This window comes from Bos taurus, chromosome 25 (assembly GCF_002263795.3).
Source record: "Bos taurus isolate L1 Dominette 01449 registration number 42190680 breed Hereford chromosome 25, ARS-UCD2.0, whole genome shotgun sequence".
Taxonomy (NCBI): domain Eukaryota; kingdom Metazoa; phylum Chordata; class Mammalia; order Artiodactyla; family Bovidae; genus Bos; species Bos taurus.
The window spans coordinates 18,221,108-19,374,540 of NC_037352.1; the positions used below are offsets into that span (position 1 = coordinate 18,221,108).

A 1,153,433-nucleotide genomic window follows, 5' to 3' on the forward strand; every position below is an offset into this window, starting at 1 on the left:
GGTAGAGCCACTACAGAAAAGCAACATGGTGGTTCCCCAATGAGCCAAAAATAGAAAGACCATTGCTGTTGATATTGTTCAGTCTCTCAGTTATGTCTGACTCTTTGGGACCCCGTGGACTGAAGCCCGCTAGGTTTCCCTGTGCTTCACTGTCTCCCAGAGCTTGCTCAAACTCATGTCCATTGAGCTGGTGATGCCATCCAACCACCTCATCTGCTGTCATCCCCTTTTTCTCCTGCTTTAATCTTTTCCAGCTTCAGGGTTTTTTCTTATGAGTCAGCTCTATGAATCAGGTGGCCAAAGTACTGGAGCTTCAGCTTCAGCATCAGTGTTCCAATGCATATTCAGGACTGATTTCCTTTAGGATGGACTGATAGGATCTCCTTGCAGTCCAAGGGACTCTTAAAGTCTCCTCCAACACCACAGTTTGAAAGCATCAATTCTTTAGCGCTCAGACATCTTATGGTCCAACTCTCACATCCATACATGACTACTGGAAAAACCATAACTTTGACTAGATGGACCTTTGCCAACAAAGCAATGTCTCTGCTTTTTAAGATGCTATCTAGGTTGGTCATAGCTTTTTCCCCAAGGAGCAAGGACCTTTAATTTCATGGCAGCATCCAGCATTCACAGTGATTTTGGAGCCCAAGAAAATAAAGTTTATCACTGTTTCCATTGTTTGTTTTCCCGTCTGTTTGCCAGGAAGTGATGAGACAAGAGGCCACGACCTTCATTTTTTGAATGTTGAATTTTAAGCCAGCTTTTTAACTCTTCTCTTTCACCCCCATGAAGAAGCTCTTTAGTTCCTGTTCACTTTCTGCCATAAAGGTGGTATCATCTACATATCTGAGGTTATTGATATTTCTCCTGGCAATCTTGATTCTACCTTGTGATTCATCCAGCCTGGCATCCAACATTCGTTGGGTCATAGAAAAATCAGGGGAATTCCAGAAAAACATCTACTTCATTGACTATGCTAAGGCCTTTGTGTGAATCACAACAAACTGTAGAAAATTCTTAAAGAGATAGGAATACCAGACCATCTTACCTGTTTTTTGAGAAACCTGTATGCAGGTCAAGAAGCAACAGTTAGAACTGGCTGTAGAACAAATGACTTGTTCAAAATTGGGAAAGGAGTACATCAAGGCTGTATATTGTCACCCTACTTATTTAACTTATATGCATAGTACATCATGCAAAATGCTGGGCTTGGTGAATCACAAGCTAGAATCAAGATTGCCAGGAGAATGACCATGCAACCTAACAATTCCACTTCTGGGTATTTATCTGAAGAAAACAACACTGATTCAAGAAGACGGATACAAAAATCCTCAACAAAATTCTAGCAAACATAATCCAACAACATATTAAAAAGATTATACAGCATGATCAAGTGAGCTTTATTCCAGGGATGCAAGGATTCCTCAATATTTGCAAATCAGTCCATGTGATACACCATAGTAACAAATTGAAAGATAAAAACCATATGATTATTTCAATAGATGCAGAGAAAGCCATTGACAAATTTCAACACCCATTTATGACAATAATTCCAGAAAGTGGGCATAGAAGTAACATGCCTCAACATAATAAAAATCATTTACAACAAACCCACACAAACATTATCCTCAATGGTGAAAAATTGAAAACATTTCCTCTAAAATCAAAAACAAGACAAGGATGCCCACTCCTATCACTACTATTCAACATAGTTTTGGAAGTCCTAGCCACAGCAATCAGAGAAAAAAAAGAAATAAAAGGAATCCAGATTGGAAAAGAAGAAGTAACACTCTCACTGCAGATGGCATGATCCTTTATATAGAAAACCCTAAAGATGCCACCAGAAAATTGCTGGAACTAATCAATGAATATTCATCAATCAATAAATATAGTAAAGTTGCAGGATATAAAAATTAATACACAGAAATTCCTTGCATTCTTATACATCAACAATAAAAAATCAGAAAGCAAGATTAAAGAAACAATCCCATTCACCATGGCAATGAAAAGAATAAAATACTTAGGAATAAATTTGCCTAAAGAAACTAAAGAACTGTATACAGAAAACTATAAAACACTGATGAAAGAAATCAAATATGACACAAATAGATAGAGAAACGATGGAGAACACAAATATTATGTTCTTGGATTGGAAGAATCAATATAGTGAAAATGAGTATACTAGCCAAAGCAATCTATAGAGTCAATGCAATCCCTTCCAAACAACAAACGGTATTTTTCACACAATTAGAACAAATAATTTCACAATTTGTATGGAAACATAAAAGACCCCAAATAGCCAAAGCAATCTTGAGAAAGAAGAATGGAACTGGAGGAATCAACCTTCCTGATTTCCGACTATACTACAAAGCCACAATCATCAAGAGTATAGTGCTGCTACAAAGACAGAAATATAGATCAGTGGAACAAAACAGAATGTTCACAGATAAATCCATGCACCTATGGACACCTTATCTTTGATAAAGGAAGTAAAAATATACAATGGAGAAAAGATAGTGTCTTCAACAAGTGGTGCTGGGAAAACTGGTCAACTAGATGTAAAAGAATGAAATCAGAACATTTTCTAACACCATACACAAAAATAAACTCAAAATGGATTAAAGACCTACACGTAAGACCAGAAACTATAAAACTCTTAGAGGAAAACACAGGCAGAACAATCGTTGACATAAATCACAGCAAGATCCTCTATGACCCAACTCCCAGAGGATTGGAAATAAAAACAAAAATAAACATATGGGGCCTAATTAAACATAAAAGCTTTTGCACAATGAAGGAAACTAGAAGCAAGGTGAAAACACAGCTCTCAGAATGGAAAAAAAAATAATACCAAATGAAACAACGGACAAAGACTTAATCTCCAAAATATACAAACAGCTCATACAACTCAATATCAGAAAACAAACCCAATCAAAAAGTGGGTAAAAGACCTAAACAGACGTTTCTCCAAAGAAGATATACAGATGGCTAATAAACTCAAAAACATTCTTAACACCACTCATTACTAGGGAAATGCAAATCAAAACCATGATGAGGTATCATCTCACACCAGCCAGAATGGCCAGCATCAAAAAGCCTACAAACAATAAATGCTGGAGAGGTTATGGAGAAAAGGGAACCCTGTTTTACACTGTTGGTTGGAATGCAAACTTGTACAGCCACTACCGAGAAGTACTCTTGCCCGGCAAATCCCATGGATGGAGGAGCCTGGTGGGCTGCAGTCCATGGGGTCGCTAGGAGTCAGACACGACTGAGCGACTTCACTTTCACTTTTCACTTTCATGCATTGAAGAAGGAAATGGCAACCCACTCCATTGTTCTTGCCTGGAGAATCCCAGGGATGGGGGAGCCTGGTGGGCTGCCGTCTATGGGGTCGCACAGAGTCGGACACGACTGAAGCGACTTAGCAGCAGCAGCAGCATGGAGAACAGTGTGGTGATTCCTTAAGAAACTGGGAATAGAACTGCCATATGACCCAGCAACTCCAGTGTTGGGCATACACCCAGAAGAAACCAGAATTGAAAGACACATGTACCCCAATGTTCATTGCAGCTATTTACAATAGCTAGGACATGGAAGCAACCTAGATGTCCACCAGCAGATGAATAGACAAGGATGTTGACACAATGGAATATTACTCAGCTATAAAAAGGAACATATTTGAGTCAGTTCTAATAAGGTGGATGAACCTGGAGCCTCTTTTATAGACTGAAGTAAGTCAGAAAGAGAAAGACAAATACTGTATATTAACTCCATATATATGGAATTTAGAAAGATGGTACTGATGATACTACATACAGGGCAGCAAAGGAGACACAGATGTAAAGAACAGACTTTTGGACTCATCAGGAGAATACAAGTGTGGGATGATTTGAGAGAATAGCATTGAAACATGTGCATTACCACATATAAAATAGATGACCAGTGTAAATTCAATGCATGAAATAGGGCACCCAAAGCCCATGCTCTGGGACAACCCAGAGGGATAGGGTCTGGAGGGAGGTGGAAAGGGGGTTCAGGATGCAAAGGACACATGTATACCTGTGACTGACTCATGTTGATGTATGGCAAAAACCATCACAATATTGTTAAATAATTATCTTCCAATTGAAGTGCATTAATTAATTTTTAAAAAGATATCCGTTTAGTTCAATTCAGTCGCTCAGTCATGTCTGACTCTTTGCAACCCCATGAAGTGCAGCACGCCAGGCTTCCCTGTCATCACCAACTCCTGGAGTTCACTCAAACTCATGTCCATCGAGTCGGTGATGCCATCCAGCCATCTCATCCTCTATCGTCCCTTTCTCCTCCAGCCCCCAATCCCTCCCAGCATCAGTCTTTTCCAATGAGGCAACTCTTCACATGAGGTGGCCAAAGTATTGGAATTTGAGCTTTAGCATCAGTCCTTCCAAAGAACACCCAGGACTGATCTCCTTTAGAATAGACTGGTTCCATCTCCTTGCAGTCCAAGGGACTCTCAAGAGTCTTCTCCAACACCACAGTTCAAAAGCATCAATTCTTCGGTGCTCAGCTTTCTTCACAGTCCAACTCTCACATCCATACATGATCACTGGAAAAACCATAGCCTTGACTAGATGGACCTTTGTTGGCAAAGTAATGTCTCTGCTTTTGAATATGTTATCTAGGTTGGTCATAACTTTCCTTCCAAGGAGTAAGCCTCTTTTAATTTCATGGCTGCAATCACCATCTGCAGTGGAGCCAAAAAAAAAAAAGAAACTGTTATTATATATAAATAATGGAACACTGTTTCCACTGTTTCCCCATCTATTTCCCATGAAGTGATGGGACCGGATGCCATGATCTTCGTTTTTTGAATGTTGAGCTTTAAGCCAACTTTATCACGCTCCTCTTTCACTTTCATCAAGAGGTTATTGAGTTCCTCTTCACTTTCTGCCATAAGGGTGGTGTCATCCACATATCTGAGGTTATTGATATTTCCCCCAGCAATCTTGATTCCAGTTTGTGCTTCTTCCAGCCCAGGGTTTCTCATGATGTACTCTGCATAGAAGTTAAATAAGCAGGGTGACAATATACAGCCTTAATGTACTCCTTTTCCTACTTGGAACCAGTCTGTTGTACCATGTCCAGTTCTAACTGTTGCTTCCTGACCTGCATATAGGTTTCTCAATAGGCAGGTCAGGTGGTCTGGTATTCCCATCTCTTTCAGAATTTTCCACAGTTTATTGTGATCCACACAGTCAAAGGCTTTGGCATAGTCAATAAAGCAGAAATCGATGTTTTTCTGGAACTCTCTTGCTTTTTCCATGATCCAGAGGATATTGGCAATTTGATCTCTGGTTCCTCTGCCTTTTCTAAAACCAGCTTGAACATCTGGAATTTTATGGTTCATGTATTGCTGAAGCCTGGCTTGGAGAATTTTGAGCATTATTTACTAGCGTGTGAGATGAGTGCAATTGTGCGGTAGTTTGAGCATTCTTTGGCATTGCCTTTCTTTGGGATTGGAATGAAAACTGACCTTTTCCAGTCCTGTGGCCACTGCTGAGTTTTCCAAATTTGCTGGCATATTGAGTGCAGCACTTTCACAGCATCATCTTCCAGGATTTGAAAAACTCCACTGGAATTCCATCACCTCCACTAGCTTTGTTCATAGTGATGCTTTCTAAGGCCCACTTGACTTTACATCCCAGGATGTCTGGCTATAGTTGAGTGATCACACTATCGTGATTATCTGGGTCATGAAGATCTTTTTTGTACAGTTCTTCTGTGTATTCTTGCCACCTCTTCTTAATATCTTCTGCTTCTGTTAGGTCCATATCATTTCTGTCCTTTATCGAGCCCATCTTTGCATGAAATCTCCCCTTGGTATCTCTAATTTTCTTGAAGAGATCTCTAGTCTTTCCCATTCTGTTGTTTTCCTCTATTTCTTTGCATTGATCGCTGAGGAAGGCTTTCTTTTCTCTCCTTGCTATTTTTTGGAACTCTGCATTCAGATGCTTATATCTTTCCTTTTCTCCTTTGCTTTTTGCTTCTCTTCTTTTCACAGCTATTTGTAAGGCCTCCCCAGACAGCCATTTTGCTTTTTTGCATTTCTTTTCCATGGGGATGGTCTCGATCCCTGTCTCCTGTACAATGTCATGAACCCCTGTCCATAGTTCATCAGGCACTCTATCTATCAGATCTAGTCCATTAAATCTATTTTTCACTTCCACTGTATAATCATAAGGGATTTGATTTCAGTCATACCTGAATGGTCTAGTGGTTTCCCTACTTTCTTCAATTTAAGTCTGGACTTGGCAATAAGGAGCTCATGATCTGAGCCACAGTCAGCTCCCATTCTTGTTTTTGCTGACTGTATAGAGCTTCTCCATCTTTGGCTGCAAAGAATATAATCAATCTGATTTCGGTGTTGACCATCTGGTGATGTCCATGTGTAGAGTCTTCTTTTGTGTTGTTGGAAGAGGGTATTTGCTATGACCAGTGCATTTTCTTGCCAAAACTCAATTAGCCTTTGCCCTGCTTCATTCCGTATTCCAAGGCCAAATTTGCCTGTTACCCCAGGTGTTTCTTGACTTCCTACTTTTGCATTCCAGTCCCCTATAATGAAAAAGACATCTTTTTTGGGTGTTAGTTCTAAAAGGTCTTGTAGGTCTTCATAGAACCGTTCAACTTCATCTTCTTCAGCATTACTGGTTGGGGCATAGACTTGGACTACTGTGACATTGAATGGTTTGCCTTGGAAACGAACAGAGATCATTCTGTCGTTTTTGAGATTGCATCCAAGTACTGCATTTTGGACTCTTTTGTTGACCATGATGGCTACTCCATTTCTTCTGCCCACAGTAGTAGATATAACGGTCATCTGAGTTAAATTCACCCATTCCAGTGCATTTTAGTTCGCTGATTCCTAGAATGTCGACGTTCACTCTTGCCGTCTCCTGTTTGACCACTTCCAATTTGCCTTGATTCGTGGACCTAACATTCCAGGTTCCTATGCAATATAGCTCTTTACAGCATCAGTCCTTGCTTCTGTCACCAATCACATCCACAACTGCATATTGTTTTTGCTTTGGATCCATCCCTTCATTCTTTTTGGAGGTATTTCTCCACTGATCTCAAGTAGCATATTGGGCACCTACTGACCTGGGGAGTTCCTCTTTCAGTATCCTATCATTTTGCCTTTTCATACTGTTCATGGGGTTCTCAAGTCAAGAACACTGAAGTGGTTTGCCACTCCCTTCTCCAGGGAACCACATTCTGTCAGACCTCTCCACCATGACCCACCCGTCTTGGGTGGCCCCACATGGCATGGCTTAGTTTCATTGAGTTAGACAAGTCTGTGGTCCATGTGATTAGACTGACTCATTTTCTGTGATTATGGTTTGTATGTCTGCCCTCTGATGCCTCTCACAACACCTACCGTCTTACTTGGGTTTCTCTTACCTTGGACGTGGAGTATCTCTTCACGGCTGCTCCAGCAAAGCGTAGCCACTGCTCGTTACCTTGGACGAGGGGTATCTCTTTGCAGCTGCCCCTCCTGACCTTGAACATGGAGTAGCTCCTCTCAGCCCTCCTGCACTTGCGCAGCCACCGCTCCTTGGATATATGTACTCCCTATGTTCTTTGCAGCATTATTTACAATAGCCAAGATATGGAAGCAACCTAAATATCCACTGATAGATGAATAGATAAAGTGGATGTGGTGTGTATATATATATATACATATATATACACAATGGAATATTACTTGCCATAAAAAGCACAAAAGCATGCCATTTGTGGCAACATGGATGGATCTAGAGGGTATTATGCTAAGTGAAATAAATCAGAGAAAAACAGACTCCCCATGATCTCACTTATATGTGGAAACTAGAAAACAAAACAAATGAACAAACAAAGTAAAGCAGAAACAGACTCATACATACAAAGAAAATGATGGCTGCCAGAGGGGATGGGGATTGGTGGGGGATGAATAAAACAGGTCAAGAGAATTATAGGTACAAACTTCCAGGTATAAAATAAATAAGTCACAAGGATGTAATGTACATATAGGAAACAGAGTCAATATATTGTAACAGTGTGGTACGTTGATGATGTTAACTGGTCTTATTCCATTTATCATTTTATAATGTATAAAAATATCAATTCACTGTTGTACACCTGAAACTAATATAATATTATATTTTAATTACAACTCAGTAATAAAACATTCACCAGAATGTGAATATACTGTGACTTACTCCTTTCCTAGAGTGCCCCAAAATTCACCAGTTTTATGTTTGCCCTAATAGAGAAACACAACCTGCTAATCAAGTGTCAGAATGATCAATCTACCGGATTTAAAATTTTTGAAAGCTAAATGATATTCCCTTTTGCTCTTGCTAATCAAAGAGCAAAAGGGAATATCATTTAGCTTTCAAAAATTTTAAATCCGGTAGATTGATCATTCTGACACTTTCGCTGTTCTTTATCCTATTGTGAGAATGATTTTGATCATATCTCCTTACTCAGTGCATGTCCCATGCTTCTCCAGGCTCTGGAATAAGTGATGTTGAGATCTCATACTTTTAGGGAAAATCTACGACTTACCCAAAGTACAGAATCTGCCTCTCTTCCTTCCACATCATCTTCTTCTCCATTTGGCTTGTATATAGAAATCGCAATATTAAGCCAGTACTTTCAGATTGGCTCACTGTAACTACAAGCATATCTCATTTTATTGTTTCACTTCACTGTGCTTCACAGATATTATGGTTTTTAAAATTGAGGGGATTGGGCAACTCTGAATTGTCAGATGATGGTTAGCTGTTTTAGCAATAAAGTATTTTTAAACTGGATCTTCCCTGGTGGCATAGTGGTAAAGAATCCACCTGTCAATGCAGGAGACACAAAAGATGCGGGTTTGATCCCTGAGTTGGGATGATCCCCTGGAGGAGGAAATAGTAATCCACTCTAGTACTCTTGCCTGGAAAATTCCATGAGCAGAAGAGCCTAGTGGGCAACAGTCCATGGGGTTGCAAACAGTTGGACACAACTGAGCACACACATACCCACACACACATTTTTATAAATTATGTACTTTTTAAAGACATATTGATACTGCACACAATAGCTTACAGTGTATTATAAATGTAACTTTTATATGGACTTGGAAACCAAGAAAAAGTTGTGTGACTCACTTTATCACAATATTTACTTTATTGCAGCAGTCTGGAACTGAACTTGCAATATCTTCAAGATGTGCCTGCACAAGGACATCACTGTCTCTTGTTTTGTTCAAGATGAGATAAAAATACACTACCTCATCCTTCATGTCTTTGTCTAGTCAAAGTCCTTAGATGCCCCAGTAACCCTCAGAACCAAGAAGTAATGACTGTCAAGTCCCTGTTACCCAGTACAGCTTGTGCATAATTTTCCTGGACAATCATTAGCCTTAGAGAATACACAGAGTATTTTTGTGTATGTGTTGATGGCATAAGTTGCCCCCAGATTGTGGCAATTATCTGTTCTGTGGATAGAAGAAAGAACTTACCTGAAAAAGGACAGGGTCACATCACTTAAATTCAATATTATTTCAACATCAGGTTCAGGTTGCAAAATATCAGAAGGGATGGTCATTATATCACATGATAAAAAGTTTGGACTTTATCTTGCCAGTAATGAACTCAGTCAGCAATTTATTTCTAAATGATTACCTTGGTAGCTGAATGGTAAGTGTATCAAAGGAGAATTTGAGACATGCTTAGGAAAAAAGTTCCTTCTTCACAGAACTTGGTAACTTAGTGACTAAATAAGGCAGATCAGGTTAAGGGTAAGGGAGCACAGAAGGATGATGTCTAAGCTTTTGATTAAGTAAACTGGGGTAGGTGATTGTAAGGTTTTCTGAGAGGAATGGTTTGAAGGTGGGGACACAGAATTCAGTTGTGGTCATATTAATTTATCCATGCTATCTATGAAATACGGGGGTTACGACATATTTTAGTAATCAGCTGGATATGTAAATTTGAACTAGAGGGAAGTAAGCATTTTTAATGTGTTTAGGAAATTATTGAGAGACAGTGAGACAGAGAGAGAATAAATGGAATGAGAAGAGCTATTAGCTGTGGATGAGTCCTTGGAGAACAATAATATATTAAGAGAAGAAAAGGGAGAGAATCCTATGATCAATATTGAGAAAGAAGACTCAGAAAAGGTAGGATATGATAACAAAAGTTAGAAGAGAGTAATGCAAGAACTGATTAGCATTAGTGTTTAATTTTAACTATCTTTAACTAAATCTTTGGGCTTCCCAGGCGGCTCAGTGGTAAAAAATCAGCCTGCAATGCAGGAGACATGAGTTTGATCTCTGGGTCAGAAAGATGCCCTAGAGAAAATGTCAACGCACTGCAGTATTCTTGCCAGGACAATCCCATGGCCAGAGGAGCCTAGCAACCCCATGGGGACACCGATTCAGACACGATTTCACAACTAAACAGCAACTAAATCTTCAGTCCACCAAAAGAACCAGTCTGCCTACAGAAGAAGAGAGAGAGGGAAGAAGAGAGCAGAGAAAGGGCACTTGCTCAGAAGAGCAAAACTATTTTCTGAATCTAACATCTAGCTTTTTGATGAAGTCATGATTTTTTTCAGTCATTCTTCTCTACCCACTCATGAGTACTCTTCTACTGTCCATGTCCCTCCAGGGCCCAGGTACTCTGAAAGCAAGAGGGTCCTGAGAGAAGAGAAATAGGCAAGTAAGTAAGAGGGTAAGTGGCAGACCCTGAGGCTGTGAACTGGATCTAGAGCCTGGCCCACAATTGATTTGGGAGGTCCAGATAGCCCAGAAAAAGCCCCACAAAAGCAATGAGAGAATGTGATATCTGAAACCTGTAATGCAGAAAGAACCTTACAGAGAACTAGGCTGATAGAATTTCTGCCATATTTTGATGCTGTTAATACTATCTCCCCACATGGTTCCCAGGACTACTGAGTCAGGAGACGCTTACAGAGAAGAGAACTCAAACCAGTTCTTAAATGCCCTAGACCAGAAGTGACTTTTGTCACTTCCACTTGGAGTTCATTGTCCTAAAGTGGAATTCAATCACCTCACCCTAACTACAGAGGAAACTTGAGAAGGACAGATGTGCACATGGAATCTTTTGAGAATTCTACTGTTTCTGCCACTCACCCATTGTTAGGATGAGAAAATTGAGGTACAAAGGGATTAATAAACCCATTCAGTGTCCCAGAGCTGGTAACTGGTAAAAGCTAGATGCAAACTGAAACTGCCTGGCCCCAGAACCTGTCTATTTGACCACAACACTAGTGTTATAGTTTCACAAGGGAGATGTACTGAGATCCAGAGATTGCCTTGTGCACTGATCCTCCTGTCCCCATTCTATCCTCAAAAGTGACTGCCTCTTCTGCTTGAGTAATAGGGTATTTTTTATTTCATAATATTTAGCTTACTATGTCCAGAGTTATTTCCTCCTCTCCATAAAATAAGAGTTAATCCTGAGCAAGGATTCATCATCAATGCATCGGCCAGGAAGAGCAAGACCCACCTCACAGAAGCCAGGCTTTCCCCTCAGGCCTATCAGGGTGTTCTAGCTGTCTCTGGCAGTCTTTGGCGGTGGCTTTGAGCAGAGGTTTTCCCCCCCTGGTTCAATGGAGGTTGGGAGGGAAAAAGTGCTGGGAAATTTGGGCCAGGATATTAGACATCCCTTGTTCCCTAATGACACCGCAAAATGGCTCTAGAGGAAAACTAACAGAACAAGACACTACCTGTGACAATCCATGCTTATCTAGTGCAACATCAGTATCAACCCACGGTCTACATCCCTGGACCAGGCACTCTACACACTTTACATTGTGCAAAACTTTTGAAGATTTCGTGGGATAAATCTTACTGACAACCCCTGACTCCTCTACCTTTGAGAGGTTAGAGATAAAGTGCTGCCATGGACCATCTTATAAGTGGCTGTGCCAGGATTTAAGCTCAAGACTTTGGGGTTCCAAAGACCTTACATCTTGCTAGCACACTAAGCTATTTCTGTCAGAGTCCTAAGTTCATAAGAGCAGCCAACATTGATTATGCCAAGCACTGTGCTATGTACATTTCATGAATTATTTCACCTAATACTAATAATGACAACCACAAAGAGAAACCATAGGAGAGAGGGGTCACAGTTAGCACTCCCATTTCATAGATAAGGAAACCGAAGTGTAGGAAAAGGATGTCCAAAAAGGTAAGAGAAAGGGTAAGAGGCAGACCCAACCCTTAAGCCAATCTCTCCGCCTCCAAGCACAGGCTTTCTTAAAATGTATTTATCTTTTATTGGAGGATAATTGCTTTACAATGTTGTCGTGGTTTCTGCCATACATCAATGCAAATCAATCACAATTATATCATATATATATATGATATATATATATGATATCTATATCTATATCTATATATATATATATAAGGGATATATATATATCCCTTCCATCTTGAGCCTTACTCCTCCTGCCCCTAACCAAGCACAGGTTTAACTACTAGGTAATGCTGCCACCTGGCTCTCACTTAAATAAGAACACTGGGGACATAAGACTGGGAAAGGGGAGCAGGTTATCCACAGAGAACTTGTGAAAGTGCTCCATTTGGCTTTATTTGTTCATTCAAACCACAAGGCAGGCCCACAATAATTGGAAATTACATTATATAGTTTGTTTTTCTAACTGGCTTTCTCTCCATGAGGGCTTATGATTGCTTTCTGCCCTGTCACACTTGAGAATCTCCTCCCCCCATTTCATTCCTGCCAACTTCTCCACCCCAGCTGTAGTCAGGAACCAATTTCTGTTGTCTAAACACAGAGAGAACTGAACTTCTAATCAGAAGAGAACTGAACTTGCAACGTCCCCATCCAAGACATAACCAAGCGTTTCCTAGACAGTACCAGGTAAGGGACCGCTTCTTTGCGTGTATGTATCTGTGTGTGTTTGTCTGCCATGGGGCAGTGAAGTATATATAGAGCCCTGAACGTGAAATCTAAAGCCCCAGTTTCAATTCTAGCAATGCCACTTACAGACCTGGGGCAAGTCTCTTCTCTGACACTTCATTTCCTTTGTTTCAAAGTGAGGATGGTGAAACTGAGAGAAAGGGATCAGAGGGAATACGTGGTATGCCCAGCACCATGACTGGTGTACTGGTGATTGATTTAATGTCAGATATCTGAATGTGGTAGGCAGTGGGAGGAGGGTGCCAACAGGAGTAAAAAAGACCTAGAAGTTAAAACATTGAGAAAAAAGCTCCATTATGTGAAAGTTTGTTCAAATCACTTAAGGTGAATGCCTTTTATTAACAACATATTTTCTATATATCTAACTTGGTAGGGATTGGCTTCAGTATTTTCTGGGAGTTAGAAGACACCTCAACACTTATTAAGCCCTTATTCTGTATCAGACACAGCACTGAGAAATTGATTATATTGATTATCTCACTAATCCTTACGAAAGCATAGTGAGTATTTTTACTCACTGTACACAGTATTATTACTATGCCCTCCAAGTCTGGAGACATAAACGATGGCCGAGATCATGCACCTGGTACCAAGTGGAGCCAAACCTGGCTCTGTAATGCTGGGATCCTCTGTAATGCACTAAAAATGTTGCCTCATAAAACAAATAGCTTTTTCAGTCCAAATGCTTGTGAAATCAAAGTTCTGTTGTAAGAACTCATCAAGGCACTCTGAACAAGTCATATGAGGTTAAATTTCATTTTAACTGAATTACCTCTTTAAAGACCTCATTTTAACTGGATTACCTCTTTTAAGATTCTGTCTTATATATAGTCACACGCTGAGGCACTGAGTGTTAGGACTTGAACACATAAATTTTGAGGGGGCACAATTCAGCCCATATTAAAGAGTTAATTTCCCCATTATTTCTCTTTCTGTTGTCTTGGTTTTAGCCACTTATTAAGGGGTTTTATGGATTGTCCTTGAGTATTTTAAGGACATGATCCTGTGGTCATGTAAATACCTGTGTATAAAACTAGCAACTGAGTCTGGTGTTCTTGCTCCAGTGGGTTCATGCATGTGAAGAGAGGTATGTGTTGGAAAAAAATGGAAGGAAGAGCAGGATTTTAGAACTATCTCTGCTACTAAATTTGCCTTGCAACTTCACGGAAATCCATATCTGTCTTGGAATCTGGCCCTATGGCAAAGATTTTAAGCTCAGTTCAGTTCAGTCACTCAGTCGTGTCCGACTCTTTGCGACCCCATGAATCGCAGCACGCCAGGCCTCCCTGTCCATCACCAACTCCCGGAGTTCACCCAAACTCATGTCCATCGAGTCAGTGATGCCATCCAGCCATCTCATCCTCTGTTGTCCCCTTTTCCTCCTGCCCCCAATCTCTCCCAGCATCAGAGTCTTTTCCAATGATCAACTCTTCGCATGAGGTAGCCAAAGTATTGAAGTTTCAGCTTTAGCATCAGTCCTTCCAAAGAACACCCAGGACTGATCTCCTTTAGAATGGACTGGCTGAATCTCCTTGCAGTCCAAGGGACTCTCAAGTGTCTTCTCCAACACCACAGTTCAAAAGCATCAATTCTTAACAGTCCAACTCTCACATCCATACATGACCACTGAAAAAACCATAGCCTTGACTAGATGGACCTTTGTTGCAAAGTAATGTCTCTGCTTTTTAATATGCTATCTAGGTTGGTCATAACTGTCCTTCCAAGGAGTAAGTGTCTTTTAATTTCATGGCTGCAATCACCATCTGCAGTGATTTTGGAGCCCCAAAAAATAAAGTCTAGAGTGTCAACAAATACTAGATAGGTAGAATCAGTGGAGAAGCAGATAGCTGTGGCAAAATAAAGAGTGATGGAAACTATGTTGAATTGAAGAAGGTTTCATTTAAATGAAGCAGGCAATTTTCAGGCTTCCCAGGTGGCTCAGTGGGTAGAATCCACCTACAATGCAGGCAACACAGAAGATCCCCTGGAGGAGGGTATGACAATGCACTCCAGTATTATTGCCTGAAGAATCCCACAGACAGTGGAGCCTGGCAGGCTACAGTGCATAGGGTCTCAAAGAGTTGGATATGACTGAAATGACTTAGCATGCACACAGACAATTTTCAGCTCCTGCCAGTTGGTGCCAGGTTGAAATAAAAGTTTTCCAGGCCTTCTAAGTTTTCAAGAGAAATCTTCAATTCATGTTTTAAGGGAAATCTCTCTGTGTTTACATATTGGCAATTCAAATTATTTTTCTCCAAAGGGTGAGAGTCAAACATCTGGGTCAGTTGACATCTTTGGGTCTTTCTTCGCTTAAGTGTTCTGTAGAACAAAAGACAGTGTTGTTTAAAAAAGAAGGGAAAAAAAAGAGTGTTATTGAGGCAGTACAAGTGTGGAGTAGAAAAGAATTTCTAGATACAGAGTACTGCACTCAGGAGTGAGTTTATTAAGGACAAAGATAAAGTGGGCACTGTGAGCACAGTGGGCCAACAACTCCTAACAGACTAGGGAGAGTCAACAGTTTCTGTGGGTTAGTAGCCAATTTTTATGCCTCAAAACAAAACCAAAAAATTCCTGCTGGAAGGTTGGTATAGATGATTGGTTAGGGCACTATAAAGTGAACACTGGGGTGGGTATTTTTGCCTAATATAAGTCAAGAAGCCCGCTGGTGATGATCCAGGGGGCTTTGGCAATGTTACAAAGGGGCTCAGTCAGCTTTGGAGATGACCTTGGTTCTGGGCTCCACTTCTGTGGCCTTGGTACGCAGCCTCACACTTGTGGCCTGGGGACAGGACTCAACATTCCCTGCTCTTCTTATCAGTAAGACAAGCCTTCAGCCCTGTAACACTCTGCTCATGTCTAAGTAGCTGCCATCCAACTCTCAGGTTATAAGGACACAGGTCATTGGGAAAGAGATGGAGACCATCTCTGGCTTCTTCCTGCTGGACAGGGGCTTCATGGGGTCCCAGCGAGATAAGAGTCCATGGAATGACAAAGCAGCTTGTTCCAGGGTAGTCCATGTGCCAACCAGCTGATATCCTTGTAGCATCATCTGGAGATTTATTTGTATTCTAGAAGAAACAAACTTTATAAGAAAATTAGAGACATATGTCCCAAAGATTAATAGAAATAGAAAGGCTGCCAAGGGGCCTAAAAGAGGGGATAGTCAGGAACACCAGGACAAGACGTCGGCCTGGGATGTTAGGGTTTCTCTAGGATGAGGAGATGCAAGAATTGGGGTTCATGAACGTATTTTCTTGAAAATGTCTATCTGAAAGCCTGTCCCGCCAGTTTTTCCCAGAGTATAGAATGCCTTATTTTTAATTTCTGCCCTGAACTCCTTTCAGAGGGTGGTGAAGCTCAGCAGCTCCAGTGGCTCCTGATTTAATCTTTGTAGAGGCAGATGGCAAGTGCCAGTTTCCAGTCAGCAGGGCCCTACATGGCTGTAAATTTGATCCTTGGTTTGGGGGCCTTTTAAGATTATTTCATCCCACAGTGATAGGAATGCTCATTCCCAGGTCTAGTGAAGATTTTTCTAATAGGTCACTTAATATGCTATTGTTGGACTTGACCATGAAAATAGTAAAAGATCTGGCCAATACCTGCCTTACTAGTAGTCTCTTATAGTCCAGGAAAACGTTCCCTCTTGTTGATTTTTCCCATATCTAGAGCTACATTATTATAATCATTGATCTCATATGAAACTATATATCATTTTGTTAGAGACTCAGTCACACATTTGAAATGTAAGAGATGACAATTTTGTGTAAGAGACAGCAATTTTCTGAAACAGGCAGTATAGCAAACAATATAGGTAGCAGTAATAGTAAGTTTACAAGTAAAAATTTAAGAACTTTTATCAGATGCAGTCCAGTATATCCCAGGTTGTCTGATTTAGTGTGTTAAATGACTATGGCCTGGTGTTAATCTCCTGGTTGTAGATCATGGAGCATCTGATCTTTACCCAAAGATTGATTATAAATTTAGGCTTCAGAAGCAAACTTAAAACATCTTTCTATTAATTCAATTAAATCTTGTAGCAGAATAACATCTTGTAGCAAGGGACTAACTGGGAAGTGAGTCTTAGTAAATATAGACCTTAATTAACAAAACTAGTACTGAAACATTTACTGAAACATAATTTTTTGAAGTTACCCCCATTTTTATTAAACACAGCCAAGACTAATTAATTTTTAAAATAAATTTGGTCCATTGACTATAGATGCCATAGGCCTGTCATTTTGCTACAGTGGATTGTTTTCTCTTTTGGAGGTCCCCAAAATACTTTGAGATTTCTGTACATTCAAGAGACAGTCTTTTTATTTATCTAGTTTTAATTTATAGCCTACCTAGTAAGGCTGTTCAGAACCCAAGTGTCTCCAATTTCTGGAGCGACAAGGCAGAGAGAAAAGAAAAATGTTTTAATTTTACCCACAAGTATAAATTACCAAATTATTTTGAACCATAAGTAGCTTGAGGAGAAGAGCGTCTTTATATCTGAAAACAAAGATTAGAAGCCAAGTAATATGTCAGACAAAAAGTCATGAAACTTATAATTATATTTATTTATTTAAACCTATGTAATTAATTTCTGTTCTTCTGTCCTTTCCTGATGATTGAGGATGATAGTGACAGCGATAGTTTTAAGACGTCTGTGAAGCTTTTATTCAGACTTGCATGATTTGTTCAGTGAAGTGGATGCCTTGATCACTGGAGATTGTAAAACATATACCTTAGTGGAAGACACATTTTAAACATTTTTTTTTTTCTCCATTGTGAGAACATCAACTTTGCAGCCAGGAAGGGCTTTACCCCATTAAATGAAAAAAATAAGGTTTATCAAGAGCCAGGAAATTTCAAGCAGCCATTTTGGACTCCCCATGACTCTGACTATTTGACTTACAGCCATTGTTTATCCATTTTAAATTCCCTGATTTAGGAGCAGATGAGGGGTTAATTTTTGTAGAAGCAGAATGAGCTTTGTCTATGTGTGCCATAACCTTCAGAGATCATTGTGAAGTAATATTTATTTTATCACAGTAACAATGTTTTAAAAAATAATAAAGGCAAAGACCTTCACACAGTCCATTATCAAAAGCAGCATTCCAAGAAAAGTTTGTCTTTTACCAAGGACAGAAAGCCAAATTCCAGTTTGGTACCAGCTTATATTCACTGTGAAACAAAATTTATTCATTTAGCTAAAGTAATAATAAAAGATTTCAAAGGCAATTTAATGTCTTAAGAAACTTGTACCATGTACAAAACTCTCTTCTTGGGGTCCATGTCCCAAAAATATTTTTTTCACTTTCATTTCCATCATTTTATTTGCCCATTCAGAGAACCTGTAAGTCAAAATGTATAAGTTTGCCACCTATAAATCAAACTTATTTCCTTTTCCCTTAATAAAATGTAATTCCATTCCTTATAGTTTTTTTTTATTAAAAACACACATCCTACTTTCCTTCAGCAACCATAAACTGTCCTTTATAACAGCATTCTATAGATTGGAAAACATAAATCACCCAAAGCTCTTATCTTATTTGCATTTTCTTAAAAGTTTCTTTACAGTGTGTTCTTAAGATGTTGTTGTTGTTCAGTTGCTCAGTCATGTCTGACTCTTTGCAACCCCATTGACTGCAGCACACCAGGCCTCCCTGTCCTTCACCATCTCCTGGAGTTTGCCCAAGTTCATGTTCATTGAATCAGTGATGTTGTTCTTAAGATATGCCTATGTTAATTAGGTTAACAAATATTAATACCAGTTAATAGTGAACTTTTTCCTGGTTCATGTGAACCATTTCTCTTTTATTTAGAGCTGTTTGATTTGTAAGTGCTTACTTTTCTTCAGTCCAATTGAATTAGAGCTCATTTACAAATTAACCTTAGCAATATTACCCAAAGACAGAGACACACACTGAGACATACATATATATCCAAACAGACACAGATCTCACAGTTTTCTGCTTAAGATTTAAAATGTCTCTTTGCCTCTTTTTTCCTTGGCTTGAAGTTCTACTAGTTAACAAGGCTGATGTCTCAGGCAGAGCAGGCTTTGTATCTCAAGGACATGGTAGGAGTTAACTTCAGAATTTTTCCTAGGCATATTTTTGCTTCTCTCAGGATTGGCGCTCCAAAAAGAAACATGTTTCAACAAGCCAGTTTTGTCTAATTGCATGTGCAAAAAGAACAGATCTTGATATTTCAAAAAGATTTCATTTTAACCCGTTTTATCCAGAATCTAAAGAATATCATGGCCATCTTGTGTCAAAAATGTCATCCTCCTTTTTGTAGTAATAATTTCAGAGCTAAAATATAGATCAAATAGTGCTCAAATTGGTTCTGATGACAGAAGCAAACTGACTGATAAAATATCATCCTAGTAGGGATTGTTCCTTTGGGGAGATGGGGTCTTTGTTTGGTCAGAAGAATATGAAGGAGTAAAGGAATTTGAAGGAATGGGGGAAATTTCTTCCCTCCCCCTGCCACCCCCTGCAAGAGACAGGAGGAGTTAGAAGGGGATTCTTTACAATTTTTGGAGTTTTTTTTCCTTTTCAGGTTTATGATTATGGGAGAAAGTCATGGGGTAGGACATCTGATGGAGGGAGAGACATAGGAGGACAGGGGATAAGGTGACAACAGAAAGGTATATGTAGCATGAGTCCCTTAGATCCAAACTCTGACTGAGTGCCATGCTGCTGCTGCTGCTGCTAAGTCGCTTCAGTCGTGTCCGACTCTGTGCGACCCCATAGACGGCAGCCCACCAGGCTCCCCCGTCCCTGGGATTCTCCAGGCAAGAACACTGGAGTGGGTTGCCATTTCCTTCTCCAATGCAGGAAAGTGAAAAGTGAAAGTGAAGTCGCTCAGTCGTGTCTGACTCTTCGCGACCCCATGGACTGCAGCCTACCAGGCTCCTCCGTCCATGGGATTTTCCAGGCAAGAGGACTGGGACTGAGTGCCATAGAGAACAATAAAAGAGATCATGTAATTTACTGTGCCATTAACAGGCCATTTTTCTTGGTTCCCCAATATGTAGGTTGGCATTAGGTAATTGGGTGGGGCACTATAGGGTGAGCACTAGGGTACACATTTTTGGCTAATATGGGTCAGGAAGCCTAATGGTGATGATCACGGGGGCTTTTGGAAACATTACAAACGGGCTCAGTTTGCTTCTGAGGTGACCTTAATTCTGGGCTCTGCCTCTGTGGTACCTGTTGCTTCTTGCACCTGTGGCCTGGGGACAGGACTCAACAAGTATTGTTGACTGACAGACACCAAAAAGGAAGGGGACATACTTTAGTTCACATTGCCCAAGGATCCACACTGACAAACTCTTCAAGATGAAGCTTTCATATATCTATCCTCTTGTTGACTTAAAAAATTGTCACAACCTAAAAGCTGAGTGTTATGTTTCATTTGGTGGAAAATTTTAGCACTTCAGCCCAGAAGACAGCATCTCAAGTGACCCTGAGGGAACTGCTCCTGGAATCAAAGTCTTAAATTTTCCCACCAAATAAAACATAACTGTTGACTTTTAGGTTGTGAATATTTTTTTATGTTGACAGTTATGGTGACTGCAAAGAAGGGACCCTGACCAAATTCTTCTTCTCCACCTGAACCCTGTGAGTATCCAGAGCCTTGGTAGCAGCAGAGGCCCGTTGTGCCCAACCACTTTCTTGAGGAGTCCAGACAAATTTGAATGAGTGTCTCCTGGTTCTAGGATATCCTGTTTATTGGTTGATGATCCTAAGTTTTATTCAGTGGGAGAAGACGTTATCCTTGAAACTTGGTTTTAAGAAGAGGTACCTGGGTTGCTCAGTCTAGATATTGAGTGGGTTATCCTCAGTCAAAAGACTGGGAAGATTTTACTCAGTTTAGGTGCTTAGTGGGTTATCTTCGGTGTAGAATGCACTGGGGAGATTTTGTTTGAGAAGGTTATCCTCAGTGTAAAAGGTACTGGGAAGACTCAATTTGGATACTGAGTGGTTGGCTATCCTCAGTTAGAGACTGAGAGGAAGACTTAGCTTAAACATTGAGTAAGGTGGGACGGAGTTATTAGGGGGAAGATGGACCTGTCATTTTTCCTTTTATTGGCTACCTTAATAAAGTTTTTTGAAATAAAACTGAAATCTTATGAGTGCTTCTGAGCTCCGAAGAAGGACTCTCTCCTCCTGGCTGGCAACGTCTTTCTCAGGGGACTGAGAAACCTGCAGAAGTGGTAGAGGAGAGACCTCATACAGCCCACCTTATCCCTATAGGGAAATCTAGTCATGTAATTAACAAACTGCCCAACCAAGGATGCACATAAGAATTGGCCATTCTGTGACCTGAGCAACTGTGCAAGTCTTACAGTCCAATGGGAGACCGGAGACATGTAAGATGGGGCTGAAACAACTCTGGGGCAAAATCAGAGAAGTGGCACTCCCAAGAAGCATATGCTGGCCCAGCACACAGTCATCATCGCAATTTTATCTCAACAAACTGACTTCAATATGGAAAATAAAAGTTTCAAAATAAAAGAAAAGGAACAACAGATTGCCAGCCTCCAGCTAACATCCCAGCTGGGTAAATGTACATACAAAAATTATAAGTATTTACTTAAGTGGAAATTGAAGGGAAATCTCACCCTAAAAATTGAAGAGGCTCTTTCATTGCTTACACAGTTAAGTTACATTAAGGTTAAAAGCTAGCTTAGTAAATATATCTTTTCAGACTGTAAACAAAGGCCTTCAGGAGGAAACTTGGGTTTTGAGATGTAAATGTTCTACCTGTTCTTCCTAGGACATTCTGTGTTGGTGTGTTTTGTTTGTTCATGTTTTTAAAAACTTGGTCTGTTAGGTAGTTAGAATAGGAAAAAGGAGTCCAAGATGGTGGTGGCTAAAAGACAAAGAAAGGAAAAAATCCACAAAAATGGAACAAAAGAAAATCTGAGGACCAGAGTGAGAACCTCAGGTGAAACCAACAGCCCTCCTGGCTAGCCCAACTTACACAGGGCACGTTCAGGGGGAGGAGAAAAAACATATAAAAAGAGGAGCCAAAATTGAGCCTCTCTTCTTTTGGGTCTGCCTACCCTCATGCCTCAAGGATGTATTTTCCTTTGCTTGCCAAATAAAACTGAGCTTTAACTGAGCTGTGACACTGGTCCACAGTTTCAAATCTTTGCTGTGGTGAGATGGAACTGAAGAAATTACACTCCCCTGACATGGCCTTTGCTATTTTTCTGGTTTCTCTGGTGGCTCAGACAGTAAAGAATCTGCCTGAAATGCAGGAGACCAGGTTCAGTCCCTGGGTGAGAAAGATCCCCTGGAGAAGGAAATGGCTACCCTCTCCAGTATTCTTGCCTGGGGAATTCCATGGACAGAGAAGCCTGGTGGGCTACAGTCCATGGAATTGCAAAGAATTGGACATGACTGATCGAGTAACACAATACAGTACTGTTTTTGAGAGTAAATTCTCCAAATTTGGGCTTCCCTGATACCTCACTTGGTAAAGAATCCACCTGCAGTGCAGAAGACTCCATTCAATTCCTTGGTTGGGAAGATCCCCTGGAAAAGGGATAGGCTATCCACTCCAGTATTCTTGGGCTTCCCTTGTGGCTCAGCTGGTAAAGAATCTGCCTGCAGTGCAGGAGACCTGGGTTCAATCCCTAGGTTGGGAAGATCCCCTGGAGAAGTGAAAAGCTACCCATTCCAGTATTCTGGCCTCTAGAATTCCATGGACTGTATAATCCATGGGGTTTCAAAGAGTCAACTGAACAACTTTCACTTTCTCCAAATTTAGGTTACATCCTCCCCACTCTCTTATGGGGAAGGCTCTTGCATATCTAGGGTTTGAATCACTATTAATTTACCAGCTGAGCCACAATGGAGCCCCAAATAGGGGAACTAGACAACAAGTGAAATTGAAAGTCACTGAGTCATGTCTGACTCTTTGTGACCCCATGGACCCATGGAATTCTCCAGGCCAGAATACTGGAGTGGGTAGCCTTTCCCTTCTCCAGGGGATTGTCCCAATCCAGGGATCAAACCCAGGTCTCCTGCATTACAGGCAGATTCACAGGCAGATTTGGGCTTTCCTACTATCTCAGTTTATAAGGAATCTGCCTGCAATGCAGGAGAGTTTGGTTAGATTCCTGGGTCAGGAAGATCCCCTGGAGAATGAATTGTCAACCCACCCCAGTTTCTGGCCTGGAGAATCACATGGACAGAAAAGCCTGCTAGGCTACAGCCCATGGGGTCACAAGAGTTGGACATGACTGAGAGACTAAACCACCACCATTGATTTATATTTTATTGATACAATGAAACTTTAAAATAAATGTAAATAAGATAAGAGCTTTGAGGTAAACTCTTTTCTATTTTAGAAAAATCTATTTAAAATAATCTTTCCAGATATTTGGTAACTTAAAATTCTAAAGTTGGGCTAATTTAAGTTAAATGATAAAAGTTTATTGAATAACTAGATACTTTCATTAATGAGATACTGAGATATAAATTACTAAAGAAAAAAACTAAAAGTATTTAGGAATATTAATGAAAATGCTTGATGTCACTCCAAGATGTTTTCTATAAGAAAACAAGTGCTTTTAGAAATTATCACTGCTGTTTATGCTCAACAATCTATAGAATGCCAATGTAAAAAACAGTTCATAATTACTTACTTCTTATCTTTTACTAAAAATTAAGGTTTTAAGAGTTGAAATTTCTAATTTAAATATGCAGTTAAAGCTATTAGAAATAATACAGTAACATTTTAGTATACAGTAGGACATAAAATGTGTGTTTTCAGTAAAGAAGGTATGAGGAATAAAATTGCATTTTATTGAGAAAAAAGAAAGAATGAGCTTGTTGATTTTATTTGTATAAGAAATGAGACTAGATACAGAAAGTGATGAGAAACTGTGAAAAGCAAACCTGAGGAGGAAAAAGTTTTATGCATAGTCAAGGTTCACTAAATTTAGATTGACGTTAACTAAATGGATTTGGCTAAGTAAGCTAATAAGAAACTGGAATTTGGTTTCTCTTTTACTTTGGTTAAGTAAATAAGCATTGTTTCAGTGACCAATGATCCTGTTGTGTTTTAAATCTTTGTTCACATTTCTAACAAACATCTCAAATATCAAAATCTAACTAAAGCTCTTTAGCTTCCTGCTGACTCTGGGATGCTTTGAAGAAAAATCTCTGGGACATCTCAGAGAAGAATGTTAAACTAAGTTTATTTGGCATTCAGAAGATTTGGCAAGTGATTGAAGGTTAACTTTACCTTGCTTCCTTTAATTAACAATAGTCTTCTGATGTTCAGTCTATCTATCCTTTGTTGCAAAACTTTAACCTGGTCCCTCCTCTCACTTCCTTGGAGCAATTCTCTCAGAGTCATTGAGATGCTGTCTCCTGGGATTGAAGTCCTAAAAATTCCCACTGAATAAAACATAACTATCAACTTTTAGTTTGTGACTATTTTTTAAGTCAATACTCTTCTCTGTAGGCAGTAGCAGGGTTCTGAAGGCAGCACCAAAATTAATTGGGGCTAGGTTATTACACGGAGAAGGCACTGGCAACCCACTCCAGTACTCTTGCCTGGAAACTCCCATGGACGGTGGAGCCTGGTGGGCTACAGTCCATGGGGTCGCTAAGAGTCGGACACGACTGAGCGACTTCACTTTCACCTTTCACTTTCATGCATTGGAGAAGGAAATGGCAACCCACTCAAGTCTAAACAGATTGAAAATGGAGTCATGTTTTATTGATTTCTTTCATGAGTCTATCATCAAACAGTATTATCTTGTTGCTGTAACTGAGGGGGAGAGGGCGTAATTATTTGCAGGGATAAACTGCTTAAACCTCAAAGCTATTTGTGAAGTGGCTTTCTGCTCATATAACAGAAGTTCTTGCTTAAGCCAATTTCCACCATCAAACTTCGAAAAGTATCCTAGTAAATGAGCATTTTATCCCCATGTCAGAAGCATTTGTTGGATCTGGAGTGGCAAAAAATTTTTATTTCATAGGTCAAATGATGGATTGATAATAGGTACCTGAATGCTGTCCTGGGGAAGACCTTGAGGCCAGATCCCTGTTTAGTAGGGAGAGTGCTGTGATATTAGCCTCTTCTATCTGAGTGTGGTGGTGCATATTTGTCAGTATTCTTATAATATCAAGTAAGAGAAATGCAATCTCAGACAGGAAAAATTGTTGGTACATAGAATTCAGGACAGGATATTAACAAGAGAGGGATAGAGATGTAGACATGCCTCAGGAGCAATAGTTATGAACCAGAGACTTGCATGCCTCCAAGATTCTCTCTACCCCTTATTTCCATGTCCCTGAAAATTTACAAATTTTCTTCTCTTATGCAGAGCAGTTATCTCCACATTACAGGAATTATAGCCACTGACAATTTCCAAAGTGTATATTTTCATGGCTTCCACTAAGGCTTTGGTAACACACACACACACACAATTTTGGAGAGGGATTATGATCAGCCCAGTTTGTATTTAAATATATATATATATATATATATATCATGGGAAATGATGGACCAATCAAATTTGGATGCGATGGGATCATCTAAAACTATGACAGTTTTCATGAGAACCACATATTTGGGCTCAGTAGGAAGAGATGTTTCCAGAGCAAGGATAGCATGACATACAGGACTTTGAAAATACTGTTTCTACCAAAAAAACCGTGGCCACATGGCTGGCTTCCATCCCTGGAGTTTAAAAAAGAAGGAGAAGACCCTCAGGAATATGTGCCTACCTCATCTAGTAGCTATAGCCCCTCCTCATAATTTTTGCCTTGTGATTCTTCATTTGGAAAGAGAAATTCCCAGCTAAGTCAGTTTAGCTATGCCTTCAAATTTCAGTGAGCTATTAGTTGTGCCCTCCAAATTCCAGTGAACTGAAACAAAGCTATTACTCTAGTAATTAGCCAGCAATGTGCCTTTATTTAGTGGAATGAATTTCTGCTCCAATGACCAACATATTAGCCATCTATTCTCAAGACAGGTAGTGACCTGAGAATTCTGTGTCTGTTTCCTGAGGACTGCTCCACTATGCAAAGGCTGATGAAGTTTCGGGTCCTCTGGGGCATCCACATGTCCTTCCCTGGCTTCCACCATGCCCCTCAGCACCTGCGCTGCCGATCTTTATCAGGAGCTGGAACCCTAAGATGGAATGACTATGACAGACCTGAGGAATTTAACTTTGCAAGTGATGTACTGGACCACTGGACTCAAATGGAGAAGGTAAGGAGGCCTCTGTGTTGTGTGTGAGAACAGGATTCACCTCCTTCTCCTAATAGGAAGAGGGGCACAGAACTAAAAGGGCTTCTGACTAAGTCTACAATTTTCATGGGAAAAGCTTATGTTTGGGGGTTCAGTTCTCAGCCTGGACACTTCCTCTATTCTCTAAGCCCCAGTGGCTTTATCTGTGAAAGGGGGATAATCTCATTTAAGAAACAAGATAGCAGGTGAAAGTATCTGGTACTCAGTCAGGTAATCATGACCAAGTGTCAAGTTCTAATCACAGGTCAGCAAGTTGATGTTGGTCTGAATTCTCATCTTCAACTAATGAGACTGTGAGTCTAACTAGAATTCATCTCATAAAGCAGGGGCTTGACTTTAGGTTACACCCAGAGGGAGGGTGTAACCTTGATTGTGTACATGAACATCTGACACATGTGACTAAATCATGTCATCCTATGAGGATGGCAGGTATAGCTGGAGTCCTCCCTATCAACTACCTACTTGAACGTGGCTTTGGGGTGTATCCAGAGAAACCCATCCCAGTGGTATCTGCAAAAAAAATGCACATTATTGGTTTCTCTTTTCCCAAGAGAGGCACAGTGGTGACACTAGGAGTTGGGTAGACAATGGGGGGTGTTTCAGCTCAAAGTTCCTGCTGGCATTTTCCACATTGTGAAAGCCCACTCAACACTGTATTTGTTCAGAAGAAAGAATTTACCTGATATGGAGTCAAAGAGTTGATGTATTTTTAATTTACCATGAGCATACATTCATACTGAAAGGTTAAGGCTGCAAAGGTTAAGGCTACTGTGAGTGATGCCAAGATTCGTGATCTCCAGAGGACAGGATTTCGATCCAGGGCTGGAGATGAGGCTTGATCACTCAGAACTTTCTGTGTAGCAAAGTTTTATTAAAGTATAAAAGAGAGAAAGCTTCTGGCATCGACATCAGAAGCGGGCAGAAAAGATACCCCCTTGCTAGACATTATGTACCTGTTAGCAAGCTGCTAATCTGATAAAAGAAATGCCTCAAGACAGAGAGTTATGGTTACTGAGAGAGTTACTGAGATAGTTAAGGCCCCTCTCCCATAACATGCATTTTGAGATAGAATGGCAAAAGGGGAGTCATCTCCAGCCATAAAACAATTGACATGAATCTTGAAGAAAGGGAGATTTCCAAGCAAATACATAGTTTCATTAACATAGCTTAAAAAAACCATTTCCATAAGAAAAATGCATTTGTTTGCTGAGCCATTAGCAGCTCAAGGTTACCTTCAGACAGAGCCAAGTGTCCTCATGACAACACAGGATTAGAAGAGGAAAAAAGTCTGCCACTTACAGTTTATTTCCTCCTGTTGCTTGGGGAGCTCTGGCCTTCCTACCTGACTGTTAACCCTCTCAATATGTTAGTATTCAGAACTTATATGCCTTTTATGAGGACTTTTATCCTGCCTCCATCTTTTTCCTTTTTCTGAATTTCCAAAAAACTCCAAGGAAAATAGAGCCCTCACTTGTGGAGAGCCCTTTTTACTTATGTGCTATGCCAAGCACTTTGTGTTTATTATTCTGATAAAATGGACACTTTAATCATCCCCATTTTTGAGATGAGGAAACTGAGGCTACAATTGTTCAAAAACCTACAGAATTTGCTCATCTAATAAGTGGAGGAGCAGGATTTGTGTTCAGACTGTTTGATTCTATAAGCCACTCTTTAACCTGGTCTCATGAGATGATGATGTCAAAACATCTCTGCTTTCCCTTCTTTGTCTTTTAGCCACCGCCATTCTGAACTCCTTTTTTCTATTCTAACTACCTAACGTTCCCCCCTCAAGAGATGGGAGGCCCAATTCTTTGGGAATAGGGGCTTTGAGGTCTTTCTGGCTACTTCTTACTGAACTGGGACGGTGAGGGGCATTGGGCCTCCCCCTCTTGCTAGTCTCAGGCCTCAGAGTCCTTATAGTGGTGTCCATCTAAGGGTGAGTGTTATTTTCTGTGGTCACCTGTAATTTTATATATCCTTGCTTGAACTGGCACTGCACTTTGTAGTTTGTTGACCTGGGCAGAGACAAAACGGGTTAGACAATTGATAATATATGGAGCAATCATAAGCAGCATCAATATGGAATAACAAGGACTAGTAGGGGCATTAGCCAACTCCAAATTCCCTTCGCCAGGATAGCTCAAGTCCCTCCTTTTTCAGGGATCAGAAGATCTATCTCCTGTCTGTTTTGGAGTACAGCCCCTGCCAAGCTGTGTTGGCTCTTTAGAGCTGTCCTGAGAAATATCCACAGAAACTAGATTTGGGGGGTGTTCATTGGAATGGCACTCATTTGTTGTTCTGAATAGGTATCTGAGATCTCCTAGGGGCCCACGGGTGTACTGAGTGTCTTCCTCTGTTTTCTTCCACAGCCTGACTCATGAGTACTGAATCCAGGAGTCATGTCCTGGTACCTTGACCGGTGTGAGGGTAGAAAGTATTAACAGGGTAGGGGCCCTCCCACATGGGCTGGAGTTGAGCCTTTGGGGGCCCATCTTTCTAGATTTTAATTAGGGCTTGAGTCCCTAGAGCATATAGTGGTGACCCCTTAGAATCTTTTGGGTACTGGTTCACACCCCACAAGCGTATATCCTGTTGGAATTGCCCAATGGCCATGGTATGAAACTGGAGGGTCTGAGACTCTGGGTCTAGGAAGAGATCATTGACATAAACAAAAGGTCTCCCATCAATTCAGTTCAGTCGCTCAGTCATGTCCGACTCTTTGCAACCCCATGAATTTGCTCAGTCGTGTCCGACTCTTTGCGACCCCATGAATCATAGCATGCCAGGCCTCCCTGTCCATCACCAACTCCCGGAGTTCACTCAAACTTTCGTCCATCGAGTCGGTGATGCCATCCAGCCATCTCATCCTCTGTCGTCCCCTTTTCCTCCTGCCCCCAATCCCTCCCAGCATCAGAGTCTTTTCCAATGAGTCAACTCTTTGCATGAGGTGGCCAAAGTATTGGAGTTTCAGCTTCAGCATCAGTCCTTCCAATGAACACTCAGGACTGATCTCCTTTAGAATGGACTGGTTGGATCTCCTTGCAGTCCAAGGGACTCTCAGGAGTCTTCTCCAACACCACAATTCAAAAGCATCAATTCTTCAGTGCTCAGTTTTCTTCACAGTCCAACTCTCACATCATATAGCATCTCATAAGGACTAAGACCAACCTGTTCCTTAGGGGCAATACAGGTGCAGAGGAGAGCTATTGGTAAAGCCTCCTTCCATCCAAGAGAGGTCTCCTGGGTTATCTGTTTTATCCCTGATTTTAAGAATTGGGTGGCTCTTTATACTTTTCCTGAAGACTGAAACCTCCAAGCAGAATGGAGATAATAAGTAATGCCCAATGCTTTAGAGACCCCTAAGGTGCTTTTGAACTGTGGTGTTGGAGAAGACTCTTGAGAGTCCCTTGGACTGCAAGAAGATCCAACCAGTCCATCCTAAAGGAGATCAGTCCTGAGTGTTCATTGGAAGGACTGATGCTGAAGCTGAAACTCCAGTACTTTGGCCACCTCATGCAAAGAGTTGACTCATTGGAAAAGACCCTGATGCTGGGAGCGATTGGGGGCAGGAGGAGAAGGGGATGATGGAGGATGAGATGGCTGGATGGCATCACTGACTCGATGGACATGAGTTTGCATGAACTCCAGGAGTTGGTGATGGACAGGGAGGCCTGGCATGCTGTGATTCATGGCGTCGCAAAGAGTTGGACATGACTGAGCGACTGAACTGAACTGAACTGAGTGACCTTAGAAGTAAATGATGTCCCATCATCACTTTGTAATGACCTGAGCAGACCAAATCTTGGAAGATTTCATGCAGCAGTTTTTTTTGTTTGTTTTGTTTTTACCACCTCCTCAGCCTTCTTGGTCCAGGCGGGAAAGCCTTCAATCCATCCTGTGAATGTATCTATCGTGACTAATAGGTATTTATACCCTTGAGAAACTGGCATCTGGGTGAAGTCCATCTGCCAGTCCTCTCCTGGGTAAGTCCCACATCGTTGGACAGGCTGGGCCAGCTGGGGTCTTTGAGCTCCTTGTGAAGTGAAGTTGCTCAGTCGTGTCCGACTCTTTGTGACCCCATGGACTGTAGCCTATCAGGGTCCTCTGTCCACAGGATTCTCCAGGCAAGAATACTGGAGTGGGTTGCCATTTCCTTCTCCAGGGGATCTTCCCAACCCAGGGATCGAACCCAGGTCTCCTGCATTGCAGACGGGCACTTTATCGTCTGAGCCACCAGGAGCTCCTTGAGGGTTGTTTAAATGGCAAGTGGGACAAGAGGAGACCACTTGCCTTATAGTCATTTGGAGGTCTGTTCCTCTGAAAGCCCTTTCTAGTAATCTTTGGAGGGCCTTTTCCCCTAAATGAGTGGTGGCATGTAAGGCATTAACCAACTTCCACTGGAGTTTCCCAGGCAGAAAAAGGAGTCCCTCCTTTTGGAACCACCCCATATGATCTTGAAAGCCCTCATTCTTAGCTTTAAGAGTCTCACCTTCAGTATATGAAGGAGTTTCTGGCAAATTAGTCTGTAGAACTAAGGTGGCAACCCCTATTAGGTCATTGTTCTGTAACGCTGCTCTCTTAGCTGCCTGATCAGCTGCTTGGTTCCCTCGTGCCATTTCTGTGCTCCCTTTTTGGTGTCCTTAACAGTGGGAGACAGAAACCTCAGTGGGCAGATGGACTGCCTCCAAGAGTCTAAGGATTTGATCACCATATTTCACTGGGGACCCTCGGGTGGTGAAATGGCCCCTTTCTTTCCAAATAGCAGCATGTGCATGTAGCACCAGAAAGGCAGACTTGGAGTCAGTGTAAATGGCTACCCTCTTTCCTTTTCCCAGCTCTAAAGCTTGAGTCAGGGCTATGAGCTCAGCTAATTGGGCTGAAGTACCTGGTGGCAAAGGCTTAGCCGCTATGGTCTCAAAATTGGAGACTACTGCATATTCAGCTCTTCTTTTTCCATCCAAGACAAAGCTGCTTCCATCAGTGTACCGGATTTCCTCAAGATTGGTCAGAGGATCTTCCAACAATCCTTCTCGGGGTTTTGTCCAGTGGCCCAAGGTTTCTAGGCAAGAATGAAAGGGGAGAGAGCCCTCGGGGGTAGGCAGGAGAGTGGCTGGATTAAGAATCTCACAAGGGGATATAAGTGAGGCCTGGATTTTCCATCAGCACTACTTGATACCTGAGGATTCTTTGATCAGACATCCACAAATGGCCTCTCCCATTTAGGAGTTGTTTCACTTGGTGGCTGGTAAAAAATTAGTTTGCACCCAAAAGAAAGTTTTAAAGCATCTTCTATCAGGATTGCAATAGCTGTAAGATTTCTAAGGCAGGGAGGCCAGCCTCAGGTAGTTGGGTTTAGCGTCTTGGATAAGTGAGCTACAGGCTGGGGCTCAGATCCCAACCTTTGAGTTAACACTCCCAAGGCTATTCTCTCTTTTTCGTGGGCATAAAGTTGGAATGCTCTTTCTGGGTCTGGCAACATCAAGGCGGGTGCTTGAGTTAAGGCTTGTTTCAGTGTAGCCTCTGCCTTCTTTTGAGGAGTTCCCCACATCAGTGGGATTGAATCATCCTGTCCCTTTAAGCTTTCGTATAAGGGCTGGGCAATTAGACCATATGTTGGGTGTCCAGATTCTACAATACCCAGTTAGCCCCAGGAAAGCTCTCAATTGTTTTTGAGTCGTGGGGGAGGGCAACTGGAGGATTCCTTGTACCAGATCAGAGGACAGCCTCCTGGACCCATGTGTAATCTGAACTCCCAGGTAAGTGATCTTTGTCTCGATCATCTGTGCCTTAGCATGGGAGACTTTATATCCCCTCTCTGCCAAAAAGCTTAGAACCTGAATTGCACGTTGTTGGGCATTTTTTTCATCTGGAGAGCAGATTAGTAGGTCATCTACATATCGAGAAGGAAATGACAGAGGATGAGCTGCTTAGGTGGCATCACCGACTCAATGGACATGGGTTTGGGTAGACTCCAGCAGTTGGTGATGGACAGGGAGGCCTGGCGTGCTGCAATTCATGGGGTCTCAAAGAGTCGGACACGACTGAGTGACTGAACTGAACTGAACTGAACTACATATTGTACTATTTTCCCATTAGATTCCAGGTCCAGATCTAGGAGATCCCAGCTAAGGGCCTGTCCAAATAGGTGGGGGCTATCTCTGAACCCCTGAGGTAATACTGTCCAAGTCATCTGTTGGTGTCTTTCTTCTGCGGCCTCCCACTCAAAGACAAAAAGATATTGGGATTCTTTAGCCAGTGGTGCAAAAGAATGCATCTTTGAGATCCAAGACTGTAAACCACTTGGCACTGGGTGGGATTTTCCCCCAAGATTACATAGGGATTGGGTACTGTGGGATGTAGGGGGACTACAGCTTCACTTATGATCCATCCAGAGATCATGAACCATTCACCAGATTCCATCCTTTTTCCTCACTGAGAGGATTGGGGCATTACACGGTGAATTGGTGGGAACCAATAGCCCACAAGCAAGGAATTTATTTATTAAAGTAGTCCCTCCCAAGCCTCTCTTCTGAGGGGATATTGTTTCCGGTTAGGAAACCGAGTGGCATCTCAGAGGACAATGATGACCAGTTCAGCTTAGTGGGCTCTTCCAGGAGTCCCCTGGTCCCGCACCTGGGGTTTAATTTTGACCTCCCAGAGTTTTTAGTCCCTCTCTATTGGAGAGGGTGTAATGGGTTCTTCAGTAGTAACCAGAAGCTGTAGGGCTCTAGGGGCTGAAAAGCCTCCCATCACAAAGGTGGTCCCCAGTTTAGTGAGTATATCTCTTCCCAGTAAGGAAGTAGGATACTTGGGGACCACCAGAAACTGGTGGGAAAATAGTTGTCGATCCCAGCAACAAAGAAGCACTTGGGTGAATCTTTTAGTAGTTGTTTTTCCTGTAGCACCCAAAATGGTACAGGTTTGGGAGAAGAAGGCTCCAGAGTAGGTGATCAAGACAGAGTAGGTAGCCCCCGTGTCAACCAAAAAATTCTCGGACCTACCTGCCACATCCAGTTGCACCCTTGGCTCCAGACCCATGACGGTTATGTGCGACAGGCTGGCTGGCTGGAGAGGGCTGCTTCAGTCCTGTTGAACCATCATGAGGGAAGGCTTGGCTCTTGACCTTGAGGCTCTTGGGTCCCAAGGGCAGAGTGCTGCCCGATGTCCCAGCTGATGGCATTTATAGCAAGCCATTTTAGGAGACTTGTCATGGTTTGGACACTCTTTGGCTCAATGTCCCGCCTGTCTACAAATTAGGCATTTGCTCGTGCCTTGTCCTTCAAGGACTCGGGGTTTGCCATACGGCTTCCCTGGAAGGCGGCCAGCATCTGGGCATGCCTTGTCTCTTTCCTTTTCTCCCTTTCCTGGGCCTTGGCCTCCTTCTCCTGTTCTCTGTTACAAAAGGTATTGGGGGCTTTTGTAACAAGCAATCTCATCAAAAGAAGAAGCAGGGTCCTGCTGCTGTAGTTGTTGTAACTTTATTCTGATATCTGATGCATATTGGGACAAGAATTTGTCCTTTAAAACCACCTGTCCCTCCTAAGAGTCTAAGTCCAGATTGGTAAAATTTTGGAGGGCCTATTTTGGACTTTTCAGAAAGGCAGTGGGGTTCTCACTGGGCTCCTGAGTTACTGCTGAGACTGGGCACAGTTCCACAAGTAATAAGCTTCTTTCTATTTCCATGGGTGGACTTCCTTAGGGGTGAGTCTTTCTGAAGCTTATCCTACCCAGTACTGTTGCAACCTAAGAGTCAGGCGCCCCGGGTCAGGGTGCAGATCCCCAGGCAGGCTGAGGCATGAGAGCCTCCTGGAGATTGAATCTCTGGACAGGTTGAGGTAGGTCAGCCCAATTCCCAAGAATTGGGTCCCTGGGCAAGTCGAGGCGTGACAACCTTCTGGGACCCCTGGACTGGCAGATCCCTGAGCAGGTTGAGGCGTGACAAACTTTCGAGGACCAGATCCCTAGGCAGGTCAAGGCAGGTCAAGGCAGTCCATGAATGGAGTTGGGCGTCCCCAAGGTCTCCAGCATGATCAGTGCTGGATAGGATTAAGGAGTTGTAATTTTAACTCATTGCCAGTTTGGTCACTGCAGATGGGAACAGATATCAAGATGTAAAGCAATCCAAGCCTGTGCCCTGAGACTGGGAACCTGGTGAAGTGGACATAAGCCTTATCCTCTTACTGCTCTAAAGGATTGTAAGTCACTGATTTCCTCCCCTAGTTCTCCATAAGAGCAGGTTAGGGTGACTCCAATGGTAAACATTTCATTGTCCTAGGCCCACTTTAGGTAATAACAGAAGCAATGACAAAGGAGTGGGTTATCTGGCCCTGTTAGGGGCATTAAAGTGTTTTTTTTTTTTTTTCTCTAATTTTATTTTATTTTTAAACTTTACATAATTGTATTAGTTTTGCCAAATATCAAAATGAATCCGCCACAGGTATACATGTGCTCCCCATCCCGAACCCTCCTCCCTCCTCCCTCCCCATACCATCCCTCTGGGCCGTCCCAGTGTTTTAATAATAGGCTGGATGGAGCAATGTTGCCTACAAGGGGGCAGGGTCCTGGTTGTAGGAGTTAGTAAGTGTCTCAAGAACAAATTGGTAAGAGACAATAGATCAGATGTTCTATAAAAGTGAAGACGAGATTTGACTCTGGGGTATGTTTGTAACCTTCAGAGAAGGGTGCTAAGGGTTTTGGCCCAAGCAGCCTGCAGGGCCAACTCCTAAAGGGGCAAATATTATCCCCAGAAACCAATTGCCTTTGAAGGGATGCCAACTGATGGACTTCTAGCAGACACTGTGTGCCTGTTGCCTGCCCTAGTGGGTTCACTGAGAGATACTGATGCTGCACATGTTGTAGGAAACATGGAAGATGAAGGCCTGACTATCTAAAGGGATTGGATACTACACAGTATTTCCCTCCCAAGGGTCAGCTGTTTTCTGATTGTCCCTCCAGAAGATTGTAGAGGCAACATTGGGGGCCTGGATGGGGCTCAGGAAAAGAGCGTGAAACAGGAGGGAAGGGGGCAGGGCACAACTTTTGAAAGAATGACACAGCACAAAGCCTTAACATAAACTGATTAAAATCAGTTGACAAGAGGACAAGTCAGATTCAAGGAAACATTAATCTCTGATCTGTAAGCTAAGTGACACACCCAGATGTGACAGGACTGCTCCAAGGCACTGTCAAAAAGACAGAGGAGTAGGTGGTTCTCCAGTGGTTGAAATGATCCTCCCACTCCTTAGCATATGAATTCACCACCCTACTTGCAAAACCTAGCCAGACCACATTCCATGGCCTAAGTCCATGGCCTAAGCCCTTGCCCTCTGCAGAGTGTACTTCTCTCTGAATCCTAGCAAATCCACATCTTACCTATCACTGTGTCTCACACTGAATTTTTGCAATGAGACATCAGAGCCTGAACTTCAGTAGGTCCTGAAGCTAGGCATCATGGGTTTTGGCTGGGCTCAAGTCCCAGGAGAGGGGAGCTGAAGGACAGTAGGAAAAAGCAGTGGGCAAAACGTGCCAAGGAATCCCCTTCATAGCCTGCCAGAAAATCTGCTAAATACCTGACCTGTGCTCAGAGTTTTCATTGGCCTGGTCCTTGGCACAAAGATTAAGGACAGAAGAACCCCCACCAATTTGGGCAACAGCAAGAGTTGGACTGTGAAGAAGGCTGAGCACCGAAGAATTGATGCTTTTGAACTGTGGTGTTGGAGAAGACTCTTGAGAGTCCCTTGGACTGCAAGGAGATCCAACCAGTCCATTCTAGAGGAGATCAGCCCTAGGTGTTCTTTGGAAGGAATGATGCTGAAGCTGAAACTCCAGTACTTTGGCCACCTCATGAGAAGAGTTGACTCATTGGAAAAGACTCTGATGCTGGGAGGGATTGGGGGCAGGAGGAGAAGGGGACGACAGAGGATGAGATGGCTGGATGGCATTACTGACTCAATGGATGTGAGTTTGAGTGAACTCCGGGAGATGGTGATGGACAAGGAGGCCTGGTGTGCTGCGATTCATGGGGTCACAAAGAGTCGGACACGACTGAGCGACTGAACTGAACTGAACTCAACTGGGGCTCAGCAGATAGTGCCTTTGGGACATACCGAGGACTAACCTCTCCAGAGTCCCTCAGTTGTGCCCACTGCCACTCGCCTGTTTGTCGGGTGTTTGAGGAAACAAGAAACGAGAGATTGTAAAGGAATTAAAATTTCATCAGGCATATGTCCCTCCAGCCATAAGAGAGAGGACCTCCTAACTAAACCGGAGGTCTTCTCGAACCTGAGACTGAGCCGCGTGAGCTTTCTGCTGAGTTAGTTTTTCACTGTCCCAGTTTCCAGCACGATGGGCTTCTTGTCACTTCCCCTGCGCTGGGTTTTCTTCGTGTTCTGCTTCCACCGTGGGAGCTTTTGCTGAGTCGGACTCCTGCTGTGCTTGGCCTCCTCCTTGCGGGGGCCATGCTGAGGTTGTTTCAGCCAAGTTAAATCGGAGTCAAGGCAACATAAATGTGTGGGGAGCATGTAATTTCCTCAGTTCTGTCTCATCACAACAAAAATTTGAAGCGACGGATATTAAAGCCCTCAGCACGTCACAGCTCTTGGACAGGTCACGTTACAGCTCTCAGCTCTTGGACAGATCGTATTATAGCTCTTGGACAGATCAATGTTACAGCTCCGTGTAACAGTTCAGTTTTATTTAGAAAATATAAGGAAAATACATCTTCAAGGTGTGAGGGCATGCCGAACCAAAAGATGCGAAGAGAGAGAGAGAGGGAGAAAGAGAGACAGAGAGGGCGTGCAAGCATGGGAGAGAGACCCCCTGCCTTTTGACTCCTCTTTTTATGTTTTCTCCTCCCCTCCCAGGTCTGCCCTATGTAAACTGGGCTAGCCAGGACTGCTTTTTGTTCTACCTGGCGTCCTCACTCTTGTCCTTGGGCCTTCCTTTGTTCTATTTTTGTGGGCTTTTCCCTTCCTTGTCTTTTAGCCACCACCATTCTGGACTCCTTTTTCCTATTCTAACTACCTAACACTTAGTTAACATCAATCTAAACTTCATTAATTCTTGACTATGTGTAAAGCTTTTTTCTCAGGGCTCTCTTCATAATCTCTCATCCCTTTTTGTATCCAGCTTGTCTCTCCTTTTTCATCCAAGTAAAATTAACCAGCTCAATTTTTCTTTTTCCTCACTAAATTGTAATTCCAGTTTTCATATCTTCTTTATTGAAAACTTATCTTTCCTACTGTATTCTGAAAAGTTACAGTATTATTTCTAATAGCCTTAATTTCAAATATAAATTAGAATGCTGAACTCTTAAAACCTTAATGCACTGTCTTTACATTGGCATTTTATAAATTAGTGAGCTTAAACATCAGTAATAATTTTTGAAACATTTCTTTTTTATAGAAAACATCTTAGGTAATACCATTTTCATTAATATTTTCAAACACCTTTAATTTTTCTATCTAGTAATTGTCTCAGTATTTTTTAAATAAACTTTCATCACATGGCTTAAAATTGGCACAGCTTTAGAATCTTGTTACCAAACAACTGGAAAGATCATTTTAAGTAAATATTTCTAAAATATGATTACTTTAAAACTTTTATCTATAAGTTTTTAATCTCATTTACATTTACCTTGAATCTTCATCATGTCCAGTTATTTTCTTGCAAGAGATTAGTAATGTATTTATTAAACCTAGGTAACATAGAGTATTATACTTAATTTTGATGACTCCTGGTGATTTAGTTGCTAAGTTGTGTCCAACTCTTGTGACCCCTGTCAGGCTCCTATGTCCATGGAATTCTCCAGGCAAAAATACTGGAATGGGTTGCAGATTCTTTACTGACTGAGCTACAAGGGAAGCCCATGACATCAATATTAATTTAGATCCACAAACTTAAACATTAATATCACGTATCAGGTTAACAGTGAATATTTTCCAGTTTACCTGAACCTGAAAGTCATCTTGGCCAGTTTTCTTTAAATGTAGTGATTTTTATTAAAATTAATAAGAGTTCTTTATAAATTCAGATACCTTTTAGAAGTAGAGATATCTCATACATATAATGTGTATATAAACATAAGCAAATTGGAGATCTCATTGCTTTGTTGCAGGAAGGGGTATACATTCTAGGGCCGGAAACTGGGCTCTTGTCTAACACCCGGAAATGAATTGTCCAAGGAGACACATGTGCTGACAAAGCAAGAGATTTTATTGGGAAAGGGCACCCGAGTGGAGAGCAGTAGGGTAAGGGAACCCAGGAGAACAGCTCTGTCACATGGCTTGCAGTCTCGGGTTTTATGGTGATGGGATTAGTTTCTGGGTAATATTTAGCCAATCATTCTGACTTAGAGTCCTTCCTGGTGGTACATGCCTTGTTTAGCCAAGATGGATGCCAGAGAGAAGGATTCTGGGAGGTGGTCAGACAAGTGGTGTCTCCTTTTGACCTTTTCCAAACTTTTCCAGTTGGTGGAGGGTTATTAGTTCTGTGTTCCTTACTAGGACCTCCTGTCATAAAACAACTCATGCAAATGGTTACTATAGTGCCTGGCTAGGGTGGGTGGTTTCGATCAGTGTGCTTCCCCTAACAGCTTTACTAAAAGCTTAAATATGAACCCGAGAACCCATTTTGATTCCTGGGTCTGCAAGATCTGCTGGAGAAGGGAGAGGCTACCCACTGCAGTATTCTTGGGCTTCCTTCATGGCTCAGCTGGTAAAGAGTCCACGTGCAATGCAGGAGTCCTGGGTTCTATCCCTGGGTTGGGAAGATCCCCTGGAGAAAGGAAGGGCTACCCACTCCATTATTCAGGCCTGGAGAATTCCCTGGACTGCATAGTCCATGGAGTCGCAGAGTCGGACACGACTGAGCAACTTTCACTCACTAGCTATGAACCAGGAAGTACAATATTGATGTAAAGTCGCTAGTTAACAAACAGTTGGAATACCATAAAGTTGCTTGTTCAGATGATTATGGCTTACTGTCTGTAAATTTTGGCTGAGGGAACATTCTCAGCAGTTTTGATTTAAAACTGCCACTTTTCCCCCCCTCTTTTTAGGTTTCCCAGGTCTTGCCTATTTAATTGGGCTTAGTCTCAGCTCCTAAAGGCCTGTATTCATATTCTGGTTTAGACATTTGTGAGACAAAGGCAATTGCTCAGTTTTTCAAAAAACAGTTTTGTCACCTAAAGTTATTAAAATCAGTGCAAGATTTTTAATCAAACTGAAATTTAATTTACAAAGTTCTATGTTTTGTAACTTTAGAGTTTTAATCTATCATGTCTTCAAAGATTTGTACAATGCATTTAGCAAAGACCTTTCTGAGTCTATAAATTAAACCAAAACAAAATCACTATTTTTAAAATTAATCTTTGTATGTTAGTTCCCCGTTTACTTACTTTGTATGACTCAGGTAACTAACTATTGGTTTCCTCAGTACATTTAGTTAATATTTCCTTAGTGGCAATCTATATGCCTTGTTTATCCCACAGTATAAATAAATAAGAATTGTAACCACCTTAAAGAAAACCCATTTTAAAATATCAATTGATATCAGTCAGTTCAGTTCAGTTCAGTCACTCAGTCGTGTCCGACTCTTTGCGACCCCATGAATCACAGCATGCCAGGCCTCCCTGTCTACCGGGGTCCTGCCCCGGTTGGATCCAGGGATTCCCTAAGGATGACGGCATTGGCGATTAGAATAGCAAAGGCTGAGAGATTTTAGAGGCTCATTAATAACTGGTTTATGAGAGAAATCAATATAACCTGTAACACCAGGTTTGCTCTGACCACGGAGGCCACAGGCACCCTCTCAAATCGCTGAAGGTGCCCCACCTTAGGCACCTTCTCAAGTGGGTCTTAGAAGCCCAGGCCAGTAAGTGGTCCCAGAGGACCCCTGTGCTCCAATTATTTTGGCCTGAAATAAGAGTAGAGAAGAAAAGGAGAGAAAGGAAAACAAGAAAGAACGACACGGGGAGACCAAGCTTTGAGCAAGGCCCATAGCTTTATTTTCAAAGGGAGCTTATATACCTTAAGTTGTGCATAGAGGATAATAAGGGGTGTGAAATCATGCAAAGTCAGCAGTCTTTGATCCTTATCGAGACCAGGCTTTCTTTTCTGCAAACTTATCGTATACAAATGGTTTCGGTGATTTACATCATCTTCTGGCCAGAAGGCCTGTTAACATTTTATGACTCTGATAAAGGTTTGTCAACCGTAAGACTTATTTTCTCTAAGAGTAATTATTTTAAATTTTGGTGCCATCCTCTGAAGGTGTTAGATAAAGTTGCATTCCTATAGGGCAAAGGTGCAGTGGGCTTACAACAAAGAAAGAATTTATTACCTTAAGGGTCTAAAGTTGTTAACACCAAGGCCACTACGTATTTTTTTATATACCAACTAAATTAATACACTTCCAAGGATACAGTACAGGGGATGTGGAAACTTGGCAGGAAGCATTGGCTCAACAATGAAATCTTCTACTAGTTCTATTCTGACAATTTCTAACTCTCCAAGAGGCTCTATACTATTTGAACATCTTAAGCTTCTCATGCCTCTGTAAACAATTGTGTGCGAAGCTGTAGGAGTCGGGGTAAACCTGTCAGGCAAGTTAGAGAGCCATCTGAGGGGTTTGGATTGAAACACTCCTATTATGCCCAGGAGGCTTATTAACTAGAGCTTTAAGTTGATTTCCTTCAGAGAAAGGTGGTCGGGGATAGCCCCCTGTTAATGTCAGAGGAGTTGGTGAAAGTCGTAAAATAGTAAAACAGACAGATTCTGGTTTTGGGGTAGATGCCTGAGCATCTGGGGTAGATACCTCGAGCCCTGACTCACCTTTGCATATCAGGCCTCTCTGCATGACCTTTGTCATTGCTGGGAACTCCCGTGCTGGCTCCCAGCACCTGTCCATCACCAACTCCCAGAGTTCCCTCAGACTCAGGTCCATCAAGTCAGTGATCCAGCCATCTCATCCTCTGTCGTCCCCTTCTCCTCCTGCCCCCAATCCCTCCCAGCATCTACCTTTATCTAAATTCCACCAATGTGCATACCTTGAACTTTAGTTTTCCTAAGGATCCAATCAACAAGCTTTGATCTTTGGAAGAGTTGTAAGGTATAGTTCGGGCCGAGGCAGAAAAGAAGGAGAGACTACCTCAACAGAAGTAGGTTACCTTTATTTAGGCAAGGAGGGGCGACAGTCAGCCTAATGACCAGGCTGAGTGCAAGAGGATCAGGGAGGCTTCATATTTAAAGGGAGGTTTGTGGAAGCGATAAGGGATAAGTCAGGTGGGATGTTTGGGGTATTCTTTAGTTGAGATGGCATTTGTAGTTGGGCAGGGGGTGATAAGGCTTCTGGGCAGGGAGTGATAAGTCCCAGATAGATACAACCACCTGGAGCATCAGGGCGGGACCTAAAGTTCGGTTTTGTTTTCTCGGAAGTTAGATCGCAAGGGCCTTTGAGACTGTTGTTTTCTTTTCTAGGCCCAAAGACTCCTTCAAGAGTTTAGAAAGCTTTTTCTTTTTGTTCCCTGTTTGTTTTACCTACTTTTATATAAAAAGCTCTGAGATCCCCAGATCTGAGTAGAATTGAGGAAGTCAGGCCCTTTGACCTAACTGTCCAAATATAACTGTTGGTTAGTTATCCAAGGTTAAATTTTTCTAATCCTTAAATATATAACTTTGAACTTTAAACCTAACAGACTTGTTTGGCTTTTAACGTTGGGGATCAGTAAGAGGTCCCTCTTGGCTCAATTAGGTAATGTAGTAATATCAAATCTTGTTTAATCACATTAATGTCTATTTTATTTATCCCATTTTAAACAACCATCCAAAGAATTTTTTTTATTCATTTGAAGTAACTGCTTAAAATTTTTTTTACCTCATTTAAATAATAGTTAGATATTTTTCAAGTTTTTTGTTGATATTCTTCAGTTCAGTTCAGTCGCTCAGTCATGCCTGATTCTTTGTGACTCCATGGGCTGCAGCATGATAGGCTTCTATGTCCATTACCAACATCCAGAACTTGCTCAAACTCATGTCTATCGAGTGGGTGATGCCATCCAACCATCTCATCCTCTGTCATTCCCTTCTCCTCCTGCCTTCAGTCTTTCCCAGAATCAGGGTCTTTTCTAAGGAGTCAGTTCTTTGCATCAGGTAGCCAAAGTATTGGAGCTTCAGCTTCAGCATCAGTCCTTCCAATGAATATTCAGGGCTTACTTCCTTTGACTGATTTCCGGACTGACTTCCTTTGAGAAGACTCTCAAGAGTCTTCTCCAATACCACAGTTCAAAAGCACCAATTCTTTGGCAAAACTTGACTCAATTTTCAACACATTTTATTTATAAAAATGTTGTTAGAAATCCAACATTTTAATGTAATTTTTTTTAGCCTGAGTCAGGCAACATAGGTCCAGTAATGGAATATAGTCACATTCAGACCATTTATAACTCCTAACTATCCTTGGAAATTAAACCTTGTATTACTATCTTTCTCTAGGGTCCTAGGATATTACATTCCAATTGATTGCTGGAGCAGCATCCCAAGTCTATTCATGAGAGGTCACATTCATGTCCAAAATCATGTATTCAGATAGAAAAGTAAACAACATACGCCTCTCCATCATTCCTATTTTGATAGTATGACTCTCCACATCATGTCTCAGGATAGATGAAAACAACATCTACGACATTGACTTTTGTTTGTTTGGGCAAAATCATGACAGGAGCAAATTCTTCCTACTAACTCCTGATGCAAAAACATGACTGAGCGACTAAACACATTGCTCAATAAATATATTCAAATATCTATTAACCACAAAGCTTAAGAAAGCAACAGCCAAATGTCATTGCCACATAATGTCTGGCTCTTTGTCCTATAATATCTCCCCAAATTAATTAAGTGTTGAAGAAATTTCTAAATTTCTTAATATACCATGGTCATGTTTGCCTACTTTTGTTTTGTTTTGTTTTATTTTGTTTTTTTTGAGCCAATAGGTCCATGTTTTCTGGCTCTTGAATGTAATTCTGTGTGCAAGCCCCCATACAGCAAGGGAAGAAAACTCTTTTTTAGAAAGGAAAAGGATTTATAGGGTTATAGCAAAAAAGAGTCCATGGCTTCAGCTGAGTCCTTGTGTAGAAATAAGAGGCTTTCTTTTCCCTTTTGGACTCTCTTATCATTGTAGCATGTGAGAGTTCCCCTGTCTCTTCTCCTACCTGTGTGTATGCTAACTCACTTCAGTCATGCCCGACTCTTTGTGACCCTGTGGACTGTAGCTCACCAGGCTCCTCTGTCCAGAGATTCTCCAGGCAAGAATACTGGAGTGGGTTGCCATGCCCTCCTGCAGGGGTATCTTCTTGACCCAGGGATGGAAACTGCATCTCATGTCTCCTACATTGGCAGGTGGGTTCTTTACCACTAATGCCACCTGGGAAACCCAAAAGCTGGTTTCTTAACTCTATTTAATTGAAGTTCTGTTCATTTTTTTTTAAACAATACAAAGCCTTCATTCCTATATGGCAGCAATCATAGAACTAATGGTTACTGCCTCCTTGGGAGACACATGGCTCTCCAGGTTGCCCCAGAGGAATCTGGCAGACTTATCTCATTTGTAATTTGTTTAGTTTCTATAGGTTCTGTGTTTACAACTTCTGGGATAAAAACATGATTGTCTCAGTTTATCTAAATACTACTGGTGTAATACATATTATTTCCAAATTAAACAATGCAAAAAGTTTAACTTCCAGAACTTTAATCTTCTTTTATAAATTTGTTTAAAGTCTGTATATCAATCAATTAGTTAATGCATGTGAAATTGATACTCCATGACTGTGTCTCCTAGTTTGACATATCACATCACATATTGATCATTTGATGAGTCTGTAAGGGGCATACTCATTGCATACTTATTGTCAACAACAATTTACAAAAGCATAACATGGCACTTATGATTTTAAATTATACTTAAACCACCTTCTTTGTTTATTAAATTACAATCAATCTGATATGTAACAATATTTAAAATAAATAGTTTGCCATAATCTACCTACAGAAAATTTAATTGCTGTGAAATTTTAAAAAATAAATTGTTTTATATAAATAAATAGTCTAATCTTATATTTAGATATTATATTGAAGTATAGATGACTTACAATACTATATTAGTTTCAGCTGTACAACATAGGTGATTTAACATTTTCATATATTAAAAATGATCTCCATGATAAAACTAGTTACAACCTGTCACAATACATAGCTATTACAATGTTATTGACTATATTCTCTATGCTGCACATTTCATCCCTGTGACTCATTTATCTTATAGCTAGAAGTTTGTGCCTCTTAATCCCCTTAAAGTATTTCATTCGCCACCCCCCTACTGGCAACTATCAGTTTGTTTTCTTTATCATTGAGTTTTTTTATGTTTGTTATTTTGGGGCCATTTACTTGTTTTTTTAAGATTTCACAAGTAAGAGAAACCATATGGTATTTACTTTCTCTGACTACCGTAAGATACCCTAGATATCTATTTGTCAAAATGTCAAGATTTCATTATTTTTTATAGGTGAGTAATATTCCATGTGTGAGAGAGAGAGAGTGTGTGTGTGTGTGCGTGTGTATCCCAGAATAACAGGCAAGTTTGGCCTTGTAGTACAAAATGAAGCTAGGCAAAGTTTAAGAGAATTTTGTCAAGAAAACATGCTACAATCTAGCAAGCACCATTTTCAAAACAACCCAGGAGACTATTCTACACGTGGACATCACCAGATGGCCAATACAAAAAATCAGAATGATTATGTTCTTTGCATCCAAAGATGGAGAAACTATACAGTCAGTAAAAACAAGACCTGGAGCTGATTGTGGCACAGACCATGGCTCTTTATTTCAAAATCCAGTCTTAAATTGAAAAGAGTATTGAAAACCATTAGGCCATTCAGGAATGACCTAAGTCAAATCCCTTAGGATTACACAGTGGTGGTGATGAATAGAATCAAGGGATTAGATATGGTAGACAGAGGGCTTGAAGAGCTATGGATGGAGGTTTGCAACATTGTATAGAGGCACTGACAAAACCATCCCAAAGAAAAAGAAATGCAAGAAAGCAAAGTGGTTGTCTAGTGGTAGTCAGGAAGCAACAGTTAGAACTGGACATGGAACAACAGACTGGTTCCAAATAGGAAAAGGAGTACATCAAGGCTATATATTGTCACCCTGCTTATTTAACTTCTATGCAGAGTACATCATGAGAAACGCTGGGCTGGAAGAAGCACAAACTGGAATCAAGATTGCTGGGAGAAATATCAATAACCTCAGATATGCATTTGACACCACTCTTATGGCAGAAAGTGAAGAGGAACTCAAAAGCCTCTTGATGAAAGTGAAAGAGGAGAGTGAAAAAGTTGGCTTAAAGCTCAACATTCAGAAAATGAAGATCATGGCATCCGGTCCCATCACTTCATGGGAAATAGATGGGGAAACAGTGGAAACAGTGTCAGACTTTATTTTGGGGGGCTCCAAAATCACTGCAGATGGTGACTGGAGCCATGAAATTAAAAGACGCTTACTCCTTGGAAGGAAAGTTATGACGAACCTAGATAGCATATTGAAAAGCAAAGACATTACTTTGCCAACAAAGGTCCATCTAGTCAAGGCTATGGTTTTTCCTGTGGTCATGTAGGGATGTGAGAGTTGGACTGAAGAAAACTTAGCGCCGAAGAATTGATGCTTTTGAACTGTGGTGTTGGAGAAGACTCTTGTGAGTCCCTTGGACTTCAAGGAGATCCAACCAGTCCATTCTAAAGAAGATCAGCCCTGGGATTTCTTTGGAAGGAATGATGCTAAAGCTGAAACTCCAGTACTTTGGCCACCTCATGTGCAGAGTTGACTCATTGGAAAAGACTCTGATGCTGGGAGGGATTGGGGGCAGGAGGAAAAGGGGATGACAGAGGATGAGATGCCTGGATGGCATCACCAACTCGATGGACGTGAGTTTGAGTGAGCTCCGGGAGTTGGTGATGGACAGGGAGGCCTGGCGTGCTACGATTCATGGGGTCACAAAGAGTCGAACACGACTGAGTGACTGAACTGAACTGAACTGAAGGAAGCTTTACAAGTAGCTGAGAAGAGAAATGACAGGCAAAGGAGAAAGGAAAAGATATACCCAACTAAAAGTAGAGTTCCAGAGAATAACATGGAGAGATAAGAAGGTCTTCTTAGGTGAACAATGCCAAGAATTGAAGGAAAATAATAGAATGGGAAAGACTAAAGATCTCTCTCTTCAAGAAAATTGGAGATATGAAGGAAACACTTCATGCAAAGATAGACATGATAAAGGAGAGAAACAGTATGGACCTAACAGAAGCATAAAAGATTAAGAAGAGGTGGCAAAAATACACAGAAGAACTATATAAAAAAGATCTTAATGACCTGGATAACCATGATGGTGTGGTCACTCAACTAGAGCCAGATATCCTGGAGTGTAAAGTCAACTATGCTTTAGGAAGCATTACTTTGAACAAAGCTAGTGGAGGTGACGGAATTTCAACTGCACTATTTCAAATCCTAAATGATGATGCTGTTAAAGAGCTGCATTCAATATATCAGCACATTTGAAAACTCAGCAATGGCCACAGGACTGGAAAAGATCAGTTTTCACTCCAAGCCCAAAGAAAGGCAATGCCAATAAATGTTTAGACTACCATATGCTTGTGCTCATTTCACATGCTAGCAAGTTTATGCTCAAAAGCCTTCAAGCTAGGCTTCAGCAGTACGTGAACTGAGAACTTCCAGACATATAGCTAGGTTTAGAAAAGGCAGAGGAACCAGAGATCAAATTGCCAACATTCATTGGATCATGAAGTTCAATGATGGGCTTCCCTGGTGGCTTAGATGGTAAAGAACTCCCCTGCAATGCAGAAGACCTGGGTTCGATCCCTGAGTTGGAAATATATCCTGGAGAAGGGAACAGCTACCTACTCCAGTATTCTTGCCTGGAGAATTCCATGACAGAGAAGCTTGGCTAGCTATAGTTTGTGGGGTTGCAAAGTGTCGGACATGACTGAGTGACTTTCACTTCACTAATTGGATCATGGGAAAAATCAAGGGAATTCCAGAAAAATATCTACTTCTGCTTTATTGACTATGCTAAAGCCTTTCACTATGTAGATCACAGCAAACTGTGGAAAATTCTTAAAGAGATCGGAGTACTAGACTACCTGACCTGTCTCCTGAGAAACCTGTATGCAGTACAAGAAGCAGCAGTTAGAACTGGGCATGGAACAACTGACTGGTTCAAATTTGGGAAAGTAGTAAGACCCCCTGCTTATATTGGCACCCTGCTTATCTAACTAACTTCTATGCAGAATACATCATGTGAAATGCTGGGCTGAATGTATTACAAGCTGGAATTAAGATTGCTGGGAGAAATATTAATAACCTCAGATATGAAGATGATACCATTCTAATGACAAAAGTGAAGAGGAACTAAAGAACCTCTTGATGAGAGTCAAAGAGGAGAGTGAGAAAGCTAGCTTGAAATTCAACATTAAACAACTAAGGTTATGGCATCTGGTCCCATCACTTAATGCCAAATAGAAGGGGAAAAAATGGAAGTGGTAACAGATTTTACTTTCTTGAACTACAATATCACTGTGGACAGTGACTGCAGCCATGAAATGAAAAGACGCTTGCTCCTTGGAAGAACAGTTACGGCAAACCTAGACAGCATATTAAAAAGCAGAGACATGACTGTGCCAACAAAGTACACATAGTCAAATCTATGATATTTCCAGGAGTCATGTATGAATGTGAGGGTTGGATTGTAAAGAAGGCTGAGTACCAAATAACTGGTGCTTGTGAATTGTGGTGCTGGTGAAGACTCTTGAGAGTCTCTTGGACTGCAAGGAGATCAAGCCAGTCAGTTTTAAAGGAAATCAACCCTGAATATTCATTGAAAGGACTGATGCTGAAGCTGAAGTTCCAATACTTTGGCTACCTGATGCACTCATGGAAAAAGACCCTGATTCTGGGAAAAATTGAAAGCAAAAGGAGAAGGCAGTGTCAGAGGATGAGATGATGTGATAGCATCACCAACTCAGTGGACATAAATTTGAGCAAACTCTGGGAGATAGGGGAGGACAGAAAAGCCTGGCATGTCCATAGGGTCTCAAAGAATTGGACATGACTTAGTGACTAGATAACAACTGTATCTATCTATCTATTTCTATATCATCTATATATCTATATCTACACATGCACATGAGCTAAGTTGCTTGAGTCATGTCTGACTATTTGTGACCCTATGGACCATAGCCCACCAAGTTCCTCTGTCCATGGGCATCTCCAGGCCAGAATACTGGAAAGGGTAGCTGTTCCCTTCTCCAGAGAATCTTCCTGAGCCAGGAATTGAACCCAGGACAATATATATATATGTATTTCTCCATTCATCTCTGGATGGACTTCTGGGTGATTCCTTTATTTTGACTATTGTTAATAGTGTTGTAATGTACATATCTTTTCAAATTAGTGTTTTTTTCTTCAGATAACACTCAGAAATATAACTGCTAGATAGTACAGTAGTTCTATTTAACTTTTTGAGAAACTTCCATACTGTTTTCCATAGTGATTGCACAAATTTACATTCCCATCAAAAGTGCATGAGGGTCCCTTTTTCTCCACATCCTTGCCAACACTTGTTATTTGTTGTTTTCTGGTAATATCCATTCTGACAGGTGTGAGTTGATATTTCATTGTGCTTTTGATGTTTGTTCATTTCCTAGATGATTAATGATGTGGAGCATCTTTTTATGTATCTATTGATCATCTGTATGTTTTCTTTAAAAATGTCTATTCAAGTCATTTGCCCATTTTTAATTATTTTATTTTTGTTGTTGAGTTGTATAAGCCCTTTGTATATTTTAAATATCAATCTTTTCAGATTTATCTTTGGCAAATGTATTTCCCACTCAATAGGGTTTTGTTAAAGGTTTCTTTCAATGTGCAACAGGTTTTTATTTTGATATAATCCCATTTATTTACTTTTTCTTTTGTTGCCCTGGGCATAAGGATATTTAAATAAATATTACTCAGATCAGTGTCATAGCATACTGTTCTGTGTTTTCTTCTAGGACTTTTCTGGTTTCAGGCCTTATATTTAAATCTTCAGTTCAGTTCAGTTCAGTCACTCAGTCGTGTCCGACTCTCTGTGACCCCATGAATTGCAGCACGCCAGTCCTCCCCGTCCATCACCAACTCCCGGAGTTCACCCAGACTCACATCCATCGAATCGGTGATGCCATCCAGCCATCTCATCCTCTGTCGTCCCCTTTTCCTCCAGCCCCTAATCCCTCCCAGCATCAGAGTCTTTTCCAATGAGTCAACTCTGCACATGAGGTGGCCAAAGTACTGGAGTTTCAGCTTTAGCATCATTCCTTCCAAAGAAATCCCAGGGCTGATCTCCTTCAGAATGGACTGGTTGGATCTCCTTGCAGTCCAAGGAACTCTCAAGAGTCTTCTCCAACACCACAGTTCAAAAGCATCAATTCTTTGGCGCTCAGCTTTCTTCACAGTCCAACTTTCACATCCATACATGACCACAGGAAAAACCATAGCCTTGACTAGACGGGCCTTTGTTGGCAAAGTCATGTCTCTGCTTTTGAATATGCTATCTAGGTTGGTCATAAGTTTCCTTCCAAGGAGTAAACGTCTTTTAATTTCATGGCTGCAGTCACCATCTGCAGTGATTTTGGAGCCCCAAAAAATAAAGTCTGACACTGTTTCCCCTGTTTCCCCATCTATTTCCCATGAAGTGATGGGACCGGATGCCATGATCCTCATTTTCTGAATGTTGAGCTTTAAGCCAACTTTTTCACTCTACACTTTCACTTTCAAGTCTTAGTTCCATGCTATTTATTTTTGTATATTGCATGAGAAATTGCTCTAGTTTGATTCTGTTGCACATAACAGTCCTATTTTTTCAAACAATGTATTGAACAGATTGTCTTTTCTGCATTCCATAGTTTTGTCTCTTTTGCTGTGGATTAATTGACCATGTAAGTGTGGTTTTGTTTCTGGACTCTATCCTATTCCTTTGATCTGTTTTTGTGCCAATGTCATATTGTTTTGACTACGATGGCTTTGTAGTATGCTTTTAAATCATAGGAGTATGATACAGCTTTGTTCTTTTTTTTTTCAAGAGTGTTTTGGCTATCTAGAAAATTTTATAATTTTTTTTTAAGTTCTGATGTTTTCATAAGAATTGCATTAAATTATGGATTTTGGGGGGAATCTGGTCATTTTAACAATGTTAATTCTTCCAATCCATGTTCACAGTATCTTTCTATTTGTTTTTGTTGTCATCAATTTCTTTCATCAATATGCCACAGTTTTCAAGATACAAGTCTTTTACCTCTTTGGTTAGATTCATTCTAGAGGTCTTCTTCTTTTTGATGCAGTTGTAAATAGGATTGTTTTCTTAATTTGTCTTTCTGAGAGTATGTTATTAGTGTATAGAAATGCAACAGGACCCATAGAGTTCAAAGTTGTGTTGCTGAAGGGTCTACTGTATTTGCTTCATGAATTATACACTTTTATGTTGGGTGCATTGGAGAAGGCAAAGGCACCCCACTCCAGTACTCTTGCCTGGAAAATCCCATGGCGGAGGAGCCTGGAAAGCTGCAGTCCATGGGGTCGCTGAGGGTCGGACATGACTGAGCGACTTCACTTTCACTTTTCACTTTCCTGCATTGGAGAAGGAAATGGCAACCCACTCCAGTGTTCTTGCCTGGAGAATCCCAGGGATGGGAGAGCCTGGTGGAGCCTGGTGTGCGTCTATGGGGTCGCACAGAGTCGAACACGACTGAAGTGACTTAGCAGCATGTTGGGTGCATATATGTTTATCTTCTTGTTGGACAAATTCCTTCATCATTATGAAATGATGTCCCTTCTTTGTCTCTTGCTACACACTTTGTTTTAAAGTCTATTTTGCCTGATATGTGTATGGTTATCTCAGATTTTTTTTTCACTTGCATTTATATAGAAAGCATTTTTCCATCCCCTCACTTTCAGTCTGTGTGTGACTTTAAACCTGATATGAGTCTTCTTGTAGGCAGGATATAATCAGTCTTGTGTTTTTGTTTTTGCTTTTTTTAAATCCATTTAGCTACTCTATGCCAGTTGATTGGAATATTAATCCATTTATATTTAAAGTAAGTTTTGCTAGGTATGTACTTATTGACATTCTGTTGTTTTCTGCTTGTGTTTGTAATGCCTTTTTTGTTCTATTTTTTTTTTTCTCTCTTCCCTTATGATTTGATGTGTTATGTTTGAATTTCTTTCTCTTTTCTGTATGTGTACCTATTGCAGGTTTTTGGCTTGTGGTTATCAATATATATAAAGTTGATGATCCCTTAAAGTGAGATGCTTTCTAATCATCCTGCATTTTTACTGTTCCCCCCATGTTTGTTGTTTTTTATGACACATTTTACATATTTCTTTTACATATCTCTTAACTACTTATTGTGGATATAGATGATTTTATTGTTTTGCCTTTTAACCTTCTGCCTAGCTTTACAAATGGTTTCTGCTCTTGGTGAAGTGACCTAATGTAGGAAACCTCCTATGGACTCGGCAGCACACTCCCCTCTGGTCACTAGAGTTATATGTTCTGTGGTTATCCCCTCTGTGGGCCATGTGGGCTCTTCCGTTAGGGCATAGTAAACTACTGTGGGTATGCTGGTAGGCAAGGTTGGCCCCTAGACTTGTTGGCTGACATTGCCTGTAACATGTAGTGGTTACCAACTGGTAGGCAAAGCAGGTTCCTGGTGTTGTTAGCCGTGTGACCTAGTATGCTCCAGGGCTGATCTCGGCACACTGGTGGGTCAACCTGGATCCTGGGATAGCTTCAGGTGCCCAACAGGGGTACCAGGAGCTGGTGTTGGCCTACTGTTGACTGTGGTCATCTTTAGATTTAATTTAACCCTGGAATTCCTCATTATGCTTTATATTCCAGATTTTTTTTAATTTATTCACTCAATACATTTGCTTTACACCAGATGCTCTTCTAAGTGCTTTGATAAAGAATTTAAGCTATCACTAATTTTTGTTGTTTTATTGAGATAGGATTGAAATATAATAATCACTGTTTTCTTAAAAAAAAAACAGCAGTTTTTCAAGTCAAAATCTTAACACACTAATATGCATAGCAAAATATTTTGACGTAAAATCTGGTATTTTTATTGTAAGAAAGCTTTTGGTAATGTATTTAACTTTTAAAATAGATGTGAGGTTATAAATATTAATATTAATGTCTTATAAGTATTGTAATAATGTACACTTTTTATTCCTAGTTATTTTTAATATTTTTATGGTCTTTTTTTCCTTGACAAGTCTTCCTAAGAATCTACCAAATTTATTAATCTTTTCAAAACCAGTTTTTGTTTTACTGGTATTCTGTATTGTGTATTTCCTTTCCATTTCATTGATAATTACACTTGTCTTTATTATTTCTTTTCATGTACATTCCCTTGATTTAATTTTATAATCCTTTTTTTAATTTTTTAGCTTATTGAGTTGGAAGATTATGTCCTTACCTTTCAGTCTTCCTCTTTTCCTATATATACATTAAAAATATAAATTTCTCACTAAGCACACTCTTTTGGGGTACATTATACAAATTTGATATGGCATATTTCATTACCATTAGGTCAAACTATTTTTATTTGCCTTTTTATTGGCTAGTTTCCTGATAGTTGAGATGAGCTACTCCTCTTGGTAATGATTTCTAGCTTAATTCCATTGTGGTCAAACCACATACTCAAACTTTTGAAATTTCTGGTTGTTAGTAAACATTCCAAAGGCAATGGAAGAAAATGTAAAGTATATCATTGTTGGGGAAATGTATTATCTATATGAATTAGGGTTCAAATTCTATGAAATCTATCATATTCTATAATTAATTTATAGAAATTCTACTTTTATTTTATTCTAATTAAAACTGAGGCAAGTCTTTTTATTTTCAGTAAACTCATGTGTTTTAACATTCAGAAAGAATCATATCATTCGTCAATCACATGAGTAATTAGTCTACCTTTCCTATTTTCCTATTCAAATTATATTCTAGTTAGAGATTAACAAGGAGTAAGTTTTTATTTATTTAAATCAACTCTTTTAAATCTATTATTTACCTATAATATAATTCAAACATTTAAAATGAGATTTTAATAAGTTTTAGAACATTTCTATCACTACCATTTCCTTTTGTCCTTTTCTAATCAGTATCCACCCCCCCTACCTGGAGCTCCAGGTAGCCACTGATTTGCACTCACTACCATTATAGTTCTCTTTCTTAGGATGTCATAGAAATGGAATAAATTGGATGTACTCTTTTGTGTCTGGTTTCTTTTACTCCATGTGTTTTTCAGATTCATCTATATCGCTTTGTGTATTTCTTCTTCATTAATTTTTATTGCTGAGTTAGTAGGTTTTTAAAAAATCTATTTCTCAATTTCCCTTAGCTTCAAATCTCACTGCATAAAGATTTAAATCTCATATAAAGTTTAAAGGCTGTGTTTTATCTTCTTGATAACATGTAAATCTTAATATCATATTATCAGATTAATTCTGAGCACAAAACCCCACAACTGTTTAATCAAGATCTTCAAGTTACTAGAATTCAGTCTGAATTTCTGTCCGAATTAAAACAACTATTGTTTTCACTTTGATAACCCAGAACTTCTATTATTTTATAAAATCTTACAGAAATGTTACATACTCTGTTCCCATTATACAGAGAATGCACAACTATATTTGCTAACATTCCTTAACCCAATGGACAAGAGTGGTATTTTTTTTTTTAGCACCGATTTTTCCATATATATGTGTGTGTGTGTGTGTGTATATACACACACACATATAAATTTATATAGGTATGTGTGTGTGCATGTATGTATATATGCATGTATGTATATACGTATGTATGTATATATGCATGTATGTATATATGTATGTATGTATATAAATCTTATATCAGGTGAGCCACACTCTATTGTTCCAAGTATATGAGGCAAAACTGATACGATCAGGTTTGCACTTTTGTGCGAAGAACTGCTGGAAGACTATACATCAAGCAATTTTCAGTGTTGACATTCAGGGACTGAAATTGTGATAAGGAATTTAAAGAAATTTTTCTGTTAGTAAAATTGTGTGTTGCCTGAACTTTTACTCCAAACATGTTTTCTTTGGGGAATTTAAAAAAATTTTAAAAATCATTTTACTTACGTACAATTAAAGATTTGACTTAAACAAGAAAATGAAAATTATCCATAAACACTTAAAACCATTCATTTACATGTGCAGATGGATGTCTTGTACACCATTGTATCATGTTGGCTTAAGAACAGTGCCCAAGAAACAGTGAGAACTTAGCAGATATATAGTAAATGAATGAATTAATGGATGGATACTATTATAGAACTTTAGACTCAATGTAAATATGATTTTACTTTTCTACATTGATATTGTATGATTTTTACTGCAGAAACATTCTGAAAGCATTTTTGTTTGGTTTTATCATATCCCATTACATAGAAATAACAATTTTATCAACAGTATTCAAAATAACAATTTTGTCAACAGTATTCAGTTGAATTCTGTTTTTTTTTATCTAGTTTACCAACCTAGATCTTTTGACTAGGGCATTTCATTCATTACATTTAAAATAATTATAGGTAAAGATGACTTAGTTGATTTTTTGTAGTGATATGTTTTGATTTTCATTTCCTTTTGTGTATATTCCATAGATAATTTATTTATGGTTACCATAGGGATTGTATATAACATTCTAAATTATAACAATTTATTCTAAACTAATAGCAACTTAACTTCATTCACATCCAAAACCCTACTCTTTTCCAGTTCCCTTACACCTTCCCATATTATGTTACTGATTTCACAAAAGACGTCTTTACATATTGTGCACCCATTAACATAGTTTATAATTATTTTTTATGCTTTTGTGTTTTACATACGGTGAAAGAATAAAAAGTGAAGCTATGAACCAAAATTATAACAATACTTCTTTTATATTTGTCTGTATATCTATCTCTATTAAATAATTTTATATTTTTGTATTTAGGTTACTCTCTAAAGTTCTTTCATCTCAACTTAAACTCCTCTTAGCATTTCTTTTTTTTTTTTTAATTGCATCCAGCGGCAAGGGCAGGCGGCAGAAGCCACCAGGTGGGCTCCGCACCCCAGGCACGCCACCTGAGGCACATGGCTGGGGGAGCGGGGGACCCCGCGGCGGCAGCGAGAGCGTTGGGGAACCCGAAGTGCCGGGCTCCACCAGCGGGAGGCGCAACCCGGGGTGCTCGGCTCCGCGCACCACTGCGGAAGCTCAGCGTGCTGCTCCCTCCTCCGCCGGGATCCTCTTAGCATTTCTTATAGGGAAAGTTTAGGGGTAATGAAGTTTAGGGTTGGTTGGATGGCCTCACCAATTCAGTGGACATGAACTTGGGCAAAACTCTAGGAGATAGTGAAGGACAGGGAGGCCTGGCACCCTGCAGTCCATGGGGTCACAAAGAGTTGGACATAACTTAGCGACTAAACAACAACAACAAATTTTATTGAGTACATACTATGTGCCAGGCACTTTTCCTTCTAAAATAATTAATTTAAACTTTACTATATTCTGGGTAGTATTATTCTACCCTTTCCACAGAAGAGAAAACTGAGGCACAGAGAGTAACCTACTGTCCATGTGGAACAAAGGCAGACACATGGGAGAATAAAATTTTAAGTCTTCAATAAGTGACATGAAGGTTATTCATGGTTTTATGTGATTTAAGAGGAGAGGGTTACAGTAGACCAGGAGTTGGCTGGATCACACGTCCCCCCAACTTCTCCTGGCTCTACAAATGTTTTAACATGGGATCTCAGACATTGAGCTACACTCACAGGACTTTGACTATGGTAGTGGATTGACCAAATTGGTGTCCCTTTCCTTTGAAGCAGGAACTAACATGTGGTATATGATCTTAACCAGGAGGGCAAGAGAAGTCCAAACCCAGCCCTGTGGTGGGTGAACGATCAAGGGGATGAAGTGAAGTGGAGCTTCAGAGAGATGACAGACTTAACCTGTCGCACAGCCAACGTCCTGACACAGACCTGCGGCCTTCAGACGGGAGACCGTCTAGCGTTGATTTTGCCTCGAGTGCCTGAGTGGTGGCTTGTGTGTGTGGGCTGCATCCGAACAGGTCAGTGACCCAAAGAGACCTTAGGACAGGCCTAGAGCTAATTGGTCCTGAAATATTAGGTGCTTCCTCTTCCCCTAACTTTTTTCTTCTTAATAGTCTTTCCTTCTGTCAAATTCCTTTAAATACTAGTTTACTCCTCATTCACTCTTTCCCTTATACTCACACCTTATCAAGCACAGTGTCGTAATTCTGCCTTCTTCCCTCTCTCTCTCTCTCTCTCTCACACACACACACACACACACACACACACTTTATCTTACACAGTCTCAGACATTCTTACTTCCTTATAAGATTCATCAGTTATTAACATTTTGCCATATTGGATCCCCTCTCTCCAAGGGAGTCATTAAAGAATCAGTTGCAGACACTGTGACACCCATAAACACCAGATAAACACTGAAATATGTATCTGCTAAGATTCGAGACATTTCTTTCACATAACCGCACAAGAAGTCTCACTCTGATTCAATATAGTTACCTGATGTACATCCAGAGTCAAAATTCCTCAATTATCCCAATAATGTCCTTTATAGGATTATTTTTGTGCTTAAATCAAAAACCCAGGGTTTTTCCTGGCAGTCCAATGGTTAAGATCCCATGCTTCCAATGCAGGGGTCATGGCTTCAAGGAACCAAGATCCCATGTGCCACACCGCACAGCCAACTGTTTTTTTTTTTTTTAAACAACTGTACAAAATCCAAATGAGGATCATGTGTTGCATTTAGTTGTTGTCTCACCACAGCCTTCTTTAATATAGAATGTTTCTCTACATACTATATTGTCTGTGTGACAATGCAATGACAGTTTGAAGTGCCTAAGCCAGATGTGTTACAGAATATCCCTCAAAATTTGTATTTCTGTTTCCTTCTTTATGATTATATTCAGGATGAACATTCTTTGCACAAGTACTAGAAGGACTTGTGTCTTTCTTGGTGTACCACATTGGGGATATATACAGTTGGTTTGTCCTAACATCAATGACATTGTTTTATCACTTTAGAAAGGTAGCATCCACCTTTGTAAAGGTGCATTTTCCCTTTGTAGTTAGTAAGTAATCTGTCATGTAATATTATGGGACTTTGTGAATATCCTTTCCCCAACTGTCTTTCAGTTTATGATTTGAAAATTCATTGATGAGTCTTGACTGAATTAAATATTTTAATGGTAGTTTTATATTAGGTATTTCTATTTATATCATACCCTTTACACTTATTAGCCAGCACTCTTGTGTAGAGATTTTCCTTTCCCTTTAATGCTTGTCTATGCATTGACCTATATAATTAGTATGAGATTCATGGATTCTTTTTTGAATCAACTTCAGTTCTGTCATGCATATTCATACAGTATGTCATGTTCTTGTTCATATATTCTCTCTCTTATCTCCTCGCAAATAGTTGTTTAATCCATCAAGATCAAGAATTAACAGCAATGGCTGAGTGCATATGGAGATGCCATGCCATCTGTATCATTAAGAGATGTTCCATGATTTATATCTGATCCTGTTCACACTGTCCACACTGTTCCTTGAACCTAGGGTAGGCAAGGCACAAGCTAAGGCTGGAAGGAGACTGGAGGAGCCATAGGAACTGCAGCCACGTTTATTCTCTCCTGGCTGACGCAGCAGCCATAGCATAACCTAACACAACACAACCTCTCTCCTGCCTGGCACAGCAGCTGTAGCAGCAGACACACTTATTTTCTCTCCTCTCATGGCTGACCCAGCTGGACACAGCTGTGATCCAGCAGTAAAGCTGCTGCTTTTTAGGTGGAGTTCCTATCTGCACATAGCACTGAATCCCTGACCAAACGGGTGCCTCGTGATGCACATGTGCCATGCTATGAGTGATCTCAGCTGCTACACAGTCATTATTTACAAAACGTGGGGCAAGAGAGCCTGAACACACCATCTTGGATAATTTGGTCTCTCCCCACCCATGAGAAATCCAAGACACATGAGAAATCCAAGACATGAGTTGAGACCTCTGGGATAAAAAGAATTAAAGAAGAATAGAAGTAAAGGATGAAAATTCTAAGAGGCATAGTACATGAAAATACTTAAGAGTCAGGAGTAGCCTAGATGAAGAATGGTCATTTTGAAATAGAGAATAGAGTTGTGTGACAGAAAGGTGAAGCGTGAGCAGTGCTCACTCCAATGTCAGGATGACGCCAAGAGGGTCTTCCTGGAGAGAGGGCACAGGTGTTAGCAAAGAGAAGAACTGTGAAGGAGAAAAAGTCAGTGCTCTGTGGAACATAAACAGGCTAGTAATACGGAAGGTGAGTAATAGGAAAACTCAGAAAAGTGCGCCTGATGGAAAAATTAGAATCCAATAGAAGCACACAAAAGTTGAATTAATTGTTGGTGATGGGAGAAGGAAGGTAGGAAAGTTGAAAGGACAGTGTGGGTAACTTAGGGTATGAGGAACGAAGGAAACAGAAGAAATTCAAGGTGACACAAGAGATGTTCAGAGAAGAAAGTGAGAGGAGAAAAAATGGGGGCAGAGATGCAGCATCAGGGACACTGTCCTACTTGTGTCTTTCCCAGATCCCATGGGTAGTTGTGTCAAGAAGGACTCTACTGGCTAGATCCATCTACAGTAGAAAAGTTTAGGATAGGCTTTTCAAATTTTTAATGTGCATAGAAACCACTTGGAGATCTTGTTAAAATGCAGATTCTGAGTCAGTAAGTTTGGGGTGGGGTGTCAGATTCTGTGCCCTAGGTAGTACTGATGCTCTGGACCATACTTTGCATAACAGAGGCCAGCGGATTTCTATGCAGATAAACCAGGCCTGAAGCCCAGGGTTGTGAAGCTGTGAAAGCGAAACAAAAACAAGCAGTTTCCTTCCCATACCTAGGGATCATCTTCATGCCAGGGACCACCCAGATGAAGGCCAAGGACATTCTCTACCGACTACAAGTGTCTGGAGCCAAAGCCATCGTGACCACAGATACCCTTGCCCCAGAGGTGGAGTCTGTGGCACCTGAGTGTCCTTCTCTGAAAACCAAGCTCCTGGTGTCTGACCACAGCCGTGAAGGGTGGCTGGACTTCCGATCACTGGTTAAGTAAGTTTCTGTTCTGACGAATGTACTTTCTGAGGAATGGCAGAAGGCCATTCACTTCCAAGTGCTGGTAGAAAATTAGCCAGTGGGAGGAAACTCACCAGGTTTGAGCTTCTCTCCCCAGCTATGTCACTGATTTGCTAAGCAGCCCTCAGTTCATTTACCTCTCTTAGCTGCAAGTGTTTTTATCTATAAAATGGGGAAATTTAGCTTCTATGCCTCTCTCACTAATATATATATACTAATAATATATACCCTTGTGCAAAAGAGATACATAGAGTCAGAGGGTTATTGTGTTTCATTTTCCTTATAGGTGGAGAATCTGAAATATTTTTATATAAAAATTAACATTTACAGGAGTTGAATGAAAAGTTAAGATGAATTTTTAAGGTGAAACTTGAGACAGTGAAGAATGAGGCTGTGGCTGACAGGCAGCTTTGGGAGCAAACACTTTCCATCTCTTAGGGTAGGTGGCAATAGGGACAGCTTGAGGGAAAAGTTAGGGTAGTGTTGGAGGTAACAAAGACTCCCTCAAAACTGATTCTGCAAGCCTTCAGGCATTTTTCATATCACACACAAATCATGCTGGATTTGTTTTCTTAAAGTAACTCCACAGTTTTTAAAGCTGTTTACTTAAACCACAAAAGGCAAATATACTAGTGAAATATACTACACATCTTATGCTAGATTATAAAGAAAATTAAATGAAAATAGCTTAAACAAAGAATATTCATTTGAACTCCCTTAAATTGCCCAAAGTCAGTATGGTATCATTTCTCCACGAGAGCCAGTGCTTCCCCCAGCACTGGGATTACTTGCAGTCTCTCTGATTGAATACTTACAAGGAAACTTTCATTTACCATCATAATAGGCTCAAGAAAGAGACTCTGAGTCTAGGAGAAGCTCCCACATATCAAAGCAGTGATATGTGGGATATGAAGGAACCTGGTAGCTCAGCTGGTAAAGAATTCACCTGCAATGCAGGAGACCCCAGTTTGATTCCTGGGTCAGAAAGATCCCCTGGAGGAGGACATGGCAACCCACTCCAGTATTCTTGCCTGGAGAATCCCCATGGACAGAGGAGCCTGGCTGGCTACAGTCCATGGGGTTGTAAAGAGTCGGACATTACTGGGCAACTAAGCACACAGCACAGATTCTGCCTACCCTAAACCTAGCCCTAACCCCAACCACCTCAAACTCATGCCAGGTCATATATATATGTTGCTGCTGCTGCTAAGTCGCTTCAGTCGTGTCCGACTCTGTGCGACCCCATAGACGGCAGCCCACTAGGCTCCTCTGTCCCTGGGATTCTCCAGGCAAGAATACTGGAGTGGGTTGCCATTTCCTTCTCCAATGCATGAAAGTGAAGAGTGAAAGTGAAATCACTCAGTTGTGTCCGACTCTTAGCGACCCCATGGGCTTCAGCCTACCAGGCTCCTCCGTCCATGGGATTTTCCAGGCAAGAGTACTGGAGTGGGGTGCCATTGTCTTCTCCCATATATATATGTGTATATATATATATCACTTCCATTCTCCCTAGCTTTTTCTTCCCCACCCCTCAACACCAAGTTTATGAGGTTAAATTCCTATAAAGGTAGTCTGTGGGGCTTTTCAGGTGGCTCAGTAGTAAAGAAATCACCTGCGAAGTAGGAGATGTAGGAGACGTGGATTAGATTCCTAGGTCAGGAAGATCACTTGGAGAAAGAAATGGCAACTGACTTCAATATTCTTGCCTGGGAAATCCCATGGACAGAGGAGCCTGGAGGACTGTAGTCCATGGGGTCACAAAGAGTTAGACACGACTGAGCATGCATGGGACTCAGCAACTAAACAACAACAAAGCTAGTCTGTGTAAAAAACAAGGTTAGCAATGTGACTAAAAGCACAGTGTATGCATCAGACTGAGTTTGAACCCTGGCTCTGCAACTTGCTGGCTATACGTCTTTAGGTAAGTTACCTAATCATTCTGAGCCTCCATTTCCTCATCTGCAAAAGGTGCATAAAAGCATTACTTACCTCTTAGGGTTGCTCTGAATAGTGAATGAATTCTTACTTGTAAATCATATAGAGCCTTGTCCAGAATCATAGGAAATACTATTTCGGTGTTTGTTAAATTAAGAAATAATCCATCATATTTTCCCCATTTTTTAAAATGCAGAAATGTCAGGTCACCTATCTGAGCCTCCCATAAACTTTCTTTGATGCCTAATACTGGGAGTTACAAACCCTATTTTTCTAACTCAAAGCCTCATGTTGTTTCTTTTGCTTCCCCAGAGAATGAAATAGTAAGAAACATGACTTCTGTCCTTTGTACTGAATTCCTTTGCAGATCAGCCTCCCCAGATCACATCTGTATTAAGTCAAAGACCCTGGACCCAATGGCCATCTTCTTCACCAGTGGGACCACGGGCTTCCCCAAGATGGCAAAGCACAGCCACGGATTCGCTTTACGATCCTATTTCCCAGCATGGTAGGAAAGAGGGCACCAACTTAGAAGCTGGGCCACAGATACGGGGTGGAGTGTGCATCTGTATGTGCTGGGAAAGGAACTCTAGGTGGAATTGACCCCGTCCTGTTTATTCTTTTTGCTGTCTTTGGTTCACACCCCTGAAGGTGTGAGTATAGGCTAGGTATGAGTGTTTGCTGACAGACACCTCTGAATATCAAAAGAGGAACCTTTGGGTCCTACCTAAGCACCTTCAGAGGAGATGTAAAGGAGTGAGTGGAAACAGAAGGCATTCTGAAAACCACACAAATGACAAGCCTCTGTGTCCCTGTCAGTGGCTCCAGGGTTTGGTGGGAAAGATAAAATGCTCCAGCAGTGTGACCTTAAGTGGCAGATCCTCTCCCTCCTCAACTGTGGACAAACTGGGCATGAAGCCCAATCATGAGCTCTTAGGGAAAATAATATCTGAAACTAAGCCACACTAAGCCACTTCCCTATCAGGGAACAAACACAGAGCTGAAGCTGGGATAACTATTTAGTCAATGTTAAACCAAACTCTTCTCCCTCTTCTTCCCTTCTTCCAACTAATAATATTCAAACCAAACAATGTTATATATATTTTCTAACTTTTTAACCAAACCAGGGGAGGAGAAGGCTTTTTGGAGACAGCTGATATCTGGACTAATGATAAACACTGAGTAGCAAAACCCTGAGGAATGAGGGTGTAAAGAAGGGGAGGATAGTAGTCACAATAGTATCTGAGGCCAACTGTATTTTGGAGACAGCAGGAAATTGTTGCAGCTGAAGATGTCTGATGTCTTCTGGTGCCTGTCAGACACAGGCTGGATTCTGGCTGCCTTGGGGTCCCTGCTTGAACCATGGACAGCGGGGTCTACAGTCTTTGCTCATCATCTGCCTCAGTTTGACCCTAAGGTCATTATAGAGGTAAGAAGATTAACCTTTCAACATCAACAAACTCCCAAAAGAAAGTCATTTCAAGCTCAAAAGTTTGACCCAACTGAGAAATATTTTATTTAGCAAAGAAGTCTTTTAACACAACCCTGGCTCTGGGTTTCCTAAAGTGTGAAGCACTAAATCAGTCATTGTATCAGAATTACATCAAGATGTAACCTTGAAGAAAACACACATTCCAAACCTTTCCCTAGACCTATGGATCAGACTTTGTGGACTTGGGAACCAGAATATAATTTCTGAGAAATGAAAGCAAGCTCAGGTCTCATGGACCCTCGCTCTACCAGGGCCAGGTAGCTGGAGTGTGAATGTGTGTGTGTGTGTGTGTGTGTGTGTGTGTGTGTGTATACTCAGTTTAATGATGTATTTAGAAACAGAGGCCTTGGAATGTGGCAGATCTAGTTACTTATCCCATGTTTGACATTTATTAGTGGCACTCTGAGCTTCAGTTTCCTTATCTGTAAAGTGGGAGTTTTAGTGGTTGCTGCCTCCAAAATTGTTGGGAATATTAATGAGATTATGTGTGCTTAGCCCTGAAAGTAGCACATAGAAAATACTCAATAAATGGTAGCAGTTGCTGTTAAGTATACCTTATGACAGTAATCAAGGTCACCTGCATGAACACCTTCACTGTATTTCTCCTCACCTGAAAATTGTGTCTCCACTCACTCCCCTGCTTTATATGTCAGAGGCAGACATGCCTCTTCACCTCTCAAAGTCCAGCTCCCACTTGACACCTGCTGCCTGTCTTGTTCTTTTCCCTGCCCTCTGTTTGGAGCCGCTCTCTATTAATCTTAAACTCTCTAAACCTTTTCTCATGTATTTTCAATCTTTCGCTTTTCATTGATGCTACTCCTCAGTCAATAAACGTATTCAAAGTTCCTCATCCTAAAAATATCTTCCCTTCACCTTGGTACACATTGGACCAACCCTGTCTTTCCTTCCTTAATGTCAAATTGTTCCATGGAACATTCTCCACTTGCGACAGCCACAGCCTCTTTACCCCGCTTACTCCTGAACATTGCACTCTTCCAAGACTCTGCCCTCAGCTTTCCCTCCCTTCCAAGTAATTTCCTTCACTTCAGTTTCTCCAGCAGACGCTTCTACTGAGGTGGCTCTCGAAATTACCTCGTCTTTTCTCTCCCACATAATTTCGCCACATCTTTCTGCTGGTTGGTTAGGTCTATCTGATCATCCCTTCAGCAGCTGAAACTGTACCTTCCATTTCTCCTTCCCTGATCCTATATCAATATCTGCCTCTCCTTCATTATTTTCTGCCTTCATTCTACCAGTCTCTGAGGCATAAAGCTGCACAAATGACCTGAATCCCCCACCAGGTCCAATTCTCCTTTCCCTACAAGGGGTGTCCCTAAAGTCTCAGTGTATTTTAGACTTGAATTATTTCAAAGTATTAATTCTACAAATTTACTCCAAACTGCATTTGAAAGTTTGTTTACTATATTTTATACTTGTTACTTTCATGAATGTTTAATAATAAGCTTTTGAATTTACTTATTAATAGTTTCAATCTCTCTTATTGAAGATGGGAGATCGTGACTAAAATGAAAGATATGAAATTAAAATATTACTATTCATATTAACAAAACAAAACTTTCCCTCCATCAATTCTCTGACCAACACCTCAACTTAGGCTTTCTTTTGTTCCCCCAATAGTACCTGACACGTGCCATGTATGAAATTCATGCTCAATTTATATATTGAAAGAATTAACAAATGAATAAATGGGCTCCCCTAGAGGAAAGATCAGAATTAAAATGCTAATAACAGATCTGTATTTTAAACCTTAATTGTGAAAATAAAGTTTCTTTTCTCCTCACTTTTTAGACATTTTTCAAATATCCAATTACCCAATGCCTTGCTGCACCTTCTGTATATCGAATGATTTTGCAGCAGAATTACACCAGGTAAGGTAGAAGTGGCTGTGGCTGGTAACAAGAATATCTGGGTACCATTTTAAGTAATCTGATACACTGAAGTCTGTTTTCAACTATGGTTCTTTGCGGATACTCTGTGTGTGTGTGTGTGTGTATGGTAAGTGTTGGTGGTGATAATTAGCAGCCAGTCTACCCAAATGAAACATTCAGTGAACCTTCATCGTTTTGTTTCTTTTTCTTTTTTAAGCACTTTTGTTGTGAAATAAACATACAGAAAAATACATAAGATACACATTTACAGAGTAATGAGTTGTTGGAAACAAAACATCTATGTAACTACTCACTTAAGTCACAAAAAGAGAACATTGCCAGCACCCCAAAGCCCTTCTCATGCCTCCCCATCTCCCCAAAAGGAATCTACTATCTTGGCTTTCATGGTGTTCATTTCCTTATTTTTCCCTTAGTTTACCTCCTAAGGAAATATCCCCGAAAAATTGTTCTATTCTACCCGCTTTTGAACTTCATGTAATTATACATTATTCTGTAGTATCTGGCCTAGTTTTTCACTGTTATGTTTCTAAGATGTGTCTGCATTGTTACCTGATAGTGGAGTCAATTTTCATTACTATAAAATATCATATTTTATAAAAGTACCACATTTTTAATGAATTCTATTAATGGACATTTGGATATGTTTCATTTGGGACTATTGATTAATGCTACATCGAATTCTTGCACATGTATAGTGATGCATAAACACACATTTCTGTAGAACTTCTCTGGGAAAGGAATTGTTAGGTCACACTGACATCGCACGCTACTTCTTTGTTTTCCAAAGTATTGAACCAATGTATGCTCCCACTGGGAGGGTAGGAGAAGTCCTATTGTTCCATATCTTCGGTAGTATTAGTTATTGTCAAAGTTTTAAATTTTGCCAACTTAATGTGTTTGTATTCTCTGGTTTTGTTTTTGCATTTCCACATGTTTGTGGATTATTTTTTAACTAACTTGAAATCTGTTCTTTGAACCTTATGGTCACTTATATAACTCTTATATAACTTACATAACTCTGAAAGTGAAATGGCTACTTCAAAATCAGAGCTAATGTTTTAGACTTAAGAGTTAAAATATTAAGGAGTTCAGTTTATTAAGACAACTGAAATACAGCTTGATTTTACTCATGAACCCTCAATCTAGTTGAAATATGTTTCCAACTTTACTTCAAATCTTATATTTCAGTCTCTTCTTGCGACAACCCCGAGATGGTGACCAAACCTAGTTAAAGTTCAACCAGGGCTTAACTATTGACTCCACTGGACACTCTGCCCATTTTATGTATTTCAGATAAAGCTCAATAAGAATGAGAAACATGCGCTCAATGAAACCAGTCATCCTGTCCTTTACTACTGGCTCTGTTTGTACCAAGAGAGAGTGATAAGGGAGTCTGCCACCTCCCTCATTCCTAGAAGTTGTCCCAGCTCAGCACTATGCCAACTGGTACTAAGACCTCAATCCCATTTACCCACTTCCTTCAGGGAATCCATCGTTTTGTGATAGTTTCTGTGTCATTTATGGACATTTTCATGGAGAAATCGAGGAGAGGAGTTACACACACAACGTACCTGGAAAACTACTGCGAACGTTCACAGCAGACATTTCTGTTCAGTCCAGAATCCTTCAGGGCTGCTGCCTGTGATCCTTTTCTTTTCTTACAGAAAGCTCACTCTTCCTGATGTCCTGAGCAATTCATTTCCAACCCCTAATTTGTGTTCTCCAGCCAGAGAATAAACAAAAGCTCTTCAATTCATATAAGTCCACTGAAGGCAGTATAGTTTTATTATCATCCTAGCATACCCTTGGGGTCTTATCCCTCAGTCCTTATGGTTTATAAAATATCCCTTTAGCTACACATAATGTTTAGAATGAGTTCTAAGCACACTCCCCACCCCCATTAGATCAACATCCAAATTCAATCCTGATCTCTGTGATTTAACCCATTAGACTCACCACAACCACCACTTACCTTCTTCTAGAGGAGTTAACAGGGACCAAATGGAAATGAGTACCTTCCACTTGGATCTGACCATTAGTAAATGCCCAGAAGGCAAGTAAGAAAGTGAAGAAGTAGAAGGATGAATGATCCAGATGACAGTGCTCTTAACATCCCGGGCCTAAAGTAGAGCACCCAAGCCTAATCTGAGCCTCTGTTGACACTTTGCCTTCTGCTCAGTCTTAGGTTCCCCACTCTGGAACACTGCTGTACTGGTGGGGAAGCCCTGCTGCCCGAGGAGCAAGAACAGTGGAAAAGACAGACAGGTGTTCTGCTCTACCAGGCCTATGGACAGTCAGAAGCGGTAGGTGAAATGTCCCTTCTGGACCAGTCAAGATGTGCTTATCCACTGACCTCACGAGATAAGTTGCATCATGCTGAGGATGTGCAAAGGCACCAATGTGTGCACAGCATTGCTCAAAGCCAGTGGGAGGCTTCAGAGCTCTTAGCTAATTTATCCCAAACAAATTGACAGAAAAGACAATTCACAGCTCATCCATTTGTCAAAAGACCAACGTGCTGAAAACTACTAGACAAAGACTTATAAAAGGGTCTAAGGGCATGGTGCCACTGTACCTGTGATAATTGGTGTAAGGGAGCCCAGGAAGGGCAGTGGGACAGATGGCATTCTCCAGAAACATGCAGGCCACCACCACAGAGCCTGTCCACTTCACCATCCCTTCCTAGGCAGCAACTAGAGGAGCAGGCAAGAACTGGTACTAGAAGTTCACTAGTTCATTTCTGCCTGTTTAGAGAACATACAGCTTGGATTGTGAGACACTAGCACGGGGAGAGACTTCTATATACACCCCCATATACACACAATGTAATCCCCAAAAGGATCACTAACCAGTCAGGTAGGCAGGGTCTTCATAGTATCATGCGTGTCTTAACCTCAAGGACTTTATCCATGATAGTGTGAGCAGGTACCTTTCTTCCAACACTTTCTCAATCCATTTTCCATGCTGGACCAAGCAGTTTTCCCCTACCTCCCTATCATCCCTTTAGGTGACAGAGGGATGACTGTCGTCTCAGGACCTGTAGCAAAATAGATGTTCTAGACCCAATTCACTTGTCTGACATTATTCTCCAAAACAAAAATTAAAGAATCAGTTTTGGGGTCTGCTTCCAGGTCCAAGAAATGTTAAGACTCTAGGTATGTCCTTGCTGGTTTACAGTTTATATTCGGACAAGGAGAATGAGGTTAGAACTACACACCACACTCATGACACTTGATCCTTTTTCTCAATGACTCATAACAGAAAACTCCAATACCTAGATGGTGCTTTATTTCACCAAACATTTTCACACCTGTCCACGCATCTGTGCAACATTTTCTACATGCCTATAGTGTGAGCAGTGACAGCAGAGGAGAAAATGCTTCCTCTTCCAGGAGCTCAGACCCCAGTCCAGATCTCAGCCTTCCAGTTACAGGTTTCAAGACTGTAGGCAAATTACTGAGTCTTGCTGAGTTGAGCTTTCCCATCTCTGAAATGGAAATGCAATGCCAATCTTGCCAGGTTGTGATAAGGTAAATGGAAGAAACTATACACATTTCTGGGCACAGTGCTGAACTCTTACTGCATTTATGGTTTTCATTGTTGGTTTTTAGGTAGATATTGTGTTTAGATGCTGGAGGTGCAAGGATGGGTGGGACATCTCTATTCTCTGAATGCTCATTATCTACTGAGGGAAACAGACTAACAAAAACAAACATAATGCCCCACTGGCAACAATGGAAGTGTGGGGGAAAATACTACAGAAAGAAAATCTTCCAACTTACTTTTCTTGGGACCTGAATGATAGTTAGAAGTAGTTGTTTACTGAATACTTGATGTATGCCTGGCTCACACTCAAAAGCACTCAAAGTGATAAATGTTATAGTTATCCTCTTTTGACAGAGAGGACATCAAGGGGGATTAATTGGTATGTGGCTAGTAAAGGGTGGAGTCAAGATTCAACCTGTGGTCTATCTGGATATAAAGCTCTTAACTCTAGGAAGAATGATATTTTGAAAGTGAAAGTGAAGTCGCTCAGTCGTGTCCACCTCTTTGCGACCCCGTGGACTGTAGCCCACCAGGCTCCTCTGTCCGTGGGATTCTCCAGGCAAGAATACTGGAGTGGGTTGCCATTTCCTTCTCCAGGAGATCTTCCTGACCCAGGGGTCGAACCCAGATTTCCTGCATTGCAGGCAGACGCTTTAACCTCTAAGCCACCAGGGAAGCCCAAATAATATTTTAGAGAACCGTTAAGAAGGAAAAAGCTTCATCAGGAAGACCAAAGGAGTAGGGCAGTGCAAAGGGGACAACATGAACTATGTGAATAATTTCAACACAACTCTGAAAAGTAGTTGAGGCAGCTCCAAGTAAGTGTTTATTAAATGGGTTCATGGCCTTCCTCTGGGACACTGACACATGTCCAGTATAAAGTGTGAACTCCACACCCTACATTATATGCCCCCAGCCTGGAGCTGACTCCTCTGCTTCTTCTTGGCCTCTCCCACTGGAATCAGACCCAGCATCAGGCTCAGTCCCAGTTCATGTCAGATGCAGTGAATGCCTGCTGACTAGAATTGGGTCAATGCCTTCCAGCTTCCCCACAAGGGCTCTTTGCACAGCATTAAATGACATTTGTGAGCATGGATGCTGTGTTTGATTCTTGAAGCTTTGTGATCAGCCTAGACTCTTGGCCAACTCCAGTTCTCTTCTTTTGTAAACAGGGAATAAGCTGTGGCACTCTCCGGGGGATGAAGATCAAGCCAGGTTCCATGGGGAAGGCCATCCCACCCTTTGACATTCAGGTTTGATGGGAAAGATATTGGCAGAGAGCAGTTAGTGTTTGGCTAAGATTAGACCATTGTGTGGCAGGAGATGACAGAACCAGCCATGCCTCCCAGTTGTCCTTTCTACTCTCTGCCTACATTTCCTCTAATTTCCTGGGGAAGTTTCTGTTGAGAAATGTCCTGGGCATGAGTGCAATGTTCTGGGCATGAGTGCAGCTTTCCGGGATGTCCAGAGGCCTCGCTCACCTAGCCTGGAGAAAGAGTACTCACTGTAGCGCTGGAGGCTCTCTCCACTGCTGGTGCTTTTAGTCTTTCCTGATCCATATTTTCTAGCTTGAAGACACATTTGGGATGTGTATATATCTATGAAACAAATAGATTCACCCATGACTTGGATTTCTCCATTTGCTGGCTTCAAAGACTTCTGACAGTTTTATTATTTTCTGAGAGGGCTCCTGTATCACAACCCCTTTCCGCAGTTACCCCTACTGTGTCACATGAATAGGCCAGGCAATATTTGAGTGGGGCAGGAATGTTGGGGATCCTTGCAGGGTGGGATTCACAGATCTCTTGCTCCAGATCATTGATGACAAGGGCAATATCCAGCCTCCCAACACGGAAGGAAACATTGGCATCAGGATCAAGCCCACCAGGCCCATAGGCCTCTTCATGTACTATGAGGTAAGAACACACCATCTGCTTCCAAACAGCTCCAAGAATCCTCACAGGGAGTTGTGTAGGTGATAACAGACTAAACTCAACTCTGCATTCTGAAACGTCTTCCATCTTCCTTTATTCACGCCAGGTCAATGAAATCTGTTCTAATTAATCTCAAAGCCCTTATTCTCACATCCCTTTCTACATAACCCATCTGACACTTACAGGATGACTAATGGAGTAGAAAACAGCTTAACTTCAGAACCAACAGACTTGAAGTCCAACTATCTTTTATGGTTAAGAATGTTGGCTTTGAATGGGTTCAAATCATACCAACATACCACCAACAGGATGGACACAAATCTATTAAATCTTGCTGAGCCTCCAGGGGTGTCTTTATCCCCTATTTCAGAGGAAAAAACTGCATATTGAAAAATTGACATGTTTTCCCTAAGACAAAATAAAGGGCAGGATTAGAGTTCAAGGTGATGTGTTTTAGGCCCCAAACTCTAAATGAGAAATTCAGAGATTAGAGAAATCTACAATAAAGGAATCTACAATAAACATAAAGAAACCTGCTATAACTCTTCATCAGACAAACTCTGGCTAGCAGTGGCCACCGAAAGGAAATTCTTAGCTTCCAAGATTGACTGTGGAAGTGTAGACAAGCCCTGAAACTGATCTCAGACTCCATCTCCTTTCTGTAAAGTCACAGCCACTGGTGTCATTGTTGTCCTCACACTATGGCCTGAAGTGGGAAGGGAATCCTGGTTCTCTCATGGTCCTATGCTGAGAAGCAAATATGCAAGTCTTAGCCTTATTCTCAGTAGCACAATTTAAAGGTTGGATAAAAGAGAAATACAGAGTAACAGGCATACAGATCATCAGTCCTTAATCCTGTTTACAAGTTAGAATGATTTGAGGAAATATTTTTTAAATGGTAGGATCCAACCACAGAGATTCTTGTTAAATTGAACTGGGGTGGTCAAGAGAAATTACTTTAAAAAAATTGTACATGACGTATTTTATTTTGCAAAAATGTCTTCACATATGGCCACATCAATTTCTCCCATTTCACATGTTCTCATGGCAAAGAGACATCACTGTTCCATTAAGATTTGTTGATTTATATTCTGTTCTTTCATTTCCTTTTTCTTGAAGTAAAATATATACATACATGTAACATAAAGTTTACTCTTTTCACTATTCTTGAGCATACAATTCAGTAGCACTGAGTAAAATTTAGAATATTGAACAACCATCACCCCTATGCATCTGCAGAAAAATTTCACCATTCCCAGAAGAAATTCTGTTCCCACTGAACTGTAGCTCTCTACTCCCCTTCCACGTGCTTGTTCTATCCATTATTGAAAGTAATATATTGAACTCTTCCATTTTTATTATAGAACTGCGTATGTCTCCCTTGAATTCTGTCAATGTTTACTTTATATTATTCTGATTTCTCCCTTTATATAATTCTGATTTCTCCCTGTCAGTGTTTGCATCAAATATTTGGTACTAGGCTGTCAAATGCATATTTGCTTCTAAACATTATATAGTCTTGGTGAGTTAACCCTTTTTTCAATATATAATATCCTTTTCTTATCACTTGTAACACATTTAACTTCAGGTTTACTTTGTTTACTATCTGATAGCTATCTCAGCTCTCTTTTGGCTCCTAATTGAAGGGAATATCTTTTTCCACACATGTGAGTGCAGATAAAAAATCTGAGTAAGATTTGTGGATGGTATCAATATCAGTGTCCTAGTTGTGATATTGAACATTATTTTTGCAAGATGTTACTATGGGGAGAAACCATGTAAAGGTAGGTAAGATCGCTCTTATTATTTCATATGAAAGTGAAAGTGTTAGTTGCTTAGTCATGTCCAACTCTTTGGGACCCCATGGACTGTAGCCCGCCAGGCTCCTCTGTCCATGGAATTCTTCAGGCAGGAATACTGGAGCTGGTTGCCATTTCCTTCTCCAGAGAATCTTCCCAACCCAGGGATTGAACCTGGGTCTCCTACATTGCAGGCAGATTCTTTACCATCTGAGCCACTAGGGAAGCCCATATTATTTCTTATTCTGTGCTTAGTCATTTAGTTGTGTCCCACTCTTTGTGACCTCATGGACTGTAGGCTGCCAGGCTCCTCTGCCCGTGGGGATTCTCCAGGCAAGAATACTGGAGTTGGTTGCCATTTCCTCCTCCAGGGGATATTCCCAACCCAGGGATCGAACCCACCTTTCTCACTTCACAGGTGGATTCTTTACCATCTGGACCACCAGAGAAGTCCAATTATTTCTCATAACTGCATGCAAATATACAATTATCTTAAAAGTTTAATTAAAACACCATTTTCACAGTCTTTGTGTGAGGCTCAAATAGGTAATCTTTTGAGAAGAAAATTCATTCAGCAAACATTTATTGACATCTCCCATCTGTCCAGGCACTGTGTGAATGCTGAGCTTATAAGAGTGAATAAAATAAATGGAATTATACTCTGGTAGAAATTTTATTCTACTGGAGTACCACACAAAACTGAGTTGTTATTTTTTTTAATGCTCTTAAAATTTGCTTAGTATTGTTCACTATTTTACCAGTAGCATGCATTGAGTGCTTGCATGCAATGAAAATAGAGAGATATAAAAACTGCCCAAGTCAGGTAGAGCAGGATTTGAAGCCAGTATCTGAACCCTGTGTTGAGGCTCATCATCTCTAAACTCATTGCTTTCAACAAAGGAGTGCTGTTCTCTTTGCAGAATAACCCAGAGAAAACAGCTGAAGTGGAATGTGGGGACTTTTATAACACTGGGGACAGAGCAACTATTGACGAAGAGGGCTACTTCTGGTTCCTTGGGAGGAGTGACGATGTCATCAATGCATCCGGGTAGGTGTAGCTGACCCTGAGCCAGAAGGTATCACTCTCATATGCCTCGTGGGATCTAGCTTGCCCAGATCCTTCGTGCACTGGTGGTGGACTCTCAGCCTAGTTCTGAACCATGGTAAGTCATCATGCAATTTAAAGGGACTGGGAAGGAAAACTTTACTTTGGTCCCTCTTTGCTGAGGGAGCTTATTCTGTGTGCTCCTCTGATGAAGCACACACCACAAAAAAACATAACAACAACAATAATAAAATTCACCTTTATGGAATATGTATTATGTGACAGCGCTCTGTGCAGTGTCTTATACAATCCACTTCTCAATGCTAGAAGGCAGCTGTGACTATGCCCATTCTATTTTTTTTTTTTTTTTTAATTTTAGGGGAGGAGGCCCACACTGTGCAGCATGAGGGATCTTATTTCCCTGAGTGGGAATTGAACCTGTGCCCTTGGCAGTGGAAGCACAGAGTCCTAACCACTGAACCACCAGGGAATTCCCTTGATTATGCTCATTTTACTTGAGGAAACTGAATCAGTGACCAGTGGAGAAAAACTTGCCTGAAGTTTCCAAGACAGTAGAGGGTACAGCCCAGATTTAAACTAAAATGGTCTGATTCCAATTCTGTTGTCCCTAAGTCTTAAATAATTTATAAAGGAAATAAAATGACACATTACATAGTTTAGGAACAGGATGTAAAATTTCAACAAATGTTGAAGATAAAGAGTTTTTATGCCAGAGGAAGCTGCTTGACTTCAGGAATCCACATTTCAGTCCTCTTACACAGCCTTTGCACAGGCCTCTGGCTCCCTGTGACAGTTCCCCTCTGTGCCAGGGGAAGATGTATCTCTCCAAAAGGTGAGACCTGAGGGCCTGGGTCACCCTAGCCCTAGAATTTGCTCAAAAGGAACCATTGGTCCTGCAGATACCGCGTTGGGCCAGCAGAAGTAGAGAATGCCCTGGCAGAGCACCCAGCGGTGGCTGAGTCTGCTGTGGTGAGCAGCCCGGACCCGGTTCGAGGCGAGGTGAGGAGGAAGACATGGGGTCATCGTGGCTGGGTGTGGGACTGGGGAGACATGTCCATGCATGGTCCAGGCCCATACCTACCCAGCCTTGGGTGGAGGGAGGGCAGTGTACATGTGCACTTAACACTATGTGGACATCAGGGGGCACTGTGGCCTCATCTGTGACTGAAATGCTGATTGGGAATGCGGCTGCTGATGCCATCTAGGAGTTAATGAACCCTTTCTATGCACCAGTTTATTTATCCCTCACAGAGCACAATGAATTAATGACTCTTTTCATACCTTTTTACAGAGAAGGAAACAGAGGCATGAAGAGGTTAAATAACTTGTCTGGATTACGCAGCTAATGAGTGGTAGAGTCAAAAGGGAAATTGAGGACTCTGGGTCCAGAGGATACATTCATTGATTCAGCAAGTGTTCATTGAACACCTTCTGTGTACAATCCCTGTGAAATTAAATGAAGACATAAGTAATAATATGAAACTAGTAGATTACCAACATTTATTAAGTGCCAAGTTTTAACAATTATTAAATGTCCATAGAACTCTACCTACCTAGTGAAAATGGTGATAACAATGAGAGGAATGCAGATAAATTTAAACTAGCTTCATGTTTTATATGCATTATCTCATGGAATCTTTACATAAACCTGATGAAGAATGAACCTCTTTTCTCCCCATTTCACAGGAAAGGAAATTGAGATTGAGAAGTTAAGTGACTTTTCCAGGGCAAAAAGTGGAAATCACAAGTATTCAGATTTCTAAAAGCTCAACTGTCCGTTTGTTTTTCCATTAATGTAATGAGCATTTACCCTTTGTTTTATTTTTGGCCACGCAGTGTGGTATAGTAAGTGGGATCTTAGTTCCCTGACCAGGGATGGAGCACTGCCCTCTGCTGCAGAGGAGAGTCTTAACCCCTGGAAGTGCCAAGCATTTACTTTTTGAACTGAGTCTCCACGCTGGTTCTTTACTGCAGGTAGTGAAGGCATTTATTGTCCTGAACCCGGAATTCTCGAGCCGTGACCCAGGCGAGCTCACCAAGGAGCTGCAGCAGCATGTCAAGTCAGTGACAGCCCCATACAAGTACCCGAGGAAGGTGAGCGAGAGCAGCTGGGTGGGGTCTGGTCCCTTTGAGCGCTTCTGGGGATTCCACTGCCTCGGTCTCATAGGATGTTGTGTAGCTGGGGTGAAGCAGAAGCACCCAAGAGAATTAAAAGTTTTGCCTACAGAAGAAGCTTTTCAGTTTATGGGTGTTGGGGAGCCCACTTAATTGGATAGAACCTCTATCCTGTGTCAGAAACTCATCCATTGCTGGCTTGTCAACCTAAAGAAAAAATACTAGACAATTGTCCAAAGATATCCACGTAAATTATTTATAATCTTTCAAAATTTGAAAAAGACATCCAAATCAGCAACTTCCAAACTTTTGAAAAACATTATTTGTAGTGAAATATACATTTTATATTGCCATCCAGTATACATATATGTACATAACAAAGAAAAATTAGCAAAACGATATTTATCCTAACAACATGTAATACATTCTGATACTTTTTATTCAACTTCATTTGTTTTAAATACCATGAACAACATACAAAAAATGTTCAACAATAGATAAAGGATTAAATTATTCAAGAAATTTAATATTATTCTGCAACTTAAAATGTGATTTTTATTTTTAACATAAAAATATCATGACAATATAGTATTGAGATAAAAATGCAGGCTATGAAAGAATATATATAATACTATACTATTTGTTGGAGAAGGCAATGGCAACCCACTCCAGTACTCTTACCTGGAAAATCCCATGGATGGAGGAGCCTGGTAGGCTGCAGTCCATGGGGTCACGAAGAGTCAGACATGACTGAACAACTTCAGTTTCACTTTTCACTTTCATGCATTGGAGAAGGAAACGGCAACCCACTCCAGTGTTCTTGCCCAGAGAATGCCAGGGAAGGGGGAACCTGGTGGGCTGCCGTCTATGGGTTCGCACAGAGTTGGACACGACTGAAGCGACTTAGCAGCAGCAGCAGTTAAGAAGGGTTAGATGTTACTGTGGGTAACAAACAGCCCCGAATTTGTAGTGGATTGTAACAAGGAAGAGGTCTTTCTTGCTCATGCCACTTGTCCACCATGGCTTTCCTGGGGCCTTTGTTCCACATCTTCTCATCTTGGGACCAGGATAAAGGAGCAACTGCTTTGTAGGTACCCGCCAGAGTACTAGAAGAGATGCACAGAGAAGGTGGCCTGTCTCAATGATTCCCAGCTTTTTTATTAGAGGTGGCATACTTCACTCCTACTCATATGTCATTGGCCAAAGTACATCAAAGGGCTGCATCCAACTTCAGAGGGTAGGAGAAGAATCTGACAAAAATGGTGGAACCAGACTGTCCCACGGTGTCCACCTGTCTGGGGGTCTGTGAAGGGGCAAAGAAGGAGAGCTGCTGGGAGTTGATTGAAAATGATGGGGGTCAGGGGAACTCAACTGGAATGGGTTTGCTTTACCTTCATCCAGGTGGAGTTTGTCTCAGAGCTGCCCAAAACCATCACTGGCAAGATAAAGAGAAGTGAGCTTCGGAAGAAGGAGTTTGGTCAGAAGTAGTTGGCAATAACTTCTGAAGTCATCCTGTGATCTTGGCCAAATTCCTAACTGCCTCAGTTTCCTCACGATGGTGAGATGAGGAGAGGAATGTTGAGAGCGGTGACCTGAAAGAGAACCAGGAAGGCTAACATTCCAGCATTTTGGCACTTTTAAATTAATATCAGTCACTATCCTTTCTTCAAGTTCCCTGTTCCTCTCAGATTTCCCAGGTGAGCACTCAGAGAGGAAATAAAATATTTGAGTTAACATCAACAGTGACTCTGTTGTGTGTTTATTTTGAGAAATCTTGTGCTAAATGCTCAGTTCAGTTCAGTCACTCACTCATGTCCCACTCTATGCGACCCATGGACTGCAGCATGCCAGGCTCCCCTGTCCAACACCAACTCCCTGAGCTTGCTCAAACTCATGTCCATTAAGTCAGTGATGCCATCCAATCATTTCATCCTCTGTCATCCCCTTCTTCTCCTGCCTTCAATCTTTCCCAGCATCAGGGTCTTTTTCAATGAGTCAGTTCTTTGCATCAGGTGGCTTCAGCCTCAGCATCAGTCCTTCCAATGAGTATTCAGGACTGATTTCCTTTTGGATTGACTGGTTTGATCTCCTTGCAGTCCAAGGGACTCACAAGAGTCTTCTCTAACACCACAGCTAAGTGCTGGCCCTCTGTAATTCCCAGAATCCCCATCAAAGATTGCCCCAGGGCCTGATTCTCCCTCCTGGTTCCAGAGACTCTGGATGACCCCTCACACTCATTCAATGACCAGGAGCTGAAGGTCTAGGAGGACAATCTGTGGGGCCCCAGGGATCTGGCTTGCCTCTGCCCAACTAAAGAGTGAGGCAGGAGGCAGGGCATTTGTGGTGTCTAAGGAATGGAGTAGAGGGGAGGGCAGCCCAGCTTGGTGGCTACACTTCTCATCTGCCACCATCCAGTGGATCTGCTGCCTCTCCCCTGACTAATAATGCTGATGTTGGTGCTTGCAGATTGAGCTGGGGTCAGCACAGGTGAGTGAGAGTCCTACCCTCTGGGGACCCAGGAGTCCTGCAGGACTCCACCAGCTCTTCCAAGGGACCCAGGAGCTTTGTTCCCCAGCCTCTTCCCAGGGGCCAAAAATCCTCCCCAGACACCCCTCCTTATTATGCCATCCAGGGCCCTCTGATCCCCTTGGCCTGTGATTCTGTGAACTAATCCTTCACTCCATTCATCCATGCAGACTGAGACGGAACCACCAAGAGGCTGGAAGGAGTGGAGGCAGTTCAGTTCAGTCGCTCAGTCATGTCCAACTCTTTGCAACCCCATGGACTACAGCACGCTAGGCTTCCCTGTCCATCACCAACTCCCAGAGCTTGCTCATACTCATGTCCATCAGGTTGGTGGACCATCTCATTCTCTGTCATCCCCTTCTCCTCCCGCCTTCAATCTTTCCCAGTCAGGGTCTTTTCTAATGAGTCAGCTCTTCGCATCAGATGGCCAAAGTATTGGAGTATCAGCTTCAGGACTGATTTCCTTTAGGGTTGACTGGTTTGGTCTCCTTGCAGTCCAAAGGACTCTCAAGAGTTCTCTAACACCACAGTTCAAAAGCATCAATTCTTCACATACAGCTTTCTTTATAGTCCAACTCTCATATCCATACATGACTCCTGGAAAAACCATAGCTTTGACAACACAGACCTTTGTCGGCAAAGTGATGTCTCTGCTTTTTAATACGCTGTGTGGGTTGGCCATAGCTTTTCTTTCAAGGAGCAAGCGGGAGGCAGAAGGAGTGGAGGCAGAAGAGGTTGAATCTGGGAGTGAGAAAAGCACACACCGTCACCCTTCTCACCCATTCCTGGGGGTCACCGATAGGCAGATCCCCTCTGCAGCTGCCCTCGGGTGTACAGATATACAGACTCATAAGGAAATACACAGACACCACAGACATGGAGACACTAGGCACAGAATCCCCCCAGCCTCCCCTGGGGACTCAGGTGGTGGGCTCATGTATGGCTCACATGCAGACCAACAAAGGCAATGACACTCTGAGGGGAACACACACACACACACACACAGGTGCACACACTCAGGGCCACGGGAAACAATCGCATAGGACAGACCCACACATATTTTATGGAGGCACAAAACAAACATGCCGGCAGCTGCTGCTGCTGCTGCTAAGTCGCATCAGTCGTGTCCAACTCTGTGTGACCCCATAGACGGCAGCCCACCAGGCTCCCCCGTCCCTGGGATTCTCCAGGCAAGAACACTGGAGTGGGTTGCCATTTCCTTCCCCAATGCATGAAAGTGAAAAGTGAAAGTGAAGTCGCTCAGTCATGTCCGACTCTTAGGGACCCCATGGACCGCAGCCTACCAGATTCCTCCATCCATGGGATTTTCCAGGCAAGAGTACTGGAGTGGGGTGCCATTGCCTTCTCCGACATGCAGGCAGAGACAGATGCAAATACAGAACACAGACACATGCAAATAGATACAAAGAAGAAGACAGACAGATACAAAAAGGAACATCCAAAGGAACAGCAACTTCACATACAACACACTCCCATACATATAAAATACAAACACAACTCCAAGGATATATATGCCCTGAGACACATACACACATATCTAATATGTAAGGCCTGAGTCACAGACACACACAGATTTACACAACCAATGTACACTCAATTCGTGACAAAAATGCAAACACACAAGTGCATAGAGAGAAAAACAGAAAGACACTCAATAATAGTTGTGCAATGGAAAATTCAGTCACAATCGATATACTCACAGACGTAGAAACTCAGACATACAGGTCCATCCATGCAGACTTGTATAACCACAGTCACACTCATGCTGGAATCCATCTTTGTTAAAAGATGTGTGGGCACATTGAGGAGAACCCTGAATCAGGCCAAATATGGGCAAAAAGCACAACAAAGCAATATGACTGGCTAGAGGGAACGTGGAGAACTGCCCCCATGTAGCAATTTAAGCCACCTCAAAAACGTGACTCTAGCTTTCCACATGTACTTTTCTTCTAATAAGCTGTAGCTGCTTCACTATCTTCTGTAGTTGCTTAATTTTTTCTACAAAGAAGACAAGGGCCGAACTCCTTTTTCAAGCCCAATAGCCCTCATAGTCTAGTGGTTAAGATTCAGTGCTTTCACAGCCACAGCCTGGGTTTGATTCCCGGTCAAGAAACTAAGATCCCACTTTAGGCCACTGCACTCTGGAGATCAGCATGATCTGCCCCATCCAAACTGTCGTGGAAGGAAAGGTTTCGGCTACAAGCCATGAACAATGCTAGGATTCTTGGCCTCCAGAGGCGAGGAATTCGATCCGGGGTCAGTGACGAGGCTTGATCACGCAGAGCTTTTGTGTAATAAAGTTTTATTAAAGCATGAAAGAGATAGAGAAAGCTTCTGACATAGACCTCCGAAGGGGGCAGAAAGAGTGCCGCCTTGCTAGTTTGTAGCAAGAAGTTATTTATCTATCAGTTCAGTTTAGTTCAGTGGCTCAGTTGTGTCCAACTCTTTGTGACCCCCATGAACCACAGCACGCCAGGCCTCCCTGTCCATCATCAACTGCCAGTCTACACAAACCCATGTCCATTGAGACAGTGATACCATCCAACCACATAATCCTCTGTCATCCCCTTCTCCACCTGTCCTCAATCTTTTCCAGCGTCAGGGTCTTTTCAACTGAGTCAATTCTTCGCATCAGGGGGCCAAAGTTTTGGAGTTTCAGCTTCAACATCAGTCCTTCCAATGAACACCCAGGACTGATATCCTTTAGGATGGACTGGTTGGATCTCCTTGCTGTCCAAGGGACTCTCAAGAGTCTTCTCCAACACCACAGTTCAAAAACATCAATTCTGCTGTGCTCAGCTTTCTTTATTGTTCAACTCTCATATCCGTACATGACTACTGGAAAAACAATAGCCTTGACTAGATGGACTTTTGTGGACAAAGTAATATCTCTGCTTTTTAATATGTTGTCTAGGTTGGTCATAATTTTCCTTCCAAGGAGTAAGTGTCTTTTAATTTCATGGCTGCAATCACCATCTGCAGTGATTTTGGAGCCCAGAAAAATAAAGTCAGCCACTGTTTCCACTGTTCCCCCATCTATTTGCCATGAAGTGATGGGACCAGATGCCATGATCTTCGTTTTCTGAATGTTGAGCTTTAAGCCAGCTTTTTCACTCTCCTCTTGCACTTTCTTCAAGAGGCTCTTTAGATCCTCTTCACTTTCTGCCATAAGGGTGGTGTCATCTGCATGTCTGAGGTTATTGATATTTCTCCCGGCAATCTTGATTCCTGCTTGTGCTTCTTCCAGCCCAGCGTTTCTCATGATGTACTCTGCATAGAAGTTAAATAAGTAGGTTGACAATATACAGCCTTGACATACTCCTTTTCCTATTTGGAACCAGTCTGTTGTTCCATGTCCAGTTCTAACTGTTGCTTCCTGACCTTCATACAGGTTTCTCAAGAGGCAGGTCAGGTAGTCTGGTATTTCCATCTCTTTCAGAATTTTCCACAGTTTATTGATGCTAATTTGAGAAAGGAATTGCCTCAAAACTGAGAAAGTGTCACCAGGCCCCTCACCCACATGTCTTTTCAGATAGCATTGGCACAACGTGAGTCATCCTGGGCCATAAAGCAATTGACATGAATCTTGAATAAAGGCAGATTTCCAAGCAAATACATAGTTCATTAATATAGCTTAAGAAAAATATTTCCATAAGAAAAACACATTGGTTAGCTCAAGGTTTGAGAAATGTTAAGTTCAGGTAGAACCAGATGTCATCATGGCAGCACAGAATTTTAAAAGAAACTTTCTAATGATGTATAGAGAAGGGGAAAAAAAAAGTCTGGTGCTTGTAGTTTCTTTCCTCCTGCCACTTAAGAGAGAGATTAAAAAAAAAGTCTGGCACTTGGGGACCCCTAGCCTTCCTGCCTGTTACCGTCTCAGAAGTAGGTGTTTTCCTAGCTTCAAATGCTGTGCTAGGCTTCTGTCCCATGGCAAGGTCTTTCAGAGGGCTGTGCCTACGTCCTGAGATGCCAAAGAGTGGCCAGCATAGGGTGGCTCTGGGAACAGGACATACTCTGGGGACAACGTGCACTTGAAGTGGGGGTGTTGTATGGGGTTTAACAGATCCCAAGGTCAAGAGAGGGAAAGAAGGGAGTTTCCCCAGAACCTCTGCTATGTGTCAGAGTGGGCTGTGCTCTTCTACAAAAACACAATAACAGTAAAGACATCATCAAGACTATTGTATAATAATATTATGATCACCACAGCAATGGCTGACCATCAGCCCAAGGTGGAAGAGTCAGGTTTGACCATGGCTACCTGGTTTGCTTCATCTTCAGAGCAAGGCTGACCCTGAGCAAAATCGGACTACAGGTAAAGCTTTTTTCTGGCCCCTTCTTTCTCTGGAGACTCCAGCCTCAGCTTCCTCCTCTCTCAACATTCCCTCCTAGACCTAAGTCCCCTCTGAGCCTTTTCTCAGCCTGGGTAAAGCACATCTCCCTGACCACTCTGACTCTGATTTTGTATCTGTGCAATGAGGCTACAGATGGTATGGACCATAAAAAGATGCCTGCAAAGTGCAGTGCTTAGCACAGGCTAGTAACAGGGGAGACCTATAAAGGCTTCACACCTCCTAAGGTGTCAAGTTGCCCTTGGGGAGACGATGATGCTAACGTGCACAGGTGCTCAACACATCGCCCCCCCTTTATCTTATGACAGTTTTTGGATGCAGGAGGGGACACTCCCATTTTAGGAAAGGAAACCCACCCAGGGTCCCGCTACAGGGAAGCAGCACAGCTGGGTCTCAAGCCCTAGGCTCCTGGCCCTGTCTCCAGGGGCCATGGAGCGCTCTCCTGGATGAGAGGCTGAATGGGCTTTGGAGATGCTTCCTCAGCTGCACAAATGGTCTCAGTTTCCAGGCCCCTTAACTCTGTTCACTTCTTTCTATCGTCCTTGCTTGAGCTACAACTAGGGTGAATCCTCAGTCCCTTATAGGCCTCCCATTCCCTTCTGGCCTAGTCTGAGTTCCACCCCCTTCTGTGCCTAGTCTGCCTTTTTATAACTAGATAGCCCAACTGTGGAGCTTAGGAGGCAGGCTAATGCATCTAAAGAAGATTAAACATTATTGTTTTGTGATCTCTGTTTTTTGTTTTGCTTTTCTTTATCCTTTCTTTGTATTTATATTAAAATGCATTGATTTTCCATTATAACATTAATAGAATGCTTCCTGTTTACAATAAATTTCCATAATAAAAAAAGCTATAGATTTAAAGCAACGATTTTAAAGCTGCCATGGGCCTGAAGGAACTGGGATAACACTGCGGAAAAGTATCTTTAGGAAGTTTACCTCAGGGCATGGCCCAGAATAGATGATCACCAGTAGGGTTTGTCTAACCACCTGGGTCCTTTGGCCCCTGCCCACCTACTTGGCTCTCCCCACCCAGCACTCCTGGTATTGCCAAGCTGTTCGGGTGTTGTCCTCAGATCCCCCCAGAAGAGACACTGATGAACTTAAAGTGGATTTTTTTCCCGTGTTTATGTTCATAACCTAAAGCCCATGCTAACAGGGGATGTATCTACCCCTGTTTCAGGTATTAAAATGTCTAAATTATTTAGGGATGATTTTCAGACCATACCCTCTTGTCAAACAAAGTGGAATACACAGGCCAGAAGGAAACAAGATTTTATTACTATATTATCATGACCATGTAGTTCAGTTCAACTGTAGCATCTTTCCCTTTGGAATTGCTTTTTACCCATATTTTATTTGTAAGGGTATTTCTGAATTCCCAAACATGAGAAATACTAGTTAGCTTTCATTCTCGACCCTTCTAGAACAATTGCATTACCAAAAACATGCTCTGTGTGATTTTGCTCCTCTGAAATACATTTAAATTTGCTTTGTGGCCAAAATAAATAGTGTTAGTTTTTGTAAATATGCTATATGTGCCTAAAACTAATGCTTCCTTTATAGTTGTTATATGATACTGATGGATATATGGGTACAGTTGTATGATTAAAGTGTTTGGTTGCTAAGTCGTATCCAACTCTTACGCAACCCCATGGACTGTAGCCCACCAGGCTCCTCTGTGCATGGGATTTCCCAAGCGGGAATACTGGAGTGGGTTGCCATTTCCTCCTCTAGGAGATCCTCCCAACTCAGGGATGGAACCTATGTCTCCTGCATTGACAGGCAGATTCTTTACCACTGAGCCACCAGGGAAACCATCATGATTAAAATGACTGACTTAATAGAAGTTCTTAATAGATCTTCTACACCTTACAGATGTCCTGTGTGCACATTGTATGACTTTTTGAAGGAGGGGTGTGAAAACCTCCCAGTCTGCTTGTATATTTGATCATTCTTGTATTTCCGTCATTAACTGATTTATACAGTTTTTAGCACTGCCCATGGGGGTTCTCAAAGGAAATCCAGAAATGGGGGACAGGGAACCTGGATTCAAGAGGACAAGAAATCATAAGGTCGGAAAAGGTTCCAGAGGACCAGGGTGTAATGGCGCTTGAGGAGTCAGCAGAAAGGGGAGGGGCATTCTAAAACTGGGGTCGCGAGGGATGTCACTATGACGAATCAGAGGCTAAGGCAAGTGATTGGCTGAGAGAAAGTAGAAAGCATCTGTGTTGCTATGGCATCGTCCAAACAGGAGAAAACTAGGAGGAAGACGGAGCCCCGTTCGTCCCCTCCAACTGCTCCTGCGATTCCACTTTAGCTGTTTTTTGTTGCCTCCTGACCTGCTGACCTGCTGACCTGCTGGCCTACTGAGATGTCGGAACACTCCTTCCTCCCTTGTAGGACTTGGTTGACCCCCTGGTACTTTTTCCGGAGCCCCTTCTAATCCTCCCAGGAGACCACACCCCCTTCCTGCCACACCACCACCCCCCCATCCCTTCCCCAGCTCCAAATCCAACCACTCTTCTCCCCTCCCCACCCTACTTCTTAGCTGGCAACCTCGGAGCCCCTGGGAGGAGCAGCGTATGGGGATGGAGACACTGCTCTTCTGTCTCTTCCTACTCAGGTCTCCACTTTTCCCAAACATGCATGTAAGTAAACACGAAACACCAGTGGTTTCTTCCTTTTTATTGGGCTCTGTCATACTGAACTTAAATAACTGCATGTTTCTTGGTGTCCTCAAGGGGAACTCAGTCCTTCCTGAAGACCAAGGTCCTCAGGGCAGGTTTCTTGGCCAGCCTGAACCAGCTCTTGCCGCAGCTGTTCTCATCATTGTCCTGGCCCTGTCGCTACTGCCAGAATCAAAACACAGCAGGCTTGACAGGATGAAACCTGAAATAGTAACTTTATTTGGTCAAAGAAGGAAGTGGAAATGTACTAAAAGCTGTTGAGTCGTATGTCAAAAATGAATGAATTGTATGATACATGAATTAGGTCTCAATAGTGTTATTTTTTTTTTTTTAAGTAAGGAACTCTTATTTATTAGAAGTCCTGGGCTCAAAATTAGACTGGCTCCTGGAAAGCTTGTCAAGATCCCTCTTCAAGCTACACAAGTTCAGGGTCCTCCCCTGTGGAGTGTGTTTTCCTGTAAGCACACCCTTCATATTTGTGAAGATTGGCAGTCCTGCGAACTGTGGTGTTTAAGCTCTGGGTTGGTACTGGTCTGCTAAAGAGTGACATGCCATTTGTGCTCTGGGCTTTCTGGTTTGTTGACTTTTATCAACTTCTGAGGCATCCCTTTCATTGTGTTTTTGAATATTGCCTTCAGGGACTCTGTCCAGCCAGATTGATGGGAGCCCTGAGAGCCCAGTCAGTATGGCTACACCCTGCTGGGATGTTTGTAACAGGGAACTCCTTAGGAGTGACATAACCTGGAGGTGAATGAGTCATTGCCCTTTCTTTAATGAAGTGTCTATGTACAGAGTGCTGATTTACCCAAAACAGAAAGGTCCTTCAAGTCCTTAGAATTGTTCAAATATAAAGAAATGCTAGGTTCACCATACTATGAAAGTTTTCATCCCCATAAAAATGTTCTTCCACACACAGGAAAGTAAGATAAAAACTGAGAACACCCCAAAGAGATAAATTGATTTGTTCTCTTTGGCATGCACCAGATGTTGAAGGATCTGCAAAGGCCCAGTACCTGGGACAACCTTTGCATTGAGATAGAGTCATGCGACATGAATACCTCCACCTGTTTCTTTTGAGCCTACAAAGGAAGAAATGTCTAGATAATCTTTGTTGGAATTTTTTTTTTCCCTCAAAGGGATTGAGACTGTATTCTCATAGATTAGTGAAGTTCTCTTTTCCCTATCTCATCTTTGGGCACTCAGATAAAGCAACTTGTCTTGCATTTGCCACCTCCACTCTTGCTCATGGCCACTGACTCTGAGAACCTCAGTTTATTGACCCCACTGGATCAATTCCAGGTAGGAGTCAGCTATTGGTGTCAGCATTTAGGCAGTTGCCATACAGAACAAGAGTGCCCGCGCCTGATGTTTTACCAGTTACTGACCAGATGGTGTTGGTTTTTTGTGCATTCGATCTGTGTGTTTAACCTTTGTGCTAAGAGCCCCTTTTATCTCTCACAGCGTCTACTCAAAGACAGTGTATGATTCCCAACAGCACACATTTTACTGACCTCAGTTGTGAGGGTTGATGATGAAAATGCTGTTCATTTCAGAAGCTACTTTCTAGAGTAGAGGGATTTTATTTTTACAAAACTGAAACTTGGTATGTAGATTAGTATGAATCACATTGAGTTTATTTCCTCCTAAAATACTTACATCACTAGATTTTATAAGAAAATATGCTTTCTTCTTGTTTTTATTATTCAGAAACTTTGATTTTTTTATAATTTAATTTTCATGGTTGCTATTAATTGTTTAGGTGCAATGCTATGAAAAATGTAAGTGACTTCTTTTTATTGACTGTTTGGAATTGTATTTTTAGCTAAATTCAATTCTTATCATTTTAATCATAATATATGAAATGATTCTATTGTATAAATCATTATGTACTTCAGAAGTCTGACATTATGTGCTCTGGTTCAGAATCAAAGTGCACATGAAAAAAAAACCTCAATGTCTTTAGAAACTTGGGCTAAATGGAAATTTTTAATTAATTTTGGTTGAAAAAATAATCAGTTTTATTATAACAAGCTGCCGATCTTTCTCACTTATTTCAATATCTATAAATATTTCTCTGTTATTCTCATTTATATCTTTAACATACATTTTTCTTGTTATTTTCCCCATCCTTCTATACATTTTGGAGTTATTTTAGGAAACGTTCAGTAGGAGTTTTTCCAGGTACTTCATGAAGATACAGCAGAAGGCATAGGTTTCCCATCCACTCTGTTTGCATTCACTTATTTTTCAATTTTAAGATGTCTTCTACATTCATAGGTTAATGTCTGCTGACTGTTTTTAAAATACTTGCAATGTATTTGTTAGCAAAATAAAATCTCTAACAGTTTGTGTATCGGACTTTTTTTCTACAGCTGAAGTGTGGTATAATTTATCTATGATAGCAAGCACCTCTTTAATGAGTACAGTCTGTTGATATTTGACATGTGTGTGCAGCAATGAAACCATTACTACATTAAGATTGTAAACACAACACTCCCAAAAGTTTCCTCCTGCTCCTTTAGAATCCTTCTGTCCCCTGTCTCCTCCATGAGGATATATAAGAGGGATGTAGGTACCTCCTGGAGATTGGTTTATGTTTTCTAAAGTTGATTCTTTGTGATGGATATACTGCGATTGTCTTCAAGTTTCCTCATCATCTCAAATATTATTTCAGCTGGTCCACATTCTGCTTGACCATTTCCATCTTGGGCCTGAGGCTTATGAAGTCCTTTGCAGGCTTACAACGATTACTGCCTCCTTGGGAATTTCTGAGTTTGTCATTTTCTTCTGGAGGACTATCCTTGCTGTGAGTATTACTAAAGTACCTTATAGATGTACTTTTAATCATCCATGATGGGAATGTTTATAGTCACAGACATTTTATTTGCATTCAGTTCTACAAATTTCCCTCCAAGCAGTGCTTTCACTGCATCACACAAATTTTAATGTATTTATTTTCAGTTAGATTGACATATTTTCAAATTTCTGTTGAGATGTCCTCCTTGACCCATGTTTTCTTTAGAAGTATGTTGTTTAATTTCCATTTTTCATGTGATTTTCCAGTTATCTTTCTATTACTGATTTCTTACAGATCCATTGTGGTCTGAGAATATCCTTTCTATGCCATTACTTTCAATTTGTCAAGTGTTTTATGGCTCTGAATTATGGTCCTAGTGAATGCTCTGTATGAGTTTGAGAAGAATGTGTATTCTGCTGTCACTGGTTGAAGTCTTCTATAGATGTCGTTAGACACAGCTGGTTGATAATGTTGTTCAGTTCAAGTGTATTCTTATTAGATTTTTATATTTTGGATCTGTCAATGACTGATAAAATGTTTTGATTTCTGACTATAATAATGAGTTCATCTATTTATCCTAGAAATTCTGTCAATTTTTGACACTATTATTAATACATACATATGAAGAATTGTTATGTCTTCTTGCAGAATTGACCTCTTTACCATTAAAGTAATACCCTTCATTATCTCTCACAATTTTCTTTATTCCATAGTGTGCTTTGAAGGCTAATTTCAGTGTTTACGGAAGTCTGGGTTGATGATTCTTTCCTTTTAACACTTTTAATATATTTCGTTCCACTTTCTTCTTGATTACATGGTTCCTGAATAGAAGTCTGATGTATTTCTATCTTTGTCCTCTCTGGGTAAGGTGTTATTATTACTCCAATGCCCTCCACACCTGGCTTCTACGTAAGTTTTTCTTTCTCTTATATGTTATATAAATATATAAACAACATCTAAATATATATGTATGTATTCATTCCCACTTGGAAATCTGTGAGCATCCTGTATCTGTGGCTCGGTGATTATCATTATTATCATTATTTTAGAATTTCTTGGTCATTATTGCTTCAAAAGTTTTTTTGCTTTTTCTACTGGTATTGCTATTATGTTTAGGTTAGATCCTTTGTAATTGTCCCACTGTCTTGAGTAATTTGTGCTTTATTATTATTTTCTTTGCATCTGTTTAAGTTTCTACTGACGTTTCTTTAAGTTCATTGATTCTTTCTCAGCTATGTTGAGTTTGTTAATAACCCATCAAACGTGTTCCCCATTTCTGTTAGTGTTCTTGATTCCTCCGTTTTCCTTTGGATCCTTTTTCCTCATCTACTCTTGCATATTGTCCACTTTTTACCATTGGATCCATTACCATGTTAATCACATAATCATGCAGATTTTATCCTCTAAGGTTTTAAATCCCCAGAGATAATGATCTGATTGTCTCTTCCATATTAAGTGTGATTCAAATATTTGCACTTTGAATTCAAACTGTGTGATTTCTTCTTTTAGTATGCCTTGTAAGGATTTGTTGTTAGCTCCATATTTTGCCCTGTTGTGGTGGAACTGAGGTATTATATATAGGCCTTTAATGTAAGATTTTATATTACCAAGCTAGAGGGTAGGCTGAGTTTAACATAGATGAGACAGGAAGGAGAGAGAGAGAGCATTGGAATTGGGCATTTCCCTTTGCCGATGTCACCTCGTCTTTGGGCCAAACCCCATTTAGACTCTAGTAAAGTTGTTTCTCTTGAGGGCTTGGCTTCCTTTACTGAAGTATAGTTGATGTACACTATCATGTAAGTTTCGGAGAAGGCAATGGCAACCCACTCCAGTACTCTTGCCTGGAAAATCCCATGGGCGGAGGAGCCTGGTAGGCTGCAGTCCATGGGGTCGCTGAGAGTCGGACACGACTGAGCGACTTCACTTTCACTTTTCACTTTCATGCATTGGAGAAGGAAATGGCAACCCACTCCAGTGTTCTTGCCTGGAGAATCCCAGGGACGGGGGAGCCTGGTGGGCTGCCGCCTATGGGGTCGCACAGAGTCGGACACGACTGAAGCGACTTAGCAGTAGCAGCAGCAGCAGCAAGTGTTCAGAATAGTGATTGACAATTTTTAAATGGTATACTCCTCCATTTATAAGTATTATTAAAATTATTAGAAAAGATCTTTAGTCAGTGCTTTTTATGTTTCTCCCCTGGCCGCAGTGTACATCCTCCCTGATGAAATTACTGTGTGCACACCACAAGGAGTGGGGAGTTCTATTTCACATCTTGGAGAACTGAGCATTTACATAATCATGCAGATTTCATCCTCTAAGGGAAATATTTCCATATGGATTTCTTGAAATGTATTTTGATTTTTCTAGAATAATGCAATCCTCTTTCATTTTGTTGCTCAAATAGTTCCAGCTTTGGACATTGGGATCGCTTTCAGGTGGTTCCCGTGTTCCATGAGAAATGCCATTGGTATTTTGATAAGGGATTGCATTGATTATATAGATTGCCTTGCATAGTATGGTCATTTTAACAATATCAATTCTTCCAATCCATGGACACAGTGTACCTTTCTATGTCTTTGATTTCTTTCATCAGCCTCATAGGTTTCTGAGAATGGGGTTTTTTTAAACTCATAGGTTTCTGAACACAGATTTTTTTTTTTAATGCAAGTGTAAATGAGATTGTTTCCTTAATTTCTTTTTTTTATAGTTGATTGTTATTATATAGAAAACCAACAGATTTTTGTATATTAATTTTTCATGCTTCAAATTTACAAAATTTATTAATGAACTCGTTGTTTTTGTGTGGCATCTTTAGGATTTTCTGTATACTGTATCATGTTATCTGCAAATAGTGACAGTTTTACTTCTTCCTTTCCAATTTGGATTGCTTTTTACTTTTTCTTCTCTCATTGCTGTTGCTGATTTCCAAAACTTTGTTGAATAAAAGTGAAGAGTAGATGACCTTGTCTTGTTCCTGATCTTAGAAGAAATTCTTTCAGTGTTTCACTATTGAATATGATGTTAGCTGTGGGTTTGTCATGGATGGACTTTATTATGCTGAGGTAGTTATGTATATGTATGTATGTGTGTGTGTGTGTGTATATATATATATATATATATATATATATATATAAAAAATATGTGCTGAATTTTTCTCCATCTATTGATGTGATCATAGGGATTTCATTCTTCAATTTGTGAATATGTTGTATTACATTGATTGATTTGTGGATATTGAACCATCCTTGCATCCCTGAAATCAGTCCCATATCTCAGAGTATGATCCTTTTAATATACTGCTGGATTTGGTTTGTGAATATGTTGTTGAGGATTTTTGCATGTTTGTTCTTCAGTAATACTGGCCTATAATTTCCTTTTTTGTTTGATATTTTGTCCATTTAAAAATAGAAAAGAATACAGTGTTTATTTTTAAATGACTATTTTTCCCTCTCTCATGTCAACAGCATGTGGAGATTTCCCCCCAATATTTACATATCTTTTAGGATTCCCAAAGATAAAACTGGTGAAACATAGGGTATCCCCTAACACTGGGCAATCTGGCATTATTAAATTTCATGCCCTTGGCCACACAGAGCCCCCAGAACTTCATCCATTAGAGTATAGATTTCTCTCCCATGATGTTCTGTTCTGTAGAGAATTCTGACCTTGGGCCTCTGCTCCAGTAAATGATGATTACCTGTATCTGCAGGTCAGTTTCTCTAATTCTCTAGCAAGAATTTGCCTTGTGGCTTCAGTTCTCTGAGTGATCTACAAAGAGTTTTGGTGTTTTTCCAGTCTTTTGGCTTTTGTCTGGTTTGTGGATGAGTGACAATTTCCAAGTTCCTTACAAGTTGGACCAGAATCCAGGAGTCCAACTCTCCTCTTTATTTCCTTTTAGAGTATAAACTCTAACAGAAATTAGCTTTGAAATGAAAATGCTTTGCAAAATACTCTAATCTTTTTATTAAAGAACTCAGTGAGCCAAAGAACTATATTCTCAGTGGAAAAATGACCATCTGTAAAACGTTTTCTTCATGATGAAAACATAAATATCAAGTATTTGGTGACCCCATCCTTCTTTTCACATGCCCCTGCCTGGGGATTAGGTGACAAAGGACAGTAAAGCTGTCCTGTGCAGTGTGTAAAGTTAATGATATTCTAATATCTTGGCAAGTCTTGGGGCTAGCCTCAGAAAGCTTTCAGCCTCAATCTGAATATTGCTTATGATTTTGAATGAGGAAATATGTTTTAAGGTGAAGAAAATGTATCTTTGCATAATATTAAGATGAAGCTCTGCCTGGATTTTCTTGAGCTAAAATTCCTCAGGTTATAACTCATATCTGGGAAGCACATTTCTCCTTTCTTGAAATGTTATTGTCCTTTCTTTTGTTGCTTGTGCTCTTCCTCTAGCCATCTCCCACTTTCTTTCCCATAGATTACCCTCTATTTTCATTGGTCTGGAAAATTCAAACCATGATATGTTTCAGTGTATATCAATTCGTCAAGCAGCCAACTCCCTGAAAGATTTCAGAAAAGCTTCTAGTGAGTTAAGAGGCATATCTCAGCAGAAAGATTTTGCCTTTTCCTTTTGGAAGCTTTTAAATAATCCTAGGTTCTGAACTGCAATGTACATATTGCATTTAAGAAAATAACAATGCTTTAGTATATGTATAACATTGTGTTATTAAAAATAAAAGATTATCAAAACAAAATACATTGCATTATCAAAATTAAATAGATAGGTGCTCATTTAGTAGAATATAAAAGATCTTTTATCCATTCTTTTTTTTTTTAAATTTGGGCGGCGGCCCTCTCCGTCAGCTCCCAGAGCGCCCAGAGGAACCGGATATCCGGCGTTTTACCCTTTTATCCATTCTTATCTTCCCTGGTGGTTCAGAGGTTAAAGCATCTGCCTCCAATGTCAGAGACGTGGGTTCAGTCCCTGGGTCGGGAAGATCCCCTGGAGAAGGAAATGGTAACCCACTCCAGTATTCTTGCCTGGAGAATCCCATGGATGGAGAAGCCTGGTGGGATACAGTCCACGGGGTCGCAAAGAGTCGGACACGACTGAGTGACTTCACTCACTTACTCACTGAAAAAGACCTTTTGGTCAAAAATAAGTTATTTACCATTGTGTTCCTTATCAGAAATTGTGTAGGAAGTAGCCCGACTTAAATAGTAAATTCTTTTTTGTTGTTATTTTTAATCATATGAATCATTATCACTATCAAAATGATTATTATAATTTTGGGGATTATTATTTTGATATTTTATCAGGAACTATTGGCTGTTGCTGTTCAGTCACTCAGTCCTGTCCAACTCTTTGCAACCCCATGGACTGCAGCACACCAGGCTTCCCTGTCGTTCACCATCTCCCGGTTCTTGCTCAAACTCACGTCCATTGAGTGAGTGATGCCATCCAACCATCTTGTACTCTGTCACCCCCTTCTCCTCCAGCCTTCAATCTTTCCTAACATCAGGGTCTTTTCTAATGAGTTGACTCTTTGCATCAAGTGGCCAAATTACTGGAGCTATAGATTGTTAAAATAATATGTTTTGATATCAAATTTAATTTTGTTTCTTCCTTCCCTAGGTCAAGCCCCCAATATTTCAAGGTAAGAGTTTAAGCTTTAGACTCCTTTGTGATATTTTCTCAGTACTGGTGTTTGATGTTAGTTTTAATTCAGCTAGAAGTAAATACAGTGACTTTTTGTATTTGTCTAATTGACTTGTTTTTTTAAGTATAATTTTTATTTTTAGTTTTTAATTAGAGGATATTACTTTATATTGTGATGGTTACTCTTGAAAAATTTCCTCCTCCTGGGTTGAAGTCTAATGCTATTGTAGAGGGAATTGCCATCCATTGAGATTTAAAAAAAAAAGAATGAGGAAAAGATCACAAGAGTGGGGAGTGGGGAGAATAGGATGAATTTAATTTTGCATATAAATGGTTAGGAAGCAAGGGATGATGAGACTGAAGTTTGGAATGAGTACCTGTCATGACCCAGTTTTTGGTGAAAGGTGAAGATGATAAAACCATAGTGAAGAAGCTTCAAGTTTAAGGAAGAATGCAGATATTGCCAGGCATTGTGTGTCACAACAAAGGATGAAGCCAGGGGTTATGAGTCTGAAGTGGAGGAAAACATTCATGCCACTGGAGAATGAGTGGAAATGAACATGATGCAAAATAGGGATAATGAATTCTGTATGTGCTTTATAGATAGTGATGATTATGTGGGCTCTCAACAGATATTGAGAGCAGGGTGGCTGCTGGCACTTGGTAGGCCCTCAAATGTTGGTGTTCATCACAATGAATGCAGCAATGGTGGCAGTAATAAGTGATCTCGGCATCTGAGCTTTCACCTTGGGCAAACAGAAGATAAGTTTGCACTGTGTGATCCGATGAGGGAATTAAATGTCTGTTGGAGGAGTCTGGAATTGCAGGCTGTATTCTTGAGCTTGATACATGTGAAAGTGAAAGTGTTAGTCACTCAGTCATGTCCAACTCTTAGCAACCCCATGGACTCTAACCCCCCAGGCTTCTCTGTCCATAGGATTTTCCAGGCAAGAATACTGGAGTGGCTTGCCATTCCCTTCTCCAGGGAATCTTCCCAACCCAGGGATGGAACCTGGCTCTCCTGCATTGCAAGCAGATTCTTTACCGTCTGAGCCACCAGGGGCTTCATACATGTGTATACACCTGTGATTGGGTGCTTTATGCATTCTGTCTTCCCGAAAATTGATGTTAACATTATCTCCATCTTGGGAGGAAAATGCTATTTTTAAGGGACTATGTCCTCTAGCACCAAGTTAGTGAAGCCCACATTGTATGCAAGTGTGTTCAATTCCAAAGAGAAAGGCAATCTACAGGGCATCAGGAAGACATCGGAAGCCTTTCAAGAGCCTATCAGTCAACATTTCGAACTTGCCTTCTGTGGAACTGCACATAGGGCCTGGATGTGAGTTGAAGCTGGATGAAATAAGGAGTTTCTTTTTCTTATAGCAACATATATATTCACCTTAGTAATTGGAGGCAAGAATTTTAAGTTGACAGGATGTTTGCTTTTTTCTATACTCATCTTTGGTGACGACACAGCTAGCTGAAGTGACTGAATTTTCTGAGAATGGTACTTATAGATAGAGGAGAATTTAGAAGTCGATTTAATGTTTTTATTCATCTTTGAAAGTGTTTTACATAGGAATCTCATTGAAATAATGTTTCTTAGGTTTCAAATTCTGCTAGCTAAAATTTGCTTGTTTTAGACATGATAGTAAAGAGAAAAGTTATATAAAGAGAAAAGAAAAAGATAATGTATGTCTGCTGCTTACACTGAGATAATTCAATTTTAACTGAGTTTTTCTACTAAATCTTAGAAATTGTTTTATCTCTCTTTAGTTAATTTGAAACAGATATCAGAGAAAATCAGTAATTTTGTGAAGGACAACAGACAACTTGCAGAAAATATAGCCAATATGGAACAGAAGGTATCATTTTGTTATTTTTTTATTTTTGTTATTTTGTTTATTTTGTTATTTATTTTGTTATTTTTCATGATTTTACCTTCAGCTTCTTCCCCCTCTGAGAGTTCAGTTATTTTTCTTTGTTTTCTTTTATCCTACCATCCTATTTCTCATGTTCCATAAACAGTCCAGGTTCATAGCAAGCTCCATAGATGTAAAGCACTGTTTTCTGTATTTGTAGAAGGACTCACAATCAAAAGATAGGTTTGGCTGGCACAGTAATCCATATTTGTAACTCTGATTTCCTTTTGCACATATTTGCATAGATCAATGACTCAAAGAAACGTCTTTAAGAAACTAGGAGACAAAATAAGATGCTCTCTCATGAAGCACTAAAATTTAAGGTAAAAATCCCGTCTCTACCTGGGATTACATTCTGAAAACAGAAGAGTAATGAGTAATTATTACTGATTCAATTTGTTTTGTTAAAGGATAACATCAAAACAATTGAGATAACATCAAAACAATTGTTTTGAATAACATTCAAAACGACTGAATCTCTGAATGACCTCCTCCAAAGTTCTCGTGCTAGGTTGCAATCTGTGAGGGGTCAGAATGTCAAGACACCAAACTTCGTAAGAATTTGGCTGCTAAATTTATCACAGTTAGACTTTTGAGGCTTTCTGTGCATTGGGTGAGTTGAGGGCTCCATCTCCTCTTACTATTCACCACCATAGATTGTGCGTGTTTGGGAGCTGAACCTCCTTCTGAACAATGATCTGGAATATCACATACTCATATCCCCATGACTTTTCCAGTTTCAGAGACGAGGAAGTTTTTTTTTTAATTTTCTGAGTTTTCTCACTATTTGGCACTGCCTTCACATAGACAATCCCAGGAAATAGATGAGAGGTGAAGGAAAATATCTAGCCAAGTTGTATGAGCCCTACCCTTCTTTCTGCTGAACAAAGAATTTTCAATGTGAATTTGGGAAAGTTTTCTTTCTTTTCCATCAAGAACACCCACTGATGAGCTGTTTGACATGGACAATTTTCCACCCTTGTCATCCAGTCATCTCTGTTGTTATTCAGTGAGCAAGATATTTTATGAAGCTATGAAATACTTGTGCCTTCATGGCTTTCTTTGTTCTGCATTTCTTTATGGGCTTGACATTTTTCCTGGGCCCACCCTGGATCTACTATCACATGAAACTTAGGGATCACCCTGGGATATGCTTGTTTGATATTACCACTTTTCAGCATATCACTGAGTGTGTCCATTCAGTGATATACAGTCCATCTCAGTACATTTCTTGTTTCTATCCTATGTAGATACTGGAAAAAGAAAATTCTACAGAGGACATGAAAGATGCTATTTTAGCGAACACCTCAGGAATTTCAGAGGTAAACTACCTATATTTGCTGCAGGATTTCCATTGTATAAGTTAGCTTTTACAAAGAAAAGATTTTCACGTCTTAGAAGATTAAAATGATATTTGCTTGGAATTGTTTTTTTGGGAATTAAGTCATTGATGAGAATGTTTTGCTTCAGTGTGAAAGTGCCTTTAATGAAGCTTGTGTCAGTGAAGTGGAAGTGAAACCTGAAGAACTGCATGAACAGAATGTTCAGCTCAACACCGAGAAGAATCAGGTAACAAGTTTTACTCCCACAGACTGTTTAATTCAGAAAACTGAAAAATCGATACTTCCTTTTCAATTATTTTAAATTCTATATTGGAATATAGTTGACTTAAAATGTTGTATTAGTTCCAGATGTACAGCAAAATGATTTGGTTATACATATACATGTATCCTTTTTTCAGATTTTTTCCCATATAGGTTATTAGAGAACATTGAGTAGATTTCCTGGTGCTATGCAGTAGATCCTTGCTCATTATCTATTTGAAATATAGTAGTGTGTATATATTTAATCTTAAATTCCTAATTAATCCCCCTACCATTCTTCTTTGGTAACCATAAGTTTGTTTTCTATGTCTGTGAATCTGTTTCTGGCTTATAAATAAGTTTATATGTATCATTCTTTTACATTCTACATATAAGTGATATATATATTTGTCTTTCTCTAACTTACCACATTTAGTATGATAATCTCTAGGTCCATTCATGTTGCTGCAAATGGCGTGTTTTCGAAAAGTTTTTACTTTCATTTTAAATTCAATGGATTCAAACAAAATAAACCACTCATTACACACAAATAAAGTTTTGATTCTGTATAGAAGATTAGTTTACCTAATTTCAATATAGTCATTAAAAGATAGTAAATAGAATCAACAGAGAAAAGTAATAGCAGATACATCACCAAATTGGACTGACCTACATCCAGACTTGAACGGCATTGGAAAGTCCTTTGTTAATATCAATTTGAAGTGTGAGTGTGCATGTTAAGCTGCTTCAGTCATGTCCGACTCTTTGAGATTCCATGGACTGTAGCCCACCAGGCTCCTCTGTCCAAAGGATTCTCAACCCGGGGATAGAACCCACATGTCTTCATCTCCCCTTGTGATTCAGCTGGTAAAGAATCTGCCTGCAGTGTGGGAGACCTGGCTGTAAAGGTTTGATCCCTGGGTTGGGAAGATCCCTTGGAGAAGGGAAAGGCTACCCACTCCAGCATTCTGGCCTGGAGAATTCCATGGACTGGATAGTCCATGGGGTCACAAAGAGTCAGACACGACTGAGCAACTTTCACTCATTTACTGTTGGCAGGTGGGTTCTTTACCACTAGCGCCATCTGGGAAGCCCTACAATCTGAAGTCCCCACTGGGAAATGATCCTGGGAGGTGCTCCACCCCAAGAGTGAGACTTCAAATTGCAGTCTGGGGGGCTCCAGCTTATAATCCCAGGCAGCAAAACAATAACATCATCAGTTTGTATGCAAAAAGACAGCTCTGGTTTAACTTTTACAATGCTGTTTGTTTCTCCTTGTGAGTTGTAGGATTTCACTAGACCCTGTCAGTTCAATTCAGTTCAGTCACTCAGTCGTGTCAGATTCTTTGCGACCCCATGGACTGCAGCATGCCAGGCCTCCCTGTCCATCACCAACTCCCGGAGCTTGCTCAAACTCATGTCCATTGAGTCGGTGATGCCATCCAACCATCTCATCCTCTCTTGTCCCCTTCTCCTCATTCCTTCAATCTTTCCCAGCATCAGTGTCTTTTCTAATGAGTCAGTTCTTCACAACAGGTGGCCAGAGTATTGGAGCATCAGCTTCAACATCAGTCCTTCCAGTTAATTTTCAGGACTGATTTCCTTTAGGATTGACTGGTTTGATTTCCTTGCAGTCCAAGGAACTCTCAAGAGTCTTCTCCAACACCACAGTTCAAAGCATCAATTCTTCCGCACTCAGCTTTCTTTATTGTCCAACTCTCACATCCATATATGACTACTGGAAAAACCATAACTTTGACTAGACAGACCTTTGTTGGCAAAATAATGTCTCTGCTTTTTAATATGCTTTCTAGATTTATTGTAGCTTTTCTTCCAAGGAGCAATCGTCTTTTAATTTCATGACTGCAGTCACCATCTGCAGTGATTCTGGAGACCAAGAAAATAAATTCCGTCACTGTTTCCATTATTTCCCCATATGGTTGCCAAAAAGTGATGGCACTGGATGTGTGATCTTTGATTTCTGAATGCTGAGTTTTAAGCCAGCTTTTTCACTTTCTTCTTTCACTTTCATCAAAAGGCTGTTTAGTTCCTCTTTGCTCTCTCCTCAGGTCTTCAAAAAATACCATTAATAATTTGAACAATTTGCATTGATTCTTGGGTGATATGGTCATTTTGACAATATTGATTCTTCCAATATGAAAACATGGTATAACTTTCCATTTGTTTCTGTCATCTTTGATTTCTTTCATCAGCATCTTACAGTTTTTGAAATTCAATTGTTTTGTCTCCTTCAGTTCAGTCAATTCAGTCGCTCAGTCATGGCCAACTCTTTTCGACCCCATGAATTGCAGCACACCAGGCCTCCCTGTCTATCACCAACTCCCAGAATTCACCCAAACTCATGTCCATCGAGTCGGTGATGCCATCCAGCCATCTCATCCTCTGTCGTCCCCTTCTCATCCTGCCCCCAATCCCTCCCAGCATCAGATTCTTTTCCAATGAGTCAACTCTTCTCATGAGGTGGCCAAAGTACTGGAGTTTCAGTTTTAGCATCAGTTCTTCCAAAGAACACCCAGGACTGATCTCCTTTAGAATGGACTGGCTGAATCTCCTTGCAGTCCAAGGGACTCTCAAGAGTCTTCTCCAACACCACAGTTCAAAAGCATCAATTCTTTGGCACTCAGCCTTCTTCACAGTCCAACTTTCACATCATACATGACCACTGGAAAAACCATAGCCTTGACTAGACAGACCTTTGTTGGCAAAGACACGTCTCTGCTTTTCAATATGCTATCTAGGTTGGTCATAACTTTCCTTCCAAGGAGTAAGCGTCTTTTAATTTCATGCCCTCAGTCACCATCTGCAGTGATTTTGGAGCCCCAAAAAATAAAGTCTAGCACCGTTTCCACTGTTTCCCCATCTACTTCCCATGAAGTGATGGGACCAGATGCCATGATCTTCGTTTTCTGAATGTTGAGCTCTAAGCCAACTTTTTCACTCTCCTCTTGCACTTTCATCAAGAGGCTTTTGAGTTCCTCTTCACTTTCTGCCATAAGGGTGGTGTCATCTACATATCTGAGGTTATTGATATTTCTCCCGGCAATCTTGATTCCAGCTTGTGCTTCTTCCAGCCCAGCGTTTCTCATGATGTACTTTATATAGAAGTTAAACAAGCAGGGTGACAATATACAGCCTTGACATACTCCTTTTCCTATTTGGAACCAGTCTGTTTTTCCATGTCCAGTTCTAACTGTTGCTTCCTGAGCTGCATATAGGTTTCTCAAGAGGCAGGTCAGGTGGTCTGGTATTCCCAACTCTTTCAGAATTTTCCACAGTTTATTGTGATCCACACAGTCAAAGGCTTTGGCATAGTCAGTAAAGCAGAAATAGATGTTTTTCTGGAACTCTCTTGCCTTTTCAGTGATCCAGCAGATGTTTGCAATTTGATCTCTGGTTCCTCTGCCTTTCCTAAATCCAGCTTGAACATCTGGAAGTTCACGGTTCACGTATTGCTGAAGCCTGGCTTGGAGAATTTTGAGCGTTACTTTACTAGCATGTGAGATGAGTGAAATTGTGTGGTACTTTGAGCATTCTTTGGCATTGCTATGTTAAAGCTGGTTTGGTGGTTAGGGCTAGGGTTAGCATTAGTTAGTTTGATTAATATGTGTCTCTGTGTATTCCTCCTTGAGTTTACCCTCTGTGCTACTCCCTGAACTTCCTGAATGTGGCTGACTGTTTGCTTTCCCATGTTAGGAAAGTTTTCAGCTATTATCTGTTCAAGTATTTTCTCAGGCTCTTTCTCTCTCTGTTCTCTCTCTCCCCCATAATGCAAATGTTGGTACATTTAGTGTTGTCCCAGAGGTCTCTTAGACTGTGTTCATTTCTTTTCTTTTTTGCCCTTTTAATCTGTTTCATGGCAGTAATTTCCAACATTCTGTCTTCCAGCTGCTTACTTGTACTCTACTGCATCATTTATTCTGCTATTGATTCCTTCTACTGTATTTTTCATTTCAGTTATTGTATCCTCCAGCACTGTTTTCTGTTTTTTGTTTCTTTTAGCTCTTTGTTAAACATTTCTTGTATCTTCTAGGTCTGTGCTTCCATTATTTTTCTGAGATCTTAGATCATGTTTACTATCATTACTCTGAATTCTTTTTTGGGTAGATTGCCCACTTCCACTTCACTTAGTTGTTCATCTGTGGTTTTAACTTATTCCTTTGGAACATATACTTCTGCTGTCTCATTTTGTCATCTGACGTTTTGTGTTTGTGGTCTTTTTTCCATAGGGTGCAGGCTTGTACTTCCTCTTGCTTCTTCTTGCAGGAATCTGCCTTCTGCTGGGTGAGGTTGGTCTAGAGGTTTGTGCAGGCCTCATGGTGGAAGCGCCTTGTGCCAATCCACTGGTGGGTGGAGCTGGGTCTTGTTCCTTTGGCATGCAGTGCCAAGGTAAGGAGTATGTTTAGAGATAGCTCTGGGCTCAGAAAGGTTTTAGGCAGCCTGCCTGTTGATGACTGGGGCTGTGTTCCTATCCTGCTGGTTGTTTGGCCTGAGGCATCCCAACACTGGAGCCTACAGTGTCTTGAGTGGGGCCAGGTCTGGGTAACAAAAGGGCAGCCTCCAAGAGAGCTGATGTCAGTGAGTATTTCACAGTACTTCTATCACCAATGTCCCTGTCCCCATAGTGAGCCACCGCTGCCTCTACCTCCTGGAGCCCCCTCCAAGACCAGCAGGTAGGTCTGGCCCAGGCTCCTATGAAGTCATTGCTTCTTCCCTGGGTCCTGTTGCTCATGAGACCTTGATTGCACCTTCCAAGTGTGGAGTGTCTCTTTCCCCTAGTCCTGTGGCATTTCTGTGATCAAGCCTCACTGACATTCTAAGCCAAATGCTCCAGGGGTTCCTCATCCCAGTGACAGATCCTCAGGCTGGGGAAACTGACATGGGTCTCAGAACTGTCACTGCTATGGGAAAACATCTGTGATATAATTATTTTCCAGATTGAGGGTCACCCACCCCAGTGGCTCAGCTGGTAAAGAATCCGCCTGCCAGTGCAGGAGACACAAGAGATGCAGGTTCAATCCCTGGGTCAGGAAGATCCCCTGGAGAAGGAAACAGCAACCCACTCCTGTCTTCTTGCCTGGAAAATTCCATGGACAGAGGGGCTTGGTGGGCTACCATCCATGGAGTTGCAAAGAGTCGGACATGAATGAGCATGCATGCAGGCAGGCAGGCATCCGGCGGGTATGGGACTTGGTTATTTTGCAGTTGCAGCCTTGATCCTGTCTTCTTGTGGCTTCTTCTTTGTCTTTGAATGTAGATTTCCTTTTTTTTTTTTTTTTGCTAGGTTCCAGGCATTTTTGTCTATGGTTATTCAGCAATTAGTTTTGATTCTGATGTTTTTGTGAGAGGAGGTGACATCAAGGTCCTTGTCCTCTGCCATCTTACTTCCATACCTTCCTTACCAATTTTTGATTATGCTGTAATGCACATAAATCAAATGAACCATGTTAACCCTTTTAAGTGCACAACCCTCCTGTGTTAAGTATACTCATATTGTTGTGGATCATTACTTCTTGAGTGTTTTGTTTTTTTTTTTCATGTCTGTTTAAAGTTACAAGATGCCAGTGCTGAACTTGAGAATTTAGAGCTGAGAGCCTTGAGGAACAAAAACTGCCAACTTGTAGGTACGTTGTTTGTTGGGAGGAAGGCCCCACATAATGGAAATAAGTTTGCTGGGGGAAGGCGCAGAATTCTTCTTGCCTTCAGGGTTCTTCCTCACTTTTATCCCCACCCCAAACAACTTCTCACCCAAAGAAAATGGCTTCCTTACAGAAGATAAAAAGAACCTGAAAGACATCTGTGATACACTGAGGTCTGTGAAAGCAGAGAAGGAAGTGGAATTAAAAATGCTGAAGAGAAAGGAAGCCTTCCTTGTTGAATTCTATGAACAAAGAAAAATGGCTGCAGAAGAGTAAGATGTTCATATGTTCCAAATACTGTTGTATAAATGAATGTGTCAACCAATGTAGATAATCGTATTTCTTTTAGAATAGGTTCCAGGGTATTTTTGCCAAATTCATCCAACACATTCATCCTACCTTGATTTCCATAATCCACATTTTTCTTTCTGTTCTAAGTGATCATCACACATTCTTTCTTATAGTTTTTTTAGGTAGTAGAGGCATTGTCCCAGTATCAATTAAATTAATACCTGGATCCCCTCTGGTTCCATTTACACTGTCCTTTAAGTTTCAGTCCCAGCACATTGTCTGGTTCTCCCAACCCTCTGTCAAGTCACACTTTATTCTGCACTCAATAGCTTACCATACAACCACTACATTACAGCCAGTCTAAGGCATTTGCTTAAAGATTGCCTGGGAGACCAGACAGAAATACAGGTACGTTTTTCTCCTTAGTGTTTTTATCCTTGTTTCTAGAATTTTTGAATTTTGCATATGATCCCATAGAAAAATATCAGATTGAAACCATTTGAACTGGAACCATGAACAAACTAATCTGATAAAAAACAGCAATGGCTTTGTTAAGCCATTGACCTTCACTGTTCTCAATATCAATGACTCAGTCTTGTGAAAGTAGGTTAATACCCTGGAGCTATGAGTTTTCCATCTGAAATCTGTCTCCTAGAGATGACACCCTGATTGTGTGACGGTCCACATCATTTTAACACAGCACTAAGATTTGCTTTTTCTTCTTGGATCTTTTTTTTGGGGGGGGAGGATTTTTTTTATTTTTTCCTTAGAAAAAGAGGTAGGGATTCCACTCCTGAACCATAGAAATTCTGGATAGTTATTGGAGAGTGTTAATGAAGCCATATCATGGAAGACTCTCTTTGGCTGATTGTCTGCATCCATACACAGCCTGGATGAAGAATCAGGGCTCCCCATGGAGGCATAAAACTAATTATGATCCCCTGCTTCATCATAATGTGTTTACTTGGGATGAGTTGGTCAGGCATCATTTTCCACATTGACACAAATTGAGTCTTTACCATCTCAAATGCAAGACTGACCCTGGGAGGGCACCAAGTAGGTTATTTATGAGACTTTATGATGAATGAATAGGAGTAAAGAACTGTAAAGAGAAAACTTAGACTGCAGAGAGACTTGCTAGCAGGTCAAAGTTTGGTTTTACTTTAATCCTCCATGGGGGACTTCAGTTCATTCATCGGATTGTGTTGTCAATCTACACACAGATGGGGTGGTGGCGAGGAACATTTGAAGCTAGACCTTCAGAATTCTAGGAGATAAGGAAGTCCGAATTTCACACTGGCTACTGGGCAATGTATATATCTTTTTCCATCTTAGGAAACTGAAAAAGAAACAATGTGAGTGGATGGAAAAGGAGAATCAGCTGTCAGCTGCAGAGGGAAATTTGAAATTAGTTTCAGCAGAAGCACACAATTACAAGTAAGGTTAAATACTAAATACCAGTGGTTCATGAAATTACTTTTGAGTTTTTGATTTTAACTTTTGTACAATGTTTGGCACCAATTAGCCCAAAAGTTCAGAAGAAATATACATAGAGAATGTATGGGAAAAGATAAGTATTACAAAGAACAAACCATTTAAGTCACTAAAAATATACTGATCCCCAAAGCTGGCCAGACTGTATGGAAATTTAGTTGAAGTTACTTGAGAATGCACCTTGTTTTAGGAAGAACTGCGTCCACTAATACAGTAGTGTCACTAAGGGACCTAGTTTTGGCAACCCTGGAAATTATGGTAAGAATATAAGTAAAAAGAGAATCAAAGCTTTATGATCAGTCACTCATCACACAGTAATGAGAGAAATTTTGGAAATGTATGGGAATGATATCAACTCAGAAGCCTGTAGGCATTATCTAAAATAATAAATAAGCGAAGGATGTTAATGGTAGATTTGTTCTTACTGACACTTTCTAATCATGTGAAAAGTGCTTTATATGTATTCCTAAATTATATTTGGAGATAGAGATGAGGATAACGGGAACTTGGGCAAGTATTAAAATCATGCTCAGTGTTAAGCTTTATGTGATGAAAGCAATTGTATTATAACTCACAGGCAACAGATTGAACAAATGCAAGAAGAACTGCAGCAGGAGGAGGTCAGCTTCAGACACCAGGTGACCCGCCTCCACCCAAGTTACTGAGCACCTCAGGCGCTGAAGAGGGGTCCTTAGATTCCCAATCCTGGGGAGTTTATTCATGTGTTGCCTTTTTCAGATTTCTCTTCTTGAGAAGAAGGCTCAGGACAACTGGGTAATTCTTTTTTTTCTTTCTCTCCTTCGTGTTGTCATTCCCACAACTGAACTTGGGTGTGCTTTTCCTCCCACAGATCAAGGGTCGGATTTTGGAGAGAGAGATGGCAGAGCAGAGCAAGGAAGCCGCCTACTTGAGACACAAGTATGGGATTTCCTGTACAGTTTTTAAGGGTGTCTTTGAGGTATTAGGGCTAAGACATTAGTGTCTAGTCAAGGACTGGTGTTAGAATTCTCACTGAAGTCCATTCTTTTTCTATATTCAAGACTGGCAATAATTGAAAAACAGGGGCTGCAAGAGAAATACGGGATGCCGAAACCCAGGTGCTGGGAAGACCTGAGACATAGAAACTCCCAGGGAGAGGTAGGGAGCACATTGTGAAGTGCAACAACTTAACACCTGTTGCAAAACCGCACCATGTCATTCTTTCTCCTGTGAATGATGATCGTGTTGCCTGGGAACAATAACCAGTGCTTACTGAAGACAAGAAGTTGTCTCAAGGAGTGACAGAAGATGTTTTCCTCAGATTCCTCAGTCAGAATGACTTTCTCAGCCTGTGCCCTGTGATTGGTGGAGCTAAGGCCCCACCACTTACTGGGGACCTTCCCCATCCCCTTAGCCCCCAACCTTGGTTCCTCTAACTAAAGAGAGAGCCTGGAGGGCAAGTGGGTCCAAGCTTGCTTCCCCACCTTGAAAATATAGGAGAGAATTTATTCTTTTTATTAGCAAAATAGGCATTCATTTACTGTTTTTGGATGTTCCTTTATTCTATTTGTTTTATTATTTTACAATGGGTTAGGTAGTCCACTCAATTTCCATTAAATTTCTATGTAATTTTGCTCCTCTAACATCATCGCCATGACCTGACACTTTCACTGATGAATCTCCACAGCTTTCCTTTTCTCATTACTATAAAATTAGTCTATTTCCCTTTATGAATATTTATATAATACCTGGTCACATATAGAAGACAACTTATACAGAGACAGGAAAATTGAAAAATCCCCCTGTGGCCCAAAAAAAGAACTCCTGTTCTTCATGGTGAGGGTTTGTTGATATTCTGCCTATCCAAGGATATTCTCATTTCAGTTTCTAATCTGAGATTAAATTGGGATTTCCTCAACCGTTTTGGGAAACGGTTGCTTCAATGTTGATTTCCAGCTAGTTGAGACCATCCACAGTTGGTTGATTAGTTTTGAAAATACATGAATTCTGGCCCTGTGGTCTTCCTCAAAAGTCAGGGTCTTGCTCGCCTCCTGGGGATCACTTGAGGCGTGGGGGAAACCCTTGACCTCTGGTAATGGACCTGAGAGTGGGAAAGAGTATAAGGTGGTGGAAGAAGGTATGTAGGATTGTTTTTCTTTCTCAGAATCTGTACAAATTTGAATAAACCTCCAATCACTTCTCCTTTATCAGATACAGGACCTGGCATGGCTCCCATGAGAAACAGCAATTCTTTCCCTACTAAGGATGTACAAAGGGCCATGTAAATGCTGTGGTCATTTATGGTTGCAACTATTTCTGGAAACTTCTTTTTATACAACACCCTTTCTTCATCTCTAGATTGTGTGGTTGATTGTGCTATATCTACCATGTCATTTTTACTTGGGAAAGCAAACTCCTCCCCAGGAATCTACAGGCTTCTCTGTTTTCAGCTAGTCACATTTGGTATCACTCCCAGAACCGGCATAAGCATGGGTTGACAGTGGTCTGTCATGAGGTCAGGGGCACTGGCAGCAGCATTCCTAAGAAGCATGGCATGTTGGCATAAGTCCTCCTAGAGGAGGTTGCCATTAGGCTTACCACAGAGACTATAGCCCTTCCTTAGAGACTACAGACCATAGGACTGGGCCGCCTCAGGCCAAACCATAGACGGAGAGAGCACAACCCCACCCATCAGCAGAAAATTAGTTAAAGATTTACTAGCATGGCCCTGCCAACCAGAGCAAGATTCCGTTTTCCCCACAGAGAGTCCTGCCCATCAGGAAGCTTGCACAAGTCTCTTATCCACAACCATCAGAGAGCAGACAGAATGAAAACCACAGTCACAGAAAACTAACCAAAATGATCAAATAGATCACAGCCTTGCGTAACTCAGTGAAACTATGAACCATGCTGTGGAGGCCCATCCAAGACCGATGGGTCATAGTGGAGTTCTGACAAAACATGGTCCACTGGAGAAGGCAATGGCAAACCACTTCAGCACTCTTGCCTTGGGAAACCCATAAACAGTATAAAAAGGCAAAAATATGTGACAGTGAAAGATGAACCCCCCGGGCAGGTAGTTGCCCAATATGCTACTGGAGAAGAGTGGAGAAATAGCTCCAGAAGGAATGAAGAGGCTGAGCCAAAGCAGAGACAACACCCAGATGGGCATGTGAAAACTGGATGAAACTCACCCAGTCTGGTGGTGAAAGGCCAAACTAGAGATAAGGAGCACAACCCTACCCATCAGCAGAAAATTGGATTAAAGATTTACTGAGCGTGGCCCAGTGGGCCCTGGAATCACTGCAGATGGTGAATGCAGCCGTGAAATTAAAATGCCTGCTCCTTGGAAGAAAAGACAAATCTAAACAGAGTATTAAAAAGCAGAGATATTACTTTGCCAAGAAGGGCCCATATAGTCAAAGTATTATTTTTCTAGTAGTCATGTACTAGATATGAAAGTTGGACATAAAGGAGGCTGATTGTCAAAGAATTGATGCTTTTGAACTGTGGTGCTAAGAGAAGATTTTGAGAGTCCCTTGGACAGGAGAAATCAAACCAGTCAATCCTAAAGGAACTCAACCCTGAGTATTCATTGGAAGGACTGAGGCTGAAGATGAAGCTCCAGTACTTTGGCCACCTGATGTGAAGAGTCAACTCATTGGAAAAGACCCTGATGGTGGGAAAGATTGAGGGTGGGAGGGGAAGGGGGTGACAGAGGATGGGATGGTTGGATGGCAATATTGACTCAATAGACATGAGTTTGAGCAAATTCTGGGGGGTAGTGTAGGACAGGGAAGCATGGCGTGCTGCAGTCCATGGTGTCCTAAGGTGTCAGACACAACTGAATGACTCAACAACAACCAGAACCATAAGTGCTTAGAGGCTGAGGCCTGCCCAACTTTCTACTGTGTGTTCCTGAGGCCTGCCCACTGTGTGTTCCTGGAAATAATGTGAGGAGGATGACAGATAGCTCCATACTTAAGTCTCCTGGCACAGTTGACTCCCTCCTGATCTCCTGTATTTGGGAATGTTACTAGATTACTGAAACGTGATATTACTATTATTTTGTACCTTTGTGTGTTCTGTGAAAATTTAATGTGCTTCACTTCAGTTCAGTCGCTCAGTCGTGTCCGACTCTTTACAACCACATGAATCACAGCACTCCAGGCCTCCCTGTCCATCACCAATTCCCGGAGTTTACCCAAACCCATGTCCATCAAGTCGATGATGCCATCCAGCCATCTCATCCTCTGTCATCCCCTTCTCCTCCTGCCCGCAATCCTTCCCAGCATTAGGGTCTTTTCCAATGAGTCAACTCTTCGCATGAGGTGGCCAAAGTACTGGAATTTCAGCTTCAACATCAGTCCTTCCAATGAACACCCAGGACTGATCTCCTTTAGGATGGACTGGTTGGATCTCCTTGCAGTCCAAGGAACTCTCAAGAGTCTTCTCCAACACCACAGTTCAAAAGCATCAATTCTTCAGCACTCAGCTTTCTTCACCGTCCAGCTTTCACATCCATACATGACCACTGGAAAAACCATAGCCTTGACTAGATGGACCTTTGTTGGCAAAGTAATGTCCCTGCTGTTTAATATGCTGTCTAGGTTGGTCATAACTTGCTTGGGTAATATAAATTTCGTAATTCATTGCTACCCCATCTCTGTTGGAAAATATACTAAACAGAATCATTCTAGTGACAACTAGATTTAAAAATCTCAATTTTCAGAAATATTATATTTTTAGTGGAACATGTACACTAAACAGAGTAGTGAAGGTCAATAATAACCTGCTGGGGTGATTTCCAACAAGTCCTTACATTGTGTGCATGTGAGCAGGTTGTATTGTGCCCTTTAAGCTGTTACAGCTGACACCTCTCTCATCTTACATCACAGGATTTATATACCTGAAATCAAAACACATTTGACTTAGTTCTGTTATTTAGAGTGCTCAACTCTTTTTTTTCCATAGTACGCATTTCCCATAGGGTAGTTAAAGTTCAGAATTTCCTGTGTATTAAGATAAATGAAACTGGGCCTGTCTGTTTATCGGTTTAGGATTCCCTGAAATCTTAAAACAGATGCACGGCTCCCCTGCAGGACTCCAGTAATCCCCATCTCCCTAGACATCTTTGTGCCCATGGGCAGCGCGTCCAAGGAGATTAGGTCTCCTTTGTCATTAAGGAAACACAGAGGATGTGGGCGTGATCTTGCAGGCAGAGCTTTTCCTAGGAGTAGCTATGATTCCATGTGCAGAGAATGGGCTTTTCATTTCCTTTCATTCCCTCTCTTTTTAGTGTACAAAGAACAAGTTTCTTTGGTGGTAGTGAAGGAGTGGTGGAGGGTTCTTCTGCACATGGAGGCCTTCCTGTCAGGAATATGCTACTTTAGACCTTTGGTATTTCCTCTGTTAATCCTCTGAGCTAGGACCCTTGACGTTATACATTTACAGATGCAGGCATTAGCATGTGTTAACAGTGTTTTATACCCTTTTAACCAGTGCTGTGGGCAGGACCTAGAAAGATGTGTGGAGTTCTCTGGCATTAGGCTGCTCTCTTGGAACCTGGAAGAGAGGAGGGTACGAGGTGCTGGGACCTGCTTCATTGGGTTTCAGCTTTTGTTGATATTGGGGCTTTTGTCTGTCATATCAGCATATTTTAAACTTGTGTTCTACAGGTCAGTATGGATGCAAGAGGGCGCTTGCCTTTCCCATGACCACCCTGCATGCCCTACCCCATGGGCTGCCCTTTATCACCACTCAAGGGCTGTGGGCCTCTTCCACCTCCTCCACCCTGGCTTCCTCTGGGACCCCACCCAATGCCTCCACATCTTTAAGATGGTAAGATGATCTGAAGAGTATGCTAATTTGTGAAGCATGTTCATTTATTTTTCTTTTGAGTTTTTAGTGGCAATGCAGATATGTATACTGATGGCTTTGTAATGCAAAGACAAACCTGACTGAGGTCATTGTAACATTTATGCCTCAAGTTTCTTAGGACATGCATATGATGGACTGGTCTTCACATGTACTGATGGGCTGGTCACCCAAACTGAGCTGGGCATCAGGTGTTCCTTGCAGAGAAGAAAAGAGGCTTTTTAGAGAATGAGAGAAATACCAGTTTTGCAGATTCGCCTCATACAGAAACCACTTGTTGGGTTCTGTGAAACGTAAGACACATGCCTAATTTCAAGAATTAAAATATCCCCTGAGAGAAACAGAAGAGAGAGATAAATGATACATAAGTGACCCAGAACTTGTGATCATCGTAACAGAAGCACCAGTTCAAGGCCCTAGAGTGCAAAAGAGGAATCTGTGAGTCACACAGGAATACATAGGATGTTTTAGAAGAAAAAGTAAAAAGTGAGGTGCTGTCACTTAGATGGAACTGGAAGGCCGTTCCCAGCAGGGCAAACAGTTTGGGCAGGAACTCTGAAGGCAGTAAGATGTGCACACGGGGCCGCTGTGTGCTGAAATGACACAGTGCTGGCGATGCATTATCCCCTTTAGATGCCATTGTTGCCGTAAAGCCCTTAGATAATGTCTCATTCGGATTATTGTTTTCACTGCATTTCTGAAAGTTCTGGTTATGGGTGAAAGAAGGCTCTGGATAAACAGGGGTGTTTAACTTGGTTCTTTCAGAATATTTTGTGGGGCTGAAGTTTGGTTTTTTTTTTTTGTTTTTTTTTGGTCCAATGATTTGAAAATGCAGTCAGGATCTAGATGAGCTGAATAGCTGCCTTGGCCTTCAACATAAGGCAGGTTCTTCCCAGGGAATTCAAGGTTGATCCAGGGCCACTCCTGCAGGACCCCTGTCACCACATCCTTGCATCCTCTAGTCTCCACCCCTGACTGTCAGCTTTGCATCTCCCGCATTTTCCTCACAGTATATTGTACATGATTCTTTGCTTGTATACCTGTTGTTCAGTCCCTAATACTCAGTGGGACCTAGACAGAGTGTGAGCTTTTTATCATTAAAACAGGGATAATATTGATTTCTGATGTCATCGTGAGAAAGATGAGATCAAGTACATATAGAATTTTGCAGACTGGCTGAGACGTGTTTGTCGCTCACTGCTCTTGTAGTTTAAAAGAAAATGTCTACACACAGAATCATCAAAGATATTCTGGAAAATACATTAAATTAACCTAAGGATATACGCCCTGAGGCCTAGAGCTTAGTAATCTGTGCTTTAAAAGACAAGGCAAAGACACTCTTTCCCCTGTAAAAATTCATGTCCTACTAGTTAAAAAAGAAAGTAAGAGAGTGTGTACATTCAGAGATCTGATAAGAATTGTTTTCATTATGTATAGAGTCATAGATGCAGCCACACAGTAAAGTGTTCATCAGAGATCACAGATGTGTTAGAGAAGGCAAAATGCGTGTAGGGAAAATTCAGATTACATTGAAATAAATCAGAATGTCTTTCCCTTATAGGAGAACCAGTTTAAATTTGAAGAGGATTTTGAGCCATGACAAGCAGATTATGGTAATTGTATATTTAAAGAAGGTGTCAGATCTACATTCTGGCCCGAATGTTTCCCTGCCCCTTCCACTACTGTCTCTCCCATTGTCAGCCCTAATAAACCTTCCACAGTTCTATCTCTGTGTCAGTGTCTGCTTCCTGGAGGACCAAGAGTCACACCCATTGTGTACACAGGGTGTGATTCATTGACACCCAGGTCACAGACAGGCAGGACCTACAGCAATGGGGCAGAAGCAGGGGCATCCGTGGATGTGGTGTTGAGTGCAAGGGGGCCCAATAGATCCTTCCAGGGTGCTGGACACATCCTATGTCTGGACCTAGGGATGGTTGTGTTTATTCAGTCTATAAATACTCACTGAGTGCACGGATCCTGTCAGACAAAGGGGTCTCTGGTCATCAGAGAGACAGGCTTCTGTCCCCACGAAGTGGCCATTTCTTATTGTGAAGAATGGAGGAGGTGCCAGGAGTGGCTGAGGGAGTCCAATGCGGGGGTCCTGCACTAATCCAGGCCTAGTACTCTTCTTCCCCCACCTTCCAGCTGTCCCTAATAGCACAAATCCAGGTGGCTCTGAGTGGGGTGGGTAATGCAAAAGTTTCCTTAGTAAGTCCCATGAGCTCCCTTAAGCCTCCCACAATCTCTTTATTGACAAATGTGCAGTGATGGTTGAGACCCCCATCAGTGTCTAGAAGAAGGTGTTGGGTAGAAATATCTATCTCCCTTCAAGTCCCCCAATCCAACCCATCCTGCCCCAGTAGCCCTTGGAGCCTGCAGGGTCCCCCCTCCTTCCAGGTGGCAGAGGCACCAAAGTCCTCCAGCAGCTCTGGGGTCAAGGCTGGGCCACCAGCAGGTCCAAAGTGTGACTGGGCTGCCCAGGAATAGCTGGGAGCCCCAGGGCAGCAGATAATATCAGTATGAGCAGTCTCTAAAACAGATTCTCACCCACTATGAGCAGAACCTGGGCCAAATCTTGCCAATGAGGGTAGGAGGACTGGGAGAACTGGTGCCCTGTGGGCCTTGATAGTGATGGACTGGAGCAGCATGCCTGAGGGCCTGCAGAGAGAGACAGAGGAAGGGAGAAGCAGGGAGAGAAACAGTGATTGAGAGAGAGGGGTAAGAGTCAAGTCCCAGAGAGTGACAGAAAGTGACAGAGGGGAACAACTGTACAGAGAAGCAGAGATGAGAGGAAGCAAAAAGGAAGGAGTGGGCCAGTCCAGTGTATGTGGTGGGGAATGATGGGCCAGAGTTGAAGCCACTCTGTGAAAAGACCCAGAGTGGAGGAGGCAGAAAAGGCAAGATTCCTAGGCATCACAGTTCCTGGAGCTCTGATGCTGCATCCTTCCTGAAGCTGAGCTTCCTAGGGATCATCACACTTGGAAAGATTTGTACCTTCCATTTTGTTTGGGATTGCTGGTTCCAAAGGATTAGTTTTCAGGAGTAGAATTTCCTTTTAGCAATAAATCCTAGAGTCTAGCTTGTGGGGAGTTGACCCTGACTCCTCATATACCTAGTCATGCGGCATTTCCCACCGCACCAGCTGGGCCTTCATTGTTCAAAACCTGACTTCAGGCAATGTGCTGGTCCCACTATCCATAGCCTGGAACTAGCAAAGATGGAATTGAATCCCTTCTGAGGTTATCAGGCTTCAGAGATACTGGGTCTCTTACTGTCAACCGGCTTCCCTGGTGGCTCAGGTGGTAAAGCATCTGCCCGCAATGCAGCAGACCTGGGTTCAATCCCTGGGTCAGGAAGATCCCCTGGAGAAGGAAATGGCAACCCACTGCAGTATTCTTGCCTGGAAAATTCCATGGACAGAGGAGCCTGGTGGGCTACACAGTTCATAGGGTCGCTAAGGGTCAGACACCACTGTGTGACTTCACTTTCACTTTACTGTCAGTCAACCGGAATTCCTTCCAACCCTAAGGAGCTGGGACCACCAATAAATTACTGAGTAGTATCAGATAAAATGTACTGTGGATTCACACTGAGCAGTATAATGTGCAAATTGACCAAATTATTTAAGTGCAGAGTTGTATTTACATAACACTCTCAATAACCCATTTTGTAGATGAGGAGACACAGAGGGGATGTGAATTTCCCAAGATCTCATGGGAGGTGGGTACTATAACTTTGCCTTGAGCCAAGGTCTACCTTGGAGAAGGATTATACCTTTTACAGTCCCCCTCCTGTGACCTCTCCCTGAGGTTTTGAGGAAGATGGTGACTCTATATTGGGAAATTTCTCTTCCAAAGACATTAAGTCATGCATCACTCAGGACAGACATGGTTATAGTGTGTTCACTTGTGATTCAGATTCTCAATGGCTTCCCGCAGGAAGGTTTAGTTCTCTCACAAACTGCATATTCACAGAAGGTCAACTGTGTTTCTGTTCCACATCATCATCTTGGTGAAATTTAGGTTAATAGTTGAATGTCCCTTTGGAACATAAACATTCCTGTGAAGTTTCAAGGAAGACTTGATAAGGCACCATTGTCTCAGGAAATTGGCTCCCTACTAGTGTTAAGTCATGTATCATCATAAATAATAGGAAAACCCCTCAATCCAATATGCATATGACCAATATTTAAAATATAAGTAATTTTATGAAATATAAAGCACTGCATTGGTTTATTCCATGACAAATAAGACATAACACTTACAATGAATTGCTGTTTCGAATGGGAAAGTGGTGAAAAAAGCAGTGTCATTTCTGCAGAGATGCAGGTACTTCAACTCTCTAGAACAAGCTGAGTAAGTTTACAATGCTTTTCTCCATTACCAGTCCCTCATCACATACACCCATCCTGAAATGATCATCTACTTCTGATGATGAAAAAGCTAAAAACCTGTGCACACATTACCAAGCAACATATCAAATACACAGATCACAAGATACACACAGACACTGTCAATATAGTCACCTTAAGAGACACCTGGCAGTGCAGGTGTGGGTGTCGATTATGATCTGACACCTCGGCATCTACACAGAACGTCAGGTTGAGAGAAGGAGGCATGGGGTAGAAGGATAAAGTGGAGACGAGGTACAGTCAGTCATATACGTGCATGTCAATCACCCAGCCACAAACCACCCTGTGTATCTGTGATCTTTTTCCTTAGTGACTAGCATAACAGAATGTTTGATGCACAATCAAAAATACAATCCTGTGCAAAGTGCAAGAACTATGATCAATACAAGAAAAATTTAAAAAAAAAGACATATAGGTTAACACATTGGAGTTAGATGAAAAGGAATTCAAACAAACACTATATAAAGATTTTAAAATGAAATTCATAGAAATAAATAATTTTCATATAGAATACCAATTTATTAAAAATCAATTGAACATTTGAGAGCAGATATCCTAAATTATATTTGAGCTGAAGAACTCAGAAGAGAACTTCGGTAGGTTGGACTCCTAGAAGGTTTAATTTTTAAGCTTTAATACAGTTAGTAGAAAATATCCCAAACAAACAAAAAACCTAGAAAAATATTGGGATAAAAAAGAAGAAGCTATCTAAATAATTGGGAAATCATGAACTTATTTATTTATATGCTGCTACAAATCTCCATTTCCTTATCTGTACAACACATATATGCATTGCTTCCTCTGTGGTTTTCCCAGGGTTTACCCTGTATCTGTTCAAAGTGCTCTGAATGAGCATGTAGTCTGAACTGGGACCCTCTCGATTGGTTGGTTGGGGATTTTGAATAATGCAAATGTCTCGGGTATTTTGGGGAATCTGTATCCTCATGACTCTGTCCTCCCTCCCTGAGCTTTGCCTGCTTTCTGCTCTGCCAATCCCAAGAACAGACCTGAGAAAGAAATGTGGTGTTGTGGCCTTTGGCAATGCAACCACATATGATAGGGATTTCCCCTTTTCCCTGATAACTCAGTTGGTAAAGAATCCGCCTGCAATGTACGAGACACCGGTTGGTCCAATTCCTGGGTCTGGAAGACCCGCTGGAGAAAGGATAGGCTACCCACTACAGTATTCTTGAGCTTCTCTTGTGGCTCTGGTAAAGAATCTGCCTACAATGCAGGAGACCCAGGTTCGATCCCTGAGTTGGGAAGATCCCCTGGAGAAGGGAAAGGTTACCTACTCCAGTATTCTGGCCTGGAGAATTCCATGGATTGTATACTCCATGGGGTTGAAAAGAGTCTAACACGACTGAGTGACTTTCACTTTTCGCTTCACTTGCACTGAAGTGAGTACATCTTCATTCCTGGAAGATGAAGCATTTTCTGCCTCTTTTCCATCTTCCGGGCCTAAATCTTCTTGCCCAAACCAGGTCATGTCCATGACTCTAATCTCCAGTTTTGCTCTGCCTAGATCACAGTGATTCTTCCTGTAGTTAAAATCTCAGTAAGGAATTACATCCTATCCAACATATACTCAAGGCTTCCCTGGTGGCTCAGACAGTAAAGCGTCTCGCTGCAATGTGAGAGACCAGGGTTCGATCCCTGGGTTGGGAAGATCCTCTGGAAAAGGAAATGGCAACTCACTCCAGTACCTTTGCCTGGAAAATCCCATGGACAGAAGAGCCTGGTATGCTACAGTCCATGGGGTCGCAAAGAGTCGGACACGACTGAGCGACTTCACTCACTCACTCATTAATGTTTAAGATTGTTGACGTAATAATGTAAATACCTTGAGTCATCAACATATTAAATATAATATTGCTGCAAAAAGGGGGACCCCTTCCAGGGCCCGAAAGTGGGCTTTTGTCTAACACTCGGAAATGAATCATCCAAGGAGACACATGTGCTGACAAAGCAAGAGATTTTACTGGGAAAGGGCACCAGGGCAGAGAGAAGCAGGGTAAGGGAACCCAGGAGAATTGCTTTGCCACGTGGCTCACAGTCTCTGGTTTATGGTGATAGAATCAGTCTCTGCGTTGTCTTTAGCCAATCATTCTGACTGAGTCCTTCCTGGTGGTGTATGCCTTGTTCAGCCAAGATGGATGCCAGAGAGAAGGATTCTGGGAGATGGTTGGACACGTGGTGTCACTTTTTGACCTTTCCTGAACTCTCCTGGTTGGGGGTGGCTTATTAGTTCCCTGTTCCTTTCCAGGACCTCCTGTCATAAAACAACTCATGCAAATGGTTACTATAGTGCCTGGACCGGGTGGGCAGTTTCAGTCAGTGTGTTTCTTCTAAAAATATTAAGTAAAATACTTCCATTGTGCCTAAGTTTAACATAAATAAAGTATTGTATCTGTTACAAATTTGTCAGCCCCCCAAACAATTACCTCAATGTGGAAAAAACTTTTAAACCTTTAAGGAAACCAAGATATGTTTTTTTGTCATGGTCTGTGCATGGGTTGAAATAGAATATCCAAAAATGAGACAGAATGAGAAGGAAATAAAGTTTATTATTTGTTACAACAGTGTGCCAGCTCAAGGGAGAACTGACATTGAACAAGGGGTCCCTAGTCCACCTTTATACCCAGGGTCACTGCAGATGGTGACTGCAGCCATGAAATTAAAAGATGTTTACTCCTTGGAAGAAAAGTTATAACCAGCCTCTACAGCATATTAAAAAGCAGAGACATTACTTTGCCAACAAAGGTCCATCTAGTCAAGGCTTGCTTTTTCCAGTAGTCATGTATGGATGTGAGAGCTGGACTATAAAGAAAGCTGAGTGCCAAAGAACTGATGCTTTTGAACTGTGGTGTTGAAGAAGACTCTTGAGAGTCCCTTGGACTGCAAGGAGATTCAACCAGTCCATCCTAAAGGAAATCCATCCTGACTGTTCATTGGAAGGACTTCGGCTGAAGCTAAAACTCCAATATTTTGGCCACCTGCTGCAAAGAAGTGACTCATTTGAAAAGACCTTGATGCTGGGAAAGATTGAAGGCAGGAGGAGAAGGGGACGGTAGAGGATGAGATGGTTGGATGGCATCACCGACTCAATGAACATGAGTTTGAGTAAATTCCAGGAGTTGGTGATGGACAGGAAGGCCTGGCATGCAGCAGTCCTTGCAGTCGCAAAGAGTTGGAGATGACTGAGCACTGAACTGAACTGAATACCCAGGGTGCAAGGAGTGGGATAGGGGTCTTGTGGGTCATTTGCTGATTGGATGAGGCACGTATACTGGGTGGAGGAAGAGTAAGGCAAATACCTTCTCCGTGTGAGGCAGGTTAAATGCTCAGGATGACCTAAAATCCCTTAATAGTTACAACATAGGGGAGGGAAGGATGATAATGATTTTTCCATTCCCGCATTACAAGACCCTCCTTGGTTTTATCTGCTCTTTCATACTTTAGTCACTGCCGAGGCCCAGCCCTGGCTGATCCAGGGTATTCGAAGGGGAGACAGCTTCGGCGAGTTCACTGGATACAATAGCTTATAGCTTTATTTAAATATTAATTAGAGATATAAAGAGTAATAGAATGAGGATAGCTCAGTAGGAAAATTCAGCGGAGAAAAGAGGCTGAGTAGCTTGGTTTACGCGGAAAATCAATATAACCTATGACATCAGGTTAGCTCTGACCCCGGAGGCCACAGGTGCCCTCTTGAATAGCGGAAGGTGCTCTACCTTAGACACCTTCTCGAGTGGGTCTTAGAAGCCCAGGCAAATAAATGGTCGCAGAGGACCTCCATGCTCCAGATGGAGACTCAGCTGGAAGGTGAAAAGAAAGAATGACATGGGGAGACCAAGCTTTGGTGAGAAAGGCCTGTAGCTTTATTTTCAACAGAGGCTTTTATACCATATGTTGTACATAGAGGATAATAGGGGACGTGAAACCATGCAAAGTCAGCAGTCTTTGATCCTTATCAAAACCAGGGTTTCTTTCCTGCAAATTTATTTTATACAAATGGTTTAGGTGATTTACATCATCTTCTGGCCAGAAGGCCTATTAACATTTTATGACTCTTGACAAAGGTTTATCAACCGTAAGACTTATTTTCTTTGAGAGTAATTATTTTAAGGTTTGGCGCCATCCTCCGAAGGTGTTAGATAAAGTTGCATTCCTATAGGGCAGAGGTGCAGTGGGCTTACAACAAAGAAAAGAATTTATTACCTTAAGGGTCTAAAGTTGCTAACTCCAAGGCCACTACTTATTTTTTCTACTTACCAACTATATTAATTAATACACATTCAAGGATACAATACAGGGGATGTGGAAACTTGGCAGCAAGCATTGGCTCATCAATGAAATCTTTTACTAGTTTTATTCTGACAGTTTCTAACTCTCTGAGAGGCTCTAAGCTATTTGAATATCTTAAGCTTCCTGTGCCTCTAGAGACTGAGATACTGTAAACAATCGTATGCATAGCTGTAGGAGTCCCGGTAAACTTGTCAGGCGAGTTAGCTATCTGAGGGGTTTGGATTTAAACACTCCTAATGCCCAGGAACTTTATTAACCAGAGCTGTAAGTTAACTCTTTATCAGAGAGAGTGAGATGGTGGTGGGGGACAGCCCCCAGTAAAGTCAGAGGTCAGAGCACAAAGCAGTAAAGTAGGCAGACTCTGGTTTTTGGGGGTAAATGCTTGAGAATATCCAGGGGGACTCCTGAGGCTCGATCCCGCCTTTGCGTATGTCGAGCCTCCTTCCTCATGACCTTTGCCACGGGTGGAGGTCCTCACGCCGGCTCCCCGCAAGTCACCACATTTTTCAGTAGACAATATGAGAAAAAAAAATACTGAAAACAGTTATACATGATCAGGATTTCCTAAGACTGAATTAAATTTTGTTGGGTAAATGACTTATGGGAGTGACCTAAGACTTGGATTTGGTTTTTTTACTTTCTGTTTAGAAAAAAAGTTTTCTTGGGAAACATTTTTGATAAAAGATACATTTTAAATAATCTGAATTTGCCTTTAAATATTTTATTGTCACTTTGTTTTGTTTTGTTTTGTTTTTTAATTTAAATTTATTTATTTTAATTGGAGGCTAATTACTTTACAATATTGTATTGGTTCTGCCACACATCAACATGAATCCACCACGGGTGTACACGTGTTCCCCATCCTGAACCCCCCTCCCACCTCCCTCCCCATACCATCGCTCCAAGTCATCCCAGTGCACCAGCCCCAAGCATCCTGTACTGGAACCTGGACTGGGATTCGTTTCTTATATGATATTATACGTTTCAATGCCATTCCCCCAAATCATCCCACCCTCTTCCTCTCCCACAGAGTCCAAAAGACTGTTCTATACATCTGAGTCTCTTTTGCTGTATCCCATACAGGGTTATCATTACCATCTTTCTAAATTCCATATATATGTGTTAGCATACTATACTGGTGTTTTCCTTTCTGACTTACTTCACTCTGTATAATAGGCTCCAGTTTCATCCACCTCATTAGAACTGATTCAAATGTATTCTTTTTAATGGCTGAGTAATACTCCATTGTGTACCACAGCTTTCTTATCCATTCATCTGCTGATGGACATCTAGGTTGCTTCCATGTCCTGGCTATTATAAACAGTGCTGTGATGAACACTGGGGTACATGTATCTCTTTCAATTCTGGTTTCCTTGGTGTGTATGCCCAGTAGTGGGATTGCTGGGTCATAAGGCAGTTCTATTTCCAATTTTTTAAGGAATATCCACACTGTTCTCCATAGTGGCTGTACTAGTTTGCATTCCCACCAACAGTGTAAGAGTGTTCCCTTTTCTCCACACCCTCTCCAGCACTTATTGCTAGTAGACTTTTGGATAGCAGCCATTCTGATTGGCATGAAATGGTACCTCATGGTGGTTTTGATTTGCATTTCTCTGATAATGAGTGATGTTGAGCATCTTTTCATGTGTTTGTTATCCATTTGTATGTCTTCTTTGGAGAAATGTCTGTTTAGTTCTTTGGCCCATTTTTTGATTGGGTCATTTATTTTTCTGGAATGGAGCTGCAGGAGTTGCTTGTATATTTTTGATATTAGTTGTTTATCAGTTGCTTCATTTGCTATTATTTTCTCCCATTCTGAAGGCTGTCTTTTCACCTTGCTTATAGTTTCCTTTGTTGTGCAGAAGCTTTTAATTTTAATTAGGTCCCATTTGTTTATTTTTGCTTTTATTTCCAATATGCTGGGAGGTGGGTCATAGAGAGTCCTGCTGTGATTTATGTTGGAGAGTCTTTTGCCTATGTTCTCCTCTATGAGGTTTATAGTTTCTGGTCTTATGTTTAGATCTTTAATCCATTTTTAGTTTATTTTTGTGTATAGTGTTAGAAAGTGTTATAGTTTCATTCTTTTACAGGTGGTTGACCAGTTTTCCCAGCACCACTTGTTAAAGAGATTGTCTTTTCTCCATTGTATATTTTTGCCTCCTTTGTCAAAGATAAGGTGTCCATAGGTGTGTGGATTTATCTCTGGGCTTTCTATTTTGTTCCATTGATCTATATTTCTGTCTTTGTGCCAGTACCATACTGTCTTGATGACTGAGGCTTTGTAGTAGAGCCTGAAGTCAGGCAATTGATTCCTCCAGTTCCATTCTTCTTTCTCAAGATTGCCTTAGCTATTCGGGGTTTTTTGTATTTCCATACAAATTGTGAAATTATTTGTTCTAGCTCTGTGAAAAATACAGTTGGTAGCTTGATAGGGATTGTATTGAATCTATAGATTGCTTTGGGTAGTATACTCATTTTCACTATATTGATTCTTCCGATTCATGAACATGGTATACTTCTCCATCTATTAGTGTCCTCTTTGATTTCTTTCACCAGTGTTTTATAGTTTTCTAAAGAAAGGCAATTCCAAAGAATGCTCAAACTACCGCACAATTGCACTCATCTCACATGCTAGTAAAGTAATGCTCAAAATTCTCCAAGCCAGGCTTTAGCAATATGTGGACCGTGAACTTCCTGATGTTCAAGCTGGTTTTAGAAAAGGCAGAGGAACCAGAGATCAAATTGCAAACATCTGCTGGATCATAGAAAAAGCAAGAGAGTTCCAGAAAAACATCTATTTCTGCTTTATTGACTATGCCAAAGCCTTTGACTCTGTGGATCACAATAAACTGTGGAAAATTCTGAAAGAGATGGGAATACCAGACCACCTGACCTGCCTCTTGGGAAATTTGTAGGCAGGTCAGGAAGCAATAGTTAGAACTGGACATGGAACAACAGACTGGTTCCAAATAGGAAAAGGAGTTCGTCAAGGCTGTATATTGTCACCCTGTTTATTTAACTTATATGCAGAGTACATCATAAGAAACGCTGGACTGGAAGAAACACAAACTGGAATCAAGATTGCTGGGAGAAATATCAATAACCTCAGATATGCAGATGACACCACCCTTATGGCGGAAAGTGAAGAGGAACTCAAAAGCCTCTTGATGAAAGTGGAAGTGGAGAGTGAAAAAGTTGGCTTAAAGCTCAACATTCAGAAAATGAAGATCATGGCATCTGGTCCCACCACTTCATGGGAAATAGATGGGGAAACAGTAGAAACAGTGTCAGACTTTATTTTGGGGGGCTCCAAAATCACTGCAAATGGTGACTGCAGCCATGAAATTAAAAGACGCTTACTCCTTGGAAGGACAGTTATGACCAACCTAGATAGCATATTCAAAAGCAGAGACATTACTTTGCCAACAAAGGTTCGTCTAGTCAAGGCTATGGTTTTTCCTGTGGCCATGTATGGATGTGAGAGTTGGACTGTGAAGAAGGCTGAGCACTGAAGAATTGATGCTTTTGAACTGTGGTGTTGGAGAAGACTCTTGAGAGTCCCTTGGACTGCAAGGAGATCCAACCAGTCCATTCTGAAGGAGATCAGCCCTGGGATTTCTTTGGAAGGAATGATGCTAAAGCTGAAACTCCAGTACTTTGGCCACCTCATGCAAAGAGTTGACTCATTGGAAAAGACTCTGATGCTGAGAGCGATTGGGGGCAGGAGGAGAAGGGGACGACAGAGGATGAGATGGCTAGATGGCATCACTGACTCGATGGACGTGAGTCTGAGTGAACTCCGGGAGTTGGTGATGGACAGGGAGGCCTGGCGTGCTGTGATTCATGGGGTCGCAAAGAGTCGGACACGACTGAGCGACTGATCTGATCTGGTCTGATCTGATATATAGGTCTTTAGTTTCTTTAGGTAGATATATTCCTAAGTATTTTATTTTTTTCGTTGCAATGGTAATGGAATTGTTTCCATAATTTCTCTTTCTATTTCCTCATTATTAGTGTATAGGAATGCAAGGGATTTCTGTGTGTTGATTTTATATCCTGCAACTTTACTATATTAATTGATTAACTCTAGTAATTTTCTGGTGGCATCTTTAGGGTTTTCTATGTAGACCATCATGTCATCTGAAAACAGTGAGAGATTTACTTCTTCTTTTCCCATTTGGATTCCTTTTATTTCTTTTTTTGCTCTGATTGCTGTGGCCAAAACTTCCAAAACTGTGTTGAATAGTAGTGGTGAAAGTGGGCACCCTTGTCTTGTTCCAGACTTTAGGGGAAATGCTTTCAATTTTTCACCATTGAGGATAATGTTTGCTGTGGGTTTATCATATATAGCTTTTATTATGTTGAGGTATCTATGGGGTCACACAGAGTCGGACATGACTGAAGCAACTTAGCAGCAGCAGCAGCAGCATTTTGAAGTATGTTCCTTCTATTCCTGCTTTCTGGAGAGTTTTTATCATAAATGATGTTGAATTTTGTCAAAGGCTTTCTCTGCATCTATTGAGATAATCATATGGCTTTTATTTTTCAATTTGTTAATGTGGTATATTACATTGATTGATTTGTGGATATTGAAGAATCCTTGCATCCCAGGGATAAAGCCCACTTGGTCATGGTGTATGATTTTTTAATGTGTTGTTGAATTCTGATTGCTAAAATTTTGTTAAGGATTTTTGCATCTATGTTCATCAGTGATATTGGCCTGTAGTTTTCTTTTATTGTGGCATCTTTGTCAAGTTTTGGTATTAGGGTGATGGTGGCCTCATAGAATGAGTTTGGAAGTTTACCTTCCTCTGCAATTTTCTGGAAGAGTTTGAGTAGAATAGGTGTTAGCTCTTCTCTAAATTTTTGGTAGAATTCAGCTGTGAAGCCGTCTGGACCTGGGCTTTTGTTTGCTGGAAGATTTCTGATTACAGTTTCAATTTCCGTGCTTGTGATGGATCTGTTAAGATTTTCTATTTCTTCCTGGTTCAGTTTTGGAAAGTTGTACTTTTCTAAGAATTTGTCCATTTCTTCCAAGTTGTCCATTTTATTGGCATATAATTGCTGATAGTAGTCTCTTATGATCCTTTGTATTTCTGTTTTGTCTGTTGTGATCTCTCCATTTTCATTTCTAATTTTATTGATTTGATTTTTCTCTCTTTGTTTCTTAATGAGTCTGGCTAATGGCTTGTCAATTTTATTTATCCTTTCAAAGAACCAGCTTTTGGCTTTGTTGATTTTTGCTGTGGTCTCTTTTGTTTCTTTTGCATTTATTTCTTCCCTAGTTTTTAAGATTCCTTTCCTTCTACTCACCCTGGGGTTCTTCATTTCTTCCTTTTCTTATTGCTTTAGGTGTAGAGTTAGGTTATTTATTTGAATTTTTTCTTGTTTCTTGAGGTATGCCTGTATTGCTATGAACTTTCTCCTTAGCACTGCTTTTACAGTATCCCACAGGTTTTGGGTTGTTGTGTTTTCATTTTCGTTCATTTCTATGCATATTTTGATTTCTTTTTTGATTTCTTCTGTGATTTGTTGGTTATTCAGCAGCGTGTTGTTCAGTCTCCATATGTTGCAATTTTTAATAGTTTTTCTCCTGTAATTGAGATCTAATCTTACTGCATTGTGGTCAGAAAAGATGCTTGGAACGATTTCAATTTTTTTTTAATTTACCAAGGCTAGATTTATGGCCCAAGATGTGATCTACCCTGGAGAAGGTTCCATGCACACTTGAGAAAAAGGTGAAATTCATTGTTTTGGGGTGAAATGTCCTATAGATATCATTTAGGTCTAATTGGTCTATTGTATCATTTAAAGTTTGTGTTTTCTTGTTAATTTTCTGTTTAGTTGATCTATCCATAGGTGTGAGTGGGGTATTAAAGTCTCCCACTATTATTGTTATTGTTAATTTCCCCTTTCATACTTGTTAGCATTTGTCTTACATATTGTGGTGCTCCTATGTTGGATGCATATATATTTATAATTGTTATATCTTCTTCTTGGATTGATCCTTTAATCATTATGTAGCGTCCTTTCTCTCTTTTCACAGCCTTTGTTTTAAAGTGTTTAAATATGATTTAGAAAATCATATTTTATCTGATGTGAGTATTGCTACTCCTGCTTTCTTTTGGTCTCTATTTGCATGGAATATCTTTTTCCAGCCCTTCACTTTCAGTCTGTATGTGTCCCCTGTTTTGAGGTGGGTCTCTTGTAGACAACATATATAGGGGTCTTGGTTTTGTATCCATTCAGCCAGTCTTTGTCTTTTGGTTGGGGCATTCAACCCATTTATGTTTAAGGTAATTATTGATAAGTATGATCCTGTTGCCATTTACCTTATAGTTTTGAGTTCGAGTTTATACACTCTTTTTGTGTTTCCTGTCTAGAGAAGATCCTTTAGCATTTGTTGGAGAGCTGGTTTGGTGGTGCTGAATTCTCTCAGCTTTTGCTTGTCTGTAAAACTTTTGATTTCTCCTTCATATTTGAATGAGATCCTTTCTGGGTACAGTAATCTGGGTTGTAGGTTATTTTCTTTTATCACTTTAAGTATATCCTGCCATTCCCTCCTGGCCTGAAGAGTTTCTATTGAAAGACCAGCTGTTATCCTTATGGGAATCCCCTTGTGTGTTATTTGTTGTTTTTCCCTTGCTGCTTTTAATACTTGTTATTTGTGTTTGATCTTTGTTAATTTGATTAATATGTGTCTTGGGGTGTTTTGTCTTGGGTTTATCCTGTTTGGGACTCTCTGGGTTTCTTGGACTTGGGTGATTATTTCCTTCCCCATTGTAGGGAAGTTTTCAACTATTATCTCCTCAAGTATTTTCTCATGGTCTTTTTGTCTTCTTCTGGGACTCCTATGATTCGAATATTGAGGCATTTAACATTGTCCTGTAGGTCTCTGAAGTTGTCCTTATTTCTTTTAATTCATTTTTATTTTTCCTCTCTGATTCATTTATTTCTACCATTCTATCTTCTAATTCACTAATCCTACCTTCTGCCTCTGTTATTCTACTATTTGTTGCCTCCAGAGTGTTTTTTTTATCTCATTTATTGCATTATTCATTATATATTGACTCTTTTTTATTTCTTCTAGGTCCTTGTTAAACCTTTCTTGCATCTTTTCAATTCTTGTATCCAGACTGTTTATCTGTGATTCCATTTTGGTTTCAAGATTTTGGATCATTTTCACTATCATTATTTGGAATTCTTTATCAGGTAGATTCCCTATCTCTTCCTCTTTTGTTTGGTTTGGTGGGCATTTACCCTGTTCCTTTACCTGCTGGGTATTCCTCTGTTCTTCATCTTGTTTATATTGCTGTGTTTGGGGTGGCCTTTCTGTATTCTGGCAATTTGTGGAGTTCTCTTTATTGTGGAGTTTCCTTGCCATGGGTGGGGTTGTATGGGTGGCTTGTCAAGGTTTCTTGGTTAGGGAAGCTTGTGTCGGTGTTCTGGTGGGTGGAGCTGGATTTCTTTTCTCTGGAGTGCAATGAAGTGTCCAGTAACGAGTTATGAGATGTCAATGAGTTTGGAGTAACTTTGGGCAGCCCGTATATTGAAGCTCAGGGCTGTGTTCCTGTGTTGCTGGAGAATTTGTGTGGTATGTCTTGCTCTGGAACTTGTTGGCCCTTGGGTGGTGCTTGGCTTCAGTGTACATATGGAGGCGTTTGATGAGCTCCTGTCAATTAATGTTCCCTGGAGTCAGGAGTTCTCTGGTGGTCTCAGGATTTGTACTTAAGCTCCTGCTTCTGGTTTTCAGTCTTATTTTTACAGTAGTCTCAAGACTTCTCCGTCTCCTTTTGAAGACACTGGGCTGCTTTTCTCAGTGCCTGATGTCCTCTGCCGGCATTCAGAAGTTGTTTTGTGGAATTTACTCAGCGTTTAAATGTTCTTTTGATGAATTTGTGGGGGAGAAAGTGCTCTCCTGTCCTATTCCTCTGCCATCTTAGGATTGCCCCCTTTATTGTCACTTTGGTGAAGTTTCACAGTGACCTGTGGTCGGTTGTATTTTAAAATGTTACTTGGTGTTCCTTTGACAAGTCTTCCCAAATCAAACTATAATAAAGTTCCTTTGACCTCTAGCTAACTTTGGGATGCTTCAAAGTTCCCCTGAGGAACTCCAAAGGGAAATATTAAACTAATCATGTTTATTTGGTATGTTTGGTTTAAGGGAAGTGTTGTCAAATGAATCATAAACTTTGTTATATAATATGGTAAATGGTACAGATATTCTAAAGATTATAGGGAGTTCCTAAAAATCTGATATGTCTTGGTAAAATATTATCAGTCATAATTTTAGTTATCCGAAAATGTTACGTGTCACAGCAGTAATCAGATTAAAATTTGTCTTTTTTAAAGCCTTTTGTTAATGCAGACAGTTATGGTTTTACTCTAATGCCTTTACAAAATGTCTCATCTTCAAGATTTATAAAAAAGACTTTACAAGTTTCTGACTTTCAAAATATAATACTGAACTGAATAAAAACTTGAAGAATTCTCATGGGAAACCTGACGACTTCATAAAGCTGTTAACAAAAAGGATTATTTATATGAAACCTAAGTAAACTGGTAAATATGGTTGTAATTTTTATAGATTTCAAGGATTACTGGCTTAAATTTATGTTTTCCAGGTGAAAGAAAAACTTCTCCAATTAATTATGACTTCCAATAGTTTGGTAGATTATACCTTTTGGAACATGTATCTTTTTCTCTCTACCTGGTCAATTCTGCCAGTAACACACACTCATCTCAAAGATTAGGCTTATGCATAAGTATTCATGGCCAGTGCAATGAAACTGTAGATAGCTCATTAAATCAGCTATGGCTCCTTTGGTCACTTGATTATTGAAACTGGATTACAACTACTTATACTGATCATCTAATCATTATTTACATTTATTCTTTGTTTTCATATTGTGCTTTGTGTCTCCCTACCACACTGTGTCTTTGTCTACATTATTTATATCCAGTTTAATTTATAAGATTGTTGTCTCTTGCAGTAACCAATGTGTAATCAGGCCTCCAACAAAACTTCTATGGCTAAACATTTTAAGAAACTCACATTTGTAATATAAAATATTTGTATTTTATAGTATAAAATACTCTGATTCTAGGTATGGGAAGAAGCAACAAGGGAAAATGTCTCCTGGATTATAGTTAGAATCCAGAGAATTTTTAATTGTTGATGGGGCCTGATCTAAAACTTAACACCTGGAATGGCATATCAAGAAATTGTGACTGAACTGGGATGAGCCATCTAGTAATGTGGGACAAAAGTTAATGATGAAATGTTTCCCAGATAATGCTCATTCATGACCAAGAGGGGAAGACTTGAAGAATGGAATCAGCAATTGCAGCCCTTCAATGTGAGCCAGTGAACCCCAAGGAAGGTGAATACATGCCACTTATCAGTCCATAGACTGCAAGCATTCCAGCCACTCCCTATGGTGAACCCTGAGGAAACTCTGAGAGTGCAGGACTGCAGGCCCCAGATGGGTGAGGTACATACCAAGGAAATAATTTTAATGAGCCCTGACTTTTGCATCTCCCCATACATAGAAGCTATGTATTCCCTGGTGGCTTAGCTGGTAAAGAATCTGGCTGCAATGCAGCAGACCTGGGTTTGATCCCTGGATTGGGAAGATCCCCTGGAAAAGGGAACAGCTATCCACTCCAGTATTCTGGGCTGGAAAATTCCATGGACTGTATAGTCCATGGGGTCACAAAGAGTTGGACACAACTGAGCAACTTTCACTTCATACATAGAAAAGGTCTAAATTTCTTAATTTGAGATGCTGTCTCATGTATTTGAAGTTCAGCTTTTCTAATTCTATCAGTGTGAAATAAACACTTTCCAAAAAAATTAAAAAATTAAAGACAAATCTCAACATTTGAAACGCTGGCAATGAGGGCAGACACTCCCTGAAAGATTCATCTGACTAAGCAGAAATATCGTCACCCCCTTTTCCCACAAGATTGTGGAAGGGACTTTGACAGTGGGGAATTGTTGCACAGAAAAAGCCAAATTCCTACATTTTGGAAACGGTTTCTTTGACTTGCTTTTCATTGCTTTTGCTACTATAATCATACAGAATGGCCTGCCTCAGAGAATCCTGCCCCTCTGTCTGACTGTTAAATTAAGTGCCCTTGTTCAGAACTCTGTTCACCTGTAGATGGCAGGAAGGAAGAAATTAATTCATCTCTGCCTGAGGCTTGCCATTCTAGGAGATGTTTACAAGATGAATGGTCTTTTTACTTTGATTCCTCACCTCCCGCCACATCTCTGATCTATTAAAAAAAAACCAGCATCCAGATCAGATAAGATGGTTATTTTGGGGTACTAGCCTGCCATCTTCTCGGTCAGCTGGCTCCTCAATTATAGTCTATTCCTTGCCTTAACCCCTCATCTCTCAGATTCACTGGCCTGTCGTGCAGTGAGCAGAGCAAGCTTGGACTCAGTAACAATACACTGAATAATCAATATAGAGATCTTCCAAGAAAATAAACTGGTGATCCACTTTCCAAATCATGTTGGGAAAAGAACCCCAGGTAACAAGTGAAAATGCACGCCAGTGCATAATATTCTTTCACTAATTTTTAATGTTTTAATGCTGTTTTCGAACAGCATTGAAGTAGCTGAAAATTATGGAGAACATGACAAGTAAGTATGATAAAACTTACATTATTTTAAGCTTAAGTATTTCATTTATACCCAAGTGAAAGTCACTCAGTCAGGTCCGACTCTTTGCAACCCCATGGACTATACAGTCCCTAGAATTCTCCAGGCCAGAATACTGGAGTGGGTAGCCATTCCGTTCTCCAGGATTTATACCCAAGGCAGAGTTTATTATAATTTTACTTTACTGCCTTTAATGAAAGTAAAGTCATTAATAAAGTTTTAAGAATTTACTTGTTAGCTTATCTCCTTTTCAGCTGAAAGACTTGCTGTGTTTTACAATTTGTCATGATCTACGATGATTTTAAATAATTTTGAGTGATTCAGCTTACTAAAAACTCATTCAAAGGACCTCACTGTAGTTATTATTGTTAAATAAAAGGTTAAGACCATATTAGAATTGGTTAAGATTTAAATAAGCAAAGTTCATGCATCGGTTGTCTTTTGTTGTGGTTTTTTTCTTTTTCTTTTTTTTTCATGGTAAAGACTGCTTTATTGGTGGCAGTTAGTACAAGCCAATAAATACTGATCTCCAAAGAATTCAGTTATATATCAGATTACTGGCCCACAGAGAGCTGAATGGAATTGAACCAACTCATTGCTGGGAGGATAAACTGAAGTCAATCCTGCTTCTTGGGAAATGAAGCCACAGCCAGCTCATATATGGCATATGCCATTCCACCAACTATAAGAACCATGGTGGCTCTATACAGGAAGGCATCAGCTATCCCATTCTTCAGATACACTGGAATTCCATTATCTTCCTGGAACAGCTTTTGTTTCTTTGGAACCTTATTTTCAAACTGCCTGCCTGAAGCAGTACTTATGGTCCTTTTAGTAATCTGATGGAGAGCAAGAAAATTCTGTAGCATCTTGGCTCAGTTACTGCTCACCAACCATGACAACTGACCACTAGGAACCCATGCATCAGATTTAGAAGCAACAGCACAATGGTGTTCTCTTTTAATTAAAAAAAAATTTTTTTTACAAAGGTATTTTTTTCATATATGAACATTGATGCTTGCTTTCATACATTTACAGTTTATTTTTCTTTTTTGTGTACTTTCTAATTCAGATATATTCAGATGTTTTCCTATGTCTTACATTCATCACCTATACTTTCAAGGCTCATTTCATTTGTTGTAAGAAAGGAGATAGGCCTTGTACTGCGCATGTGGCTTTATATAATATCAGAATTGATTTTTGTATATCTTTGTTAACACCACTATATTGAAAATATCATCCAGTAATGACAAGTTACATATATAACCACATCTCACTGCAGCACAATGATTTTATTTCCTCATAGTGTATTTCTTCATTTGATATTTTGTATCTATGTATTTATTGGCTATATGTATATTAGACATGAGATTATTCTGTCAGTCGTTGAATTTGAAAGTGAGGAAGTATTTTTCTTGTTACATTCTCAGTAGTTACAGGTCTAACATAATTACCTAGGAGCACTTTAAATTCTTTTTGAGTTTTATTACACAATAAGGGCCATAATTAGCTGTATTCTTAGGTGTGTTGTTGTTGTTCAGTCAATAGTTATATCTCACTCTCTGCAATCCCATGAACTGCAGCACACCAGGCTTCTTTGTCCTTGCTTATCTCCCAGAGTTTACTCCAACTCATGTCCATTTAGTTAGTATTGCCATCCAACCATCTTATCCTCTCTTGCCTTCTTCTCCTCCAGCCTTCAGTCTTTCCCAGCATGAGGGTCTTTTCCATTATGGCGCTTCACATCAGGTGACGCAAGTATTAGAGCTTCAACTTCAGCATTATTCCTTCCAATGAATCTTCAGCGTTGATTTCCTTTAGGATTGACTGGTTTGATCTCCTTCTAGTCCTAGGGACTCTCAAGAGTCTTCTCTAGCTCCACAGTTTGAAAACAACAGTTCTTTGGCACTCAGCCATCTTTATGGTCCAAATGTCACATCCATACATGACTCCTGGAAAAACCACAGCTTTGACTATTTGGATCTTTGTTGGCAAAGTTATGTCTCTGCTTTTTAATTTGCTGTCTAGGTTTGTCATAGCTTTCAAAGAGCAAATGTCAAAGAGAAAATGTTTATTCATTTCATGGCTGCAGTCACCATCTGCAGTGATTTCGGAGCCCAAGAAATAAAGTCTGTCACTGTCCATTTTTTCCCCATCTATTTCCCATAAAGCGTTGGGACCAGATGCTATGATCTTAGTTTTTTGAATGTTGCATTTTAAGCCAGCTTTTACCCTCTCTTCTTTCAACTTCATCAAGAGGATCTTTAGTTTCCCTTCATTTTCTGCCTTTGACTGTGTGGATCACAATCAACTGTGGAAAATTCTGAAAGAGATGGGAATACCAGACCACCTGACCTGCCTCTTGAGAAACCTATATGCAGGTCAGGAAGCAACAGTTAGAACTGGACATGGAACAACAGACTGGTTCCAAATAGGACAAGGAGTATGTCAAGGCTATATATTGTCACCCTGGTTATTTAACTTCTATGCAGAGTACATCATGAGAAAGCCTGGGCTGGAAGAAGCACAAGCTGGAATCAAGATTGTCAGGAGAAATATCAATAACCTCAGATATGCAGATGACACCACCCTTATAGCAGTAAGTGAAGATGAACTCAAAAGCCTCTTGATGAAAATGAAAGAGGAGAGTGAAAAAGTTGGCTTAAAGCTCAACATTCAGAAAACGAAGATTATGGCATCTGGTCCCATCACTTCATGGGAAATAGATGGGGAAACAGTGTCAGACTTTATTTTTTTGGGCTCCAAAATCACTGCAGATGGTGATTGCAGCCATGAAATTAAAAGACGCTTACACCTTGGGAGGAAAGTTATGACCAACCTAGATAGCATATTCAAAAGCAGAGACGTTTCTTTGCCAACAAAGATCTGTCTAGTCAAGGCTATGGTTTTTCCAATGGTCATGTATGGATGTGAAAGTTGGACTGTGAAGAAAGCTGAGCACCAAAGAATGGATGCTTTTGAACTGTGGTGTTGGAGAAGACTCTTGAGAGTCCCTTGGACTGCAAGGAGATCCAACCCATCCATCCTAAAGGAGATCAGTCCTGGTGTTCTTTGGAAGGACTGATGCTGTAATTGAAATTCCAATACTTTGGCCACCTCATGCAAAGAGTTGACTCATTGGAAAAGACCCTGATGCTGGGAGGGGATGGGGGCAGGAGGAGAAGGGGACGCTGGATGGCATCACCTACTCGATGGACATGAGTTTGGGCAAACTCCGGGAGATGGTGATGGACAGGGAGGCTTGGTGTGCTGCAATTCATAGGGTCACAAAGAGTCGGACACGACTGAGTGACTGAACTGAACTGAACTGAACTTCTTAATCTCTACTACTTGTTAGGTCCATACTGTTTCTGTCATTTAATGTGCCCATCTTTTCATGAAATGTTCCCTTGGTATCTCTAATTTTCTTGTAGAGATCTCTAGTCTTTCTCATTCTTTTGTTTTCCTCTATTTCTTTGATGAAATTAAGGTTTCCCTTAAGAAAGCTTTCTTCTCTCTCTTTGCTACACTTTGGAACTCTGCATTCAGTTGGATATAAGTTTCCCCTTCTGCTTTTCCTTTCACATCTCTTCTTTCTCAGCTATTTGTAAGACCTCCTCAGACAACCATTTTGCCTTCTTGCATTTCTGTTTCTTGGGGATGGTTTTGGTCACCACCTTCTGGACAATGTTGAGAACCTCAAACAGCACTTCAGGCACTCTATCAGATCTAATCCCTTAAATCTATTTGTCAATTCCACTGTAAAATCATAAGGGATTTGACTTAGATCATATCTGAATTGCCTAGTGGTTTTCCCTACTTTCTTCAATTTAAGTCTAAATTTTGCTATAAAGAGTTCATGATCTGAGCCATAGTCAGCTCCCCATCTTGTTTTACTGACTATATAGAGTTTCTTCATCTTCTTCAAAAGAATATAATCAACCTGATTTCAGTATTGATCATCTAATGATGTCCACTCAGAAGAATTATACAAAAAAGATCTTAATGACTCAGAAAACCATGATGGTGTCATCACTCACCTAGAGCCAGATATTCTGGAATGCAAAGTCAAGTGGGCCTTAGGAAGCATCACCATGAAGAAAGCTAGGGGAGGTAATGGAATTCCAGCTAAGCTATTTCAAATCCTAAAAGATGAGGCTGCAAAAGTGCTGCACTCAATATGCCAGAAAATTTAGAAAACCCAGGACTGGCCACAGCACTAGAGAAGGTCAGGTTTCATTTCAACCCCAAAGAGTGCTCACACTGCCACAAAATTGCTCTCATTTCATATGTTAGCAAAGTAATGCTCAAAATTCTCCAAGCTAGGCTTCAATAATATACAAACCAAGAACTTCAGATGTTCAAGTTGCATTTAGAAAATGCAGAGGAACCACAGATCAAATTGCCAACATTTCAGATAACATCTACTGCTTCATTGGCTACACAAAGCCTTTGACTGTGCGAATCACAATAAACTGTGGAAAATTGTTAAAGAGATGGGAAGACCAGACCATCTTACCTGCCTCCTGAGTAAAATGTATGAAGATAAAGAAGCAACAGTTAGAACTGGACATGGAACAATGGACTGGTTGCAAACTGAGAAAGGAGTATATCAAGGCTTGTGTCGGAGAAGGTAATGGCACCCCACTCCAGTACTCTTGCCTGGGAAATTCCATGGATGGAGGAGCCTGGTGGGCCGCAGTCCATGAGGTCGCTAAGAGTTGGACACGACTGAGCGACTTCACTTTGACTTTTCACTTTATGCACTGGAGAAGGAAATGGCAACCCACTCCAATATTCTTGCCTGGAGAATCCCAGGGCAGGGGAGCCTGGTGGGCTGCCGTCTATGGGGTCGCACAGAGTCGGACACGACTGAAGCGACTTACCAGCAAGGCTTGTGTATTCTCACCTTGCTTATTTAACTTATGTGCAGAATACAACATGCAAAACGCCAGGGTGGATGAAGCACAAGTTGGAATCAAGATTGCTGGGAGAAATATCAATAACCTCAAATATGCAGATGACACCTCCCTTACTGCAGAAAGAGAAGAGAAACTAAAGAGCCTCTTGTTGAAAGTGAAAGACGGGAGTGAAAAAAGCTGGCTAAAAGCTCAACATTCAATAAATGAAGATCATGGCATCTGGTCCCATCACTTCATGGCACACAGATGGGGAAACGGTGGAAACAGTGGCTGACTTTATTTTTCTGGGCTCCAAAATCACTGCAGATGGTGATTGCAGCCATGACATTAAAAAAAGATTGCTCCTTGGAAGAAAAGCTATGACCAACCTAGACAGAATATTAAAAAGCAGAGATGTTACCCTGCCAACAAAGGTTCATCTAGTCAAAGCTATTGTATTTCCATTAGTCTTATATGGATGTGAGATTTGGACCATAAAGAAAGCTGAGCATGAAAGAATTGATGCTTTTGAACTCTAGTGTTGGAGAAGACTCTTGAGAGTCCCTTGGACAGTAAAGAGATCCAACCAGTCAATCGTAAATGAAATTAACCCTAAATATTTATTGGAAGAACTGATGCTGAAGCTCCAATACTCTGGTCACCTGATGCAGAGAACTGACGCATTGTAAAAGACCTTGATGCTGGGAAAGATGGAAGGAAGAGGATGACTGACGATGAGATGGTTGGATGGCATCACTGACTCCATGGACATGAGTTTGAGCAACCTCTGGGAGTTAGTGATGGACCAACTCGGGAAAACCTGGTGTTTTGCCGTACATGGGGTTGAACAGACTGAGCAACTGAACTGAACTGAACTGAAGCCCATTAAGCAGGAATCTTAAAGTTGTTGTTACAGGACGTGACCGCAAGGTGGCGGCATTTCTTCAAACTCTGGGTCCTTGGGCAAGCAGAGCCTTTAGCGAGTACTGCCAATTAGAGTCAGTGAACCAGGAGAAGCACCCGAGACTTGTGTCTCATTACTTCTTCCCCCTTAGCCTTGAGTCCCAGGACTCATCCGAACTCCTGCAAAACCACACTGCCAAAGGTACGATAATCCATAACTGAGGTCATACTAAGAAAGGTGCCGGTGTTGAAATCCTCAGTCCAAAGGACACATGGAGCCCAGGGTGTTTTGAAATCTCTTGCAGAACAGAGGTTCCGTTGCATTTGGGTGCAGTTCGCTTGGATTTCCTCGAGGAAAGCCAGCCAATATCCAGACTTTGGTGGGCTCAAGGAGACGGCACGAGCCACTCCAGGTCCATCTGGGGTCACACTGGCATCCACATGCTGCAGGCTCCCTCAGCATTCCACATTCCAGCCTTGGGGCCCCCATCTCTCAGGCTCCAGGATGCGACTCCGCTCACGTCAGAGTGGCTTGAGGGAAAGAAAGTCTGAATTTTTTTCCTTGTTTGTCCTATAATTCGAACTGGGCTGTACACGTTAGTCACAATCTTGGGAGCTGTGGGGGTTTTTTTGTTTGGTTGGTTGGTTGGTTGGTTGATTTTTTGCCTTCTTTCTTGTTTTTCATCTACAGCAACAAGATTTACATATAGATAGAAACATACATTCTTCTTGGCTTCTTTTTCCAGGTGGGTTGCTATGGAGTGTTGAGTAGAATTTCTTGTGTTACATACTGGGTTTCTTTGCTGTTTTGCTTTGTTTTGTTTTTATACTAGTGAGCACATGTTAGTCTGAACCAGTTCATTTCACCCTGCCACTCACCTTTCTTTTTTTGGTAAACATAGGTTTTTCTTCTCATTCTCTGAGGCTGTTTCTCTTTGCTAAACAGTTCATTTGTATCCGTTCATAGGGATACTGAATATTTTCCCTGTGTCTAATGCAATCTATATTTGTTCCTCAAAGAAATCTCCTTTTCTATTCTGACCCATTGTTTTGTTTTGCTTTGTTTTGACCAGGGGAGGTTGTTTGTATTTCCAAAATGTAGCTGCATGTGCTGTTTGTGTGTTTTGGAGACATATCCCTTGTGGGTGTCTTCGTCTGTTACTATTTTTCCTATTCTGACGGTTGTCTTTTAGGGTTTCCTTTTCTGTGCAAATGGCTTTAAGGGTAATTAGGTCATGTTTTCTTGTTTCTGATTTATTTTCATTATTCTTAGAGGTCCATGAAAATGTTCCTTAATGCGATTTAAGGCAAAGCATGTTCTTCCAATATGCATGCATGCGTGCTTAGTCACTTCAGTCCTGTTTGATCCTGTGGGACCCCATGTGCTGTAGCCTGCCAGGCTCCTCTGTAGTATTCCAGGGAAGAATACTGAAGTGGGTTGCCATGGCCTCCTCCAGTGCATCTTCCCCACCCAGGAATCGAACCCTTGTCTCTTATGTCTCCTGCATCGTCAGACAGGTTCTTAGCATAGAATGTGACCTGAGATACTCCCGTCCTTTGTGATATATTCCTCAAGGTTTCCTAGGATCCCTGCCTACACTTGACACTTTTAATTATTTGTCGTTGCTTTTGGTATATGGTGTGAGGAAATCTTCCCATCTCATTCTCAGCTACATTGTTTAAGGAACCTCTACACTGCCCTCCATCAGGGCTCTTACCCTTTACATCCTCAACTGCAGTGGAGGAGGGTTCCCTTGTGTCCACAGCCCTCCACAACTTACTGTCTAGGGAGGTTTTGACAGTGACCATTCTGATGTGTGCAAGGTGATACCTGGTGGTGGTTCTGATTTCCATTTATCTAATACTTAACGGTGTTGACAACTTTTCATGAGACTTGTTTAAAATGGCATGATTGAAACTAGCCTTTTGAAATCAGCTTCTTTAAGGTCTGCCCAGGTTTAAAATCGTTTTGGCTGACCAGCCCTAGGACACTGCCTGAGGGGAGGTTTTTCTCACTGACGCCCAGTGGCCTTTGGGAGTATTGAGTGCCCGTGAGCATAGCTTTGCAAGTGGTTTTATGGCAAAAAAAAAACAGAAGGTGACAGCATGTCTTCAGGCCCCACTCTTGTTGTTTACCGCTGCAATTTCATTATTATTGTGTACGGGTGTAGGATTCTTTTGTGATGTTTGTTTCTGGTGTACAAGAACTTGATTCGGTTCCACCCAGACTTTCATTAGTTTTGGGGAGATATTTTTCTTTACGATGATTACAAGGTGTCCTTAACTTTTCCTAGGTATTCAGTATGTTTGTGTAGTTTGTCTATTTGAAATAGATTCATCTGTAGATGTTTATTCCAACCTCTTAATTGCTCCCTGTGCCCTCATATTTTCTTTCTGAGAATCAGAAGTTATTTAAGTTTCTGAGTCTGTTTCTTTGTGTAAAGTAGTTCCTTTGTGTGAATTTTTAGATCCACCAGTTCTGGACATCTTGTGATATGTGTGTTTCTGTTTCTGACTCAGTTCCCTTAGTATCCCGATCTCTTCCATCCATGCTGAGGCCGCTTTCACTATTCTGCTCTGTTTTCTATAATAGCAGATTGCAGTGGAGAGGTGAACTACTTAGACCTCATTTTTTTGCCCTGACACACTTGATTTCATTCCAATGTCTTGGCTCTTGTAAATCTTGCTGCCCTGAAAACAAGGGTGCATGTGTCATCTCTAATTCACATTTTCTCTGGATCTACCCCAGGAGTGGGAGAGTGGGATTCACCAGTCACATGGTTCCCCTATGCTTAGTTTTGTCCTTTTTTTTTTTTTAAGGAAACTCATGCCTCTACCCATACTTCCTATACCCATTTACATCCCAACAAGGAGAAAAGGAGGATTCCTTTTTCCCTAAGCCCCCTGCAGGACTTCCTTTTAATAGACCTTTTTGATGCGGGTCATTCTGAGCCACGTGAGGTGATTCCTCGTGGTGGTTTTGATTGGCATTGTTTTAGGAGTTCGTGATGTGGAGTATCTTCAGGTGCTTCTGGACCTTAGACAGTCTAAGTACTACTGACCTCTTGAAATTGGCTTCTTGAAATTAAGCCCCAATTTGAAATCTTTTAGGATGATTTTCTTAGGGACATTACTTGACGGCAGGTGTCATTTACAACTGCACAGGCCATTTGATACCAAGGGAAATTTCCATGCAAAGATGGGCACAATAAAGGACAGAAACAGTATGGACCTAACAGAAGCAGATGATGTTAAGAAGAGGTGGCAAGAATTCACAGAAGAACTATACAAAGAAGATCTTAATGACCCGGATAAGCAGAATGGTGTGATCGTTCACCTAGAGCCAGACATCCTGGAGTTCAAAGTCAGGGGGGGTTAGGAAGCACCACTACAAACAACACTACTGTAACTGCTGGAATTCCAGCCGAGCTATTTGAAATCCTTAAACATGATGCTGTGAAAGTGTTGAACTCAATATGCCAGCAAATTTGGAAAATTCTCAGTGGCCACAGGACTGGAAAAGCTCAGGTTTCATTCCACTCCCAAAGAAGGGCAATGCCAAAGAATGTTCAAACTCCCAAATAATTGCATTGATGTCACAGGCTAGCAAAGTAATGCTCAAACTTCTCCAAGCTAGGCTTCAACAGTACAGGAACTGAGAACTCCCAGATGTTCAAGGTGGATTTAGAAAAGGCAGCGGAACCAGAGATCAAATTGCCAACATCCATTGGATCATAGAAAAAGCAAGAGAACTCCAGAAAAACCTTTGCTTCTGCCTCATGGACTACACTGAAGTCATTCACTGCTTGAATCACAAAAAAACTAGGTAAAATTGTTAAAGATTTGGGCATACCTGGCCACGTTACCTGCCTCCTGAAAAATGCAGATGCAGATCACGAAGCAACAGTTAGACCTGGACATGCAACAGCAGACTGGTTGCAAGTTGGGAAAGGAGTATGTCAAGGGGGTGCATTTTCACCTTGGTTATTTAATTTATATGCAAAATACATCATGTGAAATGTCAGGGTGGATGAAGCACAGCTGGAATTAAGACTGCCATGAGAAATTATATCAATACCTCAGATTTGCACATGACATCACCCTTATGACAGACAGTGAAGAGCAACTAAACAGCCTCTTGTTGAAGTGAAGGAGGAGGGAGAAAAAGCTGGCCTAAAGTTCAACATTCAAAAAATGAAGATCATGGCATCCAGTCCCATCACTTCTTGGCAAAGAAATGGGGAAACAATGGAAACAGTGACAGACTTTATTTTCTTGGACTCCAAAATCACTGCACATGGTGATTGCAGCCATGAAATTAAAAGACGCTTGCTCCTTGGAAGAAGAGCTATGACCAACCTAGACAACATATTAAAAAGCAGAAATCTCTGCTGACAAACGTCCATCTAATCAAAGTTTTTCAGGAAGGTTTTTCAAAGGTTTTACAGGAGTTGTGTATGGATGTGAGATTTGGACCATAAAGAAAGCTGAGTGCCAAATAATTGATGCTTTTGAACTGTAATATTGGACAAAATTCTTGAGAGTTCCTTGGACAGCAAGGAGATCCAACCTTCCATCCTACAAGAGATCAGTCCTGAATATTCCTTCCAAAGAATATTCACAACTGATGATGACGCTGAGGCTCCAATACTCTGGCCACCTGATGCAGAGAACTGACTCTTGGAAAAGACCTTGCTGCTGGGAAAGATCCAAGGCAGAAGGAAAAGTGGATGACAGGGGATGAGATGGTTGGATGGCATCACCAACTTGATGGACGTGAGTCTGAGTGAGCTCTGGGAGTTGGTGATGGACCATCTCAGGGAAGCCTGGTGTGCTGCAGTCCGTGGTGTCGCAAAGAGTCGGGCACAACTGAGCCACTGAACTGCACTGAACTGAGGCCTTTTGACCGGTAAGAGCCATTGAGCAGGAATCTTAAAGTTGTTGTTAGAGGACGTGACCACAAGGCGGTGGCACGTCTTCATGCCTGACTCTGGGTCCTTGGGCAAGCAGAGCTTTTTGTGAGTACTGCCAATGAGAGTCAGTGAACCAGGAGAAACACCCAAGGCTTGTGTCTCATTACTTCTTCCCCCTTAGCCTTGAGTCCCAGGACTCACCCGAACTCCTGCAAAACCACACTGCCAAAAGTGGGATAATCCATAGCTGAGGTCATACTAAGAAAGGTGCCGGTGTTGAAATCCTCAGTCCCAGGGACACTTGGAGCCCAGGGTGTTTGGAAATCTATTACAGACCAGAGGTTCCACTGCATTTGAGTGCAGTTCGCTAGGATTTCCTCGAGGAAGGCCAGCCAATATCCAGACTTTGGTGGGCTCAAGGAGACAGCATGGCACGAGCCACTCCAGGTCCATCTGGGGTCACACTGGCATCCACATGCTGCAGCCTCCCTCAGCATTCTGCATTCCAGCCTTGGGGCCCCCGTCTCTCAGGCTCCAGGGATGCGACTCCGCTCACGTTAGAGTGGCTTGAGGGAAAGAAATTCTGCATTTTTTCCCTTTTTTCTTCTATATTTGGGACTTGGATGTACAGGTTAATCACAAGCTTGGGCACTGTTTTGTGTGGGCTGTTTTTTGGGAGTTTTTTGCCTTTTTTCTTGTTTTTCATCTACAGCAATTTGGTTCACTTAGAGATAGAAACAAAGGTTCTTCTTCAGCTTCTTTTTCCAGATGGTTGCTATGGAAGGTTGAGTAGGGTATCTTGTGTTACATACTGGTTTTCTTTGGGTTCTTTCTCTGATACTAGTGAGCACATGTTAGTCTGATCCAGTTCATTTCACCTTCCAACTCACCTTTCTTTTTTTGGTCAACATACGTTTTTCTTCTCATTCTCTGAGGCTGTTACTCTTTGCTAAAGAAGTTCATTTGTATCCATTCATAGGGATGTTGAACATTTTCCACATGTCTACTGCAATCTGTATTAGTTCTGCTGCTGCTACTACTGCTGCGAAGTCGCTTCAGTCGTGTCTGACTCTGTGCGACCCCATAGACGGCAGCCCACCAGGCTCCCCGGTCCCTGGGATTCTCCAGACAAGAACACTGGAGTGGGTTGCCATTTCCTTCTCCAATGCATGAAAGTGAAGAGTGAAAGTGAAGTCGCTCAGTCGTGTCCGACTCTTCGAGACCCCACAGACTGAAGCCCACCAGGCTCCTCCGTCCATGGGATTTTCCAGGCAAGAGTACTGGAGTGGGGTGCCATTGCCTTCTCCAATCCATAGCTAGGTCACACTAAGAAAGGTGCCAGTGTTGAAATCCTCAGTCCAAGGGACACGTGGAGCCCAGGGTGTTTGGAAATCTATTACAGACCAGAGGTTCCACTGCATTTGGGTACAGTTCGATAGGATTTCCTCGAGGAAGGCCAGCCAATATCCAGACTTTGGTGGGCTCAAGGAGACAGCATGGCACGAGCCACTCCAGGTCCATCTGGGGTCACACTGGCATCCACATGCTGCAGGCTCCCTCAGCATTCCGCATTCCAGCCTTGGGGCCCCCGTCTCTCAGGCTCCAGGGATGCGACTCCGCTCACGTTAGAGTGGCTTGAGGGAAAGAAATTCTGCATTTTTTCCCTTTTTTCTTCTATATTTGGGACTTGGATGTACAGGTTAATCACAAGCTTGGGCACTGTTTTGTGTGGGCTGTTTTTTGGGAGTTTTTTGCCTTTTTTCTTGTTTTTCATCTACAGCAATTTGGTTCACTTAGAGATAGAAACAAAGGTCCTTCTTCAGCTTCTTTTTCCAGATGGTTGCTATGGAAGGTTGAGTAGGGTTTCTTGTGTTACATAGTGATTTTCTTTGGGTTCTTTCTCTGATACTAGTGAGCACGTGTTAGTCTGATCCAGTTCATTTCACCTTCCAACTCACCTTTCTTTTTTTGGTCAACATAGGTTTTTCTTCTCATTCTCTGAGGCTGTTTCTCTTTGCTAAAGAAGTTCACTTGTATCCATTCATAGGGATGTTGAACATTTTCCACATGTCTAATGCAATCTGTACTTGTTCCTAAAAGTGATCTCATTTTCTATTCTGGCCAATTTTTTTTTTTTTAAATGAGGAGAGGTTGTTTGTATTTCTGATATGGCACTTCCCATGCTGTTTGTGTATTTTGAAGACAAATTCCTTGTGTGCATCTTTGCCAATATTTTTCCTATTCTGAGTGTTGTCTTTTAGGGTTTCCTTTTCTGTGCAAATGGCTTTAAGGGTAATTAGGTCGTGTTTTCTTATTTCTGATTTATTTTCATTATTCTTAGAGGTCCATGAAAATGTTCCTTAATGCGATTTAAGACAAAGCATGTTCTTCCAATATGCATGCATGCATGCTTAGTCACTTCAGTCCTGTTTGATCCTATGGGACCCCATGTGCTGTGGCCTGCCAGGCTCCTCTGTCTGTAGTATTCCAGGGAAGAATACTGAAGTGGGTTGCCATGGCCTCCTCCAGTGCATCTTCCCCACCCAGGAATCGAACGAGTGTCTCTTTCGTCTCCTTCATCATCACACATATTCTTTACATAGAATGCGACCTGAGATTCTTCCATTTTTTTTTAATATATTCCTCCAGGTTTCCTAGGATCGGTGTCTACACTTGACACTTTTAATTATTTGTAGTTGCTTTTGGAGAAGGAAATGGCAACCCACTCCAGTATTCTTGCCTGGAGAATCTCATGGATGGAGGAGCCTGGTAGGCTGCATTCCATGGGGTCGCAAAGAGTCGGATACGACTGAGCGACTTCACTTTCACTTTGGTATAGGGTGTGAGGAAATCTTCCCATCTCATTCTCAGCTACATTGTTTAAGGAACCTCTGCACTGCCCTCCATCAGGGCTCTTACCGTTTACATCCTCAACTGCGGTGGAGGAGGATTCCCTTGTGTCCACAGCCCTCCACAACTTACTGTCTGGGGAGGTTTTGACAGTGACCATTCTGATGTGTGCAAGGTGATACCTGGTGGTGGTTCTGATTTCCATTTATCTAATACTTAACGGTGTTGACAACTTTTCATGAGACTTGTTTAAAATGGCATGATTGAAACTAGCCTTTTGAAATCAGCTTCTTTAAGGTCTGCCCAGGTTTAAAATCGTTTTGGCTGACCAGCCCTAGGACATTGCCTGAGGGGAGGTTTTTCTCACTGATGCCCAGTGGCCTTTGGGAGTATTGAGTGCCCGTGAGCATAGCTTTGCAAGTGGTTTTATGGCAAAAAAAAAAAAAAAAACAGAAGGTGACAGCATGTCTTCAGGCCCCACTCTTGTTGTTTACTGCTGCAATTTCATTATTATTGTGTACGGGTGTAGGAATCTTTTGTGTTGTTTGTTTCTGGTGTACAAGAACTTGATTCGGTTCCACCCAGACTTTCATTAGTTTTGGGGAAATTTTTTTCTTTACGATGATTACGAGGTGTTCTTAACTTTTCCTGTGGTATTCAATATGTTTGTGTAGCTTATCTATTTGAAATAGATTCATCTGTAGATGTTTATTCCAACCTCTTAATTTCTCCCTGTGCCCTCATATTTTCTTTCTGAGAATCAGAAGTTATTTAAGTTTCTGAGTCTGTTTCTTTGTGTAAAGTGGTTCCTTTGTGTGAATTTTTAGATCCACCAGTTCGGGACATCTTGTGATGTTTGTGTTTCTGTTTCTGACTCAGTTCCCTTAGTATCCCGATCTCTTCCATCCATGCTGAGGCTGCTTTCACTATTCTGCTCTGTTTTCTATAATAGCAGATTGCAGTGGAGAGGTGTGTTAATTAGACCTCATTTTTCTGTCCTGACACACTTGATTTCATTCCAATGTCTTGGCTCTTGTAAATCGCACTGCCCTGAAAACAGGGCTGCATGTGTCATCTCAAATTCACATTTTCTCTGGATCTAAGCCCAGGAGTGGGAGAGTGGGATTCACCAATCACATGGTTCCCCTATGCTTAGTTTTTTGTTTTTGTTTTTTTAAGGAAACTCATACCTCTTCCCATACTTCCTATACCCATTTACATCCCAACAAGGAGAAAAGGAGGATTCCTTTTTCCCTAAGCCCCCTGCAGGACTTCCTTTTAATAGACCTTTTTGATGCGGGTCTTTCTGAGCCACATGAGGTGATTCCTCGTGGTGGTTTTGCTTGGCATTGTTTTAGGAGTTTGTTATAAGCAGTATATTTCAGGTGCTTCTGGACTTTAAACAGTGTGAATACTGTTGACCTCTTCAAATTGGCTTCTTGAAATTGGACTCCACTCTGAAATCTTTTGGAGAATCAATGGCACCCCACTCCAGTACTCTTGCCTGGAAAATCCCATGAACAGAGGAGCCTGGAAGGCTGCAGTCCATGGGGTCACGAAGAGTCAGACATGACTGAGCGACTTCACTTTCACTTTTCACTTTCATGCTTTGGAGAAGGAAATGGCAACCCACTCCAGTGTTCTTGCCTGGAGAATCCCAGGGATGGGGGAGCCTGGTGGGCTGCCGTCTATGGGGTCACACAGAGTCAGACACGACTGAGGCGACTTAGCAGCAGCAGCAGCTGAAATCTTTTGGGATGATATTCCTGGGGACATTACTTGAGGGCAGGTGTCATTTACAGCTGCACAGGCCATTTGATACCAAGGGAACATTCCACTCAAAGATGGACACAATAAAGGACAGAAACAGTATGGATCTAACAGAAGCAGATGAGGTTAAGAAGAGGTGGCGAGAATTTACAGAACTATACAAAGAAGATCTTAATGGCCCAGATATCCATGATTGTGTGATCATTCACCTAGAGCAAGACATCCTGTGTGTGAAGTCAAGGGGGCCTTAGGAAGCATCACTACGAACAAAAAGCTAGTGGAGGTGATGGAATTCCAATTGAACTGTTTCAATCCTTAAAGATGATGCTGTGAAAGTGCTGCATTCAATATGTCAGCAAATTGGGAAAACTCAGCAGTGGCCACAGGACTGGAAAAGATCGGATTTCCAATGTGTTTCTTAGGTGTCAAAGAGCTTTATTCAGATATGTATAGATGTATATCTATTCTTGCTCTGAAAATTGTGTTCAGTAGCATTCTCTGTGCAACTCAGTATGTCCTTTCTGATTATCTATCTAATGGATACATATTAGTGTGTATGTGATAATGCAAAAGTCTGAATTTTCCTTCTAATTTTTTTTTTTTTTGGTAATCATAAGTTGGTTTGTGAAGTTTGTAAGTCTGTTTCTGTTTTGTATAGTAGTTCATTGGTATAAATGGACAGATTCCACTGGTAGGTGGTATCTGATGATATTTCTCTCTCTTTCTCTGATTTACTTCACTGCACATGGTAATATCTTTGTCCATCTTTGCTACTGTCGATGGCATTATTTAATTCTATTTTATGAGTGAGGAGTATTCCAGTGTCTATTTGTCTCACTTAGTCTTCATTTTTCAGTCTCTGGCCTTGGTTGATTCTCTATCTCGGCCCTAGTAAATAGTGCTGGTCTGAGTATAGGGGTGCACAAGTCATTTCAAATTATGATTTTTTCCATATCTGAGCCCAAGAATGGGATTGCTGGATCACATAGTGCCTGTGTGTTGAGTTTTTTAAGGAACCTCCTTGCTGTTTTCTATAGTGACTGAACACATTTACACCCCCACCAAGAGCGTAGGAAGATTCCCTTTTGTTTCCAAGCTCTGCAGCATTTAATCTTTGTGGCTCTTTCTGATGATGGCCATTCTGACCATGGTGAGGTGATTCCTCAGTGTTGTTTTGATTTGCATTGATTTGATAATTAGTCATGTGGAGTATGTTTCCATGTGCTTTTTGATCTAATACATGTGAGTATAGTTTACTGTTGAAATTGGCTTCTTGAACATCGACCCAGTTTTGGATTCCTTTTTTGGTGATTTACCCCAAGGATTTTATTGAGGGCAGGTGTCCTTTCCAGTCCCACATGCCTTGTGAACATTCAGAGATCACTAGCACCAGTTTTAAAGTTGTTATAGGAAATGGCGACAAAGCAGCAGCATTTCTTCCTGCCCAACTCTTGTGACTTAGGCAACCAGAGCCTAAGGGAAATCCTTGCTCCTGGATTGTCAATTTGAGCAGAATGTGGCAGAAGTAACAGACAGCCAGGGTGAATTGTGTCTCTTGATTTCTTGTCCCTTAACCTTTATTTCCCAGACATGTGCTAATTCCTGCAACTTCACTCTGCAGAGGGTGATGTCATCTGCAGGTGGGGTGACCCCCAGGAACCAGGTTGGAGTTGGGATCTCCACCACCAAGAGCCTTGGAGCCCCGAGGACTTTTCAAAGCTCTTCCATCCCCAAATTCCAGCATCCTTTGGGTGCAGTAGGCTTGGGTTGGCTGCAGGAGGACCTCACCCAACCCTTGAAGCTGGAGAGTCTCCAGGTGTTTTGGTAGAGGGCTCATTGCCAGGCACATCTCACTAGCCCCCTCAGATCCAAGATACTCCAGCCCTGGGACACAAGTCTGCACAGGTTCCAGGGATGTGACACTGAAGAGGAAAATTTCAAACTTACACTCAACTAGAAATAATTTCATGCTCGTTCTGCTTCTGTAAGATGCTTGCTGCGCTGAGCAAGGAACAAGATGATCTAGCAATCAACTATATGTAACCATAGAAAGAAAGAAAGTGAAGTCTCTCAGTCATATCCGACTCTTTGTGATCCCATGGACCGTAGTCTACCAGGCTTCTCTGTTCATGGGATTTTCCAGGCAAGAGTACTGGAGTGGGGTGCCATTGCCTTCTCTGAGGGAAGCCCATATGTAACCATAAGATACCCTGATAAGCATGGAATGTTCTGTTCCTGCTTCTGTGAGTTTCTGTCTGGAAATTCCCTGCATGTAAGCCATACCAATTCCTGTGCTCTGTAACTGCTCATAGCCGATAGCAACCAGGTAACCAATCAACCAGCTGTACTTGTGTATACTGACCCTGTAAGAGTAAAGCTCACCCTGAGCTCAGGGCCCCAGAACTTCAGAGCATTAGCTCATCTGGGACCACCAGCTCAATAAACCTGAGTTCTCCAACCCTCCAAGAGTGGTGCTTGGGTTCTCGACGGTCCAACTCCTGCAGTATTTCTGGAGGTGTCAGTGAGATTCCAACCACACCAGCCCCTTGAGCTGCCAGACCGGTGGCTCAGCCAGGCCAGAGCAGAGGAACTCTGAGACGACCAAGGCGGCATGCCACCTGACGGTTTTCTGGGTTCTCTTTGAGACTGGTGTTCTGACTTTCCAAACAGCTGAACCCTGACCAGACTCATTGGAGGGGCAGACCAACTAGCCAGGTAAGGCCCCAGGATAAGGTAAGGCCCTGGGGCACACTACCCAGCCAAGACCTGTCTCTGGATGGAAGAGGAATTTAATCACCTCCTACGGTCTTCAGTAAGAAGACCACCAGTTAGGGACCTTTCCAGAGTGGGGAGGCACTGTGATAAACTCTGAACTGAACATGTGTGTGAGTGAACACTCTGGTTCACCCTTGCTCCAGGGCGATTGTGTGGCTCCATGGCCGTCGTGGCTACAGAGTCTGAGTGGGCCCTAACCTGCAGTTCCGTGGTAACATCATACGGCTCAGAGTGGTGTCTGTCTCTGGGGGACCCAGTCCCTTCCTGCAAGTCAGATCCTGGTCAGGGGCTTATACTGACCCACCAAGGCTAAGAGATACCTAAGTTCCCCACGGGAACGTGGCCAGGTGGGCACCTGAATGGTCTCCTCTTTTGAGGGGGCACCCACCCTTGTTTGTCTTTGTGCCACCAACGCAGGGCAGGATACACAGGGAGGGGAACAATTGGTTACTGATTTGATTTAGAAGTTGCATATGTCCAAATGGTCCTTTTGCCCTAGGGCCCTCTGCCAAAATTACTTTCTTAAAATTTTTAAGGCTCACTCTCCCCTTCCATCAGTTGACTCTTTGAGCTGACTTATTGAGAAATTGGGTTTTTCTCGAAAAACTTGTCCCTTTTTCCAAACAGATCTGTACCTCCCTCTCTCTTGGTCCCCTGAGCCAGCCCATGTGGAGTGGCAACTCTGACATGCTCCTGCATACTTTTGGATTTTCATTATAAGGCTGCCTTCCTCTGTCACCTTTTCTTTCATAATCCCCTGATTCCCCAAGGATTTCAGGCCCTCCGCTTAGGCGAGGAGTACACGTACTGCTCTCTCTGCCAGCTTAGCACCCTCGAGAGGGTCAGTCACCCCAGATCCCCTCTGGAGCCCCATCTGAAATTATTCCTCTGTGAATCCCATTACAAGGGACCACCTCCTTTGGGTCCTGTCTCCCTGAGGCATTTAGCGATCAGGGCCATCTTCAAAGAGGCATATAATTGTGCTATCTGGGAATACTGGGCCTTCCAGGACTGGTGACATCAGTGCTACCTAGGTCTCCCTTAGATGAGGCCCTTCCTGTGCGTCCCCCTTTCCTTCCTAGCCAAAGAAGTGGATTACATTTGTCAATATGGGGGGAAGCTCCTCTAAGCCAACTGTTTTATACTGTATGATAAAATTTTTAAGAAGGGTTTTTCCTTAACCCCAACGGGTTAAGATGACCTCAGGGTTAAGATGGGGTTAAGATGACCTTGAGAAAGCTCCACACCCTGTGTGAGTCAGAATGGCCCACCTTCGGGGTGAGATGGCCTGCAAAGGGTGCTCTAGACCTTCCTATAGTCAGAGCTGTATACTGAGTGGTGACAGGGACCCCCAGGCACCCAGACCGATTTCCACACATAGATTCCTGGTTGCAAATTGCCAATCAGCTACCTCCTTGGGTTCAGTTCAGGACCACTGGATGGATAGGGATTACTGCGTTGATGGTGCAGAGGTCCTGGATGGGGCGATAGTCATTCCCTCCAGGCTTCTTGACTGGTAGCAGCAGAGTGATCCAGGGAACCTGACACTCAATCAGAACTTCAGCATTGCATAGGCTTGGTCCCAAATTCCCAGGTGTGCTTTCCGTGGTACTAGATATTGCCTCTGTCTGACAGGATGGCCCCTGGCCTCAGATCCACCATGATGGGTGCATGGTTTTTGGCCAAACCTGGGGACCCCTTTTCTGCCCAGACAGCAGGGAACTCTTTTAGCAGGCTGGTTGGATTTGTTTGTTCTCTCCCTGAAGAATAGAGAGCCATTCATCTTCCCTGGGCACAGTCACAGGCATCACCAGAAATGGACTCTACTGAAGTCAAGCCTCGCAGGGGCTATACATGTTTACTTGTGGTGGTCTTCACCTACTCAGGATGGGGTGAGGTCTACCCCTCCCACACACACTGAATGGGCACAAGAGGTTGCCAGGCCCTGCTAAGAGACACAATCCTGAGATATGGGCTACCCCTCTCCATAGGGTCTGACAACAGGCCAGGGTTACCCCTCTCCATAGGGTCTGACAACGAGCCAGCCTTTGTGTCTGAGATAAACCACACTTTGTTCAAGACACTGAGAGTCAAATGAAAGCTTCACACTGAAAACTCCATACCGCTTACAGGCTACAAAGCTCAGAGAGAGCTGAGTGCATGAACTGGACCCTCAAGACTATGTTAGCTAAGCTCCGCTACCCAGTTACCTTGGGTTGACATGCTACCCCTACCCCTGGCTTGAGCCTGGTGCACCTTGAGGGCCTCAGGCTCTTCTCCCTTTGAGATCTTATATGGGAGACCACCCCCAGTGATAGGGAAGCTCAAGGGAGACCCCAACAACTAGCTGACCTTGAGATGTCCCGACACCTCCAGACCCTGGGAAAACTCTTCCACCATATCACTTGAGAAACCTTAGGAAGGATTTCCATTCCTTTGGGCAATTGGGTTCATCCCTATCCATCAGGAGATGAGGTATGGGTTAAAGACTGGGAAAAGGAATCACTTCAGCCAGTCTGGACAGGCCTTCATAGGGTCGTCCTGGTGACCCCTACTGCTGTTAAGGTCACAGGTGTCATCCCGTGGATTCACCAAAGCCGAGTGAAGAGAACAGCACCTCTAGAAGGGCAAGAAACCTGGACTGCTGAGGCTCATCTGAACCAGACGCTTCTGGTTTTCTTTCATAGGCACCTGAATCCTGCCCAAGATCTTCAGCCCTGCTCCAGTCACTCCAGGGCTGGCTGGTCCACGCATGGCAGAAGCTTGAGGAATTCAACGAGGGACATCTGAGAGTCAGGGTTACAATGGCACCCTGCCCAGTAGGGACTGGTTGCACCACTGGCTTTGATGCTTTCTGTGGGTCAAACACGAGGGGTTGCTTTGGCTATAATCTACCCAAAAGGAATGGGTTTATTAAGTGCACTCAAATGTTTAGTGTAATAGCGGTTTATATCCTGCTGAGCTGTAGTGCATTAGAAAGTAAAATAGACCCCTCATGTACTCCATGCATACGCATGACTAGATCAGGTCAGGGGGTCACTTGGACCTTGTTTTACTATATTCACTTCTCCTGTGAAGGAGAGGTCCAAGGAACCTGTGTACATAATAAAACAACCTATTCTATTTGTCTACAAGAAAACAGACAAATTTGTTTTAACCACCTGTCCCTCCCCACTGAAGATCGGTTAGAGGTTAGGCACCAAGAAGGAGGGATTCTGATTAACCAGACACGAATTGAAAATTTAGACCTTCCAGTGTCGGTGTACTTTGATGTATGCGCTGCTATTGACAAAAACCCCAAGAATGTTACAAATTGCGGGAGCTTATCATGGGAACAGACATACACACACAATGACAAATATATGTGTCCATTAGCATCCCCCAGCTCCTACTGCTATGGTGACCGCTGGTTTTACTGCCCTTACTGGAGCTGTGTCATGTGGGCAACCTGGGGAGATAAAAGCAAGATAGCTGGCCTTCAAAAGGGAACTGCGAGCCCCAGTTGTAAACGAGGGACATGTAATCCTGTCAATTTCACTATCTTCAACCCCAAAGACTCAAAATGGAAAAATGGTGTCAAAATCGGTATTTATATCTATGGGACAGGTGCTGACCCAGGAACTGTGTTAGAGTTCCGCCGTATTTCTGTTCCACAGCAGACTTCTTTACACAAGGTCTTCCATTCTTTTCATGAAGAGATAGAAAGTGGTCCCCCCTACAATTTCAGTCAAAACTAAAAATCTGTTCTTAAAATCTTAAAAATCTTAAAATCTTAAAAATCTGTTATTAAAAATAGCCCAGACATTACTGGTTTCTTCTTGCTATGTAACCATTCTTGCTATGTGGGGGGGGGGGGGGGGGGGGGGGCGGGGGGGGGGCGGAATTAATACAGGAGAACCATGGGCCTAGGAAGCTAAAGAATTAGACCCGCAGAGACCCTTCAACAACTCAGGGGCAGTGGGGCCCATTATTCAACGTTCTGGTAGGAAACCTCTCTTGTCTTGGCCAAAAAATATTATAATGCAATTACTCACACTTCTGATTGGTGGGGAAGCCCAAACTATACAGAGCCTAATCTTCACCCTCTAGCAAGCTTCCCTGATTTAAAGACCAGCTGGGATGACTTGTCCACTGAAGGCCGTTGGTCTGCTCCAGAAGGATTTTTTTGGATTTGTGTGGTTAACACATATTCAGTTTTGCCAGCCAACTGGTCAGGGGCATGGATATTGGGGACTGTCCATCCCTCCTTTTTCCTACTTCCCCTACCCCAAGGTGAATCACTGGGAGTCCCAGTTTATAAAGACACAGGCCTCCCCAAAAAGTGCAGGTCTCTACAGATTGGAAACTGGAAAGATGATGAATGGCCTCCTGAATGCATAATCCAATACTGCAGGCCAGCCATTTGGGCATAAGATGGGTTCTGGGGCTACCAAAGCCCAATTTACATGGTTAACAGAATTATCTGATTCTAGGCAGTGGTTGAGATCATTACTAGTGAAACGGCCAAGGCTCTTAATTTATTGGCAGAACAACAAACCAAGATGCATAAAGCTATCTCTCAGAATCACCTGGTCCTAGATTACTTGCTGCAGAGGGGGGTGTCTGTGGGAAGTTCAGTCTTAGCAACTATTGTCTACAGATAGATGATAAAGGCAAGGTTATAGAAGACATAACCAGGGAAATGGCTAAAATAGTTCTTGTCCCAGTCCAGACTTGGAAGGGATGGAATCCCAGAGAGCTATTTCCGGGATGGTTTTCTTATCTAGGAGGATTCAAAACTCCAGTGTGGGTAGTCCCAAGGAGGACCTTGGGACCTGCGTCCTCTTCCCTTGCCCCTTGCCATTATTCATGAGGATGGTTTCCAGCCTAGCTGAAGCCGCCACAGACAGGAGGGCTACCACACACCTCCTAGCCCTGAGAGGTTATCAGCTCCTGGGCCAAGAAGATCAAGCAGCTGATGCCTTATAAGATTTAAGGGGCATCAAGAGGGGGGCCAGAAGAGGAAAACTGAAAACTTACCCTCAGCTAGAAATAACTTCATGCTCATTATGCTTCTGTAAGATATGCTTACTGCACCAAGATAGGAACAAGATGACCTAGCAATCAACTGTAACCATAAGATGTTTTGATAAGAATGGAATGTTCTGTTCCTGCTTCTATGAGTTTCTGTTTGCAAATTCCCTGCATGTAACCTGTAGCAACTCCCACACTCTGTAACTGCCCATAGCCCGTAGCATCCAGGTAACCAATCAACCAGCGTCAACTGTTCTTGTGTGTACTGACCCTATAAGAGTAAGGCTTACCCTGAACGCGGGGCCCCAGAACTTCAGAGCATTAGCTCATCTGGGACCACAGGCTCAATAAACCTGAGTTCTCCAACCCTCTGAGTGTGATGCTTGGTTTCTCAACGGTCCAACTTCTGCAACACCGCCAGCCTAGGCCACCATGTCTGAGGGGACTAGAGTCAGCATTTCCATTTCTTTTTTTTTTTTTTTAATTGTATCATTTGAACTGGGGGATATAAGTGATTTATGATGTTGTAGATATTTTTTCCCCAACAGACAGCAACTTTATTCACTTATTGGAGAAGGAAATGGCAACCCACACCAGTGTTCTTGCTTGGAGAATTCCACAGACAGGGGAGCCTGACAAGTTGCAGCCCATGAGGTCGCCTAGAGTAGGACATGACTGAGCAATTTTCACTTATTCACTTATGTATAGACATCTGTATGTTCTTTTGGGGTGCTTTTCCCATATAGGTTATTGCAGAGTGTTGAATAGGGGTCCACATGCTATACAGTGGGTCCTTCTGGATTATTTTATTATTAGGAGTGTGTTCATGAACCAGCTAATTTCTCCCCACCCCCTTTCCTTCTTGGTAACCGTAAGTTTCTTTTCTATGTCTGTGAGGCTGTTTCTCTTTAGAAAAGATGTTCATTTGTATCCATTTTTGATTCCACCTAGAGATGGCAACCCACTCCAGTGTTCTTGCCTGGAGAGGGGGAGCCTGGTGGACTGCCGTCTATGGGATCGCACAGAGTCAGACACAACTGAAGCGACTTAGCAGTAGCAGAGGTGATATCATATAATCCTGGTCTTTTCCTGTCTTTCTACTTCACTTAGCATGATCACCTTTATTTTCATCTTTGTGACTACAAATGGCCTTATTTCATCCTTCTTGATGGTTGAATGATATTGCCTTGTGTCTCTGTACTTATTTCTTTATCCATTCATCTGTCCTTTCACACTTGGGTTGCTTCTGTGCCTTGGCTACTGTACCCAGTGTGGCCGTGATTGCAGAGGTGCTGCTGCTGCTAAGTCGCTTCAGTCGTGTCCGACTCTGTGCGACCCCATAGACGGCCTCCCACCAGGCTCCCCCGGCCCTGGGATTCTCCAGGCAAGAATGCTGGAGTGGGTTGCCATTTCCTTCTCCAGTGCATAAAAGAGAAAAGAGAAAAGTGAAAGTGAAGTCGCTCAGTCGTGTCCGACTCCTAGGCACCCCATGGACTGCAGCCCACCAGGCTCCTCCATCCATGGGATTTTCCAGGCAAGAGTACTGGAGTGGGGTGCCATTGCAGGTGTCCTTTAAAACTTTGGTGTCCTCAGGATCCAGAACCAGACATAGGGTTGCTATCCCATGAACTTATATGTTTAGTTCTTTAAGGAAACTTCATACTATTCTCCCTAGTGGATGTTCTGATTTACATTTTCAACAACAGTGAGGAAGAGTTCCCCTCTCTCCATACCCACTTTAGGATTTATTGTTGGAGATTTTTTGAGATAGCCATTCTTGATCTTGGTGATGCAGCAAGGAGATCTTAATTCGCTGCCCAGGATTTGAACCTGGGAAGCCTGGGAACCAGGAATCCTAGCCACCAGACCAGCAAGGGTTAGATGCTACAAACTATTTTTCCCTGGATCTTTGCCCTCAGTGAAAAGTGCATTTGTCACAGAGGCAGAAACTATAAATGCGGGTACAAAGTTTATTATTAGAGACATAGCACAGCAACAAGTGGGAGAGCACATAGAAAAACTGTTTGTTTAATTAAGACAGAAGCAAGGCAGAGATGCACACCAGAGAGAAAGGGAGAAAGGGTGTGGGTGTCCCCCCCAACCCAGTGAGGAGTGCAGTAAAGAGGAAGTCAAGTCATTTATATAGGGCAGTTCTTCCAGGTCTCTGTCTTCCTTCAGGCCAATTATCTTGTTTCTTTTTCCACACCTGACCTATCCTGGGACCCTCCCCTGGGTGTGCACGCACCGCTCAGTCAAGACCGATCTCGAAATGAAGGCTTCTGGGAGGAGCAAGATTCATTATGCTGCTGCTACTGCTGCTGCTAAATCGCTTCAGTCATGTCCGACTCTGTGTGACCCCATAGAAGGCAGCCACCAGGCTCCCCCATCCCTGGGATTCTCCAGGCAAGAACACTGGAGTGGGTTGCCATTTCCTTCTCCAATGCATGAAAGTGAAAAGTGAAAGTGAGGTCGCTCAGTCGTGTCCAACTCTTAGCGACCCCGTGGACTGCAGCTTACCAAGCTCCTCTGTCCGTGGGATTTTCTAGGCAAGAGTACTGGAGTGGGGTGCCATTGCCTTCTCCGAAGATTCATTATGGCCTGGCATTATTCCTTGACTTTTGACCCACAAGGAGCTTTTCTGTGCATGTGTAGGGTCTCCCTTTTCCAAAAAGAGGAGGGAGGGAGATCCACTAATCCTTTACTCACAGGGGGTTTTGTCCCCTCTTTGTCCTTGCCTTGACTACTGCCATGACTATTACCTTAACGTCTTTACAAAAGCAAACACTGGTATTTACCCTGTTTGTTGTTACTTCCATTTTGGAGGGCAAACAGGAGGCTGATTGTAAATACCTTACCTGGAGCCCACCTGTCTCTTGTCTCGGGAAATGTTAACAATTCTAAGTATTCAGCCTGCAGCCTGCTTCTTCGTGCCCAGTGTAATGTAAACAAGAGGCCAGTTGTAAATGTCAAACCTAGAGCCTACCTGTCTCCTAACTCATTCTGACTGGTTTGAGGTGATGTCACATTGGGCTTGATCTGCCTTTCTCTTATAGTTTGTGATGTATCTTTTCATATGTTTTATGGTCTTGTGTCTACCTTATTCAAAGAAATGTCCATTGAGATCTTTGGTTCAATTTTTTTAATTTTTTTATTTGGTTCAATTTTTTTATTTATGTCTGTTTTTTATATTGAGCTGCATGAGCTATTTCTACATTTTGGAGTGAAATCTATTTCGTTTGCAAACCATTTTTTCCCACTCTGAAGGCTGTCTTTTTCTTTCGGTTAGGCTTTCCTTTGCAATGCAAATCCTGTTAAGGTTAATTAGGTCCCATTTATTTTTGTTTTATTTTTCATTAGTGTAAGTGGTGGAGAAGGCAATGGCACCCCACTCCAGTACTCTTGCCTGGAAAATCCCATGGATGGAGGAGCCTGGTGGGCTGCAGTCCATGGGGTCGAGAAGAGTCAGACACGACTGAGCGACTTCACTTTCACTTTTCACTTTCATGCATTGGAGAAGGAAATGGCAACCCACTCCAGTGTTCTTGCCTGGAGAATCCCAGGGATGGGGGAGCCTGGTGGCTGCCTTCTATGGGGTCACACAGAGTCGGACACGACTGAAGCGACTTAGCAGTAGCAGTGTAAGTGATGGATGAAGAACAACTTGCTGAGGTTTATGACACAGTGTATTCTGCCTATATTTTTCTCAAGAGTTATATAGTACCTGTCCTTTTGTTCAGATTTTTAAACTGTTTGGAGTTTATTTTTGTGTATGGTGTTAGGAAGTATTCTAATTTCATTGTCCTTTTCATTGTGTAAGGAAGATCCACAGTGTCCTCCGGAGTGGCTGTTCTCAATTTATATTGCCAGCATCCGTGTAGGAGGGTTCCCCTTTCTCCACACACTCTCCAGCACTTATCATTTCTAGGGTTTTTACCAACGGCCATTCTGAACCGTGTGCGGTGATACCTCGGTGTCATTTAGATTTGCAGTTCTCTATATTTATCGATAGGGACATTTTCTCCACGTCATTTTTCGAATGGGTGTAAGTGAAGCATGATTCTTGAACATCTCCCTGATTTGAGTCCTTTTCTGATGACCATGCCTAGGGCATTCCCTGAAGGCAGGTGTTTTTTACTGATAGCCCCACGGGCCTTGTGAATATTAAATGCCTATCAGCCCAGTTTTCGGTTGTTGTTACAGAAAATGGCCACAAGGCAACAGCGTTTCTTCTTGCCCTACTTTTTTTGTGGTTGTATTTTTCATTTTTATTGTGTATTGAGGTAGCATAGATTTCTGATGTTGTCTCTGTTTTAGGTATCTAGGAACTTGATTCAAAAATACATAGACATGTATCTATTCTTCATCTGGGTTGTTTTCCTATATAGGTTATTGTGGTGCTTTGAGTAGGATTCCCTGTGCAACTCAGTATGTCTTTTCTGATTATCTGCTGCTGCTGCTGCTGCTGAGTCACTTCAGTCATGTCCGACTCTGTGCGACCCTGTAGACAGCAGCTCACCAGGCTCCCCCGTCCCTGGGATTCTCTAGGCAAGAACACTGGAGTGGGTTGCCATTTCCTTCTCCAATGCGTGAAAGTGAAAAGTGAAAGTGAAGTCGCCCAGTCGTGTCCGACTCTTAGCGACCCCATGGACTGCAGCCCACCAGGCTCCTCCATCCATGGGATTTTCCAGGCAAGAGTACTGGAATGGGGTGCCATTGCCTTCTCCGTTTTGATTATCTATTGGATATATATTAGTGTGTATTGGTTAATGCAAGAGTCTTAATTTATCACTCTTCCTAACTTCTTTTTGATAAGCATAAATTGGTTTTTGAATCTTGTGATTCTGTTTTGTATAGATTGATAGATTCCACCTGTGAGTGATACCTTATGATATCTTTTTCTCTCTCTCTGATTTACTTCCCTGTGTATGACAATGTCTTGGTCCATCTACTCTTCTGCCGATGGCATTATTTCATTTTGGTTTTTGGCTGAGGAGTATTCCAGTGTCTTGGATCCCACTTAGTTTTCCTTTGTCAGTCTCTGTACATGCTGGTTGATTGTCTGTCTTGGCTCTACTAAATAGTGTTTAGTAGAAAATAGGGTGCACAAGTCATTTCAAATTTTTATTTTCTTTGATTTTGAGCTCAGGAGTGGGATTGTGGGATCATGTGGTACCTGTGTGTTGAATTTGTAAGGAACCTCCATGCTATTTTCGATAGTGGCTACACACATTTACACCCCCACCAAGAGTGTAGGAAGATTCCCTTTTGTCTCCAAGCTCTGCAGCATTTAATCTTTGTGGATCTTTCTGATGATGGCCATTCTGACCGTGGTGTAGTGATTCCTCAGTGTTGTTTTGATTTGCATTGATTTGATAATTAGTCATGTTGAGTGTGTTTCCATGTACTTTTTGATCTTATACAGTGCGAGTACAGTTTACCTGTTGAAATTTGCTTCTTGAACATCGGTCCTGTTTTGAATTCTATTTTTGATGGCTCCCTTGGAGAAGGCCCTGGCACCCCACTCCAGTACTCTTGCCTGGAAACTCCCATGGACAGAGGAGCCTAGTGGGCTGCAGTCCCATGGGGTCACTAGGAGTCGGACACGACTGAGTGACTTCACTTTCACTTTTCACTTTCATGCATTGGAGAAGGAAATGGCAACCCACTCCAGTGTTCTTGCCTGGAAAATCCCAGGGACGGCGGAGCCTGGTGGGCTGCCATCTATGGGGTCGCACAGAGTCGGACACGACTGAAGTGACTTAGCAGCAGCTATGAGATCACCTGTGGTCAGGTGTTTTTCCAGCCCCACAGGCATTGTGGATATTCAGAGGCCATCAGCACTGGCTTTGAAGTTGTTGTTATGGGAAATGGACAGCAGCAGCATTTTTTCCTGCCCAACTCTGGTTGCTTAGGCAATCAGAGCCTGTAAGAAAGCCCTTTTCCTGGATTGTCACGCAGATGAGACCGTTCCAGAAGAAACACCTTCCCCCTTACATTTTATCCCCTGGTCTTGTGTTTCATGACATCTCCCTCTTACCTTTTATCCCCTGGACGTATCCCAGGTCCTTCAACGCTTTTCTGTGGAAGGTGATGTGATTCGTAGGTGGGGCAACCCATAAAGAATGAGGCTGGAGGTGGGAATTTCACCACCAGGGACTTGGCACCCAGGGGACTTTTCAAAGCTGTTTCATCTCAGAGGTTCAGTATCCTTTGGGTACAATATGCTTGGTTTCACTGCAGGACACTCCCCACCCCGGATCCGGTGATCATGGACTTATGCAAAGGGCAACAGAAGTCCAGGTCCAACCAAGGGAGGCTCATTGTCTGGCACATCCTCTCAAGCTCCCTCAGATCCAGGACACTGCAGGATTGAGACCCAAGCCTACTCAGGCTCCGGGGATGTCAAATCAACACTGGTCACCATACCTGAGGGGAACGGAGTCAGCATTTCTTTTCCACTTTTTTAAGATATGATTTTTTTCTTAATTTGTTTATTTCTAATTGAAGGATAATTACAATATTATGATGGTTTCTGCCATACATCAACATGGATCAGTCATAGGTATACATATGTCCCCTACCTCTTGAGCTTCCCTCCCACCTACCACCCCATCCCACTCCTCTGGGTTGTCACAGAGCCCTGGTTTTAGTTCCCTGAGTCATACAGCAAATTCCCCATGGCCATCTATTTTACATATGTTAGTGTACATGTTTCCATGCTACTCTCTCTGTTAGTCCCGCACTCTCCTTCCTACCCACCATGTCCATAAATCTGTCCTCTATGGCTGCATCTCCAGTGCTGCCCTGCTAATAGATTCATCAGTACCATCTTTCTAGATTCCATATGTATGCATTAATATATGATATTTATTTTTCTCTTTCTGACATACTTCATTCTGCATAATAGGCTCTATTTTCATCCACATCATTAGCACTGACTCAAATGTGTTCCTTTTTATATCTGAGTAATATTTAATTGTATATATGTACCATAGCTTCTTTATCCATTCATCTGTCAATAGACATCTAGGTTGCTTCCATGTCCTAGCTATTGTAAACTGTGCTGCAATGAACACTGGGATACATGTGTCTTTTTCAATTTTGGTTTTCTCAAGGTATATGCCCAGTAGTGGGATTGTTGGGGCATAAGGTAGTTTTATTTCTAGTTTTTTTTTAAGGAATCTCCATACTGTCTTCCATAGTGGCTATCTCAATTTATATTCCCACCAACAGTGCAAAAGGGTTCCCTTTTCTCCATCCCCTCTCCAGCATCTATTGTTTTTAGATTTTTTTGATGATGGCCATTTTGCCTGGTAAGAGGTGATATCTCATTTTAGTTTTGTTTTGCATTTCTCTAATAATGAGTGATATTGAGCATCTTTTCATGTGTTTGTGGCCATCAGTATGTCTTTATCAGAGAGATGTCTGTTTAGGTCTTCTGCCCACTTTTTGATTGGGTTGTTTTTCTGATATTGAGTTACATAAGCTGTTTGTATACTTTGGAAAGTAATCCTTTGTTAGCTGTTTCATTTGCTATTATTTTCTCTCATTCTAAGGATTGTCTTTTCACCTTGTTTATAGATTTCTTTGCTGTGCAAAAGCTTTTAAGTTTAATTAGGTCCCACTTGTTTATTTTTGTTTTTATTTTCATTATTTTAGAAGGTGGGTCATAGAGGATCTTGCTGTGATTTATGTCATAGAGTGTTCTGCCTATATTTTCCTCTCAGAGTTTTATAGTTTCTGGTCTTACACTTAGGTCTTTAATCCATTCTGAGTTTCTCTTTGAGTATGGTATTAGGAATGTTCTAATTTCATTTTTTTACATGCAGCTATCCAGTTTTCCCATCACCACTTATTGAAGAGGCTATCTTTACCCCATTGTATATTCTTGCCTCCTTTGTCAAAGGCAAGGTGCTTACAGGTGAATGGGTTAATCTCTAGGCTTTTGAGCTTGTTCCATTGGTCTATATTTCTTTTTTTGTGCCAGTACCATACTGTGTTGATGATTATAGCTTTGTCAGTTCAGTTCAGTTCAGTCGCTCAGTCACGTCCGACTCTTTGCAACCCCATGAATAGCAGCACACCAGGCCTCCCTGTCCATCACCAACTCCTGGAGCTCACTCAAACTCACGTCCATTGAGTTGGTGATGCCATCCAGCCATCTCATCCACTGTCCCCTTTTCCTCCTGCCCCCAATCCCTCCCAGCATCAGAGTCTTTTCCAATGAGTCAACTCTTCACATGAGGTGGCCAAAGTACTGGAGTTTCAGCTTTAGCATCAGTCCAAAGAACACCCAGGGCTGACCTCCTTTAGAATGGACTGGTTGGATCTCCTTGCAGTCCAAGGGACTCTCAAGAGTCTTCTCCAACACCACAGTTCAAAAGCATCAATTCTTCAGCGCTCAGCTTTCTTCACCGTCCAACTCTTACATCCATACATGACCACTGGAAAACCATAGCCTTGACTAGACAGACCTTTGTTGGCAAAGTAATGTCTCTGCTTTTGAATATGCTATCTAGGTTGGTCATAACTGTCCTTCCAAGGAGTAAGCGTCTTTTAATTTCATGGCTGCAATCACCATCTGCAGTGATTTTGGACCCCAGAAAACTAAAGTCTGACACTGTTTCCACTGTTTCCCCATCTATTTGTCATGAAGTGATGGGACCAGATGCCATGATCTTTGTTTTCTGAATGTTGAGCTTTAAGCCAACTTTTTCACTCTCCACTTTCACTTTCCTCAAGAGGCTTTTGAGTTCCTCTTCACTTTCTGCCATAAGGGTGGTGTCATCTGCATATCTGAGGTTATTGATATTTCTCCCAGCAATCTTGATTCCAGCTTGTGCTTCTTCCAGCCCAGCGTTTCTCATGATGTACTCTGCAAATAAGTTAAATAAGCAGGGTGACAATATACAGCTTTGATGTACTCCTTTTCCTATTTGGAACCAGTCTGTTGTTCCATGTCCAGTTCTAACTGTTGCTTCCTAACCTGAATATAGGTTTCTCAAGAGGCAGGTCAGGTGCTCTGGTATTCCCATCTCTTTCAGAATTTCCACAGTTTATTGTGATCCACACAGTCAAAGACTTTGGCATAGTCAATACAGCAGAAATAGATGTTTTTCTGGAACTCTCTTGCTTTTTCCATGATCCAGTGGATGTTGGCAATTTGATCTCTGGTTCCTCTGCCTTTTCTAAAACCAGCTTGAACATCTGGAAGTTCACAGTTCATGTATTGCTGAACCTGGCTTGGAGAATTTTGAGCATTACTTTACTAGCATGTGAGGTGAGTGCAATTGTGCCGTAGTTTGAGCATTCTTTGGCATTGCCTTTCTTTGGGATTGGAATGAAAACTGACCTTTTCCAGTCCTGTGGCCACTGCTGAGTTTTCCAAATGTGCTGGCATATTGAGTGCAGCACTTTCACAGCATCATCTTTCAGGATTTGAAAGAGCTCAACTGGAATTCCATCACCTCCACTAGCTTTATAGCTTTGTAATATAGTCTAAATTCATGAGGGTTGATTCCTCCAGCTCCATTCTTCTTTCTCAAGATTGCTTTGCTCTTTGGGGTCTTTTGTGTTTCCATACAAATTGTGAAAATGCTTGCTCTAGTTCTGTGAAAAATGCCGTGGTAATTTGACAGGGATTGCATTGACTCTGTAGATTGCATTTGATAATATACTCATTTTCACAATATTGATTCTTCCAACCCTGGAACATGGAATATCTCTCCATCTTTTTATGTTGTCTTTGAGGTCTTTTATCAGTATCTTACAGTTTCTGTACACAGCTTTTTTGTCTTCTAATTTTTTAAAGATATAATTTGAATTGTAGTATATATGTAATTTAGGGCATCTCTGGTGACTCAGTGGTAAAGAATTTGTCTGCAAAGCCAGGAGACATGGGTTTGAACCCAAGGTAGGAAGATACCCTGGAGAAGGAAATATCCACACACTCCAGTGTTCTTGCCTTGGAAATCCCATGGACAGAGGAACCAGATTGGCTACCTTCCATGGAGTCACAAGAGTCAGACACAGCTTGGTGAGTAAACCACCACCACATGTATGTGATCACAATGTTGTGGGTTTTTCCCCTGATATACAGCAACCATGTGGCTTCCCAGGAGGTACTAGTGGTAAAGAACCCACCTGCCAATGCAGGAGACATAAGAAATGCAGATTCGGTCCCTGGGTCACGAATGTCCCCTGGAGTGGGGTATGGCAACCCATTCCAGTATTCTTGCCTGGAGAATCCCACAGACAGTGGAGCCTGGTGGGCTATAGTCTGTGGGGCCATAAAGAGTCATACACAACTGAAGTGACTTAGCTAGCTAGCTATACAGCAGGTATATTCACTTGTACATTGGTGTTTATATTCTTTTTTGGGTTCTTTTCTTATATAGGTTATAGAGTATTGAGTAGGGTGCCTTGTGCTATACAGTGGGTCCTTGTGGATTGTTTCATAAATAGTATGGTTTTTCCAGTGGTCATGTATGGATGTGAGAGTTGGACTGTGAAGAAGGCTGAGCGCCGAAGAATTGATGCTTTTGAACTGTGGTGTTGGAGAAGACTCTTGAGAGTCCCTTGGACTGCAAGGAGATCCAACCAGTCCATTCTGAAGGAGATCAGCCTTGGGATTTCTTTGGAAGGAATGATGCTAAAGCTGAAACTCCAGTACTTTGGCCACCTGATGTGAAGAGTTGACTCATTGGAAAAGACTCTGATGCTGGGAGGGATTGGGGGCAAGAAGAGAAGGGGACGACAGAGGATGAGATGGCTGGATGGCATCACTGACTCGATGGACGTGAGTCTCAGTGAACTCCGGGAGTTGGTGATGGACAGGGAGGCCTGGCGTGCTGCAATTCATGGGGTCGCAAAGAGTCGGACACGACTGAGCAACTGATTTGATCTGATCTGATCTGAGTGCATATATATTAATCTGAACCAGCTAATTTCTTCCTGCCCCCCACCCCCAGCTTTTTTTCTTGGTAACCATAAATCTCTTTTCTAAGTCTGTGAGACTGTTTCTCTTTGGAAAAGAAGTTCATTTGTATCCATTTTCAGATTCTTCCTTGAAGTGATATCATATGATACTAGTCTTTCCTTGTCTTTCTTGCTTCACTTAGCTTGATCAGCTCTACTCTGCTCCCTGTGGCTGCCAATGTCATTATTACATCCTTCTTCATGGCTAAGCAATATTGCACTGTGTTTATGTACCCCATCTTCTTTATTCATTCATCTGTCCTTCTACATTTGGGTTGCTTTCGTGTCTTGGCCACTGTATCTACTGTGGCCATGATTGTAGGGGTGCGGGTGTCTTTTAACATTTTGGTATTCTTCAGATCTACACCCAGGCATGAGAGTGCAGGGTCCCATGGTTCTTGTGCTTTCTAACTGTGGTGTTGGGGAAGACTCTGAGAGTTTTGGATAGCAAGGAGATCAAACCAGTCGATAATAAAGGAAATCAGCCCTGAATATTCATTGGAAGGACTGATGCTGAAGCAGTCCTCTGACCTTGCCTCTAACTGCCTGGATACTGCCCTGACTGTGAGTGCCCTGACTGCCTGCTGTGAGTGCAAGACTTGTGGCACCACAGATAAGATAATGGACAAATCTTGCAATTGTTGAGCCCCTAAAGAGGGGCTGGATGACCAAGTCCCAGGCTTAACAGCATTCCATTTACAAGTCAAAACAAACAGTATTAACATGAAATCAGAGCTGCAATTTGCTCACAGATTGATGAAGATATCAGTTTGTATCCTGGGATTATCAGCAGGATTCCTGAACTGCAATCTTTGAACTCAAACCCACAGAGTGGATTTACTGCCTGGGACCTTTTCCCAATTGGGACTCCAGATGTGCTGTGACACCAAACTTCTCAGAGCCATTTGAGTCTGAATGTTGGTCAGAACCCAATTTGATGATGTAGCCTCTGCTGTTTTTATTTCTGTTTTCTTTTAATGTTAGTATATTGAGAGTCAGCTAGGTAATTCTCTAATAAATATTGGTATTATTTATTTATATAGAACAAGTGGCCTATTTTGTTACCAAATCCTTTGAACCTGAGACAAAAGTAAAAAACGAAAGTGAAAACTTTCAACAAAACAATAGCCCCTGCTTTTTTTTTTTTTTTTTGGCGGGGAGGTTATTTGTATTTTTGATGAAGCTACAAGAGCTGTTTATGTGTATTACAGACCAATTCATCCTGTGTATCTTTGTCTGACAATATTTTTCCTATTCTGAGGGTTGTCTTTGTCTTTCCTTTTGGATTTCCTTTGCTGTGCAAATGCTGTTGAGATTAATTAGGTCCCATTTTCTTATTTCTGGTTTATTTTCCATTATTCTAAGAAGTGCATGTGATTGATGGCAAAGCGTGTCCTTCTGAAACATTCCTCTGGAATTTCTTAGGATCCGTGCTTACACTTGGAACTTTACATTACTTGGAATTTCTTTTGGTGTTGTTGCAGGAAGGGGGACCCCTTCCAGGGCCTGAAAGTGGGCTCTTGTCTAACACTCAGAAATGAATTGTCCGAGGAGACACATGTGCTGACACAGCAAGAGATTTTATTGGGAAAGGGCACCCGGGTGGAGAGCAGTAGGGTAAGGGAACCCAGGAGAACTGCTCTGTCAAATGGCTTGCAGGCTCAGGTTTTATGGTGATGGGATTAGTTTCTGGGTTGTCCTCAGACAATCATTCTGACTCAGAGTCCTTCCTGGTGGTGCACGCCTTGTTCAGCCAAGATGGATGCCAGAGAGAGGGATTCTGGGAGGTGGTCAGACAAGTGGTGTCTCCTTTTAACCTTTCCCAAACTCTCCTGGTTGGGGGTGGCTTATTAGTTCCCTGTTCCTTACCAGGACCTCCAGTCATAAAACAACTCATGCAAATGGTTACTATGGGGCCTGGACAGGGTCGGCGGTTTCAATCATGTGCTTCCTGTAACCGTGTTAGCTAGTCTTCCCATCTCATCCTGTTTTTCATGATGTGAGGAACCTCCACACTGTTGTCCATCATTGCTCTTACTAAGGTCCGTCCTCAACGTCAATGGAGGTGAGTTCACTTTTGGCCACACCCTCTCCACAGCTTACTGTCTGTTCAGTTTCTGACAATGGCCATTCTGACTAGTGTAAGGTGATAGATACCCCGTGGTACTTTGGATTTCCATTTTTCAAACACTTAGCGATGTTGAGACAACTTTTCATGGGACTTGTTTAGAACGGAGTGATTGAAACTTACCTGTTGAAATTGGCTTCTTGACGGTCTGCCCAAGTTGGACTTCCTTTTCACTGACCAGCCCTAGGACACTTTGTCAGGGGAGGTATTTCCTACTGGCTGCCCGTGGGCCTTATGAATATGGAGTGCCCATCTGCACACCTTTGCAAGTAGCTTTATGGCAGAAAGCCAGAAGGCAACCATATGTCTTCAGGCCTCACGCTGATTGTTTTTCTGCTATAATTTCATTGTGATTGTATATTGGGGTAAATTTGTGTTGTCCTGTTTGTTTCCAGTGCACAAGAACTTGATTCAGTTCCACTTAGACGTTCATCTATTCTCTTTCCAGTTCTTTTTTCCTATGAGGTGTTTTTCCCATTGTGTTCTCTAGCCTTTCCTATGGTATTCAGTAGGTCCTTTTGGCTTCTTCATTTGATATCTATTAAAGTGTATGTCGTGGTCTGTCTGCGGGTTGGAAAAGAATTTCCAGACGGGAGGCAGAATGAGAAGGAATTAAGGTTTATTAGAGTGGGAGACACTGTCAGAACAGTGCGTGGGCTCAAGGGAGAACTGACACTGAACAGGGGTCCTTAGTCCACTTTTATACCCAGGGTTCAAGGAGCGAGATAGGGGTCTCACAGGTCATTTGCCAATTGGATGAAGCACATATACTGGGTGGGGGAAGAGTAAGGCAAATACCTTCTCCCTGTGTGGGGTAGGGGGGGAAACAGGTTATACTGCTCAGGAAGACCTGAAATTCGTTCTGCCTTAACATTTTCTTTCTGAGAATCATAAGTTGGTTTTGTAAGTCTATGAGACTATTTCTCCTGTGTAAATGAGTTCCTTTGTATGAATTTTTAGATTCCACCAGTCAGGGTTATCTTATGCTATTTTCCTCTCTCACTTCCCTTAGGATCCCAGTCTCTGGGTCCATTCATGCTGTGGCTACTGGCATTCTTCTGTGCTGTTTTATGACTTAGCAGGATCCCGGTGGACAGGTGTACCTCTTAGACTTCAATTTCTGTTTCTGGACAATTGGTTTGATTCCAATGCCTTGGCTCTTGTAAATCATGCTGCCCTGAAAGCAAGAATGTGTGTGTCATCTCGAATTCAGATTTTCTTTGGATCTAAGCCCAGGAGTGGGAGAGTAGAATAGCTCCATCAGAAGTGTTGACTAAAAATTATGGTCACAACCTGAAAGTAGAGAGTTATTTTATTTGGTGGAATGTTGAGGACTCTGAGCCCAGGGGATAGCATCTCAGTAGCTCTGAGAAACGTGCTGCAAGGAGGCAGGAGGGGGAGTCAGGCTATATGCAAGTTTGCAACAGAGGCAGCAGGTATTCTGAATATCAAAGATCAGGTATCAAATCAAGGGATTTAGCATGCTCTGTATGGCGAGTTGCAAGCCTCTGAGCTCACTGAATTCTTCCTTTCATCTGCATCTCAGCTATCTGGCGTGAATGCTGTGTCATGCTCTGTATGGCGAGTTGCAAGCCTCTGAGCTCACTGGATTCTTCCTTTCATCTACATCTCAGCTATCTGGTGTGAATGCTGTGTCCCTGTTCACCTTGTTTCTTGCATTCCCCAGCTCCTCAGCAGTCACCCTGAGGGTTGGCAGCATCTGGAGGATCGCAGTTAGGAGCACCCTCATTCACATTTGGAGGCCAGAAATCGCTGATGGCCGTGACCTGCCCTGTATTAATATGACAGGAGGTATTTTCACTTCAAAGAAGGTTATCCTATGCTTACTTTTTTTTTTTTTTAAGAAATTCCTATGCTGCTTTGCATATTTCCTGTACCCATTTACATCCCAATGAAGAGGAAAGGAGGATTCCTTTTTCTCTAAGCCCTTTGTGGGACTTAGTTTCAGTAGATCTTTTTGATCCTGGTCTTTCTGAGCAATATAAGGTGATTCCTCATGGTGGGTTTGATTGGCCTCGTTTTAGGAGGTAGTCATGTGTTATAGGGCTCACATGGGGTCTCACTGATAAGATGGCTCATTATGCCGACCTCGCAAACAAAGAATAAATCACAGTTATCCTTGAGACTGACCAAATTGCCCAAATGGCATCCTGTTGTCTCACTGGCGTCTATCTTCTCAAAGCTGTGAGACCACCAGATTCCAGACCTCTGGCTACATGACCATCCCTTCAAAGAATTTTTCATTGGTGGGGTGTAAGAAGGACTCCATCAGAAAGGGAGGGTGCTGATTCTCCTTAAGGGCCAGTCACCGTCTCTTTTCCCTCTAATAAATTTTCCTTTTCTTGCCTGACTGCCTGGCTCGCTCTCTTTTTCTCTGCACTCGCCTTACAATGTGGAGTATGTTTCCAAGTGCTTTTGGACTTGAACCCTGCTTTGAATTCTTTTTCGATGATTTTTTCCACAGACGTTACTTGAAGGGAATCATTTACAGCCTCTCAGGCCTTTTGAATAAAATTAGGCTTCCCTGGTGGCTCAGACGGTAAAAGCATCTGCCTACAATGCGGGAGACCCGGGTTCGATCCCTGGGTTGGGAAGATCCCCTGGAGAAGGAAATGGCAGCCCACTCCAGTATTGTTGCCTGGAAAATCCTATGGATCAAGGAGCCTGGCGGGCTGCAGTCCATGGGGTCGCAAAGAGTCAGGCACGACTGAGCGATTTCACTTTCATTTTACTGGACATAGCCACAAGGTGGCAGCAGTTTTTCATGCCCGACTCTGGTTCCTTGGGCAAGCAGGAGCCTCAGGGAAAATCCTGTCCATGGACTGTCAATTACAGTGGAATACTTTGGCCACCTGATACGAAGAACTGACTTATTGGAAAAGACCCTGATGCTGGGAAAGATTGAAGGCAGGTGGAGAAGGGGACGAAAGAGGATGAGATGGCTGGATGGCATCACTGACTTGATGGACATGAGTTTGAGCAAGCTCCAGGAGTTGGTGATGGACTTGGTAGCCTGGAGTCGCAAAAAGTCGGACACGACTGAGCAACTGAACTAAACAGCAGCACAGCTTTCCATGTTGTTGCTATGGCCACAACAAAAAACGGCCACAAGGCGGCAGCATTTTTTCATGTCCCTTTCTTTTTCTTTCTGCGCAATTTCGTTTTGATCTTACATTGGAATAGAGTTGTGTTGTGTTTGTATAAAGTGTACAGGAACTTAATTCAGTCATGCATAAATGCATATCTATTCTTTTTCAGGTTCTTCTTTCCATATACAGAAGATCCTAAAAAGTACTGGAGAAGCAAAAGTCAGAGAAGAGGAAAAAATGCAGCAAGAGGTGGTGAAGGTGTTGGAAACAAATGCAAAATCCAAGAAATGTAATCCAGTAGAAGCAGGGCTCTACAAATTTAAAGCATGGAAACTGGATTCTGGCATTCTTTTACAGTGGGTGCATTTTCCCTAGGAAACTGCCAGAGAAGACACCCACCGTGCCTATTGGCTTTGATTTTGAAATGGAGAAAAGAATCAAACCGCGAGAAGCAAAGAGGGTATTAGGGGATAAACAATTTAAATTTAAAAGAAGACTTGCCCTATGGTATCTTGTGGGTGTTCCTGATAAGAAAGAAATTCCACTCACTGTCCCCAGGACTCCTGCCTTTGTTTGGAAAAAGAGAACCCCCAAGACAATGAGGATGAGAAGTAGCCAGTAGTGATAAGAGCTCAACAATTGTCCCATTACAGAGTACCTTTTTGAGGAGAACTGTAGAAATACACCATTTCTCTTTTGATTCAAAAAAGTCACTTACAGAAAGAGAAGAAAATAAAACAGCTGCAGAAAGGGGAGGTGCCCAAGTTCTAGGACCTTCCTTGGCCTCATTTTACTACCGTTAACCTGCAGCAGAAGAAGGTGAAGAACACAACTCAGGTTGAGCCTTCTGCTTGGAGTCTGGCAAAAGAGGAGCCTGAATGCACAGACTTGGGTTCTGTCCGTGCCCTGGTGACAAAGAAGGCCCCTCCTGGTGTGATGAAAAGAGCAGCTCTGGTTCCCAGATGGTGTCTGCAGCCGAGTCTAGCGGTGGAGTCGACTGGAGCACTTGGGTGGTACCCACTTAGTCAAGGGCTGCTCACTTACAGTAATTTGTGTTGTTTGCATCCTTCTCCTCCTTTTATATAGTCCAGAATATATAGTTGATTTAGTTTGTAATTTATTCACTTAAAGTGTAATTTTTACTGCTTTTATACTTCACTTTTTATATTTAAAAATAAAGATACTTGATTGAATTTATAGTGTATGTCTGATTCTTTCCTCTTCTCTGTACAAAATGGATTTGGAGTTAAGGACCCCTTTGCTATGAGGCGGGGAGCCTTGTTAACAGCCTGATGAAGAAGAGACTGGACTGATGTGTCTCTCACTGAGGCTGTCTTCCGGCTTCGGGTGGAGCTGCTGTTCGGACACCTTCTTCCCTTGTTGGTTCTGACAATGAGGGAACGCTGAGCAGGACATGTTTTAAGTCTTCCTGTGATCTGGGGTGGAATCAATATGTTTGTCTTACTAAAAATTAAAAGAGGCAGTTCCATACTCCTCTCAACAGTGATTGTTAGCATTTGCGTCTCATCAGCACCGTGAGTGTGCTCTTTCCTCCATGTCTTCTCCACCATTTACCTTTGTAGACTGAGGCTGGCCTTTCAAACAGGTGCAGTCTTCCCTCGCTGTGCTTTTGATTTGCACATCTCTAACAATTCCTGATGTGCAGCACATTTTTATGGGCTTTGATTTTAACCAGTGTGTGTGGAATTGACTGTGGAAATTTTCTTCTTCACAGTCTTCCCAGTTTTAATTTATTTTCAACTAGTTACCCGTGGAAATTTTTAAAGTGCTGGTATCATTAGAGCCCAGCAGTCCTTGTGAATATGAAATGTTTATGTCTTGCAGTGAAATAAAAAATAGTTTTCTTTTTCTCTTCTGTCTTTTGAGTCCTTGTCTACTTACTGTTTCTGATCTACAGTCTGCATTGATAATTACGTTTCCTTCTTGTCAGAAGGCTAACCTGTTATGTAAGCTATCTCCTGCATGTGTGTGTGCGTGTGTGTGCACACGTGTGAGTGCATGCATGTGTGTTAGTCGCTCAGTTGTGTCTGACTCTTTGTGATCCCGTGGACTGCAGCTCACCAGGCTCCTCTGTGCATGAAATTCTCCAGGCAAGAATACTGGGGTAGGTTGCCATGCCCTTCTCCAGGGATATCCCACACCTATCACCCTTTAACTCTGCATGAGCCACACTTTGAATCTATTATCTTTTGATTTTATGCTAGTCACATCCTGATGCTTACCTTTATGGTACTCTCTCTACAAACCTCCCCTTATAGTTTGTTTTCCCCTCTTTTTGCATTACAGAAAGAAAGTTGCAGTGTAATCCACAAAAGACAGTGGACCCACCTCCTGGGACTGCCTGCCGGACTCAAGTTACTGGGCTCTCTGATGCCAGCCTATTGACTGTTCTGAAACAATATAAAAAGAAAGAGTACAGGATCCTTGCATGTTTGTTCTTTATCTCCAGCCTCTGACTCTGAGCCCCAACTGTGTGATCCCCTTGATTCCCCATGGGGGGAGACACAGTTCTTGAGGTACAAGCCTGCTGTGTTCTCTCCTCTGCCAGCTTGGGGATTAAAGTCATCTTTCTATTTCCTCCAAAAAAACATTTATTTCTACAAAGGTATAAGGGTCCTATATTCTTGTTCCTTTTTGCATTGTTTCAAAACAGTTAATAGGTTAATCTTCTGAAAAGAAGGAAACAGTTATCAATGCAGACTGTAGATCAGCAACAGCTAAAATAGAGAAGGAATCAAAAGGGCCAAAGAGAAAATACTTTTTCTTATTTCACTGCAGCATAAGTGAAAGCTTTCAAGTTTCTGTTGCGAGAAATGGCCACAAGGAGGCAGGATTTCTTCATGCCCTACTCCTGTTACTACAGTAACCAGAGCCTTAGGGTTACTCCTAGTCCATGATTTCTTCTGGCACATGCCAGAAGCCTGTGTCTCATTAATCCTTGTTTTGTTTTGTTTTTTAAGTTAGTGTTTACTATCTTTAGGGGATAGCCAACTTACAATGTTGTGTTTGTAGGTGTAGAGAGTCTTCATCAATTATTCCCATACACATGTTGATTCATCATTGTTTTTTTCACATACACATTATTATAGAGTGCGTAGCACACCACCCTTCCTAAAACGGGTCTATGTTGATTCTACAGTCTATATGTATTTGTGAGTATAAATGAATCCCAGCCTCCTAATTTATCCCGTCCAGCCCCCACTCCCCTTAGGTAACCATGTGTGTTTCCTAAGACTGTGTGTGTGTTTTGCTTTTATAATAGCGTTCATTGGTATCAGTTTCTCCTTCTGAAGTACTTCACTTACTGAGACTGTTCTAGATTAATCTATGATTGTTCTAAGCTATCCCTGCAAAAGCCTTTTTTTTTTCATAGCTGAATCATATTCCATTCTATGCATATATGACTTCTTTATTCATTCATCTGTCCACGTACATTTTGGTTACTTCCATGTCTCAACTGTTGTAAATGCTGCTGCAGAGCATGCTTGGGTGCATTGTTGTTGAGTCGCTACTTCTATTTTGCAAAACGGAAACAGCCCCCATGAGACACTCAGTCCCCATTCCCGTCCCTCAGCTGCTGGCACCCACCATCCTGCTTTCTGTGTCTATGGAGCCGACTGCTCTAGGGGCCTTGTTTGAGTGGACTCAAGCATCATTTGTTCTTCCCTGTCCGCCTTATGTCACTGGGCATAATGCCCTCAGGGTTCACACACGCTGTAGCCTGTGTCAGAACTGCCTTCCTTTTAGGCTGAACAACATTCATTGTGTGGATGGACCATGGTCTGCTTGTCCGTTCTGTCGAGGGACACATGGAATATCTACATTCATCTCTCACGTCTTATAATATTTGTGGAATAACTTCAGAAAGTCCCATGATCCAAAAGTCATTCACCATTAACTACTTTATAAACTTTTTATTTTGAAAACCATCAAAGCTCAGAAGAAGTGAAGGATGTATGTGAACTTCACTTGTGTTTAGGAACGAACGCTTTCGGGTATTCATTTTATTCCCCAGCAGTGTGTGCTATGCGTGTGCGTGCGTGTTTGCAGACATGTGCTGTTCGTGTGCACGGTGTGTGTAGGTGTGCAAGTGCATGTGTGTGTGCGAGGGTGGTGGTGGGTCATAGGATTGGGGCTTGGAGCCCCAGGTGGGCAGGCAGGCGCAGGTGGGACTTCCCCATGGGCTCTCTGCTCTGATGGCATCTATGCCCTACCTCTGCCCACATTCTCTGCTTGGATGCTGCCTGGTGCCCTGTGGTCGTCAGCCCCAGCATGAAGTCACCTGGCCGGGAGCCTAGGAGGTGTCATCCCCCTCCCACCCCCATCAGGCTGCAGGTAAGCAAGACCTGAGTGCGCTCCACCCAGAACTGACCTTCAGGATGGACGGACTGGCTCTCCACGCCGGACTGTGAGGGACTGTCCTTTCTGGGCGTCAGGGGCAGCGCCGCCTGCTGGAAGCCTGCGACGCTGCAGCCGGGCCACTTCCAGTCTGTCCTTGAAGGACACTGGGCTGGGGTCCAGGAGGTTCCTGGCTCTCCCCTGGATCCTGACCCCCACGTGGCTGCAGAACCTGGTCACAGTTTTGTTTTGCTCCGTTGAAACGTTTAGTGACAAAGCTTTTGTTCCGTTTCCTGATGTGGGTGAAGTATGGAGCCCAGTAATGATTTCTTCTTCAAGAAAGGTACATCCAAGTTCCCACGCGCGGTGAGCCCCCTGTCCGACAGTGAGAGACCCCAGGTGTGTGACTTGTGCCTCCAGGGAGCGCAGCCCTAAGCTACTTTGCAGCTGACCACGTTCTGTCTGCATGGTACGTTCAGACCTCCCCAAGTCCCGTCTACACTGATTATATTTAGCTAAGATCGTGTGCTTCTACAATGAGAGCATTTACACCTGACCGGGTTCTCTGTAGCGTAGGATATGGAGACCTGGGTAAAGACCCGGCCTGGCCTCCGTCCTGGAAAACTCCGTGCCTGCATCTGAACGTCAGTGCTCAGATGTCTGGGGTCTGGATCTAAGATGGGTCTCTCTGGTTAACTGTGCTTTTCTCTGAATGGGGTTCCATGGCTCTCCCAGAGGTCAGCATTGAGGTAGGGCTCTTAGGCTTTCCCTCTGAGAAGTACACCTTCCCTGGGTCTCATCGAGACGCCTCAGGTAGGCTCCCTGCTTGTTGTTCAGTCTCTAAATCGTGTCCAACTCTTGGTGACCCCATGGACTGCAGCACGCCAGACTTCCCTGTCCTCCACTGTCTCCTGGTGTTTGCTCAAACTCACATCCGTTGAGTCGGTGATGCCATCCAGCCATCTCGGCCTGCATTGGCAGGACGAGTCTCCTGCATTGGCAGGTGGATTCTTTACCCCTGAGTCACCAGGGAAGCCCCCAGCCATCTGTATTTAAACAAGCCTCTGGGTGATTCTGTTGTGTTCTAAAGTGTGAGAACCACTATTACAAAATGTCGGTAGAGCTGTGATGAATGGACCTGGGGAGGAGAGTGTGGCAGCAAGATGCCAAAGATAAAAATGGGTTGAAAGAAGAGGGATTTTCTCTTCTAACCAGGGAGCCTACCTGACGTGTCTCGATGAGCCAGCATATGGCAGCTCACCAGCCCAGCACCTGGTGTGTTTTCTCTGCACCTCAACGGGACAACAGGCTCAAGCCTGCAGGAACCAAGGTAGTGTGTTCGACATTTTCATGACAGCTGTAAAAACAGTTAATATCACACAAAAGCAAAGGGAAAAGAGGAGGATTTCTCTGGGACAAGTGTGGGGGGAGGAGAAGGACCCTACACTTCTATCTACTAAGCCAGGAGGTTATAGGAACTTGCTCATTTCCACTATAGGGGCTCAACCAGCAGAGACCTGGTGTCCTGACCAAGGGTCATGGGAATCTGGGTGCAGGCTCTAGGGAGAGGGGTCACCCTGGAGACTGTGAACGTGTGGCCCCAGGTACAGGCTCTGGGAGGGGGGTCATCCTGGAGACTGTGGACATGTGACTCCAGTTTCAGGATCTGGGGAGGGGGTTCACCCTGGAGACTGGACATGTGACCCCAGGTACAGGATCTGGGGAGGAAGATAGAGGGTCAGATCCCCAGGCTTTGGGAGCATTAGGGACTCTGGTCTCAGTCAGGGAAACCAGACAGAAGAGGTTTAAGAGGGGCTCAATTAAGGGCTCATTGCTCAGCTATCTCAGTTCAGTTCAGTTCAGTCACTCAGTTGTGTCCAACTCTTTGCTACCCCGTGAATTGCAGCATGCCAGGCCTCCCTGTCCATCACCAACTCCCGGAGTTCACCCAAACTCATGTCCATCAAGTCGGTGATGCCATCCAGCCATCTCATCCTCTGCCGTCCCCTTTTCCTCCTGCCCCCAATCCCTCCCAGCATCAGAGTCTTTTCCAATGAGTCAACTCTTCGCATGAGGTGGCCAAAGTACTGGAGTTTCAGCTTTAGCATCAGTCCTTCCAAAGACATCCCAGGGCTGATCTCCTTCAGAATGGACTGGCTGGATCTCCTTGCAGTCCAAGGGACTCTCAAGAGTCTTCTCCAACACCACAGTTCAAAAGCATCAATTCTTCAGCACTCAGCCTTCTTCACAGTCCAACTCTCACATCCATACATGACCACAGGAAAAACCATAGCCTTGACTAGACAGACCTTTGTTTGCAAAGTAATGTCTCTGCTTTTGAATATGCTATCTAGTTTGGTCATAACTTTCCTTCCAAGGAGTAAGCGTCTCTGAATTTCATGGCTGCAATCACCATCTGCAGTGATTTTGGAGCCCAGAAAAATAAAGTCTGTCACTGTTTCCACTGTTTCCCCATCTATTTCCCATGAAGTGATGGGACCGGATGCCATGATCTTATTTTTCTGAATGTTGAGCTTTAAGCCAACTTTTTCACTCTCCTCTTTCACTTTCATCAAGAGGCTTTTGAGTTCCTCTTCACTTTCTGCCATAAGGGTGGTGTCATCTGCATATCTGAAGTTATTGATATTTCTCCTGGCAATCTTGATTCCAGCCTGTGCTTCTTCCAGCCCAGCGTTTCTCATGATATACTCTGCATAGGAGTTAAATAAACAGGGTGACAATATACAGCCTTGATGTATTCCTTTTCCCATTTGGAACCAGTCTGTTGTTCCATGTCCAGTTCTAACTGTTGCTTCCTGACCTGCATATATGTTTCTCAAGAGGCAGGTCAGGTGGTCTGGTATTCCCATCTCTTTCAGAATTTTCCACAGTTTATTGTGATCCACGCAGTCAAAGGCTTTGGCATAGTCAATAAAGCAGAAATAGATGTTTTTCTGGAACTCTCTTGCTTTTTCCATGATCCAGTGGATGTTGGCAATTTGATCTCTGGTTCCTCTGCCTTTTCTAAAACCAGCTTGAACATCTGGAAGTTCACAGTTCACATATTGCTGAAGCCTGGCTTGGAGAATTTTGAACATTACTTTACTAGTGTGTGAGATGAGTGCAATTGTGCGGTAGTTTGAGCATTCTTTGGCATTGTCTTTCTTTGGGATTGGAATGAAAACTGATCTTTTCCAGTCCTGTGGCCACTGCTGAGTTTTCCAAATGTGCTGGCATATTGAGTGCAGCACTTTCACAGCATCATCTTTCAGGATTTGAAATAGCTCAACTGGAATTCCATCACCTCCACTAGCTTTGTTCATAGTGATGCTTTCTAAGGCCCACTTGACTTCACATTCCAGGATGTCTGGCTCTAGGTCAGTGATCACACCATTGTGATTATCTGGGTCGTGAAGCTCTTTTTTGTACAGTTCTTCTGTGTATTCTTGCCATCTCTTCTTAATATCTTCTGCTTCTGTTAGGTCCATACCATTTCTGTCCTTTATCGAGCCCATCTTTGCATGAAATATTCCTTTGGTATCTCTGATTTTCTTGAAAATAAAAAAAAAGATGTCCTTTTCATTATAGGGGACTGGAATGCAAAAGTAGAAAGTCAAGAAACACCTGGAGTACCAAAGGAACATTTCGCCTAGAAGGGACATCATATACTCTTGTCTTCCCCTGGCTGATTTGGCTTAGAATGTGATCCTCCAGCATCCATTTCTATGGCTACAAGTGGAATAATATCATAATTTTAGTGCCAGCTTTTCATTGCTGAATAACAGTCCATTGCCTGTAAGTACCCGGTCTTTTTTGAGCTTTAATCGATCAGTGGACGTTTTGCTGGGTCTGTGTCTTAGCTCTTGTAAGTAGTGCTGAAGTGAATGTGGAGGTGTATGTGACTTTTTGAATAATGGCTTTCTCAGGATATAGGCTGAGATGTGGGAATGTCAGATCCTAGGGTTAGCGCTCTTGAAAAAAATTTTTTCTGCTGTGCAGCGGCTGTCAGTTCTAGCAGCTGTAGCCAGTGTTCATTCTGCCGAACGTGTGGGTGGTTCCCCATTCTTCCCTGCTCTCTCCCATATATACTGACTTATGAAAATGGCCTTTCTGACTAGTGGGATTTGATTTCTTGTTGTCGTTTTGATTTGCATTCCTCCTGCAATAATTAGGGATGCTGAGCATCTTGTCTTGTGTTGGTTAGAGTATTTTTCCTTTCATTTTTTTTCTTTTAGGGATGTGTGGACATTTTACGCTTCGATTGGCATCTTGCAAGTTGGGTGTGTTTGCAACTTTTTTCTCTAATATTATCCCCAGGACCTTTCTTGAGGCAAGCTGTCATTGACAGCAGCCGCCCCCACCCCGCCCCCCGCGCCCGCTTGTGAATTGGAGATTCCAGTAAACGCCTTTGGCCAAGCTATAGTTGCACAAAATGTCCACAAGGTGGCAGCACTTTTGATGACCACTCCGGTTCCTGGGGCAAACGGCGCATTAAGGAAAGTTGGCTAGGGTTATGAAAGAGAGTGGAATGTACCTGAGCGAACATTTAAGGGGTTGTGTCTCACTACTTATTCCCCCTAAAGCATCACACACACACACACACACAGCTTCCAGACTAATCCCAACGAGAGCCACAGCACCTTGCTGACTGTGCTTCAGTGCCTAAGGAGTCTGTACTCTCTGGAAGGAGGCTTGAGCTGGGAGTCTCCAGCACCAGGAGACTGGAGGTTAGGTGACTGTTGCCCCCAAGGCCTTTGAGGACTTGATCCCACTTGGGTCTGTGGTCCCAACCAGATCACAGAGGACTGCATAGGCTTAAAAAGGGCTCAAAGAACACCCTGACGGGCTGTCTCAAAAACACGGCTGTCTAGCCTGGAGACCCAAGCCTGCACAGGCTCCAGGATGGATCACACCCCAAGTCAGGGAGATCGGAGGGAATCAAGCAGGCATCGCTTTTCTTTCTTTTCCTTTAACGTCATGCTGCTGCTGTGTTGGAGAATAGTCGATTTGCAGCGCTGTGCTTGTCCTCAGTGTACAGCGACCTGATTCAAGTAGAACATATCCATGGTTTATCGCTATTGCAGTTTTGAACTGTTTACCATAGAAGGTCGAGAAGAGTGCCAAGCATCAGGTCCTTGTGAATTACGTATCTCAGATACACTTTTCTGTGTACATAAAGAAGGAAGTTAGGAGATAATTGTTGTGGATTATCTCTTAGAGATACAGATTTCTGTCTTTAGAGATATGGATTGCTGTCTATATATGGAAGGTAGAAAGGAAAAAATGGAATAATCACTGTAGATTATCTATTACAGTACAGATTTCTGTGTATATAGGCACAGACATCCTAATTCATTCCTGGGCCATCACTTACATTTCTCTGGAATCCTTCCTTTGAATTCTCAGAGTCTCTTTTTGGGTTGTACGTTTGTCACCTTATATGTCTACTTTTATTTTGCCTGGAAGGTACCTCATAAACCGTGGTCTTCCTCTGCCTGACAGACTTCCCTTAGTGTGTGATCCTTCAAGGATCATCCCTGTGGCTACTACTGTCATAATTCCCTAATTTCAGTGATGGTTTTTTATGAGTGAGAAATAGTCTATTGTATATATGTACCACAGCTTGTTTCAGCTTTAATCCCTCATTGGAGATTTTGTTGGTAGTGTGTCTCGGCTATTAGAAGCAGTGCTGAAGCTTTGTTGGGCTGTCTGTGCCTTTTGATCAATGGTTTTCTCAGGATATAGACCAAGGTGTGGGAATGTCAGATCCTAGTTTTAATCTCTCTGAGAGTCTTTTTTCAGGCTTTCAGAAACTGTCCATTATATTGACTGTTGCCAATGTATATTTCCAGAGACAGCTTAGGGGGATTCTTTTTCCTCCAGGCTCTCTCCCACATCCATCAGTTGTAGATTAATGATGATGACCACTGTGACTGGTGGGGTTTGATTTCCCGTTGTCGTTGTGAATGGCACTCCTCCGGCAGTTAGGCATCCTTAGTATCTTGTCTTGTGGTTTGATTTTGTTTTGGCTTCCCCCCACCCCACCCCACCCCAAAAGGTTGTCAGGAGAATTTTTGACAATTGGGTTATTGAAAGTTGGCTGTATTTGGAATTTATTTTTCCATTACCCGACCCAGGACATTTCCTGAGGCGGGTAATGTTAATTTCTGTCATTAACAGAAATCCAGCCCTCCTGATTTGAGTTGCCGGTGAACACCGGAGAAAATGTTGTAGTTACAGAAAATGTCCACAAGGTGGCAGCATTACCCAGGCCTACCTTTGGTTCCTGGTGTAACAAAAACCTTAGGGAGGAGTGTGCCTGAGCTAACCCAAAAGGGCTTGAGTCTCAGTAATCTTTCCCCCTGAAGCACCACACAAACAGCCCGCCCTGGCTAATCTTTCCAGGACCACAGTACGCTGCTGAGGGTGCTTAAGTGCTAGTGGTAGGAGGCTGCACTCTCAGGAACAAGGCTTGAGCAGGGATCCCCAGCACCACAAAAGGTTGAGGCTAGCTGAACCTTGCCTTCAAATCCCTTGAGGCCCTTGGTGCCATTTGGGACTCTGGTCCCAACCAGAACTTAGGAAACAGTATTAAAAGGGTCAACCAAGGGCATCCCGCCAGGCTGTGTCAACCACCCCAGTTCAGCAGTGGGACCCAAGCCTGTCCAGGCTCCAGGGACATGATGGCATTCCAAGTCAGGGAGGTCGGAGATAAGAGAGTAGGCACTGCCTTTCTCTCCTTTTCATACCATCTTGTCGATGCTGCAGTGCAGTACACTCGATTTGCCATCTTGAGGTTGTCAGCGTACAGCTTCCTGACTCAAGTATATGTATTTATGGGGTGGGGGTCGCACTTTTTTTTTTTTTTTTTTTGGCCATAGAAGGATGAGAAGAGTGCTGAACATCAGGTCCTTCTGAATTATCTATCTCAGTGTATACATAAAAAAATCTTAGGAGATAATTACTGTGGATTCTCTCTTAGAGTTACAGATTTCTGTGTATCTGTGCAAGGAAGGAAGTTCCCAAAGACCACGGTCTCAGGCTAATATCAGGGGCTTAATCTGCTGCACCTGGGGTGCAAGAGCTAATTTCTTTCCTCTTCTTCCATCCCATAGCCCCTGGTGTTCTTTGGTTTTGGACACAGCTCTGCTTGTATGCTGCCCTCTGGTGTCTGCTCTCTACCCAGACAAGAGGGGGTGAAGGCCAAGGCTTATTAGGGCTCACTTGTTCAGTCAGGCTGGCATATGGTAGCCACGGTTGGGACTTACTGGGGAGCACCTACAGCTGGAGAGACCTACTGGATGTTGCTATAATCTGAGGTGTGTCATGCACGCTCCCAGAGGAATTGGCCCTGCATCATGGGTCCCTAGGAAGAGCCAAGCTGCTTAAGCTCAGCAAGTGTTGCACAGTAACCTGTGGCTGCTCACAGCTTGGTGGCAGCGCCACCTCTAGAGTCAAGCCCACAGGGGCAGCATTTTCTCTGCTGCCTCATGTGTTCTCCCTGGCTTTGGCAGTGGCTAGTGGCTCACATTTTCCCCTCTGGAATCATCAACTGAAGCCCTTACATAAGCATAAGGTGAGTGATAACTAATGTAAAATTAACAATGTGCAATTATTCTTCACAAGAGTTGGACATGACTGAGCAACTTTCACTTCATGTTGATCATGATTATTCTTCCTGTTTGATAACTTTGCTTTCAAAGAATTACATTACCATACATTGTGCCCTTCTTACTCTCTTTTAACTGGAGAAACTGCATTTCAGTCTATCATCACAAATAAGCAGGGTTTTTTAAATATAATATTTCTGGTATTGTATTATGAATATGACTGTAATACTATATGCCAAGAACATTTATGATTCATTCATTAATGTATAGGCTAGGTTATGTGAAGAAATCATATGGTTTACTTTAGGCTACCATAAAGAAGTCATATTTCTGCTTCTTCATTATCAATGCATGAATCATTATACCTGTAATGATATAAATAAAATTTTCTTTTTCATATCATTTTTTCATTTTTGATGTCTAGCATTAGTAATACATGTAACACCTACAGTATTTTGTATCATGTAAGATAATATTGATGTTTGTACTGACAGACCATCTTGTAAACAGATGATATAAACTTAAAGTATTGATAAATACCATAGGGCAACTCACTCCAGTTTTCTTACCTGGAAAATTCCATGAACAGAAGAGCCCGGCAGACTACGGCCCATGGGGTAGCAAAGAGTTGGACACAACTGAGTGACTAAGCACACCTGAGATAGCACACATCCACAAAATATACATAAATCTATTTATAACAACAACAACTGACGGATAATCTTATAAACAGATGATGTAAACTGAGAGTATTGATAAATACAGCATAGTACTATAAATGTGTTTCCTCTTCCTTATGCTTTTAAAAGTTCTTTCTCCAGCTTACTTTATTGTAATAATATAGTATACAGTAAATATAACACAAAAAATGTTTTAATGGACATTTATGTTATCTTTAAGGTTTCTGGTCAGCAGTAGGCTAATAGTAGTTAAGTTTTAGGGGATTCAAAAGTTATACACAGACTTTCAACTGTGCAAGAGTCAAATGTATATTAAAATTCGAGAAGATACCTTTTAGAAAGAAAGAACAATGAATGCAAATGTCCTGAAGTAGGACGCCCTTGGCATGTTTGGTGAACAAAAAGATGGCCAGAGCATGATGACCAAGAGAAAGAGGGGTGGTAGTAGATGAAGCTGGAGAGGTGAGTAAGAGCCAGAATATGTAGGAAATGGTTCTCAATACTCATTGCTCATCAGAATCAGTAGAAGTGCTTTAAGAAATACACATGACTAGGTCCCCTCTCTTCAAGGTGGGACTGAGACAAAGGTGTTGTAAAAACGTCTTTGGGGAAATCAATGGGTATCCAAGGTTTGGACTTTCTAATGTTGAGACTTCAGAGAAACTGGAGTAGGAAGACACATGTGAAAAATTGTGTGTAGAAACAGAGAATTAATGAAGGCTAACCCCAGTAAGCTAAAGAATCGTTTCCAAAGAATTGCTCTTTCAAGAACGTTCCCCCACAGAGAACTCTGAGCAGTCTTAATTGCTAGACCTCCTGAGAACATAAAAGCATCCTCTGCCAAGAAAACGTAACCCAAGAGACACCAACTAATAAAATGTCAAGACAGTCCATCTTTCAAGTAAGCTAATGTGTATTGAATTTCTAACATGTATCAGAAAGTGATACATGTATCAGAAGTGCCAAGCGCACATGTATCATTGTGCGCTTGGCACTTCTTTATAGGATCTCATTTTATCTTCACAACAATTTCATTTTACCTATGAAGTAGATCATTTTAAAGATGATAATACTCACTCATCTTGGAGAGATTAAGTGTCTTACATAATGCCACATGTTAAGTGGCAGAGCGGAAATGTGAACTCATGTCTCTCTGATTCCAACAGGTCTATGATTGTCACCCTGTGCTGTAGGCAAGATCTAGTTTGCTAAGGTTACAAAGCCTGAGCTGAAAGCAAAAGTGAAGATCTAAAGAGCCTCCTGATGAAAGTGAAAGAGGAGAGTGAAAAAGCTGGCTTAAAATTCAACGTTCAGAAAACTAAAATCATGGCATCTGGTCCCATCACTTCATGGCAAATAGATGGAGAAACAATGGAAACAGTGACAGACTATTTTCTTGGGCTCCAAAATCACTGCAGATGGTAAGTGCAGCCATGAAATTAAAAGATGCTTGCTCCTTGGAAGAAAAGTTATGACCAACCTAGACAGCATATTAAAAAGCAGAGACATTACTTTGCCAACAAAGGTCCATCAAGTCAAAGCTATGGATTTTCCCAGTAGTCATATATGGATGTGAGAGTTGGACTATAAAGAAAGCTGAGTGCTGAAAAATTGATGCTTTTGAACTGTGGTGTTGGAGGAGACTCTTGAGAGTCCCTTGAGCTGTGAGGAGATCCAACCAGTCCATTCTAAAGGAAATCAGTCCTGAACATTCATTGAAAGGAATGAAACTCCAACACTTTGGCCACCTGATGTGAAGAACTGACTCATTTGAAAAGACCCTGATGCTCGGACAGATCAAAGGCAGGAGGAGAAGGGGACGACAGAGGATGGAATGGTTGTATGGCATCACCAACTCAATGGGCATGAGTTTGAGTAAACTCCAGGCGTTGGTAATGGACAGGGAGGCCTGGTGTGCTGCAGTCTATGGGGTTGCAAAGAGTCGGACATTACTGAGCGACTGAACTGAAGGTTACAAAATGGTCAGTCTTATTTTTTTTCAAAACACTGCTTCTCCAGGAAAATTCTCTTGAGTTTCTTATGAAATACCTCCAGATATAGAATGAATCTAAGACACTCTGGTTAAGTGATAGTTGTGAGAGTTATTACCCAACTATCCGTACCTCCCCATGTAGTGATAGAAAATGTAATCTAGCCAAGTGACAAGTTCTGGCCAGTGAATAGGAATGAGTGAGAACAATTTCTATCATTTCTAGGGTAGAGCACATAATTTCTCCCTATACCACATCTGCTAGCAACCTTTCAAATAACAGCTGTTGCATCAGCCAATTCACAGGAGAACCATGATGGACAAGTAGTAAGAGCAAAAAAATAAAGGAATTTTTGGTTTTCTATTGATGACTGAGTTCTGTGGGATTGTTATACAGCATAGCACACTTTATCATTTATCCTGATACAAATTTGATCCCCATCTGTGTTTTATAGGGATGACAAATTACCAGTTCTATTTATGTAAGACACATACCCCAAATCGTGTGTGTGTGTTTTATTTTGTTGCCAAATCTACATGAAGTTTAAAACTCCAAGTCCTTTAGTGGAAAGCATTCCTCGAGATATTTTTTCAGTATTAAAAAATCAGTTGTCAAGGCAGTTGAGTAGAAGATTAATAAAAGCCATATTCAGACCACAAATCCTTCCTTGGACAGAAAATGCACATATTGAACCAAACAAGGGTAAAAGGAAAGTCTCCAGAAGAACCTACACATATTAATGTTCCAATGGGAGAACTACATCAGTTTATTCAGCAAATATTGACAAACTCACTGGATTTCAGGTATTATTCAGAGTTATAGAGATAGAATAGTGGACAGAACAAAGATTCTTCTTTTCACGGTATTTATATTACAGTGGAGTGAGGGAAGATAATGTCATGGATTTGAAAACATTTAATTGTGCCAGTATAAACTCTCCTTATTTCTCATATGATCGGATAAATGAGAAATGTGGAAAGCCAACAACTGCATTCTTGCCTCAACATTTAGGGTTAAGTATGAAGCAATACATGTGGTAATGTAACCTACATCATTTGGGGCCCTGAGATGCAGGTCATTAATTTGTCTTAAACTCTTAAATACAGGTTTTTTATTTCCCTTCACAGGAAACAACAGTTCTTTCTTTTTCTAGCTGCACCTGGAGACCTGGCCATTCTCCTGGAGAAAGAAGTAGAATCGATGTTTTGATCCTACATCTGGCATCTAGGGTTGCCTTCATCCCCTTAGGAACCTCTGAAGATATAAGAGTATGGTTTAAGAGGAGATTATTCCATGAGAATCTACTATTGTTTCCCTCTAGTGTATTTTTAATCTAAGTTATAATGTTGTTCATTGCTGATTGTCTATTCTTTATTTCTTCCTATTGCTTTTGTTCAGTCACCAACAACAATGTCTGACTCTTTGTGACCACATGGACTGCAGCTCACCAGGCTTTCCTGCCTCTCACCATTTCCCGAAGTTTCCCAAGTTCATGCCCATTGACTAGGTGATGCCATCGAACCATTTCATCCTCTGTTGCCCTCTTCTCCTTTTGCATTCAATCTTTCCCAGGATCAGGTTCTTTCCCAATGAGTTGGCTGTTCGCATCAGGTGGCCAAAGTATTGGAGCTTCAGCTTCAGCATCAGTTCTTCCAATGAGTATTCAAGGTTGATTTTCTTTACGGTTGACTGGTTGGATCTCCTTGCTATCCAGGGGACTCTCAAGAGTCTTCTCCAACACCACAGTTTGAAAGCATCAATTCTTCAGTGCTCTGCCATCTTTATTGTCCTGCTCTCACACCCATACATGACTACTGGAAGGACCATAGACTTGAATTTATGGACCTTTGTTGGAAAAGTGATCTTTGTTTTTTAACACACTGCCTAGGTTTGTGATAGTGTTCCTGCCAAAAAGAATCATCTTCTGATTTCATGGCTGCAGTCACCATCTGCATGATTTTAGAGCCCAAGCAAAGGAAATCTGTCACTGCTTCCACCTTTTCCCCTTCTGTTTGCCATGATGTGATAGGACCAAATGCCATGCTCTTAGTTTTCTTAATATTTAGTTTCAAGCCAGCTTTTTCACTGTCCTCCTTCACCCTCATCAAGAGTCTCTTTAGTTCCTCTTAACCTTTCTGCCATTAGAGTGGTATCACCCACATATCTGAGGTTGTTGATATTTCTCCTGGAAGTCTGATTCCATCTTTTAAATAATTTATTTCTTCTAGGCCCTTGTTAAACATTTCTTCTGTCTTTTCATTTTGTTTAACTTACTGTGTTTGTGGTCTCCTTTCTGCAGGCTGGAAAGCTCATAGTTTCTCTAATTTGTGGGGTTTGCCCCCCATAGGTAGGGTTGGACTAGTGCATTTTGAACAATACTCACTGGGGGAACTTGTGTCTGTATTCTGGTGGATAGAGTCGGATCTTGCCTCTCTGAAAGTCAGTGCTGTGTCCAGTAATGTGTTTTGGGTTGTCTTTGCACTTGGTATTGCTCTGGGCAGTCTATCTGCTAATGGGCAGGGTTGTGTTCCTGTTTTGCTGAAGAATCGGCATCAGGCATCTGGCCCTGAAGCTTGCTGGACTTTGGGTGGTGTCTGGTCTTATTGTTGAGATGGAGGCCTTTGGGACAGCTCTTGCCAATTAATGCTCTATGGGATTGGGAGTTCTCTGGTAGTCCAAAGTCCTGAACTTGCGTTCCCTCACCTTGGTTGTTGAGGCCCAAACCCTTACTGTAGCACTAAGGCTTCACAGGCCATACAGCACAGAAGACAAAACCCAAAGACTAATGGTGAAAGCAACAATAGACAGCCAAGAACACCCAAAGAAACTCAATGCCTACAAAGAGAAGAGTGAAAAAGGAAAAAAGGATTAAAATAGAGTCAAAAAAGAAGAGAGCACTCAAGCCAATAAGCAAAGCCATAAAAATTAAAACTAAAAACTGAACTAGAAAAAATACAAAATCAAAAACACAGGGGAAAATGCAATATAACTAAAGAGTACTGTAAAACTAAGGAAATAAAATAAAATGAATATCTAAAAGTAAGATTTTTTAAAAAGCAATAAGTAGTTTACAAAAAATTAAAGGAATAATAAAGAAAGGACAATATTCAAACAATATGCAAAAGAAAAAAATAGAAAATATACAGAAAAGTAGTAGAAGAATGTCCTCATGATTCCTCCATTTTCCACTTCATACAGTGTGCTCCAGACAAACTACCTACTCAGAAAGTCCTCCAATGTTTTTAGGAAGATCTCTGGACCTGTTGTTGGCCGTGTGGGATCAGCTCACACTCAGATCTTGCCTTACTCCAGCTTGACCTTGCTCCCAAAGTCCACAATTGCCGCTAAAGTCTCAGGCTAATTGCAGGGATTTAAGCTGCTGCACCTGTGGCTGCAGGTGCTAATTCCCTTCCTCTTCTTTAGTCACACGGCCCCTGGATTTCTGCTTTTGGGCCAGACTCTGCTTGTAGACCACACTCTGGTGTCTGTTCCCCACCCATTCAAGAGCAGGCTTGAATGGCTTATCATTCAAGCTGAGTGATAAGGCTGAAGGCTTATCAGGGCTCACTTGCTCAGTCAGGCCAGAGAAAGGGCAGGGTATGACAGCCACAAGTGGGATGTATCAGAGGAAGCCTATGGTGGTAGAGACCTGCTGGATGTTGTTACAGTCTGCAGTGGGCTGTGCAGTCTCCTAGAGGAATTGGCCTTGGATCAATGGCACCCCACTCCAGTACTCTTGCCTGGAAAATCCCATGGACAGAGGAGCCTGGTGGGCTGCAGTCCATGGGGTTGCTAAGAGTCAGACACGACTGAGAGACTTCACTTTCACTCTTCACTTTCATGCATTGGAGAAGGAAATGGCAACCCACTCCAGTGTTCTTGCCTGGAGAATCCCAGGGATGGGGGAGCCTGATGGGCTGCCATCTATGGGGTTGCACAGAGTTGGACACGACTGAAGTGACTTAGCAGCAGCAGCAGCAGCATGAGTCCCTTGGAAGAGCTTGGAAGAAGGTCGGCAGTGGCCTGCTGCAGGGTTGGGGGCACTGAGTGTAACAGTGTGTGCATGGGACCTTTTGAAGGAGGTCGCCATTATCTTCATTACCTCCACCATAGTTTGGCCTTAGGTCAAACAACAAAGAGGGAACACAGCCCCGCCCTTCAACAGAAAATTGGGTAAAAGATTTACTGAGCATGGCCCTGCCCATCAGAACAAGACCCAGTTTCCCCCTCAGTCAGTCTCTCCCATCAGAAAGCTTCCAAAAGTCTCTTATCCTTCTCCATCAGAGGGCAGACAGACTGAAAACCACAATCACAGAAAACTAACCAATCTGATCACATGGGCCACAGCCTTGTCTAACTCAGTGAAACTATGAGCCATGCTGTGTAGGGCCACCCAAGATGGATGCGTCATGGTGGAGAGTTCTGACAAACCATGGCCCACTGGACAAGGGAATGGCAAACCACTTTAGCATTCTTGCCTTGAGAACCCCATGAACAGTATGAAAAGGAAAAAAGATATGACACTGAAAGATGAACTCCCTAGGTCGGTAGGTGCCCAATATGCTACTGGAGATCAGTGGAGAACTAACTCCAGAAAGAATGAAGAGATGGAGCCAAAGCAAAAACAACACCCAGTTGTAGATGTGACTGGTGATAGAAGCAAGGTCCGATGTTGTAAAGAGCAATATTGCATAGGAGCCTAGAATGCTAGGTCCATGAATCAAGGTAAATTGAAAGTGGTCAAACAGGAGACGGCAAAAGTGAACATCGACATTTTAGGAATCAGCAAACTAAAATGGACTGGAATGGGTAAATGTAATTTAGATGACCATTATATCTACTACTGTGGGCAAGAATCCCTTAGAAAAAATGGAGTTAGCTATCATAGTCAACAAAAGAGTGCGAAATGCAGTATTTGGATGCAATCTCAAAAATGACAGAATGATCTCTGTTCATTTCCAAAGCAAGCCATTCAATATCACAGTAATCCAAGTTTATGCCCTGACCAATAATGCTAAAGAAGCTGAAGTTGAATGGTTCTATGAAGACCTACAAGACCATCTAGAACTAACACCCAAAAAAGATGTCCTTTTCATTATAGGGGTCTGGAATACAAAAGTAGGAAGTCAAGAAATACCTGGAGTAACAGGCAAATTTGGCCTTGGAGTACAGAATGAAACAGGGCAAAGGCTAACAGAGTTTTGCCAAGAGAACGCACTGGTCATAGCAAACACCCTCTTCCAACAACAAGAGATGACTCTACACATGGACATCACCAGGTGGTCAACACCGAAATCAGATTGATTATATTCTTTGCAGCCAAAGATGGAGAAGCTCTATACAGTCAGCAAAAACAAGACAGGAAGCTGACTGTGGCTCAAATCATGAACTCCTTATTGCCAAATTCAGACTTAAATTGAAAAAAGTAGGGAAAACCACTAGACCATTCAGGTAGGACCTATATCAAATCCCTTATGACTATACAGTGGAAGTGACAAAATAGATTCAAGGGATTATATCTGATAGGCAGAGTGCCTGAAGAACTATGGATGGAGGTTCATGACATTGTACAGGAGACAGTGATCAAGACCATCGCCAAGAAAAAGGAATGCAAAAAGGCAAAATGGTTGTCTGAGGAGGCCTTACAAATAGCTGAGAAGAGAAGTGAAAGGCAAAGCAGAAAAGGAAAGATATACCCATTTGAATATAGAGTTCCAAAGAATAGCGAGGAGAGATAAGAAAGCCTTCCTCAGCGATCAATGCAAAGAAATAGAGGAAAACAACAGAATGGGAAAGACTAGAGATCTCTTCAAGAAAATTAGGGATACCGACGGAACTTTTCATGCAAAGATGGGCACTGTAAAGGACAGAAATGGTATGAACCTAACAAAGCAGAAGATATTAAGAAGAGGTGGCAAGAATACACAGAAAAACCATACAAAAGAGATCTTCACGACCCAGATAATCATGATGGTGTGATCACTCACCTAGAGCCAGGCATCCTGGAATGTGAAGTCAAGTGGGTCTTAGGAAGCATCACTACAAACAAAGCTAGTGGAGGTGATGGAATTCCAGTTAGCTATTTCAAATCCTGAAAGCTGATGCTGTGAAAGTGCTGCACTCAATATGCCAGCAAATTTGGAAAACTCAGCAGTGGCCACAGAACTGGAAAAGGTCAGTTTTCATTCCAATCACAAAGAAAGGCAATGCCAAAGAATGTTCAAACTACCACATAATTGCACTTATCTCACACGTTAGCAAAGTAATGCTCAAAATTCTCCAAGCCAGGCTTCAACAGTACGTGAACTTCCAGATGTTCAAGCTGGATTTAGAAAAGGCAGAGGAACCAGAGATCAAATTGCCAACATCTGTTGGTTCATTGGAAAAGCAAGAGAGTTCCAGAAAAACATCTCTGTCTGCTTTATTGACTACACCAAAGCCTTTGATTGTGTGGATCACAGCGAACTGTGGAAAATTCTTAAAATATGGGAATACCAGACCACCTGACCTGCCTCCAGAGAAATCTGTGTGCAGGTCAAGAAGCAACAGTTAGACCTGGATGTGAAACAACAGACTGGTTCCAAATCAGGAAAGGAGTACATCAAGGCTAGACAAGGCAAGTCGATATATCATGTATATCATCACCCTGCTTATTTAACTTATATGCAGAGTACATCATGAGAAATGCTGGACCGGATGAAGCACAAGCTGGAATCAAGATTGCCAGGAGAAATATCAATAACCTCAGATATGCAGATGACACCACCCTTATGGCAGAAAGTGAAGAGGTATAAAGAGCCTCTTGATGAAAGTGAAAGAGGAGAGTGAAAAATTTTGCTTAAAACTCAACATTCAGAAAACTAAGATAATGGCATCTGCTCCCATCACTTCATAGCAAATAGATGGGGAAACAATGGAAACCGTGACAGATTTTATTTTCTTGGGCTTCAAAATCACTGCAGATGGTAACTGCAGCCATGAAATTAAAAGACACTTGCTCCTTGGAAGAAAAGTTATGACCAACCCAGACAGCATATTAAAAAGCAAAGACATTACTTTGCCAACAAAGGTTCATCTAGTCAAAGCTATGGTTTTTCCAGTAGTCATGTATGGATGTGAGAGCTGGCCTATAAAGAAAGCTGAGTGCTGAAAAATTGATGCTTTTGAACTGTGGTGTTGGAGAAGACTCTTGAGAGTCTCTTGGACTGCAAGGAGATCCAACCAGTCCATCCTAAAGGAAATCAGCCCTGAATATTCATTGGAAGGACTGATGCTGAAGCTGAAACTCCAATACTTTGGCCACCTGATGCAAAGAACTGACTCATTGGAAAAGACCCTGATGCTGGGAAAGATTGAAGGCAGGAGGAGAAGGGGATGACAGAGGATGAGATGGCTGGATGCCATCACCGACTCAATAGTTTGAGTAAACTCCAGGAGTTGGTGATGGACAGGGAGTCCTGGCGTGCTGCAGTCCATGGGGTTGCAAAGAGTCGGACATTACTGAGCAACTGAATAGAACTGAACTGAACCGAACTGAACTGGAAGAGCTAAGCTGCTTAGGCTCCCTGCAAGGTGCCTGCTTACAGTTTGGTGGCAGCTGCTACCTCTGGGTTCAAGAGCACAGCAGTGGCATTTTGTTTGCTGCCTCAGGCACTCTCCTTGGCTTTGCCAGTGGCTAGTGACTTACGTTTCCCCCTCTGGGATTGTGAACTGTAGTCACGTCTATCTCCACCGCTGGTGCTTCTGCCCGTTTTAGCGGCCTCCACTGGGTATACAGCTGCTGTCTGGGAGTGGGCAGAGTTAAAGGGCCCTGATGCCAATCATCTCTTTTCACTGGGAGGACCAGTATTTTCCCTGGACTCCCTCAGCTGTTGTATTTGCCCCCTCAGTGTATCTTCATGGCAGTCAACCCCAATCCTCTCCCTGTGGTCTCACCCCCACCACCACGCCCCACCCCTCATGAGCCTGAGCCTCAGCACCCAGCCCCCACTCTCCGTGATGGGTGCGAGAGTTCAAGCCGTTCCTCAGCTGGAAAGTGCTGTTCAGCAACCATCTCTGTGGTGAATTCTCTCCGTTTTGCCTTCTGAGCAACTGTTGCTGCCTTCCCCTCTGAAGTTTTGAAGCTCCCCTCAAACCCCATACCCTGGACTCCGAGTGTGCAGAAACTTTTCCTCCTTCACAACACCCTTCCTGGGGTGCAGGTCCCTGTCCTGAAATCCTTTGTCTCTTTTTTTAATCTTTATCTTTTGCCCTACCTCATTCTAAGGAGATTGGCTTGCCTTTTTGGAAACCTGGGGTTTTCTGCCAGCATTCAGAAGGTGTTCTGTAGGAGTTGTTCCACATGCAAATGAATTTTTGATGTATTTGTGAGGAGGTGGGTGATCTTCCTATCTTATTCCTCTGCCATCTTGGAAGTCCCCCACAATGGAGTCTTGTCAAAGAGTCACATTATAATCAAGCATTAAAATAATCCTTCAGTTCAGTTCAGTTCAGTCACTTAGTCGTGTCCGACTCTGCAACCCCATGGCCTCCCTGTCCATCATCAACTCCCGGAGTTCACTCAAACTCATGTCCATTGAGTCAGTAATGCCATCCAGCCATCTCATCCTCTGTCGTCCCCTTCTCCTCCTGCCCCCAATCGCTCCCGGCATCAGAGTATTTTCCAGTGAGTCAACTCTTCACATGAGGTGGCCAAAGTATTGGAGTTTCAGCTTCAGCATCAGTCCTTCCAATTAGCCCTTGGCAACAACTTAACCTCTCAAAGTTCCAGTTCCCATTTGTAAAATAATGGTACTACTACTGCCTACTTTATAAGAGTTTTGTAAAGATTACAATGAAATAATAGCACATAGGATCCCAGGAAATTATGAAGTATTGTATTCATATTAAAATAGCTGTTACTACTATGTGAACGATTTCCAGATGAAAGAAATCTCTGAAGATGAAACAAACTCCTAGCATCTGGATTGGTGTGCTTATCCCTGAGGAGCGAGTCAACATTCTTAGCTTCCGATTCAAACAGCTTACCTAAGGGGTTAAGTGTATATTTTCTATTCTGATATGATTTGCAACGTCCCCTAGAAACCTATGGGTTACAATTGCTGTATTCCCTCACTCACCAGGGATGGAGTATGTTCCCTAAGGTTTCAGCCAATGGTCCAAGCTGCATGTCCATATACTCCCTGGGGTCTACTGCATAATAAGGTCCCTGATGTTTATCATCACTGGAAGAAATATTGGCCCTTCCAGAAGAATCATTAGAGGCCTGGTGGCAATCTAATGATGGTGACTTATTACCTGGCCTTCCTAGTTACTGCAAGAGGCTCCCTCGGGACACCTGAATAGCCAAGTAAGAAAGCATAGAATACATGCTGCTCCTTGCTGGAGGGAGAATTCAGTTCTTACAATGCAAAAGAAACATTCAAAGGCCTCAGAGAGGCTCAAGGAGCCAAATGGATCCCAAGATCACAGTTGGATAACTTTGCCCCAAATTTTGGATGAAAGTACTAACAGGAGGGGACATGTGAGAAGTGGAGTTTGAGAGCAGGTTATCCAGGAACTACTGATTTTTGCAGGGGCAGGGGTATTCCTGAGAGAGAATATTGAATACTGTCTCATATCCCCAGCTCTGGCCTTGAGGCTGTCATAATAAGAATTTAATAAGCAAGACAGATATCTAAAACTGTCTATATAGCAACCATCCTCTTGGAGTAGCCTGTCTCCTCAACTATATGTCTATCAGGATAGCTTTCATGTTTTTCCTTGACCCCATCTCCACCTTAGCTTCTATTAATTAGTTCTTAACCAAACCCACGGAGAAGGCAATGGCACCCCACTCCAGTACTCTTGCCTGGAAAATCCCATGGTTGGAGGAGCCTGGTAGGCTGCAGTCCATGGGGTCGCTGGGAGTAGGACACGACTGAGCGACTTCCCTTTCACTTTTCACTTTCATGCATTGGAGAAGGAAATGGCAACCCACTCCAGTGTTCTTGCCTGGAGAATCCCAAGGACAGGGGAGCCTGGTGGGCTTCCGTCTATGGGGTCGCACAGAGTCGGACACGACTGAAGCGACTTAGCAGCAGCAGCAGCAACCAAACCCAAATCTTTTCTCCAGAGTTTTTCAACTTATAAATAAATAGTCAATCTCTTGAGTGGCAGAGATCTTAAGGTGAAAAACCTTAAAGTTAACAAAGGCCAGTGTCCAGTGTGCAGAAAGCCAGTTTTCAGAGAAATAAAACAATCTCTCCACACAGACAGAGAATTCCCTGGTGGTCCAGTGGTTTAGGATTCAGTGATCTACTGCCCTGGCCCTGTGTTTGATCCCTGGTTGGGGAACTAAGATCCCACAAGCCAGAGGCGAGGCCAAAAAAAAAAAAAAAAAAAACCAAAAACAAACAAAACACACACACACACACACAAACAATAATGAAATGGAACAACAACAAAAACCGCACAAAGAAATAGAGACAAGAAAAGGAAAGTACAGATTCCTATGACATTCAAGAGTCTCTGGTTTCCCAAGGCCCAGGTGTACTCTGGTCTTCCTATCGTTTGGTTGATCATTGCATTCTTGATTCAACAAGCTAACGAGCACTTCCTTTCGCTCAAGCTGTGTAGATTTGGGTTCTGTCACTTCCAACCAAAATGGTCTTGACCAATAGATGATGTTCATATGGGCCAGAAACAGAGTTCAGTATCCAAGCAATCTTTCTATTTCACCTCTAGCATGCCTCCAACTCCAGTGTGCATCTGGAATCTTCACTTCCTACACATTTGCTGAACACCACCGGAGTAACCATACTAAATACCTCTTCTTCATAAATATATTCTGATTCCCACATCTCCTTCACCACCACCACTAGGGCTACCCTCTCTATAAACCCGTTAACATGTCACATGTGCACTAGCTCTTCTCAGCCAGGATGCAATACCCACCAAAACAGGTACCATCCACATCTTATTCACCTGTGACACCCTAGTTCCTAGCACAGGGCATAGAATATTCTAGTGTCCGAGGATTATTTGCTTCCCTGGCCTGTCTCTATGTGGAGCTGATACAGTCCTTATCAGGCTGCTTGACTTTCTGAAAGATACTAATCTAACCCTCATCCCAGCTGATTACCTGCTCTTAGCTTCTGTGTTTGTTAATACTCTACTCCCAAACATTCATAGTATTTGCTTTTACTGTATGTTGCTGAAATGTTATGGATTGGGTACAGAAACGAACTAAAGAGAAACCTCGTTGTTGAATTTACTATAGGAATGACAGTAAAGATGATGGTCACAGTAAGATACAAAAGAAAATTCTCCCTCTGGTCTCAGTATCAGGAAAAAGTGAGACTTTTCTGCACAACTGGTCTGTGTTACCTTTATGGACACTACATGTGCCTGATCATATTCCCCTCTAGGGAAAGCTCTTGCCAAACTTCTGGCACACTTCTAGCAAATGAAATAGGTCCTCATGGCAAGAGTTTTGTCTGTTTCTCTCACTCTGGTTTGTATCTTGCTTTCCTACTCTATTTTTTATTTACCTGCATTTCCTCATCTCTCTTTTTTAAAAGAAAAATATTTTGTGCAATTCTCCAATAACCACAATTACTTACTGATGTAGCCACCTGTTGGGCACTGCACCACTTCTCAATCCTTGGAATCAGATTGGAAGCAATTAACATCATTTTCTCTTCCACACTGATTTTCATACGGTACTTTTTAAGTAAAACATTTAATATAGTCTTTATCCCATTTCCTTGAATATAATTTTTATTCTAGAATTGTTATTTATTTACAGAAAAGTTGCAAAAACAGTACAGAGAGTTCCCATATACTTGTCACTCAATTTCCCCATTGTTAACCTCTAACATTACCCTAGCACATTTGTCCCATTATAAACCAATTTTAGTACATTAGTATTAGCTAAACTCCACAGTTTATTACGATCTCCCTAGTTTTTCTGTATTGTCCTTTTTCTGTTCGAAGATCACTTTAATGTAGTAATGTGGAACCGTATTACGTTTAGTCATCACGTCTCTTAGTTTCTTTTGGTCTGGAACAGTTTTTCAGACTTTCCTTATTTCTGATGACCTAGACAGTTTTAAGGTGTGAGGTGTGCTGGTTGAGTCCTTTGTAGAATGTCTGTCGAATCAGGATTTGTCTAATGTTTATTCCATGGTCAGACTGGGGTTATTGGTTTTGGGGAGGAAGCCTGCAGAGGTAAAGTGCCATTCTCATAGTACCATATTAAGGGTGCATGCTATTAACTTGACTTGTTACTGATGATATTAACCTTGATCACCTGGCCAAGGTACCATTTCCAAACTTTCTACACTATAAAGATACTTTCTCTACTCTACTCTTTAAATCACATTGCTAAGCACAGCCTACAAGAAGAGATAAGAAAGCCTTCCTCAGCAATCAATGCAGATAAATAGAGGAAAACAACAGAATGGGAAAGACTAGAGATCTCTTCAAGAAAATTAGAGATACCAAGGGAACATTTCATGCAAAGATGGGCTCGATAAAGGACAGAAATGGTATGGACCTAACAGAAGCAGAAGATATTAAGAAGAGATGGCAAGAATACACAGAAGAACTGTACAAAAAAAGCTTCACGACCCAGATAATCACGATGGTGTGATCACTGACCTAGAGCCAGACATCCTGGAATGTGAAGTCAAGTGGGCCTTAGAAAGCATCACTACTAACAAAGCTAGTGGAGGTGATGGAATTCCAGTTGAGCTCTTCCAAATCCTGAAAGATGATGCTGTGAAAGTGCTGCACTCAATATGCCAGCACATTTGGAAAACTCAGCAGTGGCCACAGGACTGGAAAAGGTCAGTTTTCATTCCAATCCCAAAGAAAGGCCATGCCAAAGAATGCTCAAACTACTGCACAACTGCACTCATCTCACACACTAGTAATGTAATGCTCAAAATTCTCCAAGCCAGGCTTCAGCAATACATGAACCGTGAACTTCCAGATGTTCAAGCTGGTTTTAGAAAAGGCAGAGGAACCAGAGATCAAATTGCCAACATCCACTGGATCGTGGAAAAAGCAAGAGAGTTCCAGAAAGACATCTATTTCTGCTTTATTGACTATGCCAAAGCCTTTGACTGTGTGGATCACAATAAACTGTGGAAAATTCTGAAAGAGATGGGAATACCAGACCACCTGACCTGCCTCTTGAGAAATGTGTATGCAGGTCAGGAAGCAACAGTTAGAACTGGACATGGAACAACAGACTGGTTCCAAATAGGAAAAGGAGTACATCAAGGCTGTATATTGTCACCCTGCTTATTTAACTTATATGCAGAGTACATCATGAGAAATGCTGGACTGGAAGAAACACAAGCTGGAATCAAGATTGCTGGGAGAAATATCAATAACCTCAGATATGCAGATGACACCACCCTTATGGCAGAAAGTGAAGAGGAACTCAAAAGCCTCTTGATGAAAGTGAAAGTGGAGAGTGAAAAAGTTGGCCTAAAGCTCAACATTCAGAAAAAGAAGATCATGGCATCCAGTCCCACCACTTCATGGGAAATAGATGGGGAAACAGTGGAAACAGTGTCAGACTTTATTTTTTGGGCTCCAAAATCACTGCAGATGGTGACTGCAGCCATGAAATTAAAAGACGCTTACTCCTTGGAAGGAAAGTTATAACCAACCTAGATAGCATATTCAAAAACAGAGACATGACTTTGCCAACAAAGGTCCGTCTAGTCAAGGCTATGGTTTTTCCAGTGGTCATGTATGGATGTGAGAGTTGGACTGTGAAGAAAGCTGAGCGCCGAAGAATTGATGCTTTTGAACTGTGGTGTTGGAGAAGACTCTTGAGAGTCCCTTGGACTACAAGGAGATCCAACCAGTCCACTCTGAAGGAGATCAGCCCTGGGATTTCTTTGGAATGAATGATGCTAAAGCTGAAACTGCAGTACTTTGGCCACCTCATGGGAAGAGTTGACTCATTGGAAAAGACTGATGCTAAGAGGGATTGGGGGCAGGAGGAGTAGGGGACAACAGAGGATGAGGTGGCTGGATGGCATCACTGACTCAATGGACGTGAGTCCAAGTGAACTCCGGGAGGTGGTGATGGACAGGGAGGCCTGGTGTGCTGCAATTCATGGGGTCACAAAGAGTCGGACATGACTGAGCGACTGAACTGAACTGAATCGAAGCACAGCCTAAACCCAAGAGGAGGGAGGTTAAGCTCCACTTCCTTCATGTGGCACCTACATAAATTATTCAGAATACTTTTGCCCCATTTATTTATTGAATCTTGTTTTTTAATAAATATACTCACAGCTATTTTATTTTTCCTTAGCAACTTTTTAAAGATTGAATTGGATGGTATTTGGAGATATTAAATGAGGTTATTTTCAGTTCCAAAATGTGTTCGAAACCCTTATCAGCATCAGTAATATTGAAAACAGGTTTTCAACTGAAGAGCCAGGGTTTTATAAATCATTGTGCATTTTTTAATAATTCATTGTGGTGTGTGTGTGTGTGTGTGTCCAGGAGCTTAATTATGCATATGAAGAACTAAAGACTTAATAACTCAGAACATAGGGTGGGAAAAGATGGCAAGAATGTGTAAATATCTTTATTCTTGCCCTGAAGAAGATAAAGGTTAACTAGAGGGTGGGCAGTGTTCCTGCTCATGAAAAGACTCTCTACCCAGGGACAGAACACCACACACACACACACACACACACACACACACACACATTCCAATAGTGCACGTTAAGTCTGAGGGAGCCACAGCCTGAGACGTCTTATGACCCATTTCTGGAGAGAAGCCCACAAAGCTGTACATCTCCATATAGAAGTGTGCCCCCACATATACAGATGAGTAAAAAGGAAATGATGTGTGGAAGAGAAGACCTACCTGCCCCTAGCACCCCAACATGACATAGAAGAGCATCTAAAAGTGTTCTGAGAGGGGTGCTGAGAGGAGGTGGAAGGCTTGCAGGCAGGACTATAAAGAGGACGTTTCAACTCTGGTAGCTATAGAGCAAAGAATGATGGAGACAGTTCACAGTGGGTGAAGCAGAAGGGTGCAAGCATTAAAGATCAGTGAGGGTTGCACCTTTCGGCAGGAGTACCATGGATGATGTCAATAACCATGGACCAGATTCTGTTCTTTGATTCCAGGATGACACATTAGCCCTCTGAATTCTATACTGCACCCTGGGAGATGGAAGGGAAGGTCAGTATGTTGACTGAATTTTAGCTTTAAATTGGACCAAAAAAAGTTTTTTATTGGAGGATAGTTGATTCACAACATTGTGTTAGTCTCTGCTGTACAGCAAAATGAATCTGTTTTCCCATACAGACCATTACAGGGTATTGTACATAACTCACCTTTTCCATATCGTCACCCACCATTCCCTAAGAGAAAGCTTTGCTTTACAAACTTGTCTATTTACCATCCCTGACTAGGTCTGCTCATTATTACCTCCATGTCTTTCTCCATGTTGTATTCTCCTTCTGACCACTAAAAGCTCTCTTTTCTACATATAGTCTTGCCATCCTCCAAAGCCCAGTTCAAGACTCACCTCTTCTAAGAAGCTGTTCGGGCAGCTCAGCCTGCAGTGAGCTATATTATATCAGAGCTCCCACGGGGAGATGGAATAAGCAAAGGAGAAGGATGCCTCTTCCTAATGAGCATTGTCTTTGTTTACCCCTAGCTATTTGCCAGGTGCTGCCTTCCCCTTATAAGGACACTTGTGCTCATGTAGGTAATCTGGATAATTTCCCCATCTCAAGATCCTTAACTTAATCACATCTGCAAAGTCCCTTTTGCCACTTAAATAACATATTCACCTATTCTCAGGGAGAGGCTTTATTCAGTCTACCACAATGGAGTTCATTTATTAAAGGAGTTCATTTATTAAACAACTAAGGCTCATGTCTGAGCCCAAAAGATATGCTGCCTTCTGGATATCACGTGAGGTGCCAAAGAACACAAAGTGAAAAGTGCCACTGTCAGATCACTGTCACCACCATCGCCACCAAAAAGCAACATTTAGGCACAGACTTCATGCAATCCAATCCTTGTTACCTATAATTGACATTCAAAAAGGCACAGGCAGGCAGAGTTTACATTCAAATTATCGATGACATTGTCTCAATGATTTCTAGTGAGGTAACATCGGGACCGGAGAAGGCGATGGCACCCCACTCCAGTACTCTTGACTGGAAAATCCCATGGACTGAGGAGCCTGGTAGGCTGCAGTCCAGGGGGTCGCGAAGAGTCAGACACGATTGAGCAACTTGACTTCCACTTTTCACTTTCCTGCATTGGAGAAGGCAATGGCAACCCACTCCAGTGTTCTTGCCTGGACAATCCCAGGGACGGGGGAGCCTGGTGGGCTGCAGTCTCTGGGGTCACACAGAGTCGGACACTACTGAAGTGACTTAGCAGCAGCAGCAGCAGCAGTAACATTAGGACAGGCAGCTAGTCCTGTGGTAGCACACAGTCAGTGCTCAATGAAAGTCAAGAGTTGGAGGATTTCTCATAATCTCCTCTAATTAGTTAGTTGAGAGTTCCAGTATGATTTCTCTGGCTCTCCTTGGGTAAGTTTGCCAGGCCAGATCCATTATGCCCAAATACTCCTGGTTTATTCAATAGTCATGTCAAGAAGTCCTGATAATATAGTCCACTTGAGTAGTGTGAATCTTGATATTGTCAGTTCAATGGATGATGATAATCTTTTAAGTGGGCTTCCCCCCAGTAGCTGAACTGGTAAAGAATCCTCCTTCAATGCGGGAGACCTTGGTTGGATTCCTGGGTCAGGAAGATCCCCTGGAAAAGGGAACGGCTTCTCCAGTACTCTGGCCTGGAGAATTCCATGGCCAGTATATTCCTTGGGGCCGTAAAGAGTCGGACATGACTGAGCAGCTTTCACTTTTCACTTTCAATCTAAGTAGTAGAGTTAAGCCATTGTTTGGCACTGAACCATGAGAGGAGGTTGCTCTTGTATTTCCTCCCTCCTCCGCAAACTGTGTCTTATAAGTCACTATCCCTTTAACCACAGGTTATTCAGAGAAATAAGAACTCTCCTCCCAGGGGATTGTGATCCTCCCAGCTGCACACCAGAGACTTGGGGCTACAATGGCGTAGATACCACCAAGAGAAAAGAAAGAAGAAAGCAAATTTCTGGCAGATACAGTGTGGTGTCTTTGTGAAGGAGCTGAAGGCCTTTCTGGATCAATAATATCATTTTCTGGTAAGGAGAGAAATGCATGTGGTATCATGAAAGTCACTTTAGTAAATGAGAAGTTGTGAAAGTGTATTTAAATCCATAGAAAGCTCTAAAAGTCACATTGTCTTGTCTTAACTGAATTGCTGCAGACCCTGGATAAGAATGTCTCTTTGACAGAAAAATGGGCTGTTCTTCTATTTAGTGAAGTTTAGTAGAAACATTACAAAGATCTGTGATAGTACTTCCTTTCATTGGCTTTAGAGACAAGTGCAAGCTGCTTACTAGATGAATGGCTTTTGGTCAACTGCTCACCTCTCAGTGCCTCAGACATCTTATATGTAAAGTAAACTGCCTGCCTTCTAGGTCTGTTGAGAAAATTAAACAAGTTATTGGATGGAAATACCTAACACAGTGCTCAATACATGTTTTTTACTATTCATTTCCCCTAACACATTGCTAATAACTGAGACTTCAAAAATCACCTAGTTCAACTCTCACTTTTACAGATATCTTCTGCAGATATTTTGTTAAACACATTTACATACAGGTTTCTACAGAGATAATGTCTTGATCCAAAACAGTCAATAATTCCTCAGATTTGGTCCTGGAATCATATTAACTTTCCACAGAATACAAAGTCAGAAAATGGGTCTCTTCAATGCAAAACTGGCAGCTCTTCAGAGTTTTGTGGTCTTCTTAAAGAGAACCTTTAAGAGAATCAAAGGCAGACAATAGAGATAGAAAGAAAAGTATTGGCAAAAATATTTTAAGGTCAATTAAGAAATCCTACTCTATATATGTTGACTTGTCTTTGTCAGTAATGATCATGTTTGCATATGTAAAGCCATTTCACTGTTTACTCACATAACATAGGGAATGCTGAAATATATATTCAGATCCAATCTTTTTATGACATGGTTTTAGATTTGTTGATATGTTAATTTGATGATTTATTAAGACATGGAAAATTTGCCCATAGAGATATGGAAAATAAAATAATTCATGAAAAATTACTTTTCAGTTTGGAGAAGATGGAGAGGAAATTTGCATTAAAAATATTCACTATATTTTCTGGACTATTTTCTGTGGGAAGCAAGAATACTCCTGGTGTCCCATATCTTAAGCGTCTTTCCAATACATCATTAAAATGGAACCAAGAAAGGTCAAAATGATGTATTAATAAATGAAGGCCAGAATGCTTCAGGTGGATCGGGGCTCATTTTAGCCCCAAGAGCCTGTCAGGGCATTAAAGGAGGCAGAAATAGGATAAGGCACCAAGATGCTGGTGGCTCCACCCAATACTTTTCTAGGGTTTTTGTACATCAAGCAATTAAAGGTTTCTGCCAGAAATAGTTCTGGGGTTTGATTTTGTTTAATGTGCAGCATCTATTGAGTCCTAGTCATTTGCACTATCCTAAGGCACTCACTTGAACCCCACAACTAGCCAATGAAGAAGGTACAATTATTACTCTCATTGCACAGTTAAAATGAGACTTAGAAGTATTAAACACCTTGACAAGGTCATCCAGAGAGGCAAGTGCGGATGCACGGTAGTGTGTGGTACGTGTGTGTGTATATGTGTAGCATATGTGCCTGTACACATGCATGTGTGCATGTGCGTATCTAGGAGGGGGATGGGTTCTCACTTTCAGCAGAAAGATCCTTCTCCTTTCTACCTGTACATAATAAAGAGTTTTTAACATCAATGATATTACCAGACTTAATTTTGTGTAACTATGGCTAAATTGGGCTTCCCTGGTGGCTCAGATGCTAAAGAATCTGCCTGCCAAGCCAGAAACCTGGGTTTCCCTGGGTCGGGAAGATCCCCTGGAGGAGGGCATAGCAACCCACTCCAGTATTTTTGCCTGGAGAATCCCATGGACAGAGAAGCCTGGCAGGCTACAGTCCATAGAGTTGCAAAGAGTTGAACATGACTGAAGCGACAGCATGCATGGATGCATGGTTAAATTATGCTGATCTTTTCTTATAAGTTTTCATACTTTCATACATAAAACTATAAATATTAGTCAAAAAAGAAGTAAACATGATCATTTTGTTGTTGTTCAGTCCCCCATTCATGTCCAACTCTTTCCAACCCCATGGACTGCAGCACACCAGACTTCCCTGTCCTTCACCATCTCCCAGAGCTTGCTCAAAGTCATGTCCATTGAGTCGGTGATGCCATCCAATTATCTTGTCTTCTGTCGTCTCTTTCTCCTCCTGCCTTCTATCCTTCCCAGCATCAGGGTCTTTTCCAATGAGTCAGCTCTTCCCATCAGGTGGCCAAAGTATTGGAGTTTCAGCATCAGTCCTTCTGATGAATATTCAGGGTTGATTTGTTTTAGGATTGACTGGGTTTGATTTCCTTGCAGTCCAGGGGACTCTCAAGGGTCTTCTCCAACACTGCAATTGGAAAGCATCAATTCTTTGGTGCTCAGGCTTCTTTATGGTCCAACTTTTACATTCATACATGACTACTGGAAAAATCATAGCTTTGACTAGACAGACCTTTGTTGGCAATGTAATGTCTCTGCTTTTTAGCACACTGTCTAGGTTTGTCATAGCTTTTCTTCCAAGGAGCAAGTACCATTTAATTTCATGGCTGTAGTCACCATCCGCAGTGATTTTGCAGCCCAAGAAAATAAAGTCTTTCACTGTTTCCATTGTTTCCCCATCTATATGCCATGAAGTAATGGTACTGGATGCCATGATCTTAGTTTTTGATTGTTGAATTTTAAGCCAACTTTTTCACTCTCCTCTTTCACCTTCATCAAAGGCTCTTTAGTTCCTATTTGCTTTCTACCATAGGGTGGTGTCATCTGCATATCTGAGGTTATTGATATTTCTTCTGGCAATCTTGATTCCAGCTTGAGCTTCATCCAGCTCAGCATTTTGCATGATGTATTCTGCATATAAGTTAAATAAACAATATACAGGGTGACAATATACAGCCTTGATGCACTCCTTTCCCAATTTTGAACCAGTCTATTGTTCCATGTCCATTTCTGATTGTTGCTTCTTGACTTGCATACAGGTTTCTCGGGAGGCAGGTAAGGTGGTTGGCACTCCAATCTCTATTACTGAAGATAGCTGTATGAGACATGTTAAGTGCTAAGGGTGCAAAGCATAACCCCTACTCACATCAAGATAGGTTAGGAGACAAGGCACATATGTTAAAAACAAGAGTTAATGACACAAGGTAGACAACTGTTGCATGAATAGTATAGATGCATGTTATGGAAATTCAAAGGAAATAAATCAGAGAATTAGGGAAAAAAATGTTAGAATACAGATGGCAGTACAGAAAGGGAAGAAGGTTACTTTACCAATGTCATAAAGCTAGTCTTGAAAGAGTTGAGAGTAAATCACAAGTTTCCTGATTCATGTTGTAAGACTGTTTCATGGAACTATGCTAATGAAAATGATCTTAACAATAGCACTAGTTAACACTTTGAAGACACTTTTTACATGCTGGGCATTTTACAGACATTATCTTATTAAATTCTCATAATAACCCTAGGACAGAGGTGCTGTATTTTTCCCCATTTCACACATGAGGAAATTGAGGTGTAAGAAAGATAATTTTCCTAAAGCCCTACAGCCAGAAAATGACTGATCCAGTACTTACACCAAGGTGTCTAAAGAGCTATAATGAAGGCAGGAAGCATGGCCCAGAAACCAGGGGAATGACAGGTCAAATCTAAGTGGTGGGAACAGACATTTACGAAAAGTGAGTGGGCTGCTTTACTGGAAGAGGAAATTCGAGAGAGGACTTAGCAGATAGAGTTAGAACAGAGCATGAGGCAGAGAGAAGGAGGTCGTGAATGTCAATCCAGGCAGCAAATATTCTGTTTGTCTATCATGTGTTTGGGAAGAAGGTAGGAACAGAAGATAGGAGCTTGACAACTCTATAGTTGTGGGCTGTTGTTCTTGCTGTTATTTTTAAGATTAACCTGGTCACAAAGAGAATGAAGAGCAAGAGTCTAGTAGTAGAGGGCTGATGAGGGTGAAATCCTCAGCTCTAAAGAAGGATGGGGTGTTTTCAGGTGTTTTCCAAACTCCTGAGGGTACACAGCTACAGGTCCGCTTCCCAGTCTCACCACAGAGCATGGGAAGAGACTAACACTCCTCACCAATCTTTCCCCACAGACTGCAGTATTTCCACATCCGCACAAGCTAACAAAGCCCTTTGGAACCATGAAGATTTTTTTCCGCTACCAGACATTCAGATTCATCTGGCTCACAAAGCCAATTGGCCGGCGCTTTCACAAAAGTCACCAGCTGGGAGCGCCTCTGACCCTCGCGGACTTTGAAGCCATAAATCGCTGTGAGAGATCATTGCCTAAGAACTTTAACTTTGCTGGGGATGTGCTGGACCAGTGGTCCCAAAAAGAGAAGGTACAAGATGACGGGCCTCCTGTAAATGCTTGGTGTCTACCTGTCTCTCAGCCTTCCATTTCCTTGTTCTGTGGCCATTTTTAATTCCATTTTTTCATACCTCTTGGTTTCCTTTGTTTTCCAATTGCCCTTCTCTCTCTCCAGGGAAGAACTTTGCCCCTCAACTACATATGGCTGTCTTCATCCTCAGCCCCCCTCATCATGGTTACTCAAAGAATTATGCCTCTTTCCCCTCATTTTCCCCAAGTCGAACATAGCAGCTCTTTGTTCTCCAATTCTTCTGTTTGGTCTGGTCACAAAAAAACAGTAACTTGAGCTTTGGTTTTATGAATAGTCATTGGTGCAGAAGCAGAGGTTGAAAAGGAAAAAGCAATATGTTTTATGAAGTGTTTAGTGTATCCCCAGGTCAAGGTCCCTGCATACTGACCCCCACCCCCAGCCAGGCACTAAGCTGAACACTTTACTTATCAATGCTTACCAAAGTGCACTGCGAGGGCCCGTGCTTCAGAATATATGCTACATGCACAAGGTACTGAATATGTGGAGTTAATTCTTCCTAGTAAATAGAATGGACAATCTTCCTTCAAATCTATTGTCTTTAGCAGCTTGCTTATATTTGACACACTCACTTTTGAACAGAGAGCACAGATAGAAGATGAAAATCTCTAGATAAAATGTAGGGACGTATTTTGTTTTCAGTATACATATTTATTTTTCAGTAACCCATTTTTAGCAAGTTGTACTGATTTTCCCATTATGGTGGTATTAATAATTAAACATATTTTCCTTAAGTAAAGTATTCAAGTGAAAATGAGTCAACAGTGTAAAGAAGAATACAAAGAACAACAGCACAAGTGTAGACAGATCTGGAAAAATAGTGATACTCAAATGACTAACGATTGAGAAATACAGATCTGTATTATTTCATCAAATCCCCATCACCACCCTGCAGATAAGGGGGCTGCAGATAAGGAACTTAACCTCACAGAAGTTAAGCTACTTATCCAAGTTCACCAGTTCAAAGGTAAATGAACCAGCTTCTGATCTTATAGAGCTTTAATCCATTGGATAGGGATGCCTTTATGATATCACAAAGTTTAATGGAATAAATGGGAACGTACATACAAAGCTTCAGGAACACAGAGAAGTCAGGAGAAGAAGTGGGAGCTAAGAAAGACTTGACCAAAGAAGTGAAATGAGAACTGAGCTTCCAAGTATTTTCCAACTAGGGAAGGTAAAGGGAGCATTCCAGATAGGGGAAAAAAAGGAGAGTAATATCTCCCCCAAGTAATACATAAAGCAAAAAGATTTTACAGTACAGACTTCTAGAATCACTATAAGACATTTGCTCCAGAAACCAATCAAGCTCCTTCCACAAAGGCCCTCCATCTTGTTCTCGGTTACCTATGAAAGCCATAGCTTGGTCTTTTGGGTAAAAAATGATAAGTTCCTAATCAGTCTTGGTCCATTCATTTTGGCTTTTGGTTGGAAGAGACTCTAACTTAAACAAGAAAGAAATTTATCAAAGGAATGTGGGGGAGGTCACAAAATTGGGTTGGAAGCTGGAGTTTTCACAAGGACAGGAAGCAGGACAGATGCATAAGCACCAAGAGCCAATAGACGGATTTTGCTCCAACCATTTTCTATCTTTTTGTTCTTCTCAGAAAACTCAATCAGGGACAGAAGTTGTGATTGGCCCAACTTGGTTCACAGGCCCACATGCTGATCAGGGAAGGACGGGCACCCCGATGGGTTGTCTCAACAAGGCGGTGTTTGATAGAATAGTGGCTCCCCCACAGACAAACTGGTTCTGTTACTGGGCTCCACCAGCACAAATGCTGAGGGAAAGACACCAAATATGTCCCATCTATTTGATGACCACTCATTCGCGCCTTCTCCCCTCTTTCCCATGTGCCTATGCATACCTAGACAGGAGAGAGACCAGCCAACCCAGCCCTGTGGTGGGTGAATGGCAAAGGGGATGAGGTGAAATGGAGCTTTGGAGAACTGGGCTCCTTGTCCCGAAAGGCTGCCAATGTGCTCACCAAGCCCTGTGGTTTAGAGAGAGGAGACCGAGTGGCCGTGATTCTTCCCCGAATCCCAGAGTGGTGGCTTATAAACGTGGCTTGTATGAGAACAGGTCAGTGCCAATATTTAACATTTCTAAATCATGCAGAAACAGAAAAAGACTGAAAGTAGAGGTTTTTCTGAATTGTTAGTCCTGACTGAAGTTATGCTTACAAAGAACAGAAAAACTGGGTTGAAATTAGAAGCAGTCATGATGCAATAATAGAACACTACCTCAAGAGGTAAGTATTATTGATGCGATGCCCATTTTGTGAGAAAGGAAACTGATGTTCAGAAAGGTTAAATTTGCCCAGAGTCACACAGCTAGAAAGCTATGCAATTGGAGCTTAAACACAAAACTCTATAAAAGCAAATGTGGGTACCAATACCTCTTTGCAGTGCTGGTTATGATGTGTTCATCCAGATGCTCCAGAACTTCCTTCTCTGAATACATTTGGATTCTCCCTGACATAGCAGTACAAAAGGAAGAAAAAAGGACTATAACAAAATGACTTTTAAGACTAAGGTTGTAGATTCCAGCTGGAAAACCTTTGCCTCTTCCCAGAAAATTAATGTATTAAATGACACATTTTCTCCCACAGTAGTAATTTATAATGTACCCCAGTAAAATTTCTACAGAACTCTTTCCCTTTCTAGGACAGAGTTCAGCAGAAACCACGGCCAGTGAGTTGGCCATCTATTTTTGTAAATAAAGCTTTAAAGTTATAATGGAATACAGCCATGCTCACTCATTTACGTATTGTCTATAGCTCTTTTTGCACTACAACAGCAGAATTGCTGATTGAAATAGAGATGGTACGACTCACAAAGCCTAAAATGTTTACAATCTGGCCTTTTACTGAAAAAGTTTGCACACACAACATAAATGTTTATAAGTCAATCAAAAATAAACAAGAATACCGAAGGATATACTACTATACAGAACACAAAAACGCTTGTTGCAATATCATTAATAATAGGAAAAAATGGAAACAACTATATAGGAACTATTAAATAACTTAAAAACTAGCTGAGAATAAAGTTTAGTGAGGGTGTGGTTATTGCTAATTGAAATTATGATGCTTCAATTTGCTGGAATGTCATTAAAAGAATAATTACAAGGATTTCATAATAGTGTTGAAAAATGCTCTCATTGCCAATATTACATAAAATAGCAATATATAAAATTCTTTTTACATTCACTATAAAAAGGAATTTGCAAATGTGAAACCAATTGTGGGTTGGAAAGAGATTAAAGGTTTTATTTGTCATAAAAATATACTAATATTACTTAACATAATGTATGCCATTTGTGAAATGCTGAGATTAAAAACAAACCCACAAGCAGAATGGTCAAAAATATACAATTAATTAAATGTTAAACAAGCGCCTGAGGGATTATGTTTTCAAGTTCAGAATAATTAAATCTCAGTAAACAGAGATACTAGTACTATGCACCACATAGCTAAATACTTTGCTTTTGCTGTAAAGCATAAAAATCTGAAATCCACTAGAAGAGAACTTACTCCTGACCCCCAAGCTATCCATTGAATACATCCACATCACAAATCCCCCAAGAGTACTAATAACTTCTGAGCCACTAAGAACAAATGGTTTGCAAAATCTTATATTTTTATATTGAGTGAATGATGAGATATTTTCTTGATTAACTTATCACATCAAATATTTATTCATCTTCTCAAGAGGGGATGACATGTAAGAGCTTTTAAGATACATTCAGTAATTGAAGTTTCCTTCCTAGGAATTCAACTCCATATCTTCCTATTTAGCCTACTTCAGGGAACTCACCAAGAAATAAGGAGTCTGGTATATGACACAGGTCTTGGAGTCTGGGAAGTGTATCTTTGAATCTTGGTTCTGCCACTTACTTTACAGCCCCTGGGCTAGTTGTCGTCTGTCTGCTGGGATTAATTTTAAGTGAGATACCAGGCATATATTATATACTCAATAAATGGCGGTGGCTCTTTGTAATGCTTTACATACATTCCACTTTCTTGCCATTGATCTGCTTTAAAAAGTACAAACCACTTTCCCTCTGTTTTTCATCTAATTCTCCCGTATATGTTCTTCTCATAAGGAACTAGTACTTTAAAATCAGGCCCATCACAGGCCAATGTTTAGAATGATGTGAAACAGTGGAATAAATGAAGCATTGCCAAAGTAATGTAGGCATATGTCAATGAACACAGACCACTGAGAAAACCCAGGTTTGAAGGCTGACTCTGCCACTTGCTTGGCTCATATTCCATCAAATGGCAACAACTGCATTGATTTACATGGTTGCTTAGAACAGTGGCCTCCAAGTTTTTTTTGGCTATACAATCTATCAATAAAAATTCTTGGGAAACATATACTCCCATCTGGATATAGTTATTTAAGTTGTTCTACTTTGCTAATACAGTATGTATAAAAATATATACAAAAATGAGATAAAGTCATAAACAGAATTCCATATCTGCAATAAATTTTTTAAATTCTAGTTTCTTCTCTTATCCCTAGTGGCTTATCTTGCCAAACTCATTTGGAAACCATAGGTTCAGATGATTGGATGAGTTGATATTCATGAAAATGTAAACCTGTAAAGTGCTGTAAAATGTAAAGTACTGTTTAAGTGTTATATGACAATGACTAAAATGGTACATAATAATAGCCCACCATTATGATGGCTCATGGTAAAGAATCATCTGCCAATGCAGGAGATGTGGGTTCCATCCGTGGATCTGGAAGATCCCCTAGAGAAGGAAATAGCAACCCACTCCAGTATTCTTACCTGGGAAATCCTGCGGACAGAGGAGCCTGGCAGGCTGCAGTCCATGGGGTGGCAAAAAGAGGCAGACATGTCTTAGCAACTAAACAACAACAGCATAATGCTTACTATGTGCCAGACTTATTATTAGTTTCCCCAATTTACAAAGAAGGAAAGGAGGACACAGAGAGATGAAGGAATAAGTTCAAGGTCACAAAGCAAGTATGTTGCAAGAATGGGATTAGATCCAGGGACTGTCGGACTCTGAAGCCAGTGCTCTAAGGATCTCTCAGAGATCAGGGTCCTGCGGGATGTTCCTGGAGACCAAGACAAGGGTAGCTGAAGGTTAGATTTTGCAGCTCTTTGCCATGCAGGCACAAAGCCCAAATTTCCACAGTCCGCAGTCTATTCAGAGGCCTGTCTCTTTCCCAGGGCTTGTCTTCATGCCAGGAACAACCCAGCTGACAGCAAAAGACATCCTCTATCGGCTGCATGCATCTAAGGCCAAGTGCATCGTGGCCAGTGAGGAGGTGATCCCAGCAGTGGAGTCCATTGTGTCCGAGTGTCCAGACTTGAAGACCAAACTCCTGGTGTCTCCACACAGCCAGGATGGGTGGCTCAGCTTCCCAGAGTTATTTCAGTGAGTATTTTCCCCACATTAGTTGCAGTGCCAGCAATAACACCAGTCACAACTGCATCTCAGAGTCTCCTAGCCTCCAAGGACTCCTGCATGCTGTGGGTTGATCCAGGCCCCTTCTCAGGAAAAAATCACCTAATAAAAACGTTTTAAGGACAGAGAAAGGGCTGTAGCTCTGCTCCCATTTCCCTCCTTTTTGCCAGGGCCTGAGATGAGTGTCCTACCTGACTTAGTACTTGCCTAAGTCCTGGAGCACGTCTCCCACAACTCACAGCCTTGACTCTGGCCACCATTTTTTCCCCTTAAATGTGGTTCACCTCAGGGCTTTTGCCCCTGCTGTTTTTTCTATCTGGAATGCTCTTCCTCAGCCCTCATCAACAGGAAGTTGATGACTTCCTGTCAAACTTCAACTCAAATGTCTTATCCTCAGTGAGACTATCTCTGACCACCAGTTCCAAGCTAGTCTACCACATCATCCTATTGTTTTCTTCATAGTACTCATCACTATCCAAATATCATATCCACTCATTTGTTCCTGTATTTACTATCTGTTTTTCTCCTCTGCAGTTGACAAATGATGACCCATAGGCCAATTCTGGCATGGCACTCACTTTTATAAAGTTGTGTTGGAACATGACCACACCCATTTCTGTACATATTGTTTAGAGTGGCTCTCATCTTATAAGAGCAGAGTTGGGTAGCTACAGCAGAGACTCTATGACCCCCAAAGCCTAAGATATTTATTATCTAGGTCTTTACAGAAAAAACTTCCATCCCTCTTCCAAACAGTAAGCTCCAAGAAGGCAAAGGCACTATTTGTCTATTTGACTGATCATTCCATTTCTAGTTCCTACCATTTAGTTGGGCCCTAAGACATGCTTACTGAGGACTGAACAAAACAGCACACTTAACCTCAGTTTTCCTTATATGTAGAATAAGGATGCACATGTCTTAAGTGTTGTTTTGAGGATAAAATAAGCTAATAAGGAAGAAAGTGCTTCCTAAACTGTAAAAAAATGGAGTAAAATGTTTATTAAATGTATTATCCTTCAAAGAGCTGTTAAGTAGCTTATGTTTTTTTAAAAAATACTTTTGATTAGCTTATAAAAAGAAGACATATAAACTCTGTTGAATAAAAGTAGTTTCCATTGCTGGAATAAAGTTTTACCAGTAATCAAAACTAAACCCTGTTGGTCAAACCCAAAAGGTTTTCCCACAGCTATGACAGAGGATGCTGTTTGTGTCTTTCATAAACTGAGTACCTCTGGATAAGTCAAATAACATCTCTAAAACTCTGTGTCTTATCCATAAAATAAGAATAGTATAGTTTCTACCCCAATGAGTTGTATAAAAATCAAATGTGATGAAGCATGTGAAGTTTTTAGCATAATGCTTGGCACAGAGTAATCACTCTGTAAGATTTATAGTAATTGTAATTATTATTAGTCTGAAATTAACAAAGCCATTCAGCAGTGCAGTAATTCCCTAAGGTAGTATTATTCAATTGAATATTCATATTCCTCAGTAAAATATTTTTAACACACTCCCCTAATACATATGTATTTATTTATTTATAAATTATATACATGTACTTTTGTGCACCACACAAATATAAAAAATAATTATTTTAAAGAACGAATTCTAAAATACATATAATTTGAAATTCTATTTTCTTCTCATTCCAGTCATCTTGCATATACTCCTGGGCAGCAAGTTCCCCCACTTTCAAGACTCCTGTCCTAAACAACTCTTGCCACATTCTGTTGAGTCCCCAGAAAGCCTTTAAAGCATCACAAAATCCACAGGAGACAGAGAACTTTGAACTCACATGAATTTCAAATTGAAATTTATACATTTGGGGAGTATTTTTCAAGGTAAAGGGAATCCTCACTTCAAACAAACAACTTTGGAGTGTCATAACTTGACAACTGGCATGGATTGTTTCTCTAAAAGCTAAGGAAAAGGGAGCCATAAATTGCCAACAACTGGCTGTTCTCTCAGAAAACCACACACAGCCATAATCAGTACTATCTCATTTGGTTAGAGTTAATCTTCTGGGAGTTCACTTTAAGGTTTCTTATGCTACTTCTGTCTCCCATGGATAGACATTCATGAACATTTTCCAGAATATTATACTAGAATGGGGAAACAGTTAAAATTATGGGCCTGACTGATATTTCTCTTTTCCTGTCCTAATAAAAAGGACCCTTCCCTTCAGCTCAAGACCCTGGATTCTGATCATAAGGGGCTTAAAACAGTGTTCCAAGAAGAAGAGCTATATGAAAAAAGTATGGAGGCAAAGAAAATCCCAAAATGTGCAAAGAAAGTTTGTGCAAGCAGTTGGGGGTGGCTAGAAAGGAAAATATGAAGTCATAGTGGAGGCCAGAAGAGCAAGCAGAAGCCAGATAATAGCCTCTCATATAAAGATCTGACTCTTTGCGATCCCATGGACTATACAGTCAATGGAATTCTCCAGGACAGAATACTGGAGTGGGTAGCTGTTCCCTTCTCCAGGGGATATTATCAACCCAGGGATCAAACCCAGGTCTCCCACATTGCAGGCATATTTTTTACCAGCTGAGCCATCAGGAAAGCCCAAGAATACTGGAGTTGGTAGACTATCCATTCTCCAGTGGATCTTCCCAACCTAGGAATAGAACCAGGGTCTCCTACATTGCAGGTGGATTCTTTACCAGCTGAACTACCAGGGAAGCCCAAAGATTGAACATGTATGCTAAATTTTTAACTTGATCCTATGAACAAGGGATCTGGAGAGGGAAATGGCAACCCACTCCAGTATTCTTGCCCAGAGAATTCCATGGATGGAAGAGTGGGCTGTGGTCCATGGGGTCACAAAGAGTCGGACACGACGGAGCAATTAATACACACATGACAAGGGAAGCCAGTGAAGAGTTTTAAGAAGTGAAGTGTCAAGGTCAGTTTCCAGTTTTAAATAGATTTCTCTGGCAACTGCATAAAAAATAAATTTGAATAGAACCAAACTGGAATCCGAGAGACCATCTGAAAGGCTTATCTAGGGAAGCAATGACGAAATTCTAAGTCCAAGCTCTGATGAGTAGTACCAAGAGAAGGAGGCACACTAAAAAAGAACTAGAAGGATTTGGAGACTCATTGAACATGAAGAATGAAGGCAGGAATCTTCTGCTTTTTAACTCGGATGACTTAGTGGGTGGGATACTATCAGCTTGAGAAAGAGTTTAAAGTTGTGTGCTCAGTTGCTCAGTCGTGTCTGACTCTTTGACACTCCCACAGACTGTAGCCTGCCAGGCTCCTCTGTCCATGGGGATTCTCCAGGCAAGAATACTGGAGTGGGTTGCCATGCCCTCCTCCAGGGGATCTTCCCAACCCAGGGATCGAACCCAGGGATTGAACCCAGGTCTCCCACATTGCAGGCAGATTCTTTACTGTCTGAGCCACCGATTGAGGGGACTAAGAACAAACAAATGTGTAGCAAGTGGTAGATATTTGAGTCTCAGGCTCAAGGAGGTAAGGATATAAATCTGGAATCATCAGCATATAATCAGTTCAAAAAAACTGATTATATATATAACTCAGGTATGCAAAGAAAGACAGAAGTCATACGCTGGAAACCCTGCTTGAAAATCTTCTTGTCACTCACAGATTATAATGTTTCTTTGTTTTAAAAATCAAAAGCTTTATATCAAAAGTTTTACATACTAGATTTAGAAGCATTCAAAGATGAGTTGAGCTTTTTTGGTTTGTTTTTGTTTGCTTGTTTGTATCAGATACTATGATGATATTCCCCTTTCTCCAGTCCAACACATACCAATTTCACCATATATTTTACTGAAAAAGTCAATAAAATTGAATGGTTTATTTTTATTTGGGGAGAGGGGACAAGGGGTAGGATAGGCAAGTTACCAAGAAAACCACATTAATATTTCATGAAACTATATTTGACAATATAGTGTGTGTTTATATCATTAATCCTTACTGTTTTAAAATTTCAGTGGCAATCTTAATCTAATTAGGATGGATTAAAATGGTATCCTCAACTCTGTTTCCTTCAACCTGAGATATTAAAAAGATGATATGTGAGTTTCAAAAATTCATAGGTGTTCTATTGGGTATTAAATACTGAGTAACAAACCAACTCAAAAGTTAGTGATGTAAAAACAATCATTTTATTTGCTCAAGATTCTTTGGGTTAGAGATTCATGTAGGTCTCAGCAGAAGCAATTTATCTCTGCTCCACATCAGCTTGACTGGAGCTGGAGGATCCAAGTGGGTTCACTCATAAGTCTGAGACTTTGGTGTTCGTTAAACATTTCTCTTCTCCCACACATGCCCTGTCTCTCCAGCAGGACAATCTGAACATTTTTATGTGGTGGCTGTGTTCCAGTGAAAAGTGAAACTACAAAGCCTTTGTGGCTCAGGCTGAGAAGTTGCACAACTTCTGTCATGTCCTGTTGGCCAAAGCAAGTCTTAAGACCAGCCCAGATTCAAGGAGAGAGGACACAGGCTCCATCCCTCAGTGAGGCATGCTTGGATGGAAGGAATTTTGGGGGCTGTCTATGCAGACAATATTACACAGATATTACTATCAGTTAAAGTGCTCTTAGCTTTAGCAATAGAAGACCCAAGTAAGCATGGCTTAAACAATACAAGTTTATTATATTACAAATAAGTACAGAGGTAGAATGGAATGAGAGTTGGTTAATTCAGTGTTTTTTTGAAGATAGCATGGACCTAGACTCATTCATCTTTCCATCATGCCATCCTTAGTGTGGATGATAATGCTTCTTGTGATCCCAACATGGCTAGGCTGATTCCAGACATCAAGTACTCTTGCAACAATATCCAAAGGTCAAAAAGCAAGATGAATGGGGTAGGGGGAGGCAGTATTCCTTCCTAATTGCATCATATGCCCATTCCTAACTCAGTAACTCGGAGAAGGCAATGGCACCCCACTGCAGTACTCTTGCCTGGAAAATCCTATGGACAGAGGAGCCTGGTAGGCTGCAGTCCATGGGGTGGCTAAGAGTCGGACATGACTGAGTGACTTCACTTTCACTTTTCACTCTCATGCATTGATGGCAACCCACTCCAGTGTTCCTGCCTGGAGAATCTAGTGGTCTAGACCACTGGTGGTCTAGTGGTTAAGTGGTTAAGCTTTTATGCCCTCACTTCCAAGGGTACAGGTTCCATCTTTGGATGTAGAACTAAGATCCCACAAGCCATGCAGTCCCTGCAAAGTCCCTATAAGTTTTCTTGAGAAATTTCTCTCAGGGAGGCTTTGGATTACATTCTGGTGTCAAGAAGGCATAAGTAGCAAAGCAAAAAAAAAAAATATCAGAGCTAAACTGGTCTGCCATGTTCAGTCATCATCTTGGGGCCCATACTTTACAGAACTGCCTCTGCAGAGCACAGTTGTGTGGAGACAGGAAGTCAAGAACCAATGGCGATTTATTTCACCAGTGGGACCACAGGCTCTCCCAAGATGGCCCAACACTCTCAGAGCAGCCTGGGAATTGGGTATACCCTCTGTGGAAGGTAAGGAGGAAAACTGTTTTTTTTTTTTTTTTTTAATTATCCCCTGAGCTGCCAATATGTATATCCAATTGCCTAGTTGGCATCTCTACTTGGGTGGCTATTAGGTATTTCCAATGAAACATCTACAAAATAGAACTCTCAATGTCTTAATTCAGGAAATTGTACCATCTAACCAACTGGTCAAGCAAGAACTTAGGAACTGACCTTGATTCAGTCCCCACAACAGCATGTCTGGCTCCTTCTCCTTTTGGCCACATAAATTTGCCCACCCAGAAAGGCCGTCCAAGATGTCCTAAAACTATCACATTACCCTATTTCATTTTCCTCATAGCACTTATCATTATTTGAAATTGTGATATTTACTTAGATACTTATTCACTATCTATCTCCCTTAAAACAGGGAAGAAATCTGGTCTTCCTTGCCCTCTGCTATAGAACAATGTCTATCATATAATATTTGCTCAGTAAATAGTTGTCACCTCAGTGGACAAACTCAGAAAACCATGCCAAACCCAGACTCCCAGTCTACTCTCAGACTACCTAAGATTCTGAAAAGCCCTCTATCAAGAATGAGAGGTGGTGCTGCTCATCCGGGCGTGGGGCTTCTTTTGACCCTTCTCCATAGCCATTGAGGTTCCAAGGCAAGGCTGTTCCTTAAGGACACAAATTTGTTTACTTTCCTGTTTCTTTGTTTTATTTCAGCTTGGTCTGTATTGTTGCTTCCCCATATCACTTAGGTATTGGCTAGACCTGAAGTCCACAGATATCATATGGAACATGTCTGACACTGGCTGGATCAAGGCTGCCATTGGCAGTGTGTTTTCCTCCTGGCTTCAAGGAGCCTGTGTCTTTGTGCATCGGATGGCCCAGTTTGACACCGACACTTTCCTGGATGTAAGTCACTACTTCAAATTACATATAGTTTTCTAAATTACATATAGGTTTCTCTTGTCTTTCCCAAAACCATAGAGACATGATTCCTCAGAATGCAGGACTTCTTGGGCTTATGAAAACCATTTCTTTTTTAAGAAGTAAAGTCTCCAGAGACTTGGCTTTAAAATGTATTTAACAGAGTGAAAAAGGAACACCCACAATGCTCTTAAGCATAAAACCCCTCTTGTGCTTCAAATTCTTCAGAATTTGCTAGTATCACTAAATCAGTGGCCACCTGAGAGTCTGGTTCTAAATAACAGATTAAGTCTCAGTTCAGTTCAGTTCAGTTCAGTCACTCAGTTGTGTCCGACTGCCTGAGAGTCTGGTTCTAAATAACAGATTAAGTCTCAAGTCTAAATAAATCTTTGGTTTCTGTTTCAGTGAAACAAAGACAATAGTTGATAAATCCGAACTCCTGTGTAGAGGAGATGAAGGTGGTGTCACCTTTCTCCCAGAGTAGCGCCTTTCATTCTGCCTTCGCCCTGTGCTTCTCACTTTGCTAATTCTCAGAACCCAATATTCTTCTTGAAACCAGGAACATCCATCCTTCTCAGCCAGCAACAGCTAGAATGAGATATCAGATGACTCCAGTTTCTTTAGCCTTTAGAAAAATGTGATTCAAGGCCAATTATTTTTCAACTCCATGAATGATCAATCAAGTTTAACAAAATACTTATTATTAAAAGCACCACACCTGTGTGTGACTAAAAGCTATGCTCACCCTGTTATTTTGCCAACTGGTTTGACGAGATGGTTTATGAGTTTTCACAGAAATTTAGAGTAACATAAGAACTTGGGTCTCTACATCAGATTTGTAAAGTTACTTGAAGTAGATAAGTTAATTTTACAGTTTTAAAACCAACATTTATAAAATAAGAATATTTTATTATTTATGAAATATTCTCTTTCATAAAGTATTAAATATGTTATAATATTTAAATAGAAATATTTAATAATATGTTAATATACCATCACATATAATTACATATAACATTATTAGTATTCTTATTTAGTATATTCAATGAGACAAAATGAGAATAAATATTAAAATAAAATATTCTTTTATAAAATATTAAATGTGTAAGATCTAAATATCTTATATGTCATTGACAAATTATATATTAATATAATATTGATATATCTGTTTCATGTAATACTAAATACAAATATTAAAATTGTTTTAATTCAGTTGCTAAATTGTGTCTGAATCTTTGCTGCCACCCTGACAGAAGCATGGCAGGCTTCTCTGTCCTCTACTATCTCCCAGAGTTTGCTCAAACTCATGTCCGTTGAGTCAGTGATGCTCTCTAACCATCTCATCCTGTGACACCATTTTCTCCTTTTGCCTTCCATCTTTAGCATTGAGGTCTTTTCCAATGAGTTTTCTCTTCACATCAGATGGCCAAAGTATTGGCACTTCAGCTTTAGCATCAGTCCTTCCAGTGAAAATTCAAGGTTGATTTACTTTAGGTTTGACTGGTTTGATCTGTTTGCTGTCCAAGGGACTCTCAAGAGTCCACATTTGAAGGCAAAAGTTTTTCAGCACTCAGCCTTTTATATGGTCCAAATCTCAGATCTGTACGTGACTACTGGAAAAACCATAGATTTGACTAAATGGACCTTTGTCAGCAAAGTGATGTCTTTGCTTTTTTAATATGTTGTCTAGGTTTGTCATAGCTTTCCTTCCAAGAAGCAAGTGTCTTTTAATTTCATGGTTGCACCACAATTTGAAAGCATCAGTTTTTTAGCGCTCAGCCTTTTATATGGTCCAACTCTCACATTCATTCATGACTACTGGAAAAACCATATTTTTGACTATATGGACCTTTGTCGGCAAAGTGGTGTCTTTGCTTTTTTAATACATTGTCTTGGTTTGTCATAGTGTTCCTTCCAAGAAGCAAGTGTCTTTTAATTTCACCATCCACAGTGATTTTGGAGCCCAAGAAAATAGTGTTTCACCGTTTTCATTGTTTCCCCATCTATTTGCCATGAAGTGATGGGACCAGATGCCATGATCTTAGTTTTTTTAATGTTTTAAAGCCAGCTTTTTCACTCTCCTCCTTCACTCTCATCAAGAGGCTTTTTAGTTCCTTTTGCTTTCTGCTGTTAGAGTGGTATCATCTGTGTATCTGAGGTTATTGGTATTTTTCCATGAGATGATCACATGTCAATGAAAGAAAAGAGGAGGTTGTAGACATCAGCTCCAGTCATTGCCTTTAATTAACCACTGCTGATATTTCGTCTTTCTCCATCATCCAGACGCTTACCACTTATCCCATCACGACCCTCTGCAGTGCTCCCACCGTGTACCGGATGCTTGTGCAAAAAGACCTTAAGAGGTATTTGGGCAGAAATCTCCATTTGAACCACAAACAAAAGTTATAATCCAGCAACACAGATCTCCCCTTTTCAGTACAAGATAGTTTCTCAGTCTCACCATTACTGACATTTTGAACCAAATAATTCTGTGTCATGGAGTGCTGTCCTTTGCTTTGTAGCATTCTACCTGGCCTCTACCTACTATTAACCTGTATCAGTAGGACTTCCCTCTCCATCAGTGGTGATGATCAAAAATGTCTCCAGACATTACCAAGAGTCTCCTAGAGGGCAACCTCCCACCCCTGGCCCCCAACATCCCCAGTTTAAGAATCATTGGAACAACAGAACACTTCCAGAGACAACAAGAGTTCTGTAATCCCAGTGCTTTTATCACCCCTGCTCTAAACACACACACACACACACACACACACACACACACATATCTATATTTATACTGCCCTGAAGTTAATAAAGTCTTATGACTTAAAGCTTATATTCAACTTAGCCAAATCACCTGAACATTAGGTGAAGTTGCAAAGTATATTTATTTAACTAACATGAATTTAATACATAAGGAGAGAGAGAAAGGAAGAAACAATTTAAGTCATTACAGTCACCTGCTTCTCCCCTAAACCTGGATCCTTCAAAGACAAAACAAACAGAAAAAAGTCTTCCCCCAAGGTGTGGATGTCTAGGAGGGAGATAGCTATGAGAAACAATAAAGGAGACATGAATCTTCCCTTTTCCTAATCAACTCCTTGTGGCCCTCAGAATGTGAACATCTTGCTCAAATTTTAAGATTAATTCAAGGACTTCTATTCTGAATAGGCCCAATTCATTTTCTACCAAACCCTCCCTCCCATTATGGACCTCACTATGTTAGAATTGAGCTGTTCCAAGCTTTCTCACCTGAACCTGGCTGGGCAATTGAGTAGTAAGCCACTGGTTAAAAGCTCATGCTACAAAGTCAAATAGGTGGACTCTGCTCCTAATAGTGGATCTCAATCACTCAAGAGGACCTTGCTAAGGCTCCCTTAACTCCATCCATAAGAGATATTTAAGAGCCACCTCACAGGTTGTGGTAAGAATTCAACAACAGCAGCATGTTTGGTGAATGAGATACTTGACAAGTGATAAGTGTAGAGTACAGATTATTCAACTCTGCTCTTTATCTTTCGGAGGGCTTGGGCAAGTTCTTTAACTTTTTTCAACCTCAATGTCTTCATCTGTAAAACAGAGTTTGTGAAGATTATGAGAGTGCTCCACAAGCCCTTGTAACATCATAAATGTTCTATTAATACTAGCTGCCATATTTCTTGGCTCTTAATAAGTTCTTAATATCATTATTAGCATTTTCTCCAACATTTTCCTCTCTTGAATGACCTGTTAAATGTAAACTCCACCAAGAAACTGTTTTAATCATAACATACCCCATGTGCCTAGAACAACATCTGACAAGAGTAGTTGCTCAACAAATATTCTCTGAATGAACTTTCCTAAGACTTGCCCTTCCTCACTCTTTGCTTGTTTCCAATGTCCTAGTTATCTGCCAATGAAAGCCACTCATATTTTGCTCCCCAAAGACCCCAGTGAAACTCTCTCTCCAGATATAAATTCAAGAAGCTGAGGCATTGCTTGACAGGAGGGGAGCCACTCAATCCAGAGGTGCTGGAACAGTGGAAAGTGCAAACTGGATTGGAGCTGTATGAGGGCTACGGACAGACAGAAGTGGTATGTTTAATGGACAAAGTTTAGCCTTTCAACCCCAGGACTGTCAACTGAGCCCCTGAAGTGTTCCCATCATGCTCTAAATTGTGATGGTATTTCCTAAAACTTCTAAATTGCCCGACTAGGTTTGACTGAAGGGGAATTATGATTATTCTTGGCTTTCCTGCCTCCTCACACAGGCTAAGTCTCAGAGGTGTTAGAGATTGAAGAGGTTCAAAATTGAATAGCTCATCTTTCCAATGCACTGGGAAGGACCCCAGAGAGTCCCAGTGGGCTTAATAGAACTTAAGGTGCACTTAATGGTACTCAGCCAAAAGGAGTGATTTTCAAAGTGTAGTCCCCAAACCAGCAGTATCAGTAGCACCTATGAATTTGGGAGAAATACAAATTCAAATACCCTGGCCTCTCCCTGACCTATGAATGAGAAACTGGGATGGGGCCCCAGCAATGTGTTTTAACTGATACATACTCAAGTTTGAGAACTACTAGTACTCTCGCCTGGAGAATCCCATGGAAGGAGGAGCCTGGTAGGCTGCAGTCCATGGGGTCTCGAAGAGTCAGACATGACTGAGTGACTTCACTTTCACTTTTCACTTTCATGCATTGGAGAAGGAAATGGCAACCCACTCCAGTGTTCTTGCCTGGAGAATCCCAGGGATGGGGGAGCCTGGTGGGCTGCCGTCTATGGGGTCGCACAGAGTCGGACATGACTGAAGCAACTTAGCAGCAGCAGCAGCAGTCTCAAATAATATATTTTGGAAGATGAGCTTGAATACTTGAAAAATCAGTCAAAACTGGGTCTTGGATTTCATTGTCATGATATATTAATAGCTACAGAAAAGTGAATTTTTACATAGTGACATAAAATATATTCTCTTAATAGGGAATAATTTGTGCCAATCAGAAAGGACAAGAAATTAAACCAGGCTCAATGGGGAAAGGAGTACTACCCTACGATGTGCAGGTGGGTAATACCCAACTGGTTCAACAAAGAAGAGAGACTATTTCAGATTTCTGCTATTCATTACAGAACTATTAATAACCCATTTTCATTTTGTGTAAAGAAAGTTTTAGGTACCTAAACTGTTTCTTTCATTCTAGATTATTGATGAAAATGGCAATATCCTACCACCTGGAAAAGAAGGGGAAATTGCCCTCAGGCTAACATCTACACGACCCTTCTGTTTCTTCTCTGAATATGTGGTACAAGAATGTAGAACTTTAATAGACTTTAATAGAAAAGGTGGTATAATAGGGAGTCATATAGACTTGGGTCCAAATTTCATATCCCACATGTTTTGCTATGTAACCTTGGACAAGTCACAAAATCCAAGTCTATTTCATCAGCTGTAAAATGAAAAAAATAGATATATTATCTCTCTCCTAAGGATTTTGTGAAGATTAAACTCTATGTGAAAGAAACCAGCTACTTTGGTTGTCCTCAGGAAGGACACCTGGATAGGCTTTAGGGGGTCGGGGGAGGTAGATATGTGGTGCCATGGGTGGCATAGATAATATTTTTTATTATGCTCTTGTATTCTTTTGTATTCTTTGCCAGGAACTACCTTTTTAAATTTTTTTTTTTAGAAATAGAATGAAATGTACTAGTCACTTCATGGGTGCCATACCCCTTCTATTCTGATCAAACTAATCCCCAATGTCATGTTTGATTCATAGGACAATCCAGAGAAAACTGCTGCCACCATAAGAGGGAATTTTTACGTCACTGGAGACAGAGGAGTGATGGACAGTGATGGTTATTTCTGGTTTGTTGGCAGAGCTGATGATGTCATCATATCCTCTGGGTATGTACATTTGGTACTTTTAGAAAGTCACAATTTACCAGGGAAATCTACTTAGGTGTAGATATCAAAGGCTTCTTCTTTTCCCCTTCTAGGTACCGTATTGGGCCATTTGAAGTGGAGAGTGCACTAATTGAGCACCCAGCAGTCGTTGAATCAGCTGTTGTCAGCAGTCCAGATCCAGTCAGAGGAGAGGTAGTATGAAGGTCACTAATTAAAGCAGCAATCTCATATTTTCAAGTTGCCCATCTAACCACTTAAAAGAATGAATCAAAAGTAGTCATGTAATGAGACACACATGGCAATATATATTAGGCAATCAACTTTACAAGTGAGTTGTGTACCAAAGGGAATGTTTTAAGATTCTTTTAGTAGCAAATGACAGAAACTCAACTCAAACTGACTTATATTTCTTTAAAAAAAAAAAAACAATCTATTGGCTCACACATCCAAGGGTTCATGTGATATTAGCAAAACTAAGTCTGTCTCTATTTCTTGCTCTGCCGTTCCTTATGTTGGCACTATTTGGGCAGGTTCTTCCCACCTGACGGTAACAAACACCATATATACTTAACAAATTACACCTTGACAACCCCAGGAAAGGAGACAGCTTTTTGCTGTCTTTGCAAAGATCTTTGCTGTCTGGCTCAACCTGGATCATATGCCAGTCATTGGACATAGGAGTTAGTGTCAACTCCATCAGAGAGGTAAAGTAATCCTCCACAGGCAAATCAGGGTGCTGTTACTGAAAAGGGAAGACCAGATACTGCACAAGCAAAAGCAGATTTTACTATATGTATGATTGTCGTGAAATGCGTACTATACTTTCTCACAGAAACAGTGCAAATAAGAGATTGTGACCAAGTTCCCAAACAAATACCACAATCCTAATTAGGACCCAATGAAAGCGACTTCAGGGAATGACAAAAGTAGCCTTAGTTTTTGATGTTCAGTTGCTCAGTTGTGTCTGACTCTTTGGGACCCCATGGACTGCAGCACACCAGGTTTCCCTGTCCTTCACTATCTCCCAGAGTTTGCTCAAAATCAGATCCATTGAGTCAATGAGGCCATCCAACTATCTCACCCTCTGTTGCCCCCTTCTCCTCCTGCCTTCAATCTTTCCCAGCATCAGGGTCTTTTCCAGTGAGCTGGCTCTTCCCATCAGGTGGCCAAAGTATTGGAGCTTCAGCTTCAGCATCAGTCCTTCCAATGAATATTCAGTGTTGATATCTTTTAGGACTGACTGGTTTGATCTCCTTGCTGTCCAAGGGACACTCAAGAGTCCTCTCCAGCTCCACAATTTGAAAGCATCAGTTTTTTAGCACTCAACCTTTTATATGGTCCAACTTCCACATCCATACATGACTACTGGAAAAACCATATTTTTGACTATATGGACCTTTGTTGGCAAAGTGATGTCTTTGCTTTTTAATATGTTGTGTAGGTTTGTCATAGCTTTCCTTCCAAGAAGCAAGTGTCTTTTAATTTCATGGCTGCAGTCACCATCCACAGTGATTTTGGAGCCTAAGAAAATAGTCTTTCATTGTTTCCATTGTTTCCCCATCTATTTGCCATAAGTGATGGGACCAGATGCCATGATCTTAGTTTTTTGAATGCTGAGTTTCAAGCCAGCTTTTTCACTCTTCTCTTTCACCTTCATCAAGAAGCTCTTTAGTTCCTCTTAGCGTTTTGCCATTAGAGTAGTGTCATCTGCATATCTGGGGTTATTAATATTTCTCCTGGCAATCTTGATTCCAGCTTGAGCTTCATCCAGCCTGGCATTTTCCATGATGCACTCTGCATGTAAGTTAAATAAACAGGGTGACAATATACAGCTTTGACAGACTCCTTTCCCAATTTGGAACCAGTCCATTGCTCCATGTCTGGTTCTAACCGTTGTTTGTTGACCTACATACAGGTTCTCAAGAGGCAGGTAAGGTAGTCTAGTATACCCATCTCTTTAAGAATTTTCCACAGCTCAGTTGTGTCCAACTCTTTGTGACCCCATAGACTGTAGCCCATCAGGCTCCTCTGTCCATGGAATTCTCCAGGCAAGAATACTGGAGTAGGTTGCCATTTTCTTCTCCAGAGGATCTTCCTGACCCAGAGATCAAACCCAGGTCTCCTGCATTGCAGGCAGATTCTTTACCATCTGAGCCACCAGGGAAGCTCCAGCCTTAGTTCTAGGAGGAAGTCAAATAGTATGGAAGAGAGAATTTTCTTTTCCTCATGGAAGTTTCCTATATACTTTACGTTGAAATTTCAAAAACACTTTGCTTATCAGCATTCTCCCACATCTCTTTCTGTATTCCTGGCTCAAATTATACATGACCTTCTGTGGATCCCATACTCATACCTCCAGTATCACTTCCATGATCAATGGATTCTGTTGTCCAAAATACTTTTCTCCTGTCACCAAATTCTCCTTGTCTCAATACAACCATTTCAGCTGAATATCAGAATTAAACATGAATTAGAATCAATGTATGAATTGTTAATAACTTATATTCACCTCAGTAGTTATCTAGTTAGTGGGTTTTAAACAGTATTACAAAGAGAAGCAAAAAATATCAGGCAAGAAAGACTTTTTATAGTAGATCAGTCCTTTCTGAGTCCATTTCTCAACATACAAACTTTCTCCATCAGGCCTCCTCAAAATCCTCTCAAAACACATATTCTCTAAACCTCCAATAATCCTCTACTACTTCTTAAGTATGATGGAATAAGTGGCTACCTGTCAATCAAGGACTGCCTATTTAATAAACAGGATTAGTCTGGTTGAAATGTTAAATACTAGTGTGACATGAAAATAAAATGAAGCCTTTAGCTTTATTGAACCACTGCATTCCTCACTCTCTCAAACCATTTATCCGGAATTAGATCTCAAAACCTCACTGTATAGTTGTATTCAAGCTTTGTTCATAGGTGATCTCCAGCATATGCATGCATTACTCAATCTACTATTAACAAACAATTAAGTATTGGTGTTTGCCATTGATTCCAAACTCTTTCATGTGTCTGAAAAAGAAATATATTGATATAAATTGATTTTTTTCCCCCTACAGGTAGTGAAAGCTTTTGTTGTTTTATCTGCACCCTTTAAATCATCCAACCCAGAGAAATTAACTCTTGAACTTCAGGATCATGTAAAAAAATCAACTGCACCTTACAAGTATCCAAGAAAGGCAAGTATTGTGCCCAAAAGTTAAATGTGTTACCAAATAAATATCTAAACTAGTAAGTACATATATTAGCTTTTGATTTTATAGTAACTCATTATACAAGTAGAGGACACCTGTTTCAACTTTAAGAATTTTGCTTTAAAATACTTTATATTAAGATACTACAGATGTTTGAAGAATTAGAATCTTTGGTCATCTCTACAATACTAAGTAACTACTAAAGATCCTTATCAGACTAATCAGTCCCATTTCATATAAGGAAAAAAAAATAGTGGCCAATCGTTTTCAAAGACAGCACGACTTATCTATCATAGTACTTTTGGGCCATTATACCTTTCTAAATTCAAAGCATGTGACTTTAAGTATTAAGGGATCAAATTCAAGGGACAGGAAGAAAATACCATCCAAAGAAACTGTGGAATTTTTCCTGAAACCTTCTCCAAAGGAGGGATTTAAGGACAATTCTATATAAAGACACACAGATGGCACTACAATTTCCTTCTAGTCCTAGAATCCTATTAGTTGATATTGACTGATCCTCTACGTAAGAATTCAGTTTCAGTTGGCATCATTTCAGCTAAAAGGTAGTTAATTTCAACCTAAGCAACCTAATTTCCATTCAGTTCACTTAATCAGTGCCTAGTTTCTTTTCATAAATGTTTGAGGACATTTTAAAATACAGTAGTCATATCTTGAGGGAGAGCAGAAAGTATTTTACTGTCAAGTCAAGGCCTAAGTAGGAAATTGTATATACTCAAAATTATCTTTAAAAAATCTCCCCAGAACTTCCAGGACCCAGTTCTTAAAAGGTCAAAAAAAAAAAACGAGAATTAACTTGATGTTTCTCTTTGCATTTAGCTGTGGCCTGCATCTCCCTGGGGAAGTAGAGACCTAGGTCTGGTTTGAATTAGAGGAAAGCAATAGAATAAAGGGACTGTTCTTCTGTAAAGCAAACCAGCATTAAAAACCAGCATGATGGAGCTCCACTGTCATCTTTATATATAAACAGAACAGTTTCTGGTGACCAAGACATTCAATTAGCTTCACACAACAGACACTGAAAGTCAACAGACACTTGATCAGACACTTAAAGTCACATGCTTTACTAGTGGGGACAGTAAACTTGATCAAGTGTCTCATACTATGTTTTTCTGATAACTAGGTGGAATTTGTTAAAGAACTCCCAAAGACAATCACTGGGAAAATCAAACGCAACGTTTTAAGAGACCATGAATGGGGTCGAACATAGCCTGACAAGAACACACTGGCATTAAGCAGTTAACAGGGCTGCTTTCTTTTAGCCCTTTTTTCCCAATAATTGAGCGACTACTCTCTTAAAATGCTTACGATCTTTCCTGGTTGAAAAACTCTACCGAGTTTTTGTTTTGCACTTCACCAAAAAATAAGTAAGTAAAAATCTAAAAATATTTGGGAAGAAAATGATGACCAAACAACAAAGGCAACGATAAATGGCTTGTAGTGTTTAAAATAGGAGTCAAATGATTAATTAGAAAAACATAATGGACAATGAATTTACCTTGTGCCTGATCTTTTCAAAATAAAGATTAGAACTATTCTAAGAGAAATGCTCAAGACGCAATTTCTTCTACTTAAAATCTTTATGTGCTACTAATTCTTTAAGGTGAATTAAAATACTACTCTTAAAGTAAGGACTCTAAAGAATTCAAAAGTCAATAAATGAACTTAATTAAGTACTATACTATATACTTCATTTTGAAGCAAACTCACTGTAAAATATCTAACACTTGAATTAGACATAAAATGCTTAAAAGTTTTTAGTTTTAGAAACTAATATTTGTATCTTTACTTTTTGGACAACACACAACTTTTAATACATAATATGACATAAAAACATCTTTTATGATTAAACTACTTTATAATTACAATTATAGAGCAAGAGCTTTACTAAGAGGCAGAAAGAAAAAGTAAAGACAGAGAACACTAGTATTTAGGGAACTAATTTTATTTTTCTGAAAACATTAGGAACTATCAAAAAAAAAAGCTGAATACCTGGCCATATCAAAAGCAAAATACAAGTAAAAACAACATTCAGAAATCATATTTAATCATAGAGAAATATGTTTTAAAATATCAAATTTAACACTTTCCTCCATAAAGCAAAACAAGTTTACTAAACCACAACACTGGAGTTTAACTAATTTTTTAAAATAAAAATTAAAAGAGAAAAAGCACTCCATTCCCACCCTGGAATCCCATCATATATAAAATAATCTGCTCAAACGTTAGTGGAAATAAACAATTGGTAAACTTGAAAATAAATCTCTCAATGAACGAACTCAGATTCCAACAGAACACGGTACTACCTCGTATTTGCAGAAGAGCTTTTGTCACACTTAGGCCTTACCAAATACAAATGTAGAAGGGGATTACAACAAACTACTACATCAAAATCTTTATGTAGAGTAGCAGCTTTCACAAAATAAAACGAACCTAGTTCCATACAATTGTATGCCTACAGCCAATTTTATTCCCCAAGTCTTGTACTACCAAAATAAAAGTATCTTTGTCTTGGAAAGTCTGAAGGCACCAAAATCCTATTATTCACATTCCCCCAGTGATACTTAGAATGCTTTTATCATCCTTTCAAGATAACTTCAACTTATTAAGAGTTAACATTCTAAAGATATATAAGGAAGCGCCAGCCTCATCTGCATTAGCAAGGTCCTTTCTATTCACACAGCAGGGGTTGGCCTGTTCATTCACCTCTGACTCTTTGCAATCCCATGGACCATAGCCCACCAGGCTCCCCAGTCCATGGAATTCTCCAGGCAAGAATACTAGCGTGATTCGCCATTTCCTTCTCCAGGGGATATTCCTGACCCAGGGATTGAACCTGGCGTCTACTGTGCCTCCTGCATTGGCAGGTGGATTCTTTGTCACTGAGCCACTTGGGAAGCTATTCTCTTTGCCCCATCCCAAATTCTTCTGGTTTGAAGAATTAACCAGAATCATTAGAAGGATAAAAATTATTTCCATGTTCACTAGCCAATAAACAACTACAGCCATTGGTGCAAGACTTAACATTTATACTGCCAAACTTGTTAAAAAATAAATCCAACTCCAAAAGCTAATTTCACAACCCCTCAGTATTCTCAATTATTTTATTTTGCAATCCTCTTTGTTATCTCTCTTCTTTTTTCAGTTTTACCCTGGAGGAACCCCTGAAAAAACTTTCAAAGTATTGCGTGTGTCAGCACCAAGTTGAAGGATACTCATGTTTCACAGAAATTCACAACCGTGAGAATAGGACTCTCAGTTCTTCTTATTCTCTCAATGACAAAATCTCAAGCTGAGATTTTGAGAAAGGGTTCCTCACCCAGTCACATAGTGTTGGGAAAAGGAGGGGAAATGCTATTTAATTTGGTTTTGCAATTCTTCAAGGAGAGTTTAAATAAGGCTTGAGACGTTGCTTTCTTCTTTTTCAAATCCAAGTGTCTGTGGAAACCAAGAGTGCCTTATTCAACATAATTATTCCAAAGAGTCAGTTTCTTTTAATCCAAGACTCCTGTCACTTTAAAGAAAAAAATATTTTTCTCCAGGCCCTCATAAAAACAGCTCATTTGTTCTTGCAATGAAAAAATGTCTAATGAGACCATTCTTCATCTTCAAAGCATTTAGCAAAATCTGGCCTAGTGTTTTCTTGTACTTAGAACTTACTGGTAATTCACCTTTCAGCTCAAATATCCTGTGGCTAACTCTTCCTCAGATAAGCATTGGATTTCTGTATGTAAGAGATTTACATGCTCTTCATTCAGGTTTTAGTTGGTTCTTTTGTTTTAAACACATAAATGTATCTTTAATTAACCACTTTTGTAGCATTATTTAGAACTTTCTTCAACTCCAAGCTTTTTCTTCACACTGTGAAGAAAGCAATGTGCTGTAATTACCAAAGTCATAGGATATTCTTTTAATAAAGTGATGCAGAATTTGTCATGGAGCCAGCCACTGATGGGGCACTAGGGAGTACAGATGACAGATCACTGGGTTTTCAGATATGAAGACCTACTAAATTTTATTGACCACTGTTTGGAGAGACTTTAGTAACTTAGTTTTCTTGAATTTCCTGATCATTTACAAATCCTACAAATGCTACAGCATGACAAATATTCATGAAATCTGTTGATTCATCAGCTCACACAGAGAAGCTGCTGCTTTTATACAAAACCTCTTTAGCATCATGTAAGTCAATTTATTATACTGACAGTAAAGTCTTCAATTTCTTGTACTCCTTGACCTAGCTAAATGTTGGTATTATTAGATTCTTATCAATTATTCGAATTTTTCTTTTCTGGAAAAAATTCTACCACTAAATAATTTGCTTTCTAAACCTTTTCATTGAATGTGGTTTTTTTGAACAAAAGGTTTACTGTTCTGGTATTCCAACGCCATTAAAATAATCTTTATTTGTCAACGGGCTATGCTTTATAGTTACAACTGCTAAAACAAATGTTCAGTTTGTAAGTTGCATTTCACAAAGGATATACAATGGAACAGCCTGGATTATATATCCCTGTACATTGTAAAGTAGCTTACAGTATAAAGCATTTGAGTCCCTGCTGTACTAGTAGACTGCAGTGACTCAGAAGACACATTCTTTATAACCAACCTTATCAGAAATGTCTGTAATTCTATGCCTAGAATGGAACATTTTTCTTTCAAAACTTGCCTTCAAAAACTGCACCACTGCACCATCAGATCTGTTTGTAACAAATGTTATTAAAACATAAAAATGAGCATAACTTCCATTGTAGGGGCTATGGGTAGGATCCCTGGTCTGGGAACTAAGATCCCACATGCCCTATGGTACTGTCAAAAAAAAGAGGGGTGAGGAGTGGATAAAAACAAAACAAGAAAAATCCCCAAAAGTAAAAAAATTCACAAAACAATTCACTTCTAACCTATACAACCCATGTTTGTCCAATGTTTACAACAAAGCGGCAGGGGACAACTGAGTTGCAATACACAAAAATTCCTTTCTTAGAATGGAAATTTCCCTCTTGAGTTTTGATTTCACAGAGCCTGTTCATTCCTGTAAGTCAGCTGGTAGTGCAGAAGGGGATAGTGGGGAAGGTAATCATGAAGGAGAGGCCAACATCATTCCCCTACCACCCTCTGCTCTCTGCAATAGTGTTCACCAATTTATCCAAAGTCTGTTCTAAGCCAACCAAATGCACGTGGGCCTACTGCACACTGCCATATATGGCTGAAAGACCTCTAACAAAACTATTAACAGAGCTGCTCCACTACTGTGAGTAAATTATGGAGAACACAATATCAAAAACAGTATTTTTAGTCACAATTTTATATGGAATCCCAGCAACATCTCACAAAACTCCAGTTGAAAAATCCACCTCCAAAAAAAAAAAGAAACATCTACCTCCAACACCAAACAATTTCTTTTCCTATCAGAGATCATTTTCATTTGATTCAGATCCTTCTGTGACTTGACTTGCAAGTTCAGGTTTAGCCACCCCCTCATTCACCACATGTGTCTCAGATATTGATTCTGTTGGACCCAGCTCCTCACTGTTCTCTGGTACCACTTGTTGGTTATTTTTTCCTTCTGCTGGGTCATTTTGACTTGATTTGTCACCAGATTCCAATTTAGCTTCTTTCCCATTTCCTGTTTGTGCTGCTTGCTTTGGGTTAAGCTGTGACAAGTCCTTAGCACTCTTCACCACCTCCTGGAGATTGTATTTTCTGAACAACATGTAATCTTTCACAACACTCAGGCAACAGACAGCTTTAATGATTTCTACTACCACTGTGTACTGTGGATTGCTAAGATCCACTTTATTTTCTGAATTAAGGCTGCCTACTATTCCTGTAACAAAAAGGAAAACAAGATAAAAAAAGATACCATTAAGCTCGGTGGATACAAAAACAATCTTTCACCTCCCCCTATTTAGAATTTGTTAAATTTATAACTAACCTTATCAGAAATGTAGTTGTTGAAACACTACATATATTAGTAGTGTTATACTATAGTATATATATAAATGCATGTACTAGTCCACTACTTTACATGTATTTGAATCAAGTTTTCTGAATGCTTTCAATACATAAATACAAATGAAATCCTGAGAAAGTTAATAAGAGCCCTTTTTTCCTCAAAGAAAATGCAATTCTGATTTGGAAAAGACTTTAGTATCTAACTACCAAAAATAATCTCATACCCAACATATTTGGAGAAGGCAATGGCACCCCACTCCAGTACTCTTGCCTGGAAAATCCCATGGACGGAGGAGCCTGGTAGACTGCAGTCCATGGGGTCGCTAGGAGTCGGCATGACTGTGTAACTTTCAAGTAGACAACCTGAGCGACTTCACTTTCACTTTTCACTTTCATGCATTGGAGAAGGAAATGGCAACCCACTCCAGTGTTCTTGCCTGGAGAATCCCAGGGACAGGGGAGCCTGGTGGGCTGCCATCTCTGGGGTCGCACAGAACTGAAGCGACTTAGCAGCAGCAGCAGCAGCAACCCAACATATTGAAGTTAGGCTTGATATTATTTAATGATATTTTAAAATACTTGCTCTCACTCAAAAATATAAGCCCTAAATATTAAAAAAAAAAAAAATCTTAAAAGCAAATATTTACCATGGCACATCTTTGCAAAATCACTAAGAGAAACATACCTGCCAATTCTTTGATAACTTCTTCTCTATTCATATGACTGTTATTCCGAGATTTGTATACAATCTGAAATGTTCCTTTGTTTGGAGCTTTAAACCATGGTTCCAAAAATGTTTCTGCATATTTTTTCATATCTTCTAAGAAAGCCTTGCATGTGCCTGAGATGGGCAACATTCGTAGAATAACCCGAGTCTTCTTCTTCTTGGTTTTGTATATATCTTGGAGAATATGATGCACCAATTTCTCAGGTTCTAAAAGAAAAAAATCAGCACAAAACAAACAGGTAAGTTTCAAAGTCCTCACACATTTTAAACTCTTCAGACTCTCTAAAAAGAATTTTTATTGGCAGTGACATAAACTGACGGTAGATTAGAAAAACTTATCATAATGAATTTTAAGCAAGTTTAACCAAACATTTCTTCCAACTAATATTTCTTTGATGCACTCTGTATTAATACTATATCTAATATTTTAAGTCCACTTTTATCAAAAGCAATTGTTCATGAAGACTCTGGAGTTAATTTATTCATGATGTCTGATTTATCTAATGACAACGTCATACTGTTGTTTTCCTGTAACAGCAGCAACAAACTAATAAACATTAAATAGAACATGTTTTACAAAAACAAAACAAAAATCTTCAAGTCACTCAAGATTTAATCAATCCATTAGCTAAGTCTGTACTGAAGTCTAGATTTCAGACCTCAGAGTCATCCCTTAGCCACAAGATCATAATGTAGTCCTTAGGAAGCATCCTGACCACATACAATTCTATTTGAGGCTGTTCAGTGTTTTCAATATTTTTAAATTAGTTAACTACATTTAAAAACATAGAAACTTCTCCAGATTTCCAACTTCTTTTGAAAAATCGGAAGATCTGGCTATCCTGAGACTACATTCCCAAATGTCTGGAGCCATTCCAAATTGGGAGAGCTGAGTAGCATCTGCTCCTTTTAGACAGAACCATGTACTCTTGTTTTGCCTAAAGTTAAATACAAAGGAAGTGGCAAACCCAGGTTTCTACTCCTAAGCCCATGCTAGTCCACCACCCCATTTCACCTTTCCATATGCCTAGTGCCAACACAGTGCTAACACAGAGAGGATGCAATCAAATGATTAACTGAGCCATGCCCATGAACCCATTTTGTAGGCAGTGTTCTCAGAGTCAGGGTGATGTCCTGATATTATAGGATCAATAATCTTAAAGTGTATTAGTCAGACACACCTATCCCAAGTGTCCTGATGAAGACTACATTATTTGCTCCACTCTCCACTGACTGGAATCTTCTTAGCCTCATCTCAGTGGATGCCTTAATGTCACCAACTTCTTTCTTCAAGGCAGCTTCCACATCATCGTCTTCTCCCTCACTTCCAGAGGGTTGTTGATCCTTGTCTGCAAACTGCTTGCATAAAATTAATGAGGAGAAATGCCACAACAGCTCATATTAAAAGCTCTTAGTTAACTATTTATGTAAACCCCACCCCCAGGGGCAGAAGATGCAATATTAACAATAAAACTTTTAATTTAGACACCACCTCCTCCAAAATGTGGAGAAAGAAGGGAGTTTCCTCAGACTACCATACATATCATTTGAAAATGTTTTCTAAAGCATCTTGACAGTCTGGGACAGAGGGAAATGTGCTCACCAGATGAATCATTACAGGGTGGACTGTAACCCTATCAATAGATATCTCTGTGCCTGATATGACACTCTCCTTTCATAAGATTAAACCAAATAGTTATGAAGTTAAAAATCCTTTACAATTGTACTACTGAAATAGTTAAAGAACTTGTTCAAGGTATCCACATAGACAGGACATACACTTGTTGCCCAGTTCTCTGCTCCACTAGTGATGAATACGGTTACCAATCAGGCACTAATCTTACACATTTATGGAGCATTTTTTGTTTACAGGGATGTTATTTTATGTACATATGCAATTTTTTTAGCCAACTTTCCAAAGTCCTATAACATTCTTTTTATGTAGCTCAGCAGAATTAAATAACATGTTCATCCTTTGAGCTAGTAAATGACAGTACCTTACCTGAATTGAAATAACCTTTGTACTATCCGCCTTCATTTAATTCCCTGGGGTGTGCATGTGTGCGTATTGGTCACAATCCTAAACCAGTAATATAATTATTTCCAAAAATGAACAACTAGATTTCATACGGTATTGTTATAAAATATTTTTACTGCTTAAAATGCATTTTTATATGCACTTGAGAAGAAACTGGCACTAGTACCCAAACCACTATTTTAGAGATGTTACTGCTTAGGATAAACACTGTACAGCCATACGGTTCCAAATGGTGGCAAAAACCTTAAGAACGAATGAAGTGTGAACCTGAACCAGTGTCCTGGTGAGCAATATTTCCCAAAGCTACGATGAGAAATACGTGTTTCTGAAAGAGGTTCAGAAACAACGCCTGAACCGAAGGAAGCAATCTATACCTGGAAGCCACCCTGGTTAACGATGGGGGTGGAAAACAAGGAGGTGCAAGCATTTCAAGCACAAGACCAGGTAGGGATCGGGCGGGGGGGCGGAGGGAATATACCTAGGCGAGGACACGCCTCCTCACCGCCACTGTGGCAGCCAAATTCACGCAACTAGCTTGCCACCCTTTCCTTCTGCCTCAATGACCCGCCCTCCCTGGGACTGGTACCTTTTCTGGTCCATACATGTCGTCGCCGTATTCGTTGAGCAGGCTATAGGCCTCCTCCACGCACTTTCGCTCGTTCATGTTACAGGTGATGAGAATGCCCTGTATCCCGGGCTCGAGCTGGCGGGGCCCACCGCCATCCCAGCGCCGAGCCCGCTTGGCCTGCACATACTGAGCCTTGCCTTTACGCTTCCCGCCGCCAGGCTGAGGAGACTGCTGTATACGGGCCGCCATGGTAGGTTAGAGGTGAGGCCCGCCAGAAACGTGTTTCTCCACAGCCCTGGTCGCTGCTGGCGCGGGATGATTACGTCACTGAGCGCAAAGACGTCCCCTAGTCCCTCCCCCGAGCCTCATTCCGTGCTACGCCGGGTCCTAATGCCGGTACTAAACGGCGGAGGGCTGTGGCGCGATGGCGTGAGGCTCGCCCCTCGTCAGGACTGACAGGCACTCGCCTTAGCCTCACCTCGGGAAGAAGCTGTTTTCCTGGTGTAGGGGCCGGCCACAGGTGGCAGCAGCTTACTGCATCCAGTATAAGCAAATTGGCAGCCCTTTCAGAAGCGGTAGTGGCAGTTTCCAGAACGTTAATGCCGATTGAAGCCTCCAAGTTTCCCCAACTGTAAGGCCAGTGCGGAGAAGAAGAGAACAAGCCGGGCAGTTAGGCAAAGAAAAGGAGATTTATTAAAGCGAAATGAAAGAGTGACTGGCTCTCGAAAAGAAACCCAGTAGAATCCTTCTTATACCCAGTAGAGGGAAACTGGGTTCCCTGAAGTGGGGTGGTTAGTTTATCTTTAGCCTGCAAGTGGAATTCGGCAGTCACGTAGTCTTGAGAGTCAGAGGTGTCCCACGGTAGGGTGATCAGTAGTCTTGGGAAAGTAAGTGCCAGCGGTGAAAATAGGATGTTGCTTGAGCAATGTGATCAGTTACATGGGTCACTGTGACTTTATCTTTTGTTGGTGAGGTCAACACAATGAGGCCCCGTGCAGACCCTATCACCAAGCATCTTTGGTACCTGTTCCTCTAGCCTTCCCTACAATTCTATCAGCTTTCCAAAAGTTTCCAATAAATTCCTTTTTAGCCTAAATTTGCCAGAATATGTTTCTGTATGACTTACAACCAGGAATGATGGGTTGCATAAATGTTTCACACTGCTTTCTCTGTGGTTTTATCCATAGGTTCAGCAACTATCATGTTAATATATTTATCTTTAAAAATCGTTGAAAAGATATCCGTTTTGAGGTATGTGTTCAGGAGGAGTAAGTGCTCCCCACACTCACCCACAGTTACTACTCAGGTACAAAGTTGTTGCCAGATTTGAGTTGCCTCAAACCCTAAAGGCGGTAATCTGCAAAAGGTGCACTGAACTTAGAGTCAATAATCGTTTATTATTGATAAACAATATTTTTTAACCCCAGATTGCCAGGAGAAATATCAATAACCTCAGATATGCAGATGACACCACCCTTATGGCAGAAAGTGAAGAGGAACTCAAAAGCCTCTTGATGAAAGTGAAAGTGGAGAGTGAAAAAGTTGGCTTAAAGCTCAACATTCAGAAAACTAAGATCATGGCATCTGGTCCCATCACTTCATGGGAAAGAAATGGGGAAACAGTGTCAGACTTTATTTTTCTGGGCTCCAAAATCACTACAGATGGTGACTGCAGCCATGAAATTAAAAGACACTTATTCCTTGGAAGGAAAGTTATAACCAACCTAGATAGCATATTGAAAAGCAGAGACATTACTTTGCCAACAAAGGTTCGTCTAGTCAAGGCTATGGTTTTTCCTGTGGTCATGTATGGATGTGAGATTTGGACTGTGAAGAAAGCTGAGTGCCAAAGAATTGATGCTTTTGAACTGTGGTGTTGGAGAAGACTCTTGAGAGTCCCTTGGACTGCAAGGAGATCCAACCAGTCCATTCTAAAGGAGATCAGCCCTGGGATTTCTTTGGAAGGAATGATGCTAAAGCTGAAACTCCAGTACTTTGGCCACCTCATGCGAAGAGTTGCCTCATTGGAAAAGACTCTGATGCTGGGAGGGATTGGGGGCAAGAGGAGAAGGGGATGACAGAGGATGAGATGGCTGGATGGCATCACTGACTCGATGGACGTGAGTCTCAGTGAACTCTGGGAGTTGGTGATGGACAGGGAGGCCTGGCGTGCTGCGATTCATGGGGTCGCAAAGAGTCGGTCACGACTGAGCGACTGATCTGATCTGATCTTACCATTATTTCAAAAAATCTTATCACCATCTTACTTTTTGCTTTCACCTTTGCTTCCACCTTTACTTTTCAGAATGTCATCTGTGGGATTTGCGTAGCATATATTTCTGGAGATCCTGAGCTGCTTGTGAAAAGCAGTCACGTTACACTTGCAATGCTGTGGTGTTGTAGCAGTGGTCCCACATGGGACCTAAGGCATAAGGGGCCTTTCCCTCCCTGGCTCCGGCCTGCATGCTCCATTGAGACAGACACCAGCTATAAAAGTCCCACTCAGCAGTTGGTCAGGGCACCCCAGTGGGATGACCCCTCCCACCCAACCAAGTGAGCAACTGTCAACCAGCAACTAGCTTATAGCCCTGTTTTGCCATTTGTTGGTGCCACTGAAAGCCCCTTCCCCCTCCCTATTGTATATAAAAGGACCCTGAATCCTGACTGAGGTGAGATGGTTTTTGGAGACTCTAGTCTACCATCTTCTTGGTCTCTAGCTTTCCGATTAAACTCATCACTCATTGCTCCAACAACTTGTCTCTTGATTTATTGACCTGTCATGTGGTGAGCAGAATGAACTTGGGCTCAGTAACAAATTTTGCAAGTCAGCCAGGAGCCATGCTGCTCGTGGTGAACTGGCCCCACTTGGGGAACTTTCAGGAAAGGCCCTAGCAGCTGCCAGGACATTTGTCCTCAGGATCTTCCCTTCAGAATTTCCTGAAGTGGCATGGGCTGTCCCAGCATTTGGTAGTTGGAGCAAGGAATTGACATTTGGGAGCTGAGGGGCTCCATATAGTAGGGTAAGTTGCTCTGGTGTGTACCGCTGGGAACATATTCCCCTCTCAATTTGGACTTTTCCTTTAAAGGAAAAGCCAATTTGCAGGGTACCTTTTTGAAAGGGGGGATTGTTGAATTTACCTGATTTTGTGAACTCGTTCATTTGCTTTTGGTTTTGTGTCCATTCATAATGGAGTCTGTTTGTGCCTTTGGTATTAAATTTCTGTTTTGTGATTCTTGAACTTATCAGTAGAGGAAATACTCCATCTGTCCCTAAGGAAAGCTGTTTGGGCTGTATCGTAAATAAATGGGCAAGATATAGCTGTGGGCCTATGACTAAGAAAGAGATGATATCCTGTTCTAATGGTGTGTAGTCCCAATATATTCTAGAATCTGGGACTCGATGGCCCTTAAATGGCTCACTTAATTATTATATGATCTCACAATTAAACTTGTTTTGTGAAAGGGCAGGTAAAAATGATGAGATTCCATAGTAGAGGCATTTATGGTATTACCTCAGGAATAACAGTCAAATGGCTGCTGCCTTATGGTGCAGCAATCTGGAAGGAAAGTCAAGGAAACACCTATACTACAAGAGGGAGAGGGAGAAAGTGAGAGTGAGGATATGTTGTTTCAGAACTTAAACTCTCTCTGACCAACCCAACTCCTCCACTGGCCAAACATGTTGCATTGGCAGGTGTTCCAACTGCCCATGCTCCTGTTTCCCCTCCTTGTGGAGATCAATTAGGGGTTTCTATGTTAACACCCAGGGCACAGGAGCCTGGCTTGGCATCACCATCCAAGACCCAGTTTGGACAGGAGCCACTTCTGAAGCAGGGCAATTTGCCTTGCACCAATATGCCATCGGAGACCTTAATGCAGATGGCCAACCAACTGGGTTTCTATGGATGCACAAGCCATTCTCAACTTCATATTTGTTTAATTGGAAAAACAAGAACTCTACATATCGAGAGGACCCAATCCACATGACTGAACTTTTCTCTTCGATCTTTGCCACTTACCATCCCTCTTGGGCAGACATTCCTACTCTTTTGAATTTGATGCTCACAGGGGATAAAAGAAGGATGGTTATTGACAAGGCTAGGGAGGAAGCATACCAGCTTTATTTATCTAGCTGATCCAGTTGAAACTCCAAAAGCAAATCTAACTGACTGGGATCCTAACAATGGAGGTATGCTGCTCCTAAAGCATTATAGGAAGTGTATCTTAGTGGGTCTTCAAAAGGGGTACCTAGGCAAAAGAGCTTAAACAAAATTCAGGAGATACACCAAAACCCCAACAAGAACCCATCAGAATTTCTAGAAAGAGTTTATCAAGCTTATGGGCAGTACACAGATGTTGACCCTGAGGCCCCTGAAAACATGAGAATGGTGAATATGACTTTCACTAGGCAAGGTAACCCAGATATAAGAAGAGAATTACAAAAGTTAGATGGTGCATTTGGAATGAACCCTTCTCAGTTAGTAGATGTTGCTTTTAAGATGTTCAATAACAGGGAACAATGAGAGAAGCAAGAGGATGCAGGCAGAGCACTACCTTACTGGCGGTAGCAATGGATTCCCAGAAGGCTTGTACCCAGAAGAGAAGTAAGCCACCACTGGGGAAGGAGCAATGTGCTTACTGTAAGGAGGAAGGTCATTGGAGACAAATTGCCCTAAGTTAAAGAATAAAAAGATAACAATAACAGAAAGATGGGAGCCTCTCTAATGGTCAAAAGAGGAGGACACTCTGATGATGAATGAAGAGACCACAGGGCTCCCTTGGACTTGAGACATCCGATTCAAATTTTCCCACAGGAGCCCCGGTAACTTTGACAGTGGGGAACAAATTAATTGACTTTCTAATAGATACAGGTGCTACATACTCTGTGGTGAACGCCTAGGTGGCACAGAAAACATCTCAGTCCATCCCCACTATCACAGGAGTGTCTGGGGAAATACAAAATTGCTCCCCCTTACAACTTTTAGAATACCAATTAGGGGACTATACCCTGAAACACAGTTTTTTATATATCCCAGTGTGTCCAATCCCTCTTCTGGGTAGAGATCGTCTCTGTAAATTAAATGCTCAAGTAACTTTTTCAGCAGGTCAACTTGATATCAGAGTCTTGCCAGAGCAATCTGTACACCTATAGATGGCACTCATGGATGCCCCTGAAAAGGAGACAGAGCCTTTTCCCACTGAAGTCTATGAAAAGGGAAGCAGGAAGTGTGGGCTGATGGCACCCTGGGAAGGCCAAGAATGCACGGTCAATACAAATCCCATAAAAATGCTGGGATACCTAATTTAAAAAATACTCTCTGAGACGAGAGACTAATTTTCAAGAAGATTTTTAAAAATAGGACTGATTAAACCTTGCAGGTCCCCATATGACACCCCTATCCTCCTTGTCAAAGATCCAAACTCAACAGAGTATCACTTTGTTCAAGATTTGAGAGCTATCAATGAAATAATCCAAGATTTGCACCCTGTTGTACCTAATCCAAAGCTCAACATTCAGAAAACAAAGATCATGGCATCTGGTCCCATCACTTCATGGGAAATAGATGGGGAAACAGTGGAAACAGTGTCAGACTTTATTTTTTTGGGCTCCAAAATCACTGCAGATGGTGAGTGCGGCCATGAAATTAAAAGACGCTTACTCCTTGGAAGGAAAGTTATGACCAACCTAGATAGCATATTGAAAAGCAGAGACATTACTTTGCCAACAAAGGTCCGTCTAGTCAAGGCTATGGCTTTTCCAGTGGTCATGTATGGATGTGAGAATTGGACTGTGAAGAAAGCTGAGCACAGAAGAATCGATGCTTTGGAACTATGGTGTTGGAGAAGACTCTTGAGAGTCCCATGGACTGCAAGGAGATCCAACCAGTCCATTCTAAAGGAGATCAGCCCTGGGTGTTCTTTGGAAGGAATGATGCTAAAGCTGAAACTCCAGTACTTTGGCTACCTCATGCGAAGAGTTGACTCATTGGAAAAGACTCTGATGCTGGGAGGGATTGGGGGCAGGAGGAGAAGGGGACAGCAGAGGATGAGATGGCTGGATGGCATCACCGACTTGATGGATGTGAGTTTGAGTGAACTCTGGGAGTTGGTGATGGACAGGGAGGCCTGGCGTGCTGTGATTCATGGGGTCACAAAGAGTTGGACATGACTGAGTGACTGAACTGACTGAACTAAGTCTCCATAGCAACACAGGATTAAAAGAGCCTCCTACATGACTAAGGCTTAGTGAAGGAATGTAGAGGGAAAGAAAAAAAAAAAGTCCGCCATTTGTCCCTTCACCTCCTCTGCTCGTTTGGGGACTCTGGAGGCCTACCTGATCATTAACTCTTTTACCATAAAGACAAAGTTAGTCCCAGCTCTGGCCTAAGGACTACCAGACTTAAAGAAACCTTTCAAATTGTATGTCCATGAGAGACAAGGCAAAATCACTGTAGATGGTGACTGCAGCCATGAAATTAAAAGATGCTTGCTCCTTGGAAGAAAGGCTATGACCAATCTAGACAGCATATTAAAAAGCAGAGACATTACTTTGCTGACTAAGGTCCATATAGTCAAAGCTATGATTTTTCCAGTAGTCATGTATGGATGTGACAGTTGGACCATAAAGAAAGCTGAGCACCAAAGAATTGATGCTTTTGAACTGTGGTGTTGGAGAAGACTCTTGAGAGTCCCTTGGACAGCAAGGAGATTAAACCAGCCAGTCCTAAAGGATATCAGTCCTGAATATTCATTGGAAGGACTGATGTTGAAGCTGAAGCTCCAATACTTTGGCCACCTGATGCAAAGAACTGACTCTTTGGAAAAGACCCTGATGTTGGAAAAGATTGAGGCAGGAGGAAAAGGGGACAACAGAGGATGAGATAGTTGGATTGCATCACTGACTCGATGGACATGAGTTTGAGCAAGCTCCGGGAGTCACTGATGGACAGGGAGGCCTGGCGTGCTGCAGTCCACAGGGTTGCAAAGAGTTGGACACAACTGAGCAACTGAACTGAGTGGGGCCAGATGCCATGATCTTAGTTTTTTGTGTTTCTTTTTATCTTAGTTTTTTTTTTTTTTTTAATATTTAGTCTTAACCAGCTCTTTCACTCTCCTCCTTCACCCTCATCAAGAGGCTCTTTAGTTCCTCTTTGCTTTCTGTAATTAGAGTGATATCATCTGCATATTGATGTTTCTCCCACCTATCTTGATTCCAACTTGTAATTCATCCAGCCCAGTGTTTCTCACAATGTGCTCAGCGTATAGATTAAACTAACTGGGTGACCCCAGACAGCCCTGTCATACTCCTTTCTCAATTTGGAACCAATCAGTTGTTCCATACAGGGTTCTAACTTGCTTCTTGACCCACATATGGGTTTCTCAGGAGACAGATAAGATGGTCTGGTATTCCCATCTCTCTAAGAACTTTTCAAAGTTTTTCATGATCCACACATTCAAAGATTTTAGAATAGTTGATGAAACTAAGATATTTTTCTGAAATTACCTTGCTGTCTCTATAATCCAGTGAATATTGGCAATTTGATCTCTGCTCCTCTTTCTTTTCTAAACCCAGCTTGGACATCTGGACGTTCTTTGTTCACATGATGCTGCTAGATGTTCACAATCTAGCATGCAAGATTTTCAGCATGACCTTGCTAACATGGGAGATGAGTGCAATTGTCTGGTGGTTAGCACATTCTTTGGCACTACCCTTCTTGGGAATTGGGATGAGGACTGACCTTTTCTGGTCCTGTGGCCACTGCTGGGTCTTCCAGATCTGACATAATGAATGCAAAACCTTGAAGGCATCCTCCTTTAGGTATCTGAATAGTTCTGCTGGAATTTCATCGCATCCACTAGCTTTATTAACAGCAGTGCTTCTTAAGTCCCCCTTGACTTTGCACTCCAGAATGTCTGGCTCTGGGTGACCAACCATAGCATCATAATAATCCCCTTCATTAAGATATTTTTTGTACAGTTCTTCCAAGTATTTGTTCCATCTCTTCTTGATCTCTTCAGTATCTACTAGACCTCTATCATTTCTGTCCTTTATTGTGCCCATCTTTGGGCGGGTTGCTCCCTTGATGTTGCTGATTTTCCTGAAGAGATCTCTAGTCTTTCCCCTTTTGTTGTTTTCTTCTATTATTAAACACTGTTCATTGAAGAAGGCCTTCTTGTCTCTTCTAGGTATTCTTTGAAACTCTGCATTTCTCCCTTGCTTTTCTCTTCTCTTCATTCTTCCACTATTCATAAAGCCTCCTCAGATAACCACTTTGCCTCCTTGCTTTTCTTTTTCTTTGGGATAGTTTCATTCACTGCCTCCTGTACAATATTACAGACCTCTGACCATGTTTCTTCAGGCACACTGTTAATTAGATCTAGTCCCTTGAATCTGTTCATTACCTCTACTGTGAATTCATACGGATTTGATTTAACTGATACCTGGCTCACCTAGTGTTTTTTTCTGGTTTTCTTTGGTTTAAGCCTGAATTTTGCTATGAGAAGCTGATGATCTGAGCCACAGTCAGCTCCAGGTCTTGCTTTTGCTGACTGTATACAGCTTCTCTGTCTCCAGCTACAAAGAATGTAATCAATTTGAGGTGATATCCATGTGTAAAGTAGTCTCTTGTGTTGTTGGAAAAGGATATTCGCTATGACTAGGGCATTCTCTTGGCAGAATTCAGTTACCTTTTGCCCTGCTTCATTTTGTTCTCCAAGGCCAAACTTGCCTGTTACTTGAGGTGTATCTTGACTTCCTAATTTTGCAATCCAATCCCCGATGATGAGTAGAACATCTTTTTTAGGTGTTAGTTCTAGGAGGTCTTCTAGGTCTTCATAAAACTGGTCAAATTCAACTTCTTCAGCATCAATGGTAGGATCATTGACTTGGATTACTATTATGTTGAATGGCTTGTGTTGGAAACAAACCTAGATCATTCTGTTATTTTTGAGGTTGCACCCAAGTACTGTATTTTGGACTCTTCTGTTTATTATGAGGGCTACTCTTTTCTTCTATGGGATTTTTGCCCACAGTAGTAGATATAATGGTCATCTGAATTAAATTCACCCATTCCTGTCCATTTTAATTCATGGGTTCCTAGGATGTCACTGTTTATTCTTACCATCTCCGTTTTGACCACATCCAATTTTCCTTGATTTATGGACCTAACATTCCAGGTTTCAGTACAATACTGTTCTTTGCAGCATTGGATTTTACTTTTGTAACCAAAGACATCCACAGCTGAAGGTCGCATTCACTTTGGTCCAGATGCTTCATTCATTCTGAGGCTATTGGTAATTCTCCTCTGCTCTTTCCCAGTAGCATATTGGACACCTTCAGACCTGGGGGATGCATCTTTTGGTGTCATATCTTATTTGCCCTTTATGAAGTCCTATACATACATACATACATATATATATATATATATATATATATATATATATAGGCGTCCCTGGTGGCTCAGATGGTAAAGCATCTGTCTACAATGCAGGAGACCCGGGTTTGATCCCTGGGTCAGGAAGATCCCCTGGAGAAGGAAACAGCAATCCACTCCAGTACTATTGCCTGGAAAATCCCATGGACAGAGGAGCTTGGTAGGCTACAGTCCATGGGGTCACAAAGAGACACAACTGAGCGACTTCACTTCATTTCACTTCACTTCATATATATATATATATATATATATGTATACATAGATGTCATTTATGTATCTATATCCATGTGTATATATATATATATATATATCAAAATGATGCTTAGACTTTTACTCTTCTCCACATTTCTCAACTAAAGCTCAAAGCTAAGAATTAAGAGGCACTGTCTCAGCCATTTCCAGTGTAAAAAGAACCGTAAACAAAGACTAAGTTAGGTACATCTCTCCAAGTTTGGAAAAAGATGGCTTAATTAGCCCTGCTACATCCACACCACTCTGCTTCTCAATTTACATCAAAGTCTGGTCAGGGGAGAGAAGAGAGTGCTTTCACCTCCCTTTCCTACTTCTTATTTCCACTTTAGTCAATGCTGCTAAGAATGTTTTCACCCCCTTTGCAGAGAGGGGCATAAAGGGAGTCCCTTATAAAGGTTAAAGGTGTTTGGGAGAAAAAGAAACTGGCATCATATTCCTGAGTTGATGTACCCTTCCACCTGGTTAAGTGAGAAAATGAGCCAGGATGGCAAGAAGAGATAGGTGGCAGGATACAGAGAGGGAGAATGGGGAGGGACACAACAACAGAGGAGAGGACTGTAGCCCAAGACAAAGTATTCTAAAGATGTGTGAGTTATCTGTGTCAAGTAGACTCCCAGAAAGTACTTGGGCTTAAACAGGTAGACCCAATAGATAGAGGATTAAAGTCACATTGTCATGGTAACTCCTGTTACCCTAGTATTTTTTCCTTATCCCCAACAAGAGAATATCTAGAGTTTAGAATTGGGAAGGGAGAGAAAGTGGGAGATCGACAAGACTGCTTGTTTCTATTCCAGGCACTAGACTTGGAGGAGCCACAAAAATGTGGCCAGCCCTCCTGTCCAATGCTGGTCCTCAGAAGCACAGAGCAAGTCTGTGCTGAAGGGAGAGGAACAGGTAAAAGGTACATTGTGTTTGAGATTTAAATTTTGAGTGGACAAACTTTTAATAACTGAAAGTGATTGGAAAGTTGAAGAACTATCCCAAGAAGTCTTTCATTTTTCTCAGTTTAATTACTGTGTGTTTTGGTGTGTTCCTCCTTGGGTTTACCTACCTGGGACTCTGCACCTCCTAGACATGAGTAACCTGTTTCCTTTCCCATGTCAGGGAAGTTTTCAGCTATTATTGCTTCAAATATTTCCTCAGGTCCTTTGTCTCTCACTTTCTTCTCCTTCTAGGACCCCTATAATGTGAATGTTGGTGCATTTAATGTTGTCCCAGAGGTCTTCATTTATTTTCATTCTTTTTTTTCTTTATTCTGTTCTGGGGCCTTGATTTCTACCATTCTGTTTTCTAGGTCAATTATCTGTTCTTCTGCCTCAGTTACTCTGCTATTGATTCCTTCTAGTGTATTTTTTATTTCAGATATTGTATTGTTCATCTCTGTTTGTTTGTTCTTTAATATTTGCCTCCATTCTTTTTCCAAGGTCTTGGATCTTCTTTATTATCATTATTCTGAATTCTTTTCCTAGCAGGTTTCCTATCTTTGTTTCTTCTAGTGTTTTATCTTGTTCTTTCATGTAGGACATATTCTTATGCCATCTCATTTTGTCTAACTTTCTGTGATTGTGGTTTCTATTCTGAAGACTGCATGGTTGGAGTTCTTTTTGCTTCTGCTGTCTTTCCCCTGTTGGATGAAGCTGTCTAAGAGGCTTGTGTAGGCTTCCTAATGGGAGGGACTCCACGGGTAGGTGGAGCTGGGTCTTGTCCCTCTGAAGGGCAGGGCCATGCTTAGAAAAACTTTAATCAGCTTAAGCTGTCTGCTGATGGGTGGGGCTGTATTCCTGTCCTGTTGGTTGTTTGGCCTAAGGCATCTGAAGTCTACTGGCTATTGGGTACAGGTAATGACAGCCTCTGGGAGGGCTTATGGCAAAGTGTACTCCCTAGAACTACCACCACCACTGTCTTTGTCCCCACCATGAGCCACAGCCATCCCCTGGCTCTTCAGGAGACCCTCCAATACTAACAGGTAGGTCTGACCTGGTGTCTTATGAGGTCACTAATTTTTTTTCTCCTATGTGCATGGGACCTTGCATGTATCCTCCAAGAATAGAATCTCTGTTTCCCCTAGTCCTGTGGACTACCTGTAATCAAACCATCAGATCAGATCAGATCAGTCACTCAGTCGTGTCTGACTCTTTGTGACCCCATGAATCGCAGCACGCCAGGCCTCCCTGTCCATCACCAACTCCCAGAGTTCACTGAGACTCACGTCCATCGAGTCAGTGATGCCATCCAGCTATCTCATCCTCTGTTGTCTCCTTCTTCTCTTGCCCCCAATCCCTCCCAGCATCAGAGTCTTTTCCAATGAGGCAACTCTTCGCATGAGGTGGCCAAAGTACTGGAGTTTCAGCTTTAGCATCATTCCTTCCAAAGAAATCCCAGGGCTGATCTTCAGAATGGACTGGTTGGATCTTCTTGCAGTCCAAGGGACTCTCAAGAGTCTTCTCCAACACCACAGTTCAAAAGCATCAATTCTTCGGTGCTCAGCTTTCTTCACAGTCCAACTTTCACATCCATACATGACCACTGGAAAAACCATAGCCTTGACTAGACCGACCTTTGTTAGCAAAGTACCCCAGCTAATGATCACACAGCACAATATCTTACTCATGGAAGTACTTTTCTTAGACTCTGTGTTAATAATTGTAACTGTAACAAATCTTGCCTGGGAACCTGTTTCTCAGCAACAATATATCTCACGCAGAAACATATTGCCCAGAATCCGTTCCTTCTGACTAATCTTGTACTGAAGGTATCTCAGGATGTATGCCTTGGGAAAGGGTCTAATGGATCTTGTACAACCTTGAAGTGTTCTTTTTATCTATTCTCAGCAGCCAGTTGAGAAGTTTGCAATGCCCTGCTTAGTGAGGCAGGTACTCTACTACCCCCTTCTAATGTCTGTGTCAGTAGCTTTTTCTGTCACTTTCACTTTAAATAAACATCTACACAAAGCTCTGAGTGACTGAGACTGTCTTCAATCCCAGTGTTAAATATTGTTTGGAGACCACGAATGTGGCAGCACCATTCACTGTAAGATATCAGTTCCAACACTAAACTCATTTTCTTGTTGTTATGATGGAAAAGGAGGTATGTTAAAAGAATCTCTCAGAAACCTGGTGTTGACTGGGAAGTGCATTTATTTATTCAGATTTTTCTTAAGACAGGTGGGTATAAGAATGATTCCAATCACTTAGGTTAGAATTCTCCAGGAGACGTCGTTTCAAATAATCAGAAGACGACTCAAGTGCAATGGATTAGTCTCTGGGATTAAACTTGGAGTGAGGGTGGTTATTATACTTGAGTTGCATGCTTGAGAAGAAAACCTGATCTACTTCCAGAGAAAACAGATCTCTCTGTAAAATGAGGGATGCGGGTGTTAACAAAATACACTGGGTAAATTTTAAAGCTCTAATTGGTTTCATTGCACAATTTATGAATTGAAAAGTGTCCCATCTAGCAAACAGAGAGGAACACCAAAGAACTACAGAGAGGGAAAAGTGTTTAAAACCAAGACAAGGAAATCATAGACAAAAACTATTACTTCAGATTTATCTGTGGGGGACAAAGGGGTCTAAGTAGCAGATGACTTCATCTTTCTTTTGGGGATGGAAAGGATTACCTCATTGGTGCTGATCAATAAATTTCTTATTGACCAGTTAGAATTACAGTCATGGAGAATGTTGTGAGCTTTTGAAAGACTACAATGAACCAGGGAGATTATTGTGATTATTATAAGCAGGATAATTCCCAACATTTGGTGTGTACTTTGGAACCGTGGTCCCTCAGGACCACACCAATCAAAATCAAATAAGTTGAAAAAACACTCTGAAGTAGTCATCTTTTTAAGCCAAGTTGGATCATTTCAGTGGTCTCACATAACTGAATTTTAACCTCCCCAGAAATGTTCATCTACATGCAGTGGGTGTGTTGGCTACAACACAGACACTTCCTTGTTCAGCTAAAAGGCAATCAAGGGCTAACCTATTATCAAGAACGACTTTGGCCAAAGAATCTAAAGATTTTGTTAGACAATTATTGCTAAAGCAGCAGATCCTGCAACATTTTTAAGAGTTAAGGAGAGGCTCCTTGTATGTAGGGAAGTAAGACTCCATCAAAGGGAGCTAATTTTTGAATCTTGAATGCCTCCTGGTAATTTCCATTTGAATTTGTATAAGGGTTCTGGTTACCCTTACTTTATATTCCTTTCTTTGTATAGATCCTGAATGCAAAATTCCCCAAGTTTACAGTAGTTAAGCAGAGATAGGGGTTCTTTGGCAGCCAGGGCAGATATGATTTTTTTTTTTTTTTAATGACAAATCCATCAGTCTGAGAAATTACCTACACCCTCCCTCTCCTTAACAAAGGCCTGGGAGATACAGTCAATGGTGTCATCTTTCCAGGCTAAAGGAAGAAAGAGAAAAAGAGAGGGTTTTATATCTAGTTAAAGTATCAAGTCTTAATCTGGCATCTTGGAAGGAAGCGGTCTACTTTGATGTCAGCTACTTATCTTCCCAGTCAATTTGATTTGGCATTCTCTAGTGTTTCTATTGGATCAGATGTCAGGTAGAGCCTTCTTTAGCTGTGAGATGTACATACAAAGTTCAAGCCCCTGAAGTTTGGCTGCCACCTGGATAGTGAAGAGGACCTGAAACAGTCTCTTCCAAGGAGATTTAAGAGCAGTCTTGGTTTTTACTATCTCCAAATGAGAAGGATGGGGGAAAAAAAATGTAAATGTTTGTTTGGAGAGTTGTAGCCAGATTTCAGGAAGCTGGAAGAATTTAAAATCCAGACCAGGGAATTCCCCAGCAGTCCAGTTAGGACTTAGCACTTTCAGTCTGGTGACCTAGGTTCAATCTCTGGTCAAGGAACTAAGATCCCACAAACTACACAGCCAAAGAAAGGAAGAAAGAAAGAATCCTGTCCAGTTTACAAGTATAAAAGAAAACTCCAAAGTTGATTAACAGGATTATAATCTAACATCAACAACAAAAGTGCAAACATAATTTTTCTCTTTCAATTGCTCCTGTTTTTCTTTTCTTTTTTTTCCTAGGATAATTAAAGTAAAACTAATCTGTTTACATAAGACTTAGCCTAAATATTTACATAAATACAATAAGAATAGTGATTGGCCATATAAATTCCTTTGAAGACTGCTTTGCTAGAACTTTTTATAAATTTAAACTTTCAAGCCAGGAAACCAAACTAAAGTTCAAGTAAGTCCTTAAAGCTGTCTGATCATATCTGAGTCTATTCATATTTATTTCAAATGTTATTACAGTCAAAGCATTGTTTCTAATTACAATGTTTCTAATTGTCCTGTTACAGGATAGCAGATTTTTATTGAACTTATGTAAATAACTATGTTGCCAGAAAAGAACACTAAACAGTTTCCATATATTGGAGACAGGTAGGGAGAAAAGGAAATGTTTCATCTTTGTTTACAAAGGTATATTTTATCAAATTGATATAAGTCCAAATAGCTTAGGAAAAAACATTTACTTAAATCTGGAATAGGAAAATATTAGGGAACTGGCAATGTTTCCAACAAAAAGTCATAAGAACTGTAATTATCTTCCTCAGCTTATTCACTCTGATGTTATTAATTCTTATTCTTGAATCCTCTTTTCCTCCTGGTTCTAGAAGAAACTAGGAAGAAAAGAGAATTACCAGTTCAGTTTTATGATCTTAAAGTTAGCAGAAAACTGCACTTGTCAAAGTTCTTTTCCATGAATTCTCTTTGAGAATTCACTTTTGCAGGAGGGCTTTTGTAAAAGCATCAGAGTAAAACAATAATTCTCTGCAAATGACAAAGAGTTTAAAATACCCATTAGGATGAGAGTTCATTATAATGGAATTAATAAGGAAATTTGGTAATATCTGTGACAAACAACATTTTAAGATAATAACTAGAATTATGACTGATACACTAGGACACATCAGATTTCCAGGATAATAAGTAGAATTATGACTGATACTACCAGGACACATCAGATTTCCAGGAATGTCATACAATTTCTGAAACAAATCTAACCCACATAAACAAAACATAAAGAAGGCTTTGTGTTACTTATTTGACACTACTTCCCATGTAATTTTGAGACAGGAAGACAAGAGTATAGCTATTTTGGAAAAGAACTGAGAAACGGGCTTGGGCAAAACATGCCTTAGAAGCTAATGCAGAGGCCCTGGGATCTGAGTCCCAGAGACAAGAATCAGAAATAAAATATTAACTTTATCTCTGTCACACTAAGGAGTGTACCTAGAAATTCAACTATAAACTATAACTTTATGTCTTTTGATGTTTTCTTGCAGAAAATTCTCATGCACTCCTCTCCCCTAATAGAAACACTCCCTATTCCTGATAGCCACCTTGAAGCCATCTACTACTGATCAAGAAGTCTGACAGTTTCTGGAAATTATCAGTGATCATGAGGCAAACTTGCCCTTTTGGTGTAAAAGCAACCTGCCCATTCTATCCCTCGAGTTGGCACTTTTGTTCCCACCTTTTCCTTTGAGCACACGCTCTCTCTTTTAATAAAGAGCTTTGCTTGTCTTAAAGTCTTACGGAAGCAATATTCATTTCTATGGTATTGCTGTCTAAGAATCAGGAAAGGGCCTCTTAACATACCAAATAAGCCTAAATAAGCTCTCTACCTTTTTACAAGGAGAGAGAAAAAATCTTTTGAAATGTTTTAGAGACGCTTTGGAAATTTTCAAAGTTACTTTGCGGTCAAAAAGGACTACATACAGAATTTGATTTGGGGAAGTTTGTCACAAGATCTCAACAAAGGTTTTAAAATAACTTGGTTAAATAGGATCATAGGTCACTGTGAAACAGCACTTAGTTACCCATTCAACTAAAGTGACAACAGAAAATGTTAAGGCAAATACAGAAAGTTAAATAGATTTCTTTTTAACTTTAGCTCTTTTAATAGAGAAGATTAGGATTTCTGAACACAGAAACTTATTTGACAAAACACAGAATTCCTGTTTTTAGGAAGATGATTTTGAAAGGTAAATAAAAACCTTTTGTAATCTGTTATCAAGAGCAAACCAATAGCCCAAAAGACTTTGTCCTTACAGCAGAGAGAAAACCAAATGATAATTTTACAGCAGTTTATTTTTGGTATTAAAACCCTTATACTTAGTTAAATTCAAATCTTAGCCAGTTTTGACTACACAAAAATATTCCTTTCCAAAGATTTCTTTGTCACGAATCTTCTTTTACTGAAAACACATGTCCTACTTCCCATGCACATGGAAATGTTTCCCTTATAATTTCCAATAGCTTTAATAACATATATTAGAATTTTTAACTCGTAGAAATCTTTAATTTTGAATGAAAACTAAAAAGTACATGATCATAAACTATTTTTTACATTCAGTTCAGTTTAGTCGCTCAGTCGTGTCCGACTCTTTGCGACCCCGTGAATCACAGCACGCCAGGCCTCCCTATCCATCACCAACTCACGGAGTTCACTCAAACTCATGTCCATCAAGTCAGTGATGCCATCCAGCCATCTCATCCTCTCTCGTTCCCTTCTCCTCCTGCCCCCAATCCCTCCCAGCATCAGAGTCTTTTCCAATGAGTCAACTCTTTGCATAAGGTGGCCAAAGTATTGGAGTTTCAGCTTCAGCATCATTCCTTCCAAAGAACACCCAGGGCTGACCTCCTTTAGCATGGACTGGTTGGATCTCCTTGCAGTCCAAGGGACTCTCAAGAGTCTTCAACACCACAGTTCAAAAGCATCAATTTTTCGGCGCTCAGCCCTCTTCACAGTTCAACTCTCACATCCATACATGACTACTGAAAAAACGACAGCCTTGACTAGACGAACCTTTGTTGGCAAAGTAATGTCTCTGCTTTTCAATATGCTATCTAGGTTGGTCATAACTTTCCTTCCAAGGAGTAAGCTTCTTTTAATTTCATGGCTGCAATCACCATCTGCAGTGATTTTGGAGCCCCCCAAAATAAAGTCTGCCACTGTTTCCTCTGTTTCCCCATCTATTTCCCATGAAGTGATGGGACCAGATGCCATGATCTTAGTTTTATGAATGTTGAGCTTTAAGCCAATTGAACTAACACCCAAAAAAGATGTCCCTTTCATTACAGGGGACTGGAATGCAAAAGTAGGAAATCAAGAAACAATTGGAGTAACAGGCAAATTTGGCCTTGGAATACAGAATGAAGCAGGGCAAAAGCTAATAGAGTTTTGCCAAGAGAATGCACTGGTCATAGCAAACACTCTTGTCCAACAACACAAGAGAAGGCTCTACACATGGACATCACCAGATGGTCAACACCGAAATCGGATTGATTATATTCTTTGCAGTCCAAGAAGGAGAAGCTCTATACAGCCAGCAAAAACAAGACCAGGAGCTGACTGTGGCTCAGATCATGAACTCCTTATTACCAAATTCAGACTTAAATTGAAGAAAGTGGGGAAAACCACTAGACCATTCAGGTATGACCTAAATCAAATCCCTTGATTTTTTACACTATCATTCTGTAATTTGGCAAACATAAAATTTTAAATAATTTCTAGAAAGATGTACTTTCTGAAAGAAAATTTCTCAGCCTAGTATTAAGCATCAGTTCAGTTCAGTCGCTCAGTCATGACCGACTCTTTGTGACCCCATGGACTGAATCACACCTTGCCTGTCCATCATCAACTCCTGGAGCTTGCTCAGAACTCATGTCCATCAAGTCAGTGATGCCATCCACCATCACTGACTCAATGCACATGCAAGCTCTGGGAGTTGGTGATGGACAGGGAATCCTGGCATGCTGCAGTCCATAGGCACGACTGAGCAACTTAACTGAACTCAACTGTAGAGTCATGTGAATTGTAAGAGGTAATACAGAGAGATTCCATGTATCCTTTACCCACTGTCCTTTACCACTTTATCATATTGTGCAAAATTTTATAGACAATGTCACTACCATGATATTGACTTGGTACAATCAAGAAAGAAGGTATTTCCATCTCCTCAAGGATCCTTCATGTTGACCTATTATACCCACATCCCTCACCTCCCACCCTGACCCTCTCCTTAATGCGCCCCCACAACTACTATGTAATGTGTTTTCCACTTCTGTAATAATGTCGTCTCAAATACGTCAGATAAATGGAATTGTACAGTATGAAAAAAAAAAAGAATAATCAAAAGGAAACTTTACAAATAAGAAATACAATAAGAGAAATAAAAAGCTATTTAGATGGACTAAAAAACAGAGTGAAAGGAACATTAAAAAAATCAGTGACCTGGAAAGTAAAACAATAGAAATTACCCAATATTTATGACAGAAAGAAAACAGAATATAAAAGGGGAGGGGGTTTCAAGGTGGCTCCCATGAATACATCAAAGTTTGCTGTTACTGCTTTTGCTAAGTCAAGTTCAACTCTTTGCAACCATAGACTGCAGCCTGCCATGCTAGGCTCCCTTGTCCTCCACTACCTCCCAGATTTTGCTCAAATTCATGTCCATTGAGTTGGTGATGCTATCTAACAATCTTATCCTCTGCTGCCTCCTTCTTCTTTTGCGTTTAACCTTCCCCAGCATTGGTCCTGTCCAAAGAATGGCTCTTTGCATCATGTGGCAAAAGTAATGAAGCTTCAGCTTCAACATCAGTCCTTCCAAGGAATATTCAGGGTCGATTTCCTTTAGGATTGACTGGTTTGATGTTCTTGCTGTCCAAGAGATTCTTAAGAGTCTTCTCTAGCATCACAGTTTGAAAGCATTAATTCTCAGGGCTCAGCCCTCCTTGTGGTCAAACTCTCACATCCATATATGACTACTGGAAAAACCTCAGCTTTGACTATACAGACCTTTGTTGGCAAAGTGATATCTCTGCTTTTTAATACATTGTCTAGGTTTGTAATAGCTTTCCTTCCAAGGAGCAAATGCCTTTTAATTTCATGGCTGTAGTCACTGTCCACAGTGATTTTGGAGCCTAAAAAATAAAATATGTCACTGTTTCCACTTTTTCCCCTTCTGTTTGCCATGAAATGGCAGGCCCAGATGCCATGATCTTAGTTTTTCCACTGTTGAGTTTTAAGGCAGTTTTATCACTCTCCTTCTGAAACGGTCCTGAAAATTTGGTAAGCAGAGTACCCATAACAAAGAGTAAAAGGACAGTACCAAGGTGGTAGGAGAAACAGATACAGACTCACCAAAGGAGAAAACCACACCCTAGCCATGGTGATCCACAGATGGGAAGGCTTACAAAACTATATTTATTTTCCCTCAGGAGTTAGAGATTTGAGCTCAACATGAGGCATCTTAATCCATTGATCCTACACAAAAGAGACAAGCTCTCAAAACACCTGGCTTTGAAAACCAATGGGGAAATTACCCAGGAAAACTATAGAACTAAATGGAACAGAAAATCCACTCTTAAAAGGGCTTGTTCACAGTCTCACTCAACCCAAAACCCAGCACAAGAACACCAGATTGAAAAGCACAAGGATCATAGGTGAATGTGATGCAACCACTAATCTTGAAGCATCTGCTGGGGAGTCAAGAACCTGTTGGGATGCTCCCTGGGGATTGAGACACTGGTGTAAATCATTTTTGCAATCCCAGGCTATGTTGTCAATATTGAAGCTGGCAGGTGCCATTTTGAAATTCTCCCTCTAACCCTGCTAGCACCTGTAACTGCACTCTGCCAAGAGCTTAGGCACACATCTGTGCCTCAGCTGGGCCTTATACCTGCCGAGTGATAACTCTGCCCACCAGCGCCTGGCAGCAGCCATGTCCTGGCCCTGCAGCTAGGGGCCATGCTCACCCACCAGCATGCCACAGCAGCAGTGGCAACTCTACACAAAGGAAGGTTAACATAGCCTACATAAAAGATACTTATTGAGCACCTCGCTCTGTGGCCAGGTGGGACTGCACTTCCGAACCCCATAGGACGTCTCCTACATAAGTCACTCCTTAAAGATTCAGAGAGGTAGATGACTTTATCTACCACATAGAAACAAACATGGAGAATTAGGAAAAATGAGGGGATGAAGAAATATATTCCAGTTGAAAGAACAAAATGAAACCTCAGAAAAAGAGCCAAGTGAAACAGGCACAAGCAATCTACTCAATAAAGAGTTTAAGTTAATCTTTCTAAACATGTACATTGAACTTGGAGGATGAATGGACAAACACAGTGAGAACTTAAAAAACAGACAGAAAATATCTAAAAATATCAGACAGAAGTTATAATGAACTGAAAAATATACTAGAGGTGTTGAACAACAGACTGGATAAGATAGAAGAATGAATTAGTGAGCTGGAAGACTAAGTGATGAACTCAGACAAGAGAGAAAAATAAAAAAGAAAATTTTAAAAAGTAAAGATAAATTAAGGAACCCCTGGGACAACATCAAGGATATTAATATTCACCATATAGGAGTGATAGGATGGGAGAGAGAAAGAGAAGAGGTCTAGAAAAAATTATTTGAAGAAATAGTGGCTAAACATCTATAATCTGGGGAAGGAAACAGACATCTGGAACCAGGAAACTCTGGAATTACAAATAAGATTAATCTCAGGGGGAAAAAAGTTGAATGTAAAGATAAACACATCAAGACACACTGTAATTAAAATGTTAAAAGTTAAGAATAAAGAAGAAACTGTAAAATCAGCAAGAGAAAAACAACTGTTATGTGCAAGGGAAACCCTATAAGGGTATCAGCAGATTTTTCAGCAGAAACTTTATAGGCCAGAGGGAGTGGCATGACCTATTTAAAGTGCTAAAAGGAAAAAACTTCCAACCAAGAATTCTCTACCCAAGAAGTTTATCATTAAAAAGAATAGAAGGATAGATTAAGAGTTTCCTAGGTAAACCAAAACAAAAGGATTTAATCACCATTAAACTGACACTACAATAATTAGAAAACACATGAAAATTAAAATCTCACTATAAAATGTAAATGTATAATAAAGGTAGTGAATAAGTTACCTATAAAGCAAGCAAAAAGATTGAGAGATAAAAGTAGTAAAATAAACCAAAGTTAAAATAATTAGTTAAGTAATACATCAAATAAAAAGATATAAAATGTATCATCAAAAGAATAAAGTGCTGGGATGGGGAGTGAAAACATAAAGCTTTGGAATGTGCTAAAATTTAAGTTGCTATAAAACAGACTGCTTTTTAATAGAATGTTGTGTGTGAATCTTATGGTAACTACAAAGAATAAACTTATAGTAAATATACAAAAATATTTAAACATAACACTAAAGAAAACCAGAAAAACATGAGGGTAGAGAGAAAGAGAAAAAATAAAAGAGAGAAAACACAAAAAGAACCAGAAAATAATCAACACAGTGGCAATAAGCACACACCTATTCATAATTACTTTAAATGTAAATGGGCTAAATTCACCAATCAAAAGACACAAGTGGCTGAATGAATTAAAAAAAAAACAAAATACATTGATGTGTTGCCTAAAAGGGACTCATTTCAGAAGTAAGGACACACAGGGACTGAAAGTGAAGAGATAAAAAGATATTCCAGTAAATGGAAATGAAAAGCTGGAGTATCTATACTCATATCACACAAAATAGACTTTCAAACAAAAATTTTCAAAAAAGACAAAGAAGAGCATTACATATGATAAAGTGACCAATTCAGCAAGAAGATATAATTTTCATATGCATCCAACATAGAAACATCAAGATACATAAAACAAATATTAACATCATACATCAGTAAAAAGACAAGGATGCCCTTTTTACATCATTTTTATTCAACATAATATTTGAAGTCATAGCCCTGACAATTAGGCAAGTAAAAGGAATGAAAGGCATGTAAGTCAGAGAAGAAAAAGTAAAACTATCATCATTTGCAGATGACATGATCCTATAGACCTTAAAGACTGCACCAAAAGAAAACAATTAGGACTAACAAACAAATTCAGTAAAACCAAAGAATACAAAATCAATATATAAAAATCAGTGGCATCTATACACTAGTAACAAACTATCAGAAAGATAATTAAGAAAATAATCCCACTTACATTTGCATGAAATAGAATAAAATACCTAGTAATAAACATAACCAAGGAGGTGAAAAACCTGTACACTGAAAACTATAAGACATTGTTGAAAGAAATAGAAGATAGAAAGAAATGCAAAGATATATAATGCTCATGAGATGTAAGAATAATATTGTTAAAATGTTCATATTACTTAAAATAATCTACAGATTCAATGTAATCTCTACCAATATGCCAATGGCATATTTCACATGACTAGAATAAATAATTCTAAATTTTACTTGGAGCCAGGAAAGAATAATAACCAAAAAATCTTGAGAAAGAAGAAAAAAGTTCAAGGTATCACACTTTCTGATCAAACTATACCACAAAACTATAGTAATAAAAACAGTATGGTACTGGCACAATAACTGACACATAGATCAATGGAACAGAAGTGAGAGCCCAGAAATATACCTATACATATATAGACAATTTGCAACAAAGGAGAAAAGAACATATTATGGAAAAAGGACAGTCTCTTCAATAAATAGTGCTGGGAAAACTGGACAGCCACATGCAAAAGAATGAAATTAGACTATTACATTTGGGCTCCAAAATCACTGCATATGGTGACTGCAGCCATGAAATTAAACGATGCTTGCTTCTTGGGAGAAAAGCTATGACCAACTTAGACAGCATATTAAAAAGCAGAGACATTACTTTGCCAACAAAGGTCTGTCTAGTCAAGGCTATGGTTTTTCCAGTAGTCATGTATGGACATGAGAGTTGACTATAAAGAAAGCTGAGCACCGAAGAAGTGATGCTTTTGAGCTGTGGTGTTGGAGAAGACTCTTGAGAGTTCCTTGGACTGCAAGGAGATCAAAGCAGTCAATCCTAAAGGAAATTAACCATGAATATTCACTGGAAGGACTGATATTGAAGCTGAAGCTCCAATACTTTGGCCACCTGATGCAAAGAACTGACTCACTGGAAAAGACCCTGATGCTGGGAAAGATCGAAGGCAGGAGGAGACGGGACAACAGAGGATGAGATGGTTGGATGGCATCACTGACTTGATGGACATGAGTCTGAGCAAGCTCCTGGAGTTGGTGAAGGACAGGAAAGCCTGGTGTACTGCAGTCCATGGGGTCGCAAAGAGTTGGACATGATTGAGCAACTGAACTGAGCTGACATATCATACACAAAAGTTAAAAGGGGATGAAAAGCTTGTAATACTGGTAATAACCAAAATAATAAAATTTCTAGACAAAAAACATAGGCAATATCTTCATTGACATGGGTCTTAATGATATTTTTGTGGCTCTAACTCCAAATTAAGGGAAACAAAAGCAAAAATAAACAAATGGAGTACATCAAACTAAAAAGCTTCTGCATAGTGAAAGAACCCATTTTCAAGATGAAAAGGCAACAGACTAAAATGGGAGAAAATATTTACAAATCATATATCTGACAAGTGCTAATATCCAAAATATATAAAGAACTCATTTAACCCAGTGACAACAACAAAAAAAAACAACTAGGTGAAAAATGGGTACAGAATCAGAATAGACATTTTTCCAAAGAAGACACAGAGAAGAGGGAAAGATGTTCAATATCTTTCCTGATAATACCTGATTATCAGGTAAATTCAAATCAAAACCACAGTAAGATCTTCACACCTATGACTATCATCAAAAAGATAAGGAATAACAAATGTTGGAGAGGATGTGGAGGAAAGGGAACCCTCTTACACAGTTTATGGGTACAGTCCTATGGAAAACAGTATGGAGATTTTTCAAAAAAGTATGAATAGAACTACCATATGATTCAACTATTTTACTTCTGCGTGTTTATCTGAAGAACAAAAAAAGCCACTAATTTGAAAAGATATATGCATCCCTATGTTCATTGCAGAATTATTTACAACAGAAAAGATATGGAAACAAACTAAGTGCTTATTGACAGATAAATGGAAAAAGGAGGTAACACATAATGGATAAACATATATATGTTCAAATATGTATGTGTGTGTTTAAATAGAATACTACTCAATCATAGAAACAAATGTAATCCTGCCATTTGTGACAACATGGATTGACTTTGAAGTATTATGCTAAGTAAGGCAGACAGAGAAAGAAAAATACCATATGATTTTTATTCATGTATGGGTGGCTTCCCTGGTGGCTCAGATGGTAAAGAATCTGCCTGTAATGCAAGAGACACGGGTTCGATCCCTGAGTCAGGAATATAAAACAAATCAGTGAAAAACACACAGGTACAGAGAACAAAACAGTGGTTATCAGAGGGTAAGGTGGTTTAGAGTAGGTGAAATGCAAAAGTCAACTGTATGCTGATGGATGGTAACTAGTCTTGTAGTAGTGATCACTCTGTAGTGTATATAGATGCTGAACTATAATGTTGTACACCTGAAATGCATATAATTAAAAAAATATATCAGGGCCCCAGAGATCTGTGGGACTATCATTAAAAAAAAAAAAAAAGTAACATTTGTGTCATCAGAATCTCAGAAGTTGAGAAAACTAGGGCAGGTCTTTCTTCAAAGAATGGTTAAAAAGTTCTAAACTTTGGCAAGAAAAGTAAACTATAGAATTTGGTAATATATGAAAATAATTATACAAAAGGACGAAGTGGGGTTTATTCCAAGGAAGCAAGGCTGTTTAATATTTAAAAATCAATCAACATAATCTACCTTATTGACAGGGTAAAGAAGAAAAAAATCACAAGATAGTGAGCGCAGAAGAATTGATGCTTTTGAAATGTGGTGTTGGAGAAGACTCTTGAGAGTCCCTTGGACTGCAAGGAGATCCAACCAGTCCATTCTGAAGGAGATCAGCCCTGGGATTTCTTTGGAAGGAATGATGCTGAAGCTGAAACTCCAGTACTTTGGCCACCTCATGCGATGAGTTGACTCATTGGAAAAGACTCTGATGCTGGGAGGGATTGGGGGCAGGAGGAGAAGTGGATGACAGAGGATGAGATGGCGGGATGGCATCACTGACTCGATGAATGTGAATCTGAGTGAACTCCGGGAGTTGGTGATGGACAGGGAGGCCTGGAGTGCTGCGATTCACGGGGTCACAAAGAGTCGGACACAACTGAGCGACTGAAATGAACTGAACTGAACTGAAAAGACATTTACCAAAATTCAAGACTTATTGATGATAAAAACTCTCAGGAAAATAGGGATACATAGGAGAATTTCCTACACTTGATAAAGTTTTTTGTAGATGCTCTTTATCAAGTTAAACATGAGGGACTGAATGTTTTCCCATTAGTATCAGGAACAAGGCAGGGATGTCTGCTCTCAACACTCTTAATCAACATAGTGCTGGAAATTCTAGGCAGTCTAATAAGACAAGACAGGAAGTAAAAGGCATATATCTGAAAGGAAGAAGTAAACCTGTCCCTACTTGTAGATGATATAATTATCTACATGGAAAATCCCAAGGAATCAACAACAACAAACTCCTAGAACTAAAAAGGGACAAATAAATTCCTCATCTTGTTTAAGTGAATTTGATTTGGGTTTTTGTCATGTGTAACTGAGTCATTTATCTTTTCATTTTCCCATCAAATATTTATTGAATGCCTAAGATTTGCCAACAACTGCTCTAGATGATAGTGATACATCCATGGAAAAAAGAATTGCTTACTTGTAAGGGTGGTAGTAAGAGATGTGAACAGTTAAAACAGGGTAAAGAGACAAAAATGAGGGATGCTATTTTAGAAAATGTGGTAAGAGAAGACCTCTTTGAGAGGACATCTCATAAAAGAGGGATTTGGTGAAGGCAATAGTCCAGGGAAGAGTGTTCAAGGCAGTGGGAACTGTAAGTTCAAAGATCCAAAGGCTGGAATACATATGTTACAAGAAAAGTAAGGGGGCTGATGTGGCTGCAGCAGAGTGAGGGAGCGAAGGAGAGGGCAGTGGGTCAGAAAGGACACTGTGTCAGATCATGCAGTTTTTTGGAGTCCATGTAAAGATTTGAATTTTTACCTGGCGTGAACTAGAAAGTGTTGAAGGATGTAAACAGAAGAGTAAGCTGATACTATTTATTCTTAGTCCTGACCGGTTCAACAGGTCCAAAGATAAACATAGCAACTGGTTCACTGTGACCTAGAGCAAGCTATACCTTAATTTCTTTCCTTTCTATTCAAAACCCCTTTGCTTTCTTTCACCCTTTTTTCTTTCCTTCTTCTGAGAGAAAATTCCCTCAATCCCTTCATGAAACTAACCCCTCCAGCAACTGCATGGACATTTTCCCTCTAATAAATACATTATTTTCCCATTCCTGCAAAAGCCTGTGGTGTGTGTAAATTATTAACTATAAAAGGGATAAGTAACCTCAGGGGACTGTGTAAACTTACAGTGTAAACTTAGCCCAGAACGTTTGCTCCTCCCTCCAGAATGTCTTCACCAATCCGAGCAAGACACTTCTGAGCATAATTTAACCTCTCCCAACTGTCAGGCTATTCTCTCTTCTTTTGGTTATTACCACCACCAAAGCAGATGCAAGAGTTCAAGTTTCAGGGATCCTCCTCTAGGAAATAAGTCTGCCGTCATCTGTCATCTCCAGCTGTGTCAGAATCTGTCACTTTAGTGAGTACCACCTTATCTGTCTTCTAAGTATGGTTTGCTGGGCTGGCACATGTACTTTTAAACAAAGATAGCAAACAAACAAGACCAACAAAGCAAAAATGGTCTCACTGAAATCTTGGGCAGCTGGGGTGTTTCTATCAGAATTTGTCAGTTGTCGTGTAATACTATCGAGTAAGTGACCAGGAGTATGTACACAAAAAAGGCTATAAACATAGCAGCTAAGTTTTTCATTTTAAGCTTTTCATGCTAATTTTTTTTTAAAAAAAAAACCATGTTCATTTGTTAATTTCTTAAAGTGTTTTTTAAAAAAATTCAATTGAGTCCAAGTAGCAGCTGAGTTTTTCACTGTACTACTTAGCTCCCTGCCCTGCTCAGTGGCAAATAAGAATCCATCTTCTGCATCATCCAGGAAGTATGCAAGCTTTTTCTAGGAACTTTTAGGAAACATACATGCAAACTCAAGGAAATAACCTGGGGGCAGCCACTTTTCTCTGCTATGTGGTCAAGCATAGATCTAAAAACTCTGTATAGAAGTTTAGTTGGGGAAAATAGTAGGGATTTTACCTTGCTTTCAGGCTATATATGCCAAGCTACCATTATTGCTTGGCTTACTTGATAGGAAAGATAGTTATGGAGAGGTGGGGTGGTGAAAACTCTCTTGGCACTGCAGCTTATATGGATGTAGAAGCTACATTGCAGATGAGGCCCTGAAAAGTTCATCTGGCCAGAAGTGGTACTGTCTTTATTACAAGAGTTTTCTCTGGCTCATTATAAAAATCCAGGCTTACATTGGGGAATTATCTCAGCTCTATCACCTAAAAAGAATACTGCTGCTGCTGCTGCTAACTCGCTTCAGACATATCCGACTCTGTATGACCCCATAAACGGCAGCCCACCAGGCTCCCCGTCCCTGGGATTCTCCAGGCAAGAACATTGGAGTGGGTTGCCATTTCCTTCTCCAATGCATGAAAGTGAAAAGTGAAAGTGAAGTCACTCACTAAAAGCCTATAAAATGGACCTTATGAAAAGTTAAAATCACTGAAAAGATAGGAAAAGAACTTTGTTGGGGAAAATGTGGTCTTAGTTTTGATGACAAAGATGTTGGGATTTTCTTTTTGGTAGAACAAAATGATTAGGCCATTTTAAGCTCCAAATGCCTGGCCAATTTTCTTTTCAACATATGTTTGAAGGATTCTGAATGAGTGGAGAAAATTGTTTGAAATTTTCACTTTAATTGCAAAATAATGGAAATAGTCCAAATGAAGATAGATAGGGGATTGGCTTAAGATATTATAGCACAGCTGTTCTGGAATGCCATACAGCTATTTAAAACAAAAAAGCAAAATAAGGAAGATCTGTTCACAGATATGGAAAACCCTCCAAAGTTGTATTAAAAAAAAAAATTATGGACAAAATTGTGGGTATTCTGCACTACATGTGGTGCAAAAGTGGTGGAGAAAAAAGAAACTATGGTCATTTGCTTGAATATATATAAAGAAACTTTGAAAAAATATATAGAAATAATAATAGAGTTTTCTGAGGGAATAAGGATGGGATGATCAAGACCATCCCCAAGAAAAAGAAATGCAAAAAGACAAAATGGTTGTCTGAGGAGGCCTTACAAATAGCTGAGAAGAGAAAAGAAGCTCAAGGCAAAGGAGAAAAGGAAAGATATACCCATTTGAATGCAGAGTACCAAAGAATAGCGAGGCAAGATAAGAAAGCTTTCCTCAGTGATCAGTGAAAGGAAATAGAGGAAAACAACAGAATGGGAAAGACTAGAGATCTCTTCAAGAAAATTAGAGATACCAAAGGAACATTTCATGCAAAGATGGGCACAATAAAGGACAGGAATGGTATGGACCTAACAGAAGCAGAAGATATTAAGAAGAGGTGGAAAGAATACACAGAACTACACAGAAAAGATCTTCACAACCCAGATAATCACAATGGTGTGATCACTCACCTAGAGCCAGACATCCTGGAATGCAAAGTCAAGTGGGCCTTAGGAAACATCACTACGAACAAAGCTAGTGGAGGTGATGGAATTCCAGTTGAGCTATTTCAAGTCCTAAAAGATGATGCTGTGAAAGTGCTGCTGCACTCAATACGCCAGCAAATTTGAAAAACTCAGCAGTGGCCACAGGACTGGAAAAGGCCAGTTTTTATTCCAATCTCAAAGAAAGGCAATGCCAAAGAATGCTCAAACTTCCGCACAATTGCACTCATCTCACACACCAGCAGAGTAAAGCTCAAAATTCTCTAAGCCTGGCTTCAACAATATGTGGATCAAGAACTTCCAGTTGTTCAAGCTGGTTTTAGAAAAGGCAGAGGGACCAGAGATCAAATTGCCAACATCTGCTGGATCACTGAAAAAGCAAGAGAATTCCAGAAAAACATCTACTTCTGTTTTACTGACTATGCCAAAGCCTTTGACTGTGTAATAACTGTGTGATAACAAACTGGAAAATTCTTCAAGAGATGGGAGTACCAGACCATCTGACCTGCCTCCTGAGAAATCTGTATGCAGGTCAAGAAGCAACAGTTAGAACTAGACATGAAATAACAGACTGGATCCAAATAGGGAAAGGAGTATGTCAAGGCTGTGTGTTGTCACCCTGTTTATTTAACTTATATACAGAGTACATCAGGTGAAATGCTGGGTTGGATGAAGTACAAGCTGAAATCAAGATTGCCGGGAGAAATATTAATAACCTCGGATAAGCAGATGACACCACCCTTATGGCAGAAAGCAAAGAAGAACTAAATAGCCTCTTGATGAAAGTGAAAGAGTAGCGTGAAAAAGTAGGCTTTAAACTCAACATTCAGAAAACTAAGATCATGGCATTCCAGTCCTGTCACTTCATGGCAAATCGATGGGGAAACAATGGAAATAGTGAGACACTTTATTTTGAGGGGCTCCAAAATCACTGCAGATGGTGATTGCAGCCATGAAATTAAAAGATGCTTCCTCCTTGGAAGGAAAGTTATGATAAACCTAGAGAGAATATTAAAAAGTAGAGACATTAGTTTGCCAACAAAGGCCCATCTAGTCAAAGCTATGATTTTTTCAGTAGTCATGTATGGATGTGAAAGTTAGACCATAAAGAAAGCTGAGTGCCAAAGAATTGATGCTTTTGAACTGTGGTGTTGGAGAAGACTCTTGAGAGTCCCTTGGACTGCAAGGAGATTCAACCAGTCTATCCTAAAGGAAATCAGTCCTGAATATTCATTGGAAGGACTGATGTTGAAACTGAAACTCCAATACTTTGGCCACTTGATGCGAACAACTGACTCACTCACTAGAAAGGACCCTGATGCTGGAAAAGATTGATGGCGGGAGAGGGGGATGACAGAGGATGGTTGGATGGCATCACCAATTCGATGGACATGATTTTGGGTAAGCTCTGGGAGTTGGTGATGGACAGGGAAGCCTGGCATGCTGCAGTCCATGGGTTCGAAAAGATTTGGACATGACTGAGCGACTGAACTGAACTGAAACTGGGCAGCTATGTGATGGGGTGGAAGGCAGATTTTTCACTGTGTACCTTTTGTAATTTTTTAAATCATTTGACGGTATTATCCTCCAAAATTAAAAACAAAGTTATAGCACTAAAAACAGTGTTGTGCTGTGCTCAGTCTCTCAGTCATGTCCAACTCTCTGTGGCATAATGGACTATAGCTGCCAGGTTTCTCTATCCACAGGATTTCTCAGGCAAGAATACTGGAACCAGGTTGCCAAAAACTTAGTGTTGACTACTTAACTGTTTCCTTCCCATTGAAGTAAACATTGTTAATTCTGTAAGAAGGAAGAGAGCTGCAAAATGTGCAGGATGTAACTTGCCAGCAAATAAGACAGAAGGTTTGTTCCTTCCACTCAACCCTCACTGCCAAAGAGAATGATGTTTGAAGATTCAGGGGTTCATTTCTGTTCTAAAAAGTAGCCTCTTTTAGAGCCTAAGAGAACTGCCAAGGGATCTCTGATTAATAGTTAACACTTTCCCTCACGCAGCTTCAGACAAGAGGAAAGTGATGAGTAAACAATTTACTAAACCTGAACTTTTAGAAAAATCTTATCTTGGGAACTCTTCCTCTCAAGTTTCCTGTATATTAATGTTTCATATCACTCCAGTTCTGAGCTATTATCAATATAGGTTAGCACTATCAATAAGAATTTTCTGCAATGATAGAAATGTTTTGTGACTGCACTGACATGTGTATGGTAGCCACTGGCCACATGTGGCTATTAGGCACTTGAAATGTAGCTGCTGCTGCTGCTGCTGCTAAGTCGCTTCAGTCGTGTCCGACTCTGTGTGACCCCATAGATGGCAGCCACCAGGCTCCCCCGTCCCTGGGATTCTCTAGGCAAGAACACTGGACTGGATTGCCATTTCCTTATCCAATGCATGAAAGTGAAAAGTGAAAGAAGTCGTTCAGTCGTGTCTGACTCTTAGCGACCCCATGGACTGCAGCCTACCAGGCTCCTACAGCCATGGGATTCTCCAGGCAAGAGTACTGGAGTGGGTTGCCAGTGCCTTCTCTGTGAAATGTAGCTAGTGTAGCTAAAGAACTAATTTTCAAATAGTATTTAAATTAATCTAAATTAGCCACACGAACAGTGCAAGTTGTCACACAATTCTGGTTAAAGGAGGAGATATATATTCTGCTGTGTTGTATGTGTGGGTGTGTGTGTGTGTGTGTGCTCAGTCCTGTCTGACTCTTTGCAACACACTGGACAGTTCTGAGTTATTGGGGAAAAAAAAACACAAAACACCGTGTGTGAAGTTTCTGCCTTCTGAAGAAGTCATTTATTTATTCAACAAATATTTATTTAGCACTTACTCTGGCCAAATGCTATTATAATTCCCATGAACATAATAGACAATGCCCATACCCTCATAAACTTTATATTCTAGTGCAAAGATTAGCAAACTATGGCCCATGGGCTAAATCCAGCCCTCCACTTGCTTCTGTACAACCTGTGAACCAAAAATAATTTTTGCATTTTTAACTATTTGGAAAAATAAAAAACGGAATAACAATTCATTATGAGACATAGTATTTTTAGTAACACAGTTATGATTATTCATTTTTGTATTGTCAGTGGCTGCTGCCTCAACTAGAATTGAGTGGAGCAGTTGCAACAGAGACCAAATGGCCCACAAAACCCAAAATATTTATTATTTGACCCTGTACAGAAAAAGTTTGCTGACTCCTGAGCTAAAGGATAGTGATATGCTAGACACCATGATAAGCACTTTGTCTCATTTAATCTTTGGGACAACTCTCTGAGGGTGATTCTACTAGTCTCTTCATTGGTAAAATGTGAAACTGGGGTCTGAAAATGGGTATTTCTAATAAGTTTCCTGGTGATGCTGATATTGATTGTTTATGGATCATAACCTCCAAATCAATGACTCTCTACCTTGGCTGCACAGCAGAATCCTCTGAGGAAATTTTTAAAAATATGATTCCCAGGCCCTAATGAAGGAGGAAACAGACAGAGCTGGGCTCCATCTTAGGCCAGGCTGCGAACATTAGGCTACACGCCTGGTCACCCTCCCAATGGACTCTGAACTTTGTGCCCGGTGTCTATAGAAATGGCATACCAATGGAAAACCAGATTCCCGGATTAAAGAGCCTCAGGACTTGGACTTGGACTCTCCATTGTCTAAAAGAATATGCTAATTATTTCTGTAATGAAACAAAGTGATAAATTCCATTATGTTTACCGGGATATGACCACAGGCCTATTGACATATATCCACTGTTTATCTAGTCTTGTGACACATGAATCATGGGTTAACTTTGATCATATCTCTCTTTCACCTTGTCCAGACTAGTTTCAAGGAATTTGGGGAGGTGGGTTTGAGCAAGTACACTTAGGGTATATAAGGTTTTCACAAAAACTGGTCAGGGTCCTTGGCTAAGAGGAGACTCTACCTTGGGCCCCCTGGTGTAATAAACTGCACTCCACTATCTGCATTGTTCTTCTGAGTGAATCTGTTTCCCAGAACGCGTGGCTACAACACTAACCCCAGAGATTCTGATTTAATTAAGACTCAGGCATCAGTACATTTATAAAGCTTTCCTCATGATTCAAATATATAACCAGGTTTGAGAAGCACTGCTCAAATGAAATCCCATTGATCTGTAGACCAACATTCTAGTTCTAATTCTAATATCACATTAATGCAAGTTGCTTCCCTTCTGCGGGATCCTGTTTTCTTTGCAGGTGAAAAATGAGGAGGTTTAAATCAGATGATCTCAAAGGGCTTCATCTCATTGCCTTATCAGGTCTGCATACAAATAGATCAAAGGGTCAGACAAAGTACCCAGGTCTCCTTGGCTCCTTGGCTTACAGTAAATCTCAGTGAAATATTTGTTGAATATCTTTATTATCATAATAAATCATTATATTAAGTAACCATGAGGATGCATTGAGTGCAACAATATGATGCCCAATTGCCAGGTCCATTTAGAGTTAAATGTATGGCTGGCATCCATTATTAATCATTGTTTGGAACTATATCAATACATAAATGCTTCCACACAGCTACTCTGCCTTACATACTGTAAAGTTAGAATTGAAGCTAAAAATGATGATTTAATGATTGTGAGCCAGAGAAGGCAATGGTGACCCATTCCAGTACTCTTGCTGGGAGAATCCCATGGATGGAGGAGCCTGGTAGGCTGCAGTCCATGGGGTCGCTAAGAGTCAGACATGACTGAGTGACTTCACTTTCACTTTTCACTTTCATGCATTGGAGAAGGAACTGGCAACCCAATCCAGTGTTCTTGCCTGGAGAATCCCAGGGACAGGGGAGCCTGGTGGACTGCCATCCATGGGGTCGCACAGAGTCGGACACGACTGAAGTGACTTAGCAGCAATGATTGTGAGAGTAGTGTTTCATTGCAGGAAATTTGGAAGATTACAGAAAGTATAAAGAAGAAAACCCGTGATCCCTAAAACTGTTTTTATATAGCCTCAATTATGAGACCTCAGCCAAATAAATGACATTGTGATCAAATGATTTCCCACAGAAGGAGGGAGGACTGGGTGGCCCAGAGAGGCCTCTCCTACAAAAGGCTAAACTCTATTTTCATATCTCTGGTAAATGCAGCTCCAAGCCTGGAGGTAGTGTGGGCTCCTATCTGGAGTGTGGGAAGTATAGTCTATAAACTAGAGGAGCTTTGACAGTGCTTTCATGAGTAACTGGTACTTTGCTACCTCAGTTTCTTCATCTGTGTATTACCCATTGCAAAAAATTCTCCTTAACATTTCTACACTCCTTTTGAAATCCTTAGATGAAAGAGAATAAAAGCTTAACTTTTTACTTTCATTGAGAGTAACTGGATGACACAGATCTTTTCTTTTTTAGAAATGTATATGGAGGCACTAGCCCTTACTTGTCAGAAGAATGGGCTGGAATGAGACAATTCTAGGTTCAAATCCAATCAATGCCTCTGTTACAGACTGAATGTTTGTATCCCAGTTCAAAACAGTTCTTCTGTTAAAGCTTTGACCTCCAATGTGATGGTATTTGGGGATGGGGCCTTTGGTAGGTAATTAGGTTTAGCTGAGGTCATGACAGTGAGGCACCTGATGGGATTAGTATCTTCCAAGAAGTGGAAGAGACAGCAGGGTTCTCTCTCTCTCCATCATGTGAGATCACAGAGGGATAGCAACCATTTGCAAGCTAGGAACAGACCTTCATGGGATAACTGAACCAGCCAGCAGCTTGATCTAGGACTCCCTAGCCTCCAGAAGTGTGAGAAATAATTATCTGTTGTTTAAACCAGAAAGGACTGAGACAACCTCTTATTCATCATATTCTCCATCTGCAGATACAATAATAGCACCCACTTTACAGGGTTACTCTGAAGATTTAATGATAAATTGTATGTAAGTAAAGCATTGAGCACAGTATTTGGGACATAGTGAGTTCTCAAAAAATAGTACTACTATGATGATTAATAACAATAAAACTTGGCTGCTTGGGGATATGGCTGAAACAAATGCATGTCTTTTTGTTTGTCTTTTAGATGGATTGGTAACTGTAGAAATTCGGGGTGCTAAAATACTTAGCCAGACTGACGTTAGCCCTTGTCACCATGAAGATATTACTTTGTGCCAAATATTTTCAGTGCCCAGTAATTCCTGGCTCTATGAGAGCATTGCATAAAGATTACAGAACAGTGACCCCTCAGAATTTCTCCAACTATGAATCCATGAAACAGGACTTTAAACTAGAGATCCCAGAGTATTTCAACTTTGCCAAAGATGTCCTGGACCAATGGACCAGTATGGAAAAGGTATGTAGCAAGGACCAGTCAGACTGCAGTTTCTTAACTGAGAGTGATTTTTGCCCCCAGGGCACATTTGGCAATGTCTGGAGACACTTTTGTTGCTGTGAGTTGGGGGAGGGTGTATGCTAATGGGTGGAGGCTAAGGGGTGCTGCTAAATACCCTGTAATGCACAGGACATCTGGTTCACCGTTAAGAGTTCCATGGTTGAAAAAGCCTGGGTTATAAAAACCTATGATTATAGGTTAATTTTTTAAAAAAGAAAAAGGAGTAGGGGCTTCCCTGTTGGTCCAGTGGTTGGGAATCCACCTTCCAAAGCAGGGAACATGGATCTCACATGTCACGGGGCAACTCAGCCTGCTGGCCACAGGCCACAACAAAAGATCCCACCTGCTGCAGTGAAGATCCTGTGTGCCACAACAAAGACCTAAAGTGGCCCAATAAATAAATAAATACTAAAAATAAATAAATATAAAGGACTAGAGTGAAATGGGAACCCAAGAATAAAAAATGGCAGGAAATGAGGCAAAGAGCATTGAGAGAATATAAAGGGATGCAAGAATTCTACCTTTATGGAAAGAAAAATAATCAGGCTAAATGAGAAATCACATGTGCTGAAAGAAGTGACATGGCTCCCAAAATCTAGAAATAAGGACCCCAGAGTTCCTCCCAAATACTCCAAGTATGTCCTAACTAAAGACCTGTGAATTTTCTTCAGAGAAAATATTACATTAAGTCAGTTGAAATAGAATTTAGCTGCACAACCACCTTTAAATCTGACTTGTTTGTCTTTCCTCAGGCTGGGAAGAAACCTTCCAATCCAGCCTTCTGGTGGACAAATGGAAATGGAGAAGAAGTGAGATGGAGTTTTGAGGAACTAGGATCTTTATCAAGGAAATTTGCAAATATACTTACAGAAGCCTGTGGCCTGCAAAGGGGAGATCGAGTAATTTTGCTTTTGCCCAGGATCCCTGAATGGTGGCTTGCAAATATAGCCTGTCTGCGCACAGGTTAGTAGTGTTGGTGTTGCAATATTTAAAGTATGGTGGATGAGAGATTTTCCAAAACATCTAAGTAATCATGAGACATTTATTTTGGCCATTTTTATTTGAAGAACTATACACAACATGGTATTATTCTCGAGAACCTTAGAAATGTGTTGGAAACATGCCATATCTTTTGACCTATGAGTTGGGTTGTTTTTTTTTTTAATAATGAAATACATTTAAGTTAATACCAATCAACAATCGAACACCTATAGACCAACTTCTTCTCTCCTCCTATAGGATTCACAATCATCTGCAACTCAGTCAGTCACAAACTCAAGGAACCCATCCTAGTTCCTGCATCAAACCTTTATTCCTCTCATGGTTAATTACCATTCATCTAGTGCCCTAAGCCAGGCATCTGCTACTCCTCCTTCCTAATCAGTTCTTACATCTTATAAATTTGACTTCCTACATGGCTCCAAAGTACCTCATCTTCTCCAACTTCATTGCCCTTTCCTTACTTCATTTTTACTATCTTCTGAGTGGATTTTCCCAAAAGAATCCCTACTCCTGATTCTGTGTGTGTCTATACCCCATCTCAATCCAATTCATCCTCCACAGCAGTGTTTTTCTAGAACACATATGTTATCCTTTTATTTTGCTGCTTGATAGTATTTAATAACTCTTTGTTGCATACCAGATAAAATTTGAGGTGAATTGTGGAAAGCTCTAGCTATCTTCCATTTGTTTTTCTCATTTTCCCACACTCCTACTCTTCAGCCATCTCAAACAGTTTCCTATAAGGTTTGTTATCTTTCTTGTCTCCTTGATTTTGTGCACACTATTTCCTATGCTTAGAAAGTATTTCATTCGCACCTAATCCCCTAAACAACTCCTATTAAACTTAAAAGTCTCAGTTCTAATGTCACCTTCTCAGCAACATTGCCCTGATCTCCCAGTCTAGGTGCTTTCTTTTTTGGGTGGCCACAGGACTAGAAAAGGTCAATTTTCATTCCAATCCCAAAGAAAGGCAATGCCAAAGAATGCTCAAACTACCACACAATTGCACTCATCTCACATGTTAGTAAAGTAATGCTCAAAATTCTCCAAGCCAGGCTTCAGCATACGTGAACCATGAACTTCCAGATGTTCAAGCTGGTTTTAGAAAAGGCAGAGGAACCAGAGATCAAATTGTCAACATTGGCTGGATCATCGAAAAAGCAAGAGAGTTACAAAAAAACATCTATTTCTGCTTTATTGACTATGCCAAAGCCTTTGTCTGTGTGGATCACAATAAACTGTGGAAAATTCTTCAAGAGATGGGAATTCCAGATCACCTGACCTGCCTCTTGAGAAACCTATATGCAGGTCAGGAAGCAACAGTTAGAACTGGACATGGAACAACTGACAGGTTCCAAATAGGAAAAGGAGGACGTCAAGGCTGTATATTGTCACCCTGCTTACATAACTTCTATGCAGAGTACATCATGAGAAATGCTGGGCTGGAAGAAGCACAGGCTGGAACCAAGATTGCCGGGAGAAATATCAATAACCTCAGATATGCAGATGACACCATTCTTATGGCAGAAAGTGAAGAGGAACTAAAAAGCCTCTTGATGAAAGTGAAAGATGAATGTGGAAAAGTTGGCCTAAAGCTCAACATTCAAAAAACTAAGATCATGGCATCTGGTCCCCTCACTTCATGGCAAATAGATGGGGAAACAGAGGAAACAGTGTCAGACTTTCTTTTTTGGGGCTCCAAAATCATGCAGATGGTGATTGCAGCCATGAAATTAAAAGATGCTTACTCCTTGGAAGGAAAGTTATGACCAACCTAGATAGCATATTGAAAAGCAGAGACATTACTTTGCCAACAAAGGTCTGTCTAGTCAAGGCTATGGTTTTTCCAGTGGTCATGTATGGATGTGAGAGTTGGACTGTGAAGAAAGCTGAGTGCCGAAGAACTGATGCTTTTAAACTGTGGTGTTGGAGAAGACTCTTGAGAGTCCCTTGGACTGCAAGGAGATTCAACCAGTCCATTCTAGGGGAGATCAGTTCTGGGTGTTCATTGGATGGACTGATGTTGAAGCTGAAACTCCAATACATTGGCCACCTCATGAGAAGAGTTGACTCACTGGAAAAGACCCTGATGCTGGGAGGGATTGGAAGCAGGAGGAGAAGGGGATGACAGAGGATGAGATGGCTAGATGACATCACCAACTCGATGGACATGAATTTGGGTGAACTCCAGCAGTTGGTGATGGACAGGGAGGCCTGGCATGCTATGATTCATGGGGTTGCAAAGAGTTGGACATGACTGAACAACTGAACTGAAAGAAATAGTATGTGTTTCTAATTTAACCTGTACTGTTCTGTCTGGGCATACTCAGTTCAGTTCAGTCGCTCAGTAAACTCCCAGAGTTTACTCAAACTCATGTCCATTGAGTCGGTAATGCCATCCAGCTATCTCACCCTCTGTAGCCCCCTTTTCCTGCTGCCCCCAATCTCTCCCAGCATCAGGGCTTTTTCAAATGAGTCAACTCTTCGCGTGAGGTGGCCAAAGTATTGGAGTTTCAGTGTTAGCGTCAGTCCATCCAATGAACACTCAGGACTGATCTACTTTAGGATGGATTGGTTGGATCTCCTTGCAGTCCAAGGGACTCTCAAGAGTCTTCTCCAACACCACAGTTCAAAAGCATCAGTTCTTCGGCACTCAGCTTTCTTCACAGTCCAACTCTCACATCCATACATGACCATTGGAAAAACCATAGCCTTGACTAGACAGACCTTTGTTGGCAAAGTAATGTCTCTGCTTTTCAATATGCTATCTAGGTTGGTCATAACTTTCCTTCCAAAGAGTAAGCATCTTTTAATTTCATGGCTGCAATCACCATCTGCGTGATTTTGGAGCCCCCAAAAAAGAAAGTCTGACACTGTTTCCTCTGTTTCCCCATCTATTTGCCATGAAATGATGGGACCAGATGCCATGATCTTAGTTTTTTGAATGTTGAGCTTTAGGCCAACTTTTTTATTGTCCTCTTTCACTTTCATCAAGATACTGTTTAGTCCTCTTCATTTTCTGCCATAAGGATGGTGTCATCTGCATATCTGAGGTTATTTATATTTCTCCTGGAAATCTTGATTCCAGCTTGTGCTTCTTCCAGCCCAGCACATCTCATGATGTACTCTGCATAGAAGTTAAATAAGCAGGGTGACAGTATACATCCTTGACATCCTCCTCTTCCTATTTGGAACCAGTGTGTTGATCCATGTCCAGTTCTAACTCTTGCTTCCTGACCTGTATACTGGTTTCTCAAGAGGCAGGTCAGGTGGTCTGGTATTCCCATCTCTTGAAGAATTTTCCACAGTTTATTGTGATCCACACAGTCAAAGGCTTTGGCATAGTCAATAAAGCTGAAATAGATGTTTTTTTTTTTGGAACTCTCTTGCTTTTTCGATGATCCAGCCAATGTTGGCAATTTGATCTCTGGTTCCTCTGCCTTTTCTAAAACCAGCTTGAACATCTGGAAGTTCACGGTTCACGTATGCTGAAGCCTGGCTTAGAGAATTTTGAGCATTACTTTACTAGTGTGTGTGATGAGTGCAATTGTGCTGTAATTTGAGCATTATTTGGCATTGCGTTTCTTTGGGATTGGAATGGAAACTGACCTTTTCCAGTCCTGTGGCCACTGCTGAGTTTTCCAAATTTGTTGGCATATTGAGTGCAGCACTTTCACAGAATCATCTTTCAGGATTTGAAAGAGCTCAACTGGAATTCCATCACCTCCACGAGCTTTGTTCGTAGTGATGCTTTCTAAGGCCCACTTGACTTCACATTCCAGGATGTCTGGCTTTACGTGAGTGATCACACCTTCGTGATTATCTGGGTCACGAAGATCTTTTTTGTACAGTTCTTCTGTGTATTCTTGCCACCTCTTCTTAATATCTTCTGCTTCTGTTAGGTCCATACCATTTCTGTCCTTTATCGAGCCCATCTTTGCATGAAATGTTCCCTTGGTATCTCTAATTTTCTTGAAGAGATCTCTAGTCTTTCCCATTCTGTTGTTTTCCTCTATTTCTTTGCATTGATCGCTGAGGAAGGCTTTCTTATCTCTCCTTGCTATTCTTTGGAACTCTGCATTCTGATGCTTATATCTTTCCTTTTCTCCTTTGCTTTTCGTTTCTCTTCTTTTCACGGCTATTTGTACGGCCTGCTCAGACAGCCATTTTGCTTTTTTGCATTTATTTTTCTTGGGGATGATCTTGATCCCTGTCTCCTATACAATGTCACGAACCTCCATCCATAGTTCAACAGGTACTCTGTCTATTAGATCTAGTCCCTTAAATCTATTTCTCACTTCCACTGTATAATAAGGGATTTGATTTGGGTCATACCTGAACGGTCTAGTGGTTTTCCCTACTTTCTTCAATTGAAGTCTGAATTTAGCAATAAGGAGTTCATGATATGAGCCACAGTCAGCTCCTGGTCTTGTTTTTGTTGACTGTATAGAGCTTCTCCATCTTTGGCTGCAAAGAATATAATCAATCTGATTTCGGTGTTGACCATCTGGTAATGTCCATGTGTAGAGTTCTCTCTTGTGTTGTTGGAAGAGGGTGTTTGCTATGACCAGTGTGTTCTCTTGGCAGAACTCTATTACCCTTTGCCCTGCTTCATTCCATACTCCAAGGTCAAATTTGCCTGTTACTCCAGGTGTTTCTTGACTTCCTACTTTTGCATTCCAGTCCCCTATAATGAAAAGGACATCTTTTTTGGGTGTTAGTTCTAAAAGGTCTTGTAGGTCTTCATAGAACCGTTCAACTTCAGCTTCTTCAGCGTTACTGGTTGGGGCATAGGCTTGGATTACTGTGACATTGAATGGTTTGCCTTGGAAACGAACAGAGATCATTGTGTCGTTTTTGAGACTGCATCCAAGTACTGCATTTCGGACTCTTTTTGTTGACCATGATGGCTACTCCATTTCTTCTAAGGGATTCCTTCCTACAGTAGTAGATATAATGGTTATCTGAGTTAAATTCACCCATTCCAGTCCATTTTAGTTCGCTGATTCCTAGAATGTTGACATTCACTCTTGCCATCTCCTGTTTGGCCACTTCCAATTTGCCTTGATTCATGGACCTAACATTCCAGGTTCCTATGCAATATTGCTCTTTACAGCATCGGGCCTTGGTTCTACCACCAGTCACATCTACAACTGGGTATTATTTTTGCTTTGGTTCCATCCCTTCATTCTTTCTGGAGCTATTTCTCCACTGATCTCCAGTAGCATATTGGGCACTTACCGACCTGGGGAGTTTATCTTTCAGTATCCTATCATTTTGCCTTTTCATACTGTTCATGGGGTTCTCAAGGCAAGAATACTGAAGTGGTTCGCCATTCCCTTCTCCAGTGGACCACATTCTGTCAGACCTCTCCACCATGACCCGTCCATCTTGGGTGGCCCCACACGTCATGGCTTAGTTTCATTGAGTTAGACAAGGCTGTGGTGCGTGTGATCAGCTTGGCTGGTTTTCTGTGATTCTGGTTTCAGTGTGTCTGCCCTCTGATGCCCTCTCGCAACACCTACCATCTTACTTGGGTTTCTCTTACCTTGGACGTGGGGTATCTCTTCACAGCTGCTCCAGCAAAGCGCAGCCGCTGCTCCTTACCTTGGACGAGGGGTATCGCGTCACGGCCGCCCCTCCTGACCTTGAACGTGGAGTTGCTCCTCTTGGCCCTCCTGCACCCGCGCAGCTACCACTCCTTGGATGTGGGGTTGCTTCTCAGTCATTCTCATAGGACTGTGAAGAAGCTTCTAAAAGGCAATGACTATGATATATTCATCTCTGTGACTCCAAAGATTGGCTTACAGTAAATTTCAGCAAAATATTTGTTGAATTAATATCTTTATTATAATAAATATTAACTTTCTTAATTTACTATAATCATTATTTGCATTTGAGGAGAGCTATATGCTCTAATCTCATGTGTACTTGTAAATTATTCACTGGAGTTGCACAGTCCACTTTTGCATAGTTTTTTAACAAAATGACTGCTTTCATGAATACTGTTGAAGCTCACTGTCTTAATAACACAGGGCTTCCCTGGTGCCTCAGTGGTAATGAGTCTGCCTGTCAGTGTAGGAGATGCAGGCTCAATCTGGGTTGGGAAGATACCCTGGATTAGAAATGGCAACCGACTTCAGTATTCTTGCCTGGGAAATCCCATGGACAGAGGAGTCTGGTGGGCTACAATCCATGGGGTCACAAAAGTGTTGGACACAACTTAGCAACTAAAAAACAGCTTAGTTACAAACTAATGTTATATATTGGAGAAGGCAATGGCAACCCACTCCAGTACTATTGCCTGGCAAATCCCATGGATGGAGGGGCCTGGTAGGCTGCAGTCCATGGGGTCGCTGGGAGTCGGACACGACTGAGCGACTTCACTTTCACTTTTCACTTTCATGCATTGGAGAAGGAAATGGCAACCCACTCCAGTGTTCTTGTCTGGAGAATCCCAGGGACAGGGGAGCCTGGTGGGCTGCCGTCTATGGGGTCACACAGAGTCTGACATGACTGAAGTGACTTAGCAGCAGCAGCAGCAGCATATATTATGGCTGCAGTTGGTCTTCTTTGCTGCACGGACTTTCTCTAGTTGCAGAGATTAGGGGCTACTCTCTAGTGGTGTGTGAACTTTCACATTGTGATGGCTTCTGTTGTTGTGGAGCATGGGCCCTAGGGCACGAGGTCTTCAGTAGTTGCAGCTTATGAGCTACAGAGTGCAGGCTCAGTAGTTGTGGCACACAGGCTTAGTTGCCCCATGGCATGTGGGATCCTCCCAGACTAGGGATCAAACTGGTGTCCCCTGCCTTGTAAGGTGGATTTTTAACCACCGAACCACCAGGGAAGCACCAGTAACAGACTATTTGATTGCCAGGACCAGAAATCCATTCATATTCAGTAGTTCAATAGTGAAGAAGAATTATTGAATATTTACTGGAGAATTTTACAGGAGAAAAAGTGCAGAAAGAAAAACTGGCCTCTGTAACAGGTCAGGCTATTCAGCAGGCAGTTTCTGTCTCTACTATTTTTGCTCTGAAGCTGTTGGCACGAAGGGGGACCCCTTCCAGGGCTCAAAACTGGGCTCTTGTCTAACACTCAGAAATGAATTGTCTGAGGAGACACATGTGCTGACAAAGCAAGAGATTTTATTGGGAAAGGGCATCCGGGTGGAGAGCAGAAGGTAAGGGAACCCAGGAGAACAGCTCTGTCACATGGCTTGCAGTCTTGGGTTTTATGGTGATGGGATTATTTTCTAATGTGTTGTCTTTAGTCAATCATTCTGACTCGGAGACCTTGGTGGTGCATGCCTTGTTCAGCCAAGATGGATGCTAGAGAGAAAGATTCTGGGAGGTGGTCAGACATGTGGTGTCTCCTTTTGACCTTTCCTGAACTCTTCCAGTTGGTGAAGGCTTATTAGTTCTGTGTTCCTTACCAGAACCTCCTGTCGTAAAACAACTCATGCAAATGGTTACTATGGTGCCTGGCCAGGGTGGGTGGTTTCAGTCAGTGTGCTTCCCCTAACAGAGCCACAGGGCCTCTTGTCTATCTGCTTCTCTCAAGCTCCTGCTCCTTTGACCTCTTCTTTCTTGCTAAGAAATAATTTCTCTTCATTTTGGTTAGGTGCATAATTTAAGCTGAAACTGAGGGATGAGTCAGCCAGAGGGAGAAAGTATAGGTGATGGAAGCATTCATTCTAAGCAAATGGAAAAGCTTCTACAAAGGTCCTGAGGCAAAAAATAATTTGTAGATTTGAGAAAATGAAAACAGTGCAGTGTGAATATAGGTACTGGCTAGGGGCCACCTCATCCCAGGGACTATAATATGTAAAATCCCTTAACAGAGACTTCTCCTCTAGACAGGCTTAGGTGCGTACTACCAGGATTTGCCCTAGTAAGTCTCCTTTTGCTATGTTCTGTGGCTGCAGTATCCCTTTCTGAAACCAATTTTATATTAATATATTATATATAAGGGTATGGCTTAATCTTGTTGCTCTGTGAATCATTATGTCTCTTTATATTGACTATGAATATCTCTTTTCTATTTTATATTGAGTTTACAGTTTAGCTCTTGGAAGGCAATCTATTTCCCTTATTTCCAAGTTCTTAGAGAGATATGCCTATAGTCTACAGGGCCAACAACAAACTCATCATATTTTCATTTTCAAACTCTTGCATATGTATTGTAGGTCAAATTCCTTTACAACAGAAATCTCAGTATATAATCATTAAAAAAATAGTAATTGCCAAGAATATGTTCCTTTAAGTGCCATTTACCACAAAAAGTTACTATCCCACCCAATCTTGGCCTACAGGTCTTGAAGAAGTTTATATAACACTTGTGGTCCCTCTGGAATTATAATAAACATTCACTCATTTTGAAAGATTGTTGCTGAGTCATGAAAAGACACCGGGATTCTTGGCCTCCGGAGGAGAGGAATTCAATTCGGGTTCAGATCACTCAGAGCTTTTGTGTAATAAAGTTTTACTGAAGTATAAAAGAGATAGAGAAAGCTTCTGACATAGACATCAGAAGGGGCCAGAAAGAATGCCCCCATGCTAGCCTTTAGCAGTATGTTATATACCTATCAGTAAGCTGTTAATTAGAGAAAGGAGATATCCTGAAACTCAGAGAGGCACCAGGTCCCTCATCCACAACATGTATTTTAAGATAACATTGGCACCTGGTGACTCATGCCGGGCCATAAAATGATTGACATGAATCTTGAAGAAAGACAGGTTTCCAAGTAAATATATAGTATTATTAACAAAGATTAGGAGAACAATGTATGAATAAAACATACAGGTTTATTGAGCCCTTATCATTCTGAATCTTAAGCAAACTGACTTGAAGAAAGACAGAGTCTAGGGTGAATACATAGTTCATTAACATAGCTTAAGACAAACATTTCCATAAGAAAAAATGCATTGGTTAGCTCAAGATTTGAGAAAAGTGAAGTTCAGGTGGAGCCAGGTGTCATCATGGCAACACAGAATTTTAAGAGAAACCTCCTTTTAATATTGTATAGAGACGGGGAAAAAAATCTGACATTTGTTTGTTTCCTCCTGCCGCTTAAGAGAGAGATAAAAAAATGTCTGACACTTGCAGCCTATTCCCTCTGTTTGGAGACCCCTGGGCTTCCTGCCTGTTATTTTCTCAATTTGCTCATTTTATCATCACAAGAGCTTTATGATTAGGAAGAGAAAATCTCATTTTATAAACAGAGAAGGGAAAGCTTTCATAGTTGGGGAAAAAGGAACATTAAGTCATTTGCCCAAAGGCATTCAGAAACTCAGTGTAGAGCCCAATGCACCCTCTAGAATTTTCTAGAAATTTTTATAAAAATTGAAAATAAGAACAGTTCTTTAAAAATCAACTATATCTCAATAAATTTAAAAAAATCATCTAGATGTGGTAATTCAACATCATGGTAGTGTGAGATGTTTCCTTTTTCTCTCCCCTTCAATTTGCAACAAGTAAAACATATAACTCTACAAGGTTCCTCTGCCCAACACACCAAGGTACCAGAGAGATCCACACATCTGTACATCTGAAGGTGGATGGAATGGTACTTAGGAGGTGGATTCAAGGGAACAAGGTGGGGGAGTGCCCATAATCCTGGCTCTTTGACCACATTGGATGAACACACATCTGAGAAAGAACTCAGTGGTGGCTGGGGAGGTGGTGTACACAACTCCAGCTTCCCAGCAGCATCAGTACCTGCAGCTAAAGGGAAGCAGGCAGCAGCAGCAGGGCCTGCAACCCCAGCCCTACCAGGTACAGGTGTGCTTAAGGCTCCAGCACCCCTGCACAAGGCAGCAGGGCCTGCAAACCTGACAGCCACAACAACCCCAGATGCAGCAGAGGTGCCTGCCATCATGGTGCACCCAGCGGTGACATGAGCAACAACAGCAACGCTTGCAGCAGAAGGCACCAAAGACTCCAAAGGCACAAGCAGTGACAATGAGGGCTCCAGGCACACCCCTGACAGAGGTAATGAAGGGTGGAAAATACTGATTCCATAGTACTGTCAGAGGCTGGTCAGGTTAGGGAAAACAAAGACTCGTGTTGTGGTGCCACCTGCTGGAAAACAAAAGAAGGTCCTCTAATTACCAATGTATTGAATTTTTAGAATCAAAATAAACAAATCTTCCCAGGTGGCCCCTAGTAGTTAAGAATCTGCCTGCCAATTCAGGAGACACAAGAGATGCTGGTTCAGTTCCTGGGTCAGGAAGATCCCCTGGAGTAAGAAATGGCAACGAACTCCAGTATTCTTGCCTAGAAAATTCCATGGACAGAGGAGCCCAGTAGGTTGCTGTCCATGGGTTGCAAAGAGTTTGATATGTTTGAGCACACATACACACACAACAATTTTACCTAATAAGAAAGATATTCACTCCTTCAAATGTGTGGGCAGAGGAACAAGATAACGAGCACTGTGAAAAACCACAGTAATAAGGTATCACAAAAAGAAAGTGACACTTCTCCAGAAACCAAACTTAAACTCATGGAAGATTGCAATCAGATACAGAATTCAAAATAGCTGTCAATAAGCACAAGAAAACTCAGAAAGTCATTTCAAGGAGCTCAGGAATAAAATAGAATAAAAACAGAAGGAATATTTTACCAAAAGGTTGGATCTCTAAAAGAGATACAAACAGAATTTCTAGAGCCAAAGAACTCAATAAATGATATAAATAATGCAATAGAAAGCACTGGAAATAGAGCAGACCATAAAGAAGAAAGAATTAGCAAGCATGACTTCAGAAGTCTAGAAATGATCCAGACCAGAAAGGATAACTAAGTTTTATTTTTTTTAATGCAGAATTTCTAAGAGATCTATTTGATTCCATTAGGAAACATAAGGAGGCTTCTGCACAAAAACTACAGCTGAGGGAGTTCATCACCTCTACACCTGCCTTACAGGAAATGTTGAGGGCTTCTTGAAGATGGCAAAGAGTACATGGCAGTAATATCCTCCATGAACACATCAAAAATACATTTACTTGTGGAAAATTCTCACTGAAAACGAATTGGAAACTGGCAGGACTTCTGTACAACCAAGGCTATAAGAAAGACATACATATAAAAGGATAGGGTGGGAATAAAAGTGATTGAGTTGGGACCTGTGCTCCTGGGAGGGAACTTAGAGGAAAAAGGAGATTTCTTGGGTGGACACCTGCCCTAGGGAGTGAGCAGGTCAAGTCATAGACTGGGCATCTCAGCCCTGGGGACCTATGTGGAGGAGGCAATACCCACTAGCCGCTTGGAGAACTATTGGTACAGATAGAAAGGCTGGAGAAGCTTAGATTCCTCTCGTGAGGAGCACACAGATGCTGGTTTGTCCCTGGGCAGGGAAGAGAGAGGTCTGCCCTAGGGGTAACCTAGGGGTTACCAGGTTTTCTGAGACCACCTCACTGTGCACCCCAGTCCAAGGTGACCAGTTCCTGCTCATTCCACACCACAGCATGGCACTAGATATAGGGAAACCACAACCCAGGAAAAGACATGACAATAGGCTACATCTAAGTGGAGCCCCAGACACCTACATAGACAGAACACTGGACCTCTAGACACACAAGCCCTACTTCCTTTATCACTTCCGACCTTTGGGGCAAAGGTCTGGTGCAGGAAGAAGGAAAACACACATTCAAATGGAACAGTGCCAGTTCCAAATGTCCAACAGACACAGAAAAGACACACAACATTACTAATTATTAGAAAACTATAAAACAAAACTACTAGATATAACCTCATACTTATCAGAATATCTATCATCAAAAAGCCTACAGATAACAAATGGAGAGGATATGGAGAAAGGGGAACCCTTGTACACTGTTAGTGGGAGCTCAGATTGGTACAGCCACAGTATGGAGGTTCCTCAAAAACTAAAAATAGAACTATCAGATGACCCAGCAATTCCATTCCTGGGTATATATCTGGAAAAAATGAAAACACTAATTCAGAAAAAAGATACATGCACCCTAATGTTAATAGCAACACAATTTACAAAGTCATGGAAGATATGGAAGCAACCCAAGTGCCCACCAATAGATAACTGGATAAAGAAGATGTGAGATATATAATGGAATATTATTCAGTCATTAAAAAGAATAAAATTTTGCTATTTGCAGCCACATAGATGGACCTAGAGAATATTATGCTTAGTGAAATAAGTCAGACATAGAAAAACAAATACTATATGTTATCACTTATATGTGGAATCTAAAAATAACACAAATGAATGTGTATGCAAAATAGAAACAGATTCACAGATAGAAAACAGAGAGGGAGGGACAGATTAGGGGCATGAGATTAACAGATACAAACTATAATGTATAAAATACACAAGCTATAAGGATATACTGTAAAGCACAGGGAATTATAGCCATTATCTGTAATAACATAAAGGAGTATAATCTGCAAAAATACTGAATTATTATGCTGTACACATGAAACTAATGTAATATTGTAAATTAACTAAACTTTAATTTAAACAAGAAATGTTGAAAGGCTCTTCTACCAAAAACAAAAGGGCAGAAGTACACAAAACCTTGAGGAAGGTAATAGAATCAGAAAATTGCAACTGTACATTAGAATAGGTTGTTAAACAATTATAGCATAAAGGTTAATGGAGGAAAGCAATAAAAAATAACTACAGTTACTTCAATTTGATAATAACCTCACAACACAAAAAGATAATTTTGAAACAACAAAATAATTTGAGACAATAGAAACATAAAAGGGGAAGAGAGAAAGGAGACAGACTATATAACTAAATGAAGAGAAAGTGAAAGTGTAAATCTCTTAGTCGTGTCCGACTCTTTGCAACTCTATCGACTATACAGTCCATGGAATTTTTCAGGCCAGAATACTGGAGTGGGTAGCCTATCCCTTTCTCCAGCAGATCTTCCTGACCCAGGGATCAAATCAGGGTCTCCTGCATTGCAGGAGGATTCTTTACCAACTGAGCTATCAGGGAAACCCCCCAGTGAAGACAAGACGTTATTGGTAGTAAAAGGACTACTGAGATATAGTGCAACCAGAAAACAAAGATAAATGGCAGTACTAAATCCTCATTTATCAATAATTACCCTAAATGTAGATTGATTGGTAAAAACTTTAACAATTTTCTTAATTAAAAAAAATAAGTAAAATTAAGTAAAAAAAAAAAAAAAAAAAAAGAGTAACTGGATGGATTAAAAATAAGACCCAACTCTATACCTCCTCCAGGAAACTTCTCTCAGCTCTAAGGTCAAAAATAGCCTCAAATTGAAGGGATGTTAGATGATACTCCAAGCAAATGGCAGCCAAAAGAAAGTAGGTGTAGTCATACTCATATCAGAGAAAACAGACTTTCAAGCCAAAAGATATAAAGCCAGAAGAGATAAAGGTGGACATCATATAATGACAAAGGGAACAATCCCTCAAGAAGACACAAATAATTTATATCTATCTATGTATCTATAGATCTATATTTATCTATCTGTTTGTCTGTCTATCTATCTGTATGTATCTATATACATACACATTTAACACAGGAGTAGCAAAACATATAAAGACCTACATGGAGAAACTGACAGGAGCATAATAGTGGAAGACTACTTTAATGCCTCACTTACATCAATGGACAGATCATTCAGACAGAGTGTCAATAAGAAAACATTAACTTTAAATGAAACATCAGACCAGATAACCTTAATAGATTTATATGAATATAGCATAGCCCATCCAGTGCAATGGAATACACATTTTTCTGAAGTGCACCTGGAACATTCTCCAGGATAAATCACATGTTAGGTCATAAAGCAAGTCTCAATACAATCAAGAAGATTAAAACCATATTAAGCATCTTTTTTGACCACAATAAAATGAAACTAGAAATCAACTATAGGAAATCTGGAAAAATCGTATATATGTGAAAACTAAACATGCAACTTAAAAACTATTGGCTCAATGAAGAAATCAAAGGAGAAAATTTAAAATACCTAAAGACAAATGAAAAGAAAAAGATGATATACCAAAATCTATGGGATGCAGCAAAAGTGGTACTAAGAGTGAATCATGTAGGCCTACCTCAAGAAATAAGAAAAACCTCAAATAATCTAAACCTTATGCCTAAAGGAGCTAGAAAAAAAGAAGAAAAAGAAAAAAAGAAAGAACAAAGCAAGCCCAAAATCTGTATGAGAAAGGAAATGATAATAAAATAATAATAAAAATTAGAGCAGAGACAAATGAAATAGAGACTTAAAAGACAATGGAAAAGATCAATGCAACTAAGAGCTGGTTCTTTGAAAGGATAAATGTGACAAACCTTTAGCTAGACTCTCTGAAAAAATAGAAGGCTCAGATAAATAAAATTAGAAACAAAAGAGGGTAAATTACAATGGATACAATAGAAATACAAAGGATTATGTCTACTATGAAGTCTACTGCTATACACCAACACATTAGACAACCTAAAATAAACGAATAAATCCCTAGAATCCTACAATCTTCCATGACTAAAGAATGAAGATATAGAAAATCTGAATTGACTGATTACTAGTAAGGAGATTGAAACATTAATCGAAAATCTTCCCCAAAATAAAAGTCCTCTAGCAGACAGCTTCACAGGTGAATTCTATCAAACATTCAGAGATTTAGTAGCTATCCTTCTCAAACTATGGGGCTTCCCAGGAGGCACTAGTGGTAAAGAACCTGCCTGCCAATGCAGGAGACTTAAGAGATGCAGGTTTGATTCATGGGTTGGGAAGATCCCCCGGAGGAGGGCATGGAAACCCACTCCAGTATTCTTGCCTAGAGAACCCCATGGACAGAGGAGCCTGGCAGGCTACAATCCATAAGGCTGCAAAGAGTTGGACATAACTGAAGCAACTTAGCACACACACATGCACTTCTTAAACTATTTCAAAAAAATTGAAAAGGAGGGAATGCTTCCCTAACTCATTTTACAAGGCCATCATTACCCTGATTACAAAATCAAACAATGAAAATACACAAAAAGAAAATTACAGGCCAATGTCTCTGATGAATATACATGCAAAAATCCTCAACAAAACATTAGTGAACCAAATACAAAAATGCATTAAAAGGATCACACACCAGGATCAAGTGGGATTTATTCCAGGTATGCAAGGATGATTCAACATCTGCAAATAAATCAATGTAATACACCACATTAACAAAGTGAAGAATAAAAATCATATAATCGAGAATTACCAGGCGATCCAGTAGTTTGGACTCTACTTGCTCACTGCCAAGAGCCTAGGTTCAATCCTTGGTCAGGGAACTAAGATCCCAAGAGCCACAGGGCATAGCCAAAAAAGAAAAAGTAAAAAAAAAAAAAAAAAAAAATCATATGATCATGTCAATAGATGCAGATGCAGGAAAAGCATTTGATAAAATCAACACTTATTTATGATAAAAATCTCAAAAAGGGGAAAGAACAAATGTACCTCAAAAGGCCGTTTATGACAAACCCACAGCTAACATAATACTGGTGAAAAACTGAAAGCTACCCCTCTAAGATCATGAACAAGACAAGAGTACCCAATCTTACCACTCTTACTCAACATAGTGCTAAAACTCCTAGTGACAACAATTAGGCAAAAAAAGAAACGAAACACATCTAAATTGGAAAGAAAGAAGTAAAATTGTCATTATTTGTAGACGACATGATTTTATACATTGAAAACCCTAAAGATTCAAACGAATGAAACTAGACCATTATCTTACACCATTCATAAAAACCAACTCAAAATGGATTAAAGACATGAATGTAAAAACTAAAACCATAAAACTCCTAGAAGAAAATATAGACAGTATGCTTGTTGACATTTTTCTTAGCAATATCTTTCTGGATATGTCTCCTCAGGCAAGGGAAGCAAAAGCTAAATTAAAAAAACAAGGCTACATCAAAATAAAAAGCTCTGCACTGCAAAGAAAACCATCAACAAAACAAAAAAGAAAACCTACCAAATGGGAGATGTTTGCAAATCAGATCTGATAAAAGGTTAATATCCAAAATATATTAACTCATGGAACTTCCCTGTGGTCTATTGAAGGACTCTGTGTTTCCATTGCAGGGGGCATGAGTTTGATCCCTGGTTGGGGGATCACACATGCTGCACAGCATGGCCAAAACCATCGAAAAAAAAAAGTTAACTCATGAAACTCAACAACAAACAACCCAGTTAAAAAATGGGCAGAGGATCTGAATAGACATTTTTCAAAAGAATATATATGATGTTCAACACCTGTATGAAAAGTTGTTCATCAGCATGAATTATCAGGTAATTGCAAATCAAAACCACAATATCACTTCACATCTATTAGAATAACTATCGTCAAAAAAACAAGGAATAACAGAGAGGATGTGAAGAAAAAGGAACCCTCATACACTGTTGGTGAGACTGTAAATTGGTGCAGTCACTGTGGAAAAAAGTATGCAAATTCTTCAAAAAATTTAGAACTAAACACACACACACACACACACACACACACACACACACACACAATGGAATACTACTCAGCCATAAAAAGGAATGAAATCTTGCCCTTGCAACAACATGGATGGACCTTGAGAGTCCATAAGGCAAAGTTGTGAAATAAGGCAGACAAAAAAGACAAATACAATATGATTTCACTCATATGTAGAATACAAAACAAATAATAAAACAAAATAAACAAAAATAAAATAACAAAAACAAACTCAGACAACAAAATAGTGATTACAAAGGGCAAGGGGTCTGGGGTGGGAGAAATGGGTAAAGGAGGTAAGATGAGCATGGAAACTAGTCTTTGGTTATAAGTTAAATTCTAATGTTGTCAATATGTAAGTCAAATTATAAGTAAATTTACAATTATTAGTCAAATTATAATTTTTAAGTCAAATTAAAATGTGTACACAAAACATATGTTATAAACCAATGTTACTGGAATTTAAAAAATCATCTAATTCACTTTCTCAAACCTTGATATGCATATGAATCACTGGGTTCTTGTTAAAATGCAGATTCTGATCCAAGAAGCCTGGGAGAATCCTGAGATCCTGCATTTCTAACAAGCTCCCAAGTGATGTAGATGCTGCTATTCCAGGGAACACCCTTCAGCTCACTACAGTCCCTCAGTAGTGTCCAACTTTTTGCAACCCCATGGACTGCAGCATGCCAAGATTCCCTGTCCATCACCAACTCCCAGAGCTTGCTCAACTCATGTCCATCGACTCGGTGATGCGATCCAACCATCTCATCCACTGTCATTCCCTTCTCCTCCTGCCTTCAATCTTTTCCAGCATCAGAGTCTTTTGAAATGAGCCAATTCTTTGCATCAGGTGGCCAAAGTATTGGAGTTTCAGCTTTAGCACTAGTCTTTCCAGTGAATATTCAGGACTGACTTCCTTTAGGATTGACTGGTTAGATTTCCCTGCAGTCCAAGGGACTCTCAAGAGTCTTCTCCAACACCACAGTTTAAATAAATCAATTCTTTGACCCTCAGCTTTCTTTATAGTCCAACTCGCACATCCAAACATGACTACTGGAAAAAACCATAGCTTTGACTAGATAGACCTTTGTCGGCAAAGTAATGGCTCTGTTTTTTAATATGCTGTCTAGGTTGGTCATAACTTTTCTTCCAAGGAGCAAGCATCTTTTGATCTCATGGCTGCAGTCATTGTCCGTAGTGATTTTGGAGCCCAATAAAATAAAGTCTGTCACTGTTTCCATTGTTTTCCCATCTATTTGCCATGAAGTGATGGGACCAGATCCACGATCTTAGTTTTTTGAATGTTGAGTTTTAAGCCAGCTTTTTCATGCTCCTCTTTCACTTTCATCAAGAGGCTGTTTAGTTCCTCTTCACTTTCTGCCATAAGAGTGGTGTCATCTGCATGTCTGAAGTTATTGATATTTCTCCTGGAAATCTTCATTCCAGCTTGTGCTTCATCCAGCCCTGCATTTTGCATGATGTACTCTGTTCAGTTCAGTTCAGTTCAGTCGCTCAGTTGTGTCAGACTCTTTGCCACCCCATGCATTGCAGCACGCCAGGCCTCCCTGTCCATCACCATCTCCCAGAGTTCACTCAAACTCACGTCCATCAAGTCAGTGATGCCATCCAGCCATCTCATCCTCTGTTGTCCCCTTTTCCTCCTGCCCCCAATCCCTCCCAGCATGAGAGTCTTTTCCAATGAGTCAACTCTTCGCATGAGGTGGTCAAAGTATTGGAGTTTCAGATTTAGCATCATTCCTTCCATATAAATCCCAGGGCTGATCTCCTTTAGCATGGACTGGTTGGATCTCCTTGCAGTCCAAGGGACTCTCAAGAGTCTTCTCCAACACCACAGTTCAAAAGCATCAATTCTTTGGCACTCAGTTTTCTTCACAGTCCAACTCTCATATCCATACATGACCACTGGAAAAACCATAGCCTTGACTAGACGGACCTTTGTTGGCAAAGTAATGTCTCTGCTTTTGAATATGCTATCTAGGTTGGTCATAACTTTCTTTCCAAGGAGTAAGCGTCTTTTAATTTCATGGCTGCAATCACCATCTGCAGTGATTTTGGAGCCCAAAAAAATAAAGTCTGACACTGTTTCCACTGTTTTCCCATCTATTTCCTATGAAGTGATGGGACCAGATGCCATGATCTTCGTTTTCTGAATGTTGAGCTTTAAGCCAACTTTTTCACTCTCCACTTTCACTTTCATCAAGAGGCTTTTGAGTTCCTCTTCACTTTCTGCCATAAGGGTGGTGGCATCTGCATATCTGAGGTTATTGATATTTCTCCCAGCAATCTTGATTCCAGCTTGTGTTTCTTCCAGCCCAGCGTTTCTCATGATGTACTCTGCATAGAAGTTAAAGAAGCAGGGTGACAATATACAGCCTTGATGTACTCCTTTTCCTATTTGGAACCAGTCTGGTGTTCCATGTCCAGTTCTAACTGTTGCTTCCTGACCTGCATATGGGTGTCTCAAGAGGTGGGTCAGGTGCCATTTTAGTTCAGTGATTCCTAAAATGTGGACATTCACTCTTGCCATCTCCTGTTTGACCACTTCCAATTTACCTCATTAAAAAAATTTAACTCATTTAATCCTTAATAATCCTATAAAGAAGGTAGTGTTATTATAATCCCCATTCTACAGATGCAGAATCTGAGACTCTCAGAGGTGAAGTAGTCTTGTTCAAGACCAAGCTTTAAGAGTATCTGTCTCTAGGACACATTCTTGACTACTATACTGTACCTTACAGTACAATTTATAGCAGATGGGAACAGAAGCACAAAAAAGATGAATGCCTCAATCCTTCTCCTTGGATAAATTATAAAATTAATGTATGTTTTAAGAGGCACTTGGCCACCTGATGCGAAGAGTTGACTCTCTGGAAAAGACCCTGATGCTGGATAAAACTGAGGGCAAGAGAAGGGGGAGACAGAGGATGAGAAGTTGGATGGCATCACTGACTTAGTGGACATAACTTTTGAGCAATTTCAGGGAGATAGTGATGGATAGAAAACCCTAGTGTGCTGCAGTTCATGGGGTTGAAAAGAGTTGGACACGACTTAGCAACAGAACAACAACAAAAGATGCACTGAACCAAGGTGGTTAAATTACAGCTTAAGTCAGGCTGCAGTGTTCAGTCCATGCACTGCCCCTGCTACTTCAGTGATTCAGGCAAATTATTTATAGGGTGGACTAAGAATGCTGCCTGCCATATTAGCAAACAAAGGATGTTAGGGCCATCAAGCCATCAGCTGCCTCCAGAGATGAGCCCTGAGGGAACTCAGGTTGAAAAAGAACAGATTAGCCCTAGATAGTTAAGGTGCATATCAAAGGAATGAGATCAGTGAGCCTAGACTCTTGCATCTTCCCATACACAGAAAAGCACTAATTGATTATAATCTTTTGATGTTTCAACTTCCTGGTTTTTGTTGCAAACCCTCGTGTATATCCTGGCTTCTCCCTTCACCCTTCAGAGCAGTCCCTCAGAGCTATCAGAGAAAGCCCTCAGAAAGTCCTCCCAATAAAACAAAATTCTCAACTTTTATGTTGTGTATTTTCTAGTTAACAATAACATTTGTGTTTTTGGTAGAGATTAAATGTTAGAATATACAAACACTTACACAGCACCTAACACTCCAAGTACTCAATAAACGTACAAAGGTCCATCTAGTTAAGGCTATGGTTTTTCCTATGGTCATGTATGGATGTGAGAGTTGGACTGTGAAGAAGGCTGAGCGCCGAAGAATTGATGCTTTTAAACTGTGGTGTTGGAGAAGACTCTTGAGAGTCCCTTGGACTGCAAGGAGATCCAACCAGTCCATTCTGAAGGAGATCAGCCCTGGGATTTCTTTAGAAGGAATGATGCTAAAGCTGAAGCTCCAATACTTTGACCACCTCATGCGAAGAGTTGACTCATTGGAAAAGACTCTGATGCTGGGAGGGATTGGGGGCAAGAGGAGAAGGGGACGACAGAGGATGAGATGGCTGGATGGCATCACTGACTCGATGGACGTGAGTCTGGGTGAACTCCGGGAGTTGGTGATGGACAGGGAGGCCTGGCGTGCTGTGATTCATGGGGTTGCAAAGAGTCGGACATGACTGAGTCACTGAACTGAACTGAATATTACTTTTCAATTCAAAACCCTCTTCAAGTTAAATGTTATGAATGGTCTCCAGATAGAAAATAATTAATTATCCAGGATTTAACATCCTTTCATGTTAGATCAAAAGGGTCCTAGACTTTGAGATTCCTTTAAAGGCAAAAGTATAGCAATGAAAGGAAGACAAATAGATATCCTGCCTGGAAAATTGACTAACTCACCCTGAGAAGGAAATGGCAACCCACTCCAGTGGTCTTGCCTGAAGAATCCCAGGGACGGGGAGCCTGGTGGGCTGCCGTCTATGGGGTCGCACAGAGTCAGACACGACTGAAGCGACTCTGCAGCAGTAGCAGCAGCACCCTGAGAAACACCGAATATACATGGGTTATCTATACTACCTTAATTAACATGATGAAGGAAATCCTTTCTAAATACTTTATTTTCTTCTCTTTTAGGGACAGTTCTAATTCCAGGAACCACTCAGATGACCCAAAAAGACATCCTCTACCGACTACAATCTTCAAAAGCAAAGTGCATTATTACCAATGAAGTTTTAGCTCCAGCAGTTGATGCTGTTGCATCTAAATGTGAAAATCTGCACTCCAAACTAATTGTGTCTCAGAGCCCCAGAGAGGGTTGGGAGAACCTAAAGGAGATGATGAAGTGAGTAACCATAATTGTTGTAGAACAGTTTTCCAAAAAGAAACACAACATTGATAAGATAGTCAACCCTGGATTAACCAGAAAAATGAAAATTAAAATAATAGACAAAGGGAACAACTGGTGATTATAGTGCAAAGCTCTGAGGCAAGGAACTGGTGGTGTTTTTCACAGGTTGGGATCTCAAGGAAGCACACCATAAGACAGACATTAGTTGTGTAAGTGAATTAAGAAGTTATCTTAGAAACAATACCTGTGAAGAAAAGGGAACAATGTGGGATTGGGCAGCTGTTGAAATTTATCATCCACATACTTCAAAAAAGCCATCAGTCAACCTATGGGGATCACTGGAGTTTAGATAGCCCTTCAAAGCTATGTCCAGCTAAAGCAAGAGGTCCAATCAGATCAGATCAGATCAGATCAGTCGCTCAGTCATGTCTGACTCTTTGCAACCCCATGCATTGCAGCACGCCAGGCCTCCCTGTCCATCACCAACTCCCGGAGTTCACTCAGACTCACATCCATCGAGTCAGTGATGCCATCCAGCCATCTCATCCTCTGTTGTCCCCTTCTCCTCTTGCCCCCAATCCCTCCCAGCATCAGAGTCTTTTCCAATGAGTCAACTCTTCGCATGAGGTGGCCAAAGTACTGGAATTTCAGCTTGAACATCATTCCTTCCAAAGAGATCCCAGGGCTGATTTCCTTCGAGTGGATTGGTTGGATCTCCTTGCAGTCCAAGGGACTCTCAAGAGTCTTCTCCAACACCACACTTCAAAAGCATCAATTCTTCAGTGCTCAGCCTTCTTCACAGTCCAACTCTCACATCCATACATGACCACAGGAAAAACCATAGCCTTGACTAGACGAACCTTTGTTGGCAAAGTAATGTCTCTGCTTTTGAATATGCTATCTAGGTTGGTCGTAACTTTCTTTCCAAGGAGTAAGTGTCTTTTAATTTCATGGCTGCAGTCACCATCTGCAGTGATTTTGGAGCCCAGAAAAATAAAGTCTGACACTCTTTCCCCATCTATTTCCCATGAAGTGATGGGACCAGATGCCATGATCTTTGTTTTCTGAATGTTGAGCTTTAAGCCAACTTTTCCACTCTCCACTTCCACTTTCATCAAGAGGCTTTTATGTTCCTCTTCACTTTCTGCCATAAGGGTGGTGTCATCTGCATATCTGAGGTTATTGATATTTCTCCCGGCAATCTTGATTCCAGCTTGTGTTTCTTCCAGTCCAGCCTTTCTCATCATGTACTCTGCATATAAGTTAAATAAACAGGGTGACAATATAGAGCCTTGATGAACTCCTTTTCCTATTTGGAACCAGTCTGTTGTTCCATGTCCAGTTCTAACTGTTGCTTCCTGACCTGCATACAAATTTCTCAAGAGGCAGATCAGGTGGTCTGGTATTCCCATCTCTTGAAGAATTTTCCAAGGTTTATTGTGATCCACAAAGTCAAAGGCTTTGGCATAGTCAATAAAGCAGAAAGAGATGTTTTTCTGGAACTCTCTTGCTTTTTCCATGATCCAGTGGATGTTGGCAATTTGATCTCTGGTTCCTCTGCCTTTTCTAAAACCAGCTTGAACATCAGGAAGTTCACGGTTCACATATTGCTGAAGCCTGGCTTCAAGAATTTTGAGCATTACTTTACTAGCATGTGAGATGAGTGTAATTGTGTGGTAGTTTGAGCATTCTTTGGCATTGCCTTTCTTTGAGATTGGAATGAAAACTCACCTTTTCCAGTCCTGTGGCCACTGCTGAGTTTTCCAAATGTGCTGGCATATTGAGTGCAGCACTTTCACAGCATCATCTTTCAGGATTTGGAATGGCTCAACTGGAATTCTATCACCTCCACTAGCTTTGTTTGTAGTGATGCTTTCTAAGGCCCACTTGACTTCACATTCCAGGATGTCCAGCTCTAGGTCAGTGATCACACCATCGTGATTATCTGGGTCGTGAAGATCTTTTTTGTACAGTTCTTCTGTTAATCAGTAACTGGGTACAAATTGTCTTTAGAAGGAGGCATGACCTTGAGCAAGGCAGCTATCTTCAGCCAAGGCAATATCTGAAGAGGGATCTCAGCACCTGAAGGGAAGCATGTCCTAAAACTCTGCAGCAGGATCTAGGAGGTGCATCACAGCATCAATCACAGAGCTATTATCATTTCCCATAGGAACTAATCAGAATCAATCCTTCTGTGGATGTTGTATTATTCCCTTGCTGACAGTGACATTTCTATCAGGTTATAGTAAGAAGAATACTTAATAGATGCAATTAATAAAACTATTACACAGATATTCAAGCCCTGATATGGGGTGCTTCTAAGGGTCACTTGGAACTTTTTGTCAAGTATTGGTTATCTTAGCTTTAGGGTGGCAGCAAACTCCCTCTCTAGAATGAGCTTCCTACCTTTACTCAACGATTTTGGAGCAAGTTTGCAACTATGGACTTGTTCTTTGTCATTGTTTAGTTGCTAAGTTGTGTCCGACTCTTTGTGACATCATGGACTGTAGCGCACCGGGACTTGTTATGACTCTTCTAAAATAGCTAACATTTGTTGTGTGCATACATGCTCAGTTGTTCAGTTGTGTCCCACTCTTTGAGACCCCATGGACTGTAGCCCACCATGCTCCTCTGTTCATGGCATTTTCCAAGGAGGAATACTGAAATTGCCATTTCCTATTCCAGGGGATCTTCCCAACGCAGGGATTGAACCCATGTCTCCTGTGTCTCCTGCACTGGCAGGTGGATTCTCTATTGAGTTCTTACCAAAAGCCAAATTCTGTTCTAATAAAAATAGTGTTATAATTGTATAATATCTAACACTTATATGGCATTGGTTATGTGCCAAAAACTGCACTTCAGATATATTGGGTTGGCCAAAAAGTTCATTAGAGTTTTTCAATAATATATTATGGAAAACCTCAAACAAACTTTTTGGCCAACTCAATATTAACTCATTTAAATATCACAACAAACTATGGGGTAGGAATTGTTAAATATACAGATACTCATGCTCAGTCACTTCAGTCATATCCAACTCTTTGCGACACTATGGATGGGATTTTCTGGGCAAGAATACTGGAGTGGGGTTGCCATTCCCTCCTCCAGGGGTTTTTCCTGACCCAGGGATCAAACTCACATCTTCTGCATTGCAGGTGGATTCTCTGGTTAGACAGATAAATAAGGTCAAATGTTAGGATCTGGCAGAACTGCATTTCACACTCAGGCAGTCTAGCTTCTAAGCCCACACTATTACCTGCTAGGTTTACTGCTTCTGAGAGATTGGTACAATAAACCTTCCGTAGGTTTCATGAGCAATAATATTTGTGATAGAAGTGATAGGTACACAGTTATAGGTACTAGCTTTATAATGAAAAAAATTATGGAATCATAGCCTAAACATTTGGTTTAGCTATGTTAGGATTTAAAAATAGAAATAGTTCTCATAGCTGAATATTTCTGATTCATTCATTTTCAGCTCAATATTTCCTAATAAAATTCTGTATGATTCTTAGAGCCTCAAATGTACAGAGTTTACTTCCTTTCAGCTGCCCTGATGTATGACATATATAAAAGCCCAATTATCATCTGGAACCAAAATGTTTTCTTTCTTTAACTGAAACCCTTCCTTCCCTAAGTGGATACATAGATCCTCTTCAGTCTTTTTGCTTACTATATTCAGAACTATGTAGATTCTCTTGTGCGAAACAGAAAAACCATCCTTTTTAGGGGGCAGCAAATGGTTTTTTACAAACGGGATGGATAATAAATATATAGGATTTGCAGGCCATGTAGTCTCTATCATACCTACTCACTGTCATAGTGTAGAAAGCAGTCATAGGCAATACGTAAAAGAATGGACACAGTTGTGTTGCAATAAAACTTTATCTGTGAAAACAAAAGGCAGGCCATGCTTGGCCCATAGGCCTGTAGTTTAATGACCCCTGCCTTATACCATTACACATGACTTCTATTAACATACTCATTTTTTTTAAAATCACATTTTACCTCACATATACATGATTAGAAGATCATAGAATACTCATTCTGTAGAAGGTATGATAAAATTCTTGAGTTTTTTTGTAATGCTTTCACTCTTCTTCATCACACAGTAAAAAGCTATGAAGTCAACCTGTTATAAATGGGCTATTGATGGCAAAGTTTAGCTTGTTTCCAGAAAGCACCTTAAAAGATGGAGAGAGATGGCTTTTACCTTGGAATTCAGTATAAGTCCCTGGGGCTTAATCAATGAGATGAAGAGGTCTGAGTAAATCCTTTTCTGTGGTAACAGTCTATGATACTGTGTTTAATATATACAACCATTGTAATTCTTCCTTCATAGACATGCCAGTGACAACCACACCTGTGTGAAGACAAAACACAATGAGATGATGGCCATTTTCTTTACCAGTGGAACAAGTGGATATCCTAAAATGACTGGACACACCCACAGCAGTTTTGGTTTGGGATTATCTATAAATGGAAGGTATTTTCACAGAACTGTAGTTTGAAGTGTCAATGCTACAAAAATGATGATTCCTTTATTTGTATTTTAAATTTGTTTCCATATATATATATATATATATATATATATAGTTAAGTCTCTCTCTCTATATCTCAAGTGTGTGTGTGTATATATATATATATATATATATTTATATCTCAAATGTATATATGTTGTTGTTGTTCACTTTCTAAGTTGTGTCCAACTCTTTGCGACCCCACGAACTGCAGCATGCCATGCTTCCCTGTCCTTCACTATCTCCCAGAGTTTGCTCAGATTCATATCCATTGAGTTGGTGATGCTATGTAGCCATCTCATCCTCTGCTGTCCTCTTCTCCTTTTGCCTTCAATCTTTCCCAGCATCAGGGTGTTCTCCAGTGAGTCTGCTCTTCGTATCAGGAGGCCAGAGTATTGGAGCTTCAGGTTTAGCATAAGTTCTTCCAATGAATATTCAGGGTTGATTTCCTTTAGAATTGACTGGTTTGATCTTCCTGCTGTCCAAGAGTCTCTCAAGAGTCTTCTCCAGCACCACAGATTGAAACCATCAATTCTATGGTGCTCTGCCTTCCTTATGGTCCAGCTCTCACATCCATACATGACTACTGGAAAAACAATAGCCTTGACTATATGGCCTTTTGTCAGCAAAGTGATGTCTTCTCTTTTACTATGCTGTCTAGCTTTCAAATAGTTTTCCTTCCAAGGAGCAAGTGTCTTTTAATTTCATGGCTGCAGTCACTGTCCACAGTGATTTTGGAGCCCAAGAAAAGAAAATCTGTCACTGCTTCCACTTTTCTCCCTTCTAAGTGATGGGACTGGATGCCATGATCCTAATTTTTTAAATGTTAAGCTTTAAGCCAGCTTTTTCACTCTCCTCTTTCATCCTCATCAAGAGGCTCTTTAGTTCCTCTTCACTTTCTGTCATTAGTGTGGTTTCATTTACATATCTGAGGTTGATGATATTTCTCCAGACATTCTTGATTTCAGTTTGTGATTCATCCAGCCTGACATTTCCAGTGATGTACTCTGCATATAAGGCAAATAAGCAGGGTGACAATATACAGCCTTGTTGTGCTCCTTTCCCAATTTTGAACTAGTCATTTATTTATTGTCTAAATAAAGTTCTAAATGTTGCTTCTTGACCCACATACAGGTTTGTCAAGAGACAGGTAAGGTAGTCTGGTATTCCCATCTCTTTAAGAATTTTCCACAGTTTGTTTTATCTATCAAGTCGATTCTTTGTGCAGTCAGTGGCTCAAACAGCAAAGAATCCGCCTGCAATGTGGGAGACCTGGGTTCAATCCCTGGGTTGGGAAGATCCCCTGGAGAATGAAATTACAACCCACTCAAGTATTCTTCTCAGGAGAATCCCATGGACAGAAAAGCCTGGTGGGCTACAGTCCATGGAATCGCAAAGATTCAGACATGACTAAGCACAGCACAGAAAATACAGTCAGCAAAAAAAAAAAAAAGATTGGGAGCTGACTGTGGCTCAGATCATGAACTCCTTATTGCCAAATTTATATTTAAATTGAAGGAAGTATGGAAAATCACTAGACCATTCACATATGACCTAAATCAAATCCCTTACGATTATACAGTGGAATTGGCAAATAGATTCAAGGGATTAGATCTGAAAGACAGAGTGCCTGAAGAACTACGAACAGAGGTTCATGACATTGTACAGGAGATAGTGATCAAGACCATCCCCCAAAAAGAGAAATGCAAAAAGAAAAAATGGTGTCTGAGGAGGCCTTACACATAGCTGAGAAAAGAAGAGAAGCTAAAGGCAAAAAGAAAAGGTAAGATATACCCATCTGGATGCAGAGTTCCAAGGAATAGCAAGGAGAGATAAGAAAGCCTTCCTCAGTGATCAATGCAAAGAAATAGAGGAAAAAAACAGAATGGGAAAGACTAGAGATCTCTTCAAGAAAATTAGAGATACCAAGGAACATTTCATGTAAAGATGGGCACAATAGTACAGAAACAGTATGGACCTAACAGAAGCATAAGATATTAAGAAGAGGTGGAAAGAATACACAGAAGAACTATACAAAAAAGATTTTCACAACCCAGATAATCACAATGGTGTGATCAGTCGCCTAGAGCCAGACATCCTGGAATGCAAAGTCAAGTGGGCCTTAGGAAACATCACTACGAACAAAGCTAGTGGAGATGATGGAATTCCAGTTGAGCTATTTCAAGTCCTAAAAGATGATGCTGTGAAAGTGCTGCTGCACTCAATATGCCAGAAAATTTGGAAAACTCAGCAGTGGCCACAGGACTGGAAAAGGTCAGTTTTCATTCCAATCCCTAAGAAAGGCAATGCCAAAGAATGTTCAAACTACTGCACAATTGCACTCATCTCACACACCAGCAGAGTAATGCTCAAAATTCTCCAAGCCTGGCTTCAACAATATGTGGATCAAAAACTTCCAGATGTTCAAGCTGGTTTTAGAAAAGGCAGAGGAACCAGAGATCAAATTGCCAACATCCATTGGAACATCGAAAAAGCAAGAGAGCTCCAGAAAAACATCTACTTCTGCTTTATTGACTATGTCAAAGCCTTTGACTGTGTGGATCACCACAAACTGTGGAAAATTCTTAAAGAGATGGGAATACCAGACCACCTTACCTGCCTCCTGAGAAATCTGTATGCAGGTCAAGAAGCAACAGTTAGAACCGGACATGGAAAAACAGACTGGTTCCCAATTGGGAAAGAAGTAGATCAAGGCTGTATATTGTCACGCTGCTTATTTAACTTTTATGCAGAGTACATCTTGAGAAACGCTGGGTTGGATGAAGCACAAGCTGGGATCAAGATTGTTGGGAGAAATATCAATAAAATCAGATACACAGATGACACCACCTTATGGCAGAAAGTGAAGAAGTAAAAAGCCTCTTGATGAAAGTGAAAGAGGAGAGTGAAACAGTTGGCTTAAAACTCAACATTCAAAAAAACTAAGATCATGACATCTGGTCCCATCACTTCATGGCCAATTGATGGGGAAACAATGGAAGCAGTGACAGACTTTATTTTCTTGAGCTCCAAAATCACTGCAGATGGTGACTGCAGCCATGAAATCAAAAGATGCTTGCTCCTTGGGAAATAAGCTATGACCAACCTAGAGAGCATATTAAAAAGCAGAGACATTACTTTGCCAACAAAGGTCTGTCTAATCAAGGTTATAGTTTTTCCAGTAGTCATGTACGGATGTGAGAGTTGGACTATAAAGAAAGCTGAGTGCCAAAGAATTAATGCTTTTTAAATGTGGAGTTGGAGAAGACTCTTGAGAGTCCCTTGGACTGCAAAGAGATCAAACCAGTCAATCCTGAAGGAAAACAGTCCTGAATATTATTGGAAGGACTGATGTTGAAGCTGAAACTCCAATACTTTGGCCACCTGATGCGAAGAACTGAATCATTGAAAAGACCCCGATGCTGGGAAAGATGGGGGCAGGAGGAGAAGGGGATGACAGAGGAATCAATGCTTGGATGAAATCACTGACTTGATGGACATGAATTTGAGCAAGCTCCAGGAGCTGGTGATGGACAGAGAAGCCTGGCATGCTACAGGCTATGGGGTCGGAAAGTGTCGGACACGACTGGGCAACTAAACTGAGCTGATTCTTTGTTTACCTAGGTTCTGGCTGGATTTGACCCCTTTGGATGTCATGTGGAATACCTCTGACACAGGCTGGGCAAAATCTGCATGGAGTAGTGTTTTTTCTCCGTGGATCCAGGGAGCATGTGTATTTGCACATTATTTGCCGCGGTTTGAGCCAACTTCCATCTTGCAAGTAAGGCAGAGCACAAGAGGTCAATATTTAGAAGTGAATTAGCACTATTACTGACAGGACTAGTGAATAAAGTAACTTGTAGAAATCAGAGTAGATAACGTTATTTAAGGTATTCCACAATGGAAAATCAATAAGCTTGAAAAGATATACAGAGGAAAGGTGTGAGAGTGTTTGTGTGTGTGTGAAAGTCACTCAGCCGTTTCCGACTCTTTGCGAGTCCATGAACTGTATTATACAGTCCATGGAATTCTCCAGGCCAGAATACTGGAGTGGGTAGCCTTTCCCTTCTCCAGGGGACCTTCCTAACCCAGGGATCGAACCCAGGTCCACGGCATTGCAGGTGGATTCTTTACTAACTGAGCCACAAGGGAAGCCCATTAGAGTGTTTACATTAGAATAAATAATGGTCTAAGTTTTACTATGTCTACCATAGGTATTTAAGTACTTATTAAAAATTGTGTAAGACCACTTCTTCTAAATTGCAGACACTTTCCAAGTTTCCCATCACAGTCTTCTGTTCAGCACCAACTGCATACAGAATGCTTGTACAGAATGATAAGGCCAGGTAAGTAAAGTTGGTAAATGGGCACTTATGGGCAGAGAGGAAAGGAAGAGGAAGATACAAAATAAAGGATCTCTCTGCCTAAAAACATATCTCCAGATCAGTAGGTATGGTATTTAGCAATCTTTTCTCTTCCTTGTCCTTCTTGCTTATATTCTGTACATGATAACTACTATATCCAACGTGGGTTCCCTCAAGCAGAGAGAGGAAAGATGGTTCAAGCCACATGTATAGCTCTGAGCCCAGTGTTTATCCTTTGTCTGTTACAAGAGCTGAGAAAATATACATCACCCTTATTCAAAACCCTATCCCAGCAAACAGGAAAGAAAATGAATGTCTTTTACTTTATTACTGATTCCATTTGAAAGTATTACATGGTCACTACTTTTAAACTGATTTAATTTTTAAATAGGAAACAATTCACATGACATAAAATTCAATAGGTATGTAAGAATATATAGTGAAAAGTCTTCCTCCACACCTTGTCTTCAGTTTTAGTTCTCCTTCTCCCTGAGATTTATGCCTGCACAAGCCAATATGCATATGTTCTCTCTCCACTCTTTTAAAATGAGACATGATATGCACGCAGTTCTGCCCCTTCTTTTCTTCACGTACAATACATTCTGAAACTGTGCTGTCCAATTTGGTAACCACTAGGAGAAGGCAATGGCACCCCACTCCAGTACTCCTGCCAGGAAAATCCCATGGACAGAGGGGCCTGGTGGGCTGCAGTCCATGGGGCCGCTAAGAATCGGACATGACTGGGTGACTTCACTTCCACTTTTATGCACTGGAGAAGGAAATGGCAACCCACTCCAGTGTTCTTGCCCGGAGAATCCCAGGGACGGGGCAGCCTGGTGGGCTGTCGTCTATGGGGTCGCACAGAGTTGAACACGACTGAAGTGACTTAGCAGCAGCAGCAGCAGCCACATATAGTTATTTACATTTTAATTAAATTAAAATTCAGCTCCAAACTATAATTAATAATACATTATTACATATTCAAAGTATTACATATTCGAAGTTGCTAAGACAGTAGATCTTAAAACTTCTCATCACAGGAAAAAATAGTCTTGTAACTATGTAGGGTAACAGATGTTAACTAGACTTGTTGTGCAATCATTTCACCATATGTACAAATATCAAATCACAACATTGTAAATCAAAAAGTAATATAACATTATAAGTCAATTATATTTCAATGAAAAAAAATTCAGTGCCTTGGTTACACTAGTCTTGTTTCAAGTGCCCAATAGTCACACAGGACTAGAGGATACAATAGTGGACAGCTCAGTATAGAAATTTCTGTCATAACAAAAAATTCTATTGGATAGTACAACCCAGGAGCATCTTCATTCCTTCTTTTTTTTTTTTAACAACTGTATAGTGTTCTATTGTATAAATGCTCCACAATCAATTTAACCAATTAGAAAGCTTTTTATCACTGATTTAACATAATATTATGTGGTACCTTCCCTAGGGATGGCATGGTTTTTCTTTGCAAAAAGTCACGCCACCCCCAATCCTCCCCCTCCCTCCGCCCCCCACCAATAAAATGGAGAAAAAGAAAAAACAAACTTGGTGTTTCATGATAAAATTGTTTATTTTGTATCAGAGAGGAAAGTTAAGGGAAAAACTAAAACATTTTGTACTGAAATTTCACTAGAAATAATCCTAATTTCCATTTTTATCCATTTTCCTCCTAAATTTAACTCCTTATCTGTTTTCTGAGAAGCTATAAGTTCAAGAGCTTGAAGCACTGTGTAAGTGCTGGGGAACCAATCAACCCTGAAGTGACTGAACAATGGAGAAACAGGACAGGTCTGGATATCTACGAAGGATATGGACAGACTGAAACGGTATACAGACTTCACTGAAAAGACACGGCTGAACTCAGTTCAGCCAGATAAATAAAAACCAAAGTGCTACCATGTGTAAAATAGCTAGTGGGAAGCTGCTGCTATGTAACACGGGGAGTTCAGCCTGGTGCTCTGGGATGACCTAGAGGGGTGGAATGGGGGTGTGTGTTGAGAGAGGTTCAAGAGGGAGGGGATATATATATATATATATATAAAATTATGACTGATTTGCATTGTTGTATGGAAGAAACCAACACAACACTATAAGGAAATTATCCTTCAATTAAAAAAAAAAAAACAAATTGTTTATTGTAGCTTTGTGATTGAGGGATAGGGAGGGAATGGAGTGATTAGAAGAAACAGTTTCTTTAAAAAAAAAATGAGGGAAGATGGTTACAAAAGAGCTCTGTAAGAGATGCAATTGTTTACATAGTCATTCACTGAGGAAAGCCACTATAAAATTGACTAGGACCAGGGCATTAAAAAATTTATGTATAATATCATATATGAAACGAATAGCCAGTCCAGGTTCGATGCATGATACTGAATGCTTGGGGCTGGTGCACTGGGACGACCCAGAGGGAGGGTATGGGGAGGGAGGAGGGAGGAGGGTTCAGGATGGGGAACACGTGTACACCTGTGGCGGATTCACGTTGATGTATGGCAAAACCAATACAATATTGTAAAGTAATTAACCTCCAGTTAAAATAAATAAATTTATTAAAAAAATACTAGATGTATAAAAAGATTTCTCTTTGTATAATAAGGAAATATCTTAGGGCTTTGCTGAAAAAATAGAAAATGCTGAGCTCCTTGTTACTTGAAATATTAAGTTTGCTGGACAACTCCTTCACAGAACACTCTAAAAAGGTTTATCTAAAGAATTCATGGAAATACGAAATTCTAGAGGAAATGAAATAACAAAAATTGTTATGTAGGAAAGAGAGGAATAAGATAGGGCAGATAAGTGAAAGACTGAAATAAATTTTTCATTGTCTTTATATACTGCTTCAATTTATGAACCATGAGAAAGTAGTACCTGGTCAAAAATTAAAATACAAAAAATAAAATAAAAACAAAAATCGATGAATTTATTAAATAGAAATAGCATAACAAGTACCATGTGAATATGAGTATAAATGTTTTCATAAATATGGATGTTTTAGTAGTTACAAATTTACTTAATATTTTAACTATATTAGTGTCTGTCTATAATTCTTGAGAGCAGGAAATGTTTTAATGTGAGCCTGGTTCATAGTAAGCTCTAAATAAATATTTATTGAATGAATGCATGGTGGATAAATGAATAGATATAAGTTATTTGTAATGCTACTTTACTCTTTTTTATTCTTAACTAGGTACTAATCTGTGGAAATTTTAAGGGAATGAAAATTAAGCCTGGCTCAATGGGAAAACCTTCTCCTGCTTTTGATGTTAAGGTTTGTACATCCCTTTCCAGGAAAATATTTAACAACCCAATCTGTTTACCCCTACCCCACTTCTACTCCCTTACACTATTAGTTTTGATGATGATTATGCTACTTCCATGATATCTTAACCTCCATATAAAGATGGAAACGGTTTAGAAACATTAGCTTGTCTCTTTTTTTCTCCAAAGCAGTTATTTGTGCCAAATAGTTTTATGCATTTTATAAATACTTATTTTCAGAAGGAACCTATGAGAGACACAGCAGTATCAGAACCATTTTACAGATGAGGTTGAGAGCGGTTAAAGGACTCACCCAAGGTTACATAGTTAGTAGCTGCTAGTTCTACAATTCAATCCTAAGCAATCTGGTACGAACATCCATACTCTTGACTGAAACACTATGTTGCCCCTTCTGGTTAGGGAGCTCCAGGTCTTCTAAAAGCGTTGACTAGGACAAAACAGGCTACAATTCAACAGTGGTTATAGGTTCTCCCTCTTCCTGCAGCATGCCTGGCTAGTTCCTGGCAGTCAAGAAACTATTTTCATCACTTGATCCTCAGGGGGCATCCTATTACCCCATTAGCGCACTTTGCTCAGGGTTAGAACTGTTCTCAGATCAATCCAGTCAAAGTTAAGTGTAGACAAAGGAACTTATATTAACACATAAAAAATACCAACAAAAACACAAAATGGATGAGTTTACAGAGAACTCAGTATCAAACTTAACTGAGGGTTAGTTGTAAATTAGACCAATGCTTCCCAAGCTTATCTGATCATAAAGAATCACATAGGTACATGTGAGAAATACAAATTCTCAGGCTTCTTCTTCTCTACAGAGTCTGATTCAATAAATTTAGGGTAGGATCCTGAAATCCTAAGGTGTTTTAAACAAGTACCTCAAGTAATTCTAACTCTGCTATGAAAACTTGTCTAAAGGTAGGATTGCCTGATGGCTTTTATTTTGGCTCTCCTGTTCATTACTGAGTATCTCTGGGTAAGCTGTTAAACTCTGTTTCCTGATATATAAAACAGGGACCAAGGTGAACAACTTGTTCCAGTTTGACTGGAACTTACTTAGCTTTCAGTTCAATTCAATTGCTGTCGTGTCTGACTTTTTGCAACCCTATTGACTGTGGCACAACAGGCTTCCCTGTCCATCATCAACTCCCAGGGCTTGTTCAAAATCATGTTCATTGAAGTCGGTGACGACATTCACATCTCCTTCTGCCTTCAGTCTTTCCCAGCATCAGAGTCTTTCCAATGAGTCAGTTCTTTGAATCAGGTGTCCAAAGTATTGTGGTTTCAGCTTCAGCATCAGTCCTTCAAATGAATATTCAGGACTGTTTTCCTTCAGGATTGACTGGTTTGATCTCCTTGTAGTCCAAGGGACTCTCAAGAGTTTTCTCCAATACTACAGCTCAAAAGCATCAATTCTTCAATGCTCAGCTTTCTTTATAGTCCAACTCTCATGACCATTCATGACTACTGGAAAAACCATAGCTTTGACTGGACAGACCTTTGTCAGCAAAGTAATATCTCTGCTTTTTAATATGCTGTCTAGGTTGCTCATAGCTTTTCCTCCAAGGACCAAGCATCTTTTGATTTCAAGGCTGCAGTTACCATCTGCAGTGATTTTGGAGCCCAAGAAAATAAAGTCTGTCCTGTTTCCATTGTTTCCCCATCTATTTGCCATGAAGAGATGGGACCAGAGGCCATGATATTAATTTTTTGAATGGTGAGTTTTAAGTGAGCTTTTTCACTCTCCTCTTTCACTTTCATCAAGAGGCTGTTTAGTTCCTCTTCATTTTCTGCCATAAGGGTGGTATCCTCTGTGTATCTGAGCTTACTGATATTTCTTCCAGCAATCTTGATTCCAGCTTGTGCTTCATCCGGCCTAGCATTTCACATGATGTACTCTGCATATAAGTTAAATAAGCAGGGTGACAATATACAGCCTTGAGGTACTTCTTTCCCAATTTGGAACCAGTCTGTTGTTCCATGTCCGGTTCTAACTGTTACTTTTTGACCTGCATGCAGGTTTCTCAGGAGGCAGGTAAGGTGGTCTGGTATTCTGATCTCTTGAAGAATTTTCCACAGTTTGTTGTGATCTACACAGTCAAAGGCTTTGGTGTAATCAATAAAGCAGAAGTGGATTTTTTTTTGGGAAATCCCTTGCTTTTTCTATGATCCATTGGATATTGGCAATTCGATCTATGCTTCCTCTGCCTTTTCTAAATCCAGCTTGAACATGTGGAAGTTCACAGTTCATGTACTGTTGAAGCCTGGCTTGGAGAATTTTGAGCATTAGTTTGCTAGTGTGTGAGATGAGTGCAATTTTGTGGTAGTTTGGACATTCTTTGGCATTGCCCTTCTTTGGGATTGGAATGAAAACACCTTTTCCAGTCCTGTGGCCACTGCTGAGTTTTCCAAATTTGCTGGCATAAGGAGTGAAGCACTTTCACAGCATCATCTTTTAGGATTTAAAATAGCTCAACTGGAATTCCATCACCTCCACTAGCTTTGTTTGTGGTGATGTTTCCTAAGGCCAACTTGACTTCACATTCCAGGATGTCTGGCTCTAGCTGAGTGATCACTCCATTGTGGTTATCTGGGTCATGAAGATCTTTTTTGTATAGTTCTTCTGTGTATTCTTACCACCTCTTCTTAATATCTTCTGCTTCTGTTAGGTCCATACCATTTCTGTCCTTTATTGTGGCCATCTTTGCATGAAATATTCCCTTGGTATCTCTAATTTTCTTGAAGAGATCTCTAGTCTTTCCCATTCTATTGTTTTCCTCTATTTCTTTGCATTGGTCACTGAGGAAGGCTTTCTTATCTCTCCTTACTATTCTTCAGAACTCTGCATTCAAATAGGTATATCTTTCCTTTTTCTCCTCCTTTTCTCAGCTATTTTATGGCCTCAGACAGCCATTTTGCCTTTTTACATTTCTTTTTCTTGGGGATGGTCTTGATCACTACCTCCTGTACAATGTCAAGAACCTCTGTCCATAGTTCTTCAGGCACTCTATCAAATCTAATCCCTTGAATCTATTTGCCAATTCCACTGTATAATTGTAAGTGGTTTGATTTAGGTAATATGTGAATGGTCTGGTGGTTTTCCCTACTTCCTTCAATTTAAGTCTGAATTTTGCAGTAAGTTCATGATCTGAGCCAGAGTCAGCTCCTGGTCTTGTTTTTGCTGACTGTATAGAGCTTCTCCATCTTTAGCTGCAAAGAATATAATCAATCTGATTTCGGTGATATCCATTTGTAGAGTCTTCTCTTTTGTTGTTGAAAGAGGGTGTTTTCTATGACCAATGCTTCCCTGATAGCTCAGTTGGTAAAGAATCCACCTGCAATGAAGAAGATCCTGGTTCCATTCCTGGGTCGGCTACATCCAGTATTCTTGGGCTTCCCTGGTTGCTCAGCTTGTAATGAATCTGCCTGCAGTGTGGAAGACCTGGGTTCGATCTCTGGTTTGGGAAGGTCCCCTGGAGAAAGGAAAGGCTACCAACTCCAGTATCCTGGCTTGGAGAATTCCAAGGACTATACAGTCCATGGGCCACAAGACTCAGACACGACTGAGCAACTTTCACTATTTAGCTTTAGGCCTGAAAGTATTGATAGTATGTCCTGAGGATACACCCCTGCCTTCAGTTCAGTTCAGTTCAGTCACTCAATCGTGTCCGACTCTTTGAGACACCATGAAGTGCAGCACGCCAGGCCTCCCTGTCCATCACCAACTCCTGGAGTTCACTCAAACTCATGTCCCTCGAGTTGGTGATGCCATCCAGCCATCTCATTCTCTGTCGTCCCCTTCTCCTTCTGCCCCCAATCCCTCCCAGCATCAGAGTCTTTTCCAATGAGTCAACTCTTCGCATGAGGTGGCCAAAGACTGGAGTTTCAGCTTTAGCATCATTCTTTCCAAAGAACACCCAGGGCTGATCTCCTTTAGAATGGATTGGTTGGATCTCCTTGCAGTCCAAGAGACTCTCAAGAGTCTTCTCCAACACCACAGTTCAAAAGCATCAATTCTTTGGCGCTCAGCTTTCTTCACAGTCCAACTCTCACATCCATACATGACCACTGGAAAAACCATAGCCTTGACTAGATGGACCTTTGTTGGCAAAGTAACGTCGCTGCTTTTCAATATGCTACCTAGGTTGGTCATAGCTTTCCTTCCAAGGAGTAAGCATTTTTTAAATTTCATGGCTGCAGTCACCATCTGCAGTGATTTTAGTCATGGGCAAATCAAGATGGTTAGTAACTCTAATAATAAAAGGACAGATTTTATAGGGTTCTAGTGAGGATTAATGCAATAATATTTCTAAAGAGCATAGAAAAGTGGTTGGCACATAAAGATCCACAAGATAGGTATTATTAGAAATATAGACCAGTGGAACAAGATATAAAGCCCAGAGATAAATGCACACACCTATGGGTACCTTATCCACAATGGAGGCAAGAATATACAATGGAGAAAAGACAGCCTCTTCAATAAGCAGTGCTGGGGAAACTGGATAACTATGTGTAAAATAATGAAATTAGAACACTTCCTTAACACCATACACAAAAATAAACTCAAAATGGACTAAAGACCTACATGTAGGGCCAAAAACTATCAAAGTCATAGGGGAAAACATAGGCATAACACTCTGACATAAATTGCAGCATCTATTTGACCTATCTCTTAGAGTAATGGAAAGAACAAAAATAAACACATGGGATCTAATTAAACTTAAAAACTTGTGCACAGCAAAGGAAACTATAAACAAGATGGAAAGACAACCCTCAGAATGAGAGAAAATAATTGCAAATGAAACAACTGACAAAGGATTAATCTCCAAAATATATAAGCAGCTCATGCATTTCAATATCAGAAAAACAAATAAACTAATACAAAAATGGGCAGAAGATCTAAACAGACCTTTCTCCAAAGACACATGGCCAACAAACACATGAAAAGATGCTCAAAACCGCTCATTATTTGAGAAATGGAAATCAAAAACACCATGAGGTATGACCTCACAATGATCAGAATGGCCAGCATTGAAAAATCTACAAACAATAAATGCTGGAGAGGATGTGGAGAAAAGGGAATCCTCTTGCACTGTTGGTAGGACCAACAGTTGTTGATGCAACCACTGTGGAGAACCTTATAGAGATTCCTTTAAAAACTAGGAATAACACTACTACATGGCCCAGTAACCCCATTACTAGGCATGTACCCTGAGAAAATCATAATTGAAAAAGACACATGTACCCTAAAGTTCATAGCAGCACCATTTACAATAGCTAGAACATGGAAGCAACGTAGATGCCCATCAACAGATGATATACAATGGAATATTACTCAGCCATAAAAAGGAATGAATCTGAGTCAGTGGTAGTCAGGTAGATGAAACTAGAGCCTGTTACACAGAGTGAAGTTAAGTCAGAAAGAGAAAAACAACTACTGTTTATTAACACATATATACTGAATTTTGAAAAAATGGTACCGATGAACCTATTTGCAGGGCAGGAATAGGGATGTAGAAGTAAAGAACAGACTTGTGGACACAATGGGGAAGGAAAAGGTAGGACAAATTGAGAGAGTAGCATTGACATATATACACTACCAGGTATAAAACAGATAGGTAGTGGGAAGCTGCTATTAATATACAACACAGAAAGCACAGCCTGGCACTCCATGATGACATAGAGGGGTGGGAGGGAGGCTCTAGAGGGAGGGATAGTAATAGTAATGACTTATTTGGGTTGTTGTATGGCAGAAACCAATGCAACATTGTAAAGCAATTATCCTCCAATTAAAAATAAAATAATAAAAAACAAAAGATAGGTGCTATTATTATTATTATTCACCTCTCCCCCGAATTTGTTTCCTTTGAAAAGCTTTTCTAAGAAGAGATGGTAGAACAGCAGTAGTTACATTCAGTAGAAAGACTTAATAGTTCATTGGTTAATATTAATAGGCTGCCTTAAGTTAGAGAAAGAAATATTGATGATTAAGCATTATCTGCAATACAAGTAATCAAGCTGGCATTTCACACAGATGTTTTCTCTTGATGACAACCCCCAACATACATGGCTATCAGGGTCTCACAGACATAGCTGTATTCATAGCCATCCCAACTGCAATGTACCACCAGTTCCCCACTCATTCAAGCCCAGTGATTTATTAGAGTAACTATCTTTAATGAAAACTTGTGTGGACGAGAGGAACAGTGCACCAGCATCTCTACCGTCATTTATTTATCCAAATATTTATCCAAATCTTTTCCATTGTGGTAAAAAACATGTAACTTAAAATTTATTAGTTTGACCATTTTTAAGTGCATCATTCAATGGTATTAAATAATACCATATTAAATAATGTTGTGCAGCTGTTACCACTATCCATCTCCATAACTCTTTTCATCTTGGAAAACTAAAACTCTATATATACTGAACAATAACTCAATTCCTCTTCCCACTTGACCCTCACAATCACCATTCTACTTTCTGCCTCTATGATTTTAACTACTTTAGGTACTATATATAAGTGGAATCATACAGTAGTCATTTTTTGTAATCAGCTTATTACATTTAACATAATGTCCGCAAAGTTCATCCATGTTGTAGCTGCTGCTGCTGCTGCTAAGTCACTTCAGTCGTGTCCCACTCTGTGCAGCCCCATAGAGGGCAGCCCGCTAGGCTCCCCCGTCCCTGGGATTCTCCAGGCAAGAACCCTGGAGTGGGTTGCCATTTCTTTCTCCAATGCGTAAAAGTGAAAAGTGAAAGTGAAGTCGCTCAGCCGTGTCCAACTCTTCGCGACCCCATGGACTGCAGCCCACCAGGCTCCTCTGTCCATGGGATTTTCCAGGCAAGAGTACATATTGTAGCATGTGTCGGGATTTCTTTCCTTTGAAGGCTGAATAATGTTCCATTGCATATGTGTACCACATTATGCTTGTTCATTCATTTATTGATGAGTGCTTGGGTTGCTTCCACATTTTAACCATTGTGAATAATGATAAACACGGTAAACCAGTAAATCTTTGAAACCGTTTTTAATTCTTTTGAGTATATACTCAGAAGTAAAGTTGCTGGATTATATGGTAATTTTATTTTTACAATTTTTTATTGGAGTATAGCTGATTTACAATGTTGTGTTAACACACAACCAAGGTATACAACAGGTATACAACAAAGTAAATCACTTATACACATGGTAATTTTAATTTCTTGAGAAATTGCCATACTGTTTTCCACAGTGGCTATACCATTTTGCATTCCCACCAATAGTGCACAAACATCTTTACCAACATTTGTTGTTTTGTTTTTTTGATAGTAGCCATCTTAGTAGGTGTGAGATTGTAGTTTTGATATGCATTTGTCTCATGTGGCCACCTTCATTTTTAACTCTTTCCCATGGGCTTTTGTTATTGTGCCCCTCCTTACCTACCTAGGAGCATCTTTAGTGATATTCTAAAATCTGAGCATGTACTCTAACTAGCTGGATGCCAGACTTTTGCAGCTTCAAAGATCAAATCTCATAATTTTCATATTTAAACATTCTAAGACCCCTTGAACAGGGAGGTATGTGATTCTCCCCAGAGATAGAATATTTTATCTATGTTTCTATCTACTCAATAGTAGTCTGTGTAAAGTAATCAGAACTCTTAACATTTCTCTATTCTATCAATAATACCTTGAAATCTGTGGCCAAATATTAGATGACTCGGTGGGAATTTACACTTTTTTATTTGCAAGAATTTAAAAATAAGTTCTTACATTTAGAATTCTTTTGCCTTTTCAGTTTCTTATTGGGGACTTATATAAGCCCTTTTTGTTCTGGAAAGGGCCAGATAAAGATATCCTTTGCTAACAAGCTACATCTCAGATTAAGGGTGTATATAAAAGCAGTGTGGAGTTTTCATATTTAGAAACAGCTAAAAGAGCAGAATAGGTAAGCAAGCAATCTGAGAAATGCTTAGTTATATTTTAAGAAAATGAATTTAACTCCCTGGAAAGATTACACAGAGAAGTATAATGATGAAAAGCACAGGTTCTACAGTATGATTGCTGAGATTTGAATTTCACCTCAACCATGCACTGTGGCGTTACTTAAACTCTCTGTGCCTTTGTTTTTTTTAATATGTAAAATGAGCATAATAATACTCCTAACCAGATAAAGTTGTTGTAAGGACTAAAGAAGATAGCACACATGAAATAGAGCATTAACATTTATTATTTAGGATGTGGTAAGTGCTTAATAAATGCCAGCTACTATTAGGTACTTCAGAGAACATGAGAGGATAAGAGAGCAAGGCTTCAGCTTACCCACCGTCTCAGCCACAAAACAGTTCCCTTTTCCTAATAAACACATTTGGCTTCTGAGGTAAGATTTTGTTTGTTTCCCAAAGTTGGAAAACCAGTAATTAAATACTTCTGAAAGAAAAAGACAATAAGATATATCACAAATGATAAAAGCAGGTTGCAAAACACTATAATATAAAGTGATCATATTTTTTCTGTCTATATCATCTCAAAGGATATTACTAGAATGTGATTATTGCTGGATGATAGAATTAAAGAAAAATTTTATTCTTTCACATTTTGCTAAACTGCATTTTACAATGTAATTTACAATAAGAATTTAAATTACATTTCTCTTAGGAATTTTGCTTAATTTTTTAAACTTAAAATTTTTCTGAAGTCTGCATTCTTAAATGGCAAAAAAAACCCCAAAAACATCAAAAACTGCAGTACAAAGGTTTCAGATGTGGCATTAAATAAAAATTTCCTTAAATAAATTACTCTGTTTCATCCTAGATTTTAGATGTAAATGGCAACGTTCTACCACCTGGAAAAGAAGGCGATATTGGCATTCGAGTTCGACCTAACCGACCACTTGGCCTTTTTACCCATTATATAGTAAGAGATTTATTACTAAATAGTGTCTCATTTCCTATTTATTTCTATTCCTATTCTATTTCCTATTTATTTCTCAGAAGTGCCTGGTAACTATCCCTATTTGCCACAAAATACAACTAGGATAGGTATTTGGCCTTTTCTTGAGAGATTCGTTGTCCTAACAGTAATCCCTAGGACAGAGAACTGAAGAAACACCCAAATGCTGGTCCCCCCAGGCTAGAAGATCACTGCTCCAAGCCCATGATAGTAAAAGGAAGGGGACCCTAGAAAGAAGACTGCCCTCTTAACATCATTAATCCACTCCACTGTAAATCAGAACCCAATAATTTTCCTGAAATCTGATTAGTGGTCTCCCTTCATGGAAAGAGTGAGAGAAACAAAGAATGGGGCAGTGAACTTAAGTAAATATCTTTTATTAGAGGCCTCCCAAGCTCCTCACCGTTTGCAAACATACTTTCATCTCTAATTACAGTATACAAATTAGAGAAAAGTTTACACCAATATAATCAAAGGCTCAGGTTCTGTCAGTGAATTTTACATAATGTAACAATACTTCTTCCTTTTGCTTCCTGCCAAATTTACAGAATCAATTTTCTATTTTTGTGTAAGCCAAACCAAATACATAACAAACACACAATAAAACCCCGTTCTTTGATTCATTAGGTATTGGTACTTTAACTCTGTGTATTGACTTCTCTTTTTTCCTATGAGTGTTGAGATATTAACCAATTAGCAAAAGACTTATTTAGCCTACTCCTCTGAGTTCCTGCAATATTTATTTTGTGACCAATCTAAAAAAATTCCCAGCATGCCTAGTCTTTGTAGTTATAGTTTACCTTTCTGATTTTGGGCTGGCTCAATGCTAGACTTCCATCTCTATTTCTCATGTTAGCTCCTCTTCATTCTAAGAATTCTCAAAAACACTAAACTTTTTTTTTTCTCCTTAAATATTTAAAAATCCAACTGGATCAAAGAATAACATTCAAAATAAAATTATTATTTGTTTTACAGGATAATCCTACAAAAACAGCTTCAACTCTACGAGGCAATTTCTATATCACTGGGGACAGAGGCTATATGGATGAGGATGGATATTTCTGGTTTGTTTCAAGAGCAGATGATATCATATTATCTTCCGGGTAATTTTCATTTGTTGATATGTCTGTGTTGACTGCTTGTTAGTAGTCTGGAGTGAACTTTTTGCTCACCTGTATAAATTCTTGCCTTATGTTTTATTTCCCAGTTACCGAATTGGTCCGTTTGAGGTAGAAAGTGCCCTTATTGAACATCCTGCAGTTGCAGAGTCAGCTGTTGTCAGCAGTCCAGATCCCATCAGAGGAGAGGTAACTGAGAGAGGTCTCTCCCTTAGTTTGTTGGCAGTCTAACACATACTTTTAAACAGTAGTTCATTGAAACAGAATTACCTAAATGATTCATTCACTAATTATGTAATTTAGAGACTCATTATTAAATATGCTAGTCAGATAGAAATATGCTAATTAGAATGAACTGCTACAGAATGAGACTGAAAATATACACTCTATAAAGAATTTGAATCCTCTCCATGGAGTACTGGGGCAAAGACAGTGTGAATGCCGACAACCCAGGTTCACACCAGAAGCGACCCCATGGGCTGTAGCCTACCAGGCTCCTCCGTCCATGGGATTTTCCAGGCAAGAATACTGCAGTGGGTTTGCTATTTCCTTCTCCAGGAGATCTTCCCCACACAGGGATCGAACCTGGGTCTCCCACATTGTAGACAGACGCTTTACCGTCTGAGCCACCAGGGAAGTCAGAAGCTAATTAGATAGGTTCAAGTTGTTACCCAGATCTGGAAACTAACATGGCCCCTAGTGTAGCTGAGGATAGGCTGGCATCAGATATCAGGACTAGGAACAAGGTCAGAAATAGGAACTAAGTAACCAGAAGCAAGCTGGGTTGGTCAGTAAGTAGAGGCTTCAGGAAATAATAAATAAGGCAGAAGTCCTGAAAGCTCACTTCTGTTGGGGTTGATCACATGGTAGTCTGGGTTTAAAGATTCCATGCCACTCTTCAGGTACTTTTTGCCAGGCATGGTCAATAATATTCCACATTCTAGTAATGCAAGTAGGGAAAAGATTTAGGGATTATTGAAGTTTGTCCCTTTGCTCTGAATGCCATCAGTAGGTGGAATGAGTCTCTCCCCTAACATCAGTCATCATTTCCTCCTCTGTAAAAGGATTCTGTGAGGGGAATTACACTCCATATTTTGTAATAAATCTATAAGGGAAAAGAATCTGAAAAAAACTATATCTTATCTATATCTGAATCACTTTGCTGTACACCTGAAACTAACAAAACAGTTAACCAACTATACTTCAACAAAAAAATTACAAAAAGAGAGAAGGATATAAAGTTGTAATGTACAGCAGGGTTCCAATTTTAAATATAAATGTCTTAGGAAAAATAGGAATAATTCACACCACTTTGCTGGTTTTCTCTGGAGAATAAAATTAAAAATGATCTTTATTTTTAAAAAAGTTTGTGAGGATTAAATAAGTTAATATAGGTATAGGGCTTATAACAATACTCAGAACATATTAACTCATTAAAAATATTAGGTATTAGTTGTAGTACTAGAAGTATAAGATTTTTTTAACCTAAAATCTGTAAGTGGGCTTCAAAGTTTCCCTGAAATTCTGTGCAAAAGAAATTACTACAACTGATACCTTATATTTTTAATGACTTAGTATGTATGTTCCAGGTATGGTTATAATTTACTTAATCCTCATAAACTCCTTTCACAGATAAGGAAACTGAGGCAGAGATGTGTCCTTACTTGCCTGAGATTATAGGCAAAGTGTGACTCAAATCCAGGTTGTATACTTCAGAGTTCATGCTTTTAACCATGTTAGATTTTTCTTTATTAATTTATCATTTTGCTGTAATGGTTTATAAAGAATTCTATAAAGATAAGTTAGATTTTATCCAAGGTGCATGAGTCATCAATATGCAAACCAGTAATTACAAACACTAGTTCTTAAAATAACTTGCCTTTGCACAATTCACTTATAGCAAGGATGCAATTTTTTAATTCATAAAAATGTTGATAAGCAATAGAACAAGCATAAATACAAATAAATTTTATGAAATGTCGAACAATGAATACAATAAAATTATATACATGCATAGACACACATACACAACTGCCTTGCATCAACAGAAGTGTCTATGAAATAAAGAGTGGACAGTCTCAGCGAACTGTTTCTTTTAACAAGGATATGGCAAACCCAGTGAGAAGACTGTTTATTAGGACCGTACTGAGTGTGATGACCTATAAGCTAGACTAGATCAGGATGGGTTGTTTTATAAAAGACTGTGCTTAGTGCACTACCAAGTTTCCAAAAGAAAATTTTTTGAAGGGGATAACAGATGAGGCAAGAAGTCAAGAGCAGAGATGATCAGAAACACATCAGAAAGTAGTTTAAGATGTAGTGAGATGAGACAGTTCAAGTATAGATCAAAATCAAAGTAGGGGTTCCAAAAGCTCTGTTGTATTAAGATCCCCTGGAGTAGGAAACGGCAATCTGCTCCAGTGTTCTTGTCTGGAAAATTCCATGGACAGAGGAGCCTGGCAGGCAACAGTCCATGGGGTCACAGAGTTGGAGACAACTGAGTAACTGAGCACACACGCACACATTAGATACAAAATCTAGGTGTGGGAGTCAACTGGCTGGCTTAAGAGCATAAAGCTGAGATCAGACTCTAATAAACATTTTGGCTCACCACATGATGTATTTATTTAGATTCTCAAGTTAAGAGAAAGATACATTGAAACATAAAAATATACAACTCATCATTCAAATATTTATTTTAGGTAGTAAAGGCTTTTATTGTTCTGAATCCTGATTACAAGTCACATGATCAAGAACAACTAAAAAAGGAGATTCAGGAGCATGTAAAAAGAAATACAGCACCTTACAAATATCCCAGAAAGGTAGGTACTCTAATTAAGAACAATATTTGCTTAGTATTCTGGAAATTTTTAGCTGTTTATTTTTTCCATTTTAATGAACATTCTCTTGAAATGTGCTATACCAAACATTTCAAACTGAACTAATGACATGGATAAGAAACAGAATCTTTGAGATTAAAGTGAAACTCTTAACCTAATTTGTAGGATCATTTGGCTTACTGGACTTATAGTAAATACTAAATATCACAAAAAATATCCTCAACAATATCCATTCTCCCTTTTTTGGCTTTTATCAAAAAAACCTCCCAATTGGTGTCCTGATTCTTTCACCTAGAGTTCATAATAGAACTGTTACATAATTGACTTTGTCTAAAGATGAAAACTTCTGGCCTAATTTTCTTCCCTTGGATATCTACAGGTAGAATTTATTCAGGAGCTGCCAAAGACTATTAGTGGGAAGATAAAAAGAAACGAACTGAGGAAGAAAGAATGGGAAACAATTTAAGTCTATTCCAGTAATTATGATGGTCTCTAAAAAATAAGACTCTGTAAAATCAAAGATTATGAAACGGTGGTAAAAAATGTGATAGTATGCTTATGAACTAATTGATTTAAAATAGCCTGTGGTTATAAGCTCACAGGCTGGATTCTGAAATAAAACATTCAATAAATTCCTCTGCATCAGTGTCAATGTTTTTAAAATTTGGTAATATAAAAAGAATATCACCAGTTGTTGAGGAATTTTTAAACACATAGTGTAGAAGCAATTTCTGAACTAAATCTCTGACCTATTGAATTTCAGATCTTAGTTGAGTAATTCTACCGATATACTGACTATAAATCAGAACCAATTTTTAAGGGGTGAAATAAAATGAAACAAGTTATAAAGTTTTTAGAAAAGTCTTAAATAATAGATTATCATAATTCTCAAAGTACAAGTATCTACCTGAAAATAGTGTAGGGATTTTTTATTGGTCACACTGTTATTCACATAATTTAAAAATAATTTAAAATTCGTTTCAAGGTCTAAGTGTAAAAGGATATCATATATTGTACACCTGAAATTGATATAATATTGTATGACAATTATAATTCAATATAAAGAAATAGGATATCATGTATTAATATTGCTATTATATTTAATCTAATAAATACAGTTTACCAAGTATTTAATTTGTGGTTCTTCAAAAAAGTGTGATAAGTTTGGTAACAGTTAATATATGAAATATAAATAAAATAGCGTAAGACATTATCAGCATACTCATGTGTGGAAATTCAGGGGACAATCAGGATTCATACATGGAAAGAAGACAAATTAGATAACTGGTGAATGAAATTAGAAGGCTGTGATATTATTTTTTTCTATTTTCAGTGTGTGTGTGTGTGTGTGAATGTGCTGAATAGCCCCAGAGTAGCTCACAGAGCTCAGATATGCAAAGTCCTCACAACATGTAGCCCTATACACACTTTTTTCTCTTTACTGCACTAAAAGTCACACTGAAGTAAAAACATAGTTTAGACATAAAAAAGGTCAATTTCTCATTGAAGGTCTGAGTCTCAATGAATTTTTAGTAGAGAAATTTACATTTCTGTCACAAATAAGGTTTGTTTCTAAAGAACTAAAAGTGAGTCCTCCTGGGGAATCAGATAGAACTATACTGTTCGCTCTTTCCTCTTGAAGTGTTTGTTCCCACTTGAAATAGCCACAACATTTTCTCTTTTCTTGGTACTTCCCAACAGGACAACAATAGAAGACTTTTCCATGGTTTGGTCCATTATTAGAAACAGTAAGTCTCTTAGATCTTCGGCCACACTTGCATAAAGGAGGTGTTATTTTTCTACTCTTCCAAGGCTCTTGCAGATTAACTGTAGAAGTTAAGACAGAAGGGAGAATCTTCCAGGAAGAAATTGCTCCTGGGGAGTCATTAGATGATGCAGGCTTTTCTTCATGAATAGTGAAAGTCTGTTTTTTAGCTGGTGGGAAAAGTGGAGGACTGGATGGATTCCTTTTACTATCATCTAAACAAAGACGATGTTTCCCCAAAACTAAAGGATGAGACACATTGGAATTAACACTGTTGAAATTACTTGATTTACGTTCAGGTAATTTAAAGCCAAAAGTATCTGAACCTGGATCTTTGGCTTCCTTTACATTATAAATAGTAGTGTGGGGACTCTTATATACAATAGACTTAGAGGTAACAGATTTTTGAGGAGTTTCTTCTGTGCCTCCAAAGTTTTCATGACTTAACATTTCAGATTCTTCTAAAACCATTACTCTTTCTCCAGAATTAAGTGAAGTGTCTACATTTGAGTCACTAACAAGAGGTATACAAGATATATTTTGCTCGGGCTGAGATGCTGGCAGTAAAGCTACATCCTCCCAATCAGCCAACATAGGTAAACAGTCAAGAGCAGAACTCACTTCTATATCAGAAACATTATTAAAAGATGAAATGGTAGTTGAAACAGGTACCAGTTCTGAACCAACTGCTAAAGACTTAGAATTGGTATTAAATGCAAGATGTTGGTTTATTTGCTTCTGCATAGGTGTATTCCGGCTGGAAGACTGCAACTGCCCCAGAGAAGTCCAGGACTTAGTAGCATTAGAGAGAGATAAACAGCTTCTGACATTGCAAAGACCTGCTTTTATGCTGTCCTTTTGTTGTAACTGATCCTGCTGTACCTTTATAGGAGAATTCACACCAACTGACTTCATTTGAATTTTCTTGTAAGGTTTTATTGAATTTTTAGGCTCCCCACCATATATGCTGGGATCATGAGTGTTATTGGTACAGGTTGATGTTTCTTCAACTTGATCCATATTCAAATTTCTGGTGAAAATGTTAGGAATCCTCTTAGTGGAAACCTAAGATTCCACAGATAAAACCAACAATTTTAGAAACCCTGCATTCATAATTTCTTTAGTATTATATAATATGACAAAAAAGAAAAACGTCAGCACCGATTGATCTATAAATGACAGCATACATAACATCTACATTTCAGTTAGCCTATAATTACTTCTGGAGTTTGAAATAACGGAATAAAGAGGCAAGACACCACTAACCTTGTTCAAAGACCTTGTAATCTTCATTAAGCAACCATCCCTGATCATTTTCCAAGCAAGAAGGGCAGTATTCCGAGAATCATCCAACCCTGAGGAAAGAGATATCAAAGACTGAATTTAGTGGTACATATGTAAAGAAATAAACTACCAGTTAAGCAGAAATTGGAACATACAGTTGGTTTTATGATCATCTACTAAATTTCATCATATAAAATGGTCTTGTGGAAAGCTGTGGCAGCCTCACCAATGAAAGATTTCCCACATTTAGTCATCTGGTCCTGAACTTTTGTTTGTTAGGAGTTTTTTAATCAGTTTTGATTTCAGTACTGGGATTGGTCTGTTCATAATTATTTTCTGTTTCTTCCTGGTTTGGCCTTGGGAGACTGTATCTTTCTAGGAATTTGTTCATTTCTTCCAGGATGTTCATTTTATTGCCACAGAGTGGCTGGTAGTAGTCTCTTATGATCCTTTGTACTTCTGTGATGTCAGCTGTAATTCTTTTTTCATTTCTAATTTTGTTGATTTGAGTCCTCTCCCTTTTTTTCTGGATGAGTCAGGCTAAAGGTTTCTCAATTTTATCTTTTCAAAGAACCAGCTTTTAGGTTCACTGATTTTTGCTATTGCTTTGTTTCTATTTCATTTATTTCTGTCTGATGTTCATGGTTTATTTCCATCTACTAACTTTAGGTTTTGTTTGTTCTTCTTTCTCTAATTGCTTTAGGTGTAGGAATAGGTTGTTTGAGACTTTCTTGTTTCTTGAAGTAAGACTGTATTGCTACAAACTTCCCTTAGGACTTCTTTGGCTCCAGCCCATAGGTTTTAGATGACTGTGCTTTCTTTTTGTCTCTAGGTATCATTCTTTAACACCATACATAAAAATAAGCTCAAAATGAGTTAAAGACATAGATGTGAGACTGGGCACTATAAAATTCTTAGAGAAAAACACAGAACACTCTTTGACATAAATCACAGCAATATCTTTTTTGATCTGTTTCTGAGTAATGGAAATAAAAACAAAAGAAATAAATGGGATCTAATTAAATTCAAAAGCTTTTGCACAGCAAAGGAAACCATAAACAAAATGAAAAGATAACTCACAGAATGGGAGAAAATATTTGCAGATGATATGACAGACAAGGTATTAGTCTCCAAAATTTACAAACAGTTCATGCAGCTAAATATCATCAAAATAAACAACCCAATCAAAAAATGGGCAGAAGACCTAAATAGACATTTTTCCAAAGAAGACATACAGATGGCCGAGAGGCACATAAAAGATATTCAACATCACTAATTATCAGAGAAACGCAAATTATCAGAGAAACGCAAATTAAAACTAGAGATCCCTCACCTCACACCAGTCAGAATGGCTATCATCAAAAAATTCACAAACAGTAAATGCTGGAGAGGGTGTGAAGAGGAAACCCTCCTACATTGTTGGTGGGAATGTAAACTGGTATAGCCACTATGGAAAACATAAGTGAGTTCCTAAAGAAACTAAAAACACAGCGACCATATGATCCTGAAACCCTACTCCTGAGCATGTATCTGGAGAAAAACATGGTCCGAAAGGATACATGCACCCCAATGCTCACTGCAGTGCTGTTTACAATAGCCAAGACATTGAAACAATCTAAATGCCCATTGACAGAACAATGAATAAAGAAGATGTGGTACATATATACAACGGAATATTATTTGTGGTAGTTATAGTCACTAAGTCATGTCTGACTCTTCTGGGCTGTAGCTCACCAGGGATTTCCCAGGCAAGAGTATTGGAGTGGGTTGTCATTTGCTTCTCCAGGGAATCTTCCCAACACGGAGATCAAACTCATATCTACATTGCAGGCAGATTTTTTACCACTGAGGCATCAGGGAAACCCAAAGGAATATTACCCAGCCATTAAAAAGAATGAAATAAGGCCTTTGCCACAACATGGATGGACTTAGATACACTGACTGAAGTAAGTTAGACAAAGAAATATCCTGTTATCACTTACATGTACAATCTATCTATCTACCTATATATACAAATGAACTTATTTACAAAATAGTAACAGACTCAGAGACTTAGAGAAAGAACTTATGGTAACAGGTGGAATGATGGGGGAGGGATAGTTAGGAGTTTGGGATTGACATATACATTCTGCTATATTTAAAATGGATAACCAACACAGACCTACTGTGTAGCACATGGAACGCTGCTCAGTGTTATATGGAAGCCTGGATGGAAGGGGAGTTTGGGGAGAATGGATACATTTACATGTATGGCTGAGTCTCTTCACTATTCACCTGAAACTATCATAACATAGTTTGTTAACTGGCTATACTCCAATACAAAATAAAAAGTTAAAAAAAAAAACAAACAACAAAAATTAAAACAAAAATAAAATGGATGGGGACTTCCTTGGTAGTCCAGTGGCTAACACTCTGCAGGGGGCTGGGATCCCTGGTTAGGGAACTACATTCCACATGCTGGTAACTAAAGATTCTGCATGCTACGACAAAGACCAAATATCCCATGTGCCACAGCTAAGACCCAGTATGCTGCTGCTAATCACTTCAGTCGTGTCAGACTCTGTGTGACCCCATAGATGGCAGCCCACCAGGCTCCCCCGTCCCTGGGATTCTCCAGGCAAGAACACTGGAGTGGGTTGCCATTTCCTTCTCCAATGCGTGAAAGTGAAAAGTGAAAGGGAAGTCGTTCAGTCGTGTCTGACTCTTCTCGACCCCATGGACTGCAGCCTACTAGGCTCCTCTGTCCATGGGATTTGCCAGGCAAGAGTACTAGAGTGGGGTGCCATTGCTTTCTTCCAAGACCCAGGATAGCCAAATAAATAAATAAAAATAAATATTTTTTTAAAAAAGAATAATCAGCAACTTCTGTATAGCACAGGGAACTCAGCTCAATATTGTGTAACAACCTAAGTGGGAAAAGGATTTGAAAAAGAATGCTGCTGCTGCTGCTAAGTCGCTTCAGTCGTGTCCGACTCTGTGCAACCCCACAGATGGCAGCCAACTAGTCTCCCCCGTCCCTGGGATTCTCCAGGCAAGAACACTGGAGTGGGTTGCCATTTCCTTCTCCAATGCATGAAAGTGAAAAGTGAAAGTGAAGTCGCTCAGTCGTGTCTGACTCTTAGCGACCCCATGGACTGCAGCCTACCAGGCTCCTCCGCCCATGGGATTTTCCAGGCAAGAGTACTGGAGTGGGGTGCCATTGCCTTCTTGAAAAAGAACAGATACATGTATATGTAGAGCTGAATCACTTTGCTGTATACCTGAAACTAATAACATTATTAATCAACTATGCTCTAAAATAAAAAGACTAAAAAATAAAACCACATGATTATCTTAATAGATGCAGAAAAAGATTTTGACAAAAATTCAACACCCATTTATGATAAAAGCTCTGAAGGAAGTGGGAATAGAGAGAACTTACCCTAAAATAATAAAGGCCATATATCACAAACCCACAGCTAACATCATTCTCTATGGTGAAAAGCTGAAAGCATTCCCTCTAAGATCAGGAACAAGGCAGGAATATCCACTCTCACCATTTTTATTCAACATAGTTTTAGAAGTCCTAGCCATCACAATCAGAAAAGAAAAAAACCAAATAAAAGGAATCCAAATTGGAAAAGAAGAAGTAAAACTGATACTGGCTGCTGATGACATGATACTAGTCATAGAAAATCCTAAAGATGCTACCAGAAGACTACTAGAGTTCATCAACAAATCTGGTAAAATTTCAAGATACAAAATCAACACACAGAAATCTTGCATTCTTATACACTAACAATGAAAGAGCATAAAGAGAAATTAAAGAAACAACCTCATTCACCACTGCATCAAAAAGAATAAAATACCTAGGAATAAACCTACCTCAGGAGACAAAAGACATATACTCAGAACACTTCACAGTGTTATATGAAATACAGCATATCTTATGATACTGCTGAAAGAAATCAAAGATAACACAAACAGATGGAAAGATATACTGTGTTCTTGGACTGGAAGCACCAATATTGTGAAGTGATCATACTATCCAAAGCAATATACAAACTCAATGCAATTCCTACCAAATTATCAGTGGCATTTTCCACAGAATTAGAACAAAAAAAAAGTTACAATTTGTAGGAAAACACAAAAGACCCCAAATCACCAAAGCAATCTTGACCAAAAAAAAAACCCAAAAACCGAGCTAGGGGAAACAGGCTTCCTGACTTCAGACTATACTACAAAGCTATAGTAATCAAAATAGTATTAAACTGGCACAAAAACAGATATATAGATCAATGGAACAAGATAGAAAACCTAGAGATAAATTCATATACCCATGGTCAATTAATCTATGATAGAGGATGCAAGAATATACAGTGGAGAAAAAAACAGTCTCTTCAATAAATGATGCTGAGAAAACTGGACAGCTACATGTAAAAGAGCAAAATTAGAATACTCTTTAACAATATACACAAAAAATAAACTCAAAATGGATCAAAGACCTAAATGTAAGCCCAGACACCATAAAACTCTTAGAGGGATATGCAGGCAGAACATTCTCTGACATAAATCACAGCAGTTTTTATTTTGATCTACCTGCTAGAGTGATGAAAATGAAAATAAAAATAAACAATTGGGACCTAATTAAATTTAAATGTTTTGCATAGCAAAGAAACCAATAAACAAAATGAAAAGACAACTCACAGAATCAGAGAAAATATGTGCAAATGAAGCAACAAGCAAGAGATTAATCTTCAAAATAAACAAACAAAATAAATAACTCATGCAGCTCTATGCCAAAAAACCAAATCACCCAATTGAAAAATGGACAGAAGATCCAAACAAACATTTCTCCAAAGACACACCAGATGGCCAAAAGCACATGAAAAGATATTCAACATCACTTATTATCAGAGAATTGCAAATTAAAGCTACAATGAGGTATCATCTCACGCCAGTCAGAATTGCCATCATCAAAAAGTCTCCAAACAATAAATGCTGGAAAGGCTGTGGAGAAAAGGGAGCCCTTCTACCTTGTCAGTAGGAATGTAAATTGGTACAACCACTACAGAACAGTATGCAGATACCTTGAAAAAACTAAAAATAGAACTACCATTATGATCCAGCAATCCCACTCCTGGGCATATATTCAGGGAAGACCATAATCTGAAGATATATGTACCCCAATGTTCACTGCACCACTGTTTATAACAGCCAAGACATGGAAGCAATTTAAATGTTCAATAGAGGAATGGATACAGAAGATGTGGCACATATATACAATTGAACATTACTCATCCATAAAAAGGAATGAAATAATGCCATTTGTAGTCACATGGACTGACCTAAAGATTATCATACTACATGAGGTATATCAGACAGAAAGACAAATATGATATCACTCATACATGGAATCTGATTTTTAGAAAAGATATAAATGAACTTATTTACAGAACAAAAACAGACTTTCAGATATGAGGGGGAAAAGGGGTGAGGTATAAATCAAAATACACACACTACCATTTATAAGATAGATAACCAACAAGGACCTACTGTATAGCACAAGAAATTCTAATCAATATTCTATGATAACCCAAATGAGAAAAGAATCTAACAAAGAATACATGTATATGTATGTAACAATCATTTTACTGTACACCTGAAATGAACACAACATTGTCAATCAACTATAATTGAATAAAACTAAAATATATATAAAAAATATCACCAACATTCTGTAGGGATCATGTTTTATGCATAATCTAATCGTCTTGTTCAGTTTTTTCACTAGTCTACTCTATTATTTGGGCATTTGTTTACAGTCTCCATTTGATATGGCTAATTCTTTTCATTTTTTTTTAAGAAACTAGAAATCCTCTAGATAACAGTCTTATATAAAACTTTACAATAATTTAAGGAAGTGGTAATTTGAAAATCTTGGAAATAATCTGAATGTATAGACTAGGGCTTTTTCCAGGCTGAGGATATTCTTTGTTAATGACATCATTGAAAAATGAGATGCAAATGAAAGACTGTATAAAAATAAAATGACTTACATAATAAAATTAATCTCAAGATATACTAACCAAAATGTTCTCGCCCCAAGAATTGCATTCCTACTTCCTGCAGGGCACCACTGAGTCCTTTTGGTTTTCTTCTATAGAAAATCTAGTCAAATAAAAGACAATATATTTTAAAAAATAATTACTATGTGAAAGGCTATACAGTTAGCCATTTACTTCTCATGATTTTTATTCTATTAGATTTGAAATGTGCTTATTTTTGTGTTGTTTTTATATACTTTAAGAAAAGTATTTATATGGATGCTTCAAAACAAAATATTTTGTTTGTAGAAACCCATACCCATGTGTGAAGTGAAAGTCGCTCAGTCGTGTCCGACTCTTTACAGCCCCATGAACTATACAGTCCTTGGAATTCTCCAGGCCAGAATACTGGAGTAGGTAGCTTTTCCCTTCTCCAGGGGATCTTCCCAACCCAGGGATTTGCATTACCAGCTGAACCACAAGAGATGCCCAAGAATACTGGAGTGGGTAGCCTATCCTTTTTCCAGCAGATCTTTCTGATCCAGGAATCAAACTGGGATCCCCTGAATTGCAGGTGGATTCTTCACCAACTGAGCTATCAGGGAAGCCTATGTGTAGGATAAAGTTTAATAACTTTTCAACAGAAGGAAAGTGAACATGCTCCCTTACCTTGTAAGTTACTCTGAGATCAATCCAAGAATTAAGGAACACAGGTTTTAACAGTTGTTTTCTTTTACATTCATACTCCAGGCAAACCCCCAAGTCCCAGTCTGCATCAAGAATATTAGAACAAAGTCAATGATGCTAACGGTTTTTACTTACGCTATTATTTATAAACAAAATGCTGAAAGTCGACATAAAACAGAACTTAGAATAATATATAACAACATACACTATACTATATTTTATATATAGCATATACAACATATGGTATATATTATATACTATGCAACACATAATAGAAGAGTAAGATTTTTTTGCCCTAATATTTAAAAATTACTCATAACTTACTAGTAAGAAATTAGGTCAGTAACTAAGTTTCAAAATGATTTCTTAAAAGCCCAGTAAAACACATTGACATTTCAGAAAGAAGAGTAAGGTGTCACATCACAAGGCTTAGATGGAAAAGATTATCTGCTTTCAACATTCTAGAAAATATTAATGTAACTGAGAAACCAAACATCTTACAGGGACCCTGTTGGGCTATACCCCACAGCCATGCAAGCACTGTACTTGCCCAACCTCAAGACCAAAGAAAGAGCCCAGAGTCAGTGACAGAGACATCAAGGGTTTAATGAACAGGGGGATTGTACATGTCTGAAGCATGGTCTTGGAGCATACTCCATCATGTGAAGCAGATGGTGGGCAGGACATGATGGCAGCAGTCTTCGGCAAGGTTTTACCAGTTATAGAGGGAATTGACATCAGTTGGTTCATCAGTTACCAGGGAAACCAGCTGAGGAGAAAGCCCTCATGTCCCTTTGATAAGCTATCATGGTGGAGATAAAGATTCTGGTCTAAAGATCTAAAGATTAGAACAATCACTAGCTGGGGCTAAGGGCAAGTATGTATTAAGAGGGGAGGTCACTGATATGAGTAGGGTATAGGTCAAGCAGGGGTATACAGAGAACAAAAGAACAGCCATCTTGAATGGCCTGATCATACAGACTCATACACAATTATCAATGCTATGCTGTCAGTGACAGAGCACTGTTAACAATGACTATTAATGGCAATGCTCTATCAGGGCATATAAAAGATGTACTTTAAATGGCCCATTTTTTCCCTTGATGTCTACATTAGAAGCGTGAAAGTATAAAAGCAAAGATTGCAAGGTGAATATGGATTCTTTTTATCAAAGTTGTAGAAATACCATGATAAAAAATCTTTCACCGGTCTTTGCCCAGATTCAGGAGAACAGAGAAATCTAGAAAGATTCTTAAAATTTAGAGCTTAACTTTTAAAGGTGTTTAAAAATTTTAAAATATGAATAAGTTTACTTTTGTTGGTTAACGTCATGCTAGACATTTAAGATTTCTTTTTGTGGCCAGGAAGGTAACAAGTGTAATTCTTACTAGAGATAAAGAATTACCTAGTGGCAATGCTACTCATTAATGATTGCTAAATATAAGTTATTTTTTTTACCTGACCAAGTAACAAACGCACATAATTTTACTTCAGAAGTGGAAATATCTGACACTGTAGTAGCAAAAATAATTTTCTTCTGTTGCTGAATCTTCTGAATCCATTTACAGAACTGAGATAAACAAATCTTCAGAGGGACTCCTTCATCAACTTGAGCCTAAATAAAGTCATATAATCTGAATTCAATAACTGAATTCCATAATTATTGCACACATAATTAGGCACTATGAGGAGGATATACAACAAGGAAGAAGAGGTTTTAGCTGGCAGTTTATCTAGTGAAAAGATGTTAAAACACATAGGAGAGAGATAATACAACAATTAGAATTCTGCAAGATAAGAAAAATTACATTGAGTAATCTAAAATCACACAGAAATACAATAAAGATATCCTGATAGGCAGAAATCTGATATCACTTAATTTTGATAAAATATATTTGATATACATTTTTATAACACTATTCTTTCCAATTTTTTTTTTTGGCTATACCATGGGGGAATCTTAATTTCTCAACCAGGGATCAAACCCACGACCTCTGCAGTGGGAGTACAGAGTCATAATCATTGGACCACTGTGGAAGTCCAGTTTTTTCTGATTTTTAAAGATTCCAATGGGCTTCTGGAGGGGACAGTATTTCTAACAGTGAATGAATCTAATTCCACATGGCATATAGCTTTTATTTTCTTTCTGAGTTTTAATATTTACATCTTTCCTGCTTGTTTTTTGTTGCAATGGGAGGATGAGAAGTGGGAAAAAGAGAGGGCATACCTGCTTTATGCCTGTCAGTTCCACGCAAAATTCAGAAAGAATTGGATGTTCCTGAGGCTGAACATAAGCATGGAACTCAGATTCAATCTCTCCAGTTGATGTGTTCAGTAATACAGCTGGAAATTCAACTACATGAAAGAATCATCAAATGACAGTTGAATACATAATTGTTAAACTAATGCTGCAATCACTTTAAATTAAGTATATATTGATATTACCTTCACACAGTATTATTAAATAATCATTGTTTTAGTGACAGCACATTAAAATGACCAAAGCAGTGTAATGTAATGGTTATATAAAATTATGCCAAAGAATAAATCAAACTATTAAAGTTACATGTATATCTATTTAAAACTCTTGAATGTATTTCCATAACTAGAAGACCGTATGAAAGTTGAAACATAGTTCTTTTTGCAAAGGTATTTTTTTAATCAATTTCTATGTATTTGAGATTTTGAAACAATTATTTTATATGATGACACACTTAAGTATTAGGTTTTTTTTGTCTTTTTTGTCATCAGATTTCATAGTAAATTACCAATCCACAGATCATTTTGTTTTCTTATTTAGCATTGTGTGTGCTGTGTGCTAAGTTGCTTCAGTCATGTCCAACAACACTATGGACTGCAGCCCACCAGGCCCCTCTGTCCATGGGATTCTCCAGGCAAGAATACTAGAGTGGGTTGCTGTGCCCTTCTCCAGGGGATCTTTGGCCATTGGCAGTCAAGTTCAGACTTACTTATTTCCTGACTCCGGTGGCGTTTCCCATCATTCCAACATGTTGACTCAAAATCAATGATGATTAAGTAGTCAAACAACTGCTCTGCAAAACATCAGAGTGTCCGTTACCAGTGTTAAAAGTGCAAGACTACAGAATGTAAAGAAATGAGGCACATTACTTACTAGATTTGCTTCTTCCTAGGTTTCCATTTGCTGGTGGAATTGATTTTCTCCTAATTAATCCAAGCTGCCTAAAAATGTAAAACAATCCAGGTATGTTTAACAAAATCATTCATATTCCTGTTTACATAAGTTAACAAACTGATGGTATAACCCTCATTAATATACTAATGTATTGTGATTGAGAGGAAACTGAACTAGACTTTGAGGGCAAAAGACTTTGGTTCTTTGCACTCTTCTGACTTTAGCAGTCATTCTACCAAAGAATGTTCAAACTACTGCACAAACTACTGCACTCATTTCACATGCTAGCAAGGTAATGCTCAAAATTCTTCAAGCTAGGCTTCAAACAGTACGTGATCTCAAAATTTCCGGATGTACAAGTTTGATTTAAAAAAGGCAGAGGAACCAGAGATCAAATTGCCAACATGTGTTGAATCATAGAAAAAGGGAATTCCAGAAAAGTATCTACTTCTGCTTCAATGACTACATTAAAGCCTTTGACTGTAGATCACAACAAACTGTCAAAAATTCTTCAAGAGATGGGAATATCAGGCCACCTTACCTGCCTCCTGAGAAACCTGTATGCAGGTCAAGAAGCAACAGTTAGAACTGGACATGGAACAACAGACTGGTTCCCAATTGGGAAAGGAGTAAGTCAATGCTGTATATTGTCACCCTGCTTATTTAACTTATATGAAGAGTACATCATGAGAAATGCTGACATGGATGAAGCTCAAGGGGGAATCAAGACTGATGGGAGAAATATCAATAACATCAGATATGCAGATGACACCACCCTTATGGCAGAAAGTGAAGAGGAACTAAAGAGCCTCTTGATGAATGTGAAAGAAGAAAATCAAAAAACTGGCTCAAAACTCAACATTCAAAAAACGAAGATGATGGCATCTGGTCCCATCACTTCGTGGCAAATAGATGGGGAAACAATGGAAACAATGACAGACTTTATTTTATTGGGCTCCAAAATCACTGTGGATGATCACTGCAGCCATGAAATCAAAAAATGCTTGCTCCTTGGAAGAAAAGCTATGGCCAACCTAGACAGCATATTAAAAAGCAGAGACATTACTTTACCGACAAAGGTCCATCTAGTCAAAACTATGGTTTTTCCAGTAGTCAAGTACGTATGTGAGAGTTGGACCACAGAGAAGGCTGAATGCTGATGAACTGATGCTTTCAAATTCTGGTGCTGGAGAAGACTCTTGAGAGGTCCTTGGACAGCAAGATCAAACCAGTCAATCCTAAAGGAAATCAACCCTGAATATTCACTGGAAGGACTGATGCTGGAGCTGAAGCTCCAATACTTTTGCCACCTGATGCGAAGAGCTGACTTATTGGAAAAGATCCTGATGCTGGGAAAGATTGAGGGTAGGAGGAGAAGGGGGCAACAGAAGATGGATGGATGGCATCATCGACTCAATGGACATGAGTTTGAGCAAACTTTAGGAGACAGTAAAAGACAGAAAAGCCTGGCATACTGCAGTCCATGTGGTCACAAAGAGTCAGACATGACTAAGCGACTTAACAAGTCATTCTCCCTGCATGGGCTTCAAAGTGCATATTTGCAAACAGACTGTTTCTCTGTGCTCCTATTATTTTATAGTAATAATGAGGAACTCAAGTGGTTGTAAAGATGCATTGAAAACCTAAGTTAATTTTGCTTTTGTTTTTTTCCAGCCTTTGCTATGTGAAGAGCACAGTGGAGAGGAGAGAGGGCAGGTCCAGTCTTCTAGGAGTTTAAAATATCTGGGTAAGTAAACTAGATATTCATGGAAAACTAGTGTAAGGTAATATATAATAAAGGATCCTTATGGGCAATATTCTAAGTCCACAGAAAGGGAATAGCTTGTTACCTGAAGCCTCTTGGTAGGTGTCAAGCCAAAAGACCACCAAGGCAAAGAGCAGAAGGAAGGATTTATTAATTGCAGCAAGTAAGTATAACACTAGGGATCTTTCCTGGTGTTTCCCACACCAGTGTTGCCTCTAAACTGCAAAACTGGGTAAGTTTAAGCTAAGGGTACATGCATGTTTCATGTAAGGGCTTAGGTGGTTGAGCTTCTAAACATTAGCTGATTGAAGTCAAGAGAGTCAAAAAGGTCAACATCATCACCCCTTGGGTTCCAGGTAATTGGGTGGTTGAGTGCTTCAGGCTAATTTTTACCATTGAAACAGAACTAGGAATTTTTTTTTTTCCTTTTGGCAGCTTGCAGGATATTGGTTTCCAGAGCAGGGATCAATCTTGTACCCTCTGCAATGGAAGCTGGGAGCCCTAACCACTGGACCACTAGGAAACTCTCAGGACTAACAGTCTTTACTTCTGAGATATTATCTTTGCCACTGTTACTTCTCTTGCCTGGTAACAGCTGTTTCTGCATTCTTTGTTTCTTTAATAGCATTAATTTCTGAACTTCTCTGGCAGTCCAGTGGTTAGGAATCCACTTGCCAATGCAGGGGACATGGGTTCAATCCCTGCTCCAGGATGACTCCACACGTTGAGGGGCAACTAAGCCCATGGAGCACAACTACTGAGCTCGCCCTCCCCAACTACCAAAGCCAGTGCACCGTACAGCCTGTGCTCTGAAACAAAGAGTAGCCATCTCAATGAGATACCTGCAGACCACAACTAGAGAGTAGCCTCTGCTTGCTGCAACTAGAGAAAAGCCTGCGCACAGCAACAAAGACCCAGGGCAGCCAAAAACAAAATAAAAAAAAAATTTTTTTAAGGATCACTGTGGCCAGCCTCAGACCACAAAATGGCTTCTCTAATATTGAGACAGTCATGTCTGGTTGTCTTTCTCCAGCGAATATCTGCTTATATGCTTACTGAGGTCTTTAGCTTACTGACATCTTAAGTGTCCTGAGACAAAACTATTCAATACTTTGCTAGGTAGACCAGGCAGACACCACTCATTCTAGCTTCCCTGTTTGACCTGTGATGGGAAGTTGAGAATAATGGCTAACATCTATTGATTCTTTACCATATAATGGTGGTGGTAGTTTAGTCAGTCTTCTGATTCTTGGAATCCTCTGTCCAAGGAATTCTCCAGGCAAGAATACTGGAGTGGGGTGCCATTTCCTTTTCCAGGGGATCTTCCCAATCCAGGGATCAAATCCCGGTCTCCTGAACTGCAGGCAGATTCTTTACGGACATATTACGCACTGAATCAAGATGGTGATCTCATTTCATCCTCAACAACTGTACAAAACAGTCCTTTCTGCTACCTACATTTAATGGGTGAGAAATCAAATTCGGCAATTTGCCAGAAAACACGTATTTACTATGTGAAACCAGGATGATCCAACTGTGAAACCCATGCTTTCACGAATGCATTCCACTGTTTCTATTAATTAGAAACGTGAAAAGCGTGTCCAAGGAAAGAGGCCATGATTCACACTGTGAATTAAACAGATCACTAGTAAGTGGTAGGGTGAACAGCTTGATAGGTGGAGTAATCTTGATAGCTGCCGGTGACCTCCAAATGGTCCCCTAGGGCCGTTCTTAATGTTCCCGGAGACCTAGAATAGGCAGACACTGGCTGAGGGGCACAGAGTAGAGAGCCCTCCCTGGTCCTTCACGCTCCAACAGAGAGCTGACTGAGGCTCGAGACTGAAGTCCCAGAAGAGTGACCTTCCAGTTCAGGCTGGCCAGTGCACGCCCTAACTGCAGAAAATGGAAGCTGAACACCGCGGACACTGACGCGGACGCCAGCGCCGGATCAGGAGCGATCCCCCGCCACCGCCCAGAACCGCCTTGCATACCGTGCGAGTCTCTTGGTCGCCATCCCTGACGTTCCTTTCTAGCCTCAGCCCAACTGCCGGAAGTCGCTGTACCCCCACTTCCGGCCCATTCAAACGCCCGGCGCTCTTGGGGAGGCTGCTGCGGCGGCTTCTCTGCCTGTGGCTGAGGCAGAGGCGGCGGTCATCTTTACTCTCTCCCGGCTTCTTTCGGCGTCTTCGGGGATACGGGGTTTGGGGAGTGGTTTTTGGCAGAGAAGCAGTTATAAAGCGCTCCCTTCCCTCTAACTAACTGACGGAGGCGCGTTTGCGCCGTTGGGGAACCGTTTCGAATTCGGCCTCCAGCGTCGGCAGTAAAGCCGTTTGGCTTGATGCTGCGTCCTTTTCTGCGTGGAGTAACGGGGAAGACGGTTGGTGCCCTCGCTTTCTGCGGTGGGCGGGGAGCGCTCTGTAAACTGATTTGAGAGGACCTGAGAAGGGTGGTAGGTAGGCTGTCGAAGCCCTTGCTCCTCCCCACTCTGGAGACAGCCCGGGCCATCAGGGCGTCGGGGTTTTCTCAGAGCGCTAAAAAGCGATCTTTCTCAACAGGTTCATGGAGCCAGAGAGGAAAAGGAGCGGGAGCACCCTCAAGAAGGGCAGAAAGAGGAGGCTGATTCCGAGCAAGGTGGTCGGGGCCGCTGAGGCGACGAGATCCCATTGGGATCTTGAGGAAAAGCAGCAACCTATAGCCAAGGTGAGCAATGGAGGGATCCCGACTGGGCAGCCCGAGGCAGTTTGGAACTCCCAAATAATAACACAATACCATTTACCTTGGGGCTGGTATGGGCGGTTTAAAACCGGTATTGTGCCTGGCACGCGACAAGAATGTTCAACAAATATTTTGAAGTCTTCTGTGTGCAGGAATTGTTCTAGGTTCTGCAAATATACCAGTGCATAAAAGCACAAAATTTCCTGCCCCCGTGCAGTTTACATTCCAGTAATGGACTAATAAAGCTGATAATCTACCATTTCTTGAGCATTCTGTGGCATTCATCCACATAGTCATCAGATTTCTATTGTCTTTCTAGGCACTTGGGGAACATTAGTGAGTAAACAAAGATCGCTACTACCTTTCTAGTGGAGAGAGAGATAAACAATAGTAAGGGAATTAGTGCCATGTAGTCTTTTAAAATATGATTCCTGTTGGGGGAGCCTATCAGATTGGCAAAACAATTTTTTTTTTTAAAGGTTAACGTGGTAGAAAGTTGAAGTTGACAGTCTCATCACTTTATTTTGAAACCGTCTCAAACTTAAAATTTGCGAGGACAGTATCAGAAACTTGTATCCACCCACATATTTTAGTGTTTACATATTTTCTAATATCTAATAACTAAAATGCAACCAGCAAAATTAGGAAATAACATGGATATATGCTACCATCTAGTTCTCAGATCCCATTCAGGTTTCTCCAGTTCTAATAACGTCCTGTTTAGCAATAAGATCTAGTTTAGAATAAATGTGTTACTTTAGTTATGTTTCCTTCAATGCAAACAATTGTTCAGTCTTTGACATTTGTGGCTTTACTACCTTTGAAGAACCTGTACCAGTTATTTTGTAGAATGTGAGAATGTCCCTCAAGTTAGGTTTGTTTTCTCATTATTAGATTCAGGTTATACATCTTTGACAGGAATGCCACAGAAGTGATACTATGTTCTCTTGTGTTAAGGTTGTACCCTAATTTGACTTGTACCAGTACTGATGATATTAACCTTAATCATTTGATTAAGAAAGTATGTGCTAAATTTCTCTAAAGTTGCTCTTTTTTCTGTTATTTTGTGGGGAGTTGCTTCCTCATTAAACTTTCAGTTTATTCATTTTTTATTAGTATGAATTTGTGGATACTTATTTTATTCAATTAATTATAATCCACTACTATATTTTGGTGCTCAAAATATCCCAGATTTGATCATTAAGCTAGCTTCTGTGTCCCTTTGACGTGGACCTGATCACTCTTGAGCATTTCCTTATTTTTCTGGCACAAAAAGATATTTCAGACTCTTCTGTGCTTCCCCTGTCTTAGCCCTGAAATCAGCCATCTCTCTGAGGAGACTTGGTTCTTTTTAGTGGAGAATGACATTTAGAAATTCAAGATCTGGGTGCTAGATGTGCTGATTGCTGTTGGGATGTCAATATTCCAAATGAGAGCTAAGAAATACGTGTGTATAGGTTTATACACACATACATATGTTTACATTAAAATACTTATATATATATAGATATATCTATACATATTGAAAAACTGTCAATTCATATCAGAATCTCTGCTTCCAATCCAATTCCACTGAGTTCATTCTAGTTGTCTCCCTTTTCATATTTATAACTTCCTTATATAGCTGAAAATTTTGACTCTTGTTACCTTCAAATATATTTGATTTGGTCCCCTCTTTCTGCCATTGCCTCACACCCTCACACCCTCCTCATCCAGCTTAGGCTCTGGTCATTCTCCATAATGTACCAGGTCACTCTCCATTGTGAATGCCTTCATTGCTACCGTGACAAGCTACTCACATGGTGGATGCCTGCACATACCCTTTTCAGGCTCTGAATTCAGAGACACTACCATTTGTCCCTCAGGACTGGTGCCCTCCTTACCCTAAACAACTTCTTACATCTGATGCCAGCTTCACTGCTCTCCAATTCCCACTGCATGGATACCCTCCTCATACTGCTCAGGCTTTGACACTTCACACTGGGCCACTGTCCTGCAATGTATATTCTGGTTTCCTAACCCTTGTTGTTCAGTCACAAAGTCATATCCAACTCTTTGTGACCCCCATCAACTGCAGCATGCTAGGCGTCTCTGTCCTTTGTTAATTCCTTGAGTTTGCTCAAACTCATGTCCATTGAGTCACAGATGCCACCCAACCATCTCTTCCTCTGTTGCCCCCTTCTCTTGCCCTCACTCTTTCCCAGCATCAGGGTCTTTTCCAATGAGTAGGCTCTTTGCGTCAGGTAGCCAAAATACTGGAGCTTCAGCATCAGTCCTTCCAGTGAATATTCAGGGTTGATTTCCTTTAGGATTGACTGGATTGGTCTCCTTGCTGTCCAAGAGTCTCTCAAGAATCCTCTTCAGCACCACAGTTCGAAAGTATCAACTCCTGGGCATTCAGCCCGCATGAAGCCTTCTTTATGGTCCAGCTTTCACATCCATACATGACTGCTAGAAAAACCATAGCTTAGACTATACAGATCTTTGTTGGCAAAGTGATGTCTCTGCTTTTTAATACACTGTCTAGGTTTGTTATAGCTTTTCTTTCAAGGAGCAAGCATCTTAATTTCATGGCTGCAGTCCCATTCACAGTGATTTTGGAGCCGAAGAAAAGAACATTTGTCACTGTTTCCATTTTTCCCCATCAATTTGCCATGAAGTGGTGGGACTGGATGCTAAGATCTTTGTATTTTGAATGTAGAGTTTTCAGCAAGCTTTTTCACTCTCCTCTATCACCTTCATCAAGAGGCTCTTTAGTTCCTTTCCGTTTTCTCCTGTTAAAGTGGTATCATCTGCATATCTGAGGTTGTCGGTATTTCTCCCAGCAATCTTGATTCCAGCTTGTGAGTCATCCAGGCTGGCACATCGCATGATGTACTCTGCATATGAGTTAAATAAGCAGCATAACAATATACAGCCTTTGACGTACTCTTTTCCCAATTTTGAAGCAGTCCGTTCCGTGTCCGATTCTAACTATTGCTTCTTGTCCTGCATACAGGTTTCTCAGGAGGCAGGTAAAGTGGTCTGGTATTCCCATCTCTTTAAGAATTTTCCACAGTTTGTTGTGATCCACACAGTCAAAGGCTTTGGCATAGTCAAAGAAGCAGAAGTAGATGTTTTTCTGGAACTCTCTTGCTTTTTCTATGATCCAAAGGATGTTGGCAATTTGATCTCTGGTTCCTCTGCCTTTTCTAAATCCAGCTTGTACATCTGGAAGTTCTCAGTTTACGTACTGCTAAGCCTAGCTTGAAGGATTTTGAGCATAATCTTGCTAGCATGTGAAATGAGTGAAACTGCATGGTAATTTGAACATCCTTTGGCATTGCCCTTTGGAATTTGAATGAAAACTGACCTTTTCCAGTCCTGTGGCCACTGCTGAGTTTTCCAAATTTGCTGGCATATTGAGTGTGGCACTTTAATAGCATCATCTTTTAGGGTTTGAAATAGCTCACCTGGAATTCCATCACCTCCACTAGCTTTGTTCATAATAATGCTTCCTAAGGCCCACTTGACTTCACACTCCTAGGATGTCTGGCTCTAGGTGAGTGACCACACCATCATGGTTATTTGGGTCATTATAACGTTTTTTGTACAGTTTTTTCTTTGTATTCTTGCCACCTCTTCCTTATATCTTCTGCTTCTGTTAGGTCCTTACCGTTTCTATTCTTCATTGTGCCCATCTTTGTATGAAATGTTTCCTTGGGATCTCTGTTACCGAGTCCAAGCTTCCTCTGCTCACTGCACAATAGGCCAGTGAATCCGAGAGACAAGGTGTTGAGGTAAGGAACAGCCGGCAGACTGAGAAGATGGCAGACTAGCACCTCAAAGTAACATTTTATTGGGGGCTGGATGCCAGGTTCTTTTAAAGGTAGAGAGAAAGAAGCAAAGTAAAAAGGCCATTAGTTTTGCAAACATCTCCTAGAATGGCAAGCCTCAGGCAGGGGATGTGTTAATTTTTCCTTCCTGTCATCCACAGGTGGACAGGGTTCTGAACAAAGACATTTTAGTTCAGAACAGTCAGGCAGAGGGGCAGGATTCTCTGAGGCAGACCATCCTGTATGATTATATATAATAACAAAAGCAACGAAAAGCAAGTCAAAGAAACAGTTCCATAATGGAGTCAGAATTGGCTTCCTCTCTGCAACATCTCCCGTTTTCTTGAAGAGTTCTGTGGTCTTTCCCATTCTATTATTTTCCTCTATTTCTTTTCACTGTTCATTTAAGAAGGCTGTCTTACCATTCCTTCTGGAACTCTGCATTCACCTGGACTTCCTCCTGGGTAGTATGCTCTCCTCATCCTACTCAGGCTCTGACATCCCATGTTTGGCAACTGTGATTACTGACTGCTACATATAGAGTCCTTCACACATTGTCAGTATTGTATATTTTTATTTGATAAGTATAAATTTGTATATTTTTTCAGGAGTTAGCAATATTGTCAAAATGTAAGGTATACGTGATTCAGTTCAGTTCAGTCGCTCAGTTCTGTCTGACTCTTTGCAACCCCATCAATCACAGCACACCAGGTCTCCCTGTCCATCACCATCTCCCAGAGTTCACTCAAACTCACGTCCATTGAGTCAGTGATGCCATCCAGCCATCTCATCCTCTGTCATCCCCTTCTCCTCCTGCCCCCAAACCCTCCCAGCATCAGAGTCTTTTCCAATGAGTCAACTCTTCGCATGAGGTGGCCAAAGTACTGGAGTTTCAGCTTTAGTATCATTCCTTCCAAAGAACACCCAGGGCTTATCTCCTTCAGAATGGACTGGTTGGATCTCCTTGCAGTCCAAGGGACTCTCAGGAGTCTTCTCCAACACCACAGTTCAAAAGCATCAGTTCTTTGAGACTCAGCTTTCTTCACAGTCCAACTCTCACATCCGTACATGACCACAGGAAAAACCATAGCCTTGACTAGACGGACCTTTGTTGGCAAAGTAATGTCTCTGCTTTTGAATATGCTATCTAGGTTGGTCATAACTTTCCTTCCAAGGAGTAAGCGTCTTTTAATTTCATGGCTGCAATCACCATCTACAGTGATTTTGGAGCCCCCAAAAATAAAGTCTGACACTGCATTTTTTCCCCATCTATTTCCCATGACGTGATGGGACCAGATGCCATGATCTGACCAGATGCCATGATATTCGTTTTCTGAATGTTGAGCTTTAAGCCAACTTTTTCACTCTCCCCTTTCACTTTCATCAAGAGGCTTTTTAGTTCCTCTTCACTTTCTGCCATAAGGGTGGTGTCATCTGCATATCTGAGGTTATTGATATTTCTCCTGGAAATCTTGATTCCAGCTTGTGCTTCTTCCAGCCCAGCGTTTCTCATGATGTACTCTGCATAGAAGTTAAATAAGCAGGGTGACAATATACAGCCTTGACATACTCCTTTTCCTATTTGGAACCAGTCTGTTGTTCCATGTCCAGTTCTAACTGTTGCTTCCTGACCTGCATATAGGTTTCTCAAGAGGCAGGTCAGGTGGTCTTGTATTCCCATCTCTTTGAGAATTTTCCATAGTTTATTGTGATCCACACAGACAAAGGCTTTGGCATAGTCAATAAAGCAGAAATAGATGTTTTTCTGGAACTCTCTTGCTTTTTCCATGATCCAGTGGATGTTGGCAATTTGATCTCTGGTTCCTCTGCCTTTTCTAAAACCAGCTTGAACATCTGGAAATTCACGGTTCACGTACTGCTGAAGCCTGGCTTGCAGAATTTTGAGCATGACTTTACTAGCGTGTGAGATGAGTGCAGTTGTGCGGTAGTTTGAGCATTCTTTGGCATTGCCTTTCTTTGAGTTTGGAATGAAAACTGACCTTTTCCAGTCCTGTGGCCACTGCTGAGTTTTCCAAATTTGCTGGCATATTGAGTGCAGCACTTTCACAGCATCATCTTTCAGGATTTGGAATAGCTCAACTGGAATTCCATCACCTCCACTAGCTTTGTTCATAGTGATGCTTTCTAAGGCCCACTTGACTTCACATTCCAGGATGTCTGGCTCTAGGTGAGCGATCACACCATCGTGATTATCTGGGTCGTGAAGATCTTTTTTGTACAGTTCTTCTGTGTATTCTTGCCACCTCTTCTTAATATCTTCTGCTTCTGTTAGGTCCATACCATTTCTGTCCTTTATCGAGCCCATCTTTGCCTGAAATGTTCCCTTGGTATCTCTAATTTTCTTGAAGAGATCTCTAGTCTTCCCTATTCTGTTGTTTTCCTCTATTTCTTTGCATTGATCGCTGAGCAAGGCTTTCTTATCTCTCCTTACTATTCTTTGGAACTCTGCACTCAGATGTTTATATCTTTCCTTTTCTCCTTTGCTTTTTACTTTTCTTCTTTTCACAGCTATTTGTAAGGCCTCCCTAGAGAGCCATTTTGCTTTTTTGCATTTCTTTTCCATGGGGGTGGTCTTTATCCCTATCTCCTGTACAATGTACATGATTATTTGACCAGGAATTTATTCTGAGAGAATAGACGTGCAAGGATGTCTATACAAGGGTCCTCATCATAATATTGTTTATAATTTAAACAAGTGTCATCAATTGGGAATTTTTTTTAGATAAGCTGTAAGTTTTTAGGTAAGTTGAGAGAGTGGACTATTATTAAAATTGACGTTTGTTATATTTAACAGCTATGGAAATATACTTACAGATTTCCCCCCCACCCCCCATACCAAGCGGCTTGCAGGGTCTCTTTTCCCTTACCAGGGATTGAACCCTGAGCTACAGCAATTACAGTTTGCCAAATCCTAACCAATAGACTTCCAGGGAACTCCTTCCCTGGGTTTTTTGTTTTTGTTTTTTGTTTTTTTTTGTGGTGGAGGGAGTTGGTTACAAAACAATGTAAAGTGTAATCCCTTGGGGACAGTATAAGATAGAGACGAAAAGAGTTTAAGCTTTGGAGCCTGCATTCTGATTTTGGTTCTGTACTTATCTGTCGTTCCTCCATTTCTTTATTTGTAAAATGGGGATAATAGTAGTGCCCACTTACAAAGAATTAAATGATTTAATAGATGGGGGTAAGAAGTGGGTAAGTGCTCAGCATTAGCTTTAAATAGTCACATGGGAAAATAGCAATAATAATAACTGGTGTTTACTTATCTTAGGGTATGTTGGGCACTGGCTTCAGTACATTACTCTTGCCTCAGTACATTACCTTGTTGGTTTTCCCAATAATTTCATAAGGTAGAATTATAATTATTCTGTAAATGAAAAAACCTTAGTCTTAGATCAAAGTACTTGTCCCTAACCTCTTAACATCTTACAGCACTTAGAATGGTAGAGCTTGGTATTTGACCTAGGTAGAGGAACTCTGGGGCTTGAACTCCTAACCACTGTTACTCTGAGGCCTCTCAGACCAAAAGGAAAATGATATGAGTTGTACTTGAATTGTACAAGTACAGGTGACTTATTTTCACCTATCTATTGTCAGTTTTACTCTTCTCTATTATTTGACTCTTTTTTAATAAGCGTGAATTACTTTAATAACTTTATGTAAGTACAAAGCTGTTTTAAGGAGAGGCTTAAAGTCTGATTCCTTTGCTTAGGCCACATTGGTCTTCTATGATCTGACTCCAACTTCACCTTCCTCTCATATCTCCATTGCTCTACGAAACATGCAGTCTTGTCTCCAGCCAAACCAAACTACGTATTTAGGCACAATGTTTCCTCCTACCCGGCTGACTCATACTTTCAAGGTCCAGTTCCATTATTTTCATCTCAGTTATGCTATCTCTAAAATTCTCCAAGCCCCCAAGACAGTTTTAGCCTCTTTGCTCCTTTATCTTTAGAACAGCACCTACATCTTAAATAGGAATTACCTGTTTCTGCATTTTTTCACCCTGGTAGAATGGGCTTCTTAAGAGCATATTTTATTCATCCTGCTATTACTAGCACGTAACAAGCTAGGGATATCTATAATTAAGGTTCTGTATCAGTGTTTATTAAATATCTCATTAATACTCATATCACAGGTTGTTTTAGACCTTCATTTCTAATTAATTAGAACCCTCCTTATGGTTATATTATGGTAAAATAATAAGAAACTAGAATATTTTAAAATTTGCCTTGTTTTTGTTGCTGTTGTTTATAACAATAATCTGTTATGCCCTGATTTACTTTTGCAGAAAGCTCGATTATCTACCGTTTTATTTGCTGAAAACTGTGAAGTAACCCATGGCCAGCTATGTGAATTGCTGAAGTATGCAGTTCTGGGCAAATCCAGCTTTCCTAAACCGAGGTATGAGATGAACTTTAGATGGATATAGACCTGAGGTTTCAAATTTGCATCTAGGGAACCATATCTGCCTGACATTTTTATTTGCCACCCAGAATGTCCTAATTTTTTAAACAAAATTACCAACAATTTAAATTGGAAATTCCTTTATAAAAATCCATATTTCTTGAAAAAATTCTGGCAACTGTCCCTATGAATAGTGGCCTCTCATTTTAGATGTATACTTCAATGTCCCACCTGGCCTGCTTCCCTTATTTATATTATCTGTCTGGCTGCTATAGGTATTTTAGTTTATAACCTCTGATGGAGACCTGATTGAAATAACATCATATATTAAAAATCCCAATCTTTTTTCTTCTCTACAAATCAAGGGCAAAGAGAATATGACTGTTTTGGTATCCTTAGTGCCATTATTAAATGTCTAATGAAAATTGTGTGTGTGTATGTACCAATAGAGAGATTTTCAGATGTATACTTCTGTCTGGGGGTGGGGTAGCTAAATACCTCAAAAACCCTCTTTGCATTAACAGATACTGCCATTGCTCTGTCACTTTATCTAAAACTGGCTTTCTTGAAGCCAGTCATGTGCTTACTTGCTTAGAAAGGATTGTAGAGCAGATTGGGATGTTGAAGGTAGCCTTTGTAAATTGAGCTTAGTTAGTTCCAGTTTAAAACACATCTTAATAGGATTTTGGATTTGAATTCATTGTGTTTCACTTGGTATTCTACTTGATTTGAATGAAATAAATAATTACCTCAAGAGATCTTTGTTTAAATTCTGTGCTATAATAGCTGTTCTTCATTTCCAGGCAGTCAGTGAGCAGTGATAAACTCTGAAAGTTGTTGCTCAGTGCTTTTTTCACACTGCCCTTCTGAATGCCTGTAACTGACTTAAAAGTTTCAGTCTTAGCTGTATTGGTTTGATTTTTCAACAGCTGGTGCCAGCTTTTTCACCAAAACCACCTGAAAAATGTGGTGGTTTTTATACTGCAGGGATTGAGTCAGCTACACTTTTACAAGTTCTATTTGGAATTTGGATTTCTCCGAAAGGCATTCAAACATGTAAGTCAAGAAAACTTTTTATTTGGACTTGAGTCAGGTTCTCACACTTCGCAACTAGTGCATATATTTCAAACTGTGCTGGTTGGCAGCCTGATTGAACAAGAAGTAGAAGTTGTAGAAAGCTAAAAAGGTTATGATTGATACCTTGTGTTGGGATTAGATTTGTCTCTGATGTTTTTCTTTTGGTAATCTAGGCAAAAATCTCAGATTGCAATCTGTAGTTCCTGGGCTGTAATCTATAGTTCCCAGATTGTAGTTGACATTGTCACATTTTATTTGGGCATCGGTGTTTTTTAAAATTGTAAAATTTATATAAAATCCATATTTCTTGGCCTCTCGACAATATCACAAGATTGAATTCCCTTAAAAAAGTATCTGGAGCTGAATAGCAGCTGTCTTCTTTAGAAAGGGCATGTACTCTTCATTTTCCCATAGCCTCCTCCATTCTTTATCAGACTGTTTCATCCATTTACCCTTGAGAGCATTTGAATTTGTTAGCCCTAACCTAATTCTCCTTGGGTCTTCATTTTCCTTTCTGCTTTAGTTTGTTGAATACTACTACCTATGTGCTCAGCCCTTTATTATTCATACTTAGCATGCATCATCTTTAATTCTCACAATAGTCTTATAAGAGATACTTTTTAAAATCCCATTTTATTCATAAGGAAACTGAGTAATGCATCCAAATTACAGCTAGTAAGTGGTTGAGCTGGAATTTAAGCCCAGGTGAGCCTGAGGCTTGAACTCTGAATCATCGCTTTTCTGTGTCGTTTTTACCTGGCATGTTATCCACTAAAGTAATGCATATGAAAGTGCTTTGAAAAATAAAGGGTACTTTGCTTTTCTGAGTTACATGTTTTTTAATGTTTGTTTCTTTAGTATAATGTATAGTCAGGGAAGCAAAGAAAATTGCTAGGGTTGGATAAATGGTATTTCACTTATTCAGTCATTTTTACACATTAAGGAAACAGTTCTCATTTTACAGTGCAAACAGTTAAGGTCCAGATTTTTCATAGCACTGAGCTGAGTCTACATAGCATAGCTCTGAGTCTAGACCTTTGACAGTATTTTAACTGCTTTCAAACATTTTTGTAAAAGCCTGTTATGTATTTTCAGAAATTCCGCATGCCTCCCCCTTCGTCTGATTTCCTAGCTGATATCATTGGGCTGCAAAAGAAACAAATAATTGGGAATCTGCCCAAAGCAATGGAAGGTATGATTATGACTCTGGTTTGATATCTGCTCATATGGATATGCTTTGTTGTTCTTTAGTCACTAAGTCATGTCCGACTCTTTGCCACTCCATAGACTGTAGCCTACCAGCCTCCTCTGTCCATGGATTTCTCAGGCAGGAATACTGGAGTGGGTTGCCATTTCCTTCTCTAGGGGGATCTTCCCGACCCAGGGATTGAACCCACCAGTTCCTGCCACATCTCCTGCACTGCAGGCAGATTCATTGCTGCTGAGCCACCAGGGAAGCCCTTGGATATGCTTACAAGTAGGTTTATCAGTCAAGTTTATTTTTGCAAACAACAAAACTCAACTCCAATTAAATTAAGCAGAAAAGCAATTTTGTGTGTGTGTGTTTAAGGAAAAAGAAAAGTATATTCCCTGCTTATCACTGACAGTAGATTCTTATCAATTACTGTGAATCATTTTTAAACTCACTGGGTCTTTGTACACACAAGTGTACAAATGGGAAGGAAGATCTTACCTCTTACTAATGAGGGGATGCTCACTAATATTACTCACAGTGGGGAATAGGCAAGTTTAGATGCTGGCCAGCTAAAGTATAAACATCCACAATAGCAGTGTTTTTTAGACTGGGTTGTGTCCCATTAGCAAGTTATAGCTGACCTTGTCTTTGGAGGGGCAAGGAGGTGAGTGATGGAATAGACCTTAACAGTTCATTGCAGATAGTAAGGTAAGTATTGTTCAAAATGCATTTTGTATGTGTATTCAGAAATAATTTAAATTATTGAATAGTTGCACTGAGGGAACATGAAAAAGTGGTGAGGAAAAACCAATGATTCCTTTCCATATTCTCCATGACTGTGTTTCCTATTATCTTCTATCTCAATAGCATCTAACTTCTTATTTTTGCATTGTTCCCCTTTCCTTCTTTCTAATAGATGTCCATATCAGACCTGCAACTTCGTTTAACTTGACATCTACTGTGTTTTGACATATTTGAGTGAATCACAGAGTAGTCATTATGAGATTCAAAACTCATGTAAAAGCATTGAGCTGTAAAAGAAAGGATGTAATCTGAAAAAAGAAATTGATATGATTGAAGAATATGGATTGTTGAGGGTGACTAGGGGTGGAGATGGAATAAGAGGAGATGTAGTAGTGAGAGATGAGGCTTGCTGCTACTGCTAAGTCACTTCAGTCGTGTCCGACTCTGTGTGACCCCAGAGACGGCAGCCCACCAGGCTCCCCTGTCCCTGGGACTCTCCAGGCAAGAACACTGGAGTGGGTTGCCTAGAGGTAGGTTTAAACTTTGTTTTGCAGGCTGTAAATGCCATGCTAATAATTTTGGGTTTATTCTGTAAGCATTGAGGAACTAGAGGGTTATAGCTAATTCTCTGTCCTAAGGATTTTGCTTCAGTTTCCCAACCAAAATATCAAAGTCCTTAAGTTATAGTCCATTAGATCATAGCACTTTGATCTTTCTTCACTTTAGTCTTTCTTTGAAATATTCATCTATTCTTCTCCAGTTTACCCACCTCTTCTGTGGATAACTCCTGCATCTTTAGCTTTGATGTCCCAAATTCCAGGCCTACATTTTCTCAGCTGCCTGATGGATGTTGCTACCTGGATACTCCATTGTACCTTCAGTCATAGCATAATTAAAAGCATTTTTTTTCTCCTTAAATAATAGACTTCCACCTTCAAATCCTCTTTTCTGTTAGTGTTGTTTTTCTCTAAGACACCAGTCTTGAATTTTAGAATTTCTTTTCTTTTGGCTCCCCATACCCAATCTGCATGATTCATTCCCTTTGCTATTAAGAATCTCTATTCAAATGTTACTTTATAAGAGATACGTTCCCTGATTGTAAAATATATGACATTAACCCTTTTTCTGCCCTAGCGCTGCCTTTCCTCCTTTACCTTATCCTCACCTGATATATTATGTATTTGTTTATTGTGCATCTTCTCAACTAGAATTTAGGAGAATTTGTTGATTTTGTTCATTGGGGAATCTACTGAGTAGAGCAATGCCAGGCATATAATAAGTACTCAGTAAATATTTTGTTGACTGAACTGAATTATTCTGTCACTATGCTTTATCAGTTTTTCTTCTGTAATGTTTCTTTTATCCTTTTTCTTCCATCCCTCCACCATCTTAATCCAGACTGTTTTTTTGCCAGAATTACTGCAAAGTCATTTTTCTCTCTACTACATTTTCTACATATCTTTGAGATTGATCTTTCTTAAAGTAGTGTTTGGTTATGCCACTTCCCTTCTCAGGAGCTTTCTGTTGCTCCAGAAGTCCAGACTCTTGAGCCTGAAATTCATAGTGGTCTACAGTTCACTTTTTCCCTCTTCTTTCAACTTGTTTCTTATACTGCTCTTCTACAAAGATCTTTTGTCCTCCCTGACTTGTCTAGTCATTACCTTACCAAGTTTGGTTTGTACATTTCTCTTACTTGGAATGCCCTCTTTTCTTATTTCTGATATTTTGGCTCTTTAGGTTGCCAGGACCAGATACTCATTTAGGCCACCTTAAGTGAGAGGGTATTATTTGAAGGATGCCTGTGGACTAGAAAGACATCAAGAATCTAAGTGCCTCTGGTGAAGACCTTTTCTTTATCCTTTTCATGGCATCTTAGCTTCTTTGTTTTCTGTTCTAACTGGTCTGTTCTCTGTATTTCTAGTTCAGTTTTGGAAGCAAGAAAGCTGATCAGCTTAGCTAATATCCTTATCCCTTTTGAGCATGGCAAGGAATATCAAGTTACTAGTCAGTTTATAGTTGGTTCCCTCTTTAGCCAGGTCCCCACTCTTAATCCAGTCAGTAACTGCTGCTTCTTAAAGAACAGGCTTGTGTTTGAGCAAGTGGTTAGGGGTGCAGTAGATTTATTAGGAGTGGCAGACACTGTAACAGACTAGTTTCAGTTCAGTTTAGTTGCTCAGTCATGTCTGACTCTTTGCATCCCCATGTACTGCAGTATGCCAGGCTTCCCTGTCCATCATTAACAGGCTAGTTTAATACAGCAGATATCTGAATTCTGCTCTTTAAGCCTAGACTCAGCTAGTCTTTTCCTCTCTTGAACCATTTCTGACTATCTCAGCCAGTGTATTCTCTCTTTCCCTTTTATAGCTTTTATTGTTACAACCCATTTGAGAGTTATTTTTGCTTTGTGTTCCTATAAATATATTAGAATGCAAGCTCCTTTAAAGTTGGGACTGGGTCTTATAAACCGTTTGATCTATACATCATTAAAAGACATGTCCTCTGAGGTCTTATAAACATACTTTATAACATATATGTGATTATCTTTATTTTAGGGTCTTTACCTTTTGCCAGCTCAAAAGTTAGCATCAACTTGCAGAAAGACCCCATCATTCAAAAGTATGGCTTTAAGAAAGTGGGCTTGACTAGATGCCTTCTCACAAAGGAGGAAATGAAAACATATCACTTTCCATTACAAGGTTGGTATAGATTTTATCCTGTGTTGGCAACAATGGAAGAATGTCTGTTAGTTTATTTAAAAATATTACTGTTGAAAGTTTGTTTTTATGCACTGCTTTCCAAGTGACTTATTCCATCCTCTATTAAAGAGGAAATACTTTAAGTGCAATGTTTCCTAAACTGTAGGATGTATACTGTGACTGATTTTAGGTAGTACATGAACATGACCTTAAATAACATTGAAATATTTTGTGGGAATAAAAAAAATTCCTTTTTTATTTTTCTTTCATTCCTTCTTAGTGTATTGAAATCAATATGTCTTTAACATTTTAATACTTCTGTAGTACTTCTAATATTCCTCCCACCCACCCCCACCTCCATTTTCTTTAATAAATAGGTCTAGGCTCAGAGCCTTGGTCAGTTATGTAGTAAGACTTTAATAAAAATTCTTTTATTTATTACCTCTTAATCACAGCAGTAATGTTATAATTTCTTAAAAATAAAATAAAGCCCTATTGAGATATAATTAACCTACCATACAGTTCACCCATTTAAAGTATACAATTTCAATAGTTTTTAGTATGTTTTAGTATGTTTGCAGATTTTGTCAACTATTGCCACAGTCAGTTTAGAACACTTTCATTACCCCAAAAGAAACCTTGTACTATCATTTCCTGCAATGTCCTTTAGCCCAAGGCAAATACTAATTACTCTCTGTTAATAGATTTACCTATTGTGAATGGAATTTACCTATTTATAAATGGAATCACACAATATGTGGTCTTTTGTAACTGGCTTTTTTAGCTCAGCATAAAATTTTCATGGTTTATCCATGTTGTAGCATGTATTATTATGTCATTTATTTTCATTCTAATGATATTCCATGTATGTTTATACATTTTATTTATCCAGTCATCAGTTGATGACATTTGAATTATTTATACTTTGGGGCTGTTGTGAATAATGCTACATCCAGATGAAAGTTTTTGCATGGGTATATGTTTTCATTTTTCTTAAGTATGTAGCAAGGGGTATATACCTACCAAATCCTATGGTAACTCTATGTTTATCCTTTTAAGAAAGTACCAGACTTTTTTTTTTTTTTCCTTTTTAAAAAATTTAAAATAATTTACTTATTTATTTATTTTAATTGGAGGCTAATTACTTTACAATATTGTGGTGGTTTTTGCCAAACATCAACATGAATCAGCCATGGGTGAATATGTGTCCTCCCATCCTGAACCCCCCTCACACATCCCTCCCTACCCCGTCACTCTGGGTTGACTTGGCTTCGAGTGCCCTGTTTCATGCATCAAACTTGCACCAGTCATCTGTTTTACATATCGTAATATACATGTTTCAATGTTATTCTCTCAAATTATCCCACCCTCGCCTTCTCCCACATAGTCCAAATGTCTGTTCTTTACATCTGTGTCTCTTTTGGTGTCTTGCAGATAGGGTCGTCATTACCGTCTTTATAAATCCCATATATATTCCATATAAATTACATATATACAGTGTTAATATACTGTATTGGTGTTTCTGTTTCTGACTTACTTCACTCTATATAATAGGCTCCAGTTTCATCCACCTCTTTAGAACTGACTCAAATGCATTAATTTTTTATAGCTGAGTAATATTCCATTGTGTATATGTACCACAGCTTCCTTATCCATTCTCTGCCGATGGACATCTAGGTTGCTTCCATGTCCTAGCTATTGTAAACAGTGCTGCAGTGAACATTGGGGTACATGTGTTTCTTTCAATTCTGGTTTCTTCGGTGTGTATGCCCAGCAGTGGAATTGCTGGGTCTGAGCCTGGTGGGCTGCTGTCTATGGGGTCGCACAGAGTTGGACACGACTGAAGTGACTTAGCAGCAGCAGCAGTAACATGGCAGTTCTGTTTCCAGTTTTTTAAAGGAATCTCAAAACTGTTCTCCATCGTGGCTGTACTAGTTTGTATTCCCACCAACAGTGTAAAAAGGTTCCCTTTTCTCCACACCCTCTCCAGCATTTATTGTTTGTAGGCTTCTTGATGGCAGCCATTCTGATCTGCATAAGATGATACCTCATTGTGGTTTTGATTTGCATTTCTCTAGTAATGAGTGATGTTGAACACTCATTCATATTTTCAGTTTTGTTAGCCATCTGTATGTCTTCTTTGGAGAAATGTCTGTTTAGTTCTTTGGCCCACTTTTTGATTGAGTCTTTTGTTTTTCTGGTATTGAGCTGCATGAACTGCTTATACATTTTAAAGATTAATTCTTTGTAAGTTGTTTCATTTGCTGTTATTTTCTCCCATTCTGAAGGCTGCCTTTTCACCTTGCCTATAGTTTCCTTCATTGTGCAAAAGCATTTAAGTTTAATTAGGTCCCATTTGTTGTTTTTTGTTTTTATTTCCATTACTCTGTGAGGTGGGTCATAGAGAATCTTGCTGTGATTTATGTCAGAGTGTTCTGCCTATGTTTTCCTCCAAGAGCTTTATAGTTTCTGGTCTTACATGAAGATCTTTAATCCATTTTGAATTTATTTTTGTGTATGGTGTTAGAAAGTGTTCTAGTTTCATTCATTTACATGTAGTTGACCAGTTTTCCCAGCACCACTTGTTAAAGAGATTGTGTTTTCTCCATTGTATATTTTGCCTCCTTTGTCAAAGATAAGGTGTCCATAGGTGTGTGGATTTATCTCTGGGCTTTCTGTTTTGTTCCATTGGTCTATCTTTCTGTCTTTGTGCCAGTACCATACTGTCTTGATGACTGTAGCTTTGTAGTATAGTCTGAAGTCAGGCAAGTTGATTCCTCCTGTTCCATTCTTCTTTCTCAAGGTTGCTTTGGCTATTTGAGGTTTTTTTGTATTTCCATACAAATTATGAGATTATTTGTTTTGCTTCTGTGAAAAATACCGTTGGTAGCTTGATAGGGATTGCATTTAATCCATAGATTAATTTGGGTAGCAAACTCATTTTCACTATATTGATTCTTCAATCCACAAACATGGTATTTCTCCATCTATTTGTGTCATCTTTGATTTCTTTCATCATTGTTTTATAGTTTTTTGTATATAGGTCTTTTGTTTCTTTAGGTAAATTTATTCCTAAGTATTTTATTCTTTTCATTGCAGTGGTGAATGGGATTGTTTCCTTAATTTCTCTTTTTGTTTCTTCATTGTTAGTGTATAGGAATGCAAGAGATTTCTGTGTGTTAATGTTATATCCTGCAACTTTACTATATCATTGATTAGCTCTAGTAATTTTCTGGTGGTGTCTTCAGGGTTTTCTATGTAGAGGTTTATGTCATCTGCAAACAGTGAGTTTTACTTCTTTTCCATTCTGGATTCCTTTTCTTTCTTTTTCTTCTGTGGCTGCTGCTGCTGCTGCTAAGTCACTTTAGTTGTGTCCGACTCTGTGCGACCCCATGGATGGCAGCCCACCAGGCTCCCCTGTCCCTGGGATTCTCCAGGCAAGAACACTGGAGTGGGTTGCCATTTCCTTCTCCATTGCATGAAAGTGAAAAGTGAAAATGAAGTCACTCAGTCATGTCCAATTCCCAGCAACGCCATGGACTACAGCCTATCAGGCTCCTCCGTCTATGGAATTGTCCAGGCAAGAGTACTGGAGTGGGGTGCCATTGCCTTCTCCATTGCTGTGGCTAGGGCTTCTGAAACTATGTTAAATAGTAGTGGTGAAAGTGGTGAACAAGACTTGTCTTGCTCCTGATTTTAGAGGAAATGCTTTCAATTTTTTGCCATTGAGGATAACGTTTACTATGGGTTTGTCATATATGGCTTTTATTATGTTGAGGTATGTTCCTTCTATGCCTGCTTTCTGGAGAGTTTTTTATCATAAATGAATGTTGAATTTTGTCAACGGCTTTCTCTACGTCTATTGAGATAATCATATAGTTTTTATCTTTCATTTTGTTAATATGGTATATCACATTGATTGATTTGTAAATATTGAAGAATCCTTGCATCTCTGGGATAAAGCCCACTTGGTCATGATGTGTGATCTTTTTAATATATTGTTGGATTCTGTTTGCTAGAATTTTGTTGAGGATTTTTGCATCTATGTTCATCAGTGATATTGGACTGTAGATTTCTTTTTCTGTGGCATCTTTGTCTGTTTTTGGTATTAGGATGATGGTGGCCTCATAGAATGAGTTTGGGAATTTACCTTCCTCTGCAATTGTCTAGAAGAGTTTGAGTAGGATAGGTTTTAGCACTTCTGTAATTTTTTGGTGGAATTCACCTGTTGAAGCCATCTGGTCCTGGGCTTTTGTTTGTTGGAAGATTTTTTATTACAGTTTTGATTTCCATGCTTGTGATGGGTCTATTAAGATTTCTTTTTCTTCTTGGTTCAGTTTTGGAAGGTTATACTTTTCTAAGAATTTGTCCATCTCTTCCAAGTTGTCCATTTTATTGGTATATAATTGCTCATGGTAGTCTCTTATGATTGTTTGTATTTCTCTGTTGTCTGTTGTGATTCTTCGTTTTCATTTCTAATTTTATTGATTTGATTCTTCTTTTTTTCTTGATGAGTCTGGCTAACAGTTTGTCTATTTACCTTCTCAAAGAACCCACTTTTAGTTTGTTGATCTTTGGTATAGTCTCCTTTGTTTCTTTTTCATTTATTTCTGCTCTGATTTTTATGATTTCTTTCCTTTTACTAACTTTGGGGTTCTTCTTTTCTTCTTTTCCTAGCTGCTTTAGGTATAAAGTTAGGTTGTTTATTTGATGTTTCTCTTCTTTTTTGAGGTAGGCTTATATTGCTGTGAACCTTCCTCTTAGCACTGCTTTTACTGAATCCCATAGGTTTTGGGTTGTTGTGTTTTCATTTTCATTTGTTTCTATGCATATTTTGATTTCCTTTTTGATTTCTTCCATGATCTGTTGGTATGCAAAAGTGTGTTGTTTAGCCTCCATATGTTTATATTTTTAAATAGTTTTTTCTTGTAGTTGACATCTCATCCTACTGCATTGTGATCATAAAAGATGCCTGAAATGATTTCAATTTTTTAAAATTTACCAAGGCTAGATTTGTGGCCCAGGATGTGATCTATCCTGGAGAATGTTCCGTGTGCACTTGAGAAAAAGGTGAAATTCATTATTTTTGGGTGAAATGCCTTATAGATATCAATTAGGTCTAACTGGTCTATTGTATCGTTTAAAGCTCGTGTTTCCTTGCTAATTTTCTGTTTGGTTGATCTGTCCATAGGTGTGAGTGGGGTAGTAAAGTCCCCCACTATTATTGTGGTACTGTTAATTTCCCATTTCATACTCATTAGCATTTGCCTAACATATTGAGGTGCTCCTATGTTGGTTGCATATATATTTATGATTGTTATATCTTCTTCTTGGATTGATCCTTCGATCATTATGTAGTGTCCTTCTTTATCTCTTATCATGGTCTTTATTTCAAGGTCTATTTTATCTGATATGAGTATTGCTACTCCTGCTTTCTTTTGGTCTCCATTTGTATGAAATAACTTTTTCCAGCCCTTCACTTTCAGTCTGTATGTGTCCCTTGGTTTGAGGTGGGTTTCTTGTAGACAACATAAAAAAGGGGTCTTGTTTTTTTATCCATTTGGCCAGTCTTTGTCTTTTGGTTGGAGCATTTAACCCATTTACATTTAACGTAATTATTGATAAGTATGATATCATTACCGTTTACTTTGTTGTTACGGGTTCATTTTTATAAACCTTTTCTGTGTTTCCTGTCTAGAGAAGATACTTTAACATTTGTTGAAGAGCTGGTTTGGTGGTGCTGAATTCTCTCAGCTTTTGCTTGTCTGTAAAGCTTTTAATTTCTCCTTTATATCTGAATGAGATCCTTGCTGGGTAGAGTAATCTTGGTTGTAGGTTATTCTCTTTCATAACTATGTCCTGCTATTCACTTCTGGCTTGAAGAGTTTCTATTGAAAGATCATCTGTTATCCTTATGGGATTCCTCTTGTGTGTTATTTGTTGCTTTTTCCCTTGCTGCTTTTAATATTTGCTCTTTGTGTTGATCTTTGTTAGTTTGATTAATATGTGTCTTGGGGTGTTTTGTCTTGGGTTTATCCGGTTTGGGACTCTCTGAGTTTTTTGGACTTGGGTGGCTATTTCCTTCCCCATTTTGGAAAGTTTTTGACTGTTATCGCCTCAAGTGTTTTCTTATGCCCTTTCTTTTTGTCTTCTTCTTCTGGGACACCTATGATTCGAATGTTGGGGTGTTTAATATTGTCCTAGAGGTCTCTGAGGTTGTCATCATTTAATTCTTTTTTCTGTTTTCCTCTCTGCTTCATTTATTTCCACCATTCTGTCTTCTACCTCACTTATCCTCTCTTCTGCCTCAGTTATTCTACTGTTTGTTCCCTCCAGAGTGCTTTTAATCTCAGTTATTGCATTGTTCATTATTAATTGACTCTTCCTTATTTCTTCTAGGTCTTTGTTAAATATTTCTTGTATCTTCTCAATCCTTGTCTCTAGTCTACTTATCTGTAACTCCATTTTGTTTTCAAGATTTTGGATCATCCTTACCGTCATTCTGAATTCTTTTTCAGGTAGACTCCCTATCTCCTCCTCTTTGGTTTGTCATGTTCCTTCACCTGCTGAATATTTCTCTGCCTTTTTGTTCTGTTTAGATTACTGTGTTTGGGGTGCCCTTTCTGCAGGCTGGAAGTTTGTGGTTCCTCTTAATTGCGAAGTCTGCTCCCTGTGGATGGGGTTGGAACAGTGGCTTGTCAAGTTTTTTTGGTTTGGGGAACTTGCATCTGGGTTCTGGTGGGTGGAGCTGGATCTCTTCTCTCTGGAGTGCAATGAAGTGTCCAGTAGTGAGTTTTGTAGTGTCTTTGGGTTTGGCATGGCTTTGGGCAGCTCGTCTTTTAATGTTCAGGGTTGTGTTCCTGTTTTTCTGGAGAATTAGTGTGGTGTGTCTTGGACTAGAACTTATTGGCTCTTGGTTGGAACTTGGTTTCAGTGTAGTTGTGGAGACTTTTGGGTGAGCTCTTGTCTATTAATGTTTCCTGGAGTCAAGAGTTCTCTGATGTTCTAAAGTTTTGGAGTTAAGCTTCCTGCCTCTGGCTTTCAGTCCTTCTCTTACTGTAGCCTCAAGACTTCTCCTTCTGTACAGCACAGAAGATAAAACCCTTAGGTTAATGGTGAAACAATTCTCCATAGCCAGGGACACCAGGGAGATTCACAGAGTTATGTAGAGAAGAGAAGATGGAGGAAGGAGATAGAGTTGACCTTGAGGAGAAAAGGGAGAGTCAAAGGGGAAAGACCAAGCAAGCCAGTAATCAAATCCCTAAGTGAAAATGGATACTGAAGACTAGATTCTTAAAGGTACAGATTTGCTAACAAATATCAAGAAGCAAAGATTAAAAACCTAGAATAGAGGTTAGACTCTCATAAGTACAATATAAAAAATACAAAACAAAATCAATCACAAAAATTAAAAAAAATTATATATATGGAATTTTTTTTTAAACTAGGTTTTTTTTTTTAAGAAAGGTAATAGTAGGCTATAAAAATGAAAGTTAAAGGAGTAATAAAGAACTAAAATTTTTTTAAAAATTAAGAATTGATAATAGTAAAAATATATCTAGGAATTTCTGTGGAGCTGTTGTGAGCAGTGTGGGGTCAGTTCAGTTTCAAATAGTCCCTTGTTCCAGCTTGTACTTGTTCTCAAGTTCTACAGGTGCCCCTCAAATGTGCACAGTCCCAGTATTAACTGCTGAGTTTTAGTCTGATGCACCTGTCACTTCCAGAGTGGATCCTCCTTCTTTATTTTGGCTTCCTCTGTTTGCAGATCTCTTCAGTGTATAATCTCTGCCCTGACACAGTGGTCAAAGGTGGCCACTTATAAATAAGTGGCTCACTTGTTCAGTTGTGTTGTGGGGAGGAAGGGACATTGCAAACAAATACTGCTGGCATGTGTGGGGAGTGCTCATGGTGGATGGACCACACTGGGTTTGCCACAGTCCAAGGTGGCATGTACTTCCCGGGTCTATACTTCTCAGGCTCCAGGGTGCTCTGCAAGGGCGCTGTCCCAAGTGGGCCCTGCATTCCATGCAGTTCCCAGGTCTAAACTGCTCAGGTTCTTGGGTTCTCCATGGGGGGACAGACCCAGATGGGCTGTGCGTTTTGTGCCCTTCCAAGGTCCAAGCAGCTTATGCGAGACCTGGTGCTTGGCTACTACACTGTCCCAGGTGGGCTGTGTGTCTTATTCACCTCCCAGGTCCTGGCTGCTTGGTTTCCCAGGTGTGCAGTGAGAGACAGTCCCAGATATGCCATGTGTCTCCTCTGGGGAGCTGATCTCAGGCTGTGCTACTCCTGGCAGATGTCAACCGTCCAGGATCCCAGGAAGACATGGTTAGCAACTGGGAGCCTGCTCAGTTTGTTGGAAGATGTCTCTGGGGCCAAGATTGCAGCAGCCCCTTGCCTTCCAGCTCTGGCTATTACATGCCTATCTCTCTGCCTTCAGGGAGAGAGAGCCCTATACAGCAGCCAGCAGCTAGCTTGCTGTCCTTTGGTATTTGCTCAATCCTTTGTTATGTGAGCACACCAGGGGTCACCATGTGGTGTTAGAGCCTTTTGAGGGAAAGTTCTTTTTTTTTTTTGTCTCTGTGGAGCCCATGGTTTGGGTTGCTGTCTCACATTAGCTCCCTCAGATTGTCTTCAGGGAATTCAGGCCCAGTCCTCGGCATGAGCCTCTATGCCACTTCTCCATCTCCACTTGTAGTTGCAGTTAGGCACATATTCTGTGGGTTTTGTTTTTTTTTTTTCTCCTGGTTGTGTTGCCCTCTAAGATTCCAAAACTCCCCACAGACATGCCCGTGAGAGGGTTTCCTACTGTTTGGAAACTTCTCCTCCTTCGTGACTCCCTCCCTAGGATGGGTCTCCATCCCTAAATCTTCTGTCTCTGTTTCTGTCTTATATTTTGTCCTACCTGCTTTCAAAGAGATTGGACTGCCTTTGTGGGTGCCTGGTGTCCTTCACAGTGTTCAGAAGTTGTTTTGTAGAAGTTGCTCAACATTCAAATGATCTTTTGATTAATTAGTCGGGGAGAAAGTGGTCTCCCCATCCTATTTCTCCTCTATCTTTGGACCGCTTCCCCCCAAACTGTTTTACAAGGCAGCTGCACCATTTTACATTCCCTCCAGCAATGTATAAGGTTTCCAATTTCTGCACATCCTTACCAACACTTGTTATGCTCTTTTTGATTATACCCATCCTAATGTGAATTAGTATCTCGTTGTGATTTTGGTTCGTATTTCTCTGATAGCTGATGATATTGAGCATCTCATTGTATGCTTATTGGCCATATGTATATCTTTTCAGATCCTTTGTCCATTTTTTAATTGGTCTGTCTTTTTTTATTACTGGAGATCTTTTTGTATTCTGGATACATACATTTCCTTTTAAAATAGATTTACTTAAAGTAAAAAAGCTATTTGTAAGATGGAGTTAACAGTTCATATATCATAGGATTGCCATGAAGATTGAGTTAATGTACCGAAAAAGCTTAGCATGGGGCACATAGTGCTTTAAAAGTTATTTTGTGGTATTATTGATACTAATACTACAGATAAGGAGGTCAGCAAGTACCATGTCTCCAAGATTTGAGAATATTCCTTTCGGGTTAGACTTTTTTGATTCTTTTAATTGTAATCAGTTGGAAATTTCAAGGTACTATGACATAGAAACTGGTCAAAGCTTTTCATACTCCCCTTAGTTTCTTGTCAGATAAAATCTAAGTGTTACCTTTAACTGTTTCAGCCTCTCTCTGAAGGTAGGAATCTTCAGTGATTCAGACACTTTTGGGCTTCTCAGATGAATGTGCCTGATTTATTGACTTAGGAAGGGGTATCCTAAGCCTATATCTGAGTCTCTAGGGAATTTTCAGGCTGGGAGTCTAGAAAATGCGGCACATTTCTAAAAAGAGATCTCAGAGAAATTTTAAGGGTAAGGTTGAGTACTAGAGTGTATATGGTGAATGTTAGTTAAACTTTCGACCTTCAGTGAAATCTTTTTAGATCTCTGCTATGGTGGAATTTCATTCCTTCTTTTTCTTGTTTGTTTAGGAAAGAAAAATACCACATACAGTCATTTGCATACTTTATTCATCCTCTGTTAGTGCATATATGGAAAAGGTCCCATGACTTTGGATTTAGGTACAATTTGTTATTACTAATAAGGAGGAAAAAATTGTTACTTGGTAACTGCAAGGAAGTCTAGGCCCTAGTATCCCCAATAACAGCAGCCTACATTATTCTCCCCAAATATAAAAATGAGTAGATGGATAAAAAATTAAGGACAGAAATTATCTCATTTAATCTTCATATTTCAGGTGTCTAACATAGTGAAATGCCCCACAAATGTGGAGTCTCAGTTTTCCCTGAATAAATATAGGAGTGATATTTACCATTTCTAGTTCTAAAGGTAAATGTTTTATTCCTTTTCCTCCTAGGTTTTCTTGACTGTGAAAACTTTGTACCTACCAAATGTAATGGTTCTGTAACAGACAACAGTCCTCTCTTTGGCCTTGACTGTGAAATGGTAAGTGCTACTTTTGATTTTCAACTGGAGTGTTGCACACTAGGGTCTAGTTATCTTGATTGTGTTCAGTTCTAGCATTCGGTTTAAATAACTGAAAGTGGACCCATTTCATCACGTTTTAGGAAAAGTGAATCTTTGCTTCAGGATAAGGAATAAATATCACATAAGTTTTCTAACTAGTCAATCTAATTTTTGATTATTACTCGAAGTTGATTGCTTCTTTTTTTTTTTTTCTGCACTGAGTGTTGCTGTGTGCAGGCTTTCTCTAGTTGCAGCGAGCAGGGACTACTCTGTAGTTGGAGTCCAAGGGCTTCTTGTGGTGGCTTATCTTGTTGCAGAACATAGACTTTAGGGCACATGAGCTTCAGCAATTGGAGTTCTTGGGCTTAGTTACTCCATAGCAGCATGTGGAATCTTCTCAGACCAGGGACCAAACCCATGTCCCCTGCATTGGCAGGCGAATTCTTAATCACTAGACTACCAGTTGAAGTCTGCTTCTGTCTTTTGCACAGGTTTTTTGTCATTGTTGTCTTGAAGACTTGCCTCAATTACCATTGGTTTGACTTGGTTTTACACATTTGAGATTAGAAGAAGGACTTCCCTGCTTCAGCTTCCTTTGTGTTTTACTTTGTCTAAACCTCCTTTCAAATGCTGTGTATTCCCTCTCACTTAGTGCTCAAGTAATAGTTTCTCAACTCTTAACAGTGGATAAGATCTAAGGATTTGGAGTCATATCAGGGTGTGTATTCTGGCCTTGCCTGTCTCCTTGGACAAACTAATTCCCTAATTCTTCCTCTGCAAAGTGAGGATAATGTTAGAGGCTATTTCATGGGGTTATTATGAGATGGTATATAAAATACCTAGTATTGCATTAGATAATAGTGCATGCTAATAAAAATTACTTTGTAGTGATACTTAGCATGATACTGGGTTGTAGTACACAGTAAGTGGTACAATTATAATTGATGTTATTGTTTCTGTCCCTCTTAAGCACATCCTTCCCAGAAAAATAGTACTGTGTTGGTTATCTTTAGCTATAATAATGTTCAGCAGCCTGCCTAGCTTTAATTTCATTCATATTGGATCTTCTAGTCAGCAAACAGCTGTACTGTTGTCTCAGGGACCCCAGTAGATTTGAATACATGACAGCTGATATAGTCTTAAATAATGAGAGAAAGCAAGAGCTTCCACAGTTTAGCAGCCTAACTACATCCTAATCTTTCAGTGCCTTACATCCAAGGGAAGAGAACTAACACGTATCTCACTGGTTGCTGAAGGAGGCGGCTGTGTTATGGATGAACTTGTTAAACCTGACAACAAGATTGTGGACTACCTCACCAGGTATTTTTAACCCTGCCTCCAGCTCTCAATAGATGTCAGACTAGAGTGGAATGAGACTTACCAGGAATACCCTGTAGCTTCTGTTTAGTTAATTATTATCTCAATTCAGTTCACTTGCTCAGTCGTGTCTGACTCTTTGCGACCCCATGAATCGCAGCACGCCAGGCCTCCCTGTCCATTACTCCCGGAGTTCACTCAGACTCACGTCCATCGAGTCAGTGATGCCATCCAGCCATCTCATCCTCTGTCATCCCCTTCTCCTCCTGCCTCCCATCCCTCCCAGCATCAGAGTCTTTTCCAATGAGTCAGCTCTTCGCATGAGGTGGCCAAAGTATTGGAGTTTCAGCTTTAGCATCATTCCTTCTAAAGAAATCTCAGGGCTGATCTCCTTCAGAATGGACTGGTTGGATCTCCTTGAAGTCCAAGGGACTCTCAAGAGTCTTCTCCAACACCACAGTTCAAAAGCATCAATTCTTCAGTGCACAGCCTTCTTCACAGTCCAACTCTCACATCCATACATGACCACAGGAAAAACCATAGCCTTGACTAGACGAACCTTTGTTGGCAAAGTGATGCCTCTGCTTTTCAATATGCTATCTAGGTTGGTCATAACTTTCCTTCCAAGGAGTAAGCGTCTTTGAATTTCATGGCTGCAATCACCATCTGCAGTGATTTTGGAGCCCCCAAAAATAAAGTCTGACACTGTTTCCACTGTTTCTCCATCTATTTCCCATGAAGTGATGGGACCAGATGCCATGATCTTAGTTTTCTGAATGTTGAGCTTTAAGCCAACTTTTTCACTCTCCACTTTCACTTTCATCAAGAGGCTTTTGAGTTCCTCTTCACTTTCTGCCATAAGGGTGGTGTCATCTGCGTATCTGAGGTTATTGATAATTTCTCTCAGCAATCTTGATTCCAGCTTGTGTTTCTTCCAGCCCAGCGTTTCTCATGATGTACTCTGCATATAAGTTAAATAAGCATGGTGACAATATACAGCCTTGACATACTCCTTTTCCTATTTGGAACCAGTCTGTTGTTCCATGTCCAGTTCTAACTGTTGCTTCCTGACCTGCATACAAATTTCTCAGGAGGCAGGTAAGGTGGTCTGGTATTCCCATCTCTTTCAGAATTTTCCACAGTTTATTGTGAGCCACACAGTCAAAGGCTTTGGCATAGTCAATAAAGCAGAAATAGGTGTTTTTCTGGAACTCTCTTGCTTTTTCCATGATCCAATGGATGTTGGCAATTTGATCTCTGGTTCCTCTGCCTTTTCTAAAACCAGCTTGAACATCAGGAAGTTCACAGTTCACATACTGCTGAAGCCTGGCTTGGAGAATTTTGAGCATGACTTTACTAGCGTGTGAGATGAGTGCAATTGTGCGGTAGTTTGAGCATTCTTTGGCATTGCCTTTCTTTGGGATTGGAATGAAAACTGACCTTTTCCAGTCCTGTGGCCACTGCTGAGTTTTCCAAATTTGCTGGCATATTGAGTGCAGCACTTTCACAGCATCATCTTTCAGAATTTGGAATAGCTCAACGGGAATTCCATCACCTCCACTAGCTTTGTTCGTAGTGATGCTTTCTAAGGCCCACTTGACTTCACATTCCAGGATGTCTGGCTCTATTATTATCTACTGCTGCTGCTGCTAAGTGGCTTCAGTCGTGTCTGACTGTGCGACCCCATAGACGGCAGCCCACCAGGCTCCCCCGTCCCTGGGATTCTCCAGGCAAGAACACTGGAGTGGGTTGCCATTTCCTTCTCCAATGCATGAAAGTGAAAAGTGAAAGTGAAGTCGCTCAGTCGTATCCGACTCTTAGCGACCCCATGGAGAGCAGCCTACCAGGCTCCTCCATCCATGGGATTTTCCAGGCAAGGGTACTGGAGTGGGGTGCCATTGCCTTCTCCATATTATTATCTACTTACTATCAAAGAAAAGGCTGGGGTACCACAACTGTAAATTTTAATACTGAAATTGTACGATGTTGGTATATAATGCTCTTATCATTCTTGCACTTTAATTTTCCTTTGACTTTATTATTTTTTTTTTTTAATTTTCCTATGACTTTAAATCACCAGAATATTATCTTCCTTGTCATGGAATCTGACAGTTGTAGCAACTGCCAAATATCTTTGCTCTCTGATAAGACCCCATCTGAAAAATCTATAAATCATCTTTTGGTTGTCAAATGATCTTAGACCTTAATCTCCCTTGGCCCCAGAAACTAAAATGAAACTAAGTTTTTCCACAGCAGAAATTTGAAGTTAAAAATTTTTTTTTATCATTCCAAAGATAAGCATGCAGTTTCAGAATATACACAGTACTGTGATTAGGCAAAGAAAAGCCAGGAAATATTACTGTTGTTGCCCATTGTAGTTACATCTATCAGTTCATGCTCACTTAGGCACAGAGAGGCCATGATAATGATAAAGACTGCCCTATTAGTAACAAGACAATTACACGATATTGTTAGGGAACAGTCATATGTAACAAAGCTGTATGTATAAACATGTTTGTCATAGTATTGCAAAAATATGGGAATATAAATGTAGGGGGTTGGTTAAAATGAAAATGGGGGGTTGGTTAAAATGTTATATCTACTCTAACCATTTAAAAGGATGTGCTGAAATAGATTTATTGATATGAAAACTTGTTCCTGACATATAGAAAGTGTTATGTTTATATTATACAGTAATATGCATTATGATATCCCATGTGGCTTGTGGCATCTTAGTTCCCCAATCAGGGATCAAATCTGGCCCACTGCAGTGAAAGCAGGGAATCTTAACCTCTGAACCACCAGGGTAGTCCCATGATAACATTTTAAAATTGTTATTTATTTATTTATTTTTAGTTGGAGGACAATTGCTCTACAATATTGTGTTGGTTTTTGCCATACATCAACATGAGTCAGCCATAGGCACACATATGTCCCCTTCCTTGTGAATCTCTCTCCCACCTTCTACCTCATCCCATCCTACTAGGTAGTCACAGAACACTGGATTTGCACTCCCTTTATTATACAGCAGATACCCATCAGCAATCTATTTTACATATGGTAATATATATGTTTCCATGCTACTCTCTATTCAACCCACACTCTCCTTTTCACCATGTCCACAAGTCTGTTCTTTATGTCTGTGTCTCCATTGCTGCCCTGCAAATAGGTTCAACAGTACCATATTTCTAGATTGTATACATATGAATTAATATATGATATTTGTTTATCTTTTTCTGACTTACTTCACTCTGTATAATAGACTCTATGTTCATCCACCTCATTAGAACTGACTCAAATGCATTCATTTTTATGGGTGAATAATATTCCATTCTATATATGTATCACACCTTCTTTATCCATTCATCTGTCCATGAACATCTTAAGTTGCTTCCATGTCCTATCATAAATAGTGCTGCAATGAACATTTGGGGTATATGTGTCTTTTTCAATTATGGTTTTCTTAGGGTTATATGCCTAGTAATGGGATTGTTGAGTCCTATGGTAGTTTTATCTCTAGTTTTTTAAGGTATCTCCATACTGTCTTCCATAGGGGCTGTATCAATTTATATTCCTACCAACAGTACAAAAGTGTTCCTTTTCTCCATACTCTCTCCAGGATTTATTGTTTGTAGATTTTTGGATGATGGCCATTCTGACAGGTGCATTTCTCAAATAATGAGCCATGTTGAGCACTTTTTCATGTGCTTATTAGCCATTGCATTTTTATAAAAATGAAACATACATGAATATATATGTATCAAAAAATATGAAAGGGTATTAAAGTGTAAAAAGTGATCTCTGGGTAGTGGGATTATAGGCAGTTTTTAATTTCTTCTTTGTTTATTTTCAGTCTTATTACACTGAGCATTTATTAATGTTTTATCAATTTTTTAAAATATTCTTTTCGAAGTAGCTTTCCAGGGAGGGAAACTTAGTAATATCCTGGTTTGTCTATTTCTCTGTTTTTTTTTTTTTGTTGTTGTTGTTTAAAGTTTCTCTGGAATCACAAAGAAGATTCTTAACCCAGTGACAACCAAACTCAAAGATGTACAGAGACGGTTGAAGATCCTTCTTCCTCCTGATGCTGTCTTAGTGGGCCACTCCTTAGATTTAGATCTCAGAGCACTGAAAGTGAGTATCTGATTTAGGACTTAGTTTTTCTAGCATATGAGCCTGTTATATCTATCTTAGATCTAAAGCCTTCTGTTCCCCAGTCCACTTATTTTTTCCTTTAACATAGGATGCTACTCATTCTATTCTCTTTTCTCCTCAGATGATACATCCATATGTTATTGATACATCATTGCTTTATGTCAGAGAGCAGGGCAGAAGATTTAAGCTCAAGTTCTTAGCCAAAGCTATTTTGGGGTAAGTTTTTTTGAATATTATAATATTATCCTGATAGACGGCATATAAGTTAGCATATTGTGTCTTATTTAAAGCATATTGCAAAAGGTCAGCCTCTCTGCTCTTCCTCTCTCTTAGTTTGTAAACATTATTAGGAATTCTGAGATCCTAACTTCAGAGAAAAGTATGACACATAAATGAAAAAACTTTGGGAATACAAAAAGGAGTTGCATTCGTAGCTGAAGGTTGATGGATAGAACTGGACAGAAAAGGCAGAAAAGTTACCCAAAAGTTTGAAACATAACATTCCTATATTGATAGTATCCTAGTACGTACAAATACATGTATAATGATGTTCATTATAGTGCGGTTTAAAATAGCCCTCAAATCTTCAGATATTCTACAAGACTAGTTAAATAAATTATGGTTAGTTGTATAACTGATGCTTTGTTATTGAATGTGATGATATGTGCTAATAGTTCAGTTCAGTTGCTCAGTGTGTCCGACTCTTTGTGACCCCATGGACTGCAGCACACCAGGCCTCCCTGTCCATCACTAGTTCCTGGAGTTTACTCAAACTCATGTCCATTGAGTCAGTGATGGCACCCAACCATCTCATCCTCTGTCATCCCCTTCTCCTCCCACCTTCAATCTTTCCCAGCATCAGGGTCTTTTCAAATGAGTCAGTTCTTTGCAGCATGTGGCCAAAGTATTGGAGTTTCAGCTTCAGCATTACTCCTTCCAATGAATATACAGGACTGATTTCCTTTAGGATGGACTGGTTGGAACTCCTTGCTGTCCAAGTGACTCTTAAGAGTCTTCTCCAATACCACAGTTCAAAATCATCAATTCTTCAGTGCTCAGCTTTCTTTAGAGTCCAACTCTCACATCCATACATGAATACTAGAAAAACCATAGCTTTGACTAGATGGACCTTTGTTGGCAAAGTAATGTCTCTGCTTGTTAATACACTCTCCAGATTGGTCATAACTTGTCTTCCAAGAAGCAAATATCTTTTAATTTCATGGCTGCAGTCACCATCTGCAGTGATTTTTACTGTGACTGTTGATGGAAGTAAAGTCTGATGTTATCAAGAGCAATATCTCATAGAAACCTGGAACATTAGGTCCATGAATGAAGACAAATTGGAAGTGGTCAAACAGGAGATGGCAAGAGTGAACATCGACATTTTAGGAATCAGTGAACTAAAATGGACTGGAATGGGTAAATTTAACTCAGATGACCATTATATCTACTACTGTGGGCAAGAATCCATGAGAAAAAATGGAGTAGCCATTATAGTCAACAAAAGAGTCTGAAATGCAGTACTTGGATGCAATTTCAAAAATGACAGAATGATCTCAGTTCATTTCCAAGGCAAACCATTCAATATCACAGTAAACCCAAGTTTAGCCCTGACCAGTAATGCTGAAGAACCTTAAGTTGAATGGTTCTGTTGAAGACCTATAAGACCTTCTAGAACTAACACCCCCAAAAGATGCCCTTTTCATTATAGGGGACTGGAATGCAAAAGTAGGAAGTCAAGAGATACCTGGAGTAAAGGCAAATTTGGCCTTGGAATACAGAATGAAGCAGGGCAAAGGCTGATAGAGTTTTGCCAAGAGAATGCACTGATCATAGCAACACCCTCTTCCAAAAACTCAAGAGAAGACTCTATACATGGACATTACCAATTGGTCAATACCGAAATCAGATTGATTATATTCTTTGCAGCCAAAGATGAAGAAGCTCTATACAGTCAGCAAAAACAAGACTGTAAGCTGACTGTGGCTCAGATCATGAACTCCTTATTGCCAAATTCAGACTTAAATTTAAGGAAGTAGGGAAAACCACTAGACCATTCATGTATGACCTATATCTTACGATTATACAGTGGAAGTGACAAATAGATTCAAGGGATTAGATCTGATAGAGTGCCTGATGAACTGTGGATGGAGGTTCGTGACATTGTAGAGGAGGCAGTGATCAAAAGCATCACCAAGAAAAAGAAATGAAAAAGGCAGAATGGTTGTCTGAGGAGGCCTTTTAAATAGCTATGAAAAGAAGCAAAAGGCAAAGGAGAAAAGGAAAGATATCAGCATCAGAATGCAGAGTTCCAAAGAATAGCAAGCAGACCTAAGAAAGTCTTCCTCAGGGATTAATGCAAAGAAATAAAGGAAAACAATAGAATGGGAAAGACTAGAAATGTCTTCAAGAAAATTAGAGATACCAAGGGAAGATTTCATGCAAAGATGCCCACAATAAAGGACAGAAATGGTATGGATCTCTCAGAAGCAGAAGATATTAAGAAGAGGTAGCAAGAATACACTGAAGAACTATACAATAAAGATCTTCACAACCCAGATAATCACGATCATGTGATCACTCACCTAGAGCGATCCTGAAATGCGAAGTCAAGTGGGCCTTAGGAAGCATCACTATGAACAAAGCTAGTGGAGGTGATGGAATCCCAGTTGAGTTATTTCAAATCCTAAAAGATGATGCTGTGACAGTGCTGCAGTCAATATGTCAACAAATTTGGAAAACTCAGCAGCAGCCACAAGACTGGAAAAGGTTAGTTTTCATTCCAATCCCAAAAAAAGGCAATGCCAAAGAATGCTTAATCTACCACACAGTTGTACTCATCTCACATGGTAGCAAAGTAATGCTCAAAATCCTCCAAACCAGGCTTCAACAGTACATGAACCATGAACTTCCAGATGTTCAAGCTGGATTTAGAAAAGGCAGAGGAACCAGAGATCAAATTGCCAAAATCTGTTGGATCATCAAAAAAGCAAATGAGTTCCAGAAAAACATCTATTTCTGCTTTATTGACTATGCCAAAGCCTTTGACTGTGTGGATCATAATAAACTGTGGAAAATTCTTCACGAGATAGGAATCCCAGACCACCTGACCTGCCTCCTGAGAAATATATATGCAGGTCAAGAAGCAACAGTTAGTACTGGACATAGAACAACGGACTGATTCCAAATCGGGAAAGGAGTACATCAAGGCTGTATATTGTCACCCTGCTTATTTAAGTTATATACAGAGTACATCATGAGAAATGTGGGACTGGATGAAGCACAAGCTGGAATCAAGATTGCTGGGAGAAATATCAAGAACCTCAGATGTGCAGATGACACCACACTTATAGCAGAAAGCAAAGAAGAACTAGAGAGCCTCTTGATGAAAGAGGAGAGTGAAAAAGTAGGCTTAAAGCTCAACATTTAGAAAACTAAGATCTTGGCTTCTGGTCCCATCACTTCATGGCAAATAGATGGGGAAACAGTGACAGATTTTATTTTTTTGTGCTCTAAAATCACTGCAGATGGTGGCTCCAGCTATGAAATGTGCAATAAAGGGATGTCTAAGATGTTACTGTTCATGGGGTTCTCAAGGCAAGAATACTGAAGTGGTTTGCCATTCCCTTCTCCAGTGGACCACATTCTGTCGGATCTCTCCACCATGACCTGCCCATCTTGGGTCGCCACACGGGCATGGCTTAGTTTCTTTGAGTTAGACAAGGCTGTGGTCCTAGTGTGATTAGATTGACTAGTTTTCTGTGAGTATGGTTTCAGTGTGTCTGCTCTCTGAGGCCCTCTTGCAACACCTACCATCTTGGGTTTCTCTTACCTTGGGCGTGGGGTATCTCTTCATGGCTGCTCCAGCAAAGTGCAGCCAATGCTCCTTACCTTGGACGAGGGGTATCTCTTCACTGCCACCCTTCTTGACCCTCAACGTGGGATAGCTCCTCTAGGCCCTTCTGTGCCCGTGCAGCCACGGCGTGGGGTTGGTCCTCCCGGCCACTGCCCCTGGCCTCGGGCGTGGGGTTCCTCCTCCCACCCGCCACCCCTGGCCTCGGGCTTAAGGGCATGGGGTATCTCCTCCCGGCCACCACCCCTGACCTCGGACATGGGGTAATTCGTCTCGTCTCCGCCCCTGACCTCGGACATGGGGTAGCTCCTCTGGGCCATTCCTGCGCCATCGCAGTCTGGCACTCTCGGCTGCTGCCCCTGACCTCGGACATGGGGTAACTCCTCTCTGCCACGCTTTGGCGTGCCCGTCTCAGCCGCCTGCGCTTTAGCGCACCTGTCACAGCTGCCTGCGCTTTAGCGCACCCGAACAGTATGAAAAGACAAAATGATAGGATACTGAAAGAGAAACTACCCAGGTCAGTAGGTGCCCAATATGCTACTAGAGACAGTGGAGAAATAACTCCAGAAAGAATGAAGGGATGGAGCCAAAGCAAAAAGAATACCCAGCTGTGGATGTGACTGGTCATAGAAGCAAGGTCTGATGCTGTAAAGAGCAATATTGCATAGGAACCTGGAATGTCAAGTCCATGAATCAAGGCAAATTGGAAGTGGTCAAACGAGATGGCAAGAGTGAATGTCGACATTCTAGGAATCAGCGAACTGAAATGGACTGGAATGGGTGAATTTAACTCAGATGACCATTATATCTACTACTGCGGGCAGAAATCCCTCAGAAGAAATGGAGTAGCCATCATGGTCAACAAAAGAGTTCAAAATGCACTACTTGGATGCAATCTCAAAAATGACAGAATGATTTCTGTTCATTTCCAAGGCAAACCATTTAATGTCACAGTAATCTAAGTCTATGCCCCAACCAGTAATGCTGAAGAAGCTGAAGTTGAACAGTTCTGTGAAGACCTACAAGACCTTTTAGAACACACCAAAAAAAGATGTCCTTTTCATTATAGGGGACTGGAATGCAAAAGTAGGAAGTCAAGAAACACCTGGAGTAACAGGCAAATTTGGCCTTGGAATACGGAATGAAGCAGGGCAAAGACTAATAGAGTTTTGCCAAGAAAATGCACTGGTCATAACAAACTCACTCTTCCAGCAACACAAGAGAAGACTCTATACATGGACATCACCAGATGGTCAACACCAAAATCAGATTGATTATATTCTTTGCAGCCAAAGATGGAGAAGCTCTATACAGTCAGCAAAAACAAGACCAGGAGCTGACTGTGGCTCAGACCATGAATTCCTTATTGCCAAATTCAGACTTAAATTGAAGAAAGTAGGGAAAACCACTAGACCATTCAGGTATAACCTAAATCAAATCCCTTATGATTATACAGTGGAAGTGAGAAATAGATTTAATGGCCTGGATCTGATAGATAGAGTGCCTGATCAGCTATGGAAGGAGGTTGGTGACATTGTACAGGAGACAGGGATCAAGACCATTCCCATGGAAAAGAAATGCAAAAAAGCAAAATGGCTGTCTGGGGAGGCCTTACAAATAGCTGTGAAAATAAGAGAAGCGAAAAGAAAAGGAGAAAAGGAAAGATATAAACATCTGAATGCAGAGATCCAAAGAATAGCAAGAAGAGATAAGAAAGCCTTCCTCAGTGATCAATGCAAAGAAATAGAGGAAAACAACAGAATGGGAAAGACTAGAGATCTCTTCAAGAAAATCAGAGATACCAAAGGAACATTTCATGCAAAGATGGGCTCGATAAAGGACAGAAATGGTATGGACCTAACAGAAGCAGAAGATATTAAGAAGAGATGGCAAGAATACACAGAAGGACTGTACAAAAAAGATCTTCATGACCCAGATAATCACGATGGTGTAATCACTGACCTAGAGCCAGACATCCTGGAATGTGAAGTCAAGTGGGCCTTAGAAAGCATCACTACGAACAAAGCTAGTGGAGGTGATGGAATTCCAGTTGAGCTATTTCAAATCCTGAAAGCTGATGCTGTGAAAGTGCTGCACTCAATGCCAGCAAATTTGGAAAACTCAGCAGTGGCCACAGGATTGGCAAAGGTCAGTTTTCATTCCAAACCCAAAGAAAGGCAGTGCCAAAGAATGCTCAAACTACTGCACAATTGCACTCATCTCACACGCTAGTAAAGTAATGCTCAAAATTCTCCAAGCCAGGCTTCAGCAGTATGTGAACTGTGAACTTCCTGATGTTCAAGCTGGTTTTAGAAAAGGCAGAGGAACCAGAGATCAAATTGCCAACATCCACTGGATCATGGAAAAAGCAAGAGAGTTCCAGAAAAACACCTATTTCTGCTTTATTGACTATGCCAAAGCCTTTGACTCTGTGGATCACAATAAACTGTGGAAAATTCTGAAAGAGATGGGAATACCAGACCACCTGATCTGCCTCTTGAGAAATTTGTATGCAGGTCAGGAAGCAACAGTTAGAAATGGACATGGAACAACAGACTGGTTCCAAATAGGAAGAGGAGTATGTCAAGGCTGTATATTGTCACCATGCTTATTTAACTTATATGCAGAGTACACCATGAGAAACGCTGGACTGGAAGAAACACAAGCTGGAATCAAGATTGCCGAGAGAAATATCAATAACCTCAGATATGCAGATGATACCACCCTTATGGCAGAAAGTGAAGAGGAACTCAAAAGCCGCCTGATGAAAGTGAAAGTGGAGAGTGAAAAAGTTGGCTTAAGGCTCAACATTCAGAAAACGAAGATCATGGCATCCAGTCCCATCACTTCATGGGAAATAGATGGGAAACAGTGGAAATAGTGTCAGACTTTATTTTTCTGGGCTCCAAAATCACTGCAGATAGTGACTGCAGCCATGAAATTAAAAGACACTTACTCCTTGGAAAGAAAGTTATGACCAACCTAGATAGCGTATTCAAAAGCAGAGACATTACTTTGCCAACAAAGGTTCGTCTAGTCAAGGCTAATGTTTTTCCTGTGGTCATGTGTGGATGTGAGAGTTGGACTGTGAAGAAGGCTGAGCGCCGAAGAATTGATGCTTTTGAACTGTGGTGTTGGATAAGACTCTTGAGAGTCGCTTGGACTGCAAGGAGATCCAACCAGTCCATTCTAAAGATCAGCCCTGGGATTTCTTTGGAAGGAATGATGCTAAAGCTGAAGCTCCAATACTTTGGCCCCCTCATGCGAAAAGTTGACTCATTGGAAAAGACTCTGATGCTGGGAGGGATCGGGGGCAAGAGGAGAAGGGGACGACAGAGGATGGGATGGCTGGACGGCATCACTGACTCAATGGACATGAGTGAACTCCAGGAGTTGGTGATGGACAGGGAGGCCTGGTGTGCTGCGATTCATGGGGTCGCAAAGAGTCGGACACGACTGAGTGACTGATCTGATCTGAAGATGTTACTGAGAAAAAATCTGGGTATTATTCTCCAATTTATAGATTAATCTCCATAAAATGGAGTTTCAGAAGAAGATTCAAAGATTTTGAGATATTGATATGATGTAGCTGTATGAGTGAGTAAAGTCGCTCAGTCGTGTCTGACTCTTTGTGACCCCATGGACTGTAGCCTAACCAGGTTCCTCCATCCATGGGATTTTTCAGGCAAGAATACTGTAGTGAGTTGCCATTTACTTCTCCAGGATATCTTCCTGACCCTGGGGTTGAACCCAGGTCTCCCACATTGTAGGTAGATGCTTTACTGTCTGAGCCACCAGGGAAGATATGTATTTTTACAAATTTTTTAAAATAATGAGACTTCTCTGGCATTTCGGTGCTTCCAATGGAGGGGGCACAGGCACCATCCTTGGTCAGGGAACTAAGACCCATATGCCACACAGTGCAGTCAAAAAATTTAAATAAAGAACTTTTAAGTATATAACAGACATGCGTGCATGCATGCAGAGTTGCTTCAGTTGTGTCCCTGACACAACTGTGTTACAGTTGTGACCCTGTGGACCGTAGCCCACCCGGGGTCTCTATCCATGGCATTCTCCTGGCAAGAATACTGGAGTGGGTTGCCATGCCCTTTTCCAGGGGATTTTCCCAACCCAGGGTTTGAACCTATGTCTCTTAACTCTACCTGCATTTTTAGGAGTGTTCTTTACCGCTAGCGCCACCTGGGAAGGCTGTATATTAGACACTTGTATACAAATAGAAAATTTCTGGAAGATAACTTTAAAACCACAGCTATATCTAAGAAATGAGACAAGGGATTGCCTAGGGAGTGAACCAGAGACTTTTTATTAAATAGCCATTGATGATGTGCTTACTGTAGACAAAGCCATTCCTGATCATTCTGTATTCTCAGAACCTTTCAGATCTTGGCATTAAGGAATAAACGAATCTTGATTGTTGTGATTCAAATCTAATTACTGGGATGCTAAAATTTTACATGTAGCTAGAACTTTGGGGTAGTTGAATGAATCTGTCATTAAAAATGCTCTCAGAACTTTCCTGGCCTTCCAGTGGTTAAAACTCCATGCTTCCAATGTAGGGGGTGTGGGTTCAATCCCTGGTTGAGGAATTCCACATGCCGCACCTCACAGCCACAAAATTAAAAAAAAAAAAAAAGAATGCTCCCAGTTATCTCAATTTTACCTTGACTTTCCAGGAAGGATATACAGTGTCCAGATAGGCTTGGTCATGATGCTACAGAAGATGCTAGAACAACCCTTGAATTGGCTCGATATTTCCTCAAGTATGGCCCAAAGAAGGTTAGTATCTTTGCTTTCCTTAAACTTATGAGACTAGAACAGTGTCACAAACCACCATATCCTATTTCTTTACAAAAATGGGAGTGTAATTCAAGGTGAACATATATTTGAAATTAAGATGTGTATCACTAGCATAATATAATGGTTAAATGTCTCTGAAGTTAGACTTAACCTGTTTTTCAGTAGGTGAAATGGTATATATTATAGGTGAAATGATATGTGATATCTAAGGCAATTTCTCTGAAGAACTTTAGTTTCTAGTTTTTAGTTTCTAGATCTGTAAAATGGGAACACACTTCTCTGGGATATTGGTGAGGGTAAATGAGATATTATATAGTACAATGCTCTTAGCACAGTGCCATGAATATATTAAGCACCATAAAGTGGTATTAATCATTATAGTTGATAGAATTCCAGTGGTTAAGACTCTGTGCTTCCATTGCAGGGGGCATGGGTTTTATCCCTGTTTAGGGAACTAAAGATCCTGCATGCTACTTTTAAGTCACTGTAACTGATGTTAATAATTGTGATAATTATAAATATCTACATAGATTTTTGCTCTCTTGGGGTAGCACTGTTTCAACAGCAGTTGCCACTTGACTTCTAGGAAGAACTGCATATCACTTGAGTAAAATCTAAGGAAATCTGAATTAAGCATAGGCTTTAGTTAATAACACACTGGAAAAGAATCTATAAAAGAATGGATATGTGAAAAAAAAAAAAAAGAATGGATATGTGTAACTGATTCACTTTGGTATAAATAGAAACTAACACAACATTGTAAATCAACTATACTCAAATAAAAAATTTAAAAAGAAAAAACTAACATCAATAATTGTGCCAAATATATAATACTAATCTAAGATATTAATAATAGTCGAAAATGGCAGTTGAATATGCTTGGGAACTCTATATTCTCTTTATAATTTTTCTGCAAATCTAAAATGATTCTAAGTAAGAAAACTTGTATCTCTATACACGAAAACTCCCAAAGGGCTCTCACTTTATGCAAAGAGAATAAACTAGAATACTTTTAATAATTTTGTATTAATATAATAAAGTCTTTTTTTCTTCATATTGCCATGAAAACTATTCTTTTATAGTTTCAAAAGATTGCATGTTTACAGAGAAGTAAGTTTTAAGTGACTTGGGAATGAATGAATTGTCACTGCTTTTCACTTAGCCCCGCTTGGTCCTTTCCCATATTCATGTTACATCAGCAGCTGGTAACAGATTGCCATTCCTGGCTAAGCAGCCAGACGCGATCTGGTAAGTATTGAACCCAGTCTAGGACTGTGGCATCAGCAAAGTTCACTGTCTACAGAAGCAAAGAACACCATTTGAGTAGGTTTTTCAGGTTTGAGCATTTTGTTTGTTTTGTTTTTTAGCCTCAAATACTTTCAGTTCAGTTCAGTTACTCAGTCATGTCTGACTCTTTGCGACCCCATGAACCGCAGCACGCCAGGCCTCCCTGTCCATCACCAACTCCTGGAGTTTACTCAGACATATGTCCATTGAGTCGGTGATGCCATCCCACCATCTCATCCTCTGTTGTCCCCTTCTCTTCCCGCCTTCAATCTTTCCCAGCATCAGGGTCTTTTCAAATGAGTCATTTCTTCACAACAGGTGGTCAAAGTATTGGAGTTTCAGCTTCAGCATCAGTCCTTCCAATGAATATTCAGGACTGATTTCCTTTAGGATGGACTGGTTGGATCTCCTTGCATTCCAAGGGACTCTGAAGAGTCTTCTCCAACACCACAGTTTAAAAGCATCAATTCTTTGGCTCTCAGCTTTCTTTATAGTCCAACTCTCACATCCATACATGACTACTGGAAAAACCATAGCCTTGACTAGATGGACCTTTGTTGGCAAAGTAATGTCTTTGCTTTTTAATATGCTGTCTAGGTTGGTCATAATTTTCCTTCCAAGGAGTAAGCGTCTTTTAATTTCACCATCTGCAGTGATTTTGGAGCCCAAAAAAGTAGTCTGACACTGTTTCCACTGTTTCCCCATCTATTTGCCATAAAATACTTTACAAGATACTAAATGATTTTTACCACTTTATTTTCTTTTAAGATTGCAGAACTAAATCTGGAGGCACTATTTAGTTACCAGGAAAGCCAAGAGCCAAGAAATACAGCAGAAGGAGTTCAGCGGCTAAACACAAGGTAATATTTTTCAGTTCTAAATAGTTACAAAGATAAATGGAGTATCTGATTGCTTATTTAACAACAAAACCTAGCAATTTCTTTTCTCCTTTTGAGTCTATTGAGAAATGTTTATCAATAATATGAGTAACATTCTTCCATTACAGAAACTATGGAGGGAAAACTACCATCTACTTCCCTGAATAGCATGCTTTTCTAATTTTCTGAATATATTGACGTGTCTTAAAATAACTCATTTTACCAAAAAAGTGAGACATTGAAATAACATTGAACTAAGTAGCATGAGAGGAGATATAGACTAGTGAGTATTTTGATTAAAGGAGTCAGCTATAGTCTTGATGTCTTGCCCAGATTGGGGAAAATACAAACAAAAAACAGATTCAGAAGGGATTTGTCTTTGCAGCCTAATAAATATATCAGATCCTTACAATCTAGCCTAAACTTTGATAAAGAGCTTTGAATATATTTTTGTTTATCCTTCCTCTCCCTGAATCAAGAGCAGCAATGACAAATATGATTTCTATAGTGGTGGAAATGTTCTGTACCTGTGCTATCCACACGTGTAAACCTTTTAGTACACGTGACTACTGCAATTAAGAAACTGAATTTTCATTTTATTTAATTTTAATTAAAATAACCACATGTTGCTAATTGGTACCATGTTAGACAGTACAAGTATAAAGAAGTAACTCTTGGGTTAGTAACTCTTGGGTTATTCCTAACCTCTTAACCTTGGGTTATTCCTTAACCTCTCCTTCTTTACAGTGTTTTAGAATGCCTGGATTCAGTGGGCCAGAAGCTCCTTTTCTTGACCCAGGAGGCAGATGCTAGTGCACTTTCTTCTTCCAAAAACTGTCAAACTATTAAGTGCCTTTCAAATAAAGAGGTAAGTGACCCACTGTGTCTTTGAAGGTTGTATTCAGAGTAGAGGGTAACATAACCCTTCGTAACCTATGCCAGTATCAAGCTGTTACTCATTAGCAACCTTGTGTACCATTAGCCAGTCTTCTGTCTCAAATTTTGTATGGAGCACTTTTAGTCTTAGTTACCCAATAGGAGCAGAACTGTCAGCTGCCAGTGTCTTTTTCCAGATTCTAGCAGGCCTGTGGCTTTGGCTATTGAATTTCTGTCTCTCATGACATTGGTAATTTCATTTTGGGTTTCCTTATAATTAGATTCAGGTTATGCAGACTGTATGTTTAGCCAGATCATACATAAGTAATATGTCCTTTTCAGGGCACCACATCAAGAGGCATATTGGTCCATCTGTCCCTTTCTTGTTTTTATTTTGATGATCTTAACGAGATATTGTCTGCTTTCTCTGTTAGAGAGTTACTGCTTTTTCCCCTTATTTCAAATAAGTACTATGTGAGGATATACTTTAAGAAAAGCAAATACCCTGCTTTTCATCAAAATCCCCTCCTGCTCTTATCAGACTGGTTCCAAATAGGAAAAGGAGTACATCAAGGCTGTACATTGTCACCCTGCTTATTTAACTTATATGCAGAGTACATCATGAGAAACGCTGGGCTGGAAGAAGCACAAGCTGGGATCAAGATTGCCAGGAGAAATATCAATAACCTCAGATATGCAGATGATACCACCCTTATGGCAGAAAGTGAAGAGGAACTAAAAAGCCTCTTGATGAAAGTGAAAGGGGAGAGTGAAAAAGTTGGCTTAAAGCTCAACAATCAGAAAACGAAGATCATGGCATCTGGTCCCATCACTTCATGGAAATAGATGGGGAAACAGTGCAAACAGTGTCAGACTTTATTTTTGGGGGCTCCAAAATCACTGTAGATGGTGACTGCAGCCATGAAATTAAAAGACGCTTACTCCTTGGAAGGAAAGTTATGACCAACCTAGATAGCATATTCAAAAGCAGAGACATTACTTTGCTAACAAAGGTCTGTCTAGTCAAGGCTATGGTTTTTCCTGTGGTCATGTATGGATGTGAGAGTTGGACTGTGAAGAAAGCTGAGTGCCAAAGAATTGATGCTTTTGAACTGTGGTGCTGGAGAAGACTCTTGAGAGTCCCTTGGACTGCAAGGAGATCCAACCAGTCCATTCTAAAGGAGATGGATCAGTCCTGGGTATTCTTTGGAAGGACTGATGCTAAAGCTGAAGCTCCAATACTTTGGCCACCTCATGTGAAGAGTTGACTCATTGGAAAAGACTGATGCTGGGAGGAATTGGGGGCAGGAGGAGAAGGGGACGACAGAGGATGAGATGGCTGGATGGCATCACCGACTCAATGGACATGAGTCTGAGTGAACTCCGGGAGTTGGTGATGGACAGGGAGGCCTGGCGTGCTGCGATTCATGGGGTTGCAAAGAATCAGACATGACTGAGCGACTGAACTCAACTGAACTGATGATTCTTAGCTGAACCAATTTTACTGTGACTGTTGTACAAGGATGACTTTCCAACTCTATATACTTCCTCCATATTTACTAGTTGTTACTCAGCATTCTATGAGTAAGAGTCCTCCCATTACCTTATTAATTTGTTCATTCATTCATTAATTTCACATGGACCTGTGGATTCCTATTTTATTTCAGTATGCCCAGTTGTGTCTGACTCTTTGTGACCCATTGGACTCTAGCCCACCAGGCTCCTCTGTCTGTGGAATTTTCCACACAAGAATACTGGCGTGGGTTCCAATTTCCTACTCCAGGGGATCTTCCAAACCCAGGGATTGAATTCACATCTCTTGCGCCTCCTGCACTGGCAGTCAGATTCATTACCACTGTAGCTTCTGGGAAACCCTATTGATGTCTATACATTTATGCAAAATAACTACTGTGAAGCCAAAATGGGCATTTCATTTTTGGACAATTTGAACTTTTTTTTAATATGAAACTTAAATATTAGGTATCCTCCTCAGAGGATATTTTATTACTCTGGTTAGGATTCTCAATACTGTGTTGAATGTAGGTGGGAGGAGCGGACATCCTTGTTCCTGATCTTAGAGAAATAGTTTTTAGTCTTTTACCTTTGAGTATGATGTTCAGTTCAGTTCAGTTCAGTCGTTCAATCATGTCTGACTCTTTGCGACCCCATGGACCACAGCACGCCAGGCCTCCCTGTCCATCACCAACTCCCGGAGTTTACTCAAACTTATGTCCATTGAGTCGGTGATGCCATCCCACCATCTCATCCTCTGTTGTCCCCTTCTCCTCCCGCTTTCAATCTTTCCCAGCATCAGGGTCTTTTCAAACGAGTCAGTTCTTCACAACAGGTGGTCAAAGTATTGGAGTTTCAGCTTCAGCATCAGTCCTTCCAATGAATATTCAGGACTGATTTCCTTTAGGATGGACTGGTTGGATCTCCTTGCATTCCAAGGGACTCTCAAGAGTCTTCTCCAACACCTCAGTTCAAAAGCATCAATTCTTTGGCGCTCAGCTTTATAGTCCAACTCTCATATCCATACATGACCAATGGAAAAACCATAGCCTTGACTATGTATGATGTATCTGTATGTATGTATGATGTTATCTGTGGGCTTTTCATATATGGCCTTTATTATGTTTGGGAAGTTTCCTCCTGTTTTTAGTTTTTTATTGTTTTTATGAACTAGTGTTGAATCTTGTCAAATGCTTATTCTGCAGTTGAATGATCATATGGTTTTGTCTTTCATTCTGTTAATGTGGTATATTACATAGAATTATTTTCATACACTGAAACATCCTTGCATCCCAGGAATAAATTTCACTGGATCATGGTGTGTAAAACTTTCAATGTGTTGTTGAATTCAGTTTGCTAATAACATTTTGCTGTCTAAAGTAATCATTGGATTGGAAGGATTATTTCCATTTTATTGTTTTCTGTATCTTTTACAGCTTTTTGTCCCTCCTCTCTTTTCTACTGTCTTCCTTTGAGTTTCATTCATTGTATGTGTATGTGGGTGTGTAGAAACAGACTTTGATACCCTTCTCATTTCCTTTTGAGTATGTTCTGGAGATATTTTCTTTGTAGTCTCATTGCAGTTATCTTAAAGTTAAAACATTGTTTTAAACTGATAACAACTTAATTGCATACAAAAATTCTACTCCTATAAGCTCCACACCACTCAACTTTATGTTACTGATATCATAAATTGCATTTTTATATATTATATACACATTAACGACCTCAGATATGTGGATGATAAAACTCGGATGGGAGAAAGTGAAGAGGAACTAAAGAGCCTCTCGATGAGGGTGAAGAGAAGAGTGAAGAAGCTGGCTTAAACTCAGTATTAAAAAACTTAAGATCATGGCATGTGTTCCCATCATTTCATGGCAAATAGAAGAGGAAAAGGTGGAAGTAGTGACAGATTTCCTCTTCTTAGGCTCTAAAATCACTGGGGATGGTGACTGCAGCCATGAAATTAGAAGGCAATTGCTTCTTGTCAGGAAAGCTGTATCAAACCTAGTTGTTGTTGTTCAGTGGCTCAGTCACGTCTGACTCCTTGCAACCACATGCACTGTACCACGCCAGGCATCCCTGTCCATCACCATCTCTGGGAGCTTGCTCAAACTCATATCCATTGAGTTGGTGATGCCATCCAACCATCTCATCCTCTGTCGTCCCCTTCTCCTGCCTTCATCCTTTCCCAGCATCCAGGTCTTTTCCAGTGAGTCAGCTTTTCTCATTAGGTGGCCAAAGTACTGGAGCTTCAGCTCCAGCATCAGTCCTTCCAATGAATATTTAGGACTGATTTCCTTTAGGATGGACTGGTTGGATCTTGCAGTCCAAGGGACTCTCAAGAGTCTTCTCCAACACCACAGTTCAAAAGCATCAATTCTTTGGCGCTCAGCTTTTTTATGGTCCAACTCTCATATCCGTACATGACCTGGAAAAATCATAGCTTTGATTAGACAGACCTTTTTGGCAAAGTAGTATCTCTGCTTTTTAATGTGCTGTCTAGGTTTGTCATAGCTTTTCTTCCAAGGAGCAAGCGTCTTTTAATTTCATGGCTGCAGTCACCATCTGCAGTGTTTTTGGAGTCCAAGAAAATAAAGTCTGTCACTGTTTGCATTGTTCCCCATTTATCCCCATCAAAAAGCTCGTTGGTTCCTCTTCGCTTCCTGCCATAAGGGTCATGCCATCTGCTATCTTAGGTTATTGATATTTCTCCTGGCAATCTTGATTCCAGCTTGAGCTTCAGCTACCCTGGCATTTTGCATGATGTACTCTGTATGTAAGTAAATAAACAGGGGGACAGTATACAGCCTTGATGTACTCCTTTCCCAATTTGGAACCAGTCCGTTGTTCCATATTAGAAAAACAATTAACATAGGCATGTAGTTATTTTTTCCATGTTTTTGTCAATTTAAGTTCTGGATAATTAAAAGTGAATTTATGCACCAAAATTACATCAATACAAGTGTATTATGTTTATGTGTCTTCATGTATTTACCTTAATTGGAATACTTTCATGTTGTTGTCTAGCATCCTTTCATTTTAAAGGACTCCCCCTGTAGCATTTCTCATAAGAGTAAGCATAGTGATGATAAACTTCCTCAAGTTTTTTTTTTTTTTTTTAACCTTCATTTTTTAAGCATAGTTTTGCTGGATACAGTTTTCTTGGTTGATGGGGTTTGTTTGTTTTTTAGCTCTTTGAATTTTTCACTCTCTTCTGATTTGCAAGGTTTCTGTAAAGAAATCCACTGATAATCTTATGAAAGCATCCTTGTATGTGATGAATTGCTTTTCTCTTGCTGCTCAAGATTCTCTCTTTAATTTTGTCTTTTAACAAATTTGATTGTAATATGTCTTTGTGTTGGTCTCTTTAGATTTATCCTGCTTGGAGTCCTTTCAGTTTATTGAATTTGTATGTTCTTTCCTTTGCTCAGATATGGGGGTTTTTCAGCCATTATTTCTTCAGATAAGCTCTGTATCCCTTTTTCTCTTCTTCTGGGATGCCTATATTTTTCTGTATTAGTCCTCTAGATGATGTCCTGTAAGCCTCTTAGATGCTATTTGCTTTTCTTTATTCTTTTTGCTCTAACTTAGTGATTTCAAAGATATATTTTCAAGTTTGCCTAATCAAGTCTGATGTTGAAACCCTTTAGTGAATTTTTCAATTCACTTAATGTATTTTTCAGCTCCAGAGTTTATTTAGTTCTTTTTTATATAGTTGCTGTCTCTTTAATGAAATTCTCATTTTGTTCCTGATTTCATTAGTTGTTTATCTTTGTTCTCTTTTTAGTTCATTCTGTATTTCTTTAGGTCAGCTACCTCTCCCATTGTTAGGGCCTGGCATTGTGGAAAGGAAAGCGTTCACTGATCAGCTCAGAGTGAGTTTTCAGGACCTCTCAAATCTACTTTGAGGATGTGTTGTCACTGAGCTTGTGCAGGTGCTTTTAGTTGTCTCATACTCCCCGAGCAGCTTGTCCCTGTTTCCTTTCAGAACTTGCAATCTGTTGCTCCTCCTGACATCTGCGTTTGGAACTGCAGCTCTAATGTGCAGTGATTACAAGTTCATTATTAAGATGTGATTGCATCAGTGGCTTACAAACAAGGCTGCCAGTCCTATCAGTGGTTTGAGTCAAGTGAAACAGAAACTAATCAGTCCCTCGGGCAATGCCCAATCTAACCATGACATTGAGTGCATGGTCCACTCTTGTTTCTGTCCAGAGGGAAGATCCCCAGTATGGGAAGTTTCCTCTATGTTGAGCTCTTCTAGGTTAGATAGTGCAGGCATAGATGGGTATACAAAACCTGCATATTTTCCTTTTCCTGTTGCTGGGATCCCTTGTTGTTGTTGTGTCTGGGTGCTGTAGTTCTCCACTGGTCTCTTATATTCTTGCAAAGATATTTTGGCTTACATAGTATTAAAGTGGTGTGTGTGGCAAACTGAGGGCCTAAAGCTTCCTTGTACTCTTATCTGTGATGTCAGGCTCTCTTTTTTCTTTTTTTAAAGTGTTGATGGTTTTTTTGAGAAAGATGTGCTAGGAAGAGTAAGTTTATAATGCTCTTGTGAGGGATTGGTATTTATCTTTTCCTATCTTTTATTTCTCTTTTTTCCTTAATTTCTGTCCTAATTTCTTTTTTTTTTTTTTCCTTCACTGCAGTGGCTCCAATAGGGTATTGCCTCTTCTCTATATATCTGATTTTTCCCCAGAAACACTGTTTCTCTAAGGCTGTCAAGTCTCTTCCTTGTAGTCAGGGGCTTGAACCTTCAAAGTTGTGACCTGTCTTCATTGCTTTGGCATTTAGTTGTAGTTTTTTCTGGGGCTGATTTTGTTTGTTTCACCCAAGCCTTCTGTGCCCCTTGGCTCCCTGCCCCTCAAAGTCTCTTGCACCTCTTCTCCCTCTTTATTCACAGGCTTGCAACAGTGTGGGGTGATGGTAGCTCTGTTGGAATTTAACTTGTTTTTTTACTTAGAGGTAATTTGAAGGTTGTAATAGTCTGCTTCTTAGTAATGCTAGAGATCTGGGTCATATGTGATTCTGTTCTTTTTACTGATTAGATGGTTTTTTACAAGGCTGTGTGGTATCACCATTTTTTTTCCAGACCTTGAAGTCAGCCTCACATTGCTTTTTAACATGGGTAAAAAGACAACCATTGTTTATATTACTGTGGCTCACCTCCACAAGCCACAATAGACTAGATTCCTGCCTCATCCAGGCTGTGCTGTTTTCTACAGGTTCTTGAGCAGGCTAGAGTGGAAATCCCCCTGTTTCCCTTCAGCATCGTGCAGTTCTCTTTTGAACCCTTTTCACCCAACCTCACTCAAGAGATGAACAAAAGGGTAAGTGAATGGGTTCTACTAGATGATTTATTTGATGACATTATAATCTCCTCCAATTAAGGAAAGTAATACATACTTATATTAAGTTTACTATATATTTCTCTAAATTTTTTCTATAGGTATATTACCATTTACATTTTTATGATGGGAATCAGACTATATATTCTATTTTGCAACTTTATTTTTTCACTTAACAATATATCTTAAACATCTGTTCATAACACTATATAATCTTTGTGCTGCCTAGTTTTCTTTTGTAGGATATACCTATTATTTTCAGCATTTGGATTTGATAAAATTTTGCTATTACAAATAATGATGCCGTGAAATCCCTGAAGACAAATTCTTGTACATTTGACAGGTGTTTGTGTTGAGAAATTCCTTGAAAGGATTTAATCCCATGTTTCAACTTATGATTTCTTTAGATTTGACTTGATTCTCTTTCCACATCCATCTCCTCACTGTATTCTGTTGTTTTTCTTGTAGATAAAGATCAAGTGGACAGAGATGTCAACTGTCTACGCTGGGCCATTTAATAAAAATTGTAACCTCAGTGCTCTGAAGAGGCTGTTTAAGAGTTTTGGTCCAGTCCAGTTAATGACTCTTGTTCTTGAAACACATCAGGTAATGAGACAAGAAAACTTAGATTTTTGACCTTCTAATCTATTGTGGTAAATTCAGATGCCTTCTAGGGCCATTCAGATATTAGTGATTTGAGCTTGATTGTCACCAACTGGAATATGAGACATGCTCTGTTTCATGGGAACAGTGTTGACCCATAAGAATGTGTGCCCAGTATTGACAAGATCTGATTTTTTGAGAATTAAGAAGTCTGCCAATACTCATATTGCCTCCAATTTTCTTAAATTTCATGTTCAGTTCAGTTTCAGTTCATTCGCTCAGTTGTGTCCGACTCTTTGCGACCCCATGAACCGCAGCACATTGGGCCTCCCTGTCCATCACCAACTCCCGGAGTCCACCCAAACCCATGTTGTTTTTGGTTTGGGGGGCATTTTTTGTTTTGATCCATCCTAATGGGTGTGAGCCAGGGTGGCTTCCCTGGTGGCTCAGAGGTTAAAGCGTCTGCCTGCAATGAGGGAGACCTGGGTTCAATCCCTGGGTCGGGAAGATCCTCTGGAGAAGGAAATGGCACCCCACTCCAGTATTCTTGCCTGGAGAATCCCATGGACGGAGGAGCCTGGTGGGCTACAGTTCACGGGGTCGCAGAGTCAGACACGACTGAGCGACTTCACTTTACTTCACAATGGATGTGATGTAATATCTTGTGGTTTTCTTGACTTCCATCTCCCTAATGATTAATGATGTTGAGTATCTCTGTATGTTTAGTGGCCATTTGTATATCTTCTTTGGAGAAATGCCTCTCCTAGTCCTTTGCCTATTTTTTAATTGGGTTGTTTGATGTTTTTGTTGAGTCTTAGTAGTTCTCTATGTATTTTATTTTTTAATATTTATTTGGCTGTACCAGGTCTTACTTGCAGTTTGATCTTTGTTGGGACATGCAAACTTTTTAGTTGAAGCATATGGGATCTAGTTCCCTGACCAGGGATCAAACCCAGCTCCCCTGCATTGGGAGCACAGAGTCTTAGCCCCTGGACCACCAGGGAGGTCCCCTATATATTTTGACTCCTTCAGTAGATATGTGATTTGCAAATATTTTCTCCCATTCTTTCTGCTGCCTTTTCACATTGTTGATGGTTCTTCCTTGATGCACATTTTGATTTAGTTCTCTCTCTACTTTTTTTATTTTGTTGCCTGTGTCTTTGGTGTCATATTCAAGAAATCATTGTCAAATCCAATAAAATGAAGGTTTTCTATGGGAGCACTTTAATCTCTATGATGATGTTATGGCTTGGACTATCACATAGATTTAGCTATTTGGTTAATCAAATGGAAAAGCAGTAAATTTGAAGACACAAATCCAGTGGAAGAACTTAACCTCCAGAAGTTTGTGGGAAAGCTGCTTATTTAAAAAATTAAGCTAATAAGACAAATGGGAATCTCTGCCTGTGACTTAGAGTGATGACTTTAGTGATTAATAATAAATAATATGAAAAGCAATTTAGGCAGTAAATACTTTTGTTACTTACCCCATAGCACCCAGAGAGAGAAAGGCTTCAATTTTAGGTGACAAATTTAAGGTTATTTTCTGAGAAACTAGGTTCTGCATGTGGTGATTCTACTTAAAATGACAGTTTGTGATCACTGTCTAGCCCAGCACTGCAGGGACATCCATTCTTGTGACTTTGGCCACTGTAGTTTAAGGGGACTCTATTCCCAGCCCCTTCTCTGGCAGTTTAAGCCTACAAAGCCAAAGTAAGAAAATCTCCGTGTTCTTGCAGCCACATCTCTGTATACAATATGAAGTCCTGGAAGCTGCCCAGCTGGCCATAGAGTCTTTGGATGGCGTCCTGGTAGAGGGTTCCTGCATCAAGGTAAGGTCACCAGAGAAAGCATAAAGTAGTACCCTTCCTCAACCCTGTATTTTCCAGCTTAGACAAGCACCCTTCAGAAGCTTAGACATGAGACTTTATATTATGGAAAGTCTCCATCCAAGCCTGGTATTCTTATAGTGGTGACCTGGCACATGATAACTTTAATTTTTGTCAAAATCAATCTGCACTGCATTGGCATTGTCCTTCTACTCTTTATGACTCAGTTCAGTTCAGTTTAGTCGCTCAGTTGTGTCCGATTCTTTGCGACCCCATGAATCATGGCACGCCAGGCCTCCCTGTCCATCACCAACTCCCGGAGTTCACTCAGACTCAAGTCCATTGAGTTGGTGATGCCATCCAGCCATCTCATCCTCTGTCTTCCCCTTCTCCTCCTGCCCCCAATCCCTCCCAGCATCAGGGTCTTTTCCAATGAGTCAACTCTTTGCATGAGGTGGCCAAAGTATTGGAGTTTCAGCTTCAGCATCAGTCCTCCCAATGAACACCCAGGGCTGATCTCCTTCAGAATGGACTGGTTGGATCTCCTTGCAGTCCAAGGGACTCTCAAGAGTCTTCTCCAACACCACAGTTCAAAAGCATCAATTCTTCGGCGCTCAGCTTTCTTCACAGTCCAACTCTCACATCCATACATGACCACTGGAAAAACCATAGCCTTGACTAGATGGACCTTTGTTAGCAAAGTAATATCTCTGCTTTTCAATGTGCTATCTAGGTTGGTCATAACTTTCCTTCTAAGGAGTAAGCGTCTTTTAATTTCATGGCTGCAATCACCATCTGCAGTGATTTTGGAGCCCCAAAAAATAAAGTCTGACACTATTTCCACTGTTTCCCCATCTATTTCCCATGAAGCGATGGGACCAGATGCCATGATCTTAGTTTTATGAATGTTGAGCTTTAAGCCAACTTTTTTCCCTTTCACTTCCATCAAGAGGGTTTTTATTAGTTCCTCTTCACTTTCTGCCATAAGGGTGGTGTCATCTACATATCTGAGGTTATTGATATTTCTCCTGGAAATCTTGATTCCAGCTTGTGCTTCTTCCAGCCCAGCGTTTCTTGTGATGTACTCTACATATAAGTTAAATAAGCAGGGTGACAATATACAGCCTTGACATACTCCTTTTCCTATTTGGAACCAGTCTGTTGTTCTATGTCCAGTTCTAACTGTTGCTTCCTGACCTGCATACAGGTTTCTCAAGAGGCAGGTCAGGTGGTCTGGTATTCCCATCTCTTTCAGAATTTTCCACAGTTTATTGTGATCCACACAGTCAAAGGCTTTGGCATAGTCAATAAAGCAGAAATAGATGTTTTTCTGGAACTCTCTTGCTTTTTTCATGATCCAGCGATTGTTGGCAATTTGATCTCTGGTTCCTCTGCCTTTTCTAAAACCAGCTTGAACATCTGGAAGTTCACGGTTCACGTATTGCTGAAGCCTTGCTTGCAGAATTTTGAGCATTACTTTACTAGCATGTGAGATGAGTGCAATTGTGCGGTAGTTTGAGCATTCTTTGGCATTGCCTTTCTTTGAGAATGGAATGGAAACTGACCTTTTCCAGTCCTGTGGCCACTGCTGAGTTTTCCAAATTTGCTGGCATATTGAGTGTAGCACTTTCACAGCATCAGCTTTCAGGATTTGAAAGAGCTGAACTGGAATTCCATCACCTCCACTAGCTTTGTTAGTAGTGATGCTTTCTAAGGCCCACTTGACTTCACATTCCAGGATGTCTGGCTCTAGGTCAGTGATCACACCATTGTGATTATCTGGGTCATGAAGCTCTGTTTTGTACAGTTCTTCTGTGTATTCTTGCCACCTTTTCTTAATATCTTCTGCTTCTGTTAGGTCCATATCATTTCTGTCCTTTATCAAGCCCATCTTTGCATGAAATGTTCCCTTGGTATCTCTAATTTTCTTGAAGAGATCTCTAGTCTTTCCCATTCTGTTGTTTTCCTCTATGTCTTTGCATTGATCACTGAGGAAGGCTTTCTTATCCCTCCTTGCTATTCTTTGGAACTCTGCATTCTGATGCTTATATCTTTCCTTTTCTCCTTTGCTTTTCACTTCTCTTCTTTTCACAGCTATTTGTATGGCCTCCCCAGACAGCCATTTTGCTTGTTTGCATTTCTTTTCTATGGAGATGGTCTTGATCCCTGTCTCCTATACAGTGTCACAAACCTCCGTCCATAGTTCATCAGGTACTCTGTCTATCAGATCTAGTCCCTTAAATTTATTTCTCACTTCCACTCTATAATCATAAGGGATTTGATTTAGGTCATACCTGAATGGTCTACTGGTTTTCCGCACTTTCTTCAATTTAATTCTAAATTTGGCAATAAGCAGTTCATGATCTGAGCCATAGTCAGCTCCTGGTCTTGTTTTTGCTGACTGTATAGAGCTTCTCCATCTTTGGCTGCAAAGAATATAATCAATCTGATTTTGGTATTGACCATCTGGTGATGTTCATGTGTAGAGTCTTCTCTTGTGTTGTTGGAAGAGGGTGTTTGCTATGACCAGTGTATTTTCTTGGCAAAACTCTATTAGTTTTTGCCCTGCTTCATTCCGTATTCTAAGGCCAAATTTGCCTGTTACTCCAGGTGTTTCTTGACTTCCTACTTTTGCATTCCAGTCCCCTGTAATGAAAAGGACATCTTTTTTGGGTGTTAGTTCTAAAAGGTCTTGTAGGTCTTCATAGAACCGTTCAACTTCAGCTTCTTCTGCATTACTGGTTGGGGCATAGGCTTGGACTACCATGATATTGAATGGTTTGCCTTGGAAACGAACAGATATCATTCTGTCATTTTTGAGATTGCATCCAAGTACTGCATTTCAGACTCTTTTGTTGACCATGATGGCTACTCCATTTCTTCTAAGGGATTCCTGCCCACAATAGTGGATATAATGGTCATCTGAGTTATCACCCATTCCAGTCCATTTCAGTTCGCTGATTCCTAGAATGTCGACGTTCACTCTTGCCATCTCCTGTTTGACTACTTCCAATTTGCCTTGTTTCATGGACCTGACATTCCAGGTTCCTATGCAATATTGGTCTTTACAGCATCGGATCTTGCATCTATCACCAGTCACATCCACAAATGGGTATTGCTTTTGCTTTGGCTCCATCCCTTCATTCTTTCTGGAGTTATTTCTCCACTGATCTCTAGTAGCATATTGGGCACCTACAGACCTGGGTAGTTTCTCTTTCAGTATCCTATCATTTTGCCTTTTCATACTGTTCATGGGGTTCCTAAGGCAGGAATACTGAAGTGGTTTTCCATTCCCTTCTCCAGTGGACCACATTCTGTCAGACCTCTCCACAATGACGCGTCCGTCTTGGGTGGTCCCACACGGCATGGCTTAGTTTCATTGAGTTAGACAAAGCTGTGGTCCATGTGATCAGATTGGCTAGTTTCCTGTGATTATGGTTTCAGTGTGTCTGCCTTCCAGTGCCCTCTTGCAACACCTACCATCTTACTTGGGTTTCTCTTACCTTGGACTCTCTATCACTACTTAGATCTAAATGGTTTGTTTGTTTTATGGTTGCCCTTTAGCTTTCAGGGAAATCAATGGTATCTTGATGTTTCTTATGTAATTAAACCAGAATTTCATTGGTGTAGATGGCAGAGAACTGATTTCCATTGCAGGTGTTGGGGTGAAAAGGAAAGGTAAGGGAGTATTATTTACACAAAAATATTTACATTTTTATTTATTTATCTACTATGTAAGTTACTACCGTAGTTCTTTGGGGCAGTTATCATTAGCCTCTGTATATAGATAAGGAAACTGAAGAATTAAGTTACTTGCTAGTATGTAACAGGCCTGGGGATTGAAGTAGTGACTTTTTTAGCACTAATGCCATCTTTCCTTGGTTAGGTGCAGAGGCCTGTGACAGAACTCACCCTTGATTGTGACACCCTTGTGAATGAGTTGGAACAAGATTCTGAGAACCGTGGTACTATATACCTGTCTGGAGTGAGTGAAACCTTCAAAGAACACCTGTTGCAACACTGTAGCATCTTCCTGGGCCTGGAAGCTATGATCTTGCCTAAAGATCTTAAAAGTGGAAAGCAGAAAGGATATTGTTTCTTGAGTAAGTCTATGCCACCAAATATAGCCTTGGGGAAGGAGATTAAAGATGGTGATACCATGAGGTCAGAAAAAGGAAACATTCACCAAATAGGCTCTCCTGGGCTGGATCAGGTCAGCGTCTCCTGATTTTGTCCTTCTTCCTTGGCTCCGGGTGAGCTCTAACTCGGATGGTGATCAGTTTTGTTTTTGGTTTCTTCTTTTTGGTCCTTAATAACAGAACAGAGTATTGTTGTTTTCAGGGTTCAAAACATTTGGCAGTGCCCAGAGGGCCCTCAACATTCTCACGGGCAAGGACTGGAAGCTGAGAGGCAGGCATGCCCTAACCCCCAGGCACCTCCATGCCTGGCTCAGGGGCTTAGCTCGCGAATCAAGGCTACCAGGGGTTCGTGTCATACCTCCCCCTTCAGAGCAGGAGGCCTGGCAGGTGAGTGAGTTAATGACTGTATCCTGGGGCTTGAGGGGAAAGGTAGCTAGATACTTTAGTTTTCTTGGTCTTGGTGTTGGCCTTCTGATATTTATGGAAATTAGTCATGAGATTCCTGGCACTTAACTTCACTCTCCAGCTTCTTCCAGCCCTGGACACACCTTTCTTTCTCCAAGATATCTCATACTTTGTCTCCTCCAAACTTGCTAAAATCAAGTTTTCGAGGTGGCTCTCCAAGGGATTTTGAGGGGTTGATACAGGAAGTTGGAGAGCTGGACCAGTCTTAAGTGATCTAAGGTTTCCTGCAGTGTATATATACACAAGATGATTTTTGGTGGTCGTAGGTGGACCTCATTTTTCACCTTTTTTTAGTTATGAACTTTTTTTTCTAATATTTATTTAAGGTAACAACCACCACATTGAACCTATGATTACATGGATAGTATTATTTTTAAAGTGAAAGTGAAGTCCCTCAGTCGTGTCCAACTCTTTGTGACCCCATGGTATGTAGCCTGCCAGGCTCCTCCATCCATGGGATTTTCCAGGCAAGAAGACTGGAGTGGATTGCCATTTCCTTCTCTAGGGAGAAGGAATTGAACCTGTGTCTCCTGCATTGCAGGAAGACTCTACCATCTGAGCCCCCAGGGATCCCTAGTATTACTTAGATGAAGCTAAGGAGGAAATTGATTCACTTTAAAGAAAACCATTAGGGAATATCCAACAGAAGGGTGAAGATAGGAGGTGAGTGGCTTAAGTTTGGGAAACTCTGCCCTAGTCTCAAGTCCCACATTTAGCAGATGAGAAATAGAGATGAGAGCTCGTGAATGACTTGCCCAGGTCACAGATATGCTTAATAGCAGAGGCCAGACTAGAGCTCTCCTTAGTGATTTGGTTTCCCTAACTCAGGGCCCTGGAAGATCCATCTGGAGGAAAGGACAGTAGCTGTCCTAAACTGACTTGAAAGCCTGGGGATGCTGGGATGGGCCGGGAACCCTATAGTATAGATTCTGGCTTCACACTGAGGATTTGAACAGAGCCTTTCCTGGGAGCCTGAGGAGGAATGTTGCCATCTGTCCAAAAGTGAGCATTGGGTACCCTGGCTGAGTGTCTATATCTGGCTTTGATCCTAGATGCTGAACGTGGACCATCCAAAGATAGCTGCCTGGCACTGGGGCCGGAAGATAGAAAAGCTCTACCACAACCTGTGCCCAGGCACCCTCTGCCTAATCTTGCTGCCAGGAACCAAGAGGTAAGGACTGAAGGGTTGTTCCTTCATGATTCTGACCTCTGGACTTAAGTTTTTATTGGAGAAAGGCCTTTGGTTGATGTCCAGGCACATAAATGAAGACTGAAATGAATCATCTCTTTAACTCTCACAGTGCTAAGAGATAGGTTATTGTATTCCTATTTTACATGTATTTGCTCTTCTATAACTACATTTTGTGGTCCCTCAGAGAGATGGCTCATCCCAGTTTAAAGGCAGAGATCTTAGATCCTGCAGCCTCTCTAGAACAAGAGGCACTTGAGTAAAAAATGGTCAACTTCTAGGCAAGGTACAGGCTCAGATGTGACCAGAGCCTACCTTTCCCACATATAAGGAATGTGTTCCTATCTTCCCTGCCCTTTCCCCCTTTACCAGTTCTATTAACTTTTAAGAGATAGGGCCTGTTTTGTTGATTCTAAGCCTAAGGAGTGGTGAAGCAGGATTCTGGGTCTAGTCCCAGCTGTATCACTTAACTTTTCTGACAAGTAGTGGCCAAGCCACCTTCCTATTATGGATCTATTTCCCTTTGGTAAGATGAGGGATTTAAAATAAGTCAGTAATTTTCAAATACTTTAAACTGTAAAAATGAAAGTGTTAATAGCTCAGTCATGTCTGACTCTTTGCAACCCCATGGACTGTAGCCCACCAGGCTCCATGTAATTTCCCAGGCAAGAATACTGGAGTGGGTTGCCATTCCCTTCTCAAGGGGATCTTCCCAACCTGGGGAGCAAACCCGGGTCTCCTGCATTCCAAGCAGATTCTTTACCACTGAGCCACCAGGGATCAGTTCTTTAAACTATAAAACCCTTTATTAAAGAGAAAAATTTTGATGTTAAATCTTTACTGAGGCATAAAGATGAGCAGTTCTGAAATGGGTGAGTAGGTATATGAATGAATATGTGTATTGGGGGAGGAGGGAAAGAGGGCAGTGGCTCTTTTGAAATAAGCAGTTTGAAAATCACTGGATTGTATTATTTCTAATAAGTCCCTTAAAATTCTGACATTCTAGGATTATTTCACAGGCCCAGAGTTCCAGGTAGTGAAACATGAATGAATGCCTCAGGCCTTGAATCCTGGATCAGAAGTTAATTTCCTGTCATAAAATTCTTATAATATGTATTAGGAAGCCTAGTGAAACAGGCTTCCTGCTGGGTAGCTTATAAGAATTACTGTCTCTGAGAAACAGAAATAATTACTAGATGTTTACAGCAAAAAAAAAAAAAAAAATCTTGGACTGATACACTTTAAACAGGCTTATAGGTAGACTTAACAGTTAAGAGGTTAAAAAGTGACCCACAATTGCCAAAGAGAAAAAAAGCTTTTTGGTTAACAGTTTGGTCTCTAAAAGGGGCAAACTTGAACTTGCCTGGACAAAACTTCTCAGAGCAAGTGCTATGGAGGTTGAGGTAAAATAGGCAAATCTTCATGTACCAAGTAGAATACTTAGCTTGTAAGTATTCTACCCCCATTGTGTAGGTAAACTAAGCCAAGAGAGGGTCAAAGCTTTCTTCTTCTAGAAGTGGTTGGGATATTCTCAGGGGATGAGGCCTTAGAGGTGGGAACACTGGGTCAGGGAGCAAAAAAGCAAAAAGGTCCCAAAGGCATGTTTGACAAGTCAGGAGAAAACTGGAAACAGCAAATCCTGTAGTAACAAAACCTGATGTTGGTCCTTTGTTTCAAAAGTTACACTCTCATTTCTGTAGTCATAATGATCTGTAGCCAGCAGCAGGAGTATGTTATTTCCCCGAGCTATAAGCCTTCTGTGTGACTGACTGCTTGTGGCCTTTTCTGTGCAGTGTCTCCATGATGCCAGCAGATAACACTTGAGAAACAGTAAAAGTGGCTCAGGAAGGAGTAGCAAGGAGAGTTGAAGGTTTTCCCTCATGGTGGGAGCTTGACTCAGCTCTTAATAATTGCTGTAATTCATCAAACCCTTAATAAATGTCAAGTAGTGCTAAGTGTTTTACATGCAGTTTTGGTTAAGGTTATTGCATCTCCATTTTAACAAGATGAGGAAAAGGCTCAGGTTAAGCACCTTGCTTAAGGTTACAACAGCTTGTAAGTGCACAATTAATACTTGAATTATTAAGTGTAAACTGTTACTCGCTCAGTCATGTCTCTTTGTGACCCCATGGACCCACCAGCCTTCTCTGTCCATGGGATTCTCCAGGCAAGATTACTGGAGTGGGTTGCCATTCCGTTCTCCCGACCCAGGGATCGAACCCTGATCTCCTGCATTGCAAGCGGATTCTTTACTGTATTTGAATTATGATTGTCTCTAATTTCAGAGCCACTCTCCAGCACTCAGAACTCCAGTTCTCCATACTCAAAAGGCCTGTGGCTTGTTAGCTTAAGTTCAGACATTAGGTGGAGACAGATTCCGTGTTTGTCTTTGCTCATTTCTGCCTCCTCCGCCTTGGAGAGCACCTCAGCCCTTTCACCCAATTCCATGAGTATTCACTATGAGGTCGTAGGAAACTAAAATATATCAGGTGACTCCTAAATTCTAAGCAATATGCTAGGTGTTTCACAACATATTAAAAGTTAACATTTTTAAGTAGTGCGTGGCATGTGATAGGTGCTACAGAAGTAGTTTTAGCAAAACAACATTCTAACAGCAGTTTAAAAGGATTCTGATGACAGTCTGTTGTTATCTACAGCAGTACCTACTCAAGGTACATTAGCTGTTTGGGAGGAGTAAATGAGGACACATCTACCGTTCTTACTGCTTTAGTTGCAGTAAGTGCTCCATCTACATTAATATGTTAGCTGGTATAGTCTACAGTCCTTCCCAAAGCCCTGTGAGATAGTAATTTAAATATTTAATATTTCTTTATCGTTGAAGAAACTGAGTTTGAGATCATTCACCCTTAGTTGAGATGTGCCTCACATCTGTTAAGTGGCAGAGCAGTGATTTGATTCTGGGCATCTGGGACTAGTCAGTATTCTTTCCATTGAACTATTTTCAGCAGGCAGCTTTCCATAGGCTGTCTGCCTACCTGGCCCTCACCCCCATGGCACACACACATACAAAAAAACCCTTTATCCTTTACCTTACTTTTTGTCAACAGGGTTGAATGAATGGTTAACTGTCTACTGCTCCTCCATTACAGCACTCATGGATCGCTCTCTGGCCTAGGACTGATGGGAATAAAAGATGAAGAGGAAAGCACCATTCCACAAACATGTGTTTGTGAGTCTGCCCACCACCTTCCGGGTGTCATTTCTTAATCCCTTGTGGGCAATGGCAGAAAATGTGGTCAGGCTGCAGGCACTCCACAGGCTGCCAGACGTCTCTATATAGCAGACAGTTTGTGGAAACATTGTACTCACTTAAGAGTCTAGTCCATTTATATGGCATGTACAAATTTTCAATAAATACCTAAAATTAAAACCTCATCTTTGAGGGGAGGCTACCAGTTTGTACTTTGGTGTCAGTGGGTTTATATACAAGTATTCTAGCAGGTGCTTATTTATGTAGCACTCCTATTAAACGGTATACTGTATATAAGTAAGGAAACCAGGAAGAGAAAACCCAGACAGTATGTGGTTTGTCAAAGTTGTAACATCTGTGAAGCAAATTTCTGTAAGGCAAACTACTTTCTATTGAATGACTGTTATAAAATTGAAAGAAAAAGGCTGACTGAAAATCTGGCAGGTCCACAGAGGAAAATAGAAGACTCAGCTTTTAACCAAACCAGGAAACCCTCTTACAGTTCAATTTTTAGGAACGCTCCCTTCCAGAGTGACTGCAGTGTTACCTTTACCAGTAGGTGCCTCCAACACCAGCAGTCCTAACTTAGAAGCTTCAATTTCAATAAAAAAACCTTTGCTTTTTAAAATATTAATTTTCAAATTATCAACATTCTGTGTTGGGAAGGACATGGGCACAGGCACACACAGTTCCAAAACTGATAGCTGATACCAGCTGCCCTTCTGAAAAGATGAACTCATCTGTCCAGCAGTATCATTCCAAAACACTTTGTAAATTGCTCCCTACCCTAGGACCCAGCAGTTCTACTCCTGGAGTATTACCCTACAGTAACAAGATAGTTTCTCAAAAACACGTATGGAGGAGATGCTAAAGGGTTATTCAGTGGAATTCTATCCTTTAAAAACTATGGTGTGTAAATAAAATCTAGTGAAAGATCTACAAGCAACAGCAGACCTCTGGATCCAGACTACCTGACTCTGAATTCCAGCTTTCCTACTTTTAGTTGTGTGAACCTGAATAAATTATTTAACACCTCTGTGCTTGGTACATAACAATGGTATATATCTTACAGGATTGTTGTGAAGATGAGATTATGCATTCATAGTATATCATAGGTTGTATAATGCATGGAGAGTTACAGAATAGTCTGTACAGTTGAGTAGAAAAAAGATATGCATAGGTTTGGAACAAAACCTGGAAGGCTATATGGCAAAATATGAACAGTTTTTATCTCTGGCTGGTGGGACTGGCAGATTCAATTTTACCAAATGCTTTTTTGAAAGTAGGCTGGTTTGTTTTTTTAAATCAGCACATATTTGTTTTATAATCAGAAAAAAATAATTTACTTAAAATTAACTCTTAAGTTTGGGCATTTGAGTCCATGTTTAATCCTTTAAATGCAACTTCCACAAGATCTGGAAGTTGGGAACCAGAAGCCAGAACTGAAGAGCTTGATTTTGGATTGAGATACTACCATTTGAAGTTCCCTTGTAAATTCCCTAGGTGGACTGCTGATCTCAGCTGCAAGGCCTTGAGAACATCTTGAAACAGTGTTGCTGGATTCTTTCCTACTGCAGAACTCCAAAGCTGTGGGAGTTTAGCTGCTGTTTACCTCTGAGACTCCAGTCCTGAGACACAAAATAAAAGTCTGCCTGAAGGTTGGCACTTCAGCTCTGCTGCTGGGCCAGTCACTTAACCTTGTTTGAGCCCATTCCCACAGCTCTGTAAAATGAGGATGTATCTACTTTTAAGGATATGAATATTCAAAAATTCAGTTTGTGAAAAAAGATGAGTAGTGGAATATGTTATGAATTATTTTCCCTCTCTGAGCCTCAGTTTCCTCATTGAAAATTTTTTTTCATTTTGGCCACAGCACACAGCTTGACAGTTCCCCAAAGAGGGTTGACCAGGGATTGAACCCAGGCTACAGCAGTGAAAGTGCAGAATCTTAACCACTAGACCACCAGGGAACTCTGTTCCCTCATTTTAAAGATGGCAACATAATTACCTACTTCATAAGGTGGTTTTGAGAATTAAATTAGGGAAACCCTACATTTTATTGAGGATCATCTTTGAACTGCAGACTCACAGAGCAGATCAAGGCTCCCTGTGCCAAGAGCACTCCCTTTGCTCCTAGGGACAGCCAAGGCTTTCCTTTTTCTCGATGGGCAGGGTGAAGTTTCCCCATGGGCCCCCAACTCTAGAACTCTGCAGAGATAGGCCCAGACTATAAAGTCTCTTGAGGCTCCAGTCTGCACACATTGTTCTTTCTGCTGCTCCCACCTTTTGGAAGCCAAAGCTGCCAACTTGGCCTCTTGCAAAACACATTCCATTCATAAGTGCGTTTGTGCATTTTTCCTCCCACACCCTTCTAGGCAGCCACTGCTGAGCTGCCAAGGCAGCTGCTAGAGAAGCAACTTCTCATTTGGGGGAAAAAAGCAACTCAAAGGATTTTCACAGAATACTTGGTTTAGGCTTTGAACATACTACTCCCAAACTTTCTAGCCTCCTCACCCATATGGGGTTGTTTAGTAAAACCACTCAGCCATGTTATTTTCATTTCCTTTTGTCACCCATTTTGTAAATTCTTTGTTATAAAGAAAACCCATTAATGGAAACTTGAAAAATCCAGAAGTTAAAATCATACCTAATCCCACCAGACCACTATTTTACAATCATACATTTTCCTCTATTCAAAAGCAGTTTTTAATAGCGGCATAATATTCCAACATGCTGATGTGTGCCATAATTTCTAAACCAGTCCCAAGTTGTCCCTAAATGATGCTGCCAATCATATCCTTGCACATCTTTGGCAGATAATTATTTCTTGAGGAAAAATTCCTAGAAGTGAATTTAATTGGGCTGAAGTATGAACCACTGAAGGTTTAATTCCAGAAAAGTTTTTACCTTGTTTGCTAGCATTTTTTCAAATCTTTGACAATTTGATAGATTTAGAAGTTTTTCATTTTAGGTTTAATTTAGGATTTAAAATCTATTTATTCGAATACCCTTTAGATTGTCATCTACTATTTTTTCCAGAAGCTTTTGGCCAATTTGTTTTTAGAGTTGTCCATATCCTTTGCCCATGTTTCTGTTGTCTTTTCCATAATGAATTTTCCATTCTGAATTTTTAAGTTCTTTACAAATGTAGTGTTCATTTGTCAATTATTGCAAAAATGTTTCTAGTTTTTTAAGAGGTTTAGAAGGCTGTTCTTGTCTATAATGATATTTTTCTATTTGCTTTTATGCGTAAAAAGTTTTGACTGATCCAGAGATAATATCCACTGATTATATTACATATATTTTTTAAATGATTTAATTTTTTACACATTACCTTTCTTCCTCCTAGAACTTATTTTGGCATAGGTAACTTTTCACCAAATATTTAGGTTTTATCCAATTACCTATCTTTACTTATACAGTAAAGGAGGCTTTACTGTAGTCTGTGTATTCAAGAGCCTTGTGTCTGTGTCTTTTGTCTTGTCTCACACTAGTACCGTATCATTTGGAGCTCTGTATTATACACTCACCTTCTCAGCAGCAACACCCCAGATAAACATGGGCCCAGAGTCCTCATCAGCATGGATTACAAAACATTATAGAGTTAGATGCTTGCTCTGCTGCTGACTGCATTGCTGCCATATTTCACTAACTTTCCCAGCATCCCACAAGGTAAGAAGAGAATCAAGGAATATTACATAGGAAGAATGTTAAACCCATATAAGAGCCTTATAGCTTTCATGAGAGAGGGTATCCTTGAAAGTCATAGCAAAGGAGGAGGGAGAGGTTAGGCTGGCTCCCTTGCTTTAACTTCCAGGCAGACTAACCCTTAGGGTCTAGGTCAAAATCCAGAGTTAGAGAATGACTTCCAAAGCTAACCCAGCCATGTACTTTGGCAGCTGTATTTGAGGGGAAGAAGCCAGCGCTGAGGTGACTACAGTACTCTGAACCCTCAGAACTACTTTCAGTATACCATTCCACATACTTATCTGGTAATACTGTTAGTTGCTTATCCCTTAGCTAGTCAAAAATTGGTTTTTAGCGATATATCACCATGACAACACTTTGAATAAATGGCCCCATATTCTATACAGGCACCCAAATCAGTAATCTTCACTTTATTATTTCTCATACCTCTTATTTGTAAGGCCCTGGCTGGGCTCATTAACTCAAACAGCCAAAGAAGACACAAGCTCAAGAGCCAACTGGGAAAATAAGTACATTTTTTAAGTGAGGAAAAAGTCATCCCCTAGATTTCCTGATGGCTCAATGGTCAAGAATCCACCTGTCAATGCAGGAGAAGCAGTTTCAATCCCTGGGTTGGGAATATCTGCTGGAGAAGAAAATGGCAACCCACTCCAGTATTCTTGTCTGGGAAATCCCATGGACAGAGGGGCCTGGCAGGCTACAGTCCATGGGGTCGCAAGAGTCAGACACGACTTAGTGACTAAACAACGTCTACCACAGTTAGACTTCTAGAATGTAAGAGCCAGAGGGAGCCATTAGGGACTATGTTATTCTAAGCCCACCATCCTACCAATATGGCATAGCGAAGTTGAGTCCCCAAGAAAGGCAGTGACTTTTGAAAGGTCATATGTGACCATTCCAATCCTCCTATTATCTGGATTCCCTGCATTACCTAACAGCCTTTGGAAACCTTAAACTTTTGTGTCTTAGGTGCTTAATAATCATGGATGTTCTTTTAAATCCTAACATTGATAAAAATAATAGTCTCTTGATTTTACAGATGACTAAAAGGAAACTCAGAATTTCACTAATTTGCCAAAGATCACAGAACAGTAGCACCTGACAGTTTTCAGCTTGCCTCCTTGCCTTAATCACTGCCAACCTAGTAGATATTAGGAGCCAACTATTAAAGAGTTCTAATTCACTTTTTATTCTTCATGGGAATCCACATCAGTTGATAAGGTAAGACTGTTAGGTAGTGGCCCTGTGAGGACGCATTTGCTTCTTGCCTATAAGTACTGGGACTTGAAAAGCCGTTAAGCTTGGTGAGTGGGAGATCAACATCCGTTTTTGTAGCTGGGGATCCTGTATGATCTGGACGGTTTTCCAAAGCACAGGATCTGCCATCCATTATGTTGGAAGAGGCTCCTGGTGGGTAAAGCTCACCCCAGAATGAAGTCACAGATATTTTTTGTTTGGGGGGTTGTTTTTTGTTTCTTGCAGAACTGTCATTAGTCAAGTAAACAAATTTATTAAGTCCAACAGCAGGTTACCTTCCAAATAAAAAAGTAGACAATAATGTGTGTAACAAGTTAATAAAAATATTCAAGGAGCCATTTGGAGAGTGCAACAGTGCAGAGAATACAAATCAAAATATTGACTTTTGTCAACAAGTTTGTACAACTTCAAGAAACAGACACGCTGGTCACAAACCAAGAGGAATCCACAAAGGTGGAGGGTCACATGAGCAGTGGACTCATCACCTCAGCGGGATAAGGCAGGGTATCTTATTTGTAGGACCAGTTTATCCAAGCCCCATTTGCCTATTGCTTCAAATCCCTCCTTTGAAACCTAGAATCATATTCATTAGTGCAACAGGTAAGAGCAATTAATAACAGACTCAAGGGGCTAGGACCAGGGTCAGAAGGAAGACACTTCTCCCAGAATAAATGCGTTGGGGGAAAAAACCACAGCAGCTGCTGAATGGCTTCCTTTGGCAATATGCAAGATTTATGCTGAAAGTTGTAGGGAAGGTGGGTGGTAGAAGAGCAGGCTCAGTTTTCAAAGAGAGGAATAGGGAGAAGGATGTGATAAACTCCAGCACCTGAATCAGAAACAGAATCTGATGGTTACTCAATTTTGTTTTTCAGTGAGGAAAAACACCTGCAGATCCTCAATGTAAGGCAGTGCTAGTCAAGGTTAACCTGGATAAATGCTAATGATTACAGCTTAAAAAGGTGTAAACTCTGAATGGGGAGTGGGCGGGAAACCCCTCTATATGATTCAGAAAACTGTGGAGTAAGAGGAGGATCAATGTTACATGTTCTCAAATGAGTCCCAATTAACACTTTAATGACTTAATAGTCCTTTTAGTCCATCTTGTTTAAACAAAAGCTTCCCAGGTAGTGCTAGTGGTAAAGAATCCACCTGCCAATGCAGGAGACATAAGAGACGCTGGTTCAATCCCTGGGTTGGGAAGATCTCCTGGATGAGAGCATGGCAACCCACTCCAGTATTCTTGCCTGGAGAATCCCATGGACAGAAGAGCCTGGCTGGCTATAGTCCACAGGGCCACACAGAGTCGGATATGACTGAAGTCAATTAGCACACACGCACACATTTAAACAAGATACTGCTGAGTCCCCCAGGGAAGACCTTTGTCAGTTACGCAGTTAACAAGATGTTCAGGTCATCACTAACCAGACACACAAGAAGAGTGGCAAAGTGGGCTACTACAGCAAAACAAACCTAGCAGCAGCTTTCTTCCAGCCTTTATACCTTTGGGGCTCACTGCACTGAAGACTTGACTTTAAATGCAAACCAAACTTGGCCCAAAACACAGATGTTTTGGTTTGTCTGGTTAAACTTTTATACCAGATCCTTATCTAAGTAATTTCCCATCACTATTTAATACAGTTTGGTATAGTATACTATATTGCAGCCATCACATGAACTATGGAGTCCCACACCCTGCAGGCTCCAACACTGAGGACCGAATTTTACCACCAGTCCTTGGGAAATCCATACTGTTTTAAGACCCACTAATAAATGTGAGGCTTAATCCTTTCTTCCTCTCCAGGAAGGCTAGTTTGTGCCTTCCTTAGCAAAGTTTAATATTGAAAACACTGCCTTGTACATTTTCTGTTGGATTTCCTTGAACCTGAGGGCTTGGCTGAAATTTGGATCTCTACGTAGCTCTAGACTTTTTTTTCTTACCAGAAGGGTAGAAATGGAATCTTGACCCAAACTCACACGTGAGCACATGTGGCAGGGAGAACTGCTGAGACAACTAGCCTAAGTACAGCAAAGTGTCATCACAGGAGGCAGGGGTAAGAGTGATACAGTCACATTTGGCAGGTACAGGGGAAGAGCAACCGGTAAAGCACAATTCATCTCATATTGCTTTCTAATCAATTGCTAAAGAAATACCATAGAAGCTCACACACAAAACTGCTGCCAAAAAACAACCTCCCAACACACTCCGTTTGTTGTAGTCACTCTGGTATTTGCCTGTTTTCAAAATGGCATCCACATCCTGCCCCTGACCACACCACCACCATACCACTCTGGTATCCTATTGTTTAAAGTGAAGTGTGCACTGGCTTACCTGAGGGGCATGCATTGACCTCTTCAACACAATTACTGCTCACTCATTAAGCAGCAAACCCATCTGTAGGTGAAGAGGAACAGGAACCTCTCATTTCCCAGAAGTGTAACTGCAAACCCTACACACACACACACTCCCATCTTGGATCCCTCTGCAGAAAACTGCTTTTCCTATAGCCACGAAAAAGTCAAGCATTGGTCCACGTGACTGCTTAAGCTTGAATTCCTTGCATCAAAGACTCAAACTTGGAAGGAAACTAAGTCCCTCCCTAACCATTCCCTTTTCAGGTTTCTAATTTGCATTTGTTAACAAACAGACCATTAAATATATAACCAAAAATATTTAAATGGCTCTTTTGTTGATAAGGAAGCTGAGTGTTTTTTTAAAAATCCATCATAACACACCTAATGCATGGAATGCTTTCTTATAGGCTGGGGAAGGAATCCAGTTCCCCCAGAGTCTTTAGGATACTCAGCATTTTGTGTCCTTGCCATACACCCTTCTGATCTGAGACAGAAAAAGCCTTACCTGGCTAGAAGCAGCTTGCTAGGTTAAGGTTTCAACCTTAACCTCTGCCCAATCCAGAACTGAGGAAAAATGGGGTTGTAAATTGACTGGATGAGATGGCAGTCTCAATACCTCAGCCTAGGTACCTTGACTTCAACTGAGCCCACAGAACATGCTAAGACCCTCAGAAACTGTCTACAAGGTTCCTGTGTCTTAGGCTAGAACAAAGCCAGATATCTGGACTGGGACCCATCAGCTTTCCAGCAGTATTGTTAACTACTGTGGCTGACTTTAGTTTCCCATCCAGCCCTGTAAAAGGGGCAACTCTCAGGGTTCAGATTAAAAAATATATATATATGTTCCCTATGTCAATACCAATTTTACAAAAACATTGCAGAAACTCCTTAAATCATCTTTGTAAAGATGGGAGCCCAGAGCCATAGGTTAGTAATAAAAGAACTCAAAATAAGCAATTCCTGCCCAGGCTAAGAAACATATACCTGGGAGGGAGATGGGGGGTAAGTTGAGGGAGAAAAACTCCAAATATTTAATAGACAAACTCTCACTGCCTCAAGAGTATAAATATTTTTATAAATTTTTATTTAAAAATTCCCTTTTCAATCTGTTCCAAAGTATTGGAAGCTGAACGGTACAAGTTCCTGCCATCCATCCTTCCAGTACAGTTTTACGAGGACATTTTTTTTTTTTAATGGAAAAATAAGAGGACCCTCTACTAAAACCAGGTAGGACCAGTCAGCTTCTGTGTGGCAGTTTAGCCAAAGCTGGCCTTACAGAGCAAGCAGTGGAGGTGTCTAGGGAACTGGGACTCCCTCTTGTGAGGAAAGGACTGAGAAAATTCATCTTTAATGAAAATGATCTAAATTCAGATTCAAAAGCCTTCATTATGATTCTCCCTGACACTCTTATACTTTGTATATTGAAGGCAGCTCCCTTTTATAGCTAGTTTTAGCAGGCAAAGAAACAAAGGAATATAGATACATATATGTGTATATATATATATATATTATATAGGTAAAATATATACATATATATGTATATATACATATTTGGGGGTAGGAAAAGGTGAGGAGGGTCATGTAAACCTAAATAGTCATCACATTACCCCAAATAAGCCTGACATTAACAAAGAAGAAAATAAATAACTTCTGGGGGTTAAGTGACAACACGGGTGCAGCAAGAAGGGAAAGGGCACAAGTTTAACTATTAAATACACTTATGTATTTGTTTGGCAGAGTTCAGGTCAACCCCAGGCTCCTGCACTTGCCAGACAAGTAAGCTGATGATACTCAAGAAAAAAAAAAAAAAAAAAATTCAAGCAGAGCTCCATACCACAGTTTTCCTTCAAGTCAGTTGGCCGGCAGGCACAGTTTTCCGACCACCAGGAACAGAAACTTTGGCTCCAAAGCAAATGAAAAAAAAAAACAAAACGTATTTCCACTTACAACATGAAAATACAGAAAATTCATCAAAGAAAGAAAACTATCAAAGTCTACTTCCAGCAAAACTGAGGTAGCGCTGCTTTCTCTGCATTCAATGCTTAAGTGGTTCTCAGTACAATGTGTTCTAACAAAACTGCTCACTTGACTGACAGGCGCAGCATGTTGATGGATAAACTCAACATGAAATGCAATAGGTCAAAGAAGGAATGAGCAAGAAGTGAGAAAAATAAAGAGTTTCAGATAAATTAGCTTAAAAGGGGGTCGTCACCAGACTACAAATGCTCTTGGCCAGCCCTGGCTCTCCAAGAACCTTAAATCGCCTGGGAATTAATGCAATGTGGTTAACAGTTAACACTGCTAATTCAAAATTCAACTCTGTAAATCTTTAAAAGTAATTATTACAACCTAAATCCAACCATGTAAACAGCACTACACACAGTACAGACCTGCCCTGAAAAACAAGAATATGCAAAACTGAGATCTGGCACTATCATTTTATAATGATAATTCAACCTAACTCCCATTCCTACTACCTGCTCTACACCCTCCCCCACCAAAAAAAAAAAAATCTAATTTGTGCAAGAAGTGGCAGGCTTATTCTATCTGAAGGCTTCAAAAAAAAAAAAAAGATATACAACATGTAGCCAGGTTCAAATATTTTGGGGGACCCCTCCCCAAAAAAGGGAAATAACCAAAATAACCAAAAGTGAAGAAAGTGCCTAAAACATGATACAGCATTTTAGAGCCCTTTCAGATACAAGGCAGAGAAAGGTGTAAAGTAGAAAATATCCGGATCTTCAGTAATTTTCAGAAAGGTCCAATTCCTTGGTTGACTGCAGGGCAGCAGGCAGATCCTTGCTGCTGCTCCTGAGACAGAGCCACTAAGTCTGCTCCTCGGGACACAAGCCCTCGGGCCCTGAGCTGAGTGCGCCTCTCCCTTCCCCTTCTCTTTTCCTTCGCTCCATTTCCCACTCCACAAAGGTATCGAAGAGACTTGGCCAGGCCTCATCTTCGCTGTAGTTGCTGAGGTCAGGGCCAATCACCTGAGTGAAGTTAAGGAACATATTCCAAGTGTCCCTGGAGATGCCCTTGATCCCCGAGGGGTTCTCTGTTAGGAAGTTTAGCCACTGGTCCAATACCGGAGGATTGTTCTGGGTAAAGACGAGTTTCCACAGGGCAATGGCTATTTCTCGATGCAGTGACCGCTGCCCTTCTTCAGAGTCCAGGCCAAACTGAAATGTAAACCGGTAGAGATCCTTGAATTTATCCTCTTGTTTGGCTTCTGTTAAGAGGCTAGGGAACCGTGCACAGATCCCATCAATGCTGTCTGCACTTATTGCTTTGCAGCCGTCAAAAAATTCCTTCCTGCAACAGGAAGGAGGGGCACAATTAATAATTGCAAATGATATCATTTACTGAGAGGCGATATAGTATCATAAGAGCATAACTATGAGGCTGTCGGGATTTGAACTCCAACTCCTCTACTAATTGCAATCCTATTTCATCTGCCAAATGGTGAGAATACTACCTTACTTCGTAGGGTTTAAGTCAACTTCTAGATAGTGCCAAGCACATGGTAGGCTGCTGGTAACAGTTCATTCATTCATCTATTCATCTTTCTAAAGCTAAACTCAAAGTCTCCTGCTCCATGCCATTTCTCATTCTGCAACAGTGATTAAGCTGTAGACATTCCTTGGAGATGGCGAGGGAGTCTTCCTGTTTTCCTTTTGATTCTATAGGGGTTGTTTGGTTTTGGAATATTTTTGGTTACTGCCAAGGAAAATTTTTGGAGTCCAAAGATTCTGGATGAACCTGGGGAAACTGCCACCAGAAATCAAAGTTCTGTTACTAAAAAGCAAAAATTGTATGTGTATTTTTTAACATCTATATATAACACTTCTGGCTTACAACATGGTCTCACACTGATCATGTGCTTTGAGATTCTGTATGTTCTGAAGATATAACATCTGAGGTCTGTGAGTAACCTACCCAGGGACTAAAAGTTTTATAGAGGGGTTCTCAAAGTCAATTCTTCTTTCTTATAATCCAGTGCTCTGCAAACCATACCTTGCAGTGACCCTGCCATGTTGTCTCCCACAAATAATCTCTATCAGGATGCATGATGATAACAGTGGACACAACTACGGGTTGACAGGACTTCCCAGGTGGCTCAGTGGTAAAGAATCAGCCTGCCAACGCAGGAGATATGGGTTCGATCCCTGGGTTGGGAAGATCCCCTGGAGGAGAAAATGGCAACACACTCCAGTATTCTTACCCAGAAAATACCACAGACAGAAGAGCCTGGCAGGCTATGGTCCACAGGGTCACAAAGAGTTGGACATGACTGAGTGACTGTGCATGCACGCACTAGCTGATAACCGGGGCCAGTTGTCCTTATTGGCACATAGGGTGACTAAGGGTATCGTTCGGAGAGCAATGGGGTCTGTGTGACCCCATGGACTGCAGCCCACCAGGCTCCCCCGTCCCTGGGATTCTCCAGGCAAGAACACTGGAGTGGGTTGCCATTTCCTTCTCCAATGCATGAAAGTGAAAAGTGAAAGTGAAGTCGCTCAGTCGTATCCGACTCTTAGCGACCCCATGGAGAGCAGCCTACCAGGCTCCTCCGTCCATGGGATTTTCCAGGCAAGAGTACTGGAGTGGGGTGCCACTGCCTTCTCCCAAGCACATCCCCAGTGGCACTCAATGCCTGACACATGATAGGTGCACAATAAACACTGAGTAAGGAAGTAAGTGAACTGACAAAGGAGTGAAAGAAAAAAGTCTGAAATAGCAGTGGGGTGGGACAGCAGCTTGGCAACATGGATTTATAACTTCAGGCAAGGATTGTTGGTGCCCACTTCTATCCTAGCTGGGCACCACTGCTCAGTGGTGCTCTCTTTCCTCCTCTATTCACCTGGTGACACCAAGTATTTGTGACTAACCTGGTGAATTTGCACATGGTAGCAGCCTGGAACTTCCAAGCCAAAAGCAGCACTCGAAATTCCGTGGGGTCCACACATAGATCATTGCAAAAGCGCTCCATGCCTTCCTCCAAAATTGCATCCTCCCGTTCATCCTTATAGCGCCTGAACAGTTCTTCCAACCTCTGCAAAGACGACTCCTCGGCATTTGACTTGGGCTCCCTCCCAGCATCTCCAGAGGATGTTGGCAGCTGGCAGGCCTCAGGAGCAGCCTCTGCCTTTTTGGTCCCATTGACAAGGATATCTCCACCTGGCTTGCCACAGGTTGGCAGCTGTTCCTCACGGTGGCTTGCACTCCGCCTACCATGTGACTTGCTGCTGGGATCACGGTCTCCATTCTTGCTACCCAGAGTTGATGAGGGATTCTTACACTTGGTGACACACTGGCCCATGATGCTGGTGGCCTGGCCTCTAGAGCGGCCCTCTCTGGATTGGATGCCCTCGTTGCCACTGGCCCATGTGCCTCAACATGCCATCAGCCAGAGGAGCCAGCCAACCTAGAAGAAAATTAAAGACCAATCACCACCGAACAGGAAGACAGAGTACGCAAGCTCTCCTCCAGGAACTGCACAGTGCAACACCATTCTTGCAATGAGCCAACCATGAACTAGTGGAAATACCCCAAGTTCACCATCACCTTCCTCACAAGCCTATACCTTCACCTTGGAAATGCAGTGGCTAGGACACATATGGAGAACCAATAATGGAAATTCCTAAAATTCTTAAGGTAACATAGATCACAAAGAATTCATGTGCAGAATGCATCAGGAAGACTATGGGTTTGCCAGAAATATTCCAAAGGAAATTTGTCTTGCAAATTTGCCATCACATAAGAAAGTTATTTGAACCTGTGTTAACACCAAAGGTACAAATAAAAGGTTCATCTTCTAGTCTCTAATGTCAAAATTCTCAGATTTTCTTTTTAAGTAGGATGAACAGGGAGAAAGAGTGGTCACATCCCAAATAACTATATATAGTTTCATAATGCCCTAAAGATGAGGTAAAGAATGTGCAAGCCCTTTCTCCACCCTTACTCTATCCACCTATGGGCGCCATCCACCAGGACTGTATTCCATGCCAAGGGTCCCAGTCGCTGAGCTTCTTTTCTAAATACCCCTCTCAGAAAGGTAGAATGTAGAAGGAAAGTCAAGTTCACACTAAATGTGAATGCCCTAAAGGCTTAAATGCAGGCTTAGTCTTCTAAGAAGGTGTCTCCATTTTAAAAGAAGGGCTGATTTACCCAAATACAATCTCTAAATGATAGGATAACAGCTAGATGAAAAAGAAGTCTGCACTAATACATAACATCATAGTGATTTACTTATTTTTAACTAAAAAGTGTTTTATAGGAAGATTGCTAGAAATTTCTTGGCTAGGAAGGAGGTGATTTCTCTGGAGACACTTTATCTACTTAGACTCATTCTTACCTTCAACTAGGCTACTAGAAGATCCATCTAAAATTTAGTGCTTGTAAAATTTTGCTAACTAAAGAATCTGCCTGCAATGCAGGAGACCCCAGTTCAATTCCTGGCTCAGGAAGATCCCCTTGAGAAGGGACAGCCTACTTGCTCTGGTATTCTTGGGCTTCCCTGGTGGCTCAGACAGTAAAGAATCCATCTGTCTGAGCCACCAATGCAGGATACCTGGGTGCAATTTATGGGTTGGGAAGATCCCCTGGAGAAGAGCATGGCAAACCACTCCAGTATTCTTGCCTGGAGAATCCCCAAGGACAGAGGAGCCTGGCAAGCTACAGTCCATGGGGTTGCAAAGAGTTGGACACGACTGAGTGACTAAGCACAGCACAGCAGAGCATAATAATTGCAGCCTCTGAAATTATGTTAATAGAAACTTGGAAGTATAGCAGGGAAGTGGACCAAATCAATGTCAGACCCATGTCTCACCAGCTCTAGAGTCATGGACCTTCACAATCCAAATTCAAAGCTCTAATGAGACTGGCAGTAGGGTAAAAGGGTATTTTAATGGAAAGTTGAAGCTTTAAACTTTAGCTAAAGAACTTTACTTCCTCCAAATAGTACTTGCATAAAATCAGAGTTATTTTCAAAAGTAATTCTAAGGGTATGTTCTGAGTGTACAAGTTTAAAGTGAAGACCATAATCGTTCCTGTGTTAATTGGAATCACATTGTATCAGGGTGTGTCCCATTCTCCACCTTCAAAAAGAATAAATGACAGACATGACTATACATGCCCTTTATGGATTTGCAGTTTCACTTAGGTTTCAAAATCACACTGTAGCCCCTTCAGAAGGGTTTTGGTGTGGAAAATGACCGACCCAAGTAAGTTTTTTGAAGCCTTTTTATGCTTTTAGAGCATAGCTAGTAATTCATAGTGCAACTTATTAAAATTTTTAAAGGCAAGGGTGTTAATTCTTGGAAGACCAGAATACATGAGAAGCAACCTGTTCAAGCCAAATTATCCAAAATAAACAGCACTATACCACATGGACGTTCTGGTTTCCAGATCTGTGTTTCTAAGACTGAAATGCTGAAAGAAACAAAAGGCCCAAACTTACACAAATTCCACACGCTCACAGACTGGCAACTCTAATTCCCAGACATGCTGACTCACCAGATTTTGCTGCTCAGTTCTTGCTGCTGAGGAAAGCCCAGGTATCTGGCACGATAAGAAGATTTCCTGGTTTCTGACTGACTCACCTACCATAGGCCACTCACCTCTGCTCCCATTGGACAGATGTTATATTATACCAGCTTCCTCCAAATCCTGGTGCCAAGGCCTTCAAGTAGGGACAGAACAGATGGACCTACCAAAGAGGTTCTAATCCATTTACCCATTTACAAGCCCTCCACATGAGAGCATCTTTGATGACCTGACACAGCAGAACCAGCTGAAACCTGAAGGCATTTTACATACCCAAAAGATAAAAAGAAAAAAAGGAGTGGGAAATCAATTTAGACAGATGATTAGTCAGAAAGTGCCAGAAGGCTGGATCCCTTCCTTCCATTCCAGTCCTTTCCTTTGAAGCAAGTGATAGTCTCAAGCCAGTTACAGATCTGATGGTGAGTGTGGTCCCCTGATTACCTAATGGGCTCCCTGGGCTCCCTTCTTTACTGTCTACCTCTTTCTTTGGGAAACAGTTCTGCACCAAGAGATTTCTCAGGTTCAATCAGGGGCTCAGCCCTGTGTCACAGGATGGCCACACTTCAAGTGTTTTAAAGTTGCCTGCTTCCCTGAACACAGTAGCTGTTGGCTAATTCCTAGTAAGAGCATTTATACAAAGCACTTTATGGACAATAAAACTCATATATGCTTATGACAATTCCATTCAAAGATAGGAAAGTTGGGGTGCAAAGAAGATTACCCAGGATCACAAGAAGAACCTGATTATGTCTGACTTGAAAAACCCCTGATAGCTCAGCTGGTACAGAATTTGCCAGCAATGCAGGAGACCCCAGTTCAATTCCTGGGTCAAGAAGATCCACTGGAAAAGGGATAGCCTACCCACTCCAATACTCTTGGGCTTTCCTTGTGGCTCAGCTGGTCAAGAATTCATGCATAATGCAGGAGACCTGGGTTCGCCTGGGTTGGGAAGATCCCCTGCAGAAGGGAAAGGCTGGCCTGGAGAATTCCATGGACTTCTACTGTATAGTCCATGGGGTTGCAAACAAACACCACTGAGCCAACTTTCACTTTCAATTTAACCACTAAGCTAGACTGCTTAACACCTGTATCAGAAACCCCTTCATAGATCACAGCATGGTCTTGGTGAAGGGGCTTTGTAATGCAATGAAGCTATAAGCCATGCTGTGCAGGGCCACCCAAGACAGGCGGGTCATAGTGAAGTGTACTGACAAAATGTCATCCACTGGAGGAGGGAACGGCAAAACACAGGAGTATGCTTGCCATGAAAACCCCATGAGCAATATGCAAAAGCAAAACACATAATACTGGAAGATGAGCACCCCAGGTTGGAAGGTGTCCAATATACTATGGGGGAAGAAGAAAGGGCAATTATTAATACCTCCAGAAAGAATGAACTGGCTGAGCCAAACCGGAAACGACACTCAACTGTGGATGTGTCTGGTGGTATTGCATAGAAACCTGGAATGTTAGGTCCATGAATCAAGGAAATTGGACACGATCAATAGGAGATGGCAGGAGTGAATATCATTTTAGGAATCAGTGAACTAAAGTGGACAGAAATAGGTGAATTTAATTCGGGGAACCATTATATCTACTACTGTGGGCAAGAGTCCCTTAGAAGAAATAAGGTGGCCCTCACAGTCAACAAAACAGTGACCTCGGTTCCTTTCCAAAAAGAAATGGAGTAGCCCTCACAGTCAACAATACAGTGACCTCGGTTTCTTTCCAAGGCAAACCACTCAACATGACTTTGCCTCAACCAGTGATGCTGGAGAAGCTGAAGTTGACTATAAAGATCTACAAGACCTTGTAGAACTAACAGCAAAAACGATGTCCTTTTCGTCATGGGAAATGGAATGCAAAAGTTGGAAATCAAGAGAAACCTGCAGTAGCAAGCAAGTTTGGCCTTGAAGAACAAAATGAAGCAGGGCAAAGGCTAACAGAGTTTTGCCAAGAGAACACACTGGTCACAGCAAACACTCTTTTCCAACAACACAAGAGATGACTCTACACATGGACATCACCAAATGATCACTACTGAAATCAGATTGATTATATTCTTTGCAGCTGAAGATGGAGAAGCTCTATACAGTCAGCAAAAACAAGACTGGGAGCTGACTGTGGCTCAGATCATGACCTCCTTATTGCAAAATTTAATCTTAAATTGAAGAAAGTAAGGAAAACTACTAGACCATTCAGGTATGACCTAAATCAAATCCCTTATGATTATATGGTGAAGGTGATGAATAGGTTCAAGGGATTAGATCTGGCAGAGTGCATAAAGAACTATATATGGAGGTTTATAATAATGTACAGGAGGCAGTGACCAAAACCACCCCAAGGAAAAAGAAATGCAAGAAGGCAAAGAGGTTGTCTGAGGAGCTGAAAAGGGAAAAATATACCCAACTGAATGCAGAGTTCCAGAGAAAAGCAAGGAGAGATAAGAAGCCGTTCTGAAATGAAGTGTAAAGAAATAGAGGAAAACAACAGGATGGGAAAGATTCTCTAAAAAACAGAATTTCTCTTCCAAAAAAATCAGATAGTAGGGGAAACATTTCATCCAAGAATGGGAGTAAGGACGTAATAGAAGATATTAAGAGGTGGAAATACACAGAACTATACAAGAAAGGTCTTAATGACTCAGATAACCACAACGATAGGAGTGTAGTCACTTACCTAGAGCCAGACATCCTGGAATGTGAAGTCAAGTGGACCTTAGGAAGCATTACTAAGAACACAGCTAATGATGCTGCTGCTGCTGCTGCTGCGTCACTTCAGTCGTGTCCGATTCTGTGCAACCCCATAGATGGCAGCCCACCAGGCTCTGCCGTCCCTGGGATTCTCCAGGCAAGAACACTGGAGTGGGTTGCCATTTCCTTCTCCAATGCATGAAAGTGAAAAGTGAAAGTGAAGTCGCTCAGTCATGTCTGACTCTTCGCAACGCCATGGACTGCAGCCTACCAGGCTCCTCCATCCACAGGACAAAGCTTATGGAGGTGATGCAATTCCAGCAGACCTATGCAAAATCCTAAATGATGATGCTGTTAAAGTGCTACAGTCAATATGTCAGCAAATTTGGAAAACTCAGCAGTGTTCACAGGACTGGAAAAGGTCAGTTTTCATTCTAATCCCAAAAAAAGGCAATGCCAAAGAAATTTCAAACTATGGCACAATTGCATTCATTTCACATAGCAAGGTAAGGCTCAAAATTCTCCAAGCTAGGCTTCAGCAGTATGTGAACCGAGAGATTCCAGATGTACAAGCTGGCTTTAGAAAAGGCAGAGGACCCAGAGATCAAATTGTCAACATCTACTGGATCACAGGAAAAGTAAGGGAATTCAAAAAAAAATTTACTTCATTGATTGTGCTAAAGTCATTGACTGTGTGGATCACAACAAACTGGACAATTCTTAAAGAGATGGGAGTACCAGACCACCTTACCTGTCTCCTAACAAACATGCGCAAGTCGAGAAGCAACAGCTAGAACTGGACATGAACAATGAACTGGTTCCATATAGGGAAAGAAGTATGTCAAGGCTGTATACTGTCACGCTGCTTATTTAACTTATATGCAGAGTACATCATGCAAAATGCCAAAGTGAATGAATCACAAGCTGGAATCAAGATTTGTGGGAGAAATACCAACAACCTCAGATATGCAGATGATACCACCCTAATGGCAGAAAGTGAAAAGAAACTAAAGAGCTTCTTGATGAGGGTGAAAGAAGAGTGAAAAGGTTGGCTTAAAACTCAACATTCAAAAAACTAAGATCATGGCATCTAGTCACACCATTACATGGCAAATAGATGGGGAAAAAATGGAAACTGACAGATTTTATTTTAGTGGGCTCCAAAATCACTGTGGACAGTGACTGCAGCCATGAATTAAAAGACACTTGCTTCTTGGTTGGAAAGCTATGACAAACCTAGACAACATATTAAAAAGCAGAAACATCATTCTGCTGACAAGATCCATACAGTCAAAGTTATAGTTTTCTAGTAGTCATGTACAGATATGAGAACTGGACCATAAAGAAGGCTGAGTGCCAAAGAATTCATGCTTTTGAACTGTGCTGAAGAAGACTCTTAAGAATCCCCTGGACTGCAAGGAGGTCAAGCTAGTCAACCTAAAGGAAACCAACCCTGAATATTCATTGGATGGACTGAGGCTTAAGCTCCAATACATTGGCCACCTGATACAAAAGAGCTGAGTCACTGGAAAAGACCCTGCTGCTGGGATAGATTGAGAAGAGGAGGAAAAAGGGGCGGCAGAGGATGAGATGGTTAGACAGCATCACTGACTCAATGCACATAGATTTGAGCAAACTGTGGGAGACAGGGAAGGACAGAGGAGCCGGTCCATGGGATTGCAAAGAGTCGGACATGACTTAGGGACTAAACAACAACAACAACTGGAAAAAGAACAGCATATGGTCTGTGCCCAGAGCTAAGAATGCTGTCCTAGCCACTGCTCTCTCCCCAGCAAGCCATACCACCGTGAAGCAGGCAGGCAAGATGCCCTCAGGCTCAGCCTCACCAGAGGCTGGGGACTAGAATCCAGAGTCCTTAAACCTGTGATGTTTCAGGACCCCATCATGGCTAAAAGCTCTAGCTCTTTAAGTCCAACTCTGCTATCGGCTGTTTGACCCTGATCAAAAACCTGAATTTCATCAACCTGAAAAGCGGTACCTACTTCATAGAGCAGTTGTAAGGATTCAGTCAGGATACACTGATAAAGAGTACCTGGCACTATGACTTCCACAGAGGAAAGCTTTTATTAAAAGCCAAGTAGTATCTGCTTACCCTGATGGAAATCCCAGCTTGTTCCATGTGAACAATGGGTCTAGGCTTGCTTCCCCACGCCCAGACAGGACAGGATGCCTATGCTTGAGTCAGGCACATGCTAATGCTAATGCTAAGTCACTTCAGTCGTGTCCGACTCTGTGTGACCCCACAGACGGCAGCTCACCAGGCTCCCCCGTCCCTGGGATTCTCCAGGCAAGAACACTGGAGTGGGTTGCCATTTCCTTCTCCAATGCAGGAAACTGAAAAGTGAAAGTGAAGTCGCTTAGTCGTGTCCGACTTTTAGCGACCCCATGGACTGCAGCCTACCAGGCTCCTCCGTCCATGGGATTTTCCACGCAAGAGTACTGGAGTGGGGTGCCATTTCCTTCTCCATCATGCACACGAGTATCGCTCAAAAACAGTTTCTTGAACTACAGAACTAACCCTGCTCAAATGCACCACCAATCAGAAATACACAGGGGGTCAGATTCTCCATAGGATAAGACTTGTGAATAATCGTGAATAAAATCAAGCTGGCTATTTGCTGTGCCCTCTGGATATCTGAATTGCTGCTCACTTTCTGTCCCTAACTGCAGAACAATTATATCAAAGAAATTCTTGCACTGTTAAGAAAGTTCTAGGACCCACAACAGATTTTCCCACCTAGGGAACTGACAAAGGGACTGAGAACCCCCAAAGAATTTGACTTTGGAGACCAGTGGGATTTGATTACAGTACTTTAACAGGAATGGGGAGACTCTTGGAGGGCACAAACAAAAACTTGTGTACATTAAGAGCCAGGAGAAAAGAGTCTCCTGTGAAGGCATGGGTCAAGTTTGCCCTCAGTCAACTGGGAGGGAACAGCCCCACCCGTCAACAGAAAACTGGATTAAAGATTTACTTAGCATGGTCCCGCCCATCAGAATAAGACCCAGATTCCCCCATAGTCAGTCTTTCCCATGAGGAACCTTCTATAAGCCTCTTATCCTTATTTATCAGAGGGCAGACAGAATGAAAACCACAATCACAGAAAACTAACCAAACTGATCACCTGGACCACAGCCATCTCTAAACTCAATGAAACTATGAGCTATGCCGTGTAGAGCCACCCAAGATGGATGGGTCATGGTGGAGAGTTTTAACAAAACGTGGTCCACTGGAGAAGCGCATGGCAAACTACTTCATTATTCTTGCCTTGAGAACCCCATGAAAAGGCAGAAAGATGGACACTGAAAGATGAACTCCCCAGGTCAGTAGGTGCCCAATATGCTACTGGAGAAGAGTGGAGAAGTAACTCCAGAAAGAATGAAAAGACGAAGCCAAAGTGAAAACAGTATCCAGCTGTGGATGTGACTGGTGATAGAAGTCAAGTCCAATGCTGTAAAGAACAGTAATGCATAGGAACCTGGAATGTTAGGTCCATGAATCAAGGTAAATTGGAAGTGGTCAAACAGGAGATGGCAAGGGTTTGAACATCGACATTTCAGTAATCAGTGAATTAAAATGGACAGGAATGGGCAAATTTAATTCAAATGACCATTATATCTACTACTGTGGGCAAAAATCCCTTAGAAGAAATGGAGTAGCCCTCACAGTCAACAAGAGAGTCCGAAAGGCAGTACTTGGGTCCAATCTCAAAAACAGAATGACCTCGGTTCGTTTCCAAGGCAAACCATTCAATATCATAGTAATCCAAGTCTATTCCCCAACCACTAATGCCGAAGAAGCTAAAGTTAAACAGTTCTATGATGACTTACAAGAACTTCTAGAACTAACACCAGAAAAAGATGTCCTTTTCATCATAGGAGACTGGAATGAAAAAGTAGGAAGTCAGGATTTCCCTGGAGAAAGAAGCAAGTTTGGTCTTGGAGTACAAAACGAACCAGGGCAAAGGCTGATAAGAGTTTTGCCAGGAGAATGCATTGTTCTTAGCAAACACTTTCTTCCAACAACACAAGAGGTGACTCTACTCATTGACCATATGGTCAATACCAAAATCAGACTGATTATATTCTTTGCAGGCGAAGATGGAGAGCACTATACACTGAGCAAAAACAAGACCGGGAGCTGACTGTGGCTTAGATCATGAACTCCTTATTGCCAAATTCAGACTGAAATTGAAGAAAGTGGGGAAAACCACTAGACCATTCAGTTCAGTTCAATCGCTCAGTCATGTCTGACTCTTTGCGACCCCATGAATCGCAGCACGCCAGGCCTCCCTGTCCATCACCAACTCCCGGAGTTCACTCAGACTCAGGTCCATCAAATCAGTGATGCCATCTAACCATCTCATCCTCTGTCATCCCCTTCTCCTCCTGCCCCCAAACCGTCCCAGCATCAGAGTCTTTTCCAATGAGTCAACTCTTCACATGAGGTGGCCAAAGTATTGGGAGTTTCAGCTTTAGTATCATTCCTTCCAAAGAAATCCCAGGGTTGATCTCCTTCAGAATGGACTGTTTGGATCTCCTTGCAGTCCAAGGGACTCTCATGAGTCTTCTCCAACACCACAGTTCAAAAGCATCAATTCTTCGGCGCTCAGCTTTCTTCACAGTCCAACTCTCACATCCATACATGACCACAGGAAAAACCATAGCCTTGACTAGACAGACCTTTGTTAGCAAAGTAATGTCTCTGCTTTTGAATATGCTATCTAGGTTGGTCATAATTTTTCTTCCAAGGAGCAAGCGTCTTTTAATTTCATGGCTGCAATCACCATCTGCAGTGATTTTGGAACCCAAAAAAATAAAGTCTGACATTGTTTACCCATCTATTTCCCATGAAGTGATGGGACCAGATGCCATGATCTTCGTTTTCTGAATGTTGAGCTTTAAGCCAACTTTTTCACTCTCCTCTTTCACTTTCATCAAGAGGCTCTTTAGTTCCTCTTCACTTTCTGCCATAAGGGTGGTGTCATCTGCATATCTGAGGTTACTGATATTTCTCCAGGCAATCTTGATTCCAGCTTGTGCTTTATCTAGCCCAGCGTTTCTCACGATGTACTCTGCATATAAGTTAAATAAGCAGGGTGACAATATACAGCCTTGACGTACTCCATTTCCTATTTGGAACGAGGCTGTTGTTCCATGTCCAGTTCTAACTGTTGCTTCCTGACCTGCATACACATTTCTCAAGAGGCAGGTCAGGTGGTCTGGCATGCCTATCTCTTTCAGAATTTTCCAGTTTATTGTGATCCACACAGTCAAAGGCTTTGGCATAGTCAATAAAGCAGAAATAGATGTTTTTCTGGAACTCTCTTCCTTTTTCCATGATCCAGCGGATGTTGGCAATTTGGTACCTGGTTCCTCTGCCTTTTCTAAAACCAGCTTGAACATCTGGAAGTTCACAGTTCACATATTGCTGAAGCCTTGCTTGCAGAATTTTGAGCATTACTTTACTAGCATGTGACATGAGTGCAATTGTGCAGTAGTTTGAGCATTCTTTGGCATTGCCTTTCTTTGGGATTGGAATGGAAACTGACCTTTTCCAGTCCTGTGGTCACTGCTGAGTTTTCCAAATTTGCTGGCATATTGAGTACAGCACTTTCACAGCATCAGCTTTCAGGATTTGAAATAGCTCAACTGGAATTCCATCACCTCCACTAGCTTTGTTCATAGTGATGCTTTCTCAGGCACACTTGACTTCACATTCCAGGATGTCTGGCTCTAGATGAGTGATAACACCATCGTGATTATCTGGGTCATGAAGATCTTTTTTGTATAGTTCTTCTGTGTATTCTTGCCACCTCTTCTTAATATCTTCTGCTTCTGTTAGGTCCATACCATTTCGTGTCCTGTATCGAGCCCATCTTTGCATGAAATGTTCCCTTGGTATCTCTAATTTTCTTGAAGAGATCTCTAGTCTTTCCCATTTTGTTGTTTTCCTCTATGTCTTTGCATTGATCACTGAGGAAGGCTTTCTTATCTCTTCTTGCTATTCTCTGTAACTCTCTATTCAGATGCTTATATCTTTCCTTTTCTCCTTTGCTTTTTCACTTCTCTTCACAGCTATTTGTAAGGTCTCCCCAGACAGCCATTTTGCTTTTTTGCATTTCTTTTCCATGGGGATGGTCTTGATCCCTGTCTCCTGTACAATGTCACCAACCTCCGTCCATAGTTCATCAGGCACTTTATCTATCAGATCTAGGCCCTTAAATCTATTTCTCACTTCCACTGTATAATCATAAGGGATTTGATTTAGGTCATACCTGAATGGTCTAGTGGTTTTCCCTACTTTCTTCAATTTCAGTCTGAATTTGGCAATAAGGAGTTCATGATCTGAGCCACAGTCAGCTCCTGGTCTTGTTTTTGTTGACTGTATAGAGCTTCTCAATCTTTGGCTGCAAAGAATATAATCATTCTGATTTCGGTGTTGACGAGCTGGTCATGTCCATGTGTAGAGTTTTCTCTTGTGTTGTTGGAAGAGTGTGTTTGCTATGACCAGTGCATTTTCTTGGCAAAACTCTATTAGTCTTTGCCCTGCTTCATTCCGTATTCCAAGGCCAAATCTGCCTGTTACTCCAGGTGCTTCTTGACTTCCTACTTTTGCATTCCAGCCCCCTATAATGAAAAGGACATCTTTTTGGGGTGTTAGTTCTAAAAGGTCTTCTAGGTCTTCATAGAACCGTTCAACTCCAGCTTCTTCAGCGTTATTGGTTGTGGCATAGACTTGGATTACTGTGATATTAAATGGTTTGCCTTGGAAACGAAAAAAGATTATTCTGTCGTTTTTGAGATTGCATCCAAGGACTGCATTTTGAACTCTTTTGTTGACCATGATGGCTACTCCATTTCTTCTGAGGGATTCCTGCCCGCAGTAGTAGATATAATGGTCATCTGAGTTAAATTCACCCATTCCAGTCCATTTTAGTTCGCTGATTTCTAGAATGTCGATGTTCACTCTTGCCATCTCTTGTTTGACCACTTCCAATTTGCCTTGATTCATGGACTTGACATTCCAGGTTCCTATGCAATATTGCTCTTTACAGCATTGGACCTTGCTTCTATCACCAGTCACATCCATAACTGGGTATTGTTTTTGTTTTGGCTCCATCCCTTCATTCTTTCTGGAGCTATTTCTCCACTGATCTTCAGTAGCATATTGGGCACCTACCGACCTGGGGAGTTCCTCTTTCAGTGCCCTATCATTTTGCCTTTTCATACTGTTCATGGGGTTCTCAAGGCAAGAAAACGGAAGTGGTTTGCCATTCCCTTCTCCAGTGGACCACATTCTGACAGACCATTCAGGTATGACCTAAATCAAATCCCTTATCAAATACAGTGGAAGTGAGAAATAGATTTAAGGCACTAGATCTGATAAGAGTGCCTGATGAACTATGGACGGAGGTTCGTGACATATTACAGGAGACAGGAATCAAGATCATCCCCAAGAAAAAGAAATGTAAAAAGGCAAAATGGCTGTCTGAGGAGGCCTTACAAATAGCTGAGAAAAGAAGAGAAGTGAAAGGCAAAGGAGAAAAGGAAAGAGATACCCATCTGAATACAGAGTTCCAAAGAATAGCAAGGAGAGATAAGAAAGCCTTCCTCAGTGATCAATGCAAACAAATAAAGGAAAACAATAAAATGGGAAAGACTAGAAATCTCTTCAAGAAAATTAGAGATACCAAGGGAACATTTCATGCAAAGATGGGCACAATAAAGGACAGAATAGTATGGACCTAACAGAGGCAGAAGATACTAAAAAAAAAAAAAGTGGCAAGAATACACAGAAGAACTATACAAAAAAGATCTTAATGACCCAGATAACCACGATGATGTGATCACTCACCTAGAGCCAGACATCCTGGAATGTGAAGTCAAGTGAGCCTTAGGAAGCATCACTATGAACAAAGCGAGTGGAGGTGATGGAGTTGCAGCTGAGCTATTTCAAGTCCTAAAAGATGATGCTGTCAAAGTGCTGCACTCAATATGCCAGCACATTTGGAAAACTCAGCAGTGGCCACAGAACTAGAAAAGGTCAGTTTTCATTCCAGTCCCAAAGAATGTTCAAACTACTGCACAATTGTACTCATCTAACACACCAGCAAAGTAATACTCAAAATTCTCTAAGCTAGGCTTCAACAGTATGTGAACTGTGAAGTTCCAGATGTTCAACCTGGATTTAGAAAATGCAGAGGAACCAGACATCAAATTGCCAATGTCCGTTGGGTCATCAAAAAAGCAAGAGAGTTCCAGAAAAACATCTACTTGTGCTTTATTGACTACACCAAACCCTTTGACTGTGTGCATCACAACAACCTGTGGAAAATTCTGAAAGAGATGGGAATACCAGACCACCTTACTTGCCTCCTGAGAAATCTGTATGCAGGTCAGGAAGCAACAGTTAGAACTGGACATGGAACAACAGACTGGTTCCAAATTGGGAAAGGAGTACATCAATGCTGTATATTGTCATCCTGCTCATTTAACTTATATGCAGAGAACGTCATGAGAAATGCAGGGCTGGAAGAAGCACAAGCTGGAATCAAGATTGCCAGGAGAAATATCAATAACCTCAGATATGCAGATGACATCACCCTTATGGCATAAAGTGAAGAGGAACTGAAGATCCTCTTGATGAAAGTGAAAGAAGAGAGTGAAAAAGCTCGTTTAAAACTCAATATTCAAAAAACTAAGATCATGGCATCTGGTCCCATCACTTCATGGGAAATAGATGGGGAAACAATGGAAATAGTGACAGACTTTATTTTCTTGGGTTCCAAAAGTCACTGTGGATGGTGACTGCAGCCATGAAATTAAAAGACACTTGATCCTTGGAAGGAAAGCTATGATCAACCTAGACAGCATATTAAAAAGCACAGACATTACTTTGTCAACAAACGTCTGTCTAGTCAAAGCTATGGTTTCTCCAGTAGTCACGTATGAATGTGAGAGGTGGACCATAAAGAAAGCTGAGTGCCGAAGAACTGATGCTTTTGAACAGTGGTGTTGGGAGAAGACTCTTGAGAGTCCCTTGGACTACAAGAAGATCAAACCGGTCAATCCTAAAGGAAATCATTCCTGAATATTCATTGGAAGGAGTAATGCTCAAGCTGAAGCTCCAGTACTTTGGCCACCTTATGCAAAGAACTGACTTACTGGAAAAGACCTTTTTGTTGGGAAAGATTGAAGGCAGGAGGAGAAGGGGACAACAGAGGATGAGATGGTTGGATGAAGTCATTGATTAGATGGACATGAATTTGAGCAAGATCTGGCAGTCGGTGAGGGACAGAGAAGCCTGGCATGCTGCAGTCCATGGGGTCACAAAAAGTCAAGTGCTCTTGAGTGACTGAAATGAAGTAAATTCTTTCCCTAATCTGGGGCAATCTTCCAGTCAGTTCCAAACTTCACTCCCTTTCCACTAGGTTCCAGGTGTGTAGATCTGGAGAAAACCAGGATTTCTAACTTGGTACTGATTTACACTCATTTAATGGAACTACCTTCCCAGTGGTCCTCCTGCTATCCCTCTGAAATGGATAGCCTCAGCACAATCTGGGCTCCCCAGAACCAAATTTCATTACTAACAGAATATCATCATTAATTAATCCCACTTTTCATTGTCAGTACATTGTAAGAGCTACACTGAAGTGTAACTCTAGGAAGTAATTACTGCCATTTCATAGGAAAATAAATTTAAGTACACAGAGGTCAAGCAGCTATCTAGAAAAGGAGAAACTGGAGCAGAGTAATTAACAGGATGAGCTCCACAAGCAGAGGAACCTGTATCTGAATCATGGCGATCCACCAAGTTTGTGACCATCAGCATATAACTTTAAAATGGGACAGCTGTACCTCATGGACTGGTGGATAGAGGAAATGAGATATCCCATGTAAAATGCTCTGCCCTAATACCGGGCTCATAAAAAGTATTCGGTAAGTGTTAGCCTTTATTGTAATTGTTATTATCAGAAAGTTGGTGAGAGGATCAAGCTCCTCTTTTCCTAGAAAAGTGCTCTTGTCAGCAGCCAGGCCAGGTCTCCTGGGGCAGTTCAGGAATGCTGATGCCCCAAATGCCTACAGTAGCTCTCCTGTTCTTGCAGTAAGTGACTCTGGTCTCCTGTTTCAGCTAAAGTGGCATACACGAGTGAAATGGAGTGACAGACAAGAAGGGGTGGGAAGAAAGGAAAGGCACGAAGAAGAATAAAGGGAGAAAAAAAGCTACAAACCAGGAAACGTATTTCTAGGCATAGCTTTGGGGGGTTACTTGAAAGATCAAAGCCAGTAACTGCTTAGTTTATGTTGGACCAAGATAAGCCTCCAGCTTTTCTCCTCCAATCTCAGCTCTAACTGCTTCTGCCTTTCTCTCTCCCTCCTTCTCTGCATCAGCTTCCAGCCTCCCTCCTCTCCTGTAGCAGACCCAGCTGCTATTCCTGGGGATGGGCTTGGTTGCTTGCTTGGCCCCAGGTCTGGAGCTGGCACTGCTGGGCTAAGGGCAGTCCCAGAGATCATGGTCCCAGTGAATGCTCTGGCTCCAGACAGCCAGAGAAGGGAGATCAGGAAAGTGTTTCTAATTCTTGCTATGCTAAGTCACTTCAGTAGTGTCCGACTCTGTGCGACCCCATAGACGTTAGCCCACCAGGCTCCCCTGTCCCTGGAATTCTCCAGGCAAGAACACTGGAGTGAGCGGCCATTTCCTTCTCCAATGCATGAAAGTGAAAAGTGAAAGTGAAGTTGCTCAGTCGTGTCTGACTCTTAGCGACCCCATGGATTGCAGCCTAACAGGCTCCTCCATCCATGGGATTTTCTAAGCAAGAGTACTGGAGTGGGGTGCCATTGCCTTCTCCGTTCTAATTCTTAGGCAGCTCCATGAAGTGACAATCAGGCAAGTCCTTATTTTCTAGGACTTACAGTCTGCCTTTGAAACAGAATCACCCCTTATGGACAGAAAGACCATGAAGGGCTAAATCACACAAAGACGAATGGAGACAGGAAAGGAGAGAGGAGTATGAACCAGTGTTATGGAAAGGAAGGTGGAGGGACTGATGAAGATGAATTGGTATTTGTTATATGCTTCATATACATCATCATCTTCAAACTTCACAACAACCTACGATGTCAGGGGTCTTACAGATTAGGAACCTGAGGTTTCTTAACCACTAAGCAATGGGACTAGGAAATAAAATCAGTTTGTCAGCCTCCAAAATCTACTCAGTTTCACAGAGATGATGAGTCTTGTTCTGGTCCTTCGGTGACTGGGAGCATAAAGTGGAAAGGAAAGAGGCAAACGGTCAATCTGGTTGGTCCAGGTTGAGAGAGGATTTTAAAATGTTTATTAATAGCAATAATCTTTTAAGTCCATTGCATGTAATGAGGAGACTGACATGAATTATCACTTTTAACCAACTATAACTCTATGAGCAAGAAAATATAATCTTCACTTTACAGGGGGATAAACTGAACAAAGTTTAAGGGATTTGGCCTGAGGTCACACAGCCAATCTATAAAGGTAAGGGATTCAAAGCCAGGAGTCTGATTCTAAATTCATCATATTACATCACTGGTCTCACTACTTAATGTTCTTCGCTATGCTGTTCCAGGTGGCACAGTGGTAAAGAATCTGCCTGCCAATGCAGCAGACACAAGACACAGGTTCAGTACCTGGGTCGAGAAGATCCCCTGGAGTAAGAAATGGCAATCCACTCGAGTATGCTTGCCTGGAAAATTTCATGAACAGAAGAGACTGGCAGGCTACAGTTCATGGTCGCAAAGAGTCAGACACAACTGAGCAACTGAACATACACACTGCTGCTGCTAAGTCGCTTCACTCGTGTCCGACTCTGTGTGACCCCTTAGATGGCAGCCCACCAGGCTCCGCCATCCCTGGGATTCTCCAGGCAAGAACACTGGAGTGGGTTGCCATTTCCTTCTCCAATGCATGAAAGTGAAAGGTGAAAGTGAAGTCGCTCAGTCGGGTCCTACTCTTAGCGACCCCATGGACTGCAGCCTACCAGGCTCCTCCATCCATGGGATTTTCCAAGCAAGAGTACTGGAGTGGGGTGCCATTGCCTTCTCCAGAGCATACACACATGCCAGGATATACTCTTCCCCTAAGGAGACGATGATGGCCCAAGAAGAAAAAATACATTATCAATACGTGATTGTATTCCAGAGGTACTGAGTCAGTAGGATCAGAGTAAAGTCTCAGGAAGCCTTCAGTTATGGTCTGGGATATCCCTAAGTGATGTATGCCCTTGAACAAGTCTCTTAACCTCTCTGAGTTTCCATGTTCCCAACATTAAAATCCTTTGAAGTCTAACATTCTGGGACAACCTTTATTTTTTGACATGCAAAGAGGCTGAAGTTCTAAATTTGCAAGCCTTCTGAGGACAGGGCTTTCGCCTCCTCAGTGAACAGCTTTCATACTTCTTGCCCAAGCCTACTAGAACCAAAGGAAAATGGGAAAGTCAGTCTATTCCAATCTGAACAAGAGGTGAAAGGTGACACTGTTTTTGCACCCTTCCCTCTCTTAATCATCTTAGTGTGATCTCTGCAGGCTAAGACAAAGGCCCTGACATATAACATATGGGCTTCCCAGGTGGCATTAGTGGTAAAGAAACCGCCTGCCAATGCAGGAGATGCAAGAGACATGGGTTCAACCCCTGAGTGTGGAAGATCCCCTAGAATAGGAAATGGCACCCCACTCCAGCATTCTTGTCTGGAAAATTCCATGGGTAGAGGAGCCTGGCAAGCTAGTCTAAGGGGTCACAAAGAGTCAAACACAAGACTAAGAATAAGCACAGGTGATACGGAAAATAGAGCAAGCTGGCTCATTGTTGTACCTGGTTGGGAGCTTAAAAAAAAATGAGGAGGCAAATGCTGGTACCAAAAGCCAATGTCAGCAAGGCACCTGAGGTCTACTCTGATGACTTCTTTGAAAGAAGGAAATGATCCAGTCCACCTCTCCCATTTGTTCCCACCTAGAGTCTATGGCAACCCACTCCAGTACTCTTGCCTGGAAAATCCCATGGACAGAGGAGCCTGGTGGGCTGCAGTCCATGGGGTCATGAAGAGTCTGATGCTTACTGAGCGGCTTCACTTTCACTTTTCACTTTCACGCATTGGAGAAGGAAATGGCAACCCACTCCAGTGTTCTTGCCTGGAGAATCCCAAGGACGGGGGAGCCTGGTGGGCTGCTGTCTCTGGTGTCGCACAGAGTCCGATACGAGTGAAGCAACTTAGCACCAGCACCAGAGTCTATTCAGAAGCAAGACGCCACTAGCAAACGTTAGTGCTTTTACATATTACAGCAGTAAGAAACCCATCTTTCCAACTTTCATCCAAACCATTTGTATAGCTAATTGGGCACATGTTTTTACTTCTTACCATATATGCCAGACACCCAGCTGCCAGGGGCTGAAGCAGCTATAGTGGCAAAAGCCATGCCCCTGAGGAGTCTCAAAGCAAGACCACAAGAGTCTCTTGATGCCAACTGGCAGATGTAGATGCTGAATGACCTGAGAAACAGTCGGGAAATGGGTAGTATCCATTTCTAAACTACCTCTTAGAAAGTAAACTTGCAAAAATAACAAACAAGGAGGAAAGACTGGAGGGAGTACTTTAAAATCCAAGGTCTTCTGCTTTCTGTCATTTGGAACTTACAAGATCACCTTTGGAGATTAGGTTTTACCTAGAGCTACTTGGGAGAAAAAGCTGTTCCCTCTGCCAAAGCAAATGAGGCGTGTCTGCTATTTTCATGCTTTTAAGACTTTTTGTCCTAAAATGTACTGCAAGCAGCAAGCTAAGACAGCAGTTCCAGTTAGGGATGGGTAGGAACACATGACTTTCTAAATCCACCAATCTCAAAACTACAAAAAGAAGAGGAGGATGGGGGAAAACAGGGAGGAAGGAAGGGAAGATAAATTTTTTTAAAAAGAAAATAAACCAATTGGTTATATTTCTGTAAAATAATCTTAGGTCACAGGACTAAGACCAGTTAGCTTTGTACAAAATAATTTCTCCTTCTTTTTGAAGGATTCTTATGTTCCTTACCTTGCATACTTCAAATATATTGAGAATATATATGCAACTGAGGTCTGAGGACTGAGGCCACTGTGGGCTGGCCAGAACAAATACTACTTGCCAAATTCAACAAAGTCAATACATACATATTATAAAGTTCCCAAATACCAAAGAATCAAGCATTTTTGGTCTCTGGGTTCCAGAGCTGCTACATATTTAATCCCACATGACTCAAAATAACCAAAAAAGAGCTGAATTATTTTAGTGACCCACACTTGGAATATTTTTGCTGTCACTATTGATCTGGACAAGTCTGACTGTACACTCATGTGCAAAGTGGACATCATAAGGGGCATCAGATTTCTAAGCTGGTTACTCTCTGTGTTTCTGCACCAGCTTTTTCATTAGCTAAATTTACTGTTTACAAACAGAGGGCCGTCTTGGGTTTATGTTCCATCAGTTCAGTTCAGTCGCTCAGTAGTGGCCCCATGGACTTTGTGGCCCCATGGACTACAGCACTCCAGACATCCCTGTCCATCACCGACACCCGGAGCTTACTCAAACTCATGTCCATCGAGTCAGTGATGCCATACAACCATCGCATCCTTTGTCATTTTCTTCTCCTCCCACCTTCAATCTTTCCCGGCATCAGGGTCTTTTCTAATGAGTCAGTTCTTCACATCAGGTGGCCAAAGTATTGGAGTTTCAGCTTCAGCATCAGTCCTTCCAATGAATATTCGGGACTGACTTCCTTTAGGATAGACAGGTTGGATCTCCTTGCAGTCCAAGAGACTCTCAAGAGTCTTCTCCAACACCACAGTTCAAAAGCATCAATTCTTCAGCTTTCCTTACAGTACAACTCTCACATCCATACACAACTACTGGAAAAACTGTAGCTTTGACTAGACAGACCTTTGTTGACAAAGTAATGTTTGTCTTTTTAATATGCTGTCTAGGTTGATCATAGCTTTCCTTCCAAGGAGCAAGCATCTTTTAATTTCATGGCTGCAGTTACCATCTGCAGTGATTTTGGAGCTCAAAGAAATAAAGTCTGTCACTGTTTCCATTGTTTCCCCATCTATTTGCCATGAAATGATGGGACCGGATGCCATGATCTTAGTGTTCTGAATGTTGAGCTTTAAGCCAACTTTTTCACTCTCCTCTTTCACTTTCATCAGAGGCTCTTAGTTCTTTTTCGCTTTCTGCCATAAGGGTGGTGTCATCTGCATATCTGAGGTTATTGAAATTTCTCCTGGCAGTCTTGATTCCAGCTTGTGCTTCATCCAGCCCCGCATTTCACATGATGTACTCTGCATATAAGTTAATAAGCAGGGTGAAAATATGTAGCCTTGACATACTCCTTTCCCAATTTGGAACCAGCCTGTTGTTCCATGTCCAGTTCTAACTGTTGCTTCTTGACCTGATGTTGCTCCATGGTACCATGATAAAAATAGCCTGACCGCTATACTCTTTAACTCTGGTTTTAGCTTGCAGCTCATCCTCAGAATACAGGCCTCATTAGGTCAAACTGAAAGTAAAACCACTGGTTAGGCACCAACTGCCTGCTTCCAATTAGCATATGGTATGAGCTATCCCAGACATCTACCAGATTATTTACATTTACTAGATAATCATTCCTCAAACACCCAATCACCACATCAACTGTTCACTTTTCAGTCACCTATAGAATTCAGTAGTTACTGACGAAAAATAGTTAACTGGAGTTGAGATATGGTCTTTATATCTAAGAAAGGCAAGAAAGGAAACTATGAAACGAGTCAAAAGATGAGAAAGGAATCCAATATAAAGATGATAAATGACTGCATGCAACTATCTTCTTAGAGGGGCACCTGAATGACCACACATGTACAGATGTAGTTTCTAAAGCCACATTTCTTCTAAACAGCTCTCATGTTCATCACATGGTAACAAATGTGATGTCTGCTAACATTTAAATGTTTGCTAATTCTTAAAAAAAAAAATCCAAATTCATTAAGGCCACATTTATCATTTTGCCCCAGAGATCCATGATGGAAGCTGATTGCTAAAGCTTAGTAGATAAGAAAAGGAAGAGGGACAGAAAAAAGATCTGTATAATAAAAGAATATCTTTTTTCAATTACATCAGTAAGCTGGTTAGAGAAGTAAGACCACTAAGGCTTTATTTCCCACTGCAAAATTCAAAACCATTACACAGTTATTCTGTAAAGTTTAGAAAATATGGAGTACCATAAAGAGAAAAAGTCCCCTAGTACCCCACCATCTGCCGCTTCCCAGGTGGCTCAGTGGTAAAGAATCCTCCTGCCAATGTAAGAGATTCTGGTTCGACCCATCTTGGGAAGATCTCCTGGAAAAAGAAATGGCAACCCACTCCAGTATTCTTGCCTGGGAAATCCCATGGACAGAGAAGCCTGGGAGGCTACAGTTCATGGGGGTCCCAAAAGAGTTGAACACAACTTACCGACACAATCCCTTCACCTAAATTAGTATTTTGGAATATATCCTTTCAGTGGTCTATATAAGCATATAGGTGGCACACATAAATAAATAAATGCATGTTAACAGTACACATATCCAACCTTTAAACAAAACTGAGTCATAATGTACATTCTATTTTGCAAACTGTTTTGAAAACACTTTTTCATATAAATCTTCCCTCATCAAATGCTTTAAAAGAGCTGAAAATTAATGGCCGTACTACCAAGACTGTGGCAGTATTACCACTGACACACCAGCTATTTCACATAACCCATAAACTATTTATTGCCTATGACTTCAATCTGTCAAACAAAAATTTGGTGCTACACTACAGAAGGGTTGCAGAAAGGTTGACTCTCTGTTAAAACATATTTAATTGCCAGATATGTCTTTCATTGACAGTTTGACAGTTTAAACTCTAATGGTGGGACATTGAGTTTGCTTCCAACAGTTCACTATTATAAACAATATTGGGATAATAAACAGAATATGCAGCTAAAATTCAGCTCCTGAGAATAAACTCCCAGAAGTGGAACAACAGATCAAAGACTATGCAAAAACATATTATAAGTGTATGTGTGTGTGTATGAAAAGTGAAAGTATTAGTCACTCAGTATCTGCCTCTTTGCAACCCCATGGACTACAGCCCAAGTGCCTCTGTCCACGGAGTTCTCCAGGCAAGAATACTGGAGTGGGTTGCCATGCCCTTCTCCAGGGGATCTTCCTGACCCAGGGATTGAACCTGGTTCTCTGGTACTGTAGAAAGGGTCTTTATCAGCTGAGTCACCACATAAAATCAATCTGAATTCAAAAAAAGTAGTGTCAGCTTATACAATGGGACTGTACTAGGAGTGTGTATTTCTCCCAACATCACCTGGTAATATGTCAACTAATTCAATTTCTTAAAAAAAAAAACAAAACCCAACTCCTTACTTTTAAAAAGTACTTTTAGACATTATATTTTAGGAAAAATATCAAACTGCCAGAGGAGGATGGAAAACATGAGAGACCATTTACTTCATTATAAATTGCATCAAAAGATTGACAAATCCAACAATTTTAGCTCCAAGGATTTCAAGACAGTACTGTTAAATGATGGGGGTGGCGTGCAGAGCAGGGGACAGAAAGAGATTAATCATGTTTCAATAGTATCTAAATTCCAGATTTATTCTTTCAAAAGAAAATGAACCTTTCCCCATGTCCCATACACACACAAAAAAGATAAAGACCATCTAATGAATAACAGTCTAAAGATAGTAATAGATCTAATGAATAATAGTCCCCTTATCATACGTTGAAACTCCAAAACTTTGGCCACCTCATGCAAAGAGTTGACTCACTGGAAAAGACCCTAATGCTGGGAAGGATTGGGGGCAGGAGGAGAAGGGGACGACAGAGGATGAGATGGCTGGATGGCATCACAGACTTGATGGACATGGGTTTGGGTGGACTCCGGGAGTTGGTGATGGACAGGGAGACCTGGGGTGCTGCAATTCACAGGGTCGCCAAGAGTCAGACACAACTGAGCGACTGAACTGAACTGAACAGAACTATCCTAAGTTTAGCATTGGGGGTAGAAGGGCCTGACCTATATATTCAGGTTCAACCCATGCAGTTGAACCTGAGTGAATCACATGTCCAGGGAGCAAGAATTTCATTCAAATGGAACTATGGTGTACTTAAAATGGTTAATAGTCTGGATTCAGACCACAGACTTAATATATGGCCTTTTAGCTTCAGACTGGATCAAAGGCTTGCAGCAGAGACTCATCTGCTCCCCCAGCATCCAGGTTCTTCATCAGTTGGTCACTCATTTTCTTCACTAGAAAGATCCAACTCCCTCACTCTTAGTCATTCATGTTGGGTAAGTTCACATAATGAACTATGTGACTCAAGCCCACCAAAGTCTCCATATGCCCTTGGCTTTCAACAACTGGGTCAGGAATATGCAGGAGACCTAAGTCAGACAAAGTGAATCTTAGCACTAAAAGCAAGGAAGGTTGGAGCTGCTTTGGTCTTCTTATCAGGAAGAAAGAGCACCAAAGAAAATAATAATGCCTATCCAAGGGTCACTGTGAGGGTTAAACTATCTCTTCTTATCAGATGGGTCTCAATTTAAATGTGTGTAAGACAGAAGAATAAAACCAGTGCCAAGAGACAAAATCAGTTTTTTAAAGGCATTATTTGAGTACAGAATCCAACTGTACCTAAAGTCAGATCAAAGCCTGAACCTCACAGTTGTATGAGCCAGTTAATTCTCCTTTAGCATAAGCCAGATGTCAGTTTTCCTGTCACAACAGAAACAGTCCCGACCAAGACCAACTATGTCACTCAGATCTACTTACAGAGCAAAGAAACAGAAGACCTGATACCATGGTCAGAGACCAACTTAGCAGGCCACAGTTTCAACCAAATATATCAAGAGACTTCTTAGCTGAACACTAGGACCAATGATCCCAAACTTGAGCAAATTGTAAAATCTCATGACAACTGGGTGGACCATGAGGATGCTATTTGAAAGATGATATGACTAAGAGAAAAAGAATCTTTCTTGTAATTCTTACCATCTTAAGCATCCTTCAAACAAAAGTACCACAGAGCACTTTCAGCTGCTTTATCCTACTGTGTATGCTTGTGTCATCTTCACGTTTCCAAGGAAGAACCTCCTCCCAGCACTCAGACACCACGTGAATGACTGCAAAGTAAAAACTCCTGTAAGTCTTCCCCTATGCAATAATATGATCAATCTTCTGACTAACATAGGCTACTGGATCTAAACCACATCCTATGAAACTGAAAGACCAGACCTGACCAGAACTTTGCTACTCTCTTGGTTTCAATTACTATTACGGAAACAATTTCTCTTTGGTGTCAAGTACTAAAAAGTCTATTTAGAAAGTATTCAGGTTTTGAAGACAGTGATAGGAAATGCTCACGTTAGTGTGTCTTTATTGGAAATATATTCCCTGTAGGTTGAAACCTGAGGCCCCAGTGTTTGGACCTTTTTTTCCTTTTTTTTTGGTCAAGTTACTTATTTCACAAATGTGCACTCATATGGCATGAGACCAAAGGGTACATTAATGAGGGGAAAGATAAGCAGATAATTAAATTAAAAATATAGGGGACTGGAATGCAAAAGCAGGAAGTCAAGAGATCCCTGGAGTAACAGGCAAGTTTGTTCTTGGAGTACAAAATGAAGCAGGGCAAAGGCTAACAGAGTTTTGCTAGAGAAGGCACCAGTCATGGCAAACACCCTCTTCCAACAACACAAGAGACAATTTTACACATGGACATCACCAGATGGTCAATATCGAAATCAGATTGATTATATTTTTTGCAGCCAAAGATGGAGAAGCTCTATACACTCAGCAAAAACAAGACCAGGAGCTGACTGTGGCTCAGATCAAGAACTCCTTACTGCCAAATTCAGACTTGAAGAAAGTAGGGAAAACCACTAGGCCATTCAGGTATGACCTAAATCAAATCCCTTATGATTATACAGTGGAAGTGACAAATATATTCAAGGGATTAGATCTGATAGACATACTGCCCATAGAACTATGGACAGAAAGGTTTGTGACACTGTTCAGGAGGCAGTGATCAAGACCATCCCCTAGAAGAAATGCAAAAAGGCAAAATGGTTGTCTGAAGAGGCCTTACAAATAGCTGAGAAAAGAAGAGAAGAGAAAGGCAAAGGAGAAAAGTGAACAATGCAAAGAAATAGAGGAAAGCAACAGGATGGGAAAGACTAGAGATCTCTTCAAGAAAACCAGAGATACCAAGGGAACGTTTCATGCAAAAATGGACACAATAAAGGACAGAAATGGTATGGCCCTAACAGAAGCAGAAGATATTAAGAAGCGGTGGCAAGAATACACAGAAGAACTGTACAGAAAAGATCTTCATGACCCAGATAACCATGCTAATGTGATCACTAACCTAGAGCCAGACATCCTCGAGTGCGAAGTCAAGGGGGCCTTAGAAAGCATCACTATGAACAAAGTGAGTGGAGGTGATGGAATTCCAGTTGAGCTATTTCAAATCCTAAAAGATGATGCTGTGAAAGTGCTGCACTCAATATGCAAGCAAATTTGGGAAACTCAATCGTGACTACAGGACTGTAAAAGATCAGTATTCATTCCAATTCCAAAGAAGTACAATGCCAAAGAATGTTCACACTACTGCATGACTGCATTCATTCCATATGCTAGTAAGGTAATGCTCAAAATTCTCCAAGTGAGGCTTCAGCAGTACATGAACCAAGAATTTCCAGATGTACAAGTTGGATTTAGAAAAGGCAGAGGACCCAGAGATCGAATTTTCAAAATCTGTTGAATCATGGAAAAAGCAAGAGAATTCCAGAAAAAACATCTAATTCTGCTTCACTGACTATGCTGAAGTCCTTGACTATGGATCACAACAAACTATGGAAAATTCTTCAAGAGATGGGAATAACAGACCACCTTACCTACTTCCTGAGAAACCTGTATGCAGTCCAAGAATGGACTGGTTCCAAATTGGGAAAGGAGTACATCAAAGTTGCATATTGTCACCAGGCTTATTTAACATATATGCAGAGTACATCATGAGATGTACTTGTGCTGGATGAAGCACAAGCTGGAATCAAGATTGCCAGGATAAGTATCAATAACCCCAGGTATGTAGATGACACTACCCTTATGGCAGAAAGCCAAGACAAACTGAAGAGCCTCTGATGAAAGTGAAAGAGGAGAGTGAAAAAGCTAGCTTAAAACCCAAAATTCAAAAAACTAAGATCTGGCGTCTTGCCCCATCACTTCATGGCAAATAGATGGGGAAACAACAAAAACAGTGACAGACTTTATTTTCTTGGGCTCCAAAATCACTGAGAAAGGTGACTGCAGCCATAAAATTAAAAGACACTTGCTCCTTGGAAGAAAAGCTATGACAAACCTAGACAGCATACTAAAAACCACAGACATTACTTGGCTGACAAAGGTCTGTCTAGTCAAAGCTGTGGTTTTTCCAGTTGCCATGTACGGATGTGAGAGTTGGATAAAAGGCTGAGTGCCAAAGAATTAATGCTTTTGAACTGTAGTGATGGAGCTTCTTGAGAGTCCCTTGGACTACAAGGAGATCAAATCAGTCAATTCTAAAGGAAATCAGTCCTGAATATTCGTTGGAAGGAGTAATGCTGAAGCTGAAGCTCCAATACTTTGGCCACCAGATGAGAAGAGCCGACTCACTAGAAAAGACCCTGATGTTGGGAAAGACTGAAGGCAGGAGGAGAAGGGGATGACAGAGGAGGAGATGGTTGGGTGGCAACACCAACTCAATGGACATGAGTTGGAGCAAGCTCCGTGAGATGGTGAAGGACAGGCAAGTGTGGCATGCTGTAGACCATGGGGTCGCAAAGAGTTGAATAGACTGAGCAATTGAACTGAATGATCATTTTCAATGCTTTCTATTAAAACTCTGCCCTAGCACACAGGATCTTCCACCATGGCAGCGGCAGCACTGTGGGCAGGCTGGTGCTGCTACCCACAGAGATATTTTGGCAGCAGAGTCCATCTCCTGTCCAGCCACAATCTAGGGGCACTACCCCATGGTACCCACCAGCTGCCCAGCCGAGGGGAGAGCTAACTCTGTCCAAATCCTATTCCTCTGGAAACAGAAAAGGGTTTCTCTCTGGTTTGCTCAATAAAATCAAAGAGGAATTAGCCAAAAACAAAGAAATGAAAGAAAGTATAAAAAGTTCCAAAACAAGGCCAAGAACCTGGAAGAGTCAGATGTGTTTCAGGAAGCCAGGAGGAAAGACAAAACCACTGAACTGAAAACCCAGCGGACGAGCGAGGTGATCAGGAAGAAGCTAGGGGAGATCATGGGCATTGTCAAGGAGAGTCTTGACGAAGTCAGTAAAAGTGACCTTGGCAGAAATATCAAGAAGAGTGTGGAAACAGCAGCCAAGACCGCCAAGCAGTCTACCAAATTGGTGTCCAAAGGTGGGGAGAAGCTCGGCTGGACCACTGCCTTCAAAGCCCTCTCCCAGGACGTGGAGTCTGTCAAGGAGATCGACGAGAGCATCCTGGGACAGACCGGGCCCTACCGGTGGCCTGAGCGGCCCTGGAAAAGGAAGGAGTTCGACGGAGAGAAATTCAAGGAAGAGAAAATGTTTGAGGGCAACGAGGAGGCGCTGCGGGTCGTGCTACACAAGGACTCCAAGTGTTACCAGCAGTAGAAGGACTTCAGGGACAAAAATGTGGTGTTCAATCGGTTCTTCAAGATGAAAATGAAATATGACGAGAGTGACGACGCCTTCATCCGGGCGTCCAGTGTACTGACAGACAAGATCACAGGCTTGCTGGGAGGCCTGTTCTCGAAGATGGAGATGTCAGAGGTGCTCAGAGATCCTGCGTGTAGACCCCACCATCAATAAGGACTGCTTCCTGTAGCAGGGCAAGAACAACATCATCCCCAACGTTCTGGAAGCCATGATTTCCCAGGAGCTTGACATCCTCAAAGACTGGTGCTATGAAGCTATCTACAGCCAACTGGCCAACCTGATCCAGCAGGCCAAGGGTCTGGCCCTCCAGTTGCACTCCTGTATCGTGGACACTGACAACATTGATATGGCCATGGGCACGATGATGGAGCAGGGGCCTGTGCTGATCATCCCCTTCCAGGCCCAGATGGTGATGCTGATCAAGAACTCCAAAGGCAAGGTGGTCGAGGGCGACCTGGAGACGGTACTGCAAATGCTGTACGTGTGGACGCTCTGCCAAGACAAGGACAAGCTAAACCCCTATGTGGACGGGCAGCTCCTGGACATTTCCACCTCCAGCATAAAGCAGGTCCTCTGAGCACGGTGGCCATGCCTGGGCCCTCCGGGACTGCCGCTCACTGAGGACACGTGGGGGACTGGCGTCTACCTGCAGCAGCAAGACTTCTGTCAGCTCTGCCCTCACTCTGCCAGGCCGGCTGCAACACCAGATGGATGGGGTGGGAGGGTAGGGGGCTGCATCAGCCCCTGACCCAGTGGCAGGTTGCTGGCCAGAAGGCTCCAGACCAGGCACTCCTTCCCAGGACCGAGCAGTGGGGCCTGGGCCCACTGGCCACATCAGCGATGCCATTTTATCTCGTTCTTTTTAAAAAATAGTGCCCTTGTTATCCTGTATAGAAGCAGAGATTTGTAAATAATATATCACCAAAGTGAAAAAAACAAACAAACAAACAAAAAACGACTCTGCCCTAGCAAGTAGGCCTTACTTTCCAAAACAATATGAAAAACATCCTAAAAGAAAGCAGTGGTGCACAGGCTGTTTTTGTCATCACCTTTGAAAAGTTGAAGATAGCTTTGGATTCCAGAATAAAATGTACATACATACACACACTCATACTCAAATTTTGCAACCCAGGACTGGGGGGCGGTCCATGAAATTACAACTTTTCTGAATTGCCTGAGGGTTTTACCTGCACTGCAACCACCTCCATTTCTTTTACTCAAAACCAACTGCATATAGTTCAACTCCTACAGCTGCCCTTCTGGGAAGGACATGCTATGCTTTGGATGCAGAATGATAGGGTCTGTACAGCCCAGCTCTATTCACTTTCCACACATACTTAGTCACCCTGCATCTCTGTTTTCTCACCTGAAAATTGGGACAAAGGGTCACTGTGAAGAATAAATGGCCCCTTCCTATCAGAGGATTTCAGTTCAAATGCTGAGATGTATTCCTTGTCCAACCAATCTAAAGTACCATCGCCCTCTGATCCAGCACACTACTTTATTTCTTTAGCACATACCACTCTCTGAAATTCTTGTTAACTTATTTATTGTCCACTCCCCCTACCAGAAAGCAATTTCCATGAGAGTGGAAATTATTTTATTCAGCATTTTGTCCTGGGCACCTAAGCTTTATCATGTAAGTGTTTTGATATATCTATTGAATAATACTCTCTGATATTTATTGAGTACTCTGTACAAGGTACTAGTCTATGCACTTAAATGTATTAACTCAAAATTAAATAAATGATAAGTACGACATGCTTAGCACTGTCCGTAGCACAGTTAGTTCTCAATAGATGATAGCTATTTGTACCAATTCTATATTGTTATCAAATACTCAACAGTCAAGGAACCTAAGCCCTAAGGATGTAGAGTAGGCCTTAATTTCACCACTCAAGAGCTGGTTCCTAAGATCCAATCCCTGGACACCCTGCCTCTCAACACCCCACTACCCTCAAAGAGAAAACAGGAAATTGTCTCATTGTTTCAAATTATTCCCTACCTCATCAGTTAACCAGATAATGTGATACAAACACAGCTTCTCAGTCAGCAGTATATAGTCCCATCTCTCCTTATTCTACAAGTTAATTTTCACCTCAAACACAGCAAAAGCCAAAATTTGAAGCTGAAATTGGGAGATGTTCACCCTGTAGTACCTCTTTTTGACCTGCAACTTAGTCCCCTGGAAAAAATCCACATAATAATGGAAATCAGTCCTGCCTGTCCTTCAAGCAAGGGTGAAAGTCCAGACAGTTTATTCAAGCCATAGCCGTGCAGCACTGTACGAAGCTCCAAGGGTTCTCCAAGCAATGAAAAACCTCCTGGTGCTGGTCCAAACTGCTTCTTCTCTATCACAACAAACAAAGGAATGACTTCTAGGTGTCTAGAGATGTAAGGGCAAAAGCCAGCAGCTTGTTTGCATGCTATTATATAGTGAACATGAAGAACTCACTTTAAGTTTTACACTACTTAAGATATTTTTTTCCACTGTAGTATTTTCAAAAATTTGCCTGATGACAGATTGGCTTTTAATTCTGAGGGATGAAGCACATTTCCTGTAAAGAGGATAAGGGATGTGGACCATCAAGGCTCTGCATCTCTTTAGAACCACTGGAGACAATAGACTATGTTTCACATAACTGCCAAGAAAAGGCCAAAACCTAAAGTACTAATCAGGGCCTTCACAGCCAGATGTACTTGCCAAGAAAGCAAAGGGCAGCTTCCACCTCTGCTGGCTGGCAGACCAGCCCACACATTCTGCTTAGCCATGTGAAACAGTCAGCTCTTGCTCTTCCCACCCTTAGGCCTAGTATTTGGGGTAGCAACACCAGTGACTTTTCTATGAGAGTATTTTCTAAAAATAGAACTTCCACCTTTAGGTTTAAAACTGAAAAGAAAAATATCCAGAATTAGAAGTCTGTTTTAACACAATACATTGAAAATTGTAAGTTTAAAGGCTGGTAGTTGGGGACAGGGATCACAGTACCACATGACTTCTCAGCAAGTCATAAAAAAGAGTACAGGTTGTTTAACAGCAGGCATCTCCAGTAATAGAGTTAAGAAGTCCAAGTGCCAGACAGAGGAAAACTAAACTGACACTCCTCCTGCATTTGTTTCAGCAGTGATGGGACTGACACAAATGAACCGCAGCAGCAATTTACAAGACAGAGTCATTAGTAAACCTTTTCTGGTGGCTAGTTGAAGAAGAAATGTTTGAAACCCTGAATTGACTCATTTTTCAGAAGTTAAATCAGTTTAATGGGGGGGGGGGGGGACAAAACCCTCTAAATGACAATAAATCACTAATTGAAACATTACAGGATTCCTAACAGCCATTCTTGATTAGCATACCTTTGTGTCAAAAGCAAAAACCAAGTGCCAGCATTTAACAGCAAGTTGCTGTTAAATCAGTCTGGTGGAACTAGATGAGAACAACAAAAATTAATCTTCAGGCCTAGATGGATACTGTCTGGATAATAAGATGATAAAGACCTCCTCAAAGGGCTTCTGGGTACCATAAATTATATAACAAATCTACTTCTGCCAGGCAGCCAGGATTAACTCCTATTCACTCAGCATGGGCTAATCAAAATGGAAGCATTATTATCCACCACTGCTCTGAAAAAGACACAGCAGGTTGCTCACTGCACATCAGTTTGCTGACATCACTACTCATTGTAAGAGAAGTCACTTAAATACTTTGCTAAACTTAAATACAAGTTTCGTACTTGTTTCTTACAGGTCAAAAACAGAAAAAACAGAAAAAGAAAATATTTCATTAACTCCTTCCTCAGTAAGTTCTTCTGACTGAATATTTTTTATTGTCTATGATGACCCCCTATTATAATAAATAATTATTTCTACTATTCTGCATTTTACCCCTATGGAACATATATATTCATGGCTCTCAGGAGCTGGCAAAAAATGACAAGTACAGAAAAGATGTTACTGTTTTAGTGACTACATCTTAGATTACAGTTCCAAGAAGGCAGGAAGTGTATATGGTAAAATGAAAAGGGCTAACTGGCATCTAACAAACACTTTCTAAATTCAAATCCATGTTCTACTCTTTCTCAAAGTTAAGGATAATGTTTTTCAAGCCTACTTTTTGAAAACATGGACTTCCCTGGTGGTACAGTGGATGGACACCTGCCTGCCAATGCAGGGGACATGCGTCTGATCCTTGATATTGGTAGATTCCACATGCTGTGGAGCAACTAAAGCCTGTTGCACCACAACCACTGAGCCAGTACGCACAACAACTGGCGCCCACACTCTTTAAGGCTCGTGAGTCACAGCTATTGAGTTCGTGTGCTGCAATTACTATAGCCCAGGCACCTAGGAGCTTCACAAGAGAAGCCACTGCAATGAGAAGCCAGCGCACTGCAACAGAGAGCAGCCCCCACTCGCCCCAACTAGAGAAAGCCTGTGCACAGCAACGAAGACCCAGGGCAACCAAAAATAAGTAAACACATTAACGCAGTTTAAACTGCCTCTTTCAAAAAAGTACAGTAGAATACAGTCATTTTTTTGTTTAGTATATTTAAGTCTTTCAGTCACTGTAAAATGAGAGCTTGAACTAAATCAGTGTCTTTCCAACTTGAACTTCAACAATCTGTGAGAAACAAGTTATATCCTGACCAAATGCATATATATACATACACACACATACAACTTATGAAGCAATATTTACTCACTTCGATGATGAACTCTAATTTACGCTGCTTCTTTTTTTAACTTGGTTTTTAATTGTTGGTTATAATCCACTAAGTAAATAATAACAGGTGGCTCAGTGGTAAAGAATCCCTCTGCCAATGCAGGAGATTCAGGAGACTCAGGTTTGACTCCTGTGTTGGGATAATCCCCTGGAGAAGGAAATGGCACTCCACTCCAGTATTACCTGGGAAATTCCATGGACAGAGGGGCCTGGCAGGCTACAGTCCATGGGGTTGCAAAAGAGTCGGACATGACAGGACACCCACCTACAGCACATAATAAGAAAAATTCAAGATCAAACTTAAAGATTCCCTCCAATATCTTTATTGTGCCAGACACAATGCTAGGCATTTTAGAGTTGTGACAGCAGTTGTGACATCCCTAAAGCTGCGCTATGAGGCTGGTACTTTTTTTAACTGAAAAATTAAAAAATATTGTATTAATTCATTTAAAACATCACTGCTATATTTAAAATAGATAACCAACAAGGACCTACAACAAGCACCCCCAGAGAATTCTGTTCAATACTCTGTAATAACTAAATGGGAAAAGAATTTGAAAAAGAATAGATACCTGTGTTTGGATAATCACTTTACTATATATCTGAAACTAACATAACACTGTTAATATAAGATAAAAATTTTAAAAATAAAAATAAAGACACATAATGTGTTATCATATATGTATGCATTTTAAGCAAGGTTATCGAAGTATGTATAGTACAAAGAACAAAAATATTGAAGAATTAGGGAAAGGGGAAGTCTAAGAAAATAATGCTGCTGCTGTTAAGTCGTTTCAGTCGTGTCCGACTCTGTGTGACCCCATAGATGGCAGCCCACCAGGCTCCGCCATCCCTGGGATTCTCCAGGCAAGAACACTGGAGTGGGTTGCCACTTCCTTCTCCAATGCATGAAAGTGAAAAGTAAAAGTGAAGTTGCTCAGTCATGTCCGACTCTTAGCGACCCCACGGACTGCAGCCCACCAGGCTCCTCCGTCCATGGGATTTTCCAGGCAAGAGTACTGGAGTGGGGTGCCATTGCCTTCTCCTAATAGCTTCTAAAAAATAAATTATCAATAATAAATCATTATATGTTAACATAAATGACAATTTTATGAAAAATAACTGTATTTCCAAAAACTTAATAAGAACAACAACATTGTTTTACATTTTCGCAAATGTCTCTAAGGTCTGGCTTAGAAGACAGCTAATTTCCCATATGTGCTTCTCATTCAATCTTTTGTGATATAACACACCATGTAGACTCTATAAAACTCCTGAGAGAATGAAAGTATAAAGGACAAATGATGTCAGTACTACCAAGAAGAGAATCTGGTTTTTCAGATACTATGAAAAGTGTCTTGGGGATCCTCTAAAAGAGTCTCTGGGAGTGAGGCTGGTACTCTTGATGTTCCTATTTTACAAATAAGGGAATACACTCAGAAATAAAGCACCTCACTTACGACCCTACACTGTAGCACAGACAGAGAAGCTCATCCAACATTTCACCAGTTCCCCCAGCTTCCCAGCCTCTTCAGTTAGATGAGGAAATGTGTCCATTTCTGGCCAAACAGGTATAGGCAGAAATGACACAATGAGCTGTAGGCAGATTTGATACTTACATTTCCAAGCCCAAGCCTAAAGGTGCACAAGACATCTCAGCCATCTCTTCCCTTGCCATGGTGACCAAGACAATACAGATGGTACAACACATGATGTTGGAACCCACATCAGCTTGGGTCTCTGAGCAACTTCTGGAGCTGAGCACCTTTTAGCCTAAAACCCACGTGGGATATGCAAGCAAAGAACTTTTCAACAGATTATGACAAACTTTGTTAAGCTCTAACTCCTGAATATCTACCATTCCCTCAGTAATTTTACAGTTCAGGCCTCTGCCATCTTTACTGCAGTATTCTCTCAGTACCTGCTTCTGGGATTGCTCCCTTTAATCTCTCTTCCAAACTGCCACTGGAGTGATCTTTTCAACACACACATAGCCCATGTGAATATGCCATGCCTCTACTCAAAATTATTTAATAGCTCCCCTTCACCTACAAATACAACTTTAATAAGGTATACAAGGTTTTTTTTTTTACTTTAGCCTCAATTACTGCCTTTCTCCTGTTCACTCCACATCCCTCGGGCATACTGAAACGTCTGCCGCTTCCCAAGATGCCATGGCCTCTTAACTCACTGTAGTTTTACACATACTGTTACTTGTGTTTGGAATGCCTCCTCCTTCTCTAGTCTTGGTATTTCAATCCCAGCTCAGATTTTACTTCTTATAGGAATCCTCTCCTGACTCCTTCAAGGTGACCTAGAGCCTCTCTGTCTCTTCACACCTTCACTTGTTTTTATATCCGTTTTCTTACCATAAAGCTTTTAAAAACAAGGTCCACAAAAGACACTCAAATTTACTAGATGAAAATCTGGTAGCATATAAACACATTTATTTTCCCTGAAGCACTATGCACCCCATTCTAGAGTTGATCCTTAAGAAAAATTCAGACTACACATACTTCACTTTAAATATAACAGTGAAAGAATCAAGTCTGGAGGCCAAGACTTAACAAGACTAGTTTTCAGCTTCACAAGTTCTCTATGAAAGACCCACATTCCATCTGGGAAAGCTGCTTCCCTGCTCATGTATGTCTAAGTTGAAAACCACATAGACTGGCTTTTCTTTGAAAACAGTTTGTATCTGTTTGGAAATCTTGAGTAAAAACAACCTTCAAGTATGTTTTTAAAGGTTTTGTCCTGTTAAACCACTATTATAATCTTTTGCTTAAGCTTCCTGAGTCAAAGGTACTAATGCTGGAGACATTCAGAACTTGGTTGTGAGTGAATCAATTTAAACACTGTACGCAAATAGTAGAGTTTCAAATCAGAAAAAGGAGGAGCTTAGAGGCCAAACTGCCCAGAGGGAAAGAAAAATTCTGCTTCCAACTGGGGAAAAGGCAACTGTAAAAGATTTTTACCTGTTACTTAACTTTTTATTATCTCTTTCTGCTGGGCCACGGAATGGTTGTGAGCTGGAAACTTAGAAAAGCAAATGCTCTAATAAATTAAGCAAGTCTGGTTCTCTAAAAGGAAGGTTTAAAGTCAAGAGTTAGAAAGTCTCTGAGTACACCTTTTTTTTTTTTCACTTTAACTTACCATTAAAGTTCAAGTTTCAGCATCCTAAAAGGCTTTATTTTAGAAGTGAAAAGGCTCCCAATGAATAAAAGGTTAGCCTACCAAGAGAAAACCAAAGTGGCGCCAGAAACGTGTAAGAATGGCCTGAAAAGGTTTTGAACTCTACTACTACGTTTGCACATCTTTCATTCTGACTCAGTATTAAATTTATCTTTTTAAATGTGTGGTCCTAAAAAAAATAAATAAATAAATTGTGGTCCTGAGTACTTATACTCCATAGATGGAGGTTATACTATCATGGAGATAACTATTTCTATGATTGGGAAAGAAGCATTTTTTTATGTGCCTAAGCTTCCCTGGTGGCTCAGACGGTAAAGCGTCTGTGGGCAACGCAGGAGACCCGGGTTTGATTCCTGGGTCAGAAGATCCCCTGGAGAAGGAAATGGCAATCCACTCCAGCACTCTTGCCTGGAAAATCCCATGGACAGAGGAACCTGATAGGCTACAGTCCATGGGGTCACAAAGAGTCGGACAAGACTGAGTGACTTCACTTTCACTTTTCATTTTTAAAAGCCCAACTATTCAGCTGCCCACAAGAGATCTGAACCAAGACCGACTGATCCAATGGCAATTTCCTAAGAAGAGAAGGTGTTAAACAACCTCACTCTAGGTTTGCAAATTCTAGTCTATAGACCAAGGATAAAAGTCACAATCCTTACATATCCCCTTTCAGAATTTCTCCAGACTCATCAGCAATTATCTATAAATAATGACTAGCCTTTGCACCTAGGGAAATAGTTGTTATTCAGTTGCTAAGTCGTGACCCCATGGACGGTGGCATGCCAGGAGTTCACTATCTCCCAGGGTTTGCTCAAATTCACGTTCATTGAGTTGGTGATGCCATCCAACCATCTCATCCCTCTACCACCCCTTTCTCCTCTGTCTTCAATCTTTTCCAGCATCAGGCTCTTTTCCAACAAGTCAGCTCTCTGCATCAGATGGCCAAAAAGTACTGGAGCTTCAGCTTCAGCATCATTCCTTACAAAGAATATTCAGGGTTAATTTCCTTTACAATTGACTGGTTTCATCTCCTTCCAGTCCAAGGGACTCTTAGGAACCTTCTCTCCAGCACAATTCTAAAGAATCAATTCTTCAGTGCTCAAGTCTTCTTTATGATTCAACTGTCACATACATACATGACTGTTGGAAAAATCATAAATCTGACTATACGGACCTTTGTCAGCAAAGTAATGTCTGATTTTTAATATACTATCTAGGTTTGTCACAGCTTTTCTTCCAAGGCGCAAGCGTCTTTTAATGTCATGGCTGCAGTCACCGTCCACAGTGATTTTGGAGCCCAAGGAAAGAAAATTTGCCAATGCTTCTACTTTTTCCCCTTCTATTTGCTACGAAGCGATGGAACTGGATATCATGATCTTAGTTTTCTGAATGGTGAGTTTTAAGTCAGCTTTTTGACTCTCCTTTTTCACCTTCATCAATAGGTTCTTTGTGAAAGTCGCTCAGTCATATCCGACTCTTTGTGACCCCACAGACTATACAGTTCATGGTATTCTCCAGGTAAGAATACTGGAGTGGGTAGCCTTTCCCTTCTCCAGGGGATCTTCCCAACCCAGGGATCAAACCCAGGTCTCCTGCATTGCAGGCGAATTCTTTACCAGCTGAGCCACAAGGGAAGCCCAAGAGGCTCTTTAATTTCTGCCATTAGAATGGTATCATCTGCATATCTCAAGTGATTGATATTTCTCCCAGCAATCTTAATTCCAGTTTGTGCTTCATGCAGCATGGCATTTCACATGATGTACTTCACATATAAGTTAAATAAGCAAAATGACAATACACAGCCTTGTCGCACTCCTTTCCAAATCTGGAAACAGTCAGTTGTTTCATGTTCAGTTCTAACTGTTGCTTCATACAGGTTTCTCAGGAGACAGGAAAGGAGCAAGATGCTGTAGTGAGCTGCCATTTCCTTCTCCAGAGGATCTTCCCAACCCAGGGATAGATTCTACACCTCCTGCATTGCAGGTGGATTCTTTGCCACTGAGCCATCAGGGAAGCCCTAAGGGAAACAGACTGTCAAAAACCTGACACCTACCCTGAGTAAGGTGGGTCTTGTAAATGTGTGCAAAGGATGAGTATTGTGCAAGTCATGAAACAGACTTTAGCAAGAAAAGAGATTTTTTTAATCCTGCAAAATAGTCTTGAATACAGATTTTTCCAATATGCTAAGTAATACAATTTACTACTTCTTCTTGGGAGACAAGATAGTATGGATAACAAAACCAAAATTTACAAAGTTTGAGAGCTTGTGGCTTGGAACATTAGATGCCACCTCGATTGGGGAACATCTGAGAGTTTCTCATTATGAAATCATGTGAAAACTTTGTATTAAACCAATGACAGAGAAAAAATGAAGGAAGAAAAGAATCTTAAGTTACAGCACTGTCACCATTTTGTTCTATTTTAACCTAATCTTGACTAGATAACTAAAAGATCCTAAAGGATGATGCTGTGAAAGTGCTGCATTCAATATGCCAGCAAATTTGGAAAACTGAGCAGTGGCCACAGGACTGGAAAAGGTCAGTTTTCATTCCAACCCCAAAGAAAGGCAATGCCAAAGAATGTTCAAACTACCACACAATTGCACTCATCTCACATGCTAGTAAAGTAATGCTCAAAATTCTCCAAGCCAGGCTTCAATGGTACATGAACTGAGAACCTCCAGAGGTACAAGCTAGATTTAGAAAAGGCAGAGGAACCAGAGATCAAATTGCCAACATCCATTGGATCACAGAAAAAGCATGTGAGTTCCAGAAAAACATCTACCTCTGCTTCACTGACTATACCAAAGCCTTTGACTGTGTGGATCACAACAAACTGTGGAAAATTCTTCAAGAGATGGGACTACCAGACCACCTTACCTGCCTCCTGAGAAATCTGTATGCAGGTCAGGAAGCAACAGTTAGAACCGGACATGGAGCAACAGACTGGTTCCAAATTGGGAAAGGAGTACCTCAAGGCTGTATATTGTCACCCTGCTTATTTAATCTGCAGAGTACATCATGAGTAACTTGGGGCTGGATGCAGCACAAGCTGGAATCAAGATTGCTGGGAAAAATATCAATAACCTCAGACAAGCACCATTATGGCATAAAGTGAAGAGGAACTGAAGATCCTCTTGATGAAAGTGAAAGAGGAGAGTGAAAAAGTTGGTTTAAACTCAACATTCCAAAAATTATGATCATGGCATCGGGTCCCATCACTTCATGGCAAACAGATGGGCAAACAATGGAAACAGTGACAGACTTTAGTTTCTTGGGTTCCAAAATCACTGTAGGTGTGACTGCAGCCATGATATGAAAAGACGCTTGCTCCTTGGAAGAAAAGCTACGACCAACCTAGAGAGCACATTAAAGAGCAGAGACATTACTTTGCTGACAAAGGTCCATCTAGCCACAGCTGTGGTTTTTCCAGTAGTCATGTATGGATGTGAGAGGTGGCCCATAAAGAATGCTGTGTGCCAAACAACTGATGCTTTTTAACTGTGGTGCTGGAGAAGACTCTTGAGAGTCCCTTGGACTGCAAGGAGATCAAACCAGTCAATCCTAAAGGAGATCAGCCCTGAATATTCATTGGAAGGAGTGATGCTAAAGCTTTGGCCACCTGATGTGAAGATCTGACTCACTGGAAAAGACCCTGACGCTGGGAAAGATTGAAGGCCGGAGGAGAAGGGGATGACAGAGGATGAGATGGTTGGATGGCATCACTGACTCGATGGACAGAGTCTGAGCAAGCTTCAGGAGCTGGTGATCAACAGGGAAGCCTAGCATGCTGCAGTCCATGGGGTTGCAGAGTCAGATATAACTGAGCGACTGAACTGAACTGACTAGATAACACATGGTTCAGAAAAATAAAAGACTTGAAACCATCTTTATAGCAACTTTTAAAAACTACAGTTTGAAACATGAAACAATTTATTACAAGATGCTGTATCAGATGAATGGCCCTTTACGTTGAGAACGAAATAGAACAATATCATTTACAGAAGAGAGGTTAACAACTAAATGTAGATAATGAATGATGACAGTGTTAAGATACACAGAAAATGTCAAAGTAACACAAATAATTAATACTTAAAAAAAAAACCTCTAAATCATAGACTACATCTGAAAGCAGATTTCTTGGCTCCTACTACACAATCAAGATTGCACTATTTTTTCTGGGTTTTGCTTAAAAAGAAAGTACCTCCCACAAGTTTATTTCATTTCTACCACTGCTCGTTTTACTTCTCAAGATTCCCACTGTGTGAAAACCAATACAACAAAAAGTGATATGAAATTTTAAAAAACCTTGCCTCAGAATTTATGTTCATTTTAGGGTATACATCACACTGCACCTTTAAAGCGGCTACCAAGAAGAAGTAAGGCAGAGATCATTAGGATGGGGCAGCCTCAGCATCTCCAGAACAGAGAAAGCAGGCATAGGCATGCATGTATTCAAGAGATGGGGGTGGCTTTTTCTTCCTCCCCAACAGAACAAATGGGAACCCCTAACTCCTGTCTTAGGGAGTTCCAACAACAAGGGGTGAAAAGAACTAAAGATCAATCCAGGTTTTGAGGAATCTGCTAAAAGTGAGAGGAAGCAACATTATTCATTCTTTGTTATTTAAAAAAAGCCACCACTTCTAAAGTCTATGCTAATTTAAATTCTACACAACCAACTTATGGGCATTTTCACCATGAATGCATAAAAATAAATTTGTCAATTTGCTTAAGTTAAGCAAGTTTTTTAAAGCCACTCAAATTTAGACCTGTCTATTGAGTCCATCACCACAAAGGCTTTCATAAAGAAAGTATGGCACTGCACTAGAATTACTTAGTCTTAGAACTTATAAACACATCAGCTATTCCTACACAACCTTTATGATCTTCTACATCCATTTACCACCCCAACTATCGTTCCTCTAAGGTTTTTCTTGAAAGGATAAAAAAAAAAAATCTACTTTAATATCACCCTACCGACTTGATGGACATGAGTTTGAGTGAACTCCGGGAGTTGGTAATGGACAGGGAGGCCTGGCGTGCTGCGATTCATGGGGTTGCAAACAGTTGGACATGACTGAGCGACTGAACTGAACTGAAAGTAACATTATCCATGAAGTCATAGGTCTGATATGCTAGTTACGCTTTCATTAATACACGTTAAAAAAATATAGGATAAAAAGTATTCATCAGGCAAAAATCATCTCATGTACCATCAATAGTATTAAAAAAACACCCCTTTGTACACTCATTTCAGCAGCACATACACTAACAATGTAACCAAAGCCACACTTTGGGGAACAGTGATTTAGTACCAAATTCTTCGTTGCAGGTAAGGAAATAGGCTCCTAGAGTGGGTGTAACTTGCCCAAGGAGACACAGAACTGGTGGCAGACTCTAGACTAGAACTGAGTCCAGTGGTGGTCTACTAAAGTAGAATCTACAGATGGGTAAGATACAGGGAGAATTAGTCCTTGGGGACTTCCCCAAGAAGTGAACTTCAAGGAGTTGCTAAGCCCTTTGACAGCAGATCCAGGTTTTTCATTTTCTCTGAGAAGCAATACACAAAACATGGTATTTGCCAGTGGACTTTCAAAGAGTGTCTGGATGGGCTGAAATAAATCTGTTGCTTCCTTCCCAAACTCTCATGTGGTTTTCCCAACCTCATTGAATCTCAAGGCGTGCTGCCAATGATAAAAATGTCTCCTGGATCAGTTTCCCACTTTTGGATCCAACAATATCCTAGCCACTGATCTCCTGTCCCCATTGCTAGACTCATGCATGCTCTATATGGTTTCAGGAGGAAGATTTTCCATCTCTGGGTTTTAGGCTAGCTTTGGAAACAGGCTGGAAGTTTCCATTACAGAGTTACTCCAGTATTTCCCAGATACCCAGACCTGGTTTTATTTTCAAGTGATAGATAACTTGTGTCTACTATGTGCCTAGCAATGTTTTATACACTGTCCCATACTTCCCATATAAGAGAAGGCGAAATGGTATCGTTCCTGGCCTGTTGGGAGCGGCCAATCCATGTTTCACTGTACATGCAGGCAGTTAATAATAACTAACATTATTAAATGTTTATTTATATGCCAGGCATTGTGCCGTGTCCTGCAAATGTCTTATCGACTCCTCACAACTATTTACTGTGATTATTTTCACTTAATACATGAAGGAAACAAGGCTTAGAGATGCTAAGTGGCTCATCCAAGGTCAAGTGACAAGTACATGGTGAAGTTCAGATGCGACTACACAGATACTCTTACCTGTGCACTATGTACACATGAAACTTTAAATTCACAGTCAAAGGAAGCATGATTTCTATGTATCTGATTTCCTAAAAGTGAGCTTCTTTATTGCATTAGGGCATGCATGTATTAAATTAAAATATATATATAACACATTCTGAGTGCCATTTCATACTGACTGAGGGAAGAGTTTGCTCCTTGTAATCTGAAACTATGCAATTTGCACTCTCTTGACCAAAAAAAAAAAGCCATCAAATTAAAACTAAATGCATATTGTTACTTATCACCAAAATCAACTTTCAGTAACCTTATTCCTGGTGGCTTAGTGGTAAAGAATTTGCCTGCCAATGCAAGGAGATGGGATTCAATCCCTGGGTGGCGAAGATCCCCTCAAGGAGGAAGTAGCAACCCACTCCAATATTCTTGGCTGGAGAACTCCATGGAGAGAGGAGACTGGGTCATAGTCCACAAGATCACAAAGAGTTGCAAAGAGTTGGACAGGACTGAGCGATTGAGCACACTCACAACCTTATTCCTACTTTGGGGATACAACTGGAGTACTAATGTGGTATAATAAAAAATATATTTGGCCTTTGTCCCCAGTTACTACCAGAGGTCCTAAAACCCCTGGAATTCCTTTACAGATAGACTTCTTGTTATTCATTAAGGAGCAGGGTTTGGACCACACCTGAGTTTCTTTTTGATAGTTTGAATTGAGGCTACCTTTGTCAGAAAGCCCAGGCATATGACTAGAACTTTCAGTCCCACCTTTAGCCCTTAAGGAAGGGAAGGGTGGCTGAAGTTTCATCAACAAAGGTCAGTGCTTTAATAAATTATGCCTACATAAAGGAACCGCAACTGAAACTGAAACAAGGCTAGGGGAGCTTCCGTATAGTCAAAGCTATGGTTTTTCTAGTAGTCATATATGGATGTGAGAGTTGGACCACAAAGAAAGCTGAGTGCCAAAGAATTGGTGCTTTTGAACTGTGGTGTTGGAGAAGACTCTTGACAGTCCATTGGACTGCAAGGAGATCAAACCAGTCAATCCTAAAAGAAATCAGTCCTAAATATTCATTGAAAGGATGGATGCTGAAGCTGAAGCTCCAATATTTTGGCCACCTGATGCGAAGGTCTGACTCACTGGAAAAGACCGTGATGCTGGGAAAGATTGAAGGCAGGAGGAGAAGGGGATGACAGAGAATGAGACGGTTAGATGGTATCACCAGCACGATGGACATGAGTTTGAGCAAGCTCCAGGAGTTGCTGATGGACAGGGAAGCCTGGTGTGCTACAGTCCATGGTGCTGCAAAGAGTAGGACATGACTGAGTGAATGAACTGAACTGAGGGGAGTTTATGGCTTCCCAGGTGGCACGACCTGCTTGCCAATACAGACAGACATAAGGGATGCAGGTTTGATCCATGGGTTGGGAAGATTCCCTGGAGAAGGGCATGGCAACCCACTCCAGTATTCTTGCCTAGAGAATCCCATGGACAGAGGACCCTGACAGGCTAGTCCATAGGGTTGCAAAGAGTCAGACATGACTGAAGCAACTTAGCACAGAGGGGAGCTTCAGGATTGGTGAATACACTGATGTGCTGGGAGGCTGGCATGCCCAGAGGGGACATGGAAGCTCTGTGTCCCTAATTCAAATCTTGACCTATTCAGGTCTTCCATTTGGCTGTTTCTGAGTTGTAGCCTTTATAATGAAACTGAATTCATAAATATCACATTTTACCAGCTAAATGAGTCATATGTTCTAGCAAATTATCCATCGTGGGGGAGGGTGGTCATGGGAACCCCTAAATTTGAGGTCTGCCAGGCAAAAGTGCAAGGAGGAATTTGAGACAACCTGATACTTGCGGCTGGCACTTGAAGTGGGGCAGTCTCCTGAGACTGAGTCATTAACCTGTGGGAACTGCACAAACTCCAAGCAGTTTGTGTCAGAAGTGAACTGTTGGATTCTCAGTGATGTCAGAAAATTGTTGAAGGGACAGCATAATTAACCTCAGGAGAAGAGATCCATATTACAACCAACTTAACTGATAGTTATTTAATTGAAGCCGCCTCCCTTGATCTAATCATTAAATCTGTAGCTGTCACCAATTCAGAGCAGTACTTGCCATTTTCAGCACTAGAAGAAAATCTGGCCTTATGTCAGATTCACAAGTACCTGGTAGAATAAAATTTCTATTAAAAGACTAACGATGTAATGTGACCTGCTAAAGAGACCATGTAATGTTACAGAACTATGAAGTCAAAATATATTTTCTTTAATTATTTTAGTTGTAGTTTAACTCACATTTAGTCCCCATGAGAGAATCATGAATTACCTCAATAGTTTACATGTAACTGTTCCCTTTGGATAACAGACATTGTTAAATGACAATCACCACCACACAGTATTATGTACTTAACTCAAACCCTAATGGACCCAGGAACAATACGTTCGCTCTTGTTTACCAACTTCTTATTTGTCAAAAACAAAAAGTCAAAAGAGAGATCTCAAAGAAGTTAGGCTTAAGCAGTCAATCATGACCAACTAGTCAATCTTGAAGACCAATCTGGTCAAACCAGACACTGCACTCATCCCTTCCCATCAGGAACACACTTTTCAATCAGGGGAGAGAGTACCGTCGTCAGAGACCTGGTCAGGGGCACTGGATTACCCAACTCCAAAGGTCCCCGTTCTCCTCCTTGTAAATGGTGTTGTCCAGCATTGGGCAACCTTGTGGGCCTGTTCCTTCCTGATCCACTCTTCTCCTATCAAGTGCCACTGTTAGCAATTTCTACCTTTTCCCAGCTGGACAACCAATGGAATTTCTCCTCACCCTGTGCACATGGCCCACAATATCATCACTGCCACCACTCTGCACTCCCAAAGGCCTGCTTCCTGAAATGTTCTCCTCCCGAGCAACTGAACCCACATTATCTAAATGCCTCTGGAAAGGTGTTTAGACTTTTCTGTTGCATATAATATTAGTAAACCCCCAAGCAAAATTCTCCTACCATTGACATCAGCTATAACCAACTGTTTTGAGTAAATGACTGGACAAGTGACTAGTTATTTCAAAGAAAAACTAATTTACTAGGAGAAAAAGAATCACAAAAACATCCTTTAAAATGAACACATCACTCCTTACTTTTGAACTGTACTCACTTAGAATAAAGAAAACGTCATCACTCTGAGAATCTGGAACTTCTAGCACGTCTATAATCTTGCCACCCAGAACACATGCTGCTAGAGTCCCAGCACCCTCACTGGAGTGGTATTCCTTGCCTTCCCTTCCTGTTTAAAGGCAGCCACTAGGTGGTCATCAAGTAGATATAAAGTAAATGTTTAATTGGAAACAAATTTGTTTCACGGATTTTTTTTTTTTAAAGAACAAAGCAATTGTAGATATTTTCACAGAGCCATTCTAAAAATGTTTTGTCCATGGATATACCTGGATTTTCCTGTTCATATTCCAAGGCAGGTCACTGGAAATGGGAATATGCAGGTCAGCATTTTGCATAGGCATTCTGGACAGCATATAGAAGAGACCAAACACCAAGGATTCAATTAAACTCAAACAAACTCTACTGAGTGCCTACAAGGATATATTTAAGGCAGTGTAAATGAGAAAACAAAATCAGTGCAGAGAAGTCCTATACCTGCCAGTACCTTCTCTGTAACTGTAAGCAAGTTTACTAACCTTTATAGATTCCCATTTACCTTCTGCTTTTTGATCTGTTTTCAGCCTCAAAACATTCTGATCGACTGAAATCTTATGGGGAAACCCAATGTAACAGCAACTTTAGCAGAGTCAAACTTGGGTGTGGTGGTGGGGAGCAGGAGCAGTGAAATGGAAGCTAGACAGCAAGATGAGGGGGTTTTCCATGTCTACCACGGATATACTCCACAAATGACCCCTGAGAGGGCTCTACATATCCCAGTTTGAAAAATTATGATGCCAGATATTCTAAGATTCTTTGAGGGTCTTCTTCCTGCTTATTCTTAGCTGGACAAAGAATTAAATGCATTCAATATAGTAAATGCTATGACTTGAGTCTTGTTCAGAATCAAAGTTATAGTCACACACCAACTCACTTTTAGGCAAACATTGCAGAAACCAAATACTTCATCAATCAAAAAGAGCTAAAAGCTATAACCAAACTCTGTGACCTTGATATGGTAGAAATGATCTACTTTTAAAATAATGAGAGCAAGTTTTTCCAAAGCACTGTATCCTAGACTGACCAGCAGAGATTAAGGCAAAAATGACAAGTCCTACACTATGCAGTGATGCTACCCAAGATCCTTGGTCAGTCATCATATCTGGTCTGGATCTTCAGGCCTTGGTGACAGAATCATTTTCAGTCCCCAGGTCCTGAGGCTGAATCCTCCAGCAGAGCAGGGAGAACAGGAACAAGGATTATGCATTGCAGCAGTATGCAATCTAAGCTTGCATGATACAGTCCAGCCCAAAACCCAACAACACACCTTGGTCAAAGGACACTGCTGAACAAGGACAGGCCCTCAGGAAGTCAATAGTCATCAATATGATGCCTACTTTTTTCATATAATCAGGATGGTATCAGGGCACTCACTGACCATAATGATTTATTTTGATACAAGGACTATTCACCACCTCAAGATCCCTTTACTGAGCTTCCCTATTCTGATGTATGGTATTTAAATAGTTTCATCTTAAAGAAGAGGATTTGGCATTTCTCCCCTCCCATTTTCCCCTTTCTACGTATCACAACTTCAAAAGATTAGTTTGAGCCACTTCAGATAATTAATATGTTAAGTTCTTACTTGTAATCATTCACTAATTGAATAAGACAGGTGCTATAGTAATCGCCTTTCCCCCCCAAAATAAGTAGGTTCCTCCATGACCAAGAAAAACAGATACAAGAACTGGTAAAACTAGATTTGATTTGAAAGACACTAACTCAATGAAACACTCTGGTCCATTGTGCAGAGAGCTTCAGAACACTGTTCCAACATTTAGGGAGAATTGATCCTGGTTCACTGGTATCAACATCTGTAAATAGACACAAAGAGGTAACTGTAAGTAATCAAGAGCTGGGGGAACAGGAGTCACCACGTAATTACCATTGTTTCATTCAGAGTTACCACATCTTCACCTTAAAACAACTGGCAGCCAGTGTACAATTAACTCCTCTTACTGCAGCACAAAACAGTAGCAAAATCAGGTTAATTTTAAGTCATCTAATGCAATGCACACCCACAACTCCAAAAGTAAGTGGCATCAACTCTTCTTTCAGAAGAGTTTGTCTAAAAGCCCCAGGAGTTTAACAAACTCACTGGTACTCTAGATTAAAAGGCCAGTTCAGGTCTGAGAATCTAAATTCATTTAGGTTTGTAGATTCTTTCCCCAAAAACAATTAGTGGCCAATGCAGGGGTCAATGGCTTCTCCCTGTATTCAAGTTCCCCTCCTACCCATCCGACCCATTTCACAAATAAGAGCCACCAGTCTCCAAACTGACTGATGAAATTTCAGCCTACAGGGTATTTTCATACTTGAGTTATAACTGAAGATGAATAGTGGACAGCTTAATAATCCATTAGCTAGATTAAAATCCAACATTAAGATACAACCTAGACCAAAGCCACATGTGTGCATGTGTGTGTGTATGTGTGTGCGTGCACATGTGCACTGTTGCTTCAGTCCTGTCCAACTCTTTGCGACCTGATGGACTGTAGCCCACCAGGGTCCTCTGGCCATGGGATTCTCCAGGCAAGAATACTGGAGTGGGTTGCTATGCCCTCCTCCAGGGGGATCGAGGGGAAGGATCCGACCCAGGGATCAAATCTGAGTCTCTTGCATCTTCTGCACTGGCAGGCAGGTTGTTTACCACTAGAGCCATCTGGGAAGCCTGTGTGTGTGTGTGTGTGTGTGTGTGTAAGTGAAAGTGTTACTCACTCAGTCATGTCTGATTCTTTACAATCCCATGGACTGTAGCCCATCAGGCTCCTTTGTTCATGGAATTCTCCAGGCAAGAATACTGGAGTGGGTAGCCATTCCCTCCTCCAGGGGATCTTCTTGATGCAGGGATTGAATCCGGGTCTTCTACATTGCAGGCAGATTCTTTACCATCTGAGCTACCAGGGAAGCCGTCACATATAATCAATTCTCAGTTCTTTGAGTTACTCTGCAGTATAAAGGGTAGAGTCTATTGTTTGCCTAATTCTAGCTGTTCACTTGCTTGCCAACCAAAGACTTCCTATTTACATTCAAGTTGGGGTTCAGTAAGTCAGTTCAGGCTCAACTCCAACCCCTTCATTACCCCAAGGACTGCCCAGGACTATTCAAGTTACTTTTGATAATCCATTTACCCATGCTAGAACTTAAAACAGGTGACAAGTCCAAAATTTCTGATTCATTTTTCGCAAACACGAAAAAAAGTTTTACATAGCATTTCTGATACTAACTTTACTACAAACAGCCCAAGCAACATTTAAGTCTCTCAAATGCCTAGCTCAAAGAGCCAATTCACTCAAAGAACACACTAGTCACTGTTGTGGTGTTCAAAAGAAACAGCATATTCTGACTGTTTCAGCCCACTGAAACATTTGGCTCAACAGGGCCAAATCAAGGAGGAGTCCTGATTGGGCCTCTCAAGTGGACAATCTGGTCAAGGTGAAGCTGAGAAGCAACTGGCTACTAGAGATGAATGGCCCCAACAGAAGGCAAAAGTAGGTTACATCACTTGGTTACATGCCAGCCCAAAGATGCCGACAGAGTGGGATTATGCCCCAATGGTCATTTATCTAACGTAATCCAGAGTGAACTTTTAGCACCAACCTACACACACACCTCAGCTGAATGTTATTAGTCATCAGGCAGACCAGACAAAAATGGAAATAGCGCAACATAAAATCTGCCTTCCTACGAAAAACAACTTCAAACTTAGATTGTAACGGTCATCTTGTAGACCAACAGGGGCATATTATTATCATGTGCCCAATCTTCAGCCCTAAATTCACAGCTAGAAGCAAAAGAGGATTCATATACTAGAACACATTTGGGATACCCATTATGGAATTTTAAAAAGCATGTAAGATGAAATCCTATAAGGAAAAAGGCAACCTCTCAATTGAACATCCCACTGAATTCTTAACTTGTGGCTTGAGATTCATCTGCCAGAAAAGACCCAGATAACCACTGCCTCCTCCTCTCCCACTCTCAGCAGGGTGACCTTTTTTCCCCTACAATACTCTAAGTAAAGTGAAAGTCGCTCAGTCATGTCCAACTATACAATCCATGGAATTCTCCAGGCTAGAATACTGGAGTGGGTAGCTATTCCCTTCTCCAGACAATACTCTAAGAGTATCCTTAAAATAGTATATGGCAAGACTCTGGGAAAAACAACAGAATTACAAGGAACATCATTTTCTATATCCTTCTCCTTCTTGCTCTTATTTTGCCTACCTATTCTGAGCCCAGCCTCCATCTCTCTGACCTAAACTCTTTTCACTCTTCTCTTTGATCACTGCTGCTAAGTCTCTTCAGTCATGTCCAACTCTGTGCGACCCCAGAGACAGCAGCCCACCAGGCTTCCCCGTCCCTGGGATTCTCCAGGCAAGAACACTGGAGTGGGTTGCCATTTCCTTCTCCAATGCATGAAGGTGAAAAGTGAAAGTGAAGTCGTTCAGTTGTGTCCGACTCTAGCGACCCCATGGACTGCAGCCCACCAGGCTCCTCCGTCCACGGGATTTTCCAGGCAAAAGTACTGGAGTGGGGTGCCATTGCCTTCTCCGCTTTGATCACTAGGCTCTAGCTATTACTCCTACCCCTATCCTCCCCGACCTCCTCTTCACCATTCCTTTCTTCCCACTCTTTGGAACTTGCCATACTCCAGCCCAGTTTCTGCACTAGCTAGTCCCTAAACCTGGAAGTTTCCTCCTGTATTTTTGCAAAGCTGGCTCCTTTTTATTTAAAGCTCAACTTCAGTGTTGCCTTCTCAGAAAGGTCTAGACTGTACCCCAGTCAGACACTTTCTATCACAGCACTCACAATCACAGATAAGAGCTGATTTTTTTCTTCAGCTCTTATCAAAATCCAATTTGCTTATTTATCTGTCCCCACCCCACTCCAATGTATGCTCCATGAGAGCATGGACCTTACTGCTATGTTCTTCTTTGTACGCCCACTGCCTAAAATACTGGCTAGCAACTAGTAGCCTGTCAATAAATGTTTGTTGAGTGAATGAATTTTGGACTTTGTATTCAATGATTCCAAATCAGTTAAGGTGAGAACAGTAGTCATTTTTTCCTTTTGTTGCATTTCTGTGAAACATCCAAACATGCTGTTACTTGTACAATGAAAGCATTAAATATTGTTTTATCAGGCCTGAAAGCCCTGATGAGTAGGATGGAACCCATTATGATAATTCTAGCAATATGCACATAAACTCAGTTACAGAGGGACAGGATTTACAGACACTTTCTAATCATCAAAGGATCGCTAAAATTTGGGAACCATCTCTTCAAGTTCTTTAGAAAACAGTTCCAGACTCAAAAGGACTTTCAAAGAAAATATCAACACCAAAGTAGGAATCATTACACTTCGCTCTGAAATCCATACTACAGGCTAAAGAAGCACTACTCTCCCCACCCCACCCCCACAAAAACCAACAAAACATCAACAAAGAGATCTTCTTTTCAAATCATTCTTTGCTAAATAATTTTTTCACATCCGTTACTGGTTTGTATTCTTCCCTGAAAGAAAATTAAGCAAATCATGCTGTCTCATGTAAGACCACCTATACACAAAGAATAAACTAAATAAATAAGATGGAAATCTGCACAAGCCAAATTTGTCACTGAAGACTTGTGTGCCAGACACACAAAAGAAAAAATAAGAGCTATTGTCCAATTGTAGAAACAAAAGAGTAATACGGGGTTTTCTGTTCTCCAAAGTGCATCATGAAGTGTGGGTGGAGAGAAACAAGAAATCTAGAATTAGCCTAACATCAAATCATTTTGGAAAGAGTTGACAACATTTAAATTCCTCACACATAAAGTATTTAGAGCAAGAGACCTTGATTCCTGGGCTATGATGCCATTTAGGAATCCTTGCAAGGGCTTTGGAATTCCAGTATTCAGAGGATAAAACGCTCATTTTAATAGGGAGCGACCAGGGATTGAGAGATACTTCCAAAGACAGACAGCTTGTAACTGAAGTATTACAAAGCTTGCAGTTAAGACCTGGGATGGAGGCGGAACACCAAATTCAAAAGAGGTAACCAAGATACCAAGTGCAATAAAGGAAAAAAAAAAAAACACAATTACCACCTAGTCACGGAGAATTAAAGTGGAAAGGAGGGCTATGCACGGGAGAAGATTGTAGGGGGGGGGGAATGGGGAAAAAAAAAACAATACATTTGTCACTCTGTCCCACTTCCTATACAGGATACGGGCAAAGCTTCCAGCCCCATCACCTCAGGCACAGATAGTTATCGTATATAGCAATGGTGCATAGGAAGGACTTCAGGTCTGAGCCCCTTAATTCCAGGGCTGTTAATGATTAAAGAGGAAGATGGGGGTGGGGAGGTAGATGAGGGCGGAGGGAGCTGGAGATTCACCCACCACCTCTCGTTTGGGCTCCTACCTCACGGCGCTTACAAGGCGCAGAGGACCAGAGTCCGTACCCCCTCCAGGGCAGCTCCGGCCCCCAGAGCCCCAGGCCCTGGGTTGAGGGGTGCTGGCGGTGAGGAGGCAGGGACAGTAGGTAAGTTTTCTGAGCCCTGCGGCTGACACGCCACAGGCTCCCCTCACAGCCTCTCCTTCCAGCGGGACCAGTCCAGACAAGGAGCTGATTTCCACGCCTCCCCTTCCACCCCCCCTCCCTTTCTCGAAGGTACCCAGCCCCCGCCCCTTCATCTCCCAAAGCCTCCCCTTTTCCTCAAACCCCCCCTCAAACTCACAGCTGCTCCAGAGGTTCCTCCAGTCAAACCCTTTCTGGAAACGACGGCGGCCCGGCGGGTCCAAAACACCTACCATCCCCGCTCGCGTTTCCAGGTTCCCTACCCCCTCCGCCGCCGCCGCCGCCGCCTCTTCTCCCACCACTGCCGCCTCCTCCCCTTCATCTGCCGCCCACCAGCGGCGGCCGCCCCGAAGCCCCGCCCCCTCCATCGTCTCCTGCATCATCACTTCCGGTAACCCCGCAGGCCGCCCGCTTCGGCAGGCGGAATAGGAAAGGAGAGAGGAGGGAACGAGTGGCAGTTTGCGTCATGACGTACGCAAAGACGTACGAAGCTGTCCCCAAGTAAGGGCAAAGACTTAGCAACGCGGAGGGAGGGCAAGGAAGAGATGGAGTGGACCATTTTTTTCGCTGGAATAGGGTGGCGAGAGGAGAACGAAAAGGGGAAAAGGGAATTAAGGAAAGGATGAGTTTGGCTATCTTGTTGGGTATACGGCGGAGCGTGATCTAGAGTTTGAAGTTTAACGAAGGGTCGAGCCTACCCTCGACTTGGGACTAATGCTCCCACAGAAGTCCGTCCGGTGGTTTGGTCCGGTCTGGCCTACCAGACCTGCTAGAGAGCTCAGTCCGCCGCCGCTCAGCTGCGCTCCCGGCGCCGCCTCCTCCCAGCCTGCCGGAGGCTGAGGTGCTTCTGTGGGTGGGGGAAGGCTGGACTGACGCAGAGTGAGTGTTGAGGATGGAGACGCCGACTCCTGGCGCGGGAAACGGGGAAGGGGTGGACTCCTCAGGGGCAGGGATGGGGTGGGGGTGGGGGGGTACGACGTTGCTAGGAGACGAGCCTGTGTGACCCCAGCCTCGCGAGGGCTGCTTGGTGTCACCGCCGCTCGCCTCAGGAACCTGCTAAGGGAAGCGGCTTGAGTGCCAGGAAGGGGAGGCCTGATTTGGGAACGCTGAAATGCCGATTTGGGGCCCATCTCTGAATCCTTTGGATTCCCCCAATGTGTTGATGAATGGGAGATTAATAGGGGCAAATCCGGAGGTGAGGCGTCTAGCCGAGGAAGGTTGACACAAACGAGTACCCTGCACGATACTGAGATTTTCTAAGATATAGAGAACTAGCTTCTTAAATCCTTTGGTCCACGAAAGACGTTGCTACGTGAAATTTTTCGAGTCCGGGAGTAACTTAAAAAGTAAATAAGGTAGATATCAGCAGGTAAGAAATGCCCCAAAGGAAGTAATATCAGGTGAAGTGGTAGAAGATAAGGGGAAAATGAAAGTCGCTCAGTCGTGTCCGACTCTTTCCGACCCCATGGAGTGGGTAGCCGTTCCCTTTTCCAGGGGCTCTTCCCAACCCAGGGATCGAACCCAGGTCTCCCTCATTGCAGGCAGATTCTTTACCAGCTGAGCCACAAGGGAAGCCCAGAAGATGAGGGGAGGGCCACTCTAAATCAGATAAGACTGTTCAGAGGAGGCCGGGTTTGCAAAAATCCCAGGAAAGAGGGAAGCTAGGGAATGAGCTTTCTAGGTGGAGAAAAGAAGGTATCTAAAGAAGGAAACGGCGAGAAAGTCAGATGCTTGGATCAGAAGGGAAGAACAAGAGTCAGAGTGGTCTGTGATGGAGAAGTGGCATGGCCTGATCAAGCATAGCTTAGCCCAAGGCGAGAGCTTAACTGTTGGGTTACTGGAGAGTTTAAGAAGGAGTGACAGATCTCATTTACAGTTTTAGAAAATCATTCTTGGCTCCTGGATAGAGAAGGGTACAAGTGGTCAGACCTGTTTGGCAGCTGTTGCAGTAGGCCAAGGGAGAGGTGACAGTGAAATGGAAGAATTAAATTCAGAATGTATTCTGAAACTAGAACTTGCAGGACTTGTTGCCAAATTGGATATGAAGTGTATGTGAAAGGATGGAACCAAAGATGACTCCTCAGAGAAAATAGTTTGGAAGGCACTCTATTCTTTTAAACATACTAGTTTTGATAAGTTTGTTAACTGTCCAGGTAAAGATGTTGAGAAGTTAAATATGAAAATCAAGGGAAAACTCAAGAGAGATAATAAATGTAGCAGTTTATTCCTAAATCACCTAAGAAGAGAGTGCAGATAGAGAGGAAGGCCTCTGTGGGAAGCCCTATTTTGCTTTGTTAATCAAGGAAGAAAAAGTAAATTTAAGAATGCTGGTGAAGTTTTGAAATTGGGCAATTTTGGCTTAACTGTTGTGCTGTTAAATGTTTATGTATTGAAACATACTCTTGGCAGGGTGGGGGAGAGGAAGGCCATTAAACTCCTTGGGGCTCTTTACATTTAGAGATCCATAGAAGGAAAAGCCAGCAGAGGAGACTGTACATATAAAGCCTCAAAGATAAAAGGAGGCCCTGTAATATTCTTGAATAATGGGACCCACCCTCATAATCACTGAGACTCAGCCTGGAAGTTCTGGCTCAAATCTCTTTCTTCCTTTCCTCTGCCAGCTGTCAGTGCTTTTGGACTCCTGCTTAGGTGGTTTGTGTTCACTGTAACAAACCTTACTTTGCTTATTGTTTATGGGTCTGACTATCCTGTGAATTGTTTCTTCTTTGTGCCCTGTTGGCTCCTCATTCAGAGCTTTGCCCATAGAGCCCAGTGTATAGGAACTGTGTGTCCTTAATGTATAAACCATGAATTTCAACACCTTCTGACGAAGGAGCATTTGTCCCTGATGTTGCTGCTGCCTCCATCACTAGATATGGTTGATTTCATAAAATTTAGAAAGAGTATCAGAAGAATAATCAGAAGGGACTTCTCTGGCCGTCCAGCATTTAAGACTTCATGCTTCCACTGCAGGGATTGCTGGTTCGATCTCTGATTTGAGAACTAAAATCCCATATACCAAAAAAAGAAGAATCAGAAGGCTTGGATTTCAGTCCTGGGTCACTACTGACCAGCAGAATGGTCCTGTTCTTTGAGCTTAAGGGGTTACAGATTGGCCTAGATTACAGATAACAAAATGCCTGAAAACATGGTTTGGCCCATAAATTGATCTAAATTATTTTTTTTTAATTTACTTGCCAAATTAAAAAATTCAATTTTCAGCTTCATTTGAAAAAGTGACAATCTGGCAACACCAGCCTGAGTTTCCTGCACAGCAACAGTCAGCTGGAGCCCATGAGATTCTTTTCCCTTCCTCTACCTGCCTTACCCCTATGGACATTTGATTTGCAGTTCTTGGTTTAGAGCTCTGCTGTCTGTCTGTACGCACAAACTACATGTAACTATTTCAATTTAAATGAAGTAAAATAAAAAATGCAGTTCCTCAGATGTACTCACCATATGTCAGGTGCCCAGTGCCAGCGGCTACCCTGTTGGACAGCAAAGATAGAAAATATTCCCAACATTGAAGAAAATTCTATTGGTCAGTGTTGGACTGGAGAAACTTAAAGATGCTCTCAGGTCTAATCATTCTGCACACTAAAGATGGATAGTGTGGCTATCCATGGATAGTAAAGTCATTGCTCCTACTCTGAAGGAAATTTGTCTAGTAAAGAGCTCCTGTGCCTCTGCAGATGGGGAAAGTGGTTCATTCAATAGTTGGCGGGTACTTGGAAACTGTCATGAAGGCGGAGACCCCCTGTGCGGAGTAAGGCCTATATATCAGATGGTTGGGTCAGGGGTCAGGTGTATCTAAGGCTATAAGCAGAGCCCTTTTGTCTGCTTCTTAATCCAATTCCTTAGGACTTATCACAAAGAAGGGGTTTGAATGTCTTAAATGTTTCGTGTTCTCTGACTTACCTAGTTCCTTTGAAGGGTTCAAATCTTGGATAGTCAAGTTATGAATGAATGACTGAGGTTGATCTTTAGCATTGACCAAGTTCCCTGATGGCTCAGATGGTAAGGAATCTGTCTGAAATGCAAGAAACTTGGGTTCAGTCCCTGGGTCAGGAAGATCTCCTGGAGGAGGGAATGGCTACCCACTCTAGTATTCTTGCCTGGAGAATTCCTAAGACAGAGGAGCCTGGCGGTTGCAAAGAGTCAGACACAACAGCAAATAACTCAATGCCTAGTGCCCACACATACGACACACTTCCACACACACCTCCTACTTCTGGTAATTTGTTCTCATTTCTCTGATTGACCTCATCTTTGTCTCTTAAAATACGGTAACAAGAAAGCGGTTACTTCCATTTCTTTTTAATTGAGAGACTGAAACTTGGTGTCCATTTAGAGTTTCTATCCCTCAGGGGGCAAATAGCTGAACATCTCAATGGTTACTATAGCCTGATTGGAGTTCCCCTTACAAGTATAATCTTGTGTGTGCTCCTGTGCTGATATATTTAGAATGAGTATATGTGCCTTATATGATCTTGTTTGGGATAGTTTAGAAACCTTCCAGACATAAATATTTTTGGTTTTTCCCTGTGTTCTAAAGATTTCCTGTGTTACAAAGCCTACCTTAATTTCTCTTCCTTTGTGTATATAATCTATCCTCTCCTCCATGACCCTTAACTCTGACACACCATATTGTCAATTTCTTGTAAAAGGATGCCGTTTCAGAGAATAGCTGTAGTATGATTAAGTACACCACACAAGCATATCCTGAGATATGCAAAGCAGTGTGTGGCATTACACTTCCCTTTTTGGATTCTAGTAACCAAAAACTGAATCCAGTCAGGAAATAAGTCCATGGGGTATGTGTGGGGCAATGAGATGAGGCCCATAGTTTATCTTGAAAGTTATTCAGTTTAGATAAGATGATACTGTATAGGATATGGAAATGCATTAGAAAGTAGGGAAGGATAACAGATCTAGGAGAAAAGTGCACTGAAGGGTAAGCAAGCAAGGAGTAAGAGATAAAGGAAGAGAAATAGGAAGGGAAGCTTGAACATGCTCTTGATTTTGGCACCTGCATTGTATTTCCAGTAAGAAGTATGTGCTGTGGTCTGAAGATAAGCAATGCCTCCAGCAGGGTTGGTTAGTCATACTGAAGAACAATAGCTCTTTACTGTACATGGATTATTAATAATCAGAGGGAAACAGCTTTAGGAAAATCCATTACTACCACAAAGCAATAAATTCACCAACAGACAACACATTTCTTTTCCCTCCTCTGCAGACAAAGTTTAGCATAGATAAAAGAGGCCTCACTGTTCCTCCTTTATTTCCTATTTCAGGTAACATTTTGCCTTTGTTAACTCCCAATGCTAAGTGATTTACGTGGATAATTATGAACAATCCTTACAGCAGCTCTTTGAAGAAGGTTCTATTGTTACCCCATTTTAAGAAATTGAGGCTCTGGAAGATTAATATCTTGCCTGATGTGGTGAGGTCAGTATTCAAACTCCAATTAGTTCATTGTTTGTATTATATCTCTCTTCTTTACATGTGTGGAAATTTTTTGAATGCCTGAAATCAAGGTAGTCATTCTCTATTCTGCTATCCTGGGCAAGAAAATCTGTTTGCTTTGATATTATAAGAACACTTCAATTCCCTGCAGGTTTTCCAGATGACTAAAGCTTTAAATTATAATTTTGGGAGCTGGTTTTGAACCCTGATCATTTGCGTGCAATGGACCTTATTCCCCCAAAGGATTGTTTTTATGAAAAAAAAGTACCAGAACCTCATTTTTCTATGTGTTTGTTTCTGTCGACTACAAATACATTCACAACCTGAAAGTAGAGTGTTTTACTTGGTGGGAATGTTAGGACTCCAAGCCCGGGAGACAGAATCTCAGATAGCCCCAAGAGACTTCTCTGAGTAAGCAGAAGAGAGAGTCAGGCTATGTACAAGTTTGCAACAAAGTAGGCAGGCAGACTGAACATCAATTATTGTTAAGTATGGAAAACCAGATACCAAGTTAAAGGAATTTAGCACTCTTCTACATATGGGAAGATGTAAGAATCTGAGATTATTGAAGTCATTTCTTCCTATGCATCTCAGCTGTCTGAGGCCAGCATCCTGCTTTTTTTTTCCTTCACTATTCCCTCCTCCCCCTACCCACCACCCCCCACCCCAAAGCTCCTCAACAATCACCATGGAGAGTAGGGGGTTATGGCATTGTGTCCCTTTTTGGAAGCCCTCATTCACATTTGGAGGCCTGAAATCGCTGATGGCTTTTACATCCTTGTTTATTGGTATGGCAGGAAATATTCAATTTCACAGTTATAAGCTTCATGGAAACATAGTATATCATTTCAGTCCTATAAGCAAACCCTGCTGCGCTGCTGCTGCTGCTAAGTCACTTCAGTCGTGTCTGATTCTGTGCGACCCCACAGACAGCAGCCCACCAGGCTCTCCCATCCCTGGGATTCTCCAGGCAAGAACACTGGAGTGGGTTGCCATTTCCTTCTCCAATGCATGAAAGTGAAAAGTGAAAGTGAAGTCACTCAGTCGTGTCCGACCCTCAGCGACCCCCTGGACTGCAGCCTTCCAGGCTCCTCGGTCCATGGGATTTTCCAGACAAGAGTACTGGAGTGGGGTGCCATTGCTGCTAAGTGGCCTTAAAAGAACTTAAGAGTGAGGGTTAGGTAATAGCTGTGTAGACTGCTCTGCTGCTGCCGCTGCTAAGTTGCTTCAGTCGTGTCCAACTCTGTGCGACCCCATAGATGGCAGCCCTCCAGGCTCCGCCGTCCCTGGGATTCTCCAGGCAAGAACACTGGAGTGGGTTGCCTCAAAGTAATAAGACTGCTTTCCCAAATAACACTTAAATCTTCAGTTCTTCATCCTGATACCCACAGTGCCACTCTTGAAAACATCATTGTGAGGGTTAATTAGTATTTTTAAATGCCTTAGGGTCTTCTGTTATGAAACCTGGCCCAAATACCAATGCATATATCTCAGGATGAGAATGAAAATTACTGGTAATTATTCTGTGTGGGTAATTTTTTTTTCTTCTAACAAAAGTATTTTAAGCTCCAACTCTGCCAGGCATGGAGTATAATGGATAAGACAAGGTCCCAACCTTATTCCCTCTCCCCCTCCCAAAACCCAGTGAAGAAAGAAATGCAGGTCAAACAGAAAATTACAATAGAGTAGGAAGAACCTAGTGTGAAGACATTGGCCTAGTGTGAAGAAGACAGTCTGTTAAAACCGATGAAAGCCAAAGGATAAGAATCAGCAGTTAAGCAAAAAAAAAAATAAAAGAATATTTCAGTTGTATGAGTTGGAATCTTCATTTGGCAAAAAGGAGGAGTCCCAGGTCTAAGGAGACAGGGCAGCAGGACACAGGATAGGTAACAGTTGGTGCTTGGTGAACATAAAAGTGGATTTCTCTGGGTGAGTTTCACGATCACCCTCCTCCCCCCCACAAATCATAAAGTAGTTGGGAGAGAAATTTGGCTACGTTATATTCATTGGTGATGGCTTTTAAAATTTTATACATAGGGACAGATCTTGAATGGATGGAAAGAGTCTCCTTCCACCTGGGGTTTGGAAGTCAGTTAACTTCCCTTGCCTTTCTGTCCCTTGTTTGTACTGCAACACTTTTTCTTCAGTCGATGGCAAAGCCTCCTGGGAGTGCAACATTTGAAATTCTGACATTCCTGAGACCAGAGTCATTCTTCTATAAATTTCATCTGAGGAAAGGGAATTTTCGTCTCTGCTCTTAACTCCTTAGTGTTCATGTGGTGATGTCTTTCCAAAGGTGAAAGAAAGTGTTCCAGGGGTGGGGAAAATGGTGAAGTGGATAAAGCCCCTAGTCCTAGCAAATTTTCCCATGCGTGCATGCTTGCTAAGTGGCTTCAGTCATGTTAAACTCTTGGCCACCCCATGAACTGTAGCCTGCCAGGCTCCTCTGTCCATCAGATTCTCCAGGCAAGAATACTGGAGTGAGTTGTCATGCCTTCCTCCAGGGGATCTTCCCAACCCAGGGACTGAACCTGCATCTCTTTTGTCTCCTGCATTGTCAGGCAGGTTCTTTAGCAGTAGCTCCACCTGGGAAGCCCAATCTTCCCATAGGCCTCCTGCAAAACTAGATTTAGACATACCAAGTACTTAACATGTATTTTCATTCTCAGTAGCAAGTGGAAGAGTGAGTGGGTGGTGCTTTTTTTTTTTTTTTTAAAGGAAATTGATCACTGCTTCTCTCAAGTCCCCATTACTGATTCCAAAATGAAAACAGGGGAAAAGTTGCAGCTAGAAAAATAACCATCTAGCTTTTTTGGCTCTTAATCCCAGCTTTCCTGTCAATTAGGTAGCATTAGGCAAGACTCTCGGAGAAGGCAATGCCACCCCACTCCAGTACTCTTGTCTGGAAAATCCCATGGATGGAGGAGCCTGGTGGGCTACAGTCCATGGTGTTGCTAAGAGTTGGACACGACTGAGTGACTCCACTTTCAGTTTTCACTTTCATGCATTGGAGAAGAAAATGGCAACCCACTCCAGTGTTCTTGCCTGGAGAATCCCAGGGACAGGGGAGCGTGGTGGGCTGCCGTCTATGGGGTCGCACAGAGTCGGACATGACTGAAGTGACGCAGCAGCAGCAGCAGCAAGCAAGACTCTTCACCATCTGCAAGGTTGGTAGAATCACCAAATACTTATGGTATTGTTTGAAATACAGCATGTTTTAAAAAATGTAAATCAGGTCAGGCCAGTATACTGTTACTTGCCTAAAACCTACCAGTGTCTTCTTTTGCTCTTAGACTACAAATCAAACTGCTTTCCAAGGCCTGCTTTCCCAACCTGTGTGGGATTCTATACACCTATCGCCTCACTTCCCCCATAGACTCTCAATTGTGTTAACACAGATTGGTTCCCACTTCATAGCCTTTGTCCCTACTGTTCTTTCTTCCTGCATCTTCTTCCCCTGAACTCTTACCATTTATAGGTTCCTTGACACCATTCAAGACCCAACTCAAATATCACTGACTATCCAAAATAATCACCACCTCTTCTCATCTATATCATATTATTGTTTCATTCTTTGAGAATACATATCACCAAGAAAAATTGTTTTTCTTGTATATCATCTGCCTCTGCCACTTGGATATAAACTGTAGGTCAGGGACCGTGGCTGCTTGTTTATCACTGTATGCCTAGAACTGCATGTACCTGGCACATGGCACTGAATAAATGTTAGATGGATGGGTGGATGGATTCTTGGGAGGGAAGAGTAAGACCTGCAGGGTAGTAGTATTGTAATGAGTGCTGATATCTCTTCTGTGACGTCAGCTCCCTTTGAAGTGTCAGGAACAGTGCTGCTACAGGGAACAGAAGATTCAAGCAGTCCAGCCCAGTGCACGGCCTCCTCTAAAGGTGCTGATGCGTAACATCATTACTGAGGAAGGACAGTAGCAGGGGAGGGGTGGATAACGTATTTATAAGGTGGAGACCTTGTAAAAGGGTACTTGCAATTCATATCTAGGCGCAAAAAGAAGGGTTTTTTTGCTCTTTGTAAGAAGGGACTAGAATTTAGTTCCCATTGTCACAACTGGCTAAGTTCTTTAAAGCAATCAGCAAACATTCAACCATGTTTACTTAAATTGAGCAGCCTATTTAGTGATTAAAAGTTGGTGCTCTGACTCCAGACTTTGATTTTAAATCTGGCTCCACCTCTTCCTTTCCTTATGGCTGTACTCAAGTTACTTAACCTCTTTTTGCATCAGGATCCTCTTTTATAAAATAGGATAACGTGTTTACCTTATAAAACAGTGATGACTATGGGAATTAATATATATGTATGTAAAGTACCTAGAAAGCCTGGCACAGAGTAATTACAAAGTAAGTGTTTTTATTGTTTAGGCACTAAGTTGTGTCTGATTCTTTGTGAAGCATGCCAGGCTTCTCTGTCCTTCACTATCTCCCAAAGTTTGCTCAAATTAATGTCCATTGAGTCGGTGATACCATTATTACCATTATTTTTATTCCTTTAGTGAGCAAAATGCAGTCCCTGCCCTGCAGAAGAAGGGAGGAAAGGAAGAAAAAGACACAGTGAAACTGGATGTAATAAAAGCAGAGAAAGAGGTGCTCCAAAAAGGCTTCAGAGTAAACTAGTGTCTGCAAGTTGGCATGGCCAGCCAAAACAGGCATCCTAAGTGAAAAGATTAGCCAGAACAAACACCACAGTAGAGTGCCATAGAGCTCCATTTCCCAAACTTAGTTTTTTTGGGGACTCCTCCACATCATAATTTTTAGTATTATATTCCTATATTTTACACCAGGTTAAAAATTTCTGTAATATGTGTAAAGGTAGAACTACAAAATAGAAATCACTTTAAGTCATGGGTTTCAGTTCAGTTCAGTTCAGACGCTCAGTCATGTCCAGCTCTTTGTTGACCCCATGGACTGCAGCATGCCAGGCCTCCCTGTCAATCACCAACTCCTGGAGTTTACTCAAAATCATGTCCATTGAGTCAGTGATGCCATCCAACCATCTCACCCTCTTTTGTCCTCTTCTCCTCCTGCCTTCAATCTTTCCCAGCATCAGGGTCTTTTCTAATGAGTCAGTTCTTCGCATCAGATGGCCAAAGTATTGGAGTTTCAGCTTCAGCCTCAGTCGGGAATGAATATCAGGACTGATTTCCTTTAGGATAGACAGGTTGGATCTTCTTGCAGTCCAAGGGACTCTCAAGAGTCTTCTCCAACACCACAGTCCAAAAGCATCAATTCTTCGGTGCTTAGCTTTCTTTATAGTCCAACTCTCACATCTATACCTGACTACTAGAAAAACCATAGCCTTGAACCTTTGTTGGCAAAGTAATGTCTCTGCTTTTTAATATGCTCTCTAGGTTGGTCATAACTTTCCTTCCAAGGAGTAAGCGTCTTTTAATTTCATGGCTGCAGTCACCATTTGTAGTGATTTTGGAGCCCAAAACAATAAAATCAGCCACTGTTTCCAATGTTTCCCCCATCTATTTGCCATGAAGTGATGGGACTGGATGCCGTGATCTTTGTTTTCTGAATGTTGAGCTTTAAGCCAACTTTTTCACTCTCCACTTTCACTTTCATCAAGAAGCTCGTTAGTTCTTCACTTTCTGCCATAAGGGTGCTGTCATCTACATATCTGAGGTTATTGATATTTCTCCCAGAAATCTTGATTCCAGCTTGTACTTCATCTAGCCCAGCGTTTCTCATGATGTACTCTGCATATAAGTTAAATAAGCAAGGTGACAATATACAGCCTTGATGTACTCCTTTTCCTATTTGGAATCAGTCTATTGTTCCATGTCCAGTTCTAATTGTTGCTTCCTGACCTGCATACAGATTTCTGAAGAGGCAGGCCAGGTGGTCTGGTATCCCCATCTGTTGAAGAATTTTCCATGGTTTGTTGTGATCCACACAGTCAAAGGCTTTGGCGTAGTCAATAAAGCAGAAGTAGATGTTTTTCTGGAGCTCTCTTGCTTTTTTGATGATCAAGTGGATGTTGGCAATCTGATCTCTGGTTCTTCTGCCTTTTCTAAAACCAGCTTGAACATCTGGAAGTTCACAGCTCACGTATTGCTGAAGCCTGGCTTGGAGAATTTTGAGCATTACTTTACTAGCGTGTGAGATGAATGCAATTGTGTGGTAGGTTGAGCATTCTTTGGCATTGCCTTTCTTTGGGATTGAAATGAAAACTGACTTTTTCTAGTCCTGTGGCCACTGCTGAGTTTTCCAAATTTGCTGGCATATTGAGTGCAGCACTTTCACAGGATCATCTTTTAGGATTTGAAATAATAGCTCAACTGGAATTCCATCACCTCCACTACCTTTGTTTGTAGTGATGCTTTCTAAGGCCCACTTGACTTCACATTCCAGAATGTTTGGCTCTAGGTGAGTGAGCACAGCACCATGATTATCTGGGTTGTGCGTTTGGTGGGCTATTAAAACACATTAAGAGAATCACAGTAAGAAAATAAATATTCTATTATACATGAAAAATTACCTCACCAACGAATCTTTGGGACACTTGCTTTAGGGGAAAGTTCTGACTATGTCCTGAGGCCAAAATGTACTAGCAATGACATTTATCAGCCTTTTCTTAATAGTACAGGCTGCACATGGTAGGTGCTTGATAACAAGTTTTATCCAGGCACTGTGTTTATACATGAAGTATGACTTGAAGAAAAGAGCCCAATTTCCAGTCACAGTTCCTCCAAGGCATACTTCCTATCTCTTATCTTTCCTCATTCTGGGATTTGAGGGTTAAGGAAGTGAAAAGCAGAATTTGAAGAACTATCAGTCTCAGGATAAAAGTTACAAAACTTTTAAGAAGTTCTAAATATAAGAACTGATTTCACAGGCAGTTGTGATTGCAGTTCAGTTGTGGTCCTCTAAACAACTTAATATTCCTTATATCACCCATGGGAGAATCCCAGCAAACCCCGCTGCATCAGATCAACCCCTGATACTAGTGAAGAAGGATAAGGGCTGATTTAATGGCCATACCACCTTGAACGAGCCTGATCTCGTCTGATCTTGGAAGCTAAGCAGGGTCGGGCCTGGTTAGTCACTTGGATGGGAGACCGTCTGGGAATACCGGGTGCTCCAGGTGTTTTTTATTATTTTCATTGAACTTCCCTGGTGGCTCAGACAGTAAAACGTCTGTCTACCATGCAGGAGACCCGGGTTCGAGCCCTGGGTTGGGAAGATCCTCTGGAGAAGGAAATGGCAATCCACTCCAGTACTATTGCCTGGAAAATCCCATGGACAGAGGAGCCTGGTAGGCTACAGTCTATGGGGTCACAAAGAGTCGGACACGACTGAGCGACTTCACTTCACTAACCCTGCATCAATAGTGAGAGATAATTGATAATTAGAGGAGTAAGTGTTGGTTTCAAGCCATTAAATCCAAAAGGAGGAAAATTCTTAGGGAAAAGGTACTTTTCCTAAATACGTTGCTTCCTAGGAATAGAAATATAAACCAAAAGGAAAATAGCTTAAATTTTTTTTTTTTTTTTACTTACGTGGCTGATTTTGTTTCTAGAATCACAAGCTTTGTAACACCCACTTGTTAATAGTACGTAATACAGCTTAGACTGTCTGTGGAAATCTTTTGGACTTGAGTTTTCTGGGTCATCTAGTGTTGGAAAGGGAAACATCACTTATTTCCCTTTTAGGATTAGGGTTTTTTGCAGCATGTGAGCCTCTCTTGTAGAGTACAGGCTCTAGAGCACAAGGGCTCAGCAGTTGCCTCTAGGCATGTGGGATTTTAGTTCCTTGACCAAGGATCAAACCAGCTTCCCCTGCATTGGGAGGCAGATTCTCAATCACTGTATCACCAGGGAAGTACCAGGATTAGTTTTCAAAACACTTAAAGGTTAAAGTGTTTTGAAAATGGTCCTATTAAATACGAGTTGTTAGTTCTGCTTGTTATCTCAAGTATTGTAATGGCAAGGCTTGTGTATCAGATATAAATAGAATGATCAGTTAAAGTATGAAGCTGTGGTTCTTAGAGTAGTAGAAAAAAAGAAATGAAAGCCAGACTTTGGAGAAGGTTGCTGCTGTTTTAATATGCCAGATCGCCTTCACCTTCCTCTTTTGGTATTGTGCGGTCAAGGAAGTTTAATCTGTTAATGACAGGAAAGTGAAGCAGTTGTGAATAGAAGTTTGTTGCAGACTCTGCTCCTCACAGGAACTGACTCATGTATTTTTGTATGAAACCATGGAGTTTTAGGGATAGCCAGAAACTCAGAAACCTGTTTCTTTACCAGGAAAAACATCATCAATTCTATGAGTTTTCATTATGATTAGCCATAATGAATGATGATCTCTCTTAATTTGTATGAATTCCTTTTAAGTGTTTTTTCCTGTGAGGCGTAACGGATGTTGGGCTTCCCTGGTAGCTCAGCTGGTAAAGAATCCTCCTGTGATGCGGGAGACCTGGGTTCTATCCCTGGGTTGGGAAGATCCCCAGGCGGAGGGCATGGCAACCCACTCCAGTATTATTCTTGCCTGGAGAATCCCCATGGACAGAGGAACCTGGCGGGTACAGTGCATGGGGTCATAAAGAGGCGGACACAACTGAGCGACTAAGCATAGCACAACATAGTCCATGTCAAAATGAATATCAGGTATAATGGATATAACTTTAGCCCTTTTAACGTTTGAATTTGGGTGAAGTAGTGATTTCAGAAAATAATAGCAAATGAAGCAACTGACAAACAACTAATCTCAAAAATATACAAGCAACTCCTAGAGCTCAATTCCAGAAAAATAAATGACCCAATCAAAAAATGGGCCAAAGAACTAAATAGACATTTCTCCAAAGAAGACATACAGATGGCTAACAAACACATGAAAAGATGCTCAACATCACTCATTATCAGAGAAATGCAAATCAAAACCACTATGAGGTACCATTTCACGCCAGTCAGAATGGCTGCGATCCAAAAGTCTACAAGCAATACATGCTGGAGAGGATGTGGAGAAAAGGGAACGCTCTTACACTGTTGGTGGGAATGCAAACTAGTACAGCCACTATGGAGAACAGTGTGGAGATTCCTTAAAAAACTGGAAATAGAACTGCCTTATGATCCAGCAATCCCACTGCTGGGCATACACACTGAGGAAACCAGAATTGAAAGAGACATGTGTACCCCAGTGTTCATCGCAGCACTGTTTATAATAGCCAGGACACAGAAGCAACCTAGATGTCCATCAGGATGAATGGATAAGAAAGCTATGGTACATATACACAATGGGGTATCACTCAGCCATTAAAAAAGAATACATTTGAATCAGTTCTAATGAGGTGGATGAAACTGGAGCCTATTATACAGAGTGAAGTAAGCCAGAAAGAAAAACACCAATACAGTATACTAACGCATATATATGGAATTTAGAAAGATGGTAACAATAACCCTGTATACGAGACAGCAAAAGAGACACTGATGTATAGAACAGTCTTTTGGACTCTGGGAGAGGGAGAGGGTGGGATGATTTGGGAGAATGGCATTGAAATACGTATAATACCATATATGAAACGAGTCACCAGTCCAGGTTCGATGCACGATACTGGATGCTTGGGGCTGGTGCACTGGGATGACCCAGAGGGATGGCATGGGGAGGGAGGAGGGTTCAGGATGGGGAACACATGTATACCTATGGCGGATTCATTTCGATATTTGGCAAAACCAATTCAATATTGTAAAGTTTGAAAATAAAATTTAAAAAAAAATGGTTAAGCCGTGGTTTATTCCTCATTGCTTAAGAAAGGTCATCAGTGTCAGGATAAGTAGGAGGTAGAGCCATTCAGACATTCTCAGGTGAATTCCTTGAATTCCCTCAGAATTTCTAGATAACACAGCTCCTTCCAGCTCCCATCTGCTTTCTTTAGCTGCCCAAATCCTCATAAGCTTAGGACCAACCTAAAGTGTGGAATCTCCATGTATTATTACCCTTCCACCTTGGGTTGGAAATGGGTCTTGTTCTCAAAGGGCAATGAGCAGCATATTTCTCAACAGATGACCTGTTTGAATAAAGTCCTGGACTCATAATGAGGTGTACCACTGCCTGGTCTTGCTACTCACTTGCCAAATCCTCATCTTCCCAGCCTGCTAATTCGTTTTAAAGGCGAATACAGTATTCATTCTCCTAAATCTGACTAATCACAGTCCTCCAGTAGTGAGCTTTCTTTTCCTATCTTCTTTGAATTTCTTTTTTAAATCATTGTTTAAACTGAGGTATTGTTGATTTATAATATTAATTTCAGATGTTCAACATAGTGATTCAAAGTTATTATAGATTGTACTCTGTTTAAAATAGTTATAAAATATTGACTCTAACCCCTGTGCTATATAATACATCCTGGTAGCTTACTGATTTTATACTTCGTAGTTTGTGCTTTTAATCCCCTACCTCTCTGTTGCCCCACTACCTCCCCACTGGTAACCAGTAGTTCATTCTCTGTATCTATGAGTCTGTTTTGTTTAATTTATTCATTTCTTTTATTTTTTAGATTCCATATGTAAGTGATAACACAGAGTATTTCTCTTTTTCTGTCTGATTTATCTCACTAAGTACAATACCCTCCAGGTCCATTTATGTTGTTGCAAATGGCAGAATTTCATTCTTTTTATGGCTGAGTAGTATTACATTGTGTATATATATTTCATCTTCTTTATCCATTCATCTGTTGATAGACACTTAGGTTACTTCCCTATCTTATCTTTTAAATAATGATGTAATGAACATTGGGTGCACTTATCTTTTTGAACTACTGTTTTTCCCAGATACATACCCAGAAGTAGAATTGCCGGGTCATAAGGCAAGAATACACAGAAGAACTGTACAGAAAAGATCTTCATGACCCAGATAACCACGATGGTGTGATCACTCACCTAGAGCCAGACATCCTGGAGTGTGAAGTCAAGTGGGCCTTAGGAAACATCACTACGAACAAAGGTAGTGGAGATGATGGAATTCCAGTTGAGCTATTTCAAATCCTAAAAGATGATGCTGAGAAAGTGCTGCACTCAATATGCCAGCAAATTTGAAAAACTCAGCAGTGGCCACAGGACTGGAAAAGGTCAGTTTTCATTCCAATCCCAAAGAAAGGCAATGCCAAAGAATGTTCAAACTACTGCACAGTTGCACTCATCTCACACACTAGCAAAGTAATGCTCAAAATTCTCCAAGCCAGGCTTAAACAGTATGCAAACTGTGAACTTCCAGATGTTCAAGCTGGATTTAGAAAAGGCAGAAGAACCAGAGATCAGATTGCCAACACTGGATCATTGAAAAAGCAAAAGACAAGGGAGTTCCAGAAAAACATCTACTTCTCTGCTTTACTGACTATGCCAAAGCCTTCAACTGTGTGGATCACAACAAACTGTGGAAAGTTCTTCAAGAGATGGGAATACCAGACCACCTTACCTGCCTCCTGAGAAACTGGTATGCAGGTCAAGAAGCAACAGTTAGAACCAGACATAGAACAGACTGGTTCCTAATTGGGAAAAGAGTACATCGAGGCTGTATATTGTCACCCTGTTTATTTAACTTATACGCAGAGTACATCATGAGAAATGCCAGGCTGGATGAAGCACAAGCTGGAATCAAGATTGCTGGGAGAAATGTCAATAACCTCAGATATGCAGATGACACCACCCTTATGGCAGAAAGCAAAGAGGAACTAAAGAGCCTCTTGATGAAGTTAAAGAGAAGAGTGAAAAATTTGCCTTAAAAGTCAACATTCAAAAAAAAAAAAAAATCAACATTCAGAAAACTAATATGGCATCCAGTCTCATCACTTCTTGCAAATAGGTGGGGAAACAATGGAAACCGTGACAGATTTTATTTTGTTGGGCTCCAAAATCACTGCAGATGGTGACTGCAACCATGAAATTAAAAGACATTTGATCCTTGGAAGAAAAGCTATGACCAACCTAGACAGCATATTAAAAAGCAGAAACGTTACTATGCTGAAAAAAGTTCGTCTAGTCAAAGCTATGATTTTTCTAGTAGTCATGTATGGATGTGAGAGTTGGACTATAAAGAGAGCTGAGTATTGAAAAATTGATGCTTTTGAACTGTGGTATTGGAGAAGACTCTTGAGAGTCCCTTGGACTGATTCAGGAAATCAGTCCTGAATATTCATTGGAAGGACTGATACTGAAGCTGAAACTCCAATACTTTGGCCACCTGATATGAAGAACTGACTCATTGGAAAAGACCCCGAGGCTGGGAAAGATTGAAGGGAGGTGGAGAACGGGACAACAGAGGATGAGATGACTGGATGGCATCACTGACTCGATGGACATGAGTTTGAGCAAGCTACAGGAGATGGTGAAGGACAGGGAAGCCTGGCATGCTGCAGTCCATGGGGTTGCAAAGAGTCGGACACAACTGTGTAACTGAACTGAACTGATGGTAGTTCCATTTTTAGCTTTCAAGGAACCTCCATAGGTTTTCCATAGTGGCTACACCAGGTTAGATTCCCACCAACTGTTCCCTTTCTTCTATGTCCTCCCCAATATTTATTATTTATGTTCTTTTTGATGATAGCTGTCTGACAGGTGTGAAGTAATATCTCATTATGGTTTTGATTTGCATATTTCTGATGATTAGGCTAAGTGTTAGTCACTCAGTCACGTCTGACTCTTTGCAACCCTGTGGACTGTAGACTGCCAAGCTCATCTGTCCATGGAGTTCTCTAGGCAAAAATACTAGAGTGGGTACCCATTCCTTCTCCAAGGGATCTTCCTGACCCAAGGATCGATCCTGCATCTCCTGCATTGCAGGCAAATTCTGTACCATGTGAGCTACCAGGGATTACTGATGATTACTGATGCTGAATGTCTTTTCATGTGACAGTGGCCACGTGTATGTCTTCTTCAGAAAAATGTCTCTTTGGGTCTTCTGCCCATTTTTTAATCAGGTTGTTTTTATTGATATTTAATTGTATGAACTCTCTATATATTTTTGGATATTAACCTATCAGTCATATTATTTACAAATATTTTCTCCTACTCAGTAGGTTGTTTTTTCATTTTGTCAGTGGTTTCATTTGCTGTAAGAAAGCTTTTAAGTTTAATTAGGCCCCATTTTAGTTTTGCTTTTGTCTCCTTTGTCTTAGAAGACAAGTCAAGAAAAATTGTCACAATTTATGTCAGAGTGTTCTATCTGTGTTTTCCACAGGTATTATGGCTTTCAGTCTTTCCTTTAGTTCTTTAATCTAGTTTAAGTTTATCTTCATAAGTGATGTATGATACTGTTATGATAAGCATAACTTTGTAGTATAGTCTGAAGTCAGGGAATGTGTTACCTCCAGCTCTGTTCTTTCTGAAGATGTTTTGGCTATTCAGAGTCTTTTGTGTTTCTATACACATTTTTAAATATTTGTCCTAGTTCTGTGAACAATGCCATTAGTATTTTGACAGGGATTGCATTGTATTTGTAGATTGCCTTAAGTAGTATGATAATTTTAACAGTATTCTTCCAGTCCAAGATATCTTCTACCTCCTTGAAAGTAAAGTTGCTCAGTTGCTACCCCATGGACTGTAGCCTACCAGTCCTCTGCCCATGGGATTTTCCAGGCAATAGTACTGGAGTGGATTGCCATTTCCTTCTCCAGGGGATCTTCCCGACCCAGGGATCGCACATTGTAGACAGACACTTAACCGTCTGAGCCACCAGGGAAGTCTACCTCCTTAGTAGGTTTATTTTGAGATATTTTATTTTTTTGACATAATGATGAATAGAATTATTTAGTTGATTTCTCTGTCTGATAGTTTGTTGTTAGTAGAGACAAATGCAGCAGGTTTCTATATATTAATTTTGTATCCTGCAACTCTACTGAATTTATTGATAAGCTCTAGTAGTTTTCTGGTGGGATCTTTAGAATTTTTTATGTATGGTATCATGCCATCTGCAGATAGTGACAATTTTACTTCTTCCTTTAAAATTTGGGTTCCTTTTATTTTTCTTCTCTGATTGCTATGGCTAGGACTGCCAAAACTATGTTGAGAGAATGGGCATCCTTGACTTGTTCCTCATCTTAGAGGCAATGCTTTCAGCTTTTCACCATTGAATATGTTATTTTGTCATATACGGTGTTTGTTATTTTGAGGGATATCTCCTCTGTGCCCACTTTCTGGGAAGCTTTTATCATAAGTGGATGTTGAATTTTGTCAAAAGCTTTTTCTGCATCTATTGAGATGATCCTTTGGTTTTTAATTTTTCAATTTTTTAATGTAGAGTAGGCTTCAGCAATATGTGAACCATGAACTTCCTGATGTTCAAGCTGGTTTTAGAAAAGGCAGAGGAACCAGAGATCAAATTGCCAACATCCACTGGATCATGGAAAAAGCAAGAGAATTCCAGGAAAACATCTATTTCTGCTTTATTGACTATGGCAAAGCCTTTGACTGTGTGGATCACAATCAACTGTGGAAAATTCTGAAAGAGATGGGAATACCAGACCACCTGATCTGCCTCTTGAGAAATTTGTATGCAGGTCAGGAAGCAACAGTTAGAACTGGACATGGAACAACAGACTGGTTCCAAATAGGAAAAGGAGTTCGTCAAGGCTGTATATTGTCACCCTGCTTATTTAACTTATATGCAGAGTACATCCTGAGAAACACTGGACTGGAAGAAACACAAGCTGGAATCAAGATTGCCGGGAGAAATATCAATCACCTCAGATATGCAGATGACACCACCCTTATGGCAGAAAGTGAAGAGGAACTCAAAAGCCTCTTGATGAAAGTGAAAATGGAGAGTGAAAAAGTTGGCTTAAAGCTCAACATTCAGAAAACGAAGATCATGGCATCCAGTCCCATCACTTCATGGGAAATAGATGGAGAAACAGTGCAAACAGTGTCAGACTTTATTTTGGGGGGCTCCAAAATCACTACAGATGGTGACTGCAGCCATGAAATTAAAAGACGCTTACTCCTTGGAAGAAAAGTTATGACCAACCTAGATAGCATATTGAAAAGCAGAGACATTACTCTGCCAACAAAGGTTCATCTAGTCAAGGCTATGGTTTTTCCTGTGGTCATGTATGGATGTGAGAGTTGGACTGTGAAGAAAGCTGAGCGCCGAAGAATTGATGCTTTAGAATTGTGGTGTTGGAGAAGACTCTTGAGAGTCCCTTGGACTGCAAGGAGATCCAACCAGTCCATTCTGAAGGAGATCAGCCCTGGGATTTCTTTGGAAGGAATGATGCTAAAGCTGAAACTCCAGTACTTTGGCCACCTCATGCAAAGAGTTGACTCATTGGAAAAGACTCTGATGCTGGGAGGGATTGGGAGCATGAGGAGAAGGGGACGACAGAGGATGAGATGGCTGGATGGCATCACTGACTCCATGGAAGTGAGTCTGAGTGAACTCCGGGAGTTGGTGATGGACAGGGAGGCCTGGCATGCTGTGATTCATGGGGTCGCAAAGAGTCGGACACAACTGAGCGACTGATCTGATCTGATCTGATCTGATCACATTGATTTGCAGATATTGATAAATCCCACTTGATCATGGTGTATTACCCTTCTAGTGTATCATTGGATTTTGTTTGCTAATAATTTGTTGAGGATTTTTGCATCTATGTCCATCAGTGATATAGGCCTGTAATTTTTGTTGTTGTTGTTATGTCTTTGTTTGGTTTTGGATCAAGGTGATGCTAGGGGCCTCATAGAGTGAGTTAGGAACTGTTCCTTCCTCCAGAATTTTTTGGAATAGCTTGAGAAAGATAGGTGTTAACTCTTCTCTAAATGTTTGGTAGAATTCGCCTGTGAAGCCCTCTGGTCCTAGACTTTTGTTTATTGAGAATTTTTAAATTATGATTCAATTTTATTACTGGTAATTGGACTGTTCATATTTTCTATTTTTTTTTTCTGGTTCAGTCTTGGCATATTATACATTTCTAGGATTTTCTCCATTTTTTTTCTGTTGTCCATTTTATTGGCATATAGTCATTCCTAGTAATCACTTACGATCTTTTGTATTTCTGTGCTGTTGACTGTAACTTTTCCTTTTTAATTTCTGATTTTATTGATTTGGGCCTTCTCTTTTTCTCTTCATGAGTCTGGCTAAAGATTTATCAATTTTGTTTTTCTTTTAAAAAAAACTCTGTTGGTTTCATTGACTTTTCTATTTTTTTTAAATTTCTGCTCTCTTTTTTTTTCAGATTTATTTATTTATTTTTGGCCATGCTGGGTCTTTGTTGCTGCCCATGGGCATTCTCTAGGTGTGGGAAGCAGGGACTACTCTCTAATCACTGTGCATGGGCTCTCTAGTTGCTGTGTGCAGGCTTCTCGGTGGTGGCTTCTCTTGTTGCAGAGTGTGGGCTCTAGGCCATGGGCTTCTGTAGTTGCAGCTCATGGGCTCAGTAGTTGTGACTCACAGGCTCTAGAGTGCTGACTCAGCAGTTGTGGCTCACAGGCTCTACAGTGCTGACTCAGCAGTTGTGGCACGTGGGCTTAGTTGCTACACTGCATGTGGGATCTCCTCAGAGCAGGGATCAGACCTGTGTCCCCTACATTGGCAGGCAGATTCTTAACCATTGACCCATCAGGGAAACACCAGCTCTGATCTTTATTATCTCTTTCCTTCCACTAACTTTGGGGTTTGTTTGTTCTTTTTCTAATTCCTTCCTTTAGGTATAAGATTAGGTTGTTTGATATTATTCTTGTTTCCTGAGGTAAGCTTGCATCACTATAAACTTCGCTCTTACAGCTGCTTTTGCTGCCTCCCATAGATTTTGGATCTTTGTTTATTTGTTTTCATTTATCTCTGGGTATTAAAAAACTATTGTGTGTGTATATATAAATATATGTATATGTGCAATATAGGTTTATGAATAGCCATAAATATGTGTGTGTGTATATGTGTATATATATATATATATATATATATATATATATATATATCTGTGTGTGTGTGTGTGTGTGTGTATACACACAATTATTTTAAATTGCTGGTCTTTGGATTAAAGATCTAAATTTAAGACCAGAAACTATAAAACTTCTAGAGGAAAACATAGGCAAAACACTCTCTGACATAAACCACAGCAGGATCCTCTATGACCCACCCCCCAGAGTAATGGAAATAAAAGCAAAAATAAACAAATGGGACCTAATTAAACTTAAAAGCTTTTGTACAATGAAGGAAACTATAAGCAAGGTGAAAAGACAACCTTCAGAATGGGAGAAAATAATAGCAAACAAAGCAACTGACCAAGAATTAATCTCAAAAATATACAAGCAGCTCTGGCAGCTCAATTCCAGAAAAATAAACGACCCAATCAAAAAATGGGCTAAAGAAATAAACATACATTTCTCCAAAGAAGACATACAGATGGCTAACAAACACATGAAAAGATGCTCAACATCACTCATTATCAGAGAAGTGCAAATCAAAACCACAGTGAGGTACAATCTCATGCCGATCAGAATGGCTGCTATCCAAAAGTCTACAAACAATAAATGTTGGAGAGGGTGCAGAGAAAAGGGAACCCTCTTACACTGTTGGTGGGAGTGCAAACTAGTACAGCCGCTATGGAGAACAGTGTGGAGATTCCTTTAAAAACTGGAAATAGAACTGCCATACGACCCAGCAATCCCACTGCTGGGCATACACTGAGGAAACCAGAATTGAAAGAGACATGTGTACCCCAATGTTCATCGCAGCACTGTTTACAATAGCCAGGACACGGAAGCAACCTAGATGTCCATTGGCAGACGAATTGATAAGCAAGCTGTGGTACATATACACAATGGAATATTACTCAGCTATTAAAAAGAATGCATTTGAATCAGTTCTAATGAGGTGGATGAAACTGGAGCCTATTATACAGAGTGAAGTAAGTCAGAAAGAAAAACACCAATCAGATCAGATCAGATCAGATCAGTCGCTCAGTCGTGTCCGACTCTTTGCGACCCCATGAATCGCAGCACGCCAGGCCTCCCTGTCCACACCAAATCCCGGAGTTCACTGAGACTCACGTCCATCGAGTCAGTGATGCCATCCAGCCATCTCATCCTCTGTTGTCCCCTTCTCCTCTTGCCCTCAATCCCTCCCAGCATCATAGTCTTTTCCAATGAGTCAACTCTTTGCATGAAGTGGCCAAAGTACTGGAGGCTTCAGCTTTAGCATCATTCCTTCCAAAGAAATCCCAGGGCTGATCTCCTTCAGAACGGACTGGTTGGATCTCCTTGCAGTCCAAGGGACTCTCAAGAGTCTTCTCCAACACCATAGTTCAAAAGCATCAAGTCTTCGGCACTCAGCCTTCTTCACAGTCCAACTCTCACATCCATACATAACCACAGGAAAAACCATAGCCTTGACTAGACGAACCTTTGTTGGCAAAGTAATGTCTCTGCTTCTGAATATGCTATCTAGGTTGGTCATAACTTTCCTTCCAAGGAGTAAGCGTCTTTTAATTTCATAGCTGCAGTCACCATCTGATTATAGTATATTAATGCATATATATGGAATTTAGAAAGATGGTAATGATGACCCTATATACGAGACAGCAAAAGAGACACAGATGTAGAGAAAAGACTTTTGGACTCTGTGGGAGAAGGCAAGGGTGGGATGATTTGATAGGATAGCATTGAAACATGGATATTATCATTTGTGGGATAGATCGCCAGTCCAGGTTTGATATATGAGACAGGGTGCTCAGGGCTGGTGCACTGGGATGACCCTGAGGAATGGGATGGGGAGGGAGGTGGGAGGGAGTTTCAGGATGAAGAACACATGTACATCCATGGCTGATTCATGTCAATGTATGGCAAAAACCACTACAATATAGTAAAGTAATTAGCCTCCAATTAAAATAAATTAATTTTTAAAAATTGCTGATCTTTTAATTTCAGGTGCATTTAATAACCCTGCATTTTTACTTCCCTCCCTGATGATTACTGTTTTGGACATTATATTTTACAACTTTTTGTTTTGTATATCCCTTGTATACTTATTGCAAACATAGATGAGTTTATTCCTCATCTATGAGGAATGAGTTTATTGTCTTTTAACCAGTAAACCTTTAATGAGTTTATTGTCTTTTAACCTTCCTACTAGCTTTGTATATAGTTGATTTACTACCTTTACTATATATTTGCCTTTACCAGTGAGCTTTTTACGTTTTGTAATTTTTATGTTTCTAGTTGCGGCCTTATTTTTCACTTAAAGAAGTTCTCTTAACATCTTCTAAACTATTTTGGGTGGTGCTGAACCCTTTTATCTTTTGCTGCTTTATAAAATTTTTGATCTTTCCATCAAATCTGAATGAAAATCTTTCCAGGTAGAATATTCTTGGCTGTAGGTTTTTCCCGTTCGTCCCTCTAAATACTAACATATGATACCACTGCTTTCTGGCCTGCAGAGTTTCTGCTGAAAAGTCAGTCGATAGTCTTATGGGAGTTCCCTTGTAGGTAACTTGTTAGTTTTCCCTTGCTGCTTTTAATATTCTCTCTTTATCTTTAATTTTTGCCATTTTAATTGCAGTGTGTCTTTGCGTGGCTTTCCTTGAGTTGATCCTATTTGGGACTTTGTGCTTCCTGGACCTGTATGTCTGGTTCCTTGCCCATACTAGAGGAATTTTCAGCTATTTTGTCTTCAGATGTGTTCTCTGCCCCTTTCTCTCTCTCTCTCTTCTTCTAGGACCCTTTTATTGTGCATGTTAGTGTGCTTATTGTTTTCCTAAATGTCACCTAGATTTCTTTTTATTCTTAATTCTTTTTTCTGTTCACCTTCAGTGATTTACATTACTGTGTCTTTTATTCCAGTTATTATACTCTTTATCTCTATTTGGTTTTCTTTATATTTTCTAACTCTTTGTATTTTCTCTTTGTTAAAAACGTCTAAGTTCTCACTCTCTTTATCCATTTTTCTCCCATGTTCTTTTATCATGTTTATGTTTATTACCTTGAAATCTGTATTGGGTAAATGCCTATTTCTACTTTACTTAGTTTTTCTTCTAGGGTTTTATCTTATTCCTTCATTTGGAATGTGTTCCTCTATCACCTAATTTTGCCTAATTTGCCATTTTTATGTCTATACATCTGGTAGATTGATTTCATTTCCCGACCTTGGAAAAATGGTCTTTTGTAGGAAACATTCTGTGTATCCTGCCACCATACTCTGGTCATCAGAACTGTAATGTCAAGGGGTACCCACTAGGTGAACTGCATGGGTCCTTCAGTTATGGTGGGCTGACTACTGTGGGCAGTCTGGTAAGCATGGCTGGCCCCTTGTCTAACTGCTTGTTAGGCCCTAACTTGTTCTGATACTGCCAACTGCTGATTGGTGGGACTGGGTCACGACACAGCTGGCTATAAAATCATGAGGGGCCGCAGGGCTAATGCTGGCTTACTGGTGGGTAGAGCCAGGTTCTGGGGTGGGTGTTTGCAGAGTCATGGTTCCCCAGTCTAGCATCTACCTGCTGATGGGTGCAGCTGATTCCTGACACAGCTGGCTACAGGGCACAGGCTGTCCCAAAGCTTGTGTTAGGTGCTGGTAAATGAGGCCTGATCCTGGGGCAGCTGGCTCTAAAGGTCCCAACATGTCTCAGAGCTGATACTGGCTTGGTGGTTGTGGCCTAGGGATTCTGCACCTGGTGCCAGCCTGATGGTAGGTGGGTTGGGTCCTGCCATGGCAGGCTTCAGGGCTGTAGTGGTCCTGAGGCTAGTGTTGCTGCACTGGTAGACAGAGCTAAGTTCAAATGTCCCTTCAGGGTAGGCGCAGGGTCTTGGAAGTCCTGGGGCTAGTGTGTGTGGTGTGTGGGGCAAGTTCCTGGCCCTTCTGTGGATAGAACCATGTCCTGAGATGGCTGTGGGTTCAGGGAGTCTTAAGGCAGCTTGTTTGGTGGTTGGTGGGGTGTTTCTCTGCTCAGCTAGCTACTTGGCTTGAGGCATCCCAGACAGGTTTGTGATGTCTGGTTGATATCTAATAAGCTAGAGGAAGAATTCCAAAGTGATGCTTGCCAGCAATAGGTCCATGTGGTGAAACGAGCTCCCAAAACACTTGCCATCAGTTTCAATGACTCCAGGATGAGCTCCAGTTGCCTCTTGTCTCTCCAGAAGACTCTTAAAGATCAGCATGTGGGTCTGACCTAGGCTCCTTCACATTACTGCTTCTGCCCATGTGATAGTCTGTATTAAGAACAGTCTCTATATCCCACCACTCTCTGGATCTCTAAAAAGTAAGCCTCTCTGACTTTCAAAGCCAATCATTCTAGGGGCTTGTCTTCTTGTGCCAGCCGCCCAACCTAAGAAACCTGATGTGGAGCTTGGAGCTACTGCTTCTTGAGAACTTCTGCAGTTGTAATTATTCTTCTGTTTGTGTGTCATCCACTTAGGGGTATGGATCTTGACTGTACCACAGCTCCACCCCTCCTGCCCATTTCATTGTGATTCCTTCTTTATTTATTTAGCTGTAGGAGATCTTTTTTGCTATATTCCAGGCTTTCTCATCAATAGTTGCAATTTTGGTATGCCTATAGAGGTGAGCTCAGGGTCTTTCCACTGTTCCATCTTGCCTAAGATCCGTGAATTTCTTTTAGATGTAGAAGTTAACAGTAAGGAAATAGGCTGGGGCTTCCCTGGTGGCTCAGTGATAGTCCACCTGCCGACGCAGGAGATACAGGTTTGATCCCTGGTCCAGGAAGATTCTACATGCTGTAGAGCAACTAAGCCTGTGCACCAGAACTATTGAGCCATGCTCAAGAGCCTGGGAGCTAAAACTACTGAGCCCACATGCTGCAACTACTGAAGACTGCGTGCCCTAGAGCCAGTGCTCCAGAACAAGAGAAGCCATGAGATGAGAAGCTCAGGAACCACAACCAGAGCGTAGCCCCCATTTGCCAGTCTAGAGAAAAGCCCACAAAGCAACAAAGACCCAGCACACCATAAATAAAGAAATAAAGTTATTAAAAAAAAATAGGCTGACATTTTTGCATAAGTGAAAAAGAGAGGGAAGGGGGAAAAATTCAGTGTCCATCAGTAGGAGAATAGACAAGTATGTTGGGATAGCTTCCTGCAGTGGTCTGAATTGCAGTAGTTAGAATATATGAACCACAGCTACAGGATATGGATGAATTGTACAAGTATGAGCAAAAAAGGCAAGTGGAAGGATATAATACCTCATATATATATAAATTTTAACTGGCTAAGCAATAGTATGTTAAGCATAAAGCTATATGTGAGAAGTGAAGTGAAAGTCACTCAGTCGTGTCTGACTCTCTAGGCCAGGATACTGGAGTGGGTAGCCTGTCCCTTCTCCAGCAGATCTTCCTGAGCCAGGAATCAAACCAGGGTCTCCTGCATTGCAGGTGGATTCTTTTACCAACTGAGCTATGAGGGAAGCCAATATGTGAGAAAGGTAAACAAATTCAGGATAGTGATTCCTTCTAGGGGAGAGGAGAGGAAATTTGATTTGGAAGGGGTACAATGGGGTTTTGACTCTATGTATAATTTATTCTTTAAGGTTCTTTAAGAATATATGACTGTTAATTATGTTATTAACTATATATTTGTATATCTGAAATATTTTATAATAAAAATAACTTTAACAGGAACTTAATTTTTAAAAATACTGCTAGCTTTCAGGAATATAGTTGGGTTGGTTCCCTTGGCCAAATCCTCTGAAATTAAAACTGATGTATTTCAGAGTGAAAACTCAGAAGGGCCACAAGATCTTCAGTCATCAGAAAGATTTTCAGTTGTATTTATTATACAGTTCTTATGTGGACAAGGAAGGAAGTAGACCAACAATTTTGAGAAATATTTTCAACAAGATTATGATGAACTAAAAAAAGATTGCAACCTGACAAGTGGAATTGAGCCTGCAGACTCATTTTATTTGGCCCTCTGGGTACTTGCATTTTCAAAAATAAATACTGTGTTTTTTGAAATTTCTTATTTTAAACATCTTGACTGCCACCTATTGTTAAGCTGTCAGGAAATCTGGCACCCTTAGGACCTCAATTCTACATAAGAATAGCTGGCTGGGACTGAGTAGCCAACTGTCCTGTTTCAAGGGGGCACATCTCTAGTTGGCCACTGTCCCCACTAGCCAGATTTCCTCATTTTGTTGCCTGCTAGGCCCCAGAGGCACTTCAGTTTACACCCCCTGCATTAAACTCAAGTTCTCACATAACTAGAAAATTTAGTTATTCAAAATGTGCCTTCTCCTGTGCACTCAAGTTAGTAATGTAATTTTATCAGTATATACACTAAAAGCATCATTTCTAAGATACTCTGGGAAAGAATACACTGGTTTAAAGAACATTAAATGTGCATTTTTGTTTTGTCATATTCATAAAAATAGTCATCATGGCAAACAACAAGGTTGAACAACCTTCAGCTAAGGGATGATGTACAAGGCTGTCTAAGAGATTGCTGATATTCATACAGCACCATTCTGGCAATGTTACCAAACATATCTGTTGAGAAAGAGCAGTTATTTTCTAGACTAATTAAAGAGCTTGATTTTTTAAAATGTACAGCTGCTGTACTGCCTACAAACTGAATTTTTATGCAAATTATCCTCCCTTCTATTTTGGTGGGTCGGAAGATGACAATGGCAACACGACAAGAAGTTCTTGGCCTCTACCGCAGAATTTTCAGGCTTGCGAAGAAATGGCAGGCTGCATCAGGGCAGATGGAAGACACCATTAAAGAAAAACAGTACATATTAAATGAAGCCAGAACGCTGTTCCAAAAAAACAAAAATGTAAGTAGGCCCCGTTGGAGATTGCAAGGAGGAGAGCAATTCTTGTGGTGTTTGTTCATTTCTTTTCTATCCTATAGTTGAGAGGACTGAGCAGCACAAATTAGAGGGACAGAATGTGGAGCAAGAAAGGGCCAGAGGCACAACCTAGCTGGCTTACCCAACCACTGGAAAACAGAACCCAACCTGGGTTTCTCTCTTTACTTTCTTCAAGTTTCAGTCCAGCTGGTAAGTGGCTCAGCATCCTCAGAAGACTGCGTGAGCCAGGTGACCTAAATCAGTCCAGTGAGAATTTTCAGGGTAGGATCAGTTCCTCACACACTGTGCCTGTTGTCAGTCACTACCACAGGAAGTGCTCAGAGTTGTGTTTGGTTTTTTCAGTTCATAAGCTATTCAGAGCCTCCAAGTATAAACCCATTCAGAGGAAAGAGAATAGGATTAAGGCAAAGGTTCCCTTCATAACTTAGCTTTGAACTCAAGCCTCTTTGGCTAGCAGAGAGGATTTGCCCTTTGGGACCTCAGAATTGGGTAAAATAGTGCCTCCATTAGCTAGCTGAACCCAAATACCAGGGAGCCAAAAACCATTCTAAGAGGCTTGATTTGACAAACCATAAAGTGTTATCTGTCAGCTTCTTGGGAAGACTTTCTGGCTCTAAGCATGGAAAGACGTTTTCAGCTCCTAACTTTTCTTGCCTCTTTCTCATTGATCTCATGGATTCAGTGTTGTCACTGTTCACTTTGTGAAACTTCTGACAATCTACTCTCTTTACTTTTCCCTCTCTGACCCCTGTCTCAGTCTCCTTTCTGCCCTGTCTTTTTCACACACTCTCCCACCAGCTATAAGTGTCCTCTAAAGGTCACCCCTCCATACTGAGGCCCAAAGACCATGGCTCCAGATACCATATCTTGGTCTCTCATCAGCCACCTGTAGGAACTCACCATAAGCATAATAGCCCAAAGCAGAATTCATCTTTCCACAAGAACACCTCCCTTTCCCATTTTGCCCATTTCTGCCATAGCTTCTGCCACTACTTTGTGACCCTTTGCTCTCATTCGTTTATTCAACAAGTAGCTAAGTGTCTACCATGTTCCAAACATCAGACTAGACATCAGGGATATAACTGAGCAAAACCAAGACAGGGTCCCTGAAAGATGTTTCAGAGTTAGATGGAAAGAAGTGTAAAATTACCAGTGGGGTTAAGTGCTACCTGAGAAACCCTCCCAATCTATAATATCCTTCCCTTTTTATAATCCCTGAAGCCTACATGCTTTTAATACCAACCTGCTTGTGAAAGTCCTTTCCTCTCTTCTAACCACCCTCCAACTTCCCCAAACTTTTTCTGATTTTAGCATAGACCATGCATACCACATCAGTATGTGTGTACCCCTTGAGGTCCTGAATAGTCCTTTGAGGATTAGAAATAAAATATTGTAAGTGTTGTTTCTATTTATTTTTATTGCTCCTTTAAAAATGTCTATTATATATATATATATATATATTATTGATTATTAATTTAATAAATTTATAAATACACACATGGAAGCTATGGGCTCAGAATTTTTTTTTTGCCACACTGTGTGGCTTGTAGGACCTTAGTTCCCTGGGACACGGCAGTCAAAGTCCTAACCACTGAACCACCGTGGAATTCTCAGGGCTCAGAAGTTTTTTTATTGAAAGAAGTAGATGATCAAAACTTTGTAGACCACTGACCTATATACCTTTCCCTAGTTAGACAGTCATAATTTTTTTTCCTTATTTGTTTCATTTATGTTGGTATGGTCTCCTTAACCAGATTGTCAGTTCCTTGAGCACATAAACAGTTTCCTATACCTTTATAGTATATCTCATGGCCCTGTCTGTGGTTGTCACTAAATTAATGAGCACTTACAAATACTTTGATTCAATTGATCTTCTCCAGGAAGTCTTCCTCAAGTCCTTTGCCCTCAACCAACCCCATGATGACCATCTACTCTGAATTCCTATATAGCAGTCTGCAGTCATTGCCCTGTTGATTATGTACAGTTGTGCCTTGTCTGTAGCTTCATTTGTCGGATTTGTTCTGCACAGGTAACATCCTTGATAGTTAAAGGCAGGTACCATGGCCTCACGGTGTCTAACCTGGGGATGGGGATATCATAGTAGTACATGACCAGTAAAGCTTTGCAGGTTCAATCACCTAAGGACTACTCAATACCCTTTGAGCTTACAGTTAAGGCAATAATAATCCTTCATTTGCCTCTGCTTGAATTGGCCCAGTGTGGTACGAGCCAGAGAGGTGTATGTGCCAGTCCATGAATGAGATAATGTTGTTGTGTTGGGGGAGGTACATGGGTTTTTTATTTTAAAATATGTACTGTTTTACCATGTTTTAGAAAGGAAACATAATATCAGATAATTTTGTAAGTACTGTACTTAACAGAGTCCATTTAAAGAGAAAGTTTAATATTAGTATAGGTAGTTGTGGAGATGACAAAATCACGCAGGCAGCCTCTGAATGACTGAATTTGGAGAACTCTAACCCAGCTTGTTTAGATGGACAGCTGGAGCCCTAGAAGCCCTCAGTCCCCATATCTTTATTAGGGGCTTCTTTCTCCCTAATCCCTCATGTAGACCTAAGTAGTCTCCTGTAACCTCACTTGCTATAAGAGCTTAATAATAACCCCAAATATATTTCATTAATTGCTCTGACTCCAAATAGGCAAATGAGAACATGGAAATCTACCCCCAAGGTAGACAATCAGAATAGCTTCTGAGAAATACAGAGGTCAGAAAGCTAAGCCTCTGTCCAAAGGGACTCAGCTGTGGTTCTTTTTATTCATTGCAGGTCCTAGAACTTTTCTGTGCTCCAAGAGGACCACAGGACAGGAACACCCTTGGAATTTGCAAGCCATGGTAGCCTGGGCTTCACTGTGGGTGTCATCTGGGGCTGATGCAACCCAGCTCTTCTTTGAAGCCCACTTTCAGACTCTTAGTAGAGTCATATGTTGACTCATTTTCCATCCTCGAAACATTGTCTCCTCATCTACTTCCTGGCTTTCTGTTTTCAGAATGAACTTTTTATTCCTTTACTTGAAATTGGACTACCACAGTTAAACTGTTTGGAAATTTCTAACATCATTTCTTCTCCTCAGTAATAAGCAAACAGTTTACAGTTCAAAATAGGTGGATCATTCTCCAATATCTTACTCAGGGGGTTTCTAGACAGCAATTGCTGAAACACTTCATCTACGTGGGGAGGGTATGAAGAAGCACTCTCATTCTTTGTTGGTAGGAATATAATTTATGGATTGTTCATAGGAATATAAATTGGTACAACCTCTTAGAGGGTAATTTGAATCTGCAGGGACTATATGTAAGAGTTAAAAATACGAGATCCATTGTTTAAAATGGCAAAAGATTGGAAATAACCTAAATGTCCACTGGTGGAAGATTGGTTAAATTATAATGCAGTCATATGTTGGTATTTTGTGCAGCTGTTAAAAAGAATGAAGCAGCTCTGCTGCTGCTGCTGCTAAGTCGCGTCAGTCGTGTCCAACTCTGTGCAACCCCATAGACGGCAGCCCATCAGGCTCCACCATCCCTGGTATTCTCCAGGCAAGAACACTGGAGCAGGTTACGTGTAAATATAGAAGGAACTTCAAGTTGTTTGTGAAAAAGCAGGGTTTAGAGGTTTCATTTTTGTAAGAAAAACTACTAGGTCTTATAGAAGTATACTTATATATGCATAGACTATCCCTGGAAAAACAAACAAACTTCTGATAATTGTCTCTGAGAAGGGGAATTGAGAGACAGGAAGAAGAAGAAAATTTTGTTTTATATTATATCCTTTTATATTATTTGAATTATTTTTACTATGTGCTTATATTAGCTAAATGATTTTTAAAAGTTTTAATCCACAGGAAATCTTCAATTGTTTTTTATTTTTCAAATGACCAATATTTAATTTAGTGGCTGATGAACTGAAAAAATTTAAGAAAATGTGTACCTCTACTTTATGTAGCATTGGAAAGATGCTAACAATCTCATCTCTTTTTCCCTTTTAATAGCTCACAGACACAGACCTGATTAAACAGTGTATAGATGAATGCACAGCCAGGATTGAAATTGGACTTCATTACCAGATTCCTTATCCAAGGCCAGTAAGTGTGACTTCAGTTAACATGTGGTGTGTACCTATCCTTGTCAACCCAGGTATTTCCAAGAATATATACCAAGAGGACTCATGCTTGCCCAAAAGCCTAGAGCCCCTGTAGGAGGCATGTTGGAAATAAGTTATGCTTGCATGGCCACCAACCCGTTACAACAAGCTAAAATGTCAGTGAATGCCTGACTTCTCCTACTTGTACAACTTTCCCCTAAATGGAAAGGAAATCCAGCTCGCATTTATATAGTTTTCTAACTTTTATCTTTTTCATGGAAAGATTTTTATTTCTAGTATTTTAAAAAACCGGTTTATTGTTAATAAATAAAATTCAGGGTTTCCCTGGTTGCCCAGTGGTTAAGAATCCGCCTGCCAATGTGGGGGACATGGGTTCAATCCCTGATCCAGGAATATTCTACATGCCACAAGACAGCTAAGCTCATACATCACAACTACTGAGCCCTCACTGTAGAGCCTTCGAGCTGCAACTACTACACCAGGGTGCCCTAAAGCCCGTGCTCTGCAAGTGGAGATGCCGCCACAGTGAGAAGCCCGTGCACCACAACTAGAGTAGCCCACATGCAGCACTGAAGACCCAGCACAGACAAATGTAAATACATAATTTTAAAAAAAAGAATAAATAAAATTCAAACTTTAAAGGAACACATAAGACAGTGAAAATTGTCAAAAATTCTCACCCTGTGGGAGTGACCACTATAACTTTTAAGTTGGACCATATGAAATTGCCAATATTTTACTCTTGACCTACAAAAACAGCAATTTTATATTTTATTGGCTCAGCCTAATAGTTTGGTAATATATCCTTTTAGTCTTTTTCTCTATACTTGCATACATACATGTTCTTTACTTAAAGTACATGGGAAACTAGGCATACTGCTATTGCCTATTTATTTTACTTCCCTTTTTTGCATCTCTCTGCTTCCATCTTTTAAAATGGATGCATTGTATCCTTTTGTAAGAATATGCCATAATTTAACCAGTACCCTTTCACTGAACATTTATGTTGGTCCAGTTTTTCACTCTGCACAGAACAAGTTTATATACACACTTTTTCCTCACCTTCTTTGGACTCTCATTTCACTATATGATCTGTGGTTTTTCCCCTCCATGCAGGAAATAGGGCAAAGAAGAGCACAAGCTTTGAAGTCAGACAGATCGGGATTCAAATCCTGGTTCTACCACTTAATATATAATCATGAGCAAGTTATTCATCCTTCTGAGCCTCCATTTTCTCATCTATGAATATTAGAATAATATTCTTTGTGAGATTATATTGAGAATTAATGTGTATAAGGACTATAAGGAATAATGAATCAGTATAGAGTTACAAGCTGGATGTACCAACTGGATTTAGAAATGGCAGAGGAACCAGAGATCAAATTGCCTATACCCAGATAATCACGATGTTGTGATCACTGATCTAGAGCCAGACATCCTGGAATGTGAAGTCAAGTGGGCCTTAGAAAGCATCACTACGTACAAAGCTAGTGGAGGTGATGGAATTCCAGTTGAGCTATTCCAAATCCTGAAAGATGATGCTGTGAAAGTGCTGCACTCAATATGCCAGCATATTTGGAAAACTCAGCAGTGGCCACAGGACTGGAAAAGGTCAGTTTTCATTCCAATCCCAAAGAAAGGCAATGCCAAAGAATGCTCAAACTACCGCACAATTGCACTCATCTCACACGCTAGTAAAGTAATGCTCAAAATTCTCCAAGCCAGGCTTCAGCAACACGTGAGCCATGAACTTCCTGATGTTCAAGCTGGTTTTAGAAAAGGCAGAGGAACCAGAGATCAAATTGCCAACATCCGCTGGATCATGGAAAAAGCAAGAGAGTTCCAGAAAAACATCTATTTCTGCTTTATTGACTATGCCAAAGCCTTTGACTGTGTGGATCACAATCAATTGTGGAAAATTCTGAAAGAGATGGGAATACCAGACCACCTGATCTGCCTCTTGAGAAATTTGTATGCAGGTCAGGAAGCAACAGTTAGAACTGGACATGGAACAACAGACTGGTTCCAAATAGGAAAAGGAGTTCGTCAAGGCTGTATATTGTCACCCTGTTTATTTAACTTATATGCAGAGTACATCCTAAGAAACGCTGGACTGGAAGAAACTCAAGCTGGAATCAAGATTGCCGAGAGAAATATCAGTCACCTCAGATATGCAGATGACACCATCCTTATGGCAGAAAGTGAAGAGGAACTAAAAAGCCTCCTGATGAAAGTGAAAGAGGAGAGTGAAAAAGTTGGCTTAAAGCTCAACATTCAGAAAATTAAGATCATGGCATCCGGTCCCACCACTTCATGGGAAGTAGATGGGGAAACAGTGGAAACAGTGACAGACTTTATTTTTCTGGGCTCCAAAATCACTACAGATGGTGACTGCAGCCATGAAATTAAAAGACACTTACTCCTTGGAAGGAAAGTTATGACCAACCTAGATAGCATATTCAAAAGCAGAGACATTACTTTGCCAACAAAGGTTCGTCTAGTCAAGGCTATGGTTTTTCCTGTGGTCATGTATGGATGTGAGAGTTGGACTGTGAAGAAAGCTGAGCGCAGAAGAATTGATGCTTTGGAACTGTGGTGTTGGAGAAGACTCTTGCTAGTCTCTTGGTCTTCAAGGAGATCCAACCAGTCCATTCTGAAGGAGATCAGCCCTGGGATTTCTTTGGAAGGAATGATGCTAAAGCTGAAACTCCAGTACTTTGGCCACCTCATGTGAAGAGTTGACTCATTGGAAAAGACCCTGATGCTGGGAGGGATTGGGGGCGGGAGGAGAAGGGGACGACAGAGGATGAGATGGCTGGATGGCATCACTGACTTGATGGACGTGAGTCTCAGTGAACTCTGGGAGTTGGTGATGGACAGGGAGGCCTGGCATGCTGCGATTCATGGGGTCGCAAAGAGTCGGACATGACTGAGTGACTGATCTGATCTGATGCTTCATTGACTATGTTAAAGCCTTTAACTGCATGGATCACAACAAACTGTGGTAAATTCTTCAAGAGATGGGAATAACAGACCACCTTATCTGCCGCCTGAGAAACATGTATGCAGGTCAAGAAGCAACAGTCAGAACCAGACATGGAACAGTCACCCTGCTTATTTAACTTATATGCAGAGTACATCACGTGAAATGCCAGGCAGGATGAGTCACAAGCTGGAACCAAGATTGCTTCGAGAAATATCAACAACTTCAGATATGCAGATCATACTACCATAATGGCAGAAAGCAAAGAGGAACTAAAGAGCCTCTTAATGAAGGTGAAAGAGGAGAGTGAAAAAGCTGGTTTAAAACTCAGCATTCAGAAAACTAAGATCATGGCATCTGATTCCATCATTTCATGGCAAATAGAAAGGGAAAAAAATGGAAACAGTGGCAGATTTTATTTTCTTAGGCTCTAAAATCACTATGGATGGTGACTGCAGCCATGAATTTAAAAGATGCCTGCTCCTTGGGAAGAAAAGCTATGACAAACCTAGATAGCATATTAAAAAGCAGAGACATCACTTTACCGACAGACGTCCATATAGTGAAAGCTATGTTTTTTCCAGTAGTCATGTATGGATGTGTGAGTTGGACCATAAGGAAGGCTGAGCGTGGAATTGTTGGCTTTTGAGCTGTGGTGTTGGAGAAGATTCTTGAGAGTCCCATGGACTGCAAGGAGATCCAACCAGTCAATCCTAAAGGAAATCAACCCTGAATATTCATTGGAAGGACTGATGCTGAAGCTGAAGCTCCAATACTTTGACCCTGCCTGATGCAAAGAGCTGACTCATTGGGAAAGACCCTGATGCTGGGAAGGATTGAGGGCAGAAGAAGGTGACAGAGGATGAGATGGTTGGATGGCATCATGAGTCAATGAACATGAGTTTGAGGAAAGTCTGGGAGATAGTGAAGGACATGGAAGCCTGATATGCTGCAGGTCATGGGATTGCAAAGAGTTGGAGATGACTTAGCAACTAAAAAACAGCAACACGGAGTTAGCACTTAGCAGAGAACATAGTACCTAGTAAATCTTTGGTGAATATAAGCTGCTGCTATGATTGCAATTCTTTTATTATCTTTATTTATTTACTTTTGGTTGTGCTGGGTCTTCATTGCTTTTGCATGGGCTTTTTCTAGTTGCAGCAAGTGGTGGCTACTCTTCGTTGCAGTGCACGGGCTTCTCATTGCAGTGACTTCTCTTGTGAAACACAGACTCTAGGGAGCGCGGGCTACAGGAGTTGCAGCATACAGGCTCAGCATTTGTGGTGTGCGGGCTGTAGGGCACACAGCTTCAGTTGTTGTGGCACACAGGCTTAGTTGCTCCCAGACCAGGGATCAAACCCATGTCCCCTGCATTGGCAGGTAGATTCTTATCCACTGTGCCACCAGGGAAGTCCTATAATTTTTAATATTATCATTATTCTTATTATTCAGATTCATCTGCCTCCCATGGGCCTTACCCCACTACGAGGCCGGGGACTTCGAAGCCAGGAGAAACTGAGGAAATTTTCCAAACCAATATATCTCAAATCTCATGATGAAGTTTCCTAACTCAATAACATTTTTTTTTCTGAGAATGATGAGCCAACTAGGCCTTGCATATAAACCAGTTAACAATTCTTCTTGATTAGGAGCAAAAATCCAATTATTTTCTTAAAACCTCTGAAATATTGGTACTGTCGGAATGAGGATCTTGCTGCCTGATGAGGCAAACACTAACCTTAGAGGTCATGGACCTTATATCCTCACTGAAGCACCACTTGGAAACAAAACTAAGGCCTGTGGGCAGAAGACTGAAGGGTGACAAAAGCCTTCAAGGGAATGCCAATCACCAGACATGCCAGCTGATATGAAGAAATTAGCCAGTTGATGGAAGTTCTCATGGCTACTTTAAAATTATACACTACCCTTCAGAATATTTTTAGGCCTTTTTTTTTCCAAGTTATAGATTTACTTAAAAGTGGACTTTTTGTGTTGCTTTGTTGTCTTTTGGAACTTCCCATTTCCAGATAAAATTCCCTTAAAAAGTGCATCTTTGGATCAATCATGGTTTTTCATTGAAATTTTATGAGACACATCTCTGCCCCAGATGTACACATACACAAAAGTGCATATCTTAGGTAAATGCATATATTTAGTTTATCTTAAAGCCTGTGATTACTTTGGATACACCCAAGACCTGAAAGGCTCACTAGAAACTCATACTGCGTTCATTATGAGAATTTTATCTTAACATAATTAGGAAGTACAAGAGCTAAGCTGGCTTTCAAATTATGTCCAAACAGAAATGGAACAAAGTAGAGATCAAAACACAATGTACTTATACCCTTGCATGTGTGGATACAGGTGAGATTCCCATGGCAGGTCATTTGTATATCAATGTCTTTCCCTCTTACCTCCAGAGGGGATGGGTAACCACCAATAAAGAAAAATCCCTATTTATTTTGGTCTCTCTGTACCATTTACCAAAATGGCCTTGTGACCCTCAGAAGCAGTAGTTGATAACTTCCTGCCCATACCCTTGTCACACAGATTCTCTAATTTAAAGCATATATATATTTCAGTTTCAAAAATATTCCTGTGAGCAGGAGCGTGCTTTCTCATGCAGGTTAAGTAAATATTGCAGGGTTTGTCAATAACATTGACGGCAAATATAATACTGTGTCAAAATAGATATAGCATGTACATATTTAATAAAAATATAGCTATAGGCCTTTGATGAAGAAAGAGACATTTAAATGTGTTGGTTGGCATGTTGGCCACTCCACAGCCATTCAGTGAGCACATACCCCAGCCTAACTTGAATTCAGAGACATCAATATGCTGTTCCATCAGTCAGTCTCTGTCTGATCTCATTGTGGAAGTATTTCCCTACCAAGAGGTGGTTCTAATGTTTAAAGTTAAGTGTTTCTAAAACAATATAAGGCCTGTGAACTCAAGCCAGCTACTTTATCTGGTGGTCAGTCAATGAAACAATGACCTGTTCTTGGAATGGAGGAAAAACTAGCTGTGCTGAACTGAGTGAAACATGACTTGCTGTCCCCATCATGATCCCTCTCTTAAGTAATTCAAGGTGATTCTGAATATGCAATTTTTATCTTACTCTATGAGAAGTAGAAATCATCTTTCCTCCAAAATGGAAGGACTCCTCCAAAATGAAAGTCCATCTAATTGCTAGTTAACTTCTAAGTACCTTCTGTGTGCCAGGAATCTTAAGCTAAAAGTGAATTATATATGCCTACCTGCCTTTGCAAAGATGCATACTCTATTACACAAAATCATAATTTTCTCCCAAACTTTCCATGAAACCTACTTGTTCATAATAACTTTTTCTCTTCAACCCCCTATTAAATCTTCTTTGGTCTTTTGGAAGCATCCCCTACACCCCCTCTTTTAATGACATTTTCTTCCAAGGCTGACAAGGACTGAAAACTATTTACTCAAGAGCCAGATTTTTAGAGAGAGAGAACTAGCTTGGTGACAAGGTTTGTCTGATGTCATCTGCTGAGCTATTTATAGACAGGGCCTACAGCTTCTCACAGAGCTGATCTCTGGCCGTTTCTGTTCCAGAGTTCCAGCCTCTTAATTCACCAGGACTTCTGAAGAACCTACTGCACGTTCCCAGAGGGAAATTTTTTTTAATTACAAAAATTTAATCCATCGCATACAAACATTCTGTCCCTTGACCGCTGAGGAATGAAACAGTCCCTGCCTCCATCAGCTTTTTGCTGCCGAAGCTGGAGTTAGATAACGGTAATTGAATTTCAGTTGTCCTTTTAGCAACCTCTTTACTGCCTTATCATTTGCAGTCTGACTTACCTCAACCAGTCCAAGATTTCAGGGATTTGGGTTCCTGACCACCTTTCCATCTCATATGACTTAACAATCTATTTAGAATAATAGACAATATGGCAGTTATATCTATATGTTAATTCTGATATTTTTTCCCTCAATTGGAAAAAGTTACATTTCTTTAAAAAAATAGCTTAGAAAAAGTGTCTCCTCCTCACTCTTTATTGCCCACTGGCAAGATATGGAGAACAACCCCCCCCCCCCCCAGCCCCACCCTGCTTTTGCACGTAGGATCAATTAGATCATTTGCTGACCTCAGAATTCAGAATCCTCAATCAGAATTTGATTGACTCCATGTTGCCATGAAGAAACAAGTCTCCTGAAATATGTTTATGTGGTTCTCAGAAGCTTCGTTCAAGAAAAACAGTCCAAGTCAGAAGGTTTCTTCTAGTGAAGAAGCTGGGAAGCCAGGCCAGACACATTAAGATTCAAGAAGTCTTATGTCTTTGCTCATCTGTGAACTGACCAATGGAATGCCTTTGGTAGCCATTAGAGCCAAAGAGCTATGTGAGAGTTCACTGAGAATACATCAAGAATTTTGTTTTTATCTCCTTTGGGATTCTCTTCCAGCTGGCCCTGGGGAGAACTAGTGATAAACTAGAAATTTCTTGGACATGGTTGTTGGAACTACACATCTCCGTCCTCAATAAGGAGGCAGCATGAAGCAGTGAAAAATGAATGGATTCTAGAGCCAGACAGACCTTGGCTCAAAACCTGGCTCCTCAGTGTGAAAGAACTGGGTGATCATAGACAAGATACTTAGTCTTCCTGAGCTTCTACAGGGGAAGACAATCATAGGAACAGGCTAGATATCTAAAAGCCCAAGGATAAACCATGGCAAGCAACAAATAACGGTTCTCCCATATCTCCTTTCTTCCTGAAATTTCTGCCTATCTGTGTAAGCTAGTGAAGAAGAATTTGGGTACCACTGGCTAGCTGTAAAATTGAACTAGTTACTTTTCTAAGCCTCCATTTTTGCCTCACTGAAATGGAGACAACAGTGAGTATAATTCAGTCACTAAGTCATGTCTGACTCTCTGCAACACCATGGACTACAGTACACCAGGCTTCCCTGTCCTTCACTATCTCCAGAGTTTGATCAAATTCATGTACATTGAGTTGGTGATACTATCTAACAGACTAGGAGAGAAGCAATTAAAATTCAGTGACAGTTATGGCAAAATAATAGGAAAAAGAAAAAATCAGGGAGCTTAGCCACATGACTCAAGGTCTAGGCTGAAGAATCCTATTGCCTATATTCAAAACTAGGCTCCACTATTTTATTAACTACCTGATTTGGAGAATATTACTTTCTCTATATCTTGGTTTCTGCACCCATAAAGTAAGGACAATAACCTACTTTATAGGAGTGTTCTAAAATACCTAGATCATAGCAAGTGCTCCATTAATATAATTGTCATCATCATTGGGGCTTCCCTGGTGATCATCATCATATCATGTGACTCTCAAGAAAGGAAAGCTATATTTCAGTCAAGAACGATACTCTTTATTTTTTTATTTTCTGTGTTGAGACACATGCCATCAATTATCTAGCTGGCACAGAGAGGCTACTCCTCGGTTTATCCAGTGCTTCTGAGGCCTGTCAGTTGGGAGTTCAATGGATAGGACATAGTTGGTGGAGTGCCCTGTTGTGGAGAGGGTACCTCTCCGGGCACTTGTTTTGTAGACTGGACACACATAAATGTTCTGATGCAGAAACATTGCACTTTCCCCAGGTTTCAGCCAAATGATGGGCAATGGATCATAGAGGATTTTGGGGAAAGACTCCCCGATCTGCATTTTTTTCCTGTCCCAACGGGCACCTTCTAAGAAGAGTCCTTTTATGTAGGCCCCATCTTCTGGGTTACTCTCCATGACTGTTTCTTGTGTGGTTACCTGAAAGACAGGAAGCTGTGAGTTCCATTGTTACCTGCCATTTTCCTAAATGAGGCAGCATTAAGAGACTGAAAAGGTAAAAACTGGCTTTACTGTCCGTCTCCCAGGACACTGAGACTTCTCTGATAATATTCCTACATGCTACATGGGCCATGTCTGATTTCCAGTCAGCAAGAACCACAGGCCACATTAACTATTACCTAGCTTAGTGGCCTTGTATAATCTTTCCCCTTTATGAATATGGATCTGTAAAGTGAGGGGTTAGATTAAGCTGCATGCTGGTAAAATAGTTCTCTAGTAGAAGAAGTAAAATTTTGATTTGTAGTTTCTGTCAATTTCTGTGGTGTAAAGACCCCACCATGATCAATTTCAGCATATCCATTATTTAACAACCACCTGTAACTGGCTCTGGTGAGTTAGTATGAGCCAGCCCCCAGCATACCATTAGATTCAGAGCTGATAAACTTTAAGATTGCGGATTAGAAGGACGTGTGCTCATCTTCTCTTGTGAGAACAGGAAAATCATAACTAGCTGCTGAACAACCATTGACAGGAGAATGTAGTATCCCACCAAAAAAAAAAAAAAGCCACATCCAAGGGCAAAGGGGAGGCCCTGACAAGATGATAGAAGGGGCAAAATCACATTTAGAATCAAACCTCAGACCTGCCAGAGATGCTTGAAGGGCACAGACAACCTTGTGCACTCCAGGACCAAGGGAAAGGAGCAGTGACCCCCACAAGAGACTGAGCCAGACCTGCCTTTGAGCATTTGAGTGTTCTCCTGCGGAGACACAGGTCAGCAGTGGCCTCCTGTGGGGACAGGGGCTCTGGCGGCAGCAGACCTGGGAGGCATGGTATGTGGCATAAGTCCTTTTGGAGGAGGTCGCCATTAGCTCCACTATAGAGCCATCGAACAAACGACCCACAAACTGGAGAACAGTTATACCAAAGAAGTGCTCACACTGTTGCAAAAGTTCTAGGGCCCACAACAGATTTCCCAACCTGGGGATCCAGCAAAAGGGCTGAGAACCCCAGGAATTTGACTTTGAAGGCCAGTGGGATTTGACTACAGAAATTCCACAGGACTGGGGAAACAAACACTTGGAGGGCACAAACAAAACCTTGTGTGCACCAGGATGCAGGAGAAAGGAGCAGTTACCCCACAAGAGACTGAGCCGAACATGCCTGTGAGTGTCCAGGAGTCTCCAGCGGAGGCATGGGTTGACAGTGGCCTGCCATGAGGTCAGGGGCACGGACTACAACAGTCCTGGGAGTCCTTTTGAAGGAGGTCACCATTACCTCTACCATAGTGTGGCCTCAGGCCAAACCACAGGGAGGGAACACACCGTGTTGTCCCCGCACCGCTCTCCCCCCACACACACACCATCAGCAGAAAATTAAAGATTTACTGAGCATGGCCCCACCTACCAAAGCAAGACCCAGTTTTCCCCACAGCCAGACCCTCCCATTAGGAAGCTTCTACAAGCCTGTTATCCTCATTCACCAGAGGGCAGACAGAATGAAAACCACAATCACAGAAAACTAGCCAAACTGATCACATGGACCACAGCCTTGTCTAACTCAATGAAACTATGAGCCATGCCATGTAGGGCCACCCAAGACGGATGGGTCATGGTGGAGAGTTCTGACAAAACGTGGTCCACTGGAGAAGGGAATGGTAAACCACTTTAGAAAAGACTCTGATGCTGGGAGGGATTTGGGGGCAAGAGGAGAAGGGGATGAGAGAGGATGAGATGGCTAGATGGCATCACTGACTCGATGGACGTGAGTCCCAGTGAACTCCAGGAGTTGGTGATGGACAGGGAGGCCTGGTGTGCTGCAATTCATGGGGTCGCAAAGAGTTGGACACGACTGAGCGACTGATCTGATCTGATCTGATTCTTGCCTTGAGAACCTGAGGGTGTTAACAGCCTCGGTAAGAGGTCCCCAAGCTGTAGGAGAAAATCAATTGCAAGTGGCAGACTTTTTTCCATTCTCTGCTGACAACACCTGGTTCTGCCTGAACTTAACTTTTCTCAGACCTTGAGCTAACCAGTGCTGCTTTATTATGGAAATGTTTTTCTTAAGCTATGTTAATGAAACTACGTATTTGCTTTAGAATTTGCCTTTCTTCAAATGGGTTCCACCCAAGACTTTTTTTTTTTTTCAAAGCTTGGGCTGATAATGACTCAACAAACCAGTATTCATGTCAATTACTTTATGGCTGGAGGATGCCACACTTTGTCCTGTTCTATCTCAAAATGTATATTGTGGGAGAGGGGCCTGGTGAAACTCCCTCAGATTTGAGGTGTGTCTCTTCTGATTAGAAAATTGCTAACAGACAGAAAATGCTTTGCTAAAAACTAGCAACTGGGCACTCTCTCTGTCCCTTTCTGATGTCTATGTCAGAAGCTTTCCCTATCTCTATTATACTTTAATAAAACTTAGCCACACAAGAAGCTCTGAGTAGTCAAGACTTGTCTCTGGCCCCGGATTGAAATCCTCTCCGATGTCATGAATCCCAGGGTAACACATGGCTCACAGCCACAACCTTTCAAACACCATGAGTGTATGAAAAGGCAAAAAGATATAACACTGAAAGATGAAATCCCCAGGTCGGTAGGTGCCCGATATGGTACTGAAGAAGATCAGAGAAACAGCTCCATAAGGAGTGAAGAGTTTGAGCCAAAGTGGAAAAAATGCCCAGTTGTGCATGTGTCTGGCATTCAAAGTAAAGTTTCATGCTGTAAAGAACAATATTGCATAGGAACGTGGAATGTTAGGTCCATGAATCAAGGTAAATTGGAAGTGGTCAACAGGAGATGGCAAGAGTGAACATTGACATTTTAGGAATCAGTGACCTAAAATGGACTGGAATGGGCAAAATTTAATTCAGATGACCATTATATCTACTACTGTGGGCAAGAATTCCTCAGAAGAAATAAAGTAGCCCTCATAGCCAACAGAAGAGTCTGAAATGCAGTACTTGAGTGCAGTCTCAAGTATTGAAATCAGAAATCAGAATGATTTCTGTTTGTTTCCAAGGCAAACCATTCAGTATCACAGTAATCCAAGTCTGTGCATCAACCACCAATGCCAAAGAAGCTGAAGTTGAATGGTTCTGTGAAGACCTACAAGACCTTCTAGAACTAACACCAAAAAAAAAAAAAAAAAAGATGTCCTTTTCATCATACAGGACTGGAATGCAAGAGTAGGAAGTCAAGAGATACCTGGAGGAACAGGCAAGTTTGCCCTCGGAGTACAGAATAAAGCAGGGCAAGGCTAACAGTTCGGCCAAGAGAATGCACTGGTCATAGGAAACACCCTCTTTCAGCAACACAAGAGATGACTCTAAACATGGACATCACCAGATAGTCAATACCGAAATCAGGTTGGTTATATTCTTTGCAGCCAAAGATGGAGAGGCTCTATACAGTGAGCAAAAACAAGACCAGGAGCTGACTGTGACTCAGATTATGAGCTTATTGCAAAATTCAGGCTTAAATTGAAGAAAGTAGGGAAAACCACAAGGCAATTCAAGTATGACCTAAATCAAATCCCTTACGATTATACAGTGGAAGTGACAAAGAGATTCAAGGGAATAGACCTGATAGAGCCCTTGAACAACTATGGACAGAGGTATGTAACACTGTACAGGACGTGGTGATCAAAGCCATCCCCAAGAAGAAGAAATGCAAAAAGGCAAAATGGTTGTCTGAGGAGGCCTTACAGATAGCTGAGAAAAGAAGAGAAGTGAAACACAGAGGAGAAAAGTAAAGATATACTCATCTGAATGGAGAGTTCCAAAGAATAGCAAGGAGAGATAAAAAAGCCTTCCTCAGTGATCAGTGCAAAGAAATAGAGGAAAACAACAGAATGAAAAAGACTAGAGATCTCTTCAAGAAAATTAGAGATACCAAGGGAACAGTTCATGCAAAGATGGGCACAAGAAAGGACAGAAATGGTATGGACCTAACTAAAGCAGAGGATATTAAGAAGTGGTGGCAAGAATACACAGAAGAACTATACAAAAAAGATCTTCATGACCCAGATAACCATGATGGTGTGATCATTCACCTGGAGCCAGACATCATGGAGTGTGAAGTCAAGTGGCTCAAAATTCTCCAGGGTAGGCGTCAACAGTACGTGAACTAAGAACTTACAGATGTTCAAGCCAGATTTATAAATGGCAGAGGAGCCAGAGATCAAATAGCCAGCATTTATTGGATCATCAAAAAAGCAAGAAAGATTCAGGAAAACATCTTTTTCATTGACTATGCTAAAGCCTTTGTGTGGATCACAACAAACAGTGGAAAATTCTTAAAGAGATGATAATGCTAGACCCCCTTGCCTGCTTCCTGAGAAACCTATGCAGGTCAAGAAGGAACAGTTAGACCCGGACATGGAACAACAAACTGGCTCAAAATTGGGAAAGGAGTATGTCAAGATTGTGTACTGTCACCCTGCTTATTTAACATATATGCAGAGTTCATCATGTGAAATGCCAGGCTGGATGAAGCACAAGCTGGAATCAAGATTGCCAGGAGAATATCAATAACCTCAGATATGCAGATGATACCACCCTTATGGTATAAAGCAAAGAGGAACTGAAGAGCCTCTTGATGAAGGTGAAAGAGGAGAGTGAAAAAGCTGGCTTAAAATTCAGTATTCAAAAAAGTGAGATCATGGCATTTGGTCCTAGCACTTCATGGCAAATAGTTGGGGAAACAATGGAAACAGTGACAGACTTTATTTTCTTGGGCTCCAAACTCATTGCAGATGATGACAGCAGCCATGAAATTAAAAGACGCTTGCTCCTTGGAAGAAAGATTTGACAAACCTAAACAGCATATTAAAAAGCAGAGACACTACCTTTCCAACAAAGGTCCATATAGTCAAAGCTATGGTTTTTCCACTATTCATATATGGATGTGAGAGTTGGACTATAAAGAAGGCTGAGCGCCAAAGAATTGGTCTTTTGAACTGTGGTGTTGGAGAAGACTCTTGAGACTCCCTTGGACTGCAAGGAGATCAAATCAGTGAATCCTAAAGGAAATTAACCCTATTCAATGGAAGAACTGATGCTGAAGCTCCAATACTTAGGCTACCTGATACAAAGAGCAGACTTGTTACAAAATACCCTGATGGTGGGAAAGATTGAAGGCAGGAGGAGAATGGGACGACAGAGAACGAGATGGTTGGGTGGTATCACTGACTTAATGGACATGAGTTTGAGCAAGCTCTGGGAGGTGGTGAAGGACAGGGAAGCCTGGTGTGCATCCATGGGGTCCCTAAGAGTCAGACACAACTGAGTGACTGAACAACAACAACAACAAAGGCCAGTCAAGTTCATTTATAAACTAAATTAATATCTAAGGCAATTAGTTTGTGATTTCTGGATGAGATGATCACATAGGATCTTTCCATAAAATTTAAAATTCTACAATGCTCTATTAAAGTCTGTCTTACTCCTTTCTCTCCAAACATGGATTGGGTGATTCTTGACTATTGGCATCCTTTGACTTTTAGCAAAGCCCTACACAAGACCTTTAACATCCTTCCAGATGAAAAGTCCACCATGTTGAATAGACAGTATGGAATATGCTTTCATTGTCTTGGGTACAACTGTGGAAGAGTTTTCCTCTGGAAAGATTCCTTTTTTATATACACAAGAGACAAAGCATTGGGAATCCTCTGGTTCTGTTGGGGATAATTTTTGGAGCTACTTTGCTCCAAAGTAGCTGCTGCTGCTACTGCTGCTAAGTCGCTTCAGTCGTGTCAGACTCTGTGTGACCCCTTAGACGGCAGACCACCAGGCTCCTCTGTCTCTGGGATTCTCCAGGCAAAAATACTGGTGTGAGTTGCCATTTCCTTCTCCTTGGAGCTACTTTAAGTCATGCTAAATACTTCATTTGTATCATCTCAGAAGTAGTTGAACCTTAACACATCTAAATGTTTGGACTCAAAGAAATGGACAACACTGCTTTCTCTGGTTGTCCCTTTGAGTCGTTGTACCCTAAAATGCCCCTACCTCAAACTCAAATCCAATGTGGTCAATGGGGATGGTGTATTTCCGAGCATAATTCTGAGAGACACCTGTCAAAAAAGACTGTGTAAAGTAGAATCCAGAGATCCAAAAGACCACAGGAGGTCCATTGTCAATCCATTCCTAGAGAACCACAGAGATAAAAATGCAAAATCAGTAATACATCAAAGATAGTTCAAAGGCAAGAATAAAAATGAGTCTCATAAAGAAATAAGCTTTTTCTCATTTTTCTGGAAACAGGCAGACTTTGTAGTCTTATCTTATATTTTCCTTTATCTTATATTTTCCCAATTTGAAGTAAAAAGCACTGGTGCAAGCTGGTGTCAGGGATGCAGCAGAGAGTGGGAGGGACTATAGCAGTAGAGAATATATGTCTTGTCTAAGCAACAGCTACTCAATTCCAGCAGTAGTTGCCATGCAGGTATGCAGGTCCATTGATTCAGGTCTTCCTTTTTTTGCAAGAAAAACATCTGTATTTTTATATGTAATAATCCTTATATGCTAGCTCAAAGTTTAATTTTTTTAATATTTTAAAAATTGTATTTATTTTCATTGCTGCACAAACTTTCCTCTAGTTGCAGCAAGCAGGTGCTACTCTCTAGTTGAGGAGCACAGGCTCTAGGGTGCTTGGGCTTCAGTAGTTGTGGCACATGGGGTCAACAGTTGTGGCTCCCAGGCTCTAGAGCCCAGGCTCAGCAGTTGTGGTGAATGGGTTTAGTTGCTCCAACTGCATGTGGGATCTTCCTGGATCAGGGATCGATCCACTGTCTCCTTCATTGACAGGCAGATTCTTTACCACTGAGCCACCAAGGAAGCCCTCAGATTTTTAAATTACCAGAGAGCCAAATGAAATCTATCTATTAGCCCATGAGCTGTATGTAGCCCATGACACACTGGTTTGTGGCATTTATTCTCATTCCTATTCCTGCCTTTATAGGCTATAAACTTTTCAAGGACTTTGAAAATCTCCCTCCTGTCCTCAACCCTAGTAAGGGTTTCCAGTAGGTGCTCAATCCAGGATGCTCTGTGGCTACCCTATCCCCTTCCAGCTTTAACTTGTCATTTCAGAATGTCCTCTCCACCTGAATGAGAATCCCAGGTGCCCAGTTACCCTGACTCCGAGGTACCTGGAAGAAGGCCAGGCGGGCTAGCAGGTCAGCCACATAGCCTCCCAGGGGCTTCAGTGATGGGTAGGACTTTGCCATCCACATGGCTGGCACTTTACCCACAAGCATGCTACTGAAGACATCCTCCAGCTCTGAGGACATCAGAACCTGCCCTTTAATTGCTCGGCCAAGATCGATGAGGCTTCTGTGAACCACTTCTGTCAATCTGCAAGAACAAAGGAGAAGACTCAGCCTGCCTCTCCATTGACCTCATTCTACCCCAAGTGCACTGACTCCAAGTCTCCTTTTACTTTTCCTTCCTTTAAAAAGTCATATAATATACATTCATGAGAGCAGAATTGTAAAGATGAGAAAAAATTAAATCACCCCATTATCTTACCACCTAAAGATAACTCTGATGTATGTCTTTCTAGATTTTCCTATATGTAAACACAAATTATTTTTAATGGGATTATATATATATATATGTAATCTGTTTTTCTCTCTTAGCATAAAGGGAACATCTTTCCTATTCAATAGAGGCCTACCTAAAATCATACTTTCTAATGACTGCAAGGTGTTCCATTTTATCTAATTATTCCTCTTGCTGAAGCATATTATTTCTAGATTGTTGTTACTGTAAATAACATTACTAGAAGGCAATGGCCACCTACTCCAGTACTCTTGCCTGGAAACTCCCATGGATGGAGGAGCCTGGTAGGCTGCAGTCCATGGGGGTCGCAAAGAGTTGGACACAACTGAGCGACTTCACTTTCACTTTTCACTTTCATGCATTGAAGAAGGAAATGGCAACCCACTCCAATGTTCTTGCCTGGAGAATCCCAGGGACGGGGGAGCCTGGTGGGCTTCCATCTATGGGGTCGCACAGAGTTGGACACGACTGAAGCAACTTAGCAGCAGCAGGGACATCCATCTATAGCAAACTTTGCAGAGACTTATAATGATATTCTTAGTAAAAGTAGAACTTCTGGGTCAAAGGGTAATGCAGTTTTAAGGCTTCTTTGTTTTAAAAACAAAATTCTTTTTATAGACTATGAGGTTCATGCCTACCTGAGAAAAGGTAGCTGAAGGGGCAGCCTAAAATATTCTAAGATCATCTGCCTTTGTCTCTGGCCTCTATTGTGGGGACTCACCAAGTCCAGGGGGACCTGAGAGTGCCAATGAATCTGCTACCAGAGAGAGCTTGTCATGTCCAAAGATTTATGGAATCCTAGCCAAATGGATATGAGAATGCTTAAACCCAAGAAACAGATTCCTGAATGTGTAACCATTAATTTATATTAAGAGGAATTTAAGGTTCAAACACGTTATTGGTGTATATACTTGGCTGAGGAGTTAAGAGCAAAACTACGCTCTGAGGGATTATACCACAGACCTCTATTAAACCTAAAGAGCTACTTGCAAAAGTTCTATTTCTATTCTTGCAACTATGAGCTCTGCTAGTTTCAAGATTTTTAGTACTCAAGGAGGAAAGTTTGCCCTAGAAGGCGCAATAATGGTTCCCCTGAACTGGAAGCTGAACTGTCATTCTGGGCTTCTCATACCACTAGGTGAATAGGCAAAAAAAAAAAAAAAAAAGAGGGTAATGAGAAGGTATGTTGCAGTATTGCCCAATGTAATTAATCCTGAGCAGCACTGAAATATAAGTGCTGTTACACTCTTCTCTTACATTATAATGGCCAGTGGTAAAGACTAGTGAAAGTCACTCAGTTGTGTCTGAGTCTTTGCAACCCTATGGACAGCACAGTCCATGGAATTCTCCAGGCCGGAATATTGGAGTGGGTAGCCTGTTCCCTTCTCCAAGGGATCTTCCCAACCCAGGGATCAAACCCAGGTCTCCTGCATTGCAGGTGGATTCTTTACCAGCTGAGCCACCAGGGAAGCCCAAGAATACTGGAGTGGGTAGCCTATCCCTTCTCCAGTGGATCTTCCTGACCCAGGAATTGAAGCGGGGTCTCCTGCATTGCAGGTGGATTTTTTACCAACTGAGCTACTAAGAAATCCCAAAGGCTAGTGAAGGTGACTGTAATCACCAAGAGCTCCAATGAGCTTAGGGGCAAATGAATGGCAAAGAAGGAAAGTCATTGGCCTCGTGTCTGGATGAATGAGGACTGCATCCTATCATACCAAGGTATTGACTCAGTCAGCAACCTTAACTCACACTCTGTATTTTGCTTGGTTACCCATATGGCCAACTGACTACTGACTCTAGAGAGTAACACTAAAACTAAGGGGCTAATCAATTCTTAGATGAAATTCTTCCAGTTCCCTTGTCTTTCAGAGTCAGGGCTATCCCTTTATGCAATGACCATTGAGCAAAAACGGAGACAGCAGCATTTGGAGTCTGTGGTCGCAGGTTCAGACATGTGGTGTATGTGCTTGGTTGAGGAGCCAATGGACATAAGACTATTGTGTGATTTGAATGCAAAGGCTTGAGTGGTACTTGGAGCCATATCTGGTAATAAAGGCTCAATAAAAGTGGCTTTAATGATTATGTTCACCATTAGCCTTTTGGTTTTAACCCCACTTAACAGATGTCACGTGAATGAATAAGAGCAAATGAATAGAAGGAATGATTTAACCCTGGACCAACACATGCTGGGATGCCCCTATTTATTGGCCTTCCTGCAGGTAGGGCATACCAACTCTGCACAGCAACCTTTATCAAGTGTCCTTTCTAGTCACTGCCTATTAGATCCTTCCCCTCACACTCTAACTCCCAGGATCCAAGTAAGACCATATAGCCCACCTGTTGAATCTGATGAGCTCTTGCCTTAAGACAGTGTTCATGGATTCTTCATAGACCACAGGGTACAACTTCATGACCAACTCCAAGTCAAATTCATTGGGAAGCTTGGAGAGTATGTCCTGGGCCAGATCCTCAACCACTTCCTTAAAGTGTAAGCATTAGAGAGGTGAATGAGAAACAAGGCCCCTGGGCTGTGACTTTGTCCAGGTAAACCTAAGGCAGTGAGCATTTGTCTTTTTAAACTTAGTCTATAGGAGCTTTTTTGGAACTTTCCTACAGAAGCCAATTCTGCCTTGAAGGTATGGAGGCTACCCTTGCTGGCCCCAGACTTAGGGAGGACATTGCCTCTAAGCCAAACAATGAGAGTCCTGTTCTCATGGCCAGAGTGAAGGCCTGAGGGTTGGACAGGGAATTCCTGCTCAGCCAGCCAGGTAGCCTCAGGGAAGTGCTGAACCCTGCAGAGCTTCTCCAGTCTTCAAGGTCACTCCTGGGAGACAATCTCCCAAGGCTCTCATAGCCAGCTCCTTAAGAACCAGCTCCTGGTACAGATGGGACTTTGCTCAGAGCCAGTGACGTGGACATCTGGGAAGGCAGTAGACCATTCCTCAGCATTGAGCAAGAATAGCCCAGTGAATTTAGCCAAGTAAGGAATGGACAAGGCCTAGAGGAAGAGTAGGAAGAGGAGTAGGAGGACCTGAATGGGAGACACACACAGCTCTGCCACGCTGTGACTCTGGGAAGCTGGAATGTATACTTCTTCCCCCCTTCCCACTGTGAGAGCTATTTCCTTTCCTAAGTTGAGACACACAAACCAGGCTGCTTTATCTTCACATGTATTACCATTTATGGTACTATGAACCAAATCAAGAAACCAAATTGAATCATCCCTTGGAATCCACTAGGAATTGGTTGCAGAACCAAAATCCACAGATGCTCAAGTCCCTTATGTATAATGGTGTAGTATTTGCATATAGCCTACACACATCTCTCCTTCCCTTCATACTTTAAATCATTTACAGATTACTTATATTACCTAAAATAATGTAAATGCTATATAAATAGTGGTAAATACAATGTAAATGTCATGTAATAGCTGCTGAAGTGAGGCAAATCCAAGTTTTGCTTTTTGGAACTTTTTGGAAATTTTTTTCTGAATATTTCCAATCTTGGTCAAACTCAAGGATGCAAAACCTGCAGCTATGCAAAGCCAACTGTATGCAAAATCCACAGCTAAGAAAAGTTGAACATGGGGTGGCTTAGAACTTGGAGAAGAGAAGAAAAGGAAAAGAGAGAACAGGACAGAGTCAGGAGATGTGGTTTTGGATCTGGCACTGCCTCTGGGTTTACGAGTGCCTTGACGTGGGTCACTTCTTATACGGCTCATTTTGCCCTCATCTGTAGACCAAGTGAAATGATCATAGGAGGCACCCAAAATGATTCCAGGTGTCTCCAATATTGGAGAAATAATATTGAATCACATGGTGAGAAAGTCACTCTTGTCAAGTTTTAGCCACCTTTTTCTTTTCATTCCCTTCAAGGAGAAAGTCTCAGGTCAGGTCAGGTCAGTTCAGTTCAGTTCAGTCACTCAGTTGTGTCTGACTCTTTGGGACCCCATGAATCACAGCACGCCAGGCCTCCCTGTCCATCACCAACTCCCGGAGTTCACTCAAACTCATGTCCATCGAGTCAGTGATGCCATCCAGCCATCTCATCCTCTGTCATCCCCTTCTCCTCCTGCCCCCAATCCCTCCCAGCATCAGTCTTTTCCAATGAGTCAACTCTTCGCATGACGTGACCAAAGTTTCAGCTTTAGCATCATTCCTTCCAAAGAACACCCAGGACTGATTTCTTTTAAAATGAACTGGTTGGATCTCCTTGCAGTCCAAGGGACTGTCAAGAGTCTTCTCCAACACCACAGTTAAAAAGCATCAATTCTTCGGCACTCAGCTTTCTTCACAGTCCAACTCTCACATTCATACATGACCACTCGAAAAACCATAGCCTTGACTAGATGGACATTTGTTGGCAAAGTAATGTCTCTGCTTTTGAATATGCTATCTAGGTTGGTCATAACTTTTCTTCCAAAGAGTAAGTGTCTTTTAATTTCATGGCTGCAGTCACCATCTGCAGTGATTTTGGAGCCCAGAAAAATAAAGTCTGACACTGTTTCCACTGTTTCCCCATCTATTTCCCATGAAGTGATGGGACCAGATGCCATGATCTTCACTTTCTGAATGTTAAGGTCAGGACTAATTAAATGTTCTGTAACACTTGTTGATCCTCCTCTTTTCCCAAGGAGCCAGCAAGACCCCAGCAGCAGCAGCCGGAAGAACCTAATAATGTTTAGCCTTCATTTTCTTTTTGTGGCTGTCATGACTTTATCGAAATGGTACTGGATTTGTTTTCAGTTACAATCCTGATGTGCAGTTTTTAAAATGTTTTCAAGCAAAAGAGATTTGTTTTAAAATATTATGTAAATGGAGTATAGATGATATGTGGCTGTAACAATGAATCATGAAGGTTATACAGGAATGACTGACATTTTAAGAAACTAGTTCAGTATTTAAGGGCTCTCAACAGTTAAGACCAGAGCATCCATGCCCTTCCTCAGGGGTCTGCCACGCCTCTGCTTTTCTTCCTTCTTGGTCATCACCCATAATCCTGCATGCCCACTAGAGGGAAGATTGCCTAGGAAATTGAATTCAAGCCTGGTTACCTGAGGGGACTTGCCACTCCCTCCTGACTGCCTAGGGAGGGTCAGGAGCACCCCTTGAAATAGCTGGTTGGTTTCCTGGTTGTCTTTGGTGATGTCAGCATTCTCATGGAGGCCAAACACTTCTGGGTGGGCTGTGATAGGGAGGTTCCTGAGATAGTCGATATACGACTGGAAAGAAAATCTTCAGTTAATGTAAGTTCAGGCTCTTGGGCTCCCACAGATCACCCAGGGTTTGGCCAGACCAGACCCACATAGAAATCACACTGTTTTGGTAGCACAGGCCATACACACACACATGCACACATCATCAGGGCCAAGACATTCACAAGCTTTCCCTCCTACAGGTTTCTGAACAGTGAGTATAAATATGAAGGTAGATGGGTTATCTCCCCTCCCACCTCTGCTGGCTTCCCTCCTGCTTTACCAGCAGTCTTGGCCTTGGAGACAAAATTAGATTTGGATTCAGACAGAACTGGATTTGGGTCCTAGCTCCATCTTAAACTAATTGTGTAACGCTGATCTAGTCACCCAAAAGCCCCGTTTCCGTATCTGCAAATGGGAAGATAAATGAGGTTATGAAGAAATAAGGCCTTGGTATATAACAGGTACTCAATAAAAGCAAGCCCTTTTCATCCTTCAGATCTCGTTTTCTTCTTCCATTTATCATTCTCCCATTCAGTTTTTCTGTCCCTCCCTGTGCTACCTTCTGAACCTTTGGTTTCAAGTAGCAGTTTCCAACCTGTTCACCAGCAAAGCTTCATCTTAACCATCCCTTCCTTTTTCCCCCAGATGGACCCCATATTTTGAAAGATCTTATCTACCAAATGCCTAGGATTCACTAGATAGTAATAAGGTCTGTCTTGTAGGCTTTTTGGAAGATTCGAAATAGCTTATGGACCCAAGTCAGGAAACCCAAGCTATCCCTGGGCCCTCCTTGGATACAACTGCAACCGTAGCCACATGGAGGCTGGCAAGCTCCTCCTGCCCCTTACCTGGTAGGAGCCATGAGGAGGGATGTAGTAAGTGTCTCCAGGAGCAAGAAAGTAATGGTCCTGCTCGATTTCCTTACAGTAGAACGTGGACAGAAGGGATAGCAGGAGCCTCCTATCTTTGTCATCCGTTACTCTGCCTCCATAATTACATTCCCCTGGGGATAGCCAACAGAAGAAGTTGAATCCATAATGAACTTGGTCATTAATCTAAAACAGAGGATTCCTCCAGCCAACAATGAGACACAGGGTTGCTAAAAACCATGCTCAGCTTAGTTTAAGACCAGACCTTTTGGGTATTATGGTTGCTACAAAAATAATACATGTTCCTATATTAGAATTTAGAAAATAGCAATAAACTGAAATAAAAGCAATACTGTCACCAATTATTTCAACTAATGTAACTGTTAACATTTAGGCATCTTCCAGATATTCGTCTGGACATTTGTGTATCTGTCTACATATATGTGAAAAGCAGCATAGAAATGTGGTTCAGGGTAAGAACTGTGGCATGAGACAGTACTGAGTTCCAATTTCAGCCAATTTCTAGGCTCCAACTTTTGCCACTTATTAGCAGTTTCTCATCTGTCAGTAAGAGATAACTGCATACCCATCTTACATGGTTGTGGTTAACAATACTTATAAAACATTTAGCACAATGCTTGGCATATAGAAGACATTCAATTATCACTTTCACAAATTTAGAAAATTGAGATTATCCATAGACACTGCTTTGGGATATGACTCTCCTACCCCCATCCCCATGATCAACATCATTCTCTGTAACTCAGGTTTCTACACTCAGATTTCTACAAAAAGAATTAGGTAATTCTTTTGAGGAGACAGCAACCCCGGATGCATTTTCTAGCTGGATCAGATTCAATAGTGTGTGTGTTACCTGATATTTGGAAGTTGGGAACAACACATTAATTTGAAAGGAAAAGACACATCTGTGTGTGTGTGTGTGTGCGCGCACATGCAAAGCCTCTCCTGAAGGGGGGGTTCACTTCCAATTCCAACCATGCTAGGAGAGGGCAGGTCTATGGACATGAAGCAGGAAGTACGACAAGTTGGAGAGGCCTCAGCTTCTCTTGGCACTGGAGGGGTCTAAATGACTAAGAGGAACATCTTGGTGGCTCATAATGGGAGAAGTAAGAGACTAAGGGGACGTTTATACCTACTGAGTAATAATTTGAGCCCTACAGAAACTGCTTTACCTTAAACCACCACCCTCAGGCCTTCAGCAAAATTTAGTGTGAACACTATAGTTTGTCCCAGCTGTAAGTAGGTTTATGACGACACTAAACTACAACATTAAAGGGAGAGTGGTTCCCCCTGAAGTCAGCCTGGCAGTGCTAGAAGGGACCAAAGAGGGACTACAGGTGAAGGAAAACCTGAAGTGCAGGGTCATGGTCAGGGTGCCACCACCACCCCCTCGTCAGCAAAGTCTACTTCAGGGGGTACCCTTAAGGCCCTGGGTTTTATGTTTATGAAGGAAGGTGCATTTCTTTACTTATATATCTCTTCTTTACAGCAAGAACACAAGTTTCTACAGAAACAGGATACGTCTTATATCTCTTCAAGATTTCCCATTGGCTCTGCCACAGGGCTGGGGGTACCAGACTAAGAATGTATTCGACTTCAGTCCATCTATTTAGATCACCACTCTTCAAACAAGACCTATCTCTTTGGTTAGTTTGTCTCTTGGTCTCGGAGCTCTGATAGTCATCTCTATCTGGTTCGTCTTTCCTTCCAGGCACATAGGAAGGTTACCCTTCCCTTCTCCTACACTTCCCTCACTACACTTCTTGCAGTGAGGTGTGGCCAGGTGACAACTTCTTGCATATTTAATTCCCAACATGAGCTCTTCAGTGCTACCCCTGTGGCAGTGACCACACAAGTATACGTTGAGATGGTGGCATCAAAAGTTGGTACAGCCTTTGCCAACTGTGCCTCTGATAGACAATTACAATGAACAGAGACCCTCGCCAGTTCACACTGGACGTGTTTAACAGGATGGGCAAGAAATAGACCTTTGGTGTCTTACATCCTTGAGATTTGGAGACTGCTTGTCATCTCAGCCTAACTAGGCTATCCTGATTGGTACAGTTGGAAAGTGACTATCCTCAGGCCAGCTGGCACAACTGGGGTGGGTTGGTTTATGAGCTGCCAGGCAGTCCAACACTAAGACCACATCCCAGGACACTTATGCACTCATTCTGTGATCTGAAGAAGAGCTCTGGGATGTGCTTCTGTGTGGCCTGGAATAATGGGAATATGGCTCACTTATTTGGAAAAGTTCTTTCACCAAACTAAAATCCACTGAACTTATGTTGTGTATGTCACTTGGGGTTTTGTTTTAGGGGACACTGTGCTGAAGTAAGGTCTGTGTCACCTTGTACTTTAAACTGAATTTAATCACTCTAAAGCAGAATTTCTGAATCTTGGCATGATTGACGTGTTGTACACTGAGTAGTTCTGTGTTGTAGGGGGCTGTCCTGTGCATTGAGGATGTTTAGCAGCATCCTGGCCTCTACCCAGTAGAACATCCATTTAGTTGTGACAACAAAAAATGTCTCTTCAATTTGTCAAATGTCCCTTAGGAGGTAAAATCACCCTTAGCTGAGAACCCCTGTGCTAAGATCTTGGTTTTTTCAGCTGTAAAACAGGGTCACTAACATGAAGCTTATCAGATTACTGTGAAAACTGAATAATGTAGATAATGCACCTGACATTTGACTGGGGAAAGGATCCAGAGTTGAGGGAGGAACTTGTATGTGACCTTGAAGATGCCCAGGTTTTTCTTTTGAGCTGCACTTTGACTTTTGGCCATAGTAACCTACTCATTTAGCCCATCTAAATTAGCCCATTTTATCTCCTCTCTCTAGGATTACATGGTATTTTTCTTGAAGGCAGTGACCCAGTTTTATATATTTACATTCTTCCATATTATGTACTGGTATATATTGATGATACAGCTGATGAATTGCTTTAATACAAACCAGCAAGGGTCATTTTCACCTCAGGGTATCTCTGCTGGGAGCACTCGCCTTCTTTTTTCACCACCCACTCCCACTTTCTTCTTCCAGTAGTAAAACTCCTACTTATCCCTCAAAACCATCTTTAATGCCTTAAGGAAGTTATCCCTAATCATCCCACCCCATATCTGAAATTTAATCATTGTGCTGCCTTTCTACATTATAAATGTTCCTCTTATTGAACTTACCACTGTATTGTCATTTATTTTGTTATATTTCTCTCCCTTTGTAGACTGTGCACCACTTAAGAGGAGGGATTAATCTTGATTTTTTGGTATGTTGTTTTTTTGTTTTATAATATCCAGCATGGTGACCAGCATCAGTAAGAGTTCAATGTTTGTTGAAGGCATAAGTGAGTAAACGAATGGAGCTGGGAGCAGAGGAGCAGGAAGGTGGAGCATAATTGTGGAGGTTTGTGGTTGTCAAAACCTCCTCCCATAAATACCTGTCAGGTAGGTCAGAGCATCAAATGGCACCTCCTTGTAATCATTCAGAAACATCTGGATCTGTCGCATACTAATCCTCAGGTCAGATTCATTGAATTCATAAGGAATATTCCAACCTGCATGAGGCAAAGATGAATTAGATGCTTCAGGATGAGAGTTCTAAATTCCCACTCAGAGATTGGGCTGGTGAAGTTAAACATCATCATGGATCAAGAGCCTCTTTTCAGTCCCATGAATATTAAGCACCTTGCCAACTATTAGCTTTGGTATTTACTGTCAGCGTGGGAGACATTCTGCTGAAAAAAAAATCCATTCTAAAGTCAATTACTTTATGGATCTCCCCATTTGTTAAGGAAGATGTTACCATCCTGGGATTTGTGAAATAGGATTACTCACTCTGGCTGGAATACCATGGTAACGTATAGAACGCCAAAAACAACACTAAAGCATAGGTTTAGTGGGAAAGGAAATGCAACCCACTCCAGTATTCTTGCCTGGAGAATCCCATGGACAGAGGAACCTGGAAGGCTACAGTCCATGGGATTGCAAGAGTCAGATACGACTTAGTGACTAGGTAGAGAGCAGTATCTGTGATTGGGCAATACTAAGTTAGCTTTGAGAATTCCCCTCCTTCCACTGTATTTCCAAAGTTTATAATGATAAATGCCCAGTGGGGCTATCAGTTCAGTTCAATTCAGTCCGACTCTTTGAGACCCCATGAATCGCAGCACGCCAGGCCTCCCTGTCCATCACCAACTCCCAGAGTTCACTCAAACTCATGTCCATCGAGTTGGTGATGCCATCCAGCCACCTCATCCTCTGTCGTCCCCTTCTCCTCCTGCCCCCAATCCCTCCCAGCATCAATCTTTTCCAATGAGTCAACTCTTCGCAAGAGGTGGCCAAAGTATTGGAGTTTCAGCTTCAGCATCAGTCCTTCCAATGAACACCCAGGACTGATCTCCTTTTCGATGGACTGGTTGGATCTCTTTGCAGTCCAAGGGACTCGCAAGAGTCTTCTCCAACACCACAGTTCAAAAGCATCAATTCTTCGGCGCTCAGCTTTCTTCACAGTCCAACTCTCACATCCATACATGACCACTGGAAAAACCATAGCCTTGACTAGATGGACCTTTGTTGGCAAAGTAATATCTCTGCTTTTCAATATGCTATCTAGGTTGGTCATAACTTTCCTTCCAAGGAGTAAGCGTCTTTTAATTTCATGGCTGCAATCACCATCTACAGTGATTTTGGAGCCCCCCCAAAATAAAGTCTGACACTGTTTCCACTGTTTCCCCATCTATTTCCCATGAAGTGACAGGTTGTTTCCAAGGCAAACCATTCAATATCACGGTAATCCAAGCCTATGCCCCAACCAGTAATGCTGAAGAAGCTGAAGTTGAACAGTTCTATGAAGATCTACAAGACTTTTTAGAACTAACACCCAAAAAAGATGTCCTTTTCATTATAGGGGACTGGAATGCAAAAGTAGGCAGTCAAGAAATATCTGCAGTAACAGGCAAATTTGGCCATGGAGTACAGAATGAAGCAGGGCAAAGGCTAATAGAGTGGGGCTATACAAGTCACATAAATGTATGAAGCAGGCCTGATGTAAGACAGTAGGGTGTGGCGGGACCTGCATTCAATGGAGATGTTTCATTTCCTCCCAAATAATTCACATTCAAATTAAACACAACAAAAACCTGGATTTCCCTGGTGGCCTAGTGACTAAGAGCCTGCCTGCCAACGCAGGGGACACAGGTTTGCTCCCTGGTGTGGAAGATTCCGCGCGCAGTGGGGCAGCTAAGCCTGTGTGCCACAGCTACTGAGCCCGTACCTTAGAGCCGGTGCTCTGCAATGGGAGAAGCCACTGCCATGAAGAGTAGCCCTCACTCGCTGGAACTGGAGAAAACCCTCAGGCAGCAATGAAGAGCCAGTGCAGCCAACAATTATTTATTATTAATAAATAAATGAATAAATTTTAAAAAACCCAAAAACTTGTGTTCTGGCAAACAAACACAACTGGGCAGTTGACTATAAGCCAAATTGTTGTATGGATTTTGGGAGGTTAGGAATGGATGGAAGAATGTGGTGTGTGAGATGCAAGTGTAGAGGGAGTGTCCACTTTGGCTGTCTCATCCTTGAAACCCTAAGTGGAAGAGTCAGGTGGTATGGCGCTAACTGGGACAGGTAGAAGGAAAGAGAATGCTTGGAGAGAATCACCAAAACAATTTGCCTCCTTTGGTAACCCCCCAGAATTGCTAAGAATACCTTGGGGTGGGTCATTTCAAGAAAAGAATTGGAGGCAGCCCATGGGATTAATAATGAGAAAAATGATCCATGAGAAATGATATGAATATCCATCCATTCTCCATGAGAAAAATAATCCATCCTTAAAATCATGGTGACTTGGGATCTGTATTTAGTTTGATGATCTGTTCCAACAAGAATACTAAGTCACTTAAGTTAGGCCATGGATAGGTTACATTAATAAAGAAATTTATGTTTATTTTTTTCAAGGAGAAGCACAGACAGATTTCACAGTTGTATTTCTTTCACTGTTATGCACATGTATAGAGAGCAACCTAAACTGTTATAAATCACCTGGTAAACATTCCCTGCAGAATGGCCATTGTACCTAAGCCAGGCAAATACACACCAAAGGGAAGAGCTTTCAATCTTCTCATTATCACATAACTTCAGTAATTAGGAGACCTCTGATTCTGGGGCATCACCTCTTTCCCTGACCCTGATCCTAATCTGGCACAGACACTCAGTGAAATTAATTTCAGATAAACAACAAATCATATTTAGTATAAATATGCCCCAAATATTACATGGAATGTACTTATACCTTATCTTTTTTCTTACACCTTATTTTACTGGCAACCCTGACTACAAACTTGAATGCATTTCTGCATCTGTGTGATCTTTCCCCCAGCAATCCAGGTATGCTGTCACCTCTCACCTAGGGGTCCAAAGTTTCTCCTCTCTTGAACGATGGCATGGAAGAAGCAAAGGCCAAACAATAGCTTTTGCCACATCACTGCTTTGGTACAGCTTTGGAAGAACACAGGGTCTGAGATGGGGTCATTGAGGTAAGAGCGCAAAAGATTGGCCCGGAGCCCTTTAGGGGGCTCATTGGTCATTTTAATCCCATTCTGGAGGATGCTGACTGGAAACTTCTCTGATGGATAGCTGGTTAACCAGAGTCTAGAAAAGAAACAGATCCAATTATTTAGAGCAATGTAATACATATATTAAAAAACAGTAACAAAAAAATAGCTACCATTTTTTTAATACTCTAATAGATGTTGAACCCAATGCTGAGAATTTATGTCCCTTCATTTTCTTTAATCCTCACAGCCACCCTCTGATTTACCATCCCCTTTACCAGTGAGGAAACAGAGGTATAGCAAGGTCAAGTGGGGCTTTCAAGGACACACCTTGTTTCTTGCTTCCAGATTACTCACAGTCTTGCTGCTGGGGGTGTCAGGGGCAGGGTGGGGGGATGCGGAAGAGGCGAAGGGAAATGGGAGCTGAGGAGGGGAGAAAGGACAAGCAAACAGTGCCAAGAAGTTTTAAAATCTAGACTGCAGGGAGGGAGGGCAGTAATAGGCTGTGGGGATACATGGGGTGGGGAGAGCAGATGTCTGCAAACTACTGAGTCAAATCTAGCCTTAACCTATTTTTATAAATAAAGTTTTATTGGAACATGGCCACACCCCTTTATCTACAAATTATTTAGGGATGCTTTCATGCTACAACAGCTGAGTTGAATAGCTGCATTTGACAATATGGCCTGCAAAGCCTAAAATATTCACTATCTGGCCCCTTACAAGAAAAGTTTGCTGACTTCTGTCATAGAGGCCAGTGGCATTTGAAATGGGTCTTGAGAATACGGAAGATTTTTTTCCTTAAATAATAAAGTTTTACCTATGTCCATAAAAAAATGAGAACATAGGCAAAAGTATTTAGTAAGAAACATATATATATATAATTTTACCATCTACAGCTTGACATGTAAGCATATTGTTTTTCATTTGCTTTTCTTACTCAGGCTCAAGCTACATACATACTGTGGCATCTGTTTTGTTTCATTTTTGTGGGGTTGTTTTGTTAGACATTAGAAAGGTTTCCAACAGGCAGATTTGGGGGTGAAAAGTCATTAAAGACACAGGCTGAGCAACCACATGGAGGAAGAAAAGTTGGGGATGTGGTAAGGGCTGGTGGGCAGCCTGCTATGGTCCAAGTACAGGGCTCAGAGGGGCAGGAGAGGCCATAAACTGGTGGCCTATGACCTGACTTCAGTTTGCAGCTGGCTGATGTTTAACTCTCACCATGCAAACCAACATAATGCTGCAACATATTTTTGAAGTAGTTGCCAACTTTTACAAATCTAGGGCTTTCTTTTAAAATTCTGGCTTCCCTGGTGGCTCAGACGGTAAAGCGTCTGCCTACAATGTGGGAGACCCGGGTTGAATCCCTGGGTTGGGAAGATCCTCTGGAGAAGGCAATGGCAACCCACTCCAGTACTCTTGCCTGGAAAATCCCATGGATGGAGGAGCCTGGTAGACTACAGTCTATATGGGGTTGCAAAGAGTTAGACACGACTGAGTGACTTCACTTTCTTTCTTTAAAATTCTGGTTTCCCATCTTTCCTTTAAAATAATCAGAAAATCTGGACACAAGAGGCCTTCATGCCTGCTTGGCAACAGTTAGCTGTCACTGGGCAGGAGTAGCTCATCTCTACGGGGCATGTGCTTCTAGTTTACCACAGTCCCCACCACTCCCTACTGATATTCAACTGAGGCTGAATGCCCATGATGATAGCTACGGCAGTGTGGAAAGTGGAATATTTCTCGTGCCCAAATCCTCTTCAGTCATTCATGTTACATTGCTGGCTTGTGTAAGCACTTAGGCTTGTGACTTTGGGGTTAAGTTAAAAATGAAAGTGAAAGTGAAGTCGTTCAGTTGTGTCCGACTCTTTGCGATCCCATGGACTGTAGCCTACTAGGCTCCTCCATTCACGGAATTTTCCAGACAAGAGTACTGGAGCGGGTTGCCATTTCCTTCTCCAACTTTGGGGTCAAGAAGTCTTAGATGTCAACATGAATAATTTTTCTTCACTGAGTATGTAACTGATAATAAATGAAACAACTCAGCATCCCATACAAAATAGAATTCTTGAAATTAATGGATTCCCTCTTAAACTTCTACATTAATCTTGTATGAGCCTTACATGAATACAATCAACTATGGCCTAATCTGGCTTTGTAAATAAACACCAAACACTTTTCTATTTTCAGGCAGACATAACTAAAATAAAAATAACTAGCAAACTTTGTTGCCTAGTACAGGATTTGGCAAACTTTTCCTATGAAGGATCAAACAGTAAGTGGTTTAGACTTGGCATGCCATATGGTCTCTGTCACAATTACTTGAAGCATAGAAGCAGTTGTAGACAATACGTGAGTGAATATGATTATATTTCAATAAAACTATAACTCTATTTATAGACACTGAAATTTAATTTTATATAATTATCACATGTCATGAAATATTATTCTTCTTTCTATTTTTTCAACCATAAAAAAATGTAAAGCTATTCTTAGATTGTAAGCTATATAAACACAGGCTGCAGACTGGATTTGGACATAGTTTGCTCACCCCGGTCCAGAATAATTAGATCACTGAAAATCTAAGTTAAAAGACTTGAAAGCCTATCTGGTTCATTTCATCATTCTCTAAATGCAAAAATTTAGGCCTAGTCTTGCTGGACTTTAAAGTTCATAGAAAACGAACGGCTGCTTCCAAGACTGATTAAAATTCCATGGATCTCCAGAAATAGAAGATAGAGCAAGTAGCGAGATTACAGGTGGGATTTTTTTTTTTTTTTTTTTTGACCAATAAGTTTTAAAACTAACTTGCTGGTATTAAATCTATCTTTTCAGACATATATCATATCACCTCCCTACAACAGTTTCTCACAGCATATACCCCAGAATCACAAGATAACTTCTTGGTGTTTCCTTTGCTTTTACAAATGTTGTCCCTTTTGTCTGGAACGTCCTTCCTGGAAAATTCCTATTTATCTATCAATACTCAAGGCCTTCCTCAACTTTTCCTTCCTTGTCCATTCTTGTTCAAACAAGTACAGCAAGGACTGCATGGTATCAACATTATTCATATATGGTCTGCCTTCTGCTAGACTGAGAGCTTCTTAAGAGTTGAACTGTGTCTTGTTTGGATTCCCAGTCATTACCATGACATCTGGAGCTCAAGACTGGGGCCCAGAGACACAGTGGTGGGACAACATCTCACCTGAATCCCACGTTGGTGCTCTCAGGAACAATCACCTCCTCACAGATCTTCTCCAGAGCAGGCATCCAGCTTGTGGCCAGATGACAATTCTGTAAGACCACCCAGGTCCCATCTCTGATGGCACTGTTGATCATTTTGGCAGCAATAGGGCCTTGGCCTTGGCCAAGGGAGATGGTCTGTGTTTTGGTACCTCCCATGCCAAGATCATCAGCAAATTTCAGCAGGCCTGAGATCAGGAAGAAAAAGGACTTTTGAAGGAGAACAGGCTACTTAAGACCATATTAACAATAACAACACAGAAAAGGGGGTTTACATTTCATTTTTAGTGGAGTATAGTTGATCTGGCTTCCCCTGTGGCTCAGATAGTAAAGAATCTGCCTGCAGTGCCAGAGACCCAAGTTCGATCCCTGGGTTGGGAAGATCTCTTGGAGAAGGAAATGGCTATCCATTCCAGTATTTTGGGCTTCCCTGGTGGCTCAGACGGTAAAGAGTTTGCCTGTGGTCCGGGGGACCAGGTTTCGATCCCTGGATTGGGAAGATCCCCTGGAGAAGGAAATGGCAATCCACTCCAGTGTTCTTGCCTGGAAAATCCCATGGGTGGAGGAGCCTAGCAGGCTACAGTCCATGGGGTCTGTGTTAGCTTCAAGTCCACAACAAAGTAAGTCAATTACACAAATACATGTATCCACTCTTTTTTAGATTCTTTTCCCATATAGGTCATTACAGAATATTAAAAAGAGTTCCCTGTGCTATACAGTAGGTCCTTATTAGTTATATGTGTATGTGTCAATCCCAATCTCCCAGTTTATCCCTACCCTCTTTGCCCACTGGTAACTATATTTGTTTTCTACATCTGTGACTCTGTTTCTGCTTTTTAAATAAGTTAATTTAGGAACTGGGCTTTTACAAACTTACTAGGAAAACTGGTATTTGGACAGTGAAATTTCAAGTAGGTCGCTTTCACATCTCTCTTCCTCAGAGGCAGCCAGTGTTATATTTTGTTTGTGAGTTTTTCTTCTTTAATGATTTTTCAGTTCAGTTCAGTTCAGTCGTTCAGTCACGTCTGACTCTTTGTGACCCCATGAATCAGAGCACACCAGGCCTCCCTGTCCATCACCAACTCCCAGAGTTCACACAAATTCATGTTCATTGAGTCAGTGATGCCATCCAGCCATCTCATCCTTGTCATCCCCTTTTCCTCCTGCCCCCAATCCCTCCCAGCATCAGGGTCTTTTCAAATGAGTCAATTCTTCACATGAGGTGGCCAAAGTATTGGAGTTTCAGCTTTAGCACCAGTCCTTCCAATGAAGACCCAGGGCTGATCTCCTGTAGAATGGACTGGTTGGATCTCCTTGCAGTCCAAGGGACTAGCAAGAGTCTTCTCCAACACCACAGTTCAAAAGCATCAATTCTTCAGCGCTCAGCTTTCTTCACAGTCCAACTCTCACATCCATACATGACCACAGGAAAAACCATAGCCTTGAGTAGACAGACCTTTGTTGGCAAAGTAATGTCTCTGCTTTTCAATACGCTATCTAGGTTGGTCATAACTTTCCTTCCAAGGAGTAAGCGTCTTTTAATTTCATGGCTGCAATCACCATCTGCAGTGATTTTGGAGTCCCCAAAAATAAAGTTTGACACTGTTTCCATTGTTTCCCCATCTATTTCCCATGAAGTGATGGGACCAGATGCCATGATCTTAGTTTTCTGAATGTTGAGCTTTAGGCCAACTTTTTCACTCTCCTCTTTCACTTTCATCAAGAGGCTCTTTAGTTCCTCTTCACTTTCTGCCATAATGGTCATGTCATCTGCATATCTGAGGTTATTGATATTTCTCCCAGCAATCTTGATTCCAGCTTGTGCTTCTTCCAGCCCTGCATTTCTCATGATGTACTCTGCATATAAGTTAAATAAGCAGGGTGATAATATACAGCCTTGACGAACTCCTTTTCCTATTTGGAACTAGTCTGTTGTTCCACATCCAGTTCTAACTGTTGCTTCCTGACCTGCATACAGATTTCTCAAGAGGCAGGTCAGGTGGTCTGGTATTCCCATCTCTTTCAGAATCTTCCACAGTATATTGTGATCCACACAGTCAAAGGCTTTGACATAGTCAATAAAGCAGAAATAGATGTTTTTCTGGAACTCTCTTGCTTTTTCTATGATCCAGTGGATGTTGGCAATTTGATCTCTGGTTCCTCTGCCTTTTCTAAAACCAGCTTGAACATCTGGAAGTTCATGGTTCACGTATTGCTGTAGCCTTTGCTAGCATGTGAGATGAGTGCAATTGTGAGGTAGTTTGAGCATTCTTTGGGATTGCCTTTCTTTGGGACTAAAATGAAAACTGACTTTTTCCAGTCCTGTGGCCACTGCTGAGTTTTCCAAATTTGCTGGCATATTGAGTGCAGCACTTTCACAGCATCATCTTTTAGGATTTGAAATAGCTCAACTAGGTGTGTTTCTTTTATGGTCTGTCTCAGAGACAATATTAATCTGCTAGGATTGCCATAACAAATAACCAAAGATTGGATGACTTAAACAACAGAAATTTATTTTCTCTCTGCACTGGAGGCTAGAAATAAAAAATCAAAGTGCTGACAGGCGTGGTTTCCTCTAAGTCTTCTTTTCCTGGCTTGTTTGTGGCCATTCTCTCCTCACATCGGTAAAGCGTCTGTCTAGAATGCCAGAGACCTGGGTTCGATCCCTGGGTTGGGAAGATTCCCTGTAGAAGAAAATGGCAATCCACTCCAGTACTATTGCTTGGAAAATCCCATGGATAGAAGAGCCTGGTAGGCTACAGTCCATGGGGTTGCAAAGAGTCAGACACGACTGAGCGACTTCACTTTCACTTTCTCCTCACATCATCTTCTCATTGTGTCCTTGCATGGACTTCTCCCTGTCATTGTATCTGTGTTCTAATCTGCTAAGGACATCAGTCATATTGGATTAGGACCTACCCTAATGACCTCACAATTAACTATTTAAAAACCTTATCTCCAAATACAGTCACATTCTGAGGTATTAGGAATTATGTCTTTAACATACAGACTTGGGAGGGACCAATTCAGCCCATAATATCCTCATAATCCTGGGGGGAGGTATTAATTCTCTTAATTGTTTGATGTGCTGATTATCCCTTATAGTAATGTGTTTCCTCACATAGTTTATAATTTTTTTTTTTATTGTCAGTTCACAATCAGCAAGTTTGTGTTATTCTGTGGGAGTCTGACATACTGTGGGTTTAAGGAGTGCCCTAACAGAACAATTTCGTATACACAATCACTAGTGTACCCAGGGTTTTCCCATTCTGGATCAGTTTTACGGGAAATTTCTCAGCTTGATAATCCCATACCACAGGGTACTATAACTCTAAAACCCTCATCTGCATATAGCCTAGGCTTGGTATTTTAATTTCTCACAGAACAATTGTTGCTTTTTTGTTTTTACCCAGGCTCTAGGCCAGTGACAAGCTTCTGCATTGCTTCCTGAGTCAGTAGCCTAAATTTCAGACTTCTATGGGAAAAAAATACATGAATTTGAAACAAAACAAATAAAACTTCTAGAAATGGAAAGCATTGTTATTGAAGATAAAAATTCAATGTGGAAGTGTTACTCTCTCCCATTGTGTCTAATTCCTTGTGACCATATGGATTGTAGCCCATCAGGCTCCTCTGTCCATGGGATTCTCCAGGCAAGAATACTGGAGAGGGTAGCCATTCCCTTCTCCAGGGGATCTTCCTGACCCAGGGATCAAACCTGGGTGTTCCGCATTGCAGGTGAATTCTTTACCATCTGAACCACCAGGGAAACCCAAAGATCACATGAAGTCCTTCGAGCCACAGGTCCTATGCTTGGTCTGGGAAGACTGTCACGGAGCAACATTAAGCCTCTGTGCCACAACTACTGAGCCCCATGTGCTGCAACTACTGAAGCCCATGCGTAAGAGCCTGTGCCCCGCAACAACAGAAGCCTCCTCAATGCACTTCCATGAAGAGTAGCCCCTGCTCGCTACAACTAGAGAAAGCCCATGTGCAGCAATGAAGACCCACTGTAACCAAAAATAAATACATTTTCAAAATTAGCATTAAAAAAGCAGGTTGAATGCAGCCAAAAAGAGAATGAGTGGAAAGTAAGGTCTGCAATCATTGATGTACTCAGTAGTGACAGGAACCCTAGGTTTCCAAATACCATGACCCAATAAAGGAATTGGGAGTTCCTTGGAGAAACACTTGTTCAAGATAAGCCTGAATGATATATGGTAGTTCTACACACCAAGGACATTATCAAAAACTACTAGGGTTATGTGAAAAGCATATAGCCATGGAGGTACTCCTATCCTAATAGGCTAAAGGATGAATAATCTGAGCATCAAAAAGAATGATGGCAGGAGTGGAGTAAAACACTGCTATATGTGAAACATCCACTATGTTAAAACCCAAGCACTAATAAATGTACCAGAAAACCACCTTCTTCGTGCTTTCAATACTCTGAAAGCTGGTAAATAGAGTATGAGCTAAGAACCTTTGCTTCCTGGGTAAACCAAAGAGTTGATAAAGAAAAATTCTTCTTTATGGAAGAGTTCCAGCTAATTTATGAGGGAGGAATGATAGAATTAAATTCTCATCATTTTGCAGTCCCTAATGCAATAATGCATCTGGGTAATGATTTTCTAAGGCCAGTAAAACCATTAGGTCATTGGTTCCCAACATTGGCTGCATGTTGAAATTATTTGAAAAGCTTTATAAAACACAATGCCTGGGTCTAACCTACAAAGATTTTAATTTAATTGGTAGAAGGCAAGGCCTGCACATGAAGATTTTCTTTTTTTCAGTTTTTAATTAAGATGTTCTCTTTATTTCATTCTCATTCTTGAAAGATTTTATGTTTGCATATTTTCCTTTAGCACAATGATGGCATTATTCCACAAACTGCATTGTTGCTATTGAAACACTGATTGCTAGTCTAACTGCTGTTTTTTATAGGTTATCTTGTTTTTCTCACTGGCTGCTTTTAATTTATTTTTATCAAAGCATATAGTTGATTTACAGTGTAGTGTTCATTTCTGCTGTACAGCAAAGTGATTCCGTTATATACATTCTTTTTTATATTCTTTTCCATTATGGTTTATCCTTGGCTACTGAATACATTTCTCTGTGCTATACAGTAGGGCCTTATTATTTATCCATTCTATATATAATAATTTTCATCTACTAACCCCAAACTTCCAAGCCTTCCCTTCCCAACCCCTCCTTGGCAATCACAAGTCTTTTGTCTATGTCTGTGAGTCTGGTTTTGTTTCATAGACATATTCATTTGTGCCATATTTTAGATTCTACATATAAGTGATATTATACAGTATTTGTTTTTTCATGGAGCTTTTCTTAAAGTTCTTTAGGTGATTTCAATGTGCAGCCAAGAGTGAGAGCCACCACATTAGGTGAAAGGCTGATGGGAAATTTTATAAAGGAGGCAGTAGAGGAGTATTGACGTGAATCACACTGACAACTCCTGAACCCACTGATCAGTCTTAATGACAGACGACAACCAGACTGTATCTGTCTCCTAATACGACACACTATGAGGCACACAGCGTCTGCGGTTGCCTGGGACATCATCCAAGCTGAATCTGATGAAGCCTCTAGTGTAGAGGGACAGGAATAAGCTACACACAGCATTAGATTTTACAGCCCTGTTCTCTCCCAACACGTCATCATTTTACAGAGCATATTCTACTGTTTCCTCCATTTCTTTTCTCTACTTTTCCTGGTTCCCCTCCTTTTTCCTATATAAGCCTACCACAGAAACAACATAGGGGAAGAAGCAAGATGCTAGTAAGGGGTCATGAATTGAGCTTTGACAATAACAATAATTTAAGTGTTGGAACCTGGAAAAGTACCAGTTCATTTCAGCTCCTCCTTCTGATTTTCTTTGAAGCAGGCTTTCTAACAAGGTCAGAATACATGTCCAATTTCTGTTTTCACAGGAGAACTGCCAATCTGGCCACTTACATTTCTGATATTCTTTTTTCAACAACAGAGAAAACTAAAGCTTTAAGATCCCCTAACAGAATAGAAAACGAATCTGTTTCTATCAGTAACTCATACCCTTTTACGTGCACACACACTTTCTGGAAAATTACACAAACTACTAGCAGCAGTTATTTCTGGGAGAGTTAGGAGGAAGATGTGCCTTTAGCTCTTCTAAACCCCAGTACTATTTATATCGTGGTCTGGATAATCCTTTGTTGTGGGGGCTGCCCTGGGCATCGTAGGCTGTTTAGCAGCATCCTTTACTTCTACCTACTAGATGCCAGTAGTACCCCCTATTTGTGAGAACAAAAATGTTCTCCCACTTTGCCAAATGTCTGTTGAGGTAACAAAATGGTCCTAATGGAGCCATAATCCTATGCTTTTTGCTTTTTTTTTTTTACTACATGAGGCATCAATTACTCAAAAAATTTAAAGATTCAAAGAAGAGAAAAAGCATAGCTGAGAGGAACAATGGTCTGAGAAAATGGTCTAAGACAGAGGTGATAAACTAGCAGTCACCAGGCTAAATCTAGCCCTGGCTAAGATGCTTTTTGAACCTCGGTGTTGGAGAAGACTCTTGAGAGTCCCTTGGACTGCAAGGAGATCCAACCAGTCCATTATGAAGGAGATCAGCCCTGGGATTTCTTTGGAGGGAATGATGCTGAAGCTGAAGCTCCAGTACTTTGGCCACCTCATGGGAAGAGTTGACTCACTGGAAAAGACTCTGATGCTGGGAGGGATTGGGGGCAGGAGGAGAAGGGGACGACAAGAGGATGAGATGGCTGGATGGCATCACTGACTCGATGGACGTGAGTCTGAGTGAACTCCTGGAGTTGGTGATGGACAGGGAGGCCTGGTGTGCTGCGATTCATGGGGTCACGAAGAGCTGGGCACGGCTGAGTGACTGAACTGAACTGAACCCTCTTAAAGTTTAAAAAAAAAATTGAATGAGTTATCAAAATTTAAAAATGGGTGATTTCTGGGACTTCCCTGGTGGTCTAGTGGTTAAGAGTCTGCCTTGCAGTGCAGGGGACACAAGTTCAATGCCTGGTCAGGGAACAGAGATCCCACATGCCTCAGAGTAACTAAGCCAGTACACCATAATGAAAGATCCCACATGATGCAAAGAAGATGCCATATGCTGCAACTAAGACGTGATGAAGCCAAATAAATATTTTTTTAAATGGATGATTTCTACCTTTCTGGTTTCTCTTGAAGAAGCAGATAATCTGATCATCCTAAGATCACATTATCAAATGGCACAATACAAAAGAGCTGCCCTCTTTAGGCCAGAAAAGAAGTCTTATGTTGTCCCAGCCCTGCCTTAGTCTGTTAATTGGAATGCCCTTCAAAGCCATTTGAGTTTGAGATTCCTGCTCAATAGAGACAAGCTATTGTTATCCATTAATATTCCTCACACAACATTCTACCCTTACCTGCCATTGGGTCTGCACCTGGAGATAACACAAATATCAACGGTGCACAGCAGTTGGAATCACTGTAGGACCCCTGGAGATCAAACGTAGGGGCTTCAATGTACACACTTCCCATGTGTTCAGCAATGAACCCCCGAATGGCTGGAATCATTTTGTCAGGCCGCAAACATCGGAGGATCACCATCCTCTCCAAACCATGAAGAAACTTCCAAGATCCAGGGAATGTTTCCTCATGGGGCCAGGCTGAGTCATAGATGAACTTCCATTCATTACCATTTTGTTCCAAATGTTCCATAAGGCCTTTCAGTTTTGGCAATGCCGATGCACGGACCACTTCTGCCCATGCCTTCTCAGACAGCCACTCAGAAACTGGGTTGGGAAAAGGGTTGTCCAGGGCAATGCCTCCAGTTAGAAGAAAGTACCAAATTTCCTCATTAATTTGCTTTTTCTCTTTCATGATTCCTATTGTCAAGAGGAGGGAGAAAAGCAGCTTGTCCTTCTCAAACAGAGAGCGGCAGACGTTGTTGTAGATGCTGAGGGTGAAATGATCAATGATGTACTCAATTCGTAGCTCTAGTTCCTCGCTCTTCTTGCTATGGGCCAGAGACTGCATGTAGAGGTTTATGAACCATGTCAGGGAGTACTGGTACATGGGTTCAATGTGGGCCAGGTCAGAGATACAAAAGAAGATGGTGGCAGAATGAACAGCCACTGGCTTGTAGCCCATACGGGTCTCATCGATCTGCGTTTCTGTCACTGAAGCAATTTCCTGTTTCTCAGAGATTTCTTCAGACAGCACTTTGGAAGAAGACAAAATTTTTATGGCAGTCTCATCCTCAAGTATGTTGCCCTCAGAAAGGGAAAGGACCTCCAATATCTTATCTTCAATTTCCTTTAGTTGTTTCTTGTTCTTGGCACTTTCCACAATCAACTTGTTCTTTTTCTCTTCAAGTTCTGGCTTCTCCTTGGCAGCCACGATGCCAAGGAGTTGATCTTGGAGGCCCAAGGGAGTGATCATAAAGTTGAGGAGACAGACTTTCACGGCCACCTCAGGGAGGTAATGTGGGTTCCTCAAACGGGTTGTGATATATAACTTAAAATCTCTGGAGTATTCGATGATGTTTTCACCAAGCCTCATGTACTCAACCCCTTGCTGTTTGAATGTGGACTTGAGCAAGATGGGTTCAATAAAGGCATCCAACTCTTCCCCAACATTTTCTAGTAAGACTGGGGTACCAAACTGCAGGGCGTGTTCTAGCGTCCTCACATAGTTGGTATCCGAGAACTTGATGACTGACAGCTTATTTGCTTTCTCCATATTCTTGATCCACTTATTGGCCTGCCCCTGAGGGTCAATCATTAAGGCCCAGCGTCTGGAATTGGATACAATGATGCCATTGTCAATGGAGAAGGAGTCAATGGGAAGCCCAGCAATCTGCCAGGCACGAATTTTTACAGGATCTCCTAATGTGTTGCTAAGACTGAAGTCACTGGAGCCAGGGATGACCTTGTCCTTACATTGCGCCAACCACTGCTTCTGGCACTCAGCCCGATAATCCACAGTAAAGGCCCCCAGGTAAGCCACAGTCCCAGAGGACAACAACACATCCCCCGTCAGATTAGTATAACGGATACCCAGCTGCCGAGTGGCTTCTGTCCATCTGTCTTTCTCTCCTCCAAGACCACTAATCAGTTTTTCTGCTCTGATCAGCTTTTGGGAACAGATTTCAATGTTTCCCTCCAGTGTCTTTTTCTTGGTATTCATCTCTTCAAAGTCGTCATTCAGGGCCTGGAGGCGGTCTTCCACTAGCTTCAGCTCTGCCCGCTTCTGGTTCAGTTTCTGCATCTGTGTGTCCAGCTTCCCCTCAGCCTCCTTCAGCCGCTCCCGTTTGGGAGCCACCACTTTGGCCACACGATCATACACCTCCATGGCCCTCACCCACTTGCACAGACCCTCACATGCAGATGATACATTTTTAATTACAGCAGGCTGGAAATCTGGGTGATCGATAAACCTTTCCCGGATCCGCTTCATGATGACTGGGGGAATGTTGTCTTTGTCATATGTCTTGAGACTTTCCAAGAATTTCAGATCTCCGAGAATCTTTCTCGATACCCCCCAGTAATCTTCTATCATTTTACCTGTTTGGGACAAGAAGTAGAGATAAAGCTATTTTTAAAAAATTTTATTGGAGGATAATTACTTACAGTGTTGTGTTGGCTTACTGCCATACAACAACATGAATCAATCAGAAGTGCACACATATCCCCTCCTTGAGCCTCCCTCCAAGCCTGCCCCTCCTGCCATCCTACCCCTCTGGGTTGTCACAGAGCCCTGGGATGAGCTCCCTGTGTTATATAGCAACTTCCTATTAGCTAAGAGATAAGACTATTATTAAGACATCCTGCCTGAAATTTGCAGCCCTGCAGGGGCTACTCCTCATATTTAGCAAACAAAACAAAACAAACAAACAAAAAAACCCCCAAGATCCTACAGAGGAATTTTAGGGCAGAGAATATACATGTCATTACATATTTATTCAAGCTCATAGAATGTATAATACCAAGAGTGAAACCTAATGTAAACTATGGACTTTGGATGATAAGATGTGTCCATGTAGGTTCATCACCTATAACAAATATACCATTCTGATGGGAGATGTTAATAATAAGGGAGGCTATGCATGTGTGTGTGACTATACAGACCTATACAAGGTCTGTGTAGTCAACGTAATGATTTTTCCAGTTGCCATGTATGGATGTGACAGCTGGACCATAAAGAAGGCTGAGTATCAAAGAATTGATGCTTTCAAACCATGGTGTTGGAGAAGACTCTTGACAGTCCTTTGGATGGCAAGGAGCTTAAACTAGTCAATCCTAAAGGAAATCAACCCTGAATGTGCATTGGGAAGACTGATGCTGAAGTTGAAGCTCCAATACTTTGACCACCTGATGTGAAGAGCCTACTCATTGGAAAAGACCCCAATGCTGGTAAAGATTGAAGGGAGGAGGAGAAGGGGACAACAGAGGGCAGAATGGTTGGATGGCATCATCAGCTCAATGCAGCTGAGTTTGAGCAAGCTCTGGGAAATGGTGATGGACAGGGAAGCCTGGTAAGTGAAGTCCATGGGGTCTTAAACAGCTGGACACTGTTGAATGACTGAACAACATGCAAGAGTAGGGGCAGGGGGTATATGAGAAATTTTTGTATCTTCAACTCAATTTTTCTGTGACCTTAAAACCGCTCTAAAAAAAAAAAAAAAAGATCTTAAATCCCAAGCTCCTCTCCATCTCATCTTTGCCTTGCTCCCTGGTCTTTAATTACAAGAAGCTTCCTTCAACTTCCTGATGATCCCAAGTGCTTGCCTAACATGAGCTTTTCACCTAGGTTGTAAATGGCATCTAGCTGGCTCCTGAACAAACTTCAGGCTCACTTTAAAAGCCACCTCTATATGGAAAGGGTGAATTTAACTCAGATGACCATTATATCTACTACTGTGGGCAGGAATCCCTTAGAAGAAATGGATTAGCCATCATAGTCAACAAAAGAGTATAAAATGCAGTACTTGGATGCAATCTCAAAAATGACAGAATGACCTCGGTTTATTTCCAAGGCAAACCATTCAATATCACGGTAATCCAAGTCTATGCCCCAACCAATAATGCTGAATAAAGTGAAGTTGAATGGCTCTATGAAGACCTATAGGACCTTTCAGAACTAACACCCAAAAAAGATGTCCTTTTCATCGTAGGGGACTGGAATGCAAAAGTAGGAAGTAAAGAAACACCTAGAGTAACAGGCAAATTTGGCCTTGGAGTATGGAATGAAGCAGGGCAAAGGCTAATAGAGTTTTGCTAAAAGAATACACTGGTCATAGCAAACATCCTCTTCCAATAACACAAAAGAAGACTCTAATGGACATCACCAGATGGTCAACACTGAAATCAGATTGATTATATTCTTTGCAGCCAAAGATGGAGAAGCTCTATACAGTCAGCAAAAACAAGACCAGGAGCTGACTGTGGCTCAGATCATGAACTCCTTACTGCCAAATTCATACTGAAATTGAAGAAAGTGGGGAAAACCACTAGACCATTCAGGTATGACCTAAATCAAATCCCTTATGATTATACAGTGGAAGTGAGAAATAGATTTAAGGGACTAGATCTGATAGATAGAGTGCCTGATGAACTATGGACGGAGATTCATGACATTGTACAGGAGACAGGAATCAAGACCATCCCCAAGATAAAAAAATAAAAAAAGCAAAATGGCTGTCTGAGGGGGCCATACAAATAGCTGTGAAAAGAAGAGAAGTGAAAAGCAAAGGAGAAAAGGAAAGATATACCCATGTGAATGCAGAGTTCCAAAGAATAGCAAGGAGAGATAAGAAAGCATTCCTCAGTGATCAGTGCAAAGAAATAGAGGAAAACAATTGAATGGGAAAGACTAGAGATCTCTTCAAGAAAATCAGAGATACCAAGGGAAATTTCATGCAAAGATGGGCTCAATAAAGGATAGAAATGGTATGGACCTAACAGAAGCAGAAGATATTAAGAAGTGCTGGCAAGAATACACAGAAGAACTGTACAAAAAAGATCTTCATGACCCAGATAATCACGATCGTGTGATCACTCACCCAGAGCCAGACATCCTGGAATGAGAAGTCAAGTGGGCCTTAGGAAGTATGACTAAGAACAAAGCTATTGGAGGTGATGGTATTCCAGTTGAGCTCTTTCAAATCCTGAAAGATGATGCTGTGAAAGTGCCCCACTCAATATGCCAGCACATTTGGAAAACTCAGCAGTGGCCACAGGACTGGAAAAGGTCAGTTTTCATTCCAATCCCAAAGAAAGGCAGTGTCAAAGAATGCTCAAACAACCACACAATTTTGCACTCATCTCACACACTAGTAAAGTAATGCTCAAAATTCTCCAAGCCAGGCTTCAGCAATACATGAACCATGAACTTCCAGATGTTCAAGCTGGTTTTAGAAAAGGCAGAGGAACCAGAGATCAAATTGCCAACATCTGCTGGATCATGGAAAAAGGAAGAGAGTTCCAGAAAAACATCTATTTCTGCTTTATTGACTATGCCAAAGCCTTTGACTGTGTGGATCACAATAAACTGTGGAAGATGCTGAAAGAGATGGGAATACCAGACCACCTGATCTGCCTCTTGAGAAACCTATATGCAGGTCAGGAAGCAACAGTTAGAACTGGACATGGAACAACAGACTGGTTCCAAATAGGAAAAGGAGTACATCAAGGCTGTATATTGTCACCCTGCTTATTTAACTTATATGCAGAGTACATCATGAGAAATGCAGGGCTGGAAGAAGCATAAGCTGGAATCAAGATTTTTGGGAGAAATATCAATAACCTTAGATATGCAGATGACACCACCCTTATGGCAGATAGTGAAGAAGAACTAAAGAGCCTCTTGATGAAAGTGAAAGAGGAGAGTGAAAAAGTTGGCTTAAAGCTCAACATTCAGAAAACTAAGATCACAGAATCCAGTCCCATCACTTCATGGCAAATAGATGGGGAAACACTGAAAGCAGTGGCTGGCTTTATTTTCTTGGGCTCCAAAATCACTGCAGATGGTGATTGCAGCCATGAAACTAAAAGACGGTTACTCCTTGGAAGGAAAGTTATGACCAACCTAGACAACATATTAAAAAGCAGAGACATTACTTTGCCAACAAAGGTCTGTCTAGTCAAGGCTATGGTTTTTCCAGTGGTCATGTATGGATTTGAGAGTTGGACTGTGAAGAAAGCTGAGCGCCGAAGAATTGATGCTTTTGAACTGTGGTGTTGGAAAAGACTCTTGTGAGTCCCTTGGACTGCAAGGAGATCCAACCAGTCCATCCTAAAGGAGATCAGTCCTGGGTGTTAATTGGAAGGAATGATGTTGAAGCTGAAACTCCAATACTTTGGCCACCTGATGCAAAGAGGTGACTCATTTGAAAAGACCCTGATGCTGGGAAAGATTGAGGGCAGGAGAAGAAGGGGTTGACAGAGTATGAGGTGGTTGGATGGCATCACTGACTCAATGGCCATGAATTTGGATAAACTCCAGCAGTTGGTGATGGACAGGGAGGCCTGGCATGCTGTGGTTCATGGGGTCGCAGAGTCGGACATGACTGAGTGACTGAACTGAACTGAACTGAACTATGGAGTATTTTCTTTCATCTCAGAGGCTAGAATATCCATAAATGCTTTATAGATTGCAGAAATGGGAATCTGTGATTTTTTTTTTTTTTGGTTTAGTTTTAACTGTGTGCTTCTCCCTCAAAGCTGTAACCTTCTGGGGGAGGGCAACAAGATTGCAGAGTAGTATGATACTGAGCTTACTTCCTCTCATGAACATATTAAAAAATACATCTACATGTGGAGCAAATTTCTTTGAAAACCAACTGGAGACTGGCAGGAAGACTCTTTGACAACCAAGGCTGTAAACAAAGATCCACATGGAGCTGTTCAGGAAGGGAGGAAAAGCAATCAGGTTGGGACATGTGCCCCTGGGAGGTGACATTAGAGGTATCATAATTGTAATGGCAAAAATTAAAGATAGAGAATTCTAAAAGCAGCAAAAGAAAGGCAGAGTCACATACAAGGGAACTCCCATAAGGGTATCAGTTGATTTTTCTGCTGAAATTTTGCAAGCCAGAAGGCAGTGAAATTATATATTTAAAGTCCTGAAAGGAAAAACCCTAGAACCTAGGATACTCTCCTAGCAATACTATCATTCATAATTGAAGGAGAGATAAAAACTTATCAGACAAGCAAAACCTAAGATTTCATCAATACTAGCCAAATCTAAAAGAAGTGTTAAAGTGTCTTCTTTAAGTGGAAAAAGAAAAGACTATAACAAGAAGTAAGAATTTATAGGAAATGAAAATCCCACTAATAAATGCAAATATATAGTATAGGCTGTGGATCAATCAGTTAAATAAGCTAGTATGAGGATTAAAAGACAAAAAATTGTTCAATCAACTATATCTACAATAATCAGTTAAGGCATAAACATGAAGATGTACAATATGACATCAAAAACACAAAACATGGAGGAAGGGAGTGAAAATATAAATATTTTAGAATGTGTTTGTATTTAAATGACTATCAGATTTAAACAAGTAGATACACTTTATAGGTCAACACATATTACCCCTATGGTAACCACAAATCAAAATAAAAAATCTATGATAGATACAACAATAAATAGAAAGGAACAGGGCATAAGGATAAAAGAAAATGATCAAACCATAAGGGAAGAGGCTAAAAGAAGGAAATAACTGAGAAAACTACAAGCACAACCAGAAAAGAAGTAAAAAAAAAATCTCAATAAGTTTATAGTTATCAATAATCATTTTAAATGTCAATGGACTAAATTCTCCAATAAAAAGACATAGAATGACTGATTGGATTAAAAAAAAAACAAACAAACAAGACTGCTGCTAATAAGAGATTCTTCTTAGAGCTAAAGACACACAGACTGAAAATGAGGGGATGATAAAGGTATTTCACAAAATGAAAATGAAAAGAAAAGTGGGGGTAGCAACACTCATATCAGATAAAATAGACTTTAAAACAAAGTCTATAGCAAAAGAAAAACAAGACCATTGTATAATGATAAAGGGATCCATACAAGAAGAAAATATAACATTTGTTAACATATATGCACCTAATACAGGAGCATACAAATATATAAAGCAAATATTAACAGACATAGGGGAGAAACTGACACTAATACACTAATAGGAGGGACTTTAGTAACACCTTACTTACGTAATTAGATCATCCAGAGAGAAAATGAATAAAGAAACAGTGGTCTTAAATGACACATTAGACCAATCGGACTTAACAATGTCTAGAGGAAATTCCAACCCAAACCAGCAGAATACACATTCTTTTCAAGTGCTCATGGAATGTTCTCCAGGATAGATCACATGCTAGGCAATAAAACAAGTCTTGACAAATTTAAGAAGCTAGAAATTATATCAAACTTTTTTATTTTTTCTGATCACAACAATATGAAACTAGAAAAATGATTACAGGGAGAAAAATGATAAAAACACAAAAATAAACTACTAAAAACCAATGGGTCGGTGAGGAAATCAAAGAAGAAATCAGAAAATACTTTGAGACAATTGAAAAGAAAAACACAATTTTCCAAAATCTATGGGACAAAACAAAAGCAGCTCTAAGAGAGAAGTTTATAGTGATATTGGCATACCTCAAGAAACAAGAAAAATCTCAAACAACCTAATCTGCCAACTAAAGGAATTAGAAAAAGAGAAAAAGAACAAAGCCCAAAGTTAGCAGAGGGAAGGAAACAATAAAGATCAAAGAAAGATAAATAAAATAGAGATAAAAATAGAAAAGATCAATGAAACAAAGTCCTAGCCACAGCAGTCAGGCAAGGAAAAGAAACAAAAGCATCCAAATTGGCAGGGACAAAGGAAAACTGTCATTATTTCCAGATAACACATATTATATATAGAAAACCCTGAAGTCTCCATGAAAAATTATTAGAACTGAAAAATAAATTCAGTAATGTTGCAGAGTACAGGATTAATATACAGAAATCTGTTGTTTTTCTATACATTAATAGTGAAAGAGAAAGCAAGAAACCAATCTCCTTAAAATCATCAAAAAGAATAAAATACCTAGGAATAAACTTAACCGAGGAGGTGAAAGACCTATACTGTGAAAACTATAAAACACTGTGGAGGGAAATTGAAGATGGTACAAATAAATGGAAAGATATCTCATGCTCATGAATTGAAAGAATTAATATTAAAATGTCCATATTACCCAAAGCAATCTAATTTAAAAACCTTTCAAAATATTAAAAACAGAACTAGAAAAAATAATCTTAAAATGTATATAGAACAACAAAAGACCCTGAGTAGCCAAAACAATATTGAGAAAAAAAGAACAAAGCAGAAATTATCTCAGTCCCTGACTTCAGACAATATTACAAAGCTACAGTAATCAAAACAGTATAGGACTGATAAAGCAAAACAGATGCAAAGATCAATGGAACAGAATAGACAGCCCAGAAATAAACATGTTCACTTGTGGTCAATTAATCCATGATATAGGAGATAAAAAGGGCTTCCCTGGTGACTCAGATGTCTGGTAAAGAGTCCACCTGCAATGTGGGGGACCTAGGTTGGGAAGATCTCTGGAGGAGGACATGGCAACCCACTCCAGTATTCTTGCCTGGAGAATCCCCATGGACAGAGGAGCCTGGGGGACCACAGTCTATGGGGTCACAAAGAGTCAGACATGATTGAGCAACTAAGCACAGCACAGGAGATAAGAATAAATAACAGGGAAAAGACAGTCTCTTCAATAAGTGGTGCTGGGAAAACTGGACAGCTACATGTAAAAGAATGAAATGGGAACACTTCCTAACACCATACACAAAGATAAACTCAAAATGGATTTAAAACTAAATATAAGACTAGAAACCATAAAATTCCTAGAAGAAAACATAAGCAGAACACTCTTTGATATAAATCATAGCAATATTTTTTTTGGATTCTTATCCCAAGGCAAAGGAAACAAAAGCAAAACAAAACTAAACAAATGGGATCTAATTAAGTTTAAAAGCTTTTGCACAGAAAAGGAAATGATGAACAAAACAAAAAGACAACCTACTGAAATGGGAGAAATTATTTGCAAATTGTATGACCAGTAAGAGGCTAATATCCATCTATAAACAGCTCATACAACTCCATATTTAAAACAACAATCCAATCAAAAAATGGGCTAAGACTTGAATAGACATTTTTCCTGAGTAGACATGCAGATAGCTAACACACACTGAAAAGATGCCTAACATCACTAATTATTAGAGAAATGCAAATTGAAACCACAATGAGGTACCATGTCACACCTGTCAGAATGGTCATCATTAAAAAGACCACAAATAACAAATGTTGGAGAGGATATGGAGAAAAGGGAACTCTCAAATACTGTTATTGGGAATGTAAATTGGTGCAGCTACTATGGAAAACAGTATGGAGGCTCCTCAAAAACCTAAAAATTGATCCAGCAATTCCACTCCTGGATACGTATCTGGAAAAAAACAAAGACAGTAATTCAAAAAGATATGTGCACCCCAATGTTCATGGACCATTACTTACAATAGTCAAGATATGGGAACAACCCAAGTGCCCATCAAGAGATGATGGGATTAAGAAGATATTGAATACAATGGAATATTACTGAGCTATAAGAAAGAATGAAATACTGCCATGTAGCAACATGGATGGGACATTGCTTAGTGAAATAAGCCTAACAGAGGAAGACAAGTACTATATGTTATCACTTATATGTGGAATCTAAAAAATAAAACAAATTAATGAATACAATGAAACAGAAACAGACTCACAGATATGGAGAACAAAGTAGTGGTTACCAGTGGGGAGATGGAAGGGAGAGTAGCAATATAAAGGCAGGGGATTATGCAGTACAAACTGCTATGATTAAAGTAAGTAAGCTAAAGAATATATTGTAAAACATAGGGAATATAGTCAGTATTTTATAGTAAGTTTATGTAATCTATATAAATAGATTATATCTATAATCTGCTGCTGCTGCCAAGTTGCTTCAGTGTCCGACTCTGTGCGACCCCACGGACTGCAGCCTACCAGGCTTCTCCGTCCATGGGATTCTCCAGGCAAGAACACTGGATGGGTTTGCCATTTCCTTCTCCAATATCTATAATCTATATAACCTATAATAATCTATAACCTAATAGATTATTAATAGATTATTAATAGATCTATAATCTATAATAATCTTGAGTCACTAGTTATACATTTAAAACTAATATAGTAAATCAATTATACATTTAAAAAATTGTTTGCTCCTTCTGTGTTTATTACAATCTGGCATAGTGCTTGATTATCAGTTTTTAACATGAATTTAATGAATGTTGCCCTTTTCCCCAGTCATACATGAAGAGGGCAACTGGATCCATAAGCATGTATTAATATTTTGAATATTCTTTTCCAAATATGGGAGGTGGGTCTGATAGAGCATGTTTTGTCATCCCTGGGAGGAATCAGTCCTTCTAGTGAGTGAGTGAGTGAGTGACTGAGTGTCTCCAGAGAAAGAGTGAGGGTAGGGGAAGCAACTTGCAGACTTGCAACCAGACAGAGGACTGTCCTCAGCCTGCGCTGAAATGAAACAGGGCCTTTGTTCACCTTAGCACCCCTCATGATGGCTAATAAATGAGTGAGCCCTGATCCCATCCTAGGAAGTGCTCCTTTTGTCAATGTGTTAGAAAAATATCAGTCTTTTTGATGATAAACCTTTGCCAAGCTCCACTCATCAAAAAATATCTGCTCAATGTTATGTGGCAGTCTGGATGAGAGGGGAGCTTGGGGTACAAAGGATACATGTATATGTATGGCTTAGTCACTTCACTGTTCACCTGAAACTATCACAATATTGATCAGCTAAACCCCACTACAAAATAAAAAGTTAAAAAAAAAAAAAAGAGTTGTACTTGAGATATTGTATTATACAACAGGTCAAATATGTCCTGTTTCTAAAGCAAGCTTAGACACTAAACAAATATTTCCAATGAAAGTTTTTCTTTGCATCCTAGGAAGTGATCTGCTTTGTTTAAATTTATGGTATCCAAAACTAATTTGGGCTTCCCTGGTGGCTCAAACGGTAAAGAATCTGCCTGCAATGTGGGAAGAATCTACCTGGGTTGGGAAGATCCCCTGGAGGAGGACATGGCAACCCACTCCAGTATTCTTGTCTGGAAAATCCCCATGGACAAAGGAGCCTAGCGGGCTACAGTCAGGAGTCTCAAAGAGATGGACACAACTGAGGGACTAAGTACAAAATCAATTTATTTGTGCTTTTGCTCCATCCCAATATACTGGCTAAATTCTGTGAGTTATTTTGTGAATAACATAAAAAATTCACTTCAATTTTAAAATAAGAAAGGCGGATGATGCATCCTGTGGCCAACATCAGTGATGGAAGAAGAGAACTGATTTTTGAGACCTGCCCCTGCTTTGCATATTTCAGTAGTTCTCAATCTTGGCTGTGCCTTAGAATCACCTGGGAGCTTTAAGAAAAATACTAATGCTCAGGCCACACCCTAGGCTAAAGGAATAAGAGTCTCTAGGAGCGGGGGCAAGGGCATTAGCATTCTTTAAGTTCCCAGGTATACCAGGGTACAGCCAGAGTGGAAAAGCACTGGCTAGCTCATCTTTACTCAGACTCACTTATTACACCTCAGATGCTTCCCTAGAGTCTCCTGTAACATCCTCTCCCTATTTGTCCATTTCTGATCACCTCTGCATTTCTTCATGTGGTTTTTGTCCTGAAACCAGCCAAGGAAGAGGGAGTGCTATTCACTAGGAAGCAGAAGCCAGAGTCTCTCAAAGGAGGCATCAGGAATTTCTAACATTTCAGAAGTAATGGAGGAATAGCAGGACTGTTTGAAGGATACAAGGATTCAAAAGGCAAGAAATATCACAGGAGATGGTTTTTAAGTCCTTGTGCAGTTTTAAGACTCTTTAAGTACTCTTGCCTTGAAAATCCCATGGACAGAGGAGCTTGGTGCAGGCTACTATCCATGGGGTCGCAAAGAGTCGGGCATGACTGAGTGACTTCACTTTCACTTTTTCTTTCAGTTTTAAGACACTGATTTTATTGCAACATTCTACATCTAATTTAAATTTTAAGAATGAATTTTCACTTATTCATGCTTCTAGGCTCTATTATATAAACTTTCCTCTCTCTCCCCACTATTCCTTTTCTCCCGTCTTCTGAGTTTCTGTACCCTGGTCTTCCTCAGACCTGTCAGTTTCACTCTCTGCCTCCTTTATCCCTTTCTTCCTCTAATCCTTCACCAGCAGCTCATGTTCCATTTCACCTCCTACAGCCGTTCTCTGTGTGTGTGTCTTTGTTTTCCTGTCTCTATTTCTCTTCTTCCTGGCCTATTTTCTTCCCACTCACTCTGTATTTTTGTATGTCTCTGTATCTCTGGTTGGGGGTGGGGGGGTAGGGCCTCTGCTCTGTCTCCATTGTTCACTTTCAGCTTTTCTGTGTCTTAGCTTATTTCTGCTTTTCTCTCTTGCCAACATCTTTCTCTGTCATCTGTCTCTGACACTGTAAGAGTCTCTCACTCGCCCACTCACCCCTCCCTGTGTTTGTCTTTCTTCCTCCAGATTTCTTTTCATCCTGACCTCTTTCTCTGTTTATGACCTCTTCATGCCTACACATGCCACATGTATCTAGGTGTCCAGGTCTCTATTTCCTGCTCAGCCTCACTGTCTTTCTCTCCATTTCTCTGTGTCTGTCTCACCTCCTTTTTCCTCTGGTTATCTCTTGCAGTGTCTCTGTCTCTTTTTCTGTTTCTCCTTTACCTTTCTGTCCCTCGCTCTTTTAGTTTCTTTCCCTCCCTCTCACCCACATACTGCTCTGTGTGCTTGCTCCCTATCAGTCCTCTTGTCCGCAAGACCTTCATTTGTGTGACAGTTTGTCGGCGGGGGCCTTGACTGAGTTTGGCTTCACCTAAAGATGCCTGCATTTTCCTTACTGACTGAGAGGGGAGAGCATGGTGAAGAAACACAAGTGAGTACATCCGTATCCTGGGGCCTATCTTATTTCCCCTAAGAGACCATGATACAGCCTGCAGGCCTGGGGCAGGATGAGTGGGGATGCTGGCTCCCTTCCTGTCAGGAGAGGGCAGCCTGTGTACACCTCTGGGTCGGGAAGGGTGCTGGAAGGGGTTACCGCTGCCACTGGGGTCCGGCTTCCTCTCTGGTCTCAGCCCTTTCATCACACAGATGCTCTCCATGACCAGCTTGACAGGCCCAGGTGGGTTCTGCATGGCCTTCACCAGCGAGATATCTGCCGGGTTCAGCGTGTCCAGTGCAGCAAGCGCAGCCTCGAGCGCTGGCATTGCCTCTGCCAAGTCCCCTTCGCATTCGTTCTGTAGGCAGCACAGGGACAGAAAGGGTGAGTGCCCGGCGCCCGGCATACTGAGGATAAAGCAAGTTCTGCCCCTGGGAGAAGCAGCAGAAGTGGGAAGAGGTGCTTCCTGCCCCAGAGTCCTCCCAGGACAGTGTCTTCTCCTGGAAGTTTGCATGCAAGGATGGCTCTGAAAGGCAGCAGGGAAGCATGCATGCATTTGGGAGCTGTGGTTTGGATGCCTGGGACATTTGAGAATTTACCTGGTCTATAATCTTTTACAGAATCAAGCTTTTGGTTTTTAACTAATTCCCAAGGGGTATATGTCATGAGTGACTTCATACCAACTGATCAACAATGGGTTGAGAGATGAAGTGAAAAATGAAGCCTATCTGTGAGTGACAGATGGGAAGGGGATTACAGCAAGTTTGGGGAGGAATAAGGCATGAGGGGTGGGAGAATGTCAGAGATAGGGTGAGAGTCTAGGACGCACTGTAGCTCAGAGATGGGATAGAGGTGAATCTGGGGACAGGGTGATGTTTAAGGCCAGAGTTTAAGGATGAGGAATGGGGATAAAGACTAGAGCTGGGTAGTGAGTCCTGGGAAAAAGAGAACAGAATATGTTTTGTCCATTATTTATTTGTTTAAAAACAAAACTAATACAATGGAATATTATTCAGCCATAAAAAGAAATGAAGTAATGATTCATGCAATAACATGGATAAACCTGGAGAACATTATGCTAAGTGAAACCAGCCAGATAGACACAAAATGGCACCTGCTCTATGATTCCATTTACATAAAATGTGCATAAAAGGAAAATCCATATAGGCAGAAAGTAGGTTAGTGGCTGACAGGGCTGGGTGGAAGAAACAGCTAGTGACTACTAATGAATATAGGTTTCTTTTAGGGGTGATGAAGATGTTCTAGAATTACATAGTGGTTATGACTGTATAACTTTGTGAATATACTAAAAAATACCCTCTGAATTGCATGATTTTAAAAGGTGACTATTAGTGGTATGTGAATTATATCTCAATTTTTTTAAAAAAAGGAAATATCAACATCATAAAATTCTGTATAGATTACAGTTGGCCCTCTGTAACTGTGGATTTGGGACCACAGATCCAGAAGGCGGGGGCTTGAGCATCTGAGCATTTTGGTATCTGTGGGGCCAGAGGCAGGGATGGGGTGGGGAAGGCTGGACCCCATCTCCTGTAAATACAACTGTATTTAGCAGTCCAATTCTTTTCCTTCAACAACAACAAAATGAGGTCTTGGGAGAAAAAAATGAGTTAACCAAGGCCACAAAACTTGTTAGTCACTGAGCCAAGTTCCAACTTTGGGCCCCTGGCTCCCCACTCAGTGAATTTTCTGATAGTCTCCCAGCCCAGGGAGTGATAACACAGTCAGGATTGAAGTGAAATTTCACAAGAGAATGTCAAAAGCAGCGTGTGTCAAAATCTATGTCCTGCAGATTTACTTTGATAAGCAAACAAAATGAGATTCCACCTTCTTAGATGTATGTGTGTGTTGGAGCTTCAGCTTCAGCATTAGTTCTTACAATGAAGATTCAGGGTTGATTTCCTTTAGGACTGGTTGGTTTGCTCTTCTTGCTGTCCAAGGGACTTTCAGGAATCATCTCCAGTGCTAAATTTGAAGCATCAATTCTTTGGCACTCAGCCTTCTTTTGGCCCACTGTCACATTACGCCTCCCAATGTTGAGATGGCTCTGCTTTTTTCCTAAGGGGTAAGGCCTGGGTTCCAGCAAGGTTGTTCATCAAATGACTCAAAAGGCCTCTTTTGTTGTTCAGTCACTAAGTTGTGTTCAACTCTTTGCAACCCCATGAACTGCAGCATGCCAGATTCCCCCGTCCTTCACTATGTTCTGGAGTTTGCTCAAATTCATGCCCATTGAGTAGAGGATGCTATCTAACCATCTCATCCTCTGCTGTCCCCTTGTCCTTTTGCATTCAATCTTTCCCAGCATGAGGATCTTTTCCAATGAGTTGGCTTTTCACATCAGGTGGTCAAAATATTGGAGCTTCAGCTTCAGCATCAGTCCTTCCAATGAATATTCAGGGTTGATTTCCTTTAGGACTGACTGGATTGATCTCCCTCCTGCCCAAGGGGATCTCAAGTCTTCTCCAGCACCTCAATTCAAAAGCACCAGTTCTTTGGTACTCAGCCTTCTTTATGGTCCAACTCTCATATCCATACATGACTACTGGAAAAGTCATAGCTTTGACTACATGGACCTTTGTTGGCAAAGTGATGTCTCTGCTTTATAATATGCTATTTAGGTTTGCCATAGCTTTCCTTCCAAGGAGCAAGCATCTTTTAATTTCATGGTTCAGTAACCATCTGCAGTGATTTTAGGGCCCCCCAAAATAAAATCTGTCACTGCTTCCCCTTTTCCCCCTTCTATTTGCCATGAAGTGACTGGACCAGATGGCATGATCTTAGTTTTTTGTTTTAATGTTGAGTTTAAAGCTAGCATTTTTTTTAACTTTAAACTTTTTATTTTGTATTGATGTATAGCCAATTAGGCTTCCCTGGTAGCTCAGATGGTAAAGAATGTGGGAGACCCAGGTTTGATCCTTGGGTCGAGAAGATCCCCTGGAGAAGGGAATGGCAACCCACTCCAGTATCAAACCAGTTAATCCTAAAGGAAATCAACCCTCAATATAGTTGGAAGGACTGATGCTGAAGCTGAAGCTCTAATACTTTGGCCACCTGATGAGAACAGTGAACTCAGTGGAAAAGATCCTGATGCTGGGAAAGATTGAGGGCAGGAGTAGCAGGTGACAGAGGATGAGACGGTTGGATGGCATCATCAACTCAATGGACATGAGTCTGAGCAAACTCCAGAAGATAGTGAAGAACAGTGAAGCCTGGCATGCTGCAGTCCATGGGGTTGGAAAGAGTTGGACACAACTTAGTGACTGAACAACAACTCTGCATTAAAGTTAAATAAGCAAGGTAACAATATATAGCCTTGACATACTCCTTTCCCAATTTTGAACCAGTCTGTTGTTCCATGTAAAGTTTTAACTGTTGGTTCTTGACCTGCATACAGGTTTCTCAGGAGACAGATAAGGTGGCCGGGTATTTCCATCTCTTTAAGAATTTTCCACAGTTTGTTGTGATCCACACAAAGGCTTTAGTGTAGTCAATGAAGCAGAAGCAGATGTTTTTCTGGAATTCCCTTGCTTTCTTTGTGGTCCAATGGATGTTGGCAATTTGATCTCTGGTTCCTCTCCTGCTGCTGCTGCTGCTCAGTTGCTTCAGTCATGTCCGACTCTGTGCGACCCCATAGATTGCAGCCCACCAGGCTCCCCCATCCCTGGGATTCTCCAGGCAAGAACACTGGAGTGGGTTGCCATTTCCTTCTCCAATGCATGAAAGTAAAGTCGCTCAGTCATGTCTGACTCTTAGTGACCCCATGGACTGCAGCCTACCAGGCCCCTCCATCCATGGGATTCTCCAGGCAAGGGTACTGGAGTGGGTTGCCATTGCCTGGTTCTCTGCCTTTTCTAAACCCAGCTTGTACCTCTGGAAGTTCTCAGTTCACATACTGCTGAAACATAGCTTGAAGGATTTTGAGTATAAGCTCACTAGTATGTGAAATGAGCACAATTGTATGGTAGTTGGAACATTTTTTTGGCATTCCCCTTCTTTGGGATTAGAATGAAAACTGACCTTTTCCTGTTCTGTGGCCACTGTTGAACTTTCCAAATTTGCTGACATATTGACGGCCACATTTTACAGCATTATCTTTTAAGATTTGAAATAGCTCAGCTGGAATTCCATCACCTCCATTAGCTTTGCTTGTAGTAATGCTTCCTAAGGCCCACTTGACTTCACACTCCAGGATTTCCAGCTCTCAGTGAGTTTCCACACTATCATGGTTTTCCAGGTCATTAAGACGTTTGTTTTTTTTTAAATAGTTCTTCTGTCTATTCTTGCCACTTCTCCTTAATCTCTTTTCTTTCTGTTAGCTCCTTACTGTTTCTGTCCTTTATCATGCCCATCCTTGCAAGATATATTCCCCTGCTATCTCCAATTTTATTGAAGAGATCTCTAGTCTTTTCCATTCAATTGTTTTCCTCTATTTCTTTGCATTGTTCATTTCAGAAGGTCTTCTTATCTCTCCTTGCTATTCTCTGGAACGCTGCATTGAGTTGTGTATATCTTTCCCCTTCTCCCTTGCCTTTCATTTCTCTTCTTTCCTCAGCTACTTTTACAGCATCTCATATCTCAGACAACCACTTTGCTTTCTAGCATTACTTTTTCTTTGGGATGGTTTTTGTCACTGTCTTCAGAGGATGAGATGGCTGGATGGCATCACTGACTCGATGGACATGAGTCTCCGTGAATTCCGAGAGTTGGTGATGGACAGGGAGGCCTGGCGTGCTGCGATTCATGGGGTTGCAGGGAGTCAGACACGACTGAGCGACTGATCTGATCTAATCTGATCAGTACAATGTTATGAACCTCTGTCCATAGTTCTTCAGGAACTCTGTCTACCAGATCGAATTCCTTGAATCTATTTGTCACCTTCACTGTATAATCATAAGGGATTTGATTTAGGTCATACCTGAATGCCCTAACGGTTTTCCCTACTTTCCTCAATTTAAGGCTGAATTTGCAATAAGGAGCTTGTTATCTAAGCCACAGTAAGCTCCAGGTCTTCTTTTTGCTGACTGTATAGAGCTTTCCCATCTTCAGCTGCAAAAAATATAATCAAGCTGATTTCAGTATTGACCGTCAGGTGATGTCCGTGTATAGAGTTGTCTCTTGTGTTGTTGGAAGAAGATGTTTGCTACGACCAATGTGTTCTCTTGGCAAAACTGTTAGCATTTACCCTGTTTCATTTTGTACTCCAAAGCCAAAGTTGTGTGTTGCCCCAATATCTCTTGACTTCCTACTTTTGCATTTCAATCCTCTGTGATGAAAAGGACATGCTTTTGGTGTTAGTTATAGGTCTTATAGACTGTGTGCATCACAATAAACTGTGGAAAATTCTGAAAGAGATGGGAATACCAGACCATCTGACCTGCCTCTTGAGAAACCTGTATGCAGGTCAGGAGGCAACAGTTAGAACTGGACATGGAACAACAGACTGGTTCCAAATAGGAAAAGGAGTACATCAAGGCTGTATATTGTCACCCTGCTTATTTAACTTATACGCAGAGTACATCATTAGAAATGCTGGGCTGGAAGAAGCACAAGCTTGAATCAAAACTGCTGGGAGAAATATCAATAACCTCAGATATGCAGATGACACCACCTTTATGGCAGAAAGTGAAGAAGAACTAAAGAGCCTCTTGATGAAAGTGAAAGAGGAGAGTGAAAAAGTTGGCTTAAAGCTCAACATTCAAAAAATTAAGATCATGGCATCTGGTCCCATCACTTCATGGGAAATAGATGGGGAAACAGTGGCTGACTTTATTTTGGGGGGCTCCAAAATCACTGCAGATGGTGATTACAGCCATGAAATTAAAAGACACTTACTCCCTGGAAGGAAAGTTATGACCAACCTAGATAGCATATTAGACATTACTTTGTCAACAAAGGTCCATCTAGTCAAAGCTATGGTTTTTCCAGTAGTCATGTATGGATGTGAGAGTTGGACTATAAGGAAAGCTGAGCGCCAAAGAATTGATGCTTTTGAACTGTGGTGTTGGAGTAGACTCTTGAGAGTTCCTTGGACTGCAAGGAGATTCAACCAGTCCATCCTAAAGGAGATCAGTCCTGGGTGTTCATTGGAAGGACTGATGTTGAAGCTGAAACTCCAATACTTTGGCCACCTGATGCGAAGATCTGACTCATTTGAAAAGACCCTGATGCTGGGAAGGATTGAGGGAGGGAGGAGAAGGGGACGACAGAGGATGAGATTGTTGGATGACATCATCAACTTGATGGACATAGGTTTGGGTTGGCTCTAGGAGTTGGTGATGGACAAGGAGGCCTGGTGTGCTGCGGTTCATGGAGTCGAACAACTGAATTGAACTAGAAGATCTCGTAGGTCTTCATAGAACCATTTGACTTCAGTTTCTTTAGCACTAATGATTGGGGCATAGACTTGGATTATTGTGATGCTGAATGGTTTGCCTTGGAAATAAACTGAGATCATTCTGTCTTTTTTTGAGATTCCAGTCAAGTACTGCATTTTGGACTCTTGTTGACTGTGAGGGTTACTTCATTTCTTCTAAGGGCTTCTTGCCCACAGTAGTTGATATAATGGTTACCTGAATTAAATCCACCCATTTCTATCCATTTTAGTTGACTGATTCCTAAAATGTAGATGTTCACTTTTGCCATCTCCTGCTTGACCATGTCCAATTTATCTTGGTTCTAACATTCCAGGTTTCTATGTAATATTGTTCTTTACAGCATTGGACTTAACTTTCACCACCAGACACATCCACAACTGAGTGTCATTTCCACTTTGGCCCAGCATCTTCTTTCCTCCTGAAGCTGTTTCCCTGCTCTTTCCCTGTAGCATACTGGATACCTTCAGACATGGGGCCTTATCTTCTGGTGTCATATCTTATTGCCTTTTCATACTGCTCTTGGGGTTTTCTTGGCAGAATACTGGAGTGATTTGCCATTTCATCCTCCTATGTTTTGTCAGAACTCTTAACTATGTATGACCTCTCTGTCTTGCATAGCATGGCTCAGAGCTTCATTGCTTTACACAGCAAGCTCGTTTGCCACAACAAGGCTGTGATCCACGAAGATGCAAAAGGCCTCTGGTTGTAACGTTATCTTTAACAGTGATTCTCAATCTTGACTGTGCATCAGTGTCACTGAGGAGCATTTACAGCATCCACATCTTCGTTCCACACCCAGAGGTTCTGATTCATTCAGTCTGGTGTGGGGTAGAGGGGTCTGGGAATCTGCATTTTTAAAACTCCAAAGGTGATTCTGGCACACAGTTCTGTTGAGAGACTCAAGCTGATACTCTGGAAACACTGAGAACAAGGCAGGAAATAATAGACTTCAATGCCCAATAGGGGAATGGCTACTTGATGGGTGAAGCACCTACTTAAAATGGTCATTAAAATGATTATATGACATTTTGGAAAAACATTTGTGATAAGCTGCTAAGGAAACAAAACCACAAAACAAGTCACAATTATGCTACAGTTGCAATAATAAACCTATCCACGTGTATAGACAGGAACTAGAGGAAAGCCTGGAAAAGTGGAAAAGTGTTAAAGCTGAGCTCTTAAAAGTCATTTTGTATGTGTTATTACTGCTACATCATTTGCTTCCATGATAAGAAATTATAATGAACAATGACCCCTGTAGCTTAGCAGAGCACAGAGCAGCAAGCTGTTCGAGGCTTGTGAATCACAGTGCTTACTGACAAAATGTAATCAACTCTGCAGTACTCCTGGCATTAGTTATGATTCTCATTATGGGGGGAAGAAATGACACATTAGCTTAAAAAGAATGGACCAACTTAAGCAAACCATTTTACTTGGGAGCAAAGCGTTTGAGGACTGACTCTTTTCTTGCCCATCTCCTGATCCTCCTAGTGTGAATCCCATTCCATTGCAGAACCTCTGAACTTCATTAAGTACCACACTGGGTGCTCTCCCAGGTTCTCCCATTTCTAGGCATGTGAAGAGTTTAAAGAAAATCAGCCATCCTTGTGTGGAAAAGGGCTGTAGCCATGAGAGGTTCAGGAGGGGTTTCTGGTCCTTACAAAAAGAGCCTTAGAGCAAGCACAGGTTTTCTTCTCCTCCTTGGAGAGTTTCTTCCACTTCCTGACTCACCTCCGGGATGTCGCTCCCAGTACTTGGGGATGGGATGGCAGAGCACTAGACCTCACCCTTCGCACCAAAACCATAGGTGGCAGTTTATTGCCCAGGAATGGGTGTGGTGGGCCATCTCCTTATAAAGCTAATGTCATCTCTTGCCTCCCTCCTGTTCCAGCAAGTCACTGTTTTCCCCTGACATTGTACAACACAACCCTATATGTGAGAATACCTGCACATGGTGAGAGGCTGGTCTTCATAAAACAGGCAAGTCCACTTGGTACAGGGTCAAGAATGACAATTTTGGAGGATAGTTAACATGGGCTGTTAAGCTCTGATTGTATGCTGGACACATGCCATAAGCTTTACATGTTTTTCTCTCAGTATCTCCATTTTATAGGTTAGGAAACTGGTTAGGAATGGGCAGAGCAAAGTTGAGCCCTGACATGCCTGATTCTAGTATAGAACCATGGAAGAGTTGCAAATTCACATGCTCTAGGGGCCAGCCACTGGGCTTCCCTGGTGGCTCGACAGTAAAGAATCCATCTGCAATGCAGGAGACCTGGGTTAGATCCCTGGGTTGGGAAGATCCCCTGGAGGAGGACATGCAACCCACTCCAGTATTCTTGCCTGGAGAATCCCCATGGACAGAGGAGCCTGGCGGGCTACAGTCCACGGGGTTGAAAAGAGTTGGACATGACTGGGCGACTAAGCACTCAGCACAGGGGCCAGGCCAGTGATATGAGTGTGGCAGGTAAGCTGACTGGGACTTTGATGAGCTGGAACACAAAAAGGACAGCAGCTATTTAATGCTGCCAATGGATGCAACCCAGGAATGCAGGTCCAGTGTTACCCAAGAGCCCGACTTTTTTCTAAGGAAAGCTGAAATTTTAGAAATTTTACTTGAAATCTTTTGACTTTTACAAGTAGATAACTATTTCAAATTAAAAGAAATACTGTATGTGTCATAGCATATTATATTGCCCAGCTGCTAATTTTTGTAACTCCTGAAATAGTGGTCATATGCAAGGGCTTTGGAATCAGAGCGATGTGGATTTTAATCCCGGTTCAATCACATTGTTACTGTGTGATCTTAGGCAAATCATTTTAGTTTTTGTATCATGATTTTCTCATTTGTAAACTAGGAATGATACCATTTGCCTTGCAGGGTTGTTAGGATGATGAAAGTTAATATAAATCAAGTACAGGAGAGAAGAGAGAAGAAACTCTCTATTCACTCCCATTTCCCCACTGCCTAGAAAAGTGCCAGCAAAAAGTAAGTGTTAAATAAATATTTTTTAAATAAAGAAATACCAAATATACTATGGGCTTCCCTGGTAGCTCAGCTGGTAAAAAATCCTTTGCAATGTAGGAGACCCCAGTTTGATTCCTGGGTCGGGAAGATCTGCTGGAGAAGGGATAGGCTACCCACTCCAGTATTCTTGGGCTTCCCTTGTGGCTCAGCTGGTAAAGAATCTGCCTGTAATGTGGGAGATCTGGGTTTGATCCCTGGGGTGGGAAGATCCCCTGGAGAAGGGAAAGGCTACCCACTCCAGTATCCTGGCCTGGAGAATTCCATGGACTGTGCAGTCCATGGGGTCACAAAGAGTCAGACATGACTGAGTGACTTTCACTTCACTTTCAAATACACCATAATGGTGCTGGTAAGTAGTAGCTTTTATTATTATCCTGTTATAGAATGGTAAATTACCTGCTACATTATGTGCCCAGTGGTCAATGTCTTTCATGGTTCCACTGGCAGTCCTACCAGTAGGACTATGAGTGAGCATGCCCTCTTATCCAGGGCATGCACTGTGGAATTCTGAGACCAGGGACTGGACCCAAGTGAATCTCAGGACTCACTGGAGAAAAGGCCTATTCTTTTGAAAAAAGTACTCCATGATCTAGAAGTGAGACACAAACTAATTCTTGTTCAAGCTCTTGTGTGAAGAATGGTCAAAAGTGTTTTTCTAACTGCTATGTGAGGCACAAGGACAAGTATCTTCAGTTAAGTGCCATGAGCCTTGGAGTTGGATCCTACCAACAGGTCGGACAAAGGCAGTTTACCACTGAACTCCAGTGTTGTTGGCTTCCAGACCTTGATGGCTGTCATTACTATAAGTCCAAAGTCATTGTGATACTCAAATGGAATTGTATACTTGAAAATGCTTGGAGAAATATATAACATGAACATCAATCAGATTTGCTTCTAATATCTGAATACAGGTGAAGCCCTTTCCAGGACTTTTCTTCTTTGGTACAAAAATTATCTTCAAATGGGGTCCTCTAGATTCAACATTCTGTCATTTGACAAATATTTAATCCACACCTTACACCAGCTACATTTGAGCAAAAACATGATTGAGGTGAAGGAGATAGTCAGGGGAAACAGCCCATGCAAGGGCCCTGAGGTGGGACATGCCTTGTGTTTAGTGAATAGCTAGGAGGCCATTGTGGCCAGAAAAGAGTCAATGAGAAGAAAGAAATATGAAACAGGGTTAGATACTGCTGGGGCTTATACGACTTTGATTGAGATGGAGAGTATTTGTAAAACAATAATTCTTCCTGGAGAGAGCCAGCTGTCCTTTACTAGCTATGTGCTGCTGGGAAACTAACCTTTCAAGTCTCATTGTTTCCCTCTGCAAGATAGGCATGACCGTGTATATTCTGTGAGACTCTGTTAGGCTCTAGTGAGATACCAGATGAACCCTGAAAATGCTGGTTCCCTTTCTTTCCTCTCAGCAAGTTATACCTTGATTCCTTGAGCAATGGCAGCAGCAGCATTGGCTTCTTTTTCATCTGCTTGCACTAGAAGTTTCTTGGCATCAGCTTCTTGAGTCTCTGCCTCGATTTTCACCATCATCTTAGCGGTCTCCTCAGAGGTCTGAATGAGTTGGGGTTGGAGGGCAGTCAGTTCCACTTGCATGACGGCTACCTGGCAAGAAGAGAGGATGGGTGGGGTGCCAGGTCAGCTATATAAATGTCAAAAATGGAACAGCTGGCAAAAGTTGAAATGATTCTCTAACTGATAATACATGCAGAAAATACAAATGATGTGAATGGTACTGGGTACATATTTGTTGGCTGGAGTTTCTCTCTTTGATCTTGTAATATGTCATTATTTAGTTCATGCTATGTGTTGTATTATCAAGCTCCATGATAGGCACTAGACATATAATAGCAATCTTAAATTTTTTAAAAAGATACAACATTAAAAAAGGTATTCTTGTATTGAGCCTACACTATACTTTAGTATTGGGGGCAGGGAAAGACAGAAGTAAGTTAGGGGAAAAACCCCTACATTTTTTTAAGTCTGTGAAGGAATATACATGGCTGAGATAGCTGGAAAGGACAGAACTTTAAAGGTCATATTTTTCCCCCAATAGTCTGATGCCCTCTACAACATTCCTGTCTAGTAGTTTTCTGGCCACTGATTGAATACTTCTACTGATGGGGAGGTCACCACCTCTGGAGGGGAGTTGGACCATTTTTGAGACAACTTAATACATTAGATTTTCCTGATAAGGGGCTGGAATTTACCCTCATGCAATTAAACAAATTTTTTTAAATTAATTTATTTTATTGGCGGATAATTACTTTACAATATTGTGGTGGCTTTTGCCATACATCAACATGAATCAGCCACGGGTGCCCATGTGTCCTTCTATCCCGAACCCCCTCCCATATCCCTCCCCACCCCATCCCTCAGGGTTATCCCAGAGCACCGACTTTGAGTGCCCTGCTTCATGCATCGAACTTGCACAAGTCATCTATTTTATATATGGTGATATACATATTTCAAAGTCATCCCACCCTCGCCTTCTCCCACTTAGTCCAAAAGTCTATTCTTTATATATGTGTCTCTTTTGCTGCCTTGCATATAGGATCATCATTAGCATCTTTGTAAGTTAGAAAGAGAAACACCAATAGAGTATATTAACACATATATATGGAATTTGTTAAGTGTTAATATACTACAGGCTACTATCACTGATGAAGATAGATGCAAAAATCCTCAACAAAATTCTAGCAAACAGAATCCACCCCCATGCAGCTTTCACCCACTGGTCCTGATTCTGCCTTCTAAGGCAATTCAAATGTTTATTTGAAGAAAGTCTCATAACCTTGAACCCACTGTCCACAGAAAGCCCATGTGAGAGAAGAAGCATAGCGAGCTGGTTGATTAGGAACACAGACTATGGAGTCACTCAGACTTACGTTTCAGTTTTCACCTCATCACTTGCACCAGCTACTCATGAGGCTGTGTGATCATGGGCAAGTTGTCTGTCCTCTCTGGGACCTTGATCTCTTTGTGGGTGATGTGATGATAACTGCACTTTCCTCATACAGAGCACCAGACAGGTGGGAGGGCTCAAGGAAAGTTAACTGGCACCATCATTCCCTTTACTGGTCTAGACTGTCTCAGGTCATTTTGCTGCTCTTCAAATAACACAGTTTACTCACCCTTATGTGGATAGACTCCAATTTCCAGCAGCTCTCTAAAAGCTTAAGGACCTTGAGTTGGACCCCGCAACTAAAGGAAGAGAGCAACAGAAGCCACTTCTGATGTTCTTTCCCATCCCTGTGCTGCGTGTTGGTGGATCTGCTGTGTATTCAGTGCCAGGCCAACCCACTGAAAACCATTCGGTTGCCTTAGTTCTTTATTGGTGCTGAAAATTCATGTCTTAATATGGTTTTGTCAAGTGGCTCAAGCACAAATGAATTACTAATTCATATGCCAGGCATTTTGCTAAGGGTTACACTTGTGTTAGCTCATTTAATCTTCATATAGTCCTATGAAGTGAAGACTTATCACTTTTTTTTTATAGAAGAGAATCTTCAAGGTTCTATAGCTGATAAGTTATAAAGCTGGAATTTGAGCCTAGGCCTTGTTCTTCACCACTGCCTTATTCTGCCCAGTCCTCCACTGAGAATAGCCAGGGCTGGGGCAACAGTGAGGTGAGTGAGGCACTTACACTGGGCACAAAATTTAAGAGGGATCCAAAAAACTCAGTCTATTCATATATACTATTGTATTTTTATATACTATTAATATTGTACTTTATATATATATATTCCTATATGGTGGTGGTGGTGGTTTAGTCAGTAAGTTGCATCCAACCCTTGTGACCCCATGACTCCTCTGTACACGGGATTTCCCAGGCAAGAATACTGGAGTGGGTTGCCATTTCCTTCTCCAGGTGATCTTCCAGACCAAGGGATGGAACCTGTGTCTCTTTTATCTCCTGCATTGCAGGTGGATTCTTTACTGACTGAGCCACCATAGAAGAGAAGTGAAAGGCAAAGGAGAAAAGGAAAGATATACCCATTTGAATGCAGAGTTCCAAAGAATAACAAGGAGAGATAAGAACGACTTCCTCAAGGATCAATGAAAAGAAATAGAGGAAAACAATAGAATGGGAAAGTCTAGGAATCACTTCAAGAAAATTAGATATATTAAGGGAAGAGTTCATACAAAGATGGGCACAATAAAGGACAGAAATGGTATGGACCTAACAGAAGCAGAAGATATTAAGAAGTGCTGGCAAAAATACACATAAGAACTATACAAAAAAGATCTTCACGACCCAGATAAACACAATGGTATGATCACTCACCTAGAGCAAGATATCCTGGAATGCGAAATCAACTGGGCCTTAGGAAGCATCACCATGAACAAAGCTAGTGGAGGTGATGGAATTGCAGCTGAGCTATTTCAAATCCTGAAAGATGATGCTGTGAAAGTGTTGCACTCAACATGCCAGAAAAATTGGGAACCTCAGCAGTGGCCACAGGACTGGAAAAAGTCAGTTTTCATTCCAATCCCCAAAAAAAGCAATGCCAAAGAATACTCAAATGACCTCACAGTTGCACACATTTCACACTCTAGTAAAGTAATGCTCAAAATTCTCCAAGCCAGGCTTCAACAGTACGTAAACTGTGAACTTCCAGATGTTCAGCTGGATTTAGAAAAGGCAGAGGAACCAGAGATCAAATTGCCAACATTCATTGGATCAGCAAAAAAGCAAGAGAGTTTGAGAAAACATCTACTTCTGCTTTATTGACTATTCCAAAGCCTTTGACTGTGTGGACCACAACAAACTCTGGAAAATTCTTAAAGAGATGGGAATATCAGACCACCTGACCTGCCTCTTGAGAAATCTGTATGCAGGTCAGGAAGCAACCATTAGGAAGGTCAGGAAGCAACAGTTAGAACTGGACATGGAACAACAGACTGGTTTCAAATAGGAAAAGGAGTACGTCAAGGCTGTATATTGTCACCCTGCTTATTTAACTTAAATGCAGAGTACATCATAAGAAACGCTGGGTTGGATGAAGCACAAGCTGGATGAGGCACAAGATGGAATCAAGATTGCTGGGAGAAATATCAATAACTTCAGATATGCAGATGACACCACCCTTATGGCAGAAAGTGAAGAAGAACTAAGTTGGCTTAAAGCTCAACATTCAGAAAATGAAGATCATGGCATCTGGTCGCATCACTTCATGGGAAATAGATGGAGACACAGTGGAAACAGTGTCAGACTTTTTTGGGGGGGGCTCCAAAATCACTGAAGACGGTGATTGCAGCCATGAAATTAAAAGATGCTTACTCCTTGGAAGGAAAGTTATGACCAACCTAGATAGCATATTCAAAAGCAGAGACATTACTTTGCCAACAAAGGTCCGTCTAGTCAAGGCTATGGTTTCTCCTGTGGTCATGTATGGATGTGAGAGTTGGACTGTGAAGAAGGCTGAGCGCTGAAGAATTGATGCTTTTGAACTGTGATGGTGGAGAAGACTCTTGAGAGTCCCTTGGACTGCAAGGAGATCCAACCAGTCCATTCTGAAGGAGATCAGCTTTGGGATTTCTTTGGAAGGAATGATGCTAAAGCTGAAACTCCAGTACTTTGGGCACCTCATGTGAAGAGTTGACTCATTGGAAAAGACTCTGATGCTGGGAGGGATTGGGGGCAGGAGGAGAAGGGGACGACAGAGGATGAGATGGCTGGATGGCATCACTGACTCGATGGACGTGAGTCTCAGTGAACTCTGGGAGATGGTGATGGACAGGGAGGCCTGGAGTGCTGTGATTCATGGGGTTGCAAAGAGTCGGACAGGACTGAGCGACTGAACTGAACTGAAGAAAAACTAAAGAGCCTGTTGATGAAAGTGAAAGAGGAGAGTGAAAAAGTTGGCTTAAAGCTCAACATTCAGAAAACTAAGATCATGGCATCTGTTCCCATCACTTCCTGGCAAATAGATGGGGAAACAGTGGAAACAGTGAGAGACTTTATATTTTGGGGCTCCAAAATCACTGCAGATGGTGATTGCAGCCATGAAATTAAACTACGCTTACTCCTTGGAAGGAAAGTTATGACCAACCTACACAGCATATTAAAAAGCGGAGACATTAGTTTGCCAACAAAGTTCTGTCTAGTCAAAGCTATGGTTTTTCCAGTAGTCATGTATGGATGTGAGAGTTGGACTATAAAGAAAGCTGAGTACCGAAAAATTTATACATCTGAACTGTGGTTGTTGAAGAAGGCTCTTGAGAGTCCCTTGGACTTCAAGGAGATCCAACCAGTCCATCCTAGAGGAAATCAGTCCTGAATATTCATTGGAAGGACTGATACTGAAGCTGAAACTCTAATACTTTGGCCACCTGCTGCGAAGAACTGACTCATTAGAAAAGACCCTGATGCTGGGAAAGATTGAAGGCAGGAGGAAAAGGGGACAGCAAGGATGAGATGGTTGTATGGCATCACGGACTCAATGGACATGAATTTGAGTAAACTCTGGGAGTTGGTGATGGACAGGGAGGCTTGGCATGCTATAGTCCATGGGGTCGCAAAGAGTTGGACACGACTGAGCGACTGAACTGAACTGAACTAAACTGAGTCACCATATACCCTCTGAGCCACCAGGGAAGTCTCATATTTTATATATACTATTGTATTTTTATATTTACTATTGGATTTTATTGTAATGGATTAGGTCAAGCGAGTGAGGTGAGCGCAGGGTCAGACGCTGTCTTTATTTTTGTGCTCTCTTGACTTCTGCATCTGAGCAAGTGCTTCACCGCATCCAGTTAGCTCTGGACCTCTTTGTCCCAGTACTATTTGGTCTGTACTTACCTGTGAAGCTGCAAATTCAAGTTTTTGCAGGCCTGTCAGATATCGGTTCCTCATCATATCAACCTCTTGCCTCTTCTTATTCAGGAGTGTCTTGAATGTTAGGATCAATTCGAGGTAGGAGGTGGGGGTAACATAGTTGTGCCTTCGAAGGGTGTTGTAATAATCAAGTGACAGCTTTTTCACACTCTCCTGGAAATATTTGCACATGGAGATGACCCTGTTGAGGACACAAAGGTGGTCAGACAGGCCCAACTTGCTCCAGAGAGATCTAGCACAGCTTTGGTTCACAGAAGTAAGGATGTGAGAAAGCCACTCACATTGGCCAGCTAGAACCCCCAGTTCTTTGAAGCATGTCCACAGAGCCTCAAGAAGGATTGGGGAGGTATATAGTCTTACTAGAATGAACTTTGATCAGGCAATTTCCAGCTTTAATCACTTTTGTGAATCACCAGGGCTTAAGCAGGAATTTTTAATCTTTGACAGTCTGATGAAGCCTCTGGACTTTTCAGAATAATATTTTAATGCATAAAATAATATATTATAGAATTACAAAAGAAACCAATTATGTTAAAGATTTTTCTAAATATTTTAAACACCAAATTTATGATATAGTAATGTGTATGTGTGTGTGCATGTGTTTGGCTGTGCCTTGTGGCATGTAGGATTTTAGTTTCCTGACCTGGATTGAACCCACACAGCCTGCAGTGGTTAAGAATCCACTGGAAGCATGGATTCTTAACTATTGCAGGTAAGCCTCAATATGTGTGATTTCATTTACATGTTAAATAACGGGTCAACAGACTTTTTCTGGTTAGGACCAGATAGTAACTATTTTAGGCTTTGTGAGCCACATGGTCTCAAGTAGCAACTATTCAACTCTGCCTCTGTAGTGTGCATGGCTGTTTTCCAATAAAGCATATTTGCAAAAATAAGGCTGTGAACTGGACTCAGCCGTGGATCATAGTTTGCCAACTACAGCATTAAATAGTAAGACTGGACAACAGGTCTGAAAACTACCATCATTTTGAAGGGGATGATAAATTGGTGCATCTGTAATGACTGAACGAGTTATGAAAATAATTGCAGTGCCTACTGGTAACAAAGTCACAGGTCCTACACAATCCTATGGGGTTTATTGCCTATGTTCATCATTGAAAGAAATGCAAAGTGCCAGTTAGATGTCAATGAAAACGAAGATGCACTTTCCCCCACTCACATTCACTGACCCTCTGAGTTCTGGTCATGAGCCTATAGACCCAGGTTAAGCATTCCTGGGCCTAGAGAACAAAGTCCAAAGATCTTAAAATGGAATTTAAAGCAATGAACATTCTGACCACTACCTACTTCTTCATTTTCTATTTACTCCTTTAATGAGCAGGATTTGAACCTACTATGTACTAGGTATTAAGGATACAGAACCATACAAGGCAGGTGACATGACCCTTACCTTCATAGGACACTTAGAATGGTCAACAGTCTTATCCTTTCTCTTACTCTAGCCAAAATTCAGTGCTTTATTTTGTGTGTCTGTGCTTTACACACAAAATATTTTTTTTTCACAACAAAATCCCTCACAAGTACCATCCCCTAGGCAGCAATATCCCCCCTGTTGAGAATGAATGCTCTAAGATTATTGAAATCCAGGTTCTCATAGCTGGACCACAGTACATAGACAACAGTACATCTCTAGAACAATTCTGAACAGTGAAATATTCTTCTTTTTCAGCAAAGGTGTTTTATTAAATATCTAAATGGTATTTATTTTTTATAATTTATTCCTCATTGAAAAAGACCTTGATTCTGGGAAAGACTGAAGGCAAAAGGAGAAGGGGGAGGCAGAGGATGAGATGGTTAGATAGCATCCCCAACTCAGTGGACACTCTGGGAGATAGTGAAGGACAGGGAAGTCAAGCATGCAGCAGTCCATGCAGTCACAAAGAGTCAGACACACGACTTAGTGACTGAACAGAACAGAACATACATAAATTGATAAATCTTAAAACAGCAAAAAGAATAGAGCCAATATCTTGATTTTCATTTGAAATATTTGTTTGGGGTACTAAAATGCAGCTAGCACTTACTGTATCCGAATATTGTCATCGAGCTCTACATCTTCTAGAAATTTGTTGGCCACCAACTCCAGGGCATCTGTGGGCCAAGACTGGAACCAATCAATTGTGCAGCAATTGATCAGAGAAGGGAACATTCGCAGGCGGTTCCGGAAGGCGTCCCCAATTGGACTCATGGCTAATGAAAAGCAGATTTCATTAGTTCTTTCTCCCAGTCAAGGAGGCCAAAAGGGACAGACAGGTCATTCCAAGGATTCTAATGGGGATAAAGGAGCAGTCATGTTTCCTGTTGGTACTCAAGAGTATAATTGGGAATAGTCAGGACGAGTGCCTGGAAAGCATAGGGGAATCATGGGATATTTTCATGCAACTTTGTGATGGGAAGTCAGTTTATTACAAGAGTCTTCTGTCTGGTTTTCAATATTCACATTATCCTATATTATCCATTCTAGATCTTTAGGATCATATAGCCAGAGTGTTTTAAGCCCTTTGATCTACTTGCTGCATTTGTCCTGACTCACAGACCTCAGGGAACCATTGGTGCCCTATACACAGCTACTTACGGAGGCTGCTGTGGGGGCCCTATCAGCTGGTTTCTGACCTCATCTCCATCTAACCACAAATTTTGGATTCTATGCCCCAAATTCTATTAATTGTTTATTTATATTCAACGTGTACCAGGCACTTGCTAGTAGGAAGCACAATGCATAGGTGGAAGTGTGAAAAAGCCAGTGTGGCTAAAAAAAAAAAAAAAAAGGGAAGCATGGTTTGAGAGGAGAGCGGAGAGGATGCAGGGGACAGTCTGGCAGGTGGTCTTATAAAACTATAGGCTAGGGATTTTGGTCTTTATCTGAATAGAAAGTAATTCAGGTGTTTTAATTTGTGTGTGTATGTGTATGTAAATATACAACGAACAGATTTGCAATATAAGAAAAACAAATCCTGACAGTGGAAAGCATCCTGATTCAGTGGAACTTAAATGTCTGGAATGAACAGAGTGGACATAGAGAGAACAGTTAGAAGGCTATAGAGGTGAGGTCTGGGTGAGATGATATTCATAGCAGCTTAGCTAATTTGAAGGTGGCAGAGATAGAGACAAGAGGGCAAAAATTGACAGGACATGGTAATGAAGAGAAGTATTAAACATGACCCCTAAGCTTCTGGACAGATTGGAGATGATATTCACAGAGAGAAAAACTCCAGATGTTATTTTGTAGGGCTGGCAGGGTAATGTACTAAAACGAAGGAGAGGGTTCAGAGCAGAATTCAGAGAATTGAAGAGAGTGGAACAGGTTTAAAGTCATTTTTCAGGAGAATGGAATTTTGCACAGGAATTCCAGGCACTGACCATTGGGCAAGCTAGGTACCTTGGTTGGATCAATTCTGGCACCATTGTAAAAGGACTGGGCTTAGGGCAAGGAGATCCTGAAACATCCAAGGAAAAGGGCAAAATGAATTTTCTCATTCTTACCAAGGACAATGTGAAGGTTCTTTTTTACTTTCTCGATGAAGAAGTTATACATAGAAAGAGGAGTGACTTCGATCTTTTCTCCTTCTGTCCTGGCTGCCATTTGCATCTTCTCCACAATGTCGGCCTTCTCATCAGCAGGGAAGATGTTGGGCACATCACCGGTGTTCAGAAGCATGTTGATGTCCTCAACGAATGACTCGTCCTTGATCTGATTATCAGCGAAGAGGAACACAGTACTTTTGGTGGCCACCCCAACCTGGAGCATGATCTTCTTCAGGTCCTCTCGCCAGTCGTTGCCTGAGTAGCTTTTTGTGATCTCGATCTGGTATAGCTCATATGAGTTCATGAATGTGGACAGTTTGCTGGCACTTTGCCGCCCACTGCCCCCAATGCCCACCAGGAGCAAGTGGCCTTTGTCCTGCTTCAGGACCCTGCAGATCCTAGAGATATGCTCAATGGCAAACCTGAACATCACCAAGGACATGGGGGCCTTGCTGATATTGTTGAACTCTTCCAGGTAATATTCCATGACCACTGTGAGCTGTTTTAAGTCAGTGATCTCATCATATATCTTTTGGTCACTTTCTGGCTTGAAGAAATCTCCAAAGAAGAGGCTACGGATATTATCATCAACTATCTTTCCAGTGGGTGATAGGTGGATGAGGACCTGTGGAAAAGATAAGTCTCAGGCAGGCATTCACTCCAACTACCATGGTAGTGGGAGCTAGAAGGAGGGAACAGGAGATGTGTTTGTTTCCTCTGAGCACATTCTTCAAAATCATGGTTCACAACAGTTTTGTTTCTTTAAACAAAATACGTGTATTTGATGGTTGTAAAGACTATGATGAAAGGACAATTGAGAAAAGAGTGTGAAAGCAAGGGTCAATCGGTTTGCTAAGTGATTAAAACATTGGTGGACAGATTATAAGATCCCAGGAGGAGGTGGTCAAAAGGTGAGATCATTTGTAATGTACTTGCTTCTTCACCAAATAGAGGTGCAGGCCTTGCCCCCTGTTCCCACTCTGTACCTAGAGTAGAAATGTTTTAGATGCTTCTTCTTTCTGATATTAGAAACTAGCAGTGCTTCTGTACATGGCCTCTGGATGAAATATGAAACACTTGCACTTTTTCTATGGAGAAATCATAGCTTCTTAAAAGTAGAGGTAGAATTAGATGATGCAAATATATAGGGTTTAAACTTTTCTTATATCAAAATGGAAAAGAGAAAATATTTACGAATAGGAAACAAAGACAATCTTTCACTTGGGCTTTACACAGGGCATCAATCAAACAATAAAAATTCATGGTGTTTTTATTTCTTAACTCAAAAGTTATCTGACCTTGAAAATGTATTTTACATTAATTAGAAACAAAACATCTTTTCATAAATGATAAGTTTGAATGTATCTAAACTTATATGTTACCTGTAAAGTCAAGTGAAATTGGACCAAGTATTATATTACTTGGGACAGGGAAGCCTGGTGGGCTGCAGTCCATGGGGTTGCAAAGAGTCGGACATGACTTGGTGACTGAACAACAAAAACGGCAGTATATCACCAAATCAAATGACTAGCTGGCTCAATACACTGTTTCTTGAGTTTCAGAAAGCAGAGCTATAAGTCTCTATTTGGGCTTTCCTGGTGGCTCAGTGGTCAAGAATCCACCTGCCAATTCTACAAATCTGGGTTCAATTCCTGGGTCAGCAAGACCCCCTGGAGAAGGAAATGGCAACCTATTCCAGTATTCTTGCCTGGAAAATCCCATAGAGAAGCTGGTGGGCTACAGTCCATGGGGTTGCAAAAGAGTTGGACACGACTGAGTGACTGAAAAACAACAACAAAGTCTCTACTAGGAAGGGAGCCTGAAATCTGAGACTAGCATGATCACATATTTGGGGCAATTTCTGAGGTCAAAAGATCACAGGGTCTTGCTTACCTTTTCCACAGACTGCTTGAAGCAATTGGAGGTGGTTTCCCTTACCATGTTAAAAAAGACCTGTCTATCTTCATGATCAATCAGACGGTCATAGAAGACCCGGTAAACCTCATGAATCCAAAGCCGGATAAACTTCTCTACATCCTGAAAATTCAATTATTTGAATGAATGGCACATGGTGGCTGAGGCAGTAGTTTTCAAACAGTTTCTAAGTCCTGGGTTGTTATGAGGATTAAATGAGATAATGCTTACAAAATCCTTAGCACAGATTAAATGCTTAGCACAGATTAAATGCTTAATAACAGTTAGCTATTACTATTATCATTATATATTCCACATAGCCAAAGATATCACTGAATGAACTTGATAACAGAAATGACAGCGGCTGACCTGCAGGTGGGTGTGAGGGCAGAGCAACACCCCTTGGATCACCCGTGAGAAATCCCGCAGGTTAAAGACATAGTGTGACTTGGAGGGAGTTGGCAGGAAATTCTCCACTGCAGCTTTGTAAATTGTCATCGTTGCTTGTACCATCATCTTTCCATACCTTGGGAGGAAGGAGAAGACAGACCAGTTAAGGAAGGGCCAGAAATGAGGACCCCAGGCCAATAATAGAGGAACCTCCTACCTTAAAAACACCACATCAAACCCTTTCCCGAAGTGCCAGTCAGCGATTGAACTGAAAATCTTGGTTAATATGTCATCCTCGAAGGCATTGATGGAAATGATATTCAGATGGCGAGTGAACCGTCCTGGAAAACATGCACACACACTCACACTTACCTCCTGGGCGTAGCAACCCTTAGATATAGAACGGTTTTTTCTCCGCCTTTAAGTTCTAGAGCTGTGCTATTCAACATGGCAGCCTCTAGCCATATGTGGCTATTTAAATTTATATGGATTAAAATTAAGTAATATTAAATGTATTTCCTCAGTCTCATCAACCACATATCAACTTCTCAAGGATAAACGTGTGACTAGTGGATGTTGTACTGCACAGTATAGATACAGAACATCTCCATGACTGCAGAAGTTCTGGTAATAGTACTAGCCCAGTGCTCAAGACTGTTACTAGATAATGGCAATATGTTATTTTTATAAAATAATCAAATAATTCAGAAATACTTTTACAGAAAGTAACCCTTGCCTCCTACACACTAAATCCATTCTGTCTCCCCTCCCAAATTAATCACTGTTAGTTTGGTGTTCTTACAGCTCTACAACTGTATCTATGTATCTAATATTAGATATCCATATATTTATATCTCTAAAATTCATCCATTTAAAGTAAACAGTTAAATAAATATTTCGTATTTTAGTTGTGCAATCATTATCACAATCAATAGCAGAATAATCACTCCAAAAAGAAATCCTTTACATTTACCACTTTCTATTTCCTTGCAGCCCTTGGCAACTAATAATCGATTTTCTGTTTCTATAATTTGCCTGCATGTATTTTTAAAAAATATTTTACTGTATAAAGTAAAGCACAGATACAGAAAATCACCAAAATTATAAAGTGAATCATTATAAAGTTAACATCTTTACATCTACCATCCATGTCAAGAAATACAACTTTGCCAGCCCTTCATAGAAGCCCCTCCATATATCCCATCCCAATCACAGCCCTCTCCCTGTCTCCCTCCAAAGCTTACCACTATCCTGATTTTAAAGTAATTACTATCTTGCATTTTTTTATGTTTTTTTTTTTTAATCACCCATGTGTACTGATACATGTAGGTTTACCTTTTAAAAAAATGCTGGAATAATATTTTACACTCTGATTGGGAAATATGGAGAGTTGCATGAACTTGAGGAAGTCATGTATTCTTTTGATAATAAGCATACTCATAGTCCTTAATGTGTGCTAATGCTTATTACATGTTACCAAAACCCAGATCAGTCTTCTGCCAAACCATGCTCTCCACCACCATATAATAATGCCTTGAGCCTCAGTTTTCCCATATGAGCCCTAACAGATGGCAGGTGATCTGACAATTATCAGCTAGTCTGTTGGTTCTCCAGTGAACACAATCTCTTTAAATATCAACATCAAATGAGGTTGTACCGTAGCTATGATGGAACAAGACAGAAACAAGTTTGCTCTGAAATCACGAAAAGTTCCCCCCAAACTAATATGAGTGACTATAGTTGTTTACTAAGTACAGAAAAAAAATTAAGATACCTACTCTTCAAATTGTCCCCACTCCCTGAGACTACCCAATCTAGAACAGAGTCCCTGGTTTCTTAAGCCTTTTTCACATCAACCAGCACAAGCCCATTTAACGCCCTTTCACCAGGCACTCTCATGGTTCTCCATGCTATGTAGACCCTTGCTGCAGCAAATTAATAGACTCAATTTCACCTGACCACAGATGTGCTCCTGGCAGTTTTGGGCATTGGTCTTTAAGATCTTTTCAATATGTCATATTTGTGACATAGCTTGAAAACTGTCAACTGCTGTGCAAATGTTAGCAATTACTACTTCCTTGATATGTACGGGAAACAGACATTCCCTTCTGAATAGATCTCTACTGCCTCACTGGTTTTAGTGAGAATTAATTGACATAAAATATATAAACTGAAGGTTTACAACATGATGATTTAATGCATATAAGATATTGCAAAATGCTTGCATACTAAGGTTAAGTAACAATTCTATTGATGCTGCTAGAGAGTCACCATATTGTACATCAGATCCCCAAAACTTATTCTTTTTATAACTGGAAATTTGTACCCTCTGACCAACGTCTCCCCATTTCCCCCATCTTTTAGCTCCTGGCAACCATCATACTACTGTTCCTGTGAGTTTGGCATTTTTAGATTCCGCATGTAAATGATATCATATAGTATTTATTTTTCTCTGACTTATTTCATTTAGTTTAATATTCTCAAGGTCCATTCACGTTGTCACATAGAGTAGAATTTCATTATTTTTATAGCCAAATAATATCCCAGGGTGTGTGTGTGTGTGTGTGTATATATACATTTTCTTTATCCATTCATCCATAAATAGACACTTTGGATATTTCCATGACTTGGCTATTGTGAGTAATGTTGCAGTTTGGGACTGGGATTCCCTGGTGGCTCAGCAGTAAAGAATCCGCCTACAATGCAGGAGACATAGGAGACGAGGGTTCGATCTCTGGATTAGGAAGATCCACTGGAGGGGGACATGGCAACCCACTCCAGTATTCTTGCCTGGAAAATTCCATGGACTGAGGAGCCTGGTGGATTACAGTCCACAGGGCTGCAAAGAGTTGGACATGACTGAAGTGACTGAGCATGCAGCACGAACATAGGATTACAGATATCTCTTCAAGAAAATTATTTCATTTCCTCCAGATATACACCCAGAAGTGGCATTAATGGATCATGTAGTAGTGTTATTTTTAATTTTTTGAGGGACATCCTACTGTTTTTCATAGTGGCTGCATGAATTTATATTCCCACCAACAATGCACAAGAGAAGTTATTATCTCTTGACTTTTGTTAATAGCCATTCTATCAGGTGTGAGGTGATATCTCATTGTGATTCTGATTTTCATTTCTCTAATAATCAGCAATGTTGTTGTTTTGCTATAGAGTTGTATGAATTCCTACACATTTTGTATTTCAACTCTTTATCAGATAGATAGTTTGCAAATATTTTCCCCATTGAATGAGTAGGTCTTAGAGAAAAATAATATACCAAGTTCCTTTCCCTCTAAGTAGTTAGAGAAGTGTTGAATTTATAGATGCTAAGTGCCTGAGCTCCTGCTATATTCAAACCCAAGGCAAAGGTACCCTTGGACTCTGTAGCAAGTGGAAGGTGATGGTTTGTGTACTCAAGTAAAATCACCCTGTTTATCTTCCTTATTTTACAAATCAGAAAGATATATGCCACCGGGGAGAGCAAGGTCACAGAATGTTAAGTCTGAAAATGGCATTAAGATTCTTAACCAAGGATGTATCACAGAATAAAAGTGTGGAAACCTGTAGACCTGGATGGATGAAGTTGCACATGAAGCAAAATACACTCCTAAAGTGTCAGATGATGGGGGAAAATCTTATTTATTTGTTTGTTGTTTATTATTACTTTATTTAGGCCTATCTGGCTCCAAAGAATTGTAAGAAACATAACATGTGAATCTGTCATTCACCTTTGGTTGAGAACCTCTCGTCTAGCCTCGCTCCTAGAACACAAGCTGACCACAGAACTTACCTCTTCATGAGACTCTCTGTTCCTCTATGCCTAGCCAAAAACTCCTCAAGTCCTCTTTTCATCTTCTCATCCTATTTCATACAACTTTCAACACGGCATATTCAAATGCCACTCCTTGAGTCTAGCTCAAGTGTCTCTGGCCTAAATACCCTTTCTCTATCTTCCATCAGGACAGACTGCCTTACACTAGCCCTCCATCCACAAAGATGGTCTGGTTCTGCAGGGGGTGGAAGAAAAAGTAATGAACTCTCTCCTTCACGTACCAGTAATGTCATTCCTTCCTCCCCCAGGAGGGCCCATGGCTGTCACAAGCAGCACATCAACGATGTCCAGCTTGTTGGTATCCTTCTTGTCAAACCAGTAACCATGGTCAATCCATTGCCGTAGGAGCTCAATGGGGGGCTGTGCTCCATATACCTCTTTGGCTGGCATGTTGAGGTCATCTGGGGAAAGAAGTAATAGCCACAGATTGTAAGTCTATGGCATCCTTTGGTCTTTTAGGAGGTAGCAGATGACTATCCTTCCATGAGAGAGTCCACACTCAATTGTTATACCCTCACTCCAGGTAGGGCTCAGCCAGTGGACATTTTCACCATAATGGAAGATATTTTTCAGGGTTCTGGCTTTCCTGGTTTATTGAGATCTCTGTGCATTTATTGAGATCTCTGTGCATGAGATCCTCTGTGGAAGGATGCATACATTTGCATTAACAAACAGATATTAAAATTTTTCCCATTCCTTCACCCAAAATATATAGATTGTCTACTATGTGCTAGATATTTTGTTAATTTCTAGGGATATGATGGTGAGAAAGAAAGTCATGCTTCTAGTTGACAGAGTATTTAATTTACCACCAGGTAATAGTGGGAACTCCAACAGCAGAAAAGCTTCAAGCTAGGGTTTTTGAAGAGCAAAATCAAAAAGGCAAGGATAAATTGTGATTTCCTCCAGGGTAGGGATTGATTTTCTCCAATAGTACATTGTTCAGTACTGGTGCATAGAAGGCACTCAATAATTGCCAATGAACATTGACTAAATGCCCAATTTTGTGTCATGTAACATTTTAGGAATTTTATACATATTATCTCATCTACTCAAGATGATGACTTTATAAGAGGAATATAGTATTGCCTTTATGTTAGAGGTGAGGAACTGAAGGTAATGGAATAATATACTTAGGGTTAAAAAGTGAGATTTGGACGTAGGTCTGTTTGACTGCAAAGCTTAAATTGCTTTTGGATATACCATAAAAATAGGAAGGGAGAACAGATGAGAGTAAGGACAAAGGAGGGAGGGAGGACAAGAAAGGGAAAAGAAAATATGATCCCTCCCTTTAAGAAGCTGTTGTTAATTGGCAAGGATATAAATACATGCAACATTTACTGTCAATACCTTAATTTTAAAGACAGAACATGAGATAATTCAGAAGAGCAGGGAATTACTATTACTAAATGAGAATTCTATGAATTAGCAGTAAGAGAGTAGATAACATAATATATTTGGCACCAAGAAACCTGGTTTTGGCTTGTGGCTCCAGAATTTTCTAGACATTTGACCCTGAACAGGGAATTTAACCTTCAGAGTCTCATTTAATTGATTAGTAAATTAGATTTTTTTTAAAAAGTCAGTTTTCATTCCAATCCCAAAGAAGGGTTGTGCCAAAGAATGTTCAAACTAACAGATAATTGTGTTCATTTCCTATGATAGTAAAGTTACTCAAAATCCTTCAAGCTAGGCTTCAGCAGTACATGTACTGAGAACTTCCAGATTTACAGGCTGAGTTTAGAAAAGGTGGAGGAGGCAGAGATCAAATTGCCAACATTTGTCGGATCATAGAGAAAGCAAGGGAATTCCAGAAAAACTGCCGCTTCCATGACTATGAGGAAACCTTTAACTGTGTGGATAACAACAAACTGTGGAAAATTCTTAAAGAGATGGGAATACCAGACCACCTTACATGTGTCCTGAGAAACTTGTATGCAGATCAGGAAGCAACAGTTAGGACCTTATATGGAACAAATTACTGGTTCAAAATTGGTTCAAATTTTATGGCTCAAAATTGGGAAAGCAGTATGACAAGGCTGTATATTGTTACCCTGTTTATTTAACTTATATGTAGAGTACATCATGTGAAATGCCAAGCTGGATGAGTCACAAGCTGGAATCAAGATTGTCATGAGAAATACCAGCAACCTCAGATATGCAAATGATACCACTCTAATGGAAGAAAATGAAGAGCAGCCAAGAGCCTCTTGATGAGGTCAAAAGAGGAAAGTGAAAAAGCTAGCTTAAAACCTAACATTCAGAATACCAAGATCACAGCACCTGGTCCCATCACTTCATGGCAAATAGAAGGGGAAAAAGTAGAAGCAGTGATGGATTTTCCTTTCTTGGGCTCCAAAATCACTGCAGACGGTGACTGCAGCCGTGAAATTAAAAGATGCTTGCTCCTTGGAAGGAAAGCTGTGATAAACCTAGACAGTGTATTCAAAAGCAAAGACTTCACTTTGCTCACAAAAGTCCATATAGTCAAAGCTATGGTTTTTCCAGTAGTTGTGTATGGATGTGAGAATTGGACCATAAAAAAGGTTGAGCACTGGAAAATTGATGCTTTCAAATTGTGGTTCTGGAGAAGACTCTTGAGAGTCCCTTGGACTGAAAGGAAATCAAACCAGTCAGTCCTAAAGGAAATCAACCCTGAATATTCATTGGAAAGACTGATGCTGAAAGTAAAGCTCTAGTACTTTGGCCATTTGATGCAAAGAGCCAACTCATTAGAAAAGACCCTGATGCTGGGAAAGACTGAAGGCAAAAGGAGAAGTGGGTGGCAGAAGATGAGATGGTTAGAAAGCATCATTGACTGAATGAACAAGAACTTGAGCAAACTCTGGGAAATAATGGAGGACAGGGAAGCCTGGCTTGCTGCAGTCCATGGGGTCGCAAAGACTTGAACATGACTTAGTGACTGAATAACAGCAACAACAAAGAGATCATGATGGCCAGTAAACTCAAGGGGTTGTGAGGCTCAAAAGAAATAAATGAGGAAGTGCTTTCTAAACAGATAAAATTCTGGAAAAATTCAATGTGCTTATTTGGCAACTATTAGATTTCTTCATATACTGATAACATATTTATCTTGCACTTAATGGAATAGAAGCTTATCACAGTGTGTGAGTTGCTTCTGGAGACACAAGAGAGTAAATACTACAATCCCCTTCTGAACCTAACTACTGTCACTACAAAGTAACTTGGCCTGATCCATGGGCTCAACTTCATCCCAGGAGAAACTGGGATCCTCCCTCAGGCAAAAAGGCGTGGACCATGTCTCAACATGGAAAATTTGGCATATAGTACATAGTTAAAAATACTTGGAAATGAATGAAGGAAAGGACAAGGAACAAAAAATGAAAGAAGCAAGAAAGGGAGGGAAGGAGAGAAGAAAGGATGGAAAGATGGAAGAAAAGAAGGAAGGAAAATAGGAGGGGAGGGAAGGAATGTGGAATTACATTAACCAGAAATATTTTATCTTCCATAGACAGTAAAATGAATATACAGCAGTCCTACAAAGGGAAATTCGGTTTTGCCGCAACTTAAAATAGAAGAATTTGGTGTGTCCAGATCCAGGCCAGTGCCTTACCCACAAATACCACTGCTTTCTTCCCTATGGGAGGCCCAAAAAGGCCTTTCCGCCGGCGATCCAGCTTGGACATGATGATATCCTGCGTCTGATTGGCTGAAGTTCTGGCAGAGAAATTGATGCAGTTGGGCAGATAAGTATTTTTGGGAAGGCGAAGTAGGAAGTTGTTGGTGATGACCGATTTGCCTGTGCCCGTGGGTCCTACGAACAGCATTGGAATCTCATGGTCCAGGTAGGTTTTCAAGAAGAAGGACTGTCGGGCTGTCTCCATGGTGGGGATGATGAGTTCTGAGACCTGTGCCACAAAGACATGGTAAGTCTTGATACTGGGACCAGGAGATTGTGTCTTGGTATTCAAGAGACTTGAGTTTTATCCTTACTATCCATTCAGCTCTGTCTCTTATTTATCTTTATAATTTTGAGTATTTTACCTCTCTAGCAGCCTAGTTTCTTCATCTATGAAAGGGGATAAAAATGGCATTGAGTTCACTGAGCTGTTTTGAAGGTTAAATGAAATCTTGTATGTAAATATAGGCAATAACTGTCTATTGTCCCTGTTTTAGAGATGAGGAAACAGATCCAGAGCTCACCAACACAGCAAGTAAACAGAAATGCAAAGATTTTAATCCGAGCTTGTCTGATCCCAAGGACTGTATTCTTAACTACTGAAATGTCACATTGTAAACACCAATTATAGTAAGGCTGGGTCTACAGCTGCTGCCCTCTGAGACCTTTTCTTTGAGCCAAGCTGTCTGCCTTGCCCTAGGAAAGATCCACCTCCCATATGCCATCTATACTGCCTGTCCAAGAAGGGTTAGGTATGACCCTTGACCCCCATTCCTTGTGCTTATTCCTCATCTGCTTTTCTTAAGGCTCATATTCTTGGTTCCTCCTATTAATCCCTTTAGCAATATGGAAATTGCAACACTCTTCCTGGTATTCAGACTCCAATTGGGCTCTAAGGGCTTGGTCTTGGATTCCTAGAATCTCTATTACTTTGAGTAGAAAACCTTGCTTTAGATTGGCTTTTCTGAGTTTGAACCCTATCATCAGCCATCTGGCTGCTTTTGGTCCCTCCAATGATGGGTAGACGAAGGGATCTGCTGTTGTTCAGTCACTAAGTTGTGTCCAATTCTTTTGTGACCCCATGGACTTTAGCCTGCTAGGCTCCTCTGCCCATGGGATTTCCTAGACAGGAGTACTGGAGTGGGTTACCATTTCTTTCTTCAGGGTATCTTCCCAACTCAGGGACTGAACCTGTGTCTCCTGCATTGGCATGCAAATTCTTCGCCACTGAGCCAAGTGTGTAGCCACAGAGGAAGGGGTAGTTAGATTTAAATCATATGCTGAAGTCTACTTATATGTCTAGACTGGAAGAGGCTAGTGAACATGGAGCCACTGTGCTGTGTAACTCTAGAGAGCACCACCCACACTATGGTTTGTGTAAACGGTGCCCCTAAAACAAAACCAGACCATAATGCAAATGGCACCAACAGAGACTGCGCAGTGCCGTGGCTATGTGTATACTGTTAGACTAAGCTTGACTTATTTTGATTAATAATTTGATCAATGAAAAAGGAGCAGAGAGAACAGAGAAATTGAAGTGGCAAGGAAGAGAATTAACAGGTATCGAGCTATGGAAGTTTTGCCTGTGTTATTCCCTGCAGTTTTCCCAACAGCCCTCTGAGGCAGCTGTATTATTAGCTCACTTTTTCAGATAAAAAAATTGAGACTGGAGGATGGCCAACTTGGCCAAGTCACATAGCCAGTAAGTGATACTGAATGCTAAACCAAGTATCAAGACTGGGAATTTTAAGCAAGTTGGATTTCACAGATTTTTATTTTCAGGGGCTAGAACAGTTTTTTCACAAGTGAAAAATTCCCAGCATAACTAAAATATTTTCTGCATTTGACTCATTTGTAGGCATCTAGCAAGATTTCAAACCCCTGGAGCTCAGGTGATGAAGCTCTTTTAAGGAGAATGAAAGTTTAGAACCTCGGTGCTGAGGGGTTCTTTACAGTCTTTTCAGTCTCCACTGTGTGTCCTGAGCTCTTCACACATTCACTCCTGCCTGTGGCACCCTTTTTACAAGCAGCTGTGGTCCTGTCTGGTGTCTGATTTTGTTTTCAGTATTTCCACATTTCCATCCACCACCTACTACTCTATGCTAGGCCTGAACAAACTACAATTATCCCAATAAAGCTCAATTTTGTCCACCAGATACTGCAAGTTGAGGCATGAAAGTGCACATCTGGAAAAAATTTCCACAAGAAAATGAGTAGGAGTTGTAAGTGCATCTTCTGCTAACCAGAAAATCTATTAACTGTTTTTCTGAGAACTCTGATTAAAGAAATCTTTCTCTGGGGATTTTAAAGAAAAGGCAAGGATCTTTTTGGCGGAGATATCTGAGAGGGGGACTGATGACCACCTGGCATTGTTCATACTGACAATAATTAGAATAGCAACTGTATGATCTAGCACAATGTGAATGCCACAGATTCATGTACAATGTCTTCAATCTTTGCAGCCATTCTTTAGGTATTTTTTCTTCTATTGTGTACTTGCATAAACTGAGGCAGAAAGGGTGAAGACTGAATAATAAATCTGGGACTCTCTGATTCTAAAGTCTGTGCTTTTGAAGGCTCAATTCAATTCATGTTTGAACATTTTTCTAAAGTAAATTCTTTCACTTTTTCTGAAGTAAGTTCTTTAACTAACCCAGATCTGATGTTAACGTCTCCACTTTGCTGAATATCAGGTCATTACTGAGGTTCTATGACCGATAACTCTCTTTTACCTTTGCACTTGCGGAGATATGTTCCTCCTCTTTGGTGATATACTCTGTCCATGTGTACCAATGTCCACTAGCTTGCTTGAGGAAATAAAAATCATAGATGCTTCCTGGACCCAAATAAATAGAACAAATTATTAGCACATCAGGGGTTTACATTTCATATTTGAGATATTTAACTACCTCAGCCATAGGCATCTGAAATGTATGACTATCAGTATTGGTAACTGTATAATCTAGAAAAACATCTTTTAAAGAATAATGACTTTATTATATGTATAAAATAATAGGTATTGATTATACAAATAATAATATAAATAATATATATAATATAAACAGGAAGTATTGAAAAGAACAAAAAACGGAGAAAACAAATGGCTCCAAATCTCACAATCAGAGATTACTTTCGGCAGCAATCCTTCCAGTCCTCTCTTGAGGCATACAAACATATTGAAGGTGGAAGTATAGGTAAATGAAAGAATTTTATTAGGATAGGATCATTTAATATTATATATCATATAGATATATACACAAATATATATGAATTATATTAATATAATGTAACATAATAAGATAGAATATATATTTTTATATATCATACTATTGAAAAATAAAAACATTATATCTAATTTTATTTAAACTAGGAGACTAAAGTGAAACTGAAGGACCTTCTGAACTTCAGATAATCATCATTCACTACAGGAGATATTGGTTTCTAAAAGTGGTTTATTTTTTTTTCAATTGAGGTACAATTGACAAAGACTATATTTGTTTCAGGTATAAAATGCAATGATTCAATTTTTACATATAGTGAAATGATCACATTATAAAATGATTATAAGAGATTGTATATATTAATATATAATGCATATAATATTAAATGATCCAGGGACTTCCCTGGTGATCCAGAGGTTAGGAATTCACCTGCCAGTGCAGGGACACTGAGTGTTCGATTCCTGGTCCAGGAATATTCTACCTACGACAGAGCAACCAATCCTGTGCACCACAACTATTGAGCCTGAGCTCTAGAGCCCGCAAGCCACAGCTACTGCAGCCCGTGCGCTGTAGGACCTGTGCTCTGCGCCGAGAGAAGCCACTACAGTGAGAAGCTTATGCACTGCAACGAAGACCAGCCCGTTTGCCACAACTAGAGAAAGCTGCACACGGCAAAGAAATACTCAGGCAAGACAACAAGGACACAGCATGGCCCAAAATAAATAAATAAAAAATAACCGATCCTATTCTTATAAAACCCATCATCATACACAGAATTTTTTTCCTTGTGAGGAAAACTTTTTTAAAACCGAAGCACAGTTGATTCATAAAGTTGTGTTAGTTTCAGAGGAGACTGGGTGCATTTAGGGCGGTATGGCCGTAGACTAAAGCTGTGTTAGTTTTCACTGTATAGGGAAGTGATTCAGTTATATACATATATATATATATAAAACCATATACATATATGCATATAAATAGAGCTATATATATAGCTATATATATATAGCATAGAAATATATAATTTTCAGATTCTTTTCCATTGTATATTTTTTTGAGATATTGAACATAGTTCCCTTTCCTATACAGTAGGTCCTTGTTCTCATCTATTTTTATTTATAGTGGTGTATATACATTAATCCCAAGCTCCCAATTTATCCCTCTTTACCCATTTCCCCTTTGGTAACCATAAATTAGTTTTCTACATCTGTGAGTCTATTTCCTTTTTACAAATAAATTCATTCGTATCATTTTAAAAAATCCACATATAAGTGATATCATATGATATTTGTCTTTCTCTGTCTAAATTCACTTAATATGATAGTCTCTAGGTCCACCCACGTTGCAGTAAATGGCATTTCATTCTTTTGTCTGACTGAGTAGATTTCCGTTGTATGTATGTATGTGTATGTGTGTATATATATATATATATAATCACATTTCCTTTATTCATCTGTCGATGAACATTTATTAATAGGGTGCTTCCATGTCTTGGCTGTTTCGTAAATAGTGCAGCCGTAATTACTGGGGTACATGTATGTTTTTGAGTTATATTTCTCCAGAAATATGTCCAGGAGTGGGGCTGCTGGGTCATATGGTAACTCTATTTTTAGGGTTTTGAGAAACCTCCATGCTGTTCTCTGTAATGGCTGCCCTGATTTACATTCCCATCAACAGTGTAGGAAGGTTAATTTTTCTTTCACACCCCTCTAGCATGTTATTTGTAGACTTTTTGAGAATGTCATTCTGACTGGTGTGAAGTGATACCTCATTGTAGTTTTCAATTCCTCTAATTAGTGATATTGAGTATCTATTTATGTGCCTGTTGACCATCTGTATGTCTTCTTTGGAATCATGTGTTGTTAGGTCTTCTGCCCATTTTTTGGGGGGGTTGTTTTTTTTTTCTGATATTAAGCTGTATGAGCTGTTTGTATATTTTGGAAATTAATCCCTTATCAGTTGCATTTTTTTTTGCAAATACTTTCTCCCAAACTGTAGGTTGTCTTTTTGTTTTGTTTATGGTTTCCTTAGCTGTGCAAAAGCTTTTAAGTTTAGTTAGGTCCCATTTTGTTTAGTTTTGCTTTTGTTTCCATTATTCTAGGAGATCAATCTAAAAAAGTATTGCTGCGATTCCTGTTAAAGAGTGTTCTGCCTGTGTTTTCCTCTAGGAGTTTTATAGTACCCACTCTTACATTTAGGTCTTTAATCAATTTTGAGTTTTTTTGTGTATATGGTGTTAGAGAATTTTACAGTTTCATCCTTTTACATGTTCTCCAGTTTTTCCACCACCATTTATTGAAAAGACTGTCTTTTGTCCATAGTATAGCCTTCCCTCCTTCTGTTGTAGATTAATTGACCATAAGTGCATGGGTTTATTTTGGGGCTCTCCATCCTGTTCCATTGATCTATATGTCTTTTTTTGTGCCAGTACAATACTGTTTTGGTTACTGCAGCTTTGTGGTATAGTCTGAACTCAGGGAGCATGAAGCCTCCAGCTTTGTTCTTCATTCTCAGGATTGCTTTGGCAATTCTGGGTCTTTTATGGTTCCACATAAAATTTAGGACTACTTGTTCTAGTTCTGTGAAAAATGTCATTGGCAATTTGATAGCGATTGCATAAATCTGTAGATTGTCTTGGGCAGCATTTTAACAATACTAGTTTTCCCAATCCAAGAATATGGTATACCTTTCCATCTGTTTGTGTTGTCTTCAGTTTTTTTCATTGGTGTCTTATAGCTTTCACAGTATGGGTATTCTGGCTTCTTAGGTAAGTTTATTCCTAGGTATTTTATTATTTTTCATGAAATGGTAAATGAGATTGTTTCTTTAAATTCTCTTTCTGATATTTCATTGTTAGTGTATAGAAATGCAACAGAGTTCTGTATATTAACTTTGTCTCCTGCAACTTTACCAAATTTTTTGATGAGCTCTAATAGTTTTCCGGTAACGTCTTTAGGATTTTTTTTTACTTCTTTTCCAATATGGATTCCTTTCATTTATTTTTCTTTTCTGATTACTGTGACTAAGGCTTCAAAAACGATGTTGAATAAAAGTGGCAAGAGAAGGCATCTTTGTCTTGTTTCTGATCTTAGAGGAAATGTTTTCAGCATTTCATCATTGAATGTGATGTTAGCTATGGGTCTGTCTCATACTTTTTTATTATGTGAGGCATGTTCCTTGTATGTCCACTTTCTGAAGAGTTTTTAATCATAAATGGATGTTGATTTTTATCAGAAGCATTTTTTTCTGCATCTGCTGAGATGATCATATACTTTTTATTCTTCAGTTTAATGTGGTGTTTCACATTGGTTTGTGGAAATTGTTAAATTCTACTTGATTGTGGCGTATAAGCACTTTAAGGTATTGTTGGATTCAACTTGCTAGTATTTTGTTGATGAGTTTTGCATCTATGTTCCAAAACAAATCTATTTGAGTCCAAAGTCTGTAGTCTCTGATTCCCCAAGCTGAGGTTGGAGACCATGAAAGTCATGTTAAGCCTTCAGCTTATATGACTTTCTCCTGTACTGTTCAACAGCTCTGGAGTATAAGTGGGAAAAAAAAAGAGAGGTGGTGTATTGATCAAGGTTGCGGTTTTCCTGAGTTTGTATGGCAGGAGGAAAAGGGAAGGAGGGACAGAAGGTGCTGATGAGAGAAAAACATGGAACAGGTGGGCCTTGGGGATGGAACTGGAGGGGTAGACTGGAGGGACTGGTAATTAAGGAGATAGCAGAAAGCAGGGAGCAGAAGCTAGTTGTAGCAGAGCTGGAGAGTTACAGGGCTACAAGGTAGTTTGTGAGAAGTCAGGATGATTGAACTTGGATTTGCAGAGGTGGAGCAGCTCAAGGTCAAGCTGGGGTCACAGACCTGGAGATGCCTTTGTGCTGCACAGACCTGAGTGTCTGAGGAGTCCAGCAGGGCCTCTCCCATCTGGGGACATTTGTGTGAACCTGATCCCAGAAGCCATGGAGGAAGAGCAGTGCCTTCCACTGGGCAACACTGAAGGAGCTGTTGAGTCTCTGGGGCTTCCTAAGACTCAAACCCCAGGCTCCCCAGGTTTGGAGGCCTATGGTCCAGCACCAGGTAGCAGTGCTAAAGTGTAAATTATGGGGCAACATGTGCCCCTTGCTGATCTTGTGACCTTGGGTAAGTCATGGAATCTCTGGGCATTTTCAGGGGCTCCCTCAGTGTGGACTGGAGATAACCTGCTCTGTATGTTGCTCCTCCTGACTTTCCAAAGTCCCCTTAATACACATTGTATGAAGCAGACTACTCACCCACTTTACTGCAGCATCTTCTTTCTAATCTTCAAACATACCACATGCACTCTTACCTCAGGGCTTTGGATCAGCTCTTCTTTATGCCTGGCAGCTCTTCCTCCTGCTCTCTACCTGGCTTGTTCCTTACCTTTCAGATCTCAGCTCAGATGTCACCTCCTCTGGGAGACCGTCCCTGAACACTTCAGGTAGAGCCCCTGTGGGTCTCCATCAACATGCCAGTGTTTTTCCATCCTTGCACTTAGTATATCTCCAATTATCTTATTCTATGAGCCTACTTATTTATTGTTTGTCTTCCTCAACTAGAAAGTGAGCTCTGTGAGAGCAAGGGGATTATATCTTTTTTGTTCACTGTTGTATCCCCAAACAACTAGCACAGTATCTAGAACTATGTGTTAGTCGCTCAGTCAGGTCTGACTCTTTCAACTCCATGAACTGTAGCCTGTCAGGCTCTTCTGTCCATGGAATTCTCCAGGCAAGAATACTGGAGTGGGCAGTCAATTCCTTCTCCAGGGGATCTTCCCAACCCAGGTATTGAATCCGGGTCTCCTGCATTGCAGGCAAATTTTTTACCATCTGAGCTACCAGGGAAGTACATAGTAGGTGCTTAGTAAAAAGTACAAAGTAGGTGCTTTTTGAACAAATGCCTGACCAGACACGAAGCAAGCACATTGTAGGCCCTCAGTATCTACTGTGTAAGGTAAGAACAACTGAAGTGCTGCCCTCCAGATCCTCTTGGTGTGGGAGGAAGTAGGTGGGCAGCATCGAGGCCCCTGTTCTCTGGCCTCTGATCAATACACAGCGGTGATTCTGAATCACCTTCTCTCTCCACCCGTTCTTCCAAATACAGTCACAATACTCATCCCAAATCACTCCCTACTTCCCTCACAAAAGTAACACAAAGTTCCTATGGTCCTTTTCCCCAGTGAAGCCCTGCCTCTGTAATTGTTGGAAGTCTTTTTCTTTGTTGCACTTCAAGATGAGAAGTGGGAATAAGAAGAGTGTCAGGGAAGGACCTGGCTTCTCATCCAATCATTCCTCACTGACTCACTGTGGGGCCCTGGATGAGTGACACCCTTTCTGAGCTGCAATTTCCTCATCTCGAGAATGCTATGAGGAGTATATGAGATACTGGTTGCAAAGCTTTCTGAATTATATATATATATATATATATATATATATTTTTTTTTTTTAGAAAAACTTGAAGAGGACATGGAGGAAATACCAAGGCTTCAGTGAGACAAGTGTTGGGCTGTGTGATTCACAGGAGCACTGGGCATGAGAGGCTTGCAAGTTCCATTGCCTAGCCAACTCAGCAGCAGGCACAAGTGACTTACTTCTCTCTCCACAGGACTCATCTATAATTGACCCAAAGAAGACAGCATTGGTGGTTGTAGGCTGTATGTGTGTGTGTGTGTGTGTGAGAGAGAGAGACAGAGAGAGAAAGAGAGAGAGAGAGAGAGAGAGAGAGAGAGAGAGAGAGAGTCTTGAGTTAAAGGGCTGAAACACTCCAATCTAAAAAAATTTTTTTTCTTGTGATGAAAAGTTTTAATATCTACCACCTTAGCAGGAGAGATGCTTCTTAACTAAAAAAAAAAAATTCAGCCATTAGGGCTTAAAGTCATTATAATTTTAAAAATAATTTAATCCAACTTTGCTATTATATTTTAACTTTTCATTGTGAAAAAAATTTAAAATACACAATGCTGACTTGAAAAAATGCACAACATGAGAATTGCAAGTTAAATTTTATTTGGGGCAAAATGAGGACTATAGACCCAGGAAACAGCATTTCATATAGCCCTGAGAAATTGCTCCAAAGAGGTTGGGGGTAAGGTCAGTATATATGTGATTCTGGTGAAGTGGGAGTACATGCAATCAAGCACTTTAATTTTTGCAGAATGTATCTGCTAGTCACGAGGAGCAGTCATCACTATGAAGGATTTTAGTGTTTTTCTAGACATGAGGAAATACAAGAATTGGGCTCATAAAGTTGGCTCATGAAAATATCTATCTGAAGACCCATTCTGCTAGTTTTTCCCAGAGTACCTCATTTCTGCTCTCCACCCTGAATTCCTTTCAGGGGTATTTAAAATCAGCAGAAACAGCAGCATGTGATTTAATCCTTGTAGAGGTAGCTGGCAAGTGCCAGTCTGTAGCTGACAACAAAAAAGGAGGATAGTATAATAAACTGCCATGTACCCATTATCTAGCTTCCATAATCTTCAACATTTTGCAACTGTTTCATGCATTTCTACAACATCAACAATCATCATATTCATTTTCCTTCCCTTCTCACTTCCTCCCTTTTCTTTCTTCCTTCTTTCTTAGACTGGAACATTTTGAAGCAAATCCTGATATCACAATTCATTTGAAAATACATGTGACTTAATGTTAGATCAATTTTATTGATCTCTTTATGAACTATGATGTGATTAACTGTCATTCTTCCATTTCCTCTCCTTTGGTTCTCTTTGTTGTTCTTGATGATACTGTTGTTGCGCAGTCACTAAGTCATGTCCAACTCTTTTTGACCCCGTGGAATGCAACACGCCAGGCTCCTCTGTCCATTACTGTCTCCCAGAGTTTGCTCAGACTCATGTTTATTGGGTCAGTGATTCTATCTAACCATCTCATCCTCTGCAACTCCCTCCTTTTGCCTTCAGTCTTTCCCAGCATCAAGGTCTTTTTCCAATGAACCAGCTGTTCACATCAGGTGGCCAAAGTACTGGAGCTTCAGCTTCAATTCTTTTAGCATAAGTCCTTCCAATGAATTATTCAAGGTTGATTTCCTTTAGGATTGACTGGTTTGATCTTGCAGTCCAAGGGACTCTCAAGAGTCTTCTCAAGCACCACAATTCAAAAGCATCAATTCTTTGGCATTCAACCTTCTTTATGGTCCAACTCACATCTGTACATGACTATTGGAAAAACCATAACTTTGACAATATGGACCTTTGTTGGAAAAGTGATGTCTCTGCTTTTTAATACACAGGGTAGGTTGTCATAGCTTTCCTTCCAAGGAGCAAGTGTCTTTTACTTTTTCAGGGATTATAACACTGACATTTTGTTTTGCAACTATAATTCTTCCATACCTTATTCTTAGATCTTTATTTAAATAGGTTCAACAGTCAAACTGGGGTCTTTTAACACAAGACTATTTCAGTTCTTTATCTCGATTGATTGGTTGGCTGGTTTATTTTTTATTTCTAAGAAGGGACTTAAGAGGGCTCAGTTCTCTCAGATCTTGCACGTTTGATAATGTCTGCGACTTTGTACTTGAAAAGTGACCTGGCTGAGAGTAGTATTCTAATGTCACATTTTCTTTCCCTTAGAGTTTTGCAGACCATTGTTCCAATGTTTCTTTCAGTCTAGCTTGCTGTGTAGAAGTTTGAAGCCCATCAGATATTTCCACTTTTACTAATTTTTCTTTTCTATCTGGATGCCTGATGGAATCTCTTTTATCCTGGAAGTCCAATAATGTAATCAGATTTTTTTAAAATCAATTATTCTGTATCAGTTTTTCTTAGAACACAAAATACTCTTAAAACTTACAGAAATACTTCTTCATTTTAGGAAAAATTTCTACATTTGTTTCTTGGTATATATTGTCTACATTATTTATTGGGATAGCTACTCAAGGAATTAACACTGTAAGGTCTCCATATCAATCATATTCTTTGACTGTCTTCAATAGCAAGTGTAGTTGTCTCAAACCTTTCCTCTAAGCCATTTTTTAGATGTCTAGATTTATATGTTTTATCCCTTGCTGGTCCTTATTTATCAGATCATTACTAATACTGTTTAGTTCTCTGTTTGTTTCTTTGGTTTTTCAATTCCTCTTTTTCTCATATTCTGTGGTTTTAACACTTCATTTACAAACTTTAAAATGATAGATTTATTAAGATATAATTCACCCATTTAAACTGTATAATTCAATGGTTTACTAAATATACATGTATGTATAAATATATTAATATTCACAGAGTTGTACGGTTATTACCATAATCAATTTTAGAACATTTCATTACACCAAAAAGAAACCTCATACCTCTTAGCTGTCACTTCCCAAATCCTCTTCCCATCTCTCACCAGCCTGCTTGCCCCCAAGGTAACCACTAATATACTTTTTGTTTCTATGGACTTGCTCTTTTGGACTTTTCATATTAATGAAATCATCCAACAGATACTCTTATGTGATTGGCTTCTTTTACTCATCAGAATGTTTTTAAGATTCATGCATGTTGTAGTATGCGTTATTGCTTCATTTCTTTTTATTGTTGAATAATATTTAATTGTATGGATATACTGTATTTTCCCCTCCACGGATCACTGCCTTGTCATGGTGAAGGGGCTTGCATAACTCAATGAAGCTATGAGCCATGCCATGTAGGGCCACCCAAGACAATTACATCATTGTGGAGTGTTCTGACAAAATGCGATCCACTGGAGGAGGGAATGGCAAACCACCCCAGTATACTTGCTGTGAGAACCTCATGAACTGCATAAAAGGACAAAAAGATATGACACTGAAAGATGAGTCCCCTGGGTCTGAAGGTGTCCAACATGCTACTGGGGAAGAGTGGAGGAGAACTACTAATAGCCCCAGCAAGAATGAAGTGGCTGGGCCTAAGTGTAAACGATGCTCTGTTGTGGATGTGTCCCATCTCTTTAAGAGCTGTGAAAAGCACTCAAAGAGATAGGAATACCAGACCATCTCAACTGTCTCCTGAGAAACCTAAGCAACAGTTAGAACCCTGTATGTAACAACTGATTGGTTCAAGGTTGAGAAAGGAGTATGACAGGGCTGTCTGCTGTCACCCTGCTTGTTTAACCTAAACACTGAGCAAGCACATCATGAGAAATGCTGGCCCGGATGAGTTACAAGCTGGAGTCAAGATAGCTGGGAGAAACATCAACAACCTCAGACATGCGGATGATACCACTTGAATGGCTGAAAGTGAAGAGGAACTAAAGAGCCTCTTCTTGAGGGTGAAGGAGGATAGTGAAAGAGCCAGCTTAAAACTAAGTATTAAAAAAACTAAGATCGTGGCATCCAGCCTCATTACTTCGTGACAAATAGAAGGGGAAAAGGTGTAAGTAGTGATAGATTTCCTGTTCTTGGACTCTGAAATCACTGCGGATGGTGATTGCAGCCATGAAATCAGAAGATGATTGCTTCTTGGCAGGAAAGCTATGACAAACCTAGACATTGTGTTGAAAAGCAGAGACATTACTCTGCCGACAAAGGTCCATATAGTCAAGCTATGGTTTTCCCGGTGGTCACATGTGGTTGTGAGAGCTGGACCATAAAGAAGACAGTATGCTGAGAATTAATGCCTTTGAACTGTGGTGCTGGAGAAGACTCCTGTAAGTTCCTTGGGCAGCAAGAAGATCAAACTAATCAATCTTAAGGGAAATCAACCCTGAATACTTGTTGGAAGGACTGATACTGAAGCCAAAGCTCCAGTACTTTGGTCACCTGATGCAAACAGCCAACTCATTGGGAAAGTCCCTGATGCTGGGAAAGATTGAGGGCAGGAGAAGAGGGTGTTAGAGGATAAGATGCCTGGATGGCATCACCAATGCAATGGACATGAACTTGGGAAAACTTTGGATGATTGTGAGGGATAAGGAGGCCTAGTGTGCTGAAGTCCATGGGGTTGCAGAGAGTCGGACATGACCAGATGACTGAACAACAAGAACATACTATATTTTATTTATTCACTCATCAGCTGATGGACATTTGGATTGTCTTCACTTTTTGGCCATCATGAATTACGATGTTATGAACATTTGTGCATAAGTATTTTGTGAACATATATTTTTGTTTCTCTTGGGCATCTATCTGGGAGTGAAATGGCTTGCTCATATGGTAAGTCTATTTTTAATTTTGTTTGTTTGTTTAACTGTTGAGGAATGCCAAATGTTGTTTTCCAAAGCTGCTGTACAATTATACTTTTCCACTATAATATGTGAGGGTTTCAATTTTCCCACATTCTCATACTTGCTCTTCATCTTTTTTTATTATCCTCATTGTAGTTGTGAAGTGGTATCTTGTGTTTTTGATTTGCGTTTTCCTGATGGCTAATAATGATAATAATGTTGAGCTATTGTCATGTACTTATTGGCCTTTTATATATCTTCTTTGGAGAAATGTTTATTCAGTTACTTTGCCTATTTTAAAACTGTATTATATCTTTGTATTATTGAATAATAATATTTCTTTATACTTTACAAGTTTCTTATCAGATATTTGATTTGCAAAATGTTCCAACCATTCTATAGGTTGTGTTTTCACTTTCAAGTTGTCCTTTGAAGCACAAAAGTTTTTCATTTTGATGAAGTTCAGCTAAATTATTTTTTCTTTAGTTGCTTGTATTTTTGTCATCCTAAGATATTGTTGCCTAGTCCAAGATCATGACCATTTATCTGTACCTTTGTTTTCTTCTAAGCTTTTATCATTTTAACTCTTGAATTTAGATCTTTCATCGGAGTTAATTTTTGACTATGGTATAGGGGCCAAATTCATTATTTTATATGAATATATTCATTTAATCCATCACCATGTGCTGAAGGGATTATTCTTTTCCCACAAAATTATCTTTATACCTTTGTCAAAAATCAAATCACTATAAATATGAGGAGCTTATTTCTGGACTCTCAATTCTCTCTATATATTAATACATCCCTTTGCCAGTAGCATGCTGTTCATCTATAAATTTTGAAATTAAATTTATATATTACATAATATATTATACTATAAATTTATGTGCTTGTAATACAAATATTTTATATTTCTTATGTCATATTTTTCTTTTTTTTATAAAAATATTTATTTTTATTTATTTGGCTGCGCTGGGTCTTAGTTGTGGCATGTGGGATCTAATTCCCTGACCAAGGATCAAACCTTGGCCCCTGCACTGGGAGAGTGGAGTCTTAGCCACGGGACCACCAGGGAAGCCCCAGTCACGTTTTTCTTTTAGACTCTCATTCTCTGTCTCTCTGTCTCTGTCTTCCTCTTTCTGATATTGCTCTGCTATAATCAGGTAAATTCTTCTTGACATTTTCCCCAACACTATCTGGAGTGAGTTTATTTTCCCCAATTTTGGTCACAATTCAGGGAATGGTGTGTGGATTTCTTTTCTGTAGCCTGACGGTACAGGGGCGGGGTAAAGGAAATACTCAGTTGCCTTTGCCAGGAAACCTGGGCTTTGTAGTCTCTTTCTAAAATTTGGCCAATTTTCCTGATCCATGGGTCCATCCCACTTCCACCCCAGCTAGAAACATGCTTCACTCTGGAAAAATTCAGCTCACATCCCCCATCCAGCATGGAGTTGCAAACCCTGGTAGGTTCCTCCCACTCCTGATAAGATCTTACCAAATTATGGAAGTTTCATGCTCGAAGGTTTCGCCTTGGCATTTTTTGCAGCTGCCCAGTTACCACTGCAGTCTGCTTTTTTCTACACTGGTGATTACCAGTGAGAACTCTCAGAATTTTGTCAACTAACTTCCTTTCCACCCAGCATCACTTTCAGGACAGTTGGGTTGTGGGTTGAGAGACACAACATGAAGGATCTTTTGTTTCTCTCCCTGTCTACTTACTACCTTTCAATGTTCAAAGGATCAGGCTGTAACTTTTATTTTTGAAGTTATTGCTGGGAAATGTTTAGGCTTAAACTTAAAATTAAAAACAAAAACATTTTTAGGCTTAATATATCGCATTATGTATTAAAGGAGAGCTTATCCTATGTTACTGCACAGCTCTACCTAGAAGTCAATCTGGTACATCTTTAGAAAGCAATCTGGCACTATGCTTACAAAAATGTTCTCTAGCTCAAGTCAGAAATTCAATTCTGGGAATTTATCATAAGGAAATAATTCACAATGAAAATAATCTCCATACACAAATATATAGCACTGTTTGTGATAACAAAAACTGAAAATAATTTACGTGCCCCACATTAGAATACCAGTCAAAATTATGTCTTATAAGATAAATGGACTCTTTTACAGTCATTAAAATGATTACACTATTTACAAAACAAAAAGACACACAGACAAAGAAAACAAATATGGTTACCAAAGGGCAGCAGGGGGGATAAATCAGGAATTTGGGATGAACAGATATCACTATATCTAAAACAGAAAACAATAAGAACATATTGTATAGCATGTCAAACTATATTCAATATCTTATAATAACCTCTAATGGTCTTTCCTGGTGGCTCAGCAGTAAAGAATCTGCCTGCAATGCAGGAGAATCAGGTTCAATCCCTGGGTTGGGAAGATTCCCTGGAGAAGGAAATGGCAGCCTATATAGTATTCCTGCTTGGAAAATGCCATGGACAGTGGCGCCTGGAGGGCTACAGTCCATGGGTTCTCAAAGAGCTGGACATGATTTAGTGACTTAACAATAACAACAATAATCTAAAACAGAAAAGAATGTGAAAAAGAATATCACTTTATATATATAAAAGCTGAATCACTTTCTTGTACATCTGAAACATTGTATATCAACTATACTTCAATTAAAAAAAAAGGACTAGGGGAAATGAAGTAGATACACTTCAAGAGAGATGAATTGACTCTAAGAAGAGAATTCACATCATCTTACACAAAAGGGAAAATCATGTGATATATCCAATTAACACTTAAGTAAAATAGAAAATTTTAAAATTAAGTTTTGAAATAAACTATTAAATACTTAAAAATGATAGTTACAAAAATCTAAGTATTAACATAGAAAAATGCTTTCAAAAAACAATGACAGATAAAATAGAAGAATAAAAAACAGAATGTATAGCCTTATGGCAACCATGTAAAGAGATGAAAGCAGATGGACAAGAGAGAGAAAGGTTTTTGGAAACGGAAATACTTAACAATAATATGGTATGAACGAAAATGTTTTTTGATCATTTTTATTTAATAGAATTGAATTATTTTTACGATAAGAAAGGAGACACAAAAAGCATTCAGAAAGCATTTGTCCCCTTCTCTTGCTGATATTATTAGCTGGAGCTAATTTGTGGCTTGAAACAAACATTTGGAACATTTTGGCCAAAGAGAAAAGGTCCAACTGAATATAAGTGGATTTATGGCCGTGTGACTTTGGCCAAGGTTATCACTGTATATCTGTAAAATGGCCCTGGCTTTATATCAAGCTCAGAAAAATTGCTGTGGAAGGCAAATGAATATGTGTCAGACATTTAGCATAGCTGTGGGCATACAGAGAGGCACTTGAGGTCTGTTTGGTACTCATCAGAGTAGGGCTTTTGTTTTCTCTGTACTGTGATTTAAACTCAAATTCTGATGCAAGTGCAGGGGCAGAATGGAGGGAATAGTACTAGAAATCCAGGAAGGTGAATTAATTCTATCACCTTTTACCACCCCATGCCCCACCTCTGTTTTCTTGTCCTTCACTTGAGAGAATAAGATAAACTTTAACAGAGAAGTGAGTGGGTTTTCAAAGGACACACAATAAATGGGTAAATAAAGAGAAATTTAGCACTTTCTGGACAAATAAAGATAAATGTCAGTTGATGATAACGCAACCTTGAGAGAATTCCCCAAAGGACTGCCGGCTTTCCTTAGTGTCTACTCCCCAACACAGTTCCTTTAGCACTCATTTGAGAGTTCCATGTACCCCAAAGGCTCCTAGATCATGAAAAGTCCAGAAAACAATATCCCATGAGGTCAGAGAAGGCCTCCCTGGAGCTCTCACCATGAGAATTTAAAACCCTGTGGAAAAGTTACAAAGGTATTTTATGGCTCAGACAATAAAGCATCTGCCTACAATGCAGGAGACCCAGGTTCAATCCCAGGGTTAGGGAGATCTCCTGGAGAAGGAAATGGTAACGCACTCCAGTACCCTTGCCTGGAAAATCCCATGGACGGAGGAGCCTGGTAGGCTACAGCCCATGGGGTCACAAAGAATCGGACACGACTGAGCGACTTCACTTCAAGATGGTAATAAGTATAACCAAAACCAGATCAAGACGTCATATATTACACCATCCCATAAATTTGAAATGGCAAATCTATAGAGAACAGATGAATACCTGCCTGGGACTGAGACTGGGAACAAAGATTCCTTGAAAATGGGAATGAAGGATCTTATTGTGGTGATGAATGTTTTAAATTTGTTCTAATGTTCCAGTGTTCTAAATTGGATTAAACAGTTGCACAACTAGGCAAATTTACTAATAACCACTGATTGCTTACTTAAATGAGTGAATCTTATGTAAATTATACTTCAATAGCTGTTATATAAAAAAGAATTTACACTTGGCACTTAAAACACATTTTTGGATTCCAGTGGGTTCTGGCTAGGAGGTTGGTAATTTCCTACTAAAATACTTAGGAAGGCAAAAGAGAAAGGAGTGGAATAATGTCAATGAAAACAAGACTAAAAGAAGGTAGGCGACTTCCTTGGTGGTCCAGTGGTTAAGACTTTGCACTCCTAATGCAGGGGGCCCAAGTTCGATCCCTGGTCAGGGAACTAGATCCCACATGCTGCAAATAGGAGTTCACATGCCACAAGACCCAGTGTACCGCAACTAAGACCCAGCACAGCCAAATATTAACAAAACAAAACACAAAGACTAAAAGAAGTTAGGTAGAATCTCCTCTAACTAGATATCAAACAAGTTGGACTGAGAAATTTTACCTCAAGAGACTGCATGAGAAACTGCAACAGGCCCACTAAAATACTTTTAATTTTCCTCCTCCTTGCAACTCATGATATACAGAGATGTAAGTGACATCCCACATAGAAAATCAGACAGCTGTTCCTCTGTCCTGCCACGTACTACTCTAGGAGAATTGTCTTTTTTTTTTGGTCACCCTTGCCTTGCCAGGCCATCTTTCTACAGCTGATAGGGGTAGTAGGGTCCCAGACCGCAATGAGGAAAAAGGAAAATAGTTGTGGCGCCTTAAATAGGTCTTCCAAAGTGAAAAACCACGATCATTTTTCTGTTGAGAAATGTCCTCTTTTAGAATGTTCACATGAAACAAATTAAAAGGCTACCTCCAACAGATGGCATTAGTTGATCATACATGATCTTTGGATCTAGGCCATCCCGTTGTTTCTGACTCTAAAGGAGAGTTTACAGCATTTGGGTTTGTTTTTAAGGGGGGTTATGAATACCATTTACCCTGATCATGTCCAAAAGTAGCAAGAGTTTTGAAAACCAGCAGAAAGAGAAGTGTATGATTACCATGGAGACAAGAGTAAAGCTTAAATTTGCATGGATATTTTCACACTGATCACTTGTAAGGTGTCATTTTGCTCTTACAAACAGTTTTTTCAGAATCAAACCTACTTTCAAGTAGAGTAGTTGTAAGAGAAGATATATGAAGAAAGCAGTTTGCATTACATTATGGAAATTATAGTTTTTCTTACATTGCATCAGTTGAACAGGACACAGAGGAAGGAGATGAATCACGGTAGACAGGAGATATTGTAGGGAAAAGTTACCTAGGAAACTTGGAAGCTATGCACATAATTAGCTGTCCAGCAGCAGAAGGGAAGGAAAGATGTCACAAAGTGGACCAAGAATGGGGTCAAGGGTACTTTATGTACCCATTTCCTGGCACAGAGCATGAACAGACTGATCTTAATGATGAGGAAGCAGAAAGCAACATATGGAACCTGTGAAAAAAATACTGCTACATACAGGGATATAATATGGAGATCATAATTGAAAGTATACTTCTGAACCTTGTTTAAGGCAGGACTCACAATCAAATTTGAGGAAACTGTTTGGTATCCTACATAGGGTACAAAAAGACAAGTTTTTCATGAAATAAGAACAGAAAGTCATAAAGAGAAAATAGGCTTAGATGAAAAGGCAAAATGAGATTGAAAAAGGGGGGGTAGATGAGTGAACTAATAGAGATGATGATATGGAGGAAGCAATAAAAGTTACTAACGTTGATTTAAGACTTTATGTGCGTCATACTTAATTATAAATGTTTTATATACATCAACACATTTCATTCTTATAAGAGCACCAGAAATTAGTGCTATTGTTGTCCTCATTTCATAACTGAGGAAACTGAGAGATGTTAAGGAACTTTTTCAAGGGCACCCAACCAGTAAATACTAGAGCCAGGATTCAACCTCTGAAAATATGACTTCATGGCCTGTGCTTTTAATCATACACTAAGGAAGGACATCAAGGAAACAAAAGATACAACAGCAGAATTAAAATCAGTCAAGACAGGAAAAGCATAATTGAAGTTGTGGGTGAATCATATTAAAATGAAAAATCTAAATAAAAAAGGCAAAAACATAAAAATAAGGAAGGAGGAAATGATAAATACGAAAGCCAGAGAATAAAATTTTCCTTTGATGACTGAAAGGATCATGTTCTAGGAAAAATAAACAAAAGAAGACCTACATCTTGACATAGTCTGTTAAAAAAGAGAACTATGATAAAACATTACAAGAAAGGATATCAATAAGAACCTGTGAAAAATAACTGCTATATAGATACAAAATTCAATCTCACCCTAATTAAAAAGAGAAGAAATTTACATTAGTACTATTTTCAAACTTCAAACATGAACAGAACATCAATATACATGAGGCAAAACTAATGGAACCACAGGAGAAATAGAAAAATACACTATTATAGTTGGAGACTTCTATACCCCTTTATCAGTAATTGACAGGTAGCAGGCAGAAAATGAGTAAAGATATATCAATAGTTAATTACCAATCAACTGGAACTAAAGGACATCTATAGATTACTTCATCTAACAAGAGCAGAATATATTCTTCTCAAGCTCACATGGAACATTCACCAAGATAGATCATATTCTGGGCCAAAAACCACAACTTAAAAGTTTTTAATTAATAGAAATCACACAGTGTATACTCTCAGACAAGAACACAGTTAAACTAGAAAGAACTTTGTACTTTCTGTTCAATTTTTCTGTAAACCAAAAACTGCTCTAAAGCTACAGTCTATTAATATTTTTTTTAAAAAGAGAAGAAATTTGGGCTTCAGCCACGATGGCAGACTAGAAAGACCCTGAGCTCAATTCTCAAGAATACACCCAAATCGCAATTATTTGCAGAACAGTCATCAATGAAAAAGACTGAAACCTACCAGAAAATATCTTCTACAACTAAAGACATAAAGAAGGAACCACAATGGGACAGGTAAGAGGGATGGACTGGCAATATAATCAAGTCTCATACCCATAGGGTGGAGGCAATCCACAAACTGGACAATAATTACAGTGTAGAGGCTCTCTCACAGGAGTGAGAGTACTGAGCCCCATATATAGCTCCTCAGCCTGGTGGTCCTGCACTGGGAGGACCATATCCCCTAGAGCATTTGACTTTGAAGGCCAGTGGACTTAATTTTGGGAGTTCCAAAGAACGGGAGGAAATAGGGACTTCACTCTGCAAGGCCACACACAAAATCTCACATGCACTAGGACCCAGGGCAAAAGCAGCAATCTGATAGGAGCCTGGGCTAGACCTACCTGCTGGTCTTGGAGAATCTTGAGGAGAGGCTGGGATTGCAGTGTAGCAGTGGCTTACCCTGGGGACATAGACACTGGCAGAAGCCATATTTGTACTATGTAGATACTGCTGCTGTGAGCAGTCACAATGGAATCCTACCTGTAGCTCATTAATATAAGATCTGAAAGTAAAAGTGAAGTCGCTCAGTCATGTCTGACTCTTTGCGACCCCGTAGACTGTAGCCTGTCAGGCTCCTCTGTCTATGGGATTTTCCAGGCAAAAGTGCTGGAGTGGATTGCCATTTCCTTCTCCAGGTGATCTTCCTGACCCAGGAATCGAACCCAGGTCTCCCACATTGCAGGCAGACGCTTTACTGTCTGAGCCACCAGGGAAGCCCAAGATACAAGATCTGGCCCCATCCAATAACCTGAAGGCACCAGTGCTGGAAGGTCTTGGGCCTAACAACTAACTGGGTGGAGACACATCTCCATTCATCAGCAGACAGGCTGCCTAAGGACTTCCTGAGCCCACAGCCCCTCTAGGCCCACAGGCCCACAGGCCTTTCCACCAGTGAACAAGCACTAGCCTGGCCTTCTAGGAAGCCTAGATTAGCCTCAAGACTAGCCTCATCCTATGACAGACATATTAGATAGCATATTAAAAAGCAGAGACATAACTTTGCCAACAAAGGTCTGTATAGTCAAAGCTATGATTTTTCCAGCAGTCATGTACAGATGTGAGAGGTGTATCATAAAGAAGGCTGAGCACCAAAAAATTGATGCTTTTGAACTGTGGTGCTGGAGAAGACTCTTGATAGTCCTTTTGAGATCAAACCAGTCAATCCTAAAGGAAATCAACCCTGAATATTCTTTGGAAGGACTGATACTGAAGCTGAAGCTCCAATATTTTGGCCACCTGATGTGAAGAGCCAACTCACTGGAAAAGACCCTGATGCTGGGAAAGATTGAGGGCAGGAGGAGAAGGGGATCACAGAGGATGAGATGGTTGGATGGCATCATTGACTCAATGGATATGAGTTTGAGCAAGCTCTGGAAGATGGTGAAGGACAGGGAAGCCTGGGGTACTATGATCCATGGGGTTGCAAAGAGTCAGACACAACTGAGAGACTGAACAACAACAAGAAGGAGCAGAGAAAGGGCCTGAGAACATATTTGAAAGCACAGTAGCTGAAAACTTCCCTCACATGGGAAAGGACACAGTTACCCAAGTCCAGGAGGTGCAGAGAGCCTGATACAGGAGGAAGCAGAGAGGAACATACCAAGACATGTTGTAGTAAAAATGACAAAAATTCAAGAGAGACTATAAAAGGAACAAGAGAAAAGCAACAAATAACATACAAGGGAACTCTCATAAGGCTATCAGCTGATTTATCAGCAGAAACTCTGCAGGCCAGAAGGGAGTGGTGCAATATTTTTTAAGTGGTGAGAGGAAAAAACCTACAACCAATAATATTCTACCTAGCAAGGCTTTCGTTCATATTCGATGGAGAGATAAAAAGTTACACAGACAAACAAAAGCTAAAAGAGTTCAACATCACCAAACGAGCTTTATGACAAATGTTAAAGGGAACTTTTCAAAGCAAAAATGAAAAGGCCACACCCAGAAATAAGAAAATTACAAACCAAAAAAAACTCACCAGCAAAGGCAAACCAACAGTAAAGGTAGGAAATCATCCACACACAAAACTAGCAAGGAGGTTGAAAGTCAAAAGTAATAAACTCTAAAACAGAAACATAGTCCGATGGAACAAGATAGAAAGCCCAGAGATAAACCCATACACCTATGGATACTTTGATAAAGGAGGCAAGAATATACAGTGGGGCAAAAATAGTTTCTTTAATAAGTGGTGCTGGGAAAACTGGACAGTCATGTATAAAAGAATGAAATTAGAACACTTCCTAATGGCATATGGAAATATAAACTCAAAATGGATTAAAGGCTTAATTGTAAGGCCAGAAACTATAAAACTCCTAGAGGAAAACATAGACAGAATACTCTATGACATAAATCATAGTAAGATTCTCTATGACCCACCTCCTAGAGTAACAGAAATAAAAGCAAAAATAAAAAAGGGGGACCTACTTAAACTTAAAAACTTTTGCACAGCAAAGGAAACTATAAACAAGGTGAAAAGACAACCTTCAGAATGGGAAAAAATAATAGCAAATGAAACAACTGACAAAGGATTCATTTAAAAAATATACAAGTAGCTCATACAAATCAATAGCAGAGAAACAATCAATCAAAAAAAGGGGCAAAGACCTAAACAGACATTTCTCCAAAGAAGACATACAGATGGCTAATAAGCACATGAGAAGATGCTCAACATCACTCATTATTAAAGAAATTCAAATCAAAACTACAATGAGATATCACCTCACATCAGTCAGAATGGCCATCATCAAAAAATCTATAAACAATAAATGCTGGAGAGGGTGTGGAGAAAAGGGAACCCTCTTACACTGTTGGTGGGAATGCAAATTGATACAGCTGCTATGGAGAACAATATGTGAAGTGAAGTGAAGTGAAAGAGGCCCAGTTGTGTCCAACTCTTTGCAACCTCATGGACTATACAGTCCATGGAATTCTGCAGGCCAGAATATGGGAGTGGGTAGCCTTTCCCTTCTCTAGGGGATCTTCCCAACCCAGGGATCAAACCCTGGTCTCCTGCATTGCAGGTGGATTCTTTACCAACTGAGCCACAAGGGAAATCCAAGAATACTGGAGTGGGTAGTCTATCCCTTCTCCAGTGCATCTTCCCAACCCAGGAATCAAACTGGGGTCTCCTGCATTGTAGGTGGATTCTTTGTATTGCATCCTGCATTGCAGGCAGAGAACAGAATGGAGATTCCTTTAAAAACTAGGAATAAAACCACCATGTAACCCAGCAATCCCACTACTAGGCACATACCCTGAGGAAACCAAAACTGAAAAAGACACATGCTAACCAATGTTCATTACAGCTCTATTTACGATAGCTAGGACATGGAAGCAACCTAGACATCCATCAACAGATGAATGAATAAAGAAGCTATGGTACATATATACAATGGAATATTACTCAGTCATAAAAAGGAATGTGTTTGAGTCAGTCCTAATGAAGTGGATGAACCTAGAGCCTATTACAGAGTGAAGTAAATCAGAAAGAGAAATACAGTTATCGTATACTAATGCATATATATGGAATCTAAAAAGATAGTACTGATGAACCTATTTGCAAAGCAGCAATGGAGACACAGACTTTGAGAACAGAAATATGGACATGGCTGGGAAGTTGTGTGGGAAGTACGGAGAAAGTAACATGGAAATATACATTACCATGTGTAAAATAGATAGCCAATGGGAATTTGCTATATATGACTCAGGGAACTCAAACAAGGGCTTATTAACAACCTAGAGTGGTGGGGTGGGGACAGAGGTGGGAGGGATGTTCAAGTGGGAGGGCACATGGGTAAACTTATGGCTGATTCATGTTGATGCTTGGTAGAAATCAATGCAATACTAAAGCAACTGACCTTCAATTAAAAATAAATTTAAAGAAAAAAAGTAGTAAAATTTATACTCACAATAAGCATTTAAGAGACACAGAATACTATTATATGTAAAATATAGTAACAAAACTAGTAATAGTGAGGGGAGGAGAGTACAAATGCAGTATTTTTAAAATGTACTTGAAATGAAGAGCTCAGCAACTTATACACGCACACACACAAACACACAGACTGCCATATAACTTCATGGTTTCCATATACCAAACATCTATAATATATATATACACACACACAAAGTAAAAGGAATTCAACCGTAACACTAAAGATAGTCATCAAATCTTAAGAGAACAAAAAAAGAAAGAAAAAAAAAGATCACAGAAACAACTCCAAACAATGAACAAAATGACAAGAATATACATCTCAATAATTACCTTAAATGTAAATGGATTAAATGCTCCAACCAAAAGACAGAGTAGTACAAAAGATTGACTGCAGACCTAGAGACATACATAGACTGAAAGTGAGCAGATTCAAAAGGGTATCCCATGTAAATGGAAATAAAAAGATAGCCAAAGTAGTAACACTTATATCAGACAAAACAGACTTTAAAATAAAGACGGTTACAAGGGACAAGGAAGGACCCTACATAATGATCAAGGGATCAATCCAAGAAGATGGCTGTAAATATCTATGCACCAAACATGGTAGCACCTATGTATATACGGCAAAATACATAAGACATAAAAGGAGTAACTGGTAACACAATAATAACAGGGAATTTTAACACCCCACTTATATCATAGGACAGATTATCCAGACAGAAAATACATTAGGAAATGCTGGTCTTTAACGACATTTTTGATCACACAGGCTTAATTGACATTCACAGAGCATTCTGGCCAAAAGTAGCATGATATACATTATTTCATCTGGAGAAGGAAATGTCAGCCCACTCCAGTATTCTTGCCTGGAAAATCCCACGGACCGTGGAGCCAGGTAGGCAATGGTCCATGAGGTCACAAAGAGTCAGGCATGACTGAGCGACTTCACTTTCACTTTCACATACGTTATTTCAAGTGCACATGGAATATTCTTCAGGACAGATCACATGCTAGGCCACAAAAAAGCCTCAGTAAATTTAAGAAAATTGAAATCATATCAAGTATCTTTTTCAACAATGAGCTATGAGACTAGAAGTCAACTATAAGGAAAAAATACTGCAAAAGACACAAGTAAGTGGAGGCTAAACAAGCAATCGGTCACTGAATAAATCAAAGAGAACAAACAAAAATACCGAGAAACAAATGAAAGTGAAAACACGACAATCCAAAGCCTATGGGAAACAGAAAAACAGTTCTAAGAGGAAAATTTATAGCATTATAAGCTTACTACCTCAGCAAACAAGAAAAATTTCAAATAAGCAACCTAACTTTACACCTATATGAAACAGAAAAAAGACAACAAATAAAACCCAACTTAGTAGAAAGAAAAAAATAATAAAGATCAGGAGAAATAAATAAAATCGAGACTAAAAAACAATAGAAAAGATCAGTGAAACTAAAAGCTGGTTCTAGGAAAAGATAAATAAAATTTATAAAACTGTAGCATGATTCATCAAAAAAATAAAGTCAGTCACTGTTTCCCCATCTATTTGTCATGAAGTGATGGGACTGGATGCCATGATTTTAGTTTTATGAATACTGAGCTTTAAGCCAACTTTTTCACTCTCCTCTTTCAATTTCATCAAGAGGCTCTTTAGTTCTTCTTTACTTTCTGCCATAAGGGTGGTGTCATCTGCATATCTGAGGTTATTGATATTTCTCCTGGCCATCTTGATTCCAGCTTTTGCTTCATCCAGCCCAGTGTTTCTCATGATGTACTCTGCATATAAGTTAAATAAGCAGGATGAAAATATAGAGCCTTGGTGTACAGTAAATAGATGGGGAAACAGTGGAAACAGTGTCAGACTTTATTTTGGGGGGCTCCAAAATCACTGCAGATGGTGACTGCAGCCATGAAATTAAAATATCCTTAACTCCTTGGAAGGAAAGTTATGACCAACCTAGAAAGCATATTAAAAAGCAGAAACATCACTTTGTCAACAAAGGTCTGTCTAGTCAAGGCTATGGTTTTTCCAGAGGTCATGTATGGATGTGAGAGTTGGACTATAAAGAAAGCTGAGCACTGAAGAATTGATGCTTTTGAACTGTGGTGTTGGAGAAGACTCTTGAGAGTCCCTTGGACTGCAAGGAGATCCAACCAGTCCATCCTAAAGGAGATCAGTCCTGGGTGTTCATTGTAAGGACTGCTATTGAAGCTGAAGTTCCAATACTTGGGCCACCTGATGAGAAGAGCTGACTCATTCAAAAAGACCCTAATGCTGGGGAAGATTGAGGGCAGGAGGAAAAGGGGCCGACAGAGGATGAGATGGTTGGATGGCATCACCGACTCAATGGACATGAGTTTAGGTAAACTCCGGGAGTTGGTGATGGACAGGGAGGCCTGGCCTGCGGTGGTTCGTGGGGTTGCAAACAGTCAGACACGACTGAGCGACTGAACTGAACTGAACGGAATATACAGAACATTAATACATGGTTAAAGTGATCATTTTGAAGATAATGTATGTAGCAAAACCATAAACATTTCAATATTAGACTATAATGAAAAATGTTAAAGGAAATGTTAAAACCATAATCACCATGATATGACATGTGTAAATACAGAGAACAGGACTAGAAGGGAGTAAGAAAAACAGAAGTGGTTGTATTTCTCATGTTGTTCTCTGGGGCCTATTTTACCACTGAGATTATAGATAATTTTAAAAAGTCATATTGACTTTTTCTAAGTTAACAATTAGTAGTTAAATTAACTCATAAGACCTGAATTCAGGGTCACCCATCTCTACATACATGGGCCAGCTCTGAAGAAGTATACCTCCTCAGGCAACCTACAAAATCTTTCCTGGCTTTTGTAAAGGCCTTACATGGATCTCACATTTTGACTGGGTTTGGAACATAATGCTCCAAACCACTACAGGGAGACAAAACAAACAGGTACCAAGTTACCTCTTTCTGGAAAGATGTTGTTTTTGGTGAGTTTGACGCTTTTGGGTCTTGGGTTGTTATTATCCATACCCATGATCAGGTTGCGGAAAAACAGATCAAATTTCTTTCTGCTGTCTGCGTTGATGGTGCCGGCCACCGTCCACACCAAGGCAAAAAGGAACAGACCTTGTAGCCAGAGGAAGATCTGTTGGCTTGTCAGGCCTTCAAATAATTCACTTTCCTCCTCTTCTACTTCCCTGATTTCATCTAAAAGCAAGAATAAGAACCTCAGAAAAAACTGCACAGTGCAATAGATATGAATTGGGTAGTTCTATACTTGAAGGGCCTGGGGAAGGGACTGATACTGAATGAGTGGCCTGATCCTTCTACATATATTAAAATAAATTTTTTTATTGTAGCAAGATATGCATAACACACAGATTACAATCTTAACCATTTTAAAGTTCAGTGGTATTAAATTCATCCATGTTTTTGTGCAACCATCACCACTATTCACATCTGGGACTATTTTCATCCTGCAAAACTGAAACTCTATACCCGTTAAACATTAATTCATTACCTTCTTCCCCACAACATGACAAATAGCATTCTACTTTCTATCTTTATAAATTTGACTAATCTGGATATGTCTTAGAGGTGAAATAATATAGTCTTTTTCTTTTTTTTTTTAATTTAATTTTATTTTTAAAACTATAGTCTTTTTCTGACTAGCTTATTTCTCTGAGCACAGTGTTCTCAAGCTCCATTTGTTTTGCAGTGTGTATCAGAATGTGTATCAGAATTTTTATTTTGACTGTGCCATGTGGCTTGAAGGATCTGTTTCCTGACCAGGAATTAAACCCTGGCAGGGCAGTGAAAGCACTGAATCCTAACCACTAGACCACCAGGGAACTCCCCATAATTTCCTTCATTTTTAAGGTGAATAATATTTCACTGTATGCATGTATTACATTTTATTTATCCATTCATTGATTGGTGGACACTTGGGTTGTTTTCATCTTTGGTTACTATGAATAATGCTGCTATGAACACAGGTTCTATGTTCAAAAATAATATTGCTATGAATAAAATATCTATGTCCCTACTTTCAACTTCTTTATATATATATACCCAGAGTAGAAGTGCTAAGTCATATGGTAATTCTACTTTTAATTTTGAGGAACTGAGAAACTATTTTCCATAGCAACTGTACCATTTTACATTTCATCAATGGTTCACAAGGGTTCCAGTTTCTTGACATCCTCGTCAATACTTGTTCTTTTTGATTGTTAATATTGTTAGTCCTGTTGTTGTTTGGATAGTATCCAACCTAATAGGTATGAGATGGTATCTCACTGTGGTTTTGATTTGCATTTTCCTAATAATTAGTGATGCTGAGCATCTTTCCATGTGCTTATAAACCATTTGTGCATCTTCTTTGGAAAAATGTCTATTTAAGACCTTTGACTATTATTTAGTCAGTTTGTTTTTGTGTTGTTAAATTTTAGGAATTCTCTATATATTCTGGATATTCATCCTTTATCATATATATGATTGGTAAAGATTTTCTCCCATTTGTGAGTCATCCTTTTAGTCTGTTAACAGAGTCTTTGATATTCATCCTTTATCATTTATATGATTTATAAAGATTTTCTGCCACTTGTGAGTTGTCTTTTTACTCTGTTGATAGAGTCTTTTGAAAACAGTAGTTTTCAATTTTCATGGACTCTATTTGTCTTTTTTTTCTTTTGTTGCTGTGCCTTTGGTGTCATATCCAAGAAATAATTTCCAAATAGCTCTCTACCTTAGATTTTCTTCTAGAAATTTTAAAGGTTTAGGGCTTCTCCAGTGGCTCAGCAGTAAAAAATCCATCTGTGATACAGAAGCCACAGGAGACCCTGGGTTCATTCCCTAGTTTGGGAAGACCTGATCAAGGAGGGCATGGCAACCCACTCCAGTATTTTTGCCTGGAGAATCCCACGGACAGGGAAGCCTGGCAGGCTACAGTCCATAGGGTTGGAAAGAGATACGACTGAAGTGACTGAACACACACAGTTCTTACGTTTAGGTCTTCCATTTGTTTTGAGTTAATTTTTGTACATAACATTAAGTAAAGGTCCAACTTCCTTTATTTCTAATTGGATATCCAGGTTTCCTGGCATCACTTGTTGAAAAGACTGTCCTAGGGACCTTCCTGGAAGTCCAGTGGTTAAGAATCAGTACTTTCACTGCAGAGGGCATGGGTTAGATCCCTGGTGGAGGAGCTAAAGGTCCTGCATGCCACGTGGTGCAGGCAAAAACAAAAAGAGGAAAAAAAGAAAAGAATGTCCTTTCCCCACTGAATGGTCTTAGCATCCTCGTGGAAAATCATTTGACAATACATGCATGTAATTATATCTAGACCTTCTACTCCATTACATTGGTGTATCACTTCAGTTCAGTTCAGTTGCTCAGTTGTATCCGACTCTTTGAGACCCCATGACCGTAGCACACCAGGCCTCCCTGTCCATCACCAATTCCCAGAGTTTACCCAAACAGTCAGTGATGCCATCCAATCATTTCATCCTCTGTCATCCCCTTCTCCTCCCCGCCTCAAACTTTCCCAGCATCAGAGTCTTTTCTCTTTTTTTGAATTAAATTTATTTATTTTAATTGGAGGTTAATTACTTTATAATATTGCATTGGTTTTGCCATACATCAACAAGAATCTGCCACGGGTGTACACGTGCTCCCCATCCTGAGCCCCCCTCCCACCCCCCTCCCTGTACCATCCCTTTGGGTCATCCCAGTGCACCAGCCCCAAGCATCCTGTATCCTGCATCGAACCTGCACTGGCGATTCATTTCTTATATGATATTATATATGTTTCAATGCCATTCTCCCAAATCATCCCACCCTCTCCCTCTCCCACATAGTCCAAAAGACTGTTCTATACATCTGTGTCTCTTTTGCTGTCTTACATACAGTGTTATCGTTACCATCTTTCTAAATTCCATATATATGCATTAGTATACTGTATTGGTGTTTTTCTTTCTGGCTTACTTCACTCTGTATCAGGGTCTTTTCAAATGAGTCAGCTCTTTGCATCAGGTGGCCAAAGTATTGCAGTTTCAGCTTCATCATCAGTCTTTCCAATGAACACCCAGGACTGATCTCCTTTAGGATGGACTGGTTGGATCTCCTTGCAGTCCAAGGGACTCTCAAGAGTCTTCTCCAACACCACAGTTCAAAAGCATCAATTCTTTGATGTTCAGCTTTATAGTCCAACTCTCACATCCATACATGACCACTGGGGAAACAATAGCCTTGACTAGACAGACCTTTGTTGACAAAGTGATGTCTCTGCTTTTTAGTATGATTTCTAGGTTGGTCATAACTTTCCTTCCAAAGAGTAAGCGTCTTTTAATTTCATGGCTGCAATCACCATCTGCAGTGATTTTGGAGCCCAGAAAAAATAAAGTCAGCCACTTTTTCCACTGTTTCCCCATCTATTTTCTATGAAGCGATGGGACCGGATGCCATGATGTTAGTTTTCTGAATGTTGAGTTTTAAGCCAACTTTTTCACTCTCCTCTTTCACTTTCATCAAGAGGCTTTTTTAGTTGTTCTTCACTTTCTGCCATAAGGGTGGTATCATCTGCATATCTGAGGTTATTGATATTCCTACCAGTAATCTTGATTCCGGCTTGTGCTTCATCTAGCCCAGCATTTCTCATGATGTACTCTGCATATAAATTAAATAAGCAGGGTGACAATATACAGCCTTGACGTACTCCTTTTCCTATTTGGAACCAGTCTGTTGTTCCATGTCCAGTTCTAACTGTTGCTTCCTGACCTGCATACAGGTTTATCAACAGGCAGGTCAGGTAGTGTGGTATTCCCATCTCTTTCAGAATTTTCCAGTTTATTGTGATCCACACAGTCAAAGGCTTTGGCATAGTCAATAAAGCAGAAATAGATGTTTTTCTGGAACTCTCTTGCTTTTTCAATGATCCAGCAGATGTTGGCAACTTGATCTCTGGTTTCTCTGCCTTTTCTAAAACCAGCTTAAACATCTGGAAATTCATGGTTCACGTATTGCTGAAGCCTGACTTGGAGAATTTTGAGCATTACTATACTAGTGTGTGAGATGAGTGCAATTGTGTGGTCGTTTGAGCTTTCTTTGGCATTGCCTTTCTTTGGGATTGGGATGAAAATTGACCTTTTCCAGTCTTGTGGCCACTGCTGAGTTTTCCAAATTTGCTGGCGTATTGAGTGCAGCACTTTCACAGCATCATCTTTCAGGATTTGAAATAGCTCCACTGGAATTCCATTACCTCCACTATCTTTGTTCGTAGTCATGCTTCCTAAGGCCCACTTGACTTCACATTCCAGGATGTCTGGCTCTAGGTCAGTGATCACACCATCGTGATTATCTGGGTCATGAAGATCTTTTTTGTACAGTTCTTCTGTATAATCTTGCCACCTCTTCTTACTATCTTCTGCTTCTGTTAGGTCCCTACCATTTCTGTCCTTTATTGTGCCCATCTTTGCATGAAATGTTCCCTTGGTATCTCTAATTTTCTTGAAGAGATCTCTAGTCTTTTCCATTCTATTGTTTTCCTCTAGTTCTTTGCATTGATCGCTGAGGAAGGCTTTCTTAAATCTTCTTGCTATTCTTTGGAACTCTGCATTCAAATGGGTATATCTTTCCTTTTCTCCTTTGCCTTTTGCTTCTCTTCTTTTCACAGCTATTTGTAAGATCTCCCCAGACAGCCATTCTCCTTTGCTTTTTTGCATTTCTTTTTCTTGGGGATGGTCTTGATTCCTGTCTCTTGTACAATGTCATGAACCTCCATCCATAGTTCATCAGGCACTCTGTCTATCAGATCTACTCCCTTAAATCTATTTCTCACTTCCACTGTATAGTTGTAAGGGATTTGATTGGGTCATACCTGAATGGTCTAGTGGTTTTCCCCACTTTCTTCAATTTAAGTCTGAATTTGGCAATAAGGATCTGAGCCACAGTCAGCTCCCGGTCTTGTTTTTGCTGACTGTACAGAAATGCAATAGAACTGCATTATTTTTGTGTTTGATTTTGTATCCTGCCTCTTTACTGAATTTGTTTATAACAGTTTCGTGTGTGTGTGCAGTCTTCAGGATTTAGTACATATTAGATCATATCACTTGCAAACAGATAAATTTACTTTTTCTTTTCTAATGTGAATACATAATTTTATTTCTTTTTCTTGCCTAATTACTCTGGCTAGGACTTCCAGTACTATGTTGAATAGAAGTAGTGAAAGCAAGCATCCTTTCCTTATTGCAGTTAAAATGGTAAAGTGTTTCACCACTGAGTGTTATATTCACTGTGAGGTGTTTGTATTTTACTTTTATTATGTTGAGGTAGTATTCTTTTATTCCTACCTTGTTCAATGTTGTTTATCATGATTTCATGAGTTTTGTCAAATGATTTTCTGCATTGAGACAATGTGTTTTTTCCTTTATTCTGTTAATTATATTTGTATTGCATGTATCACACATTGATTACTTTTCATACATTGAGACATCCTTGCACCACAGAAATTAATCATAGTTGGTTACAGTGTAGAATCCTTTAGATATGCTGATAAAATTGCCTTTCTGGCCTTTAGGGGAATTTCTTACACTAATGTTTATAAAGGATATTGGTCTATAACTTTCTTGTAGTGTCTCTGTCTGGCTTTGGTTTCAGAGTAATGCTTGTTTCATAGAATGAGTTAGGAAATGTTCTCTTTTAAACATTTTGGAAAAGTTTGAGCATGACTGATACTAACTCTTCCCTAAATGTCTGGTAGAATTCACCAATGAAGTAGTCAGATCCAGGATTTTTCTTTGTTGTGAGATTTTTTTTTTTTTTTTTTTTATCTTTTATTCCGGCGGGGCTGGCCTCTCCCCTGCGCGCGCCGCCACCCACACGCCGGGCATGGGCGCGGGCACGATCACCTGTTGTGAGATTTTTGATAACTGACCAATACCAGTCAGTGATCTATTCAGATTTCTTTGTGCTGCAGTCTTGGTAGATTTTGTGTCTTGGTAGGCATTTTTTTCCCCATTTCATTTAAGTAATCAAATTTGTTACCATAAAATTTTTCATAGTGCTCTCTTATAATCCTTTTTCTTTCTGTACAATGAGTAGTAATGTCTGCATTTTCATTTCTGATCTTAGCAATTTGAAGATAAAAACATGTTAAATGACCACAGGAACCAACTTGAAGGTGTCCCCAATTGTCAAAGCCATTTGAACAATAAAATAAATAATTATAGCGTTGGATTATAATTCATAGAACAAAATGAATATCCATGAATTCATATTTGATCACTAAATAATTGAATAAATAAGTAGGGAAGAATAGTTCTTCTTTACAGAAGAACTCTAATCTTTAAAAGAAATATAAATTTAAATAGGAAATTTACATTAGGAAATGCCACCCTAATAATTGCTGTAGATAAAATCTACCAATGGATGTTAAAATCAGTACATGAAAGTCTGAGGAGAAATAGGATATTTGCATAGCTTGAAATTATCTCCCATGATGTAATTATTAATCCCAAAGGGGGGAAAAAAAAAAAAACAGTAACATTACAGTGGAGAAATATAACTATGAACAAAGATAATTTTGACCAGAACCTTCAACAGGAATAAGATATGTTCACATTATGTACCCGCTGAAGATTTACTGAGGATACACCATCACTTCTGTGATATTATTACTAAAAATGCAAATCTTGATTTTGCTTATCTTTTCAAAAAACCAGCTCTAAGTTTCATTGATCTTTTCTATTTTTTAAGTCTCTATTTCATTTCTTTCTCTTCTGATCTTTAAGATTTCTTTGCTTCTGTTAACTTTGGGTTTTGTTATTCTTTTCCTGTTTCCTTTAGGTATAAGGTTAAGTTGTTTGAGATTCTTCTTGCTGTTGTTCTTGAGGTTTGTATCACTGTAAACTTCCCTCTTAGAACTGCTTCTGCTGCATCCCACAGATTATGGATTGTTGTGCTTGTTTTAAATTTCTTCCAGGTATTTTGTGATTTTCTCTTTAGTTTATTCAGTTATTCATTGGTTGTTTAATAGCATATTTTTTAGCCTCTGTACTTTTTGCAGTTTTTATTTTCTTGTAGCTGATTTCTAGTCTCATAGCATTGTGGTTGGAAAAGATATTTGATATGATTTTAATTTTCTTCAATTTACCAAGGCTTGTTTTGTGGCCTAGAATGTGATCTATCCCAGAGAATGCTTTGTGTGCAGCTGAAAATAATGTGTATTCTGCTGCTTTGGGGTGGAATGTTATATATATATATATATCTATTAGGTCCATCTAGCTTAATGTCATTTAAAGCCAGTCATTTAAATCTTGAGACAGACTCATTAATAAAAAAAGAGAGAAAGCTCAAATCAATAAAGTCAAAAATAAAAAAGGAGAAATTATAACCAACATCATGAAATACAAAGTAATTGCAGAGATTACTATGGACAAGTATATAACAAGAAGATGAACAATCTAGAAGAATTTAACAAATTCTTAGAGAGGTATAATCTCTCAAGACTGAACCTTGAGTAAATAGAAAATATGAACAGACCAATAATGAAACTAAATCAGTAATTTAAAAACTCTCAGAAAAGAAAAGTCCAAGACCACAGGGCTTCACAGGTGAGTTCTACCAAACATTTACAGAAGAGATAATATCTACCTTCTCAAATTATTCCAAACAATTGCAGAGGAAGGAATACTTTTGAGCTCATTCTATGAGGCCAGCATCACCCTGATACCAAAACCAGACAAAAATATCACACAAAAACAGACACATAGATCAATGGAACAGGATAGGAAGCCCAGAAGTAATCTATGCACTTACGGTCAATTAATCTATGACAAAAGAGGTAAAAATATACAGTGGAGAAAACACAGTCTCTTCAGTAAGTGGTCCTGGGAAAACAGGACAACTATATGTAAAAGAATAAAATCAGAACATTTCCTCACACTATATATAAACAATAAACTCAAAATGAATTAAAACCTAAATGTGAGACTATAAACCATAAAACTCCTAGAAGAAAACAACAGAACACTCTTTGACATAAATCATAGCAATATTTTGATTTTTCCCCTAAGGCAAAGGAAACAAGTTGGCTAAACAGTTGGGACCTAATTAACCTTAAAATCTTTTCCATATCAAAGGATGCAATGGAGAAAATGATAAGACAATCTACTGAACTGGAGAAAATATTTGCAAATGATATGACTAATAAGGGAGTTAATATCTAAAATATATAAAAACAAGTCATACAACTCAACATCAATAAACAACCTGATTAAAAATGGGCAGAAGATCTGAATAGACATTTTTGCAAATAATACATACAGATGACCAATCAGCACATGAGAAGATGCTCAATATAGTTAATCATCAGAGAAATGTAAATTAAAACTACAATCAGTTAACACCTCACACCTGTCAGAATGGTTTTCATCAAAAAGACCAAGTATCTAATGTGGCAAGGATTAGATGGAGATTAGTGGATTAGTGGAGATTAGTGGGAATTAGTGGAGATTAGTGGGATTTAGTGGTAGCTCAAGCAGGCTTCCCTGGTGGTTCAGAGGTTAAAGCGTCTGCTTGCAATGTGGGAGACCTGGGTTCGATTCCTGGGTGGGGAAGATCCCCTGGAGAAGGAAATGGAAATCCATTCCAGCACTCTTGCCTGGAAAATTCCATGGATGGAGGAGCCTGGTAGGCTACAGTCCATGGGGTCGCAAAAAGTCGGACACAACTGAGTAATTTCACTGGTGATCAGCTAACTGGTACTCCAGGTGAGCCTTACTCACCATGCACTAAAACCACTTTCCAATATAGGTTGCTGTATTTGGAATAAAAATTAAAAGACAAATGTGAGGCAATTTCTGTGTAGAACCCTGTAGTGGAGATTAGTGGGATTAGTGGAGAAAAGGGAAACTTTGTACACTGTTAGTGGGTATGTTTATTGGTGCAGCCACTGTGGGAAATAGTATGGAGGTTCCTCAAAAAACTAAAAATAGAACTACCATATGATCCAGGGTTTACTCCTGGATATATATCTGAGAAAAATGAAACACAAATTCAAAATGATACGTGCTCTCAATGTTCATAGCAGCATTACTTACAATAGCCAAGATATGGAAGCAACCTAAGTCTTTATCCACCGATGAATTGCTAAATAAGACTATATATACATATATGTATGCATATACACATACACACACACACAATGGAATACTACTTGGTCATAAAAATGAGTGAAGTTTTGCCATTTACAACAACATAGATGGACTTGGAGGTTATTATTTTTAGTAGAATAAGTCAGACAAAAAGACAAATACTGTATGTTATTTCTTATCTAAAGCTATAACAAACTAGTGAAAAGATATGGACTTACAGATACAGAAAACAAACTAGTGGTTGCCAGTGGGAAGAGGGACATGGGAGGAGCACGACAGTGGCTGGTGTTTAAGAGCTTTGGACTGCTATGTATAAAACAGATAAATTACAATGATATATTGTACAACACAGGAAATATAGCCAATGTTTTAAAACAACGTTAAATGAAATATAATCTTTAAAAATTGTGAATCACTAAGCTGTACACCTGAAACATATAATAATACAAATCAACTATACTTCAATTTTTAAAAAAAATCACAATCTTAGTCTAATTATGACAAAATTAGGAAAACTGGCAAGATTGCTGGAAGAAATATCAATAACCTCAGATATGCGGATGACACCACCCTTATGGCAGAAAGCGAGGAGGAACTAAAGAGCCTCTTGATAAAGGTGAAAGAGGAGAGTGAAAAAGCTGGCTTAAAACTCAACATTCAAAAACCTAAGATCATGGCATCTGGTCCCATCATTTCATGGCAAATAGATGGGGAAACAATGGAAACAATGACAGACTTTATTTTCTTGGGCTCCAAAATCACTGCAGATGATGACTGCAGCCATGAAATTAAAAGACACTTGCTCCTTGAAAGAAAAGCTATGACCAACCTAGACAGCATATTAAAAAGCAGAGACATTACTTTGCCAACAAAGGTCCATCTAGTCAAGCCTGTGGTTTTTGCAGTAGTCATTATGGATTTGAGAGTTGGATCATAAAGAAGGCTGAGTACTGAAGAAATGATGTTTTTGAACTATGGTTCTGGATAAGACTCTTGATAGTCCCTTGGAATGCAAGGAGATCCAACCAGTTAATCCTAGAGGAAATCAACCCTGAATATGTACTGGAAGGACTGATGCTGAAGCTGAAGCTCCAAAACTTTGGCCACCTTATGAGAAGAGCTGACTCTTCTCATCAAGGAAAAGACCTTGATGCTGGGAAAGATTGAAGACAGGAGAAGGGGATGACAGAGGACAAGATGGTTGGATGGCATCACTGACTTAATGGACATGAGTTTGAGCAAGCTCAGGGAGATGGTGAAGGACAGGGAAGCCTGGTATGCTGCAGTCTGTGGGGCTGCAAAGAGTCGGACATGAGTGAGCAACTGAACAACAACAACAGGCAAACGTAAATTGAGAAATATTAAGAAACATAATGGAGAAGGCGATGGCACCCCACTTCAGTACTCTTGCCTGGAAAATCCCATGGATGGAGGAGGCTGGTAGGCTGCAGTCCATGGGGTCGTGAAGAGTGGGACACCATTTAGTGACTTTACTTTCACTTTTCACTTTCATGCATTGGAGAAGGAAATGGCAACTCACTCCAGTGTTCTTGCCTGGAGAATCCCAGGGATGGCGGAGCCTGGTGGGCTGCCGTCTCTGGGGTCGCACAGAGTCGGACACGACTGAAGCGACTTAGCAGCAGTAGCAGCAGCAAGAAACATAACTGGGCAGTATTCACCAAATGACAAGGTTATGAATATCAGGAAAGGCAGAAGAACTATCATAGCTTGTAGGAGACCAAGAAGATACAACAATTTTAAGTATAATGTGGCATTTTGAATTGGATCTTGGAACATAAAAATTTGTGGAAAAATGTGAAATTCAGATAAAATGCATAAAATAGTATAGTATCAATGTTAATTTCCTTATTATGATAATTGTTCCTTGGTTATATAAGATGTTAACATTAAAGAAATCTAAGTAAAGAGCATATGTAATTCTACATTCTTTGGTAAGTTTTCTTTAAATCTAAAATTATTTCAAAATAAAAGCTAAAGTTGTATTCAGTGTTCCTTATCTCAAGTTTTTGCTAATCATAGCTACCATGTTCTTGCATTTTAACATTGACAGTGTTAAATGTTATAGTTCCAAAATCAAATTTAACCCTATGCCCCAGTTTTGTTTTTTTTTTTTGGCAACATCAAGAACTTTGTTTGGCATTCGGAATCTAGTTCTCTGACCAGGGATGGAATCTGGGCCCTCTGCACCAGGAGCATGAATTCTTAACCACTGGACCACCAGGGAAATCCCTAGTCCCCAGTTTTTAGCAGTTGTGTGTATTTCAGCACTCCTGAGAGGATTCACAGTTATAGATTCAGGAAGACAAGAGTTGAGGCTACATAGGACTGTAGACAATAAATCCATTTCTCATGCTGGTGCCTTCTTTCCTGGAGGAAATACTATATAAGGACAGTGAAAGGAGCTTGGGAAAGTATGAAAAATTTACAAATAAAAATACAAATATATAATGTATGTAACTCATGTGCTTCTACAAATACTGTCTGTAATTTTAATTTTAATATTTGGTTAAAGAGAGTCTCTGGCTCAACTATTTCCAATTTACTCTTTTTAGAAAATCTACACCTATATGCCTCTGGAAGAAATGGGCTGAGAAAATATGTACACGGAGTAGAAGCTGTAGGAAGATTCACCATCATTTTGAATTATGTGTTATCTTGAGAAAGAAATGGCATCCAATTGAATGCAGAGTTCCAAAGAATAGCAAGGACAAATAAGAAAGCCTTCCTCAGTGATCAGTGCAAAGAAATAGAGGAAAATAATATAATGGAAAAGACTAGAGATCTCTTCAAGAAAATTAGAGATACCAAGGGAACATTTCATGCAAAGATGGGCAAAATAAAGGACAGAAACAGTAGGGACCTAACAGAAACAGAAGATATTAAGAAGACATGGCAAGAATTCACAGAAGAACTGTATAAAAAAGATCTTCACGACCAAGATAATCACAATGGTGTGATCACTCACCTAGAGCCAGACATCCTGGAATGTGAAGTCAAGTGAGCCTTAGGAAGCATGACTACGAACAAAGCTAGTGGAGGTGATGGAATTCCAGCTGAGCTATTTCAAATCTTAAAAGATAATGCTGTGAAAGTGCTGCACTCAATATGCCAGCAAATTTGGAAAACTCAGCAGTGGCCACAGGACTGGAAAAGGTCAGTTTTCATTTCAATCCCAAAGAAAGGCAATGCCAAAGAATGCTCAAACTACTGCACAATTGCACTCATCTCACACGCTTTGTAAAGTAATGCTCAAAATTCTCCAAGTAATTCTCCAAGTAATTCTCCAAGCCAGGATTCAGCAATACATGAACTGTGAACTTCCAGATGCTCAAGCTGGTTTTAGAAAAGGCAGAGGAACCAGAGATCAAATTGCCAACATCCGTTGGATCATTGAAAAAGCAAAAGAGTTCCAGAAAAACACCTATTTCTGCTTTATTAACTATGCCAAAGCCTTTGACTGTGTGGATCACAACTACTTGTGGAAATTCTGAAAGAGATGGGAATACCAGACCACCTGACCTGCCTCTTGAGAAATCTGTATGCAGGTCAGGAAGCAACAGTTAGAACTGGACATGGAACAACAGACTATTTCAAAATAGGAAAAGGAGTACGTCAAGGCTGTATATTGTCTCCCTGCTTATTTAACTTGTATGTAGAGTACATTATGAGAAACACTAGGCTGGGTGAAGCACAAGCTGGAATCAAGATTGCCAGGAGAAATATCAATAACCTCAGATATGCAGATGATATCACCCTTATGGCAGAAAGTGAAGAAGAACTAAAGAGCCTCTTGTTGAAAGTGAAAGAGGAGAGTGAAAAAGTTGGCTTAAAACTCAACATTCAGAAAACTAACATCATGGCATCTGGTACCATCACTTCATGGCAAATAGATGGGGAAACAGTGGAAACAGTATCAGACTTTATTTTTCTGGGCTCCAAAATCACTGCAGATGGTGACTGCAGCCATAAAATTATAAGACACTTACTCCTTGGAAGATAAGTTATGACCAAACTAGACAGCATATTAAAAAGCAGAAATATTACTTTGTCAACAGAGATCCATCTAGTCAAAGCTAATGCTTTTCCAGTAGTCATGTATGGATGTGAAAGTTGGACTATAAAGAAAGCTGAGCATTGAAGAATTGATGCTTTTGAACTGTGGTGTTGGAGAAGACTCTTAAGAGTCCCTTGGACTGCAAGGAGATCAATCCAGTCCATCCTATAGGAAATCAGTCCTGAATATTCATTGGAAGGACTGATACTGAAGCTGAAACTCCAATACTTCAGCCACTAGATGCAAAGATCTGACTCATTTGAAAAGACCCTGATGCTGGGAAAGATTGAAGGTGGGAGGAGAAGGGGATGACAGAGGATGAGATGGTTGGATGGCATCACTAACTTGATGGACATGAGTTTGAGCAAGCTGGGAGTTGGTGATGGACAGGGAAGCCTGACGTGCTGCAGTCTATGTGGTCACAAAGAATCAGACACGACTGAGCAGCTAAACTGTCTGATGACTCAGTAGTTCCACTCCTAGATATATACTGAAAAAAAACAAAAACACTAATTCAAAAAGATACATGCACCCAATATTCATAGCCACATTATTCATAATAGCCAAGATATAAAAGCAACCTAAGTGTTCATCAAAAGATGAATGGATGAAGATGTGGTATACATACATAATGGAATAATATACAACCATACACAAGAATGAAATTCTGCAATTTGCAGCTTTATGGATGGACTGGGAAGGCATTATGCTAAAGTGAAATAAGTTGACAGAGAAAGATAATACTGTATGATATCACTTATATGTGGATGCTAAGGTGGGAGGAGAAGGGGATGACAGAGGCTGAGTTGGTTGGATCGCATCACCAACTCAATGGACATGATTTGAGTAAACTCCAGGAGTTGGTGATAGACAGGGAGGCCTGGAGTGCTGCAGTCCATGGGGTCGCAAGGAGTCGGACACATGAACTGAACTGAAAAGTTCTCCAAATTAACATATATTCTGTCATTTCCAGTAGAATTCTGTGAAATATGATTTGTGTGAGACAGCTATAGAGAACTTCTCCAGGACATTTAAAACAATGATTCATTTAAACCAGTGGTTCTCCATGTCCTGGAGTAGTTCCATAGTTTTGGAGACTAAAATGATCAGTTTTCTTATAGTGTATGTATTTGTTTTGTGAATTCAGATTTTTTGTAATGTAAATTTTTTAACTTGGGGACAACTTCTTATTTTACTCTTTTCAGAATCTTTTTTCTGACACACATTTACACATGCCATCTAAATTCATTTTCCTCCAGGCTGTCCCTGATAGGTAAAGAGGAACAGGAATGATTATTCCCATTGTCTGGAAGAATCTAAGCCTGAGGAAAAATGGGCTAATTTGCACAAGAATACCCAGGAAGTCAACGAAAGATTAAGCCAAAATATATGGACTCTTTCCAGCAAACTCTACTACGTACACTCAAAAGACTTGTTTGTTCTTGACCAAAATGCTGGTCTCATTGTAACTTCTAGGGGGACTAGCAGGGGTGGGAGCATAAAAATAGCCAAGGCATACCCTTGTTTGGCTTAAGAATTGTAGGGAAGTACTTACCAAGGAGAGAGGAGTACAGTCTCATCATTGAGAAGGCAAGGTGGATGGGAGATGTTTGGACCACAAATTTACAGTGAAGGCGAGTAAATTCAAGGCAGGGCTGGACAAGCCACATGAACATGTCATTGACCTAAGAGTACAAGTAAAATTTGACGTTAACAAGTGTGTTTAAGAACTTGGTACACCTCAAGGAGGCTGAAGATAAGACTACTGATAATTTTTGAGTCTAGGTATAGTGAAGAAAATCCATAGGCAACAAGACCTGTGCCCCCAGTTTCTATTTAACGTGCAGTCCACTGACTATGCCCACTCCTCCCATTCTACTGAGCTGAATATGGAAGAAAAGCTTGGAGCCACTATGGGTCAGCTACAGCATGCATGAAACAGTTTTAGGTTCCAGGAGCCACTATATCTGACTTTTCTATAGAAAAATGTTAGGAATTCTAAACAACTGATTTGGAAATGACTGACTGGCATTTATAAGGCAGGACTCCTGTAGAAAGTGGACACTGAGAGGTCTGGGCTTATTTTCAGTAATTCCCCACATGTATGTATGTATGTACATACTTACTCGTGGGTATGATGATTCTTATCTCTTGGCTCTGCTCCCTACCCACTTACTCTTCAGAAGAAATTACTTGATTTTCTCCTCTTCAGTGTTTTCTCTTAAACTTTGTGACTCCTACTGAAAATTACCTTGTTATTTTTTTTTTGTAAGTAGGCAGGTCATCATTAAATAAATACACTCATAGGTGATTATATGTGGATATGTGTGCATATATAAATGTATAGATGCTTTTCTATGTATACTCCCAAAGAAGGGCAATGCTAAAGAAAATGTCCAAACTATGGCACAGTTGCACTCATCTCACAGGCTAGGAAGTAATGCTCAAAATCCTTCAAGCTAGGCTTCAGCAGTACATGAACCAAGAACTTCCAGATATACAAGCTGGATTTAGAAAAGCCAGAGGAACCAGAGATCAGATTGCCGGTATTCACTGGATCATAGAAAAAGCAAGAGAATTCCTGATAAACATCTACTTCTGCTTCATTGACTAGGCTAAAGCCTTTGACTGTGTGGATCACAACAAACTGGAAAATTCTCAAACAGATAGGAATACCAGACCACCTTACCTGTCTCCTGAGAAACCTGTGTGCAGGTCAAGAAACAACAGTTAGAATCGGACATGAAACAATGGACTGGTTTAAAATTGGCAAAGGAGTACATCAAGGCTGTATACTGTCACTCTGCTTATTTAACATCTGCAGAGTAGATCATGAGAAATGCTGGGGTAGATGAATCATAAGCTGGAATCAAGATTGTCGGGAGAAATATTTATCAATCTTAGATATGGAGATGACACCATCCTAATGGTAGAAAGTGAGGAGGAACTAAAGAGCCTCATGATGAAGGTGAAAGATAAGAGTGAAAAAGCTGCCTTAAAACTCAACATTCGATGGAAGAGTAGTTTAAAAGGGAGGGGATATATGTATACCTATGGCTGATTCAGGTTGAGGTTTGACAGAAAACAACAAAATTCTGTAAAATAATTATCCTTCAATAAAAAAATAAATTAAAAAACCCTCAACATTCAAAAAACTAAGATCATGGCATCCGGTCTCATCACTTCATGGCAAATAGATGGGGAAACAATGACAGACTTTATTTTCTTGGGCTCCAAAATCACTGCAGATGGTGACTGCAGCCATGAAATTAAAACATGCCTGCTCCTTGGGAGAAAAGCTATGACAAACCTAGACAGTGTATTAAAAAACAGAAACAGTACTTTGCTGACAAAGGTCCATAAAGTCAAAGCTATGGTTTTTCCAGCAGTCATGTGCAGATATGAGAGTTGGACTGTAGAGAAGACTGAGTGCGAAAGAATTGATGCTTTAGAACTGTGGTGTTGGAGAAGACTCTTGAGAGTCCCTAGGACAGCAAGGAGATAAAAACAGTTAATCTTAAAGGAAATCCCCTGAATATTCATTGGATGGACTGATGCTAAAGCTGAGGTTGCAATACTTTGGCCACCTGATATGAAGAGCCAACTCATTAGAAAAGACCCTAATGCTGGGAAGGATTGAGGGCAAGAGGAGAAGGGGGTGACATAGGATCAGATGGTTGGATGGCATTACCAAGTTAATGGACATTAGTTTGAGCAAACTCTGGGATATAGTGAAGGACAGGGAAGCCTGGTGTGCTACAGTCCATGGGGTTGCAAAGAGTTGGATACGATTAAGTGACTAAACAACAATGACTGTGTATGAGTACTTGGATATGTGGTACTCAGTCAGCAAGTATTTATTGTGCATCTACTACACGCAGTGTGATAGGCACTAAGGATAAATGATGAACAAGAGAGACAAGGTCTCTGTTCTCATGTTACAGTCTCAGGGGCAGGGGAGACAATAAATAATTAAACAAAACACAGTGAAATAAGTTGGAAAAAAGAAAATTAAACAAGCAAAGAAATGACTTAAGTATTTACAAATCCTGGAATGTACTAGCAGGAAACAAATAAATGTATTACAGTTGGATAAAACAAGAAGGGTTTAATAGGGTGGTCAGGGAAGACTTCTTGGAGAAGCGGGGCTTTATGCTAAGACCTGGGTGGCAAAGGTGAATCAACCCTTATGAGACTAAATGGGGCAAGATTTCCAGAAAGAGGAATAAAAAGTGCAAAAACCTCAAGGAGGTAAACTCTGGGGTTTTCTAGGAATGGAAACAAGACCCTAGGGCTGGAAGGTAATAAGCTGAGCCTGAGAGGAGTGTAGGTGATGAGGCTGGAGGGGCAGGCTGGGTGGAATCACAATCTCAGAAGTCCTGGTAAGAAGTTAGACTACTGAGGACACTGGGAAGTCTGTGAAGGCTTCCTGTGCATGTGTAGACTGGCTTCTGACTATGCAAGTGGACATGTGTCTGTAAATAAACATTATATATATATAATATGTATATTATATATATATGTATATAGTACATGTATACAGTACATACATGTATATACAGACATGTGCATAGGACATGTATACAAATGTGATAGGAAAGGGGCCATCCTATGCAGATCCCCAGAGCATTTCTACAGTGAGAAGAGAATCTAACTTAAATCCTTCTTGGCTCCTTCCATGGGAAACTTTACTAGGCAACCTTGTTAATGCAGCAAAAGGCAAGAAGTACCATAAGCACTCATTTTTCCTTTTTACTTCCATCATCTGCGTGTGTTCTAATCTAACCTGAACATTCATACCTCTTTTAGGGAGGGAAGAAGAAAATGGACACTCTTACTAGCTGCACTAAGAGAATTTCTCACTGGTTTTAGCTCCCTACATTTAGGAGGTATAGAGTCTAGGTTACAGGGGATGGAAAGTGGCAGGAAAAAGAAGAACACAGATCTTCCTAACCTGGTACACCTCTAGAGCAACTTCCAGAGGCATTTCTGCTGGTGGGCAAAGAGTCAAGGGGTGACATCCCAGTAATCATATAGAACATTTCTCAAGCGCCAGAATTCTCCACTGAGGAGTCAAAAAGTAATGGAGAAGATGGAAGAGAAAGCAGAAATTGACTACACAATTCCAGCTCCACATGCAAAATAAAATAAAATAATAATGGCAAGAAGCCAGAAAGCAAGGTAATTGGGGACAATCAGGGAATTTCCTGCCCCTCCTTGCCTTCCATAATTATGAACGTGAAAACAATCCTAGAAGGCCTTTGAGATGAGGAGTCAGGAGACAGGGAAGGACAGAAAGGAAAGGGACCAGAGGGTCTCACCAATTCCTTGTGCTCCTCAGTGAGACTGGAAGGCAGGGTATCCATGTAGGAATCCTTCAGGGGCTTCCAGCCTAGCTGATGGGGTTCCATGTAGATCATTCCACACCTGGCAAGCACAAACAGAGGACCATCCTGGTTCACACTGGGCTCCCAAGCACGTAGGGGTGAGGTGAATAGGCTGGAGCTTGGGCTGGAGCACAGACCTTCACCAGCTCCAAGCCAAAGGAAAGATGCACGGATTTTGCCAGGAAAGGGTAGAGACCAGTGCTAAGAGTGGGGTCTTGAGAGTCAGAGACCTGTATTCAAGTCTCAGCCCCAGATCCTACTAATTGAGTGACCTCAGAAAAATTTCTTTTCTGTCTCTGAATTTGAGTCCCTGTCTGTAAATTGAAGAATATAAAAAATAAGTAGCTTGTAAGATTATTATAATGGTTAAATGCCAGTAAATGAATTTGGCACTATGTCTAGCATACAGAACACTCTTAATCAATGAAAACTACTATTATAATTTTCATAATGTTAGTACATTACCATGTACTGACATGTAACATTGTATTTAGCAAGTTTTTCCCCATTCTGTTATATCTAGGCACACTCCTCTTTGTTAGTAACACTGGCTACCATTTATTCAGCACCTACTATGTGTCAGCCACTATGCTAAGTCTTAATGGCCTTCATTTCTAAATATTCCTCTTTATGGTTTACACTTTAGACATGAGGAGACACTAGCTCAGAGAGGCTTATTGACTTGGAAGAGGTCACACAGCTAGCAAATGGTGTGTTCAAGGTGGGAACCCAGGTTGGTCTAACTTGCCATGTGCTCTTTCTACTCCCTTACATTGCCTTTGGGAATGTGAGCTTATTTTTATTTTATTATTTTATTTGTTGTGGACTGGGAGGCACATGATTGGATTATTATCCTTGGCACACTCATCATTAGCCCATGCATGACCTTTCTTAGTTAATTGTTTTCAATAATGTAATCAGTGTCCATGAACCCAACACCCAGACAGAAGCTACAGTTTTGACAATAACCTTTATCTAATTATAAAGTCTCCCTTATCCTATCCCCCTGGCTTTCCCCACCTAGATTACACAGAATCTTGAATCTCACATTCACTGGTCCTTTGATTTCTTACTTTCTTATGGTTTTATATACATACACATATTTAATTGTTTAGTTGGTTTTAATAATTTAAAAGGGGATACTATGCTGCATGTAATATTACAGGCTTACTTTTCTTGCATTTTAAAAAGTATTTATTATTTATTTTTGGTTGGGTTAGGTCTTCGTTGCTGTGAAGGCTTTTCTTTAGTTGTGGCGAGTGAGGGGTTACTCTCTAGTTGCGGTGCACAAGCTTCTCATTGCAGTGGCCCCTCTTGCTGTGCAGTGTGGGCTCTAGGCATGCGGGCTTCAGTAGTTGTGGCTCCTGGGCTCTGGAGCACAGGCTCAGTAGTTGAGGCACTAGGGCTTAGTTGCCCTGGGGCATGTGGGATCTTCCCAGATCAGGGTTCAATGCCATGTCTCCTGCATTGGTAGGTGGATTCTTTACTACTAAGCCACCAGAAAAGCCCTACAGGCTTACTTTTATATATAATACTGCTTAGATTTTATCTTTAATTTTATTAAGACTTATCTATAAAGACACTTATCAGTACAGTTCACTTATTTTGAATGACATACAAATACTACCTTCTGTGATTTTATTATACTTTCTAATTCTCTCCTATTAATAGGCATTTGGGTCATTTCTAAGTGTTATTGTGAATCGTGCTACTCTGAAAATTCTGGTACATGTCTCCTGTTGTACATGGGCACAAGTTTATTTTCAGTATATACTCACAAGCAGAATTGCTCAGCCATAGGGTATGTGAAGGTTCAACTTTAGGAGGTAGTTCAGCTCAGTCACTCAGTCATGTCTGACTCTGTGACCCCATGAACTGCAGCACGCCAGGCTTCCCTGTCCATCACCAACTCCTCAAGCCTACTCAAACTCTTGTCCATCGCACTGGTGATGCCATCCAACCATCTCATCTTCTGTCATCCCCTTCTTTTCCCACCTTCAATCTTTCTCAGCATCAGGGTCTTTTCAAATGAGTCAGTTCTTTGCATCAGGTGGCCAAAGTATTAGAGTTTCAGCCTCATCATCAGTCCTTCCAATGAATATTCAGGTCTGATTTCCTTTAGGATGGACTGGCTGGATCTCTTTGCAGTCCATGGGACTCTCAAGAGTCTTCTCCAACACCACAGTTCAAAAGCATCTTATCCAAAGTGTTTGCCTGATTTTGTATTGAGGACTGATTTTATGACAAAGTCTGACAAAAGGTAATATAGGTGATCTGCTAGAATTTAATCATATTTGTGGCTTTTCCTCCTGTTTAAGGTTAGTGAGGCTTTGCCTTACACCTCAGGGGGCCCATGCAAGCTGACTCACCTGCTCACAGTGGCTGGGGAGGCCTGTTCCAGGTCAGCTGGCTCGAAGATCAGACTCATCTTAGGGCTCATCTGAATAATCTCTCCACTCATTAAACACAGCTGAAAGTACAAAGCAGAGGGGTAGAGGGCAGCAAATGTGTTGAAATCTATCTGCAAATAAAAGGCCTCAGTGGAGACAGAGATGGTTTGAATTCATTCAACAAATGTTTCTTGAGCACCTACTCTGTGCCAGGCACGATGCTAGCTGTGCAGAATAAAACAGACAAAAAAATTCCTGTCCTCTTGAGGTCTGCATTCTGCTGGGAAGAACAGATGATAGGCAAAATATATAGGCTATACAAGGATGAAAATGCTTTGGAGAGTTGGAGAATCCTGTGTCTGGTGAGATGTAATGTTAAATAGGGAAGTCAGAGAACCACTGAATGGCAGCCTTAGATGAAGAATCTAGAAATTATCAGATTACAGCTAGTTTAATGGTTCCTTCCTCAGTGTTTAAAACAGAACTTAATTGCACACTGGCATCCTATTTTATTTTCTCAAGTTTCCCACAAAGACTCCTGGAATGCCTCAGGGACTGGTCTAGGGTTAGAGTGATAAGAATATCTCCAAATCATTTTTGAAATGGAAAGATCATTAGAAGCCCCAGTGTTTAGCATGTATATCCCTACAGAAAGTAGTGCAAATATACAGGACAGCCTCTGAGTATATACACTAAGTCTGTGGCACTGCTTCTCATTTCCCAACATGGGTTAAAGTGAGATGTTTAAGTCCTAAGATGGCTTGAGGCCTTGGTCTCTCAGGGGAAAAGAAGAAATCCCATTGCTCCATGTTTCTCCTCCTAAGTTTCTGTCTAAAGAGCTTCTTGCAAATTACCTGACCCACATCAAACATATCTGTAATCAGGTCATTACTTGCAACCCCAGAAAGGTCATAGCTGTTACGGACTAACACCACTAACAGTGTCATCTCTGAATATCGAGAAAAGTAAAATAGACCCACAGCTGTGACAGTAGTTTGATTTCATTCAGAGCTGAGAAGAGCCATCAGGAATTTCACTGACTCTTTATACTTCTGATCTCAAGATCAACCAATACATGTATACAATTAGTTTACATAACATAGCCCATATCATGGAATAAAACTCACTTCTATATTTATGTTATATAATCAAAATTATGAACATGCAATTACTAGTATATGTGTGTAATTTGGATAATTAAGCTTTCCATTGTTGAGCATGACTCAGTCTTGCAAAATGTAAATGCAGTTGGAAAATATATTTGGATTTGATAAGGCAGTGTAGTCAGTGTAAGAAATCTTCCTTGATTCAAGTTAATGTATGGCAAAACCAATACAATATTGTAAAGTAAAATAAATAAATAAATAAACAGAAGAAAAAAATGAATATAATAAAATAAAAAAACCTCTTCCTTTGAAATGGTGATAAATATTATTTTATTTTATTTTAACCCTTATATAGCACTTGCTACATGACAGGCACTATTATAAGCAGTTTGTAAATATTAATTTATCTAATCTTACTAACAATATTATAACACAGACACTATTATCCTCATTTTACAGATGATGCAATTGAGGTATAGGTATAGCTTTTCTAAGGTTACATGACTGCTGAGTGGTAAGATAGGATCTGAACCCAGGCTGTCCAGCTCCAGAGACTTAGCTCTTTGCCACTACGCTTACTGCAGTAGGCAGAACATATCTTCCAAAGACTGCTGCAATGTCTACTAACCCACGTGTACTTTTGCAGTGTGGTCTCACCCACCTCCATTAAGAGGTGGCATCTATTTCTCTACTTCCTTGAATCTGGAAAGGTTCTGTGACTTCTTTGACTTAACAAAATTCAGAGAAAGTAATGCTGTTTGAGTTCCAAGTAGAGATTTTAATTTCCTGCCTCTTGCAAATCAACCACCAGGTAAGGAGTGCCACTACTCCAGACCACCAAATGATAAGCCCAAGTCACATGGACAGGCCTGGAGGATAAGATGCTATTTGAGAGAAAGAGAGGCAGAGAGAGAGAGAGAGACAAAGAGAGACAGAGACAGAGAGTTACAGAGAGACAGACAAGTCAAGGAGGAAAGAGCCCCCAAAAACTGAGTGAAGAAGCTACCATGGATGTGGCTCCTCTAGCCCTAGCCACCCCAGATGACATCATGAGGATTAGCTTAGCCCTTTTGAGCCTTTTCAAAATTTATAATCTACAGTATCACGAGCAAAGTTAAGCCACTAAGTATTAAGATAGTTTGCATCTTTATTTATACAGCAATGGATAACCAAAATACATCCCACATATCAGGTGCTTTGTATGGACTATCTTAATTAGCAACACCCCTATTTTATTACTACCTTTTTAACAAATGAAGAAATTGGTTCAGAGAAGTTATGTGACTTGCCCAACTTGCTCAATTGTAGAGCTAATAGTCCAATTTAAAGCCAGAACCAAGGCTTTTAACAATTATACAACAGTATCTCAAAACACACTCAACTTACCCACTATAGGTAAAAACAAAAGTATAATTCATGAATTGATAACTGTTACTTTCTTATGTGGCATTTATTCTCAGTGTAAATAAGTGTATACATTATATATCCTGATCAATCACTCACTTCAGTAAAAGAGTTTATTCCCCATCCATGTAAAAGTGGTATCAGAAAGGTACCTTTTTATTGTCATCCAGAACAGTGTTCATATTTTCAATCCAAACAGCATCCACTGGCCCATCAAATATAATCCACTTGCGGTCATCAGACAAAGAAGATGCTTGCTCTCGGAAAGCATTGGCAAGGACACCATCTGTCCATTCGTGGCTCACTTGATCAAAGCACCCATACAGCTGCCCCATGGTGATAGCCTTGGGATTAATGATCTTATACTCCACAGCGAACTCTTCCATCTGTTTGGCTGGACAAGAAGGTGCAACACAAGTTACAAAGTTTCTGGTGAAACTTTAGATAAGAGTCAATGCTATCTAAAAGGTCAAATTTATCAGCATGCCTTCCAAGGACAGTCCTTATAAAATTTATACTCAGTCTGTGTAAACATTGGAATAACTGGATAGGCAATGCCTTAAATTGTTAGGTTATTACAGCTATTAGTTTCTCACCATATTGTCTTCTGATGCTCATTTCAAACAAGTCAAATGAGCCATTCAGATCTAAATAAAGTCTGTCTGGGCCTAAAATAACTCAGGCAGTAAAGGAGAGAGATGCCATATAATCAGGTCTCTTTATGTATCTGGCTTTCATGGCTACCCTAGAACCTTGGCTTTGACTTGAGATGAGGAAACAACTGACAGGTAAAAGATGGTTACTTTCCTTTTCCTCTATCTGAAGGGCTAGTTAAGACCTGGAACCTCTTATCTCATTGCTCAATAAGTGTTTCCTGAGAATAGAGCACCAGGACCGAACTGGAATACACAGGCTAATGGATGGTACATCATATGTAATAACAGAAAGTAACCACACTTTTACATGATCCTTCAAAGTAAGGAAAAACTGGAGTGCATGAACCATGAACTAAGTAAAGAATTGTTCCTGCAGAATCCTGAGGCAAAGACAACGGGGTAGCCTCCTTTCTCTTCATTTAGTTTCCTAAACTATATTCAATACCTAAATTACTATTTAAGTTGGAAATGCCCAAATTAGTTTTTAATGTCAAGTCAGTGCTGAAAACAAAAATCTCAAAAATCCAACAGTAACTCGTTATTACAAAAAATATTAAAACAAAGCACACTGGAAGGGATTGTGTAAACACAGGCAGAGCGAGGCACTGCTTTTCAAAACCACAGCTTTGTGTTTTTATAAAAGGAAAACCCCCAAAACTGTTTCTCTGGCAAAAGACATAGCTTTTGTTTATTGAGTAGACACTGTGCTAAGTTATTTATCTGTATGAACTAATTTAATTATCACAATGATCCCATTATCACAATGATGCCTCTGGGAAAACAGAGGCAAAGATAGATTTAGTAACTTGCCCAAGGTCTGTGTCTGAGTCAAAAGTCTGAGGCCTTATCTTCTACATTAAATGAAAGGAAGGAAAGAAGGAAAGGAGGAGGGAGGGAGGGAAGCAGAGTGGAGGGGAGGGAGGGAGAATGGGAGGCAGAAAAAAAGGGAGAGGGAAGACAAAGAAAGAGAGGCAAAGAAGGAATGGAAAGAAAACAGAAACCATGCAGTGATCTGTTTTTAGAACAATTTTGTTCAGGCAAGTGGCAGGAGTTTCCCTCTCACGGAGAAGCTTTTGGAGAAATCACAGTTCAGCATTTGAGAAAATTCCTCCAGCCTAATGGTGCACATAAAACCCCCTGTTAGAAGCTCTCCCTCTATTTTCTGCCTGCAGACCCCTGTGTGCCATGTTCTATTTCTGGCTCTAATGTCACAATCCAGGGATGGCAAAGCTAACAGCCTAGCATCATCTCTCTGGAACCAGTCAACTAAGTGGGGACACCTGTTCTTCCTGGAAGTCAGGGATGTGAGTTTTACCTTCGTATAAATCACCCAGAGCTGCAGCCAACACTTTATAAGCACAGGTCTTGCCACCCATGGGATCTCCAACAATCATATAGCCATGTCTTACCAGCATCATCTCGTAGATCTGGGAGGGAACACCATGTAAGAAGTTAATCATTCCAAACCTCCCAGAATTTCAATTAGTCAGAAGTCAACAAGGAATGAGGGCTACAGTCATTTTTTTCATCTATTGCTTAAATATCTTTTGGATGAATAATAATATATGTGTGCATTTCTGATTATTTAAGGGATGAGAAATACTATTTACTCTGTACCTCTCCATGTGGTAAACATGAAGTCATTCACCTAAGTCATTTCATTTAATCCATTCAGGCATGTCTTGTGCTGTGTGTGCTGTGCTTAGTTGCTCAGTCATGTCTGACTCTTTGTGACCCCATGGACTGCAGCCCAGCAGGCTCCTCTGTCCATGAGGGTTCTCCAGGCAAGAATACTGGAATTGGTTGCCATGCCCTCCTCCAGGGTATCTTTCCAACCCAGCGATTGAACCCAGGTCTCCTGCATTGCAGGCAGATTCTTTTTTTTTTTTTTTTTAATTATTTTTTCACTTTACAATATTGTATTGGTTTTGCCATATATCAAAATGAATCTGCCACAGGTATACATGTGTTCCCCATCCTGAATCCTCCTCCCTCCTCCCTCCCCATACCATCCCTCTGGGTCGTCCCAGTGCACCAGTCCCAAGCATCCAGTATCGTGCATCAAACCTGGACTGGCGACTCGTTTCATATATGATATTATACATGTTTTAATGCCATTCTCCCAAATCATCCCACCCTCTCCCTCTCGCACAGAGTCCAAAAGACTGTTCTATACATCAGTGTCTCTTTTGCTGTCTCGTATACAGGGTTATTGTTACCATCTTTCTAAATTCCATATATATGCATCAGTATACTGTATTGGTGTTTTTCTTTCTGGCTTACTTCACTCTGTATAATCGGCTCCAGTTTCATCCACCTCATTAGAACTGATTCAAATGTATTCCTTTTAATGGCTGAGTAATACCCCATTGTGTATATGTACCACAGCTTGCTTATCCATTCATCTGCTGATGGACATCTAGGTTGCTTCCATGTCCTGGCTATTATAAACAGTGCTGCGATGAACATTGGGGTACACATGTCTCTTTCAATTCTGGTTTCCTCAGTGTGTATGCCCAGCAGTGGGATTGCTGGATCATAAGGCAGTTCTATTTCCAGTTTTTTAAGGAATCTCCACACTGTTCTCCATAGTGGCTGTACTAGTTTGCATTCCCACCAACAGTGTAAGAGGGTTCCCTTTTCTCCACACCCTCTCCAGCATTTATTGCTTGTAGACTTTTGGATTGCAGCCATTCTGACTGGCGTGAAATGGTACCTCATAGTGGTTTTGATTTGCATTTCTCTGATAATAAGTGATGTTGAGCATCTTTTCATGTGTTTGTTAGCCATCTGTATGTCTTCTTTGGAGAAATGTCTATTTAGTTCTTTGGCCCATTTTTTGATTGGGTCATTTATTTTTCTGGAGTTGAGCTGTAGGAGTTGCTTGTATATTTTTGAGATTAGTTGTTTGTCAGTTGCTTCATTTGCTATTATTTTCTCCCATTCTGAAGGCTGTCTTTTCACCTTGCTTATAGTTTCCTTTGTTGTGCAGAAGCTTTTAAGTTTAATTAGGTCCCATTTGTTTATTTTTGCTTTTATTTTCAATATTCTGGGAGGTGGGTCATAGAGGATCATGCTGTGATGTATGTCAGAGAGTGTTTTGCCTATGTTTCCTCTCAGAGTTTTATAGTTTCTGGTCTTATGTTTAGATCTTTAATCCATTTTGAGTTTATTTTTGTGTATGGTGTTAGAAAGTGTTCTAGTTTCATTCTTTTACAAGTGGTTGACCAGTTTTCCCAGCACCACTTGTTAAAGAGATTGTCTTTAATCCATTGTATATTCTTGCCTCCTTTGTCAAAGATAAGGTGTCCATATGTGCGTGGATTTATCTCTGGGCTTTCTATTTTGTTCCATTGATCTATATTTCTGTCTTTGTGCCAGTACCATACTGTTTTGATGACTGTGGCTTTGTAGTAGAGCCTGAAGTCAGGCAGGTTGATTCCTCCAGTTCCATTCTTCTTTCTCAAGATTGCTTTGGCTATTCGAGGTTTTTTGTATTTCCATACAAATTGTGAAATTATTTGTTCTAGCTCTGTGAAGAATACCGTTGGTAGCTTGATAGGGATTGCATTGAATCTATAAATTGCTTTGGGTAGTATACTCATTTTCACTATATTGATTCCTCCAATCCATGAACATGGTATATTTCTCCAACTATTAGTGTCCTCTTTGATTTCTTTCACCAGTGTTTTATAGTTTTCTATATATAGGTCTTTAGTTTCTTTAAGTAGATATATTCCTAAGTATTTTATTCTTTTCGTTGCAATGGTGAATGGAATTGTTTCCTTAATTTCTCTTTCTATTTTCTCATTATTAGTGTAAAGGAATGCAAGGGATTTCTGTGTGTTGATTTTATATCCTGCAACTTTACTATATTCATTGATTGCTGCTGCTAAGTCGCTTCAGTCGTATCTGACTCTGTGAGACCCCATAGATGGCAGCCCACCAGGCTCCCCGTCCCTGGGATTCTCCAGGCAAGAACACTGGAGTGGGTTGCCATTTCCTTCTCCAATGCATGAAAGTGAAAAGTGAAAGTGAAGTCGCTCAGTCATGTCCGACTCCTAGCGACCCCATGGACTGCAGCCTACCAGGCCCCTCCGTCCATGGGATTTTACAGGCAAGAGTACTGGAGTGGGTTGCCATATTCATTGATTAGTTCTAGTAATTTTCTGGTGGAGTCTTTAGGGTTTTCTATGTAGAGGATCATGTCATCTGCAAACAGTGAGAGTTTTACTTCTTCTTTTCCAATTTGGATTCCTTTTATTTCTTTTTCTGCTCTGATTGCTGTGGCCAAAACTTCCAAAAATATGTTGAATAGTAATGGTGAAAGTGGGCACCCTTGTTGTTCCTGACTTTAGAGGAAATGCTTTCAATTTTTCACCATTGAGGATAATGTTTGCTGTGGGCTTGTCATATATAGCCTTTATTATGCTGAGGTATGTTCCTTCTATTTCTGCTTTCTGGAGAGTTTTTATCATAAATGAATGTTGGATTTTGTCATAGGCTTTCTCTGTATCTATTGAGATAATCATACGGTTTTTATTTTTCAATTTGTTAATGTGGTATATTACATTGATTTGTGGATATTGAAGAATCCTTGCATCCCTGGGATAAAGCCCACTTGGTCATGGTGTATGATCTTTTTAATGTGTTGTTGGATTCTGATTGCTAGAATTTTGTTAAGGATTTTTGCATCTATGTTCATCAGTGATAATGGCCTATAGTTTTCTTTTTTTGTGGGATCTTTGTCAGGTTTTGGTATTAGGGTGATGGTGGCCTCATAGAATGAGTTTGGAAGTTTACCTTCCTCTGCGATTTCCTGGAAGAGTTTGAGTAGGATAGGTGTTAGCTCTTCTCTAAATTTTTGGTGGAATTCAGCTGTGAAGCCATCTGGACCTGGGCTTTTGTTTGCTGGAAGATTTCTGATTACAGTTTTAATTTCCATGCTTGTGATGGGTCTGTTAAGATTTTCTATTTCTTCCTGGTCCAGTTTTGGAAAGTTGTACTTTTCTAAGAATTTGTCCATTTCTTCCATGTTGTCCATTTTATTGGCATATAATTGCTGATAGTAGTCTCTTATGATCCCTTGTATTTCTGTGTTGTCTTTTGTGATCTCTCCATTTTCATTTCTTATTTTATTGATTTGATTTTTCTCCCTTTGTTTCTTGATGAATCTGGCTAATGGTTTGTCAATTTTATTTATCCTTTCAAAGAACCAGCTTTTGGCTTTGTTGATTTTTGCTATGGTCTCTTTTGTTTCTTTTGCATTTATTTCTGCCCTAATTTTTAAGATTTCTTTCCTTCTACTAACCCCGGGGTTCTTCATTTTTTCCTTTTCTAGTTGCTTTAGGTGTAGAGTTAGGTTATTTACTTGACTTTTTTCTTGTTTCTTGAGGTATGCCTGTATTGCTATGAACTTTCCCCTTAGGACTGCTTTTACAGTGTCCCACAGGTTTTGGGTTGTTGTGTTTTCATTTTCATTCATTTCTATGCAAATTTTGATTTCTTTTTTGATTTCTTCTGTGATTTGTTGGTTATTCAGCAGCGTGTTTTTCAGCCTCCATATGTTGGAATTTTTAATAGTTTTTCTCCTGTAATTGAGATCTAATCTTACTACATTGTGGTCAGAAAAGATGCTTGGAATGATTTCAATTTTTTTGAATTTACCAAGGCTAGATTTATGGCCCAGGATGTGATCTATCCTGGAGAAGGTTCCATGTGCGCTTGATAAAAAGGTGAAATTCATTGTTTTGGGATGAAATGTCCTATAGATATCAATTAGGTCTAACTGGTCTATTGCATCATTTAAAGTTTGTGTTTCCTTGTTAATTTTCTGTTTAGTTGATCTATCCATAGGTGTGGGTGGGGTATTAAAGTCGCCCACTATTATTGTGTTATTGTTAATTTCTCCTTTCATACTTGTTAGCATTTGTCTTACATATTGTGGTGCTCCTATGTTGGGTGCATACATATTTATAATTGTTATATCTTCTTCTTGGATTGATCCTTTGATCATTATGTAGTGACCTTCTTTGTCTCTTTTCACAGCCTTTGTTTTAAAGTCTATTTTATCTGATATGAGTATTGCTACTCCTGCTTTCTTTTGGTCTCTACTTGCATGGAAAATCTTTTTCCAGCCCTTCACTTTCAATCTGTATGTGTCCCCTGTTTTGAGGTGGGTCTCTTGTAGACAACATATGTAGGGGTCTTGTTTTTGTATCCATTCAGCCAATCTTTGTCTTTTGGTTGGGGCATTCAACCCATTTACATTTAAGGTAATTATTGATAAGTATGATCCTGTTGCCATTTACTTCATTGTTTTGGGTTCAAATTTATACACCCTTTTTGTGTTTCCTGTCTAGAGAATATCCTTTAGTATTTGTTGGAGAGCTGGTTTGGTGGTGCTGAATTCTCTCAGCTTTTGCTTGTCTGTAAAGCTTTTGATTTCTCCTTCATATTTGAATAAAATCCTTGCTGGGTACAATAATCTGGGCTGTAGGTTATTTTCTTTCATCACTTTAAGTATGTCTTGCCATTCCCTCCTGGCTTGAAGAGTTTCTATTGAAAGATCAGCTGGTATCCTTATGGGAATTCCCTTGTGTGTTATTTGTTGTTTTTCCCTTGCTGCTTTTAATATTTGTTCTTTGTGTTTGATCTTTGTGAATTTGATTAATATGTGTCTTGGAGTGTTTCGCCTTGGGTTTATCCTGTTTGGGACTCTCTGTGTTTCTTGGACTTGGGTGATTATTTCCTTTCCCATTTTAGGGAAGTTTTCAACTATTATCTCCTCAAGTATTTTCTCATGGTCTTTCTTTTTGTCTTCTTCTTCTGGACTCCTACGATTCGAATGTTGTAGCATTTAATATTGTCCTGGAGGTCTCTGAGATTGTCCTCATTTCTTTTAATTTGTTTTTCTTTTTTCCTCTCTGATTCATTTATTTCTACCATTCTATCTTCTAATTCACTAATCCTATCTTCTGCCTCTGTTATTCTACTATTTGTTGCCTCCAGAGTGTTTTTAATTTCATTTATTGCATTATTCATAATATATTGACTCTTTTTTATTTCTTCTAGGTCCTTGTTAAACCTTTCTTGCATCTTCTCAATCCTTGTCTCCAGGCTATTTATCTGTGATTCCATTTTGATTTCAAGATTTTGGATCATTTTCACTATCATTATTTGGAATTCTTTATCAGGTAGATTCCCTATCTCTTTCTCTTTTGTTTGGTTTGGTGGGCATTTATCCTGTTCCTTTACCTGCTGGGTATTCCTCTGTCTCTTCATCTTGTTTATATTGCTGAGTTTGGGGTGTCCTTTCTGTATTCTGGCAGTTTGTGGAGTTGTCTTTATTGTAGAGTTTCCTCACTGTGTGTGGGTTTGTACAGGTGGCTTGTCATGGTTTCTTGGTTAGGGAAGCTTGTGTCAGTGTTCTGGTGGGTGGAGCTGGATTTCTTCTCTCTGGAGTGCAATGAAGTGTCCAATAATGAGTAATGAGATGTCTATGGTTTTGGGGTGACTTTGGGCAGCCTGTATATTGGAGCTCAGGGCTGTGTTCCTGTGTTGCTGGAGAATTTGCTTGGTATGTCTTACCCTGGAACTTGTTGGCCCTTGTGTGGTGCTTGGTTTCAGTGTAGGTATGGAGGTGTTTGATGATCTCCTGTCAATTAATGTTCCCTGGAGTCAGGAGTTCCCTGGAATCAGGGTTTGGACTTAAGCCTCCTGCTTCCAGTTATCAATCTTATTTTTACAGTAGTCTCAAAACTTCTCCTTCTATACAGCACCATTGATAAAACATCTAGGTTAAAGATGAAAAGTTTCTCCACAGTGAGGGTCACCCAGAGAGATTCACAGCATTACATGGAGAAGAGAAGAGGGAGGAGGGAGTTAGAGGTGACCTGAATGAGATGAGGTGGAATCCATAGAGGAGAGAGTGGGCTAGCCAATAATCACTTCCTTATGTGCACTCCACAACTGGACCGCTCAGAGATGTTCATGGAGTTATACAGAAAAGAGAAGAGGGAGGAAAGAGACAGAGGTGGCTGGGAGGATAAAAGGGGGGAATGAAAAGGAGAGAGACAGATCCAGCCAGTAATCCATTTCCTAAGTGTTCTCCACCATCTGGAACACACAGAAATTCACAGAGTTGGGTAGAGTAGAGAGGGGTTAGGGAGGAGACACAGGAGACCTGGTGGAGAAAAAGGAGAGCCCAAAGGGGGAGAGAGCAGTCAAGCCAGTAATCTCGCTCCCAAGTAAAAAATGGGTACTGAAGATTGGGTTCTTAAAGTACAAAATTGGTAACAAATACCTAAAATCAAAAATTAAAAATCTAGAGTAGAGTTTGGAATTTCAAAAATACAGTGTTAAAGAAAAGAAGAAGGAAAGGAAAGAGAGGGAAAGAAAAACAAAGTCAAAAAATTATAAAGAAAATATAGGTACAAAATTGATAACAAATACCAAAAAGCAAAAGTTAAAAATCTAGAGTAGAGTTTGGAATTTCAAAAATACAATGTTAAAGAAAAGAAGAAGAAAAAGAAAGAGGAAAAAAATGAACAAAAACAAAGTCACAAAAATTATAAAGAAAATATAGGTACAAAATTGATAACAAATACCAAAAAGCATAAATAAAAAATCTAGAGTAGAGTTTGGAATTTCAGAAATATAATGTTAAAGAAAAGAAGAAGAGAGAGAGAAAAAAGTCACAAAAATTATAAAAAAATATATAGGTACAAAATTGATAACAAATACCAAAAAGCTAAAATTAAAAATCTAGATTAGAGTTTGGAATTTCAAAAATACAGTGTTAAAGAAGGAAAAAAAAATAAAAAAGAAAGAGAAAAAGAAAAAAAAAACAAGGTCACAAAAATTATAAAAAATATATATGAAGTTTGCTTTTAAAAAAATAGGGTCTTTTTTTTTTTTGCAAAATAATAGTAGGTTATAAAAGTGAAAATTAAAGGAGTAATAGAAGACTTAAAATTTTTTAAAAAATAAAAAAAAATGAAAGAAAGAATGATGGTAAAAATAGTAAAAATATATCTAGGACTTTCTCTGGTGTTGTGGGTATTGTGGGGTCAGTCCATTTTCGGCTAGTTCTTTGGTCTGGCTTATATTTCTCAAGATTTTTAGGTCCCTTCCTATGTAGTTGGTACTAACGACAGGGTTTTAATCTATTGCCTGTCACTTCCAAGGCGGTTCCCTCTATTATAGCTTCTTCTGTTTGCTGGTCTCTTCAGTGTCTTTTTTCCGCCCTGATACAAAGGGGGCGGTGGTGGACACTTTTTTTCCCTTTAGGCTCACTTGTTCAGTTGCACTGTGGGGAGGGAGGGATGCTGCAAACAAATAACACTGGTATGCGCTCGCAGTGCCTCAGCCACACTGGGTCTGCCCCCGCTCACGGCGCGTGTAACCTCCCTGCCCACACTGCTTAGGCTCTAGGTTGCTCCACTGGGAACCATCCGTGGTCGGCCCTGGGCTGCTTGCACCTCCCAGGTCCAAGCCGCTCAGGTTCAAGCACTCGGGTAGTCCTCAGAGGCGCAGACTGGGTTGGGCCTGCGTTTTGTGCCCTTCCCAGGTCCGAGCAGCTCAGGTGATGAGGTGTTTGGCGAGCGCGGTTGCTGCGACTTATCGCCTCCCTGCCGCTCGGTTTTCTGGGTGTACAACCAGTGCACCTTCTCAGGCAGATGTTGACCGTCCAGAACCCCAAGAAGTCTTAGTTAGCAAAGAAGCCTGCTTACAGTTTTGTAGATAATGTCTCTCTGGGGCTGTGATTGCCTCCTTCCGGCTTTGGCTGCCTGTCATCAGAGGGGGATGGTCTGCAGCCGGCTATCTCTGTTCAGTCCTTTGTTCCGTGCGTGGGCCTGGCGGTGTCCTAGGTTAGGGCTGGCTTTTCGCGTGGTAGTTATCCCACAGTCTGGTTTGGTAGCCCAAATTATTTCGCTCAGATAGCGCTCAGGGCATTCAGGCCAGATCCTTACTCTAAGCGATGCAGCCCGCGCCTCCCTGCCCAGCCCCCGCTTGCTAGTGGCGGGTGCAGGCATCTGCGCAGCTTCTCCTCTAGGGGAGTTACCATTGGGCTCGTAATCTGTGGGTTTTAATTGTGTATTTATTTTTCCTCCCTGTTATGTTGCCCTCTGTGCTTCCAAGGCTTGGCACAGACTTGGCAGTGAGAGTGTTTCCTGGTGTTTGGAAACTTCTTTGTTTTTAAGACTCCCTTCCCGGGATGGAGCTCCGTCCCTCCCTCTTTTGCCTGTTTTTTGTCTTTTATATTTTTTCCTACCTCCTTTCGAAGACAATGGATTGCTTTTCTGGGTGCCTGATGTCCTCTGCCGGCATTCAGAAGTTGTTTTGTGAAATTTACTCGGCGTTTAAATGTTCTTTTGATGAATTTGTGGGGGAGAAAGTGGTCTCCCCATCCTATTCCTCTGCCACCTTAGCTCCTCCCTTGCAGGCGGATTCTTTACCAATTGAGCCACCAGGAATCATTAACTACTTTTAAATGGTGGGAACACTGAGCCCAAGAGAGGTTAACTGACTTGCCCAAGCTCATCAGTGGTGGAACCAGGATTTGACCACAGGGCCTCTGATTTCAATGCTGCCAATCTTTCCATTACACCATTTCTACTTGCTTTTAAAGAAGAAAAGGAAACAGGGGTCATTTTAGCAAATTGTATTTCTATTGGAAATTTCCTTTCTCAAGGCCTAAATGCTACTCTGACTTAATTTGAATTCTCAATAGATTAAAATGTATTTTATGAGACAGGAGAGATGCTGTAAAATGCAAATGACCTTCCATGTAATTTAGCCCTTACCCTTGAGAATCAATAGTGAAGTGGAAGCTCATTTTTTGAATTTTCTAATTGTTTTGTCTGTCTGTGATGAGTAGTCTATGATAGCTGAAATGGAAATGCTTTGGTCATTTACATTAATGTGACATGTTTTCTCTTCCCTTCTAAACTGTGAATCTCTCAGAAAAAGGGAGTACATGAAGCTTTTTATTTTAAAGATTATGTTCTCATTATTTTTCACCTTCCCTGGAGGAGGAAATGGCAATCCACTCCAGTATTCTTGCCTGGAAAATCCCATGGACAGAGGAGCCTGCAGGGCTACAACCCATGGAGTTGCAAAGAATCAGATATGACTGAGCAACTAACACACATTTTTCACCTTGAAAGTGAGTTATACAGAGGGTCTAAATGAAGACAATAAGGGTGGTACAGGAACTGATAAAAGTGAGTCAACAAATATTTGTCCTTTTCATTAGAGGGGACTGGAATGCAAAAGTAGGAAGTCAATAAACACCTGGAGTAACACACATATTTGGCTTTGGAGTACAGAATGAAGCAGGGCAAAGGCTAATAGAGTTCTGCCAAGAGAATGCACTGGTCATAGCAAACACCCTCTTCCAACAACACAAGAGAAGACTCTACACATGGACATCACCAGATGGTCAACACCAAAATCAGACTGATTATATTCTTTGCAGCCAAAGATGGAGAAGCTCTATACAGTCAGCAAAAACAAGACTGGGAGCTGACTGTGGCTCAGATCATGAACTCCTTATTGCCAAAATCAGACTTAAATTTAAGGAAGTAGGGAAAACCACTAGACCATTCAGGTATGACCTAAGTCAAATCTCTTATGATTATACAGTGGAAGTGAGAAATGGATTTAAGGGACTAGATCTGATAGACAGAGTAGCTGAAAAACTATGGATAGAGGTTCATGACATTGTACAGGAGACAGGGATCAAGACCATCCCCATGGAAAAGAAATGCAAAAAAGCAAAATGGCTGTCTGAAGAGGTCATACGAATAGCTGTGAAAAGAAGAGAAGTGAAAAGCAAAGGAGAAAAGGAAAGATATTCCCCTTTGAATGAAGAGTTCCAAAGAATAGCAAGGAGAGATAACAAAGCCTTCCTCAGTGATCAATGCAAAGAAATAGAGGAAAACAACAGAATGGAAAAGACTAGAGATCTCTTCAAGAAAATTAGAGATACCAAGGGAACATTTCATGCAAAGATGGGCTCGATAAAGGACAGAAATGGTATGGACCTAACAGAAGCAGAAGATATTAAGAAGAAGTGGAAAGAATACATGGAAGAACTGTACAAAAAAGATCTTCATGACCTAGATAGCCATGATGGTGTGATCACTCACTAGAGCCAGACATCCTGGAATGCAAAGTCTAGTGGGCCTTAGGAAGCATCACTAGGAACAAAGCTAGTGAAGGTGATGGAATTCCAGTTGAGCTATTTCAAATCTTAAAAGATGATGTGAAAATGCTGCATTCAATATGCCAGCAAATTTGGAAAACTCAGCAGTGGCCACAGGACTAGAAAAGGTCAGTTTTCATTCCAATCCCAAAGAAAGGCAATGCTAAAGAATGCTCAAACTCCTGCACAATTGCACTCATCTCACACGCTAGCAAAGTAATGCTCAATATTCACCAAGCCAGGCTTCAACAGTACGTGAACCATGACATCCAGATGTTCAAGCTGGTTTTAGAAAAGGCAGAGGAACCAGAGACCAAATTGCCAAGATCTGTTGGGTCATTGAAAAAGCAAGAGAGTTCCAGTAAAACATCTACTTCTGCTTATTGACTACGCCAAAGTCTTTGACTATGTGGATCACAGTAAACTGTGGAAAATTCTTAAAGAGATAGTAATACCAGACCACCTGACCTGCCTCCTGAGAAATCTTCATGCAGGTCAAGAAGCAACAGTTAGAACTGGACATGGAACAACAAACTTGTTCCAACTCGGGAAAGGAGTACATCAAGGCTGTATATTGTCAACCTTCTTATTTAACTTATATGCAGAGTATATCAGGGGAAATGCCAGGGTCAATGAAGCACAAGTTGGAATCAATTTGCTGGGAGAAATATCAATAATCTCAGATATGCAGATGACACCACCCTTATGGCAGAAATCGAAGAGGAACTGAAGAGCTTCTTGATGAAAGTGAAAGAGGAGAGTGGGAAAGTTGGCTTAAAACTCAATATTCAGAAAACTAACATCTGGTCCCATCACTTCATGGCAAATAGATGGGGAAACAATGGAGACAGTGAGAAACTTTATTATCTTGGGCTCCAAAATCACTGTAGATGGTGATTGCAGCCATGAAATTAAAAGATGCTTACTCCTTGGAAGGAAAGTTATGACCAACCTAGATAGCATATTAAAAAGCTGTTTTTAATATTACTCTGCCAACAAAGGTCTGTCTAGTCAAAGCTATGATTTTTCCAGTAGTCATGTATGGATGTGAGAGTTGTACTATAAAGAAAGTTGAGCACTGAAGAATTGATGCTTTTGAACTGTGGTGTTTGAGAAGACTCTTGAGAGTCCCTTGGACTGCAAGGAGATCCAACCAGTCCATCTTAAAGAAATCAGTCCTGAATATTCATTGGAAGGACTGATGCTAAAGCTGAAACTCCAATACTTTGGCCACCTGATGCAAAGAACTGACTCATTTGAAAAGACCCTGATGGTGGGGAAAATTGAAGGCAGGAGGAGAAGGGGACCACAAGGGATAAGATGGTTGGATGGCATTACTGACTTGATGGACATGAGCTTGAGTGAGCTCCAGAAGTTGGTGATGGACAGGGAAGCCTGGAGTGCTGCAGTCCATAGGGTCGCAAAGAGTCAGACACAACTGAGCGACTCAACTCACTGAACTGAACTGATAATATATAGTGCATCTATAAAATCCCAATGAATAATTGGGATTCAATATTGGGTTAAATGAATTGTGTCAAAACTACCACACTTGATGACATAGTGGGGAAAAATATTATTCTTAATGAGAGAGTAGGGGAAATTTTTTTTAGTAATTTTTAAAAATTAATTAATTTGTTTTTGGCTGTGCTGGGTCTTTGTTGCTTCATGGGCTTTTCTCTAGTTGTAGCAAGCAAGGGCTACTCTCTATCTGTGGTGTGTGGGCTGCTCGTTGCGATGACTTTTGCTATTGTGAAGCATAGGTTCTAGAGCTTGTGGGCTTCAGTAGTTGGGGCACATGGGCTCAATAGTTTTGGCTCCTAGAACTCAGGCTCAATAGTTGTTGTTCATGGGCTTAACTGCTCTGCAGCATGTAGGATCTTCCTGGATCAAGGATTGAATCTGTGTCTCCTGCACTGGCAGGTGGATTCCTTACCACTGAGCCACCAAGGAAGCCCTGGGAAAAATTTTTATTCCTAGAAATTTTATTCTGATTCAGAATCTAGAGACCAGGGTCCTAACCTTGATCTTTGATTCTAAATAACAATATGATTTTGTGAAATGATGATGCTTTGCGTGTCTGTGGAGATGGTGGGGTTGACAATGATACAGTAATCAGTCACCATATCTGGCAGTTTACATATTTCTTGTCTCAATATTACTCTATGGGAAAGGTTTTACTGTCTTTATTTTATAGATGAGGAAACTGGGGCTCAGAATGTTGAACTAACTTGCTTAAAATCACAGCAAAAAATGGAAGGGGGTGAGATTTGAAACTAGGTCTATATGAATCCAAATCTGTTCCCTCTCTGGATGCCAGTGTTCTTATGGGGCCAAACACCAGATGGCACTTAAGGTCCCTTGTAGTTCTGTTCCATGATTCTGCAGAAAAAGTGTATTTGAGACTTACATTATTCAGTGTATGTCTTTAAGGTAGTTTTACATAGAAAGTGATCATAGGGAGGGAAACCTGAAATTAGGTGAAGTTTCACTAAGGTTCTCCAAGATTGAGACTGTAGAGACACTTCTTTCATGTATTGGTAACAGCACCTTGATTTTCCCTGAGGAACCACCACTTTATGCTTCAGTCCACATGACTTGACTTGGGTGGCTCTGACTCCATCTCCACTTCTGGCAGAGGTGGGGTTATTACTGTCTCCTTCTTATCTTTGTAATTGCTTCAGGGATGGTCATGTGACTTTATCAACACCATCCAAAGCTAATCCTGAGACTTTTCGCTGAGGACACTCTGAGAGTGATGTTCTTTTTCCTTCTGGACTTGAACATGAGATAATTTAAGTCTGAGGTTACTGGGGGCCTACCTGAGAATGAGTTTTTCATGCAGAGAGAAGCAGAATCCAGAAATGAAGAGAGATGGATTCCTGATTTCATTATCTAAATAAAATCTGTATCCTACTATGCCCCTGAGGCCAACATATCTCTGGACTTTTCAAGTTAGGTGAGTAAATTCCCTTTTATTGAATAAGACAGTTTGAATTGAATTTCTATTATTGGGAGGGTGCTTCCCTCATAGCTCAGTTTGTAAAGAATCTACCTGCAATGCAGGAGACCCTGGTTTGATTCCTGGGTCGGGAAGCTCCCCTGGAGAAGGGATAGGCTACCCACTCCAGTATTCTTGGGCTTCCCTTATGGCTCAGCTGGTAAAGAATCTGCCTGCAATGTGGGAGACCTGGGTTTGATACCTGGGTTTGGAAGATCCCCTGGAGAAAGGAAAGGCTACCCACTCCAGTATCTGGCATGGAGAATTCCATGGACTATATAGTCCACAGGGTTGCAAAGAGTCAGACACAACTGAGTGACTTCCACATTCACATTCTATCATTGGGAACCAAAGAAGTCTTGACTAATTCAAAGCACAATGCTCCGAAAGGTTCTATTTCATCCCTAAATTAAAAATAAAAAAAGAAACCCCAGGGAAGATGGTGATACGAAAAATATTGGATTTTAAACGCCAATTCCTAGAAATAAAAATTGAAGGCACAATGGATTATTAAATGTCTTCATCTCTACCTCCAGCTCTAATTTCCAATTGCCATCAGTTCAGTTCCAATCTACCATAGTTCTTTCTGATTTCTGACCTCAGCAAACAATAAACAGGTACATTTCCACATAGGTACATGGAACCAACCTGGATAATTTTTCCAATAAACCAAGGTACTGGCTGAAGTTTCATCTTTTTGATGTTCGCATTTAGTACTTCCATAAAAACTACATAGTCTGGCTGTGGAAGAATAACTCCAGGAAACAAATCTGATATAATTCCCTGTTAACAAAAATTCAAGATGTAAAAAGGATAAATTATCAGATATATAACCTCAACATTTTTTTTAATGGAATCTACAAATAGCAGGAATCCTTGGAAAATTCCAAACCTGTTTTCCTATACCAAAATCATGTACCTTATCCACAAATACAAATTCCTACAATATTTGTTAAACATGATGTTTCTTCCCAATAATTTAAAAAGTCAGCAAATAGCTAATGTCTGTGCTATTTCAGTCATTACACTAGGAATGAACAAAATGGCCATGCTTTCTGTCTCTAAGAGCTTACAGCTTAGTAAGGAAGACAGATGTTAAAATAGTTACAAAACTAATTATATTTGATATGAAAAACTAACTACTCACACTCAACAGCAAATATTATCCTATTAGTGAAACTATTTTTATTAAACATCAAGAATTAGGGATATTGCTATTATCATTATTACTTAATATTTGGGGGAGGGTATCTGGCAATAGGGATGCTGGCTAGAGAATGGAAAGGGTGTAAGGAGTGGAAGAGGTGCCAAAATTTTTTTTCATCTTGGGAAGTAGAATCTCAGTGTTTGGCCAAGGTCCCAAACCATTGCCTACCTGAAACAGAGGGACATCTTGAGCCAAGAACTTGGCCAGGTTGACATCAAGCAAGGCCCGGAGCAGCAGGACACTCTCATTCTCCTCTGGATACTTGAGTTTCAGGTTGCCAGCAGCAGTGAGCACAGACTTGACAGCACGCATGCCATAGTCATAGTGATGCTGGGAGGAGAGTTGCTCTGAACACAGGCGGTAGGTTGCAACAATCTTCTGAGCAAGACTGGGAGGGAAAAGACATGTCTGCAGACCCTCCAGTAAGGCCCATGTCCTGCTCAGCAGACATTCCCAACATGTTGTGCCCTGTCCCTTCAGAAGCCAGGCTTGCCCATGAATGTGATGGAAAAATCTTATCATTTGAAGGTTTCTTCATAGAGTTACCATAATGAGCTAAGGAAGCACTATAACTGTCTTTCAAAGGTAGGATGAAAAATAGCAAGCACATACATAAGTGTAATATGTACTGTACAAGAAATTGCACGTGTTTATACTTTTATGTGTATATATGAGTGTATGTGTATGCCACACATAGACACATTTGGGAAGATTACATCGAATGATTAACAATGTTAATGCCTATAGAGTGGGGCTACTAAGGGACACAATGAAGTGAAGTGAAGTGAAGTTGCTCAGTCATGTCTGACTTTGCGACCCCATGGATGGTAGCCTACTACGTTCCTCTGTCCATGGGATTTTCCAGGCAAGAGTACTGGAGTGGGTTGACATTTCCTTTTCCAGAGGATATTCCTGACCCAGGGATCGAACCCAGGTCTCCCATACTGTAGGCAGACGCTTTACCATCTAAGCCACCAGGGGACACTCAATTTTGCACTTCTGTAACATTACAATTTTTTTCAATATCCATCTTTTAATTTAAGAAAACCAACTCAAAAATTAATATACTCAGCACACAATACATGTATGCTCATGTGCACTACCATATCTGATTCTTCCTGAGCACACAGGGGACCACATTTCCCAGCCTTCCCCACAGGGGTGGCCACATTGCTGACTCCTAGCCAGTGGCATATGAATGAAGTGGAAGTATGCCACTTTAAGGGCTGGTCCATAAAAACCTCCTCCATAAGCTCTTCCATGCTCATGTGTTATAGTTGTGAGATATAAGTTACCTGGGTTCCTTGGGGAAGAACTCCCCTGATTGCAGACACCCATTTTGGATTTCCAGGGAGTGAAAAATAAAACTTTTACTATGCTAAGCCATTGGAATTTGGAGGTCAGATTTACCCTAACTAATGTGCTGATGCATGTTTTCCTTGCAGGACTCCTGTCTAACAAGACTGATTTACACTAAAAGCAAAGACTGTGTTGCTCACCAGCACCTAGGACTGGGCAGGACATAAGGTAGATGACTCAATGAAGGCTTGCCAATTGAATAAATGAATTGAACAGGCAAATAAATGTAAGCGAAGTCTCCTATACTGCTAAGTCACTTCAGTCGTGTCTGACTCTGTGCGACCCCATAGACGGAAGCCCACCAGGCTCCTCCGTCCCTGGGATTCTCCAGGCAAGAACACTGGAGTGGGTTGCCATTGCCTTCTCCAATGCATGAAAGTGAAAAGTGAAAGTGAAGTCTCTCAGTCGTGTCCGACCCTCAGCGATCCCATGGACTGCAGCCTTCCAGGATCCTCTGTCCATGGGATTTTCCAGACAAGAGTACTGGAGTGGGGTGTCATTGCCTTCTCCTAAGTCTCCTATAGAAAACAATAAATTAAACCTCTTATGACTGAGGCAGCCTCTTAGCCTAGGAAGGATGACACATTCTGTTGAGAATATCTATAGCCCTGTGCATTAAGAGCAATGACCTCCAGACCACAAAGACACTTTGGGCCTTGTGGAGATATCTGTGGTAACAAAAAAATCAATTGATTATGCCCAAGCAATGTGAAAAGACAAATGTAAAATTTGAAATAGATCAATAAAAGCCATTTTACAGTGAATATTCACAATTCTGGTTATATGTGTAAAAGAGACTGGTGCTTGTGTGTGTGTGTCTCAGAAAACTGGATAATACTTGAGTGAGAGATAATCAAGTTGATTGGAATAAATAAATATTTTATTGCTAACAAAGTTAATTCTAAATTATATTAATTTTTCTTCTTCAATCTTGGCCAAAAACAACTCAGTCTTGAAATAATTTCATGTCTTTCAGTCATTTAGGAATGTGTGTGTGTGTGTGTTAACAGTGAGGGATAGAGAAGAAATGAGTGAGTCTTCCTTAGAAGTAGTCCAGGTATATACAAAGGGAGTGGAGGGCTCTTTCTTGGGAATCTTGGCCATTTCCTAGTCAGAGAAGGGGTCAAGACAGAGACCAGGGCTATGTACATTCAGATAAACTTGTGAGTAAAAGCATATATCTCAAGTTTCTCTCTTTTTTTTTTTTTCCAATGGACAATTTACCTTGAATTCACCCTACAAAAAGTCATTCCAATCACTCTTTCTTTAAAACGCGCTGGAAAGCCAATATAACGTACCTTCTGGAGTCTAGAAATCCCATAGAGTAGAGGGAGATTTCTCCAATGAGGGCATAATCTGGCACCATCATGGCCACTGTCCGAAACAAGGCCTGGAAAAGAAATGCCATTCAGAACCTAAATGTGTAAGGTGAAAACTGGGGAAGGCACATCTAAAGAGGCAAAGAGAAATAACATGATCATTCAGACCACCCAGTGACAGTCAAGGAAAGGAGGGCTGGAGGACAAATCAGTGCACAGAGACTGTCTTTACCAGATGGATCCACTGCTCCATGCACCTCCCCACTAGCCTTATCCAAATACATTGGGTCCCTCAATGGTTGTGTGAAAGGCCTCAGGTGCCAGTATCCTAGCAACACTTCATCCTCCTATGCCAAATGGAGTTTCAATAGCTTTATTCAACTATTGGATCTTTATGGTGTTCAATGTAGACAGCAGAAGTCATTCAGGGATGCAGGATAATTATATAGCAGAAGAATCCTGAAGTTAGACAGATCTTGATTTAAAAAATCAAGTCCTTGTTCTGCTACATACCAACTGTGAATAAGTTAGGTAACCCCTCTAGACCTCAGGTCTTTAACCTCAAAATGGTCTAACAACTATGCCCTCTTCATAGTTATCATGAGGGCAAATAATAGTATATAAGTGAAGTGATTAAAAAGGTGTATAGCACATAGTAAGGGCTCAATAAACATCAGGTATTGTTATTATTGGGGCTTTCCAGGTGATGCTAGCAGTAAAGAACCCGCCTGCCAATGCAGGAGACATAAGAGACGTGGGTTTGATCCCCGGGTGGAGAAGATTCCCTGGAGGAGGGCATGGCAACCCATTCTAGTATTCTTGCCTGGAGAATCCTATGGACAGAGGAGCCTGGTGGGCTACAGCCCATAGAGTCGCAAAGAGCTGGACATGACTGAAGTGACTTTGTATTTTTGATCTTAGAGGAGAAGAGACTTGCCTAAGTCATGCAGTTAGAGGTAGAGCCAAGACTAGAATCCAGACTTCCTGACACCAACCCTGAGTGTTTTCTACTGGGCTACACTGTCTCATGACCATTGTTTTGCAGATCTAGCATGGTTGTTCGGAGAAGGCAATGGCACCCCACTCCAGGACTCTTGCCTGGAAAATCCCATGGATGGAGGAGCCTGGTAGGCTGCAGTCCATGGGGTCGCGAAGAGTTGGACACGACTGAGCAACTTCCCTTTGACTTTTCACTTTCATGCATTGGAGAAGGAAATGGCAACCCACTCCAGTGTTCTTGCCTGGAGAATCCCAGGGATGGGGGAGCCTGGTGGGCTGCAATCTATGGGGTCGCACAGAGTCGGACACGACTGAAGCAACTTAGCAGCAACAGCAGCATGGTTGTTAGCTGGGAGGGATGCAGGAGGGACTTAACAACAATTGTGCACTATAAAATGAGAAATGTGGGTTCAAATTCTACTTTGGTGTCTACTGGTCTATGTTGATCTAGAGAGGAGGGGTCACTCGTAGGGATTTCCTTGACTTCTTTTCTATTCCCAGGGAGGAGGAGGAGTGGTATATTTGAATTAGATCCCAGGAACTAATCAGAATGCATTTCTAGCAGATGGAGCATCATATGCCATTGTGAATATACATTTTTGTCCAGTTCTCACTTGTGTCTTTCACTCGAGGGAATGGAACAATAATTTGAAAGAAAACCCATAAAAAAGTCTCCCTTTCTTCATGCAGTTGGGGGGCTAGATGCTCCACAGGTAGAGACCCAGTCACTTTGCACTTTGGGTTTTTTTCATCTATGAGAGCAGCATGCTAAGGTCATTTAGTGCCTGTCCCCTTGAAGATGGCCTGGCTGGCATTCTCTCGCCCCTACTTCAGAGGCACTTTCCTTTTCCCGTAGCAGCAGGACCAATGCTTATTGCCATGGTTGTAGCTCGGGCCAGTTGAACAGTAGGTCTCGAGGATATATTAGCTCTCTTGTTATCTCTCTAGCTAGTTAGAACATTCTGCTTTGGTGTGGACACCACTTGGGCCTAACTAGCTTAGCTCCGTGTGCTCCAGTCTTGGTTTACCAGCGTTCTCTGTGTTGAACTTTGATGCTCTCTTATATGCCAATCTGTTTTATTTGGTCTACAATGATTTTATTTTGCCTACAATGATTTTAGTTTTTGCATTAAGCCAGGATCTAAAAATAAGATTTTATGTAACAATCAAAATTGCTGGTTTTTCCTAAAAAATGAGAAGGTCCCACAATTCCTGCTTGGCCAGAGTAGGCTGGGGATAAGTAGGGGCTGCTGCCTCTAGGTGGGATATCTGTCAGAGTCCCTATCAGGCCTATGTGGCTTTTTTCATTTATATGAACTGTCCGACCCTTGTAGACATCAGAAATAGTGACACTTATTCCAGTGTTCATTGTTTCCTCTTTGCCATTGGTTATTATGGTATATATTTCCTCCCACCTCATGAAGGCTAGAGTTGGGGAGATGATTGAGTTCTGAAGCCAAATAACATCTTCACTCATAGTTGAAAAATGTCACATGGTCTATTATTTGGCTTCTCTGTGAGATGCCTGGATACTTCCAAAGGTTTCTATACCATAAAGTACACCCAGTATTTCCCACTCTGATGTTACCTTGAGATTATCTGGCAGCTCAGCCCTGCCAGCATACCCAGGGTTCATGGTGATGAAGACTGCACAGGTTGGGTTTAGAGAGAGCTCGGTGCCTTCAAAGATGAATGTCTTTAGCTTCCGGATAATGGCTTGTTGAATGCTGAGAATCTGTTGAGCTACCACAGACAGTACTTCTACCTGGAGTGAGAATGGCTGGTTGATTTGAGCTCCTGCTTCTGACAGCCACCCACCCCACTCTGCCATAGTATCCTTCACCTAGCGAAGAAAGAACCCCATCACCTGAGAATAAGACCTTCACATTCAAAGTTAGGAGCATGATTTAGAGTTTTGGGAAAAGAACAGAAAACTGGTGTGTATATGCATGCATGCATGTGTGTGTGTGTGTCTGTAAGTAGTTTCCACAGTATTTTATCTTTGTTCCTGTACCTAGCATAATACTTCATCCATAGTATGCATGTATGGTGTTTATTGGTTCAAACTGCATGCTTACATTCCCTAATCTCAACTGCCTACCCAAATAGAATTAACCACTCATTCATTTGTGATGACTCCTTTGTGCCACTGATATAGACTTCTCTCATATTCTACTTGTATCATTTAATTTTTATCTCCCTTAGATGAACTATAACAGTCTAGAGGGCAAAATTGTTTCTTGCTCATCTCTGTATAATGAACATACACACAGTATCTGACATAAGGTAGTTGCTCAATAAATTTTTGAATGAGCAAGTGAGTAAATGAATTTGGTGAGAATGTTTATGTATACCCTAGGTATTTTGTCTCCTTGGGGCTGTTTTTGTTTGGTTCATGGAGTACTTACGTTGTGCAAGGGGCCATAGAAGACACATAAGCCCTGTCACTGAGGAACTAAGAGCCCAGGAAAAAAAGCCCTTGTATGTGTCCAAACCCTTTATTCAGTAGCCTAGTACCAGGGTTACCTCAATCCTGTTGAACTCATCAAAGCAGGCCCATGCTCCAGCCTGGGCTAGTCCTTTGAAGAACTTCCCCATGGCTTTGTAATCCAGACCATCAGAGCAGTTGAAGACCACACACTAGAGAGAGAGAGGATGTGGGCTCCATTTAGGATGGGTTTCTTCCCGTCTAAATCACCCTATACCTTCAAACAGAGGTGGGGCTCCCCTCTTCTCATTCTACTGGAGGAGCTGGGGCCCCCCTCTGCCTGGTACTCTAAGCCATCTTGAACTTCATGCCAACTTCCCTGGATATGGCTCCAGAGAGGGATGGGAAAAGAGTGTGAGGATGGACAGCGTTTCCCTACCTGCTTGGCCAAAGCTTTGGCCAGATCTTTGGTGGTTTCTGTCTTGCCTGTCCCAGCTGGACCCTCTGGGGCTCCTCCAAGGTTCAGCTTCAAAGCCCCCATCAGTGTCCTAAGGGGAAGAAAATAAGAATTCAATGCCATGTCCTAAGACACAAGAAACAAACTGGCTTTCGGTTTATTTTGTTTTGACTCAAATAATTAAACATGATTTTCCCTGATTATATGGGCAATACATCATCATCACAAAAAATTCTATTTTACTCAGTGTTACAACTGAGTATGTATGGGTGGCACCTAAAAGCATTTGTTTGAATGAATGATTGAATGGATAAATGAATATATACATATTAAATGACAACCTAGACAGCATATTAAAAAGTAGAGACATTACTTTGTCAACAAAGGTCCATCTAGTCAAAGCTATGGTTTTTCCAGTAGTCATGTATGGATATAAGAGTTGGACTATAAAGAAAGCTGAGCGCAGAAGAATTGATCATTTTGAACTGTGGTTCTGGAGAAGACTGTTGAGAGTCCCTTGAACAGCAAGGAGATCCAACCACACCATCCTAAAGGAAATCAGTTCTGAATATTCATTGGAAGGACTGATGCTGAAGCTGAAACTACAATATTTTGGCCACCTGATGCGAAGAACTGACTCACTAGAAAAGACCCTGATGCTGGGAAAGATGGAAGGCAGAAGGAGAAGGGAACGACAAAGGATGACATGGTTGGATGGCATCACCGACTCGATGGACTCGAGTTTGAGTAAGCTCCAGGAGTTGGTGATGGACAGGGAAGCCTGGAGTGCTGCAGTCCATGGGGTCGCAGAGAGTTGGACATGATTGAGTGACTGAACTGAACTGATACTAAATGAATCAAATGAAAGTGAAAAACCCTCTGCATTCCAAAGATCACCAATGCTAATGGAATGATGAAAAATAAATATATTTCTCCCACTAGATTATGAACTCTTGAGTTCAGAACCCATTGTTCAGTTCCATATGGGAGGCATAAGATAAATATTAGAATGAATGATATGTCAACTGTGGTTCCACAGCCCCGTGTATGAGCTTCTATAGTTTCAGTTAACACACTTTCTTATAATCACCTGAGTGTGTCTCTCTCCCCTACCCCATTAGGTTGAGGATTCCTGGAGGTCACACATAATGCACAGTAAAGTTCAAGAAATGGTTGTTGAATAGTGAGTAGAATAGATAAATGACTGAAGAAGTCACAGAACATAGAAAACAAGTGACTGAGGACTTTGAAAGAAAAAAAATACCCAAGTACTACCTTTATAATTTAAAAGTTGCACTCAAACAATATATAAAATCAAAGAAAAATCTAAACATCACAAAATTGACAAGTTCACAAAGTCCAAGTTTCTAAAGTTATGAATTCCAAGGAAAGTGGCAAAGCAATTTGCTGAGCATAGAATGGCCCAATCTCTTCATCAGACTGGGTGGCAGAGCTCAGAGACTCCTTGCCTGGGTCCTTTACCTGGCCCCTGTTCTATCTCTTGGCCATGGGATCTCCTGGCACCTTCTTGATTCCTGCCACTGGAGAGCTTTCTTTCTTAAGCACTGTGCCATTTTCAAGGATAGGCATTAACAGTCTAGTTGTTGATTTGAACACGATACTTTGCATTAGGACTTCTACTGGGTTCTCATTTATTTCTAAGGCCTAAATTGCCCATCTGTGAGACCACACTGACTAAGGTAAAAATTCTAAAATCTGAGGATCTAGAATACAGAAGGTAAAGGTAACAACAAACTCAAGCTGCTCCAAACTTCTTTCTCAGATTTTCCTTTTGGAATTCTCTATTCACCCTTCAGGTCTGGGGAGGCCCAGAGTTTACCTGTAGCAGCGGTCAGTGAGGGGTGTAATCACCAGCCGGGGGGAGTTTCCCAGGTACTCATAGCCGTATAAGGCCTCTGTAGTAATCATCTGCACCTGTACATCCTTGGAATCCCAGTAGTAGCGCAGTTGGGAGATCCACTGGAAATCGTTCAGATCGCAGACGTTGTCCTCAGATAACTTGGCTACCACATCACGAGCTGTGGGGACACAGACATGGAAACACAGTTGCAGAGTCACTGGCATCCTCCCATTTTCACGGATTCTTCAGAAGGGTCTGAGGATGTCATCAAGGCCACTCCATCTCAACAATTTTAGGTTCAACTATCCTCTCTGCCCATCTCTAAACTTCAAGCAACATCTTTATTTATACACTATATAAATTTATAGTATTGGGTTGACTAAAAAGTTCCTTCAGTTTTAAAGTAAAAAAAAAAAAAAAAGACACTTTTTTTTTCATTTTCTCCAAGAACTTTATTGAACAACATATTCATCATTTTGTTCCACTACCTTCTGTAAATCTTCAGGCAACTTCATAATTCCATCTTCCCTCAAATTTTTATCTTTTTAAGCAAAAAGTTGTTCCAGGTGGCTTTTTCCCACGTCTTCCAGGGAAATGAAATTTTTTCCATTAAGAGAATTTTGTAAAGACTGAAATAAATAGACATTTGATAGTGCAATGTCTGGTGAATATGGCAGACAAATCAGATCTTCCAGTTTGATGACCAGTTTTTGACCACCTTTGCCTGGTCATTGAAGAAACATGTGGTCTTGCATTATCCTGATGAAAGGTTATGTGTTTTTTCCTGTTGACTGATTCTGGATGCTCTTTGTCAAGTGCTGCTTTCAGTTGGTCTAATAGGGAGGAGTATTTGTTGGAATAAATTGCTTAGTTTTTTGGAAGAAACTCATAATAGAGGACTCCCTTCCAATCCCATAATGTATACAACATCACACTCTTTGGATGAAAGCTGGCCTTTGGTGTGATTGGTGATAGTTCACTTGCCCTATGATCTCTTCCATACCACATTATTATACAGTACCACTTTTCATTGCCTGTCACAATTTTTTCATTACATTGAAGAGAATTGCTGGGGAATATGGTCAAGGAAGTCAATTTTTTGCTTAATTTATGTGGAACCCAAATATCAAAGTGATTATCACAAGCAAGCTAGGACAAATGATTTTCAATGCTTTATTTGGATATTTGCATATGTCAGCTATCTCCAGCGTGGTATAATGTTGATTGTACTCAATCAATGTCTTGATTTGATCACTCACAACTTCAACAGGTCTACCCAGCCATGGAGCATCATCAAGCAAGAAATCTCTAACATTAAATTTCAAAAATGACTATGACACATTCGATCAGTCACAGCACCTTCTCCATACACTGCACAAACCTTTTTTCTTTTTTTGTTTTGCATTTCAGTTGTGTTTTTACCTTTCTTGAGTTAGTAAAGCAGCATATGCTGAAAATGTTGCTTTTTCTTCCATCTTCAATATTAAAATGGCTACACAGAAATTCTTCTTCACTTCATGGCAAATAGATGGGGAAACAATGGAAACAGTGACAGACTTTATTTTCTTGGGCTCCAAAATCACTGCAGATGGTGACTGCAGCCATGAAATTAAAAGATGCTTGCTTCTTGGAAGAAAAGCTATGACAAACCTAGACAGCATATTAAAAAGCAGAAACATTATTTTGCTGACAAAGGTCTATAACAGTCAAAGCAATGGTTTTTCCAAGTAATCATGTATGGATAACAGTGTGACCATAAAGAAGGCTGAGTGCCTAAAAATGATGTTTTTGAACTGTGGTTCTGGAGAAGACTCTTGAGAGTCCCTTGGACTGCAAGGAGATCCAACCTGTTAATCCTAAAGGAAACCAATCCTGAATATTCATTGGAAGGACTGATGTATTGAAGCAAAAGCTCCAATACTTTGGCCACCTGATGAGAAGAGCCAACTCATTAGAAATGACCCTGATGCTGGGAAAGATTGAAGGCAGGAGGAGAAGGGGATGACAGAGGATGAGATGGTTGGATGGCATCCCTGACTCGATGCACAGGAGTTTGAGCAAGCTCCAGGAGATGGTGAAGGAGAGGGAGATCTGGTGTGCTGCAATCCATGGAGTCAAAAAGAGTCAGACACAACTGAGTGACTGAAAAACAACAACAGAGAAATTCACCTGTCAGGAGCCGCATTAGGCATTACTGACAAAATGGAGGCATGGCCCTAAACCCCCTCCCTTTGTTCTGTAGGCATGGACCCGGAATGAAGGAGTTAGGCTTTGTGATTCTGACTTGTTTTTCCCTTTCCTCGGCTGAGTTGACTGAAGAGAATGTTAAGGTGCTTATTGTTTTTGAGAGGAGCATAAGAAGGCATAAAGCCTTCTGCAGCTGTGCTCAAAGAGTAATTCATAAAGTTAATCACTGACATTTGTTCAAGGACTTTTACAAAAAAGTGTTCCAGGGTGAGCACACAGGCCACAGCTTGAGGCCATGGGAGGGATTGCTATCTGAAGCCCATTTGTGAGAAAAGTGTTTATGGCAAAGGAGTTTGCTGAATTTAGGGCTTAGGAATAATTAAAATAGTTAGAAGCTAAAGATATAAGGATTGCTGTAATGTTATCATATTCTACTATAGCTTATAGAAATTAGGGACTTAGAGATATTATTAGGTAGAAGCCCTTTCTAAGAAATAGTGAGCTTAGGATACTAGGGGCAAACAGGACTTAGAAAAATAAGAAATAAACTGAGGAATGTGGTATGTGGCCCAGACATTAGCATGAGTTACAGTGTATTCACAAGGACACATGAGAAAAAGTAGATAAGAGAATCGCTGAGGAAGGAGCTCCTTTTGAAGGGCAACAATGATTTCTGGAGAAAAATAAATCTGGGTCAATGGGAACTAAAAATATCAAACCTCTGACCTAATGCTTTTGTAGAAGTATAAAAGAGAATCATAAGCTTGAAATAAACAGGCAGTCCAAGAAAAATGAGAGGCTGCCTCAGTTTCTCACCGACACTGCTCATCCCTTCAGTTTGAATCCCTGCTGGGGCTGGACTCCAGCATTCACCAAATTGGTAAGTTTTTTTTTTTTTTAATGCATGCTGATATGAAGAGGTGGCAAGAATACCCAGAAGAACTATACAATAAAGATCTTCATGACCCAATAACCACTATGGTGTGATCACTCACCTAGAGTCTGACATCCTGGAATGCAAAGTCAAGTGAGCCTTAGGAAGCATCATGATGAACAAAGCTAGGGGAACTGATGGAATTCCAGTTCAGCTATTTCAAATCCTAAAAGATGATGCTGTGAAAGTGCTGCACCCAATATGCCAGCCAATTTGGAAAACTCAGCAGTGGCCACAGGACTAGAAAAGGTCAGTTTCCATTCCAATCCCAAAGAAAGGCAATGTCAAAGAATTTTCAAACTACTACACAATTTCACTCATCTCACATGGTAGCAAAGTAATGCTCAAAATTCTCCAAGCCAGGCTTCAACAGTACCTGAACTGTGGACTTCCAGATGTTCAAGGTAGATTTAGAAAAGGAAGAGGAACCAGAGATCAAATTGCCAACATCTGTTGGATCATCAATAAAGCAAGAGAGTTCCAGAAAAACATCTATTTCTGCTTTATTGACTATGCCAAAGCTTTTGACTTTGTGGATCACAATAAACTGTGGAAAATTCTGAAAGAGGAATACCAGAACACCTTACCTGCCTCCTGAGAAATCTGTATGCAGGTCAAGAAGCAACAGTTAGAACTGGACATGGAACAATAGACTGGTTCCCAAATCAGGAAAGGAGTACATCAAGGCTGTATATTGTTACCCTGCTTATTTAACTTATATATAGAGTACATCATGTGACATGCTGGGCTGGATGCAGCATAAGCTGGAATCCAGATTGCTGGGAAAGATATCAATAACCTCAGATATGTAGATGACACCACCCTTATGGCAGAAAGAGAAGAAAAACTAAAGAGCCTCTTGATGAAAGTGAAAGAGGAGAGTGAAAAAGTTGACTTAAAACTCAGCATTCAGAAAACTAAGATCACAGCATCCAGTCCCATCACTTCATGGCAAAGAGATGGAGAAACAATGGAAACAGTGAGAGACTTTATTTTCTTGGGCTCCAAAATCACTGCAAATGGTGACTGTGACCACAAAATTAAAAGGTGCTTGCTTCTTGAAAGAAAAGTTATGACAAACATATATGACAGGATATTAAAAAGCAGAGACATTACTTTGCCAACAAAGGTTCGTCTAGTCAAAGCCATGGTTTTTCCAGTAGTTGTATATGGATGTGAGAGTTGGACTACAAAGAAAGCTGAGTGCCAAAGAATTGATGTTTTTGAACTGTAGTGTTGGAGAAAACTCATGAGAGTCCCTTGGACTTCACAGAGATCCAACCAGTCCATCCTAAAGGAAATCAGTCCTGAATATTCATCAGAAGGACTGATGCTGAAGCTGAAACTACAATATTTTGGCCACCTGATGCAAAGAACTGACTCACTTGAAAAGACCCTGGTGCTGGGAAAAATTGAAGGCAGGCGGAGAAGGGGACAACAGAGGATGAGATGGTTGGATGGCATCACGGACTTGATGGACATGAGTTCGAGTTAGCTCCTGAAGTTGATGGACAGGGAAGCCTGGCATGCTGTAATACTTGGGGTCACAAAGAGTCAGATACGACTGAGTGACTGAACTGTACTGAACTTATATGACAGCTGTGACAATACAATCTAAGAAAAATGTTTCAAATGAAGTTCAAGACAACTAAATGCTACCAGAGCCATCTTATGGAAAATAATGAACAAGTCTTTGGTCAACCCAATATTAACTACTGTTATCATCCTTAAACTCTTGGGAAAGTGACCCAGAGTGCTTTTCAGTATGTAGTTACCACAAATGCTATCTCATCGTCAGTGCTATCCTTCTAGCCCTGTTCCAGGCCTCTAGAATATCCTGCTGCTGCTGCTAAGTCACTTCAGTCTTGTCCGACTCTGTGCGACCCCATAGACGGCAGCCCACCAGGCTCCCCTGTCCCTGGGATTCTCCAGGCAAGAACACTGGAGTGGGTTGCCATTTCCTTCTCCAATGCAGGAAAGTGAAAAGTGAAAGTGAAGTCGCTCAGTCGTGTCTGACTCTTTGCAACCCCATGGACTGCAGCCTACCAGGCTCCTCCGTCCATGGGATTTTCCAGGCAAGAGTACTGGAGTGGGGTGCCATTGCCTTCTCCCTAGGATATCCTAGGAGAATACAATTAGCCTGGCCTGATATACTTAGCAAAGGAAGGGATCTCATGAACCCATGTTAGGTTTAGTCTTTCCATGGAAGAAAGGTGTTGAGAAACTAAGTAAGAGATATATTTCTAGGTTTTATCCTTTCTGTAATAGGATTGTGAGCTTAATTTAATATTTTCACAGTGATGGGAGCCCTGAAGTTGATGAGTGGACATAGTTTATGCGAATCATTTTTTATGTACCTCACAAGGCAACTGGTATTTCAACTTCAGAACTAATATAGTGCTTGCAATCAGGATCTCAGAAATAGAACTTTGCAAAGGGACACTTCTGTAAGTCTCCTCCCTCTCTGTGAGAGAAATCTTTATTACAGTAAAATCCAAAATTCTGAAGAGTCCCTGCAGAAGATTACACCAAAATTACACTCTTTCATTCTTCCTGAGGAATTTAATTCCAATCCAGGTTCCTGGGAGGACCCAGATCCAAGAGCAAGTTGAATCTCAAGGCTTTGGGTTGGGGATGCCTTTCCAAAGCAGTATATGTTCATGTGTTCACGCATGAATGTGTATGTGTGTGCATGTGTATAAACTCGACCACTCTGAAGCATCCTGGGCAGTAACCATGCCTTCACTTATTACTCCTACAAGTTAAATACGTAGCCAGAGGAAGAGCACCTTCTCCCTCTCTCCTCCATATTTTATGCTAGTCTATCCAAATGAAATCAGATGAAATGAGCATCAGGGAGCTCCCAGGTGCCCTAGTGGTTAAGATTCCAGACTTTCACTGCCATGGCCTGGGTTCAATCCCTGGTCAGGGAACTGAGATCCCACAAGCCATGTGGCCAAAAGAAAAGAAAAAAAGGAAAGAAATGAGCATCAGCTTTATGGAGAGTAAGATGCATGAAATGCCAGTAGGAAGCTGGGTGTGTGAGCAAAAGAGACACTGTTACCAGGCAACCAGTTTGGTTCAGCCCTAGTTTCCTTGGTGATGATGGTGTGAGGGTGTGGGGGTGGTTTGTTTTATATAAAGACTCCAGTTCTTCCTCCTCCTTTCCTCCTTCCCTCTTTCTCTTTCTTAGGAAGAGTTGGAATGTATCTTCTCTTATCCATTCTCTCCCTGCATCACTGCCCATTTCCAGTTTTGGGGTTTGGAATCAGACACAGGTTCAAATTACAAAAGAGCCTCACTAGCTGTGTGCCTCTCAGCAAGTTATTTGCCTCTATAAACCACAGGCTCTTAATCTGTGAAATGTATATAAAAATGAGACAATGTATGTCACGCACTTAGCACAACGCTTGACAAAAAATTATTAGTTAAGATCAGTAGAAGGAAATTGCTTCGAGTTGGTAAATCTCAGAAATGGCTGTGGCCATCACGTTCTCAGAGCACTGCTTGGTGCTGGTGGTGGGGTTCTTGGAAATAAGGTTGGGGATGGGAGGGAAAACATAAGACGAGATACACAGAAGCATTGATTTCTTTTCCTTACCCCCTCATTTATTCTCAGTTGGAGAAGCCTCTCCCTAATGAAAAAGGGAACCTGAATCATTCCATCCAGATGGGAGGGAGGCAAGCTTGGCAGCTATTACTAATCAGTCACTAATGCTAGGGAAACCTCCTTGCTTACCGTGGACATCAATGACTGTGAGGGCCCCGAGGGTGAGTCGAGCTCCACTGCTCAGCTTCCCTCGAACCAGCTGAACAATCTGTGCAATCTGATCATTGCTCTTCTTCAGAAAATCCTGGCAGGGGCATAGGAGGGAACAACGTGTTAAGTTGTATTCTCCTGGTAATTCCTTCTCTGGAATGATACCATCCACACTCCATGGTCCAAACCAGACTCCTAGATGTCATCCCTCAACCTCCCTTTCCCTCAGGCCCAGTCATTAACCTCGAGACAGATTTCAAAAGCATAATGCCAACTGAAAGAAGTCAGATTTGAAAGTCTAGATACTGTATGATTTTACTTTTATAATGTTGTGGAAAAGATAAAATTATAAGGGCATAAAACAGAATGGTAGTTGCCAAAGGCTGAGAATAGTGACTACAAAGGGCATGAGGAAAATGTTAGGGTGTGTGGAACTGTTCTGTATCTTGGCTGTGATGATGGTTACACAAATGTACATGCTTGTCAAAACTCAGAAATGCACACTAAAAAGGATGAATTTTACAATATATATAAATTAGGCACTAAGCCAGAATTAACAAAAATGATTGAAACTCTTTTAGATTAAAGTAGACAAAGGAAACATGAAGCTGCTGTTGCTGCTAAGTCGCGTCAGTCGTGTCCGACTCTGTGCGACCCCATAGACGGCAGCCCACCAGGCTCCTCCATCCATGGGATTCTCCAGGCAAGAGTACTAGAGTGGGGTGCCATTGCCTTCTCCAAGGAAACATGAAAACTAAATATAATTCTGTATTGGATCCTAAACCAGACAAAAGATGAGTTTAAAAGGTTAAATAATAATATTGTATCAATGTTGTTGGATATTGTACTGTGGTTATGTAAGATGTTAATATGTTAATATACCTGGATGAAGGGTGTATGGGAATTCTTCGTATTATTTTTGCAACATTATTTGCCTGTCTGACATTATTTCAAAATGAGTCAAACAATAAAAAACACTGGGACGTCCCAGAGGGATGGTATGGGGAGGGAGGAGGGAGGAGGGTTCAGGATGGGGAACACATGTATACCTGTGTTCCTGTATATACCTGATATTTGGCAAAACTAATACAATTATGTAAAGTTTAAAAATAAAATAAAATTAAAAAAAATTAAAACAGATTGCCTAACTAAAAAAAAAATGAATGAAGAACATATGAGACCACCCTATGCTCATCTCACCTTCCTTATTTTTTTGTTATGTGCTTCTGGGCAAGTGATTTTAACCCTCTGTGTCTCAGTCTCCTCATCTGTCAAATCTAGATAATTAAAGCTATTCTTCAAGAGATTTTGAGGAGTAAGACCCTGACGCTGGGAAGGATTGAAGGCAGAAGGAGAAGAGGGTGACAGATGATGAGATGGTTGAATAGCATCACTGACTCAATGGTCAGGAGTTTGAGCAAACTCCAGAAGATTGTGAAGGACAGGGGAGCCTGGCGTGCTGCATTCCATGGGGTCACCAAGAGTTGGACAGGACTTAGCAACTGAACAACAACAAATGTAAAGAACTTGGCACAATGTCTGGTATGAATAAAGTGTCCAGTAAATAGTGGTGGTTATTATTATTAATTATAATATCCTTGCTATGCTATGCTAAGTCACTTCAGTCGTGTCCGACTCTGTGTGACCCCACAGACGGCAGCCCACCAGGCTCCCCCGTCCCTGGGATTCTCCAGGCAAGAACACTGGAGTGGGTTGCCATTTCCTTCTCCAATGCATGAAAGTGAAAAGTGAAAGTGAAGTCGCTCAGTCGTGTCCGACTCTCAGCGGCCCCATGGACTGCAGCCTACCAGGCTCCTCCGTCCTTGGGATTTTCCAGGCAAGAGTACTGGAGTGGGGTGCCATCGCCTTCTCCAAGAATATCCTTAACACATAGCATAAAAAAAGTCTTTAAAAAATATTTATTTATTTGTTTGGCTTCACAAAGTCTTAGTTGAAGCATGTGGGTACTTTAATTGCAGTACGTGGGATCTTTAGTTGCAGCATGAGAGATCTAGGTCCCTAACTAGGGCTCAAACCTGGGCCTCCTGCATTGGAGGCATAGAGTCTTAGCCACTGGACCACTAGGGAAGTCCCCTAATTGGCTTTTTGATGCATCCCTGGTGCCCTTGGTATGTCTGCAAGCCACTGGGGACAGAACTGTTCTCCACATCTCTCTTAACCACACACATTACACAGCAATTCTGGTCAGATTGCCTTTAGTTGCTGGAATGCACCGTGCTTCTCGTTGTCTGATTTTTGCACATTTTGGTCTCTCTCTCTCTCACGCTCTTCCTCCTGATCTGTGCTTGACTACTCCCTATTTATATTTTATGTCTCCTCTTAGACCCTCTTTTTCTGGGACATCTTACCCTCTCTTACTTTTAGTTTTCTCCTTCCTTTCCATGATTTCTGGATCCCTGTACTTTCCTTATCACAGCTTGATAAAGGAACCTTTAAAAAAAATCTTTCTCACTTGACTGTAAATTCATGTCAAGGACAATGACTGTTTGATTCACTACTAATTCCCTTTCCCTAGCAAAGTTCCAGTTGCAGATATCCAACAAATATTTGTTAAATGAACAATAGGTCGGTGATAGATGGATGGATAGAAATTCTGTACCAACAACTTTAGGATGCCAAGGCACATCATTCAGCATGCATGGTACTCCAGAGCTTGAATGTGTGATGCGAAGCATTCTATTCTTTACAGGTAGGAAATTGTAGCACACAAACGCAGTTGCAAAAGTCAGAATTTTTAGTGTTTCTAAGGTTTCAAATAATGTACATGAAAGCAGTTTTCAAGTGTAAACTACAACACATCTATTAGGAATTATGAACAATAAATCTGTAAAAAGTGCAGCTGCTTGTTGTTCAGTCACTCAGTCATGTCCAACTCTTTGCGACCCTGTGGACTGCAGCACAGCAGGCTTCCCTGTCCTTCACTATCTCCCAGAGTTTGCTCAAACTCACGTCCATTGAGTCAGTGATGCCATCCAACCATCTTATCCTCTGTCACCCCCTTCTCCTCCTGCCCTCAATCTTTCCCAGCATCAGGGTCTTTTCCAATGAGTTAGCTCTTTGCATTAGGTGGCCAAAGTACTGGAGTTTCAGCCTCAGCATCAGTTCTTCAAATGAATATTCAGGGTTAATTTCCTTCAGGGTTGACTGGTTTGATCTCCTTGCAGTTCAACAGACTTTCAAGAGTCTTCTCCAACACCACAATTTGAAAGCATCAATTCTTTGGTGCTCAGTCTTCTTTATGGTCCAACTCTCACATCCGTACATGACTACTGGAAAAACCATAGCTTTGATATGCAGACCTTTGCTGGCAAAGTGATGTCTCTGCTTTTTAATATGCTGTCTATGTCTAATTTGCCATAGCTTTACTTCCAAGGAGCAAGCATCTTTTAATTTCATGACTATAGTCACTGTCTGCAGTGATTTTGGAGCCCCCCAAAATAACGTTTGTCACTGTTTCCATTTTTTCTCCATCTATTTGCCATGAAGAGAAGGGCTAGATGTCATGATCTTAGTTTTTTGAATGTTGCGTTTTAAGCCAGCTTTTTCACTCTAGTCTTTCACCTTCGTCAAGAGGCTCTTTAGTTCCTATTCACTTTCCGCTGTTAAAGTAGTAGCTGCATATCTGAGGGCTGATGATATTTCTCCCAGAAATCTTCATTCCAGCTAGACTCCAGTCATCTAGCCAGGGATTTCATATGATGTACTCTGCATATAAGTTAACTACACAGGGTGACAATATACAGCCTTGACATACTCCTTTCTCAATTTTGAACCAGTTCATTGTCCCATGTCCTGTTTTAAGTGTTGCTTCCTGACCTGCACACAGGTTTCTCAGGAGATAGGTAAAGTGGCCTGGTATTCCCATCTCTTTAAGAATTTCCCACAGTTTGTTGTGATCCACACAGTCAAAAGCTTTAGCATAATTGATGAAGCAGAAGTAGATATTGCTTTTGGAATTGCATTGCTTATTTATATGATCCAGCAGATGTTGGCAATTTCATCTCTGGTTCCTCTGCCTTTTTAAAACCCTGCTTGTACATCTGGAAGTTCTCACTTCATGTACTGCTGAAGTCTAGCTTGAAGGATTTGGCACATAATCCTACTAGTATGTGAAATGAGTGCAACTGTACAGTAATTTGAACATTCTTTGGCATCACTTTCTTTTGGATTTTAACAAAAACTGACCTTCTTCAGTCCTTTGGTCACTGCTGAGTTTTCCAAATTTGCTGCCATATTGAGTTCAGCACTTCAATAGCATCATCTTTTAGGATTTGAAATAGCTCAGCTGGAATTCCATCACCTCCACTAGCTTTGTTCATACTAATGCTTCCCAAGGCCCACTTGAATTTACACTCCAAAATGTCTGGCTCTACTTGAGTGGCCATACCACTGTGATTATCTGAGTCATTAAAATCTTTTTTTGTACAGTTCTGTGTATTCTTGCCACTTCTTCTTAATCTCTTCTCCTTCTGTTAGGTCCTTGCTCTTTCTGTTCTTTATTGTGCCCATCTTTGCATGAAATTTTCCCTTGGTATCTCCAATATTCTTAAGGAGATCTTTAGTCTTTCCCATTCTATTGCTTTCCTCTATTTCTTTTTTTTTTTTTTTTAATTCTTCCAATTTTATTTTATTTTTAAACTTTACATAATTGTATTAGTTTTGCCAAATATCAAAATGAATCCACCACAGGTATACATGTGTTCCCCATCCCGAACCCTCCTCCCTCCTCCCTCCCCATACCATCCCTCTGGGCCGTCCCAGTGCACCAGCCCCAAGCATCCAGCATCGTGCATCGAACCTGGACTGGCAACTCGTTTCCTACATGATATTTTACATGTTTCATTGCCATTCTCCCAAATCTTCCCACCCTCTCCCCCTCCCACAGAGTCCATAAGACTGTTCTATACATCAGTGTCTCTTTTGCTGTCTCGTACACCGGGTTATTGTTACCATCTTTCTAAATTCCATATATATGCATTAGTATACTGTATTTATGTTTTTCCTTCTGGCTTACTTCACTCTGTATAATAGGCTCCAGTTTCATCCACCTCATTAGAACTGATTCAAATGTATTCTTTTTAATGGCTGAGTAATCTATTTCTTTTCATTGTTTACTTAAGAAAGCTTTCTTATCTCTCCTTGCTATTCTCTAGAACTCTGTATCTTTCCTTTTCTCCTTTGCCTTTCACTTCTCTTCTTTTCTCAGCTATTTGTAAGGCCTTCTCAGACAACTATTTGCCTTTTTGCATTTCTTTTTCTTGGGGATGGTTTTGGTCACCACCTCCTATACAATGTTATGAACCTCCATCCATAGTTCTTCAGGCACTATGTCTGCCAGAACTAATCCCTTAATCTATTTGTCACCTCCACTGTATAACTGTAAGGGATTTGATTTAGGTTATACTTGAATGGCTAGTGGTTTTCCCTACTTTCTTCAATTTAAATCTGAATTTGGCAATAAGGAGTTCATGATCCAAGCCACAGTTAGCTCCTGGTCGTGTTTTTGCTAACTATATAGAGCTTCTCCATCTTCAGCTGCAAAGAATATAATCAATCTGATTTCAGTATTGACCATCTGGTGATATCCATGTGTAGAGTCATCTCTTGGGTTGTTGGAAGAGAGTGTTTGCTATGACCAGTGTGTTCTCTTGGCAAAACTCTGCTAGCTTTGCCCTGCTTCATTTTGTACTCAAAGGCCAAACTTGCCTGTTAGTCCAGGTATCTCTTGACTTCCTACTTTTGCATTTCAGGCCCCTATGATGAAAGAACATTGTTTTGTGTGTGTGTGTGTGTGTGTGTGTGTGTGTGTGTGTGTGTGTATGTGTGTGTGTGTGTGTATGTGTGTGTGTGTGTTAGTCTTGTAGGTCTTCATAGAACTTTTTAACTTAGCTTCTTTGGCATCAGTGGTTGGTGCATAAACTTGCATTACTATAATGTTAAATAGTTTGTTGGAAATGAACTGAGGTCATTCTGTCATTTTTGAGACTGCATCCAAATACTGCATTTTGGACTCTTTTGTTGACTATAAGGGGTACTCCATTTATTCTAAGGAATTCTTTCCCATAGTAGTAGATATAATGGTCATCTGAATTAAATTCACCCATTCCCATCCATTTTAGTTCACTGATTCCTAAAGTGTTGATGTTCACTCTTGCCATTTCCCGCTTGACAAAATCCACTTTACCTTGATTCATGGACCTAACATTCCAGGTTCCTATGCAATATTTTTCTTTATAGCATGGGACATTACTTTCATCCCCAGACACATCCACAATTGAATAAAATTTCTACTTTGGCCTAGCCTCTTCCTTCTTTATGGAGTTGTTTTTCCACTCTTCCCTAGTAGCATATTGGACACCTACTGACTTGGGGGGGGTGGTGCTTATCTTCCAGTGTCATCTTTTTGCTTTCTCATTTTGTTCATGGGGTTCTCAAGCCAAGAATACTGAAATGGTTTGCCATTCCATTCTGCAAGGTACCACATTTTATCAGGCCTTGACTAGCAAGGACATGCCTTCAGCCACTCCATGTAGCTGGATGACACGCCTGGTGCCCTGGCTGTCCCATTGCTGGTCCATGTTCAGTGTGTAGACCTTCACAGGCTGCAGGGTGTCTGTCAATGTGCTGTCCGGGGAGGGGAGTGGGGGTGCGGTGGAGTCAAGGCCCTGCTGGAGTTGCTAGGAAGGGGGTCTACAGAAGGCTGGAGCCAAGGCTGGTGGATGCCCAGGAGTGGAGGGCTCCCTGGCCTTGCTTCTGCTGCTGGCCAACCTGGGGACAATCTGCTGCCCACATGGCCCTCTGCTGGCTGACCTCTGGCCCCTCCTTTCCTCCTCTCCAGTTCCTTGGCATTATGATCCAGGCTCGGCAAGCCTGGCTGCCTGGAAGGGTGTGCGCAGTGCTTCTTGGCCTCCTGCCCCATCCTGCTGGGAACTTGGGGTGCTGGTTACTACCCTGCTCCTGCCTCGACCTCCCCATGATCTCTGTGAAGCTGCTTCCCTTGCCAAAAATTGCAACTTGATCAAATACTAATGTTCTAATTTTAATGTATAAAGCAAATAGCACATTAAAATATATTCTGGCTCCCAGATAATCATATATAGGGGGAATATTGCATCAGCAGATCTGATGCGATAATCATAGAAAATTACACCATGGTAAAAATGTTGGGAATGGAGTTACCATTTACTCAGTCAAAAAATATTTATCAAGCAACTACTTGGCACTGCAATAACCCCCTGAGATATAATAATGAGCAAACCAGACATGGCCTTTTCCCTGTGGAGTTTATAGCCTATGATCTTAATACTGAATAACTTATCAGCATCCCATTTAACCCTGTAAGGTGTGGTGGTATAATTCCTTTCATTTTATAGACAAGGAGACTGAGACTCAGGTTAGGTAATTTGCCCATCGTCACATAGCTAACAGGTGAAGGTGTCAGAGGTTGAACTCAAGTCCATCTAGGTCCTGAACTCTCAAGTATAGGCATTAGTGGCAGAGTTAAGGGGAAATATGTGTGCCTGTATCTGAGGATAAGCAGGACCTGAGTATTCATGGTTTCAAGAGAAAGCTGAAGAAAAAGCTAGAGGTAGGTGAGTGTTGGACTGGGCGTGGTGAAAAGGGATATGGTGGAGAAAGAAGAGAGGAAAACAGGACCAGGTGGCTTCTCGGCATAGGAAAAAGATGAAGAGGTCTCTGTTAGTAGAAATTCTGCCAGGTTGGCACTTGGAAGGAAAGGATGATAAAAGTTAAGATCCTTTAGCCTAGAATTTCTATCTAGGAAGAAATGTGAGAGTTCCTGCACTACAGAACTTGAGGACAGTCCTAATTCCAAACATGCATCCTGAAGCAAACCCTGACTTCTGTGACACCATGGGGCTATTTATGTTTCCTTTAGAAAAATGGCACTCTAATTATACGTCATTCAAATCATAATCTAGCTTAAATCTCCTCTATAAGCTTCATGACAGGCTCACTTACCGGTAGGGTCTTTTCAATCAGGGCTTGGGAAACCTCCTGGGTCCAAAAGATGGAGGAGACACAGATAACCACCTGGCCAGGCCATTGCAAGACCCACTGATTACGGGGGACCTGGGAAAGCGCAGGAGGGCAGTTTGCAGGGTCAGTTCATCTTGTGTGATTTAAACTGACTTCCTAAAATATCCACCACAATCTTATCCCCTCAACAAAAACAAAAGTCATCTCCAGCCTCAAAGGTTACATACAAGTCTTAACATTTCTGGGATTATTGATTTATGTCTTCCTCCCTAAATTTTATAGAAAAGAAAAAGATCCTCACCAACAATTTCATTAATTCCATCACCTACAAATTGGCACTTGCCATCTACATCTACAAGGATTAATTATGAGCTGCTGCAGCTGCTGACCTTCAACACCCCTCTGAAAGGAGTTCAGGGTTATCAGGAATAAGTCACTCTAAGCTCTGGGAAAAACTGGCAGAACAGGTCTTCAGATAGATATTTTCAGGAGATGATTTTATGAGCCCAATTCTTGAAAATCCTCTTATCTAGAAAAACACTAAAATCCTTCATGGTGGTATCTGCTCCTTGTGATTAGCAGTAACCTTCATGAGACTAGAAAAAAACCTTCTGTAAATAATATGTGCTTGATTGTGCATACTCCCCCTTCACCAAAATCATATATACACTGACCTTCCTTCCTTTACCTCTTTGGAGCAGTTTCTCAGATGTATCTGAAATGCTGTCTCCTGGCTATAGTCTTCATTTTGCCCCAAATAAAACTCAGCTCACAACTTTCACAGTAACAGGGATAGGGTACAGGGACAAAGTAGGTGATTAAATAGTTAATCTCACTAGGGGAGTGTAAGTAGAATAAATATAGGAGACCCCTGTAAGTTAATGACTATGCAAGAAAAGCAGGTTTGCTTAACTATAAGACCAAGCAGCTTGTTTAGCAACAAAACCATGCAACAGAAGCATAAGACGTGCCCCAAAACAATAAAACAATGGGGGCATGAAAGCCACATCTTTCCCAGTGAACTCAGTACGTTAACAACCCCTAGGACACGCTCTCTGCATGCATGAAAAACAATAATCTGTGGAGCTAGCTTGGTCATGTAGGGACAAGAAAACTCCCCTGCCCAACTTGAAGGAGGAGCTCATGATGGAAGCACAATGTCTACTTGAGAAAGACAAAGAAGTTCTTCCTTTACCCACTTTTTCTTTGATTATGAAACTGTAGCCCCGTAGGTTCTTGGGGCATGGTATCCTCTTGCCTGCCCACTTGTAAGCCTCACAAGCATCTTCTTCTAATAAATCCCTTTTTACCTATCATTTTGCTTCTTGCTGAGTTTTTTCCTATGCTGAGACACAAAGGACTATGGTAATGGAGCTGTTTTCAATGTTGTGCATTTTTTTCAATCAATAACTTTTTTTTTTTAATGCTCCCATCTAGGGATTTTACACAGTTATAATCAAGGTGTTGTTCAGAAAGTATTTATATAACTACTCTTTTTGATAGCTACATAATATTGCAATACTGCTCCACAATTTTCATAGCCATGACAGCCCCTAACTTTTTTAAACTTCTCTGTACATAGATAGAAATTATCCATAGAAGGCAAATTATGGCTTGAGAGCCATGTCTGAAGTTAGGTTGTAACACAGTCAGGCCATTGTTGAACCTATCGTCTAAGCATGCTTTTGCACTACAAAGGCAAGGATAAATAGTTGTGATTGGTGTATATTGCCTGCAGAGTGAAAATCATTTGCCATCTGGCCCTTTACAGAAAAAGCTTGTCTGGCTATAGATGCAACTGCATGAAATAACTTCATGCAGGTAGCCATTTTTCTTTAACTTTTTATTTATAATGTATCGGGGGACAAAGGACTTGGTTTTTCATTTACAGTACAAATACTACGGAGAGAGGCAACAGCGTCAGTCCTGGGTACATCAGTGGGAAGGTGTTAATTGAATATTCCTTCTTTAATGGAAAAAGTCCTGGGGGTAGGGGTGGGGCCTCAAAGTTAGAAACACTTAAAATAGAGGAGACTAAAGATCTAGTCAAATTTCTCACTCTCCTCTGTCACTTTCATCAAGAGGCTCTTTTAGTTCTTCTTCGCTTTCTGCCATAAGGGTTCACGGGGTTCTCAAGGCAAGAATACTGAAGTGGTTTACCATTTCCTTCTCCAGTGGACCATGCTTTGTCAGAACTCTCCACTGTGACCCATCCATCTTGGCCCTACATGGCATGGCTCATAGTTTCACTGAGTTAGACAAGGCTGTGGTCCATGTGATTTGTTTGATTAGTTTTATGTGGTTGTAGTTTTCATCCTGTCTGCCCTTTGATGGATAAGGATAAGAGGCTTATGGAAGCTTCCTGATGGAAGGCTCCTTGGAAGAAGAGTTATGACCAACCTAGACAGCAATTTAAAAAGCAGAGACATTACTTTGCCAACTAAGGTCTGTCTAGTCAAAGCTATGGCTTTCCAGTAGTCACGTATGGATATGAAAGTTGAACCATAAAGAAAGCTGAGCGCTGAAGAACTGATGCTTTTGAACTGTGCTGTTAGAGAAGACTCTTGAGAGTCCCTTGGACTGCAAGGAGATCAAACCACTAAATCCTAAAGAAAATCACTCCTAAATATTCATTGGAAGGACTGATGCTGAAGCTGAAGCTCCAACACTTCGGCCATCTGACATGAAGAACTGACTCACTGGAAAAGACCCTGATACTGGGAAAGATTGAAGGAAGAGAAGGGGACAACAGAGGGTGAGATGGTTGGATGGCATCACTGACTCAATAGACATGAGTTTGAGCAAGCTCCAGGAGTTGGTGATGACTGGCATGCTGCAGTCCATGGGATCGTAAAGAGTTGGACACGACTGAGCAACTGAACTGAACTGAAAGATCTAGTCTGCCAACAGTAAACTTAAGAGTAATTGTGACAGGTTCTTTTCCCTTACGCCTTCTGTTATACAAGTCACCTAAAGCTTTGGGAGCTAAATGAGTTGTGCCCTTTGGAGTGTCATCTACAAATTGCCACTTGCCATCTACCTCTATACGGATTAAATCATGTGCTGCTGCAGCTGCTGATTTTCAGCATCCCCTAAAAGGAATTCAGGGTGGAGAGCAGAAATGAGGCACTCTGTGCTCTGAGAAAAACTTGCAGCACGGGTCTTCAGATAGACATTTTTCAGGAGCCATTTTTATCAGCTCAATTCTTATATATCCTTCCATCTAGAAAAGCACCAATACCCTTCATGGTGATGAGTGCTCCTTGTGACTAGCAGAAACCTGAAAAAATATGTGCTTGATTGCATGTATTCCCCTTTCACCAAAATTACATGTATACTGACCTGCCCCCTACCTCTATGGAGCAATTTCTCAGAGGTGTCTGAAGTGCCATTTCCCAGACTACAGTCTTCTTGTTGCCCCAAATAAAACTTACCTTGCAATTTTCACATTGTGCAATTTTTTAAAGTAAACAGGGCATGTGCAATGCTAAATGAAAAACCTAGGGGAGGGGATGCTTAATCAGGAAGAGGCTCTAAATAAACCTCTTGCCATCAATTATTTTCACAGAAAGGACTGGCCCACAGCAATCAAAGGGTTCTGGCTCATAGGATATACTGGTATGGGCTGCTTGTAATTGTAAACCTTTCATATTCAGAACTATATATACTGCACCAGGATTTAAATGGAAAAAGAAGAGAGGCACAGAGGGGTCAGGTGTTATTTATCAGGAGAGGGATGGGTTTTAGTGGAAGATGGGCTTCCATTTAACCTTGGCACCCACATTTTTCTTGGTGTGCCAACACCCTGGCATGTGTGCCCCAGTTTTCATTTACCTGGACATATGCTTCAATCCCAAGTTTAATAACTTCCTGCATACTGGCAAGCATCATCTGTTCCACCTGCAGGAGCCATTTTTCCACCATGCCCTGCAGGTTGAGACAGACAGAGAGGACAGTTAACCAAGCCTGGAGGGAGGGACCATGGGCAGAGGCCAGCTTTCTCTCAGCAAAGGGCTGGAGGGAGGCCAAAGGTTTGCACACCTTCAAGCCAATATTCTTTAACTATTGGTCAAACTTATTTACTGTATTCTCAGAAGTGTATGTTTCAAAAAAAGGACAATAGAGACTTTTTAACATACATTTCTTTCACATTTTCTGAAAGACAACTTCACAGGAGACAACTGACACATTTATACTTTAGATTGAGAAATAAGATATTGCCTGTCATGTCATTAATTAAAGAAGTTGCAGCCACCAGCAATTGCAGCCACCCTGTATCCCCTGAAGGTGAACCCTAAAGGAACTCAGGAAGGAGACAAAGAATACCTGCCTACAAGCTGCAGTCACCCCCAAAGGTGCAGCTTGAGGAAACTCAGGATGTGAAAACACAGGATACTGGCCCCAGATAGCTGAGGTGGATATCAAAGGACTGATTTCAGTGAGCCCAGACTCTTGCATCTTCTCATACATAGAAAAACAATAAATTCCTTAACCTGTGCTATCTGGTTTTCTTTCATTAACAGTAATCTTTTGACATTCAGAAGTCACAAAACTCCTAAATATCCTGGCTCCCCTCCAACCTCCAGCAGTTTTCTCAGGCTTACTTGAGATGCTGCCTCCCTAACTTGACATCCTAAGAACGTATGCTGAATAAAACAGAACTCAACTTTTAGGTGGTACATTTTTTTAGTCTACAAGTTCATAAAATAAACTGTCCATTTCTAATTGAACAGTTTTAATTCTTGCATTATTCCAGGGGTCCTCAAACTTTGCTGAGCATTGGCATCATCTGGAGTTCTTTAAAAGTTATGGATTCCTGAACCCCACTCCCGGACATTCTGATTTGATTGGTATGGGATGCAACCAGGGAAAATGGAGTTTTTAGAATGTCTACAGGTAATAAGAATGTGCAGCATACTATTCAGTGTTCGAGTTTCAGGTAACTGTACCTGCTGACCTCAAGTGCTTGTAAGCTAGCTCGTGTCTGGTTCCAAGGTGTAATTCCTAGTTGCTGAAACTTAAATGTGTGGGTGGCAAAAATGGTCTACCGAGCAAGGCCAAGAATGCTAGTCTACTTCTACTGTGAAGTGCTGTCATGTTCAGCAAGAGTGGAAGTAACTCACATTTTACTCGTTATATAAGGGCACATGTATTAAAAATGTGAGCTAAATGGCATTAAATCCATGATGTATTATTGACCTTTAAAAACACCTGCCCCTACTGGACAGTTTATTGATCTGACTGGATCTCTTTGAATTTAGATCTGCTCATGGGGATTTAAACAGTATTAGTTGTTTTGGATCTGGTTCCTGCTACTGTCTCCACATCAAATCTTACTGAAATCTTTCCACAAATTTAGGGTGCCAAGTGAATTGCAGTATAATCTCCATCTTAGAGATGAACAAGCAGACCCAGAAAGATTAGTTCCCAAAGTCGGCTGTGCTGTGTGCTTAGTCTCTCAGTCATGTCCGACTCTGTGACCCATTGGCCTGTAGCCTGCCAGGCTCCTCTGCCCATGGGATTTTTCAGGCAAGAATACTGGATTGGTTGCCGTTTCCTTCTCCAGAGTATCTTCCTGACCCAGGGATCGAACCCACATCTCCTGTGTCTCCTGTATTGCTGGCAGATTCTTTACCTGCTGAACCATCAGGGAAGCCCCAAAGTTATCCCATCATTAAGTTATGGAATCTAAATGTTCCATACTCAGTCTGAAACCAGAGTCTAAATGCTTAACCAACATATAATCTGCTTCTCTCTGTTTTGCTGTTATAAAGAAAAGAACTCAAAAATGGGTAAATGGAATTACTTTGGCTTGAGCTGGGTAGATTTTCTGTTTGAATGGAATGATTTCTTTTTCTGAGCTGATCATGCCCACAATCTCCAGACTGTCTGTAAACTCCAGCTTGGCAATTCCTTCAAAGCACTTCTTCAAGTGTGGCTGCACCCGGAGAGGGTCCTTTGTCTCTGACAATATCTCCAGCAGCTCATCATTTGATAGGAAGAAGAACCTATTTCAAAGCAAAGCAAGATGGCTACTGGAATCTCTTCTAAGAGCTTCTGTTCCCAACAGAAGTGATACTCCCTGTCAGGCAGATGACAGTCTAGTGAACACCAGCTACTTCTAGGGCCTTATCTAAGCCCAAGTCCCCTTCACCATTTTTCATCTAGGGCATAGAGACTGGAGACAGTTTTGACTCAGAGCCAAAAAAAGAAAAAATGATTAAAGCTGCTATATGTGGGTTTTATATGGCTGTGTGTGAGGAGCTGATATCAGTTGAAAGACATCTAAATAGAGCAGTGGTTCTTAACTTTGTCTACAGCTTAGAATCACCTGCAGAGTTTAGGGAAAAAAGTTTTAATGCCAAGGTTCCACTGCCCAGAGATTCCAATACTGATCTGGGATCTTATATTTTTAAAAATCCCTGTGATTCTAATGTGCAAGCAGTGTTGAGAACTACTGGGCAGGAGGAAAGAAAACTTCCTTATCTTTCCTTATTCTCAGAAAATGTTACAGGTGGGAAATAAGTGCACATTAATAATGAGCCTATTTATGTGCAGAGGGCTTTATCATGTTTTATATTAGAGATAATAAGATAGCTTCACTCTCTTACTTAGACCTTAAGGGCAGGGAGAGCAAACTTTCAGAAAATGTTCTAGGGATAAATCTCTACAGTAACCACTAGGTTTTACATTCAGTAATGGAAGGATCATATAATGACAGTTTTCACTGTATGTATTGCTGTTCAGTTGCTGTGTCATGTCCAACCCTTTGTAACCCCACGGACTGCAGCACACCAGGCTTCTCTGTCCTTCACTATCTACAAAAGGCCATGATATTTGTAACTTCTTTGTTCAAGAGATGAAGTCTGTTTTCACATCTCTTGAAACTTGGCTGGCTCTGAGTCCTGCTTTGGCCAATAGATTTTGGAAGACATGAATTTGCACTAGTTTCAAGCTTAGACATCAAGAGGCCTTGAAGTTTCAACTCTTGCTGCTTTTGGGAACACTGCAACCATCACCATATGAATAAACCCAGGCTAGCCTTCTGGAGGTTGAAAGACATTTGGCTCAATTATCCTCGCTGCCCTGGCCAACAGGAAACTAACCACCAGACAAGTGATTGAGGCGACGGACTGCCAGTTGACTGCAATCAACATGAGTGAGCCCTGATGAAGCCAGAACTACCCAGCTGAGCTCTGCCTAGTTTTCCAACCCACAGAATTGTGGGCTCAGTAAACAGTTGCTGTTTTACACTTCTAAGTTTGGAGGTGGCTTGTTATGTAGCAAAGCAAATTAACACACTGTAACTGAGGGTTGAATGGATAGGAATAACTCAATAATTATTTGTTGGGTGGTTGACTAACCATTATCTAATTAGGATGTCAATTTCTCCCACTCCCAAGTGAAATTCAAATAGGTGATCTCTACGAATTCATCATGTGTGACAATGAATAAGGCTCAATGGCCATAAGAGTAATAATTAGTATTTTGTATAATTTAAAACTAAAAATATTATTTAGCACTCTGTATTTTCAAGATAAAATTCATTTAAAACATGTGACTATCAAGAACATTTTCCAAGTCTTTTCTGAGAGTGCTTACTTTTATTCCATAAAAATACACAAAGAAATACTGATACTTTGTGTATGTAGTTAATTAACTTAGGGAGAAGATGAAGCTCAGAAAATTTAAATAACTGAGTGTCTTATCCAGACTACCTGAATTTGTCCATTTACCAGTCTTATGCTTTTCAGCAAGTTTTGTTTCCTCATTTGTAAAACTGGGGTAAAAACAATGTTAGCAACTTCATAGGATTATTGTAAGGGCTAAATCAGATAATATGTGTAGGCACTTAAAGTGGTGACCTGGCATATGGTAAATACTGTATTAACGTTGGCTATTATTCATATTTTTATTAGGAAAAACATTAGTGGGCATATGATTGGAAGCTCATATCTCAGAGGTTTCCTCTTAACAAAGTTTTGTGCTTCCAAGTCAAGGTTTTTTTCACTATCTGTGCCGTATTTGTGTTATCCAACACTGAAGCCCTTAGCCAAATGTGGCTATTTACCTTTAAAAAATTAATACTAAATAAATTAAAATTTTACTAAGTTACACTAGCCACATTTCAAGTGCTGGATAGCCATACGTGGTTATGAGGTCTGCTTAACTCCAAAGTCCAGGCTTTTGAGTACTATACCCCTCTAACTGGGTGTCTGACCATGCTGGCTCCATTGGTGTCCATTCAACCTCACTCTAAATAGTGACTATGAAGACATGCATTACCCCTGAGAGCTGTCTCTTGGGGAATGGAAAACCTCTAAAGAATATGGAATAGATGTGTGTGTGTGCTTGTGTGCTTAGTCGCTCAGTTGTGTCCAACTCTTTGCAACCCTATGGATGGTAGCCTGGCAGGCTCCTCTGTCCATGGGGATTCTCCAGGCAAGAATACTGAAGTGAGTTGCCATGCCCTCCTCCAGGAGATCTTCCCAACCCAGAGATTGAACCCAGGTCTCCACACTGCAGGTGGATTCTTTACCGACTGAGCCATCAAAGAAGCTCATGGAATAGACGAGTAGAAGCCAACTCTCAGTATAAAAAAAAAAAAATGTAATTCAACCAATATGTGGGTCAAGAGGGCAAATTCAAACAAGAGAACAATACTAGATACCTGGGAAAAAATAGTCTCTTCTTCTCCAAGTAATCATTCAGCCCTTTCTGGATGTCCTCCAACAGAAGGTTGGCTTCTTGAAGTCTCTCAGCCATCCGTGGCTGGTCCGCTGCCATCAAAACCCTGGTATCTTTCACCTGGGTTCCATAAAAAGGTGATAATCATCAAGAGTTCCCAGATTCTGAGACTGATTACTGTAATGAGTGTGTGACTAGTGCATCAATTAATGACCCTCCTAGCCTAATCACCTCCTAATCCCACAAGGGTGACTGCTCATAATAATACCCTTTTGCTCTGTCCATGATTGAATGGGCTGGGGTTGGGCACCTAAAAGCAACAAAGCCAATTATATTTTAACTACTGGGATTGTGGAATCAGACCATGATATTCTATACTAATCTGCTCTGGCCCCTTGAACATTTGTTAAATAACTGAGTAACTAAATATAGTGAATTATTTGAATTCTAAAATTATTCTTGATTTATAAGCTTTATTATATTATCCTGTAACAAATAAAGTCTTATATCTCATGAGGAATGGGAGCTAAATTATCTAAATTTAAATAGTTACCTCTATGAAGTTGGGACTTCAAAAGGCCATTAATTTTAATATTTGCTATTCCCATGTTTGAATTTTTAATAATAAATAACCAGAAATTTAAAAAAGTATAAAGATATTGAATTTGCAAAAATCAGCTTAGGTAAAATCCAGTTTACTTATAGATTTCAAGAGACATGGTAGGATTGCATAATGAGGAACATCTATATGGCATCACACATTCCTGATGGTACGATGTGCTAGGGAGTGAAAACTCACAGCTTGGGACATAAGTGATTTCCAGTAATTATCAACGATGGCAAATTTCCTGCCCTCTTCTGGCATCTGGGCTATGATGTCCTCTGAACTGAAGATTGGTTCCAGGTACAGCCAAGTGGCTTGGCACTTTAACCAGGCATCCAAAATTTCCTGCACACGAACTAGCTTTTCTTCCCATTTCTGCAAATTTAGCATTTCACATCTGAATCATTAACATGCCACTATGCATCACAGACCCACTGACTAAACAAATGGTGCATTCATTAACTTATTCAGTCATTCACTTGTTCCACAAATACTTACTGAGTGACCCCTATGTCCTGGTCACTCTTGTAGGCAAAGTGGATACAGCAATGAAAGAGAAAACAAGATTCCTTATCCTTATAGAGTTCCTAGTGGAATAATCACAACAACAACAATGCTGCCAATTAACTGAAAGCATTAGCTCTGCTACAAGCTTGTTTAAAAAATTTACACTGGAAAGCATCCTGAAAGAGATAGTTAAAAAGTTAAGGTTCATCTTAACTTTTTAAGGGATAATTAAAAAAAACAGGAATAATAAAAAAAAAAAGTCTAAAAAGGAATAATAATAATTAAGAAAAAACAAGCCTAAAAAGGAATTTTAAAAATATCCTGATTTTCAGGGTCATCTTAAAAAACAACAATAACAATAATAGTTTTAAGGCTTCCTCTGTGCCAAGTGATGGTCCAAGTGCTTTATGTACGTGAAAACCAATTTAATCCAACAGATTCACAAGGGAGATATTATTATAAAACTTGCTTTACAGATGCATAAACTGACATATTCAAGTAACTGGTCCAAAGTCACACAACCAATAAGGGACAGAGTCAGAATTTGAACACAGACAGTCAGACTCGAGTCTATGTCCTTAGCCATTCTACTTCTACAATGATCAAAGGAGGCTAACCTCCAGTAGTTTACATTCTAGATTTCTAAAACCGATAAGATACTTTCCAAATGTATTTTTGTTCGGTGTACTCAAAACACTTATCTTCTCTTTTAGCAGACTGTCGCAAAAGCTCAGTCTGCCAGACTGTTACAAAGGCTTACTTGGTTATTGCTTTCAGTCTTTATAAGTTTCCCTGGTGGCTCACTTGGTAAAGAGTCTGCCTACAACATGGGAGACCCAGGTTCAATCCCTGGGTGGGGAAGATCCCCTGGAGAAGGAAATGGCAGCTCACTCCAGCATTCTTGCCTGGAATTCCATGGACAGAGAAGCCTGGTTGGGCTACAGTCCATGGGATTGCACAAGTTGGATACAATTGAATGACTAACACTCAGTCTTTTGTTGTTGCCGCTTTTTATCAAGAGAAAGTGGATTTTCTTTTTAATTGAATTTACAAATCTTCTTTTAGGACTTCCTTGCAGTCCAGTGGTTAAGACTCCACGCTTCCACTACAGCAGTTGGGGAACTAAGGTTCTACATGCCTTGTGGTATGGTCAAAAAGTAAAAACAAAACAAAAACTTTCTGCTCCTCCAAGAAACCCAGAGCCTAATGGGCCATCACAAAACATTTAATCTCATTTCCTCTTACCCGGCATTCAGTTTCTATTGGTTTGACAAATGGAGAGCCACACATGGTCTGGGTTTTTATCACATGATCATCAAGTAACAGTTGAATGTCATCAACTGCACACAAGATGCTTGTATCCTGCAAATAAAAATGACCCACCCTGTTAAAATCAGACCTCTTTCCCACAACTTTTCATTCTGATCCCCAAAGGACTCACAGCTCAGATCTCCACCTCTGTGGGACACTATGTCTTATAGCAGAGAGTTTTCTATTTTCTACTTTGAAAATATTCTTAAAGACTTTTCTACCTCTTTTGCAGAAAACAAATGTGGTTCAAACCTAGATCTGCAACTAGAATCTGCTGTCTGGAGGAGAAAGAGTTCTGTCCTCTTCTCTGTGTTTCTGATTTTCTGTTCACTTGCTTTTCTGGCTTCCTCAGGTAGAATCAACTGCTAATCTGCTTAGATTAGGTTTCATTCCCAAACCATGTGCCCCAGGGCACTACAGCAAACTCACAGCAAATAACTTCAGTTATTTTAAAATAAAATACAAATATTTTCTTTTAGTTTATATGTACTTTTTTCAGTTATTAAGTTGATGGGGCACAAATATTTAAGTTGTCTGAACTCAGTTACTTCATAAGCAAAGCTGTTAAGTATTTCTTTTGGACTAGGGAGGGAACCATTTTAAAAGTACTCAGATACCAACAGCACCTTTTTTGGCATATTTTACTAGTAGTTAGGGTTACTATGTCTTAAAAGTTAGTCCTTGTAGATGGACTTCTCTTCTTGGGCCATGTGGCAAGCAAGCTGATAAGGGGCTGTCCCCCTGTGGTAGGTCTGGTCTTTCTTACTCTGTTTTCACTTCCTTCAGGCTTATATCTGGGTGCTTAATTTGGAGCTAGAATATATTTTCTCATCCACCTTTTACCAGTAGCTCTGTAGTGGGAGGTAAGTCCAGCTATTTAATAAAGTGGTACCTTGATTCTTATTTTGCTGTTGACCATTGCCTATAGCTACTTCAATCAAAAACTCTGAAGACTGGCCAGAAGTAACTGAGCTGTTATCAGGTTCCTCAACTTAACTCCTCAACTCAGCCCCAAAGCCTCTATCTATCTAATCCAATCAGATCATGTAACACCTTTTGGCCTGGTCTTTCTGGGAGGGGCCCCAGTTTTCCTCCCTTCCATTGACTTGTCTACAGTTGTTAATCAAATGAAATCAAGGCATTGAGAGAAAGAGGAAAAGAAGTCACAATAGATGACATGCAGCCTGGGAGACAGGGAAGTATGAGAGCATTTAGGGTTTTAGTTCTCAATTCACACTGCACTTTAAAAAAGTCAGTCAGTTCAGTCAGTCAGTTCAGTTGCTCAGTCGTGTCCGTGTCCATGAATCGCAGCACACCAGGCCTCCCTGTCCATCACCAACTCACACAGTCTACTCAAACTCATATCCATCGAGTCGGTGATGCCATCCAGCCATCTCATCCGCTGTCATCCACTTCTCCTCCTGCCCCCAATCCCTCCTAGCATCAGGGTCTTTTCAAATGAGTCAACTCTTCGCATGAGGTGGCCAAAGTACTGGAATTTCAGCTTTAGCATCAGTCCTTCCAATGAACACCCAGGACTGATCTCCTTTAGAATGGACTGGTTGGATCTCCTTGCAGTCCAAGGGACTCTCAAGAGTCTTCTCCAACACCACAGTTCAAAAGCATCAATTCTTCGGCACTCAGCTTTCTTCACAGTCCAACTCTCACATCCATACATGACCACAGGAAAAACCATAGCCTTGACTAGATGGACCTTTGTTGGCAAAGTAATGTCTCTGCTTTTGAATATGCTATCTAGGTTGGTCATAACTTTCCTTCCAAGGAGTAAGCGTCTTTTAATTTCATGGCTGTAGTCAACATCTGCAGTGATTTTGGAGCCCAAATAAATAAAGTCTGACACTGTTTCCACTGTTCCCCCATCTATTTCCCATGAAGTGATGGGACCAGATGCCATGATCTTCGTTTTCTGAATGTTGAGCTTTAAGCCAACTTTTTTACTCTCCTCTTTCACTTTCAACAAGAGGCTTTTTAGTCCTTCATCACTTTCTGCCATAAGGGTGGTGTCATCTGCATATCTGAGGTTATTGATATTTCTCCCGGCAATCTTGACTCTGGCTTGTGCTTCTTCCAGCCCAGCATTTCTCATGATGTACTCTGCATATAAGTTAAATAAGCAGGGTGACAATATACAGCCTTGACGTACTCCTTTTCCTATTTGGAACCAGTCTGTTGTTCCATGTCCAGTTCTAACTGTTGCTTCCTGACCTGCATATAGGTTTCTCAAGAGGCAGGTCAGGTGCTCTGGTATTCCCATCTCTTTCAGAATTTTCCACAGTTTATTGTGATCCACACAGTCAAAGGCTTTGACATAGTCAATAAAGCAGAAATAGATGTTTTTCTGGAACTCTCTTGCTTTTTCCATGATCCAGTGGATGTTGGCAATTTGATTTCTGGTTCCTCTGCCTTTTCTAAAACCAGCTTGAACATCTGGAAGTTCACGGTTCACATATTGCTGAAGCCTGGCATGGAGAATTTTGAGCATTACTTTACTAGTGTGTGAGATGAGTGCAGTTGTGCGGTAGTTTGAGCATTCTTTGGCATTGCCTTTCTTTGGGTTTGGAATGAAAACTGACCTTTTCCAGTCCTGTGGTCACTGCTGAGTTTTCCAAATTTGCTGGCGTATTGAGTGCGGCACTTTCACAGCATCATCTTTCAGGATTTGAAATAGCTCAACTGGGATTCCATCACCTCCACCAGCTTTGTTCGTAGTGATGCTTTCTAAGGCCCACTTGACTTCACATTCCAGGATGTCTGGCTCTAGGTGAGTGATCACACCATAGTGATTATCTGGGTCATGAAGATCTTTTTTGTACAGTTCTTCTGTGTATTCTTGCCATCTCTTCTTAATATCTTCTGCTTCTGTTAGGTCCATACCGTTTCTGTCCTTTATCGAGCCCATCTTTGCATGAAATGTTTCCTTGATGTCTATAATTTTCTTGTATAGGAGACAGGGATCAAGACCATGCCCAAGAAAAAGAAATGCTAAAAAGCAAAATGGCTGTCTGAGGAGGCCTTACAAATAGCTGTGAAAAGAAGAGAAGTGGAAGCAAAGGAGAAAAGGAAAGATTTAAACATCTGAATGCAGAGTTCCAAAGAACAGCAAGGAGAGATAAGAAAAAATTCAGGGGTGCCTTAAAAATACAGAATCCCAGGCCAGAGTAATGTTGTGATTTATAGTAAGACAGATAATTGGCCTCTGTCCCTGTTGTTGGCACAGCTCCTAAAACCCTTGGAATTTCCTAAGGGATGACAGAAATTTTGTTTTCTTAATGAGGTGGCTTTTGTACCACATCTAAGGTGGGGAGTTGGTTGTCAGGAGAGTCAACCCTGTGATTAGAGGGTTGGAACTTTTAGTCCACCAACTTGTCTCCTGGCAGGGGAATGGGGATGGAGAGTGAGTTCAATTACCAATGGCCAATGATTTAGTCAATTATGCCAAAGTAATAAAGCCTTTATAAAAACTCAAAAGGAGAGTGGTCAGAGAGCTTCTGAGTTGGTGAACATGAGATCTGGGTGAGTGGCATGCTCAGAAAGAGCATGGAAATGCCACACCACTCCCCCATACCTTGCCCTAGGCATTCCATCTGGATGTTCCTGGGTCCTATATCTTATAATAATCCAGTGATCTATTAAGTAAACTCTTTCTGAGTTCTACCAAATTAAATGAACCCAAGGAGAGACCTCCAATCTATAGCTGGTTGGTCAGAAGCACGATAACCTGGGCTTGAGACTGGCATCTGAAGTCGGGGGTGAGGAGAATTGGCAGTCTTGTAGTCTTAACCTATGGAATCTCTGGGTAGATAGTGTCTACTTACAACTGAATTGAATCGTAAGGCACCCAGCTGGTGTCATATACTGCATGGTAGTGTGGGAGTGCTCCCCAGCCACCCTCAACACAGGCACATTGGAACTGAGTGACCAGAAGGAGTACCAGGGTTGAGATGCACTGCTTAAAGAGCCAGTGCCCTGCATTATATGAATTTCTGCCTGTTGCCTCACCTAAGCAGCAAGCTCTCCTTCTCATGGCCCACCCCAAGAACAAGACAGCCTCTGAAGATGGCTGAGCAAACCTTTAAGGTTTATGCACTCTATGAACTTATATATTTTCTAGAAGCACCAGTGAAAAGAAAGTGTACAGCCTTGCTCTTCAAAATGTGGGTCCAGAGACCACAGCTTCAGTATTACTTGGGAGCTTGCTGGAATTGCAGAACCTCGGGACCCAGGTTAAGCTTGCTGGATCAGAACCTCCACTTTAGAAAGACTCTCAGGTGATTCCTGCACTTAATAACACTTGAGAAGTGCTGAGTACTGTCCACCTCAGTTATATTTCTGAGGGACCTGGGGTGCCTTCCCTGGGAGGTGCTAATTCGGGAGGCTGTTCAGCTCCTTTTCAATAGAAAGCTTGTTGCTCTGAATTAAAAGGCCTTTCTCGTTTGAAAATGCATCCTTCCATGGTGTGTGGAATGAAGGCTGACTGGCACAGGAAGTCAGATAGGAGGAAACAAGCTAATGCAACAGCATAGTGGTTATAGACAACAATGCTGTATTAAAAACTTCAAAGCTGCTAAGACTAGACCTTAATTATCCTACCACAGAAAGGAAAGGATAGGTATGTGACATGATAGGGGTGTTAATGGTAATCATATTGGATGGTAGTCACAGTGCAATATGTAAAAGTATTAAATCAACACGTTGTATACTTTAAACTTACAAATGTTATATGTCAATTATGTATCAACAAAAAATTTTAAGACAGATTAGAGATCCTTCTTCCTTGATTTTCTGGCAATTTTGAATCCCTTCTGTAATTTACTACATAATAAATGGGCTGCTCTCAGGGGGCTGAACTGTTGGACTGAGACTCACAGTGTCCCTGTACTTCACAAAGTTGAACGTCATGTTAACCCAGTCTAACTTCATTTTCTCCAAGTTTTTCTCCAGAGAGTATTCCTTACTGGCAGCTGCACCGATGGGCTCCAGTCTAAAGAGGAGACAGAGTGATAGTAACATCAACAGAGGAGGCATCAAAAATACATCAAAGGAGGAATTTCAGCTCAGCCATTAGAGAAATTTAAAAAGCCTTTAATTTTACAAAAAGTTTACCATCCTACTCTAATATTTACCAGTATCTCCAATGTTTTGCAGGGTTTCTTTACCCTTGGCACTATGGACTTTTGGGGCTATATTAAAGGCTGAATTGTATCTCTCCAAAAATCATATTGAAGTCTTAACCTCCAGTGCCTCATAATGTGAGTTATTCTGTTTGGACATGAATAGTTCTTTGCGTGCTAAGTCACTTCAGTTGTGTCTGACTCTGTGTGACCCTATGGACTGCAGCCTGCCAGGCTCCTCTGTCCATGGGATTCTCTAGGCAAGAATACTGGAGTGGGTTGCCATGCCCTCCTCCAGGAAATCTTCCTTACCCAGGGATTGAACCCATGTCTCTTATGTCTCCTGCATTGGCAGGTAGGTTCTTTACCACTTATTTGGGAAGCCCAAATAAGTCTTTGAAGATGTAGTTAAATTAAAATGAGGTCATATGACTGGTATCATTAAAAAAAAAAAAAAAGTATTTATTTATTTAGCTGTGCCGGGTCTTTAGTTGTGGCATGTGGGATCATAGTTCTCCAACCATGGATTGAACCTGGGCCTCTTGCATTGGGAGTGCAAAGTGTTAGCCACTGGACCAATGACTGGAATCTTTATTGGAAGAGGAGATTAAGATACATACATAGAGGGAAGACCATAGGAGGACACAGGAGCAGGCAGTCATTTGCAAGTCAAGGAGAGAGGCCTTAGAAGAAACCAAATCCCAGCCCTCAGTCCCTATCCCCTGCCCCCACCCCCAAGAAAAACCCCTTTGACCTTAGACTTCAAACCTACAATTGTGAGAAAGTAAATTTGTGTTGTTTAAGCCAATCGGATTATGGTATTTGTTACAGCAGCACTAGAAAACTAATACAGGGAGATAATTCTTTGTTGCGAGCGGCTGTTCTGCGCACTGCGGGATGTTTAGTAGCATCCTTGGCCTCAACCCACTAGATGCCAGTAGCTGACTCCCCTAGTCCTCATCCCTTGCCAGTTGCACCAACCAAAAATGTCTCCAGGTGTTGCAAAGTATCCCCTGGGGGTGGACATCCCCAGTTGAGAACCACTATTTTAAGCATTAAAACAAGATCTTTTTTCCATTTTCATTTACTCCTTATTCCTATTTACTTCAGAATTAGTGGGCTTCCCAGGTGATATGAGTGGTAAAGAACCTGCCTGCCAGTGCAGGAGGCTTAAGAGACGCAGGTTTGATTTATTATTGACTTCTTATTCAGATCTTAGAACTTCTGTTAATTTATATGATGGCTTTTTCTCCACTTTCTGTCCATACTTTTAAAAAACATATCTGATATTTTCCTGATGCATTGGCCTATCCATGGAACAGCCCCTCTAGAGGTTCCATAGAAAGAGAGACATAGTGAGAGAAGGAGAAGATAAATTCCTTTCTTCTTCTTTCTGCAGGAGAGCCAAATCCAGGTGTGGCTGAAGAACTGGGAAGCAGAGTTCTTGAAGGGAAAAGGAAGGATTATTCTGTCTGCCTCAGCACTCTCTTTCATTGTATCCATCTGATCTTTACATACATTTTAGCAAACTGAAGCCCAGAGGAAGCAAGTGACATGTCCAGAGCCACATATACAGCTGCAGAGGGCCAGAACCAGGTCTAGATACCAGTTCCTCTGACTCCTAATCCAGCGTTTCTTTCTCCCCAACTATGTGCTTTCTGCCCTATCAGAGGAGCAATAGAATCACTCACATGTGGTCAGCCAAACAGGGCAACTGAGTTGAGCTGAAAACCCAAATTTAGCCTCACGGTGGGAAGTAGAAGAGGCATGGATAATGCCAGATGAACACATCAGCAGCATGGTCACCATCCTAAATGTGACCTTCTCAGGAGACAACTAAATTGAGTGAGCATAAAGAGAATAATAAAAGCAGGTGTCAACCCAGATGAGTATGAAACAAATAGGCTGGATGTGTGGCTGTGACTAAGTCACTTGACAGGCCTTCAGTTCCCATTTGCCCATATCAAAGGTTTTGGTATAATTAAATAAGACAAAATGCTTGGAAATGTGCCTTATGACTTATGATTATGCAGATAATTGCAGGAGGGGATTACTAAGGTTGGGAGTCCATGAAGTATATTAAATTGACCTTATCCAAATGCACTGTTAGTCACTCAGTCATGTCTGACTCTTTGTGACCCCATGGACTGTAGCCTGCCAGGCGTCTCTGTTCATGGATTTCTCCAGGCAAGAATACTCGAGTGGGTAGCATTCTCTTCTCCAGGAGATCTTCCTGACTCAGAGAGCAAATCTGGGTCTCCAGCATTGCAGATTCTTTTACTGTCTGAGCCACCAGGGAAGCCCCCTAACTAACTGTGGGCTGTGATAAAACTACCTTAACTACAGAGAGTGAGCTATAGAGGGCACCATACCTCACTAATAGGTGGTAGCTGAGAACTTAAAAATTAAGTCAGTTCAGGTTACATGCCTTATCTCATAATCCTCACAATAACTCTTGATCACCTGGTTACTATTATTATTTCTATTTTACAGATAAGGAGACTGGGCACACAGAGGTTAACAACTTGGCCAAGGCATTACCACTTCTGGATCTGTCACAACTGAGCCCGGTGGTGAGAAGTGTGGCAGGATGCTGTGTACTTACTCACGCTCTGTCTCCAAAGGTGGGTTTATCTTTCAAGGCAGTAAAGAGTAACAATTAAGGCTCTGAAGTCAGCTAGCCTGGGCTCAGGTCTTGGTTCTTGCAACCTCTGGATAGTTACTTAATTTCTCTAATCAATTTATTTTCTCATCTGTAAAATGTGACTAAAATTACCTAGAATATTAGGTTGTTGTGATGGATAAGTTGGCCAATACATACAAAATACTCAGTGCAGCATAATTATTCTAGAGCTGCTATTTCTTCGGAACATCTTACTGGGGAAAATGAGGCCCTTTAATAAAATTACATAAACTTGGTAAAAATGCATGTGTCCAATCCCAAAGAAAGGCAATGCCAAAGAATGCTCAAACTACCACACAACTGCACTCATCTCACACGCTAGTAAAGTAATGCTCAAAATTCTCCATGCCAGGCTTCAGTAATACGTGAACTGTGAACTTCCAGATGTTCAAGCTGGTTTTAGAAAAGGCAGAGGAACCAGAAATCAAATTGCCAACATCCGCTGGATCATCAAAAAAGCAAGAGAGTTCCAGAAAAACATCTATTTCTGCTTTATTGACTATGCCAAAGCCTTTGACTGTGTGGATCACAATATACTGTGGAAAATTCTGAAAGAGATGGGAATACCAGACCACCTGACCTGCATCTTGAGAAACCTGTATGCAGGTCAGGAAGCAACAGTTAGAACTGGACATGGAACAACAGACTGGTTCCAAATAGGAAAAGGAGTATGTCAAGGCTGTATATTGTCACCCTGCTTATTTAACTTATATGCAGAGTACATCATGAGAAACACTGCGCTGGAAGAAGCACAAGTTGGAATCAAGATTGCCGGGAGAAATATCAATAACCTCAGACACGCAGATGATACCACCCTTATGGCAGAAAGTGAAGAAGAACTAAAAAGCCCCTTGATGAAAGTGAAAGAGGAGAGTGAAAAAGTTGCCTTAAAGCTCAACATTCAGGAAACGAAGATCATGGCATCCGATCCCATCACTTCATCGCAAATAGATGGGGAAACAATCGAAACAGTAACAGGACTTTATTTTCATGGGCTCCAAAATCACTGCAGATGGTGACTGTACCCATGAAATTAAGAGACATTTGCTCCTTGGAAGAAAAGCTATGATGAACCTAGACAGTGATTTAAAAAGCAGAGACATTACTTTGCTGACAAAGGTCCATCTAGTCAAAGCTATGATTTTTCCAGTAGTCCTGTATGGATATGAGAGTTGGACCATACAAAAGGCTGAGCATTAAAGAATTGATGCTTGTGAGTTGTGGTGCTGGAGAAGACTCTGGAGAGTCCCTTGGACAGCAAGGAGATCCAACCAGTAGGAAATCAGTCCTGAAGATTCATTAGAAGGATTGATACTAAAGCTGTAGCTCCAATACTTTGGCTACCTGATGCAAAGAGCTGATTCATTGGAAAAGACCCTGATGCTGGGAAAGACTGAAGGCAAGAAAAGAAGTAGGTGACAGAGGATGAGATAGTTGGATGGCATCACTGACTCAATGGACATGGGTTTGAGCAAACTCTAGGAGACAGTGGAGGACAGGGAAGCCTGGCATGCTGCAGTCCATGGGGTCGCAAAGAGTCAGACATGATTGAGCGACTGAACAACAACAACAATAAAATATTATAATTTCAACACATAATCACTATTTAAAATAGGTATTTTGCTTTTTTTTTCCTTAATAAATCTTTGAAGGCCAGCCTTTATTTACACACTCAGCACAGCAAATTCAGAATAGCTACATTTAAAGGCTGAGAGGCCACATGTAGCAAGCTGCTCCTGTACTGCACAGCACTGACCTGGAGTATTTGTTAAAACACAGATTGCAGTGCTCACCCCTTGAATTTCTGATTGAACAAATTGGGGTGGCGCCTGAGAATGTGCATTTCTAACAAGTTCGCTGGTGATGCTGATGTAGCTGGACTGGGATCACAATCTGAGAATCATGTGTGTTGAGTGAGCCCAAACCCAGTTGCCTAACGGGGTCTTTAGTCTCAGGAACACATCTCCCCACCCATCACCCTGAAGGAAGTATGGAAAAACAAACAGGGTTCTGAGAATCTCTGGTCATAAAAACAGCAGTTTCAATAGTACAAATTCTCACATGCAAACTCTAGGGGCATTTGGAGAAGGAGAGAAAGCAAGTGAAGAGATTTCTCATTTGACCATATTTTATTTAGCTCAGAGAGCCCCTTCTGTTTGTTGCTGTTGTTTAACAAGGAGGAAACTGAGGCCCAGAGAAGTTCTATGGTCTTGCTCAAAGTCTAGCTGGACTTGGAGCTCAGGTTCAAAGAACTCTTTAAAAATTTTTATTTTTGAAATAGAATCTCTAACTCAATTTTCTAGTCGTAATCTGACATCAACTCTGCAACTGGAGGGACTTCCCTAGGTGGCCCAGTGGCTAAGACTCTGCACTCCCAATGCAAGGGGCTGGGTTCAATGTCTGGTCAGGGAACTAGATCCCACACGCTTCAACTAAGAGTGTGCATGCTGCAACTAAAGATCCCACATGCCACAACGAAAATCAAAGATCCTGCAACTAAGAGCTGATGCAGCCAAATAAATAAATATTAAACAAAAAACAGAAACTCCACAGCTGGAGATGAAAGCTTCACCAGCTGCTAGTCAGCTGAAATAGAGGTTCTCCTAAACCAGAATGAGAAATGTAGCTTGCTATACAGCCAGTCACACAACTATAGGAAATTACAGATACCTTGACCAAAAAACTTTCTGAAAGGAGACATCTTACTTTTCAATGAATTTGCCAAATCCAAATTCCAGCATATTTGAGAGACAAGTCGTTTCAGTGGGCTTTATTTCATAGCCGACAATCTCACTGATCTGCGAAGAGAAAAAAACAAGTGTGTATTGTCCAAATTAGTGTTGTTCAGTAGACTTCTTGTGATGACTGAAATGTTCTAGAGCTGTGCTGTCTTGGGCAGGAGCCACCAGTCACATTCAGCTGGTGAGCCCTGAGATGGTGGCTAATGTGACCGAGGAACTGATTTTCAAATTTTATTTTACTTATTTATGTTTAAATAGCTGAGTGTAGCAAGTGGCTATCGAATTGGACAGTGCAGGTCTAAGTATCTCGGAGGCAGCCTAGGGCCCCAACTGCATTGTGTCTGGTTTACTGGGGGTTGTTCTCCCACCAGAACTTGGCATAATGCAAACATGTGGGTACCTTATGGGTCTCACACTACCTAACAGCCCTCACAACTAAGTCCGGTTTTGTGCTCCCAGGCAATGAACCAGGGAAAAATGTGGTTCATGCTCAGAAGCTGCTGGATGTGCTGAATAAAACATGGGACAGACAGATTCCCAAATTCTGTGATCTGAGGGTGCTGGGAAAGAGAAAAATCTTCCTACCAACTCAGTGTACTAACTGGTTGGAAATGTCAGCACTTGTTATGCCCATTCCTTTCATGTAAATATTACCCCACTTTATCTTTTAAGTGAAAATATCCCTGTGAACAGTCTTTGATGAAGTCTATGATGGCTTTTGAACACTTTTATAGGGATTGAGAGACCTGGGCAGCATGACGGTTATGTGTGCTCAAGAAGAGCATGTGGGTTGGGGAAATGAAGCTCTGTAAAAAACCTTATTGCCCAGTTTTGCATCTGCCCAGCTCCAGTAGGACTAAAGAATATCAGAGCAGGAAGGGATATGCAAGTTGCATCAGGTTCTGTCTCATTCAGCCCTGTGTCCCTGGGGCCTGGAATGTAACATCAATAAGCACTTGTGGAGTGAAAGCGTGAGTGAATCACCCAATTCAAACAGCTTCCAATCTGGGTTCTGAGGTCACCTGGAGGACCACTGAGGTAATGAAATAACAAAAGCAATATTACTGCAGGCTTACTATGTGATAGGCACTGTTTTAAGAGCTTTACGTACTTCCGTCATTCTCCCAACAAGGTGAAGAAGGTACTAATACATTATTATTCCCATTTTACATAAAAGGAAACTGATAAAGAAATTAAGTATCTTGTTTATGACCATTCAGCTAATAGATCATAATAGCCATCAGAATTGGGACTTGGATCTAATTCTGAGGCCAGATCTCTCATCCACCATACCTTAGTGTTTCCTATAGGTCTTCTAGGTATAGTTGTACAGATTATATACTGGATAACTCTAGAAAGTACAGTTCAAACTGTAGGGCACAAAAATAGCATTTCCTCAAGAACAAACGGCACAATTGTTTCTGGTGGCTCTGGGCTCCCATTTATTCTCTAATTCTTCAAGTATGACTTTAGAACAACACATTATCTCTAGGGTTAAATGACATAACTGTCTAAAGCACTTGGCATAGCACTTGACCTATGAAAGACTCAGAGATTTGTAGTTTTATTTTTAAATTGCTTTTGTTAATTATATAGATGAAAAAGGCATCTGGTTTTCTAATTCTAAGAGCCTGAAGTTATACTGTCCAATATGTAGTCACTAACCCCCTGTAGTCGGAGAAGGCAATGGCAAGCCACTTCAGTACTCTTGCCTGGAAAATCCCATGGATGGAGGAGCCTGGTAGGCTTCAGTCCATGGGGTCGCAAAGAGTCGGACACGACTGAGCGACTTCACTTTCACTTTTCACTTTCACACATTGGAGAAGGAAATGGCAACCCACTCCAGTGTTCTTGCCTGGAGAATCCCAGGGACGGGGAAGCCTGGTGGGCTGCTGTCTATGGGGTCGCACAGGGTCGGACACAACTGAAGTGACTTAGCAGCAGCAGCAGCAACACCCTGTAGTTATTGAGAACTCGAAATGCAACTAATTCATATTGAAATATGCTGGAGTTTTGTGAAAGCATGCCATATTTCAAAGAGAGATCACATTAATGTTTTTATACTGATTATCTATTGAACTGATAATGTTTTAGACATGTTTGGTTAAACATATTCACAATTTATTTCACCTGTTTATACTTTTAAAAATGTGGCTACTAGAAACTTTAAACTTACATACTTGCTTATTATTTCCATTGGGCAGCAGCATCCTAGAGAGTCAGCTTTGGTACATAATCAGTGCAGCATTACCTGTTCTATCCTGTTTTAAACTGCAGCAGCAATAAAGTCTATGTTTCAAACGTGGAGACTAGCTTTTCTTGCTTAAGTTCTGGGAAATGGTCAGAAATCTCAAAACCACCACCTCACAACCCTAGAAAATCCATTTTGTAGCCTTGAGAGCTACAGATGGTTAAGCCTACAGAACCCCCGCCAGAGCCAAATCTGTAAACAAGGATCTCCTGAGTTGGCACTTAGAACTGAGAATGCATCCTCCACTGACGATGGAGACAATTTATTGATCTTCAAAGGATTGCTGGGAAGATGAAATGAGAGAATCCACATAAAGTATTAACAGTACTCAGTACATAGTTGGTACTCAGTACACTTTAGCTATTATTGTTACTATTTTAATTCCAGGGAATTTCTCCCCCAATCTGTCCATCTAACTGGCTTATAAGTGAGAATTATTAATGTCTAGGAATGGTTGGGATTTTTAAAGTGCCCAACTATGAGAATACTATCTTCACAGGGGAAGCAGCAGATGGAGAGAGGAAGGCTTTCTGAGGGTCCCCTGTAACATTGTTTAAATGCCACTGATGAGGATACTTTCTATAATGCCATCTCATGGAGAGACCTAGCACTGCTGGAGGGCATCTGGCTACCTCACTCTCTAAATGGGTCAAAGTGCTAGTCAGGTTAGATCCACAGGGAGAGGCACCCCATGAGTACCAAGTAAGGCGGCTGTCCTTGTACAGATCTGTCTGCTGAGGCAGTTCAAGACCCAAAGTCTACTAGACGTCTTCGCTCTGTTCTTTACATCCTACGCTTATGTTTTGAATTTCAATACTCCTAATAAGGGTGCTCTCAGACTGCTTCTTAGAGAGAATGTCCCTGGTCTTGTGCATGGTTTTCAGAGAGGAAATTTCAGGCCCAGTCAGGGAGGGATCTGTGTATGGAGAGCCAATCTCATCTCCACCTCCACACAGAGCAACTCCCTGGTAGAAGACGTTTCAAGGCCATTGCAAGCTCTTGAATATGATGGTTATTTTCAAACACAGAGTTTCCTTTTTTCTTATTAGTATTCACACCACATCTGTCACCCTCACACTTGATTGCTTGTAAAAATCCCATCGTTTTCAGGGAGAATATTTATTATTCTCATTTATGGACTCAAAAGGGCTGAAGAAAACAGTGCAAAATTATTTCTGAACATAGCCTGCTGGACGATGAAGCTGAAGTAGAAATCATTTGGCATCATTAGGAGCCCCCAGAAATAGACTTTCTCTTTTGTGTAGCCTAGGTCAAGGAACAAATCCAGGCCCCTCTCCTTGTAATTCGAGACCCTTATCATCTTTTGGGGCTTCCCGGGTGGTGCTAGTGGTAAAGAATTTGCCTGCCAATGCAGGAGACAAAAGAGACATGGGTTCGACTCCTGGGTCAGAAGGATCCCCTGGAGCAGAAAACGGCAACCCACTTCAGTATTCTTGCATGGAAAATTCCATGGACAAGGGAGCCTCATGAATTACAGTCCATTGGGCCCCAGAGAGTCAGACACAACTGAGCAACTGAGCACTATTGTCTTTAGGACCCTGCGCAGCCATGTGCTTAGGAAAGCAGATAAGGAGAGCTTTTGTGGCCACTGGCTGGACTAATACTCAACCACCAGCAATGGGGTCCCCAAAGAAAAGGATCAGCCTATTTATGTGGAGAGGCAGGAAGGGTATCACCGCCTTTACTACTCTCTTGGCCTCAAGTAGATTCTCCTTTCAGAAAGAAGAACCTTGGCCCATTAATGGTTCCTGCCTTCCAAAGGGCTATCAGGACCAGAAACGGGCTGGGCTGGTGGGGTGGGCAGTGACAAGGACCTGCTGCCAGTGCCGGTCTTTCATTCCTGGGTTGCAGGAAATGGTGAGGATAGGGATGTGCTGCTTGAATTTATCAATCTTGATTTTCACATTCTCTGCTAAGCGCCTAGGTGCAGGCATGTCCGCTAAGGTCTTGGTCAATTTGTATATTGTCCTCCACATATTCCCTATTTCTTCTGCGATTTCCTCAGCATTCAGTAAAAAGAGGGGTCCTGAAATAGAAAAGATGGGGTGGGAGAAAGGTCAGATCACCAAATAGTGTTAATCACATGTACCTTAATTCTCTGAATTTAGAATTATGTCTATGGTATGACACTGTTAACAAGCACAAGCTTTGGAGTTGGTCTGAAAGCTCTATCTAACCAGTGAAGCCTTGGGCATACTGATTGAACTTTTCTAAGCCTCAGTAGTAATGGGTACCTTGGAGGGTAGCTGTAAAAATTATATGAGACAAGTAAAGTGGCTAATATAATGCCTGGCATAGAATGTTAGTACATGGAAGCAATTGTTAGTGGAAGTTGTAGACCCTATTACAGAAGTATCGAAAAGTGTTCCACAAATGCTGTGAAATATTAACAATTGGCGAATGTGGGTGAATAGGGACATGGGAGTTAACTGTACGGTTCTGACAGATTTTATGCAAGGCTGAATTATTTAAAAATAGATATTCTTTAAAGCAGAAAATGACATCTCATTAAAAAAAACTTTGCCAAAACATTCATTTTCTTCTCCCTTTCTTTCACAGGTATCTTTTAACATTTGGGTTTCACATTCAGTCTTTCCATGTTGCTGCTTTCTTCTTTTATATTTCAAATTAATATTAACTCTTATATTATCATGTTGCTAATTAACTCAAAAATACTTTTCTTTCAGGGCTGCTGAGACTAAAAATAGATTCATTTATATAACTTCATTAATAAATAACATACTTTATCAGCCCACACAACTTTGTTAATAGAATATTAATAATTTTTTAAAAGAAGGAAAAATATGCACATTTCTTTTTATATATATAAAAAGATACAATATATAAAAAGAATCATATACCATGTTTAAGTGAAGTTTATCAGCAGAATGCAAGGTTGATTTAATATTTGAAAATCAAGCAATGTAATACATGATATTAACAGTTGAAAGAAGAAAAATCACACGATAATGTAAATTGAAGCAGAAAAAGCATTTGACAAAGTCCAATATTCATTGATGATAAAAATCCCTAAACAAACTAGGAATAGAAGAGAATGTCCATAGCCTGATACAGAGCATCTATGAATACCTACACTATCATTACATTTTTATACATATTAAGTATATACAGCTTTTTATATGTCATTCTTACTACAAAAAAGTGGTTTAAAAACATAAAAGCAAAAAACCCATTACATTTAATGGTGAAAGATGGAATACTTTCTCCCTACCATTGGAAATGAGGCAAGAATTTTTATTCTCATAACTTAATAACAGAAAAGACAGTTGGAAAAATCCCCCAATACTTGGGAAATTAAACTACATACTTCTAAATAACACATGGTCATAAAAGAAATATCAACAGAAGTTTTAAAATATTTTGAGGTAAACGAAAATAAAAATTAACATCAAAAGTTGTGAGATGTCACAACCATTATAATATTCAGTGAAAAGCCTTCCCACTAAAATCTGGAGCAAGACAAATATGTCCATTTTTACCACTTTTATGCAGCATAATATTAGAAGTACTAGGCATAGCAATCAGACAAGAAAATTAAAAATAAAAGGTATCCAGATTGGAAAGGAAGAAGTAAAACTGCCATTATATACAGATGACATGATACTCTATATAGAAAAGCCTAAAGATTCCACACAAAAGCTACTAGAACTGAAAAAGGAATTCAGCAAGGTAGCAGGATACAAGATTAACATACAGAAATTGGTTGCATTTCTTTATACTAACAATGAAATATCAGGAAAGGAATATTAAAATCTTTTAAAATCTCATCCAAAAAAAATAAAATATGTAGGAATAAACCGGATCAAGAAGGTGAAAGACTAAGAACTACAAAACATTCATAAAGGAAACTGAAGATGATTCAAAGAAATGAAAATTTATCCCATGCTCTTGGACCGAAAGAAGCTAAAATGTCCATACTATCCAAGGCAATCTATAGATTAAACATGATTTCTATCAAAGTACCCATGACTTTTTATCCCCAGTTCTGTGGGGATAAAAGACTCAGAATTGGCAAAGAAAAGACTCAGAAATTGGCAAAAGACTCAGAATTGGCAAAGAAATCCAGAGGAAAAGACAGAATTGGCAAAGAATCCAGAGGAAAAGGAATAAGGTGGGATACATAACCCTTCCAGATACAGACAATACTACAAAGTTACTGTAATGAAAAGAGCATGATTATTGCCACAGAAATGACATGGATCAATGGAACATAACCGAGATCTCAGAAATAAACCCATACACCTATGGTCAATTAACACAGAAAGAATGTCCCCTCTCACCACTCCTTTTTGAACATCATTATGTGGTAGTTCTAGATAATGGAGTAAGACAAGACAGGAAATAAAAGTATATAGACTGGGAAAGAAGACACAAAACTTTATTTGCATATGACACTATCATGTACATAGAAAATAGGAACGAGCCAATAGCAAACAGAAACCTCCTGAAAGTAATTCACAGCTACAGCAAAGTTGCAGGGCACATGGTTAATACACAAAAGTTAATTGCTTTCCTATATATTATTAATGAACAGTGTGGACTTGAAATTAAAAACATATCCATTTACATTAGCACCCTCCAAAATTTAAACACTTAGGCATAAATCTGTACAAAATATGTACAAAGTCTATATAAGGAAAAATACAGAACTCTAATGAAAGAAATTGAGAAAAAGGAAATAAGTGCAGAAAAAATTAATACTCATGGATAGGAAAACTCAATGTTGTTAAGATGTCAGTTCTTTCCAGCTTGATCTATAGATTCAGCACAATCCCAATCAAAATCCCAACAATTTTTTTTTGTAGACACTGACAAAACTGATTCTAAAGTTTATGTGGAGACAGCAAAGACCCAGAATAGCCAATATAATATTAAATGAGAAATGTAAAGTTGGGGGACTGTCATTATCCAGCTTCAAAACTTACCATACAGCTATGATAATCAAGTGTATTTTTGGTAAAAGAAGTGACAAACAGGTCAGTGGAACAAAATAGAGAGCCCAGAAATAAGACCCACCATAGTCAACTGATCTTTCACAAAGAAGCAAAGGGAATTAAAAAAGAGAATGAAACTTTTCAGCAAATAGTTTTAGAATAGCTAGATATCCATATGCAAAAACAAATGAATGTAGATACAAACTGTATAGGCTTGACACAAATTAATCAAAATGGATCATGGACTTAAATGTAAAATGCAAAACTATAAAAATTCTAGGAGATACACAGCAGAGATACATAGCAGAAAAATCTAGATGACCTTCAGTTTGGTGCTAACTTCTTAGATACAAAACTAAAGGCATGATCTATGAAAGAAATGACAAACTAAACTTTATTAAAATCTTCTGCTTTGTGAAAGACACTGTCAAAAGATTGAAAAGATAAGACAAAGATTAGTAGAAAAAAACTGCAAAACATATATCTGATAAATGATTGCTATCTGAAATATACAAAGAACTCTAAAACTCAACAGTGAGAAAACAAAATTAATTTAAAAATAAGTAAAAAAAAATGCTCCCCAACCCCAATTGTTTTAATATATGTAACAAAATTTAAAAACATGTATCATAGCTTTATATAAAGATATATAAAATATACATCATAACTCTTAAAGAAATGGGAATACCAGACTACCTTACTTGTCTCTTGAGAAACTTGTATGCAGGAAAAGAAGCAACAGTTAAAGCCAGACATGGAACAATGGACTGGTTCAAAATTAGGGAAGGAGTATGTCAAGGCTGTATATTGTCACCCTGTTTAGTACATCATGTGAAATCCCAGGCTGGATGAAGCTGGAATCAGGATCGCCAGGAGAAGTATCAATAACCTCAGATATGTAGATGATACCACTCTAACAGCAGAAAGTGAAGAGGAACTAAAGAACTTCATGATGAGAGTGAAAGAGGAGCATGAAAAAGGTGGCTTAAAACTCAACATTCAAAAACCTAAAATCATGGCATCCAGTCTCATCACTTCATGGCAAATAGATGGGGAAAAAGTGGAAATAGTGACAGATTTTACTTTCTTGGACTCCAGAAATCACTGCAGATGGTGACTATAGCTGTGAACTTAAAAAATGCTTGCTCCTTCAAAGAAAAGCTATGACAAACCTAGACAGTGCATGAAAAAGCAGAGACATCATTTTGCTGACAAAGGTCCATATGGTCAAAACTATGGTTTTTCCAGTAGTCATGTACAGATGTGAGAGTTGGACCATAAAGAAGGCTGAGCACTAAAGAATTAATGCCTTTGAATTGTGGTGCTAGAGAACACTCTTGAGAGTCCCTTGGACTACAAGGAGATCAAACCAGTCAATCCTAAAGGAAATAAATCCTAAATACTCACTGGAAGGACTGATGCTGAAGCTGAAGCTCCAATATTTCGTCACCTAATATGAAGAGCTGACTCACTGGAAAAGACCCTGATGCTGGGAAAGAGTGAGGGCAGGAAGAGAAGCAGGTGATAGAGGATGAGATGGTTGAATGGCATCACTGACTCAATGGACATGAGTTTGAACAAACTCTGGGAGATAGTGAAGAACAGGAAGTCTGGTGTGGAGCAGTTCAAGGGGTCACAAAGAGTCAGACATGACTTAGCGATTGAACAACAACAAATAAAAAGAAATACATGTAAATTTAACAAAACATGTATAGAATTTATATGCTGAAACCTACAAAACATTGGCAAAACGAAGTCAAAGAAGATCAAAATAATTAGATATGCAATGTCCATGGATTGGAAGATTTTGTGGTAAAGATATCAATTCTTTTCCAAATTGATCTCTAGAAGTAATATATTTCCAATCAAAATTCCAGCAGAAAAGAGAAAAAATTCCAGCAGATTTCATATATAAATGAATAAGTTGATTCTCAAATTTTATACAAAAGATATAAAGACAAAGGTACTGTAAAAGCTGTAATAAAATTTAAAAAAGAAAATGGAATTTATATGACAGTCTCAAAAAGACAAAGCTGTAATAACAATGAAGAGATCAATAGTTGCTAGGTGTTAAGGCTGTAGAGAGTGTGATTATGAAGGAGTAGTACAAGGAAGTTTATTGAAGTCATTGGAACTGATAAACAAAATATAAAAATTTTAAATATATTATCTCTAACAAAAAGACATGCTAAATTATAAATACTTCCTTAACACCATAAATATTTTGTGCCTCAAATCAACAAAAAGCATCATGTTTAAAGGTGACATTCTAGAAGAATTCCATTAGAATCAGGAATAAGACAAAAGTGTTCACTATAACTACTGTTTAATTTGGAAGTGCTAATTAACACAGAAAAGTGAATTTTAAAAGAGGTGTGAAAGTGATAAATAAGGTAAAATATTCTAAATGTGTAGATATGATTGAGTACTTGAAAAACTAAATGCATCCAAAAATATTATTCAAAACTAAAAACTATTTAAATAAGTTGGTTTACTAATAGAAAAAAGTGAGAGAGCACATTAAATAGACTTATTAAACAAGGAATTCAATTGACCAATAAACATTCAACTTCTATTAAAGGAAAAAAACACTTTTTTGAGCAAAAAAGTAAAGCTCTTACTTCTCATGTTTGTTGAGGGTATGAGGAATGGGTACTCAAATACTGCTAGAAGAATATTAAATTAAAACATAACTTTTCTGGAAAGCAATACCAATAATAAAAGTAAATTCTAAAATCCTTATATTTTTATTACAACCCTTTCTTTGATCTAGCCATTTCACTTCCAGTAATTTATCCTAAGAAAATTATCATTATTGTATCCAGAAAATTGGCAACAAAGTTGTTCTTCATAGTTGTGTTTATTATATTGAAGTACTGGCATAAAGCATTAGCATAATAGGGGAACTGTGATCTTATCCTCCCAGTTACTACCCAATCCATGGCTTTGAGTGGTTGCCCATTCTATTTTATCCTAGCTACAGGTCTGGCTTTTTGATCCCTACCTTCCATCGTTATCACATCAGAAAAATTTAACTATGGTTGCCTTAATCCAGAAAGGCAACCCACTCCAGTATTCTTGCCTGGAGAATCCCAGGGATGGCGGAGCCTGGTGGGCTGCCATCTATGGGGTCGCACAGAGTCGGACACTACTGAAGCGACTTAGCATAGCATAGCATAGCATAGCATAGCATAGCCTTAATCCAGAGTGTGAGAATATGATAAAAAGTCCAGCCAGAATCTGAAGTCCCAGTCTTATTTCAGAACTGGCTGGGTTGATTCTGCTACCCTATTCCCATCCTGTCTGAGTAGAGTGAAACCGTGGCATACCATTCATCCATTCCTCTGACTTGGTGCTAAATTCGTAGGCTGTCACCCACAGCTGCTCATAAGGCACTTTGTTGGTCATCACAATTTGCAGAAGAGGGAAGGTACTCTTCTCCTTTTCCAACAGCTCCTCTTCCTTATTGATCAACTGCAGGGCAAAAGGGGATGCTGTTTATTGGGTGGGCAGTTCTTCTGAACCCTAGAAGCCACCATGGCAAATTCCTCAGTGCTTTGAAAACCAAGTTGAGGAAGATGCATGTTTGTCTGGAGAGTAAGACCGGAAAATAAGGTATGAACTTAAGCAAGAAGGTCTCTCTGTTACCTCTGAGAGTCATGGCACTTGAGATCAGTGAGTGAAACTTTACAATAATTGGCCACTTGCTCCATCATCTTTGCTTCCACCGTAACACATACATATTCCCATTTTCACAAATTTTTATATGTACTTTAACTGTTAACACAATGTTACCTTCTTGTGCTGAACTGCCTCAGAGGTAAGAACTTTAATGATTAAAGAACTTACTACTGTAGACAACTTCAGGGCAAGTTACTTAGCTTCTCCAAGACTTAGTTCTCCCATTTTAAATAGAGATAAATGAATATATAGTACCTACCCCAAAGATTTATTATGGATATTAAGTGATATATCACATATGAAGTCCTTTGTACATTATGTACATAATACATGCTTGATACATGTCAGCAATTATTCCATTATACTAATAACTCTTCTTTATGTACTGACTAACAAAGCCGATATAATGTAGGGGTATGGGAAAAGGTAGTTGAAACCAGAGAAAGAACTGGTCAATCAACAAATACTATCCACCTGACAGGTGATGTTAGGAAAACACATATCCAAAGACCAACAGAGCAGTACAGTCATAAGTGCCCATCCCAAGACCCCAAACCTCAAATTCCACCAGTGCTTGATCTAGGTTCTTTGAAAGCTCATTAAGCTTTTCAACATTGTTCTTCATTTCTTCTGTGGTCATTACTTCACGTTTCCTAAAACCTTCCAGTTCCTTGCTGTAGCCCTCAAGTTTCACTTCAAATTCTGAGCACCTGAAAGTAAAGACAATCCAATCATATTTGGATTTTCCATTTATCAGCACTGCTCAGCCATATTCAAGCCTGGGGAGAATATGATCTTCTGATACCATAGATGTAAAACTTACAAATATATGCTATTATACATAATTTGTAATCCTACCTCCCAGAGACAGCTGCTGTGAACCTATTGGTGGTTAAATATTTCCAGCTGTTTCTCATACAGGTAAATGTATATAAAATATATATTATAATATATATGCTATGTAATATATGTTGTTGTTTAGTTGCTAAGTCATATCTGACTCTTTTGTCACCCCAAGCACTGTAGCATGCCAGGCTACTGTTGTCCATGGGATTTCCCAGGCAAGAATACTGGTGTAGGTTGCCATTTCCTACTCCAGTGGAGCATTCTGATCCAGGGATTGAACCTGTGTCTCCTGCATTGGCAGCTTGATTCTTTACCACTGAGCCACCAGAGAAGCCCTAATAAAATATATACATGTATAAAATTCATGCATATACATATTATTTATTTATCTATTAGATATTTATTATTAAATGCCTAATTCCAAGAACTGCTCTAGGCATCAGGAATATATTTGTGAAGTACATCCGTAAGCTCCCTACCCTTATGGAGCTTGTATTTCAGTTTGGGGAAACCCAAACAGTAAACATATATGAATGGATGAATGAATGGATGGATAGATAAAACCATACATAGATAAATATGAAATAAGATATTTCTGATAGTGATAAATGCTCTGAAGAAAACAGAACATGTGAGGAGCTACTTTAGTTAGAGTGATCAGGGAAGACTATTCCAGAGATTTATCTACTTCATTCATATTATCAACAAACAAATGTACTTCTCCCTTTTCCTAAGAGGTAGATTAGCACAGTGTTAAGTGGATAGGTTCTAGAGCTGGACTGACTAGTTCAAGTCCCTACATTGCTACACAGTAGCTATGTGACCTTGTTCAAGTCCTTTAAACTCTTTAGGCCTCAGATAAAACAGGGGTGGATAAAGTACCTACTCTAGTAGTCAATAAGCTAACATACACAAAATGCCCAAATTGAGCCTGGTACATAATAATCACTATAAAAGTGTTCAGTCTCATTCCCTAGAATTTAAACTCTACCAATGCAGTTTTAATCTCTTTAATTCCTTATTGAATCTCCAGCACTTAGAAGAAGCATCTGGCATAATACCATCAGTATTCATTGAATGAATAAGGGGAATTTGCCATGGAGAACAATTATAGTAACATAAATTTAGCTATTATCTTAAAAATACTTAATTTTGTTATGGCAGTTTTGATGTTCTTTTTTTTTTTTCTTAAAAACAATTTAAAAGAGTTCATTTTCAATGGTTTGATTTGAATTTATTTCTAACTACACTGTGTGGTAAGTAGCCTCTGGTAAGGTCCTCAAAGAGACACACCTCCTGGTACTTATAGCCTTGTATAACCGTCCTCTTGAGTTTGGGCTAGAGCTAGTAACTCACTTCTAACAAAGAATATGGCAAAATTGATGGGATGTTACTTCCTCATTTTATATGCAAAGGTAGTCTTAAGTTGGAGCCACTGGTCATGCTTGATACCTGCAATAGAATAGGACATCCTTTTCTCTCCCTCCCTAGTCTTGCCTTATGGGCTCCTTCTCATCCTTCAAGTTTCATTTACATGAGCCCTTCCCAGATTTGCCCTTTGAATGCAACCACTGTGCTCCATTTTCCCATTCTTTTTCTTAATAGGGCTTCTGTCTTATCAGCTTTATCTTCCACCCCACACGTCCCTTTTCTTCTCTGTATTCTCAGAGAAGAGAAATGGATACAGGAGCCCAAGAGGAAAGCAGACAAGCTGGTTACTGCCTCTCATGCTTGTTTTTCACCAAAGTTTTAAGGATTCAGAGATAGAAAACTAAGTGCAACAAGACACATAGCACTAAGGTTTTGCTTTTGTTTTGTGATTTTATACTCTGATAGGTATTAATTTCAGAGAATGTCCTTATTAGGAAAGTCTCATTCATTTACTCACTCATTCATTCATTCATCAAAAGAGTGAGAACTTGCTATTTGCAAAGCATTATGTTCTCTCTGGACCCCGGAACACAATCTGGGTACTCTCCCTAAGATACCTTTCTTTCTATTTACAAGATGTACTCTCATGGCAAAGAGCAGCTCACAGTCCTGAGATGTTTGTCATGTATATTCCAGGTTACTTTTAGGCCCTTGGAACCTACCACTGAGTGGAACAAAATGGGAGGAAAGCTGATTCTCCTGTTGTCCACACAATTATGTGCTGCTGACTGCCTTTTCACATCATTAAGATTCTTTTTAGATGCCAAATACAGACTTACACACAAAAATAAATCTCTGATAAACGCACTTTTGAATTCTTCCCAGAGGGAAGTAGTATACAAACTCAGTGATTATTGGAAAATATTACTGTTACCTATTGCTTAAAATTTCTCTTTTACAAATTTATTGAAGTACAGTTGACTTGCAATATTATATTGGTCTCAGTTGTATAACACGGTGATTTGCTATCTTTATAGATCACACATTAGACAAAGTCATTATAAAATATTGACTATATTCCCTATGCTGTGCATTATATCACTGTAAAAATATTTTTTAGAACAGTTTATATTGCTTTAAATTTTTTATAATTATTTAGCCCATTACAATTTCTAAAGTGCTTTCAAATCCATAATATATACATATATATAAGTATGTCATTAGTAAATAGTAGGCACTCGGGAAATTTGATTAAGTAAATTGAGTTCTATTCCTAGGACCACCTGAAGTCTGTGGGAGAATATTGCAATAATTTTAAACTGTTATATTGTTAAGAATTCTGGGAAGAAACATAATTTACTCTGATGTTCAAAGAAAGAGACTTCAATGAAGGGACTACTTACAGAGGTGAGATGTGGGTAGGGTTAAAGGAACAAAGAGAGGAGAATGAAGCATCCAGAGACTAGTAACCTCAGAGGGAAGTCACTATGATCCCCAGGCCTGAGGGGACAATGAGAACTGGAAACACGGAGGAGAAAGAATTGTTATACCGGAGGGATGCAGCTACTGGCCAGAACCCCAGGAACAAGTAGGGAGGGAGAGGAGAAGCAGCACAGCAGCCACTCCCCAACCTCGAGAGGGCTTTCCACTGGCCATGCCTGTCTGGATCTAACAGACACAGGAGCTGAAGGCTAGAGACTGTAGGAATCAGCCAACCATGCATGGAGTGGACAGAGGAAGGTGGATAGAAATTGGGAGAGGGTGTGGGGACAACAAATGGAAATTGGCATTGAAGTAAAAAAAATTACTGTGGCCTGGGAAAATAAGATCATGTCTTTTAGAGAGAGAAGGGGATTGTTCTCATAGAAGATGAATGAACAAATGAGTATTTCTAAGCCCTCCTTGTAGGTTTTCTCAGGATTTATGCAAAAATGATGGACAGGAAGTTTAAGAGTTCATTAAAGAGAGGGCTGAGCCCAGGGTTGCAGGTGTCCGTAGAGCTGCTTCTCTGCTGAGCTCTGTGATTGAGAGCTCAGATACCAAGTGATGGGTCAAGCTTGAGTTTCCCTTCCAAGAAAAAGTCTGGCACTCTCCTCTCACCATGAATGACATGTGTTCCAATTTTTTCCAGAGCCACCCCTCAGTACCTATTAAGTTCAACAGTTACTATGAATGGTCTAAGATTAATGTTCTAGAAGTCTGCTCACAGGTAGTGCTTTGAAAGTGAAGAAGCATTTTTCTCCCTAAAGAAGTCATTGTTAATGTGCAAAAGAAGCTGACTGTTCCCGAATGCCTGCCATGTGCTGGATATCACTTAGGCACCACCTCAGACCATCTGATTTCATCCTTAACACAATGACACCTCTCACAAAATCAGATGATCTAAGATTGGTTCTACTATCCCCAGTTTCCAGATGAGGACACTTAGGCTCAAAAAAGATGAAGAAATTTACTCCTGTTCATCTAGCTTTTAAAATGGTTCTGCTTCTTGGTGAGGCATCAAAACTCAGTTCCACTGAGGGGGGAGAATATGTGTAAGGGGTGAGAGGGCATAGGAGGACCCTATACTTTCTGCTCAATTTTTCTGTGAACCTAAAACTGTTCTAAAAAGGAAAAAAGATGCTTGATCCTTGGAAGGAAAGCTATGACAAACCTAGGCAGCATATTAAAAAGCAGAGACATCACTTTGCTGACACAGGTCCGTATAATCAAAGCTATGATTTCTCTAGTAGCCATGTACAGATGTGAGAATTAGACCATAAAGAAGGCTGAGCACTGAAGAACTGATGCTTTCAAATTGTGATATCGGAGAACACTCTTGAGAGTCCCTTGGACTGATTTCCTTTAGTCAGTCCTAAAGGATGCTGATGCTGAAGCTGAAGCTGAAGCTCCAATACTTTTGCCATCTTCTGTGAAGAACCGACTAATTGGAAAAGACCATGATGTTGAGAAAGATCAAGGGCAGGAAGGGAAGGGGACGACAGAGGATGAGATGGTTGAATAGCATCACGGACTCAGTGGACATGAGTTTGAGCAAATTCTGGGAGATAGTGAAAGACAGGGAAGCCTGGCATGCTGCAGTCCACGGGGTTGCAAAGAGACAAAGCTTAGCAACTGAACAACAAAAAAAGCTTTACCTAAAAAGTATCTATTCATTGGGCTAAATTCTGGGTTCTGGAGACAGCAGCCATTTAGGTAGAGGGAGAACAAGGCTGTAGATAGAAACAAACATACACATCTATTTTGTTGTTTTGCTGGGCAAAGGTTGTTGTGAAGATAGCAACTTCCTCTCTTGGGATTATCCTTGAGTGCAATCTCCCATCCCTGCTTTTATCTGCCCTTTTCCTTTCTCCTGAGTATTAGCAAGGATTACGGAATTTAAAGTTGGGTACTAGGGGTTTCATGTGTGATGGGGATGGTAACTGGTATGAATTTGCAGTCCCTAAACAAAGTGCTATAAGTTGGTATGTGCATGTGTGAGTGTGTGTGCACGCATGTGCACATGCATATGTACACAAGCATGTCTTTACCAGATACATGATACCTGGCCCACTTCACTTGACATTGTCTGACTTCTTCAGTATGTGATATTTTGTCATTGTATTAAAATCTTTATTTAGCAGTCAAACACACTTTTGTGTCTAGAATAGAGCACAGCAAACATAGTAAAAAGCCATAATACTCAATGAAAAGATGATTACAGGCAGATTAGCACTGAATGAGATCAGCTGCAAAACAGGCAATTTCTCAGCTACCAACCATGTTTTATTATTCCTGTCTTGATATCTCACAGACCCATGGTCTTAAATGTAAGGCTGACAATTTTGCTATTATTATTGTAAGGCTGCTCTTATATGCTACTATTTTTGCCTTTTTCTCTCTGCAGCACTAAATTTCAATTGTTCAAGGCAGGGAGGGAAGGCATTGGTTGGAGTTACTACAGTGAAGCAGACTTACAGAGAATATCCCTTAGTGGGAAACAAAAGGAAATTCCTTCTCCAATTGTCATGAGCCTTCACCCACTCATTGCGGGATCAGGGGTGGCCCTAGACAGAACCAGGAACATATAGCATTTTATAAAGCTGGATATCATTTCTTAAACATCAGACTTTTCCTGTACCTTTTAATGAGGTCCATCTCTGCCTGATCCCTCTTGCTAAGGAGAAGGTTCCGGCTGTTTTCAAAGATATCTTCAATCTGGTCTGGCCAGAGGAATAGAGTGCTGTTCAGTTTGATATCCTCTTCTGCAAAACACACACAGTCTGCTTTAGGACACTGCTCAGTTCGCAATGAATTAATTCAGGAGAATAAGAGGTCAACAGCAGTGAGTATAGGGGTGGCAATTAATGAATAGGCCCTTTATTGATGAATGTTACCCAACATTTCCTGAGCACTTACCAAGGGCCAGGCTAGAAGGTAGATGGTATAATCATCTTTGTTTTTATAGATGGGAAACAAAGTTAAGCCAAGTGGTCAAGGTCACACCGCTAGGAGACAGCAGAGCAGATTTCAAACCCAGGACTAACCAACTCCAAAGCTTATGTTCTAACCACTATGCACTTCATTATCTTCCTAGGTTAGGTCTGAGTAGAATCCTAGCTAAAGTTTGGTACTATTCTTTACACTATTTCCCCTCATCTGAATTTCAGTCTGGGTTAAAGGTCAGTGGTAATATCAATGCCAGATACCCTACCCATTTTATGGCTCTGGTCAGTTAAAATGCCCTGGGTTTCCTATGTGCTCTTGGGAATTTAGGGGGTAGAGACCACAATGAGGGATTCCAGTGTGTGTTCACATGGTCAAGAGCACAGCTCATGAATGTGCAGGTGGATGGTTATGGGACCAATTTTTCACTCCCAGTCCCTATCTCTCCCTCCCATAATTCACAGGTATTTCCAGATGGAAAAAGTTTCTGAAATGTGACTTGTAGAGGTGATATTAGCTTTTCCTTCAGAACCTGGTCCTTACAAAGTTAGGTCCTTATTGAGTCCTAACTTGGCTCAATAAGCCATGAAGGGGCCCCGACCATTTCTTTCCTCTTAAAATATGCAGGAGCATGAAGGAAAGTGCCCTGGCTTCCTCAAAGGTAGGATTGTATTAAGATTATAGATAAATGAAATCTACCCATTTATAAAAGGACTCTGCATTTGAAAGAGACTTTTTTAGGAACACCACACATAAGATGCAAAGAAAGGCATCTAAGAACCAGTCAAGTCCCTAGATATTTCTTTTTGTCTACCAATAAGATTCTCTTCATTTGATTCAAATTTCTCTGGATAAGAGTGTGGAATTAGTGTCTCTAATATAGAGACACACTTAAAAAGCAGCTCTTCTGATACAGATATTTAGTGGGAGGATTGTGAACTCTTCTTTCCCGGCTCCTTATATCTAAACATATAAATATATACATACATTTGCATGTACACACAGGACATTGGACTTACGGGGCAAGTCTGCATAGTCCATCAAGAACTCCAGCCGTTCAACCGCATCTCTAAGTTGCCTCCTGAGTTTGAACACGGTGACATCGCTGGATTTCTTTAAGAATTCAATGAGGAATACTAGCTCCCCAGTGTTGATAGGAATCTCGCTGACTTTGTCGGCAATGAGGCTGTACTGATTACAGATGCTACAGGGAAAGTAACAGCCATCATCAACATCTAAAATAACTTTCTTATAAAACCCACTATACTAAGCAGACATGATTACTATTTGGAGATTAGAACATGGTTTTCCAGATTTTCTCTACCTGTAAATTCTTGATGGATAATATTCACATGCATACCATATTTAGAAATAATAAAAGTAGAAATGGTAATAATATATGACATGTACTATGCACTTTACCATGCCCATTCTAATCACTGAATGAGTATTAACTCCTTTAATTTTCACAAAATTTTTAAGAGTTAGGAACTATTAATATTATTAACATTTTATAATGGAAGAAATGAGGCTGAGTAACTTTATCCATTACTTTGCCAACAAAGGTCCATCTAGTCAAGGCTATGGTTTTTCCTGTGGTCATGTATGGATGTGAGAGTTGGGACTATGAAGAAGGCTGAGAGCCGAAGAATTGATGCTTTTGAACTGTGGTGTTTAGAGAAGACTCTTGAGAGTCCCTTGGACTGCAAGGAGATCCAACCAGTCCATTCTGAAGGAGATCAGCCCTGGGATTTCTTTGGAAGGAATGATGCTAAAGCTGAAGCTCCAGTACTTTGGCCACCTCGTGCAAAGAGTTGACTTATTGGAAAAGACTCTGATGCTGGGAGGGATTGGGGGCAGGAGGAGAAGGGGACGACATAGGATGAGATGGCTGGATGGCATCACTGGCTCGATGGATGTGAGTCTCAGTGAACTCTGGGAGTTGGTGATGGACAGCTCCCTGTCCTGGCGTGCTGCGATTCATGGGGTCGCAAAGAGTCGGACACAACTGAGCGACTGAACTGAACTGAACTGAACTTTATCCAAAGCAACATGATGTTTAGGTATCAGAGCCAGGATCTGAACCTGGTTTAACCGATTCCAAACGTTATACTCTTAACAAATAAGAGTTAAATCTTACTTGGTTCAGTCTTGGAAGACTGAACTTTTCTAAGAATCTGTCCATTTCTTCCAGGTTACCCATTTTATTCAACATAGTTTTAGAAGTCCTAGTTACAGCAATCAGAGAAGAAAAAGAAATAAAAGGAATTCAGATTGGAAAAGAAGAAGTAAAACTCTCACTGTGTGCAGATGACATGATACTATACATAGAAAACCCTAAAGATACTATCAGAAAATTACTATTCAGTGAATTTAGCAAAGTCATAAGATACAAAATCAATACACAGAAATCACTTGCATTCCTATATACTAACAATGAAAAATCAGAAAGAGAAATTAAAGAATCAATCCCATTCACCCTTGCAACAAAAAGAATAAAATATCTAGGAATAAAACTACCTAAGGAGACAAAATAACTGTATACAGAAAATTATAAGACATTGATGAAAGAAATCAAAGATTACATAAACAGATGGAGAGATATTCCATGTTCCTAGGTAAGAAGAATCAGTATTGTGAAAATGACTATACTACCAAAGGCAATCTACAGATTCAATGTGGTCCCTATCAAATTACTGATGGTATTTTTCATGGAACTAGAACAAAAATTTTTCACAATTCATATGGAAACACAAAAGACCTTGAATAATGAAAGCAGTCTTGAAAAAGGAAAATGGAGCTGAAGGAATCAACCTTCTTAACTTCAGCTTATACTACAAAGCTACAGTCATCAAAACCTATGATACTGGCACAAAAACAGAAATATAGACCAATGGAACAAGATAGAAAACTCAAAAACAAACCCACACACTCATGGGTACCTTATTTTTGACAAAGGAGGCAAGAATATATAATGGGGGCAAAGACAGCCTCTTCAATAAGTGGTGCTGGGAAAATTGGACAGCTACTTGTAAAAGAATGAAATTACAACACTTCCTAACACCATACACAAAGATAAACCTAAATGGATGAAAAACCTAAATGTAAGACCAGAAACTATAAAACTCTTAGAGGAAAACATAGGCAGAACACTCTCTGACATAAATCAAAGCCAGATCCTCAATAACCCACCTCCTAGAGTAATGGAAATAAAAACAAAAGTAAACAAGTAGGATTTGATTAAATTTAAAAGCTTTTGCACAGCAAAGGAAACTATAAGCAAGGTAAAAAGAGAACCCTTAGAATGGGAGAAAATAATAGCAAATGAAACAACTGACCAAGGACTAATTTCCAAAATATATATAAGCAGCTCATACAATTCAATACCAGAAAAACAAACAACCCAATCAAAAAGTGGGCAGGAGACCTAAACTGACATTTCTCCAAAGAAGACATACAAATGGCTAACAAACACATGAAAAGATGCTCAATATAGTTCATTAGCAGAGAAATGCAAATCAAAACTACAATGAGATATCACCTCACACCAGTCAGAATGGCCATCATCAAAAAGTCTACAAACAATAAATGCTTAAGAGGGTGTGGAGAAAAGAGAATGCTCTTGCACTGTTCGTGGGAATGTAAATCGATGCAGCCACTATGGAAGATGGTATGGAAATTCCTTAAAAAACTAGGAGCAAAACCAGTGTATGACCCAGCAGTCCCACTCCTAGCCATATACTCTGAGGAAAGCAAAATTGAAAAAGACACATGTACCCCAATGTTCATTGCAGCACTATTTACAATAGCTAGAACATGGAAGCAACCTAGACATCCATCAACAGATAAATGGATAAAGAAGCAGTGGTACATATATATAATAGAATATCACACAGCCCTAAAAAGGAATGCATCTGAGTCAGTTCTAATGAGGTGGATGAACCTAGAGCCAATTATACAGAGTGAAGTAAGTCAGAAAGAGAAAAACAATTATCGTATATGGGCTTCCCTGGTGGCTCAACTGGTAAAGAATCTGCCCGCAATGCGGGAGACCTGGGTTTGATCCCTGGGTTGGGAAGATCCCCTGGAGAAGGGACAGGCTACCCACTCCAGTATTCTGGCCTGGAGAATACCATGGACACCTGATCTGCCTCTTGAGAAATTTGATTGCAGGTCAGGAAGCAACAGTTAGAACTGGACATGGAACAATAGACTGGTTCCAAATAGGAAAAGGAGTACGTCAAGGCTGTATATTGTCACCCTGTTTATTTAACTTATATGCAGAGTACATCATGAGAAATGCTGGACTGGAAGAAACACAAGCTGGAATCAAGACTGCCGGGAGAAATATCAATAACCTCAGATATGCAGATGACACCACCCTTATGGCAGAAAGTGAAGAGGAACTCAAAAGCCTCTTGGTGAAAGTGAAAGTGGAGAGTGAAAAAGTTGGCTTAAAGCTCAACATTCAGAAAACGAAGATCATGGCATCCGGTCCCATCACTTCACGGGAAATAGATGGGGAAACAGTGGAAACAGCGTCAGACTTTATTTTTCTGGGCTCCAAAATCACTACAGATGGTGACTGCAGCCATGAAATTAAAAGACACTTACTCCTTGGAAGGAAATTTATGACCAACCTAGATAGCATATTCAAAAGCAGAGACATTACTTTGCCAACAAAGGTTCGTCTAGTCAAGGCTATGGTTTTTCCTGTGGTCATGTATGGATGTGAGAGTTGGACTGTGAAGAAGGCTGAGTGCTGAAAAATTGATGCTTTTGAACTGTGGTGTTGGAGAAGACTCTTGAGAGTCCCTTGGACTGCAAGGAGATCCAACCAGCCCATTCTGAAGGAGATCAGCCCTGGGATTTCTTTGGAAGGAATGATGCTAGAGCTGAAACTGCAGTACTTTGGCCACCTCATGCGAAGAGTTGACTCATTGGAAAAGACTCTGATGCTGGGAGGGATTGGGGGCAGGAGGAGAAGGGGAGGACAGAGGATGAGATGGCTGGATGGCATCACTGACTCGATGGATGTGAGTCTGAGTGAACTCCGGGAGTTTGTGATGGACAGGGAGGCCTGGCGTGCTGCGATTCATGGGGTTGCCAAGAGTAGGACACGACTGAGCGACTGATCTGATCTGATACAGTCCTTGGGGTCGCAAAGAGTCAGACACGACTGAGCAACTTTCACTTTCAATGCATATATATAGAATCTAGAAAGATGGTACTGAAGAATTTATTTGCAGGGCAGCAATGGAGAAACAGACATAGAGAACAGACTTATGGACACGGGGAAAAGGGAGGAGAGGGTGCAATGTATGGAGAGAGTAACATGGAAACTTAATTACCGTATGTAAAATAGACAATGGGAATTTGCTGTTTGCCTCAGGGAACTCAAACAGGGGCTCTCTATCAACCTAGAGGGGTGGGAAGGGAAGGGAGACAGGAGGGAGGGGACATATGTATACCTATGGCTGATTCATGTTGAGGTTTGACAAAAAACAAAATTCTGTAAAGCATTATCCTTCGATTAAAAAATAAATAAAAATTTAAAAAACAATAGAAGTGAGGAGGAGGTGGAGGAGGAGTCGCCTCGGGGAGATGGAGCATCGAGCTGGAGCACGGAGCCTGAGTGAGGGAGCCTAGCCGCCGGCCCGCCCGACGCGCCAGGCCGGCACGCCGCCCCAGCCTCTCCCTCGTCGTCAGGCCGCGAAGGCAGCGCTCGCGAGCCCGGGGGAGGGACAGAGTGTTGAGCGAAAGTGCTCCGGAAGGGGGCGGCCGGACGGAGCGAGCGCACGCGCGTGTGGCGTGAAAGGAAGCCTCTGCTCGGCCCCTTCGCCTTCCCTTCTCTCCCCTACCCGCTCCCCGCCCCGCGCCCAACCCTGAAAGCAGCACCATTTCGGCGCGGCGGCCGATGTCAGTAAAAAGCAGCTCAACTCCAACCTCGACGGGGCCGACGAAACCTCAGAAAAAGAACAGCAAGAAGCAATTGAACATGTTGATGAAGTACAAAATGAAATAGAGGGACTTAATGAACAAGTCAGTGAGGAAATTTTTGAAAATAGAACAGAAGTATAACAAACTTCGCCAACCATTTTTTCAAAAGAGGTCCGAATTGATCGCCAAAATCCCAAATTTGGGGGTAACAACATTGGGGAGGAGGATGAAGAGGCGCTGCATTATTTGACAGGAGTTGAAGTGACAGAATTTGAAGACATTAAATCAGGTTACAGAATAGATTTTTATTTTTGATGAAAACCCTTACTTCGAGAATAAAATTCTCTCCAAATTTCATCTGAATGAGAGTGGTGATCCATCTTCAAAGTCCACTGAAATCAAATGGAAATCTGGAAAGGATTTGACGGAACGATCAAGTCAAACATGGAATAAAGCCAGTAGGAAGAGACAGCATGAGGAACCAGAAAGCTTCTTCACCTGGTATACTGATCATTCTGAAGCAGGTGCAGATGAGTTCAGTTCAGTTCAGCTGCTCAGTCGTGTCCGATTCTTTGCGACCCCATGGACTGCAGCATGCCAGGTCTCCCTGTCCATCACCAACTCCGGGAGTTTAGTCAAAACTCATGTCCATTGAGTCAGTGATGCCATCCAGCCATCTCATCCTCTGTTGTCCCCTTCTCCTCTTGCCTTTAATCTTTCCCTGCATCAGGGTCTTTTCAAATGAGTTAGCTCTTCACATCAGGTGGCCAAAGTATTGGAGTTTCAGCTTCAACATCAGTCCTTCCAATGAACATTCAGGACTGATTTTCTTTAGGATGGACTGGTTGGATCTCCTTGCAGTCCAAGGGACTCAGATGAGTTAGGAGAGGTCATCAAAGATGATATTTGGCCAAATCCATTACAGTACTACTTGGTTCCTGACATGGATGATGAAGGGAAAGGAGAAGAGGAAGACAGTAATGATGAAGAGGAAGAAGGGTTGGAAGATATTGATGAAGAAGGGGATGAGGATGAAGGTGAAGATGAAGATGATGATGAGGGGGAGGAAGGAGAGAAAGATGAAGGAAAAGATGACTAATGTAACACTGATGGATTCCAACCTTTTTAAATTTTCTCCAGTCCCTGGGAGCAACTTGCAGTCTTTTTATTTTTCCTCCTCTTGTGCTCAGTCGCCCTGTTTTTGAGGTCTCTTTTCTCCTTTATACAATAGTTCACAACTTATTTGGGGGAGGGGGGGAATACCTTGAGCAGAATTCAGTAGGAAAAGAATCTCTACCCCTTTCTGTTCCAAATTCATTTTTATCCCCTCCTGTCTCAAAAAATATATATTGGTCTCTGCCCCCAGTTCCTAGCACCAAGCCCATGAAACCCATGTAATTTTATGGGTGATAGGAGTATCATTTATTTTAGTGAGGTGACTCAGGGTGACTCCTGGATGAGGAGCTGGTCACTGGAAAGACTGAGCCATGATTAGAAGCCTGGAACAAATTAATTAAACTCAAGAAAAGGGTCACTAGAACTTTCAATTTATACCTGGTTGGTCAGAAGCACAGACGCACAACTCGAATTTGTGACTGGTGTCTGAAATTATGAGAGACAGTCTTATAGGACTGAGCCCGGAACCTGTGGAAGCTGATGCTACCTCTGGGAAGACAGTGTTGGAATTAAGCTGAATTGTAGGGCACCCAGCTGAACTGATTTGTGTGGGGAAAGTCCTCTACACATTTGGTGACCAGCAGTGACAAGAATGAAGAGTTCTATATAAAAGTAAAGGAAACACACAGAAAACACACAGTAGGGAAGATATGGATTTTTGCTACTCATGAGTTAGACTGAGTTGAGTCTTTCGTTTATACCCATTAACTACTAGACCCTCTAAAAGTCCTGAATATGGGTTGATAATATCATAAATCTGGCCAAAATAACTCCTTAGCAATATCCAGGGATAAGTTAAGCACAACAAACACTGTTTTCTACATGTACTGACAATATCATTTAAAATAAAGATCCAGGGGTCCTGTAAGCACAGGGCTATTCTCTGTCTGGTGTAGTGATGGCATAAGGGAGACCAATATATTTTGCATCAATCTATGGCCTCTCTACTTTGTTGTCACTTTTTGGACAGATTTTCCACCCTGAGGGGAACATACATTCAGACTTCTACTCAGGGCCATGGAATTTCTGATCAATATTTCAAGTCATTGTTTTAGCAACTTTAGACCAATGCACCTATAGTGGAAATGGATGGCGTGCCCACTTTATTACCAATGCACTGCAAGGTGCCTCCTGCCTTTATGGCCAGAGCATCCCTTTCCAGGGCACACCTATCACTGGAAACAGGAAGTTACTTCACTCAGCAATCACAGGACAAAAAAGTAGCAAGGCTGGGATGTGGGTTCAGAAGATTCAAACTCACCTAATTGGGCAAGTGAGTTCCACCCCCCCGACTCCCCACCCCCAGGCCTCTTCTCCATTCAGTAGGGTGTTTTATATCTGTTTTACCTACCTCATTGGATGGCTGAGAAGAACAAATGAGTCAGAGTCACTATTTTCAAGGTAGAAAGAAACTTCAGAACTCAATCACTGACCAGGAGTTTCTGTTGCTGGGCTCTTAGAAATCCCCAGGTTTGTAATGGGACCTTTACTTTCATTTATATGAAAAAGACCAAAGGAAATTATACATTTATTTTGATGGGGAAGAAAGCATGGACCAACCAAGGCACCATGTTGCTTGATTTGACAGGAAGTGAAAGTGAAAGTCAGTCAGTCATGTCCAACTCTTTGCAACTCCATGGACTATATAGTCTAAGGAATTCTCCAGGCCAGAATACTGGAGTGGGTAGCCTTTCCCTCCTCCAGGGGATCTTCCCAACCCAGGGATCAAACCCAGGTCTTCCGCATTGCAGGCAGGATTCTTTACCAGTTGAGCCACTGGGGAAGCCCTGATTTGACAGGAACAAATACTTAAGGGAAAAAAAAAAAAACACAACAACAACTACCTTATGCTCAAACTTTCCAAAAGCAAGTGTCCTAGTAGTTCGAAGGCTGAAAACGTTTTACTGTCCTAGTCCCAAATATTTGTTCTATAGGAAAAGGAATTGAAGATCCAAGAGGTGAAGCCAGAGAACACAAACAAGTAAATGGAAGGCCCTGGATTCAAAGTCAAGACTTCTGGCTCCCCAAACAGGAATCCTACCATTTCATTACTCAGTCAGAAAGTTGAATGCAGTGGTGGAGAGTGTGGATTTGGAGTCAAAATGAACTAGGTTAAGCCCTGGATGTGCCATTTGAGGATCTCTTGGAGGCTCGGTTTCTTTATCAACATAAAGGAGAGAATAATGAACAACTTCTTAGGGTTGGTGTAAAGACTGATTAGATATTGAATGTTCTGAACACCTACACAGTGCCTGGACTACAATGTGTGCTGGAAAAATGGTAACTATTATCATCATTAATTTGCTGATGAGTTTCTGATATGTAGTTTATAAATCTTAAAAGTGCCATAAAATGCTAAATTTATACTTATCTACAAACAAATGAATGATATATAAAATAATATTAATAATGATTATTAGTGTTAAATCATTTTAGTCTATCATTTAAAGCTGTCTGAGAAAAAGAGCTAAAAATAAGACACATTTTGTAACATTCAAATAGAAGCTGCGGCTGCTAAGTCACTTCAGTCGTGTACGACTCTGTGCGACCCCAGAGATGGCAGCCCACCAGGCTCCCCTGTCCCTGGGATTCTCCAGGCAAGAACACTGGAGTGGGCTGCCATTTCCTTCTCCAATGCAGGAAAGTGAAAAGTGAAAGTGAAGTCGCTCAGTCGTGTCTGACTCTTAGCGACCCCATGGACTGCAGCCCACCAGGCTCCTCCGTCCATGGGGTTTTCCAGGCAAGGGTGCTGAAGTGGAAAGCAGAGTAGCAGAAATTTACTGTCCCAGCATCTTAGCATCATTTCCTTTTCTAGTAACCACAGCCTACATCTTTTCGGGGTACCTTCTCTTTCCTTTTCTTGATTCTCATGGTTTAGGTAAGGCTGACATTCACTCCAGAGATGAGAATAGTACCCAGATCTAAACCATCCTCTTGACTATGGTGTTTGCCTTGGTGTTGTCCAAACAATCCAAGTCAGGCCAGTGCTACACCTGCCCAGTGGCACAGCATTGGAAAAAAAGGGAAATCTTTTTTCCCCTGTGAATGAGAACCTGGGAGGATTAAGTCTGGAGCTGCTGGGGCCCACAAACTGGAGAGAACCTGTCCGAGAATGAAGCTGACACAGCAGACAGCAAGCAGAGGGAGGGAGACTACATTCTAATTTGTAGTATTGAGGGCCTGAGGCTAGCCAGCTCCTAAACTTTTCAACATGCAGACTCCAAATTTCTTTTTTACATTAGCCAGTCCCACCTCCTACCCCTTACAACCAAAAATGTATTGACTAACATATGGTCATCAGTAAAATTAAGGCATGATATAGAGTTTAAGATTGAATAACAGTATCCCCACACCCAGACAGTAGAAGTCTGCATAGAAGAGATTCTGAGGGCTGACTGTAAGCATGCTGTATCTTCGAATGTGTGACAGGTGGCCAGTGAGAGGGCCTGTGAGCTCAGACTGCCAGGTGATATCTCTCTGAAGTTGTCTGCAAGAAAGCAAAGGCTGAAGGATCAGAGATTAACTGCCTCAGGATTCTTTCCATCTTCATACTCTAGTAGTTTTCTCCTTATTGTTTATCATCTCGCCTGAACCTAGAGTCCCTGCAACCCTCACTTTGGGGGCAGAAACAAGTTGAATTGGAAGTTCAGCCTGGTCATTGCTGGAAGGTGCAATCCCCTTTTTCATTCTCCCGTTTGTGCCAATTATCACTGCTATTTCCCTGCATGCAACAGTAATACCTGGTGTTGGTGTCCCGGTTTACATCCACTTGGAATTGAATCAAACGGTCTTTAAGATTTTGGGCTCGTTCACAGAGATCATAATTTAGGGTCATGGTGTCAAGGCAGAACATGGCCAAAGGCACAGTTATGTGCATGGATGCAATTTCATTTCTCCGCTTTTTAATGCTATTGATCCTCTGTAGAAAAGAGCAGATTCAGTAGTTTAATTTGTCCTTAGCCTCTATGCATTTGCCCCTAGCCTCATCCCCAGCCAATACAGTGCTATTGGACTGTCTGTAACATGTAACCAAGATATAAAAAAAATGTCAAGTGGCATCTCCTACCATCACAAAATCCTCGATTTCATGATTTTCTTTCAGGAATTCACTGATGTTTTGTTCTGCCGTGTTATCCAATAAGTCATCATACTTTTTGTATACATTTAAGTATCTTCCATATTGAAGAGCAGAAAATCAAAGATACAAATACAGGTCACCAAATCAGATTAGTCAGAGTGGCAAACAAAGAGATAATATAAAAACTAGTCCAAACTATACAACATGGCAAAAGGCACAGTGAACTGGGAATTCAGAACTTTGCCTTCAAATTCCAAATTTTGCCACTTCTGAGCTACATGAACTTAGACAAAATATTTCTATTTTTCAAAGGTCAGTGTCCTTAATTTTAAGTGGAAACAACACCTCATTGGACTGTTGTAAAGCTATAATATAAAGCAATTAATGCTATGCCTAACATACAGTAAATGTGCAATAACAATACTTCCTATTCCTCCTTCTAGTTCTAAAATTCTGTGTCTATATTTTAAGATGAATATTTGGGAACTAATGAACCTGAAGTCTATTGAATAGAATTCAGTTTCTCTCTGTCTGTTGTCAGATGTAAAAATGGCTGGACAGATTTTCCCGAAATTGGAGGATGTTTTGTGACACGCAGTAGGCAGAATTAACTTTGCAGAGCCCAGTGGTATACTTCCAAGAGTTGGCCAACACTTTAGAGACTGAAACTAAGATACAGAGAAGCTTCTGGAACTGTCAGTCCAGAAAAACAAACTATATGTATAAGAATAAACAGGGTAAACAGAGGTTTCTAATAGAAGATCCTAGGTTGAATTCATGAGGGCAGAGCTTCCAAATCTGAGGCCATGATTTTCAGAATAGACAAGCAGCTGTTCTCAAATGGAGGTGATTTTGTCCCCAGGGGGCATTTGGCCATGTCTGAATACATCTTTGGTTGTCAAAAGTAGGGAGGGTCCTACTAACAGGAAGAAGCCAGGGATGTTGCTAAACACCCTATCATATAAAGGACAGCCTCTCGTAATACAGAATTTTTTGGTCTAGTCTTTTTTGCTTCCCTTCCTTTTGTTCTCTTCTCTTGTGATTTGATGACTATCTTTAGGGTTGTGTTTGGATTGCATTTTCTTTTCTGTGTGCCTATCTATTGTAGATTTTTGATTTACAGTTTCCATGAGGTTTTGACATAGCAGCCAACACATATATACACACACACAAACTCACACAAGGCTGTTTTAAGTTGCTGATATCTTAATTTCAAATGCATTTCCAATATCTTGCAGTTGAACTCTCCTCTTTTCATGATTGCTGATTTTGATATATTTGTGTGTGGATGATTTTCTTTCTTTACTGTATGTTTGCCTTTACTGGTGAGATTTCCCTTTTGTAATTTTCTTTTTTCTATTTGTGGGCTTTTTGTTTTTGCCTAGAGAAGTTCCTTTAGAATTTGTTGTAAAGCTGATTAGGCAGTGTTGAATTCTCTTAGCTTTTGATTGTCTATAACGCTTTTGAGGGATTGGGGGCAGGAGGAGAAGGGGACAACAGAGGATGAGATGGTTGGATGGCATCACTGACTCGATGGACATGAGTTTGAGTAAACTCCCGGAGTTGGTGATGGACAGGGAGGCCTGGTGTGCTGTGATTCATGGGGTTGCAAAGAGTTAGACACGACTGAGTGACAGAACTGAACTGAAAGCTTTTGATTTCTCTGTCAAGTTTGAATGAGAGCCTTGCTGCATTGAGTATTCTTGGTTGTAGGTTTTTCCTTTTTATCACTTTAAATATACTGTGTCACTCCTTTCTTGTCTGCGGAGTTTCTGCTGAAAAATCAACTGATAACCATATGGGGTTCCCTTGTATATTATTTGTTGCTTTTCCCTTGCTGCTTTTAATATATTCTATGTCCTTAATTTTTGTCAGTGTGATTAATATGTGTCTCAGCATGTTCCTTCTTGGGCTTATCCTGTATGGGACTCTCTGCACTTCCTGGACTTGAGTGTTTCCTTTTCATGTTAGGGAAGTTATTGGCTATTATCTCTTCAAGTACCTTCCTATGTCCATTTTTCTCTCTCTTCTCCTTCCTGGACCACTGTAATGTGAATGTTGGTGTGTTTAATTTTATGCCAGAGGTCTTTAAGGCAGTCCTTACTTCTTTTCATTCTTTTTCCTTTATTCTGTTCTGTGGCAGTGATTTCCACCAATCAATCTGTTTTCCAGCTCACTTACTCATTCTTCTGCCTCATTTACTCTGCTATTGATTCCTTCTAGGGATTTTTCATTTCAGTTACTGTATTTTTCATCTCTGTTTACTTGTTCTTTAAATCTTCTAGCTCTTTGCTAAACATTTCTTTTATCTTCTCAGTCTGTATATCCATTCTGTTTCTGAGATCTTGGATCATCTTCACTATCATTATTCTGAATTCTTTTTCTGGAAGATTGTCTATCTCTACCTCACTGAGTTGTTCTTCTGGGGTTTACCTTCTTTCTTTATCTAGAACATACGCCATATAGAACATATGCCATCTCATTTTGTCAGACTTTCTGTGTTTGTGGTCTCTGTTCTGGAAGCTGCAGGACTATAGTTCTTCTTGCTTCTGGTGTCTGTCACCTGGTGAATGAGGTTGGTCCAGGGGTTTTTCAAGGCTTCCTGGTAGGACTGGTGCCTGACCACTGGTTAAAATTCAGGAATTTCTAAATTCCAGAATCTATCTGGTGCCAAGGCTTTCAGATAATAGGGGTAAACCTCTAATTTGAATTCTGGCTCTCCTATCTATTTGCTGTATAACATTGGGAAAGTTATGGTTTCTTCATCTGCAAATGGGGATAAATAGTAATCCCTATGTAAGTAAGTATTGGCTACTTATTATGTATTGTTTCAGGTCTGTGGGAATAGGGATTATTTATTTGATGATAGGTAGGAACTCTAAACCAATGCCAAAATGGCTAAGTTACAACTAAACCAACTTACTTGCAGGGACCAACTTGATTTTTCTGAAATACCTCGAAAGTTTGATCCACAAAGTCAGAAACCAGTTTTTCATCAGCATTAACAGTTCCAAGTATCAGATTATATCCTTTCAACTCTGGGAACAGGATAGATTCCACCTAAAGAGTAGAAACCACTTTTAAATGTCATAAGACATCCACAAGACACAAGGAGGAAGATGGCATCAAACTAAAATCTCTAGCAATGTACTCATTTCCAGGGATATCAGCTGCATTTCAATTCTATTTTCCCTCAGATGATGCTGGAATCACTCCATTATTCCCTTTAATTTTATTCTCCCTCTTCTTCCTCTTACTGGATTACTCATGTTTCAAATCCCTACTCTTTAAACTTTCATTTCCTTTAAGTGTCCCCCTGGGCCCCCAGTGGATGTTAGGTTTCCCTGCTTAAAGCTCACACTCTAAATTTATCCCTCTTGAACTCATCATAATTGTAATTAGATGAATGTGTAATGAGCTGTTCTAGGTTTGTTCTGGCATACTGATGCCATAAAGGCCTGGATCCTATCTGACTTCTTCACTATGGTGAGAGGCCTAATGAGCATGGCACATAGTAAGTGCTCAATAAACATTGTGTGACTAAATAAATATTACAGTGGTACTCCTTCCCCTACCAAACACTTTTCCTCTCTAATGATAAGCTACTAGAAGCATGCTTTCCAATTCAAACTCTTCTACTAGCTGACTATGTGACCTTAGGTAAGCTACTTTCTGTGGACTTTCATTTTCTCACCTGAAGAAAGGGAGAAAGATACTAGATTCTTCTCTCAGTTAAGGGGGAAAAGCTATGTCTTTATGATCTGAGGCACAAAATAAATTTTTCCTGAGAATTCAACTTTCTAACTTCTTAATGGCACATGTGTACTTCTAAGAATGTTCTCAGTTGCATGGCTCATGTAGGCTACAAGTCCTTGTTGGGGGTCCACTGCTTTCCACTGCCCTCTCTGCTAAGAAGGATTTTAGTGATCTGTCTCAGAAAAGATTCTTCTGAATGCTTTACTGAGTTACATGGGGTATATGCAGTTGATGAGAATGCATCAATTTAGAAAGTGGCAAAAGCAAGTGCAACTGAACTTTCTCTTCCCTCTTTGGACAACCCAAAGGTTTTAAAACCAGTGAAGGAGCAACTTCTCTGCTGTAGCCATACTATAGACAGTGTTTGAAAGCAAAGATATGAATGAAATGGTTTAGGGCAGCATGACTGGAGTATTCAGGCAACGCAATAAATAGATCAGAGGTGAGCAGGATAAAAAGACTGCCTCTTGGGGGAAGTCTTCAATTGAAAAATGACTTTAAATGTGGCTGATTTTCACTAGGGAGAACAATATGGAGGTTCCTTAAACACTAAAAATTGAGTTGCCTTATGATCTAGAAATCTTACTCATAAGAGATATATCCAGGGAAAAGTCTAATTCAAAAGGATCCATGCACCGTGATGACCACAGCAACACTACTTATAATAGCCAAGATATGGGAGCAACATAAATGTCCACTGACAGATATGGCACACATACATATATATACACACTCAGTCACAATAAAGAAGGAAATAATGCCATTTGCAGCAACATGAATGGATCTAGACATTATCATACTAAGTATTAATAAGTCAGAAAGAGAAAGACAAATGCCATATAATATCACTTATGTGTAGAGTCTAAAATATGACATAAATGAACTTATTTACAAAACAGACTGACTGACATAGAAAATAAATTTATGGTTACCAAAGGGGAAAGGAGAGGGAGGGATAAATTTGAAATTTGGGTTTAACAGATATACACTCAGTTCAGTTCAGTAGCTCAGTTGGTCCAACTCTTTGCGACCCCATGAATCGCAGCACGCCAGGCCACCCTGTCCATCACCAACTCCCAGAGTTCACCCAAACCCATGTGCATCGAGTTGGTGATGTGATCCAGCCATCTCATCCTCCGCCATCCCCTTGTCCTCCTGCCCCCAATCCCTCCCAGCATCAGGGTCTTTTCCAATGATATACACTACTGTATATAAAATAGATAAACAACAAAGAGCCACAGTTTAGCACAGGAAACTATATTCAATATCTTGTAATATCTTATAATGAAAAAGAATCTGAAAAAGCATATGCATATAAGTTAGACACAACTTAGCAACTGAACAACAATAATATATGTATATGTATAACTGAATCATTTTACTGTAAACGTGAAATGTTGTAAATCAACTATACTTTAATTAAAAAAACACACCTTTAAAAAAGTGGCTGACTCTCTTACACCCTGCAGAGCAGTCTGTAAAACTGAGCCAAGAACAACAGTACTCTTTCCAGATAATCATTGTTACTATCTGCTTATATCCCTGGCTCTCTGATCCCAGACTTCTTGGTTTTGTCATCACCTTCAGTATTTTCTCTTGTATATTTCTCCAACTTTGGCATTTCTCTGGCACTTTGAGTTAGAAAATTCTTCCATGAGGAGAGACTGACCCAAGCAATCTTATTTCACAATTGTGAAAGTAAGGCATCAACTGCTAATGCTGTTTTAAATTCTAATTATTGCAATTTTATAAAATCCTCCCTTTATCTCATCCAGCTTCCTTTTATTTATCTCTTTTCATTTCAGTCAGTGTTACAGATTCATATTTTTCTCAACTTTTGGCTACAACAAATATTTTCTGATATTTACTTTTGTTTCTTTAGTAACTTTCTCACAAATACACTTTTCTTTCGCACCTTGAGTACAGTTTTCAAACATCTCATGCTGATACTTTTTTCTAACTTTTAAAATTCATGTTTATATATAAGGCAGGACTGAGAGGAGATAGGGCACTGTCCACCTGTTGCTGTTCTCAGGTATTCTTCTTAGATATTCAATCTGAAGGGTTATTCTTTTAAAATGTCAGTAGCCAGATCAGAGACAATACAGTATGAGGGGTTCAGGGAGGAAGACTGTGCCCTGGGCATCTTTAGACAGAGAACTCAGATCCTGCACTGCTTTTTCTTAGTCTAGAAGAGTCATCAGCATTTACTTGGGTCTGGCTTTCAAACCTGGTACAAACTGTGACCTATGACTGTGTCTTCTTGGCATTACAATTCACTAAATCTACTACCAGCTCCTGCTGGGCTGTCTTGCAGCAGCAGCCACATAAGCCCTGGGCTCTCCCAACACAGCTGCTTGTAAACATTGCTCATCAACAGCAGTGAAGGGGAACTTGAGTGGTGTGTACTTTATCTGTCTCCAAGCCCCACACTTATCCTTCCAAATTACAGGATCTTCTCTTTCATTTCCTTCCTAGGGATATTGATTGTAGGAGAGCTGCCCACGCTTCTTCCCTCTCTGCACATCCAGTTTTCCTGTTAGTCTGACTCGGCTGGGTTAAAAGCCTCAATTTAGAGTTCTCTGGTGAAACCAACTGGAACATGCAGCTTCACATGCTTTCCTAAAAACTCCAACTCTAATCATGAGATCTTAGAACCCTCTAAGTACAGGGCTGCAAAGAGAAGCGTGCTTAAGGGTACCTGAGCATCATACATGGGGAGGGAGGGGGAGTGGGAGGCGGAGGTGAGGTGGGTAGAAACATCTCACAAGCCCCTTCCCTACGTGGGGCTGGACACTGGCCTCTCGCTACATCAACCACCTAGAAGGAGACATAAGATGGAATGCAAAAGAGTCACACTCATGTGGGTGATCCTGCCCAGTTCTAAAAGTCTGATAATAACTGAGATCTGATTAATAAAGTCACCCTGGAAAGGAAACTTGGAAAAAGGTTTCCTTTTCTAAGTTCCCTAGGCCAGGAAGGGAAGGTTTAATCTCTCCCCTAGAAGTTAAACAAACTAATAAACAAATAAACATATGGAGCTTTAAGAACTAAATGAGATACATAGTCTTATGAAAATTCTTGGCAAAGTGCAGAGCAACTGATCCATCATGAATTATTAATCCAAGATGGATATGGCTTGGGACACATCTGCCCTTTTGAGGTTGGCATAATGCACGTAACTCTGCTTGCTCACAAAGTAGATCTCAGTGTATTTGTTAATGGGATGCATGGAAATTTTTTTAAGGCCCCAATTCTCTTTCGGGGAGTCAAGAGGGTGTACTCAGGCTATATCTCCCATAGTAAAGCCCTACTTTGCACAAGCAGCCATTTAAACATAACTTTTATTCAATATGTGAATACAAATAAAAACAAATAATTCAGTACTATACCTTGGGAATCCCTTTAGAGTTCTTAATAATTTCCAAGAAAGAGTTACGTATTAATTCCCAGCAGTCATCAAAAGATGGATTAAAGACAATAATTGGCTCATTGACTTCAAGCTTAATCATAATCAGCTGAGGTATAAAGAACTCCATTTCTTGGTAGGGCTCCTCAAAATCATTTCCATCCTTCAGGATACATAAGATATGGTGATTATTACAAAATGGAACCTTTTAGAATCAAAGGAGTGACTTGTACCTGTTCATAGTGCTACATGGGTACCAGAAAAGGAAATGTAAGGTACCATGCACTGTTTCTATTTAAAATAAGGGTTAAGTCTGGCTTAGCCCACCTGAGTTCACCCTCTCCCCCTTCTTCAAAGTATGTTTACATTGCTTGGAAATTATTTTATCAATATTTCCAAATCCTCCCCATCTGTTAAAATTCTGACCAAAATCTCCTCCTTTGGGAAGCCTCCCTGTTCCCCATGAAGAAATAATCTTCTACCTCTGAACTTCCTTATTTCCACTTGCGTGTGGTATTTTATCTTTCTCTCATGAGATTTACATGCACAGGATCTGTGTCTGAACCATCTATGTCCTCCAAAATATACAAGGTAGCATTTAGTACATCATAAAAGCAGGTGGCACAAGGGGTAAAGAACCCGCCTATCAATGCAGGAGACATAACAGACACAGGTTTGACCCCTGGGTCGGGAAGATCCCCTGGAGGAGGAAATGGCAACCCATTCCAGTATTCTTGCCTGGAGAATCCCATGGACAGGGGAGCCTGGCAGGCTACAGTCCACAGGGTCACAAAGAGTTGAACACAACTGAAGTGACTTAGCACACATGTACAAGGGCTCAATAAAAATTTGTTGACTGAATCCAAAAGTGTAAGAGTTTATCTGTACATCCCACATGGAGTTGCTAATTAGCATATAATATATTTTAGACATTCAAAATGTCAACCTTTTTGCAGTAGAAATACTGATATGGAACTTTAGTGAAGTGAAAGTCACTCAGTAGTGTCCAACTCTTTGTGATTCCATGGACGATACAGTTCATGGAATTCTCCAGGTCAGAATACTGGAGTGGGTAGTCTATCCTTTCTTCAGGGGATCTTCCTGACCTAGGAATCGAACCGGGGTCTCCTGCATTGTAGGCAGATTCTTTACCAGCTGAGCTACCAGGGAAGCTGTAGCTCAGTTGGTAAAGAACTGATGTGGAGACATTTCTAATTCCTAACACTGGCTAGTAACACAAGATACCTTTCATAAAAGGCATGAAAGTGAAAGTGAAGTTGCTGTCGTGTCCGACTCTTTGTGACTCCATGAATTGTAGCCCACCAGGCTCCTCCATCCATGGGATCTTCCAGGCAAGAGTACTGGAGTGGGTTGCCATTTCCGTCTCCAGGGGATCTTCCCAACCCAGGGATCAAACCTGGGTCTCCTGCATTGCAGGCAGATGCTTTACTGTCTGAGCTACCAGGGAAGCAAGTGCCTAATAAAATTGGCATGAGGCAGTTGTAAAGTATTTGCTCAAATAATTGATTCTAAAGATTCAATTTAGAATCTAGAAATTCTAGATTTGTCTAAGGATTATTGATAAGCATTAGGTGAATGTCTACTATGTATCAAATACCCACACATTTTTTTCTTTAAGATATATTCAATTTTTAATTTTCCCTTTGTTTGAAATTTTAGAATGAAACTTGGTTGAGTTTGAGTCTCTTCTGCTTAGCCAAATAGATGATCACAATGATATGTATAGATTAGTCCACTGTAGAATGCTAACGGTGCAGTCTAAATTTGACAGCACTGGTTCTGTATTTTTTGAATAACAGGTCAACTGTTCATTTTTACTTTATTTGGCAAAATCCTTAGAACTTAACCTTTTCTAACCAGACAATTTTAAATTTTATCACTCTTTTTAAATTAAAATGGCACACAGTATAAAATACAAAAAAAAATCTTCCTTGATTTCCCATGTTATCTAAATTTAAGGGAGTCTATGATGCTTTGAAAACCATCACAGTGTTTTAGTTTTTATCTTAGTGCTTTAGATTTTATCTAGACTTCACTTAAATAGTGTCATGAAAGTAGTTATTAATTAGGTCAATGAAGTCTTTTGTTTTTAGAGATACCCATTCCAAAACCAAAGAATAAAAGCCCATATCTGCAATGAACATGCACAACACTTCCTAAATAGCAAGCCAAAAGACTGATAACAAACCCTTTTTAATCCTTTTTTTTTTTTTAAACAGAGAGGATGAAAAAGTGACCACTCCTCTACAGTAGGAGGTAGACATTCCATTTTATTCACTCTTTCTTTAAAGTAATTTCTCTAGTTCTGTAGATTTTTACTATACAGAAGTAGGTAATTATCTTGGGAAAACTTGCCATGTATTTAAATAAATCATTTTTATAAACTAATAATCACCACATATGTGTTCAAGTCAAGAATTTTACTTTTTGGCCTGGCTTACAGCTGAGGACCTTACATGATTAAATACTGAGTCTTGATTCCACTCCAAAGAGTCTACTGCTGATCCCCTACATACCTTGTGTATCATGAAGAAGGAAACGAGGTCCTTAAGAGAGTTAATGACCAACTCCCTGAGCTGGAGGGACATGAAAGATGCAACGGAAGCAAAATATTCTTCAATGTTACGAGAGGAGTCATAGTCACTCTTGGGAGCAAAATGGATCCACTGCTCCTTCCGGGAGACAAATAGCTGGGCACAGGTGGGGATCCATCTGTAAAGAAAGCAGGGCATCTGACTGAGAATCCCAAGTTCCAAGATGTCCTCTCAGCCACTCCCAACTCTCCACCACAAGGTAGATGGCTCCTTTCCCACGAAGCAGCTCCGCAAGTTGGTACTCTCATATCTCTGGCCACTTCACCTGCCATCACCCCTTTCTGGGGAAGAAAGTAACAAGATTTGGATTGAGAGACTGTTTTCCCATTTAGCAATACCCAAATGGACAATCCTGCTGAAAGATGAAGGTGTCTATAGTTTATTATATTCAGAGATTGGGGTAAAAGGGCATAAGGAACTGAAATGTTCTGTCCAATTTCTCTCCCTGGCAGGTGTCTGTTTTCTGACTGAAACTTTACAGGGGAAAGGAAAGAGGAGAAAAGGAAGAAAACTTGGGAGGAGAAACTCCAGTGTGGTGGTGGCTGCTCAGAAGCTGAGAGCAGAAATAAGAAAACCGAAAGAAGAAATGGATGCCTCATTTTTCCTTTCATCCTATTCCCCCAATTTCTAATTCCCAACAGAAACTACTGGCATTTGCATCTTATCAAGTCCTTTTTCTGATGGCTAGAAAAGTATTTCTCTAAGAATCAGGGAAGTACTGGTAATAGTCATAGTTGCAGAGGTCATAATTACATTTAAGAGCTACTATATGCCAGCTATTACATAAATATTTTCTCTGCTAACAAAAATGGCTTAGTACATATCACCATCATTTCACATAAGGGAATTTCTCTAGCTCTGGACACAGTCCTGTACGCATTTGCAAAGGAAAAAAGAATTAAGTGACTAAAAACTCCCATCCCTGGAAATTTACAGGTGTCTATCTGGGCCACCTGAATACAAGTCATTCAAATGCATTATCCTTCCCTGGTGGCTCAGATGGTAAAGAATCTGCCTGCAATGCAGGAGACCCAGGTTCGATCCCTGGATTGGGAAGATCTCCTGGAGAAGGAAATGGCAACCCACTCCAGTATTCTTGCCTGGAAAATCACATGGACAGAGAAGCCTGGCGGGCTACAGTACACAGGGTCGCAAAAAGTTGGACACGACTGAACGACTACCACTGTGTGTAACCCAGCAAGGCCTAAAGGATTTCAGAGGGAGGGAATGGAAGTGCTCAACAAGCAATAGTAAGGATGAAGCTTCAAAAGGGCAAAGGAAGACTAGGAGTGAGGGTCAAAGAGCAGTGTATGTGAGGAGGCACAGAGGCTCTCCGGGATGGAAACGTGGAAGGATGAGGATAGAGGACGGTGTCAGAGAGAAGTCAGCAAAATCTGTGCACCCCCCAGGCTGGAGACCAGCTTTCACTTCAGAGAACTTTTGATTTTTATGACACTGTGACACAGCGCCATTCTGAGGCCAGATACTGACTTGTTGAGAAGAATTTGGCGTGCTTCCATGCAGTGTTTCTGAATGACATCCTGATATTCATGAGGCTGCAGAGGTAATTTTCCCGCCAGTAATTCTGCTGTTCGAACAAACCTGAGGTCTCTAAATCTGCCAAAAGAGAGGGAAAAACATCCTAAGCCAAGAAGACGCTTAAAAAAAAACTTTGTATGATGGATTCGGAGGAAATATACTTTCATTTTTCAATGAGAGGAGATTTAAACAGTTTAAAACTAATTATATCTGAAAAATCTGAGAGTCAGAGGAGGGAGTAGATAGTCCACAAGAACTCTTGCCAGGAGTGGGGAAACTCAGGAGCTATTACTGAGCCTTCCTATGTATCCTTCTCTGGGTAACCCGTGGGGAGTGGGATTTTGACACTGACTTGGCATTTGGCTGACTGGGAACTAGGATATGACAAGTCAAAGGTCTTTCCAATACAGGGTAAGACAGGTGAAGACACAAGAGGACAAGGCAAGCAAAGCATCACCTTCATGATCAAGTGGGTTCTACGCAGTCCTCAATGTGGCCCCTTGGTGAGCTACTCAAGACAAACTGGAGGACCACTTTGATCTGGATCCCAAAACCCTATAGAGTGCAAGCCTCTGACAGCTCGTAGGCTCACCAAGATACCCACAGCATTCCTGGGAGATTGCCTTACACAGTGCAGGAACTCAGTAAATATTTGTTAAATGAACACTTGGATCTCTTCCTGTCCTCTCTGATGATCTTTTCTCTCCTATTTCTCTCAGGTTAATGGAGGTGCTGCCCTTTACCACACTCCCCAAGGCTTTTTTTTTTTTTTTTTTTTAGCTCACAGGGCCAGCATTTCTCTTCCTGACACACCTATTCATTCATTTATTAATCATTCTTTGAAACCATCAGTGCCTACAACTTCCCCAACCAGATCTCTGCTCACTTTCTTAGCTTGCTCCAGTTCTCACTTCTCATTTTCATCATCCACTGTAATGACCCACTAGGCACTTTCCCTCCTACTCCTAAAATCCTACAGCGTACATTTCTATTCTTTTTTGATGGAGGTGATGAACTTAGTCTTCATCTTGTCTGGCCAGTCACAAAGCACTGCTGGGGAGGACAGAATTCGAGGACCTCACTCTCCATATACATTTGATATCCAACCTTAGCATGGCCCTGGTCACCATCTGATAATTATGTCACTCATCTTTAGTTCGATTGTAATAAACTTCCCACATTGGCCAGAAAAATCTATTCTTTGTTCAGACAAAGACCCTCATTCTGGCCCCTAAACCCTTCCCTTCACTGATCATTAGGTGACCTCTTAACATGTTTAAAGCTAAATATTACAGATCACATAAGAACATTTCTCCATAGCATTTCCTTAACAAATCTTTCTCATTGCTAATTTTTTGGTTCAGCTGACAAAAACCTAAATGATTTTGGTTCACTCTCGTACAGTCAATTGATACAGGCAAAATGGAAGACAGTGTGGAGAGTCCTTAAAAAAACAAGGAATAAAACCAACATACACCCCAGAAATACCACTTCTAGATATGTACTCTGAAGAAACCAAAACTGAAAAAGATCGTGTATTCCAAGAGGATGTACACATGAATTTAACTTGATCATATAAAGAAAATGACAAATTATTAAATGTATAGCTTTTACTATAAGAAGGAAATTTGACTTGCTTTTTTTCTAATCTAGTCCTTCTTCTTTATATTTATTTATTTTTAATTGATTGCTTTACAATATTGGTTTGATTTCTGTCATATGTCAACATGAATTAACCATAGGTGTACCTATGTCCCCTCCCTCTTGAATCTCCCTCCCACCTCCTGTACTTTCCTACCCCTATGGGTTATTACAGAGCCCACTGTAAGCTCTATTCACTGCAGCTCTATTTACAATAGCTAGGACACGGAGGCAACCTAGATGTCCATTGACAGACGAATGGATAAAGAAGCTGTGGTACATAGATACAATGGAATACTACTCAGCCATAAAAAGGAATGCATTTGAGTCCATTCTAATGAGGTGGATGAACCTAGAGCCTATTATACAGAGTGAAGCAAGTCAGAAATAGAAAAACAAATATTGCCTATTAACATATATATATATATGGAATCTAGAAAGATGGTGCTGATGAACCTATTTGCAGAACAGAAAAAGAGTTGGACATGACTGAGAGACTGAACTGAACTGAACTGAATGGAGGTGCAGACATAGAAAAGAGACTTATGGACAAGGGTTGGGGAAGAGGAAGGAGAGGGTGAGATGAATGGAGAGAGTAGCATGGAAGCATATACACTGCTGCTGCTGCTGCGGAGTCACTTCAGTCATGTCCAACTCTGTGTGACCCTATGGACTGCAGCCTGCCAGGTTCCTCTGTCCATCCACGGGGATTCTCCAGGCAGTTGTACTGGAGCAGGTTGCCAAGCCCTCCTCCAGGGGATCTTCCAGACTCAGGGATTGAATCCAGGTTTCCTCCTCTGCAGGTGGATTCTTTACTGTCTGAGTCACCAGAGAAGCCCAAACATATACGCTAACATACGTAAATAGACAGCCAATGGCAATTTGCTGTATGACTCAGGGAACTCAAACTAGGGCTCTGTAATAACCTAGAGGGGTGGAAAATGGAAAGAGGTAGAAGAGAGATTGAAGAGGGAGGGAACATATGTACAGCTATGGTTAATTCATGTTGATGTATGACAGAGATCAAACCAATATTGTAAAGCCATCAATTAAAAATAAATAAATATAAAGAAGAAGGAATAGATTAGGGAAAAAGCAAGTGATAAGAATTCTTCTTATAGTAAAAGCTAATAATAATTTGTCATTTTCTTTATGTGATCAAATTAAATTCATGGGTACATTCTCTTGGCACTGAACCTCTGGCAATTTCATCAGCCTTGTGGCTGACTTTCTTGTTAATTTCTGCTGCTGCTGCTGCTGCTGCTAAGTCGCTTCAGTCGTGTCCGACTCTGGGCGACCCCAGAGATGGCAGCCCACCAGGCTCCTCTGTCCCTGGGATTCTCCAGGCAAGAACACTGGAGTGGGTTGCCATTTCCTTCTCCAATGCATGAAAGTGAAAAGTGAAAGTGAAGTCGCTCAGTCGTGTCCGACTCTTAGCGACCCCATGGACTGCAGCCTACCAGGCTCCTCCATCCATGGGATTTTCCAGGCCAGAGGACTGGAGTGGGGTGCCATTGCCTTCTCTGTGTTAATTTCTAGGTTAATTTATTTTTTGAGGCCATAAACATGCTTCTACTTAAAGCAGAACTTATTAAACAACTACTGTATGCCAAGCACTGTTCTAAGTACTTCACCCAACAATTCCATTTTGCATATGAAGAAATAAGGGTCCAGAGAGATTAACTTCCCAAATCACACAGTTCATCAGGGACAGAGAAAGAATGAGAACCTAGGCTAGTTAGTTTCAGAGCCTACTCTATCTATACATTATTACTTTTCTATAAATTATTATTACATACTTCTGCCTCATTAGAAAACTACTTTTTTCTCATGTCCTGACTAGCACCTTTAATGCCTTAGAAAACTGAATTCAGAGAAAGGAATGTGCTTATTTCTTATGATTGATGGGCTCTATCCGAGGTTGACTCTACCTACAATTACTTTTTAAAATACAGGTAAAACTAAGAAAGTGAAAAACAATTAAGTTATCCAAGTAATAAGGCTCCCCAAAGACGAAACACAATCAAAGCTATAGATCCTCCTCAAACAAAATATTTGAGCTACTGATTAAGTTTAACCAATCACAATTACACAAACATGTCTGCCTCCAATTTTTCTAATAAAAAACCCACATGGTAGTAGCACATCATTTCATTAACCTGACCTTTTGGTGAACTCTGGTGGCCTCATTCTCCCACCAGGATTCACACTCATTCTTGAGGGGCTCATAAAAAAAAATCAATCCCAGTGCAATTGATTAATAGATTTAAAAAATGTGGTATAACAATAAAATGGAATATTATTCAGCCATAAAAAGAAATGAAGTACTGATAATGCTTCAATATGGATGAATCTTGAAAACATGAATCTTTCTAACTTAATGCAGCCAGACGTGAAAGGCCACATATTGTATGATTCCATTTATGTAAAATATTGAGAATAGGTAAATCCATGGAGACAGGAAGCAGATTAATATTCTGCCAGGGGCTGAGTGGAAGGGAGAAGTGGGGTAACTACTAATGACTACAAGAGTTTCTTTAGGGGATAATGAAAACATTCCCAATAAATTCAGGAAAGTTGTACAAATGTGTGAGTATACTCAAAATTGCTGTATTGTACACTTCAAGAGGGTGAATTTTAATTTTAACATCTTAATTTAGAAAAATGAGAGAGAAAAAGTGACTCCTGCCTCCTCTGAACTTCTACAATATCTGGCCAATTTAGTCACTGATAAATATAAGTGAGACTATTGTATGCCAACTCTGCACTGGCCCTGAGTTAAATAAAAGAAGTAGCTTAAAAAACTAAAAATAGATTGTTATATGATCCACCAATCCTACTCCTGGGCATATATTCATACAAAAATTATAATTTGAAAAGATATATGCACCAGGTCTTCCCTGGTGGCTCAAATAGTAAAGAATCTGCCTGTAGTGTGGAAGACCTGGGTTAGATTCCTGGGTCTGGAAGATCCCCTGGAGAAGGGCATGGCAGCCCACTCCAGTATTCTTGCCTGGAGAATCCCCACGGACAGAGGAATCTAGTGGGCTATAGTCCATGGGGTCACACAGAGTCGGACACGACTGAAGAACTAAGAAGCAGCAGCAAGAGCCCCTTTGTTCATAGCAGCACTATTTACAACCGCTGAGACATGGAGACAACCTAAATGTCCATTGAGAGATAAATGGTAAAGAAGATGTCAGGCATATACACAGTGAAATACAACTCAGCCAGAAAAAAGAATGAAATAATGCCTTAACACCATGGATGGACCTAGAGATTATCATACTAAATGATGTAAGTCAGAAAGAGAAAGACAAATACCACCTAATACCACTTGTATGTGGATTCTAAAATACGACACAAGTGAACTTATCTATAAAACAGCAACAGACTCACAGACCTAGACGACAGATTTGTGATTGCCAAGGCGGAGGGAGCATAGGAGAGGAACGGAATGGGAGTCTGGGTTAGTGGAAACTAACCAGTATATACAGAATAGTATATACAAAAGATAAACAACAAACTAGTATATATAGAATAGATAAACAACAAGGTCCTTCTATATAGCACAGGGAACTATATTCAATATCCTGTAATAAACCATAATGGAAAAGAACATGAAAAAGAATGTATGTATATAATCACTTTGCTGTATAGCAAAAATTACCATAACATTGTAAATTAACTATACTTCAACTAAACAAATTTAAAAAAAAGAATTGGGAAAGGAAAAGAAACAAGAAAACTCAAGCCCCCATCCCATATATTTCATAGGCTAGAGAGTCAAACTAGTAAAGATACAATTATAATTCAGTATTATAGACCTCATAATGGAGGTCTAATTAACACCTACTGGATACTTGTATCAGGCATTGTTCTAAGTACTCTAAATTATTTATCCCTCCTAACAGTGCTATGAAGTAGGAAGTCTTATCCCAAATTTCGAGGTAAGGATGTTACTTATGAAGCAGCAGAGTTAGAGGTGGACCCGAGCAAGCTGGCCCCATGTGAGTGCTCTTAACCAGCATGTTCCAGGGCCTACACACAGGCACTGGGTACTGTGGAGGCACAGAGGAGGGCCACCTAGCTCTGCACAGTTATCCTTACCATATGCAACTTGGGTCTAGGATTTTCATCATTTTACTTCAAGGGCAAGGCTACTCCCACATAAGATGATCTCTTACGTGTGGAAGCTTATAATAAGGAAAGGGAAAAAGGGGACAGGAGGCAGTTCTCACTCCGAAAACCACAGCTGCTTCAGGCTGAGCATCATGGGGTTCACTGTGTGCAGGTGCTCCTCATTCCACTTCTTGGCATTCCTGTAGACACTATGCCAGGGCACAGGGGCCCGGATCACTCTCTGAGGAAACGCTCGGGGGGTGCTCTGAATGAAGAGTCTTTTCCTCTCCATGGGGTCCATGAGGATGTAATCAACTATAACCAAGAGGGCAAACACTTGTCATTAATCAGGGGCCTTGAGCACTTTGTGCTCTCAGTTTTAACACTTAGAAGGTCAACAAGCTTCTGTCCATTTACACCTGGAAATGTTCCCTCATTTACAAGGAGTCAGACGTGACTGAGAGACTTTCACTTTCACTTTTCACGTTACTCACCATCATCAAACATTGCCCAATGACCCACTGTGTGCACAAGACATGCAGCTAAACATGAAAGGGAGTGAGGACTGATGATATATCAGTGAATGTCTAATAAGGGAGCCGAGACCCATGAGAAAGACAAGGCCAGTGAAAAGGCCATAGAGAAACACTGGCACAGGAGAAGTTCCAAAATGGTATGAGTTGAAAGTACAAGCGAGAAGTGCTATGAATGCAGAAGATGGAGTGATCACTGAGGGTTGCAGAGATCAAAATACTTGAGGGAAGAGGTCTTGAGCTACATTTTAAATGTCTATGGGCCCCTGCTACTTATGCTCTTGCCCAGGGGGAGTAGCACCTACATCACCTGGGAGTCAGTTGGAGGTGAAGAATCATGGGCCCCTCCCAAACTCTACTGAATCAGAATCTGCACTTTAATAAGATCCTTAGGTTGCACAGATGCACACTGAAGTGTGATAAGTACTAGTATGGACATGAGTGATGGTGGCAGTGTGGGGGAGCAACTGAATGAAAAGTTACACAATGTTTTTGGCATTTTTCTGAGAAAACAGGGAGAAGAACGGACAGTGAAAGGAAAGAAGGTGCCCTCCACATAGGAACCCTGCCCCATTTATGCACAGCCTTACCAATGCTTTTCATGAGGCTGCTGTAATAGTCAGTTTCCTTCTCCTCCACAAGGGCAGCCATCAGGGGTTCCAGGAAGGGACTTGTCAGCAGTGTGTTTGAAATCAGCTTTGAAATCCGAACCATCACTTTGTCCTCCTCAGGAGCAATCATGTCTTTTCGGATTCCACTGGTCAAATAGTAGTAGTATCTCTTCCATAAACAAACCACCAGCAACAAAATGATCATAATCAATTGGCTACCTGTGCCCACTTGCCCACACCCATCAGCTGCCAAAGTACCCTGTTCACACAGCACTGATCTCCATCCTTCACTCACTTCTTGGTCCATGACATCACACTCACTGTAATAAACTGTTAGGTGAGTATTCCCCATGGCTCTGGAGGAGTCAGCCAAAGCCAGGGAGATCTCAGTGCTGTATAAGGAAGGATTTCTCAAATGCCATGCAAACAGGAGCAGTGGAAAGACGACTAAGCCCCGGGGATGGAGATGACATATCTGGTGAGCTTTAAGAAAAGGAATGACAAGCTCCTCAAATGGACTCAATTTACCCTCCTTCATAACAATGACACTATACAAAGAAAGTACTTGATCCTATGGCTTTCGGGAAAACCCCCAAGTCTGAGTGAGACTTATAATTATTCTAATTCAACCATGGGACTTTTGAGTTTAAAAAAGCAACACAAACACACGAATTGAACAAACAGGCCCAATGTGACCTGGTGACATTAGGAAGTTTGGTTTATTTAGGGCTTGCCTCTAAGCTGCTAGATGGCTGAATGGCTCTAGAAATGAATAATTTCAGATAAAAGAGAAGCACAAAGTATAGGAAAGGGTTTGAAATGGGCTTTGACCTTTTGTGCCAATTGTCTGTGGTCAGAAAAGGCTGAACTTGCATCTCTCCAACCTTAATAAAGGACAAACTTCCAAAGTTCTCTCATTATAAGAACTGCCTGGGGCGAGGAGAGAGGCTCCTCTTAAAATGCAGATTCACAGGCCCTCCCTCCTAGGGCATTTAGGATATGTTAACAAGAACCCCAGGCAATTTCTTATTTTCAGGCAAGTTTGAGAAATGTTGTTGTTGTTCTGTGCTCTTAAGAGCACAGAATGTTAGTATCAGCCAGACTGGTCTGAATTCTAGTTTTGCCTCTTACTGACTGTATAACTTGGAGCAAGTTGATTAAACAGTCCCCACCCCAATTTCTACAACTGGACAACAGGAATAATCATAGTCCCCAGGTCCTGAATGGGGTCAAGCATCTAGAGTATGGTTTTTACCATACTAGAGTTTAGTATGGAATTTTGCTAATAGCACATTCTCAGTCTCTATTAGTTTTTATTGTTAATCATTTTACACTATAAATGCAAAAGCTCTTTGCTCTAAAGCTTTGCAGTTCTTTCAAGTTAGGGGTTAGAGGCTCAAAAGTCTAACTGGGACCAAGCTGGTAATGTTAATAACTGAAAGTTGGCTGGACATAATAAAATAATAAGGAATTGTGGAGACTGACAAACCAGAGAAGGTATTTCTCATCTAAAGGAGGTAGCTATTGTTCAGTTTCAAATATATTAATTTTTTCAAGAGAGGTTAGAAATCTAAGCTTATGTGAGATTTCTTTCATTTCCCAAACACATCTGTAGGCCATATTTAACTTATGGTCGGGCTGCTGGATAAAATACAGGACGCACTGGAATATACTAAAAATTATTCATCGTTTATCTGAAATTCAAACTGGGGGCCATGTTTTTTGTTTTGTTTTTCAAAATCTGGCAACCCCAGCCTATGTTCTATGCAGCCATTTTGCAACCTATGTTCTAAGAGGACCTGAAGGCATCGGTTTCTAAGACTTACTAAAGCAGAAGACTTGCGCATGCACGCCTTCATTCAGTAGTCTGCATGGGGTCTGGACTTCAGTATCTTTATTTATTTATTTTAAAAAATAATTTAATTGGAGGCTAATTACTTTCCAATATTGTGGTGGTTTTTGCCATGCATTGACATGAACCAGCCACAGGTATACCTGTGTCCCCTCATCCTGAAACCCTCCCCTAAGCCCTCCTCACCCCATCCCTCTGGGTTGTCCTAGAGCACCAGCTTCAGGAGTGCCCTGCTTCATGCATTGAATTTGCACTGGTCATCTATTTTACATATGGTAATATACATGCTTCAGTGCTATTCTCTCATATCGTCCCACCTTTGCCTTCTCCCACATAGTCCAAAAGTCTCTTCTATACATCTGTTTTTTTTTTTTGCTGTTTTTGCCTATAGGGTCATGATTATCATCTATCTAAATTCCATATATATGTGTTAATATACTGTATTGGTGTTTCCCTTTCTAACTTACTTCACCTTGAATAGCCATAGCAATGTTGAGAAAGAAGAAGGGAAATCAACCTGCCTATCTTTGGACTTCAGTATTTTTAAAACATTCCTCAGGTGACTACTGCTTTTCTCCAGTTTAGAATCACTGAGATGTCAAGAGTAATACCTAGCAAATTGAGAGAAAGGAGGAAATAAGAATGTACCTCCAAGTCTGATTCAGATGGTTTGGTTTCTTTACTTTCTATTTCCCTCTCCTGCTGTAACATCACATCAATCTGTTCTTCTGGACTCATTGGTCTGCTTCCTGGGAAAGTCAAAGATGTCACAACCTCCTTCTTCATAGGTAAGGAGGTTGAAGCTGACTTCATCCTGAAAAGTAGACACAGCTTAGTGCCTGGTTCCATGAACACTTCATACTTCATAAGTTTGTAAGCACTGGTTTTGCTTAGTTAGCTAATTTATTTTTATTTAGAGCCTTAATAAATTGGATTAAGAGTATTGGTGGGAAAAAACATAAGTATCTAGGTATACAGGAATGCTTTAAAGTCAAGAAGCAGAGTGTGGCTTTCATGAGACCATAACCTTCTTCAGTTCATTCTAGTGTCCTGCAATCCCTTGTGCCCATAGAAACACCTTACCCAGTGAGATCCTCTTTGTCTTTGGGGGAGGACTTCATTTTCTTCTTGTTAGGCTCTGATGAGCTTTTATTTGCTAGAACAGTGGAGAAGAAAGGTATCAGTGATGCGCAGTGACCTTGGGCCACGTTCTGCCCACGGGGATGCAAGTCTTAGGGCAGTCCAGGAGAACACTAAGAGGGGTGGACTTGGTGTGGTGGGATGAAGCAGGTGATGCAGACCTTGGACCACTAATTACCTGTGTGACCCTGAAAAAGCGACCATCACTCCAAGCCTCAGCTTCCTCAACTGTGAAATGGGCATGAGCATACCTTCTGTTCTCTCATACACTGGACAAATATCAATAAATCCTCAATTCACCCCCTAATCCTATGTGCTCTATTTTCTAAACATTAGGTGTATTATTGCTAAATATTTTTCTTTAAATAGATTCAGACTTTTAAACTTAAGCTATTTATTTTAAAGGAAATATTATATGAGTATACAAATAGAAAAACCAGTATCATTTTCAATAAATATATTTATTGCAAAAAGAAAAAATGATGTAATTTGCAACAAATAAAGGCATTGCAATAAATGTCATTTGTGATAAATAAATTTAATAAATACAATATAAAACTCTACTACCAGGACTTCCCTGGTGGCCTAGTGGTTGAGAATCTGACTTCCAATGTAAGGAATTCGGGTTCGATCCTTGCTTGGGGAACTAAGATCCCACATGCTGTGGGACAACTAAGCCCATGTGCTGTAACTACTGATCCTGCACACTCTAGGGCCTACATGCCACAACTAGAGAGAAGCCCACACCCAGCAACAAAGAGCCTGTGCACAACGATAAAAGATCCCTGATGCCACAGCTAAGACCTGACACAGCCAAAAATGAATAAATAAATATTTAGAAAATAAAATGTATATACATATAAAATGTATATGTGTGTATATATATATATATATATATAAAGCATACATATATATATATATATATATATCACTCCACTACTAAACCTTAACTGGATACTTGCTTAAGAGTCTAGTCTAAGAAATTAACATGTCATTTTAGACATGTTGAATACATACTAATAAGAAATTGATATTTTGAAAGAATCAGAGGATTGAAGACTCTTAATCAAGATATAGTCTGAGTTCATACTTTGATTTCCTCAATCTACTCCAAATATCAATCCTAAAGGAAATCAACCCTGAATATAAACTGGAAGGACTGATGCTGAAGCTAAGCTCCAATACTCTGGCCACCTGATGTGAAGAACTCACTGGAAAATACCCTGATGCTGGGAAAGATTGAAGGCAAAAGGAGAAGGGGCAGCAGAGGATGCAATAGTTGAAAGGCATCATTGACTCGACAGACATGATTTTGAGTAAACTCTAGGAGACAGTGAAGGGAAGCCTGGTATGCTACAGTTCAGGGTCGCAAAGAGAAGAACATGACTTAGCAACTGAACAGCAACAACTGCAAATATAACAATAACAGAAAAAATTCTTTAAAATTAAAAAGACAATGCATTGTTCAAAAAGAAGCTCTTTGGTGTGAACTTAAACACAGTGTGAAGTAAAAATCTTAAACTTGGCTTCTGGCACCAAAAGCAGGCAGAAATAATTAGGTGATTGATACCTGGGGGAATAATGAAATCCAAAACACACCATGATTGTGGGGACTGAAGCTAGGTTCACAGTATAAAACCACGGCTGCCCTACCCATGATGACAGGCTGAAAAACCAGCAACACTGTGATGCAGATAAAGCACCTGCATTCTCAGTTCACACAGTGGCCACAGATAGCAAAGAAAGGCTGGTAGAAACTAGGCCAAGCCTAACATAACCTCACGGACCAGATCTACAACATCCCTAAAACAGCACCTTAGGATGGAAGTTCTAAGCCATCAGTAATAAGATCTGGTACTAATTTGGGGTCCTAAGATGTCAGATGAAGGCATAAGAAAAAAAGGCAAGATTTTAAAAGGTATGTCAAAAGGGTATACTGTTTGAGTACATTTATATGTGTGAACAACCAAAACTAACTTACGGTGACAGAAATCAGAAAGGGGGCAGGATGGTACTAGCGAACGGAAGGAACTGATGGGAAAGGAGCACAAGAGAACTTCCTCTAGTAATGGAAATGCCCTACATCTTATTTGGGTGGTGCCTATATACAAATATGGTATAAACAATTGACAAAACTCACTGAACTGAACACTAAGATCTGTGCATTTTATTGTGTGTGAATTAAACAACAAATGGGAAATTCATGTAGCAAGAAGGGGAAAAGCTCTCAACATAAGCCTGCAAACTAAAATCCCATAACACATGAGAAAAACCAATTTAAGAAAGATAGCAAATAAACTCAACAACTGAGGCAAATATTTACAAAATGGAAATAATATAGCAACACTAATATTCCTCCAAAAAAAATGTTTAAGATCCTCCAAGTGATACTGAAAATGTTATGTCCATGAGAATAGAATAAGAAACTGGTCAGGATGGTGGCACTCATAAGTAAAACCAATTAAGGAATCTGAAAATGAAAGACAGTGTTATTAAAATAAAAAAAAACATTTGTTATACTGGATAAACTCAAGACTGAACAGAGTTGAAGAGCAAATTAGTGAGTTGGAAGATACAGTTGACGAATTCACCCAGACACAGCACAGAAAGAATAAAGAAAAACATGAAAATGAGTTTGAGACAGCAGGCAGATTGCATTATCTCCAACATATCTCTAACAAAAACTACCAATGGATATCCTTAAGCAGACATATGTGTACCCAGTGGGACTAGACAAATTAATACACAAAAAGTACTATGGTACTTTTGGCCACCAAGATGGCCACCAAGGATCCCCACTTTCTGGAATCATGCCCTTGTATAGTCCTCTTGAGTGTGGGCAGGACTTAGCAACTCGATTCTAACACAGAGAAAATGGCAAAAACCATAGGATGTCACATTCAAAATTAGGCTCCCCAAAGATGGTGGTTTCTATCTTACTGGTTCTCTATCTACTTCCTCCAAGGGAAACTAGGAGTCATGTTGTGAGTTGAATGGGCCTGTGGATAGGCCCATTCACTAAGAAACCGATGTCTATGGCCAACAGGAAGTAGGGGAGGTGAGTAAGCTTGGAAGAGGATCCTTCCTTGGTTGCCTTTAGATGACTGTGCCCTTGGATACCTTGATTGCACACTTGTGAGAGACTCTGAGCCAGTTAAGCCATGCCCAGATTCTTGACAGAAACTGTAAGATAACAAATGGAACTTATTTTAAACTATTGAGTTTGGTAATAATTTGTTAGGCAGCAATCAACAAGCTGGATTTAGAAAAGTCAGAGGAACCAGAGATCAAATTGCCAACATCCATTTAATCATCGAAAAAGCAAGAGAGTTCCAAAAAAACATCTACTTCTGCTTTACCGACTATGCCAAAGCCTTTGACTGTATGCATCACAACAAACTGTGGAAAATTCTTAAAGAGATGGGAATACCAGACCACCTGACCTGCCTCCTGAGAAACCTGTATGTAGGTCAAGAAGCAACAGTTAGAACTGGACATGGAAAAACACACTGGTTCCAAATCGGGAAAGGAGTACATCAAGGTTGTATATTGTCACCCTGCTTATTTAACTTATATGCAGAGTACATCATGCAAAATGTTGGACTGGATGAAGCACAAGCTGGAATCAAGATTGCCAGGAAAGATATCAATAACCTCAGTTATGCAGATGACACCACTCTTATGGCAGAAAGTGAAGAAGAACTAAAGAGCCTCTTGATGAAAGTAAAAGAGGAGAATAAAAAAGTTGGCTTAAAACCCAACATTCAGAAGACTAACATCATGGCATCCAGTCTCAACACTTCATGGTAAATAGATGGGGAAACAATGGAAACAGTGACAGATTTTATTTTGTTGGGCTCCAAAATCACTGCAGATGGTGACTGCAGCCATGAAATTAAAAGACACTTGGCTCCTTGGAAGAAAAGCTATGAGCAACCTGGACAGCATTATTAAAAAGCAGAGACATTAATTTGCCAACAAAGGTCTGTCTAGTCAAAGCTATGGCTTTCCCAGTAGTCATTTATGGATGTGAGAGTTGGACTATAAAGAAAGCTGAGCGCTGAAGAGTTGATGCTTTTGAACTGTGGTTCTGGAGAAGACTCTTGAGAGTCCCTTGGACTGCAAGGAGATCAAACCAGTCAATCCTAAAGGAGATCAGTCCTGAATATTCATTGGAAGGACTGATGCTGAAGAGGAAACTCCAATACTTTGGCCACCTGATGCAAAGAACTGACTCAATTGAAAAGCCCCTGATACTGGGAAAGATTGAAGGCAGGAGAAGAAGGGGACAACAGAGGATGAGACGGTTGGAGGTTAGATGGCATCATCGACTCAATGCACATGAGTTTGAGCAAGCTCCAGGAGTTGGTGATGGACAGGGAGGCCTGGTATTCTGCTGTCCATGGGGTTGCAAAGAGTCAGACATGACTGAGCAACTGAACTGAACTGAACTGAGCAGTCAACAAGCAGCTTGGTGTATGTTAAACATAATGCTAGCCTTTACAATCATTCCCATTTCATAGATGAGGAAACTGAGGTGTCATGAGGTTACCCAAAGTTATCTATAGTAAAGGTGGAGCCAGGACTAGAACCCAGGATTAGAAATCTCCCAAAGCCCCATTCTAAGTGGGTATGACACCCTGCAGGAAATACCTGATGGCAGCCCCTGAACGATCTTTTCCCTGGGGACACTGATGGTGACGGGCTGGTAGACTTTCATCAGGTCCTTCAGCTTCAGGTCCCGAGCTGTCAAGGAGTAGTTGTTGGCAATGGAATCACTGGGTCCACTGTGGTGGTGCTGCTCTTTGAAGGGTGCAGCCAGGGTCCATGATGTGCGTTGCATCAAGGGGGGATAAAAACTGTGCGACATGACTGTCTACAAGGGGAGAAATGCAGAATGAGTCATGTGAGGGACATCATGCAGGGAGCCTGGGCTCCTCTAAGCCAGACTCCACTCACATTGAGACTCATGCCATCCCACATGCCTAACATTCTGCACACTGAGTGCAAATACTTTCGAACGGACACCAATTTTACCTCTCTGACCACCGTGAGCATGCTTTCTGATGGCAAGGATAACAGCTTATTTTCAACGTGCAGTAAATTTGTGATCAGGTTATTTACATTTATTGTCTTTATTGTTATGTACATGGCTATTAGGTAGAAATAATTGTTCTCATTTTATAGTTGAATATGCAGAAGTTCAGAGAATTTAAATAATGCCGCAGGTAACTGAGAAGGCCAGATTTGTGCCACTACATAGCTCTTTTTCCCATTGTGCTATAGCCTCTTCCAGTGGCAGAAATGACTGAGGCCTCTAATCCTACCTGTCAAGTCTGTTTGACCCCCAACTGTTACCAGCAGAAGAGTAGCAGCCAGGTGAACGTACCTTATAGAGTTCAGATGGTTCTTCATTAGCAGAAGCAGGCAGAGGGGGCAACTCTGGCCGCATCTGCGAGTGGCTCATGTGATATATGGAGTCACTTTTGGGGATCTGTGGGAAACAAATACAAAGCCACTCTTCAGGAAATAAGGAAAAATTTCCAAGCCTCTGAGGTACATAATGAGTAAAAAGTTCCTCAGAAAAGGATTTAGGCACAAAGTTCTCCCATAAAGCACCCTTCTTACCACTATCCATTGGTTTCAATTCTTAAGAGTTAATGTCTCTTCTCTAGCATCTCCTCATGGCTACCCTTCTATGAGCAAATTAATGTATTTTTCCCCTGGGAAGAACCCAAATCTGAGGGCAATCCCAACTTCCCTACCCTGGGTTGTAATTAAAGGGGTTGACTTAAAAAAAAAAAATTGACTCTTGCATTTCATATTGGTAAAATTCCAAACAGAAATTTGCTTATGCAGTGATATAAATAACTCTGTGCTTCCTGTGAAAAAGAAAGAATATATTTAGAGTGTGGGTGATTGAGTCCACCATTCAATTCAGGGAGTGTGTTCTTGGGAGTGAGCCTCAGACAGAGGTGAACCTGTGGCTCCCATGGCCACGTGCAGTTCCGAGTGCCACGGGTGGAGTTCCTCACGCTGGCTCCCGGCATCAGTGCTTCTTCACCTCAGAGCTGATTTCAGGGTTGAGAGGTGCCCTGTGTTTCTTTCCTACACCCAAGCCCTAGAAGTAAGACAACAACTTCATCTGGGGCTGTGATGGAGGGAAACCTCTGGGCTGGATTTACTGAGAGATGCTGCTATACAGTACTTTAAAGGTAGTTTAAAGAGATCTGCCTGGAGAAGGCAATGGCACCCCACTCCAGTACTCTTGCCTAGAAAATCCCATGGATGGAGGAGCCTAGAAGGCTGCAGTCCATGGGGTCGCTGAGGGTCAGACACGACTGAGTGACTTCACTTTCACTTTTCACTTTCATGCACTGGAGAAGGAAATGGCAGCCCACTCCAGTGTTCTTGCCTGGAGAATCCCAGGGATGGGGAAGCCTGGTGGGCTGCCGTCTATGGGGTCACACAGAGTCGGACATGACTGAAGTGACTTAGCAGTAGCAAAAAAAAAGAGATCTGCCAGTGCAATTTTGGCTCTGTGGTTTTTCACCTTAGGCAATGAATGTGGACTGAACTCTTGTGTAAGATGAGACATTATTAGATAGATTTGATTTATTTGGGTCAGCAAATTAAGTCATGCAGGGTAACTGGCAGAAGGTAGACATGTAGGGGGTAAATGAGTCAGATGTTAGTCATCCCCATGCCCCATCCAATTCCTCACTGATGACTCAACCTCATAAAATAATAACATTAACAATAATAACATCTGCCATTATTCCAAATATTCTAAGGTTCATAGGGGATAGGTAGGACATTTTGTTATTGTTGCTGTTGTTCAGTCACTAAGTCACATCTGACTCTGCAACCCCATGGACCATAGCACGCCAAGTCTCCCTGTCCCTCAACATCCCCTGGAGTTCACCCAAGTTCATGTGAATCAGTGATGTTATCCAACCATCTCATCCTCTGCCATTCTCTTCTCCTTTTACCTCAATCTTTCCCAGCATCAAGGACTTTTCCAGTGAGTCTGCTCTTCGCATCAGGTGGCCAAAGTATTGGTGCTTCAGCTGCAGCATCAGTCCTTCCAATGACTATTCAGGGTTGATTTCCTTTAGGATTGACTGGCTTGATGTCCTTGCTGTCCAAGGGACTCTCAAGAGTCTTCTCCAGCACCACAATTCGAAAGCATCAATTCTTCTGTGCTCAGCCTTCTTTACGGTCCAATTCTCACATCAGTCCGTGACTACTAGAAAGACCAGAGCTTTGACTATATGGACCTATGTCAGCAAAGTGATGTCTTTGCTTTTTAATATGCTGTCTAGGTTTGTCAAAGCTTTCCTTCCAAGAAGCAAGCATCTTCTAATTTCATGGCTGCAGAGATCATCGACAGTGATTCTGGAGCCCAAGAAGGAAAAAAATCTGTCACCGCTTTCACTTTTTCCTCTTCTGTTTGCCATGGAGTGATGGGACCATAAGGTAAGGTAAGACATACTAGCCATGAAGAGGTGCTTTTAAATACACACTATTCTGCATCCCAACACATGGGAAATAGCAATTGTTTTGAGAATGTGTTGATTTTAAAATTAAATAAAAACTTGCAAACTCTTAAAAAAATGCATACTGAGCCTGGGAATTTAAGAAAATATAATAGGTTCACTGATCTAATGGCCTAATTCAGTGGTTTCAAAAATTGTGGTACATCAGACCCACTAACAGAATCAGGCCGCTCAGGCTCACAAGATGACCTTATTGTTCTGCTTAGAGAACTTGCTTTGTTGATTTAAATCACTGTGTCTGTCTCTCTGCTCTTGACCTCAGTTTCAAGGATATAAGAATCAACCAACCACATCCAAGAGCCTGCTCTTTCACTACTGAAGTTAGTATCAAGATCTGCACTTAAGAGGTGAACAAAATGAAAAAATTCAGCATCAACCTGAGAGGAATCTGGTCATCCAAGGTAGATTTCGGCAATAGTGTTTTCTGGGAAATGAAATCATTCATGATTTCCTTCAGGAGTTCAGATGTACAACATATACTGATTGATAAGTTAGGGCTGCCTGCATTTTATGGTCTGTGGTAATATTTCCCTTGGCCTAGCTTTTAAATCTGTTTCAAATAAAAGTCTTCACAAAAAAAACAATAAACAAAAACAGATTTTGGACATCTTAAGTTACAAGAGAGGGAACAAGTAGTTGAACCAAAAAACCCTGACCTTTTGCAGTTGAGGAGAATATTAACATTATTCAGGAGGTGTTTTGGCATTTATGTTTCTGTTTATGGTTAGGATAAACCTGATTTCAGCCCTCAGACATTTTGGAAAGTTACTAGCAAAGCAGGCAGAATATAGCTCTAGTGGACATAACTGGCTCTACTCCAATTTCAGTCCATGTTGTACAGTGTCCAGCACCTGTGTCCAGGCCAGAGCATGTGATACAGGTCTGGCCAATCAGAATACTCTCTCCTCCAGACATATGATTGGTTCAGGGATAGACAGGTCACCCAAGGTGGGCTGATCATAGTTGTTCCTGACACTTTTGCTAGAGCCACTGGGAAAGAGGTAGTCTAAACAGCCATCTTTGCTTTATGTGAAAAAAATAAAAGCCTTCCTTAGGCTAAAACCATCATAAAGCAGAGCAACAGAATGAGAAAGACTCTCAGTGACATCATCTGGACCCCAGGAACCAACTTGGACTTCTCAGTTACTTAAGCCCATAGATTCCTTTTTGGATTTGAGTCAGACATATTTATGTCTCTCTGTATTGAGAGTTGGTCAGCCAAGAGATACACACAGAGGCAGCTGAGTCATCATAGAAGGAGAAAAGCCATTCTTGGGATAATAAAGCAAGTGCTAGTACCAAGTCGCTTTCAGTCATGCCCAACTCTTTTCGACCCCATGAACTGTAGCCCACCAGGCTCCACTGTCCATGGGATTCTCCAGACAAGAATACTGGAGCAGAAGCAAAACAGCATTTTGCAAGAAAGCAAACTAACACTGAGCATTTTGCAGAACATAATGGAGAGAAGCAGAACCTCTGAAAAACAAATTAAACTTTGAGCTGGTTCACAGGCACAGATTAAGACTGATACATATAGAAGTGTAAAAACCATGATAGCAGAAAACAGCTCAGTTCATGGAACAGGCTGATGTATATGGGGCACACACAAGATCAGCAGATCTGGAAGTCAATTCATAGAATTTTCTTAAACATACTTGGTTAAGAACTCTCTGTGGCCCCTTCAAGGTGGAAGAGCTGGAGATCTGCAAGACCTACCTGGCTACCCAGAACAGTTTGTTAAAAATATTAATGCTTAAGTGTTCTCTCTGGTAAATAGCAGAGTGTTTTCACTTCAGGGGTAGGCTCAGTAATTGTCAACAAATTCACTTTTTTCCCCCCTCAACAAATCAACTTTAATTTTACAAAATTTTGATTTAAAATGCTCCTCTGGACACCTCAATATATGGCAACTTAATGGAGCTTAGCTTTTCCACCAGGATTCTGGCACTTAGATTGGGTAGAACTGTTCCTTTCAGGTGCCTTGTTTCTAACTGTACATGATGTTTGCAAGTCTTTCATGGAAACAGTTCCCAAATGCTGACTTGAGGACCTGGGACAGCAGAATCACTAGAATCTTAGTTGAAAATACAGATTGCAGGGCTCTACTTCGGACCTTCTGAATCAGAATCTTTGGGAGTGAGGGCAAATCTCCATATTTTCAAGAGACTCCCCAGTATATTCTTATGTACATCCAGTGTTGGGAGCTGTTGGATGGAATATATGGTCTAACGGCCTTGGAAAGGAAGGGAAAGAAAGGTGTCTCTTCCTGAAATTTTCTCAACAAAACCTGAAGATGTCCAAAAGCCTAATGCATCACAAAGCATAATTCAAGGACATAACAACAAAAAATTAAAATACATGCTTGGTCAGGGGCTTCCCAGGCAGCTCAGTGGGTAAAGAATCTGCCTGCAATGCAGGAGATGCAGGAGACATGAGTCCATCCCTGGGTTGGGAATATCCCCAGAGGAGGGCAAGGCAACCCATTCCAGTATATTCACTTAGAGAATCCCACGGACAGAGGAGCCTGGTGGGGATAGTCCATAGGGCTGAAAAGAGTCAGACATGACTGAAGGGATGGAGCATGCAGGCATGCACATGCTTGGTCAAGGAGATCTAACACGGCTATTGGTTTGTGATTGAAATGCCTCCTTTCTACCAACTTTCAAATTCCCTACGTGCTGAAAATACTACAGGCATAAAGAAAGCTGAGTGCTGAAGAATTGATGCTTTTGAACTGTGGTGTGGCAGAAGACTCTTGAGAGTCCCCTGGATTGCAAGGAGATCCAACCAGTCCATCCTCAAGGAAATCAGTCCTGAATATTCATTGGAAGGACTGATGTTGAGGCTGAAACTCCAATACTTTGGCCACTTGATGCAAAAAACTGACTCATTTGAAAAGACCCTGATGCTAGGAAAGATTGAAGGTGGGAGAAGAAGGGGACAACAGAGGATGAAGTGGTTAGATGGCATCACCGACGTGATAGACACGAGTATGAGTCAGCTCCAGGAGTTGGTGATGGACAGGGAAGCCTGCGGTGCTGCAGTCCATGGAGTTGCAGAGTCGGATACAACTGAGCGACTGAACTGAACTGAACGAAAAAAGAAACACGTTTTAAAATTCACGCCTACCTTCTGAGATGAGCAATCCGTGTCATTCATGTTGTCCATTGTAATTGGACCTATTTAAGAAAGGAACAACGAGCTCTCTCAGTTTCTTCCTCTTCTATCAGTGGCTCTGAGATTCACACTTCCTCATAGCATAATGGGGATGTCACAGATGATGGAACTTTACAGATGTTCTGAAAGCTCTGTTCACAGGGCTGCCTCTCTGAGGTCATAGACTTCAGCCCACTGAGCAGTTTCTTGGTAGAAGAGGAGAGAAAGGAAAGCTGGAGAATGAAACAGCAGCCGTGGGTTTCTGATGGCTCTGTACTGTGGCTTCCTGCAAAGGCCACACTTCCCTTCCGCGGAGTGGCCCTTCTCTTGGAACTTTTTCAGGAACACACTGAGTTCACAGTAGAGGAAAATCTGAAGCAGAGTTACACACTAAACAGAGAAGAGGGAGGAAGCAACTCACCAGACTATCTCTCTGGGGCCTGAATTCTTCTTTTCTCCTCCTGTCAGGTTATTTTAACACTGGAGGAGCTTGTATCCAGGTCCTGGAGCCAGTCACAAGGCTTCAGCGTCTGTTGCTAGGGAAGGAGGGGCCTCTGCTGTGCCCAGCTACAAGACTGGGCTTGACTCAGCTCTGTGTCCAGGTCTCTCCCTTTGCTGGAGGCCATCTGGGCAGCAGGAAGTTTTGGTGACAGAAAGGAAGATGGGAGGTGTTAAGCAATGATCCAGGTGGTGAGAGGCAATTAAGAGGCTGTGCCTTTGGAGGAGTCTAAAAGCACACAGAAAACTGAAAGTTGCTCAGTTGTGCCTGGCTCTTTGCAACCCCACGGACTACACAGTCCCTGGAATTCTCCAGGCCAGAATACTGGAGTGGGTAGCTGTTCCCTTCTCCAGGGGATCTTCCCAACCCAGGGATCAAACCCAGGTCTCCCACATTGCAGGGGCATTCTTTACCAGCTGAGCCACATGCGAAGCCCAATGCACACAGAGTGGAGGTTAAATTCTTGGGTCCTAGAGTCATACAGGTCTGGGTTCAGATTCTGCCCTTCCCATTAATTAGCTATGTGGCTTGAATAAACTGCTTGATTTTCCAAATGTCCTTTATAATGTAAAATGCCAAAAATGTGACAACCTACCTCATAGGTGGGTTTGAGAGTTTAATTAGCATTAGCCTGTAAAGCAATTTGCACATAGTAGAAGGATGGCCAACTTGTCCCAGTTTCCTGGGAACTCCCTTAGTCCTGGGAAGACTGGGACAGTTTGGTCACTCAACACAGTAGGCAGTCTGTAAATGTGGCTAAACATCATTCTCATGATAAACACAGAAACACATATATGCTCACACATGAAAGATATGATTAACTGCTACGCCATTTAATCCCTGGATTGGGAAGATCCCCTGGAGGAGGGCATGGAAACCCACTTCAGTATTCTTGCCTGGAGAATCCCCACGGACAGAGGAGCCTGGTGGGCTACAGTCCCTGGTTGAAAAGAGTCAGATACAACTGAACAACTAAGCACAGCCCACAGACATTCAAACCACGTTAAGTGGTCACTTTCAAAATTCTTTTAAAATCAAATTTGATTTACTGAGCTCTTTTGGGAGACATGCTTCTATATATGTTTTTTCATTCAATTCCCCCCCAAACTCCATGATGTTACCATTTTATGATTGATGAAACAAACACTGAGAAAGATATATAACTTATCCAAGTTGCCAGGACTCACAAGTAGTGCTGACACAATTTGAACCCTGTCCTTATGACTCCAGAGTTCAGTGTTCTTTCCAGAAAGCGCCTGCCCAGAACACAAACATTTCTGGATCTTACGATGAGCATTATATAGTACCAAGTACTTCTACTTCTTCTTCTTACTTCTTCCTCAAAGTTTGGCTTTCCATACTTAGAAAATAACCTTTACGCTCCTTATTCCTTACACTTGCGTTCTCTACCATAAAGTATACATAAAAGTTTCAAATAGTGTTTAGAATAAATGAGCCAGTGACAGGGTTTGAGACTTTAGACAGAAATGGGGTTACTACTAGGTCTCCTATAATAGGATATGAAACCCCATGTCTCACAAAAAAAAACCCAGCAGCTGTAATCTAACAAAATAAAGTACTTTAGAAAGGACCTGGTAGGGCACCCATGAACCCCATGACCTTCTGGGTGCGTAGAGAACATGCCTCCTTCTGAAATTTTGTGTGCTTTAAAGCTTTAAGTCTATGTGTATACAAAAACATCAAAGTAATAATCATAGCTTTCATTTCTTGATATATATCAGCTGGGGGCACTGTGGTAAGCACTTAATGAGTATCATGTTTCCAAATCTTCTCAACAATTTGAGAAAAGTGAAAGCGGAAGTGAAGTCGCTCAGTCGTGTCCAACTCCTTGCGACCCCATGAACTATAGCCCTCCAGGCCCCTCCATCCATGGGATTCTCCAGGCAAGAATACTGGAGTGGCTTGCCATTTCCTTCTCCAGGGGATCTTCCATACCCAGGGATCAAACCTAGGTCTCCCGCATTGCAGGCAGATGCTTTAACCTCTGAGCCACCAGGGCAGACCCCAACAATTTGAGAAGATAAATACAATTATCCCAAGTTTTATAACTGAGGAAACTGAGAAACAGGGAGGTTAAGTAATTTGCCCATAGCCACTCAGCTAGGTCAATGGCAAAGTTGGAACTTGATTATGGTATCTGCTCCATGGTTTTAACCAAAAGCCTACATGTAGTCTTCAGAAAGATAGAAAATAAATAAAATATCTGCCAAAGACAATGAAAATTCCATCACCTCTCCTCTAACCCAGACCACCTCACTAGCACCAGAATTGTTTGCCGACTTAATCTGCTGTTCAGTAATTTCCAAGTGAGGATGCAGGCCTCAAATCCCTTAACTTCAAGCATATAGGGTTGCCAGATAAAATACAGGATGCCTACACATACTCATATGAAAAAGTTATCTGTTGCTCACTTGAAATTCAAACTGAACTGGGTGTCCTGTATTTTTATTCGCTAAATCGGCAATATGGGAGAAGAGGTCAGCTCAGTTCTAGGTTATCTTCATCTTTGTTAACAGTTTAGAGTCTCAATCTATTGCCGGAATTTTTCACATATTTCTAATTCAGGGTCCAGTGCTTCTGGCAGATCTTTACTGAGGCTGAAAATAGTTGCTTAGCCAGGATAAGTAACTGTGGAAAGGTGTAGAAGAAGCTGCACATGGCTTTATTTTATTGACCCATAACACAGCAAGAGCCAAGTCCTTGTGTTGCAAATAGATGCTAAGATTCCCACCATCAGGGAATATATAGTGTTGTACAGGAGTCAGCCAACACACAAGGAAGAGCAAAATCTGTCTGTCTGGGCGAAAATGGGAGTGGAAGGAATTAGAAGATTCACAGAGTCACCCCTAGATGGTATCCTTGAACAAAATTTCCAACAGAGGCCTGACAGCTTTCCAAAGCAACACCCACCAGGGAAGGAGGGGTTCAGTTATGTTCTAAAGGAAAAAACCCTCCAAAAAAAAATGATAATAATAAATAAATAACCAACCCTTTCCTGGGTGGGACAACCATCACACCTCAGCTGAACAAAAGGCATGAAACCAGACAGAACTGCCTGAAACGTAAAAATTTAGGGACACATCTGTTTGTCCTCCTATCTTCACCATTAGCATCTCCCTTTCTTGGCTCTTGCAGAGTTAGGAGTTAGAGTAGGATCCTTTAGCTTATTATTATTATATACCCTAAGCTTATTTCTCAATCCACTAGCCTGATTATTTCTAGAAGTATTAGTTGGTAGAACTAATACATCCTTGATGGATGGGCAGAATCAGTGAAAGAAGTAAAAACTGTATCACCTATTTGAAGTTGCGAATAGAGTAAATCTTTAAAGTTCTCATCACAAGAAAAAAATTCTGTCACTGTATATGGTGACAGATGTTAACTATGCTTATTGTGATGATTATTTTGCAATATAAACAAATATCAGATCATTGTCATACACCTGAAACTAATACTTATATGTCATATGTTATAGGCTAACTATACTGCAATTAAAAAAAAGAAAAAAAAAGAAACCAAATAACCTTGAAAAAATATAGATTAAAAAAAAAGCACGATACATTAAATATTTCTGGGCTCCTCCCATGTTCCTGATAAGTGCTAAGTTCTTTACAGCCATTATTTCACCAGTCCTCACTACAACCCTGTGATTGCTTTTCTCTTTCTTAAAGAGCTATTTTCCAGGTGGCTATTGACCCAAGTCACAGATGAAAGTAGATCAATACATGTCCCCGGATGGACGGAACCCAAGAACTGTGCAGTAGCGGACCAATTTCTCAAGTCTATCCTTCTCTCCATTTTATAGATGAAGTGGTCTCAGAGAGGTAACTCTTCCATGGTCACATAGTAAGAGTCTGACTTGGGACCAGAGTCTACCATTGTTGCGCCCCGGTTCACTGTCTTCACCAGTATGTTCTATGGCAGTTCTCAACCTAGACAACCGTGCAGGGAACATTTGCTGATGTTTGGTGACATTTTTGGTTGTTTGCAGGGAAGGAAAGCACTAGGGGCTGGAAGTCAGGTATGCTGCTAAACATCCTACAATGCATAGGACGGTCCCCTCAACACAGAACTTTTCTGCCCAAAATGTCAATAGCGCTGTCCCTTGAAAAACACTGCTATAGGGCTGGATTTCAGGTCAGGGAACATGCGTTCTGGCTCTGGCTTAGACGTTTTCATGTATAAAATGGAGACACTAATCTAACAGTTTTTAAGGATCTCATTGGCTCATGATGTTTGCATTTGAGAAGTAATGGTGAAAACCTTCCAGTCAAGGAACCGTCTCATCACTTGTCTGTCCTGAGCTCCAGAGATGCTTCCAGAAGAGGTAGCTCAGGGTATTTAGGCAGAAGCCCTAAGACCCTGTGAAAACCCATTCATACCTGCCAGTTCACCTGTCTCAGAGATGACCCTCACTACAAGCCAAGAGTGTAGGAACGTCAACTCTCTCTGAGCCTTAGTTTCCTCACGTGCTCCTCGCTCCGGTTTCTCCCGGAAGCTCCAAAATACTGAAGGAGGCAGCCCTGGGAGAGCGGCAGGGAGGTGCAGCCGAGAGAAGGGGAGGGGCGGGGAAAGGAAGGGGAAGAGCGGGGCGGGGCCACGCGGCGGAGGGGCGTGGCTGGCTGGGGCGCAGGCCGGGGCTGAGGCTCAAGCGCCGACCCCGCGGCTCCGTCAGATCTGCTTTGCTCCTCCTGCACCGCGGCCCCGGGGACCAGGTGAGAACTTGGGCGTGGGGGACCGAGGGCCCTGGATGGCTAGACCCCTGGGCCGCGCTGGACAAATGGAGGAGCGCGGGGGCGGTGGGTTGAAAGGGGAGTCGGTGACATACACACACACACGGAGTCCTATCCTTCCCGGCCGCTGCTAGACACACACACACACCCCTACTACTAAGGGAGGTCTCATCCCTCCCAGCCCCTAAGACACACACAACACACACGCTCCTACACCTGCTACTGCTTTCGGTAAAGGATTGCCACCCCTGTCCCACCCTGAAGGCCCTTCCCTTTCTTGGGAAACCCGGTTGGGAAGTCTCCACACCTCCTCTTCAGGAATCATCAAAACGGATGCCCTCATCCCTACGGGGTCCCCCTGCCCCGTCACTGCAGGGTGTATCAAAGGTGGATTTTCCTCCCCTGATTAATGACGGGGTACTCGGTGCCACTTCTCTCCATACCGGCTGGAACGTTCAGGGTTTCCGTTTGTCCCGGGAGGGGCGGGCGAGGAAGAGAGGGGGGCTTTTAGCGGGTGGGCCGTGGAAGGGAAAGGGCGGGTTGGCTTGTGTTTTCCTGGCTCAGCCCGGAAGGCCCGGAGAAGGCAGAGGCGGGAACTGTGCGCTGCGTCGGATTAATGGGTTGCCCCCTTCCCTCCTCCTGAGACCTGTCTTTGCTTAAGGAGGCCCCTCCGAGGAGTGAGTGACTAGGGGGGCTGGGGATTGGTGGCCAGCTGTGGCCGATGGCTTTCTACCCACGCTATCCACATTGAACTTCCCAAACCGGTCCGGATGGCCCTGGGTTTCCAAGGCCCTGGGAACCAGTGACGGGAGCTGGGCTTGTTCCTGCCCGTTGCAGATTTGAGATTAGGGGAGTTGAGTGCTGGGAATATGGCCAATTCTAATCTGTGCCAGCTGCAGCTTCAGAGACAGAATATAGGGATGAAGGATCTAGTCCTGTCCAGTCCGGAGGATTCCTGTTTCACAAAAGGGATTGTAGCAGACAGTCTCTAGCTGGGTGATTAAAAATGTGCTTTAATTTGCTACTAGACCCTAATGGAGAAGGAAATGGCAACCCACTCCAGTCTTCTTGCCTGGAGAATCCCATGGACAGAGGAGCCTGGTGGGCTGCAGTCCATGGGGTCGCAAAGAATCGGACATGACTTAGCGACTAAATAACAACAATAGACCCGATAGATATTAGAAGATGCGTCATCCCTGGTGGCTCAGTGGCGAAGAATCTGCCTACAATGTGGGAGATGCGGGTTCCCTCCCTAGGTTAGGAAGATCCCCTGGAGAAGAACTCCACTATTCTTGCCTGGGAAATCCCATGGACAGAGAAGCCTGGCAGGGACCCCAAGTCCATGGGGTCCCAAGATTCCACATGCCACATGACTTAGCGATTAAACCACCATCATCACTTCCCATCTCACATAATTACCACGTGGGATGTTGAGTATGGTAAATAAATATGAACATCTCTCAGTTAATTTTGTCCACTGTAATAGAATCTTTTAGCATTTGTGCTATAGGTCAGGAGATAAGTTGTAAGGAATAATGGAAAAGATATCTCTGTGTCCAGCCCAGCCTTACAGTGTTGTTCTGGAAAATATAAAATAACAATGTATTTGTTTATATAAAAATTAAAAAGGGTTTAAAAGATAGATATATAATTTAACAAACAGCTTTTATTATTGGGACAGTCCTGGAAATTCCAGGCCATTGAGTCACAGAGTATAATTGTGGCAAAGTTTGTCCCTCTCTTGTTATGGAAATGAGACTTACAAGTAAATAGAGAGTAATTTATGGCACAATGTAATTGGGAGCCAACCTATTTAGTGTGGGTAGTAAATAAAGAAATTGGCCACTGTCATACGTTTGAGAAGGCTTTCTGGCAAAAAAAAAAAAAGGCAGTGGGACTGGAAATAGTGTCTTCAGCCTTACTTTCTTCCGTATTCTTTTCAGCATTTTATCAGGCTAAAAAACCTAAGCTCTCAGAGATAATACCATTAACATTTTGTTATATGTGCATCTAGATCTTTTATTTTACTGTGGATATATGTATTTTATATTATGGATATATACATAAAATATGTAACAATCGGTATTTTATAATTTTTTCACATCATAGATATATTTTCATTAAATAAATATCAACATCATCTTAATGGCTATACAGTACTCCATTGTATGAATTTATCATTATTTAGCCTGGAAACTCCCATGGATGGAGGAGCCTGGTAGGCTGCAGTCCATGGGGTCGCTAAGGGTCGGACATGACTGAGCGACTTCACTTTCACTTTTCACTTTCATGCATTGGAGAAAGAAATGGCAACCCACTCCAGTGTTCTTGCCTGGAGAATCCCAGGGACGGGGGAGCCTGGTGGACTACTATGTATGGGGTTGCACAGAGTCGGACACGACTGAAGCGACTTAGCAGCAGCAACAGCAGCAACCTAGTTCCTATCAGTAGACAACTTCTTCCTGTTGTTTTACTATTAAGTATGTATTGTAAACAGATAAAATCGCACATCCTTTTGGCATGTTTTGATATGACTGATTGCTTCCTTCAGGTTCCTGGAAAATAAATTTTTGGGTCAAGGTTTGTACAATTTGATATTTTGATGGATATTGCCCAGTTACCCTTCATCTTTTTGCCCATCAGTGTGTGAGGACAGTAGAAGCCCTCGTTGGGTCAATTGAGTGAAGACCACTAATGGTTTGAGATACTTTTCATTTCCTCCAGTGACAACAAGAGACAAGGTGACATGAGAGATTGGACTGTGCCCTGCATTGAAGAGCTTCCTGGTAGAATTAATCCTTAAAGAGACTGAAGTGGGTTTCAGGATGGCGAAAGAGGAGCCCCCGAGTACTTCAAAGGACTTGCAGGAGCTGCAGAGGAAGCTGTCTTTGCTGATAGCATCTGTCCAGAGTAACTCAAAGGTCAGTTTCTAATCAGAGCACATAATGGAAAATTCCAAAATAACACTAGCTTAACACCATAGAAAATTATTTCTCCCTTAAGTAGGAGAAATTTGGAGATAGGTCAGAATCTTTCTAACTCACCACCATGTCATGTTTAAGTTGTGACCTTCAAACTCACTGACCAAGATGACTGCTAGAGTATCAGCCATTGAATCCACATTCGAGGCAGTAAGATGTTGTGGGGAGAAAAAGACTTGCAAGCCACCTCCAATTTAAGGAGACTTCCTAAAAGTCACACATACACAAACTTCCAGTTGCATCTCACAGACCAGAATTTAGTTTTCTGATCATCCCTTGTAGCAAGTGTGATTCTTTAGTTGGAGAGCGTCTATGGGGTCACACAGAGTCGGACATGACTGAAGCGACTTAGCAGCAGCAGCAGAGGCAACTCGCAGTCTGTGCCACAGATACCATCCTTTTGTTTTGTTATAATTTTGACCTGTTACCCTAAAAATGAGAGACTACTAGAGTCCAGTGTTTCACTAGAAACCCAGTGTCCAATGTAAATGTGACATAGAACACATATGTAACTTAAAATTATCTAGTAGCCACATTTTAAAAGTAAAAAAAATTAGGTGAAATTAATCTTAATAGTTATTTTACTAAACCTGATATATCTAAAATATATCATTTTAACATGTAATCATTATAAAAATATTAATGGTAAAAGTTATTGAGATGTTTTATATTCTTTTTATACTAAGTCTTTGAAATCAGTGTGTATTTTACTAGTAGCTAGTTCCATTTGAACTAGCTACTTAACAAGTGCTCAGTAGCCATTCAATGGCAGTGAGACTTGAGACAGTATATTTTGGTTTCTTGAACTTTTATATCTATTGTTTTCTTCCATATGTCTTTCAGTATTTTTTCAGGGGAAAAAAACAGCTCTCAGAGATAATATTATTAACATTTTGTTGAATGTCCTTCTAGACTTTTTTCTATGCAATATACCCATAAAATACATATATGTATGTAACAAAGTGAGCTGGTTGATGATCTGATTTTTGTATTCGATGCCACAGTTCCACTAGGATCTCTTTGAGGACCCACGCCTTTGTAGTCTAGAGCAGTATACTCTATAGGGATCTTTTCTGAACTCATCCCAAAATGCCTCTGGCACTCTGTGCATTTAGCAAGCTATTTTTAGATGAGACAAGTAACTTTCTAGTCAGCAGGCTGAGATTCTTATTACTAATGTTAGTGAGAAATGTGCTCATATTCATCTACATTTTCAGTTGATTCTCATTATCTGTGTTGGTTTTGTTGACTCACCTCAGGCATTGCACCATTCCAGTTGCATCTCACAGACTGGTTGAACCATTGCTCAAATGGGAAATAGGTTCTGGCAAACTTCTGGTGCCAACATTTTCATCAGCCAATAAAACCATAGCCTGTTTTGTGTGTCTTTGTTTAAAGGCACCTTTATCCTATACATACTGTTGATTTATTAAGATTGAACTCCAGGCCAACAGCCTATACTATATAGGCAGCTGTATCTCTTGCCTGAATGAAGTTTGTCTGGTATTTGCATTTTCTCTATAAGGCACATCACAGCCTTCTTATTCCTAGGAATACAAGCTAGTACTGCTACACGTTTTAAATGGGAAAATCACCACCACCAACAAAAGAAACCCATAAAAATGCAGAAAGAGGTGGCAGTAAATATACCATGGAAAGGACAGTTGTATAAAGAGCTGAAACAAGAAGCCAGTGTTAACCTAGTTTGACCTCAGATGGGAGCATATGCCTCAGGTGGTTCATGGTTTCCACTGCTGTATGCATGCCCATGAAAGCACCTTAAAGTGTTGATTTGGGGGTTACAAATCAATTTTAGTGAGTAGGCAAGTTCACAGATAAGGATTCTGCAAACAGTAGGAATTGACTGTACATTAATTAACCGTGGTTGAGCACTTACTATATGCCAGGCACTGTGCTAGGCACTTGGCATGTCTTAACTTATTTAATATTCACATCTACCTTCTAAGGTAGGCATTTCAAAGCATATGAACTCTGACTTCTTGACATTTCTTCGTTTTTTCACATTAGATCCTCAGCCATAGTCAGTGGAGTCGGTTTGGACTAGATAACTTCCAGGGCAGTCGACTCCCAGGATGAGGGATGGGTCATCAGTTAGCTCAGCCTTGATGTTCTTCAGATAGTCCTGAGGTAGAGTACTTTCTGTTAAATGTTTAAATTATACTAATTGAATTAATTAGTATTGTGTTTACTAAATTAAGTAATATTGGCAGACGAAGGAAGGGGAATCACCTGTAAACCCATCACTGATAAATCCAGTCGTGGTATTATCATTGTTGTTTTTGTTATTATTAGGCCTCTTCAGTATGTAATTTTTAGATACAGTATTTTTAATTATGGCAGATGTAGTTCTATATTTTTGTTTGATATTGTATATTGGTGTTTTTTCTAGATTGAAGCATAGGTCTTCCTACCAATTGCTTTTTGTGGTAGTAGAAACTTCCCTCAGATTGATATACCATAATTTACATAGTCATCCCCTTGCTTCAATGATATTTAGGTGATTTCTTTGTCCTAAGTAATTTATATCCTTAGAGTTCATAAGCCCTTTGAGTTCCAGATAAGAATAGATGGTTTCCAGATTGAGTGTTTGTGAAACAACTCCATCATTTCTTTTAGGAAACCTCTCGAACATAAAGTCTTAATGTCTTACTTTTAGGCTGACAGAGTCAGAAACCTGCCCAAAATAGCTTAAACAAACAAACAGTGGAACCTGCCAGAACTTTGGGGAAATGTAAGGCTGTCGCAGAAGCCAAAGGCAAGAAATAGCAGGGCGGAGCCTCAGGAGGGGTTAAAATGGTCAGGCAGGTCACTGGGGTCAGAGGTAACTCTCAATACCCTCTCTTGAACCGTACCTCATTATAACTTTTCCTTGTATATCAGCTTCATTCTTCTCTCTCTGCAGCCTGGCTTCCTTTGCTGTTCTCTTCACTTGGGCAGACACACTTGCCCAAGACAGTACCTTTAACTCCCCATGTTTCCTCCAGTTCCCAGCTGAAGCCCTCTGTGGGACTTCATCTTGAGAGTGCTTGATTCCTAGGAGCAAGAATCTGCTTGACCAAGTCACCTATAACCAGGGAGATGGCAGCTGGGCTGGGACTTTTCATTTCATGGGTATAAACATGGCTTCAGGGGTATACCCCTGGTGTGGGAGGGGGCAATTTCCAGAGAGGAGGGAAGAGAGAGAGAGAATGGGCTGGGCAGATACTGCTCCCCAACCCCGCCCTGTCAGTGATATCTCCATGTGGATTACCTGTGACAAAATAGTTTTGCTCTCATGCTGGCCCTTTCCTTCCACAAAGGATGTTTTTGAATGACCTCCTTTGCATCTGGGTCCCAATCCTGAATTATAGGACCATAATCTAGAAGAAACTATCACATAGAACCTTGGATTTGTCATTACCAGTGATTTTAAATGATCCTGATCCCTCTGCCCTCCAGAGCCCTTCTGGTAGCAAAGGACAGTGGATACTGATTATTTTTTTCATTCTCGGACCAGGGAATTAGCCTGTCTTCTAAATAGTTCCAGGTGGAGGCTTTATGTCCTTAAACACTGGCCACGTTGTCCCTACTTTGGAACCTCCCATACTCATGTGTGCATTTTAAAATAAGTCATCTTTGTCCGACCTTGGGCTAGTTGCTCGGACTCACTGGCTCTCTATCTCATCTTCTCTAAAATAAGCAATGCCAGGCTCATAGATTTGTTGTGAGGATGATCTCAGATGCTATTTGAGAAGGCCTTAGCACAGAGTCTGGCACTTAATGGTGCCAGTCGGTTCCAACTTTGCATTCCTGGGTTATTCAGCACTGCACCATGCCTGTAAAATCTTGATTAGAATACCTGGATCTGTTTCAGGGTAGGGATGGAAAGTGTTCCTGAGTGATAAGCTCTCCTACTTTCTGTCCTTCCATTGTATCACCCTCTGTTGCCTGGGAGAATGAAAAGTTAATGGCTATATTCTAATTCCCAAATTTAAGTAATGTTAAATTTTCCCTTGTTACCTATCTCGTAGCATTGTAGACAGAAATAGGGAGTTTATTGAAAGTCCTTAAAATAGTACTTGGCACTTGAGTATTTAATGAATATTCTCTATTATTATTAGGCATAACTGAATCATATCTTCCCCTTCTGGGACAGACTGTCAGAGCAGGGCCATCCTCCTTAAGGGAAGACGATTGCTGGACTTAATTGTGTGCATCTCAAATTGGTCTCTCTGCATATCTGAATGACTTTATATTTTTTGGTTGTAGGCCCCAGATTTAGAAGAGGTTAAGAAAAAATTAGATTTCTTTAAGGACTGTAAGTAGTCCCTTCCTGCATTTCTCCTCTTGGATCCCCATGCCAGACGGTCCTGTTGATTTTTCATTCTTCATTCCTCTTTCATACAGCATCTCCTCCTCCTCTGCCATCAACCTAGTTTTGGCCATCATTATCCCTTGCTAGTTTCCCTGCAAATCTTCCTTGTTGCCTCTTCCACAGGACTGCCAGGTTCATCTTTTTAAAAAAATTATTCCTTTGAATCTAAAAAAATGGTGCATATGAACTTGTTTGCAGGGCAGGGATAGAGATGCAGACATAGAGAATGGACGTGGACATGGGGGAATGGGAGAGAGAGACAAACTGAGAGAGTAGCATTGACATGTATATGCTCAGTCAGTTCAGTCACTCAGTCGTGTCCGACTCTTAGCGACCCCATGGACTGCAGCACGCAAGTCTTCCCTGTCCATCACCAACTCCCGGAGCCTACTCAAACTCACGTCCATTGCATCCGTGATGCCATCCAACCATCTCATCCTCTGTCGTCCCCTTCTCCTCCCGCCCTCAATCTTTCCCAGCATCAGGGTCTTTTTCAGTGAGTCAGTTCTTTGCATCAGGTGGCCAAAGTATTGGAGTTTCATCTTCAACATCAGTCCTTCCAATCAATATTCAGGACTCATTTCCTTTAGGATGGACTGGTTGGATCTATATGCTATGACGTGTAAAATCATGTTGGATATATATGCTACCATGTGTAAAATAGCTAGTGGGAAGCTGCTGTGTAGCACAGGAAGCTCAGCTCAGTGCTCTGTGATGACCTGGAGGAGTGGGATGGAAGAGTGGGAAGGAGGCTCAAGAGGGACTGGATATTTGTATACTTATGGCTGATTCATGTTGTACAGTGGAAACTAGCACAACATTGTAAAGCAGTTATATGCCAATAAAAATATTAAAATGTTTACATTAGTCAAAAAAATTATCCCTTTGGTTGTATGACAGTCTGGCCCAAAAGCCAGCAGTTTGCTTCTTATTTTTTCTAGATAAAGTTTGAGTGAGCACTTTCCAATATAAATAGGATGTGAGCCACATATATAGTTTAACATTTTCAAGTAGTCATATTAAGAAACATAAAAAGAACTGTGTAAAATTAATTTTTAGTAATATATTTTATATAACCCAATATATACACAACAATATAATTTCAACATATAATCAATATTAAAAAAGCATTGGTGAGATATCTTATTTTTAAAAAAATTTTTATTTTTTAATTGGTGGAAAACTGCCTTACAAGTTTGTGTTTCTGCCATACAGCAATGCAAATTGGTCATAATTATGTATATATATATATACACATATATATATGTGTGTATGCCTTCCCTCCTGAGCCTCCCTCACCTCCCCTCATCTCACCCTTCTAGGTCATGAAGCATTCTTTTTTAAATACACTCAGTGCACCTCTCAATTCACATGCTAATTTTCCATTGGAAATACTTGGTCTCTATTCAAATTTCATAAAATTTATAATTGAAAAACTATTTGAAACATACCCAACTCGTTTGAAATATAATTAACTTTTTTCAATGACTGAATCAAGTAGCAATTTTTAAATTTGGATTCAAAATCTAGTTTATTGGTCACACTAGCCATGTATCAGGTGCTCAGGGCCACATGTGGCTACTGTACTGGAAAGTCTGGGTATGAAGTCCTAAGCCTGGAATTCTGGTGTTCCAGCCTCATCTGCTCCTCCCCACTGTGATTGCTGGGTCTTTTGTTTATGAGGATCAGAGAGAACAGTTTATTCTGCCAGATGACTTCTAGGGGTTTACTCGGTGTCTGTGGATTAGAGCTGGAAGGCAACCAAGATCTGGGGCAGCTCGAAGGACTAGCCCCACTCCCACGACCCCTCTGCCTCTGTCTCACCTCTAACAGCCCTAACCAGAAGATCTCACTGAGTTCTGATGCTGGAGTATCCACACTGGGTATTTCTAGCTCAGAGGCAGATTCTCTGACAAGAGAAGCTGAATAGCCAAGTCTCAGATAGCTTTTGTCAGAAAGGAGTAGCTGGAGGCGGTGTAGCCAGTGTATATTATGCCATTTTGTGGCCGGGCAGGAAGTAAAGTTTGTCAATACTGAAGCCCCAAGACCGACAGCTGTGGCTTCTTAAAACAGCCTTTTCTAGTTAAACGGAGTGAGTCCTGTGCTTTTTCGTCATCAACTTGAACTATAGAACCCTCATGCCTTCCAGCTTGCCTCCAACTTCTGCATTTGAATCACTTGGGTGAACAAGTCATTTAGGAGCATGTGTTTTGATTAGTGGCACCCATGATCACTGTAGCTTAAATTATATCTTCAATTTACCTGCCGGCCTACACGGCCCAAAGGAAGGACCATGTTTGATGGGGAAGAGTTCCGGAATGATGGAGGCTTCAAGGGAATGGGAACTAGCATGCCAGCACTGAGGAGAGAGAGGGCATGGAGCCTAAGAAGATGAGGGAAGCCTTTCCTTGTGCGAGTGCTGTAAGGAGAGAGCAGATTAGCTGAGATGGCGTGGTCAGGCTGTCTCGCCCGTGTGCTCTCGCTCTTGCCCCATATTTTGTAAATGATTATCTAACAGCTGAGATCACTTATAGCACTGCGCATGTGCCTCACAAGGTACTTGCTTGGCCATGGGCTACTTTTGTTCTCTAATCATATTTAAGCTCCACCTGGCAAGCCCTTGAGGCTGTGCTGTGTTGTGTTGTATTGGGGTGTGTGTTATGATGTGTTGTGGTTATGTTATGCTATATCTGCTACAATGGCTCCTGTGCCAGCCTGGAGAGAGAAACGTGTCTGCAGTTCCTACGGCTCTTCGAGTTTTCTCCCAGCTTCCCCGCTGTCTCCTTGCCTACCATGGGTTCAGCGAACAGTGAGATACAGTAAGACAGATACTGAGGGCCTGCTTTGTATTAAAGCAGCCTTCCCGCACTGAGCCAGCTCCAGAAACCGTTTTGCCTAGTGGAGGAAGATAACCTACCTATTAACACAGCATAAGCTCTCAGCAGTCATCAGGCTGTGGCCTGACTGCTATCAAGTTGATGACATAACATTTTCTCCTAATGAAATGGCAGCCATTGCAAATGTGACATCCAGAATGAAAGATTAAGCTTTGAATGCCTAGATTTTGCCACTTGGAAGCCATGTGACTCTACATGATTCATTTCATCCCCACTGTTTCTCAAACTTTAATGTGTGTACAGATCACCTGGTGCTCTTGTTAAAAAACAGAACCTGATTTGTCACATCTGGATCGGGGCCCAAGATGCTGCATTTCTAACAAGCTTCCAGGAACTTCCCTGTCAGTCCAGTGGTTAAGACTTCACCTTCCAATGCAGGTGTGGGTTTGATCCCTGGGTGGGGGGCTAAGATCCCACATGCCTCCTGGCCAAACTAAATAAATAAAACAGAAGCGATATTGTAACAAATTCATTAAAGACCCTCCCCCGCCCCCCCCCCAAAAAAAAGAACCCAGGAAACAAGCTCCCAGGTGATGCCAAGTAGCCAGGACTTAACCTCCCTCAGTAGCCTCAGCTGTGAGGTAAGCAGCCATTTGTACATATGTTGAAGTGAAGTGTTAGTCACTCAGTCGTCCGACTCTTTGCAACCCCATGGACTGTAGCCCTCCAGGTTCCTCTGTCCATGGCATTCACCAGGCAGGAATACTGGAGTGGGTTGCCATTCCCTTCTCCAGGGGATCTCCCCAACCCAGGGATCAAACCCCCGTCTCCCTGCATCATGGGCAGATTCTTTACCATCTGAGCCACCACATCAGAGCATATGCTGAGCATGTCTTCCGAGAGGGTGTGTGTGAAGCAGTAGAGCAGTAGTGCCTGGGTCTTTCCTTCTTTCACAAGACTTGAGGTTGGGTGGGCCCTCAAACTTACCCCTGTCCTGTCCTGTCCCAGCTGCCTTAAGTTGTTGCTGGGGCAACTCATGTCTTGGGAGGATTATTATTGTTGACTTCTTACCAACGGGCCTTCCACCCTTATGACCTTGGCTTATACTTCCTGCAGCTCAGGCAAATTCATCAACCTGGTCAGACATGGCTTTCACACCCGCTCTTCTGCTTTGTCCACAGGTGGTTTCCTTTATGAAGTCTCCAGTGGGTCAGTACCTGGACCGGCATCCTTTCCTGACCCTCACCTTGCTGGTATTTGTTGCTTTGTCAGCCGTTCCTGTCGGTTTCTTCCTGCTCCTCGTGGTGCTTACCTCCCTGGCTGCTTTTGTGGGAGTCATATTACTGGAAGGTATCCTACTCAGTTACTCACCCTCTTAGAAAATGACTCAGGGCACCTGCCATTGCTGTCAAATGTTGCTGTTCTTGTCAAAGTCACATCAACCAAGGCAGCTTGTCAGAGTAGTTAAAACATGGACTCTGGAGTCTGTTAGAATCCCACCTCCCCCAGCGTGATTTTAGACATGTTGTTAACTCTCTCTGAGCCTCAAATTCCTCATATGCAAGATAGGGATGTAATAATACTGTCTCAGAGAATTGTGAGGATTGAAACCTACAGTTCTATAAAGTACTTAGCACGGTCCTTGACACAGAGTAGCTTCTCCATGAATGCTAACTGTTGTCATTAAACAGAGAAGCCGTTCACTCAACAGTTATTGAGCATCTATTGCATGCCAGGTGCCTTGCTGTGTATTGAGGGTCTCCTTCACCTTTCCTCCCGAAGTCCCACTGCCTGTTGTCAGCTTCTCCCTGGGTTGCTAAGTTAAAATTACTGAGAAAGTAAATCTGATTGGCTCAGTTTGCCTTTTCAAACCAGATCACAATCCACAAAGAGATGTTTGCCATTTCTTTGTGGTGGTTAGCCATCCTTTGAAAAATACTGATCTAGGATTTTGTGAATCTTTATTGAAAAGGCAGCACACCTGTTTACTTTCTCTACTTTCCTTCCTTTCCATGGTGCGTCCCTGAAACTGTCACTGTGGAGTACCAGGTGGGCAATTTGAGCACTTATGAGGCAAGGGGAAGGAGGTCTGCCATGCAGCATTTGCCATGTTATTAATTCTACATTGGAAGGGGAAATTTGTCTATGAGGGAGGCAAGAGGAAGTGTGCTGAGCAGACAGAAAATACCACAGACTGTCACGTGTGTGATGGTTATTGTCATGCCATCACTTAGAGGAAGTTGTTATATTCCTTTTACAGATGAGTGAAACTAGAACTCTAAGGAAGCCCAGGAACTCACACTATAAATCCTTAACTAGGCTCAAACTCAATCATGTCAACTATAAAAAGCCGTGCTCTCTCTGTAGTACCTTTTACTATTTTCCCCCATATATCCTGTATTATAAAAATGTATTTGCTCTGCACTTAGATGCTAACTCATTAATATTCCCATTAAAATAATGATAGGTAAAATGATCATTCAGACCTTACAGTTACTGCATAATGGTTGCCAGGTGGGGTTGTAAAAGATGTAATCAAAAGTTATGTTTAGATTTTACTTTATTTAGCCTGCATAGCCTTTATTTCCATAGGTTGCAGGTAAGTGCGAATTATAGTATTTGTTAGGCACTTTGAAACATTGGACATAATTTACCACCCTTATTACTGCCTTGGCTAACTCCTTCTCGAGGATTCTACTGGGAGTCCATCCCTGACTTTGAGGGTGAAGTGAAAGTGAAGTCGCTCAGTCATGTCCGACTCTTTGTGACCCCATGGACGGTAACCTACCAGGCTGTGCGGTCCATGGGATTTTCCAGGCAAGAATACTGGAGTGGGCTGCCATTTCCTTCTCCAGGGGATCTTCCCAACCCAGGGACTGAACCCGGGTCTCCTGCATTGCAGACAGACACTTTACTGTCTGAGCCACTTGAGGGTGAGGGGGTTTCAAATTCAAATACCCATGGGCAAGGCAGATAGCAGAAGTGAGCAAAGCAGTCCAAGAATGATACAGTTGGGTACAGTGGGGCCTGGAGGAAACTGGAAGGCCAGTCAATTGGTGCCATGCAACAATGCTTATGTGGGTATTGAGATTGCCTCCTTTTTTAAGCAATGCCAGAAGTCTGGATTTTTATGGGAAATCTCCTCACTTCAGTTCAGTCACTCAGTTGTGTCCAGCTCTTTGCGACCCCATGAACTGCAGCATGCCAGGTCTCCCTGTCCATTACCAACTCCCGGAGTCTACCCAAACTCATGTCCATTGAGTCGGTGATGCCATCCAACCATCTCATCCTCTGTTGTCCCCTTCTCCTCCTGCCCTCAATCTTTCCCAGCATCAGGGTCTTTTCCAATGAGTGAGCTCTTTGCATTAGGTGGCCAAAGTATTGGAGTTTCAGCTTCAACATCAGTCCTTCCAATGAACACCCAGGACTGATCTCCTTTAGAATGGACTGGTTGGATCTCCTTGCAGTCCAAAGGACTCTCAAGAGTCTTTTCCAACACCACAGTCCAAAGGCATCAATTCTTCTGCGCTCAGCTTTCTTTATAGCCCAACTCTCACATCCATACATGACCACGGGGAAAACCATAGCCTTGTCTAGATGGACCTTTCTGGATTAACTTGTTTTAAACCCATTGGTATGGGGTTTGGCATCTTCAGTCTGTTTTAGATGGATGATTCTTTTGACACACCCTCCTCTAGGACTGGTCATCTCTGTGGGCGGCCTCGCACTGCTCTGTGTCCTCTGTGGCTTGGGCTTTGTGTCACTCGTCATGTCAGGGACAATCATGGTGTCCTACATGGTAATCTCCAGCCTCATCAACTACTGGTTTTCTCTCAGGTAAGTGCATGTCAGTGCAGTAATCAATCTTTACCATTTGGGTAGATTTCCACAAATAACACCCTAACCCTGGTCACATCACACTCAGTCTCCAAAGCTAGGAGGTGCCTAGTATCCTCACCTCTCTTCTTATGGAGAAGTGAGGTTTCCTTCTCAATTTTTTTTTTTTTAAATTATCAGGTAGTAAGGTAGTAATGCTTTGGTGGCAAATAATGAAAAACCTAAATAGATACTAGCTTAAACAAATAGGAATTTATTTTTATTGCATAGCAAAAAGCTGGCGATAGCTCAGTACTGGCACAGAGCCAACCCAGTGTCCTCAAGGTACCAGGCACCTTCCGCTTTTCTGTGTTGCTCCATTGACCTGTCACCTCATGACCACAAGAAAGCTGCTGTGGCCCTGGCTCCACCAACCACATTCAAGGCAGGATGAAGGGAGAAATAAATGAGTCCTCTCTCACCAATTGAGTATGATCTTTTTTATCAAGTAAATGACATCTTTCCCAGAACCTCCCCCTTTCTTACCCCAAATGACCTCATTGGCTGGAATTTTGGCAGATGGCCATTCTAAACTGGAAGGGAGGCTGGGAAATGGAGTACACACCCACAAGGAAAAAAGCTTTAAGAATATGTGTTGGTCAGCCAAGCTCTGGTGTGTGCTGTAGTTCCCCACCATGCGGTATCAGTGTTAGGAAGGCTACTTGAAATTCAAAGAGAATCCATGTTGCCAGTTATGTCAATATCAATAGTGTTACCTCCGCTCTCACTTTCCTCTGAAACCTATCATCACTGGGATGAAAAAAGACAGACTTAGTTCTCTTCCCCTACTACATCTCCCTTCTGTTAATAATGTAAAGAAATAGTTAATTAGGATTTGGTGATAGGGGTCTGAATCCCAGCTATGCCATTTTTTAGCTGTGTGGTCTTGAACTAGCTATCCAACATCTCTGCTCTCAGTTTTCTTTCATGGGTTAAACAGGGCTACTCCTTGCTCTGCCTCTCTCACTGGATTGTTGTAAGGACACAAACAGTAGTTGGAGAAAATGTAATATCCAAACTAGAACAGGGAAAAGGATCATAACCTCTACCCCTAACTCAGGCATTTTAACCTCTTGTGTCCCCAATTTCCTCATCTGTAAAGTTAGTGTAGCCCCAAATCTGGTGTGGTTACAAGAAGTGGCCAAAAATAAACCAACAAAGAATGTCATTTATTCAGTCGTGTACACTCAACATTGCTCTTTAAAGAGGCCTTAGAACTAATCATTTCCTCTTGTTACCAAACAGGCTGTTGCCGCAACACAACTCCAGTGGTGACTGTCCGCTGGCCGTGAAGTCTGCACACATAGAGGGGCTCTACCAGGAATGACCAGCTGAATGGAACCAAAGGTTTTATTCAAACACCTCTGGAATATTGTTGGATCTTTGCCCCTTAGGATTATGACTTAGAAGGGACTAGGTAGTTAAACACTTCCTGGAGGTATCCTTTAGCTTTTTTACTTATTTGTTGGGTCCTACAGTAGACGGTTTTGGAGATCTTGCTGCTCTGGGTCAGTTCCATTAGCTGACCCACCTTCACAAGGAGAATCAGCAAAGAATCCCATTGACTTGGTGGCTCTTCGATCCTCTCATCGCCTCCCCAGAGATGCAGACCTGACCTTGGCAAGGTTCTGAGCCTCTACAGGCCAGTGACCTGATTCCCAAAGGCTCAGATCTTGTATCTGAAGTCCAGTTTGGGTAACCATAGATTGTTTTTACTTTTTATTTCTTTTTAATGAGAGCTGCTTATTTCTTCACCCATTTGAAAAAAAAGGAAGGGGGGTGGGGAATCCAAAACAGAACGAGCTCTTCTGTCTTATGAGCCTCTTATCAGAAATATAAATAGCATTTGGGAATAATGGCCTCTCAGACAAAGTTAGAAAATAAGAGTCCAATCTTATCCTTTTGGCCAAGAGCTTTTTTTCTAAGGCTAAAGGTATCGTTTCCACCATTGAATACTGTTCAGTGATGTTACTCTTTAAAATATTTGCACTTGACACTTTTGTATTGTATTAAGGAAGTTGTCTTGTTAAGCCATTTCTTCAAAAAGTCCTATGCAAATGCTAAACAACTACAAAAATTTTTTAAATCCTTTGGGGTTTCTACTTAAGTAGTTTATTTGCTATGGTACTTTATTAAATAAATATTTATTTAGATGAGCTTTTTTTCTTTACTCTTTATTTCAGAATTCTCTCTAGACATCATACCCATTCATTCCTTCTGTGTCAATTTAATGGCAGATCCTGGGTAATAAGGCTTTTCTAGTTGCTAGTGGTAGACACTCAACTCAAAATGGCTTTAAAAAATGGAAGTAGAGGGGGAAGAGATTCATTTCACTGAAATAAAATGCCAAGAGGTGGGTCTTTAGACACTGCTGGATCCAGGGCTTAAGTGATGTCATTAAACATCTATCTCTCTTCATCTCTCAGCACCACTTTTCTCAGTCTAAATGACTTTTACATAGTCTGTACCCATGTGGAGGTCCCGGCAGCTCTAATTTTATATCAGCCTCATAGTTAGCACTCCGTATTGGGCAAAGAGGCTGCTCTTTTCCAATAGTACATTCAGATTTTCTGAGTTTGGCTCTGATTGGACAGACTTGGGTCACGTGGGCAACCCCAAACCAAGTGCGGGGGAAGGTAGGGGATGGAATATGCTGATGGATCAGGGCAAGGACATATGTGCATTCAAGAACTAGGAGAGGGAATGGATAAGCCCCCTCTGACTCTGCATAGGTGGGAGTGATAGGGTATTAGAGATGGGAAGACGATCTGACCCCAAAGGAAAAAGGGCAGACAGAAGCAAATACTTGCTATTTGATTCAGGAGAACATGAAGCCCTTAATTAATTTGGTACTTTTCTGTATCCCATGACAGTCAGCCACACCTGTCCCTAAAGGTGACTTCAACTCTATTAGAGAACAAGAACTGCATATCCCTGCCAATATATGGGAGTATGATATTAACAGTTACCGTTTATTGAATGTTTCTTACTTACATGCAACTGTCCGCTACTAGCTGTCTAAACTAAATACCCTGCTGGGTTCTGAGCTTCAGAAATGAAGAGCAAAAAGGCCCTTGGCCTCCTGAAGTTTACTTTCTAATGTAGGAGTCACTTAACAAGTGTATTAGTTATCTCTTGTTGTATAACGGTTTACAAAAAGCATGTTTGTTATCCTATATTTTTGGTATGTTAGAAATAGAGGTCTGGCTTAGCTGGGTCCTTTGTTGTTTAGTCAGTGAGTTGTGTCTGACTGTTTGTGACTCCGTGGACTGTAGCCTGCCAGGCTCTTCTGTTCATGGAATTTTCCAGACAAGAATACTGGAGTGGGTTGCCATTGCCTTCTCTAAGCTGAGTTCTTTGCACGACTGCAATAACAGTGATGTCAGGGCTGGGTTCTCCTTTGAGGCTCAACAGGGAAAGGATCCACATCCAAGCTCACATTGTCATTGGCTGCATCCATTTCCTTGTAGGCTTTGGGGCTGAGTTCCTCAATCCCTGTCATAAAGAAGCTCATAACCTGGCAGCCTGCTTCTTCAAAACTACCAAGGAAGAGGGTCTCTAAGCAAGATGGACATTACATGCTACAACACACAATCGTGTACACATAATCACACACAGCCTGTCACTTTCATTACATTCTGTGGGTTAGAAGCAATCGGGTCCCACTCACTCTAAGAAGAGAGATCACGCAAGGGAACACATATCACGGATGAGAATCATGGACTCCACCTTATAGTCTACCTGCTACAACAAGTAAACAAAATATCAGATTATGATAAGTGAATTAAAGAAAGTCAAAGGGCAGGCCATGTCAGCCACAGCAATCTTCTCTTTGAACCACAGAAAGAGAATTTGTCACCATGCCAAGAGCTGGGGGGCAGGTATTCCTAGCAGAGGGCACAGGAACACAAAGCCCCAAGACTGAAAGGAGCTTAAGGAAAAGATATCAATGTGACTGGACTTGGTGAGCAAAGGGTAAATGGAGGACAGACAGGAGCCCATCATGCAAGACTTCACAGGGTAAGAAATTTACAGCAAAGAGCAAAAGGAAGATGGTAAAGAATTTCACACTTTGCATTAGCAGAAACGTAGATTAGACTTAGATTTTTAAAGATCACTTGTGGCCGATGGATTGGGGATCAAAAGGCCAGTCAGGAGGTCTGCAGAGGTCCACAGCAGAGGATGGTTTACACTAGTGTGGAGAGCTAGCAGCATTTGGTGACGGACTGCGTGTGGGTAGTGGAGGAAAGGGGCACACAGGATGGCACCTGAATTTTTAATTTGAGCCAGTGGGTAGTCAGTGACACTATTTTCTGAGATGGCATCTGAGCTTTTCTCATATTAAGTCAAATACGCCTTTTTGACACCAAGAGAATGTCAAATGAACAGTGGCTTATAGAGTAGATCTGGGCTGGGGATACAAGAATTGGAAGTATTTTCAGTGCTGAGAGCTTTACACAGCCTTCTTATGGAATATCCGGAGAGTAGGCAAGAGATCATTTTACGACATTTTTCTGATCACATAAATAGCCTTGCTTCAAACTCTGCAAGGTACAAGGTGCTTTCCCATTGCACTTAATAGTGCTAAGTCCTTTACATCATAGGCTATAACTGCTGACTTCTCATTCTTCATATTTCCTTAGCCTCTGGATTTTAGAGTGAATGAAATTAGGGTTCAGGGCTGAAATGATTCACAAATTCTGCTAAGATGTGACATACAAATCAAGGTTTGCAATTCAGGCTGTCACACTACCTGGAGCCTGAGGCCTTGGCAAACAGATGAAGTAAAATAATATACAGAACCCAGCAGAGTGCCTGTCACAGAATAGGCCCATAAAGAATAGTTGTCAAAGTGCATGGTGCACTGTTATTTGAAACTGAGTGGAATGGAAACACACAGGTAACCTATAGGTAATAGCCCAAGAATATACCCACACACCTTTGGGTACCTTATCTTTGACAAAAGAAGGCAAGAATATACATGGAGAAAAGATAGCCCCTTCAATAAGTGGTGCTGGGAAAACTGGACAGCTATGTGTAAAAGAATGAAGTTAGAATACTTCCTAACACCTTACACAAAAATAAATGGATTTAAAGACCTAATATAAGAGCAAAGCCTGTAAAACTCTTAAGACGAAAACATAGGCAGAATACTCTTTGACATAAATCACAGCAAGATCCTCTATGACCCACCTCCCAGAGAAATGAAATAAAAGCAAAAATAAATGGGACCCAATTAAACTTAAAATTTTTTGTACAGGAAAGGAAACTATGAGCAAAGTGAACAGGCAACCCTAGGAATGGGAGAAAATAATAACAAATAAGACAACTGACAAAGGATTAATCTCCAAAATGTACAAGCAGTTCATTCAGCCCAATACCAGAAAAACAACCCAATCAAAAAGTGGGCAGGAGGCCTAAACTGGCATTTCTCCAAAGAAGACATACAGATGACTAATAAACATATGAAAAGATGCTCAACATTGCTCATTATTAGAGAAAATCAAAACTACAATGAGGTATTACCTCACACCAGTCAGAATGGCTATCATCAAAAAGTCTACAAACAGTGCTGGAGAGGGTGTGGAGAAAAGGGAACCCTTTTGCACTGTTGGTGGGAATGTAGATTGATACAGCCACTATGGAGAACAGTATGGAGATTCCTTAACAAACTAAGAATAAAACTACCATTTAAAAATTTTTTCCGTGTTTTTTTCAGTCACTAAGTCATATCTGATTGTGACATCATGCCAAGCTTCCCTGTCCTCCACAGTTGCCCAGAGTTTGCTCAGAATCATGTCCACTGAATCAGTGATGCCATCCAACCACCTCATCCTCTGTCGTCCCCTTCTCCTCCCGCCTTCAGTCTTTCCCAGCATCAAGGTTATTTACCAGTGAGTCAGCTCTTCACATCTGGTGGCCAAAGTATTGGAGCTTCAGCTTCAGCATCAGTCCTTCAGGTATCATCAAAGTTGATTTCCTTCAGGATTGACTGGTTTGATCTCCATGCAGTCCAAAGGACTTGCAAGTCTTCTCCAGCACCACTATTCAAAAGCATCAGTTCTTCAACATCAGCCTTCTTTATGATCCAGTTCTCACATCCGAACATGACTACTGGAAAAACCATAGGTTGACTATACAGACCTTTGTTGGCAAAGTGATATCTCTGCTTTTGAATATGCTATGTAGGTTTGTCATCACTTTACTTCCAAGGAGCAAGCGTCTTTTAATTTCATGTCTTCAGTCACCATCTACAGTGATTTTGGAGCCAAAGAAAATAAAATCTGTCACTGTTTCTACTTTTCCCCCTTCTAATTTGCCATGAAGTGATGGGACAAATGTCATGATCTCCAGTCAGTTCAGTTCAGTCGCTCAGTTGTATCTGACTCTTTGTGATCCCGTGGACTGCAGCATGCCAGGCTTCCCTATCAATCACCAGCTCCTGCAGTTTGCTCAAATTCATGTCCACTGAGTCAGTGATACCATCTAACCATCTCATCCTCTGTCATCCCCTTGTCCTGCCTTCAATCTTTCCCAGTATCAGGGTCTTTTCTAGTGAGTCAGCTCTTCTCATTAGGTGGTCAAAGTATTGGAGCTTAAGTTTCAGTATCAGTCCTTCCAATGAATATTCAGGACTGATTTTCTTTAGGATTGACTGGTTTGATCTCCTTGCAGTCTAAGGGACTCTCAAGAGTCTTCTCCAGAACCACAGTTTAAAAGTATCAATTCTTCAGCACTCAGCATTCTTTACGGCCCAACTCTCACATCCATAAATGACTAATGGAAAAACCATAGCTTTGATTAGACAGACTTTTGTTGGCAAAGTAATGTCTCTGCTTTTTAATATGCTGTCTAGGTTGGTCATAGCTTTTCTTCCAAAGAGCAAGTATCTTTTAATTTCATGGCTGCAGTCACCATCTGCAGTGATTTTGAAGAAATCAAAATCAAGAAAATAAAAAATAAACCAAGAAAATAAAGTCTGTCACTGTTTCCATTGTTTCCGCATCTATTTGCCATGAAGTGATGGGACTGGATGCCATGATCTTTGTTTTTTGAACGTTGAATTTTAAGCCAGCTTTTTCATTCTCATCTTTCACCTTCAGCAAGAGGCTCTTTAATTCCTCTTTGCTTTCTGCCATAAGGGTGGTATCATCTGCATATCTGAATTTATTGATACTTCTCCCCAAAATCTTTGTGCTTCATCCAGCCCTCCATTTCGCATGAAGTACTCTGCATATAAGTTAAATAAGCAGGGTGATATACAGCCTTGACATACTCCTTTCCCATTTTGTAACCAGTCCATTTTCCATGTCTGATTTAATTGTTGCTTCTTGACCTGCATACAGGTATCTCAGGAAGCAAGTAAGGTGGTCTGGTAGTCCCATCTCTTTAAGAATTTTCCACAGTTTGCTGTGTTCTACACAGTCAAAGGCTTTTGTGTAGTCAGTGAAGCAGAAATAGATGTTTTTCTGGAATTCTCTTGCTTTTTCTATGATCCAATGGATGATGGTGAGTTTTAAGCCTGTTTTTGCAGTCTTCTCTTTCACCCTCATCAAGGCTTTTTACTATTAGAGTGCTATCATCTGCATATCTAAGGTTGTTGCTATTCCTCCTAGCAATCTTGAGTCCAGCTTGTGCTTCATCCAGCCTGGCATTTCGGATGATGTACTCTGCATATAGGTTTAATAAGCAGAGTGACAATAAACACCCCTGTCATACTCCATTCCCAATTTTGAACCAGTCCGTTGTTCCAAATCTGTTTCTAACTGTTTCTTCTTAATCTACATATAGTTTCTCAGAAAGCAGATAAGGTGTTCTGGTATTCCCTTCTCTTTAAGAATTTTCCAGTTTTCTGTGATCCACACAGCACACAGCCAAGGGCTTTAGCATAGTTAATGAAGCAGAAGTAGATGTTTTTCTGGAACTCCCTTGCTTTCTCCAGGGTCCAGTGAATGTTCACAATTTGATCTCTGGTTACTCTGCCCCTTTGAAACCCAGCTTGTAGATCTGGAAGTTTTCGGTTCATGTACTTCAGAAACCTAGCTTAAAGGATTTTGAACATAACCTTACTAGCTTGTGAAATGAATGCAATTGTGTGGTAGTACAAACAGTCTTTGGCACTGCCCTTCTTTGGAACTGGAGTGTAAACTGACCTTTTCCAGTCCTGTGGCCACTGCTGAGTTTTGCAAATTTCCTGGCATATTGAACATAGCACTTTAACAGCATCATCCCTCAGGATTTTAAATAGCTCAGCTGAAATGCCATCACCTCCACTAGCTTTGTTCGTAGTAATGCTTCCTAAGGCCCACTTGACTTCACACTCCAGAATATATGGCTCTAGGAGAGTCACCACACCATCATGGTTATTTGGGTCATTGAAACCTTTTTGGTACAGTTCTCTGTGTATTCTTGCCTCCTCTCCTTAATTTCTTCTCTTTCTGTTAGATCCTTACAGTTTCTGTCCTTTATTGTGCCCATCCTTGCATGAAATATTCCCTTTAGAGCTCTAATTTTCTTGAATACATCTCTAGTATTTACCATTCTATTGCTTTCCTCTATTTCTTTGCATTTTCATATAAGAAGGCCTTTTTATCTCTCCTTGCTATTCTCTGGAACTCTGCATTCAGTTGCATATATCTTTCCCTTTCTCCCTTGCCGTTCACTTTTCTTCTTTCCTCAGCTATTTTTAAAGCCTCCTCAGACAATCACTTTGCCTTCTTGCCTTTCTTTTTATCTGGGATAGTTTTGATCACTGTCTCCTGTACAGTGTATGAACCTCTGTCAATAATTCTTCAGACACTCTGTCTACCAGATCTAATCCTTTAAATCTATTCATCACTTCCACTGTATAATCATAAGGGATTTAATTTAGGTCATATCTGAATGCCATGATGGTTTTCCCTACTTTCTTTAAGCCTAAATTTTGCAAAAAGGAGCTCTTGATCTGAGCCACAGTCAGCTCCAGGTCTTGTTTTTGCTGACTGTATAGAACCTCTCCATTTTGGGGTTCAAAGAATATAATCAATCTGATTTTGGTACTGACCATCTGGTGATGTCCATGTGTAGAGTCTTCCCTTGTATTGTGGGAAAAAGACGTTTGCCATGACCAGCGTGCTTCTTTGACAAAACTATGTTAGCCTGTGCCCTGCTTCATTTTGTACTTCAAGACCAAACTTGCCTATTACTCCAGTTATTTCTTGACTTCCTACTTTTGCATCCAAATGCCCTATGATGAAAAGGATATATTTTATTGGTGTTAGATCTAGAAGGTCTTATAGGTCTTCATAGAACTGGTCAACTTCAGCTTCTTCAATGTTAGTGGTTGGGGCATAGACTTGAATTACTTTGATGTTGAGTGGTTTGCCTTGGAAAATGAACCAAGATCATTCTTTTGCTTTTGAGATTGCACCCAAGTACTGCATTTTGGACTCTTTTATTGACTATAAGGGCTACTCCATTTCTTCTAAGGGATTCTTGCCCACAGTAGTAGATATAATGGTCATCTGAATTAAATTTGCCCATTCCTATCCATTTTAGTTTACTGATTTCTAATATGTCAATATTCACTCTTGGCATCTCCTGCTTGACCATATCTAATTTACCTTGATTCATGGACCTAACATTCCAGGTTCCTATGCAATATTGTTCTTTACAACATCAGACTTGACTTTGACCATCAGACATACCCACAACTAAGCATCTCTTCCACTTTGGCCCAGGTGCTTCATTCCTTCTGGAGTTATCAGTAATTGCCATACCCTTTTCCCCAGTAGCATATTGGACACCTTCTGACCTGGGGGAGCTCATCTTTTGGTGTTATATATATATATATATTGCCTTTTTGAATTGTTCATGGGGTTCTCACGGCAAGAATACTGGAGTGGTTTGCCATTCTCTCATCCAATGGACCATGTTTCGTCATAACTCTTACTATGACCCATCCATCTAGGGTGGTCCTGCGCAATATGGCTCATAGCTTCATTGAGTTATGCAAGCACCTTTGCTACAACAAGGCTGTGATTCATGAAGGGGAAAACTATTGTATGACTCAGCAATCCCTCTCCTGGGCATATACCCTGAGAAAACTATAATTGAAAAAGACACATGTACCCCAGTGTTCACTGCAGCATTGTTTACTATATCTAGGATGTGGAAGCAGTCTAGATGTCCATCAATGGATGGATAAAAAATTATGGTACATATACACAATGGAATATTACTCAGCTATAAAAAAGGAATGTACTTGAGTGAGTTCTAATGAGGTGGATGAACCTAGAGTCTATTATACAGAGTGTAGGAAGTCAGAAAGAGAAAAACAAATATCATATATAAACACATATATATGGAATTTAGAAAGATGGTATCAATGAACCTATCTGCAGGGCAGTAGTGGAGACACAGACATAGAGAACAAACTTATGGACATGGAGAGGAAGGAGAGGGTGGGACAAATTGAGACAGTAGCATTTAAACGTATACATTACCATATGTAAAATTAGACAGCCAGTGGAAATGTGCTGTGTGATGCAGAGAGCTCAAGTCTGGTGCTCTGTGACAGCCTAGAGGGGTGTGACAGGATGGGAGGTGGGAGAAACATTCAAGACGGAGGAGACATAGGTATACCTATGGCTGATTCATGTTTCTACATGGAAGAAACCAACACAATATTGTAAAGCAATTATCCTCATGTGGTTGTTAAGTTGCTCAGTCATGACCAACTCTTTGTGACCCCATGAACTGCAGCACACCAGACTTCACTATCCTTCACTATCTCCTGGAGTTGCTCAAACACATGTCCATTGAGTCAACCATGCTATCCAACCATCTCATGCTGTGTTGTCCCCTTCTCCTCCTGCCTTCAATCTTTCCCAGCATCAGGGTCTGGGAATTAGCATCCATTGAGTCAGCCCTTTGCATCAGGTGGTCAAAGTACTGGACTTCAGCTTCAGCATCAGTCCTTCCAATGAATACTCAGGGTTAATTTCCCTTAGAATCGACTGGTTTGATCCCCTTGCAGTCCAAGGGACTCTCAAGAGTCTTCTCAGCACCACAGTTTGAAGGCATCAGTTCTTCAGCACTCAGCCTTTTTTATTGTCCAGCTCTCACATTGACACATGACTACTGGAAAAACCACAGCTTTGACTATATGGACATTTTCCAGCAAAATAATGTCACTACTTTTTAATATGCCGTCTAGATTTGTCATTACTTTTCTTCCAAGAAGCGAACACCTTTTAATCTCATGGCTGCAGTCACCATCTGCAGTGATTTTGGAGCCCAATAAAGTCTGTCACTGTTTCCATTGTTTTCCCATCTATTTGCCATGAAGGGCTGGGACTGGATGCCATGGTCTTCATTTTTTGAATGTTGAGTTTTAAGCCAGATTTTTCACTCTCCTCTTTCACCTTCATCAAGGGGCTCTTTAGTTACTCTTCACTTTCTGCCATAAAGGTGGTGTCATCCGCATATCTGAGGTTATTTATATTTCTCCCCACAATCTTGATCCCAATTTGTGCTTCATTTGGCCCTGCATTTCCATGATGTTCTCTGCATATAAGTTAAATAAGCAGGGTGACAATATACAGCCTTAACATCCTCCTTTCCCAATTTTGAACGAGTCCATTTTCCATGTCTGGTTCTCAGATCAGATCAGTCGCTCAGTCGTGTCCAAGTCTTTGTGACCCCATGAATCGCAGCATGCCAGGCCTCCCTGTCCATCACCAACTCCCGGAGTTTACTCAGAGTCACGTCCATAGAGTCAGTGATGCCATCCAGCCATCTCATCCTCTGTCGTCCCCTTCTCCTCCTGCCCCCAATCCCTCCCAGCATCAGAGTCTTTTCCAGTGAGTCAACTCTTCGCGTGAGGTGGCCAAAGTACTGGAGTTTCAGCTTTAGCATCATTCCTTCCAAAGAAATCCCAGGGCTGATCTCCTTCAGAATGGACTGGTTGGATCTCCTTGCAGTCCAAGGGACTCTCAAGAGTCTTCTCCAACACCACAGTTCAAAAGCATCAATTCTTCGGCGCTCAGCCTTCTTCACAGTCCAACTCTCACATCCATACATGACCACAGTAAAAACCATATCCTTGACTAGATGAACCTTTGTTGGCAAAGTAATGTCTCTGCTTTTGAATATGCTATCTAGGTTGGTCATAACTTTCCTTCCAAGGAGTAAGCGTCTTTTAATTTCATGGCTGCAGTCACCATCTGCAGTGATTTTGGAGCCCAGAAAAATAAAGTCTGACACTGTTTCTACTGTTTCCCCATGTATTTCCCGTGAAGTGATGGGACCGGATGCCATGATCTTAGTTTTCTGAATGTTGAGCTTTCAGCCAACTTTTTCACTCTCCACTTTCACTTTCATTAAGAGGCTTTTGAGTTCCTCTTCACTTTGTGCCATAAGGGTGGTGTCATCTGCATAGCTGAGGTTATTGATATTTCTCCCGGCAATCTTGATTCCAGCTTGTGTTTCTTCCAGTCTAGCGTTTCTCATGATGTACTCTGCATATAAGTTAAATAAGCAGGGTGACAATATACAGCCTTGACGTACTCCTTTTCCTATTTGGAACCAGTCTGTTGTTCCATGTCCAGTTCTAACTGTTGCTTCCTTACCTGCATAAAAATTTCTCAAGAGGCAGATCAGGTGGTCTGGTATTCCCATCTCTTTCAGAATTTTCCAGTTTGTTGTGATCCACACAGTCAAAGGCTTTGGCATAGTCAATAATGCAGAAATAGATGTTTTTCTGGAACTCTTGCTTTTTTCCCTGATCCAGCGGATGTTGACAATTTAATCTCTGGTTCCTCTGCCTTTTCTAAAACCAGCTTGAACATAAGGAAGTTCATGGTTCACATATTGCTGAAGCCTGGCTTGGAGAATTTTGAGCATTACTTTACTAGCGTGTGAGATGAGTGCAATTGTGCAGTAGTTTGAGCATTCTTTGGCATTGCCTTTCTTTGGGATTGGAATGAAAACTGACCTTTTCCAGTCTTGTGGCCACTGCTGAGTTTTACAAATGTGCTGGCATATTGAGTGTAGCACTTTCACAGCATCATCTTTCAGGATTTGGAATAGCTCAACTGGAATTCCATCACCTCCACTAGCTTTATTTGTAGTGATGCTTTCTAAGGCCCACTTGACTTCACATTCCAGGATGTCTGGCTCTAGGTCAGTGATCACACCATCGTGATTATTTGGGTCGTGAAGACCTTTTTTGTACAGTTCTTCTGTGTATTCTTGCCATCTCTTCTTAATATCTTCTGCTTCTGTTAGGTCCATACCATTTCTGTCCTTTGTTGAGCCCATCTTTGCATGAAATGTTCCTTTGGTATCTCTGATTTTCTTGAAGAGATCCCTAGTCTTTCCCATTCTGTTGTTTCCCTCTATTTCTTTGCATTGATCGCTGAAGAAGCCTTTCTTATCTCTTCTTGCTATTCTTTGGAACTCTGCATTCAGATGTTTGTATCTTTCCTTTTCTCCTTTGCTTTTTGCTTTTCTTCTTTTCACAGCTATTTGTAAGGCCTCCCCAGACAGCCATTTTGCTTTTTTGCATTTCTTTTCCATGGGTTGGTCTTGATCCCTGTCTCCTGTACAATGTCACGAATCTCATTCCATAGTTTATCAGGCACTCTATCTATCAGATCTAGGCCCTTAAATCTATTTCTCACTTCCACTGTATAATCATAAGGGATTTGATTTAAGTCATACCTGAATGGTCTAGTGGTTTTCCCTACTTCTTCAATTGGAGCCATGGCTGCACGGGCACAGGAGGGCCTAGAGGAGCTATCCCACGTTGAAGGTCAGGAAGGGCAGCGGTGAGGAGATACCCCTCGTCCAAGGTAAGGAGCAATGGCTGGGCTTTGCTGGAGCAGCCGTGAAGAGATACCCCACACTCAAGGTAAGAGAAACCCAAGTAAGACGGTAGGTGTTGCAAGAGGGCATCAGAGGGCAAACACACTGAAATCATACTCACAGAAAACTAGTCAATCTAATCACACTAGGACCACAGCCTTGTCTAACTCAATGAAACTAAGCCATGCCCGTGGGGCAACCCAAGATGGGTGGGTCGTGGTGGAGAGATCTGACAGAATGTGGTCCACTGGAGAAGGGAATGGCCTTCTTCAAACCACTTCAGTATTCTTGCCTTGAGAACCCCACGAACAGTATGAAAAGGCAAAATGATAGGATACTGAAAGAGAAACTCCCCAGGTCAGTAGGTGCCCAATATGCTACTGGAGATCAGTGGAGAAATAACTACAGAAAGAATGAAGGGATGGAGCCAAAGCAAAAACAATACCCAGCTGTGGATGTGACTAGTGATAGAAGCAAGGTCCGATGCTGTAAAGAGCAATATTGCATAGGAACCTGGAATGTCAGGTCCATGAATCAAGGCAAATTGGAAGTGGTCAAACAAGAGATGGCAAGAGTGAATGTAGGCATTCTAGGAATCAGCGAACTGAAGTGGTCTGGAATGGGTGAATTTAACTCAGATGACCATTATATTTACTACTGCGGGCAAGAATCCCTCAGAAGAAATGGAGTAGCCATCATGGTCAACAAAAGATTCCGAAATGCAGTACTGGGGATGCAATCTCAAAAACGATAGAATGATCTCTGTTCGTTTCCAAGGAAAACCATTCAATATCACAGTAATCCAAGTCTATGCCCCAACCAGTAACGCTGAAGAAGCTGAAGTTGAACGGTTCTATGAAGACCTACAAGACCTTTTAGAACTAACACCCAAAAAAGATGTCCTTTTCATTATAGGGGACTGGAATGCAAAAGTAGGAAATCAAGAAACACCTGGAGTAACAGGCAAATTTGGCCTTGGAATACGGAATGAAGCAGGGCAAAGACTAATAGAGTTTTACCAAGAAAATGTCTGGTTCTAACTGTTGCAAATTGACCACAAAACAGGTTTTACAGAAGGCAGGTAAGTTATTCCCATCTCTTGAAGAATTTTCTACAGTTTGTTTTGATTTGCACAAAGACTTTAATGTAGTCAATGAAGCAGAAGTATATGCTTTTCAGGAATTCTCTAGGGTTTCCTAAAATCCAACAGGTGTTGGCAATTTGATCTCTGATTCCTCTGCCTTTTCTAATCCAGCTTGTACATCTGGAAGTTCACATTTCACATACTGTTGAAGCCTAGCTTGAAAGATTTTGAGCATTACTTTGCTAGCATGTGAATTGAGTGCAATTGTGCAGTAGTTTGCATTGCCGTTCTTTGGGATTGCAATGAAACTTTTTCATTCCAATCCCAAAGAACTAGATGAATCTTTGTTGGCAAAGTGATGTCTGTTTTTTAATACACTCTAGGTTTGTCATAGTTTTTCTCCAAGGAGCTAGTGTCTTTTAATTTCATGGCTGCAGTCACTGTCCACAGTGATTTTGGAGCCCATGAAAATAAAGTCTGTCAGTGTTTCCATTTTCCCCCATCTATTTGTCATGAAGTGATGGGGACTGGATACTATGATTTTAGTTTTTTGAATGTTGAGTTTGAAGCTAGCTTTTTCACTCTCCTCTTTCACCTTAATTAAGAGGCTTTTAGTTCCTTTTTGCTTTCTGCCTTTAGAGTAGTGCCATCTGTATATCTGGAGTTATTTAATTTCTCCCTGAAATCTTTATTCCAGCTTGTGTTCCATCCAGCCTGGCATTTCACATGAGGTACTCTGCATATAAGTTAAATAAGCAGGGTGATAATATACAGCCATGACATACTCCTTTCCCAATTTGGAACCAGTTTGTTGTTCCATGTCCGGTTCTAACTCTTGCTTCTTGACCTGCATACAAGTTTCTTAGGAGGCAGGTAACATGGGGTGGTATTCCCATCTCTTTAAGAATTTTCCACATTTTCCTGTGATCCACACAGTCAAAGGATTTAGCATAGTCAATAAAGCAGAAGTAGATATTTTTATGGTATCCCCTTGCTTTTTCTATGATCCAACATATGGTGGCAATTTGATCTCTGATTCCTCTGCCTTTTCTAAATCCACCATGTACATCTGGAAGCTCTTGGTTCATTAAGAAAATTAGAGACACAAAGGGAATATTTCATGCAAAGATGAGTACAATGAAAGACAGAAACCTTCTGTTAGGTATGGATGTAACAGACGCAGAAGAGATTAAGAAGAGGTGGTAAGGATACACAGAAGAATTGTACAAAAAAGGTCTTAATGAACTGGATAACCACGATGGTGTGATCAGTCATCTAGGCCAGACATCCTGGGTTGTGAAGTCAGGTGGGCCTTAGGAGGCCTTACTACTGATAAAACTAATGGAGGTGATGGAATTTCAGCTGAGCTATTTCAAATCCTAAAAGATGATGCTGTTAAAGTGCTGCACTCAATATGGCAGCAAATTTGGAAAACTCAGCAGTGACCACAGTTCTGGAAAAGGTCAGTTTTTATTCCAATCCTCTAGTGGAAGGGCAATTATCCTCTAGTTAATAACAAATGAAAATTTAAAAACCCTATTGGTAGCCAAGCTTGGAAGAATGGTAGGACTCCCTGGTTACTCCAGATGTATCATTCATGGAGATATAAGGTTAACCATTGGGAAGATAGTCAGTAATACTGAATTAGCTTCATATGTTATAGATGGTAACCAGACTTATGGTTGTAATCATTTTATAATGCACAAAGACATTGACTTAGTTAGTGATTTACTACTGAAACTAATATAATATTGTGTATCAATTATGCTTAGGTACTGTTGACCTTTTAGGTGCAGTTCAATGTGTTCTTGTTTGGAAAGGTAAATCAATTAAAATTAAAAAGGTAATTAATCCCCAGAGGGTGAAAACTGATGTTATACAGACAGAATGTTAATTTATCAGTATAATTATAGGTATTTGCTTTTACCATATGTCAGTGCTATCTTCAGCTCTCTACACTTCAAAACATGTTTTTAGTCAATCCTCCCTACTGCCAACTTTAGAAATGAGGAAGCTGAAAAATTGAGTTGTTAAATTGTTTAAGGTACATAGAAGCAGAAATGGGATTCATGCTCAGCTTGCCTGACTCAAGAGCCCACCTTTGTAACCAATGTGCTGTTAGGTGTTAAGGCCTCCACCTGCCTTAAGTCCTGGGATCTGTATCCATGCTGTCATAGACACTGTTTGTCAGTTCCTATAACCTTTCCTGCTGTGTCAAGTAACTTCGGGGATCCCTGTTCTCATAAAATGGAATATAAACAGTGGTTCCCTCTCGAGTTCTGCACATAGAAGTACTATTTCAACCACCAGCTCTGTATGGCTTCTACCATCTGCTCTGGATAGAACAGGAGATGCAGCCCAGATGTTGTGATGCCTGGCCAGGTATGATCAGGTGTGAGTTGTCACAAAGTTGAGGATGACTAACGGTACTTCATTAGAAATGGGATGGAACTTGAGAATAACTTGCTTTCTCTTACCTATGCCACAGCACCCCTCAAAACACATGAGTGTGTGTGAGCACATACATATCATGAGTGATTTATTATGTGTGCGCACACACATGTATACCTGAAGCATGTGTGCAAACGCACACATGCACACACACCATGACTGGTAAGAGTTCTGACAATTATGAATTATTGAAGCCCTTTCTTTATTTTCTTGGGGAAGAGGTAGGAGGTGAGGATTACACCCAAATCTGGCATGCCTCTTGGATATGTCTTTATGGTGAATTATCTATTATCTATTGTGTGTGTGGCAGAAGTCGGAGATCAATGATGTTGGAGTATCCCACTCCACACCTCCTGTTTCCAGATATCTCCACCTTCCAGGATCCAGCTCAAGGCTCATCCCCCAGTGAAGTCATGTCTCACTTATGTACATGTTACTACACTTACCGCTCTCATGGACCAGGCATGGTAAGCGAATGATAGCTTCTCTGGTCATTGATTTTCTCAGTCTGTAAGAAGAATTCTGCCCAATGTGAGTCATTGGGAAACTGATGCAAGTGATCTCTAAATTATAAAAATGCTACAAAACACTAGAAAAATCAATCCTCTGCTTGACTAGATTGTCTCTTGTCTGTTGCCATTCCCTTATATTTTTCCTTCCTCACACCTGACCCTAACCTGCCTCTTTTCTGCTAGTGCTTTGGGAATGGAAACGGTATCTATCTTTCCCCTTGGGTATCCCAGAACCTATATAGAAACTCTTGTACAATATTTTGCATTGACTAGAAAGACTGAGTAGATTGAATCTGGAGCAGTTATTTATTTGGGATGACTGGTCCCACCCCTACTCCAGACATTTGGCAATGTCTGGAGACGTTTTTGATTGTCATGACTGTGTGTGTATTTGGGAGAAATTCTGCTGGCATCTAGTGGGTCAGGGCCAAGGATGCTGCTCAACATTCTACAATGTGCAGAACAGCCCTTTACAACAAAGAACTATTGGGTCCACATGTCAGTGCCAAGGTTGAGAATCCCTGATCTAGACAAATAATGAGAATTATATAAAGAGCATTAGGCCACGTAACAGCAGCTCTGGATTGGGGTGGGGCTGGAGTTGGCTAGTTCTGCACCAGAGCAGCTGGTTACAGTAGTAGTTTCAGGGACATATATACCTTCACATTTGTGAAATATTTCAGGTTTTCTAAGAGTTTTCACATCTGTTGTGATCTCTGATTTTTCATAAGAGTTCTGAGAGATCCTTCTCTTCTTATTTCCATGCCTTACTAGTCAACGGGTAGCAGAAGAAACTGGGTGAGCAAGCAAATCATTTTCTGAAGGTCTCAGAGATATCTAGTGATTAATCCAGGAATCCACCGTCAGCTGGCTCCCTTAGGCACTCTTCCTTTGTTCCCTGCTTTCAGTTAAAGCAGAAGTGGCAAGGATGAAATATCAGGAAGGCAGACTACTCGGTAATTGGGAATCAGAGCCGTCTGAGCTAGAGAAGGTGTGGGCTCCACTGCTGTGGCTATAGACGTTGCTCAGCTTTCCAAAACTCAGGAGAACACTCAAGCCTCATACATATACTCTAGTAGTCCTTATGGCCCTGTTTAGGAGCTCCAAGCCCCATTTGAAAACCCTAAAAAACCAGCAGAGGGAAATGCAACAGAAGTATTACCTAAAGGAAGTGCTTAATTTCTAAGCCAGTAGAGGGCACTCACATCAGGCGATCTGAAGGTGGCTCAACTGAGAAGCAACCATACCTTGAGGATTGGAAGCAGTTTAGGCTGTGTTTTTATGTTTTTTCATTTTTTTGCAAGCAAAAGTGAAATCGCTCAGTCATGTCTGACTCTTTACAACCCCATGGACTGTAGCCTGCCAGGCTCCTCCATCCATGGGATTTTCTAGGCAAGAGTTCTGCCTTCTCCAGGGGATCTTCCTGACCCAGGGATCGAACCCAGGTCTCCTACATTGCAGGCATATGCTTTACTGTCTGAGCCATCAGGGAATGAAGACAGGCTGTTATTCATAGGCCAGTGAATGGAGAAGGGGAGCTCAAGCTCTAAAGGCACCTTCTCTCGGAAGGAAGGAGAGGGCTTAAGGAAGAGGGCAGAGATTTCCAGGGCAGCCTTAAACTGTGCTTCTTAAATGTTAATGTGCATGTGTTCAAGGGGTTAAAAGGTAGACGCTGAGTCTGTAGGCACGGAGCAGGACCTGAATTTCTGTGTTGCTCACCAGTTTCTGGCAAAGCTGTTACTGAACTGGTTTTGTTTGCCCAATAAGTGCTGAGACACTGAAGTTTACAGCAGAGAAAGGGTTTATTCACAAGGCAACCAAGTAAGGAGACAGAAGAACAAGTCTCAGGTGTTGTCTCCTCAAAGGCAAGAGGCTTGGGGTATTGCTGTGTGGAGAGTATAGGGTGGTCAAAGGTGCAGGAGAAGGTGATGGGAGGCAGGAAAAAGGTGAGATAATCAATGCTCTGCACAGGCATGTCTGAGTCACAAGCTTCTTCATGGGACACATACTCAGAAAATGGTGGCACTAACATAATCTGAGAATGGAGTTTCTAGCCTTCTGACATCAGAAGTTTATCCATCAGATACTTGCACAGGCCTGGCTGAATGGTTGGTGGTCTCAACCAGTTTTAACTGGGCAGAAGTAGCTCCATGTTTCTTATATACAACTTAAGTAAACGTTACCATAGAGACCCACACATCAGATATTTTTAAAAATTAATTTATTTTAATTGGATTATAACTGCTTTGTAGCATTGTGTTGGCCTCTGCCGTACATCAGCACGAATCAGCCATAGGTATGCATATGCCCCTCTTTCGTGAACCTCCCTCCCACCTCCCATCCCATCCCACCCCTCTTGGTTGTCACAGAGCACTGGATTTGAGTTCTCTGCATTATACAGCAAATTCCCACTGGCTATATATTCTACATATGGTAATGTATATGTTTCAATGCTACTCTCTCCATTCGTCCCACCCTCTCCTTCCACCACTGTGTACACAGGTCTGTTCTTTATGTCTGTGTCTCCATTGCTGCCCTACAAATAGGTTCGTCAGTACCATCTTTCAAAATTCCATATATATGGATATATATGCAAGCACGGTATTTGTTTTTCCCTGACTTACTTCACTTTGTGTAATAGGCTTAAATGTGTTCCTTTCTATGACTGAGTAATATTCCATTGTACATATGTTTCACAACTTCTTTATCCATTCTTCGGTTGATGGGCATCTAGGTTGGTTCCATGTCCTGCCTATTCTAAATAGTGCTGCAATGAACACTGGGGTACACGTGTCTTTTTCAATTATGGTTTCTTCTGGGTATAGGCCCATTGGTGGGATTCCTGGGTCATATCATAGATTTATTCCTAGATTTTCAAGGAATCTTCACTGCTCACCATAGTGGCTGTATCAACTTATGTTCCCACCAACAGTCCAAGAAGGTTCCCTTTTCTCCACATCCTCTCCAACATTTATTGTTTGTAGATTTCTGGATGATGGCCATTCTGACTGGTGTGAGGTTATACTTCCTTATAGTTTTGATTTGCTTTTCTTTAATAAAGGGAGATGTTGAGAATCTTTTTATGTGTTTATTAACTATCTGCATGTCTTCTTTGGAGAAATGTCTGCTTTAGGTCTTCTGCCCACTTTTTGATTGGATTGTTTGTTTTTCTGGTATTGAGCTGTATGAGTTGCTTGTATACTTTGGACATTAATCCTTTGTCAGTTGTTAAATTTGCTATTATTTTCCTCCATTTGGAGGGCTGTCTTTTCACCGTGTTTATAGTTTCCTTCACTGTGAAAAGTTATTGAGTTTAGTTAGATCCCATTTGTTTCTTTTGTTTATATTTCAATTAGTCTGAGAAGTGGGTCATAGAGAATCCTGTGGTTATTTATGTCAAAGAATGTTCTGCCTATGTTTTCCTCTAAGAGTTTTATAGTTTCTTATATTTAGGTCTTTAGTCCATTTTGAGTTTATCTTTGAGTATGGTGTTAGGAAGTGTTCTAATTTCATTCTTTTACACATAGCTGTACAGTTTTCCTAGCACCACGTATTGAAGAGACTTCAATATTTTCTCCATTGAATATTGTTGCCTCCTTTGTCAAAGGTTTTGCTCATAGGTGTGTGGGTTTATCTCTAGGCTTTTTTATCTTGTTCTATTGGTTTATATTTCTGTTTTTGTGCCAGGACCATACTGTTTTGATGATTGCAGCTTTGTAGTATACACTGAAGTCAGGAAGGTTGATTCCCTTAGGTCAATTCTTCTTTCTCAAGATTGCTTTGGTTATTCAGGGTCTTTTGTGTTTCCATACATTATGAAATTTTTAGTTCTAGTACTGTGAACAATACCATTCATAGTTTGGTAGAGATTGCATTGAATCTGTAGATTTCTTTGGGTACTAAAGTCATTTTCACAATATTGATTCTTCCAATCCAGGAAACATGGTATGTCTCTCCATCTGTTTTTGTCATCTTTCTTTCATCAGTGTCTTAGTTTTCTGCATACAGGTCTTTTGTCTCTTAAAGTAGGTTTATTCCGAGGTATTTTATTCTATTGGTCACAATGGTGAGGGGCATTATTTTCTTAATTATTCTTTCTGGTTTTTTATTGTTAATGTGTAGGAATGCAAAGGATTTCTGTGTATTAATTTTACATTCTGTGACTTTGCTATTTTCATTGATGAGCTCTAGTAATTTTTCTGGTGGCATCTCTAGGGTTTTCTATGTATAGTATCATGTCATCTGCAAACAGTAAGAGTCTTACTTCTTTCCCAATATGGATTCCTTTTATTTCTTTTTCTTCTCTGATTGCTGTGACTAGTACTTCCAAAACTATGTTGAAGAATAGTGGCGAGTGGGGACCCTTGTCTTGTTACTGATCTTAGAGGAAATGCTTTCAGTTTTTTCCCATTGAGAATAATGTTTGCTGTGGGTTTGTTGTATATGGCCTTTTTTATGTTGAGGTATGTTCCTTCTGTGCCTACTTTCTGGAGAATTTTTTATCATAAATGGGTGTTGAATTTTGTCAAAAGCTTTCTCTGCATCTATTGAGATGATCATATGGTTGTTATCTTTCAATTATATTAAAGTATCCTTGCATTCTTGGAATAAAGCCCACTTGATCACGATGTTGTCATTGTTGTTCAGTCACTGTTGTGTCTGACTGTTTGTGATGTCATGATTTGTAGCACACCACCCTTCCCTGTACTCTATATCTCCAAGTTTGCCCAAACTTAACGTCCATTGAGTTGGTTGTGCCATACAACCATCTCATCCTCTGCTGCCCCTTTCTCCTCCTGCCCTAAATCTTACCCAACATCAGGGTCTTTTTCCAATGAGTTTGTTCTTCACATCAGTTGGTCAAAGTACTGAAGCATAAGCTTCAGAATCAGTTCTTCCAGTGAATATTCAGCTTTCCTTTAGAATTGACTGGTTTTATCTCCTTGCTGTCCAAGGGACTCTCAAGAGTCTTCTCGAATACCACAATTGGAAAGCATCAGTTCTTCAAAAATCAGCCTTATTTATGGTCCAACTGTCACATCTGTACATGATTGCTGGAAAAACCATAGCTTTGACTAGATGAATCTGTGTTGAAAAAATGATGTCTCTGCTTTTTAATACACTGTCTAGGTTTTTCATAGCTTTTCTTCCAAGGAGCAAGTTTCTTTTAATTTTGTGGTTGCTGTCACTGTCCACAGTGATTTTGGAGCCCAAGAAGATAAAATCTGCTACTGTTTCCAATTTTTCGCCATCTATTTGCCATGACATGATGGGACTGGATGCCATGACCTTAGTTTTTTGAGCATTAAGTTTTAAGCCAGCTTTTTCACTCTCCTCTTTCACCTTAATTAAAAGGCTCTTTAGTTCTTCTTCACTTTCTGCCCTAAGTGTGGTGTTATCTGCATATCTGAGGTTGTTGATATTTCTTCTGGCAATCGTGATTCCGGCCTGTAATTCATCCAGCCCAGTGTTTCACATGATGTACTTTGCATAGAAGTTAAATAAGCAGGGTGACAATATACAATCTTGATGTGCTCCTTTCCCAATTTTAAACCATTCCATTGTTCTATGTCTGATTCCAACTCCTGCTTTGTGACCTGCAAACAGATTTCTCAGGAGACAGGACAGGGGGTCTGGTATTCCCATCTCTTTAAGAATTTTCCACAGTTTGTTGTGATTGACACAGTCACCTAGAGCCAGACATTCTGGAATATGAAGTCTAGTGGGCCTTAGGAAGCATTATGTGAACAGAGTGGAGGTGATGGAATTCCAGTTGAGCTATTTCAAATCCTAAAAGATGATGCTGTGAAAGTGCTGCACTCAACATGCCAGCACATTTGGAAAACTCAGCAGTGGCCACAGGACTGGAAAAGGTCAGTTTTCATTCCAATCCCAAAGAAAGGCAATGCCAAAGAATGCTCAAACTACCACACAATTGCACTCATCTCACATACTAGTAGGAGAAGGCAATGGCACCCCATTCCAGTACTCTTGCCTGATAAATCCAATGGATGGAGGAGCCTGGTAGGCTACAGACCATGGGGTTGTTAAGGGTTGGACACGACTGAGCAACTTCACTTTCACTTTTCACTTTCATGCATTGGAGAAGGAAATGGCAACCCACTCCAGTGTTCTTGCGTGGAGAATCCCAGGGACAGGGGAGCCTGGTGGGCTGCCGTCTATGGGGTCACACAGAGTCAGACATGACTGAAGCGACTTAGCAGCAGCAGCACATGCTAGTAAAGTAATGCTCAAAATTCTCCAAGCCAGGCTTCAGCAATAAGTGAACAACTGTGAACTTCCAGATGTTCAAGCTGGTTTTAGAAAAGGCAGAGGAACAAGAGATCAAATTGCCAACATCCACTGAATCATTAAAAAAGCAAGAGAGTTCCAGGAAAACATCTACTTCTGCTTTAATTGACTATGTCAAAACATTTGACTGTGTGGATCACAATAAACTGTGGAAAATTCTGAAAAAGATGCAACTACCAGACCACCTGACCTGCCTCTTGAGAAATCTGTATGCAGGTCAGGAAGCAAAAGTTAGAACTGGACATGGAACAGCAGACTGGTTTCTAATAGGAAAAGGAATACATCAAGGCTGTATATTGTCACCGTGCTTATTTAACTTATATTGCAGAGTACATCATGAGAAATGCTGGATTGAATGAAGGACAAGCTGGAATCAAGATTGCCAGGAAAAATATCAATAACCTCAGATATGCAGATGACACCACCCTTATGGCAGAAAGTGAAGAAGAACTAAAGAGCCTCTTGATGAAACTGAAAGAGGAGAGTGAAAAATTTGGCTTAAAGCTTAACATTCAGAAAACTAAGATCATGGCATCCAGTCCCATCACTTCATGGCAAATAGATGGGAAATGGTAGAAACAGTGGTTGACTTTATTTTGGGGGGCTCCAAATTCACTGCAGATGGTGATTGCAGCCATGAAATTAAAAGATGCTTACTCCTTGGAAGGAAAGTTATGACCAACCTAGACAGCATATTAAAAAGCAGAGACATTAGTTTGCCAACAAAGGTCTGTCTAGTCAAGGCTATGGTTTTTCCAGTAGTCATGTATGGATGTGAGAGTTGGACTATAAAGAAAGCTGAGTGCTGAAGAACTGATGCTTTTGAATTGTGGTGTTGGAGAAGACTCTTGAGAGTCCCTTGGATTGCAAGGAGATTCAATCAGTCCATCCTAAAGGAGATCAGTCCTGAATGTTCATTGGAAGGACTGATGTTCAAGCTGAAACTCCAATACTTTGGCCACCTGATGCGAAGAGCTGACTCATTAGAAAAGACACTGATGCTGGGAAAGATTGAAGGCAGAAGGAGAAGGGGATGATAGATGATGAGACGGTTGGATGGCATCACTGACTTAATTGAGATGAGTTTGAGTAAACTCCAGGAGTTGGTGATGGACAGGGAGGCCTGGCGTGCTGTGTTCTATGAGGGTGCAAAGAGTTGGACACGACTGAGTGACTGAACTGAACTGAACCCAGTCAAAGACTTTCGCGTAGTCAATGAAGCCCAAGTAGATGATTTTTTTTAGAGTTCCCTTGGTTTTTTTTATGATTCAATGCATTTTGGCAATTTGATCTCTGGTTCCTCTTCTTTGTCTAAATCCAGCTTGTACGTCTGGAAGTTTTTGGTATACACATACTGATGAAGCCTAGCTTGAAGGATTTTGAGCATTTCCTTGCTAACATGTGAAATGAGTGCAATGTACAGTAGTTTAAACGTTCTTTGGCATTGCCTTTCTTTGGGATTGGGATGAAAACGGATCTTTTCAAGTCCTGTGACTACTGCAAAGTTTTCCAAATTTGTTGGCTTATGAGTGCTGCACTTTAACAGCATCATCTTTTAGGATCTGAATTAGCTCAGATGGAGTTCCATCATGTTCACTAGCCTTTTTGATCATGATGTACAATCCTTTTAATCTGTTCTTGGATTCTATTTGATAGAATTTTGTTCAGGATTTTTGCATCTGTGTTCATCAGTGATATTGGCCTATAATTTTCTTTTCCTGTGGCATCTTTTTCTGGTTTTTATATCAGGGTGATGTTGGCCTTGTAGAATAAGTTTGGAAGTTTTCCTTCTTCTTCAACTTTCTGGAAGAGTTTGATCAGGTTAGGTGTTAGCTTTTCTCTAAACTTTTAGTAGAATTTGCCTGTGAAACCATCTGACTCTGGGTTTTTGTTTGGAAAATGTTTTTATTACAGTTTTGATTTCTGTGCTTGTGATTGGTCTGTTCTTATTTTCTTTCTTCCTGTTTCCATTTGGAAGGTTATACTTTTCCAAGAAGTTATCCATTCCTTCCAGGTTGTCCATTTTAGTGGATAGTTGTTCATAGTAGTCTCTGATGAGCCTTTGTACTTCTGTTGTTTCATTTCTAATTTTATTGTTTTCAGTCTTCTTTTTATCTTGATGACTCTGGCTGATGGTTTGTCATTTTGTTTAACTTCTCAAAGAACTAGATTTTGGTTTTATTGATCTTTGTTATTGTCTCCTTCCTCTCTTTTTCATTTGCTTCTCTCTGATCTTTATGCTTTGCTTCTACTAACTCTGGTTTTTTTTTTAATGAGAACATGACTTTAAGCAACTGTTAATTATACTTGTTTCAGGCTACCATGGCAACATGTGTTCATTCGTGCTTGGCTTTCTTCTCTCAGATTTCTGACTTTGCAAAAATATCAGAACCAACCTGCCCTGGGGCAGCCTTTCTGGCCTGTGACACAAATAGACCATCTTGGGGATGCAAGGCTCCTGTTCCATTATGAATATACTGATATCTTAGACAGATTTGTTAGGGCTCAAGTTGTTCATCTGTAAAATGTGCATTTCTAGCAAAGTGTTTTACAAGTTGTGAGTAGCAGCTCCTTAGAAAGTGCATTTGTTTCCTGTTGTTGCTGTAACAAATTAGTACAAAGTAATGGTTTGAAATGAGTCATTTTTTATCCTTGGGATTCACAGTCCAAAATGGGGCAATAGGACTGTGATCTTCTGGAGATCCTAGGCAAGAATCCATTTCTTTGTCATTCCCAGCTATTTTAGGCATCTCACATTCCTTGGTTTGTGGACAATATCCTTCTAACTTCTGCTTCCCCTGGTACATCTTTTCTGACTCTAATGTCTGTTTTACAGGGAACCTTGTGATTGAGCGCATTTGGATAACCTTCCTATGTCAAGACTCAACCACACCAGCAAAGTCCTTTTGGGACCATGACTGGGTAACAACATTCAGTTCCTGGTGATTAGGATGTGGACATGTCGGGGGGTGGTCATTATTCAGCCTATCATATGAGATCTGGAAGCCATTTAAGTAGCCAGCAGTTTTTAAATGCCATTTTAAGAAGTTCATGCAGCACATGCAACATTTCTGATTCTAATATGTAACACTAACATGATGTAGCCACAGGAAAGTTTGAATCCAAGACCATTTGTTTTTATCAGTGACAGACTAATGCCTTATTCTCTTATAAAGCACTGTCCAAAAAACAGTCTTCATAAGAACTTGAGTTTTGACCTTATTACTCTAGGAAGACAAGACTTTTTGTACAATATATCAGTGTAATGGTTTCCTTCCCTATACCAGGGTTGAATTTTATCATCTAACTCTTAAAAGGAGTTAGAATCAAAGGCTCTGTTGTACAAAAGGCAGAAGATTCATCATTAAAGACCTACAGTATCACAAGATGACCAAGTATATATAATATTCTTTCAAGGTTTTGAAAAACCCAGGAGGATGACAAGTCACAATTGAAGGGTAAAGTCCAAACACTAAAGATGTTTATATTTCTATTTATGCCCACTATGTACAGAGATTCGGAGGCTGTACAACTTTTCATAGCACAGATTCTGGCTTAGATCCAGACTTTTTTCTAGTTCAAGGATACAAGTTAATGTCTATATTAGATATCTTGAATATGGTTTGTTAGAGCTACAGTGTGAGGCAGACTAGTCATTTTGACATAATTACAGCCTAGTTAAGAGGGGGTAGCCTCAGAAGGAAGTAATAATTGAGGACCGGGTAAAAAGCAGCTCTCCAGGCTCAGCTATGAGGCTCATGTTCAGCTGTGTAGTTTTAATGAGACCAGGAATGTTATAATTGCTCTTAATGAGGCTAGAATCTTCCTTTCCATCCCCCGAAGAGAGTGCAGGTCTTTAATTAGACTGGGAATGCATAGGAAAATAACTGAATCCCTTAAGTTCTCAGGGAAGTTGTCTACTCATTGGAAAGAGCAATTTGAGTTAGGAAATACTACTTTAAGTATGATACTAGATTACATCCTTGGGAATACCCAGCTTCCTTTCCTTTTTAGAGAACGGAAGTTATTCCAGCGATTAGGAGTGACTTGCCCTCATCTTGTGTATATGAACGGAGAGGTAAAAGACATTCAAGTCACCTAAATGTACCCCTAGAGTCGGACTGTCACTAAGTCCCATTATTGAATTCTCTGGCACTGCCAGTTTTGGGGGTAGAGGGCAGAAAAAGCTGGTGACAGGAAGCAATTAAGTCAGGAATACCCTTATTCACATCCACACAGAACAAAGCCTTTCAAGAGGACTGTGGAAAGGTACTATAGTCTCTAAAGAAAAATGATTGCAAGAAAGAGTCCTTGAAGTCCATCTAAATTTAAGAAACAAGAGGCTTACTTCCACATTTTATTGAAAATCCAATTAGTGGTTTAGCACTGTGATTCTTTTCTTGCGCAGGTAGCTGATTAGGCTTAGAGTTGCCACAACACCTGCTAAGGCAACTACAGCAACCATAGTTTTAAAAGCAGCATATCCAGAAGTCCCATGCCCTTTAGAATCCACAGCATCTGGGAAGGAAACAGACATTCAAGTCTTAAGATCACTTACACTTGGTTGAAGCTGAAGCTTTACAATTAAAGTTACCCAGAGAAGGAAGTGAAAATAAGCTTCAAAGGGCTCACTTGGGAGCTTGCAAAAGAGTGTAGTCTTTCCCCTCAAGCCAGCCTCCTCCTCGACGTACTCCACTCCCACGGTTGTTCCCACTTCCTACTTGCTTTCACTGCAGATCAGATGGGCTGACACCTGGAAGGATCTCATTCCCAGCTTGTTTAACATTCTGGCACTGATATATACGGTTAGTAGTCCCAAGTGCATGATTTCTTGCAATTAGTAGCTAGTGATTTAAGTGAGTTTAATTTCAAGTTCTAGGCCTAAAATTAAGACTATCTGAGATGAAGATATATTAACATTATCTTGTAAAGACTAAAGTTTTGTAATAGCAAGCACATGTCTTCTGACCTATTAGTCTTTTTAAACAAAGAGCTTGAAATTCTTCTATAGTAGGCCCAATATTTGAGCACTAAGATTTAAGGATTCTAATGTGGCATTAGTGACAAAACTGGAATTTTTTTAGTTATTAACAATGAGAGGTCTCTGTACAGTAGGTAGACTAAATGATCCTTGTGGGAAAGGGATTCTGGGAAGGGTACACAGACCTAACAGAACCTGTTGCTGGGAAGAGATGCATTCTCTTGATTAATCATAAGCACTTGATATCTGTGGGCTCCCCTAGTGACATTAATAGTAAAGTATCCACCTGCCAATGCAGGAGACACAAGAGATGCAGGTTCGATCCCTAGGTCAGGAAGATCCCCTGGAGTTGGAAATGGAACCCCACTCCAGTATTCTTGCCTGAAATATTCCATGGGCAGGGGAGCCTGGTGGGCTACAGTCCATGTGGCCACAAAGAGTTGAACACGACTCAGCACACACATATGTTATCTGTGCACAGTTAAGTCTAACATAAAACCAAGAGCTTCAGTTAAAGAAATACCCAAGGCTTTAAATCCATACCTCTGAATGAAGAGCCATCTGACAACAGGAGGATGGGGCCCGGGAGACTCACTATCATCTTCTCTTCCTCAGTGGCCCCTGTGGCTGCAGACAGTTTGACCTCTGGGTTAACGAGTAGTGGTGAGAAGGGTTTCGAGGGTACACCTGCTCTGTAGGGACTCCCTGCTCTATGCAATCTTGCCTCCCTTCACAGGAGAGCACATACACCTTACTGTAAGAGCAGGATGAATTATCAGAATATCAGAAGACAAAGTTCAGAGTCTACCTAGACTCAGGAAGAACAACTTTTGGGGGGTCTCAAAAGATCAGGCTACAGTTTATGTGCAAACACAAACTTGTCCATGGGACTGATTGTGAACCTGTCCATCACAGACTCCCAGGTTGCTTGGGCTCTTGGACTAGATGAAAAACAAAGCCCTCATTCCTAAATTCCGAAAGGATCAGGCTTGTTTTAAGTAAACTCATTAAATGAAGACTTGAAAATTTTACCTCGCCTGCTTCTGGATGACACAAGGCAAGACGCAGAACACAGGGGGAAGTTAGAAGAAAGTTGATCGCAGATTAAGGCGCTGCAGTGGAAGTAGACCTGGAGAGGAGACAAGAGTTGAGTGGAACTGATGTCTCAGTCAATCTGTCCCAGGTAACTAGTTAATCACTTACCAAGTGAGAGAACGCCGGGTCCTCTGACACAAAGGCAAAGGTCTTCACAGCAAACCTCTGGTAGTGATTAGGATAGGCCACCGAGGAGCCAACCGGATGGAAGGTGGTTCTGTGGTTGTCCAAGTTGTATTCACAGCTGGAAGGTATATTTCAGGGTGGGACATCAGCTGAATTCACCTCAGACTCAAGCGTTTGCTCAAATTCAGTCACGTGTAACACCTTCAAGACTATTGCTATACCTTCTACCTGTGCTGTGCTGTGCTTAGTCGCTCAGTCGTGTCAGACTGTATCCCACCAGGCTCCTCTGTCCATGGGGATTCTCCAAGCAAAAATACTAACTGGGTTGCCATGCCCTCCTGTAGACCTTCTGCCTGTACTTTTAGTTTATTTTATATACCTCTGACTTGACTATCCAACAGTATCCATGAAGTCATAAGTTACTTGTGCTAGGTTCTCTACTTTGTGTTAAGTGTCAATACCTATTTGTATTCCAGCTAAACTCATCAAGAATTATGTAGCTCTTCAGATGACAATGGCTTAATTCTTATGAATATGAGTATTATGTCCCAGGCAGTTAGTATATGTTGCTGATTAAAAAAAGGGTAGAGAACTCCTGCCATTTTTTATTTTAAATGCTAGCAGAGGGTTGTAGCTTCATGTGTCCAGCTCTTTGCGACCCTAAGGACTGTAGCCCGCCAGGCTCCTCTGTGTATGTAATTCTTCAGGCAAGAGAATGGATTGGGTTGCCATTCCCTCCCCCAGGGATCCAACCCAGGTCTCCTGCGGATCATACATTGCAGGTGGATTCCTTACAACTGAGTAACTGGGGAAGTTCATTCACGTCCTATCACTTACTAAATATTACTTTGGGCTAGTTATTTAAATAGTAAGCTTGGGTTTCTTTATAAAGTGAGGGGGCTAGTATCTCTCATGGAGTGTTGTGGTTTAGATAATGCATCTGGAGTACAGAGCACTGTTTTTTGGCACATGGTAGTTATTCAGTGGGCTTCTCTGGTGGCTCAGATGGTAAAGAATCTGTCTGCAATGAGGGAGACCTGGGTTCGATGCCTGGGTCGGGAAGATCCCCTGGAGAAGGGAATGGCAGCCCCCTCCAGTATTCTTACCTGGAGAACTCCATGGACAGAGAAACCTGGTGGGCTATATACCCCATGGGATCACAAACAGCTGGACATGATTAAGTGACACACACACACACACACTCAATGCACCTTCCCCAGGTGGTTCACTGGTAAAGAATCTGCCTGGCAATGGAGCTGGGAATATCCCCTGGAGGAAGATATGGCAACCCACTCCAGTATTCTTGCCTGGAAAATCCCATGGGCAGAAGAGCCCGATAGGTCACAAGGGGTCACAGAGAATTAGACACGACTTATCAATGAGCAAAAAAGTTATTCAATAAATAGGAACTAGAAATCTATTCTCTTTCCAGATGTTAGAGTATTAAAGTCATTATTTCCTTGGGAAGGATCCTTTTAGATTCAAGGGTAATAGGAAAGACAGGAGTCAACTTATTAGACTGAGGACTGGTTGGTAAGAAATAAGAACAAAAGTCAGGGCCTTTGATATAGTGCTCCTCTCAAGCCCAAGAGCATTTTACTACTTTTTTTTTTTTTTTTTTTTTACTGGCAGTTTGATTAGCTGGACTACCATATGTGGAGAATACATACCCATCCACGATAATATTCCACTGAGGGAGAGAGGCTGGGTCCATGGTGGATGTTGCCCAGCAATCATCTAAGACCAACTTGATGTTGGGGTCAGTCCTGTTTAGGACTCTCACTTCTAAGTAAATTGGTTGGCGGAGGTATCTCACCACAGGATAGTCCTTGTCCCCGTACGGTTGCAGGTAGGAATTATCTGCAATGGAGTAGAAGCCATTCTGGTACTCAAGTAGTTGATGGTTGCAACAGAAGCTTAAGCATTGTGACTACTCTATAGTCTGGTGCAAAGTTCATTTTAGGAATGAGTCCCCTGAGTTTTTAAGCAGATTTTTTAGTTTATAATGTCTCACCTGGGTATGTTTGCAGGGTCAAGGCAAGTGGACCTGGCTTCACTGAGGCTACTGGAGGAGGAAGGCTTTCGACATTGGTATTTATTAGCATGTTACTGCTGCTATAATAGCACCTCACCGTCATTCTGTAAGAGTGGGTAGGTGGGGGTGTTGAGAATTTTAGGTTAAAAGACTGCTCGAGTTTATTCTGGCACTCAAAAAAGTTAAGTAGCAACTGCGTCACACCTGAACTCACTATCTCTGGAAATTGTGCTTGGAGGAAGATCCGCCCAGAGAGCATGTATTTCATTTTCATAGATGACTTTGCCATTCTCAAACTTAAAGGTTAGAGAAAGTGGTTAGTTATCTCAAAGGTAAGTCTTAATCTCTTGCTATGTGCCAATACTAATCTTATACTAACCTTATGTCTTGTTCCACATCCATTCAGGGGTATGTGAAACTTCACCAGTCCTTGAAATGGAGCTTTAATGGTTGGCTGGCAGGAGGAGTCTCCCACCCTAAGAGTGTCCAAGTTGAGAGCTGGTTTTGTTTGATGGTGGTAGACCTCGACGTCCATAAACCCATCTTGAGTACATAGCTCCCCTGAAACTATAGTGGAGGGAGTTTAAAAAGTGTCTGCCATGTGACTATTGTCATTACTAGTTTGAAATGAAATGAAGTTTGGATTTTCATCAGGAGGCAACAGAATTTGTCTTAAGTCTGCTTGGGAAAATAATTTGACAAGCAGCTTGCATTACAAGGGGAGACCCCAAGGTACTTAGAGAGCAGTGAGGCTTTCTCTGTCTAAGGGTTTTTCATCCAAAGGAAGGAGGAGCAGGAGACATGGGAAGAGGCACCAAGTGGAGTAAGAAAGCCATGATGAAACCCTGATGTAGCTTAAAGTGTAGTGCCTTGAGTCCTAAAGTCCCTTCTTTCAAGACTCACAGATCTTGGTTTGAGGGGAAGTTGAAGCAACAACTAATATTTTCTATTTGACTTGACTTGATACAAATAAAAAGGAGCACAGAGGCAATAGTAAACAAGGGCAAATACCAATTTCCATGTTCTTTGAGGAATTTAAGAGTTTGGGGAAATACTCATAGTCCCTCTAGTTTCAGATTTGAAGCAATCTTACTTAGATGGTGGGCTCAGACTTCTAACATGAAGCATACCCAGGTTACTTAAAAACATTAAACAGTTGTGAAACCTTCCTGTATGTGTATTTTGGAAGTGTTGTCTTCCTTAGATTTCTATCATAGCAGCTTAGACTGCTATTTGTGGTCTAACCAGTCTTCCATTTCCGTAAAGTATAAGCAGCACAGAGTTTGAACTTCTGTACACTTTCCCCCATGTAAGAGCTAAGAGAGAATGTAGAATGTAGAACTATTCAAAAAAATGATCTTTACCTATAGAAACTGTTGACTCGCAGACACATTCAGGATAAATCACCATGGATACTGTCTCCAGTTGAGTATAAAACGTCAGCTTGAGTGAAGATAAGTAGAACTGATAGGGTAGGCATTTTTCAGAGAACTGAAATGGAAGAATGTCAGTTAGCAGCCATAGCCTGTTGAGCAGGCAGATAGGAAGTACGCTGAAATCTGCAAGGCACACTCCGGACTGAATATGGTTTTCCTTTAAACCAGAGCAAGGGATCACATCACTTCTCCAGACCGGATTCTTCCTGAGGCAGGAAATTTCTCTAAGTTCATGCCCTCAAGTACCCAGCACTGCATGCTCTTTGTACTAGACATTGGAATTTGATCTGTAATTCAGCCTCCAAAGAGCTGAGTACCTTGCAAATCCAGGAGTTATAAAATGTTATTGCAACATATACACCAACATAACATTCTGTGTCCCTGGCAATTGCATCAGTCAAGACTGGCTTCACTGAGGATAGCAGGGGACACTAGTTTGGCTCAAATTGCCCTGTTTTAATAGGCCATGAGAGGTTCATCATTAAATGCTTAATAGCAGTTTGTTCTATTCAGTGAAAAAAGACACTTAAGGAAAACTTCCATTGAAGTTGAAAAAGACTTGGTGTTTGAGAGTGAATTTCAGTTACTTGAGAATTACTTATGCAAGCTGTTCAAATGAGGACTCCAAAACTTTTGAAAAAAAATTTTTTTTTAACACTAGCAATTAGAATTTATGGATAAATCAGCAGCCAAATCACAATGGCCTAAAAGCTAGGGTTCAATGGAACGTACTTTTGTTTTGAGGAGAGTTTTGCTGAAATGCAACCTGAGGCCATTTGCTATTTCCATAACAATCCCGCTGTTGTGCAACTGGTTCACAGCAATATTCTTATTTTCAAAGCTCACAGATTTTAACTTCCCAGGAAATTCTGGTATGGTGAGAGTCATGTGTGTGGCATTACAGGTCACAGGATCTAGAAGGAAATGACAGAATGGTCAGCTTTGATTAAGCCCTTAAAACAAGGTCTTCCACAACTGGACTTGCCCTTTCCTCGGCCTTACCTGATGCACAGAGGAGTCGTGATGATAAGATGATCGTCTGCCCAGGAGATACATGCGTAAGCTTCAGAGGCACCATGTAGAGATGGCTGTTACCTTGCTGAAGAGAGGCATTTTCAAAGACATTGGTTTACCTGAGTTACTTGAATTTTTGACCAATGCTAGAAACAGTCAGGGCAAACATATTCAACTATTGGGCACCATCCTGGCCCAAGTAGAGTTCAGGTATTCCACCATATAGTTGTTCTACAGGTGAACAACTAATTCTAGTCTTAAGATCTTAAACTTTATAACATCTGGCAAGGTGATTTCTACTCATGACCTGTAGCTGATCATTTCTAAGCAGTAAGAGCTCTTGTTTTATGACTCCGTTATGGTATCAGCATTCAGAGAGAATGTTTAAGATTCAGCAGTTTTTTATACTCAACGTAAAACAGTACTGTTAAGATGGCTAATGTTGGAACATGTAGGTGCCAAGACCTGTTCTAAGTATTTTGGCACAGTAACTGATTTAATGTAGTATCTTGATCGTTGGTCCCCAAAAGGCCAGTACCTACTGTAAACACTAAACGTGGCAATGATAAAAACACCTTCATTAATTTAGCACTACTGTAGCTCCACATTGTTTACTGAATGTAGATCTATGGAGAAGAAAAACTGATTGAAGAAAGAAACATTTTGTTCACCATTGTATCTCACCATCTTTAGTACTTAGTATAGGACTTGGCTGTTGAATGAGTTATAACCTCAATGTGAGGAAATGATTGAGATTAGGCTTGCATTTAGAAATACTGGTCTGAGCCTGGATGGTGGTACAAACAGATTTCACACCTACCGAGTAGTGAGTCACTCCAGTGGCATGGAATAACACTTGGATGCTCATCTTCTGGTTCTCAATCAGGAGATTATATCCTTGTGTCAGAGCCTCTTGAAGGGTCAGATTTTGGGCTCTTTCACCATCACCAACTGTAACGGTCCATCCCATCTGAGGTTTGGGACCCTAAAGGCAAAAGTTTCATTTAGAGGGCTGGTGCTCACCTTAACTCCAAGACTATTTAATATTTTAACCAGGATTGAAGTTATTCCACCTTTAATACAGAACTAAAGGTTATTTAGGCTTGTAATTTAAAAAATAGTTTTCATACCGCAGTGTCGTCAGCCAGGCCAGGAAAAAAGTGAAAGGTAAACTGGAAGGAAAAAGAAGGATGATGTGAAGCTTTGATTTGGAGAAGATCTCTGAAGTCACGTTATCTGATGGTACATGGAAAACACCCAGAGCAACTGCTGTGTGGTTCTTACAGTGTGAGGGCTGGCGTGGGATATGGTAGAAACACAGGACCAGTCAAGAATCCTAGAAGTGCCCTTAGACATTTCCCTATTGAGCTTTTGAGACCTCAATGTAATTGGAAGATCTAAAGCTCCCTTCCAGTTGTATGTTGAGACACTAAGTCCTGTCAAGCCATGCAGTTCCATCACTTATAATAAAGTATGAATATTTTTGCCCACTGTTGCTATTAGCCATTTGAGACTAAAAAGTCCATGAGTACATGCTGTTTTTCTCATTTATGATTTCCTAGCAACTGGTATAGGGCCTGGTACATAAATATCCAGTTTGTCAAGCTCCCAACTGAATCCTTTTTATTGCTAAAACATGATGTGCTGAGTGCTTATATCTATCTTCTTAGTTTTTAAAGTCACCCTATGTGGTGTTATTGTCCCCCACTTCAGATTTTAAAAAGGTCTCATTGCAGTTAAGAAATCAGTCCAAAGCCACATAGCAAGTCAGTAGTGAAATACAGGATTGCAATCCTGATCTTGTTCTGAAGTCCAGCTCTCTCTAGACCACATTCCCCCTGTAGTAGCTGGATGAGAAGCACTCAGGCTGCTTCACTCACAGACATGAAATCCTTCGAGCAGATTGTGGATCCCGAATGCTGATCATGTCTTCCTGCTTGCATAACCGGACAGCTGACGTGATACAAGACAGTCTTTTGTCTATGGGCAGTATTGTCATTCATGAATGTGATGGTCATCTGGTGCTGGCCAAGCTGTATGAAAATGGCATAGTAAGGACAGAGTGTTAGAACTTCAATGAGAAAGGGGATTCCAAAATACCATCTGACTCAGCTGATTAGCAAAACCCTTAAAAGTCAATCAGTACCACAGTTCTAAAAAGTCCCTCATTCCTATACCAGGAGATTCTTTAGCCTCTTTAGATATCCCAGGACTCATTCATTGGCAGAGAACAGCTCCTTGAGTTTTAGGGCTCAGAGTCCAGTTTTTGTTTTCCCTTTACATTCACCCTATGTCTGAGTATCAAGGTCCTATTGGGCTTGCTGCCTCTATCAAGAGATAGAAATACTTACTGAGCACCTACTTTAGCAGCCATTGTGCTGGGTGCTGGACAGGGCCATCTTTGCCATTTCCCCTGGCTCAGGGAATTCTGTCTAAAGCAGTGGTCAAGTAACAAATTTCTATAAAGTGTTAGTAAATATTTAGACTTTTTAGGCCACGTATGCTTTTAACATTTTTAAAATGCTTAAAAAACTAAAGCCATTCTTAGCTTGATGACCATCACACATAGATCATGGACTGGCTGTGGCCATACACGGGTCATTCTGCAGACCTTTGTTCTAAAGGAATACAACACTAAGCTCCCTAAAGTTGGGAACGTCCATTTTAGAAGGGAAAGTTCTCTTAATTACTGGAGATCTTCAGTAGATTCAGATGAAGTAGACTGTTAAGACTTGTAGGATGTACCCTAGACCTATTAAGTCAACTAAGTGACTTCTGTACTTTACAAAGTTCCCTAAGTGATTGTTTGCACATAAAGCCTGAAAAGGACTTAGCCTTCTTTTACTGCTCCTAATAACCCTGATTGGGTAGCACTATTGCTTGACAGTAGAAAATCCTATTTTTCAGCTGCTGCTCACCTTCCAGCATAGAGGTACCAGCACTCCATTTGCCAGCACCAAAATAGCATCCCCTTTTCCATGAGGGGTGTAGATCAAAATAGCTCGTTTGATCATTTGCTGTGTCTACATACTATGCCTAGTCCTTCACTGTGTCATTCGTCTTTAGATACCTTATGGAAAGATATCATAATCCATTTTCCAGTGGACAAGTAGAGGCTTAGAAAGGTTAGCTAACTTACTCCAAATCATAGATAGATAGTGGCAAAGACAGAAATAAAGCCCAAAGCCTCAATTCAAGGGTAAGCTCAGCATTGGAGTTTTGAGTCTAATATATCTTTATTGAGAGTTCCTGTATGCCATGGAGGTTATTTGGCAATATTCTTGGCTTGTACCCATCAGATGACCAGTAGCTGCCCTCTCCTTCCTCCCCCAACAGCTGTGGTAAGTGTCTCCAAATGTTGCAGGATGTTCTCTGGGATGACCAAAGAGAAAGATCACCCTGATTGAGAACCACTGCTCTACTCCAAAGCTTTAACTCCTAGGTTGCTGCTGCTGCTGCTGCTGCTAAGTCGCTTCAGTCGTGTCCAACTCTGTGCAACCCCATAGGCGGCAGCCCACCAGGCTCCGCCGCCCCTAGGATTCTCCAGGCAAGAACACTGGAGTGGGTTGTCATTTCCTTCTCCAATGCATTAAAGTGAAAAGTGAAAGTGAAGTCACTCAGTCATGTCCAACTCTCAGTGATCCCATGGACTGCAGCCTACCAGGATCCTCCATCCATGGAATTTTCCAGGCAAGAGTACTGGAGTGGGGTGCCATCGCCTTCTCCGAACTCCTAGGTTACTACTTCACAAATTACTCCTCAATTACTTACCACTCTTTTGGTACAGCTTTCATATGGGGCCTTCAGTGTGAGCTTTTCTGGGTCCAGAACATAAGTGCAGTTCAGCATTTTAAGACCAAGGGAATCTGCAGAAACAAGAGCAGCTTTAGAAAGGAGATGGCCAAGATGTATTTATATCTTATATTTCAGTGACAGAGTCAACCAAAGCTACATAAGCAAGACTGCAAATCCATTTCTAAGGTACTTCAATCACTTCTTACTTTTTATTTTCCCAACTGGGATATAACCCAAGCTCTGAGAGATGCTGTGATTTGAAGCTAGACTTTTCTTAGTGAATCCTAAGATAAGACAGATTTCCAAAGACAGACAAGGTCTTCCACTCTTAGGAGTCACGATGCAGTTCAAGGACCCTGTGACATCATGGGATTTGAGCACGACTGCTCCAGAATTTGTGTACTTTGCTCACTGGAAAATGGTGATGACTTTGAGCCAAGGGCTTCCTACTAAGTAAGACTTAAATGAGACAATACACATTACTTACCCACCACAGATGCATGCTGAATCTTGTTGCCAAGAGTTCTTTTAAACTCCACTACCATTCTATTTTCATAGCAAGTGACAGTACCTGAAGAGCAAAGAAAGCACGTGGGGCATCTTTGAACACAGGAGGCATGATTCCTACAGAAGTGTATTGAGGAAACTTTCCTCTTTAATGCATAAGGAAGGATGCCAGTTGGGAGAGGCAAAGCTTATTCCCCATCCTGGGGAGCTTACAAGTTGATGGGAATACATAACTATGATGTAAGATACCGAGAACTGTAATGAAGATATCAATTAAATGCCTAGGGCTTTCTATCCAGGAGAAACCTGGATTCGGGTTAACAAGTATGCATGTGGGAACCAGCCTGGAACCCTGATGGAAATAGAAATGGTAGGTCTTTGAAGAATTGGGGAAAAGTTTTGTCTAAAGATCTTTCAATTTGAAGTTTAAAAAATTCCCTAGGTAACTCCAAGAACACATTTTTGAAGAATAATCTGCCAAATAGCTTGACAATGTACATCCTTTGGCTCAAGTGCAAATCTTAAGAAACTCCTCATTACAAGTGATTTTGCCTGTTATTGATGCTTTCCTCAAGCATGAGTATGTGTTTGAAGATGCCTGCTCCCAAAGATGAGGGCTTGGTAGGTGGTTTGCTGTTCTTTGGGTGCTGTAAAGCTGGAGGCAGTGAGGAAATAGAAGGCAGTGCGGGTGTTTTTCCAAGCTCCTGCATTTAGCTGCAGAGCAAGCTATAGGTAAGCTACGGGAAAACTGAAGTGACTTGATCAAGATAGGCAAAAGAATGACTGGAGATCGTTTAACTCACTTTTGTGTTTTCTGGCCATCTAGGCACCCTAGTTGCAATCCATTTCACAGATGCTTAAGGGCATTTCCCTCACCCAAGAGGCCTACCTGGGAAGGCAGGATCCAACTGATTAACATCTATTGAGTTCACCGAAGTCAAAAGGGTGAAAGATAGAAAAAATGACCTGTAGGTGCAGGAGGACATGGGGGAGAAAGTTAAAGAGGAGTGAACTTCAGCAGACAAGGCATTTTGTCCCCTTCTTTCTGCCCCCAGAAATACCTCCAGTCTGCACGGAACCAGCTTGAGGGTCTCCCGCTGTCTCCTCTCTGCCTGCATGCCATGACCGAAGATACCACCAAATCAACCAGGCAGAGGGGCGTGCTGCTCTGGCTTTTATAGCAGGAAACGGGGCTTGGTCCCCGCCCTCTCCCCATTGGAGTCACCTGAATCTTCTCTAGCCCTCCCAGCTGAGAGGAAGGGATTTGGGAAGAGCCTTTCCAGAAGGCCTAAAACAAGCAGAGTTTTCCCCTTCCTGACACTTGCCTTGGTTTTCCACCGGCTGCTCTGCAGCCAATTTAGTTCCTTGAAATTGGCTCAGGTGAATGAATTGGTACATTTTTCCATAACACTAGGAAAAATAGAATCTTTTGGACAAACTCTTTACAACTCAAATGTAGAGTGAGAGAGTGGGGTGGGATTTTTTTGGAGGAAAGATCATCTCTTGTTTACACTGTCTTTGAGTAATAAACCTTTCTTTTAAGTTACTCCTGGTCTCCTGGCTATTGTGGATATCAACCTGACAATGTGCATGAAGAAGTACCTTTTTAAAAATGATGAAACATTATTTTCCCCCAAGTATAGATTTTAATTTTACTTCAAAAAATACAGACAATTAAAGAAGGATATAGAGAAAGGAAAAAATCATCCACTGCAAGTACTTAAGTGTGTAACTCTATGGTCTTTCTCTACAAACATCACACTTAAAAAAAAAATAACAACCTGGGATTGAAGTATAAGTTATGTTTGTAACCTGCTTTTACTACTTTATATGTCATGGACATTTTCCATATCAAACATAAAGATCTCCATTACCATTTTTAATGTTGCGTAGTATTCAATGTCTAGATAAATCAGTGTTTAGCTGTTCTCTAATGATGGACATTAATACAGCTTCCAATGTTTTCATTATTATAAACAATCTGCTGGACTTGTACATTTCCCTGGTTAACTCTCAGGATAGATTACTAGAAGTAGAAATTCTGGGTCAAAAGGAATAGTGACCTGAATAAGAATGTCATACTGTGTAGGAACTGGAGTTTATAGGTGGGGAATCTGAGGAAACCAACTTGCTCAAGCTTTAACAACTGGGTGTCAGAGCCAGGACCAGACTGAGACACCTTGATGTCTGAAGACCACATTCCATAACAGGTGATAATGCTCAAATTCTGTACAAGTTTGTGGGGTAGCACTTACAATTATTTATTTATGTGTTGCTCTTTATGTCTTTATATGTTAACGATGTTTCTTGAGGACTAATCGTCATTCCCTGTTACAGGTGTCTGAAATATTGTTCGTCAGAGTAGTGGTTTCCTTAACTCCCTTGATCGAAACATTCACAGCTGGTACTGAAGAACCTATCTTCAGGGAGGGAATGGAGACACAAATGTAGAGAATGGACTTGAAGACACAGCAAGGGAAGGAGAGGGTAGGACTATTTGTGAAAGTAGCATTGACATATATACCTACCATGTGTAAAATAGTTAGTGGGGAACTGCCATATGACACAGGGAGCCCAGCCTGGCACTCTGTGATGACCTAAAGGGATGGGATGGGTGAGCAGGAGGGAGATTCAAGGGGGAGAGGATATATATATGTATATATAGTTATGACCAATTTGGTTTGTTGTAGGGCAGAAACCCACAAAACATTGTAAAGTAATCATCCTCCAATTAAAAATTCAAAAATGATCATATGGGGCTCTTTGTTAATGTCACAGATTCCTATGTCCCACCCAGAAGCTGCTGACTCAGACTCTCCAGGGGAGGAAACTGGGGTACCGTATGTTTAAGCAATCAGGTGAGTCTTATGATCAGGAAAACTTGGGAAATATCTGAAGGAAGTAGACAAGAAAATGAATGATTGCCAGTGATTAACTTCTTTATGGGAATCAGTTGATTATATTCCAGTGGAATGGAGGAGAGGGAGCAAAATCCAGGACAAGCAGGCTTTTGAAGATAGAGGTGGTGAAAGGATTTAGGTTCTGAGCAGAAGCATGATAGCAATAATTACTTCTAAGCATATATTCCCAAAAGTAGCACTTTTTCTATGACTGTGAAGGTAATTTGTTACCACGATGGTTAAGACTATGATAAGAAGACCATTGGAGAGATTTGAAGACCATTCCATCCAGTAGATGATAGAATGTAGGGGCAAGATTCAGAGAGACCTATTAAGGTAGTCAGAGAGGTAATAGATTAATATGTTCCACCTTCCCAGGCCCCACCCTAGACTTGCTTCTCCCAAAGTTATACCTTTTTCTCCAGAGTGTGAGGTGTTGCCTTGGAAAGGGTAGCTCTGCTCAGATCCCTAAACTGGGGGTTCTGCATGATGAAGGGGCAACACAAAAGCCCTGAGCAGGAGACATGGAGATAAGGAGGACCACTCTGAGAACTGGTGAGGGTGATGAGGGTGGTGAGCATGCCAGATATTAATTTCATTTGCCTTGCCCAACCCAGCCAATGCTGCACTTGGGACAGTCACTGAGCAACTAGCTCCAGACTCCCTAAGAATCAATTCTGCAGAAGTGCACAAGGATACGAATGTGTTGGTACGGTTAACTTTGAGAATGAGGAAGGCATGGCTCTCTGCAATCAAGGAGTGTCTCATTTTACTAGTTAGGAAAACAAATCTTTCCAAAAAAGATAGACACTTAATCTTTTACTAAATAAACAGTAGGATCTCTTTCAAAAGTATGTTTTCCACATTCTTTTCAATGAGACGTTTTAAGTGTGTTTATAACTATAAGGTGTTCCTTCTCCTCTTCTGCGAATGCCATGGTCTCTACGTGACGTGAGGCCTCGTCTCACCTGCTAATCACTAGGCATTTCTTGAGGAGAGTTTTAAGTTGTCATGCAGAACAACAATGCAGTATTGTTGCCTCCTTTGGGCAGGTGCTCTCTTTATTTTCTGAAATGCTGTTCTTTTAAACAATAGTTTATAATTCTTAATTTCCAATTCTGTTGCCTTACTTTTCACAACTGTGAAAATATTGAAGATGCCCTAATTGTTATCATCAGGAGATGGTTAGATAAACTCTGAAAAGCTCTAAAAATACTAAAATATATGAATTCAATGGGGTCTGTGACTATTGATACTAAAGACATCCACCATAAATTGGACTATTGGAACTATATTAGTATGTTTTCATATTTTACTTAAAAAAACAAAAATGAGAAACACATGTGTTTCCTATCCATTTATCTGTTTATGTGTGGGTATGTAAGTGTGTGTCTGCATTTATTTACCAGAGAGCCAATGAGTCAATTGAGGGAGGAGTCAGTGCAGATATCTAGGCAGTCCACACCAATCCAGCTATGCTGGATGTTCACAACCATTATCAGTTCTGATTTGTTTGAGCTCTTGCTGTACTGGCTATAAATATACATAATATATCATTCTTGTAACAGGAATAGGGAGATAGGAGTGGTACTTTCTCTTAAATTTCATTCAGTTGATTGAATTGTCTTGCTGATAAATAACAAGGTAAAGTAATTTAAAATTGATAAAAGTTAATCTGATTTGTATATGTTATCTGTAAATGTTATAAAATGAAAAGCCCATGAATTCAAACTTCATGGTATAGATATATTGCCCAAGTGAGTGGATTTGATTCATACAACTTCCAAAATCCAACTTCTCAATATGAAATGAATAAAATAAGCCTAAGAGGTTTTTGTGACTTGCCCAAGGTCATATAGAAAGTTAGCAGAGCTCCAGGGAGAAACCAAGTCTTCTGATACCTACTTCCAGGCTTATTCTAATTCATTATGGTTCTGTGTGTGTGCGTGTCTGTGTCTGTGTATGAGTGTTCTAAAACTCCATGCTTCTCTTGCAGTTCACGTAGCTTTAAAAGTACAAGATAGCACTAATTATAATTTAGTTTCAGAAGGTTGTGAAAGTCACTCAGTTGTGTCCAACTCTTTGTGACCTCATGGACTATACAATCCATGGAATTCTCCAGGCCAGAATACTGGAGTGGGTAGCTGTTCCCTTCTCCAGGGGATCTTCCCAACCCAGAGATTGAACCCAGGTCTCCCACATTGCAGGTGGATTCTTTACCAGCTGAGGCACAAGGGAAGCAAATACTGGAGCGGGTAGCCTTTCCCTTCTCCAGGGGATCCTCCCAACCTAGGAATCGAACCAGGATCACCTGCATTGCAGGTGGATTCTTACCAACTGAACTACCAGGGAAGCCCCATATAATTTAGTGGTATTAGATAAACAAGAAATATAGAATCTTCTATCAGGTAGGCTAACATAGCTTAACATCACTTTCAAATATAGAATATGAATTTAACTTGTAAACGTAAGATAGACTATGTTAATAAGAATGCTTTTGAAAAACATATGGTAGCTACTTTAATTATACAATGTTAATGTCACTTGAGATCTGACAGAATGTGGTCCGCTGGAGAAGGGAATGGCAAACCACTTCAGTATTCTTGCCTTGAGAACCCCATGAACAGTATGAAAAGGCAAAATGATAGGATACTGAAAGAGGAACTCTCCAGGTCAGTAGGGGCCCAATATGCTACTGGAGATCAGTGGAGAAATAACTATATAAAGAATGAAGGGATGGAGCCAAAGCAAAAACAATACCTGGCTATGGATGTGACTGGTGACAGAAGCAAGGTCCGATGCTATAAAGAGCAATATTGCATAGGAACCTGGAATGTCAGGTAATCAAGGCAAATTGGAAGTGGTCAAACAAGAGATGGCAAGAGTGAATGTCAACATTCTAGGAATCAGCGAACTAAAATGGACAGGAATGGGGGAATTTAACTCAGATGACCATTATATCTACTACTGCAGGCAGGAATCCCTCAGAAGAAATGGAGTAGCCATCATGGTCAACAAAAGAGTCCAAAATGCAGTACTTGGATGCAATCTCAAAAACGACAGAATGATCTCTGTTCGATTCCAAGGCAAACCGTTCAATATCACAGTAATCCAAGTCTATGCCCCAACCAGTAATGCTGAAGAAGCTGAAGTTGAACGATTCTATGAAGACCTATAAGACCTTTTAGAACTAACACCCAAAAAAGATGTCCTTTTCATTATAGGGAACTAGAATGCAAAAGTAGGAAGTCAAGAAACACCTGGAGTAACAGGCAAATTTGGCCTTGGAATACGGAATGAAGCAGGGCAAAGACTAGTAGAGTTTTGCCAAGAAAATGCACTGGTCATAATAAACACCCTCTTCCAACAACACAAGAGAAGACTCTATACATGGACATCACCAGATGGTCAACACCAAAATCAGATTGCTTATATTCTTTGCAGCCAAAGATGGAGAAGCTCTATACAGTCAACAAAAACATGACCAGGAGCTGACTGTGGCTCAGATCATGAACTCCTTATTGCCAAATTCAGACTTAAATTGAAGAAAGTAGGGAAAACCACTAGACCATTCAGGTATGACCTAAATCAAATCCCTTATGATTATATAGTGGAAGTGAGAAATAGATTTAAGGGCCTAGATCTGATAGATGGAATGCCTGATGAACGATGGAATGAGATTCGTGACATTTTACAGGAGACAGGGATCAAGATCATCCCCATGGAAAAGAAATGCAAAAAAGCAAAATGGCTGTCTGGGGAGGCCTTACAAATAGCTGTGAAAAGAAGAGAAGTGAAAAGCAAAGGAGAAAAGGAAAGATATATGCATCTGAATGTGGCGTTCCAAAGAATAGGAAGAAGAGATAAGAAAGCCTTCCTCAGTGTTCAATGCAAAGATAGAGGAAAACAACAGAATGGGAAAGACTAGAGATCTCTTCAAGAAAATTAGAGATACCAAGGGGACATGTCATGCAAAGATGGGCTTGATAAAGGACAGAAATGGTATGGACCTAACAGAAGCAGAAGATATTAAGAAGAGGTGGCAAGAATACACAGAAGAACTGTACAAAAAAAGATCTTCACGACCCAGATAATCACGATGGTGTGATCACTGACCTAAAGCCAGACATCCTGGAATGTGAAGTCAAGTGGGCCTTAGAAAGCATCACTATGAACAAAGCTAGTGGAGGTGATGGAATTCCAGTTGAGCTATTTCAAATCCTGAAAGATGATGCTGTGAAAGTGCTGCACTCAATATGCCAGCACATTTGGAAAACTCAGCAGTGGCCACAGGACTGGAAAAGGTCAGTTTTCATTCCAATCCCAAAGAAAGGCAATGCCAAAGAATGCTCAAACTACCACACAATTGCACTCATCTCACAGGCTAGTAAAGTAATGCTCAAAATTCTCCAAGCCAGGCTTCAGCAACACGTGAGCCATGAACTTCCTGATGTTCAAGCTGGTTTTAGAAAAGGCAGAGGAACCAGAGATCAAATTGCCAATATCCGCTGGATCATGGAAAAAGCAAGAGAGTTCCAGAAAAACATCTATTTCTGCTTTATTGACTATGCCAAAGCCTTTGACTGTGTGGATCACAATCAACTGTGGAAAATTCTTCAAGAGATGGGAATATGAGACCACCTGACCTGCCTTTTGAGAAATCTGTATGCAGGTCAAGAAGCAACAGTTAGAACTGGACATGTAACAACAGAGTGGTTCCAAATAGGAAAAGGAGTACGTCAAGGCTGTATATTATCACCTGCTTATTTAACTTATATGCAGAGTACATCATGAGAAACGCTGGACTTGAAGAAACACAAGCTGGAATCAAGATTGCAGGGAAAAATATCAATAACCTCAGGTATTCAGATGACACTACCCTTATGGCAGAAAGTGAAGAGGAACTCAAAAGCCTCTTGATGAAAGTGAAAGTGGAGAGTGAAGAAGTTGGCTTAAAGCTCAACATTCAGAAAACTAAGATCATGGCATCTGGTCCCATCACTTCATGGGAAATAGATGGGGAAACAGTGTCAGACTTTATTTTGGGGGGCTCCAAAATCACTGCAGATGGTGACTGCAGCCATGAAATTAAAAGACGCTTACTCCTTGGAAAGAAAGTTATGACCAACCTGGATAGAATATTCAAAAGCAGAGACATTACTTTGCCAACAAAGGTCTGTCTAGTCAAGGCTATGGTTTTTCCTGTGGTCATGTATGGATGTGAGAGTTGGACTGTGAAGAAGGCTGAGCGCCGAAGAATTGATGCTTTTGAACTGTGGTGTTGGAGAAGACTCTTGAGAGTCTCTTGGACTGCAAGGAGATCCAACCAGTCCATTCTGAAGGAGAGCAGCCCTGGGATTCCTTTGGAGGGAATGATACTGAAGCTGAAACTCCAGTACTTTGGCCACCTCATGTGAAGAGTTGACTCATTGGAAAAGACTCTGATGCTGGGAGGGATTGGGGGCAGGAGGAGAAGGGGACGACAGAGGATGAGATGGCTGGATGGCATCACTGACTCGAAGGACGTGAGTCTGAGTGAACTCCGGGAGTTGGTGATGGACAGGGAGGCCTGGCGTGCTGCAATTCATGGGGTCACAAAGAGTCGGACACGACTGAGCGACTGAACTGAACTGAATGTCATTTTAACCCTTTGGATCTTTAGCTAGATTGAAATTGAATGAGGTTTGTAACAGAAATGGATTCATAAAGAAATTGGACAAAGGCATATAAAAGGCTTCATTAATCTGTTAATAGAAAGATAGGGCATCTTAAATGAAAGACAGAGAAGGCTCAGAAATTCTAAATAAAAACTTGTATACTTACAAATATTACAGGTTACTCCATACCTAGTAGCTAGGATAATTGTTACCACAGAGAGAAAGATTTCCTTGGCAATATCGCGTAGTCCCTCCAGTTGATAGAATATAAAATGTTTAAGCTCTTAAGATGATGTGGTAGATCAGTTGTAAAGGTCCCAATCTTCCACCCGTCCGTGGACTCCCACTCTTTGCAGTGTGCTTTGCAGTTAGCCTGGTCCTCCTTGCTCCTCCTTCTTCCTGAATCTGACTGACTTTGTGACTTGTTTTGGCCAATAGAATGTGATGGAAATGATGGTACGCCAGTTCTGAGGCTAGGTCTTTTGAAGCGCATATACATATGCACTCTGTCTTAGCATTCTTCATTCACTGTGAGAACAAACCCAGAGTATCCTCCAGATGAAAAGAATCACAAGGAGCAGAGACAGGTCATCTAAGCTGTTCAGTTCAGTTCAGTGGCTCAGTCGTGTCCGATTCTTTGCGACCCCATGGACTGCAGCACACCAGGACTCCCTGTCCATCACCAACTCCCAGAGTTTACTCAAACTCCTGTCCATTGAGTCAGTGATGCCATCCAACCATCTCATCCTCTGTCATCTCCTTCTCTTCTCGCCTTCAATCTTTCCCAGCATCAAGGTCTTTTCAAATGAGTCAGCTCTTTGCATCAGGTGGCCAAAGTATTGGAGCTTCAGCTTCAACATCAGTCCTCCCAATGAACATTCAGGACTGATTTCCTTTAGGATGGACTGGTTGGATCTCCTTGCAGTCCAAGGGACTCTCAAGAGTCTTCTCCAACACCACAGTTCAAAAGCATCAATTCTTCTCTGCTCAGCTTTCTTTATAGTCCAACTCTCATATCCTTATATGACTACTGGAAAAACCATAGCCTTGACATTTAAGCTGAGGCCATGCTAAAGCAACCAGTTCCCAGCTGACCTGCCAGTTGACTGCTGATGAATGAGTGAGCCACACCAAGGTCAGCTGAGCACAGAAGAATTGACCAGTTAACTGGAGATTTGTGAGTTAAATCAATGCTTATTCTTTTAAGCCATTCAATTTTGGATGGTTTGTTAAGTAGCATGATTGTGGCACTGGTTGTATGTGACTACTATTTAGAATTCCTATTTCAAAATTAGCCCAGTTTTACATTATGGAAGTACATGTATTTTCTAGGGGAGCATGTGCTGAGCAACCATAAAACTGTAGAGTCTCAAAAGAAGCAACACACATTTGTACATTTGTACACACAGATTTGTCTGCACATTTGTACAAGTGCAGACAAAGACACGCTTTAAGGGCTATGCTTTCTGATGGGAGACACCAAATGGCTATGTATGTGACAAATAAAACCTAAGCATAACTAAGTAAATTTAAATACACAGACGTTTGTTCTTTTCTGTCCAGTATCCTTTTCTCTGACTTCCCAGGTGGCATAGTGGTAAAGAATCTATCTGCCAGTGCAGGAGACACAAGAGACATGGGTTCAATTCCTTGGTTAGGAAGATCCCCTGGAGTAGGAAATGGCAATCCACTCCAGTATTCTTGCCTGAAAAATTCCATGGGCAGAGGAGCCTGGTGGGCTACAGTCCATGGGGATGCAAAGAGTTGGACATGACCAAGCATGAGCACAAATGATCTTTTTCTTTTGGTAGCAATACCATGATGGGCTTCAGGGAACTCTCCCATTAGATACAATCTTACTGAGACTTCTAGTCAAGCTGCTTCCAAGCTGCTTGGACAAGGGGTAGGCACAAGACTGAAGCTATCAAACAAGCTCTCTATAGAATTTGGGTCTTGATTAGGGTAACACAGGTTGAAGCTCCACCTATTTCCTGAAGGGTTGTCTATTCAAGTAACCCTTAATTCTGTTAAATCTCCTTTCACTAAATTTCTAATCTACCCCTTCCTATTTTGGTTCTCAGGGGGGTTTTATAAACCCATGCCTTTATCATTCACATCTCACACAGAATACTGGGAAAGAATAGATGGTCCTCAGAAACCCTCATAAGTATCTGTAGGAAGGAGGGAAGGGCATTTTTGCCCTCTGTGTATAGGTCCTATGCTGGACACTGATGGATAACCTTCAAGATAGGAATAAGAAAAGGAAATAAAGGCTCCTTAAGTGAATTTCCCCCAAGCTGATTAGCTACTAAGTAGAAAGCTGTTATGGAATGGATTTGTCCCCCACAATTTTTTTAATATTTTATTGAAGTATGATATGACAGGGCTGTCTGTTGTCACCCTGCTTATTTAACCTATATATTGAACACGTCATGAGAAATGCCAGGCTGAATGAGAAATGCTGAGCTGGAATCAAGATAGGCAGGAGAAATATCAACAACCTGAGATATGTGGATGATACTCCTTTAATGGCAGAAAGTAAAGAAGGACTAAAGAGCATCTTGATGAGGGTGAAGGGGGAGAGTGAAAGAGTCAGCTTAAAACTAAATATTAAAAAACTAAGATCTGACCCCATTACTTTATGACAAATAGAAGGGGAAAATGTGGAAGTAGTGACAGATTTCCTCTTTTTGGGCTCTGAAATCACTGTGGACGGTGCCTCTAGCCATGAAATCAGAAGATGATTGCTACTTGGCAGGAAAGCTATGACAAACCCAGACAGGGTCTTGAAAAACAGAGACATTACTCTGCTGACAAAGGCCTGTAGTCAAGGCTATGGTCTTCCCAGTGGTCTAGTATGTTTGTGAGAGCTGGACAGTGAAGAAGGCAGAGCACCAAAGAATTGATGCCTTTGGACTGGGGTTCTGGAGAAGACTCCTGAGAGTCCCATGGACAGCAAGGAGATCAAACCAGTCAATCTTAAGGGAAACCAACCCTGAATACTCATTGGAAGGACTGATGCTGAAGCTGAAGCTCCAGTATTTTGATCACCTGATGTGAACAGCCAATGCATTGGAAAAGTCACTGGTGCTGGGAGAGATTGAGGGCAGAATGAGAAGAAGGCATCAGAGGATGAGATGGTTGGATGGCATCACCAATGCAATGGACATGAACTTGGACAATCTTCGGGAGATGGTGAGGGACAGGGAGGTCTGGTGTGCTGCAGTCCATGGGGCTGCAAACAGTCGAACACAATTGGGTAACTGAACAACAACATAGTTCATTTACAATGTTGTGTTAATTTCTGCTGTACAGCAAAGTGATTCAGTTATACACACATACACACACACACATACACATATTTTTTTTCATATTCTTTTCCATTGTCATTTATCACAGGATATTGAGTATAGTTCCCTGTGCTATACAGTAGGATCTTATTGTTTATCCATCCTATATACTCTAGTTTGCATCTGCTAATCCCAAACTCCCAATCCTTCCTTTCCCACCCCTTTCCCCCTTGACAACCACAAGTCTGTTCTCTGTGTATGTGAGTTTGCTTCTGTTTTGTAGATACATTTATTTGTATCATATTTTATATTTCACATATAGGTAATATTGTATGGTATTTGTCTTTCGCTTTTTGACTTACTTTGCTTAGTATGATAATCTCTAGGTCCATGCACCTTCCTGCAAAATACATTATTTCATTTTTTATGACTGAGTATTGTATATCTCACATCTTCTTTATCCATTCCTTGGACATTTAGGTTGTTTTCATGTCTTGGCTATTGTAAACAGTGCTGCTACGAGTATTGGGTTTTTTTTTTTTTGCTGTTGTTTTGTTTTTGGTCATTAAATCATGTACGACTGTTTTGCAACTCCATGGACTGTGGCCCACCAGGCTCCTCTGTTCACGGGCATAGAATGCATGTATCTTTTCATTTTTAATTGATAATTTAATTTTTATTTTATATTGGAATATAGTTGATTTGTACTATTGTGTTAGTTTCAGGTGTACAGCAAAGTGATTCAGTTATACCTATACATATATTGTTTCTTTTTCAGTTTCTTTTCCTATATAGGTTATTATATAATACTGAGTAGAGTTCTCTGTGCTATAAGTAGGTCTTTGTTGATTATCTAGTTTATATATAGTAGTATGTGTATGTCAATCCCAAACTCCTAATTTATCCCTCCCCTGCCCTTTTCCCCTTTTGTAACCACAAGTTTGTTTTCAAAGTCTGTGAGTCCATTTCTCTTTTGTAAATAAGTTCATTAATATCATTTTTTTTAGATTCCACATATAAGTGATACCGTGTCTTTTTCTGATTTACTTTTACTTAGCATAATAATCTCTAGGTTCACCCATGTTGCTGCAAGTGGCATTATTTCATTCTTTTCAATGGCTGAGTAATATTCCATTGTATATATGTATCACATCTTCTTTATTCCTCTGTTGATGATATTTAGGTTGCTTCCATGTCTGGCTATTGTAAATAGTGCTGCAATGAACACTGAGGTGCATGTATCTTACTGAATTATGGTTTTCTCTGGATATATGCCAAGAGTTATTGCTGGATCATATTTTCGTCAGGGATATTGGCCTGTAGCTTTCTTTTTTTGTGATATCTTTGTCTGGTTTTGACATCAGGGTAATAGTGGCCTCATAGAATGAGTTTGGAAGTGTTTCTTTCTCTGAAATTTTTTGAGAGTTTCAGAAGAATAGGTATTAACTCTTAATGTTTGATATAAATTGCATGTGAAGCTATCCAGTCATAGACTTTTGCCTGTTGGAAGTTTTTAATCACCATTTCAATTTTAGTACTTGTTATCAGTCTGGTCATATTTTCTATTTCTTCCTGGTTCAGTCTTGGAAGATTGTACCTTTCTAAGAATTTCTCCATTTCTTCTGGACTCTCCATTATATGGGCATATAGTTGCTTGTACTAGTCTCTTATGATTCTTTGTATTTCTGTGGTATCCATTGTAACTTCTCCTTTTCTACTTTTCCTTTTATGAATGTGAGTCCTCTTCCTTTTTTTCCCATGAATCTGGATAAGCACATATCAATTTTGTTCATCTTTTCAAAGAACTGCTTTTAGTTTCATTATTCTTTTACACCATTTTCTTCATCTCTGTTTCATTTATTTCCACTCTGATCTTCATGATTTCTTTCCTTCTGCTAACTTTGAGTTTTGTTTGTTCTTGTTTCTGTAGGTGCTTTAGGGTAGGGTTAGGTTGTTTATTTGAGATTTTTCTTGTTTCCTGAAACATAGTTATAGTGCTGTAAACTTACCTCTTATAACTGCTTTTCCAGTCCCATAGTTTTTGGTTTGCCATTTTTTGTTTGTTTGTTTTGTTTTCATTTTCCTCTGGATACTTTCTGATTTCCATTTTGTTTTCTTCACTGACCCATTGTCTGCTTAGTAGCACATTGTTTAGCCTCCATGTGTTTGTGCTTTTTATATTTTTTCTTGTAGTTAATTTCTAATCTCATAGTGTTGTGGCTGGAAAAGATGCTTGAAGTGATTTCAATTTTCATAAATTTACCAAGGTTTGCCTTGTGACCCAGCTTGTGATCTATCCTGGAGAGTGTTCCATACACTTGAGAAGAATGCGTAATCTGCTGATTTCAGATTAAATGTTCTATAAATAGCAATTACGTCCATCTAGTTTAATGTGTCCTTTCAGGCCTGTGCTTCCTTATTGCTTTTCTGTCTGGATGATCTGTCCACCTACGTCAGAGGGGTGCTAAAGTTCCTCACTATTATTGTGTTACTGCCAATTTTCCCTTTCGAGTCTGTTAACATTTGCCTTATATATCAAGGTGCTCCTATGCTGGGTGCATATACATTTACAGTTGTTATATCTTCTTCTTGGATCAATCCCTTGATCTTCATGGAGAGTCCCTTATCTCTTGTGTGTGCATGAGTCACTTCAGTCGTGCCTGACTCTTTGTTCCTCTGTCCAGGGATTCTCTAGGCAAGAACACTGGAGTGGATTGCCATGCTCTCCTCCAAGGAATCTTCCCGACGCAGGGATTGAATCTGCGTCTCTTATGTCTCCTGCATTGGCAGGCAGGTTCTTTACCACTAGCACTATGTGGGAAACTCTTATCTCTTGTAACAGTCTTTATTTTAAAGTCTGTTTTGCCTGATAAGAGTATTGCTACTCCAGCTTTCTTTTGATTTTCATTTTCATGGAATATCTTTTTCCATATACTCACTTTCAGCCTATATGTGTCCCTAGGTCTGAGGTAGTTCTCCTATAGGCAGTATGTATATGGATCTTGTTTTGGTATCCATTCAGCCAGTTTATATCTCTTAGTTGAAGCATTTAATCCATTTACATCAAGTTGGTGGACTAGAAGTATTTGGATCTCATCTCCTCCACAAATACATCAAAAATACATCTACAAATGGAACAATTCCCACAGAACCCCTCTAGAACACTGGCTGAAGACTTCAAATACCTGAAAAGGACAAGAAAGATCTCCATGTAACTGGGTAGAATTGAAAGGGAAAAAAGAGGAAGTGGGATGGGAACTGTGGCCTTAGAAGGGAGCTGAAAAAAGGAAAGGTGCCTGTACCCTGGGAAGCCCCCTCACTTGCAGGGAAATCTGTACAGAAAGTGAGCTTTAGAGGCTCAGAGAAGGGCACGGCAACTGGTTTGTGGCAGACAGAATAGCGAGAGACCTACACAAACTTTGTGTTAACACCCTGCTCATGTAGCCTTAGACACATGTTGCTGGGCTGCGTGAGGGCTGGGTGCTATAACTTGGGGTTTAGAGCACAGTCCTGGAGAGAGAAGTGCTGCTGGCTGCGTGGAGATGCCTGAAGGCACTGGAGTGTGCCATGGCTGCAACTGATATTGTGTGGAGAAAGAAACCCAGGCCTCTATAGGATTGAAGTGCCATTGTTGAGTGACACAAAAAGGGAGAGGTGGGGCTGCCTTGGCAGCCTTTTTCTCCACTTGCTACTCCCTGCCTCAAGGGGCTCTGGAAGAGCCCGCCCCAGCCACCACCTTGGTGGGCTCTCACAACCCAGCCACCATCCCAGCAGGCTTCTGTACCACAGCTGCCACCTCAGGGCATCCCACAGCCCACAGCTGCCTCAGGAGGCTCTGGGATCAGACACCAGTGGGTTGCCCACAGCCAGTCAGGGCTAAAAACCTCAGCTGAGTCCCAGGGCCTTCATGGCCTAGGAAGCAAGGCTGAAATCTCTCTCCTCGGCTGAACAAGCTGCAGATTTACACCTCCACTGCTGGCTTTGTAAATTCAGTCCCTACAGGACATCTGAGTGGACAACAGTGCTCACATGGCTGAGACAGCTCTGGCCTTAGCAGCTGTGGACTTGTGGGCACACACACCTGGGGGCTGGACTGGGCCAGGGTCTAAGCTTGCCTCCATTGTGCTCCTAGCAGATCCAGGTGCACAACTTCTGCAGTTCTTGAACCTGACTTCAGTGCATCTGTGCTGGTGGCCTTGTAAAAACAATATCTGATAGATACCAGGGCTCATTGCCAGAATTTCTAAAGATGAGATGGGGTCAAGGGCAGTGCCAACCGTGGTGCACTTTGTAAGCCTGCAAAATGTATGACAGATAACACAACAGAGCAGTGTCACTGGTTAACAGCTCTGGCAGAGGAATACTCGGCAGCTCCTCTTCCAGTGAGAGCACAGCAATTGCACCTACCTCACACTGCAGCTCAGAAGGCAGCTCAGAAATGGATCTGCAAACTTCCACTCCAACAGCTGGGGAACATGCCTGGCCCATGACAGGGTAGTGACAGCCACATAGCAAACAGGAGCCCCTGCTCAATGTCTAGTGCAGGCTCTGGTCACCAAAACACCAGTCACACCTCCTCTCAAGGGGTAATGGCCAGCAAATGCTGAGGAAAGAGGCAGGAGGCAGACACACTAAAAATAACTTTCACACCAAAAAATAAATCCATACAAATGACACAGGGACACTCCCTAGAAAAAGCCCCTCTAAGACCACAGTATATAATTGTTTCTCCTAAACTCATGGAACGAGAGACATAACTAAAAGAAGCAGAGGAGCCACTCTCAATGAAAAGATCAAGAGGATTTTCCTAAAAAAACAAATGATGTAATAGATCTCTTCAGTCTAATAGACATGAGTTGAAAATAAGAGATAATGAAAATACTGAAGGAATTAGAAATGCTGATCGCTATAAAAGAAACTAGAAAGTGTAAAAGGAAAAATTAGGGAACTCATTCACCAAGGTTAAAGCTAAGCTAAAGCAATGATAGCAGAATGAATAATGCAGAAGAATGAATAAATGATATGAAAGATAGAATAATGGAAATCACCCAATCAGAACAACAGACTAAAAAATCAAATGAAAAAAATGAAAGCAAAATAAGAGACCTATGGGAGAATATAAAGTGTGCCAATCTACACACAATAGGGATCCCAGGAGGAAAAGAAAGTAAAAAGGAAATTGAAAATGTATTTGAAGAAATGATGGCTGATAACTTCTCAAATTCAACAGATGTCAAGGAACAGGAAGCACAGAAGGTTAATATACTTGAATAACAGGGTAATTGGAAATCAAAAACATACAATAGATTCATGAAAACCAAAAGAAAAAGAACATAAGCATAATATAATACAAAAGAAAATTATCAAACCACAAAAGGGAAAACAGAAAAGCAAAGGGATAAAGAAGAAATACAAAGTCAACAGGAAAACAACATTTAAAATGGAAATTAATACATATCTGTCAATACCTTAAAAGCCAATGGACTAAATGCTCCAATCAAAAGACCCAGAGTAGCAGAAACAGAATTGCCTTATGATCCATCAATCCCACTGCTGGGCATACACACTGAGGAAACCAGAATTGAAAGAGACACGTGTACCCCAGTGTTCATCGCAGCACTGTTTATAATAGCCAGGACATGGAAGCAACCTAGATGTCCATCAGCAGATGAATGGATAAGCAAGCTGTGGTACATATACACAATGGAGTATTACTCAGCCATTAAAAAGAATACATTTGAATTAGTTCTAATGAGGTGGATGAAACTGGAGCCGATTATACAGAGTGAAGTAAGCCAGAAAGAAAAACACCAATACAGTATACTAAAGCATATATGTGGAATTTAGAAAGATGGTAACAATAACCCTGTATATGAGACAGCAAAAGAGACACTGATGTATAGAACAGTCTTTTGGACTCTGTGGGAGAGGGAGAGGGTGGGATGATTTGGGAGAATGGCATTGAAACATGTATAATATCATATATGAAATGAGTTGCCAGGTCAGATTCAATGCACAATACTGGATGCTTGGGGCTGGTGCACTGGAACGACCCAGAGGGATGGTATGGGGAGGGAGGAGGGAGGAGGGTTCAGGATGGGGAACACATGTGTACCTGTGGTGGATTCATTTTGATATATGGCAAAACCAATACAATATTGTAAAGTTAAAAAAAAAATACCCAGAGTAGCAGATTGGATTAAAAAAAACAAGGCTCCAATATGCTGCCCATAAGAGACCCACTTTAGGCCAAGGACACAAATAGATTGAAAGTAAGGGATGGAAAAAGATATTTCATACAAATGAAAATGACAAGAATTAAAGCTGAAGCTCCCCTGCCCCCCTCCAAAAAAGCCTAGGTACCTCAGAATGTGATTATATTTGGAACTAGGGTCTTTACAGAGATGATTAAGTTAAAATGAGGTCTTTAGGGTAGGCCCTAATACAATATAATTTGTGTCCTTATGAGAAGAAGGAATTTGGGCATAGACATATACAGAGGGAAGACAACGTGAAGATATGGGGAAGATGACCTTTTATAAGTCAAGGACAGAGGCCTGGGACAAATCTTTCCCTCATTGCCCTCAGAAGAAACCAGTTCTGCCAGCACTTTGATCTCAGATTTCTATCTTCCAGAAGTCTAAGAAAAAAATTCTGATGTTTAAGCCACCGAGTTTGAGATACTATTTTTAGCAGCCTTTGTTGTTGTTGTTGTTGCTAAGTTGTGTCCAACTCTTTGTGACCCCAAGGACTGCAGCACGCCAGACCTCCCTGTCCCTCCCTATCTCCTGGAGTTTGCTCAAACTTATGTCCTTTGAGTTGGTGATACTAACCAACCATTTTATCCTCTGTCACCCTCTTCTCCTTTTGCCTTCAATCTTTCCCAGCATCAGGTCTTTTCCAATGACTTGACTGTTCACATCAGGTGACAGCCTTAGAGAACCACTATAAACTCTCAGACTGAAATAAAACTCTGTGTGACTATGAGATATATGTTCTTTTTACTGTGTTGTAAGGTATGTTGTTGTTATTTAGTTGGTAAGTTGTGTATGACTCTTTTGCGATCCCATGGACTGTAGCCCACAATGCTCCTCTGTTCATGAAATTTCCAAGGCAATAATATTGGAGTGGGTTGCCATTTTCTTCTCCAGGGAATCTTTCCAACCCAGGGATCAAACCTGTGTCTCCTGCTTGGCAGGTGTTCTTTATCACTGAGCCACTGGGTACAGGATGATGAAAACTCCAGATCCCAGTTGTTCTTATTTTTGAAAAGAAACATGCAGATGAAAGAGAAAAAAACTTAAGAAAATGAAGAGTTTCCTTTATGACTTAAGAATCTACATTCTTAACCATTACTGTACTCTGGCTTTATTTCAGTACAATGCTCAACATTCACATTTTCCTGTCTTCCCAGTCCAAATATCAGCTTTGAGAAATGGTTTTAATGGTATTTGATAATCTGCTTTAAGAGTGCTATAACACACCTCCCCTATGTCATAATCCTGCTATCTTGAAACAAAATGGCAGCTAATGTAGGTTTCCCAATGGTCCCTGTTTCTGAAGTTTTTATAGAACTTAAACTTTGGGTGAGGAATCAGGCCATATGATTTATGTTGATTGAGCTTTTCAATTCTTAAAACCGCAATTAATTAGGAAAGGGAAAAGGCATAAGATAAAAGGAAATTTGTCCAGCTAACAGTCAGTTAATCCAAGTATGAAATTTAAATTCATAGCCCCTGCTTAGAGTATCTAATATTCACATTTTAAAGAATTTGTTTTTTGGAAACCTTTATAAAGCTCTCCACTGTTACAATGTATTGCCATCTGGAGTTTAGCATTTATAAAATGTGCAGTTAAGGGATGCCAAGATATGCCTCATGCAGACCAGATGGTACAATAACAGCTCTGTCTGTTTTTCTGGCAAAAAAAAAAAAAAAACATAGGACTTTGAATGTCTTGAAACTTATGTGAATAAATTAAACCCCATCAATACTTCAGGGACATTATAATTTCAATACTCCATTTATCCACCTAAATATTTTCATAAATGCTTTCATTTGAAGAAAAAGCAAAGGGGAAGACAATGGTTCTTTTGATTGCTTCATGTTTGTGTTTAACAATGTTTCAAAGGAAAACACCACCAATGATCTGCAGTGTGGGAAAGAAAGTTGCTCTGTACTTTGAGTTACCTATGAGTTTAAATGAAAAGCAGGGTTGTTGAAATCTCTTTGATAGAAAAAGTCCACATCAAATTGGTTGAACAGTTTTAGCACTGTGATGAAGAGAAAAAATACATATGTAAGTGACATTTCTTAATAATCCATATGAAAATGTCTCTACTGCAACAGATACATTTATCATAAACCAATTCAGCACATATAGTTGTGTGTTAACGATGCCTGGTTCTGCCCGGGCCTGATTCATCTAAGCTTTCTGGATAACAACAGGGCTTTTGTAATCCCCTTTATTTTCATTTACTTTCTGTTATTGCTTTTATTTTCAATAGAATTTATAATCAGATACTCATTAGACGAAGTAATCTTGTTAAAAGTAAATTTTCTGCTTGGATCTTTTCATTTTCCTTACTACATAAAAATTGTGCTTCCCTACCAGACAAGGGAATTTCCTCTGTAATTAGATGTGAATAGCTTTGAAGAGCAAACAATGTGTGCTTTTGAAAGCCAGATCCCTTGTGGTTCAGGGGGCAATCTCATTAATAAAAACATGGGTTGCACAAGCTGTTGAATTTCTTTCCCAAAGAGCAGTGAATGGTTTTTCAGAACAAAGGAGAAGATTGTTTTCCACTTTGCTGGCATGGTTTTTTTTGGGGTGGACTGGAAGTATTATCTAGCACTAGTCTTTATCTCTTCTTTTCCTCTCCCTGAGCAAAGGATCATATACAACTCTCTTATATAGATAGATCAGAGTCCTGAATAAATCCTCCATCCAAAGGCTACTTGGCCAGGATTGCTTTCATAGTACATGGGACTCCTGTTCAGACCACTCAGCTATCAGGTAGCTGCTATTAAACAAGAGAGGTCACAAAATTATAAACACAACAATGAAGAGTTGAAAATGGCATTGCTCTGTGGGGAAAAGGAGACCCATTGGTGAGAGAATCTCTGCAAATGCTGTCTCTGGAAGCTCGTTAACCCTGTTTTCTTATGAGTCTTTGGCAAAAAGAAGTGGTATCTAGGCAGAAGGGCTCTCAGAATTACATTCTTGGGGATCCTGGTAATAGGTTGAGTTTCTGGAGTTTTAGAAAAACAAAGAAGGAAATAGAGCCTACGCCTCTGAATCTAAGCAGCAACCAGTGACACAGAAGTCACTTGCAGGATGTTTCACTAAAGTTATACTAATACTGCAGGAGTATAGGGAGATGTGGGTAGCAGGGTTTGTTGCAACAGGAAGGTTGATGAGAGCCTTAACTAGCCAGTTAGAAGAACAATACAAGGAATGGTCATCACCACTTAAGCCTAATCCTCAAAATCTCTGTATGTATGGCAGGTCTTCTCTGACCTTCCTAGAGAATAGCAGCCTACTGTTGGAACAGACACAAACACTTATTTCCATAAGGACAATATAGTCAAAAGTCTCAATTGCCACACGATTATCCAACCCCTCATAAGGAATTGATGATAGGATCATGAACAATTTCCTCCAACTTTATCCACAAAGAAATAGAGACTCAAATAGATGGAATAACTTACATTAGACCATATGGACTCTATCTAGCTCCAAGTTCAACTCTCTTTCTCAACCTCCTCTTTAAGGAATGAGGTAAAGAGGAGTTTCAAGTTCAGAAAGATTTATTTCTGCTTTCCCTCTCCCTCCCCATCCAATTTTCTCTAGGAAGTTTTCTTAGGGAAATGCCAAAGGGTGCCAAGGGAAGCCTATATATATATAGGTGGTGGGCTCAGTGGTAAAGAATACACTTGCTAATGCAGGAAAACCAAGTTATATCCCTGGGTCAGGAAGATCCCCTGGAGAAGGAAATGGCAACCCACACCAGTATTCTTGCCTGAGAAATCCCACGGAAAAAGGGCCTGGCAGGCTATAATCCATGGACTTGCAAAGAGTTGGACATGACTGAGCGACTAAACAACAACAACAAATATATAGATGAGTGTGTGTGAGTGTGTGTGTGTGTGTGTATCTCAGTTTTTTACCATTTCACAGGAAGAGTTTAAGTCCAAGTCATAAGTACTACTGGAGTTGAGAAACTCTTCTTTCTCCTCTTTGTCTTCCATTTGCAGTCCTTATTCCTCTCCTTTATAATTGCTCCAGCTTCCTTTTCCTTTGCTTCTACCCTAATTCTTATTCTTCTCCTCTTCTCATCATCCTTATCGTTATCACCATCATGATCTTTATCTGTCAGCAGACTCCTTCTGTGATTGGCACTTAGCATTCTATTACTGTAGAATAGAATAGAACGCGATACTGTATAGTAGAACAGAGCATTCTATTAATCCGTTTATCTTTGAGAAGCCCTTTCTCAGGTTACATATGATTTTCTATTTTAGAGTACATTAATGAATGCACTTGTGTCTAAATTTCAGTGGCTCAGGCAAAAATGATAGAGAAACAATGTTACCTTGTTCTGAAAGGGTCCACAGTCATGTTTGGATATTTCACTTTTTATAGGATAAAAAAGATTCCTTTTTTTAAAAAGCAAATAAATAAGGATTTGCTTCTACAGCTTCCACTGTTCTCATAGAAACCAAAAAAAGAAAAAATATTGACCTTTAAAGCTAACTATTGTATTATGGACTCTGTGGGAGAGGGAGAGGGTGGGAAGATTTGGGAGAATGACATTGTAACATGTAAAATATCATGTAAGAAACGAGTTGCCAGTCCAGGTTCGATCCACGATACTGGATGCTTGGGGCTAGTGCACTGGGACGATCCAGAGGGATGGTATGGGGAGGGAGGAGGGAGGAGGGTTCAGGATGGGGAACACATGTATACCTGTGGTGGATTCATTTTGATATTTGTCAAAACTAATACAATTATGTAAAGTTTAAAAATAAAATAAAATTAAAAAAAAAATAAATAAATAAATATTAAAAAAAAAAAAAATAAAGCTAACTATTGTAAGGATTTGCAGATGAAAGCTTTTGCTTTTTCAGTGTGGGTTTTAATTTATCTTAGAATAAAGACCCCACTCCAGTACTCTTGCCTGGAAAATCTGTGGATGGAGGAGCCTGGTAGGCTGCAGTCCATGGGGTCGCTAAGAATCGGACACGACTGAGCGACTTCACTTTCACTTTTCACTTTCTTGCATTGGAGGAGGAAATGGCAACCCACTCCAGTGTTCTTGCTTGGAGAATCCCAGGGACAGGGGAGCCTGGTGGGCTGCCATCTCTGGGGTCGCACAGAGTCAAACACGACTGAAGTGATTTAGCAGCAGCAGAATAAAGACTTAAACAAAAATAGATGAGGAATAAACAGCTACAGACTTCAAGTATATACCTCCCTCACATCAATACCATGAACTATTCCAAGCATATTATTTTGTAACAATGTGGGAAATATTTATAGTGCATTAAAGAGAGGAAAAAAACACAATGCAAGATGATGACAATGATGCAAAAGTTATATCACAAAAACATATAAACAGTTAATCAGTTGTGTAAGGATGATGGGTTCTAATTTTATTGCAATGTCTTCAGAGAATATGAGCTACATGAAACCTACTATTTGATGTTTATTGAGGCCTGCATGGGTTCTATTAGGTTCTATTTTATATAACAGAATGTTACAAATATTCTCAGTGTGCTTTTAAAGAACATGCATTTTCTATTGAATACAGTGTTCTATATAGGCTTGTTAGATAAAGCTTTTTAACTGTATTCAAATTTTTCATACCTTTCCTAATCTTAAGTCTGATTGATATATAATATTAAGGGAGTGTGTTAAAATCTCTTGCTATGATAGCAGATTTGTTCTTTCTCTTTAAATTCTATTAATATTTGTTTTTTCTATTTTGAGGCTATATTACTTGGTACATACAAGTTTAGAACTATCATATTTTCTTGATAAATTTTTCATCACTATCTCTTTATCCTTGGTAATTGTTTGGCTTAAACTACATTTTTGTCTGATACAAATATAGCTATACCAATTTGTTGTTAGTATTTTCTTGATATAGCTTTTCCTTTTTTGCTTTCACTTTTTGTTGTTGTTGCTATTGTATATTTTAAGTGTGTCTATTACAAATAAGACATGGCTGAGTCTTCTAACTGGTGAATTTGCTCTGTTTACATTTACTTTGATTACAGATCAATTTGAACCATGTTTTCATTTTATATTGTGTTCTTTATTTACACTAATTTTTCTGTTCTTTTCCTTCTTTCCATAAGGCTAAAGTTTAAGTTAATGATTTCAGATTTTTCTTCTTTTCTATTAGTAACATAAGCATTAAAAACTGTAAAGTTCTCCCAGTTCTGTTTTAATTGTGTCCTGTAAATGTTGAAATGTTTGTTTTCATTTTCATTAAGTTCAAAATATCTGATAAAGGATTTTTATCTAGGACATATAAAGAACTCTTATAATTCAATAATAATAAGACAACCTAATAAAAAAAATTTTTAATGTAAAATAGCTAATAAGCACTTAAAACATTATCGACATTGTTACTCATTAGGAAAAAAAAATTTAAACAACAGTGGTACCACTTCACATCCACTAAGATAACTTTAAATGAAAAGGCAAATAATAAAGGCTGCAAGGATATGAAAAGGCTTACAGCCTCTGTTTTGCCAAAAGTTTTACTTTCATTTTAGATTCAAAGGATTTGTTAACAAAAGAAACCATTCATTACACACAAATGAACAATTTGAATTTTTGTAGATTATTTGACTTAACTTCAATATACAGTCATTAAAATAAAAGCAATAGAAACAATAGAGAGAATTAATAGCACATACATCACCAAATCGCACAGACCAACATCCAGAATTAAACAGCACTGGGAAGTCCCTCGTAAACAGCAACGTGGAGTCCCAGTTCGGAAATGACCTTGGGCAGTGTATCCACTCACTGGTGACATTTCAGATTGCATTTTCGGGGGCTCCTGCTTATAATCCCAGGTTGCAAACTGATATCATCATCAGTTTGCATACTAAAATGCAGTTCCTGTTTTACTTTAACCTTTTTACAGTGCTATTTATCTTGTGAGTCAAAGGGTTTCTTTAGACTCCATGTGGTTGACCAGACCTCCAGGGGCTCAAGAATTCCAAGAGCCATCTGTTATGTCTTCTTTGGAGAAATGTCTATTTAGTTCTTTGGTCCATTTTTTGATTGGGTCATTTATTTTTCTAGAGTTGAGCTGTAGCAGTTGCTTGTATATTTTTGAGATTAGTTGTTTGTCAGTTGCTTCATTTGCTATTATTTTCTCCCATTCTGAAGGCTGCCTTTTCACCTTGCTAATAGTTTCCTTTGTTGTGCAGAAGCTTTTAAGTTTAATTAGGTCCCATTTGTTTATTTTTGCTTTTATTTCCAATATTCTGGGAGGTGGGTCATAGAGGATCCTGCTGTGATGTATGTCGGAGAGTGTTTTACCTATGTTCTCCTCTAGGAGTTTTATAGTTTCTGGTCTTCAGATGGCTAACAAACACATGCAAAGATGCTCAACATCACTCATTATCAGAGAAATGCAAATCAAAACCACTATGAGGTACCATTTCACGCCAGTCAGAATGGCTGCGATCCAAAAGTCTACAAGCAATAAATGCTTGAGAGGGTGTGGAGAAAAGGGAACCCTCTTACACTGTTGGTGGGAATGCAAACTAGTACAGCCACTATGGAGAACAGTGTGGAGATTCCTTAAAAAACTGGAAATAGAACTGCCTTATGATCCAGCAATCCCACTGCTGGGCATACACACCGAGGAAACCAGAAGGGAAAGAGACACGTGTACCCCAATGTTCATCGCAGCACTGTTTATAATAGCCAGGACATGGAAGCAACCTAGATGCCCATCAGCAGATGAATGGATAAGCAAGCTGTGGTACATATACACAATGGAGTGTTACTCAGCCATTAAAAAAAATACATTTGAATCAGTTCTAATGAGGTGGATGAAACTGGAACCTATTATACAGAGTGAAGTAAGCCAGAAAGAAAAACACCAATACAGTATACTAACGCATATATATGGAATTTAGAAAGATGGTAACAATAACCCTGTGTACGAGATAGCAAAAGAGACACTGATGTATAGATCAGTCTTATGGACTCTGTGGGAGAGGGAGAGGGTGGGGAGATTTGGGAGAATGGCATTGAAACATGTATAATATCATGTATGAAACGAGTCGCCAGTCCAGGTTCGATGCACGATACTGGATGCTTGGGGCTGGTGCACTGGGACGACCCAGAGAGAGGGTATGGGGAGGGAGGAGGGAGGAGGGTTCAGGATGGGGAACACAGGTATACCTGTGGCGGATTCATTTCGATATTTGGCAAAACTAATACAATATTGTAAAGTTTAAAAATAAAATAAAAAAAAAAAAAAAAAAGAATTCCAAGAGCCACTTACTTTCTTATCTAAAGGGCTACCTGGCTTTCTATGCTTGCAGACAGGCACGGAGTCTGGGTAGTGTACAGGCAGGTCAGCAGCAAGGTCAGAAGCCTGCTCTCCTGCTTCTGAAGACTGAACAAGACTTTCTCCATTTCAATTTCCCTAACAGTCTGGGCTGCCGTCTATGGGGTCGCACAGGGTTGGACACGACTGAAGCGACTTAGCAGCAGCAGCAGCAACAGTCTCATACACCAAAGCCTTTGACTGCGTAGATCACAACATACTGTGGGAAATTCTTCAAGAGATGGGATTACCAGACCACCTTACCTGCCTCCTGAGAAATCTGCATGCAGGTCAAGAAGCAATAGTTAGAACCGAACATGGAACAACATGGTTTCAAATTGGGAAAGGAGCATGTCAAGGCTGTATATTGTCACCCTGCTTACTTAACTTATATGCAGAGTACATCATGCAAAATGCCAGGTTGGATGAAGCACAAGCTGGGATCAAGATTGCTGGGAGAAATATCAATAACCTCATATATGCAGATGACACTACCCTTATGGCAGAAAGTGAAGAGGAACTCAAAAGCCTCCTGATGAAAGTGAAAGAGGAGAGCAAAAAAGCTGTCTTAAAACTCAACATTCAAAAATCGAAGATCATGGCATCCAGTTTTATCACTTCATGGCAAATAGATGGGGAAACAATGAAAACAGTGACACATTTTATTTTCTTGGGCTCCAAAATCACTGCAGATGGTGACTGCTGCCATGAAATTAAAAGATACCTGCTCCTTGGAAGAAAAGCTATGACCAACCTCAACAGCATATTAAAAAGCAGACATACTTTGCTGACAAATGTCTGTATAGTCAAAGCTATGGTTTTTCCAGTAGTCATGTATAGATGTGAGAGTTGGACCATAAAGAAAGCTGAGTGCCGAAGAATTGATGCTTTTGAACTGTGGTGTTGGAGAAGACTCTTGGGAGTCTCTTGGACTGCAAGGTGATCAAACCAGTCAATCCTAAAGGAAATCAATCCTGATTATTCATTGGAAGGACTGATGCTGAAGCTGTAGCTCTAATACTTTGGCCCCTTGATGTAAAGAACTGACTCATTTGAAAAGACCCTGAGGCTGGGAAAGATTTAAGGCAGGAGGAGAAGGGGACGATGGAGGATGAGATGGTTGAATGGCATCACTGACTTCATGCACATGAGTTTGCGCAAGCTCCAGGAGTTGGTGATGGACAGGGAAGCCTGATGTGCTGCAGTCCATGGGGTCACAAAGAGTCAGACACGACTGAGTGACTGAACTGAACAGTTTCAAACATTGCTGATGGAAATGAAAATCTATACAGTCACTTTGGAAAACAGTTTGTTAATTTCTTAAAAAGTTAAATATAAATTGCCATATAATTGAGAAATTCCATTTGTTGATTTATACCTTAGATATGTGAAAGTATATGTCCACACAAAAACTTGTACAATCATGGTAGCAGTATTCATAAAAACAAAATGTGGAGACAATTCAAATGTCTATGAACTGTTGAAAGAATAAAGAAAATTTGGTGTATTAGTATAGTAGAATGCTATTCAGAAATAAAAGGGAAGGAAATAATGTTACATGCTGTAAAATGCATGCACCTCAAAAATTTATGTGAAGCTACAAAAGGCTATATATTGTATGATTCCATTTACATGAAATACCTACAAATAGCAAATCTGTAGAGACAGAAAACAGATTTGTGGTTTCCTGAGGCTGGGAATGAGAAAGAGGAGTGATTACAAATTAGCATGAGGGATATTTGAGGGGTCACAGATTTGTTATAAAACTGGATTATGGTTGTTACCAAACAGAAGTTGGGTCTGCTCACTGTCTGTGTGGCAAAGCCAATCTACTGACACTAGGCTGTGGTGAAGGAAAATGCAGCATTTATTGCAGGGTGCCAAGCAAAAACTTTTACTTGAAAGACCCAAACTCACCAGTGGCTTTCAGGGAAGGGTTTTTAAGGACAATGTGAGGAAAAGGGTCACAGGCTGTGTGACCAGCTCATCCACAGTTCTTGATTGGTTATTGGTGAAGTAACAGGGTGATATTTTGAAAATCTCAGTCATCAACCTTCTGGTTCCAACTGGTTTGGAGTCTATGTGTTGATGGTCAGCATGCAGTTAACTTTTTCCACCTGGTGAGGGGTTCTGCTGCTGCTGCTGCTAAGTCACTTCAGTCGTGTCCGACTCTGTGCGACCCCATAGACGGCAGCCCACCAGGCTCCTCTGTCCCTGGGATTCTCCAGGCAAGAACACTGGAGTGGGTTGCCATTTCCTTCTCCAATGTATGAAAGTGAAAAGTGAAAGTGAAGTCGCTTAGTCATGTCTGACCCTTAGTGACCCCATGGACTGCAGCCCACCAGGCTCCTCCATCCATGGGATTTTCCAGGCAAGAGACTGGAGTGGGGTGCCATTGCCTTCTCCGGGTGAGGGGTTCAGTGTCTGCAAAATAGCTCAAGCATGTTGTTTAGGATATTATCTATCAGCATTAAGGAGGAATTAATGCCCTTGACTTTGTTTTATGGCTAAACAATTATTATTTTGTTTTGCTTGACTTTTTCTTTGTTTCTACCTTTTCTCACTTCTCTGATTAAATCTGCTCTTTAGAACTTGGAAAGGGCCTAAAAGGCTACAGCTTTTCTACAAACAAGAGGTAGTGGACTGGTAAGGAGAGGGTCTGTCTCTGGCAAGTTCCTACAGGGGCCTGCTTGGTTTCATGGTGACAATTACACAACTCGAAATTTAGTAACAATCATTGAATTTTGCACTTAAAATGGATGAATTTCATAATGTGTAAATTATACCTCAATACAACACTTTAGAAAAATGGACTGCTCCAATGAGCTAACCTAGTTCTGAGTTGTTTTGAAATTATTTTCTTCATTCTGTGCCTAGATGACCAATATTATATTCAACACTTGTTAAGAGACAAGAAAAATGTGTCTCTTTTAAGACATTCAAGATGAACACAGCAGTCCTCAATTTTCAATGTCATGGCCATTCCAGAGAGAGAAGGTCTAAGTTCAGTGCCATGAATCTTTCTGGCTGCTTTCCACGGAGGGAGGCTGGAGTGAGCTTTGCCCTGGGCTGACACTGTTCCTTGTCACTGATTAACCAGCTTTATAAGAAGGCTGCTTCACTGACATCCTGTTCCGCCTGGAGAGTGATATTTGGCAAAGCTTCGGAGAGCAGAAAAATGTCCACTCGCTATCATCAAGCTGCTAGTGATAGCTACCTGGAACTTCTGAAGGAGGCTACCAAGAGAGATCTGAATCTTTCTGACGAAGATGGCATGACTCCCACACTCCTAGCAGCCTACCATGGGAACTTGGAAGCCCTAGAAATAATCTGCAGCAGAGGGTAAGTTTAACCCAATGGTTTTGACTGGAAACTGTTTATGGGAGGATTTTGTAGACAGGAGCAAGAGGCAGGGAATTAGTGAAAATACTTTGCTCTCATTCTAGTCTGTGTAAAAATTGTCTTTCTAGAGGAAATGAGAAAATTTCCCAGCGATAAATTCTCTTTCTACACTGAGAACTGGCACCATGGGGTGGCTGATCCCTTATGAGCCACATACACAGAAATCCTGAACTCTAAGTCACTATTATTTCCCTTGAGGGTAAGATATTTGAATTCTGTGGCTTTAAAACTCCTTTCCATGACATGTAAATGCTTGACTCTTTAAAAAAGATCAGTGATCTACCTGGTTTTAAGACGTCAAGTATAATTGGAACAAATGATGTGTTTTGTTTTTTTTTTTCATCTGTGCCATTAAAATTTCGTAGCCTTAAAAAAAAATACTCAATCTAAGTGCAAGCTAATGGTTCTTAGATGAAATTTCTGGCTTTATAAGCTATAAAAGGGACCTTCAGCCTATCTTAATTACCACTCTGGCTGTCAAATACATACATGTACATATACTCTCCCTTCAAGTTCTAAAGCAGATATTAGCTAGCTCCTGTCTTCTACTTGTTGCTGAAGGGGCTAGTCACCATTGACAACTATAACTCCAAGAAGACTAAAGAAAGAAAAAAAGACAATGTGAGTAAAGGAGGCAAGTGAATTTATACATATTAATATATAACGTATGTATTTATTAATACCTATATCTGCTCTGTGTCAGCCATTTTGCTAGATCAACAAGAGAAATATGATTCTTCCCATCTTCATATGGTGATCATATCCGAGAGAGGAAATGTCATGAATGTGTTATAAAGGGGTAAAGAGAGAACACTAAATAAATAAGACAGGTATCCCAATCTAGGTAGTGAGGGAAGGTTTTCTTGAGCGTGTAAACTGGAGTTTGAACTATAAGCAGTTGGCCAGATGAAGGTGGAAGGAAAAGTGTTTCTCCTGAGGAAGAGCACTGTATTCTAGGCCCTGAAGGGGTCAAGTATGGCTGGAGATGGCTTGAGTGGGGAGAGGCCAAGTTGTAAGCGAGGAGACCAGACACAAGAGTCTTGTAGACTCTCTTAAGGAATTGAACTTTTTCCCAAGGACACAGAAAGGCACTGTGGTGGGTTTGCACAGGGGAGCCACCTGGTAGCTTTCTGTTTACAAAATTTTCCTCAGGCAGTCGTATAGCAGTTAAAAAAAATGTTCAGGGACTGTTTTGATGGTTGAGATGAGGGGAGAACTGGATTAGAAAAGTGGCAGTGGGAACAGAGAGATGGGGATAGATGGCAATTTGGATGTAGAATTGGTTATAATTGACCGAACGTTGAGTGGGCAGAAGGAAGAGGAGAATCAAGTTTGAGCTTTGACAGGATGTTGGATGTTGGCATCCTTTATTGAAGTGAGAGGCACTTTAAGGAGTTAGAAGAACCGAAGGTAGAGAGAGTTCCTGAGTTGAAGACTATAAATGAGGAAGTGAGTGGAGTTGCTGTACTTCATTCCTTTTAACTTCCATTTTCCACGATTTACAGACATCACCCTCTGCCTCGACCCTTTCAGCTAAACTCTTCCAGATTGTAACCCTGTATCATCTTTCCTCTTCTCCCAAACTTTCTTATATCACCTCTGCAGGAAGTACAAGATGTCAGTTACAATTTCACAACCAGTGCTGAAAACCCTTTCCCATTTTAAGGTCCAATTTAAATGAGAGGGCCTAGATGTTCTCCTTGCTCTCTCTCTCTCTTTCTAAGCCTGAAACATTTTCTTATACAAATTGTTCTATAGTCTTTACTTATGACAAAATTAACATAAACTAAGCCCCCCAAATTAAACTATATATATGCACACAGATTATAAAGAATAAAATATCCTGTTATGTCATATATATAGTGTGTATAAAATATATATAGAACCCACAAATATATGCACACATATATTAAAATATACATATTGTATATAAATAATTGTACATGCCTATTTGTACATATACATGAAATAATATACTAAGTAAACACTTTTTGTGTGGTATGCAGTTTTGTTTTGTTTTGTTTTTTATGACTCAATATATCATAAACATTTTTTCCATGTCAGCATATATTCTTTTACAGTTTAACTTTCAGGAACTTCTTAGTATTCTAGTTAATGAATATAGTATATAAATATATTTCTTAGTCAATCTCTCTTTTGGACAACTAACTTGTTTCCCATGGTTTAAATAGTGCTCTGATAATTATCCTTGTACATAAATCTTTGCTCATATTTTCTTGAGAACAAATTCTTCAAAGTGAAATTTCTGGATCGGTTGGCACATATACCATTTAAAGACTTTTTTGGTGTCTATTGACAAATTGCTTTTCAGAAAGTGAGCACCCATTTCTGTCAACATTGTAGGTTCAAAATGATATATCAATGCACAATATATTAATGTTCTTTGGTTACTGGCAGGATTGAAAATTTTTTTATATTTTAAAGTCATTGTATTTCCACTTTTGTGAGCTAAGTATTTATAACCTTGCCCTACTTGTATATAGGAGTCTTCAACATTTCTCAAAGATTTTTTTAAAGTTAGAATATCAGCCTTTTGTCACCGTGTTTCCAAATATTTTCACAAATCATAATTCATATTTTTGACATCAGATATTTAATATCAGTGAAAATATAAATTTAAATATATATATTAATGTACTTAAGTCTATAAATTTTACTATGTAATTCCAATTTTGAGGTCATGCCTAAATATTGACAGATATTTTCTTTAGTACTTTAGTTTCTTTTTTTATTTTAAATAACTCATATTTTATTTCTTTGATTTAAGATTTGAGAGTGTGATCTAACTATGTCTTCTCCAAATGGCTAGTCATTTGTCCCTAAGCATTTTGTTATATAATCCACTCTTTATGTATTTATTTGGCATGGTAATTTCTCTCAATATAATGTCAAAATCCAGTCCATTGTTTGGTATTTATTAAAAACTGATTATGAGCATGAACATTCTAACCCTGGTTAGTCCTTCCTTCTCGAATCTTGTCTTCTGGATCAGTACTAATACATCCCAGATTTTTTTCCTTCTCTCCAGAAGCACTTAAGATCTGTTAAGTTGGCCTGGTATAAACTTATAAAAATGTCTTATAAGGGTTTTCACAGGTCACCACCCATTTTGATCATTGCATGTGTGTGCTATTCACTCAGTTGTGGCTGACTTCTTGCGACCCCATAGGCTGTACCCCACCAGGCTCCTGTGTCCATAGAATTCTCCAGGCAAGAATACTGGAGTGAGTTGCCATTTCCTTCTCCAGGGGATCTTCCCAACTCAGGGATCAAAACTGGGTCTCCTGCATGGCACGCAGATTTTGATCATAGCCAATCTTTAAGCACTTGTGTGAGAACAAAATGCCCATTACATTTAAGGGGGCTAAAAAGTAAAACCAAACAAAAATTGAATTTAGATGTTAACCTGTTAATGAGGTCTACTGCAGTCTGATGATTTTAGTGTCTTTCTGTTACTACCTGATTGAACTATGGATCATGTGGCAAGCAATAATATCCAAACTCTTGCTTTGTTAAAAACTGTTTTTCTTCCTTTTTTACTTTTAAAGATGGAAAGCAATAATTACATGTCTACATTGGGAAGATGGCCTCAGTTATACAGAATTTAATTTTGCTTTGACCCGGAGGGATGGTACGGGGAGGGAGGTGGGAGGGGGGTTCAGGATGGGGAACATGTGTACACCCGTGGCAGATTCATGTTGATGTGTGGCAGAACCAATACAATATTGTAAAGTAATTAGCCTCCAATTAAAATAAATAAATTTAAATTAAAAAAAGCAAATAAAAGTAAACAAGTGAAACATGAGCTTTTCAGCGGTAAGCTCCCCTGATTTTAATGGAAAGATGTTAGAATTCATTCAACATTGTTTAAGAGTGTGACATTCTTCTGAAAAATAAAAATGAATTTAATAAAAAAAAAACATGCATAGGTTTTTTAAAGTATTTTTGTTTCATTTTCTAAAATGAAAATAATTTTTTTCCTTTCTGATTCTCAAAGGAATACAAAATTCTTGTAACATTTCATGTCATATTGGAAAATATACTTAATAAATCAAAAATCATATGAATTCTCACAGTCATTAACATTTGGGTATATATTCCTTCAGATGTTTCCCTTTAAGAACATAAACTTAAATGTACCTATGTTCAGCCCTTTTAAAAAGGCAATCACAGTATACAAACTCTTCTGGATTATTCTTCTAATTATTTAATAATACATTATTGACCATCTGCAGTTTAAAGGAGAGATCCATGACATGATTTTCAGTGGCTATATGGTATCCTGCTTTATAGTTTCATTACAATTTATTTAATCAGTTATTTGTTCATGACATTTAATTTGAACCCAGTGTTTGTATAAGATGGAATGAGCATCCTTGATGACCCATCTTTGCACAAGTGTCTGATACTTCCTCAGGATAAATTCCTTAGCAGAATTGTTGATTCAAAGGAGCACTATGTTTTACAGTCTTTCGCACATACTGTGCCAGGAAATTTGAACCACTATGCTTCCTCCTTCACTTCCTCACACTCCTGCCAAAACTGAATATTATTATTCTTTTTATTTGTTGCCTATCTGATAGGCAAACAGATGGTGGTGTATTACTTTCAATTGCATTTATTTGATTACTAATGAGTCTAAATATTCCTTCTTATGTAGAAAAACATTTTTTGAAAAAGTGATTTTTTTTTTCTGAGAACAACACCAGAAAAAATCAAATCAACTTCAAAAGGAGAAATGGAAATGGAACAGATGCTCAGAGTAATTTAATATAAGAAAATTGCCTATTTTGCAATAATAATAAAAATCCAGGTTTACGAATTGTTTCCAAAATGTACTAATCTACTAAAAAGCAAGGGCAAAATATGATTACTTAAAGTCTTTTCATTGAGTTTCTCTTTTGGGAATAAAAAAAGGATAGAAAAAAAATCAAATAAAAATTTTATGAATTTAGACCACAGAAACAATATGGCATCAATATTGGATTCAGATCAACAAATGAGGGGGATGAGTTTTTGAATAACTGGACAGGTGTGTGTAATGGTTCTATCAAAAAATGTGAAGGACACCAGAGATTGAAAGACAGAGTGAAGAAGAACTCCCAAATTGTCAATAGAAAAAATTTTAATTTAAGTAGTACATCAATTTGGAAAGTTGTCTGTAAATAGAATTTCTGCAAGTGGAAATAGGTTAAATGTTCCAGGGCAACTCATAAATCAGCTTACTGACAGGTTCATCTTTAAATTTGGAATTTTGTGTTTCTTAAGAAAGGACCAATCTTTAAGGGTCACCTCAGGTTTTCTTCATGTTCTTCCTATTTTTGAAGGATCATTTAAGTTCCCTTGGGTGGGGAAAATTCCACTGTTTTATGACCTGAAGCATGTGGATTGAATCCAACCTCTTAATACTTGTAACATCCTCACCCAAACTCACTCTTCTCAATAATTTCTTTTTTAACTTATCCAATCTAATATCAGGCAAATTTAACCCATATGTTTATATTTGCAGTAATGTCTTAGATGTTTTACAACCTCGCTTTGAAGTCTTTTGAATGTGGTGTTTGGTTAAAATGAATGAAAAGTGAAATTCCATCTTTGAGGGTACTGTGCTTCCCTAAGATACACAACTGTTTTAAGGTTGAAAGAGGTCTGCTTTGATCCAAGACAACTAAATCAGGCAGACTGACTAGACCCCTTTTGAAAAGGGTTGTGCAACAGAACCATGTTATTTAATACTTGCTTTCCTTAGATTCAATTTCATTTTCTCTCCTTCCTCTTTGAACTTATTTCCCTTCCTCTATCTCTGGCCACACTGAGTATATTTCTGGTGTCCCAGATATGTAATGTCACCTCTATGTGCATCTGCTTACACTCACTGTTCTCTCTTCTCAGAAGGACGTTGCCAACTGTCACCTTATGTGGATCTAGCCCACGAGCATGTTTAATTTGGACCTCACTGTAATTTTCTCTTAAATTTAAGCCAACATTTAAAAATCAAAAAGCTTCACCTGAAATTCTGGATTTCTGGTTTTGTTTGGAAAATGGAAGCTCTGGCAATATTGTGTCTGCTTTTATTCAGGATAGCAATTAGCCACAGCTGAACAATGCCTGTTCTTTTAGATGGAGCTTGAACTTAACTATTCCTTTGTTGAAAAAAAAAAAAAAAAAAAACACGTGGCCCCATTAAGTTACTTACATCACATCTTGGCTTCTTTAGGTTGTGTTTGAGACATCTGCTAGGAGATATGGAAGATACCATACAAAGGACAAAAGACACAGGTTTTGCCCTCTGAGACATACTATCTAAACAGGGCAGACTGTATTTGACAAATTAAGATTATAAGTGTTGAAAGGCCAGAAGAGTTATTGTAGTGTTGCAGGAGTTTACCAGATGGGTATGAGAAAAAAATATATGAAATTAAGTATTTTGAGTTTAGAGTCAAAGGAAATGATAACAGGTAAAATTTATTGAGTATTCACTATGTACCAAGCACTTTTGTAATGCTTTATGTATGTTGACTTTATTCACATTATAGTTCTATGAGTAGATAATATTATCCTCAATTTATAGATGAGGACAATGAGTCCTAGAAAAGTTGAACTTGAGACCTCATTGCAGATAAAAGGTAAAGCTGAGGTGAGTTAACGTAAGACCATATTGTGTTGGAGACCATTAGACATGCAGCCAGGCCTGATCCAAAGTGTACTGCAGTGAACTGGTGGGCAAATCAACTGAGTGCTTGGTCTTATTTACCCCTCTGAGAGTTGTTCTTCTTTTTCTTTTTTAAGAGAAAGATTGTGATTGGTGGTAGTGGTGGTGGGGGCAGTGAATGTGTAAGTGCTTTGTAATAAACAAGCATGAAGAAACCAAAGTTTCCCATGGAGGAATTATAATACGAATCTGATTCACTAAATTACAGGACACTGGTTGGGTCACCTTAACTGGCGCAGGTCTTAACCTGCAGTGAACTTAACCTGGGGATCTTGTTAAACTTCAGATTCTGATTCAGGAAGTCTGGGATGAGGTCCAAGATTCTGCATTTCCATCAAAATTGAAGGTGATGTTACTGCTATTGGTCTACGGACTAAACTTTAAATAGCAAGAAACAGAAGGATCACAGTGCATTAACATGCCAGTTGCAAGGGCATGAACCTTTTCTCCTGTTTCACCTGCTGCTTACCAGGAATGTTAAAACACCTTCTTAGACTCTCTCTCCTGCCATCCCATGGGGCTAGCCTGGCCAAAGGTTGCAGAGATCCTGATTTTGGAGTCTGGACTAGGGCAAGGGAAGGTGCCCTTTAGTACCTGTATTATCAGAGTTCTCAACAGTGGCTTGGGGGTCAGAGCCATAGTTAACAGTAAGTTATTACTTTTCATTTATGCTTGTTCGTAACTTAAGGCCTCACAGGAGAAGGGCAAGGGGTGGTGATTTAGCCTGGGGCAGGATTCTAGTAGACATTCATTCCACAAATCTTCTTTACCTACCATGTACCCTTAATGCTATCTAATATTGCCCCCAATTCTACCTTAAACCATTGTAGTGTTAGTTGCTCAGTCATGTCTGACTCTGCAACCCCATGGATTATAGCCCACCAGGCTCCTCTATCCATGGAATTCTCCAGGCAAGAATACTGGAGTGGGTAGCCATTCCCTTCTCCAGGGGATCTTCCCAACCCAAGGATCAAACCAGGGTCTCCTGCATTATAGGCAGATTCTTTTATATCTGAGCCATTAGGGAAGCCCAAACCATTTGTTATTACGTGAAAGTAAAGTGAGGAATCAATAGACCCTTTGTACAAATATTAGTCGTATTAGACACTGCTTCCTGCCCAACATCCATTCGTCTTTTCTTTCTTGCTGTTGGAAAACCAGTTTTGTTGTTATTTATTTCCTTACCTGTGACTCAGAGGAGGTAACAGTTATGTGCTGGAACTGTAACTGAGCAAGTGGGTTTGCTGCCCACTGTGCAATGGAAAGACCAAGGCAATGGTCTTTGCAGAGAGAAAATGTTTTATTGAAGGGTGGAAAACAAGGAGACAAGAGGCACTGCTTTAGATTCATCTCCTTGATTGGCTTTTGAATGGGAAATAAGGAAAAAGAGGGGGAGGCTGCTTAGAAACAAATGATGGAAAGTAAGTGTAAGTTTCAATGTAAGTTTCAGGAGTGAAGGCTGGACAGTCCTTCATGCCTCTCATGGGTTACATGTGCAGTTTTAGAGGTGAAAGGGCCCAGTCCGTAATATGTAATGAGTTTTAAGCCTGTGATATCCAGAGTGCACAATCAGTCATTCGAGTCCCTCAGGGCATCTGTGTGATGCTCATGCTCAGTTGGAGGGACTTTCTGCAAGTTGTTTCCACATCTGTGATTTCCCTGGTACTCTGTGAAAGAGGTTTGGTGTTCTTGATGTTTCTACCTTATCAACCTTGATCCTTTAAGGTACAGGATGTGGTTTCAGAGCCAGCTCTATGTAACAAGCTCAGGAGAGATGATTGCTAAGGTTTTAGGAAGTCTGAATCAGATAAACAATTCATTATTAAAAATAAAATTATATAAACTTAAATTTAATAAATTATATTAAAAAGGTAATACTCAAAACTTATTGCTTTCTAATTATTTTACCACATTTTACTATTATCTTTGCTCTTAAGATTGTGCACATCTATTGAATATCTATGTGGTGAGAATAATTTCTAATCAATTGCTACTATGTCTCTCTTCCAAATTCTGTGTCCAGTAATGTCATATTAGTGCTTAAAATATGTTGTGGTGGTGCATTTACACCACAGAAATTGGCACGTGCTATATAAATCAGTGTTTGATTCTTTCCCTTAATGAGATGGTTGTTAACATTTACCAGCATAGCATGGGGTAATCCTATCTAGGGGAAACATCTAATTGATCTTAGATAAAGAAGGTAGCTCTGTTTCCTTTCTCCTAGGTATGTGATCTGATTCTGGCCAAAGAGACATGAAAGTTACTCATTTGGGGAATTTCTTAGAAAGCTTTTTTGCTTCTAAAAATGAGATATAAGGTAGATATGGATTGTTTCTGGCCATGTGATGCCTAAATGTGACATATCTGGGCTTTTGAAGTTATCTTATAACAATGTCAAGGCAAGATTAACTTGCATTTTGTTCTTTAATTTTTTTATTTCTTAGACCTCATCTTCAGAGAAAAAATTAGTATGTGTTGTTTATATTTTCTCTTCTAGAGGGGATCCTAATAGATGTGACATCTGGGGAAATACTCCTTTACATTATGCAGCCTCCAATGGTCATGCCCACTGCGTCTCATTCCTGATCAACTTTGGTGCCAACATCTTTGCTCTGGACAATGACTTACAGTCTCCACTGGATGCTGCTGCCAGCAGAGAGCAGAATGAATGTGTCGCTCTTCTGGATAAGGCTGCCACTGCCCAGAACATCATGAACCCCAAGAAAGTCACCAGGCAGAAGGAGCAGGCTCAGAAGAATGTCAAGAAGCAGATCAAAGAGTGCGAGAGGCTCCAGGAGAAGCACCAAAATAAGATGGCCCGCACATACAGCAAGGAGGAATCTGGGACTCTTTCTTCTTCCAAGGGAACTTTCTCTAGGTCAGTCCTTTCAAATGCTTCTGCTTCTAACACATTTGGGTCACTGTCTAAGGGTATTAAAGATACCCTCAAGCTTAAGTTCAAGAAGAACAAAGATACAGCAGAGCAGTTAGGGAATGAGAGCAGAAGTGGACAGAAGAATGTGATGGAAGTGTTCAGAGAGGATGAGGAAGATGAACTCTCAGGGGACTTCATAGAGAAGCTCCAGTTCTCTGAAAAGGGGGACAGCTGTATGCAACACGAATCCATTCTCAACCGTCCAGGTCTAGGAAATGTTGTTTTTGGAAGGAATAGAATATTCAGCCCTGAAGACATCTCAGACAGCAGGAGGGAGCTGGGGTTTACAATGCCCAGTGAATTGCTTCAGAGACAAGGAGAAGCTGAGGCTGATGAAGAGGGAGAGGAAAACCACCATGAAGATGATCTGCCTTGGGATGAGGATGAAGTGGAATGGGAGGAAGATGTGGTTGATGCTACTCCCTTGGAAGTGTTCTTGCAGTCCCACTACTTGGAAGAATTCCTTCCTATTTTCATGAGAGAGCAGATTGATCTGGAAGCTCTGCTGCTTTGCTCTGATGAGGACCTTCAGAGCATACAAATGCAGCTGGGTCCCAGGAAGAAAGTTCTTAATGCCATAAATAGAAGGAAGCAGGTGCTACAACAGCCTGGGCAGTTGGTTGACACTAACCTCTGATGGAGTGTTGGGTCAATGGGGTGAGTCTATAGAGGTGGGGGTGATGCTGTAGCTTACTGGAGATATTCCAGGCAATACCTACTCTGTACCCAATACCAGACTACTGGATTTCTAGGGTTTTGGAGGTGTCCACCTAAGAGAGAAGCCCAAAATCTACTTTGAGAAATGCTCTGTACCTAAATTCACATAAACCACTCAAGGAGGTAAGAAATGGGAATAAGGAAATGACATTTCTCTTCAATTATCTTTTTGATATTTTTGAATATAGAAAGGATTAAATGGATGACAGAGAATAGAAAAGACTTTATTTCCTAACTTTGAACTTAAAACTATAGTCTCCTATCACACTAGCCTAATTTCTGATCCTTAGCTCCATGACTTTACCTGTTGATGGAAACTAAGATTCCTCCATTGGCCTGTGGCTTGAGCCCAACTTGAATGTGTCTAACCCTAATCAGTAGATGTTTACATGTTTACAAGTAATAGAAATGGGTCTGTAACATTCCTACTTGGGAACACAGAGAATGTCAGGTAGAGAGAGAGATGAAATAGAATGTACGGTACCTGTATGGACTAAATTTTGTCCTTCCAAAATTTCTATGCTTAATTTCTGATCTTGAGTCTAGGGATTCTAACGCCAGTCATGCTGTGAAGAGGTAGACACACTGGTGATGTGCTTGCATCGCCATGTGAAGATAGAGCAAGAAGACAGCTATCTGAAAGCCACAAAAGGAAGCCTCGGGAGAAACCAAACATTTTATTGCTTTTATCTTGGACTTCCAGCCTCCAGAGCTATAAGAAAATAAAGTTCTGTTGTTTAAGCCACCAGTCTGTGGTATTTTGTTACAGCAGTCCTAGCAGAATAAGATTGTCCTTAAGACAAGAGAGACAGGGAGGAGAAAATAAAAATACAGAAAAGAAGATTAGATGATTTTTAGATGGTTAGATGATTTTTTTCCTAAGTGTAAGTGCCTCCTGAAACCTAAAAAAGGAAAAAGAAATCTAGGTTTTTTGTTGAGAAAATTCAATTGTAAAAGTTGAATTTTTGTATGGTTATTATATACATATCTTATTTACTGTTGTCTATCACCATTTCTGCACATCTGAATACATGCAGGTTCTACAATATAAACTGTCAACACTAACACTGCTGCTGCTATTTGAATGGTAATCTCAAATTCAAGATGAAACCCTACTTGAATAGTAAAGCTTCAATGGATTTTTATAGGCAGACATGCATTAAATGGAATTTACCACTGATTACGTGTATAACATAGAAATAGCTTCAGCATGCTTCCTTATTCACAGCTGTTTGTGTTACTTCAAGAGGAACCATGGAGGATACAAATGCTTGAATCTGATGAACAATTGGCACATTCTTCTTCAATCAATGGACTGAAAGTTGTCCATCACTGAATAAATATGTTACACTATGGGATTATGTTTATAAATATCACATTGCATTGTTCTGGAATAAACTGCAATTGTACATGAAATAATGTACATGAAAGCAATTTTAGAAGGCATTCAAAAAAAGTAGTAGTGTCTGAGTCCTTCTGTATTAGTATTTCATTATTGTAGAGGCCAGGATCCTCTCTCCAAGTAGAGACCAGGATCCTCTCTCCAAATAGACGCCAGAATCTACCTGATGATACACTGCTAGGATATAAGAGAAATATAAGCCACTAGGAGAGTTCTACTGTTATCACAAAGGATGCTTTACAGCAGAGCTTTGTATATCACTGTCAGAGGTTAAAAATAATATAGAAAGCTTGATGATGTATTATAGCAAATGAGAAGTGGCATGGGGGTGGTACAAAGAATTTTGAGCTGGAAACCAGCTTTGGTACTTGGAAGACAGAATAGGAAATAGAAAGGGGAAAAATGAGAAAAGATAGGCCAGCAAAAAATGTTACTGGAATTCAGCATTATAGGATTTAGTCTTGCTTCATGGGATTTGATTGTTTCTAATTGGAATTTTTCCATGTTGCCCTACTGGAGAGGTCACAATTTGCTCAGAAATATGGGAAGGGGATGTTTGCCCAGCAGGACTGGAAGCTCTCACCAGGACAATTCCATTGGAGTTTATGTGAATTCTGTGAATTTGAAGAACATGTAGATTTTAAAACCTCACATAAAACTTCAAATTGCTGAATTAAAAAAAGGAAGGTGCAAACATAATCCTTTTATGTAATAACAGTGAATAACATAAAATAGTGAGGCTACCATGCGTTGTTAGGTATTTTTCCCCCAAATGGTTGCCTTATATTTTTATTAAAGTATTCCAGCTTATAGACTCCATAGGTTCATCTACCTTTCTATGAGTAATTCCTGTTCCACTTAAAGGGTAAATTCTATATCAGTGATTATTGCAAATTTGGTTTAAAGTGTATGAACCAAACAGAATTAACTTTGGCTCTTATATATGAGGGCTTCCCTGGTGGCTCAGACAGTAAAGAATCTGCCTGCAATGCAGGAGACCTGAGCTCAATCCCTGGGCTGGGAAGATTCCCTGGAGAAGGGAATGGCAACCTACTCCAGTATTCTTGCCTAGGAAACCCCATGGAGAGAGGAGCCTGGTGGGCCACTGTCCATGGGGTTGCAAAGAGTTGGACATGACTTAGTGACTAAACAAAACCAACAACTTAACATATGAAGGTGCAAAGGAGGCAAATTAAAGAGTTCTAGCTCCTGGGAATTCTCCTCTGCCCACTTCCATAGCAGAGAAGCTAGGTTCTGCTCTACCACAATGTAAGGTGTTTTAGGACAGGGAATTTTCTCTGTCTTATATTCACTGATATTCACCAAGTGCCAATGCGTCACACAGCAGATAATCAATAAACATTAAACAACTGGATGTGATGCCTAGGCTGGAGGCAGGATGCAGATTACTCTGGTCTGTTGACTCCTAGGATTTTTGTCGACCTCAGTGGTTCACAAAGCAAGCATTTGAGGAGGATGGGCAATGTGAAATGGAAAAGAATAACCTTGAAAGGCAAAAAACTTCTTATTGCACAAGCTATTCTAGATCCATTTCCTGCCCTAACTCTAAATAGCTGGAGAGAGTTATCTGTGCTCTTTGGGGTGAGGACTATTTCTTTTCTGTCAGCAGCCTAGCACGAATTATCGTAGGGACTCTTAAAAATGAAAGAAGAAATCTATGAATAAATTAAGGTGCTTTTGGTAATCTCGTTATCACACACCCTCTTTACATATTCCTTAGAGTTGTGACCATTAAGATCCCCCCAAAGATTCCATAGTCACTTGAGGTGTGCAGAGTAGATCATGTGGGTATTTTGTTTTACTGCAAAGGCTAGACAACCTGGCTGACACGCCAAACTTTTGGCTAAGTTGCATAGAGCATGAAGAGGACCCGCCAGGAGGAATTTGGGTAAGAAAACAAAGCAAAATAATATGCTTTTCTTTCTGCTGACTTAGCACCAGCCTAGGCAAGCCTTGGAGAGGGAGAATTTGAATGGGTCTTTGGCAGGACATGGACAACAAGGCTCTGTTAGTGTTTCAGGGGACCTGAGAAAAGCACCCCTGCACCTCAGCTTCCCCATCTGTAAGCTGAAGAGGCTGGACTTGATGATTCTTAACAGCCTTCTCGGCACTGACACTGCAGTGGATATCTATAAATTTTGCCTCCCCAGTATACAGCCTTCCCTCTTTTTGGTAAGAGACTCCTTTCCTTTTGTTAGCTTATGTGGTCAGATGGGCTGATTGTACTGCTGAATTCAAGGTGGGGGCATGTGACCCAGGCCTGGATAATAGGGGAAGCAGATCCCCCAGGTGATGACAGTCACCTGGGTCTGACCTGGCCAGAGCACTTCATTTCCTTTAGCCACTGTCTTATGCATATGGGCATAGGCCCTAGATGCTCCAGTGTGTCTCCATTCTGAGACTTCCAAGTGGTAAGGAAAAGAATGTCTATTTTTGCTAGGATTGCTGAAGAGGACAGGCTGTTGGTACCTATCCTGCCACTATCAGGGGAGAGCTTACTTGATAATGGAGCCAACACTGAAGAAAACAGAGCCAAGGAACAGAGGAGCAAGACTGGGTCCTGATCCCGATAACAACTGGAACCCCTGGATACAGCTATAGCTGAAATCAGTTACCTGAATACTTAATTACAAGAGCCAATAAATTCTATCCCTCACTCATTCATTCAATTTAAGGTAGTTTGAGTTGTGTTCTCTATCGATTGTGACCAAAGGAGTTCTGAGCAATAGAGAAAGCTCTGTGTTGCTTGAAATCTCAATAAGAAGAAGCCAGAAGCAAAAGACTACATGATATATGATTCCATGTATACGACAGTTCAGAAAAGGCAAATCCATAGAAATAGAAAGTAGATTAGTAGATTACTAGCAGCTGAGACGAATGGGAAGCGACTGCTAATGGGTACTGAGTTTCTTTTTGGAATGATGAAAATGTTCTGAAATTAGACAGTGGTGATGGTTGCATGACCCTGTGAATATACTAATAACACTGAATTACATCCACCACTTCAAAATGTAGACTTATGGTATGTAAACTGTATCTCAATTAATAAAATAGAAAAAAATTAACTACGGCCATTGGAGAGCCTTCGGGGAGTGAACATGAGCACTTGATCTCCTCACTTTCCTTGCTGTGAAGGATAGAAGTTACCAAAACAAGAACTGCAGAATTGGAAAAAGCTTTATTTCAGGGAATTACAAAAGGTAGTGAAATACAGGGCAAAGGGAGCACTAGTATAATCTGGCATGACACAGGATGGCCACTTGGTTTTGTTTTCTAACTACAAACACAAAAGAGGATCTCATTATTTAAGGTAAGACACAGTATGCATAAAACTACAGATCACTGGGCTAGAACCCTTCTTTTAATCTAGAGATTATGAAACGATTGTGAGACAACTAGTGTTAACACCCTTTGAGCTGTAGCATCCACTTGACACAAAGTTCCTCTGTTTCATTTACCAGATGACCAGGAATCATACACTAGTTTGGCTGCAACCATGTCTTCCACCGCCATTCCTGGAATGGACAGAAATTTGGTTTAACTTTTGTCAGAACAACTTTTCCCCAAACAGCCCAGGTCCCAGAACCAGCAGTTCCCTAATACAGTGCCCATCAGGGTAACAAGGACTAAGCACCCAGAGGTGAGTTCAGGCTTGAAGAGTCTGTGAAGGGTAAAATAAGGCAAGCAATGCTCACCAAAGTTCAGGGGGTCAGAAAACTTTCTGTAAACAGCCAGATAATAAATATGTAAGGCTTTGCATGCCCGTTACTTGCAGTTACTCACCTCGGCTGTAGTACACATGTGACTTTAGACATCAGGTAAACAGATGAGCCTGACTGTGCTCCAAGAAAACTTTCTTTATGGACACTTTAGTTTGAATTTCTTATAATTTTTATGTGTCATGAAATATTCCTTTCCCCCCCAGTCATTTGAAAATGTAGACACCATTTCATTGTGGGCTGTAGGAAAACAGATGGTAGGTTGGGTTTGGCGCATGCTCTGTCGTTTGTTGGACCTTTGGTCCAGTCCAAACCCTAAGTCCTTCAGCAATTCCCCCTTTATCTTAGAGTTTTGGGCAAATATCCTTAACCTTGAATGGGAATATGTTCTTAAAGGCAGGGGCTGGCTTTTATTTTTGTAACTACCACTGTACACAGTATGGAGCTTGATACATAGTAGGTATTTAATACGCATCTGCTAGATGAAGGGATGTGCCAGTAAACCAACCCCCAAAAGTGAGAAAGTAAAAATTGCTCAGGACTGTAGATCAGGTTTCCAGTGCTGTGTCTCCTGAAGGGGGCCAGCTGACCTCTGATCTGCTAAGGAACAATGAAACTCTTTCATACTCAACTAGATCAGTGTGATGTCTCTGAACCAGGCTCTAGATAAAGCTTATACTGTGTTTGCCTGTCTTTCTATGCATGAAAAATTAAAAATATATTTAACAGATGGTAAGGCATAGATATATTTTGACTGGCATGGGTGCTGGGTGGGCAGAGTACTCTTAATACACTGTCAAGCGTTAACACTTTGGGTGCTTGATCATTAAAATATATGTAACGTCTGGCTTGGAAGGAAAGTTATGACCAACCTAGATAGCATATTCAAAAGCAGAGACATTACTTTGCCAACAAAGGTCCATCTAGTCAAGGCTGTGGTTTTTCCTGTGGTCATGTATGGATGTGAGAGTTGGACTGTGAAGAAGGCTGAGCGCCGAAGAATTGATGCTTTTGAACTGTGGTGTTAGAGAAGACTCTTGAGAGTCTCTTGGACTGCAAGGAGATACAACCAGTCCATTCTGAAGGAGATTAGCCCTGGGATTTCTTTGGAAGGAATGACGCTAAAGCTGAAACTCCAGTACTTTGGCTACTTCATGCAAAGAGTTGACTCATTGGAAAAGACTCTGATGCTGGGAGGGATTGGGGGCAGGAGGAGAAGGGAACGACAGAGGATGAGATGGCTGGATGGCATCACTGACTCAATGGACGTGAGTCTGGGTGAACTCTGGGAGTTGGTGATGGACAGGGAGGCCTGGCATGCTGCGATTCATGGGGTCGCAAAGAGTCGGACACAACTGAGTGATTGAACTGAACTGAACTGAAGGTCTGGCAAGGTTGAGGGGCTCGGGCAGCAACTATTTACCAACCATTTTGAGAGTACTTCAATATTTTAGATGTAGGAGCTGAATATTAGCTCTGTTACCATATGTGTTCATTTCCTTAAAATGGGAGAGCTGGGCTGAGAGGCAAACCAGCTGAAGAAGGGAGCCCCTTCTCTGATGGGCTTCTGCCTGTGCTAACTCAAGATGGTTATGGTGCTCCCCATTGAAGACCTTCTTAAATCAGCAAGCAGAAAGTTAGGCAAGGAGGGGGAAAAAAGGTCAGGCTGTACTTCCTGTCTGGGTTGCCCTCATGATGGGTCTCCCTGTTATTTATCTTAAGCTCCCTGTTTTTAAACACCTTTTTCTCCTGCCCCTCCACCTTTGAAGTTTTTCTCCTGCCCCTCCACCTTCCTCTGAGTTTCATTTCTATCAAAGTCTAAATGTTTTAATGCTGATGCTTGTTATGGGCAAATCATTTTATACACACATACCACTTAATTCTCACAAAAACTCTAGGTAACAGGTGGTGAGAAAACTGACTCAAAGAGGTGAGATCACTTGCCCAAGGATGCATGTCTAAGGAATAGCACAGAGGGGAATCCAACCCAGGACTGCCCAGTTCCAGAGTTCACGGGCTTCACCACTATGCCAAGACGTAAATAATTGACCTAAGTGATAGACTGCACAATGATTTAGTTACGGAGCCTGCTGACTCATTCCTCTTCCCACCAATGGGTAAACCTACCTGTGTTCTGGTTAAGTTTGTGCCCTGGGAGCAATGACTCTTACCCAGAGACTTGAACACGGTAGTTTTCTCACAGTGGGCTGGTTTCACTCCCTTCACCACTTCTCCCAGCTCAGCGAAGATCTCGGCCTGTCAAATGAACACACGTTGACCCAGGTCATGGAGCTAATATGGCTCAGGACCAGCTTCTGAAGCCAGGACAGGGTGTCCCTGACCTGGATAAGGGAAAACTTGATAAAATGACCTTCTATAAACTTAATGATGTCAGGGAGGAAGACTCTCCCTTAAATCTTTTCTGGGGATGAGAAGTGGGTTCATCTGCTTTTGTGATACCATGACTGCAGAAATACAAATCTGCAGCCAGGGGAATGTCCTGCCAGGACACTGTATCAGTGAAGAAACAGGCCTGTTCTTATCTGAACACTCATTTTGGCAGCCCCCTTCTTACTGCTATGCCCTGGTTATGAAAAAAAGGTCCGAAAGCAGTCAACACTAGTCCTGATTTGTTGGCCATACTGGGAAAGTTTTCAGAGGCTCCTATCTTCCAATCCTACTGCTTTACAGGACAGCCCAATCCAATGGAAAAGGCCATCAAGCTGATCTCTTAAGGCAAAGCGAACAGGAAAACACATGTCACCACATAATTGCCACGTTATTTTAGAAGGGAATTAGAAAGGATGGAAAGATATTTTAGAGTTGTCACCCTACAAAGAGGTGGGAGTTACGGAGATCTGGAGCAGGCCAGAGAGAAGGGGGTATTAATGAAACCCCGGGATCCAGGTGAGGACAGTCAGACATAAGCAACAGAAGGAGGCTCACCCCTGACAAGAGGACATCTCCAGACTCTTTCAGGGCGGCCTCCTGGGAATCCACATACAGCACAGCCTGTTTCATGAGCTCGTCATCCAGCTCTCTCCAGTCCGGTCTGCTGGCGCCGATGGCTAAATGACAGCAAAAGAGACCCTGAGCCTTGAAATAGTCACAGGGGATACTGCAGCCTCCAAAGAATGAAAGGGGAGGGGAAAAGGAAGTGACAGAGGACACGTGGGAATGACTGTGGAATGCCTCATTTCCCCAGGCCAACTCCCTCCCAAACAACAAGACTGAGTTCACTAATAAGAATGACACTTGGCATTTTCTCCTTTCCATTTCATGTCCATTCTCATTAATAAAAAAGTATTTTGAGGCAACTTAGCATTCATGTACTGTGTGCCTACTATTGCTGGGATGTTTCACACATACTATTTAAAGTCCTCACAAGTACATTCATTTTTGATTCCCATTTAAAAGGTACTCAAACTGAGGCTCAAAGAAGAGGTATGTGCCAAGGTTATATATACAATAAGTGCATCTATGACTCTAAAAGAGCACATGCCTTTCATGCTTCTTCTGCTTATCAGGAGCAGCGACTTCCTTACACAAACCCTAAAGCAGAGACATCACTTGGAGCTTATTAATACCCCACACTCCTCTATCTTCTGTCTGTCTGCTTGCTCTTCAATCATTCCCATTCCTCGTTCCCAACCACTTTTATCACCTCATGAGAAAAAAAGCCCAGTGTCAGGGTCACAGAGAAGCCCCAGTAAACAGGAAACTGGTTGCACCCCAGCACCAAGGTTTCACATCCTCTGCAGAGCCCAGAACCATAATGATGAATCCAAGGAATCATGCCTCCTGGCACTGGGACATAGGATAATGCTGAGACTGAATCAAATGCTTGCAGGACCAGGAAGGTAATGAAAATGAGCAGCACTGGTTAGAAGAACTGGATTAGAAATGGTGGAGAACTCAGCACAGAGAAGAAAGCAGGCCCTTCTAAAGGAGCACTAACTATTCTGCTCAAGCAGAACCATTGCCATGTAAGAACGCAGGGCCACTCTTAGATAGCCCTTCCCCTGCCCCCCTGCTCCTTTTGTAAAAAGAGAAGCAGGAAATCTATTTGCATGTGTTATTTCTTGGTTTTCAGAACACTTAACACTCTATGGCCTAAACAAAACACATCTGCTGGCTGGATCCAGCCATGGCAGCCAGTCTTTGGAAACGGCTATAAAGCTTTATACAAATATAAGGCAGCATTTGTAAGCCTTCTCTCACTGCCATCCAGTTTTCTCTACTTGTTCCCTCTCCTGTTGTTCCCCCACACTCTAATTGTCAAAGACAGTGATGCAAAATGTCCATCTTGAAGGTTGTTTGTGTGAGGAGTTCTATAGAACAGAAGCACCAACTAATGAAGCTTGTAAATAAATCATAAGCTGGTGGGAAAAACCCTAGCCTCTCAAGCCACCTCTTCTGATTGCACTTGTTCCCCCTAATTTGGAGCATGGTGAATTCTCAAAGGGTTGCATAAGGCCACTCAAGCCAATGGAGGTGGTCCAGGAAGCAAAGGGAGGGGCCTGACTCAGGCTGGGCTTTGGCCTTCCTTCAGTGGGGTTACACTGGGTGAGGGTCAGAGACTGGCTGGTGGGATGCTGAGAAAGAATGAGGGGTATGCAGGGACGGGTGGAATTGGGCCTAACTCTCAGCCAAGTTGTAAAGTAAGTAAAATCTGTTGTTGGTGTTTCCCTGTCAATTCTACTTGTAACATACTTTTCTTAAGTATATTTACTGCCTCTAAACACACAAACCAATTTTGTCTTTAGATCAGGGAAAGATACCAGACTCCTCAACTCAAAATCAAGTTAGCTCTTCCTAGTGAGACATTCGAAGTGTGAGAGGTATACAACATGAGGGAGATTCTCTGTTGCTATCTTTGAAGGTAGAGTGTCCACATGAAAAGAAATGTGGACAGCCAACTGGAGCTGAGAGCAGCCCCAAGGAAACTTGCATCCTTGTCCTACAACACAAAGAACTGCCACAACCATGTGAGCTGGGAAGAAGACTCCAAGCTCTAGATGAGATTGCAGCCTGGAAAACACCTTGCTTTCATCCTGCATGAGCAGAGGACTTAGCTAACCCATGTCTAGACTCCTAACCACAGAAACGAAGATAGCAAATATGTTCTACTTTAAGCTGGAAAAAAAAAATCAACTCAGTCTTATTGAAGATTCAGCTCTTGTCCATTTTACCCAGAACTGACTTCTCTTGAAGTTCCAAGTCCTTCTAGAAATGCTCTTACTGTTCGAGTCTGGCTTTATGAACAATAAGACCTTTCCCCTGGATTCACATTCATAATATTGGTCCCATACAAGCTGAAACCTTCAATTTTCTATGGCCCATTCTTCAATCATACATGTTTTGTTTCCTTCATAGAGCTTAACCTTTAGCTGGAACTATCTAGCTCATCTATTTGTTTATTGTCTACCTCCCTTCTCTAGAATGTAAAAGCAGGAAAGCAGTGACCTTGATGGCTGGTTTACTTTGGCTTCCCCAGCATGTAAAACAGTGCCTGCACCATGGTAGGGATTCAATACACATTTGTGAAAGAACAAATAATCATGATCCTTGGCCCTTGCACATGTGTGCAGAGATCTTAGAGTTCACCCTATGTGCCTGTCACTAAAACATGGGGTACTGGCACCGTGTTTAAATTCTCTAGCCTTCAATTGCTTGCTAATCAGACTTCAGTTTTCTTACTAAAAGATAACATAGAGCATCATTCAAGATATTAGGCTTTGAGGGTATATTGCCTCAGTTCAAATCCCAGCTTTGCCTCTAAAAACCTTTGACTTTGGGCAAGTTACTTAATCTTTCCATGCCTTGGTTTACCTACTATACAGGGGTCATGACAACAATCGTTCCTACTTCATAAGGTTGTTTTCAAGATTCAGTGATATAGTACATAACAAAGAATTTAGAACAGCACCTGCTGGAGAAAGTATTTAATATAGACCAGATCTTGCTATAACCCCCAGGGTCATCTAAGGATCTTCAGGAGCCCAAGGAACTCTTATGTTTAAAGTCCCAATTATCCTACCCCACATATGAAAAAGCATTCACATAAATGCATTTAGTCACATAAAACGTATTTTGTGCTGTAATTAAAAAAAATTAATTCCAAAGTGTTGGTAAGAACAAGTGAGTCATTTGGCTTTTGTAATTAAATTTCATGACATTTAAGAACTGAGTTATAATTGATCATTTGCCATATTATACTTTATAAAATTTTAATTAAATTTATTAGTTTTGAGTTTGTGATTTTTGTTTCATACTTTGGAGTGCATACTGTTTCTTTAAGGTTCAAATGTTTCTGAGGCCAGTAAAAAGCTCAGGCATTCTACATGAGTAAAACAACTCTGCAGATGCAGCCCCTTGGTCCAGTCAAGGGAGAGTCTGGCCACCCAGTGTTCATGGAGCCACTCTGCTTACCATTGATGTGAGCCCCAGGCTTCACCCATTCACCAAACAAAATGGGCTCTGTTGCCATGGTGACTGTGATGATCACATCTGCCCCCGTCACAGCCTCCTGGACCGATGAACAGATCCGCACTTCTCCTGGCACCGTGTTCACAAACTTCTCTGCATTTTCTTTGGTGCGGTTCCATATTCTCACCTTCATTCAGGGGAATAAAAGGGACATTGGTGCTGTGATTATTTAGCTGTTTACATTTCATCAAACCTAGGAGTTACAAAGAAAAGTTGAACTACTCTAGAGTTAAGGCTGCAGTTATTTAAATCATTCCTTACGGTGAATGAACATTTGTCTAGGCCAGATTTGAAAATGACCTTTCTCTACTCCATTTCCATGTCAGGAAGTGGGGAGGTTTTTCAATTCTAGCTTGAGACACGCGGCCTCAGTAGTGTAATAGCTATTATATAGCTTAGTGATTAGCAGAGCAAATTCTGGAGCTAGACAGGTTTAGAATCAAACTTTGCTCTGTCACTTACTGTTTCTGAAGCTATCTAACCTCATTCAGCCTAAGTTTACATGTATGTAAATGCAAATCATAACTGACAAGGTCAGCATCAAACTCACAGTTCATGTTTGGGACTCTGTAAGGGAGTCATAACAGGTGTGAGATTAACAAACAGGATGTGCAGTGCTGTGCATGGGACAGCTTGATCTCTGAAGGATATTTAAGGAATTAAAAATTGGAAGGATTTCAGGAGAAAATTGGGACTTACCTGGTGGCTCAAATGGTAAAGAATCTGCCTGCAATGCAGGAGACCCAGGTTTGATCCCTGGGTTTGGAAGACCCCCCGGAGAAGGGAATGACTACTCTCTCTAGTATTCTTGTCTGGAGAAATTCATGGACAGAGGAGCCTTGTGGGCTAGAGTCCATGGGGTTACAAAGAGTTGGGCATGACTGAGCAACTAACACTTACTTACAGGAGTAAATGGTGCAACAGAGGAGAAGTCAAGAATAGTAGCTACAATTAGATTCCTGGGAAGTGCTTGCAGGGAGAGGGTGATCACTGGCATCACCAGGAAGTGGGGACTTGCTAGCTTGTTTAATATATTTTAATGTCTGTGGTGGCAGTTGTCAGCCTTCAGTTGAAAATAAGGCCCAAAGAAGCCCTCATAAGGAAATATAATGAGTATAGAAATAAATGTTATATGTGAATAAGTTCATTAATTAAGGTGAAAACAGTATAATAAGCCCAGTTATAAGAAAATGGTTAACCACACTACCATTCTTGATAGAAAAGTATGAAATACTATAGTAATATGAGGTAAGCTGGAAAACTGATGTTACAACATTTGGTGAAAACTATTAAAACTATGATTAAAAGATTAATGATTAAAACTATATTATAAGAAGTTAATATTCAAAAAATACAAAGAACTTATAAAACTTAATATAAAAATAAACAACCTTATTTAAAAATGGGCAAAGGTTCTCAATAAATATTTTTCCAAAGAAACTATTAAGTCCACCATTCACATCACTATTAAATTAGAAATCAACTACAAGGAAAAAATTGAAAAAAACACAAACAAGTGGTAGCTAAACAATATGTTACTAAACAACCAATGTATCACTGAAGAAATCAAAGGGGAAGGAAAAAAGCACCTAGAGATAAATAAAAAATGAAAACATGATGATCCAAACCCTCTGGGATTCAGCAAAGGCAATTCCAAGAGGGAAATTTATAGCAATACAAGTTTACTTCAGAAAACAAGAAAAATATCAAATAAATAACCTAACCTTATACCTAAAGCAACTAGAGAAAGAGGAACAAACAAAACCCAACGTTAGTAGAAGGAAATAAGTTGCAAAGATCAGAACTTAAATAGAGACAAAGAAAACAATGGGAAATATCAATGAAACTAAAAGCTGGTTTTTTGGAAAGATAAACAAAATTGAGAAAGCTTTAGCCAGACTCATTAAGAAAAAGAAGACTCAAAGTAATAAAATTAGAAATGAAAAAGAAGTCACAACTGACACCACATAAATACAAAAGATCATGAGAGTACTACAAGCAACTATATGTTAATAAAATGGACAACCTATGAGAAGAGGACAAATCTCCCAAACTGAATCAAAGAAGTAGAAAATATGAACAGATCAATCGCAAGCAATGAAACTGAAACCATGAGTAAAAAACTCCCAACAAACAAAAGTCCATAACCAGACAACTTTATGGGTGAATTTCATCAAACATTTAGAGAAAAGCTAACATGATCCCTCTGAAACTATTCCAAAAATTGCAGAGGAAAGAACACTCCCAAACTCGTTCTATGAGGCTGTCATCACCTAATTCCAAAACCAGACAAAGATGCCACAAAACAAGAAATTATAGGCCAATATCACTGATGACCATACATGCAAAAGTACTCAACAAACTACTAGCAAACTGAGCCCAATGATATATTAAAAGATCATACACCGTGATCGAGCAGGACTGATCCCTGGGATGCAAGAAGTTTTCAACATTTGCAAATCAGTCAGTGTGATATACCACATTAACAAACTGAAGAGTGAAAACCATATGATCATCTTAGTAGATGCAGGAAAAGCTTTTAACAAAATTCAATACCCATTTATGATAAAAACTCTCCAAAAGTGAGCATAGAGAGAGCATACCTCAACCTAATACAGGACATATATGACAAACCCACAGATAACCCAGTGTTGAAAAGCTGAAAGCAATATCTTCTAAGATCAAGAAGACAAGGATGTTTACTCTCACTACTTTTATTCAACGTAGTTTTGGAAGTCCTAGCCATGGCAATCAGAGAAGAAAGAGAAGTAAAAGGAATCCAAATAGGAAAAGAAGAGATAAAACTGTCACTGTTTGCAGATGATACAGAAAATCCTAAAGATGCTACAAGAAAACTATTAGAGCTCATCAATGAATTCAGTAAATTGCAGGATACAAAATTAACACACAGGAATCTATTGCATTTCTATGGGCTAACAACAAAACATCAGAAAGAGAAATTATGGCAAAAATCCCATTTACCATCACATCAAAGGGAATAGAATATGTAGGAATAAACCTACCATAAGAGGCAAATACCTGTACTCTAAAAACTACAAGGTGCTGATGAAATAAATCAAAGATGACACAAAGAGATGGAAAGATATACCATGTTCTAGGATTAGAAGAATCAATATTGTTAAAATAACTATACTACCCAAGGTAATTTACAAATTACTCATGGCATTTTTCATAGAACTAGAACAAAAAATTTAAAAATTTGTATAGAAACACCAAAGACCCTGAATATCCAAAGCAATCTTGAGAAAGAAAAATGGTGCTCAAGGAGTTAGTGTCACTGACTTTTGACTATACTACAGAACTACAGTAATCAAAACAGTAATGGTACTGGCTTAAAAACAGACATATAGATCAATGGAACAAGATAGACAGCCCAGAGATAAACGCATCCATCTATAATTGCTCTCTAGTGCAGGAGGTAAGATGATGCAATGGAGAAAAGACAGTGTCTTCAATAAGTGGTGCTGGGAAAACTGGACAGCTACATTTTAAAAATTAAATTAGAACACTTTCTAACATCACACACAAAAATAAACTAAAAATGAATTAAAACCTAAATGTAAGCTTAGACACTATAAAACTCTTAGAGGAAAACATTGGCAGGACACTCTTTGACATAAATCACAACAATAACTTTTTGGGTCTACTTCCTAGAGTAATGGAATTGAAAACAAAAATAAACAAATATGACCTAATTAAACTTAAAAGCTTTAGTACGGCAAAACAAACCATAACAAAATGAAAAGATAACCCAAAGAATGGGTGAAAATATTTCCAAATGAAGTGACCAACAAGGGATTAATCTCCAAAATATTCAAACAGCTCATGCAGCTCAATTGAAAGAGAACCCTATTAAAAAATGGGTGGAAGGTCTAAATAGACATTTCTTCAAAGAAGACATACAAATGGCCAAAAAGCATATGAAAAGATGCTCGACATCACTCATTGTTAGAGAAATGCAAATCAAAACTACAACAAGGTATCACTTCACACTAGTCAAAATGGCCATAATCAAAAAGTCCACAAACAACAAATGCTGGAGGAGTGTGTGCAGAAAATGGAACCCTCCCACACAGTGGGAATGTAAACTGGTGAAGTCACTATAGAAAACAGTATGGAAGTTCCTTAAAAAAGTAAAAATAGAGCTACCATATGATCCAGGAATCCCACTCCTGGGCATATATCCAGAGAACACCATAAATTGAAAAGATAGACACACCCCAATGTTCACTATAGCACTATTTATAATAGCCAAGACATGGAAGCAACCTAAATGTCTATAGACAGATGAATGAATATAGAAGATGTGGTACATACATAAAATGGAATATTACTCAGCCATAAAAGGAATGAAATAATGCCATCTGCAGCAACATGGATGACCTATAGATTACCATACTAAGTGAAGTAAATCAGAGAAAGACAAATATCATATGATACCACTTATATGTGGAATCTAAAAAAATGATACAAATGAGCTTATTTCAGAAACAGACTCAAAGACTTCAAAAACAAATTTATAGTTACCATAGGGCAAAGGCTGAGGGTGAGGGATAAATTTGGAGGTTGGAATTAGCATATACACACTACTATATATAAAGCAGATAATCAATGATGACCAACTATATTACATGGGAAACTTTACTCAATATTCTGTAATAATTTGTATGTGAAAAGAATCTGAAAAACAATATATATATATATATAAATAAAAATCATGTTTCTGTATACTTAAAACTAACACAACATTGTGACTCAACTATACTCCAATAAGCAGCTCATATAGCTCAATATTAGGAAAACAAACAGCCCAATCAAAAAACGGACAGAAGACCTAAAGACACTTCTCCAAAGAAGACATACAGATGGCAAAGACAAAAGATGCTCAACATCACTAACTTTTAGAGAAATGCAAATCAAAACTACAATTAGGTATCACCTCATACCAGTCAAAATGGCCATCAACAAAAAATCTAAAATAATAAATGCTAGAGAGGATGTGCAGGAAAGGGAACCCTCCTACACTGCTGGTGGGAATGCAAACTGAAACAGCCATTATGGAGAGTCCTTTAAAATCTAGGAAAAAAACTAGCATATGATCCAGCAACCCCACTACTGGGCATACACCTTGAGAAAAAAATAATCAAAAAGACACCTGTAGCCCAGTGTTCATAGCAGCACTGTTTACAATACCCAGGACCTGGAAGCAACCTAGATGTTCATCAATTGATGAATGGATAAAGAAGATGTGGTACATATATACAATGGAATATTACTCAGCCATAAAAATGAATAAATTTGAATCAGGTCAGTTCTAGTGAGGTGGATGAACCTAAATCCTGTTATAAAGAGTGAAGCATGTCAGAAAGAGAAAAACAAATATAGTATGTTAACACATATATATGGAATCTAGAAAAATGATGCTAATGAAACTATTTTCAGGGAAGGAACAGAGATGTAGATATAGAGCATGGACTTGTGGACACTGTGTGGGAGGGAGAGAGTGGCATGAGTTGAGAAAGTAGCACCAACATACATACAATATCAGGTGTAAGAAGAGTAGCTGGTGAGAGGTTGTTGGGTAGCAGAGGGAGCCCAGTCTGGCTCTCTGTGATGACCTGGAGGGATGGGATGGGGGCAGGGGAGGGAGGCTAGGGAGAGAGGGGATGTATGTATAATTTACACTGTTGTATGGCAGAAGCCAACATGAGATTGTAAACATTTTTTTTTAATTTGAATAAAAGAGAACAAAAAACTACCATATGATCCAGTAATTCCAGTTCTGGGTATTTCTCTGAAGGAAACAAAACAGTAAGGCAAAAAGCAGTAGGTACTCCCATATTCACTGCAGCATTATTTACAATAACCAGGATATGGAAACAACCTGTGTCCATCAGTGAATAAACGGATAAAGCAACTGTCATGTACACACACACACGAAATACTGTTCATCCATAAAAATAATGAAATTTTGTTAGCTGAGACAAAAATGTGTGGATCTTGAGGGTTTTTATGCTACACAAAATAAGTCAGACAGAGAAAGGCAAATAGTATATGATCTCACTTACATGTGTAATCAAAAAAACCTCAAATGAATGAACAAAGAAAATAACTGAGAAACTGATATATATACACAGAGAACAAATGAAAGAAACTCCTTATGGTGATCGCCGGAAGGGTGAGGGAGGAGCTGGGGATGAGTGAAATAGATGCAGGGGATTAAGAAGTACACATTTCTAGTTATAAAATAATAAGTCATGGGGATACAATGTACAGCATAGAGAATACAGTCAATAATGCTATAATAACTTTGTATGGTGACAAAGGGTAACCAGATTTATCATGGTGACCATTTTGAAATGCCTATAAATATCCAATCACCATGATGTACACCTGAAACTCATATGATATTGTATGTCAATTATACCCTGGTGAAAAGCATAAAAAATCATAAAACTGTGTTATGAAAAGCAGATGAGAGAAGACTAGAAACGTTAACTACTTGACTTTGAAAACAGATAAAAGGGGATTTTTATTTTTTTTTCTTCCTTATATTTTCATTTCTCAAAGCAGAGGTACTGGTTCTATCATAAAAAATCACACCTTAAATCTGCCCCACGCCTCTCACACACATAGAAAAAAAATCAAATATAAGCAGTATCAAGTGTATCAAAAATAACAGGAAGCGTGAGCCAGGCAGAATGGGAAAAAGTGCACTGATGTCTAGGCTTTGAAGGGGCATGCTGTGGCCTCCTGCTCTCCAGACCTCATTGTCAGTTCCTGGATTCCTAACCCTTGAATACTTTAGGACCCCAGATTCTGCTAAGAGAAGCAACAGAAAGGGGCCGAAAGAAAACTGCATGTATGCCCTGGATATAATACAATCCTTTAAGTAACTGCATAGGCTCTGTGTGCCTAGGTGTACTCCACAAACTGAGAAACTGGAAGAAGTGACTCAGGCCTTCCTCCCAACTCTTCATCTCCAATGGGACTTTCACACAAGTCATTAAAAGAATGGTCTAGATGGTTGTACTCCCAACCTGACAATTTCAGCATAACTTACATTTTAACAAAGGAGTACAGAGAGATGTCACTGCTGCTTCCTCCCCACATCCCCCACCTCCCTCCCTGGACTTACCTCCTTAAAGAAGAACTGTTCTGTGAAGACCTCATAATGGCTGTAAGCCTGGACCCCAGCTCCAAGGATACACAACACTTCACTGTTGGGAGGTTTCAAAAACTATTTGAGAGAAAGGAGATAGAAAAGATCAAGAGAGACTCTTGAAGTCAGGAGAGGATCAAGTACAGTTTGAGAATCAGGGGACCTTTATTCAAAACCTCTCAGGAAATCAAGGAGATGTCATTTTGTATTTCTATTTCCACTCTGTATGTTGTGGGAGGGAGAGAAAAGCCTTAACTGGGTACATAATATATACCAATGCTTAACCTTCACGATCTCTTTTAGTCCAAACAATTGACCCCATGCGCTAGATGCTCCCAGTTACCCTCTTCTTACAGATAAAGAAATTGAGGTCCAAAGAAGTTATGTAACTTGCTTAGAGCCCTGTAATTATTAAATGGCACAATAGGGCTCCAAAACCTCATCTTTCATTCTCCAATGCCCACATGCTTTCTCCTGTGCTACCCCATCTCAGGGACATGATATACCAACCTACTTCTCAGAGCTGTGAGTTGCTTTTGGAATCCATGAATCCTTGTGAACCTAGGTTCTCAAGCTGTATTTTCTGTGCCTACTCTCTGTTGATCCTGTCTCAGCCTCTGTCTTCCTTTAAAGAGGAATGTAGAGATGGCATTTGTGGGACCTCCTCAGGGTATATGTGCGTCTTTATTTGGGGATGAAGTTGTATGATCAGCTCTCCAGTAAAGTCTTTCTGACCTCTCTGATAGAATTTACCACTTCATAGCACTTGTTTGTTTACAAATTTATTTTCCTGTACTTGTATGTGAGTTCCATTAAAACAGAGACAGTCTTATTTGCACAGAATTGGCACGTATTTACTCTTACCTATGAGAAATACAGCAGGGTTTCTTGACCTCAGCACTACTGATATTTGGGCTGGATAATTCTTTGTTGGCAGGCTTTGGGTAGTTGGCAGGTGAGAGGGCCGTACTGTGCACTGAAGGATGCTTGGCAGCATCCCTGGCCTCCGTCCATTAGCACCCCCTATGCCCTCAGTGGAGAGTGAAAAAGTTGGCTTAAAGCTCAACATTCAGAAAACAAAGATCATGGCATCTGGTCCCATCACTTCATGGGAAATAGATGGGGAAACAGTGGAACAGTGTCAGACTTTATTTTTGGGGGCTCCAAAATCACTGCAGATGGTGATTTACAGCCATGAAATTAAAAGACGCTTACTCCTTGGAAGGAAAATTATGACCAACCTAGATAGCATATTCAAAAGCAGGGACATTACTTTGCCAACAAAGGTCCATCTAGTCAAGGCTATGGTTTTTCCTGTGGTCATGTATGGATGTGAGAGTTGGACTGTGAAGAAGGCTGAGCGCCGAAGAATTGATGCTTTTGAACTGTGGTGTTGGAGAAGACTCTTGAGAGTCCCTTGGACTGCAAGGAGATCCAACCAGTCCATTCTGAAAGAGACCAGCCCTCGGATTTCTTTGGAAGGAATGATGCTAAAGCTGAAACTCCAGTACTTTGGCCACCTCATGCGAAGAGTTGACTCATTGGAAAAGACTCTGATGCTGGGAGGGATTGGGGGCAGGAGGAGAAGGGGATGACAGAGGATGAGATGGCTGGATGGCATCACTGACTCGATGGACATGAGTCTGAGTGAACTCCAGGAGTTGGTGATGGACAGGGAGGCGTGCTGCGATTCATGGGGTCGTAAAGAGTGGGACACGACTGAGCAACTGAAATGAATGAATGAAATGAATGCCCTCAACTGTGACAACCAAAAATGTCTTCAAACATTGCTAACTGTCTCTGGGGCAGTTGGTCTCTGGAAACAGTTGGTCTTAACTGTGTCCAGTTAAGAACTACTGGCATTGAGAAAGGACATCACTTGCTCTCAAACCATCCATGTTAAATAAGACTATCTTTTGCCTTTTCTCTATTTCATTTAATAAAAGTTGATCTTGATCTGCTCTGTATCAATAATTGCCATTATTGAGATTCTGGAGTGCAACCTTAAAAACAAAAATGTTTTTAATCATTAATCACTAGCTAAAAGGAGTCTCAAATATTAGCAGATGATTAGAGATTCTCTCTCCTGTAGCTGCACAGGAGAGATACCATTTTCTGCCATCAACTATAGTTCAAAGAAACTTGATTTGAAAAGGTTTCCAAATGACAATAACTTATGTTCCCACTCAGTAAGGAGAATTAGGTAATTTTTCTTTAACTAAATAATTTTTTTTTCTGTTCTCAGTTAATATAAATCTATTCTTGGAAGTACATTTGGGCTTCAGAAATTGTTGCAGTTTCCTGTAAAAGTAACCTTTAACCTCTGAGAGTAAATCTGTAATTCTGCTTGCTTGTCCTGCTTGACACATTGCTGCCCTGATAATAATGTTATAACTGACATCTCTTTTCCTAAATGGTATAACATTTATGATATTTATTAAATCATAATAGGATTGGTGCCACTTCATTCTTTTCCTAGAGCATACAGATAATTAAAAACATATATATGAATCTGCTACATTTCTTAAAGAGTGTGAAAGACTATGTTTCATTTGCATTCACTAAGGCCTCGCGTGGTCTGGCCCTCTGGTCAGCCCAGCTTCCCCCCTCTGGACATACTCTCTGCACCTCTGGTCTTTCAGGCAAGAAGCCTCCTTGCTGCTCCCCAAGCACACACGCCTTTATCAACCACAGGGCTTTGCTCTCCACAGGTTCTTTCCTTTGCCTGGAGTACTTTCCCTTCTGCTCCTCACAAGTAAATCCTATTATTATTCTAATGCAAGTTCAGCTATTTTGGATCTCGGTTCCAAATCGAAAAAGGAGTACGTCAAGGCTGTGTATTGTCACCCTGCTTATTTAACTTATATGCAGAGTGAAATGCTGGGCTGGATGAAGCACAAGCTGGAATCAAGATTGCCGGGAGAAATATCAACAACCTCAGATATGCAGATGACCCCACCCTTATGGCAGAAAGTGAAGAAGAACTAAAAAGCCTCTTGATGAAGGAGTGAAAAAGCTGGCTTAAAACTCAACATTCAGAAAACTAAGATCACGGCATCTGGGCCCATCACTTGATGGCGAATAGATGGGGAAACAATGGAAACAGGGACAGACTTTATTTTCTTGGGTGCCAAAATCACTGCAGATGGTGACTGCAGCCATGAAATTAAAATGACGCTTGCTCTTTGGAAGAAAAGCTATGACCAACCTAGACAGTATATTAAAAAGCAGAGACATTACCTTGCCAACAAAGGTCCGTCTGGTCAAGGCTATGGTTTTTCCAGTGGTCATGTATGGATGTGAGAATTGGACTATAAAGAAAACTGAGAGCCGAAGAATTGATGCTTTTGAACTGTGGTGTTGGAGAAGACTCTTGAGAGTCCCTTGGACTGCAAGGAGATCCAACTAGTCCATCGTAAAGGAAATCGGTCCTGAATGTTCATTGGAAGGACTGATGTTGAAGCTGAAGCTCCAATACTTTGGCCACCTGATGTGAAGAACTGACTCATTTGAAAAGACCCTGATGCTGGGAAAGATTTAAGGCAGGAGGAGAAAGGGACAACAGAGGATGAGATGGTTGGATGGCCTCACCGACTCAATGGACATGAGTTTGAGTAGGCTCCAGGAGTTGGTGATGGACAGGGAAGCCTGGTGTGCTGCAGTCCATGGGGTTGCAAAGAGTCAGACACGACTGAGCAACTGAACTAAACTGAAGTGAAGCTCAGCTAACCCTCACAAAAGAAATGTAAGTCTCTCAGTTGTGTCTGACTCTGTGACCTCATGGACCATACAGTCCATGGAATTCTCCAGGCAAGAATACTGGAGTGGGTAACTGTCCCTTTCTTGAGGGAATCTTCCCAATCCAGGGATAGAACCCAAGTCTCCCGCATTGCAGGCAGATTCTTCACCAGCTGAGCCACAAGGGAAGCCCATAAGCCTTGGCAAATCCCACAGCCTGGAGCAAGACACTCCCCCCACCCCACTTTTTGTTTTGCTCCCCTTTCATCCAATGTATCTGTCAGGACTGTAGTTTTCACGTTAACTGGTGCAATCTTTAGATTAATATCTATCTCCCCAAATGTACTCTGTGCTCCATGACTGCAGGTTCTGTATTTGGTTTTAGTCACCATTCTATGTCCCATGCTGAGCACAGGACCTGGTGCCTGGTGGGCACTTAAGTATTTGCTGAATAATTGCATGTCAAGAATAAACCCTGATACGCATTGTCACCCTGAGAAAGCATGCCAGAGTCCCCAACTCAGGGTATGTGCAACCCAGACACAAAGTTACAGTGTCCATCAAACCCAAGAACTTCCTAATACTTGTCCTTCTCCCGAAAGCCCTAAATAAAATAGAAGTGATGGGAAAGAAAACATTCTACTCCTATAGCACAAAAAGTAAAATAAGTCCTTGCTCCTTATTGAAATAGCTCAACCGAGTCCCTAGGAAAAAAGTGGGGTAGTTTAAGCCTAAGCTCTGAAGCATCAACTCAATGATTCTTAACATTTCTTGGAGTGCATATTTTTATCCATTCAAAAAGCACAGTGTAACTGAGAGCTGGGTCTAGAAGAATTAACCTGGTTGATCATCAGAATTAACTAGAAAGCATAAAAAACGAAAACACTTTGGCCTTCCATTCAGAGATTTCAATTCAATTTTTTGAATTAAAAAAAAAAAATTTCCAGAGGCTGCTGCTGCATAGCCTGGGCTGGAAACTATTTGCCTGGGACAAGAAGACCTATAGCTACCTGTGCTGTCTGACTTCAGGAAATCTTAGTCTCCATTTCTTTCTGCACAAAATGAGGCCAGTAATTCTTGCTCTGCCTTTCTCACACAAACCCAAAAATAAGTTGAGACAATGGGTTGAAAATTATTTTGGAAAAAATCAAAGTCCTTTTCAAATATAGGGCAATATTGTTAGAGTCCCTCTAAGTTACCAGGGAACATACCTCAGAGACCCTTGATTACTTTAATCTGAGTTGGGTCTGGATATAATTAAACAAACAAACAAAAAACAGTTCCTCAAGGTGCGTACTGTAGTCTAATCCCTTGCTACTTAATTACCAGATTTAGCCCCACATTCTTCCCTTATCATCATGTGTTTGCTGCTGCTACTGCTAAGTCATTTCAGTCATGTCCGACTCTGTGTGACCCCGTAGACGGCAGCCACCAGGCTCCCCCGTCCCTGGGATTCTCCAGGCAAGAACACTGGAGTGGGTTGCCATTTCCTTCTCCAATGCATGAAAGTGAAAAGTGAAAGTGAAGTTGCTCAGTCGTGTCCAACTCTTTGAGACCCCATGGACTGCAGCCTTCCAGGCTCCTCCATCCATGGGGTTTTCCAGGCAAGAGTACTGGAGTGGGGTGCTATTGCCTTCTCCATCATCATGTGTTTAGAAGACCTTAAAACACTCACAATCTGAACATCTGGTCTTTGGTGCTCCAACCCTCCACTGGCCCCTCGTTTCCTTTCTGCCTAGGCCTCATAAGTCAGCACTCCCAGATCTTTAATGTGAAAGATTCCATACCTCTTCTTTTTCACCCTAACCTCTAAAAATACTGTTCTTCTTGTAGGATGCCCTTGCACTGCTTAGAAACATTATCACCTGCATCACTTGCTATTCCTTCTGCTCCTACCCTCCTCCTGTTTCAGTCACTCACTTTTTTTTCAGTCTTTACTCAAATGTCACCTCAGTGAGGTCTTTCCTTGATAATTTTAAATGTCACTGCTTCCCAATACCCTCGATTCTGCTTTATTTTCATCCTTCTAACTGGTGGTGTGGGTGGTGGTTTAGGAGCAAACCCTAGCCTATTATTAAACTCAAAAAGGGTTTGTTGTTGGTTACTTTTTTTTTTTTTTTTTTTAGCAAATCATACTACGAATTTCACTTTTTATTTTATTGTCTCACCAGCCCTGTGCATGTCACCCTCTGTTTTGTTCACTACCACATCTCTGACATTTAGAACAGTGCCTGACACATGATAGGATCTGAACGAATACATTTTTCTGGCTCGGATATGTTTTCCCCTGTGCTTTTTGTGCAGTCCTGACTCTGGCCTATGGGGCAACCACACTGATTTGCCAGGAACAGTGTGGATCAGGGGCAGGAAAGCAGTCTGGGAGTCAAGAGGTTAAGGTTTAAATTCCTGCTCTGCCACTTATTAGCTGTGTGATCCTGATCAACTTGCAAAACCTCTGTGAGTCATATTTCCTATACTTGGCAAAAGGAGATAATCATCAAGGCTGGTGTGATGATCGGAAAGAGCACATGTAAGGTACCCAGAATCTTGGGCTCATTACGGTAGCCAATCATTTAGTGAATCACTGTGCTCATCTGATATCCTACATTTGGCATATGATATTTCATCTATGCCCATAGAAAATAAAAATGTTCCTCACTTCTACTTAGACCTTCAAATTTGAGATACTCAATTCCACCCACCAGCTTGCACTAATCTTACCTTGGTGGCAATGGCAGACACTGCAGCTGTTCTCTTTGCAGTTATGACATTTCCATCCATGACCTTGGAGGAAAGGAGAGACAGTGAGCAAGGGGCACCTGGATTCACCACTTAAGCAGAGAGAAGATGCTCTAAAAGAGTTAGCCCTAGAAGCATTGTGTGTGTGTATGTGTGTGGGGGGGTTCAGTTGTGTCTGACTCCTTGCGACCCCATGGACTATAGCCCACTAGACTCCTCTGTCTATGGGATTTTCCAGGCAGGAATATTGGCTGGAGTAGGCTGCCATTTCCTACTCTGGGGAATCTTCCTGATCCAGGGATCAAACCTGTGTCTCTTGCATCTCTATGTCTCTTGCATTGGCAGGTGGATCTTTAACCACTAGTACAGGGGAAGCACCAGAAAGCATCATAATAGTCTGCAAGGAGAGTGTTTTGCCTGGAACCAATTCCTCCACTTATAAGAAATGTAACTTTGAACAAATATCTTAATCTCTAAGCACTTTGTTTTTCCTACCTGTACAAACAAAGATAATGGCAACCATTCAGAGGGTTTTTGTGAGGTTTAAAAGCATTGGCAAAAATGAAAACATTTAACATGTGGCCAGCCCTCAAGAAATGCCCATTTTGCTTTATTTGCCTCAGGATTCTCAAAGTAAGTCACCTGACACCTGTGCAAGGGCCCTGAAACTACCTCAGTGGCTCTCAACTCCTCTTGCACACATGGGTAGGTTTGTGAAGATACTGATGCTCAGATATATCCTTAGGCTAACTGAATCTGGATCACTAGGGAGAGGACCCAGACGACATTGTTTTTAAAATCTCCCCAGGTGGTTCTGAATTATACCTGGCTAGTAATAACCACCATCCTTTGCTCTGCTGGCCTCTGTTTATATTATTCATCTCAATTGATCCTCATCAAGTAGTAGCAGTATTCTCATTTTATGGACAAGGAAGTGAACTGCTTGGCTATCAGTCAGATTCAGGAAGAATTTCAGGCCCTGTCATTTAGTTCCAAAGCCTGAGGTGGTACCAATTTCCTGGGTAAGCACTGTTGGTAAGTAGTATGGATGTCATTTCCATTGGGTGAGCAGAAGTTGTCAAGAACTAAATACTCTTTTCAGAGGAGTAATACATAGCCAGCTTCCTTGGGGAGCCTGAAATTCTGAGAAAATTTAGAGGAAAGTTGTCAGAATTGAATGAGATCAATTTCTCCTGACTGGCACATAATAAGTGCCCAGTAAGTGGCAATTCAAAAGGCAGAGGAGCATAGTCTACTATGCTAAGACAGTATAGGCCCTGGGCTCACACAGAGTAGGTATGAAGTCCATCAGTGTCCCTGTTAGCTATGTAAACTTGGCAATGCTTGGCATAGTTGCTCTTTGACTCAATTTTCTCATCTACAAAATGGGGTAATAAAATTACCTCACAGAGTGGTTTTAAGAATTAAAAGCATTAATACATATGAAGTATTTAGAACAGTGTCTGACATACACAAAGTAATTCACAAATACAGACCACTACTATTTTTTTGATATTATCATTAAATGTTAAAACAGGTCACTGTGTATACCCCTTAGAAAAAACTCCCAGGTATTAGAGAGCGCCCCTAATCTGTAACTCATGTAACTTCATGTTACAGATTCCTGTTAAAAGTTTCCTTAGCTACTGGATTTGTGCAAGCTGTATATTTGTAGTAACTGGTAATAGGACAAGATCACTGCAAGAATGACGAGATCATTACTTCCGCAAGTTCACACACTGGAAGCAGCAGTGGTCTCTGATGCTGGGTTACATCCTCAGGCAGTCCTAGAAACAGATACACAGTCACAGGTAACCTGCACAGTCACTGGCATCCAGTCATTCAGAGAGGGGCATATGTGGTCACATTCAATACGCCCCCTTGCCTAAATTCTGAGCTAGCTTTGTGCACAAGGGCCCCCGCTAAACCCCTGGGCAGGGAGATGCTCACCGCCAGAAGGGAGCCATTGCTCGGCTGGAAGAGTAGCACGGTAGCCTGATGGGAGGGGACAGTGGAGGTGGCGCTGTGGTCCTCGTAGAAGGTGACCAGCTTGGTGGTCAGGGCGTCCTCTGCTGCACTGTAGGCAGGCATGACCCCCAGGAACCTAGAAGAAGAGAGGGAGCAACTTCAACCCCTTCCTGTCGATGCTGAGACATCCTGTCAAGTCCCTATGTCCCTTTCTTTCTCTTTCCCCACTCACTGCCCTACTGGCCTTCTCCCTCCTTTGTCCCCATCCCTCTGCCGTTGCCTTTAGCAGTGTGCAGAGTACGTTCGAGTCTGCCTCTGGATGAGAAAAACCACCCCAGTTCTGCCACTTACTAGCTGCCATAACCTTGGGTCATTCGCTTCACCTCTTGAGTCTTCGGTTTTCCCATCAGCAAATAGCTGCATCAATAGCCACGTTCATATGGAGTGTGTTGAATGAAACCAGATAACAGCTTTAAAGCGCCCACAGTGGGTTGCTCAAATTAGGTGAAAGGTGTTATTAGTAGGGATTAGGGAAGCCCTCCTTTCTTTTCTCCTGCTGCTTCCCTTCTCACCCCTCCCCTTCCTCCTTTCCAGTTTCTCCAGCCCCGGACCCGGCCTTCCTCACTTACCCCCTGTGCTTGGCGACTGGCACCACGGTGCGCACAGGCTGCACGACTCCTCCGTCGGGGCCGCTGGAGAAGTTGGCCAGAGCGGTCTCCAGAGGCGCGATGAGCAGGCTGGAGCTGCGGAGGTGGTCCTGTACATCAGCCGCACTCAGGAACACCGGCCTCGAGCTCATGTCGCCGCCGGACTTCTAACCTCAGAGCGCTCACGGCGATCCGCGTTTCTAGTGCTGTGCTCTAAATGAGAGCCGGGGAAAGCTGGGAGCGCTGCCGCCTACAGGTCACCGCCCAGCTCGGAGGGCGGAGCAAAGCCGTTTTCCTCCCACCCCCATCTGCAGGATTTCGAGAGTTGGGTCCGCTCCAGTCGCGGTTTCCCCTAGGTTGGAGTTGAGGCAGCGGGCGGGCTGGGAGTTGGTATCCTTGGGTCCACTTTCTCAATTCCTGTAGTTAGCTGTGGTCACATTCCTTGCAAAACGTGTTAGTTTGGCTCCCCACTTATTTCTTAAATTATTGCCTACATCTTAGGAGGTCTTGGATGTAAGGCGATAGAAAGTTATTAAAAACCATTTTCCTTTCAATTCTGTCTCCATCTGGAGTCCCTTATCCCAAATTCCTTCCCACTCCCATTCCCATTCCCACCCCCAGTTGCCTGCCTGTTGCACAGTTTTCTCTTGGGGTTAACTAATTCAACTAATTAAGTCACCTTTAGAAAAGGGGAAAGTTCCCAGGACAAGACATAATGACCTTATTTACAAATTGCTTAATGCATCAGATGTCATATCAGCAGAGGAGTTGGGATCTGCCCTTGAAGTGAGACTCCAAAACTCTACTCCTAACCATTAGGCTACATTGGCAGAGAGGGTGGAAGAGGGCATTTGGAGCCAGGTGAAACCCAGGAGTGGAAGGAATGTTGTCTCCTTGAGAACAGTATCTTGTAAGACTGGAACCAGGAACTAGTTCCATCTAGGAGCACCAGGCATAAGACTGGGATGCTTCTTGAAGTCAAGAGGCTAAGGAGGGTGATTCTTTGGAAGGGAATTACATGGTTAAAGAGATTAAATATTTAGAAAGATGGGTCTTATGCCAATACAGAGGATGAAACAAATGAGCAGGAGTGTAGCTTGGGATACAGGTAAGGAGACTCCAGTGCATAAGTTGTGCTCCCTTGATATTTTCATTGGGAGCTACCTAGGGCATTTCTTAGGAAATGGCCGCATCATAATGCAAGACAGTGTAGTAAGTGTCAAAATATGTATCAGTGAAGTAATAAATCATATAAAATGTGCCGGGCACAATGCTTGGCACAGACTTGTCATTGTTTAGTTGCTCAGTCATGTCCAATTCTTTAGCGACTCCATTGGTTGGGAAGATCCCCTGGAGAAGGAAATGGCGACCCACTCCAGTATTATTGCCTGAAAAACCCCATAGATGGAAGAGCCTGGTGGGTTACATAGTCCATGGGGTTGCAAAAGAGCTGGATGTGACTGAATGACTAAACCACAACAGCAAGGACTGTAGACCTCTGTCCATGAGATTTTCCAGGCAAGAGTGAATTGTCATTTCCTTCTTCAGGGGATCTTCCCGACCCAGGGATTGAACCCTCGTCTCCTGCATTGCGGACAGATTCTTTACTGCTGAGCCACTGGAGAAGTCCCCATTCCATAAAATTGTATCAATGAAATAATAAATCATATGTAATATATTTAGGGCTTCTCAGGTTGCACAGTGATAAAGAGTCTGCCTGCTAACACAGGAGACACAAGAGACATGGGTTCTATCCCTGAGTGGGTAAGATCCCTTGGAGAAGGAAATGGTAAACTATTCCAGTAGTCTCACCTGGAAAATCCCATGGACAGAGGAGCCTGGCAGGCTGCAGTTCATAGGGTCACAAAGAGTCAAGCGCCACTGAGTGCACGCACACACACATGTAATGTACTTAGCACAGTGCTTGGTACAGAGTAGCCACATAATACATGAAAACCTCTATTATCATTAAAAAAAAAAAGATGAGGTTGTGGTCGGGAAAAGTTTATTTTAATTACACAGTTCAGTTTCTTCAGTTCACCATCTCTAGAAGTGCATGCTCAGGGCTTCTAGGATTACAGAAGTGTTTATGACTCATTATTTGTGTTGTTATAATTATGATGGTATAACATTTACTGGCTTTAGAAAACGACAGAGGTATAAAGAAAACAGCAGTTTGGCTCATTATTCTGAGGGAGAAAAAGCAAAACTGAATACCAACTAAAAGAGAAATGAAGTAGGAAAGCCAGATGCCTTTTTTTTTTCCCTTCGCCATTGTGAATTTAAAAGTTGAGCAATGGCACTTCCCTTGTGGTTCAAAGGGTAAGACTTCACCCTTCAATGCAGGGGGTGCCAGTTCAATCCCTGGTCAGGGAACTAAGATCCCACATGCCTCATGGCCAAAAAACCAAAACAGAAAACAGGAGCGATATTGTAACAAATTCAATAAAGACTTTAAAAACAGTCCACATTTAAAAAAATAAATCTTAAAAAAAGAATAAAAGTTGAGCCCTGGTCAAGTTGAAAGCTTTTGTATTTGTTCTTAGCAAATCTTGTAGGAATGGGACTAGTCTGTAAATTACCTCAAATCATGTTCCTTATACAGCTTTGTGTAACATCACCCAGGTCCTCAGTAAAGTAGCACTGGGAAAATTGGTTGTGACTGAATCAGTTCTGTTGGGACTGGAGTCTCAGGCAACTAACTGGTCCCAAGAATCCAGAGCCTTTTCAAAACTGCTGCTGCTGCTGCTGCTAAGTTGAGTCAGTTGTGTCCAACTCTGTGCGACCCCAGGCAGCCCACCAGGCTCTGCTGTCCCTGGGATTCTCCAGGCAAGAACACTGGAGTAGGTTGCCATTTCCTTCTCCAATGCATGAAAGTGAAAAGTGAAAGTGAAGTCGCTCAGTCATGTCCGACTCTTAGCGGCCCTATGGACTGTAGCCTATCAGGCTCCTCCATCCATGGGATTTTCCAGGCAAGAGTGCTGGAGTGGGGTGCCATATGCAGTATCTTGTTAGGATCAGTGTTTGTACAACCTGGGCAGATAGAATAGAGTTCTTAGGTGATCACATATGCTAGGAGTCCAACTGCCAGGTTCTGTGGATGCTCTAATAGCTTCTGAGAGCTCTTTTATTATTTACTTTAAATATATTGTGTTAAGACTTTTACTACTCTTTTTAGCATCACTAAAAACAAAATTAGCCTACTATTGTAGTTTAATATACTATTTCAATAATTTTGAATTTGCATCAAAATGAATGCATAATTTAAAAAATTTTTGATGCAAATTCAAAATTATTGAAAAGTATATTAAACTACAATAGCAGGCTAATTTTGTTTCTACTGATGCTAAAAATAAAAGCATGGTTGGGCTTCCCTGGTGGCTCAGCTGGTAAAGAATCTGCCTGTAATGAAGGAGACCTGGGTTTGATTTCTGGGTTGGGGAGATCCTCTGGAGGAGGGCATGGCAATGAGCATTCTTGCCTGGAGAATCCCCAAGGACAGAGGAGCCCGGCAAAGAGTTGGACATGACTGAGCGACTAAGCACAAATGCATGATTATTCAAAAGACAATCAGTTCAGTTCAGTTCAGTCACTTGGTCATATCCAGCTCTTTGCAACCGCATGAATCGCACGCCAGGCCTCTCTGTCCATCACCAACTCCCGGAGTTCACCCAAACTCATGTGCATCGAGTCAGTGATGCCATCCAGCCATCTCATCCTCTGTCGTCCCCTTCTCCTCCTGCCCCCAATCCCTCCCAGCATCAGGGTCTTTTCCAATGAGTCAACTCTTCGCATGAGATGGCCAAAGTATTGGAGACAATAATCAAAAGATTATTCAAAAGGTCTCTGAATTACCTCAAATCATCTTCCTTATGTGGCTTTGGGTAATATCACCCAGGTCTTAGTTTCAGCTGCCAAACATTATGGTCTGGTTTTAACTCAAGAGTCTGGAAAGAAGTCATCATAAAAGGGGAGGGCACCCTTCTTTCTCCTCCCCATCCTGGTGGTAGCAGCAGTGTTTCTGAGGAAGCTGATTGGAATTCCAGGGGACCAGCACAGGTCTGGTGGCCAACTGTAGAGCAATGATTTGGAATATAGGTTAGATGCTGGTTTTGCAGCATGGACTGGCAGCAGATCAATCAGTGCACAATGAACACTGGCCCAAATGCTGCAGAGGGAGAGGGGATTGCTGGTGTCACACCACTTGGCTGAGCTATGGAGTTAGCATGGTGCTGCTACTGCTGCTAAGTCGCTTCAGTCGTGTCCGACTCTGTGCAACCCCATAGACGGCAGCCTACCAGGCTCCCCCATCCCTGGGATTCTCCAAGGCAAGAACACTGGAGTGGGTTGCCATTTCCTTCTCCAATACTTTTGTATAATAGTAAAATAGGTTTCTAGGATTAGTTTACAAGGAGTTTCCATGGAAATCATATTGTTTCTTTCCTCATAGATCTGATACATTGTATGAATGGATATTCTAACATCTCAATTTGTTTCTAAGTGTTTTTTAATTGGAGTTTTAAGGATTTTTAGCTGAAATCCCAACCAAATCACTTGCTGGTAAAGGATTATGCATTTTGTGATTCCTATGTAAGGGTTCTGGGTGGGGTTAGCCAGTTTGGATTTGAATTCTAGTTCTGCCACTGTACATGCTGGATAACCTTAAACAAGACTTAATCACTCTGATCCTGTTACTTGCACTGTAAAATCAGATAGTAATATGAGCACCAATCTCCCAGAGTTGTGGTGAGGCATAAAAGAACTCATTTTATAAAACGTTTAGCTGGCAGGCAGGCTTCCCTGGCAGCTTAGCTGGTAAAGAATCTGCCTGCAATGCAGGAGCTGCTGGTGCTGCTAAGTCGCTTCAGTCGTGTCCGACTCTGTGCGACCCCATAGGCGGCAGCCCACCAGGCTCCCCTGTTCCTGGGATTCTCCAGGCCAGAACACTGGAGTAGGTTGCCATTTCCTTCTCCAGTGCATGAAAGGAAAAGTGAAAGTGAAGTTGCTCAGTCATGTCTGACTCTTAGTGACCCAATGGACTGCAGCAGGAGACCCCGGTTCAATTCCTGGGTCGGGAAGATCCCCTCCAGAGGGGATAGGCTACCCACTCCAGTATTCTGGCCTGGAGAATTCCATGGACAGAGAAGCCTGGGAAGCAGTCCATGGGGTCCCAAAGAGTCGGATATGATAGAGTGACTTTCATCTTCACTTAGCTGTCAGGTGTTTATTATGTAAGTATTCTTCATGCTTTTTAGTTTATATCATTAAAATAATGAAAACACTGTTAGTAGGAATGACTTACTAGAAAGAATATTAATAAACTTATTAGTTTGGTAGTGGCCAGTAGCCAGAATGCTGGTTAACTCTCCTGTCCCTGCCCTCCACTGAGACCTTGTGCTGGGACACATCTAGAGGCTTTGCAGTTCTGGAAGTTTCTTGCTAGCCTCCGACAGACTCTGAGGAGAAGGTGGCTACTTGCGCTTTCCTAGCCTTTCTGCCACTACCACACTGAAGCTGACAGTAGGGGAGGGCTGTCAGTAGCCTAAGTTATGCACAGTGACTGAAGTACTCACTTCCCAGTGCAAAATTTAGGGATATACTCAGAACTCAAAATACTCAGTACTGAAGATTAAGAACAACAACAATAACAATTTAATGCAATATTGAAAAAAAAACCAAAAAATTCCGTAATAAAAATAACAGATTTTAAAATAAAGATAGTCTAACTCTTCCTTTTGTTTTATCTCTCCTATAGTACCTCATTGGAGAAGGCAATGGCACCCCACTCCAGTACTCTTGCCTGGAAAATCCCATGGATGGAGGAGCCTGGTAGGCTGCAGTCCATGGGGTCGCTAAGAGTCGGGCACGACTGAGTGACTTCCCTTTCACTTTTCACTTTCATGCATTGGAGAAGGAAACGGCAACCCACTCCAGTGTTCTTGCCTGGAGAATCCCAGGGACAGAGGAGCCTAGTGGGCTGCCGCCTATGGGGTCGCACAGATTCGGACACGACTGAAGCGACTTAGCAGCAGCAGCAGCATAGTACCTCACAGTACTTTTAGGTTTTTATTTTGAAAAAAATTTTAAATGTCACATGAAAGTATTTATCTTGATTATTGAGTTGGTTTCCCCTTAAATATCATAGCCAAGGTTAATGTCTCACTCCTAGTCTCTTCGGGGAAGTGGGGTACTGTGCGGTTGGCCAGGAGGAGCAAGTGGTGAAATATTTGGGAAGCCTGAGAAAGGTGGATTGGGCGGCCCTGGAGCATGCAGGTTGCCAGGAATGGACAAGCTGGGGACTGGGGCTCCAGGGCCCGTGGGCGGGGAAGGGGCCAAGGCGGCGCTTACTGGGTCTTCCTGCCTGCCTGATACAGGGGTCGGACCGCGCCTTTGCGAGGTCTGCGCGCGGCGGCGGCTGTAAACCTGTCCGCGGGCCGCTGGCGGGGCGGTTGGGGAAAGCGTTGGAGGGAAGCGCGGTGCTCGGTTGATTAGCGCCCCTCTGCGTCGAGGCGGAGGCAGTTGCCGAGGCCTCAGCGGTGAGCGTTCGGACCTCCTCGCCCTTTCTTCTCTTCCCTAAACCCTCTTACTCCCTGTACTCTGCTTACCCCTCTAGGCCTTCCAGCCCAAGAGCGCTCTCCCGCTGAGCCACGCCCCCGCTCCGCCCCCCTCCTCAAAAAACGCCACAAATGACAAAAACCCAACTAGGACATTTTCCTAATTTTTAATTTTGGTTGTAACTTAGTGATTAGAAGGAAAGTTTTGGGAGGTTCAGTCAGCTTTGATTTTAATTTGACTTCAGGCAAGTGACTCGATCCCTAAATCTCAGCTATAATGTAGGGATATCATTTTATTCATCCTATAGGATTTTTGTTTTTTAAGAAAACCAAGATAAAAGTCACCAGTTTCGGTATTTTAAATTATTGGAATTCAGTAACTTTAATTACATTCATTATGTTGTGAAACTGTCAGCACTAATTGTGGAACATTTTAATCTTCCCTAAAATAAACCCTGTACTCAGGAACAGTCCTTCCTCAGGCTCCCCATTTCCACCCTCTGGTACCACAAATTGACTTTCTGTTTGTATGCATTTGCCAGTTCTGGACATTTCTTATGTCAGTGGAAATAATCAATAAGCCAGTTGAGACTAGGAAAAGAAAACAGTTTCAATTGAATCAACCTGAGGACTGCAGCCTGGGAGAGTGGCTTTCAGATAACTGAGGAACTGCTCCAGGGAAGCCATGGTGGTTTTCTGCATAGTTTTATATCTCATCAGAGCAAATGTTAGCGGAGGAGTGTCTGGAGGCCTCTCCTCCTGTGGCCCTCATTCTTGGTAAGGATGCAAAGAAGAATCTAAGGTCTTACCTGTTGCACGCAAGTTTCTTAACAATAAGGAAAGAAAGAACAGGTCGGTAAGCGGTGGGAAGCCACTGAGCGACTGAGCACACACGAAGAACAGAGAGAATACCTTGAGAGAGGTGGGCCATGCAAAGGGAGGCAATGGCCCTGGAAGGGTGGGGAACAGAGATATTAAGGCAAGGTCATTTGCATAATCCAGGGGATTATTGATTGACAGACTTGATTGACAGCTGCACATGTCCTTTTCATAATTCAGTCTGTTATAATTAGATGTGTATATTCATGAAATATTTGTAAGTAGTTAATGAGTCCAATGGACACCAAAAGATTACTTCAGTACATGATGGTGTGAGGTGTGTGTGTGTGTGTGTGTGTGTGTGCCAGAGTAGGGAAAGTCCCACTAGTTGGCTGGTGGGTGGTTTTTCTGGTCCCTTGACTATTTTGGAGTATTGATGGGGGCATATTTGGTGGGGGTGGTAAATTGCTTGGTGGGATTAGGTGACCACTGGATGTTTAGCTGAAGGGAGCCACCTTTCCTTTCTCTTGGCTAACTTCCTGCCTAACAGAAAGAACACCAAACAAGTAGGAATACATTCCTTTAAGGTTTCACAAAAACAAACAAACAGAAATAGATAGAAATGTATACAATGTGTCAGTATGGCCTTGGCACCAGAGAAAAGGAGTCTTATCATCCAAGAAGTATCAGCACTGACATCTCAGGAAAGGAGGCATTTAATCTATATTTTTAACATGGACTTTTTAACTTTAGATCAATGTACCTTTTTCTTTAGTGATTAAAGCAGATGCCAAGGTTATGTTTGATAGGCTACAAACAGGCTGTTTTAGCTAGTGTAAAATTCAAGTTAAATCATGTATAAGCGAGAATGACTTCTTCGTAACTCAGTTTGTGAAAGTTTCTTCCTTCACAAGTATATAAATATAGAATCATATAATATGTGGTATTTTGTGTTTGGCTTCTTCCACTTGACATATTTTCAAGGTTCATGAGTTTTGTGTCATGTAACTACATTTTGGATAATACCACATTCTGTTTATCCATTCTCAGAGACTTTCAGGTTGTTTCAACTTGAGTATTATGAATAATGCTACCATGAACTTTAGTGAACATATTTTTACGTTGGTGTATGATTTCTATTCCTAGAAACTTAGGAGTAAACTTGCAAGGTCATATGGTAATTATATGTTTAACTTTTTGAGGAATGGCCAAACATTTCCCCAGCTGCTATACTACTTTACATTCCCACCAGCAGTGTGTGAGGGCTCCAGTTTTCTACATTCTTGCCAATATTTATTTTCTGTTTAAAAATTAAAATATTTTAAGTTATAGCTCTTAGTGGGTGTTTACGCATTGTGGTTTTGATTTAAATTTCCTTAGTGACTATGGCAACCCACTCCAGTACTCTTGCCTGGAGAACGCCATGGAGGGAAGAGCCTGGTAGGCTACAGTCCATGGGGTCGCAAAGAGTTGGACACAACTAAGTGACTTCACTTCACAGTGACTATATTGAACATCCTTTCATGTACTTGTTGGCCATTTGTATAATTTCTTTTGGAGAAATGTCTATGGCTCCTTTTGCACGTTATTTTACTAGTCTGTCATTTTGTTGTTGAATTGTAAGAGTTCTTTTTTGTTCATAATATGAAATCCTTATCAGATATATGGTTTGAAAACATTCCATTCTATGACTTGTCTTTTCACATTCTTGTCCTTCGGTGCTCAAAAGTTTTTGACTCGGTGAAGCTCAATTTTTCCAGTTTATTGTGATCCACACAGTCAAAGGCTTTGGTATAGTCAATAAAGCAGAAATAGATGTTTTTCTGGAACTCTCTTGCTTTTTTGATGATCCAGCGGATGTTGGCAATTTGATCTCTGGTTCCTCTGCCTTTTCTAAAAACCAGCTTGAACATCTGGAAGTTCATAGTTCATGTATTGCTGAAGCCTGGCTTGGAGAATTTTGAGCATTGCTTTACTAGCGTGTAAAGTAGATGAGTGCAATTGTGCAGTAGTTTGAGCATTCTTTGGCATTGTCTTGAGAAACCAATATGCAGGTCAGGAAGCAACAGTTAGAACTGGACATGGAACAACAGCCTGGTTTCAAATAGGAAAAGGAGTATGTCAAGGCTGTATATTGTCACCCTGCTTATTTAACTTATATGCAGAGTACATCATGAGAAACGCTGGGCTGGAAGAAACACAAGCTGGAATCAAGATTGCTGGGAGAAATATCAATAACCTCAGATATGCAGATGACACCACCCTTATGGCAGAAAGTGAAGAGGAACTAAAGAGCCTCTTGATGAAAGTGAAAGAGGAGAGTGAAAAAATAGGCTTAAAGCTCAACATTCAGAAAACGAAGATCATGGCATCTGCTCTCATCACCTCGTGGGAAATAGATGGGGAAATAGTGTCAGACTTTATTTTTTGGGTCTCCAAAATCACTGCAGATGGTGACTGCAGCCATGAAATTAAAAGACGCTTACTCCTTGGAAGGAAAGTTATGACCAACCTAGATAGCATATTGAAAAGCAGAGACATTACTTTGCCAAAAAAGGTCCGTCTAGTCAAGGCTATGCTTTTACCAGTAGTCGTGTATGGATGTGAAATTTGGACTGTGAAGAAAGCTGCGCACAGAAGAATTGATGCTTTTGAACTGTGGTGTTGGAGAAGACTCTTGAGAGTCCCTTGGACTGCAAGGAGATCCAACCAGTCCATTCTGAAGGAGATCAGCCCTGGGATTTCTTTGGAGGGAATGATGCTGAAGCTGAAACTCCAATACTTTGGCCACCTCATGCAAAGAGTTGACTCATTGGAAAAGACTCTGATGCTGGGAGGGATTGGGGGCAGGAGGAGAAAGGGACGACAGAGGATGAGATGGCTGGATAGCATCACTGACTCGATGGACGTGAGTCTCAGTGAACTCCGGGAGTTGGTGATGGACAGGGAGGCCTGGCATGCTGCGATTCATAGGGTCGCAAACAGTCAGACACGACTGAGTGACTGAACCGAACTGAACTGAAGCTCAATTAATGTGTTTTCTTTTGGTATCATATCTGAGAATGCATTGCTGAATCCAAGTTATGAAGATTTCCTATGTTTCCTTCTAAAATTTTATTGTTTTAGCTCTTACTTTTGGGTGTTTGATCCATTTTAAAATAATTTTGTATATATTTTGAGGTTAGAGTCCAACTTTATTCATTTGCATTTGCCTGTTATCAGGCCCTCTCCACATTCTTGGGCAGCAATACTATAGAAATGAATATTCCTACCACAAGGCTCTTAAGCAAGCGAAGTTTTTTATTTGTGTGATATTTTGTCCACAAGGGAGAAGGCAGAAAAGACTGACCAATAACTCCACAAAAAGTTCTGAGGAACAGATTTAAAAGACAGTGTGAGGGAGAGTGCTGCAAGGTACCTGATCAGCTTGTGTTTGATTTTGAATTGGTTGGCATCAAGGTTAAATTTCAAGCATCATCAACCTTCTGGTTTCAACCAGTGTGGGGTCTACATGCTTGCAGTCAGCAGTTTTCATCCGGTGGGGATCTGTGTCCTGCAAAAAAAATCTTGGGAATGTCTGTCAGGTCTTTGGGCTTCCCTGGTGGCTCAGTGATAAAGAATCCTCCTGCAATGCAGGAGCCACAGGAGACATGGGTTTGATCCCTGGGTCAGGAAGGTCCCTTGGAAGAGGGCACAGCAACCTACTGCAGTATTCTTGCCTGGAGAATCCTGTGAACAGAAGAGCCAGGCAGGCTACAGTCCTTGGGGGTCACAAAGAGTTGGACACAACTGAAGCGGCTTAGCAGCAGCAGCAGTCAGGGAAATCGGAGTTCAGTGATTCTTCTAGGTGTCAATAAAAAAAAAAAATTACTGGAGGATAATTGCTTTAAAATGTTGTGTTGATTTCTGCCTTACAATAATGTGAATCAGTCATAATTATATATATATATTAACATTAATAAATTTATATATATACACACACCCTCCCTCTTGAGCTTCCCTACTACCCACTCATCCCACCCCTCTTGGTCATCACAAGAGTGCCAGGCTGGGCTCCCTGTATTATACAGCAGCTTCCCACATACTACCTATTTTACACTTGGTAGTGTGTACATGTCTGCTACTTTCTCAATTCATTCCACCCTCACCATCCCCCATGGTGTTCACAACTCCCTTCTCTATGTCTTTTCACCATTCCTTCTCTGCTGATAGGTTCATCAGTACTATTGTTCTAGATTCTATATGTATGTGTTAACATATGATATTTGTTTTTCTCTTTCTGACTTCATTCTGATTAACAGGCTCTGGGTTCATTAACCTCACTATAACTCACTCTAATTTGTTCCTTTTTATGGCTGAGTAATATTCTATCGTATATATGTACCAGGACTTCTTTATCCATTCATCTATTAATGGCTATCTAGCTTGATTCCGTGTGCTGGCTATTGTAAAATAGTGCTGCAGTGAACGTTGGGGTACATGTGTTTTTTGAGTTATGATCATCTCAGGGTATATGCCCAGTAATGGAATTGCTAGGTGATATGGTAGTTTTATTCCTACATTTTTAAGGAATCTCCATGCTGTTCTCCACAATGGCTATATAATTTACATTCCCATCAACAGTCTAAGAGAGGGTTCCCTTTTCTCCACATCCTCTCCAGCATTTGTTGTTTGTAGATTGTTTTGATGATGACCATCTGACTCATTCCATAGTTCATCAGGCACTCTACCTATCAGATCTAGGCCCTTAAATCTATTTCTCACTTTCACTGTATAATCATAAGGGATTTGATTTAGGTCATACCTGAATGGTCTAGTGGTTTTCCCTACTTTCTTCAATTTAAGTCTGAATTTGGCAATAAGGAGTTCATGGTCTGAGCCACAGTCAGCTCCTGGTCTTGTTTTTACTGACTGTATAGAGCTTCTCCATCGTTGGCTGCAAAGAATATAATCAATCTGATTTCGGTGTTGACCATCTGATGATGTCCATGTATAGAGTCTTCTCTTGCGTTGTTGGAAGAGGGTGTTTATTATGACCAGTGCATTTTCTTGGCAAAACTCTACTAGTCTTTGCCCTGCTTCATTCCGTATTCCAAGGCCAAATTTGCCTGTTACTCCAGGTGTTCCTTGACTTCCTACTTTTGCATTCCAGTCCCCTATAATGAAAAGGACATCTTTTTTGGGTGTTAGTTCTAAAAGGTCTTGTAGGTCTATATAGAACTGTTCAACTTCAGCTTCTTTAGGGTTACTGGTGGGGGCATAGACTCGGATTACTGTGATATTGAATGGTTTGCCTTGGAAACAAACAGAGATCATTCTGTCATTTTTGAGATTGCATCCAAGTACTGTATTTCAGACTTTTTTGTTGACCATGATGGCTACTCCATTTCTTCTGAGGGATTCCTGCCCGCAGTAGTAGATATAATGGTCATCTGAGTTAAATTCACCCATTCCAGTCCATTTCAGTTCGCTGATTCCTAGAATGTCAACATTCACTCTTGCCATCTCTTGTTTGACCACTTCCAATTTGCCTTGATTCATGGACCTGACATTCCAGGTTCCTACGCAATATTGCTCTTTACAGCATCGGACCTTGCTTCTATCAGCAGTCATATCCACAGCTGGGTATTGTTTTTGCTTTGGCTCCATCCCTTCATTCTTTCTGGAGTTATTTCTCCACTGATCTCCAGTAGCATATTGGGCACCTACCGACCTGGGGGAGTTTCTCTTTCAGTATCCTATCATTTTGCCTTTTCATACTGTTCATGGGGTTCTCAAGGCAAGAATACTGAAGTGGTTTGCCATTCCCTTCTCCAGTGGACCACGTTCTGTCAGATCTCTCCACCATGACCTGCCCATCTTGGGTTGCCCCACGGGCATGGCTTAGTTTCATCTAGTTAGACAAGGCTGTGGTCCTAGTGTGATTAGATTGACTAGTTTTCTGTGAGTATGGTTTCAGTGTGTTGGCCCTCTGATGCCCTCTTGCAACACCTACTGTCTTACCTGGGTTTCTCTTACCTTGGGCTTGGGGTATCTCTTCACGGCTGCTCCAGCAAAGTGCAGCCATTGCTCCTTACCTTGGACGAGGGGTATCTCCTCACCACCGCCCTTCCTGACCTTCAACGTGGGATAGCTCCTCTAGGCCTTCCTGCGCCTGTGCAGCCACGGCTCCTTGGACGTAGGGTTGCTCCTCCCGGCCACCGCCCCTGGCCTTGGGCGTGGGGGCATGGGGTAGGTCCTCAACCCCACCCCCTACCGCCCCCCACCCCCCCCCCCGCCCCACCACCCTTGGCCTCAGGCTTAGGGGGGTGGGGTAGCTCCTCCCGGCCGCTGCCCCTGAACTCGGATGCTGGGTATCTCCTCTCGGCCGCCCCCCCCTGACCTCGGATGTGGGGTAACTCCTCTCGGCTGTTCCTGCACCGTCGCAGTCTGGTACTCTCGGCCACTGTCCCTGACCTCGGACGTGGGGTGGCTCCTCTCGGCCGCGCTTAGCGCGCTGGCCGCAGCTGCCATGGAAAAGAAATGCAAAAAAGCAAAATGGCTGTCTGGGGAGGCCTTACAAATAGCTGTGAAAAAAAAGAGAAGCGAAAAGCAAAGGAGAAAAGGAAAGATATAAACATCTGAATGCAGAGTTCCAAAGAATAGCAAGAAGAGATAAGAAAGCCTTCTTCAGTGATCAATGCAAAGAAATAGAGGAAAACAACAGAATGGGAAAGACTAGAGATCTCTTCAAGAAAATCAGAGATACCAAGGGAACATTTCATGCAAAGATGGGCTCAATAAAGGACAGAAACGGTATGGACCTAACAGAAGCAGAAGATATTAAGGAGAGATGGCAAGAATACACAGAAGAACTGTACAAAAAAGATCTTCACGATCCAGATAATCACGATGGTGTGATCACTGACCTAGAGCCAGACATTCTGGAATGTGAAGTCAAGTGGGCCTTAGAAAGCGTCACTACGAACAAAGCTAGTGGAGGTGACGGAATTCCAGTTGAGCTATTCCAAATCCTGAAAGATGATGCTGTGAAAGTGCTGCACTCAATATGCCAGCACATTTGGAAAACTCAGCAGTGGCCACAAGACTGGAAAAGATCAGTTTTCATTCCAATCCCAAAGAAAGGCAATGCCAAAGAATGCTCAAACTACCGCACAATTGCACTCATCTCACACGCTAGTAAAGTAATGCTCAAAATTCTCCAAGCCAGGCTTCAGCAATATGTGAACCGTGAACTTCCTTATGTTCAAGCTGGTTTTAGAAAAGGCAGACGAACCAGAGATTAAATTGCCAACATCCGCTGGATCATGGAAAAAAGCAAGAGAGTTCCAGAAAAGCATCTATTTCTGCATTATTGACTATGCCAAAGCCTTTGACTGTGTGGATCACAATAAACTGGAAAATTCTGAAAGAGATGGGAATACCAGACCACCTGACCTGCCTCTTGAGAAATCTGTATGCAGGTCAGGAAGCAATAGTTAGAACTGGACATGGAACAACAGACTGGTTCCAAATAGGAAAAGGAGTACGTCAAGGCTGTATATTGTCACCCTGCTTATTTAACTTATATGCAGAGTACATCATGAGAAACGCTGGACTAGAAGAAACACAAGCTGGAATCAAGATTGCCCGGGGAAATATCAATAACCTCAGATATGCAGATGACACCACCCTTATGGCAGAAAGTGAAGAGGAACTCAAAAGCCTCTTGATGAAGGTTAAAGTGGAGAGTGAAGAAGTTGGCTTAAAGCTCAACATTCAGAAAATGAAGATCATGGCATCTGGTCCCATCACTTCATGGGAAATAGATGGAGAAACAGTGGAAATGGTGTCAGACTTTGTTTTTTGGGGCACCAAAATCACTGCAGATGGTGAGTTCAGCCATGAAATTAAAAGACGCTTACTCCTTGGAAGAAAAGTTATGACTAACCTAGATAGCATATTCAAAAGCAGAGACATTACTTTGCCAACAAAGGTCCGTCTAGTCAAGGATATGGTTTTTCCAGTGGTCATGTATGGATGTGAGAGTTGGACTGTGAAGAAGGCTGAGCGCCGAAGAATTGATGCTTTTGAACTGTGGTGTTGGAGAAGACTCTTGAGAGTCCCTTGGACTGCAAGAAGATCCAACCAGTCCATTCTGAAGGAGATCAGCCCTGATTTCTTTGGAAGGAATGATGCTAAAGCTGAAACTCCAGTACTTTGGCTACCTCATGTGAAGAGTTGACTCATTGGAAAAGACTCTGATGCTGAGAGGGATTGGGAACAGGAGGAGAAGGGGACGACAGAGGATGAGATGGCTGGATAGCATCACTGACTCGATGGACGTGAGTCTCAGTGAACTCAGGGAGTTGGTGATGGACAGGGAGGCCTGGCGTGCTCCGATTCATGGGGTTGCAAAGAGTCAGACACGACTGAGCGACTGATCTGATCTGATCTGATCTGATCTGACTCATGGTAGTTTTGATTTGCATTTTTCTAATAATGAGTGATATTAAGCACCTTTTCGTGTGTTTACTAGCCATCTGTATGTCTTCTTTGGAAAAATGTCTGTTTAGGTCTTCTGCTCATTTTTTGATTGGGTTGTTTGTTTTTCTGATATTCAACTGCATGAACTGGTTATATATTTTGGAAATTAATCCTTTTTCAGTTGCTTTGTTTGCAATTATTTTCTCCCATTCTGTGGGTTATATTTTCACTTTGTTTATAGTTTACTTTGCTGAGCAAAATCCTCTAAGTTTAACTAGGTCCTATTTGTTTAATTTTATTTCCCTTACTCTAAGAGGTAGGTCAAAGAAAATGCTGTGATTTATGTCAGAGTGTTCTGCTTATGTTTTGCTCTAAGAGTTTTATATGTTCTGTTTTTATATTTAAGTCCTTTAATCCATTTGAGTTTATTTTTGTAGATGGTGTTAGGAAGCATTCTAATTTCTTTTACATCCAGCTGTCCAGTTTTCCCAGAACCACTTATTGAAGAGGCTGTCCTTTCTCCATTATATATTCTTGCCTCTTTTGTCAAAGATATTGTCTATAGGTGCATGGGTTTATCTTTGGGCTTTCTATCTTGTTCCATTGGTCTATATTTCTGTTTGTGCCAGTGCCCTACTATCTTGATGAATGAAGCTTTGTAGTATTGTCTGAAGTTAGGAAGGTTGATTCCTCTAGCTCCATTTTTCTTTCTCCAGACTGGTATAGCTATTCAGGGTCTTTTGTGTTTCCATACAAATTGCAAACATTTTTTTTCCAGTTCTGTCAAAAATGCCATTGTTAATTTGATAGGGAGTGCATTCAATCTGTATATTGCTTTGGATAGTATAGTCATTTTCACAATATTGATTCTTCCAATCCAAGAAAATTGTATTAGGTTGGTGCAAAAGTAATTGCAGTTTTACATTGTTGAATATCATTTCCATTTGGTATTAGAATACATTCTTAAATAAATGTGGCTATGTTATACATCATTTTAATGTGCATGTCTCTCTTTATTTTTTATTTTTTTGCTAATGTCTTATTACTTCTCTGCATCTATTGAGATCATATGATTTTTATCTTTCAATTTATTAATATGGTGTATCATGTTGATTTATTTGCATATATTGAAGAATACTTGCATCCCTGGGGTAAAGTCTAATTGATCATGGTGTATGAGCTTTTTAATATATTGTTGGAAAAAATTCTGTTTCCTAGAATTTTGTTGAGGATTTTTGCATCTATTTTTATCAATGATACTGGCTTGTAATTTTCTTTATTGGTGGTATCTTCATCTGGTTTTGGTGTCATGGTGATAGTGGCCTCACAGAATGAGTTTGAGAGCTTTCCTTCCTCTGCAATTTTCTAGAAAAGTTTGAGCAGGATAGGTTTTAGCTCTTCACTAAACGTTTGATAGAATTCACTTGTGAAGCCATCTGACCCTGGACTTTTGGAAGATTTTATCACAGTTTCGATTTCAGTGCTTGTGATTGGTCTGTTCATATTTTATGTTTCTTCCTGGTTCATTCTTGGAAAGTTGTATGTTTCTAAGAATTTGTCCATTTCTTCCAGGTTGTCCATTTTATTGGCATACTGTTGCTCACAGTAGTCTCTTATGATCCTTTGTATTTCTGCACTGTCTGTTGTAACTTCTTTTTCATTTCTAATTTAATTGATTTATCTTCTTCCTTTTTATCTTAATGAATCTAGCTAACAGTCTGTCAATTTTGTCTGTCTGCTCAAAAGACCAGCTTTTAGTTTTATTGATCCTTGATATTGGATCCTCCATTTCTTTTTTATTTGTTTCTGCTCTGATCTTAATTATTTTTTTCCTTCTAACTTTGGATCTTATTGTTCTTTCTTTTCTAGTTGTTTTAGGTGTAAGGTTAGGTTGTTAATCTGATGTTTTTCTCATTTCTTAAGGTAGGTTTGCATTACTATAAACTTCCTTTTTTAAAAAATTAATTTATTCATTTTGATTGGAGGCTAATTATTTCACAATATTGTGGTGGTTTTACCATACATCGACATGAATCAGCCATGGATGTACATGTGTCCCACCATCCTGAGTCCCCCTTCCACCTCACTCTCCACCCTCCCCCCCACCCATCCCTCTGGGTTGTCCCAGAGCACCAGCTTTGCGTGCCCTGCCTCATGCATCAAACTTGCACTGGTCATCTATTTTACATATGGTAATATATGTGTTTCAATGCTATTCTCTTATACTATCACACCTCGCCTTCTCCCACATAGTCCAAAAATCTGTTCTTTACATCTGTGTCTCTTTTTCTATCCTGAATATAGGGTTGTAGTTGTTACTGTCTTTCTAAATTCCATATATATGCATTAATATACTGTATTGGTGTTTCTCTCTCTGGTTTACTTCACTCTGTATTATAGGCTCCAGTTTCATCCACCTCATTAGAACTGACTTAAATGTGTTCTTTTTTATAGCTAAGTAATATTGCATTGTGTATAAGTACCACAACTTCCTTATCCATTCATCTGCTGAAGGACATCTAGGTTGCTTCCATGTCCTAGCTATTGTAAACAGTGCTGCAATGAACATTGGGGTACATGTGTCTATTTCAATTCTGGGTTCCTTAGTGTGTATGCCCAGCCATGAAATTGCTGGGTCGTATATAGTTCAATTTCCAGTTTTTAAGGAATCTCCATGCTGTTCTCCATAGTGGTTGTACTAGTTTGCATTCTCAATAACAGTGTAAGAAGATTCCCTTTTCTCCACACCCTCTCCAGCATTTGTTTGTAGACTTTTTTGATGGCAACCGTTCTGACTGGTCTGAGATGGCACCTCATTGTAGTTTTGATTTGCCTTTCTCTGATAGTGAGTCTTATTGAGCATCTTTTCATGTATTTGTTAGCCATCTGTATATCTTTAGATAAATGTCTATTTAGTTTTTTGGCCCATTTTTGGATTGGGTCATTTATTTTTCTGGTATTGAGCCACATGAGCTGCTTGAATATTTTGGAGATTAAATTTTTGTCAGTTGCTTCATTTGCTATTATTTCCCCCCAGTTTGAAGGTTGCCTTTTCACGTTGCTTATAGTTTGCTTTATTGTGCAAAAGCTCTTAAGTTTAATTAGGTCCCATTTATTTATTTTTGGTTTTATTTTCATTACTCTGGGTGGGGGTCATAGAGGATCTTGCTGTGATTTATGTCAGAGAGTGTTCTGCCTATGTTTTCTTCTAAGAGTTTTATAGTTTCTGGTCTTATATGTAGATCTTTAATCCATTTGAGTTTATTTTTGTGTATGGTGTCAGAAAGTGTTCTAGTTTCATTCTTTTACGGGTGGTTGACCAGTTTTTCCAGCACCACTTGTTAAAAAGATTGTCTTTTCTCCATTGTATATTTTTGCCTCCTTTGTCAAAGATAAGGTGTCCATAGGTGCATGGATTTGTCTCTGGGCTTTCTATTTTGTTCTATTGATCTATATCTCTGTCTTTGTGCCAGTACCATACTGTCTTGATGACTGTAGCTTTGTAATATAGTCTGAAGTCAGGCAGGTTGACTCCTCCAATTCCATTCTTCCTTCTCAAGATTGCTTTGGCTATTCAAGGTTTTTTGTGTTTCCATACAAATTGTGAAATTATTTGTCCTAGTTCTGTGAAAAATACCATTGGTAGCTTGATAGGGATTGCATTGAATCTGTATATTGCTTGAGTTAGTATACTTATTTTCACTCTATTGATTCTTCCAATGCATGAACATGGTATATTTCTCCATCTATTTGTGTCATCTTTGATTGCTTTCATCAGTGTTTTACAGTTTTCTATATATAGATCTTTTGTTTCTTTGGGTAAATTTATTCCTAAGTATAGATTTCCTTCTTAACAATTCTTTGGCTGCATCTTATAGGTTTTGAGTAGTGTTTTTGTTATTTGTTTTAGGTGTTTTTTAATTGCTTTTTTGATTTCTTCCGTGACCTCTTGGTTATTCAGAAGTGTATTGTTTAGCTTCCATATATTTGTGTTTTAACAATCCCCGCCCCACCCCCCCCCCACCCCCCGTAATTGATATCTAATCTTACAGCATTGTAGTCAGAAAAAATGCTTGATGCAATTTCAGTTTTCTTAAACATACTGAGGTGATCTACCAAGATGTGATCTACCCTGGAGAATGTTCTGTGTGCACTTGAGGGAAAAGTGTATTATACTGTTTTTAGATGGAATGTCCTATAGATATCAATTAGATCCATTGGCCTAATGTGTCATTTAAGGCTGTGTTTCTTTACTAATTTTCTGTCTGGATGATCTTTCTACTGGTGTGAGTGGTGTGTTAAGTCCCCCACATTATTGTGTTACTGTCAGTTTCTCCTTTTAAGTTATTAACATTTGCCTTATATGTTGAGGTGCCCCTATGTTTGGTGGATATATAATTATAATGGTTATATCTTCTTCCTGAATTTGTCACTTAACCATTGTGTATGGCCTTCCTCTTCTCATGTAACAGTCTTTACTTTAAGGTCTGTTTCATCTGATATGAGTATTGCTGCTTCAGCTTTCTTCTGATTTTCATTTGCATGAAGTATCTTTTTCCACACCCACACTTTCAGTCTTATGTGTCTCTAGGTCTGAAATGTGTCTCTTATAGACAGCATATATATAGGTCTTGTTCTTGTATCCAGTTGTCTAGTCTGTGTGTTTTGGTTGGAGCATTGAATCTATTTACACTTAAGGTAATTATTGATATGTATGATTCTATTACCATTTATTTTATTAATTTCCCTTTGTTTTTGTAGGTCTTTCTCTTGTTTCCTCTCTAGAGAAGTTCCTTTAGCATTTGTTGTAAAGCTGGCTTGGTTGTGTTGAATTCTCTTTACTTTTGCTTATCTGTGGAGCTTTTGACTTTCCCGTTGAACCTGAATGAGTCCCTTGCTGAATAGAATAATCTTGGTTGTAGGTTTTTCCTTTCTTCACTTTAGGTATATCCTGCCACTCCTTTCTGGCCTGCATAGTTTCTGCTGAAAGATCAGCTATTAACCTTATGGGAATTCCCTTGTATATTGTTTCTTGCTTTTCCGTCATCATGTTTAATATTTTTGTGTTTAACTTTTGTTAGCTTAATTAATATATGTCTTGGAATGTTTCTCTCTGAGTGTATCCTGTGTGGGCCTCTCTGGGCTTCTTGGACTTGGGTGGGTATTTCCTTTCCAATGTTAGGAAATTTTTCACTGTAATCTCCTAAAATATTTTCTTATACATTTTCTTCTTTTCTTCTTCTTGGACTCCTATTTTTCAAATGTTCATGTGATTATTGTTGTCCCGAAGGTCTCTGGGATTGTTATATCATTTCTTTTCATTCTTTATTCTGCTATGCTTCAGTTATTTCCACTTTTCTACCTTCCAGCCTCACTTATCCATTCTTCTGCTTCAGTTATTCTGCTATTGGTTCCCTTTATTATGTTTTTTTTATTTTAATTATTGTGTTGTTCATTGCTGATGGTTTTTTGTTTCTTCTAGGTACTTAAACATTTCTTATATCTTCTCAATCTGTGTCTCCATTCTATTTTTCTGTGCTTCCATCTTATTTCTGAGATTTTGGATCAGCTTTACTATCCTTACTCTGAATTCTTTTTCAGGTCAACTGCCTAATTCCTCTTTATTTGTTTGGTCGTGTGTGTGTGTGTGTGTGTTTTACCATGATCCTTCATCTGCTACTGTTTTCTATCTCTTTTCATTTTGTTTAATTTACTCTCTTTGGGGTCTCCCTTCCACAAGATCATAGTTCCTCTTACTTATGGAGCCTGACCCCAGGGAATGAGGTTGAATTAGTGTCTTTTGAAGGTTTCCTGGTGGGGAAGACTGGTGCCTGAATTCTGGTGGGTAGAGCTGGGTCTCATCTCTCTGAAGGGCAGTGCTGCAGTGCCCTTGACACTGCATATACCTGGGGTGTCTGGAGCATAGTATGGCTTTGGGTAACCTGTCTGCTAATGGGTAGTATTGTGTTCCTCCTTTGCTAGCTGCTTGGCATGAGGCATCTCGCACTGGAGTTTGCTGGCCTTTGTGTGGGGTCAAGTCTTATTGTTGAAATGAAGGCCTTTGAGGATCTTCTCACCAATTACTATTCCATATGGTTGGAGTTCTCTGTTGGTCCAACATCCTGAGCTTGGGTCTCCAACCTTGGCGTTTCAGTCTTGATCCCTGGCTGTAGCACTAAGACTTGACAGGTCACACAGCACAGGGGAGAAAGAGAAAGAGGAAAAAAAAAAAAGAATCAGACATATAAACTGAAAAAAAGAATGGATTGATAAAATCCAGAAACAGATGATAAAGGTAAAACTAAACAGAGGAAACACACAGAAACCTCACACAGTCACACTTAGAAAAAGAAAAGAAGAGCAAAAAAAAGAATACAAAGAGGAACCAAAAAAAGGAGAGCAATCAAACCATAAACAGACCCATAAATGAAAACAAACACTAAAACTAGATTAGTAAAAATACAAAATGAAAAACGTGGGTAAAAAAATGTGTAATGAAAAAGTACTGTATAAATAGGAAAAAAATAAATTTATTTAAATATAAAAGCATAAATAAGGAAAAAGTAAGTAAAAATAAAAATTAAAGGAGTAATAAAAAAGGAAAAACAATAGAACAAAACAAAAAAGATAAAGACAAAAATATATAGAGAGAGAGTGGCAGTAAGAAGAATATTTTCCTGTGGCCTCAGTTGTCAGTGTCCTCTCTCCTACAGTAAGCTCCAATCTGCCTACTCAGGAAGTCCTCCAGTATTTCTAGGAAGGTCTCTGGATCTGCTATGGGCACTATGTTGTCAGCTCAGGCTTAGATCTGGCCTTATTCTAGCTTGTACTTGCTTCCAAAGTCCACAATTTACCACAGTCTCAAGCCAGTTGCAGGGATTTAATCTGCTATTCCTATGGCTGCCAGGGTGAATTTCCTTCCTCTTCTTTGGTCACACGGCCCCTGGTGCTCAGTTTTGGTTTTGCCCTGCTTTCTGTTTGTAGGCCACCCTCTGGCATCTGTTCCCCTCCCAGACCAGAATGGGTGAAAGCCACTGCTCAGGGGAAAGGGAGGGATATGGCAGACACAATTGGGATGTGCAAGAAGTGCCTGCAGCAGCAGAGGCCTGCATAAGTTGCTAGAGCCTAAGATGGGTCATGCACTCTCCTAGGGGAATTGGCCCCAGGTCGTGGATTCCTTGACAGTACCGGGCTGCACAGGCTCCCAGGAAGGTGCTCACAGTTTGGTGGAAGCTGTGATGGCCATCACGCCCACCTCTGGGGTTGGAGACTGCAGCCATGTGTCGCCCCACCTCTGAAACTGTGAAAGTGTTGTCTTGCTGTCTGAGAGTGCACAGAGTTAGAGGGTCCCCTTGACAGTGATCTCTCTCTCTGGCAGGCTTGGGCTTTTTCTGGGATTCCTCAGCTGTGTTATACTGGCCCCCTCAGACTGTCTTCATGGCAGTCAACCCCAGTCCTCTCCCTGGAGTCTCTGAACCTCACAGTGGCCCCAAACCCCAGTGGGCATGCAGACAAGCATTTCAGGCTGGGGAGTGCTGGTACGCACTGATCTGTGTGCAGAAGTCTCTCCAATTCCCCTTCCACACACCTGTTGCTGCACTCTCCTTTGAGGTTCTGAAGTGCCCACCCCTATCCCCATCCTTGAGATGTTTATGAGTGTACAGAAACTTTTCTTCCTTCAGAGCTCCCTTCCTGAGGCACAGGTTCCTTCCTGATTCCTTTGTCTCCCCCTCTCTTTTTTTCCCATTATATCTGTTGCCCTACCCCATTATATGGAGATTAGCTTGACGTTTTGGAAGTCTGAAGTCTTCTGCCAGCATTCAGTAGGTGTTCTGTAGGAGCTATCCACATGCAGATGTATTTTTGATATATTTATGGGAAAGAAGGCAATCTCCACATCTTACTCTTCTGCCATCTTGAAGGTTTCTAGGTGGCAAATTTATAGTCTCAATTTTGTTCCTTGAAAACTATGTGCGTATGCAACAGAGATAGAGTTTATCTTTTACTCCTGTGGGTCTTTGGGTATTGTCTCAGAGACCTAAGCTTTTAGGTACTTTATTGTAAGGGGTCTGTGAAGCCTGCTTGTGCAAGGCTGTTCCCTTGGTCGTTTAAAAAAATGGCTGTACTCCTGTCTTCCAGTCTCATGCCTATTTGATTGTTTAAGCACTGTTTGTTCTAAAGACTATTATTTATTGTTGAAAATCAACTGACCATAGATGTATGGGTTTATTTCTGGATTCTCAATTCTATTTCATTAGGTTTATATATCTATGTTTATGGCAGTATCATACTGCTTTGATTATTGTCATTTTGTAGAAAGTATTGAAATCAAGAAATGTGAGATCTCATAATTTGTTCTTCTTTTGTAAGGAAAGTTTTGTTTATCCAGGGTTCCCTGCAATTCTGTATGAATTTTAGGATCAGTGTGTTCATTTCTGCAAAAAGACAGTTGGGTGTTGTATGACTCTGTAGATGAATTTGGAGAGTACTGCCATATTAATGGGCTTTGCAGATGGTGCTAGTGATAAAGAAACCACCTGCCAATGCAGGAAACATAAGAAATGTGGGTTTGATACTTGGGTCAGGAAGATCTCCTGGAGGAGGGCATAGTAACTCACTTTAGTATGCTTTCCTAGCGAATCCCATGGACAGAGGAGCCTAGAAGTCTCCATAGGGTTGCAAAGTGTTGGAGACGATCGAATTGACTTAGCATGCAGGCATGTCGTATTAACTATATTGAATTTAGCATGAACGGCAGATGTCTTCATGTATTTTGTTGTTGTTGCTCAGTCCCTGAGTTGTGTCCAACTCTTTGTACCCCTGTGGAGTGCAGCTTGCCAGGCTCCTTTGTCCTCTACTATCTCCGAGAGTTAGTGCAAATTCATGTCCATTGAGTCAGTAATGCCATCCAACTATCCCATCCTCTGCTGCCCCCATCTCCTTTTGCCTTCGGTTTTTCCCAGATTCAGGGTCTTTTCCAATTCCAATGAGTCTGCTCTTTGCATCAGGTGGCCAAAGTATTGGAGCTTCAGCTGCACATCATAACTTCCAATGAATATTCAGGGTTGATTTCCTTAAGAATTGACTGATTTGATTTCGTTGTAGTCCAAGGGACTCTCAAGAGGCTTCTCTAGCACCACCATTTGAAAACATCATTTCCTCAGTGCTCAGTCTTTTTTATGGTCCAACTCTTACATCTGTACATGATTACTGGAAGAACCATAGCTTTGATTATGCTGAAATTTGTAGGCAAAATCTTGTCTCTGCTTTTTAATAATGCTGTCTAGGTTTGTCAAAGCTTTCCTTCCAAGGAGCAAGCATCTTCAGTCACTATCCACAGTGATTTTACAGCCCAAGAAAATAGTCAGTCACTGCTTCCACTTTTTTCCCTTCCATTTGCTGTGAAGTGATAGGACCAGATGCCATGATCTTTAGGTTTGTTTTTTTTTTAATTATTTTTTATTGAAGGATAATTGCTTTACAGAATTTTGCTGTTTTCTCTCAAACCTCAACATGAATCAGTCATAGGTATACATACATCCCCTCTCTTTTGAAACTCCCTCCCATCTCCCTCCCCATCCCACCCCTCTGGGTTGATACAGAGCCCCTGTTTGAGTTTCCTGAGCCATACAGCAAATTCCCATTGGCTGTCTGTTTTACATATGGTAATGTAAGTTTCCATGTTACTCTTTCCATACATCTCACCTTCTCCTTCCCTCTCCCCATGTCCATAAGTCTGTTCTGTATGTCTGTTTTTCCATTGTTGCCCTGTAAATAAAATGTTGAGTCTCAAGCCAGCTTTTTCACTCTTCTCTTTCAACTTCATCAAGAGTTTCTTTAGTTCCTCTTCACTTTCTGCCTTTAGAGTGGTATCATCTGCACATCTGAGGTTGTTGACATATCTCCTGGCAATCTTGATTCCAACTTATGAGTTATCCAGCCCAGCATTGCACATGATAGTGTCACAGACTGCCAAGTGCAGGGGCATGTGGCAGCTCTGGGTCCAGGGCAGGGGTGCGGGCATGATATCTCTTTGGGTCAGGCCACAGGAGTCCACAGGAGTGACAACTGTGTGGTTCTTGGTGAGCATAGTGGGATATCTACAATGGCTACAAGGGCTGTTGGGATCCTTAGTGGTGTCTCTAGGTCCAGAGGCTACATACAGGGGCAAGCAGCAGTTGTGTGGAGCTGCTGGTGGTATGTGCATGCCACCAACTGGCGCCTATATAGTGGCAGAGACTGGTTGCAGATATGCATGTAGTGGTAGGAACCAGTGTCAGTAACAAGGGCCAAGGACAACAGAGGTCCTGACTGTTGGTATACGTTTTGTAGCTGCAGGATCTCACATCAGACATGCTCAGCAATGGGGGCTTAATGGGGACCTGGCTGGATGAGTGCAGGTGTACATTTGGTAGGGACAGCTGCACATGAGTTTAGTGGTACAGGCCAGTGACAGGAGATATCACCAGAGCTGGGCCCACAAGCAGTTGTGTGGGCTCTAGCTGTCAGTGTGCAGTTCCATGACTGCAGGATATTTTCACAGGTATGCACACTGCCTTAGAGACTGGTGATGGGAATCTACTATTATTGTATGGTTGTCTGCTTCTCCCCTCAGTTCTTTAAATATTTGCCTTATATAGTTAGATGCTGTGAGGTTGGGTACATAAATATTAATAAATGTTGTATCTTCTTAGTTACTTGATCCCTGTATCATAATATACACTTTCTTCATCTCCTGTTACATTTTTGGACTTAAAGTCTATTTAATCTGATGTACTTATAGCATTCCAGGTGGCTCAGTGGTAAAGAATCTGCTTACCAAGCAGGAAACTCAGGTTCAACCCCCGGGTTTGGAAGATCCCCTGGAGCAGGAAATGGCAACCCACTCTAATATTCTTGCCTGGGAAATCCCATGGACAGAGGATGCTGGTGGGCTATAGTCCATGGGGTCCTAAAGAGTTGGACATGACTTAGTGACCACACAATAGCAATGACATATAGTTACCAGTGCTCTCTTTTGGTTTCTATTTGCCTGGGATATGTTTTTTCTATCCCTTGATTTGAGCCTATGTGTGTCCTTAAAGCACATAGTGAATCTTTTTATCCATTCAGCCACTCTTTGTCTTTTCATTGGAGAATTTAATCAATTTACATTTAAAGTAATTATTGGTGAAAATAGATTTAATCGTTCCATTTTGTTAATTGCTTTTTCTAGCTGTTTTGTAGTTCTTTGTTCTTTTCTTCCTCTCTTGCTCTTTTCCTCTATGACTTGGTAATTTTCCATAGTAGTATGTTTTGAGTTCTGTATCTTTTGTGTATCTACTATAGGTTTCTGTTTTGCAGTCACCATGAGGTTTACATAAAACATCTTTTACTTATAATAATCAATTTTAAGCTGATAACAACCTAACTTTGATACATATAAAAGTTCTAGATTTTTAAACTCTCTTCTGTACTTTTTATTTTTTTAATGTCACAATTTACATATTTTTATTTTGTGTATCTATTAATATTTAGCTACTGTTATTTTTAATACTTTTGTCTTTTAACCATTATGCTAGAGTTATAAATGATTTAGACACCACCATTACAATATTAGAGTATTCAATAGATGCCCTTAAGCACATTGAGGTAATTCCCTTCTATTTTGAGTTCACTGAGTGTTTTTATTATGTAAAGATGCTGGATTTTGTCAAATGCTTTTTCTGTATCATTTGAGGTCATGTGGGATTTTTCTTCATTCTCTTGATATGTGTATTATGTTTCATATGTTCACATGAGAAACACCTTGTATTCCTGGAATAAATCTCACTTGGTATAGTCCTTTTGATTTTCTGCTGGATTCAGTTAGCTAGCATGTTGTTGAGGTTTTTGCATTTATATTTATAAGAGATATTGCTATACGGTTTTCTTTTTTTTCCCAGAAAGTAATTTTTTTATTCCAGGTTTGTTGAGATATAATTGACATATAATACTAGGTAAGTTGTACTGCACAAAGATTTGACATACATATATACTGCAAAATGATCACCACAGTAAGATTAGATAATATCCATTCCTTCACATAGTTATAATTTTTTTCCTTGTGATAAGAACTTATAGAATTGACTCTCATACCATACAGCGGTATTAACTAGTCAGCATGTTGCACATTACATCCCCAGTATTTATTTATTAATGGAAGTTTGTCCTTTTTGACCACTTTCATCCACTTACAACACCTCCACCCCCTGCTTCTGGTAACCATGAATCTGTTCTGTGTATATGAGTTTGTTTTCCTTAAGATTTCACATGTAAATGAGATCATAAAATATTTGTTTTTCTATGTTTGAAATTTTACTTAGCATAACATCCTCAAGATCTATTTGTATTGCAACAATGGCAAAATTTCCTTTCTCTCTCTCTCTCTCTGTCTCTGTGTATATATACATACCACATTTTCCACATTCCTTCATCCATTGGTGAACACTTTGGTTGTTTCCATGTCCTGGCTATTGTAAATAATGCAGCTGTGAACATGGGGATGCAGATATCTCTTTGACCTAGTGATTTAATTTCTTTCAGATATATGCCCAGAAGTAGAATCATTACATCATATAATAGGCCTATTTTAATTTTTTGAGGAACTTTCATACTATTTTCCATAATGGCTGTACCAATTCACATTCCCACCAACAGTGTACAAAGGTTCCTTATCTCCACATCATCAACACTTAACTTTTGTCTTACTGATAACAGTTATCCTAACAGGTGTGAGATAATAGCTCATTGTGGTTTTGATTTGCATTTCCACAATGACAGTGATGTTTAGCACTGTTTTATGTACCTTTGGCCATTTGAATATCTTCTTTGGAAAAAATTTAGTCATATTCTGGGTTGGTGAAGATACCAGTTTGCTGGCAGTGTGGCATACCGGAGAAGGCATAGAAGCACTGTGTCTCCCACTGCTTCTGCTATGTACCTCTTCATCTGACTGTTTATTTGTAATAAACTGTATTTGTAAGTATAGCACTTTCCTGAGTTCTGAGTCAGTCTAGCGAATTATTGAACCTGAGGGGGTGTGATGGGAACTCCTGAATTTGTGGTTAGCCTGGCAGAAGTGTGGGTAAGCTGAGAAACCTAATTGCGGCTGGAGTCTGAAGTGAGGGTAGCCTTGTTAGACTGAGCCTTTAACCTTTAGGGTCTGTGCTAACTCTGGGTAATTAGTTTCAAAATGGAATTGAATAGCAGGACACTCCATTGGGGTGCCAAAGAATTTAGAAATTAGTTGATGTTTGGAAAATCAAACAGAAGGATTTGTGTAAATCATTCTTTAGACATTAACAGAAGTCTCCATTAAGGCCATCTGACTCTGGCATTTTCTTTGTTGGCAGGTTTTTGATTACAGATTCAATCTCTAATTATAAGTCATTCATATTTTCTACTTGTTCTTGAGTTGCCTTGGTTTCTAGGAGTTTGTCACTTCATCTAGGTTATCAAATTTGCCTCGAAGTTGTTTATAGTATCGTCTCTTTAAACATTAATTTTTATTGGGTGGAGTGTAGTTGATTTACAATGTTGTGTTACTTTCTGCTGTACAGCAAAGTGAATCAGTGATACATATATTCACTCCTTTTTAGATCCTTTCCCCTTATAGGTCATTACAGAGCATTGAAGAGAGTTCTACCTGTGCTATACAGTAGGCTCTTATTAGTTATCTATTTTATATATACTGATATGTATATGTCAATCCAGATCTCCCAATTTATTGCCTCCCCCTTTTCCCCTTGGTAACCATAAGTTTGTTTTCTATATCTGTGACTATTATTTCTGTTTTGTAAAAAAGTTTATTTGTACCATTTTTTGATTCCACATGTCAGTCAGTTAAGTTCAGTTGCTCAGTCATGTCCGACTCTTTGCAACCCTATGGTGCAACCCTATGGACTGCAGCATGCAAGGCCTCCCTGTCCATTACCAACTCCAGAGTTCACTCAAATTCATGTCCATTGAGTCGGTGATGCCATCCAACCATCTCATCCTCCTTTGTCCCCTTCTCACGCCTTTGGTCTTTCCCAGCATCAGGGTATTTTCAAATGAGTCAGCTCTTCGCATCAGGTGGCCAAAGTGTTGAAGTTTCAGTTTCAGCATCGGTCCTTCCAATGAATATTCAGGACTGATTACCTTTACAATTGACTGGTTTGATCTCCTTGCAGTCCAAGGCACTCTCAAGAGTCTTCTCCAACACCCACAGATCAAAAGCATCAATTCTTTGGTGCTCAGCTTTCTTTATAGTCCAACTCTCACATCCATACATGACCACTGGAAAAATCATAGCCTTGACTAGACAGAACTTTGTTGTCAAAGTAATGTCTCTGCTTTTTAATATGCTGTCTAAGGTGGTCACAGCTTTTCTTCCAAGGAGTAAGCGTCTTTTAATTTCATGGCTGCAGTCACCATCTGCAGTGATTTTGGAGCCCAAAAAATAAAGTCTGCTACTGTTTCCCCATCTATTTGCCATGAAGTGATGGGACTAGATGCCATTATCTTAGTTTTCTGAATGTTGAGTTTTAAGCCAGCGTTTTCACTCTTCTCTTTCACTTTCATCAAGAGGCTCTTTAGTTCTTCTTCACTTTCTGCCATAAGGGTGGTGTCATCTGCATATCTGAGATTATTGATATTTCTCCTGGCATCTTGATTCCAGCTTGTGCTTCATCCAGCCCAGAGTTTATCATGGTGCACTCTGCATATAAGTTGAATAAGCAGGGTGACAATATACAGCCTTGACATATTCCTTTTTCTATTTGGAACCAGTCTGTTGTTCCATGACCAGTTCTAACTGTTGTTTCCAGACCTGCATGCAGATTTCTCTGGAGGCAGGTCAGGTGGTCTGGTATTTTCATTTCTTTCAGAATTTTCCAGTTTGTGGTGATCCACACAGTCAAAGGCTTTGACATAGTCAATAAAGAGGAAACAGAAGTTTTTCTGGAACTTTCTTGCTTTTTGGATGATCCAGCAGATGTTGGCAATTTGATCTTTGGTTCCTCTGCCTTTTCTAAAACCAGCTTGAACATTGAAAGTTCATGGTTCACATATTGCTGAAGCCTTGCTTGGAGAATTTTGAGCATTACTTTACTAGCGTGTGAGATGAGTGCAATTGTGCGGTAGTTTGAGCAACCTTTGGCACTGCCTTTCTTTGAGATTGGAATAAAAACTGACCTTTTCCAGTCCTGTGGCCACTGCTGTGTTTCCCAAATTTGCTGGCATATTGAGTGCAGCACTTTCACAGCATCATCTTTTAGAATTTGAAATAGCTCAACTGGAATTCTGTCACTAGCTTTATTTGTAGTGATGCCTCCTAAGGTCCACTTGACTTCACATTCCAAGATGTCTGGCTCTAGGTGAATGAGCACACCATTGTGATTATCTGGGTTGTGAAGATCTTTTTTATATAGTTCTCCTATGTATTCTTGCCACCTTTTCTTAATATCTTCTGCTTCTGTTAGGTCCATACCATTTCTGTCCTTTATTGAGCCCATCTTTGCATAAGAAATGTTCCCTTGGTATCTCTAATTTTCTTCAAGCGATCTCTAGTCTTTCCCATTCTATCGTTTTCCTCTATTTCTTTGCACTGGTTACTGAAGAAGGTTTTCTTATCTCTCCTCGCTGTTCTTTGGAACTCTTCATTCAAATAGGTATATCTTTCCTTTTCTCCTTTGCTTTTTGTTTCTCTTCTTTTCACAGCTATTTGTAAGGCCTTCTGGGACAGCCATTTTGCTTTTTTGCATTTCTTTTTCTTGTGGATGGTCTTGATCCCTGTTTCCTGTACAATGTCACTAACCTCCGTTCATAGTTCATCAGTCACTCTGTGTATCAGATCTAGTCCCTTAACTCTATTTCTCACTTCCAATGTATAATTGTAAGGGATTTGATTTAGGTCATACATGAAAGGTCTAGTGGTTTTCCCTACTTTCTTCAATTTAAGTTTGAGTTTAGCAATAAGGAGTTCATGATCTGAGCCACATTCAGCTCCTGGTCTTTGCTGATTGTATAGAGCTTCTCCATCTTTGGCTGCAAATAATGTAGTCAGTCTGATTTTGGTGTTGACTATCTGGTGATGTTCATGTGAAGAGTCTTCTCTTGAGTTGTTGGAAGAGGGTGTTTGCTATGACCAGTGTGTTCTCTTGGCAGAATTCTATTAGCCTTTGTCCTGCTTCATTCTGTACTCCAAGGCCAAATTTGCCCGTTACTCCAGGTGTTTCTTGACTTCCTACTTTTGCATTCCAGTCCCCTGTAATGAAAAGGACATCTTTTTTGAGTGTTAGTTCTAGAAGGTCTTGTAAGTCTTCATAGAACTGTTCAACTTCAGCTTCTTCAGTATTACTGGTCGGGGCATAAACTTGGATTACCATGATATTGAATGGTTTGCCTTGGAAACGAACAGAGATAATTCTGTCGTTTTTGAGATTGTATCCAAGTACTGCATTTCAGACTCTTTTGTTGACTATGATGGCTACTCCATTTCTTCTAAGGGATTCTTGCCCACAGTAGTAGATATAACGGTCATCTGAGTTCAATTCACCCATTCCAGTCCATTGTAGTTCACTGATTCCCAAAATGTTGACATTCACTCTTGCCATCTCCCGTTTGAGCACTTCCAATTTGTCTTGATTCAAGGACCTAATATTCCAGGTTCCTATGCAATATTGTTCTTTACAGCATCGGATCTTGCTTTCATCATCAGTTACATCCACAACTGGGTGTTGTTTTTGCTTTGGCTCCATCCCTTCATTCTTTCTGGAGTTATTTCTCCACTGATCTCCAGTAGCATATTGGGCACCTACTAACCTGGGGAGTTCATCTTTCAGTGTCCTATCTTTTTTCCTTTTCATGCTGCTTATGGGGTTCTCAAGGCAAGAATACTGAAGAGGTTTGCCATTCCCTTCTCCAGTGGACCACATTTAAGCAATATCATATGATATCAGATGATATTTGTCTTTGCCTATGTTACTGCAAATGGCATTATTTTGTTCTTTTAAATGGCTGAATAATATTTCATTCTATGTATATACTACATCTTCTTTATCAATGTTCCTCTGTTGATGGACATTAAGATTGTTTTCATGTCCTGCCTACTGTAAATAGTCCTGCAGTGAACACTGAGGTGCATGTAATTAAGATTTTCTACGGTTATATGCACAGTAGTGGGATTGCTGGGATTATGGTAGCTCTATTTAGTTTTTTCAGAAAGCTCTGTACTATTCTCAGCAGTGGCTGTACCAATTTATATTTCCACCAACAATGTCAGAGGGTTCACTTTTCTTTACGTTCTCTCCAGCATTTATTGTTTGTAGATATTGATGATGGCCATTCTGACATATGTGAGAATTGTAGTTCTGATTTGCATTTCTCTAATAATTAGTGATGCTGAGCATATTTTCACATGCTTTTTGGCCATCTGTATATCTTCTTTGGAGAGATGTCTGTGTAGATCTTCCACCCATTTTTTTTTTTTTAATTGAGCTGATTGAGCTGTTTGTATGTTTTAGAGATTAATCCCTTGTCGTTGCTTCATTTGCAAATATTTTCTCCTATTCTGTGGGTTGTCTTTTCATTTTGTTTATGTTTTTAATTAATGTGCAAAAGCTTTTAGGTTTAATTAGTTATCATTTGTATTTATTTTCATTACTATAGGAGGTGGATCCAGGAAGATCTTGCTGTGATTTATGTCAGAGAGTGTTCTGTCTATGTTTTCCTTTAAGAGTTTCATAGTATCTGGTCTTACATTTAGATCTTCAATCCTTGAGTTGGTTTGGTTGGTTGTTTGTTTGTTTCTAGGAGTTAGACATTTTATCTAGGTTATCAAATTTGTTGGCTCACAATCGTTCATAGTGTACTCTTAATTTTTTTAAAAATTTCCATAAGATTGGTAGTAATTGACTTTTCTTTCTTTCCCAATTTTAGCAATTTGAGTCTTCTCTCCTATTTTGGGTAGTCAAGATAGTTTGTTACTTTTGTTGATCTTTTTTTTTTTTTTTTAAGTTGTGTACATTCCTAATACTTTAAGCTTTTTTTTCAGTTTTAAAAAATTAATTCATTTATTTTAATTGGAGGCTAATTATTTTACAATATTGTAGTGGTTTTTGCCATACATTGACATGAATTTTGTTGGTCTTTTAAAGGAACCAAGGATTTAAAAAAATTATATTGTCTTTATGTTCTCTATTTAATTTCTGCTGCAATATTTATTATTTCCTTTTGTTATCTGTAGTTTTAGTTTGCTCTTCTTTTTATAGTCTCTTAAAGTGGAAGTGTAGGTTATTGACTTGAAATCATTATTGATTTGAAATGTAGGAGTTTACAGCTAAACTGCTTTCACTGCATCCCTTAAGTTGTAGTACATGGTATTGTTGTTTTCATTTATTTTTGTTTTCTAATTTTTGTTTTCAAATTGTTTTCTAATTTCTTTTGTGATTTCTTCTGTGACTCATTGGTTGTTTAAGAGTGTGTTATTTAATTTCTGAGGCTTCCCAGGTGGTTCGGTGGTAAAGAATCTGCCTGCCAAAGCAGGAGACACAAGAGATATAGGTTCAATTCCAGGAACATCCCCTGGAGTAGGAAATGGCAACCCACTCCAGTATTCTTAACTGGAAAATCCCAGGGACAGAGGAGCCTGGTGGCCTACAATCTGTGGGGTCACAAAGAGTTGGATATGACTGAGCACAGCACAACATTTAATTTCCATATATTTGTTCCATTTAATTTCATTCCAAATTAATTCCATTTAATTTCCATATATTTCAAATTTCCTTGTGATGCTGGAATTTGAATTCCTTCTGGTTTCTAATTTCCTTTCATTGAAATTACTTTGTCATAGAAAATACCTTGTATGATTTTAGTCTCTTAAATTTATTGAAACTTGTTTTGTGGTCTAATGGTCTATCCTAGAGTTTCATGTGCACTTGAGAAAAATGTCTATTTTGTCATTGTTAGCTAGATTGTTCTATATATATTAAGTCTAGCTGGTTTGTGGTGTTCATTAACTTCTATTCCTTGTTAATCTTCTAGTTGTCCTATTTGTTATTGAAAGAGAAGTATTGAAGTCTCCAACGATTGTTTTTGAACTTTTTTATTTCTATTTTTATTTATCACCTAATTTTGTCCATTTTTGCTTCATATATGTTGGGGCCTCTGTTGTTAGATTCATGTATGTTTATGAATTGTTGTTATATCTTCTTGAATCATTTCTTTTATCATTATATGGTGTCCTTCTTTGTCTCTTAATAATTTTTTAAAGTCTATTTTTGTCTGATATTAATACAGTTATCCCAGCTCTTCTTTTGATACAATTTGCATGGAATATATGTTTCCATTCTTTAACTAACTTCCTTTTGTTTGGGGGCCTAAAGTGAGTCTCTTGTAGACTATGTATAGTTGACTCAAACTGCTATATACATTATGCCAGTTGCTGCTTTTTAATTAGAGTTTAATTCATTTACATTTTATGTAATTAACAATAAGGAAAGACTTCTTCCATTTTGCTGTTTGTATTCTTTATGTCTTATCTCATTTTTGTTACTTGATCTCTTTTTTGGAAGATATTTTTTAAAGTACCATTTTAATTTCTTTCTTTATTTGTAATATATATATATATCAGAGAAGGCAATGGCACCCCACTCCAGTACTCTTGCCTGGAAAATCCCATGGATGGAGGAGCCTGGTAGGCTGCAGTCCATAGGGTCGCTAAGAGTCAGACATGACTGAGCGACTTTACTTTCACTTTTCACTTTCATGCATTGGAGAAGGAAATGGCAACCCACTCCAGTGTTCTTGCCTGGAGAATCCCAGGGACAGAGGAGCCTGGTGGGCTGCCGTCTATGGGGTCACACAGAGTCGGACACGACTGAAGTGACTTAGCAGCAGTAGCAGCAGTATATATACGTATGTAATTTTCTTAGTGGTTGTCTTGTAAATTATAACCAATGTCTTGATCTAGAATAATCTAGTTTTAATTAATACCAACAATTTCAAGAGTATACAAAGATTTGCTCATACTTACCTCTCTTTCCCTTAAATTTATTTTCAAGACTTGCATTTCTTTGTATTGTTTGTGAAATCAACATGGATTTTTATAATTTTTTAATGTAGTTTTCTTAAATCATATAGGAAAAATGAGTTGCAGACCATTAATACTGCTTTATATTTAAATATTAACTTTTACTAGTGCTCTTTATTTCTTCATGTGGAATTAATTTACTATCTACTTTCCTTTCTGTTGCAATTTACCCGCTGTGAATTTACACATTTTTAAATTGTTGCACTAGGAATTACAAAATATAATCTTAACCCATAGTCTATTTAGAACTAACATTTTAGCACTTCAATTGAAATACAGAAATCTAATTATCATATAGGTCCCACTCTATTATCACTGCCTGGAAAATCCCATGGATAGAGGAGCCTGGCAGGCTATAGTGGATGGGGTCCCAAAGAGTCCAGCACAACTTGGCAACTGAGCAGAGCACAGTAAAAGGTCCTTTTACTCTTTTCCCCCTTATACTATATTTTTCTCATATTACATTTTTTAATTTATTGTAAACTTCATTAGCCCATATTATATCCTTCTAAAGAATGCAAGAAGTCAAGAATAATTATTTTTTGTCCAGATGCTTACCATTTCTGTTGCTTTTTTTTCATTTCTTATGTTACAAGTTTCCTTGTTATCATTTCTCTTCTCTCCAAAGAGCTTCCTATAATAATTCTTGTAGATTAGACCAGCTATCAGTGGAATCTTTCAGTTTTCGTTCTTCTGTGAATGTCTGTTTCAGACTTGTGTTTCTGAAGGATTTTTTTGCTGAATATCCAATTCCAAGTTAAAAGCTTTTTTTTTCTTCAGAACTTTAAAAATGTTGGTTTTTTCCTACTGGTTCTGTCAGTTTCTGATGGCAATCTGCTGTTTTTCAAATTTACGTCTCCTTATACATAATGTGTTGTTTTCCTCTGTCTTTTTTTAAAGAGTTTTTGTTTTAGTTTTAATCATTTGATTATGATGTATCTGGACATAAAGTTCTTTGGTTTATTTTGTTTAAGTTCTGCTCAGCTTCTTGTAATGTCAGTTTGTATCTTTTGCCACGTTTGGAACTTTTCAACTGTTATATCTTTAAATGTTTTTTCAACATCACACTTTCCCGTCTTCTGAGATTCTGATGAGTAATATGCTAGGCTTTATTTTTGTTATTTCATGTATGTCTGAGGCTCTATTAATTTTTTCTAACCGCCCCCCCCCGCCCCATTTTCTTCATACTGGATAATTTCTAGTGATCTATCTTCAAGTTCAGAGTCTTTCCTCCATCATCTTCATTCTGCCATTGAGTTTATCCAGTGAATGTTTTATTTTGATTACTTTGGGTTCTAAAATTTGTCTTTGATTTTTCTTTTTATCTTTCATTTGTTTCCTGATGCTTTCTATTTTAAATGTTGTTTCATGTCTGCAAATGCTCTCTTGAATATTTTAATAGTAGCTGCTTTAAAGTCTTTTTCAGATAATTGAAACATCTATGCCATGTCATCATCGGTATTCATTTATTATCTTTTCCTATGCAAAATGAGATTTTGTATATTATTGTGAGCTGTATAATTTTGGATTGTATTTTGGATATTTTGTGTATTAAATGATGAGAATCCAGGTCCTATTTAAAGTTCCATGGAAAATCTCAGTACTTCTGTTTAGTAAGTAATTGATCTGGTTTTAGAGTTGGCAGATTTAACAAGTAGAATACAGAATACTTAATTAAATTTGATTTTTAGATAAAGTATGAATAATGTTTTAGTATAAGTATATCCCAAACAAAAAAAATCTTATTTATCTGAAATTCAAATTTAACTGGACATCCTCTCTTTTATCTGGCAACCCTTCTTGGTTAGGTTTAAGCCACAAATTCCAAACCACTTCTGTGGCCTGTGGCTGCAATGTCAAAGAAGTTTTAAAAGATTCTATTCTCTTTAGATCCTTCTGGGACCTGGGCAAAGTCTGTATGGTTCAGTAATCAAAGTGATTGGCACAGTAACTAGGATAAGAATCACTTAATCTGTGATCAAGTCAGCTCCTCCTGTTCCTCTGTCTCCACAGTACCTTCAGTTTCTCTGAGACACTCTTATTTTTTTGTCTTTTGGCCAGAAATCACTCACTTCCTTGTTTGCCTGCCACTGAAAGTTCAGAAGTACCAATTCTGGTTTTGGTCTTATATCCCCTGGCTACTCTTCCTGTTTCACGCAAAGTGAGGGAACTTAAAACACCTCTTAGTATTAATGTTACACACAGCACATCTTTATTTTTCTTGAAGTCAATTCTGACTTTGATAGTCCAATGAGACTGTTAAAATTACTGCATAGGAAGGAAATTCTGACATACTGCAATATGGATGAACTTTGAAGACATTTTATGCTAAGTGAAATAAGTCAGTCACTATCACAGGTAAGGGTTTCCACTTATATGAAGGACTAGAGATTATGAAATACTAGGTTATGATGGTTGTACAACAGTGTGAATGTGATTGCTGCCATTGAAGTGTACATCTAAAAATGGTAAATTTTATATTATGCATATTTTATGATAATTAAAAGTTCATAGCCTTTTAGTTACCCCTGCCATGGTAGTAAATGGCACCAAGGGAAAAACCTTATAAGTACTATAATTTTTCTGATTTTATTCATGATAAGCAGACATAGGTTAATAATTTTGATGAAAGCTAGGATTCGAACTCAAGAAGATTAACTTCTGATCTCAGATTTTTAGTTACTATGCCCTACTATCCACACCATGAGGAAAAAATTATGACTGTTTAAATACACTTAATGCTTAGTATAGAACAAGGCACAAAAATGTATTAAATAAGCAGTAAATATTCAACAACATTATATTTTGTGAGAATTTCTCTCAGAATCTGTCAAAATAATAATTGATATTTTGTTTTTTTAATTGGAATATTATTGATTTACACTGTAGTGTTTCTGCTATACAACAAAGTGAATCAGCTATATGTATATATATGTGTGTGTGTGTGTGTGTGTGTGTGTGTGTGTGTGTGTGCATACTTTTGAACCTCCCGCCAAACCCACCCTCCCGTCCCACCCCTCTAGGTCATTACAGAGCACCAAGCTGAGCTCCTTGTGCTATACAGCAGCTTCCCACTAGCTATCTATTTTATATGTAATAATGCATGTATAGCAATGCTACTCTTTCAGTTCATTCCCCCCTCCTTTTAATAACTAATATTTTGCATTTACAGTTTACATTTTTCTTTGTGAACATGAAGTTGCAACTTACTGATCTTTGCATCTCTATTGTCTAATATTACATATTAGAAGATCATTAGGTGTGAATTTAATGAATTAATATAAAACAAGAACAGATAAGTATTTATTTCAAGCTTTTTAAAAGATTATCTTTTAAAGTTGTTGAAAAGAGTAGAACAGTGAAGTAATCATTTTACTTGACTAAACAACATTTTGGCAGGTAATGTAAATTTTAAAAATTTCTTCTTTTTTAGTGTTGAACTTTCATTCTTTGTGGTAAAATGGATACCTTGTGGCTTAACCAGTTTGCCATCCTCCTCTGGAAAAATTTCATATTAAAGGTAAGTGGAGGTATCTTTGAGAAATGGCTGTAAAGCCTAATGAATTTGAAAATAAAATTTTTTTAATTTATTTATTTTAATTAGAGGCTAATTACTTTACAATATTGTATTGGTTTTGCCATACATCAACATGAATCCGCCACGGGTGTACATGTGTTCCCAATCCTGAACCCCTCTCCTACCTCTCTCCCCATACCATCCCTCTGGGTCATCCCAGTGCACCAGCCCCAAGCATCCTGTATCCTGCATGAAACATGGACTGCCGATTCGTTTTATAAATGTTTCAATGCCATTCTCCCAAATCATCCCCCCCCACTCTCCCACAGAGTACAAAAGACTGTTCTATACATCTGTGTCTCTTTTGCTGTCTCGTATACAGGGTTATCATTACCATCTTTCTAAATTCCATATATATGCATTAGTATACTGTATTGGTATTTTTCTTTCTGGCTTACTTCACTCTGTATAATCAGCTCCAGTTTCAACCACCTCATTAGAACTGATTCAAATGTATTCTTTTTAATGGCTGAGTAATACTCCATTGTGTGTATGTACCACAGCTTTCTTATCCATTCATCTGCTGATGGACATCTAGGTCGCTTCCGTGTCTTGGCTATTATAAACAGTGCTGCGATGAACCTTGGGGTACATGTGTCTCTTTCAATTCTGGTTTCCTCAGTGTGTATGCCCAACAGTGGGATCGCTGGGTCATCTGGCAGTTCTATTTCCAGTTTTTTAAGGAATCTCCACACTGTTCTCCATAGTGGCTATACTAGTTTGCATTCCCACCAACAGTGTAAGAGGGTTCCCTTTTCTCCACACCCTCTCCAGCATTTATTACTTGTAAAATTTTAATAATTCCTTCATTTCATTTCAGTTTATGGGTATTTTTCCTTATCGTTCGATGACTGAAGGTAGATTTCTAAATCTGAAGAGTATCAATAGGGCAAACCAATAAAATCAATAGTGAAATGAGAAAAGGGTGAAAAAGACAATCCAGAGAACCATTCATTTTGTAGAATGAAGTTGAATGATATATATGTGTAATTGTATCCATGTATGTACACAAGTGTAAATACACACATACACACATATAATACTCTAAAATTAATTAGTATGATTTTGTTTCTCTTGTAGAAACGGAAGATGGGGTCTTTAATTGTGGAAATTTCCATGACAGTGCTCTTCTGTTCATTGATTTTGCTTCTGCGCAAACATTCCAAAAGGGAATTTACACAAGCTACTCTTTTCCAGTCTCTTCCCTTGAATAAACTTCCCGCTTTCCTCACTAATAAGAAAAAGGACTATGAATTGGTTTACGTGCCTTCTGGAAGTGATGCGGCAAAAAATATTACTGAGAAAGTGAAAGATGATTTAAATGCCAACCTTACAGGTTAGAAATTGTGATGTTTAAAATATTTTTTTGGAATGATTATTAAATTGTTGTAGAGAAGGCATGTTTCAGTGACCCTTATAACTTGTACATTAATCTCAAATATAATATTATGAACTTTGTAAAAAAAATATCAAACACACCTAAACAAAATATACTGTTTAGAATTAGATGACAAGTTATATAATTCGAAATCTTCTTTGTCTCTGATTGCACTTGAATTAGGGTAAGTTCCTGAGTATGTCAAAAGAACACAAAGCCTCACAATAAATTGGGTAGTTTTTTCCTGGATGCATAAACTTTACTTGAGGTCACTGATTTTACATTTTGTAAAATATATTATGTAAGTGTGATGTAAGATTGTGTTTGTTTAGAATTATAGAAAACTTATACAATTCTTATGTCCTTACACTCTCCTTACTCTGCACCTAATTTCTCTTCTTTGTCCCCCACAGTTAAAAATACTTTCAGAAATTTGACAAGAATCCCTTCAGTCTTGTCTCATGCTTTTACATATGTGTGTTCATGGATTTATCCTGTTATATGTTTTTAAAATTATACTTTTATTTTTTTCATTTCAAGGGTTTTGAGATGGGAGAGAAAGGTAGATGCTATATACTTTGTCATCTAAGTGACCATCTTTAAAAATTAAAGTGTTACATTTATGTAACTTAACGTGAAATTCCCATAAATTTTTAAAATATAAACCATGACTCTCCAAAGAACTTTGTTGCTTATGATGGGCTGGTTTAGGTTACCTTTCAAGTACCCCTGTTTGTGGAGGTAGAGGACAGAGAACAGGTTGCTACTTCTTATCCTTTCCTATTATGGGTCCATCAGTGAAAAAGTTTAAGACACATCGTCATTCAGTCATATTGAGGCCATCATGAGAGAGTGTTGCTGAAGACTGGAATAGAGATCTGATGAATTGAAGGTACATGTCTCATTATAAACTGCTAACTTAAAAGAAAGGAAGCTGAGAAAATTTCCTCCTCCTGATGATTTCTGATACATTCTTTTATTTTCAGTTGAACTAACTCCTTAGCAAAATAGCCTAATGACTATAAGATAGACTTAAAAGTCTTTATTTGGAAAACTTCCACATTCAGTTTTTACTGCTATTCTGAAGAATTATAACTTAAGTAAAACACCTTACTAGGGGCTCCAATCAGGATGGTGGAGCAGAAGGACATGCCACAGATACACTAAAAATACATCTACTGGACTTCCCTGGTGGTTCAGTGGTTAAGAATTTGCCTGCCAATGCCTGGAAAATCCCATGGACAGAGGAGCCTGGTAGGCTGCCTGCCAATGCCTGGAAAATCCCATGGACAGAGGAGCCTGGTAGGCTCCTCTGGGTCGCTAAGAGTCAGACACGACTGAGCGACTTCACTTTCACTTTTCACTTTCATGCATTGGAGAAGGAAATGGCAACCCACTCCAGTGTTCTTGCCTGGAGAATCCCAGGGACGGGGGAGCCTGGTGGGCTGCCATCTATGGGGTCACACAGAGTCAAACACGACTGAAGCAACTTAGCAGCAGCAGCAGCAGCAGCAGGCAACATGGGTTTGATCCCTGGTTTGGGAAGATATCATATCCTGTAGGGCAGCTATGCCTGTGTGCCGCAGCTACTCAGCCCACACACCCTAGAGCCTGCAAGCCACAACTGCTAAGTTCATGCACTGCAGCTACTGAAGTCCACATGCCCTCGAGCCCATGCTCCACAATAAGAGGAGCCACTGCAACAAGAGAAGCCCACACATTACAGCTAGAAAGTAGGCCCTGCTCACCACAACTAGAGAAAGCCCACATACAGCAATGAAGGGCCTGTGCCCCTGATAGGCGGCTGAAAAACAGGAAAGATTCTCATACCAAGGGAAGCCCCCTCAGGGTGGGGAGATCAGCTGGGACAGAAAGGGAGCATCAGAGTCTCAGAGGAGAGCACAAGAACCAGCTTGTGGTAGGTCGGCAGAGCAGAGAAAGACCTGAACAGATGGGCTGTGCCATTGTCCTGAACTCTTCAGCTTGAGACACATGTCCATGGTACAGACAAGGGCTGGGTGCTGAACTTGGTGTTTAGAGGACAGACCCAGGGAGAGGATTTCTATTGGCTGCACAGAGACAGCCAAAAGGGGCTGGAGTGTGGCAAGGCAGTAACCAGGGGTGTTTGAGGAAGAAGTCTGGGCCTACTATAGAAGTGTGGTCAACAGGCCACTGTTAAGTGGAGCTTGAAGGAAGGGGTAGGGTTGCCAATGCAGCTTCTTTCTCCATGTGCTGGCCCTGGTCTTTATGGGCTCTGGGCTCCCACGCCCCAGCCACCTCCTTGGCAGGCTCTGGGAACAGACTTCAGTGGTTTACCCACTGCAGAGGCAAGGCTGAAACCACAGCTGAGCTGCAGGGGCAGTGGGACCTAGGAAGCAAGGCTGAAATCTCTTCCCACAGCTGTGCAAGTCTCAGATTTACATATCTGCCCATCACCAGTTTGTAAATTCAGCATCTGTAGGACATCTGAGTGGACAATAGGTGCTCCTATGGAGAGAACAGGTCTGGCCTTAGCAGCTGTGTATTTGTGGGCACATACATAGCAGGGCAGGGTCAGGATAGAGTCTGGGCTGGCTGCATAGCTCTCATAAGCAGGTCTAGGTGCATGACTACTGCAGTCTTAGAACCTGCCTTCAGCGTATCTGCATTGATGGCCTTGTGAAAACAACACGTGAGGGACACCAGGGCTGATTGCCAGCATCCCCAAGATTGATATGGGGCCAAGGGCAGTGCCAGAAACAGTGCACTTTGTGAGCCCACATAATGGGTGACAGGTGGCACAACAGAGTATACTCATCCAGTGAACAGCCCTGGCAGAATACTCAGTGGTTCTATCCTCGTGGGAGAGCCCTAATCCAGCATACCTCATACTGCAGAAACAGCTCAGAAATGAATCTGGGGGCTTCTACTCCAGCAACTAGGGAACAGAACCAGCCTTGACAGGGCAGTGACAACCACAGAGTAAAAGAAGATAACCTGATCAGTAACCAGTGTAGGCTCTAGTCACCGCAATGCCAGTCACACTTTCTATTAGGAGGATAATGGCCAGCACACACTGAAGAAAGAGGTGGCAGACAGCTACACTAAAAAATAATTCTCACACCAAAAATGGTTAAATCCACACAGGTTATGCAGAGGGACTCCTACACAAAAATAGCCCTCTAAAACCACAGTAAATAATTGTTTCTCCTAAACTCATTGAGCAAGAGAAGTATAAGTAAAATGAAGAGGCAGAGGAACCACTCCTAATTAAAAGATCATGTATGAAACGAGTTGCCAGCCCAGGTTCGATGCATGATACTGGATGCTTGGGGCTGGTGCACTGGGACGACCCAGAGGGACGGTATGGGGAGGGAGGAGGGAGGAGGGTTCAGGATGGGGAACACATGTATACCTGTGGCGGATTCATTTCGCTATTTGGCAAAACCAATACAACACTGTAAAGTTTAAAAATAAAAAAAAAATTTAAGTAGGATTGCCATCACATTAAAAAGAAAAAGAACAAATAAAACATAAAGTCAGCAGAAGGAAGGAGATAATAAAATTAGAGAGGAAAGAAATAAAATAGAGATTAAAAAAACAGTAAAATCAAGAGCTGGTTCTTTGAAGAGTAAACAAAATTGACAAACCTCTGTCCAGGCTCATCAAGAAGGAAAGAGAAAAGACCCAAATAAACAAAATAAGAAATGAAAGAGGAGAAATCACAACTGATGCCACAGAATTACAAAAAACCATAAGAGAATTTTATGAGCGATTATACAACAAACAAATTTTACAACCTAGAAGAAATGGACAACTTTTAAGAAACATACAACCCACCAAAAAGAAATCAATAAAAAAAGTTGATAAATTCAACAGATCAATCTCTAGAAGTAAAATAGTACTCTTAAAAAAAACTTCCCTCCAAACAAAAGTCAGGGATCGGATGTCTTTCAGGAGAATTCTACCAGACACAAAGAAGTACTTATACCAATCATTCTTGAACTCTTCCAAAAGATTGAAGAAGAAGGAATGCTTCCAAAGACATTCTGTGAAGACACCATCACCCTGATAGCAAAACCTGATAAAGACACTAGCATAAAAGAAAATTACAGGCCAATATATTATATTTGATGACTACATAGGCAAAAATTCTCAAAGAAGTTAGGAAAAGCAAATGTAAATAAACAATTCCCTTAAAATCACATAAAAAATACTGACCAAGGAGATGAAAGATTTATATGCTGATAACTATGAAACATTAATAAAGGAAACTGAAGATAATTCAAAGAAAGGGAAAGATATCCCACACTCTCGGATTGGAAGAATTAATCTTGTTAAAACGGGCATACTACCCAAAGCAATCTATGGATTTAATATGATCCTTATCAAATTACCCACAGAACTAGAACAAATTATTTTAAAATTTACATGGAAACATAACAGACTGAGAATTACCAATGCAATCTTGAGGGAAAAGAACAAAGCAGGAGGCATAACCCTTCCAGTCATCAGACAACAGTGCAAAGCTAAAGTAATGAAAACAGCGTGGTATTCACCAAAACATAGACTGAATCACTGGAACAGAATAGAGAAAAATAAACTCACACACCTATGGACAATTAATCCTTGACAAAGGAGATAGAATATACAACGAGGAAAAGACATTGTCTTCAGCAAGTGGTGTTGGAAAATCTGGACGGCCACGTGTAAATCAAAGAAGTTACAACACACCCTCACACCATGCACAAAAATAACTCAAAATGACTTAAAAACTTAAATGTAAGAGGACGCCATAAAACACCTAGAAGAGAATGTAGGCAAATGACATAAAGTATACCAATATTTTCTCAGGTCAGCCTCCCAAGGCAATAAAAATAAAAGCAAAAATAAACAAATGGAAGCTAATCAAACTTATACACTTTTGTACAGCAAAGGAAATCATAAACAAAATGTAAAGGCTGGGAGGATTGCAAATAATGTAACTGACAAAGCCTTAATTTCCAAAACATACTAATAGCTCATACAACTCAACAACAAAAAATCAAAAGTCAATCAAAAAAATGGGGAGAAGATCTAAATAGACATTTCTCCAAGGAAAACATACAAATGGCCTAAAACCCATGAAAAGATGCTCAAAACATTGCTAATTATTAGAGAAATGGAGATAAAAACTGTAATGAGTTATCATCTCACAATTGTCAGAATGGACATTATTTAATAGTCTACAAATAACAAATATTGGTGAGGTTGTGAACAAAAAGAAACTCTTACACTGTTGGTAGAAATGCAAATTGGTTCAGCCAGTATGGAAAACAGTATGGAGGTTCCTGAAAAAACTAAAAACAGAGTTTCCACATAGTAGGCAATTCCACTCCTGGTAGCATGTACCCAGACAAAACTATAATTCAAAAAGACACATGCACCCATATGTTCATTGTAGCACTATTTACAGTAACCAAGAGGAAACAAACTAAATGTTCATTGACACATGTATGAGTGAAGAAGATGTCATATATATATATAATAAGACATTATATATAGTATATGTATGCCATTATCCATATGTCATTATATGTATACATATATAATGCAAAATTACTCAGTCTTAAAAAATAATGAAATAATGTCATTTGGAGCAACATGGGTAAACTTAGACCTTATCATACTAAGAGAAGTAAGTCAGAGAGAGAAAGACCAATACCATATGCTATAACACGTGGAATCTAAAACAACACAAAGAAATATGTCTATGAAATCAAGTAGACTCACAAACAGAAAAGAGATTTGTCATTGCCAAGGGGGAGGAGGGTAGAGGATGGAAGGATTGGGAATTTGGGATTAGCAGATGCAAACTAGTATATACAGAATGTATAATGAATAAGGACATACCACACAGCTCAGGAAAATATATTCAGTATACTGTGATATACAATAATGGAAAAGAATCAGTTCAGTTTACTTCAGTTGCTCCAGTCTTGTCCAGCTCTTTGTGATCCTATAGACTGCAGCATTCCAGGTTTTCCTGTCCATCACCAACTCCCAGAGCTTGTTCAAACTCATGTCCATCAAGTAGGTGATGCCATCAAACCATCTCATCCTCTGTCATCCCCTTCTCCTTCTGCCTTCAATCTTTCCCAGCATCAGAGTCTTTTCCAATGAGTCAGTTCTTCGCATCAGGTGGCCAAAGTATTGGAGTTTAAGCTTCAGCATCAGTGCTTCCAGTGAATATTTAGGACTGGACTGTGAATACTGGATTGGGTTGCCATGCCCTCCTCCAGGGAATCTTTCTGACCCAGAGATCAAACCTACATCGCTTATGTCTCCTGCATTGGCAGGCCAGTTCTTTACCACTGGTGCCACCTTATAGCAATTAATTTTAAAAAGCCTAATATATCAATCTTCTCCTTTGAGTTTATTGTTCTTTGTGTTCTGTTTGGAAAACTTACCCTCCCTGACATGGGTATTTTGGGGATTTTTTTGTTTTGCATAGATATCTACAATTTATAAGGAACTTTTTTTTTTATGATATGAGATTTCATTTGTTCCCATTTGTATATTCATTTGACTTCTTACTTTTTAATGGAAAAGACCACTCTTTACCTACTACTCTTTATTTCCACTTTTATCATAAATTAATTTTCTGTATATTCATGAATGTATTTATGAGTTCTATTGGTCTATTTGTATAGCCAGTGTCAGTCTGATTCTATCTTAATCACTATAATTTTATCATGTTCTGATAACCTGTAGGGGAAGCTGTCTCACCTTGTTCCTCAGCCTTGTATTTCTATACAAATTTAAGAATCAGCTTCTAACATTACATAAAAATTCTATTTGGAATTTTATTAGAGTTGCATTGGCTCTATATGTCAATTTTTACATTTTCACAATGTGGCTTTCTTTAAATCCTTGAACACGGATATAAATTTTTAAAAACTTATTTCTTAATATGCTATTTATGTTTCTTGATATAGAGGCTATCAAAGACTTTAATATCTTTTTTACACTGATGTTGTTCAGTTGCTAAGTTGCCACTGACTCTTTGCAACCCCATGGACTGCAGCATTCCAGGCTTCCCTGTCCTTCACTGTTTCCCTGAGTTTGCTCGAACTCCTGTCCATTGAAGTGGTGATGCCACCCAACCACATCATCCTCTGTTGTCCGCTTTTCCTCCTGCTCTCAGTCTTTCCAGCATCAGGGTCTTTTCCAGTGAATCAGCACTTCACATTAAAGGGCCAAAGTATTAGAGCTTCAGGTTCAGCATCAGTCCTTCCAATGAAAATCCAGGGTTGATTTCCTTTAGGATTGACTAGGTTTGATCTCCTTTCAGTCCTAGGGACCCTCAAGAGTCTTCTCCAGCACTACAGTTCAAAATCATCAATTCTTCAGCACACAGTCTCTATGTTCCAACTCTCACATCCCCACATGATTATTGGAAAAATCATAGCTTTGACAGTGTGTAGTCATTTTTCAGCAAAGTGATGTCTCTGCTTTTTAATACGCTGTGTAGGTTTTTCATAGCTTTCCTTCCAAGGAGCAAGTGTCTTTTAATTTCATGGTTGCAGTCACCATCCACAGTGATTTTGGAGCCCCCCAAAATAAAATCTATCACTGCTTAATCTTTTTCCCCACCTATTTGCCACGAAGTGATGGAACCAGATGCCAAGATCGTAGTTTTTTGAATGTTGAGTTTTAAGCTAGCTTTTTCACTCTCCTCTTTCACCTTCCCCAGGAGGCTTTAGTTCCTCTTTGCTTTCAGCCATTAGAGTGGTATCATCTGCATATCTGAAACTGTTGGTATTTCTCCCAGCAATCTTGGTTCCAGCTTGTGATCCATCCAGCCTGGCATTTTGCATGATGTCAGTCAGTTCATTAGGCCAGTCATGTCTGACTCTTTGTAACCCCATGCACTGCTGCACACCAGGCTTCTCTATCACCAACTCCCAGAGTTTGTTCAGACTCATGTCCATGGAGTCAGTGATGCCATCCAACCAACTTGTCCTCTGTCATCCCTTTCTCCTCCTGCCTTCAATCTTTCCCAGCATCAGAGTCTTTTCCAATGAGTCAGTTCTTCCCATCAGGTGACCAAAGTATTGGAGCTTCAGCATCAGTCCTTCCAATGAATAGTCACGGTTGATTCCCTTTAGGACTGACTGCTTTGATCTCCTTGCAGTCCAAGGGACTTTCATGAGTCTTCTCCAACATCACAGTTCAAAAGCATCAATTCTTTGATGCTTAGCTTTCTTGATGGTCCAACTCTCACATCCATACATGACTATTGGAAAAACCATAGCTTTGACTAGATGAACTTTTGTTGGCAAAATAATGTCTCTGCTTTTTAATACGCTGTGTAGGTTTTTCATAGCTTTCCTTCCAAGGAGCAAGTGTCTTTTAATTTCATGGCTGCAGTCACCATCTGCAGTGATTTTGGAGCCCCCCAAAATAAAGTCTGCCACTGTTTCCACTGTTTCCCCATCTATTTGCCATGAAGTGATGGGATCAGATGCCATGATCTTAGTCTTTGAATGCTGAGTTTTAAGTCAACTTTTTCACTCTCCTCTTTCACCCTCATTAAGAAGCTCTATAGTTCCTCTTCGCTTTCTGCCATAAGAGTGGTGTCATCTGCATATCTGAGGTTATTGATATTTCTCCTGGCAATCTTGATTCCAGCTTGTGCTTCGTCAAGCCTGACATTTTGCATGATGTACTCTGCATAAGTTAAATAAGCAGAGTAACATTCTATAGCCGTGATTTACTGCTTTCCCAACTTTGAACCAATCCATCATTTCATATTCGGTTCTGTTTCTTCTTGACCTGCACACAGGTTTCTCAGGAGGCAGGTAAGGTGGTCCAGTATTCCCACCCCTGTAAGAACTTTCCAGTTTGTTGTGATCCACACAGTCAAAGGCTTTGGTGTAGTCAGTGAAGCAGAAGTAGATTTTTTTCTAGAATTCCTTTGCTTTTTCTATTATCCAATGAATTATGGCAATTTGATCTCTGATTTCTCTTCCTTTTCTAAATCCAGCTTGTACATCTGGAAGTTCTCTGGCTTGAAGGATTTTGAGCATTACCTTGTGAGCATGTAACGTCAGCATTATTGTATGGTAGTTTGAGCATTCTTTGGCATTGCCTTTCTTTGGGATTGGAATGAAAACTGACCTTTTTCAGTCCTGTGGCCACTGCTGAGTTTTCCAAATTTGCTGCCATATTGAGTGCAGAACTTATCTGCATCATCTTTTAGAATTTGAAATAGCTCAGCTGCAATTCTATAACTTCCACTATCCTTGTTCATAGTAATTCTTCCTAAGACCCACTTGACTTCACACTCCAGGGTGTCTGACTCTCGGTGAGTGAGCACACTACTGTGGTTTTCCAGGTCATTAAGACCTTTTTTTTTTTACATAGTTCTTCTGTGTATTTTTGCCAACTTTTCTCAAATCTATTCTTCTTCTTCTCTTAGGCCCTTGCCATTTATGTCCTTTATTGTGCCCACCTTTGCATGAAATATTCCTTTGGTATCTCCAGTTTTCTCGAAGAGAACTTTAGTCTTTCCTGTTCTGTTGATTTCCTTTATTTCTTGACATTGTTCAATTAAGAAGGCTATCTTATCTCTCCTTGCTATTTTCTGCAACACTGCATTCAGTTACATATATATATTTTTTCTCCTCTCCTTTCATTTTCTTCTTTTCTCAGCTATTTTTAAGGCCTCCTCAGACAACCACTTTGCCTTCTTGAATTTCTTCTTCTTTGGGATGGTTTTGATCACCACCTCATGTACAATGTTATGAACCTCCTTCCATAGTTCTTCAGGCACTCTATCTACCAGACCTAATCCCTTGAATGTATTTGTCACTTCCACTGTATAATCATAAGGGATTTGATTTAGGTCATACTTGAATGGCCTAATGTTTTTCCCTACTTTCTTCAAGTTAAGCCTGAATTTTGCAGTAAGGAGCCCATGATTTGAGCCACATTCATCTCAAGGTCTTGTTTTTGATGACTGTATAAATTTTCTCCATATTTGGTGCAAAGAATATAATCAATATGATTTCGGTTTTGACCATCTCTTGACATCTATGCATAGAGTTGTCTCTTGTGTTTTTGGAAGAGAGTGTTTGCAATGACCAGTGTGTTATCTCAGAAAACTCTGTTAGCCTTTGCCCTGCTTAATTTTGTACTCCAAGGCCGAACTTGCCTGTTAACCCAGGTATCTCTTTACTTCTTACTTTGTATTCCAGTCTCCTTTGAGGGAAAGGACATCTTTTTTTCTTGTTAGTTCTAGAACATCTTGTTGGTCTTAATAGAACTGTTTAACTTCAGCTTCTTCAGCTTTATTGGTTAGGACATAGACTTGGATTACTGTGAGGTTGAAAAGTTTGTCTCGAAAATTTACCAAGATCATAGAATGATCCTTTCTGAGATTGCATCCTCTTTTGTTGACTGTGAGAGCTACTCTCTTTCTTCCAAGGGATTCTTGCCCACAATTAGATATAATGATTATCTGAATTAAATTCATCGATTACTGTCCATTTTTTTCCCCACTGATTTCCTAAAATGTCGATGTTCACTCTTGCCATCTCTTCCTTGACTACATCTGATTTACCTTGATTCATGGACCTAACATTCCAGGTTCCTATGCAATATTGTTGTTTATAGCATCAGACTTACTTTCATCCACATCCACAACTGAGAGTCATTTCCACTGTGGCCCAGCTTCTTCATTCTTTCTGGAGCCATTTCTCCACTCTTCCTCAGTAGCATATTGGGCACCTACCAACTTGTGGGGATCATCTTCCAGTATCATTACTTTTTGCCTTTTCATACTGTTCATGGGGTTTTCAAGGCAATGAAACTGGAGTAGTTTGCCATTCCCTTCTTCAGGGGACCATGTTTTGTCAGAACTCTCCACCATGACCCATCCGTCTTGGGTGCCCATGCACAGCATGGCTCATAGCTTCATTGTACCCAAGGCTGTGATCCATATGATCATTTTGGTTAGCAGTGATTGTGGTTTTTAATTCCTATGAAAATTCTTCAGTCAGTTAAGTTACTTGTATGTGTGTGATTGAGTATGAGTGGCTTTGTGAGAGTGTATTTCCAAATTTCATACAGATTCACTTGTGAATGAGAAATATAATTGAAAATGTAGTTTTATTCTACAACTTAAGGTTAGTCTCTGAAATATCATACTTCCCACAGAAATAAATGTCATTTCTCTTCACCTTTTTTTCTTTAAATCACTAGATTTCAAAACACAATAGAAAATTCTCCTGTCCCAGTTTACCTTAATATACAGTTATTATAATGGTTAAACATTATTCAAAATATCATATACAGTTTATAATACATAATAATTTTGTGTACCCCAGATATTCATGAGGACATCTGTGATGGCAATATTTGAGTAATAATGTTCTAAATTTTATAATACTATGGCAGGATTACGGTATTTATGGTAATGATAGGAAGATAGGAATAATCATCAGACATTTTGCATTTGTATGATGCTTGTTTTTCTCTGTACAGTTCGAGGCTTTCCTTCAGAAGAAGATTTTGAAAAGTATATTAAATATGAAAATCAGTCTGTTCTTGTGCTGGCTGCTATAATATTTGATCATGAATTCAAAAACAGTAATGACAGATTGCCACTTAAGGTAGGAAAGTTTTATCTAAAGACTTTATATTTCAAAGCTTCGGGGGTTTAATGAAATGAAGGTAACATCATGATTTTATAAACGGCAAAAATTATAACTTGCTCAAGATAATAACTGCTGTATATAAGAGCAGGAATTTGAATCTATTAATAGTTCCAACTTATTTTAATACCTATGCTTTTAGTCATCACATTATGCTGATAAGAATAAAACTGGACCTTAAGGTCTTGTGGCTTCCCTGGTAGCTCAGTTGGTAAAGAACCTGCCTGCAGTGCAGGAGACCCCTGTTTGATCCCTGGGTCTGGAAGATCTGCTGGAGAAGGGATAGGCTACCCACTCCACTATTCTTGGGCTTCCCTGGTGGCTCAGCTGGTAAAGAATCTGCCTGCAATGCAGGAGACCTGGGTTCTATCCCTGGGTTGGGAAGATCCCCTGGAGGAGGACATGGTAACCCACTCCAATATTCTGCCCTGAGAATTCCATGGACTGTATAGTCCATGGGGTCGCAAAGAGTTGAACATGACTAAGCTACTCTCACCCACTCTTAAGGTCTTGTATTCAGAAAAATGAAGTAATAGGAACTTTAGTAAGGATATTTATTTTGCCAATCTACCTGGCTAGGTAGATGTTTCCAGTCCTGCAAACTGTGGTTAAGAAAATAATAATATAGATACATAAAAAATATGGGCAGCAATATCTGTTACCTGTTTATATATCTCTGGAATTTCAGATAGTACGTACCTATATATGATATTTAAACTTTTTAGTGTGTTGATTTTAAGTGTAATTCCCATTCTGACTTTGCATGTAAAGTCAAGTTTATAATAAAGCTGTTACTATGTGAACATTAAACAAACGCAAAAGCAGCCCAACTCGTGTCTGGAAATCTTTTGCCTGTGGCAGCTTTAATTACTGGGATTGTGAGCTTTAGAAGGAGTTTCTCTGCCCTCTTGTTAGGACAATTGCCTGCTAAATACCTCTTTTTTTTGCACTTGGTATCATGCTTTAATATATTGTTGCTACATATCCAAACAGGTGATTGCTTTAACTTTGAGAATTCTAATTCTCTCTCTGGTGGCCATGGAAGCTTCTGTAATGCCACTACTAGCTAATTTGCGTGTCCTTTAAATATTTTAAGTTTGATCTTTAAAATAAAGGCAGATACATATACACTGGCAAGGGCTTTCCAGTGGCTCAGAGGTGAAGAATCTGCCTGCAGTGCAGTAGTCACAGGAGTTGCAGGTTCGATCCCTGGGTGGGGAAGATCCCCTGCAGGAGGACATGGCAACCCACCCCAGTATTCTTACCTGGAGAATTCCATGGACAGAGGAGTCTGGTGGACTACAGTTCATTGGGCCACAAAGAGTCAGACACAACTGAAGCTACTTAGCATGCACGCATACACTGGCAGATTCCAATAGGAAAGGCTTCTTTCTTTTGAATAAATTACTTAATTTCTCTTCTAAGTCTCTACTAACAGCTCTTAGGCCTTAGCCAGGTTGCATCGGAATTAGGACACCTGCAGCCACTGAAGAAGACTCTCATAACATTGCTCAAGGTAGAGTGTTTTGAACCTGGTAACTTGGTGTGTCTCTTTACCAGAGAGAGACGTTCTACGTAGGGTTGAGACAAATGATCAAACTATGGTATCTGTGCATAGAGCCAGATCCAGCATTTAAGAGGCAAGTATTTGCCAGGAGAAGGGAAGAAACTCACTTTATTCTTTTCATATATGTCTACTTTATGTTAATTACTGCCTCAAAAAAAGTGCTTGTGCTTATATAACTTCATTGGTATATGTGGATCCCCTGACCCAAATATCAAGTAACTTTGGTACAGTTGCAAACTTCATTTTTGTTGTTGATTCTCTGTGTCTAGCATTTTAAATGTATTCCTGAAAATTTTTCCACCAGGTTATTTTCCCAGATATCTGTTCTCTTTTTCTACACTTTACCAAACAAAATTTCTTATCTCTGCTTCCTGACTTCATGGATAATGTAGACCTACTATACTCCTTTTTTCCTCAACCCGTGGCTCTTATGTAGCTGAACTATATATGTTAGCTGAATTTCCCAGGCAAAAGTTACTCTATTCACATAGATACCACAACAATTCATTAAGAACACAGAAAAGATCAGGTTCCTCTGCTATGTTAAAGACATCAGGGGTGCTCCATTGACTACAGAAGTTTCTTTGCACAGGATACAAGGCCATCGGTGACCTGTTTCTGAATACCCTTCCAGCCCCATTTTTGTCTCTTCTTTCTCTGAAATTTATGTTATAGCAATATTGAACCAGTAGCAGTTCTTTGCATGTACTATGTTATCTCTTGCTCCTCTGCCTTTGGTCACTTTATCCTCTTTTTGAGAGGGAATGTGTTCTCTAGAGGTCCTTCATTTTCTTTGGATAGTTGTCATCCATTGTAGAAAACTCTTGGTGTAAGTGCAAGTGTCCTCTTCCCTCCTCTGTGCTCCCTTAACACTTTTTGAGATCTCTGAGATCAAGGATTGTGTACTAAGATATTTAAGCATGCTGTAACGAGTTAAAACTTTGTTTATAAATGACTGAATTATGTGAATTTTTACCTAGACATAGTGCAGGTGCCTGTTCCTTCTCCCTTTCTCTGTTCTGCTTCCTTGATCGTTGGTGACGGTAATCTTTTGTCTTGTTAAGCTACTCAGATTCTACTATAATTTACCCTTTTAGTTTACTTATCTCTTCAGACACAGTGAATAATTATTTTTTCATTTAATACTTAAAATAGGCAACATTCAGCATTTAAATGTAATCATCCCTCCTCTTCTTCATCTGGGTTTTTCCTTATGTGTCACTCATTATTTTGAAGAGGGAGGTATATTTTTGCCCTGCTGTATTTGGCTAACATGATGGGAAATGAAATAATAGAACTTTCTGAATTTTCACCAGTTGTTGCTGTTATTTAGTCGCTAAGTGGTGACCGACTTTTTAAGACCCCATGGACTATAGCCCACAAGGCTCCTCTGTCTATGGGATTTCCCAGACAAGAATACTGGAGTGAGTTGCAATTTCCTTCTCCAGGGGATCTTCCAACCCAGGGATCATACCTGCATCTCCTACATTAGCAGGTGTATTCTTTACCACTGAGCTACCAGGGAAGACACCAGAGAAATTGTTGTTTAATCACTGAGTCATGTTCACCTCTTTGTGACCCCATGGGCTGGAGCCTGCCAGACATCTCTGCCTTTGGGATTTCCCAGACAAGAATGCTGAAGTGGGTTGCCATTTCTTTCTCCCACCAGGGAAGTAGGCAGGTCAGTTCTCCGTGTAGAAAATTCATTCATAATGATCAAAGAAGGTACCACTACTGTGTCTTTGAAACTCAAATGCAAAAGGCCATGGAGATAAAAGAGGAAACATGTAAATTTAGTCAATTTTAAATTATGACTGTGATTATAGGATGTGAGTCCTGTACTTGTTCCCTGTTGACAGTGATACTGTCGTTTCTCCTCATTTAGAATTCTACATTGCTCCCTTGTCCTCAAAATACAACTTTTAACTTTGTATTTTATGTACCTTTCATGGCTAGTATTTGCTTTTTGATGTTTATTGACTTAAAATATTTGTTTTCTATTATTGTTCATTCTAGGTAAAATATCGTCTGCGTTTCCATTCTATAAAAAACACTCCGTGGTTTACAGAACTTCTCTTTCCAGTAAATCCCTCTCGAGGACCCAGGAACCCGAGTTCCACAGAAGGGGGAAGTCCTGGTGAGCATATCCTTAAGCACACTTAATTATTATTTTGGTTGTCCAGTCTGGCAGTCATTTAACAGTTTTTTTCAACATGTGAGAAATGTGTTTCTTTGTGAATTGTGACAGCAAGTTTTTTAAATTTAGTTTTTATGGTAAAACAAGCATATAGAAAACGTTATATGTTTGGAAAACTCAACAGTGGCCACAGGACTGGAAAAGGTCAGTTTTCATTCCAATCCCAGAGAAAGGCAATGCCAAAGAATGCTCAAACTACCGCACAATTGCACTCATCTCACACGCTAGTAAAATAATGCTTAAAATTCTCCAAGCCAGGCTTCAACAGTATGTGAACCATGAACTTCCAGAAGTTCAACCTGGATTTAGAAAAGGTAGAGGAACCAGAGATCAAATTGTCAACATCTGTTGGATCATTGAAAAAGCAAGAGAGTTCCAGAAAAACATCTACTTCTACTTTATTGACTATGCCAAAGCCTTTGACCGTGTGGATCACAACAAACTCTGGAAAATTCTTAAAGAGATGAGAATACCAGACCACCTTACCTGCCTCTTGGAAAACCTGTATGCAGGTCAAGAAGCAACAGCTAGAACTGGACATGGAACAACAAACTGGTTCCAAATTGGGAAAGGAGTACATCAAGGCTGTATATTGGCACTGTGCTTATTTAACTTATATGCAGAGTACATCATGAGAAACACTGGGCTGGAAGAACCACAAGCTGGAATCAAGATTGCTGGGACAAATATCAATAACTTCAGATATGCAGATGACACCACCCTTATGGTAGAAAGTGAGGAACTAAAGAGCCTCTTGATGAAAGTGAAAGAGGAGAGTGAAAAAGTTGGCTTAAAACTCAACATTCAGAAAACTAAGATCATAGCATCCAGTCCCATCACTTGATGGCAAATAGATGGGGAAACAGTGAAAAACAGTGACAGACTTTATTTTCTTGGGCTCCAAAATCACTGCAGATGGTGACTGCAGCCATGAAATTAAAAGACGCTTACTCCTTGGAAGAAAAGTTATGACCAACCTAGACAGCGTATTGAAAAGCAGAGACATTACTTTGCCAACAACTGTTTGTCTAGTCAAAGCTATTGTTTTTCCAGTGGTCATGTATGGATGTGAGAGTTGGATTATAAAGAAAGCTGAGCGTCAAAGAATTGATGCTTTTGAACTGTGGTGTTGGAGAAGACTCTTAAGAGTCACTTGGACTGCAAAGAGATCAAACCAGTCCATAGTAAAGGAAATCAGTCCTGAATATTCATTGGAAGGACTGATGCTGAAGCTTAAGCTCCAATACTCTGGCCACCTGATGGGAAGAACTGACTCATTTGAAATGACACTTATGCTGGGAAAGATTGAAGGCGGGAAGAGAAGGGGAGGACAGAGAATGAGATGGTTGGATGGCATCACTGACTCAATGGACGTGAGTTTGAACTCTGGGAGTTGGTGATGGACAGGAAGGCCTGGCGTGCCGCAGTCCATGGGGTCGCAGAGTTGGATATGACTGAGTGACTGAACTGAACTGAACTGATACACTTGGAAAGTATCTTTGTATTACCTTCGATCATTTCCTGAACTTTTATCAATGTATATGCATGAATTTATTTAGTCGTTTTTGGTAAATGTTCACTGTGCTGACATAGACATGTCTTCATTTACTAACACTATTTGCATGCTTATGGTTCCTGTATTATTTTGGGGCAGTTATTTTGATGAATGATGTTTCATTATGCAATGGTAGTTTTAAATTGTTTTTAAATTACATAGGTTAACTTTAGGGATAAAAAAACAATAGAAAGTGAATGTGAAGTCTCTCAGTTGTGTCCGACTCTTTGTGACCCCATGGACTGTAGCCTACCAGGCTCCTCAGTCCATGGAATTTTCCAGGCAAGAGTACTGGAGTGGGTTGCCATTTCCTTCTCCAGGGGATCTTCCCAACCCAGGGATCAAACCCGGGTCTCCTGCACTGCAGGCAGATGCTTTACCATCTGAGCCATCAGGGAAGCACCCACCCCGCCAAAACAAACAAACAAACACAAAATAGAGGACTTGAATTAACTAACAATCCTGAGAATTTGTCTTTACTGAATTATTCAGCAGAAGACAAAAGCTATGTGTAGTTTACCATTATCAAGAACATGATGATATATCAGTATGACAGACTACTGTGTAGTGATAAAAAATAATCATCATCAAACCTGATAAATACAGAACCATACGGATAGAATTACGAAAATGTATAATGGTCTGTATAAAAATTAGAATGGCTGTCTAAAAATAAAGAAAGTTAGAGTGGTGGGATTGTGTAGTGTCTTGTCATTTTTATCAAAAACACTGAGTATTTCTCTAACCAATAGTGGCCTTTTTTAAAATTAGTATGCGGGCATCCTAAGTATAGTTGTGAGAGTAGGTTAATTGAAAAGTGCATGATCTTAGTGGGAAAATAGTAGTTTAAAACCAAAAAGAAGCTTTGGTCCCATAAAAACATTTAAATATATGCTATTCCTCAAGGGAGGCTTTCCTTAAAAAATCTACTATAAAGAAAGAAAGTTTAGACAGATTTCACCTATTGAATGATACTGTGTAGCAAATTAATATTAAAAACTGGTATGAAGAGATAGTCTCCTTGTAAATGACATTATAGTATAGTGACTGGGAGTCAAGTGATTTGATGTTTCTTTCTCAGACTCTGTTAGTCAGTACCTTTATGAGTTTAAACACTCTGGATCAAGTTTCTTAAGGTGAAAAATGAGTATTTGGAGTAAGTGATCTTTTAAATCCCCTTCAACAGTGAAAATCTATGGTATTAACTATTAGGATCTGGACCAGTTAAATCAGCTAAGTGGTAGAAGAGATGATCAGAATTAGTTCAGTGAAATTTGAGTGTGATATTTACAAAAATTGTAATAAGAGTATTAAACATGAGATCCATTTTCTTAAGTGTACAACAAAGGTATATTATTGTGTAGCAGATCTCCAGAACTATTTAATCTTGTAAAAATAAAACCCTGCACCAATTAAGCAACAACTCCTCATTTTCCCCTCCTTCCAGCCCTTGGAGACCACCATTCTATTTTATGTTTCTATGACTTTGACTACTCTAGATACTTCATTTAAGTGGAATCATGCATTAATTGTATTTTTGTGCATAATGTCCTCAAGACTTATCCATCTTATAACATATAACAGAATTTTATTCTTTTTCAAGGCTGAATAATATTCCATCATAGGTCATTTCAGTTCAGTTGCTCAGTCGTGTGCAAATCTTTGTGACCCCATGGGCTTTTGCAGCATGCCAGGCTTCCTGTCCATCACCAACTCCTGGAGCTTGCTCAAACTCATGTCCAGAAAGTCAATGATGTCATTCAACCGTCTCATCCTCCATCGTCTCCTCCTCCTGCCTTCAATCTTTCCCAGCATTAGGGTCTTTTTAAATGAATCAGTTCCTCACATCAGGTGGCCAAAATACTGGGGCTTCAGCTTCAGCATCAGTCCTTCCAACGAATATTCAGGACTTACTTCCTTTAGGATTGACTGGTTTGATCTCCTTGCAGTCCAATGGACTCTCAGGAGTCTTCTCCAACACACAGTTCAAAAGCATCAGTTCTTTGGCACTCAGCTTTCTTTATGGTCCAACTCTCACATCCATACATGACTACTGGAAAAACCATAGCTTTGACTAGATGAACTTTTGTTGGCAAAATAATGTCTCTGCTTTTTAATATGCTGTCTAGGTTGGTCACAGCTTTTCTTCCAAGGAGCAAGCATCTTTTAATTTCATAGCTGTTGTTGCCATCTGCAGTGATTTTAGAGCCCAAGAAAATAAAGTCTGTCATTGTTTCCATTGTTTCCCCATCTATTTTCCATGAAGCGATGGGATCAGATGCCATGATCTTAATCTTTTGAATGCTGGGTTTTAAGCCAGCTTTTTCATTCTCCTCTTTCACTTTCATCAAGAGGCTCTTTAGTTCATCTTTGGTTTCTGCCATAAGGGTGGTGTCATCTGCATATCTGAGATTATTAATATTTCTCCTGGCAATCTTGATTCCAGCTTTGCTTCATCCAGCCTGGCATTTTGCATGATTCACTCTGCATAGAAGCTAAATAAGCCTGGTGACAATGTACAGCTTTCACGTACTCCTTTCCCAATTTGGAACCAGTCTATTGTTCCATGTACTGTTCTAACTAATGCTTCTTGACTGAATACAGATTTCTCTGGAGGCAGGTAAAGTGGTCTGGTATTCCCATCTCTTGAAGAATTTTCCACAGTTTGTTGTGAACCACACAGTCAAAGGTTTTGACATAGTCAATAAAGCAGAAGTAGATGTTTTTGTGGAACTCTCTTGCTTTATTGATGATCCAGTGGATGTTGGCAATTTGGTCTCTGGTTCCTCTGCCTTTTCTAAATCCAGCTTGAACTTCTGGAAGTTCATGGTTCACCTACTGTTGAAGCCTGACTTGGAGAATTTTGAGTATTACTTTGCTAGCATGTGAGATGGGTGCAATTGTGTGGTAGTTTGAGCATTTTTTGGCATTGCCTTTCTTTGGGATTGGAATGAAAATTGACCTTTTCCAGTCCTGTGGCCCTTGCTGCGTCTTCCAAATTTGCTGGCATATTGAGTGTAGCACTTTCACAGCACCATCTTTTAGGATTTGAAATAGCTCAACTATTCAAATATAGTTCTTTTCTACTTTTACATTCCAGTCTCCTATGATGAAAAGGACATCGTTTTTTGGTGTTAGTTCTAGAAGGTCTTGTAGGTCATCATAGAACCATTCAACTTCAGCCTGTTTGGCACTGGTGTATATACACACACACACACACACACACACACACACACACACATACCACAGGAATTCCATCACCTCCACTAGCTTTGTTTGTAGTGATGCTTCCTAAATCCCACTTGACTTCACATTCCAGGATGTCTGGCTCTAGGTAGGTGATCACACCATTGTGCTTATATGGGTCAAGATCTTTTTTGTATAGTTTTCTTCTGTGTATTCTTGCCACCTTTTCTTAATATCTTCTGCTTCTTTTATGTCTATACCATTTCTGTCCTTTATTGTGCCCATCTTTGCATGAAATGTTTCCTTGGTGTCTCTAATTTTCTTGAAGAGATCTCTAGTCTTTCCCTTTCTATTCTTTTCCTCTGTTTCTTTGCACTGATCACTTAGGAAGGTTTTCTTATCTCTCCTTGCTATTCTTTGGAACTTTGCATTCAGATGGGTTTATCTTTCCTTTTCTCCTTTGCCTTTTACTTCTCTTTTTTTCTCAGCTATTCATAAGGCCTCCTCAGACAACCATTTTGCCTTTTTGCATTTCTTTTTCTTAGGGATGGTATTAGGGCACCACCTCCTGTACAATATCATGAACCTCTATCCATAGTTCTTTAGGCACTCTATCAGATCTAATCCCCTGAATCTATTTGCACTTCCACTGTATAATTGTAAGGGATTTCATTTAGGTCATACTCTAATGGTCTAGTGGTTTTCCCTACATTCTTCAATTTAAGTCTGAATTTTGCAATAAGAATTTCATGATTTGAGCTATAGTCAGTTCCTGGTCTTGCTTTTGCTGACTCTATAGAACTTCTCCATCTTTGGCTGCAAAGAATATAATTAATCTGATTGAGGTATTGACCATCTGGTAATGTCCATGTGTAGAGTTGTCTCTTGTGTTGTTGGAAGAGGATTTTTGCTGTTATCAGTACATTCTCTTGGCAAAACTCTGTTAGCTTTTGCCCTGCTTCATTTTGTACTCCAAGGCCAAATTTGCCTGTTACTCCAGGTATCTCTTGACTTCCTACTTTTACATTCCAGTCTCCTATGATGAAAAGGACATCGTTTTTTGGTGTTAGTTCTAGAAGGTCTTGTAGGTCATCACAGAACTATTCAACTTCAGCCTGTTTGGCATTGGTGTATACACACACACACACACCCACACACACACACACCACAGTTGGTTTATCCATTTATCTATCAAAGAACATTTAGGTTGCTTTCATCTTTTGGCTATTGTGAATAATGATGCAATGAATATGTGTGTGCAGATATTTCACTGAGATCCTGTTTTCAATTCTTTATATACTCAAATGTAATTATTGGATTTTATGGCAATTATTTGTAATATTTTGAGAAACCTCCATCCTGTTTTCCATTGCAAGTGCACCATTTTATATTTCTACCAGTAGTTCACAAGGATTTCAGTTTCCTTACATCTTCACCAAAATGTGTTATTTTCTCTGTTTTGGTAGTGGCCATCCGACAGGTGTGAGGTGGCATCTTGTGGTTTTGATATGCATTTCCCTGATGACTAGTGAATTTGATTATTTTTTTTCATTTGCTTTTTGTCCCCTTGTATATTTTTTTGAAGAAATATCTGTTCACGTCATTCATATTTTTTAATATGGTTGTTTAGTTGTTGTTGAGTTTTAGATGTTCTTTATATATTCTGAATATTAGCCCTTTATACATTTTATGGTTTATAAATATTTTCCCTCATTTCATTGGTTGCCTTTTCATTCTGTTGATTGTTCCCTTTGCTGTGGAAACATTCTTAAGTGTGATGTAGTCTACTTTGTTTATTTTTGCTGGTCCCATGTGCTTTTGATGTCATGTCTGAGAAATCACCTAATCCAATGTCATGAATAATTTGCACTTTGTTTTCTTCTTTGTGTTTTACAATGTCAGGTCTTGTGTTTAGATATTTGATCCATTTTCATTTAATTTTTGGTATAAGGTACGGATCCAAATTCATTCTTTTGCATGTGGACTTCCAGTTTATCCAACACCATTTCTTTTGAAGAGACTGTATTTTTTTGCCCAATGCCCTTAGCAAAGATCATTTGACCGTATATGAGAGTTTATTTCTGGGTCATCTGTTGTTTTCCATTTGTCTCTATGTCTGTCTTTATGCCAATACCATACTCTTTTGATTACTGTAACTTCCTAATTTATTTTAAAATCAGGATATGTGAGTCCTCCAGCTTAAAAGAACAAGTGTTTTTCTTGCTCAGGATTATTTTGGCTACTCAGAATCTTTTGAAATTTCATATGGATTTTAGGATTTTTGTCTATTTCTACAAAAATGCATTTGGGGTTTTGATAAAGATTATATTGAATCTGTAGATAACTCTTGATTAGTATGAATATTGTCTTCCAACTCATGAGCACAGATGTCTTTTGATTTATTTGTGTCTTCTTTATTAATTTCAGGAATGCTTTGTAGTTTTAAGTGTACAAGTAATTTACCTCTTTGGTTAAGTTTCTTCCTATGTATTTTATTCTTTTCAATGCTATTGTACATGGAATCATGTCATATCTTGTTTTAAAATTCATTTCTATGCATGTGTCCAGTATAGAAAAGTGTATCTGGTGTTTTTCTTTCTGGCTTACTTCACTCTGTATAATAGGCTCCAGTTTCATCCACCTCATTAGAACTGATTCAAATGTATTCTTTTTAATGGCTGAGTAATACTCCATTGTGTATATGTACCACAGCTTTCTTATCCATTCGTCTCCTGATGAACATCTAGGTTGCTTCCATGTCCTGGCTATTATAAACAGTGCTGTGATGAACATTGGGGTACATGTGTCTCTTTCAATTCTGGTTTCCTTAGTGTGTATGCCCAGCAGTGGGATTGCTGGGTCATAAGGCAGTTCTGTTTCCAGTTTTTTAAGGAATCTCCACACTGTTCTCCATAGTGGCTGTACTAGTTTGCATTCCCACCAACAGTGTAAGAGGGTTCCCTTTTCTCCACACCCTCTCCAGCATTTATTGCTTGTAGACTTTTGGATCGCAGCCATTCTGACTGGCGTGAAATGGTACCTCATTGTGGTTTTGATTTGCATTTCTCTGATAATGAGTGATGTTGAGCATCTTTTCATGTGTTTGTTAGCCATCTGTATGTCTTCTTTAGAGAAATGTATGTTTAGTTCTTTGGCCCATTTTTTGATTGGGTCGCTTATTTTTCTGGAGTTGAGCTGTAGGAGTTGCTTGTATATTTTTGAGATTAGTTCTTTGTCAGTTGCTTCATTTGCTATTATTTTCTCCCATTCTGAAGGCTGTTTTTTCACCTTGCTTATAGTTTCCTTTGTTGTGCAGAAGCTTTTAATTTTAATTAGGTCCCATTTGTTTATTTTTGCTTTTATTTCCAATATTCTGGGTCATGGAGGATCCTGCTGTGATTTATGTCAGAAAGTGTTTTGCCTATGTTCTCCTCTAGGAGTTTTATAGTTTCTGGTCTTACGTTTAGATCTTTAATCCATTTTGAGTTTATACAGTATACTAATGCATATATATGGAATTTAGAAAGATGGTGATGATAACCCTGTATGTGAGACAGCAAAAGAGACACAGATGTATAGAACAATCTTTTGGACTCTGTGGGAGAGGGAGAGGGTGGGACGATTTGGGAGAATGGCACTGAAACGTGTATAATATCATATAAGAAACGAATCGCCAGTGCAGGTTCAATGCAGGATACAGGTTGCTTGGGGCTGGTGCACTGGGATGACCCAGAGGGATGGTACGGGGAGGGAGGTGGGAGGGGGGTTCAGGATGGGGAACACGTGTACACCCATGGCAGATTCATGTTGATGTATGGCAAAACTAATACAATATTGTAAAGTAATTAGCCTCCAATTAAAATAAATAAATTTAAATTAAAAAAATAAAAGTAAAATAATTTTTTTTAAAGAAAAGTATATCTGGTATTTCCTTGAATTCTCATTTCTTTTGACTGATAATATTACATAAACCAACTGTAACATTTGGATGCAAGTATTTTAGTTTGAGGAAAGGTGGTAATGCAATTCCATTCTATTTATTATCTCTTTATATTCCAAACTGTTATAAGTTTTGTGAATTTGCTTTGTTTTATGAGTTAAAAACTTAGAATTACCTGAATTGACTTCTGTGTCTGCCTTGCTGTTTCCTAATATACTGAACTTGGCAATCTTTGTTTTTTCACTTAGATTACTACAAAGGTGGATTCCTGCTTGTGCAGCATGCCTTAGATAAGGCCATCATTGTGTACCATAATGGCAGAGCTGCGGAAATGCTATTTGCAAATGTCAACATTTTTGTTAGCAGATTTCCATACCCTACTTATTATAAAGATAATTTTTTTCTCTCTTTTTTATCTCTCTTCCCTTTAGCAGTTTTACTTATATTTTCTCTAACTGAACTTACTCTTATCAGGACCATTGTTATGGAAAAGGAAACCAGATTAAAGGTAAATTCACTTTCTTTGTTTCATTTTGGGCCTGTGGAACAGATTTATGCACAGATTTGAACTATGTCTATACCTTTGTTACTAGTGAATGATTATAACACAATAGCAATATACAAATATAGATTGGGCATAGAATATATATACTATGTCATTTGTCAACTTGCTGGTGTTTTTCTTTTATCTAAATTCTTGATCTGGCTTGTAATTTTATTGACTATTTGATAAGAATGCTGTGAAGAGAAATCATATATTAAATATCCTAAATCTTCTTTGGAATAAAATGAACAAAAGAGAAATAATCATACAAGCTTATAAATTATATGACCCTAATATATACTTCAATTCCAAGACTTGAGAATCTTTTTAATATCAAGTCAAATCAAGATCATATTATAAAGAGCAGTGGCTCTAAAGTCAGAGAGAAAGCCATTAATTTATCCATCTATCCATTAATGTGCATCCCTGTACTGTAGCCCACCATGCTGCTCTGCCCATGGGATTCTCCAGGCAAGTATACTGGAGTAGGTTGCCATGTATCAGCCTCTGTATCACCCAGGCTTGAAACCTGTCTTATCAGTATACTATAGTACGTGTAGCACCTGAGTACTGCCATTTCCTACCCCTGTAACTTTTGGGTAACCTTCTTAACTTCTCTGGGCCTCATGTGTAAAATGGAGGTAAAAATACTCTTACCACATAGAGTTGTGTGATAATTAAAGAGATCTTAATTGCTAGTACATAGGAAATATTATCGGAGAAGGCAATGGCACCCCACTCCAGTACTCTTGCCTGGAAAATCCCATGGATGGAGGAGCCTGGTAGGCTGCAGTCCATGGGGTCGCGAAGAGTTGGAAATGACTGAGCGACTTCACTTTCACTTTTCACTTTCATGCATCGGAGAAGGAAATGGCAACTCATTCCAGTGTTCTTGCCTGGAGAATTCCAGGGATGGGGAGCCTGGTGGGCTGCCGTCTATGGGGTCACACAGAGTCGGACATGACTGAAGTGACTTAGCAGCAGTAGCAGTAGGAAATATTATGTAGCTATCAGTGGTTAGTTATCTTTCCATTCCCTTTGTTCCCTGTGTGCAGTGTGTGTCAACCAGCATACATTCTGTTCCTTTCCCTCCATTTTTGGAAATGTCATTTTCTACTTCAAGCTCTTGTTAATTTTTAATCATCTAGCCATTTCTCTGACTACCACATAGTTTTCTTTTTTCCTACTTAGTGAATAATCTTGAAATCTATTTTCAACTTTAAACTTCAGCTTACTAATTTTCTCTCTGTGTCTCCAGGACCTGTTACACAAATGTTGATCATGTAGCTTAAATTATTTGTTATTTAATTTTTCATTTAAAAAACTTGAATTAAAATAAATACATACCAATGTGTACAGATCTTTGAAACATGAACACACAACTACTGTTCCACCCAAGTAGTGGTTCCACCCAATACTGCCTGTAATCTGGACACCCCTTTGCATCCCACCTAAATAACTACATCTCTCTTCTCTAAAAATAGTTACTATTTAAATTCTAAAATTGTATATTAGTGTTGCCTGGTTTAAAAACTTTATTTAAATAGAATCATACAACAGCCATTCTTTTGTTTCAGGGGGAGCTATTGATGTTTTCCATATAGATGCAATTTGGCCATTTTCATTATTGTGTGTTATACTTTATGACTGTACCACGATTTGTCACTATTGCTGATGAATATTTAGTTGTTCAAGTATTGGCCTATTACAGTAAGCCAATGTGAATATTTTTTTTTAAATGAAGCTGTAGGTTTATTCAGTAACAGTTGAGAGGCCTCCAATATAATGTTAAATGAAAAAAAGCATATCCTGAAACAATGCAGGTATCATCCCATTTTTGCAAAAAGCATGTGTATCAGAGGAAAAAAAATAGATATATTCTAATATATTAGCAATAGTTTTCCTCTCAGTGAAATATTCCCTTTTATACTTTTTGTATTTTAAATGTATTTATTTATTTTTGAAGGATATGTTTTGGTGAAGATGTGCACATTTTTCTGTCGGATATATACCTAAGATTAAGATTGGTGGAGTATAAAATATACATATTTTCAATCTTGTTAAATAAAGTGAAATTTTTTTCTAAAGTTTGTGCCAATTCATTCTCTTATCAATAATGTAAGAGAGTTACTCTTGTTCCATAAGAATGCCAACAATTAGTGGTATTAGCCTTTTAAACTTTCAGCCATTCTGGAAAGAGTATAGCGGTGAACTCATTGTGCTTTTAATTTAATTTTCCTTGTTAACTAATGATGTTGAACACCTTTTCACATGCTTTTTGGCAACATGGATTTTCTCTTTTGTGAAGTGTGTATTCAAAACTCTTTTCCCCACTTTTCTGTTGGGTTGTGTGTCTTTTCTCATTGACTTTCATTGATTCTTTATATATTTTGGATACAAGTTCTTTATGTCATGTATGTATTGCAAGTATGTTCTCCCAACCTGTAAATTGCTTTAATGGTGTCTTTGACTTGTAAAAGTTCTGAATTTTAATGTAATAAACTCTTTTCCTTTATGATTCCTGCTTTCTGTGGCCAGTCTTTGCTGGCTGAGTTTCCCCACATTCTCTTCCTTGTAGTTCTTTAGACCTTCTTTTTTTCTAATCTTTGCACATAAGCCTCTAAATTTAGGTCAAATCAACTTTTGTTACAACCTATAAGTTGAAATACAATGTTTTCTTTATCATATATTTCATAATAGTTTCTAATTTCTTTGTTAATTTTTTCTTTGACCTATAGGGCATTTATAAAATTTCAAGGACCATTATAAATTTAAAATAGTGTTACAAGTTGCTTTTTAAGGATCAAAAGCTAGCAGTTCGTTAAGATCCTGAGGTATCTTCGTAATAGCAATAGAAGTCATCACTATTAGTTGATGTGGTTGAAATAAAGAAATCTTCACAGATATCAATGAAAGGTATAGGTAATCTTTCCCTAAAGAGGACATACAATTAATATACATCCACATTTACTAAATCATTAACCTCTGTTTTGGAAGCTAGAGAAAATACAATTCTCAGACTATTCTATGAGAAGAATGAAAATGTTTCTTGAATGTTTATAATCTGTATTTTGATCAAAGATCATTCAGCATATTTTGAAGCTCACAATTGTGAACTTAATAAAACATATTGGTTTTTAATGTGTTTATTTTTTTTATTTTATTTTTAAACTTTACATAATTGTATTAGTTTTGCCAAATATCAAAATGAATCCTCCACAGGTATACATGTGTTCCCCATCCTGAACCCTCCTCCCTCCTCCCTCCCCATACCATCCCTCTGGGTCATCCCAGTGCACTAGCCCCAAGCATCCAGTATCGTGTATCGAACCTGGACTGGCAACTCGTTTCATACATGGTATTTTACATGTTTCAACGCCATTCTCCCAAATCTTCCCACCCTCTCCCTCTCCCACAGAGTCCATAAGACTGTTTTATACATCAGTGTCTCTTTTGCTGTCTCGTACACAGGGTTTTTGTTACCATCTTTAACATACTAGGTGCTGGTTTTTTATTTCAGTTTTTTAAAATTTTGTTGAAACATGCTTTATGGACTAGAATATAGCCAATTTTAACAAATGTTCTGTTATCACATGTTCACTGAAAAACAATGTGTGCTGAGAGCTAAAAGGTGCAGTTTTCTGTACATTACATCAATTTTGTTATTCACATTGTTCATATTTATGTTTTATCTATTAGTTGTTATCAGTTATTGTGAGAAGTATATTAAATATCTACCTTTATGTTTATTGATTATTTTTTAATATTTATTTATTTTTAATTGATTGATGATTGGTTTATAATATTGGTTTGATTTCTGTCTTACATCAACATAAATTAACCATAGGTGTACATATGTCCCCTCCTTCTTGAATCTCCCTCCAACCTCCCACCCATTCTCACCCCTCTAAGTTGAGTTGTCTAATTTTTCCTTTTAATTGTCAGTCTTAGCTTTATACATGTTGATGTTACGTGTAGGGGACCCAGTACATGGGGTTTGCTTATTTTCACCTGTTTTGCATGACTGGACTTATTTCTTCATGGAAAGCCTCTCCACCATTGCTATCACCTTGTCTTCTATTAATAACATTGCTGGTTGTTTTAAACTCCCTTCTAAGGAACAGGGTTTGGAATAGCAAATATTATTCCTTCATTGGGAGCTAGTTCTATTCATTTCTGGGCTCAAAGAAAGAGCTTGTGTCATGGAGTGAGGGATCTTTCATCCACGGTGGCTTCATGGAATCTTCACCCAACTCAGAAACTCAGGGAAGTTGTCAACAAGCCAACTGAACTTTGACCATGGAGTGAAGAGTTGGACTATCTTAAGGCCTGATGCTTCCATTTGACTTAATGGAATGATAGCATTTGAATACATTTCTTTTTATCAGCCTGTGGCCGGTGTGCTAAATACATTACATTCAATTTGTTTTCTTTCCTTCACATCTTAATTCTCTCATTCTTGCTATTCTATGAATGAACCTCCTGATAAAGTCTTAGCATGTAAGCTTTGCTTAGGCTGTATTTTTCAGTCCTTCCAGGCTGAAGTACTTTTTTGTTAGATGTGTGTGGATTTCTAATGGTTATCTCTTCCAACTTGTTTAAAGATTTTGTTGTTGTTGTTCAGTTGCTCAACTGTGTCTGACTCTTTGTGACCCAAATAGGCTGCAGTGTGCCAGGCTTCCCTGTCCTTCATCATCTCCCAGAGTTTGCTCAAACACATAGCCATTGAGTCGGTGATTCTATCCAACCATCTCGTCCTCTGTTGTCCACTTCTCTTCATGCCTTCAATTTTTCCCAGTGTCAGGGTCTTTTCCAATGAGTCAGTTTTTCCCATCAGGTGGCCAGAGCATTGGAGCTTCAGCTCCAGCATTAGTCCTTTCAGTGAATATTCAGTTGATTTCCTTTAGGATTGACTTGTTTGATCTCCTTACTGTCCAAGGGACTCTCAAGTGTCTTTTCCAACACCACAGTTCAAAGGTATCAATTTTGGGGCCCTAAGCCTTTTTTATTGTTCAGCTCTCACATATGTACATGGCTACTGGAAAAACCATAACTTTGACTATACACAACTTTGTCAACAGAGTAATGTCTCTGCTTTTTAATATGCTGTCCAGGTTTGTCATAGCTTTTTTTCCAAGGAGCAAGTGGCTTTTAATTTTATGGCTGCAGTCACTGTCCACAGTGATTTTGGAGCCCAAGAGAAAAAAGTCTGTCATTGTTTCCCCATCTATTTGCTATGAAGTGATGGGACAGGATGTCATGATCTTCATTTTGAATGTTGAGTTTTAAGCAAGCTCTTTCACTGTCTTCTTTCACTTTCATCATGAGGCTCTTTATTTCCTCTTCACTTTCTGCCATAAGGGTGGTGTCATCTGCATATCTGAAGTTATTGATATTTCTCCCCAGTCTTGATTCCAGCTGGTGCATCATCCAGCCTGGCTATTCTCATGATGTACTCTGCATATAAGTTAAATAAGCTGGGTGACAATATATAGTCTTGACGTACTCCTTTCCCAATTTGGAACCAGTCCACTGTTACTTGTCTGATTCTAACTGTTGTTTCTTGACCTGCATAGAGGTTTCTCAGGAAGTAGGTCAGGTGGTCTGGTATTCCTACCTCTTTAAGAATTTTCCACAGTTTGTTGTGATAGACACAGTCAAGAACTTCAGTGTAGTAGATGTTCTTCTGGAATTCTCTTCCTTTTCCTATGATCCAATGGATGTTTGCAGTTTGATCTCTGGTTCCTCTGCCTTTTAAAATCCAGCTTGTACATCTGGATGTTCTGGGTTCACATACTGTTGACATAGCTGGAAGGATTTTGAACAATACTTTGCTACCATGTGAAATGAGTGCAGTTGTGCAGTAATTTGAACATTCTTTGACATTTCCCTTATTTGGTATTGAAATAAAAAATGACCTTTTCCAGTCCTGTGGGCACTGCTGAGTTTCCAAATTTGCTGGCATATTGAGCAGCACTTTAACAGCACCATCTTTTAGGATTTGAGATAGCTCAGGTGGAATTTCATCACCTCCACTAGCTTTGTTCATAGTGATGCTTCCTAAGGCCCACTTGACTTCACACTCCAGGATATTTGGTTCTAGGTGAGTGATCACACCATCATGGTTATCTGGGTCATTAAGATCTCTCTTGTATAGTTATTCTGTATATTCTTACCGCCTATTCTTATTATCTTCTGCTTCTCTTAGACCCATACACTTTCTGTCCTTTATAGTGCATCTCTTTGCATGAAATGTTCCTGTGGTGTCTCTAATTTTCTTTAAGAGCTCTCTAGTCTTTCCCATTCTATTGTTTTCCTCTATTTCTTTGCAATGTTCACTTAAAAAGGCTTTCTTATCTCTCCTTGCTATTCTTTGGAACTCTTCATTTAGATGGTTATATCTTTCCTTTTCTCCTTTGTCTTTCACTTCTTTTTTTCAGCTCTTTGTAAGGCCTCCTTGTACAACCATTTTGCCTTTTTACACTTGTTTTTCTTGGGGATGATTTTGATCACTGCATCCTGTACAATGTTATGCACCTCCATCCATAGTTCTTCAGGCACTCTCTCAGATCTAATCCCTTGAATCAATTTGTTACTTTCACTGTATAATCACAAGTAATTTGATTTAGGTCATACCTGAAAGGCCTGGTGGTTTTCTCTATGTTCTTCAATTTAAATCTGCATTTTGCAATAAGGAGTTTATGATCTGACAAACAAGTCATCTCTTGCTCTTGTTTCTGCTAACTGTAGAGATCTTCATCTTCAGCTACAAAAAATATAATCAATCTGATTTCAGTATTGACCATCTGGTGATGTCCATGTAGAGTCATCTCTTGTGTTGTTGGAAAAGGGTGTTTGCTATGACCAGTGCATTCTCTTGGGAAAATTCTGTTAGCCTTTGCCTTGCTTCATTTTGTACTCTAAGGCCAACCCTGCCTGTTACTCCAGGTCTCTTAATGGCCTACTTTTGCATTCCAGTACCCTATAATTAAAAGGACATCTTTTTTGGTGTTAGTTCTAGAAGTTCTTGTTCGTCTTCACAGAACCATTCAACTTCAACTTCTTTGTCATTAGTGGTTGGGTCATAGACTTGGATTACTGTGATATTGAATGGTTGGCCTTGGAAATGAACAGCGATCATTCTGTTGCTTTTGAGATTGCACACAAGTAATCATTTTGATTACTATTTATTCAATTTAACTTTGTTTTCTTATTAGTTGTAATTCTCTAGTAATAAGTTGTGTGATTTTCATGATTGGTTTGGGTTTATATTATTCACATTTGCCATTTTGTCACATTGCTTCTTCACAATATATTGCTATGATTTTTGGTTAAAAAAAACAATTACATGTTTAAAGATATTTGAATAATAAGGTAAAAGATTTTAAGATTTAAAGAGTAAGGAAAAAGATTTTATACTTTCTTCAAAATTGGGCAAGGAGTATGTCAAGGCTGTATGTTGTCACCCTGCTTATGTAATTTATATGCAGCGTACATCATGCAAAATACTGGGCTGGATGAATCACAAGCAGAAATCAAGATTGCCAGAAGAAATATCAATAACCTCAAACATGCAGATGCATGCTTAGTCACCTCAGTGGTATCCGACTCTTTGCGACCCCATGGACCATGGCCTGCCAGGCTCCTCTGTCCATGGGATTCTCCAGGCAAGAATACTGGAGTTGGTTGCCATTTCCTTCTCCAGTGATAAAGTATGAAGCAAGTGAAGTGAGTGAAGTGAAGTCACTCAGACGTGTGACTCTTTGTGACCCCATGGACTGCAGCCCAACAGGCTCCTCCATCCATGGGATTTTCCAGGCAAGAGTACTGGAGTGGGTTGCCATTTCCTTCTCCAGACAAATATGCAGATAATACCCCTCTAAAGGCAAAATGTGAAGAACTAGAATCTCTTGTTGAGGATGAAAGAGGAGAGTGAAACAGCTGGCTTAAAACTCAAGATTTACAAAACTAAGATCATGGCATCCAGTCCCATCACTCCACCGCAAATAGATGGGGAAAAAGTGGAAACAGTGGCATATTTTATTTTCTCAGACTCTAAAATGACTGCAGGTTTTTCCAGTAGTCATGTACAAATTTGAGAGTTGGACCATAAATAAGGCTGAGCACTAAAGAACTGATGCTTTCGAACTGTGATGTTGGAGAAGACTCTTGGACTATAAGGAGATCAAACCAGTCTTTCCTAAAGGAAATCAACCCTGAATATTCATTGAAAGGACTGATACTGAAGCTGAAGCTCCAACAGTTTGGCCTCCTGATGCAAAGAGACGACTCATTTGAAAGTACCCTGCTACTGGGAAAGATTGAGGGCAGGAGGAGTCAGGAACAACAGAGGATGAGATGGTTGGTTGGCATCACTGACTCAATGGACATGAGTTTGAGCAAACTCCAGGAAACAGTGAAGGAGACGGAAACCTGTTGTGCTGCAGTCCATGGGATCACAAAGAGTTGGACACAACTTACCTACTGAACAATAAATGTCATTCTCATTTCTTGTCTTGTTTTTCCCTTGAGCAGGTCCAGATTCGTCTTACATCTTCTTATATATTCCTCTGCCTGATGGATTTCCTTTTTTATTTTTGGTAACGCTTTTCCTCTGTTGATTTATTATTTCAGTTTTTGCATGTTTGGCAAGGTCTTTATTTTGCTATCATTTTTGAAAGATATTTAAATTGTGTTAAGAATTCTAAGATAATGATTTTGCTTGATTACTTTAATATCTGACCTATTGTTGCTTCAAATAAGATGGGTATTTCTGCCCATCTGTACATAATGTATCCTTTTTTAATCTCCTTTTTAAGATTTCTTCTTCTCCTTTTCTTTTTCCCCCTAGTTTTCAGGAATTTGACTATGGTATGCTTTGGTCTGTTTTTTTTCAAGTTTCCTATGCTTGGATTTCCTGGAGCTTTTTGTATCTGTAGATTAGATTTTAAACTTTTTAGTGTAGATTTATAGATTTTAATTTTTTATTTTTTATTTTTTTTGCTGTTTAACAGTGTTACACAAGTTAATAGTTTCTAACAGCACACATTTTTTTTATTTCACACTTTTTATGTGTTGAAGTCAAAGAAGGCTTAGCTGGGTTTTCTGCAAGATTGCAATCAAGGTATTACCCAAGGATATAGACTCACTGGTGCTTTCCAAGTGGCACAGTGGTAAGGAATCTGCCTGCCAATGCAGAAGATGCAAGAGATGTGAGTTCAATCCATGGGTTGGGAAGATTCCCTGGAAAAGAAAATGGCAACCCACTCCAGTATTCTTGTCTGGAAAATTCCATGGACAGAGGAGACTGGTAAGCTATACAGTCCACAGGATTGCAAAGAGTTGGACACAACTGAGCACACACACATGTAAACTCACTGAACCTCAACTAGGAGAAGAATCACTTTTAAGCCAATGGCGCCCCACTCCAGTACTCTTGCCTGGAAAATCCCATGGATGGAGGAGCCTGGTGGGCCGCAGTCCATGGGGTCACTAAGAGTTGGACACAACTGAGCGACTTCACTTTCACTTTTTCACTTTCATGCATTGGAGAAGGAAATGGCAACCCACTCCAGTGTTCTTGCCTGGAGAATCCCAGGGACGGGGGAGCCTGGTGGCTGCCGTTTATGGGGTCGCACAGAGTCGGACACGACTGAAGCGACTTAGCAGCAGCAGCAACAGCAGTTGTTGGTAGAATTCAATTCCTTATGGTTGTAAGACTGAATATCTTAGTTTCTTTTCAGCTGTTGGCCAGATACTACCCTCAATAATTTGCCTCAATAACAAGGTCCTTATAAAATGGCCAACAGCATCAACAAATTTAGCAAAGGAGAGAGCCTCAGAGTGGGACAAGTGCCATAATCCTATGTAACATAATCACAGAAGTGACATTTAATCACTCTTGCCACATTCTGTTGGTTAAAACAAGTTGCATGACCCATTCATACAAGGGGAGTTCACACAGAATTGTGAAAATCAAAGGGTAGAGACATTAGGTTCAACTCTGAAACTGTCATACCTGGGAAGTTTTTAATTGGAAGTCAGACATTGTAAATATTACTTTGTTGAGACTTGGATTTTTCTGTATTCTATATTCCTCAGTTTTATTTTGAGACTGAGTTATGTAATCTGGAAACAATATTGTTCTTTGGGATCTTGCTTTTAAATTTCTAATAGGTAGAACCAGACAGGCATTTATTCCAGGACAGCAGGCAACTCATCTGGGGGCAAGTTTGCTCCCAGAGGACATTTGGTAATGGCTAATATGCAGAGTACATCATGAGAAATGCTGGACTGGAAGAAGCACAAGCTGGAATCAAGATTGCTGGGAGAAATATCAATAACCTCAGATATGCAGATGACACCACCCTTATGGCAGAAAGTGAAGAGGAACTAAAAAGCCTCTTGATGAAGGTGAAAGTGGAGAGTGAAAAAGTTGGCTTAAAGCTCAACATTCAGAAAACTAAGATTTTGGCATCTGGTCCCACCACTTCATGGGAAATAGATGGGGAAACAGTGGAAACAGTGTCAGACTTTATTTTTCTGGGCTCCAAAATCACTGCAGATGGTGACTGCAGCCATGAAATTAAAAGACGCTTACTCCTTGGAAGGAAAGTTATGACCAACCTAGATAGCATATTCAAAAGCAGAGACATTACTTTGCCAACAAAGGTTCGTCTAGTCAAGGCTATGATTTTTCCTGTGGTCATGTATGGATGTGAGAGTTGAACTGTGAAGAAGGCTGAGCACTGAAGAACTGATGCTTTTGAACTGTGGTGTTGGAGAAGGCTCTTGAGAGTCCCTTGGACTGCAAGGAGATCCAACCAGTCCATTCTAAAGGAGATCAGCCCTGGGATGTCTTTGGAAGGAATGATGCTAAAGCTGAAATTCCAGTACTTTGGCCACCTCATGTGAAGAGTTGACTCATTGGAAAAGACTCTGATGCTGGGAGGGATTGGGGGCAAGAGGAGAAGGGGATGACAGAGGATGAGATGTCTGGATGGCATCACTGACTCGATGGATGTGAGTCTGAGTGAACTCCTGGTGTTGGTGACGGACAGGGAGGCCTGGCGTGCTGCGATTCATGGGGTCGCAAAGAATCGAACACGACTGAGCGACTGATCTGATCTGATCTGATCTGAAAGGCATGAATACACTGAGAACTATTGCTACTGGCACCTAGTAAGCTGAGGCCAAGGGTGCTGTTAAACATTCTATAATGCACAATGAGGAATTACTCCAAAATAGAAATACCACTAAGTGAGAAATCCCGATGTATATGAGGCACTTAGGACAATATTTTGCATTGAATATGTTTCCAGTAGTACTGAGGTTAAGAAATGCAGGTCTACGGCTAAATTTGGCTCAGTATTAACACAAAATCCTTATAGATAGTCTACCTGTGACCTATAAATTATGTGGTTTTACTCTTTGGGGAAAACAAGAAATATTTCTAGGCAAATGTGAGCTCTAGATATTTTTCTCTCTAAGTCCTTAAAATGGTTCTTTTCACTACCCTGGGACATTCCTCACACATATATGCTGGTGAATACTAAGAAGTCTTCTATAAGAGCACCTTCCAAAGATCTCTGGAAATCTGTCTCTGATTAACCCCGTTAATTTGGCTATGCAAACTTCAGCCACTTTGTCCTCTCTGGATTCCCAGCCCTATCTTCTCCTGTCAGGGACATTGCTGGATTCTCACTCCAGTTAGCCGGGCAACTAGTTAGCAACTAGCTGGGTGAGCATAGGGCTTATCTCAATGTTTCTCTCCTCTTAGGGATTACTGTCCTTTATCGCCAGGTCTTGGAAATCAAGATGTCTTAAAAATTAACTGTCACTTTACATCAATCATTTTTATTTTTAATTGAAATGTAATTGATATATAACATTTGTATTTGTTTTAGGTATACAACATAATGATTTAATATATGCATGCCTTGTGAAATGATTACCTCAATGAATTTAGGTAATATCCATCACCACATATTAATACAATTTGTGTGTGTGTGGTGAGAACTTTTTGAGATTGCTTTCTTAGCAACTCTCAATATACAATACTGTATTGTTAACTGTTATCATTGTGCTATGCATTAATTCCCAGAACATATTTATCTTGTAACTGGAAATTTGTAACTGTTAACCACCTTCATCCCCGCCACAAACCTCTGGCAAACACCAATCTGTTCTTGACATTTAATATAAGATTTTTTCTCAGATTTCACATGCAAGTGATATCATACAGTGTTTAACTTTCTCTACCTGACTCATTTCCCTAGGCATAACATCCTCAAAGCCCATTCATGTTGTTGTAAATGCAAGAGTTCCTTCTTTTCTATGGCTGTATTATTCCATATTCTCTCTCTCTCTTTGTTTCTAGCTGGAGGGTAAATCTGGTCCCATTTGCCCCAGAAGGCAATGGCACCCCACTCCGATACTCTTGTCTGGCAAATCCCATGGACAGAGGAGCCTGGTGGGCTGCAGTCCATGGGGTCGCACAGAGTCGGGCACGACTGCGCGACTTCACTTTCACTTTTCACTTTCATGCATTGGAGAAGGAAATGGCAACCCACTCCAGTGTTCTTGCCTGGAGAATCCCAGGGAAGGGGGAGCCTGGTGGGCTGCCGTCTATGGGGTCGCACAGAGTCGGACACGACTGAAGCGACTCAGCGGCTACAGCAGCAGCAGCAGCTCAGAAGGGGAAGCACTCCATTTCTCTGAATGTTTTGTTTTGTATTAGATATCTTGTACGAGGGAACAGTAGAGACAGTGTCCTCCTATCTCGGCTAGTTGTTGCCTTACCTGCTACTTTGTTGTTGTGTACTCACTAAGTTGTGTTTGACTCTTTTGTGACCCCATAGACTGTAGCCCACCAGTCTCCTCCGTCCACGGGATTGGGTTGCCATTTCCTTCTTCAGGGGATCTTCCCAACCCAGGGATGGAACCCACATCTCCTGCATTGGCAGGCAGATTCTTTACCACTGAGTCACCAGGGAAGCCCAGCTGCTATTTTAGTCAGTTTCAATACCTTACTGGTTGAAAATACAGGCACTGAATTCCAAATTATTTCTCTTTTAAAATATCATGGCTATTACAGTGCATGGTTAATAAAAACCAAAATGACATGGAAAACATGACTCTCCGTCATAAATCCCTGGGTTACTCACCCAGATGCAAAATCTTTTCAGATTTAGTGTATTTTTCTCCTTCTTTTTCTTTCTCTCAGTGTGTGCATGTGGACACTACACATCTCCACACTAAAGTTTGCCTACCTGTGAGTTTTTGGTGTCGTGTATATTACTTCACTGTCAACTTTCTCGTTTTGATTTTTTGTTGAATCTTGCTTCAAAGGACTATTTTGTCACCAATTCTTAGTAAATCTGTTATTTTAAAGTTTTCCAATCTCTTAATTAATACTTTATTTCCTTATATGGTTCCTTTGCATAATAAAATGTACCTTAATTCACTGCAAGGACATTGGAAAGCAATCAAATATAGTAGGAAACATCTGTTTTTAATCACCTCTGGAAACTAGTACCACTAATTTTGCTTTGTTAAATAGCCGTTTAAATTAAAAAGATCATCTTGTAACAAAATTTTGATCTGCCTTTGTTAAAACTTGAAATATCAAATGTCTGTATCCATTGACTTCTGATGAATTATAGTTTATCAAACTCATTGCTAAAACTGTGAACTCTTTCTTGCTCATAGTTTTATTCAAATTCTAGTATTCATAAATGAGGACACTGAGGCAGAGAGAGGTAAAGGAGCTGGCTTAAGGTCTTTTTATTGCCAAGTGGCAAGTCAGGATTCAAACACAGGGAGTCTGTCTCCAGTCTGTGCTTGTCCAGGGAAAAGTAGCCTCTGAAATAAGAAGCAGCAGCATGATAGAACAGGAGGAGCACAGAGCAGGGGAGTTTGCTGCTGTATAAATTTGTAAAAGCAACTTACCCTCTCTGGGTCTTGTTTTCTGATCTGTAAAATTGGAGGGGTTTGGTTTAAATTAGAGATTTGCAAACTTTTCCTGTATAAGACAGTATAATATTTTAGGTTCTGCAAACCATTTCACAACTATCAACTCTACTGTTGTAGAATGAAAACAGCCACAGACAATACAGAAGTGAATGAGAATGGCTATGTGTCAACAAAACTTTATTTACAAAAATTATGAGGCAGACTGGATTTGGCCCATGGGCTGTAGTTTTCCCTGCTTTCATCTATAATAATATTAAAAGTTATTTACTTTCTCCCATTATGTCCTGAGGCAGAACATCATAACGAGAAAAGTAATCCTAGATTTTATGTTTTCAATTTCTAATTAACTGTTTCTTAGATTAGAACCATAACTGGTAAGTTACTCAAAATTCCAGTTTGGAAATCACAGCATTGACATTCACTAGGTTAAATGATTGTGATCGGGTCATTTGACTATTCTGAGACTTGGTTTCTTTGCAGAATGACAATGATGATATTTAACCTATGTAAGTTTTTATGAGGATTAAGTCAGATAATGTTTGTGAGTGTATTTTGAAAATATCACTTTCACGGTATTTGTTCTGTGTTGACTCTCCCACAGGAGTACCAGTTCATGATAGGGCTCAGTAATGGTATGCTCTGGGCATCTTATTTTGTCACGTTCCTTCTGATGTTTTTAATTATCGTCTGTATACTGTGCGTGGTTTTATTTGTCAAGGCAAGTATCTATTTGAATGCATCACGCTGCAGGGACACTTTGAGAGGGATAAAATAATTGTGGGTGGGAGCTGCATGGGTTTTAGGTTGCAAAAGAATAGATGTGTTTATCATTGACCCTCTGGGGAATTCAGAAGCTGCTCAGTCTATCAGCAGACACAAACCATTGATCCTTTCTGTGGGAACTGAGTTATTTAGTTAAATGTTGCCATTTCACTTGGAGGTACGGAAATGTTTTAAGGCTGTTTTATTTCACCCCCTTGTTTTCCTGTGACATCGCTTCCAGTGTGACTAAACTGGCTTCACAATTGTATTGTAGATCGTACCTGTAGTTGTCCTCCAAAACAGCGACCCATCCCTCATCTTTGTCTTTTTCCTGTGTTTTGTCGTGGCCACCATAACCTTCGGCTTTCTGATTACCACATTCTTCGATAAAAGTGAGTACAAGGCTCCTTCCGTGAAACATTTTAACTGTTTCAATTGACTAAAAGAGGATTTTATATGGTAGTTTCTTCTAAGTTTTAGTTGCCACTTCATATAGAGCCTCTGCTTGCATTCTAAATTTGTCTAAAAATATACATGTCATATAAACGTGAAATGATTTGAGAGGAAGGGCAAAAATTGGTGAAAATTACTATATTAATAGCATAGGATGCATGGGAAAAGAGAATAAAAATCAACATAAGATCACATGTGACAAGAGGATATAAACTAAAATACGGTCATGTGAAAGCATTTATTTATTCATCACTCACTCAGTGAAGTCTTTGGATCACTTATCACATACCTGGAACATTATCAAATATACCAAAAAAAAAAAAAAAGAGAGAGAATTTTCTGCCCTGTTCTCACTTACAAGAGGGATGTGTGAGTGAACAAATTCAAACTAGCCCAGTTAGGGAATTTGTAGAATTGCTTCTCCTGTGGCCATTTTCTATTATTTATTTTAAAAATAAGTAAATTTTGTTTTTCAGAAAACAAACCTTCACCATTTTTTGGCTTTTATATCTATCTTATATGCTAAACAATTAAAATATTGCCTTCTTTCAACCATATAGGGCACAAGTACCATGAAGCAAATGTTTTATGGTAGAGAAATTTGTATTTTTATTGTTTTTAGCAGCAACACCTGTTGGCTTGTTCTTACAAAATAGAGCAAAATAACTACCCTCTACCACAGAGCACAGGAGAGCTATGAGTGGAGAGAATTATGTCAAAGTAAGCCTGAAGATAGTGGCAGTGGCTTAGTCACTAAGTTGTCTCTGACTTTTGCCACCCCACACTCTGTAGCCTGCCAGGAGTCTCTGTCCATGGGATTCCCCAGGCAGGAATACTGGTGTGTGTTGCTTAAATGTGACATGCCAAAGGGTAACATAAAGTAGGCAAATGTCAATGAATGACTTACTTGCCTAAAACAAGTATATCCCTGGATCGGAAAGATCCCCTGGAGAAGGAAATGGTGAGCCATTCCAGTACTCTTGCCTGGGGAATTCCATGGACAGAGGAGCCGGGCAGACTAGAGTCCATGGGATCGCAAAGAGTCAGACACGACTGAGCAACTAGCTTTCATTTTTCATAATACAAACACCCAGATGACTCTCTTTGATGATTTTGTTGTCAGTCTTTTTAATGTATTTTTATAAAATATAATAAGTAAAATTTTGAAATATAAGACTGAGAGTATTTAGAAAGTGACTAAAGCTTTTCCGTTTCAAAAATTCCAAAATAAATGGTAATTAGGTAGGTATATTCTTATGATGTTATGAGGGATGTTGTACTTCTAGAGGTTATTAAGCTAAGTGGTCATAAATAAAAAATAAAAAGGCAAGATTTTATAAATATAAGGATCAATTCTTCTTTAAATAAGTAAATATCCACATCATTGTATAAGAAAGAGCAAATTCCAGAAAAGTTCCTTCCTCATGCTACTCATCTATTCATTCAAGCAAGCAAGCAAAGTATTTATTAAACAACTACTCTCTGTTAAGCACTGCTTAAATGCTGATGATACAGTAGTGAACAACACTGGTAACACAGTGGTGAACAAGGCAGAAAATTCCTCTTCTAGAGTTTACATTTTAGAGCTCTTTTGTAGTAAAATAGGGGTATTTCTACTGCAAAATTTTGTATGTTATGTACTGACCATGTTTTCCATCTTACCTTTCAGCTTCATTGGCTGTTTCTATTGGAGGTTTCCTCTTTTTCCTTACCTTCTTTCCATTTGTAGTGGTCATCACCATGTATGGAATGTTGAGCCGCACGGGGAAGCTGGCTTCCTGTCTCCTTTCAAATATTGCAGTAGCTTTGGGGATTACTACTATAAGCAAGTTGGAAATAAAGGGTGGGTTTTTTCTTTATAAAAGATTTACTTTGATGATTTGATTCCTAGGAAGAAAATGTAGGTGATCTGGGATTGGCAGTATAGTAAGTGGAAAATGGGTAAAAGGAACTTTAGTGTCTCTTAAATATTTTTACTGGTGTGTACTATTTTTATCATAAAAATGATATTTATATACTATATATGTATACAGTATATATAAATTTATACATGAAATATGTACATGTAAATGTATATACAAATGTTTATTTGTTTGTTTTCATGCCTTTATATCAGTGACCTATCTGGGGGAAAATTTTGCTACCTAGGGAATGTTGACAATGTTCAGGGATATTTCTGGTTTCTAATTGTCATAACTGGTGGAGGATTGCTACTGATATCAGTGGGTAGCAGTCAGAGATGCTATTAAACATCCCACAAAGTACAGGACTGCTGCTGATATAATTACCTAGCTCCAAATGTCAATAGCACCAAAGCTGAAGACATTCTGTTCAATATCCATATATTAAAATATATGAGTTCACACTGTTACATCTAGTTTCAATTTAATATCAATTTCCTGGCAGTTCAGTAGTATGGACTCTGCATTTTCACTGCTGAGGGCCTGATTCAATACCTATTTGGGGAACTAATACCCCACAAGTCATGCAGTTCTTCCTACCAAAATAAGTTCTTCCTACCTTTTTCAGTTTCTTGTATTTATTTCCCTTTCCAACCATGAGAAATCTGACCCCCACCATTGTCAGAATAACTACTAAGTTGCTTAATTTTGCAATATTCATAAATGCTTACAGAAATGTTGATCTACTCCACTGTAAAGAACTAATATTTTAAGTAGGGTGATTGCTTGCAAATCTTTTTACATTTAATCTGAGTCTAGGTAGTCAAAGTACTGTGTCCAAAAATTATTTAGATTAGTATTTCTTATTACTTTCAGTGGCTCAGTTGTGTCTGACTCTTTGCAACCCCATGTACTATAGTCCACCAGGCTCCTCTGTTCATGGGATTCTCCAGGCAAGAATCCTGGAGTGGGTTGCCATTTTCTTCTCCAGGTGACCTTCCCGACCCACGGATTGAACCTGGGTCTCCTGCATTGCAGGCAGATTCTTTACCATCTGAGTTACCAGGGAAGTATTACTTTTAGTGTGGTTATGTTATTCTTTTGAAATATGGATATGTACATCTGTTTCTGCCAAATTTTTAATCTCACCATCATTGCTTATTTAATATAAATTTCTAAATATGCAGATATTAACACAGATGTTTAAAAGTAAAATCCTAGAAAATAAAGTATACTACTACTACTACTACTACTACTAAGTCGCGTCAGTCGTGTCCGACTCTGTGCGACCCCATAGACGGCAGCCCACCAGGCTCCTCCATCCTTGGGATTCTCCAGGCAAGAACACTGGAGTGGGTTGCCATTTCCTTCTCCAAAAATAAAGTATACTCAGATAAAAATCATTCCCTCCCCATACCAGTACTTTGCTCCCTTGTAGGTAAGTCTTATTTATTTCTGTTTTATCTTCTCTGTGATTTATATTCTAAGAAGATTAACAATACTGTATATTTTCATATTTATCTCACCATTAAGTAAAATTATTGGTGTAATGTATACACATTTACAATGTGCTTTTCTTCAGCCAACAATATATTCTAGAAATCTTTCCCTATGAACACAGATATATTTATTGTTTTTTACAGATACATGGTGTGGATGTGGCATAGTTCATTCAAACAATCAACTATGCATGAACATTTAGGAGATTTACAATATTTTTAAAAATTAATTTATTTATTTTAATTGGAGGAAAGTTACAATATTGTGATGATTTTTGCCATACATCAACATGAGTCAGCCATGTGTATATGTGTGTCTCCCTATTCTGAACCCCCTCCCAGTTCCCTCCCCAACCTATCCATCTGAGTAGTTGCAGAGCTCTGGCTTTGGGTATCCTGTCTCATGCATTGAACGTCTTTGGTAATCTATTTTACATATGGTAAAATACATGTTTCAATGCTATTCTCTCAAATTATCCCACCCTCACCTTCTCCTACTGAGATCAAGAGTCTGTTCTTTATATTTGTATCTGCTTTGCTGCTCTGCACATTGGGTCGTTGGTACCATCTTTATAAATTCCATATATATGCATTAATATGCAGTATTTGTATTTCTCTTTCTGACTTGCTTCACTCTGTATAACAGGCTACAGTTTCATCAACCTCATTAGAACTGACTCAAATGTGTTCTTTTTTATAGCAGAGTAATATTTCACTGTGTATATGTACCACAACTTCCTTATCCATTCATCTGCCAATGGACATCTAGGTTGCTTCCATGTCCTAGTTATTATAAATAGTGCTGCAATAAACATTGGGGTACATGCGTCTCTTTCACTTCTGGTTTCCTCAAGGTGTCTGCCCAGCAGTGAGATTGCTAGGTCATATTACAGTTCTAGTCCCAGTTTTTAAAGGAATCTCCACACTTTTCTCCATAGTGGTTGTACTAGTTTGCATTCCCATCAACAGTGCAAGAGTGTTCCCTTTTCTCAACACCTTCTCCAGCATTTATGGTTTGTAGACTCTTTGATGATGGCCATTCAAGATGATACCTCATTGTGGTTCTGATTTGAATTTCTCTAAAAATGAGTGAAATTCAGCATCTTTTCATGTGTTTATTAGCATGTCTTCTTTGGAGAAATGTCTGTTTAGTTCTTTTGCCAATTTTTGATTGGGTGGTTTATTTTTCTAGTATTGAGCTTCATGAGTTGTTTGTATATTCTGGAAATTAATTATTTGTTATTTGTTTCATTTGCTATTATTTTCCCCCATTCTGAACTCATTCTATGAGGCCACCATCATCCTGATACCAAAACCAAAGATGCCACACACACACACAAAAAAAAAACTGCACGGCAATATCATTAATGAACATAGATGCAAAAATCCTCAACAAAATTCTAGCAAACAGAATCCAACAACATATTAAAAAGACTATACATCATGATCAGGTGTGCTTTATTCTAGAGATGCAAAGATTCTTCAGTATTCATAAATCAATCAACATGATACACCATATTAACAAATTGAAAGATAAAAGCCATATGATTATCTCAATTGATGCAGATAAAGCCTTTGACAAAATTCAACACCCATTTATGATATACCAGAAAGCAGGCAGAGAAGGGACATACCTCAACATAATAAAAGCCACATACGACAGATCCACAGCAAACATTATCCTCAATGGTGAAAAACTGAAAGCATTTCCTCTACAATCAGGAACAAGACAAGGGTATCCACTCTCACCACTACTATTCAACGTAGTTCTGGAAGCCTTAGCCACAGAAATTAGAGAAAAAAAGGAAATAAAAGGAATCCAGGTTGGAAAAGAAGAATCTCTTATTGTTTGCAGATGACATGATCCTCTATCTAGAAAACCCTAAAAATGCCACCAGAAAATTACTAGACCTAAACAATGAATATAGTAAAGTTGCAGGATATAAAACTAATACACAGAAATCCCTTGCATTCCTATACACTAACAATGAAAAATATAAAGAAAAACTAAGGAATGAATCCCATTCAACATTGCAATGAAAGGAATAAAATATTTAGGAATAAATTTACCTAAAGGAACAAAAGACCAGAAAACTATAAAACATTGATTATATTATATGAAAAAATCAAAGATGACACAAATAGATGGAAAAATATACCATGTTCATGGATTGGAATAATCAGTATAGTGAAAATGAATATAATACCCAAAGCAATCATAGATTCAATGCAAAAGCTATCAAACTAACAATGGTATTTTACACAGAACTAGAACAAATAATTTCACAATTTATATAAAAGCACAAAAGACTCTGAATAGTCAAAGCAATCTTGAGAAATAAGAATGGAACTAGAGGAATTAACCTTCCTGACTTCAGACTATACTACAAAGCTACAGTCATCAAGACAGTATGTTACTGGCAGAAAGACAGAAATATAGATCAGTGGAACCAAATCGAAAGCCCAGAGATAAATCCACTCACCTATGGACACCTTATATTTGAAAGGAGGCAAAAATATATAATGGAGAAAAGACAGTCTCTTCAACAAGTGGGGCTGGGAAAACTGGTCAACTACATGTGAAAGAATGAAACTAGAACACTTTCTAATACCATACACAAAAATAAACTCAAAATGGATTAAAGACCTAAATGCAAGACCAGAAAATATGAAACTCTCAGAGGAAAACATAAGCAGACCACTCTCTGACATAAATCACAGCAAGATCCTCTATGACCACCTCCCAGAATAATGGAAATAAAAACAAAAACAAATAGGACCTAATTAAACTAAAATATTTTGTACAATGAAGAAATTTTAAGCAAGGTGAAAAGACAACCCTCAGAATGGGAGAAAATAATAGCAAAGACTTAATCTCCAAACTATACAAGGAGCTCAAGCAGCTCAATACCAGAAAAGCAAACAACCCAGTCAAGACATGGGCAAAAGAACTAAACAAACATTTCTCCAAAGAAGATATACAGATGGCTAACAAACACATGAAAAGAGGCTCAACATCTCATCATTATAGAAATGTAAATAAAAACTGCAATGAGGTATCATCTCACACGAGTCAGAATGGCTATCATCAAAAAGTTTATAAACAACAAATGCTGGAGAGGGTGTGCAGAAAGGGGGACCCTCTTACATTGTTGGTGGGAATGCAAACTGGTACAGCCACTATGGAGAACAATGTGAAGATTCCTTAAAAAACTGGGAATAGAACTGCCATACAACCTAGTAATTCCACTGCTGGGCATACACCCTGAGGAAACCAGAATTGAAAGAGACACATGTACCCCAGTGGTCATTGCAGCACTATTTACAATAGCTAGGGCATGGAAGCAACCTAGATATCCATTGGCAATGGATGGATAAGGAAGTTGTGTTACATATACAGAGTGGACTATTACTCAGCTATAAAAAGCAATGCATTTTCAGCTCTGATGAGGTGATGAACCTGGGGCCTATTGCTTTTTCAATGATCCAGCGGATGTTGGAACAGTTTTAGATTTATAAAAAATTGAACAGAGAGTACTAACAGTTCCTGTATAGCCTTCAACACACAGTTTCCTTCATCATTATTTTTATGTTGAAGTATAGTTGATTTACAATATTATGTGTTTCAGGTGTACAACACAATGATTCAATATTTTTATAGATTATATTCCATTCCAAGATTTTATAAAATAGTGGCTATATTCACTGTGCTATTTGATGTATCCTGTATTTTATACATAATAGTTTGTACCTCTTAAACCCCAACCCCTTATTCCTCTATCCCCTTCCTTCTCCCCACTGGTAACCACACGTTTTTTCTCTTTAAGCCTGTTTCTGTTTTTGTATACTCATTAGATTGTTTTTAGATTCCATATATAAATGATAACATACAGCATTTGTCTTTCTGACTTATTTCATTATGTATAATACCCTCCAGTCCATCCTGTTGTAGCAAATGGTCAAATTTCATTCTTTTTATGGCTAATATTTCATTACATGTATTATTATGTATACCATTATTTATTCATCTTTAATGGATACTTAGGTTGCTTCCATAGCTTGGCTATTGTAAATAATGCTCCTACAAACATTGGGGCATGTGTATCTTTTCAAATTAGCATTTTTGTTTTCTTTGGCTATATACTCATAAGTGGCATTGATGGATCATATGGTAGTTCTCATTTTAGTTTTTTGAGGAACCTCCATACTGTTTTCCATGCAGGGTGTACCAATTTACATTTCCACCAACAGTGTACTGAAATTCCCTTTTCATATCCTCACCAATATTTGTTATTTGTAGTCTAGCTGTGACCTTTTCTTTTCCACCTAGAGAACTTTCTTTAACATCTGTTATACAGTTGGTACGGAGAAGGCAATGGCACCTCACTCCAGTACTCTTGCCTGGAAAATCCCATGGATGGAGGAGCCTGGTAGGCTGCAGTCCATGGGGTCACTAAGAGTCAGACACAACTGAGCGACTTCGCTTTCACTTTTCACTGTCATGCATTGGAGAAGGAAACGGCAACCCACTCCAGTGTTCTTGCCTGGAGAATCCCAGGGACGGGGGAGCCTGGTGGTTGCCGTCTATGGGGTCACACAGAGTCGGACACGACTGAAGTGACTTAGCATAGCATAGCATAGCATACAGTTGGTTTGATAATGCTGAATTATTTTAGGTTTTGCTTGTAAAGATCTGATTTCTCCATCAAATATGAATGACAGCCTTGTTGGCAAGAGGATTCTTGATAGTAGGTTTTTCACTTTCATTGCTGTTTTTTGATTTGTAATAATCTATGATTTTATTTGCCTTTAAAAGTAGACAAAACTGTTAACTCATAACTCACCTGCCATTTGAACAGAAAACACCATATTCAAATGCATCATTTTCTAGTCTTTGTCACCATCTTCCAGCATTCTATTTTGACAGTTAAATTGAAATGTGCTTTCCATTCCATAGAACTTTTTAAGCATGAATTTTTAAATTTTCTTACAACAAAATCTACAAAAGTATATAATAGCAAATATTAGCTGTATTTAAAATTATTGTTGCTATTATTATTTTTAGCATTCTTCTTAAAGAGATAAGGAAACTGAATGGTTAAGTGAATTGTTTAAAATTCCTCAGTTTATAACAGGAACAGAACACAGTGTTGAATCCACATCCTTTGTTTTAAACATTCAAAATATACTAGTTGGCTATGAAATTGGGGTTAAATGAAATAATAGCACAATACTCATTGTGTTGTGTAACTCTTGTCTTCTGGAAAACTGTAATCTATGTTTCTCAGTGCCACTGTTGACCTAGATAAAGCACATACAACGACTCCAGAAACACTGAAGAAAAACAGGCACAGACAGTAGGCAATAAAATGCAGATGTGCTAACGGCAAAAAGAAATATTTGGAAGAATTACAAGCTAAATTTATTATATAATTATTAATCATATAAAGTTTTCACATTCTAAACAGTGGAATCTTCAAGTAAGATTCAAACTTCAGATCATTTGTGAGAAGGTCAAATAGTAGTTAAAATGAAGTGAATTAGGAGCAGTGGAGTTGTGCTCTTAGGCTAGATGTTTGCTGCCTTGGATAAGTTTAAGCCACTATAGACTAATTTCTTCATTTAAAAAAATTTGTTTATTTAATATAGTTATTTTAGTTGGAGGCTAATTACTTTACAATATTGTAGTGGTTTTTGCCATACAGTGACATGAATCATGCTCAAAATTTTCCAAGCCAGGCTTCAGCAGTACGTGAACCGTGAACTTCCAGATGTTCAAGCTGGTTTTAGAAAAGGCAGAGGAAACAGAGATCAAATTGCCAACACCCACTGGATCATGGAAAAAGCAAAAGAGTTCCAGAAAAACATTTATTTCTGCTTTATTGACTATGCCAAAGCCTTTGACTGTGTGGATCACAATCAACTGTGGAAAATTCTGAAAGAGATGAAAATACCAGACCACCTGACCTGCCTCTTGAGAAATCTGTATGCAGGTCAGGAAGCAACAGTTAGAACTGGACATGGAACAACAGACTGGTTCCAAAATAGGAAAAGGAGTACATCAAGGCTGTATATTGTTACTCCGCTTATTTAACTTATATGCAGAATACATCATGAGAAATGCTGGGCTGGAGGAAGCACAAACTGAAATCAAGATTGCCAGGAGAAATATCAATAATCTCAAATATGCAGATGACACCACCCTTATGGCAGAAAGTGAAGAACTAAAGAGCCTCTTGATGAAAGTGAAAGAGGAGAGTGAAAAAGTTGGCTTAAAGCTCAACATTCATAAAACTAAGACCATGGCATCTGGTCCCATCACTTCATGGGAAATAGTGGAAACAGTGTCAGACTTTATTTTTGGGGGCTCCAAAATCACTGCAGATGGTGATTGCAGCCTTGAAATTAAAAGACACTTACTCCTTGGAAGGAAAGTTATGACCAACCTAGATAGCATATTGAAAAGCAGAGACATTACTTTGTCAACAAAGGTCCATCTAGTCAAGGCAATGGTTTTTCCAATAGTCATGTATGGATGTGAGAGTTGGACTATAAAGAAAGCTGAGCATCGAAGAATTGATGCTTTTGAACTGTGGTGTTTGAGAAAACTCTTGAGAGTCCCTTGGACTACAAGGAAATTCAACCAGTCCATCCTAAAGGAGATCAGTCCTGGGTTCATTGGAAGGACTGATGTTGAAGCTGCAACTCCAATACTTTGGCCACCTGATGCGAAGAGCTGACTCATTTGAAAAGACCCTGAGGCTGGGAAAGATTGAGGGCAGGAGGAGAAGGGGACGACAGAGGATGAGATGGTTGGATGGCATCACCGACTCAATGGACATGGTTTTGGGTGGACTCCAGGAGTTGGTGATAGACAGGGAGGCCTGGCATGCTGCGGTTCATGGGGTCACAAAGAGTTGGACACGACTGAGCGACTGAACTGAACTGACATGAATCAGCCATGGGTGTAATGTGTTGCCCGTCCTGAAACCCCTCCCACTTCCCTCCCCATTCCATCCTTCAGTGTTGTCCCATTGCACCCGCTCTGGGTGCCCTGTTTCATGCATTGAACTTGGACTGGTGATCTGTTTCACATATGATAATATACATGTTTCAATGCTATTCTCTCAAATCATCCCACCCTTGCCTTCTCTCACAGAGTCCAAAAGTCTGTTCTTTATATCTGTGTCTCTTTTGCTGTCTCACATATAAGGTGGTCATTACCATCTTTCTAAATTCCATATATACACGTTAATATACTATATTGGTGTTTTTCTTTCTGACTTACTTCACTCTGTATCATAGACTCCAGTTGGTGGAGCCTATGATACAGTTTCATCCACCTCTCAAACTAATTTAAATGCATTCTTTTTAATAGCTGAGTAATATTCCATATTGTGTGTGTGTATATATATATGTGTGTGTGTGTGTGTGTGTGTGTATGTATATGTATGTGTATGTATATGTATTTATACATATATATATACCACAGCTTTCTTATCCATTCATCTGCTTATAGACATCTAGGTTGCTTCCATGTCCTAGTTACTGTAAACTGTGCTGTGATGAACGTTGGAGTCCGCATGTCTCTTTCAGTTCTGGTTTCCTCAGTGTGTACGCCCAGCAGTGGGATGGTAGTGTCGTATGATAAGAATTAGACTAAGAAATATTGTTGTTTTGTTGTTCAGCCACTAAATTGTGTCTGACTCTTTGCAGCTTCATGCACTGAAGGCTCCTCTGTCCTACACTATCGCCTGGAATTTGCTCAAATTCTTGCCCATTGAGTTGGTGATGCTATGTAATCATCTCATCCCAACCACCCCTTCTCCTTTTGCCTTCAGTCTTTCCTAGCATCAAGGTCTTTTCCAATGAGTTGGCTTTTCACATCAGATAGCCAAAGTTTTGGAATTTAAGCTTCAGCATCAGTCCTTCCAAATGAATATTCAGGCTTGATTTCCTTTAGGATTGACTGGTTTGATCTTGCAGTCCAAGAGACTCTCAAGAGTCTTCTCTGCCCCAACAATTCAGAAACATCCATTCTTTGGTACTCAACTTTCTTTATAGGCTAACTCTCACATCCATACATGACTACTGGAAAAACCATAGCTTTGACTATATGGATCTTTGTTGTCAAATTATGTCTGCTTTTTAATACATTGTCTAGATTTGTCATAGCTTTCCTTACAACGAACAAGCCTGTTAATTTCATGGCTGCAGTCACCATCTGCCATGATTTTGAAGCCTAAGAAAATAAAATCTGTCACTGTTTTCAATTTCCCCCCGTCTATTTGCCATGAATGATGGGACCAGATGCCATGATCTTAGTTTTTTGAATATTGAGTTTCAATCCAACTTTTCACTCTTCTCTTTTACCCTCATCAAGAGACTATTTAGTTTCTCTTCACTTTCTGCCATTATAGTGATATCATCTGCATATCTGAGGTTGTTGATATTTCTCCTGGCAACCTTGATTCACAATTTCACTCATCTCACATGCTAGTAACGTAATGCTCAAAATTCTTCAAGTCAGGCTTCAGCAATACATGAACCGTAAAATTCCAGATGTTCAAGCTGGTTTTAGGAAAGGTAGAGGAAACAGAGATCAAACTGCCAACATCCGTTGGATCATCAAAAAAGCAAGAGAGTTCCAGAAAAACATTTATTTCTGCTTTATTGACTATGCCAAAGCCTTTGACTGTGTGGATCACAATCAACTGTGGAAAATTCTGAAAGAGATGAAAATACCAGACCACCTGACCTGCCTCTTGAGAAACCTGTATGCAGGTCAGGAAGCAACAGTTAGAACTGGACATGGAACAACAGACTTATTCCAAATAGGAAAAGGAGTACATCAAAGCTGTATATTGTCACCCTGCTTATGTAACTTATATGCAGAGTACATCATGAGAAATGCTGGGCTGGAGGAAGCACAAGCTGGAATCAAAATTGCTGGGAGGAATATCAATAACCTCAGATATATAGATGAAACCACCCTTATGACAGAAAGTGAAGAAGAACTAAAGAGCCTCTTGATGAAAGTGAAAGAGGAGAGTGAAAAAGCTGGCTTAAAGCTCAACATTCAGAAAACTAAGATCATGGCATCCAGGCCCATCACTTGATGGCAAATAGATGGGGAAACAGTGGAAACAGTGGCTGACTTTATTTTTCTGCGCTCCAAAATCACTGCAGATGATGATTGCAGTCATGAAATTAAAAGACACTTACTCCTTGGAAGGAAGGTTATGACCACCCTCGATAACATATTGAAAAGCAGAGACATTACTTTGTCAACAAAGGTTGGTCTAGTTAAGGCTATGATTTTTCCAGTGGTCATGTACGGATGTGAGAGTGGGACTATAAAGAAAGCTGAGCATTGAAGAATTGATGCTTTTGAACTGTGGTATTGGAGAAAACTCTTGAGAGTCCCTTGGACTGCAAGGAGGTCCAACCAGTCCATCTTAAAGGAGATCAGTCCTGGGTGTTCATTGGAAGGACTGATGCTAAAGCTGCCACTCCAATATTTTGGCTACCTGATGCGAAGAACTGACCCATTTGAAAAGACCCTGATGCTGGGAAAGATTGAGGGCAGGAGGAGAAGGGGACGACAGAGGATGAGATGGTTGGATGGCATCACCGACTCAATGGACATGGATTTGGGTGGACTCTGGGAGTTGGTGATGGACAGGGAGGCCTGGCGTGCTGTGGTTCATGGGGTCGCAAAGAGTCGGACACGACTGAGCGACTGAACTGAACTGAACCTTGATTCCATCCTGTAATTCACCCATCCTGGCATTTCCCATAATGTAATCTACATATATGACAAATAAGCAAGGTGGGAAAATATACAGCCTTGTTGTACTCCTTTCCAATTTTGAACCAGTCAGTTATAAGATTCTAACTGTTGGCTCTTGACCTGCTTACAGATTTCTCAAGATGTGGTCTGATACTCCCACCTCTTTAAGAATTTTCCACAGTTTGTTGTGATCCACAGAATCAAAGCTTTAATATAGTCAGTGAAGCAGAAAGAGATGTTTTTCTGGAATTCTGTTACTTTTTATATGATCCAGTGGATGTTGGTTATTTGATCTATGGCTCCTCTTCCTTTTCTAAACACAGCTTGTATATAAATTGAGATATGGAAGTTCTCAATTAATGTGCTGCTGAAGTCTAGCTTGAAGGATTTTGAGCATAACCTTTATAGCATGTGAAATGAGCACAATTGTATGGTAGCTTGAACATTCTTTGGCATTACTCTTCTTTGGTACTGGAATGAAAACTGACCTTTTCCAGTCTTGTGGCCATTGCTGACCTTTCCAAATTTGCTGACATATTGAGTGCAACACTTTAACAGCATCAAGAATCATCAATGCTCCTTATCTCCAAAGTTTTGTGACTGTTTTTTTCGAAGTTCAATAAACTTCTCAGAGAACGTATCAGAAATGTATCAGAGAATTAGCATTAATACTTCAAGCCCTAATTCCTGAATACCTCTTACTAAATTGTTTAAGCCTCAGTTTCCTCAACTGTAAAATTGGGATGACATTACCATTTTACCACTTTACATATTTCTCTTCTGGCCTTTAGAGTTTGTGCTGAAAAATCATCTGATGTCCTTAAGAACATTCTCTTGTATGTTACTTGTTGCTTTTCCTCGTTGCCTTTAATATTTTCTCCTTGTTTTAATTTTTGTCAACTTGATTACTAAGTGTCTTGGCAAGTTTCCTCCTTGGCATACCCTGCTTGGGACTCTCAGCACTTCCTCATCCTTGAGTATTTTCTTTCCCATGTTAGTGAGGTTTTTGATGATTATCTCTTCAAATATTTTCTCAGTTCCTTTCTCTCCCTCTTCTCCTTCTGTTGTTGTTCAGCAGCTAAGTCCTGTCTGACTGTTTGCGATCCCATGAACTGCAGCACCCTAGGCTTCCCTGTCCTTCACTATCACTTGAAGTTTGCTCAAACTCATGTCCATTGAAGCAGTGATACCATCCAACCATCTCATCCTCTGTCACCCACTTCTCCTCCTGCCCTCAATCTTTCCAAGCATCAGGGTCTTTTCCAGTGAGTTGGCTCTTCACATCAGGTGGCCAAATTATTGGAGCTTCAGCTTCAGCATCAGCATTTGCAATGAATATTCAGGATTGATTTTCTTCAGAATTGACTGGTTTGATGTCCTTTCTGTCCAAGGAATTTTCAAGTGTCTTCTCCAGCACCACAATTCAAAAGCATCAAGTCCTCAGTACTCAGCTTTCTTTATGGTCCAACTCTCATTTCCTCCTCCAGGGGATCTTCCTAACCCAGGGATCAAAGGCATATCTCCTGCATTGGCAGGCGGATTCTTTACCATTGAGCCACGTGGGAAGATCAGAAAGGTCTTAATGACTCGAATAATTATGATGTTGTGGTCACTCACCTAGGCCAGACATCCTGGAGTGTGAAGTCAAGTGGATCTTAAGAAGCATTACTACAAACAAAGCTAGTGGAGGTGATGGAATTCCAGCTGAACTGTTTAAAATCCAAAAGATGATGCTGTTAAAGTGCTGTACTCAATATGTCAGCAAATTTGGAAACTCAGGAATGGCCACAGGACTGGAAGAGGTCAGTTTTCATTTCAATCCCAAAAAAGGGCAATGCCAAAAAATATGCCAATTGCTGTACATTTGCACTCATTTACAGACTAGCAAGGTTATGCCTAAAATCCTTCAAGCGAGGCTTCGGTAGTACGTGCACTGAGAACTTCCAGATGTACAGAGTTTCAAAGAGGCAGAGGAACTAGAAATCAAATTGCCAACATTCATTGGATCATGAAGAGAGTTTCAAAAAAACATCTGCTTCTGCTTCACTGACCACACAAAGCCTTGACTCTGTAGATCACAAAAAGCTGTGGAAAATTCTTAAAGAGATAGCAATACCAAACCACCTTACCCGACTCCTGAGAAATCTGTATGCAGGTCAAGAAGCAAGTTAGAACTGGACATGGAATAACTGATTGGTTCCAAACTGGGAAAGGAGCACGTCAAGTCTGTATATTGTCACCCTGCTTATTCAACTTCTATGCAGAGAGCACCATGCAAAAATGCCAGGCTGGATAAATCACAACCTGGAATCAAGTTTGCAGGGAGAAATATCAACAACCTCAGATATGCAGATGATACCACTTTAATGGCAGAAAGGGAAAAGGAACTTAACAGCCTCTTGATGGAGGTGAAAGAAGAGAATGAAAAGACTGGCTTGAAACTCCATATTAAAAATTATGGCTTCCAGTCCCATCGCTTCATTGCAAATACAAGGGGAGAAAGTGGGAGCAGTGACAGATTTTATTTTGTTGGGCTCTAAAATCACTGTGGATGGTGACTGCAGCCATGAAATTAAAATATGCTTGCTCCTTGAAAGGAAAGATATGAAAATAAAAACCTAGACAGCGTATTGGGATTCCCAGGTGGCATTAGTGATAAAGAACCCTCCTGCCAATGCAGAAGACATAAGAGATTCAATCCCTGGGCTGGAAGATTCCCTGGAGGAGGACATGACAACCCACTCCAGTATTCTTTATTCTTGCCTGGAGAATCCCATGGACAGAGGAGCTTCATGAGCTACAGTTCAGGGTCACAAAGAGTCGGACAAGACTGAGCAATTTCGCATGCACACAGACACCGTATTAAAAAGCAGAGACATCACTTTGCTGACAAAGTTCAGTATAGTCAAAGCTATGGTTTTCCCAGGAGTCATGTACAGATGTGAGAGTTGGACCATAAAGAAGTCTGAGGGCCAAAGAACTGATGCTTTTGAATTGTGGTGCTGTGGAAGAGTCTTGAGATTCCCTTGGACTAAAAGAAATCAACCCTGAATATTCATTGCAAGGACTGTTGCTGAAGCTGAAGCTCCAATACTTAAGCCACCTGATTAGAATAGCCAACTCATTGCAAAATACCCTGATGTTGGGGAATATTGAAGGCAAAAGGAGAAAGGGGCTGTGGAGGATAAGATGGTTAGTTAGTATCACTGATTTAATAGGCATGTGACTGAACAAACTCTGGGAGATAGTTGAGGACAGAGGAGCCTGGCATGCTATAGTCCATGAGGTCACAAAGAGTTAGACCTTAGTGAACAGTGACTAATGATACTGAGCATCTTTTCTTGTGGTTATTGCACAATGGTATAACTTCTTTGAAGAATTATTGCACATTGGTACAACTCCTTTACCCATTTTAAAGTCAGTTTATTTTGTTCAGTTGTAAGAATTTTATATATCCTAGATACAAGCCCTTTATTATATATATGATATTTTCATCTATTTTGCAGGTTGTATTTTCACTTTCTTGATAGTACTTTTTCATAGATAAAGGTTTATATTTTTTATCACATTCAATTTATCTCTTTTTTCATTGTGTATGTTTTGGTATTGTCTGTTTGCCAAGTTGAAAGTCATGAGAATCTGCCCCTGTGTTTTTTGTAACAGTTTTTAAAAAATAGTTTTAGCTATTAGGTTGAATTTTTCAATCTAAGTTACTTTTTTTACATATTGCAAGTTGAGTTCAACTTGCATGTGAATATCCAGTTATCTCAACAGTACTAATGGAAAAGAGACTTTGTTCCCAATTTTTCATAGAAACTTGTAAAAAATAAATTCACCATTACTCACAATTGTATTATATTCTTCTATATATCTATTCTTTGCTAGTACCACACAATTTGGTAGTTTTGAAATTGAGAAGTATAAGTCTTCTAATCTAGTTCTTTATCAAGACTGTTTTGGCTATTCAAGGTCCTTTGCAATTCTGTGTAAATTTTACAGTTTAGCTTTTTTATTTCTGCAAAAAGTGCTATTGATATTTCAAAAAATGTTAGAGCTAATAAACAGATTCAACAAAGTTTCAGGATACAAAGCCAACATACAATAATCAGTGGTATATCTACAAATCTGTAATAATCAAAAAGGAAATGAAGAAAATCATTCCATTTACATTAGAATTAAAAGAATAAAATGCTTATGAATATATTTAAACAAGAAGTGCAACATGTATACTGACTGTTACAAAACATTGCTGAAAGAAATTAAAGAAGACATAGGTAAGTAGGAAAACATCCTGTGTTCAGGGATTGGAAGAGTATTTTGTTAATACCTAAAAGGTATTAGGTTCAATGCAATAGTGAAAGTGTAAGCTGTTCAGTCGTGTTCCACGCTTTGCAACCCCAAGGCTATACAATCCATGGAATTCTCCAGGCCAGAATACTGGAGTGGGTAGCCTTTGCCTTCTCCAGAGGATCTTCCCAACCCAGGGATTGAACCTGGGTCTCCTGCATTGCAGGTGGATATATATGCCTATATATATCAGACAAGACACTGATGCTGATAGCATCAGCATCAGTGTCTTGTCTGATTTTGGGGTGCTTTTTGGTTTTTGGAGGGATTCCTTGGTTTTCTTCATTTCCTTTTTGATTATTACTGATTTGTAGATATACCACTGATTATTGTATGTTGGCTTTGTATCCTGAAATTTTGTTGAATGCTTATTAGCTCTAACATTTCTTTTTTTCATGGAAACTTTTGGATTTTCTGTACATGAGATCTGTGAGTAAAGAATTTTTCTACTTTATATCCAATGAGGTTGCCTTTTATTTCTTTATCTTGCCTTATTTTCATCAATATAATATCAAATATGGTGTTGAATAGAAGTGGAAGAGTGGACATGCTTATTTTGTTCTTGGTCTCTAAGGAAAGCTTTCTGTCCTTCACCACTGAGTGTGATTTTTAGTTGTGGGGTTTTTTTAATAGATGATCTTTTATAGGGGATCTTTGTTTTGATTAACAAAGTGCCCTTTTTAAAATAATTTTGTAGAGATTTAAAAATTTTCAATATTGAAATTGAAGTGTTGGATATTATCAAATACTCTTTCTACATCAGTTAAACATGCCACTTTTTAAATTCTGTTGTTTGTTTTGTAGAAGTATGAGTCACAAAAGTATATATTTTGAAAGTGTGCAACAGTACGACTTGATGATTTTATGTCCATACATGAAATAATAATCATATTCAAGCTAATTAACACATACAACACCATGTGCTGTGCTATGCTTAGTCACTCAGTTTTTTCCAACTCTTTGCGACCCCATGGACAGTAGCCCACCAGGCTCCTCTGTCCATGGGGATTCTCCAGGCAAGAATACTGCAGTGGGTTGCCATGCCCTCCTCAGGGGATCTTCCCAACCCACGGATCGAACCCAGGTCTCCCACAATGCAGGAGGATTCTTTACCATCTGAGCCACCAGGGAAGCCCATGAACACTGGAGTGGGTAGCCTATCCCTTCTCCAGGGGAACTTCCTGAGCCAGGAATTGAATTCGGGTCTCCTGCATTGTAGGCGGAATATTTACCAGCTGAGCTACCATAGTTACTTTGTGTGTGTGTGTTAAGAACACTTAGAACTTTCATGTCGATGTATGGCAAAAACCACTACAGTATTCTAAAATAATTAGCCTCCAATTAAAATAAATTACTTAATTTAAATTTTAAAATAAATAATTACAGTAGGAAAAAAGAACTACTTTCTCAGCAAATTTCAAGCATATTTAAATTATTAACTATATTTACTATATTGTAGCTACACAGAATTTATTCATCGTATAGCTGAAAGCTTGAATCTTTTGACAAACAGCTTTCCATTTCCCCCAAACCACAGCCCTTGGCAAACACTGTTAACATGTAAGTGAGATCACACAATATTTCTCTTTCTGTGTCTGACTTATTTCACTTAATATAATGTGTCCTTCAGATTTATCCATGTTGTTGCAAATGGCAGGATTTCTTTATCTTTGTGGCTGAATAATATTTCATTGTGAATATATATACGACATTTTCTTTATTTGTGTATTGATAGATACTTAGTTTTTATGTCTTGGCTATTTTGAAAAATGCTACAGTAAACATGGGAGTGCAGATACCTCTTAAAAGTTCTGTTTTCTTTTTCTGTGTGTGTGTGTATATATATATATATATATATATATATATATATATACACACACATACTTAGTTGAATCGCTGGAATGTATATTTTAAATTTTTTAGAAACTTTATACTGTTATTCATAGTGACTGTACCAGTTTGTATTGCCACCAACAGTGCACCATGGTCAAGAAAATAATATTTAGGAAAGAAATGTTATTTTAACATAAACAGTAAAATGGACTAAAATGGATAGTGTGCCTACATTAAAATAAGTTCAAGTTCAGTTTATGTATCCTGATATGATTAAATCATGTAAGTAGGAACTTATAGTTCCATATATATTTCCATTGTTTTACTTTGAGTTCTTTAGGATAATTATATATAAGAGCATATAATACAATATACTGAGTCTGCTTCTCTGACATTATTACCTATTAAAACAGCTCAGCAAGTAGTTTTCACCAATAGAATAGTCTAAAGCTGCCTCCAAATTAAACACTGTAGGAGTTTTCAAGGAAATTGTTAGTATGAATGAAGAAACAACATATAGTATGTTTCTCTTGCATTTGACTATACATTTAACCAGCACATTAAAATGTTTACATATAACTCAAAAATACGAAAACAAATAACTCCAAACCACCATGTGACACACAGATCTAACAAAGTATATGTGGTCAGAGATTCCGTAAAATATTTAAAGATGGACTGACTTTCCTTCTATGGAAAATGTAGAAAGCGTTTTGAAAGGCCATTGTTTTCAGAGACTGTTGTTCAATGTATACACTTAAGATACAATATTATAGTGTTATAATAAGAAATCCTGTATTAAGATCAATTCAAATTGGATTTCACAAGTTAGTAAACGCTTTTACAAATGCTTTGACAATGTTATAGAAAATGCATCCTTTTACTTTCCATTTTTATGCAATGTAATTATTTGGTGTTTATACAGTTAAAAATTAAAAGCAGCCAAATATTAAACAACATACATATTAAAATTTGGGGTTGTAGTTTGTGTTTTAAAATAAACAGCTTCCTATTGTTTGCTTCAAGCTCTAATAACAGCATAAAGAGAAGCACATTCAAAATACTAATTTACTTTGATAGCAAAGGATTGTTCTTTGAAGATTAATGAAAGTAGCTGCTGCTGCTGAGCCAGGTCAGTCGTGTCCGACTCTATGCGACCCCATAGACGGCAGCCCACCAGGCTCCCCCGTCCCTGGGATTCTCCAGGCAAGAATACTGGAGTGGGTTTCCATTTCCTTCTCCAATGCATGAAAGTGAAAAGTGAAAGTGAAGTCCCTCAGTCGTGCCCAACTCTTCGCTACCCCATGGACTGTATATCCTACCAGGCTCCTCCGTCCATGGGAGTTTCCAGGCAAGAGTACTGGAGTGGAGTGCCATTGCCTTCTCCAATGAAAGTAAACATGACCCATTAAGTTGAAGTGTACTATTTAAAATACTCAGTAGTTTACATAAAATTTTAAAATGTATTTTTATTACTTTTTCTCTACTGTCTCTTCTTTGCGGTGCATGGGCCTTCTCTAGTTGCAGAGCACAGGCTCTAGAGCATGGGGGCTTCAACAATTGTGGCAAGTGGGCTTCGTTCCTCCCCTCCACGCCCTGCAAAACCTGTGTACCCTACATAGTCTGGCAGATTCTTAACTACTGGACCACCAGGAAAGCCTTAAAATATATTTTTTAAAGAGCTAAACATCTGTATTCACTGATAGCAATGGTATACCTACTTGATGATGACTTGAAACAAAACAAATGCCCATAAGGAAAAAATGCTGTAGTTATTTTTATCTAAATTTACTTTTAGTCCATGGTCTAGAAGCATTTTCTTCTTAATACAATACTCCTTTTCTATAAGGCAGTTCCTGGGAGCTAGACTGCTCTAGGTAATGAGACAGTTAAGGTAAAGAGTAATTGCATGCAGTTTAAATAGATAGTAACTTTTTGCTCTGGTTTAGTGAGCTCCTCTAATCAGTTGTATCTAAAAATAGGCAATTCTTTAAAAGGTTCTAATTTCTTTATTATCTGCAATCTTTGGAAATTAATAGTATAAAACTACACAATTAGCAAATGTATTGAAATCTGTGTACAAATTACTTCTAATTTCAAGGTCTCATGTGATAGTGGTTTTTTTTTTTTTAAGTTGCTCCAAAAATAGTTATATACAATTTTATTTTCTTTAAAGGGAACTGCCCATTTTAAATTACATCTGCATCATACCTTAATTTCATAATAGTTTATTTAACAGGTCTTAGTCATGGACTTTTCTAAGATGAGGTTTTATATTTCCCTCCCATAGCTCCTGGTTGTCAGAAAGCCCATGTTTTCCGTTATTGAAGGAGTTTGGTCCTGCTGATGTTAGTGTTTGTCTAATATTTTCTCCCATTTTTAATTTTAGGAGGTATTTCCTCTGGTTTGCTCTCTTCATCTTCTTTAAAAGCTGCTGCTACCGAAAGGATTTATTGGAGCAAGAGCTGAAACAGCTTTGTTAGTTCAGGCATACATGACACAAGTCTCATAAACAAGTTGATGCTTGCTTTCTCTGTTGTCTGACTACCAAATCCAAACTTGCAGATCTTTATAAGCACTGTTGAGAAATGAAGTTTCTCCTTCAGCTCATTGCTTCTCAGCACTTCTCAACTGGCACTTTGTCCCATTGCTCCAGAGGCTTTAGCTAGCTGTGGGTTCTCAGGCTTTTCTCCCTCCTTCCTGCCCATCATTTTCCCCACCACAGCCATGCCAAGGACTCTAGCATTTCTTTTTGATTCTTTCTTATCCATCTCTCTACATTATCAGTCTATGCTTGCATGCTGTGTACTTTTTCCATTAAAGGCCTTATCACGTTAATTATGGTTTCAAATAGTCCTGGTTTATTTTTTAATTAATTGATTAATTTTAATTGGAGGCTACTTACAATATTGTAGTGGTTTTTTCCATACATTGACATGAATCAGCCATGGGTGTACATGTGCTCCCCATCCTGAACCCCCCTCCCAACTCCCTCCCCATCCCATCCCTCAGGGTCATCCCAGTGCACCTGCCCTGAGCACCCTGTCTCATGCATCGAACCTGGACTGGCGATCTGTTTCACATATGATAATATACATGTTTCAGTGCTGTAATAGACCTGGCTTAATATTTCCAACATTTTGCATATCAGAGTCTGATTCTGAAGCTGTTTAGTTTCTTCAATCTGTGTTTTTTTCCCTTTAGTATGCTGTATAAATTTTTGTTCAAATGTGTACATGAGGGTCTAGGGAAAAGGAAATATAATAAATAGGATATTAGTGACATAGAGGTAAGGTGTAGTGGGGAGAGAAAGGATTTCATAGTGCTATGATTGGGCTTTAGTCTTTCGATGAGCTTATGTTGCTGGTCTATGAAATCATCAGTGCTTCTCGGTTTTTTCCTCTTTAGAAAAGACAAGATGACTAGAGCAGGTTGGACTTTTCCTTCCCCTAGGCAGGTTATGCTCTGGTAAAATACTTTCTCATGAATCAGGCCTAATTAAGAATAGAATGCTCTGGCACATTTCAAAATGGTTCCTTCTTCCCTTCTTCCATGATTCCTGGAAGCATGAGGGGAGTTTTCTCGTATATTTGCCATGAGAAACTGATAAGGATCTTGGAGGTAAATGGACAGAAACATGAATTCACAAGTTCCTTATGACTTGAACACCCCTGGACTTCTTAATTCTTTAGACTTGTCCTAGTAAGGCCCCAGCAATTTGTTAATTATAGTTTAGGATTTTCTACTGTAGTACTGGATCTTTTAGAGATTCTGTTTAGAGTTTCTACTCCATTAAATTATATTCTCTGTATTTGCCTATCTGCCTCTCCAGTTTTAGGGACAGTGTGTAGCCCTGTGACCTCACTTATTTGATCGATCTAAGAAGAGTTATAGACTTTTCAGTTCAGCTTCCTACTTGTTACGATGGAGTGGTGACTTCTAAGTTCTTTTTCCAAACCAGAAACTGGAAGCTGAACCTTGTTTTTTTATATTGATGAATACCTTTCCAGTTTTATATATCTTGATGGTTATTTTGATGGAAATCAGCATGAGAGAGAATGGAGAGATAGGACCACCATCTCAAGCAATAGGTCTGCTTATTGCTTTGAGTCTTATGTTATGGACTTCTGATGATTGTTTATTTTTCTTTCAGTCACCTACCAACATTTCAGTCAACATGTTTGGCTCTAGGCAGAGACCCCTTTCTGGAGAAGGAAATGGCAACCCACTCCAGTGTTCTTGCCTGGAGAATCCCAGGGATGGGGGAGCCTGGTGGGCTGTCGTCTCTGGGGTCGCACAGAGTCAGACACGACTGAAGCGACTTAGCAGCAGCAGCAGCAGCAGCAGAGACCCCTTTCACTACTATGTCATTATCTTTTTGAGCAACCTAAAAATTAAAGACTCTAAAAGTAGTAAGTAGTATCTATTGCTAAAGAATATCAGTGCACTTTTCTTCATTGTTTAATTATAAAGCTGATGAGTAATTTTGTTTTAGTCACATTTGGGTACCTGAAGTAACTATCTCCTATTATATTTCAGAATATGGTGCTAAGTGGAATAACTTCTTGTCACGTGTGAGCCCAGATGATGAACTCACTCTTGCTCATATTATGGGAATGCTTTTGTTTGACGCCTTTTTATATGGCCTTCTGGCCTGGTATATAGATGCTGTCTTTCCAGGAAAGTATGGTGTGCCCAAGCCATGGTATTTCTTTATGCAGGTAAGTTCTAATTATTTCTGTTACTGAGAGAAACTCAAGTTCTTATATACTGAGTTTATTGAAGACTGAACATTATTTAATTTTAACACCATCCACACAGTCTTATGATACTAATACAGCTTTAATTCCTTCTCAACTAAAGCCGTTACGAGTTAATTTTGTAACATGTATAATAGAATTAAATGGTTTTTTATTAAAAATCTGTATCTGAAGGAATGTGTGGTAAGGTCCTTAGACCCTAGTGAGGAGATTATAAATTATGTCAGATATCTGGTTACCATTATATGCTTTTTTCCTACTATTAATCCAAATTACTTAGAATCAAAGCCAACTCATTTGAAAAGCCAATGGCACCCCACTCCAGTACTCTTGCCTGGAAAATCCATGGATGGAGGAGCCTGGAAGGCTGCAGTCCATGGGGTCGCTGAGGGTCGGACACAACTGAGCGACTTCACTTTCACTTTTCACTTTCAGGCATTGGAGAAGGAAATGGCAACCCACTCCAGTGTTCTTGCCTGGAGAATCCCAGGGACGGAGGAGCCTGGTGGGCTGCCTCTATGGGGTTGCACAGAGTCAGACACGACTGAAGTGACTTAGCAGCAGCGTGTTACATATATATATGTATATGTATATGTATATATATATATATATATGTATATACGTATATATATATATAATTCGGATGGAGGAGCCTGGTAGGCTACAGTCCACGGGGTTGCAAAGAGTTGGACTATCACTATATATAATTCCATGGACAGAGGACCTGGTGGGGTCACAAAGAGTTGGACAAGACTGAGCTAATAACTTTAACTTTCTTTTTTTTTTTAATTATTTTATTTTATTTATTTATTTTTAATTTAATTTTATTTGTTTTATTTTATTTATTTTTTTATAAACTTTACAATATTGTATTGGTTCTGCCATATATAAAAATGAATCTGCCACAGGCATACAGGTGTTCCCCATCCTGAACCCTCCTCCCTCCTCCCTCCCCATACCATCCCTCTGGGTCGTCCCAGTGCACCAGCCGCAAGCATCCAGTATCGTGCATCGAACCTGGACTGGCGACTCATTTCATATATGATATTATACATATTTCAATGCCATTCTCCCAAATCATCTCACCCTTTCCCTCTCCCACAGAGTCCAAAAGACTGTTATATATATCAGTGTCTCTTTTGCTGTCTCATACACAGGGTTATTGTTACCATCTTTCTAAATTCCATATATATGCGTTAGTATACTGTATTGGTGTTTTTCTTTCTGGCTTACTTCACTCTGTATAATAGGCTCCACTTTAACTTTCATATACACACATATATATATATACACACATACACACACACACACACATACACACATCTAATTGCTGATCTCTTAATTTCAAATACATTTTAAAAATCCTGCATTGTATTCTCCTCCCCTCATGATTACTGATTTTGATATTATATTTTACATCTAATTATCTTCTGTATCTTTTATCTGCTTATTGTGGATAATCTTATGGGAGTTTTCTTGAGTGTTATGCTTTGCTTTTCCTATGCTGCTTTTAATACTGTCTATCTTTAATTTTGTCATTTTAATTACAATGTGTTTTGGTGTGTTCCTCTTTGAATTCATCCTGTATGAGATTCTCTGCACTTACTGGTTTTGGATAACTGTTTCTTTTCCCAGGTTAGGGAATTTTTTAGCTATTATGTCTCCAGATATGTTTATACCCTTTCTCTCTCTTCTCCTTCAGGGACCCCTATAATGTGAATACTGGTATGCTTGATATCGTCTCAGAAGTTTCGTTAACTGTCTGCATTGCCTTTCATTCTTTTCTTTTGTTAAGCATCAATGATTTCTGATACTCTGTCTTATTGCTACTCAGCTTATTGACCTTCTTCTCCATATGATTTAGTCTACTGTTGATTCTTTCTAGTGTATTTTTCATTTCAGTTTTTGTGTTCTTCATCTGTGTTTGGTAGCTCTTTATATTTTCTAATTCTTTGTTGAAAGTTTCTAACTTCTCTCTGTGTGCATCCATTCTTCTCTTTCATTTTTTGATGACCTTTGCGGTCATTACTCTAAAATTTTTCTCAGGTAGATTGTCTATTGCCTCTTCACCTAGTTCTTCTGGGTTTTTATATTGTCTCTTCATTTGGAACATATTCCTCTGTTAGAAAATTTTCCCTGACTTGCTGTTTTTATGTCTGTGTACTTGATATATTAATTACATTTGTCAACATTGGAGAAGTGGCCTTGAAGGAGAAGTCTAATGCACCCCAGCAGCACACTCACCTTTCATTACCAGAGCTATACGTTCTAGATGTGCCCCCTATTTAGGCTATGTGGGTCCTTCTGTTGTGGTGGGCTGATTACCATGGGTAATCTGGCAGGCTTTGTTAGCCTTGGTCTGGTTGGTTGCCAGGCCCTTCCTTGTGTAAGACCTGTTGAACACTAGTTTCTGGGGCCAGGTCATGGGGTGGCTGGATTCTGCACCCTGTGGAGCCCTGGGCCTGTTACTGGTTCACTGATAAGTGGAGTTGGGGTCCAGAAGATCCTGAGGCTGTTGCCGCCACACTGTTGGGTGAGGCCAGGCCCTAGAGCTAGTGATGGTTCATTAGTAGGCAGAGTTAGATCCTATGGTTTGGCTGTAGGACCCAGGGATCCCAGAGTTACTATTGGACTGTTGGTGACTGGGACTGGTTCCTGACACAGCTGTCTGTGGGATCTGGCATGTCTCAAAGCTTTGTTGACCTGTTACTGGGCACAGGGCCCAGCCAGTCCTAGGGCGGGTGCTGGCCTGTTGGTAGCTGGGCTCGGACAACAGGCTGTGGGGCTTTGGTTTTCCTGTGGTTAGTATCCATCCACTGCTGGGTGAGACTATTCCCAAGGCCAGAGCAGGATCACTGGTGGGCAGAGATAGGGATTCTGGGGCTGATGGCTACCCACTTGTGAGTGCACCAGGGCCCAGCTGCATGGTTCTGGGGGTCCTGCTTGTAGTGCCTGCACATTGATGGGTGGGGCCAGGTCCTGGGCCCCTAGCTGGGAAGGGACATACTGCTGGTGCTGTGGGCTCAGAAGGTCTGAAGGTAGACCATCTGCTGCCTAGTTGATTCCTACAGGCTGTTGGGCAAGGGCATGGCCGGGCCCTAAGGCTAATCAGCTAGAAGGAGGATTCCAAAATGGTGCTTGCCAGCAAGTGTCCATGTGGTACAATAAGCTCTCCCAAATGGCTGCCACCAGTGTCTGTATCCACAAGGTGGGCTGTAGTGGCCTCATGCCTTTCCAGGGGTCTCTCCAAGATTAGCAGACCCAATAGCATTACCCAGGCATCTTTCAAATTACTGCTTCTTCTCTGGGTCCTGGAGAGGGTGATATTTTTTGTGTGCCCTCTAAAAGTAAAGTGTCTATTTCTCCTAGCCTCCTAAGACTTCTGAAAGTGAGCCCCACTGGCCTTCAAAACCAAACATTCTAGGAGTTATTTTCTAGGAATATACCATAATGGAACAGAATATGAAAAAGAATACATATATTAAAGTGCTTTTATGATAGCAGTTTTGAACTCACAAATTCATTGAAAGGGTCTTGGCAATCTTTAAGGATCTTTAGACCACATGTCCAAATAAGGAGACTGACTCAAAATGATAGAATGCTTTTTGCTGAGCCATATTAAAGTGACATTTTAAATAGCATATTTTGTAGTTATTCTGTAGGAATTAAAATTATAGGCTATTTGTTTCCAAATTTCACTTCAAGTTATCTGTTGCAACCCATCTCAAAACTGAAGTGAAATGAGTCAAAATGTTTTCAAGTTTAGGAACATTTTATTTTTCATTCACATGATAGATTCTGTTTTTCTTCTTTTCTTAGAAAGGCTACTGGCTTGGAAAGGCTACAAGCATTAGGAAAAAGGAAGATATGCCTGTTACTAATACAGTTCAAAATGCTTACTTTGAAGAAGAACCTGTTGGTTTGATTGCTGGTATCAGGATTCAACATTTGTACAAGGTATTATTTACAGGTCTCTTTTCCCCTGTACTATTGAAAAGTAATTTACAACACATAGTAAATTAATTTTCTATTGCAAAGAGCTGACTCATTGGAAAAGACTCTGATGCTGGGAAAGATTGAAGGCAAAAGGAGAAGATGGTGGCAGAGGATAAGATGGTTAGATAGCATCACCAACTCAATGGGCATGAATTTGAGCAGACTCTGGGAGATAGTGAAGGAGAGGGAAGCCTGGCGTGCTGCAGTCCATATGGTTGCAGAGTCAGACACAATTTAGAAACTGAACAATTAAAATAACAAATGTTTGTCACTGGCAGTAACCCTACTCCCATATGATGTTAATAAAAGGTTATAGTCAGCAGACTCATTATTTAATGAGACAAAATGAAAATTTATGCAAATAAAATAAAAATCCATGTTTTCCTCTATTTACTTCTGAATAGCATTCGGCTTTGTATAGACGATAACTGTGTCTGCTACAATTCTTCCATCATAAGAGTTAATTTTTCATTGGAACTGTGAAAATTTTGTTATGTAAATATAAATTTCTGTTCACCACTCTGGCTTTACTTATTCTACAAGTTATATATTAGGCCATTTGTTTACACTATCCTCTTTCAAAGTATTCTGCAAGGACATGTTCTTAAACATATCAGTTTATCTGGATAAACTGCAGGCATGTATCATTCAGGTAACCCATATATCTGCTGGCATTCTCTTGGGCCTCAAGGAGATATTTCAGCTTAACTTGAACCTCTAATCTCACAATTTTTGGAAACTCAGATATCTCTTCAAAATTTCTGCTAATCATTTATGGGTATTAGGAAGAGGATAGGACCTTTTATCCTATTATGGTTTTCTCTGCCTCTAGCACATTACATTATGACTCTGTATCACATCACTGTAGATGTAAAACTGTCTTTTCATTGTATTTTCTCAGGAAGTCCATTCAAATCACAATTTTGTGATTTGTGATTTATGATTTATGATGGGTTTATATTAACAGCCACATGAGCCATTCACCACCCATATCCTTTCTCATCGCTGTTTTCACTTCTCCACCAAGATTGTCCCTGAGGGCTTCCTCTAATTTGTGTAGTAGTTCATATTTTCTTAGCTTTTCCCCCCAGACTTGCATACCCAGACTTATGAGTACTAGCAGAACCTAGGACTTTCTATGTACTATTTATTTATTTATTCAGAAGTTCAACAAGTAGTTTCTTAGCACCTATTATGTTATAGAAACTGATTGGTATTGGAAATATAGTTGTAAAATATTCAGATAAAATCTCCCTTTTAAAGGGAATATAAGTAAACAGTTAGGGGTACGCCTGCCTCCAAAGAAGGACTTCCCTGATGGCTCAGATGGTAAAACGTCTGTCTACAATGGGAGACCTGGGTTCGATCCCTGGGTTGGGAAGATCCCCTGGAGAAGGAAATGGCAATCCACTCCAGTACTATTGCCTGGGAAATCCCATGGACAGAGGAGCCTGGTAGGCTACAGTCCATGGGGTCATCACAAAGAGTCAGACACAATGAGCGACTTCACTTTCACTTTCACTTTCTGCCTCCAAGTAGGATGGGAAAGTTCTTGGTAGCCCGACACTCAAACTTAAAACAGTAGAAGAAACCAGATAAATTATATTTATCAGACAACTGCAGAAGCTGTAAGGACTAGATTATTTTCAATTCCGAAGAATAAGCAATACTTTTAAGCTGACCTTAGAAATACTGGCCATTTTCTCCCTTGTAGCTGTTTTCTAACTGGGGACAGAATCAATCCTTGCACCCTCTACTCCAAATAAGAACTCTACTGAAATAAAGAGGCACTTGAGCCTTTTGGTGGTTATAGTTGGCTGGCATGACATTTTGGAAGCATGAAGAGGTCCCATGTGATCAATTTTCCCTTTGAGATATTTAAACTGATGTAAAGAGCTTTAAGTGGGATTCTGGGAAACCAGATCAAGGATTCTAAAAGGCAGCATGAAATCTGTAAACCTGTGAAGCTCAGAAGCCAAAGTCACACTAGAGGAAAAGCACACAATTGGCCTCCCCACCCCAGACACCTGGCATATTTAGAGTTGTAGCAAGTAGAAAGTAAAGAACTATATTCAAAACTATAAAGGACAGAACAGAATCTCCTTTACCTGCAAGATATTCCATCAGAAGTTTAAGAGGATCAGTCTTACAGAGTAAGAATGAACTAGGATAGCCCAAATCTTTCTAAACTTCTGATCAGTTTTTCACTCCACTGAATTCCAGGTTAGATGTAATTGATCACCTCTTTCCCTTATCTATTTAAACAAGAAAAGGGGTTACTTTCAGATGGAAGATGACTGGAGCCTCCTTGGTTATTTTATACAAAATGCATAACACAAATAAAGAATTACTAGACATGTGAAGAGGTGCAAGATAGTGACCAGTAACTAAGAATAGGAACATACCATGGAAGCAGACACACGGATTATCTAGAAATAGGAGTTAGCAGAGAAAGATTTTATAAGAACTGTGAATACTGAAATAAAGAACATATTAAAAGACTGATATTCTCATCTGAATGGCTAAAATAAAAACATTTGACAATAGTATTTGTAGCAAGGATATGGAAAAAGGTTATATTTCTAGCAATACAAATCAATATAACAACTTTGGAAACCTATGTGTCAGTGTATCATTCAAAGCTGAGCTAGGAAACAGAAATTATTCTCCAGTAATACAGAAATTTTAGTGCAAAGAACTTAGTAATAAAGACAGGTAAAAATACTGATAGAAATAAATCAAACTTTGAAGAATATAGAAATAGTAGATTAGAGAGTAGTCACTACCTTTAAGGCTCAGGAGCAGCCCTCACTGGAAGAACAAACTTGGAAAAGTTTCTTCCTCTATACCAAGGATGAGATCAAACTTACTTTACTGAGGGCTATGGTTCTGTGGCTGCGTGAATGGTAAGAAGTCTGCCAATGGTAAGAGGTACCATAGGCTATGTCTGGCAACTGGAAAAACCTCATACTGGGTGACAGAGAAACATGCCAGGAAACTTCTTGCTTGTGTCCTGGAAAGAGAAGCCACGGGATGTGGTAATGATGAGGATTGCTGAGGTGCTAGTGCTACCTTCTATGAAGCCACTACTGAGTCAATGGTGAAGTCTGACTGGAAGTCTTAGGAAGACTGAAGGGATAATGGTAAGACTCCGAAAAGATGATTATATTATGTATTATAGAATGTATTGCATCATGAGGGAAACAAGATGATTGGATAATAACTTGGACATACAACAAGAATGAGAAGTAATTTTGATGGAATAGTGAAGGAAAGCCTCTCTGTGAAGGTAATTTTTGTGTTGGAATCTGAAAGATGTGGATGAATCAGGGAGTTGAAAAATGAAAGACAAAAGATTAAAACAGAATATTAAATCCAAGTTCTGAGGTGGAAAAAACATTGTCATTATATTTGAAGAAGCAAACAAAGAAAAAATGGTTGAAACAAGTTTGAAGAGATAGAAGCCAGATCAGGAAGGAACCGTTCAGTTCAGTTCAGTCGCTCAGTCGTGTCCAACTCTGCGATCCCATGAATTGCAGCACACCGGCCTCCCTGTCCATCACCAACTCCCGGAGTTCACTGAGACTCACGTCCATCGAGTCAGTGATGCCATCCAGCCATCTCATCCCCTGTCATCCCCTTCTCCTCCTGCCCTCAATCCCTCCCAGCATCAGAGTCTTTTCCAGTGAGTCAACTCTTCGCATGAGGTGGCCAAAGTACTGGAGTTTCAGCTTTAGCATCATTCCTTCCAAAGACATCCCAGGGCTGATCTCCTTCAGAATGGACTGGTTGGATCTCTTTGCAGTCCAAGGGACTCTCAAGAGTCTTCTCCAACACCACAGTTCAAAAGCATCAATTCTTCAGTGCTCAGCCTTCTTCACAGTCCAACTCTCACATCCATACATGACCACAGGAAAAACCATAGCCTTGACCAGATGGACCTTTGTTGGCAAAGTAATGTCTCTGCTTTTGAATATGCTATCTAGGTTGGTCATAACTTTCCTTCCAAGGAGTAAGCTGTTAGGTCACAGTAAAGTTCAATAAACTTTGGACTTGAAAAATAGTTGGAAGTCACTAAAGGAGTATGATTGCTATAAGGACATAATCTGATTTATGCTTTGAAAATATTATCTGACTGTGGTGTGGAGAATTACTGTGAGGAGGATGAATAAGGAAGTTTCTGTAATCATAACAGCTTGGACTAGGGTGGTGTCAGGGAATTTGAGAGAGAAGTGAACAGTTTAAGACTGTTTTCTGTAATTAGAACTGTAAAGAGTGCAGCAGGTTGAGGGAAAAGGAGGAAACTCTTTTGATTTGGGTTTCTGACTTGAACAATTGAGTGGATAGTGGTGATATTTAGTGATATGGAAAAGACTGGAGAGGAATTACAGTTTTTTTAATTTAAAAGTGGAAGCTTGAGGAAATTAACAGATCTCGTTTGGATATAAGTTTGAAGTACCATTTAAACAAACATTCAGGTGAGATATCAGTTTTAGAAGTCTAGAGTTTAGACAAATTTAAAGCCTGATATGCATTTGAAATTTATCAGCAGAGAGATGACATTTAAAACAAATATCAAGATGAAGGCTTAAGGAGAAAATGTAGATACGATGCACTTTAATTATAATGTATTATTACTTTTCCATTACTCTCTATATTTGTCCTTTTCTCACCATCTGTTCAAGTTAGCAGAAAGGGTTTAAGAGATGAATTCTAAAACGAATATGTTTGATTCCCACCTCTTCCATGTATTTTTTATTTCTTAAAATATCCAAGCTTAATTTTCTTCATGTGCAATGTGGGGGATGGTAGCTGCCATATAGATTTGCTTTACGGGTTAATTGTGAGATGTGGTGTATAAAACCAAACAGTGCTTGGGACATAGTAGATATTTAGAAGAGTTCATTCTCTTCCTTTACCAACTACTTCTCCCTCTCTACCATTACTTGTAGCTACTGGTCTTTGCAAAATAACCAGTTTTTGTCCCTGTGGTTTCGAACATATTTCTCTAATAAATATTTAACCTTACTCTTTCTGTTATCATTACCTAACTCCTTGGATAATTTAACTTTATCTTCCACCATGGTCCTGGGAAGACTGAATTTCCTATTATCAATAAATGAAATGATGTTATCTTAATTTTACCTACCTGCTCTCACTCTACTTGATATCCTAATCTGCAAAGGTCAAGGAAGCAAGTAGATATGATTTTTCTCATTCATGAAAGTTGATTTTTTCTTTCAATTAGGGATAGACTGTAAATATATTTTATTTTTAGAACAGTTTTATAGAAAATGAGAAGATAGTACAGGTCCCCATGTATTTATTTATTTTCAATATTTTCTGTTATTAACATATTAATATGGTACATGTGTTACAATTAAAAACAAATGTGAAATGATAGAATGGTGTCGGCATCACAGCAGCGTAAGTTGCTTTGTCTTTCTCCTTCAGTCTACAACCAGTAAAATATCCATAACTCAACAAAGTTGCTTCTGTGCAACAGACACGGTTGCCAGAGAATTCCATACATCTGTACAATGGTATAAAGTGGACTAGGAACACATGGAGGTGGTGGCAAGAGGGAGCAGTGGAGGAAGTGTCTGCAATCCCAGACCCCTGGCTGAGCCCACAGCTCCAGAGAACCCAGAAGCCGCAGGAGAGGCAGCTCATACAAACCAAGTCTCCTGGTTAAATGGCACCTCTGGCCACAGTAGACCAGGCAGAAGCAGCAGCTGGGCCTGTGACACCATCCCTTTAGCCATGGAAGCTCCCATGACTCTGCCTGCCCCCAAACTCAATCACCCCAGATGTGGCAAAGGCACCTGTGACACCGGCTCCCTCTCCACCTTTGCCACCCCCATCCCCCGAAATGGAGCCTGCAACCCAGGAGACCTTAGACTTAGCAGAGGTGTGTGACATCTTGGTGTCACAGGCACTTTTAATTTTTCTATGTCTTTGTGTTTAAACTGAAATTCTTTTATTTATGTATTTATTTTTATTATTTTTTAAATTATTTTTTGGAGAAGGCCCTGGCACCCCACTCCAGTACTCTTGCCTGGAAACTCCCATGGACGGAGGAGCCTGGTAGGCTGCAGTCCATGGGGTCATGAGAGTCGGACACGACTGAGTGACTTCGCTTTCACTTTTCACTTTCATGCATTGGAGAAGGAAATGGCAACCCACTCCAGTGTTCTTGCCTGGAGAATCCCAGGGACGGGGGAGCCTAGTGGGCTGCCGTCTATGGGGTCGTACAGAGTCAGACACGACTGAAGTGACTTAGCAGCATTTTTATTATTTTTGCTGTGCTGGATCTCCATTGCTGTGCATAGGTTTTCTCTTGTTGTGAAAAGAGTGGCTACCCTTCATTGTGGTGCACAGGCTTCTCATTGCAGTGGTTTCTCTTATTGCAGGGCACAGACTCTAGGGCATGCAGGTTTCAGTAGTTCTAGCACGTAGGCTCAGTTGTTGCAGCTCACAGGCTCCAGAGCACAGGCTTAGTAGTTGTGGGGCAAGGGCTCAGTTGTCCCTGGCACATGGGATCTTCCCAGATCAGGGATGAACCAGTGTCCCTTGCATTGCAAGGCAGATTCTTAATCACTGAACCAGCAGGGAAGCCCCCAAAGTGGAATTCTTGTAGGCAATATGTAGTTCCATCTTTTTAAAAATGCAGTCTCTTAATTGGTGCATTTAGATCATTATTATCTAAAGTTATTATTAATATAGGTGAATTAATATTAACCAATATTATTTAAATGAGTCTTCCATCATAGCTCAGTCAGTAAAGAATCTGCCTGCAATGCAGTATTCCTCCAGCAACTCAGGAGACCTGGGTTCTATTCCTAGGTCCTGGAGAAGGATATGGCAACCCACTACAATATTCTTGCTTGGGAAATCCCATGGGCAAAGGAGCCTGGTGTAACAGGCTACAGTCCATGGAGTCACAAGAGTTGGACATGACTTAGTGACTAAACCACGATCAATATTTAATATTAATATCTATAATTAAGAGTACAGGTGGCACACTGGTAGAGGATCCGCCTTCCAGTGCAGGAGGTGCAAGAGTCTGATCCCTGAGTGGGGAAGATCCTGTGGAGTAGGAAATGGCAACATGTCCAGTGTTCTTGCCTGGAAAATTCCATAGACAGAGAAGCCTGTAGAAACCAGCTACAGTCCATGGGGTCAAAAGAGTCCAACATGACTCAGCGTTTGAGCATCACCAACTGTAACTTTCTTATGTTTATTACACTTGTTCTTTGTTACCTGTTTTATCCTCTCCTCCTTTTCTGCCTGTCAGTGGCTTATAGAGAAGTCTTAGGTAATTTAATCCTTATTCCTGTTAAGATTCTCCTCTGATCTCTGGTTTATTTCAAGTGAAGTGAAATGAAATCGTTCAGTCATGTCTGACTTTTTGTGAACCCATGGACTATACAGTCCATGGGCCAGTATACTGGAGTGGGTAGCCTTTCCCTTCTCCAGAGGATCTTCCCAACCCAGGGATTGAACATAGGTCTCCCACGTGGCAGGTGGATTCTTTACCAACTGAGCCACAAGGGAAGCCCTAGGTTGGCTTGTCAGGAGTGGGATTCAAACCCATGCCTCCAGGGGAGACTGAGACCTGAATGTAGGGCCTTAGACCACTCGGCCGTGGCTTATTTCAAGATATTTTTATTTTTCAAGATTTTTATTATTTGGTTTTCAACAAATACATGCTTCAGTCTAGATCTGTGTGTGTGTGGTCTTTATCCTGCTGAATTTCCTTTGAGCTTCCTAGAACTATAGTTTGGTATCTATCATTCATCTGGAAAATTCTCAGTCATCATTTCCTCGAACATATCTTCTGGTTCTTTCTCCCTTTCTTCTCCTTCTGGCAATCCCATTATATTATACATAGACAACACCTTTTGTAACTGTCCAACAGTTGTTGGAGATTCTGTTCTGATCATTTTCATTCTTTTTTCTTCTTATTTCAATTTGAGATGTTGCTATTGTTGTGTTTTCAAGCTTACTGTGTCTTCTTTTCTCAGCCATGTCCAGTCCACTAGTGAGCTCATCAGAAGTGTTCTTCACTTCTGTCACATTGTTATTGCTCTTTAACATTTCCTTTTGATTCTGCATTAAAGTTTCTTTCTGCTTACATTATACATTTATTTTTCATGTTGTTCCTTAAAACCTAGAGGCATTTGTATATTAATCATATTTATTTTTCTATAGTATTTTTATTGAAGTATAGTTGATTTACAATGTTGTATTAATTTCTGCTGTATAGCAAAGTGATTCAAATTCTTTTCTATAATGGTTTATCATGGGATATTGAATACAATTTCCTGCACTATGCAGTAACACCTTGTTATTTATCTACTCTATGAATAATAGAGTCTAGTCAAGGCTATGGTTTTTCCAGTGGTCATGTATGGATGTAAAAGTTAGACTGTGAAGAAAGCTGAGTGCTGAAGAATTGATGTTTTTGAACTGTGGTGTTGGAGAAGACTCTTGAGAGTCCCTTGGACTGCAAGGAGATCCAACCAGTCCATTCTAAAGGAGATCAGTCCTGGTGTTCTTTGGAAGGACTGATGCTAAAGCTGAAACTCCAATACTATGGCCACCTGATGCGAAGAATTGACTCACTGGAAAAGACTCTGATGCTGGGAGGGATTGGGGGCAGGAGGAGAAGAGGACGACAGAGGATGAGATGGCTGGATGGCATCACTGATTTGATGGACATGAATTTGAGTAAACTCTGGGGGTTGGCAATGGACAAGGAGGCCTGGAGTGCTGCTGTCCATAGGGTCACAAAGAGTCAGACACTACTGAGTGGCTGAACTGAACTGAACTGGGGGTCTGTTTCTGTTTTGTAAATACTTTTGTGTCATAATTTAGATTACAAATATAGGTGATATGATATATTTGCCTTTCTCTTCACTTAGTATGATAATCTCTAGGTCCATCCGTGTTGTTTCAAATGGCATTATTTCATTCTTTTTATGGTTTAGTAATATTCTATGGTGTATGTGTACCACATCATCTTTGTCTATTCATATGTCGATGGACATTTATGTTGTTTCCATGTCTTGGCTATTGGGAATATCGCTACCATGAAGATAGGGTTGCATGCAACTTTTTGAATTACATACTGTGTTGAATAGAAGTGGTGAGCGTGGGATTTTAACAAAAAGTTTTCAGTTTTCACAGCTGAGTATCATATTGGATGTTGGTGTGTCATAAATAACTTTTATTATGTTGAGACATGTTCCCTCAATACCTACTTTGGTAAGAGTTTTTTTTTTTTTTTTAATCATGAACAGATGTTGAATTTTATTGAATGCCTTTTTCTGCAGCTATTGAGATGATCTTGTGGTTTTTGATTTATCTTGATGTGGTGGATCACACTGATGGATTTGCATGTGTTGACCCATCCTTGTGAACTAGCCATGACTTCAACTTGGTTGTGGTATGGGATCTTTTTTATAATGTGCTGTTGAACTTAATAGCCAACATTTTGACAATTTTCGCATCAATATTCATCAAAAATATTGTTCTGCAATCTTTTCTGGTAGTGTCTGTGTCTGGTTTTGGTATCAGGGTAATGGTGTCTTTACAGAATGTGTTTGAAAGTATTTTCTCTTCTTCAGTCTTTTGGAAGAGTTTGAGAAAAATTGGTAGAAGTTCTTTGTATGTTTGGTGGAATTTGCCTGTGAAGCCATCAGGCTCTGGACTTTTGTTTGTAGGGAGTTTTTTTTTTTTTTTTTTAATGGATACTATTTTACTTTTAGTGATTGATCCATCCAAGTTATCTAATTCTTCTTGATTCAGCCCTTCAACTTTGAACAGCTGCATGTTTCTAAAAAGTCCATTTCTTCTAGGCTGTTGAATTTATTGGCATATAATTTTTCATATTATTGTCTTATGGTATTTTGTATTTCTGTGATATCAGTTGTGATTTCTTCTCTTTAATTTCTAATTATATTTATTGGATATTCTCTTTTCCTTTCTTGATGAGACTGTACAGAGATTTATCAATTTTGTTTACCCTTTATTGGTTTTATTGAATTTCTTCTAGTGTTTTTAAAATTAATTTATTTTAATTGGAGGATAATTAGTTTACAATATTGTGATGGTTTTTGCCATACATTGATATGAATCGGCCATAGGTATACATGTGTCTCCTCCATCTTGAACACCCTCCCACTTCCCTCCTTACCCTGTTCCTCCAGGTTGTCACAGATCACCAGATTTGGGTGTCTTGCTTCATATATCAAACTTGCACTGCTTATCTATTTTATATATGGTAATGTATATGTTTCAATGCTATTTTCTCAAATCATCCCACTCTCTCCTTCTCCCACTGAGTCCAAAAGTCTCTTCTTTACATCTGTGTCTCCTTTGCTGCCCTGCACGTAGGACCATCGGAACCATTTTTCTAGACTCCATATATATGTGCTAATATATGGCATTGCTCTTGCTCTTTCTGACTTAAAATGGACACAAATGCATTCTTTTTTATAGCTGAGTAATATTCCATTGTATATATGTATCCACAACTTCTTTATCCACTCATCTGCCAAGGGACATCTAGGGTGCTTCCATGTCCTAGCTATTGTAAATAGTGCTGCAATGGACACTGGGGTACATGTGTTTTTTTTTTCAATTCTGGTTTCCTTGGGGTATATGCCCAGTAGTGGGATTTCTGGGTCACATGGTAGTTTTATTTCTAGTATTTTAAGGAATCTCCATACCATTCTCCATAGTGTTTGTATCAGTTTTTATTCCCACCAACAGTGTAAGAGGTTTTCCTTTTCACCATACCCTCTCCAGCATTTATTGTTTGTAGACTTTTTGATGATGGCCATTCTGACTGGTGAGATACCTCACTGTGGTTTTCATTTGCATTTCTATATTAATGAGTGACATTGAGCATCTTTTCATGTGTTTATTAGCCATTTATATGTCTTCTTTGTAGAAATGTCTGTTTAGGTCTTCTGCTCACTTTTTGATTGAATTGTTCATTTTTATAATATTGAGCTTCATGGAACATTTGTATATTTTGGAGGTTAATTCTTTGTCAGTTATTTTGTTTGCTGTCATTTTCTCCCATTCCCAACTTCAGCCTATACTACAAAGCTATAGTCATCAAGACAGTATGGTACTGGCACACAAATAGAAATATAGATCAATGGAACAAAATAGAAATCCCAGAGATAAATCCACACAGCTATGGACACCTTATCTTTGACAAAGGAGGCAAAAATATACAGTGGAAAAAAGATAATCTCTTCAGCAAGTGGTGACAGGAAAACTGAACTGGTCAATTGCATGTAAAAGAATGAAATTGCAACTCTTTGTAACACCATACATAAAAATAAGTTCAAAGTAGATTAAAGACCTAAATGTAAGGCCAGAAACTATAAAACTCTTAGAGGAAAACATAGAATACTTTTTGACATAAATCACAACAAGATCCTCTAAGACCCACCTCCCAGAGTAATAAAAATAAAAACAAAAATAAGCAACTGGACCTAATTTAAATCAAAAGCTTCCAGTGTTTTTTTAAATCTCTATTTGTTTTCTTTCTGATCTTTATTATCTTCTTCCTTCTGCTTACTTTACGTTTGTTTGTTCTTTTTCTAATTCTTCTAGGTGGTGGCTTAAGTTGTTTATTTGAGATTTTTATTATTGTTTTAGAAAGGCTTGTATCACTATAAACATCCCTCTAAGAACTACTTTTGCTGCATCCCATTGATTCTTATGGCTGTGTCTTCATTGCCTTTTGTCTCAAGGTATTTTTAAGTTTGCTCTTGGATTTCATTACTGACTCACTTTTAAAAACATTTTTGGATAACTTTTATTTACTAAAATGTGCATATTTTCAAGGAGAGGGTCCAGTACTTTAGAAACTGCAGCAAAGCCTTATCTGTGTATTACACATATCTAATGGCCTCCCTCAGAGAAGGCAGTGGCACCCCACTCCAGCACTCTTGCCTGGCAAATTCCATGGACGAAGGAGCCTGGTAGGCTGCAGTCCATGGGGTCACGAAGAGTTGGACACGACTGAGCAATGTCCCTTTCACTTTTAACTTTCATGCATTGGAGAAGGAAATGGCAACCCACTCCAGTGTTCTTGCCTGGAGAATCCCAGGGACAGGGGAGCCTGGTGGGCTGCCGTCTATGGGGTTGCACAGAGTCAGACACGACTGAAGTGACTTAGCAACAGCAGCAGCAGCAACGGCCTCCCTAGAGGAGATTTTCGCAGTGGTTACATATGGTCATGAGAGATGGATTGTAAACAAGACAGGATGCCAAAGAATTGATGTCTTTGAACTGTGGGGCTGGGGAAGACTTCTGAAAGTCTCTTGGACAGCAACGAGATCAAACCAGTCAATCTTGAGAGATCAACCCTGAATATTCACTGGAAGGACTGATGCTGAAGCTTAAGCTCCAGTATTTTGGTCATCTGATGTGAATAGGCAATTCATTGGAAAAGTCCTTGATACTGGGAGAGGTTGAGGGCAGAAGGAGAAAAGGGTGTCAGAGGAAGAGATGGCTGGATGGCATCACCAGTGCAATGAACATGAACATTTGTCTCTTGGGCAAACTCTGGGAGATGATGAGGGACAGGGAGGCCTGGTGTGCTGCAGTCCATGTAGTCACAATGAGTTGGATGCGACTGGGTGACTGAACAACAACAACAATGGCCTCCCTGACTCAGCCAGAGGTCTCTACATACATGCAAAGGTATTTTTCCTGGCTTAATAGCATTCATGTATTTGTTTTGTCTAATGTACCTCCTTCTAAAAGAAATTGAAGTGTTCTCTATATAATAATGTGTGTGCATGTGTGTGTGTGTATGGTTTTAATTACTATCTATATGATGGAATCTCAAATTTATCCAATTCAAATCTCTCCTTTGGGCTCTAAACTTTAGACTCCCAAGTATCCAAACAGGATGCTGGCAAATTCTCAGAGATAAATTGATACAATTAATCCAGTACAAATCTAAAGACTACATGTCTGTATTATTATATCAATATTATATGTTATTTTAAAATAAAACTCTGATGTACATTCTTTCTTACTATAATGCAAAAATGCCAATAAGAATTATTTTGTAATTATCTCCAGTTCCTCAGTTAGAAAATTCATTTCTTTAATAATTTTTATTTCTTTAGTGTTATAAATGTATTTAAAAGGTAATGTTAAATCTAGTAAAAGAATATGAATTATAAAAGTATTTTGAGGTACTTATTTTTGATCATATATTTTTGTTTTTAGATTAATAATAACCAAAATATACTTCTTCACTGTATTTTGCAAATGTGCATCATTGCAAATAAAGCTGATACATGGAAATAGGAATTTATACATAATACCTGTTAATATTTAAATATTTTATTTACAGAAAGATTATTTATTTTGAAAGTAACTCATAAATATCTAATTGCAAATGAAAGTTTTCCAATATATAAAAAAATGCTTTTTAATTGATTATATTAAGTAGACAATGACAGAAAAATGGAAAGATATACCATGTTCTTGGATTGGAAGCATCAATATTGTCAAAATGATTATATTACCCAAAGCAATCTACAGATTCAATGAAGTCCCTATCAAATTACAATGACATTATTCACAAAAAAAAAAAAAAAATCTTAAAATTTGTATGGTAACATAAAAGATCCTGAATAGCTAAAGCAATCTTGAAAAAGGAATACATATGGAAGAAACAGGCTCCCTGACTTCAGACTATACCACAAAACTATAATCTTCAAAATAGTATGTTACTGGCACAAAACAGAAATGTAGATTAATGGAACTGGGTAGAAAACCCCTAAATAAACCTGCACACACTATGGTCAGTTAATCTATAACAAATGAGGTAAGACTAAACAATGAAGGAACTCTACAGCTACGTGCAAAACAAATGAACTTAGAACATTTTTTAACACCATACCCAAAAATAAACCCAAAATGTATTAAAGATAAATATAAAACTATAAAACCCTTAGAGGAAAACAGGCGGAACACTCTTTGACAAAAATGCAGTGATATCTCTTCTGAGCTGTCTCCTAGAATAATGGAAAGGAAAACAAAAAGAAACAAATGGGCCTAATTAAACTCAATAGCTTTTGCACAGCAAAGGAAACCATAAAAAAAGAAAAACAACCCACAGAATGGGAGAAAATATTTGCAAATGATATGACCAAAGGGATTAGTCTCCAAAATCTACAATGAAGCTCAAGATTTTAAAAAATCAAAAAATGGGCAGAAAACCTAACTAGAAATTGCTATAAAGAAAACATAGAAGGCTAGGAGCCACATGGAAAAATGCTCAACCTTGCTAATAATTAGAGAAATGGAAATCAAAATTATAATGAGGTATCACTTCATACCTGTTGGAATGGCTATCATCAAAATATCAGCAAAAAAATAAACATTAAAGAAGGTATGGAGAAAAGAGAACCTTTCTACAATGTTGAAAGGCATGTAAATTGGTAGGGCCACTATAGAGAACAATATGGGGAGGTTCCTTAGAGATGGAGCTGCAATGTGGTCCAGAGGCAAAACTCCTGGGCATATATCCAGAGTAAAACATGGTTCAAAAAAATACATACACCCCCATGTTCATTGCAATGCTGTTTACAATAGCCTAGATATGGAAACAACCTAAATAACCATTAACAGAGGAATGATAAAAGACATGGTAGTACATATATACAATGGAATATTGCTCAGCCATTAAAAAGAATGAAATAATGTCTTTGGCAGCAACATGGATGAAACCCGGAGATTATCATACTCAGTTCAGTTCAGTTCAGTTCAGTTGCTCAGTCGTGTCCAACTCTTTGTGACCTCATGGACTGCAGCACGCCAGACCTCCCTGTCCATCGCCAACTCCCAGAGTTTACTCAAACTCATGTCCATTGAGTCAGTGATGCCATCCAACCATCTCATCCTCTGTCGTCCCCTTCTCCTCCCACCTTCAATCTTTCCAAGCATCAGGGTCTTTTCAAATGAGTCAGTTCTTCGCATCAGGTGGCCAAAATATTGGAGTTTCCGCTTCACCATCCATCCTTCCAATGAATATTCAGGACTGATTTCCTTTAGGATGGACTGGTTGGATCTTCTTGCAGTCCAAGGGACTCTCAAGAGTCTCCTCCAACACCACAGTTCAAAAGCATCAGTTCTTCAATGCTCAGCCTTCTTTATAGTCCAACTCTCACATCCATACATGACTACTGGAAAAACCATGTCTTTGACTAGACGGACCTTGTTGACAAAGTGAAGCTAAGTGAAACAAGTCAGGTGAAGACACATATAATATGATAGTATTTATACAGAGAATCTTAAAACATGATACAAATAAACATATTTACAAAACAGAACAGATTCACAGACTTAGAGAATGAACTTATGGTTACTGGGGAAAGGATTGGGAGGAGGGATAGACTGAGAGTTTGGAATTGACATGTATATACTATAACCAAGAAAGACCTACTCTATAGCACATGGGATGCTGCTCAATATTCTGTAATAAATGGGAAAAGAATTAGAAAATGAACAGATACATGTGTGTATATATATATATATATATATATATACACACACATATATATATATAACTGAATCACTTTGCTGTACACCTGAATTTAACATAGTATTGTTCATCAACTATGCTCCAATATAAAATAGAAATTAAAAAATCTACAGCAAAATAGTTAACAATCTCTATCAATAAACTTAAATAAATGTATTTTAATCCTTTGATTAATGTTTCAATTTTAAAAATCTATTTTGGAGATATAATTTTAAAATACAGGGATTTATACACAAAAAAATCACTGCAATGCTATCAAATAAAATTTTAAATTTTTTTCCTTAGTAAGAGAAATATAAAGTAAATTAAGATCATTACTGTATTATACAATAATTTGTAAAAGCTAAATACACATATAAAGAATATAGAGAGAAATGAGAAAATTCTAAAAGTTTAGAGAAAATACAGAATAGAAAATTGTGTGCGTGTATGTGTGTAGTCTCATTGAGGAAAATTGCAAACTTTTCTACAAAATTACTATGAACAAAAATTGTTAAAAGAGCCCTTGGGTGGAATACAGGTGACTTTTATTTCCTTATTTATAAGATTCACTGATTTTTTAGTAACATGTTGTTTAGTCTCCATGTAATCATTTTTTTTTCTTATTTCTTTTCTGTGGTAGGTTTCTAGTTTCATGCCATTGTAATCTGAAAAGACAGCTGAAATAATTTCTGTATTCTTAAATTTGTTGAGATTCATCTTGTGTCCTTTATGTGGTCAGTCCTAGAGACGGTTCCATGTGCACTTGGAAAGAATGTGTATTCTGGTTTTTTTAATGTAATACCCTATATATATCAAGAAGACTTAACTGTTCTATTGTATCATTTAATTTCTCTGTTGTGTTATTGATCTTCTGTTTACAAAATCTGTCCACTGATGTGAGTTGGGTGTTAAAATCTTGCACTCAGTCATGTCTGGCTCTTTGCAACCCAATGGACTGTAGACAGCTTGGCTCCTCTGTCCATGGAATTTCCCAGGCAAAATCACTGGAGTGGGTTGCCCTTTTCTACTTCAGGGAATCTTCCCAACCCAAAGACTGAACCCATATGTCTTGAGTGTCTGGCATTGGCAGGCAGCTTCTCTACCGCTGCACCACCATCATATCTGTTAGTGTTTGTTTTATGTATTTGGATGCAAAATGATTCAGTTATACCCCTAAAATGTGCATATTTGTTGATGAGTATAATACACTCTTCTTGCATTTATTCTTTTATAATATTCTTTTGTATTTTTCTTTATGGCCTTTGTTTTAAGGTCTATTTTTTCTCATATGAGTACTGTTACACCCACTTTCCTCTAATTTCCATTTGAATGAAATGTCTTTTTCATCTTCTCACTTTCAGCCTAAGTCTGTCTTTCGCACTGAATATTCTCTTCTAGGCAGCTAGACTCGTGTGTGTGTTTTTAATCCAATCTTCCACTCTATGTCTTTGGAGCATTTAAGCCATTGACATAAGGTAATTATCAATAAATATGTATATATTGCCATTTTAAACCTAATTTTCCAGTTGATTCTGTGTTTCTTTGTTGATTTCTTCTTTGTTCCTTTCTTTTTCTTTTTGTTCTTCCTTTTGTTGTTTGATTAGTTCCTTTTGTATTATGCTTGTGTTCTCTTATTTTCTGTTTTTTTGTGAAACTATTGTATGTTTGTGATTATCTTGTTTTTCATGTATGTTAACATTTTCCTATATCTAACTGCTTTAGACTGATTTTCTTATAGGCTCAAATGCATTGTAAAAAAATATCTGCATTTTGCTATTCTCCTTCACACTTTTTGGCTTTGTTGTCTTCTTTTACATCTTCATATTTACCCTTTTGCTGTTCACTGCTTTCACAAAAAATTTTTATTTTTTATTTTTTTTAAAATCTGTATACTGGTTTATTTAAGTAATTTCCTTTTCAATTCTCATTTTCTCTTTTCTATGGATTCTTATTTCTTATCTATTTAGAAAATATCTTTCAATATTTCCTTTATGATAGGTTTCATTTTAGTTTAGTTCTTTCAGTTTTTCCTGTCTCAGAAATTCTTTATCTCTCTTTCTATTCTAAATGATAATCTTTCTGGAAAGAGTTTCTTATGTTGCAGATTTTTCTCTTTCAAAATTGTGAATGTATCTTGCTACTCCCTTTTGGCCTGCAACATTCCAATACAGAAACCAGCTGATTGCCTTAAGGAGATTTCCTTGCAATCAAATTTTGTTTTTCTCTCCTTGCCTTCAGCATCCTTTCTTTACATTTAACTTTTGCTTCCCTGGTGGCTCAGACAGTAAAGAATCTGCTTGCAATTCAGGAGACCTGGGTTTGATCCCTGGGTTGGGAAGATCTCCTGGAGAAGGGAATGGCAACCCACTCCAGTATTCTTGCCTGGAGAATTCCATGGACAGAACAGCCTGGTGGGCTATAGTTTATGGGGTTGCAAAGAACTGGATATGATTGAGCAACTAACACTTTGACTTTCTTTCTTTGCCACTTTATAGTATGTCTGGTGTAAGTCTTTTTGGGTTCATATTGTCTGAAACTCTCTACACTTACTGTATCTGAATATGTGTTTCCTTCTTTTTTTTTTTTTTTTTTTTTTCGCTTTTCTTGTTTTTTTGCTTCCCTAGTAGTTCAGCTGGGAAAGAGTCTGCCTGCAAGGCAGTAGACCTGGGTTCGATCCTGGAGTTGGGAAGATCCCCTGGAGAAAGGAAAGGCTACCCACTCCAGTATTCTGGCCTGGAGAATCCCATGGACTGTATAGTCCATGGTAGGGGCGGGGGGGGGGGCGGTCACAAAGAGTCGGACATGACTGAGCAACTTTCACTTCACTTCACTTCTTTAGGTTTGGAAAGTTTTCAGTCATAATTCCTTCAAGTACATTTTTTGATCTCCTTTACTTTTTCTTCTTTTGTTGGAATTTATTCACCACTTATTCATTTTGTATTATTCAATCTTCTGTTCATTGTTTCTAGCTCAGCTTTTGCCTCAGCAAATGAGATTTCTAATTTTTCTTGGTTCTTTATAGTTTCTAGATTCTTTATATAATAATCTGAATTTTTATTGATATCCTTTCATTGTCTCCTTTTTGCACTCTGTGTCTATCAGGCTGAAGATGTCTGTTCCATTGTTTGTTCTTTTAGGGGAGTTGTCTTGGTTGTCTTGTCCTGAACCCCCCTCCCAGCTCCCTCCCCATACCCTCCCTCTGGGTCATCCCAGTGCACCAGCTCCAAGCTTCCTGTATCCTGCATCGAACCTGGACTGGTGATTCGTTTCTTATATGATATTATGCATGTTTTAATGCCATTCTCCCAAATCATCCCCCACCCCCGCCCCGCCACAGAGTCCAAAAGACTGTTCTATACATCTGTGTCTCTTTTGCTGTCTCGCATACAGGGTTGTTGTTACCATCTTTCTAAATTCCATATATATGCGTTAGTATACTGTATTGGTGTTTTTCTTTCTGGCTTACTTCACTCTGTATAATGGGCTCCAGTTTCATCCACCTCATTAGAACTGATTCAAATGTATTCTTTTTAATGGCTGAGTAATACTCCATTGTGTATATGTACCACAGCTTTCTTATCCATTCATCTGCTGATGGACATCTAGGTTGCTTCCGTGTCCTGGCTATTATAAACAGTGCTACAATGAACATTGGGGTACACGTGTCTTGGTCTTTTATCTGGGAGTTGTTCCTCTACTTCTTCTTTTTATCTATGTTTCTCTTACTTTTTGAGTTTGGGAGAAACAATTATCTACCATGGTCTTAGAGGGCTATTTGATGTGGTAGCATCCCTGTATAGCCTGAACGGCTTTGATATTGCTGATGCCAATGCTGTTTTTAGTATGGATGACTGCTGCTTCTTTCCTCAGTGTGTCCTGGCTTTTATCCCTTTGATATGTGATGTGACTGGTCTTACGGTGATCAGAACCTGCCCTGCATGTTAAGCAGTGCCTCCTCTCTTCCCTGTGGCTGTCACAGCCGTAGCAGGGGCATGGTCTGCACCTTAGGTTTTGGACTAGGAACCCCTCATCTGTTTCTGAGCTGCACTGTGAAATAGGTGGTATTGCAGTGCTCCCACTGGGAGAGGAGCCACCAAGTATTCCTCCACCAGAGCCGTCCTTTAGGGATGGCACTCTGTTGTGTCATCGGTCACCCATAGTGCAGGGTCACACGGTACACTGTTTCAGCACTGCTCTCAGCCCTGCCTCAACCATGGAAAAGCTGGCAATTTGCTCTAGTGTCCTTCAGGCATTGTTTTTTACAAGGCAACCAGTGGGGATCCACTGGATTAATGACTGATAAATTTTAGTAGATGAGGCAGAGGGAGCTGTGGGTAAAGAAATCCCAAGCTTCTGCCTTGTACATCAGATAGATAATGGTGTAACTTACTCAGAAAAGGAATATAGCAGGAGGAATACATTTTCAGATGAGTGAAAGTGAAGGTCAGTCAATAGTGTCTGACTCTTTGCGACCCCTTGGACTATAGAGTCCATGGAATTCTGCAGGCCAGAATACTGGAGTGGATAGACTTTCCCTTCTCCAGGGGATCTTCCCAACCCAGGGATCGAACCCAGGGCTCCCACACTGCAGGCAAATTCTTCACCAGCAGTGCCACAAAAGCTGAAGTTCTATGAAGACCTACAAGAGCTTCTGGAACTAACACTCGAAAAAAGATATCCTTTTCATCATAGGGGACTGGAATGCAAAAGTAGGAAGTCAAGATATACCTGGAGTAATAGGCAAGTTTGGCCTTGGAATACAAAATGAAGCAGGGCAAAGGCTAATAGAGTTTTGCCAAGAGAAAGTACTGATCATAGCAAACACCCTCTTCCAACAACACGAGAGATGGCTCTACACATGGACATCACCAGATGGTCAATACCAAAATAAGATTGATTATATTCTTTTCAGCTGAAAATGGAGAAGCTCTATAGAGTCAGCCTTGCAAAATTCAGACTTAAGCTGAAAAAAGTAGGGAAAACCACTAGATGATTCAGGTATGACCTAAATCAAATACCTTACAATTACACAGTGGAAATGACAAATAGATTCAAGGGATATCATCTGATAGACAGAGTGCCTAAAGAATTATGGACGGAGGTTCATAAGGTTGTACAGGAGGTGGTGATTAAGACCATATCCAAGAAAAAAAAAAGAAAAGGCAAAATGGCTGTCTGAGGAGGCCTTACAAATAGCTGAGAAAAGAAGGAAAAGGAGAAAAGGAAAGATATACCCATGTGAATGCAGAGTTCCAAAGAATAGCAAGGAGAAATAAGAAAGCCTTCCTTGTGATCAATGCAAAGAAATAGAGGAAAACAATAGAATGGGAAAGAATAGAGATCTCTTAGAACATTAGAGATACCAAGGAAACATTTCATGAAAAGATGGGCACATTTAAGGATAGAAATGGTATGAATCTAACAGAAGCAGAAGATACTAAGAACAGGTGGCAAGAAGGCACAGAACTATACAAAAGGGATCTTAATAACCTGGATAGCCACAGTGGTGTGATCACGCACCTAGAGACAGACATCCTGGAATGCAAAATCAGGTGGGCCTTAGGAAGCATCACTACAAACAAAGCTACTGGAGGTGATGGAATTGTAGTCGAGATATTTCAAATCCTAAAAGATGATGCTGTGAAAGTGCTGTACTCAATATGTCAGCAAATTTGGAAAACTCAGCAGTGGCCACAGGACTGGAAAAAGTCAGTTTTAATCCCAATCCCAAAGAAAGGCAATGCCAAAGAATGTTCAAACTACCACACAACGGCACTCATCTCACATGCCAGCAAAGTAATGCTCAAAATTCTCCAAGCAAGGCTTCAACAGTATGTGAAGCAAGAACTTCCAGATGTTCAATCTGGATTTAAAAAAGGCAGAGGAACCAGAGATCAAATTTCCAGCATCTGTTGTATCATAGAAAAAGCAAAAGCATTCCAGAAAAATATCTGCTTTATTGACTATGCCAAAGCCTTTGACTGTGTGGATCACAACAAACTGTGGAACGTTCTTAAAGAGATGAGAATACCAGACCACCTTACCTGCCTCCTGAGAAATCTGCATGTAGGTCAAGAAGCAACAGTTAGAACTGGACATGGAACAACAGACTGGTTCCAAATTGAGAAAGGAGTACATCAAGGCTGTATGTTGCTATCCTGCTTATTTAACTTATATGCAGAGTACATCATGGTAAATGCTGGGCTGGGTGAAGCACAAGCTGGAATCAAGATTTCCAGGAGAAGTATCAATAACCTCAGTTATGCAGATGACACCACCCTTATGGCAGAAAGCAAAGAAGAATTAAAGAGCCTCTTGATAAAAGTGAAAGAGGAGAGTGAAAAAGCTGATTTAAAACTCAACATTCAAAAAACTAAGATCATGGCATCCAGTCCCATCACTTCATGGGAAATAGATGGGGAAACAATGGAAACAGTGGCAGACTTTATTTTCTTGGGCTCCGAAATCACTGCAGATAGTGACTGCAGCCATGAAATTGAAAGAAGCTTGCTTCTTGGAAGAAAAGCTATGACCAACCTAGACAGCATATTAAGAAGCAGAGACATTACTTTGCAGACAAAGATCCATCTAGTCAAAGCTGTGGTTTCTCCAGTAGTCGTGTATGGATGTGAGAGTTGGACTATTAAGATAACTGAGTACCAAAGAATTGATGCTTTTGAGCTGTGGTGTTGAAGAAGACTCTTGAGAGTCCCTTGGACTGCAAGGAGATCCAACCAGTCTATCCTAAAGGAATCAGTCCTGAATATTCTTTGGAAGGACTGATGCTGAGGCTGAAGCTGCAATATTTTGGTCCTGTGATGCAAAGAACTGACTCATTTGAAAAGATGCTGATGCTGGGAAAGATTGAAAAGAGGAGAAGGGGACAACAGAGGATGAGATGATTGGATGGCATCACCGATTCGATGGACATGAGTGTGAGCAAGCTCTGGGAGTTGGTGATGGACAGGGAAGCCTGGCGTGCCATAGTCCATGGGGTTGCAAAGAGTTTGACACAACTGAGCGACTGAACTAATTAGTAGAGTTTGAAGTGCTTATAGGACAACCACATATAACGACTTTTTGCAGTAAGTTTAGAAATTTAGCAGAAAGACATTGACTGGAGCAGATTGTAATATATCAGCTTCATGACAGTAAATGGATCAAAGTGGGACTCCACAAAATTGTTCAGAAAAAGTCTTATGGACCTACTTTGAACTTCTATCCACATTTTGCTTCCAGATATAATTGTTCATGATTTTTTTCTTTTATACTTTGATTTTACCTTTTGAGATTAATGGTCTCTTATTTTCTTATTCTATAGATAATTGATATAAATGCATACCCTTTATAAGTAATAGTAATAGATATAAGGTTTGTGGGTTTTTTTTTCTTTTCACAGGAATTCACATTGCAAAATATGACTGTACTAGCAGTTCAAGACTTGTCTTTGAATTTATATGAAGGGCAAATCACTGTCCTTCTCGGTCATAATGGAGCAGGGAAGACTACTACATTATCTATCCTCACAGGTAAATATTCATGGTTACTTTTGACACAGATACTGTGGATTAAGCTTTGAAGCTTTTGTGTACTCTTCTTGACATTGACATTGTTACTTAAATGATACATATGGCTGTTTATTAATCTGCTCTCTTTACAAAGTATAAATCATTTATTATTAAGCTTAAAAATCAATGTTTGTTTTTGTTTCTCAGGCGCATCCCACTTCTCACTTTGTAGTGCACCATCGTCATTGGTCAATGCAAAGACTAGAGAGCCTTTCTACTTTCACTTATTTATTCTTTTAAATTTCCTTTTATATTACTTTCCTCTGTTCCCTTGTCCCTTCATAGGAAACCATTCTAATTTGTTTGATGTACATTGTTTCATTGTATAATGTGTATTATATATTCTTATGAATATACTTTTATATTTAATAAGAAAATTTCTACTTACATCCAAGTTGAAAGATTTTCAGTGACCACCCTTACACCCACTGCCTAGATTTTACCATTTTACCATTTTATATATTTGTCACAGATCTATTGATCCCATTTTTATGCATCTGAAAATTAATTTTAGATATTAAGGTGCTTCTTAATAAATAATTTAGAATGCATATCATTAACTAGAATTTTTGGGGGGAATAAAATTTTAATTAAAAAATGCTTAAATTTTAAGCATTCATTTGCTGCATTTTGACATATGCATACCTCTGAATAATCCTGTTGCCTATTAAGATAGATGACTTCACTATTATCCCAGAAAGTGTTCTCATTACTCAAGTGATTCACAAAATTACAGATGAGGCAAAACTTTACTCATATCATTAGTATACATTAATATGCCAGATATTTGGGTGAAAACTAAGAATGCAGTGTTGAGCAAAAAGTCCTCGCTTTCAAAGATCTTATAGTTGAGCAAGGATTTGATGAGTAAATAGGAATTTTATAACATCTCAAGAAGTTAAAAATAAAGCTTGAGTGTTGGGTGTTGTTCTGTCACCTTGATCTAACACTGCGGGCAAGGTCTATGAGCAAAGGGGAAATAAAATCTAATTTGAGATTGGTACAAGGTGTAATGAATCATGAAAGAAAGGGGAGATGTGTATTCTAAGGATATTCAGGGCCAGGAAGTAAGAAAGTAGGGAATATTATATGGCTAGAGAACAGAGAGAGAGAGAGAATAGGAATGACCAAAATGATACCAGAGTGTCAAGTGAAAGGTTGGAGCAAGGATGAATTTCCCAGTTTAGGTCAACTGTAAGTAGCCTTATCTGTGAGGAAAGAAATGATGGAAAACAACAATTCTTTGTTAACTTCTATCTTTGAAATACTTCTGAAACTTAAAGCTCTTAATCATTACTTCCTAATTAATTCCACATAATTATTAGAGAATATTGTTCTTGTTGTCTTCAGTATAATATCAACTGCCACTTATTAAATAATTTTATATATTTCATCTTAGAACATATTCCATGCTTTACATTTTGTGACAGTGGTCCCCGAAGATAACGGTCTCCTTCCCATGTGTTCTGGCCAGGTCTATGCCCAACATGTAGTGTGGAGAAGCTGATGTATTGGGCACAGACCTGGCCAGAAAGACAACAACAAATCCCTGGGGTCTCCTTGGTGTGGTGGGCTGCTCCAGCCAAGTGGCTTCCACTTTCTGCCTGGGAGGAAAAAGGTAGGGCCCTGACCCTTGTGAGGAGGCAGGGCAGTGAAGTGGTCTGTCTCTTTCTCACTGAAAAGTCAAGCATGGTTCAATTCACAACTTCAGCAGACCTTGTTTAATTAGTTTTTGTTTACTTACCAAAAAAAAAAGATACCCACAAAACCAAATCATAAATGACGAAATAAATCCTAAATAAAAAATGGATTTGCTCCACAATATTTCTTAGGAAGATCAAGAATCAGCAATCCAGGTACCCTGAAGGTCCCAAGTGTCATGGGCAAGTAGGGTTTTTCCTGGTAAGACGGATCCATGCATGGGGTTGGATAGTTCTGTGCCAAGAAGCTTGTTGGGGTGTGTGACACCTGGGCTATATATATATATATATATATATATATATATATATATAAAATGAGATAATCCTGGTTTATCTGGCTGAATCCTAAATGAAATCTCTAGTGTCCTCATAAGTAAAAGACAGAGGGAGATTTTAGATAGGCAGAAGAATGGAAGACAAGAAGAGAGTAGGCAATGTGATGTTGGACCCAGATAACTGGAGTGTTGCTTCACAGGATAAGAAATATTAGCAGCCACCATAATCTGAAAAAGACAAGAAATGGATTTTTCCCTCAGAGTCTCTGTTGAGGGTGAGGCCCTGCTGACACCTCAGTTTCACCCCAGTGATACTGATTTCAGACTTCCAGTCTCCAGAATTGTAATGGAATATATTTCTTTTGTTTTAACACTAACTCTGTGGTAATTTGCTACAGCAGCCATTGGAAACCAATGCATTCGATATCTCAGAACCTATATTATGTACTTCCTAATGTGTATATGCGCATTCCCTTTTCCTTACCAGGAATGCCTAAACCACCACTTGCCTTTTGAAATTTTCTACTCATTCATAAAGATTCAGCTCAAAAGCTACTTCCTGATCACATCAACCAGAATTAATCACCCTTACCTCTGTTTGGTAACTATGTCCCAAAGGATTAGAGTAATTTCTTACACAGTAAGTTTTCAGTAAATACTTGCAGAATGAATTAATTGTAGCATGTATCACAGTTGTTGAGACACCTGTTTCCTCAATTAAAAGTAGCTTGAAGCCCAAGGGTTATGTCTTGTAATTTTTTGAATGATAATTTTTAGTTGAGGCAAAATTCATATAACATAAAATTATTCAATTTAAAGTTTCCAGCTTAGTAGCATGTGGTACTTTTACAATATTGTGCAACTACACAGTGGAGTGGCAAGTATATTCAAGGGATTAGATCTGGTAGACAAAGAGCCTGAAGAACTATGGATGGACATTTTTAATATTGTACAGGATGCAGTGACCAAAATCATTCCAAACAAAAAGAAATGCAAGAAAGCAAAGTGGTTGTCTGAATAAGCTTTAAAAATAGCTGAGGAAAAAGAGAAGCAAAGATAAAGAGAAAAGGGAAAGACCTACCCAACTAAATAGAGATTCAGAGAATAGCAAGGAGAGATAACAAGGCCTTCTGAAATGAACAATGCAAAGAAGTGGAGGAAAACAATAGAACGGGAAAGACTATAGATCTCTTGAAGAAAATTGGAGGTATCAAGGGAACATTTCATGCAAGGATAGGCATGATAAAGGACATAAATAGTGAGGAACTAACAAGAGCAGAAGAGGTTAAGAAGAGTTGGCAAGAATACACATAGGAACTCTACAAGAAAGGTCTTAATGATCCTGATAACCATAGTGGTGTGGTTAATCACCTAGAGCCAGACATCCTGGAGTGTGAAGTGGACCTTAGGAAGCATTACCATGAATAAACCAATGGAAGTGATGGAATTCCATCTGAGCTATTTAAAATCCTAGAAGATGATGCTGTTAAAGTGCTGCTTTCAATATGCCAGCAAATTTGGAAAAGTCAGCAGTGATCACAGGACTGGAAAAGGTCATTTTCATTCTAATCGCAAAGAAAGACAATGCCAGAGAATGTTCGAACTACAGTACAGTTGCGCTCATTTCATAGGCTAGTAAAGTTATGCTCAAAATCTTTCCAGCTAGACTTCAGCAGTACATGAATTGAAAACTTACACATATGCAAGCTTATTTCAAAGATGCAGAGGAACCATAAATCAAATTGCCAATATCCGTTGGATCATGGAGAAAGTAAGGGGGTTCAAGAAAAACATCTACTTCTGCTACAGTGACTACGCTAAAGACTTTGTGTGGATCACAAAAAACTGTGCAAAGTTCTTAAAGTGATGTGAGTACCAGATCACACTATCTTTCTCCTGAGAATCCTGTATGTGGGTCAAGAAGCAACAGTTAGAACTGGACATAGAACAAATGACTGGTTCAAAGTTGGGGAGGGAATATAACAAGTCTGTATATTGCCACCCTGCTTATTTAACTTCTATGAAGAGTACATCATGCAAAATGCCAGGTTGGGTGAATCACAAGCTGGTAAGATTATACTGTGGTTTGCCTATGTTGTCAAACAGACAGTAGCATAGAACCCTGAAACAGAAAATTCTTCAAAGTATTTTTTATTACTCAATTAATATTTTTATACTCATTAGAAACCAGAATGCATAGATTTTTTAAAAAGTTTTCCCCATTACCAGAAGGTGCCAGGTCACTTTCTTTGTAAGAGGTACTCATAATTCTTTCAAATAGTCTACAAATAGACTATTAAGGAGGTGCTAATGAACAGTGTATTCTCAGGTTCTCTCACTGAAACTAAGTTTCTGTCATGTCTTATGCTTAATTCTAGGTCTCTATCGTCCTACCAGTGGAAAGGTGTATATTAGTGGATATGATATCTCGAAAGATATGGTTCAAGTCAGGAAAAGCTTGGGCTTGTGCCCCCAGGATGACATATTGTTCCATCACTTGACAGTCTCAGAACATCTCTATTTCTACTGTGTGGTGAGCCAGAGATATATTCTTTTTTTCCACTCTTTTCATATGCTTCAGGCAGTGTGACAAAGAACCAACATCTTTATCTTTATGTAGTGGAAATTCATTTTTTGGAGACATTGTTCCTTAACTATAAAGGGGGGCAAAGAGAAGGAAAAGCTCATGTCTAAATAACTCTGTAAGAAAAATCCTGATGAAAGAATTTTTCTAAGGACAAAGTTGGAAGCACCATGTAAACTCTGGCTTCTCTTTTAGATAAAAGGAGTACCTCCAGAAATACAATCTAAAGAAATTAACAAAATGCTGATATCTTTTGGCCTGATAGAAAAGCATGATGCCCTTGCAAAGTCACTGAGTGGAGGAATGAAGCGTAAACTCTCCATTATTATAGCACTTATAGGAGGCTCCAAGGTAAAGAACCACTAACATGGGTCCCTACCCCAGCTAATATATAAAACTGAGCTGACACAAACCTATGAGCTGATATGAATCTAACTCTCTAGAAAGTGAAAGTGAAGTCGCTCAGTCATGTCCGACTCTTTGCGACCTGTGAACTGTAGCCCACCAAGCTTCTCCGTCCATGGGATTCTCCAGGCAAGAATACTGGAGTGGGCTACCCATCAGAGGGTATTTCCATCATTGATCCAGTTTATATAATACGGTTATGGGGTTTTAATTTATTGTTAATTTTTCAAAGTTCTTAATATAGTCTAGATTATGTATTTTAGCTTGCATATGTCCCCCATGTAAAATAGTAAGTTATCACATAAAGAGCATAACATGAATTAAATATGATCATGGAACTGTTCTTCTGATCTGTAGGTGGTGATACTTGATGAGCCAACATCTGGCATGGACCCAGTCTCAAGGAGATTCACCTGGGATGTCCTTCAGAAGCATAAAGAGAATCGTACCGTCTTATTGACAACCCACCACATGGATGAAGCTGATGTCCTGGGTGACCGTATAGCTATCATGGCGAAGGGTACTCTGCAGTGCTGTGGCTCTACAATTTTCCTGAAAAAAGTTTATGGTCTGTCTCCCTTTGATCACTGTTTGGATGCTAATGCCTGAATAACATTCTCTAACATAATTTTATTATCATTTTTGTTCCTCTACACAGAACTTCTTGTGTCCTATTGCATTAAATCTAAACTATTTAAATTGGCTATTTGTAATTTATCTATCTATCCCTATTATTTTTCATTATGATACGATGAGTATATTCTAACTTAGAAAACTCATTCTTTTATTGATCTCAAAAAAGTCATGTTTCTTTCTCTCACCTGGCTTCCACTGAAGTTAGTTTTTGTTGGAATGAAGTAATGCTTCCAAGGTATTTGGTTCATAGACTGATAACTTGTAGGGGAGAAAGTGAGTGACTCAGTATCTCTGACCCTTTTTTCTCTATTGCCAAATCAGCATCATTCCCCTCTGGTGTAATTAGCTAAATATCTTCTAGTTTATTTTTATGAAATCATCTTGAAATGTGGTAGTTGATCAATAGGAATTTATTGAATAGGATATGAATGAATAGTGAAATAAAACAATCTTGATTTTAATAAGAATATACTCTGATTAATCAGTAAGACTAGTACATTAAAAATGAGCCATAATATCATATGTAACTGAGTTCCGATATTACAAGGTTCAAACCAGTAAGTGTATCAGGGCTTCAGAATTGGAGCATACAAATCAATGAGAATAGTTAAGACTGACATTATTCCATTAATCATTAATTTGGTGTTTGAATTCATTCATTCAACTCATATTTATTTTGAGTGAGTTACATTTAATGTTTACACACATTTATCTCATCTCCTCTTCATAACCTCACCATTTTTATGGAGCAGAAAACTGCTGCTTATTCTGAAGTCTGAGTCAATCATGCAGTTAAGTGGCAGAGTTTTGGACCTGGGTTCTTCGAACAACAAAGCCCTTGTTTTGCACTCTAAGATGTGACCATTTTCCCTTTACTCTATCTCAAAGAGGATATTGAGTTGAGTTTTAAGCAGTATATTTGGTTAATATCAGAAATAAAGGGACTCATACTTTTAAATGTTTTTTCACTTGCAGATGGGAACATATAAGTTAATATTCCTATAGCAGATTAATTGTAGGAACAAAATTAATTAACCTAAGTATATTAATGCTTTTAGTTATTGACCTTAAAAAGGCAATGAAGGAAAGAACACCTCTATTTTAGAAAACGATATAAGTAAGTAATAAAAGTATGAGGATAAAAATGCACCTTTTTTCCCCTGGGACAAAGAAGAAGTCAGCTGGCATCAACAGTCTGGGGGAGAATCAGTGAGAAATTAAGTTTGATGGACAGGACATTGAAAACAGCAAGAGTGGTTTGCATTTGATGTGTGAATGCATGTATAAGACAAATTTTGAAATATGAAATTCAGAAGCCCCATTCAAGAATATAATAGAAAGATAGCCTAAAGTAATGAATGCTAAAATAAGAATATGAAAGGTAAAATAATTATGTGTGTCTATACTCCGGTGGCCCAGACAGTAAAGTGTCTGTCTACAATGTGAGAGACCTGGGTTCGATCCCTGGGTTGAGAAGATTCTCTGGAGAAGGAAATGGCAACCCACTCCAGTACTCTTGCCTTGAAAATCCCATGGACAGAGGAGCTTGGTGCAGGCTACTATCCATGGGGTCGCAAAGAGTCAGGCACGACTGAGCAACTTCACTTTCACTTTCATATACATAAATGTGTGTGTGGATGGATGGATGGATATGTAAAATCCTAAAAGGGTCGGAGACACTTGGTGACAATAGTCTGTGTAGCCCATTGTCACATAATGAAGGGAAGACTTCCTAGTACAGTGAGGTGAAATTTTGAAGTTTTCATTCATTAATATGGGGAAGTAAAAGTTTCCACTTTAATGGCATGTACCTGAAATGTGATCATTGAACATTAAGTATGGAAAGAATGACAGAAGGAAGGAAATTTTTAAATATATAAAACAATAGAAAAATGTTTAAACTTTTTCTTTTGTATTGGAGTATAAGTGATTAACAACGTTAAGATATTTTCAAGTGAACAACGAAGGGATGCAGGCATACATATACATGAGTCCATTCTCCTCCCAACTCTCAGCCCATAAAAATTAACAGGTTTAAATTTTAGTAAAAATATGAAACCAGTAAATCTCAAAAATTAAAGATCACTTGCTCTTAAACACAGTATTGATGCCTTGTAAAAATGAAATTTTAAACAAGCAAGATCCTGTGCTTTCTGTTGGTAGAGTATATTTATGTGTTTGATTGGGGCAGATTGCATTTAAAAAATTTTGACCTTTTAAATGGACTTTTTCAGGTGTGGGATACCACTTAATTATTGTAAAGGATCATCACTGTGATGTTAAAGAAATCTCCGAACTGATTAAATATCACATACCAGAAGCCAGATTGGAGAACAATGTTGCAGCTGAATTATCGTTTGTCCTACCCAAGGAGTACACAGACAGGTATGGATCCAGAGAATGTTAGATAATAGTTTGGGGTTATAAGAAATCAATATTACTTTTTAAAGTTTCCCCTGACTTGACAAATAGATTGTGTGCAGCTGTCATTTGACAAGTAATGGTAAAAAAAAAAAAAAAAAGAAAAGAAAAAAAATTACTTCCTAAAGATTTCACTGTCTGCACAGAGGGAAGTCATATAATTTGGCTTGCATTTAGTTTGTCTTGGTATCTTTATTTCTATTTCTTACAGTCTGGTGTTAAGTAGTGACAAGAAATGATAAGCTATTTGCACAAACTTTGTTCAACTGATTTGCTGAGATTATAAGAAAAAAGTGGCCTATGTGGCAGACCTTGCATTCAGAAGCCCTAGAAACTACAGGAAACAGGCAATTTGACCATAACAGTTAAGCAAGCTAGTTACCAAAAGGAGAAAGAAAATATTAATTGTACTTGGGATGTTTATCTTGATTAGGGGAAGAGGAAAATAAGAATATTTATGATAAACTTCCAGGGACTATGCCAGTTTCATCTTCTTTCAAGTTGTAGTTAGCAGCTTGATATTATCTTGAAGCAAACTAATTGGCATTCTCAAAAGAAGATGAATAGAGGGGGACTTCTTCAACTTTCTAATGAACAAAATCCTAACAGCCTACATCATACATAATGGTGAGAAACTCAAAGCTTTCCCGTTAAGATCAGGAACAAGGAAAGGAAGTCCTTTCTCTCCACTGCTTTCAACATCATGCTGGAAGTCCTAGCTAATGCAATAACACGAGACAAAGAAATGTACATACATTAGGAAGAAAGGAATAAAACTCTTTGCAGATAATACAATCATCTTTTGCATACCGCCCAAAAGAATTTACCAAAACAAACAAACAAACAAAAAATCCTTCTAGAACTAGTAAGTGATTGTAGCAAGGTCGCAGGATACAAATTTGATATAAAAGTCAATAACTTTTCTATATATCAACAATTAGCAAATATAGTTTAAAATTACAAGCACAATGCTATTTACATTAGTATTGCCCAAAGCAAAATAGTTAGGTATAAAGTTAATAAAATACATACAAGTTTGATATGAGTAAAACTCCAAAATTCTAATGAATGAAATCAAGATGCTAAATAAATGTGAAGATAGTCCATTTTTACGAATAGGAAGACTCAATACTGTCAAGGAGTCAGTTCTTCCTAACTTGATCTATAGGTTCAATGTAATTCTAGTCAAAATTTCTGTAAGTTATTTTGTGGGTATCAACAAACTGATCCCAAAGTTTATAAAAAGTTTATTCAAATTAATCAACACAATATTGAAAGAAAAGAATAAAGTTAGAAGACTGACAGAAACCAACTCTAAGACTTACTATAAAACTACTATAATCAAGATGGTGTAGTATTAGTGAAAGAATAGAAAAATAGAACAACAGAACAAAGCAGAGAACCCAGAAATATATATATATAGTCACCTGGTCTTTGACAGGGAAGGAAAAGCAATGGAGAAAAGATATTTTCAACAAATGGTGATGGAATGAACAATCAGACATCCACATGCAAAGAAAATAACCTAGACACTTAAAATGGGTGATAAGCCTAAAATTCAAACAAAAAACTATAAATCTCCTAGAAGATAACATAGGACGAAAACTAGCTGACCTTAGGTATGGCAATGACATTTAAATTACAGCACCAATAGCACTTTTCATGACAGGAATAACTGAAAAGCTAGACTTCAGTGAAATTATATTTTTGTTCTGTGTTTGGCAATATCAAGGGAATTAGAAGACAAGACACAGAATGGAAGAAAATATTTGCAAAAAACACATTTAATAAAAAAGTTACACAGCATATACAAAGAACTAGAAAAAGCAAGGGAATTCCTGTTTTTTACTTCTGCTTTATTGACTGCACCAAAGCCTTTGACTGTGTGGATCACAATAAACTGTGGAACAATGTTAAAGAGATGGGAATACCAGACCAACTTACCTGCCTCCTGAGAAATCTATATGCAGGTCAAGAAGCAACAATTAGAACCTGACGTAGAACAGCAGACTGGTTCCAAATTGGGAAAGTACATCAAGGCTGTATATTGTCACTCTGCTTATTTAACTTATATGCAGAGTAATTACATGAAATTACATGAAATGCTGGGCTGGAAGAAGCACAAGCTGGAATCAAGATTGCCAGGAAAAAAATCAATAACCTCAGGGATGCCGATGACACCACCCTTATGGCAGAAAGCAAAGAGGAAGTGAAGAGCCTCTTGATGAAAGTGAAAGAGGAGAGTGAAAAAGCTGGCTTAAAACTCAACATTCAAAAAACTAAGATCATGGCCTCTGGTCCCATCACTTCATGGCAAATAGATGGGGAAACAATGGAAACAGTGACAGACTTTATCTTTTTGGCTCCAAAATCACTGCAGATGGTGATTGCAGCCATGAAATTAAAAGATGCTTCCTCCTTGGAATAAAAGCTATGATCAACCTAGACAGCATATTAAAAAGCAGAGACATTTCATTGCCAACAAAGGTCCATCTAGTCAAAGCTATGTCTTTTCCAGCAATCATGGAAAAGTAGTCACAGCCATAGGCTGTGAGAGTTGGTCCATAAAGAAAACTGAGCATTGAAGAACTGATGCTTTTGAACTGTGATGTTGGAGTGTTTTAAGGTCTTCATAGAGCCATTCAACTTCAGCCTCTTCAGCTGAAATAGTTGGGACATAGACTTGGATTACTGTGATACTGAATGGTCTACCTTAAGTTTGACTAGCTCCCATTTGCTCATTTTGTTTCTATTTATTTTCTCTTTGGAGACAGACTAAGAATATCTGGCTATGATTCATGTTAGAAAAAAAAAATTCACATTCATATGAAATTATGATGTCATGTCTTATATCTATGTATAAACCATTTCAAGTTTATTTTTTTATATGATGTGAAGGAGTGTTCTGATTTTATTGATTTGCATGTAGCTGTCCAGTATTCTCAACACCATATGTTGATGAAACTCTCTTTTCTCCATTGTATATTCTTGCTCCCTTTATCATAATTGACTCTATTCTGTTGCATTAATCTACATGTCTGTTATTGTGCCAATACCATGCTGTTTTGATTACTGTAGCTTAGTTATGTCTGAAGTATAGAATGGTTATGCCTTCAGCTTTGTTCTTATTTTCTTGGGATTTCTTTGTCAATTTTGTATGTTTTGTGGTTCCATACAAATGTTAAGATTATTCTGGTTGTGAAAAGTATCATCAGCATTTTGATAGGAATTGCATTAATCTGTAGATTCCTTTGGGTAGTATGGCCATTTTAAGAATATTAATTCTTCAAATCAAAAACATGTAATAGTTTTCCATTTTTTGGAATCTTCTTGGATTTCCTTTATCAATGTTTTATAGTTTTCAGTGTATAGATCTTTCACATTCTTTATTAAGCTATTTCCTAGATTTTAGGGTTAGACTTTTAAATGGAATGGCTTTTTCCTCTTCTTTCTGATATTTACTTATTGGCTTAATGAAATCAAAGGATTTCTGTATATTCATCTTGTATCCTGCTACCTTGCTGAATTCTTTTATTAGTTCTAAAAATTTTATGTGGAGACTCTATGTTTCTCTTTATAGTGTATCATGTCATCTATCAATAGTTCCATTTTACTTCTCCCTTCCAATGGGGTTGTATTTCATTTTCTTTTCCTGTTTGATTGCTGCAGCTACTACTTCTAATACCATGTTGAATAGAATGGTGAGAATGGGCATCCTTGTCTTTTTCCCGAATTTAGTGAAGAAGTTTTCTGCTTTTTAGCATAGAATATTATGTTGACAGTGGGTTTGTCATAAATGGCTTTTACTTTGTTGAGACATGTTCCCTCTATATCCACTTTGGTGAAAGTTCTTATCATGAATGGATGTTGAATTTTATGAAAAGCTCTTTATGAGTCTACTGAGATGACCATGTATTTTTGTCTTTCCTTTTGTTAATGTGGTGTATCACATTGATTTGTGTGTGTTGAACCATCCTTGTGAACCTTGGAATTGTCCAACTGATCATTATGTTTGATTCTTTTTATGTACTGTTACATTCAGTTTGCAATATTTTATAGAGGATATTTGCATTTATATTCATCAAAGATATTGACTTGTACTTGTCAAATGTGTAGGTATAGTCTCTTTGTCTCTTTTGGGTAATAGAGTGACAGTGGCTTCATGGAAATAATTTTGCAGTGTTCCTTCCTCTTCAATTTTTTGGAATAATTAAAGCAGGATGGTGTAAGCTCTTTTTATATGTTTTGTGGAATTCTGCAGTGAAGGCATCTGGTCCTGGACCATTGTTTTTAAATTACATATTCAGTTTCATTTCTAATGATTGGTCTGCTCAAATTTTCTGTTTCTTCTTGACTCAGTTTTGGCAGGCTGTATATTGCTACAAGGGCTTCCAATGTGGCTCAGTGGTAAAGAATCCACCTGCCAATGCATGAGATGCAGGCTTGATCCCTAGATTGGGAAGGTCCCCTGGAGAAGGAAATGGCATCCCACTGGTATTCTTGTCTGGAAAATCCCATGGACAGAGGAGCTTGGAGGGCTACAGTCCATAGGGTTGTAAAAGAGTCGGATATGACTTAGCAGCTATGCAACAAGAACAACATATTTCTATAAACTTGTCCCTTTGTTCTAGATCATCTAATTTGTTGCCAAATAACTATTTGTAATATACACTTAAAAATGTTTTTGTATTTCTATGGTATCAGTTTTTACTTCTCCTCTTTCATTTCTTATTTTGTTTATTTCAATCCTCCCTCTTTTCTTCTTGGTGAGATCTGCCAGAAGTTTATCAATTTTGTTTATCTTTTCAAACAAGCAATTCTTGGATTTATTGATTTTTTTATATGTTTAATCTCTATTCTATTTCCTTTCTCTCTCTTTTTTTTTTTTTTGCATTGATTGATTTTATTTTTAAACTTTACATAATTGTATTAGTTTTGCCAAATATCAAAATGAATCCGCCACAGGCATACGTGTGTTCCCCATCCTGAACCTTCCTCCCTCCTCCCTCCCCATACCATCCCTCTGGGTCGTCCCAGTGCACCAGCCCCAAGCATCCAGCACCGTGCATCGAACCTGGACTGGCAACTTGTTTCTTACACGATATTTTACATGTTTCAATGTCACTCTCTCAAATCCTCCCACCCTCTCCCTCCCCCACAGAGTCCACAAGACTGTTATATACATCAGTGTCTCTTCCGCCGTCCCATACACCAGGTTATTTCTACCATCTTTCTAAATTCCATATATATGCGTTAGTATACTGTATTGGTGTTTTTCCTTCTGGCTTACTTCACTCTGTATAATAGGCTCCAGTTTCATCCACCTCATTAGAACTGATTCAAATGTTTTCTTTTTAATGGCTGAGTAATACTCCATTGTGTATGTGTACCAAAGCTTTCTTATCCATTCATCTGCTGATGGACATCTAGGTTGCTTCCATGTCCTGGCTATTATAAACAGTGATGCGATGAACATTGGGGTACACGTGTCTCTTTCCCTTCTGGTTTCCTCAGTGTGTATGCCCAGCAGTGGGATTGCTGGATCATAAGGCAGTTCTATTTCCAGTTTTTTAAGGAATCTCCACACTGTTCCCCATAGTGGCTGTACTAGTTTGCATTCCCACCAACAGTGTAAGAGGGTTCCCTTTTCTCCACACCCTCTCCAGCATTTATTGCTTGTAGACTTTTGGATCGCAGCCATTCTGACTGGCGTGAAATGGTACCTCATTGTGGTTTTGATTTGCATTTCTCTGATAATGAGTGATGTTGAGCATCTTTTCATGTGTTTGTTAGCCATCTGTATGTCTTCTTTGGAGAAATGTCTATTTAGTTCTTTGGCCCATTTTTTGATTGGGTCATTTATTTTTCTGGAGTTGAGCTGTAGGAGTTGCTTGTATATTTTTGAGATTAGTTGTTTGTCAGTTGCTTCATTTGCTATTATTTTCTCCCATTCTGAAGGCTGTCTTTTCACCTTGCTAATAGTTTCCTTTGATGTGCAGAAGCTTTTAAGGTTAATTAGGTCCCATTTGTTTATTTTTGCTTTTATTTCCAATATTCTGGGAGGTGGGTCATAGAGGATCCTGCTGTGATGTATGTCAGAGAGTGTTTTGCCTATATTCTCCTCTAGGAGTTTTATAGTTTCTGGTCTTACGTTTAGATCTTTAATCCATTTTGAGTTTATTTTTGTGTATGGTGTTAGAAAGTGGTCTAGTTTCATTCTTTTACAAGTGGTTAACCAGATTTCCCAGCACCACTTGTTAAAGAGATTGTCTTAATCCATTGTATATTCTTGCCTCCTTTGTCAAAGATAAGGTGTCCATATGTGTGTGGATTTATCTCTGGGCTTTCTATTTTGTTCCATTGATCTATATTTCTGTCTTTGTGCCAGTACCATACTGTCTTGATAACTGTGGCTTTGTAGTAGAGCCTGAAGTCAGGTAGGTTGATTCCTCCAGTTCCATTCTTCTTAAGATCGCTTTGGCTATTCGAGGTTTTTTTTGTATTTCCATACAAATTGTGAAATTATTTGTTCTAGCTCTGTGAAGAATACTGTTGGTAGCTTGATAGGGATTGCATTGAATCTATAAATTGCTTTGGGTAGTATACTCATTTTCACTATATTGATTCTTCTAATCCATGAACATGGTATATTTCTCCATCTATTAGTGTCCTCTTTGATTTCTTTCACCAGTGTTTTATAGTTTTCTATATATAGGTGTTTAGTTTCTTTAAGTAGATATATTCCTAAGTATTTTATTCTTTCCGTTGCAATGGTGAATGGAATTGTTTCCTTAATTTCTCTTTCTGTTTTCTCATTATTAGTGTATAGGAATGCAAGGGATTTCTGTGTGTTGATTTTATATCCTGCAACTTTACTATAGTCATTGATTATTTCTAGGAATTTTCTGGTGGAGTCTTTAGGGTTTTCTATGTAGAGGATCATGTCATCTGCAAATAGTGAGAGTTTTACTTCTTCTTTTCCAATTTGGATTCCTTTTATTTCTTTTTCTGCTCTGATTGCTGTGGCCAAAACTTCCAAAACTATGTTGAATAGTAATGGTGAAAGTGGGCACCCTTGTCTTGTTCCTGACTTTAGAGGAAATGCTTTCAATTTTTCACCATTGAGGATAATGTTTGCTGTGGGTTTGTCATATATAGCTTTTATTATGTTGAGGTATGTTCCTTCTATTCCTGCTTTCTGGAGAGTTCTTATCATAAATGGATGTTGACTTTTGTCAAAGGCTTTCTCTGCATCTATTGAGATAATCATATGGTTTTTATTTTTCAATTTGTTAATGTGGTGTATTACATTGATTGATTTGCAGATATTGAAGAATCCTTGCATCCCTGGGATAAAGCCCACTTGGTCATGGTGTATGATCTTTTTAATGTGTTGTTGGATTCTGATTGCTAGAATTTTGTTAAGGATTTTTGCATCTATGTTCATCAGTGATATTGGCCTGTAGTTTTCTTTTTTTGTGGGATCTTTGTCAGGTTTTGGTATTAGGGTGATGGTGGCCTCATAGAATGAGTTTGGAAGTTTACCTTCCTCTGCAATTTTCTGGAAGAGTTTGAGCAGGATAGGTGTTAGCTCTTCTCTAAATTTTTGGTAGAATTCAGCTGTGAAGCCATCTGGACCTGGGTTTTTGTTTGCTGGAAGATTTTTGATTACAGTTTCAATTTCCGTGCTTGTGATGGGTCTGTTAAGATTTTCTATTTCTTCCTGGTCCAGTTTTGGAAAGTTGTACTTTTCTAAGAATTTGTCCATTTCTTCCACGTTGTCCATTTTATTGGCATATAATTGCTGATAGTAGTCTCTTATGATCCTTTGTATTTCTGTGTTGTCTGTTGTGATCTCTCCATTTTCAGTTCTAATTTTATTGATTTGATTTTTCTCCCTTTGTTTCTTGATGAGTCTGGCTAATGGTTTGTCAATTTTATTTATCCTTTCAAAGAACCAGCTTTTGGCTTTGTTGATTTTTGCTATGGTCTCTTTTGTTTCTTTTGCATTTATTTCTGCCCTAATTTTTAAGATTTCTTTCCTTCTGCTAACCCTGGGGTTCTTCATTTCTTCCTTTTCTAGTTGCTTTAGGTGTAGAGTTAGGTTATTTACTTGACTTTTTTCTTGTTTCTTGAGGTATGCCTGTATTGCTATGAACTTTCCCCTTAGGACTGCTTTTACAGTGTCCCACAGGTTTTGGGTTGTTGTGTTTTCATTTTCATTCGTTTCTATGCAAATTTTGATTTCTTTTTTGATTTCTTCTGTGATTTGTTGGTTATTCAGCAGCGTGTTGTTCAGCCTCCATATGTTGGAATTTTTAGTATTTTTTCTCCTGTTATTGAGATCTAATCTTACTGCATTTTGGTCAGAAAAGATGCTTGGAATGATTTCAATCTTTTTGAATTTACCAAGGCTAGATTTATGACCCAGGATGTGATCTATCCTGGAGAAGGTTCCATGTGCACTTGAGAAAAAGGTGAAATTCATTGTTTGGGGATGAAATGTCCTATAGATATCAATTAGGTCTAACTGGTCTATTGTATCGTTTAAAGTTTGTGTTTCCTTGTTAATTTTCTGTTTAGTTGATCTATCCATAGGTGTGAGTGGGGTATTAAAGTCTCCCACTATTATTGTGTTATTGTTAATTTCTCCTTTCATACCTGTTAGCATTTGCCTTACGTATTGTGGTGGTCCCGTGTTGGGTGCATATATATTTATAATTGTTGTATCTTCTTCTTGGATTGATCCTTTGATCATTATGTAGTGACCTTCTTTGTCTCTTTTCACAGCCTTTGTTTTAAAGTCTATTTTGTCTGATATGAGTATTGCTACTCCTGCTTTCTTTTGGTCCCTATTTGCATGGAAAATCTTTTTTCCAGCCCTTCACTTTCAGTCTGTATGTGTCCCCTGTTTTGAGGTGGGTCTCTTGTAGACAGCATATGTAGGGGTCTTGTTTTTGTATCCATTCAGCCAGTCTTTGTCTTTTGGTTGGGGCATTCAACCCATTTACATTTAAGGCAATTATTGATAAGTATGATCCCGTTGCCATTTACTTTATTGTTTTGGGTTCGAATTTATACACCCTTTTTGTGTTTCCTGTCTAGAGAATATCCTTTAGTATTTGTTGGAGAGCTGGTTTGGTGGTGCTGAATTCTCTCAGTTTTTGCTTGTCTGTAAAGCTTTTGATTTCTCCTTCATATTTGAATGAGATCCTTGCTGGGTACAATAATCTGGGCTTAGGGTTATTTTCTTTCATCACTTTAAGTATGTCTTGCCATTCCCTCCTGGCTTGGAGAGTTTCTATTGAAAGATCAGCTGTTATCCTTGTGGGAATTCCCTTGTGTGTTATTTGTTGTTTTTCCCTTGCTGCTTTTAATATTTGTTCTTTGTGTTTGATCTTTGTTAATTTGATTAATATGTGTCTTGGGGTGTTTCGCCTTGGGTTTATCCTGTTTGGGACTCTCTGGGTTTCTTGGACTTGAGTGATTATTTCCTTCCCCATTTTAGGGAAGTTTTCAACTATTATCTCCTCAAGTATTTTTTCATTGTCTTTCTTTTTGTCTTCTTCTTCTGGGACCCCTATGATTCGAATGTTGTAGCGTTTAATACTGTCCTGGAGGTCTCTGAGATTGTCCTCATTTCTTTTAATTCGTTTTTCTTTTTTACTCTCAGATTCACTTATTTCTACCATTCTATCTTCTAATTCACTAATCCTATCTTCTGCCTCTGTTATTCTACTATTTGTTGCCTCCAGAGTGTTTTTGATTTCATTAATTGCATTATTCATTATATATTGACTCTTTTTTATTTCTTCTAGGTCCTTGTTAAACCTTTCTTGCATCTTCTCAATCCTTGTCTCCAGGCTATTAATCTGTAATTCCGTTTTGATTTCAAGACTTTGGATCAATTTCACTATCATTATTTGGAATTCTTTATCAGATAGATTCCCTATCTCTTCCTCTTTTGTTTGGTTTGGTGGGCATTTATCCTGTTCCTTTACCTGCTGGTTATTCCTCTGTCTCTTCATCTTGTTTAAATTGCTGAGTTTGGGGTGTCCTTTCTGTATTCTGGCAGTTTGTGGAGTTCTCTTTATTGTGGCATTTCCTCAGTGTGTGTGGGTTTGTATAGGTGGCTTGTCAAGGTTTCCTGGTTAGGGAAGCTTGTGTCGGTGTTCTGGTGGGTGGAGCTGGATTTCTTCTCTCTGGAGTGCAATGAAGTGTCCAGTAATGAGTTATGAGATGTCTATGGTTTTGGGGTGACTTTGGGCAGCCTATATCTTGGAGCTCAGGGCTGTGTTCCTGTGTTGCTGGAGAATTTGCTTGGTATGTGTTGCCCTGGAACTTTTTGGCCCTTGCATGGTGCTCGGTTTCAGTGTAGGTATGGAGGCGTTTGATGAGCTTCTGTCAATTAATGTTCCCTGAAGTCAGGAGTTCCCTGGAGTTAGGGTTTGGACTTAAGCCTCCTGCTTCCAGTTATCGTCTTATTTTTACAGTAGTCTCAAAACTTCTCCTTCTATACAGCACCCTTGATAAAACATCTAGGTTAAAGATGAAAAGTTTCTCTACCGTGAGGGCCACCCAGAGAGGTTCACAGCATTACATGGAGAAGAGAAGAGGGAGGAGGGAGTTAGAGGTGACCCGAATGAGATGAGGTGGAATCAATAGAGGAGGGAGCGGGCTAGCCAGTAATCACTTCCTTATGTGCACTCCACAATTGGACCGCTCAGAGATGTTCACAGAATTATACAGAGAAGAGAAGAAGGAGGAAGGAGACAGAGGTGTCCAGGAGGATAAAAGTGGGAATGAAAAGGAGGGAGACAGATCCAGCCAGTAATCAGTTCCCTTAGTGTTCTCTACCGTCCGGAACACACAGAAATTCACAGAGTTGCATAAAGTAGAGAGGGGTTAAGGAGGAGATACAGGTGACCTGGTGGAGAAAAAGGAGAGTCCAAAGAGTAAGAGAGCAGTCAAGCCAGTAATCTCGCTCCCTAGTGAAAAATGGGTACTGAAGATTGGGTTCTTAAAGGTACAAAATTGGTAACAAATACATAAAAGCAAAAATTAAAAATCTAGAGTAGAGTTTGGAATTTCAAAAATACAATGTTAAAGAAAAGAAGAAGGAAAAGAGAGAGAAAAAAACAAACAAACAAAGTCACAAAAATTATAAAGAAAATATAGGTACAAAATTGATAGCAAATACCAAAAAGCAAAAGTTAAAAATCTAGAGTAGAGTCTGGAATTTCAAAAATACAATGTTAAAAAAAAGAAGAAGAAAAAGAAAGAGAGGGAAAAAAAAAATCAAACCAAGTTGCAAAAATTATAAAGAAAATATAAGTACAAAATTGATAACAAATACCAAAAAGCAAAAGTTAAAAATCTAGAGTCTGGAATTTCAAAAATACAATGTTAAAAGAAAAGAAGAAGAAAAAGAAAGAGAGAAAAAAACAAACAAAAACAAACCAAGTTGCAAAAATTATGAAGAAAATATAGGTACAAAATTGATAACAAATACCAAAAAGCTAAAATTAAAAATCTAGAGTAGAGTTTGGAACTTCAAAAATACAATGTTAAAGAAAAGAAGAAAAAAAAACAAGGTCACAAAAATTATAAAAAATATATATATGAAGTTTGCTTTTTAAAAAAAAATAGGGTCTTTTTTTTTTTTGCAAAGTAATAGTAGGTTATAAAAGTGAAAATTAAAGGAATAATAGAGGACTTAAAATTTTTTTAAAAAATTGAAAAAAAAAAAAGAATGATCGTAAAAATAGTAAAAATATATCTATGATTTTCTCTGGTTTTGTTTTGAGTATTGTGGGGTCAGTTCATTTTCGGCTAGTTCCTTGGTCCGACTTATATTTCTCAAGATCTATAGGCCCTTTCCTATGTATTCAGTTCTAACCACAGGATTTTAATCTATTGCCTGTAACTTCCAAGGCGGTTCCCTCTGTTATAGCTTCTTCTGTTTGCTGGTCTCTTCAGTGTCTGGTTTCCGCCCTAACACAAAGGGTACGGTGGTGGACACTTTTTTTTTTTTTTTTTTTTTTTTTTAGGCTCATTTGGTCAGTCACGCTGTGGGGAGGGAGGGACACTGCAAACAAATAACCCTGGCGTGCTTCCAGTGCCTCAGCCGCACTGGGTCTGACCCCGCTCACGGCGCGTGTAGCCTCCCTGCCCACACTGCTCAGGCTCTAGGCTGCTCCGCTGCGAACCATCCGTGGCCGGCCCTGGGCTGCTTGCACCTCCCAGGTCTAAGCCGCTCAGGTTCAGGCACTCGGGTAGTCCTCAGAGGCGCAAACTCGGTTGGGCCTACGTTTTGTGCCCTTCTCAGGTCCGAGCAGCTCAGGCGATGAGGTGTTTGGCGAGCGTGATTGCTGTGACTTAGCGCCTCCCGGCCACTTGGTTATCTAGGTGTACAACTAGCGCACCTTCTCAGGCGGATGTTGACTGTCCAGACCCCCAAGAAGTTTTAGTTAGCAAAGAAGCCTGCTTACAGTTTTGTAGATAATGTCTCTGTGGGGCTGTGATTGCCCCCTTCCGGCTCTGGCTGCATGTCACCAGAGGGGGACGGTCTGTAGCCGGCTATCTCTGTACAGTCCTTTGTTTCATGCGCGGACCTGGTGGTGTCTTAGGTTAGGGCTGGCTTTTCGTGTGGTAGATATCCCACAGTCTGGTTTGCTAGCCCAAATTATTTCGCTCAGATAGCGCTCGAGGTATTCAGGCCAGATCCTTGTGATGCAGCCCGCTGCCACGCCTCCCTGCCCAGCCCCCGCTTGCTAATGGTGGATGCAGGCGTCTGTGCTGCTTCTCTGCTGGGGGAGTTACCATAGGGCTCCTAATCTGTGGGTTTTAATTGTTTATTTATTTTTCCTCCCTGTTATGTTGCCCTCTGTGCTTCCAAGGCTCGGCACAGATTCGGCAGTGAGAAGGTTTCCTGGTGTTTGGAAACTTCTCTCTTTTTAAGACTCCCTTCCCAGGACGGAGCTCCATCCCTCCCTCTTTTGTCTCTTTTTTTGTCTTATATATTTTTTCCTACCTCCTTTCGAAGACATGGGTTGCTTTTCTGGGTGCCTAATGTCCTCTGCCGGCATTCAGAAGTTGTTTTGTGGAATTTACTCGGAGTTTAAATGTTCTTTTGATGAATTTGTGGGGGAGAAAGTGTTCTCCCCATCCTACTCCTCCGCCATCTTCTAGTCCATTGACTTTAATTATTGATAGGTATGTACTTACAGCCATTTAAATCCTTCTTTTCCAGTTGTTTTTATAGTTTTTTTTTGTTCATATTGTCTTCTTTTTGTTTTTATCTTTTTTGGTTTGATAATTTTCTTCTGTAATATGATTGAGTTCCTTTCTTTTTGGTTTTTGTGAATCTAATGTATATCATTGATTTGTGGTTACCATCAAAATCAAGTATGTTGATCTACAATTGTATCTACTTGCTTTAAACTATCATTTAAAATAAAATGCATTCTAAAAGATACATGTTTTTCTACTCCCCTCCTCCAGATTTTATCATTTATGTCCTATTTTCATGTTTGTCTTTTTATTGCTAATTGTAGTTATAATTCATTTAAAATTTTTGGAATTTTGTTTATTTTTTAACCTATACTTTGGTTTACTTTAGTAATCTTCATTCTTTTTATTTGTTTGCCTTTATTATTGTGATTGTTTTTTCCTGTAGATTCTTGTTTATCTTTATTTACAGAAGACTTTTCAATATTTCTTTTATTGTATGTTTAGTATTGCTGAGATTTCTTAGTTTCTGATTGTGAAGAGGAACTAAAAAGCCTCTTGATGAAAGTGAAAGAGGAGAGTCAAAAAGTTGGCTTAAAGCTCAACATTCAGAAAACTAAGATCATGGCATCTAGTCCCATCACTTCATCGGAAATAGATGGGGAAACAGTGGTAACAGTGGCATACTTTATTTTTGGGGGCTCCAAAATCATGGCAGATGGTAATTGCAGCCATGAAATTAAAAGACGCTTATTCCTTGGAAGGAAAGTTATGACCAACCTAGATAGCATATCCAAAAGCAGAGACATTACTTTGCCAACAAAGGTTCGTCTAGTCAAGGCTATGGTTTTTCCAGTGGTCATGTATGGATGTGAGAGTTGGACTGTGAAGAAAGCTGAGTGCCAAAGAACTGATGCTTTTGAACTGTGGTGTTGGAAAAAACTCTTGAGAGTCCCTTGGACTGCAAGGAGATCCAACCAGTCCATTCTAAAGGAGATCAGTCCTGGGTGTTCTTTGGGAGGAATGGTGCTAAAGCTGAAACTCCAGTACTTTGGCCACCTCATGTAAAGAGTTGATTCATTGGGAAAGACTCTGATGCTGGGAGGGATTGGGGGCAGGAGGAGAAGGAGACAACAGAGGATGAGATGGCTGGATGGCATCACCAACTCGATGGACGTGAGTCTGAGTGAACTCCGGGAGTTGGTGATGGACAGGGAGGCCTGGTGTGCTGCAGTTCATGGGGTCGCAAAGAGTTGGACACGACTGAGCAACTGAACTGAAGGAATTTTTTATCTTTTCTTCTATTCTAAATGATAATCTTTTGGGGTATCTTAAGTTGCAGGGTTTTCTATTTCAGGTCTTTGATTATATCATGCCACTCCCTTCTGGTCTGCAAAGTTTCTGTAAAAATATCAACCAAGAGCTTCATGGAGTCTCCCTTGTAGATGATTCTTAATTTTCTCTTGCTGCCTTTAGAATTTTCTCCTTATCTTTTGCTTTTGCCATTTTAAATATGATATGTCTCAATGTGAGTGTTTTGGGATTCATCTTTTTGCAACACTGTGCTTCCTGTACCTGGATGTGTGTTTTTTTATTTAGGTTTGAGAATTTTTTAGCCATAATTTCTTCAAGTACATTTTTAGTACCCATGTCTCTTTTCTTCTTCTGGAACGCCTATTATGCACAGGCTGGCATAATTTTTATCATCCCATAGATATTATATGTTGCTTTAACATTTTTTATTAGTCTGTCTTCTGCTGATTGGGTGACTTCAATCATTGTCTCTCCTGAATCACGTATTCCTTCTTCTGTGTTATTTTGTGAATATTCATTGCTTCTAGATTGGTTTTTATTTAAGCAGTTGAATTGTTTATTTTGGATTGGTTCACTTTTATATTTTCCAGTTCTTTTTTATAGTGATCTGCATTTGTATCAATAGTTTTTCTTAATTTGGTTAGAATTTTTATTACTTCTTTTTGATTTTAGTTGACTGGTGAACACTGTTGCATTATTTGTTCTTTCAGGGTATTTCTCATTTTCTTTTTAATTGGAAGTAGTTCCTCTGACTTTATTTTATTTGACTTTCTCATCTCTATGAATTTATGAGAAACAGTTACCTACTGTGAACTTGAGGTATTCTTGCCAGGAAAATCCCATAGACAGAGGAGTCAGGTGGGCTATGATCCATGGGGTCACAAAAAGCTGGATACGACTGAAACAACTGAGTATAGCACATACAGCACACTTAGAACTTCAAGGGTTGTTCTTATATGGGAGTATACTTGTGCAAACTGTGTGTGTCCAATATTTTTGTGTTAGTACTGGTTTTGGTATGTATACTGAGCCCAGTGTGCTGGCATTTATCTCCTTGATATGGGGTGTGGTTGGTGTTGGGAGATTTAAAGTCTATGCAAGATGTAAGGTGGGGTTTCAGTTGTTGTATTTGAAGTCCTGAGGGTCAGGTTTGATATGGCTCCATTGAGTGTGAGCTCTGCCCTAAATAAGGTGCTTGTTGAAGCATGTGCGGCCCATGAGATCACAGAGGCTCTATGTGATACCTATCCATTCCATTTGTTGTGTTCCTCTCAGATCTAATACAAGGCTGTGACTGGGTATTGGGACATTGTGGCTGTATGAGTTGAGGTGGCTGTGCTTTCACCTGATCTGGACTGCCTCTGTGGCATACTTTTCTCAGGACCTCCCTGCACCACATCTCATTATAAGCTGAACTGGAGTGCCCTCACTGGGAGACAAACTACTATGTACTCCTAGGCAATGGCAATGTTTGTTGCCATTTCACTTGATTCACACCCCCAGGCTTTCTGGGCTGTCTCTGCAGACTATATTAGTTCCTCTCCCAGGGCCTGTCTGCCTGAGATTTAGCACTTATCACTGCAAGCTCCTGTGATACTGCCCTCTATGCACATTGACAATATCCCCCATTGCCACATCTGCTGACAAAGGCCTCCACAGCTTGGCCTGTTTCACATCCCAAGCACTCTGGTCAGTTTCTGCAGAGCTAGACTGGGTCTCTGCCCAGAACTTGAACAAGGCTGTGGTGTGGAGTGAGCAGGGTCAGTTGTTTCTCCCTTCAAATTGTAAAGTGCAATGAGGCAGCAGCCTCCAGTGCAAGGCTATTTCTGCCTTGATTGTCAGCAAGCCAACATGTATACACTCGTAGGGAGCTAGGCATCTCTAGCCCATCTATCTCTCTTAGCAGTTTGTCCATCTGGTAAGGGGCCCCATTTCCTCCACAGGACTGATATGCCCAGACTTTTTACTCCTCAGGGAAAGGGTCTGTCTGGCTGTGTCGATTTTCTCCTTACAGATTGCTCCCAGGGGCAAAGATGCTGACTTAATGCCTTTTTTCCATCCTACCTGGTTACATGGAGATCTTTCTTGCAGCTTTGGTTGCAAGCATTGTTTGACTGGAGTTCTGCCAGTTTCTAGTTAATTTTTTTGAGAATTGTTTCACCTGTATGTATATTTTTGATGTGTTTGTGGGGAAATGTGACTGCCACATCCTCCTACCCTGCCATTTCAATATCTCAATTGAATTTTGTTGTTGTCGTTCAGTTGCTAAGTTGTGTCTCACTCTGAAACCCCACGGACTATAGCACACCAACCTCCTCTGTCCTGCACTATTTCCTGGAGTTTGCTCAAATTCATGTCCATTGACTTGGTGATGCTATCTAACCATCCCATCCTCTGCTTCCCCCTTCTCCTTTTGCCTTCAGTCTTTCCCACCATCAGGGTCTTTTCCAATGAGTTGGACTTCACATCAAGTAGTCAAAATATTTGAGCTTCTAATATTTTAATTTACTACATTTTAAATCATAAAAAGGATAATGCTAATAATAATGCTTGACTGAGTCATTATAAATTTTTGTTTTCTTCCTCAGACTTATAGGGGCTTGAGTCTGCTATTATATCTATTTCAACAAATGTACAAAGACCACAAAACTGTTCTCAAGTCTTTCTCTATATAATTACATTTAAGAGTTGCATTTGGGAGAAGGCAATGGCACCCCACTCCAGTACTCTTGCCTGGAAAATCCCATGGATGGAGGAGCATGGAAGGCTGCAGTCCATGGGGTTGCTGAGGGTCGGACACGACTGAGCGACTTCATTTTCACTCTTCACTTTCATGCATTGGAGAAGGAAATGGCAACCCACCCCAGTGTTACTGCATGGAGAATCCCAGGGATGGGGGAGCCTGGTGGGCTGCCATCTATGGGGTCACACAGAGTCAGACACGACTGAAGTGACTTAGCAGCAGCAAGAGTTGCATTTACTATGTATTGCTTAAGATTTTGCTGTGTGGGAAAAAATCATGGAGATTTCTCAAAAAGTGAAAAATAAAACTACCGTACATGATCCAGCAATCTCTTATTCAATCTCTTATTCAAAAGAATTGAAGTCAGGATCTCAGAGGAACACCTGTACTCCCATGCTCATTGAAGCATTATTCACAATAGGCAAGCTACGAAAACAACCTAAATGTCCACCTACAAATGAATAAAGAGAAAATAAATGTATATACAATGGAATATAATTCAACTTTAAAAAAGAAGTAAATCCTATCTTTTGTGACAGTATGAATGGATGGACCTAGAGGACATTATGCTAATTAATATAAAACAGACACACAACATCAAACACTGTATGATCTCACTTGTATCATGGAATCTAAAATGGTCAAATTCATAGCAGCAGAGAGTAGAATTGTGGTTGCCAGAGCTGATGAATGGAGGAGGAGAAAACTGGGAGTTGATGTTCAGTTTATCCAAAATTTTGGTTTATGCAAGATAAATAAGTTTTGGAGATCAACTATATGGCATAGTGCCTACATATAACAATATTGCATACTTAATATTTATTGACTATGCCAAAGCCTTTGACTGTCTGGATCACTATAAACTGTGGAGAATTCTGAAAGAGATGGGAATACCAGACCACCTGATCTGCCTCTTGAGAAATCTGTATGCAAGTCAGGAAGCAACAGTTAGAACTGGACATGGAACAACAGACTGGTTCCAAATAGGAAAAGGAGTTCGTCAAGGCTGTATATTGTCACCCTGCTTATGTAACTTATATGCAGAGTACATCATGAGAAATGCTGGCCTGGAAGAAGCACAAGCTGGAATCAAGATTGCCAGGAGAAATATCAATAACCTCAGATATGCAGATGACATCACCCTTATGGCAGAAAGTGAAGAGGAACTAAAAAGCCTCTTGATGAAAGTGAAAGAGGAGAGTGAAAACGTTGGCTTAAAGCTCAACATTCAGAAAACTAAGATCATGGCATCTGGTCCCATCACTTCATGGGAGATAGATGGGGAAACAGTGGAAACAGTGTCAGACTATTTTGGGGGGCTCCAAAATCACTGCAGATGGTGATTGCAGCCATGAAATTAAAAGATGTTTACTCCTTGGAAGGAAAGTTATGACAAACCTAGATAGCATATTCAAAAGCAGAGACATTATTTTGCCAACAAAAGTCCGTCTAGTCAAGGCTATGGTTTTTCCAGTGGTCATGTATGGATGTGAGAGTTGGACTGTGAAGAAAGCTGAGTGCCAAAGAATTGATGCTTTTGAACAGTGGTGTTGGAGAAGACTCTTGAGAGTCCCTTGGACTGCAAGGAGATCCAACCAGTCCATTCTGAAGGAGATCAGCCCTGGGATGTCTTTGGAAGGAATGATGCTAAAGCTGAAACTCTAGTACTTTGGCCACGTCATGCGAAGAGTTGACTCATTGGAAAAGATTCTGATGCTGGGAGGGATTGAGGGCAGGAGGAGAAGGGGATGACAGAGGATGAGATGGCTGGATGGCATCACAGACTCAATGGACACGAGTTTGGGTGAACTCTGGGAGTTGGTGATGGACAGGGAGACCTGGCATGCTGCAATTCATGGGGTTGCGAAGAGTTGGACATGACTGAGTGACTGAACTGAACTGAACTGAATATTTACACTAAGAGGATATATCTCAGATTATGCATTTTTACCACAAAAATAAAAAATAATAAAAAGGATGGGAGGAAATTATGGAGGTGATGGGTATGTCTATGGCTTTGGTGGTGATAGTTTCATACATGTATATTCCAGGAATATTCTACATTCCTGATTTATCACCAACCATGGAAACTATGATAAGCATTGCAGTGAAGGATAAGCTACATTTTCCCCCACTGTTGAAGGTAACAAAAATATTAATGTGAAAATCACCTTCCGAGTACTAGCTCCTTCTCCTTCTCCTAGGTTTAAAGCTCTATTTACTGAAATGGAAGACAGACAGGAAGAGCTGGGTATTGCTAGCTTTGGTATCTCCATCACTACCATGGAAGAGGTTTTCATTAGGTAAGTAATGATGCATGGGAGCAAGAGAGCAGAAAAAAAAAATTTCTTGGAAATCAGATTTCATTTTGAAAGCAAGACCCATCATGTGTGGAGCTAGAATAATTGAAGTAGTAATGGATTGTTAGCTATGGTTGTCTTCATAATCACAAACGTATCAGTTTACATACCTTGCTCGCCTGATGTGCTGAGGCTGCTGTGACTCATGGAACTAGAGTGAGAATATCAGTTCAGAGAATTAGGAATCAGGATACTCAATGCAAAAAAGTGAGACTATGAAACTGCACAAAAAACTAAATCCAGGTACTGAATACCCAGGGCAGAGGAATATTTCATAAGATTATTAGAAACTTTGGGATTACAATTGAATGTCTGTGTATTTTGTGTGTAGAATTGTTAGTACTGGCCTAGAGCAGAGAGAGAAGACAGAAGAAGCAAGAACTGCAATCTCATAGCTTCCCGAATGAAAACCACAATCACAGAAAACTAATGAAAATGACCACATGGATTTTTTTTATCATAGGGGACTGAAATGTAAAAGCAGGAAGTCAAGAAGTACCTGGAGTAACAGGCAAGTTTGGCCTTGGAGTACAAAATGAAGAAGAGCAAAAGCTAACAGAATTTTGCCAAAAGAACAAACTGGTCACAGCAAGCATTCTCTTCCAACAACACAAGCGATGACTCCACACGTGGATATCACTAGGTGGTTAATATTGAAATCAGATGGATTATCTACTTTGCAGCAGAAGATGGAGAAATTATATACAGTCAGCAAAAATAAGACTGGGAGCTGACTCTGGATCAGATCATTATTGCAAAATTCAAGCTTAAATTGAAGAAAGTAAGGAAAATCAAAGACTATTCAGGTATGACCTAAACCAAATCACTTATGATTACAGTGAAGGTGACAAATAGATTTAAGGGATTAGATCTGGTAGGCAGAGTACCTGAAGAACAATGGACGGAGGTTTGTGACATTGTACAGGAGGAGGTGACCAAAACCATCCCAAAGAAAAAGAAATGCAAGAAGACAAAGTGGTTTTCTGAGGAGGGCTTATAAATAGCTGAGAAAAGAATAGAAATGAAAGACAAAGGAGAAAGGGAAAGACACCTAACTGAATGTGGTATTCCAAAGAATTGCAAGGAAAGATAAGAAAGTCTTCTTAAGTGAACATCGCAAAGAAAGAGAGGAAAACAATAGAATGGGAACGACTAGAGATCTCTTCAGAAAATTAGAGATACCAAGGGGAAATTTTCATGCAAAAATGGTCACAATAAAAGACAGAAACAGAAGCAGAACAAATTAAGAAGAGGTGGCAAGAATATACAGTAAATATACAAAAAAGGTCTTAATGACTTGAATAATCATTTTGGTGTGGTCACTCACCTAGAGTCAGACATCCCGGAGTGTGAAGTAAAGTCGATCTTAGGAAGCATTACCTCGAACAAAGCTAGTGGAATTGATGGAAAATCCTAAAAGATGGTGCTGTTATAGTGCTGCACTCAATATGCCAGCAAATCTGGAAAAGTCAGCAGTTGCCACAGGACTGGAAAAGGTCAGTTTTCATTCCAATCCAAAAGAAAGGCAATGCCACAGAATGCTCAAACTATCGCACAATTGTTCTCATCTCACATGCTAGCAAAGTAATGCTCAAAATTCTCCAAGTCAGACTTTAACAGTATGTGAACCATGAACTTCCAGATGTCCAAGCTGGGTTTACAAAAGGCAGAGGAACCAGAGATCAAATTGCCAACATCTATTGGATCATAGAAAAAACAAGAGAGTTCCAGAAAAACATCTACTTCTGCTTTATTGACTATGCCAAAACCTTTGACTGTGTGGATCACAACAAACTATGGAAAATTCTTAAAGAGATGGGAATACCAGATGACCTTACCTGTCTCCTGAGAAACCAGTATGCAAGTCAAGCAACAGTAAAAACAAGACATGGAAAAACAGGCTGGTTCCAAATTGGGAAAGGAGTACATCAAGGCTGTATATTGTCACTCTGCTTATATAACTTATATGCAGAGTACATGATGCAAAATGCTGGGCTGGATGAAGCACAAGCTGGAATCAAGATTTCCAGGAGAATTATCAATAACCTCAGATATGCAGATAACACCACCCTTATGGCAGAAAGTGAAGAACTAAAGAACCTCTTTAGTTTAATATTTCTGAAATAAGCTTAGAAGCATTATGAAAATAAAACTGCTGTATATTATTAATATCAGTCTTTACAGAGTTAACAACTTCTAGCCAGTGATTTTTTAAAAATTTTGACTCAATTTTTGAAAATTTTACGATGAACTATGTATTTAGAAACCACCATTCTGGTTAAAATAATTTTCTTTTTCTATGCGTGTAGGGTCAGTCAATCGAATAATCAGATTTTGCAGACCCTAAAAAATGAAGATGAAAGTGAAGACACAAATCAGAATATGAATGTCCCTAGAAATTTTGAGAGATCATATGCTTCCTCCAACTTGAATGAGCGCTCTAATATTACATTAAATACTGGGGTGAGCAACTTCACTAAGAATATAATATTTGTATATATTTATATGGAATAAAAATTATAATATTTCATTTTAATATTGAATTAAAAGTAGAGTTTGAGTTCTTAGCCAAAGAAATTGAGGTAAGGAGTAGTATGTAAATCAGTTCAGTTTTTTAATTCAAAAGTAAAATATGATAGTAGGAATTAGATTTTTACTCTTCCCATTATTCTTCAGAGTCACTTATCACAGTTTTGAATTGTTAGTCCACTCAGAGTTGAGAAAGTTTTTTATAAAACTTATCACTATTCATGTACATAAAACTATTTAAATTTATGAATTGAAATGAATTGATATTTCCTAGTGAACTATTTCGGAGAAGGCAACGGCACCCCACTCCAGTACTCTTGCCTGGAAAATCCCATGGACGGAGGAGCCTGGTAGGCTGCAGTTCATGGGGTCGTGAAGAGTCGGACACGACTGAGCGACTTTACTTTCACTTTTCACTTTCATGCATTGAAGAAGGAGATGACAACCCACTCCAGTGTTCTTGCCTGGAGAATCCCAGGGACGGGGAAGCCTGGTAGGCTGCCGTCTATGGGGTCGCACAGAGAGTCGGACACGACTGAAGCGACTTAGCAGCAGCAGCAGCAGTGAACTATTTACTTCCAATTCAGTATCTTTCTTCATTACCATGGGAAATTTTATTGGACTGACAAGCATTTCTTTCCCTGTTCTCTTAACTAAATACTCTCTATAGTGTTCCCCAAAAACACGAGGGATTCTGATGTGGAAGATATATTTCTCAGAGTTGCCCATAAGCATACTTTCACTGAAGGGGCTGATGAGACAGTTGTGAACCAGAGTTAATATTGTACAACTAGCTCGTGGAATTCTGAACCAGAGAGAACTGGAATTCCTGCTCTATTCACTAGTTATTTGACTTTAAACAAATTATTTAACATATCTGTGCTTTAATTTAATTCTCTGTGAGACATTTTAATGAGTTAACACCAAGTAAAATATGACCTTTGGAATGTTTGCCATGAATTGGATACTTTAAAATATAATTTTCCTCTTCTCCCTGCTTGCACATTTCTGCTATATCACTCTTCCTTATTTCCCCCTTCTTATAAAGATGCAGACAATGAAAGATTTGTAGAATAGTGTAGAAAAATTGATTCTTATATTAATATATTCTGTCATCCTAGAAATATATCTAATAACCCATCTTTTAAAAGTCAGAAAACAATGTGAGAAAGAATCCTTCTTAACTTTACCTTATTTCCAGTCAGTGACAACATCTAAATGCTAGTTGTTTCATTCAGAAAATACTGATCGATGGGACTTCTCTGGTGGTCATTGGCTAAGAATTTGGAAATATTACGATTTAATATTGGCTAAGAAAGATAGATGTGATGTTGCTCTGGTCAGAGACACTATGAATGTGTTAGTGATCCTTTTGAGGTTTTCAGTGTAATTAGATGGACGCATTAATCCTTGCATTCAACACATATACAAATAAGAAGTCTTGTTTGTCACCTAGTCAGTGAACTATGGTTATGTCCTTTCTGTTCAAGGGTATATTTATAAACTTATATACATCCTCTATCATAAGACTAAAAATATTAATGAATTTCATGAAATGTTGTGACCATTGTGAGGCTGTAATGCCATCTTCTGTCCTTCTGTCTTGTCAGTGGGCTCTTTACAGTCAGCAGTTCTTTGCCATGTTCATGAAAAGAGCAATGTTCTCTTGGCGCAACTGGAATTTGATCTTGCTGCAGATACTAGCACTCCTGGGTATTTTTTATTTTTTGATGAGCGATGTGGAGCTTTCAATAGGTGAAGAAGATCTTGACAGAGAAATGGATCTGGAACAATATGGTCAAACAATTGTACCCTTCTCAATTTCTGGAAATTCTGAGTTTACTACGAATTTCGTAAAAAATCTTGAGATCTTGCTAAAGGCTAAGAAACAGAAACTTCACGAAGTAAAAGGTAAGCCTCTTTCCAAAAAAAAAGACTGCTAGTAGATAAAGACCTGATTGTGTTCTTCCAAAAAAAGGTCTTAACTGGAATATTTAGTTACTTGCTATTTTTTTTTTTCTGATAGTCTCATAAAGACAACTAAACCAGATGCAAGAACAATCAGTTGAAATTATTGGCTACAAAAGTTAATTATTAATGGAAGTGCTGGAGTATGGGTCATCTACCAGCCATTTCCTACACCTTCCAAGTGAAAGTGAGTGAGAGTCGCTCAGTTGTGTCCGACTCTTTGTGACCCTATGGACTACACAGTCCATGGAATTCTCTAGGCCAGAATACTGGAATGGATAGCCTTTCACTTCTCCAGGGGGTCTTCCCAACCCAGGGATCAAACCCAGGTCTCCTGCATTGCAGGCAGATACTTTACCAACTGAGCTGTCAAGGAAGCCCTCACCTTCTAAGGAATGGACTCAAGTACCAGAATATTTTCTTTTGTGAAATGTAGCACAGAATTTCACATAAAACCAGTCTTACAGTGTGGTATGATGGTCCTAAATCCTGAAAGACTCCTCATAAGGTATGTATCTAGATTGGCCATATCTAAAAATGGGTAAACAGGTATGGCTGAAAGCTTTATGGGCAGGCTACTCAAAACTTATTTACATGTAAAGTAGTAATAGTAACTTATTATATGTACCGAACACATACTTTTGGCAAGAACTTTTCTAAGTATTTGCATTGTCTATTTCTATAACAATAATATGTGCTAAAGTTGGGGACACTAAGGTTTGGAGATGTTAAGTGAGCCACTCCATTTCATGCATCTAGTATGTATTAGAGCAAGGATTAGATTTTAAGGGATTGTAATATTAACTCACACTACACTAGATCATCCCAGTAAGAGGTAAGTCTGTCCTTTTACAGGATTGACCATTTCCTTCCAGGTAATTCATTTGTGTTTCCTTCATCTGCTATCTGGTTAACAGTGTTACTTCATGTTAATATATAACCTATGCAGTTCAGCAGGTTTATCTTTTAGGTTCTATTGTGAGAGGTGAAAGTGCATTCAGAGATGTTGGTTAATTCTACCGTTATCTTGATTGTATGTTGATAAACATCATAGGTTGGGTGGCATAAAGCCTGTCAGTAAATCATACATGTTTTTCTCCTCCATTACTGGATGACTAAATGAACACTTATTAATCAAAAATGACACAGTTGTTTAGAAGAGAAGAGGGAAGAGAGAGAGAAAATGAATTTACCTGATTTAAAATGTTGTTCTTTTTCACTACATTATATTTTTGATACAAAAATTAAAAGACTATATTTCAGAGATACATTAATAAGAATCAAATTAAATCTACCTTCTTGTTAGTCCTTTTACCATCTTTCTGTGCTGTGGTTAGTCACTCAGTCATGTCCAACTCTTTGTGACCCCATGGACTGTAGCCTGCCATGCTCCTCTGTCCATGGGGATTCTCCAGGCAAGAATACTGAAGTGGGTTGCCATGCCCTTCTCCAGGGGATCTTCCCAACCCAGGGATTGAACCTAGGTCTCCCATACTGCAGGCAGATTCTTTACTGCCTGAACCACTGGAGAAGCCCTAGCATCTTGCTGTTGTCTTAATTAAAAATTATTTGAGCAGCTCTTTGAGAAAATTAGTAGGCTAAGAAGCCTCAAATTCTTGTTCTACATACACAAAAATAAACTCAAAATGGATTAAAGATCTCAACGTAAGACCAGAAACTATAAAACTCCTAGAGGAGAACATAGGCAAAACACTCTCCGACATAAATCACAGCAGGATACTCTATGACCCACCTCCCAGAATATTGGAAATAAAAGCAAAAATAAACAAATTGGACCTAATTTAAAATTAAAAGCTTCTGCACAACAAAGGAAACTATAAGCGAGGTGAAAAGACAGCCTTCAGAACCGGAGAAAATAATATCAAACAAAGCAACTGACAAAGAACTAATCTCAAAAATATAGAAGCAACTCCTGCAGCTCAATACCAGAAAAATAAACGACCCAATCAAAAAATGGGCCAAAGAACTAAACAGACATTTCTCCAAAGAAGACATACAGATGGCTAACAAACACATGAAAAGATGCTCAACATCACTCATTATCAGAGAAATGCAAATCAAAACCGCAGTGAGGTACCATTTCACGCCAGTGAGAATGGCTGCAATCCAAAAGTCTACAAACAATAAATGCTGGAGAGGGTGTGGAGAAAAGGGAATAAACACTCTTACACTGTTGGTGGGAATGCAAACTAGTACAGTCACTATGGGGAACAGTGTGGAGATTCCTTAAAAAACTGGAAATAGAACTGCCTTATGATCCAGCAATCCCACTGCTGGGCATACACACTGAGGAAACCAGAATTGAAAGAGACACGTGTACCCCAATGTTCATTGCAGTATTGTTTATAATAGCCCCATGGAAGCAACCTAGATGTCCATCAGCAGATGAATGGATAAGAAAGCTGTGGTACATATACACAATGGAGTATTACTCAGCCATATATAGTGAAGAGATGAAGGAAAAACATATACATAGGCCCAGGGGATACATATGCCCAGAAATGTTCTGAGAAAAATTAAACCTTTATGTCAGACAGATTAGTAAATTCTCTCTCTGCTGAGATACAATCTGCAAAGACTAGCAACTTTTTTCAAATCCAAGATGTCAAAAAAAAAAAAAAATCACACGCTATACAAATAAACAGAAACATGCTCCATTCAACCAACTCTAAAGAAACACAAGCTTTGGATTTATGGGGCAAAGACTTTAACTCTCTTAAATATGTTCACTGCTGCTGCTGCTGCTGATAAGTCACTTCAGTCGTGTCCAACTCTGTGCGACCCCATAGATGGCAGCCCACCAGGCTTCCCCTTCCCTGGGATTCTCCAGACAAGAATACTGGAGTGGGTTGCCATTTCCTTCTCCAATGCATGAAAGTGAAAGTGAAGTTGCTCAGTCGTGTCCGACTCTTCACGACCCCATGGACTGCAGCCTACCAGGCTCCTCCGTCCGTGAGTTTTTCTAGGCAAAAGTACTGGAGTGGGGTGTCATTGCCTTCTCCGAAATATGTTCACTAAGTTAAAAGAAACATGAGCAAAATACTGAAGTAAGTCAAGAAAGCCCTATATGGTAAGAATATCAACAAAGACAAATTTTTAAAAGAACCAAACAAAAATTCTGAAGCTAAAAAATACAAAACTGAATTGAAAACTTCACCATAGGAATTCATCAACAGACTTGAGCAGGAAGACGAACAGTCAGCAAATGTGAAGACATACTATTTGAAGCTCTTGAGTTTGAGGAGCAGAAAAAGGGTGGGGGGAAAGGAGAAAACTGAACAGAATCTAATGAAATTATCATACAATATAAAACAAACCAAGCTACACATTCTGAAAATCCTAGAGGCAAAAAAGAAAGGGATAGAGAACTTACTTGAAAAAGCAAAGCTGAAAATTTTCCAAAGTTGAGAAAAAACTTGGATACGCTAATACAAGCAGCTCAATGGACTCCATGTAGGACAATCAGAGAGACATCCACAGTGAGACACATTATAATCAAACTGTTGAAAAACAAAGAATCTTGAAAGCAACAAGAGAAAAACAACCATGTACAAGAGATCCTTAATGAGATTATCAGAAATTTTCTCAGTTAAACCCTTGCGGGTCAGAAGGCAGTGAGATGATATATTTAATGAAAGCTTAAAAAATGGTCAACCAAGAAGTCTATATTTAGTAAAACTGCACTTCAAAAATTGAGATATTCAGAGATAAAAACTGAGGGAGTTCATTATGAAATCTACCCTAAAAGAAAATTTAAAGATTCTTCTTCAAAGTGATATGAAAGGACACTGGACAGTAACTCAAAGCCATATGAAAATAAAAATTCTAGAGTAAAGCTAAATACATGGATAAAAGTAAAAACAAATATTATTACAATTTTGGTTTATAATCATACCTTTTTTTTTTTAACAGGATTTGAAAGACAAAAGAATAAAAAGTAACTGTAATCGCTAAAATCTGGTGTTAAAAGTAAAGTTCAATGCTGCAAAGAATAATATTGCATAGGAACCTGGGATGTTAGGTCCATGAATCAAGGTAAACTGGGTGTTGTCAAGCAGGAGATGGCAAAAGTGAACATCAACATCTTAGGAATCAGTGAACTAAAATGGGCGTGAATGGGTAAATTTAATTCAGTTGACTGTTATATCTACTATTGTGGGCAAGAATCCCTAAGAAATGGAGGAGCCCTCATAGCCAACAAAAGAGTCCAAAATGCAGTACTTCGGTGCAGTCTCAAAGACATCAGAATGATCTTGGTTTCATTTCCAAGACAAACCATTCAATATTATAGTAATCCAAATATATGCCCCAAAAACTAATGTCAAAGAAGCTAAAGTTGAATGATTCTATGAAGAACTAAAAGACCCTCTAGAATTAACACCAAAAAGGATTCCTTTTCATCATAGGGGTTTGGGATGCAAAACGAAGAAGTTAAGAGATAACTGGAGTAACAGGTAAGTTTGGCCTTGGAATACAAAATGAGGTAGAGCAAAGTCTGACAGAGTTTTGTGAAGAGAAATGCACTGGTCATAGCAAGCACTCTCTTTCAACAAAACAAGAGACAACTCTACATACAGACATCACCAGATGGTCAAAACTGAAATTAGACTGATTATATTCTTTGCAGCTGAAGACGGAGAAGCTCTATGCAGTCAGCAAAAACAAGACCTGGAGCTGACTGTGGCTCAGAGCATCAGCTACTTATTGAAAAATTCAGACTTAAATTGAAGAAAGTAGGGAAAACCACTAGTCCATTCAGGTATGACCTCAATCAGATCCCTATGGTTATACAGTGAAGATGATGAATATATTCAACAAATTAGAAATGGTAGACAGAGTACTTTAAGAACTATAGGTGAAGGTTTGTAACACTATACAGGAACTGGTGACACCACTAAGGAAAAGAAATTCAGCAAGGCACAATGGTTGTCTGAGGAGGCCTTACAAATAGCTGAGAATAGAAGAGAAGTGAAGCAAAGGAGAAAAGGAAAGATACGCCCAACTGAATGCAGGGTTCCAGAGGATAGCAAGAAGAGATAAGAAAGCCTTCTTAAGTGAACAATGCAAAGAAATAGAGAAAAGCAATAGAATGGGAAGGACTAGAGATCTCTTTAAGTAAATTGGAGATATCAGTGGAGCAGTTCATGCAAAGATGAACACAATAAAAGACAGAAATGGCAAGGACCTAAGAGAAGCAGAAGAGATTAAGAAGAAGTGAAAAGAATACACAGAAGACCTATAAAAAAAAGGGGGGGGTCTTAATAACCTGGATAACAATGATGGCTCACTAACCTAGAGCCAGACATCCTGGAGCGTGGAGTCAAGGGACCTTAGGTAGCATCACTATGAACAAAGCTAGTGGAGGTGATGGAATTCTAGCTGAGCTATTTAAAATCCTAAAAGATGATGGTGTCAAAGTGTTGCACTCAATATGTCAGAAAATTTGGAAAACTCAGCAATGGCCAAAGGACTGAAAAAGGTCAGTTTTCATTCCAATCCCAAAGAAAGTCAATGCCAAAGAATATTCAAACTACCATACAATTGTGCTCATTTCACACGCTATAAGCTAATGCCCAAAATCCTTCAAGCTGGGCTTCAACAGTTCGTGAACCAAGAAATTCCAGATGTACAAGCTGGATTTAGAAAAGGCAAAGGAACCAAAGATCAAATTGCCAACATCCACTGGATCATAGGAAAAGCAGGGTAGTTCCAAAAAGCATCTACTTCTGCTTCATTGACTACACTAAGCCTTTGACTGTGTGGGTCACAATAAATTGTGAAAAATTCTTTAAAAATAGGAATACCATACCACTTTACCTGTCTCTTGAGAAACCTGTATGCAGGAAAGAAGCAACAGTTAGAACCAGACATGAAACAATACACTGATTCAAATTTAGAAAAGTTATACATCAAGGCTGTATATTGTTACCCTGCTTATTTAACTTATATGCAGAGTACATTGTGCAAAATGCCAAACTTTATTCCACAAGCTGGAATCAAGATTACTGGGAGAAATATCAACAACCTCAGACATGCATATTATAGCACTCTAATTGCAGAAAGTTAAGAGTAACTAATAAGGGTGAAAGAGGAGAGTGAAAAAACTGGCTTAAAATTAAGCAATTGACTAAGATTGCGGCATCCTGTCCCATCACATTATGGCAAATAGAGGGAGAAAAAGTGGAAGCAGTGGCAGATTTTAATTTATTGGGCAAGGAAACATATATGTTGTAAGTGAGAGGATAAGAAAAGATACTCCACGCAAATAGTAAGCAAAAGAGAGCAGAATGAGCTGCACCAATATCAGGTAAAGTAGACTCTAAACCAAAAAGTGTTATAAGACTAAGACACAAAGAGGATGTAATATAAAAGGATATCTATAGCAATTATAAACATAGCACCAAATATCCTAAATATGTGAGGCAAACATTGACACAATGGAGAAATAAACACTATACAATAATAATCAGAAACTTCAGTATCATATTTTTAAACAGTAAATAGAACACTAAGACAGAAGAGCCACAAGGACAGAGAGACCATGAACAATGCCATAAACCAACTAGACTTAACAGACATAAAAGGACACTTCCCTCAACAAAAGCAGAATACACATTTTTCTTGCATGCACAAGAAAGATTCTTTAGGATAGACCATATGCTAGGCCACAGAATAAATCTTAATAAACTTAAAAAATGGAAATCCTACAAAGTATGCTTTCTGATCACAAATGAATGAAACTAGATAAGAATAGCAGGAAGAAAACTGGAAAATAACAAATGTGGAAATGCAAAAAATAATGTTCAACTACCATTAGGTCAAATAAGAAATAACAAGAGAAATTAGAAAATGTTAATACTTTGAGACAAATGAAAATGAAAATATATCACATTAAGGAATGTGGCAAAAGCAGTGTGAGATGCTTATATTAAAAGAAGAAAACTGACAACCTAGAAGGACGGGATGGAGCTGGGGGTGGGAGGGAGGCTCATGAGGGAGGGGACATATGTATACATTTTGCTGATTTGCATTGTTGTACAGCAGAAACCAACAGAACATTGTCAAGCAGTTATCTTCGAATTAAAAATAAATTAAAAAAAAGAACACTATCAAAGCAACCACCTAACTTTACAACTTAAGAAACTAGAAAAAGAAGAATAACTAAACCCAAGGCTAACAGGAAGAATAAATAATAAAAACTAGGGCAGATATGAATGAAATAAAGAATAGAAACACAATAGAGAAAATGAACAAAATTGAGTTGTTTCTTTGAAAAGATCAATATATTTGAGAAAAATTTACAGAGTGACAAGGATAAAAGAGAAGACTCAAATTACTAAACCAGAAATGAAAGAGGGAATACGATTGCTGATTTTACATAGGAGAACCTAGATGAAATCGACAAAGTCCAAGAGATGCACAAAACTGAATCATGAAGAAATATAAAATCAAATAAGTCCTATAAAAAGTAAGGTAATTGAATCAGTAATTAAAAAAAAAAAAAAAAAAAAAACTCCCAACAAAGAGCAGTCAGGGCCAGATGACTTCACAGGTGAATTTTTCCAAATATTTAGAAAAGAATTAATATCAAGTTTTCTCAATCTCTTCTAAAATATTGTAAAAGACAGAACACTTTCAAATGCATTCAGTAAGGCCAGCATTACCCTGACACAAAAGCCAAAGACATTATAAGAAAACTGCAGACCAATATCCCTAGTAAATGTCAATGCAAAACTCAGTAACAAAATACTATCAAACAAGGCAAAAGCACCTTAAAAGGATTATTCACAATGACCAAGTGGGATTTATTCCTAGAATGGAAGGATGGTTGAACACATGAAAATTAGTCCATGTAATATGTTGTATTAACAGAATGAAAGAAAAAAAAAAAGAACCTGCATGATCATGAGAAAATATAATTCACAGAATGATAATTATTTTATGATAGAAAATGCTCAAACAAATCAGAAGGAAACTACCTTAACATAATAAATACATTTGTATCAAAAGCCCACAGCTAAAATCATGGTCAATATTGAAGCACTGAGAGATTTTCCTCTAAGATCGAAACTAAATGAAGATACTTGCTTTTACATTTCTGTTCAACATAATTCTAGGAGTGCTAGCTACAGAATTTAAGCAGGAAAGAGACAAAAAGACATCCAAATTGGAAAGTGATAAGTTCAAATTACCTCTGTTCTCAACATGATCTTATATACAAAATATCCTAAATTCCCACAAAAAAACATGAGTTTATCAATTCAGAAAAGTTGCAAAGTACAAAATCAACACACAAGAATTAGTTGCATTTCTATACATAACAGTGAACAATCCAAAAACAAAAATAAGAAAAACATTTCATTTACAACAGCATCAAAAGACTAAAATACTATGAGCAAGGCAAAAAAACAACCCTCATAATGGGAGAAAATAATAGCAAATGAAACAACTGACAAAAGATTAATGTCCAAAATATACAAGCAGCTCATACAACTCAATGCCAGAAAAACAAACAACCCAGTCAAAAAGTGGGGAAAAGACCTAAACAGACATTTCTCCAAAGAGGACACAGATGGCTAACAAACACATGAAAAGATGCTCAACATCACTCATTATTACAGAAATGTAAATCAAAACTACAATGAGATATCACCTCACACTGGTCAGAATGGCCATCAACAAAAAGTCTGCAAACAATAAATGCTGGAGAGGGTGTGGAGAAAAGGGAAACTTTTTGCACCGTTGGTAGGAATGTTAATTGATATAGCCACTATGGAAGATGGTATGGAGATTCCTTTAAAAACTAGGAATAAAACCACCATATGACACAGCAATCCCACTCCTAGGCATATCCCCTGAGGAAACCAAAATTGAAAAAGACACATGTATCCCTTTATTCATTGCAGCACTATTTACATTAGCTAGAACATGGAAGAAACCTAGATGTCCATCAACAGATGAATGGATAAAGAAATTGTGGTACATATACACAATGGAATATTACTCAGCCATAAAAAGAAACACATTTGAATCATTTCCAATGAGGTGGATGAACCTAGAGCCTATTATACAGAGTGAAGTATGTCAGAAAGAGAAAGATAAATATTGTATACTAACGCATATATGCGGAATCTAGAAAGATGATACCGAAGAATTTATTTGCAGGCCAGCAATGGAGAAACAATGGCACCCCACTCCAGTATTCTTGCCTGGAAAATCCCATGGACGGAGGAGCCTGGTGGGCTGCAGTCCATGGGGTCGCTAAGAGTCAGACATGACTGAGCAACTTCACTTTCACCTTTCACTTTCATGCTTTGGAGAAGGAAATGGCAACCCACTCCAGTGTTCTTGCCTGGATAATCTCCCAGGGACAGGGGAGTCTGGTGGGCTGCCATCTTTGTGGTCACACAGAGTCGGACATGACTGAAGCGACTTAGCAGCAGCAGCAGCAGCAGCAGCAATGGAGAAACAGACATAGAGAACAGGCTTACAGACATGGGGAGAGGGTGAGGTGTATGGCGAGAGTAACATGGAAACTTACATTAGCATATGTAAAATAGAGAGCCAACGGGAATTTGTTTATGTCTCAGGAAACTCACAGGGGCTCTATCAACCTAAAGGGATAGGATGGGGAGGAAGATGGGAGGGAGGGAATATATGTATACCTATGGTTATTCATGTGTTTTGACAGAAAACAGCAAAATCCTGTAAAGCAATTATCCTTCAATTTAAAAAATAAATAAATAAAATACATTTTCTTACCAAAAAAGGAATAAAATACTTAAGAATAAAATTAACCCAAGAGATGAAAGACATGTATAATGACAAACCTTGCTGAAAGAAATTAAAGAAGATACAAATAAATGAAAAGATACCCTATATTCATAGATCAGCAGATTTAATGTTGCTAAGGTGTCAATACTCCCCCCAAAACATTCAGATTCAGTGCTGGCCCTAGTAAAATCCAAGTTATTTAAAGAAAGAAGGAGAACAGAAAAATCAATCCTAAAATTCTTATTGAATCTCAAAAGACCTGAACAGAAAGTCTACTTTTCCCATAGTTATTGAGCTATAACTGACAAATGATGTTTTGTATGTTCAAAGTATACAGTGTGATGATTTGATATACATACATATTGCAAAATTACTGCTGCAAAAGGTTTGTTAAGAAATCCCTAACCTCATTGAGTTACAATTTTTCATCGTGTGGTTATAACTTTAAAGGTCGGCTCTGCAGTAGTATACAACACAATATTGTTAACTATAGTTACTATGCTGTGCATTGGATTCCAGAACTTATACCCGGAAATTTGTAGCCTGTGACATACATCTCCCCATTTCTCCCACCTCCCAGTCCAGGACCGGAAACTACCATTTCTCTCTATAAATAGATAGACATAAATCATTATTCATTAATCTGTTGATACACAATTAGGTTGTTTCCATGTCTTGCATATCGTTAATAATGCTGTGGTGAACATGGGGAGGGGTGCAGCTATTTCTTCAAGACAGTGATTTTATTTCCTTTGGATATATACTCAGAAGTGTATATATCTACCATAGTAATATATCTTCCATAGTAATAATCATACGGTAGTTATCTTTTTAACTTTTAGAGGAACTTCCATAGTGTTTTACATCGTGGCTATACCACTTTATATTGCTACCAATGGTATACAAAGGTTCTCTTTTTTTCACATTCTTGTCAGGACTTACCCCTTGTCTTTTATATGATAGCCATTCTAACAGATGTTAGGTGATAGTTTACTGTGGTTTTGACTTATATCTCCCTGATGACTAGTGATGTTGAGCACATTTTCATATGCCTGTTGGCCGTGTATGCCTTCTTTGGAAAACTATCTGTTTTGGTACTTTGCGTATTTTTAAACTGAGTTAGTATTATTCTTCTATTGAGTTGTATGAATTCCTTTTATATTTGGTATTTTAGCTCTTCATCAGATACATAGTTTGTGAATAATTTCTCCCATTCCTTAGATGGCTTTTTGTTTTGTTGATTGTTTCCTTTGCTGTGTAGGAGTTTTTTAGTTTGATGTATTCTCACTTGTTTATTTTTGGTTTTGTTAATTGTGATTATGGTGTCATATCCAAAGTACCAATATAAAGAAGAATGTTGGGGAGGGTTTCCCTGTTTTCTTTTAGGCATTTTATAACTTCAACTTATTTTTAAATCCTTAAACAGCTTTGAGTTGATTTTGTGAATGTTGCAAAATAGGGGTCCAGATTCATTCTGCATGTGGATAACTAGTTTTCCCAACACCGTTTATTGAGGGCCTTTTTCCCATTGAATATTCTTGGCTCCCTTGTTAATTATTACTTGAACATATATTCAAAGGTTTACATTTTTATGAAATACAAGTTTTCAACCTTTCATTGTTGAGTATGATGATGTCTTGGATTTGTGTTCTTAACGTATGCCCTTTATTGTTGTGGTATATTCCTTCTACAAAATTGCTGAACATTTCATCATGAAAGGATGCTGTATTTCATTAAATGTTTTTTCTTTCATCTGTTTAGTCCTTGGCAAACACTGTGTGTGTGTGTGTGTGTGTGTGTGTGTGTGTGTGTGTGTGCGTGTGTGTGTGTTGGGGGTACTCAGTGGTTGTAATGGCTATTGGAGTCCTAAGCAGTGCCTCCTGTGAAACAGTTAGGAATCAGATCAGGCAGCCATGGAGTCTAGAGCATACACTTGGCTGTAGGTGCCACCTGCAACTGCCTATGTAGTGAAGGACAGTTGTGGACACGTGCAGAGTGATGGTGGCCAAGGAAGGTAGCAGGGGATGTGAACGACGATGGGCTCATTGGAACCTGTGGAATCCCTAGCTGTCAGCATGTTCTTCTATGGTGGCACACTCTCAACTTGGATATGCAGTCTACAGTGGAAGCTAGTGACAGGGGTTGAATTAGGGGCAGACAAGTGCACTGCTGGAGAGACTAGCTACAAGTGGGTTTGGTGGTACTGGCCTGTGACAGACAGCAGGGCCTGATCAAGTCAACAAGAAACAAAAGGGGCCTTGACTGTCCAATCTGTTGTTCAGTGAGTCAGTCATGTCTGACTCTGCGACCTCATGGACTGCAGCACAAAAGGCTCTCCTGTCCTTCAGTCTCTCCCAGAGTTTGCTCAAATGCATGTTCATTGAATTGGTGATGCCATCCAACCATCTCATCCACTGTCATCCCCTTTACCTCCTGCCTTCAATTTTTCCCAGCATCAGAATCTTCTCTAATGAGTTTGCTCTTTGCATCAGATGGCCAAAGTATTGGAGCTTCAGCTTCAGCATCAGTCCATACAAAAAAAAAAAATTAGGATTTATCTCCTTTAGGATCAGCTGGTTTGATTTCCCTGCAGTCCAAGGAGCTCTCAACAGTCTTCTCTAGCACCACAGTTCAAAAACATCAATTATTTGGCACTCAGCCTCCTTTATGGTTCAACTCTCATACCCGTAAACGATTACTAGAAAAGCCATAGCCTTGACTATACAGACATTTGTTAGCAAAGTAATATCTCAGCTTTTCAATTGTCTAAATATGCCATAGTTTTTCTTCAATATCAAATGTCTTAGTTTCATGGCTTCAGTTTCTGTCTGCAGTGATTTTGGAGCTCAAGAAAATAAAGTCTGTCACTGTTTCCATTTTTCCCCATCTATTTGCCAAGAAGTGATGGGACTGGATGCCATGATCTTAGGTTTTTGCATGTTGAGTTTTAAGCCAGCTTTTTCACTCTCCTCTTTCACTTTCACCAAGAGGCTCTTTAGTTCCTCTTCGCTTTCTGCCAATAAGATGGTGTCATCTGCATATCTGAGGTTATTGATATTTGTCACAGCAATCTTGATTCCCACTTGAGTTTCATTAAGCCAGCATTTTGCATGATGTAACTACATAGAAGTTAAATAAGCAGGGTGACAACATATAGCCTTGATGTACTCCTTTCCCAATGTTGAACCAGTTCATTGTTCCATGTCTGGCTCTAACTATTGCTTCTTGACCTGCATGCAGGTTTCTCAGGAGGCAGGTAGGGTGGTCTGGTATTTCCATCATTTTAAGAATTTTCCAGTTTGATGTGATCCACCCAATCAAAGGCTTTAGCATAGTCAATGAGACAGAAGTAGATGTTTTTCTGGAATTTCCTTGCTTTTCCTATGATCCAATGGATATTGACAATTTGATCTCTGGTTCCTCTGCCTTTTTGAAATCAAGCTTTGAAATCTGGAATTTCTCAGTTCACACACTATTGAAGCATAGTTTGTAGGATTTTAGATATTACCTAGATAGCATGTGATATGAGTGCAGTTGTGCAGTATTGTTAATATTCTTTCTCATTGCCCATTTTTGGGACTGGAATGAAAATTGACCTTTTCCAGTCCTTTGGCTGAGTTTTCCAAATTTTCTGACATATTGAATGCAGCACTTTAACCGTGTCATCTTTTAGGATTTGAAATAGCTCAGCTGGAATTCTTTCACCTCCACTAGCTTTGTTCATAATAATGCTTCCTAATGCCCACTTGGCTGCAGCCATGAAATTAAGACGCTTACTCCTTGGAAGGAAAGTTATGACCAACCTAGATAGCATATTCAAAAGCAGAGACATTACTTTGCCAACAAAGGTTCGTCTAGTCCAGGCTATGGTTTTCCCTGGGGTCATGTATGGATGTGAGAGTTGGACTGTGAAGAAAGCTGAGCGCCGAAGAATTGATGCCTTTGAACTGTGGTGTTGGAGAAGACTCTTGAGAGTCCCTTGGACTGCAAGGAGATCCAACCAGTCCATTCTGAAGGAGATCAGCCTTGGGATTTCTTTGGAAGGAATGAGGCTAAAGCTGGAACTCCAGTACTTTGGCCACCTCATGCGAAGAGTTGACTCACTGGAAAAGACTCTGATGCTGGGAGGGATTGGGGGCAGGAGGAGAAGGGGACAACAGAAGACGAGATGGCTGGATGGCATCACTGACTCGATGGATGTGAGTCTGGGTGAACTCCAGGTATTGGTGATGGACAGGGAGGCCTGGCATGCTGCGATTCATGGGGTCACAAAGAGTCAGACACAACTGAGCAACTGAACTGAACTGAACTGAATGCCCACTTGACTTCACACTCTAGGATGTTTGCCTCTAGTTGAGTGATCACTCCATCATGATTATCTAGGTCATTTAGACTTTTTTTTTTTTTTTATTGTTCTTCTGTGTATTTTTGCCACCTCTTCTTAATATCTTCTGCTTCTATTAGGTTCTTATCGTCCTTTCCTTTATTCTGCCCATCCTTGCATGAACTGTTCTCTTGTCTCTAATTTTTGTGAGGAGATCTGTAGTCTTCCCCCATTGTATTGTTTTCCTCTATTTCTTTGTGTTGTTCATTTAGAAAGGCTTTCTTATCTCTCCTTGCTTTCCTTTGGAACTCTGTATTCAGGTGAGTGTATCTTTCCTTTTCTCCTTTCCCTTTCACTTCTCTTATTTTCTCAGCTATTTGTAAGGCCACCTTAGACAACCATTGTCCCTTTTTGCATGTCGTTTTCTTGGGGATGGTTTTGATCCATGCCTCTTGTACAATGTTACGAACATCCATTCAGAGTTCTTCTGGCACTCTGCCTATCAGATCTAATCCTCTGAATCTATTTGTCACTTCCACTGAATAATCATAAGGGATTTGATTTACATAATAACTGAATGGCTTTGTGGTTTTCCCTACTTTATTCAATTTAAGTCTAAATTTTGCAATAAAGAGTTCATGATCTGAGCCACAGTCAGTTCCCAGTCTTGTTTTTGCTAACTGTATAGAGCTTCTCCTTCTTTGGCTGCAAAGAATATAATCAATATGATTTTGATACTGACCATCTGGTGATGTCCATGTATAGAGTAATCTCTTGAGTTGCTGGAAGAAGATGTTTTCTATGACCAGTGTATTCTCTTGGCAAAACTCTGTTAGTCTTTGCCCTGCTTTATTTTGTACTCCAAGGCCAAACTTACCTATTACTCCAGGTATCTGTTGACTTCCTACTTTTGCATCTTAGACTCCTATGATGCAAAGGACATCTTATTTTTTGATCTTAGTTCTAGAAGGTCTTGTAGGTCTTCATAGAACTTGTCAACTTTAGCTTCTTTGGCATTAGTGGTTGGGGCATGGACTTGGTTCACTGTGATATTGAATGGTTTTCTTTGGTAACAAACAGATATTATTCTGTCATTTCTGAGATTGCATCCAAGTACTTCATTTTGGACTCTTTTGTTGACTATGAGGGCTACTCCATTTCTTCTAAGCATTTCTTGCCCACAGTAGTAGATATAATGGTCATCTGAATTAAATTCACCCAATCCTGTCTGCTTTAGTTCACTAATTCCTAAAATGTCAATGTGCACTCTTGCCATCTCCTGTCTGAACACTTCCAATTTACCTTGATTCACAGACCTAACATTCCAGGTTCCTATGCAATACTGTCCTTGAAAGCTTTGGATTTTACTTTCACCACCAGACACATCCACAACTGGGCATCATTTCTTCTTTGGCTCAGCTTCTTCATTCCTTCTGAAGCTATTTTTCTCCTTTTCTCCAGTAGCATATTGGACACCTAGTGACCTGGGGGTAGGAGGGGTTTATCCTCCAGTGTCATATCTTTTTGCCTCTTCATACTGTTCATGGAGTTGTCAAGGCAAGAATGCTGAAGTGGTTTGCCATTCCCTTATCCAGTAAATGGTCCATATGTTTACCCTTGATTGCACACTACCTGCTCCCCTTGTGTTGGCACTACAGTGGGGGCCAAAGAAGAGAATGAAGCTGGTGTCATGTAGATACATAGCTGGAGAGGCTAGCCCTGAGCAAGAGCACGGAGTTGAGTTTGTTATTGGCCAGAGGGTCTTTGCTAGAGTCTTGCACTCATACCTCTGTAGAAGCTTGAGCAGGCTACTATCATAGCTTTCTGATTCTGGTGGGGTTGGGGATGGTTTCACATAGCTGGTGTCTCACACACAGTGGTAGAGAGGACCTCTGATGGATATTGATGTGGCATGAAACTCCAGTAGGGCAGGGTACAGGAAAGCACAGAGGGACTGACGTGGCTGTCATTAACAAATGTAAATATGCAAATGTGTGGAGATCTGAAGTGATTTGAAGGGTATTCTGTGGCTGTTACTTTTCCCTGCTTTCTTCAATTTAAGTCTGAATTTTGCAATAAGGAGCTCATGATCTGAGCCACAGTCAGCTCCTGATCTTGTTTTTGCTGTGTCTAAAGAGCTTCTCCATCTTCAGCTGCAAAGAATATAATCAGTCTGATTTTGATATTGACCATCTGGTGATGTCCATGTTTTGAGTCATCTCTTGTGTTGTTGGAAGAGGGTGTTTGTTATGATCAGTGTGTTCTTTTGTCAAAACTCTGTTAGACTTTGCTCTGCTTCATTTTGTACTCTAAAGCTAAACTTTTCTGTTACTCCAGGTATCTCTTTAGCTCCTACTTTTGCATTCCAGTCCCCTATGATGAAAGGACATTTCTTTTGGTGTCAGTTCCAGGGCGTCTTGTAGATCTTTATAAAACCATTCAACTTAACTTCTTTGGCATTACTGGTTGGGGCATAGTCTTAGATTACTCAATATTGAATGGTTTGCTTGAAAACAAATAGAGATCATTCTGTCGTTTTTCAGATTGCATCCAAGGACTGCATTTTGGACTCTTTCATTGACTATTAGGGCAACTCTATTTCTTCTAAGCATTTCTTGCCCACAGTAGTAGATATAATGATCATCTGTATTAAATTCACCTAATTTCACCCACTTTAGTCTATTGATTCCTAAAATGTTGATGTTCATTCTTGCCATCTCCTATTTGACCACTTCCAGTTTACCTTGATTCATGGACCTAACATTCCAGGTTCCTGTGCAATATTGTCCTTGACAGCATTGGATTTTACTTTCACCACTAGACACATCCACAACTGGGCATCATTTCTGCTTTGACTCAGCCTCTTCATTCCTTTTGGAGCTACTTCTCCAATTTTCTCCAGTATTATATTGGACACCTAGTGACTTTAGAGGTTTATCTTTCAGTTTCATATCTTTTTTCCCTTTCATACTGTTCATGGGGTCCTCAGGCTTCCCTAGTAGCTCAGCTGATGAATCCACCTGCAATGCTAGAGACCCCAGTTCGAGTCCTGAGTTGGGAAGATCCACTGGAAAAGGGCTAGGTTACCCACTCCAGTATTCTTGGGCTTCCTTGGTAGCTCAGTTGGTAAAGAATCTGCCTGTAATACAGGAGACCTGGATTCAATCCCTGGGTTGAGAAGGTCCCCTAGAGAAGGGAACGGCTACCTACTTCAGTATTCTGGCCTGGAGAATTCCATGGACTGTTTAGTCCATGGGGTCACAAAGAGTCAGACATGACTGAGAGATTTTCACTTTCACTTTCATGGGGTTCTAAAAGGAAGAGTGCTGAAGTGGTTTGCAAAATTCAGACTTAAATTGAAGAAAGTAGAGAAAACCACTAGGTCATTTAGGTATGACCTAAATTAAATCCCTTATGATTATACAGTGGGAGTGACAAAGATCCAAGGGATTATATCTGATAGAGTGCCTGAAGAGCTATGGACAAAGGTTTGTAACACTGTACAGGAGGCAGTGACCAAAACCATCTCCATGAATAAGAAATGCAACAAGGCATGGTGGATTTCTGAGGAGGCCTTACAAATAGCTGAGAATAGAAGAGAAGCAAAAGGCAAAGGAGAACAAAAGGATGTATGCAAAGTTCCAGAGGATAGCAAGGAGAGATAAGAAAGCCTTCTTAAGTGAACAATGTAAAGACATTGAGCAAAAAAAATAGAATGGGAAAGGCTAAAGATCTCCTCAAGAAATTAGAGATACCAAGGAAACATTTCATGCAAATATGGGCACTATTATGGACAGAAATGGTACAGACCTAACAGAAGCGGAAGATATTAAAGAGAGGTGGCAAGAATACACAGAAGAACTGTATAACAAAAGGTCTTAATGACCCGGATAGCAACAATGGTATGGTAACTCACCTAGAGTCAGATATCTTGGAGTATGAAGTTAAGCGGACCTTAGGAAGCATTACTATGAACAAAGCTAGTGGAGGTGGTGGAATTCTAGATGAACTAAAGTGCTGCACTCAATATGTCAGAAATTTTGGAAAACTCAGCAGTGGCCAAAGGACTGGAAAAGATCAATTTTCTTTCCAATCCCCAAAGAAGGGCAATGCCAAAGAATTTTCACACTACTGCACAATTGCTCTCATTTCATATGCTAGCAAGGTCGTCCTCAACATCCTTCAAGCTGGGCTTCAACAGTACGTAAACAGATTTTTCAGATGTAGAAGCTAGATTTCAAAAAGGCAGAGGAACCAGAGATCAAATTGCCAACATCCGTTGGATCATAAAATAAACAAGAGATTTCAAAAAAACTGCTCCTGCTTCATTGACTATGCTTAAGCTTTTGACTATATGGATCACAACAAATTGTGGAAAATTCTCAAAGAGTTGGGAATACCAGACCACCTTACCTGCCTCCTGAGAAACCTGTATTCAGGTCAAGAAGCAAAAGTTAGAAATGAATATGAAACAGTGAACTGGTTCACCATTGGGAAAGGAGTATGTTAAGGCTGTATGTTGTCACCCTGCTTATTTAACTTCTATACAGAGTATGTCATGTGAAGTGCTGGACTGGGTGAAGCTTACGTTGGAATCAAGATTGTCGGGAGAAATATTGATAACCTCAGATATGCAGACGAGACCACCCTTATGGCAGAAAGGGAAGAGGAGCTAAGGAGCCTCTTGATTAGTATGAAAACGGAGAGTGAAAAAGATGGCTTAAAACTCAACATTCAAAACTCTAAGATCATGTCATCCAGTACCATCACTTGATGGCAGATAGATGGGGAAACAATGGAAACAGAGACAGACTTTATTTTGGGGGGCTCCAAAATCACTGCAGACGGTGACTCCAGCTATGTAATTAAAAGACGCTCATTCTTTGTAAGAAAGGCTCTGAAAAAGTGGAGACATCGCTTTGCCCACAAAGATCCATATAGTGAAAGCTATGGTTTTTCCAGTCATCATGTACAGACATAAGAGTTGGACTGTAAAAAAGACTGAGCACCAAAGAATTGATGCTTTTGAACTGTGGTGCTGGAGAAAACTCTTGAGAGTCACCTGAACAGCAAGGAGATCAAACCAGTCAATCCTAAAGGAAGTCAACCCTGCATATCTGTTGGAAGGACTGATGCCGAAGCTCCAATACTTTGGCCACCTGATGTGAAGACTCATTGAAAAAGACTAATGCTGGGAAAGATCGAGGGCAGAAGGTGAAGGGGACAACAGAAGGTGAGATGGTTGCATGCCATCATCAACTTAATAGACATGAATTTGGGCAAACTCTGTGAGATAGTGAAGGACAGGGAAGCCTGGCATGCTGCAGACCATGGGGTGGCAACGAGTTGGACATGACTGAAAGAGTGAACAAAACAGGAACAAAATATGACTGTTGAGTTGCCAGTGGCAAAAGCTGCTCTTTTCTGCCTAGCAGTTCTCTGAACCACAGTGGCTTTGGTGTATGTGCTTTTCTTCCTTGTCCATAGCCTGGTCAATAAGTCTCAGCTTTACTGAGTCTGTGTGAAGTGAAACTGAAGTGGAAATTTCACCCAGTGTGATACAAGTCTGGAGAAGCTGGTCCCCCACCCTACTCTTCCTTGCCTGCCAGGAGGAACTCTTACTAGCTGGGGTTTTCCTTTCTGCTTCTGAATAATGTCAGCTTGTGGAGTGTAATAAGGTAGGGAAATGAAATTGTCTTCCTCTGTTCTTGTGTAATTATTCTCAGATTTCTGTTATGGTGTTATGGTGTTTGTATACGGTGTTCTTAAGTGAGTGCTATAGTTCACCTGGACCTGCTTTTATTCATAGGTGATAATACATTAATCTTTGTGAGGTGACAGTGAAGGTGGATTTTCCTAAGTTGCCATTTTTTTTCCTAATACACTGCTTTCTTTCTTGAACAAAATATTCACTGTTTATACAATTCTTAGTTAACAGTTTTTCTTTCTCCTTCATCCCTTTGAAGATATTATCACATTCATTTCTGGGCCCCACAGAAGTTTGTGTTTATTCATATTCTTGTTTCCACCGAAAGTATTGTCATTTTTCTTTGATATTTTTAAGGAAGTCCCCTTTATATTTGCTGTTCAATCCTTAGATTTGATATATTTTAAAATAGTTTGTTATCTTCATCATGCATGGAAATTGATAAAGCTTTTTAAAAAATTCACAAGTTTGTCTTTCATCAAGTTCAAGAAATTATCACACATTATTTTTTGAAATATATTTCCTGTTGCATTTTAGTTCTCATTTTTTTAAGAAGCTCAGTTACATGTGTATTAGGGTTTTTATATTGTCTAACAAGTCCCCAGGGCCCAATTTATTTAAAAAATTTTTCTTTCTTTTCTTTGGTTAATTCTATTGGTATGTCTTATGGTTGTTGTACAGTGTATTAAGGGTTTCCCTGATAGCTCTGTTGGTAAATAATCTGCCTGCAATGCAGGAGACCCCAGTTCAATTCCTGGGTCAGGAAGATCCACTGGAGAAGGGATAGGCTACCCACTCCAGTATTCTTGGGCTTCCCTGGTGACTCAGCTGGTAAAGAATCCACCTGCAATGTGGGAGACCTGATTTTGATCCCTGGGTTGGGAAGATCCTCTGGAGAAGGGAAAGGCCTACTCCAGTATTCTGGCCTGGAGAATTCCATGAACTGTACAATTCATGGAATCACAAAGAGTGGGACACAACTGAACGACTTTCACATTCACAGTGTATTCAAAAGCAGAGACATCACTTTGCCTGAAACAAAAACTTGAATAGGCAAAGCTATGATTTTTCGAGTTGTAATGTACATATGTGATAGTTGGACCATAAAGAAGGCTGAGTACTGAAGAATTTCAAATTGTGGTGTTGGAGAAGACTTTTGAGAGTCCATTGGACAGCAAGAAGATAAAACCAGTCAAACCTAAAGAAAGTCAACCCTGAATATTCATTGGAAGGACTAATGCTGACACTGATACTCCAATAACTTTGGCCACCTGATGCAAAGAGCCAACTCATTGGAAAAACCTTGATGCTGGGAAAGATTGAGGGCAAGAGGAGAAGGGGGTGACAGAGGATGAGATGGTTCAGTGGCATCACCACCTCAAGGGACATGAGTTTGAGCAAACTCTGGGAGATAATGAAAGACAGGGAAGCCTGATGTGCTGCAGTTCATGGGGTTCCAAAGACTTGGACACCACTGAGTGACTGAACAACAACAAGATTATTGTTTCTCTCTTTTGTCATCTCTGTTTCTCTAACAGCATCTAGTGAAAAGTTCCCCCCACCACCACCACGATATATTATATTTCCTTTAGTTCTAGAATTCCCCAATTTTTCATTTTAATATATTTTATGTATTACAAACATTTATTTTATCATCGAGAGTATTTACAGGTGTTTTAAAATCTCATTGTGCTAATTCCAACATCTGGATAATCTTAGGTTTAGTTTCTGTTAATTGTCTTTTCTTTCAACAGTGTTTCTTTTTCCCCCATTGATTGTTTTATCTGAATTTTCTAAAATAAAATTTAATTGGAGGATGATTGCTTTACAATGCTGTGTTGTTTTCTGCTGCATAACAGATTAACATGAGTTAATCATAATTATATATCTATATTTCCTCCCTTTTTAAAAACCCCTCCCTGCTCCCATCCACCTCCTTTTAGGTCATCACAGAGTGCTCTTTGGGATCCCTATTTTACACAATAATGTATATATATCAATGCTAATTTCTCAATTCGTTCTACTCCCTCCTTCTCATGCAGTGTACACAAACTGCTGCCTATGTCTGCATCTCCATTTCTTCTCTTCAAATAGGTTTACTAGTACTATTTTTCTAGATTTCATATATATCTGTTAATATATGATGTTTGTTTTTCTCTTTCTGACTTACTTCACTCATATAATTGGTTCTAGGTTCATCCACTTTACTACAGCTGGCTCTGATTTATTCCTTTATACAGCTGAATAATATTCCATTGTGTGTGTGTGTGTGTGTGTGTGTGTATACACATATATATACTGTATCTTTTTATTCATTCATCTGTTGATGGATATCTAGGTTGGTTCCATGTCCTGGCTATTGTAAAGAGTGCAGCAATGAACATTGGGGTACATGTGTCTTTTTGAATTATGGTTTTCTCAGGGTATAGCCCAGTAATGGGATTGCTCAGTCATGGTGGTTTTATTCCTAGTTTGTTAAGGAATCTCCGTACTGTTCTCCATAGTGACTGTATCAATTTACATTTCCACCAATAGTGTAGTAGGATTCTCTTTTGTCCACATCCTCTCCAGCATTTTGCACAGCAAAGGAAACAATAAGCAAGATGAAAAAGACAACCCTCAGAATGGGAGAAAATAAGCTTCAAATGAAGCAACAGACAAAGGATTAATCTCCAAAATATATAAGTAGCTCATACAGCTCAGTATTACAAAAACAGCCCAATCAAAAACTGAACAGAGGACCTAAGCAGACATTTCTCCAAAGAAGACTTCAGATCAGATCAGATCAGATCAGTCGCTCAGTCATGTCCAACTCTTTGCGACCCCATGAATCACAGCACACCAGGCCTCCCTGTCCATCACCAACTCCCGGAGTTCACTCAGACTCACGTCCATCGAGTCAGTGATGCCATCCAGCCATCTCATCCCCTGTCATCCCCTTCTCCTCTTGCTCCCAATCCCTCCCAGCATCAGAGTCTTTTCCAATGAGTCAACTCTTCGCATGAGGTGGCCAAAGTACTGGAGTTTCAGCTTTAGCATCATTCCTTCCAAAGAAATCCCAGGGCTGATCTCCTTCAGAATGGACTGGTTGGATCTCCTTGCAGTCCAAGGGACTCTCAAGAGTCTTCTCCAACACCACAGTTCAAAAGCATCAATTCTTTGGCGCTCAGCCTTCTTCACAGTCCAACTCTCACATCCATACATGACCACAGGAAAAACCATAGCCTTGACTAGATGGACCTTTGTTGGCAAAGTAATGTCTCTGCTTTTGAATATGCTATCTAGGTTTGTCATAACTTTCCTTACAAGGAGTAAGCGTCTTTTAATTTCATGGCTGCAGGTCAATAAACATATAAAGGATGCTCAAAATCAGTCATTATTGTTGTTTTTGTTGTTCAGAAGATAAATTGTGTCTGATTCTTTGAGACCACGTGAACTGCAGCATGCCAGGCTCTTCTGTCCTCCACTATCTCCTGAAGTTCTCATATTCATGTCTATTGAGTGGATGATGCTATCTAACCATCTCATCCTCTGTCACTTCTTTCTCCTTTTCCCTTCAATTTTTCCCAGCATCAGGGTCTTCTCTAATGAGTCGGTTCTTAGCATCAGGTGGCCAAAGTATTGGGCTCAGCTTCAGCAACAGTCCTTCCCAATGAATATTCAGAATCATTTTCCTTTAGGGCTGACTGATTTTTATCTCTTTGCAGTCTAACAGACTCTCAAGAGTCTTCTCTAGCACCACAATTTGAAAGCATCTATTCTTCAGTATTCAACTTTCTTTATGGTCCAACTCTCACATTCCTACATGACTACTAGAAAAACCATAGTTTTGAGTATACAGACTTTTGTTGTCAAAGTGATGTCTCTGCTTTTTAATACACAAGGTTTGTCATAGCTTTCCTTCCAACGAGCAAGTGTCTTTTAATTTCATGGCTGCAGTTCCCATCCACATTGATTTTGGAGACCAAGAAAATAAAATATGTCCCTGCTTCCATTTTTTCCCTTTCTACTTACCATGAAGTAATGGGACCAGAAGCCATGATCTCAGGTTTTTAATGGTGAGTCTCTAGTCAATTTTTTCTCTCTTCTCTTTCACCCTCATCAAGAAGCTCTTTGGTTCCTCCTCACTTTCTGCCATTAGAGTGGCATCATCTGCATACCTGAGGTTGCTATTTCTCCTGGCAATCTTGATTGCAGTTTGTGATTCAACCCAGTCCGGCACTTCACATGATGTACTCTACATATGATTTAAATAAGCAGGGTGGCAATGTACAGACTTGACATTCTCCTTTCCCAATTTGAAACCAATCGGTTTTCCCATGTCTGGTTCTGTTGCTTCTTTACCAGCATACAAGTTTATTCAGTTCAGTTCATTTCAGTCACTCAGTCGTGTCTGACTCTCTGCAACCCCATGGAGTGCAGCACACCAGGCCTCCCTGTCCATCACCAACTCCCGGATTTTACCCAAACTCATGTCCATTGAGTCGGTGATGCACTCCAACCATCTCATCCTCTGTCGTCCCCTTCTCCTCCTGCTCTCAAGCTTTCCCAGCATCGGAGTCTTTCCAATGAGTCAGCTCTTCACATCAGGTGGCCAAAGTATTGGAGTTGCAGCTTCAACATCAGTCCTTCCAATGAACACCCAGGACTGATCTCCTTTAGGATGGACTGATTAGATCTCCTTGCAGTCCAAGGGACTCTCAAGAGTCTTCTCCAACACCACAGTTCAAAAGCATCAATTCTTCGGCGCTCAGCTTTCTTTATAGTCCAACTCACACATCCATACATGACTACTGGAAAAACCATAGCCTTGACTAGACAGACCTTTGTTGACAAAGTAATGTCTCTACTTTTTAATATGCTGTCTAGGTTGGTCATAACTTTCCTTACAAGGAGTAAGCGTCTTTTAATTTCATGGCTGCATTCACCATCTGCAGTGATTTTGGAGCCCAAAAATAATAATAAAGAAAAGAAAAAAATTTTTCATGTGATTACACTACTTTCTTGCTCCAGTCACAATGTCTACTCAGAATCTAGGAATATCTTTCAAGCTGTTGTGGGCAGTGTGGAGTTAGTTCAGTGTCAGATATTCCCTTGTTCTGGCTTGTACTTTTCCCCAAAGTCTACAGTTGCCCCTGAAGTGAACAGTCTCAGTTTGATTTCAGGATTTAATCTGTTACACCTGCCACTTCTGGAGTGGTTCTGTTGCAGGAACGCAGACCCCTTCCAGGGCCCGAAACTGGGCTCTTGTCTAACACTTGGAAATGAATTGTCCAAGGAGACACATGTGCTGACAAAGCAAGAGATTTTATTGGGAAAGGGCACCCGAGTGGAGAGCAGTAGGGTGGAGAGTCCCTTGGACTGCAAGGATTGGGGGCAGAACTGCTCTGCCGCGTGGCTCACAGTCTCGGGTTTATGGTAATGGGATTAGTTTCCGGGTGGTCTTTGGCCAATCATTCTAATTCAGAGTCTTTCCTGGTGGCACACACATCACGCAGCGATGATGGATGCTAGCGAGAGGGATTCTGGGAAGTGGACAGACACGCGGTGTCTCCTTTAGACCTTTCCCAAACTGTTCCTGTTGGTGGTGGCTTATTAGTTCCGTATTCCTTATCATGATCTCCTGTCATAAAACAACTCATGCAAATGGTTACTATGGTGCCTGGCCAGGGTGGGTGGTTTCAATCAGTGTGCTTCCCCTAACAGTTCCCCCATCTTTTCTTTGCTTAGGTTGGCTTCCTCTGCTTGCAAGTCTTTCTTCAGTGTCTGATCTCTGCCCTGACACAAGGGGTTGAAAGTGGCCTCTTATTCAGGCTCCCTTACTCAGTTGTGCTGTGGAGATGGAGAGACCCTACAAATGCCACTGTGCTGACATGTGTGGGGAGTGCTCATGGTTGTTGGGGCACATGGGGTTGCCACAGTCCAAGGTGGCACGCACTTCCCAGGTCCAAGCCGCTCAGGCTCCTGGGTGCACCACAAGGGCACAGTCCCAAGTAGGCCATGCATCTCCTCAGGGCCATTTTAGTTTGCTGATTCCTAGAATGTCGATATTCACTCTTGCCATCTCCTGTTTGACCACTTCCAATTTGCCTTGATTCATGGACCTGACATTCCAGGTTCCTATGCAATATTGCTCTTTACAGCATCAGACCTTGCTTTTATCACCAGTCACATCCACAGCTGGGTATTGTTTTTGCTTTGGCTCCATCCCTTCATTCTTTCTGGAGTTATTTCTCCACTGATCTCCCAGTAGCATATTGGGCACCTACCGACCTGGGGAGTTCCTCTTTCAGTATCCTATCATTTTGCCTTTTTATACTGTTCATGGGGTTCTCAAGGCAAGAATACTGAAGTGGTTTGCCATTCCCTTCTCCAGTGGACCACATTCTATCAGACCTCTCCACCATGTTCACTCTAATTGATGCTTTTGAACTGTGGTGTTGGAGAAGACTCTTGAGAGTCCCTTGGACTGCAAGGAGATCCAACCAGTCCATTCCAAATGAGATCAGCCCTGGGATTTCTTTGGAAGGAATGATGCTAAAGCTGAAACTCCAGTACTTTGGCCACCTCATGCAAAGAGTTGACTCATTGGAAAAAACTCTGATGCTGGGAGGGATTGGGGGCAGGAGGAAAAGGGGACAACAGAGGATGAGATGGCTGGATGGCATCACTGACTCGATGGATGTGAGTCTGTGTGAACTCCGGGAGTTGGTGATGGACAGGGAGCTGGTGTGCTGCGATTCATGGGATCGCAAAGAGTCGGACACGACTGGGCGACTGAACTGAAGTGAACTGAACTGAAAACAAACATTTCCATAAGAAAAAAGCATTGATTAGTTCAAGGTTTGAGAAAAGTTAAGTTCAGGTGGAACCAGGTGTCATCATGGCAACACAGAATTTTAAAAGAAACCTCTTTTTAATTTGTATAGAGAAGGGGAAAAAAATCTAACACTTGTAGTTTGTTTCCTCTTGCAGCTTAAGAGAGAAGTAAAAAATGTCTGACACTTGCAGCCTGTTTCCTCCATTTGGAGACCCCCTACTCTTCCTGCCTGCTACCCTCTCATTGAATTCTGTTTACTAGTGTTTTGTTGAGGATATCTGCCTCTATATTCATCAGTGATATTGGTCTGTAACTTTATTTTTGTGTGGTACTTTGTCTGGTTTTGGTATCAGGGTGATAGTGGCCTCATAGAATGAGTTTGGGAGTGTTCTTCCATCTGCAATTTTTTTGGAAGAGTTTTAGCAGGATAAGTGTTATCTCTTCTCTAAATATTTGATAGAATTTTCCTATGAATGCATCTGTCCCTGGGCTTTTGTTGATTTCTTTGTTTGAAGATTTTTTAATCACAGTTTCAATTTCAGTGCTTGTGATTGGTCTGTATATATTTTCTTTTCTTCCTAGTTCAATCTTGGAAGATTGTGTCTTTGTAAGAATTTGTCCATTTTTTCCAGGTTGTCCCTTTTATAGGAATATTATTACTTATAACAGACTTTCACGATCTTTGTATTTCTGTGGTGTCAGTTTTCACTTCTATTTTCATTTCTACTTTATTGATTTGAGACTTCTTTTTTTTTTTTTTCTTGATGAGTCTGAATAACAGTTTATCAATTTTGTTTATCTCCTTAAAGAATCAACTTTTAGTTTTAATAATCTTTGCTATTTTTTTTCAGCAGTTCTTTTTCCATTTATTTCTACTCTGTTCATAATTTCTTTCCTTCTATTAACTTCAGATTTTGTTTGTTCTTCTTTCTCTGATTGCTTTTGTTGTAAGGTTAGGTTGTTTATTTGAGATTTTTCTTGTTTCTTCAAGTGCGATTGTAATACTATAAGCATCCCTCTTTCTTATATCCCATAGGCTTGGGTTCATTATGTTTTTGTTGTCACTTGTTTCTAGGTACTTTTTATATTTTCTCTTTGATTTCTTCAGTGACCTGTTGGTTATTTACTAGTATACTGTTTAGTCCTCATGTGTTTGTGTTTTTGAGGCTTTTTATTCTGTAATTGATATATAATATCATAGTATTGTGGTCAGAAAAGATGATTGATATGATTTCAATGTTCTTAAATTTACCAAGGCTCACCTTCTGACTCAGCATGTGGTCAATCTTGGAGAATGTTCCATTTGCACTTGAGAAGAAACTGTATTCTGCTTTTGGATGGAATGTCTTGTAAATATGAATTAAGTCCCTCTAGGCTCACCCTTATGGCAGAAAGTGAAGAAGAACTAAAGAGCCTCTTGATGAAAGTGAAAGAGGAGAGTGAAAACGTTGGCTTAAAGCTCAACATTCAGAAAACTAAGATCATGGCATCCGGTCCCATCACTTCATGGCAAATAGATGGGAAACAGTGGAAACAGTAGCTGACTATTTTTCTGGGCTTCAAAATCACTGCAGATGGTGATTGCCATGAAATTAAAAGATGCTTACTCCCTGGAAGGAAAGTTATGACCAATCTAGACAGCAAATTAAAAAACAGAGACATTACTTTGCCAACAAAGGTCCATCTAGTCAAGGCTATGGTTTTTCCAACGGTCATGTATAGATGTGAGAGTTGGACTATAAAGAAAGCTGAGAGCAGAAGAATTGATGCTTGTAAACTGTGGTGTTGGAGAAGATTCTTGAGAGTCCCTTGGACTGCAAGTAGATGCAACCAGTCCATCCTAAAGGAGATCAGTCCTGGGTATTCATTGGTAGGACTGATTTTTAAGCTGCAACTCCAATACTTTGGCCACCTGATGCCAAGAGCTGACTCATTTGAAAAGACCCTGATGCTGGAAAAGATTGAGGAGGACGACAGAGGTTGAGATGGTTGGATGGCATCACCAACCTGATGGACCTGGCTTTGGGTGAACTCCAGGGGTTGGTGATGGACAGGGAGGCCTGGCGTGCTGTGGTTCATGGGTCGCAAAGGGTTGGACATGACTGAGTGACTGAACTGAACTGAACTGAGGCTTATCTATCATTTTAAGGCTTGTGTTTTCCTATCCATTTTCTGTCTGAATGATCTGTTCATTGATGAAAGTGGGGTGTTAAAGTTCCCCACTATTATCATATTACTGTCAACTTCTCCCTTTATCTTTTTTAATATTTGCCTTATATATTGAGGTGCTCATATGCTGGGTGCATATATATTTATAATGTCTTCTTGAATTGATCCTACAACCATTGTGCAGTGTCCTTCTTTGTCTCTTATAATAGTCTGATTTAGTCTATTTTGTCTGATATGAGTATTGCTATTCCAAATTTCTTTTGATTTCCATTTGCATAGTATACCGTCTCCCACCCCCTTACTTTCAGTCTGTATGTGTCCCTAGGTGTGAAGTGGGTTTCATGTAGAGAGGATATATATGGGCTTTGATTTTATGTATCCACCCAGTCAGTCTATGTCTTTTGGTTGGTGCATTTAATTTATTTACTTTTAAGGTAATTATCAGTATATATATATTCCTATGACCATTTTCTTAATTGTTCTGGGTTTGTTTTGTAGATCTTTTCTTTTTCTTGTGTTTCCTGCTTAGAGAAGTTCCTTTAGCATTTGTTATAAAGATGTTTTGGTGGTGCTGAATTCTCTTAGTTTTTAATTGCTGGTAAAGTTTTGATTTCTCTGTCAAATCTGAATGAGATCCTCCCTGGGCACAGTATTCTTGGTTGTAGGTTTATCTATTTCATCACTCTAAGTGTATCATGCCCCTCACTTATGGCTTGCAAAGTTTCTGCTGAAAAATCAGCTGATGACCTCATGGAAGTTTCCTTGGATGTTATTTGTCATTTTTCTCTTCAGTTCAGTTCAGCCGCTCAGTCGTGTCTGACTCTTTGTGACCCCATGAATCGCAGCTCGCCAGGCCTCCCTGTCCATCACCAACTCCCAGAGTTCACTCAAATTCATGTCCATTGAGTCAGTGATGCCATCCAGCCATCTCATCCTCTGTTGTTCCCTTCTCCTCCTGCCCCCAATCCCTCCCAGCATCAGGGTCTTTTCCAATGAGTCAACTCTTTGCATCAGGTGGCCAAAGTAACGCAGTTTCAGCTTTAGCATCAGTCCTTCCAATGAACACCCAGGGCTGATCTCCTGTAGAATGGACTGGTTGGATCTCCTTGCAGTCCAAGGGACTCTCAAGAGTCTTCTCCAACACCACTGTTCAAAAGCATCAATTCTTTGGCACTCAGCTTTCTTCACAGTCCAACTCTCACATCCATACATGACCACTGGAAAAACCATAGCCTTGATTGGATGGACCTTTGTTGGCAAAGTAATGTCTCTGCTTTTGAATATGCTATCTAGGTTGGTCTTAACTTTCCTTCCAAGGAGTAAGCATCTTTTAATTTCATGGCTGCAGTCACCATCTGCAGTGATTTTGGAGCCCCCAAAAAATAAAGTCTGACACTCTATTGTTTTAAATATTTTATCTTTGTCTTTAATTTTTGCCAGTTGGATTTCTATGTGTCTCTGTGTATTCCTCCTTGGTTTTATCCAGCCTGGAACTCTTTGCACTTCCTGCAATTGGTTGACAGTTCCCTTTCCCATGTTATGAAATTTTTCAACTATTATCTTTTCAAATATTTTCTTGGTTGTTTTTTCTTTTTTTTTCCTCTCACTCTTTTCCTTCCAGGATCCCTATACTGTGATTGTTGGTTCATTTACTACTGTCCCAGAAGTTTCTTAGGCTATCTTCATTTTTTTTTTTTCATTCTTTTTTCTTCATTGTGTTCCATGATAATGATTTACACCTTCTGTTTTCCAGTTCACTTATTCATTCTTCTGCTTCAGTTATTCTGTTATTGATTCTTTCTAGTGTATTTTTCATTTCAGTTATTGTATTTTCCATCTCTGTTTGTTTGCTATTTAGTTCTTCTAGGTGTTTGTTAAACATTTCTTGCATCTTCTCCATTATTTTTCCAAGGTCCTGGATCATCTTCACTATCATTATTCTGAATCCTCTTTTCTGGGAGTTTGCCTATCTCCACTTCATTTGTCATTTTTCTGGGCTTTTGTCTTGTGCCTTCAACTGGGACACGATTCTCTGCCTTTTCATTTTGTGTAACTTTTTGTGATTGCAGTTTCGATTCTGGAGGCTGCTGGATTGTAGACCTTGCTTCTGCTATCTACCCTTTGGTGGATGAGGTTATTTAAGAGGCTTGTGCAAACTTCCTGATGGGAGAGACTGGTGGTGGGTAGAACTGGGTCTTTCTCTGGTCAGCAGGGCCATGCTCAGTAAAACTTTAATCAATTTTTTTGCTGATGGGTGGGGCTGCACTCCTTCCCTGTTTGTGTAGCCTGTGGTGACCCAGCTCTGGAGTCTATAGGTTCTATGGAAGGGCCAATGGCAACCTCCAAGGGGGGCTCACATGAAGGGATACTTCTTAGAAGTGCTGCTGCCAGTACTTTTGTCTCCACAGTGAGCCACTACTGCCCGATATCTCTGCAAAAGACCCTGCAACAGTAGTGGGTAGGTCTGGTTCAGCCACCTCTGGGGTCACTGCTCCTTTCCTCTGTGTCCTGGTGTGCATGAGATTTTGTGTGTGCCCTCCAAGACTGGGGTCTCTGTAGAAGTCTCGCAATGAAATCTTCCTGGTCTTCAAAGTCAGATTCTCTGGGGATTTCTAGTCCCTTTGCTGGATATCCAGACTGGGAAGCTTGATATGGGGCTCAGAACGTTCACAATAGTGGGTGACCATCTGTGGTATTATTGTTCTCCAGTTTATGCATTGCCTATCCAGCAGGTATATGATTTCATTTTATCATGATTGCACTCCTCCTACCATTTTGTTGTGGCTTCTTTGTCTTTGGATGTGGAGTATCTTTATTCTGTTGTTGTTGGGTTCCAGCATATTCCTGTCTATGGTTGTTCAACAGTTAATTGCAATTTCAGTGCTCTTGCAGGAGGAGATGAGTGCACATGTGTCCACTTCACCATCTCGAACCAGTCCTCAAAAAGGGATGTTCTTGAATCTTGCCTTGTTTTTATAGAATTATTTTATAGGCTTATATCCTCCCTCATTGTCAGGACATTTATCACAGCTATCAGCCTGCTTTCTAATTAAAGCCCTCCAGGTCCTGCTGACATTGCAGGTCACTGATCTCCATGTCAGGGAACTTTCCCCAATGCAGGGCAGAGGTCCTGCTCCAAATTATGATTATTTTAACCCTTATATTTGGTGTGTTTTTACTACTTTTTTCTCTTGATCACATTTACAATATCTGGTGACTTTTAGTGAATGCTGGACATTATGTTAAAATACTAAAGTCTATGGAGGATTAAGCTAAGATTATCCTTCTGAGTGGCTTTATTTATTAATTTGCTCAGTTATATTCAGGATAGCTGACTTTAATAGGATTGAAGGGATATAATATTGATTTAGTCTTATAAGACCTGATCTATTGTATTTATCTTTACTCTTAGCATATAACCTCTTAAATGTACCTGTTGAAAGACTGAGAGTATTTCCCAGATCTCTCTGTTCTTAGTGAGCCTTGAACTCTAGTTTTTCTCCCGGAATGAGATTTTTTTTTTCCTCCCTGATTCTTTACTTATTTCCCTCAACATTTTAAGGATCATTTTATCTTCAGTTTGTTAACCTTTCACCTTTTAGTCTTGGAAATCAAGAAATGATTTTTTTGTGGAAGCAGCATAAAGCAAGCTTCTCATTTTCTTTTCAGCTACTAAAACAAGAGCCATCCAGAATGTTCTGTACAAAAGCCACATGGTATATATTTTAGGCATTATAGTCCACATACAGTCTCTGTGTTCTCCTTCTTCCTTGTCCTCTTTCTTCCTCCTCCTTGTCCCCCTCCCTCCATCTCCACCTCTTCCTTCCCTCCACATCCCTCTTCTTTTTTTCCTCTCTTTCTTCTTTCTTCTTCTCTACCTTCATCTTTTTCTATATTATTTTTCATCAATTAAAAATGTAAAAATAATTCTTAGCTTATGGACCATAAAAAAAAGCTTCATGTCTGATATGGCCCATGCTCTGAGACTGAGTATAAGGCTCACTTCTATCAGCTTCTCTATCTTGAATTTTTATACTGTGACTTCTTAGATAAGCTTGAAATATCTGTTTTTTATTCTAAGCATCATGAAACATCTGTAAGTTCTTATTAACTGTAGTCTTTTCCTCACTTTCAGCTATGCTTCTCGACCTTCTATTTCTACAACTGTAAGAAGGGAAAAGTAGTATAAAACTTTTGACTAGGTGAGTTTTCTTTTTCTCTCAGGTCTTTGTATTTCCAAAGCTAGTTGCTTTGCTAATTTTCTGATTCATTCAACCACATTTGTTTTATAAACACAAAATTTTTCAGGCTTTCTGGTTTTTCTTAATAATGATTTGTTTTTCTTAATCGTCAATGTTAGAAGTAGAAGTCCCTGCAAATAAGACATACAGATGGACAAAAGGCACATGAAAAGATGCTTAACATCACTAATTATTAGAGAAAGGCAAATCAAAATTGCCATGAGATATCACATCAGTTCAGTTCAATGGCTCAGTCATGTCCAACTCTTTGCAACCCCATGAATTGCAGCACACCCAGCCTCCTTGTCCATCACGAACACCCAGGTTCACCCAAACTCATGTCCTTCGAGTCGGTGATGCCATCCAGCCATCTCATCCTCTGTCGTCCCCCTCTCCTCCTGCCCCCAATCCCTCCCAGCATCAGAGTCTTTTCCAATGAGTCAACTCTTCTCATCAGGTGGCCAAAGTACTGGAGTTTCAGCTTTAGCATCAGTACTTCCAAAGAACACCCAGGACTGATCTCCTTTAGAATGGACTGGTTGGATCTCCTTGCAGTCCAAGGGACTCAAGAGTCTTCTCCAACACCACAGTTCAAAACCATCAATTCTTGGTGCTCAGCTTTCTTCACAGTCCAACTCTCACATCCATACATGACTACTGGAAAAACCATAGCCTTGAATAGATGGACCTTTGTTGGCAAAGTAATGTCTCTGCTTTTGAATATGCTATCTAGGTTGGTCATAACTTTCCTTCCAAGGAGTAAGTGTCTTTTAATTTCATGGCTGCAATCACCATCTACAGTGATTTTTGAGCCCCCCAAAATAAAGTATGCCACTGTTTCCAATGCTTCCCCATCTATTTCCTGTGAAGTGATGGGACCAGATGCCATGATCTTCATTTTCTGAATGTTGAGCTTTAAGCCAAATTTTTCACTCTCCTCTTTCACTTTCAAGAGGCTTTTGAGTTCCTCTTCACTTTCTGCCATAAGGGTGGTATCATCTGCATATCTGAGGTTATTGATATTTCTTCCAGCAATCGTGATTCCAGCTTGTGCTTCTTCCAGCCCAGTGTTTCTCATGATGTACTCTGCATAGAAGTTACATAAACAGGGTGACAATATACAGCCTTGATATCCTCTTTTTCCTATTTGGAACTAGTTTGTTGTTCCTTGTCCAGTTCCAACTGTTGCTTCCTGACCTGCATATAGGTTTCTCAAGAGGCGGGTCAGGTGCTCTGGTATTCCCATCTCTTTCAGAATTTTCACAGTTTATTCTGATCCACACAGTCAAAGGCTTTGGCATAGGCAATAAAGCAGGAATAGATGTTTTTCTGGAACTCTCTTGCTTTTTCGATGATCCAGCAGATGTTGGCAATTTGATCTCTGGTTCCTCTGCCTTTTCTAAAACCAGCTTGAAACTGGTTTTTGCTGAAGCCTGGCTTGGAGAATTTTGAGCATTACTTTACTAGCGTGTGAGATGAGTGCAATTGTGCGGTAGTTTGAGCATTCTTTGGCATTGCCTTTCTTTGGGATTGGAATGAAAACTGACCTTTTCCAGTCCTGTGGCCACTGCTGAGTTTTCCAAATGTGCTGGCATATTGAGTGCAGCACTTTCACAGCATCATCTTTCAGGATCTGAAATAGCTCAACTGGAATTCCGTCACCTCCACTAGCTTTGTTCATAGTGATGCTTCCTAAGGCCCACTTGACTTCACATTCCAGGATGTCTGGCTCTAGGTGAGTGATCACACCATCGTGATTATCTGGGTCATTAAGATGTTTTTTTGTACAGTTCTTCTGTGTATTCTTGCCATCTCTTCTTAATATCTTCTGCTTCTGTTAGGTCCATACCATTTCTGTCCTTTATCGAGCCCATCTTTGCATGAAATGTTCCCTTGGCATATCTAATTTTCTTGAAGAGATCTCTAGTCTTTCCCATTCTGTTGTTTTCCTCTATTTCTTTGCATTAATCACTGAGGAAGACTTTCTTATCTCTCCTTGCTATTCTTTGGAACTCTGCATTCAGATGCTTATATCTTTCCTTTTCTCCTTTGCTTTTCACTTCTCTTCTTTTCACAGCTATTTGTAAGTCCTCCCCAGACAGTCATTTTGCTGTTTTTGCATTTCTTTTCCATGGGGATGGTCTTGATCCCTGTCTCCTGTACAATGTCACGAACCTCCATCCATAGTTCATCAGGCACTCTATCTATCAGATCTAGTCCCTTAAATCTATTTCTCACTTCCACTGCATAATCATAAGGGATTTGATTTAGATCATACCTGAATGGTCTAGTGGTTTTCCCTACTTTCTTCAATTTCAGACTGAATTTGACAATAAGGAGTTCATGATATGAGCCACAGTCAGCTCCCGTTCTTGTTTTTGCTGACTGTATAGAGATTCTCCATCTTCAGCTGCAAAGAATATAGTCAATCTGACTTAGGTGTTGACCATCTGGTGGTGTTTGCTATGATGAGTGTGTTCTCATGGCAAAACTCTATTAGCCTTTCCCTGCTTTATTCCGTATTCCAACGCCAAATTTTCCTGTTACTCCAGGTGTTTCTTGACTTCCTACTTTTGCATTCCAGTCCCATATAATGAAAAAGGCATCTTTTTGAGGTGTTAGTTTTAAAAGGTCTTGTAGGTCTTCATAGAACTGTTTAACGTCAGGTTCCTCAGCATTACTGGTTGGGGCATAGACTTAGATTACTGTGGTATTGAATGGCTTGCCTTGGAAACGAACAGAGATCATTCTGTCATTTTTGAGATTGCATCAAAGTATTGAATTTTGGACTCTTTTGTTGACCATGATGGCTACTCCATTTCTTCTAAGGGATTCCTGCCCACAGTAGTAGATATAATGGTCATCTAAGTTAAATTCACCCATTCCAGTCCATTTTAGTTCGCTGATTCGTTGACGTTCAATCTTGCCATCTCCTGTTTGACCACTTCCAATTTGCCTTGATTCATGGACCTAACATTCCAGGTTCTTATGCAATATTACTCTTTACAGCATTGGACCTTGCTTCTATCATCAGTCACATCCACAACTGGGTATTGTTTTTTCTTTGGCTCCATCCCTTCATTCTTTCTGGAGTTATTTCTCCACTGATCTCCAGTAGCATATTGGGCACCTACCGACCTGGGGAGTTCCTCTTTCAGTATCCTATCATTTTGACTTTTCATACTGTTCATGGGGTTCTCAAGGCAAGAATACTGAAGTGGTTTGCCATTCCCTTCTCCAGTGGACCACATTCTGTCAGACTTATCTACCATGACCCGCCCATTGGATGGCCCTGACGGCATGGCTTAGTTTCGTTGAGTTAGACAAGGCTGTGGTCCATGTGATTAGATTGACTAGTTTTCTGTGATTATGGTTTCAGTGTGTCTGCCCTCTGATGCCCTCACAACATCTACCATCTTACTTGGGTTTCTCTTACCTTGGATGTGGGGTATCTCTTCACGGCTGCTCCAGCAAAGCGCAGCTGCTGCTCCTTACCTTGGACGAGGGGTATCTCCTCACTGGCCACCCCAGAAAGACAGAAACGATTGGAGGTAACAGAAGCCAAAGTTATTAAGAAGAGGTGGCAAGAATACACAGAAATACTGTACAAAAAGATCTTAATGGCCCAGATAACCACGATGGTGTGATTACTTGCCTAGGGTCAAACATTCTGGAGTGTGAAGTCAAGTCGGTCTTAGGAAGAATCACTATGAACAAAGCTAGTGGACATGATGGAATGACAGCTGAGTTATTTCAAATCCTAAAAGATGATGCTGTTAAAGTGTTGAATTCAATACACTAGCAAATTTGGAAAACTCAGAAGTGGACATAGGACTGGAAAAGTCTGTTTTCACTCCAATCTCAAAGAAAGGCAATGCAAAAGAATGTTCAAACTACCACACAGTTGGAGTTATTTCACATGCTAGGAAGGTCATACTCAAAATTCTCCAATCTAGGCATCAACAGTACATAAACCGAGAACTTCCGGATGTACAACCTGGATTTAGAAAAGGCAGAAGAACCAGAGATCAAATTGCCAACATCTGCTGGATCATAGAAAAGGCAAGATAATTCTAGAAAACCATTGACTTTTGCTTCATTGAGTATGCTAAAGCCTTTGACGGTGTGGATCACAACAAACTGTGGAAAATTCTTAAAGAGATAGGAATACTGGACCACCTTACCTGCCTCCTGAGAAAACTGTATGCAGGTCAAGAAGCAACAGTTAGAATCGAACATGGAACAACGGACCGATTCAAAATTGGGAAAAGAGTACATCTAGGCTGTATATTATCACCCTGTTTATTTAACTTATATGTAGAGTGCATTATGAGAAATGCCCACCTGGATGAAGCACAAGCTGGAATTAAGATTTCTAGGAGAAATATCTATAACCTCAGATATGCAGATGACACCCCCCCCTTACGGCAGAAAGAAAAGAGGAACTAAAGAGCCTTTTGATGAAAATTAAAGAGGAGAGTGAAAAATCTGGCTTAAAACTCAGCATTCAAAAAACTAAGATCGTGGCATCCAGTCCCATCACTTCATGGCAAATAGATGAGAAAACAATAGAAACAGTGACAGACTATTTTTTTGGATTCCAAAATCACTACAGATGGTGACTGCAACCATTAAATTAAAAGACACTTGCTCCTTGGAAGGAAAGCTATGGCAAACCTAGAGAGCATATTCAAAAGCAGAGACATCACTTTGCAGACAAACATCCATATAGTGAAAGCCATGATTTTTCCAGTAGCCATGCACGGATGTGAGAGTTGTACCATGAAAATGGCTGAGCACCAAAGAACTGATGGATTTGAACTGTGGTGCTGGAGAAGACTCTTGAGAGTCCCTTGGACTGCAAGGATATCAAACCAGTCAATCCTAAAGGAAATCAACCCTCCATATTTATTGAAAGGACTGATGCTAAAGTTCCAATACTTTGGCCACCTTATGCTAAGAGCTGACTCACTAGAAAAGACCCTGATGCCAGGAAAGATTGAAGACAGGAGGAGAAGGGGACAACAATAGAATGAGATGGTTGGATGGCATCACCTACTCAATGGAGATGAGTTTGAGCAAGCTCCAGGAGATGGTGAAGGACAGAGAAGCCTGGCATGCTACATCCATGGGGTTGCAAAGAGATGGACACAACTGAGTGACTGAACAATAACAACAGCCACTATGGAGAACAGTACAGAGGTTCCTTAAAACACTAAAAATAGAGCTACCATTTGACCCTGAAATCCCACTGTTGGGCATATACCAAGAGAAAAACATGTTTCACAAGGATACATGCACTCCTATATTCGTTGCAGCACTATTTACAATGGCCAAGACATGGAAGCAACCGAAATGTTGCTTCAGCAGAGGAATAGATAAAGAAGATGTGGTGGATATATACAGCAGAATATTACTCAGCCATTAAAAAAGTATGAAATAATTCCATTTGCAGCAACATGGATGAATCTAGAGATTGTCATACTGAGTGAAGTCAGAGAAAGAGAAATATCATATAACATCCTTTATATGCAGAATCTAAAAAGAAATGATATAAATGAATTTATTTACAAAACAAAGACAGACTCGTAGACTTAGAGAATGAACTTACTCCTCCATGGGGAAGAATGGGGAGAAGAGATAGTTAGGGAGTTTAGGATTTACATGTACACTCTGCTATATTTAAAATGGATAACCAGCAAGATCCTACTATAGATCACAGGGAACTCTGCTCACTGTTATGTGGCAGTCTGGATGGGAAGGGAGTTTGGGGGAGAATGTATACATGTATATGTATGGCTGAATCCCTTTTTTGCCCACCTGAAATTGTCACAACATTATTAATACATTCCAATGTAAAATAAAAAGTTTAAAATGCAAAAAATAAAGAAGTGGAAGTCCTTACAAATCAGTTTCGGGACTGACAGTTTGAAGGAAGAAAAGAAGTTTGAGAGAATTAATACCGAGTATTAATTAATGTATTTCACATTTTCTCAGTGAAATTTAGCTAAAATGTGTGAGGTGTATGTGGACTGTTAACAGAATAAAGATTTTTCTATGTATTTTTATTTTTTAATTAAATATAGTTGATTTACAATATTGTGTTAGGTTCAGGTGTATAGCAAAGTGATTCTTTTCTGTTATAGGTTATTGCATGATAGTGGATATATTTTTCTGTGCCATATCTTTGTTTCTTGTTTTTTAATATTTCATAGTGTGTATCTCTTAATCACATACTCCTAGTTTATTCCTCCCCCTTTCTTCTTTGGTAGCCATAGGTTTTTTTTTTTTGTTTGTTTTTTCCTATGTGTCTGTTTCTGTTTTGCAAGTTCATTTGTAGTATTTTTTAGATTTTGTATATAAGTGATATCATAGTATTTACTTTTGTCTGACTTCATTTAGTATGATAATCACTAGGTCCACCCATGTTACTGTAAATGGCATTATTTCATTCTTTTTATGGCTGAATGATAAAGGATTAATATTCTTTATCCATTTATTTGTTGATGGACACTTAGGTTTCTTCTGTGCCTTGGCTATTAAAAATAACACTGCTATTTACATTCAGTTCAGTTCAGTTCAGCCGCTCAGCCATGTCTGACTCTTTGCAACCCCATGAACCACAGCAAGCCAGGCCTCCCTGTCCATCACCAACTCCCGGAGTCCACCCAAATCCATGTCCTTCGAGTCGATGATGCCATCCAACCATCTCATCCTCTATCGTCCCCTTCTCCTCCTGCCCTCAATCTTTCACAGCATCAGGGTCTTTTCCAATGAGTCAGCTCTTCTCATCAGGTGGCTAAAGTATTGGAGTTGCAGCATCAACATCAGTCCTTCCAATGAACACCCAGGGCTGATCTCCTTTAGGATGGACTGGTTGGATCTCCTTGCAGTCCAAGGGACTCTCATGAGTCTTCTCCAACACCACAGTTCAAAACCATCAGTTCTTCCGCGCTCAGCTTTCTTTATAGTCCAACTCTCACATCCATACATGACTACTGAAAAAAAACATAGCCTTGACTAGATGGACCTTTGTGGACAAAGTAATGTCTCTGCTTTTTAATATGCTGTCTAAGTTGGTCATAACTTTCCTTCCAAGGAGTAAGCATCTTTTAATTTCATGGCTGCAACCACCATCTGCAGTGATTTTGGAGCCCCCCAAAATAAAGTCTGACACTGTTTCCACTGTTTCCCCATCTATCTGCCATGAAGTGATGGGACCGGATGCCATGGTCTTAGTTTTCCAAACATTGGGTGCATTTATCTTTTTAAAATAGAGTTTTCATCTTTTCTGAATATATGCCTAGAAATGGAATTGCTGGATCATATGGCAACTCTATTTTTAATTTTTAAAGGAACTTTCTTACTATATTCCATAATGGCTACATCAATCTACTTATACCCTCTTCAGCATTTATTGGAGAAGAAAATGGCAACCCACTCCAGGATTCTTGCCTGGAGAATCCCATGGACAGTGGAGCCTTACAGGCTATAGTCCAGGGGGTCACAAAGAGTTGGACACAACTTAGTGATTAAACCACCACCTCCAGCATTTACTATTTGTAAACTTTTTGAAGAATAAAATTCTTAAGTTAAATGCTCAAAGCTTGTCAGAGCTATTGTGGGAATGGGAAAAAAAATATTAGGCAAATAAAATTATTTGGTTCGCCCTCTCTAAAATCCATAGTTAATGATCTGTATTGCGTGCTGAACCCATGGTCAGTATTATGTTCTCATTCCAGGTGATCTGAAGACCTATTTGGTGGATAGTCAAAAATGTATTTACTCGTGCATTATTGCATTTTCCATTGAGGTTAATGGAAATGAAAATACAGTTAACTTTTGGTTCAACGATGAGGCATACCATTCATCACCATTATCTCTGGCTGTATTAGACAATGTCATTTTTATGTCACTTTCTGGCCCTGATGCTTCCATTACAGTCGTCAACAAACCTCAGCCTGTACGTTCTGCTTCTAGTGGACCTAAATATTCGTATGTATACTTTTTTCATTGAACTTAAACTTTAAGCTTTAAATAGATCCCTTCTTCCCTTTCCAACCAAGTGTTTTGTTAAAGGTTAACTTTAAAAGTTAATTGAAATAGTGAAATAGCTGCTAATAATAAATATAATGTATAATAATAATTAAAGTTATTGTTAGAAATTAATGTTTCCCACTTTATTGCTTTACCAATGTGTCTGCTTTATTCGTTCTTTTGTAGAATGATGACAGGAACACAAATAGCCTTAAATTTGTATTTTGGTGTGAGTATTCTTGTCAGTGGCTTTTGTCTCCTGACAGTGAATGAGAGAGTCACTAAAGCGAAGCACATTCAGTTTTTGAGTGGGGTGTATGCCCTTAATTTCTGGCTCTCTGCTCTGCTGTGGGACTTCCTCATCTTCTTCATTTCCTGTTGCTTACTATTGGTGAGTGTCAGACCAAGTATTTTAAGAGTTCATTCTCTGTTAAACACCAGAGGATTCTTATATGGCTAATATTAATTTAAATATACATCTCTCAAGAAAGATAAAAATTCTTTGGCTCATTATGTCAGAGAATCCTTTGTTGAATGCATCTCATAGTGAAATTTTTCTATTTTCTATTACTTTTTAATAAAAGATTACTGTCTGCTGACACATAAAGGTGTCTCTTGATCTGGCTTCTTATGTGCTTGCTCTTTCATATGTAGTCAGCCCAAAGCTTCTACAATTATTGAAGGATATAATATACACACTAGAAGACCAGTCCCATATTGAACAAAACAAATACTTTAAAATTATTTTCCTTCTGGTCCTGGTGTTTTCCCATCTTATTATCTGTTGTAATTATTTGTTATAAAAGAGATCCTTATGCTCAATTTTTACAGTTTCCCTCAAGAGATTTTTAAATTTTATGCCATCAACTGTTTAAATTTTATGTTTCTGTTTTTGAATATTTGAATGTGGAATAGATAATGAAGAGCTATTGAAACTTTTATTACTAAAAGCAAAATTAGGAGGATTTTTGGTCTGTTTATGCTTGTTGCTTTCATCTCTCTTTATACCTGGTGTCTTTCTTCTCCACAGCTAAATTTCTATCCTATGAGAAGGTCAATGAGCCACTGCTGTGAAAGTTAAAACAAACCTGTTTGTTTCTTTTAAGAGAGATGTACTGGCTGTAGAGTTGGAATGCTGTAACTTTTGGTTCTGAGGAAGAGCTAAGCTACTACACGTTAGAAAAGTCAAAGGATTAGAGGCTTAAGGTGGTATGGAGAGCTCCAGGGTAGAGAGGAAAGCCTGATGTTTTTCTCTTTGTCATATGCACTACTGTAGCCAAGGGGCTCAATGCTACCCTCCTCTCATGGTTTGCCAGATAGCCACTTACCAACTTTTTGAGGCTACTAGTAATTTTTGCTACTACATGAACTAACTGGGGGAGCTAATGCAGATATTACCTCATGTGCCATGATTTCCCTTCTCCATTCGCTACCAAAACTTACTCCTCACCCTATGCATACATTGCACAAATTCTAAAACTTATTTATTTTAAAAAATTTCTGATTGCTTTAGCTACATTCCACAGCTATAATATATTATTTTATAAATCACTAATTTCCAAATATTTTCTAATTTCTAAAATACCTTTGAACTGTGAGATTTTCTAGAAATGTATGATTTGATTTCTAGGCAGTTTGAAAATATATTCATAGCTTAATACCACTTTTATTGGAGATTATATGAATATTTTCAATCATTTGAAATATATTGAATATATATATTGAATATATCATGAAATATATATTCATGATCCAGCATGTGGTAAAATTTTATAAATATTTTATATGTACTTGATAAGAAAATATACTTGTGATTTCCAAAGGGGAAATTTTTTCCAAAGGTGTAATTGTTTTTCAGGCTAGCAATCTAGTTTGGTCCATTCTAAGAAGTTTGGGCTTATGGCATCATCTTATTTTTTTCCTATTTAAATAATCTATTTTTGTTTCCTCTTTCTCCCTTTTTTCTGCTCTCTATTAACTTGTGTTAATGCTTCTTTTAGCAACTGCCTTAAAAATTAACACACACATTTGGTTAATTACAAGCTATTGCTTTTACCACTTCCCTAACAGTGGTAAGATCTTGTAGCCTTATCATTTCAATGACTCCCTCTGACTTTTTGCATTACTATAAGACATTTTCATTTCTACATACCCAAAAGGTATTATCACTTTTTATTCATAGAGTTTTTTTATTGCTCTGCATTTTTATTCTGAAATTTTATATGACGTCAGTTTTCTCTTCCTGAAGAATTTCTTATGATAGTTTCTTTAGGAAAGTTATGGTGACAAAAAAGCTTAGATTTTATTTGCATGGAAATTATTTCATTTTCTTTACCTTTTGAAGAATATTTTCCTGAATTTCCTCCTCCTATATTTTAATAATATTCCAATGTCTCATGGCTTGCTTCCATCAGTTTTTAAGAAGTCAGTTTTGGTGTTTTTACTATTACTACTCTTTGGAATGTAATATATCTTTTTTCCCCACTGATTTTTAAAAAGATTTCTCATTTTTACTTAGACTTTTATCTTTATTACTATATTTATTGCTATACTGGGGTTTTTTTGGCATTTACCCTGTTTGGAGTGCTCAGAGCTTCCTGAATCAAAAGTTTGGTGAGAATTAATTGTTTAAAATAACCTTACACAACCTCTGAGAAACAGTCTTAGACCTATAGCAGTTGCTCTTTAGGAGAATCCCAAAAAAGGAAAAGTCACATTCAAAATAGTAGGAAATTTTATTGCATTTTGACTGGCCCTTGACTCAGCACCTTCCTCCTGCAGCATCATCTTGGTCTATTGGAGATGGCAATCCAGTTGCTAGTTATCTCCCTCAAAGTGAAGGAAGTAGAACATAACTTTATTTACAACATTCTGACCTGTCTTGAGAATGTTAAAAGAATTGGTCTCTGTCTAGCCTAACTTGAATCTCAGATGGAAAGGGATGAAGGAGGGATGGATTGGGAGTTTGGAATTAGCAGGTGCAGACTATTATATGAGAATGGATAAACAACAAAGTCATACTGTATAGCACAGGGAACTATATTCAATATCTTGTAATAAACCATAATGAAAAAGAATATTGAAAAGTACATATATTTATGTATAACTGAATTACCCTGCTGTATAGCAGAAATTAACACTGCATTGTAAATCAACTATATTTCAATTTTTAAAAATGTATTGGGATTTCCCTGGTGGTCCAGTGATTAAGAATCTGCCTTGCAATGCAGGGGATGCAGGTTCAATCCCTGGTTGGGGAACTAAGACCCCACATGTTGTGGAACAACTAAGTATGTGCTACAACTACTGAGCCCATGCACGACCAGAGAGTCTGTGCACCACAACCAAAGAATCTGCATGACACAACAGAGCCAAATAAATAATAAGTATTAAAAACTGTATTAAATATGCTCAAAGACCTAAAGGAAAATACAAAGAACCAAAGAAAATTAGGAAAGTGATATATGAGCAAAATAAGAATAATAACAAACAGAAACTGTAATAATAAACCAAACAAATTCTGGAGCTAAAATATATAATAACTGGTTGAGAAAAACCCTGAAGGATTTCAACAGAAGGTTGAACAAGCAGGATAAAGAATTAGCAAGCTTTAAGAAAAATTAAATTACCAAGTCAAAAGAGCAGGAGGAAAAAATAATGGCAAAAAGTAAATCAGGCCTCAGAGAATTATGGAGTTCCATCAGCTGGATCAATTACACATTATGGGAGTCCCAGGGAGAAAAGAGAGAAAGAACAGGTGAAAAGATATTATTTAAAGAAATAATGTCTGAAAACTTCCCAAATTTGATGAAGGACATGAATCAAAAACCCCAAGAATCTCAAAAAATAGCATGTAAGAAATAACCAAACAAGACCCATACTGAGAAACATGATAATTACACTGCTGAAATTCAAAGACAAGGAGAGGATATTCCAAGTGAGAAGTAACTCCCTGTGTGTCCTGAATAATATTAATAAATAATATTACTAATCAGTTTCTTAATAAAGATTTTAGAGGTCAGAAAGCAGTGGAATGACCTATTGAAAATATTGAAAGAAAAAAGTGTCACTGAAGAATTCTATATCCAGCAAGCTGTTTTTCTAAAACAAGGAAGAAATTAAAACATTTTCAGATAAATGAAAGCTGAGGGACAACTAGGAACTCCAAGATCAAGGGTTCTGATTGATTTGTTTCCTAGTGAGAACTCTCTTCATGGCTTGCAGATGGCCACCTTCTCACTATGTCCATACATGGGAGGGAGGGAGAGAGTGGTCTTTCTTCTTCTAAGGACACTATCCCATCATGGAAGCCCCACACTCATGACCTCATCTAAATCTAATTACATCCCAAATACAATCACATTGGGACTTAGGGCTTAAAGATATAAGCTGGCAATATGAGGGGGGAGACATAGCGTTCATCCATAACACTAAATGAAATTTTGTTTGCCACTCCACTTTTCTACAAGTTTTAAAAGACAAATGTATAAAAATAGTTACAAATCCATATTAGTGGTTTACAATGTATAAAAATGTAAGTTGTAATATGAATAACAAAGAGTTGGAAGGAGTTGTATAGTAGTAGAACTTTTATATGTTATTAAAGTTAGGATGGTATCAATTCAAACTGGATTATTATAACTTTAGTATGTTATATGTAACTCATGATACAAAGGAAATAGCTATAGAATACACACAAAAGTAAAAGACAAGGGATTCAAAACATGTCAACAGAAGAAAACTGAATTAAAAATAAGACAATAACAGAGAAACTGAGGGACAAAAATGAATTACTTAAAAAATAGCAAAAGTAAGCAAAAATAGCAAAAGTAAGCAAAATGACAAAAGTAAGCCTTTATCAGTAATTATTTTAAATTTAGATGGATTAAACTGCCCAATCAAAAAGTGCATATGAAAAATTGATTAAGATAAATGATTTAACTATATGTTGTCTAAAAAAGACTCATTTAGATCTAATGAATAAAAGAAAGAAAGAGCTGAAAGTGAAAAAGTGGGAAAAGATATTCTATGCAAATAGTAAACAAAAGGGACCTGAAGTAGGTATACCAATATCAGACAAAATAGGCTTTATGTTCAACAGTATTGAAAGAAATAAAAAGGGTAGTGTCTAGTGATAAAAGGAGAAAATCACCCTAAATAGCTAAAACAATTTTGAAAAAGAAGAACAAAGTTGTAGTACTCACTCTTCCTAATTTCAAATCTTACTACAAAGCTACTATAATCAAAAGAATCTGGTACTAGTATATAAACCAATGGGACAGAAATAAAACCCAGAAGTAAACTCTTTCATATATGATCAAACGATTTCTGACAAGAGTTCCAAGACTATTTAATGGGTGCAGAAGAGCCTTGCAACAAATGATGGTGGGAAAATTGCATATTCGCATACAAAAGAATGAAATTGGATCCTTATCTTAAACTGTATACAAAACTTAAGTTCAAATGGATAAAGTTCTAAATGTAAGAGCTAATACTGTAAGATTTTTTAAAGAAAACAAAGGGGGAAAATCTTATAACATTGGATTGGCAGCGGTTTCTTGGATGTAATGGCAAAAGCACAAGCAGAAGAAAGAAAAAGATAAATTAATCGGACTTCATGAAAACTAAGAAAACACATAAATCAAAGGGCATTGTCAACAGAGTGAAAAGGCAATCCACAATATGGAAGAAAATATTTAACATTTTATACCTGCTAAGGAATTAATACCCAGAATATATAAGGAATTCCCCAAAATTAACAATAACTCCAACAAACCCAATTCAAAAATGAGCTAGAGCTTGAGTAGACATTTCTGCAAAGAAGGCCAATAAGAGCATGCAAAGATGCTTGACATCAGTAATCTTTAAGGGAATGCAAACCCAAAGCAGTAATGAGATACTCCTTTGTACCTATTCAGATGACTACTATCAAAAAGAGAAAATGACAAGTGTTAGGAAGGATGTGGAGAAACTACAACACTGTGCACTGATTGTGGGAATCTAAAATGGTAAAGTGAAGTGACGTCGCTCAGTCGTGTCCGACGCTTGAAGCTACTGTGGAAAACAGCTTGGCACTTCCTCAAAAAAATAAACAGCATTACCATATGAGTTAGCATTTCCACTAACAGTGGAATTCCAAAAGAATTGAAAGCAGGAATTTGAAAACATTTGTACATCATTGTTCATAGCAACATTATTCACAATAGCCAACTAGTAGAACCAACTCACATGTTCACTGATGAAAACATGGATAAATAAATATGATATATACATACAATGGAATATTACTCAATCTTTAGAAGTACTAAAATTATCGTACATGTGCAAGCAATTGAATTCATTCTATATCACTTGAAAGTCTGCTCTGATAGAAACAAAGTTGTCATGTCCATAATACCCAAATATTTTCACTAATGTTATATTTGCTTTTTGTTGCTTTTTCTATTACCATTGAAAATTTGCTACCAATCACGTAGTAGATCTTATCAATATAACATTGCTGTTCACGTCTCAAATATCCTGTTATGTAATCATTTATAGTTCAAAATAGATAACCCTAGAATATTTGGCAAAACCACAATTAATAACTTACAAGATGCAGACCTCTGGAAACTTGTTTTCCTTAATAATTCTGTAGGTTCTCTCTTTCCTTACAGAATCCCCTTATAGATCCTTATAGATTCCTTATAACTTTGGACTTCCTTGTTTGCTTCTCAACTGAGTGGCTGAGATAGGAAGAGGAGGGTTAGGAATACAGTAGAGTCAAGAGGCAGAATCTAAAAATAGAAAATTGTGAAAAGTAGGTCCCTTAACATCACAGCTTACAGCTGCCAGAATTAAAACCTTAACAAAAGTTTTCTTACTAGGAATATAACTTCTGGAAATATTGAGAGTGAGTTTGTTTGGGGTTGGGTGAAGAGGCAGAAAGAATATACTTTGATCTTGTTCAAGAACAAAATGAAACTATTCCAAGTAGATAAAAGCAAGTAGAAAGTAAAATAAAGGGGTTCTTCTCACTGATAAGGAAAACATGGAAGTACCTCACTGCCATGATCACAGATCAAATTATTTGATTCATAAATAGCTCTGCATTCTAACAAAGAAAGATTTATCCTTCTCTGGGTTTATTGACTTGTGTTCTCATGTATTATATTGCATAGTTTTCTTCAGTTTGACTTTATTTCTGTATTCTGTGTCTCAGGTGGTGTTCACGTTCTCTGACTTGAAGATATTGGTCACAGGTTACCGCCTTCTGGATACTTTGTTCATCTTCATGGTGTTTGGCTGGGCTGTCATTCCCTTCATGTACCTGATAAGTTTCCTGTTTTCTAGTCATACCAGTGCCTACGCCAAGCTCGTCATATTTAACTACTGTGCAGGGATTTTTGGTGCAGTAGCAGATGTAACTATATCCTCAATTCAGGGTAAGGACTTAAAACAATTTCCCCTTTTCCACAGGAATAGTTATGGAGGAATTGGCTTAAAGAATGGAACATTGCAAAGTTGTTTGCTTTGGGGTTTCTGGGGAAGTTTTATGCTAGTGTTAATAACCATATTAAGTGTCACTAAAATTATACGAATTGTGTTGTGTACAATGCAAAACAAATTATGACACTGATATTTTTGCTAACCCAATCCTCTTCCTTCAGGCTTATTTTGCATGGCATTTGCAGAATATTTATCTCTTTATTTTCCTCTTGATTTTGAGATTAAGGAGAAATTGACTGGACTGGCAAAGATATCACATAGGAATTTCTTAGGAGATAGAATGTTGGCATGCCTTTATTAAATCACTCTACAAACATTACTGTGATCTGTTTTAAGTAATCCAGCTATCCTTGGATTTGCAGAGACTGAGAAGAATAAGCTTCCAATCCATTATTGACCTTAGATCATGCCCTCCCATGAAATAATTAATTCCCTGAGCTAGCTGAAGATCTATTATAATATTCATTGTATACCTATTCAAGGGGGAATATTAAGCCATGTGAGAAATTATTGATTTCTGAATAGCAGACTAAGAAACATATAAGAGGATACTTAATCACATTGCTATTAATTAGTCTGTATTTGTTACTGTAGTAAGTTACCACAAAATTAGTGAATTGTGCAGATTTATTATCTTACAGCTTTTAAACAAATAAGTCTCATTGGGTAAAATCAAACTATCTGCAAGGTTGCATCCACTTTGGGGAGGTTTAGGGGAGAATTTGTTTCCTTGCTTAGAGTTGTTGGCAGAAATTCAGTTCCTTTATATTATAGTCCTGAAAAATGTTTTTTTTCTAAAATGGATTTTTTCCTTTATTAAGAAAAGAAGAGCTCACCAGTGAAAGATCTCATCTCACACTTGGAGTTTTCTTTGTGGGAAGTTTTGTTGTTAATTATAAATTTATTTTCTTCTTGAGACAGGGCTATTAAGATTTCTTATACCTCCTTGTGGAACTTTTGAGAGGTCATCTTTTTCGAAGAACTTTTGCATTTCATCTAAGTATCTAAAACTATTGGCATAAAGTTATTCATAACATTTCCTTATGATTCTTTAAGGTCTGTTTGTAAGTATTGATAACTGCTCATTCATTCCTAGTATTCTATATTCATTCACACTCTCCCACCCTTTCTGTCCTATCAATATTTGCCACTTTTTTTTGCCTTTTCAAAGTGTTGCCTTTTGGTTTTATTAATGTTGTGTGTTTTTATGTCCTGCTTTATGAATTTCTGTTCTTATATTTATTTTCCTTTTTTTTTTCTGTTACCTTGGATTAAACTGGCTAGGCTTATTCTACCTTTGTAAGACCAATTATTACATGATTTTAAACCTCTCTTCTTTGGGATATATGAGCACTTAAAGCTATAAAGTTTCTTCTAGGTACTAATTTAGTTGTATCCCACACATTTAGATATGTTGTATTTTCAGTATCATTGCGTTAGGAATATTTTATAACTTTTCTTGTAATTTCTACTTTAACCAAATGTTCAATGGCTTTCTAGGATTTTTTGTGATCATTTTTTTAAAATTTATTTTGTACTAAAATTGATCTCAGTTCATAGTTCAGTCTTTTAAATGTAATTATACTCTAGGACAACTTCTCTGCTTAATCACTATTGGTCTGAAGTACAGAAAATGTTCATGTCCCATTCAAGGCAGTTCTAAAAGCCCCTAAAATATTAGATTTTTATTAGAATACCCTGGTGAACTATCTCAGAGCTGTTACTCAGTATGCCTACATATGACATGTGACACAAAATGATTATAAAATATATACTAACCTGACTTCCTATAGTAATAAGGTGTACTCTAAGAAATATTTCTAGGATAGTTGGTTTAGCATGATTTCTATTCAGTTTCATAGTGCTATAACTTTATAGGGTCATTTGTTTTCTCAGGGACAATGACCTGCTTATTAATATTCTCTGAGGAGAGTTATACACAATTTAAAGAGTGCCAAAATGCAAAATAATATTCAGTCATTATAAATTCAGTATTCTGATACTCAAAGTCTTATTATACATTTGCTTAAAATGAGAGGAGATTAAGAGGTAGTCTTTGAGCAAAATAAGAAGAAATTATGGTGAACCAAACAAATTAAAATCATAATAAATGAAATGAAAAAAAATTCATGGGAAGGTTTCAAAACAGATTTAATCAGGCCAATTCTGTGAACTTGGAGACAGGACAATTGAGTCTAAGGAAAAGACAGAAAAAATAGTGAAGAAAAGTGAATAAAGTCTAAGGGATTGCTAGGACACCATTAGGGAGATTTTATATATATATTGTCCCAGAGGAGACAAAAAGAGAAAAGGAGGCAAGAACAATATTTCAAGAAATAATAGTCAATAATATCCCAAATTTGATAAAAGATATGAATCTACAAACACAAGAAATTCAGCAGTCTCCATCTAGAATGAATTTAGAGATCCTCATGAAGACACATTGTAATCAGTCTAGAAAGACAAAAAGGGTGACCTTGAAAACATCATGAAAGAATTAACTCACCAAGTTCAAAGAGTTCTTGATAAAATTGTGGATTTCCCTTTAAAAACCATGGAAAACAGAAAATTGTGGAATTAAAAAAAAAAAACAAACAAACAAACAGAAACCTTATCTATCAAGAATTCCATATCCAGCAAATCTGTCCTTTAAAAATGTAGAGAAAATAAGAGCCTCCCAGATTTTAAAAAAAGGCAGGTAGGTACATTACCACTCAACTTGTATTACAAGAAGTGTTAAAAGGAGTCATTCTGGATGAAATAAAATTATGCTATAACATAACTTGAAGTTGTATGAAGAAATAAAGACCTTCAATAAAGGTAACTAGGTAAAGAAATATGAAATCAAGATTATTCTATTTTTCTTTTGTAACTTTACACCTTGAGAAATGAGTAAAATAAGAGAAAACTAAAGCCAAAGGCAGCAGAAGGAAGAAAATAATAAAGATTAGAGATAAAAGAAACAGGGAAACTAAATGGAAATTCTTTGAAAAGAGCAACAAAATTTAAGAACTACAGCTAGATTGTCTAAGGAAAAAGAGAGAAGGAAATAACTACAATCAGAAATGAATGTGAGGAATTTACGTTTGATTTTCCAGAAATAAAAAGTTGTACAAGACAAAAATTAGATAACTGAGATGAAATGGAAAAATTCATAAGAGCACAAAAATAACCTAAACTGACTGAAGAAGAATTAGAAAATCTCAGTAGACCTCTAACAAATAAAAAGATTAAAAGAAGAATGAAAAATCTCACAACAAAAAGAAGCCCAGGATCAGATGGTTTAACTGGTAAGTTCTATCAAACTTTATAAGTAACATGAATTTTCCTAAAACTTTTTAAAAATAGAATATGAGAGAACAATTCCTAACTCATTTTATGAGGAAACCATTTTCCTATAGCAAAGGCAGATAAAGATATCACAAGAAAAAATAATTAGAAACAAATACCTTTTGTGAATATATGTGCAAAAGTCTCTGGGAAAGCAGTAGCAAACAAAACCAACAGCAATTTAAATGATTACACCATGACCAAGTGGAATTACACCAGAAATGCAAGGAAATTTCAACAAAACAAAATCAAATCATTCATTGCCAAAATAATGGGGAAAAAATCCCACATGATCATCCCAACTGATTCATAAAAGACATTTGACAAAATTCAGTGTGCTTATATGGTAATACACCCAGATAATTATGATTTTCTCAGAATGACAAAGGGTATTTATGTAAAAACTACAGGTATACTCAATGGTAAAAGACTGAAAGTTTTCCTTCTAAAATCATAAATAAGACAAGAATGCTCCCTTTCACCATGGCTATTCAACATTGAGTTGTAATTGTAGCCAGAGAAATTGGATGAGAAATAAAAATTTTTAAACATGTAAGTTGGAGAGAACTAAAACTGTCTCTTTTCACAGATAGAGTGATTTTTATAGGGAAAAGCCCAAAGAACCATCAAGATGGTTACTATAGCTAATGAAAAAACTAGCAAATTTTCAGATTACAGGATTAACACATAAAAATCAACTTTGTTTCTATACACCAGCAATAAAAAATTTGAAAATGAATTAAAGAAAGAAATTTCATTTGTAATAGCATCTGAAATAATTAAATACCTAGGAAAAATTCCAACCAAGGATATGAAAACTTGTGCTGAGAACTGTAAAACTTTGCTGGGAAAAATTAAACAAAACCTAAATAAATGGGAAAATATCTATCTTCATAGATTAGAAGACTTAACAATGTTAAGATAATACTACCTAAAACAGTCTACAGATTCAACACAAATTCTATACAATTCCAACATCCTTTTTCACAGAAATGAAAAAAATCCTAAAATTCATGTGAAATTAGAATGGGCTCAGGGCTTTCCTGGTGGTTCACATGGTAAAGAATCTGCCAGCAATGTTGGAGACCTGGGTTTAGTCCCTGAGTCAGGAAGATCCCCTAGAGAAGGCAACTCACTTCAATATTCTTGCCTGGAGAATCCCATGGACAGAGGAGCCTAACAGGCTACAGTCCATAGGGTCACAAAGAGTTGGACCCGACTGAAATGACTTAGCACACAAAATGAACAGAACAATGTAGAAAAACAATAAAGTTGGAATTCTATGTTTCTTGATCTTGAAGCTTTTTACAAAGTTACAGAGTATTTTGGGTCAAGATGGCAAAATAGGAGGATCTGGGGTTTGCCTCTATCCACAAATACATCAAGAATACATCTACAAGTGAAATAATTTGCACAGAGTACCTACTGAACATTATTAGAGAACCTCAGACACCTAATAACTGGGAAAGATCCCCTAATAACCTGGTAGGATGAAAAAGAGGAAAACAAGGTAAAGAGGAAATAGAATGGGACATGCACCCCTTGGGGTTGCTAAAGGAGATGGTGTTACTGCCCATAGGAAAGCCCCCTCACTAGTGGTAAGATCAGATGAAATAGAAGGGAAGATTCAGGGGCTACCAGAGGAAAGTGCAGCAGCAAGCCCATGTCAGACAGGTCAGAGTGAGACTCACTCAAATGGTATGTGCCACAGCCCTTTACGCCCCAGCCTGAGACAAGTATCCACTGGTGCTGGTGGGGAATGGATGCTGAAGCATGGAATTTGGAGAGCAGATGTAGGGAGAGGACTGCTGTTGGCTGCATAGAGACAGTCTGAGGGGATTGGAGTGAGGACCTATGCAGCTGGGAATGCTTCTGGAGGAAGCATAGACTGCCATGGAAGCAAGGCACCATTGTTGAGTGGCACATGCAGAAAGGGCAGCCATTATGGCCTCTCTCCCCATACACCAGTCCCTGCCTCTGCAGGCACTGAGAGGGGCTCCTGCCAGAGTGAGCACATGCCCCAGGGGTTGCTACCATGTCACTCTTATGTTTGAGCAAGCCCCCATGCTCCAGTCCACCACCACCTCCTGCCAGACCCTGCCACTGTAGGCTGTAGAGGGGGCTCTGACCTAAGCAAGAAGACAAGTAAGCCTCAGTTAGTCACAGCCTTCATCACCCCCTCTCACCTGGGTGGGGAGCAGATGTTGGAGGGTGACCCACATGCAGAGATGTGACCAAAACCAAAGCTGAGCTCTTGGGGCTGTGTGACTTAAGGAAGCAGGATTAAAATCTCTCCATACAGCTGTGAAAGTCACAGATTAAACACCCATGATTGGTTTTTTAAATATAACACCTGTGGAACGTCTGAATGGAAAATGAGTGCTCTCACATCAGATATGGGTCTAGCTTTAGTAGTTGTGGTCTTTGTGGACACATACATGTGGGAGTTGGTCTAGGTCAGAGTCTGAGCTCCCCAAACAGCAGCAGTCCCCAAACTTTTGGGAAGCAGAGAACAGTATTGAGGAAGACAATGTTTTTGGGGTAGGGGAATGGTGCAGGCAGTAATACAAGTAATGGGGAGTTGAAGATGAAGCTTCACACACTTGCCCACCTCTTACCTATATCTATGCATCCTGCTTCCTAACAGGTCACAGACTAGTAGTGGTCCATGGTCTAGACCTACAAAGAGGTCTTGGAGGGCCTCTTATGAGGGTAGAATTTGGCTGTGGCTTGCTCACCTGGCTCAAAATTGGGAAAGGAGTACATCAAGGCTGTATATTTTCACCCTGCTAATTCAACTTATATGCAGTTTATATCATGCAAAATGCCTGACTGGATGAAGCACAAGCTGGAATCAAGATTCCTGGAAGAAATATCAATAACCTCAGATATGCAGATGACACCACCCTTATGGCAGAAAGCAAAGAGGAACTAAAGAGCCTCTTGATGAAGGTGAAAAAGGAGAGTGAAAAGGCTGGCTTAAAACTCAACATTCAAAGAACTAAGTTTATGGCAACTGGTCCCATTACTTCATGGCATATAGATGGACAAACAATGGAAACAGTTACAGGTTATTTTGTTCAGCTCCAAAATCACTGTGGATGGTGACTACAGCCATGAAATTAAAAGACACTTGCTCCTTGGAAGAAAAGCTATGACAAACCTAGACAGTGTATTAAAAAGTAGAGACATTACGTTGCCAACAAAGGTCCATATAGTCAAAGCTATCGTTTTTCCAGTACTCACGTATGGATGTGAGAGTTGGACCATAAAGAAGGCCGAGCATTGAAAAATTGATACTTTTGAACTGTGGTGCTGGATAAAACTCTTGGGAGTCCCTTGAACAGCAAGGAGATCAAACCAGTCAATCCTAAAAGAAATCAACTCTGAATATTCCTTGGAAGGACTGACACTGAAGCTGAAGCGCCAATACTTTGGCCACTGATGTGAAGACCTGATTCATTGGAAAAGACCCTGATGCTAGGGAAGATTAAAAGGAAAGGAGAAAGGGATGACAGAAGATGAGATGGTTGGATTGCATCACCAATTCAATAGACCTGAATTTGAGCAAACTCTGAGAGATAGTGAAGGACAGAGAAGCCTGGTGTGTTGCAGTCCATGGGTGGCAAAGAGTCAGACATGACTGAGGGTCTGAACAACAACAACCCTTTGGGGGCAAGGGCATTGATAGCAGAGGCCCCAAGGAATGATCGCTCTTGTTGTTATTGCTCTATTTATTTTTTACTTTTACTTATTTCTATTTTTTCATATATTTTGTGTTTCTATTTTATTTTGCTTTTTGTTCTGTTTCTGTCTTTTGTTTCTTTGTGTTTTGGGGTTTTTTTTTTTTTAGGTTTGTTTTTTCTGGGTTTTTGTTGTTGTTTGTTTGGATTTTGGTTTTTTGCTCTTGGTTTTATTCTGTTTTGGTCTCATGGTCTTTGTATGTTTGGTTGTTTTCTTGTTTCTTTGTGGTCTTTGTTTTTATTTGGTTTTATTTTTATTGCTTGTCTTGATTTATATTTGTTTCCTTTTGTTGGCTCAGTATGACTTGCAGGGTCTTGGTTACCCATTGAGGGGTTTAACCTGAGGCCTTGTGGTGAAGTGCAAAGTCCTGGCTGCAGGACCCACCAGGTAATTCATGCCTCTGGAGAGTATTGATTGGCATGACCTCTCTCAGAGGTCCTCATCTTGGCATCAAGATCTGGTTGCACCCAACTGTCGGCAAACTCCAGTGCCAGAACACCTAAGGCCAAACAACCAGCATAACAGGAACACAGCCCCACCTTCAGCATACAAGTTGACTAAAGTAGTACTAAGCTCACAAACACCCCAAACACATCCCCTGACATGGCCCTGCCCACCAGAGAATTAAGACCCAGCTCTACCTACCAGAAGGCATGCACTAGTTCCTTCCAACAGAAAGCCTACACAAACCCCTCGATTGCACTCACCCACTAGGGGGCAGACAGTAGAAACTGGAGCAACTATGACTCCGCAGACTCCAGAAAAGAAGCAAAAAACACAGTAAGTTAGACAAAATGAGATGGCAAAGAAATACGTGGCAGACAAAGGAGCAATGTAAAAATCCGCAAGACCAACTAAATGAAAAGGAGCTAGGAAATCTACCTGAAAAATAATTCAGAATGATGATAGTAAATTTGATCCAAGATGTTGAAAATAGAATAGAGGCACAGATGGAGAAGATACAAGAAATGATTAACAAGGACCTAGAAAAGCTACAGAACTCCAATTTAAAAACAAACTGTGATGAACAATGCAATAACTAAGATACAAAATACTCTGAAAAGAATCAATTGAATAACTGGATCAGAAGAATGGATATGTGAGCTGGCAAATAGAGTGGTGGAAATTACTGCATGGAACTAAACAAAGAAGAAAGAATATGAAGAAAAGAGGACAGTCTTAGAGACCTCTGGAATAATACTAAAAGCACGAACATTCAAACTATGGGGGTCTCAAAAGAAGAAGAGTAAGAGAAAGGAGCACACAGAATATTTGAAAAGATTATAGTCAAAAACTTGCCTGACATGGAAAAGAAAGTTAACACCCACCTCCAGGAAGCACAGAGAGTACCATACAGGATAAACCCAAGGAGAAACACACTGAGACACATATTAAACTAACAAAAATTAAATATAAAAAATTAAAATCAGCAAGGGAAAAGCAACAAATAACATACAAGGGAAGCCTCATAAGGTTATCAGCTGATACTTCAGCAGAAATTTTGCAGGCCAGAAGGGAATGGCAGGATATACCTAAAGTGATAAATGTGAAAAACTTAAAACCAAGAATATTCTACTTAGCAACGCTTCTAGTAGATTTGGATTTGATGGAGAAATAAAAAACTTCATAGACAAGCAAAAGCGAAGAGAATTCGGCATCATCAAACCAGTTTTACAGCAAATGCTAAATGGACTTATCTAGGTAGAAAACATAAGTCAGTCAGTGAGTCAGTTCAGTCGCTCGGTCATGTCTGACTTTTTGCGACCCCATGGGCTGCAGTGCACCAGCCTCCCTGTCCATCACCAACTCACAGAGTTTACTCAAACTCATGTCCATTGAGTTGGTGATGCCATCCAATCATCTCATCCTCTGTCATCCCCTTCTCCTCCTGCCTTCAATCTTTCCCAGCATCATGGTCTTTTCAAATGAGTCAGTTCTTCACACCAGATGGCCAAAGTGTACTATTGGAATTTCAGCTTCAGCATCAGTCCTTCCAGTGAATATTCAGAACTGATTTCCTTTAGGATGGACTGGTCAGATCTCAGACCATGAACTCGTTATTGCCAAATTCAGACTTAAATTGAAGAAAGTAGGGAAAACCACTAGACCACTTAGGTATAACCTAAATCAAATCCCTTACAAATATACAGTGGAAGTGACAAATAGGTTCAAGGGATTCGATCTGATAGAGTGCCTGAAGAACTATGGACAGAAGTTTGTGACATTGTACAGGAGGCAGGGATCAAGACCATCCCTAAGAAAAAGAAATGTAAAAAGGCAAAATGATTGTCTAAGGAGGCCTTACAAATAGCTGTGAAAAGAAGAGAAGTGAAAGGCAAAGGAGAAAAAGAAAGATATACCCATTTGAATACAGAGTTCCAAAGAATAGCAAGGAGAGATAAGAAAGCCTTTCTCAGTGATCAGTGCAAAGAAATAGAGTAAAACAACAGAATGGGAAAGACTAGAGATCTCTTCAATAAAATTAGAGATATCAAGGGAACATTTCATGCAAAGATGGGCACAATAAAGGAAAACCTAAGAGAAGAACACAAATAGGAAGGTAAGAGAAAAGACCTACAAAAACAAACCCAAAACAATTGAGAAAATGGTAATAGGAACTTGCATATTGATAATTACCTTAAATGTGAATGAATTAAGTATCCCAACCAAATGACAGAGACTAGCTGAATGGATACAAAAGCAAAAGCTGTGTATATGCTACCTTGAAGAGACCTACTTCAGTTTTAGGGACACATACAGACTGAAATTGAGGGGACAGGTAAAGATATTCCATGAAATTGGAAAAAAAAAAAAAAAACCTGGAGCAACATTACTCATATCAGACAAAAGAAACTTTGAGATAAAGACTGTTACCAGAGAAAAGGATTGACACTATATAATGAGCAAGGGAACACAAGAAGATACAGCAATTATAAATAAATATGCAGCTCACTGTTAAAGAATCTATCTGCCATGACAGGAGACACAGGTTCAATCCTTGGGTAGGGAAGATCCCCTAAAGAAGAAAATGGCAACGTGTTCCAGTATTCTTGCCTGGAAAATCCTATGGACAGAGGAGCCTGGCAGGTTATAGTCCATAGGGTTGCCAAAGAGTTGGATGTAACTTAGTAACTAAACACCAACAACAAATATACATTCATCCAACATAGGAGCATCTCACTATATAAGGCAAATGCTAACAGCTGTAAAAGGGAAAATCAACAGTAACACAATAATAGTGTGGCACTTTAACACCCCATTTATACTAATGGACAGATCATCCAGACAGAAATTTAATGAGGAGACACAAGCCTTCAGCTAAATATTAAACCAGATAGACTCATTAATATTTATAGGATATTCTATCTGTAAACAGAAGGATACACTTTCTTCTCAACTGCACAAGGAACAATATTCAGGATAAACCACATCTTGGGTCACAAATCAAGTGTAATAAATTTAAGAAAATTGAAGTCGTTTCAAGCATCTTTTTTGACTGCAATACATGAGATTAGAAATCAATTACAGGGGGAAAAATCTGTAAAAAACACAAACACATGAATAGAAAATAATATTTTACTAAATAATCAATGGATCACTGAAGAAATCAAAGAGGAAATAAAAAATATCTAGAGACAAATGACAACAAAAACACAGTTATCCAAATCCTTTGGGACACAACAAAAGCAGTTCTAAGAGGGAAGTGCATGGCAATACAACCTTATCAGAAAATAAGAAAAATCTCAAATAAATAACCTGAGCTTACATCTAAAGCAACTAGAGAAATAAGAATGTATAAAACCCCAAGTTAGCAGAAGGAAAGAAATCATAAAGATCTCAACAGAAATAAATGAAATAGAGATGATGAAAACAATAGTGAAGATCAATGAAAGTAAAAGCTGGTTCTTTGAAAAGATAAACAAAATTGAGAAACCTTTAGAAAGAAAAAAAGGGATAGGATTCAAATCAATGAAATTAGAAATGGAAAAGAAGCTACAAGAGATACCACAGAAATAACAAAGATCATAAGCGACTACTACCAGCAACTATATGACAATAAAGTGGACAACCTAGGATAAGTGGACAAATTCTTAGAAAGATACACCTTCTAAGATTGAACAAGGATGAAATAGAAAATATGAACAGATCAATAATAGGTATAGAAATTGAAAATGTGATTAAACTTCTTCCAACAAACAAAAGTAGACAAGATTGTTTCACAGGAGAATTAACACCTATCCTTTGAAGCTCTTTCAAAAAATTGTATAGGAAGTAATATTAACAGGATCATTCTACAAGGCCAATACCACGATGAGACCAAAATCAGACAAAGATACTACAAAAAAAAAATAGGCTAATATCACTGATAAATATAGATGAAAAATTTTTCAACAAAAAAGTAGCAAATAGAATCCAACAGCACATGAAAAGGATCATACACCATGATCAAGTGGACTTGATCTTAGGAATGCAAGTATTTTTTATTATATGCAAATGAATCAATGTGATACACCATATTAACAAATTTAAAAATAAAAAAAAACACTCAATAGATGCAGAAAAAGCTTTTATCAAAATTCAAAGCTCATTAATGATAAAATCTCTCCAGGAAGTGGGTTTGGAGGGAACTTGCTGCTACTGCTAAGTCACTTCAGTCGTGTCCAACTCTGTGCGACCCCATAGACAGCAGCCCACCAGGCTCCCCCGTCCCTGGGGTTCTCCAGGCAAGAACACTGGAGTGGGGTGCCATTGCCTTCTCCAATGCATGAAAGTGAAAAGTCAAAGTGAAGTCGCTTAGTTGTGTCCAACTCTTAGAGACCCCATGGACTGCCGCCTAACAGGCTCCTCCGCCCATGGGATTTTCCAGACAAGAGTACTGGAGTGGGGTGCCATTGCCTTCTCCGTGGAGGGAACTTAGCTAAACATAATAAGGGATATACAGGACAAATGCACAGCAAACATCATTCCCCATGGTGAAAAACTGAAAGTATTTTCTCTAACATCAGGAATAAGACAAGGATGTTCACTCTAAGCACTATATTCAACATAGTACTGGAAGTCCTAGACAAGGCAATCAAAGAATAAAAATAAATAAAAGCAATACAAATTAGAAAAGGAGTATTTGTCTTTCTCTTTCTGACTTGCTTCACTCTGTATAATAGGTTCCATGTTCATCCACCTCATTAGAACTGACTCAAATGTGTTCTCTTTTTATAGCTGAGTAACATTTCATTGTGTATATGTACCACAACTTCCTTATCCATTCATAAGCCAATGGACATCTAGGTTGCTTCCATGTCCTAGCTATTGTAAATAGTGCTCTGATGAACATTGGGGTACATGTCTCTTTCAGTTCTGGTTTCCTCACATTGTATGCCCCACAGTGGGATTGCTAGGTTGTACGGAAGTTCCAAAGAATAGCAAGGAGAGATAAGAAAGCCTTCCTCAGTGATCAAATGAAAATAAAGAGAGGAAAACAACAGAATAGGAAAGAATAGAGATCTGTTCTTCAAGAAAATTAGAGATACCAAGGAAACATTTCATGCAAAGATGGGCACAATAAAGGACAGAAATGGTATGGACCTAACAGAAGCAGAAGATATTAAAAAGAGGTGGCAAGAATACACAGAAGAACTATACAAAAAAGATCTTCATGACCCAGATAACCACGATCGTATGATCACTCACCTAGAGCCAGACATCCTGGAATGGGAAGTCAAGTGGGCCTTAGGAAACATCACTACGAACAAACCTAGTGGAGGTGATGGAATCCCAGCTGAGCTATTTCAAATCCTAAAAGATGATGCTGTTGAAGGGCTCCCCTCAATATGCCAGAAAATTTGGGAAACTTAGCAGTGGTCACAGGATTGGAAAAGGTCAGTTTTCATTCCAATCCCAAAGAAAATCAATACCAAAGAAAGTTCAAGCTCCTGCCCAATTGCATTCATCTCACAAGCTAGAAAAGTAATGCTCAAAATTCTCCAAGCCAGGCTTCAGCAGTATGTGAACTTAGAACTTCCAGATATTCAATCTGGATTTAGAAAAGGCAGAGAAACCAGAGATCAAATTGCCAACATCCATTGTTTCATCAAAAAAGCAAAAAAGTTCCAAAAAATATCTACATTGTTCTATTGACTACGTCAAACCTTTGACTGTGTGGATCACAACAAACTGTGAAAAATCCTTAAAGGGATATGAAAACCAGACAACCTTACCTGCCTCCTGAGAAATCTGTATGCAGCTCAAGAAGCAATAATTAGAACTGGACATGGCTCAATGGACTGGTTCCAAGTTGAAAAGGAGTATGTCAAGGCTGTATATTGTCACTCTGCTTATATAACTTATATGCAGAGTACATGATGTGAAATGTCGAGCTGGATGAAGCACAAGCTGGAATCAAGATTGCCAGGAGAAATATCAATAACCTCAGATATACAGATGACACCACACTTACGGCAAAAAGTGAATAGGAACTAAAGAGCCTCCTGATGAAAATGAAAAAGGAGAGTGAAAAAACCAGCTTAAAACTCAACATTCAAAAAACTAAGATCATGGCATCCAGTCCTATCACTTCATGACAAATAGATGGGGTAACAATGGAAACAGTGAAACACTTTAGTTTCTTGGCTCCAAAATCACTGCAGATGGTGACTGCAGCCATGAAATTAAAAGATGCTTGCTCCTTGAAAGAAAAGTTATGACCAACCTAGACAGCATATTAAAAAGCACAGATATTACTTTGCCAACAAAGATCCATCTAATCAAAGCTATGGTTTTCCAGTAGTCATGTATGGATGTGAGAGTTGGACCACAAAGAAAGCTGAGTGCCAAAGAATTGATGCTTTTGAACTGAGGTATTGGAGAACACTCTTGAGAGTCCCTTGGACTGCAAGGAGATCTAACCAATCAATCCTAAAGGAAATCAGTCCTGAATATTCACTGGAAGGACTGATGCTGAAGCTGAAACTCCATTACTTTGGCCACCTGATGCAAAGAACTGACTCATTGGAAAAAACCCTGATTCTGGGAAAGATTGAAGGCAGGAGGAGAAGGTGACGACAGAGGATGAGATAGTCGGATGGCATCACGACTCGATGGACATGAGCTTGAGCAAGCTCCAGGCATTGGTGATGGACAGGGAATCCTGGTGTGCTGCAATCCATGGGATCACAAAGAGTCGGACACCACTGAGCAACTGAACTGAACTGATGGCAGTTCTATATCCAATTTTTAAAGGAATCTCCACACTGTTCTCCATAGTAGTTGTACCAATTTGCATTCCCACCAACAGTGTTAGAGGGTTCCCTTTTCTCCACACCCATTATAGCATTTGTAGACTTTTTGATTATGGCCATTCTAACTGGTGTGAGATGATACCTCATTGTGGTGTTCATTTGCATTTCCCTAATGGGTGATGTTGAGCATCTTTTTTGCCTGTATGTCTTCTTTGGAGAAATGTTTGTTTAGGTCTTCTGTTCACTTTTGATTGGATTTTTCATTTTTTCTATTGAGCTGCATGAGCTGCTTGTATATTTTGGAGATTAATTCTGTGTCAGTTGTTTCATTTGCCATTATTTTCTCCCATTCTGAGGGTTGTCTTTTCATTTTCACCTTCCTTATATTTTCCTTCATTGTGCAAAAGTTTTAAGTTTATTTAGGTCTCATTTGTTTATTTTTGTTTTTATTTCCATTAGTCTGACAGGTGGGTTTAGAGGATCTTGCTGTGATTTATGTCAGAGAATGTTCTGCCTGTGTTTTCCTCTAAGTGTTTTATAGTTCCTGGCCTTCCATTTTGATCTTTAATTCATTTTTATTTGTGTGTGTGTGTGTGTGAATGGTATTAGAAAGTGTTCTAATTTCATTATTTTACATGTAGTTGACCAGTTTTCCCAACGCCACTAATACTGTATATTAACACATTATATGGAATTTAGAAACATGGTACCAATGATCCTACATGCAGGGCAGCAAAGGAGACATAAATGTAAAGAACAGGCTTTTGGACTCAGTGGGAGAAGGCAAGAATGGGATTATTTGAGAGAATAGCATTGAAACATGTATATTACCATATGTAAAACAGATGACCAGTGCAAGTTTGATGCATGAAGCAGGGCACCCAAAGCTGGTGCTCTGGGACAACCCAGGGGGTCAGGGTGGGAAAGGAGGTGGGAGCGGGGTTCAGGTTAGTGGGGGCACATGTATACTTGTGGCCAATTCATGTTGATGTATGGCCAAAACCATCACAATATTGTAAAGTAATTATCCTAACAATAACCCTGTGTACGAGACAGCAAAAGAGACACTGATGTATAGAACAGTCTTATGTGGGAGAGGGAGAGGGTGGGAAGATTTGGGAGAATGGCATTGAAACATGTAAAATACCATGTATGAAACGAGAAAAAAAATAAAATAAAATAAATAATTTTTTTAAAAAAATAAGTAAAACTGTCACTGCAGATAACAGCATACTATACATAGAAAACCCTAAAGAGACCACCATGAAACTACTAGATCTTATCAGTGAACTTGGTATATTTGCAGTATACAAAATTAATAAACATAAATCTCTTGTACTCCTATACACTAAAAATGAAAGACCAGAAAGAGAAATCAAGGAACCGATTCCATTTACCATAGCATCAAGAAGAATAGAACACCTGAATAAATAACTTACCTAAGGAGATAAAAGACCAGTATGTATAAAACTGTGACATTGATGAAAGAAATAAAAGATGACACAAACTGATGGGGAGATATGCCATGTTCTTGGATTGGAAGAACTAATATTGTGAATATAACTATAATACCCAAAGCAATCTGCAGATACAATACAATCCCTAGCATATTTCCAGGGGTGTTTGGCACAAAATAACTTAAAAATTTTTTACAATTTGTATGGAAAAACAAACAAACAGAAAAAAACCAAATAGCTAAAGCAACCCTGAGAAAGAAAAATGGAGCTGGAGGAATCACATCCCTTGACTTCAGACTGTACTGCAATGTTATGGTCATCAAAACAGCATGCTGGTTTGATCTCCTTGCTGTCCAAGAGATTCTCAAGAGTCTTCCTCAGCACCACAGTTTATAAGCATCAATTCTTTGGCACTCAGCCTTCTTTATGGTCCAACTCTAACACTGTACATGAATGCTGGGAAAACTATAGCTTTGACTATACAGACCTTTGACAGCAAAGCGGTGTCTCTGCTTTTTAATACACTGTCTACATTTGTCATAGTTTTTCTTCCAAGGAGCAAGCATCTTTTAATTTCATGGCTGCAGTCCGCCATCCACAGTGATTTTGGAGCCCAAGAAAATAAAATCTGTCACTATTTTCATTTTTTCCCCATCTATTTGCCATGAAGTGATGGGACTGGATGCCATGATCTTAATTTTTTGAATGTTGGATTTTAAGCCAGCTTTTTTACTCTCCTCTTTCATTCTCATCAAGGGGCTCTTTAGTTCCTCTTCACTTCCTTCCATTAAAGTGGTATCATCTGCACATCTGAGGTTGTTATAAAATGTAAATTGTCCCATAAACCATTAAAAAATTAAGTTATTAATTAAAAGTCTTCCTACAAGGAAAATATTAGGCCCATATTGAAGTTTTATGAAACATTCAAAAATGGAATTCTAATTTAATGCAGACCCTTCTAGAGAATAAAGAGGGGGAAAACAGCTTTTCTACCCATTATATGAAAATAGTGTAAGTTTGACAACATAAATGGAAAAGAATAGAAGAAAGGAACATTATAAGATAAAATTACTCATAAATACAGATGCAATATTTTAAACAAAATGCTGGAAACTGAATTCAGTAAACTGTAGAAAAGGTAACTCACTTTGACCAAACTAGATTTTTCCTAGTAAGGACAGCAAGGAGATTAAACCAGTCAATCCTAAGGAATATCACCCTTGAGTATTAATTGGAAGGACTGATACTGAACTGAAGCTCCAATACTATGGCTACCCGATCTGAAGACCCAATACTTGGGAAGATTGAAGGCAGAAGAAGGGGATGAGAGAGGATGAGATGGTTGAATGGCATCACTGATTCAGTAGACATGAGTTTTAGCAAACTCTGGGAGATAGTGAAGGACAGGGAAGCCTGGTGTTCTGCAACTGAGCACATGAACAACAGCAAAAACAATGCAAATGATATACTCTAAATGATAGACTCAGAAAGTATATTAATATAATTCACAATATTAATAAATTAATGAATAAAATATAGATATATGCAAAAATATCATTTAAACATCCAACAATGATTCATTATAACTTTTCTTAATAGCAAAGTAAATATTTCCATAACCTCATAAAAGGAATTTGCAAAAAAAAATGAATATCATACCCAATGCTAAATCATTAAAATGTTCCCTGAAAATCAACATGACATCTAATGTCTTGATTAGTGCAGTAATAGATACAAATTTTAAAAAAAATAGAAAGAAATTAAATTGTCATTACTCAGACATGACGTAAAAGTCAAAGTATTATTATTAGTGACATTGAGAATGTATAAAGAGGAAAACCAAAACGGCAGACAGCAATTCTGCTTTTCTCTAGATCCTAGAAAAGGTCTGTTCAGTCATTATGCACAGAATAGCTGCAGTGATTGTTTATCATTTGTGCCCAATCTGGCTGGTTGATAGTCTACTCTTGCTGATTAGTACACATGCTGAGCTGGAAGATAAATATTTTAAAACATTATCCATTACAGCATATTTTTCTGTTTTTTTCTTTTTTCTCACCTCCCTCAAATGGTATCTTTCAACAGTTAACGGGTGAGGAATCATACTACTTTTCTTTATCTGGGAAGATTTTCCTCTGCTCCCTAAAGGTGTACTATATGGAGCAAGACTAATACTTCAGTATATTACATTAGCCACTTATATTTTTATTGAAGTATAAGGGATTTACAATATGCTGGTTACAGGTGAACAGCATAGTGATTCAGTATTTTTGCAGATCATACTCCATTATAGGTTATTAGAAGATAATGGATATAATTCTCTGTGCTCTAGAGTATGTTATTGTTGCTTGTCTCTTATATATGTAGTAGTTTGGTATTTGTTAATACCATAAACCTCGTTTGTCTCTCCTCTTTTCCTTCTGCACTTTGGTAACTACAAGTTTGTTTTCTGTATCCATGAATCTGTTTTTCTTTTGCATATACATTAATTTGTGTTATTTTTCAAATTCCACATATGAGATATATACTGTAGTATTTGTTTTTTTCTGACATTTCACTAACTGAATATTATCAAGGTCCATTCATGTTGCTGCAAATGGCAGAATTCCATTCCTTTTATGACTGAGATATATAACAATTCCTCTGCTGATGAGTGTTTGGGTTGCCTCTATATCTTGGTTATTGTAACTACTGTTGTCTTGAATGTTGGGGTGCATGCATCTTTTTGAATTAGTGTTTTCTTTTTTTTCTGGATATATACCAGAGAGAGGAATTACTGGATCATACCATAGTTTCATTTGAAGTTTCTTGAGGAGCTTCTACACTGTTTTCCACAGTGGCTGCACCGATTTACATTCCCTCCAACAAGGTACAAGGGTTCCCTTCTTCCATATTATCACCATTTATTTGTAGACCTTGATGACAGTCATTCTGACCCATGTGAGGTGACATCTCGTTGTTGTTTAGGTTTGAATGTCTCTAGTTATTAGCAATGTTGAACATCTTTTCAAGTGTCTGTTACCATCTGTATGTCTTCTTTGGAAAAATGTCTATTCAGATCTCCTGCCCATTTTTTTTAATTGAGTTGCTTGTTTTGGGGGATACTGAGTTGAATGAGCTGCTTTTTATATTTTGGATATTAACCCCTTGTCCATTACATCATTTGTAAATATTTTCTCCCATTCCGTAGGCTGTATTTTCACTTTGTTGATGGTTTCCTTTTCTGTGAAAAATATTTTAAGTTTAACTAGATCTTATTTATTTTTTTATTTCTTTTGTCTCAGGGGTCTGATCCAAGAAAGTACCACAGTGATTCATGTCATAATGTTCAGCATATGTTCTCTTCTAAGAGTTTTATGGTTTCAGATCTTGCATTTAGGTCTTTAAACCATTTGTGGTTTTATTTTTGTATATTGTGTGAGGGAATGTATTAATTTCACTGTTTAATTTGTGAATGTCCAGTTTTCTCAATACCACTTGTTGAAGAAACTATCTTTTCTCTTTTGTTCATTCTTGCCTCCTTTGTTGCAGATTAATTGACTGTATGTGCATGGGCTTATTTCTGGGCTTCTTGCCTGTTTTTGTGCCAGTATCACACTGTTTTGATTAGTGTAATTTTGTGGTATAGTCTGAAGTCTGGGAGGGTTATATCTCCAGATTTACTCTTTTATCTCAAAATTGGTTAGGCAACTTGAGATCTTAGTGGTTCCATATGAATTTTAGAATTATTTGTTCTTGTTTTGTGGAAACTGACATTTGATAAGGATTGCACTAAATCTGTAGATTGCTTTGGGTAGTACAACTATATTAATAATATTAATTATTCTAATCCCAGAGCAGGTGATGTCTTTTCATTTCTTTAAATAATTTTTGATTCCCTTTATCAATGTTTTATAGTTTTCAGAGTAGCCTGTTTAAAATCACATAAAAAAATTATAAGGAGTAAATATAACCAAGGAGAAATGACACTTACTACTTTTAGCATGAAATGACACTTACTACTTTTAGCATGCTTTCTTGCTTGGAGAATTTCATGGAGAGAGGAGCCTGGCAGGCTACATTCTATGGGATTGTAAAGAGTCAGACACAACTGAGTGACTAACACTTTCCCGTTTTTCAATACTAAAGTGGCCAGTCAATGTCCAGAATTATTTCTGGCCATCATATTATGTGGGTCTAAACTAATTTTTATCCGCTTTGAACATGCTTGGTGTGACTTAACCACTTGGGAAATTTACATCCTAAGAACCTCATTTATCCTCTATCATCTTTGCTCATCACCTCTCTCTTGTCAGTATCTTACAAATATTTTTTGCTCAGACATATTTTATCCTCATTCCCAATTATCTGAACTCAATCTTGAAGTCTTAATATCTTAACTACTTTTATATTTACTCATGTATGTTCATCAACTATTACACTTATGGGCTTCCCTGGTAGCTCAGCTGGTAAAGAATCCGCCTGCAATGCAAGAGACCCCAGTTTGATTCCTGGGTCAGGAAAATCCCTTGGAGAAGGATAGGCTACCCACTCCAGTATTCTTGGGCTTCCCTTGTGGCTCAGTCAATAAAGAATCTGCCTGCAATTGCAGGAGATCTGGGTTCAATCCCTGGATTGGGAAGATCCCCTGGAGAAAGGCACGCCTACCCACTTCAGTATTCTTGCCTGCAGAATCCCCATGGACAGAGGAGCCTGGTGGGCTGCAGTCCATGGGGTTGCAAAGAGTGGTCACTAAGCACACAGCACGTTATACATATTAATTTAATATTTAGAGAAATCTCAGTTGTAGGGCTTCCCTTGTGGCTCAGATGTTAAGGAATCTGTCTGCAATGCAGGAGATCTGGGTTTGATCCCTGAGTTGGAAAGATCCTCTGGAGAAGAGAATTGCTACCCATTCCAGTATTCTTGCCTGGAGAATTCCATGGACAGAGGAGCCTGCTGGGCTCCAGTCCACAGGATCAAAAAGAATTGGACATGACTGAGCAACTAAGCGTGAACACACAGTTAGCTTTAAGTTTGGTTCTTTGAAAATATACCTCCTTTCAACTTTTAAAATGTTCCTCTATCTCTTTCTCATTGTTGAGTATGAGGCTAATTTCTCATTATGACTATTTTTATTGATCATATAGGATAAGAGACATGAGAAATAATCAATATGAGTTTACTGTTCACATCAAGTGACAGAAGAGAGATAATATGGACGTCAGCTTTCCCAAAAGGATTTTCCAGTTTTGTAATTACCATCACAAACTACACTACAAGATATCAGAGACAGTATACTTAGTGGCAAGAGATTTACAAGGATAATATTATGGCTTTGTAATTTTCTCAGTTTAGTTTGATCAACTTAGGGAGATTTTGCTTTCCTGGGACAGTTCATTTCATATAAATCATGCTAATGTTATTATCTTTTTAAACACAGGTGAAGAAGCTGCTTCTAAAAGCCTCCTGCTTAATGCAATGATGGTGTTACCTATACATAATTTTGGGATGAGCATCAGCCGGCATTATGATATCCAGCACACAAAATTTGCATGTACCTCAAAGGAAAAGGTTTCTTCCGTTATGAATTGTAGTAAAGCAGGTAAGTATCTTGGGCTACCCAAGGCTCATCAGAGTTAAAACTAGTCAATTAATTATTGCATGTGAATAGCGACATTATTTTGAATCTTTACAGTTATTCAAGTTTTGTGCTATTCTCTCTTTGGACTAAAGCTTATACAAAATTGAATAACTTATTCTATTATACAGCTTGTACAAGTTAGAGCTAAGATTCACTACTCATATGCATAATGCATTTTTCTCATGAGAAATGATAGCCATGGATGAATGCATTAAGAAAATGGGGTGTATATGTAATGGAATATTATTTATCCACAAATGAGGAGGAAATCTTGCCATTTGAGACATTACAGATATACCTTGAAAGCATTATGCCTAGTGAAATAAGTCAAACAGAGAAAGATGAATATCATATTATTTCACTTACATGTGGAGTCTTTAAAAAAAACTCATGAATAACAAACTGATGGTTGCAAGAGGTGGAGGATGTGAGGTTGGGCAAAATGGGAGAAGGGATTTAAAAGGTACAAACTTCCAGTTATAAAATAAATAACTCATGGGGATGTAATGTACAGAATGATAAATATAGATATTTATACTGAATTGTATAATTGAAAGTTACTAAGAGAGTATATATTAAAAGTTCTCATCACACACAAAAAAGCAAAAGTATGTGTAGTGATGGATATTAATAAGTCTTATCGTGGTGATCATTTCTCAACATATACAAATATCAAATTATTATGTTATATACCTGAAACTAATGTTATATATTAATTATATCTCAATTCTAAAAATACTGAAGAAATTCATGCCAAGAGATATCATAATTAAACTTTGAAAACTAGAGAAAAGCAGCTATACAAAAAAATGATACCTTATCCATAAAGGCAAAACAATTCCTCTCATTTATAGATTTCTCATCAGAGAGCATAAACACCAAAAGAAGCAGCACATTATTTTCAAGTAAATAAAAAACTGTCTACTCAAAACTTCATATAGGTAGGAAATAACTTTCAAGAATGAAGGGGAAATCAAGACATTTTCAGATGAAGAATATATAAATTTGTCACCTCTAGAAGTCCTGAAAGAATGGCTCTAGAGATTCTGTAAACATAAATGATTGAAGAAAGAATTTTGAAGCATCAAGAAAAAACAGTGAAAAAAATAAAAATATGGTGGACACTATATCTGCTCTTGAGTTTTCTCAAGTTTGGTGGTTAAAGCAAAAATGGTAACAGTGTATGATAATGTTCTCAGTGTATATAGTGGGGATATTTAAGACGGTAATAAATGGGGGTGTTAAAGAGATATAAATCACGGAAATGTTTTTTACACTTCACTCAGACTGGTAAAAAGAAGAACATCATGATTCTGAAAGTTATGTATGCATAAAGTAATGTCTCGAGTGATAACTACAAAAAGTATGTCCAGTGATAAATGGGCTTCCCACTTGACGTTAGTGGTAAAGAACCCACCTGCCAATGCATGAGACTTAAGAGATTCAGGTTTGATCCCTGGGTCAGGAAGATCTCCTGGATGAGGACATCACCACCCACTCCAGTATTCTTGCCTGGAGAATCTTCACGGACAGAGGAGCTTGGCAGGCTACACTCCACAAGGTCACAAAGAGTCAGGCAAGATGGAAATGACTCAGCAGACATGCACGCATGTACAATTATAAACTAGAAGGAAAGAGCGAAAGAAAGGAAGAAAGTAAAAGAGAAAAGAAAAAATATGACGCAGTTGAAGTTTAAAACTGGGTGAAAAATATTGCTTGTTATATAGATATTTTCAGTTTCTAAAAATTCAATGAGTCCTATACTTAGGTGGATTTCCATGTATGTATATCATATATTAATATGAAGTTTTTTAAAAGTAAAAAAGAAATTTGATCTTTACTGCTTTTATGAATCTACTGCTTTCACTATCATGAATTCAAAACCTTGTAATTATAAAGTTTTCTCATAAGTAATTGGAAAAGTACCAGCTCTTAGGCATTTACAACTGAAGTTTAAATGTTAAGTTACAACTAACTTTTAAACTTTAACCTTTAACTCTTATAGGTTAAAGTGTATATGTAGCACACTACCAGGTGATTCTTCTGCTCCTGCTCCAATTTTCAAACCTCTATCTATTTTCAGAGAAAATAATATTTGAGGGCAAGGAGAGTCTCTGCAACTACCCAGTACTCTGATTACTGTGAGTGGGCATTCACCCAATGATTCTGACCATCTATGTTGGGAATGGATGCCTAATGAACTATAGCAAGACAAAGTTCATGCAATTAAAGGCTTTGCCTCCATTAATGGATTTTGAGGGCTCAGCTAGTAAAGAATCTGCCTGCAATGCAGGAGACCTGGATTCAATCCCTGGGTTGGGAAGATCCCTAGAGAAGGGAAAGGCTACCCACTCCATTATTCTGGCCCGGAGAATTCCATGGACTGTATAGATTTTGGACTGTAACGGATTTTGAAATATTTTCAATGACATGCAAAGTTATTTAAACATACAATTAAATACGTTAATTTTGAGCTTGTTTGATAACCATTCCTTAGTGCTTCCTATTTGTTGACTTTTTAAAGCTTGCTCATTGAGTTAACTTTTAAAGTAAGTCCATATTTTATTTGTTGTTGTCATCAGTAACTGAGCGTAGTATATATACCTTGGAATATGATGCAGTTGGAAGATACTTACTTGCAATGGCTGTCACAGGACTTCTTTTCCTCCTCTTGATATTCCTTCTGGAGACCACCTTGTGGAAAGTGAAAACCTTTGTGTTTCGCTACATTTTGTTTGGTATCTTCAAAAAATCCAATAAGGTAAGTAACTTATTGAATCAGAGATATTTCTAAGACCAAAAGCGGTCTCTATCTGCCTAACCTCATTACTAAGATATAGGAATATAAATCACTCCATGTTGCCTGGGATCGATATGAATCAAAGATGTTTATCATAATTTGAATTTTGGTTTCTAAACATTATGGCCTCTACCAGTCAGAACATGATACTGTAAAATATTTTGATCATAATAGAAAGGTTTCCCATGAACATCTCCTGTGTCAGAAAACCATTCCCTCCCAAAGTTGCTTATTCACCCTAACTTGATCCCTGCATAGTTCTAATAAACTCCCAAGTGATATTGATTCTGTTGGCCTACAGAATGCATATTTAACAGCACATCTCTATTGCAGTTGCTTTCAAATGTTGGTATTTGTCAAAATCTCCTGGACTCTTTCTTAAAGTACAAAATTATGGTCTCTGTTCTACTGCTAAATAAAAAGTCTATATAGAAAAATCAGTTGTATATCTATCTATAAGCCACAAACAAAAAGCTAAATATAAAATTATGTCATTTGAATAGCATAAAAACATTCAAATGGTGTTATTTGAATTAAAAAATAAAAATACCCAGGAATAAATCTAACATAAGTTATGTAAGACATTTTCATGGAATATTACAAAAAAAACAATTGAAATATTAAAGAAGACCTATCTAAATGAAGAAATATACCATGTTCTTGCTTTGGAAAACCCAATTATGGGGAGATGACAATTTTCCCTAAATCAATCTAAAGATTTAATGCTATCCCAATCAAAATCCTGTGTGTGTGTGAGTGTGTGTGTGCGCACGCACATGCGCGCGCGCAGAATGATCATCTGATCAGTTGATTCTAAAGTTTACATGGAAATGTAAAGTGATTTAAAAATGTACACAGAAATGCAAAATGTTAAGGATCTCCAAGGAAATATTGAGAAAGAACAAATATGGTAGACATATACTACCATATATGTGTTTTTTAAACTATAGTAACTAAGACAGAGAAATAGAGCAATGTAACAGAAAGAATAATTTTTTCTTAAAGTTTGGTTATCTGCATAAGCTCAGATTTTTAGAAATGCAGCTTTTCAGGCCCCATCCCTGACCTACTAAACCAGAAGATTTGGAGTTGGAACCCATTATTCTTGTTTTAACGAGCCACTCAAGTAATTCTGTGCATGCTAAAGTTTGAGAACAATGGAATAAAATGTCTAGAAATAGATGCACAAATATGACAGAATTGACACAAAATGCAGTGAAGAGAGGATGTTCATCTCAATTAATGATGCCGATTCAAATGGATTTCCATAAGCACATAATGAACTTTGATTCCCATCTTACTTCATACAGGTTGGTTTTAGTTTACAACTTTTCTACATCTAAATGTGAAAGATAAAGCAATAAAGCTTTCAGAACAAAAACATAGCAAATATAACCATGATAGTGAAGGCATAATCATCAAAAGACATCATTAAATGAGTCAAAAGGCAAGTCACACAAAGGAAAACTATTTTGAATTGAAAACCACTAATAAAATTGGCAGAAAACCCAATTTTAAAATGAGCAAAAGACTTGAACACTGACTTTACAAAAATGAAGATACAAATATCCAGTCAATTAGTTCAGTCGCTCAGTCGTGTCTGACTCTTGGCCTCCCTGTCCATCAACAACTCCTGGAGTTTACTCAAACTTATGTCCATCGAGTCGGTGATGCCATCCAGCCATCTCATCCTCTGTCGTCCCCTTCTCCTCCTGCCCCCAATCCCTCCCAGCATCAGGGTCTTTTCCAATGAGTCAACTCTTTGCATGAGGTGGCCAGAGTACTGGAGTTTCAGCTTTACCATCAGTCCTTCCAATGAACACCCAGGACTGATCTCCCCTAGAATGGTCTGGTTGGATCTCCTTGCAGTCCAAGGGACTCTCAAGAATCTTATCCAACACCACATTCAAAAGCATCAATTCTTCGGCACTCAGCTTTCTTCACAGTCCAACTCTCACATCCATACATGACCACAGGAAAAACCATAGCCTTGACTAGACAAACCTTTGTTGGCAAAGTAATGTCTCTGCTTTTTAATATGCTATCTAGGTTGGTCATAACTTTACTTCCAAGGAGTAAGCGTCTTTTTATTTCATGGCTGCAATCATCATCTGCAGTGATTTTGAAGCCCCCCAAAATAAAGTTTGACACTGTTTCCACTGTTTCCCCATATATTTCCCATGAAGTGATGGGACTAGATGCCATGATCTTAGTTTTCTGAATGTTGAGTTTTTAGCCAACTTTTTCACTCTTCTCTTTCATTTTCATCAAGAGGCTTTGTAGTTCCTCTTCACTTTCTGCCATAAGGGTGGTGTCATCTGCATATCTGAGGTTATTGATATTTCTCCTGGCAATCTTGATTCCAGCTTGTGTTTCTTCCAGTCCACTGTTTCTCATGATGTACTCTGCATATAAATTAAATAAGCAGGGTGACAATATACAGCCTTAACATACTCCTTTTCCTATTTGGAACCAGTCTGTTGTTCCATGTCTAGTTCTAACTGTTGCTTCCTGACCTGCATATAGGTTTCTCAAGAGGCAGGTCAGGTGGTCTGGTATTCCCATTTCTTGAAGAGTTTTCCACAGTTTATTGTGATCCACACAGTCAAAGGATTTGGTATAGTCAATAAAGCAGAAATAGATGCTTTTTTGGAACTCTCTTGCTTTTTCCATGATCCAGCAGATGTTGGCAATTTGATCTTTGGTTCCTCTGCCTTTTCTAAAACCAGCTTGAACACGTGGAAGTTCATGGTTCACATATTGCTGAAGCCTGGCTTGGAGAATTCTGAGCATTGCTTTACTAGCGAGAGCATATGTAAATGAATAACATCAACAGTCATTAGTAAATGCAAAGAATGCCACTGAGAGATACCACAGTATACATGTAAATATACTAAGTGTTGGAGAAACAGTACAACTGGAGCCATCAAACATTGATGTTGGGAATATAAACTGATATTCCATTAGAAAATTGTCTGGCATTATCTTCAGGAGTCAGATAAAGATAGCAGAATAAGAGTTTACTTGTTCCCAGAGAAATGCCAAAACCACATCTACAACTGTCTCCAATAGTAACCTAAAGACTAGCAGAACAAAATTCATATTGTTAAGGATATATAGAAAAGGCCACATCAAGATGGGTAGGAGGGGCAGAGATGTGGACTAGCCAGAACCCACAGGAGGAATATTACCCCAAGAAGTAATATTCAAGGAGGGAGGGGTTCAAGCTCCACATCAGGCTCACCAGCCCAAAAGACCTGCACTGGGAAGATAAGTCCCCATAATGTCTGACTTTGAGAATTGGTGGGGTTTATAACCAGGAGAACCAGTAGGCTGTGGGAAATCAAAACTCCCCTTGTGAAGAGCTTGTATGCAATTTCAACTTTCTCCATGTCCCAGCACTGAGGATTTGCAAAGCACCTGGATCATATAAGAAGGAAATTAATTGATTAATTTAAGGGCATATGCCAAAGGGTAAGATCTGGTGGAACTATCTCAAAGAACAGAAGTGCTAGTGGATGTCATATATTTTTAGTCTCCTTCTACTTAGCTGATCCATTGTTGGTGGGGATCATTTCTATAATTCTCCAGATATATAACTAACATTGTGTGCCACACCCCAGCCTTATGCTAAGTGCCAGCCCAGCCCAACCCAGTTTCCCTGCTCAGTCCTCAAAGTGGCTCTCACTCCACCCTACCTGGCACCGCTCCAAATCATCTCCATTTCCTGGAGACCAGCCCTACACACTAGCACACCTACAATGGTCACAGCTGGGCCTCACAACCAGCCATACTGAGGGGCAATCCTGCTCACGAGCACACCTACAGTAGTTGTGACCAGGTCTCAGACAGTTGGGATGGGACCAACCAGTCTGCAAGGGCATTGCAGCAGCTACCAAGCCATGCAGCATGCCTGCAGGAATTGTGGCCCAATCACAACAGAAAGGCACGCTGGTATACATAAAGATACCCCTAGAGCACCTGGCCCTGATGACCAGGGGGAGTTGTTCCACTGCAATTCACTGTACACCAGTGGTCTACATAACACCACTCTTTCAAGACCTAGTGCTATATCTGATATACCCAACACATAGAAACAAACAGAGAATGAGGCAAAATACAGAGACAACATGACAAAACCTCATAAAACAAAAGTAATAAAAAAGGCAAGACAAAGCCTCGTAAAAAGAACTAAATGAAACAAAAATAAACAATTATTAGATAAAGAATTCAAAGAAATAGTCATGAAAATCCTCACCAAACTCGGAAGAATGGATGAAATCAGTAAGCTTCAACAAAGAGTTAGAAAATATAAAAAAGAAGCAGTCAGAATTTCAGAATACAATAATAAATGAAAATACACTTGAGTAACTTAACAGCACATTAGAGGATGCAGAAGAATGGATCAGCAATCTAGAAGACAGAGTAGTAGAAATCACCCAATTGGAATAGCAAAAAAGAAAAAAGAATTTTTTAAAAATGAGGGCAGTTTAAGGGACCTCTGAGAAACCATTAAGCATAATAATATTTACATTATAGGGATTACAGGAGGAGGATTAGGGGGCAGAAACTCTATCTGAAGAAATAATGGCTGAAAATGTTTCTAAATTATTGAAGGAAACAGACATCCAAGTGCAAGAATCACAGAGTCCCAAACAAGAGGAACCGAAAGACATTCATGCCAAAATATATTTTACTTAATATAACAAAAATTAAAACTGAAGAGTCTTAAAAGCAGCAAGGAAAAAAAAAAACTCGTTACATACAAGGGAACCACCATAAGATTATCAACTGATTTTTCAGCAGAATCTTTACAGGTAGGTAGAGACTGATGCTATATATTCAAAGTACTGAAAGAAAAAAAAAATAACCAATAATACTCTACCTGGCAAGGATTCATTCAGAATTCAAGGAGAAAGAGTTTCCCAAAGAAGCAAAAGTTAAAGGAGTTTATCACCACTAAACAAGTCTTACAAGAAATAGTAAAGAGACTTCTTCAGGTAGAAAAAACAGAAAATGCCATAACTAGAAAAAGAAAATCATGAAAGGAAAAATGTTGCTAGTAAAAGAAAACATACAGTAAAGATAGTGGATCAACCACCTATAACAATAGTATGAATATTAAAAGACAAAGGCAGTAAAATGGTATCTAAAGCAATTAATTGTGCAATATACAAAATTAAAAGATGCAAAATGTGACATCAAAAACATAAAATGTGGGGCATGATTGTACTTTTAAAACATATTTGAACTCAAGTGATCATCAACTTAGGTTGCTATATACATAGGTTGTTACATAAAAACCTCATGGTAAACACAAACAAAAAAAGCTGTAATAGATACACAAAATTTAAAAAGAAGAAATGTAGACATAGCGCTAGAGAAAGTCATCAGATTACAAGGAAAGAGAACAAGAAAGAATCAGAGAATTAAACAGAAAACAACTAATGAAACAGCAATAAGTAAATACTATCAATAATTACTTTGAATATAAATGGAATAAATATTACAATCAAAAGACACAGAGTAGTTGACTGGATTATTTTTTAAAGACCCATGTGTATGCAACCTTCAAAGACTTACTTCAGAGAAAAAGACATATACATACTGAAAGAGAATTGATGGAAAAGATTTTCCACGCAAATGAAAAGGAAGCTGTGGTAGCAATGATTATATATTTTTAAAATTTACTTTAAAACAAACACTGTACTGAGATGAAAAGGTCATTACATAATTATAGAGTGATCAATACAATAAAAAGATATAACATTTGCAAATATCTATGTACCTAACAAAGGAATACAGGTATAAAGCAAGATAATGCCAGTTGTATAAAACTAGAAGAGGACTTTAATACCCCACTTGTTTTAATAGATAGACTATCCAGAAAGAAAATCAATGAGAAAACATTCTATTGGGTTGGCCAAAAATGTTCCTTTGGGTTTTCCAATAGCATCTTATGGAAAAACATAAATGAAATTTTTGGCCAACACAATACTTAAACAACAGGCAAGTTTGGCCTTGGAGTACAAAATGAAGAAGGGAAAAGGTTATCAGACTTTTGCCAAGAGTGCACTGGTCATAGCAAACACTCTCTTTCAACAACACAAGAGACGATTATACATGGGCATCACCCATCTGGTCAATACTGAAATCAGATTGATTATATTATTTGCCGCCAAAGATGGAGAAGCTCTAAACAGTTAGCAAAAACAAGACTGGGAGCAGACTATGGTTCAGATCATGAACTCTTTGTTATAAAGTTCACACTAAATTAAAGAAAGCAGGGAAAACCACTAGGCCCTTCAGGTATGACCTAAACTAAATTCCTTACAATAATACAGTGTAAGTGACAAATAGATTCAAGGGATTAGATCTGATAGAGTGCCTGGAGAACTATGGATGGAGTTTCGTAATGTTGTTCAGGAGGCAGTGATTAAAACCACCCCCCGAGAAAAAGAAATTCAACAAGGCAAAATGGTTATCTGAGGAGGCCTTACAAATAGCTGAGAAAAGAAGAGAAGTGAAAGGCAAAGAGGAAAGGAAAGATATACCCAACTGAATCCAGATTTCCAAAGAATAGCAATGAGGGATAAGAAAGCCTTCCTAAGTGAACAATGCAAAGAAATGGAGGAAAACAATAGAATGGAAAAGACTAGACATCTCTTCAAGAATATGACAAATGCCAAGGGAAATTTAATGCAAAGATGGGCACAATAAGACAGTAATGGTATGGGCCTAACAGAAGCAGAAGATGGGCGATGCCAAAGAATGTTCAAACTACTACAGAAGTGCACTCATTTCACATGCTAGCAATGTCATGCTCAAAATCCTCCAAGCTAGCCTTCAACAGTATGTAAACTTAGAATTTCCAGATATACAAGCTGGACTTAGAAAAGGCGGGGGAACCAGAGACCAAACTGCCAACATCTGTTGGATCATAGAAAAAGCAAGAGAATTCCAGAAAAAACATCTACTACTGCTTCATTGACTATGCTAAAGCCTTTGATTATGTGGATCACAACAAACTGGGAAATTCTTAAAAATATGGGAATACCAGACCACCTTACCTGCCTCCTGAGAAACCCGTATCAGGTCAAGAAACAGTTAGAACTGGACATGGAACAGAAGACTAATTCAAAATTGGAAAAGGAGTATGTCAAGGCTCTATATTGTCACCTTGCTTATTTAACTTATACGCAGACTACATCCAACGAAATGCCAGACTGGATGAAGCACAAGCTGGAATCAAGTTTGCCAGGAGGAATATCAGTAACCTAAGGTATGCAGATGACACCACACTTACGGCAGAAAGTGAAGATGAACTAAAGAGCCTCTTGATGAATGTGATAAAGGAGAGTGAAAAAGCTGGCTTAAAAGTCAACATTCAAAAAACTAATATCGTGGCATCTGGTCCTATCACTTCATGGCAAATAGATGGGGAAACAATGGAAACTGATAGATTTTATTTTCTTGAGTTCAAAAATAACTTCAGATGGTGACTGCAGCCATGAAATTAAAAGACATTTGCTCCTTGGAAAATAAGCTATGACAAACCTAGACAGTGTATTTAAGAGCAGAGACATTACTTTGCTGACAAAAGTTTCTATAGTCAAAGCTACGGTTTTTCCAGTAGTCATGTACAGATGTGCGAGTAGGGCCATCAAGAAGGTTGAATGCCAAAGAATTGATGTTTTTAAACTGTGGTGTTGGAGAAACTGTTGAGAGTCCCTTGGTCTGTGAGGAGATCAAACATAAAGAAAATCAACCCTCAATATTCATTGAAAGCACTGAAGCTGAACTTCTAATACTTTGGCCACCTGATGCAAAAGTCCAACTCACTGGGAAAGACCTTGATGCTGGGAAAGATAGAATGCAAGGGGAGAAGAGGACAAAAGAGGATGAGATGGTTGGATGGCATCACCAACTCAATGGACCTGAGTTTGAGCAAGCTCCAAGAGATGGTGGACAAGGAGCCTGGCATGCTGCTGTCCATGGGGTTGCAAAGTGTCGGACACAACTGAGCAACTGAACAACAACAAATACTTAAATGACAGCCTAGATCAGGTTGATTTAATAGATATATATGAAATATCCCACTCCAACAGAATTCCCCTTCTTTTCAGGTTCACATAGGACTTTTTCACATTAGGCTGCAAAACAAATCTCAGTGAATTTAAGAAGACTGAAATCATGTCAAGCATCTTTTCTGACCACTCTGGTATGAAAATTAAAATGAATTACAAGAAGACAATTATAAAAACCACAAGCATGTGGAAACTAACCAATATGTTGCTAGACATCCAATGGATCAGTGAAGATATCAAAGATGAAATAAAATGAAAATGGAAACACAGTGCTCCCAAATATATGGATTGTAGCAAAAGCAGTTCTAAGAAACTTTTTTGTGATATATACCTACCTCAGTAAACAAGAATAATCTGAAGTAAACAATCCCACCTCACACATAAAAGAACCAGAAAAAGAACAAATGAAGCCCCAAGTTAGTAGAAGAAATGAAATAATAAAGATCAGAGTCCAAATAAATAGAAACTTTAAAAAAGTAGAAATAGATGAAACTAGAAGCTGGCCCTTTGAAAAGATAAACAAAAGTGGTAAACATTTAGCCAGATTCATTTTTTAAAACAGAGAGATAAAGTCCAAATGAAATCATAAATAAAAGAAGAGTTACAACAGACACTACAGATACAAAGGTTTATGAGTTTACTATAAACAATTACACAGTAGCAAACTGGACAATTTTTAAGAAAGGGATAAATTTCTAGAAACACACCATCTCCCAAGACTCAGTCAGGAAGATACATAAAATCTTAACAGATCAACACTAATAATGAAATCAAATCAGTATTCAAAATACTCCTAATAAAGTCTAAAAACTAGAGGGAATCACAGGTGAATTCTACCAAATATCCAAAGAGTTACTACCTAGTATTCTCAAACTAGTTCAAATAATTGAAAAGAACACTTCCAAACACAATCCATGAGGCCAGTATTCCCCTGATAGAAAAACCAAAAACACTACAAAAAAAAGAAATTACAGGCCAATATCTCTGAAGAACATAGATACAAAAATCCTCAACAAAATATTAGCAAACTGAATTCAACAATGCATTAAAAGGATTTTACACATGATCCTTCATGTGTAAGAATGAATGATGAATTTGGATGGTTCATTATTCATTGAATGAATGAGTGACACATCATTCATTTGTTCAGTATCTGCAAATCAATCAATATTATGCACATGTTAACAAAATCATGGGTAGAAAGACTATGATCACTTCAATAAATGCAGAAGAATCTATTTATGATAAAAAACACTCAACAAAGTGGGTATAAAGGGGACATATCTAAAATAATAAAAAGGCATTTCATGATAAACACACAGCTAATATCAAACTCAATAATGAAACACTGAAAGCTTTTCCTCAAAAATCAGGAACAAGAAAAGGATGTCCACTCTCACTTCTTGTATTTAACACAATATTGGAAGTCCTAGCCACAACAATCAGACAAGAAAGAGAAATAAAAGTTATCCAAATTGGAAGGGAAATGTGAAACTGTTAGTATCCACAGATGCCATTCTATATACAGAAAATCCAAAACACTATTAAAACTATAATAGACCAAAAACTATCATAACTAATAAATGAATTCAGTAAAGTTGCAGGGTAAAGATGAATACACAGAAATCTGATGCATTTCTAAACATTATGATAATGAACTAACAGAAAGAGGATTCAGATGGCCAGCAGAAAAAATAAAATGATGCTCAACATCACTAATTTTCAGGGAAATGAAACCAAAATCACATAGCAATATCACTTCATACTAGTTAGATTGGCAAGTGATGATGTGGATAAAGGGAACCCTCAGGTCCACTGTTGGTGGGAATGTAAATTGGTACAGTCAATATAGAACACAGTATATAAGTTCCTCAAAAAATTAAAAATAGAATTACCATATGATCCAGCAATTCCACTTTCAAATATTTATCTGAAGAAAATGAAAGCACTAATTCTGAAACATACATGCACCACTATGTTTACTCCTGCATTATTTACAATAGCCAAGGTTTAGAGGCCATCTGAAGAAACAGTGTCAGACTTTATTTTTGGGGGCTCCAAAATCACTGCAGATGGTGATTGCAGCCATGAAATTAAAAGACGCTTACTCCTTGGAAGGAAAGTTATGTCCAACCTAGATAGCATATTCAAAAGCAGAGACATTACTTTGCCAACAAAGATCCGTCTAGTCAAGGCTATGGTTTTTCCAGTGGTCATGTATGGATGTGAGAGTTGGACTGTGAAGAAAGCTGAGCGCCGAAGAATTGATGCTTTTGAACTGTGGTGTTGGAGAAGACTCTTGAGAGTCCCTTGGACTGCAAGGAGATCCAACCAGTCCATTCTAAAGGAGATCAGTCCTGGGTGTTCATTGGAAGGACGGATGCTAAAGCTGAAACTCCAGTACTTTGGCCACCTGATGCGAAGAGCTGACTCATTGGAAAAGACTCTGATGCTGGGAGGGATTGGGGGCAGGAGGAGAAGGGGACAACAGAGGATGAGATGGCTGGATGGCATCACTGACTCGATGGACATGAGTTTGGGTGAACTCTGGGAGTTGGTGATGGACAGGGAGGCCTGGCGTGCTGCAATTCATGGGGTCGCAAAGAGTCAGACATGACTGAGCGACTGAACTGAACTGAACTGAACTGAAGTGTCCATCAGTAAATGAATGGATAAAAGCTATGATGTACATGTACATATGTCTTCCCAGGTCACACTAGTGGCAAAGAGCCTGCATCCCAATGCAGGAAACATAAAAGATGTGAGTTCAATACTCAGGTAAGGAAGATCCCCTGGAGGAAGGCATAAAAACCCACTCCAGTATTCTTGCCTGGAGAATCCCTTGGACTGAGGAGCCTGGAGGACTACAATCCATAGGGATGCAAAGAGTCTGACACAACTGAAGTGACTTAATACACACACACACACACACACACACACACACACAATATATATATTACTCAACCATAAAAAAGGAATTAAAGTGCCCTATATATACCAAGGTAGATAGTCCTGGAGATCATTATGCTAAGTGAAATGTCAGATTGTCAATGTTGTTGAATCGCTAAGTCATGTCTGACTCTTTGCGACTGCAAAGACTACAGCACACCAGGCTCCTCTATACTCCACTGTCTCCTGGAATGTGTTCAAATTCATGTCCATTGAGTCATTGATGCTATGTAACCATTTTATCCTCTGCTACCCTTGGCAGAGGAGCCAGAGAGAGGAGCCTGGCATGATACAGTCAGTAGATCACAAAAAGGAGAACTTTTGCCTACAATCTTTCCCAACATCAGTCTTTTCCAATGAATTGACTCTACACATCAGGTAGCCAAAATATTGGAGCTTAAGCTTTAGCATCAGTCTTTCAAATGAATATTCAGGGTTTATTACCTTTAGGATTGACTGGTTTGAGCTCCCTGCAGTTCAAGGGACTCTCAAGAGAAAACCATAGCTTTGACTATATGGATCTTCACGAGCAAAGTAATGTCTATCTTTTTTAATATGCTGTCTCAGTTTGTCACAGCTTTTCTTCCAGGGAGCAAGCATCTTTTAATTTCATGGCTACAGTCACCACCTGCAGTGATTTTGGAATCTTAGGAAAGAAAATTGGTCACTGCTTCCACTTTGCTACTGCTGCTGCTAAGTCGCCTCAGTCGTGTCAGACTCTGTGCAACCCCATAGGTGGCAGCCCACCAGGCTCCCCCTTCCCTGGGATTCTCCAGGCAAGAACACTAGAGTGGGTTGCCATTTCCTTCTCCAATGCATGAAAGTGAAAAGTGAAAGTGAAGTTGCTCAGTCGTGCCCGACTTGTAGTGACCCCATGGACTGCAGCCTACCAGGCTCCTCCATCCATGGGATTTTCCAGGCAAGAGTACTGGAGTGGGGTGCCATTGCCTTCTCTGTGCTTCCACTTTATCCCCATCTATTTGCCATGAAGTGGTGGGACTGAATCCCATAATCTTAAATTTTTGATGTTGAGTTTCAAGTCAGCTTTTTCATTCTCCTCTTGCACCCTCATCAAGAAGTTCTTTAGCTCCTCTTCACTCTCTGCCATTAGAGTGGCATCAGCTGCATATTTGAAGTTGTTGATATTTCTCCTGGCAATCTGGATTCCAGCTTGTGATGGAGACAGTTACTATGACCTCGCTTATATGTGGGGTTCCATGGTGGATCAGTAGTAAAGAGCCTGCCTGCCAAGGCAGGAGATGTGGGTTTTGTCCCTGGGTCAGGATGATGCTCTGGCAAAGGAAATGGCAACCCACTCTAATACTATTACCTGGAAAATCCCAAGGACAGAGGAACCTGGCATGATACAGTCAAGATCACAAAAAGTCAGACACAAATTAGTGACTAAACAATATACTTATACGTGGAGTCTAAAAAACCAAATGACAGAGACTCAATACAACAGAAACACACTCATAGGGGCAGAGAACAAACTGGTGACCACAAGAGGCAATGGTGATCATTTCCTGGCAGGGTTCAGAGAAAAAGACAAAGACAAAAAGATTGAGATACAAAATTCCAGTTTAAAATAAATGTCATAGGTCATAATGTACACTATTGTGAATACTGTCAGTAATATTCCAAATACTTTGTATGATGACAGATGGTTACTAGATGTTGTGGTGATTAATTTGTAATGTATATTAATGTGAAGTTTCTATGTTGTAGGGGGCTTCCCTTGTAGCTAATGTGAAGCTAACATGAAGCTAATATATCTTATAACTATACTTCAAAAGAATAAAACATTTTATATGCATATGAAGTGTGCATAACTAAGTCCTACAAGCTTCCCTTCTAAGTATAAATCCAACAGAGAGGCATACTCATGTTCACTGAAAGACATTTGAAAGAATGTGCACAAAACATTATTTATATAAGACAAAGTTTAAGAAGGAAGCAAACCACATGTCTCTCAGTAGCATAATGGATTTTAAAATGTCTATTCACACAATAGAATATAGCAATCAGAAGGAAGAGCCTATAACTTATGCAACAGCATAGAATAATCTCAAATACAAATTCAATCAGATGTAAAAGAATATGTAAAGTAGAATTTCATTTATATAAAACAAAACTAATGTATAACAATACATTGTGAGTTACGTGTCATATTTCTAGTTATTGAGGGGTAATATTCTGTTTACTTTATTGATACTGGTTACAATAAAACTTGTTAAGATGTTGATTTATGATTTATGTACATATCTAGATATATGTTCTGACAAAATATAGTCCACTCGAAAAAGGAATGGCAAACCACTGCAGTATTCTTGCCTTGAGAATCCCATGAATAGTATAAAGGGGCAGAAAGATGTGAAACTGGAAGATGAGCCCCCCAGATCAGTAGGAGTCCAATATGCTACTGGAGAAGAGCAGATAAATAGCTCCAAAAAGAATGAAGAGGCTGAGCCAAAGCAGAAACAACCCCTTGTTGTGGATGTGTCTGGTGGTGAAAGTAAAGTCCAATGCTGTAAAGAACAATATTGTGTAGGAATCTGGAATGCTAGGTCCTTGAATCAAGGTAAATTGAAAGTGGTCAAACAGGTGTTGGCAAGAATGAACATCAACATTTTAGGAATCAGTGAAATAAAATGGGTGGGAATGGGCAAATTTAATTCAGATGATCCTTATATCTACTATTGTGAACAAGAATCCCTTAGAAGAAATGGAGTAGCCCTGAGTCAACAAAAGAGTCTGAAATGCAGTACTTAGTTGCAATCTCAAAAATGACAGAATAATCTTTGTTCATTTTCAGGATAAACCATTCAAATTCACAGTAATCCAAGTCTATGTCCCAACAAATAGCACTGATAAAGGTGAAGTCAAACAGTTCTATGAAGACCTACAATATGCGATAGAACTAAGACCAAAATGGATGTCTCTGTCATCATAGGGGATTGGAATGCAAAAGTAGGAAGTCAGGAGATACATGGAATAACAGGCAGGCAACTTTGGCCTTGGAGTACAAAATGAAGCAGGGCAAAGACTATCAGAGTTTTGCCAAGAGAGCATACTGGTCACAGCAAACACTCTTTCAACAGCACAAGAGATGACTACACATGGACATCACCCATATGGTCAATACTGAAATCAGATTGATTATATTTTTGCAGCCAAAGATAAAAAAAAGCTCTATACAGTCAGCAAAAATAAGACTGGGAGCTGACTTTGGCTCAGATCATGAACTCTATATTGCAAAATTCACACTTGAAGAAAGTAAGGAAAACCACTAGGCCCTTCAAGTATGACCTAAACCAAATCCCTTACAATTATACAGTGTAAGAAACAAATAGATCCAAAGGATGAGGTCTGATAGAGTGCCTGAAGAACTATGGTCAGGGGTTCCTAACATTGTACAGGAGATAATGACCAAAATCAACCCCACGAAAAAGAAATGCAAGAAGGCAAAGTGATTGCATGAAGAGGCCTTACAAATAGCTGAGAAAAGAAGTGAAGTGAAAGGCAGAGGAGAAAGAGAAAGATATACCAACTGAATGCAGAGTTCCAAAGAATAGCAAGGAGAGATAAGAAAGCCTTCTTAAGTAAATAATGTAAAGAAACAAAGGAAAACAATTGAATGGGAAAGACTAGAGAGCTCTTCAAGAAAATTAGAGATACCAAGGGAATGTTTCATGTAAAGATTGGCACAATACATTATGACGGAAACAGTAAGGACCTAACAGAAGTAGAAGAGATTAAGAAGAGATTGCAAGAATACACTGAAGAACTGTACAAAATAGGTCTTCATGACCCACATAACAACTATGATGTGATCACTCACTTAGAGTCAGATTTCCTAGAGTGTGAAGTCAATTGGCCCTAGGAAGAATTACTAGGAACCAAGCTAATGGAGGTAATGGAATTCCAGCTGAGCTATTTCAATTCCTAAAAGATGACACTCTTAAAGTTTCAGCAATATGTCAGCAAATTTGAAACATTCTGACAACTGAAAAAGGTCAATTTTCATTCCAACTCCAAATAAGGGAAATGCCAAAGAATGTTCAAGCTATCACACAAGTGCACTAATTTCACATGCTATTAAGGTAATGCTCAAAATAATTCAAACTAGGCTTCAACACTATTTTAGCCAAGAACTTCTAGATGTGCAAGTTGAATTTAGAAAAAGGCAGAACCACAGACCAAATAGCCAACATCCGCTGGATCATAGAAAAAGCAAGAGAATTCCCGAAAAACATCTAATTCTGCTTCATTGACTATGCTAAAGCCTTTGATTATGTGAATCACAACAAACTATGGAAAATACTTAAAGAGACGAGAATACCAGACCACCTTACCTGCCTCCTGAGAAACCTGTATGCAGGTCAAGAAGCACGGTTAGAACAAGACATGGAAAAATGGACTGGTTCAACATTAAGAAAGGAGTACATCAAGGCTGTATATTGTCACCCTGCTTATTTAGCTTATATTCAGAGCACATCATGTGAAATATCAGGCTAGAATCACAAGCTGGAATCAAGATGGCCAGCAGAAACATCAACAACCTCAGATATGCAAATGATACCATTCTAATGGCAGAAAGCAAAGAAGAACTAATTCTTTTTAACATTAAAATCTGGCTTAAATCTCAACATTCAAAATACTGATATCATGGCATCTGGTCCCATCACTTCATGGCAAATGGATGGGGAAACAATGGAAACAGTGACAGACTTTATTTTCTTAGTCTCCAAAATCCCTGCAAACTGAATGCAGCCATGAAATGAAAGGACACTTGCTCTTGAAAGAAAAGCTATGACAAACCTAGACAGCATATTAAAAAGCAGAGACATGACTTTGCCTACAAAGGTCCACATAGTCAAGGTTACGGTTTTTCCAGTAGTCATGTACGGATATGAAAGCTGAACCATAAAGAAAGGAAAGCTGAGCACCAGAGAACTGATGCTTTTGAACTGTGCTGGAGAAGACACTTGAAGGTCCCTTGGACAGCACTGAGATAAAACCAGTTAATCCTAAAGAAATCAATCCTGAAAACTCACTGGAAGAACCAATGCTGAAGCTGAAGCTCCAATACTTTGGCCACCTGATGTGAAGAGCCAATTCATTGGAAAACACCCCGATGCTGGGAAATATTAAAATCAGGAGGGGAAGCAGGCAATAGAAGATGAAGTAGTTGGATGGAATCACTAACTCAATGGACATGAGTTTGAGCAAACTAAGTGAACTATTGAAGGACAGGGAAGCCTGGTGTGCTGCCATTCACGAGGTCACAAAATGTTGAACATGACTTAGTAACTGAATAGCAGCAACAAAGATATATATTATGCTTAAATGAATAGCTTACACTAAAAATAGTGTTAAAGCATTCAAAATATTTTGCACTAAACGTCAGTAAGATCTGTAGTTAATAGAACTGAACCAATGTTAATTTCTTAGTTTTAATCAATGTATCATTACTATATGATGTCATTAAGCAAAGTTAAAATGTATACTAGAGCTGTCCTGTTTTTATAGCTCTTCTGTACATCTAAATTCTTTCAAAATAAAAAGAATGACATGCAAGTCATAGAGTATTCTTTCATATTCTTTTCACTTTGTGGGATGTCTTACCTATTCTTTCTTTCCCATCATAAGTTGCCTGATGAACTCCTATTTTATTGAAATTCATCGTAAGCATTTCTTACGTGAGTCTGTCCTTGGATTCTACTCTTCTTCTCTGAAAGAAAAGTGTTACTCTTTTCCTACTCTCAACTCTTCTGATATCTTATAAAGTATACATTTATTATTAAAAATAACTTTATATTTAATAAAAATAAAAAATAAATTATTTTAAAATAACTTTTAGTTGTAATTAACAGTTTTCTTGTGATTGCAGTGTTTTGTGAAGTGCCCATTTTGTTAAGAACATGCTACTTGCTCATGGTATAGGTTTTAAACTTTGGATGTAGGAAATATGTAAGAGCTGAGTTGATATGCAGGAAGTCATTTGGAAATGACTCAAAACTTCTGTTTTGACATTTTTAAGATTATCCCAGTTTAGCCTTCCTGCAGCCAACCAGTGTAGACCAGATGTCTAAAGTGCATCCATATCTATATCTGTGGTCTTATTTTTAAAATATAGGATAGAGTGTCCAAGGAATTATCCGGGGAATCTGAAGATGAAGATGTACAAAATGAAAGAAATAGAATCCTGGACAACCCTCAGGAGTCACTGAATTCTATAGTGCTTATTAAGGAACTCATAAAGGTAATATTATTCAATGAACAACTTATGATGGTTTAATTTCTGTTAAAGAGTATGTCATTAATGCCAAGGGCTTACTGTGGTTTTTTGAATCTATGTGTGTTTTCTCAAGAGAATAGAAGAACTCTTGTGAAGCTACCTGAGGTGGTCCATGGGAGTCTAAAGTATTGTTTGTATATGACCTGTAAGTATTCTTTACTATATTGTTTTCTGTATTTTTTAAGGTGTATTTTTCAAAACCAGTCGTTTTAGCTGTGAGAAATATCTCTGTTGCAATCCAAAAGCAGGAGTGCTTTGGGTTGCTTGGATTAAATGGAGCTGGGAAAACTACTACCTTCGAAATTTTGACTGGAGAGGAGGTTGCTTCCTCTGGGGATGTGTTCGTTGAGCGCCTTAGCATCACCAAAAATATCCTAAAGGTAAAACATCATTGCTGTCTGAGGTGTGAGAAACATGATTTGTGGGTGAAGGTCAGAAGCAACTTGTGGGAAATGATAGACATGAATCATAGTAGGCATTGATATCGCTACTGTTGACTTAACCCAAGGATTCTAGAGAGCAATGAGAATTTTGGTCAGAGATGGTGAGGCAATTAGAGCAGCCTTACCATGAAAATCTAAGAGTGTCTTTAATTTTCTTTAAAACTATCGGAGAGCAAGATGGTAAAATAGGAGACCCTTGACTTTCCCTCCTTGGATGCACCAAATAAACAGTTAAACAGGGATCCATTCCCCCTGAGATGAATCCAGAACTAGTTGAAAGACTCCTACACATCACACTACTGAGAAAATATCCACATCAAGATGGGTAGGATGAGCTGAGACATACTTGCACCATAAACTCCACCCACAAAACAGTGCATTACAATCAGAATGGAACTCCCAACTCCCAGCTTCACACATTTAGCTCCTCAACTTTTTGTCTACCATCCAAAAGACTGTTTCTCAAACCACCTAGCTCTGAGGGCAAACAGGACATGGCATTCATGAAGTCCCCTGGAATGTAGAAAGCGAAAAGGCAGTTTCAACAAGTGCATAAGAACTAGGAGTCCTCTAGGAGCCTGAATGGGCAAGTGATCATTTTCTCAGCCTTCAGGGCACTGTCAGGACTTGTCAACACCTTAATCTCCTAAGGCCACTAACACACACAATGGTTTAGACAAGCACAGAAGTTTAAGAGGATCTAAGAATCCCTGGCAAGGCCGGAGAGATCAGAGGTAGAAGTGGAGTGTTATTGCATGCAAAAAAACTTAAGTTGATATTAGCTTTAAAAAGCCTCTTGGTAACTACAAAGAAACATCTTTAGATGTTTTACTCGTTAAAGGAGAAATGATTCAAAATCTATCAAAAAAAAGAGAGAGAGAAAGAGAAAACAAAACAAAAAGGAAGACAGCAAGAGAGAAAAAGAGGAACAAAAAAACTATAAAATTAAATAAAACACTTAAAAATGACAATAGTAAATCCTTCCCTATCAATAAATCTAAATGGATTAAGTTCATTATACTCAGAAAATAACAAAGAAACAGAGGGGCTAAATAGATCTATATCAAAGATCCAACTATGTGCTATTTACAAGAAACTTACTGTAGATTCAAGGGTATAAATTGACTAAAATGAAGACATCAGTTCAGTTCAAACGCTCAGTCATGTCCGACTTATCCCACAGAGTCCAAAGTCTGTTCTTTATATCTGTGTCTCTTTTGCTGCCCTGCATTTAGGATTGGCGGTACCATCTTTCTATATTCCATATATATGTGTGTGTATTAATACACGATATTTATCTTTCTCTTTCTGACTTACTTCATTGTGTATAATAGGCTCCAGGTTTATCCATCTCATTAAAACTGACTTAAATGTGTTCCTTTTTATAGCTGAATAATATTCCATTGGTTATATGTACCACAACTTCTTTATCCATTCATCTGCCTATGAACATCTAGGTTGCTTCCATATCCTAACTATTGTAAATAGTGCTGCAATGAATATTGGGATACATGTATCTTTTTCAGTTCCAGTTTCCTCAAGGTATATGCCTAGTAGTGGGATGTCTTCAATTTCTTTGTCTTGATTATTGCTCTGATTAGGACTTCCAATATTATGTTGAATAGGAGTGCTGAGAATAGGCATCTGTGTCTTATACCTGATCTTAAATGAAAAGCTTGCAGTTTTTCACTGCTGAGTGTAACGTTAACTTTGAGCTTGTTACATATAGGCTTTATTATGTTGAAATATGTTCCTTCTGTACTAAAGTTTTCAGAGTTTTTACTTATCATGAGAGGATGCTGAATTTATCAAATGATTTTTCAGCATTTTTTGAAAAGATCATGTGATTTTTAACCTTTCATTAACTTGGTGCGTCACATTTTCTGTGTTTGCTGAATTATTCTTGCATCCCAGGTATAAATCCCACTTGATCTTGGTGTACAATACTTTTATTGCCATGTTGAATTCACTATAGTAGTATTTTGTGCCGTATGTATGTGAAAATGCTGTGCTCATTAATTCTGTTTTTATTTTTATTTTTTGGATTGCCATAAAGTCTTCCATAGTTTTTAGCTATAACATATTACATTCTCACCAACATGGCTCAGGGTTCAATTTTCTATACATTCTAGATAGCAACTATTATTTTCTCCTTTTAATAGTTGCTATCCTGATGGATGTGAAATGGTTTCTCATTGTAGTATCAATTTATATTTCTCTAATGATCACTGAGAGCCAGCATTTTTCTATACCTAATGTCCAATTACATATAGTCTTTGAAGAAATGTTTATTCAAGTCCTTGCCAATTTTTGGAATAAGTGTTCTTATTGAATTTCCAATATTTTCTATAAAACCTGGGTATTAATACCTAATCAGATAGATGACTTTCAAATATTTTTTCCATTCTGTGGTTGCCTTTTAACTTAGTTGGCAGTGTAATTATATGTACATAATTTAAAATTTTTTTATAAAATCCAATGTGTCTATTTTTTCTTTTATTTGCTAAGCGATTGGTGTAATGTCCAAGAAATTGTTGCCAAATATTGTGAAACACCTGACCTATGTTTTATTCTATAGTTTCAGGTCTGAAATGTAGGTCTTTGGTCATTTTCATTGAAGTACAGTTGATTTTCAATATTATATTAGTTTTAGGGGTGCATAGCATAATGATTCAGTATTTTGACAGATTATATTCCATTAAAAGTTATTACAAGAAAATGGTTATAGTTTTCTGTGCTGTACAATATATCCTTGTTGCTTATTATTTTATAAGTAGTAGTTTTATCTGTTAATTTCACATCCCTAATTTCCCCCAGCCGATTTCTCCCTCCCATTTGGTAACCACTAGTTGCCAGGCTTCTCTGTCCATGGGGATTCTCCAGGCAAGAATACTGGAGTGAGTTACCATTCCCCCCTCCAGGGGATCTTCCCAACCCAGGGATCAAACCCAGGTCTCCCGCATTGCGGGCAGATTCTTTACTATTTGAGCCACCAGGGAAGGCCAAGAATACTTGTGGCAATTTCACACTGAATAATTCTCACAAACACACAGGATTGTGAGAGACAGCACAGGGAGAGTTCTCAGAGAAGCAACTCCCTGAGACCATGCTGAGCGCATATTTTATTGGTAATTTATCTTGTAATCTTTAACTAAGAGGAGTAAAGCAATACAGAGACGGTAACTCAGGGATTAAGAAGACTTCCTCCTGAAGATCTGAAAGTAATCACATGAGAGCTGTAAAGAAAATTCTTTAAAGATAAGAGGGTTGTGTGGATCACAATAAACTGTGGAAAATTCTGAAAGAGATGGGAATACCAGACCACCTCACCTGCCTCTTGAGAAATCTGTATGCAGGTCAGGAAGCAACAGTTAGAACTAGACATGGAACAACAGACTGGTTCCAAATAGGAAAAGGAGTATATCAAGGCTATATATTGTCACCCTGCTTATTTAACTTATATGCAGAGTACATCATGAGAAACAGTGGACTGGAAGAAACACAAGCTGGAATCAAGATTGCCAGGAGAAATATCAATAACCTCAGATATGCAGATGACACCACCCTTATGGCAGAAAGTGAAGAGGAACTGAAAAGCCTCTTGATGAAAGTGAAAGTGGAGAGTGAAAAAGTTGGCTTAAAACTCAACATTCAGAAAACGAAGATTATGGCATTTGGTCCCATTACTTCATTGGAAATAGATGGGGAAACAGTGGAAACAGTGTCAGACTTTATTTTTGGGGGCTCCAAAATCACTGCAGATGGTGACTGCAGCCATGAAATTAAAAGACGCTTACTCCTTGGAAGGAAAGTTAAGACCAACCTAGATAGCATATTCAAAAGCAGAGACATTACTTGCCAACAAAGGTCCGTCTAGTCAAGGCTATGGTTTTTCCAGTTGTCATGTATGGATGTGAGAGTTGGACTGTGAAGAAAGCTGAGCGGTGAAGAATTGATGCTTTTGAACTGTGGTGTTGGAGAAGACTCTTGAGAGTCCCTTGGACTGCAAGGAGATCCAACCAGTCCATTCTGAAGGAGATCAGCCCTGGGATTTCTTTGGAAGGACTGATGCTAAAGCTGAAACTCCAATACTTTGGCCACCTGATGCGAAGAGTTGACTCATTGGAAAAGACTCTGATGCTGGGAGGGATTGGGGGCAAGAGGAGAAGGGGACGACAGAGGATGAGATGGCTGGATGGCATCACTGACTCGATGGACATGAGTTTGAGTGAACTCCGGGATTTGGTGATGGACAGGGAGGCCTGGCGTGCTGTGATTCATGGGGTCGCAAAGAGTCAGACACGACTGAGCGACTGAACTGAACTGAACTGAAAGCTGATCTGTCAGCCAGAACATCTAATTTTAGGACAGGGTGTTGTGGTTGGGGGAGTGGGAAGAGCAAGCAAGGAAAAGGGAATGAGTAAAATTAAATTCTAAGAGACATTTCTGAGAAAGCAGTAAAACATGGTTCCCACAAATACTGGAGTGGGTAGCCTATCCCTTCTCCAGGGGATCTTCCCAACCCAGGAATCAAACCAGAGTCTCCTGCATTGCAGGCATATTCTTTACCAGCTGAGCTACCATGGAAACCCACAGTTTGTCTTCTATGTAAGTAAGTATGTTTCTGTTTTTTACATACATTGATTGACATACTTTTTAGATTCCTCATATTAGGGATATCATGTAGTATTTGTCATTCTCTGTCTCATTTATCTCACTAATCATAATCTCATCAATGTTCATCCACATTGTTGCAAATGGAAGAGCAATATTCCATTGTATGTGTGTGAGAGAGAATGTGTATTTGGGTTGCTTCAATATCTTGGCTATTGTAATGAGTGTTGCTATGAATATTGGCATGCACATATCTTTTTGAATTATAATTTTAATCTTTTTTCGAACATATTCTCAGGAGTGGATTTGCTGGATCATATGGTAATTCTTTTTAATTTTCCACACTGGCTGCACCAATTTACATTTCCTCTAACAATGTACAAGGATTCCCCTTCTTCACATCTTCACCAACATTTGTTATTTGTAGACTTTTTGATGTTGGCCATTCCGACAAGTGTGAGGTGATAGCTTATTGTTGTTTCAGTTTGAATTTCTGTAATAATTATTGATGTTGAGTATCTTTTCATGTGTCTGTGACCATCTCTATGTCTTCTTTGTAGAAATGTCTACTCAAGTCTTCTGCCCATTTTTTGATTGGATTGTTTATTTTTTGTATTCAGTTTAATATTTTGAATATGAACCTTTTGTCAGTTCCATCATTTGGAAATACAGGTATTCCATTCAGTTCAGTTCAGTTGCTCAGTAATGTTCAACTCTTTGTGACCCCATGGACTGCAACATGACAGGCTTCCCTGTCCATCACCAACTCCCAGAGCTTGCTCAAACTCATGTCCATCAAGTCTGTGATGCCATCCAACCATCTCATCCTCTGTCATCCTCTTCTCCTTCTGCCTTCAATCTTTCCCAGCATCAGGGTCTTTTCCAATGAGTCAGTTCTTCGCATCAGGTGGCCAAAGTATTGGAGTTTCAGCTTCAGCATCAGTCCTTCCAATGAATATTCACAGCACTGTTTATAATAGCCAGGACATGGAAGCAACCTAGATGTTCATCAGCAGACGAATGGATAAGAAAGCTGTGGTACATATACACAATGGAACATTACTCAGCCATTAAAAAGAATACATTTGAATCAGTTCTAATAAGGTGGATGAAACTGGAGACTATTACACAGAGTGAAGTAAGCCAGAAAGAAAAACACCAGTACAGTATACTAACACATATATATGTAATTTAGAAAGATGGTAACAATAACCCTGTATGCCAGACAGCAAAAAAGACACAGATGTATAGAACAGTCTTTTGGACTCTGTGGGAGAGGGCGAGGGTGGGATAATTTGGGAGAATGGCATTGAAACATGTATATTATCATACGTGAAATGAATTGCCAGTCCAGGTTCGATGCATGAGACAGGGTGCTCGGGGCTGGTGCACTGGGATGACCCAGAGGGATGGGATGAGGAGAGAGGTGGGAGGGGGGTTCAGGATGGGGAACACATGTACACCCGTCACGGATTCATGTCAATGTATGGCAAAACCAATACAATATTGTAAAGTAATTAGCCTTAAATTAAAATAAATAAATTCGTATTTAAAAAAAAGAAACCTTTCTTATCTCTGCTTGCTATTCTTTGGAACTCTGCATTCAATTGGATATATCTTTTTCTTTCTCCTTTGCCTTTCTCTTTGCTTCTTTTTTCAGCTATTTGTAAGACCTCCTTATATATCACTTTGTCTTCTTGCCTTTCTATTTCTTGAGGATGATTTTGGTAACCACGTTCTGTACAATGTTATGAACCTCCATCCATAGTTCTCCAGGTATTCTATCTACCAGATCTAGCCCCCTGAATCTCTTTGTCACCGCCACTGTATAAACATAAGGGATTTGATTTAGATCATACATGAATGGTCTATTGGTTTTCCCTACTTTCTTCAATAAAATTGAATTGTTCAATAAGGAACAGATGTTCTGAGACACGGTCAGCTCCAGGTCTTGTTTTGCTGACTGTACAGAGCTTCTCCATCTTCAGCTTCAAAGAACATAATCAGTCTGATTTTGGTACTGACCATCTGCTGATACCAATGTGTAGAACTGTCTCATATTGTTGGAAGAAAATATTTGCTATAATCAGTGTATTCTCTTGGCAAAACTCTGTTAGCCTTTGCCCTACTTCATTTTGTACTCCAAGGCCAAATTTGCCCATTATTCCAGGTATCTTTTAATCTCTGTAATAGCTTATTTAAGTATCTTTAATTTATATTTTATTTGTGTCTTTCCTAGTGGAATTTTCCTTTTTCTATAGATTTTTCTCTTCCATTTAGAGAAAACCTTTCAGCATTCTTCTAGTATAGGTTTAGTATTGATGAATTCTTTTAGTTTTTGCTTCTCTGAGAAGTTTTCTTTACTTCTATGCTAAATGATAATCTTGCTGTGTAAAACATCATCAGTTCAGTTCAGTCACTCAGTCATGTCTGACTCTTTGCAACCCCATGGATCGCAGCACACCAGGCCTCCCTGTCCATCACCAACTCACACAGTCTACTCAAACTCATGTCCATCGAGTCGGTGATGCCATCCAGCCATCTCATCCTCTGTCATCCCCTTCTCCTCCTGCCCCCAATCCCTCCCAGCATCAGAGTCTTTTCCAGTGAGTGAACTCTTCGCGTGAGGTGGCCAAAGTATTGGAGTTTCAGCTTTAGCATCAGTCCTTCCAACACCCAGGACAGACCTCCTTTAGGATGGACTGGTTGGACCTCCTTGCAGTTCAAGGGAGTCTCAAGAGTTCAAAAGCATCACAGTTCAAAAGCATCAATTCTTCGGCACTCAGCTTTCTTCACAGTCCAACTCTCACATCCATATATGACGACTGGAAAAACCATAGCCTTGACTAGATGGACCTTTGTTGGCAAAGTAATGTCTCTGCTTTTGAATATGCTATCTAGGTTGGTCATAACTTTCCTTCCAAGGAGTAAGCATCTTTTAATTTCATGGCTGCAATCACCATCTGCAGTGATTTTGGAGCCCAAAAAAATAAAGTCTGACAACTGTTTCCACTGTTTCCCCATCTATTTCCCATGAAGTGATGGGACTAGATGCCATGATCTTAGTTTTCTGAATGTTGAGCTTTAAGCCAACTTTTTCACTCTCCTCTTTCACTTTCATCAAGAGGCTCTTTAGTTCCTCTTCACTTTCTGCCATAAGGGTGGTGTCATCTGCATATCTGAGGTTATTGATATTTCTCCTGGCAATCTTGATTCCAGCTTGTGCTTCTTCCAGCCCAGCGTTTCTCATGATGTACTCTGCATAGAAGTTAAATAAGTAGGGTGACAATATACAGCCTTGATATACTCCTTTTCCTATTTGGAACCAATCTGTTGTTCCATGTCCAGTTCTAACTGTTGCTTCCTGACCTGCATACAGATTTCTCAAGAGGCGGGTCAAGTGGTCTGGTATTCCCATCTCTTTCAGAATATTCCACAGTTGACTGTGATTCACACAGTCAAAGGCTTTGGCATAGTCAATAAAACAGAAATAGATGCTTTTCTGGAATTGTCTTGCTTTTTCAATGATCCAGCAGATGTTGGCAATTTGATCTCTGGTTCCTCTGCCTTTTCTAAAACCAGCTTGAACATCTGGCAGTTCACAGTTCACGTATTGCTGAAGCCTGGCTTGGAGAATTTTGAGCATAACTTTACTAGCATGGTATATAATCCTTTTAATATTGCTGGTGAACTGGTTCACTACTCTTTTGTTAAAAAATTTTATGTCAAAGTTCACAAGGTGTGTAGTTTTTTTTCCTATTATATCATTTTTCCTAGTTTTAGTATCAAGATAATGCTCATCTTATAGAAAGAATTAGAAAGTGTGCCTTTCTCTTCAGTTTTTAGAAGAGTTTGAGAGGGATGATACTTGTTCTTCCTTAAATGCTCAGTAGTATTTGCCAGTGAATGTCTGTAACAATATCTATGTATATGTCTGTAAATCTGTTAAATCTAGAGTGTTCTGTATATGTCTGTTAAATATAGTTGACTCATGGTGTTTTAATATCCTCTATTTCTTTACTTATGTTCCACTTCATCGTTCTATCCATTAATGAATGCAATACTGAAGTATTCCACTATTATTATAGAGCTGTTTATTTCTCCCTTCAATTTTGTCAGTTTTGCTTTTAATATATTTTATGGTCTATTGTTAGGTGATAGCTATTTATAATTATTACATTTTTTGCTGCACTGAAACCCTTATAAGTATATCATGTCCTTTGTATTTTGTAATCTTTTTTATATTTTAAGTCTCTTTTGTCTGATAAAAGCGTAACTACCCTGCTATTTTGTGTCGTGTTCTGCGCGCAGGTTGGAAAAGAATTTCCAGACATGAGACAGAATGAGAAGGAAATAAAGTTTATTAGATAGAAAGATGGTGTTAGAACAGTGGGCCAGCCCAAGGGAGAACTGACATTGAACAGGGGTCTTTAGTCCACTTTTATACCCAAGGTACAAGGAATGGGATAGGGGTCTTGTGGGTCATTTGCTGATCGGATGAAGCACGTATACTGGGTGGAGAGAAGAATAAGGCAAATACACCTTCTCCCTATGGGGTAGGAGGGGAGACAGGTTATAGTGGTCAGGAGGATTTGAAATCCACTAACAGTTACAACATGGGGGAGGGAAGGATGATAAGGGTCTGGTTTTTCCATTCCTGTATTCCAAGACCCTCCTTGGTTTTATCCACTCTTTCTTGGGTCACCACGTTTTGGTTACTATTTGCATGGAATGTCTTTTTCCCATCCTTTCACGCTCATTGTATTTGTTTCCTGGATTTAAAGTGAGTCTCTTATAACAAAATAACATATAATTAGACCGTGACTTTTAACCATTCTGCCAATCTCTGCCTTTGGATTGGAAAGTTTAATTTATACATTTAAAGTAATTATTGGTAAGACATGACTTATTTCTGACATTTTGCTGTTAGTTTTCTATATGCCTTACTGCTTTTTTGTTCTTCACTTCCTACATTATGTTCTCTTGTGTTAGGTCACTTATATTTTGTAGTAACATGTTTAAATTCCTTACGTATATCCTTTTATGCATATTCTATAGCTATTTTTCATTGTGGTTACTGTGTTGATTATATTTAACATCTAAAGTTATAACACTAATTGTATTTATAGCAGCATAACTTCAATAACAATTATTTTGCTTCTTTATAGTTCTGTCTCTACCCATTTTTTGCTGATGTCACAAAATTATATCTTTATACATTGTGTGAACAATGAATTAGTCTTTCATGTGCGTGCATGCTAAGTTGCTTCAGTTGTGTCTGACTCTTTGTGACCCCATGGACTGTAGCCCAGCAGGCTCCTCTGTCCATGGAATTGCCCAGGCAAGAATACTGGAGTGGGTTGCCATGCCCTTCTCCAGGGGATCATTCCAACCCAGAGTCTTTTACAATGATATGTAGAAAATAAAATGTGAATTTACAAAACAAAGTTTTGTAATTGTAGTTATAATTACTATTATACTAGTAATTTAAATATATATTGATCTCAAACCATGTAGAAAAAAATGAGTTATAAATTTATGTTATATTAGCTCTTATTAATAGTAATTGCTATATATTTACCTTAATTGAAATATTTATTCTTTCATATTGCCTTGAGTTACACCTTGATGTCCTGTAATTTTACCCTGCAAAACACCCTGTACCATTTCTTGGAGAGCAGATCTAACAGTAACAAATTCCCTCAGTCTTTATTAATCTGTGAATGCCTTAATTTTTCCCTTACTTTTGAAAGGTAATTTTCCCAGATATAGGATTTCTGTTGACAGTTTTTTAAAAGCACTTTGAGTATATTTGGCCCACTGCCTTTTGACCTCCAAAATTTCCGATGGGAAATCTGTTCATGATCTTATTGAGGATTCCATGTATATGATTGGTCTCATTTCTTTTACAGATTTCATGATTCTTTTTTTGTCTATGGTTTTGGAAAGCTTGATTTTAATGTGTCTTGGTGTGGTTCTCTTTGAATTCATCTCTTTTTAATTTCATTGATCTTCTTGGATGTCTGTATTCAAATGTGAGAAGTTTTAGTATCGTTTATTCAAATATTCTCTCTGTCCTTTTCTTACTCTCTTCTTCAGGACATCTACAGTGGCTATGTTCATCCACTTAATGGCTTCAAATGTACCTTAGGCTCAATCTACTGCTCTTTAATGCTTTTTGTTTTCTTTTTCATGTTCCATTGTCATAGCTTTGTCTGCTGATTATTCTGCCTACTCTAATCTGCCTTTGAATCCTTTTAGTGAATTTTTCATTTCAATTAGTTGTTGTACTTAACAATGCTAAAATTTATTTTAGTTTCTGTTTATAGTTTCTCTTTATTGATACTTCCATTTTGTTCATAAATAATTTTCTTGACTTTCTCCACATCTTTTTTTAATTCCTTGAACACCTTTAAGATAGTCACTTTAAAGTATCTGTCTAGTAGATTTACATCAGGTTTTTTTTTTTAGGGGTAGTGCCTGATTATTTATTTATTTTTAGATGGCTCATGCTTTCTTGTTGGTCTGCACCTCTACAATCAGAAGTAGCAATAAACAATTAGAGCACAGATGCCCTTTATTTGGAGGACAGAATCTTGTTTGCTCATCCTGTCTCCCCCTAGCGATGTAAAAGCTGCTTCAAGAACATATGCACTGAGATGACCCAGAGGGATGGTATGGGGAGGGAGGAGGGAGGAGGGTTCAGGATGGGGAACACATGTATACCTGTGGTGGATTCATGTTGATGTATGGCAAAACCAATACAATATTGTAAAGTAATTAACCTCCAATTAAAATAAATAAATTTATATTTTAAAATAATAATAATAAAAAAGAACATATGCACAAATGTGGCTTGGTGTGGGGGTGGAGGATGGTAGACACTAGTATGCTAACAGCTGAAACTGACTGCAATTAACCACAATTTACAGTCCAAATCTTCCCCTAGGAATTTGAAAGCTTTCAGTAGACTACAGAGTCCCAAAATAATTTTATTAGACAGAGATAAATTCTTGGTGCTCCCTACTCAGCTATCTTCCCAGAATTCTTTGAATCTGTTTTTCACAAATATGTTATTATGTTAATAATTTAATCATTGATTTACACTCATTTGTTACTCTGTTGTTTAAAGTGGCCTATATCCCATAGGTTCAAAATATTCTGCAAGATAAATTGAGCTTTTCAGCCCATGAATTAAGGATGTAGTCTTAGAAATTCATTTTGAAATATGAAAAATATTGAAGTTTCTAAAATATTTGTTTTATTATTGATTTTTACTTTAATTCCATGTTGTCAGATATTTTCTCTGAATATTATAAAATTTTTATAATATGTTCAGACTTCTTTTATGACTAATATATGACTAAAATAAGAGCTAGGATCCCAATTCTGCTCATTTGCAACTTAGATGATTCTCACAAAGTAATATTGCATATAACAGAGAGATGGAGGACCCCACTTATAGTCCATTTATCATCACTACCAAAAAGCCAGATATCACTGAGCCTAGACTAGCCCAGGCACTCCTTCTATGGCAGTCTTGGATTATGCAATCCTGAAATCCCTTGGGACTAAACTAATGAAGATTTATTAGAGAAAAGAAGATACCGAAGTTCAAAAATAGCCATCCAGTTATCAACGCTGGACATCACACTATTGATTTAGATCTCTTTTACTTTTTAGAGTTGTCAAAGTTTTAATTTTAATACATGACAATAGCTTACAACAGCAATGACTTTGTAATCACTGGGAAAGAAGTTATTTACTAAAGCTCTGGGTTATAACCTTCTTAGAGGCATGGGCTGGAAAGTGTCAGGTCTTCTATGTTATTTGTGTATACTATATGCTCAGTGAGATATAGTTGACTTATGTCCATCGTTGTTCTTTTATTTTAGGTAAGATCAAAAATTGGTTATTGCCCACAATTTGATGCCTTGCTGGATTACATGACTGCTCGAGAAATAATGATCATGTATGCCAGATTGTGGGGGATTCCTGAGACCAAAATTAACAATTATGTAAAGAAGTCAATGGAAGCACTGAATCTGGAATCCTATGCTGACAAGTATATTTACACTTACAGGTGAGATATTATACTGATGCTCTCATTGCAGCTAATATTGAGGAGCCTTCTGCTGATTCTGATCTTTGGAATCAGTGCCCACAATCTAGCCAGAGTTCCACTGACAAACAGAAGCAATGACTGGGAAATAATCTACTGCCTTGCCAGTAGTGGGATATCAGCAATAAAGCAGACCTAATTAGGCGTGCTGTGATTCATGGGGTCGCAAAGAGTCAAACACAACTGAGCGACTGAACTGAACTGAATTAGTATCACAATTTTCCCTTGCAGAGGTGAAACACAATCCTGGTTCAATCGCAAATGTAGTCATTGAATTTATAATGAATTATAAATGAAAGCATCTCTCTCTTTTATTCTCTGTTGTTCTTTGTCTCTCAAGGACCATGTGAAATTCTTTGTATTGGCTTGGTAAATATATTGTTTATATATCTGGGAATCTAAAGGAACTCTGGTAGATAAAAGTCACTTTTCTACATTTCAAATGAAAATGACTTGATTTATATATTTGCATTTGGATCTGATGCCTTGGCTGCGTGCATGCGTGTCCCACTCGTTGTTACCCTATGGACTGTAGCCCACAAGACTCCTCTGTCCATGAGGTTCTCCAGGCAAGAATACTGGAGTGGGTTGCCATGTCCTCCTCCAGGGGATCTTCCCGACCCGGGGATCAAACCCATGTCTCTTAAATCTCATGCATTGGCAAGCAGTTCTTTATCACTAGTGTGCCACATGGGAACCCCAATGCCTTGGTTGAATGACATGCAGTCAGCATTTTTAATATCTTGGATGTTTCCTATGACTCAGCATTTTGGAAATAATTTAATTGTTTCCTGTCAATAATGGATATACATTAAATATATGTTTTTAATGTATTCAATTACTGACACATATACCCATCTGTTTCTGCTTTCTCTCTCCTTCCTTAACTATGAAGTGGAGGAAACAAACGTAGGCTGAGTACTGCTATTGCTCTCATGGGAAAGCCCTCAGTCATCTTCCTAGATGAACCATCAACTGGTATGGACCCAGTAGCCCGGCGCCTACTCTGGAATGCAGTGACACGGACACGTGAAAGTGGCAAAGCAATCATCATAACATCCCACAGGTGCAGCTCACTGGGAGGCTCGGTTAAGGGTTAGAAGAGTTATAATGGTATGACCTATGGGAAGGAGTTTTCATTGAGAGGAGAGGGCAGGAAGTTCAGGAACTGTTCCACTTGAGGATTTGGTCTTTTAGTACTTTAAAAAAAATTAAAGTGCAGTTGATTTACAATATTATATTAGTTTCAAGTGTGCAACTTAGTGATTCAATATTTTTATAGATTATACTCCATTTAAAGTTAGTAAAAATATTGGCTATATTCCATGTGCTGTACATTATATCCTGTGGATTATTTTACGACTTTGAGTTTGAAAATATCTCCATTTGCCATGATGTTGATGAGGGGGAGATAAAACTTCCATTTTCAAAGAGGGTCACAAAATACTGGCTATTTGAACTATAGAATATCTTCTGATAGAGATTTTTTAAAACTTCACATCATTTTGGTGTTTTGTTCTACTAGTATGGAGGAATGCGATGCTCTTTGTACTAAGCTGGCCATCATGGTGAAGGGAAAGTTTGTGTGCCTGGGCAGCCCTCAGCATCTCAAGAACAAATTTGGCAATGTTTACATTCTAAAAGTCAAGATCAATATTGATGAAAATAAGGACAAATTAGAGCACTTTAAAACTTTTGTTGAAACAGCTTTTCCAGGTAAACTTGGTTGGTTGGGTTAGCTTTGATATAGATGTGTTAAACCATATTTATTGTTCTCACCATCCATATGCTGTATATCTCCAGTAACTATTTCTTGTGAATTATTGATATTAATTGCCCTTCCATGTTGAATTATTTTTGGAATGCTTGTTCTTTTAAACTTTTTATGTTTGGTTATGCTCAGAAGTTTGCACAAAGAACAGAAATATTCACCAATATCTTGGTGTATATTAACTAGTAAGGTAGTTGTGACATTAGAGCTGTCCATATGACCTATATACCTAAAATCATGTTTGAACATAATTCTCAATTTTTAGTAAATAGAACCTGTATTAGTTCACTAGGGCTGCTATAATAAGATACCACAGACTGACTGGCATAATGGCAGAAATTTATTTTCTCACATTTCTGAGATTAGAAGTTCAGAATTAAGATTTCAGGAGGTCTGGTTTCTCCTGAGGGCTCTCTTTTTGGCCCGCAAATGGCCTCCTTCTCTCGCTGTGTCATCAGACAGCTTTTTTTCTGTGTGTATCCATGCCTGGTGTCTCTTACTCTCCTTATAAGGACATCAGTCACAGTAGATCCAGGTATCACCCTTATGATCTCATTTATCATTAATTACTTCCTTAAAAGACATATGACCAAACACAAGCAACTGGGGTTAGCGCTTCAGCAAATGAATTTGGTGGGGGTGGGAGTGGGGGATGGGAAATGACACAATTCTTTCCATAATATCACTCATGAAAAGTTTTAAGGTTTTTTACCTCACACTGAATATATAACTGTGGTCTTTTGCTGTCCCAGTCAGGATATGAAACTGAAATTCAAACAAGAACCACTAAGCTTTCTTCTCCTTAAGCATTTTTTTTACTATATGGTACAATGCCAGAGACAGCAATTATTTCTTTCTATCTCTTATCTTTCCTTCCTAAATATAAAGAAGAAACATGGTAAGACTTTTATTAATTCTGCTTTTTCATCTTAGTTTCCATTCTGCTATGCTGAGCAAAATATCACAGATATCCCCCTTGTGTGTCAGGCTGAGGAGTTGGAAGTTTATCTTCCAAGCAATAGAAAACAGCCTAATTGATTACACAGTAAGAATGGAGAGCAGAAAATAAAAAGAAATAGAAGGTAGAGCAGATCTGGGGGAACAGATGTATGGGAAATAGAACTATCTCAGTGTTGTTATTAATAGTCTATTAAGAAGTTTAATACTCATTTATGCATTCATTCAGCAAATATTTCTGAGACATAGTGCCTACATCACTACAAAGAAAAGCTATGAACAGAAAGTCTCATTTACTGTGTGCTGTCCTAACAACTTTCTCTAGGACAAGTCTTAAAGAAGAGACACTAAACATCAGAGACCTATAATTGAGGATGTGGACACAAAAGCTTTAATAGAAATGTGGGTTTGAGGAACATTTTCAACTGAAGGTGGCTGTTCCTTGCCTTATTATATTTGCATCCACCTGTGCCATGACATAAATAAAATATTTAAATCAATGATATTCACATTATACCTGCCAGCAGTTGAATGGAAAATAAGTTATGGAATAATCATATACCAGATTGCCACTGTGCAGAAGGGGAGATGAGTGAAATAACTATATATAACAGCATGAGTCAAACTTATAATATTGAGAATGATATAAAGATGGCAACATAGGTCATTCCCAACATCAGTTGGGAAGATCATATTCATAAGAAGACCAACTAGTAACTATCTGTAGACAAGACACCATTATGAAAATCCCAGAACCTGGAGGTAAGGTTGAAGCAACCTCCTGGGCAATAGAAACCAAGAGAGCTATGAGAAGGGTAAGAGGAGGAGCTATACACTGACTGTATCAACCCTCCCTTAGACCTGCAGTTTCTCCACTTTGGAAAAGAGAGTCAGTGGTGTTCATCAGGTCCCCCAGGGTTGCAGAATGCTTCTTCAGAGGCCCAGTTGGGTCTTAACTCTCAAGGGTCACTGGGTGAACCTGTGAGACTTTACCACTGGAGACTATGTAAAGACAGAGAAGAGGGCTGGTGCTTCAATCACTAAGCACTCAGATCTTAGAAAAACCACATTCTTTCTTGCAGCAGCATTGGAGTAGAGTTCCAGGCCAATGGCTCTGCTCATCTGCAAAGCTGAATTGGTGGCCATGTCTGGTGTGAGAGCTTGGAGGGTACTTCTACCATATTTGAGTTCCTAGCCAATTAGCTGTACCAGGGGTAGAGTCATTCTATAGCCCTGCTGACTAGAGAAGTAGATTCAAAGCCCCTGACCATCTGCTGAGTATAGCCTCTAGTTTCCTCCAACCAGGAAACCTGGCCAGAGAATTTAGGAAGAACCATGGAACCCAACCTATAGCTGCACTTTGGCCTTATCTGACCAAAGAGCTCAAAGGGCAGGTCTGCCTGATGTGGGTCCCCAGCCAACAAACCCTATCAGCTATGGGGCCTGTTCCATGGCCCTATCTAGGAAGAGAAGCAAATTCACAGCTCTACCCAACAGCTGAGTATAGCTTCCAACTCACCTGACCAAGAAGCCTGGCCAGTGAATTTGGGCATCTGTTAAGCCCATTCTACAGACATGCTTGGTTGGGAGCCAAACCAACAGTCTTGCCCAACTGTTAAGTATAGCCTCTGGCCTTACATCACCATGATGGCCTTGGATGGCCTTGGAATCTAGCCTATGATATTGCCCGCCTGCAGAGCCCAAATTATAGCGTTGCTCAATTGCTGAACACAGCATATGGATTTGCTCATGTAAAAAGTCCAGTCAGTGACTCTGCTCATTCATAGCATAACCTAGGGCCTGACTTGAAGACAGAGACCAGACAGTGACCCTGTCTGACCACAGAGTACAGTCTCGAGCCCATACAACTGTGGAATATAACTGGCGGCCCTCTTGAAAGTAGCCCAGCCTGTAGCCTTAGCCAGCAATGAAGCACAACCAACAGCCTACTAGACTGTGAAGGCTAGCCTACAGTCCTACCCAACTTTGAGTGCAGTTTACTTTCCAGTATAATCATGAGCACAGCGTGAAGCCTCATCTAACTATAAAGCCCTGTCTGTGGCTCCACCTGAATGTAGAGACCAGAAATTGGCACCATCCAGTCAAGGAGCACAATATGAACCCTTCCCCCAAGAGCAATTGTGTCCACCCCATATGTAGCCTTGCCCAATCATGGAGTCAAAGAATGGTCCTACCCTGCCAGGGAGCACAGCCTGTACCTCAATAGGCCAGAGGTGATTACAGATCTCAGTTAATGTTACCACTAGACTGTGAAGTAGTAGCCTGTAGTCATGAGTCTTGCCCATCCAGGGAGCCTATCCAGCCGCCATGCATGAACAGCTTAGCTGAAAGGTCAGTTCAGCCACAGAAATCAGACAGCAGCCCTGCCCATCCACCCACCTTCAACCTCAGATCACAGGCAGTGTACTTGCCCAAGCCAAGACCCTGTTAGCAAGACTGCCTGCCCCTGGATGCTGCCACACAAACGGTCCAAACCTCTAGCTGAGCTGATGAGTGAAGGTGTGTCCCTGCTGAAGTGAGTCTGTAAACTCTACAAGAGGAGACTACTTATCAAAAGTGGATACAAACTCAAGGAATCAAGGACCACAGAGAGTCAGGTATATATAACACTACCCAAAGAAACTAATGAAACTCCTTAAAGAAATGGAGATCTATGGGCTGTCTGCCAAGGAATTTAGAACAATCCTTTTCAAGATGTTTAATGAACTATATGAACACACAGACAACCAAGTGAAATTAGTTGTACAATGCAAAAAGAAAATGAAAAATACAACAAGAAGAAAAAATAGGCACCATAAAAAAGCCCAAACAGAAATCCTAGAACTGAAAATATAATGACTAAACTGAAAAATTCAGCAGATTCAACCAATCAGAAGAAAGAATTAGTGAACTATGAGATAGGTCATTTGAAATTATCCAATCGGAGATGCAAAAAGAATGAAGAGTGATTAAAAGATGAAGAAAGCTGACAAAATTTACAGGGCACTATAACAGAAACAATTTATATTTTATGGAAATCCCAGAAGGAGAAGAAAAAAGGACTGAAAGTCTATTTAAAGAAATAATAGCTGAAAATTTCCCAAACTTTGGGAGGGATATGGATTTTCAGATTCATGAAGCCCAAAGAACTCCAAATAGTTGAACCAGAAAGGGGCTAAAGAATATTGTAATAAATTTGTCAAAAGTCAAAGACAAAAAGCAGGAGAAAAGTAATTTGTCAAACAAGGGAACCCCATTAACCTATCAGCAGATGTCTCAGTGGAAAATTTTCAAGCTGAGAGAAATTGAAAATATATATTCAAAATACTGAAAGAAAAAATGTCAACCAACAGTACTATAACTGGAAGAGCTATCCTTCAGATGAAGCCCAGGAAAAGATGAAGCCTGCTTAAGTTTATTAAACTCTCCAATCAAAAGACAGACATTAGTCGAATGGATAAAAACACATGGACCCATAAATTTTGTCCATATAGTTAGCTGGAGTCCCAAACTCTCTGAATATGGAGGAAGTCATTTTCTTCTTTCTTTTCATTAAGAAAATGTTTTCCAGAGGCCTCACACTGAACCCATTCCAGTTTAAGTTGGACCTAGTCTGACTCTGAATTGGAGAAGGAAGTGGCAACCCACTCCAGTGTTTTTGCCTGGAGAAACCCAGGGACGGCGGGGCCTGGTGGGCTGCCGTCTATGGGGTCGCACAGAGTCGGACACGACTGAAGCGACTCAGCAGCAGCAGCAGCAGCAGCAGCAGCAGCCTGACTCTGAACCCAGTTTGGTTGTTGACAGAGAGCTAATGATGTTTAAGTCAGATCCAGTCCAACTCCATACCCAGTCAGGTTAAAAAAGGAAAAAAACAGAAACCTCAAATCAAGTTACAGAGCTCTTGACAGAAAAGCTAGGAACTCGGATATCCAAGAGGGACTTACTTAATACCTTCAGGTCCAGTGAGAAAGTAGTGAAAACGAAAGGCTCAGCGAGTACCTACATCTGGTTGCACTTTGCTCATAGAGCCATTGGGCATCCTTTTGGATCCCACTTTACTTCCCTGGTGGCTCAGACAGTAAAGAATCTGCCTGCAGTGCAGGAGACCAGACTGATCCCTGTGTCAGGAAGATCCCCTAGAGAAGGGAATGGCAATTCATTCCTGTATCCTTGCCTGGAGAATTCCATGGATAGCGGAGCCTAGCAGGCTACAGTTCAAGGGGTCACAAAGAATCAGACATGTCTGAGCAACTGACATTTTCACTTTTTTCACTTTCACTTTGATGTCGGAACTACTCATCTGATGCATACCAAAAATTTTCAAGAGTTTATCAGAGTGTACATTGATTCTAATTGGGCATCACCAAACCAAAGGTGGTTAGGAGGTCTCCACAGACAGGAATTAGGGGAGAGATGTTTATAGAGAAGACATGGGAAAAGGTAAGGAAATATTTGATTTGCTAGAGCTTAAGCAGTTGCCTTATTTGGGGAAACATAGTTGGCTCTTTGTGATTGGTTGTTCTTAGAGTTGATTTCCTCAGATTCAAGTACATTTGCTTTGGCTTAGGTTTTTATTTCCTTACATAGACTATCAAGGAATTAGAGCCACCTCAGTCTAATGGCTTCCTAGTTTGATTATATTAACATATTTAAAATATTTAAAATCTCAATTAATTTGCTGCTGCTGCTAAGTCACTTCAGTCGTGTCCCACTCTGTGCGACCCCATAGACGGCAGCCCACCAGGCTCCGCTAAATTTTAATAACTTACAAAATACAATGATAAGCATAAACAAATATGTTTGTTCTAAATCTGGAAAGTATACCACTTCTTCCCCCAACTTGCACCAGAGGATTCTTATTCACTTGAAAAAGAACATACAGCCTGACTTTGGTGGTTTATATGTATGATTTCCTCTTTAACCTAGCATAGGATCATAAGAATAGCAAGAAAGTCTCTTCTCTCTTCCCCAGGAAACACGCTGTACATACATGTTCATAAAGCCAGAATGAAAATCCCACCCATTTATATTCTCAGCCCTATGTTCAGGGATTACATCTTACAGCATTAGAATTTTAGAAGGCTCAAGTTTCATCCTTTAGACATGTGAGTTGACAACATTTTGTGCCTGAAAGTCTGTCCTCGATAATTCCTGAAAATCCATAAAACAAAGCCTACTGCACCAGGAATAAATCTGCTGAAGAAATTAACTGTATCGTGTATAGTAAAGAGGTAGGCTTTTGGATTACATCCCTTTTTTTACTAGCCATATCTATTTACGCCTCTGTTATACATATAATTAAGCTGATGTATCAGTATTTTGACATTTAAAAAGCAATATGCAAAATTACGTATCTATCCTATCTTTTCTTTCTCAGGTAGTGAATTAAAAGATGAGAATCGAGGGATCATTAACTACTACGTTCCCAGCAAGAACAATAGCTGGGGAAAGGTGAATGTAGAAACCATGCCCTTCTGATATTATCATATGTTAAGAGAAAACTAAAGCATTTGGGATTTGGTCTTATGAAATGGGCTATAGGAGGAGCAGAGACTTTAGGTTACTTTCAATGGTCCAAGGAATTCATTTTAATTAAGTCAGATTTCCACCTTTAAGTCCCACTTTTTGTCTATATCCATCAAGAGAATGGAGACAGAGACCTGCTTCTTCTCAAATTCTCAGTGATGTCTGTTATCTCATCCCCCCCTTTTGTATCTTTTGTCCTCCACCATTAACTTGCCAGCAGTTGGAGGAAATGTAGGAGAGGGTCATCTGGGTGGTGGGCTGGAAAGGAGGACTGAAATGGTAACTGTACTTTATGTTGTTGCTGTTAAAGATGTTTGGTATTTTGGAGAAAGCTAAAGAAGAATTCAATTTAGAAGACTATTCCATCAGTCAGATAACGCTGGAACAAGTCTTCCTGACTTTTGCTGGCAGTCAGAACCCAGAAGTTGAGAAAAAAGAGTCTTGAGACTCACTTGCAACTAGTAATCCTACGCGTTCCTTAGACTACTCTCTACTACACTTGGATACAGAGAAGGGCATCCCTGTGAGTGTATATCTTGGTATAAATATATTTATGTAATAAAGAGTTCTTCAAAGGAAACATATGTTCCTTCTTCATAGACTTACAGTAGTGGCTTGTGATTCTAGTATGTGCAAATCTAAAGATATTTAGTGAAATTTCTATTTTCTCTCCTAGAAATATGAAACAACATCATTTATCAGAGTGGGGACAAGGGCCTTGTCCTGAGTATTTTGAATATCTGAAAAGAAACATTCAGAAATGATGGAGATGTCAGAATGGTACAGCCTAGAGAGCAATGGTTTTACATTTTAGCAGTTGATTTATAGATAAGAAGAAGATAAAGCCTGGAACAAAAATCACCTTTTTCATAGATAAAAACACAC

General features: G+C 40.1%; 17 protein-coding genes, 2 non-coding genes and 3 pseudogenes across 58 annotated transcripts; 14 read left to right on the top strand and 8 right to left on the bottom strand.

Moving 5' to 3' along the window:
* The first annotated feature begins 12,838 nt into the window (after positions 1-12,838).
* Positions 12,839-77,127, top strand: ACSM1 (acyl-CoA synthetase medium chain family member 1). 4 transcript variants are annotated; one of them, XM_015460313.3, is made up of 15 exons: positions 12,839-12,926; positions 20,549-20,605; positions 26,022-26,225; positions 56,295-56,505; positions 59,359-59,566; positions 61,893-62,033; positions 62,795-62,954; positions 64,827-64,906; positions 67,107-67,230; positions 69,646-69,726; positions 70,288-70,389; positions 73,127-73,254; positions 74,172-74,271; positions 75,247-75,366; positions 76,789-77,127. In XM_015460313.3, the coding sequence occupies exons 3-15, from the start codon at positions 26,034-26,036 to the stop codon at positions 76,873-76,875; spliced, it is 1,734 nt and encodes a 577-aa protein (XP_015315799.1). In that variant the 5' UTR covers positions 12,839-12,926; positions 20,549-20,605; positions 26,022-26,033; the 3' UTR covers positions 76,876-77,127.
* Positions 77,128-84,342: 7,215 nt separating this feature from the next.
* LOC789337 (transport and Golgi organization protein 1 homolog) lies at positions 84,343-111,919 on the top strand. Of its 5 annotated transcripts, none has more exons than XM_024985305.2 (15): positions 84,347-84,704; positions 84,835-84,934; positions 87,648-87,779; positions 93,364-93,385; positions 95,167-95,255; positions 96,563-96,634; positions 96,783-96,881; positions 102,465-102,537; positions 102,668-102,824; positions 104,179-104,280; positions 104,915-104,975; positions 105,076-105,111; positions 105,188-105,255; positions 109,995-110,157; positions 111,755-111,919. In XM_024985305.2, the coding sequence occupies exons 1-15, from the start codon at positions 84,658-84,660 to the stop codon at positions 111,791-111,793; spliced, it is 1,260 nt and encodes a 419-aa protein (XP_024841073.1). In that variant the 5' UTR covers positions 84,347-84,657; the 3' UTR covers positions 111,794-111,919. The 5 variants fall into 5 exon arrangements, with proteins under 5 accessions (XP_059737537.1, XP_059737538.1, XP_024841073.1 ...); XM_024985307.2 differs by having other exon boundaries at positions 84,351-84,682; XM_024985306.2 differs by having other exon boundaries at positions 84,353-84,704; positions 102,686-102,824.
* Positions 111,920-130,204: 18,285 nt separating this feature from the next.
* On the bottom strand, positions 130,205-130,456 carry LOC132343906 (cytochrome c oxidase subunit 7A2, mitochondrial-like). Its single transcript, XM_059881705.1, has one exon. It carries the CDS (start codon positions 130,454-130,456, stop codon positions 130,205-130,207), a length of 252 nt encoding a protein of 83 aa, XP_059737688.1.
* A 16,840-nt stretch (positions 130,457-147,296) lies between these two features.
* Positions 147,297-151,500, top strand: ERV3-1 (endogenous retrovirus group 3 member 1, envelope). The gene is made up of 2 exons (NM_001435110.1): positions 147,297-147,639; positions 150,387-151,500. Exon 2 carries the CDS (start codon positions 150,504-150,506, stop codon positions 151,434-151,436), a length of 933 nt encoding a protein of 310 aa, NP_001422039.1. The 5' UTR covers positions 147,297-147,639; positions 150,387-150,503; the 3' UTR covers positions 151,437-151,500.
* A 52,950-nt stretch (positions 151,501-204,450) lies between these two features.
* Positions 204,451-227,460, top strand: ACSM4 (acyl-CoA synthetase medium chain family member 4). Its single transcript, XM_002698016.6, has 13 exons — positions 204,451-205,169; positions 207,099-207,309; positions 210,436-210,643; positions 216,032-216,175; positions 216,913-217,069; positions 219,368-219,447; positions 221,035-221,158; positions 222,039-222,119; positions 222,257-222,358; positions 222,833-222,960; positions 223,053-223,152; positions 226,023-226,142; positions 227,302-227,460. The coding sequence occupies exons 1-13, from the start codon at positions 204,969-204,971 to the stop codon at positions 227,386-227,388; spliced, it is 1,743 nt and encodes a 580-aa protein (XP_002698062.1). The 5' UTR covers positions 204,451-204,968; the 3' UTR covers positions 227,389-227,460.
* A 647-nt stretch (positions 227,461-228,107) lies between these two features.
* On the bottom strand, positions 228,108-235,778 carry THUMPD1 (THUMP domain containing 1). 2 transcript variants are annotated; one of them, XM_005224743.5, is made up of 4 exons: positions 235,485-235,778; positions 234,042-234,219; positions 232,819-233,067; positions 228,108-232,005 (listed from the first exon to the last, which is right to left on the bottom strand). In XM_005224743.5, exons 1-4 carry the CDS (start codon positions 235,713-235,715, stop codon positions 231,587-231,589), a joined length of 1,077 nt encoding a protein of 358 aa, XP_005224800.1. In that variant the 5' UTR covers positions 235,716-235,778; the 3' UTR covers positions 228,108-231,586. The 2 variants fall into 2 exon arrangements, with proteins under 2 accessions (XP_005224800.1, NP_001039742.1); NM_001046277.1 differs by having other exon boundaries at positions 231,465-232,005; positions 234,042-234,216; positions 235,485-235,729.
* Positions 235,779-262,625: 26,847 nt separating this feature from the next.
* Positions 262,626-319,060, top strand: ACSM3 (acyl-CoA synthetase medium chain family member 3). The gene is made up of 14 exons (XM_002697986.7): positions 262,626-262,744; positions 270,791-271,060; positions 271,852-272,062; positions 293,152-293,359; positions 297,708-297,851; positions 301,510-301,666; positions 302,152-302,231; positions 303,964-304,087; positions 305,446-305,526; positions 314,331-314,432; positions 315,444-315,571; positions 315,676-315,775; positions 318,289-318,408; positions 318,806-319,060. Exons 2-14 carry the CDS (start codon positions 270,860-270,862, stop codon positions 318,890-318,892), a joined length of 1,743 nt encoding a protein of 580 aa, XP_002698032.1. The 5' UTR covers positions 262,626-262,744; positions 270,791-270,859; the 3' UTR covers positions 318,893-319,060.
* Positions 319,061-319,455: 395 nt separating this feature from the next.
* Positions 319,456-335,424, bottom strand: ERI2 (ERI1 exoribonuclease family member 2). 3 transcript variants are annotated; one of them, XM_005224758.5, is made up of 9 exons: positions 335,099-335,144; positions 331,322-331,389; positions 331,158-331,241; positions 330,416-330,543; positions 329,668-329,803; positions 328,171-328,271; positions 327,544-327,625; positions 321,458-321,546; positions 319,456-321,256 (listed from the first exon to the last, which is right to left on the bottom strand). In XM_005224758.5, the coding sequence occupies exons 1-9, from the start codon at positions 335,119-335,121 to the stop codon at positions 319,919-319,921; spliced, it is 2,049 nt and encodes a 682-aa protein (XP_005224815.1). In that variant the 5' UTR covers positions 335,122-335,144; the 3' UTR covers positions 319,456-319,918. The 3 variants fall into 3 exon arrangements, with proteins under 3 accessions (XP_005224815.1, XP_059737382.1, NP_001192506.1); XM_059881399.1 differs by lacking the exon at positions 335,099-335,144 and adding an exon at positions 334,318-334,333 and having other exon boundaries at positions 329,647-329,803; NM_001205577.1 differs by having other exon boundaries at positions 319,623-321,256; positions 329,647-329,803; positions 335,099-335,424.
* On the top strand, positions 335,077-405,097 carry REXO5 (RNA exonuclease 5). Of its 7 annotated transcripts, none has more exons than XM_059881373.1 (20): positions 335,077-335,099; positions 335,663-335,807; positions 343,947-344,059; positions 344,992-345,118; positions 346,235-346,331; positions 349,631-349,774; positions 360,201-360,289; positions 361,515-361,630; positions 365,623-365,761; positions 365,904-365,998; positions 374,330-374,432; positions 376,509-376,600; positions 377,366-377,486; positions 384,238-384,342; positions 384,829-384,966; positions 386,703-386,795; positions 390,679-390,895; positions 391,134-391,318; positions 392,449-392,567; positions 395,696-395,981. In XM_059881373.1, the coding sequence occupies exons 2-20, from the start codon at positions 335,667-335,669 to the stop codon at positions 395,811-395,813; spliced, it is 2,352 nt and encodes a 783-aa protein (XP_059737356.1). In that variant the 5' UTR covers positions 335,077-335,099; positions 335,663-335,666; the 3' UTR covers positions 395,814-395,981.
* On the bottom strand, positions 400,670-460,862 carry DCUN1D3 (defective in cullin neddylation 1 domain containing 3). Of its 12 annotated transcripts, XR_009492787.1 has the most exons (7): positions 460,235-460,419; positions 456,229-456,457; positions 455,233-455,324; positions 453,741-453,816; positions 408,000-408,535; positions 404,948-406,422; positions 400,670-403,153 (listed from the first exon to the last, which is right to left on the bottom strand). XR_009492787.1 is itself a non-coding variant. In XM_059881181.1 (6 exons), exons 5-6 carry the CDS (start codon positions 408,428-408,430, stop codon positions 405,939-405,941), a joined length of 915 nt encoding a protein of 304 aa, XP_059737164.1. In that variant the 5' UTR covers positions 408,431-408,535; positions 453,741-453,816; positions 455,233-455,324; positions 456,229-456,402; positions 460,235-460,419; the 3' UTR covers positions 400,670-405,938. The 12 variants fall into 12 exon arrangements, 11 of the variants coding, with proteins under 11 accessions (XP_059737164.1, XP_059737163.1, XP_059737162.1 ...); XM_059881181.1 differs by having other exon boundaries at positions 400,670-406,422; positions 456,229-456,402; XM_059881180.1 differs by having other exon boundaries at positions 400,670-406,422; positions 456,229-456,407.
* On the bottom strand, positions 404,221-404,293 carry MIR2384 (microRNA mir-2384). Its single transcript, NR_031243.1, has one exon. It is a non-coding gene; the product is annotated as a microRNA mir-2384 (primary transcript).
* LOC132343850 (mitochondrial import inner membrane translocase subunit TIM44-like) lies at positions 432,566-436,832 on the top strand (annotated as a pseudogene).
* Positions 460,827-498,891, top strand: LYRM1 (LYR motif containing 1). Of its 4 annotated transcripts, none has more exons than XM_024984753.2 (4): positions 460,827-460,953; positions 489,133-489,291; positions 493,336-493,428; positions 497,884-498,891. In XM_024984753.2, the coding sequence occupies exons 2-4, from the start codon at positions 489,133-489,135 to the stop codon at positions 497,998-498,000; spliced, it is 369 nt and encodes a 122-aa protein (XP_024840521.1). In that variant the 5' UTR covers positions 460,827-460,953; the 3' UTR covers positions 498,001-498,891. The 4 variants fall into 4 exon arrangements, with proteins under 4 accessions (XP_024840521.1, XP_059737210.1, XP_005224781.2 ...); XM_005224724.5 differs by lacking the exon at positions 460,827-460,953 and adding an exon at positions 466,548-468,710; XM_059881227.1 differs by lacking the exons at positions 489,133-489,291; positions 497,884-498,891 and adding an exon at positions 494,565-497,877.
* LOC112444361 (uncharacterized) lies at positions 472,547-472,666 on the top strand (annotated as a pseudogene).
* Positions 498,892-501,786: 2,895 nt separating the features above from the next.
* On the bottom strand, positions 501,787-750,842 carry DNAH3 (dynein axonemal heavy chain 3). Of its 2 annotated transcripts, none has more exons than XM_059881557.1 (61): positions 750,607-750,842; positions 744,860-744,964; positions 744,124-744,346; positions 739,414-739,486; positions 738,979-739,144; positions 736,458-736,647; positions 735,454-735,649; positions 729,524-729,649; positions 727,955-728,150; positions 725,401-725,580; positions 721,176-721,312; positions 718,241-718,346; positions 717,915-718,093; positions 708,078-708,262; positions 706,754-706,877; positions 700,973-701,126; positions 700,065-700,209; positions 693,595-693,806; positions 689,474-689,565; positions 683,840-683,954; positions 678,887-679,003; positions 677,330-677,509; positions 676,514-676,650; positions 673,649-673,850; positions 671,677-671,769; positions 667,825-667,935; positions 659,803-659,917; positions 652,922-653,120; positions 651,064-651,172; positions 650,723-650,836; positions 649,785-649,961; positions 647,177-647,268; positions 644,688-644,907; positions 643,961-644,095; positions 629,416-629,527; positions 627,597-627,838; positions 624,914-625,014; positions 622,479-622,584; positions 618,713-618,842; positions 603,895-604,140; positions 579,078-579,181; positions 576,280-576,574; positions 572,906-573,085; positions 569,067-569,190; positions 568,829-568,985; positions 568,439-568,582; positions 566,504-567,170; positions 565,045-565,210; positions 562,964-563,180; positions 557,578-557,760; positions 546,877-547,075; positions 533,095-535,236; positions 525,630-525,855; positions 522,274-522,518; positions 519,308-519,424; positions 515,828-515,982; positions 514,836-515,003; positions 512,120-512,262; positions 509,371-509,575; positions 508,229-508,366; positions 501,787-502,197 (listed from the first exon to the last, which is right to left on the bottom strand). In XM_059881557.1, exons 2-61 carry the CDS (start codon positions 744,935-744,937, stop codon positions 501,844-501,846), a joined length of 12,144 nt encoding a protein of 4,047 aa, XP_059737540.1. In that variant the 5' UTR covers positions 744,938-744,964; positions 750,607-750,842; the 3' UTR covers positions 501,787-501,843. The 2 variants fall into 2 exon arrangements, with proteins under 2 accessions (XP_059737540.1, XP_059737539.1); XM_059881556.1 differs by having other exon boundaries at positions 750,159-750,842.
* Positions 594,266-594,338, top strand: TRNAR-CCU (transfer RNA arginine (anticodon CCU)). The gene has a single exon. It is a non-coding gene; the product is annotated as a tRNA-Arg (tRNA).
* Positions 712,948-714,570, top strand: LOC101907532 (protein SET-like; annotated as a pseudogene).
* Positions 750,843-755,347: 4,505 nt separating the features above from the next.
* LDAF1 (lipid droplet assembly factor 1) lies at positions 755,348-771,663 on the top strand. 3 transcript variants are annotated; one of them, XM_024985069.2, is made up of 5 exons: positions 755,379-756,115; positions 758,163-758,359; positions 766,813-766,981; positions 769,330-769,468; positions 770,753-771,663. In XM_024985069.2, the coding sequence occupies exons 2-5, from the start codon at positions 758,264-758,266 to the stop codon at positions 770,832-770,834; spliced, it is 486 nt and encodes a 161-aa protein (XP_024840837.1). In that variant the 5' UTR covers positions 755,379-756,115; positions 758,163-758,263; the 3' UTR covers positions 770,835-771,663.
* A 26,374-nt stretch (positions 771,664-798,037) lies between these two features.
* Positions 798,038-834,520, bottom strand: ZP2 (zona pellucida glycoprotein 2). 5 transcript variants are annotated; one of them, XM_059881143.1, is made up of 18 exons: positions 833,480-834,520; positions 809,593-809,669; positions 808,684-808,767; positions 808,173-808,267; positions 806,282-806,434; positions 805,532-805,573; positions 805,222-805,386; positions 804,390-804,486; positions 804,120-804,301; positions 803,316-803,442; positions 802,331-802,518; positions 802,156-802,247; positions 801,931-802,055; positions 801,587-801,776; positions 799,899-800,034; positions 799,728-799,824; positions 799,239-799,322; positions 798,038-798,232 (listed from the first exon to the last, which is right to left on the bottom strand). In XM_059881143.1, exons 1-18 carry the CDS (start codon positions 833,611-833,613, stop codon positions 798,087-798,089), a joined length of 2,214 nt encoding a protein of 737 aa, XP_059737126.1. In that variant the 5' UTR covers positions 833,614-834,520; the 3' UTR covers positions 798,038-798,086.
* Positions 834,521-838,286: 3,766 nt separating this feature from the next.
* Positions 838,287-849,669, top strand: ANKS4B (ankyrin repeat and sterile alpha motif domain containing 4B). Its single transcript, NM_001075192.1, has 2 exons — positions 838,287-838,476; positions 847,770-849,669. Exons 1-2 carry the CDS (start codon positions 838,313-838,315, stop codon positions 848,842-848,844), a joined length of 1,239 nt encoding a protein of 412 aa, NP_001068660.1. The 5' UTR covers positions 838,287-838,312; the 3' UTR covers positions 848,845-849,669.
* A 3,839-nt stretch (positions 849,670-853,508) lies between these two features.
* On the bottom strand, positions 853,509-877,066 carry CRYM (crystallin mu). Its single transcript, NM_001045914.2, has 8 exons — positions 876,813-877,066; positions 876,166-876,319; positions 874,198-874,260; positions 867,715-867,816; positions 860,499-860,682; positions 857,013-857,134; positions 856,238-856,322; positions 853,509-853,862 (listed from the first exon to the last, which is right to left on the bottom strand). Exons 1-8 carry the CDS (start codon positions 876,980-876,982, stop codon positions 853,798-853,800), a joined length of 945 nt encoding a protein of 314 aa, NP_001039379.1. The 5' UTR covers positions 876,983-877,066; the 3' UTR covers positions 853,509-853,797.
* A 6,009-nt stretch (positions 877,067-883,075) lies between these two features.
* Positions 883,076-1,153,128, top strand: ABCA14 (ATP binding cassette subfamily A member 14). Of its 3 annotated transcripts, none has more exons than XM_024985457.2 (31): positions 883,076-883,366; positions 916,195-916,281; positions 917,419-917,674; positions 929,225-929,352; positions 932,978-933,098; positions 942,088-942,347; positions 956,959-957,075; positions 957,394-957,511; positions 959,242-959,415; positions 981,485-981,666; positions 985,525-985,662; positions 1,008,675-1,008,804; positions 1,013,197-1,013,351; positions 1,013,598-1,013,753; positions 1,014,165-1,014,375; positions 1,016,678-1,016,828; positions 1,036,356-1,036,454; positions 1,038,821-1,038,974; positions 1,040,651-1,040,951; positions 1,081,807-1,082,059; positions 1,082,288-1,082,492; positions 1,089,303-1,089,525; positions 1,110,778-1,110,939; positions 1,113,561-1,113,739; positions 1,130,954-1,131,079; positions 1,131,301-1,131,495; positions 1,144,068-1,144,255; positions 1,145,190-1,145,360; positions 1,145,820-1,146,010; positions 1,152,400-1,152,473; positions 1,152,859-1,153,128. In XM_024985457.2, the coding sequence occupies exons 2-31, from the start codon at positions 916,222-916,224 to the stop codon at positions 1,152,991-1,152,993; spliced, it is 5,013 nt and encodes a 1,670-aa protein (XP_024841225.1). In that variant the 5' UTR covers positions 883,076-883,366; positions 916,195-916,221; the 3' UTR covers positions 1,152,994-1,153,128. The 3 variants fall into 3 exon arrangements, with proteins under 3 accessions (XP_024841225.1, XP_059737542.1, XP_059737541.1); XM_059881558.1 differs by lacking the exon at positions 883,076-883,366 and adding an exon at positions 883,865-884,161; XM_059881559.1 differs by lacking the exon at positions 1,036,356-1,036,454.
* Positions 1,153,129-1,153,433: the final 305 nt, after the last annotated feature.

What these genes read in the sequence shown, in the direction of transcription:
- ACSM1 (XM_015460313.3), top strand. Translation starts at nt 26,034, where the DNA reads ATGCAAAGGCTGATGAAGTTTCGGGTCCTCTGGGGCATCCACATGTCC. An exon ending in CGGACCCGGTTCGAGGCGAG is followed by an intron (nt 74,272 to 75,246) that starts GTGAGGAGGAAG and finishes TCTTTACTGCAG; the next exon opens with GTAGTGAAGGCATTTATTGT. An exon ending in CATACAAGTACCCGAGGAAG is followed by an intron (nt 75,367 to 76,788) that starts GTGAGCGAGAGC and finishes ACCTTCATCCAG; the next exon opens with GTGGAGTTTGTCTCAGAGCT.
- LOC789337 (XM_024985305.2), top strand. Translation starts at nt 84,658, where the DNA reads ATGTCGGAACACTCCTTCCTCCCTTGTAGGACTTGGTTGACCCCCTG. An exon ending in AGGTCAGCTTCAGACACCAG is followed by an intron (nt 104,976 to 105,075) that starts GTGACCCGCCTC and finishes TGCCTTTTTCAG; the next exon opens with ATTTCTCTTCTTGAGAAGAA. An exon ending in GCCTCCACATCTTTAAGATG is followed by an intron (nt 110,158 to 111,754) that starts GTAAGATGATCT and finishes TTTCCCTTATAG; the next exon opens with GAGAACCAGTTTAAATTTGA.
- LOC132343906 (XM_059881705.1), bottom strand. Translation starts at nt 130,456, where the DNA reads ATGCTACAGAATTTTCTTGCTCTCCATCAGATTACTAAAAGGACCATA.
- ERV3-1 (NM_001435110.1), top strand. Translation starts at nt 150,504, where the DNA reads ATGGCACCCTGCCCAGTAGGGACTGGTTGCACCACTGGCTTTGATGCT.
- ACSM4 (XM_002698016.6), top strand. Translation starts at nt 204,969, where the DNA reads ATGAAGATTTTTTTCCGCTACCAGACATTCAGATTCATCTGGCTCACA. An exon ending in GTGCAAAAAGACCTTAAGAG is followed by an intron (nt 219,448 to 221,034) that starts GTATTTGGGCAG and finishes CTCTCTCTCCAG; the next exon opens with ATATAAATTCAAGAAGCTGA. An exon ending in GCTACGGACAGACAGAAGTG is followed by an intron (nt 221,159 to 222,038) that starts GTATGTTTAATG and finishes TTCTCTTAATAG; the next exon opens with GGAATAATTTGTGCCAATCA.
- THUMPD1 (XM_005224743.5), bottom strand. Translation starts at nt 235,715, where the DNA reads ATGGCGGCCCGTATACAGCAGTCTCCTCAGCCTGGCGGCGGGAAGCGT. An exon ending in ACATGTATGGACCAGAAAAG is followed by an intron (nt 234,220 to 235,484) that starts GTACCAGTCCCA and finishes ATTTTATGCAAG; the next exon opens with CAGTTTGCAGACAAGGATCA. An exon ending in AGTTATCAAAGAATTGGCAG is followed by an intron (nt 232,006 to 232,818) that starts GTATGTTTCTCT and finishes TTTTTGTTACAG; the next exon opens with GAATAGTAGGCAGCCTTAAT.
- ACSM3 (XM_002697986.7), top strand. Translation starts at nt 270,860, where the DNA reads ATGAAGATATTACTTTGTGCCAAATATTTTCAGTGCCCAGTAATTCCT. An exon ending in GGATTATCTATAAATGGAAG is followed by an intron (nt 297,852 to 301,509) that starts GTATTTTCACAG and finishes TTGTTTACCTAG; the next exon opens with GTTCTGGCTGGATTTGACCC. An exon ending in CTTACAAATATCCCAGAAAG is followed by an intron (nt 318,409 to 318,805) that starts GTAGGTACTCTA and finishes GGATATCTACAG; the next exon opens with GTAGAATTTATTCAGGAGCT.
- ERI2 (NM_001205577.1), bottom strand. Translation starts at nt 335,121, where the DNA reads ATGGCGACCAAGAGACTCGCACG. An exon ending in TGCGTTTGTTACTTGGTCAG is followed by an intron (nt 328,272 to 329,646) that starts GTAAAAAAAATA and finishes TTCTTGATGCAG; the next exon opens with ACTGGGACTTGGGGGTTTGC. An exon ending in CTTGGGGCGAGAACATTTTG is followed by an intron (nt 321,547 to 327,543) that starts GTTAGTATATCT and finishes CTCTTTCCTCAG; the next exon opens with GGTTGGATGATTCTCGGAAT.
- REXO5 (XM_059881373.1), top strand. Translation starts at nt 335,667, where the DNA reads ATGGAGCCAGAGAGGAAAAGGAGCGGGAGCACCCTCAAGAAGGGCAGA. An exon ending in TTGGCCTTGACTGTGAAATG is followed by an intron (nt 360,290 to 361,514) that starts GTAAGTGCTACT and finishes CTAATCTTTCAG; the next exon opens with TGCCTTACATCCAAGGGAAG. An exon ending in GAAAGGATATTGTTTCTTGA is followed by an intron (nt 390,896 to 391,133) that starts GTAAGTCTATGC and finishes TGTTGTTTTCAG; the next exon opens with GGTTCAAAACATTTGGCAGT.
- DCUN1D3 (XM_059881182.1), bottom strand. Translation starts at nt 408,430, where the DNA reads ATGGGCCAGTGTGTCACCAAGTGTAAGAATCCCTCATCAACTCTGGGT. An exon ending in ACCATGTGCAAATTCACCAG is followed by an intron (nt 406,423 to 407,999) that starts GTTAGTCACAAA and finishes TTCCTGTTGCAG; the next exon opens with GAAGGAATTTTTTGACGGCT.
- LYRM1 (XM_059881227.1), top strand. Translation starts at nt 495,151, where the DNA reads ATGCTCAAAATTCTCCAAGCCAGGCTTCAGCAACACGTGAGCCATGAA.
- DNAH3 (XM_059881556.1), bottom strand. Translation starts at nt 750,197, where the DNA reads ATGGACAACATGAATGACACGGATTGCTCATCTCAGAAG. An exon ending in TCTACCCAGCTCAAGCCAAA is followed by an intron (nt 671,770 to 673,648) that starts GTAATTCCATTT and finishes CTCAACCTGCAG; the next exon opens with GGCATGGTGGAAAAATGGCT. An exon ending in CCAAAGCTTTGGCCAAGCAG is followed by an intron (nt 650,837 to 651,063) that starts GTAGGGAAACGC and finishes CTCTCTCTCTAG; the next exon opens with TGTGTGGTCTTCAACTGCTC.
- LDAF1 (XM_024985069.2), top strand. Translation starts at nt 758,264, where the DNA reads ATGGCGAAAGAGGAGCCCCCGAGTACTTCAAAGGACTTGCAGGAGCTG. An exon ending in GGGAGTCATATTACTGGAAG is followed by an intron (nt 766,982 to 769,329) that starts GTATCCTACTCA and finishes ACCCTCCTCTAG; the next exon opens with GACTGGTCATCTCTGTGGGC. An exon ending in AACTACTGGTTTTCTCTCAG is followed by an intron (nt 769,469 to 770,752) that starts GTAAGTGCATGT and finishes GTTACCAAACAG; the next exon opens with GCTGTTGCCGCAACACAACT.
- ZP2 (XM_059881142.1), bottom strand. Translation starts at nt 809,821, where the DNA reads ATGCAGGCAGAGAGGAGACAGCGGGAGACCCTCAAGCTGGTTCCGTGC. An exon ending in ACCCGGCGTTCTCTCACTTG is followed by an intron (nt 799,825 to 799,898) that starts GTAAGTGATTAA and finishes TCTCCTCTCCAG; the next exon opens with GTCTACTTCCACTGCAGCGC. An exon ending in GTCATCCAGAAGCAGGCGAG is followed by an intron (nt 799,323 to 799,727) that starts GTAAAATTTTCA and finishes AACTGTCTGCAG; the next exon opens with CCACAGGGGCCACTGAGGAA.
- ANKS4B (NM_001075192.1), top strand. Translation starts at nt 838,313, where the DNA reads ATGTCCACTCGCTATCATCAAGCTGCTAGTGATAGCTACCTGGAACTT. An exon ending in GAAATAATCTGCAGCAGAGG is followed by an intron (nt 838,477 to 847,769) that starts GTAAGTTTAACC and finishes TTTCTCTTCTAG; the next exon opens with AGGGGATCCTAATAGATGTG.
- CRYM (NM_001045914.2), bottom strand. Translation starts at nt 876,982, where the DNA reads ATGAGCTCGAGGCCGGTGTTCCTGAGTGCGGCTGATGTACAGGACCAC. An exon ending in AACAGTTCTTCTTTAAGGAG is followed by an intron (nt 860,683 to 867,714) that starts GTAAGTCCAGGG and finishes CCCTGAATGAAG; the next exon opens with GTGAGAATATGGAACCGCAC. An exon ending in GCCTGGGGCTCACATCAATG is followed by an intron (nt 857,135 to 860,498) that starts GTAAGCAGAGTG and finishes GCTGTCATTTAG; the next exon opens with CCATCGGCGCCAGCAGACCG.
- ABCA14 (XM_024985457.2), top strand. Translation starts at nt 916,222, where the DNA reads ATGGATACCTTGTGGCTTAACCAGTTTGCCATCCTCCTCTGGAAAAAT. An exon ending in AAGCAAGTTGGAAATAAAGG is followed by an intron (nt 959,416 to 981,484) that starts GTGGGTTTTTTC and finishes ATTATATTTCAG; the next exon opens with AATATGGTGCTAAGTGGAAT. An exon ending in ATCATCATAACATCCCACAG is followed by an intron (nt 1,145,361 to 1,145,819) that starts GTGCAGCTCACT and finishes TTGTTCTACTAG; the next exon opens with TATGGAGGAATGCGATGCTC.